The sequence below is a fragment of the Mesoplodon mirus genome (genome assembly GCF_964341445.2).
Source record: "Mesoplodon mirus genome assembly, chromosome: 11".
Lineage (NCBI taxonomy): Eukaryota > Metazoa > Chordata > Mammalia > Artiodactyla > Ziphiidae > Mesoplodon > Mesoplodon mirus.
In genome coordinates this window covers 71,938,743-72,849,002 of record NC_138987.1, presented here as the reverse complement: position 1 = coordinate 72,849,002, position 910,260 = coordinate 71,938,743, and the positions used below count along the sequence as shown (strand labels likewise).

Genomic DNA, 910,260 nt, shown 5'->3' with positions numbered 1-910,260 from the left:
GTTTTCTCATTTTGATGATTCAGGGTAAATAGAATTCAGAAAACTGGAAAAGTGTGCACTTAAAACTTTGCATATGGCAGTTAAAGCAAACAGCTAGAGGCCAGACAACAAACCACTTGAGCTATTTTGTTTTTGAGTCATTCACACAGAACCTACCAGTCATGATGGTGGTGACACTTTATACTGTTATGTTTATATTCATAAGAATAAAGATCCCCTTCTATTTTTTTCTTTCCAGCTGTTTCTTATGATTATGTAGGAAAAGTTACATTTTACGAATAAATTATGATGAAAAAATGTAACCTCTTTTTAAGAAATCGATTTCTGGATTTAACAGATATCAACTTATGTATGTGTTCTGTGAAGTTTTTTTGCACAAAAAAACTAGAATACATAAATTCCATTTTCCTACAGAAGAGATGCTTTGGTTTAAATCTAGAGATTAAAAAATCCTGATATTTTTATGTCAGTTTCTCGTATCTCAAAATATAGAAAAAGGTAAATCTTAAGTCATTTTATATTCCTGATATACAAATACAGCAAGGTCATAAATGTTTCATTTTCAAACATGATTTGGTACATGTCAATAAACTTCCTTTTTTTGTGTGTGTGTGGTACAGCAGGCCTCTCACTGTTGTGGCCTCTCCCGTTGCGGAGCACAGGCTCCGGACGCGCAGGCTCAGCAGCCATGGCTCACGGGACCAGCCGCTCTGCGACATGTGGGATCCTCCCAGACCGGGGCACGAACCCGCGTCCCCTGCATCGGCAGGTGGACTCTTAACCACTGCGCCACCAGGGAAGCCCCAAACTTCCACTCTTCATAGAAAAATACATTAAAAATGAAAATTTAAAGAATGAACTTTTTTGTTTTTTTACTTCTATCTCTAGTTCTGCTTTCATAGCTTCAGTCTTCAAACATTTTTAAATATAATATCTGTAGATGGAAAAGAATCCATCAACTTGCATGTGAAATAACCAGGCGATCAAATTGAAGGGGAAGTCTACCCCACTCCTCCTCTTTGGCTTACCTTAATTTGCACATTACTTCTTTAAGATATATCTCAAAGGTCTAACAAGAAATATCTTATACACTTCTCACAAAAGCAGAGTATTTTGATTGGGTCTCAAGAGTGTTCAGGAAGTTTTACTTCTAATGCTGCCATTATTCATTTAAAAAATATTTTTCTCTGTTCTGAACTTGGTTAATACTAAGAATGTCTACATTTTTAACCTAGAAGTGAAATGGTATATGGTTCCATTAAATAAGCTGTCAAAAGCTGGAAAAAAAAGACTATGTTTTAAATTGTTTAGTCAAACCATTCAGTTGTAAAACTTTAGGTTGTTTTTCCTCTGTTTCTCATGTTGAAGAAATAATTTCACAATTTCAAATCAAAGTCAACACTGCAGTGAGGAGAGCTTTTCTACTTTATTACAAAGAGAAGAAGCCTTTATGTGGTCAGAAAATACAAGATTGATCTTTTTTTCTCTTCCTATGAAACGCTGCTGTTCAAACAGCCAGAGTGAATTGTCTCAGTTCACTTCTTTAAGTCCCATCACATTCACTTGGGTATGGATGTCCTTGGCTGCTGAAAATCTGGCCCTTTAGTGCACAGGGCGACAAAGTCCCCTGACCAGCAGTTCCAGAATGTCCCATTTTCATATATTGCATCCATGCACACCTCCTAAAAATGAGGTACAGCAGGGCAAACATTTTCCAAAATAGATGTCATATATATAATATATACACATTCGTACATACATACCTTTATTCATGTGATGTCCAAAAATTTAAAAAAAATGTACACATTTATTACAAAATCGTAACAAAGACTGGACAGTGTTTTGCTCATTCTGGAAAGATGAAGCTCAGTAATAACACAACCCTGGAAACCATCCAGAGATTGTGGCAATATCTTTCTTCTAAACAGTCATATATTCTTGCGTTAAGCTTGGCGAAACTGCCTTTCAAAAACAGAAGGGGAAGTAAAATGAAGGAAGCAGACCTTGCTCATCTTTCCAAATGAAATACGAGAAGGATCTTCACATAAAAATGCACAAACATTTGTTATTTTATTACCAATAGTGCTACAATGAACAATGCAAATTTTGTGGTCTAATTCTGCTGAGTCTTTTGTGGGTTTTCTTTTTTACATTTTAGAAACTAAACGGTAAACTTCTGTCAGTGTACTTGCTTGTCTTTACAGACCCAAGTCTGTCTGCTGGCAAAAAAGAAAATAAATGAAAAAATTCAGACCCTGCTTGAACTAGAGAAAAACAAATTACAAATTTAGTTGTTGGGCAGCACGTAATTAGTAAGGCAGGACCTCAAATGGTGACCCTTTGCGTAAGCCAATTGCCAGATCCTCAAGGAATTAAAACCAGGGTGCCTGAGCCACATCAGTTCTGCAGTTACGTTGAGTATTGTGCTGAGACAGCCATACCCCAAGAAAAGGGAAGTCTTTTTTTAGAAGGCTTGCTGAGCAGGGTTGTAGTTGAAGGTGGATGGCAGGTGAGGCCGTTCTTCTAATTTGTCATATTCCAGATGGAACTCCTATAAAACCAAATTTAAAAATTTAGATGATTTCCTTTCGTTTGACCTCACATTTTTGTCAAAATATATTTTATTTACTATATGAACAAATAAAATAACTACAGGTATGAGAATGAACAGAGATATTAACTCTTTTTCCCGCTAAGTAAAATATAGCTTGAAGAAAAATAATATGCTGTAGTTTCTATCTGATAAGTATAAAAATGTAGACTTTCTGCATAAAAGCCAGAGACTAGTCATGAACATTTATTTTATGACACAGAAATTCTATGCATTTTATTTTGCTCAAAAATAAGTTTGAAGGGAGCAATTACTATATCACTAATAAAAAGCATTGAAAATTATAGGATATTTAAAGTAAAGCTACCTTCAGTGAAGTATAAAACTTAAAACTTTACTTTTTTTTTCCATGAAAAAAGTTTAGAAATAAAGGCTTTTCCAATTTGTCTTATCACATGCTTTTTAAAAAAAGCAAACAAAGTTATTCTAAACTTGTTACCTCGGGAAAACAATGAACTTAAAACTCACACATCTCCAGACTTCCCATTTCACAAACCCAAAACCCTGAAAAGATGTAACTGACACCCCAAACTAGACAGTGGTTTTGCTGTAGGCACATCTGAAGATGAACTATATAGCTCATTTTAATTAAACTTTCAAAACACTACATGAATTTTAAAATTTAAGAATGGTGAAGCAAATTCTTCATGATACTCCCCCAAGATCAAGAGTGCAGAATATGACTCTGTATATTAAAAAAAAGCAAACCAAAAACATACCTTTTTAAATCCAAAACCTAGAGGTTCGAAAATTACTAATTCTACAACCTGAATTCAAGTAGCACAAACTATCTCAGTCTTAATCCCATTTAAAACACTATGAACCATAATATGTATTATGTACTAAAGAAAGCCAACAAGTAATGTTAGTACCGTGGCTTAACATATTTCACCTTATCTGTCTTATTTCAAATTAATCCCACAGTAGATGTTTCCATTATTAAGTGAAAATTCCATTATTAAATTAAAACCTAGGTCATGATTAAATTTTGAGATATAAAACCAAGTATTTAGAATTTAAGGATATTACAATAACAATTACAGAAATAGCAGGTATAATTTATCAGAAGCCTAATATGTGTCAAAACTAGAGACAAAGCTAAGTTTATTCTCATCTTTCTAAGTCTGTAAAGTAGATATCGTTATCTTCATTTTTGCATTGGAGGAAAATGAGGCTCACAAGTAACTTGCCCAAGTCATACAATAAATGGCAGATCTAGGATTAGGATCCAGGTCTGTAGTACACCAAAGCACAAGATTTTTCTAGTATAACACGTTATTTTTAATATTTTTAGCCCAAGGTCCAAAACCAGAACTACTTAATTACACCCCTATCCATAAATAATGTTGAAAAAATTCAGTCCACTGACAAATGTTGATAAAGAAGGCACCCTGTGATGACTTTTAAAAAGTTCACTTTAGAGTTAACTAAGGCACAGAGCTTCTTTGCTTATCAGTAAAAACTAGCAAACACCAGAATCACCATCACAATCACCATAGCCTCCTTAATGCATTGTGTAGGCACCTCTCCCTCTTTCCCTACTCTGTCCAGGCTTTAAAAGAATTTTATTGCCTGGCTGAAGATAAATATCTATATTAGTAGAGGAAGTATCTTCTTGCTGTAGCATTCTTTTATTAAAATTGGCTAATTTTAGTTCTAAAATATGTGTAGTTATTGGGTAAAAAGTCTATTTGTAACTGACAAATCATATACTCCACTAACATATTTATATAAATTAAAATTTTCTTCAATTGTCTTATCCTCATCATTGTGCACTGGTAAACTACACTGTATAATCAGAATTTAACCTAGAGTAACTTCATCAATGCACACATTCCCCCCGGCTAAATATTAAAAAAAAAAAAAAAAGATCAGTTTAAACTTAGGGAGCATAAATATTTTAATATGATAATTAAGAAAATCTCAAAGACCTTATATATCAGATTCAGAATCAAACTTTGTCTCCTATTTTTTAAAATCATTTTTTTCTCTTCTATGTATTTTCATTCTTCTTGAAAGACATAAAGCTTACAATCTCTTTGTTCCCTAACTCTGATTACTGATAGTATCTTTTTTACATGTTTATGTTATATGTACACACACAACACATACCACACACACACCTTTGTATAATCTGTAGGGGCAAGAAGTGTGTCTGTTTTGTTTATCACTACCTACTACTGAGAATACTACTGAGCTGCCAGGCTCCCAGAGGGTGTGTAATTAATAGCTGATGAATCAATGAACACATGTTTTTCTTCATTTGTTTTAGGAACAGAACACTTAAATTTTTTAAATATTCAAAGATAAGGTATTAGAAGTTCTATGTATATATTTGCTTTAATGGAGAAAAGATTTTTAGATTACAGTTTAATGGTTTAAAGGCTAGAAAGAGTTCTAGGTATAAAAAATCACATTTATAGCAGGTTATGATATGATAAAGAATCCTAAGCATTAAAAATCCTATTCAGTGTTGGACCCACAAGGTGAAGTCAGACTGAAAGAGTTGTGAAACTTTTAAGTCTTTAGTTTGAGAAAGCTACTGATAATGGGGGGGGGGGGGACTTCTATCACCTAAAAATTCTCTGTGGATAAAATTATTTTAAAAATCTTACTCATTGAGACTATATATACTATAACAAATTTTTAAATTAATGGGATAGTGAATTATTCTAGCTAAATTTCATATAGGATAGACCACAAAGTCTGCTGACAAATCAAGATTATCTAAAAGAGAATAAGCAAATACAGTGTCAAAATTTTTATGTACATACATTATTGACATACAGGAAATTCTTTATATAAATAATGGGATGAATCCTAGAACTCACAGAATTTTTAGGGGATAAGGAATACTTCTGATTTAAATAATCTAGTCCCTTACTTAAAATTACACTTCTTCAATTCTCTGAAAATATTAAGTTATTAGCAAAAGTGAAAGAAAGAACCTCATACAAGTGAGATTAAAGACCTGATTATGGTCTAGATCAGGTCAATACTTTTCAATGATATCATGATAACATCAAACTATTACTTATAATACTAATTCATACTGAAGGCTTCTTATGAGTTGAAGCTATTAAATGCATGTTCTTTACCTGTGAATAATAAACCACAACCACTTTACAGATGGGGACTTTGACTTGGGACATGGCACGTCAATGGATTTTCTGTAGTGTGATGAAGTCTGTTAATAAATATACTATGGAACTAAATTTCTTAATTCCTAATCCAATTTCTGGAAAAACACTGAAAACATCCTTAAAAAACAAAACAAACAAAAACTCAGAAGCCTTTGTGAAAAGTTTATTCTGTGAATATAACACAACTTAAAAGTTTTAAGTCCATGAATTCTTTAAATATGATCAAAAGAAGTGAGCTGCATATTAATACTTGATAGAAACCAATATTTCTGCTTGCTTTCATCACTATGAAATGTTTGCGTTCATCACTATGAAAATAATTTTGTTGAAGAGTATCAGCACAAGTGGCCAGTAAGTTACCTTAAGATTTTTCAAAAATAGTTTAATAATAATATTTCTCAATTTTTATTTTCCAACTTCACAGCTAAAAATTTTAAAGGTAAAAGTTAAGACAAAAGCTCAACTGTACATAGGAGAGATCAGATAAAATTAGGTAAAATTATTACTTTATGCACGCACGCATGCACACACACACACACAATTTTCTTTAACATGACATTTACCTGACTGAGGAATTGCTTTTGTGGGAAATTAGGGGCCTTATTAATGTTCAAGTTGTTTCTGAATATTTAATTTTATGGGGAGAACTTAGTTCTGGGAAACTGATTTTTTTCACTTAAGTTGATTTCTTCACAGATACCAAACTAAAACTGAACTAAAATTACACATCTATCTGTTATTGCAAATACCTATTTCTTTTTGTACATATGTTTGGAATAATTTATGATGATATTGAGCAAAAAGCTTCAACTGAATAGAGAAAACTTCAGTTATTTACTATTAGAATTTTTCCCTTCCAAAGATACTCATTCTCTCCTGAAGAACCAGGTTCTCAAACTATGAAGCCAAAGACCAGCATGATCACTGGCATCACTTGGGAAGTTGCTAGCAATGCAAATCCTCAGGTCCCATCCACAGACTTGCTGAACCAGAAACAATGTAGGTATGACCCAGCAATTTGTGTTTTAACATGGCCTCCAGGTAATTCTGATGCAAGCTAAAGTTTGAGAACCACTGACCTAACCTAACAATAATCAGAATTTTTCCATCTTGGAAGAACAGTAACAAGCTGTAATAATGATGATAAAAACAACAGCAACAAACTACCACAACTACTCTCCTATATCAAATACCCAATATATGCCAAGCACTGTACTCAGTGTATATGTGTGCCTGTGTAATATCAATTAAGCTACGTGATAAATCAGGAGGCAAAAATCATTTTGATTTAAAAGATAAGGAAGCAGACATGGAAAGGAAACTTATACAAGGTCAAAGTATGAATAGAAGAAACAGGAGTTAATTTCAAATCCTGATACAAAAAACTAAGATTTTCTACTTTTCTACTACATTTCTTAAAGAACAGGTAACATAACATACAAAATGTCCTGTATACTATTTGTAATTAATTACTTATTATTTCATGGATCTACCTTTTAAAGTCAAGACATGCATATTAATTAGAATTGTTAAAATAACTCAAATACAGTGTAGGGTGGTACACAGACTTGGTCTGAGAAGCAATGACATTTACCATTAGAGAAACACGCAAAAGTAATAATAAAAAAAGATTTAACCTTTTGTATGTGTCTTCTTTTGGGCGTTTTTGTTGGGCTCATCCTTTCTATTTCTTTTTCATGTTTTATATGAAGTCTTCTTGTGATATAAAATTTTGTAATAATTATCTGGTAAGCATTTTACACTATCTTTTAAAAATGTTTTACTCTTTTATCAGTTTAGTAAAGCTGATTAAAAAAAAAAAAACCAAAAACCCCCAAGCCAACAACTAAAAAATTATCCAATGAACTGTCAAGAAATATTTTTTTTCTGTTTAAATTTAATAAAACCAACAAAACTAACTCTTTAGTTTTTAATCCTAAGACTCATCAATGGAAAAGGCATTCAGAGAAATACTGGAGTTATGAAATCAGATAATGTGAGTTATATTTTCTTCTAGGTAGACTAAGTACATACATAAGGAACTAAACACAAATGTGTAACATGCTATGACACTGATGCAAACTGTTCACATGGGACAGTTAGAAAGGTGTTTTTGTGAGGAAAAGTTGCAAACCAAAGCAACTTTTTCCACTGGCCTCTTTCTCCAAATATTCAGCATACTAGTCAAAGGAACAATCATGATTAATGCTTGTGATTTTCTTTCTTTATATCACTTGCAAATAAAAACTCAAGCACATTTCCTGGAAAGAGTGCAAGTGTTTAAAAAGCCTATATACTGGTTTTATATGAAAAAATATATATATTATATAAAAAAATATATAAAAATATATTTATACTGGTTTTAGGAAAAATCTCATATTTGTTTAAAGTAATAATAATATAAGAATACATGAACGGGATTGCAAGAGGGTATCTTTATTTTACAACTGAGTAGACACAAAAATATTTCAAGTGCTACCAAGGCTTGTGAAAAATTACAAAATTTCTTACCAAATTCAATCATTTTCCTGAACTACAGGTAAAATGAACTGTTTCCAGATACTCTCCTAGAGTTTCAATCAAGCCAAGGGGGTGGAGACCTTTTAAAAGACTCAGCAAATATCTGGCACATTATTGGAATGGATGTACTGGTACATAGAAACAGATAAAAGAGGACACTTCTTTTTAAAATCTAGATTTATAGTTACACATTTGCACATGGAAAAAAATATACCTTAGCTACTTTCCTCCAGTTAAGACAGTCAAAGAAGTAATATGTTCCCCTCTCATATGTATTGGTTTTCATTGTTGGCTCCATGCCCGGTGCCCTGGTAATCCATACTCGTTCTTCTTTGTGGTATCTCCAATCACGGTTAAAACTTCAATTTTTAAGAGAAAAAGACAATTAATTTTTTCCTGTGGCTCACATCAAACATTTTCTACATTTTGTAAAACATTTTTCAGAAAATAGGCACACATAAAATATATAAATATTGATGCTTCTTTTCCCTGATTTTTATTGTTATTAAATACAACCTAGTAAAATAAATATAGGAAAAGACTTTCTTAATTTGCCCAAAAACCACACTCTTTAATTAACACACACATCTTTATTTTACTGAAGAAATTTTTTATGCAAACAAAACGAGATCTTAAAAGCTCTATGAGCAATGTGATAAAAACTTTGGCAGACCAAAGATCACTGTGTTCCAGAAACTTCACTCCTTTCTCGTTCTTCTTAATATTCAATAGAAATTAAGATACCTATTAAAACAAACAAAACCCCCAACTATTTGTATTATTTTGTAAGAAACTAAATACAAAGCCTATTTGAATTAACTACATAAATTCACATAAAATTTGTAACTATGCTGAAAAACCTCCATGCAAACAAATACCTTCCTATCAATACAATGAGGGGTTATTTTAGACATATATTTTATTTTAGTCACATATTTTATATATATTTATATATTTTTAGTCATAAATAAGATATGAGACAGAACTGCCAGTGATGAATGAATGATGACTGATGAATTTATTTACTTATGAATAAATTAAAAGGAACAGGTAACAATTCCTATCTTACAAAAAATGAGGGAAAACATGGAAAAAAACATTCTCAATTGAGAAATAAAAAACAATTTATTATCAACACAGTGAATTTTACATTTTAAAGTATCTGATCCAAGGCCATTTATAGAAATGTTATTAGGAATATTATAAAATACTTATTAAATCTATAATAAGGTCTCCCAATCATTACATCGTAAGTTTTTAGTAACAATTCACTCCACAGTAAACATGATTAATAGAATAGTCTATTGGTAACAAAATGTTACCACCTGGACATATAAAAAATGACACAAAATTTTTATTCTCAGAGCATCAGGTAAAAACAAAAATGCTCAGAAAAACAATGTATTCAATGGACCAATTTCTTAAGACTAATTTATTTAAGTTGGCCAATAGGCTTCTGATAATGAATGTGGACTTTATCAGTATTTCAAAATACACAACAAATATGCACAGTGCCTTGCCCATATAATGCTCAATAAATATTTCTTAAATGATGAAATTCACTGGCATTAACATATGTGGTTCCACAAGGAGTAAGATGAACCACAGTTATGAACCATACCGTATACTTCATTTTTATAAAAATTAGATTCATCACACCCATGAATCAACTTGATTCTGTCTTCTTATACATTTACAGTTATTTAAGTTTGAAATTGTTTTTATGTATACAGTGATTATGAAGACATGGTAATATAAGGTTTCAATCTAAACTAATTTTTACTAAATATAAAAAACTTAGATTTCTTGATGAAGAAATATTTCCACTTTAAAAACAAAGACAAAAACTATAGCCACCATCATTTTAAAAAAGAAGTTTTTAGAATAGACAATATCCACTATAATACAAAAGTTTTTAAAAATACTTTGAACATACAGCTCTACTGCAGCTAAAAGTTGTAATACGTCTCCTCCATTCATGTAATAGAGATAGAAGAGAAGGTCTTCTCCGTATCGACCAAGTTTTATTGCAGCCAGCTGGAAAAGAAATAAATTATTCTGAAATGTAAAATGAGCTTGAAAATCCTAACATATAATTGATTGCACTAAAGTAAAAATGGAAAGGTAAAACAGAAGCCCCTCTTTGTAGCAGACAACTGTTATTACATGATTACAGAGGTACAGTTATATAATTCTAAAGGGAAGTTTCATCATTTAAATGACTAAAGTCATTTAATAATTATTTCTGATACATTTATTTTAGGTACTAATAGGGGAAAAAAAGCTAAATAAAAACTTCTAAGCAAGACCTAACGCTGTCTTACTCGAGGTGTTTATTAATACTCAATGTGGCAATAGTGGAACACTGTGCTGCTCAGAAATGCAGGACTTAACATTCAAGTCTTAGTTTCATTACTTACTAATATGACCATATCCAAGTTATTTAATGTCTCTGAACTTTCAGTTATAAAATGTAGCCAATGATACCTATAAGGATTACTAAAAATGTAAATGAAATTAAGTGACAATGTGAATGCACCTTCTGTAGAGTGCCTCACAGAAGACTTAAAAGAAATAGTAACTGAAATCTACATCTGACAGTGATTCACAAATCGATCACGTATTTTTAGCAAATCACAGTTAAGTACAAAAATCATAAAGGGATAGTTCTTTGTTTAAATGGATGACGAAAAGATGACTGCTTTACATGTCTCTCCACAAAGCAGAAACAAAACTGCCTACCAAACTATCAAACACAAGTTCAAATAGTCTCAAATTCTCACAGTAAGACAAATCTTTATTAAAAGCTCACTGAAATGAAAACATTCTTCTCTTTACCTAGTCCTGTATCTAAATGTTTAACTGTTGTTACACACTCTCTGAATGTTATTTTTCTCTCCATTCATATTATCCCCATTCAGGCAGCAGTCTTGAATGTGACAAATTCTCCTAAATTACTATTTCTTAAGCTGGCATAAGAAAAGGTTCTGGAACCCTCAGATAATTGGAGCAAAAAATGAGTGCTATGGTGGAGGTGGCAGCAAATCATATAGTCCACAGACAGAAAAAACTAGCTCTATCTCGTACTTCTTGTCTTCCATCTACTCAAACATTAAAAGACATGTCGAGAAATACGTGTTTATCTCTTTAGTTGCCTGTCCACAACATCAACAACCGTGTTTGGCTACACAACTGCATGGCACAGACGCAGAACGCTGTCATTTATATATATTTATATTATACATATTTATGCACGTAAGTATAACACAAATATATCATTTTTAACAAACTGTATCTATCCTTTCACATAACCAAAATCTAGATACCATTCTAACAAAATTGAACTCTCAATGCTTTCCCCTAAAGCAGAAGTGTTGTTTTCTTTCTCAGGAAAAAAAAAGATTAAAGTTCTAATCTGTTAATATTACTTTGTAAGTAGAAATTCACGTAATTAAAACATAGAAAAAGATTACATAAAAAAGTCAAAGATTACAGTTTTAAAATATATATTTTTTCATTAAAAACATTTTATCTGGGCTTCCCTGGTGGCACAGTGGTTGAGAGTCCACCTGCCGATGCAGGGGACACGGGTTCGTGCCCCGGTCCGGGAGGATCCCACATGCCGTGGAGCGGCTGGGCCTGTGAGCCATGGCAGCAGAGCCTGTGCGTCTGGAGCCTGTGCTCCGCAACGGGAGAGGCCACAACAGTGAGAGGCCCGTGTACGGCAAAAAAAAAAAAACCCAAAAAACAAAAAAGAAACATTTTATCTGTAAACATAAAATGAGAATATCAGAAGGAAATTCATCAAATTTTCCAAGTTACTTTATTCCCATCAACTGTGGTTATGATTGTACCCTATCACTAATAACTGTAAGAAAGATTTTACTGGTCCTAACATTGTTTTTAAAATATTTAAAAAATATAACCCAGACCTCATCAAAACACAGGATTATAAACAAAAATAGAAATTAAACTGTTACATATAACTGAATGGACATACCCCTGAGACCACTGCTAAATATTTCAAAAATATTATGCTGTCTGAACTGCAAAACAGCACCTGAAAATAGATAAGTTCATGCTGAGTAGAATAATAAACTACACTCACCTTATCCCTAATGTGAATGTTCGTTAAGTACTCAGATGGAACATGGAAGTCTGGATAATAAAATGAAAAAAGCCTTATTAACTGATTCTCAGTTACAAATATATTTTTTAAAGGTCTGAACAAAAATAGATTCTCCTACCTATGTCTTGAGGTCGACAAGGTGAAGATGCCCAGGGTGATGCAAATTTGGGGTAGAGATTTCTGAATAAGGGAGAAAAAAACCATTCTGAAGTCCAAAGTAGAAAAAGAGATTTCTAATTTTATTTCAGCAAATTAGGAAAAACAATGACTTCAAATGTAAAATGAGCATCTTTAAATTTCTAATATCTTTTCTTGGTTTTACTATGACTTATACAGCAGGAAACCAAAACAAGGTTAAAAAAACATACATACATACACACACATATCTGTATATGAATTATTACTTCAACTCAGAATGCTTTAAATTCATTGATACAATGAATTAAAGTACTATTACTTTCCCAATTATGGCCAGAGAAAAAATATCAGCAATTATTAAAAACCAAAGCTCAAATTCAGCAAACATTTACTGAGTATCTATTATTATATGCCTGGCACTAGCATGCTTATACATCAGCAAACATAACAAAGATCACTGACAACGTGAAACTTACTTTCTGGTTGAAGATGGTGGATTGGGAGGGAGGCAGACAAAAACAATTTACATAATACATAAATAATATTCCATATTAGTGGTGGGGTAGGGAGGGAAGATTAGTTGCATAATTAAATAGGGTAGTCAGGTTAGGGCACATTTAGAAGGTCACGTTTGAACAAAGATTTGAAGGATATGAGGGAGATAACCATATCTGTTATCTGGTAGAAAACTACTGTAGTCAGGGAACTGCTAGAGCAACTAATGCAGAGTTATGATTGACATGTCTGACGTACAGCAAGAAGGCTAGTGAAACTGGAACAGGGTGAACAAAGGGAGAAGACGTTAAGGTGTAGGTAGAGGAGAGACACAGATCATGCCTGTACAGATTAGTAGGACTATCAAGATTTTGGGTTTTTAATCATAATAAAACTGCAAAACCTTACTGTGTATTGAGCAGAGAATGAACTTATTCAAAAAGGATTGTCCTGGCTGTCATATGAACAGAAGATTATAAGGGGCAAAGGGAGAATCAGGGACACCTGGTGATTGGCTAATGGAGTAATCCAGGCAAGAGAAGATGGTGATTCAAACCAGGGTGGGAGCAGTTAAAGGTAGTGAGAAACAGTGGTTAGGACTTGGTGCTCTCACTGCCAGGGCCCTCAGGATCCTTGGTGGGGAACTAAGATTCCACAAGCTGCAAAGTACAGCCAAAAAAAAAAAAAAAAAGGTGAGAAATAATGTAGCAATGATTCCACTTTGTCAGACGTTACTGACTGGTTAAGAAGTTCCCAAAAGTAACTGCTGAATTTAATGACACAAAAGCAGTTTTAGTAAAGTGGTGAGGGCAAAATCCTAAATGAAATGGGTTTAACAGAGAATAGGACAAATAGGAGATACAAAGATGGCTCTCCTGAGGAGTTTTGCTCCAAAGGAGAATAAAGAAATGGGGGGGGGGGCAATAACTTATAGAATAAGCTGGATCAAGAGAAGGTATCTGTTAACATGGAAGAAGTAACAGCGTATTTGTATGCTGATGGAAATGATGCAACAAAGTGCAAAAAATTGTTAGATCCATATCTTTGAGTTTTCAAAGGTTTTAGGTAGAAAGCATGGATCAGCTATGGCAACAGGGTGGAAGACAAGAGTAAGGTAGGTGCAGATGGTTGTAGGTGACTGATTTCATGGCAGGACTACACTGACACTCTTCTGATTGCTTCCTTCGTTCTTAGTAAAGTAGAAATAAAAAGCAAGGTCACCATCTGACACTAAGCACAGGGGAAAAGGTATTAGGGGTTTGAAGAGGCAAGTGTAAAACAGCTGCACAAGAGAACAAAAGAATGAATGGAGTAAGCATGCCAGCTTGATTATGGCTGGCAGAATTAAGGGCTCATTCTTGAGGTTCCTGGCCATGAATCTGAAGTGAGACCAGGCAATGAAGTTGTGTATTTTTCTCTAGCCAGGCTTAGTAGCACAGGTTAAGAGTGGAATAGGTAGATATAACCAGGGTTGTAGTTTTTGCCAAGCAAGTATGACAAAGCAAGAGAGGGGCAAAGCAGTCAGGGGTATATGTAAACAAGCAAATCATGACTGCCCACAGAATTTAACTGGAGAAGAAGGAAGTGAATTCATCTAAGGGGAAGAGAGACAGGGATGTTGAGGAACAGTAAAAAGGTACAAGAATCAGTGGGATGAAGGTCCCAATGGAATCTAATGATTACAGGAGCCCGAAGAAGAGGGAGAGAAATGAAAACAGGAAGTGGCATCGCAGCACAATCTTACAGAGAAACTGAGGTTACCAAAAATGACGAAGTCAAAGGGATGACTAAAGAAGTGAGCAGCTGAGGTATGATGAAGGGTAAGATTTTTGGAGGAGAGAAATTCAAGAAGCTGGGATTTCAGGATTTAGGAAAGACCATATATGTGTATACTGAAACTGCTAAATTATAAGAGGAATATTACTATAAAGTGAGAGTGATCCAGGAACTAATATAAGAGGGAATGACCCAAAGAGTCAGCAAATACCAGCAACAATGAGTGGCAGCAGATGATATAATTTGCAGACATAAAATTAAAAGCTGCAGGGAGGTACTATACACAAATGTAGGGAGAAAAGAAAGAAACTTACTCAGGAGAGTTCAGATTGAGGCCTAATGTTGTTAAGTCACTTCCTAATGCAAGATGTACCATTCCTGGGTCTGTCTCTGCTGCCCTGATAAATGTTAACAGGCCAATCATTCCAAACTGGTCTGTCACCATCCCTTGGGGAATGTTAGTAACCCGACCTGGATAAGAAAAACATAGTCATTTTTATCTTCGAGGAAAAAGTAAAAAAAGTGAATTCTATAATATCTTTGATATATTTTATAGAGTCCCACCATCAGGCAACACCTGGATCCCTTTTTTCTGCTGGTTATTATTTTGTGTTGTTGAACTTTTATCTCCGGGGAATTTGGGCCCATCTGTACTTGAAGTTGTCTTGCCAGATGTATTCAAATTCTAACATGAAAAAAATTAAATGTGACATTAAAATTTGTTATGTGTAAAAATTTCAAGTTCATATACTAGTACTTTTCTATTCATTTTTTATTACATTTAAGTTGGTAGTAAATTATTACCTGTTTTTCAAGTTCTACATGAAATTTTTTGTTTCCACAACTGTGCCATGGTATACAAATAAATCCTGCATTGTACGTATTTGAGTACTTAAAGGACAAGAAATATATGGAAAATATACTTATTTATCTCAGATCTTCAGTCACAGACAAAAAAACCCTCTCTATCTCAGAACTTTTCGTTTTGGGATACACTTGAAGTTACACTCCTCAATATTAGTATTTTTAGAAGTATATTTTAGAAGTATATTTAGAAGACAAACTAAATAGTACATTACCTAAAATATCACCATAAAAACCTCCAAGATAAGTTAGAAAATATAAACTTTTTATTTTTTAAATTATGAACTTTTAAAATTCATATTTAATTCTTACCAATAATCTTCTTTTATCAATTATTTTAACAATATACAACCATCACACACACACAAAAAGCTATTTTCAGTGAAATGTAGAAGAAATAAACACACTCGTTAAGTCAGAAAGAGGAAGCTGGGTTGGCTGAATCAACACAGGAATAAAAATGTGTATAAAGATTCTTCAAGGAGAAAACTTACTCAAGAAAAACACAGCTCCTTAGAAGGCTATAATATCAAACTTCATGGGATCCAGCTGACAGGGACTACAATAAAAGTCTAAATTAACTCTGAGAAGTTCAACAGAAATTTGCAAACCTATATGAAATAGGGAAAAAAATAGGCTATCTTCTAAGTTATAAAGGTTTTCCACATTCTTCAGAAGTTAGATTATTACAGATATTCAAGATAAACAATTTCATAGTAGTACTTAATAAGTCCTTAATATATAGTATAAAACTGTTAATATAACAAATCTGAAGGGAAAAAACTATATAATTCACATACATAATTCTCAGTTACTTACAGATTTACTGTCATCATTACTTGATGTTGGATCTTTATAACTGGAACCAGGTAACGCTGGAAAATCTTCATTGTGTATTGAGAAGTCCTGGGATTGCTCATTTGCTGGTTTTGTTACCATTCCAACTATGTAATGAAAATAATCCAGAGAATTGCAATTGATATTTATGATATTTTGCTACAAATTATAAAAAGTTAACTTTTCTCACAATAATATACCAAAAGGATTTTTAAATTACGCTATGAAAGCACACTTCAAAAAATTGGTGTTCTGGGTAACAATGAATAACTAAATTCTTATATACTGATAAATAACTAAATATATAAAATAATACAAGGGAAATAAGTGGTAATCCTATAATTCTAATCTAATGTCATATACAGATGCTGAAAAAACATAATTTGATATTGGTAATAATTATGAAAATTTTTGGTTTAAAAACTTGCTTTAAATATTTGACTAGTTATTATAAATACCACTTAATTGTCAAATACAAATGAACAAAATAAATTTTAAAGAACATGTCAGTATTCTACTTGAAAGTGACTTACAGGGTGAGCAAACTGCAATCAATTATAAAACAACTCCACATTATTTCAGATTTTCTTGGACTCCATGTAATAGATGTAAAACATGCAAGAACTGGGAAGTAATCCTCCCACTATACTTGGCATTAGTCAGGCCCTTATTGGAGAACAATATCCAGTTTGGGGCTCCACAATTCAAGAACGATATGGAGAAACTAGAGATGGTCCAAGGAGAGCAACGGGAATGATTAAAGGGATGAAAAAATGGACCTATGAGGAAAGGTTAAAAACATTAGAGTCTGAACTGGGAATCAAGTAGCTGGGTACTCAACTTCCAGGGCAGATCATTTTTGTTTTTTTCTGGGGTGGAAGGCTAATTAGGAAACTCTTAATGTGTATAATAATAAATTTTTCCCTTCTTCACATGTTGTTATTTGTATTCATATTTTGAAAGCCATAGAAATCCCTCTTGGTTGAAAACGGGAAAAATAGTTATCTTAGAAAAGGGATGAAATGATCCCTCCAAGTTCACTGTTTCTGCTACTGGTCTGTATCAGATTCTACCAAAAGGAAACAAGTATGTGCAAAGGATAAAAAGAATATGGTTACATTCCTGTTATATAATTTTCTTGTCTAGCTCATTTAGCATCTATTAGCCAAATCTCTTATTTATTAAAGACAGTGAAAAAGGGTATTAATGGTGACCAAGAGTCTACATAAACTATACATGACCCACAGCAGTTCTCAACAGGAGGTAATTTTTTTCCCCATGAGACATTTGTCAAAATCTGGAGAGATCTGTGGTTGTCACAATGCGGGGGTGGGTGGGTGGTGCTACTGGCAGCGAGTAGGCAGAGGCCAGGGATGTTGCTAAATATTCTACAATGCACAGGACAGCCCCTCATTTACAAGAAACTACCTACTCAAATGTCAGTAGTGTGGAGGTTGAGAAACTGGCTTAGAAAAAATTGTTAATGTATGGTTAGTCATTATTAATCACTAGGAATGTGGGAATGTATTCTTTTGAAAAATGTGTGATGAATTGAGAAGAGGCAGACCATAGAATCATTATTAAGGCGAATTAAGGCAGAAATGCCAGAAGAAAATAAATTCTGAATACCAGTGAAGACTTCCTTTTGGGATTTCTATACAAATTAAGTTTTCCCATTTAACTTTGCTATCATGGTATTCTGGGAGAAAAAAGCACTTTGCATTTATGAACTCTGACAAAATTACACTACTCTGATTAGAAAACACATAAATACATGTGTGTATACACACATGCATATAGGTACATATATATATATATATATATATATATATATATATATGTATATATGTGTATGTGCGTGCAATAGAAAGTTTTCACTGGCCATAATTAAAAAGCTTAAGTAATTACCATAAGGAGCTCTTCCAGCCAAGGGGTTTATTAATGGAGTTGGGTTACCACTTCCTTCCCTTCTATTTCGGTCTGCTAATGCTGGAAAATCTGAAAGGTCCAATCCTGTCACATTTTCACTTCCATCTAAATAATAAGAAAAAACACTAGTTACTGATTCTACAAACATTTTAAAGAGGTTATCAAAGACCAACTATAATAAAGTTTGAAATAACAGTGCTTTCTTCCTCAACAATGTACAGCACTGTACTTGGCATATGTAAATGTACGATAAATATTTGTGGATTGACTTCATGTGAAAGAATTTTATGAACAATTCAGCAAAGCAATATGTACTTACTAGCATAATAAAAATCCCAAATCCTAGAGACTTAACATAGAGAATAAGGAGTAAGGTGATATATTATTTCCCCTGTGAAAGATGGTACTCAAGTTATAGGTTGTTAGTCAGCAAGAGGGGAGACTGTTGTGATAAAACTACTCTTTCATTATATCCAAAAGCAGAGGTTGTATCTGGAATGCTTGGAGCTTCATTTATAACATAGGTGTGATAATGACATTGCCTCCTGCAAATAGCCTGAATCATATTTGAGGCACAGGCAATGGAAACAGAAGCCCTAAGGACTTCTTTTTTCCTGTGGCCTATTAGTCCCATACACAAATGTGTATGCATGTGAGTGTGTGAAAGTGTGTGTGTGTGTGTGTGTGTGTGTGTGTGCGCGTGCGCATGTGTGCGTGCACGTGTGTTTTGCAGCTGAGGGTATAAAGTAGGGTGGAGAACGTAGGTAAATGTAGGGTTCCCATGTCTAGTGAGTGAATTGTATGAGAATATGATACAAAGCCCAGAAGTTTATATTACCTATTACACAGTAGGCGCTCAATAAATATACAAGGAATGAATAAAATTTATTTTTGTTCATTTTGAATTTTAAAAAATCAGTTTTTCCTTTTAAAAAATAAATTTAAGCCAACATTTCTACTTTGCCTATTTTAATCGTCATCTTGATCTCTTCTCAACATTTATTATTCTATTATTCTTACAATCTTATAGTCTTAATTTTTGAAGAATTTATTTTCTAGCTTAGCTTTACCCTGCACTATACTTTGTCTTTAATCTGTTTCATCTAGTGTATTATAACCATTTTCAATTTATTTTGCCCCCTTTTCCAGTTAATTTTAATTTTTCTCTAAGTTTCATAATTAGAAGAATCTCAGAAAGAAACTATTAACTCAAGATTACTTTGTTGATAGAAAATAGTTACATTCCAAGTCAGGTGACAATATAAATTTATGAAGGGTAAAAGATAAAATCATTCATACCCATTGTTTTTAAAGAAATTGCAGTTCATGAATTCTGAATTTTAAGAAGATACTACTATATAAAAGGACAACAATAGACATTAACAATTTATACAGTGCTTTAATTTAAAAAGCAATCTCTTTTGAATTACTTGATTACAAATTAACTAAAAACTTTCAATAAGTATTAACTTTTTTTTTTTTTTTTTTTTTTTTGCGGTACGCAGGCCTCTCACTGTTGTGGCCTCTCCCATTGCGGAGCACAGGCTCCAGATGCACAGGCTCAGCGCCATGGCTCACGGGCCCAGCCGCTCCGGGGCATGTGGGATCCTCCCAGAACGGGGCACGAACCCGTGTCCCCCGCATCGGCAGGCGGACTCTCAACCACTGCGCCACCAGGGAAGCCCCAAGTATTAACTTTTAATACACTTCTTCAGGTCCTCTAAGATGGAGTTTAAAACTGCCATATGTTATTTGAGAATAATTTTAACCTAAAAATAGTATTAACTCACAAATTTTTATTTTTAGGGTAAGACTTGGAAACAAGTTTCCTAGTGTAAAATATACTTAGTTAAAAATGACTTTTAAAAATAATTCTAAAATTTACAGAAGTGTATAAACCATAATTCAGAATATAAGATGACACTGTGAGACACACTGTTACTTTATGGTTCATTTAGGGGAAAAAAACCTCGCTAATTAAACTATGATATGCCACCTAATTTCAGAGATATTAAAATATGAAAAAATCTGCATTTGAGGAACAATGAAATAGGGTATTTCCTATTAGAACGCAAAACTTTAAATGCTAAAATTTGACATTTTAAAGTCTCACTTGGTCAATCTATGCTACTAAACATACAATAACACTGAAAAATTAAAAGCCGATAGCCAGAAATGTCATTTCAAATACTAAATCTTCTCGTGCTTTCACATACGCCCCATTTCATTGATCATTCTTTCACCTTCCACTTCCTTCACGTGTATTTCTCTCTCAACAATCATATTCATTTTTGCTCCTATGACCATAAAACATCCTTTATTTCCTTTCTCAGGAAAGGGTTTGGAGGCAAAGGTGGAAGAAGGTGAAACCTGAAGCAGAATAGCAACAAAGCCTCCAGTTCTCTTCTGTCTGAAGCAGCTGATAAAAGAAATAAACCAACAGACTGCAAGAATTCTTTACTGTCAAAATCAGAATTTGTTTTCCATGTAATTAAATTCTGAATTTTACACATAAAACTGGATTAAAAATTTGTAGTTAAATGCCAAAATTAGTATTATCAAAACTATTAAGAAAAAATTGTAAGTGCTCCATATAATTTTAAAGGTTTCTTCAATCTGGGTCTCTATAGCCAGAATGCCATACCACTCAACCTAGTTTAGACTGTAGTGACAGGACTGATAGGAAAAGCTCTTGAAGCGAAAAAGATTCTGAGGCACAAGTACAGACTAAGTAAATGTTTATGCTTTCTCCAGGTGTTAAGGAAATAAATCTGATGTTATAACACCATGCTATTAACATGCCAAGTGAAAAAAATATATTTAACTATCTTTCAACTGTTCACTGAATTAAATCCTATTTCCTGTCAAATTCTCCCTAAATTAAGTTCTATCATCTTAACACAAAAATTCCTTTAATATTTTGACTAGTAGGTTGAATTGCTTTATATTTCAAGATCTATCGTATTTTTATAGGGTACTAGCTCCAGAATAAGCTTACCTGTTCCATTAAAAATGTTACTTGATAAGGAGTTATTCATTCCAAATGCCTGATTCCTGTTCATTCCAAATCCAGACATACTGGGTACATAGAAAATAATTTTAGATATACAGTAAGAACACTAACTTTCAGATGAAGAAAAACAAAAGTGTTTACTTTTGATCTCCTCATATAAAACAACATGTTTAAAAACAAATACTGATTTTTTTTGAGTTGAATCTTTATTGTTATTTAAAGCTTCCCTAAAGTCCTTCCATGAACAACTGAGAACCAAAACATCTTAAACAGATGAATTAAAAAACAAAAAGCAAAGAATTTATATACGCCTTGAGGAAAATAGAGATTAAGGGTATAGTTTTGTATACTTGGAGAGCCAACTTACTGGATATAATGGAAGAAGTAATAAACCTCAAAAATAGGCAATTTAGTTTAGGACTACTGTTCCTGAATACTTGTTTTTCTTCCACTACTGGTAAAATGTGCTATTATTACTTTTCATAAAAGATCTTCTTTCATACAGTCTGTCTTTCCTAAGTAGAACATAAACTCCTCATGGACAGGGTTCATGTCATATACTCCTCTGCATCTCCTGCCCTTAGCATTCAGGAGGCTACAAAAGGCACTCAGTAAATGTTCAGCTGACGTGAATTAAATGGTGCTTTTCTTTAACTGAATTCAGTGTTCTAAAACACATCATCTAGTTTATCTTTTAGCTACTTAAAAATAAAAATCTCTCCATAGTGCTCTTACTTCTAAAGTAAGAGCTTCCCTTTTTTGCACAAGCCTAAACATGGGAAAACAAACAAACAAAAAATAAGGCTGAATTTAAAGCAAGGCCAGAATAATTAAGCATGTCAACAAGAATCGTTAATGCAAATTCTAAAATGAAAGTATGCATCTTTAACATCAAGTAATCTGATAAAAGATGGTGTATTACTGTTATGAGTAAGGTTAAACTGTTTGAAGATGACTGGGTTTTTAATTTTTTGCCTAGATTTATAAAACTAACTATGGCCAAACAATATTTTCATAAAATAATGCAGCTGGTGAAACACTCTAGAGAAGAGTAGAAAAGTCAATAGAAGTTCTGGTTAATAGCATGTTAGAACTGCTGATGATACAGGTACCCTCACACACTGAATAAGTAGTAAGAGATGAAAACATTCCATAACACATACAACTTATCAACAGTAATAAGCAGGGCTTTAGAGACCCATACTTCATTGACAATTTATAAGCAAAGTATTTTTTAAAAACTAGAATGTGAAAAAATATGGAAAGACAAAAATTTAAACATACATTCAATGAACGATACTACAAGAATGCAGAGAGATGTGTTAAAGCCCAAGAAGTATTATATCATTAGGAAACTGTCAAGGAGATGAGAATTTTGATAACCCTTTACAAAAATAACTTCTGTAAAAATTAAAAGAGCAGTCAAATTATAAAAGTACTCATAAGTCTAAATAAAAGTAAGAATTGGAGGTTATGGGATGAAGATTAAAAAGGAAATGTGCTAATAACCTATTTTAATTCAGAATTTACGAGTACTAGATAAAAGAAAGTGAATTAAATGGCTTTGATGATAGCAACATCCTTTCCCCCCATATTCCCCATTTAAAAAAATGAACAATCAAACTAAAATGCTTTTTTTCTTACAGTAAAGAAAGCCCTATTGTAGACATAACTCTCATATAAATTACCTGAATAGCTTTAAAATCCTAACAAAATGGGTAACTGTTTTTCATATTGTTAACTATTATTTGCATAGCAGTATACGCAACGACCAGTGCAAAAAGGAGTGAAAAGCAAAAATTCATCTTTTTGTTTTAAATCCCAGGACATGACACTATTTTCAAATACTACAGATGTAGTCTTCAAAAAGTCTTTGTCATGAAGTCTCCAAAGAACAAAACTGAAATTCAGTTGAAAAGGAACTTAACCAAAGCATAAAGAAGCAAGGCAGTAATAGTCAAACATGTCTCCAGTCCTATTCATAGGTATGAAGCTCTTACCACACAGGTGACCAGCCTCATTTAATAGAGGAAGGACATATCAACAAAAATTTGCCGGTTGGCAACCTAAGAACAATCCTTTTCTAACAACAGTAACAAAAAAGCAAACTGATTTTCAAAAGAACATGTCTTTAGTTTGGGAGGTTAAAGTTGTGATGTGTAACAGAAAGAGAAGCTTTGGTCAAAATATATGATGAAACACACTTATAAAACAGAAGTCAAGACTCAAGAACAGAACGTTGAATATGAAAAGGCAAATTTGAAAACACCCAGAAAGAACAATTATACACAGTATCAATAAACATCTTACCTGTTCACAGTAAAAGGCTGTCGAGAAGGCTGCTGCTTTGGCATACATATTATGCTTGGCGAGCTTCTGTTGGGGCTACCTAACCCTGAACTGCTCATGCTATTTGTCCTGCTAGGAATTCCAATGCCCTGACCAACCTGGGAGTGGTTCATCATATTCCTAGGATTCATAGGCAAAATACCCCTGAAAAAGAAGTCCATTACACTAAATAAGCTCTCTACAATCACTCATTAAAATTCTCTGTAAATAATCAATTGGCCTAACCCTAGAATCTCAAATATACTTTCAAATTGCATTGCTAATTTTTATTCATTTAACTCTTTTGTCTGGTCATTTGAAAAGAAAAAAAGCTCTTTGAAAAGCCAAAGTAAACAAACCAACAAGAAAGGGCAAATAACAGAAGAATATATGGTGATATCGAAGATGAGAGAAGTATTGGTGTGACTATGACATAAAATACAAATGTATTTCACATATATATTCAGAATAATTTCATTCCAAATGTATGTCATTCTATCTTCTTCATACTAATATGCACCATTTTTGTAAATCTGTTTTATTTTATTCTCACTAGAGCAATGGATGTGTGGTGAGGGAGCAATAAACAGATTTATCTGAGGAGTGATCTGAAATTGCACATCCTCCTTTGAGGAAGAGAGCTTGCTTTTGAAAAAAGCCCCCCAGGTGGTGATTAATCCTTGATACCCACCCCAGCTAATAACCAGTACACTAGCTGCAAGATAAAAGCATCTTACACTATACTTATCAATTTGCAATGAAATAAAATGAGCATAGGGTATCAACTTTCTTTTCCTCAGTGAAAGGCACTGAACCAGAAAATCAAATAATTAGTTACCTTATTAAAAAACTAAAAAGCTTGCTTAATCTACAAAGATACATTTTGAGAAATATTCTGGTCCATCAATAAATACCTGCTTGGAGATGGAGGCGTGTGAAGTGACATTGTTGGTACCCCTGTTGTTGGCGTGACGTGGCTCGGTAACTGAGTGCCTTGTGATAAGCTGCGATTTAACTGAGGGGTATTGTTGCTCATCCCCCTCATTGGAAGGCCTAGTGCACCTATTAAAAAAATTCAGAAGAAGGAAATTCATTGCCATCAGGAATGAAATTGTTATCCATCTTCTGGAGTTGGTAATTTAAAACATTTTAAAATGACCTAACGTTATTATAATATGCAAATTTTAAATGGAAATATTCATTTCACTCCAAATGGACTCTGATTTTAACAAAAATGTATGTCTGAAATTTAATATTATGAATTTTCATATTGCTTCCATTATTCTATCTTTCATATTTCTTCTTTGCTTTCATATTTCTATCTTCTTTGCATATTTCTATTTTACAATACTGTCTGCCAATGACTATAACAAATTAGATGACTTATGTTTCAAAATAAAAACATTTTGTACAAATATGCCTTTAAGAAATTTGCAATCTTGTGTGTTTTTATGTTTTAAATCATAACTGAGGTACGCAGACATTTAATCCCCACTTTGCTGAAGTAGCTTTAATTTTTATATGATCCTTTTCAAATGCATTTAAGAAAAAGTCTCTATTACTATTTACACATACATACTTCTCAACATTACAATTTTTTACAAACCCAACATAAAATGTCAGCAACTGTTAAAAACTCAACCTGATATAGCTATAAGAGACAAGAATATATAACATTTTAAAAGATTTCAAAGTACAATGACCTTTATTTGTCTAGTATTTCTGGGGCCAGATGTGGGAATGGATGTGTTCCAATATGTGTATTTTTCAAAACCTACTTGAGGAGTTTACGATTCAGAAACAAAACATTAAAAAGAAAAATTAACCATCTGGGATAAACTTACTGTTTCCTGCCTTGTGTTAATATGAAATATAAATTATTATTTTGTTAATGATTCAGAATAATTATTGTGGATATTTAATGTTATGGATTTTTCCCCCTTTTATCCCTCAAAGCAAGTTTGTTCAGCTATCACTTATTTTGTCATCACACCTGCCTATGGATGTCAATATGCCTCCTTGCCTCCATCTTCCTTACTCACACATTTTGGTGCCTTCTGTTACTAGTCTGTTGTGGAATGGCACATCAGTCAACCAAACATTCTGAACTGGAGGTTAAATAAAAGTGGTAAGATAGAATGAGAGTTAGTGAATAAGTAGAGGACTTTAGCAATAGGGATTTAAAGTGACTCCCTCCCTACTTTTTGGTCTAGTTTTGGGTCCAAGAATTTCAAAGACCTGAATATTTTGAAACTATGACTTCCAAAAATTGGAATATATATATTATGTTCTGAATATTTTTCTTCAAATATCTCTGCAAATTTATCTTTTTGCATAACAGTAACCTGTTTGTAACAGTAACGCTTTGTAACCTAGGGATACCAGTGAATCCCAAAGATTTCACTGGAATCTGCCAGCTTCAGTACTCAGCTTGCAGCCTAACTGCTTCTCAACTGAACGAAGCCAATAAATCCAACTCAATATAGCTGTTATAGTCTATGTGTACTCATATTCCATGAAGACCTGAGCTTGGTTCTGCATTTCTTTAAGTCACACAAAGGGAACTGATCTAGATCATATGTTGGTTTAGTCATTATATGTATGTCTGGTCACTACAAGTTTTGTGACCACGAGTATACCGCTAGCTACAGCCACTTTCTCTGGATCTGGGACAAGATAAGGAAGAACAAGAGATTAAAAACCAGCCTATTGGGCTTCCCTGGTGGCGCAGTTGTTGGGAGTCCGCCTGCCGATGCAGGGGACACGGGTTCGTGCCCCGGTCCGGGAGGATCCCACATGCCGCGGAGCGGCTGGGCCTGTGAGCCATGGCCGCTGAGCCTGCGCGTCTGGAGCCTGTGCTCCGCAATGGGAGAGGCCACAACAGTGAGAGGCCCGCGTACCGCAAAAAAAAAAAAAAAAAAAAAAAAAAAAAAAAACAGCCTATGTAAGATTTCTTCAGAAGATACCAGTCTTTTCCTTTTCTCAAGCACACTAGTTTTCCTCTTGGCCCTCTAGATGCTCCCGTAATGAACCACCAACATGACACTTTTCACATCACTTACTCAACAAACATTTATTGTGTGCCTACTATGTGTCAAGCACCGTGTTAGCTGCTGGGGATACAACAGTGAACAAGATAGAAAAAGCTCCTACCCTCAGGGAGCTTACATCCTTTTCCCTAAATATGCTGGTCTAAAGTCAGCTATATCTGTGAATTTCCCACAGGAATGTGTTTCTCACAGTTACTGACAACCAAGAAACCTAATCCAATGTTCACATTTTACAGATGCCTGAGCTTCAGATAAGTTAACTGATTTCTCCAAGGTGACACAAAGAACCAAGACTCCTAGTGTTCTTAATGGCAGACCTATGGAAGCCCAATAAAACACTAAATGAGCACCCTTGTGAGTACCTACTGACTTGTAACACCTTTTATCTATTCTTTTTTTTCTCTTGCTTTCTTTTTCTGAATATGTTTACTTCAAACTTTTTCTAAACCAACATCTCTTAACTCTTCCCTCCATTTTCTTTCTCTTCTTCTCTATAACTGTCAAGTTTTCTTTTCCTCCACATTTACTTTTCCTTCCCATTTCACTCTCTACACCTTCAACATTATAAACATACATGTTCCAAAAAATTGCACCCTTTGGCTCTTCAATAAGCCCTTCTAAAGACTCATGAGATTTGTTTACTTCAACTCTTCATATACTTATTATTCTATGCTGTATTATGAAAATACGTAACTTCAGAAATATTTTAGAGATTGGAGATTATCTGAACATTAGCAAAAAAAAATTTTGGAGAAGGAAACAAGAATGTATAAGGTAATATATTTAGTCATTTAAGGATTGGCACACTTAAATTAATTTATAGTGAGGAGAGTAGAGGAAGACAATATGGAATAAAGAACTCAAAGATTAGCATTTACTTTTATTTTTCCTTTAAAAAACACTTGATTTCATAAAAATAGCTAATAAATTCAAAAGCTCTGAGTTGCATTTTATTGAACCTGGTGAGTAGAGAGGAATGCATCAATTTCAAACTGGATCATCAAACCTTGAATACTTTATAATTGAGTTATTTTAAATTCAATTTAAAAACTGAATTCCTTTAAAACATATAGAATTAATACCACTGAGTAGGAACAGAGAAAGATTTATTTCTAGCAAACAAAAATACATGGTCATTAAATTTGAGTTGAGTCAAACTATTACAGCTGGGTACAGGTCAAGGGAGGGAAAATTTTACTTTTACTAGTATAATTAGAAAGATGATAGAAAATTATCTAAAATGTTATACCAAGAAGAAGACATGTAAGCTGAAAGGGTGAAGAGGGGGAATAAAAAAATTAGCTTAAAAAAAATTTGACACGAAATAACTACAAGTAAGAAAACATAAATATGTATGCCTGAGCTTGTGCACTGGAAGGGCACAAGTAGAATTAAATTTTATCAAGCACCTAAGAAATATGTGAAGCACTATGCTACTTCATCTCCTTATAAAAAATTATAGAGAAGGTATTTATCCCCTTTTTATAGACAAGGAATAAAAGAATGATAAAAAAAAGTTATAAGGCAGTTTAAAAGGTTAGTTTTGAAGCAAAGTTTTCTTTCTATTTGACAAAGTGATAATAAAGGATAATACCATATTAGAAGGAATACATGAACATATTCTAAGTAGATTCCTACTTCCTATTTGGCAGGGTGCTAAACAAAGAATGAATTGAATTCTTTATTGATCATTTTTCAGAAATCCAAAAGAATATGACCTAAGAAATGTTTCCATGAATTATTTCCATTGCACAAACTGATTAACAGCACATTCCTTAAACAGTTATGGCATGATATGCCATGCTTTATTCAATCTTTTGCTAAAGATTAACAATATTAGTAATAATACAAGTTATAAGAAAAAAAAAACCAGCAACCAAATCCTTGAATACTCATACTTAAATGAAGTCTCCTGAAATCTTTAAGGAGAAGGGAGACAATTTTTAAATGATGCAAGAGGGCTTAAAGTATCCCCCATTCCATTCCCAAAGCAACTACCTTCCCTAAACTCACTGTCTTGCCCACACATAAAGGGCAACCATCTTCTTACCTCCAACCTGTCCCCATGTCTTCTTACCTCCAACTTGTCCTGAACCTAGCTGGTTAATCTTCCCTGTAACACCATTTCATTATACAATTTCCTTCATTAAAATCAAAGTATTTTAGGGATAGAAAATTCTCCAGAGAGTATCTAACCAAGTTACAGATGAAGATCATTTCAACTTAATTATAAATGAACTAACATCAGGCATTAAGTGACTTACCCAAGATCACAAAAAATGAAGAATAAAAACCATGATCCAGGGCCTCCCTGGTGGCGCAGTGGTTGAGAGTCCGCCTGCCGATGCAGGGGATACGGGTTCGTGCCCCGGTCTGGGAGGATCCCATATGCAGCGGAGCGGCTGGGCCCGTGAGCCATGGCCGCTGAGCCTGCGCATCCGGAGCCTGTGCTCCGCAACGGGAGAGGCCACAACAGTGAGAGGCCCGCGTACGGAAAAAAAAAAACAAAAACAAAAAACCATGATCCAGGGACTTCCCTGGTGGTCCAGTGGTTAAGACTCTGCGCTTCCACTGCAGGGGGCATGGGATTGATCCCTGGTCAGGGAACTAAGATCCTGCATGCTGCTGATGCAGCAAAACCCCCCAAAAAACAAAAAATACAAAGCAAAAAACCACACACACAAAAACAAACAAACAAACAAAAAAACCCGTGATCCAATTTCTTGACTCTAATTTCAATACCTTTTTTCAACGAATCACACTTTCTGCTTCTTGAAGTAGTTGCTATCCTTCACATCACGTGGGAAACTTTAATATCTGGGTCCCACACCCAGAAACTGTGACTTAGTCTGGGTCTGGGAAATTCATGGGCAGTGGGATTTTTTTTTTTAACTCTTTAGGTGTTTCTAGAAGGGCAGTCAGGGTTGAGAATCACTGTTCTAAAGTTAAATCCAATCACAGTGTAGTCTTTAAAATGCTCTGTCAAGACCCAAAAGATTCTTCTAATCTTTATTTTTCCCAGCTTTACTGAGAAATAACTGACAATATACTCTTCTAATCAATTTTAATACTTTACTCACCCCGATACAAACTCTTTTTAGATACCACATACTTGACTTACAATCTTCTTTGTAATTTCCCTAGTCCCCTCCCCAAAATATGCCCCGGTATCTTTACTCATATCCTTCTCCCCACCTAGAATACTTTCCCTCCTCTTGTTCTACAGAGATATACAAGACTACTTAAAAAAGAAAACAAACCCCCCCCCCCAAAACCAAACTGCTATGATCAAGATGTTTACATGCAGTACATGTACAGTGTACTTGGTGTATATGGGGGCAACACTCAGACATGAAAGCAGAATGAATGTGGGATCAGAACATGTTTCCTAGACAATACTGTACATGAACTGAATAATGAAAGAGACCTAGCCAGGCATTTGGTGGTGGTGATGAGGAGTCAGGGGAATAAAAATGTCACACCAGTTCGGTCTGAGAAAACTGCAAGATATATGAAAATGAGGACAAGTGATATGCCTGGAGGAAGAGTGGGCTTACCTTCTGGGTAGTAAGGATGTATGAGACAAGCATGGATGGAGCTAACCTGGCTTCAAAATCCTCAACTATGAGAAGTTGCTGCTGTGTTAGAACCAGCCGGGAGTCCCAAACATCTGGCTGGATCTTTACAGCAGGTGGCACTCCATCTGTGGAACAGCTGTGTGAATCTCCTATATATACTTTTTACTCCTCCTCCTCAACCTAAATTTGCATGATACATTAGCAGCACCCTTTCACAAAGTAACGCAGGTCTCTAACCTTAGAGATCATCCTTGATCCCTCTCTTTCATATCCCACATCCCCAAATCATATTAGCTCTATGTCCAAAATATCCCAAACCTAACCATTTCTCAACACGTCCAGCACTAGTCCAAAGCCACCCTACTTTCCTGCCTGGACTACTGCACTAATTGTCTTTCTCTTTTTCTTGTCACTGTCCCTCCTCCACTCAGTCCATTTTCTACACAGCAAGGTGATCTTTTAAAAATGAAACTGTATCTGAAAATCCTTCCCATTAAACTTAGAATAAATCCAAATGCTTTACCAAATCTTTACAAGACTCCATGACCTGGCACCTGCTACCCATTAACCTTCCACTTTCTTTGTTCATTATACTGGCCCTCTCATTCATCTTTTAACACACGAAGTTCATTCTTATATTCTCATGAGTAAGACCATTTGCATTTGCTGTTGTCTGTACCTGAAAAGCTCTTCCCCAGATCTTTCCAAGCGTTTCCACTTCTCAACAGACTGGTTTCCATTCAAATACTACCGCCTCAGAGACAGCCTCTTTGCCTGCTCGAAAACTACTGATCCCATCCACTCATCCATTAACCTGACAATTTTTTACAGTACTTATTATCAGAATCATATTATTTACTAAGTAAATAAATTTATTTGTATGCTTATTCTCCGACCTCCTTCATTAAAATATAAGCTCCATGAAAGCAGGAACTTTGTTATTTGCCATACTCTTCAATCCTGGAATAATTCTTCACTCATGGTAGGTACTAGATAAATAACACAATAAATGAATAAATCCTATCATAATGCCTTAGTCAGCAGACTCTTGGAATCTGTGGATTTAACACATGCAGTTTCTACTGTGTGCAAATTGCTTCCTAGGGTCATGACATTCAGTAAGTAATATGTAGCATCCAGGTTTCAAAGAAACTGCTGTTCTCAACTCATGTTCACATAGTAAAACTTACAAAGTAAGGCAATCCTGGCTCTACTACTTACTCCCTAGGCAAGTCCCTTAACCTTTAATCGGGTTGTTGTGAAGATTAAATGAGTTTATATTTATATCAAGTACTTAACATAGCACCTGACACATAGAAAATACCGAATAACTATTAGCTTTTGGGGAGTGAGGGTCGGGTGGAGGGATGAAACGTGCCTATGAAAAGAAAATCAACAGGTGGTCCTAAAGGTAAGATAAAATGAGATAGTCCAATGAAGTAATAATGGTTTTCACCTATAAATAGTTGTTTTCTGGGGGAAAAGAGTATGTTATAGCTGCGTTCTTGAACTTAAAAAGTAGCAAATATCTTGAGATAGATTCCATAAAATTGTGAAGATTTGTACTTCTTGGCTGAAACCAATGTAACAGCCTAATAGATTTCCCTTGTCTTGATAAAGCAAACCACTCAAAAATTTATCCCATGCTGTAGATTTTGTTCCCACTACTGAAACAACCTTACTCATGGTCTTTTCAAGGGCAATGTCAAACATGACCTCATCTGTAAATCCTGTCCTGATCATTTAAGGTATGTGATTACTCCTACCTTTCAAGTATCCAGAAAACTCTGTACTTCTTCCTCTATTTTGTAGGAAAATAACTTGTGTATTTATCCTACTAGATTATATATAAGGACCATATCTTGTTCATCATGCATTCAACAAACATTCAGTGAGTGCCTATCGTGTACAGAGTATTGAGGATACAAAGGCAATGAAGATGTGCAATAAATAAACGCAGCAACACTGAAGGCATATATACACTGTACAGAGATGGCATAAAAGAGAATGCTCTCTTCTACAACACATCTGCAGTCTCTAGCATGATGTAATATATATGGTAGGCACTCAAAAATATCTGTTAAACTCAATTCCTACCTCCTTTTTGAACCTTTCCCATACCACTGTAGCTTACTGTGCTTTTCTCTCCAATCTGTAAGTCTGTCCATATCATTCAACATGATGCCTTTTACCCTATGGTATTTAAATATTTAACACTTTGCATATAAATATGTCTTGACCTCCCCAACTATAAAATGCTTCTAGAGAGCAAGAACTCCCAGGGCATTCATTATTAATTCAAGTATCTGTTAAATGATCCTATTTCCTAAAAGCTACCAAAATGTGTCATATGCCTAACTATACTGTCAACAGTATTATTTCTGCACCATTCCACCTGTGCTCTGGCTCTCCACAAAACAAGTAGCTTTCATATATGTATTCTTAAAATAGGAGGTCAAAGGGATGTTGTTGAAAGCATAAGGCTATGCCACTGCTTTTAAGCCAGGAGTCCGGATACCAGAAAGAGAAGTTTATTTCCTTTCCCAGCTAGTGGTCTGGGTCCTCTGAGAATTCAGACACAAATGTATATAATGGATTCATGCAGACAGCTAGTTAACCTATGTGGCTAGATTACAGGCATATAAGAAGTACTCCTTTTTCTCAAATCCTCCAAGGCCCTAAATCCTGTTGGTAAGAAAGAAAAAGTCACACCAACGATACTATCACTTAATTTCAATGCATTGACTATCCAGGGGAAATTAATTCCTGGCTCCCTGTTCATTCCCATCTAGTACACACTTCAGGGAGCCCAGGGGTCTTTAAACCTAGACAGTGTACTTAAAATCTTATGCACAAGTAGAGAACAAGTAGAGAACATCATGCAACTTGAATATAAGATTCCATTCACCAGCTTCTACAGTTACCACTTGATGCACAGTAGTCACATAAACCCTTGGATGAAAAGTTACATATTTGGATACAACTATACTGTACTAGAACCCATGATCACACAAGCTCCTAATCCAGCATTTTCTGGGTACCCTTGTGTACTATACAATCACTTCCACCCAAATCCGGCGAAAAGTCACTTTAAGCAGCTCTGTATCCATTCCAAGAGGAATTCCTTCCCTTGTTTTAAACTCAGTGAGTCTCAGTTTTGAAGAGGGCGCTCTTCCTTCTCCACCTCTAATCTCTCTGATCATCAAGAACACAAAACAGATAGTAAACCTCCATTTTAATGGCTCAAATTCCTACTGAACTTTGCCAATCTGAATACAGAGTTAATGGTGGTACTCAATACACTTGCGGGGCAAAAGAACTTTGTAATATCAAGCCCAATGCACAATTAAAGTTAGCTGCCATAAGAATAACATCATGAATCTATTCCCACCTGCTTATTCTATCTCCCCATCCTTTATTAAATAAGGTCAGCCCCTCAAGTTTTATCTTTCTGACTTACTTATACTACCAAAGCCCTGACCCTCAAGTCCTACATGGTAGCTGGTGTTCTCCTCTCTGAGAAGGTGTGTGTTCAAACTACTTACCAGCTGAAAGACTTATCTGGCCCTGTCAGGTCTATCCTAACAGACAGAGACTAGGAATTCAGGCTCTGTTTTATTTTATTTTATTTTACTAGTTGTAGCTTCTAGATCTGTGCACTAGAAAGGAATAATTGTACCCTGACTTGAGACATTTCAGTTTCAGTTGATCTAAGGTTCATTTAAAAAAATAATACCTACAATGTCAGTTAAAAGAGTGAGCCATGAATTGAAAATGCTGGTTCATCAATGCTACAATAATAAAGCCATTTATTATACTAAACTTCAACAGGAAATATTTGTCATATGTAACTTCTTTTTAAATTACTAAGTACCTTAAAATACTTTTCCTAATGAAAATAACTTTGCTCATTTATTAATCTTTGTATATCCTTAACCATCAGCACAATCATGTACACAAATTAAATCAATAAATGTCTACCTTACCAATGAAATAACCATATTCCAAACCTAATCCATTCTATAACTTAGCCCAATTATAACTTCACATTTGTAGGTTAAAAAAATTAGATCAGATTTTCAAAGACCATATAGCTGATTATATTGTAAAATAATTGCTATTCTCCTTCATTAAATAACCTTGGATTCTCAAATATAACTTTTCTCTATTCCATTATCTACTTTCTGCTGTGATAAATTGTGGGCTTTAAAAAGAAAGCAATGTAAGTTCTTTGCAGTTTCTCTATAGAAATAAGGGGTAGCTTTAAATTTTAACTAGATATTTCGAATGTAAGGGTTACCAGAAAGGTGAAATTAGTAGGCTTCAAACAAAAACAGTCCAAATGAAACAAACTGCTAGCTAATAATATTCCCTCAATAACTAGAATGAACATTTGCTGATAAATAAGCAACATCTTTTTTGTGTAATAAAAGGCTTAAAAATGTTTTCTACTTAACTAGAGGAAAACTAGTATCTGTAATTAATAATTTTCCTTACTAATTCTGTACTAACAAAATTGTGTTTTCATAGCAAAAAGAATGCCACAAGAGGTAGAGAGAAAAAAAATAGATGGAAACTATATTTGTCTAACAAAGTAAGTTTTTTCCCCTTACTAAATTTCAAAATAAAATTGAAGGGTAAAGTGGTATGACAAACTACTCTTATATCTATCAAAACTTTGCCTTTTATTATACTGGGAAAGACTTACAAATCACATAACTGATTTTTATTTGAAGCTGGTTAAATTATTTGGTCATCAGATTGTCTGCTTCAGTTACCCTATTATTCTGTAATCTTTGATGGGAATTTACATCCCTTTTAACACTTCCCTCCCACTACAGAGATGAGAGATCAGCAGTCTCTGACATTAAAAGATATGACAAATCTTATTAATATATAAAAGTTTGGAAAATTAATTTAAAAAAGGGAAAATTTTATAATTTAGTTTTATAAAAATTATGTCATAATAATAGTTAACATTTATTGAGCGCTTACTATGCGCCAGGCACTGTGCTGAGAGCTATAAAAGTATTACAACACATAAAAGAAATAAAATCTCGTATATGGAAAAAGCTTTGAACTGTTAGTCAAAAACAGAGATTGTATACCCAGACTGAGCCAAGTAAAAGAAGTATTTGCTAAACAAAGAGAACATTTCACAAACTGCTAGGTAATGGGCTTACATTAATAATAAGACCAAAAAACACAAACAAAACAACCTACTTAACTGACCAATCAAAAACCTTTAACTTCCTCCAACTGAAAACATAGAGAATGTCTATTTTTAATTTGTTTAGCATATCTTCTTCAAAAATACTGCAAAGGAACATACACATACAAAAGATGAAGAAATAAATTTTGATCTACCCTGTATCCAAATAATTTTGAATTAGAAAGGTCTGAAATAATGAGGTTTTCTGCTAAGTAAAATAAGAAAAACTGAAAATTAAATATCTTTCCTTTTAAACCCTAGAATAAACCCACAAGGGCAGCATTATTCTTTATTTGGTAGTTATTTTTTTCTTTAAATAAAGTATCCCAGAATAAATACAAAATTCTTACTTTGTTGCCCGTATAAACTTGCCCCAAACTGAGACAGCTGACCTGATGTAGATGGTGATGCCAGCATCTAGAAACAAATTAATTATATTAGAGCATAAAGAAAGTACACAGAACATTGCACTGACATTTTACAAATCTGTACAACATATCATAATATGTGAGAATCAAATCCATATTTCCCAATCTTCAGAAAAACAAAAACAAACACTGCATAATAAATTTCATGTTAACTTAAGCACGTATCACAATTGCATGACATCAAACTATGCAAATAAAATTAATTTTTGATCACTGCAAAGTTTTTTTTCCCCAGTTACTCTAAATGAAACTATGACAGCATCATTACCTCACTTTAAAGAAAAGCAAACTAGGCTAACAAATACGTGAAGACAGTACTTCAAAAAGTCTAAATTTAAGTAAAATTACTTGATTCTTAAATAATATATTAAGCTAAATTCTAACTTCAGTTTATTAAAGTTGAAAATAAAATTACCTAAATAGAAAAGTTTTGTATTTTGTTAATAGTTACTGATTTTTATATAGAAATGTGTATCAAATGGGTAGTAAAATCTAATAAACATACACACAACCAGGTACGCGGAGAGGTGATACAGTACCAAAGGACAAACCCAAAATACTTACAAATATGTATAGACATGGTATATAATGTACATTGCATGTACATTCATGGCACTTGTGTACAATGCCTTTCAATTTTTTGCATCATCTTTTTTTCCTAGAATAAAAATTCTTTGAAGCCATGTTATATTCATTTTTTACTTCTTCATAGAGACTAGCACTGTATGTGGCAGTGCTATAAAAAACTAGATACTTAAACTGAGTAAATGAAAATTTGTACGTGTAAGTGCATGTCTGTGTATTCCCTGACTTATATTAAGCAACCATCAAAACACCATAATTAAATAAGACGAGCTACGTCATCAAAAGGGTTATAATCTAGTGGAAGGACAGAATGAATTACACAACTAATTATGTTCCAAGGCACAGTGTGGTAAGTGCTCTTAAGGAAGTATAAAGTATCACTGGAGGAAGATATTTCTAAAAAAGGGGGTGAGGTAACAGGAATACTTTGTAGAATGGTAACATCTGATGTGGGTACAGATGAAGGGTTTTCCAGTGTGAGAATATGCAGTGAGTGCGATAAAAGTTAGTGACATGATTAGAATACAAACAAAATAAGAAACATCAGTGACTGAACAACAGGGTAATTAGGGAAGGGAGATAAGGCCTACCCTACGCACACTGGGGAATAGAAGAATGGGAAACAAAAGAGTGATGGGACCAGATGCAAAAGATCTTCTTAAATGTTATGCAAAGATGGCTACTAACTATGGCGATAAAGAGAAAATATAATTTTAAGCCAGGAAGTGACATGATCAAACGGTGCTTTGGTAAGATAATTCCAAAGCAAAACTGGATGGAAATGGTAAGATACTAAGCTAGAACAGGAGAACTGCGACTACGAAGGAGTCCTATTGAAATGGTTGAGATATAGGGGAAAAGAGATGGGTGGAGAATCACCAGACAGGGAACTATCAGAGGCCTCTCTGATTTCCAGTGAAGAACTGGGCTGACATTGACCGCAGTAGGAAAGCCAGGGGGAAAAATATTTAAACAGTAGAGGTTTATACAATACACATTTCATGCTATTTTCATGTCAAAATTCTAAATTGTTTTAATTATTCTGAAATTCACAGAAGTTTTTATACAACAGTAGCTTTAAACTAATGACATACACCAGACTCTTCTGGGGTTGGGCTAAGTTACTACTCTAAACACAGCAGTATTTAAATATAGTAACAAATTTTCTAAAAAAGCATCAAACCTTATAAATATTCCTTCTGAAATCTGGAGGGTATACAATATAAACAGTTAAACTGAAAGAATTCGCATTTTATGCCTGACCAAGTTCTTCTGTTAGGTACAATTATCGTTACTATTACCACATAACCACAAATATTTTAAGCACATTAAAGGTTCATTTCTAAATTGCAAGAACAAGATCAAAGAACATATGTAACATACAATGAAGCTTTAGTTGGTGACAGAAGGTAAAATGTTTATAATAAAATGCCTTAACAATCATGATTTTCTGTTAATAATCATGATTTTCTGATGCCTTAACAATCATGATTTCCTGTTATCATTATAAGCTATAAACAAAAGTAAAGGAGTATAGTTTCCAAAGGCTTCACATAAAAGATGCTGGCCAGCATGAATCCGTGACTTAGAATGATCCATAATGTGAACATTCTAGAATGGACCACTAAAAATTTTACTTTTCCTAGAAATGTGTATGTTTATTGAGCACATAACTCCAAAGAACAGACATTTTATAGTCTACTTTCTCACAAAGGTTATACATCCACAAATGAGTTAATAGGTATGCCAAAATATCACTCCTCTCAGCACTGGGAGATAAAGTAGAGAAGACGACACAACATGAAGGTAAAGGGGGAATGGCACCCTGGGCCAAATATTTGAGTCGAAGAGCAGCAGGGTGACCCATTTACCAGTATGACATATTAAATATTATCATTTTCTCTATGTGTGAGTACATAAAGAAGGTTAGTAAACAATGCTTTACAGAAACATGAAAGCAGTCTGTTTAATGGTTTATAATCTTCACAACACCCAAGTAAAATAAGCAATGATCAGCTATACAAACCAATGTTAAAATGACTGCTTCAAAATGTGTCAAAAATGCAAATATATAATTTCTTATAAAATCAATCCTAGCAGTATGTATTTTTAAACTCTGAAAGCATGCTTCATGAAATATGTCAGTGCTAAAAATGGATTTTAAAACGGATTTAACATACAATGAAGGAATATGGGGTAGAAACGCTATTTACAAGCGCAAAGAAAATACACAAGAAATGTACTCTGGCACAGAAATAACTATAATTAACAGATGATAGAAAATTTATATAATTTTTTAACTGCTGAAAGTTAATTGTATAAAGGTAAATTTCTTAGAAAAATATAGAACTTTAGATCAAGAGACATATTAGAGTAGGGAATATAAGCATAAGTGGAAAGAGCCTGGCTTTGAGTCAGAAAAAAATCTAGGTTTGAATCCTGATTCTGCCTCTTACCTATGGGAGAGCCGAGCCTCTGTTTCCTTCCTGTAAGATGGAAATAACACTACCTACCTTATAGAGTTGAAGTGAAGATTAAGTAAGATATACACATATTAAGTGTTCAATAAATGGTAGCAGCTGCTGCTAGTAATCTAAACTTCCTCCCAATTCAGGAATCTCATTAATAGCAATCAGAGGGGCAGCCTTCCGGGAATTTATTGAATAGTACTCTAATTTTATATTCATTTTTGCTTAAGAAGCTAAAGAAAGAAGTTTATCAAATGAATTCTAGATAAAATAGGGAGCAGAACTTGTGTTCTTAGAGGGGGAAAATAGTAGAAAAAGATTAAATGTCACACAATCAGTAGAATGCTGAAACCAATAAGCAGGTTACTGTGTTCCCAGTCTAAAACCATTATCACAACTATATTCTTCCTCATTTCTCAAACAGTCTATAATACAACACTTCATTCAAACAACAGTACAAACCAGGAAGCAACTAGAAGAAACAGTAATGTAATACAAGTTATTTTCCTGACTCAACAAAGAGCTCCTTTATCCTTTTGCTTAATATACAGAATATCAAGGAAATCAACAAGTTAGAAACTGTATTTCTAAAATTATTTCCACTGTTACTAGAGATAATTCTGAAATCCATGACCAAAAAAACTCTAAAATTATATTGTTTTACAAAATGTATATTTGAAAAACTTAATAATAGGCCAATCTGGCTCCTTCCAGCAATCCATAACAGGAAAGAAGTGTTAATTATTCTATCCCCCTCACGCTTTCCAATAGTGATCACCTCTCACAATTATTCCCACCAATAAAATGTACCTTCAATCACAAAACCTATTTCAAGAAACATTAAAATCAGTATGGTCAAGAAATAATTTTCTACATAAAAAATGACTTCAAAATGCAACAAAGTTTTATTAAATAAAAATGCCCTGACCACAAAAGCAATTTTAAAATGAAATATATGTTTTTAAGTGTTCCTTAAAAATTCATTGTACAATATATTTAAAGGTATGGTGATAATATAATTCCTAGCATTCTGTTATTTATTCCAGGATGAAAACAACAAAGAAATATGATTTTGACTATATCATATCTCAAACAGAAAAAACAAAGAAAGAAAGTTTTAAATCTACATAGAATCTGAAAAACATTTAAAAATTAAAAACAGTATGGTTAAACAAATAAAAAACCACTGAAGTCAGAATGAAATCTAGTAAACAAAAAGAAAGCCTATTAGAAGATAATATATTAAAAAGACCAAAAGAAGAAAGGGACAAGAGAGGAAGCAGGCAGAAAAACAAAATAGTCAATAAGTCATAGGACCTGGTAGCTTATGAATCAGAAATCAATAACAAATTATGAGTTTACCAGATATTTCAAGTAATTTTGATTAAAACATTAAGTTTTCAAAAATAACATTTTCAGAAAGTGTAATATATGCTGAAATAGTCAATGTAATTAATTCCTATAGAACATTTAACATTCAAAACATTCTAAAGAAAGTATGGCAAGGAAGATCTCTATATTATATTGTCTGAATCTTAGGTTAGAGCCAAAGCACAAATTTAAAGGCATATTAAAGGCTCTTAATATGCATTGCTAAACTGTTTTCTACAAAGTTTGTATTAATTATGCTTCCACAGCAGTTACTTCAATGTTCCCTCACAGATAATGGCTACTCTTCCACTTAAAAACAAAAACCAAAAAACCAAACAACAACAAAAACCCTCTTTGCTAGTATGAGAGGAATAAAATGGTGTTTTCTGACTATGATTTTTTATGATTGTTATTACTGGATGAAAACTTTTCTTATTATTTTTGTTGATGTATCAAAATTTGTTATATCTTTTAAGTATATCATTTTAACTCCCTTTTATAAATAGGCTTTTATCTTTAAAATACAGAGTTTGAAGATTATTTAAATGGCAATGAACTTAAGAAATTTTAGAACACTGCCTTCAAATCATTTGACATTTAATTCTAATTTCTTTAAAGTCTGATTTATTTACATTTAACTCTATTAGGTTATTGTTGCCATATAAAATTGACATACTTATATACATTCAAATTAAAAGTTTTAAAGGTTATTTTTGAGTTTTTTAGGTAAACAATCGTATCTGCAAATATTAATTTTGTTACTTTCAATATCAACTCATTTCCTTCCCTTTCTCTAACAAAAAGACTCAGTAAGAGCCCACTATCTCCTACACCTTATAATAAGTTCTAAGAACACAGCAGTAAACTAGAGAGGCAAGGTCCTTGCCTTTGTTAAACTTAAATTCTAGTGGAGGAGACAGGAGAATACATAAGTAATAAATACATACTTCAGGAAGAGATAGTTGCTGTAACTGTTAAAATGCAAGAAAGAAGTTAGGATATAGTAGGAGTAGTACTGATAGTATATACAAGGCTACTTAGGAAAAGAGTGATCGATCAGAAAGGCTTCTCGGTAAGATAGATTAACAGATACCTGGATGTAGTGAGAGAGAATACCATGTGAAGATCTGGAAAAACTAAGCGCAAGGTCCTGAGACAGAAACAAATTCAAAGAGCTAGAGAGTCAGCCAGGATGACTCTCTATGTAGTTAAACACTAATCATGAGGAGGACAATAATGGTGATAGAAGGTATCCTTATTTTATACTAGATTTTAACAAAATAGTTATTATAAATTGGCCTGAGAGAAATCCTAGTTGCCATAATTGCTGTAGGCTAACACAAGTATGAAAGTTAGGTACAAGTTCAAAATGGTTGCCATTTGTCAAAACAAGGAAGTAGTCTACTCTAATCAGTTTCATGAGTTTTTTTTTAAAGTAAGGATAGGTGCTACATTTCATGTCTTTACAGCACATATTAAAACAAGGGAAAAGATGTTACCACAAGTTTGTGTGTCTAAAATAATCATGCTTAACAATCACCAAATGAGTGCAACAAAGGCTCAAAAGACTAGAAAATACGTTAGCAATCAAAATACAGATATAATTTTTAAGAAAACCCTAAAATTGCTTAGATTATACCGCCCCCAAAGAGTTGTCTATTGTGTCTTATATGAATGTTTTTCATTTTCTATGTCTCTAAAAAAAGATTATAATTAAAAACAAATAATTAAAAATCACACAACTACATGATACAGGAACTATCAGTATCCAAGCTTTACATATAGATAAGGAAACCAAGGAAGAGGTCATATAACTTGCCCAAAGCCACAGAGCTAATAAGTGACAGCGCTAAGATTCAAAAAAGGAAAAGGGAAAGAAAGGGAGACATCAAGCCCACATCTGCCTATGATTTACTTAATCTTGTGAAAACATTTAAGTAATATATCTGTAATATTTATATTACTTTTACACCTCAAAAACAGCAAATTCAGCATTCTTTTGAAAGACACATACATGTACAAGCATCTCTTGAAATAAAAGGCCTTGGAAAATATGAAGTAGCCCTAAAGAAATACTTAGCAATTTAATCAGCACACAATCTTATAAAGAACAGTTTACCAAATACTTCTACAACCATGCATATGATGAAGAAACAATTAACGTTTTATGCTCTATGGTTAGGGTAAATCAGGAATTGGTTAGGTTTTGGGGGTCTTTTTGCTTTTGGGGTGTTTTTTTTTTGGATAGTTGGCTTAAAGATTCACTTAACTACTGGCCAGTTTTCCTTTATCATAAATTACAATTTAAAATAATTTTCTCACTGTTGCCAGGAAGAAAAAGAATACAAAATTATCCCAGTCATTTATTTATTATGTTTACATTTTTTTCTCTTCAAAAGCCTTATAAAGCACAAAATAATCATTATCTGCAGATGATATACATAACTACCGAAAAAACCAAAAGAATCAATGGCATAATGTTATTATTATTCATTATAGTAGCAACATTTAATATTTACTATTTGGTCTTCTATAAGTTTTGCATACAGTTATCATTCAGTCCTTAAAACCACCACCCATTAGACATGTACTATTTTTCTTATTTTATAGATGAGAAAACTGAGACATACAGAGACTGAGTAACCTTCCCAAGGACACAGCTAGTAAACCCTGTGACTGAGATATAAACTCATTAAATAGAATGTCCAGAGCCCACACTCCCAATCAACAAAAACTAATAAAAAGAGTTTTGTAAGGTAGTTGGTTATAAAATAAATATATACACATACGAACTATTTCATATATCAGTAAAAACCAATTAGAAAAATGTAATGAAAACGGCAACCATAAAACGCTACTTCTTAAACGGCATAAAGAACAGAAATAGAAGAGAGACACACTCTTCTGAAAGAAGGTAAACATCAGTATAAATGTGCAACAGTCAAAAACATTTTTGTAAAGGATGTGAAAGACCTTACCTAAGATGTGAAAATTGCCTATAAAGCTACAGCTATTCAACTATGTTGTAGTTCTTCCAAAGAATCAATATGATATACAGAGCAAGAGTTAAGAAACAGGCCAAAAAAATCAGACATTAGTATATATAAGGGAGAATTCCAATTAGCCATAAATGAATGGTCTAACTCAGGGGTGTGCAATTTACTGAATGCAGGCCAAATCCAGCACACTGCTTATATTTGTAGGGTGCGTAAATTAAGAATGGTTTTTCACATTTTAAATGGTTATATAAATACCTACATATTATCCTTTATTTAGCCTCTTGGCCCACAAAGTCTAAAATATTTACTATCTGGTTCTTTATGGAAAAGTCTTCTAACCTGTGATCTAAACTATAAAAAAAGTGTTGGGACAACTGGATACCAGATAACCTTATGGGGGTGGGGGGGTGGCACGAGGAGGGTAATCTGGCACCACAAAATTCATACCTTAATCCAAAACACACTTCTAATGAATGTAAGTTATATGTGTAGAATTAAGCACAAAAGTGCTAGAAGAAAGTAGGTGGGGAAAGTCTTCCTAGGTATGATCTCAAAAACTGAAAACATTAAAACCAAAAAACCCACACAAAACCGATGAGTCAAATTCAATAAAAATGATAAATATTTTTATATTAAAAAAACCTGAAAGCAAAAAACTGAAAAACTATTTATGACAAGAGGTTATTAACCTTAATATATGGAAAGCTCTGACAAATAAACAAGACTTATCATCTTAATAGAGAAATAGAAAATGGCACAAAAACAGTAATCCATAAAGGAAGAAATAAAAATGGCCAACTACATGAAAAAGACACATTGCCCTGTGTGTGTGTGTGTGTGTGTGTGTGTGTGTGTGTGTGTGTAAATTAAGCAATGTTTTACTGCACATTAAAACAGTAAGTTTCTTTTGTCTATCTGTAAAAACTTAAAGATAATAGCTGGTATTCTCAAGGGCACAGAGAGTGCTGATGAGAGTAAAAATTGGTACAAACTTTCTAGTGAAAGACATGTCAATATGGCCCAGAGATTTAACTACAAATATATTTTTAAATACAAATATGTGGAATATAGAATCAAAATTTTAGCCGTAAATTATTCCCAACTAGCATTATTGGTAATTTTTCCCTTCCCTGACCCCACGCATATTTTCTAAAGTTTGTGCAATACCCCTTACTATTCTGTAATGAAAAAAGTATCAGCAACACAGAAATTTATAAGTAGCTACTATATTATTATTCCCATTTTCAGATGAGAAAACTGAGGCTTGGAGAAGTTCTTGCTAATAGGCAAAGCTAATAGGCAAAGCCAAGATCCAAACCCATATCTGTCCTGTTTTAGAGCCCAAATTCTTAATCTCCATGTCTTACTACCTTATTAATTAATTTAAAAAAAGTTTTGTGAAGCAAATCATTCTGTTATTTCTGTGACAATTAACCTGGAATAGTAACCAACATAGGTATATGACTGTGTGTAATAATTCTGACTAAAAAATTCTGACACATAATACAGTATTTCTGTTCCCTAGAAGACAGACATCTCTGTCATTCATTCTCTGCACATACTTTTTTAAGAATTTCAGTTTGAAAGCTTTATATCTTCCTGATAAGAATGAATGCTTTTCATCAATAAGTAATATTCCACTACCATTTTTGCACCAATCTTAACTTTACAATCACAGTAACACACATGCAGATTAGTTTCTGCAGTGATGCTACCGGAAAGACATCCCAAATTATTTAACTATAACATCAAATATTAACCTTAGAAATTTATGTAAAAAATAATTCAGTTATAATTTACATCAAATAGCAAATAGCTAGAAAGGCAGTAAGATAACAGAAAATTAATTAGATGACATTATTCTGTCAGCTATTCAACTGCACAAGAAAGCCACCAAACACAAAATTTGAAAAGAGTCCTAATAATGCACTTGATAGTTTGCTGCCAAAATGACACAATTTTCAAATAAAAATAAAGGGGAATAACACCAAAACAGGAAAACAAAACAAAACAAAACCCCACCAAATTCTAACTTAAACCTTGAGTAAGCCTATTTGTGAAATTCTAAGACACAGGAAGTAATTTACTAATGATCAACTTTAATGAAAAATGACGGCAGGGCTTCCCTGGTGGCGCAGTGGTTGAGAGTCCGCCTGCCGATGCAGGGGACACGGGTTCGTGCCCCGGTCTGGGAAGATCCCACGTGCCGCGGAGCGGCAGGGCCCGAGAGCCTTGGCTGCTGAGCCTGCGCGTCCGGAGCCTGTGCTCCGCAACGGGAGAGGCCACAACAGTGAGAGGCCCGCGTACCGCAAAAAAAAAAAAAAAAAAAAAAGATGGCATTTGTTACGAAACTTAGATTTTTTTTTCCCCATGTCTTTTGAGTACTTCCTACCACAGTATTACCATATCCCAACTTGAGAATCATACAACATTTTGCCTCCAATAAGAACGTAAGAAAGCTCATCATCTTTGTATCCCCAGGGCCTAGCACTATGCCTAAAACATAGTCACTCAACCAAAGGTGGTACTCTACAGTTCATATACTGCTTTTCAGGAATCAGAAAGAGACAGACATATACTATCGAGTAAACACAGCTTAACTGGTTAACTTACATCTTTTTCTGACCGATGCGGAAACATAGAAGACTGGCTGTAGTACATGTTTTCGTCATGGTAGTCACTGTCGACCCCCTCTACAAACTTCTTTCTTGAAGCACCAAACATGCTGTTTGTCACCTAAACAAAAATATTACTTTTATCAAGAATAATGTTTTGGAAAATGTCAGGCTTTACCTTACTCCTATGTGGAACACATAAAATGAAGGGAGCATTGCTAAGATAAAGAAACAGATCAACTAAGAATTAATGATACAGGTGAGAAAGTCATAACAATGTAGTAGTAAATGTTTACTTTCAGGCCCTGAAATCAAGAGGAGAAACTTAAAGTCTGTCACATGCAATGATTCCAATTATTTTAAAAGAAAAAATATTACTTATTCTTGATAATTGGCAACCCAATATAATTTTCCCATACAAAGATTTTTTAAAAATTAAGTTTGGGTTTAATTATTCAAAAATTTCACATGCATCTTCAACATTAGTGTCTTTGTCATCGTTATACCTACTTTTTAAATTATGTTTTGCAGAGCATATCATCTTCACTTACAATCTAAGTTTACTGAGATACAGCACTTTTTGAGTCCATGTATAATGGCACACTGGAAATCTTATCTCAAGCCACAAGCTCTCACTCATGTTAATAGTAGGATAATTTTTTCACTCATCATCCTGGTATAAATTTATGATCTCTACTACATAACCTGCTTACTCTTTTGCTTTTTAAGTCTTTACCATATCCAACACTAGTAATTTTGAGCCCTCATCAAGATAATTACTAAATCTGTGCTAATTTTTATTTTATTTTATTTTTTTTCCATAAGGTGACCTGTATAAAGCTTCCAAAACTATCAATTGACAGGTTATTTAATTAAGGTCAATGTGTCTTATCCCTAATAGTACTCTGCAGTTCAAAGTAAACTGAAATGTCACAATAGGAGAGATCTGTAAAGACTAGAATACACAGTGACTATATTTTTTCACAAAAAAAAAAGGGGAAAACTCATCAAATTTGACATTCGTCTGGTACACTCATTATGAATAAGGGTATTTTCTTCCACTGTAAGAAAAAAGGAACTTTCTTTTACTTCTCATTTCAAAATGAAACACTGTAGTTACTGCTGTTAATCAGTAGACATGGTGAATTGGTATATTGCAGATTTTAAGGCCAAATTTGATGTGCAAGTTTGTTGAAAACACCCATGTTACTTAATAATTGCTTTATATTTTAAGTTCCTTATTAAATTTGTAAGAAACTCAAATATTTAAGTATTCTTCCTGTTGAAGTCTGAGAAAAAGCTATTCAGTTAAATATGAACACCAGTCTGAAGACAACTTAACCACTGCTTTGCTGTATGTTTTTAGGCTATATATCTCTTTAGGTGTGAAATACAGAAAAATATTTTCAAGGATCTATTAACTTGTTAGAACATACGTTATCTTCTTTGGGCAGTGGATTCCCTGGTGAATCTCAGGCAAGTGCTTCTATAACTCGGAATGTAATTTTAGGGACTAGGTAGGATCCCTCATGCCTAGCCTCTAACCTCTTAAGTAGTCCCTAATAAGAAAGAGAGGTTTTTTAGTGAGTTTTATTTCAGAAAAGTAACAGTGGAAAAAAGCACTTTAGAGTCTGCAAATTAAGACTCTTTACACATGAGATTTTAAAGGTTTGTTTTGTAAAAGTTAAGGATACATTTAATTCTCTTTAAAGGACAATTACTACTGAGTTCTAATTCTAAAAAAGGATAAACATAGGAAAATGGCATGAAACTTGCAGAATTCACTAGAATTTCAGGAGCGTACCAAGACACCTCTCATCAAATTTTACATACATAAGTTAAGTCAAATGGATGCAAAGTGAACTCTTAACAATTGTGACATAACATTTATCATCAAAACCAATTACAGACTCTTAGAATCCTAAAATTGAAATTAATTGTACTGAATAAAAAAACTTCATTCTAATATAGTGCAAAGAGGTTACTGTTTTGAAAGCAAAACTAAACACGTGAAATGCCTCAGACAGAGGAAAACAGAAATGTTCTCCTTCATCAATACCAAATTTTCCCAGGCTCACTGTGTGTGTGCCAGAGGGAGGGAGAGAAAACACAAACATGTATAATTTCATTTTTGTTTTGTGTGCTTCAACACAGAAATTACACAACAGTGAAAATACTAATTATTTTTACATGACTTCAGCAAAAAAAAAAAAAAAAGAGGTAAGAGTGTAATACTCTGCCTTCAAATGCAAGCCCCAGTCCCAGGGATGGGTACTGGTATGAAACAAAGAATTCTCTGATCCATGGCAAAATCAGAAAGAAAAAGGAAGACAACACAGTAAGTTTTTCAAAAAAGCTAGTTTTGGGCTTCCCTGGTGGTGCAGTGGTTAAGAATCCACCTGCCAATGCAGGGGACACGGGTTTGAGCCCTGGTCCGGGAAGATCCCACATGCCATGGAGCAACTAAGCCCGTGCGCCACAACTATTGAGACTGCAATCTAGAGCCTGCGAGCCACAACTACTGAGCCCATGTGCCTACAGCCCGTGCACCTAGAGCCCGTGCTCTGCAACAAGAGAAGCCACCGCAATGAGAAGCCCGCACACCACAAGGAAGAGTGGCCCCCGCTTGCCGCAGCTAGAGAAAGCCAGCGCACAGCAACAAAGACCCAACTCAGCAACCCCCCCAACAAAGATAGTTTTATTTAATTTTAAAGGGTGTGTCCTGTATTCCATATAGAATGATGGAATGGAGTAGGAAAGTATTTTAGACTACCCAGGAAGGGTGAAACTAGGAAAGTAACAATGAAGCAGAGAAGTAAAGGAACTAACTAGCTAAAGACAGACAGGAAGAGCAGTCAGTGCAAAGTGAACAACAAGGTCCTCAGTGGTGCGGCTCAAGCAGAATGAATTCAGTGGAAGATGGTAGGAACTAAAGTCCAAGATACTAGTGTGAGCAGATCATGTGCCTTGCAGGCCTGGGGAACTCTGGATTTTATTCTATGTGAAATGAGAAGTCAAGAGAGGATTTGGGGGAATTCCTTGGTGGTCCAGTAGTTAGGACTCGGTGCTTTCACTGCCGTGGGCCCAGGTTCAACACCTGGTCGGGGAACTAAGATCCCACAAGCTGCACAACGTGGTCAAAAAAAAAAAAAAAAAAGAGAGAGAGAGAGAATATGTGGGCAGTTTAAGTGACATAATTTGGCATATCTTATTTATGTATATATTTAATATGATTGTAGCTACTCTGTAAGGAATGGACAAAAGAGGGGACAAGAGTGGAAGCAAGGAAACAGGTTGGTGAGAGATAATGGTGGCTCAGGCTACAGTGGTAGTGGTAGGGGATATGTCAACACTGTACTGAAGTATATTAAAATTATTGGTTATATCATATATATTAAAGTCAATTTGATAAACAGAAATTTTAGAAACTAATTTAAAAACAAAATCATACTTCATTCTACATTACATATAAAATTTGTTCAAATATTTGGTATGTACAATTTGTCAGCCTTCTTAAAGCAAACATATACAGGGCTTGTATCAATTCTGTTAACTGACCACCTTCTCTCTCAACTCTCGTATCACATGTTTTAACAAAGGAGAAGTAAAAACTGAGATTTCACCAAGAAAAATACATGAAATATGTTGTACCAAAAGCAATGTTTCTTAAGTCTTTTTTGAATACAGATCTAAAACATGTAACTAAGACATTTTATATTTCCTTTGATTCCATAAGAACTAATCAGGAGATACACACACACACACACACACACACACACACACACGTTAGCTTACACTAATTCTATCAGCCTGACAACCCCCCCCCCAAAAAAAAGAGTTGGCCTCAAAATGTAGTAGAGAGGAATTAAACTGACAAGCAGAATGGAAGCACTAAGTTGGCTGGATTTTCCCAGTAAACACCTTCATTACTTAATTAGGACTAGCTATGAGGTTCCTAAGGTCTAACATTCTTAATATATAAATATAATATTTCAAAGCCAAATGCAGTAACTCAGAATACTCACAGAAGAATTCATAAAACCTCAAACTTGAGATAATCTTAACCAACAACTTCAAAGACGGGTAAAGTGGTCCCTGATCCAGGTGGGATGAACGGTAATTACAAAAGGGAAGGAATAAGAGGCAAGGCCTGGAGCTTTTTAAATGGTCAAAGAAACAAAGTAAGAAACTTTACAAGTGAAACTTCAAAAATAAATTTAGATAGATAGATAGATAAGTAGATAGATAGGTAGACAGATAGGAAAGGGTGAAAAATAGATCATATCCAAGGCAGGATGGGCGGTATTTAATCTTGCACAATTTTCCTTCAGCAAGACCTCTGGAGAGGAACTTACTCTAAAATCATTTATTGTCTATCATGCTGGCATGCTGGGCCAGGCATGGAATCCTATTCCCAGGGAACAGAAACACATCCCATGGCAGAGTGATCCTTTTCCTGATAGCAAACAAATATAGTTTGATTTTGATATCTATCTCCAGTCTTAAGGTTCCAGCAGCATATTTTAAAGTGCTACTAGACATTTCTGTATGAGAGGTGCATTTTAATAAACTAAATCAGTAATATTTAAAACTGACTTTCCGAGTTACTTTCTCCTGTTCTGTTCTGCATATCATCATATTCTAACCTTTCTTCACAGTGGCTTTCACATTTGTTTTTTGCCATTCTACCTATCACCTTCTTAGTTTAAGCTGTGGACTAGATTTTTTCTAGCCCTTTGACTGATCTCCCTTCACATTTCAGTGAACATGCTGAGGGTTTCCTATATGAATTATGCCAAAAACTGTGCTAATGAACACAAAAGCTGAGTAACAGCCCCAAGTCTTGAACAAGCTCACAGCTTAGCTAGGAGAAACACCTGTAAATAAACAATTACAGTATGAAAATCTGTACAGGTGTTTTGGGAACACAAATAAGGGAATATCTAACTCTATCTGAGGGAAACAACTGAAAAATCTTGTAAAGTAATATTTGAACAAATATTTAAAATTGTTAAAAAATTTTTTTATTTTAAAAAAAGGAGAAGAGTGTAGGGTGGGAGATGAAGCAAACTTTGGCATAAGAAGCAGCAGGAATAAGTTCTCGGAAGTGAGAGAAAGCCCAGAAACACAGAACTTTTAATACAGCCAACAAGGAGGATGTCTGGAAGGACAATGATAGGTGGTAAGGAAAAATAGGCTAAATTTCAATGCCAGGTTAAGAGGGCAAGGATGTAGACGGGAAAGCCAGGTACAAAAATCTAGGTGAAGACTTCCCTCAACTAACACTTTACTATGATGTCATATTCATAACCACTAACCACTAACCATTCATAACCACTACAATGACTTTGTCACTTTCCTACTCTCGTATCTCTTGTTAATTTCCCCTAAAGGATGCAGACCAATATTCCTGAGATCACGGCCTTAACATAATTTTGCAGCAGTAATTATCTCAAAATCCAACAACAACCTTATGCCTCAGCTTAGTTTGGGTTATTCACAGTTGTTCCTATACATGATAATCTCTGGAAAATGCCATCTGTAACCCCTGACATCTTCAACAATTAAAACTCAAGCTGAGCAGATTAACTCTAAATATTTATTGAAATCATCCATATCTTTCCACCTCTGTCATTTCTGAGAACAAGCATTTCCAATATCTTTCAATCAGGTCTTTATTAATCCATTCTCATTCCCCTCAAATTTACTCTCCCACATCAGCCAGGTAAATTTTTAAAATAAAAATTTAACAGTCATGGCCCTGCTGACTGAAATGCCTCAACAGCTTTCCAAATCAGTAATAAGGCTTATAAGGCCCTGTGTAACCTCTCTGGCCTTAACTGTCTCCACAGGTCCCCTGCCACCACTAAACTGCTGCCACACACACCTTCAGTTACTCAAACACAAGTTCTCTTCCGCCACCAGACCTTTGCATAGGCTGATACCTCTACTTAGAATGCTCTTTCTCCCACTCTTTGAAACTTTCATACTAAATCAGGACCCCTGGCTTGCAGTCATTGAAAATACTTTACCATAACTATAATTATACAATAATAAGAAATAACTTTTATTGACCACTTACTATGCCAGGCAATATACTCCAAATGTTCCAAAATGTATTTATATAATCTTCATAATTTACTTAGTAATAACTATATAAACATGTATGTAATCCTTATGTATTTACTTATTTAGTCTTCATTTTTAGATGAGAAAACTGAGAACTGGAGAATTGGGTAACTTGCCCAAGGTCACATATCTGATGTGCCCAAGATTCCACATCTGATAAGTGACAGAGACGGGATATGATCCCAGACAATCTGCTAGAGTCCCCCCTTTTAACCACGATAGTACACTGACCCTCAGACATACAACTAATAGTTTACTGTTTGTATTCTCCCCAAACTGTAAGCTTCATAACGGGAGAAGCAGTAAAGGGCAAAAAGGGGTGCGGGGCTTACTTTGCAGTACACAATGGTAAGTAGAGGGTGCCACATCAAATATTTGTGCATGTCAAAAAAAAAAGATCTCTTTAGCAGAAGAATGAGAATGAACTGCCTAGAGAGAGGTATGTGAAACAAAAGCCAGTCTCTACCAGACTGATCATATCTATTTTAGAGAAAGCAACATTAATTTTAGAATAAAATTATGCTTAAAAGAAAGAACACCACCACACCAATTAAAAAGTAATTACTATTTCCATATTCCAATTAACTAATATTTTTACTTTCAAAATATAGCGAACATAATTTAATCATTCAAGGAATTAGAATGGTTATTACAAAACTCTAAATTTTTATTATAAGCTACTGAAATAGACACTGTAGCATTAAACGAGTAGAATATGTTTACCAATTGGGTTAAAACAAGACCAAATCCCTAATGGCAACCTTTTCTTGTGATTCTATTTCTAAAGTAGCCAGGAGTTTTACTGTTAACATGCTGATACACGTGTCCCATCATAAAATCAACTCTTTCACAACACTGAAGTACGAAGACTTTTTTACAGCCAGCAACTTTTCATCTTTAGCAACAGAGTATGCATCCACCTTGTATTATAAAGGGTAAAGAGAGCCAAATGTAGGTGGGGGTTGGGGGTGACAGGACTGCTCTTTTACTCCTGTTTCCCTAATGGAGATTTTACTACTTCACTCTGATTGCTGAATACAAAATTTGACTTCTTACTTTTCCCTCCCAATTTCATATTCACTATCAGCAAACTCTTCACACCCATACATATACATACAAGTTCTCTGTTGTTTATCAAGCAGGCAGAAAATTAATAAAAATCACAGTCAATTGCCATTAACATTTATCTGCCTTTATCAAGATGTAGTCAATCAAAATTGAAACCAATCATGAGAAGCCATAATATCTGAAGATAATCTGGTTATCTTTATTACTGGCTTTTAGAGGCAAAAGCTGATAGGTCAAATCCACTGAGACACTGCCCAAATTCTATGGAACTAGAATACTGTACACCTATATCAAATATGATATACTACCACCTAGAAATATTTATAACCCAAGGAACTTTTGTTTTAGTGGTATTTTTTGGTAATAGGATTCTGAGCTACCAATCCTACTTCACAACTGTTATAAATAATCCTAATTTTATTTCGTTCCAGAAAACACTAAAAAAAAAAAAAAAAAGAAAAGAAATGGGATTAAATAAAGGAGAGAAAGGCACTTACATTAGAAAAAAAATCTAGCTCCTCAAAGAACAAGGAATTTAATATCTGGAAGTCTTTAGGAAAAGAACAAATGATCTTTCCTCCTATTAAAAAACATATTACTCTTGAAGTCCTACTCGTTCTAGAATACTGTGGTTTGATATCTATAATATAAATAAATGTATAATGAATAGTTTACTAATCTACTTAGGATGGATCTAAAAAAAGTGAAGATTTAGATAAATTTTAAATTGATAATTTCTAAATTCATCAACTTAAATTGATACGGAAATAAAAGCAATTCATTTCATAGTTTTAGTAAATGCAGACTGCCGGATAAATGAGCAATAAAAGCCTTAGTGAACACTGAAAAGGCAGTTAACAGGTAGATGCAAAGGAAACTCTGACTGGAAATGTGATTCAGCAGAAAACTAGAGGCTTATAGGAACATATCAACAATCATTATTTTGGAGAGTAGTTAAATATTTTGGCACAGAGTTCTTTACAGGGGTTACAGGAATACTTCGAAGAGATATCATCCCCCGCAAAACAGGGTAGCTCACATTTGATAAAAAGATAGAGAGGGCATGCCAAGAGATCGATGAAAACACATCACTCTTCCCAATCCAAAAACTGTTTACTGAAATTTGGTACCTGAAGCTGCTTTACTGAGATGACATTCCCAAAACCATGTACACCATACCTTAGGGTGTGCCCCCACCAAATCTACAAACTCTCTAAAGAGTATTAACAAAAGGCCTATCAGCGCTCCTGATCAGTCTGACTTTGATCTAGGGAGAATATGTTGTGCATGCTTCAACTTGAAGAAACAGATTTTGTGGATGTCCAAATTCTTAAAGTTGCTTGTATCAATATACCTCATACAGATTCAAACTTATAACCACCAACATACAAGCTTTAGAAGACATGTGCATCATCCTAAAATCAAAACACTAATAACTCAAAAAGTGCTAACCGTAAAAGAAGCACACAATCATATATTAACTAAAGAACCAACTATAAATGGTATGCCTTATGACCAGTAAGTTAGATTTCAGAACTCACACAATAGGGCCTAAAATTAAAATAAGCAATATTTTACCCTTAAATATTAAGATATAAATTTATAAATTATAAGTGGAAGAACATATAACAGTAGAAAGCCCATAAGTTTAGAATATAAAACAAATCCTCTAAGTATGAAGGGAATGTTTTTAATGAGGGTGACTATCTTATGCCAGTGTCAGAGGTGGGGGTGGGGAGCGCTCGCTAATGAAGAAGAGAGAGGGCGGGAATCCACAAGAAACTGATGGATGGTCTGCTTTGCTGGGGGATATGGATTTCTACAAACCTCCCAATAAATTTAAGAAACGCTCGAACTTAGAGGAAAGGAGAGAGAAACTGCTGAGGATTCTGTATTTTGAGGCCCTGCTTTGAGACTTGAAATGTCAAATACTCGGTGCCCCAATCTCTTTAATCCTGACATACTTTCTCTGAAGAAGTGTTAGCCATCACAGGCTATATTCTATTTTTCCTGGGTATAATTTTGAATGTCTTGTTATGTGCAAAAGAATCTAGAAATAACGTGAATAAGAAATACATGGGATAGATCTGGGAGAACTAAAGAAACAATTTTTGAAGCCTTTCTGAGAAGAACCTAAAATGATAGTATTTATTTGTGAGCAAAGTAGTGCAGACACAGACTGCTATAGAACTATTTCTAAAAATTCTGCATTAAGAAAAAAAAATCTATATTGTTAGATCATGATTTTGGATACAAGGAACACAAGCAGAAAATGACAGGAGTGTTAGCATTTTACACACACACACACACACACACACACAATTTGGTGAGCTTGTTCACTCAACAAATGTTTGCTGAACTGTGTACCAGATATTGTGCCTTCACCGCTTCTATACTTTGTTAACCTCAAATCTAGAGATGGGTAGAAATGTTCCAGTCTTCCTGTCTAGATTTCAAGGAAAAAGATGTTTGAAGTTTCTATTCTTACAAATTTTAAAAATATAGGTACTCACCTGAAACTCTGGGAAAGGGAAGAACAGCATGTCTAAAGCTAGTGGAAGGAAACTAAAATATGCCTCCTTCTGATACCAAGTTAAACGTAGCAAAATTTTTAGTCTATGGATTTATGCTTTCCCTGACTTTTTCTCTTAGCTTCTTTTCTGAACATGAGTTTTCTGGTCCTGCTATACTCTGTGGAGAATATGAAGTTTAAAAAAATCTAACAAACTTCCTTTGTATTACAACATTAATGGCTTATTCAGTTTAAGGGTTTCCCTCTTTCACATCTAACTAATAAGAAATGAAATTATTTCTTAGAACACTAGGACTTTAATAATTTATGAGATAATTTTATGAAAAAAATAATTTATAAGAAACACTATATTTTTAAACTAACAAAATGACTCACTGACAAAATGGCCCAACGTCCACCCTTAATATACTGATGACAGCATCATTTTTCCCCCGGCCTTTCCCACCACCTACTTACCTGTGCAACTTCTTTCAACATTGGCTACTCTGGGGATTGGAAAGCTCAGGGCTGGAGGCTGAAGTGAAGAAGGAAAGGTTGGAGGGTGAGCCATGGCACCAGCCCCGCACTAGGAGCGCCCCTGAGATATTACAGCAGGGTTGACACCATAGCTCTGAAGTTCAAACTCCAGCAAACGGTAAGAAAGGAGTCCAACCAGAACATGATAAACGATGGGATTCTTCCGCTCTTTGAAAAATAAGGAAATCATGCTATAAAGATCTGAATGCCCAGTTTCAACATTATGACTCCCTGTTCCCCTCTTCATCATTTCCCAACCCCAGATTCACCTCAGACTGACTCAAAGTGCTAATCAAAACAAAGAGGGGGGGGTGAAGTGCACAAGTAGAGCCTTCTATAAACTTGCACACAGAAAATGAGGATAGGGCTCACCTGGCCATCATAAAAACGTCCAAGACAATATGTTAAAATACTCTGCCTATCTGCCCCTTGAATACTTTCTTGCTCTCCTAAGCACTCAACATTAAATCTAAGGCTCTCATACACATTAACGTTAATACCACCAGCCAGCAAAATGACAGCTGGACTATTTGGATGTATTGATATTTAAATTCCTAAAAGTGGGCCAATGAGCTTTTCAAAACCCAGGGATAACCTGTCGGTATAAGGATATTCCTTGGGGGAACTTCCTGGCAAGTCCAGTGGATAGGACTCCGCACTTCTGCTGGGGGCCGGGGTTTGATCCCTGGTCAGGGAACTAAGATCTTGCAAGCCGTGCAGCATGGCCAAAAAAAAAAAAAAAAAAAAAAAAAGTATATTCCTTGGGAGGAAACTAATTTCTTAAAAGTGTTCCACTCTGATAAAAGCAAATAAGGACCCCCTCAACTAAAATAACTTTAATCAAACTAGATGATAAAAAAATTATACTTTTAAAGAAATAAATCTAAATACAGGACTTAAGCTGTGACTTTTATGAGAATGTGAATCCTCATTTTACAATATAAAAAGTAAATTACTGATTCAGAGGAAACTAGACTTTGATTATTATGACTACTAAAGCTAATAAAAATAGATGCTCATTTAAGTTATTTAAAGATAATTTATAATGAAGTATCAGAATCCTAAATTATGTTATATGAAGCAATTAAAAATAAAAAGTATTCCTTTAGCAAGGGAACACAGGACTTTTAAAATACTTCTAAACATCTTGCCATATAAATTAATTCAGTAAACATTATTCAGTGAGCATCTATAATGTAATGTGTTAAATATATTTACATTTATACCCTTATGTACTTTATCCATTTGATGCTCAGAATAAAGAACATCACAAATCAAAGGGAGTAAAGAAGAAAACACATTTACAATGCTCCTGCACCATTACTCTGGCCTCCAGGCCTTAGTGAACTTACCCTTCATTACCTGCAATCTCCTACCATTTCCCCCTTCTCTTATTGTCTTCCTGCCCCACTGCCCCACTCCCCTTGCTATTCCTCAAACACAAAAGGCATACTCCTGGCTTCAGACCTTTGTACTTCTTGTACCCTTCAAGAATGCTTTCTTTTTAGGTATCTACATGGCTTCACCTCACCATACTTCATATATTGAGCCATCCTAGTGAGGACTTCACTGCTTATTCTATTTAAAAGTACACTATCCTTTTCCCCAACCCCTTAGGCACTCTCTATCCCCTTTCCTGTTTTAATTTTTCCTCCACAGCATGTATCGAAATATAATACACAATGCATTTTATTTATTTTGTTTAATGTCTTCCTATACTCTAAAACATCAGCTGCACGAAAACAGAATTTATTTATTTATTTTGTCTTTTTGTTTACTTCTGTCTCCACAGAATCTGGAACAGTGCCTGGCACTGAGTAGGCCCATAACATGAACGTGTCCTCCTCTTACTCCACACATGCTGTTACTTGAGCGTTATTTGACAGTAACCCATCACTGCAGTGCTTACAGCACATGTGAAAATTTTATGAGCATAACAATTATTTTAAAAAGTAATGGAATTATGTCAAAAATTAATGTTAATTTTTGTATTTCTGAAACATATGAATAAAATTGTTTTATGCCTTTTTCCACTGAAATTGACAACCACTTCCAAAATACCTAATAGACTAACAGACACCTTCAGTGGTTAGAATGCCATGCCATGAGAAATACCAAATAAGGATTTGGAGATGAAAAAATTTTTTTTCTATTTCCCAAACTTTTTCTCAAGTTAGATTACCTTTTTAAAAAAAGTTATTTCACGAGCATTTCAGACTTAACAGTTTAATATGATGAGACAACACACGTCTCTTTTCTATCAAAAAATCCCACTAGAAGAATTATACTACTTAGAGCCACTGGGTTGCACTGCAGTCCATGGGAATATGCACTCCTTGAGAACAGTGTACTGCTAGAGCAGCCTAACACAGTGGGCCTGGTACAAATAAGCACTAATATGTGTTGAGAGTTTATCAAATGATGGGTATTACTCAAAGCACTTTATATATATTACCTCACAATCATAACAAAACCCCTATAAGATGTACTTTTACCTCAAATTGAGGCACAGAAGGGTAGGGCCTATGGACTCTCATTAGATTGAAAATATTTCTCTATCACAGTTATCATGAAGCATACCCAGCCCCTGCAACCCCAGTAAGATACTAAAGATTTAATCTCCACAAAAACCCAAGTGGACAGACTCCAAATTTTAGAAGTTAGCCGAAGCGTAGGTGAGGGTGAGGCATGGGCTTGAAAACTGAGAGATGAAGACCTACATTTTGAACTGTGGGATCCTCCACTTTCTTTCCTTAACCTGCTACAGAACACTGTCAGTCAGCCTTAAGAACCACCCCTCTACCCCACCTCTCCACCTGTGGAAAAACTGAATTGCTCCGGAGAAACAAATGTCACACACTATCAAAATGAGCTTCTCCCCAGTGGAAAGGTTAACTCAACTACATGTTAACACAATGTCCACAAACACTGTTACCACTTCTTAAAAACTTATTTGGAAATAATTTTAGATTCACAGAAGAGCTGCAAGAATAGGACAGAGTTCCCATATGTCCCATTTTTCCCTAGTGGTAACATCTTATTAGCACAAGTATCAAAACCAAGAAATTAGCTATTATCTAACAACTTCACACGGATTTCACCAATTTTGCACTAATGTCCTTTTTCTGTTCCAGGATGCATATTATATTTAGTTTTATGCTTCCTTAGTCTTCTGCAACCTCAGACTTTACTTCAGTCTTTCACAACATTGATGTCTTCATTTATACCAATGTAACTACACTGCACAATGTCCTGCAATTTGGGTACGTCTGATGTTTCTTATGACTGGATTGAGGTCTTGCATTTTAAAAGCCACATCACCACAGAAGTAATGTGTCCTTCTCAAGTGCATCGAATACGATGGACATATTCCAATATTTGCGTGCACGTGATGATAATATGTCTTATTACAGGTGATACTAAACTTGATCTTGGTTAAGATGGTATATCTGCCCGTTTTCTCCATTGTAAATTACTATTTTCCTCTTTAAAACAATAAATGTTCTGAAAGAAGTACTTTGAGAGCACGCAAATACCTGTTTGTCCTTAAATTTTTGCTCACTAATTATGACATTCATCCATGGATACTGCCTACAGCACCTATTACTGTGATGGTCTAATGATGATTTTCTATTTTCTTCATTTCTTTTACACTATATTTGTTCATCAAAATGTTTCTACAAGTAGACAAATCATCTTTTAAAGATCTCACTCTCAAATATGAATAAAGTGTCAAAGACTTTACCTAACTGACCCAAAGTGATATAGGTAGAAAGTGAAGAATAACATCTCAAAACCAGAGTCCTTCACTCTATAACCATCATATTCTTTCTGTTTTATTACACTGCTTTCATCCCAGTAGAAAAGAACAGGTTTAAAATTTCATATGCCCCAAGAAGCCTCTCTCAGTACTTCTAGTCCTAAATAAGAGAGACCTTTTTTTTTTCTTTTTCCTAGAAACAATATCTTCCTATTGTCATTAGCACATGTACTACAATGTCTTTAATTTACTGGGTTGGGTTAAACAATGAAGTGATGATTTAATATTCGATCTGACAGAACACAAATTTTTGGAGTAAGGAATACAAATTAGTAAAATTATTACCTCAGCTGATAAGACAAATGGCCAATGTATGTATGGATCTATTAGATTCTAGGGAATCTTAAGGGAGGGAATTCAAGGGAAATTGTTCAACTTTTTGCTTCAGGTAAAACAGAGTCACAGCTATGATGACTCCATATATGAATTGGAAGTTATTTACTGACTTGTACTGTTCGATGTTTCTTTCCAAATGACCTTAAGTGGTGAGAATAGGTCTGATATTTCTTTGTATTGCATACCACATATTGTCTTACACAACAGAAAGTATTCGAGTCTTGACTGAACACTGATATAGAAGCTTATTCTCTCTCTCAGGAATGATTTTTCATCTATCTTCTCAACCAAAATATAATTTTTTTAAAATGAAATCTTAGGACTTCTACTTCCAACCAAGATGGAGAAGTAGGAATCCTCTCATTCCCGCGTCACCTGAAACAACTTTAAAAATGGATAAAATATGTTAAACAATGGTTTTCAGACATAGGACATAAGGCAGTACAAGATAATAACCCTTGAGAGAAGAGAAAGAACTGATGTGAGCCCTACAACTGCCCATGCTTACTGAATGGAGGAGTTTCCAGGTGCAGGCTGCAATACAAGGAGAGGGAGCCCTGGTGAAGGCCAGAAATCTCTGTGAATTGAGGAAGTGTAGCTGAGAGTCTGAGTAGGCTAAGGTATCTATAGAGTGAGAAGGCTAGAGCACCAAATAAGAGAGAGCTGTAAAGAGAAAGAGAAAGTGTTCTAGAGATCTGGAAAGGGTTCCTGAGTCTTCCAGCTAAGTACTGATCAGCATATGTATGTGAGGAACTGACCAGAGGCTGGGAAAAGAGAGAGCAAAAACAATCTCTAGGGCTCACACAACTGTGCCCTAAGCCAGAGTAGAAAAATATTATAATTCACAGGGCGTCAGATAGAGTACTCAGAAGAGTACAGCCTCAGTAGTTGGGAAAAATTAGCCCTAGGCTAAAGGCTACTGTGGTTCTTTGTAACAAAACTTACAGTTAAAAAGGGGGGTGGGGTGGGGTGGGGAAATGTCTCAAAGGGCTCCAACAGCTTCTAAGTAACTGTGCCCCTAAGAAAGCTCAAGAATATTTACAAAAGTACGAAAACATGTATAGGACTGAACAGGTAAAAATTCCAAGAACTGGTACCCAAGCAAAAGTTTCCAGGCATGCAAAGAAGCAATAAAATAAAATACATAATGGGAAACCAACAATAGAAACAGACCCAGAAATGACACAGATGATAGAATTAATAGATAATAACATTATAAAACTGTTATTACAACTACTTTTTGCATGTAAAGGGAAGAATAACTGGCATGATGAAGAAAAGACTGGTGAACTTAAAAACACAGCTATAAAAAACTACCCTAAATACACGGAGAGAAAAAAGATTTTAAAAACTGAACAGGGCAACAGTAAGTTGGGAGAACTTCAAGTGATCTAATATATTTGTAATTGGAGTCCCCAAGGTAGAATGGGAATAGAGTAAATATTTACAGAAATAATAGATTAAAAATTCCAACTGACTCACTTTGCTGTATACCTGAAACTAACACAACATTGTAAATCAACTATACGTCAACAAAAATTATAAAAAAATAAAAATAAAATAAAATCCAAATTTGATTTAAAAATACTTACAGGGCCTCCCTGGTGGCGCAGTGGTTGAGAGTCCGCCTGCCGATGCAGGGGATACGGGTTCGTGCCCCGGTCTGGGAGGATCCCATATGCCGCGGAGCGGCTGGGCCCGTGAGCCATGGCCGCTGGGCCTGCGCATCCGGAGCCTGTGCTCCGCAACGGGAGAGGCCACAACAGTGAGAGGCCCGCATACCGCAAAAAAAAAAAAAAAAAAAAAAAAAAAAAAAATACTTACAAATACATAAATTTAAGAGGCTCAATAAATCTCAAGCATAACAGACACGAAAAAAACTATACCAAGATACATCATAATTAAAATGTGTAAAACCAATGACCAAAAAATGTTAATAGTAGCCAGAGAGAAAAAGTTACATTATGTAAAGAGGACAAAGACAAAATGACAGAAGACTTTTTGTTGGAAATGGTCTAAGTCAGAAAACAGAGCAAAATATTCAAAGCACTAAAAAATCTGTCAACTATGATTTCCACGTCCAGCAGAAAATTTATCAAAAATAAAAGTGAAATAAAGACTCTTTCAGACATCCAAAATCTAAAAGAATTCATCACAATCAGAAATGTATTACAAAAATGTTTTTTTGGTCGAAGTCTATCCTGATGGGGCTTTTTCTGTAGACCCACGTTGCTGGAAACTCCTCACAGAATAATACGTGGTTTGCTTTACTGATTTCTAGGAAAGAACTATAAGACAGAGATGCCACTAAAAGTGTGAAAGATCTAATGGTCATATTTTTTTATCTTAGGTATTGGAATATCCCAAAGGCCTGTCCTATTCTAGGATGTGATAGCTTAGGGTGAATATGACTTGAACTTACGTTTAGAGGGCGTGTGAAATTGAGAACCAGGTAGATTAATCTACTCTAACCCTAAAAGTGGCCCTAAAATAAACTGCTTGAAGAAACTAGATCCTAAAGATTATAGGTGGGGAATTTTTGAAGTATGTCATCAGTATGTCCATATTCAAGCAGAGATAAAAGAAGCTCAACTAAAAGAACTGTGGACTGGGACTTCCCTGGCGGTCCAGTGGTTAAGACTCCATGCTTCCACTGCGGGGGGTGCAGGTTTGATCCCTGGCTGGGCAACTGGGATCCCACGTGCCACGCAGCATGGCCAAAAAAAAAAAAAAAGAACTGTGGATTGACATGACAATTGTGGGTTAGGTAAACTTTCTTTTTAAACGGGCTATCTTGAAGATCATGACTCAAACTTTCGAGGAACTAAGGTAAGGTGACAGGCAGTGAAAGGAATCACAAAACACAAAATTCTTAAATAAAAATTTAATGACTTTAATGTTGTCTATGTTACACATAACTTAAAAACTTTAAAAAAATTTAAAGTCCTTCAAGTAGAAGGAAAATGATACTATAAAGAAAGAAGGGAAGGAAGGAAAAAAAAAAACAACCTCCTGGATTGGTAGTGTCTTAGGCACTGGCAGAAGCAAACACAAATCCCCTTGGGAAAAATGTCTTTCCATCTAGTCCTCAAAGAAGTCACACAGATTTCTAAGAAACATAAAATGGTAACTTACACACCTACAAGGAATCAAGGTATCATAAGTGAGAACCAGAAGAAACAAAAGACATGAGAATGATCTGTGGCAACTTTCAGCTGCTGGATTTATCACATATTAAACATAAGCATGTATAAAATGATTAAATAAATAAAAGAAAATATATTAGAGCCAAACTCTAAACAAAAAAATAATGGTAAAAATGTGAAAAATAATGATAAATATGTGGGTATAGAAGATATAGACAAGATTAACGAACTTGATCTAATGGAAACAGAGCAATACACCTGCCAACTGGTCAATATGCATTTTGTTCAAGTAAGTAAACAAATAATTGATATCATACTGATCACATTCTCTAGCTACAGCAGAATATGTGAGAAATCAGCAATACGAAGATAATTAGAAAAGCCTCATAAGTTTGGAAAATTAAGAACACTTAAGATTAAAGAACAGTAAAACAAACCCTAAGGAATAAAAGGAAATATCAATAACTTAAAGAGTATAAATTGATGAATATAGAACAAAAAATAAATTTAAAGCAAGGGTGACAAATAAGATGAAAAGGCACACAGTCAACAATCTTACGGATGAAAAAAGGTGCTAAAAAGAAAAAAAATATTTAAGATGGTAGCATTATGAATAATTTCTTAATCCTGATAAAGAATATCTACAAAAAAACCCCCAAACCTGCATCAAACATCATATTTACTGGTGACGAAGTTTGTAAGACAAGTAACAAGAGAAAGATTCCTACTACTAACACTTCTACTCAACCTTGTATCAGAAATATGAGTGAGTTCTGAAAAGAAGTGCAAGTTATAAAAATTGTAAAATATCAAAACTGGAATTTCCAGATGATATATTTATTTACATGAAAGAACCTACCCCACAAAGAACCTACAGATAAATTATAAGAATAAAAATTTAGGGACTTCCCTGGTGGTCCAGTGGTAAAGAATCCGCGTTCCAATGAAGGGGACGCAGGTCTGATCCCTGGTTGGGGAACTAAGATCCCACATGCCGTGAGGCAACTAAGCCCGAGCACAACTACTGAGCTCATGCTCCTCAACCAGAGAGCCTGCGAACCACAAACTACAGAGCTTACATACTCTGGACCCCGCGCACCACAACTAGAGAGAAGCCCACACCACAACGGAAGATCCTGCATGCCTCAACGAAGACCCCGTGTGCCGCAACTAAGACCCGACGCAGCCAAAAAAAACAGTAATCAAGTTTAAAAGTCAACTGTATGTCAATATAACAGTAACATCTATAAAATATAATTTTAAAAATACAATTTACCAAAAAAAGCAACAAAAAGTACTTATGTATAACTCTGACTAAAGATTTATAATTCCATTATTAAAAAAAATACAACTTTATTGAGAGAAAATCCAGAAGACCTCAGTGTATGAATTCAGGGAGAGGAAGAATAACATAAACATATCATTTCTTCCCCAAATGAAAATGAAGTCAATAAAATTCCACTTGTAAACACAATGCCTTTTTTTTTTTTCAAATTCTAAATTTGTCACTGAACAAAAGGCCAAGAAAGTCAAGACAATAATAAAGACCAAGGTGGAGAGACAGACACGAAGATTTAACACAAAGCTATAGTAGTTAAGAAAGTGGGACACTGGTGCAGGCAGAGACAAACACATCAAAGTAATAAAATAGAGATATAAGAAACAGACCCACAAATATAAACAAACTGATTTATAACAGAGCACTGCTGATTAGGAGGAAGAAAGAACAAAATCAATACATGATGCTAATATAATTGATTATCTTTATGCCAAGAAAAGGAATTTGGCCTCCTCAAACCATATACAAAAATCAATCTCAGAAGGATTTAAACATGAAAGACAAAATTAAAAATCTTTTAAAAGACATGAGAATATCTTTTACTTAATTTCAATAGGGAAATATGTCTCAAACAACCTCAATAAATTTGAAAAATTTTTAATTTGACATTATTAAATGTCAGATTAATATGAACACTGTTGATGGGACTCAAAATTGGTATAAACACACCTAAACATATTCCTAGAAGACCTTTTGTGAATTTAATTTTCATAAAATTTGAGACTACGACATGGTTCAGAAAACTTCTCTAACTTCATAAAGCTCCCTCTTCTGTTGTTTTCATGCAGTCTCTAAAAGTACAATGGCAAGTTTTTTGAGGTTTTCTTGGCTCTGTTCCCCTCTCCCACTTTAATCTGCTCCTTCTCTTTCCTCTGTCCCTGTTGTCCCTATCCTGCTCAATTTTGATTCCACTCCCAGAAACTTCTCAACAGGGTCCTGGAAGGGAGCACTGGTGGGTCAGTCTGGAGAGTTCAGAGCTAGGCAGCTGAAGTCACTTTAGGCCTCACCACAGGTCCCTTAACCCTGATCTAATAAAGTGGGCAAAACCTCCCCAATTTCAAATTGGCTAATCACACTTACCACTTTCAAAATGGCTCTTCACCACTTTGAGGTGCTTCTATGCTCAGGTCCAGACACTCCAATGCTTCTATGTTCTTATGCATAAAAACTGATAATTTAGGTCTTCTGTTAGACTTTCACCTGCTTATATTTTGAGGTTCATGGAGATATTTCATCCCCAGTTTTTGTTACAAATGTTTTCATGGGTTTTGGTTTTCTATCTAGTTGTTCTATTTTTATATGGGAATTTAGAAAGATTAAAAAAACAAAAACTAAGCTGTCACCATCAGTGCAATCATCCCAGAATCTAAGTAAGGCCTGAGATTATATTTTAAAAGGTAACTATGCACCAGTGTTTTCTTAGGTCAGTCTCCCAAAGCAATAGAAATAAAAGCAAAAATAAACAAGTGGGACCTAATCAAGCTTATAAGCTTTTGCACAGCAAAGGAAACCATAAACAAAATGAAAAGACAACCTAGGGACTGTAAGAAAATATTTGTAAATGATGAAACGGACAAGGGCTTAATTTCCAAAATATACAAACAGCTCATACAATTCAATAACAACAACAACAAAATCAAATCGAAGAATGGGCAGAAGACCTAAATAGACATTTCTCCGAAGAAGTCATACAGATGGCCAATACGCACATGAAAAGATACTCATCATTGTTGATTACTAGAGTAATGCAAATCAAAACTACAATGAGGTACTACCTCATACCAATCAGAATAGCCATCATTAAAAAGTCTACAAATAATAAATGCTGGAGAGGGTGTGGAGAAAAGGGAACACTCTCACACTGTGGTGGGAATATAAATTGGTGCAGCCACTATGGAAAATACTATGGAGCTTCCTCAAAAAACTAAAAACAGAGTTGCCATATGATCCAGGAATCCTACTCCTGGGCATATACCCTGACAAAACTGTAATTCAAGAAGATACATGCACCCCCATGTTCATAGTAGCACTATTTACAATAGCCATGACATGGAAACATCTGTCCATCAACAGATGAACGGATAAAGAAGATGTGGTACATATATGCAATGGAATACTACTCAGCCATAAAAAGACTGAAATAATGCCATTTGCAGGCAACATAGATGCAACTAGAGATCATCATACTAAGTCAGGCAGAAAGAGAAAGACAAATACCATATGATATCACTTAAATGTGGAATCTAAAATATGACAGAAATAAACCTATCTATGAAAAAGAATCACAGACACAGAGAACAGACTGGTGGTTACCAAGGGGGCAGGGGTTGGGGGAGGGATGGAGTGGGAGGTTGGGGTTAGTAGATGTAAGCTTTTATATATATCTACATATACATTGATATATAGGTATATATCCAATAGGATGGATAAACAACAAGGTCCTACTGTACAGCACAGAGAACAATATTCAATATCATGTGATAAACTAACAGAATATTTTTTAAAAAGTATATATATGTATAACTGAATCACTTTGCTGTACAGCAGTAATTAACACAACATTGTAATCAACTATACTTCAATTAAAAATACAGTAACTTTGCTTCTATATTTTCTGATTGACAGAAGTATCTACACTAGTGTTTTAACTTTCTATTTAATGATGAACACATTCCATATTCATGATTGGGGCAAATTACTTAAATATAAAATGTGTTTCTGAAAGAGAACACAATATTTCATGTGTAAAAGCCTAGAGCTAAGTTCCCAAAGGAGCACCACAGTGAACACAAAAGGATTCCACCAGATATTTTAAATCTTCTCAGGAAACACATCAGATATCAGATATCTGTCAGATATCAGATACCACCTGAACTATGTAAGTGTTTTAGACCTAATTACTTAATTTAACAAAACTGTTAACATTTCTGTTGGCCCAGGGGCACTGTGAAAAAATTACTAAGATACTAAGGGTGCCATAGAACCATGTATCTTAGTGAAACCTGCTTTTTGGAAAACAAATGTCACCTCATTTGATGATTTCAGAAGATGAGTAAAAAAGTATCAGAACATATAATGCATTCAAAGAAAGACCAACATTGTTAGCATCACGTAATAAACCAACCAATGAGGAACTTGGGAATTCATTTAATGTGATGTTTTTGGTTGGCCAGAGGAAGAAGAAAAAGATGAGCCATGAATGACAAATAAATGTCAAAATTTATTTGAAACAAATATTTAGGTCATAGAGTCAAAATAACTTTTGCTGCTGATAATATATGATCGTGACATGAGCAGAAGCATCACATTTAAAGTGCAATTACAAAAGTGATCTCATTTTAGCAGGAATTGTATAACTGCAAGTGAAGACAACTTAACAGTCACCAATTTGAGTTTTTTTATTCCCCTTCCTTCATCCTGTGGCTACAGCCATTTGTTTCCAAGAGTTTCAAGAGCAATGAACTGTGAACCAGTTCACTGATTTCAGGTACTTATTTTTGAACAAATTCCTTCCTCAGCTCACTCTTGCTCACCTTAACCCAGTGCCAAACAGCAAGGATGTCTAAAGCCTCCCGTCTTTCTGCTCTACGCGCTAGACCTATTCTGATAACTCTCGAATTGCTAAGTATTCATTTTTCAAAAATTCTTTTCCATTTTAAGTGTTCTTTATATTATGCATCTTTAACATACGTAATATATCAGATTCCAAGTGCTTTGATGCTGGTGCTGTTTTCAATCATACTAGAAGTTATCAAGAAAAGGTTATAAGCTACTATGTTACAACCATGACTCTAAGATACCATCAGTTGTAAAATACATCCTGATAGCAGAGAGATAAAAATTTTCAATAATGTGTTATCACTTATAATAAAAGAAATGGGGTACTTCATTGCTTGTTTACATTAAATTTTTACTGCAGTGCAAAAGAAAAAAATGTAATTTGTATACATTATTGTACAATACTCTTGCATACTGAATGGAAGCACACCTACCAGATGAGTTTGTATGTGCACCATTGATTGTTAAATAATTTGGAAACTTGTGTTTTAAATGCTTTACATTATGCAGAATTGTCAGATATCTGAAATGTCAGATAGGTGTTGAGTGTTTTAGCAATATCTGGGAAATTGTTTACGGTTTGGGGTGGGCTGGGAAGTCATTATATTTTTTCCTATTCAAAATAACAGAATAGGGGCTTCCCTGGTGGCGCAGTGGTTGAGAATCTGCCTGCTAATGCAGGGGACATGGGTTCGAGCCCTGGTCTGGGAAGATCCCACATGCCACGGAGCAACTAGGCCCGTGAGCCACAACTACTGAGCCTGCGCGTCTGGATCCTGTGCTCCGCAACAAGAGAGGCTGCGAGAGTGAGAGGCCCGTGCACCGCGATGAAGAGTGGCCCCCACTTGCCGCAACTAGAGGAAGCCCTCGCACAGAAACGAAGACCCAACACAGCCATAGATAAATAAATAAATAAATAAATAAATAAATAAATAAATAAATATATTTATTTTAAAAAAATAACAGAATATAGGGTACCACTTTTCAAAAAATTGCCACATAATACATAAAGATTATATACATATATATGTAATAAAAATATAAAAACAAAAAGAATAAAACAAAATTCAAACAACGGAGTACTTCTGGGAAAGGAGGCAGTGGAAGGGTGGGACATGGAAATATCTCCATTAAGTACAATACGCAAGCTGTAGAAAAACGCATATTTGTTAAAAACAAAGACAACAAATCACATTTGCACCTATATAATCACTAGAAAAGATACACACTAAACTGTTAAAAGTAAAACTGTGAAGGTAAACTTTCACATTCTATAGCTCTGTAATTTAAAAAACTAATAGAAAGGAAATAAAATAGTTAATGGCAGGGGGAGAGAGGAGGAAATAGCAATACGATCACTGCCATCATTCTCTGACAGGATACATTCCACAACGTTAATGTGGTATTCTAGATAATGAGGTATTCTTTTTTAATTTATTTTATTTTATTTTTTTTTATTTTTTATTTTTTGCGGTATGCGGGCCTCTCACTGTTGTGGCCACTCCTGTTGCAGAGCACAGGCTCCGGACGCACAGGCTCAGCGGCCATGGCTCACGGGCCCAGCCGCTCCGCGGCATGTGGGATCTTCCCAGACCGGGGCACGAACTCGTATCCCCTGCATCGGCAGGCGGACTCTCAACCACTGCGCCACCAGGGAAGCCCCTAGATAATGAGGTATACTTAAGGAACATACAGACTAGGATGCATTAGATCTAGTTTATAAACAACATACACTGAACTAGCTAGCATATGATGTGATCAATGACCTCAAAGTAGCATTCTAAAAATCTTGGAGAGATATATATATAAGTGGCATTTCCCCCAGCACGCTTTGCAGTTTCTTCCTGTCACCTCTTTCTTTGTTTTATTTAATTTTATTGAAACAACATGCATTTGAACACCCATTATGTAACTGAAACCATGCTAGGTACAGGCAGTACCAAAATAAATATGGCTCCAGTTTTCAAGATGCTCGTAACATACAGTAGCACTGTCTAATACAACTCTGTGCAATAATGGAAAAGTTCTATATCTGCACTGTTCAATATGGTGGCCACTAACAGCATGTAACTATTGAGCATTTGAAATGTGGTCGATGTGACTGAGAAATTAAATTATTTTATTTTGTTTAAATGAATTTAAATACCACTTATGGCTAGTGCCTACGGTACTGGACAGCACGGGGCTACAGCAAGACAGGGAAAAATAAACATAATTACATTGTACCATGGTACACACTAAACTAGAAGTATGCACAAAAGCTACAAAAGCAAGGAGAAGGAATGCTGAAGCCCATCACAGAATGGCTTCTGAAAGTATTGATACCTGATTCTTGAATCATGGAAGAAAGGTGAGGCATTACATGAAGAGGAACCCAAACAAGTAAAGGTTTAAAGTGTAAAAGTGCATAGCATAGAGATTAAAAAGCAGTTTTGTATTACTCAATGGAAAAACTTTTCCATTTATATTACTCAATAAGCAAACAGAGGAGACAATGGAAATAAAAGTATGCGGGGTCAGAATGTGTAAAGATTATACGTAATGTTTAGGAGCTCGTCTGCATTATATAAGAGAGGGGAAGAAGGCACTGGTAAGTTAACCTGGTAATTAATATGGTTAGATTTGTGCATGCTCATAGTTGGAATAAATTAGTGTAAATTAGAGAAAGAAAAGAAAATTCTAGCTAAAAACTGGAGTTATATTTCCTTGGAAGAAGCTTGACAATCTTTCTAAAAGAATAAACTATAAACCATTTACTAATTAAATTATCTCACCTGAACTAATATACCAGTCTGTCTATGCAAATAAACTTCAACTACTCTAGTCATACTCAAAAAACTTTTAACTGGGCTTAAATTCGTAGTGAGAAATGAAACACACAAAGTAGATACCAATAGAAAAATCAATACTTCAACCAACACCCATTTAAAAGTCATTAGGTTTTAGCACAAAGCTGAGGGAATGCACCTTCCCAAATGAGTTCCTAAGTCTTTAATCAAGTCCACAACGAAAGGAGAACTGGGGAAATATTATCCTTTTTATTAAACTCTGGACTATTAGCTTATTATTATCAGAATGCTTAAATAACACTGTAAGACATCAAGTACCCTCCAAAAACAAAAGGCCTCAACAATAAATTAATGAGTATAAACACGGCTACAAAGAAATCCTACTTTATCCATGAAAAACAACAAATAAAATTCCTCCGAAATGGAATTGTTAAAAATCCAGATCATTTCATCTCAGCATATACAAACTCTTAGTGCTACCAATATAAATATTAGTAATTTATCTACTATTCCTTTGAATTTCCCATATGCTCTTAATATCAGACAGGAAATTATATTTCTATACATGTATTTTTCAAAAGAGGCTTTTACAAATAATTTTACAATGGCAATTTAAACAAGTGTTTCCAAGAATATTTCAACATGCATTAATTGTCACTAAGTAACAAGAAAAGAGAAAAGGGAAAATACTTTCAGGCAGAAGAACCCTAACCAAAAATGCATTTTCAGGTAAGCTAAAAAACCTGGATTATTTGTAAATAATGTGACTGAAACAGTGTGACTCTAAACCATTTTTTAAGAGTAGAATGAACAGGAATTAGAAAATCTCTTCATGTATAAAATATAATCTCCTTTTATTCCTTTCTTAAGTGTAAAATTTGGAATTCTTTATTAATATGATTCCATAAAGTAAATTAATCATACTGTGTGATCATACAAAAGTTCTACTTACGTTTTACAAACTGGATTATAAACACTGAAAAGCCACACAATCTAGAATCACGACATTCTTAAAATAATTTAGCAGAATCTATCAAAAGATACAACAACCCAAGTAGTGTAACCAATTAAAATCTTATGAGTCAAGGTAGTTGGAAGTGGTTGTGAGGCAGGAGGAGTTACAGCAAGTATAAGTAATGAACAGAGGCCATGTTGATCAATTCTATAAAAACAATTCAGAACAGAAAAGGTTACAGGGAGGACTGATTCTGCATAGCCACAGCTTACTCTGGCTTATTAAAATTATAAAAATCTGGAGAGAAACTTCAGACATAAAATTAGGTCAAATTCTAGAAAGGTTAAATATGACACTACTTTTCATTATGGACAGTGCCCAAACCAGAACCTAAGTCTTGTGTTCAAAGCCTCTTTGTTATCTCACCATGAAGACCCATTTACAATTTTCTCCAATGTTCACTGTTCCAATCTGAGGGAAGAAAAGACTAACTGGGCTAAAATAAATGATTAGAAGATAAATGGTTAGTTAACAAAAGCTGCTGCTATCACACTAGTTGCCTTCACAGCCTGGAGGGAACAAAACTTGTGGGTGGAAGGGAGAGAGGGAGGCTGGATATGTATTTGTGAAAGAAGCCTAAAGCTTACTCCTACTTAACTATGAACTACTGTGTATTCTGAGTCATTACATAATTTGATATTAAATTATTAACAAATGAATAAAGCAGATTTTCTTTGAAAAAATTAAATTCAAATGTCAGAGTTTTTAAAATCACTATTTAATATAGCACTATCTTTAAAATTCACCTTCTTTTAAAAGTTCAGAAAGAAAACAGGAATATTATACTTCAACCATCCTTTCAGCATCCTTATATTTCATAGGGGATGGATATTATTAACTAACTTAATAAATGAGCAAACAAGGATCTAGCATTATAAGGACAGCAAGCTAATGACAAATTCAATAGAATTGGGGTCTCTGAGTACCCTGGGATTTTCATTTCTATTTCTTCTATACTCTAACCAACTTTGTCTACATTCCTGTGATGCTCTAGTACCCCGAATAGAGCCTAGGACTTCAGATTTAGTCTTCCAGAAATAATATATATAAAAGCAATCAACATTTTGTTTTATGAATACTAGCTCTGAATCCAGCCATGAAGTCATAAACTGTGTTTTAGATAATCTAAGTTTTGACACAGATATACACACCAGAAAATTTATGTTCTGACACTAAAAGAATATATATACATTTATTATAAGAATATATATACATTATTTATAAGAATAAATATACATTTATTATAAGCATGCTTTATTCTGAAAAATGTTCCCACTATTTCAACTGTCAAACCCAACATACGTATTTTTAAAATTATAACCCCAATTTTTCAAACTCAGGTGTATCCAACCTGATTCCAATTAAATACAACATGTTAAACAGTTCATGTAACTATATGACCGACAGAAAAAAGGAAAAAAAGTTTTGATCTTACCTGGTAGTTTCTTTTCTCAGATAATGTATGTCCATCAGTCCTCACCATAGAGTCGTGTCCTTTCCTCACAGTACTGGAGGCAATCAAATAGAACTGTCACTCAAGGGTCGTGTCACAGGAAGGACCGCCCACCAGTTCTCCCTCTAGAGTGGAATTATCCAAAAGCCGTCAAAATTACTAACATGTAAACATATGAACAGCAGCAAAAATATCCAATATGATACATAGAAAACAAAACCAAAAAGTACTCTTTTTATATCCTAACTGATCTTCCTCTTAACCATCTAGGGAGGGCTAAACTGGCAGATGTATTTTATTTGAGATAGAAGTTATTAAATATGAAAACCTTTCCCTTCCAATTAAAACTGTCTGCCAGACCTCACACATAGAAAGAAACTTACAGTGAATAAAAATGGAGTGGACAAAAAAGTTCAGCCCTGAATTGACACATTTTTTTTCTTTTAAATAAACATCCTCCTCTTAGTCTCAGAAATGTTCAATTAATTCAGATTCAGTCATTTAATTTCAAATCCCTCTCCTCAAAATGCTTAGTTATACAGCCGCTATTCATTCAGTTTATGAGGTTTTTTCCTATGCCATAAGACGGGAATTCATCCTATAATGTTAGGATGATTAATCCAGATGCAAACCTAACTTAATATTCTATTAAAATTTACTCCAATGAAGAGTAGTGGGGCTTCCCTGGTGGCGCAGTGGTTGAGAGTCCGCCTGCCGATGCAGGGGACACGGGTTCGTGCCCCGATCCCGGAAGATCCCACATGCCGCGGAGCGGCTGGGCCCGCGAGCCATGGCCGCGGAGCCTGTGTGTCCGGAGCCTGTGCTCCGCAACGGGAGAGGCCACAGCAGTGAGAGGCCCGCGTACAGCAAAAAAAAAAAAAAAAAAAAAAAAAAAAAAAGAGTAGTAACACATGTCAACTTTCTGGAAGCCTCTGTTCTTCAATCCTCCAATTTCATGCATGCGCTAATAGAATTTGCTTTTTTACATTAGGGTAGAAAAATAATGGGGCTTATTTCTTAACCTGGACAGAGCTAAATAAGTCCAAAACGACTAGGCACTGTAAACCCCAGTTACAAAAAAAAAAAAATCAATCACCGAAGCAGAGGTAATAGTCTCTAGAGATGCTAACTCAAAAACGTAAACTGAAAATGAAAGACCAAAAATTCAAAAGTGGTATCTACAAAGAATTTGTAAATAGTTGTTTTTAAGACTAAAGTCTTACTTTTACCTTTACCTAACTTTTAGTAAAATGTTTACCCCAGGAAAGTAGTAAGTTAGTATACCTACTGAACAATAGTTGCTAACCACTAAAAATTATATTCAAATTTAGAGCAATTATTTAATATTAGACAAAATTTACTTTCAGAGAGGATAATAAAAACATCTAATTTAATTTTATAAGAAGTTATGAATCAATTTTACTAAAACCAATAAACATGCACATACACGTACACATGGATTACGTCTAAAAAGCAATCTAGTAAGAAAGTCAGAAAATTTTTCAAGGAAAACATTAAAAATTAATATTATTAGATTTAAGTTTTAAAAAGAATTCATGTACTGAAAACCTACACTCCACCTCCTCTCTTATGCCTGATCACAAGTTAGTGGGTGCTATATACTTTTACCTAATTTTGACCATCTTGCATTGTAAATGTTTGGCTGAAATACTTCAGAGATGCCTGGCTCTATGGCAAAAATGTAAATGTGCATTACCAAATTTATATGTACTACTGGAATTAAATGTCTCTCTCAAAAGTAACAACGGAGAAAGGTTTTTTAAAGCATAAGTATATTTACTGCTATAAATATAATCCTAGCAAGGAATTAGGTTATTCATAAAGAAAATCTATCTACTGAATTGGATGTTCAAGAATCGTTAAGTGACATACATTTAGCTCCAACTTAAATGTTCATGACTGTCACAAAATGAGAACAAACCTATTTATTATGCATCCTCTAAACAACATTAACCCTGTTTTAATGTATTTTATAATATTAAGAGAGTTTAAAACAGTACTTGCTTTACTATTAACATGTTCATGACAAGTCTGAATTCAATGGACAATAAGTGTAAAATTTCAGTTTTTTCTTAGAAAATAAGCATGTTTTCCTTCTTAAATAAGTTTAAGAATAAGTTTAAAGTCCATGCACTATCTTCCATTTGTACCAGTTTCATCAAAAGATATGTTAGAAATCTAAAATCAAGCAAAGCTATTCTATTTTCAACCGCATAACATTATATATATATATATATATGAGATAATTAGGACTTTATATGCTAAATAATATAATTAAAAATATTTAATCTGTACATTAATATAATTAAAAATATTTAATCTGTACCAGATTAAAAAATATTAACTTTGGAATACTATGGATTTAGTACAAAAGTAAAGCTTGTTTTGTTTCCCCATCTTGGGATAACTTCAAGTATTTCATGGCTTAGGGTTTCAAACAACAGCCACTATAGGCATACCTCCAAGATATTGCAGGTTCAGTTCCAGATCACAGTAGTAAAGCAAATACCACAATAAAGCAAGTCATACAAACATTTTCGTTTCCCAATGCATGTAAGTTATGTTTACACTATACTGTAGTCTATTAAGTATACAACGGCATTACGTCTAAAAAAAACAATGTATATCCCTTAACTAAAAAACATTTTATTGTTAAAAAATGTTAACTGTCCCTGGAACCTCCCGTGAGTCATCATCTTTTTGCAATACTAACATCAAAGATCACCGATCACAGATCACCAAAACAAATATAAGAATAATGAAAAAGTCTGTAATATTTCAAGAGTTCCAAAATGTGATGGAGATGTGAAGTGAGCAAATGCTGTTGGAAAAACAACACCCACAGACCTGTTTGATGCAGGATTACCATAAACCTTCCATTTGTAAAAACACAATAGAATAATAAAGCACAATAAAGCAAAGTGCAGTTGTTAAGGGAACCACCGACAGAAACCTCCTGCCCTGGCCAGACACGACAGTAACCACTTGCTTGAGTTATCTTACAACAGGAGGTCCTGGTAAGGAACACAGAACTAACAAGCTACCACCAACCGGAAGAATTCGGGAAAGGTCAAAAGGAGAGGAAACACCAGTCCATATGTCCTACCAACCTCCCAGAATCCTTCTTGCTGGAATCCATCTTGGCTGAACGACGCGTGCAACACCAGGAAGAACCCTGAGTCAGAATGATTGGCCAGAGACAACCTGGAAGCTAACCCCATCACCATAAAACCCAGAGACTGCGAGCCACGTGGGAGAGCAGTTCTCCTGGGTTCCCTTACCCTGCTGCTCTCCACATGGGCGCCCCTTCCCAATAAAGTCTCTTGCTTTGTCAGCACATGTGTCTCCTTGGACAATTCATTTCCGAGTGTTAGACAAGAGCCCACTCTCGGGCCCTGGAAGGGAAGGGGTCCCCCTTCCTGCAACACAATGAGACAAGATGTATGCCTGTATGTGTTCTAACCAATATAGGAATCAACATTCTATACTGAACAATAACTAAAAATCATTATCTCCTTTCAATAAACAAAAGGAAAAAGAAATGAAGGCACTCTATTTTCTTCTGGGTAAACATGAAAAGCTAACATTTGTCACCACTATCGTATATTAAACAAAGATGCTCAATAACAGATTGTGTTGATACTCATCATATTAGGAATGAAAGGACAGTGAATAGATAAAAAAGGATGTGAATATATGTGTGACACAGAGAATATGTGAAAAGAAGAAAACATGAGAACATGCACCCTAGGTACCTAAATTTGTTAAAGTTTATGCACTGCTTTTCCCACAAAGTCCTATAAATATTTAAAAAGTCAGAAAAGACAAATATTTATAAAACTAAAATGAAATTTTCTATAAGGCAGGGATACCTTCCAAGACAGAAAACTACCTTCCTACCTTAGACAACTAGAAAACTAGAAAAAAATGTATGAAACAATGATTTTCAGACACTGAACACCATCTCAGGACAGAGATCATCAAGAGAACAAAACAAAAGTAAGCTCTATTGCCTGTAGAGTTACAAGGCTGAAACACAGGGAGGGGGTTAGGCGTTGGAACCCAACTGACACAACAGTCTCACTGAGTTAAGGAAAAAGAGTTCAGAGTTAGGGGAAACACCAAGACAGCTAGAATTCGCAGGGCAAATGGAGAGAAGGAAGCTGCAAAGAGCTCCAAAGATATGGAGAGAGATTCCCCTCAAGGTTTTAGCTAAGTAATGATCTGTGCATGCATGTGAAAAAACTACTGAATCTGAAGAAAAAGCCTCTGAAAAGGAGTAGTCAGAACAATCCCCAGAGCTCATGTTCCCATCAATGAGAGTAGGACCTCTTAACACACAGGATACTGAATAAAGTTCAGAAGGTAATGAAAACCTCAGTAATGAAACCAAATAAGCTTTAAACTAAAGTATGTTCTTGACCAGCACTAAGAGAGCTTAAAACCAAGCCTCAAAAAGATCAAAAGAATTCTAAGTACCATAACTGAACCCCTAAACAAAGCCCAACAATATTTAAAACAATACAACAAAAAGCATCATTAAATAATGTAAAATTAAATGTTTGGCATCTAATCAGAAACACTAGCCATGCAAAGAAGCACGAAATACAACCCATAACAAGGTGAAATATAATAAATGGAAATAAACCAGCAATTATACAGATGATAGAATTAGTGGCTTAAAGAGGTACTGTAAATGTATTCCATACATTCAAACAAATAAAGAAAACTATGAACATAATACCAGAAAGGCAAGGTATCGGGGCTTCCCTGGTGGCACAGTGGTTAAGAATCCGCCTGCCAATGCAGGGGACACAGGTTCCAGTCCTGGTCTGGGAAGATCCCACGTGCCGTGGAGCAACTAAGCCTGTGCGCCGCAACTACTTAGCCTATGCTCTAAGAGCCCGTGAGCCACAACTACTGAGCCCACGTGCCACAACTACTGAAGCCCGTGCACCTAGAGCCCATGCTCCGCAACAAGAGAAGCCACCGCAATAAGAAGCCCACGCACTGCAATGAAGAGTAGCCCCCTCTCGCTGCAACTAGAGAAAGCCCTGAGCAGCAACAAAGACCCAACTCAGCCAAAAACAAATAAATAAATAAATTTTTTAAAAAATTAAAAGAAAAAAGAAATTCAAGGTATCAAAAATACCTAAGTTGGCAGAAAGAGGAATTTTTTATGGTGACAGAAAGGTTCTGTATCTTGCTTTTGGTGGTAGTGGTTATACGACTGTACACATGTGAAAATTACCACAGAATGATAAAAACATACAAAAAAGTGAATGCATGCAGAAAAGGGTAAAGCGAATTAATTTGCAGTCTAATAAGTTATACCGATTTCTGGTTTGGATAATGCACTACAGTTATGTAAGATGACATCACTGGAGGAAGATAGGTGACGGGCATATGGGACCTCCTTGTACTATTTTTGCATCTTATGAATTTATAATTTGAAAGTTAAAAGATTTTTTAAAGGCTCAAACTGTTCATCTAGAGATAAAAATTCAATATCTCTAATTAAACATGCACTGGATAGGATTAATAGCAGATTAGATACTCCAAAAGAAAAGCTTAATGAATTGAAGACATAGCAATAGAAAAAAATCCAAAATTAAACACTGTGAGAAAAGAGGCTAGAAAAAAAAAAAAAGGAACCATGGGACAATGAACAGTGAGATATCACTAGGGACAGTGAACTGTTGGGCAATATCAAGCAGTCTAAAATTAATGTAATTAGTATCCCAGAAAGAGTAGAAGAACAGGAGGACAGAAAAAAAAGGCCAAACTTTCCCTAAATTTGTTGAGAACTATGAACTCACAGATCCAATAACTTCAAAGACCTCTAAGGAGAGCAAAAAAACACACTTCATCATTTGACAGTCAAACTACTGAAAAACAGTGATAGAGAAATCATAAAGCAGCCAGAAGGGGAAAAAAGAATACATAGAGAAACAGAGATAGAAATGATGGCAAACTTGTCACCAAAAACAATGCAAATCAGGGGAGAGGTAATCAAGTTTTTTCTTGCCATGAGGGGTGTGGGATCTCAGTACCCAAACCAGGAGGGACTGAACCCGGGCCATGGCAGTGAAAGCCCAGAATACTAACCTGTAGGCCATCAGGGAACTCCCCTCAACATTTTTTTTTTTTTTTTGGTACGCGGGCCTCTCACTGTTGTGGCCTCTCCCGTTGCAGAGCACAGGCTCCGGATGCGCAGGCTCCGTGGCATGTGGGATCTTCCCGGACCGGGGCATGAACCCGTGTCCCCTGCATCGGCAGGCGGACTCTCAACCACTGCGCCACCAGGGAAGCCCTCCCCTCAACATTTTTAAACTATAGAAAAAAAATATAAAAAACTATCAACCAAGAATTCTAAATCTAGCTAAAATATCTTTCAAAAATGAAAGCAAATACATTTGGAAGGGTTTGGCAGTTTTTTATAAAGTTAAACATAGACTTAACATACAACCCAGTAATTGTGCCCCTAGGTATTTACCAAAATGTACTGAAAACTTATGCTCATACCAACACCTATACGTGAATGTTTATACCATGTAAGATGTTCTTCAATAGGTGAATGGATAAATAAAAACACATCTACACAACAGAATTCTATTCAACAATTTTTTAAAAAGCTATTAATTTATGCAACAAGGATGAATCTTAAATTCACTTGCTAAGGCAAAGAATCCAGACCAAAAAGGCCATATAATGTTTCTATTCATGACATTCTGGAAAGGCAAGACTATAGAGATAGAAAATAGATCAATGGTTGCCAGGGAACTGGAGGAGTGACTGACTACAAAGGGGACACAGAGGGAACTTTTAAAGAGATTGAATTATTCTATATGGTACTGGAGTGGACACAGATGCTATGCATGTCCTGAAATCCATAGAACTTCACAACATGAAGAGTAAAGCTGAATGTATGCAAATCTTAAAAATCAACTAGGTTAGAAATACAGAACTGGCAAAAGAGTAACTGTATTACAAATGTATGACACAGCCACACTGAAGGGGGTATGGAAAATGGTGCTGGCCTAAATAACTTTGGAAGATGGTATTGTGACTGGTAACTGTAACAGAAAAAAAAAGAACTCTATATAAACACTGTGTTCTGGTTGGTAAAGTGATTCCTTACAAGGCTATGGATTAGTAATGCTGAAACAACTATACATGTCTACTGAAGATAAACAATAAGTAAAATAGATGGTGGTTGGTGGGAGCCAGATTTCCCACTTCAGGAAAGTTACAGGTAAGCAAGGAGAAAAGGCTAGAACGAACTATGTAGTACCTCTATTGCTATCAGTTTGTTCTCAACTACAAAACACTTTAAATATGGTAACCATTCAGATTATTAGAGAATGGATCATTTCACTGGTATGTTGTATGTTGCTTGAAAACAAAAATTTATAAAATGCTAGGTGATTAACAGGTATGTCAAAATTGTATTTTAAAAGACAGGCTTGATGAAGCAATATTTAAAAGATTTTTAAACAATGTAAACAAAGCTAATTTTTTAAAGCCTCCAAATTGTACTGAATATTTGCAAATAACTAAGTCAAAAAACTAATCTTTTTAACAGACTGGTAACAGAATTAAATTTCAAGAACGCAAAGTAATTCATGTAACACATGTATCACTAGTGTCTACTCATGCAATAACTTCTCTCAAATTCAAGATACTTTTAGAATAAAGTTACTGAATATACCAGTATAAATGATAAAAGAATAAACATTTTACACCTTCTTTTCTGTTGAAAACCCATGAAATAGATTTATTCATGCTATCAGCTTAAAATCTGACAAGAAGCCAGTAAGAGGGAAAATATAAACCAAATCTTAATTAATATAAGATAAGCAGGCTTATTCATCCTAGGTGTTTCCTTAAATCAGAGGCTAATAAAAATTCAGCACCTAATATTATCTAAATAAATGGTAACTGAACCCCAATTTTTCTTTCAAAAAAAGATTTCTCAAAATAAGAAATCAATTAATGAGTAAAATTTCTAGAAAATACTTAATTGGAGAGAAAAAATAATTAACTTTATTCTCCAAATTCTATTAAATTTTGGATGTCATCGTCATACAAAAATATACACCTTGAATGGAACAATAACCAGAAAATCTGAATTCTAGTTAGTATTAGCCTGATCAGTTTCTCCTCTCTGGCTTCAGTTTCTTAATCTGTAAAATAAAGTCATCAATTTAGATGATTTTTTTTAATGTGTGCAGCTCCAAAATCTTTTATTTTAAATGTTCTGTGTCAAAGTAATCCATTTAGGAAAGTGGACAATTACAGTTGATTTTTTTCCATGTTTTCTTTTTTCCTCCCACTTTATTGCTCAATAGTACTTTACAACACGGCCCAAATATTTTGGAGGTTGGGAATGGTATCTAAATAAACGATTTTAGGGACTTCCCTGGTGGTCCAGTGGTTAAGACTTCACCTTCTAATGCAGGGGGTGCAGGTTCGATCCCTGGTCAGGGAGCTAAGATCCCACATGCCTCAGGGCCAAAAAACCAAAACATAGAACAGAAACAATATTGTAACAAATTCAATAAAGACTTAAAAAAAAAAAGATTTTAATTTGGTAGTCTTTACCAAACTCAACTTTAAGCTACAATGTGAATTTGGTTAGGTTAAGAGAGTTGAACCCGTTGTTGGGCAGGTTTTATTTTCTGATATAGAGGATGTTATATTCCAAGTTGGCTATTAAACACACTACCAGATGTGACCAATTTCACTGGAGCTCAATAAAAGCTGAAGTAAATGCACTTAGCATTATCTTTAAAATCTTAGGATTTCTCAAATTCCAGAACTATGTTAAGCAACATTTTCTTGTTAGTAGGTAGGCTGCAGTTACAAATATTTTATGAACTATTTTCTGAACTAATTTTTGGTTCGATCATATAGATAAATGTTTTCAAAATTCTGAGTTGATGACTTGTGTTACATATAAGAAACGTGGGCAGACAAAATAAAAATAAATAAAACTCAGGCATTTCTGTTTTATACCAAACTTAGTCTGGGAAAAATGCCACATCAACTAAAAATAGTTTTTCTGAATGTTTTAATAATACATGTTTCAAGAGTCTATGACTAACATGTAAAATGAAAAGTTGCCTACATTTACAAATGAAAACAAATAAAAATAAATCAACACTATTCTTTTGAAATCAATTTACTCTCTGGTTGTCATAACTTAATGTTTTGTAACTTAATTTTGTGTGTCTTCTATTTTCTGTACTGGTAGCGTTCCTGATGCACTATTTCTTACATATCTGTGTAGTTCTGTCACATGTATTTCAAGGAGGCTTCTAGGTACCTGACACATGGAATTTACTGTGAGTAATAGACAGTAGATCTATCTGTCTAAAAGGCGCAGCATCTCGAATCATAATTCAAAAAGAGTCATGTACCAAAATGTTCATTGCAGCTCTATTTACAATAGCCAGGACTTGGAAGCAACCTAAGTGTCCATCATCAGATGAATGGATAAAGAAGCTGTGGCACATACATACAATGGAATATTACTCAGCCATAAAAAGAAATGAAATTGAGTTATTTGTAGTGAGGTGGATGGACCCAGAGTCTGTCATACAGAGTGAAGTAAGTCAGAAAGAGAAAAATAAATACTGTATGCTAACACATATATATGGAATCTAAGAAAAAAAAAAAAGAAAGGTCATGAAGAACCTAGGGGCAAGACGGGAATAAATACACAGACCTACTAGAGAATGGACTTGAGGATACGGCAAAGGGGAGGTGTAAGTTGGGACAAAGTGAGAGAGTGGCATGGACATATGTACACTACCAAACGTAAAATAGATAGCTAGTGGGAAGCAGCCGCATAGCACAGGGAGATCAGCTAGGTGGTTTGTGACCACCTAGAGGGGTGGAATAGGGAGGGTGGGAGGGAGGGAAGCGCAAGAGGGAAGAGATATGGGAACATATGTGTAACTGATTCACTTTGTTATAAAGCAGAAACTAACACACCATTGTAAAGCAATTATACTCCAATAAAGATGTTAAAAAAAGAAAAAGAAAAAAATAATAAATAAAAGGCCCAGCATCTCAAGACAGAAATTTTCTACTACCAAGTCTAAAAAGTTCCAAATAAAATGAAATACAGGGCTTCCCTGGTGGCGCAGTGGTTAAGACTCCACACTTCCAATGCAGGGGGCACAGCTTCAATCCCTGGTGGGAGAACTAAAATCCCACATGTCACGCGGCACAGCCAAAAAAATTAAAAAAAAAAAAAATTAGTCTCACAGTCTATTAGAAGGGACATACTGGTTCTATTAATTCAACAAAGGAACTTGTGTAAGTTATAATCTATAAGTCGAATTCCTACTAAATTCATGACAATTAAGCTCACCAAACTACCTCATTAAAAAGTTGCTCTTAACATAAATCTAATAAGTCAGTTATATATTAAAATAAATTTTTTAAATCGCAAAACTAATTTTTTCCAGTTTTCATAAGAGTATTAAGATAAAGCTTAAGGGCTTCCCTGGTGGCGCAGTGGTTGAGAGTCCGCCTGCCGATGCAGGGGACACGCGTTCGTGCCCCGGTCTGGGAAGATCCCACATGCTGTGGAGCAGCTGGGCACATGAGCCATGGCCGCTAAGCCTGCGCGTCCGGAGCCTGTGCCCCGCAACGGGAGAGGCCACAACAGAGAGGCCCGTGTACCGCAATAAATAAATAAATAAATAAATAATAAAATAAAGCTTAAGGACTTCCCCGATGGTGTAGTGGTTAAGAATCCACCTGCCAATTTAGAGGACATGGGTTCGAGCCCCGGTCCAGGAAGATCCCACATGCCGCGGAGCAACTAAGCCCAAGCACCACAACTACTGAGCCTGTACTCTAGAGCCCGCAAGCCACAACTACTGAGTCCGTGTGCCACAACTACTGAAGCCCAGGTGCCTAGAGCCTATGCTCCGCAACAAGAGAAGCCACCGCAATGAGAAGCGTGCACACTGCAACGAAGACCCAACACAGCCAAAAATAAATAAAATTTAAAAAAATAATAAAGCTTAAGTAAAAAGCAGAAACAAATAATTACACCCCTCCATTTAAAGAAGATAACATAGTGAACACTAACTAAGCAGACATTCTCCCAACTCCTCAAAGTTTATTTTTTGTAAAACACAAAGGGGCAACTTCTGGTACAGTTTCTGGCATGAAAGTCAAGGGAATAGCCACAGATGCTCTGCAAAGCACTGATACATGAACATCTAGGGCACTAACACAGAGAGGAAGAGACAATAGGCATATTTATAGAGGATAGAAATAGGCTAAAGGATTTACACTGTTTTTAATCACAGGATGCACATCAGAATCACCGAAGGTTTTTTTTTTAAGAAATGTTAATGTCCCCTCCCTTGCCCCTACTTTAGTTAATTTGTCAGGGATGGAACCTGGTCAGCGGGTGCTTTTTAAAGTGCTCCAGGTGATTCGAATGTACAGCCAAGGTTAAGGCTGTCGGGTTAAGACTTTATAAGAAAGTGAAATTCAAAAATGTTTTCATCTCAGTGTAAGTACTAAGCAAAAAGAAACATATAAATTGAAGGTAGTATATAAGAGACTGTACAGTTCCTATGCACGCCAATGCACCCTTTCCCTGCCTCTTACTCACTCTACTTCTGAGAAATAATGCTGGGCCTTCAACAGTAATTTTTACACTGTTTTTTAAGCACAAGATTTCTTTTGTTGAAATACATACATTGTTAGTGCAGAAGCAAATAATCAGAAGTAGATTACAGTAAAACTTCCTTATTACAAGAAATTTCTAATAAAAAAGTTCCTCTAATATATTCAATACTTAGGTTTTAAAAATGTCCACTATCTTAACATTTCTTCCTAGAAATGTAATATTAACTATCATTTGCCAAGCATTAGGCACTTTGCAGTAAATACTTTATATATAATTTCTTTCAACCCTCAAAATAATTCTATAAGGTAGATATTGCTGTCTCCTTTTTACAGATGAGAAAACAAACTCTAACAATAAGGAAATAACACAAGGTCAAGAGGTAGTTAACTAAGCTGGAAGTAACAGGGCCAGAATTTGAGCTCTTGTTCACTTAACTTGAATTCAAACTTTACATACATATATGTATATATACATATACACATGCACACACATGTATCTCATACCAATTATGGTTTCATGAAGAAAATGTGATATATATATATTTCTTCATGAAACCGTAATTGGTATGATACCATATAAATATCATAGATACATCATATACATATATCATACCAATTATGGTTTCAAAAAAATGAAATCATTTCTGGAAATTCCAGCTGTCAAATAATACATCAATTCAGAAGTCTCACTATTCTTCTATAAGAAGGAAATCAGCAATGGGGTGACAAGTAACAGACATTAATCAGCTGGAGATTCAAAGTTCAGAAAGACCCCTATCAGGAAATAAAGTACCCACAATATCCTTTCACACTGAGCTTTAGACCCTAAGCAGAGAAAAAACAGGCACTGTGTCACAAGGCAAACAGCTAAATTGTTTTGTTAAAGTTTTAAGGCTACCAGATTACTATCGTCAACTGAGGTCTCTGTGTCTATCCCAGTCACAGAAATGAATAAATTCAATGTACCTTATCTTTATTCTTTATACAATTCTCTAAGAAGGAAGCTTCAAAATGCCTTAAAGAAGTCCAGTTTCTACATCCTTCTGAATTTTTGCATATGTTTTCTACTTTTTAAATTGCCTCTCTACAGCAGACACTCCTGGTTGACTCCCTAACAGTCCAGTCCTTCTCCCTGTGACTGCCATAGTTGTTCAGTGGTTCAAGCTTTCCCACATGACTTAAGAGGAAATGTTGATTGATTTAAGTAAATATGATAACGCTACCCAACCACCCCCATGCCCCTGTCAGTAAATGATTTGGGTAAGGGCATTTGAACCAACTCTGGCCAGTGAGATACTAGGAGAAAGGGGAGAGGAGAAATCTGATTGCAGGATTTTAGGAAAGGAGAGAGAGACAGCCCCCTTTGTTCCCCTAGATATTGTTATATCAGGCTATCACATTTAGAACTACCTACTATAGCCATCTTTCAACCGCAAGAGAGCTAGCTTGGGGAATTCCCTAGCGGTCCAGTAGTTAGGACTCTGCGCTCTCACTGCTGAGGGCCCAGGGTTCAATCCCTGGTCGGAACTAAGATCCCACAAGCCGCACGTGTGGCCAAAACAAACAAACAAACAAACAAACTAAACCTGTGGAGAGTTAGCTTAAGGAGAATCTCACTCTCTAATAATGGCAGAACAGAAAGATGAAAAGAATTTGGCTCTGGCCTTAATCACTTAGCTGTTGCGTTAACCAACACACAAATGACCATTCCTCCAGAGACATGAGAAAATAAATTTTAGTCAGTTGAACCAAAAGCTTCCTAAACCTTTAGGCTTATCCACACCTTATCCTTTAGTAATTTTTAAACCATTTTATGTAAAGTCTTTCCAAGGCATCTACCTTACTTTTCCAAAGCATATACAAACAGCTTAAAACAATAGTTCTTTCTATACTCATATTTCATTAGCTTAGATCATACTTAAACTAAAAATTGTATTAACACTGGCATAAAAACAGCTGATTCTTAGGGTACATGAGTAAGCTAGAGTAGTTCACTAGCTGTAAGTGCTCAGAATACTCTGAACTACAGGAACTGAAAGCAATGGTTTAAGAGCATGTCACTTCAGTGGAGGCTTGTTAATAAGGACATACGTCACCAACACATCTCTGCATGTGACAGATTCTGTATATAACAAACATATATTCTTCTTCTATGGGAGGTGGGGGGTGGTGGTGGGGAGGCAGTTAAAAAGTCCTACAAAAAAGCCTAGGACATATGCTTCCAGGAGAGAAGATTAGAGTAAACCTAGAGTCAAAGAAGTAGGAGTATGAGTCTACTTAGTCTCAACTCCGGCCAGGTAGCACTGTAGTAAGAGAACACAGAAACTATAAAGAAACTTTACAACCTTTAGTTGTTTTACTGCTAATGAATTAAGAATAATGACAAAATGTACTATTTGCTTAATATGCATAACAGCCAAGTTCCATTTTATCATACGTCCTATTAAGAATAACTATAGCAGTGTGCCATTGATAAGGGGTATTTGTATTCCCTTTTATGAAATACTAGCTAGACAAATTATTTCAAGTAGAAGTTTACCAGACTTTCTGAAACAATTATTCAGTATTAAAACAGCCAAATATCCTTGATACTAATAATCATATTCTTTTCTAACTTCCTACCAAAATTATTTAAGAAGCTTTACTATATCCCAGGTAGTAAATAAAGACTCAATTAGAAATGCCCATAAGAAACAAAGAACAAGAGAATTTATTTCTGTAATAAAAACTCCATTTGTACAGACCCTGGGGTCAGAAACCATGTTTCCAAGTTATTCTCCACAGTTATAAAGCAATGAATAACACAAAGTTACAGTAACATTCACATCTTTAATAGTAATATTCATTCATTGAGAAATGTATTTAATATTTATTAAGCACAATTTACGTTTACCTAACACACAGTAGACACTCAATTAAATGTCTTCGCAGACTGGGACTTCCCTGGGGGTGCAGTGGTTAAGAATCTGCCTGCCAATGCAGGGGACGCGGGTTCGAGCCCTGGTCCGGGAAGATCCCACATGCCACGGAGCAACTAAGCCTGTGTGCCACAACTACTGAGCCTGTGCTCTAGAGCCCGTGAGCCACAACTACTGAAGCACGTGCACCTAGAGCCCGTGCTCTGCAACAAGAGAAGCTACTGCAATGAGAAGCCCGCGCACCGCAACCAAGAGTAGCCCCCACTCTCCGCAACTAGAGAAAGCCCACGGGCAGCAACGAAGACCCAATGCAGCCATAAATAAATAAATAAATAGATAGATAAAAAAAAGAAAATGTCTTGCCAGACTGATAAGAACAGGAGTTTTTAACCTGGGTTCTAAAAATATTCAGTTTGTTGGGAATTCCCTGGCAGTCCAGTGGTTAGGACTCGGCACTTTCACTGCCGTGGCCCAGTTTCAATCTCTGGTGGGAGAACTAAGATCCTGCAAGCCATGCGGTGCGGCCAAAAAAAATAAAAATAAAAAATTCAGAGTTTGTTGATTGAACGCAGAAGGTATGAACTTGGATGGAAAAAAGTTACATCTTTATTCTACTAACCTCTAATTGAAATTTGGTATATCTTTAATTAAAAATGTAAGTAACATGGGGGGATGGTGGTGGGATGAATGGGAGGTTGGGATTGACATATATATACACTAATATGTATGAAATAGATAACTAACAAGAACCTGCTGTATAAAAAATAAATAAAATAAAATTCAAACATTCAACAACAAAAAAAGTAAGTGATAATCATCAAAAAGACCACAAATAAAGGATATGGAGAAAAGGGAAACCTTGTAGTCTGTTGGTGGGAACGTAAATTGGACAGCCACTGTGGAAAACAGTATGGAGGTTCCTCAGAAAACTAAAAATAGAACTATCAATGATCCAGCAATTCCTGGGTATTTATCTGAAGAAAATAAAAACTAATTTGAATAGATACACCCCCCCTATTTTAACAGCAGCATTACTTACAATAGCCAAGATAAGGAAGCAACCAAAGTGTCCATCAACAGATGAATGGATAAAGTAGAAGTGGTGTGTGTACACACACACACACACACACACACACACACACACACACACTAGAATACTACTCAGTCATAAAAAAGGATGAAATGTTGCCACTGGCAACAACATGAAAAATGAACCTGGAGGGTATTATGCTTAGTGAAATAAGTCAGAGAAAGACAAATGCTGTATGTTATCACTTATTGTGGAATCTAAAAATAAAACAAAGGAATGAATATAATAAAACAGAAACAGACACAGAGAAGAAACTAGTGGATGCCATGTAATTCTATGGGGAGAGGGAAGAGGAGAGAACAAGAAAAGGATAGGGAATTAAAAGGTACAAACTAGTAGGTATAAAATAAATAAGCTACAATGATATATTATACAGCATAGGAAATATAACCAATATTTTAGAGTATCTTTAAATGAAGTATAATCTACAAAAACTTGGAATCACTACGTTGTACAACTGAAACTAATATATTATAAATCAACTATACCCCAATTTTAAAAAGTGTTAAAAAAAAAAAAAAAAGTAACCAACAAGCCACAGTGGTATTACCTGTGATTTTGTTACCGTTAGAAACTACAGATATTTTCAAAACACTTCAGTTGCTTCAAATCTCAAATTTTCATTTATGTTCATTACTAGCCTAAAAATTACTATACACCATTGGACATTGTTGATATGCACATTACTGAATTTATTTATTTGATATTTTAAAAACCATATTCTAATATAACTGGTGTCCTCATAAGCATGTATATTTAATTTTGCACACCTAAAATATTGAAAAAGGGTCGACATGTGTCACCAGAGAGCCACAGGGGTTCATGGCCCAAAAAAGGATAAGAACACCTGGGTCAGAATTTCAGGGCAAGAAGAATAAGGTTGTTTGCAGAGGATAACAGAAAGCACAGCAAATCAAGAAAAAGAAAAGGCCTCAGAGCATATTCAGTCGAAACTTCTTGTTTTAAAGATAAAGAAATTGTGGTCTAGTGGGAGTGTTGAAGGTCACACACACAGCTAATTAGTGACAGAGCCAGAGAAAACAGAATCCAGGTTTTCTGGCTCAGGATCCAAGGCTAAATGAACTTTGATGTGACTTGGCTATAACAAAACAAGATAGGGCAAAGACAACTCTGCACAAGACACAATTCCTTGCACTGAATGCATAGAAATAGCCAAATACCTGAATATTCCAAATGTTACTAAAATATATTGTTTCTCCCACTTTTCCTGAAACATCTACTTCTTGGTCTATTTTCCCACTTTATAGAGAGACATGGGTAAAGTGAAATTTTTACTTCCCTCCTGATCTATGATAAGTACAAGAGCATAAGCACAACAGTAGATATCAAATAACCGCTAGTATCAATATCAAGGAAAGAATAGAAAGCAGAGACTGTGACAAACTGGAGAGTCTGTGAACCACCTAAAGAAGGTAGCTGCTACTATTCAACTCTAGCTAAATGCTATCAAGAAAAGAACCGTCAACTCAGAATTGTAGATGGAACAAAAGTATCCTTCAAAAAATAAAGGTGAAATAAATATATTTTCAGAAGAAAGAAAACTAAGATAAATCATCATGAGCCAACCTGCTCTAAAAACAGGAAGTTTCTTTGGACAAAGGTAAATAATGAAGCTTAGAATTTCCTGAATGAAAAACAATAAAAATGGCAAATATGTGGGAATGTATACTAGACCAGGAAACAGCAAACTTTTCTGTAAAGGGCCAGCCTGATGATAAATACTTAAGGCTTTGCAGGCCCAAAAGTCTCTGTTGTGATTAATCAATTCTGCACTTACAGCACAAGAGAACCCACAGACAATACATAAACTAAGAGCTGTGGCTGTATTCCAATAAAATTTTATTTATAAAAGCAGGTGGCACGCTGTATTTAGCCAATAGTCAGTTTGCCAATCCCTATTCTTTTCTTCTTAAATTCTTTAAAATATGTGTGATAATTTAAAGGAAAATTTACGTCACTGTCTGAAGGGGTATATGAACCATGTAGATATAATATGACAATTACAGCGTAGATGATGTGAGGAACGGGAACTACATGGTGACAAGATTATAAATTGTAATAACTGTAGTGCGTTGAATTGTGTACCAATAAAGATATATTCAGGTTCTAATCCCTGGTATCTCTGAATGTAACAATATTTGGAAATAAAGTCTTTGCAGATGCGGCCAAATAAAGAGGAGGTAATACTCAATTTGCGTGGGCCCAAATCTAATGACGACTATATCTTTCTAAGAAAAAAGGAGGACTTCCCTGGTGGCACAGTGGTTAAGAATCCGCCAGCCAATGCAGGGGACACAGGTTCTAGCCCTGGTCCGGGAAGATCCCACATGCCGTGGAGCAACTAAGCCTGTGTGCCACAACTACTGAGCCTGTACTCTAGAGCCTGTGAGCCACAACTACTGAGCCCGTGCGCCACAACTAACAAAGCCCGCACGCCTAGAGCCCATGCTCTGCAATAAGAGAAGCCACCACAATGAGAAGCCCGCGCACCACAATGAACAGTAGCCCCTGCTCGCTGCAACTAGAGAAAGCCCGCATGCAGCAATGAAGACCCAACGCAGCCAAAAAATAAATAAATAAATTTATTTTAAAAAAAAGAAAAAAGGAAATAGAGACATACACAGAGGAAAGATAACCAAGTGAAAATGAAGGCAGAAATAGAAGTGATGCAGCTGTAAGCCAAGGAACATCAAGGACTGCTGACAACAACCAGAAGGCAGAAAAAGCAATAAAGGATTCTTCCCCAGAGCCTCGAAAAGAAGCATGGCTCAGCTGGTACCTTGATTTCAGACTTCTAACCTCCGAAATGAAGACACAACATGAATAGTCTCAAATCTGCTGAAAAAATTGAATTCACACAGTTATCCTCCAGGTCAAGATAGTTTCACTAGTGAATTCTTCCAAACATTTCTAAAGAAGAAATAGTGCCAATCTGACACAATGTCTTCCAGAAAATAGAATGGGAGGGATTATTTTGTAAGTCACTTTTATGAAGTTAACATTACATTGATACCAAAACCAAAGAGAATACAAGAAAAAAAATCTTAAAGACCAATCTTCCTCATTTTTTGCAAAAATCCTCAACAAAATATTAGCAAATCAAATTCAAGAAAATATCCAAAGATTAATAAATGACGAATGAATAAGCCTTATTCTGGGAATATACTTGCTCTCCCTTCTTTTCTCAGTTTCTTTAAATAAGATAAAATCATATGAAATAATAACAACATATTGTTGGGTTTATAAAATATTCAGCTGCAATATGTACAACAATAACAGCAAAAAAGGAGGAAGAGGGAATAGAGCTATACAGGAATAAAATTTCTGTACCTCACTGGAATTAAATTAGTACATCTGAAGTAAATCCTAAGAAGAAGAATATAGTAAGCCCTAGTGCAACAACTAAAAAAATAATATAAAATAATACAGTGTAAATAACATTAAAGGAACTAAAATGTTACAGTAGAAAAACACCACTTGATGCAAAAGAAAGCAGTAAAGGAGGAACAAAACAACAAGCAAGACATGAAAACATACAGAAAATATAGCAATATGGCAGACATATATTCCACTATATCAATACCAATATTAAGTGTATCAATAAATGATTAAAGAATCCAATCAAAATGCAGAGTGTCAGACTGCAAAAATAAAAATAACACAAACTAAATGTCCATCAACAGATGAATGGATAGACAATGTGGTGTATATACATACATACATATATATGGGTGTGTGGGTATATGTATTCCTACATATATATAGGAATATATATATATATATATATGAATATTACTCAGCCATAAAAAAGAATGAAATAATGCCATTTGCAGCAACATGGATGGACCCAGAGATTATCATACTAAGTGAAGTAAGCCTGACAAAGACAAATATCTTATGATATCACTTATATGTTGAATCTAAAAAAATGATACATATAAACTTACTTACAAAACAGAAATAGACTCACAGACATAGAAAACAAACTTACCCTTTGATTACCAAAGGGGAAGGGGGGGATAAATTAGGAGTTTGGGATTAACAGATACACACTACAAAAAAATAAAATAGATAAATAAGGACCTACTGTATAGCACAGGGAACTATCTTCAGTATCTTGTAATAACCTATAATGCAACAGAATCTGAAAAACGATATATAAACACACACACACACACACACACACACACACACACACACACACACACACACACACACACACACACACACACACACACACACACACACACACACACACACACACACACCCTACCTGAATCACTTTGCTGTATACCAGAAATTAATACATTGTAAATCAACTCTACTTCAATTAAAATAATAATAAATTAAGAAATACTTTCTTGCTAAAAAATGCTAACCATCATCATCATCAGAGCCTTCAGCAAATCATAATCTTTTTGCAACAGTAACATCAAAGATCACTGATCGGGCTTCCCTGGTGGCGCAGTGGTTGAGAATCTGCCTGCTAATGCAGGGGACACGGGTTCGAGCCCTGGTCTGGGAGGATCCCACATGCCGTGGAGCAACGAGGCCCGTGAGCCACAACTACTGAGCCTGCGCGTCTGGAGCCTGTGTTACTCAACAAGAGAGGCTGCGATAGCGAGAGGCCCGCGCACCGCGATGAAGAGTGGCCCCCGCTTGCCACAACTGGAGATAGCCCCCGCACAGAAATGAAGACCCAACACAGCAAAAATAAATAAATAAAATTTAAAAAAAAAAAGATCACTGATCACAGACAAAATAATAATGAAAAGGTTTAAAATATTGCAAGAATTAACAAAATGTGACACAGAGACACAAAGTGAGCAAATGCTGTTGGAAAAACTGGCACCAACAGATTTGCTCGAAGCAGAGTTGCAACAAACCTTCAATTTGTAAAAAAACAAAATATCTTTGAAGCACAATAAAAAAAGGTATGCCTGTATTGGTTGTTTCCCCTCATGATCACGTGGCTGACTGGGAGCTTGTGGCTTGCTGCTGCTGCTGCCTAGCATCACTAGAGAGTTTCCTACCATATATCGCTTGCCTGGGAAAAGATCAAAATTCAAAATTGTAAGTACAGTTTCTACTTAATGCATATCACTTTTGTACCACTGTAAAGTTGAAAATTCAAGTCAAACAATCATAAGTTGGGGACCATCTGTAATAGATTTTATAATAGTTTAATAAAAGAGTTCAGCAGGGCTTCCCTGGTGGCGCAGTGGTTAAGAATCCGCCTGCTAACGCAGGGGACATGAGTTCAAGCCCTGGTCCGGGAAGATCCCACATGCTGCGGAGCATCTAAACCCGTGAGCCACAACTACTGAGCCCATGTGCTGCATCTACTGAAGCCCGTGCGCTCTGCAGCCCGTGCTCCACAAGAGAAGCCACCGCAATGAGAAGCCCGCGCACTGCAACGAAGAGTAGCCCCCCACTCGCTGCAACTAGAGAAAGCCCACGCACAGCAACAAAGACCCCACACAGCCAAAAATAATAAATAAATAAATTTATTTAAAAAAAAGAGTTCAGCAAGTTTGCAGAGTATAAAACAAATATGCAAAAGTCAACTGCATTTCTATATACTAACAATGAACAACCTGAAGATGAAATTAAGAAACAATTCCAGTTATGAAGCATCAAAGAGAATGAAATACTTGGGAATGCATTTAACAAAAGAACTACCAAATTTATCTTCTGAAAACTATAAAACATTGTTGAAAAACCTAAAGATCAACCATATAAATGGAAAAGACAGTACAAAGACCAGAATACATAGATGGCAATACTCCCCAAACTGATCTACTGACTCAAAACAATCTGGCTTCTTTGAAGAAACTGACAAGTTATTCCAAAAATTCAAGGGACTCAGGCTAATAAAAACAATCTTGAAAAAGAACAAAGTTGAAGGATTCATTCTTCCAGACTTGAAAATAGATATAGCAACAAAAAAGAATTGAAAGTCTAGAAATAAGCCCTGACATTTTATGGTCATTTCATTTTAGACAGGATGCCAAGATAATTCCATGGGCGAAAGTATAGGCTTTTAAACAAATGGTGCTGGGACAACTTAATACCCACATGCAGAAGAATCAAGCTGGACCCCTTTTCTCACATCACATACAAAAATTAATTCACATGGGCTGTAAACATAAATGCATGAGCTAAAACTATAACACTCTTAGAAAACAGAGGGATAAATCTTCGTGACCTTAGGTTCTTCAACATGACGGCATGAGTAACAACAAGATAATATGCTGGATTTCATCAAAATTAAAAACTTTTGTGATGAAAATATACCATTAAAAAAGTAAAAATAGGGCTTCCCTGATGGCACAGTGGTTGAGAGTCCGCCTGCAGATGCAGGGGACGCGGGTTCGTGCCCCAGTCCGGGAGGATCCCACGTGCCGCAGAGCGGCTAGGCCCGTGAGCCATGGCCGCTGAGCCTGCGCGTCTGGAGCCTGTGCTCCGCAGTGGGAGAGGCCACAACAGTGAGAGGCCCGCGTACAGCAAAAAAAAAAAAAAAAAAAAAAAAAAAAAAAAAAAAGTAAAAATAAAACCCAGAGAATGGGAGAAAATATTTGAAAATTACGTATCTAGTTAGGAATCTGTACCTAGAGTATACAAGGAACTCTTACAACTGGTTAATAAAAAGACAAGCTAGTTTAGTTTAAAACTAAACAAAGGATCTGGATCCGAACAGACATTTTTCCAAAGAAGATAACACATATTTGTAGTCAAATATGTACACAAAAAAATGTTCATGTCATTAACCACCAGGGTAATGTAAATCAGGTATCTACAACATACACAGGAGGATGACAACAATAAAAATGACAAATAATAACAAGCATTAGCCAGGATTTGGAGAAACTGAAACTCTAACATACCGCTGGTGGAAATAAAAATTCTATAGCTGCTTTGGATAACAGTCTGGCAGCTGAAAAGGTTAAACACAGTATCATCATTTGACCAAACAATTCTACTATGTACGCAACCAAGAGAGATGAAAACATACACAAAATGAAAACCTACACAAAAACTTGTACACAATATCCATAACACCATTATTCATAATAGTCAAAAAGTAGAAACGGAAATGTCCATCAACTGATAAATGAATAAATGGGATATATCCATACTGCAGCATACTCTTCAGCTATAAAAGGATTAAGATATTGCTAAACGCTTCAACATATATGATCTTTGAAAACATTATGCCAAGTGAAAGAAGCCAGTCTCAAAAGACCATGTATTCCACTTACATGAAATGTGTAGGATAGGGAAGTGCGTAGAGACAGAAAGTAGATCTGTGGTTGCCTGAAGCTGGGCAGAGGCAGGAGTTGAAAGAAAAGGGGAGGGCCTGCTAAAGATATAAGAGTTCTTCCTGAGGTGAGAAAAATGTTCTAAAATTAACTGTGGTGGTGTTTGCAAAGCTCTGTGAAAATACTAAAAACCACTGAACTGCACATCTTAGATGGGTGAGTTAAAACGTGGTATGTGAATTATAACTTAATAAAGCTGTTAACACTTTAAGACTGCAAATCAGGCAAGGATGTCCCAGGCAGTACAATTATGCAAGAAAAAGAAATGAACAAACAAAAAAACATAGATCGGAAAAACAGAAAAAATAAATCTTCCCTATCTGCAGATGGTATGGACTGCCTGAGTAAAATATGCCAAACAATCTACAAAAAAACTCCTAGAACTACTATGTAAGTTTTGCAAGGTCAAAAGCAAGATCAAGATATGAACAAAATACTACTTCTGTATGCGAGTAATAGCTAGTACAGCTCCAAACAGTTTCCTCAAAATTAGACATTCAGGCATAAATATGAGATACATAGTTATAAATCTAACAAAACATGTGCAGGTTCTGTATGCTGAAAACAACGAAACATTGATGAGATAAAAGACATACTATGTCTAAGAATTAGAAAGCAATATAATTAAGATGTCAACTCTCTTCTACTTGATCTATAGATCAATTAAATATAATGCCAATCAAAATCCCAACAGGATTTTTTAAATAGATAAACAGATTTCCATTAGTCATTAGGGAAATCCAAATAAAAACCACAATGAGATCAAACACACAAGAATGGCTACATTCACAAAAATAGACAAGTATTAGGAAATGGAAAAACTGGATCCTTCATACATTGCTGGTGGGATGTAACATTGCTCTAGGTGCTGGAGATACAGTCAAGATACTAAGTAAAAATAAGGCAAGAAAGATACCTGCTCTCATGGAATCTTCATGTAACTAGCAAATAATGAACAGAAATGATTTTTGATAGTGCTAAATGTTAAGCCAAACAGAGAGTATTGTGATACTGCAAAAGGCATACTGGATAAAAGTAATAGGAATTACTTTCTGAGATTACAATTGATAAGTCATCATTCAAAGGATGAGGTGTGTGTGTGTGTGTTGTGTGTATGTATAAAAAGGCTCACCTGTTAAATAAGGACTCAAAAGTATTTTCTCCTATTTATCATCTTATTAAATAAAATGGTTTTTCTCTCTTTATTAAACACATGTAACTAACCAAGGGATTTTAATCTACAGAAAATGACCACTATCACCATAAACTGATATACTGTTTACAAAAAGCCAAGAACACTAATTTTAATTAGGTTTGATTTTTGAAATACTGAAATAACGAACACACTCCTATCTTCATTGATCCCTTGGGGTATGCACTCAGGATTAAGAACCACAAACCTAAATGAAGATATTTCTAGTCTATCTGAATGCCTAAAAACTGAATACTAGGTTTTTAAGAAACTTAACTCATTTTTTTTCTATCTTCAAAGGCAAAATTTACTCTATTATCTGTCCCACTTTAATTACCACGTATAACCCCACTTAATTTCCACTTTGTACTTGTGCTATTAACTTTTCTTCTACATTACACATTGTCAGACTGAACCATCCTTCGTCCTGTTTTCATCCAATAACTTTTTCCTACTGATTGTGCAGTTAAACAGTTAACGATATTTGGTTTAAACAGTTATCAATAAGACAACAAATCAATTAGACTTATCTTGTAAAAACTGTTTTAAAAAATGTGACATATTGGCAAACTAAAATTTTGTAGTGAAAAAACCACTAAAAGATATCCTTCAAAATTTGGTGTCCTTATTCTCAATTTTCTACATACCATATACAAGCAGCAAAACCTACTATTATTCCCCTAACATTTTAATTTGTTCTTTCCAAAGGTCAGGCCCAATTTGATACAAGCACAATCAATGTTTATGGTCAAAATATAAAATTTAATAAACTTTTATTTATTTAGATAAGTTTAAAACTATCTTCTGGCCACAAGCACACACTACTGATTTAATCTGCTAAAACCCACATTAACTCTCCTCAGTTCCAAGGCCAAATAAAAATATTACTGCACTCAACAAATATACAGGGGATTTAAAATAATAATCATCATCATCATCATCATCATCATCAGTCTCAAAAGTCCACAAAAGTGAGGTGGAAGAGTATGGCCTAGAAAAGTATCTGCTACCTAGTAGGCATTAATTAAAATCTGCTGAATGAATAAACGGTATGTGAAAAGCACCTACTACAGAACGTAACTGAAAAAAACGTTAGTTTCCTGGTTGCTTACTCCCCACTAGCATATTATTCTTTGAAATAATTATCCACCAATAACGAAGAGTTGATATTATTGGTCTTTTCCCCCCTTCTTTATATTTTACTAAGCCTTCCAAGCTGTTAAAAAAGTTTTATGGCTTATTATTTTTATTAGAACTTTAATTAGCAGAAATTTTGTTACCTAAAGCAGCAGTCCCCAAACTTTCTGGCACCAGCGACCAGTTGGTGGAAGATAATTTTCCCATGGACTGGCGGGGGGCGGGGGGGGCGCGCGGGGAGATGGTTCGGGCAGTAATGCGAGCAATGGGGAGCGGCAGATGAAGCTTTCGCTCACTCACCTGTCGCTCACCTCCTGCTGTGCGGCCTGGTTCCTAACAGGCAGAGGACCAGTACCAGTCCGCAGCCCAGGGGTTGGGGACCCCAGACCTAAAGTAAACTAATCAAGACCTTAATCACTTTCATTAGATGAAACTTTTAGTAAGCATAAACATGTGTTTCTTCAAACTACTAATGAATACTAATAAAAAATACAAAACTGCAGCTACATGGGTAGGCACAATTTTGTTAAGCAGGTAAAAAGGAGATGCTAGACACCACCACCCAAAAAACACCATTGAATTACACTCCCATTTTTACAAGAGCCTAGTATGTTTGCTTTACATACAATGTTTATATACAACACCTTTAATACTTCAACCATATTCAAGTTAAGTATAATTACCTCCAATTTAGAAAAAAGGAAACTAAGCTTCAGAAAGGTTAAGTAACTTGCCTATATGTATAGGATGGTAGAACAAGGACAAGGTTTCATGTCAAGATCATTTAGCTCTAAACCTTGTATTTTTTTTACTATTAAATCACACCTTCACATAATCGATAAACAAATTTAAGTCTAGCAACACACAATCTGGAAGAGGATTTGGCATCCTCATGATAGAGGAAGAAATGCAGCAAAACTGTTTTGGGAGGGATACTCACTGTACCAAATACGCATTCATTCAACCAACATGTTTTTAGGCACAGTTAGAACAGCACAACAAAAAACTATCCAAAAGAAATGAGTGATTGATACATGAAACAACCTTGAGGAAGCAAAACTAATACGTTGAGCAAAAGATGTCAGGCACAAAAAAATGCATACTGTACAATTCCATTTGTTCAAACCTCTAAAAAAATTCTAATCTACAGTGACGGAAAGCAAATCAGAGGTTTGCCTGTGGCTACAAATGAAGACTGCCTGGAATAAGAACTCTGGGTGTGATGGGAATGTTTCTATCTGGATTGTGGTGATGGTTACAGAGGTACATAAATTTGTCAAAAAACTCTTGTTAAAAAACCTTAAATGGCTGTTTTGTATTATATGTAAACTTCCTTGACAAAGTTGATTTAAAAATAAGAATGGTAAGGGCTTCCCTGGTGGCGCAGTGGTTTAGAGTCCGCCTGACGATGCAGGGGACACGGGTTCGTGCCCCGGTCCGGGAAGATCCCACATGCCGCGGAGCGGTTGGGCCCATGAGTCATGGCCACTGAGCCTGCGCGTCCGGAGCCTGTGCTCCGCAACGGGAGAGGCCACAACAGTGAGAGGCCCGCGTACCGCAAAAAAAAAAAAAAAAAAAAAAAAAAAAAAGAATGGTAAGAAAAAACCTTGAAAAAAAGAAAAAGAATGGCATTAGTTCCTATAGATATCAAAATGAAAATGGGTCCTGCCCTGAGAAAGCAAAATCTTAATAGGAGATACATGTAAATATGTTTTAAATCTTCCTAAAATATTTAAGTAGCTATTAGTGTGCTTTAAAAAAATCTTAGTATAATAAACATTTGACAGAAGTCAGTAATAGTAATACTAGCAGCATTAGCTTCCTTGTTCTTAACTGGCCTGTCCTCTTACTACAAGATTTAATTCAGCCAACTAAAGTTTCCTTACTAAGTTACAGTTTTTCTTCAAGGAATTTAAATCATATATGAATCTTCAAATGTTACATATATATTTTTGTAATCTACTAATTGCATTACACTTGCTTCCCAATTTAAGAGCTAGTTCTATAGATATAAGAAATGCTTTTTAAGTAAACATAGAAGCCACACTTAGCATAATTCAGAGCCATAGATAAATACGGAACTTCTGGTATTCCAAAAGAAACAGTGCAGTGATGTTATAGACTCCAACAGTGGGCCATGAAATCAAGTGAGTCAAAACTACCATGATATATAATAGAAAACATCTGAATGCATCTTGCAGTAAGGAAACTGTTTTCTGAGGTTTTTTTTTTTTTTTTCTTCTTTCAGTCACACACATGTGCATCAACACTCAACCTGAATCCACGCTATGGATCCTGGTTTAAGGGGGGGAAAAAAAAAAGTGAATGCCTCCAGAAATATGCTAGAGCAAGAAGAATAACAGTGTAAAGAAAAGTCATAAGCTTTGAAGTCAAAAACCTAAGTTTTTATCTTAGTTCTGCCACTCATTAGCTATATGAACTTGGAGAAGTTAATTATAGGCTGTCCTACAGAACCTTTATTTAATCAACTGTAAAATGAGAAGCATTCAACAAACTTTGCATAACAACTGTGAAGAGTATATATAAGATCATTTTACATAAAGTAAAAGCCAAAGACCTTATGATGGCTTTACAAAATCTTTCCTCCTAACTTACCACTAGTCCCTACCTTTTCTTCACCCATCTACCATTCTCCTCCTTTCCCAGCACACTCCAGCCACATAGACTTCCGGCAATTTTTCAATCATAAGACATCAAATCATAAAACATCCTCTCCCAGGGCATTTGCTCTTGTTTTTGTCCCTTTCTGGAACCCCTTTCTCCTGAATATGCACGGGACTGCTCCACAGGCTCACTCAATCACTTTCTAGGGGAGGACTTCCATGACCAATTTAAATCTGAATCCCATACATACATCATACTCCTTTGGTCTCTTTCTCTCCATACCCTTACCACCATCTGCCAAACCATGTTTTATTTTTTATTTTGTACACTATAATTCCCTTAGAACAGTGCCTGACACATAATAGGAGTTAAACATTTGTCAAATGAATGAATAAATAACACACAAAGTATCTAATAAAGTACCTAAATCTTACTTTGCATACTCTCCACTAGCAAACCACTTACTCTTTTCAAATTCATCCATGGATATCAAATTGCCCTCCTGACAGCATAAGCTTAAGAAAACAGTAAAAATATCTAACTTTTGCATTAACGTAACATCTTAGCTACATTTTTAGTGTTGCTACAGTATATTAGACAAAAATCTCCTTAAACTTTCACACTGTCACTTTAACCTGTTTAAACCACTTCGTGGTTAATTTTGGTACAGTACCACTATGTTTGCTAACTTCATTTATTTGTGTAATATTAATTATTAGTTACTTTTTCCCACAGGAAATATTACTTACTTTTCCCCACAGGATGTTTAGGAAGGGACCACCGACAGGATTATAATTATTTTACTCTTAATCTTATTATTACTGACAATAAAGAATATGAACAGAAAACAGGTAAAACACAAATTACACAATAAAAAGATTCACTCTTCAGAAAAACAAAACAATTCAACTTTTTTTAAATTATAAGCTTACATCTTCAAAATTTAGGACAATTTTTTTTTTACACAACTATACTACACTCAGTTTCACTGACAATAAAGTAAAAAAGATAATTCACACATAGCTGGTGAGAATGTAAACTAGCACAGCCTTGCTGTAAGGCAAGTAAATATTAAAAGCTTTGGAAAATAACTTTTCACACATTCAACAAATATTTGTCAGGCCCTATATGAGGCTTCAAATACACATTAGTAAATAAAACTGACTTGATCCCTTCTCATGCTCTAGTGGTGGAATAATAGACAAACTGTTAAATAATGATTAATTGTAATAGATGTTACAGGAGGAGGGGCCTACTTAAGAAAGGGCAGTTGAGGAAAGCCTCTCTAAGAGGTATCCTTTATGCTACAGGCCGAGCTAAACGCTGTGCATATACTGTCATTCACTCCTAACAATCCCGAGATAAATATCATTATTATACCTATTTTACAGGAGAGGACACTAAAGCTTGAAAAGTAATTTGACTAAGGACACAGCATTACATAATAAGCATTGAAAGTACCTCCAATACTTTAAAATAATAATTATACTTACAGAAATGTTTTCTAAAGAAATAACCAAATATGTAAACAAAAATTCAGGTACAAAACTGTTCATCACAGTGCTACTTATATAAGTGGAAAATCAAAATAAAATTAAATGTTCAATAATAAGGAATCATTTGGTCAGTTATGCTCTGGCCATTAAGAATCATGTTTTGGGTAAACATTAAATGACACTGGAAAATGCTTATGATGTAAATTTTAAAAAAACACAGAGATGATAAATCAGTAAGTATAGCCCAATTTCCCTATTACAGAAATGAAAAGAGTGGTTGTGGATGTTTTATCTCTTTTATTTTTTAAAATAAATTTATTTATTTTATTTTTGGCTGTGCTGGGTCATCATTGCTGCGCGCGGGCTTTCTCTAGTTGCGGTGGGCGGGGGCTACTCTTCATTGCAGTGCACGCACTTCTCATTTCAGTGGCTTCTCTTGTTGCAGACCACAGGCTCAGTAGCTATGGCACAAGGGCTTAGTTGCTCCGGGGCATGTGGGATCTTCCTGGACCAGGGCTCGAACCCGTGTCCCCTGCATTGGCAGGCAGATTCTTAACCACTGTGCCAACAGGGAAATCCCTCCTCTTATTTTATACTTCTCTTAATTTTCCACATTCATTTTGTTACTTTAATAATCAGGGAGAAAAACCAAAAGAGACTGGAGTGCTTTTAAACATACATACACACACACAAACAGTGGAAACAACAAATAATGTTTGCCCAGGTCAACAGTCTTCTAGTTTGCAGGACTGCAAGTCATTTTTGTTTTCTTCTTTTCCTCATCTTTATTTTCCACTTTTTCTGTAATAAGTATATGCCATTATTACTACTTTTTTTTAACCACAGGCTCCTTCAGCACATAACGTCACATTTGCTTCAGCCACTCAATAACAGTATTACTTCCTTGGTATGCTGCAATAATATATATCTGTATTCAAGAATCCAAACTACAAAATAGGTAGTTTATAAGAAAATCATTTCTGGGACTTCCCTGGTGGTGCAGTGGTTAAGAATCCGCCTGCCAATGCAGGGAACACGGGTTTGAGCCCTGGTCCAGGAAGATCCCACATGCCCCAGAGCAACTAAGCCCATGTGCCACAACTACCAAGCCCGCGAGCCACAACTACTGAAGCCCGTGCGCCTAGAGCCAGTGCTCCACAAGAGAAGTCACGGCAATGACAAGCCTGTGCACCGCAACGAAGAGTAGCCCCCACTCGCAGCAACTAGAGAAAGCCTGCGCACAGCAACAAAGACCCAATGCAGCCAAAAATAAATAAATAAATTTATACTAAAAAAAGAACATCGGGCTTCCCTGGTGGCGCAGTGGTTGAGAGTCTGCCTGCCAATGCAGGGGACACGGGTTCATGCCCCGGTCCGGGAAGATCCCACATGCCGCGGAGCGGCTGGGCCTGTGAGCCATGGCCGCTGAGCCTGCGCGTCCAGAGCCTGTGCTCCGCAACGGGAGAGGCCGCAACGGTGAGAGGCCCGCGTACCGCAAAAAAACAAACAAACAAAAAAAAACATCATTTCTATTACAAGAGTCTTCCCTTTAAAAAATTCAAATCTCCATACATTAATTTGAATAATGTTAGAAATCAAAGGAACGTAACTGTCCTTTTTCTGTGCCAACTGATAAATCAGAAATAAACACTATTTCTGAAATACTGTTAAAACTGACAGTCTAATTTTGCAAATGCAAAAATACATATCTTTACCATGCCTTGGGATTTTGGCATGTACATTATTTGCCCAAGGCTGGCATATACAATAAAAATAAAATCTATTTAACCATGTAGTTCAAGATGTAGACTATTCTGAAGAATGAATTCTCTGATGACTTCTAGTTAATTGCAGCAAATTAAGTAAAAAGCCTTTGGCTTTGTAAACTTTTCTAAAATGTGCTAACAAATCATCTTCTTCTTAGAATAATAAACACAGTGGACATAAATCAATATTTGATGCCTGAGCATACTGCTGTACCTGACAATCATTATTCATTATTACAACCATCAAAAATTATGAAGGGGCGTATCTTGATCAGGATCTGAAGATATGGAGGAGTTTTTATATGTAAGTTTTAGATAGGAGTGAGTTGTCTTTGCTCCATTTAAAATTATTTACCTTAGATATATGAAAAAATGGAGGAGCAACCTGAGAATCGGGGGTGGCAAGTTTCCAGTTTCTAGAGTTTTAGTATATGTTTTTAGAAGGAAAACATATTTTACTTGAAAGCAACTTTTAAAAATAACAGTACGAGATTAATCACAATCAGCAGAACTCACAGCACATACCATCACTAACTAGAATTTTAGAAGGGTGACATGAAAAGCAATGCCTTTCCCTTCAATACACAATCATTTTCCAAATTCATTACTCTGTGATTCACTTTCCTTACTTTGCTACTGCAGCTACTTAGTACTATTCTACTTTCCTTATATGGTATTTATTTTAATGCTTCAAAAGGCTCAGACCCAAAAGATCTTTAAAATTATTCATACACGTTAAATAATGCAAAGAATATACAACAGTTTCAAACGACTGCACTGACTTCTCAATGCTCTAATTATAAATTACAAATGAATTTCATTTGTAGGGGAAAAAAGGCATGCATGATGTTCACAAAAGTATGTTTGGCTAACAATAATAAGGATAACAACAATAAACAGGTTACAAAAATGAGGAATAAACCAGAATATTGAAAATCTTTCACCCTTAATGAAGAGGGAATGAAGACAAGGTACACCTCCTGTTATATACACTTATACAGAAAGTATCAGGACTTCATCATGCAAAAAAATACGCAAGTATTAACTGCCTACTCTGAGACACAGCAGAATCATTTTTTCCCACACTCTTCCACGCTCCCCACTCCAATAGCCAAATATTTAATTAAATAAAAATGAAGGGCAAACCACATGAATGCAGCAGTACCACAAGGTAAATTGAATGAGTGAATGAATACATGAACCACACAACTTAAGAAACTACTAGTTTCATTACAACTATTAATAATCAGGACTCATTACCATAATACTTTCACATGCTTTACAGTTAGCCAAACATTTTTGCTTTCAATATCTCAGTTCTCATCAGCAACATTAGGAGGTATAAATGACTAAAAAGCTGAGGTTCTCCGATACTAACCTGCCCAGACACATAGCTAATAAATTTATGGAGCCCATCTTCTGAATCCAAGTGTGGTAGTCTTCCAAAATAATATATTATCCCTCCATTAAAGATGAGCACATGCTCAAAGGTAAATAAGTGACCTTTCTCAACTTCCAAAAAGTAAATCATAGGTGCTATATTAAGTATTTCCTCTGAACTTCCTCCAGAATTCTGAAATATTTACTCTGTATAAAGGAAAAGAGGAACCAACATTGCTAAGAACCTATTGTCAGGTGTTTTGCACCGTATTTAATCCACTAAATAAGCCTAAGAGAAGATATTTTATTAATTTTAAGGAAATGGAAACTAAGGCATAGAGAAGTAACTTGCTATAGATAACCTAACTCAGGCTGTAAGTGGTAGACAGAGTCCGAGTCCTAAGTCAATGCTCTCCCATTAGATTTATCCCATTTAACAAAGGAATTATTAAATGCCTATTAGGTGCCATGCACCATGCCAAAAGCTTCAGATAGAGCAATGCTAAAATGTATCTATGCTACCCAAAATATTACACATAATACTTAACACAACACCATCTAAACAAAATTCCTCGTAGGAAAAACATGTCTAGACTGTAAGAACAAAACTGCACTCTTCTTGTTTACATTTATGAATTTGATACCAAAAAAAAGCATGGTGTACTATATGAAACAAATTGTGGCTAATTCTCATTTGCCTCAGAAGCTCATATTTAAGTGGCAAGTCCCACTCCAAAAACAAAAGCAAAAAACAAAAACACCCACAAGAGCCTTTATTCCTAATATCAACCTTATGAGGTAGATACAGTTACCTATCCACATTTTTCGAGTGAGAAAAGTGAAGTTTAGAGAGGATTCAGTTACACAGCTAATTAAAAGCATAATTGGTGATTCCAATTCAGGCTGGTTAGTACCAGAGACTTTAACAAAATCATGTAAAATTCCAGCAAAATATAACTCCCTTTAATAGGAAATAGTTATAATGAGCTCCATTTTATTCAGTCAAAAATGAACTAAACAATTAGGCAACTTGGGCAGCTCCAAGTCATCACGTAGAATCATTAACTTTTGCTATGAAAAAGTGGTATATAATGCATACTATCAAAGTAGTAATTTGCTCAAACTGCATTCTTAGGGAATCAATTCTTTTTATTTAAAAACATTCATTTGGGCTCTTTTATTTTTCAATGTCAGAATAAATAATGCTAGCAACCTAAAATAAATGCACAGCTGTTATGTACAGTATTTTGAAGAACACACAGACCTCAGCATTGCAAAATATGCACTGCTAGCAATATATTATAGGTATAAGCTCCTATGAATGATTATATTGCTAATTTAGATTTTTTTGGTATTACTCTAATTTACTGAAGTAATGTTAAATCTCATGCCTGCAAATAATGTCAAATAACAATATTCAAACTCTGCCTGCCCTAAAACTTACTAACAAATTCCATTCATTAATATAAAACTTTTCATTATGGACATTGGTTTATATAACAAGTTCTCTGGAAGATAACAAACTATACAGAATTTCAAAGTTCTTAATAATTAAAAAATCCTGCCAATATGAATACAGAATAACTCTATAATTTGTCTACCAGAGAGAAAAAAAATCCTTCAAAAACTTTAGAAATACACTAAAGCATCAAGCTTTAAATTTAATTATAAACCGTCCGTGGAATCTAAAATTTCCTCCTGAGGCACAAATCTGATTTTCACTCGCATTGTCAAAAAGAAATTGGTTAATTATTCCTCATCATGTAAAAAAAAGTCTCTCATACTATGGCAAATTCATTCCCTCAGTCAACTTCTCATGAGGTCGCAGAACTGCATCAAGAACGATAGATTACTGTGCCATTCTCTAAATCCAGCCTAGTCTTCCAGGCTTTTTGTATTTGCAATGCTGATTCCGTATCCTCCCCTACCGAAGTGAACTCCAAATCACCCTTCAGAACCCAGTTCAAACATCACTGACCTGAAACCAACTCTTTAACTCCCTCAAACAAGGTTGTTCTACTCTAGCATGTACCCATAACATGCACCACAAAAAGTGAACTTAAAGAATTATTCACTGCATCTCTAACAGTGTATGGCACATAGTAATATTTATTGAACTGTACAAGAAAATCTAAGTAAACATGAAAATCATTACTGATTAATTTCTTAGAAAAATCTATCTAAAATACTGCAAAAACAAAATCTTTTAGAGGTTTTGATAATTCTATGCAAACACAAAGAAAGTTTTAAGTTTACTCTCCTTTATAATTTTCCACTAATACAGAGATACCCCCCCCCACCTGATCCAGAAAACATCATGGCCTCTTAAATGAAAAATAATTCCTCCTCCCTATAGCTCTTCATAAAATGTGTTATAAATTACTGGGTCCATCACAACATTTTCAGCAGTTGAAAGACAAAGACTTACATCTTAATCATCTCTTTTTCTTTTTCCCTTTAGAGTTTACCCCTATTTATGCAGAAAGCACTAAGTAACTACTGATGAAATTCCTGTTTTCATCAAACATGAAAAACTTGACTCCTTCTCAGGGTCTTCTATTCTTTCTGCCTGGAAAAACACTGACCCAGATTTCTGCATGGCTTTCTCCTTTCTCAGTTTCTGATCAAAAGCCACCTCCAGAGAGGTCTTGCCCTCATCACTCTACTTAAATAGTCTCCTCCTTCCATCCCTAACCAAGTGCTGTACCCGTATCCCCCTTTATTTTCTTCATCATAGTTGCCACCCTCTGAAATTGTGTTTACTTGTTTATTATCTGTCTCCCCCTCTAAGACGTTAGCTCCATGAAGGCGGAAACTTGTCTTGTTCACCATCACATATACCCAGCACTTACAGCAATGTCTAGAAGAAAATAAACACTCAAATTATTAAAGGATTTAGTTGTAAGTGTCTACTCAAAAACAAGCAAGTTCGGGCCTCCCTGGTGGCGCAGTGGTTGAGAGTCCGCCTGCCGATGCAGGGGATACGGGTTCGTGCCCCGGTCTGGGAGGATCCCATATGCCGCGGAGCGGCTGGGCCCGTGAGCCATGGCCGCTGGGCCTGCGCGTCCGGAGCCTGTGCTCCGCAGCGGGAGAGGCCACAGCAGTGAGAGGCCCGCATACCGCAAAAAGGAAAAAAAAAAAAAAAAAACAAGCAAGTTCTATGAACTTTTCATCTGTAGAGAGAAGAAAAAGTCTTCACTTTCAAACTGTGCTGTGAAACATCTTAATAGCTGTCAGAGGTCAAATTCCCTGAAGCACTGGACTATATATAATTGTTTTATACATACATATCTATTTTTTTTTTTTTTTTTTTTTTTTTTTTGCTGTACGCGGGCCTCTCACTGCTGTGGCCTCTCCCGTTGCGGAGCACAGGCTCCGGACACACAGGCTCCGCGGCCATGGCTCGCGGGCCCAGCCGCTCCGCGGCACGTGGGATCCTCCGGGATCGGGGCACGAACCCGTGTCCCCTGCATCGGCAGGCGGACTCTCAACCACTGCGCCACCAGGGAAGCCCTACATATCTATTTTAGATGTGTGATTCACAATCATACATAACACAAAAGTGCATCATATATCAAATTTAAAATTTGGAGACTGCTATCTCTTCCATCAGGTTAAATAGTTTTGCTACAGACCTCAAAGTTTGGCCTGACATGTCTATGAATATATGTACAATTTCTCCTAAGTGTGCATAGATCAGAAAGTTTCTATAGCTCTGAATTTTTTCTAATCTAAGGCCAGACAAGCTCACTCACATAAAATTATAAAAACGACACCCCAAAAGCACTATTCCATGCACTACTAAATCAAGACAAAGTTAGCACATGACCTCAAAGTATAATTGTGCAATAAGTAAATGTGTAAAACGTAGTATCTGTAATATAATATTATTACTTACTCTCACTATAACACACGATTATTACTAAAAGTTTTGGTGTTTCTTTTTCTTTTTTTTTTTGCGGTACGCGGGCCTCTCACTGCCGCGGCCTCTCCCGTTGCGGAGCACAGGCTCTGGACGTGCAGGCTCAGTGGCCATGGCTCACGGGCCCAGCCGCTCCGCGGCATGTGGGATCCTCCTGGACCGGGGCACGAACCAGTGTCCCCTGTATCGGCAGGCGGACTCTCAACCACTGCGCCACCAGGGAAGCCCTTCTGGTGTTTCTTGATGAATATATTTATCATTTTTAAAATGTGAGCAGCTGTTGCATTCTCCCAGAAAGTCAAGCTTGAAACACAAATTTCCTAATACTTCTCTTTCAAATTTCCATATTAATTTAATTAAATGATCCTGAATCTTCAGGATGATCAATTAAAAACAAAAAACAAACCTTCTACTTAATCTACTTAATTTGATAAATCAGGATTTTCCCTAGAGAGTAGCATTAAATTAAGTGAGAAAGACACTAGATGCTGAGTCCAATCCAAGGATAAAATGGCCTTCAAAATTCCCATTTACTAATATTCATACTAATCAAAACAGTTTGATTGTTCTATCTTCATGTTAATGTTAAAATTTAACCTTATCTTAAAACTTAACATCAAAATGACAACCACAGGGCTTCCCTGGTGGCGCAGTGCTTGAGAGTCCGCCTGCCGATGCAGAGAACGCGGGTTCGTGCCCCGGTCCGGGAAGATCCCACATGCCGTGGAGCGGCTGGGCCCGTGAGCCATGGCCGCTGAGCCTGCGCGTCCGGAGCCTGTGCTCCACAATGGGAGAGGCCACGACAGTGAGAGGCCCAAGTACCGCAAAAAAAAAAGAAAAAGAAAAAGAGAGTAAGCATCGTAATTTGCAATGTAAAAAGTAACACAAAAACACATTCCTGCCAGATATGACACAAAACCAAATGTTCCTCTCGGAAACACATTGTATTACATAATCTGTCATTACATTTTGTCCAGATGCTGATACAAGATGGCGTAATGTTTCAACATCCAAATTATAAATGTAAAAATGGTACATCAGTAAGTTTGAAAAAATGCAAGTGTGCTCATTGTTACCTATAGTGCCAGAACACAAAACTTCCTCTTGCTTATTTTATCATTCCTTGGCAAAGTAAATATATACTGTGTGTGCATTCTCATCTACTTTCACATAAGGAGACCTTTCAATTCACTAAAAGAGAAAAAACTGATGTTCCCAGTACTAGAACTCTTTTAAAATAATATACTCTCTGTATCTTCAGTAGCTTTTAGTCATTAAAAAGTCAATGAAAAAAAAAAGTCAACGAAAAATACGTAGGCAAATGAGACATTTCTAACATCTTAAGTCAAATGTTTAGCATCTTGGGACTTCCCTGGCGGCGCAGTGGTTAAGAATCCGCCTGCCAATGCAGGGGACACGGGTTCGATCCCTGGTCCGGGAAGATCCCACATACCACGGAGCAACTAAGCCCTTGTGCCACAGCTACTGAGCCTGCGTTCTACAGCCCGTGAGCCACAACTACTGAAGCCCACAAACCTAGAGCCCATGCTCCACAACAAAGAGAAGCAAAGGCAAAGAGAACAAAGAGAAGCTGGAGCACTGCAAGGAAGAGTAGCCCCCTTCCACCGCTGCAAATAGAGCAGCAAGGAAGACCCAACGCAGCCATAAATAAATAAGTAAAATTTAAAAAATGTTAGCATTTCCACTAAATGCAATTCTGTAAGTCATTTACTGTTTTGATTTCTATAGTTCAAAAAAGGGACACAAAACTGGTGCACAATCTCTTATTCAAGCCCTTAAAGGCCACGTATTTCTCAGAATCGGAATTTGTCAGATTTTAGAAAGATAGCATATATATTATGTATGACCTAACACCTCCCAGGGTGGCCTAGACAGCACTTGCCATCAAATACATTAATATTTCTGCATCAAAACAGAAAATCAGGTTAACACAGATAGACCATGATTAGGCTACCAATTTCAGGTGGAATTTGCCTTCACAACTGCTTTTTTAAAAAGTCAGTTTTTAGAGCTTTTGGAAATCTGGACAGCCAATAAAAATACATTAAATCATCTCATCCAGTTTTCATAAGGAGAATGGTATTCAAAACCTAGAGAACTCCTACTTTGTACTAGGCACTAGGTCAGGCACTGGGAGTAAAAAGGTGGGGGCCAAGGGGGAGGACATAGAATCTAACGTCAAAAAGCCCAAATCTAACAGAAGCTCACAGTTAAGCAACTGTAAATATACTATGGGGTAAACACAAAGTATCTCCTTCAACCAATGACCTTAGCCATACAAAATACAGCAAGAAATACAGACCTAAACACTGCCAGAAATGCTTTGTTACTTACATCCTTCCCTCAGTCCTGTACTCACTCCACACACATTTTTCTAAGAAGCTGGTTATCTAGTTTCCCATAGGTAATTAAGAAGCAGAACTGTAAGAAACGATTCAAGGAAGTAAAGGAATGCAGGATGCCCTTCTTCCCATACCCTTTTCCAATCTGTTGTTTCCGACCCGTGGATTGGGAAATAACACGTGACAGCACTGTCAAATGACAATTTGGCACCAGTTCAGTTTATTGCATATTTATTGATAACCTACTATGTATTATGCACTTAGAAGGTACCAGAAATGTAAATACATGTGACAAAGCCCTACCTCTCAGGTGCTTACAATCCAGTGGAGGTTAAGGTGGACAGTGGGGATGGACAGTAAATTACAATACCATGTGACACATTCAATAATAGAAATTTGAAGAATAAAAGCAGTACAGCAGAAGGATTTGGGAAATCAGGAAAGGTTTCTTTAAGAAAGTGACACCAGAGTAGTTCTGAATGATAAGAAATTTGTCAAACAACAGAGAAGTGGTACTAAAAATACCACCACCATCCCCTCCAAGCCCCGCATAAAAACATATGCATGAAAGCAAAAAAAGGGAAAACTTTCAGGGTAAGTGGCAGAATATGTCCAAAATATCTAGCTATATCTAAATAGACTTAGGTCCCTGGTGTAAACATATACAAAATATTAAAGTGTGTCCAGAAAAGGAAAATTATGTTTTTTTCCTCTTAGATAATTCATTTTGCATTTCATGATTATATAAGCTATGTGGCCTTACCAAAAAATAAACATTGTAAACCATTTTATTAATGCATAATGTAGCATACCCCCAAGTGATAATACCAAGAGATTATCATTTGTATTTCAGAGAACAAGATGTCAGAAAAAAATATTACAAATTCTTTTTTCCAAGTCATTTCTAATAGTATAGACAAAGTAAATAAATAAACAAGCCATATCAGCATGACTTGTCATAAGAGGAGTAAGAGTTTAAAAAAGGATGTCAAACATAAAAACTAAAGCAACAAGAAAAAATATATATATATAGTATTTAAGTTGAAGAACGAAAAGTTCAACGCACAAAACCAAGGTAAAAATTACAAAATAATTTTAAAACCTTAAAACCCTAGTGTTCATTCTATTTGTTTTCGAAGGTAGACGTTCTACAACAGACACCAATTTTAGTATAGATCTTTACAAAGATACCTAGTAAAAGTCACAATGAAATTCAACTCTTCTAAGTATTATGGGTAGAAATCATCCATAGTAAGGAAGAACAGTCACATGTATCATCAACCAGAATGATTCCTGTCACAGCACTAGATCCTTTCATATCAATATTGTGATACCAATATTGCATGTAATTCTATTCAAACATTACAGTGCAACTCAGATTAACTCTGCCTCTAAAACTGCCCTACCTGGTACCTTGGTTTCTTTTGCTTCTTTGTGCTACGAAATCCACTAGAAGTCTAGGTAACAAAATCTTATTTAGTAGTAACTTTTCTGAAGATTGTATCACTGTTTGCATAAATTGTACTCAAATGCCTATTAAGCAAGCACATGGAAAGTTTGCCTTTAAATATGTAATCATCACAAATGAACTTCCTACAGTTAAAAATGTTGACAATTAAAAAATACTGTTTAACTCTGCTTTTTAAAGAGCAAAGAATAGTTAACTTATTTTTACCAATCTAGTAATGTCTAGTCATTATTTCATATTTAGGTGTGAAGCATACCTTTTCTTTATTTTTCTGTATTATTAGAAAATCTTATGAAGCATATTTGTGAGTAAAAAGGGTAAAACTTTAACTTCCCACAGATTGCAAAAAATTCTGTAAAGGTCTTTCAAAATACAAATACTTTTAATACCAGTATCTACTGAAGAGATAAGAACCAAAACAACTGGGTTAGAAGCACTTCTAATGAAATCTACTCATAAATCTAAGTATTTATTTACTTTTGAACAAAGAGAAATTTCAGATTATAACTAACTGTGAAGTACCTATGAAAAATCAAAAAGTAAATTAAATATCCAAGGTTATTAAGTAAAAACACAGGTAACTAGCTCTCTGGGGAAGGAATATCATTCTGAGGTTTATCTTCCAAGATCAAGTAGTACTTCGAAATGGAAGGGAATATAAATCACTCATGCATTTTGTCCTCATTTTTCTGCCATATAAATTTACTTTAAAACTAAAGTATTGTAGAAACTAAAAATCTTTAAAAGGTTGTATTTCTTGCTTGGTTAAATGTACAGGCAATTCTAATTCCCCAAGAGTATCAGATTAGGCTACAGATATCGCTATACAGTATACTTAGAATAAAAGGGTTCTGCCAACAAATGATGCTTACATTAATTAGAATGCCAAAAAATGTGAAAGTTTCTCAATTCCTATCTAAAATACAATACAGAGTAATCACAGAAGTCACTGCAATTCAAGCCCTCAGGTAAAAAAAAAAAAGAGAGTAAAGAACCTCTTTAAAATTAAATGAGGATCTTACAAAGTCAAGAAAGAAGTGGAGAGGTTTTGTCTCTTTTTTTACATGCACTTTGTATTTTTCCTTTAGATTTAATATTACAAGAGAACTACAAACTGAAGCGGAGTTCAACATACAAAGCTAACTAAAGATCTTGGTCCATTAAGAAATATTTCAATGAAAAGAGATCTGAATGTACACATCAAACCACCTGAACATAGCCATTTAGCCATTTCAGTCCACTGTGATTCTTAAGCAACCCTTTAAATCTGGGATAAAGTTATCTTCCAAAATTGCAAAAGAGATGTCTTCACTGGCGTTTGGGAAATAACTTGTCAAATATACCAAGTATTCCCAAACAACAACATAAGCCCGGTATGTAAAGAGATATTTTCAAATTTCTAAGCCCCGCCCCCCTACTTTATTACTTCCACTTATGTTGTTTTAAGAGGCAAATAACGCTGTACTTATGATTCTAGAGGTCTAGAAATTCCTAAAATCAAGCATGACAGAAAATCTGTTCAACTTTGAACTCTAAATTCAAGCATGGCCTCCCTCGTGAACAGATTCTAACTAAGTACTTCCTACCATTTCGCCAAGAATCTAAGGGTTGATATCACTGTACTTAATTATTAGAAACCGTCCAGAAGATTAAGGAGTAGGATTCTTTGACCAAGAGTTTTGAAACAAAATGTGTTGCATTCGGTCTTCTGGATGTTAAAAAGTGAAGGCATCTCCTAGGATTCAAAGGAAGCTGATGTTTAGGTTCCTTCCAAGAGGGTGGTACCCGTATGTAAGACTTTTGTAGTTGTAATATCATACCCACAGTGCCTGGAATAAACGCAAATTCTAAGACCTTGGAAATGTTCTCATAAAAGGAAAAAACTCCTATTCGCCAAGGCCCATAGTTACCAAGAGTTAGAGGCTGTCTCTCCTAGACGGACCACAGAGCCTAAACTAAGAACTAGGAGCGCCTCTTTTAACCCCAGTCACTTGCTCCGCGAAACTTTTAAGTTAGACCCAAGACAGCAAAAGGTGGAGAGGCCCCGGCGGAAGTAGAAACCTAGGGCTAGCAACTTCACAGAGGCGCCTCGGGTTCCTCCGCCGCCCCAGGATTCTCCGGACTCAGTCTCTACCAGACCACGGAAGCTTCACCCTCCGGGTATGGAAGCAGAGGAAGCATCCCAGTTGCACTCTTTCTCTTCCACCACCCATAGCCTTCTGTACCCAAGGGCCTGGCAGCTCCTGAGGCCCGTTAGCCAGTCCAGTGTCCCCCACCTTTTACGTGTACATACACAGAAACACACATAAGTTGCAGATGATGTGCGTGTATTGAGAGAATGTGAAGAGCCAGAGACCGCGGCAGCTGCCAGGAAGGCGGCAGCGCCGTCTAAAGCGGGCCCGGGGTCCTTGGCCACCGCCGCTGCCGCCTTCTCTTCTTCCCCAGGAAGCAGCGCGGCGGAGGCTCCTCCGCGCTGGAGGGAGCCCGGGGGAGAGGAGTCTGGGGGAAACCCCAGCGCCAGCTGAAGGGACCGGGCCTAGGATCCAGAACTGCCGCTGCAGCGACCCGACTACAGCGACGCTTTACGTCCCGTCCACCACCCTCCCCATACACACCCCCTCCCTCCCTCCACCGCCACCCCCCCCTCCCCGCCCGCTCCGCTCTCCCTCTCTCGATTGGAGCCGAGACAAAAGCAACGGGAAGCGGCGGGCCGGGACGCTGCCCGCGGACCCCGGGCGCGACCGGCCCGGCCCCGAGGCATTCCCCCGCCTTGCGGGGGCCCCGAATCCGCCGCCCCCGCCGCGCGCCCCACTACCAGACTTCCGAAAATTTGCCAAAAACTCACCGCATGAATTTTCTTGTCCCGCGGATCCAAGATGGCGACGTATCCACCGCGGAGGCTGCTGGGAGCAAGACCTTTACCCTCTGACCCCCGCCGTGACCCCCGTCGTTCCGACTTCCCTCGAGGCGGCGGCGGAAGGTGGGAGCGGCGATTGCCTACGGGACAGAGTTGGGGGTGGGTAGACCGCTTCCCGCGCGTTCGAGACGGGTTGGGGAGGAGCGCTTCACACCCTCACCTTCCTCCCCGCGGCCTCCACCGTCTCTCTCACCTACTTGCGGGGAGGCTCGTAACTTCTCCGCAGTCGTTACAGCGAGCCGGGCCTCTGCGGCCGCTACGGCTCCCCTGGGGCGGGGTTGCTTCGCAAGGACCACGGGCCCTAGGCCCGAGGAGGACCGCGGGCTCCAGGGGCGTGGAATGGTGAGGTGGCGTCGGTCCGCCCTCCCCGGAGACGCGGAACGTGTTTGTGTTTGTGTTCGTGTCGGACACCCCGCCCCCCTCCACGTCCGCCTCGTCTAGGCCCCACCTCGCTCCCGCCACCTGGAACTGATCTGATCGCTATCCCCTTTTCTTCCCTCAGCCCCCGAAACCTCCGGTGCTTGTTCACGCACTTCCAGGGACCGGCAGCCCGTCACCATCACCTCTAGAGAAGTGAGTTCCCCTCAGCCAAAAACCCTTGGTATTTTCTACTCACCCCCCTTCCTTTTTTTTTGTTGTTGTTTTTTAACTTGTCGGGAGGGAGCATATTGGGGAGCAGGTTTTTAAAATACTGTCGGGTGAGCTTTGCTGAGTTAGATTTATAGCACTTTTCTCGCTCCCACTCCCCAGTCCCCACGTAAGCTGGAGTGACTGCCTGCGCTGTCACCAAGACCGTTTGAAATTACGGTGGCTTTGAGGGAAACTTAAGGAGAGTGAAGTCTCTGCTTCCCAGAAAAAGAATTGTCAAAGTGAAATTAATTTTATTTTCTTTGAAATAATGAATCTCTCTCTATTCTTTTGTGTATTGATCAACTCTTCCCTTTTTACTTGACATTTTTGGACCTAAAAAGAGCCTCTGCATGCGTGTTTAGGAATTGTGTAGTTTCATAAAGTGAAAATTGTTAATTCCTTTCTACTTGAGTAGTAGAATTCACTACTGTAAAGTACAATTCATTTGGAGTAAGTAAAATTTCTACTTCCCTTGTTTTGTTTCTTTTATAAAATCATCCTTTCCTTCCAAAAATTTACCGTGATTCAATTTAAAATTTATCACTGAAGGGCAAGAGGCATCTGTCAGTCATAAATAGCAAGAAAAATAAGCATACTGTAAAATAATAGGTGACTTTGTTGTGTTTACAGAGTACAAGGTATTTTGGTAAATTAGCTGATGTAGCCAGTAGAAAATGTTTTGCCTGGTTATTCATTTCATTAAACATTCTGCTTCATTGTGTTTTCTTACTTCAGGAAAATTCAGGGAGGAGCAACATTATGTTCTTCCTTCCCTTTTTCTTCCCCTTCCCCCAACAGTTCCTGCCTCTTCAGCTTTCTCTTCTACTATGTAAGATGGTGTGTTAAAATGTTGACTATACCTCTAAGTATATGTCATACATATAGGTATATTAATACATATATCTGTGTATTGAGCATTTTAATCTATTAATAACTTGAAAGTTTAACTATTAATATTTGGAATTGTAAGATAAAATGATAAAAGCGGGGTATGCGTCTCTGTATATAGTAACATCAAGTATTACTTACCATTCTAATCTATTAGTTTGACTTATATAGAGCATAGGACTTTGTTAAAGCCAAAAGATGACCCTTATTTTTATCATCCCCATGTTTACTCAGAGCACAAATTTTGGGGTTTTTTGTTTGTTTGTTTGTTTGTTTTTTTAATGGTGCCTCGGATCTCTCAACACCCAATTCTGTGAATTTTATTTTATTTTTTTATTTTTTGGCCACACCACATGGCATGTGGGATCTAGTTCCCTGACCAGGGATCGAACCTGTGCCCCTTGCATTGGGAGCGCGGAGTCTTAACCACTGGACTGCCAGGGAAGTCCCACAAGTTTTAAGTAGTATAAACTTCGGTAAAATTGGAGAAATCACTTCCAAAAGGAGACAGGTCCAATTTGAGGGTTTTGTTCCCTTGGGTATTTTACTGGAAAAGATAGAGCAGCAAACATTTTCATGGTAAGTGTGTAGCATAGCAGTGTTGGGGGAAAAATACACTGATACAATTGTTTTCTTGAGAACGCTATTTGTTTAGGATAAACTTACTTTAAGCCTTGTTGAGAACAAGTTTGAAATTGTTCTATTAGTGGTGCCCAATCTTTCATAAGTAAATAAACCAACATTTCTTATATTTATGGCTTTCTCATAAGCACTCTAAGTAGTACATTTTTAATATTGTCCTATTGCATCTAAAAGTTCGTCTTTATTGCTAATATTGATAAAATTTGGCCATTTGGTAGGTTGTGACTTTTTCCTTTAAACTATTCACTTGGATAGATTGTCTTACTTGAAAAATAGGCCATACTGAGTATGTGTTCTGTGTGTTTTTGAAATGTAAGATGCATCTTATAGAAAAATTACCGATTTAGATTGAGAAAAAAATTCCTTATTAAGGGAAGAATGACTTTGTACATAACTAGTTGTAGAAAAGGGAGGCCTCCCATTTTTTAAAAGGTATAGGCAATCCTGAAAATCTTACCATGCCAAGGAATAAAAAAGAGGCATCTCAAAATTAGCATATGCTGAAACAGAACATTTGAATCCAAATTGTCTTCCTGTAGTCTTCCTGATTTCCGTAAAAAGTACTGCCAACAGTTCACTCACTTGCTCAGGCAAAAAAGTAGGAATCTTCTGTGATTCCTCATACTCTCGGTCCAATTCATCAGCCAGTGCCGTCAGCTCTTCCTTGTGTTTATTCTGCATTCAACCACTTCTCATCACCTCTGATGCTACCACCCTGTCCAAGCCACCATCATCACTTGCACAGCAATATCCATACTATCTCTGCTTCCACTTTTCCCTGCACCCCTTTTAAACCATTCTCTCTATACCAGCCAGGGTGATCATTTAAAAAACTTGATGAGGTTATGTTACTTGTTTACAAGCCTGCAATGGTTTCCTTGAAATAGAATAAAATCCAATTTCCTTACCATGGCCTTTTAAAACTGCATAATCTGACTCCTGCCTTCCTCTCCAACCTCATCTTACTCTCACCCTTCTCATTGCCTCCTTTCTGTTTCTGTCACGTACCAAGCTTTTTCCAGTCTGTAGCAAACAACGACTGTTAGTTGTCCCCTAAAATTTCTCCATTTTTTGCATAGTAATAGACATGGACATACGGCTGTCCAGAATAAAGACTGTATTTTCTAGCCTCCCTGTAGCCATGTGGTAGTTCTGGCCAATGGGTTATAAGCAGATATGTGGCTCCCTTCCAGAACCATCCTTAAAAGGTAGCCGGTGCACACCTTCAGTCCTTTGCTTCTTTTCTTCTTATATCCTGCACCCTGGAATATAGATGTGATGGCCTAGGACTCTAGCTGCCAATTTGGGTCATATGCAAGCTCCCCCATCCTAGGGGTGGCAAAACCTCAACCTGGTGAAAATATGGGTCCTTGACTTTTCTAGAGTACCATATCAGCCTCGCACTCCTTACATACAGATTTTGGTGTGAGGAAAATGTAAACTTCTGTCTTGCTAAAGCCACTATTTTTAGGGCATCTTATTCTCAGTTGAACTTAACTGATACTCCATCTCAGGACCTTTGCACTCCAATTTTTTTTCTGCCTGGGATGTGGTTTCTCTATGTCTGTATGGCTAACTCATTCTCATCCTTCAGTTCTTAATTCAGATATCATTTCTGACTAGCCTTCCCTGGCAACCATATCTAAAGTAGCTCCTTTTCCCATTTACTCTCTCTTACATGACCCTCTGTTTTCTGAATAGCATTTGTAATTATATCATTATCTTCTTTATTGTTGATTGTTTCCCTACTAAAAATGAAAGTTCCATGGGAGCAGAGACTACATCTGTTTTGTTCACTGATTTATCCCCACACATAGTATACATTAGATAAGTACTGTCGAATGAATGAGACAGTGAATAAATGAACCATTGAATGAATGAAGTAGATCCTTATCCAAGATTAGGTAGACTTTTTAAAAATAAATGTCTTAAGTTTTCTTTCAACACATAATGTATAAAATCCAGGGTAGGAATCAGCTAGGAGAAATAGTGCTAAACTAATGGTATATGCCTAACTTCCAGCCCTTGATGATGAAGATGTCTACCTTTTTCTGGTATACATAATATGAAGGTTATTACAGAAAAAAAGCTTAATTGGTGAAGCAAACTGGCAATCAAAAAGCACTGCAAAATAATACCTAGGGCAGAAACTCCCACTACGTAGAGGGAGTGATTATGTAACTTACTGGATCTCAGATTCTTCACCTAAAATATACGTAAGACTCTTAAACTTTGAATGGTAGTGTTATAAAAGTTTAATAGTAAGTCCAACTTATGAGTGATCTAACATGTTAAACATTAATTTATTCTTCAGGTATTATTTTAACGGGTGATTATGTCTTGATAATACTGGCAAGGATTCAAAGAAACAGGGCTTCTTATATTGCTCAGAGTATAAAATTGGCACATTTCCAGTATGCAGTTTGGCAATATGTATCAAAAGCCTTGAGCATATACATTTGACCCGGCAATTCCTCTTCTAGAAATGTGTCATAAGAAGTAAGGATATGTGTAACAATCTGATTACAAGAGTGTTCGTTATTGCATTGTTTGTTAGGATACTGGTTAAATAAATCACGCTACATCCATACAACAGAACAATATTCAGCCATTAAAAATGATATGGAAGAAGTTTTATTGGCATGATATATTAAGTGCAAAGGGAAAGGTTTAAAATATAATTCCAATTTTGTGAAAAAGTTTGTGTCACAAAGGTCTAACAGGATATGTGCAAGTTATTAATTCACAACAGTAACTGTTGCAGTTATTTTTGTTTCATTATTTCTATTTCATAGTTTTTAAAATTTTTTCATAGAATAAATTTTTATACTGATTCAAATTCTACCTTTACTTTAAAGAAAAAAGTGGGTAATTTGGGGAAATAGTATCATATACTCAGTTGCCAAGCCTGATGTCTTTTATCCTTTCTTCTTCCCATGCCCCACAACTAATTACCATTTCTTGTTTTACGTTCTAAATACTTCTAGGATCCTCCCGTACATCTCCATTCCTTCAACCATTCTCGTAATCATTCCCTCATAATGTCTCATCTGAACTTTGAAAGAGATTTTTTTTTTAAACTGGTCTTTCTTCATGAAGTTTTATGTCTCTCCAGTCTTCAAGACTACCACCAGATTTTACAGTACACATCTTTGGAGACCCCTGCCCCCTCCACCCCCCGCATAAAATCTTTATAATGATGCCTCATCCACTACAGGATAAAAGTGCAAACTCCTTTCCATGAGGTAGAAAGCCCTTCATGTTATAACACCTTCCTACATTTGTAGCCTTAAGTACTACTTGGGGTTCTAGCCTAATACTCGATGCTGCTTCATACTTCAAACCTTGCAGTTTTCTTCCCTCTGCTTTGAGTGACCTCCTCCTCCCCACAAAATGTCTTAAACCAGCACAGTCTCCTATGCTGGTTTTAAAAATATGTCCACAAGGGAATTCCCTGTCGGTCCAGTAGTTAGGACTCCACACCCTCACTGCCGAGGGCATGGGTTCGATCCCTGGTGGGGTACTAAGATCCCGCAAGCCATGCGGCGCAGCCAAAAAAAAAATGTCCGCAAAATCTTTGATATTTCATTCTTCAAGAAGTGGAACTACTTAATTCACCTCCTTCTGAGTGCACATTGAACTTTGTGACTTTGTTCTAGTAAATAGAATAAGAAGTGACCATGACTCTGAGACTAGGTCATAAGAGGCATTGAGACTTCTTCCTCTTGCATATTCTCTTGAATCACTCCAAGGGAAGCCAGCTGCCATGTCATAGGACACTCAGGCAGCCTATAGAGAAGCCTATGTGCCAAGGAAATGAAATCTAATAGCTGACAAGGAACCAAAGCCTGCCAACAACTGTGTGAGTGAACTTAGAAGCAAATCCTTGGGCCTCCTTGAGATGCCTCCAGCCCCAGCCAACAGCTTGACTGCAACTTCATAAGAGACCCTGAACCAGAACCACCTAGCTAAGCCCTTCCTGAATCTGATAAAATTTGCCTGAAGCTGCTATGTTTTGGGTTAATTTGTTATTCGGTAATAGAACCAAAACATCTTACTTCGGGACTCGTGTGAAATTTTTCTGAACCCACTTTTTTCTTCACTTCTTATGGAATTGGGTTTTGCCCAACTAGACAATGAGCTGCTTACAGGCAAGAGCTATGTCTTCTGGGCTTCCCTGGTGGCACAGTGGTTGAGAGTCTGCCTGCCGATGCAGGGGACACGGGTTCGTGCCCCGGTCCGGGAAGATCCCACATGCTGTGGAGCAGCTAGGCCCGTGAGCCATGGCCACTGAGCCTGCGTGTCCGGAGCCTGTGCTCCGCAACGAGAGAGGCCACAACAGTGAGAGACCCGCGTACCGCAAAAAAAAAAAAAGAGCTATGTCTTCTTTATCTTTTTTCCCCATTTCTAGCACAGTACTGACAGATGTTAAGTCCTCAGAAATATTTTGCCAGAAGGAAGTGAAAAATTCTTTGACCAATTGTAAGCAACTTGAGGGTAGAGACCCTGTATTTTTATCATTTTATCTTCCTTTCCACAGAATAGGAAAGAAGATAAGCAGATGCTCCAGAGAGATCTGTGTGATAAATAAGGTTAGACCTAAGTGTTTTATACATCAACAAGTGTTTTTAGCACTGATATGTGCAGCATTGCACTAAAAAGAGTTGTGAGCAACATGAGTTGATTAGAGAAAAATATAATTAGGAAATAGTAATAGCAGCAACAGATAAAGCAAACACTTAGACCCACCACATACCAGGCACTGTTTTAAGCATTTTTCCTGTATTAACTCATGAAATCCTTATGTCTACTTTTATGTGCTAGAAATTGCTAAAAATCTGTGGACTATAAATTCTCTGCTAGATCAGACAAGGGAAGGGATATCGGACTGGTGTGTCAGGGATAATTTCACCACGTGGCTGTTTAAGTTCCATGTTCAGTGACATAGTTTGGATAGATGTGGATGAAAGGAAGAGACGTTTTCAGTGAGGGGAATAACATGAGGTAAGGCAGCTTGTATTAGTTTGCCAGGGCTGCCATAACAGAGTACCACCAACTGGATGACTTAAACAAACAAATTTATTTCCTCACAGTTCTGGAGGCCAGAAGTCCAAGAAAGGTTTGGTTTCTTCCAAGGGCCTCTGTCCTTGACTTATAGATGTCTGTTTCATGTTCATGTGGTGTTTTCCCTGTAAGTGAGTCTGTCTCCAAATTTCCCTTTTTTATAAAAACACCAGTCATATTTGATTAGAGCATACCTGTATGACCTCATTTAACCTTCATTACCTTTTTAGATGTCCTGTCTCCAAATACAGTCATATTGTGAGCTACTGGGGATAAGTACCTCATAAATTTGGGAGCCGGGGGACAATTCAGGCTAACTCAGAAGCAGAAATGAGCAAAGGCCAGAAACTAGAAGCGGCCTAAGATAAGCAGAGGGGGCTAGTGGAATTTATGTATCAATAGAATAAGGTTGCAGGATTTGGGAGTATTTTAAATGTCAGGCGGAAAGAGTTGATATGGATGACTTTCGCTAAGTCATTGCTAATCAGTCCATTCCCAAGGTTTAGTCAGCACTTAAAAAAAAAAAAGTTAAATATTATAGAATCCTTTATAGTACTTGTTTTTATCATATCCACTGTGATCACCTAACATCACTGCTCTTATCTTACCAAGATAATTAAATTATCTGTGAATCATCTCAAAACTAATGAGATATGTTTTTACCTGTTCAAATGAATATCATAAAATAAAAATTGATTCTTTTGCAGGATGTTTCCCCAGAAGAATCAACAAAACACAGTTGGCCCTTCAGATACAGTTCGGCCCTGAAAGGGTTAAATATAAATTTTAACATTGTTTCTAACCATCCATTTCACATTACAGCGTTTGATAACAGTCAAAAGTCTGGCACAAAAAACTATACACGTTTGTTCAATGCACTCTAGAAACAGCAGCTTTGAAATCAGGAGTAAGCATTTGTTTCAAAAAGGAACCCTCTGTTGATTATCTGGTTAAACGTGAATAGTTAATTTAGTCCACAAAGACTGAATTGGTAATAATCTGAGGACACATGATACCAGTTTCATTTAAACAAAACAGTTACCACAAATAAGTCTGTGCAGTAAGAGTGACGAATATTTCAGTAATACATATACCAAGATGCCTTAAAGTTGCCAAGGTTTAAGAAGAGTCAGCAACATGTTAAATATACTAGTGTTCAACTCTGAAATCTTTCAAAATATGAAGGGAATAAAGCCTTTAGCTTGCCTTCCCAGTCTGACAAATTCAGTAGGACTAATAAAAAGTGTTACCGGATCACAGGCTCAGTTTCTATGTATATTTTTAGAAATTGCATAGAATCATAAGAGCATAAGATCTAAAACAAAATTTTTTTAAAGACAGCATACTGTTTACATGAAGCATTCACCATTCTAAAATGAGAGTTATTATGACGGTAAATGACCAGAATCTCTAAGAATGCTATCATTTTGGGGAGGGGGACATGTTCCATGGTACATATTCTTCTTAAGATCACTTTTTATGATCTTCCACACACATTGAGGTTACTGTTTACTTTTAGAAAAGCATTTTATAATGCTTGAGAATCTTTATTAAACTTCATTTTGTTTTTATCTCATAATGACAGTGACACTGTATCAAACACATGACCAAAATATTCTTATCTTCAACCTGTCACCTATACATTTCATGCAATATTTGTTGCTTAAAAATACCACAATGACAATGAAAGTAAAATAAGAAAATCTGGACAGTTCCTTAGAGTTTGTCATATAAGGATTTCTCCTATAATGAGTTTCCAAAGCTTTGCATTATTTTCATGGCATTTTTCCTGAACTCTTTGTAAATTTTCTATATCCTTTTTGAGTTGTTTTTCAGATATGAACATAAAAGTATGTTTTTAATATAACCAGTTTTGAGAATAGTAGAATAAATGCCTCCTCATCTTAATATGATGTTCTGTTCTGACTTGGTATTCATTTCTCATTCGTTATTCAAATGTGACTGATTCTCAATTTTGTGCCCCACATTGTGTCTTTTTATTTAGTTCTCAAGAAAGCTACGTGATGTAAGTATAATAATATAACTTCCCCCATATTCTTGTATGCCATATGTATGTGGCAGATCCCCAGTTTAAACTTGTGAGCCATATCTTGCCCTTCAGGTATCCAGTTCTTGTAGAGAATTGCTGTCATTTTATTTCTCATCACCTTTGGAATTGATAACAGCAGTATTAAAGCCACTTAATATTCTCAACCGAACATTAAAGATGTTATTACTCTCTAGTGCTTTCATGGGTCACTATCACCTAAAAAATAGGTAGCCTGAAGGTAAAAGCCAAATTAATGAGGCAACCAGTGAGAAGAATATGAGACCCTTGGTAACCATAGAGTGGCTGCCACAAACCAATCAGCACAAGAAAACCTCAACAACAGCAGTTCGATGTAAAATAGGTGGTCAATATTGGCCTGATAATAATTAACAACTACGACTTAATTTGGCATCTACTAAATTGCAAGCACCATAGTTACATAATTTCACTCAATCTGCATAACATGAGGTAGGTAGTATTTGCACTTTACAGATGGAGAAATGGAAGCTTTAAGAGGCTTTAAGAGAGGCCTTAGATTACACAGATTGTTTCTAATTTCAGAGCCTGTTCTCTTTTTTTTGTTAGTGTATGTAATTTTTTTAATATTGTGTATAATGTTTTTATATATACGTTTTCATGGAGTGAGGGTTCATAGATTTCATAAGGTTCTCTAAGGGGTCCCTACTAAAAAATAAGTCTGAGAACCACTAAAACTCATTGTGAGTTCAGTGCCATTATTGTGAGGAAGAAAGTAATGCTAAGATAGTTCGGCTGAGTCATTCAAATGAATAAATGTGGAGAAGCTAGGTAGATTATTAAAATTCTGGCTCAGCTAACATTGAGTTTCTATTTTGCATCAGCCATACAGATTATACAGTACTGTTTCTCAATCTTGAATATATAGGAACACCTTGTAAGAATTGTGTATACCCAATGTGACAAATTATTTTTATTATACAGGAGAAAACTTGGTTTAAGCCTATGCTGATAGCTCTTTTTAACTATTAATCTGGAAAAAATCGAAATTAAACTAAAATATTTTCAATTAATTACATTAATTTTAATGTAACAAAGAATATTGTTTTGCTGAGCCTAAATCATCACTGGAAATCAATACAGCACAGATTTGTTTTATTTCAGGATACCTATGTTGCTATATGGTAACTCAATTTTCCCGCCAGTTTTCTCTATTATAATTTTTTTAAAGCCTTTGTTCCAGAAGCAAGCGGTCACAGCTTTTGGCCTTTACCTGGCATGTATGCATCCTTCATTTGTTTGTTTCTCTTCTTTACTGTAGCTCAGGTCAATTTAAGTTTTATAGCTTGGCTCCAATTTATAAAAACAAACAAGAACATGGCATTCAGATCAGGCAAAAGTATTTTATATAGTGGTCTTCCCTGTGATCCAAAGTATAGTTTTTTTTTTTGTTTTTTTTTGTTTTGTTTTTTTTTTTGCGGTATGCGGGCCTCTCACTGCTGTGGCCTCTCCTGTTGCGGAGCACAGGCTCCGGATGCGCAGGCCCAGCGGCCATGGCTCACGGGCCCAGCCGCTCCGCGGCATATGGGATCCTCCCAGACCGGGGCACGAACCCGTATCCCCTGCATCGGCAGGCGGACTCTCAACCACTGCGCCACCAGGGAGGCCCCAAAGTATAGTTTTTAATTTTTTAATTATTTTTGAAATGAAATTTCAAAACTAAAGATGAGAAATCAGAGATATTTGATGAGAAATCAGAGCTGTTCAAGAATATGTTAGTGAATCACCAGGGATTTGAGAAGCAAAGGTTAAGAGCTTAGGATTTCAGAATAGCTCAGACCTGGAGTTACATCCAACTAAAACACAGGCAAGCTGAGTGCCCTTAGGCAAGATGCTTAACCTCCCCAAGCCTCAGTTTTGTTACCTGAAAATTGTATGCAGAAATATTATCATGCCTTCCAGAGTTAAAATTTGTATGAGATGATCTATGTAAATGCTTAGCATGATATATAGAATGACCCAAACACTCAAAAAAATAGTAGTTGCTATGATGATAATGATAATATTTTTATGTGAAATACCATATATAATCTAAGAATTTTAAATAAAGAGAGAAGCATAATTATTAAGGGAACATCTGAAAGGGAAAATGCAAGAAAACGATAGACTGTAAAAATGGCCACATATATTTGCAGCAACATGGATGCAACTAGAGATTCTAATACTAAAAGTCAGAAAGAGAAAGACAAATACCATATGATATCACTTATATGTGGAATCTAAAATATGGCACAGGGACATCCCTGGTGGTCCAGTGGTTAAAAATCTGTGCTCCCACTGCAGGTGGTACGGGTTTGTTCCCTGGTCAAGGAACTAAGATCCCACATGCCGAGTGGTGCTGCCAAATAAAAAATAAATACGGTACAAATGACCCTACAAAACAGAAATAGCCTCACAGACACAGAGATCAGACTTGTGGTTGCCTGGGGGGTCGGGGAGGGGGCAGACTGGGAGTTTGGGGTTGGTGGATGCAAACTATTACATTTAGAATGGATGAACAACAAGGTCCTACTGTATCGCAAGGGAACCATATCCAATCTCCTGGGATAAACCATAATGGAAAAGACTTTAAAAATGTCTCTGTATAACTGAGTCACTTTGCTGTACAGCAGAGAGTGGCACAGCCTTGTAAATTATACTTCAGTTAAAAAAAATTTTTTTAAAGACCATTTAAAAAAACAACACAAACATAAATGTGCTAGCTGACTGACATTTTCTGTTAAGAAATAAAAATAAATTAGGTAAAGTAAGAAAGTGAAACATTCTTAAATGATTACATTTCATAGCATCAACTAGTTATGTTTTATTTTGTTCTTGTAAGAATATTTTTTAATAGTGGGTTTTTAAAAGTAAATCGTTAGCTAATGTTTTTCAGTTCTTGTGATATTGGATATATATTCCTTCCACAGTTACAGAATTTTAAAGGAACCATTGCTTTTAAAAGATAGTTTACAAGAAGATAATTACTAAATATTTACAATAATTCTCAAATAACTTTACATTTTTACTGTGGTGTCCAATTCTAAATGAAGTAGGTAGAACCGTTAGTCATAATCAATTAAGGTGTTTTAAAAACACTACCTAAAATAGAGGTAACCACAGTATTTCATAAAACACTTGCATTTTGGTATGAGTAAAGTTAGTTCCTCTTGGCTTCTAGATTTTAAAAGTTGCTACATCTGCTATACCTTTGACTGGTAAAGGTGGTCCTGAAGGAATATTATCCTCAAAACCTTCTCTTATCCTTTTAATGAAGCAGCCTACAATTAGGAAATAACTCTTCATAAGCATAACCTGCGTAAGTGGGCATAGAACAGTTAAATGGTAAAACCCAGAAAAACAGCCAATTGATCACTTACAAACTCAGCAGCTGCCCCTGAGGAGATGTTTAATAGTGTATCACAAAAAGAAATCATAAAACAACACTTCTAATAGGAAGACCTTTTCTGGTAGGCTTATCCCAATAGCTAGTTTTTCCTGCTAAAAGCCAAGGAATCTTATTTTTAAAAAACAAAACAAAAACCTCTTAACTATAGTAGCAGAGGGAAGAGAAGGCCTCTATTTTGAATGAACCAACACCACACATATTATTATACTTTAAGCTGAAGAACTTACATGTAGCTATGTCATTCCTTATGGAAACAAAAATTACAAAAAGGAGAAAGAAGGGAGGTAGGGAGGATCCAACGTAGGTTTCTCAGACTAGTCCTGTGAGATATTGGTAAATATTCTGTGAAAAAAAGGATTCCACTGTAAAGTAAGCGTAGGAGTTAAACCAAGTAAAAGAAGTTGCATTATTGCAATGTTTGTTGGAATTTTTAATATGCAAATATATGTGTTCTAAGTGCCTTAGTTTTTTTTTAATTGAAGACTTCAGTTAATACCGCACAAAACCATGAACCATCTAACTACATTTAAGAAAATACTGTACCTGAAAGGCTGAATTTTGAGTTCCTGTAAACAGAGATAGAGGATTCTCTACCATGAACTTTGTTATAAGGAATTGGCACGGGATTTGAATGGGCTGTCATAGATGTTTCGAACAGGATCAAACGAGATATTTCTTTTATCCACCTAGGAGCAAGGCTTACCAGTACCTTAAGCAAGGACTGGCAACATTTAACATCACAGCAATACTATGCTTATAGCTGAATATTTTTATAGACACATTTATAGCATATTGAATGGGAGTTTTCCCATTGCCCTATAATTGTGATTATGCCCCCAAAATGAAAATGAAATGCATGAATTCTCCACACTGTAAATTAAAATAACTTTAATCTCATAATATTAAATGAGTAGCCTCACAACCAGCCCTATCACCACCACCACCGCCACTCCTGTCCACTCTTAGTCAAAAAAATGAGAGATTGAAAGGAGGCATGTTAAAGAAAGCAGTCTTCATAGACAAGCTATTTCAAATATGCAATTGGGGTGTAGAGTGCTCAAAGAGACTCATTTCTAAAGATGGAATTTATAATGAAGAGAGACATTTCTCTGTTGGATGTTTGCTTGGCCACGGAACTTGCTTATCTCCTGAAGCTGAGCAGGGGAAAGAATTTGAACGATGATAGACTGAGAGAGGCCAGGACCACAGGGAAATAGCCATCATGCCCATCATTTAATGTGGCAAGAATAATGGAGTTCCCATGGGTGGTGTGAATACCAGGGAAGGTAAGTGGGCTTGAGCCATTTTGTCCTATGAGGACTGACAACAAAAAGAGGTAAGTGTTGCAGGGAGAGGAATGGAAGAGGTTCAGTAAGCTGGAGCCAGATAACCACCATCAGGAAAGTAGATAGTGGTAAACCTCTGCAGGCTCCCTCGCAGAAGCCTCACTGAAGATCCAGCTACTGGACACAGTCACATAAAGGTATCAGTATCCAGTCAATGAAGATTGCATCCTCACCCAGTCAAATAAGGAAACATTTGCCCTTTTCTCTTTCGAGTAAGGAGGTGTTTACCATTTTTTCTCTCCCTTCCCTCTGCCACAAGCCATGGGCACTGAGCCTGAAAGTGGGAGGAAAAGGAGTTGTCTGAGAGCCAGATTTTGCCCCACCTCCAAGTGCTAGAGCTTTACCTGTACTGGGGATGGGTAGGTGGGAGGAGCAGGGGAAAAGACTTGAACTGAGCTAGAGACCGAAGCTTCCAAGTTGACTAATTTTTTTTTTTTTCCGGTATGTGGGCCTCTCATTGTTGTGGCCTCTCCCGTTGCGGAGCACAGCCTCCGGACGTGCAGGCTCAGCAGCCATGGCTCACGGGCCCAGCCGCTCCGCGGCATGTGGGATCTTCCCAGACCGGGGCACGAACCCGTGTCCCCTGCATCGGCAGGCGGACTCTCAACCACTGCGCCACTAGAGAAGCCCTTTTTTCTTTTTTTAAAGGCTGATTCTTTAATCTTAGATTGTTACTGTTCTAATAAAGTGACTAAATCATAGAGTATATGTAAGAAGTCGTTAAAGGAGCCACCGTTCTGAAAATTAGGAAGTTCTACCTGATGTTATTGGGGATAGTTATTGAAAAAACATAAGGATGTTTCTTGTCTCTCAACAGTTTGAAACATTTTAGTAAAGAAGACAGAAATACTTTAAAACATATATGCTTAAATTATCTAGTTCATTTATTAGTTTTTCTTTTTTTTAATTTTGGCCGGGCCGCATGGCTTATGGGATCTCAGTTCCCTGACCAGGGATTGACCAGGGCCACAGCAGTGAAAGCACTGAATCCTAACCACTAGACTACAGGGAACTCCCTCTCTAGTTCATTTAAAAGTGTGGTTTCATAATTCATCAGTTTCTTTTGTGAACTTTATACAGTTCTGAAATTTAAAACATCCTTGCAGTTATTTTAGAGGTATATCTGTAACTGACAGTTGTGAAGATTTTGGGGCCCAGACAAAGTAAGCAACACCCTTTACAGAATAGTATTTTTTACAAGTCCTCCTTTTTACATTTGCCACCCATCACAATGACAGGCAGCGCTGTCATTCAATCCTGATATTGTCATCCAGTCCAGATTTTAAACATAAAAGCAGAATTTAAGAGCAAAGGAGTATGAACTACCTCTACTTTCACATTTTGTCTTGCTTAAGTATTTAGATCAAACAAATTTCATAGAATTTTAGATGTCTTTACTTCTAATTCAATAAAATTATAGTTTCATCCAGAAAAGAGCAGAGAGTAAATCTAAAACTTCTATCTAATATGATTTAAGCTTTAATCTTCCAGGTCAATATTAAATTTCATTAGTATTTGGTGGAATAATATCTAGCATATATCTACTCAAGCCTTTTAACCATCTTACTTGATGCGGTATAAAGCATGAAGAACAATTGCTGTTTGTTTGTTTTATTAGTGAGGTAATAATACAAGTGATTGCTGGGCAGCATTAGATCTGGAGATAAACAATTGGATCATTCTCATATGAAGAACAATACGAATGCATGCAAATTCCCAGTGCCTTCAATGCTGACAAGTATTTACTATGTGCTAGGCAGTGATCCAAACAGCAGGGAAATATAGAGCAGTAAGAAGGCAGATAAGGTCCCTGTTTTCCTGGAGGAGATAGACAATAAACAAATAAATATTCAACATAATATTATGCAATGATAAGAATTATGAAGGAAATGAAGCAAGATAAGAGCTAGAGAATGACAAGGGGATGGGATGCTCTTTTAGATAAGGTGGTCAGTTGACGACTAAGGAGGATAACATTAGAGCAAGATATCTGCAGGAAATGAAGTTGCATCAAGTTTATGTGGTAGATGTGATTTAGATGTCAGGCTATGAATTTAATATCCCTTAGAGACAGATTTTTTATTATTATCAACAACCCCATCCAAGAAACACAGTTAACTTGTCTTTACAAAAAATAGCATAGGGACTTCCCTGGCAGTCCAGTGGTTAAGACTCCACGGTTTCCTAAGATCCTACATGCCATTCGGCAGGGCCAAAACACAAAAAATACAAAAAGTGGCATGTTGCCATGTACAGTTATATTTTCATAGAAACTGCTTTTTGTTTGTTGTTGCTTCTGGTCTCATTCATTTCATTTCACTTTAATTCAGCAGATCTTTATTGCATGATTACTGTGTTTCAGGCTTCATTCTAGGCTCTTACCATATGCCAGTGAATAGAACACAAAGATCCCTGACTATGTGGAGATTACATTCTAGCAGGAAGAGACAGACAATAAATAATAAACATAACAAATTATATACTGTAATAGAAGGTGATTTGTGATATAGAAGAAAAAGTAAACCAGAGACAGGGAGATTATAAGTACTGGGAGGATAGGTTTCATTAGTAAAATAGGCTAGTCAGAGTGGGTCTCAATGAGTTAAGACCAGAGCAAACATCTGAAGAGATGAGGGAGTTAGCTAAGTGCCTATCTGAGGGAACAGCTCTCATTGACACACACATACATACATACATAACATACACACGTGACACACATACATCTGCTTTTGCCTTCAAGGAAGTTACTGTCTTCAAGACTTATTTTTTTAGCTTATAAAAATAGAATAGCTATATTTAACTACTTAAAGGTGTGAATGTTATCTTTTACTTACTTAAAAGTTAGCCACTATTATCAATAGATACATGGGGGTTTTTGTCATCAGATTATGAGTCTACCATTTTTAAAAGCACTGAAAAATAGCATGATTAAAAATGTATATATTTTTGGACTTCCTTGTCAGTACAGTGGTTAAGACTCTGTGCTTCCAATGCAGGGGACGAGGGTTCGATCCCTGTTCAGGGAACTAAGAGCCCACATGCCGCGTGGCACGGCCAAAAGGAAAAAAAGTATATATTTTTATGAACTGGCATGTGTAGGTCACACGGCAAATATACTATATATCATTTTTATTTTGTTAATTGAAGTATAGTTGATATACAGTATTTGTTTTAGGTATACAAATAGTTATTCAACGTTTAAATACATTACAAAATGATCAATAAGTCTGGTAATCTGTTTTCATACAAAGTTATTACAGTACTATTGACCATATTCCTTATACTATATAGTATATCCCTGTGACTTATTTATTTTATGACTGGAAATTTATACTTCTTAATCCCCTTCACCTATTTTGCCCAAGCTCCCACCCCCCTCCCCTCTGGCAACTACCTGTTCTCTGTATATGTCAATCTATTTTCATTTTTTTGTTTGTTCATTTGTTTTTTAGATTCCACATATAACTGAGATGATATAGTATTTGTCTTTCTCTGTCTGACTTATTTCACTTAGGTTAATACCCTCTAGATCCATCCATGCTGTCACTAATGGCAAGACTTCATTCTTTTTTGTGGCTAAGTAATATTCTATTGTGTGGAAAATGGAATATTACATTTTACATGTAATATTCCATACATGTATACGTATATATTTATATACGTATACGTGTATATATACATGCCAAATATATATATGTATATGTGCACATATATATATGCATTCCACATTCTTTATCCATTTATCTATCTATGGACACTAAGATTGTTTCTGTATCTTGGCTATTGTAAATAATGCTGCAATAAACATAGGAGTGCAAATATCTTTTCAAATTAGTGTTTTTGTTTTCTTAGGGTAAATACCCAGAAGTGGAATTGCTGGATGGTATGCTAGTTCTGTTTTTAATTTTTTGAAGAACTTCCATACTGTTTTTAATAGTGGCAACACTACTATATTCTTTCTGTCTTGTTCGAGGGTAATGGTGTTCTCAAAGTTATATTAGAAATACAAAAAATTTAAAATAAATTGGAAAACATGATAGATTACTAACTTCATGCTGTAAATTGAGTGCAGGACTAACAAGCAAAATGACTTGTCAGTATGAGTAGCTAGAAAAATGGACTTTTATGAGTTCTTTCAGTGAAATTAGAATAATTTAGACTCTTTTATTTCTGCTTCATTCTGTGTTTTCCATTTATTGCTAACTTTATTATAAATTTGTTTAAAGTCAACCCTAAATTTACATGTAGTATCTGTTATTCTTCAGAGTTAAATAAAATCTTATAATTTTTATGTTTTTAAGACATAACTTTTTGAAAAAGTAACTAGACAATTACAGCTCTTTTCCATTTTAAAATTGCTTTCTGTTTTAATTTTGTAAGGACAAAATTACATTTCACCTCCTTGGTTTGTACCTTTGAATCAATATTGAATAACAGGCAACTTTTTGTTTTTATTATTTTTATTTTTTATTTTTGGCTGAACTGTGCAGCTTTTGGGATCTTTGTTCCCCGACCAGGAATGGAACCCGCACCCTCAGCAGTGAAAGTGCAGCGTCCTAACCACTGGACCACCAGGGAATTACCAATGGGCAACTTTTTATAACCTTAGATACAGTATCTTATTGAAAAGGTCACAAATGCTTTATAAATGTAAACATTTTATATACTTCTTTTACTAATATGAAATAATATGTTTGATTTGCTAAAAATTTTTTTCATAAAATTCTTCCCTTCCAGTCCCGTCTACAGTGTTCCTCTCACTCTTCAGAACTGATTTTTCTGTACCACTTATTTAACACCAAATACAAGATGTCTTGTGTCTGTTTTAGCTTCCAGAAATAGACTATACATTTTCCAAGGACAAAGATCCAGTTCTTAACAGTTAGCATAATGATTTTTCAAAAAGTAACTGTTTCACTAACATTTTTTGTTCAGTAGATACAAGTATAACTTATATAACTCAAAGTTATACTATACTTTTGTGATATCGTGGTTTCTAATCAGAAATATAATTTGGTTTCAATCTCCATTACTGGCACAGATTTTTTAAAACCTTAGATTTCCCTGAGTGATAAGAGAGATAAAAAGATGTAATTCATAACAAGCTCCAGTCAACCATACCTGAGTTTATGTTAATTACATGACTTTTGGAAAGCCACTAAGGGTGGAGGCTGGTTGCCAAGAGAACCAACCACATTATTAGAGGATTGAAGTTTTCAGCCCCACCACCCAGCCTCCAGGGAGGGGAGAGGGGCTGGAGGTTGAATCAATCACCAATCAATCACACCTACTATAATGAAACCTCCATAAAACTCAAAAGATGGGATTTGAAGAGCTTTCTGGTTGGTAAACATGTGCTGGGAGGCTGGTACACCTGGAGAGGCATGGAAGCTCCATGCTTCTTCCCCCATACCTTGCCCTATGTATCTCTTCTATCGTGCTGTTCTTGAGTCATGTATTCTTCTATGACAAACCAGTAATCTATTAAGTAAACTGTTTTCCTGAGTGCTGTGAGCCATTCTAGCATATTAATTGAACCTGAGGAAGGGCTTTTGGTGACCTCTAATTTATAGCCAGTTTTTAACAACCTGGGCTTCTTGGCATCTAAAGTAGGGCAGTCTTATGGGACTGAGGCCTTAACCTGTGGGATCTGATGTTGTGTCCAGGTAGATAGTGTCAGAATTGAATTGAATTGTAGGATACCCAGCTTGTGTTTGGAGAGAGTTGGAGAACTGCTTTGTGTGGGGGAAAAACACACACATTTGGTGAGTAGAATTGTCAGAAATGAACTGTGAGTGAAAATATATGACATACTGTAGTATACAAAGTTATACCCAAATTGGAATCTCTTTGAGTTTGAAAGTATTTATATAGTATGCCTCCCTGAGTTAGGAAAGGGGTCAGGCTTTCCACCATTCCTCCTTTCTCTGTGGCAGTTAGAATTCTATTATCAAAAAAATTGTGTAGGGGCCTTCCCTGGTGGCGCAGTGGTTGAGAGTCCGCCTGCCAATGCAGGGGACGCGGGTTCGTGCCCTGGTCTGGGAAGATCCCACATGCTGGGAGCGGCTGGGTCTGTGAGCCATGGCCACTGAGCCTGCGCGTCCGGAGCCTGTGCTCCGCAACGGGAGAGGCCACAACAGTGAGAGGCCCGCGTACCTTAAAAAAAAAAAAAAAAAATTGTGTAGCCAAACTGGCAGTCACCAGCTTTTAGATATAAAAAGTTGGTCATAAGCAGTATTAGGTAGAAATAAAGTTTAGCCCCCAAATGTTTTTGTTTTATAGTGACACCACAGTGTTTTTCTTTTATATCAACACAGTGTGAAGATTTAAAAGATAAGCAAATGGAAGGGCAGAGTTCCGTTATTTTCCCCTTCTAATCTGCACAAATGTTAAATATAGCAGTGGAAACATTCAGGCCATTAAAATGTGAGCATTGTATTTTAAAACCAGCCATGAGAATCCTGCCGTCTGATAGACTTAATCTTTGAATAACTAAGGTGACATGTTCCCTGGTTCTACCCAACTATACATGTCCTCAGCTACTGATGCTAAACTAGATCATGTGACAGAATCAGTTTTGTCTGAGATGTCCTTAGGAAAACAAGTTAATCTTTGACACCTAGCTCTTACTCACATTAGATCCTTATCCCTAATGAGTACTTTTTTCCCCACAGGAGTGCTCCAATTCCAGAGTAGATTGGGAGTAGGGGAAGACAGACTCCAATCTTAGAAAAATCGGGTACTGCACAAGTTATCAAGGCCTAGGAGCCCAATTTTACTAGAAAGTTGGAGGGAACCCAACTACTTTTACTGGAAAGTTGGAGAACGATTAGCCAATTAACCTGATGCAGGGTAAAATGACCTATGGACATTATGGGCCCTAAGTTTTTCCTAACAAAGGACAGCATTGACCTGTTAGCTTTGGGCAAAGCTGAAGCTTCATGTGAACTTTTAAGTTCACATCCGTAGGTAGTGGAAAGATTGAGCAGTCCACACTGACTTCGTTTCCCAGAATTTTTTGCTGCCATATTTCTCCTCACCCTACCTTCCCTCTACCTATACACATTCTCCATGGAAATCTACTTGATCTATGTATGATCTTCTCAGTGAAAGGATCTCTGCTTTTAAAAGGGTATCAAGTAGTTAATCTGATAATACAACCAAGCACAGAACCCTATGCTCCTGCACAGAATGCGTGCCCATGAAGCTGACCCTCTGCATCAGTACAAGATATATAATGAAAATCCTAGAAGTCTGCTGCAACTAACACAACTTCTAATCCTGTCTTCTGTAAGAGCTCTTAAGAATACCTGTGCTTAGGGCTTCCCTGGTGGCACAGTGGTTGAGAATCTGCCTGCCAATGCAGGGGACATGGGTTCTCAATCCCTGGTCCAGGAAGATCCCACATGCCGCAGAGCAACTAAGCCTGTGCGCCATAACTACTGAGCCTGCGCTCTAGAGCCTGCGAGCCCAACTACTGAAGCCCGTGCACCTAGAGCCCGTGCTCTGCAACAAGAGAAGCCAGTGCTCTGCAACAAGAGAAGCCACCACAATGAGAAGCCCACACACCGCAACGAAGAGAAGCTCCCACTCGATGCAACTAGAGAAAGCCCATGCACAGCAATGAAGACGCAATGCAGCCAAAAATAAATAAATTTATTTAAGAGTACCTGTGCTTATTAAGGTTTTATTTGGAAAATTATTTGATATCATAATTGTAAAGAGTTGTCATTAGCATATTTTCTCAGTCCAAATTAAAATGTTTAGTAATGTTAAAAATTCAGAAATCAGTATTGGTTAAACCATAATTTTTGTTATTTTTGTTATTTTTCTAAACAGATAAAAATTCTGATTTTCTAAGGAGAAAAAAGTTATTTTTCAGTTCTGATAAAAGGATAAAATTTTAATAAGAAGTCTTAGGTCTTATTTTCTGCAAGTTAATGACATTAGCTTGAATTATCATAGTTTCAATAGAACAATCTTTTGGCTTCATTAATAAAAAGTTATGTTTTAGTGAAGGAACCCTAGTATTATGCCAAATAACTGCTTCATTAGCTTGATCATCAATAATCAATAGACAAATAGGGGGTAAAAATTCACATTTATCAGACAAGCTTATGACTTTAGAACTTAAAAAGTACAGTAGTTAAATTACAGTGTGCTTAATCAAGCTTACTAAGTTTACCTATTCTTATAATGTGGAAAGTGGACTTTGACCAAGAACCTTTCAATTGTTGAGCTGAAAAAATGCACAACATGAGAGTTGCGAGTTAAGTTTTACTTGGGGCAAAGTGAGGACTGCAGCCCGTGGAGGCGAGGAGAGGAGCCAGGATATATAGTTTTGCAACAAAGGGCAGGTAGTCCGGAACGTCAAAAGATTATTGCTAATTAAAAAAAACCGAGATATCTCAATTTAAGGAACTTAGCGCTCTTCTGTGTATGGGAAGATGCAAGAGTCTGGGCTCACTGAATTCATTCCTTTGATATGCACCTCAGCTATCTGGGGCCAGTATCCTGTATTTTCACATCCTGAGTTTCCTCAGGGCTCACAGGCTTATGTTGGAGGGCTTCAATCCTTGATGACTGTGACATCCTTTGTTTATTGATATGGCAGGAAATATTCCATTTATAAATATTCCATTCCATTTATAAATATTCCATCTGTCACAACCTATTCTGTTACAACAGATTTAATACCCTTTCTCTCCTTAAAAACTTTACAACAGTGTAGAAAGTCTAACTTTATTTTTTTTCAATTTCTGGCTGGGATTTTTAGAATGACTACCTGATTAGTGGATGAAGTTGATGAACAGGCATTATTAATTCTCACTCTACAGTTCTTTGTAAAACAAATTAATGGTTATATAAATACAGAACTTAAGTTTCAACCTCCCTAAATTACTCTCTTAAATTTTACAACTTATTCTTGGCCTTGAGAAATTGGATCACTGAATGAATTTGTTACTGAGTCCGAGCTCGCTCTGCTCACTGTACAACAGGTCAATAAATCGGGAGATGAGGTGTTGAGGCAAGGAATACGGCTTTATTTGGAAAGCCAGCAGACAGAAAAGATGGCGGACTAGAGTTCCCACAAAAAACCATCCTTCGGGGGTCTGGATGCCAGTTTCTTTTATAGAATCAGAGAGGGGAAATAAAGTAAAAAGGCAGAATAGAGAGGGAGAGGCAGGGAGGAAGTAAAGTAAAAAGGGCCTCAGTCTTGCAAAACATCTCCTGGAATGGCCAGCCTCAGGGAGGGGATGCGTTAATTCTTTCTTGCAGCCATTCACAGGTGGGTAGGGTTCCCAGAGGCAGGCCATTATGTATGATTGTAATAACAAAAGCAGCGAAAAGCAAAGGCTAAAGTCAAAGAAACATCCAATGTGGAGTCAAAATTGGCTCTTCCCTGTTAACAAAATCTCTTCTCACACTACCCTCTCTCTAGCAATCTTCTGTGTGCCAGATGGAGATAACACAGCAAAGCAGACCAAAATCCTTGCCTCATGAAACAAACAGTAGAGAGAATGAGGCAGGCAATAGACAAAAATATGTAAGTAAAATTTTGGTATGTTAGGTGTGGTTAAGTACAAGGGGAAAAGAGAAAGCAGAGAAGAAATATAGGAAGTCCAGAGTAGGATTGGGGATAGAGGAGGATTGTAATGCTAAACAGGATGAAAGGAAGTCCTCTCTGAAAAGGTGACTAAAGAGAAACCTGGAGAAAGAGAAAGAGTATGAGCCATTGAATACCAGGGGAAGAGCATTCCAGGCAAGAGGGAACTGCAAATGCAAAGTCCTGGTGTGTTCAAGGTTCCGCAAGAAAATTAGAAGACTAGAAAGGAGTGAGCAGGTGGGAGTACAATAGGAGACAAGGTAAGAGAAAGAATGAGGTGAGGGTGGAGAGAGTCCTGAGGAGAAGGGTACAGGTTTCAATCACATAGGTCATTGTAAGCTCTTTTGGTAACTTTTACTGTAAGTGAGCTAACAGTCTATTGGAGGATTTGGAGCAGAGGGGTGACGTGATCTCTTATGAAGTTCTGACAGAAGTGGGGCAAGAAGCAGAAGCAGGAAGGCCAGATACGATGCAATAGCAATAGTTCAGGTAAAAGAAGATGATGACTTGGACAAGAGCAGTAGCAGAGGAGGTGATAAATGGTCAGATTCTGAATATAGAATAAAGAGCTCCTGAATGTATTTAGCTTATCATTGATGGTTTTTTGTGTTTTTTTTTGCGGTACGCGGGCCTCTCACTGTTGTGGCCTCTCCCGTTGCAGAGCACAGGCTCCGGACGCGCAGGCTCAGCGGCCATGGCTCACGGGCCCAGCCGCTCCGCGGCATATGGGATCCTCCCAGACCGGGGAACGAACCCGTATCCCCTGCATCGGCAGGCGGACTCTCAACCACTGCACCACCAGGGAGGCCCTGATTGTTTTTTTAATAATCATTTGTGTTATACATTTCCATGGTAAAATACTATGATCATTTCTCATTTCTTTATTCTCCTACCACATAATGTTATTGGCTGCATAGTACAGTTTGGATATAGCACAATTTAGCCATTGTGTGTTTAGAACAATTTATTTAACCGTCCTCTGTTGGTAACTGTCTAAGCACTTCCCAGTTTTCCTCTATCATAAATACCACTAAAATGAACATCTTCATTGTTCTATCTTTGCTAATATAATTACTACATAATTTAGGAATCTCTGTTGATTTTAGGAATGACTCTGCTTAAGGAGAACTAGAAAGGAGAAACTACAAAGGCAGAAACTAGAAAAGCAGAGCTATTACTATAAACCAGCAACCTAGATTGGTATTTTTTCAGCCATAACCATAGAAAGATTATCTACATCAGATGCACATTGATAGTTTAAGTGACACCAAAAATATTTGAATATGAAATATTTATAAATTCTTGCTCAAGATTGAATAAATATGCTTGTATTTTGGAATTTGTTTTCTATTTCTGATAACCTTAATTATTACTAGGAACATGACCAGTTACAAGAACTGTCACCATTTTAACATTCTACATGAACTGTGACCAGGATGGATTTCTGGCACCTGAGCATTCACATCCATCTGTTTATAGGGCACTATGCCCATTCATGAGATTTATGACAGTTTCAAAAAGTCATGTGTAAATCAAGATAGGCAATGTATATATTTTTTTTAATAAAAAAAAATTTTTTTGGCTGCATTGGGTCTTTGTTGCTGCGCACGGGCTTTCTCTAGTGGTGAGCGGGGGGCTACTCTTGGTTGTGGTGTGTGGGCTTCTCATTGCGGTGGCTTCTCTTATTGCAGAGCATGGGCTCTAGGTGCGCAGGCTTCAGCAGTTGCAGCGTGCAGGCTCAGTAGTTGCAGCATGCGGGCCCTAGAGCACACAGGCTTCAGTTGTTGTGGCGTGTGGGCTTTGGTAGTAGTGGCGCGCGGGCTAAATAGTTGTGGCTTGGGGGCTCTAGAGTGCTGGTTCAGTAGTTGTGGTGCATGGGCTTAGTTGCTCTGTGGCATGTGGGATCTTCCTGGGCCAGGGATCTAACCCGTGTCTCCTGCGTTGGCAGGTGGATTCTTAACCACTGCGCCACCAGGGAAGTCCTGGAAATGTATACTTTTTGAGATATAAATCATCTATTTAATCTCTGAGTTATGTTTTTAGAAAGAATTTAGACACTGATTTGAGATAACTTTAATTAGGCATGTGTAGAAAGCAAAATATAAGCAAAAATTTAACTTTGCTAAGGAATACTAGGCTTCTTCAGCATGAAAAAGTTGAAATTAGAAAAAGCGTTATAACAAATCCCTGAAAAAAGTTTTCAATATACTATTTGAGGGAGAGAAACTAACATTTATTTGGTACATGTTATGTGCAAGGTGCTTTTACATAATTTGTTTATATAACTCTCATAATAATCCTGTGGAATAGGGATCATTATCCCTATTTTGCAGATAAGAAACTGAAAGAAATGACCTACCTAAGATCACACATAGGAAATACCAAGTTCATTTCAAGCCAGTTCTATCTGACTCCTAAACTCATGTTTTCTCAGCTCTACACACTATGTAAATGGTTGGAATCTAAATATTAGGGCAGATTTACACATCTGTGATGTTGATTGAAGATGGTTTTTAGAAGTGAAAAAAATAACCAACCAAACAAATTATTGCTTTACTCTTAAAACTCAACTAAATATTCCAAGGTAAGTATGAGGATGTAAATTAGCTCTCATTATCAGGAGGGCAATACCAAAAAACAATTAGTTAATTTTTACTGTTAAGAGAATACTTAGACAAAATATTTAAGAGAAAAAAATAATCTGATGATCTGTTTGCTTGTCTGTAGATCAATGATTTCCAAACTTAAAAAAAAAAATTTAGAATAGCTATTTCTCTTCCCCAAACTAAGCTATGTAAAACAAATGAGAAGGGTTGAAGCAAGGGTGCAAGTGGGAGGTAGAGGCTGTTTGCTCCCTGCACATTTTCCTCTCCCATTTCCCCTTGTAACCTCTAATGGAATACTTATAAATCACAGGACTTAGAATGACATTTAAAGCCCATGTTGTGGCTGGAACACTTGGTTAATTGGCTTACTTTTTCAATATTTAACTGATTTATTTTGGTTATCTACTGATTACAATAAAAATGTGACTTGAAAGTGATGGGAAATTTCCTGCAGCAATGGCTAAGAACTTTTAATTTTATACAGAATTTTCTTTTTTTATTTCTCCCAGTCAGAATCAACTAATTCATCTTTGAAATGTTTTTTGAACCTCAACTGAATGCTAGACACTAAGCTGGTTCCTACCTTCAGGAAGCTTAGATTCTATTTGAGAGAGACAGATCATAAAGAAATGAAAAAAATCAATTTGTGCTGTAAAGAAAATACATACTTTTAATAAAGAATGGTTATGGTCTATTGGACTACTTTATTTTTGTCTTATTGGTAAAAGTTATTTGTATTGGGTTGAATGTGTTCCCCAAAAGTTAATATGATATAGAAAAATGAGCATTGAAGTTGTCAAAAATTTGGGGTTCTGTTCCCTGCTCTGCAATTTACCAGCTCACTTAAATCACCGAATCTTTCTGAGTCAGTATAAAAACATTTGCCATGCCTGCAGAATTGGTGTGAAGATCAAATATGAAATAAGCTAATATATATTAGAGTGCTTTGTAAAGTCTCATATATGATACTTGCCATATATATATATAAAAACTTTACAATCACACTTCCATAAAACATAATGGGTATATATAAAATCGAATATTTGGACCATCTGATGTAATTGGAAGTCATAGGGAAATTGTTTTTGAAGAAGTTTTAATAACCCAGACTGCAAATTACCTGGTTCAAGTTTGTCAGATCTCTACATGAATTGATTTGGGAAAACGTAACAACTATTTGTTTTTTTTATTTTCTTTGATCTTGTTTTTATAATTTACCTCTCCTCAGTTCTAAATTTTTTACTTTTAGCTCTTTCCTTAGAATTTCTTACATGTCACATATCTAGGGATTCTCCTTTAACAAGAATTATCTAAATGCCATGTTAAAGTGTAAAGAATTTATTAGAAAGAAAAATGTGGAAGGCTTTTCTCACCAATATCCACTTACTAATTACTCTATAACCAATGGAAAAAAAGTTGTGGGGAGCGGTTGGGTAGGAGAGAGTGGGTAGTAATAGCCTGTTCAGCTTTACTTTGGAGTGCCACCTGCTGGTAAATTAAGTCCAGTAGTGTTTGGCAAACAAAAATAAGAATTATGTTGGGAGATTAGAACAATCAACTTGTTTTATATAAAGCAGATATAGTTATTTTAATCATTGTAGAAAATGATTTGATTTAGTAACTGAATAATTCAATTATTAAAGAGATTTTTCTCAAAGCTTTTTGGGGGGGAATTTCTTTATTCTAAATACTGAACTCTAATCAGAAAAACCAAAAATATGTATTGAAGGTCCATTATGTTAGTTCATTAGCCAAATATTTAAGTGTTTAAGTATCATACTGTGCTATAGATGTGATGCAGTGGTAAAAGAAGCAGATAGAATCTCCCTTCATGGAACTTAGAGTTAAGACTAAAAAAGAAATAAAATGACAAACAGATTGCTAAAAGGCTATGAATAAAAACAAGGAGGAGAGAGAGAGAGAGAATATTGGGTAGTCGAGGGAAGCAACTTTGGATGAGACTTTGAGGAAAGGCATTTCTGATAAGACCTTTAAGCACTTGTTCTTTGCTACATTCCCAGAGCTGAACACAATGCCTGGTACATAGTCAGTGTTTAATGAATGTTTGTTGAATAAAAGGATAGATGACGCAGTATGATAACCTTGAACAGAGCTGAAACATCATTAGCTTTTCTTTTTGTTCTGGTCATAGGTACATGGGTCAGGCTGGCCTAATGATACAAAAACGTGGTAGGAAAGAGAGCGCAGAAAAACTACTGAAAATGTATATAGCATAATCTTTTTCACTTTGAGCTGGGCCAGTTGATAAAATCCAATTCAGGTTCGAAGATTGATGAGAATGGCACCTCAGTTCAAGGCTACTTTCACTTCAGTTTACTGCTAAACTACCAAACAAGCAGTGCTAGGGATACAAATAAGGATACAAATGTGTAGATGCCACTCCCTAATGCCTTCCTTGTACTTCATAAATGCCCAAGTTCAGTAACTGAGGCAGCCCGTGAGGAATCAGATCAAAGAGTTTCAGAACTGCAGACCTTTGTAACATTAGACTGGGTAAGGGGTCATACTTAAGGATCTATTCCACTACCATAAAAATTTATTTTTACCCTACAGCAATATCTTTATGTTTGTTTCCTGCTGCATCATCTACCCTACACTAGACCTGTAGGCCTACCAAACCTTCAAGTGAAGTTAAAGCTAATTGGAGAGCTAAGAGTAAGAAGCAAGCTTACATGGAATAATTAAGTTCTAGCTTATAACTGTAATAAGAATTTAATGAGAAGTAAGGGAAACATCTGTTTTATGACCTAACTCTTGTGAAACTGGCTCCCATTGACAGCCTTTTGCTTTTCATTCAGTAGACCCATCTATCGTGCATATCTTTTTTCCACACATAAACATATACAAATAACACGTCTACAAATACAATCTATAAGTATTGATGTCTCCTTTTTCAATAAGAGAACGCTGAATTTTAGTTGGATGCATTATGGTCCGGCTAAAAGGCTACATTTCCTAGCCTAGAGCTCTGCTAAGAGTGGCCATATGATGAGTATTTGCCAGTGAGATTTAAGAAGTATTTGTGATATTTACAGAAAATCTTGAAAGAAGGAATGTGTATCTATTCTTTCCCTTCTTCCATCTTGCTGCTTGGAATACAGTTGTGGTGACTGGTGCTCCAAAACTGGTATTGGATCAAGAGCTCAACAGCTATACCTAAGGGCTATACCTAAGGCTATACAGCAGAAAACTGGAAGGATCTTTGTATGGTGTAGAGCTACCATACCAGCCTTGGGCTGACTGTCTCTTGACTTCTCTTTCATGAGCAAGAAAGAAGCATCTATTTTGTTTATGATACTGCTCTTCAGAGTTACTCTCTGCTGAACTTTATCCTAACCAGTTTGGTGAGTAATGTAGATTTTGTTTTCATGATGGGTGGAAGAGAAGGCAACATTTCACACCACACAACAAACTTAATCTTTTCATTATACAAGTTCTCTCTCTAGTCTCTTCCCAAATTCTCTTTAGACCCTCTCCCCCCACCCGAACCACCTGTAATATTTTTTTTTTCCTTTCTTGGAGTCCCACTTCCATATCTCTTATCCTATAATGACACTTGGGTGGGTATTCTTCTTGCTTCAGCCCTTCTTCAGGGGTTTTTTACCTGTGAAGAGGGACAACTATTTTACCTGAGCCTTTGCTCAGTGAATACTTTGAGTATTGTGCAGTCTACCACAAGATGATAGTAACATTAAGATCAACAACAAACCACTTGATTAAGTGCTCACTATGGGCAGTCACTTAATTCTCACAACCCTATAAAGTATTATCCTATTTTACAGAGAGGGTAAGTAATCTGCCTGTGTAAGAAATGGCTAGCTGTCTACCCAGAATTCATGCTCCTCCTTCTCTAGAAATGGAGATTTCATTGAGAATTTACCATCCATCATAGACTACATACATATTCATAACTGTTGTATCTTCCTAATATATTGATCCTTTATCATTATTGAAGTATCTCTTTTTGTCCCTAGTAACACTTCTTTTCTTGAAGTCTATTTTGTCTGATATTAATTAACAACTCCTGCTTTCTTGTGTTTACTGTTTGCATGGGGTACCTTTACCTTTTTTACTTTAAATCTATTTGTCTTTGTATTTAAAGTGCATCTCATGTAGACAGTATATAGTTAGTACTTGATTTTTACCATTCTTGTAATCTCTGCCTTCTGATTGGAGTGTTTAGTTTGCTTTAATATAGTTGCTCATTTGGCTGTATTTAGGTCTGCCATTTTGCTGTTTTCTATTTATTTCATTGATTTGTTTTTGTTCTTCTGTTCCTCATTTCCTTCCTTCTTTTGTGTTGACTGTTGTAAAATATTTCATTTTAATTCCGCTGTTGACTTTCTAACTATTATTCTTTTCATTATCTTTTAGTTTCTCTAGGGTTTAAAAAATGCATCTTTAACTTATCCTAATCTGCTTAGAGCTATATTGAATTACTCCAGATAAAATATAGAAAACTTGCTGTAGTATAATTCCATTTATCTCTTTTCTTTAGTGCTATTACTGTCATATATATTACATTTATATTTGTTGTAAATTCATCGATATAGTGTCATAATTCTTTGCTTGAAAAAGTCATACATCTTTTAAATAAGGGAAGAAGAGAAAAAATTATATTTTTTTATACTTACACATATATTTACTGTTTCTGCTATTTAAGCATAACTTCACTATACTATCAAGAATCTTGAAATAATTTATATTTTTAAACCAGTAATTGCATAGGAATTTTTATGGCAATAATTAGAGATGGGGATAATTTTTTTTTTTTTTTTTTGCGGTACGCGGGCCTCTCACTGTTGTGGCCTCTCCGGTTGCGGAGCACAGGCTCCGGACGCGCAGGCTCAGCGGCCATGGCTCACGGGCCTAGCTGCTCCGCGGCATGTGGGATCTTCCCAGACCGGGGCACGAACCCGTGTCCCCTGCATCGGCAGGCGGACTCTCAACCACTGCGCCACCAGGGAAGCCCGGGGATAATTTTTTATAATCATTTTTTTCTCACTGTTTCTTATAAATAAAATTTGAAATAATTTAAATGTCTAAACATAGGAAAATCATTACATAAACTATGCTATATACATAGGATGGATAAGCACCTTTTTTCAGGATATTGGTTAACTGAGACACATATGTATATAATTAATATATAACATTGTTATAGTTTTTAGGGAAAAAATGACTGAAAAGAAATATACCTGCTTATTAACAGTGGTTCTCTCTGGCTCATAGATTATTTGTTTGGATTACTACCTTTTGCTTATTTATACTTTTCTGTTTTTTCTAACTTTTTACAACAAATCTATGTTTTTTTTAATCAGAAAAAAAGTACAATGAGAAAGAATTCAAGAGTAGGGAGGTCATATTATAAACACTGGTCAGGATTGTTGAAACTAATTAATCATAGTATTAATAATAAATAATTTTCATAAATATATTTATCAACTTGAATTCAGGTTAATGTATGTCTTTAGTATGGCATAGAATGTAAGAAGGCAAATTGTGGCAAGAGGCATATGAATTTATATATTATTCAGTGTATTAAAGCTTATTCCATCGGTAGGCTTTCTTTAAAGGTGTGACTTAAAGATTGCTACAGGTCCCTAAGTGTCTCAAAGTATCTCCCTCACTGGTTGCATCAGCCCTTAAAATTCCTATGAAGCATCCTCTTTTGTTTAAAGTTCTTTTGTCTTTCTTCCTATGAAACCTACCTTATTTCATATAGAAAGTTAGCCCCCATTGACACATAAGCGTCGGTTACTGTGTGAGACTCAGGGCATTCTGATGAAGAATATTTTGGCAGTTTTGGTAAAGACCTACATCTATAGAGATGACAAGAGCAGGGCAATTCTAGGCAGGATTCTGTGGTAGGATATCCTGGACAGTTCAGTGTAGTGAGTACTTTGAAGGTTAGTAGGTAGATAGAAGGGAGAGAAAAAGGAGAGAGAATACAAAATGTGGATGCAAGAATCATTCAAAATGTATTTATTTAGTGGGCTTGTATTTAGTTATTAAGCTTGTATTCTCCTTTAAGTGGCATTTATCAGTGACCATTTACTCCCATGGTCCCTTGCTGCTTGCTCCTTCTTTGAGATAGACATCAAAGTCCTTTACCTAAGCAACATATGTTTATTATTTTGCCTTTCACACCTTCAAATTCCAAAGAGTTGCCTCAGTAATTAAAGAAATTAATACCTACCCACTAAAAGGACATAGTGAGTGAACCATACCCAGGAAAAATGTATATACTAATTAATCAAGGCCTTTTGGAGACTGTACCTCTTCTTCCTTGGCTGTCACACATGCTGACAACTCTTTACGATGGAATCGAAAGCCAGATGTTTGTGGATGTTTGTGCTAGATGGACCTTTCAGAGGCTTTTAAATCAAGTTGTATTGGCAGCCTCTGTTCAGTCTTCTATAGGATCAGTCCAAAGGAAAGAAGTTTTAAAAACATACAGAAAGTCAGAGATTCAGAATATGTAGAAATGTGATAAATTTAAATCTAACTGTTCCATTGTACAGATGAAAAAATTCAAGTCTTGACAACTTGATTGTCTTACACAAGATTATCACTAATTAATAGCAGAGCCAGGATTAGAACCCAGGTCTCTTAGCTGCAAATCTAATGGGTTTCCCACAGTATCAAGTTGCCTTAAGTCTAGGTATTAGATACACACCTTCAAAGCCCACAAAAACACCAAACAAAGCAAGTCAAAAAGCCAAAAGCGAGATCCTGCAAGTCTGACATCAAACACGGGGGAGAAAATGTGTAAACATTTAGGTGGAATAGAATCTCAAGCCATGTTGCCTTTTATAAAAAGTAGATTATGTCAACTGTATTAAATGATTGTTTCCTACAAGGGAATATAGGTTGCTACTTATTTGGGCCCTGAGACATTTTTTGATATGATATGATGTACATCATTTGAAATCTGGCTTCAACTAATTTGGGCAATAGTTATTAGCCATAGACAAAGAGTAAGAATGAGGCTATTGTGTCAAGATGCCTGGCTGAGTGCCAAAGGAGTCAGAATAAGGTCATGTTTATTCTATTGGACATTTTATTCCTTATCTAGACTGTAAGAAGGCAAAGAGCATGATAATGAAGTACATTGGTAACCTAAATTGGGAGGCATTGTCAATGTGAATTAGGAAAGAAAAGTAAAATAAGTAAATACAGTTTAGACATATATACCAGGGAAGATACAGCAGGACTTCAGAAGAAACCTAACAACAGCTTGGGATGGAAATATGTTCCAGAAATTCTAAGGATAGGAAAGTCATAGAAAATGATAATGACTAAAAAAGAAAAGGGGACTTATAACTGTTTGCAAAATGATAGAAGGTTATAATACGGAATAGAGAAAAAAATACCCCAAACAAAAAGGTGCAACTATGCACTTAAATACATTTATATAAACCTTTCATCTCAAAACCTATGAATAAAAATATTTCTGTTATTATATTGGAGATATAAACATTTCTGGTGTGGAAGTGGAGATGGTATCAAAATATCCAAGTAAAGAGATGAGTTGCACATAAAAGGGACTGTGAGTGCAATGTGAAGGTGTTGGTAATATCCTCAGGATCCCATGTAAATTAAAGACAAGAGGAAGAATTGAAAAGAGAGAGAAAAAGAAGGAAATTGCTGTTTCTGCCTTCTCTTTTCTATTATGCATTTTTCTCTGCTGCTTCATTGAGAAAAAAATAAACAGAATTTTCTTCCTTATCCTTGCCAATTTCTAGGTCTGGAAAAGAGTAGCCAGGTTGCTGTTATAACACATGGCAAGGTGGTGAAGCTGAGGCTCCCTCTATAATCCTAGGAGCATTCTTGATGTCTCAGGGAACCAGAGCCAGTAGTGTTCAATTTTTATCATCCTCTCACATTTTTGGAATTTGTAGGGTTAGAATCCTTTCAAAGTTCCTTATCAGAGAATATAGCAGTCTGTTCTCTGCTGTATAAGTGACGTCATAATGAAATTCAACACGTGATTGCTATGTAATGAGATTCTTTCAGAAATCATATGCCACTGGACCAGAGGTGGATCTTCCCTACACAGCTGGATGGAGGTGTGCCCTTTTGGCACATACTTCTAGTCCATGGTGGAAGGAACCCATTAAAGATTGCAAGAGATGTTTAAATTGAAGGCTCACTTACCCAGAAATATTAAAGGATCCAAATACACAAATTCTCACTAAGCTGCAGGTATGTAGGGATTTAATTGTTCTGCAGAAGTATAAGAGAAACGATAGGTGTGATGTATGATGAGTAAAAAAGGAACAGAATTATAAGAAAAGATACTTTAGCATGATTTTTAGTAAACATCCATCCAGCCTTCAGTTCTAAGAGGACCATCTGCCTTACAATGAAGTAGTTATTATTTACCAGTCAGGATTGCTGGGAACTTAAAAACAACTTCAGATGATCTCCCAGGAGAAGAGTTAGGAATTACCTGGATACCAGATTTTTCCTATCTCTATTTTGAAAGTCTGCCTGCTTAAAAATTTCAGATGTAACATAACATCAGAAATGCACTACTTTTCCTCAACCAGCACATATGCTGCTTGTGATCATTTTCTTAGACCAGCACACTATTTTGATAGAGGGCACTGTGTCAACATTACTTTACCTCACTATATCCTTTCATGAACCAATCCAGGGACTCCGAAACAACATCCTCCTTCTTTTGCCTACTCAGTTCTGTGTGTCTGAAACATTTAGCTTAAAAAGAAACTCAAGGAAAGGCCATAATTCTTCAGATTTCTGGAACGGTATTGTATGTGCTGTCAGAGCACTAAAAGGCACTCCAATGTCTGTGATGGCACAGTGGTGATTATAAAGAATTTATTGAATGCATCAGATAAAAATCATCATTGAAAGAACCGATTTATATTCAGAGACCTTCAAATAAGTGCCTTATGGCCGAGAGAAACCTGTTTCTGATACAACTAATATTTTTGAGATTTATTTATGGGTACCTGCTACATGGGCCAGGCACTATTTATTTCATTTCAGTCTCACTAAACGCCAAGTATTGCACTTACGCTGGGGACACAAAGTGAATAAAATGTACTCATTGCCTTCAAGAGGCTCACAGTCTAGTAGGGGAGAGAAATTCCAAATAGATAGTTACATTCAGCAACAATATGGTAAGTGTAAGGAGAGAAGCAAGCGTGGAGGGCTGTGGAAGCACATAGGAGGCGTTGGGCAAGGTTTTCTGCAGAAGTGACTTTTGAAACGAGTCGTGAAAAAGACTGGAGAGAAGCAGCAGCTTGAGCTAGGGCCAAGGGCTGAGAACAAATGCTTGAGTGGTGCTAGAGAACAGAGCAAGATGTTGGGGTGGGGGGGGGGGTTGGGGGTTGGGAATGATGGCTGAAGATCGGGCAGAGTCCAGGTCATTCAAGGCCTCGTGTGACACGTTAAGGAGCTTTCCTAGCAAATACTTGATAGAATATTTTATTCCTAGCCGGAGAATTCTATGGGAAAAGAACTTTGGAAAACATTGGATCAAAAAGACTTCTTTAATGTAGAGTCTCTTAGAAACTTAAATATGCTAATATGTATTGTGACTCTCCAAAACAAGGGTATACTATACAGTTTCTGACCATGAAACACTTATGAAAGATTATCTTTGGGGACTAGAGTTCTGAGAAGCACACTTGGGAAGTAATGTACAAATCTTTGGGGGATCATTAAGAATTTTAAATAGATCGATGATATGGATAGGTTTGCATTTTAGAACACACTGAGCATTTCAGACCTCTCCAGCAACAGTGTAGGAGACGATTGTAGGAGGACAAAATTGATGGCAGAGAAATAAGTAAGGAGACCATTGTTCCAGGGGAGCGAAAATGAGGGTCTGCACTTAGGTAGTAGAAGGAAGATAAGGATTTTAAAAATGTTTAGGAGGTTAGAGTGACAGAACTTGATCACTGATTAAATGTAAAGAGAGTGAGGGATAGGAAGTATTCAAAGTTTCTAATATGGGTGGTCGAGTGGATGGGATACCAACAATTAAGTAATTATAAGAGGAGGGTTTGGGGTAGGGAAGATACCATGAGTTTAGTTTTGGGCAAGTTCAGATTGAGGAAGTCTATGTCATATCTGGTAGAGATTTTAGGAGATAAATGGATATGAGAGTGAAACTCCTGTTAAATACCCAGATTTGGTAGTCAACAGCATATAGGTGTAGTTAAAATTATGAAAGTATTAGAAATCAAGTAGTATTAGGGGAAATACGGACAAAGGATGGGAGCCAGGGGGAATTTGTTTACATACATAACAACTTCAAAACCTTGAGTCAATTCAAACCATAAACACACGTTGCTATTTAAAACACCAACAACACAATATTAGGCCTATTTCAGTGATGATTTGGGATCTACATTTCATCTCTTTTCTTTCTTAGACTTTATATTGATTTATATCAAATATTTTAAGAAGCATTCTCCATTCCCACTCCAATTAAATTACCAGAATTTTAATTTTTTTAAACTTAGAAGTGCTTTCTCCCTTTTAGTTACTCTTTGAAAATAGAGATTCAGTAGCAAGTAGAGGTTTAAACTGAGGCTGTCATATTCAAACCTTTGATTTTGCAGATTGCTAGTGGTGGCTCCAAAATTTCAACAAGGGTTTTGGGAGGCCATCTGGTTGAAAGAAGGTGCTAAGGCAAGGCTTATGTAGGACATTTTTTAAACTAAGATTAAGCATTATTTGGGGATATTGGGGGTCGATGAAAATTATGCATGGAGTGAAGGGAGCTAAATTTTCCATAGAGCCTCCACTTGGCCCCATGACTGCTCTTTCACATAATTAAATGTGTGGTAATTAAAATTGCCAGTTGATATTAAAATTAACCCTCTAAGTAACTAACAATATGTCAATCTGAAAAATGTCTTCTACAACTAAATTGTTCTACACCACATCTTTGTCATATATTTATTAACCTAATTTATATTTTTGATTAAATTACCTATTAGCATTCTGTTCTTTAGTACATTGAAGTTGCTTTTTAAAAAAATTTTTATTGGAGTATAGCTGATTTACAATGTTGTGTTAGTTTCTGTTATACAGCAAAGTGAATCAGTTATATATATACGTATATCTACTCTTTTTTAGATTCTTTTCCCATATAGGTCATTACAGAGTATTGAGTAGAGTTCCCTGTGCTATACAGTAGGTCCTTATTAGTTATCTATTTTATATATAGTAGTATGTATGTGTCAATCCCAATCTCCCAATTTATCCCTCCTCCCCCTTCCCCCTGGTAACCATAAGTTCGTTTTCTACATCTGTGACTCTATTTCTTTTGTAAATAGGCTCATTTCTATCCTTTTTTTTTTTTTTTTTTTTTGCGGTATGCAGGCCTCTCACTGTTGTGGCCTCTCCCGTTGTGGAGCACAGGCTCCAGACGCACAGGCTCAGCGGCCATGGCTCACGGGCCTAGGTGCTCCGCGGCATGTGGGATCTTCCCGGACCAGGGCACGAACCCGTGTCCCCTGTATCGGTAGGTGGACTCTCAACCACTGTGCCACCAGGGAAGCCCCTGTATCCTTTTTTTTAGATTCCACATATAAGTGATATGATAATTGTCTTTCTCTGTCTTACTTCACTTAGTATGGTAATCTAGGTCCATCCATGTTGCTGCAAATATTAATATTTCATTCTTTTTTATGGCTGAGTAATATTCCATTGTATATAAGTGCCACATCTTCTTTATCCATTCATCTGTCAATGGACATTTAGGTTGCTTCCATGTCTTGGCTATTGTAAATAGTGCTGCTATGAACATCGGGGTACATGTATCTTCTCGAATTAGAGTTTTCTCCAGATATATGCCCAGGAGTGGGATTGCTGGATTATGTGGTAGTTCTATTTTTAGTTTTTTAAGGAAACTCCATACTGTTCTCCATAATGGTTATACCACTTTACATTCCCACCAACAGTCTAGGAGGGTTCCCTTTCCTCCACACCCTCTCCAGCATTTATTGTTTGTAGACTTTTTGATGATGGTCTTTCTGACTGGTGTGAGATGCTACCTCATTGTAGTTTTGATTTGCATTTCTCTGATAATTAGTGATGTTGAGCATCTTTTCATGTGCATTTTGGCCATCTGTATGTCTTCTTTGGAGATATGTCTATTTAGATCTGCCCATTTTTTGATTAGGTTGTTTGTTTTTTGGACAGAGAGCTGTATGAGCTGTTTGTATATTTTGGAGATTAGTCCCTTGTCAATTGCTTCATTTGCAAATATTCTCCCATTCTGTGTTGCCTTTTCATTTTTTTATGTTTTCCTTTGCTGTGCAGATGTTTTTAAGTTTAATTAGGTCCCATTTGTTTATTTTTGTTTTTATTTTCATTACTCTAGAAGGTAGATCCAAAAAGATATTGCTGCAATTTATGTCAAAGGGTGTTCTGCCTATGTTTTCCTCTAAGAGTTTTATAGTGTCTGGCCTTACATTTAGGCCTTTAATCCATTTCAAGTTTACTCTTGTGTGTGGTGTTAGAGAGTGTTCTAATTTCATTTTTTTTACATGTAGCTGTCCAGTTTTCCCAGCACCACTTTTTTTTTTTTTTTTTTTGCGGTACGCGGGCCTCTCACTGTTGTGGCCTCTCCCGTTGTGGAGCACAGGCTCCAGACGCGCAGGCTCAGCGGCCATGGCTCGTGGGCCTAGCCGCTCCACGGCATGTGGATCTTTCCAGACCGGGGCACGAACCTGTGTCCCCTGCATCTGCAGATGGACTCTTAACTACTGTACCACCAGGGAAGCCCCCAGCACCACTTATTGAAGAGACTGTCTTTCTCAATTGTATATTCTTGCCTCCTTTGTCATAGACTAGTTGACCATAGGTGCATAAGTTTACTTCTGGGCTTTCTATTCTGTTCCATTGATTTATATTTCTGTTTTTGTGCCAGTACCATACTGTTTTGATTACTGTAGCTCTGTTGTATAGTCTGAAGTCAGGGAGTCTGATTCCTCCAGCTCTATTTTCCTTTCTCAGGATTGCTTTGGCTATTCAGGGTCTTTTGTGTTTCCATTTAAATTTTAGAATTTTTTGTTCTAGTTCTATGAAAAGTCCCATTGGTAATTTGATAGGGATTACTTTGACTCTGTAGATTGCCTTGGGTAGTATATTCATTTTGACAATATTGATTCTTCCAATCCAAGAAACATAGTATATCCTTCCATCTGTTTGTGTCATCTCTGATTTCTTTCATCAGCATCTTATAGTTTTCAGAAAAGAGGTCTTTTGTCTCTTTAGGTAGGTTTCTTCCTAGGTATTTTATTCTTTTTGATACGATGGTAAATGGGATTGTTTCCTTGATTTCTCTTTCTGATCTTTTGTTGTTAGTGTATAGGAATGCAAGAGATTTTTGTGTATTAATTTTATATCCTCCAACTTTACCGAATTCACTGATGAGCTCTAGTTGTTTTCTGGTGAAGTTGCTTTTTAAGAGCACTGTGGTAGAACTTTAAAATACAGTCATCCATGGCAAAACATAGCTTTGCTTGATACACTGTTGGCTCTCAGACTTTATATTGTAGATGTTAAAATTTTTATATAACCATCTAAATCCTTTGTGGAGTCAGAGTATAAATAAAAATTAGTAAGTAAGTATACTGATTCTGAATAATAAAATAAATTATTTATCTAATTCACTCTTATGTTGTAAATGACATACTTTGGTGTTTGTGTGTTGCAAGTTTATGTTATCTGAATGTGAAAGAGTATTAAGGAAAACAGAACAAACTTAAAAATAAAATAATGACATATTCTGTGTGTATATCAGTTAACAGAGTAGTTCAATAGATTATACTTCATTGATTTGAAGAATTAAAACAATTAGTTTCTTTGGCACAGAGTTTTCTTCCCAAGAGTAATGTAGGCATTAAAAAAATTTGCCTTGTCATGTAGTTATTGTAACTTTGGAAAAAGCGGAGGCAGTATCTCTGGTGTATATACTTACTCCAAATACAGCTTTGCAGAAGGCAGGTTTGTCTGGAATCCTTGCAATGGGTACAATTAAGTTGAAGCTTAATGAAGTCAATGTGGTTTTTAATGCCCAGGTTCCTGATCAAAACAGTGTTTATTGTGATGTGCTGAGAATGGTTAATGCATGGCCTGCACATTAGTGCAAGAGATGATGTTTAGTTAAAGGAATAAAGCAATAGCAACACTTAATATTTCCAAAGACTGTTTTCTTTCAAAGAATGCCAAAGAAAGGGCATTTTATATCAATAGAGTCTTTGCAAATTTAGAGCAGAGATAGCAAATTGCATCTCATAGGAGCTCAAAGCTGGTCCTTTTAAAAACTTATTATTTAGGAAGAAGAAAGACATATAGCAAGAACATGGAATAAGAAGAAAGACATATAATAAGACTCAGGTTTGGAGAAAAGATAGCTCATATCTTATTCCTTGTCATAAGAGAATAGAGTTTAGGCATTAAAGCTGAAATTTTAGTTAATGGGATAGATGATTATATTAGCTGGTATTTCTTAGGAAATTTAGCTAGTATTTCTTAGGAATTTCTTGGGAAATTTTCATAAAGTCTGCTATTACTGATGCATAATATAATGTTTATGAGAGCCTATCTCCCCTACAGAGAAATGTCAAGCCTTTTCTTGGTCTGAGTTTTCTGGCTTCAAATTGAAAAGGAGCCTCACAAGGTGTGAATCTAGAGTTTAAGGATGACTAAAAGGGAAAAGTCTGAATAGAAAGGCGAAAGAAAATTGCAAGATCCTGAGGTGTTTAAAGGTGCCATTTCCAAACCCAACTCTTTCCCTGCCCCATTTCCAGAACATAAACAATCCAAAAAAGACCAAGGAAAATATAATTGAGAGTCAAAGAATAGCAAAATAATGTTAGTAAGGGAAAGATCTAAACATTTTCCATTCAGATATATGTAATAATTTTCTTGAGTCTTTATTTATCTTATATGCAGGTTTTATTTGTGTCACCTTTCGAAAACCAGACCACATAAATGACCGAGAAATCCAGGCAGATGTTTGTTTGTTTGGCCGTGCTACACGGCTTGTGGGATCTTAGTTCCCTGACCAGGGATCGAACGTGGGCCACAGCAGTGAAAGTGCCAAGTCCTAACCACTGGACCTCCTGGGAATTCCCCAGGCAGATGTTTGTGAAACAATCTTGATAGAGTTTCTGAGTTTAAATATGTGCTTTCACTTAATATATAGGAAATCTATAGTAAATTATAGATTTAGTATTGGTTGATTTTAGGAATAACATTTATATACCCATGTTATTTCTAACCATATTTTCAATTTTAAGTAATGGCTGTTTTTGGTCATAATGTGGTTTGCTTTCTGTTCTTTATATAATTATATGTACTCATAATATTTATTATTTATATATAAGGAATGTTTGTATTCATAATTACTATTTGTTCTTATTATAAAAAGGACTCTAAGCTGTTAATTTTTAAAATGTTAATTAGCCTGATTTTTCTGAATGCAAACAAATGTCCTTCCATCTCTGTTTATCTTTTCCTGCTCTCTCTGTAGCCATCTCTTCCGACTGCTATTCTTACTCTGTGTTTTCCTGTTCCTGCTGAATCATGTGGGAATGGCCTTGCCTAAGAAATCATGAGTTCAAACATAGTATACTGTGTTTGAACATAGTATGATACTAGTATACTAGACTTGGCAAAAGCTGTGAATAATATTTTCATTTAAAAAACTCAAACAATTTCTAGAGAATCTAATTTAGAGCAACATTCTCTAGAATGAACATTCAGCACACAGGGTTTGTGCAAGATGATGTGATATGTTGTGATATGATATCACATGGAGCATGTGATAAAACTATGGGGCTTCTATTTCTATTTATGGTTTCTTATCCTCTTAAAATTTCAATCTTTGCATGTTTCAGAATGTACATAATATTTTCATAATATGTTAGTCTACTAGAACATGTGTATACCAGTAAAATTTTTTTTTACTCCTGGGGTGTAAGGTCAGAGAAGTTAGGAAATCAGAAGTGTAAAGATTAAGAACACTTGTTTAGTAGTCTGATAGACTTAGATTTGATTCTTATTACCTTCAGCACTTACTAGCTATATGTTCTGAGGCAAGTTATATAACCTCTCTATGCCTCAATGCCCTCACCTGTGGAATGGTAATAATCATATAAGACCTACCTCACAGGATTACTTGAAGAGTAAATTTAATGATGAATGTAAAGCACTTAGTATATAGTTTACAGTAAAAAAGGTTATGTACTTGTATGACTGGAAAAGGTCATGTGGAAGGATCATGTGGAAACCTTTGGAAAAATAGCCCTTAACTCAAAAGTTTTTCTTTCACTGAAAGACACTGATTAGAGTTTCATTATGGTCTGAGAAATTTCAATTATCACATATTATTCAGACAAATCTGCTCATGTTTTAAAGATCATAGACCATAAAATCACTTTTCTGGGACCAGTGAGCTAAGCACATGATGTCCTGAGTTGTACACAGTATTCTTTTTAGTCCCATTTAAAAAAAAATATTTATTCACTCAATGCAGATAGAAATTGAGTGTCTAAGTATATAATTCTAGGAGCTCTGAAGGCAACAGGGTTCTTTTCATATTTTTTATATTTGAGGTTTGATGATTTTCAATATTAATGCAAAACTTATCCCATTAGAGGAATTTTTTGTAAAGAGCCAAAATTAAGTAATTGATAACTATTTACCTACTCAAAAATTATTGTTCATTAAACTTGTGTATATATATACAATGAGCAAAAGCTCATTAATAATAAATACTAGAACCCAGCAAATTATCCTGAAAGAAATTATCTATTAATAACTTGCTCCAGAATTAGAGAATAAACAATGGAATTTTAAAAAATCAGTGAGAAAGTAAGCTTTTATTCTCAGGAATGTAGTCTTATTGGGATTTGGAAGTCTTTTTCAGTCTTCTATAGTAGAGCAGGTTTTCTCCCCCCTAAAGCTTTGATGATAGAATACATTTTTAAAGGTTTTTTGTTTTGTTTTGTTTTTCAGTTTAGTCTGTGTTGACCCAGTGCTCAGTCACTTGATTCAGAGAAACCTCAAACCTGAGTAGCAAGATGCCTGGATAATAGTTTTCTTATATGGTCACTGTGTAGTTGTAAGAGGAAGTGATGAAAAGGCAGAAAATGGACTCTGAATACTGATGAAAATTGACCTGACATCAGATTTTCATTTCGGTCAATATGTGACTTCAGCAGAAAAGTATTTTAAAGAAACAGATAATGAAAAATCAGATTCAATGAAATACTCAAAAAGGGCTCAACATGCTAAGCAAAAATGTGTTAAGCACCTTCTATGTATAAGACATTGCAAAATTCTGGGAATGAGGTTGGAGGAGATGAAAAATAATAAGATATACAGATGAATAAGACACGGTCTTTCTCCCCAGGGAACTTCCAGTCTGGTAAGAGAGATATACTTGTACAAAGTAAGCATGTAAAATATAAAAAAGCTGTGGGATGGTAAAAAGAAGACTACTAGGATTGTATCTTAGGTGTGGATTCAAAATAAGGTTCTCGGGGCTTCCCTCGTGGCGCAGTGGTTGAGAGTCCACCTGCCGATGCAGGGGACACGGGTTCGTGCCCTGGTCCGGGAAGATCCCACCTGCCGCAGAGCGGCTGGGCCCGTGAGCCATGGCCGCTGAGCCTGCGCGTCCGGAACCTGTGCTCCGCAACGGGAGAGGCCACAACAGTGAGAGGCCCGAGTACCGCAAAAAAAAAGGCAAAATAAGGTTCTCTTTCTTACTGGTCTAGACTAAGTTGACACCCAGTTAAATTTGAATTTTAAGTAAACAAGGAATAATCTTTCATTTTAAGTATACCCCATCATGTGGAACATACTTACACTAAAAAAATTACTTTTTTTAAAACTGTGAAATCCCAATTTAACAGGGCATACTGTGTTATTATTTCCTAAGTCTGGCAAACCTATTTTAGGCAAGTGTGCTGGTTATTTATAGTCTGCCAAAACGCATCCACCCTCTTCTGCCCTACTCTGTGTCCCTCCTGGAGGCTGACTCCTTGACCTCTTATTTCCTGTATTTCCATGCCAGTTGGCTTCTTGTTGAATTCAGTCAGTGGGAGGAACTGGGAGGAGAGTAGACAGTAGGAGGAGAGAGGCGCCAGGTCTTCTTCCTTGCTTCTTCTATGCCTCAGCAAAACTTCTCTGGTGGTGGCAGTATTCCTCTATAACTACAACTCATGCGTGACAGTTCCTCCTACGAGACTTCAGCTCTCCTGGGACTCTGGTCACATTGTTTTTCCTCCCATCGATCTTTCTGCCTTGGGAGTAGCAACAGCTTCTCTTTGTTGCTAATCTCTGGATGCCTCAGCATTCTTTTTGGTTTCCCTAACTTTGCCTATATCTCTATAGGTAGTCTATTATAATCTTCTTTTGAACTATCTGAGTTAAATTCTGTTTCCCTCCTGGACCCTGGTTGATAAAGCCAGTCTCTTTAACTTCTTTGAGCCACATCTCTTTATTTATAAAATGAGGAAAATGATACCTCCCTCATATTTTTTTTTGTAAGGAGATTATATATGTGGATATCATGGAGTGTGAGAGGGCTCTAACATTTGAATTCATATTTAGCACACATTTTCCAGCTCTGGTATAGCTGAGTAGTGCCTGTTGAATCAAATCTCCTATATATAGATAACAACTGTGAACTCCTGACAAAATATTAAATCAACTGTCTGATGGAATTGGATAATGGCCCAAAGCCGGCAGATACTGGAGGAGAGTTAATACTTGGATGAAGGGAACAGCACACGGTGAATTTCTCATTTTTGCTTTTACACTGAGGGCAGACCCAAGTCTTCACCAGATAGGGAGGCTTAAAAATCCAAAAGAAAATCTGCAGTGTTACTTACTGAAGAACCAGAGGACAGAATTTAGGGCAACTACAGCCACTAGAAATTGAGGTAAGAAATCCAAGAAAGGAGAGTTCCGGAAAGAGAGAGCCTCAAATTGTATGTATAAACTCCTCCCAAATTCTTGGCTGACCCCTGAAACACAGCTGCTTGCGGCAGACTCAAGCAGGCCAATGAAACTTCAATGAACAAATACTGTGATTTAAATTAAGCTTCTGCCTATTGCAAGAGAGAGTTAGTAGCTTGAGTCCAGCCAAGTTAAGTGTCTGTTAAAACAATTGACGTTTTTCAGAGAAATATAAAAGAATTCATTCTCTACAACACATCATTCACAATGTCTAAAATACAACCCATAGTTACTTAATGAAAAAAACAGGAAACATGAACAATTTTAAAGAGAAAAGACAGTTATCAAAGCCTGAGCTCTAAAAAACACTGATGTTGGAAGTATCAGACAAGGATTTGAAAGCAGCTATTATAACTCTGCTCAAGGATGTAAGGAAAAATATGCTGGTAATGAATGAAAAGATAAGAAATCTCAACAGGGAACTAGAAACTGTAAAAAATAAAAATTCTAGAACTAAAAAATACAGTATCTGAAATAAAAATATTCACTGAATGGGATTGTCACAAAATGAATATGATAAAAGAAAAAATTAATGAACTCAAATATAGATCAATAGAAAGTATACAACTTGGAGACCAGAGAGAAAAGACTGAAAAAAATTAACTGCCTCAAGGGCTTGAGGAATAATATCCAAAGGTCTAACATTCTGTAAATGGAATCCCAGAAGGAGAGAAGAGAGAAAATGGACAGAGCAAGATATGTGAAAAAATAATGCCTGAAATTTTCTCTATTTGGTGAAAGAAAGAAATTTACAGCATCTGAAATTTCAGGAAGCCTCAAGCAGGACAAGTCCAAAGAAAAGCCACATCTAGTCACATCACAGTCAAAGTGTTGTAAACCAAAGGTGAAGAGAAAATCTTGAAAGAGGGCTGAGACAATGACACATTCTGTACAGGAGAACAATTTAAATGACTCCTGACTCCTCAGTAACAATGAGACTAGAAAGCAGAGGAACAATATATTTAATGTGCTAAAAGAAAAACCAGAAAACCCAGAATTCTATACTCAGCAAAAAAAAAAAAAAAAAAAAAATCCTTCAGTATGAAGGCAATACAAGCACGTTTTCAGATAAAAGAAAACCAAGAGAATTCATTGCCTGTAGGCCCACGCTGCAAGAAATGCAGAAGGAAGTTCTTCAGGAAGGTGGAAAATGATAACAGGTGGAAATTCAGATCTTTAGGAAAGAATGACGAGCTTTTCAAATGGTAAATATGTGGGTAGATAAGTATTTCCTAGCAATTGACATGAAAATAATGGTTTCTCTATATAGCGTTACTTTACAATAATGTGTATAAATATATGTGAAAGAATATTAGATCAAAAGTTTCAATTAGACACCAAGATACAAGGTGTCTTAGAAAGTGCACATTCCAAAGGATATGGTAATCCAGATGCAAGTTTTCAAAGGAAATAGCTAATAATAAATTAGATGATTCACCCATGTTAAGAATGTAAAAGGTTTGAATTTTCGGACAGTCGAGATTTTTGAGGATGATTAACTTAGAGCTATGCTGTGCTGTGATTACCAACCTCTATCATCCAAAGGGATTGGGGTAGGGGTTCTGGCACTAATGTCCAATGAAAAGGGCTTCAGTGGGACCAACCATTTAGATAGCTTTATGTGATTGAAGGGCATAGTGGATTTATTTTAATTAATTGATTGATTAATGTTTATTGAGATTTATATACAGTACTATTCACCTTTTTTTAGGTGAACAGAGTCCTATGAGCTTTGACAAACGTATACAGTCATGTTAATAACACCACATCATTATCCCCCAGACTTCCCTGGTGCTGCTTTGTAGTCAGTTCTCTCCCCATACTCGTAGCCACTAACACACACTGATTTGATTTGTGTCCCTATAGTTTTGTCTTTTACAGAATGTCATATAAATAGAATCATATAGTATGTAGCTTTTCTCATCTTCCTTCTTCAATTAACATATTACTTTTGAGATTAATTCATGTTGTTTCATACATGAATTTGTTCTATTCCCCAGTTGATAAATTTGGGGGTTGCTCCCAGTCTTTGGCAATTATGAATAAAGCTGTTTTAAGCATTTGCTTATAGATCTCTTTTGTAAACATGCCGTCATTTCTCTTGAGCTAGGAGTGGGGTTTCTGGGGCAATATGTTTAGTGTATGTTTAACTTTATTGGATTGATGTTTTACTCTGCTTGGGAAATCTGCAAGATGGGTTGATCAACAGCTTTAGCAGCAGAATGAAGGAAAGCTGTCTGTTCTCTCAGAGTATGCTGGGGTAAGGAATACATGTGTGCTTACTGTAAACCAGATAGCCTTTGTATCAGTTATATAGTACTGCTTAAATAAATAAATAAATAAAACGTACCCCAAAATACAGAAGCTTGAAATAAAAACAATAATTTATTTGCTTACAATTCTGTGATGTGAGCAGGGCTCAGGGCTGGCTTGTCTGTGTTATGTTGGCTGGGCTGTCTCTGCTCTGTGTTGCTGAAAGATCTAAATTGTCATTACTCCCATACCTTTCATCTGGCATGGCTGGAACACCTGGGGTCTGGCTAAGCCTCTCTCTCCAGCTGAAAAATTGAACTGTTTTACATGATGACAGACTCCAAAAGGTTAAAAACAAAAACAAAAACAAACGAACAAAAAAACCCCCAGAAGCTGCAACATCTCTTAAAGTCTAGGCCTGGAAGTCACATAGCATCACTTTTGCCACATCTTATTGGGACCATCCTATTTTCAAGAGGAAGGAAAATAGACTCCAGTTCTTCATAGGAGGAGTGTAAAACTCTCATTGCAAAAATGAAATGGGATGAAGGGCAAATACTAAAACTAGCTTTAAAGGCAATCTGCCTCAGCCAGCATTAACATTCGAACTAGATTCTGTTCAATAGTGTTACTTGGAGGGGTGATGAGGGACGGAAGTAAAAGTGTGCTATAGGATTCTAGGAGCTAGGAGAGAGTAACTAACTCTCTCCAGAATAACATCCATCCATGTGGATCAAGGGAACTAAAGTTGAGAGGCACTTAATGGGGTTGGAGATTTCCAAAGAGCCAATAAATATATCCCATGGGAAGAAAAGTCAAAGTTACTTATCTTCCAGTCCCAGAGAACACAAAGCCACCTTACAATAATAGTAGCCATATAAGAACTTTCTCATTTCTTTTATATCTTCTTCTGTCCCCATCCCAACTTCAACTGGTGGAAACAGAAAAATCAGAAACCATAGTTAATAAACTAGGGGAAGAGGACCAAGGAAAGAAAGGACTGTACTCACTCCCAACTTGCATGTGTCCAGCCTGCAGCAGGCTCTTGTTGGGAGAGGCAGGAAGATTCCAATGTTAAAACAATTTTGGCATTTTGATTATTACCTGTTATTGGACATTTATAATAACTGTACTCAGACTGTGTGATTATAGGACTTTACCTAAGGGTGGCCACAAAAATACGGGGCCTGCCCGAGTTTTAACCCAAGGATAGGAGAAAGAACTCACATTGAAAAGCTTAAAAAGTGATAAACACAAATAAATTGGTTTAAATACCAGAAATACAGGTAAATCTATGATATGTGAGTTTTTTTTTTTGTTTTTTTTTTAAAGAAGATGTTGGGGGTAGGAGTTTTTATTAATTAATTTATTTATTTTTGCTGTGTTGCGTCTTCGTTTCTGTGCGAGGGCTTTCTCTAGTTGTGGCAAGCGGGGGCCACTCTTCATCATGGTGCGCGGGCCTCTCACTATCGCGGCCTCTTGTTGCGGAGCACAGGCTCCAGACGCGCAGGCTCAGTAGTCGTGGCTCACGGGCCTAGTTGCTCCGCGGCATGTGGGATCCTCCCAGACCAGGGCTCGAACCCGTGTCCCCTGCATTAGCAGGCAGATTCTCAACCACTGCACCACCAGGGAAGCCCGATATGTGAGTTTTCATGACAGAAAATCATGTGTAACCAGATATTGGGTACTATTCAATACTTGACATATATTAGAATGTTCCATCACTTACCAGCTGTGTGATCTTAGGCAAGTCACTTAATCACTCTATGCCTCAAATTTTTCATGTGTAAATGAGATAAATATTATATGCCTTATTGGGTAGTGAGAATTAGATAAAATATAAGTTAAGTGCTTATTAGCACAGTGTCTGACAAATAGTAACTATTCAGCAAATGATAGTTATCATTATCCGCCTTAAATTATTTTGCTGAATTAAAATTTTTTGCAAGTCTATTTTTTATTTCCCTTTTGTTAGTAGATACTTATCTGTGGGCTTTAAGGAGTAATAATATATTTTTTAATTTATTTATTTATGTATTTATTTTTGGCTGCGTTGGGTCTTCGTTGCTGTGCGCGGGCTTTCTCTAGTTGCGGCAAGTGGGAGCTACTCTTCTTTGCGGTGCGCGGGCTTCTCATGGCAGTGGCTTCTGTTGTGGAGCATGGACTCTAGGCACGCAGGCTTCAGTAGTTGTGGCACGTGGGCTCAGTAGTTGTGGTGCATGGGCTTTAGAGCACAGGCTCAGTAATTGTGGCGCATGGGCTTAGTTAGTCCGTGGCATGTGGGATCTTCCCAGACCAGGGCTTGAACCTATGTCCCCTGCATTGGCAGGCAGATTGTTAACCATCGTGCCACCAGGGAAGTCCAAGAAGTAATAATACTTTATAATGCAATAATATCCTTACAAATGCTTAACATAATGACTGGACATAGTAAGTACTCAATAAATGGTAGTTGTTATTATAGTCACTTGAATGCAAGCCCTTTCACCTCTCTCTCTTCCCACCATGTATTGACTCACTATATACCATTGCTGGTATTCCATTTAATCTCTTTGAGTCCTTTGAATCTCAATTTCTTCATGTGTAAAATTGAGATTTTACATATTTTACCTACCTCACAAGGTTTTTATGAGGAATAAGATCATTATTGTTGAAGCACTTGTAAAATACTATACAAATATGAGCTAGCATTATTATTTATTGTGCAGGTTACTTTTTTATGTTATTTATAATTCTCTCTCAAGTTATTTAGAACAACACTCCATGTTTTTCTGCCAGAAAACAGAGCTGAAACCTCCACTCACATATAAACTACTTTCTAAAAGTAGATGTATATTTTCTAGACCTTATACATAGATGCTGTGATTGCAGATGTGTTGTAAGGTTCCACTAGCCCACTGATCTTTCTTCTCCTTGGTGCTGAGCTGCTTTCCTTCTTTAACTGAAATTTCTCAGTTAGTGTTTCTAGTAGGATAGACAAGAAGGGTCTAACTTCTGATAACACGTTCATATTTTACCTGGAAAGCTAAGGCTAACTTAGGGGTTGAAGAGGAGACTATCTTTTGAACTTCAGTTAGCACAAATCAATTGATTAGATTAACCCAGAATTAGCTAAAAATATCCATTCTAAAAGTAAGATAGTAAGATGGGCACATTTCAGTGGAGGAGCAACACATGATCACAACTATCTAAGAATAAATAGCTCAACAAGTTTCATTCTATTTATGCCCAACAGAAGGTAGCTGCTTCCCTAAGATGCCTCCCACCAGATGGTGACTTCTCAGTTCATTTTTAACTACCTGCAAAATCATGACACATGCCTCTGACCTTTCATTTTAGAGTTCACCTTTTGTTTCAGCACTAGATTACTATAGCTTCTGGTTTCCATCTGGGCAAAAAAGTTCCTTAAAAGGCAGGAGGTCAAAGTCACAGGCAAACACATGTGCACACAAATATATTTAGTTTTATAAATAGCTTAATCTTCATTCTTCATCTGTAATTATGCACAACTGATTTTTTGTTTCAGACCAGGTTTTCTTCTCTACCTACATGATAGCAGCAGTTACCTCTATTGACTCAAGAAATGAAAGCTGATTTTAAATTATTTTAAAGAAAATGTAATTACAAAGACGTATTGAAAGTTCTTTGTATATAGCGCATTCTAAACTCAATATAAAATTCCTTGAATTATCTATATCAGTCCTCATTCCCCAAGTCTCCCTTTGTTAGTATTCGTGATTGAGAATTGCCAGCCATTATCCTAATCCTCTAGGATAATCAGGGTAAGGCTTTTCAGTAATGAGGAGTCACTAGGAGCTTAGCCACCACTCTAATCAATTGCTTTGTTTTACCTGAATTTATGACCACGTATTGTTCCCTTAAAATTAGCCGAGGGCAGGGCTTCCCTGGTGGCGCAGTGGTTGAGAGTCCGCCTGCCGATGCAGGGGACACGGGTTCGTGCCCCGGTCCGGGAAGATCCCACATGCCGCAGAGCTGCTGGGCCCGTGAGCCATGGCCGCCGAGCCTGCACGTCCGGAGCCTGTGCTCCGCAACGGGTGAGGCCACAACAGTGAGAGGCCTGCGTACCGCAAAAAAAAAAAAAAAAAAATTAGCCGAGGGCAGACAAGTAGGTGCTGCTGGTAGAAAGAGGTATGGAGCCAGTAGAAGGATCAGGATCTCCACATCATCACTACTGGGAAAGTAACTCACAGTAACCCAAGAGTGGGCTTTTTATCATTTTCTTGGATGCAATTTAGCAAATGTTTTGGAGAAATGAAATGATGTCCTGCTCTGCCATCAAGTATAAATTCATCTCAACTGTTTTGATCTTTATTTCCCTGGGTGAGCCGATTATTGTACTGAGTACAGTAAATAGGTACTGGGGAAAATCATGATATGTATGTACGCAAAATAATATTAGTTTAAAAGACAAGGAAAATATTTATGATAATCACTAAATAAAGAATGATAATAATCACTCATAACATCATATGGAGAATTTCTGTTGCTGCATACTTTTTAAAATTTCAGATTTTATAGCATAGGACATTATAGCTATTACCCAAAAAAATGTGAAGTTGGAAAGAACATTTGAGAATGATTAGTCCAGCATCCCAATTTTACATATAAGAAAACTAAAGCCCATATAGATTAGGTGACCTTCCCAAGGACAGAGAGCTGGCTCATGTCAGAAGATCATACCAGACATGATCCCACATCTTCTGACTTTTAGTTTTGTATTCTTCTGTCTCCCGTGCACACAGATATTTACTTCTATATTAAAACTTAAATTTATGCATATAGTTAAAAATAAAATTATACTAAAAAAGTGGTCCCTCATTTTAGACACATTAAAATCACCTGGATTGCTGTTTAAACTACCAATACCAGACTACATCCCAGATCAATTACATTACAACACCTGGGGATGGGACCCAGCATCACTAGTTTTCAAAGCTCCCCAAGTGATTCCAATGAGCAGCCAAGTTTGAGAATCACTGTACTAAAATAATTATAATGAAAAACAGGTGTCCTTTGCCTTTCTTTCTAACTCCTTAGTTCTACTTCCTGTAGCAGTTGTTCTCAAAGTTTGGACCTAGGGTAAACAGCATTGGCATCACCAGTGAGGGAGGGAGGTCCAAGAGGGAGGGGATATAGGTATACATATAGCTGATTCACTTCATTGTACAGCAGAAACTAACACAACATTGTAAAGCAATTTTACTCCAATTTAAAAAAAAAACATATCCATGGGGTCCACCCCAACCTGTTGAATCAGAATATCTGAGGATGGGGCCCAGGAAACTGTGATTCTTACTCATGTTAAAAGTAAGGATTTGAGAATCCTTACCCTATAGGCTACCATTTTCGATTATTTTTAGTAATTTCCTCTCTGTTTGCCTCCATGCCTGATTAATGTGTTCATAATCCTATTTCTTGATCTGACAATTTTCTACTTCATCTGTTGACTAGCTGTTATGGTAAATAAGGATTTATTTAGTTCTTTGTACCTTTTCTCCTCCCCTCATCCTTCCAGTAGAGTTATATCTCAGTTTTTTTCTAAATCAAGCAGTCTGTGTTTACATTATTAATACCATAAAAATATTGTTTCCTGCAAAGCTAAGTTTATACCTTTCTTACATACTTACTGGGTTTTTTTGATCAGTAATTGCCTGGTTTGTTTATTGGTTTGCTTTCCATGTATCTATTCTTAATTTTTTACACACTCCACTATATCTGTTACATACCTACTAATATAATTTTCAAATATAGAACTCTGAGATATTCCAAATGTTCAACCCATTTGGAAACCGATGCCCTTCACATCTCCATCCTCCTGCTGTGATCTGGGCTGGTTATTCTCTGAGGTCTGCTATACAGCTGATATCCTAGAACATGGCATCATCCTTGACTACTTTCTTTCACACTACATCCAGTCCGCAGACAAATCTACTGCCTCTACCTTCAAAATGTATCCAGAATCTGATCCCCTCTCTCAACCTCCTCTGCTACCATCGTGCCCAAGCTACCATCGGCTCTCACCCAAACGACTGAAAGTATCTCCTTAATCCTTCCACCCAACGCCCCCCCCCCAATTTGGCCTGCACTCCACACTGTAGCCTTTAACAACATAGCTCAGATCATGTCTCATGTATTTATAGTGAAGTGTAAATAAAGAAAGGAGCTATGTGCTGTTTGGAAAATGTTTGGTTTTTTCTCTCTGTGTGTGGGTGGGTGGGATGTGTGGGGTGGGCAATTATGGGTGTGAAAATTTCATATATCTCCTCACTGATTGCTTTGTAGTAGATCAAGTTATGGGAAATTAAAAAAAATTAAACATTTATACAATGAATACTTACTATGCACTGTGAGGATATAGAAGTAGAATATGTGATTCTATCCTGTGAAAATTTACAAATTCCTATAGGAGGTAAAACATGTACATATATTACACTGAAAGGAAAAAACAAAGTTTGATTATATGTAGAAACTATTATTATATAAGCACCTTAGAAATTCAGAGAAAGAGAGAGAATGCACCATTCTCTAATCAGAAACACTCTAGAGAAGTCAGGATTTCAGTTAGGATTTATTATAGAATATGGATAATATTTTCTCCTGCAAAGACTGGATGGAGAATTTTTAGACTGAGGTAACAGTGACAGCAGAGTATGAAGCAAACAAGTATAAAGCCAATTTAAAGAGAATATGAACTAAGACACTTTGATATATCAAAATTGTGTCAGGGAGTATCGGAAAATAAGATGAAAGGGTAGATAGATATTAATTGATGTTGCACATCTAGTGGATTGGTTGCCTTTTTCTTATTGATTTAATTAACTCTTTGTATACTATGAGCAATAATAATAGCTCTCAGCTATCCCAAGAAAGTAGATTTTATCATTATCTCCATTTTATAGATGAATAAATTTGAGACCCAAAGGGTGTTAAGTAACTTGCCCAAGGTCAAAAGACTAGAATGTGTTGTAGCTAGTATTTGAACCTATGGCAATCTCATTCCTGAGCCTGTGCTCTTAAACACCACCTATGCTGGCTTTATTTGTCTATTATATGTGTTGCAAATATATTCTCCATTTTTCATTTAGCATCTTAACTTTGTGTATGGTGTCCTTCAATGTATAGACATTTAAATTTTTACGTAGTGAAATTTTTAGTATTTAAAAAAATTTTGCTCTGTTTTGTTTCATACTAAGGAAGGCTTAATATGAAGAATAATAAAAATTTATTTTATTCTGAATTTTTATGATTTTTATTTTTAACTTTATGATAATTAATCTTGAATCTTTTATTGTATGAGGTAGGGATCTAATTTCACTTTTCCCCCAAATGGCTAGCCAGTTGTCTCCAAAATATGTCTTTTCCTTAATGAGTTGACATCCCATCTTGATATAGTAGATGTTCAGAAATTTGCTAAATTACTAGACAGTCTACCAAGTAGTGTTTCATTCTGGTTAAAAAGAATTCTTTTAAAAATGCAGCCCTGGAAGGGTTACCAATTAGAAATACTGTAGTGTAAGTTAGTTAGATAATATTGGATCCTTAATACACAGCTGAGATAAATGTAGCCAAGAACAGTAATTTTGGCTATGGATGTCAAATCTTCATGAGGAAGAAAGAAAAAAAGTTAATTTTTAATTTAGGGTATGGTGGGAGAAACTATTGCCTTCTTCAACCGCATAGCACAGGAAGATCAGCTCAGTGCTTTGTGTCCACCTAGAGGGGTGGGATAGGGAGGGTGGGAGGGAGATGCAAGAGGGAGGGGATATGGGGATATATGTATACGTACAGCTGACTCACTTTGTTATACAGGAGAAACTAACACCAATGTAAAGCAATTATACTCCTATAAAGATGTTTAAAAAAATCAGTTCCATGACTTTATAAACATACATATTTATAATAAAAACAAAACAAAAACTATTGAATTCTTCACAATTTTGCCTTTCACAGGGAAAATTCTCACAGTTTTTGATGACAGTAATTTAAGGACATCTGGCAACAATTGAAGTAATGAGGACTTAAAACCTGACTTCTTTTAGTAAGCAAATATCTCCAAAGTTTTCTAATATCTCCCTGCTTTGGACCAGTGGAAAAGCCATCAAACAAAACAACCATAAGGATAAATAATCTAGTGAAGACCCTTTCTCTGGAAATGTAAAACTAAGCTGGGATTTGAGGGGAAATGCCCAAATTTTCATTTCTTTCAGGAAAACATCATGCATGTGTATTAGTGATCCTTCTCTATAGAGTATCAGGAAATTCACATGCAATATATTGAATAATTTCCCCCCATTTCACTATGTGCGTGCTCTGAACAATTAATGTCCTTACTTGCCTTCACAATGGTTCAGTGTGGTCTAACACAGATTCAACCATCTGTCTGTGTTTTCTTCCATTTGCAACATTTGTTCTTCCTGCTGATCTGACTGCTTCTTTTCTCTGCTTCATGATTCATGTGGAGCAAGCTGTACCTGGAATGTTTTTGTTAGCCAAAAGCAAGTCCCTTGGACTACAGAAATATAAAATTCACCCCACCTACTAATGTTCAAGAAAACCATTGAGTTTGTTTGTTTGTTTTTTTAAGTATAATGCCTGGAAAACATTCAAGGTCTTAATGACAGAAGCTTTTGAACCTGTTGGCAAAATCAAATATAAGTAAATCTAAAACCATGTTTGGAAGAAATAAACAGTTTTCCTTAGACATGGCTTTGAGGTTTACTAGTGTCCTGTTTAAGTAGTTTCAACTTTTCCTTCTTGAGAAATGCATGTCAGGACATCCTACTGGAATCACTCACCTTGAAGTACATTCTTGAGTTGTTCCCTCAATGAGAATCTTTTAGTGGTAAATCCTCTCAGTTTGTTTTTTGTGGTTTTTTTGATAGTATGTTTCATTTTCATTTTCAGAAGATCATTCCAATTATATATTATTTCACTATCTTCTGGTTCCCATTATTATTATTAAGAAATTAGCTGCCAGTTTAACTGTCTCCCTTGTGGGTAATCTATTTTTTCTTTCTAGTTACATTTAAGATCATCTTCCTGTCTTTGTTATTTTGCAGCTTTATTCTGTGTATAGGTACGGATTTCTTTTTATTTATACTGTTTGGCATTTGTTGGGCTTCCTGAATATGATTATGTCTTTCTCAATTTTAGAAAATTCTTAGCCATTCTTTCTTATTTATTTATTTATTTATTTATTTATTTATTTATTTATTTGGGTACACCACATGACTTGCAGGATCTTAGTTCCCTGACCAGAGACTGAACCTGGGCCCCTGGCAGTAGAAGCGCAGAGTCCTAACCACTGGACCACCAGGGAATTTCCTTAGCCATTATTTCTTCATATATTGCCTTTCCTTATTTGAATTGCCTTTTCCAGGAATTCTAATTAGCCCTCTCACTCTATACTCTATGTCTCCAAAACTCACTTTAGTGTTTTACACCAATTTGTCTCTTCGAGCTGCAATCTGCATGTGTTTTCAGTTCTACAATTCATTCATTCTAATCAGCTGTATCTAATCTGCTTTTTAATCCTTTGGTTGAGTTTTAAACTTATTACATTTTCATTTTTATGAGTTCAATGTGTTAGTTTTCAAATCTTCCTGATCATTCCCTATTACCTTTTTCTAAATACTCAGATATTTCAATCTCTTGTTATATTCCTGAAAATATATTAAACATAGTAATTTTGTGTTTTTATCTGATAATTTCAATATCTGAAGTCTGTTAAGGTCTGGTTCTCTAGTATATTATTTATTCTTGTTTCTGGTGGTTTGTTTCCTTTTGTGTTTATGATTTTTTAATTATTAAATAATACTTGGAACTCTATCTGTAGAAATTAAGGCTAACATAAGAGTATACTCTTCCAGGGAGGGTTTAGTTTCTTCTTCCGGGGGCCTAGAAACACAACATACCAAAGCCACTTCAATTTCAACACTCCATTAGGGTAGATTTAGGACCCAAGTGCTTGTGAAGATTGAATAAGCGCTCCAAAATTTTGTGGAGAGACTTCTTTTAACTTCTTCCCAGAGCCAATTCTGAGACTGGTCATCTATTTTATTATTAACAGGGTCAAGTTTCTTGTTTTTCTATTCAACTCTTTTCCTGAGATTATATATAGGTCTTAAAGGATTCCACCTTTATACAGCATGATTTCTGGTTTACTCAAGATTGTTCCCACATTCTCTTCAGTATTGTTGTTCTAAGCTACCATGACTCATATAGTTGACCAAGAATTTGGTGGCTTCAAAGTTCATATATCTTACTGTTCAGTCCTATCTTCATTGGATTTCCATTACTGTGTTTTAGGCTCATTCAATAATTTAAAATAAATTATCTTCAATTTTCTAGAACATTTTAGATACTATGTGGTAGGAAGATTTTAAGATCTTTAATCTACTAACATTTTTATTTCTCTTTCACTTTTGAAGGATAATTTCACTGGATATAGAATTCTAGGTTGTTTTTTTTTTTCTTTCAACATTTTAAATACTTTACTCTCTTCTTGCTTGCATAGTTTCTAATGAGAAACCTGCTGAAATTCCTCTTCCTCTATAGGTAAAGTGTTTTTGTCCCCCCCCCTCTGTCTTCTTTCAGTATTTTCTCTTTGCCTTTGATTTCCTGAAATTTAAATATGATATGCCTAGGTGTAGATTTTTTTGTTTTTATTTTTGTATTTATACTGCTTGGTGTTCTCTGAGCTTCCTGGATCTGTGGTTTAGTGTCTATCATTAATCTAGGAAGAGTATTGGTTATTATTACTTAAGATATTTCTCCTGCTCTGTTTTTCTTCTCCTTCTGGTATTATAATTATAGTTATGTTAGACCTTTTGCTATTGTCCTACAGTTCTTGGATGTTCTGTTATGTTTTTCATTCCTTTTCTCTTTGCATTTCAGCTGGAATGTTTCTATGGCCCTATCTTCAAGTTCACTGATTGTTTCCTCAGCTATGTTGAGTCCACTGAAGGCATTCTTCATTTCTGTTACTGTGATTTTATTTCTAGCATTTCCTTTTGATTCTTTCTGAAAGTTCTCATCTTTCTGCTTATGTCACCCATTTGTTCTTGCATGTTGTCTACTTTTTCCTTTAGAGTCCTTAACATATATTTTAAATTCCCTGTCTTATAATTTCAACATCCGCAACATATCTGACTCTGGTTCTGATGGTTGCTTTATCTTTTCAGACTGTGTTTTTTATTGTCTTTTAGCGTGCCTTGTAGTTTTATGTTAAAAGCAGACATGTTGTATCAGGTAATTGAAACTGAGGCAAATAGGCCTTTAGAGGATGGATGTTAACCTGTCTAGAAGGTGTGCTGTTCAATGCTTATTGTAGCTATAAGTGCCAAAGCTTCAAATTTCTCTAGTGTTCTTATTTTTTGTTTGTTTGTTTTCCCTCTTGAGGAGATATCAGTCTGTGTTTTGCAGCTTTGCAGCTGTAATGTATTGCTACACTAGAGCCTTGCTGGTATGGTAGTAGAGTGTGTGGGAGGAAGAACATTTTATAATCTTTTAATTGAGTCTTTGTCTTTTAGTGGACCTTTGCCTTGGGGCTGTGGCCTTCACAAAAGTTTTTATCCCATCTTCAGTTGAATAGTTTTTACCCCCTACTCCATATTCTCTGGCTGCAGTGTTCTCAACCTATTTCCTTGAAGCTTTGTCCCCTGTTAAGTGAGGTTTTTTGGTTTTTGTTTTTTCTTTTATGTGAGATAGGAATGCAAAAGGGGACTGGAATGGGAAGGAATTCCCTTTCCTTTCCTGGGATAAGTTTTCAAAATTGTACTCTGGCAACAACTTTTCCCCTGGAGAGTAGCTTTTTGTTATGGAGAAAACTCAGGGTGTGGTTTGCAATTGTTACTCCTCCCCTCTCCCTCTTAGAACCAAGAGAGAATTTTTCTGGGACCCTCACCATAAGCACTTGGTGGAGTTCCGAGAGAGAAAGCCCATGAAAGTGTAGGAGCCCTTCAAGACTATAGTCCCCAAGAGTTTCTCATGCTCACATTAGTCCACACTTAACCTTTAGCAATTCATCAGAATTGCCATTTGGGTCCAAGAAAAGTAAATGATTTTTCAGTTTGTCCAGATTTCTCTTGTTGTAAGGGTGGCAGTGACAAACTTCCAAGCTCTATATGTCAGAGCTGAATTAGAAGTTTCACTACTGACTTTTAAATTTTCATTGTGGTTTGGGTTCTTTGTTTTCAGACAAAAGAAGCTAGCCTTCACTAACTTAAGTAAAAAGATATTTATCAGAAGGATATTGAGAACCAAAGCAGCTCTGGGCATCAGTTAACAAGAACAATAGGAAAAGTTTTATTAGCAAAATTTTAGTTAGGACATCTCCACTGAGATGAATGTATTTCAACTATTTTTAGTATCTTTATTAGTCTAATCAAGATTCAAATTTCAGGAATTCTGGGAAGAAGGTGGCAGGCGTGGCAGCAGAATTTCCTTGAATCCTTATGTAAAATAGAGCAAACAACTAGATAGCAAAAACCTCTGGAGAGCATTTGTAACAGGATTGGATGATTAAGATGTCCCTCCAAGCCCCAAAACACTAGTATCCACAGGCCTGTGTGTTATCACTGTCTTGCTGGAAGAAACCTGGGAGAAGCACTAAGGCATCTGACAGACCTAAGAACAGAATAATACCCAGAAATTTCCATTTGGATTAAAAAAAATAGTTTTCATTTCTCTGCTGAAATCTTCCTTTAGTTAATCCATTATGACTAAATTTTAATAGCTGTTTTAAAATCCTTTTCTGCTAATTCCAACATTTAGGCCATTCAGGCTTGCTTTCTATTGATTGTTTTTCCGCTGGTCCATGGGTCATAGTCTTCTCTTTCTTTGCATATTAATTATTTTTATTGTATACTGGACATTATAGGGACACTGGATTTTGTTATCTTCCTCTGAAGCATGTTGGTTGTTTTTTCAGCAGAAGTTAACCTGACTAGATACAAACTCAGAACTCTGTCTCCCTTGTGATGGACAGTAGCTGAAATGTGCTAAATTCCTTCACTCTTTCAGCTGTTGTTTTCTACTGAGTTCTTTAGAGTTTCCCCTTACATGTGTATAGTTCTGTGATCAGCCAAAGATTTGGATGGAATTTTTATGCAGATTTTCAGAATTCCTAATTCTCAGTGTTCCCCATTCCAGGCTTTATGGCAGCTCCACACTCTGTCTTATGATTCCTCATGCCACTAAGATTGCAGCTTTCTACTTGAGTTCTAGCTACCCCATGCCTCACAGACTTGGGATTTCCCTCAAGCAAAAAGCCATAGGAATAGAGATATCACACAGTACATCCCTTATTTCAAGAGTCAACATCCTTTAGATTTTGCCTGCCTTTTTGTTCTCCAGAGCCTTCAACTGGTTGGTTTAAAAAACATTTTTTTTAATATATGTTGTCCAGGTTTTAAATTTATCATCTGCAGGAGGGTTTGTCTGATACATGCTACTCTGTTATTACTGAAAGCAACTCATTCTAGTAATCTTTGATTTCCACTGAGTGGGTCTAAAAACAATGAGTTCTAGTAGCAATGAGCATATATGAGCCTAGGTTTTGATTGTAAATACCATTTTTTAACATTTTTACCACTTTTGTGGTGTTTCTGCCAAAAATGCATAACCTGAATCTAATCATAAGAAAAAATCAGACACATAAATTGATGATAGCCTCTGAATTGGCCTGGCTTTATCAATCTACATTAATTCCAGGAGTGGGATTGAGTGGAATAGTATGGACTGTGTGAACTCTGCAGATTTTCCCAACTCTGTCTTTTTGTTGTGCTGTGGTTCTGACTGAATTATGACCATTAACATCTAATCACAGAAAATATGATGCTTCTCCCTCAAGGAGTAGCTCAAAGTAAAAACATACACTAAACCATAAAATATACAACTTACATACTGAAAATAAAATATCTTCTTTCTAGAAAAAAAAAAATTTATGCCAATAGAATACAGGGAGCAACTGGAGTAAGCTCCCACTGACCAAACATGAGATAATTTAAGCTTCAATGAGGAGAAGAATTACAATGGATCAAAGTGCATTAGATAAGTTTAAATATGTGATAATGAATTATCATAATGACATTGGGGGAAAAAAACAATTGGTTACCTTTTGTGGATAACAGAGAACCAGTTCATTATCTTGAAAACTAGGGAAAGAATAGAAAAGAATCATATATTTAACCTGCCTTTCCTATATGAACTGTACCATAGAGTAGCCAAGTAATGTAAAATTATTTCAGCTAATAAATGAAAATGAAATGATAAAATTAAAATATCAGCATTTTTGCAATCTTCAGTGAATTCATGGATCTAAGCCTTGAGCATCAATAGCTGCTAACATCAAAAAAGTGGGAAAACACATTATGTGTTTCCTGACAAATTTGATTAGGTCTCTGGATTCAACTGCTACTTTATAGGAAATAGGAAAGAGGAGCATTTTAACGGCACCATGAGTATGTAACCAGCAAAATCCAGGCTTTGGAGTACTCTATAGGTCAAATGGTTCTAGGTTCTTCAAAAAATGTATTTTAGGGAAGATAAATGGTGGAGAGAGTGTATGTAGGTTAAAAGATACTTAAAAGACATCAGATTTTTAAAAAATGGGGCAAGACTAAACTACAATATCTAGAGATACTTTAAATGATTAAATCATAAAGAAACTTAAGAAGAGGTTGCTATAAGAGTCAGTAGGATGATTATTTTGTAGGAAGGGAATAGCCTTTGGGATGGGCAACACGAAGGGACTTCTGGAGTAATTGGAAAAGTTCTTTTTCATAATGTGGATGATGGTTTCAGGGGTGTTTGCTTTTAATAATTCACTTTTATACATTTTATACATTTATTTTGTGTGGTTTTCTGTACCTGTGCTTTATTTAATAATAAAAAGACTAACATTTAGAAAAATAACATTCTAGAAAAGAAGTTTCCAACTGGCCTAGTGTGAGGGACAAGGATATCTGTTGGTTAGGGGAATTACAGTCCCATCATACTATATTCATTGGATTAGAAGCTATTCCCCAAAAGGCAATAGAGTTGCTGTCAGGATGGGGCAATAGAAGCTAGGCAGCCTAAGCCCACTACCTTTCTATAAAATTACAGTACAGTTACCTCAAAAATGATTCCTTACACATATTGCTTATTAGCATTTGAACAGGGAAATCAAGATAGATTAGAGACAAGATAACTCCTGACTCTTGGTCCCCCAAATGGTGTAAGCCAGTCATCCCCTCTGACAGTTGGTTTTTCTTATAACTCCTTGACTTTTTCTTCTTTTTATATTTGCTTGAAAGAATTTGGAATCAGAACGAGAAGCACTGATCATCTTTGATAATATCAAAATCACATGTCAGTATTTAACAGAACAAACCAAGTTTAGACATAAGCTACATTGACTAAGTAAGGTGGTTGGGTATGCAATCATTAGTGCCATAATGTACTCCCTACCTCTGCTCATCATTCATTGCTATTACTGTCTAATAGTAACTATCTGAATAACTATGGATGGCATGCTTGAGAGCCTGCCTTAGTGTCTCTGATTGTATGCAATCATTCATAAAATATTTATGGGCTATGTAAGTGGCCAGTAGCACATGAGAAAATGCTTAACATCATTAACTGTTAGATAAATGCAAATTAAAACCACAACGAGATACCATTTCACACATACTAGGATGGCTAACATGAAAAAGACAGACAATAACAAGTGTTAGTGAGGATGTGGAGAAATTGGAACCCTCATTAATTGTTGGTGAAACTGTAAAAATGGTTCAGCCACTTTGCGAAAACATTTTGGCAGTTCCTCAGAATGTTAAACGTAGAATTACCATGTGACCCAGAAATTCCACTCTTTGACATATACCCAAAAGAATGGAGAACACATGTCCACACTAAACCTTATACGTAAATGTTCATAGCAGCAGTTTCATAATAGCCCCAAAAGTGGAAAGAACCCAAATGTGCATCACCTGATGAATAGATAAACAAAATGTGATATATTCATACAATAGTATAATATTCAGCCATAGTAAAAGAAACCAGACAAGAAAAGATCACACATTGGGACTTCCTTGGTGGTCCAGTGGTAAAGAATCCACCTTCCAATGCAGGGGATGCGGGTTCAATCCCTGGTCAGGGAACTAAGATCCCACATGCCGCAGGGCAACCAAGCCCACATGCCACAACTATTGAGCTAGTGCTCCTCAATTAGAGAGCCTGCGTTCTGCAAACTAGAGGCCACATACTCTGGAACCCATGTGCCACAACTAGAGAGAAGCCCATGCACACAACTAGAGAGAAACCCGAGCAGACCACTCGCCATAACAAAAAAGATCCTGCGTGCCTCAACAAAGACCCTGTGTGCCGGGACTTCCCTGGAGGCGCAGTGGTTAAAAGTCCGCCTGCCAGTGCAGGGGACGATGCAGGTTCGATCCCTGGTCTGGGAAGATCCCACATGCCACAGAGCAACTAAGCCCGTGTGTCACAATTACTGAGCCTATGCTCTAGAGTCCACGAGCTACAGCTACTGAAGCCCACATGCCACAACTACTGAAGCCCACATGCCTAGAGCCCGTGCTCTGCAACAAGAGAAGCCACCACAATGAGAAGCCTGCGCGCCGCAACGAAGAATAGCCTCCACTCACTGCAACTAGAGAAAGCCCACGCTCAGCAATGAAGACCCAATGTAGCCAAAATAAATAAATAAATAAAACAAAAACAAACAAAAAGACCCCGTATGCTGCAACTAAGACCCGACATGGCCAAAAAAATCAAAAGATGGGGACTTGAAGATAGCAGTGAAGGTTTGGAAACAGCTATAAGGAGTGCAATATAAACTTGTCAAGGAAAGGAAAAAGGATTGCCAAGGCATGTTGAAGTTTCAGCTGTAACGGATAAAATTATTCATAAATGTGCCTAAATGCTTAATTTTTTTTTTTTTTTTTTTTTTTTTTTTTTGCGGTACGCAGGCCTCTCACTGCTGTGGTCTCTCCCGTTGTGGAGCACAGGCTCCAGACGCGCAGGCTTAGTGGCCATGGCTCACGGGCCCAGCCGCTCTGTGGCATGTGGGATCTTCCCAGACTGGGGCACGAACCCGTGTCCCCTGCATTGGCAGGCGGACTCTCAACCACTGCGCCACCAGGGAAGCCCCTAAATGTTTAATATTTTGAAGTTTTCTTGGGCACACTTTCTTTAAATGTTTTCCAATAGTTACTTAACTTCAGAGATAAAAAGATAAAGAAGCTAAGTTGATGCTATGTGTATGGATATTATTTTCAGAACTCAATTTAAGAGTAGTATTTCAGACCATAAGCAATACTTAATATTTTTTTCTTTTATAAAATGGTCAAACATAACTTGTATAACTCAGAGGTCATCTTGGTTCTCTGGGGCCACCTAAAACATGGATGATATTAGCTCAATCCATCATCATCCTGTGGATTGTAGATGTCCATTTTTCTAAAGATTTATGTGTGTTCCCTGAAGTCTTGAGATCTCATAATAATATCTGGCTCTGAGCTCCTGCTTCCATTAACTTAGTCTAGTTTACAAATTATGCATCATCCTGCTCATGTTATCTGTTTCATATCATGTTAGCCCAGCTGTAGATTTTGGCCTTTTCCCCTAATGGCCATTAAAAACATTCAGAGACGTTTATATATAGAGATGACTTTGCTGAAGGTGGTAATGTGCAGGGATTCTCATCATATCACAGTAACTGAAAACAACTCAACTTGATGTCAGCCTCCTGTATTTTTCTTACTCTTCTAACTTTTCTTGTCCTCTCCTCTAAGGAACACAACTTCAATTTCTCCAACTCTTTAGTGATAGAATAATTTAGCTGTCTATGCCCCTTACTGCCAAACTCAGCTTGAGATACATCTAGGCCTATCCAAGGCCAGTAAAATGCTCACAGAGCAAATGGGCCTTCTTTAGAAATCATTTTTGCATCCCTCACATTAGTCTCTAGCCAACTTCATATTCCCTTTTGTATAACTGTCACAATCTATAAAACATCTCAAGTTTTCAAAACAGACCAAATTTTTCACTAAGGCACCAAAATCACATAATTTCTTAAGTGTTTTAATTTAAACTCTGATATCATTGATAAGGGTCTCTCTAATTGACCATCGTGGTACACCATCTTTACATATTCTTTAAAATCCCTATATTGGATTTACTAATCCTTTTTACCAAGAGAGAAAAACCCCAGAATTTACTTTGGTAACAGCTATACCCCATTTTTCTTAGGTTAATGGAGCTTTCCTCTGATAGAGCTGACAAGGTCCTATTTCTTTTCCTGAGGGTAGTTTTTTGAGCCCTGTGTGGGGAGTCAAGAAGGCTGGGCTTCTGTCATTAAACCAGCCACTAGCTGTTTATGTCAGCTAAGTGACATAACTGAAACTAATTGTTCATTAAATCCCTCTCACAGGGATGAATAAAGAAGAAAAGGGGACTATTTGAGAACAGTTGAGAAATGTAAAGTAAAATTTTTTTTATAAGACATGAATGCAGTGAAATGGCCCAGTGAGTCCAAGATGGCGCTCTAGAGATCCAAAAGGGAGGAAGATGACGAGGACATAATTACATGCTGTCTTCCCCAATGGGATGGTATGTAACATACCAACAAGAATAAACAGGAAGTATTTATTAACAGGTGGCTGAAAAGGAATCTGTAATTTGAGCAAACTAATATTCTCATTTCTGAGGAAAGCACCCTCTTAGGATAAACACAGCAGGCTTTTCAGATTCAGGGTGGTTCAGCTGTTACATTAATACAATTTTAGCTTAATGAAAAAGATTTCACACTGTGACTACAAAATGTGACTAGAAATTATTATAATAACATGAATAAAAGTAAGATGATAGGGGCTTCCCTGGTGGCGCAGTGGTTGAGAGTCCGCCTGCCGGTGCAGGGGACACGGGTTCGTGCCCCGGTCCGGGAAGATCCCACATGCCGCGGAGCGGCTGGGCCCGTGAGCCATGGCCGTTGAGCCTGCGCGTCCGGAGCCTGTGCTCCGCAAAGGGAGAGGCCACAACAGTGAGAGGCCCACATACCGCAAAAAAAAAAAAAAAAAAAGTAAGATGATAAAATGTCTGAGGCATGAATAGTCTTAAGAAAGCCATTACTAAGAGCAGTTACCCACTGCTGTAATATGGAGTTGTAAGGACTAGAGAAAGTGGAGAGATCACCACCTGGAGGAGCAGCTTAAGCTTAAGTGAAAGAGTCCCTGGGTTTTGTGAAGAAGGGGAAAGGCATGGCTAGAATATCAGAAGATTAAGAAACCTGGAGAGACTGCTCAGCAGGCAATAACACCAATGGCCACATATGCAAGGACGCCTTAGCTGATATCCTATGTGTTATTTTGATTCTGTGAATGCTAGTAGTGTTGCATTTCTGGTTTTGACATTGTAAATTGTAAACATCAATGATCAGAGTTTTTCTAGTACCTTCTGAGGAGTCAGAGAATCCTTCAGAAATAGAAGACTGGAACTGGTAATTGAAAACAAAAAGTGAATGGACTGTTGATTGAGCTTGAGATATGTGGAAGTCCAGTTAGTCACAAATGAAATGTGGATAATAATAGTAACTACAATTCATTACATACCTTATACCAGGTACTGTACTATGAATTTTACAAATGGAACCTCATTTAATTTACATAATAAATGAGAGTAGTATTTTCTCTTGTTTACAAATGAAAGAAATTGAGGTTAATTAGATGTGTTTGAAAGACTAGAATCTGTTAACGTAAATGGAAAGTTCCAAGCAGGCATGTTTGTACAGGAAAAGCTTAGTAAGCTGCTCTTTCTCTCATCCCTTATTCCCGGAGATTAAAGACAAGTCTTTATGTTTTTGTTTTAACTAGATGTTACTTACATTTTGGGATCTCTCAATCTAATTTCCACTACTACCACCACACACTGGTCCCTTGGGTTACCCTTTCCCACCTTTAACATTTTGGCTCAAATACGGCTAGAATTAAAAAAAAAAAAAAAAAAACTGTAGTAAATACTAATGAATATTAAAGAAAATGCTAGAAACATCAGAAACCTAGATTCATGCAAGCTCAGAATTTTTACCGTAGTACCGTTTACTTACTTTAAAAAGTGGTTTGCATTTTAATGCATTAAAAATTTTAATTTGAGTTGATCCAGTAAAATATAAAATCTTGGAGAAATAATGAATTCTGTAATTGATTCTACAACACTATCCACTTCCTTCTAGTATTCTAATCAGAATCTCACTGGTTCCAAGTTTTTTATTAAGACTTTTTACTCTTAACTATAGGAGAGATATGAGTATTGATATCAGTAGGAGTTCACACATTAAAAAGTCAAGTAATTTTGGGGGGAGTTCTCTGGTGATCTTGTGGTTAGGATTTGGCACTTTCACTGCCGTAGCCTGGGTTCAGTTGCTGGTTGGGGAACTGAGATCCCACAAGCCGTGGGTGCAGCCATAAAAAAAGAAGCCAAGTAATTTTTATTTTTTTCTCTGGTGTGGGTCACAAGAGAATATTTCTTTCAAAATATAGAGTTGAGGAATAAAAGTAATAAGTCATACTGAGTGAGGCAGAAATTGGAAATACAAGTCCTAAGACATAAGTGAATTTGTAGCATTGAAATAAATGACTCAATGTGTTCTTTTGCTATAAATTCAAGCCATCCTAAATTACTTACACTTTCTTGGCCATACTATGCATTTTTATATCTCTGTACCTTGACACATATTGTTTCATCTTCCTGGAATTCCCTTTTTTTCTACCACTTTTGTCCATTTAGTGGACTTTTCCCAATGAGCCAGTACATTATATGTGTGCTTTCCTCATGCAGTGTTTCAGGCCATACTGTTAAGGATTATCTTCATCAGATCCAAATCAATTACTTTGCTTTTTGTAAAGCTCTTTCTAGTCTTTTAGTGACATTACTTACTTCTGTTCTAGTATGTATTACATTGTATTATTACTTTTAATTGTCCTCTACGTCCCTTACATCATTGTGAGCCTCACTACCTATCACACATTTTGCCTCTAGTAAATGTGTGTTAACTGACACTTACAATGCAGTGTTCTTGTACCTTGACTTACCTAACCCCTAAGCTTCTGAACTATTTGGCCTTCCATTTATCCCACTCATTCATTTATCCATCCCATCCACCCATTCCATCCATCTCTCTATTCCATACATCCCATCTATCCACCCCATCAATTTTATTCATCTGTTCATCTATTCTGTCATGCTGTCTGTCCATCCTATCTCTCCATTCTGTCTGTCCCATTCATCCATCCATCTATCCAGAAAGCACTTAATATGTGATTTCCCTTTTTTTTTTTTGATTGCATTCAGTCTTCGTTGCTGCATGCGGGCTTTCTCTAGTTGCCGTGAGCTGGGGATACGCTATGTTGCGGTGCACGGGCTTCTCATTCTGGTGGCTTCTGTTGTTGCAGAGCACGGGCTCTAGGCATGCGGGCTTCAGTAGCTGTGGCGTACGGGCTCAGTAGTTGTGGCGCATGGGCTCTAGAGCTCAGGCTCAGTAGTTGTGGCGCACGGGCTTAGTTGCTCCGCAGCATGTGGGATCTTCCCGGACCAGGGCTCAAACCCGTGTCCCCTGCATTGGCAGGCGGATTCTTAACCACTGCGCCACCAGGGAAGTCCTTAATGTGTGATTTTTAACACTGTGATTGGCACTAGAAATTAAAAAATAAGAAAGATGTAATATCTGGTTTCAAGGAACTTATAAAAGGGAAGTGGCACAAGCTAAATATATAAATCACTTTCCTATTTTTTGTAGTGGTCAAAGTAAGAGGTCAAGGTAATATTACCATTATTTTTAGTTAACTACATTTTTTTATTTTTAAAAAATACAATAAATATTTGTTTATAAGTGAAGTGGGGTTTTACTTTTTTCCTGGAATTAATATCACATAGCAATTTTTATGGCACATGAGATAACATTAATTTTCTGGAAAACTATAGACGCTTTTTCCATTATTCCAGGAGACTTTTAAAGCAACAATATATGTTGTGGTGTCTTCCAATATAATAAACGATGGTTTTATAACACTCAGTTGCTACAAAGAGATTTACTCTATATAAATGGTAAAGCAAAATGTGTGAGCATATTTTAATGTCCATGGTTTTTAAAATGTTTTTCACCCATAAATAGATAACTCTTAATTTAGGAAATGAAATAAAGAAATAAAATTTTAATTTTGAATACAAACAAGATTTTAAAATATATTACACAACTGTCATCAAGAAGAGAACAGAGAGGGAAGGACCAGCCTCCTTCCACATGTGGGAAAAAGGACCACGCCTTGGCTTTCTTACTAGACTGGTATTAAACCAGGAAGTGGAAGAGAGGCCAGGCGGGCATGGTGTGCATGAACACCTACCTTTAACATGGTGTCCCTGTCTGCCAGCAAAATATGGCTCCATAAAACTCAGATTCTGACTGATAGGATGAACAAGTCCTCATCTCAGTGGTCAGGGTGAGCCCAGAGATAATCAAGTGTTTCTTATTAAGACTCACAGTGCTCTCATCCCAATCTTGAGCAGAATTTTAACTGCCTATGTTCTGAGGTAAAAATATGAGGAGACAGAGAAGGTGCAAACATTTGCATTTTGCAAAATGTTACTTTATCTGTGGATAAAATTACTGCTGTGATTTAAGTGATTCAGAGGTTAAAAAAGAATGTGGAATATTAGCTATGAAGCTTATTGCACTACATATATATTTTTTAAATTAGGTTATAATGTTCAACATTAAAAGTAAACATATTTGTTCTCTGTTTAACCTCTCTGCTAGATTTAGATAGTCAGATATTCTCACTACAAGCACATCTCAGAGATACTGCAAGTTCAGTTGCAGACCACCTCAATAAGCAAACATTGCAATAAAGTGAGTCACATGAATTTTTTCATTTCCCAGTGCACATAAAATTAATGTTTACACTATACTGTAGTCTATTAAGTGTGCAATAGCATTATGTCTTAAAAAGCAGTATATATACCTTAATTTAAATAATTACTTTATTGCCAAAAAATGCTAACCATCATCTGAGCTTTCAGCAAGTCCTAATCTTTTTGCTAGTGGAGGATCTTGCCTCAGTGTTGATGGCTGCTGACTGATCAGGGTGGTGGTTGTTGAAGGTTGAGGTGACTGTGGCAATTTCTAAAATAAGACAGCAATGACATCTGCCACATCGGCTGACTCTTCCTTTGACCAGCATTTCTCTGTAGCATTCAATTCTGTTTGATAGAATTTTACCCAAAATAGAACTTCTTTCATAATTGGATTTCAAACTCTGCCACTTGCTTTATCAACTAAGTTTAGATCATATTCTAAATCCTATGTTGTCATTTCAACAGTCTTCACCAGGAGTAGATTCCATCTCAAGAAATAACTTTCTTTGTTCATCCATAAGAAGCAACTCCTCATCTGTTCAAGATTTAGCATGAGACTGCAGCAATTAAGTCATATCTTCAGGCTCCACTTCTAATTCTAGTTCTCCTGCTGTTTCCACCACATCTGCAGTTACTTCCTCCACTGAAGTCTTGAGCCCCTCAGAGTCATCCATGAGGGTTGAAATCAACTTCTTCCAAACTCCTGTTCGTGCTGATATTTTGACCTCTTCCCATGAATCACAGATGTTCTTAATGATATCTCAAATGGTGAAGCCTTTGCAGAAGGCTTTCAAGATACTTTGCCCAAATCCATCAGAGGAATCACTATCTGTGGCAGCTATAGCCTTACGAAATGTATTTCTTAATCCATAAGACTTGAAAGTTGAAATGATTCCTTGACCCATGGGCTGCAGGATGGATATTGTGTTAGCAGGCATGAAAAAAACACAAATCTCATTATACATCTCCATCAGAGCTCTTGGGTTACTAGAGGCATTGTCAATGAGCAGTCATATTTTTATTTTATTTTTTAAAAATTTTGTTGGAGTATAGTTGATTTATAGTGTTGTGTTAGTTTCAAGGGTACAGCAAAGGAATTCAGTTACACAGATACATATATTCATTAACAGTCATATTTTTAAAGAAACTTTTTTTTTTTTTTTGAGCAGTAGGTCTCAACCATGGGCTGAAAACATTTAGTAAACCATGTTGTAAACAGATGTACAGTCATCCAGGCTCTGTTGTTCCATTCATAGAGCACAGGCAGAGCAGATTTTGCATACTTCTTAAGGTCTCTAGAATTTTCAGAATGGTAAATGAACATTGGCTTCAACTTCAAGTCACCAGCTGCATTAGCCTGTCCTCTGAAGCTCTGAAGCAAGGCATTGACTTCTCTAGGAAAGTCCAAGATGGCATTGTCTTCAATAGAAGGCTGTTTCCTCTACACTGAAAGTTGGTTGTTCAGTGCAGCCACCTTCATTAATATCTTTTTTTTTAATTAGTTTTTATTGGAGTATAGTTGCTTTACAATGTTGTGTTAGCTTCTACTCCACAGCAAAATGAATCAGCCATACATATACATATATCCCATTGCTTTTGGATTTCCCTCCCATTTAGGACACCACAGTGCATTAAGTAGAGTTCACTGTGCTATACAGTATGTTCCCCTCAGTTGTCTATTTTATACATAGTATCAATAGTGTATATGTGTCAATCCCGATCTCCCAATTCATCCCACCCCACCCCTTTCCCCCTTGGTATCCGTACATTTGTTCTCTACGTCTGTGTCTCTATTTCTGCTTTGCAAGTAAGGTCATCTATACCATTTGTCTAGATTCCACATATATGCGTTAATATACAGTATTTATTTTTCTCTTTCTGTCTTACTTCACTCTATATGACACTCTCTAGCTCCATCCGTGTATCTACAAATGACACAATTTTGTTCCTTTTTATGGCTGAGTAATATTCCATTGTATATATGTACCTCATCTGCTTTACCCATTCCTCTGTTGATGGACATTTAGCTTGCTTCCATGTCCTGGCTATTGCAAATAGTGCTGCTATGAACATTGGGGTGTATATGTTTTTTTGAATTATGGCTTTCTCTGGGTATATGCCTAGTAGTGGGATTGCTAGGTCATATGGTGGTTCTATTTTTAGTTTTTTAAGGAAACTCCATACTGTTCTCCATAATGGTTGTACCAGTTTACATTCCCACCAATAGTGTAAGAGGGTTCCCTTTTCTCCACACCCTCTCCAGCATTTATTGCTTGTAGACTTTTTGATGATGGCCATTCTGACCGGTGTGAGGTGATAGCTCATTGCAGTTTTGATTTACATTTCTCTAATAATTAGTGATGTTGCGCATCTTTTCATGTGTTTGTTGGCCATCTGTGTGTCTTCTTTAGAGAAATGTCTATTTAGGTTTTCCGCCCATTTTTTGATTGGATTGTTTGGTTTTTTGATATTGAGCTGCCTGAGCTGCTTGTATATTTTGGAGATGAATCCTTTGTCAGTTGCTTCATTTGCAAATATTTTCTCCCATCCTGAGGGTTGTCTTTTCATCTTGTTTATGGTTTCCTTTGCTGTGCAAAAGCTTTTAAGCTTAATTAGGTCCCATTTGTTTATTTTTGTTTTTATTTTCATTACTCTAGGAGGTGGGTCAAAAAAGATCTTGCTGCGATGTATGTCAAAGAGTGTTCTGCCTATGTTTTCCTCTAAGAGTTTGATAGTGTCTGGCCTTACATTTAGGTCTTTAATCCATTTTGCGTTTATTTTTGTGTATGGTGTTAGGGAATGTTCTAATTTCATTCTTTTTTACATGTAAGTGTCCAGTTTTCCCAGGACCACTTATTGAAGAGGCTGTCTTTTCTCCATTGTATATTCTTGCCTCCTTTGTCATAGATTATGTGACCATAGATGTGTGGGTTTATCTCTGGGCTTTCTATCCTGTTTCATTGACCTATATTTCTGTTTTTGTGCCAGTATCTGTATGATACTGATTACTTGATTACTGTTGCTTTGTACTATTGTCTGAAGTCTTAGCTAGATCTTCTGGATAACTTGCTGCAGCTTCTACGTCAGCCCTTGCTGCTTCACCTTGTGTTATGGAGATGACTTCTTTCCTTAAACCTCATGAACCAATCTCTGCTAGCTTCAAGCTTTTCTTCTGCCATTTCCTCATCTCTCTCAACCTTCATAGACTTGAAGGGGGTTAGGGCTTTGCTCTGGTTTAAGCTTTCACTTAAGGGAATATTGTGGTTGGTTTGATCTTCTATCCAGACTGCTAAAACTTTCTCCATATCAGCAATAAGGCTGTTTCACTTTCTTACCATTCATGTGTTCACTGGAGTAGCATTTTTTTATTTCCTTCAAAAACATCTCCTTTGCATTTACAACTTGGCTAACTGCTTGGCCCAAGAGACCTAGCTTTGGCCTATCTCAGCTTTCAACATGCCTTTCTCACTAAGCTTAATCATGTCTAGCTTTTGATTTAAAGTGAGAGACATGTGACTCTTCCTTTCACTTGAACACTTAGAGGACATTTAGGGTTATTAATTGGTCAAATTTTAATATTGATGTGTCTCAGGGAATGGGAAAGCCTGAGGAGGGGTAGAGAGACAGGGGAATGGCTGGTTGGTGGAGCAGTCAGAACACACAAAACATTTATGGATTAAGTTTGCTGTCTTACATAGGTGCCGTCATGGCACCTCAAAACAATTACAATAGTTACATCAAAGATCCCTGATCATAATCACCATAACAAATATAATAGTGAAAAACCTTGAAATATTGCAAGAATTACCAAAATGTGACACAGAGACACAGAGTAAGCAAATGCTATTGGAAAAGGGTCACTAATAGACTTGCTCGACACAAACTCACAATTTGTAAATAACACAGTATCTGTGAATCACAGTAAATCAAACTGCAATAAAATGAGGTATGCCTGTATTGAGGGTCTTCTGCTAATGAACTGCATCTAAAACTACAACTAATTTGCTGTTTCCTTTAATATGATATGCATATACTTTCATGAAATTTCTAGAAAATTATGTGCTCCAAGATTATAAACCGCAGAAAATTCATCATTGTTACACCATTAAATAAATCTCAGTGGAAGACAGAACAATTTAAATGTAAACAAATATACCTCTAGTTTACTACCAAAAGTTATCTAAAACCAAGATGCAGTATCTTATTTTAATTCTTGAAAATTGTATTTTGAAAGACTTTACATCTTCCCTGTTCTTGCCACCATTTTTATCAACTGGAATAGAATTGATGATGGGATTATTTATGCCATTTTGTATACATTAAAAATTCAAGGGCTTCCCTGGTGGCGCAGTGGTTGAGAGTCCACCTGCCGATGCAGGGGACACGGTTTCATGCCCTGGTCTGGGAAGATCCCACATGCCGCGGAGCGGCTAGGCCCATGAGCCATGGCCACTGAGCCTGCACGTCTGGAGCCTGTGCTCCGCAATGGGAGAGGCCACAACAGTGAGAGGACCACGTACAGCAAAAAAAAAAAAAAAAATTCAAGCCTGTTTGCAAGTATGTACTTGTTAAAAACAAAAACAAAAGCCTCAAAGCTGAAAAGATATTGTAAAATTTTTCATCTGAAAGTTTGTTTTGGTAAAAGAAGATACCTAAATGAGAAAGTTTTCTATTATGAAAATAAATATCAATTAATAAACAAATTTTTATAATTGATCTATTCTATATTCTAATTAAAGATTAAATGAAAGCTCAGAAATTTTTATGTTTTTAGTAGAAAATAACGACATCTTGCTGTTTGCTTTGGCTTTCTTTCTGTTACTAACTCTCATGTTGATAGTTGCATAGCATGGTATGTTAATTAATTCCCAAGGCTACAAAATAAATTATTCTTAGAAAATATGATCTACCTATTTATCCTTTGACAACATGTCAGTGGAATATTCCTTAGGAAATACAGCAATTAAAGGAATTAACAATTAAAAGGTATCCATATTTCATGGTTAAAACAAAAGCATATAATTTATATCAAAGTACTTTGAAAAATATGGAGTGCTGTGCAAATGTAAAATAATAATAACTTTTGTTTATTTATTTATTTATTTATTTATTTGCGGTACGCGGGCCTCTCACTGTTGTGGCCTCTCCCGCCATGGAGCACAGGCTCCGGACATGCAGGCTCAGCGGCCATGGCTCACGGGCCCAGCCGCTCTGTGGCACGTGGGATCTTCCCGGACCGGTGCACACACCCATGTCCCCTGCATCGGCAGGCGGACTCTCAACCACTGCACCACCAGGGAAGCCCAACTTTTGTATTTTTAATCTTAATTTTCCTAGTGTCTTTTCTCCTGTTTAGTAGGGCTTCTTTGTGCCTTGCATTTGATCTCTAATTCCATTTCTTTCTCTCTTGGCCAACCCTACCAGGCAGAGAATAAGAAAGGGGTAAGGAACTAAAAAAGTACTGTGCCAGGCCCTTTAGATAATGATCTCATTTAATCTTAGAGCATGGAAAACTCTCGTTATTTGATAAGTCAGGTGTCTGTGACTCTTCTGGCCATAGGTGAAATAGGTCCTGGTTATTGTTTTGTTTGTGTCTGCTTTTGTCTCGATGTTATTATTCCTGTTAGTTTCCTTACTGCTACTTCAATGATCTTAAGTCCTTGAAACAAACAAACAAAAAAAAACACAGGCCATCATAAAATGATTGAACTTGAAAGGATCATTAAAGATCCTCAAGCCCAATCAATTCCCTTCATTGTAGAGATAAAGAAACTAGGAGCAACATGACAAGGACTAAATACCACAAGCAACAATCACCTTTCCCCTGTTCAGTTCAAAACTACTTCACCATTTAGCATCTCTAAGAGTTAGGACAGAAGTATGACCAAGGTGCTGTGATAGTATGAGGAGGAATACTTAGCTGAGATGTGTGTGTGTGTGTGTGTGTGAGAAAGAGTGAGAGAGAAGGAGAGAAAGAAATGCAGAGAGGCAGAGAGAGAAAGAGTTCTCAGGAGATGGGTGAAAAAAGTTTTCCTGCAGTGATTGACACCTTAGGATCAATAAGAAGTAATCCAGGTTAAGATGAAGAGGAAAGGGCATTAAATTCAGAGGAAATAGCGTATTAAAAAATATGAAAGGTTGAGAGAACATGGGTGTGTGAAACTGAATGAGGGAATTAAAATGGCATATAAAATGGCCAATGGAAAATATCATTAATATTATGAAGAGGTAAATTCTTCTCAGAGATCTGTATTTGTTTTAATGATCTTGTACTTTAATTATCTTACGGGATTCACATACCTCTTCTCCCTATGTTTTTCTTTTTTACCATGGCTACCAGGAAGCTTAGTGCTTAGTTTTGTATTTTTTTTTAAAATAAATTTATTTATTTATATATTTATTTTTGCCTGCATTGGGTCTTTGTTGCTGTGCGTGGACTTTTCTCTAGTTGCACCGAGTGGGGGCTACTCTTCGTTGTGGTTCGCGGGCTTCTCATTGTGGTGGCTTCTCTTGTTGCAGAGCACGGGCTCTAGGTATGCAGGCTTTAGTAGTTGTGGTGCACGGGCTCAGTAGTTGTGGCTCTCTGGCTCTAGAGCACAGGCTCAGTAGTTGTGGTGCACGGGCTTAGTTGCTTCGTGGCATGTGGGGTCTTCCAGACCAGGGATCGAACCCGTGTCCCCTGCATTGGCAGGCGGATTCTTAACCACTGCGCCACAGGGAAGCCCTTAGTTTTGTATTTAATTGTGGTAGCCTCTTTTGAGACTTGTTTTTCTGATATAATTATATTATCCTTTTTTAAAATTTCCTTCTTATTTATTTGTTTTTGTTTTTCTCTTGTTTAAGTTGTCTTTAAAAAAATTATTTTTGCTTACTTATTGACGGTCTGAAAGAGTACCTGATATGGAAGAGAGGGGAACTCCAGAACAAATTGTGTCTACTTCTGTACTTCTGGCCAGGACTGTCCCTGTGTTGACCAATGACTTTTTTCATGGCTGTAGAGAATAGTTTTTTGGTGTTAATAGACATGTGATTCAATGGCATATGATTTAATTAAAATGTTGAAGCTTAGATGTGACAAGCCAAAATGGAGACCGGTTAATTAAGCATAGAATGACCTTTTACAATAATCAAAGAATTTCCTTTATTTCTTCCAGGGATTCAAAGTTTAATTAGACTTTTTATATTCCACATAAAATATACAGGCTTAAAGTTTCCAGGAAGGTATTTTTTGGAATTCTAATCTTTTTCCTTGATTGATTCTAAAATTGGAATAATGTACCACCCCTAAATTCCTGAACATAAAATTTTTTTTCAGATCTGTATTCACACAGTCTGTTAAATTAAACAAATATTTTTTCCCTGTAAGCCATACTCAAATGTTTTTTGAAAGAAAGCAAGTCGCAAATAAACAGGAAAATATTTTTAAGCACCTACCTTGAGGCAGACATTTTACCAGGTATCAAGATTATAAAGATAAATGTCTATAGCCAGGTAAGGGAGACAATTTTTGTTAATTGTTATGTCATTGTTATGGGTTGAATGTTTGTATTCCCCCTGCCCCCACCAAATTCATATGTTGAAATCCTAACCCCTAATGTGATGGTATTAGGAGGTGGGACCCTAGGAAGTTTTTTAGGTAATGAAGGTGGCATCCTCATGGATGGGATTAGTACCTTATAAAAGGGACCCCAGAGAGCTCTCCACCCCTTCTTCCATATGAAGACACAGTGAGAAGACGACCATACATGAACCAGGAAGTGGGCTATTACCAGACACAAAATCTGCCAGCGCCTTAATATTGGACTTACCAGCCTCCAGAACTGTGAGAAATAAATTTCTATTGTTTATAAGCCACCCAATCTATGTTATTATTTTAAAGAAGTCCAAACTGACTAAAGCAGACATGGTGTGGCAAGAAGCAGACACTTGAGCCGGCTCTTGATCAGTGACAAGTATTTTGCCAAGTGATTATGCTGAAGAGTGAGGATTGTGGTGAGGAAGGAATTGCATATGCAAATGTATCCAATCTTTAGAGAAGAGCAATCTGGTCAGACTGGTTGGACTATTAGATATGGTAGGATCCCTTGTGATGGTAGAATCCAGAGTGAATGATTGCCAGAAAGATCTAAGAGTGGGGTTCAAGTTCTATTTAAGGCAAGACACTAATGTTTTTTATCTTTGTATTTCCTATGAAACTTGGTATGAAGGAGAATTAATAAGACCTACAAATAACACAGTCCTCTTCACAAAGTAAAGTAAGTCCACAAGAAAACCTTAGCTTTCTCCCAGAGTTAAATCCATATCTAGATGCCTGAGATATTTATTACTGCAGCTACTTTAATATGATGTACAAGAGAGATGAAAGGTTAGTAAGAATTGAGATGGGCTTGAATGTGCTGGCTAAGATAGCTTTAGTTCTTATTCTTTGATTTTTGTCTCTGTTTTTGGATGTTGTAACAGTTATAAAATAGCAGTTTGATAATAGTGAATGCTATAATTTGGAGGATCTTGTAATTTTCCAATAGGGAACACTTGAGTACAGCATTAAAGTGATTTTCAGCAACGTGCCTTGATTTGGCTATGGTATTATTATTTAGCATTACATTATTTTCTGTTTACTATTGTACATAATCAAGACTATGAACTTATATAGGCTTGAATGCCACAGTTGCCCATATGCCATGACTGTGTTAGTGGGATGAGAACTGAAGCATGCCTGTGTGTTCATACTGGATATTTTCATGACTGATCGCAAAGCATGCAGTTAGATTGACTGTAGCCAGTCACTGCAGTATGTTGTACAACAGTTATTGGATTTAATCCATATGGGAAAAAATATCACCAAGGTAAAGCTTTGTCTAAAAATATGATTTTTACAGGTTATTTTTTTAACTATAACTTCTCACTTTTGTCCTTGTTTCGCATCGCTTGAGCTGTAAGTCGAAGTGCTCAGAATAATCACTGAATTCATACCATATGACCCTGGCTGCATGTGAGAACAGATACTAGTCTATATGAGGAATAAATGTGTGTTTTAAGGGTTTCATGTAAAGATTTTAAATCCAGTTTTCTATTGCTTCCTTTAACAGACAGATGTGTCTACAGAAAATATGTTGGCCCCAAGAAATAGTAAAATCACTCTTAGGAAAGCAGCAAATCCTTTAAAGTAACCATTTTAAAGGAAAATTGTGAATATATCCCTGAGAAAATAAAATAAACATTCCATACTGCCATTAGAGAATTACTTTGCAGGCAGAAGTTTTCAAAGGCTGCCCATAAACATCTAAACATTTATAGTGTGTATCCTTGTATTAACTTACAACTTCCTCTCCACTATTCTCCCCCATGAAATCTCTGCTCAAGTCTTAACGTTTTTCTTGCCATTCTCTGAAGATACCATGAGCTCTTGCCTCGGGACCTTTGCATTCAAACTTTCCTCCATGCTTAGCAAGCTTCTACTGACTGTCCCCCCCTCCTACTATTTTGTTTACATTCAGTCTGATTTCACAGGAAGTTCTGAAACACAAATTATACCATAGAATTAATCTTACGCTGAGCAGACTGACTTCTGATACCTACATGTCAGTCAGTTATTACTTGTGGGAAACCCTGGAAGGGATGGTGGAAGGCAGTTTGTGAAGGGTGGGGAGCAAAACCTTGCAGGCCTGGCAGTTCCTGTCAGCTTAGGGCAATTCTCTGGAGAATAGGGTAGCTGTATTGGCACCTTATAAGGTGGATCTTGTTGAGGCACCAACCGCATCCACTGTAAAAGTGGTTCATAAATATGTTGTGTCTAACAGGATCAGCATGGTAGCATATAGCAACAACAGCAATGTACATTCTACAATGGCATCATGGGTTATTAGATTTTGTTCATTTCTGTGTATCAGAAGCTGAATGAATTAGCAAACTGATTAAAGAAGAAACTTGTAGATTAGGAATCAATAAAAGTCTTAATAATCTGTGAGATAATGAGCTAATTTTAGCACCCAACAACTTGCATTCAACCAGAATTTATTGGGCTCTTACTATGTGCCAGTTCCCATACTAGGCACTGGTGATATAAAGGTAAATCAAACAGATGTTCCACCCTCCCCACAACAAGGAGCCTAAAATATAGTGGATTAATTAAATATTATACATCTAAAACACACACACACAGATCTTGCATGACAGTTGAATATTTTGTCAGATTAAAATAGACTCCCATGCTATATGTTTTCAGCATTATGTGATAAGAAAATTCTCTTTTAATTTTCAACTCCTGCACTGAAGATTTTTGTGTGTGTTTGGGTTTAATGGATAGGACAATGACATAATGGAAAAAAATATACATGTTGTGATTAAACAGATATATTTAAATTCCAGAGCAGGACTCATTCTGAAATTTAAACCTTGGCAAGTTACAGAATAAATTTGAGCCTTGTTTCTTCCTCTCTAAAGAAAATGGCAATAACATACTTACTGTGCAGGGTTAATGTGTGGTCTTCAAACAATGTCAGTTCTTTCCTCTTTCCAGAGGAAAGAGAGGAAAATAAAATAGACTGCTTCCAATTACTTAAGGACTATCTGACAATGAAAAACTCTGAATCTGCACAATTTCTATCCTGAACGTTAGTATTGCTACAAATTTTTGGCATGTGCAAAAGTTTTGGAATGCAAGCCTTGTTCTTGGTAAATTGAAAAATATTCATTAATTTTTATTTCTCCTATTCCAAAGAGCTATCTGAGGCAAAAGGAGCTCATTGGTACGGATTTTCTTTTTCCTGTAACTGAAAATGATCTTTCCACAATCATCATGAAGAGAAAAAAATTGGCTCACCTGACTAAGGCTCCCATAGAAAAGAACTAATTTTCAGCTGCTTAGTAAATTCCTACAAGTTAGAAGATTTATGTAAAAGGCAATAGGACAAAAATGCAAAGTTTTATGAGCCCTACAGTTGGGTGAAGACTAGACAAAAATGTGAAGAAGACAGTGTTTGTCTTTGGTGTTCCTGATCTCTCCTTTCACTCCTCCATCTTGGGTATACAGAGCTCTCCAGTGCTTTCCCCTTTCTCCTTTATTGGAGGTTCTGTTAAATTAACTCTAATCTGTAAGTGTATTACCTCCCTCAAGGGTATTTTCTGGTCAATAAGGAGGCAGGACAAAGTCAGAGGAATATATAGTCAATTTGAGAAATATATGGTTCTGTAAGCAGTATAAGGAATATGTTTGATGAACTCACGGATTTTTACACCTAAATAAGACAGTTTATGTGGTAAAATGAACACTGGACAAGCGTAGTGAGCATAGGAGGTTTTTTCATCCATTCTCCCTTTTTGAGCAATAGCATAATAGTATTACAATTTCCTTTTGTGGAATTACCTCTCCCCTATTAAGTGAAAACTTTCTGAGACCATAAAGCAAGGTACATGCCTCACTGACTAAGGGGTGGGTGGATGACCCAAGAGTCAATCTGACTTTTTCTTCCTGGTCCTTGGACTTGTTAATGGAACGATCCAGGAATAAAGACAACTATTGGTTCCTCATGTTCTATGATTGCTCTCTGTCAAAACATTGAACAGTTCCTATTCCTGAGCCCACTGTAGCTACCTGGTTTTGTACTTTCTGATCTTGGCACTTGAGGCTTTGCTTTACTTCTGTGAGAACTCCGTTATCTTCTAGCACATTCCTTCTTTCTTAGGATAGCCAGGGGGGTTTCTGTTGCTTACAACCAAAGACTGACGTCCGACTCAAGGTATCAGGAGATGTGATGGCTCTGCGTGAAATACTTAGCATATCTGGTTTTATTTTTCTCATGTGTGAAAAGGAAGTGGTCGAACTACATGGTTTCTAATTTCTTCTCTAATTATAAAAAGAAATAAATGTATAAGGTTGCCCTCCTTAGAAGTCTTTAATAATTCTGAACATATGCCTATTCCTAGATGAATAGATTCAGGGATAATGCACTTTCCCATTAACTGCGACTTCTTATTTGGTCTCTTAGCATGCCTTCAGCCTCTAGGCCCTGGAGTCCATTTAAGGTCATTTAAGCAGAGGCCACATCTGCGGTATCTGAATTATCTGGCTAAGCATCCTGAACTCATTGGATATTTGCCAACCATATGCTAGATCAGGGCCGGTCAGAATGGCCTCATTTTGAAGGACTATTTAAATGGCAAGAGAAATTACATCCGAGAGAAAGGAAAACATGGGTAGAGAGCCCAAGGAATTGGCACATCTGGGTATCATTAGCAATAATCAAACCTTATCTAAGATAAAAAGCAACAGGAAGTGAGATGGGGGCAATGTGTATATGTATGTGTATGAATATGTATGTATTTATGTACATGTATGTGTGTGTATATATATATCTGTGTAAGAAATTTTTTTAAATTTCTTTTTTAAAGAAATTTAATAAGATTTAATAAGATTTTTAAAAAGTGTAAACACTTTTTAAAAATCTTATTTCTTCTGCCTGCTTTGCCCCCTCATTCCTAACTTGAATCTTTCTACTGTGTTCCAGTGAGAGTGTTTGATGTTCTGAAATCATCTTAGAATTTCAGTCTTTGAGACAGTGACTTTAATGCTACAGACTCAGAGGAAGATTAAATAATTACATCATTAACAAGAAAAAAAAGTGCAAATATTAAACAGCTGCAGGAGAATCTAAGCTACGTTAAAAACAGATCCATAAAAGATCCATATCGTTTTCTTCTCCAGTTATTACATATCTTACAATGATTAATTTTCTGATTATAAAATAAAACATTTACTTTAGAAAACAATAACTTGGAAAATAAATGAAGTGTATATAAAGGAGCAAATAAATATTATCTATACTTTTACCATCCAGATATATCCACTATTAGTATCTTGATGTATTTTATTTGCAGAAAATGTTTTTTAATGACATAATCAAAATTTGGACTTTACTGAGCCTAGTTTGGGAATTCTTCTAATTCTAAACATGCATTTAGTTACCAATTTGTTAGACAAGAGTTCCCTTAGCAGCCCTTAATTTAGCTTTAAAAATATTCTTTAAAAATAATTAGCCAGCAGATTTTATTTTTGAAGCTTAAATTTGGTGGTTTACATTTGCCTCTCCCCCATCCCAATCCCTTTCACTCACTCCATTGTACCAATCTTTGCTCACCTTCAAGTGTAAGCCAAAAGTCCCCACCCACAACCACATGAATCCACAGGACATGTCAAAATAGGAAGAGATAGTCAATAATAATAATTGAACCCATGTGGCAGGTACCTTACCAATGACTTTTTGTGTTTTATCTCATTTAATCCTCACAAAGCCTTATGATAAAGATACTATTAATATGCTCATTTTACTGATGAGGAAAATAAATCTCAGGGAAAGTAAATGACTTGCTTAAGATGGTCATAAACTAGTTAGTGGCAAAGTTGACATTTACTCTCAGGTCAGCCTGATCTCAAAGCCACTATGCTACTGTAGCATGTAAGGGCAAAGAAAAGCCATGCCTAGACAAAATTGTGAAGGCAAAAGTCTGTGTTTAGTGCTCTTAATTCCCATCCAGTAGGAGTCCTTTTTAAAAAATAGTCTTTGATGGGAAGAAGGGTATTCATTAAGGGCTTTCTGTATTAAGGTGGGTGAGATACTTTGAACATTATGATGTTCATAGGGAGCATTGACCTCTAGAACATTAGATCTGGCATCTAGAGTTCTACTAAGTTATCTAGCTATACTAAGTACGATCTAATTCCTTCAATTTACAGATAAAAAATGGAAGCCTAGAGAGGTGAGATTATAATTTCTTGGCAATAATAGAGTATGGCCTAGAATCTGTGTCTCTTGATTCTCTCAATCTAGAACTTTCTGGTCACACCGAGGCTTCTTTGTTTCATAATGTAGATGAATCTGATGAAACAAAATGATTTTGAATGGACTTTGAAGAGTGTTGTTTTTCTACCTGCTAGATGATTTTCTCTAGGTTCAAATTTTTTAGGCCAAGGCACACAGTGGCTAATATTTACTTTCAAGGCTTTGTGTCTTTCTGATTTTATCAACAGAATCACTTGAGATTCAACCAGTTCATATTCCTAAGTTTTAAAATGCCCATGTGAAACATTTTCTGTACCATCTATCCTATGTGTTGTTTCAATTTATATGGAACCACATAAGGCAGAAGTTATATGTCTGAAATGGTTTCATGTTGTAATGCGTGTTCTTTTTCTCTTTTTGGCTCTTTGTTATAATTTTTTTAATGGAAAAACATGTCAAACACAAAGAATAACCAAATGAAACAAAAATATAAAACACAGTCCCTTTGTGTAGTTTAACAGAAAAAGTAGTTTAGAAAATAAAAGGATAAATTGATGCATATAGATCTATTTCTGTTGGAATTCTTATGATTGGTCTCAAGTCTGCTTGCCTTGGAAGAGTTCATTCTGAATTTTTCCATCATGAAATTCAGTCCTTCTCTTCAATCCAGAACTCAACGCCATTACTGAAGCCACTTTACCTTTAGTTTAGAAGGTACTTTCTTTCCCATTGGTTTTTTTTTTTTTTTTTCTTTTTTTTTTCCGTACGCGGGCCTCTCACTGCCGTGGCCTCTCCCGTTGCGGAGCACAGGCTCCGGACGCGCAGGCCCAGCGGCCACGGCTCACGGGCCCAGCCGCTCCGCGGCATATGGGATCCTCCCAGACCGGGGCACGAACCCGTATCCCCCGCATCGGCAGGCGGACTCTCAACCACTGCGCCACCAGGGAGGCCCTTCCCATTGGTTTTGACCTTAAGCTTGATCTTGAGCCTCTGAGTTTGACTATTTAAAATAATTAGGTTGCAGAAATAACAAGAACATTACTCCTTAGATAGAAATGATGAGAACAGAATGTCTATTTACTTTTCTTCCGATAAAGTGAGCTGCAATTCCCAGAAGACTGAATAAGAATAGATAGTAAGGGCAGATGTTTTCAGACTTGTAGACTTATGAAATAATTCTGTGAAATGTCATTTGAATAAGTATATGCTTTACAAAACTAAGCTCTGTCAGCACCACACCCAGGACATTTACTATAGTATGCATTTCAAATAAACACGTATGGATTTTCTTTTTTTTTTTAATTAATTAATTTATTTTTGGCTGTATTGGGTCTTTGTTGCTGTGCATGGTCTTTCTCTAGTTGCGGCAAGAGGGGCCTACTCTTCATTGCGGTAGCAGGCTTCTCGTTGTGGTGGCTTCTCTTGTTGCGGAGCACTGGCTCTAGGCACGCAGGCTTCAGTTGTTGTGGCTCACAGGCTCTGGAGTGCAGGCTCAGTAGTTGTGGCACATGGGCTTAGTTGCTCTGCGGCATGTGGGATCTTCCCAGACCAGGATTTGAACCCATGTGCCCTGCATTGGCAGGTAGATTCTTAACCACTACGTCAGCAGAGAGGTCCACATATGGATTTTCTATACTGATGCTTTTTCTTTGAGTTTGCTAAAGGCTTGAGTTATGTTAAATGAAACAGAGAAGTAGAGAAGGATATCTAAATGCTGGGTGACAAATGAGGGTGATGGATGCCTATAATTTATACATCTAGAAATCTAATCTATCATTACTTTGGGAAGAACAGCATTTTATACGGTTAAGGATTGACTACCTTTATAAATCTCTTACATTTTGGAGTTCTCATAAGTTAAACAAATTTAGTTTCATTTATATTTAGGTATGTAATACAAAATGAATATTTGTACATTTTAAGTAGAAGTATATGGGACTTCCCTGGTGGCTCAGTGGTTAAGAATCCTCCTGCCAATGCAGGGGACACAGGTTTGAGCACTGGTGCTGGAAGATCCCACATTCCATGGAGCAGCTAAGCCCATGCGCCATAACTACTGGAGCCTGCACTCTAGAGCCCGCGCACCACAATTACTGAGCCCAAGTGCCGCAATTACTGAAGCCTGCATGCCTAGAGCCCATGCTCCGCAATGAGAGAAGCTTCTGCAACGAGAAGCCCACTCACCACGATGAAGAGTAGCCCCCGCTCGCCGCAACTAGAGGAAGCCCGCGTTCAGCAATGAAGACCCAACGCAGCCAAAAATAAAAAATAATAAATAATATTTTAAAAATAAATAGAAATATATTTGGCATATAACATTGTGTAAATTTAAGGGATACAACATACTGATTTTGATACATTTATATATTGTAGTATGATTGTCATTTTATCAATAATTAACACCTCTATCATTTTACTTAATTATCATTTCTCATCGTTTGAGTGGTTAGAATAACTAAGTTCTTATCTCTAAGGCTTATTTACTACTTGTTGCAAGTTTGTACCCTTAAACAACGTATGTTCTATCCCATTCCTCCCCCGCCCCCATCCCCTGGTAACCACCATTTTACTCTGTTTCTACGAATTTGGCTTTTTTAGATTCCACATATGAGTGAATCATATAGTACTTATCTTTCTCTGTCTGACTTACCTCACTTAGCATAATGTCCTCAAGATTCATCTAGGTTATCACAAATGACAAGATGTCCTTCTTTGTCATGACTTAATAATATTCCATTTGTGTATATTATACCACAGCTTCTGAACAATTCATCTGTTGGTGGGCCTTAGCTTGTTTCCATATCCTGGCTATTGTGAATAATGCTGCAATAAACATGGGAGTGCATATATCTCTCAATATCCTGTTTTCATTTCCTTTAGGTATATACCCAGAAGTAGCATTGATGGGTCATATGGTAGATTTATTTTTAATATTTTGAGGAATTTCCATATTGTTTTCCATAGTGGCTGAACCAATTTATATTCCCACTAAGAGTGTACAAGCTTTCCCTTTTTTCCACATCCTTGCCAACACTTGTTATCAATTGTCTTCTTAATGATAACCATTTAACAGGTGTGAGGTAATATCTCACTGTGGCTTTGATTTGCATTTCCCTGATGATTAGTGATATTGAGCATCTTTTCAGGTACCTGTTGGCCATTTGGATGTCTTTGGGAAAATGTCTGTTTAGTTCTTCTGCCCATTTTTTAATTGAATTGTTTGGTTTTTTGGTATTGAGTTGTATGAGTTTGTACATTTTAATATTCACAATTATACAGTATTCAAAAATATCCTATATCCTTATATCCTGTATCCTTCGGCACATGACTAAAAGAAAATTTATGCATCCAGAAATCCTTTTCTCAATTCCCTGACAGTGGCAAAGCCTGAAGGAAAAAATACAGGTTTCCACATTTTTTATGATAAGCCCTATTCTATGATGCTGGGTAATGCTGTCCTATTCGGGGCTTAGATTCATTTATTATCAAATATTTTCTAAATGTCTACTATATGCCAAGCACTGGGCTTGATTCTGGATACACAGTGGTGAATGAGATATACATTACCCTGCTTCCTGAAGCTTCTAGTCCCATGGTCAAGACAGACAAGGTAAATAATTACCAACTGTAAAAAGGTTATAGAAGAAAAGGAACTCTGGTAGGGAATATCTGGGGTGAAAGAGATGGACGAGGAAGACCTCTATGAAGAGATGACATTTAAATGGAATGCATGATAAAGTGGGGTAGGAGTGAGGTGTTGCTTTTGGTTGCTACCATCTATTTGAGCTATAGGTCTGAGCTAAATTTTTAAATATATTATCTAGCATCTCTATAATATGATGTCCACATTACAGATGAGCAAACCTAGGCCTCAGTTACCAAGGTCACAAAGCTAGTAATAAGGGGAAGGGGCAGGGGGACATAATCATGGGTCTGACTCCAGAGTTCATAGCCTTTGAAACTCTAATTCCATTTCCAGGAAAACTATCATAAAGGAATAACTAGAGATTCAAATACAAATTTAGGTAAAAGGATGATTCTCTCAACTCATTGTTTTTCAGTTTCCCACTAGTCTTTTTTTTTTTTTTTTTTTTAAATAACAAATGTTTTATTTTATTTTATTTATTTATTTATTTATTTATTTTTGCGGTACGCAGGCCTCTCACTGTTGTGGCCTCTCCCGTTGCGGAGCACAGGCTCCGGACGTGCAGGCTCAGCAGCCATGGCTCACGGGCCCAGCCGCTCCGCGGCACGTGGGATCATCCTGAAGCGGGGCACAAACCTGTGTCCCCTGCATCGGCAGGCAGACTCTCAACCACTGCGCCACCAGGGAAGCCCTCCCACTAGTCTTTGATTTGGGGGATGAGGAGGGATTTCAGATGGAGTTATAGTTTCATTTAATCACACTCCTTATCTTCCAAACAGATAACCCCAGAGATTTATGGCCTATTGGTCATCACCAGCTTATATCTTAACCCAGCAATCTTATTTTAATATTTCTTTGTTAAATTTCCTGTAAATAGTCCAGCTTCTTAAATTCTTTTTGAATTTATCATAACATCTTTCTGGCTCTCTCATTAGGGTTAATGAGTTAAAGAAAATCTTTTACATGTGTTAATTTTATATTTGCTTGAGAGTCATGATTTTATTTTTTGAAAATTATACTTTAACATGGAGGATAAAGAGTCTATCTTCATTACTCAGTTTTATTGTGTTTTATTGATGCTCGGTAAAGTGGGATTATTTGTAATTTGCTATGAGTACTTATTCCTATTACTTGATTTATAATTCACTGTATTCATTTATGTCTGTTAAACCTCCATAGAGGAGGTTTTATTCTTTTAAATTAGTGCTTTTACAAGGAAATCCTCAAAGATTTTCAATTAGGTGAAATATCCAAATTTGATGGACCCAATTAACATTGGCAGTCAGGACCCTAATGCCCAGAATAAACAAAGTAAGCAGAGGCCAATTTGGTGCTACAGCTAAAATTAAGTTAACATCATCATAGATCCTTCTGTACCTGATTTCCTCCTTTGCCTCATTCTCCTTTTATCCTCCGGTATATACTTTGCAAGGTATGTTGAGACAGGTATTTTAAAGAGCAATTAAGTTGGCCAGTACTTCATATCTGTTTGCATGCCTTTTTTATTTGCCATTCAGTAAGGTGAATGGATACCCAATTGCTAACAGCATTATTTATGCTTAGGTTCTATGCCTACAGTGTTCCACTGATTTAAAAGAATGTAGATTCCAATTTGACAAGCAGTGTCCATTAATGGATTTTTCCATTTCTTTCAGTGGAAGTTAATGACAGTTAAGATTGCTTTGAATTTTGAGGAAACTCTTTGATATGAATAAAGTGGACTGAAAACGAAGCATTCACTTACTGATCACATCTCATTTGTCTACATTCCATTAATTCTATATAGTGCCATGCTCATTGACTTAAGGTGTTTTGTGTTTGTTATGCTAATGTGCTGTAGAAATAACACCTTTAAAATTTTCCAGCTCAAAGTATCCTACATAACAGTTGAAAGTGATAACTTGAGCTTTGAGGGAAGGGGGTACTGTATCAACACCAACAGTACTTTTCAGTTTTGTAAAAACAGCAAAGTAGTTGAAATGTAAATGGCTCCAACTTTGCCTGATCATTACCGATAGCTGTTATGTATAAACCAGTTAGTCATCTCTCCACAATTAGGGACCAGGGAATTGCCACATTACTGAAAAAGAAACTAGAAGCTTCCTTTGTGTTTTATGTTTACTTGCTGTAGACAAGTTAAACCATTGTTAGGTCCTGGATGTTAAAGTTTCAAATAAGTCTCAAGACTTCTCATTGTGTCCTGAAACTTTAAACTTTTCTAAAGCAATTATCTTGCTTTGACAGTAACTGGTGAAGTGATGTTTGGCAAGTCAGTTAATCTCTACCTTCTAGGTTTCCTTATCTTGAAGGGGTGGCTATTGAAGTAGGTGACGGGGAAGATTTCTTTTTAGTAAGCATTTCTGAGTCTTTAATTTGGGACTTTGTCTAATGATATCCAGAGATTTACAGGCTATAACTAATTTGTGAATTTTCTTTTAAAATAATTTCACTCTACATTAGTGTTTACAGTTTACATATTACTCCCAGAAACAGGTTTGTCCCTTCATAACTAACAGCTTGTGGTGCATAGTAAGTGCTCAGTATACATGTTTGTTGTGAATTAATTAATTCATTCTACTACAAATGTTTAAACCTTCCTTGTTCAGGTTTGTGTTTTTCCAAGTATTAGAATAATAATAGATGAGAAAAACATTTGGCCTTTCCCATTTTTTTAACGGAAATGAGTTAATCGTGTCCATTATAATAGAAGGTAAATATTTTCTTAAGTGATTTGCCATAGGTAAAATGTGGAAAGAGCGCAGGATTTGGAGATAGAGGAACTTGTTTCTAGTCTGGTTCTGCAACTCAGCTGGACAAGTCATATCTCTTACCTGTAAAGTGGGAATAATGTCTCACAGAACTGTGATGTATAGCACTTCATCATCTGTGATTAACTTATACAACTCTACATGCTAGATTTAGATCTTTGATTTACTTATACAACTGTACATGCTAGATTTAGGTCTCTTAATTCTTTTTCCCCAGGTTTGAAATGGAAAACTGGAAAAGTTGATGAATTTATGCTCATAAAACCAAGTCGAAAAGCCAGGGCAGCTACGACAAGGTTGAAGTTCATCCATCAGAAGTGAATGAAACAGAAGGGTCAACCTCCCTAATCATTTTGATCACCAGGATAATGATGACTGACCAATTAGACTAGTCATTGATATCCAGCATAAAGATGGCCATAACAGATGTGATCATCCCCACTAGAGATAATTTAATGGAAAACAACAACCATTAATAACACACGATTGGAAGTAAGGAAACCTGGATTTAGACTCCTGCCAATGACAAAGAATATGATCTAAAGTTAATCACTCAATCTTTCTGAGCCCTAGTTTCCACTTCTGTGAAATTGTGGTTGGGAGTAAATGACTTTCATGTTTCTTATTTGGCATCATTGCTGATTCCTCTTCCAGCCATGCCTTCAAGTGATGGAGCTGAGGTAGGTATTTTCTTTTTGTTATATTTCTATGTCTTCTCAGATTTATCTGGAATGGCATTTTAAACTGTTCTTTATTTTGTGCCTACCAATCATTGTATTTTAGGTTAGTCAAAACATCAGTCTTGGCTTTTATGATTTGAAGTTTGGAGAAGATGTTTCCAAAGGAAATGTAAAGAGACTAATAATTAAATTTATCTGTTCACAATTCAGAGAATAAATTAGGCAGGCTCTTTTAACAGCAAAAATGATTTTCTCAACATAGTCCAAATTAATAAAACAAAATAATTGTAATATAAGATTATATATACTTAAATCATAAAATGGGACTTCTGATTTTATTAAATCAGATCAAATAAGGTTTTTCTTCCATAGCACATTATCACTCAAGCTTAAAAATATTTTGAAGGTAAGTAAAACAATATTCTAAGCTCATTTTTATAGAGAGAAATTCTTCTCAGGAGAACTAAACAAGTATATTTACATTTTGACATTAAGACTGGTAAGGCTGGTAAACTGTCTTCAAGGAAACTAGAGAAAGTGGTCTCCCTTGAGACATGTAAATGTGAATCAACCTGGTGAGGCAATTCATGAATCAACCTTAAATAACTAAAATGAATCAAGACCTCTTTATAATATCACCTTGTCACCATTTATTCATTTACCTGTCAACCTTATTTGGATGTTATAAAGGCCAACTAACTAAGAAGTGAAAACTCAGAGACATGCCTGAGGACTGTAACATTTTCTTGAGGTAGGATCAAGCAGGATGGGGGCTAAGCACTGGGTCTCTGCAGCTGGCAACCTTTTGCTGCTTTGTTAGTGTCTACTATATTGGGTACATTGTTACTGGTACAAAATCAGGGTTCTGTGCAGCGAAGAGGAGGAAATGGCTGTTGGTTAGGGAACAAACACTGTCTTCCACACGTACTATCCAGCACACATATCTGATTGATTTCCTCTGAGTAAGTATCTGTTCAATCATTATTTCCAACTTTTACTCCCTTTCTTTTAAGCTATGGAGCTGCTAGAAAATAAAAAAGAAATCCATGCAAAGTAGAAAAACAAAAAAAGCAACTTCTTTCACTTGAATTACTGAGTTAACCGCCATGGAGTCACAGAACTCTGAAGAGCAGTTTGTAATCCACTCAAGTCTGCCAGTTTTTTAAAAATTGTGACATCCGAAAATAAGGACATAATTTGGGGCTAGTTTGGCAGGCACAAAAATGATCTGTCAACTCACTTGTTTATATCTGGTAGATGTTCTTTAACCCATCTCCTGTTTACCTATATACCAGATTAACCAAAATTTTCCATTCTGTCAGTAAAACTTGCCCATTGAGGCCCATAGTGCTGAAGACTCAAGGCTAGGGAGGCTATTCTCTAGTATACTCTGCATGTCCCTCTCGCAGTTGAGTAGTACACTTACCAAGACTTGGTTGTGCTTTTCTAAGCTGTTCATAATAGTTGGACTTGTTACTGCCATAATGTAATTTGAATATTATATAACCAAAGAAATGTAAATGCAAAAATAAAAATGCTATCTTTTGAGAACTGTGTTGACAAAAATTAACTCAAAATGGATCATTTGACCTAAAGCTAAAACTATAAAACATCTAGAAGAAAACATAGGAGACAATCTTTGAAACCTTGGCTTAAGCTAAAATTTCTTAGATGGAACACAAAAAGCACAAACTATAAAAGAAAAAAAAAATACATTGAACTTCATTGAAATGAAAACATTTTGATCTTTTTTTTTTTTTTTTTTTTTTTTTTTTGTGGTACACGGGCCTCTCACTGTTGTGGCCTCTCCCGTGGCAGAGCACAGGCTCCGGACGCGCAGGCTCAGCGGCCATGGCTCACGGGCCCAGCCGCTCCGCAGCATGTGGGATCTTCCTGGACCGGGGCACGAACCCGTGTCCCCTACATCGGCAGGCGGACTCTCAACCACTGTGCCACCAGGGAAGCCCCACATTTTGATCTTTGAAAGAAGATGAAAAGAAAAGCTTGAACTGGGAGAAAATATTTGCAACACATATGCTTGATAAAAGACGTATCCACAATAATAAAGAATAAGAACTCTTACAATTCAATAAGATTATTCAATATTTATTATATGTAAAAAAATAATAAACAGCCCAATTTAAAAATGATCGAAAGGGTTGAACAAATAAGTAATGGATGGTGGATGTTAAGAGCCAGGTTTCTCTCTGTTGAAGAGGGAAGTTACAGATGAGCAAGAAGAGAAGGCTAGAATGAACTAGCCTTCTGTGATACTGGATTAGAGTCTGAGACATCTTATGCATCCCCTTAATACATACACAAATGGATAGATACAGAAACAATTATAGATCTGTATGTGGTTAGTACACACAATATCCTAGTTCTGTCTAAGAGGGCATAGGGGATTTCAAGTACAGCTGGGCCTCATGGGAACAGGAAAGTAGTCTCTATAATCCGGCCTCCTGATAACTCATCAGGTAGCTTCTCTCCCTCTTCTCATACTCTCTGTGGTCACATGGTGTCTTGGTTATCTCACCTAATGCTGCTATATTCTCCAGTTTTTCCTACAACTGGCTTTTCTGCTTATGAAACTGCATGCACATGGTTGCAAATGGCCACCACCTTAAAAGTCCACATTAACTAATCACTCAGTGCCCACCACCATCTAACTGACTTAATCTCTATGTCTCTTAGATTTAGTTCTTTGGAGAGGATATCATTGAGCCAGCTTGGGTCACCTGTGTCTGGGGAGCAAGGTTACTTGTGTAAACATGGCTGCTGGGCAAACAGCTTCATAGGTGTGTGACCTGTGCAGTCACACGGGGTCCTGGGCTCAGAAGGGCTCTCCACACTCACTTTAATGTTCCACTGTCACTATCATGAAATTCTTAATTTTCAAATGAGGGCCCCATAAATGATGTAGCCAGTTCTGTCGCTGGGCTCAGCTGTGGGGCAAGATTTGGTGGTGTGAGTAGATTCTCTTATAAGGAGATACTGGCGATAGGAAAATTTGGTGTATTTAGAGTCTTGATTTTCAAAACTAGGCTTCTCCCTTCTTTGAACTCACATCCCTGCTTAGTGCCTCATTCATCTTAACAGAAAATATTGGCTCCTAATAGGCACTATTCTGTGCTAGGCACTGAAAACACTCAGTGAACAAGACAGATTTAGTTCTTTGTCATGGAACATAGTGTCAAGCCAAGTTTACCCCAGTCCTAGAGTTACTGCCTTGTTCAGTTCTTTCTCCAGGAACTGGCATTTTGTCATGACCCTTCTATCCTGAAGCTTCCTGTCTGCTCTAGTCATAATTCGGGCAAGTGTAACTGAAAGGCATACCTGGGACCTTAGGGGCAGAGACTGGAAGGGAAAAGAAGCCAGTAATAAGGTTTGTAGATTTGCCAGGCTGAAGGTTCCTTTATTGCCCCACCTCAAGCACACTCAGTCCCAACAAACTGATAGTTGGCAGCCTAATATGGCAAGTCCAAAGGGCATAGTAAGCTTGCTTCCAGCTGTCATTAATATCCAAGTTAGTCTTATCTGATAGGAAGTGGGAGTGCAAGGCATCAGGGAGTAGTAAAACTCAGATGGGTAGCAACATTGTGGTTTTAAGTCCTGGATTTATTTTGTAGCAAGATCCTTAGCTAGCAGCTGGGACTATAAGGAAACAAGGCCTACCTAGTGGAAAGTGCTGGAAGAAGTAGGGAGGAGGTATGACAGTCAAGTATATAGATGCTCAGATATTAATAAAGATCAAATAAGGAAGCCAACGCAGAATACATCTTAGAAGGCCTTAAGAGAAGGCTGAGATCCCTGGACTCCCCTCAAATCATGGTCAACACAATACCATGACTATTTTTAGATCCAACCAGCTGCTGATGCTTCCTCATATTGCTCAGAAGTGGCTCAGGGACCAAGTGCGGCTGAGTCCACAGGTTGAAGATATCAGAATCTACAACTGATCGAATTTGCTTAAATGCATAAATCTGTGAATATTGTTAGCTCTGCAGTTATTCATTGCTGAAAGTTAATCACTTTTTCAGGTACTCATCTACTTTGTGGTATACTTCCCTTATAGAGCATCCTTTATGATGTTTCCTGCAATAAAGCCAGTTTGCTATGGCAGAAATTGCTAACCCTTCTTCCTGTTAGGAAGAGAACACCTGAATTTGGCTGATCACATGACTGCCCAGCTTTATTTCTCAGCATCCCAGGCAGCAAGATGTGGCCTATAGAAGACTAAGTTTTGCCAGTGTGATGTGACTGGAAATGATGTGTGCAACTTCAGCATCATTTCCTTAAGAATAAAGCTGCTTGCTTGGGACTCCTACTTTCCTTCTTTCCACTGGCTGGATAATGGCTACAACTGCAGCAGTGTCCTTGATGTGAAGAGTGGCAGAAATAGCAATCTGCGTCCCAGGATGATCTCACCAAATTGAGCCCACCCACCAATTTGGGACTGTTAAGTGAGAGAAAAACAACCACTTTTTAACCCACTGTTTTTGGGGTCTTTTTATTATAATGGTGTAGCCTATACTCTAATTCACCCATTTGTTGAGGACTACTTTGTACCAGGCATTAGGTACCAATGCTCTAAGCATTTGTACATATTATCTCACTCAGTTCTCTTGACTACACTCTCAAGACAATACTAATATCCCTATTTTATAGGTTGCTAAATTGAGGTTCAGACAAGTTAAGCAACGTACTCAAGATTCCATAGCTACTAAACGACACAAGGATTCAGATTCAGGGTTGTTTGACTACATAGTCCTTGCTGTATCTCCCACATTTTGCTACTGAGCCTTCCAGGATTTTTGTTTCCTCTGCTAGTGTGGCCTTGTAGAAATGTCAGTTGCAGATAGTAAAACATTCCCCTCCCCATATCGCACTTTCTTCATCAAGAAAAAGCAGAGAGTTTAGTACACATTATTATTAAAGGTAATAAAACAAGTGGGATGGGCCATTTCCAGTTATCTTGTTTACCCCTTTGATTCTATCTGCAGCTGCTTCTTGTAACATTATTAATGAGGTTATAGCTCTGTGTACCCAAGGAGTCATTTTCTGTGATGTTTCCTTTTCTGATATATAACTGAAGGGAAGCTCTGAGACTATTAGAAGAATTAACCTTTCAACTATATAAGATTCTTATTGCTTGTATATATTTTTTAATTACAGGAGAATGTCATCAGTAGATATAAGTATAGTCTCTACTTTCATGAGCAACATAGTGGTCGGTATACAGTATTGCTTTTTTTTTATCTGGGGAAGCCTCAGTAGCAGGAAGGGTATGAGTTAGGTAGAACAACTCTAGCAAAGTGTTACTTTACGATTGAAAAGCAGGAAGTACTGAGATTAAAAACACACGAATATCTTCAGGAGAAGATTAAAAACACACCAATATCTTCAGGAGACAGTTGTGAGTGTGTGGTATTGGGAGAGAGGATGTGGTCTAAGTCATATAAATAACAAATACTTGAGTTCACTAATTGTCAGGCACTGCAGGCATACCTCATTTGATTGCACTTTATCGTGCTTCACAGATATTATGTTTTTTACAAGTCAAAGATTTGTGGCAACCTGTGTCAAGGAAGTCTATCAGCTCCATTTTTCCAACAGCATTTGCTCACTTTGTGTCCCTGTGTCACATTTTGGTAATTCTTACACCATTCCAAACTTTTTCATTATTATTATATTTGTTATGGTGATCTATGATCAGTGATCTTTTTTTTTTTTTTTTGGGCTGCGTTGGGTCTTCATTGCTGCATGTGGGCTTTCTCTAGGTGTGGCAAGCGGGGGCTACTCTTCATTGTGGTGCGCGGGCTTCTCATTGCAGTAGCTTCTCTTGTCGCAGAGCATGGACTCTAGGCGTGTGGGCTTCAGCAGTTGCAGCACACGAGCTTCAGTAGTTTTGGCACATGGGCTCAGTAGTTGTGGCTCGCGGGCTCTAGAGTACAGGCTCAGTAGTTGTGGCACATGGGCTTAGTTGCCCCGAGACATGTGGAAATCTTCCTGGACCAAGGATCAAACTCATGTCCCCTGCATTGGCAGGCGGATTCTTAACCACTGCGCCACCAGCGAAGCCTCGATCAGTGATCTTTGATGTTACTATTGTAATTGTTTTGGTGCCCCATGAACCATGACCATATAAGACAGAGAACTTAATCCATAGATGTTGTGTGTTCTGTCCGCTCCATTGACTGACTGTTCCCTCATGTTTCAATCTCTCTCTCTCTCCCGCTTCGGGCCTCCCTATTCCCTGAGACACATCAGTATTGAAATTAGACCAATTAATAATCCTACAATATCCTCTAAGTGTTCAAATGAAAGGAAGAGTTATACACCTTTCACTTTAAATCAGAAGATAGAAATGATTAAGCTTAGTGAGAAAGGCATGTTGAAAGCTGAGATAGGCCAAAAACTAGGCCTCTTGTACCAAACAGTTAGCCAAGTTGTGAATGCAAAGGAGATGTTTTCGAAGGAAGTTAAAACTGCTACTCCAGTGAACACATGAATGATAAGAAAGTGAAACAGCCTTATTGCCCATATGGAGAAAGTTTTAGCTTTCTGGATAGAAGATCAGACCAATCACAGCATTCCCCTTAAGCCAAAGCCTAATCCAGAGCAAGCAAGGCCCTAACTCCCTTCAAGTCTATGAAGGCCAAGAGAGGTGAGGAAACTGAAGAAGCTAGCAGAGATTTGTTCGTGAGGTTTAAGGAAAGAAGTCATCTCCATAACATAAAAATGCAAGGTAAAGCAGATAGTGCTGTTGTAGAAGCAGCAGCAAGTTATCCAGAGGATCTAGTTAAGATAATTAATGAAGGTAGCTACACTAAGCAACAGATTTTCAGTGTAGAGGAAACAGCCTTCCATTGAGGACAATGCCATCTCAGACTTTCATAGAGAAGTCGATGCCTTTCTTCAAAGCGTCAAAGGACAGGCTAATGCAGTTGGTGACTTGAAGTTGAAGCCAGTGCTCATTTGTCATTCTGAAAATCCTAGGAACCTTAAGAATTATGCAAAATCTACTTTGCCTGTGCTCTATCAATGGAATAACAGAGCCTGGATGACAGCACATCCGTTTATGACACAGTTTACTAAATATTCTCAGCTCACTGTTGAGACCTACTGCTCAGAAAAAAAAAATTTCTTTTAAAATATGACTGCTCATTGACAGTGCACCTCGTCACCCAAGAGCTCTGATGGAGATGTACAATGAGATTTATGTTGTTTTCATGCCTGCTAACACAACATCCATCTTGCGGCCTATGGGTCAAGGAGTCATTTCGACTTTCAAGTCTTATGATTTAAGAAATACATTTCGTAAGGCTATAGCTGCCTTCACAGATAGTGATTCCTCTGATGGATTTGGGCAAAGTAACTTGAAAACTTTCTGCAAAGCGTTCACCATTCTAGATACCATTAAGAACATTCGTGATTCATGGGAAGAGGTCAAAATATCAGCACGAACAGGAGTTTGGAATAAGTTGATTTCAACCCTTTTGGATGACTGAGGGGTTCAAGACTTCGGTGGAGGAAGTAACTGCAGATGTGGTGGAAATAGCAGGAGAACTAGAATTAGAAGTGGAACCTGAAGATGTGACTGAATTGCCGCCACCTCATGCTAAATCTTGGACGGATGAAGAGTTGCTTCTTAAGGATGAACAAAGAAAAGTTATTTCTTGAGATGGAATCTACTCCTGGTGAAAATGCTGTGAAGATTGTTGAAATGACAGTAAAGGATTTAGAATATTACATCAATTTAGTTGATAAAGCAGCAGCAGGATTTGAGAGGATTGACCTCAATTTTGAAAGAAGTTCTATTGTGGGTAAAATTTTACCAAACAGCATGGTATGCTACAGACAAAATGTTGGTGAAAGGAAGAATCAACCAATGTGGCAGATATCATTGCCGTCTTATTTTAAGAAACTGCCACAACCTCCCCAGCCTTCAGCAACCACCACCCTGATCAGTCAGCTGCCATCAACTTCGAGGCAAGACCCTCCACCAGTAAAAAGATTAGGACTCACTGAAGCCTCAGATGATGGTTAGCATTTTTTGGCAATAAAGTATTTTTTATATATGTCCATTTTTTTAGATCTAATGCTATCACACACTTAATAGATTACAATATAGTGTAAACATAACTTTTATATGCACTGGAAAACCAAAAAATTAGTGTGACTCTCTTTATAGCAATATTCACTTTGTTGAGGTGGTCTGGAACCGAACCTACAGTATCCCCGAAGTATGCCTGTATACCTGGCAACAGGGATACAAAGATAAATAAGACACAGGCTTCATGTACCTGGTATTTTGCCTTTGCTTTTTAATTCATTTGAGTTACTATAGGTTTATTCCTTGGGTTTTCTTCATTGTAGCCTATAGAAAATAAAATTTGCTTTAAAAAAAAGAATTTCAAGCGATAATGATGTTCAGACCTAGAACTAGCTCATCCCTCATTGGTATCACTAACCAAAACTACAATTTCTGCTTGGATGATTCAGAAGAAATAATAAAAAGGGTCATAGGATCAGGAGAAAGGGACAAATGGAACTTGAAGTGTTTGGGGTCAGGAGACAGGGTTTTGCTTCAGACTCTAGAATGAAATAGAATCTGAAATAGATTTTCTGAGTTGAAAAATCTGGGTTAGAACCTTGGCCTTGCTCTATAACTTCAGGCAAACTACTTCAATGTTCAGCACATTTATTGGAAACTGACTATGAGTCAAACACTGAACTAGGTGTATATGGTAGTGAACATCATAGACAAAGTTCTTGTCCTCATGTCAGTTTAGTGGTACATATTTGAGGAAATAAAGCCCATAAGAGAATAGACAAGTACTATTTTAGAAAGTGAGTTCAGGAAAGACGTCTCTGAGAAGGTGTCATTTGAGCTGAGACTTAAATGAAGCAAAGATACTGCTTTAGGGAATTTTAGTAGTTTCTGAGCTTTAGTTTTCTCACTGTAAAATGAAAAATAATAAAGGTCTACCTATGGGGTTGTTAAAAATAGAATGAGATAGTATATGGGGTTAGTAAACTATAGTGACTAATCAAAAGTGAGGTATTATTACTTCTACTGTTACTCTCATGTTTCTCTTTGAAAATAATGTTCCAGGCATTTTCAGAGGTTGGGAGGGAGAAAGGAGCAGATTACAGAAAATGTTAAAGAGCATTAAAAAAGAAGTTTAACCTACTTCATAATTTAGTATCATGCATCTGTGGTACTTATTCATCCTTTTTTATAATCCAGTCTTTAAATCACAATTCTGTAACAATTCATTTTTTGAAAGTAACATTTTTTCCCAAATTTAAAGGTAATCTTTATTGAAGTATACTTTACCTACAATAAAATGCACCTATTATATGCATACAGTTCAATGCATTTTGAGAAATGAATACAACTATGTAGTAAGTACCACAAATATAGAACATTTCTATCATCCTTTGTGTCCTTTCCCTTTTAATCCTTTCCACACTTAATCCCAGGCAACTACTAATCTGTTTTCTGTCACTATAGATTAGTTTGCCTGTTCTAATAAATTTTATATAAATGGAAGCATACAGTGTGAAATTCTTTTTTTTTTTTAATTTATTTTATTTATTTATTTTTTTGTGGTACGCATGCCTCTCACTGTTGCGGCCTCTCCCGTTGTGGAGCACAGGTTCTGGACGCGCAGGCTCAGGGGCCATGGCTCAGGGGCCCAGCCGCTCTGCGGCATGTGGGATCTTCCCGGACCGGGGTACGAACCCGTGTCCCCTGCATTGGCAGGCGGACTCTCAACCACTGTGCCACCAGGGAAGCCTGGGTGTGAAATTCTTGAGGTTTTTTTTTTTTCTTTTTTTTTTTTTTTACTCAGCATGTTTTCAAGATTCATCTATATTGTTGCATGCATCTGAAGTTTGTTTTCGTTTTATTGCTGAGTAGTATTCCATGGCATGGATTGAGAGCAATTTGTTTATCTAGTCACCTGTTGATGGACATTTGGATGGTTTCTAGTTGTGGGCTTTTGTTAACAAAGCTGCTATGAATACTCATGTAAAGGCTCTGTGTGGATCTCTTTTCATTTCTCTTTGGTAAATATCTAGAAGTAGGGTTACTAGGTTGTATGTGTTTAACATTATGGGAAACTGCCAAATTCTTTTCCAAAGTGGTTGTGCCATTTAAAATTCCCACAAGCAATATACGAGTGTTCCAATTGCTCTGTATTTTCACCAACACTTTATATTATCAGTCTTTCTAATTTAAGCCATTCTAGTAGATGTGAAGTGGCATCTCATTGTGGTTTCATTTTACATACCTATGATGACTAATGATGTTGAAGGTTTTTTCGTGTGCCTATTGGTTATTAATATATTTTATTTTGTGAGGTACTTATTTAAATCTTTTGCCCATTAAAAATTTTTTTTCTTCTTATTTTTTGCTGTAAGGATGCTTTATATTTTTTGGATGCAAGTCTTTCGTCTGATGTATGTATAGTGAATATTTTCTACCCAATCTTTGGCTTGCTCTTTTTATTTTTTAAGAGAATCTATTTGAAGAGTAAGATTTTAATATTGACTTAGTCCAATTTATCAATTTTTTCTTTGATGATTAATTTTATTTTTTTCTACTTTCTATGAAACATTTATATACCCCAAGTCCATGAATACTTTCTTCTGTTTTCTTCTAGAAATATATATATATATATATATATATAATTATATATATATATTTGTATATTGACATAGTATCCTGTGGCCTTGCTATACTCATATTTATTTTAATAGCTATTTTTGTAGATTATTTTGGATTTTCTGTGTAAACAATCATGTTTATGAGGGAAAAAAAGTGTTTTATATTTCCAATGTGTATGCTCCTTATTTCTTTTTCTTGACTTATTTTACACTGGCTGTATTGAATATAGGTTGGTTGTGTGAGTGAACATCCTTCTTTATTCTCAATTACAAGGGAAAAGTGTTCAATCTTTCACCATTAAGTGTGATGTTAGCTTTAGATTTTCCATGTGTATCACCAATGATTATTTTTTTTATCATGACAGCTCCTGAAGTTTGTCAAATGCTTATTCAGCATCTATTATGATGATCATGTGCTTTTGCTACTTTAATTTGGTGAATTACATTGATTAATTTTTGAATATTAAACCAAATTTGCATTTCTAGGACAAATCTCATTGTCTAGATATATTAACTTTTTAATATGTTGCTAGATTTGAATTCATAATATTTTATTTCAAATTTTTAACTTTTTTCTTCTTGTAATGCCTATCTGATTTTGGTATCAGGATAGTGTGGCCTCATAAAAAAAGTTGTGAAGTGTTCCCTTGTTTACTTTCTATATTGTGTGGGATTACCACTTTTCCTTCCTTAAATGCATGATAGAATTCATCAGTGAAGCTTCTCGCCTTCTGATTGCCCCTTTTGTCCTATTATCACAGTTAGTCTTTTCTAACAATTTCTGACTTGAACTATTCTGGATATTAATTACTTAACCAAAGAGTATTTGCTGATAAATAGATACTGCCTGAGACTGATAGTTAAAAACTAGTCATAACTTGATAAGAAAAATGAGAGTTTAGCTCACTTAACATTATTCCTGTCTTTTCTCCTTTCCTCCGTATGTTTGATATTTTTATTTTTATTTCTTCTACTGTACATCTTTATAGCTCTAGTGTATATTCATAACCCTCTATTTCTTGTTCCATTAACTTTCAACAATCTCATTTAACTCCCATTTTTTAAGTTCATAGTATGAATGCATCTATTTTATTTTTTACTTTTCATCCTCTTTCCATATCCTACCTCCTGTCAACTAAACTTTAAATTTTTGCTGTCAAGGATGTTGAAATTTGCATTTTGTCTTACAAACACAACTATGTCTTCTATATTTTGCCATAAGTTAACTCTTAAAGTTGAAAAGCACTAGAGGGTCTTTATATTATTATGACAGTAAAATTTATTCAACGCCAGCCCAATTTACTATGCCAAGATTATATTTTCTTCTTTATAGAGTCAAAGTAAAACTTCTCGCCTTTTTGAAGGAAAATGTTACTAGTATTAAGGTCAACTGTATACTCTTTGTTACACTTTTATTAACCAGTAGCTTCATTTTAATTTTTTTCTTAGACCATGTGTTTCATGTATTTTTATTTTATTTTGTTTTTCCTGGGTTTCTGTTTACATTTCTTTTCTGCTTGCATTATTTGCCTCTGTCATGTATTAGTTTCCTTTTGCTGCTATAACAAATTACCATAAACTTGGTGCCCTATAACAATGCACACTTATTATCTTACAGTTCAGTAGTTAAGAAGTTTAAAATGGGTTGGTAGGGCTGCATTCCTTCTGGATGTTCTAGGAGAGAATTTGTTTTCTTGCCTTTTCCAGTTTCTAGAGACTACATCCACATTTGTATCCTCCTGATCCTGCATTACTCCAACTTCTGTTTCTATTGTAACACCTCCTTCTCTCACTCTGATCCCCTGTCTCCTTCTTCTTACTAAGGACTCTTATGATTACATTGGATCTACCTGGCTAATCCAGGATAGTGCTCTCATTTCAAGATTCTTAATTTAATCACATCTGCAGAGTCCCTATTGCCATGTAAAGTAACATATTCACAGGTTCTGGGGACTAGGATGTGGACATCCTTGGGGAGCCATAGTCATATGTACCATATTTTGCAATTTCTCAATCATACTTTACTTCAGCAAAAAAATAAACACTTAGGAGTATCCTGGGGAATCAAATTTTCTCCACAATTATTTCCCAGTTAGTTTTTTCCTCCATGCTTTTCCTGGCACTAACCTTAGTATAGAACAGGAATTTATATTTTCCAGTCTTATACATCTCAAGATTACTAGACTGTCATCCATCTTGGATATTAGGCAGAAAAAGCCTTTTGAACAAAGATGTATATGCTTCTTTTCCCATTTCTAGTTCAACTGAAAGTTGTCAATTTCTTGGAGAAACCTACCTGAAGCCTCAAAGAATAGTCAACGCATTATAACATCCAGGTTTGTCCTTCCAAGGCTCTGAATGTTGCATTCTTATTAAGTATACTGTCTGAAACCCAAGAATCAGCAGACAATTAACTAGCTGTGTGCCACCACATAATAAAGACTAGCACTTGACTTTTTAGCTACATGCAAAAGCCACTCAGTGTATGTCATACACCTGGTCACTGTGCTAATTCCGTGTTGGGTGTAATGATGAATATCATGGTTCTATGATGGTTTAATGAGACTCAATCCTGGGATTTTATACGGACAATTGAAAATAGAATTGGTTTTTTCTTTAGGGTTTTCATACTGGTAGAGATGTCAGTTTGGAGCTGCTGGTGGCCATCTTGGTATCATAAGGAGAGAGTCTACCTGAAAGAAAAACCAACAAAGAGAAAAAGTAGAGCTATGAGTTGGAAAGACAGAGAGATGGTGAGTCCAATGACAACTATATTTTCCCAGTAAGTAGGTGGCCTTTTCATTTTGTTGATAGTTTCCTATGCTGCACAAAAGCTTTTTAGTTTGATGTAGTCCCATTTGTTTATTTTTGCTTTTGTTTCCTTTGCCTGAGGAGACATATCCAAAAATAATATTGCTAAGACAATTGTCAAAGAATGTAATGCCTGTGTTGTCTTCTAGGAGGTTTATGGTGTCCAGTCTTACATTTAAATATTTAATCCATTTTGAGTTTATTTTTGTATATGATATGGGAAAGTAGTCCAGTTTGAATCTTTTGCATGTAGCTGTCCAGTTTTCCAGTTTATTAAGGAGGCTGTCTTCTCCCCATTGTATATTCTTGCCTTCTTTGTCACAGATTAATTGATCCCATAAGATCATTCATTTCTGGGCTCTCTATTCTGTTCCACTGATCTAGTGTCTGTTGTTGTGCCAGCACCATACTGTTTTGATTACTGTAGCTTTGTAGCTACAGTTTGAAATCAGGGTGCATGATACCTCCAGCTTTGTTCTTTTTTCTCAAGATTGTTTTTTGTTATTCAGGGTCTTTTGTGTTTCCATACAAATTTTAAAATTATTCGTTCTATTTCTGTGAAAAATGCTATTGGTATTTAGATAGGGATTGCATTAAATCTATAGATTGCTTTGAGTAGTATGGTCATTTTTAACATATTAATTCTTCCAGTCCATGAACATCCTGTATCTTTCTATCTGTTTGTGTCGTCTTTAATTCCTTTCATTGGTGTCTTACAGTTTTTCAAGTACTGGCCATCTACCTCCTTCGTTAGATTTATTGCTAGGTATTTTATTCCTTTTGAGGCAACTGTAATTGGTATTGTTTCCTTAATTTCTCTTTCTGATAGTTCATTGCTAGTGTATAGAAATGCAACAGATTTCTGTATATTAATGGTATAACATACAACTTTACTGAATTCATTTATTAGTTATAATAATTTGGGGGTAGCATCTTTAGGATTTTCTATGTATGGTATCATGTCCTCTGCAAACAGTGGTAGTTCTACTTCATTCTTTCCATCTTGGATTCCTTTTATTTCTTTTTCTTGTCTAATTGTTGTGGTTAGGATTTCCAACACTGTGTTGAATAAAAGTGGCAAAAGTGGGCATCCTTGTATTGTTCCTGATCTTAGAGGAAATGCTTTCATCTCTTCACCATTGATTATGATGTTGGCATGGGTTTGCCATGTATGGCCTTTATTATGTTGAGGTACGTTCTCTCTGTACCTACTTTGATGAGCATTTTTAACATAAATGGATGTTGAATTTTGTCCAAAGCTTTTTCTGCATCTATATATATATATATATATATATATATATACATATATATATATATACATATATACATATATATGTATGTATGTTATGTGTATATATATATATACATATATGTATATATACATATATATGTATGTATTTAAAGTTGATGAACTCTTAAGTTCAAATGCATTTAACCACATTCATAGTCCCAGCAATGTTTAACTTTTTTTTTTTTTTTTTTTTTTTTTGCGGTATGCGGGCCTCTCACTGTTGTGGCCTCTCCCTTTGCGGAGCACAGGCTCCGGACGCGCAGGCTCAGCGGCCATGGCTCACGGGCCCAGCCGCTCCGCGGCATGTGGGATCCTCCCGGACCGGGGCACGAACCCGTGTCCCCCACATCGGCAGGCGGACTCTCAACCACTGTGCCACCAGGGAAGCCCTGTTTAACATTTTTGATGTCATATTTCACATCTTTTTGTTTTGTGTATCCCTTAACTACTTATTGTAGATATAGATGATTTACTACTTTTGTATTTTAACCTTCTTACTAGCTTTATAAGTGGTTCATCTATTACCTTTACTGTATGTTTGCCTTTACCTGCTGGTGCACGGGACCATGTCGCAGTGCTAATAGGCTATAAGGAGGACTTAAAAATGTTGCTTGCCTGCACTGTGTCATCATGGTAGAAGAAGCTTCTAACAATAGCTGCTGCCAGTGTCTGTCTTCCCAAGGAGGTCCCAGTTAGCCCCTGCCTCTTTAGGAGGCTCTCAAAAATCAGTATGTGGGTCTGATCCAGGCTTCTTTCAAACTACTGCCTCTGTGCTGGGACTTAGAACATGTGAGACTTTGTGCATGCCCTTTAGGAGCAGAGCTTGTGTTTCCTATAGCCCTCAACCTCTCCCGGATATAAGCCCTGCTGGTTTTCAAAGCCAAATGTCCTAGGGGGTTATTTTCCAGGTCAGGACCTCTGATTGGGGAACCCAGTGTGGATTTCAGACACCTCACTCTCTGGGGAGGACCTCTACAGTTGTGATATTCCTCCCATTTGTGGGTCATTAACCCAAGGATGTGGGTCCTGACTGTGCTTCTTCTCTACCCTTCCTGTCAATCTACTTGTGGTTCCTTCTTCATATCTTTAGTCGTGGGCCATCTTTTCTACTAGTCTTCAGGTCATTCTCATAGATAGTTGCCCTGTAAGTAGTTAGAATTTTCATCTGTCTGAGGAGGTAAGTTCAGGGTGTTTCTACTCCTCCATCTTGGCCCCTTCTAGTAGTCTTAGTTTTCCTCACAAGTTAAAAATAGCTATTTAGGTAAGAAATTTGTGGGGATAGAAATATGTATCAATACTTTACTCATTTGAAAATTCCCCTGAGATAACTTGAAACTCTCATCTAAATCTCTTATATTTGCCATCTACATTCTCTTTTCTCAAAAGTAGCAGTAGAAAACACAGAATATTGTTCCCTAATGGTAATTTCTATTAGATGTTTATTTACTCACTTCTCAGAATAAAAGTTTGTAGTGGGAATTGAGTGACTATGACTTTCTAACAGAGGAAAACAAAGTCACTTAATTTCTTTAAAATTCCCATTTACTTCACAGTACATTAGTTTTTACTTCTTACACACACACACACACACACACACACACACACACGCTACAGAAATAAACTAAAATACTCCACAGTGTTTTAATAATAAAGTTACATCTATGTCCTTTTACTGGTCAATCCTCTTTCATGTGCATAATTACTTCTAAGGACCAAAAAAAAAAATCTCATCCCAAACATCTGTATATTTAACATATAATCCTCCTGCTGGATTTACTTTGGATTTAGTTCTCAAAAATGGACTCTAAAGTCTTTAACTGAAGTTTTAAAAAATAGATTTTAGTTACCCAGGCTCTATTCTGAATTGTAGGGAGATGCCTCCTCACTGTTTTAAATTTTAACAAGAACCATCTCATCTTCCAATATCCACTTTAAAAAATATTTTCCACACTCTTTCTAACTGTTATCTGCTTACAAAATATTAGAATGGTTTGTCTAATGTTATTTGCAAAAGAGTGACTTCTTGGGACGTTCAGTAACTATACTGTGTTTCCCTCCCCCAAATCCCAGGATAATCCCCTCTGAAGGTCTGATAGACTTTATAGAATTATTATGACATTCAGAGTGCTATCAGAGCTCTGAGCCACACAAAGTATTTTTCCAATATTATAATTTATCTGTGATTTTTTTTTTTTTTTCTTTTTTCGGTACGCGGGCCTCCCACTGTCGTGGCCTCTCCCGTTGCGGAGCACAGGCTCTGGACGTGCAGGCTCAGCGGTCATGGCTCACGGGCCCAGCCGCTCCACGGCATGCGGGATCCTCCCGGACCGGGGCACAAACCCATGTCCCCTGCACCGGCAGACGGACTCCCAACCACCGCACCACCAGGGAAGCCCTATCTGTGATCTTTTTACTGCCACATCTTCTAAAATACTCAGGAAGACAAATTCAACATGGCTTGTTCTTGAGTACTTTTTGTTTTGTTCTAGGAAGAAAATTTTTGAATTTGAGAGGTAGATAATGGTACATTCATAGTTTCCACTTTGAAAGTGGAAAGTATCATTTTTTTTCCACCAGTGGGATTGATGGCTTTAGATATGCATAGCTTAGCTGGATCCTTTGTTACTCTCACAGCAATGTGTACCCAATTCCCAGTATTGGGGGGATATATGGGATATCCAGGTGTATTAGCAGGGTAACCGTCACACTAGGTTTGATAGAGCTGGGTCTTTGCTCTGAGTTTAGTTCTGAAGTTGCTTCGTAACCCTGCAGCCTCTCAGGTCCCTGAATTGATCTGCTTACCAGGAGAGATGGGGTGTGTGAGCAGGCCCATGGAGCAAGCAGAGGAACTCTAGACTGCTCTTACAGAATTACCCTCCATACGCATGCTTATATGGAGTCATACCTAATCATTAGCAATTTAGTGGGGGATTGCTTTATTCCAGAGCTATCACCTGAGAGCTCAGCACTGGAGAAATAGGCCCTGGGTGTTGCCCAAGTCTATGTAGAAAACTACGAAGGGCAGTGCTGGATGCTATGGAAATCTGGCTTGCAAGGGAATAGGAGAGAGGAGAAAGGCACAGAAAAGAAGCAGAAGGGCACAGAATTCAGATAAGTTTTTCTGTCTCAGTTTTGCCAAATGGTGGCTCTGTTTCAGAGCTAACCCTTTAGTAAAGGGTTAGGGAGTAACAAACACTTTGAGTTTATTCTCCTCCCCACTTTGATGCTTGTTTTGAATGTTTTTTTCTTTGTGGTCACATCTGAGTTCCTGACTTCTACATGCACAGAAGCAGTTTCATGCTGAGAGTTGTTACAAAGCAGATCAGTGAATAAAAAATAAGCCCAAATGTTCGCATTTTAGGTCAAAACATTTATACTGCTCTGATGAAGACACGTAGTAATTTTCTCATTATTTAAATGGAACGTATGTCTATAAGACATTCCAAGGAGCAGTCTTCCTTGTAGCTACAGATAAAGGATTTCCTTGACTGCTAGCTCTCTACCAAACCTCTATTAGCAGAGCACAAAGTAATTATATTGTCTGATTGGCTGGTATTATTTGGAAAAAGTAATTGTCTAAAAAAGAGAGAATATGCAGACAGACTGGTTTAATAATTTATATATCAATTTTGCCCTTTGGGTGGTTCTTATTAACATATAAATTAACTTTTAAAGAATATTTTGAACAGTGCATAAATTCTGGAACAATTAGATAAAATAAAACCAGCCTCAGACAGTCTCCCTCCACACACTAGAATTTCCCATAGTTCAAAATGGAAAAATAACTCAAGATTCTAAAAACATGTGAGACTGCCTCACTGTGCCATAGAATTTTGAATCACTTCCAATAAAAGGCTTTATTTAATGTTTGGGCATAGATCTCTTGCCAAACAGGTCAGCAAATGGTAGAAAAAGCAAGCTTTGGAAGATCTTCCTACATGTCCTTCTCAGATTTTTTTTTTTTTTTTTTTTTTTGTGGTACGCGGACCTCTCACTGTTGTGGCCTCTCCCGTTGTGGAGCACAGGCTCCGGACACGCAGGCTCAGCAGCCATGGCTCACGGGCCCAGCCGCTCCACGGCATGTGGGATCTTCCCGGACCGGGGCACGAGCCCGTGTCCCCTGCATCGGCAGGCGGAGTCTCAACCACTGCGCCACCGGGGAAGCCCCCCTTCTCAGCTATTTAATACTCATACTCTACTTGTACTTTCAAAGACCAGGGTGCAGATTCTGCCAAAAGCCCACTTGCAAATAGACTTTTTAAAACTACTGTAATAAAGCCCAGAAATCATTGCAGCAGTTTATGTCATCTGGTCTCAAATACTTTTGAAACCCAGGAAGTGGATCGTACCTAAAATGCCCAGGATAGGGTATTTAAGGATATTGTAGTATTTCTAAAAATATTATAAATGGCCATGTGCACTAGATGGTAATTGATTCAGTTATCAATCAAGACATCTTTCTTAATGTTTTTCCCTGAGATCCTTCTTTCTGATCAGTGAGATCCCTTCTGCATTTATTTATATTTGGGAAGAAGTCTCAATATATAGAAAATGTAATAAACATCTATGATAAATATTCACCTCCAAAATGAACAAATACTAACTTTTATTCCCTTCAGATTTTTTTCTTTTTTAAATAAAACATTAAAATCTCTATGTTTTCTTTGGCCCATTCTCTTTTCTTTCCAAAGGTCAACATCATCTGGTATATGTATCCCAATTATATTTTTGTACTATATTAATTTTATGTTCTTTAACATAGTTTTATAATATTCTCCATAAATGTCTTGCCCAATTAAAAATTTTTAATTGTATTTCCTATTTGTTATTGCTAGTATTTAAGTATGTTATTGTTTTTTCTCTATCAATCTCAAGTTAGATAATCTGAATTCTCTTAATTTTACTTATCTTATCTGAAGGTTCTTTTGAATATTTTAGGAAGGTAATTATATGGTCTACAAATTAAAATTTTGCATCTTCCTTTCCAATCCTGATACCTCTTTTTTCCTATTCCTTTGATTAGGAACTCCAGTTTAATTTTTCAGGCATCCTTGTCTCCTTGTTACTGGAAATGCTTCTAAAGTTTTACCATTTAGACTAATGTTTGTTGTTACTGTTTGGTAGATTCTCTTGATTAGTTAGGAGAATTTGTCTTCTTGCACTTTTTTTAGTTTATATTTTTCTGCTTTATTGAGAGGAATATATGGCATTTCTCTATTGATCTCTTAAAGCAGTAAATGTAGTGATTTAAATTCATAGGATTTTCTAATGTTAAATCGTCCTTGCCTTCCTAGTCTTAATCCATTTGGTCAGGATCCATATATATATATATGGCATATATATGTGTGTGTGTGTATATATATATTGCATATATATGTGTATATATATACACCCACATATACACACACACACATATATACACTCATTATGGTAACTTTGGGACTTTTTAATTAATTAATTATATCATTTAGCATAGTCATTGAGTACTTCATTTGTTCCAAGACCTTAGGCAATAGAAGTACAACAGTGAACAAAATAAATTTTTTAAATATCTTTGCCCTTATAGATTACACTTAAGGAAGCAGTCAAAAGCAAGATTAATAAGTAAAATACATAGTATGTTAGATAGTGATTGCCATTAAAGAAGAGAACAAGGAGAGAGAAAGGATGTGAAATCTGTGAGAAGTGTTGGACTTTAAATTGAATGTCCAGGGAAGTCTTCACAAAAATGTAAATTTGAGGATAGGGCTGTAGGAAGTGAGAGGATCTAGCTATGCAACTAGCTGGATGAAGAATATTCTAAGCAGAGGAAGCAGAAGTTACTTCAAGTAGGAACATTTCTGACATGTTTGAAAAATAATTTGGTATTTATTTTTCTAGAAAATTACCTATTTCAGTGAAATTTTGAAATTTATTGGCATAGAATTACTTATAATACTTAATTATTTAAAAAACTATTGCATTTGCAATTCCTAATATTGCTTTTTGTCACTTTTTGTTTTGGTCAGTCTACCTAGAAATTTATCTATTTTGTTGTTATTCTCCACACTATTATGACCAAATATTCTCTGTATATTGGAATCGACAGTTTATACACCACATCTTAGATATGCAAAAAAGTCACATATTTCTTTACCCCAGGGAACATCCTCCTTCTTACCCTCATGCAGTGTACTAGTAAACTTCTGGATCTCTTGCATGTCAAACAGAAGCTGATAAAAATTTGGTGGTTCTAGCCCAGTCTCTCTCTCTCTGCCTAAACATACCATACTGCCATTTTGACTCTACTGCAATTGAGTGCATTGGGTCAAGTCAGTCAGAGAGAAAGTTGAGCTCTCCTGAAGCAACCTGCTTGCTTGTGTAAGGCCAAGGTGCCATGAGTTACAGACACTTCAGTAGTAGAAGTAGTAAGGACCAAGGACAATTAGACAGAGGGATGAGATACTTCGACTAGAATGTATTCATCATATTTTTAATTTTTTGTATCTTATGATGTTTTGACCTCTTGGGGCCTCACCCACTGCGGAGAGACTGTCCCTTCCAGGGTTAGCTAATTCCTAGAGATAGTAAACACTTGCCTGAGAGCACAATCTTCAGATGCAAATCAACCAATCCAGAACCCATATCCTCAACTACTTCTTTTACTGGGAGCCACTGTACCCCTGCCTTAATCATCCCAGAGCCAGGCATCAGATAGCCAGGGGCAGTTCCTAAGCCCCAGAGCCCACCAAACTAGTCAGTCCTAGGTCTGTCTACCCTGTTTAGCCTGCCTTGCCCATTCTTTCCCCCAAAAATATACAATGAAGGCGCTTGCCCAAACTTTTCCCTCACTCCCTCTGACTCCTGACCTGTGTGGCCCTGCAGTGTGCCATGCAACACAAAGGGCCACATATAGAACATAGGTCTGTGTACCCAATGCCATTAGAATGTGTAAAGTTCCCTTGCAACCAGATGCCATTCCAAGAAGGAAGAAATTGAAGAAGAGGGAGAGGATTAGAGTCTTTAAATGGGGATTTAAGCTGTTCACACATCCTAATCTCACAGAAAATAAACTCATTGCTATTCTTGGTGGAAATTTTTTTTTGGTCACACTTTAACTTCCCAAGGATAGTGGCAAGTGATTATGGATGATGCTCCTTTATCTGCTTAGTCTCAGAATTTAGCACCATTAAAAGGCTTCTGAGCTTAGTTCTTTGAGTGAGGAATTTCTGCTTGAACATTCAGTACTTTAAGCTGCTTGCAAAATATTAGCAGTAGCTAATATTACTGGTGGCTAATATTTTGCTAATAGTTATTATTTATTTAACAGAACACTGTAGTACAGAGTAGTCAGATTGCCTGAGTTTGAATCTAGGCTCCATTGCACAGGCTGTGTGACCTTGGACAAGTGACTTAACCTCTCTTCACAATAATTTTCTTACCTATAAAATGAAAATAATTATAATAGTATCTACTTCATGGGGTAGTTGTGGGGAGTAAATGAGCCAGCACATAGAAGTTATTAGTATAATGTCTGGCACTTATTGAGCACTCAGTAAATGTCAATTTTGATTACAATTAGAATGATTATTATCATGTCTTTGTGCAGGTACTGTGCTAAGTGTTCCCTTGTTTCCTCTATTTTCCCACCTTCTCAGGTGGTAGTATTATTACCTAGGAATGGTGGAGCCATGCTTGAACCCTCTGACTCTAAAGCTCATATTCTTAATCACCATCTCCCTGTGACTGGAGGTTTAAGAGAGGATGAATCAAAGAAAGAGTTCAGAAATTCTGGCATCATTCTACTATATCAGGTATCCAAGAGTGAAAAATAAGAGAACTTAGGATGCCTCGTGACATTTCTCATGTTGTCACCAATGTTGCTGATATTTGGACCACTCAATCCAAATTGCAGTCTACAAGACATCCCACAAACTTCCCTGAAAACACTTCAAGAATGTCATGCTTTCTTTCTTTTCCACAAAAAGGCCAACATAACTGAAACATTTCATTTTTGTTTGGAAAAAAGATGTTCTTTGGCACTGAACTATGTAGCATGAGGATATTTTCTGGAACATCAAACAATCATTGATAGCTAACAGTGCTGGTTTTGCTTAAATGAAAGCCAACATGAAGCAACCAAATTGTTGCATCTACCCAAAAGCCACAAGACACATTAAGTTATGGGGACATCAGTATCAAAGGGAAAGAATTTTTCAGCTAGTACTTAACCTGAATGTTAATCTCTTTTGGAAAAAAATGGCAAGGTTGAGGGACAGTGAGAAAAAGAAAGAGAAAAGGAAGTTCTGGTTATTGGGTATATAAAGAACATAAATTAGTGAAACAAAGTACTCCAAGTGCCTTCGTTTCATGAAAAACAAATTAGAAGTAGCAGTGCTTAGAGGTATAAAATAGCATTGATAAAGATTTTGTCATTAAAATTTGAATTCTAAGCAATTACAATAACATAAGTAATAGTGTGGAAACCATACTGCAGTAGGGAATGGGAAGTTCCAAAGAGAGCCACCAAGCAAAGAAGAATAAAATAAATAAAGAAGAACATCTAGACAAGAGAGGGTAGGGACTCCCACTTTGGTCCTCACAGCTCTGGATTTACCTATCCCTTAACAAGGAAGGATTAGAGCAAATACCAGAAGCATTTGTAGTCTGTTGTGTTATGAATGGTTGCTTAGATGGGTAGCGGTGTAGCAATATGTAGTATAGCATTTATCCTTTTATCATCAATATAAACTCCTGAGTAAAATACCTACTTCAGGCATTGCTAACAGAACTGTGGAGGATTCAAGTGATAATTGCAGTGCAGGCTTGTTACCCATACAACTTTCTCGGGAGAGAAAGGAAAAGAAAGACAGAGGAAAACAGAGTGACAAAAAAGGGAGAGAGAAAGAGAGAGGTTGAGAAATAAGCCCTAATGCCCTAAGGTATCCATTGTATGTAATGAATAACTTCCCTCCCTTGCATCTAGAATGTTACTAGTTGTTCTGTGCCACCATCCTTGGAAGAAATGAGAATATAATTTTCAAATCATTTTTTGGTAGAGTTTAATTTTTTTGTGGAAGCTGCATTGAGAAAGCCTGCTAGAAAATGTTTTCAGAGGAGGCCTTGTCCCATCTGGATGTGTCATAGGTTTCACTGATATATTCAGAGTTGTTAAACTATTGTTTCTTGGTACTGACACTTCACCCAATGGCATTAAAATAGCCTTTAAAGTACTGACTTTAGAGTCTAACAGGCATGGTTTCAAATTCTAGTTCTGCCATCCCCAGGCTGTCGATATAAGGAAATATATTTATCCACACCCGTGACATGTTTGAGATATATATATATATATATATATATATATATATATATATATATATATGACATAATAATGGTGCCTACCTTACAGACTGTGATGATTTCAGGAGACGCTCATGTAAAACAGACTTCAGCACACTGTGAACACTCAACAAATGTTATTATTAACCACCGGATGTGACAATCCTGAGTACCCCCACTGCAGAGCTGTCCTCTTGGGGAGATTGAGAACAACATAGAACCATTAGACCTGTCTCCTACTGAGCCATCTGACATTGATTTTTCAGCTGCACATCACTGAAAAATCCTGGGGACAAGCTGCATATTGAAGGGACCTGGAATTTTACACCCTCTAGTATAACACAGAGAAAGTCTTGTAATAGGTTACCATGTTGCTGATTTCAAGACTGTTAGCTAAGGCGGAAGGGATATTTTGTATGCTAGAAGGCTTTCCATTATCCATTAGCATTGTGGTCTCTTTGAGTTCTTGTCATAACATGGTATTTTTTTGAAAGAATTAATAACCCCAAGTAGCTTTGGAAGCAATAAAATAATATTCTGTACAAGGCTTGTTCATTTTCTGCATATATTTTACTGCTATGTAAGACATGGGGAGTGAGGAAATGGGAGAGAAAAAGCATGAGGAGAGGCAGAGAGAGATGTGCAAAGAGGAAAAGGAAGAAGTATATATTGATCCTATTCTTCTTCACTTCAACTAAGTATATATTAATATTTTCTAAGTCTCTTTTTCAGACTACCAAAAAAAAAAAGCAGACCCAAGTTTTATTTTTTTTAATTAAAGACATATACTGCTTTTCTTTCTGGTTATAAATATTCATTATAGAAAATATAAAAAGCATATTGAAAATAATTGTTTCCCATAATGCTATTAACCAGATGTAAACATGTATTACATTTTGGTACATTTCCTTTCTAATATGTTTTCTTTGTATATTTGTGAGGGTCATATTAAACATTTAATTTTGTATCTTTTCTTTTTTAAGTTTTTTGAGTTATTAGGTGCATTTTTCCACATCATTGAAAATTCTTTTAAAGATAAAATGTGATCAATTAATCATTCCACACACAAGAATAAACACTAACTGAATCAGAGATCTAAATGTTTAAAAACTGATCTGTACATCAAGCTGATATTTATTTGACAGTTCCCATGTTTAGTTGGTAAAATGAACCCATTCCCCAACAGAATTTTTTTTTGACATCTTTATTGGAGCATAATTGCTTTACAATGGTGTGTTAGTTTCTGCTTTATAACAAAGTGAATCAATTATACATATACATATGTTCCCATATCTCTTCCCTCTTACGTCTCCCTCCCTCCCACCCTCCCTATCCCACCCCTCTAGGTGGTCACAAAGCACAGAGCTGATCTCCCTGTGCTATGTGGCTGCTTCCCACTAGCTATCTATTTTACGTTTCGTAGTGTATATATGTCCATGCCACTCTCTCATTTGTCACAGCTTACCCTTCCCCATCCCCATATCCTCAAGTCCATTCTCTAGTAGGTCTGTGTCTTTATTCCCGTCTTGCCCCTAGGTTCTTCAGGACCTTTTTTTTTTTTAGATTCCATATATATGTGTTAGCATACGGTATTTGTTTTTCTCTTTCTGACTCACTTCACTCTGTATGACAGACTCTAGGTACATCCACCTCACTACAAATAACTCAATTTCGTTTCTTTTTATAGCTAAGTAATATTCCATTGTATATATGTGCCACATCTTCTTTATCCATTCATATGTTGATGGACACTTAGGTTGCTTCCATGTCCTGGCTATTGTAAATAGAGATGCAATGAACATTTTGGTACATGACTCGTTTTCTCAGGGTATATGCCCAGTAGTGGGATTGCTGGGTCGTATGGTAGTTCTGTTTTTAGTTTTTTAAGGAATCTCCATACTGTTCTCCATAGTGGCTGTATCAATTTACATTCCCACCAACAGTGCAAGAGGGCTCCCTTTTCTCCACACCCTCTCCAGCATTTATTGTTTGTAGATTTTTTGATGATGGCCATTCTGACCACTGTGAGATGATATCTCACTGTAGTTTTGTTTTGCATTTCTCTAATGATTAATGATGTTGAGCATTCTTTCATGTGTTTGTTGGCAATCTGTATATCTTCTTTGGAGAAATGTCTGTTTCGATCTTCTGCCCATTTTTGGATTGTGTTGTTTGTTTTTTTGATATTGAGCTGCATGAGCTGCTTGTATATTTTGAAGATTAATCATTTGTCAGTTGGTTCATTTGCAAATATTTTCTCCCATTCTGAGGGTTGTCTTTTAGTTTTGTTTATGGTTTCCTTTGCTATGCAAAAGCTTTTAAGTTTAATTAGGTCCCATTTGTTTACTTTTGTTTTTATTTCCATTTCTCTAGGAAGTGGGTCAAAAAGGGTCTTGCTGTGATTTCTGTCATAGAGTGTTCTGCCTATGTTTTCCTCTAAGAGTTTGATAGTGTCTGGTCTTATATTTAGGTCTTTAATCCACTTTGAGTTTATTTTTGTGTATGGTGTTGGGGAGTGTTCTAATTTCATACTTCTACATGTAGCTGTCCAGTTTTACCAACACCACTTATTGAAGAGGCTGTCTTTTCTCCACTGTATGTTCTTGCCTCCTTTGTCAAAGATAACGTGACCATAGGTGCATGGGTTTATCTCTGGGCTTTCTATCCTGTTCCATTGATCTGTATTTCTGTTTTTGTGCCAGTACCATACTGTCTTGATTACTGTAGCTTTGTAGTATAGTCTGAAGTTAGGGAGCCTGATTCCTCCAGCTCCGTTTTTCTTTCTCAAGATTACTTTGGCTATTCGGGGTCTTTTGTGTTTCCATACAAATTGTGAAATTTTTTGTTCTAGTTCTGTGAAAAATGCCAGTGGTAGTTTGATAGGGATTGCATTGAATCTGTAGATTGCTTTGGGTAGTATAGTCATTTTCACAATGTTGATTCTTCCAATCCAAGAACATGGTATATCTCTCCATCTATTTGTATCATCTTTAATTTCTTTCATCAGTGTCTTCTAGTTTTCTGCATACAGGTCTTTTGTGTCCTTAGGTAGGTTTATTCCTAGATATTTTATTCTTTTTGTTGCAGTGGTAAGTGGGAGTGTTTTCTTAATTTCACTTTCAGATTTTTCATCACTAGTGTATAGGAATGCTAGAGATTTCTGTGCATTAATTTTGTATTCTGCTACTTTACCAAATTCATTGATTAGCTCTAGTAGTTTTCTGGTAGCATCTTTGGGATTCTCTATGTATAGTATCATGTCATCTGCAAACAGTGACAGCTTTACTTCTTCTTTTCCAATTTGTATTCCTTTTATTTCTTTTTCTTCTCTGATTGCTGTGGCTAAAACTTCCAAAACTATGTTGAATAAGAATGGTGAGAGTGGGCAGCCTTGTCTTGTTCCTGATCTTAGTGGAAATGGTTTTAGTTTTTCACCATTGAGGACGATGTTGGCTGTGGGTTTGTCATATATGGCCTTTATTATGTTGAGGAAAGTTCCCTCTATGCCTACTTTCTGGAGAGTTTTTATCATAAATGGGTGTTGAATTTTGTCTAAAGCTTTCTCTGCATCTATTAAGATGATCATATGGTTTTTCTCCTTCTATTTGTTAATATGGTGTATCACATTGATTGATTTGCGTAGATTGAAGAATCCTTGCATTCCTGGGATAAACCCCACTTGATCATGGTGTATGATCCTTTTAATGTGCCGTTGGATTCTGCTTGCTAGTATTTTGTTGAGGATTTTTGCATCTATGTTCATCAGTGATACTGGCCTGTAGTTTTCTTTCTTTGTGACATCTTTGTCTGGTTTTGGTATCAGGGTGATGTTGGCCTCGTAGAATGAGATTGGGAGTGTTCCTGCCTCTGCTATATTTTGGAAGAGTTTGAGAAGGATAGGTGTTATCTCTCCCAACAGAATTTTTGTAGCTAAATATATAATCTCACCCTATGGTGTTAAAAAATTACAGATATATTCAAAACCATCTCAGTAACCTTTAGTATGTCACTAATGGTTAGAAATGTTGTATTCACTTAAACATATTTAAAATAAAATAAATAATCATTAAAAAACTGATCTGTACAATGCTAGAAGAAAACATAAATGATTTTCTCTATAGCCTAGGTGACTTTAAATTCAGATGCAATAAAAAGAATTGATAAATTTGACTACATAAAAACAAAAAACTTTTGCATGGCAAAAAAGCACCATGAGTAAAGTCAGAGGACAAACAACAAATTGAGAATAAATATTTGCAACATATATCACAGATAAAGTACTAATTTCCCCAATATGTAAAACTTATAAAGATTGAAGGAAAAAAAAGACCAAAAGTCCTATAGAAAAAAATGGACATGAGATATAAACAAAAGTGTTTATTTATACATTTGTATTGAATACATGTATATATGTATATATAAAAATATTTCCATTAAATGTATGAAGAAATGTCCAATTTTATTTATAAGAGAAATTCAAATCTAAAGGAAACTGAAATACTACATCCGAACATCAGATTTGCAAAAATTTAAAAGCTTAACAAGGCTGAGAAGGAACTGGGCACTGGAACAATGTTAGTGAGAATGCAAAATGGTGCAATCCCAGTGGAAGGGTGTGGTATAATAATAAATAAATTTGTTTTTTGTCCCAGATTTCTGATACAGAGCTCCTAAAACCCTTGGAATTTCCTGAGTGATTGGAGTGTTTTTTTATTCACAAGTCCCTTGAGAGCACACCTGAGTTTATGCTAATGAAGAGAGGGGCCCCTAGATAGTCTCAGGATGGGGCTGGTCACCCAAAAGACCAAGTTATTAGAAGGTTGGAACTTTTAGCCCCATTCCTGACCTTTGGGGAGGGGCGGGAGGAAGGGCTGGAGAGTAAGTTCTATAAAAACTCATGAACAACAACATGTGATGAGCTTCTGGGTTGAACACATCCAAGTGCTGGGAGGGTGTTGCCCTGGAGAGGACTTGGCAGTTCTGCACCCCTCTCCCCATACCTTGCCCTATGATCTGTTCCATCTGGCTGTTCCTGAGTTGTATCCTTTATAATAAACTGGTAGGTGCAAATGAAGTGCTTCCCTGTGTTTGTGAGCCATTCTGGCAAATTATCAAACCTAGGAGGTGGTCGTGGGAACCCCCAATTTATGGCCATAGGTCAGAAAGTGGCCAGGGGCTTGCAGCTAGCATCTGAAATGGGAGCAGTCTTATGGGACTGAATCTTTAGCCTGTACCAAGGTCTGAGCCAACTGCAGGTAGTTAGAGTCAGAATTGAAATGAATTGTTGGATACCCAGGTGGTGTCTGGAGAATCAGAGAATTCGTTGTTGGTGCCAGAAAACACCCCAAAGAGGATATGATAATATCTAACAATACTTCATATGCCTTTATGCTTTGACTCAGCTAATCCACTTCTAGGAGTTGACCCTGAAGATGATCTCCAAGAATATGAAAATCCATTTGCAAAAGGTTATTGTTGGCAACATTATCTGAAATTGAAAAATACTGCAAACAATCTAAATGCTTAAGAATAGGAAATTGTTTAAATAAACTGTGATACAAACATAAAGTGTAGTATCATACAGCCATAAATTTTTTTTTAATTTTTAAATTTTATTTTATTTATTTATTTTTTAAATCACTTGAAATAATTTTATTTTCTGTGTTGTTAACCTACCAACTTGATATTGTTGGGCTTCTTTCATTTTTCTTTTTACATTTAGAGGTTTTTTTTCCCATTCTGATTTAATTTGATTTTAATATAACCACATAAAACACTTACATGCTTCCAAAGTCATATCTGCAAAACAAGGTACATTCAGAGAAATCTAGCTTTTTAACTGTTCCCCACCCTATCAGCAGCTTTGCCTTTCCCATATCTGTTTTGCCTATGCACCACATAAATCTTTCTAAACTATGTCTCTCATAGTCTTAATCATGCCATACAATCTTCATTTGCTCCCACCATACTTGGAGTGAAATTCATATTCCTCAGCTTATTGTTTAACTCCCCTCATGATATAGCACCAATTAACCTAATTTCATTAGGCAGTGAGCCTAATGTTCAGCCAAATTGAATTGTTCATTGTTTCCTATACAGGCTCCCATATTTGTTCACTCTTGTTTTTCACTCAGATTTTTCTTACAGCCTGGATCACTTTATCCTCCCTTTCCCTTCGTAGCCCACCCCCAATCACCTTATCCAGATCTTACCTATTCTTTAAGCCAAGATCAGATGCTTCTTTCCTATAATACCCCTCCTCTGCCATTCTCACATTTCTTACTACAGACATGTTGATTTCTGAGAGTATCCTAGTCGGGGACCATTAGAATTAAGTATTAGAGCGAGTCACTAGAGATCCAGAGATTTTGATAAATTGTGTTCTGGTAGTATCACACTGACAGAACATTAACAGCAACAAACACTTTCTTAATTGATTCATCTAATCTCCCAAGGGCAGTGCCAGTGATACTTCTGTTATCCACATCTCTTCATTTTTGTTAGAGTGCTTAGGAGACCAGAAATTTAATTTTAGGTTTAACCTAACTATATTCCATCTTTTTATTCAAGTGTACAAATTGCAGTTGCAAATTCAGTTTTATTTTTTTCATTGATTTTTCTCTATTGCTTTTTTATTTTTAATATCATTATTTCTATTATTAATTACTTCCCTTTTTTACTTGCTTTGGGTTTATTTTGCTCTTTTTTTTCCCCCCCACACACACTGTATTTTATTTTTACAAGAGATAAATAAACTGACACCAAGCATTGTAAATGGATGTCCACAAGGAAATAAACAATGATTGCAATTACCAAACACGAAACACACTCATACTATGTCATAATATTGACATTCAGTCCAGTAATCCTCCACTGTAACAGCTCCTTTACTTTGCAGTGAAAATTGATTTGTATATTTTTTGCCTCTGAGTCCTTGTGGGATTTTTTTTTTATTCAAACAGAAAGTCACAAAAATTGTAATAATCCTCATCAGTTCACTCAGTCCCACGTAATTAATTTTTTTTCATCTTGATCTTTTGTTAGCACTTTTATGAATTCATCAGTTTTCCATTAGAGTTCTGAAAATGCTTATTCATTCAGTTCAACAGTATAGTCAGTTACCAGAAACCTGTACTTGTCAGAGTCTTTTCCATGAATTCCTTGAAAATGAAACCCTTTATAGGAACATTTTTGCAAAAGCATCAGAGTACACCCAGAACTGTCTGTAAATGACAAAAGACTTAAAAATGACCATGGTTAAAGATTTGATGAAAGTTCATAATAATGCATTTGACAAGGAAATTTAGTTATTTCTGAGATATACATTTTAAAGTAATAACTAGAATTATGACTTATAACATTATACCAGAACATATAAGATTTTTAGAAATTTCATGTAATGTCTGAAACATTTATATTAACAAATTTCCATACAAATAACCCAAAGAAAGTTTAGTATTAGTTGTTTTTTTTTGTTTGTTTTTTAATACTGCAGGTTCTAATTAGTCATCAATTTTATACACATCAGTATACATGTCAATCCCAATCGCCCAATTTAGCACACCACCATCCCCACGCCACCATGGTTTCCCCCATTTGGTGTCCATATGTTGGTTCTCTACATCTGTGTCTCAAATTCTGCCCTGCAAACCAGTTCATCTGTACCATTTTTCTAGGTTCCACATATATGCATTAATATACGATATTTGTTTTTCTCTTTCTGACTTACTTCACTCTGTATGACAGTCTCTAGATCCGTCTACGTCTCAACAAATGACCCAATTTCGTTCATTTTTATGGCTGAGTAATATTCCACTGTATATATGTACCACAACTTCTTTATCCATTTGTCTGTTGATGAGCATTTAGGTTGCTTCCATGACCTGGCTATTGTAAATAGTGCTGCAGTGAACATTGGGGTGCATATGTCATTTTGAATTATAGTTTTCTCTAGGTATATGCCCAATAGTGGGATTGCTGGATCTTATGATAATTCTATTTTTAGATTTTTAGGGAACTTCGATACTGTTCTCCATAGTGGCTGTATCAATTTACATTCCCACCAACAGTGCAAGAGGGTTCCCTTTTCTCCACACCCTCTCCAGCACTTGTTTGTAGATTTTCTGATGATGCCCATTCTAACTGGTGTCAGGTGATACCTCATTGTAGTTTTGATTTGCATTTCTCTAATAATTAGTGATGTTGAGCAGCTTTTCATGTGCTTCTTGGCCATCTGTATGTCTTCTTTGGAGAAATGTCTATTTAGGTCTTCTGCCCATTTTTGGATTGGGTTTTTTTTTTTTAATATTGAGTTGCATGAGCTGTTTATATGTTTTGGAGATTAATCCTTTGTCCATTGATTCGTTTCCAAATATTTTCTCCCATCCTGAGGGCTGTCTTTTCGTCTTGTTTATGGTTTCCTTTGCTGTGCAAAAGCTTTGAGGTTTCATTAGGTCCCATTTGTTTATTTTTGTTTTTATTTCCATTACTCTAGGAGGTGGATCAAAAAAGATCTTGCTGTGATTTATGTCAAAGTGTGTTCTTCCTATGTTTTTCTCTAAGAGTTTTATAGTGCCTGGTCTTACATTTAGGTCTCTAATCCATTTTGAGTTTATTTTTGTGTATGGTGTTAGGGAGCGTTCTAATTTCATTCTTTCACATGTAGCTGTCCAGTTTTCCCAGCACCACTTATTGAAGAGACTGTCTTTTCTCCATTGTATATTCTTGCCTCCTTTGTCATAGATTAGTTGACCATAGGTGTGTGGGTTTATCTCTGTGCTTTCTATCTTGCTCCATGGATCTATATTTCTGTTTTTGTGCCAGTACCATATTGTCTTGATTACTATAGCTTTCTAGTATAGTCTGAACTCAGGGAGTCTGATTCCTCCAGCTCCGCTTTCTTCCCTCAAGACTACTTTGGCTATTCTGGGTCTTTTGTATCTACATACAAATTTTAAGATTTTTTTGTTGTAGTTCTGTAAAAAATGCCATTGGTAATTTGATAGGGATTGCATTGAATCTGTAGATTGCTTTGGGTAGTATAGTCATTTTCACAATGTTGATTCTTCCAATCCAAGAACATGGTATATCTCTCCATCTGTTTGTATCATCTTTAATTTCTTTCATCAGTGTCTTATAGTTTTCTGCATACAGGTCTTTTGTCTCCCTAGGTAGGTTTATTCCTAGGTATTTTATTCTTTTTGTTGCAGTGGTAATTGGGAGTATTTCCTTAATTTCTCTTTCAGATTTTTTATCATTAGTATACAGGAATGCTAGAGATTTCTGTGCATTAATTTTGTATCCTGTGACTTTACCAAATTCATTGATTAGCTCTAGTAGTTTTCTGCTGGCATCTTTAGGATTCTCTATGTATAGTATCATGTCATCTACAAACAGTGACAGCTTTACTTCTTCTTTTCCGATTTGTATTCCTTTTATTTCTTTTTCTTCTCTGATTGCCATGGCTAGGACTTCCAAAACTATGTTGAATAATAGTGGTGAGAGTGGACATCCTTGTCTTCTTCCTGATCTTAGAGGAAATGCTTTCATTTTTTCACCATTGAGAATGATGTTTGCTGTGGGTTTTTTTTTTTTTTTTTTTTTTTTTTTTTTTTTGCGGTATGCGGGCCTCTCACTGTTGTGGCCTCCCCCGTTGCGGAGCACAGGCTCCGGACGCGCAGGCCCAGCGGCCATGGCTCACGGGCCCAGCCGCTCCGCGGCACATGGGATCCTCCCAGACCGGGGCACGAACCCGTATCCCCTGCATCGGCAGGCGGACTCTCAACCACTGCGCCACCAGGGAGGCCCTGCTGTGGGTTTGTTGTATATGGCCTTTATTATGTTGAAGTAGGTTCCCTCTATGCCCACTTTCTGGGGAGTTTTTATCATAAATGGGTGTTGAACTTTGTCAGAAGCTTTTATTTTATTTTATTTTATTTTTTGCGGTACACGGACCTCTCACCGTTGTGGCCTCTCCCGTTTGCAGAGCACAGGCTCTGGATGCGCAGGCTCAGCGGCCATGGCTCACGGGCCTAGCCGCTCCATGGCATGTGGGATCTTCCCGGACTGGGGCACGAACCCGTGTCCCCTGCATCAGCAGGCAGACTCTCAACAACTGCGCTACCAGGGAAGCCCTTGTTAAAAGCTTTTTCTGCATCTATTGAGATGATCATACGGTTTTTCTCCTTCAATTTGTTAATATGGTGTATCACATTGATTGATTTGCGTATATTGAAGAATCCTTGCATCCCTGGGATAAATCCCACTTGATCATGGTGTATGATCCTTTTAATGTGTTGCTGGATTCTGTTTGCTAGTAGTTTGCTGAGGATTTTTGCATCTATATTCATCAGTGATATTGGTCTGTAATTTTCTTTTTTTGTAGTATCTTTGTCTGGTTTTGGTATCAGGGTGATGGTGGCCTCATGGAATGAGTTTGGGAGTGTTCCTTCTCAATTTTTTGGAAGAGTTTGAGAAGGATTGGTGTTAGCTCTTCTCTAAATGTTTGATAGAATTCACCTGTGAAGTCATCTGGTCCTGAACTTCTGTTTTTTGGAAGTTTTTAAATCACAGTTTCAATTTCATTACTTGTGATTGGTCTGTTCATATTTTCTATTTCTTCCTGGTTCAGTCTTTTAAGGTTATACCTTTCTAAGAATTTGTCCATTTCTTCCAGGTTGTCCATTTTATTGGCATAGAGTTGCTTGTAGTAGTCTTTTAGGATGCCTTGTGTTTCTGCGGTGTCTGTTGTAACTTCTCCTTTTTCATTTTTAATTTTATTGATTTGAGTCCTCTCCCTCTTTTTCTTGATGAGTCTGGCTAATGGTTTATCAATTTTGTTTATCTTCTCAAAGAACCAGCTTTTAGTTTTATTGATCTTTGCTATTGTTTTCTTTGTTTCTATTTTATTTATTTCTGCTCTGATCTTTATGATTTCTTTCCTTCTGCTAACTTTGGGTTTTGTGTGTTCTTCTTTCTCTAGTTCCTTTAGGTGTAATGTTAGATTGCTTATTTGAGATTTTTCTTGTTTCTTGATGTAGGCCTGTATAGCTATAAACTTCCCTCTTAGAACTGTTTTTGCTGCATCCCATAGGTTTTGGATCATCGTGTTTTCATTGTCATTTGTCTCTAGGTGTTTTTTTATTTCCTCTTTGATTTCTTCAGTTATCTCTTGGTTATATAGTAATGTAGTGTTTAACCTCCATGCGTTTGTGTTTTTTATGTTTTTTCCCCTGTAATTCATTTCTAATCTCATAGCTTTGTGGTCAGAAAAGATGCTTGATATGATTTCAGTTTTCTTAAATTTACTGAGGCTTGATTTGTGACCCAAGATGTGATCGATCCTGGAGAATGTTCCATGCGCACTTGAAAAGAAAGTGTAATCTGCTGTTTTTGGATGGAATGTCCTATAAATATCAATTAGATCTATCTGGTCTGTTCTGTCATTTAAAGCTTCTGTTTCCTTATTTATTTTCATTTTGGATTATCTGTCCATTGGTGTAAGTGAGGTGTTAAAGTCCCCCTGTATTATTGTGTTACTGTCAATTTCCTCTTTTTTTTTTTTGTTTTTGTTTTTGCGGTATGCGGGCCTCTCACTGTTGTGGCCTCCCCCGTTGCGGAGCACAGGCTCCGGATGCGCAGGCCCAGCGGCCATGGCTCACGGGCCCAGCCGCTCCGCGGCATATGGGATCCTCCCAGACCGGGGCACGAACCCGTATCCCCTGCATCGGCAGGCGGACTCTCAACCACTGCGCCACCAGGGAGGCCCTGTCAATTTCCTCTTTTACAGCTGTTAGCAGTTGCCTTATGTATTGAGGTGCTCCTATGTTGGGTGCATATATATTTATAATTGTTATATCTTCTTCTTGGATTGATCCCTTGATCATTGTGTAGTGTCCTTCCTTGTCTCTTGTAACATTCTTTATTTTAAAGTCTATTTTATCTGATATGAGTATTGCTACTCCAGCTTTCTTTTGATTTCCATTTGCATGGAATATCTTTTTCCATCTCCTCACTTACAGTCTGTATGTTTCCCTAGGTGTGAAGTGGGTCTCTTATAGACAGCATATATATGGGTCTTGTTTTTGTATCCATTCAGCAAGCCTGTGTCTTTTGATTGGAGCTTTTAATCCATTCATGTTTAAGGTAATTATCGATATGTATGTTCCTATGACCATTTTCTTAATTGTTTTGGGTTTGTTTTTGTAGGTCCTTTTCTTCTCTTGTGTTTCCTACTTAGAGAAGTTCCTTTAGCATTTGTTGTATAGCTGGTTTGGTGGTGCTGAGTTCTCTTAGCTTTTGCTTATCTGTAAAGCTTTTGATTTCTCCATCGAATCTGAATGAGATCCTTGCTGGGTAGAGTAATCTTGGTTGTAGGTGGTTCCCTTTCATGACTTTAAGTATATCATGCCCCTCCCTTCTGGCTTTTAGAGTTTCTGCTGAGAAATCAGCTGTTAACCTATGGAAGTTCCCTTTATGTTATTTGTCCTTTTTCTATTTGTCCTTTGACCCGTGTCATCCTATGTCTTATAAATCTTGTTAACTGATAACTTACCACCCTTTAAAGGGAGTTCATATGCTTCAGGAGAAGGATAGATACCTATTTAAACAAAGAGATTGTTGCTTATCGATTTGCTTGAGATTGAAGCAAGACATTAGCCTCAAAAGGCAAGTTTTGCTAAGAAAGAAGTAATTTTTAAATTTCTTTTACCTTTATTAGCATACTGAAAATTGGGCCTGAATGTCTAAAATGTAAATTTATTCCCTTGAGTAGGGAAAAGACTTCTGAAGTCTTTCTTGGCTGGCTCTCTGTCTAGACTGTAATGAGAACATAACGTAGAGGAAGTAGAAATTATAGTAAGAAGCATTGCACAAGTAGATGAAGGAAGTCAACTAGCAGAGTCCTTGGAGCAGCCCTTTCTCCTTAGGACTGGGAGCACCAGAAAGCACCTCAAGAAAGCTGGTAGAAGGAGACACTTTCAGAAACACCCAGAGAGGTTAAGAAGCATCCAGAAACATCAAAGTTTATGGGCAGCTTCTCTGGTTGGGGTATAATGTGGAGAGGTTGTAGGCCTCTGGGAGAAGCCCAGTTTGGGGCTAATTGTTACATCCACGTGGTGTGGGAAGAAGATCATGGAGATGGTGGTAAGAGAAGACCACATCAATGAGCCTCAGCAGCGCTCCTGTTTCCCTGGAGCCCAGAGGTGGCAAATGTGTGCAGGACAGTAAGCAGAAGCTCTAAAGAGGCCAGAAATCAGCAGAGGCCTAGGGTTAGAGTGAAGAGCAAAGACTCCCATTCTAGGAATTGGTAACAGAAAATACAGATTCCAGTAGTGGGTGCTGGCATGTCTCCTTACAAATTGTGATAGTTCTAGCTACACCTCAGTGACCACTGGGCCCAGGAGCAATCCAAATCAGCAACTGCACAGCAGCGACCAGCAAGGGCTTTCCAGCTGTCTTTCCTCACAGCTAAACGTTAGCCTGTAGACCTCCCCTCCCCTTTTCTCTTAATACCCGCTTGGAGAGGGGCAGGAGAAAAGAGCAAAACTCTGAACGACTGAGAATTTTCCTGAGGCATCCAGGCAGAGATTGTAGAGATTAAACCGTAGGTCAGACTGATATCACTGGATTGTACCAAAATATAGTGTATTTTCTTCTCCTACCTGGTGGGTGGGTCTCCTGGGTTAGATAAGATGTAGGCAATATGAAGTACAGTTCCTTTGCACATCTTGCCTCATGTAAGAGCCTGTGAGAGATACTTAGAAATCAATGTATAGCATGTATTTACACCAAGGACTGGTTACAACCCCTATTAAAATTAGAATGAAAAGTTGCCTTGAGGGCAGGGCCATGAACCTATGAGAAAAACAGGAGAGGAATTCAGACTGTCATACAGAAATGCAGAGAGAAAGAAAGACCTAGTGTGTAGTTTCTGGCATTCAAAATAGGCTTTTTGGATATGCAACAAGACAGTGAATTTGAAAGTCAGTCTTTTGAAGAAAGCCTTTGGAAACAGCCTACACAAAGCTAATTCCCATGTTGGAAAGGGATGGCATTGAAGGTAGTGACAGAAAACAGATGAAAGGATTAGTGTTGTAAGTTGGCTTCTCCAGAAATAGATGCTGAGACAGAGTTTGGGGTGCAAGATGTTCATTAGGGATCAGTACCTGTGAAAAAGGGGGATGGAAGCAGGATTGGACAGAAGGAGAAATTGATGAGATTGTGATGAGACTCAACAAAGCCTCAGCCAACCCAAAGGGAAACTCTAGAGTGAGAACTGCCCATTAACATTGTTTTGTAGTCTGCTGAATTGGCCAGGTCTTTATACCCCGCCTCGCTTAGGGTTGCCCTGGGAAGGGTATGACCTTGGATGAGATGCCTTTCTGTAGCTGAAGCAGATCCTGAAGGAGCTGTAAGTCAGATGCTATCTACTGACCACTCTCTCAGTTGCCAAGGCAGCAAGTCTTTCCTTGAAGGGGAATCTGAGCAGTGATCCTTATGTCAACCACAATTGGGTTGGAGACAAAGTTCCCAATTCCCCTTTCCTGAAGGACTCTGAAATACATGTTAGTCCCAAAGGGGCATGCTCTGAGTACTAAGAGGGTAGGTGACCCAATAAAGTCCTGAGGTTACGATGAAGAGACTGCTGGGTAGATTTGTAGACAAATAGGGCCCGTAGCCCCTTGGTGAGTGCTGTTTGAGAGAGCATCCCTTTCCAGCCACTGTACATCTAAGACCAGGAGGATTCTGAGACCAGTATAGATTTGAGGACCCCCATCTTACCACCTAAACCACACCTATATTACTCCCCACACCCAGACACCACCTTAGAGTGAAGCAAAAGAAGCAGTGAAGCATTTAGTATTTACTGGAGTTAACTGACCAGAAATTGAATTCCCTAAAGAGATTTAAAATGATTGGGCCAGACTAAGGTTCCATATTTAGACTAAAACTTGGTTTTTAATTTTCCGTTATCTAGCAGGCTGAGGGATCATCAGGGAGAAAACATCAGTTAAGAGGCACTCAAAGAAACCACATCTGCTCTGCACATTTGTGTGTGGTATGAGGGACATTTTGTATTTACTGCATTACCAAAGAAAAACAAGAACCAAAAGTTCATTCCAGACTTGGAGGACAAAAATGAGATTGGAAGAGGGGTCAAGATTATGTTTTCTGAGAAGATACGTTATGCAATTGCTAGGTTTGGTGGGTGAACAGTGTGATTTTTCATCCTGGCTTACTTCCTATATGAAGTTCTGAAATATTAGGACCTTACTCATTCTCACTCATTTATGTTAAACAAAGCCCAAGATTTAGTAACCTACAAATCACTTCTGACTTCCCACTACTGTGAAAACCTACACCCAGCAAAAAAAATTGTTGTAGTGGATCTAGTTGCCTACGAACATTACAAACACCAAAATCTTTGGCAGCCAGAGACTAAAGAAAATTAAATCCACATAAATCTCTTCATCAGCAAGTAAAAGCCAAAAACAATACAACTGGAACTCTGGGATCAAACAATGGCAAGATGGGAGAGGTAAGCCATCTACTGTCAGGAACCCCAGGCATAGCTCAGAACTGACGAACAGAGCTTCAGATGAGAGAAGCCTGGCCATCCATTGGCTGTGCCGGCCTCTTGGGAGGGAAGCCACAGATGAAAATGTCAAACAAAGCCTGGAACTACTGTGGTCCTAATTGTTTAAACTTACTAATCCCTTCAAAATGCTCAAATGCTCAAAATGATCACTTTTGTTATGGCCACAAAAGTCTAATTCTGGAAGGAGTTTTAGCCCCATTTCTAAATCATTTTTTCTTTGGATAATGGAATAGAACCTTGATGGTTTATTGTGTAACATTATCATATGTACTCAAAGGTATGCCAACATATCTTTCCAACCTCCCTAAAGTATCTATAAATGAAACGCCTTTCCTTTTTCCATCTCCCCTAGAGCTCCCATCATGTTGCAAATAGGACTGATTTTTATAATAATAACAGCAACAACAACTGACATTTACTGAGCATTCACTATATGCCAAGCATTATACTTAGTGATTACAATCATTTTTAAATTTTAATTCCTCCAAGTCTTCACAAGATAAGCATTTTTTTTTTCTTTTTTTTTTTTTTTGCGGTACGCGGGCCTCTCACTGTTGTGGCCTCTCCTGTTGCGGAGCACAGGCTCCGGACGCGCAGGCTCAGCGGCCATGGCTCACGGGCCCATGAGCCAGCCGCTCTGCGGCATTTGGGATCTTCCCGGACCGGGGCACGAACCCACGTCCCCTGCATCGGCAGGCGGACTCTCAACCACTGCACCACCAGGGAAGTCCATGATAAGCATTATTATTATCTCCATATTACCTTGAAGAATAGGAGGCTCAGAGAGATTAATTTTTCCAAAGTCTCACATTTAGGATAGAACTGAGTGAAAAGCCAGAAATTATCCCTAAGTAAGGAAAGCTACTAATGATGGTGAAATTGGCATGATTTTGTCTATGAATCCTGTGGTGTTCTCTTAGCTTGTGTAGCCCAGACAGCAGAGCCTGAGGCAAGGAGCTTGTAGTACTTCTACATGATTAGGGAGTGCATTTCCAGCTGTGAAGGACAAGGAAAGTGAAGCAGAAAAGGAGGAGCCAATATAAGACTACATTATCAAGTTGGTAGCTGTCAAGTGAGACTGATTGTTCAAATCCACAGGCTCATCCTCCAGGAAGTCACATAAACAGCATCTCAAAACAGTCCATCAAGAGGGAGAAAGAGAGAAGAATATACTTACTAGCTGTCTCCTTTTGCAAAAGTTTGCCTCATGGGACACTAACTCCATGCACTTCAGTGTTTTACATATGTGTGCCACAAGCAGAATCCTGTGGCATTCTTTATCTTGGCACTAACACCTCCCTGGGGTTGGAGATGAGAGGCCCATGGTGCAGCCTGATGTGAGGCACTGTCAGCAGGAGCCCATAGAGAACTGCTAATATTAAAACAAGAGACAGATAAAGCTGAGAGGATCTGAGACCTCAGAGGTGTCTGAGACATATGTGTCCTTCTCTTCTGCAGGATAGAAAGAAGCAACTCAGTTCTAGAATGTTACAAGTAGTTGGGATGCCTATTAATGACTAAAACACAGGAAGCTAGTTTGTAACCTCACAAAGACATTGAAGCAAATTCTCATGCTCTAGTCCAGAAAGCAGAGCCTTGGGGCACCTTGGACAAACAGTAGCTAACAAAGCATAAAAAGGGTCAAAATTAGAGAAGAGGAATATAAGAATAGTCACTTAGTCATTAATTCTTCCCAGAAAATTAACCAGTGGGATCCAAAAAGTTTATGGAGGTTCTCAAGAAGTGCACCGTCTTTCCTGGAGTGGGAAGTGCAACCAAGTATGGTGTGGTTTCACCTGGGTTAGACCATCTAGGTTAAGACCATTGAACTACTTGGAATACCATTGTGCAGTTCCCTGACCTCGAGTCTGGTAGAGTGTCTTGCTCCTATGCAATGGCTTCAGAAAACAAAATCCCCTTTGTTTTGAACTCAGCAAGATAATAACAGCCATAAGCCCAGCAGGGGTCTGTGACAGTTAAAATTAGTTTTAGTTAAAACTAAAATTTAGGGCTTCCATTAAAATTAATGGTAAAAAGCCCTTGGTGGATAACTGTCCACAGACCTGAAACCAATCCCCATAGTTCTGGAGGAAAGTGGACCCTGATGAGGGAGTTACTTCTGCTTGCTAGAGCCTAAGCCACCTGATTATACCCAAGCTACAAGGGCAACTGGGAAAGTATCTGTCATTTTCAACTAATATAGTGGGTGTCAATCTTTGCCTCACAAATTAGAAAAATTACCCAAACATAGGAAGGGGGTTCAGATTCTAGGTAGCCAAAAAGAATGTCAGATGTCTGTACGTTTTTGCCCCCATTCCTTTTCCTGTTAACTGATTCTTTTCCTGATTCCAATGTTCTCCTTGTAGCTAGGTCCCTGATATTTCCTGCTAGACTTCCTTGATAGCTAGCAAAGTCAAAAGAACAAAATCATGCCAGACGTAACCCTGCAGGTCTACATAATACTCCCTGCCTGGCCTTCCTTGGTTTGGTTGGTCCAACAGCTGCCCAAGCCCAGAATATATTGCTCTGCATTACACATCTGCAAAACCTGCCACATGGAATCTGAATATTGGAACCACTAGCAGAAACAACCATGTCACACATAGTAATCCAACTCCTAAGTAGAGTTAAGGCTGATTTATTGTGATATAGGAAGCCTGGGTTACAGCTCTTGCTCTCACATCAACCAGCTGTGTGACCTTGAGGAAGTGACTTAATTACTTTGATTTCCTAATCTGTTTTTTAAAAAACTTTTTTTTAAAGAAAACAAAGAAAGAAAAGCCATTGGACTTGGGATAGGGGAAAGAAAACTAACACATGGGAGTACTGATAATGTACAAGGAGTTTTATTTTCTGTCTTTACAATAAGTCTCCTTAGACTACTAACCCTCCACCCTTCTCATGTCACCATATATAACCTTCTTATCATTTTAGTGTATATCCTACCACAGTTTTTCTATGCATGTAACCATAGAAAGCATATAATAGTGTTGATATATATATGTTTGTGTGTATACTTTGCTACAAAAAATGATGGTATCATTCTGCAAGTACCTTTGTGCAGCTTATTGTTTCATTTAACAGTAGATCTTGGAGATCTAGGTAAATAAGTACATAGAGAGCTATCTCATTCCTGTTAGCTCCTGCATAGTATTTCACAGCATAGAGATAACAAGTTTATTTATCCATTTCCCAACTGGTGGATATTTAGTTTGTTTGCTGGTAGCCCACGTTTCTATTTCCAGCTTCTGTAGATGAGTTCTACAGACTCTTTTAGCTCAAAAATTCTGTGGCATGAAGGAAATGAAATGAGTATGAGTCTGAGGACATAATAATTCACTTCCAAACAACTCATTTATTAGGCAGTGAATTAACACCAAATTGTGAGATATATATGTTACCATTAAAATAAAAGAGCGAAAGAGACCAAACAAAAGGATCCAAACAGGTCCAAGCAAGGATAATGTCTCTTTGGTAACTAGAAACAAACCAGAGTCTACTTTGTGTTCACTTAACCGTGTGACTCAAGGCTTTGCATGGATAATCTTGATTATAGCAGTTTATTCCATGATAGTTGAGGCTTAACATGATACCATGCAATATACTGGATAGTACAGATATTATATTTTTAATCCTAATAATTATCCTTTAGAGAAGATATAATTATCTCCATTTTATTGATGAAACCACTGAGGCATAGAGAGGCTAAGTAATTTTGCCCAAGGTCACAAACTAGTGACAGGACCAAGTTTCAAACCCAAATTTCTGGACTCCAAAAGTCTGCCTTCTTTCCACTGTCTATCATCAATTCCTTTTAACCAGAGTTAGTTCAGAAAGACCTGCTCATAAAGAATGGGTTCTCCAAATGTAAAATAGATAGCTAGTGGGAAGCAGCTGCATAGCACAGGGAGATCAGCTCTGTGCCTTGTGTCCACCTAGAGGGGTGGGATAGGGAGAGTGGGAGGGAGATACAAGAGGGAGGAGATATGGGGATATCTGTATATGTATAGCTGATTCACTTAGTTATACAGCAGAAACTAACACACCATTGTAAAGAAATTATCCTCCAATAAAGATGTTAAAAAAAAAAAAAGAATGGGTTCTCACCTGCTGTAAAGGCTGTCAACACCCTGTCCTGCGCTTACCTCCTCAGCTCATCTCCCGCTCCCTTCCCTGCCCTGGCCCTGGCCCTAAGTTGCTTAGAGTTCCCCCAAACACATTGCTATGAACTTCAACACATACTATTTCTACACATACAATTTCTACTATTTCTTACTCTTTGTCCAGGCAACTCCTACTTATCTTTCAGCTCAAACATCGCTTCCTCCAGGAAGCATTCGCTGTAGCATCCCCACCTCACACTTGCCCAAGATTAGGTTTTAGGGACCTTCTCCTAGGTTCCTAGGTTTCTAGGATCTGTGCTTTGTGTTTACTTTTCTTAGAGCACTTGACATAATGAATTATAAATATCTGTTACCTGCCTGTCTCCCTATACCACAAAGTGAGCGCCTTGAGAACAGAAACCACAGCTTATTCATAATTAAATCTCTAACTCTAGCATAGTGTACAATATACGGTAGGCATTCAATAAATGTTTGAAGATGAAATCTTAGAGTGATGACAAAAAATGAACCTGGAAGTGGACTCTTTAACTCCATATGTGCTGATTGCCCCAAGACGGTCACCTTAGTCTCCCCCGTGCCAGCCTGTTGACCTTCCTAACACCTCACTTCCTGAGCTTGCAGGATTTTTTTTTTCTGCATATGATAACGTGGGAAGATTTGACAGATGGGGTCGGGAAGCCTAGGGTTATGAAAGCCTGGGAACCTTAGAGACAAAGTCTCTAAAGAGAAAACAGCCCTTCCTTATGTGGAGTCCAGATTTATTTTATCTACAAAAGATGGTGCATTCCTCTACTCTACATGAAGAAAGAAAAGGGAGCTGAATTTTATTGGGGAAAAAAAATTAATTGAGTGTAGAAAAAAAAAAAATAATGAAGATCCCCTGGGAAATGTCAAGGAAAATGTATCATTCAGTAGTTTTAAAGAACAAAAATCAAAAGATCCAAACCAGAATGTGTGAAACATAAACAGATTTTGCAGATGATAAATTGCTCCCCTGTACACATTTTTCTCATTTCAGTTACAGATCATCTGATGAAAAGAATTTGTTTAGTCCAAATTTGCCAACACAGTTTTTGTTTTGACAGTTCAAGGAATGTATCAACTTTCTCTAATGGCCTTTGAAGCCCTGAGATGTAGAAATTTGGTATTCTAGACAATGTTTAAAAAGTATTCATGGAACTGGAACTTACAACTTGTGTAAACTAAACATTAGGAAGAAAAAATAGAAAGTGGAATCAGAAAGGGTTGACATCTCTGCCTGATTATTCACCTATCATTAAAAATAATAGGTAGTAATAATTATGGCTACCTTTTACTGAGTGCTGACTATATGCTAGGCACTGTGCTAAATTCTGGCAATGCAGTAGGAAGCAAAACAGATATGTCTTGCCCCTGGATAAGTAGATATTCAAAAGATAATTACACATATATGTTATATATAATTATAAAGGTTAGTAAGAAGAGAGTTTAAAGAAAGAATAATAGGGGAGACTACTCTATATTAATAATCAGGGGAACCACTTTGAGGAAATGATATTTTAGCTGGGACATGAAGAAAGAGTCCGCCAGGTAAAGAGCTGAGGGAAAACAATTGTAGCAGAGGCTAAAGAATATGTAAATATCTTGACATTGGGAAGAGCTTGGCCTTTCCAAGGAACTGAAAGAAGGCTGTCTATCAGTTGTTTTCTTGTTGGTTCTCAGAGCAATTCCTGCCCCTGCCCCAGGCCCTGGAGTGCTGGCATAACAGGGACCTGACTCTGCAGGTTGTTTAAGGCTGTCTTGTCAGATGGCTCTGCTGAACAGAGTCAACAGAAGAGACTGGTAGGAGATTGGAAGGTGAGCAAAAGGGAGAAACTAGGATATTTCTGTCTCTTTTTGCTGGCTCAGGAAACCCTCTCCAGCAATGGTGATGTCTCCTCTATGGCTTCAGAGTTTTTTGGCTTTGGGGAAAACATGATGATAACCCCTGTCCTTTGTTTTGGGATTAGAATAATTGACTGGGGACACAATCCTTGCAGTTTAATTGTACCTCCTTGTGCACAGGGGTATAGTTGTGGTTAAAATCACCTAGTTGCTTCCTTCTAGAAGGTAAAAAGTTTATAAGAAACAAAAAGACTAACAAATTGCAGCATTCACACATTAAAACCCCATCCTTCTATTTTCCCACTAAAAGAGAGAAAAAAATACGGTGACCCATTTCTGGAACAGCTTGCAAAACTATCAGAGTTTTGGTCAGTGCAGCCAAGGTTTTTAACAGTGACTCACATGATCAGAAATCCACATGGAAACAGCTGTCTGAATTTTTTTTTCTTTTTTGGCTAATGGTAGTGAGTGGAGAAGTCTACCCTTGCATAGGAAAATTGCATGTGACCCAGAGTGAGTTGAGTATGTTACTTATACATTTATAGTAGTCGTTATCATAAATTGGGCAATGATTCTGTTCTAGCATCTATACTAGATACTTTACATATAATATTAAGTTTTCATGATAGATCAAAATTACCCTCAAGATTGTTAGTATTATTATCTCCATTCTGTAGAAGAGAAACTGAGGTTTGAGAATATCAGGACGCTTACTTAAGGTGAAAGAGATGGTAATTTTATACAAATTCATATCTGTTTGACTTTAAAATCCACAATACTGTACTACAGTATAGTATCTCCTTTAGGTCAGTAATTTCACAATAGCTCAGTTTCGTGGTAGAATTAAGCATTTAAAAAACTGTGGTTTCGGGGCTTCCCTGGTGGCGCAGTGGTTGGGAATCTGCCTGCCAATGCAGGGGACACGGGTTCGTGCCCCGGTCCGGGAAGATCCCACATGCCACGGAGCAACTAGCCCCGTGAGCCACAGTTACTGAGCCTGCGCGTCTGGAGCCTGTGCTCTGCAACGAGAGGCCGCGATAGTGAGAGGCCCGCGCACCGCGATGAGGAGTGGCCCCCACTTGCCGCAACTAGAGAAAGCCCTCACACAGAAACGAAGAGCCAACACAGCCATAAATAAATAAATAAAAATTTAAAAACTGTGGTTTGACTTATAATCAGCTTTAAATACAACCAGTAATTGAGCCAAGACTGCTAATATGTGAATTGGTGGCAATGAGGTAGAAGCAAAAAGGCTGTTAGATCCTATTGGTCTATGCATTTATTGAGGAAGTGAATAGATCTTCAAAAGCTTTTTGTTGTAATTGTTGTTTTAAATAAAAATTTTCAGATGTGTTGCACTGGCTCCCAGCCAGTCTTGGATACCTTGGATACCCTTTGAGTATTATGATCAATGCCGTCTTTATCACAGAAGGCACATATGAGGATGTTTGGTGCTAACTCCAACTAACTGCAGTGGTTCTCTGGAGTACTGTGCAAAAATCCCTCTAGGAGTGAATCAGCAGAAAAGAAGGCCTTGACATCTATGGAGTACTTTGGAGTACAGTGGATGCGTAGGGAAATTTATACTTGCCATTTCTACCTTAGCAACCCATTGCTGGTACTGAAAAAATGCCTTAATGCTTTGAGTTTCCTCCTTCTACAGGACTTCCCAGGCCTGTTCCTCAAACCCTTTCAAAACAAGTCATTATAATATGTGATACTGGATGTATGGTTAAGGAAAAATATATCTTTTTTTTTCCTTTGTGTTCTCGAAATATAAAGCTAGGAAGAAGAAAAGAGGGGAGTTTGATAATGTTTGCTGATAGACCACACACAGGGTGAATGACCTGACACCACACACACTAGACCTGGAATAGCATTTATTCAGAGAAACTTACAGAGGCAGGAAGAGGAGCAGATGTGCAGCTCCTTGTTTGCCAGTTGCTCTCTGGGATAGTACAAAGTGAGCACCAGGACTGCAGTCTAAACTTTGGGCTGATAAGCTGCATGCTTAAGGAAGCGCCAGCATCAACTCTGATGCAGTGAGGGCCTGGGGTCCAAGCCTTGTTGGGCTTCCCCTGTTCTCCCATCTCAGCATTTATGGCTGGGGCAGCACTAGGCCGGAGTGAACAAGAGGTCAGGTACAAGTCTTGCAGTCTCAGATGTCTATGTGTGGAACCTTGGCCTCCAGTCCTGTGCTTCCACCTCAGTATTCTCTCAGGACATTTGCCAAATGGTCCCACCCTGCAGGAAGACAACTCTCACTCTGGGAGGGCTGCCAGGGGGTAGTCCAGAAAAATTAACCTTTACCTCTCGCTGAAGCATAAACCTGAAGCCCTCTGAGGACCAGGTAGAATTGAGAACACCTTGTTAGAATGTTTCGTTGGGTCTTTACCAACACATCAATTGTCTTAGCCTATAGTACTTGCATTGTCATCCTATTGGTCAAAAGAAATCGATCAAATCAAGAGCATTCGTTTCATGCTTAGAGTCATTCTCTCCGACACTTCTGTCTAAATTCTTAGTCACTTCATTATAAGCAAATATGATTTTTCCAATAGCCTGATCCATCTGTTCCTTTGACTTCCTTTACTCTGGTGATTTTGTCCTCCACCCTACCTACCCCAGCCACTCATTCCCATGATCATACTGTAAATCTTGTTATTACCAATAACTGTGGCTCCTTTATTTTTTCAGTTTCACATCCCCATCTCTTATCTTTCCAGTTCACTCCCTTTAAATTTCAACTTTAACCATCCTTTGACCTCATCAGGACTTCTAGTGTATTAGTCCTGTTACCTTTTTCCTGTCCCTCACCCCACTTTCACACCCCTCCTTTACCATCTTAAAGTCTGTGACAACCACTATCATCATTTCTGTGCATGTACAGAAATGCCTCTCCCTCATATTAACTTGGAAAAACACAAACCTGATTAAATCTAACTCTCCACCTACTATGTACAATATATGGCTGAAGGCAGCCACACTTCCTTTTGATTAGCCCCATTTTAAATTCATAACTACAAACATCAAATGGACCTAATGCTGCCTGGCAATATCACTGTATTTCCCTGGTCCATTTGTCATTCAACTTTCTTAAACAACTATTTGCCATCTTTTCCTCAAACTCTTAACAGACTCCCTCCTCCATCTTTGCCCTCAGATGATAACCTTCTTGCCTGCTGCCTTAAGAAAACTGAGGCACTGAGAAGAGTATTTTTTCAGACCCTTGCTACACATTTACCCTGCCCTGTAGCAGCATCTGTACCATGTACATTACCTTTCTGCCTCTTCCCAGAGATGAGCTATCCATGCACCTAGCTAAGGCCAGAACCTCCAGTCGCTTTCACATGTATGCAAAGATATTACTCCAGTATATTTCTTCCAGTAAATTTCTTCTCCTTCTCCTGCAGCATTATATTTTTCTTCCTCTCTGGATTATTCCCATAAGCTGCTAAACATTATATTATTTCTTTCATTGAAAACAAACAAATAAATGTCTTGGTCCCAGTCCCTCCTACAGCTACTGTCCCATTTCTCTGTTACTTTTAACAGCAAAATTCCTCAAAAAATTGTTTATACCTCCTCTCTCCAATTCCTCTCCTCCCCTTGTGTCTTGAATAACCCACTGCAGTCAGGCTGTTGCCCCCATGGTTCCATTGTAACTGCTCTTATCAACTTCACCAATGATTTTTACATGATTAACTTCCATGGTCAGTCTCAGGAGCATTTACCATATTCTTATTCTTCTCTCTAATATATATTCTTCACTTAACTTCCAAGACACTACATAATCGTGGTTTTCTTCACACTTCACTGGTAACTTCTCATTTTCCTCCACTGATTCCATCTTTTTTTCCCAGACTTCTTAACATTGGTTATTAACAGAGTTCAGTCTTTGGGGCTCTCCTCTTTTCTATCTACATTTACTACCCTGGTGATCTCATCCAGTCTCTGTAAGCTTTGTCAGCATGGGTCTGGGTTGACTTACACTCTAAGGCTTGTTTAGTCCCTAAAAAGGAGTCTTGACTAAATTCTCCAGGTGTCTACTCTGCCTCTCCATCTAGGTTAATTGGGACTTGAACATCTCCCCGCCAAGTGCAAGATCTGGTAATTGTTCAGTTTATTTTCTAGTAATTAGGGTTGCCAGATGAAATACAACAGGTACATGCTGATGCTCAACAATTACTTGTTGTTTATTAAAATTCAATTTTAACTGGGCATTCTATGTTTATATTTGTTAAATCTGGCAGGTCTATCAATATTTGGTTTTTGCCCATCCTTGTGGAATCTTACCCTATATACATTTAACTTAGAGTTTAATCAAGAGCTCGAACCCCTCTGCAGATTTGTGGAGATGTAGTTCTCTAGGTAATTTTTCATCTACAGTACAATGTCCTACGAATTCTGCCTTAGCCTCCCCAAATTCCAATCTTTGTGTCTTCAACTCACTAAGAAGACTGTGCTCTATTTGGGCGCCCTCACTCTTTACCTCAGTCCAGAAAGTGTGCCCACACTTTATAAAGCCAGCAGAATTGTAGGGCTCATTTCATTTGTTTTCCTTCTCCTAGGGATTCCAGTTCTGGGCTGCCTGTTGTCCAATGTCTGAAGACAATTGTTTATTTTGGTAGTGATAGTGCATTACTGTTTACTCCATCATGGACAGAAGCAGAAATCCATGTTTTGTCTTTTCAATTTTCTGGTGGTTTTCTTTCTTTGCTGTCTAGAAGTTTAAGAATTTTATAAAAAGTCAAATTTAGCAACCTTTTTGGTTTCCTTTAATGCTATGAAAGACCTTTTCTAGTAAATTACTATTAAAATTTCATCCAGGGCTTCCCTGGTGGCGCAGTGGTTGAGAGTCCGCCTGCCGATGCAGGGGACACGGGTTCGTGCCCTGGTCCAGGAAGATCCCACATGCCGCGGAGCGGCTGGGCCCGTGAGCCATGGCCACTGAGCCTGTGCTCCACAACAGGAGAGGCCACAACAGTGAGAGGCCCACGTACCGCAAAATTAAATAAATAAATAAATAAATAAATAAAATTTTCATCCATTTTCTTTTAGTAATTGGTTTACTTTTTAACATTTAAATCTTTGATTTCTCTGGATTTATTTTGATGTAAGGAGTGAAGGTAGTATACAGGTTTTTGTTGTTGTTGTTGTTTTCAGCTAACTAGAGTAGAAGATTAAAGACATTCATAAATTTGTGGACCCAATGAGAGGTGGATTCTATTTCCCCTCTCCTTGAATCTGATCTGTCTTAGTGATGTCCATGGCCAGTAGAAAACAGCAGAGGTGATGCTTGCCAGTTCTGGGCTTAGCATTTGATAGCAGTGATAATTTCTACCTTAGTTTCTTAGAGCCCTAAGTTGCCATGTCAGAGGATTGATCACCCTGCTGGAGAAGTTGTATGGTGAGGCCCTGGGCTACCTGGAGAGAGAGGGGAGCCAAGAAGAGCTCAGTCTTCTAGCTGTTTCTGCCAAAGTTCCAGGCATATGAGTGATCCTCTCTTGGACACTCTAGACTAGTTCAGCTGCTAGCTGAATATCACTAAGTGACATAGTCACCACCATGTAGAGCAAGATAATCACCTAGCCACATCCTACCCACATTCCTGACCCCAAAATCACAAGATATAATCAAATAGTGTTGTTGTAGCCACTAGTTTTAGGGTACTTTGTTATGTAACAGTTTTCCAGTTGTCCCAACAAGATTTTTGTTTATCTTTTTTTCTATTCATTTGAATTGTCGCCTTTATCAAATATTAAATTTTCTTTTGTAGGCCTATTTATTTCTCAATTTTCTATTATGTTTCAATGATCTTCTCTTTATTATTCCTTTACCAGTTCCAAAGTGGTTCATTATATAGTTTTATGACATATTTGCTATCTGGTAAAGCCGATGCTCTCTCATCTCTCTTATTTTTGAGAATGCCTCTGCTAATTTGTGCATTTTCAGATGAGATTTTATATAATTTTGACAGGTAACAAAAAGTTTACTATTAGTATTTTGTTTGGGACTAAATTACACTTCAATCTAAATTTAGAAAAAATTAACATGAAATTTAGAGAAAATTTTCATTTATTTATCTTCTTTTATGAACCTCATTGGTTTAAAAATTTTTTTATATATAAGCCCTCTACATCTTCTTGGAAATTTTCACACAAATATCTTATCATTTTTGCTATCATAAATAGAAACTAATATTCTATAATTTTCCAGTTTATTATTGCTTAAATATAGAAAACATTGATTTGTATATTAATTAGAAACTATTCAATGGCTGAGAGTTCCTGTTTCTCATAATTATGCATCTGAAATTTGCAGGTTTTCTATGTATACAATTATATCATCCACATAAAATCATAATTTTGCCTTTCTTTCCAAAATCAATCTTTTTTGGTTTTATTTCTGTATTGTAATCTGCCTGAGGGCAGGGATTTTTGTCTCTTTTATGTACTGCTATATCTCTAGTGCCCATAGGCCTGACACATGGTAGACACTCAATACACATTTTTCAATTAAAATAAATATAGTACAGTAATTAAGAGCTGGAGTCAAAGTGCTTGGGTTTGAATCCTAGCTCTACTACTCGCTGGTGTTAATCAAAATTTCAGAAATGGAGACATGATTGAAATAGAAAGGTATTTATTTGGGGTTTATTAGAACTGCACCTTGGAAACACAGATTCAATAAGCACTTGAATTGTGTTCTGCTGGCCTACAAAATGGAAGAAGCATATAAAGGCAAAAAGCTGCAGGGCCACAGTTAGTTACATAAGTTGTTTGTCAAGAATTATAATTGGAGCTGGCAAGAAGTGACAGTGCTTATTAAGCAGGGATTGGTTGAGGTTTGAAATGGTTGCATAGTTACAAGGGGAGACCTTAAGACCATAAAGTTGCAGCTGGCAGGTGTTCTTCTGAATATGCCTGATGGTGTCCTTGGGTCTGGTACAGTTCAAAGAAATTCAGGTTCTCAGTGGTGCAGGGACATGTCTGAGACCAGATCCTCAATGGCTACCCAACTCCATTTTTGTATGCCTTAACTGTGATTACTCCATTATAATTTCAATTTGCCATCATTGGATATGTTACTACATCTCTGAGTTAAATTTCCTTAGCCTCAGTTTCCTTTTTTATCAGTAATTTGGTATTGCAGTAGTACCTACCTCATAAAGTTGTGAAGATTAAATGAATAATACATAAAAACATCTTAATGGAGTACTTGAAACATAGTAGGTTCTTGATATATTTTTATCTTTCCCATATTTCTCGTCTGTTCTTAGTTATAGAATACAATAAAATAGTTATAGTAAATCACATTTGCACAATTAGGAAAGTTTATAGAGTTTCACCATTAAGCATAATGTCATTTGTTGGTATGGGATAGAGATTTTTAAAAATATGTTAAGGAAGATTAGGTATACAAAATCTTTTTTTTTTTTTTTTTTCGGTACGCGGGCCTCTCACTGTTGTGGCCTCTTCCGTTGCGGAGCACAGGCTCCGGACGCGCAGGCTCAGCGGCCATGGCTCGTGGGCCCAGCCGCTCCGCGGCATGTGGGATCTTTCCGGACCGGGTCACAAACCCGTGTCCCCTGCATCGGCAGGCAGACTCTCAACCACTGCACCACCAGGGAAGCCCCAAAATCCTATTATTAAGATTTTGATTTAGAATATAAGATTTGGTTAAATTATTTATTGAGATAATCATGTTATTTCTTCTTTAACCATTTAATAGAGTTTATATCACTATAGTTTTTAACATTGAAAAACTTACACATGGTACAAGGTGTATGAATCTCAAAGGCATTATGCTAAGTGAAATAAGTAAACATAAAAAGACAAATATTGTGTGATTCCACTTATATGAAGTATGTAGAATAGTCAAATTCATAGAAACAGAAAGCAGAATAGGGATTACCAGGGGCTAGGAGGAGGGGAAGTGAGAAGTTATTGTTTAATAGGTACAGTGTCAGTTTGAGAAGATGAATAAGTTCTGGAAATGGATAGTGGTGATAATTGTGCAACAATGTGAATGTACTTAATGCCATTGAATTGAACACTTAAAAATGGTAAATTTCGGGCTTCCCTGGTGGCGCAGTGGTTGAGAGTCCGCCTGCCGATGCAGGGGACACGGGTTCGTGCCCCGATCCCAGAAGATCCCACATGCCGCGGAGCGGCTGGGCCCGCGAGCCATGGCCGCGGAGCCTGTGTGTCCGGAGCCTGTGCTCCGCAACGGGAGAGGCCACAGCAGTGAGAGGCCCGCGTACAGCAAAAAAAAAAAAAAAAAAAAAAATGGTAAATTTCATTTTGCATATTTTACCACAATAAAAAATGTTTGGAAGTATTTATAGCATTCCTTATATTTTGGAATAGTTAAAATGATGTGGGGATTAAAGTGGCATCTGTTCCTTAAAGGTTAAAAAAAACTCACCTGTGAAACATTTTTTCACATGTCAATTTTTTCTTGATATCTGAAATTTTTTTTGGATCTGAAACAATTGTCAACTTTTTCTGAGGTTATTGGTCTAATTTCTATCTCTTTTTCAAAGAAAATTTTGGTAACTTTTTATTTTCCTAGTAACTAATCTATTTTATCCAGTTTGGGGGCAAGCCAAAGCATTCCCTTATAATTCTTTGAATTGCCTTGGTATATATCTTGTTGTTTTCCCATTATCTCTTATTAGTTTGTGTATTCATGAATTCTCCATGTCCCCGGTAAAAAAAAAAAAATAGGCTTGATAGTCACACACATACAGACATACACACAAAACAGTTGTGCTTTTCAGTTCTAAAGTTTCCATTTTATTCTTTCTTGTATCTTCTGTTTCTATTCCTAGACTTTCTATTTTTAAAAAGATTTGATTTGTTTCACTTATGTTCACAATTGCTTGTTAAAGTATTTTCATGATGGCTGTTTTAAAATCCTGTCAGACAACTCCAAAGTCTGTGTCATTTCCTTGTTGACATTTGTTGATTGTCTTTTCTAATTCAAGTTGAGATTTTCCTGGTTCTTTGTAGGACAAGTGATTTCATTTCTATCCTGGAGATTACTCTGTTTCCTCTTTAATCTTCTTTTGTGCAGGTAGTTGTCCTGTTTATGTTTGCATTTGTTAAATATGGACAATTACAATATACTACACTTTTTGAAACGCTGTTTTGGCATTTCACTTTTTCATACAAAGACCCTTTCTGAGAAGCCCTGCATACTTTGGCCACCTTCACTGTCCACTTTATAATTTTTTGTTTACTGCTCTTAACTTCTAACATCTCTTCTTTTAAAATCTATAAATATTTTATTATTTATCTTCTCTCACTAAGGGTTGACCCAGGCCATTTTAATCTGTCCCACCTAATCCAGCTATGATCTCAGCAGCTAATTAGAATATAGGGGGCTTCCCTGGTGGCGCAGTGGTTGAGAGTCCGCCTGCCGATGCAGGGGACAGGGGTTTGTGCCCCGGTCTGGGAAGATCCCACGTGCCGCAGAGCGGCTGGGCCCGTGAGCCATGGCCGCTGAGCCTGCGCGTCCGGAGCCTGTGCTCCGCAAAGGGAGAGGCCACAACAGTGAGAGGCCCGCCTACCGCAAAAAAAAAGAAAAAAAAGAATATAGGTATTTGGCTTTTTAATACTCCTCAAATGTTTCTGAGATATGAAATCTTGCACGGGCCTTTAGGCTCCTTCACCCTAAGCTCTCAGAGACAGCCTGGGATTCTAACTTCCCTTCCCAGTCAGTTCTTTCCCGTAGCCCCACCATCCTTCCTCCTCTAGGGTCCCTCAACTGCCTTCCAAAGAGGATATTTGTACCCACACTCAGTTTAGCAACAGCTGTTGCTAGTTAACTTATTCAGATGGCTTCTTCTAGAAGAGTGATGTAATGGCTTCTAAATATTGGACAGAACTTCTACTTTTGAGCATTGTGAAATTACTCGACTGGCAAAGCAAGCAGTAAAATCAGAGTTAAATCACTTTCTCACGCACACCTAGACTCTAGACTCTAGAGAAGGAAGGCCAGTAGGGCTACTGGAAGAGAAGGCAGAGAGAGAGACTCAGAACTCCAGACTGTCCATGGAGTGAGAGCCCAAAAACCCCTGGAAAGCTCCACACCTCAAAAAGATTGGGGGGATATTAAAAAGTTAGTTAAATACATATATTCTAATCAACAACTGAACCCAGCTAGGACTAGGTGGAATGTGAAAATGGCCTGGGACAACTGTAGGTGGGAAAAGAAAAATAGTTAAACAATCGTAGAACTTGAAAAAAAGATGTTAAAAATTCAGTGATAGGAATAATAAGCAAATGGACAGTCTCATCGCTTTCCTAATTTTAAAGTGAACAGTGAAGTTAGCCAAAGTATGGCTTCTCAGAGAGCCTCTTTGTATTAAAAAATGAAAAAATGTCCAAACAAGATTTTTAATAGTATGGCATGTTATAACTGTTTGCATTTAACACATTAATGCTTTTAACATAAAAATGAATAATATGATTGTGTCCTTTAAGAAAAAATTCTAGATTTTATTGATATTAAAAAAAAATTCATACCCAGGATGTAGTCTTCTCATTTTAAAGTGTATGATGAGCATTCCATTCTTTCAGACCTGACAGTGGAGTCTTTGGATTTGAATGTGTAACCTTAATAGGAAACGGTAGGCTTTTTACATGGGAAACTTGTGCCAGAGAGGGCCTCCTCCCATCCAGCTGGTCTGGTAAGCAGTGTGTTGAGCAAGGTGAGCCTGCTCTTCCCTGTTATTCAAGCAGGAACTTGTTTTAACTGTGCTCCCCTCTTTAGGCAGACCAGTGGCCTGTTGGGGCTGAGTGCATGAGGAAATAAAACTACTATGTAGGACTTGGCCTAGAACCTTAAATCTGTTTTCAGGTGGACTACATGACAGGTGATGGAAAGGCAGTAGGAATGGGTGGAGAAGAAAATATTTTCCTGGGAGGAGGAAGTGAGGGCCTAAGTCCCTAATAAGTTGAGAGAATGAAGCCTCTGATCCGTAGACTGATGGGTTGCTCTGCTGGGCCTGTGCCTCAGAGATAGATGTGCAGTTGTGTGCGTGCAGTATGTTTATAGGCTAGCACTGTACCTGTCTGTGTGTCTCTGTCCTTGTGCCTTCAGCTTCTTGCCTCTGTTCCACGGGGCATCTTAATGTCTGGCTGCTGCCCAGCTAAGTTTGCTTTCCAGCCCCCTTCCTGCTCTCCCATCTTGTTTCTGTTAGTGGGCGTGGATATTTGATTAAAGAGCTCTGAGAAAAATCCATTTTTTTATTCATCAACCCCCAAAATTCCTCTGATTGTCTCTGTCCTTCTTATGAAACCTGGTCCCAGAAGACCTGATAACCTGGCTTGCACTGAGGAGGCACAGTCCCAAAGTGTTTGCATTTTAAGAGGCAACAAAGCTTCTTGTCAAACGAAGCAATCTCTAATTGTATAGTTTTAGGCATCAGTAGAAAGACTCTCTTTGGAGAAGTTTGCAGGGAGAGATCTTATTGGTGTTTAGAATTTTAACTTAATAAATAAATCACCATTTCCTATCTGTAAAACGCAGATTACAATAATAGTATCTATACAAAAGAATTTTTGAGGTATAAAGTGAGAAAGTGCATATGTCTAGCCCCAGTGCCACATACAAAAGCAAGTGATTCATCAGTGTCTGCTGCTACTGCTGCTGCTGCTATGGCTTCAATTATTCAACTCTGCCTCTGCACCGGGCACTGGGCCAGGCAATGGGGAGACCACCAAATACAATAACAGAATCATTCTCCAGAACCCCCAGGAGCTCAACCTAAGGAGAGATCATTTGCATTTGGACAGCTTAGTTCGCTCTCCCCAAAAATGTTGTCTTACATATTACCTCACTTAACTCTTATTTTTTGCCAGGTATGTGTAATCTTCTTAGTTTCCAAGACACCAGGAGATTCCAGATGACTTGCCCAAGGTCCACACCCAACGTGGAACAGATTTTTTTAAGTGAACATGACTCAAAGCTATGTATATCACAGCACAATACATTCATTACAAATAATCCTTACCACATTACTGAACTTGGGGCCATGGGAGGGGAGAACCAATGAAACCAAGAGAAAACTCAGCAAAAATTTTTACTAAAAGCAGGCAGCTGAGTTATGGTTCAGAAAGTATGACCAATGTAAGTGTAACATGATAATAGGAAATCATCAAAAATGCTTCTTAAAACTGAGATTTTATTCATGCTGTTACATTGGAAGCCACGTGCCGGTCTCTCTCTCTCCTCCTCACTTTCTGTGTGTGTGGTGGAGGTTAGTAGAGGGATACTCAGCATGAGTAGACAGTCAAATAAGCTCCATGTTGCAGTATATCCTTCATAAAAGTGAGGACTTAATTAATTCTAGAGCACACCTGTCATTTTAATTATGATTCTGTCAATAAATTTTAGTGCCTATGAGAGGTGCTGAAGTGAAATTACATTTCACCTTCCCTGGCAGAGTAATGAAAGAGGACGAACTGTGCAGTCACTGACTCTATCCCCCTTGCTTCCACGTGGAACCTAGATACCAGAAGCCGGGATCTAATTAAATTGTGTGCTTTGTTCCTACATATTTCATGGCTTTTGCTCCTATTGAGTACGGGATCTATTTTTCTATTTAATGGTTAACTGGTTATGGCTAACATATACCATTATATTTTCATGGCTCATTTTGGCAACCCAAGATTTGATCTTCTCTTAAAGATCACTTTATTGCTCAGTCCCCTTGAGGGTGGAAAGGTGACCATGATGGTGATAGAGGAGGAGACTGCTGAGGGGAAAGAAATTTTCCAGCAAGTGTTGGGTAGAGACATCTGGGTCCTTCAGCACGGCATTTGAGGAGCTCTGAGAGTGCAGCCCTGAGCACCACTGGACTGGGAAGTGGTGGCAGTGGGGTGTCCACTACAGAACACCCCCTCCAAACACACATATAGTGTGGGTGGGCATTCCTGATTGCATGGCTTCAGGCTCTGTCCTGCTGCCCTTCCACAAATTCTGTGAACTGGCTAATATCCTTTAATATGTTCCTTTCTTATTTAAACCAAGCCTAGTCCCTTACCTACAGTCTGTGGGTTGCTCTGTAGCAGTTAAAAAGAACTTGATAGGTTATACACACTGACATGGAATCCCCAAACCATTATTATGTGATAAAAGCAAAATGCAGTATCACCAAACAAAATGGCACATTTCTTCGTGTATGTATACATTTGTAAATGTGTAGAGAACTTCTGAGAGACTACAAACGCAAATGATAATAGTGGCCACCTCTGGGGAAAGGAGTGGGAGAAATAAGTGTAGACTTGTGTCTTTTACTCTGTACACTTTTTCTTGTATTTTTTACAAAAAGAATGTTTTCAAGTATTGTTTATGTACTCAACACAGCAAAACAAAATGAAAAGCAAGTTTGCATCACACACTCAAGTACTGCATCAAGATATTTCCCAATTACTTCCATTTCTTTCAAATGACAAGGTTACCCCATTTAGGCAGTCTCTGCCTATATGAAGTCTATCAACATCTTTACTAGGGCCTTGTGCATATCAGCTTGAAATTGTGTATTGGGAAGAGTCCAGTGGACCTATCTGGTAAGAAATATAAGGAATTCTCAGGAAGGGATTATCTGGTGGTATCATGGTTAGTCTCCCACATTAGGAGAGTGCATTGACAAAAATCTCTCTGTCATTTATGTTTCTTAACATAAATTTCAAAATTTAGAAATTATATATCCCAGAGCACAGTTGGGGTAGAGGCTATACCACTACCCCAAAACAGTACCGTTGCCCAAAATAATTCTTCAAAACCACTCAGTTTAGCCTATTTAATAGTCCTAGTCCTTTGATATTTAAAATAAAAATGGTGAAGCACTTTTTAGTGGTTAGGCATTGTTTTAGCTTCTTTTAGTTCATTAATTCTCTTAATCTTTACTGTAGCTCATAGAGATAGATAATATATCCTGAGGCTGTGAGATAATATATCCTCAGGCTGTGGATGCTGGGCTGAAGTAAGTAACCTGGCCAAGATGACACATCCAAGAAATGGCACAGGCAGCATTTCAAACCAAATCTCATGGGGCTCCAGAGCCCATGGTGTTACATGAAGAGAGATGACACAGATTTTCACCCTCAAAAAAATACACAGAACTCATTCCTGCCAAAAATGGTAACCTGAATCTAATCAAGAGAAAACAAGCCAAACTGAGGGACATCCTTCAAAACAAGTGAAATGTACTCTTCAAAAATATCAATGTCATGAAAGACAAAACCTGGGGAAATGTTCCAAATAAAAGGAGGCTAAAGAGATGTGACAGCTAAACACAACATGTTATACTGGCAGGGGAGAATGTTATAAAAATGCTACTGGGACACCTGTCAAAATTAAGCACAGAATGCATTTTAGATGATAGTATTAAATCAACATCAAATTTCCTGAATTTAATCTTAGTCATTATGATTATGAAGGAAAATATCCTTGCTTTTAGGAGAAACATTTCTTTCATGATTCATAAGACTGATCACCTCTAACATAACTACAGATTACCTGTAATTCTTTTATGAATATCCTATTGTTATCTTTGGGCAATTTAAAAATGAGGGTATGGTATGACTAGATTGATTTCAATTTGTTTTTATTTGTTTTTTTAATGGAATTTATTGCCTGCATATTGATTAGATCATGGAACTAAGGAAAGAATTGGAACAACCAGGCTGGAGGAAGAAAGAACTAGCATTTGATAATGTCATTTGTTAAAGATTTGGTGGTTTCTTTGGTATGAACCCCCTGGCCCTTTAATCATTAACTGCTCTCTATAAGGGCTATGACTACATTTTACCTCATTAAGTGCCAATTACACTCTTAGTTTTCAAACATGACATTTGTGCCTAAATTAAAACTGTTAAGTTTATGCTAAAAATGCATTAGTTTGCTTTTAATTTAAAGCCTACAGACTTCAACTATTTTAGAGGTAAAAGAAAGAAAATCCCATTACAAAATCATAAATTAAATGGCTGTGGTAAGGCAGGGGAGGTAAGCCAAGTCCTGTAAATATCTGTGGCTTACCCTGAGGAATATTTCTCCACGAGGCCAGACCTGGCTAAGACCCCTCCTTGGTAGTCCAGCAGTGCTTCTCTGGCACTTACTTAAAACATTTGATCATCTTGTCAGGGACCATCATGGGTGTCTGTCTACCCCATGAACTATGTGTGTTCCAAGGAAAGACACTGAGACATTTCCTTTGATCTCCATTATCTAACCTAGTGCCTGGCATTCAGATGGAGGTCTATAAATATTTAGTGAATTAATCTAAATTTCTTTTTTTTAAACATGTCCATGTGCACTTATGTGTGTCTCTGTCTATATCTAAAAGTCGGGGTTTAGGTAGAATTCTAATAAGTGCGTCTAGTTTCGTGCCCTACAGTAGGACAAAAAATTGGAACAAAAAAAGAGCGTATGTAGTCTGCTTCTAGAAGAGAACATTCACAGCAGCAATAAGTAAAACCCTAACAGAGATGAGAGAAAGAAAACTAGGAAAAGTATGATTCTGGAGATACTTGCTGTAATTTATGTCTATAAGGACAGTGCTGATTCACCAAAAGATGATTAGATTGTACTCCATATACTCTGGTTTAGCAGGCAGCAAAATATATAATGTTTTTAAAAGTCAAAAGAAAAATGTTATAGAACATTTAAATTGTGGGAGGTTTTTTTTGGACATGTCATCCCTGTCCAAAGTTTAATAGATGGACAACAGCTATATGTGCTTTTTTTTTTTTTTTTTTTTTTTTTTTTGCGATACGCGGGCCTCTCACTGTTGTGGCCTCTCCCGTTGCGGAGCACAGGCTCCGGACACGCAGGCTCAGCGGCCATGGCTCACGGGCCCAGCCACTCCGCGGCATGAACCTGTGTCCCCTGCATCGGCAGGCGGACTCTCAACCACTGCGCCATCAGGGAAGCCCTATATGTGCTTTTTATTACTTGTTTTTACTGAACCCTCAGGTGGTTCCTGCTTTTTTTTTTCTTTTTAAAAAATTTTTATTGAAATATAGTTAATTTACAATGTTGTGTTAGTTTTAGTTATACATATATATAAATATTCTTTTTTTACATTCTTTTCCATTATAGAGTATTACAAGATATTGAGTATGGTTCCCTGTGCTACACCGTAGGTCCTTGTTGGTTCTCTATTTTACATATAGTAGTGTATATTTTAATCCCAAATTCCTAATTTATCCCTCCTCCCCTCCCCTTTGGTGACCATAAGTTTGTTTTCTATGTCTATGAGTCTATTTCTGTTTTGTAAATAAGTTCATTAGTATCATTTGTTTAGATTCCACATATAAGTGATATATGATATTTGTCTTTGGCTTACTTCACTTAGTATGATAATCTCTAGGTCCATCCATGTTGCTGCAAATGGCATTACTTCATTCTCTTTTATGGCTGAGTAATATTCCATTGTGTGTATATTTATATATGTGTGTGTGTATGTGTGTGTGTGTGTGTGTGTGTGTGTGTGTGTGTGTGTATATATATATATATATATATATATACACACACACACATACCACATCTTCTTTATCCATTCATCTGTTGATGGACACTTAAGTTGCTTCCATGTCCTGGTTATTGTAAATAATGCTACAGTGAACACTGGGGTGCATGTATCTCTTCCAATTATGTTTTTCTCTGGATATATGCCCAGGATTGGGATTGCAGGATCATATGGTAGCTCTATTTTCAGTTTTTTAAGGAACCTCCGTACTGTGGTTCCTGCTTTTAATTTTAAAGCAGATGAATTAGAACGTTTTGTATTTCTCCCTTCCAGAAAGATCCCACAAAACAATGAATTACTTTTGTGGCCCTCAACCAAGTTTTGTCAGAAATGAAACACGACTTCCCTCAGGCACCTTTGCAACCTCCCTGAGAAGGGGTGAAAGAGATGGGCCACCTCCTTCCCCTCCTCCCACACACACCCAGTCTGGAAACACTGCAGCCGCCTGCATAGTAGAGGCAGGTCAGAAAAAAAGGCTTTCAGTAGAGGCAGGTCAGAAAAAAAGGCTTTCCAGCCCTCAGTCCTCTTCCTACACCACTAGCTCCCGGCCTCCCGACTTCCCAAAGGATGATATTCTGGGTACAAGCAGCCTTTGTTAGTCTCCACCAGCACAGGAAGTAAACACCTGGGAGTCACTGGGGTAACAGATACAGAAGCACCAACACTTGGCCGCAGAGCAGGTCATCCAAACAGCTTCACGGGGTCTCAGTGGGCCTCTGCCTGCATTTCCAGCTCGGCACACCATGAAGTCCTTGGCCATGCCTAAGTTTTCAGAGCTTGGAAACAGCTGTCCTGGCCACCGAGTTCCTAATTCCTTTGGCCAGAGGTCTTATCCAGAACTCCCTGACTCTGGGGTCCAGGGCTTCCAGCTTTCAAGGATTCCACGCTGCTGCCCCCAGCCCAGCCATTCCTGCTAGCTGGTTCACCGGCTCCCGCTCAGCTCTCAGAGCCCCACCAGGGAAATTGGGGCGTTGACAGAGTCTTTGGGTTCTGCCCAGTTTCTCAGTGCTTGGCCCCTCTCAGAGGAATCCAGCCTCATCCTCCCCAGCAAATCCACCCTCTCTCCTTTGCCAGAGGTCTGTGCACTGCAGAGCGCTGCAAAAGCCCACTGAATTCGATTTATTTGTCTGTGTTTTAAGACAGAACTATAAACTGTTTCACTCATTCACTTAAAAAATTTTAAGGACAAACTTTGTGAGACTTGTGGGAAGAAAACAGAAACAGAACCTACATTTGGGTCTACATTTTGGCCATTGTTATGAAGAAAAATACGAGGAAGGAAAAAGAAGGTAACAGAAGAAGAGAAAGGGGTCAGGACAGATTAAATAGACGTAAAGAGATTAAGACGGCAAGGCAGAGAAGAGCAGACATTAAATAATTGAAAAAGAAAGGACCATACACCTGCAGACTAGACATGCTGATGAAAAGAGAGTCAGAGAGAGAGAGAAAGCCACAGAAAAACAAAATACTGTCCACAGAAGTAGAGCAGTTCCCTGAGGACAGGTACTGTGTCTGTTTGCTGCTCTTTTTTCCAGAGCCAAGCACAGTACCTGACATAGAGTAGATAGACAATAAATAGTTGTTGACTGAATAATTGAAAAAGTGAGACAAAGAAACACATAGAAGGCAACAGATGGAAGTCTGTGTAGTCATTAAGCACAGGTGGACCTGGGTTCAGATCTTGGCTTTGTATCTTCAGATTTTTGTGATTTGGGGTAATGTACTCATTACTTTTAATAGTTTTGCATCTTGATATCTTAATATGTCAAAACAAACTATGTTCCAGATATTTCGCTTTTTTTTTCCTATATCCAAACCACCCTTGCATGCTCTGCTTTGTGTCTCTGGGGCTGTGACTCTGCAGACCACATTCTGGTTTTGCCAACTGGCTGAGAAGGAAGAAGGGATTTGTTCCTCCTGCCTGCTTCCTGTTCCTTTTTAAATGACTAATACATTTTCTTTCTCCTGCCTGGATCCTGACTGAAACAGGGTAATACCGACTTCATGGAATTGTGAGGCTAGGTGTAGAAAGCACTTAGAATATGGCCTGGCTGTATTAACAACCCAATAACTGTGAACTATATAATACATAGAGACACAGCAGCACATTTGGACAGTAATACTGAAGGTGACACAGATGGGCTTTCATGGAGCAATACCTTACCTTTATGACCTTTGAAGACTTTGACAGGTGTGCTCTGCCTTTACAGCTCCAGGCACAGATAAAGTAACCAAGTCAAATATCATATGTCATTGAATCTAAGACACCACTGATTGTCAAACACACCATTAATTCTGTGTATCACTAAGGAAATAAAAAATCACTACCAATTAAGCTATGGTATATTATAGTTTGTGAGGTTCATTCTGGTATTAGAAATATTAAAATGTGAAAAAAAATGTGTGCCTTAGAATTGATGAAACATGGTATAGTCAGCCCTCTGTATCTGCGGGTACCACAACCATGGATTCAGTCAACTGTGGATCAAAAAAAATTTTTTTTTATTCCAGAAAGATCCAAAAAGCAGAACTTTAATTTGCTGTGTGCAGGTAACTATTTACATAGCATTTACATTGTGTTACTATAAGTAATTTAGAGATGACTTAAAGTATATGAGAGGATGTACATAGGTTATATGCAAACACTACACCATTTTATACAAAGGACTTGAGAATCCATGGATTTTGGTCTCCATGGAAGGTTTTGGAACAAATCCCCTGTGGATAACAAGGGACAACTGTATTTACATTAAACTATGGTGAACTTTAGGTAACCCTCGAATGGATCTATAGTCATTCTTTATTTCTACCTCTATGCCAACATTAAAAATACATACATACACACACACACACACGCAATTAGGAAAGGTGAAGAAGAAGAAGGAAAGCATGTCCTGGCCCTGCATGGATCCTTATTCGAGGGTCCCTGAGGAAGCCAACAATTGGAAATTGGCCCCAACAAAATAGATCTTTCCTTTGGTTTAGTCTGCGTGTTTGTGTTTTGTTTTCGTTTGGTCTTTAATTCATCTTTATTGGGGTACAATTGCTTCACAATACTGTGTTAGTTTCTGTTGCATAACAAAGCAAATCAGCCATATGCATACACATGTCCCCATATACCCTCCCTCTTGAGCCTCACTCCTATCCTCCCTATCCCACCCCTCTAGGTCATCACAAAACACCAAGCTGATCTCCCTGTGCTATGCTGCTGCTTCCCACCAGCCAACTGTTTTATATTCGGTAGTGTATATATGTTGATGCTACTCTCACTTCACCCCAGCTTCGCCCTCCCACCCCATGTCCTCAAGTCCATTTTCTATGTGTACCTCTTTATTCCTGCCCTGCAACTAGGTTCATCAGTACCATTTTTTTTTTTTTTTTAGATTCCATATATATGCGTTAGCATATGGTATTTGTTTTTCTCTTTCTGACTTACTTCACTCTGTATGACAGACTCTAGGTACATCCACCTCACTGCAAATAACTCAGTTACGTTTCTTTTTATGTCTGAGTAATATTCCATTGTATGTATGTGCCACATCTTCTTTATCCATTCATCTGTCAGTGGACATTTAGGTTGGTTCCATGTCCTTTCTATTGTAAATAGTGCTCCAGTGAACATTGTGGTACATGTCTCTTTCTGAATTATGGTTTTCTTAGGGTGTATGCCCAGTAGTGGGATTGCTGAGTCATATGGTAGTTCTATTTTTAGTTTTTTAAGGAACCTCCATACTGTTTTCCATAGTGGTTGTATCAATTTACATTCCCACCAATAGTGCAGGAGGGTTCCCTTTTCACAACAACTTTTCCAGCACTTATTGTTTCTAGATTTTTTGATAATGGCCATTCTGACTGGTGTGAGGTGATACCTCATTGTAGTTTTGATTTGCATTTCTCTAATAATTAGTGATGTTGAGCATCTTTTCATGTGCCTCTTGACCATCTGTATGTCTTCCTTAGTGAAATGTCTATTTAGGTCTTCTGCCCATTTAACTGGATTGTTTGTTTTTTGATATTGAGCTCCATGAGCTGTTTGTATATTTTGGAGATTAATCCTTTATCTGTTGTTTCATTTACAAATATTTTTTCCCATTCTGAGAGTTGTCTTTTTGTCTTGTTTATGGTTTCCTTTGCTGTGCAAAAGCTTTTAACTTTAATTAAGTCCCATTTGTTTATTTTTGTTTTTACTTCCGTTACTCTAGGTGGTGGGTCATAAAAGATCTTGCTGTGGTTTATGTCAAAGAGTGTTTTTCCTATGTTTTCCTCTAAGAGTTTTATAGTGTCTGGTCTTACATTTAAGTCTTTAATCCATCTTGAGCTTATTTTTGTGTATGGTGTTAGGTAGTGTTCTAATTTCATTCTTTTACATGTAGCTGTCCAGTTTTCCCAGCACCACTTATTGAAGAGGTTGTCTTTTCTCCATTGTATGTTCCTGCCTCCTTTGTGGTAAATTAGGTGTCCATATGTGTGTGGGTTTATCTCTGGGCATTCTCTCTTGCACCATTGATCTATATTTCTGTTTTTGTGCCAGTACCATGCTGTCTTGATTACTGTAGCTTTGTGGTATAGTTTGAAGTCAGGGAGCCTGATTCCTCCAGCTCCGTTTTTCTTTCTCAAGATTGCTTTGCCTATTCAGGGTCTTTTGTGTTTCCATACGAATTGTAAAATTTTTTGTTCTAATTCTGTGAAGAATGCCATTGGTAGTTTGATAGGGATTGCATTGAATCTGTAGATTGCTGTGGGTAGTATACTCATTTTCACAATATTGATTCTTCCAATCCAAGAACGTGGTATATTTCTCCATCTGTTTATGTCATCTTTGATTTCCTTCATCAGTGTTTTATAGTTTTCTGAGTACAAGTCTTTCACTTCCTTAGGCAGGTTTATTCCTAGGTGTTTTATTCTTTTGTTACAATGGTAAATGGGAGTGTTTCCTTAATTTCTCTTTCTGATTTTTTGTTGTTGGTGTATAGGAATGCCAGAGATTTCTGTGCATTAATTTTGCATCCTGCAACCTTACCAAATTCATTGATTAGTTCTAGTAGTTTTGTGGTGACATCTTTAGGATTTTCTATGTATAGTATCATGTCATCTGCAAACAGTGACAGTTTTACTTCTTCTTTTCCAATTTGTATTCCTTTTATTTCTTTTTCTTCTCTGATTGCTATGGCTAGGACTTCCAAAATTATGTTGAATAAGAGTGGCGAGAGTGGACATCCTTGTCTTGTTCCTGATCTTACTGGAAATGCTTTCAGTTTTTCACTATTGAGTATGATGCTTGCTGTGGTTTTGTTGTATATGGCCTTTATTATGTTGAGGTAGGTTCCCTCTATGCCCATTTTCTGGAGAGTTTTTTATCATAAATTGGTGTTGAATTTTGTCAAAAGCTTTTTCTGCATCTATTGATATGATCATATGGTTTTTATTGCTTAATTTGTTAATGTGGTGTATCACATTGATTGATTTATGTATACTGAAGAATCCTTGCATCCCTGGGATAAATCCCACTTGATCATGGTGTATGATCCTTTTAATGTGTTGTTGGATTCTGTTTGCTAGTACTTTGTTCAGGATTTTTGCATCTATGTTCATCAGTGATATTGGTCTGTAATTTTCTTTTTTTTGTGATATCTTTTTCTGGTTTTTGTATGAGGGTGATGGTGGCTCTGTAGAATGCATTTGGGAGTGTTTTTCCCTCCGCAGTTTTTTGGAAGAGTTTGAGAAGGATCAGTGTTAGCTCTTCTCTAAAACGTTTGATAGAATTTGCCTGTGAAGCCATCTGGTCCTGGGCTTTTGCTTGTTGGAAGATTTTTAACTGTGGTTTCAATTTCATTACTTGTGATAGGTCTATTTATATTTTCTAATTCTTCCTGGTTCAGTCTTGGAAAATTGTACGTTTCCAAGAATTTGTCCATTTCTTCATGGTTGTCCATTTTACTGGCATATAGTTGTTTGTAGTAGTCTGTTAATATCCTTTGCATTTCTGCAGTGTCAGTTGTGATTTCTTCTTTTTCATTTCCAATTTTATTGATTTGTGTCCTCTCCCTTTTTTTCTTGATGAGTTTGGCTAAGGGTTTATCCATTTTGTTTACCTTCTCAAAGGACCAGCTTTTAGTTTTCTTGACCTTTGCTATTGTTTTCTTTGTTTCTATTTCATTTATTTCTGCTCTGCTCTCTATGATTTCTTTCCTTCTACTGACTTTGGGTTTTCTTTGTTCTTCTTTCTCTGGTTGTTTTAAGTGTAGGGTTAGATTGTTTATTTGAGATGTTTCTTGCTTCTTGAGGTAGGATTGTATTGCTATAAACTTCCCTCTTAGAGCTGCTTTTGCTGCATCCCATAGGTTTTGGGTCATCGTGTTTTCATTGTCATTTGTTTCCAGGTATTTTTTGATTTCCTCTTTGATTTCTTCAGTGACCTCTTGGTTATTTAGCAGTGTATTGTTTAGCCTCCATGTGTTTGTATTTTTTACAGTTTTTTTCCTGTAATTGATGTCTAGTCTCATAGCATTGTGGTCGGAAAAGATACTTGATACGATTTCAATTTTCTTAAATTTACCAAGGCTTGATTTGTGACCCAAGATGTGATCTATCCTGGAGAATGTTCTATGTGCAACTGAGAAGAAAGTGTATTCTGCCACTTTGGGGTGGAATGTTCTATAAATATCAATTAGATCTATCTGGTCTGTTGTGTCATTTAAAGCTTGTGTTTCCTTATTTGTTTTCTGTTTGGATGATCTGTCCATTGGTGTAAGTGGGGTGTTAAAGTCCCCTACTATTATTGTGTTACTGTTGATTTCTCCTTTCATGGTTGTTAGCATTTGCCTTATGTATTGAGGTGCTCCCATGTTGGGTGCATAAACATTTATAATTGTTATATCTTCTTCTTGGATTGATCCTTTGATCATTATGTAGTGTCCTTCCTTATCTCTTATAACAGTCTGTATTTTAAAGTCTATTTTATCTGATACAAGTATTGCTACCCCAGCTTTCTTTTGATTTCCATTTGCATGGAATATCTTTTTCTATCCCTTCACTTTCAGTCTGTATGTGTCCCTAGGTCTGAAATGGGTCTCTTGTAGACAGCATATATATGGGTCTTGTTTTTGTATCCATTCAGCCAGTCTGTGTCTTTTGGTTGGGGCATTTAATCCATTTACATTTCAGGTTATTATCGATATGTATGTTCCTATTACCATTTTATTAACTGTTTTGGGGGTTTTGGGGGGGTCTTTTTCTTCTCTTGTGTTTCCCACCTAGAGAAGTTTCTTTAGCATTTGTTGTAAAGCTGGTTTGTTGGTGCTGAATTCTCTTAGCTTTTGCTTATCTGAAAAGCTTTTGACTTCTCCATCAAATCTGAATGAGATCCTTGCTGGGTAGAGTAATCTTGGTTGTAGGTTTTTCTCTTTCATCACTTTAAGTATATCCTGCCACTCCCTTCTGGCCTGTAGAGTTTCCGCTGAAAAGTCAGCTGATAACCTTATGGGGATTCCTTTGTATGTTATTTTTTGTTTCTCCCTTGCTGCTTTTAATATTTTTTTCTTTGAATTTAATTTTTGTTAGAGTGATTCATATGTGTCTTTGTTTTTCCTAGGGTTTGTCCTGTATAGGACTCTGTGCTTCCTGGACTTGGGTGACTATTTCCTTTCCCATGTTAGGGAAGTTTTCCACTATAATCTCTTCAAATATTTTCTCAGACCCTTTCTTTTTCTCTTCTTCTTCTGGGACCCATATAATTCGAATGTTGGTGCATTTAGTGTTGTCCCAGAGGTCTCTGAGATTGTCTTCAATTCTTTTCATTCTTTTTTCTTTATTCAGCAGTTATTTCCACCATTTTGTCTTCCAGCTCACTTATTCGTCCTTCTGCCTCAGTTATTCTGTTACTGATTCCTTCTAATGTATTTTTCATTTCAGTTATTGTGTTGTTCATCTCTGGTTTGTTTGTTTAGTTCTTCTAGATCTTTGTTAAACCTTTCTTGTATTTTCTCAATCCATGCCTCCATTCTATTTCCAAGATTCTGGATCATCTTTACTATCATTACTCTGAATTCTTTTTCAGGTAGATTGCCTGTTTCCTCTTCATTTATTTGGTCTTGAAGGTTTTTACCTTGCTCCTTCTTCTGTGATGTGTTTTTTTGCCATCTCATTTTTTTTTTTTCATGAGTGGGATTTTGTTTCTGTCTTATTGATTGTTTGGCCTGAGGCTTCCAACACTGGGCTTTCTAGGCTATTGGGTAGAGCTGGGTCTTGGTGCTGAGATGAGGAACTCCGTGAGACCTCACTCTGGTGAATATTCCCTGGGGTCTGAGGTTCTCTCTTAGTCCAGTGGTTCAGACTCGGAGCTCCCACTGCAGGAGCTTTGGCCCGACTCCAGGCTCATGAACCAAGATCCCACAAGCCCTGGGGTGGCAAAAAAACAAACAAACAACAACAACAAAGTAAAAAATAAAATTAGACTAGGAAACTAACAGATATGTTAGGAAGAATATAGAAATAAAAATATAGATGAACCAACAACTGGAAGGTACATCAGTACCACAAGAGTATAAAAGAGGAGAGGGAAAAGAAATAAAAAAGCAGAGGGGGAAAGGCCTTGGCTGTGGAGGGTGGGACCTAAGCAAGGGTGAGGTTTGGGCAGTGGGCAGGGCCAATGCTCAGGACCCCCAGGGCTGGAAAAGGCCCTGGGGGCAGTGGGGGTTGGGGCTTAGGCTCAAGGAACAGAAGGGGCCCAGGCATGCCCCTCATGCTCCTCTATCTCAGAGGGCAGGGGACTTCACCTGGGACCCCAGCAGGCTTCCTGGGCTCCAGTGGGCGGGGCAAATGCCCTCCTCTCCCCTCCTGCTCCTCTGGTCTGGGAGGGCCCCTCCCGCCCACCTCTCCTGATCTCCCTGGCCTCCCTCCTATGCCCCCAGGACCCACGTGGCCTGGAGGGGGCTTTGGAAGGCAGGAGATCAGCCTGGGAGCTCAGGAGGCACCCCATGCCTGAGTGGGCCAGGCGAGCGCCCTCCGCTCCTCTCTTGCTCCTCCCGGAGGGCCCCTCCTGCCTGCCTCTTCTGATCTCCCTGGCCTCAGGGGCGCTGATCCTGTCTGGCCTCCATTTCTCCTCCCCCCTCAGTCCCCCTACGTCCTACCAGTTCACTTTGGGGTTCCTCCCTTCTCCTTGGGCATCAGAGGCCCCCTCCGGCGGCTGGCAGGTGCCCTAGTGTGGGGAGATGCTAATTCCGTGTCTTCCCACACCGCCATCTTTAGTCTGCCTGTTTTAACCAAGGGGTTACCTACGTCACCCAGCAAAGCCTTGCAGTTTTAAGAGCAAAATAACCTAGCACACAAACCACAGACAAATCAGAAGTTTGTTTTCCGTTCAAACTGAGAAGGAATGAGAACCTAAAATGGAAAGTGTCCTTGCTTATTAGCATGACCAATGGTTTGAACTAAAATTATCCTCTGTTCAGAACACTCTGTGGGCTTTTATGCATCATGCTTAAGCTTCAGTCCAAGTATGTTTCTAGAGTATAGTTATAATCAGAAAAACAAGGAATGCAAAAATAACACCTTATGAGTCAATGGATTTCCTGCCACAAATAAGTTCTTACTCTAGCTGGCACTGCACAGCCCTGATCACATTGGGAAACAGCCTGGAATTGCCTCCACATCACACAGATTCAAGACCACCTGTCTCCATATAAAATCATGGACCACAAAAAAGTGATGAATTGATGGAACATAGGGAAGGTGTGAGGAAGCAAAAGAGAAGGATGAGTGTGAAACTGATTGGCACTTGATTTGAAGAAGAAAGATGACTAAATGAAAGCTCTTCAGACAGTTTTCATTGACCGGGGTTCATTTTCTTTCATTTTCACACACTGGTCAAATGGGGGACTGCAATTCATGTCTTTCTCTGCCTCCAGCCTCTGACTTGATCTGAAAGTGGAAAATCGGGGTGGAGCCTTAGCCTCTTCTACAGCTCTGTTCACTCTGTGGGCAACCCTTGTTTACAAATCCTTGCTATGCCTCTCTGCCTCAACTTTCAAATTTTTTTCCTAGGATGTGTAAAGAAGAAAATTCATCCCCAACATGTATGAATATTGGAAAGAGGAAAGTGTGGGCTGCAAAAGGGGGAGGAAAGGGACCTAGTGGGCCAGTGTGGAAGTGCTTGTTTCATGGAGATAAGCTTCTCCCTCAGAAAGCCTAAACAAATTGCTGGAAGAACACCGAGAAGAGGCACGGAGAGGGAGGTAGATTAATCAGGTGTTGTATGATGTGTCCTGTGTATTGCATATTTACTATGTAACTAACATTGTGGTGGACACTGGAGATGCAAAGGCCAATAAGAGAATTCTAGCCTCTAGGAGCTCACAATCTAATCAATGTGTAAACAGTCAACCCAATACTTTCCAAAAATAAAAGCAGAATTGATGAGTCAGGACCCACAAGAATAACAGAGGAGGAAGTTAATTAAGAGGCAGTCAACCCAGGACCTTTGCACTTGTAATTCTCTCTGGTTGGATGCTCTCTCCTGAGACATCTTCATGGCTTACCCTTTCAGCCATGCTCAGAAAAAGGCCAGCATCAGGGAGACAAGGATAAGATGGGTGAATCTATAGGGTCTGTGGCATCCCTAAGATCTTCTGATCAAAGACCAAATGTACCAAATCTCTTACCATATTAATCAACAACTTCTTTGCTCACAGCACTTACTTTCCCCACGTGTATGTCAGCTTTCCTCTGTGCTAAATCTCTCATAGGTGATCAGTATCTCTGATCATGTATTCTGATGTAAGGCCCTAACAGAAACTAAGTGAGTCCTCTCCTTGGTGACTCAATAACAATCATGGTCCCTCTGTGCAGTAAGACTTGGCCCCCGGAGCTCCAGGCTGCAGTTCAGTAGTGAGGCTCTCACTGGAAATGAAGGACAGTGACATGCTGATGTTGGCTGGCATGGCTCACAGGAACCAAAGGTTGAAGTTTTAAGAATTTTGTAAACCAGTTGATGACACATTTTGTAGCTTGAAATCAGCCATGGTGGGAGTATTGAAACCATAGAAATTAGCCAACTGTACACATCAGGTCTTCTTTTCCTTGGTTGTTATGTATTTACTAGCATACCATTGCCAAGGATGATCCTTTTAAATTGCAGGGAACAGCTTTTTTTTTTTTTTTTAACAAATTTAATCAGTTATACATATACATATGTTCCCATATCCCCTCCCTATTGCGTCTCCCTCCCGCCCTCCCTATCTCACCCCTCCAGGCGGTCACAAAGCACCGAGCTGATCTCCCTGTGCTATGCGGCTGCTTGCAGGGAACAGCTTTGACCAAATGGTTCCTTTAGCAAAAACAAGACAAAACTTGTAAAAGGGGACAGAGAGCAGTATCTTTCTTGATCCTGAGCAAGGACGAAAGCCCTCACGTGCTCCATGCTCAACAACTGCCTGAAGCAGAGGTTGGCAAACTTTGTAAAGGGCCAGATATTCAATATTTTCAGCTTTGCAGGTCATCTGGTCACTATTGCTACTATTCAACTCTGCCTTTGTAGCACAAATACAACCAAAGACAATGTGTAAATGTTGGGTATGGCTGTGTTCCAACAGAATTTTATTTATGGACACTGAAATTTGAATTTCATATCATTTTCATGTGTCACAAAATATTATTCTTTTGATCTCTTTTCAATCATTTATAATTGTAAACTCCATTCTTATCTCACCAGTTATACAAAATCAGGTAGTGGTTTGGATTTGGCCCATGGGCTGTAGTTTGCCTAATTATACAAAGTATAGCCCAGGTTCTATACTTTGCCTTGAAGTATAATATTGTATAATATTGTTGAAGTGTTGAAGAAGGAAAAGATGATCACCAGGTCTCAATGAATAGACGTAACAACGGTTATTATTGAGTAGTGTATGTACCAAGTGCTATCCTAAGAGATTTGTATACATTCACTCATTTAATCCTTAAAATGATCCCAAAATAAACACTATTATTGAGGTTTAGGGAAGAAAAATACCATGACCAAAGTCACACAGTGGGAACATGGCAGAGATGGCTGGGGTTTCGACCCATTTTTCCCTAATTTGAAACTTGTACTTTTAGCCTATGCCACCCCTGTTTGAAATCCAGGGTCTTGTGTGCAGGAAATAATCTGGAGTACTTACCACCAATTCATATATTTACCCTCCTTCAGCCAGTCGCTTGCAGCTACTCCCTCTTTCATTCTTTTCTCCCCATTCACAGGCCCTAGAAGCCATCCAGCAAACTTATCCCAGAAGAACAATAAGAGGAGCAAAGTCACTTGCAACTTTATCTTTTTTTAAGAACTCCGTAAAATATGGAAATAGGTTGAGTAGCACTTGCAATATATTTTCCAAAAATCAGGCTAAAAAGAGGCATCTGGGTCGTGTGAGGATGGAAGCAGAGACCCTGGCTGGACTTTGCCCTTGACTGGGAGGACAAAGCTAGGAGTTTTGCTTCACACCATTTCAAAGAAGGGAAAGAAAACTAATTCTTGAGAGGACAGTGACTCCTGGTGGGAAGAAAATTATTGTATGTGTGTATGCGTGTGTATTTATAGAAGTAATATTCATAAATAGGAAGAAAACATAAATTATAAGGTTATAAATTATTCCTAGGAGATTAAATGTCATAATTTCTGTAATTATCTTACCACTACTTTAGTAAAAAAGAATTCAGATGAAGCAAATTTAAAATGTTAATTTTTTATTTTTTTATTTAATTTTTTTGGCTGTGTTGGGTCTTTGTTGCTACACGCGGGCTTTCTCTAGTTGCAGTGAGCAGGGGCTACTCTTCATTGCGGTGCGCGGGCTTCTCATTGCGGTGACTTGTCATTGCAGAGCATGGGCTCTAGGCGCACGGGCTTCAGTAGTTGTGGCTCGTGGGCTCTAGAGCGTGGGCTCAGTAGTTGTGACGCACGGGCTTAGTTGTGATCCTGCGGCATGTGGGATCTTCCCAGACCAGGGCTTGAACCCATGTGTCCTGCATTGGCAGGAGGATTCTTAACCACTGCGCCACCAGGAAAGTCCTAAAATGTTAATATTCTTAGATCTAAGTGAAATGTTTCACTGTTAACAAAACATTTTTAAATGCCTAAAACAGATAGTATGACTGAATAACATATAGATTTTTATGTAGAACATAAATAACTGTTTAGCTTGAGTTCTAAGATAAATCAGAGGGATGGTGACCTGGGTACAATTGAGTGGTGTCCTGACAATGATTTTCCAGTTTAGGTCAGCCCTGACCACTGATGATCCTTCACTTGGCCATTAATTTTACTCAGCTTTGAAATAAGCCCAATCTGTCCTTGCCAATAAAACTCAGAAATCCAGGCACACAGTTAAAGGAAACTTTGGTTCAACCGTGAAGACCAGGCTAAACACTCACTGGTTTATGGGGAAAGCTGATTTGTCTCCTTGAGAAGCGAGCTCTTTAGATAATAAAATGCCATGTCTGCTTAACCTTGAAAAAGGTCAAGCTACCGGTGATGGAGTCCAGGCTTCAAATAAAGAACCAGATGTCAGAATGGTAATGATCAAGAAGACGGATGGTATCTAGTGCTGCTGAGAATTTGGGGAAACAGGTACAAGCATGCACTTTGGGTGGGAGTGTAAATTGGTGCAACCTTCCCAGGGGAAAATTTGGCAACATGTAGAAAAGCCTTTTTGAAGTCTTTGACTTAGAAGTTCCACCCCTAGAAATTTACCCTAAGCCAATAGTTGGATAAATGTGTGGCTATGAACAAACAGGATGTTAACTGCTGGCGACTTTATGGTACTAATAAATTTGAAATGACACAAATGTAGTCATTTAAGAATTTGGTTAAATAATTTGACATATCTACTCAATGAAAACCATGAAGCCATTAACTAGAATGATATGGATATATATTTATAGACATGAAAATATAGATGTTTATATGTTGCTAAGTGGGGAAAAAACTATGTGTCCTCTGATTCTTTGTGGGGGGGGGTGCGCACAGAGAAAAAATCTGAACAGCACAATTTTTACAGCAATTATTTCACAGCCTAATTTTAAGCTTTATATTTTTCTGTACTTTCTGAACTTTCAGGAATGAGCATGTGTTATTTTTTTTAGAAAAAAAATTTACATAAGAAAAAATTCCCTAAGAACTAACTAGTGATATCTGGTTGTCCTCTTCCTTTAGTTTTAACCCTCTAGTTAAAATTAATTCTGATCCTGCTTTTTTCATGACATCTGCTAGTTGGACCTCTACCTCAGGTTTCTCAGAGGTTGAGATGTTCAGGCCATTTCCATTGTTTTAGTCCCTTAGCATATATATATGCAACCTAGTAAGGGCCCAATACCACATCATGGTGCTGTGGTTTCTCTGTTGCCTGAAGAACCAAAGTTCTAGAAATAGTGATTTGGGAGCTGTGACAAGAAGACAGTGTCAATGATGGGGAACCACAGGGCTAGAGGTGGATCAAGGAGCATTAGACACTTGCCTATGTTCAGAGAAACATACAAAAACAGATATAGACCAAGATCACACCTGCACTAATGTGGCATCAAGCTCCAAACTGAAAGCAGGAGTTATGTCAACTTTTCTGCATAACTGAGAGACTAGGCCCTGCCCAGATGCCACATTTGAATGATTGAGCAGGCAAGGCTTCAGCGTTCTCAGCAAGACAGAGATGGATCACTCACAGTGATTTCCTGGGGCAGAACCAGCTGAGCCAACCGCAACAACATTCCTTGTTTTGCCAAATTCCCCTGTAAGCTGGACAGGAGCAGACACTGGGAACTCAGAGTACTCAAGCAGTTACCGTGGGCAACTGAGCAAGGGTGACCATCACGGAAGAAGAAACAAATTTAAGATACTCCAAAGCACCTCTGCAAGACATGTGATCTATAGGTGGCATCAGGAATGGGCACAACATGCAGACAAGTCTGGCAAGTGGTGCCACAGACAGGGCAAATGCTCTGGAAAACAATTTTGTTTGTTTACTTTTGAACATTCTGTTCAGTGACATCAGTGTCCATGCAAGGCTTCTCCCTTATTTTACTTATAAATTAATTTATGTAATTATGTTATTAAATAATTGTTACATAAATTAATCTCCATTTATTCTCACCACCATCCTCATGCTCCTTTCACCATAGGCAGTCATTTTAATGTGTTTAGGGTAGATATTTTTATTTGCAGGTGTTTTTGCAGAATGCATAATGTTTTGTGTTCATGGATTTTTTTTTCTTTTTTTTTGGCTGCGCCATGTGGCTTGCGGGATCTTAATTCCCTGATTAGGGATTGAACCCACGCCCTTAGCAGTGAAAGTGAAGAGTCCTAACCACTGTACCACCAGGGAATTCCCCATGGGTTTTTTTTTTTTTTTTTTTGCGGTACGCAGGCCTCTCACTGTTGTGGCCTCTCCCGCACGGAGCACAGGCTCCGGACGCGCAGGCTCAGCGGCCATGGCTCACGGGCCCAGCCGCTCCACGACATGTGGGATCTTCCCAGACCAGGGCACGAACTCGTGTCCCCTGCGTTGGCAGGTGGACTCTCAACCACTGCTCCACCAGGGAAGCCCCCCCATGGGTTTTTAAATTACATAAATGGTTATGTTAAACATCTCATTCTGTTTTCTACCTCTTCCTCTAAATCACCAAATATTAGTCTATTAATATTAGCTATATGTTGCTATATTCCCTATTGCTGTATGTATATCTATTGCTGTCTGAATATATAATCCACTTTTCCTAACTGCCATCTCATGCCCAGTCATGTGCCTCCACAACGTTTTACCCATCTGCTTTCCCAGGGATAGACAGACACTCACAAATAATATTGCAATTAACACCATTGTATATGTCCTCTTATGGACCTATGTGAGAATATCCCTGGCACATATACCCAGGAGTTATATTGTTGGAATTCTGAATGTATGCATACTTAATTTGACTAAATTCTGCAAGATTGCTTATCAGAATGGCTGCACCAACCTCTACTTGCATTAGCACTGTGTAAAAATTCCTCTCTCTACATCCCCAGGGCAGGAACCATTTACAAGAGGTAGGTTTCCATATGGAGCCCTTCCCTTTTAGATTATGGACTTTTTGTGTCTTGCTCCCAGACTGAATGCCTGAGCACAGCACTTGAGGAACTCCTGGGAGTTGGTACTGAGAATACTCGTTGCTCAGGCGCCCTAGAAGAAAGGTGGATTAATGTGCCTCACTGCTGTTCAGTCATTTATTGAGTGACTACTAAGTACAAAGCTCCATGCTAATGAATAAAATCTCATGGGGTCTGTGCCTTTTTTTGGATTTAGGAATTCGTGGGAAAGAATGACATTAATTCAAATTCCAACAAATAAATAACCACAAGCATGCAGTGTTAGGAATGAGAATGTCAGGATGCCGTGGAGAACCTTACCTAAACAAGAATGAAAGTGCCATGACGGAGGGAGTTTTCAATACTGTGCCTTAGCTTCCAGAAGAGTACTTGACACTGGTTGGCCCTCATTAAATATTTGCTGAATAAATGACTAAAAGAATAGAAGGTCAAGGTTCGGGTAAGGCCTTCCTAAGAACATAATGTTTGAACCAAGCCTTGGAAGGTGAGCAAGGGTTAGTCAGAGCAAGGTGATGGTGGTGGTGGTAGTGGTGGTAGTACCAGGACCTCTCCCAGGTAGAGAGTTGGGGAAGGGTACATAATGACAGCAACAACTGAACCCATCTGTGGAAATACCCTCACATTCCAGACACGTGTTCTGGAATGCCCATCCCTCTTCTCAGCAAAGCTGTTGGGACGAAGTTCTGACCTGTGAGCAGGGTCGTAGGCAATAAGAAACCCTGCAGCCACAGGGCAGAAGCCAGCGTTTCTATACAATAAATTGGTGAATTTTTTTGCAACATACTGAAAAGAGAACAAGTTTGGAATCAAGAAAGACCTGAATTTAAATATTCCTGCTCTATCTCTTAGCAGCTAAGCAAACGTGTACGTTACCTAACCTCCTATTGTTTCCTCATGAGTAAAAAATAGAGATGACGACACCAACTTTATGGGGGCTTTGAGAAAATTAAATAAGATATGTTATAAGATATATAATAATGATATATTATTATAATGATAACGGCTAACTACTACTGAACACATTTGCTGAGCTCTTTACATTATCTTTTCTGTCTTTGTGCAGTTTATTTTCCAAGGAAGATTTCACTCAGATGGAGTAATCTGTTTCCTGAGAGAGTTGAGGAATTCTCTTGGGGTCTCTTGAGAATCTAGTTGAAGGTACAGTGATTAAGTAACTCAGTCCAGATGAAAAGCCAAAAGTTTTCTATCTTCTTTTCCCAGGCTCCCTTCTCTTTCTCTCTGCCCCCCACTGCCCAGTTCTTCAAGTTTTTAACCCTATGATCCCTCCGAGCACACAGAGTTTCAAGAAGCATACTAACCAGAGACGAAAAGGATTTATTTTTCAAGAGAGTCTAAATATCTTGGGCTTTCAGCCAGGCACAGAAAGGACTTCTGGCAGTATGGAAACGTGAAGACCCAGGGGTGGAAAAGAAATCCTCAGACACAAGAAGGAGCAATTCCTGACCAGATTTGTGGAGGCTTCACCCATGCTCTCAGGAAAAGGGCTATGGCTGAATTCTAACAAAGATTCATAGCATCATTATGCTAAAGGAAAATTGCTGAAAACACACACACACACACACACACACACACGAAATGGGAGGAAAGAAGATTTAGGGGAAAATGTAGATGACTTAGATTAGATTAGGTGCAGTTTATATTAATGAGATGCTAGGCAGGACTTGACGGAATTGTATGACAAGTTATGAAAATAAAATCTAAAATAAATCTGAAAGAAAATCTGTTTTTCAGGGAAGGTATAAAAACTAAAGAGGTTGTATTTCCTCATGAGTAAAAGTATATTTCCAGCTGGGAATGATTCTTTAGAACAAATTGTAAACAAATCCTTCCATCTCTGATTAGGACACTCCTTTTTCTCCCGAACTGGAGCTCCACAAACAGTGAAAGGTGTTTGAGTGAGTGTGTGTGTGTGTGTGTGTGTGTGAATTACTATCTAGAAAAATGTGTGCTACATGTCATACTGATTTTCTGGTAGTTCAACACTAATTCCTGGCAAAGCATTCTGGGAAATTCCAGACTTATGAATGCTTTTCTGGAAGGTCACAGTCAAGTGTGTAGAAATCCAACTGTATTTCAAACAATTCTTATATTCTTTTTAAAAATCAGGAAACAGTGCCCCTGCATTACTTTTTCACCTCTTCAAGTTAAGTGCCTTTCATTAAACTGCTAGTATTTTAAGAATTTGACCTAATCCTCAAAATACCTCAGTAGGAAATGTGACAAGTGTTACCACTACAGTTCTCCATAGATTAGAAAGAATGCACTTAACAGGTCAGTGGTGGAAGTGAATATAAACACCAAATTTCATTACTCATAGTTTAGTGAGAAATCCATGACATATGATCGTTTTCTTGCCTCTAGAAATCAGAAATAAACTGTGCTTCATTTAACTTTAAAACTTAATTTTCCTTTACAAAAATAAAAGGAAGCTATACTATTAGATTCCTTTTTCATACAGCATCAAATCATTCAGTCAATTCAGTAAAGTAAAAAAGATACAATCTCGTTCAGCTGGCATTAAATAAGTAAAAATAACCTAAATTTGGGTTAGTTAGCTGCAACGAGATAAAAAAGTGCTTCCTCCACCTGAATACTCTTGTTCTCTCCCACAGTCACTTCTCCAATTCCATGCATTTTATTTCTGTTCATTTAAGCTAAAGCTAATGGATATTAATACTATGAACTACTACTAAAAAATAGTAACAGCAAAAATAGTAAAAAAAAAAAAAAAGGCAGAAGACCTGATAAGACGTTTTTCCAAAGAAGGCATACAGATGACTAACAGGCACATGAAAAAATGTTCAGTATTGTTAATCATTAGGGAAATGCAAATTAAAACCACAATGAGATATCACCTCACACCTGTCAGAATGGCTGTCATCAAAAAGAACATGTTGGTGAGGATGTGGAGAAAAGTGAACCCTAGTACAGTGTTGATGGGAATGTAAACTGGTACAACCACTGGGGAAAACAGTATGGAGATTTCTCAAAAAACTAAAAATAGAGCCACCATATGACCCAGAAATTCCACTCCTGGGTATACATCCAAAAAAAATGAAAACACTAATTTGAAAAGATATATGCACCCAGTATTCATAGCAGCGTTATTTACAGTTGTCAAGATGTGGAAGCAACCTAAGTATCCATCAACAGATGAATGGATTAAGAAGTTACATATGTGTGTGTGTGTGTGTATACATATACATACATACATATATATACATATATATATATATATATATATATATATAGGAATACTATTCAGCCATAAAAAGAATGACATTTTGCCATTTGCAACAACATGGATGAACTTACAGGGTATTATGCTGAGTGAAATAAGTCAGGCAGAGAAAGACAAATACTGTATGATATCACTTATATGTGGAATCAAAAAATAAAACAAACTAGTGAATATAACAAAAAAGGAACAGACTCAGAGAACAAACTGGTGGTTACCAGTGGAGAGAGGGAAGGGGGGAGAGGCAAGATAGGGGTAGAGGACTAAGAGGTGCAAACTACTATTTATAAAATAAATAAGCTACAAGGGTATACTGTACAGCACAGGAAACATGGCCAATATTTTATAATAACTTTAAACGGAGTATAACCTTTAAAAATTGTGAATCATTATGTTGTACACCTGTAACATATAATAATTATACATCAACTAACTATACCTCAATTAAAAAGAGAAAAAAGTAGTAACGGAACCATGAGGATGTGCCCATCTAGGCTCGTTGCCTATAGAAATGGGTATTACTATCATTCCCACTTTACAGATGAGGAAATAGGCTTAGAGAGTGTTACGTAAGTTGCACAATGTCACAGGCTAGTAAATGTGGAAGCGCAGTGTCCAAACCCAGGGCTGTGCAAAGTTCAGGTCTCTTTGGTAGGCTTAAAAACTGACCATTTGCTAACTCTTTCTTATAATTAAACTGTTCATCAAAGTATGACCCCTCCCACGCTTATCTGCACTTCAATAAAGACTTAATTAGAATGTAAACTCCATCGGGGTAGGGACTTGGTCTATTTTGATCATAACTGCATCCCTGGGGCTAAGCAGCTAGTAGGTGCTCCATAATCAGGGACCCTCTCAGAAGAGCTCCACACTTGGGGTTAATGCTCTGTGGTCGCCATCTTGAAATTCTTAATAATTTTACCTTTGAATTTGTATTTTATGGGTGAAGTCTGATGGGACAGTGAAACTTGGGCAGGGCACTGGGAGTCTCGGCTCAGCTCACGTGTAGTCCTACTTCCGGCCACCTCTGCACCTCCTCGCTTCCCTGGGTTCTTGGCTGCCCACTCTCCACTCTCTGTGCCTTGGGTGGGACCTCGGTTACGTGGTGGGGGTGAGGGGGACTGTGACTCAGGCAGGGGTCTGGACGTGGTGTGAAGCCTGGATGCGAGTGGCCGTGGTTTCTCCAGGAGGGGCTTGGGCAGCAGCCATCCTACCCTGGACCCGCGACACCACCATGCATTCAGAGGGCGACTGAGGCGGCAAGGCTCTCATTCACACCTGATCCAGGTGCCAAGTGCACGCTGGTATGGAGGTTGCAGTGCCTCAGAGGACGTACCTGTCCCACCCAGGGCCCGACGCATCAGGCATGGTGCTGCACAGCAAGTCTTAGAGTGGGGCCCTACCTGCCTGTGAGGATCTGCATTTCCCCAAGAGCATCCCTGTACCTGAGGGAGCACACATGAAGTAGCAAAATTAAGTAAACATTAAGTAAAAAACACCATGACAGATCAAGAGAGAAACCACAAAAGAAGGAAAAGTTTGTTTTAGTACCTTTAATGCCATTGTTTTCCTGCTTTTTGCATGGGGCCACACATTTTCATTTTGCAAAGTGCCCCACAAATTATGTAGCTAGTCCTGTCAATAATTATGTATTAGGTTAATGATTTGGACTCTTAGAGATGAATGGAATAAAGCACTAAGATCCGGAAACAGTGTCATCTTGGACTAGGAAGTTCTCCTTTGTATGATATTTTCAAGGAAAATGGATAAGAAATATACACCCAAGAACTTCTTGACAATCTCAGCTGGAAGGGGCCACTCAGAGACATCTAGGTGACGTCTCCCATATGACAACTGTGGCTTCAATGGACGAATTTACTTGTAAACATTTATTATTTACCCAATAAAGTTTTAAAGTCAGTTTGATTGCTTTTTGGAATGGGTGTGCCATTTTCTAGTTTGGATCCATTTCCCATGACACCCACTGTCTCACATTTGATTGCTTTCACATATTCTCTCACAGTCTTGCATGTGAAGCCTGGCCCCTGAAACGTTTGTGTGTTTTATTCCTATTTCCAATATCACATGTATAAAGAGCTGTCATGTTCCCTTTTAGGGCTGAAATTCTATGAATATGTTACCAAAGAGAGTTTATAAATACCATGAAGTCTCTGAGAGGAGTAATTATTATGGATGTGATATTTTTATATTTCTATAAATATAAAAATACTGGACTATGCACTTTTTTTTTCTAGGACACAGTTTAGCCATGGTAGTCTAACTGCTAAAACAAATCAGCCTCAACATTCAATGGCTTAACACAGTAGTGTGTTTGATTTGGGGTTTTTTTGCACTCATGTCATAGTCCAATGGGGCATGATTTACTCCACACAGTCATTCAGGATCCCAGATTCTTCCATCTTGTGATTTCTTTATCCTCTACGTCCTCAGAATCTTCCACTAGCTTATCAGCATTTGGCTGGCAGGTGGGGAAGATAGCACCCCTGAAGGAATGTGAGAGAAGTGTTTAGGGGTCAGGCCTGGAAGGGCCAGGTGTTTACATGCATGAGTGTGAGCAAGTATGTGACAGTAGTCAAATGTGAGACAGTGGGTGTCATGGGAAATGGGTCCAAACTAGAAGATGGCACATCCATACCAAAGAAATTAAAAACCTTACTGGCTAAATGATAACTGTCTACAAGTAAATTTGTCCATTGAAGCCATAGTTTTCTTGTGGGAGATATCACCTAGATGTCCCTAAGTGGCCCTTTCTAGCTCTAATTGTCAAGAAATTTGGGGGTATATAATATTTTCTTACCGTTTCCACCTACATTCTACTGGTCTAGACTCAGTCACATGGTGCTACTTAACTGCAGGGCAAGTTGGCAGCTCACGTGAACTTTACCTTCTAGTGAAGTCCTTTCTGAAATTCGGATAGGCATGAGATTTAAATACAGGCAGTGGTCAGTGAATGGTCTGTTTTTGAGCCTGTCACCTACATTTGAAATTTGCTCTACCCTAAGTTTAAATCCTGCTCTGCAACTTTACTAGCTGTATGACCTTAGGCAACTTATTTAGCCTTCTCTCAGCCTATTTCCATCTATCTGTGTGCCTAGAAAAAAAAAAACAGGGTTTGCTGCTGCACTGGGCTCATCTTTGTTATTACAGCAAAGATCATGTGGCATTTTCTTTGTATATGTGATGACTGGCACCTAGGAAGTATTCAGTAAATATTTCCCAAATGAAGAAAATAAATGAGGAGGGGTTAATTGCATTCCTGCAGCAAAAGAAAAGTTCTGATCTGGGTAGATTTAAAATGAGAGGGTGTATTATGTATAAAATAAGCTACAAGGATATATTGTACAAATGGGGAATATAGCTGATATTTTATAATAACTACAAATGCAGTATAACCTTTAAGAATTGTGAACCACTATATTGTACACCTGTAACTTATATAATATTGTACATCAGCTATACTGCAATAAGAAAAAATGAGAAGTGGTGTTATTTAGAGAAAATGAGAATTCAGGGAGTTGACTGGAACTGTTGATTTGTGTTTGTCCTCTGATCCAATGACTAAGTGGAAGATGTGTGTACAAAGTCAATCTTCTCTACCCCATTTATTTTTCCTCTTTTAGTGAATTGCTTTTCTCCCTATTAGATTCCTTTCTGCTTATGTTTGTCCATTTTCCAAAGGATATACCAAAGGTTTTCCAAATTCTGATCTTGCCCTTTCTGTGGTGTCATCAATTGCCTTAAAAACACTTCCACTCTGCAAGACATTAATGGCTCAGCAGAGCGTAATAAACTTCATCTTGGCTTTAGGACAAATGTCAAACAGATATACACTTCAATGACATATCATTCATAAAATAAGCAGTCCCCTAAACAGGGAGAATACAAATGCAGTACCTTTATCGTAGTAGCATATATTTATCTTGATCTACACACTGGAGTGTGTGCCAGAATTATTCCCTTTGCATTTTCTCATTTCCTTTAAATCAGTTTCATTTTTTCCTCTGAGTGCTCATCCTACCTGTCTGGTGCAAAGTTTCATTAGACATTATTGAAGCCTGAAACTGCTTCCTAGATAAGACAAGAAAGCAGGAGAATTCTTAGGACCCAGAACTGAGAGAAGGTCTTCTAATCTCTAGTATATCCCAGTTCCTCCTGAGTTCCTCGTTGCTCAAACCAAAGTCCAGATGCTGTCTGCTTCCCTGTCATGCACAGGGCATCTTTGCCTGTGCTCAATGCCTCAGTAGTCCAGCCTCCCAAAGACGCTGCGTGGCCAACCTATGAGGAGACCTTGTCTGTGTAGAGGTGTTCAGGGAGTCGAGGTTGGGAGTTGCTGGTGTTAAGGAATACAATCAGTGACTATTAGTAAGGTTTGGTGTCACTGCTTTGATTAGTGCTAAGGCACCATCAGTTTTACCCAGATTGCTTTTGCAATGTCAACATGGTAACTCTACAGGCAGACATCAGCTAAATTAATCTTGCCAAGGAGTACTTTAGGGAGACAAATTTCATAGCTCCTAAGAATCTAAGTTCACACCATGGTGAGAAGAAGTCTGAGTATAACCTGTATAATGTTAAAGCAGGAAAACCAATGCCGATTGGAATGGGGTAAGCTCAAGCCCAGCATGAACAAGGAGCCTAAAGAACCTTTTACCCAGCACCCAGACTTGGATTCCTCCAGTTCAATACTCCCACTTGCTTTTCTGCTCCATTTCATTGATCTGTCATAAGAATTATAATTATGTAGTTATATTACATTATTGTTTCCTAATCTGATTATAGTTGTCAGCTCTAAACATGAAAGTAGCAGGAACAGACTTCAGAAACTCATACATTACTTTATTTACCCACAAAATAAATGGGACCAATTCATAAAGAGTCAAACTTGCTTTTCACAAGGATGTTGGATTTCAACCATTACCAAATGTTGTTTTGTAAAAGTCTCACTAGGAAATTAGATTTCACACCCTGGATCACTTGGTAATAGTAATAATAACAACAATACCTTATATGTGTAGCAAAGCAACTATACACCAGCCAATTTGGTCATCATCTCAACTCAGTGTAATAGAGATAAAATAGCTTATTATCAATCCCATTTTGCTGAAGGGCACACAGAAATTATGTGATTTGCCCACTGTCATCTATTTATTAAGTGACAGAAATGGGACCATAACATAGGTCATTGTCTAAAAGCCTTCAATCCTTTCTGTTATGTGTTTATATGCATTTGACTCTATTAAATTACGTTGTTTTTATTTTCCCATTAGCTCAAGGGCAACATCTTAGAACATCTGGATTTAATATTCTTTCCACGAACTCTTTGGAGTCTGTTCATTTGAGTAAAGGGTTTATGTCAACAGTTAACCCTTCGGATTGCCTTTCAGGAAAGCAAAGGCAAGACAGTATGGATCTGGAACTGACATTTATTAGTAGCCAGGGAATAGAAATTACTTTGTATTTCTGGGAATGAGTCAACTGCAGTCAAGATAGACCACTGAAGCAACATTTATCTGTCTTTAAGCACCAGCCATTTCCAGAATCCAGAAAGGAACAGTCAGTCACTGAGACTGTATGTTTATGTCATAACCTTGATCAGGCATCAACAGAATGGAAAAGGTTTAGGAAGTCCCGGATTCTAACATGTTTTCAGGGCCTGGCAAAGACCTGGAGTCTGAGCATAGTAGGAAGACCAAGGGAATATCAGTCTTCTAATTGAGAGAGCGGGTGGAGGGCAATGCAAGGATTCATAGGTAGGTCTATAATCAGGCCTTGTTCAAGGGAATAGGACAACAAGGTGGGTGGCACAACAGGAAAACGGCTTAAGCCAAGATCTCTGCCTTGAGCCCCTTATATTCTATTAGGGAAGATATGACACAGCTAGCAGGTGTTAATAGCCAGGACTGCAACATAAGCAATCTAGCTTTAGAGTTCTCAGGCACTTAACGGCCCATGGCATAATTGGTAAGGGCATTAAGAGAAGTGTTAATTGAGTATTACACAGGAACAGAAAAGAGGGAGAGAGGCAGGCAGACGCCATTCTGCCTGGAGGGAACAAGGAAGGCTTCATAGAGCGTGCATTTGAACTGGGCTTGGATACCTGGGAAAATTTTGATAGATGGAGAAGAGAATGTGAATGATGGAAAAACCCCACCTAAAATAGTTTAGGCAAAACAAAAATGTTTTTGGCTTACATGTTTGAAAAATCTAGGGATAGTTCTGGCTTTGAGCTCAGCTTGATCAGGGCTCTTTAATAGCATTGTAGGGGAGGAAAAGAAAACTTTTTCCTCTACCCTCCTATGTTCTCCAGCTGGAGCCCTGCAAATTTCACTGACGAAAGATTAATGAGAGAAAAACAGAGTTTATTAATATGTGCAGTGTGCATATACTTTGTGAAAAAGACTCAGTGATGAGTAACTCAAAGGAGTGATTAGAACTTGGGGCTTACATAGCATCTTAACAAAGAACAATCCATTTGTAGAGAAGTGACAAGACAATGGAAAGGTTTTAGGCTTCCAAGGGCAGCAAACTCTGGGAAGGTAAATATAGGAAAACTAATGGAGGAAGGTTTGTTTGTGTATGTCCATCTCAGAGCCAACTTTCCATCTCTTCATGGCCAGAAGAGGAGATTTATGGCAGTCTTCATTTCTCAGAAGTTTCTGCTTTTAGATAAGGGAAGCTCCAGGAAGGCTTCTTTTGGCATCTGTTGATGCTCATTTTCCTCCAGCTCAAAATAATCCTTATGCCAAAATGGCATATTTGGGGGTGACATAGTTTTTCCCCCACAGCATTTCCAGGACCTGGTTTCTCACTCTGTCTTAGCTTTGCTTTTGGCCATGTTGGCCTCACCCTCAGGCAGACCCCCTTCTCCTAGTAGCAAGATGGCTGTAGTAGACCAATGGCTGGGTAGACCGTCTCCAGGACTGCATTCTTAACCACTACACCAGACTTCCTCTTGTGTAAAGGAGCCTAGACTTTATCCACAGGAGAGAGAGTTTGGTGTGGAAATAATAAATAAGTAAATAATAACATATATTATAATAAATTATATATTAAATAAATAATCAATCGATATGTTTCTGTACCCCAGTATTACAGTATATGTATTCAGTAGTCTGAATTTACCTTCATACTTGCTCTAGCCTCAAGCTACTTTGGCCTACATGGGTATGGGGTTGGGTGGGGACTGAACCTGTTTGACCAGGCATCAACTGACAAATGGTTTCCCAACTCAAAATGGTTCCAGAATTCCATCCCCGCCCCAAGAGGAAACACATTCAGAGCCATTCAGTGGGAAACCAAAGGACCTGTCAATGAATTCTGGAGGTCCTCTAGTAGCAAGGCAGACCAAGTAATCAAGACTTGTGATAAATTTGCAGGCAAAACAATAGAACCAATTGCTTGAGAACTGAATTTGATGAGTTGAAGTTAGGCTTTGAGAATTTACATTTGTTGAGTTAAAACAACAACAACAACAACCAAAGAAACCCTGTGCATGGCAGGATTCTGTAACTAGTTTCTCTTTGCTTATTTCATACACACTGATTATCTAATAAAGCCAGATTAGCCCACCCTAAAGATTTTTTAATGGCCCGAATTGTTTTTATCCAGTTGTGTGGTATTTTTTGTTTCATCTACAGAGAGGAGAACCAATCTACCAAAATTTTCTCATTCCACAAAGAGAGAGCCACTAAATGCACAAGGACTCTGCCAAGTGCCGAACACAGTTTCTGATCTCCAGTGGGCAAACCAAGGAGGAAGGAATGATTGGTCACTATGGAATCACAGCTGAGAGTAAGTACAGGGGCTTGTCCCCTTATAATATAAAGGGGATAAGACTACGCCACCCCAAATATGCCACTTTGGCATAAGGATTATTTTGAGCTGAAGGCAACTGAGAAATAGACACAGAACAAAGGTCTCTAGCTTCCATCCTATTTGCCTAAAAGCAGGACATAAATTTCCCTTCATGAAGATGTCCTCCCTACCCAACACTCTTGTACCAGGAGAGGTAGAGTGATTCTTAGTCACTGGAGACAACTCTAGACCCTTAGCCCAGAGATGGCACTGAGAGGAATCTGCCGTACAAACCTTACAAAAATGAACAACCCTTGTCTTCCATTAGCTTTCTCATATATTTACCTTCCCACAATTTACTACTCCTGGAAGCTCAGATCCTTTTTCTTTTGTCATGTCTCCACATTTATCACTCTTTGTTAAAATGGTACATAAGCCTCCAGGTCTATCTGCCTCTTTGGAGTTTTCGCTTCATTTCTGTGAGACCTCCCCTATTGATATGAAATAAACCTTTTTCTCCTGATAATCTGTCTCTTGTCAGTTTCTTTTTCAGGGCCTCAGCCACCAAACCTAAGAGGGTAGAGGAAAAGTTTTTGGTTTTCTCCCCAACCAATATCACATATTCAAAAAGTTTTGTTTATATCCTGAAAAGGTATATGCTCAGTTAATGTTGGTGGTTTCTTCATGCTCAAGAAATATAAAACATTGGAAGTCACAAATATCATCCTTGATTCATTTCTGGCTAATGCTACTCTTTCCTAAAAGTGGCCTCTAAGTTAGCTTCAGCAGCCTATAAAGCAAATTATCATGATCTCTTTCCTAACCTTTTTTCATATTTAACTTTTATTGGGAGCTTAGTGTGTGCTGAGCCACCAAAGTAAGCTCAGCATTTTCACTATCCCTATTTTACAGATGAGGAAGACAAGACTCAGAGATGTGAAATAACTTCCTGTAGGTTACGTGGCCTGCATGACTAATTATTTTGTTATACTACCTCCCTAGTGAAGGAATAAAGATGGAAAGTAGAAGAAAACATAAGAAAGGAAGCAAAGGAAAAGAATCTATAGAAATGCTCTCTTGTTGAACAATGCCTTGCATTTGGTCGGTACTTAAATATTTGCTGGATGAATGATTGACATGAAATAAAAAAATAAAATAAAAATAAAATTATATGAACAGCCAATGAGGCCAGTCTTCTCCTGGCCACAGCTCTTTAGCTATATCAATATTATCAGAAACGACCAACTGGTCATCCCACCCTGAACTTTGTAAACATTGATTTCCCATCCATTTACCTTTAAGGCATCTTCTATCAGGTAATCACATGAGATTGCTCTGTGTGTCACATTATGTTTACATCTTTCTCTTCCTCCTCACGCCATGTAATCTAGGTGATAGACCAGCTGGCTGAGTAGGTTAAAATCCTTTTCTGCTCCACTCTTGATGCAGCTCTGTGGTTTTGTTCTATAAGCAAGATTGGATAGAGTGTTTGTGAAAAAGCAGTGAAATCTCTTGGAACAAAATGTGGTCGCTTTTGCAATCATCCCGCCCCAAAGCACATTTATAAGCCAGTAAGTTCCAGGTTGTTCCTTTCAAATTTTTGTTTCCATCAGCCAAGCACAGAGCTCTGGAAGATTAGATTATTTTAAAGCAATTTGAATGTCATTTGCTAACACTATGTGCTAATTCCCCTGGGCCAAGCATTTCGGGTTCATTCAGATTAAGGATTTCCTTTAGCAGTTAAGTCTCCTGTCCTTGACCCTGTAATTAAGAGAGGTGAGGCTGTGACCCTGGCCTTCATTTCTTCATAGGTCAGAATTCAGTCTAATTGCCTGAGGAACCTCTATAAATGTTAATAGAGAACCCCAAAGTTACTTCCAGTTCTCTGAAGAGCAATTTCAAACAGTATACGGCTTTGCTTATGGCCCACAGACTTGTGTCAGATACCCCTTGGATCACAAGTTGGCAAATAACATTCTATTCAGAAGTCTTGCAGTTTTAGAGGGCTGAGGTAGAGAGGTCCTCCCAAGAGGTAATATGGTCACTCCTGAATGTCCTAAAAGTAGAGAAAGGTTGATCATGTGGGCAGTGTCACCCTTAGAACTGGGCAACTCTGTCCGATGGCCTGGGCCCCACTCTGGTCTTCCTCTGGGCAAACCCCTCTCCACATAGTGAGGGTGTCCGTGAAGCCAAGGAGACGTGTCTGCCCTGAGGTCAACCCTCAGCCCCAGAACATCCTCGCCAAATGGCCTATAGCAAATGCCAGCCTCTTCCTTGAGTCTGTTCTCCCAAAGATAGCCATTGCCATATCCACACCCCTGGGCTCCAGAAATGGCCAAGGAGCGGCTACTGGGTAGGCAGGGACAGGGACAGATCTTGGACTTGATGACTCGGGTGTCCCTATGGATGCTCACATAGGCCCCCTAACTACCCCCCACCCCCCTGTTGTGATGGTTAGAGCTGTTGGTGGGAAGAAAAGGGGGGTAAGGCAGGCTTGAGTCCTCCATTTGTACTTTTGCCCTGGGCTCTGCAAATGGCAGGAACAGGACTGTAGGGGGAGAGAGGAGTGAATTAGTTGGATCACCTCAAATTTGCAGGTTAATGAATCTGATTTTATACCATAACATGCTAGCTCTCTAGAAGTCAGGCTAATGCAAAACCCACCACTCGTGACGACCTAGAGGGTTGAGATAGGGAGGATGGGAGGGAGGCTCAAGAGGGAGGTGATGTGGGGATATATGTGTACTTACAGCTGATTCACTTTGTTGTACAACAGAAACTAACACACCATTGTAAAGCAATTATACTCCAATGAAGATATATTAAAAAAAAAAAAAAAACGCCTCTCAAGCAAGTGGTGCACAAACCGATGGCCAGTTTTTTTGCAACAAGAGCCAAAGTTGGCAGGCCAACTGGGATGTTCATGCCATTTGATCAAGTATTCATTCCCTATAGGAAACTCTATTCGGAAAGCCAGATTATAATCAAATGTGTTCTTATCAAATGTGGAGTCAAAGGAACGGGAGTCAAGAGCAAGGCCCGGGCTTCAGGTTAATATCCTCTGAGATCCATCTCCGGGTTTGGGGATACACCTGCTACGTGGCCCCAATTCTTATAATGCCAGCTTCTTAGCAGCTTCTCCTAAGAACAATGCTAAAGACTCACTGACAATTTTTCTGTCTTTGGATCATCTGCAGACCGCCCCGTTTGGTTTATGGACCACAAATCCTACCTTCGCATATATTAATTCCAACGATTAGTCAAACATTTCTTTTCCTTTTAGACAAGATTTGAATGCACTTTTAGGCTTTGTTTTTCCCACTTGGAATTTATGCCTTTTAATGTGAAATTTTCAGAAAGAAAATCTCAGTTGATGCTGTAGTGGACTAAATACCAGTAACAAGCCTGGAAGAAAGTGTAGGAGTCTCCCTTGGCCATGAGAAGACTGACAACTATATAAATCTTTTGAGAGTTATTTCCATACCTAGCAAGGACATGGGAAATTTTCAGTTTTTATTAAAATGACTTACCAGAATTTTTCTTGTCATGTCCTTGGCTTATAATCTGGAATAACTTGCATTGGTTATTGTAAATGATGTTTTCCTGTATCCTGGGTTTGAAAGCAAAAATGCAACAGAATTGGTCTTCAAGCTTTCCATCATCCCTTCCCTGCCAATGCCTCCATCCATTATTACCTTTTCTATTTCTCTAGCCAGAAAGAAACAGACATTCCGGAGTGGTTCTCATCCTCATAGACAGGAATACACATAAAGTCTGGCAAATATGTCACATGATGTCTCCATCTCAAAGTTTAAAAGGTGTTCTGATTTCTGTGTTCAGGGTCTTATAAGAATCGCAGAGAATTAAAAACCCAGAGCAGATCAATATGTGTGTGTATATGTGCGTGCACATGTGTGCATGCATACATGCACACGTTTTGATCCCTTTGTTACATCTGGGGATGTGTGTATGTATGTGCATGCCTGTGTGTGGTTGCACAGGCACTGATTGCCTTTGTGCTTGGTACTTCTAGGGATCTGTGATAGAGGCTGGAATGTAAGTGCTGGCAGATGCTTGAGTTTCCTCAACTAGTGATGAGAAAAGGAGGAGTAGGAAGACGCAGTCAAAGGGGACCTGATGGTTAAACATGGGGTGAGTGAGTCCAAGTTTTGTGAGCCAGATGATGTGTTTCTGAATGGAATCGATTTTCAGGCTGTCCAAATGTACATGGCATATTTATGAAGAGAACAGACAACCCCCACTTGATTCTAAAGCTGTCCCCTGACCCAGTGTCCCCATTTACACTATGGTAACATTTTATAACTCGCAGCATCTAAAGAGCTCAGAAAACTCTAGACAGTTGCATGCTCAAGATTGCCTTCTCAATACTGTATGCTAACACATATATATGGAATTTAAGAAAAAAAAATGTCATGAAGAACATAGGGGTAAGACAGGAATAAAGACACAGACCTACTAGAGAATGGACTTGTGGATATGGGGAGGGGGAAGGGTAAGCTGTGACAAAGTGAAAGAGCGGCATGGACATATATACACTACCAAACGTAAGGTAGATAGCTAGTGGGAAGCAGCCGCATAGCACAGGGAGATCAGCTCGGTGCCTTGTGACCACCTGGAGGGGTGGGATAGGGAGGGTGGGAGGGAGACGCAAAAGGGAGGGGATATGGAAACATATGTATATGTATAACTGATTAAATTTGTTATAAGGCAAAAAAATAAATAAATAAATAAATAAATTGAACAAGTATGGGACTTGAATGAGTCCAGCAACCAGAAAAAAAAAAAAAAAAAAAAGATTGCCTTCTCGCTTTATTTACATTGTCCTCTCTTCTTGCCTACTTACGAATCTTAGGCCATTGTGGGGCCTCACATCTTGCTCTTCAGGGAGGTTGGGCGGAAGCCAGAGGGAATCAATCTAGATAAATGTGCTGACAGAAGAGATGCTGGCAGTGGAGAGGTCTATCGACCAAAAACCCAGCAAATTCTGGTCATTGAAGGGGGAGAGTGTGTTTGATGGAAAATGTCCCAATAGCTGCAGAAAACCGAGCCCAGAAAATAACAACAGTAACAACATTTATGGAAAATATGATCATACTTCTAGGCTTGGCAATGAATGATATTTCCATACAAAATCATGAAAACCCAGAATCTGAATTGCTATAAAACTTTGATATAAATGTATTGCAGGATGGGGTAGAAGGTAAGAGAGCTAGAATCCTCCTGCACTTTAGTGTCTAAATTGATGAACGATAGCAGCGTGTGTGTATTATTTAGAAAAATGGACCCAGTTCAAGAATAAAGAGCTTAAAGAATAGAAAATAGTTGCCTTTGGACAGTGAAATGTGTATGCGTGAGAGAAATGTAGCTCCAGCAGTAAGCTTACTAGTCCCATTCAACTTCTGAAATCACATTCATGTATTACTGTGATAAAACAACATTTAAAATAATTGAACTTTGTCCAACTCCATAAATCACAAATGCATTGGGAAGTCAGCATTACTGACTTCTCATTCCCTGTGTAAAGGCAAAGGACCACAGCATCTCCCAGCTTGCACACTCCACAATTCGGAGCCCTCTATGCTTTGCAATCCAAAAACACTGTAACTGGGACAGTGAATTCCCCTGGGCTAGAGTCTCTATGAAGGTCTGTTTTCAACATTCCTGGGTTTTCTGCACACACAGCCTTCATATACAGGAGATATTATTGGTAGTTTTGTTGAAGGAATTATTTGCTAACATTGAAATAATTTGCAATGTGATAAATATTGGCAGTAAGAGGCTGTTGTTAAAGGAACGTACCCTTCCAGTTGCCACTGGTGACCATAAATTTACATTCTAAAGGAAGAGGAAAACAAAGTAGTGAAATAGCAACTCCTGGTTTGAAGAGAAGGGTAATAGCCCCTTGGGAGTTCACACAATTCTTCTCTTGAATTCAGTTGCACTTCTTCGTTGTTTATTTGCACATACCTGGTTTCACAGAAGTAATAAAAGATTTTTATTTCTCTTTGTGCTTATCTTTTAGTTACACACCAGAGGCCTTACCTGAAACTTGAACACTGGGGAGAGGCTGTTCCAAACAAAACTACCAAAGCTCAGAGCCAGAGATTCCCTGGTGACAAAGGCTTTTAAATCCAGTCAAAAACGGAGAACTGCATAAAGCAGAAGAAGGGTTAGCTGCAAGAGGTGCCCTGCCGCTCAGCACAGGGTAACCAGATTCCCTGCCGTACTTGGGGAGAGACACCAGGAGCACTACCTTCAGCCAGGTAAATGATGCCAATTCTAAACCCAACAATCTCTGGGTGGGGTTGGAAAGTTATTCCTGGAGCGAACAATACCAGGCACTGGGCTTGAGCACTCCCAACCTGCATGCCAGGCACCCCATCCGCCAGCTCTGCAGCGCCTGTGGCTCAGCTCCAGGCCCCCTGCCTTTCAGTCCATGCTCCCAGGCTCCTCTGTCTCAAGAAGATAAATGGGGACAGAAGATACAGTTTGGTGGCTACTGCTGTCACTGCTGCCTGTGGAACTGTTTGAAATATCAAAGAACCATTACAAACCCAGAGTGGCAGCAAGTGTGTTGAACATACACTCATCATAATGGACTAGAAATCAAAGGGTCTGTGTTCAGTTATCAGCTCCACTACTTCCCAACTTATAACATTAGTCTAGTTACCAACTAGTAAATATCTGCTACAAAGCAAAATCTCCATAATTGTTTGTCAATAAATGTTGAAGTCACTTAAGCTTTTTGGGCCTCTTCTGCTCTATAGTAAAAATAAGGAGGTTGGTATGTTGGTAATAATGATGCCTACTGTTATTTACGGAGCAATTACTGTGTGCTCAGCACTGTTGTGAATTAATTAAATCCTTTAGTTGTCACAAAAACCATATCTCCTTTTAACATACAAGGAAATCAAAGCACAGAGAGGCTAAGTAACTGGTCCAAATTTATTCATTTGGTTAAGAGGCAGAAGCAAGAATCAAAACTTCAAAGCCCATGTGCTTACCCACTTTGCTTTCGTCAACTTCTAGCTTATATTATTATTATTCTCATTTTGTCAATTGTTATCATCAATGGGAAGATGTTTAATCTCTTCTTGCAATTCTATGTATACTGCCTGATATTACTTCCATAGATTGAGCCTCCATGTAGCCATCAATACTTGAGCCTGCAAACATCACTGAAAAGCCTATTTATAATCCAAATATGAGAAATCAGGAATTTTGTACCTACCTGTGGATATAGTATAAAGTGAACAGGGTTAGCAAGTATGTTGGATGACAGAATCACCAACCAAAACATGCTAACAGGCAACATAAAGGAGCAGATCTAACAGGATACAAGGACTGGGATTATACATAGCTGTGTACTGCTCAACCAGCTCTCTGAAATGGGAAGACTTGATATGTAATTTCCCTAAGCAACCTTATGGGCCAAGGGCTGAGGTATGCAGAGGAGCCCCAGTCATGTGGGAAGAAAAGCACAGGACTTGTCTTTCTATGACTGAATGGCTGTACAGCCCTGGGCAAGTCTGTTTACCTCATTGAACCTACCTCCACTTCTGTAAAATGGGGATGTGTCAAGTACCTCACAGGCTTGTCATGGGGATTGAATGGGATGACAAGGAGAATACGTGGCAAACTTTAAAGACTTGCTACTCAAAGTGGTGCCACAGACCGGCAGCTTCAGCATCACTCAGGAGTTTGTTAGAAAGGCAGATCTCAGGCCCCGACCCCAGATCTACTGAGTCAGAATCTGTACTTCAACAGGCTCCCCAGCTTAGTCATAAGCACATTAAATTGGAGAAGCTCTGCTCTAAGGCACCAAATAAATGTAGCCTGTTGCAACTTGGGGCTCTGTTTTCCTTACATATACCACCAATGAAATATAATACGGCCAAATTTCAAGGACTGGGTCTTCTCAAATGCTTCTACATCCTCCTTTCCTGGGCCCTGATGAGTGTGCCCGGTGTGGGGCTACAGTTGCCACCCGTATGACCAAGCAGGTTATTCCTAGAGAGCAGTTCCATTTGCTCAGGAAAGGACCACCTGAGAGAGGCATTGCGTTGTAAAATCCTTGACCATTTTTGAGTTAGAAGAACCAATAAAATGCAAACCCACGTATTCATAACTGTCTCAGCCCTGGGAAAGGTTGTTAAATATGAGACTGAAGGGGAGTAGCAGCCAAAGTGGAGTTAAAGTGGGTGCTAATCTTTCCTGCTCAGAGCCCCGGAGAGCAGCAGCTAAAGGAAGCAGCTCAGAGTGGGAGGGCTTCTTGTCATAAATTTGTCTTTTATTAGATCCCTGTTGTGTATGGGAGACATGTAACAGGGTTGAACATGTTAAACTGGGTTGAAAACTCTATCAGCTCCCTACCTGTTAAGAGATCTTTAATTGTGAAACTGCTAGGACACCGGGGGTTGGATAGATAGAATGTAAGGACTCCCTGATGTTTGACTAGTTAGGGGGTTCAGGATATGCTACCCCAAAACATAACACTTTGGGGTATTGAATATTTTAAGCTGAAGGAGTTTGAGAAAACGGGACTTCTCCCCACTCCGCCACTGTCCTTCTTTCTCCTCTGAAACACTGGCCCAAGAACCCCATGTGAGGCGCCCTCCCTACACTCTAAGAAAAGGAGCGTCCTTATCTCTGAAAACAAAGTGACACCACCAGAAGAATCTGAACAAACAGGTCCCGCTAAGTTTCCCCCAGTTTACTACAATTACCTCATGTTCTTTGACCTAAAATATTTCTCTTCAACTGTTCACTCTTCATCAAACCCAGCATAAAAATACTCAGGTTTAACTATTTCTTCAGGTCATTTCCTTATGAAGGCTCCCATATGATGTAAAATGTATACTAAATACATTTGTATGCTTTTCTCCTCTTTATCTGTCTTTGTCGGTTTAATTTTCACACTCGGCCAGGGACCCTAAAAGCATCAAGAAAAACTTTTTTTCCTCCCTTGCACTAGCTTAACTCCATTTTATATGTATAGATGCACACAGGCATCACTGTTACTTCTTTAATCATCACTGTTATCATCTTCTCCATCTTCCATTTCCCTGGTCAAAGATTAACCAAGTGAGCACACAAATTTTAATAATCCATCAAAATGTCATAATGGAAGTGGAATGATTCCACTTGTAAATCACTATTGACAATTTTTTTTTTTTTTTGCGTTTCAAAAGTGCAAAATTTAGATGTCCTAAATTTGGTTTAAGAAACAGTCTTTTCCAGAAAGTCTATGACTAAAACATGAATGACAAACTAAAATGCATTAATGAAGTATTCGTGCACAGACTTAAATAATTGTGCATTGTTCTAAAACTTCAAAGGCTGGAGATCTCTGCTGAATAGAAGTGGATCAGGGGAGGGAAAAATCTCCCAGTTGGAGAAAGTCTCAACTGGAGAATATCCCAGTTGGGATTATGTGCTCCTCAGGAGTTATACAATTCCAAATTGTTTGTTCTAGCTCTTACCACAAAAGAAAATGGAAGCAAGCACATTGGCAGGGCCAGTAGCGCCCTCTCCTTGAGCAGCAATTATCTGGTGTAAGGCATGGAGAGTTGCCTGGGAGGACTTGGTCAACGAGATCCTCCCGGGCCCAGAACATGGGAGAGCTGTGTGTCTTCCGGGACACATTTGCACTTCCAAAAAACCTTCTACATGAGTTGCTTTTACTCTACCTTAGAGGTAGGATTATATATATATAGCACTATTCAATAACAGACTTATGAAAGTCTGTCAGAAGGTGCCCATACATTCGCATATATTTATTTACATTCTGTTCTGAAATCTACATTCACCTACGATTCAAGCATCTCTGGCCATGGGGTGAGTGCCCAGGGTCTTTTAAATGAGACACAAAGGGGCTCATCCCAGGGAAAGCAAGTAGAGATCCACAAGTTTGGTTCTAGGACAAAAAGTAGCCTCCTAGGAAGTGTTTTTAATAAAATCCATCTTTCAGATCATCCTCTGAGCCATGTGATTCAATCAAGGCTGAGTTCTCAGAAGAGGAGGCTGCCCCAAAAAAGCTACCTCAGCACAGGTTCTATGGAAGACAAGCACTCCGGTGGCAGTGGTGGCAGACAGAGCTCTCAACACAGGCTTGTCAGAGGCTATCGAGGTGCAGACACTGATGGCCAGTAACAGCAGAACCTTCAGTGGCCGTCTGTGGTATCAGTGGGCGAGCCATTAAATTTGGCAGTGGTAGTGACGAAGATAACTCACCAAGGTACCACAAAAGAGAAAAGGAGAACGGCAGCTGTCACATCACAACTAAAGATGACCACTTTGCATGAATGGCATACCCTCAGGGACTCTGAGAACTATTTAAGATTGAATTTAAGAGGGGTGAGATTGGGGATGGGGGGTGAGTCCTGCACAGCGGTCACATCAGAGACAAAGAAATAGAATGAACTTTTGCTTCCCTCTCCCCAGCCCAAGACTGGTGGGATATGGGAAACAAAGGACAGAATAGTCCAAGTTTGTGGAAGAATGAGCTATAAATCTGAGATTCAGCCATCCGTGCTCACAGAAGGCCCAAATGGGGAACTTTTAACAAAATAACCACTATTCAGTTGGCAGCATTTACTACTCAAACTTATAAAGTTTTTTGTCAGATTCAATTTTATTTTTGATTCTCTCTTCTCATCCGGACAGATTGGCATTGCTTATCTCCAGTAAAATATTATATGCCAATTTTAGCACAATTAAAAAATGATAATAAAATAATAAATAAAATGCATCGTACGAAAAATGACAGTACTATAATACTGTCACTTGAAGAAAAAAATTAGATTTTCAGCCACCTCAACTACTGCTAAAACCACCGCAGCGGCTGGTAAGCCACACGGATGCCAGGAGCACAGGGGTCCACCATTCTCCAACAGTGTTTTCTGTTGAACTTTTCCTAATAGAATTCTCATTCGTGCTCACTTCATCATTAATGGATAACAGTGCATTCTTCAAGATCCATAGTTACGTTAAATGGGGGATGAGAATCATTTCTATCTGTCAGAAATATGGGGATCAAATGAGACAAAGAGGTTTAACTGAAGATATAATTTGCTTCCCTCCCACATTCCCTACTTAGAGAATCTATCCACCACTACCTCCAGCCTAAAAGGGGCAGCCCTACATGCTACACGACCCTCTTACCTGGCCTCAGCTGATTAGATGCCAGTGGGCAGCTGAGCCAGGCTGGACCAGTCAGAGTCTCTTTCACAGGAATTTGAAATTTGAGAGACTGAGTCATTTAGCCCTGGAGAGCCAAGTTGGAAGTTGATGGAGACTTGGGGTCTGAGATTACATTTAGGAGTAGCTATAATGGGTGCAAGCAAATGAGTGGACAGAGAAGCTGGCCTGTAGAAAAAAGAATGAAGTGGCCTTTCAGAGAGAAACAGGCAAGACGCTGTGCGTTCCCCAAAAGAGGAGAGATGGTGGGAGAAACATCTAGTAACTCTCTAGTTCCCATAAAGCTCAGCTCAAATTTGGTGTGTAATTCTTCTATATTCTAATATAATAAACCCACTGTTTTAGTTTAGTTCCTTTAAGTTTTTGTTGCTTGCAAAAAAAAGAAGAGAAATAATTGTAAGATCGTAACATGGAAAGCACCATACAAATATGAGATTAATTTTGTCTTTGATTGTCACCTAGGACATAGCAGCCATTAGGGAAAGGAGGAATGGATAAGCAGCCTGGCCTTCCAGGCAAGAGCAGCTCCAGGTACCACCTTCCAAACCCTGAAAGTGACCGACACGCTCATAAATAAGGTACCAGGATCTGGAGTCATCTTGATTAGGGCTGAGATTCATCACAATTCTTTTGGCTATGTGGCAGAATCCAAATTTAATCTACTAAAGCAAAGTGGCAGTGTGTTAGACCACCTAAGTGCTACATCCATGGAAGGGGGCAGAGGGAAGGGGAGCAGATACCAGGCTTGGAAATCTGTCCTCCTATCTCAGCTCCACTTTCCTTTGTGTTAGCTTCATTCTCAGGCGATCAATCCACCATGATGCTGGGAGGCCCCAGCGGCTCCAGGCTTACTCCTACCAGCTTAACAACTCCCATGGAGAATACCTCTTTGCTCAGAGTTCCAGTCAGACTCCCAGGGATGGTTCTGATGGGCCTGATTTGGGTCACATGCTTACCGCTAAACCAATCGAGGTTGCCAAGGGAATGCAATATTTTCTTTGCTCAGGCTTGGGTTCTTCTCTGGAGTGAGGGAATGGTGTCAACCTCACCTGATTCACAGGGACTGAAAGCTGGGCAAGGTAATTGCAAAAAGAAAATCGGTGGGTGCTACAACCAAAATAAGGAGGAAGGCATTCCAGGAGATACCATGAGCACCTGAGACTTAAAAATGAGAAGTAAGCTTTCTTTAGAAAGGAAAACCTCTTTATTTTAAAATGGGCAGAGTGACCAAAAGACTTGTGGGCATTTGTTACATACGGCTGGCCCTTGCCCACTGCACAAATGTTTATCAAGCCTCCACCACAGAGAGCTCAAGCGGTACCTGTGGATGAGTCAGTCACTGTCCTGAGGCTCAGCCTCCTCCTCATCCAAAGTCTCATCGCCAGTTTCCTGAGTCATCCAGTGCCCCACCCAACTTGTTTTGCCTTTCCCACAGTTTCCTTGAATCTTCTGGGACAGATGACCAGCTCTTGGAGCCGAAAAAGAGAAGGGGTGTCTTTCAGAAAAAGGAGTGCCTCTCCCGTAAGCAAAGCTAGCAGAAGAGCTGGCTCAGGTGGGTGGAGGCGTTAATTATTCACTTAGCAGTTCCTGGTGCATTTAAAAGCAGCTTCTTTCTTAGAAAAAATTGATTCCTGTGTAACTGCTACCTTTTTCCATTGCTCTCTTTAAACACACACACACACAGAATACTTATCATCCTTTTAAATCCAAATAGGTCAGATATCTCTTCCTGCTTGAAGCCTCTCCTTTTCCTCCCTTTAATCCACTTTCTCATTTACCTGAGAGGCAGGATGTATCACCCCTTCCCTGTACTCTCACAGCACAATGTCAATGTCACAGTTACAGCGCTTTTCATATTGTGTGATGGCTGTCTGGCTAGTCCCCCAGACAGTGGATGCCTCAGAAAGGTCAGGAAGGATGCCAGGCTTCTCTTGTGCCTCAGTACTGTACTCAGAGTCTGGCAATAGAAAGTCCTCCACAGATGTTAAAGTGAGTGGGAGAGTGAGAGTGAAAATGAGCAAACTGTTATAGAGCTTGGGGGCTGAATATGTAGAAGCTCATCTGTACTGGAGTGTTTTCTTAGAGGTAAATGGCCCTCCATGAAGGGACTAAGAACCTTTTTCTTCTTAACATAATCTTGAGTAGATTCTCTACAGTAGATAATTCCAGAGACTGCTCCTAAGAGCCAAGATACCTACACTAAAAGGAAATGTTTTTCCATAATTCTATAGGATGAGAAGCTTGAGATCTTACAACTCACTTCAGGGGAAGACTACAGCAGTTTAATTACTGTCATAATTCATTCAATGTTTGGATACAGTATGAAACACTCGTTAAAGACTTTACAGTTAATCTGCAATTAATTTAGATACTTACATAGTTGTGCTGTACAGAATAAAATGCAGAAGTATAAATATAAATGATGAATAATAAGCCATAATGGACTAATAGGGTCTGGAATCCTCTGACAGACAATAGACCATTTGACTTTCTAGTTTCTATTGGAAGTCATTTAGGGATGTTTTAGATGTGCTGGGAGAAGAAAACAATAACATTCTGTTATTCCAAATGATAGCAAAAAATATCACGATGAAAGAGTGAGAGGAATTCAGATCTGTTTCAGTATGTCATCTTGCCATACTCCCTGGTAAATGAGAGGCAATGTTTCTATTTACTCACCTTTCATTTAACAAATGTTGACTGAGCATCCATTGTGTGCTACATGTTTTCCAGTTGAAGAAGATGGTGGATGGAAATGTAAGTAACTTACTCTAAGTATGATGGACTGAAGCTCATTAAAGGAAGTGAGAATTTCTAACTTCTCACTTACTCTTTCAAAATAATGTCTTCCCAGGGACCATCGTTAATGATTCTTGTACTTGTACACTTTCCACTTTACAAAGAGTTTTACTTAAATATCTCATGTAGGGTCCACAGTAATCCTTAGTGTAGGCAGGACTATTATGGATCCAATTTTGCAACTGGGGAAGTGAAATAAAGTATCCAAGATGACACCAATGGCGAGTTATCGAGCCAGGACCAGGACCAAGTTTTCTGGCTCTGAGTCTAGTTCTTTTCTCAGTTATTCTGCATTTAAACCGGAGGTCAGACTGATGCAGCTAAAAATGGCTTGAGAATTCAACTCTGGCAAAGACATGTTATCAAGAGTCTTTCTAAAATGTGATCTTGTTTATATTTGTATGGGGCCATGAAGAAATTGAAGGATTGAGATTGTGATCTTTGGCATCCATCCCTTCCTCCAATAATACATCCTAAGAATTGACAAAGACTTTCTCCATTCACAGAATCCAGCCAAGAAAAGAGGGAGCCGTATATGGAACACTGTTGGTAAACTGGAGGTTTCTGAAGCTGTGCTTCTGCAAGCTTTAAACAACCACTCATCAAAAATGCACTAGATTTTATTTTATTTTATTATTATTATTATTATTTTTGCAGTACGTGGGCCTCTCACTGTTGTGGCCTTTCCCATTGCGGAGCACAGGCTCCGGACGCGCAGGCTCAGCGGCCATGGCTCATGGGCCCAGCCGCTCCACGGCATGTGGGATCTTCCCGGACCGGGGCATGAACCTGTGTCCCCTGCATCGGCAGGCGGACTCTCAATCACTGCGCCACCAGGGAAGCCCAAAAACGCACTAGATTTTAAATCCTTGGATGCTTCTTAAGAGCTCAACTGGCTCTTTAGAATCAGACACAAAAATCAATCACATATGTCCTTGAAGAAATGAAAACCAAAACACTTTTAGTTTTGCCAAGTGAAGTTTTTCCTGAAGTGTTCCTCAGAGTGAGGTTGATATTTAGCATTCTTAAGTGAGCTGTTAAGCCCTGGTGCAATATAAATAGATGTAACTTAGTGGCTGGTGACAGGAGATTGCCCTCATGTCTGTCCCTCTGCCCTCTATTCTGTATTATGACTAAATGGACTCTAATAAATCCTATCAGCTCATAGGGCCTGGTAAGTGTATCACTTACCAGAGCCATTAACATGTTAGTGCCTTTTTGGTGGGTCATTATCTGTGTTGATGGTCTTTTGCAAACTTCAAAGAGTTGTGAAGAAAGGAAAAAATTTCCAAAGGGTAAAGTGATGTAATGCTGTTGACTGAATTGTCTCACTGTTGAATTCATATGCTTGTTACTGAACCAAACTTGGGTCCATTCACCTGAAGCAAAGCCAATCTACTGACAACAGTTGTGGTGAAGGAAAGTACAGCATTTACTGCAGGATTTATCTCCAATCAAGGAGAATGGACAGCTTATGCTCAAAGATCCAAACTCCCCAGTGAATTTTTAGAGAAGGGTATTTAAAGACAGTGTGAGGGAGAGGGTTGCAGGGTGCTTGATCGGCTTGCCCACAGTTCTCTGATTGGTTGATGATGAGGTAACAGGGTGATGTTTCGGGAATCTCAACCATCAACCTTCTGGTTCCAACCAGTCTGGGGTTTACGTGCTGGTGGTCAGCGTGCAATTAACTTCTTCCACCTGATGGGGGTTTTAGTATCTGCAAGGCAATTCAAGAATATGGCTCAGGATATTATTAATAGCCCTTGAGGAGAAACTAAAGGTCCTTGACTTTGTTTTATGGCTAAACTATTATTTTTGTCTGCTTGACCGTTTTCCTTTGTTTCTTCATTTTCTCACTTCTCTGATTAAATTTGCTCTTTGGAACTCGGAGAAGGCCTAGGAGGCTAAAGCTTTTCTATAAACAAGAAGTGAGGGATATGGGGGTGGTCTGTCCCTGGAAAGGCCCCTTCAAGGTTCTGCTCAGTTTTATGTTGAAGTCTAGTCCCCAGTGTGATGGTATCTGGAGATCTGATTTGGGGAAGGTAATTAGGTTAAGACAAGGTCATGAAGATAGGGCCCTCATGATGGGATTAATGCCCTTGTAAAAAGAGAGACCAAAGAACTTGATTTCTCTCCCTCTCTATCTCTCTCTCCCTCCCTCCATATTCATGCATTAAGGACAGATCATGTGAGGACACAGTGAGAAGGCGACTGTCTCAGCTCAAGAATACAGCCCTTACCAGACACTGAGCCTGCTGGCAGCTTGATCTTAGACTTTCCAGTCTCCAGAACAGTGAGAAATAAATTCCTGTTGTTTAAGCCACCCAATCTTCAATTTTGTATGACAGCCCACGCTGAATAAGATATGTATGTAGTGGAAGTGGATTAATTTAACACCAGAAAATCTGGCTCACCTCTTATCCTTGCTTAACCTATTTCTGCCTCAGTCTCCTTATCTGTAGAATGGGGAACTGTGAGTAACTCCCCTCATTCCCAACATCACAAGGTTCTTGTGAGAATCCAGTAAGAAGAGGTTTGTAAACTGCCAACAGAATTCCTTTGTTGCTCTCCTCTTGAGGATTTTTAGTTTCATGACTCAAATAACATGTTGTTGGGAATCTGCCACTAAGGTTGAAATTGAAAAATTGTGTAGGAAAAGTAAATAAAAATAAAAATGGAAGAAGAGGTAGGGTTAAGAGCTCTACAAAATGCTTTTATTTTTAAATGCCGGAGGTCTGAACCCATACATGCTAATTGTTTTAAGTGAATTTTTATGGTGTGGTAGTTTAAAAAAAAAAATCTGACAGACCTTGAGTTCCTGTATTAGAACTCAAGAAAAATCATTGTAATCTTATTTGTTATGTGTTGTTGTATATTTTATATTATATTTTATATCATATAGTATTCTTTATGGTATTTGGAAGCTAATTAAATTAATGTGCAGAATTGAACTCATGTTATCACAAATGATACCTTGTGGCAGCATGTGATATTTCAGCCCAGCTGTTATGGATTTCATTTCTTACTTTTTTTATTCTTATTTTTTGTGTGTGGTATGTGGGCTTCTCACTGTTGTGGCCTCTCCCGTTGCAGAGCACAGGCTCCGGACGCACAGGCTCAGCGGCCATGGCTCACAGGCCCAGTCGCTCCACGGCATATGGGATCCTCCCGGACCGGGGCACGAACCCGTGTCCCCTGCATCAGCAGGCGGACTCTCAACCACTGCGCCACCAGGGAAGCCCTCTTACTTTTTTAAAATAATTTTTTTATTTTAGAACAAATTTAGATTTATTTTGAAAAATTATGAAGCTGGTACACAGAGTTCCCATAAACCCAACACCTAGTTTCCCCCATTATTAACATCTTAACATTAGTATGGTATATCTGTCACAGAAAATGAACCAATATTGATACTGTACATTATTAAGTCCACACTTAATTGCTTAGTTTGTATCTAATCTCCTTTTTTGGTTCCAGGGTGCCCTCTAGAACACCACATTTAGTTACCATGTCTTTTTAAACTCCTCTTGGGAATTCCTTGGCGGTCCAGTGGTTAGGACTCTGTACTTTCACTGCTGTGGGCCCAGGTTCGATCCCTGGTCCAGGGACTAAGATCCCGCAAGCCACGCGGCATGGCCAAAATTTTTAAAAAACATAAAAAAGCTCCTCTTGGCTATGACCATTTCCCAGACTTCCTTTGTTTTTGGTAACCTCCAGAATTTTGAGTAGTGCTGGTCAGGTATTTTGTAGAATGCCTCTTGTCTGGGATTGGTCTGATGTTCTGCTCATGACTAGACTGGGGTTATGGGCTTTTGAGAGGAATACTCTTATAGACATTTTAATCCTGTGAATTTGGGAATATTCCAGTAGAAATTCAGAAAATTCTCTGGCACAAGGAAAAATTTTTTGGCCTGAAGCAGCCCGGTCCACAGTGGACGTCTAACAACTGGAGAAGTGCTGTAAATACAAAAAGAAACTTACAGCAAAGTCTATTCTCATCCTAACTGATTCCAAGAAGCCACAGATTGCCACAGGTCTGTTCACTATCTTAAATCCTTTCATTCTGAAGTCTTTCAACACATCTCCTGTAGTAAGTTTTCTGTGGGGAAAAGACTTTCAGTTTTTTATGGATTAGTGGGAAAACTATTCATTTTACAGAAATCTCCTTATAGGCAACATTACTCAACTAGATATCTGAAACCCCCATATTATCCTGAACATATGTGAGTGAATAAGAACATGGGATTTATGTGCCGAAAAGAACTCCTGTAACTTGGCTACTGACCAGTATTTAACAGTAGAAGAGTCAAATTAATGGAGTCTCTCCTATACCAAGCCCCTGGGATGTTATTTTAAAAATGGAGTGGCAACTCCAGTATCTAGACTGAGGTCATGCTGGGACAGGCTGATACTACAATTCAGGAGAACCAAGTTTGAGTTTGAATCTAAGAAACTGGAGGAATCCTGAACTCCCAAGAATTGACTATCTTATTTAAGTTTCTACAAAGCCTGTGCTGTTGGGCTTCCCTGGTGGCGCAGTGGTTAAGAATCTACCTGCCGATGCAGGGGACACGGGTTCGAGCCCTGGTCCGGGGAGATCCCACATGCTGCGGAGCAACTAAGCCCATGCGCCACAACTACTGAGCCTGCGCTCTAGAGCCCGTGAGCCACAACTACTGAAGCCCTCATGCCTAGAGCCCGTGCTCCGCAACAAGAGAAGCCACCGCAATGAGAAGCCCACGCACTGCAATGAAGAGTAACCCCCGCTCGCCGCCAACTAGAGAAAGCGGCACGCAGCGACAAAGACCCAACGTAGCGAAAAATAAACAAATAAATTTATTTTTAAAAAAGGCTGTGCTGGGCTTCCCTGGTGACGCAGTGGTTGAGAGTCTGCCTGCCAATGCAGGGGACACGGGTTCGTGCCCTGGTCCAGGAAGATCCCACATGCCGCGGAGCGGCTGGGCCCGTGAGCCATGGCCGCTGGGCCTGCGCGTCCGGAGCCTGTGCTCCGCAGTGGGAGAGGCCACAACAGTGAGAGCCCCGCGTACCAAAAAAAAAAAAAAAAAAGGCTGTGCTGTTAGTAAAAGGGAAAACAATTTTCCAAATATAAAAAATATATAAACATTATGTAATACACATGCATATGCTCTATATCTGCAGTTTGGTTTTTACAATTGATGGAATGCCTCCGTGTATGTGTGTGTGTGTGTGTGTGTGTGTGTGTGTGTGTGTGTGTGTTCAGTTACTCAGTCCCTTTATTATCCCACTGTAATCTTTATAACTGTTCTGTTCTGTATAACAATAACAGCTTATATTTATTTACAGCCTATCTGTGCTTTACGTATTTTATCTCATTTAATCCTATCTATTGCAGATACTCACTGTCCTCTTCTATAAATGAGGAAATTGAGGCTTAGAGAAGTTAAGTAACTCGCTCAAGGATACACAAAGTCAGGATTCAGGACTAAGGTAAGGACTGTTTGGCTCCAAAGTCTCAGCTCCTACTGGGTTAAACTACCTTTGTGTTATTTCGAAATGCCTTTTGTGTCAGTAAGGAACATGTCTTTTCTTAATAGCTCTTGTAATTTCCATCCACATGGCATGTGTTTAATCACATTTGAAAATAAGCAAATAGGGACTTATTCCTATTGATTACCACTGTCATGGGTGAAAAAATATCCATCCGCCTCATCCTACTTGACTCATAGGCTAAACACGGTTCTGGTACCCAACTCCACTGTATGGAGGAGTCTTACCCGCACAGCACCAAACCATTCTCAGACACTAGCGAGGTGTCCAGCAACTCAGCTCGGTTCTCGTACTGTCTCTCGGGGCACAGCTGCAGATACCACCAGCCGAGGGCTCAGTCCTACAGGACGCCCCCCCCCGCCCCCCCCGCCCACTTCAGATGCCAGATGCAAGCCCAGGTTATCATGTTTGCTTCTGACCTACCAGCTATAGATTAGAGTTGACCCCATCTCCTGCTTTGGGTTTGATTAATTTGCTAAAGTGGCTCACAGAACTCAGAGAAACATTTTACTTACTAGATTCTGTGTTTATTATAAAAGAATATAACTCAGGAACAGCCAGATGGAAGAGGTAGACAGGGTTGGGGCAGAGAAAGGATGAAGAACATCCATGCCCTCTCCAAGGCTGCCAGTCTTCCCAAATCTCCACGTGTTCACCAACCCATAAGCTCTCCGAACTCTGGATTCATTACATAGGCATGATTAATTAAATTATGATTGATTAATTTGATTAATTATGATTGATTAATTGATTGAACTCAACCTTCAGCTCCTTGTCCCTCCCCAGAAATCACGGGTGGGACTGGAAGTTCAAACCCTCTAATCACATGATTGGTTGTCCTGGCAACCAGCCCCCATCCTTTTGTGCCATCCAAATGTCACCTCACTGACAAAACAAAAGACACCTTTATCTCTCTCAGCACTTAGGGAATTCCAAAGGTTTTAGGAGCTCTGTGCCAGGAACGGGGGACAAAATCAAATATACATTTATTATTGTAAATTACAGTATCACACATGCCAACAGTAAGATAAGCCATTCAGCAGCCCTGCTACCTGAAGCTAGAGCTAGAGTGGCTTGAATCGCCATGTCCTAAAATATAGTGTATTAATGAAAATTTTAACGTATAGGAAGATCAACAGATCAGAAGATGATCACCATTGAAAAGGTAGTTTGTTACAGTTCCCAAGAGGAGAGGACATGCCACGCCTTGGGGGACCACACTGGGAAGCAGCAGGGTCAGTCAGGAGGCAGGGGGAGAGGGAGCAACCTTGGGCAAGTCATTATTGTGGTTTCCACGGAAGGAACAGGTGAGGCAAGGGAAACAGGCTTAGGACTGGCTAGTTGAGTAATCGTAGCAGGCGCTGGGCTATAGGAGCTGTCCATAGTTGTCTGGTACATGGCCCTGGAGTGATTAGGGCAGGTGGATAGTGGCCCCCAGTATGAGAACTTGATAAAGGAGGTGGTTGGAGTGTGAGCTCCGGATTGGCTGGTTTGTATTTGAAAAAATCGCAGGTGGGCAAGTTGTTTACTATCTCTAGGAACTGGCTAACCCTGGGAGGTGGTGTTCCATGAGGGTCAGCAAGACCCTAAGACGTCAAAACATCAGAATACAGAAAATAAAAGATATAGTTGATAACACTCCAGCTAGAGGATTTCCGGCTCTTCTAAGTTGGGAAGGGCATACAAATCTACCGATAAACCAGGTAGAAATATCCAAAGCTAATTCAGCTATAAACAATGGAAATGGGCTTAATGCCCTCTAAGAGAACCCCTTATAAGTAGAGGAAGAACAACAAAACAAATCAATGACAACTGGAAGATCAAACGCAACTATCTGAGCCTAGACTGTCTGGGTTACCTTAAAGGACTTGTCACAAGCTAGTGCTTCCCAAGAGGATACAGAAAGTTAGCATCCATCAAACCTTACAAAGTAGAACTGCAATTATTTTTCTTAAACCCAATTTATTAGCAAGCTACATTCTCTACGCTAGTGTATGTAGTGTGCATGCACGTGCACACACATACCTACACATAGCAATAGTTTGCCTAAATGTGAGCTCAGCAACAGACACCACCCACTCCTCCCCCCAACACACATATGGTTATCACAAATTCTCAAGAGTCTGTGTTTAGTGGGTCCAAGTTGACATGGCTGAAATAGGCCTTTTTGTTTTTCTCAAAAGCATTGAGATACATTAAGACAAAGTAAAGTTAAACCTACCCATTTTGACTTCACAGCTTCCTTAATAACAGAAGCAGTATTTTCAAATCCAACAGTGCTGTTTACTCCAGGAAACGTTTTCCTCCTAGTCATGGCAAAATCAAACACCACATTATCTCAAGTTTCAGCAAACACTTTATTCTCCTCATTAATGTCTCAAAACTGTTGGAAGCCAAAGCCTGGAAAAAGCCCTTTGGCAATAAATGTGAATGTTTTACAAAGAGAAGAAAGAAGTTGCAAGAGGTTGTAAGTTTCCGTTAACTGTATTTGAGTATTTTTCTTTGGTAAAGTCCGCAAACAAACTTGAATAAATTAGACACAGTGTCGATAGAAGTAAAAGAAGTAGTCTGTAAAGAATATCCCAGCAAAATAAGGATCCGTTGAACAGTCAGCTAAATCCTGTCAGAACAAGGGGGAAAAGAAAAGAGAGAATGATTAATGTAAGAATTAATTGTAGCTAAAGTTTATTTATTTATCTATTTATTTATTTAATGGCCCATTTCTTTCTCACTGAAAAGAAAAAAAAAGAGAGCTTACCGGCGCAGCTACCCGGAAATGGTATGCGCTGTCAAAGAATGGGGCTGCAGGGAGGCTCCAAATGTGCTGATATCCCTAAATAATGAATGAAAGAGAGATCCATTTCATAACTGTATTTTACACTCAGTTGGAAAGAACATAGGCTGAAAAAGCATTCCCTTGACTGATGTAGGAGAGGTATTTGTGACAACAGCTTTTGATGGTGTTGCTGGAAAAGTCTGCAGCTTCTGAAGGATGCAAAGAAGATGCTGAACAAAGCCCTGTGATCAGAGTCAGCAAAGGGAAACATTGGCCTGTGGCTCATGGCATCTCTCTCAGTGAGGAACAGAGGCTGTGCCACAACTGTAGACACACTTCTTCTAGAATGGGGACAGAATGCCGAGGAGCTGGAAAACGTTACCTGTGTCATCTCCTGGGAGACTTCTTGGTGGCTTTGCATGCCTTTGGCTTCCCTTTTACTATGGAAACACATATTTCCAAGGGTGAACTTGCACTGGAAGACTATCAATGGCTCTGTTGTGCTTCAAGAGACAAAGAAAAGAAAGGGCAAATGGAAAAGAAATTACCAGCTCCCACTAGGCTACATCTTGATAAGAAGAGGGACTAATGGGAACATAACTTGGAAATCCATTCAAAGTTCCAAATAGGCATGTTATTACACAAAGCTCACGGATGCCAATATACTAGTTCACATCTCATTATAACAGAAACTCAATCTCAGATGACTACTGTTATGGACTGAATGTTTGTGTCCTCTCCAAAATTTGTATGTTTAAATCTTAACCTCTAATGTGATGGTGTTAGGAGGTAGAGCCTTTAGAAAGTGACTAGGTCATGATGGTGGAGCCCTCATGAGTGGGAATAGTGCCCTTATAAAAAGGAGCCCAGGTCTCTCGCCCCTTCTGCCATGTGAGGACACAGAGAGAAGACAGCTACCTATCAATCAACCAGGAAGTGGACTCTCACCAGACACCGAATCTCCTAGTGCCTTGATCTTGGACTTCCCAATCTCCAGAACTGTGAGAAGTGAATGTTTGTGGTTTAAGCCACCCAGTCTATGGGATTCTTGTTATAGTAGCCTGGAACTGACTAAAACTAAAACTGAGATAACATATGACAGTCTCTAAAACCTAATCTCATGACTTAAATCACCTCAACATCAGAACTTCTTATCTCCCTAGATTTTTAAATAATTTTTGGATGTATTCCATCTCTTTTCACTGGCAGCTGAATTTGCTTCCATCTGAAGTTTCCAGGATTTCAGATTCTGCAGACTCCTGCTCTGGGTAGGTATTGTTTGAATCAGAGAGGCAAACAACACGGGTAGGGATGTGCAGGTGAACCCCATTAGGAATTATAAGCCCTTCAAGCTATCGGGGTGGAAGACCTGTCAGAAAGAATGGCTCTTCTCTGGAGGCTGGCCCAAGAATCATCATCAAGAGGATGAGATCCATCTGTCTTTGGAAACAATATTTTTGCACAAGTGGGACAACCTACAATCTCGGTTGAGTGTATGTTATTTTAAGATCACCCATGTTAGAAAAAAATGGTTCTTAATCTAAAAAGCCTGATTTAGGGGCTTCCCTGGTGGCACAGTGGTTAAGAATCTGCCTGCCAATGCAGGGGACATGGTTCGAGCCCTGGTCCGGGAAGATCCCACATGCCTAGAGCTCGTGCTCTGCAACAAGAGAAGCCACTGCAATGAGAAGCCTGCACACCACAACGAAGAGTAGCCCCCACTCACCTCAACTAGAGAAAGCCCGCAAGCAGCAACAAAGACCCAACACGGCCAAAAAATAAACAAATAAATTTATTTAAAAAAAAAAAAGAAAGCTTGATTTAGTGGTTCAAGAGGACCTTCTGCCACTTCAAGGGGTATACCACTTCACTTATTTCCCTCCATTGAAGCTAGGAACGAATGAGGACACGATGTTCCAGGTTGCTCAGGGAGTGCTAGAGAATAGTACATTGAGCTTTTGCTCTGCCTGTAAATATGGTGGGTTCTAAGTCATGGAATTTTAGATGCTTGAAACAAGCCTTTCCAAGGCAAGCAGTTGGCTTGTGTCATTAGCTCATTGTAGAAGCAAAGTGGATGAAAGAAGGAGTATGAAGCCTGAGTGAAACAGAGGAAGAGATGGGGTGGAGACGGGGGAGGAACTGATGGAGGAAGAGTAACAGAGCTGGGGAAGCAGAGGGAAAGTGGGGAGGACAGAGGAAAGGGAGAAAGGAAAGGGAGAAGAGAGGAAATGTGGAAGGGACAAAGGAGAAACTAACATCAAGAGACACAAAATAAACACCATCTTATCTGCATGGTATCTCACTGCATAATTTCTGCAAAAGTCTTAAAGTACCATAATTATTTTAAATAGCTGATAAAATAGATTAAATTAGAGTTTTGTGATTTTTGGAGGAAAGGCAGTCATAATATGAAGTGCCTGCTATGTGCCAGGAAGGGGCAATGTTCTTAAATATCTCATGTCACTGGGGAGGCAGGAAAGTGATGGTTGAAAGGAAAGGCTGATTTGAAGCCCAGCTCCACCACTTACTCGCTATGAGTTTCGGGACAGGCTTTTTGACCTCTCTAAACTAAGTGTTCCCATCTGAAAAATATAAACTAGAAAAAAAAATACCAACCTCAGCGGGTTGTTGAGAGGATTATATGACCCAGTAGTAAAGTGTAGAGTATCTGGCATATAGTCTGTGCTCAGCAAATGGTAGTTATTAATTTCACTGTTATTATCTGTGATTCTCACAGCAGCTCTCCTTGTTATGGTATAATGTCAAACACATCTTATAAATGAATAAACAGTAGCTCAGAGAGGATAAGTGGTTTCCCCAAGATTACAGAATTAGTAAGTGACAGAGACAAAATCTGAACACTGGTCTGCCCACCTCCAAACTCTGACTTCTTTTTTTCAACTCCCTTGGGGGAAGGGGGTGGTGTCTGCATTAGCATTGCTCCCAGAAGCTCACAAAAATATGCATCCCCCCACATCCAGGGGCCAGGGCCACACTATTACTCTAGTTCCCACCCCAATTCAAAGGGACACAGCCAGGGGCAGTCTGAGAGCATCAAACCCAGGGTCACTGTCACTTTGTAGGTATGAGTATACAGCACAGAGCCTTTCCATTCCACTGGAGGGAGCCTGGAAGGCCCCAACCTTCATTTTGAAAACGCCTCCCTCAAGCTGGCCTAACTCCCATTATTCTTTAACTGATAACTTTCCACCTCCTAACTTACTGATCAAATTGTGAAGGAAATTCAGTACTGTTATTCAAATAACGATAAAAACAGAATTGTCTTTTACAGCTATGCACTTACTTGATTTCCAGAGAGAATCTGACATTGGTGGGTGTGTACTTATTAACAGGAATATGGTAATTGTAATTTCCAGACCTAATTATGGAAAAAAAACCACAAATCAAAATACTCAGGAAAGGGTTCAAAAGGCTTTTTTCTACTTTTTGTATACTATGTAAACTGTGAAATATTCTATAATACGTAACAGATACAGAAAATCAAGTTTAACATGGCATAGTTTCATGTTTTTCTTTTTTTTTTTTTTTTTTTTTTTTTTGCGGTACGCGGGCCTCTCACTGTTGTGGCCTCTCCCGTTGCGGAGCACACGCTCCAGACGTGCAGGCTCAGCGGCCATGGCTCACGGGCCCAGCCGCTCAGCAGCATGTGGGATCTTCCCAGACCGGGGCACAAACCCACGTCCCCTGCATCGGCAGGCGGACTCCCAACCACTGCGCCACCAGGGAAGCCCAGTTTCATGTTTTTCAAAGACATACCTGTCAAATTTCAAAGTGATCTCTTTCGGATCTTACTATATATGAAATATACCACAAAGATTTATGGTTTGTTAAAATACACAGAAGAAATGACAGAAAGTCAAATCCCAGACCATATGCACAAAACTAAACAAATAGGAAATGACTTCAGTTCCCCTTAAGGAGATACAGATTTCAGAAGACAAATGAGGCAAAGTCCTCAAACTAACAGTCCCTCTGGAAAGGAAAATTGGAAATAATAAATACCAGCTTTTTTACAGTAAACCACTCCCTTTTAGGCAACATTAGCAGGAAATATCATGTACTTTCAAAACTGGAATCAACTAAAATTATTATAGTCCTAATTACCATTTAGTAATGGAGAAAACTGCAAGACAGAAATGCTTATACAGACATTCCTCCCGCCCTTGACGAGGGATGCTTTGGGAAAGGGGGGAGTTCCATTGATCTATATTGTAATGAAAACTCTAGCAAAAAGGCTTATTGTATCTAATACAAGTTCTTATGACAGGCTATCCCTTGAATTATATGGAGAAATAACTTAAAACCAGATAAATGGGGGAAAGAGCCAATCATTTTAAATTTCCTTTAATGAATATTAAACTGGGTTGTTAAAAATAAGAAAGCAAAAATAAAAGCAATAGATCTGAACTGGGATCAGGAGGGCTTTGTCCTCCTGGAGGAAGCTTAGGTAAATAGAATTCTTTTCCTACTATGTGCCTCCCAACATCTGTGTGCTTTCCAGGAACCCAACTCCTTAGCTAATAAGTATCCTCATCTTACAGATGAGAAACGGGTACACAGGGAGAATAAACATCTTGTCAAAGTGCTGGAATTTGAACCCAAATCATCTCACTCTTCATCACGTCATTCTACCAAACCAATTATGTCTGTCTCTGACTTTTTCAAGCTCACTGAGCCTCAAGTTTTGTAACAGCAAAATGGGGATAATACCAACCTCATGTGATTTTGTGAGAATTCAATGAGATAATGAATGTAAAGGTCATAAACAAATCATAAAGCACCATACAGGTTATTTTCAAAAGTCAGGACCATCAGCCTGAAGCCTAAGGTACATTAGGCTGAAAAAGAAATAAGGCTGAGAATCCATAGGATTTGTGACACCAATTCAAAATACACAGCCTTGCCTTTAACCTAGCAGGCTTAAATATTAGCAGGCTTAACCAAACCAGTAAATACTGATCAAATAAAGAAAAATAACTCCTTATTCTTAATGCCTACAACTTGCATATTGTATTTGCTGAAGCTTCTATGCTTGCCCTCTATGCATCTAGATGCATTGTTACCTAGATGCAGGCGATACACTAGAGATGAACATTGCTGATACCTTTTGCAGTACCCAGATTATTTTCTCTTAACTGAAAAGGTTAGGATAAGCTATATTTTTCAGCAATTAAAATAATGATATCCCTTGTTATTAAAATATACAAATGTCAGCTCACTCATAACTTGGAGCCATCAGTAATAATGTCTTTCTTTTCTATAAAATTAACTAACAGCTCTGTGCCTGTGGTATGTGGCCTCAGAGAGTCAGCCACAGAGCTGCCCGCTAAGCTTTTAGCTTTGGACTTACCCATTAAACCAGGAGACTGTAATCTTTGGAGCCGTGGTTTATTGACATTTGCTAATACCAACCATTTTATGATTCCCTCTTCCACCATGCAACAAATGTGTTTTCACTTAAGGAGCAATGTAAGCACACATCGGTTTTACCGGGTAGCATTAGCTTTCATTCCAGTCTCAAAAACCCAGAGCCCTGAGTAAATTCCAGAAACAATCAGGGGATAATGGGGAGGCTTACCCACCCGCACTGGAGGCTTCTACTGCAATACCGACGATCTATTATTTGCTGGATTTCCATAATCTGAATAGAACTGATGGTTGTATCAATCCCTGAATTGAGAAGAAATAAAGTAAACTTTTCTGCAGAGAAAAAGAGCATTGTGCTCCAGCACAGGCTCCAAATTGCAGAATGTGAAATAAGAGTTTCCTAGATAAATGGATTCCATTTGCATTCAAATGGGGGAAAAAAAGGAGAAGAAAGGGGAGAAGGCTTTTGTTGTTGTTACAGTAAATTTTAAGAAAACCAAAAAAAAAAAAAAAAAAAAAACAAGCTCCAATAGACAGCCTCATAATATCCAAAAGAATGCCTGGATCGTGGAAGTCCTACTAAATTGAAATTTATTGAAAATGGAGAGCGCAATGTGATATGCAATCTGGCCAATAAAGAAAGATTCAACAAAAATCAGAAAACCAACTAAAAATTTAGCAGAAAAATAGAAGAAGAGAGCAGGAAGTTCAAATAAATTATTAAAATCCATGAAGATCAACCAAAAGGCCTAGCAGTATGCAACCATTTCTAATGCCTCCTTAATGGTTAGGCAGGCGTCGATTATCGAAACGGGTGTTTGTGGCCGAGTGCAGCCTCCGTCCCTGTGCCTTACTCCAGTAATGCTTTCACAGCTTGTTAGTATTCTGCCTGGCTCCACAAAACCAAAGAAGAGAGTCATTTAAATATAAACTTACAGTCGCTCCCCCAGTCAAGGTTGGTTAGCACCTGTCCTGCCAAGAATGATGTGCTTCTGTCTCCTGAAGAGGAAAAAAGTCTGTCAGTCTTGAAGCTTGTTCAGGATGAGAAGAAACCCAGTGTGTACCTAGTTTGTCTCTGTCAGTTGAATGTTTCCCCCACCTTTCAACCCATCACATCCCTATGCCATTTCTTACAGAGCTAGTTTACTGTCACCCTTCTCCAAAAAGCCACCTGTTTTGGACTGAATTACGTCCTCCCAAGTTCTTAAGCATGAAGCCCTTGTAAGGCCAACTGGCCCTAGGCAGGGGAACGCAATCAGATTCACAGGTTGCATCAGACTGAAACTCTCCGGACTACCCAGTTCCAGAAACTGACCTGGAGACATTCCGGACCACCCAGTTCCAGGAACTGACCTGGGGACTTTCCACCCGGCCCAGCCTTCCCGCCTTTCGAGGGGCGGGACTAGCGGTCCCAAGACTGATGTAACCGGCACCAGATATTGCCACGATACCCGAAGAGACCACTAAATAAGGAATACCCTGCGCCCTCCCAGATTCACCACACCCCTTTCCCTTCTTCCCCTATAAAATCTTGCCCAACCCTCTCCCGGGTGCGACTTCTCTGGCCCCTTTCTCTCGGACCAGTGAACCTCGCCCGGGAGCGCCCCCTAATAAAGCTCACTTGAAGCTTTCCTCTGTTTCGCGGTGCCGTTTGTTAAGATCTGACCTTACAGCCCTAACCCCTGGTAACTCAGAATATGACTGTGTTTGGAGATGGGCCTTTAAAGTGATAATTAAATTAAAATGAGGCTGTTAGTGTGGGCCCTAATCCAATCCGAGTGGCATTCTTTTTTTTTTTTTTTTTTTTGCGATACGCGGGCCTCTCACTGTTGTGGCCTCTCCCGTTGCGGAGCACACGCTCCGGACGCGCAGACTCAGCAGCCATGGCTCACGGGCCCAGCCGCTCCGCGGCATGTGGGATCTTCCCGGACCAGGGCATGAACCCGTGTCCCCTGCATCGGCAGACAGACTCTCAACCACTGTGCCACCAGGGAAGCCCCCCGAGTGGCATTCTTATAAGAAGAGGAGATTAGGACATGAAGAGGCCTGCTTGCATGGAGGAGAGACCTTGTAAGGACACAGAGGGAAAGCGGCCATCTTTGCCAAGGAGTGAGGCCTCAAGAAATCAGACCTGGTAGCACCTTAATTTGGACTTCTAGCCTCTAGAATTGTAAGAAAATAAATTTCTGTTGCTTAAGTCACCTAGTCTGTGGCATTTCGTTATGGCAACCCCAGCCGACTAAGAGACCATCCCGGATTAGATCACTGCAGCTCATAGCTTCCCCACTTCCACTGCCATAGCATGTATTATTACCAAATCCTCTAAGTGGTGATCAATCAGTGATACCTTCTCTATGACTGTACCAAAGGGCACATTATCTCTGGATTGTTACTTTTCTTGTATCTTTGCCCTTTCTCAAAAACTCCAGAATAGGGAACCTCTACTAACATTCTTTGAATAACCTATAACTCCAAGCATAATGTGATCCACTCAGGAAAAAAGCGAGCTTAAGTTAAAAACTGAGCTGCAGCCAGCTGAGGAGAGGACTCAAATCACTGGTATGGGGCCAGAGCTCGCTTGTGGGGAAGGAAGCCAGGGGAGTCGTTATGAAGCGTCAGAGCCGAAAAGGCATTTTAAAAGCATATTGAAAAGGTAACCACTCAGATGACTGTTGTTAAAGCTATGGGAAAAAAAATGTATCTTTTTAAAGTGGATGGTAAAAGCAACCATTTAGTGAGTTGTTAAGCAAACCTAACAAAAGGATTTTAAAGTTTTTGCAGTCAGTTTTTAAATCTGCAGATGTTTTCTCAAGTATATGTACTCTTTATTGCAGTCCTTCATTTTCATTAAACAATATCTATGTTTTTCAATATAATTTTGGGCAAAACACAAAGACGTTAACCTTATTTAACAAGAGACATAAGTTAAAACAATATGTGCTGCTTTCATGGGAAAGAAAAAGAGACAAGAGCTAAAACAAGTTTCTGTATGGAATTTCAGGGTAGAAAGCAAAGCAACAGTGCAGACTTCTGGGGGTTAGTCGCTCCTAAGTATCTGTCCGGGTTAGTACTTCTCACACTAAGAGGAAGGGCTGGTTTTCTTGTCTAGAAAGCTAACTGTGAGCTTTTGGAAGACTGTATCTTGTTCACTATTGTATCCCCACATAAGGCAATGCCAGGCTCAACTGTGGGGTTCACATATCTGTGGAAGGATGGAAGGAGGAGAGTCAGGGAAAGAAGAAGGAAGAGAGGAGGGAAAGCCAATCATGTATCTTCTAGAAAAATGTTTCCTCTTCCACACTCAAAGGAGACACCCCTAGGGGATGGGTGCATTCCTAGACACCCCTAGGAATGGACTCGGGGAGCTGGGCTGCTTCATCCTGTTAGCAAATGGGAGTGAGACAACTTGAAGGTGAGGCAAGTTTCCTGAAATTCCTCCCCAGCGTGATGCTTCCCTTTAAGAAGAAATGGACCTTGATATATGGTGATTTTCTAGAAAATTGAATATTTCCCTTGACTTAAAAATTTATGTACTGTCTAAAAGGCCTCCAGATTTCTTGGATTCCAGCTATTCAAATAGTAATTTTCGAGCACATGTCTCCTGCTGTGAGTTTTGCTTATGACTGCTTCCATAGAAGGCTCATTTACAAGGCAAATGAGGCATAAAGAGAAGGGGAAACCCGACTTCTCTATCCTGTCTGTTTTCTTTCCCTACCTTTTGTTCTATTTTCCTGCTGAATTTTCAGGAAAAAGGTCATTGTAAAGTCTGGCAGTAGAACTACAGAGTTGCCTTACTTCCACAGAAGTGTATTTCTGGGTTCCTGGAGACGTAGAACCCTGTGATAAGATTTAGCATCTAATGGGATAAAGTGTTTTTTAACAGTAATAAGGTGAAGTTGAGGAGAGATAATCTTATAGCTTAGAATTATGAAAATGGCTTTTCAAAAGCAGGATTGGAAATAAATTTTGAGTCTCATGTAAAACACCTCCACTTTGTCACTTATCTGAGGCAAGACTATTCAATTCCGAAAGGCTGGTTATTGGAAAACCATAAATTCTCCTGTAGTCATACAGGGGTGGCTCTCATTTTACAAATTCCTTCCAGCAATATTCCCTATAAAGTTAATATACATTCCCAATGGTTTCCATCGTAAAGTTGGAGATATATTTCACAATCAGCAGATGAGATCTCCCCATAAAATAAGTTAGAAACTTCTGGAGAGGAGAGACTTAAGATGGTGTCCAACCAAAGTATATCCTGTCGTGGTAGAATATGTGTATTGCACTACTTGTAAAACTGCGCCGATGGCTGAGTCCCAGTACATCCTGGATACCTTTTTCTTTCATGATTGAAACAGGCTCAGGCCAAGAAAAAGTCAATGAGCCCAACCAATCGACGGCTGAGTACTTTAACACAGGGAAACATTTTCTTTCAATCATTGACTCTTCTTAGAGGTCTGGTCTCCAAATCAAAATAAGCATGAATTACAGATGCCTTTTGCTTTGTGGGATTTTAAAAGTCTTTACCAAATCTCTTAAAATCTGTAGAACTCCACTGATGCTTTTTCCCACAGGCTCTTAAGTTTTGAATATCTAACTCTGCTGCCTATTTAAATCTTTATTCGTTCCATAGATTAAAATCTGATACATCACACTCAGTTCCTCAGAGTAGAAGCTGAATATTTTGAAACACCCACTTTCCACTTCCTATTAGTCTTATGCAAACCTTTTATTAAGTGTGAGAAGAGGGGATAACCTTTCTGAAAGACATTTTAAACAACCAACTTAGGCCCGAAGGAAGAATAATGGCTTGAGCTCAGCATGTCATAAAAATGCTGATTTCCCTGTACTTATTTTACTAGTAGTCTTACTCCTCAGGAAGGAGGCTCATAAATGTGTTCTGGGGCTTGGTAAACTATTAGATATTACTCCACATCTCACTGAGAGTTAGTCTAAGTTTTTTTTAATTAAAAAATTTTTATTCTTAAATTTGTAATTGGTCTTAAATGCCTCAGAAACATCTTGTTGAAAAGAATATTTGCCTGGTTTTCTCTTCTTTTGGATTTAGGAACCCTGATGTTTTATGTTGCCCTGGACAGAGGCAAAAGATGGAGCAGCAGCAGAGGAGAAATGCTTTTCTTCAGGCCCCCAGAAATACCCCACACTGGGGACAACATCTCAGTGGCTATAGGCACACAACGGAATATTACTCAGCCATAAAAAGAGTGAAATAATGCCATTTGCAGCAACATGGATGGACCTAGAGATTATCATACTAAGTGAAGTGAGTCAGACAAAGACAAATATCATATGATATCACTTATATGTGGAATCTAAAAAGATGATACAAATGAACTTATTTACAAAACAGAGACTCACAGACATAGAAAGCAAACTTATAGCACCAAAGGGGAAAGGGGAGGAGGGATAAATTAGGAGGTTGGGATTAAAATATACACACGACTATATATAAAATAGATAACCAACAAGGACCCTACTGTATAGCACAGGGAACTATGCTCAATATCTTGTAATAACAAATAATGGAAAAGAATCTTATATATATTTTTATCTCACTTTGCTGTACACCTGAAACTAACACAACATTGTAAATCAACGATATTTCCATAACATTTTTTTTTAATGGCTGTAGGCAAAGGGGAGGGGGCAGAGGGTGCTGAAAGGGCTTTCTAGAGCCGTAGAGTAGACACTTTCTGCATCTTCTGAAGTTGATCCCAGGTACGTGCACACACCAAGCCCAAATAAGTGGAGGCAGAATGGTGGGGACAGGGGACCCAGATTTCGATTTCTACTTTGCTCATAATTCACTGCAGAATCTTAAGCAAAGTCCTCAGCCTTTATTTCATCAGTCATAAAATGGGTAAATTGGTAAAAATCAGAGATTCTCCTGACCTGGGGACTTTAGAATCCCAGATGATTACATAAAGGGGTCTGTGGTGTTGGCTGTGGACTTGAAAAGTAACAATCTCTCCCATAGATTTGTACCACTTTTCAAATGTTGCTGTTGAATTAACAAAAATAATTCGATTAAAAGCTTAACAGAATTTATAGTTACATTCGCCCTCTACGTACTTTCTCAGTCAAATAATTGTAAAAGCATAATGGATTCATAATCTCTGGGTCAAAAAGTCAGGGAGCCACTGGTGTAGCTGCTCTCTGACCTTCTATGACTCTAAATCCCCCAGAGTTTTCAAGTTTCCTGAAGGTTATAGTAAATAGAACATTTAAATCCTTTCCGTTTTTTTTCTCAAGTTGAAAGAGGGAAGAGGGAAACAACTTTCCCAGTGTGTAGGAGAGCCTGATAAAGCAGAATTTAAACTCCATTTTTAGCCAGAGAAGCTGATGATAGTTGTGTCTAGGAGGACACAGCCAGACACCTTGGAGCAAATCTTTCTTCAGGAGTCTCTTCAGTGTCTCTCATCATTATGGAAACATAAGATGAGCAGACACTCATTGTCCCAGAGAAGATGGCCATAAACCTTCATGTGGTTTGATAAGGGCTACTCTTCCCAATATCCCCTTGATGTGAAGAGCTGGTTGCTATAGGAGTGAATTTGCTCAAGGGTCAAAAAACTTTCTGAAAATGAAGATTGGGCCAGTTCCCAACCTCTTCCTGTTCAGGATTCATTGTTATCCACCTCACATGGGTCAGATGGTCTCATTTGAGCACTGCTCTCAGAAAATGACACCCAGTATCCTCAAGGTGGACTCCCAAGGTGAGGAAAAGTGTTACCAGCCACAAGGTTCCATGTGCCTTAAAAGGGAAGGAAGGTTCTGGGGCATTTCTGAGACAGTAATGGATTTTTCCATATTTAAAACTATTGAGGATATGATCTCTGAAACTGCAAATTTCTTCCTGTTCCCAAGTTCAATGAAAAATTGCTTTCATGAGAAAAACACTACAAGCATTGCCTCCTATAGGTGCGGGGGAAAACTCTCTGTGCCTTAGCTTCCTCACTGGAAAAAAAAGGGGATAATAACAATGCCTATCTTTCAAGCTTGTGAGGACTAAAGGACTTACTCGTGTAGCCTACGTATGACAGTGCCTTGCATACAATAGTAATACCTCATTATGTGGTGTTACTGATGATGGTGATGATGATGATTTGTAGAAGTTATTTATTCAAGCCTCAAATTGAAATAATATCAAAGGAAATTACATTTCTGCCCCCAAACTTCAACCACTGACCATAGTCTACATGTCATTAGTCATTAGGTCTACTCAAAAATATTCTGGCTTGGGCTTCCCTGGTGGCGCAGTGGTTGAGAGTCCACCTGCTGATGCAGGGGACATGGGTTCGTGCCCCGGTCCAGGAGGATCCCACATGCCGCGGAGCGGCTGGGCCCGTGAGCCATGGCTGCTGAGCCTGCGCGTCCGGAGCCTGTGCTCCGCAACGGGAGAGGCCACGACAGTGAGAGGCCCGTGTACCGCAAAAAAAAAAAATATTCTGGCTCATCTTCTTCCAGGCATGTGTTAGGTCTGCACTTCACCAACTGTTTTTAAATTAGACATGACCAATGTCACTTGCTTTGGCCAGTAACATGTAAGCAGAAGTGACTTGTGTTACACCCACATGGAAGCTGTAAGAGCCAGTGCACAATTTGCCCCATTATCTTACCACCTCTGTAGAGGCTGTGGAAATATGTACTGAGAAGGAGTCTCTATCAGCTGAGTCCTGAATGGCATGATGAACAAGATCCCTCTTTTGATCGACATTTAACATATACAGAGAGTCAAATAAATTTTTGTCACATTAAGCCACAGTGATTTGGGAGTTGCTGTTACCACAGCATCTTAATTGATAAGTCACACTGATATGTATGTATTGTTATTATTAGCATCATCATCATCATTATTTTAGACACTTGTTAAAATGTGTGTATACAGAAGGAGATTTCTAGAAACAATAATAACTTAGTATACATTGGGATGTATAGTATTTGATCTTACAGAGATAATTATACTTTTAGTCCTTGATCAAGTTTCCATAATTTATTTTATTTTATTTGTTTATTTTTATTTATTTATTTATTTATTTATTGGCCACGTGGCATGTGAGATCTTAGTTCCCAGACCAGGGATCAAACCCGTGCCCCCTTCAGTGGAAGCACAGAGTCCTAACCACTAGACCGCCAGGGAAGTCCCAAATTTTTTAACATGAGAATTCTGTTACTTAAAGAGTGTGTGTGTGTGTGTGTGTGTGTGTCCCCCAAGGAGGAGGAAGAAGATAATCTGAAAGTGGAAGCCTTTTTCAGGGACTTAAAGCTTACCCTGAACTCATTAGAATCTTCATAGCCTTTTACATTTTGCCCTACTTGGTTTGGGCAGAGAGCCCAGATGCCACATCATTTTATAAGTTCTAAGTGAGCCAAAAGATCTACCCATCTTCACATAATTACTTCTCTTGTGCTACTATTACTATCTTGGTTGGCAATGAACAAATGAGACCCTTTCACTTGAATCAACCAAAATTTCATCCCTGGGTGGGGAACTCAATATTATAAGTGATTACAAGTTTGTGTATTTGTGTTTTCAAAGATCTTGCCACCCCAAATAGAAGAGTGGAACCATTAACAGACTATCCAAGTAAATAGTGAGAAGGGAAAAACCTCAGGTTCAAAGCACTAGTTGTTACTCTTTGAACATTCTTTACCTGCCCATGGCCTCTGATGGGGCTCCTTCTCCTTGGGCTGTCTTTGCACAGGGCTTGAGAAGACTCTTCTTGTTCCCCAGATGGGACAGCAATAAGTCTCCGAACATGGCAGGATCTCACAGAAAGTGATCTCTGGTACTTGGAAGGGGGGTTGTGTGGTTGCCAGAGAGGTATTAGGTGCTGCAAGGCATTGGACAGAGGGAAGGAAAGTGACAAGGTTAACCTGAAAGGCTGGTTCTTTTCTTGACAATTCACATGAAACCCAGGCTGGGTTTGAGGGTGAGGAATGTGACGATCTTACCCAAGGGGGAAGCTGTGGGTGGCAGAGCCGGATCCTGGGAGCTGGTGAGGTTGCTGGAGGAGGAGAACAAAATAATTAATGAAAGAGGACTTCAAGAATCCTTCTCCCCAAAGGAAAACAAGACTGGAACTCTCACCTCGAAGGGAGACTTGGGGTACATTGGTCTTGATCTTTTAAGCTAAGTATGTAAAGGGAGACTATTGTCAAGCCACTGTTAAAAAAAAAAGAAAGAAAGAAAGAGTTATGTGGCAGATTTGATTCCAGATATATCTCACACAACCAGCTGGCCAGAGATGTCGTCTCCCAGGCCACACAGATGGGAGAGGAGGGGCGGGCAGCCAGGGCTGACAGAAGCGCCATGGAAGCCAGCACAGTTCTGCCTCTCAGCCCTGGTGAGAAAAAGCCCCCAATCTTCCCAGAGCTCGGAGGCTCCCTGGCTAATCCGGGCTGACGGATTTTTCCACAAAGCAGCCCCCTGGCCCTGGCAAGCTGTCTGAGAAACGGCTGTCACTAGTGGAAGATTACAAGAGGAAGCATGTAAACCACGAGAGGCAGCCCTCTGTTCCTTGCAGGAAAAACTCAGAGCAAAGTTCATATCCCCCTGGTGGAGGGCGTCCACACTGTGGTGTTGGGAAATGAAAGACCACACAGGTTTAGTCAGCAGTAGGTGCCAAACCCTTTGGCCGCTTCTGACATCTTCCTGCTGCCTGTCTTTTCAGAGCACAATACACCAAATTGGACAGAGGAAGGAAAAAAGTACAATGAAGCATCCATTTCCACACTACGTGACTTCAAAATAATGAGTGTATCTTTCCCCCCAATTATCAGCATTTATATAGCCAAAAGGAAGCTTACCTTAAAGGTCCTGAGCTTTGGGAAGCTCTTCCCAATATTGCTCACACATCCAAACACTCAGCATTCTCCTCTTTCGAGGGTGTCTCTAGAACTCTCTCTACAATCCCGCCGTGTGCTGGGCCTGACACAGGGGACCTTACTTGACCTCTTGCCGGCTTGATGTCACATCTGGTTCTCTAGACTCATCTCATTAGTATTGATATCTTGCTCCCCACCAAAGGTAGTGGATTTACCATCATTAAATATACACAAAGAAATGTGCCACACATTTGAATTCTGCTCATGAAGAAAGGATCCCCAGAGTGTTCTCAGCAGCAGCTGGTTACTGCCCAGTGGGCACAGCCCTGCCTGGGAAAAGTGGTGCTGAGCTCCAAAGATGCCGTTAGACAGAATCTGTGGCATCGCCCTGGCAACTACTTGCTGTGGTCCAGTCTCCCTGACTTTGTTCTCCCACATCCCCCATTTTCTATCTCCCTATTACTAATCCTTAAATACTCTTTCTGATTTGTTTGCCATCTGCATCATTGCATGGCCCGGGCAACTTCTAGGATCATAGAATGAAATGGACATCTGCTTCTTTCTTTAGGGTTTTGACCCTTTCTCAGGTACACCACAGGCCAGAAACAAGACAATAAGCCCAGTACCTCCCATTTCTGGTCTTACAGGTAAACAACATTGGAATTTGTAAGATCTGATAAGCACATTTAAAAAGCAGTCTCTTCATATCAAAATTAGACTTCCTATAAGCTTTGCATTGGATTTTCATGGGAATGTGTCTCTAGAGAATGTTAAGCATGTCTGTGAAAAGTAGATGCTCACACTCTCCTGAGTTGGGAATCGCAGAAGGAGACAAGTTCACTGGAGAGTGAGAAAAGTACATCAGCTTCTACTGGGAATTCTATGTAGTGGTGTCAAATACTTGGGGATGCTTCCTGCAGTGGGCAGTAGCAAGTGAAAAGTTAAAATGCTGAGGGGAGAGAAGGGTACAGAGAGACCCACAATGTCTCCTATAACTGAGAAGCTGCTTTGGATCAAGAAACTGGAAGCATCCTTGGGACCATCCCTTACTTAGCCTCTGAGGATAATTGTCTCCTCTGAGACAAGGCCCAGAAGCTAGTCCTTTTCCACACTAACAAAGCATTTTTGGAGGGATAGATAAATACCCCCTTCCACCATGTAAATAGACCGAAAACAAGAAGGCGAGGAGGACACAGGAAAGATGACCAGGGCTCAAAGGCTGAGGAGCCATCATAGCAGCAGCATGAGCCTGAAGACCAGAGACCTGATAAAGACTCCTCATCCCAGTAAAGGATGACCCCTCCTCCCTGCGAAGGAGGGATGTCAGTCAAAAGGCACACGATGCTTGCATAGCAAATGTATGTGTTTGCTTTAACTGCTTAGTACATTTGGCTACAATTTCATCATATTGCATATCGGGGTAATCTCAGTCTCTTTTGGTATAAAATCCAGAAGAATTCTAATATGAATATCCATGGGAGAGTGGATTGTACCTGATTACCTACACCTACTCACTCTTTTCGCCTAAGTAGATAGGAAGGAGAGCAAAGATTCTGAGAAAGTTATTTGCAAGACTAAAAAAGATACACACACACACACACACACGAAAGGCACAGGGAGCTGGTAAGAAATATCAGTTGATTAAAAAAAAAGATCATCCTTCATCTCATATTTAAGAGCAGAAAGCCTGTGCTTCTTTTCTTCAAAGTATAAGTTTATAAAGGGCTCCTGTATCTCTAAGCTAAATCAAAGGCCAATGCCTGGTTTAAAGGGCTCCTTGTCTTCAAAGTAAATAGAAAGTCAGTCCCCAGTTCATTTGTGAGAAAAGGAAGATGGGAAGAGAAAAAGAGCTTGACATAGCACAACACTGATGTTTTTCTTACCAAAATGCCATCACAGCAATGAGAGTTATAACCAAGGTCTGGAAAACCCAGTTAGGACACGACTGTTTTTTTCCTGAAAAAGAAACCTATAAAAAATTCAGCAATGAGAAATGAAAAATCAGTGATGCCAACTTTGAGAAGGATGCCTGAAGACTCACTCCCCAGGGGATCTTTGCTGCTCCCTTCAGCCTACATCTCCCTCCTCCTCTCTGCCTCTGAAAACGAAGTCCTTTCAAAGCCAAGTTCTTTCCTTTTCTTGGCACTCCAGGCTACACTCTCTCCTCCCTGCAGGACAATTGTCTGTGCCATTCATTTAGTGCTTTTTCTTGAAGTTTTATGAGAGAAGACCTACCAGACAATATACTGTCAGAACCCAGAGGTCCATTTCTTTTAATACGATACTTTTGAAAAACAAAAAGTCTTCAAGACATAATAGAATAAATCCCAATGGGAGAACTTCAGGCAGCATGACAAATTGCAGAAAAGATTTTTGTGGCATGAAATAATTACTCCTTAAATCATATACAATTTTTTCCAATGCTGCCACCTATTTTTGAGGACTGTTCTGGGCCTATGTCTTATTTATTCTTATATCCATTCAACAAATATTCATTAAGCACTACTATGAACAACATTATAGGGGGATATGAAAATAAGTAAATTCCACTCTCTAGGAAGTGAGTGAGATAAACCTTTAGGACTGGTACATACTGGCATTAAAAACTTTCACATAAGGAATGAGCCAAGAACCATAGGAGAGACAGCTGTGCACCTGGTGAGGAGTCTCGCTGGAGATACGAGAGGCTTTCTGCCCAGTTAAATATGGTGCTCCTTAAATATGAGTTTCCTACTAATGCAATAGAAAGTATTATGTTTGCTTCCTTCTGGGGGTACAGGATTGGAAGGGAATTGGAGGATGGTGGTAGTTAAGAAATAGTTTAAAATTGGTCTTTGAATTTCTTGGGCAGGTTATCTGCATAAAGAAAATGTTCTTCAATGTAATATTGGGGGTCGGTGGGGGGAATTAACCACACCCTTTTTAACAAGTACCCAAATTTTAGGGCTATCATAACTGAGTCATCCATAAGTGCAGTAGGAAGCCACTTTGAATACCAAGAAGTGGATGGTTTATACCATTCCTACATCCCACTGGAACGGTTTTGAGGACATCCTAATAGTGTGCTGTGCAAAGAAAGAACTCAATGCAATGAAATTTGTTGAATTGATTGGAATTAAATAGTATTAATCTCAGAATAAGAGCTTCCCCTTCCAACCTGCTCCCCAAAGCTGCCAGATTATTTTAAGTCTCCATGCTTTTGCTCAAAAGCCTTTGACCTTGTATAGGAAAATGGCCTAAGACCTGGGGTCAGACCTGGAGTCAAGCCCTGAACAAGTCATCTAAGTGTCATTGATCCTTATTTTCCTCATCAATAAAATAGGAAGGATAAAATCATACCTGCCTACCTTTCAGAGTTATTGGGTGGACCTGATTAACAGAGAAGTGTTTCTCAAGTTCAAGTCTGCATGAGAATTACTATGGAGTTTGTTAAAAAATCTAACCGCCCTAAAAAATTCTGATTCAGTAGGTTTCCATGTAGCGTGAGGTGGGGGGCTGTGAATCTGTAAGAAGTGAGATAATGAAAAGTATCTGTGTTTACTAATATGTTTAGAATAGATAACTAATAAGAACCTGCTGTATAGCACAGGGAACTGCACTTCGCCGTACAGTAGAAACTAACACAACATTGTAAGACAACTATACCCCGATTAAAACAATAAATAAATAAATTAATTAAAAAATAAACGTACTTACTGAGATGACACATCATTTACTCAGTATTATCCATTTGACCTCTATGTTACTAATTTTCATAATACCCTGAATTGTGGGGGGAAGCGGGCTCTCAGAAGAAGCCTGTGTTTGTTCCTTCCCTCTCTCCCTTCTCCTCCACGTACTCAGTGAGTTTTTACTTGAATCCTGAGGTCTTTCTCACCTCGCCCCAATCATCAACACACAGCAGGAATCACCCACCTACCTCTTGGAAGTAAAGAAAGAGAAGGAAAGGAGAGGAACCCTTTGGATTGGATGAGACCTTGATCTTCCTCCAGAACGAGCATCATCTTGGCCAGCATTGGCCCAGCCAGGCTTCTCACCATCAGGTAAAGCCCACCAACTGCTCATAGCCAGCACTTTGCTCATTAATGCCCCCACCCAACCCAGGAGGACCACTCTCCACCCATACACTTGTGTTTCAATGCTCCAAGGATCTTGGAGGCTTTGAGGAATAAAGGTTACCTAGGGGGTTGGTATATGGAAGGGATAGTTAACCTCGGAGAAATAGCAAAACCTCCTAGAAAGATAGTACAGGGAGAGCAAAACACCACCATTACTTGTATTTTATCAAGCTCCCTGGAAGACTGTGATATATGCCAAAGTATGAGAACCACTGAAATAGTGGGTTTGAAAATACTAAGTAGCGGTGGACACTTACATAGCACTTATGTGCCACACACTCTTTTGAGTGCTTTATGTATACTAATTTATTAACCTCACAGTAATCCTCAACTATTCGATAATGCAAGTACTGTTATCATCCCTATTTTAGAGATGTGGAAACATGAGTCCCAGGAATGCTAAGTTCCTCACTCAAGATCACACTGCTAGTAAGTCACAGAGCCAGGATTTGAACCAAAAAACACTTGGTTCCGGAATCTGTGCTCTTAACCCCAATGCCATGCTGCCTCCCTTTTCTGTCTGTAAAGAAGGATACACTATACAACTTAGATATTATTGTTATTATTCAAAAAGTCTTCATGGCTGCCAAATGAACTCCTTAACTGGTGATCCAGAAACTGAGCCTAACATATTTTCAGCCTTAACTGCTACTCTCCTCTTTAACAAACTCCCACCTAGTCCTTCAAGGAAGCTGGTGTCAGCTCCCAGACCTTGGCTGTTGCCATTCCATCTGAAACCTCTCCAGCAGCACCTGTCACTTTCTAGCCAAAGCTTATGCCCCCTTGAAGACCCGGGTCCCATGATACTCCCACAGTGCTCTGAGCCTCTGCAATATTTATCACATTCGGGTACAACTGTTCTTTGTATTCTCTTTTGATCTTCCCTGGCTACCTTAAAATTCTTTAGAAGGGGCCACATCTTACTCACTTTTGCATGCACAGGGGCATAGGACAGTGACTGCATGAAGTCTCTGAATTGAATGGGTGCTCTTTAATGTCTGGATGTCCATATAAGTCCCTGAGCCTGTGTCCACACCCCAACTCCCCCACCACCCACACACCCAAGACACTGAATCTCTTAATGCTTTAAATTTAGATTGTGAGCCTTCAGGGAATATTTTCAGACTGGGCTCTCCATCCATTCATTCATTTGACAAATATTTCTTGAGTACCTGCTCTGTGTCTGTCCCTGGGGACACAGAGTGAGGAAGGCTGACACAGAGCCTGGTCTCATGGACCGTATGTTCTAGTTAATATTCTGAGAAAACTGCAAAATAAAAAGATTCTTTGTGTGCAAGATGGGCGCTACAGAGGTTGCACAGGAACCAAATTGTACCAATCAGGGCCTCCATGGATGTAGATACAATCCCCTCTATCCCCTTGCAAACTGGTTAGTACAAAGAGCACCTTCCCTACACAATATTTTTAGTATTTTGTGTTTATTGAGCAATCTGCTATGTGCTGGGCATTGTGCTAAGGGCTTTCGCTCATTTAATCCTATCAATACTCTTTGTAAGATAGACATTATTATTATCTCTGTTTCCCAATGCAATTAAGTAAACTTGCCCCCAAACACTTCTACATATACATTTATCCATGTATTTATGCCTATTGGTATACCAAGAAGCTTGTCCACCGCATAACATTTTAGTAGTTTTTAGTAGAAATTAAACTTTCTAAACCCTCTTAGAATAGTTCAGTGACGTACAACATGAGGAGTAGAGAGTAAATTGGGACAGTGGCCCAAACATCAGGTCAGCCCGTAACAGGATATAGGTTAAGGTCATAAATATCTTCCTCCGGTAAAGGCCACCTTTGGAAAACTAGTGGATCTGAGGGAGCGAGCTGAGGTTCACAGCTATCTACGAATGGCAGCTAGGAAGACAGTATTGCAGCTTCTCTCTCACTGACACTTCTCTGCAATGGAGAGGGTGTCCTTTAAGTTAATAAATGATTAACCTTCACCTTTAATGTAAATGTTATCCTATTTGATGAAATGCTCTATTCATTAATAAAGCTGTCACATTTTAACCTTTGCAAGCAAGTGAATACCTAGTCTCCATTTGCATATATAGTAAATATCAAAGGGAAAAGAGGGATTTGTGGATTAACTGACGTCCCTTTGAGATCTTCTGGAGACAAAGGGCCTGAGTCGAGTCAAGGCATCCACACAGATCTTGCAGCTCAGGGTCATCTGCTGATGAATTTCACCTGATGGGGACTATATACACAAAAAGCGGCAGAACAATATTTCTGAAATGAACAGGTTCTATACTCATATCTCTAAACTTCTCTTTGAAAAACCAGTTAATATCTATTAAAAGGATAATATTTAAATGCCTTAAGTGCATAAGGATGCCTAGGGAACCCATCAACAAATAAATGAAGAAAAAAATTCCTGATCAATTTTTCTAAAGACTATTTGAATAGAAAATATCACCTCTGTTCATTATAAATTTAAGTCTATTTACCTTGCTGTTTTTTTTGGGAATGGTCCTTTTTGGAGAAGATGCACTAAGAGCTCTGCTAAATTTGCTTTAAAAAGAGAAAGAGAAAATTAGTTTTGATTCAAATGCCTCTCCAAGAGTTATATGACAAAGGCCCAGGCTGTCACTAACACAGCAGTATGCTTTTTTTTTTTTTTTATTCAGTGGTAATTTAAAAAAGGAAGAGTCAAGGCAATTGAGAGTTCTTTTTGTGTACAAGAAACTTAGTAAGTATAAATAAATGCATTAAAAGTTACATTTCCCTTTTTCTCAAAATATATCCCAGAAAATGTGCACATACCTCCTTAAGTAATTAAAAAAAAATAGAATAAAAGTTTTTTCCCTGAGGACCAAACATGGTTTTCTAAATTTAGAAATGGCCACCTCTCCTCCTTAAAGGAAAGGCCACCCTTTTGTTAAAATGTAGCACTTCCTATAATCACTGCTCTTAAACAGATGCATTATATTTTGTTTTATTTTAAAAGTAGCAACAGAAAAAATAAGAAAATTATCACATAAAACAACTGTGTTCCAAAACATTCTGAAAGAAGAATAGGGACTTAATTAAAAGAAAGTAATGGTTGCTGCTTGGTAGAACAAACCATTCAGATTGATCTAGTTATGGAAAGACCCCATTCTCTCCTTTCTCCAAATTTCTAGGGCAATCCTGGAAGTACCTGATTGAGCTCACTTCACTGGCAGAGGACTTCCAACTACTGAGCCGCTTTAGCCTGGCCAGCCTTCTGTTCCATATTTCTAACTCTTCTATTCTTTCTTCAAGGTTGTTGGTTAGTTTGCAAAGCTGCTTCACTGCACCCACATTTTCCATAAAGATCTGGTCCTAAAAATGAAAATAATTCAGAGCACATTCAGTTTGAGACCACTAGACAACTGTCCACAGCCCATCCAAAGACAGTTGGAAAACTCCATTGAAAATGGCTACACACACACACACACACACATACACACCCAGCCTCAAGTTCATTCAAGGTAAATCTGGAGGCTTGAAATTTAAAGTGGTCTTGCCAAACTTCTGGCTCTGTAGTAAAACTGCTTATGTCCAATTTGCAATAAAATGGAAATATGTCCTTGTATTCCAAGAGAGAGAACAGAGCTGAAGGACACTGTCAAGTTGCCAATCCAAAGATTTATTTTCAGTGGCCATTATGCTCTATTTAAAACTCATGTAAAGAAATTCAGAACAGGCTTCTGAATGTTGATTTGTGTTTGCATCACTAAATCATAAGGAATGACTCCAGTTCTCCCTGGTAAAATGTGCATCAAATTGCTCAGGTGAAGGAGGGAGGAAAGAAGACCTGGGCTTTTCTCTGAGTTCTGCCACCTGCTAGATGTGAGATCCTGGGTAAAATGTAACAACTTCTCTGAGCTTCAGTTTCTTCATTTATAAATGAGAGGATGATTCTTGAGGTGTTGATTTCTGTCTTAATATCCCATAAGCTATTACATGCAATTTACATTTTAGCTTAAACAAAATTTAAAACAACAGCACTTAATTCTTCCTATTCAAAGAAAGTTACTGACATGTCAGAAAGAGCAAGAAAGAAGAGATCAACCAAAACCACAGGGATCCAGATACCCCTTCCCTCACCCACACACGTCAGTTGTCTTGGGATCGTGTGTCTGTCTCTTAGCCATACAAAAATCCTGGAAAGCTCTCATCAACTCACACCCCAATCCCATGACCACTCATCTTCCCCACCCTCCTCTGTTTACAAGTTTAGAATGTCATGGCACTCTTTGGGGCTCATAGAGGCTGGTCCACTGTTGTAAAGTGATGAGCTCAAGGCCAAAATAGAAAGACTATTTTGTGGCTGGGGATCAAACTCAGGGCTGTGTGTCTTTGAGATTCTCATCATGCAAACCGAAGTTTTCTGGGTTTCAAATACTGTAAAGCAACCACTTGGAAAGGATTCAAAAGCTGAACATTATAGATTTAAGGCTTATTTCATAGAGTTTAAAGGCATACATACTGGTATAAAACACACTGGTAAAGGTAAGTATAGTCAGTTTAAGAATACTCTAATACCATTATATAATGGTGTATAAATCACTTAACTCTAGCATAAAGGTTAAAGGACAAAAGTATTAAAAATAACTATAGCTTCAATAATCTGTTAATGGTACACACAAAAAAAGAGGTAAATTTTGACACCAAAAGCATAAAACATGGGGTGGGGGGTAGTAAAAGGGAAGAGTTTTGTATGTGATCAAAGTTAAATTGTTATTGGCCTAAAATAGACTGTTAAATCTATAAAATATTTTATGTAAGCCTCATGGTAGTCACAAAGCAAAACCTACGATACACAAAAGGTAAAGAGAAGAGAATCAAAGTATACCACTACAGAAAATCATTGATTCACAAACGAAGACAGCAAAGAAGGAAGAAAAGAACAAATGAACTACAAAACAGCTAGAAAACAATAAGATGAGCATTTAAAGAAGAATTAATACAAATCTTTCTCAAACTCCTCCCCAAAATGGAAACTCCATCCACTACAAACTCATTTTAAAAGGCCATCATTACCCTGATACCAAGGCAAGATAAGAACACTACAAGAAGAGACAATTACAGGTCAATATCCCTGATGAACATACATGCAAAAGTCTTCAACAAAATATTAGCAAACTGAATTCAACAATACATTAAAAGAATCATATGTCATGATCAAGAAGGATTTATTCCTGGGATACAAGAATGGTTCAATATATGCAAATCAATCAGTGTGATACACTCCACTAACAAAATGAAGGATAAAAATTATATGGTCATTTCAATAGATGGAGAAAAAGATTTTGACAAAATTCAACATCCTTTCATGATGAAAACTCTCAACAAATTAAGTATAGATAAAATATACCTCAACAGAAGCCATAATGACAAGACCACAGCTAACATGTGCACTTAATGATGAAAAGCTGAAAGCTTTTCCTCTAAGGTCAAGAACAAGACAAGACATGCCCACTCTCCCTGTTTCTATTCAGCACAGTACTGGAAGTCCTAGACAGAGCAACTAGACAATAAAAAGAAATTAAAGGCATCCAATTTGGGAAGGAAAAAGTAAGACTGTTTCTGTTGAAATTGGTATGATCTTGGATACAGAAAATCCTAAAGACTCCATCAAAAAATAGAACTAATAAGTGAATTCAGTAAAGTTGTAGGATGAAAAATCAAGTTACAGAAATAAGCTATGTTTCCATACACTAATAATGAACAATTTGAAAAAGAAATAAAGAATCCCATTTACAATAGCATTAAAAACAATGAAAATACTTAGAGATAAATTTAACCAATGAGGTGAAACATCTGTACACTGAAAATTATTAGACATTGATGAAAGAAATGATGAAGACACAAATAAATGGAAAAAATATCCTGTGCTCTTGGATTGGAAGAATTAACATTGTTAGCATGTCCATCCTACTCAAAGCCATCTATAGATCCAATGCAATCCCTGTCAAAATTCCAATGGCATTTTTCACAGAAATAGAAAAACTAATCATAAAATTGGTACAGAACCACAAAAGATCCAAAATAGTCAAAGCAATTCTAAGAACAAGGCTGGAGGCATCACACTTCCTCATTTCAAACTATAATACAAAGCTATCATAATCAAAACAGTATGGTACTGGCATAAAAATAGATACACAGACCAATGGAACAAAACTGAGAGCCCAGAAATAAACACACACATACGGTCAATTAATATTTGACAAGGAAGTCAAGAATACTCAATGGGGAAAAGATATTTTCCTCAATAAATGGTGTTGGGAAAATCTGATATTTACATGCAAAAGTAAGAAATTGGACCTCTATCTTATACCACTTACAAAAATTAACTCAAAATGTGTTAAAGACTTAAATGTAAAACCTAAAATTGTAAAACTCCTAGAAGAAAACAGGGAAAAATCTCTTTGTCTTGGCAACCATATTTTGGACAAGACCAAAAGTACAATCCATGAAAGCAAACAAACAAAAGTGGGACTACATCAAACCAAAACTTCTGTGTAGCAAAAGAAATAACCAACAAAATTAAAAGGCAACCTACTGAATGGGAGAAAATACTTGCAAGCCATATATCTGATAAGGGTTTAATATTCAAAATATATAAGGAACACATACAACTTAATAGCAATAAACAAACAAATATTCCAATTTAAAAATGGGCAGACCAGGACCAGATGGCTTCACAGGCGAATTCTATCAAACATTTAGAGAAGAGCTAACACCTATCCTTCTCAAACTCTTCCAAAATATAGCAGAGGGAGGAACACTCCCAAACTCATTCTACGAGGCCACCATCACCTTGATACCAAAACCAGACAAGGATGTCACAAAGAAAGAAAACTACAGGCCAATATCACTGATGAACATAGATGCAAAAATCCTCAACAAAATAGTAGCAAACAGAATCCAACAGCACATTAAAAACCCCCATGATCAAGTGGGGTTTATCCCAGGAATGCAAGGAGTTTTCAATATATGCAAATCAATCAATGTGATATACCATATTAACAAATTGAAGGATAAAAACCATATGATCATCTCAATAGATGCAGAAAAAGCTTTTGACAAAATTCAACACCCATTTATGATAGAAAACTCTCCAGAAAGTAGGCATAGAGGGAACTTACCTCAACATAATAAAGGCCATATATGACAAACCCACAGCCAACATCAATCTCAATGGTGAAAAACTGAAACCATTTCCACTAAGATCAGGAACGAGACAAAGTTGCCCACACTCATCCTATTATTCAACATAGTTTTGGAAGTTTTAGCCACAGCAATCAGAAAAGAAAAAGAAATAAAAGGAATACAAATTAGAAAAGAAGAAGTAAAACTGTCACTCTTTGCAGATGACATGATACTATACATAATGAATCCTAAAGATGCTACCAGAAAACTACTAGAGCTAATCAATGAATTTGGTAAAGTAGCAGAATACAAAATTAATGCACAGAAATCTCTGGCATTCCTGTACACTAATGATGAAAAATCTAAAAGTGAAATCAAGAAAACACTCCCATTTACCATTGCAACAAAAAGAATAAAATATCTAGGAATAAACCTACCTAAGGACACAAAAGACCTGTATGCAGAAAATTATAAGATACTGATGAAAGAAATTAAAGATGATACAAATAGATGGAGAGATATACCATATTCCTGGATTGGAAGAATCAATATTGTGAAAATGTCTCTACTACCCAAAGCAATCTACAGATTCAATGCAATCCCTATCAAACTACCACTGGCATTTTTCACAGAACTAGAACAAAAAATTTCAAAATTTGTGTGGAAAAACAAAAGACCCCGAATAGCCAAAGCAATCTTGAGAACGAAAAATGGAGCTGGAGGAATCAGGCTGCCTGACTTCAGACTATACTACAAAGCTACAGTAATCAAGACAGTGTGGTACGGGCACAAAAACAGAAAGATAGATCAATGGAACAGGATAGAAAGCCCAGAGATAAACCCACGCACATATGGTCACCTTATCTTTGATAAAGGAGGCAGGAATGTACAGTGGAGAAAGGACAGCCTCTTCAATAAGTGATGCTGGGAAAACTGGACAGGGACATGTAAAAGTAGGAGATTAGATCACTCCCTAACACCATACACAAAAATAAGCTCAAAATGGATTAAAGACCTAAATGTAAGGCCAGAAACTATCAAACTCTTAGAGGAAAACATAGGCAGAACACTCTATGACATAAATCACAGCAAGATCCTTTTGGACCCACCTCCTAGAGAAATGGAAATAAAAACAAAAATAAACAAATGGGACCTAATGGAACTTAAAAGCCTTTGCACAGCAAAGGAAACCATAAACAAGACCAAAAGACAACCCTCAGAATAGGAGAAAATATTTGCAAATGAAGCAACTGACAAAGGATTAATCTCCAAAATTTATAAGCAGCTCATGCAGCTCAATGGCAAAAAAACAAACAACCCAATCCAAAAATGGGCAGAAGACCTAAATGGACATTTCTCCAAAGAAGATATACAGACTGCCAACAAACACATGAAAGAATGCTCAACATTATTAATCATTAGAGAAATGCAAATCAAAACCACAATGAGATATCATCTCACACCAGTCAGAATGGCCATCATCAAAAAATCTAGAAACAGGGCCTCCCTGGTGGCGCAGTGGTTGAGAGTCCGCCTGCCGATGCAGGGGATACGGGTTCGTGCCCCGGTCTGGGAGGATCCCATATGCCGCGAAGCGGCTGGGCCCGTGAGCCATGGCCGCTGGGCCTGCGCATCCGGAGCCTGTGCTCCGCAACGGGGGAGGCCACAACAGTGAGAGGCCCGCATACCGCAAAAAAAAAAAAAAAAAAAAAAAATCTAGAAACAATAAATGCTGGAGAGGGTGTGGAGAAAAGGGAACACTCTTGCACTGCTGGTGGGAATTGGTACAGCCACTATGGAGAACAGTATGGAGGTTCCTTAAAAAACTACAAATAGAATTACCATATGACCCAGCAATCCCACTACTAGGCATATACCCTGAGAAAACCATAATTCAAAAAGAGACATGTACCAAAATGTTCATTGCAGCTCTATTCACAATAGCCCGGAGATGGAAACAACCTAAGTGTCCATCATCGGATGAATGGATAAAGAAGATGTGGCACATATATACAGTGGAATATTACTCAGCCATAAAAAGAAACGAGATTGAGCTATTTGTAATGAGGTGGATAGACCTAGAGTCTGTCATACAGAGTGAAGTAAGTCAGAAAGAGAAAGACAAATACCATATGCTAGCTAACACATATATATGGAATTAAAAAAAAAATGTCATGAAGAACCTAGGGGTAAAACAGGGATAAAGACACAGACCTACTTGAGAATGGACTTGAGGATATGGGGAGGGGGAAGGGTAAGCTGTGACAAAGCGAGAGAGAGGCATGGACATATATACACTACCAAACGTAAGGTAGATAGATGGTGGGGCCAGCCACATAGCACGGGGAGTTCAGCTCGGTGCTTTGTGACTGCCTGGAGGGGTGGGATGGGGGGGGTGGGAGGGAGGGAGACGCAAGAGGGAGGGGATATGGGAACAGATGTATGTGTGTAGCTGATTCACTTTGTTGTAAAGCAGAAACTAATTTAAAAAATCTCATAACTGTCAAAAAAATAAAGAATAAAAAAAATAAAAATGGGCAGAAAACCTGAATATTTTCCAAAGACATACAAATGGGCAACATGTACAAGAAAAGACACTCAACATTGCTAATCATCAGGGAAATGCAAATAAAAACCACAATGAGATATCACCTCACACCTGTTAGGATGGCTATTATCAAAAAGACAAGAGATAACAAGGATCTGGAAAAAAGGGAATCCTTCTGTTGGTGGGAATGTAAATTGGCATAGGCACCATGGCAAACAGCTTGGAAGTTATACAAAAATTAAAAATAGAACTACCATATGAATATGATCCAGCAATCCCATATCTGGGTAAATGTCCAAAGGAAATATCACTATCTCAAAGAAATATCTGCACCCCCATGCTCATTACAGCATTATTCACAATAACCAAGATATGGAAACAACCTAAGTGTCCATCAGTGGATGGATGAAGAATGTGTGTGTGTGTGTATATATATACATATGTATTATTCAGCTATGATAAAGAAGGACATTCTGCCATTTGTGACAGCATGGATGGACCTCGAAGGTGTCATACTAAGTGAAATAAGTGAGACACGGAAATATAAGTACTGTATAATATCACTTATATGTGGAAACAGAATAGATTGGTGGTTGCCAAAGGCTGGGATAGTGGGGGAAATGAGGAAATGTTGGTCAAAATGTACAAACTCGGTTTAGGATGAATAAATTCTGGGGATCTAATGTGCAGCATTGTGACTATAATTAACAATACTATATTATATACTTGAAAGTTGGTAAGAAAGTAAATCTTAAATGTTCTCACCACACACACACAAAATGTAATTATATGAGGTGATGTGTATGTCAACTAACCTTATTGTGGTACTCATTTTGCAATATATGTTTATCAAATCATCATGTTGTACACCTTAAACTTACCCTGTGCTGTATGTCAATTTTATCTCAACAAAGCTAAAAAAATGCAGCTGTATGGGAGGAGAGTTTATTTAAATAAAACAAGATTGGACATGAATTAATAACTGTGGAATCTGAGTGAAATGTATAAATGTGTTTCATTACTATTCTCTCTCATTTTGTATATGTTTGAAATTTTTCATTAAAAATGTTAAAAAAATAAATCACAAAACAAAAACAAAGCAAAAAAAAATCTCTTGACAAAAGCTGTTCTAAATTTTCTAATTCTGGTATAGATTTTCCTTTACTTCTAAATTTGTTTTATAAAAATAAGGCAAAAGTCATGAAGATAAGAATGACTTTCTATGGTTCTAAACCATGGTAAATGTCATATGACTATTTACTGTGTTTAGTAGAAAGCCTTATAATAGAATTATAACTGTAATATTTAGAGTCAGTCACATGGTCAGTCGATGTCCACCCAGCAGTCCAGCACAGGTTCCCAGCCATCATCTCTGACTCCTTCCTCCACAGGAAATCCTTGACACAGTGCTGTCAGTTCAACATCCTAAATCTCCTGAATCTACCTACTTCTCTCCATCCTCACTGGCACTACCATACCTAATAATATTTTTAATTTTTCTTGGTAACTAGCTTCCTTTTTTCCTCCTTTTAAAAAAATGTTTGCTTGGGGCTTCCCTGGTGGCGCAATGGTTGAGAGTCTGCCTGTCGATGCAGGGGACACAGGTTTGTGCCCCGGTCCAGGAAGATCCCACATGCCGCGGAGTGGCTGGGCCCGTGAGCCATGGCCACTGAGCCTGTGTGTCTGGAGCCTGTGCTCCACAACGGGAGAGGCCACAGCAGTGAGAGACCCGGGTTCCACAAAAAAAAAAAAAAAAAAAGTTTGCTTGATATAGTCATTTGTGATTTAGCTCAAACCAAAGCAGACAGTGGAGAATGATATTAATGTCCCCTCTAAACCACAGTCAGTTCTTTCTGCCATGTCTCCCCACAGGACTTTTAATGCTGCTACTGGCATATAAGCGATGGCTTCAATTGTCCAGTTATGTGTCAATAATGATGAGAAGCCAGCTCTGATTTCTGCAACTCAAATATGCCAACACCATACATCTTCCAGGTAGATTCAATGGGCAAGAAGGTAATTCATGTGTTTTCCTATCTAAGAGGAAGTAGAGGTGGAGAGGGAATTTACTACAACCTTCCTGATAGTAACGATGGCCCTGACTTTATGGATCCAGTCGGAGGTTACCAAAAAAATTAATTTCTAGGACATGTTATTGGGATTGCTTCTTATTAAAAGACTTCTGATTTCTTGCCCTCTATCATCACAGTAAAGTCAGTATAAATATGTTCAAAAACATAATCTAGAGTTTTCTGAAAATAACCTTTTCAATGCAAGTGGTAAGGTCTCCATGGGTTCATTTTAACCACGAATGTGCACCTAGATGCCTGAGGAACTTTTTCTAAGTGTCCAACTCACAGATAGAGGTTCGTATTCATTAGGACAGAGAAGGGCATAAGGCTGGGGCATTTTGAAAAGCTTCCCCATCTGATACCCACTGTTGGTTAAGAACTATTTTATAATTGAATCTAATTTAATTAATCAACTCTGTCCAGTTATTATTAACCATTTCAAATGGAATCCACTACCTCAACTAAAATGTAGCTTTATAATTGTGACGTAAAAATGATTAAACCAGCTTGCCACCAAAAATTGCTCATGAGATTGGGTTTGGGAGCAGTGGCAACTGCTTCAAATCACATGAGAATTTTCACCCACTGTTTAAAAGACTTGCTTTGGGGTGAGGGGACTTACGGACAGCGTGAGCATATTTTTTGAAAGGACACGTAGGGCAGTTTGGCAAGTATAAGTGCACAGGAAAACAACAGGGAGGTGTTTGTGAAATCAGAGACATTATTTAGCTTAGAGTGTGTCTCTGTTGAAGCCTCTCCTTTCACATAGCCCCCTCCACACGCTGTGCTCTAATCATATTGAACCTTGTGCCGGTCACAGAACATGGATCATGTATCCCTCGTCTCTGGCTGCTCCCTCTGCCTAAACCAGCTGTCATCCCTCTCCGCCCACCTCCCTTTCACTTAGTGTCATGTTTACCAGTGTTATAAACCCCTGGAGACAGGGCCGGCCTCTCGTCCACAGCGGATTCTCCAGCACAGGGCAGTAACACAGGACAGACTTGAAGATTAAATGAGTGAATATTCTTACAGTGGTGACACATGCCCTGAGGCACTCATAACCTTGCTTTCTGGTGAAATTGAAGAGAGTGGCCAAACGTCCACTTTATTTTTTTACCTGAGGTTTTTCTCAGAAAAGCAAAGTCTATATTCCAAATTCCCTTTCCACGTTAGGAAATGCAGGTGAATTAAGGAAAGAAACACTAGTGTTCAACATCCTCAGTGTGATGGGCTAGTGACTCTCTTGTAACCAGCCACATGGCCTCCACTGATGGAAACAGATGACCGTCCCTTCAGTTCCCCTTCATCCCCTAGGAAACACTTAGACTCTGTAGAAGGAAGTTTGCAAGCTCCTGGGTCCCTTGCAGGACTGACGATAAATGAGCCCCAATGCTGGGGAGCAGCCAGGCAGTGGACTTGATTTCTCCTCTCTTTGGGAACTACAGCTTGTCCTCTGTCCAAAAACACTGAGTGACGGTAACAAAGCCTGAGAGCAAAGAATGCTTTGAGAAGTTGAAATAGGCTCTTCTTTCTTTTCCAATGAGAGTCACAGACTTGAAAATCTCTCGTGGCATCTGATGTTGCATGGACTGATGTTTTTATGATAAAATCATGGGACTAAAACAGCCTGTAATTGAGTATTATGAAAGTGATTATCAAAGGGAGAAAAAGTCTTTTAGCCAATGGGTGTGCCTGGCAATTGTTTAGGCTTTGGATAAACTCAGCTTTAGATCTTTGTCCAAGAGTTTATTTGTAGACAGCTCACCAGGACTTGACATGGATTTAAAAAAAACTAGAATCCTCAAACCAGAAAAGCAGGCTGCTGAGATGGTGTAGGAGCTCAGACTTCAGCTGAACTTCCCACAGATCCCTGGAGGTGAGCTTTCCCTCCTATGCAGAGTTCTCTTGCAAAGAGGACAACTCCTGGGCTCATTTCCCTGGATGTTTTATTTTGACCTCTACCTTAAATGGGGAGAGCACAAGTTCATAAAACTGTTTCAAATTATGTGTTTTAATTGTTGCCCTTTGTTTGCTTTAGAACTCTTGCTTAATTTTTGTTATCTCAGTTTAAATGTAATTTTCTGTGGAAGGGCTTGAGTCCTTTGACCGAGGCAAGTTTCCAGTTGAACTAACACATGGCACCGTTTATTGTAATTCTTTGATTTCTTCTCTTTCTGGGTGACCAATGAGCTCCTTCTGAGGGCAGTGTCTTAGGGCCAACTCAGTACCTGGCACATGTAGCTCAATATTCAGCTAATGAACAGAATCAATAGTTCTTTATCAAACACCTATGATGTGCTAACCACTGTCTTAAGTACAGGGAGAAAACAATTAGATAAGGTAGACAGGATCTCTGCCCCCATAGAGCATGTTTCCTAGTGGGGAGATTGGCCAAGAGCAAGTAAACCAGAAGTATATGATACAGTTTTAAGTTGTAATTAGCACCAGGAAGGAAACCATTGAAATAGAAAATAATTGTTACTATCTTAAGCCATTGGTATAGATTTGGTCTATTTTATCTTTGAGAGCACTGGGAAAAAATAAAATAACAGCATCAAGTGGAAAAGTATATTCTCATCCTGAAAAAGACAGGTAACCCAATGGAAAACTGGGCCAAACAATTCATATAAGGAGAAATCTAAATAGCGAACATAAGAAAGACATGCACAACTTTGTTACTCATCAGAGAAAGACAAATTAAAACAGTAAGATACCACTTTACCCCAATTAGAAATGAAAAATTTAGAAAGTCTGATAATGTCAGGTGTTGATGAGGCTACAGAGAAGCAGTCAGCTTCATGTGCTGCTGTTATGAGTTGGAGCTGACCAACAGTCTGACAGCATCTCACAGAACTAAGGCTGTGTGTATCCCATACCCCACCTCCAGTATGCGTGCCAGAGAAAACCTCCCACAGATTCACAAGGAGGCCTGTGTGAGAACGTTCATCACTGCACAGTTGTGGTCAGCGGAGTTGGAAGAGGCCATCACTCGAGGAGGAGAACATAAGGACATATGCCAAGGAATTCCACGTATCAGACTCTGAGCAGATGTATATAATTCAAAGAAATTTAAAACAGATTCAAAAACAACACTAATAATGTTCCAGAAAGCCTGACTATCCAAGGATATATATGAAACACATTAGCGTGCCATCATTGTGAGGAGTTGGATGGAAGAGGAAATGAGAATGCAGAGAAGAAAAAATGTAATAAAGAAAAAGAGCAGTACAAAGAAGAGGGTAGTACCTCCACTCAAAGTTCCAATAATAAAGATGAAAGAGGAAAATCTACTGGAGAAAAAAAAAAAATGAAAGGGATTTCACAACTTGAGAGCTACCACTCTAGTCCAAAGTTTATTTACTTACTCTCAGTGCTCTTACTCAGTTTGAGTAGCTTGAAGGCAGTGACAGACTCTGAATATCTGAGACCGAGCTCAGTAGACTGGGAACTTCATGGATGAAGCCCAAGGGAACTAAACTATACCTACAGGGAGGAAGCAGTTCTGACCTAGTGGCCAGATTTCACAGATGAAGAAAAGTCAGCATCATCAGAAAGGGACTGAAGTATCCTTAAAGATTTTATAAGAAATTACTGAAAAATAGTCTCTTTGAAAACTTTAGCATAAGTTCAGCCATTTTAACTAAATTCCACTTTGGTAAATAAAATGTGAAATTCCAGGTACTAAATCAGTGAAGGCCTGAATAAACGGGTCTATCTATTTTCAAAGCATTGCCACCACCCTCTGACACAATATTTAAATTACAGTCTTAGATGTCTGGAACAATGATTCTTTTCCCAACATTTTATTACTAAAATTTCCAAGCATACAGAAAAGTTTTTTAAAAATTGTAGAGTAGGGCTTCCCTGGTGGCGCAGTGGTTGAGAGTCTGCCTGCCGGTGCAGGGGACGCGGGTTCGTGCCCCGGTCTGGGAGGATCCCACATGCCGCGGAGCGGCTGGGCCCGTGAGCCATGGCCGCTGAGCCTGCGCGTCCGGAGCCTGTGCTCCGCAACGGGAGAGGCCACAACGGTGAGAGGCCCGTGTACCGCAAAAAAAAAAAAAATTGTAGAGTAAATGCCCATATACCCCCCCACGTAAATTCCACAATTAGCATAGTGCTCTATTTCCTTTATCACACGTCTGTCCATCTGTCCATCCATCAACCCATCTTGTTTAAATGCATGGAAAAAAATAAATAGCAATTACTTTTTAAGAAGACATAACTACAGAAAGAAATTTCCCAAGAAAACAATAAATGGCATATTTCTCTCTAAAATTTAGAAACAAGAGAATTTTCTCCCTGTTGCCAGTGTAAGAAGTTCCTGGGAAAGAAGATGATCTACAAACAGGTGATCAATTGTTAAAATATTCAGGGTTGGTTTTAATGGCATATTAACTCTAATCCTTCAGCTTGGAGTCAAATCAATCAGTGAGTGCAACGGGGAATACTAACCTCCTGTGGGGAATATCACTGCAACTAATGAATGAATTTTATTTCCTCTCTTGATGAGAAAAGAAGGGACTTTTAAACTAACTGCTGAGTAGGACCTTTAAAAAAAACCCATTTAGATTCTGGGCTGGCTATATGAACTTAAACTAATATAATTTTTTATAACTCAGTTTTTCTATATTTAAAAATGAAAAATAGTATTTGTCACTCTATAAAAAAAATAAGTCATTTCAGAGACACCCAAAGTGGTGGTATCTTTGAGCGGCACCTGAAAAAAATTTATTAACGATTAACCATTTATCAGTTATACTATGTTGTGGACCTAAAAGTTGTGGTCCTAAGAAGATTTGCATTAAAAAAAATTCATTTATGAAAGCAACTGCTTCATTGGGGGAAAAAGTGATTAAGGTAGAATTTCAACTCACCATACTAACGTTAGTTTACTGTAGAACTATAAAGAATAAAATAATTTGTTTTGAATAGCTTTAAAGATGACCTTATAATCCCCCAGACTGGCTGAGCCAAGTTCTGGACAAACTTTTATCTGAGGCTGAAATTCATGCTCTTAAACTGGTGTGCCATATACGATCAGGGAATTTTTAATCATCAAAATCAAAGAGATTTTGGTAAGGTTCATTTTCCTCCCATCTCCTCCATCTCCTCCCAATTTCCTTATCGATCCTCTCTGCCCACTTGGCTTTTTGACACTGTGTTTGCCCCATGTTCTCCTCCTACCTTCACCCAATCCTTCAGCCTTCCCAGGGCCTCTCCTTCTCCTATAGACCATCCTGGAAGTGTTCTGCTGTCTTTAGCCCTCTTTGTTTTCTCATCCTATATGAACTCCAGCGCCTGCTGGGCCAGGCAGGTAACAGGAAGCAGAGATGTGAGGCTGCCGAAGCCCCTCTGGGGGAGTCGCTTCTCAGCACCACATCACCAGATCTGATATTTCAAGGGAACCGGAAATCCAAAATTTGTGTGAAGATCTAATTTTTAAAGGTAAGCAACACATTTGAAAATTTTTAAAACACCGTGAGGGAAAAAAGTCTGCAGGCCAGACTGGGCCACAGGCTTCCCATCTGTGACCTGCATCCATGACCTTTTCCTTATGAATTAATATCTTCACCCCTGTCTGTAGCTCCCCCTTGACCCCCAACTTCTCTCTCATGTTCCACACTCCCAGTCACCACCTCTGGATGTTTTCATCTGAATGTTCAGCTGACATCTCAAACTCGAAACTGAACCCATCTTTTCCCCTAGAAAACCACTTCTCCTTCAAACTCCCTTATGTTGATAGAACCACATCTCTTCCTTTCACTGAGATTCAAAAACTCATGCACTAACATAAAGTCTTACTGAGAACCCACGAGGTATCAGATACTGTTCTAAACAACACAGGATTGACGAGGCACATTCTCTGACCTCAAGAAGCTCACAGTCCAGTGGAGGAGATACCAAATAGAGAATGACAACACAATGTGATGGATACTCTAGAAGCTGTCTATCCAGAGGCCTAAGGCAGTATGAGGACAGGAGCAATCCAGGTATCACGGAATTCATTAATTCAATCAACCAAGATATGTTGAATTCAATTCTCCAGTACTCTAAGCCCTGGGGTTAACACCTCATATAAAGTATTGGAGGTACAGTTTTGAAAAATATAGATTTTTTTGTTCTCATACAACTACCCGGGGAGACTGGCAAAAAACAAGTAGGCAAATAAACAAGATCATTTCAGTTAGGGACAGAAGTCTCCAGGCTGCTGTGAGCAAGTTTGCAGTGTATCTCCTGCACAGAGACCCAGCTGAGGGGGAGGATGAGGGCTGCGCCAGCCAGAGGGAGCTCCTGTTTCTAATGACTGCAAAGGCACTCCACACCCTCGCAGTGGCCCTGGATCTTACAAAGTGAAATCGAGTGCTGTGGAGACTCTTTTAGACAAGGTGGTCAGGGAAGGTCTTGCTTTACAATCCAAATGATGAGATCATCTGAAGGGAGAGTCTTCATGGCAGAGAACAATCAACAGAACAGCTCGAGGCAGAAACAAACTTGGAGTGTGAGGAACAGAAGAAAGGCTGGCGGAGGAGGAGCTAGGAACAAGACTGTGCGTGTGTGTGTGCAGACACATCATATTCTGAAGGTGTCTGGGGGTTGGGGGTTATGAGTGTTAGAAAATGAGTCAGAAAGAGAAGATTCCATCCAGATTGTGGAGGGTTATAATAATAAGCCAATGAAGAGCCAAAACTGGGAAAGGGAGATTATAGGATCAGAGATTCGTTTTGTTTTGTTTTGTTTTTAAGGAAAATGATTCTACTGGTAGCTAGCAGGTCAGTTAGGAGGTTGTTATAATAGCTAGGGATAAAAATGGAGAAAATAAAGAGAATAAAGAAGGAATGTGATATACAAGAGATAGTACCTAAGTAAGAACAGCAGGACTTTTCTAACTGGACCCCGTGGATGAGAAAAAGGAAGGCTTGGGAGGCCTCTTGTGATGCTCTCCCCACTGCCACCAGCCACACCCTCAGTGCCCACGGTCCACCAATGTCTTCCTTCCCTTGTGTCTCAATCTCCCCCCTTCCTTTCCATCTGAGAACACTTGCCTAGTCTCCAGATAGCCTCTCTCCTTCCTCTGAACTGATGTGGCACTTTATGCATCCCACAGATTTATTACATATCACGTTGTAACTTAGAGCATTATTTCTTGTGTACCTGTCACATCATCCTGCTTAGACTGTCAGCTACTTGAAGACAGGAACCAAGTGTTATTTACCCTTTCATGACTCAAATAGACAATTCCTGCCACATTATGGTTGCAGGAAAAACAGAATCAATGAGTAAAAAGTAGCCACATACGAAGTTATGGCAGGGTGGCTTGTGACATGCAGTCTTAAAAACATGCACATACAGATTATTCAAGGCTAATGGATCATAAGATGAACCTCATCTTTACATAGACTCGGTTGTGAATTTGTTTAAGGTAGTTCTTACATTTATTGTGTGCATTTTTCTTACACCAAGTACACCTAATAATAATGCTCAGGAAATGTAACCACCTGTTCCCAAATAATCACAGAAACAAATTTTAAAAGTTGCCAAGTAAAGAGACAGATGAACACGCCAAAAAGCAGAGCCCCAGTGGTCGAATGCAGGAGGAGACGATGGGGTCCACTCTAAGGCCCCCTTGCTCTCAGTATCAGCCCCAAGTCCTTTCACTCTACCTCCCATGGCTGAGCTTTCACTGGGCCACACGAACCATGAGAAATTTATGAGAAGCAGTAAATCACCCCGTATAAGAGAAGTTTATCTTGCAAGGTCATTTCTCCTGTTAAGAAGAGAAAAAAGTGGCTTGTACCAACTTTGGCTGACATCGCTGATCTCCAGCATTCGCTGGTTGTATGGACAGTCTGTAAAGATCCAGCCATTCTCTTTCCTATTTCGGCACCACGTTGCAAAGTACATGTGGAAATGATACAGCAGTCACGGAGCACAACATTTTAACATTTCCATGTTCTAGTTTGCATTTTAGCTTCAATGAGAATTTCCTTATAAAAAAGAGACATTTGGGGGAAGAGAACTGGAGTGCAGAGGGAGAGACTGTATCTTAATTGGATCTCCACCTGTTACTATAGCACACAAAGCCCGGGAAATCCTAGCGAAGGTCTTGAAAACCAACAGCCCTGGGTGCGGCAATCAAGGTGGCCACGGTGCCCACCCACGTGAATAAGGAAGAGTCCAGGAAAGCAAGAGGTTATCTGTACATCCTTCTTATCAGTTAACAAAGAGCATGGGACAACAGGAGCCACATACCCTGTGTTCTTAATGAGAGAATAAAGGGTATTCTGGGAAGTACATATAATGTAGAAGAGGGATATTCCACAGTGTTGAGGATTAAACCAGCTATTGAAGTCTATCCACAGAAGTGAGCCAAAGAAGAAAGCCAGCCTTCGGAGTATGGAGGTGTGGCCTTAGTGACATCACCATAGATTGTATCACTACAAGATCCTGTTACTAAGAGAATCACCCCTTTTCCATTCTGGACTCCTGTCAGTTTTACTTATTTACAAACTCAGTGCCCCCTTGGCATGGATTGCTCCTCTGGTGATGAATGAACCTGGCTGCGTGGAATGGGAATGCCACCCCCCACTTTCCCAGGTCTCTGCACTTGGCTTCCTAGGAATGAACTTGGGGTGTAACCTCCCCTGGGAAAGTGAGGGGTTGGCCCTCGGAACTCCTGTTGCTAATCATCTTGACTGTCTCCCTTCAACTCACCTGGGAACAGGAAAACACTGGGCCAGGGGAGAACTAATTATTTTGCTGAACAGTGACAGTCCTAAGGCCCCGAGCAGGCATTACCTACACAGGAAACATAGAAATCTCTTTCCTGAGTGTTCTAGGGAAGGGCCACACCCAGAAGTGATACAGCTGCTACCAGATGAAACCCCAAGAGCCCCACCTTGGCCGCCTGGTGACACACTCCCAAGGCCGTACCCTAAGGCTGACAACTGTGCCTCTGCTCTTTTCTCTCAACCTAGGAAGCTTATGAAAATGCAAGAGAGTGAGGGTGACTTTATTTTACAAATACCTCTGAATATATTTTATATTTTAGTATATATAAAATAGTTTATATTTTAAGCAAATTACATAAAAAACTTTAGTGTTTTATTATTAAAAATAAATTTCTGGGGAATTTCCTGGTGGTCCGGTGGTTAGGACACAGCGTGCTTAGTGCCGGGGCCCAGGTTCGATCCCTGGTCAGGGAACTAAGATCCCACCCGCTGCATGGCATAGCCAAAACAATTTTTTTAGTTAAAAAAAGATAAATTTCTGATGGTAACACCTCTCAACTGAAGTGATAGCCTCGGTGTGAGGGACCAACGAATTTCTTCTGTGGAGGACGTGGTCCTGGGAGACAGGAGGAAGTAACTTGACTTCCACCACTCGGCCCTTGCGGCACAGTGAGCAGGCCATCCGGTGCTGTTATCAAAGTATTTGTTGTCCAAGAGCTTGTAGGTAGAAGACTGTGGAAGGGCCCAACATGAAGACATACCCTCTACCTTGCTACTCCAAGTGTGCCTTGCTGACCAGCAGGACTGGCAAAATTGGCTTCACCTGGAGACTGGTTAGAAATTCAGGATCTCAGGTCTCACTCCATTCTTGCTTAACCAGAATCTGCATTTTAATAACTCCCTTACTGATTCGTGTACACTTTGAAGTTTGGGAAGCACTGCCCTGAGGAACTGACAAATTACGAATTAGTCTCCACTCAAACATCTCTACCTACTGCCCTGAAATCCCCAGGCCTATCAGCCTTCCCTCCAGCATCAAATATAATAATGTGATATAAAGCAAATCAGCCACAGAGTGAATTTGCAAACCTCACAAAAGATGCAGGGTTTCACAGAATTAATAGACGTGACCTTGGAGAACCACTCAAATCACAACCAAAGCATTGGCAAGCGAGGAAATGGCAGGCTTAGACTCCTTAACAAGCGAAGAGGAAATAATCTACAAGGATGGTGACATTCCTTCAAAAGAGAATGATTTGAATATCAAAGAATTCTGACAGGCCCCTGAGGAAAAACAATGAGGCTCATGAATATCTTTGTAAAAATGACCCACTTTATGATTGTGCTCCGAAAGTCAAACATATAGTTTTGTTGAAAAACTATGCTCCAAAAAAAAAAAAAAAATTCAACACTTCACTCAGTCTTCAATCATTCTAAGGAGGAGCACATTGTTTTAATTATAACTTAAATGATATTATGTGAGAGAAATGACACTTTTGTAAGTTTTAGTTCCATTTTTCAAGACAAAGTCTAATCAGAACTTGCTGTCACTATTTCTCCTGACGTTTGGTCCTTGTTTGAAGGGCACTTCTGCTCAGTGGACTGTCCCAGGGCCAGTGTTCCTCCAACAAGACTCACTGGACTCCAGTGCTTACTGTTGCATAGTCCTTTTTCCTTTTCCCTTATGAGACTTCTTTTTGTTACCTATGACCATTGTGGGATAACTGATACCTACTTACTCCACAGCTCAGTGAAGAATTCTTTTTTACTGTCCCGTTTCCCGGTTGGATGTTCCGTGCATTGTGATACCACAGAAGGGGGTTCGCCCGTGGGGTTAGAGCTCTAGGGTAGGTATCTGTTCAGGGTTACCTTATCCACCATGAGGAAGTTCTCCAGCGTCTCTCCGTTTTCACAGGTGACATGGCCAACCTCCCTCACGGCTCTGGGCAGGATCTCTCGCACCTCCTGGGCGATCATCCCTAGATACAAACACTCCAACAGGTTTCGTCAGGAAAAGACCTTTCTGGAGAAAATCCTCCCAGGCCTACCTCAGAATGGGAACACTGACAACTACACAGGATGTCTCTGCAAATAGATGCTTATCCCCCCTCAGCATTTGCTTTGATCTACGAGGCATTTAAAAAGCAAAGGAGGAATTTGGAGCCAAGGACCACTAGAGGATTAAAAGTGGGAGTGTTTTCTCCACTCTTTCTTGAGACTCTGAGCCAAATGTTGGAAGGGGTTAAGTACCTTCAGATCCCTGTACATAGACATGAGACCAGGGCATCGGCTTGATTTTCTTTCTTTTTCTGCAGGAGGGCCCTGCCCTCTAAATGGTCCTTTTTTCTTTAGAATTCCTGGACTGGAGTATGAAGTGCACTCTGTGCACTTCTCTGACCTGGACCTGCCTGTCCCGCCACCTTCCCTCTCTATCCTGATGCTGCCCAGTGCCGCCTGTCATACAGTTTGCGCTGCCATCCGCCCCTCGGCCCTCATCCCATGAGCAAGAGGCCTCCAGTGAAAGGAGACAATGTGTTCAAAATCCTCCACCAGTACCTTAGGGGGCAGGAGTGGGGATGGGGGTGTTGAGGAAAGATGACAGAAATTTCTTTAACTTTTCCTGTTCCGGTGATTATGGCTTTCACAGAGGACAAGTGAGACCGACAGGATGTTGTCAAGTGCCATAGCATACAGCCTCCAGATGAAGAGGGAATTAGAACTTTAATAGTTGACAATATAAAATTAAGAAAGGAGCTGTGTGTGTACCTGTTTGATGGGCAGTGTTTATTCCCATCGCAGATGCGAATTCAGGCTTGTAGTCATATTCAACAATCCTCATTTGGGCTATTCTTCTCAGCTGTTCATTTGTGTCAACCTAATTTAATTAAAGAAGATCAGATTTCACCCGCTTAGATATTTGCTATTCGAATCAAGGTCCAGAGTGACCCAGAGAGATGAAGAATGTTGGGAATGGGATTGTCCTTTCCTCTTGCCCAAACTATTTTAAGAGAAATTTATGTTTTTCTCCTCCAAGAAGCAAAAGTTTCAAGGTTCATGTCGGCGACTTCCATCCACTGACTTATAAACTGAGCCAGAGTTTATATGGCTAAATTACAGGGCAAAACCTTCCTCATTCACTACTCTGGCCTCACTTCTGTCCACTGAGAGTTGAACCGTCCTTCTGAGAATGGGGTTGATCACCTTGGAGAGAAACAATTTCTGTCCAGGATGGCAAGGTATCATTTCCAAATGAGCACACAATATAAGCAGCTAACAAATACAGGCTGACCTTGTATTTATAAATTAAAAATGCAGTGCTTAGTTTAAGTAACAATCTGTTAAGAATGGGTATATCGTATATCATTGAATTGCTTATGGACATCTTGCTGGAGAAAATTGTTTCAAGTGGCAGTTTGCTAGCCCGGATTACCCATCTGCTGGTCCCTCAAAATCCAGGCTACATTCCTACAGATGGCTTCTCCCCTAGACCACCCTGGTCAGTGATGGTGTCCTCCTTGGAGCCAACCACTCTTACAGGTAGTTAAAAGCACTCCCAACTATCACTGCAAGTTCCTCAAAAAAAATTTCACTGGGTCCCAGCAAAATGATAACAATAAAGACAATATAGTGGATTTTTCCTAAAGCTAAATGTGCTGATTCAAAGGCTTCCCTTTTGAGTTTGTTTTTTTTAATGAATTCACGGTAATAGCATGATGGATTTTTTTTAACGACCTTATTCCACAAGTAAAAAGTTGGCAGTCCTATGTGGGTCCTTAAATTTTCTTTTAGAGAACATAACTGGATTATGAAACCAGTGGTCTCTTGGCAATTAAAAATATACTGCCTGGACATTCATCCATATGTTGGAGCAACCAGAAATGCTTTTCTGTTGTTTTAAGAAACCCCTGCTTTGGCCCTGAACCCCTCCCTGGACCCACTCTGTCAAGTGAGCAGAAAAGTTCCTCCAATATCATAAAGGTTCTCTTTCCTTCACCAGTTTGGTGGGTTATCAAATGTTGTGACTTTGTGCTTAACTGGATAAATGGACTAACTTTATTTCAGGTACTTGTTGGGGAGTCTAATTTTGAGCTCACTGCTGTTTTGATCATTGCTGTTATCAAAAGCTTGGTTCAGTTCTTTCATTCATTGCTTCATTTGACTAATACTTACCAATCACCTTCAACATACCAGGCACTACCCTGAGTGTTGGAACTTCAAAATGATTGCCTTTTTAAAGTTCATGGTCTAGACAGGAAAACAGACTCATCCCATAAGATTATATTACAATGTGAGAAAGGCAGGGTGATGATGGAGTTATGAACAGAGAATCATGGCAACTCCAAGGAAGCACCTAAAAGATTATCAGGGGACCATAAAAGAAGGCTTCCCAGAGATGGTGAAGCCCAACCGAGATCTTGGCTTGTTTCAGTTCTCAAACACACTCTGCCCCTTTCACTACAAGGCCCTTGCTCAGGACATTTCCCTGCCTCAGAAGCTCTTCCCTTCCACTCCTCTACCTCCGCCTCCCCCCATTTAAAACACCTCTTCACCAGAGAAGGACTGCTTGACCTCCAAGACTAGGAAGTTTCCCTCTGCCTTATGTGCTAATGGCACCCGTTCTTTTCCTTCATAGCATTAATCAAAGTTATCACCAGACAACTAGTGAGTCACTTTTATTATCTGTCTTCTCCTACAAAATAAACACCCCATGAGGGCAAGGACATATTTGAGGCCATGATTTTCTGTTCGTCACCACATCGCTGGTTTCTAGTACCATTCCTTTCATGTAGTAGGTGCTTAACTAATATTTATAAATTAATAACTTTAAGATAGGAGTTAGTCAGGGAAAGATGAAGGGTGGGGAAGAGGGTGGAAAGGGTAAGACTAAGATAGAGATGCTGGGCAGAAAGAACACCATAAGCCAAGTCCTGAGGCAGCAAATCCCCTGAATTATGCCTGCACAACCAAGGCAGGGCTTGGCGTGACTACACTGTAAAGATCACGGTCAGAGCAGGGAGGGCCTTGCAGGCCATGCTAGGAAGGAACAGTCACAATCTCATATTGCCCTGTGCATACACCTGTCACTCTGAGCTCCTACATTCATTCAACAAATATTTAATGAGTAGCTACTATGTGCCAGATACTATGCCAGGCCCTGGAGATTCAATGAGTTTTTCTTATTTGGAGCTTAAATTTTAATGAAAGTTTCTTTCCTGAGGATGAGGCCTGTGTTTTGTTTGTCTTAGGACCTGCATAGTGCCTAGCACAGTGTCTGACAGGTAACAGGCAACCCAAACTTTGAATGAAGGAAAGAAGGAATGAAAGAATGGAGGTAGTGAAAAGGCAGAACAATCCCTGATGCTAACAGAATTGAAGGCAGGGGGTCAGGAGCCGGCTAGTCTGGCCTTGCACTAGCCAGGCCCTGCCCTGTTCCCCACTCCCTGCACTCTGGGGGTCCCGTGCCCACTTGCCTGCTTCTCATTATCCCCTTGCTTCCTGCATGAGGCCCCATCAGAGACCAAAGCAGAGGCAGTGTCAGTTCCTTTGCCGCAAGGGGAAAGCAGAGGAGGATGTGCCCTTCACTCCAACTGTCCAGGCTACACAGAGGGAAAATGACCCCCGCTGTCTAAGTTGGATCCTTGACTGCATTTTCCCCGAAGACATATTCCTAGACATAGCAGTTAGGTTCGCTAGTATTACTACCACTGTATTTCAGACAGATTTTTGGCCAAACAAAATTTCGAGGGTTGGCTTGGGGACCTAAACACCTTCTGTAACAATCTTTTTCTAAGAAAATGCTCTTGTGATTTCTAATGCTATGTTGTAGACTTTCCAAAGCTAAATATAAACTGCTTGTATTGCATGCTCCCTATGGCTTGTACTCTTGGCCCAGGAAAAACACTTGAGGCAAGGACTGTGCCTCCTTGGAATCCTCTACTAAGAACTGTACAAAGGCCACGACTCAACACCATGCCTTGCTCATCAATGTGTGTTGAGTAAGAGGGTAGTGAATTTGGGTGTCTAACCTGATCTTGCCCACAGCAATTTTGGAAAGTTTTGACCATGGATGCAAAGGGCCATCTCTGCCATGCTGCCTCACACCCAAGGTTTCTATATCTTAATTCAAGCCTTTCACCGCAGAGAAGACATTGCAGACCGTGAACTCCAGTCCGTTCAAGGAGGGAGATCTCATTACCCATGGCCCACAGCCCGGACTATCAGTCTCCCATCAGAAGCAGCTTGAATGGCACTGGCTCACCCTGAACTTCTGCATTTGGCTCATGGCCCCGAGGGGAGACTTTGCATGTTTGACTTTCTTGAGCTCTTCACACATTTGTCTTTAACTAGTATACTGCTGGTGCGCTTGGGAGAAATTACCTTTGAGCATTTTACCTTAACCGATCTTTTTTCCCCTGGCTTTTCTTTTTAGCTGTTTGCTGCCTTATTTTTAGCCTTCACCACAGAATTTGACTGGTGCATTCAACGTTCAACTTCCTTTTTTTTGCATTGACATTGCTGTTCTTCACGCCCCTTTGGTTTGCAGCATACCCTTTTCACCCTAAGTTTGCTCCAGTCTATCATCACCTCTGTAAACACCAAGTCTGGGTAAGTGAAACTGCTCTTCCCCGAGGCTGACCTCATTTCCCAGTGCCTCCGTTTCACAGGTTTCAGTCATATCTGCTTTATTGTCTCTGTGTCTTAGATGTGTGTCCAGATGAGCCCCAGAGATCTCCTCTAGGCCCCTCCACGCTGAGCGCTTGTGTGCTTAATATCCGCAAAGCCACCTTCGCTGCCTTGAGCGAGGAGACACAGAGTCAGGCACAGCAGCAACGGATGTTCACCCTCCCAACACGGTATCAGGCAACGTGTTTGGCCGCTACAGTTGTCTCACAGCAGCTAATTCAGAAGCCAGCTCTGGCTGCCGTGCGTCCTTAATGGGAAATGCCTCCAGTCCTACGCTTGCAATCAGGTCAACCAAAGGTTCACTTCCCAGCACATCTGGAAGAATGGCCTTCTTATAAAAGTTGGAAAAACTGAGTCAGAGAGAGGTGAAGATGAAGTTCACACATCTGTCAGCACCATCATCAACATTACCATCATGTCTCTTGTCTGTAATAAATGGTGAATGGGATAGACAAGATTTCTAGAAACATGTATTTCATAAATGTGGACAAATTATTAAGGACAAATATATTAATGTGAAATAACTTAATAAATGAATTACATGCAATTTGCATTTTTTGCAAGTAAATAAGAGTAATATCTATTTGCTTAGCCTTATACAGCTAAAAAATGTTTCCCGCATATGAGCTTAGAAAAGGCTCTTAACGTGAGTAAATATGGGCATTCCCTGTTCAGAGAATAATAGAGTCATAGAGCATGTCTGGGCCAAAGTTCCTGGGCGAGTGGGTGCCAGAATCAGGACTAAAACTCTGCCTTCTAACCAGAGACCACCTCCTCTTTATTCCCTCCTGCTGCTGTGAGCAGGAAGGTGATACAGGAACTTCATGTCGAGAGCCTGGATTAAGTGACATTTCACTTCATGGAGAAGTCTTCCTAGAGGGATTTGAGAAGTTCTAAGGAACCTTGTTATTTTGAGACAATATGTTTTCTTCAAACCAAGGAACACCATTTGAGGACGTTTAGTAAATGAAGTTCTGGGGAAAGCCCAGTGGTAGCAGGAGTGGTGGTGGAGGACTTTCTCCACTTGTCATCTTCCGTTTACATTTCGATAAGGCCTGGTGGAGAACTGTATAGCCAGTTGCAAGGATAAGTTTGAGTTGGTGTGATCTGAAACACAGCCAGTTCATTTCTTTCTAAAAGGCAGATGCACGGTATCTAAGACTGGTATCTTGAAATATATGTGAGAACCTTCTAGCCCTGAGAGTTCCCATCAGGCTAGGAGGTCACAGCTCTTCTAACATGAAACGCAGCTTCGCGATCAGTATAAAAGTCTACAATTACAACCATTCTTTGGAATCCTCTCAGCCAACGAGGACATTCCTTGGCTGGCTTAGAAAAACCAGTGCAGATTTGCACTGGGAAAGGAATGCAGTCTGGAAGAATGGCCAATGATTTACAGATTAAGTCTCCTATTAACTAAGAAAGAATAAGGAAAGGAGGTTTAAAAACCATTCTGCCACCCCGCCTCGAAGCAGTGTGAGTGACAAGGTGGGGAGGTGGCAGAAGCACTGAATGGGACACAGAATTGAATGGTGGAACCAGGAGTGACCTGGCATCGTCATCGGGATCCCTTAGGTCTTCATAGCAGTTGTGACTTTCCGAGATGATTCAGTACTTATTATCTCAATGGGTTAAAAATGATAAAAGACTCGGTGGGTTCAGGCAGAGGCACCATTTCCATCTTATAGATAAAGACACTGAGTTTCGGCGAGGTTAGGCGTTTTATGCAGGCAAATCCGAAGTGGATGAGCAGCCTCCTGATTTCGAGGCCTGATTTCTGATTGCCACTAGGCGCCTCACTGCAGAAGGAGAAAGTCTTGACCTGTAACCTGGGGAAATGGGTTTGCCCGAGTGAGGCGTGAGGAGGTGGAGTTTCTCTAACTGCTCCTCAGAGAAGGATGCTGAGTGGGGTAGACAATGGCTGGCAGGCTTGGTGCCAGGGACTCCGGGAGGAAGGGGCTGGAGAGGTCCAGGAGAAACGTGGGCAGGAACTGGACTGAGACAGCGTTTGAAAGACGAACGGGGAGATGGAAGGTTGGAGATGGAAAGGAAAAGGCAAGCTCCATCAGTTGACAATGGAAAGGCAACGGCCTGTGGGAAATAATCCTGCTTGTGAAGCCAGTGCTATGCTGTCATGGCCCACTGCTCCTGGCAGGTAAGTCCATTCTCTTGGGTAGGAACTGCTTTACAATTTCAGCAGAGATGCCTAACGACTCCAACACTCGTAACTGTTAAGCAGCATGTTCATCTCACACCAACAGGTGACATGGAGAGATGCCTTGTGCCAGGCATGTCAGGGGCCAGGAGGGCCCAGAACTCCTGACTCGGGTGTCAGAGGAGGTGTCCGAGGCCTGCCCCGTGCTCACCTCCTGGATATTCTGCTTCGCCCGGCTGTCAGAGGGATGCATAATTGTCCCCATCACTTTCATGTTGCCACAGACAACCAGGGCTTCGTCCGGTGCATCTGTGTTGATGCCCACTCGACCGTGACAAACCACAGATTCTGGAACTTGTCCTCGCTGCCATAATGCATCAATGTCATTTTCAAATTGCCCAGGGTTGGAGGCCTGGAGAAAATACATAAATATGTTACAATTAAAGTTATAGATGCAGGACTAGATGATCGCTTTATTCCTCAAAGGAAAACAGAATGTTAGCCAAGTCTTTCACTTGAGAATCACATGTTGGATGGGACACTCTGACATATCCAAGTAACTGTGACCCCAGGAGAGCCAGGGAGGCTCTCCTAACTGTTCTGCCCCCGACAGCAGAAGCTCAGCGTGTCATGGTTTGCAATGTCCAATCTCTATATGGAATTGAGAATGTGTCAGTTATAGTAGGTGGATGATAAGGAAGAAGAAGAAAACTCAAAATGAGTATTTTTTCAGGGAGAATAATAATAATGATTTAAAACCAGAATATTACATCAGAAAATATTACAAGTTTATTAAAGCTCAGATAATCTCAAAAAAACCCTTGCATTTAGCTAGCCCTTCCATAGTTTCAAAACACCTTCATGTTTATGATTTCACACACAATTGACAAGCAAATGACAATACAAATATATTTAATACACCTCAGCTATTCCGTAAACACAGATGATTCTGACAGAAGAACTATAACAGCTGCATTTGTTGTGTGCTAATCCACACCCCAATTCTATGAGATAGGACCATTATATTCCTTTTACTGACGCTGAGACTCTGAAAGAATAAACAAATTGCCCAAGGCCACAAAGTTAATAAGTTCTAGAGCTGCGATTATGCTTCCTTTGATTATTAAATAATGATTCTAACTTTGAGTTTTGTGGTATTGCCTAAAAAAGCCCTGGCCGAATGCAGTCTTCAAAGAAAATCCAAGTGAATCTATTAGGCTAGAGAAAGTTCTGGAGATTTTACTGTTAAATAAGTTTTTTTTGCCAAAGAATTTTCCACTGTACTGCCTTCCCTCCTCTCCATTTCCCTGTTGCCACTGAATATATTTCCACATATCTTTAAGTAGGGATCTATGAATCCACCAAAATCCTCACAACGAAATTAACTTGTTTTTGAAATTATGACCTATCCTTCTCTTACTCTCTTGGTATTATTTGAATGTTTTTACCATAGGCATGTGTTACCAATTTACAAATAATAATTAAAAGAAATCTCAAAGTTTAGATCTAAGTTTGGGTTCTGTTTAAAAACTTGGGTGTGTGCAACTTCCTGTTTCATTCCTACCTGTCTGAACCCTGAGCTGCTTGGAAGACTCAACTATTGACACTGGATAGACAAAAGCAGGGAAAGAATATAAAGTAACAACTTTGAACATTATTTTGTGTGAATTCACTTGAACAAAGAGCTTTTCCGCAAGATCCCTAGAGCCTCCTTGGTTGTGAATGGCAAATTGGCTTTGACTCAAATCCTTTTATAACGAGCAATCAACTAAATCCAAAGGTATGCCATATAAAATGTTGCTGCATTTTCCTCTGCTCTGAACATAATGAGCCACTTCAAGGAAACAGAATAGGACAGTGATGGATTTTCTTCTTCTTAATGAGCTTTGGGATAATTATTATCCTGTTTGTAACCTGACAGTACTGGAATGGCAGATATAAGTAGATTCAATTTTGGGGAACAATTACAACCATCTCATTTGAATTCCATCAAATGAAAACTCAAATCCCTAAAACATGTTCAAATCATTTTGGAAAGGGTCACAGATCTACAATGGTTTAAATATAGAGCCCTAAGGAGGAGTCCTTATCAGTAATGGGAAATGTTATGATAAAATGTGTGAACTTATTTCCCTTCTCTGGTATCCAGAATGTTAATGGGTCAAAGAAAACAGAAATGGAATCACAGAAAAACATTCTGGAGTCATGAAGTTGTGTTCAGATGTGGCCTAATAGTGGTTGATTGCTATCAAACATCAGAATGAATTAAAGTTTCTAAAATACTTTTATTATGTATCACACAGCCTCATATATTTAGGGAAGACCCGAACATTCTAGTCTATGTTGTGACACAAACTAGCTGTGTGACTTTGGGACAGTTACTTAACCTTTCTGTACCAGTTTTCTCCCCTGAAGAATAAAGATAATAGTGTCTTCTTTACCTATCTCACGGGGCTGTGGGAATTAAATGAAATCACTATGCATGAACACTTCATAAAAAGGAGGATGCATAGTCTCAAGTTCATCCTCCACACACTCTGCTGTGCAGAGTAACAACCATTCAACCTACAGTCAATGAATCTGCTCTCCTCAGTAACGCATCTGCAGAGCTGCACAATTCCGAGGGAACTCTGTTCACAAAGAATACAATGTAAATGGTGCCCCCTGCAGATGCTTGGAATAGGAAACACTAGTAGTAATTTGAGGCCATTCCAGTTTGGAATGGAAAGCTGGAATTTTTTTTGCTTTACCATTGTTTGGGCTTCTAAAGAGGAGTCAAAGAGCATAATAGGAAAGCTTGAGCTGAGGAAGGCAGTTCATAAGAAATTCATTCTTGTACCTTGTGGAAAGACTATCGAAAATGGGCCTAGAAATGCTATCTACCAATGCTACTCTAAGTGTGGTCCCACAGGCCAGCAGTATCAGCGTCTCCAGGAAGCTTGTTAGAAATGCATATTCTCAGACATCTCCAACCTACTGAATCAAAAATTGTGGAGGTGGGACCCAGGTATCTGTGTTTTCACAAGCTCTCCAGGGTATTCTTATTCTCCATAAAGTTTAAGAAGGACTTCTGTATGTCATACACTACTTCCATGCTACTACTATGAAAGGGGTCATGAGTTACCCCTTCCATAGTTAGTAGACGGTTCAGTTGAATCCCAACTGCAGAGTGAAACAGACATTGCTCCACACACTGATTCCTTTGGGTAAATAAAAATTCAACTGAACTCCAGAAGAGGTGTGCATGTGTGTGTGTGTGTGTGTAGCTCTAGTGTGTTGGGAGAGGGAAGGGAGATTTGTGGTCAGAAATGGGCAAGAGCCAGTGAAAACTGAGATGGCACCTGAAATGGCTCTGCTCTCCCCCCATACCTTGCCATCCTTGCAACTGCGTTGCTTCCCTTGTCTCTCCTGGCCCTTGGTGTTGGTTTCCCACCTTCACGACCCTGCGGTTGCAGAGCAATAAAGGAGGACTTTTGGGGGACGTGCCCATTTATATTATTCTGGAAAATAACTGGAATAATTTATTAGTGTTCAAAACTAGGAAACCCTGGCGTGTCTTTGAAAGGCAGACAAAAATAATCATCCCTCCTGCTTGCAGCACTTCAAACCAGGTTTAATTATGTGTTTTAGAAGAAAAGTAGAGCTGAAGGGAAGCCTAGTCATTAACAAGGAGAATCTGAAGGAATCCTGCTGGGGAATGCTCCCCAAAACAAAGACCTGGGAAATAAATCTGTTCTTTGGAGTAAATTTTAATTTCCATTAAATTGGTCAGTTTACAGTATGGGACCAAAATATATTTCCAAAGCTGTTTTGATTGACAACCCGGATGAATAATTGCTGGGTCCTGCCCACCATTCTCTCTCCAAGGAGAATTCTGACCAGCCTGGTCTCCTGAACCCCTCCTGGAGCCCTGAAATTCATCTACTCCAGCCTTCATACAATTGCCCTTATGTTAATTTCTGCTATGGGGAGAAATGACTCTTGGGTCTCAAAATGAATCTGGATCTGCTGAATGCAATTTACAGGTCTCCATGTAATGTGGTCAGGTCTTGTAATGTCTTAATTGTCACATTTTTCTTCCTTCATTCTAGAACTCAAACTAACAGACCCAGACCATGACCCAAGAGGGCACATCTAGCTTTTTTATAGAATGTAGACTGGCCTGCCCTCTGCTCAACCCATGATACATATACCTGTTTAGTGCCCTCTAGAATCTCAGGGGCAAGACGTGTGCTCTGGGGACATTTCTAAAACTCACTGATTCAACCAATAATGCCATTTCTTAAATTCAGTTTTTCTCTTGGTTGGTTTAAACATTATATGATTAAACAAATTCAAAAGTCTGCATTCATTTTCACTCAGCGTTTTGGGGTTAGAATGAAATAATATCAATAAGATACTCCCAGTTTGAGGGAAAGATATTATTACTATCATTTTTTCCTCATTGTTGTTAAGGTAACCCTTGTGTTACCCAGCACACATATAGAATAGGGTATTCCCTTTAACAAAAATTATGGCTGGAAGAAAGCCATTGAATCTGGAATACAATCATTTTTTAAAAATAAAAATGTAGTGAATAATATGACATCAAATCTATACTAATTTATTTTTTTAGTATTCATACTTAACGTAAATTGCAGAAACTTTCAACTTCTCAAAGTCATCATTATGAGTAAGATTATTGTGGTTTGGATGCGAGAAGGTGCCTGTTAACAGAGAGTTCCGGTAACAGAATGTACAGGGGTGTGGCCCCTCTCACGATGCTGCTGTGTAGACTCGCACGGCAGCCAAAGTATAGCTTTGCAGGGGCTGTCAGCAGGAAATGCAGAAACCTCAACACCAGGTAAATTATTTAAAGTATGCAGGTGACTAGCAGACTGCCTGACTCAAGCATGAATTCCAGCTCAGAGAGGCACTTTCATGATATCCAATCTACCCTAACTCTGAAAAGAAAGGCGTTGTCTGTCTTTATTCCTTCCTGTGAGGAATCAGAAAAAGTAAGCAACCTAGGTTTCCAGACTTGACTTAAATCATATTTGTTAGCGCAGCAAAGCAATCCCAGATTACATCAGGTAAGGCGTCAAAGACCCCTCTGACCCCTTCTGAGGGAAGGGCAGGAACCTCTGCCCTTGGCTCATGACCAAAGGAGGGGACTCCACCTGCCTTTGCCGCAAAGGAGGCTGTTTTGCCACAGCTTAGATCAGGCCCCATAAAAACACAGCCCAGGGTGTGCATGCTGGCAGGCACATAGCCGGCCCTCACCATCAGTGTTTTACCTCATTTCCATCATTACTTTACTTCCACTGAAATTCTGAGATGCAGTGTCAAGAGTTCCACTAATAGATGCCTTATTTTATTGACTAGAAGAATTACACAGAGGGTCCTTTGTTTCAGAATAGCTCAAGGCAAGCAAGGGAAGACTCACTTCCCCAGATGGGCAGATCTTGTCCCCACGCCAAAGTTTAAGAGCCATGTAAGTGGACGTGCCTATCGTAAACCATTTTCCCTACTGGAGTGTGCATGTCCCCCTGTGCCACTTCAAAGATGCATAACAAAGCAGTCCCTCCCAGGGCTGCCAGGCCTGTGGTTACCTGTTACCTCATGCCCCTGGCATGCTCGGTGCTGGCCGGCCTGGCCCCTCACAGATGCAGTTACAGCTGCCAACAGCTTTATGTTTTTGTGGCTGCCAAGACTCCCGTCCACAGCTGTGACCAATCATTCATTCAGCAAAACGTGCTGAGCCATTACTATGTGCTGTGCAGTGGCCCAGATGTCCCTGGGGTCACCAATCACTTTGGGGCATGGAATGCCTTCCTACCTCTTTCCCTAGCCTGTGGGCTTTGGGGTCAGAGGAACTGGATTATAACCTGAGCTCCATCATTTATCAGCTTTGTGCTCATGGATGACTTTCTCTTCCTCCTAAGCCTTAGCTCCTCTGGGTATAAAGAATGTAATGTAAAAACGAAACAATGTAAAATGATGTCATATAGAAATTATTTAGCCCAGTGCCTAGAACATACTGTAAAAACCAGGGTTTCTCAACTGCAGCACTACTGACGTTTGGGGAGGGATAACTCTTTGTTGTGGGGACTGTCCTGTGCATCATAAGGTGTTGAGCAGCATCCCTGGCCTTTATCCACCAGATGCCAGTAGCACCCCCAGTTGTGACAACCAAAAATGTTTGCAGACATTGCCAAATGACCCTTGGGAGACAAAAGTTCTGGTTGAGAACCGCTGCGTAAAAACTAAAAATAACAGTATCTGCTACTGCTGTCATTATCTTTGTCATCATTGGCAATTGAGAAACTGCATACTTCATGCATTCCACTGAATGCAAAGTCTACTTACAGGTGAAAAAGCATGTGGGATCCAGAAAAGTCAAAGAACTGAGCTTACCCTTACAATGATCCGTTCAGAGACGTGAGCAGACAACAGGTAGAACTGGTCTTGGTTAGCAGCGTACAGTCCGACCACCAACATGAAGTATCTAGTTCAGAAATAGCAGACCAATGCCAACACATCAGGCAACAGAGACATAATTTGTGCAATCGAATGCCACCCAACAGTTAATCAAGAGTGAATTTACCCAGATGGGTTCGCGCATTTAAAGAGTTTCTCTGCTGCTCTAAGTTGCCCCTCCTGCGAAACCAGAGAGGAGTTGATTCACTCGCTGTTGTTCTGGGTCTGCCCTTTGCCCGGCTTGAGGGATGTGTGAGCTGTTTTGCAGGCCCAAAGCAGCCTTCACTGAGCAGATATCCTGCTGGGGGCCTGGGTTCAGCCCATCTGCACTGGCCTGGTGCAGACCTTACTCTGCTGCATTCCTGGGCCCTCAACACAGCACTGCTGCCGTGCACTTGCACAACAAAAAGCCACCTTCCAGGTCCCCTTGTTCACAGCCATCCAAGCCACACATCCTAGGCCATAATGGATGGTGACCCAGCAGGGATTGCCCAGCCATACAGGCTCCTTCCACCCTGATCTGCTGTTGGTCATGGGAACTGCACCTTTCACATTCTCTGGCCATGACTTTAGTCAAAGACCAGAACCCTCCCTTCCGATTGTTATCAAGGCAACCTTCCTCACTGTGACTTTAATTGCTTCTTCATGTGTACCACTGATGAGACATTTTTAAGATTAGACTATTTCTTTTTGTTTTTTTATAAAGCATGATGCATTAAAAAAAATTTTATCAGAGTATAGTTGATTTACAATATTGTGTTAGTTTCAGGTGTACAGCAAAGTGAATCAGTTCTACATACACATATGTCCACTCTTTTTTAGATTCTTTTCCCATGTAGGTCATTACAGCGTACTGAGTAGAGTTCCCTGTGCTATACAGTTAGGCCCTTATTAGACCATTTCTTGAAAGTCAAAATAAAAACTATCCCTATCAGAAAAGCTTTTGCTTTAAAAACTGCATAAAAAAAAAAAACAAAACAAAAAACACTTCACCAACTTCTGTAACACTCTAAAGTCTCTAATCCCTGGAGAGCAAGAGTTCTCCCCTTTATCTAAAGTAAGTCAGTAATAGTAGTAATTGTTATGATGATGATGATGATTAGCCATCATCTACTGGGTGCTCAAAATGTGCCATGCACTGGGCTAAGCAGTTTATCTACATTATTTCATTTAGAACCCCGAAACAACCTTACTGGAGTAAAATATGGATATTGTCCCCATTTTACAGAATAGGAAACCTCAGAGAGGTTAAGTTCCATGCTCAGGGTCACCCAGCTACTAAATGGCAGTATGAAATATTCAAACTCAATCCCCTCCAACTCCAAAACCTATGTTCTAAAACCAGTGGTTCTTAAACTTGCATGCATCAAATCACCTGGGGGCTTGTTAAAATACAGATTGCTGGACCCCACCCCGAGTTGTTGATCCCGTAGGTTCTCGGTGAGGCCTGACAACTTGCATTTCTAATAAGTGTCCAGGTGATGCCATCTCTGCTAGTCCTGGGACCACATTATGAGAACCACAGGTATAAATCATTAATGCAAATTTATTTTCTTTTCAAAAAAATGCTACAGCAGAGCTGCAGGGCTCGGGTCATTAAACTAGTGGCCACCACACAGAATTCAAGAAATGCAGTCAGGGCCTCCCTGGTGGCGCAGTGGTTGAGAGTCCGCCTGCCGATGCAGGGGATACGGGTTCGTGCCCCGGTCTGGGAGGATCCCATATGCCGCGGAGCGGCTGGGCCCGTGAGCCGTGGCCGCTGGGTCTGCGCGTCCGGAGCCTGTGCTCCGCAACGGGAGAGGCCACAGCAGTGAGAGGCCCGCGTACCGCAGAAAAAAAAGAAAAAAAAGAAAAAAAAAAAAAAAAAAAAAAAAGAAAAAAGAAATGCAGTCAATCCTCAACCCTCGGCCAGCTTTGAGACACGAACATATGGTCCCTCTAGAGGATCATGGAGAGAATCAAGACAAGATGACCGGGCGCTGGGCAGGAGAGGAGGCATTGTGGGGAGTGAGGATGGAAGAAGAAAGATGTCTAAGGGTAAATGAGATGGGTCAACACACGGAAAGAGAGAAGGTAGGGAAGCGACTGAGGGAGGCCCAGCCTGCCGGCTGGTAGGACCAACAGGATCAGAGGGGCCGCTGGAGGGCCCTGGGCCGTCAGGTAAAGTAACCAGCCAGCCTGAGGCATACACACCACGCCAGTACCTCTGGTCAGGGTTTGGCTTTCCCTTCTTTCTCATGTTATTTGCCGTGGTTTCACTGAAGTGTAACCGGCCCAGCGTTACTTTGGTTACCTGGTCGGCCAACAGGTCGATTCTAAAGCAAACAACAAAAATACCGAGAGACTGTAAGAGAACACAGAGTCTTTGATCATATTGGACTCATTCTTAGCTTCTCAGGTATGTTCAGTCCCCCGCTCTCATCACACTGTGCGGGACACTGATTTTTAGTAAAGTACCCACAGCCTGGTCAGGAATGGCTACCAGGGAGTAATTCTTGAATAGTTAGAAACGTTCATCCAGCAGCAGCTCAAGCCCGGAGTTTCGGACTCATAAGGGTCGCACACTCCCACAGACGGGTTCTTTGACCACGACAACAGGAGAAAAGCTGTTTCACCTGTGCCACGGTTGCTAGAGCTCTCGCTTCCTGACTGAAGCGGTTCCTCTAGGTTCCCCATGAACTCCTTCGCATCTCCTTCACGTATTTGCCCTCTCCTGACCTGGCTGTGGAAGGCAGCGTGCTCCTAAGGAAGAGCGCACACAGCCTCGCAGCGAGGGAGACACAGATGCACCAGGCAAGAGAAGCACTGTCTGTCCTGCGGCTCCTGCTTGAGCTTCAGGCTGAGCTCCCGCTGGCCTGTCCAGGCTGTAAGACCATCTTCTTCCCCCAAATAGGATTGACTCAGGGTCAAATCATCCCAACCAAATCAGTCGAAAAGCAAATCCCATTCATTCTATAGGGCAACCTCTTGCTTTACTGCCATATTGCTTTAGACCACCACATTGTTTTGAATAATCCCAGTCCTGTATGCTTTCTATTTTGGAACCCATTAGGCAATCTATCAACACTGCTTTAAAAAAAAAAAAACAAGAAAAAATGAATTGTAAGCACAGCATGGATCCAGAACCTTGAAATCAATTCAATCAGCATCACGCTGATTTAAATGAAAAATTAAAAGAAAGATCTAATCATAATCTATCTCCAGGAACCAAAGTTGTTAGCAAGGTTGTCAGTAATAAATGATCATATAAATAATGATGACCTTAAAGTGGAGCTTTTTATAAGACTTTTTTTGCGATTATTTCAATGGATTTTACCTACTTTTGTTGATAAGCATGTGTTCATAATATTAACATATTATTACTAATTTAGTTCCTACAGCAGAATTCATTTTAAACAAAATAAATTTGGCAATAGGCCTTCTTCCCAAAACATTCACAAGGGAATTCAGAAAAGAAATTCTTACTTAACAGGATTGAAAATCTTTTTACTTCTATCTGCTTGGGACTGTTCAATAGCAATTATTTGATTGGTGGCCTCTACCTGTGTAGAACAACAAAAAGTAATTACTTAATTTCTTTATTAATTAAAAAGTTCATTAGTAAATAATTTTCAAATACTTAAAAGTTTCCCAAGGCATCATGTTAGGCACTTTGCAGGAGGGGTAAGTCACTGAAGGGATGTAGGGCACCTTAAAGCAGTGTGCTGCTGGGGAGAAAAGAAACAAATACCTGCAGAACTAAACAAAGAAAACACAAGACAACAGAGGATTTCAGGTAAACAGGGAATATAGAGTGGACTAGTAAAACACAGGAGCAAGGCAGCTCAAAGGATACATGTACTCATTCATTCATTCAGTCATTCATTTTATAAATACTTGTTGAGCACCTGCCGTGCAGCAGGCATTGCTCTAGGCATTACAGATGAGAAGACGAGACTAACAGAAATCCCAGCCCTTGCAGAGCTTGCATTCTAATAAGAAGAAACAACAAAAAACAATAAAATAAATATAGGAATGACATTTATTCAGTAGTTGCTACAAACTCTTGTTATTAGTGAAGAGAGTGGCAAGGGCCTGGTGAGATTTGCCCTATCATATATGGCTTGTAGGTATTTGCATAGTAATAGTCTTTCTGGAAAGCAACTGGGCCACCAACATCAAGTGTTTTAATACCGATCATATGTTCAGTGTGTAACCCCTCTTTTGGAATTTATCCTCATACAAGGATGGATGTACCTGGATGTTCACTGCAGTTTTATCAATGACAATAAAAAATTGGCAATAAACAAAATTCACAATAATACAGGAATTAATACAGTAGTATCTCGCTAAAATGGAAAACCATATCATCTTTGTAAATAATATTTTATAGACTTTAATATTATATAATGCCATTTTCACAGTATAATATTATCAATATGAGATTAATTTTAATAATAGAAAAAAATGAGGAAAAATTAGGCTACCAAGTGGTGGATCCCAAATACGAATGAATTTTACTCTTCTTCATACTTTTCTGTTATGTTCCATAATGTTCACAATGGACTCATATTAATTCCATAATCAGAAAAATATACTTCATTATTGTTTGTTTGTTTTTTGTTTTATTTTGGTTTGGTTTGGATTAGTTTTCTTTAAGAGCTTGGTTTGGAGCAAGATCAGCTGATGCGTTCAGCAGTGAAGCCCAACTTTGGGAGACTCAGTGCCTGAGCCCAGGTCAGAAAAACAATATGCAGATAATGGATGTTCCTCACCCTAAGGAGCTGGATCTCAGGTAATAATGTAATAAATACTCGTTGATCACTCAGGAGTCATCCTACCTGCATTCTAATCCCAGCTCTATCATTTAATATTTTGGATAAACTGTGTGACTTTACTGGGCCTGGTTTTCCCCTCTGTTAAACTGGAAAAGAGGAGGCATTGACTAGATTAACTTGGCTTTTTTAAGTTAGAGACCTCTTTGAGATTTCAGTGAAAACTATGAACTTACTGCATGTGAAAATGCACCAGCATCAAAAATAATAAAATAATTACACTCAGCAAAAGAAGTGTAAGATTTATACACTAAAAAACTTTAAAACTGTAGTTTGAAGTGAGGTTCTGCCAGATTCTGAGCCCAGGCTTAAGAAATTGGCAGCTTCCATTTCCTGTGTCTTGAAGCATTTATTCTTAGAAGCCGTCCGCCATGCTGTGAGGAAGCACAAGCTGTCCCACAGAGAAATCTACATGGAGAAGAGCCAAGGCCTCCCAGCTACAGCCCCCTGTGAGCTCCTGGCTGATGGCCAGCACAGACTTGACAGACACCTGAGTGAGCCATCTTGGAAACTGGATCCAGGCCCAGATGAACTGCCCCAGATGATGACTCCTGAGCAGAGATGAGCTGTCAGAGCCAAGCCCTGACCAAGTTACAGATGTGTGACCCAAATCAGTTACTGTTACTATTTTCAGTTGCCAAGTTTGGGGATAGATTGTTATGCAGCAACAGACAACTGTAACACTTAGTAAATGTTGGCTGAATTAAACTGAACTAAATAAAAGACTTACCTTAATCCCAAAAGCTTTCAAGTAAAACATTTCTATTGGTTTTGGACCCATTTGGGTTTTGACAAATTTGGGGCTTCCCCAAACTTGGATGTGGATGGTGATCTGAAAGTGGTTCTTCTTTTGGCAAACAAAAGCTTCATCTGCTGGTGAAAAATTAAATCCTTTGTCTGTAACAACTCGATAGCCTATATCAGGTCTATGAAAAGTGGAAGCAAGAAACCGGTTTCACAAATATTTTCTACACATTTTCTTTCATGAACAATATTAATTATACAAACATTTCAGGAAAATATATTGTGGAAAGTACCTGTTGCTATATTTAATCAATTTCGTTAATTTTCACCAAGGAAATGAAAATAGTATTTCAGAGTACAGCTGGCTCCCAGCTTTTTATGTTCACGAGGAAGAAGCACAATTCCTGCCAAATGGAAGCATTGTTTCCTCAGCTTGCCTTTTCCCTTTGTGCTCCCTAGACTTCTAATTTGACTCCACTGTACAACAGAAAGACGTAGGCTAGAAGTTGAGAAGTTAGTACATTAATCAGACATATGAAATATCTGGGATAGAATTCATCTCTTTCCTCCTCAAAAAAAAAATCTCTAATTTCATCAGCAACACCACACTCAAACGAATGAATGAATGCATATCACTCAGATGAATGAATGTTCAGCCTCCTGGCAGTCATATGAAAAAAGCAGACTGGTCAGGACTACCATCAAAAGCTTTAAACCAGAGTAACCAGAGCCAGTCAGACTACTGATTGAAAACATGTTTTCACTAAAGTATGGTCATTTCCTTTTTATCTTCCTGATCTGATAATAGCACTGAATACCTACTATGCTATTTACTTCTGCAAGAAAAAAAAATGGGATGATGGTGGGGTGGCTGATCAGACTCTTGCTTTATTTGTTTTATCAAATCATTTTCAATAGCAATGCTTTGTGTATTATATGTTTGTTTAAATACTTTTAAATGTTAGTAAAAATAAAACCTATTAAACATGTAACATTATTGAGTAGAGAAGAAAATATAAAAGTTGAAAATTCCTTTGGTAATTTTTTCCATATACGTTGTAGATATGGAACATGATTTTTAATGCATCAAGTTTCCTAAATGTTCCTCAGGAAGGGAGCTCCTTCCTCAGATAACACACAGAGGAGGGCAGTACTTAACTGCTTTGCTAGCCCTCTGTCACTCTGTGGATCTTTGCTTCCTGGGATCTCAATTTGGATGGCTGCCATTTAATGAACAACATAGAGTTTCTAAATTTTCCTCTAATTTCAGAGACAGAAAATATGGATGGGTCTCCTGGGAAAAGAGTGTTTGTGTTCTTTGCAAGTTAAGCACCTCACCAATGGATCAACTCACTAGGTCACTGATTACCCTCAAGAAGCTGATCAAAGGCCCGACAACCACAGTGCCCGCCAGCAGCAAAGGGAAAGACCACTGAATGAAGGATTTGATAAAGACCACATGTCTTATGCCATCTGGGAACCTCATACTGACTCAGGTTTCTAGAACTAATCTGTAATTTGCTTGTGGAAAGGCTGGATGGATTAAATTGTATACATTTTACTACAGAGGGTAGTAAGAACTATCTTGGTTGAGAAAAATAAAAGGAAATATCTTTCTGTGATCTTCCATGTTTCACTGTCAAAAACTCTAAGGAAAGAAGGTAAGATTTGCAGCTCATGTATGAGCATTAGCCCGAAATTGAGGGACAGCTGTAAGTAGAAACTGAATCAACCCATACAGTTGAAGAGTATTCTGAATCTTAAACACAAATCTCTGGTTATGGAAACTAGTCTACCTACCTAAGAGTAGCAATTCTGTTTTTGATATCAAAAGTTAACTATAAAGTCAACTAAACTGGCCTTTTTAAAGCTCTTTTGAACACATGTTGTAAATATCATTCCCCCCCCAAAAAAGATGTAATAAAATTTCAATCCCCTAACTTTATTGCTTTTAGGTTATTTAGGAAAATGATATTTTTGTAACAAGTTAGACATAATAATCTAAGAAGAGACAAGTGATTTTCTGTCTCAGTGATGTGAGTAGTGAATTCAAGATGGCCTGAGTTCTAATCCAGAAGAATATTGCCTTCCTTTTTTGCTTAAGAAAAGTGAATTACGGCTAAGCCTTTAAAATAAATCTGCCGCTACACCTTTGAGTTGATACTACTTGTGTTCTCCTTTTTTTCCAGATCAGTGGAGCACAGATTGGCTGTCCAAATAAACTTAAAAAACCTACTCAAGTACGAAGAGAAATAAATGTTACCTTGAAAACTTGATCAACTCAAATACATACAGACTAGGAAGCATTATAGGCTTCAATTAAAATACTGTGCATATGTGTGACAGTTCCATACCTTGGTACTCGTACTTAGGATAGAATATGGAAGAATCGCCAAAAAATCATCAAATGAAGCCCGACTCAAAACCAAGATCTATGGATCCTTCCTTTCTTTTTCTATTGCACACAGTGGTAAAGATACAAGTTGTGACATTTCAATGAAACAAGTAGCAACTTGCTTCTTTTTGTCTCCTATTAAACATACCAACTCCCAAAGTCTGTTTAACTCCTTAGATTTTAGGGAAGAGATTTCTTCCATCTAGTTCATCCAACATAAAAGTCCTAGTGATAAGTTTTGCTCTTAATGAAGCTATATTTGAGTTTGGAAAATACCCTGAAGACCCTCAAGTTTGTAGCCCAGAGTTTCTCATTTCATATTATGTTTATTAATTGAAAATCCTATTCTTTAACCATTAACATGCTTCAGTGTTTCAAGAAGGCATTTGTAATCAATGAAAATTCCAGAAGAGTTGGGTAGGTAAATTATATCCTAAGGAATAAAGAGAAGGCTTGAAGGATGTTTAAGAGCAATAATGCATAAGTCCACATTTATTTCTTGAAACTATAATGGCATAAGAATAGGATGAAAATTTTCCAGTTTAAGAATATTTTGTATGGTTTGATTTCAGTCTCTTAATATAAAGCCACCATCAACTATGATCGCTGCAGGCTGTATTGACAATAAATTGACAATACTGATTTGCAGCACAGATGTTGGGGCAGCTAACAATTTAATGCGGCCCCCCAAAACTATTCTATGTTAACTAACTGCAGGATTAAATGTTAATGATTTGGGAAATCTCCATTTTCCAGCTTTTAAACTGGGCATGAGATCTCAGAAAGATTCCCTCTTCCTCCATCATTTAGTGAGTAAATTATGAGTTAGAATTACAGGTCTGGATTCCTGAAGGCCAGAAACCCACGTCCCAACTATTTATTGTTAAAATGCAAAATATAAGGAGTAAGACACACTTTCTGACTGATGCATCCCATTTGATCAGGGGTGGCATCAAAGCTCGAATACTTGGCTTTAGTTTTGAGAGTCAGCACTGCCTTTCTCCCCTCATTCTCCAGCTAAGCACAGGGTTCCTAAGGCCACTTACAGTTTTTCATATTGACTGTTTAATAAACTATGCCAAGGAACGCTTCGGTATGGCTGCCACTTCAAAGCAGGAGAGCACTGGTCCACAGGCATCATGTTCTGTCTCTCACTGTCGTGGTCTTGCACTTCGCTGCTGTGACTCCTACTTGTCACTGCAAAGAAATCAGTGCATTAAATCTTCCCTCCAAGGCTGTTTTTCCTAGACTCACAGACAGCTGCATGGAGCTAATGCACAGGCCATGTATGAGGCAGAGGGACCGTGTGGGGAGTGACAAGTGTCGGGAGGCAGGGGGCATGTAGCTGGTTTTGTTTCCTCATCTGTAAAATGAGCAGCTTGGGGTCAGTGATTCTAAGGTGCCATGGCAAGCACTTGTTAGAAATTTTTCCCTCGGTATCTATCTACCCTATTTCTGTCATGGCATCTCCTCACTCCCAGTTTGTGTGATTCAGGTGAAATCCACTCCCAGCCCGAGGAGGGTAGGGGACGCAGGATTGATCAATCAAACTACAGCATTCACTATTTGCATCAGTAATTGCACCAGGTAGACACATGGCCTAATTCAATCCAAGCAAAGTGGATCTCAGCATTTTAGGGAAGACGGGTTCAAAGATGCTGATTCTTTTCCATGAGGTTTGAACCTATAAGTCACATCCCCAAGAGCTGCTGGCACCATTTTGGGACATGAGGGAAAAGCCTGTCTGGAAATGAAGCCAGCACAGCGGAAGGCAGAGTTGAGAATGAAGGGCCCCCAGTCCTGATGGCATGATTTGAGTTCTGGGATCCACTCTTAAATCTTGGGTTACAGGAGCCAGTAAAGCCCCTCATTTTGATTTTTTGTTTGTTTTTGCTTAAGGCAGTTTGAGGGTTTTTGTTTGTTTGTTTTTTGGTTTTGTCCTTTGTTTCTTTTTGTTAATTGCAACCAATACACTCTAATCTATTATAGGTCCCTTGCAGCACCAAGATTCTGTGGTCTCTAGCTTTTTGAACTTAGATGAGTTATTTATTCACTTAGTGTCTTAATTCCCTCAACGGCAAAACGGAAATTGAAACAGGTGTCCTGCCCATCTTGCAACATCACACAAGCAGAGAGAATATCATAATACAAGTGAAAGGACTTTCAAAGCTAATACCAAGATAAAGTAACACAGAGTATCTTGTTAGAAGGTAGTATTAACTATATGAAATTGCTATTTTTGTATTCAAAAATGGTCCAATAACAGCAATTTCACATGTGCAAGCCACTATTTTTGCATAATCCTTGCAAGTTGTTTGTCTAATTGTACCAAATGGTACAGTTCAACTGCAGAAGAAGTTTATGTAAATTCCATTAGGATGTTTGCTGTTTCCCTTTTCTGTGAGTTCCCCTACCTTCACTCATGCCTGATATCAGGAGTGAAAGGGAAATAGTGTATGTACATAAGATCAGGTGTCGGCTGTAAGCAACAACACGGGATATGACACCAGCTTCTATACAGCGTGTGCACTTAGCCCACAGCTTGGAAAATGCAGGGGCATGTGGCTGGTTTTTCCTTCACTCATCTAGCTTTCTTTATACTTTTACTGAGGACTTCTTAAGTAAATAGCAGAGCTGCTTCAGGTTACTTTGGATTCCAAAGGTCACAGAAATTGTGTTTTTCTTGGGGTATCACTATTACCTGTCACCTAAGCAGAACATCTGTTTTGGGGGTTTTGTAAACAACCATTTTGGAAAAGGATTTTCTCAAAATCCTGAAAAACGTTTTCCCAGCTAAGAATACAGGAGGTCAGGGACTTCCCTGGTGGTCCAGTGGGTAAGATTCTGTGCTCCCAATGCAGGGGGCCCGGGTTCAATCCCTGGTCAGGGAACTAGATCCCACATGCATGCCACAACTAAGAAGCCCGTGTGCCGCAACTAAAAAAAGATCCTGCGTGCGGCTGCTAAGACCCGGAGCAGCCAAAATAAAATAAAAAGGATACAGGAGGTCAGCAATGCAAGTAGCTCTTCATGCCCTCACTCCTCCTAAAGTTACCTGGCTCAAAAGCTTTTTAAAACAAACAAACAAAAAACCTTCCATGGTTTGCCTGCTTATACCAAGTTCAGAGAAAGGGAGAAACTAGTTCTTCCATCTTTCCTTCCTCCCTCCTCCAACGGAGAGAGGATAAAGGAAGTTCAGGAGCTTGGAGTTTGGAATCAGATGGAACTGGGTTTGAATCACAACTCTACATTTACTGGCTACACAATTAGGAAAATGGTCTAATGTCTCTAGGCTTCAGTTTCTTCACATGCAAAACGTGAGTAACAATATGATGCCTCCCAGGACTGTTGAAGGAATTCAGTGAGTCATGTCGGTAAGTGCTTAGCACAGCGTCTGCCACCAGTAAGAGTTTAAACAATGGTGCCTTTGGTTAGTATTAGCGGCACTGTCATTATCACACGTATCTGTTTCAACTCAGGTGACTCAGTTATCCCTAACAAGCCTTGGCAAGTACTTCTGTTCTTGGCCTCCATAGTAACTCTATCTGATGTGAAATAATTAATGTCATGGGCCTGAGTGAATACCAGCTAACTGGGACCCTTTCCTACTCAAGTATGGCAGTAAGGTGCCAGGGGAATCAACCAAAGGTCAGCGCCACTCCTCCAAGTGCTGGTAGGGAGAGTGGGCAGTGGGTAGGGGACATTGTCCTCAAGGAAAAAGGTACTTCCAGACCTTTCCCATCACAGCAGCAAGATTTTTGGGGCAGCCACTCCATAGGACTGACACAGTCCTAGCTTCCCTGGGAGCTAGCTCTCAGCTGGTGAGCCCCAGGGATGGCAATCTGGGACCACAAGATTAATGATAATAATAATAATGATATCTACTGGTCCTGTGTGCTTTCTGTGCTGCAGACGCTGTCCCAGACACTTGGCATAGTTTCTCATCAACTTGTTAACTCATCTTCAAGGTAAGGATCCCTTTGTTTTCAATAAACGTTCATTATTTAAGTATAATATATACGAAGGAGAGTACACAGATCATTAGTACACAATTTGATACTTTTTAATAAAATGAATTATACTAGGTAACTACCACTAGATCAAGAAATGGGACACTTCCAGCACTCTAGAAGACATGCTCATGCCCTTTTCTGGTTACTACTTTCTCCTGCCCAGGAATAATCACTATTCTGAAATGCAACACCATAGAGGAGTTTATAGAAATGGTATAATATGATACGTACTCTCATGTGTTGGCTTCTTTTGCCCAACACCATGTTTATGAGATTCACTCATTGTTGGTGAAAATGGTAGTAGTTTGTTCATCTTCATTGCTGTATAGTACTCCACTACATGAATATACCACAGTTTATCATTGATGGCCATTTAGGTTATTTTAAGTTTATGGTTATTACAACTAGTGCTGCTATGAATATTTGGGGAGATGTCTTTTAGTGGGCATGTGTATACACTTCTGTTAGGTATATTCCTAGGTGGGGAATCACTGGGTCATTGGATATGTTTTAGTAGATGCAGCCAAACAGATTAATAAAGTGGTTACAAGGTAAGGATTTTTTTTTTTTTTTTGCGGTACGTGGGCCTCTCACTGCTATGGCCTCTCCCATTGCGGAGCACAGGCTCCGGACACGCAGGCTCAGCGGCCATGGCTCACGGGCCCAGCCGCTCCGCGGCATGTGGGATCTTCCCGGACCGGGGCACGAGCCCGTGTCCCCTGCATCAGCAGGCAGACTCTCAACCACTGCACCACCAGGGAAGCCCCAAGGTAAGGATTCTTAATCCCATTTAACAAAGGGGTTCAAAGACCTGAAATAACTAGTCCAGTGTCACAGCTGTTATGTGGAAGAGATGGGATTCAAATCTTCTCTTCTCTCCATGCTACACTGAGGATTTCTTGAGAAAATGTAACAGAAGAGAGAAGCAGAAGTATGAAGGTAGCAAACTGCCCAAGTCCCAACTTTTCGGAGAAAATTCACAGCTTGCATTTGAATGTCTTTCAAAATATTTTCTTATACATTACTTTTTTAAAAAGTCTTGGAAATGGGTGAAGTAGAAATTGTGATTCTCATTTGATAATCAAGACAAGTCAGGCTTGAAAAGTCCCCGATTACTGGAGACATGAGACAGGTACTTTTCCTGACTCTACAGTGTGACTTCAGCCCATGCACCTCTCACTGTGAACCAAAAGCTACGACTCTGGGCCTGAAAAATCCTCATGCATTTGAAGTTCAAACCATACGAGGCTATGAGCCCTCTTTTATTTAGAGTTTGGATCAGGTGGGACCAGGAACCCTCTTGTATCTGGGGTCCAGACATGTGGGGCAGGAACCAGCTGGCAGGAGCCTGCCCAGCAGCTACATTCTGTCTAGGCCAGATTTTACATTTGCCCCCAGCAACCCAGTAATTCTACATTGTGATCCCTATAAATGGGGTTCTTGGCATCCTTGGCCAAAGTGAACTGCTGGGGAAAAGGTCACCGGAAAAGTCTTACTCATTGATTTAGAACATCTTCCCCCATCAAAATCCTGCCCATAAGACTAGCCCCTCCTTCCACTACCCGTATGCCGTTTCCCCAGGACCTTTATAAAACCCTTGGCCTCTGCAACATCAAATATGAGTTCTCCACCGGAAAACTTCTGCTGAAAACATGGCATTTGGATTGGGTTTTTTTTTTTTTTTTTTAATTCCCCTGGGAACCTGCTCATTTTTCATTCTGGAACTGTTGTCTAGAGCCAGTTATCTTTAGGTGGCTTTTCAGTGACCTTTGAATAGGATTTAAACAAGGGATGCAAGATTTCCTATCTGTTGGAACATTTCAGTTACTTTTCTATGGCTGTTCTCTGGAGAGGGTGAAAAATCGATGCCCTCTCTAGGGACAGGCCACAGAACATCATCACAGGATGGAGCTTAACTCTGAAATAGCCAGGAGAATTTGAGGAGCAATCTCGTTTGATGAGAAAACTCCTGGAAGGTTTGGGTGACTTGCCCAGTACTCTCAGGGAGCTGTTGCATCTGTGGGAGAGTGAACAGATGGGCCCCTCATCTGGCTAGAAATTTACCCAGCTTTCTGTATTTGAGAAGCATAAAGAAGCTGCAGGCAGGATGCAAGGATACCCGAAGAAATTAGAGTAACCATGCCTAGGAAGGTGGATGGAGAGCTCTACATTATCCAGAAACAAGGCTTGAATTAGCATTTTGCGTTTCTAAGTTTGAATAAGAAAAATCAAGCAGCTGCCAGCCATGGTGGATCCATGCAAAAGATAAGAAGGCAGTAGAGGTTTGGTTTATATGATGGCTGCATGCCCCGTGCGGTGCTACCACAGCATGCCCAGGGGGTTATGATCTGTGGGACATGGCCAAGTGACGTCATCGTCCACTGAAGGACCCTCACAGCCCATGATGGAGCTGAGGCCAGACGTCCCTGAAAGGAACAGCAGGCTCCACGGGACACAGAGAACCAGCTCTCATCGTGCGGCTGTGAAAGGCAAAGGCAGCAACCGGAGCAGGGGAGAAAGCCACAGGCACCTCCTGTCCGGGCAGCATAAACCCCTGGAGTGTAGGGACAGTAGAGGGAGGGGAGCCTCGAGAGGGAAATCTTGGATCCTTGCCAAGCTGATGCCTGTGAGTAAAAGAGATATGACTTGGTACCCTGTATTTGGGGCACTATTCTCACTGCCTACGTTAAGTATTTATAGTGGCTAATAGCACTGGCATGGAGGATTCTCCTTTCCCCGAATAAGTGTCACAGCGTTTACTCTGGAGATTCAGAAGTTCAGGCCTTCAGGCTCAGAAGCCTCAGTTTGTTCTCAACTTGATCAGGTCTCTAAGCTCAAAACATGATATGTCCCATGATATGTAAGACAAAGAATGAGGGGGGCTGACCAGTTGGGCATCGTATAATGCTGCCGAAAGACTTCTAAAATGATTCTCCTGAATTTCAAAGATCTACTGGGAACTTGCTAATTGGAAGCAAGTGCTAGGGAAGCTCAACTTTCTACCTTCCTGCTGCCCTGGAGAAATCCTCTAAAGCAGGGGTCCCCAAACCCCGAGCTGCGGACCGGTAAGGTCCACGGCCTGTTAGGGACCAGGCCGCACAGCAGGAGGTGAGCGGCAGGCATGCAATCAAAGCCTCATCTGCGGCTCCCCATCGCTCCCCATCGCTCGCATGAGCACCTAAACCACCCTCCCCACCTGCCATGCATGGAAAAACTGTCTTCCACGAAACCGGTCCCTGATGCCAGAAGGGTTGGGGAGCGCTGCTCTAAAGCCCTGCTTCTCCGAGTCCCTCCCATGAGCCAGCAGCATCGGCATCGCCTGGGGGTTTGTTAGGAATGCAGAATCTCAGCCCCTACCTCAGGCGTGCTGAACCAGAATCTGCACTTTACCAAGATCCCCATGTTACATGTGTGCACATCTGAGTTGAGAAGGATTGAGCTGAACGAAGCAATGAGCACACCAGCGGGCTCTTGTAGGTGCTGCCCCACGGCACGGCTTCCCCAGGCCTGGAGCCTTGGTCCTCTGAGACACAATTGCCCCTAAAACTGAAGGGACCAGCATCTCATCTCCACCAGAGAGACAATGGCATCTTTTCCCAGCAGCACCTGTATGACCCTACCTAACACTGCATGAAACATTATGTCAAGAGGGAAGAAATAAATTCCCAGAGCCTATCATTGCCCTTCTATGAGAGAGAAACTAATTTTGTAGGGCTACTGCAAGGCTGGGAAAAATCCATGATTTAATGGCAGCGACAGGCCCCAAACTGGCTCACTTGGTCTGGAGTGGTGGGCCCACACGTGACAGTCCCCGGAGTCTTCCAGCGCCTGTGTGCACTTTCTCTTCTTGGTCGGTGGCAATGAGGGTCTAAAATTAAGAACCCAAAATAAGGTTAGGATTCTTCTTTTCTCTCCACATCATAGTTAGTCTAATTTAATTTCCCAGGACTCTGCTCTGGGCCTTTTCCTAAGACTAATTCTAGTTAGTTAAGGTTCCTTGAGCCCTACTAGTCTGCAACACCAGGTGGATACATGCAGTGGACAGAGCAAGCTCCTATTCTATGAGCCCTACTAGTCTGAAACTTAGTTTTTCACTATCCAGTGGATCTGGGATTCACCTATTTGAAAAATAAACTGACAACATTTCCAAAGGCACAGGACTCATTGAGACAAAGGCAGAAGATACTTAAAATTTAAGGGTATATTTTATACCTGAAAATGTTTTTCACATAGAATTTTATCACAGTTTTTGATGGCCTTTACTCTTTTTGCCATCCTCTAGATCCAGAAGGAGGAACGGAAGAGAGGGAAGGCGGAGAGGAAGGGAAAGAGAAGAAAAGAATATTAATTAAGACAGTTGACAGATATTTTTCAGGGAGCTCATTCACAAATCACTTGAGTGGTCTAGCTGAGGCTGCAAATGCAAACAGTGCTTTCTCCAGCACCCAGAATCTCCCTATACATTTCTGACATTTTAGCTTTCCACTGAATGAGGACCTTGGGTTCAGTGGATTGTTGATTAAAAGTTGGTTTGAAGCCAAGGGCACTGGGGGTCTGATATACGTCTCAACACTGCCATCTCCTGGAGAGGACTCCACAGTTCACTCTTTACCAGCACTGTGGGGTAGAGGGGCTGGCTGGCTGGTCTCTCATAACTAAATATCTTGCCCTTTACCCAGGACTGTGGCACAGAGGCTGCGGATGGTAAGAACAATCAGTTCCCAGATGGGAGGACACAGACTGGTCCAGAGGGGTCCTGAGATGACGGGCGTCTGGGTAGCAGTTGTGAAAGGCACTGTGGGAATGCACAGAGTCGCTCATTTCAGACAAGCCCTGCGGCAGGTGTGCAGGCAGCATCCCAGGAGCAGCTGCCGAGTGGAGGAAAGCAGCTGGCGTCCCCCCGGCGGCAGGTGTCAGAGTCGGGCAGCACGCACCTGGGGAAACACACAAGTGAGAAAGGCCCCGCTTTCTCACCATGCAGAGTCCAAAAGAAGAGAAGCAAGTGCCAGACGTGCGGGAGGGAGGTGGGTCCCACTCACCTTTGACCTGTGGAGGAGAGCAGGAGTCTGACGCAGAATAGGGTGGGGTATCTGGGAGCTGGCGTTGCCTGAGGATTAGAGACATGCATTCCTTTTGTTTGTAACTTATTCCATCATTATATATTTTTTTCACAAACTGGTAGCAGCCCTCCGTGTACAGCACCCCTAGGGAGGGTTCCAGGTGCTCCTGGGGGCCAAAGCCCACCAGAACATTCCCAGTGTCGTGTTGAGTGAGCTCTGAGTCAAAGAGACCTGGGTTTGAGTCCCAGCTCTTCCACTTCCTAGCTGTGTATCCATGAACAAGTACTTAACCTCTCCAGGCCTCCGTTTCCTCACCTATAAAATGGGAATAATCATTATGCCTTCCTCATAGCATCATAATGAAAATTACATGAGATACTGTGTATAAAGCCCATAACATACATCCCCAAACACAGTGAGTGCTCAACAAAGCTTAATTAACATTACTGTGGCTTCTTAACATTCTCAAAGCACTTACGCCAGAGAGATGGTTGGGCTAAAGCAGTATAAATTGTCACCACTAAAGCAATGGTTTTCCATTGCTCTGTGCTCTGGGGAATCTCCAAGCTCTTGGAAGGAGCTCAGGTGTTTCACAAAAGAAAAATTTTAAATGCCTGGGGGAAATATTTTACAACTTTTTTCTGTTTTATATATTGAGGTGCAAGTAAAATTTCATTTTAAAAAATGAGTACCATCACTAAGAAAAGTGTGAAAATGTCTGTTCAAAAAACCCCTACCTTTTCTGTTCAAAAAGTTTCTTATGGCTCAGAAACTCTGTGGTTCTAAGTTATATATAATGACCACCATCCTCCATTTGATTCTCTTGCTAGAGAGTAAGCTATCATTATTTTTCTTGGTTCATTAAGATTTCAACATCATGCAATGAAAAGAGAAATCTGTTTTTATTATTTACTAGAAAACTTATGTTTTCTCCTCAAATTGGTCCTTTATAGTTTATTCACTTTTTATTAATAAGGGAATAGAAAACATACATTTCCCTTCCTCCAAAAAACTCCACCGAAAAAACTCCGCCTAAATGAAACTCCAAAAACTCCACCGAAAGAAAAGTAAAGGAATAAAGAGGCATAAACAAACAAAAAAAAGACATAGAGTACATGAATAGAGACTACAACAGACTGTATTTCAGTAACAGTATGGCAGACAGAAATAGGATGGATGGTAACTGAATTAACAGAAGGGGAAAGCTGCCTGGGGATGGCAAAGGGGATGTAGGAACCAACAAGACATTGTCCAATGTGAAAACAACTCCAGAAAAGCCCAAGACATTGGCATCACCAGCAGTTTCTGAATTCAGAGGTAAGGTAGAGCTAAAAGTGAAAGAATTGATTGACAGTTTAATTAAAGAACAGCTGGACCCTTAGATCAACTTCTCCCACCTGTATAGTCAGGCAACTACCTCTATCATCCCAACAGAAATTGGAAAGTTTTATTCTCTGGAGAAACAGATCCAGGGAGATCGTAGAGCTATTGGGCAAAAAATGGAAGGATCCATTGAGCACATCCAGGTGAACAAAACTCCCAAGATGCGGTGCAGGATTTACAGAGCTCATGGTTGGATCAATCCATACATGAGCTCTCCCTTCCACCTTGAGATGATCCTTACTGAAAAAGAACAGATTGTTCCTAAACCAGAAGAAGAGGTTGCCCAGAAGAAAAGACATCCTAGAAGAGACTGAAGAAATGAAAACTTAGGGCCCGGGAATAAATGCTGCAAAAAAATAAACGCAAACAAAAGCAGAGAAAAAAAAAAACTCAAGAAAGAAAATATAATCGTAGTAAATTATATGTGAACACACAGTGATAGTAATGTAATCCCTGACTATAAACCTAACCAAAAATTCTTATACAATTTCATGATATTGGGAGGCTGGGGATAGAAGTGGGTGTTGGATATGATATAAGAAAGTTAAATCCTCCTGGAAGATGATAGTAAGTTCTTAAGATGTATAAAGCAAGAACAGCAATATAAAATATTATTCAGATAAAAGGTGGTTGAAACATCTAAAAGAGTTGGAAAGTATCTGCCTCTGGGAGAGCCAAACTTGGGGACATGGGGAGGAGTGGGGCAAAGGATTACTGGTTTTCATTGTAAGCCGTATATATGGCACCATTCAACTTCGTATCACTCTACATGTATAAATCTACAAATGAGGACCTCCCACGGCACAGTGGTTAAGAATCCGCCTGCCAATGCAGGGGACATGGGTTCGATCCCTGGTCCAGGAAGATCCCACATGCTGTGGAGCAACTAAGCTCATGCACCACAACTACTGAGCCTGCACTCTAGAGCCCACGAGCCACAACTACTGAGCCTGCGCACCACAACTACTAAAGCCCGCATGCCTAGAGCCCGTGCTCCGCAACAAGAGAAGCCACCGCAATGAGAAGTCTGCGCACCGCAATGAAGAGTAGCCCCTGCTTGCCGCAACTAGAGAAAGCCCGCACGCAGCAACGAAGACCCAACGCAGCCAAAAATAAATTAATTTTTTTTTAATTTAAAAATTAAATTTTGTGATTGACTGTGATCTCACAATTCTACATTCAAGGTTCAAGGCAGTTGTTTACTTTCCTTTACATTTGCGGCACCACTGAATTCAATAATGTTAATGAAAACTGAAAATCACAAGCAAATTATCAATACACTCGAGAAATATGGCATGGCACATCACAGACTGGAATGCATGCTTCACCCAGCAGGTCCTTGTGGAGAACCAAAGGTTCCTGTGTTGAGTGGCAGCAACATGTGTTGGTGGTTTTAAAATGAGAATTTAAAAGTTTTAATACTTTCCTTACAGTTTACTCTCCCTTCCCAAACTCACTCTGGCTACTCCTTTATTTCATTGCATTTCATGTTCAATGCATTTTACTGTATTGGGAGAAATGTTGCATTCCTTTTCAGAAAATTTCACGTAAGATTTAATGATAGCTACCTTCAAAACTAAGCAAATTGGGGGGTGGGCTGTGACGGGGCGGGGGAGAGGCATGGACGTGTATACACTGCCGGGCGTGGGGTGGATGGATGGTGGGGGGTGGCCGCGTGGCGCGGGGGGCATCGGCTCGGTGCTTTGTGGCCGCCTGGAGGGGTGGGATGGGGAGGGTGTGAAGGAGGGAGACGCAGGAGGGAGGGGATGTGGGAACAGATGTATATGTATGACTAATTCACTTTGTTGTAAAGCAGAGACTAATAAGAAAAAAAAAAAACTAAGCAAATTGTTTAAAACAAGGACTATGATTAACTTTAAGAAAAGCACTGTTGTCTGAGACTGTTTCTAAGCAGTTAACTCCTCCCGACTCACAATCATGATGTCGGCAAGGCACATTAGTCTGTTTTGGGCCTTCAGTGCTCTGAATTTTCCTATTATGCTGAAGGGATTTCCATGAAGGGACCTAGAAATTGACAGAACCATTGGTCACTCCTTGAGGGGCTGTCTCTATCTCTACCTTCTACAGGAAATGGTTATAAAAATCAAGAAATTCTTATAAAATGATTTTATAAAATGAATAATTTGCTTTCTAAATCCCTTCCTCTCAGACACATAACTTGCTTTTGTTTTTTGGAGGATGAATGGCAAACTGTGGTCTCCTGGGGGTTGAATGCCATGCAAACCAAAAGGAGTGCAAAATAGACTTTTCTCTCCAGCTAGTTGAGGTTAGCACATCCATGACATCTGCATGCTGCAACCAAAGCAGCCAGGATTTCTTTCAGATTGCAGCCAGGCTTGATCAAGGATTTATTGAGTGCCTAGTACATGCTCATAACTCTACTAAACACTAGGCAGGACTGCAGGACTCACAGTATTTAGACACAGGGCTTCCCGTGAACACCCATCTGGGACTATTCACAACTCAACAGTTCAATCCTCAGTTTTCTCCAGTGACTCCCCCGGGGTCTTCACATACAAATTACACCTCCTCTAAAGCTCTATTGCACAGTGATATCAACTCAGCACATTGCCTGGTACAGAGCTATTACTTAATAAGTATGAATTACTGCTTTTTACCTGACATATGGCCATAAATATGTTGTTTATATAAATTCATATATCAAGAGAGGGCATTCCTGACTACCCATCTAACATGGTAGCCTTCTCCCACCCCTCACTTTCTACTCCCCTGCCTTACATTTATTTTTCTTCATCTTACTGAATGACTTTATACTATACGCCATTGTCTTTCTCTTCCCACTGGAGTCACATCACAACAACGGAGCACCAAGAGTGAAGGGATGGGAATGGCTCTCCCCAGGAGCAGGTGATAAGGAAATGCATTGCCTGCTGAGAACTTAAAAACAATACTTAAATCCACAGAAAGTCAATCTGCTATTTATCATTATTACCACACACCACCAACTCAAAGAAAAATGCCTGGGTGCCCTGCAGGGCAGGCTGCTTTCCACCATATTGCCCTTGGTAAACTATTAGCAGGAACTTCATCTGTTTTGTTCAGTGTTGTACCCCATCACCCAATTACAGCATAAAAATAATTGTTACTGAAAGTATTTTCTCCAGTTTTTCATGTGTATGATTCATGTCCTCCCACGCATTCACTTAAGAGCATGTCTTAATACTGTGTGTGTGTGTGTGTGTGTGTGTGTGTGTGTGTGTATCTCCTGCATAGTGCCCACTGGTGAGCACGTAGTAGGCACTTGATAAATACTTGACCAAGCTTGCATAGGGTTTGTACCCACTACCCGGAAGTTGGGATGGGAAAGGGCCTTGGCAGAAATGTCATCAGTGAATAAAGTAGCCCAAGAAAATCATTTCATGACAGGGCAGTGGAAGCAAGAAAAGCAAGTTGCCATCCCTCCCCTTCGACTCTATCTTGGCAAACTGCAAGAACCCTGACCCTCTCACCACTCTCCCCTGCTGCTTTAGAAATAGACAACCTTTATGGTGGACCGACTCTGGTCTAGGCACTGAGCTAACTCTTGCAGGTGTTGCTTCATCTAATCTCTGCTACCACCATGTGAAAAGGTACTATTACTGCCCCTACACCACAGGCAATGAAACTGAGGCTTGATGAGGTTAAGTAACATACCCGAGATTATTCATCTGGCATCTAGTCAAACTGGAGTAAAGTGATCTATCACCACAGTTTATGCTCTAAAGAACACAATGTTTTCAATACAGATATTTAAATATCCTAATCAAATTAATTACTATAAGTTATTTCATTTTCTACAAAATCTTTAGAATCTAGAAGTCACTGGTAATGTTTTCGCCCAGGATTCTGTTTACCTTTTCTCCTGCTGCATCCGTTTGAACCCAGAAATCAAACCGGTCAATGAACTCAGCCTTTAACAAGCTCATCTCCTACAATTATGTGGATTACCTCACTCCCTTTCGCAACATCGCGGTAAAGAGTTTATCAGCCCCACTCTACTGGTGGCAGAAGTAAAACATGCAGCTGGTCATTGACGCCTAACTCATTTTTCCTTCCAACCTCAGTAAGATATGTCCTAAGTGAAACCCAGAATATTAGGTGCTTAAGCTCAACCATTAGAATGAAATGAAATGAAACCCAGAGTTGATTCCTCACGGACCTAATATGTCTCTAGGTTCCCCTCCTGTGAAGTCACCCATTCGAACTTGTGATTAGCTGTCACCTCAGTGTCTTCAGCTAGCTCCCTCTTTCCCCATCTGCAGCACCTCAAGGCCAGCCTAAAGCTCGGTATACTGTCTACCCGCACTGAACACACTCAAACCAAACGGTATGACTTGGTCCGGGTCTTGGGAGGTGGTCGGGAAGGAGGCATATGCACGTGACCTAAAGTAGGGCTTCTCAAACTGTAATATGCCTGTGAATCCCATGGGGATCCTGTTAAAAATGCAGATTCTGATTCAGCATTTTGGGGGCGGGGCCTGAGGTGCTACAGTCCTAGCTCCCAGGCGATGCTGCTGCTGCTACAACCTGGCCTGCACTTTGAGTAAAGGAAGGAAACAGGTGAATCTCTGGGCATTTTTGAATGAAACAAACCTGTCTTGAAGATTCACTGGTGATTTTTCCAGAGCCTTCCTTCTTCTACATGCACACACGGACACACACTGACACACACAGACACACACACACAGACACACACACAAACACACACAGACACACAGACACACACACACACACTTCTTGTCCTTTTTTACCACAAGCTCCAGGAATTTATGCTTTCCCCTAAATCTCTAGCCTCCCGCCCTCCAGGCAGCACTCCATACCTGGACATTTCCCGGTGTGTCCAGCCCCCACAGCTCACCTGTGTGCCTAGTAGGTAACAGGCTGGCTAAGCTAGGGGATCAGAGAGAACTTCTGCTTGCTCCTACTCCCCCTGGGCAGACAGCTGCCCTGGACTCCACCACACAAGGAAATACAGGGTTAAGAGCAACTGTCAGAAATCTTCCCGTCCTGACGGAACTGCCCCCAGTTCAACAGACCAATTAGATTCACACGGAAGGATGAGAATGTCCTGAGCAGCACATCCCAGTGCTCATACGTGGGTACATGCTCCCAAAAGGGGCCCATGGCCACATAAGTTTGAGAACACTGCCTAACGTTTCCCTTTCCCAGTTGCATATTAGCACATCAAAGGCCCTGAGAAGTCCTGCAGTAAAGAAGTACATTTAATTTTGTTTAAGCCAGTGAGTCACATACTTATTTATTACTGATCATGGAACTTTTTTTCCCACAGCATCTCGGGGGACCAGTTTTCCATAGAGCATTTAGGGACATCTGTTTCACAGAGCCAATAATTCCATTTTTTAATATCTTTGAGATTTGAAAATCTGCCTATGAGATTCAAATTTGCTCCTAGAAATTTTACAGCCTAATGTTCTCTTAAATTGCTTAAAGGGTTGTCATTGATACTTTTAAAAGGCACAATTCACGGGCAATATAGTAGAGAGGAAGTAACTCAGGCTTTGTAGTAAATTCATTTTTGAATCCCAACTCTGCTATTTATTAGCTGGGAGCCCTGGCAAGAAAACCTGCATCCCAGTGCTGTTGTGAGGAATGCAACTAACCTGCACAAAGAGAGCCTGATATTTAGAAATACTCAACACTTGGGGTATTTGAATACATTGTACAGATGCAATGATCATTGGACCAGCCCAACAAATCCATGGTCACGGACTGGGATTGTTTCCACTTGTTCTCTCTTGGATTTCTATTGCAGCTCCACTTAACTGCATGCGCCTGAGCCATTTTTATCAGGCAATAGCAGCTTATCTGATCATAGGACTTTTCTTTAACGGGCTTGAACTCTGACAATCTTTGCAAACTATGGCTCAGGATCCATTCTGAGTCACACCTTTTGGCAGATAAATGTAGACCCACCCTGAGAGTCACGGAGTCTAAAACGTCCCCTAAAACATCAATTAATCCAAAAGACAAATGTAGAAGAAAGGGCAGGTGTTCTAGAGCCAGGCACATTTTAATCCCAGCTTTGCCACTTATTGACATATGAAGAGTTACTTAACCTCTTTGCACTGCAGCCTCTTCATGTGTAAAATGTGGATAATACTGTGCCTATTTGGAAGAGTTGATAAGAGAATGAAATGTGTAAAATCAAATATGCAATTAAATGAGTAAATATGTAAAATGCAAAGAACAATGCCTAATACTTGGTAAATACTCAACAGTATTAACTCCTTCCTCTACCTCACTTACAAATGCCACACACCCACTCCCAAGGGTAGAGAGTGAATCTGATTGGGCAAACCATGTCGGAATCTCAGTAGCAATCGCCTATAGGGAGATACCTCTGGTCTTGCTGGAAGGACCATTATTATCACGGAGACTAAGATCATATGATAGATTTCTGAACTCCCAGGCAGAAGGACAGCTCTTCGAATAAGACTTAAGACTTGTTCGCTTTTCCCTGCAAACAGCTAAAGTACTTTATGCCAGTTATGAAAGTGCTCCAGATGATTAAACAGAACCCTGATGGAATCAGGTCTACCTTCTTTTGAGGAAAAGTCTTGTAGGGGACAGAAACTGACAACTTCTGGCAGGTTTTTTGTAGGCAGAAATGGTAAGGATACACCCATTGCCCACCCTTCTCACAGGAATTCATGGCAGCTGCGTGGATGGATTGAGAGGAAGATGAAGGCAGGCACAAGGGCGATTAGTGCCTGGGTTCAGCCCACGCAGTGCCTGGAGCAGAAGAGCCAGCTCAGAGCGTGGGCCCAGACATGTGGCAACCCACCAGTTGTGTGTGTGTGTGTGTGTGTGTGTGTGTGTGTGTGTTTAACTAGTTTGCAAAACGTTGAGCCTCCCTTCTTCCCCACGGTCATTTTGGCAAGGATGCTTTTGTTGGCAAAGAGCAGCAAGAGCCAGGTACCAAAATACCTGCAAATAGGTTTCCCCATTACTACTGAGATTCACATCTTGTTCCACTCTCTGTCTTTCATGAGGCAGAGAAGGAAGGGCATTTACAGAAATGTCAAGGTAGGCTCAATAACAGAATGGAGATGACAGAAGAGGGTCAGTGAACTTAAAGACAAATCAATAGAAATTATCCAGTATAAACAACAGAGAGGGAAAAAAAGATTGAAAAAATTAACTGAGCCTCTGGGACCTGTCTACCATATCAAAGATCTAACAGTTGTATCATTGGAGTCCTAGACAAGAGGAAAGAAAGACGTTGGTACAGAAACATAAATGTGAAGAAATAATGGCTAAAAACTTCCTAGAGGTAGTAAAAAAAAACCCCAAAAATTTACAGATTAAAAAACTGAGCAAATCCCAAACAGTATAATCTCAAAGAAAACCATGCCCATATCCAGCCATGTTATAATAAAATTGCTGAAAACCAAAGATAAAACAATATCTTGCAAGTGGAGAAAAATGATATATTACATACAAGGGAACAATGATTCAAATAACTGCCTATTTCTCATCAGAAACCATAGAGGTTGGAAGACAGAAGACAGTGCTGAGAAAAAAAGAACTTAACCAAGGACTCTGAATCCACAATCATTCCTGAGGACGTTGGCATTCCTTACACAATAATAGATAAAAGAAGTAGACAAAAATCAGCAAGGCTATAGAAGACTGGAAAAACAATGTCAACCAACTTGACCTAATTAGCATTTATAGAACACTTGACCCAACAACAGCAGAACACACATTCTTTTCAAGTGCACATGGAACATTCACCAAGATAGGCCATATCCTGGGTCATAAAGCAAACCTTAACAAATCTAAAAGAATTAGAATTATATAGAGTATGTTCTCTGTCCATAATGGAATTAAACTACAAGTCAGTGACAGAAAAATACATAGAAAGTTCCCGAATATTTGGAAATTAACCCAATTCCAGCCACCTAGAGTTAAAGAGGATGTCTCAAGGAAAATTAGGAAACATTTTGAGCTGAAAGAAAATCAAAATATAGCATATCAAAAATTGAGGAAGGCAGCTAAAGCCATATGGAGAGAGAAATGTAGAGCATTGAATTAATCATTGGATTAGAAATGCAAATTAGAAAGCAAAGGATGACTTTAAATCAAGAACTAAGCTTCCACCTTAAGAAACTAAACAAAGAGGAGCGAACTAAACCCAAAGCAATCAGAAGGAAATAATGAGTAGAAATCAGTGAAATTGAAAACAAACACAATAGAGGAGATCAATGAAACCAAAAGACACTTATTTGAAAAGGTCAACAAAACTTAAACCTTTCTAAAGAGACTAATTAAAAGAGAGAGAGAGAGCGGAAAGTGATTACCAATATAAGAAACAGAAGAGAATATCAGTACAGACTCCTTAGAGCCTGTAAAAGCCTATAAAAGCATAATAAATACTATGAACAACTCTTTGCCTATAAGTTTGACAATGAAATGGATCAATTCCCTGGGGAAAAAAGAAAACAAGCTACCAAAACTTATTTAAGCAGAAAGAGATAACATAAATAGTCCTGATTGGATAAACTTAATTCATAGTAGGGTCTTCCAACAAAGAAAGCTACAGGCACAGAAGATTTCATGGTGAATTCTATGAAACATTTAAGGAAAAAATAAATCCAATTCCACACAATTCACCCAGAGAATTTAAAAGGGGAAAACACTTCCCAACTAATTTTAGAAGTCTATCAATATCCTGGTATCAAAGCCATAAAAATACAGTACAAGAAAACTGGAGACCAATAGATGCAAAATCCTCAAAGTAATTTTAGCAAATTGAATCCGGCTATACATAAAAAGATAATACTTTAAAACTAACTGAGGTTTATCCCAGGAATACAAGGTTGGTTCAATATTTAAAAATTAGCAAAGTAATCCACCATAATAACAGACAGGGGAAACAAACATATGATCATATTAATAAATACAGAAATAACATTTGACAAAATTCAAGAGCCATTCATGATAAAATAATTCTCAGCAAACTAGGAGTAGAAGAGAATCTCCTTGATCTAATAAAGGGCATTACAAAAAAATCTTACAGCTAAATCATACATAATAATAAAAACTTGAGTGATTGCCCTCTAAGATCAGGGACAAGACAAGGATGTCTGATCTCTCTATTTCCCTATTCAGCATCATAGCCAAAGTTCTACCCAGTTCAGTAAGGCAAGAAACAATATTCAAAGGCATACAGTTTTGAAAGAAGGACATACAACTGTTCCAATTTGCAGAAGACATGATTGTCAAGATATAAAAAGCCAAGAAATCTACAAAAAGCTCTTAAACTAGTAAATGGTTTCATTAAGATTTCAGGGCCTGGGAATTCCCTAGCAGCCCAGTGGTTAGGACTCGGCACTTTCACTGCCGGGGCCCGGGTTTGATCCCTGGTCGGGGAACTAAAATCCCTCAAGCCATGTGGCCAGACCAAATTAAAAATACATATTTTTTAATTAAAAAAAAAAAAGATTGTAGGACCTAAGCCCAAAATATAAAAACCAGTAATAGTTCTGTATACTGGCAATGAATAATTGGGAATTAAATTTGAAAAAAATTTAAAAACCACTATTACTTACAATAACTCAAAGAAAAATGTGAAACATTTAGGTGTAGATCTAAACAAAATATATACAAGATTTGTATGCTAAAATTGTAAAATGCTGATGAAAAAAAGCAAAGAAGGCCTAAATAAATGGAGAGGTATACTATGGAAGACTCAATTTTGTAAAGATGTCGATTTTCCCCAAATGGGTCTCTATACTTAATACAATCCTAATCTATACCTCAGCAGCACTGTATAGATATAAACAAGCTGATTTTAATATTTATGTGAGAAGTCAAAGGAATTAGAATAACCAAAACAATTTTACAAAAGAAGACAAATTTGGAGAACTTACACTATATGGTTTTAAGACTTATGATAAAAGTACAGTAGTCAAGATAACGTGGTACTGACAAAATAACAGATATATAGATCAGTGGAACAGAATAAAGAGTTTAGATATAGAGCCACACAAATATGGTCGTCTGATTTTTTACAACAGTGTAAAGACCATTCAATAAAGAAAGGTTATCCAGCAAGGGATTCTGAAAGTAACTGGACATCTATACACAAAGAAATGAATCTCAATTTATATCTCAAAACTTATACGGAAATTAATTCAAAATGGATCATAGACCTAAATGTAAAACTATACTTTTAGAAGGAAACAGGAGAAAATCCTTGGGCACTTAAATTAGGCAATATCTATATTTCTTAGATATAAAGAACAAACCACATAAGAAAAATTTGATCTATTGGACATCATCAAAATTTAAAACTTCTGCTCTGGGAAAGACATTGTTAAGAGAATGAAAACATAAGTTATAGACTTGGAGAAAGTATTCATAAATCACATACCCAATAAAGTTCTTACATCCGGAATACTTAAAGAATTTTCTAAACTCAAAAATAAGAAAACTTTAATTTTTTAAAATGGACAAAAAAATAAAATAAAATAAAATAAAATAAAATGGGCAAAAAATTTGAAAAAAGACTTCACCAAAGAAAACGTACGAATGGCAAACAACCACATGAAATAAGGCTCAACATCATTTGTTGATAGGAAAATGCAAATTAAAACAAAATGAGATACCACTATAAGCCTATTAGAATATATAGCTAGTGGTAATGTAAAATGGTATAGCCACTCTAGAAAATTTGGCAATTTTTATAAAATTAAGCTTCCACTTACAACATGAACCAGCAGACTATCCAAGGTATTACCCTAGAGAAATTAAAACTCTTGATCACACAAACACCTGTGCATGAATATTTATAGAAGTTATTCATAATTGCCAAAAACTGGAAATAATCAAAATGTCCTTGAATGAGTGACTGGATAAACAAACTCTGTTACAACAATCCAACAGAGTTTTTCTCAGCAATAAAAAAGAATGAGCAAAGACATTATGCTTAGTGAGAGAAACTGGACTCATAATTATATATACCATATGGCTTCATTTATGTGACATTCTGGAAAAAGCAAAACTATAAGGACAGAGAAAAGATCAGTGGTCACCAGAGGTTAGGGGTGTGTGTTGGGTTTGACCACAAAGTGGAAATGTAGGGGGAACGTTTCAGGTGAGGGAACTGTTGTGTGTGGTAATCATGGCAGTAGTTGTACAACTCTATGAATTTGTCAAAACTCACAAAACCATACACAAGACAAAAATGGAATTTTATTGCATGTAAGTTTTTTAAGAGAAAGCTGGCATGGCTATATTAATATTAGAAAATAAGAGCATAAATCAATAACATGGAAAACAGAAAAACAATTAAGAATATAAATTTAACCAAAAGCCGGTTCTTTAAAAGGTTAGGAAAACTGATAAACCTCTTGCTAGATTGATCAAGAAAAAAAAAGACATGAATTACTGACATCAACAACAACAGTTGCTGTTCACTATAGATTCTATAGACATTAAAAGTATAAAAAGGAAATATGATGAACAACTTTATGCCAGTAAATTCAGAAATATACAAATTCATTGAAAGATATAAACTGCCTAAGTTGACAACTACTAATTGATAACCTGAATAGCCCCATATCTATTAATGATATTGAATTGGAAGGTGAGGGCTTTCAGATTAAAACTAAATAAAACAAAAACAAAAACAAACAAACAAAAAACTCCAGGCTTAGCTGGCTTCACTGGTGAAATCTGCCAAAGATTTATAAAAGAAATAAGACCAACTCTACCCAAGCTTTTCTGGAAAACAGAAAAGAAGGAAGCACTTCCCAGTTCATTTAATTATTTCATAATTTTAAAAACACCAAATGGAGGGACTTCCCTGGTGGTGCAGTGGTTAAGAATCCGCCTGCCAATGCAGGGAACATGGGTTCAATCCCTGGTCTGGGAAGATCCCACATGCCACGGAGCAACTAAGCCCATGAGCCACAACTACGGAGCCTGTGCTCTAGAGCCCATGAACCACAACTACTGAAGCCCGTGTGCCTACAGCCCATGCTCCACAGCAAGAGAAGCCACCACACCACAAAGAGTAGCCCCCGCTCGCCGCAACTAGAGAAAGCTCGCGTGCAGCAGCGAAGACCCAACGCAATGCAGCCAAACATAAATAATAAATAAATTTATATGAAAAAAAAGTCAAACATTAAAAAAAAAACAAAACGACCAAATGGAGAGCAGTGCCTTCATTACTTACAAGGCCGCCAAATCAAAATCATTGCCCAAGAACTCCTCCAGCAGACTTGTATCCAGCGTCGGGTTCCCCAGAGTGCCACTGGCCCCTTGAGCTGCAAAGACAAATTGAAAATCTTGAGATTCATGAATTTTTCAGAATGGCTAATCGCTAAAATTTCAAAGCAACTAAATGGTATAATGCATTTATTGACAGTGTGGTCTTTCTTCCATTCAAATATTTCCTTCAGAAATCTTTTTAGATGTTACCCTCCTCGAGCAGCCTTCCCTGACTGTCCAAGGCTGGTTTAGGTGCTTTTTTATGTGCATTCATTAACACCATGTACTTTGCCTTATACACGATTATAATTGCTTGCTTTTGTGTTTATTCCTCTATCTAAAGTCTTTAAGGGCGAGGACTGTGTCTTTCTTATTGTATCCACAAGGATCTATGTTATGAAAAAGGCAGCAATTAACATTTATTGGCTAGCTGGCTGGCTGGCTGGATGAATGGACAGACTGATGATTGGCATGTTGGTCTGATAGATAACTTCCAGTTAAGTTCAACAAGAAGGTCAATATCTTGCTTCACATTTTTGTTAGACTTCCCCAAATGCAACACAATAGTTCTGTCCTTTTTCTTGATTTACAAAATGAAAATAAGCTTATTGGCTTCTTTCTGACCATGACAAAGACACTAGAATTTTTAAAGAATATAAAATATTTAGGGACTTCCCTGGTGGTCCAGTGGCTAAGACTCTGCACTCCCAATGCAGGGGGCGCAGGTTCGATCCCTGGTCAGGGAACTAGATCCCACATGCCGCAACTAAGAGTTCACATGCTGCAACTAAAGATCCTGCATGCTGCAACTAAGACCTGGCGCAGCCAAATAAATAAATAAATAAATAAATAAATAAATAACAAAAAAAGAATATAAAATATAAAAATATGTTATAAAGAAGACAAAACAATCTTTCTTTGCAGATAACATGACTCTACACCTAGAAAATTCAAGAGAAACAACTGACAGTTAGAAATGATCAGAAAAGTCAATAAAGTAAATGGTTAAATGTAAAAACTAATTACTTTCGTATGTACAAAAAATAACCAGTTAAAAATTCAGATAAATATAATGAAAAAAAAAGAAGATTCCATTCAAAATAACAAAAAGCCTAAAATATCTAAACATATATTTAGGGACAACATATTTTTTTAAAAAGCTAATAAACTCTATGAAGGGTCATAAGAAGAAATTTCAATAAATGGAAAGAACTTCATTGTTCTTAGACTGAAAGATTCAATATTGCAAAGCTTTTACTAGACATTATTTATGATGTCTGTCAAATACACAGTCATTTTCTGAGAACTTTCCCCTTATAAAAACAGTCTCCTGCAACCTTTACAGGCACCTGAATCAGAAAGGAAAAATCCATTGGTTGGCCAGTGACCACTTCAGTTATTTCTCCCAAAATTTAAACTAATAGACTTTAAAGCTGGTGGTTGAGATTAAGTCACCTAATAGCTATGGCAGAGGACTGGAGTGATAGTCTAAATATTTCTGCCAGGTCCTTTACCCAGGTCCTTCATGATTTTTTACCCTTAATAAGGCTGGTTGTTCCCCTTCTACTCTAATTACATGACAAAGTCCTGTATACATCCAATAAACCCTTTTGAATTTGTTTGTATGTTATCTGAAATCAAATAATCCTCAAGGAAAATGTTCTGAAGTTCATCTGGAAAAATAAATACATAAAAATGACCAGAAAAATTAGGGAGGAAGGGGGTAAATAAGTACTGAGAAACATGCAAGTGAACAAATCAAAGGAACACAAACGAGTCCAGGATATATCAAGAAATATTATATATATATGGAATATATATATTTTATACTTATATAAATATTATATATATATATACACACACACACGATAGATGCATGATAAGCATATCCTTTGACACTAGTGAGGAAAGATTCATTATTCAATAAATGTTGTGGGGAAAATTGATTATATATTTGGGAGAAAAAAAACCTGGATCATTTTCCTGCTTCCACACCAAAACTGCAGATAGATCAAAGATTTCAACATAAGTAAATGAAACCATAGAAAGAAAACATCAGTGACTATTCTTATGATCTTGACATAAAGAAGGTTTTCCCAAGCATGGCATGAAAGCCAAAAACTATTTTTAAAAAAAGATTGATAAAATTTTACTTTATCCTTTTTTTGAGGGGAGAAGAATGTTTCACATTTTACTTTGAAATAATTTCTATCTTAAAGAGAAACTACAAGAATACAAAGGAAGTCACATATATCCTTCACTCATATTCATCATTATTAACATTGTGCTACATTTGCATTATTCTCTCTGTCTCTATCTTGTCTCTCTGTCTCTCTTTCTCTTTCTCTCTCTCACACACACACACACACAAAACACAATGATATACACCCACCTATACATACCATTCTGAACCATTTGAGAACAAGTACCTTTATCTGTGAATACTTCAGTATATATTCCTAGGTACAAAAACATTATCTTCACAACCACAATTATCAAAATCCGAAAACTTAACATTGACAGTTTTATTGTACAATCTACATTCCGTATTCAAATTTTGCCAATTGTCTCAATAATGTCATTTATAGCATTTTTTCCGGTCCAGAATTTAATCCAGTATAACATAGTACATGTAGCTGTCATGCCTCTTTAGATTTTTTTTGAAGTGTGTAGGCTGTTTTACAGAACGTCTCTCAATTCGTTTGCCTCATATTTTCTCAAGGTTAAATTCAAGTTTTGTATGTTTGGCAAGAATATTACACAAATGGTATTATGTCTCTCTTAGTGCCTTATAACAGGAGGATCACAGTGTCTCATTATTGATGTTAATTTTCACCCCTTGGTTAAGGTACTATCTGCCAACTTTCTCCACTATAAAGTTACTACTATTCTTTTTGTAATTTGTGGCAAGATACTTTGAGATTGTGCAAATATTTTGTTCCGCATTAAATTTTTATCTAATAGTTTTAGTATACATTGGTGATCATAAGCATTTTAATCCATGAAAAAAGTTAAAGACAAACTGAGGAATATTTTCAATATACATGAAAAGGAGTAAATATCCATAATATCCAAAATGTTCTTTCAAATCAATAAGGTAACAGCTACACCCCAATAGAAAATAGTAAAGGGCTTTAAAGGGCATTTCATAAAATAAAAAATCAAATTGGTTAATAAATGCACAAAACACATTAAACATTAGTAAGAAACAGAATTTAAAATATGAGAAAATTTTCTTTTTGCCTACCAAATTGGCATATATTCAGGGAATTAATAAAATCCACTGTTAATGCTGATGGAAATAAGATAACCCTCTTATGCACTGCTGATAGGAGTATATATTAAATAATCTGTCTGAAAAGTGTTTAGCATGTTTCCAAAAAAAAAATGAATGTTCATATATATTTTGATCCAGAAATTCCACTTAATACACTTACAATAATACACTTAATATAATAACAGAAAATTGAGAATGACCCTCTTTTTTTTAACATCTTTATTGGAGTATAACTGCTTTACAATGGTGTGTTAGTTTCTGCTGTATAACAAAGTGAATCAGCTATATGTATACATATATCCCCATATCCCCTCCCTCTTGCATCTCCCTCCCACCCTCCCTATCCCACCCTTCTAGGGGGACACAAAGCACTGAGCTGATCTCCCTGTGGTATGCAGCTGCTTCCCACTAGCTATCTATTTTACATTTGGTAGTGTATATATGTCAATGCCACTCTCCCACTTCATCCCAGCTTACCCTTCCCCCTCCCCGTGTCCTCAAGTCCATTCTCTACATCTGTGTCTTTGAGAATAAATGACCATTAATTGACATTCATTCAATGAAATATCAATACTCTGCAGCCATTTAATAAATTCTACAGCATTTCAACAGAAGGTGGCTTGCAAAATCTTATATCCACCCAATTTGTTTTCAAACGTAAAGGCAACAGACAATTCCAAAATTTAAAAGTTCAGGGTATAAAGCCCCCATGACTTCCTCTTGAAAATAACTCCTTGACAGTGAAATTCAGCCAAGCAAAAAATGAATCAAAAGAAAGAACTCAGAAATATAGAAATCAAAGAGGAAAAACTATGATGAACAGTGAATTCATATAAATATAGGATTTAAACTGAATATCTGAGGGAATTATGGTTGCAGATCAAAATGTAAAAGTAATAAACCCTTAAAAAAGAAAAAATATCAGCAACAAAAATTAGAAAGTAGGGCGAGGGAAAATGGGAAGAGATGTGGTAATAATCACCTTATTATTCATATCTCAGAGTTCATCTTCATTACCCTATAAACCTGAACCATTTAGTAAAAAAATAACTATTCCAACTTTGTAGTAACTTTTAAATCCCCTTTCTTAATCTTGGAAGACTCCTGATATCTTTAACAGTAAAGAAATAATTATTTAAATTCTGTAATTCCTTCAGTTTCTCTTCTTTTTATCCTATTAAATTCAACTAAAATTAATATTTTATATTATATTTAATATTTTCTTTAAATAGTGCATGTGAGCTAAGATCCATTTCTTACAAAGTTATTTCTACTATCTATCTAATTATCCATCCTTCTATCTGTAGCTATTCATAGAAAGATGATGAAATAATATTCCACCATAGTTGACACTAGTTAGATGGTAGAATTTGGAATGAGTTATCTTTTTTAAAAAAATCCCTATTATATACTTTGGAAAGTTATTTTGCACAATTTTGAATAAAATGATTTTCTTAAAAAGTAGGAAATCAAATTGCTAAAATAAACAAAAAAATATAGAAAAAGTCTAAACTGACAAACCCTGGAGTAAATAGAGAAAATTTCCACTCATGACAATCCCCCCATCCTTGCATAAAAGATAAAAGTCCCAATGGCATCATGGGTCATGCTTCTAAAACTTTAACAAGATGATAATTCCTCTGCCATTTTCACAATTCTGGAACATAGACAAAAAAGAAAAGTACCCAGATTTTTTTATGAAGCCAGCATAAAACTGATGCCAAAAGCTGAAAGAGATGAGATGCATAAAGAAAACTACAGACTAATATCATTTGTGAATATACCAAAATCCTAAATAAAATGCCATCAAATAGAATTTAACATTTCCATTAAGAGAAAAATTCATCAAGAAACAAAAAGATAATTCAATATTGGGATTCATATATCAAAGGTAAAATAGTATTTGACCTTCTCAACTGATGCCAAGAAGGCATTAAACATTCAATATTGATTCCAATGAATACATCCTTAAGATTATATATATTTATACACATACATATACACATATCTATATCTCCCGTATACATATATGTGATAGAAAACCTACATTAAATAACAGCATCACATTCAATGGTTAAAAATTAGAACTATTTCTGTTAATATTAGAAATATGTATTTTCATTACCTTGCTATTACACAATGTGTCAACACCCCTAAATTAATCTATACATTTAAAACATCCACAATAAAAAATGTCTTGGGCCTCCCTGGTGGCGCAGTGGTTGAGAGTCCGCCTGCCGATGCAGGGGATACGGGTTCGTGCCCCGGTCTGGGAGGATCCCATATGCCGCGGAGCGGCTGGGCCCGTGAGCCATGGCCGCTGGGCCTGCGCATCCGGAGCCTGTGCTCCGCAACGGGAGAGGCCACAACAGTGAGAGGCCCGCATACCGCAAAAAGAAAAAAAAAAAAAATGTCTTAAAATAACAAAATGATTCTAAAGTGTAATAATGTAAAAATGCCCAGGAAAATAAAACAGAATAGGATCTGAAACAACTGGTATTTTTTTGGCTTTTGCCAACAGCGGTAAACCAAAAGTTTTTTCTTTCATCGTAATGAAATCTGAAATAGATTATCGATAATTTAATGAGAACTTTGTTAAACTTTGTGGACTTTTTTTCCAGGTATAATTTAAATATGCAATACTTCAGCTGTCTATCCTGCACACCCATATCCCTCATGTAATCCAGAGCCTTGAATTCTTCCCATGGGTAAGGTACCTTTGCACTAGATCCCTGCACTGGTTACAGGAGGTATAGGAGGGCCATTTCATCTTTATTTTTGGGCTTGCTATTCATCCAAGGGCATTAAAACAAAATTTTAAAAATCTTGAACACCTCCCAAATGGTAAAAATTGATGGGTGCCAGAGACAGGTGGAAGGGAGGGAGAAAAAAAGAGAAGGGAAAGGGAAGAGAAGAGAGATTGCCAACTCCATTCAGTGACATGAACTCAGAGGGAAATGGATGGAAGACATTTTTAAAAGTTGAGATGGTCAGAAATGACCTCATAGTGGAGTTTTGTCTTGAGCTAGACTTTGAAGGAAGAAAGAGCAAGACAAGCTCATTCATTCTTTATTAAGCACCTACTATGTGCCAAGCACTGTACAAGGTTCTGAGGACACAGCCATGAAAAAAATTAACACGATCCCCTCAGGAGGCTTGGATTCTAATGGAGGGAAAGGTAGCAACAGTGGGGAAGGACTTACATGACATATGAGAAACAATAAATAACAGGATCTTTTCCGGTGGTGATGAAAACAGAACAGAGTGGCATGATAGATGGTGGGGGAAGGAGCTCCTTTCAGTGTGGAGGCCTTTCTCAGGAAGGAGCCAGCCATGCAAAGACCAAGGGCAGAGCATGCCAGGTAGAGGGAACAGCACCGCAAGAGCCCAGGGCTGGACTGTGCTTGCGTGTTTGAGAAACAAATCATTCCAGTGTGGCCAGAGCACAGGAGCACGGGGCGGGGTAGGGCGGGGAGAGGAGGTGGCCAGAGCAACGAGAAGCCTTTGGAAAGTGAAATAATATGCTTTAATATGCTTTTATAAAAGGTCACTCTGGTTGCTTTGCGGGAAAGGACTATAAGGGAATAAGAATGGAAGAAGGGAGGTCAACTTGCACACTATCGCGGTTGTTCAGGGACTTTCAGAGGGAGTCTGGAGTTCTTACTCTGGACCAAGCAAAAGGAGAAGCACTTTGCCCGACCTCGTCAATCCTCATGACAGCCCTAGGGGGTGGACATTAATATTATTCCCAGTGTACAGAGAAGGCAAAGTGATTACACAGGTTAACTAGCTTGCCCAGGGTCACACAGCTAGTAAGTGACCTGCAGGGAAGCCAACGAGACCTACCCTGATTCTTGAGGGTGTTCTCACCCCCAGCCCCATTACTACCCCCCCTCGCCCCATGTTCCTCTTCCTTCCCCAACAATGCCAGCCAACTGCAGAAAAGCAACTTGACTCTACTACTTCACTGGGCTTTGGTCAAGCCAATTGCTAAGAGAAGCAGATGGAGGAAAAGATCTGTTTAGTTTCCCACTGAAGCCCCTGCTGGTGTCCCATCTGCTTTATATAGCACCGCCCCCGCCCAACAAACACATACACACAATTCCCCACATAGAAGTAGGAAGTGGCCCATAGATTCTCAGACCTGACCTTTGTGCCACTTGCTTTACATCACTCACCCTCTCCAACCTCCATCCCCAGGTAGAAATAAGAGATGGTCCACAGCATCCAGGACCTGCCCGTGCGGCTTGTGCAAACCTCTTAATGAACAAGGAGAGATGAGCCCTGGAGTAGCCGACTTTCTCTAGGACTCCAGTCACAGCTGTGCTTTCCAGACCCTAAGGAAATTCCTCAACAAGATAAATCCACAGTGTCAGATAAAACGGTTTTCAGGAGGCTCTGCACACATAGGGCAACTCTCAAAAGCCTCTTAAAATAAATCACATGCTTTTAAAAATAATCACTTTGCTCTAAATGTCTTAAACGCTGGTTTATAACACCCAGAACTGCAGAGTGTGTCCTCAGGCATCCCGCCCCGTCATGGAGGCTCAGTTTCAGACCTCGATTCCACCCTTTTCTACATTTCTCTCTGTGGCCAGGAAGGGCTGTCACAGTCTTGCTCACAAAAGCAGAAGCTACCCAGGCCTCTGGGGAGTGCCGGAGAACTGCTCTAGGAAACAAGGGCCCCCCTTCTTCACCCTAGTTCTCTGCCTTCCCTTCCAGGCACGCAACAGCTGCAGAATGGTCACCTGTGCTGTTGCCCTTGGCCTTACAAGGCAGACAAGAAAAAAGTGCGTGGTTATGAGGATCAATCCACCAGAGACGCCACAGACAAATCTAAGTTGCATCTGCAAGATCCGCTAATAGACATACACATGCCTTTGGGGAAACAGGGCTTCTCCAAAGGTATGGATAGGGTGTGCCCAGCAAGGACCTCCCTTTCTGCTTCCCACCCACCTGCCCAGCTGCCACCACCCCCCAGTCCTGTGTAAGGACACTTCTTGTTTCCACCCTAGGGACTCCCTTCCCACACCACTTCCCCAAACCCAGACACCCCCCTCCCTTCTTGATCTACTCTTTTGCCCTTTGTCCCAAAACAGCGCTGGCCAGAGTATTCACATGACAGGAAAGATGACAAAATTTGTCTGTTACAGCAGCTCTAGGTTTTTTAAAGATTCTAAAAAGCCACAATGAGTGTCTCCCCCTTCCCCCCTTGATTGCCCTTTAAAGTTAAACATAGTTTCCCTCTGATGTGCCAGGGCTCATGAGGAACTGGAGCAGAAATGTTCACGGCTATTCCAAAGAAGAAGGGGTGGGGGGAAGCAGAGGAGAAACTAGACCCTCATTTGCTAAGGTTACTTTTGTCTTGAAAATCCACTGAAAATAAAACTGGATTTAAAATCTAATGTCAGTGGTGAGAGCCACAGCCCATTCAGTCAGCTAGTGAAGATAACATTTTCCCAGAGACATTTCCAATCATTAAAAGACTGTTTCACTCATTTATTCAACATTAACTTAGTGTTCACCATGTGTCCAGGAATAAAATTGGGGACGAGCTCACAGTCCAGCAAAAGGGACAGGAAGATCGGCCACAGCAGCAGAGGGTGATAAGTGCCGGGATGGCGGTGGGCATCCTACTGCAGGAGCCTTTCTGTTAGGCTGGCCGGGCTGGGGCAAGGGCTTCCTGCAGGTGACACTTGAGAGGAATTTTTTTTTTTTTTTTTTTTTTTTTTTTTGCAGTACGTGGGCCTCTCACTGTTGTGGCCTCTCCCACTGCAGAGCACAGGCTCCGGATGCGCAGGCTCAGCGGCCATGGCTCACAGGCCCAGCTGCTCCTCGGCACGTGGGATTTTCCCAGACCGGGGCCCGAACCCGCGTCCCCTGCATCGGCAGGCGGACTCTCAACCACTGCGCCACCAGGGAAGCCCCGAGGGGAATTTTTAAGGATAAGCAGAAGGGGATTTAAAAAAACATTCCAGGAACTGAAAAGAGTATGTGCCAATGAATTCATGGGGTCAGCAGCAGGACTCCCGTGGATTGAGTGTGCGGTCTGGCCAGAGCTGGAAGGCAGGTGAAGAACGTGGCACAGACAGAAGAGCACCCTTCCCGGACCCCACTGCGAGCTCTGTGTACTTTTATTTCAGCCACTGTAGAAATTACATGTTGTGCGTCTGCTTCTCCACTCACCTTTAAGCCCCTCCAGGGTAGAAACTGCCTCTTTTTATATAGATCCTACACACTCAGAACAAGGCCTGGAATGTGGTAGTTATTCAATAAATACTGAATTTCTCAGATGAGTAATAACATTTGAATGAATAAATGTGATTATGAATGGTGGAAGGTGTATCTGGAGAAACTGGCGTATCTCAGAAACCTGATCATGAAGGTTCATAGGTATCAAGGTAAGGAATTTGCCTTACAGGTTATGAAGACATTGCAATTTTTCATCAGACATGATCAGGTTTATATTTCTGAAAGGCCTTTCTGCCTGCTCTTGGGAGTGAAGCTGAGAGCAAAGAGACTAGTCAAGTACACTGCCAGCATTAGCCTTCCCTCACTAAATCACCCAACACACAATCAACGGGCACCTGCTATGGACCAGGCACAGTGCCAAGTGCTAGAGACACAAAGACAAGGGTGCCTTAGAGGTTAAGGGTCCTGGTTCTACAATCAGGCCTTAGGTGAATTCTGGCCGAAACATTTCCCAGCTGTGCAACCTTCGGCAAATTACCTACCCTCTCTGTGCTTTAGTTTCCTTATCTATAGAATAAGGATGATAAGAGCATTTCCTTCATGGAGTTGTGAGGATTAAATGAGATAATGCATATAAGGTGCTTAGCACAGTTCCCAGCTCAATAAATACTACCCTTTGTCATAACCATCAGTTGCTGTGCTCAAGAGGTTCATAAACCAGTGAGAAAGACTGACATAAAAGCATACCATAGTGCTCGATGTGACAACTGAGTGTACACAGAGCATTACAGGTCACCTAAATGACTCAACAGGAGCAAAAGAGTGCCAGGTAAAGCTTCCAGGAACAGGGGTCCATGAGGCTTGAACTGTCCTCAGGGGCAGACCCTGGGGCCTTGAATGCCATGAAATTCTGATCTGGTGCAGTGGAAGTGGGGTCAGGAAGGTGGAAGAGTGTGCAGTGGTGTGCTGGAGCCAGCTCGTACAAGCTTGGACACACCTCTTCCCAACTCCATATTTAGAGTCTTCACGTTAGTAACTTGAAATCGGCAATAGTGGGAAGATTTACACCATGGAAACTGGTAAATATTACAAATTGAGAATTTCTTTCCAAAGATTTGGTTGTTAAACGTTTACCAGCATACCCCTGGCTGTGAGTAGTATTTGAGAGGAGAATCCTACTGGACTTTGTTACTGATTGGATTCTCCCATCTCTGTTTTGGTGGCCGCGTAGGAAGTGGTGTTGGTGCCTTGAGATAGGAAACAGGAGAGAGTTGGCTGAGGAGCCTGGAAGGAGCTGGAGGAGTTCATCTGCTCCAGGTCATGTCATGTCAATCCTGTTTTTGCACTCTTGGAGAGAGAAGTGAACTGCAGGGCACCACCCTCAAGAAAACCTCCACCTAATGACCTGGAATCCCAGGAGTCTCCCCAGTCTTCCTTGTACAAGTAGTCCTGCATTGATCCAGGAAGAAGCTAATCAGTTCTTTCAAGCAGAGTTAACATGACCCATTGTTGGAAACAGTGACCAAATTAAAAGACTGTCTCTGGACTTTAACATGATATGAATCACCTGAAATTTACACGCCCAATACTCACAAGATAAAATGAAAATTAACCTTTATTCAACTTGAGTAAATAAATGGTTCAAGCACACTGTGTAACAAGATGGCAACACCCACATGGCTTTACAATAACTGTCACAGATGCAAAATTCTAGAAAGGATTGCTGAACACTTGGCTGCTGGCCTCTGAGAACAGCAGAAGACATCCAGGAGCCTGCAACTGCCCACCGAGAACTAGTGCTGTGGATAGACTTCATCTGCTTTCCTGACCAGCAGATTAGGAGCCTGTACATGAAAATGTATATCTTGATTTCAACTAGACACTTAACAATATTGTTAATTCACTCATCCAATAATAAATATTTAATGAAGTGCATGTGCTAGGCACTGGGATACAACACTGAGCAACACTCAATCTTACCCTCAAGCCAGGGGATGGGAGCACAGACAGTAAAAAGGCAGGACTAACACAGTGTGGTACGTCAGTCCCAGTAGACACGTAAGAGGGCCTTCCAATCCAACTGGGGGAAGGGCAGTCAAGGATGGCTATACTTGTAGCTAAGACGGAGAAAGGTAAAAGAAATTACATTAGAATTAGGTGAATTTGTATCTGGGAGAACAACTGAACCCTAACATGCTAACCCGGAGAAAATCCTAAAATGTACTATAAAATGACTCTGCTCTCATCCTTCTCAATAATGCTATTTGTGATTTGGACAAGTATAGAAAAGGCAAACCTGCCACGTATGCAGATGGCCTGAAGGAGATGAACAAGGTAAAAATACAGTATAAAAGTCAGGTCACTAGAGATGGTCACACTGAGTGAAGTAAGTCAGACAGAGAGAGACGAATATCATATGATATCGCTTATGTGTGGAATCTAAAAAAGTGGTACAAATGAACCTATTTACAAAACAGAAATTGAGTCACAGGTGTAGAAAACAAACTTATTTGTTACCAAGGCGGAAGAGGGGGAGAGGGATAAATTGGGAGATTGGGATTGACATAGACATAGTACTATACATAAAATAGTTAACGCATAAGAACCTATGGCACAAGGAACTCTATTTACTACTCTGTGATGACCCACATGGGAATAGAATTTTAAAAATAGTGGATAAAAATAGTGGATATATTTATATGTATAACTGACTCATTTTGCTGTACAGCAGAAACCAACACAACGTTGTAAATCAACTATACACCAATTAAAAAAAAAAGAGTCAGGTCAAATCTTGGCGACTGGATTGATGGCTGACTCTGACACGATGAAATTTAGTAGATTAAGCATTCAGCTTTCCATTGATTTTTTTCCATTATGTAAATATGAGATGGGGAAACTTGGCTTTTGCGTAAATAAGTGATAAAGACATCAGTTTAATTTTGTCATCATGAAGAGAAGTACTGGGGAGACAAAGAAACTAATGTAGGCTGATAATAATGAAAGCACTGAGGACAGAACTGGGAGGGTAAGGTCCCTGTTCCTCTAGGCACAGGTCCCATCTTGATGACCTGGGCCTCATACCTTAAGAGGAATGTCGACAAATAGTAGGGTGTCTGGCGGAGATCCAACAAAGCGGGAAAGAATCAGAAGTCAAGCCACATGAGAGATGGTCAATGGAGAATAATAATAATAATACTTGGTAAATTTGTTGAGCACATTTTATGTACCAAGACCTTGCTAAGAATTTTACATTTACTTTCTCTCTTAATCCGAACAATAATTTTATTGTCAGATAGGTCTAGTACTACTCCCATTTTTCAGAAGAGCAAACAGCCTCAGCAAGCTTAAGGAACTTGCTCAAGTTGCAATAACACAGTTGTTATTGCAGGGGTTCTTATTGTAGTGTTTTCTACAGTAACATAACATACATATTCCTGAACCACCTTGCCTTCTGCAAAACCATGCAAAATAATGAAAGAAAGTTGGGTTGGAGCAAACCAGTCAAAAATGAATAAAAACAATAACATTCCTAATAGAAATTTAAAGGACACATCAAACTATAATTAATATTGTTAAGTACTTCAGAAAATATAGGAATTTACCCTTTATGAAAAGGTTGTTGGGAGAGTTATGGTTGCTGAATTATGAGGGCAAGGGAAGTGGGAGGAGGCCACTGAGATTAGGATAACTGGTTTAGATCAATTACATTAGAACCTATCCTTCCTGGGCTCAAGGACTCTCCTCTGTCTGAACAGATTAAGCTTCAGTTAGGAGGAAAGAAGGTGGAACAGCTGATGGTGCCTGCCATTTATAACTTAGAAATATAGATCTAAGATCTTTCAGCATTAACATTATTACAATTCCACGTGACTGTGTCCTGTACTGCTTTTTCACAAACCCAGGGTCGCTCAGCGTAAATAATACATGACGGCTGGTTGGCTCGGTACCTTTTAAGATCTGCCCTTGTGGCACAGCTTCTCGGTGAATAATCTAACAATTGGTAGGATTTAAGGTAGGAGAGGGAGACGGTCTGTCTACTGCATTAGGTATCTCAATTTTCATGGAAGTATTTCAGTGTCTTCACTAACTGATTATCAAATTCATACTTATTCTCCTTTTAAATTAATTATTTGAAATATAAATTAAGCAAGATCCTCTGGCCTTTCTGGGAGCCTGGTGATTCATTTTTCTAGGAGTTTTGGAGCCTTACAACTAAGCCTCCTCTCAGCCCTTCAACATGAAGGTTAAACTTTTACGCTTTGTCCATTTTCTCTTCAAAAGCACATACTAATGTTAATACATACAGGAATAATAAAACAAAAGAAGAGAAATAAAACATAATCAACTGCATGTTAACCAATATTAATTTTTAACCATGGAAGACAAATATGGGAAACTGAAACCAAGCACATTACTTTTAAATGGTATAGGAATTCATCAAGGACTCTCATTTATTTTATGCCCAGGGTTTGAAGAATTATTGTTGTGATTTGTTCTATTAGAAAGTCTAATTTTGCCAAAGACCAAAATGGAGGAGGAAGAGGAAGAAGGAAGAGGAGAAAGAGAAGGATGAGGAGGAAGACATCCCAAAGGAAGGGAAGCCAAAAGGAGACACCACACACAGGCTTTACAGGGGAGTTGGCTCATCTGCAACTGGCAGTGTTGAATATTAAATCAATGCCCCATGGGCAGACCCTGCACAAATTCAGGAAAATATGACAGGGAAGCTGCTCACCGTGTGGCTTTCAGGGTTCCTGCCTGCCTCGGCAATGCCTTCCTTCCTACCAACCCTCATAGGGAGGGGACAGCCCAGCAGAGCACTGGCTGAGGGCTGAGTCTTCAGCCAAGTGTAGGACAGGCTCATGTCCTCTCCGATGCAAGAAATAAAGGAGGGAAATCCAGAAGACTTGGGATCCTGAAAAGAGACCAGGCTTGGAGTTTTTTTATTTATTGACTCGGCAAATATGGTTGAGTGCCCACTATGTGCCAGTCCCTAGCTGCTGAGGCTACAGGAATGAATCAGACATAGTTCCTTCCTTCCAGCTGGCCACAGGAGACAGACACAGGCAATACATGCTTCGAAGGGTGAAATGCGAAGTTCTATGGAATATGTGCTAGCCCTGAAGGGAGGGTGCCAAAGCAGAGACCCCGAGAGTGAAAGGCAGTTAGCCAGGTGAACAAGGCAGGGGGCGAGGGTGTTCTGGAAGGAGGGAGCCCCGTGTAACCTGGAGGCAAGAAAAGCAGGAGCTTTGGGAAATTGCAAGTCAGGCAGACTTGGGTTAAATTCCAGGTCTTGAAACTCTCTGGGACTGTTTCCTTATCAAAAAAAGGAGGTGAGTTTTACCACCTTAAAGCATTGCTTGCAAACTAAAAGTGATAACATATATCTATAATCCCACTACTAACAGATCCTCTCCCTGACTGGACTGTATTCAGGCTCCCCTGAACTTTTCAATGAGGTCTATTTCCATGTTTCTGTCTTCATTTTCCAGTTTTAGCAAGAATCATGATAAATCAGTTTAACCAGAATCCCTCGTCCTTCATATCTGATCACGCTCGATATCAATCGAGTTCCTCATCCTCCACCAGCCCCCAGGTGATGTCAGATCACCGAGCCTACTTTCAGGAAGAATCTTGTTAGGCCAGTTTATGAAGAATCTCCCCCTTACCCTGCTCCTTGGCTATAATTTCCCACTTGCTGTATTTGGAGTTGAGCCCAATCTCTCTCCCCCACTGCAAAATTCCATCCCAGTGGTTATTGCCTACTATGACAGTCCCTCCCTTGAATAAAGTCCTCCTTATCATGCTTTAACAAGAGTCATTGAATTTTTCCTTTAATACTACTAGTGCTTGGTACATAATAAGTGTTCATTCCTTCCTATTCCTTCTCTGTTCCTCATCCCCACCCCCAAACACAGGAGTCAGAAGAGTAAACCAATTGCTAAACTCAGGGAAGATCAGTTTCATCAAAGTAGGAGGTTAGGGAAAAGCCTAAAATATAGGCACTTGCTGGCTCTGCTCTGGAGAGGGGTTGGGTAGCCAGTGGCCAGTAGAGTATGTAGTAACTAGAGTTAAGTGAGGGAGAGGATAAAAAAAGAGTTGTTTTCTCCAAAGATCTACCATGTTGACTTAAGTATTTTTCTGACATCGAGCCCTAGAATATGGAAGCCAATAAGCCAATACATGTCCTTACCCACTTTTTCCTTTGGGAAGGCAAAGTGGTATGTAGATGGAAAGAGCTTTGGGCTTGGGAGGAAAAGACAAAGCTTTGGCCACCAGCCCTGTGATTTTAGACACATCTGTCAACTTCTTTAAGGATCCGTTTCTTTCACCATAAAAAGTCTTCCTCTCAGGGTTGCATGAGGGACCAATGAGTTGAAGGAAGTGAAAGAGTTTGTAAAATATCAGACTCTATAAACAAGCATAATATAAATGGAAGAGTGAGAAAGAAACTTCCAAGATGGGTTAGGAAAGAACTGGCAAAATAAGGAACTGTAAAAATTGGTGGCTGGGTATGGATTTTTTTGTTTTTTTTCCAACATTTCCATAAACAGCCAGTAAAGGGAGAACCAGGTCCTGAGCATGGTTTACAGCCCTGTCGTCCTCACCACCATGAAAGGTCCATTCAGATCTTCACACAGAAGCCTGCTTCTCCCAGGGGAAGGGAGAGATATGTGTGTGTGTCTGTCTTATGCCCATGTAAATAAAAAGAAGAAACAGCAGTACTCCAAATGCTTCTTAAGGCACAGCACTTCTTGAGATGTGTGGATAATAAAGTGTCCCTCTTCTGGTCCATTGGAATTAGCCTAGTCACGCTAACAGCTAGCTCTTACTCTTTTATATTTGGGCACAAAAATCGTCCCAAAGGACATTACTCTCAGCAGAAGAAGCTTGACTAGTTGTTACCTTGTAGAATTTATAAGAAATAGTTTGTAGGTGCCATTTCTGCCTCTTCCTGCATATAAACATTTTATGTGACTTAACAGATTTGTGTCAAAGCAGCAAGCTTCTCTAATCTACACGGGAAGAAAAAAACGAGGATCATTGTCTCCACACTTTGCATCCACAGAATCCCACTGCACACACAGAATTCATATGGGCCAGGAGAGTAAAATTCCCATCAAGACACTCCAATCTGCTTTTGTATTGTTTTAATATGCACGAATAAAGAAACAGCTATGCAAATTTAAAAACTGTTTCCATACATGCTTTTATAAGCTTTTAAAAATATTAGTTCAACTAGGATATTTTATAGGATGTTAAATAGTAACATATTCGTTCAATTCTTTTGGGGTTCCCAACCTTTACTTACTGATTATCCACAGGCAGAAATAATAGAAGTAATTAAAAGCTTTCATACCTTTCAAAGAATTAGGGAATTTAGTTTAGTTATGTGCCTCAAAGCCAACTTCTCAAACCCTGCCAGTGCACGGTTGAATAACCTGTCTGAGGTCAGCGGTTACCAAGGTTAGCAGATAACATTTTTCATATGTACTTTACACCACCCTAGCCTTTTCCGAAAGACAACTGACAGATCAAAGAACTAGTTTTCTTACAGGTAGAGCATCACAGAATAGAGGTAAAATGAAACAAGTTCTCTCCTTAAACTGAGTTTGCAGTGTCCCAACTTCAGAACCTCTTACAGATTTACTATAAAATTAGGACAAATGCTTTAGACTATTCAAGAACAGACAATGATAACAACTTATTCCTTTCAGCTTTGATTCAACCTCCAAACAAGGAATTCCCACTAAACCTTAAAGATATGGTATTAAGTTTCACTGTTCTGTTTTTTTCTGAAAAATGTTGATTTCAAGACCAACATGGAAAAGCTGAACCTTTTGCAATAAAAAGAAATACTTAGTACTTTGTCCTTTGTTGCTTGGCAACTAAAGGCTATAAATGGATTTTATGATTATAAAGGCTCTGGAATTAATGTGAACATGTAAAAGTTGTAATAACTCCCTGGGGACAGGAGTGTTTCTTTGAAAAAGAAGTATGAATATATATATGTAGCTTTTAGTCATTCTTGTTTCAAAATAAATAGAGCAAGCATTTTTTTCTCCATACTTGTAAATGTTATAATAAAAATAAATAACTATCATTTATTTCATCATTTCAATATTTTATCATTCATGCTCACAACGCCAAGAGGTAGGTGCCATTATCTCCATTTTACAGGTGGAGAAAAGCTAAAACTTTAAAATGTTATGCTACTGGCCCAAGGTCACAAAATTAAGAAGCAGAGGAATCAGGATTTGAACCCAGGTCTGCCTGAACTAAGGCTTCTGCCATCAAGTGTATACCATAGAGATTTCTAGGAAGCATATTTCTCGGCTTCTAATACTTGAGGATACTGATCACTTTAATCCCATGAGAGCGATACTATTTCCAATTATCAAGTCATATGATGTTAGCCTTAGAACACATTACTCCTCGTTGTTTTACATGACAATGGTTTCTTATATTGCTAATACCAAGGTGTCAAATATTGGGGTACCATCTTACTGGACTTTTTGTCTTGAGTCTGGGTACCAAAAAGGACAATATGGAGAGTTAATATTTTCTACTACACTTCTGAGCAAACCCAGCTTCCTAAATTCCCTCTATGGATTCTTGTTTTGCATCAAGCAGTACTACAGGTCAGAGTTAGTGTTCTTCTATCTTTGCATTCTCATTAGTAGCCTTATCTTTTGAGTTTCTGTAGCTGCCTGCTCCATGAACATAAACCATTGCCTTTTTACTGCTAGCACTTCATCTTATGGTGCCAGAGCTGGGCTTTGCCAAAAAATGCCTGATGGCAATTAAGTTCCAACAGCTCACATTCCAGAATAATTTCATCTATAGAATGGAATTACATGCACATTGTCACACACACACACAAAAGCTCTGGTTATTTTAAGAGGAGCCATAAGTTCCAGCTAACTTTGCAGATGTTCCCCTGCAACCTGTTTGGAGGACACTGCAGAGTGGCAAGGAGCACAGGCCTTTGGAGAAAGACAGACATCTGTCCATCTCTAAGCTCTGATACATGATAGCTGTGTTACCTTGGGCAAGGTACAAACCTTTTCTGAATCTCTGTTTCCTCATCACTAAAATGATGATAACATTATCTGCCTGTTCATTTTGTTGTACAAATTAAGAATACATACAGCTAAAGGCCTTTGTACAAGGTCTAGCATAAAGTCAAGCATTCATTAAATGGTAGAGGTTTCCCTACTGATCACAGATGGCTTCTGGGAGCTCCATTAAAAGAATAAACATTTTTCTTAATTACAGAAGACTGATAATATTATTTCATTGGGCAATAACTGTAGGTCAGGCACTATTCAAAGTACTTCACGTATATCATTTTACTTAATTCTCATTTTTCTCCTATGAAGTAATACCTGCTTCATTTAATAGATGAGGAAACAGTCTCAGAGAGACCCAGTCATTTGCTAAAGCAGCATCTCGAGTGCATGGTAGAGGAGGGATTTGAGCCCAGGGAAATCTGTATACAAAGCCTATGCTCTAACTACTACGTTGCTTATCACCACACATGCAGGCTGGTGTCGGGAGCTCAGAGACAGTGTGCGTGATGTGCATTGGTGCCCAGTTTCCAGAGCTGATATGGCTGGCCTGTGAAATGCAACCTCAGAAATAGGAAAGATGCTGTGATCAGATAAACTCCAAGATCATTCCTGCAACCCAGGGTCCATTACCTTGACTGGTTTCCTAGTGCCTAGATCTCTACTTTTGTCAAAACTAGAGCGTCTACTCTTCTGTTTGTCTCCTAGTGTCTCCCAGTGACTCCCAGGTAATGATTCTGAATCTCAGCTATAACCCATTTTGAGTTATAGCCTGAACCTCTCACGGAGGGACTTGGTTTTTGAATTCTCTCCATCCCCAGTGAGCATCTCTGCCATATTTCCTACTGAACACCACACCACCTCCACTCCCTTCCTGCTAATAAAGAATTCTTTTTAGGGGAAACAGAGTTATCACACCTAGGGGAAGATATCTGCCATGGGTCACAGATCTAAGAGTAATCTACATAAAAAAATGTTTTTGAGGAGCTGCGATTTCCCCCCCAGGAGAGTTGATTCTGATATTAAAATATACATAAGAAAAGGAGGGCTTCCCTGGTGGCGCAGTGGTTGAGAATCTGCCTGCTAATGCAGGGGACACGGGTTCGAGCCCTGGTCTGGGAAGATCCCACATGCCGCGGAGCAACTGGGCCCGTGAGCCACAATTACTGAGCCTGTGCGTCTGGAGCCTGTGCTCCGCAACAAGAGAGGCCCGCGCACCGCGATGAAGAGTGACCCCCACTTGCCACGACTAGAGGAAGCCCTAGCACAGAAACAAAGACCCAACACAGCAAAAATAAATAAATTAATTAATTAAAAAGAAAAAAAAAAAGAAAAGGAGCACAACCTTTGTACAATGCAATAAAGGTGCCTGCCTTTCTATCAGAAGTTTTGGTCAAGAATCTCATTGACTTAACACATATTTAACAAATATTTCTCTTTTTTTGTAACAGCCACATTCAAGACAATAAGCCTGCATAGATAATGAGACAAAGTTAGGTCCTCACCTGGAGGTACTCACTGTCTTCTGGGGAGATAGACAAGTAGACCTATAAACTAAACCTCAGCGCGAAACGTGTACATCCAAAGGTACGGACAAAGTGCTGGAGAAGCATGGAGAATTTTGCTTCACAGGATGAAGAAGTAGGAAAGTGCATTCGGGGCAAACAGCACAAACACCCAGTGTTACAAAAAGGTGTTTTTAAGAAACCATGAAAAGCTCAGCATAGCTGGGGTATAGAAACATTAATAACAATACTGATGATGATGATGGTGATAGTAATTGATAGTAATTGAGGTACTGTTCTGAACCTCATGCATATTGAATCACTGAACCTTCACAATAATCTTATTAGATAGGTATTAGTAGTATCTAATTTTATAGATACAGAACTGAGGCACAGAGAGATTAAGTAACTTGCCCAAGATCACACAGCTAGCAAGGGGCAGAGTCAGGATTAGAACTCTGGCCTTGGAACAAGCTCCTATCCACTATATCAAACTGCCTCTCACAACTGTGAGGATGGGGGAGTCTCAGAGATAAGGACACTGAAATGTTACCTTGGGACCATATGCTAAGCTCAGGCAATGGAGAGTCAACAGAAACGTTTAATGGCGCTCACGTGAGCCAATGATGAAGTGGAAGGTGGTCAGCTCAGGGAAACAAATTCGAGGAGGCTCTTGCAAGAGGTGGAGATCCAAAGGGGAGGCTGCAGTTGAAAACATTTAGCAACAGTTTGGTAAACAATTAGCTGTAGAGCATGGGAGGAGCCCGTAAGGGTGACACCCTGGTTTCTAGTTTGGGAGGTTTGGTGAAGACCGAAGGGGGTATAGGAAGCAGCGAAGACTGGAATCAGGGAGGGGAAGGATAATGGGTTCCACTTTGAATGTACTGCTTTGGCGAAACTAAGGGACACTCGGCACATACGAGTGTACACTAAACATCTGTAACTATAGGTCTGGAATGTGGCAATAGGGTTTGGGAAATGCTGATCCATGGAAGTAAATGAAACCACTCAGGGTGAGTTTTTGGTGCTCAAATAAAAGAGTTTCCAAAACAGGACCCTGGGGCAGAGAAGGAGGAGGATGTACTAGCGAGCGCTCCTGAGAGGTAACAGAGACACTGGATGAGAATCAGAGGCGAAGATGCCATGGGATCAAACAGGAGAGTTTCTGTGAGCAAACCCCGATGAAGACAGGACACCAGAAGGATGAGGGCCGATGATCTTTAATACGATCTAGCAATTAGGAGAAACTTCAGAAGGGTAAGTTGGAGCAGAAGCCAGAGAAGACTGGGTTGAAAAGTGAATGGGATGTGAAGAGTGAAGAGAGTGGGTATTTTTCAGAGTTTGGTGATGAAAGGGAGGAGAAAGATTGATGAATATCTGGAAGGAGAGGTGGAGTCAAGGAAAGAGATGTGAATCTCTTGCTGACCCACAGAGAACTTCATTTCACTACTGTTCCCCTGAGGAAGTTCTGTTACTCTCTCCCTTCCCTTATATACATCAATTTTTTAAGGTATCTTTTAATGTAACCTAATTCCAGAATCTTTTTAGAAGCAGATAACCAACAGATGTTGATCCACTGCCAGGGGCTTCCTCCTATCAAACTGGGCACATTTGACCACACCCTCTTTGAAACACTATTCTTTCCTAGCTTAACACCACACTCTCCTGGCTTTCCTCCCACCTCATTTAACATCCTTAGCTGGCTGCTCTCACTTGGGTCCCTAAATGTTACTGTGGGGCCCTCTTGTCTGTCTCCCTTCTTGGTGACCTCATCTAGCCTCAGGGCTTTAAACACCAACCATACGCTGATAACTCCCAAATTGGTATCTATAGCCCAGATCCCTCCCTTGGGTTCCAAATTCAAACATCCAACTGCCTCCTCATCACTTCTGCCTGGTTCTCTAAAAGGTAGCTAAAACGTAAAGTGTCCCAAATGAATTCTTGATTTCACACATATGCACATGAACACACACACACACACACAAAAGTGCACTTCCACCCATTATTCCACAGCTGAATACATTGTAGTAAATCCACCAATTATTGACACCAACACCTAGGCATCACCCTTGATTCCTCTGCCTTCCTCACCCCCACATCCCATACATCTGCAAGTTCTGCCTGTTCTCCTGCTTAAAATCCTCCACTGGTTTCCTACCACACTGAGAATAAAAATCCAAACTCTGACATCATCTTCGACCGCCTACCCCATTGTCATTCAACACTGTCCCCTGCCCCTTCCCACTCCACCCCGCCCCTAATCACTCCAAGCTTAGGGACTTCACACTGGTATTCCCTTTTCCTGGAATGTTCTTCTTATGGAGGATTATGATTCTATACCCAGTACATAGTAGGTGCTCAATAAATAATAGTTATTATTAATTAGGTTGTAGATCAAGGGTTAGCAAACATTTTCTATAAAGAGCCAGATAGTATTTTAGATTTTGAGGGCCATAAGGTCTCTGTTGCCACCACTCAACTCTGCCATCACAGCATCCAAGCAGCCACAGATAATATTTATTTTTTAAAATTTACTTATTTATTATTATTTATTTTTGGCTGCGTTGGGTCTTCGTTGCTGCACACGGGCTTTCTCCAGTTGCGGCGAGCAGGGGCTACCCTTTGTTGCGGTGCAAAGGTTTCTCATTGCAGTGGCTTCTCTTGTTGCGGAGCGTGGGCTCTAGGACGTGCGGGCTTCAGTAGTTGTGGCTCGTGGGCTCTAGAGTGCAGGCTCAGTAGTTGTGGCGCACGGGCTTAGTTGCTCTGTGGCATGTGGGATCTTCCTGTACCAAGGGTCAAACCCGTGTCCCCTGCATTGGCAGGCAGATTCTTAACCACTGTGCCACTGGGGAAGTCCCACAGATAATATTTAAATGAATGAGTGAATAAAACTTCATTTACAAAATCAGGCTGCAGGCCAGATTTACCCTGTGGGCCATGACTTTCAGACTCCTGTAATAAATGAATAAGTAATGATAAGAAGAGATGTTTCCCTCTATACTCCATGAAAAACTCAACTATTAAAGAATATAAAGAGTATGATCCCATTAAAAAATATATACAATATCAACACCAAAATGTGAACAGCTGTTATCACTAAGTGGTGAGGTTACTGGTGATAACTATTTCTTGTTTTGTTATCTATTTTTTCCACAATTGTCCATGTATTCAATGTTTAGCTTCCAAGATATTGTGGAGTCTTCCAGAAGCTGACTTCTAACTCCCAAGCTGAAAAGATGACAACATCAATAACAACACCAAAGAAGGTGGTGTAGTCTCCTCTCAGAAGCGTTTGTCTGAGTGATTTTGTTCCCGGATTCCCTACAGTTGCTGATGACGTTGGCAGTTCTCAAATGTAGGGTGTGTGCAGGTGACAGAAGTTAGCTCTGACCTAGTTACAGCACATTTTAAATTCTAATGAAATCGGCTTCACCTTGGGGATCCCAGAGTGAAAGAAGAAAAGGGATTTTTTTTCTTAATGGCACCAAGCCCACGCCTCTGTGTTCTGGATGCTTCATGACCAGGCAACACAATTTCTAATCACCTGCCAACATTAGATAGAAGTGTTCAAATAATTATAAGCAGCTTGCATGATTTGGGTTGTTCTTCTTGTCCTTGACGTATTCTCATTCCCAGTCCCCTAGAAAGTCCATAGTGTCTCCAAAAACAGAAACAGAGGTGGCCTCATCAATAAACAAGGAGAACCTGCCTCTGTGGGATAATTTCAGCGTTTCTAGGATGCAACATGATATCTAAAATTCCACCGTTAGAGATCAACTAAACCTACTCTTAGAGAAGGTAATCTTTTTTTTTTTTTTTTTTTTTTTTTTTGCGGTACACGGGCCTCTCACTGTTGTGGCCTCTCCCGTTGCAGAGCACAGGCTCCGGACGCACAGGCTCAGCGGCCATGGCCCACGAGCCCAGCCGCTCCATGGCACGTGGGATCTTCCTGGACCGGGGCATGAACCCGGGTCCCCTGCATCGGCAGGCGGACTCTCAACCACTGCGCCGCCAGGGAAGCCCGAGAAGGTAATCTTTTTGACTTGTATGATCAAAACGACTTTGTGTTCTGTGAAAGCACATTGAATACAAAACTCTATAGAGATGTAAGGTGTCATCAGATCCTTTGCCACCTGTACCTTCTGTGCAAACTCAGGTTTTATTGGGACAGAAGGAAGAGGGCGTAAAGATGCTGGTTATGTGAGAGGGTGAAACACTGGTGTCTTAAAGTGAAAGAAAGACAAAGATTGAGAGACTGGCCGGAGGCCAAAGATACCCTTTACCTGCAATACAGTCTTGCCCAGGGCCAGCCCTCTACGCTGCATTCAGCTGCTCAGAGCTTCTGATTCCAATCACAGGAATTCAGAAACATCAACCAATCAGAGTTGGTTTCACTTCTGGAGAAGTAATATACAGGAACCACATAAGACATTTACGACTTTACCTCTGGTAATAATGGAATCTGAGGCTTCCCACAAACTGGCAGCACTTGTCTCAGTGGCCTCTGTTTGTTTCATTCACTGAAACTTTCTGCTCTGCTTACTGGGCAAGTTTTTCTTCTTCCCATATTTGAGCTTGCTGGGTGCTCCGAACCTAGAGTTCAAACTGTTGAATAGAAGAGTCTGTGCACTGTTCTTCATTCATTTATTCTATAAAGATTACTGTCTACTATGTGCCGGCACCATTTGGGCACTTTTCCAAGCTACATCTCTCGTGTGCTCAACAATTCTACCAACCCTCCCTTGAAGCCTCTCTAGATCCATTCCATCTGGGTCAGTCCCTTGAGTCTCTGCTTTTCTGCTCCAGAATCTTCAGCATTTTCATTTTCCCAAAAACTTGACACCTCCATAATATTCCTGTACAGTTCATGGGTAGCAGATGTTTTTGCCTAACCTGCATCCCTACCACCCTACTTTAATAATAGCTAACTAGAAATTTAAATCTCAGGCAGAGAGAGGAGGGCAGAAAATACTTTGAAGCTTGTTTGACAGCAGCTTCCTGAAGGGACTGTTCTTCCTCTTAGATCTCAGGAGCTATCCAGTGGTTCCTGCCCATCCACAGCTTCTGGTTTTAGGAGCTACCCCTCACCTCCCAAACTTCAGTGGGTGAGTGGGAGTTTCTTCAGCTAGCTTCTCTCTTCTGCTTTCATGTGATCTCTTCAGGAGAGTCAGCCCTGTGTCTGCAGGTTCCACATTTGCAGATGTCAACCAACCGAGGATGGAAAATATTTGGGAAAAAAGATCCCAGAAAGTTCCAAAAAGCAAAACTTGATTTTGTCACATGCAACAACTACTCACGTAGCATTTACATTGTATTGGGTAGATTATCTAGATAGATATCTAGGTAGGTATCTAGATTATCTCTATAAATAATCTAGAGATTATTTAACATGTACTAGAGGATGTACATAGGTTAATATGCAGATACTACTGCCATTTTATGTAAGGGACTTGAGCATTTGGGGGTTTTGGTATCAGAGGGGATCCTAGAACCAATCTCCTCCCGGATTCCAAGGGACAACTGTATGTAGTTTCTCCCACTCTGCTGAGCCAGGGCAGGCATCTCCTCTTTTGCTTTCGTGATAAGCCAAAAAGCATTTGAGAACCTACTTCAGGACTTTATGAAGAGGATGAGCTAAACAGCTGCTCACCAATTTAGAAAATTTCTTTTTAAAGATTAAATATAATGAACAATAAAATATTCCCAAATTAGTTTTTATAATCTGTTCTAAAAAGCTGGGAAATAAAAGATGAATCTTGATATCACAGTAGCCCAAAAGAAATACCCATAAGGAACCAAATTAAGAATGTAAGGTCACAGCTATGGAAAACAAGTGAGGTAAACTGAGGAGTGGGATTTTCCATACTTCATTTTCTATTCCTTTTTTACCTGGGGGGTTGCTGTAAGAAGTAAATGAGGTAATGAATGTAAAGTGAATGGAACAGTACTTCATGCATGGTAAATGCTCAGCAAACGTTATTAACCTGGTGCAAACTTAAGATAAAACAAAGTCTAAGTAAATGAGCTAATGAATGTAAAGTGAATGGAACAGTGCTTCATGCATGGTAAATGCTAAGCAAACGTTATTAATCTGGTGCAAAGGTAATATAATTTACTTCATGAAGGAAGCAGGAAGATGTTACAAGTGGTTCAAGGAGAATTCAAACAGCAGATCTAAATCTAGGTACCTAGATAGATAAATAGAGATAGATCAACAGATCTATATAGATAGAGATAGGTAAGCAGATAGATAATCTAAATCTGGCTATGCCATGGAATGAATTTACAAATAAATGGAAAACTGGGTTTTACTGAAACTACTGATCCCCAAAAGGAGATAATTCATTTACATACCTATAGACAAAATTCATTGCATTGATATCAATTATCTACAATTTACAGTTTCAAAATAGCTCTAAGACAATAAAAGGTGAAAATCCCATAGAATCTGATAGCCCAAAGGACATGATCCAGGCATAGTTTTCTATGGAAGACACCTAATAATCTTTTTTTTTCATCCAATTCATACAATTTTTCTTTACACAGAAAAGAAACTCTTAAACAGAGGAGTTTTGTGGAATTAAACCCAGTCTCCTTTATTTAAGAAAAACTGACTATGACATCATGCATTCCAACTTTGAAGCACTGAGATAATAAAGTATAAAGAAGAAAATAAAAATCCCCATATTCCTACCACTAAGAAATAACTACTGTTAATACTTGTAGTGTATTCATCCAATTGTTTCTACATATATAGGTGTGCATGTATGTATATATAGCAACTGTTTTCAGATCAGTTTTAATAAACTTCGTTCTAGAAAAATACATGTATACTCAATTCTATTATATATATCAATTTGTAATCTGCTTTTCCCCTTTATATCATAAACACTTTTCCTTATCATCATCATTTTTTTTTTTTTTTTTTTTTGCGGTACACGAGCCTCTCACTGCTGTGGCCTCTCCAGTTGCGGAGCACAGGCCCTGGACACGCAGGCTCAGCGGCCATGGCTCATGGGCCCAGCCGCTCCGCAGCATGTGGGATCTTCCTGGACTGGGGCACGAACCCGTGTCCCCTGCTTCGGCAGGCGGACTCTCAACCACTGTGCCACCAGGGAAGCCCCATCGTCATTTTTAATAGCAACAAAATATTCCATTATATGAAAGAACCATAATCTATTTAACTAATCTACCACTATTAGAATTTTAAGTTGTAACCAATTTTTAGTTATTAGAAATAAAATAATGTGCCTCTTCTCTGACAACCTTTCTCTTGCAGTGGTATCAGCTTTGCTGAAAAAGCCAAACATTTCACATGGTATCTGAGTTTCCAGTGGATGTTGGGATCCCTAGAGAACCTGATCCACCTCTTCTGCTTTAGCTAATGGGCCTACCTATTGCATCAGTGGCAGGCAATAGAATGAAGTTTGCCAGCTACCTGGAACCACACTTTGTTCTTATCATCTTCCTGAGGCACACCACAAAGATTCAGCATGATCAGCATGAGATCTGATGTCCAAGGCCATTTAATTCGTGATGATACTGTCAGTACAGATAGTTTTTAATACAAAAGTGTTCATAAGAAAAACATATATTATTTAGGATCCAGATTCTTAGAATGAAGAGTCTGAGAAAGCAAAGAAAAAATAGCTTTCAGGTGGGTAATAAACTACAAAAACTTTTCTTGCTTTTCAGACCTTGATTTTTTATATGAGTTTGCATTTAATTAGAAGCTGACATATCGAAAGGAGCACAAGATAGAACAACTGGCCCTCCTCGTGAGAATATCAGATCCAGTCTTGCTGTCCTCATTCTAAGGAATATTTGAGAAAGGAAATCATAATCTAAAGGAAATGTCTCAAAGCCCTCCAGGCTATCATTTAAAAGATGTGGTTGTTGGACTTGGCACACGGTCAGTGATCGATATTTGCTAAACAGATAATAAAAAATTGACAACCAGCTGTGTGACTTTCCGGGGGAGGGGAATAACTTAAGCTAGTGCTTCCATTTTTTAATTCCAAAGTTTACCATCTTTTCCATTTATTCACTCAAAGATAATGTAAGAAAAACACTCACTATTTTATTCTCTTTCCACGGAAAAATTACTCCTCCCTAGTTAAAAAGGCTTCAAAAGGAGCCAGAGTTTAGTTTGGGCTAAGAAAGATACTATAATAATAATAATAATAATAAATCAGATTTTGTAATCAGCTATACAGAGGACTTGTGAAAACTATATCCCCAAAGACTTCTGAAAATAGTATAAACAAGGACAGTATAGTGACCCTATAGGTATAACAGCACTTCCAAAAAACAGAAGGTAGACCAGAGGAACTTTTCAGGTCTTCTCTAGCTCTGGAAAGAAATCAAGTAGATTTTGTATATTTATAAAATCATTTGGTGGTTTCTCTAAAATAAAGCAGATATAACTGTAGCTTGGAGCTTGCTACCTACTGCTCAAATGAAAGTTACATAGGATATAAAATCAGGCAACAACAATCAAGCAACATTAGTGTGCCTACTGTGTGACCCAAGTGGACACACTGACTTGGGCGCTATCAGAGACAGAACATGATGGGATGGATCATAGGGCTGAAAAAACATAATAATTCTCTAGGTCTCATATTCCTTCTTATCTCATGTGGCAAAATCCAAGCCACCTACTGTATTGTACTAATACCTTCTGATAGTGACCTCACTGTTTCTTTGATATAAACACTCTTTAGTGTTCGATACAATATGGTGTTGGGTCAATTCCATTCAATCTTTAAACGTCTAGTATTTGTCAGGCACTTTACTAATCACAAGAAATGCCAATATGCTGCTAACTGCCCTCTGGATTCTGTGAGTGAGCTGGTCTGCCCTCAATTATTCTCATACTCCCTCCTGGAAAATACCTGGAAATGTGCAAAAAGCTCTGGCAACATTTCTCTTCCCATGAAGTCTGAGCATGACTAACTGATAAGGAACTGCAGCTGCACTAACATGCAGTCTCCCAATGGCTCCCTTAAAGGTGTCACAAGAAGGCAAGCCTTTCCTGACATTTTCAGCAGACCCACCATGAGAATCTCAACCCAACTAAATATGAGAAGTGGTACCACTATTTCAGGTTTTTAGAAAAAGAAATCTTTGTAACCATATCCTATAGTAAGCCTTCGCTTGGGGAAAAATATATTTAACCTCAAAAAAAATCACCATTCAATAGTTACACATTTTTAAAGTGTTGTGAAAAACAAAGAACGTAATGGGGGAAGAGGCGTTCCTTTACTGTTAGGCTGTTTTGTATTTAATTATATTAACAGAAAAACCATCTTAAGTAAACTCTTACATTTCTCCTGTGCTGTATTCAATAATTTTAGAGAGAAGAAAAATCTAGTCTTATGAAACATAGGGATTAGAAAAAAAATCTAGCACAGGACAGGGACAAATTCTAATATCATAGGTATGCTGACCTCTTGATTCTTTTAATAACTAAGCTGTAAGATGGAAATCCTGCATTTTTAAAAATCACTGCCTATACCACTGATTTTTTGCTACAAACACAGCAAATAAACCTGCACTTCTGACTTCGGGACAGTTAGTACAATAGTATTTCTTTCAAAGCCGAAGTAAATTCCAAAAAGGTGAGACAGTGATAGTAAGCAGTACCATTTCTCAGATGTTGGAAACGGGCTTCTTACCTTCGAAGAACTGCTGTAGGGCCTCGTTTTCGCCTACCACATCCATGGTGCCGTGGTCCTGGTAGTTACTTCCGCAGAGAATGATTATCAGACCTCAGGAACTAAGTGCTGTCCTCTCAGCACAAAGCCTACGAATGCTCTTGAAAAATGTTCATTTTCTTTTTACTGGAGTGAAGCATATCTTCAGCCATCAAACTGTGCCCAAAAAGATGGTTAGGTTTTCAAATGTGATCATAAAACCAGAAGGATATGTAACCACGCAAAAGGAAAATTCATGAAGAGGGAAGTGGTAGAAAATCCATCTCTCTTTCTATAGGGAACTGTTTCTACTCTGCCTTTCGTCTTTGTTTTAAGGACCTTTGTCCTTAGTGACACATGTAATTACATAAATGGGCAATAAATACATAGCCTTATCTCCTATTTGTCCTTTTACACCAATATATTTATTTCTCTGCCTCTATCAACCAGATCGATTTAGCTACAGCCTAGCAAAGATATAGGGGTTTTTTTTCACCTAGAGAAAGAGGGCAAATCAATATAATCACTTTCATAGATACCGAGGCTTGTGATAATGAAAAGTTAGGATTTGTTAAATATTTCCAATTCTACTCGCAGTGAAAAAAATTCCTTGATACGCACCTCGTCCATTTCCTCCAGTTTATTTTCTTTGAAAGTAGAAACCATAAAGTATGAGAAGTCCCTCTAATGAGCAATAAAACTGCGTTTCTGATTTAGTAATTCTTACAACCAAGTATATGGTTCACTCCTAGCTGGTTTTACTCCTAAATATAAAGGTATACCCAAATAAATGTTTTGTTTTCACTATTTAGCTATTAACTTATCTAATAATAGACTAAAAGGAATACAATTAGGAAATTAAACTAGTCCTTTCAGCTCCTTCCTGTTTCCTTTTTCCCCAACTTTTTATTTTGAAAGTTTTTAACCTATAGAAGAACTGAAAGAATAGTACCATGAAATACCCTATACTCTTCGTCTAGATTTACTAATTGCTAATATTTTCCCACTTTTGCTTTTTGTCTCTCTCTCTCTCTCTCTCTCTCTATATATATATATATATATATATATATATATATATCCTTGTCATTTTTGGTTGGTTGGTTTTTATAACATTGATACTTGTTTAACAGTCCTGGAGCATTGTCTTATATAATGTCCCACATTCTGCATTTGTCAGATTATTTCACTTTTGTTAGAACTGGTATGGGTGATGTGGTATACTTCCCAATAAGTATTTTAAAACTTCACACATATAAACTGTTTAAACAAAAAAAATAATTTTATCCTGGGGGAAAAAAGAGGCTTAGAATCCTATTTTGAAAGTTATATTGGGTCCCAGATCTTTAAGGACAAGTCATTAAGTTGCTTCAAGAAATAGATTTTCTATTTGTTTCAGTTCAACTTGTGCTAAACTCTCTGCTGGGTGCAGGAAATAAAAAGATGTGTAAATTATGGTCCCTTCCCTCCACAGGCTCAAATGTAGGGCACGAGAAAAATACAAGGAACTATAACTCAAGGCAGACTCTGATAAGAGCTGGGGAAAACATCCCAAGAGAACAGAGGAAGGAAAGATTAATTTCATCTGAGAGGATGTGGAAAGGTGTCATAAAGAGCTGGGATTTGAAGAGACTTAAACAATGGACATGTCTTTAAAAACATGAGCAATGGCTTGGAGGGGAGAAAGCCCAGGTACAGCGACTGGAGTTACGGTGTATGGATGGTGGAGTGAGAAAAAAAGATGAGAAGTAGGCTGAAGAAGGGTTTGGGGAGATTTTGAATGTTAGGCTAAATCTGAATTTGATTCCATGCATATTCATTCTAAGCATATCTACTGATATTTTCTATTTGGGTAGTTGTGGTGCATGATATAATTAAGTCTAATTTAGAAAGAAGCTGTGTTAGAGTGTGTTGATTGGGGCAGTAACTAAATTTACACCAGCTGAGAAGCTACTGCGAATCCAGATAGGCAGTAACAAAGCCTGAAGATGCTATAGAACCAAGATGAGTTGGCTACCAACTGGATATGGGGAGCAAGGGAGAAATCAAATGTGATTTTTTAAAAGGACTTCTATGCCTTTAGGTGCAGTATGAATTAAAATGTCTAAAACATGTAGTCTATGTTTTAGCTGGAAGCTCCCAGCCAAGTTTTCTGGAGGCCGTTGGAAGTTAAGTCACTATACTATATCCTCTGCCAAATGATAATTCTGGATTCTAACCAACAGTTCACCCAGAGACTTCACATAGTCAGCAGCAGAGTAATGAGTGACAGGAAAGAAATTAGATTCCATTTAATAAGCTGAGAGACAAAGGTTAGAATTGGAGTCCCAATCTCAAATAATTATAGGACCAGGCAGGTAAGTGAGTAAAATGGGTCAAAATAAGCAAAAAAACAACCATGAGAGCATATTTATAACCGACAACTGATCTTTAGCTGTGTCTCTATCAGGGAGACACTTAGGGGTGGTGGAGCAGAGAGCAAACCAGAGGGTACCTGCCCTAAGGGTAGAGCCGCCCAACAGGTGGCATCACTCAGCTCCCTCCACATGCTGCCACTCAAGGATATGGACTCAGGGTTCTTGAAAGGGCCAACTTTAAAAGAGAAGCTGGAAATACAGATTTTAATTTTAAATCGCATTTTAAAATGTTGCAACGAATATGTTTAAAAACAAAACAAACAGAACAATACACCAAAACATTGTTAAGGACAAATAGCACACGTGTGAAAGGGCAATTTAGCCTTCAGTTTGCAACATCTGGGTTGGAGGCTAAATTATAACAACCAACAGGGTTTGAGGAAAGCAAAGAGAATTTGGAAGAAAGATGTTGGAAGGGCTAGAAAATACCTCTGTATTAATTAATGAGTCCAGAGCACACAGCTGAGCACAATGCAGCTGGAGGCAGCTGGGATTTAAGCGGAAGTTTCTCCCTCACAGTAAATAACAAATATTACCCATATTTCCTTGATTCTGGTCTTTACATCTCCAATGGTCTAAGATTTTCCAGTTCTGTTGGGCATCCCATTTTGCACAAATTCAATGGAGACTCATTCTCTTGAATAGCAATCTAACGTAGTTGTCATTTGGATTTGTTTTGGTATTGACATTTCCTAAGAACATCAATAGCTAAATAGATCAAAGCTGTGCAGTGGTGGTTAAATCTGGGGATGTAATGATGGGAGCCTTGTCTCTCTTAAGACTGTCCCTGAGACTGATAGCTCCAGAATTCTCGTATTCATATCACAGTCCTTCCTCTTGAACTCAAGAGTGTTTGTGGGCTTGTACTTCCTTGACAGCTGCCTTTGGCAAGGGTTTCTATTCTTTAGCAAGCTTGCACCTCTTCTCTGATATTTGTTTCATTTTAAAAAGGTTGATGCATTGTTTTCCAAGCTGATTTTTATTATTTCTCTGTTAACAATAACCACTGTGGAAACTTAACGAGTTTGGGTTGAGTTTGGGTTTATGGATTTATCTTTTTTTTTTTTTGGCCACACCATGCAGCATGCAGGATCTTAGTTCCCTGACCAGGGATCAAACATGCACCCCCTGCAGTGGAAGTGCAGAGCCTTAATCACTGGACCACCAGGGAAGTCCCTGGATTTATTTTTCTAAGAAGCCATGAGAGGACATTAAGTAGGAAGTGACATTCTGATTTTTGTTTTTAAAAGGATCATGTTGGGTGCTGTCAGTGATTATAGAAGGGCAGGAGTGGAAGCAAGGACACCAAGTAAGAGATAATTGCAGGAGTCCAGGTGAAAGATGATGATGGCTTGGACGATGAGTGGAAGGAGTGGACACGGAGAGGAGTGGATGGATCCGAGATGTGTTTTGGAGAGAGTTGACTATAGGTCAACTCTACTCTCCTCCCTTCTCAAGAGTGGATCTCCTCAGAGCCCCGCCTAAAAATGTCAAGTCCTAAATGTGGCCTTTCCTCACCACCTAATCTGAAGTAGTCATTCATTCCCTCTAGCCATTATCCCATTTTAATTATATAGAGAGAACGTGTCCCATCTTTTAACATTTGTCTTTTTGTCCATTTCTCACTACACTGGGAACTCCATGAGAATTCGGACCGTGCCTGTCTTGCTCACTGCTGCTCCTGTAACACCTACGACAGCTCCTGACACATATAAGACTCTCAAATATGTGTGAATGAATGGAAGAATGAATGGATTTAGCGTGGAGAATTCTCATTCTAGAAGTTCTACAAATTATAGATATTACTGGGTCTTTATTTGCCCACATATCAAAGATAAGAAACTTAGCATCTCTTAAGATGGTACTGCATCCCATGAGGAAAACAAAAAAGTATTTTCTAGCACAAACGTTAAATACAAATACATATTCATACTGCTTTGGACTGTTTTAAACATTGTGCCTTATAGGGAAAAAAAATCTATGTAGGGAAAAACAATGAAGAAAATCTTTGAAAATAAAAGCTTCTGAATAAAAGCAGACCCGTTTTAGACTCTTGAGTGCACAAAACAAAAAAACACAGGATTTACATGGTGGTGGTGGAAGTGGGTAGGTTGGTGGTTGCAACTTCTTTCCAGGACTGAACAAACCTTTGTTCTTTCAGTGTAGATGCTTAGTCAAAGGCTGTGGGTTTTCAGAGCTGGGAGAGATGCTTGGAGAATGTCTGATCCAGCGTTATGGAGGAGGTCAGAGAGGAGTGGCCACCTGCCTAACCTCTCAGGTTTTGGGGAACCAAGCCTGGACCAGAATGTATGTCTTCTGAGCAACTCCCAATCCAGAGTTCTCTCCACTGGGCCAGGCTCTCTCCCCAGCTCTGAACTTACTTATAGAAATGTATCAAAGTCTTTCCCTTTTTTTTCAGAATTGATAATCAGGGCGATTAAATCCTGTATAAAAGTACTCTCAAGAATCTAAATTGTTAGTCAGCACCCCAACTCTACCCTCTCCTCCGCCTTGTCATTCCAACTAGCTCCTCTGTAGTCAGTCTTTTTCGTAGGCTTTTCCTCTCTCTGTCATAGTAGCTCAGGGCCTGGTGCCGTACTTCTCTGACTCCAAAGTATCCCTAAAGCTCTCGTCTGATCTCATGGCTAACTACTCCCAAACTTAACTGCTGGCCTGATCATATCATTGAATTTAGACTTGTATATCCAATGCCTACTTAACATTTCCACTTTGACGCTTAACGGGCATCTCAAACAATGTGTCAGACACTAAATTCTTGTCTCTATTCCACCATGTGTAATATGCCCCATCCCAGATTTCCTCATCTCAGTAAACTGCAGCAATAGCTAAAGCCAAAAGCCTAGGATTCAGAACCAATTTCTCTTTCCTTTCCTTCTTCCAATTCATCAACAGGTCCTGTTATCCCTTTTAGTTTTTGGAATTCAGGTTTATATAATTGGACTAATCATAATCCTTGGTTTGTAACACCCCACCATCATGGTCTGTGCATGATTCTATTAATTCATTTGTTCATGCATTTACTTTAAATGACAAATGAACCCATCATCCAATCCAGGGACTAGAACATTAACAATGAATTTACTCACATATTTGCTGCTCCCAGTTCTCTCTCCTTATCTCCCCCTCATCCAAAGGTAACCCTATCCTGAACTTTATTACTATCTTGTGGTTTTTTATTAATAGTTTTGTCTCATATACACAGATGCCTAAACAATTCTGTTTTAGTAGTTTTTAAACTTCATGAGAAAAGTATTATGCCACGTGTAGCCTTCTGAGTGTTTTACTTTTTCATTCAATTTATGTTGCTATGTTCCATGTGAGCACACAATACTTTACCCTCCTGTAGATGGACATTTGGGTTTTTCCCAGGACATTATTATGTATGTATTCTGGGACACTTTGTGCAGGTATTTCTCGAGTATGTGCCTAAAAGTGGAATTGCTAGGCTATGGGCAACTAATGTTCAACTTTGCAAATGAATGGTTTTTCAGTAGTAGATACACATTGACATTCCCATTAGCAATATATGAGTAATCCTATTGATTGAAATTCTCTTCAAAACTTGACTGTGGGGCCTCCCTGGTGGCGCAGTGGTTGAGAGTCCGCCTGCCGATGCAGGGGATACGGGTTCGTGCCCCGGTCTGGGAGGATCCCATATGCCGCGGAGCGGCTGGGCCCGTGAGCCATGGCCGCTGGGCCTGCGCATCCGGAGCCTGTGCTCCGCAACGGGAGAGGCCACAACAGTGAGAGGCCCGCATACCGCAAAAAAAAGAAAAAAAAAAAAAAAAAAAAAAAACTTGACTGTGTTGTGCTTTTTAACTTTTGCTAGTTGGATAAAGTTAAAATATCACTGTGGTCTTGACTTAGTTTATCTGATTATTAACAGAAATGAAAACCTCTTAACATGCGTATTGGCCCATATGCACTTCCAATTCTGCGAAGGACCTGTTTCAGTCTTTTGTCCATTTTTCTGTTGTCTTTTTCTTATGGATTTGTAGAATTTCTGTATATATTCTTAATATTAATCGATTATTGGTTATGAGTTTTGCAAATTTCTTCTTACAGTTTACAGTTTGGCTTTAATATGTCTAAATTAACAATTTATAACAAAGCACTATTTTCTTTTACATTTATTTATCTTTCACGGTCTCTTTTGCTTCCAGTTTAAGAAGTCCTTCTTAAAGCAGGATCAGGAAGATATTCACCTACATTTTTTTTTTTTTTTTTTGCGGTACACAGGCCTCTCACTGTTGTGGCCTCTCCCGTTGTGGAACACAGGCTCCGGACGCGCAGGCTCAGCGGCCATGGCCCACGGGCCCAGGCGCTCCGCGGCATGTGGGACCTTCCCGGACCAGGGCACGAACTCGTGTCCCCTGCATCGGCAGGTGGACTCTCAACCACTGCGCCGCCAAGGAAGCCCTTACTTACATTTTTAAAATATGTTTCACCTATAGTTTTAACTATATTTTCTACATCAAAATTTCTAAAGTTTCAGGACACTTAAAACAGTTGTTTTTATGTATGGTGTGAAGAAGAGATCCAATTCTGTATATTCCTTTTTGTCAGCTCTACTTAATAGTCCTATCACTGATCTACCATGCCTTCTCTGTCAATATGAAATTTACACATATGCATGGGTCTCCATTGGGGCTCTCTATTCTATTCCACTGGCCATTTTTCCTGTTTCTGCACTCACATCACACTCTTAAGTACTTCAGCCTTATAAGAAGTCCTTCTCACAGGACAAATTATCCCTCCTTTCTTTTTCTTCAAAAGTGCCTTGGTTATTCTTCATCCTTCACCACGTCACATAAATTTCATTTTGTCAATTCAAGGAGAAATGTTGGGATTTAGTTTGGAGATGCACTAAATCTATATATCAACTTGGAGAGAATTAACATCTTTCATATTGTCTTTCTATCCATGAACATAGGATCAATCTAGTCCTCCTTATTGTCTTTTAGTGAAGTTGTATAACTTTCTGTACACAGATCTGTGTACAGATTACACAGTAATCTAACCAAATCTAATCTTTGGTTAGATTACTTAGCACTTTAGAATTATGTTTGCAATTGTTTGGTCTTAAAAGTCCATTTTCTAATTGTTTGAGGTTGGTGTATGTAAGTATAATTCACAATTATACACTGATCCCTTATTTAGCCACCTAATAATTTGATGGAAGATTTTTTTTTATTTCCTATGTAGATAATCACATCATAAGAAAATAATGACAGTTTACTTTCTCCTTTCCAATCAGTATATCTTTATCTTCCTCATGGTGCTGCACTGGCTAACATTTATAGTACAATTCTGAATAAAAGTGAAGACAGTGGTCATCTTTATTTTATTGTTCATTTCAAAGAGAATGTTTCTAATGTTTCCTCTCTTAGGGTGATGTTTATTATAGGATGCTTGAAGATACTTTTTACCAAGCTGAGAAGTACCCTTTCATCTACAGATTACTAAAAGTTATTAATGAGCATTTTTATCAAATGTTTTTCTCCATCTACTGATCAGATGGTTTTTCACTTTTATTCTGTAAATGCAGCAAATATTTATAAATTTTCTAATATACCATCTTTGTATTCCTGGAATAAACACCACTTGCTCAGTATATTAAATTCAGTTTACCTTTGCATATATATTCACGACAAAATGGGACTATAATCTTCCTTTTTTGTATTGCCCCCATCTGGTTTTACTATCAGTTATATTGGTTTTTGATGTAGGAGACATTCTGTTCTCCAGAATATATCGAAGATTAGAATACCCATTCTTTAAAGTTTGGTAAAACCACCTATGCCTAGAGTTTTCTTTACAGGAGGATTTCTAACTACTTCCTTTCCTTTAATAGTATTAGTACTGCTCAGGCTTCTGACTTCTTCTTAACCAAAATATAACACATTTTTTCTAGGCATTTTCCCTTTTGCCTAAATTTGGAAACTTATTGCCATGTTGTTCATAACATCCGTTAGTATGTGCAGTGACATACGCCTTTTCATTCCCAATATGGGTTATTTGTGCATTTTCTCTTTCTCCAGGATAAACTTGCCAGAAATTTTTGTCTATTTTGTTCATCTTTTCAAAGACTCAATAGCTCTGATGATCTTCTACTGCATTCTTGTTTTCTGTTTCTGCTCTTATCTCCTTCATCTCGTTCTCCTATAACTTCGTTAATTGGACACTCAGCTCATTTTAAAAATGTAAGTAAGGATTTAAAGCTATAAACTTTTCCCTGAAGCACTTTCTCTGTATCCTTGTAAGTTCTGATATTATTAGTCAGCTCTTAGTATTTTTAAATTTCTCCATTTTTATTATTTCTATTTTTCCATTAAGACTTCTTGGTGCACTCAATTTTTAGTATTATGTAAAACCCATCTCTATGTCTAATAATATTTTTGTCCTATCATGTTCTTTTCTGTTAACAGTATAACCACTCTAGCTTTCTTTTGGTATTTTCCTGGCATCTTTTTTCCATTCTTTTATTCCAACATTTCCATGTCCTTATGCTTTGTTATCATATACTTTAATCCAACTTGACTATTTTTTTACTTACTTTTTATTTCCATATCATACTCTTTTGTTTCTCTACTTGGTCTCTTCACTTTTAACTGATTATCTCCATTTTTCATCTAACAAGAAATTTAATATATCCCCATGCTCTCTGGTCTTCTCCCATTCCCATTGTGTTGATATTGTAAAGAATTTTAGTTCTAGATTGTTATGGATATACTTGAAGTTTTAAAATTTTCTTTAGCCTTACTTTTTTATTCTTTTAAAGTTATCAACAAACTTTCTCTACGTATCTGGTCACTTTTCTTCCCAAATCTCAAAGCATCTCCTGGATTTGTTCCTCTTTTAGTTTTAGTATTTTCTCCACAAGTGTCTTTTTTTAAAAAAATTTATTTATATATTGGCCATGCCATGCGGCATGCAGGATCCTAGTTCCCCAACCAGGGATCGAACCTGTGTCCCCTGCATTGGGAGCGTGGAGTCTTAACCACTGGACTGCCAGGGAAGCTCCCCCAATTTTTTTTTTTTCCGGCTGCGTTGGGTCTCTGTTGCTGTGCACAGGCTTTCTCTAGTTGCAGTGAGCAGGGACTACTCTTCGTTGCGGTGCACACGGGCTTCTCATTGCAGTGGCTTCTCTTGTTGTGAAGCACAGGCTCTAGGTGCATGGGCTTCAGTAGTTGCATCACACAGGCTCAGTAGTTGTTGCATGCGGGCTCTAGGGCATGCAGGCTTCAGTAGTTGTGGCGCGTGGGCTCAGTAGTTGTGGCTCACGGATTCTAGAGCACAGGCTCGGTAGTTGTGGTGCACGGTCTTAGCTGCTCCGCGGCATGTGGGATCTTCCCAGGCCAGGGCTCGAACCCGAGTCCCCTGTATTGGCAGGCAGATTCTTCACCAGTGTGCCACCAGGGAAGTCCCCCCAAAGTGTTTTTAATTTGCATCTTTGTGTGGGAAATCTTCTGAAGCTTTGAAAGTCTGAGCGCATGTTTATTATGCCCTCACATGAACTATCAAGACATAAAATTCTAGTTTCAAATTTCTTTTCATGTTCAATTTCATATTCTTGAGCTGGGCACAGTAATGATGGTTTCTACCATACCATTCTCAAATATCCTTTTGTCTGTGCGCTTCCATCCATCCTGGTGACTGAGTCTTCTATACGTAAGGTTGACCAAACCTTTGAGATGGGACTGAAAGTAATACCACCTTCAGAACACCAGTTCTCTCATACACATCTGCTATGAATATAAATTGGTTCATCTTTTCTAGACGGCAATTTGGCAATGCAGATCAAATATTTTAAAATACACATGTACCTTGCTTGACCCAACAATTTTACTTCTAGGCATCTATATGAAGGAAATAAGCCAACAATGTTCCAAGAAGTATACATAAGGATCCTCACCACAGCATTATGACATGAAAAAGAAATTTAAAACAAACTAATCTCCAAACACAATTAGTTAACATCCTATAATCAAAACCTTACATTGATCCAGATTTGTAGAATTTTTAAGTAAAAAAAAAAGAAAGTCTACTTTTTGTTTCAGAAATGTACACATAGGTAGAAAATATCTGAAAGTCTATTCTTCAAAAATATGGAGTAGCTTTCTCTAGATGGAGGGACTAAAGTGGTTTCTCATTTCTTCTTTTTGCTTTTCCATACAATTTGTTTTACAATTTGAAACTGACACATCGAGTGGCTCTGTGATCATGTGTATCCTTTCCAAGTATCACTCTTTCAACCCACACCCCTTCCAACCCCCCTGAGCACACACCAAACTCCTAATTTATCTTTATACCCTTTCAATGATTACTACAGTGCTCAATGTATGTAAAGTATAAATACACTATATCAAGATGTTTAAGAATGCATCTCTAGAATAAAATGTGACTGTCCTCTATTAATCACCATAATAAAGGGATTCTTTAAGTTACAGAGAACAGAATGAATAAAAGTAACTTTCTTTTCAGAAGAAGTCTTTCTTTAAATAAAATCTTTTTTTTTTCAATCCTAACATATAAAACAGACAAAAATAGAGTCATTCTAGTGGGGGGGAAGGAAGCCAATCCTGTTCACTTACCTTTCTTGTCTTTTGCAGGCTGCTATGAAGTTTGAAAACTACAATTCAATATATTCAGCTGACCCTATATATCATGTCAGAGCTAGAAGAGAAAGCAAAAACACACTCAATCTAATATTTATTTATTTAGCTTTTTTTTTTTTTGCAACTATAAATTACAATCACTAGTACACCTGTAATTCTTTATAGTGTGTTCAACTAAAGAATAAGCAGACACAGCATAGGTCAGTTTAAAAGAAATCACAGTACTTCTCAGTGTAATTTGCAAAAGAGGGAAAAAGTCTTGGACCCACTCCTTGGAAGGAAATAAATATCAAGTAACCATAAAAATATTCAGTCATTTTCCAGGTCTTCAGGGAGGTTCGTGCATGGTCCCAGGCAGAGCATCACAGTTCCTCTTTGAAATATCCCAGCTTTGCCAATGACATCTCTTTTCTCAACTGCATAACTTCCCAAAACATTTGATCAACTATACAAACAGAAAAGAGAAACACATAAATCATAAACTATTATCTTAATTATTTTTAATCTGTTTCACTGAAAATTTAAGATTAGCTGAAATGCCAGTTGGGCATCTCCTAATGATGTACCTAATGCGTAGACATGCTATCACTGCATCCCACTAAATTCTCCATGTACTTGTGAGCATCCCAGCTTTATGAATAAATAAGCAGTATTTACCAATTTTTCTACAACAATTTGTTAGATACATCAATGACTGACTACCATTTTAGCCCAAAAGAAGGTAGGCATCTCAGTGTCCTGAGTAACTGGCAATGCTGCTGCTTTCTTGAGTAACTACACTCAGTGCTCAATTACACAAGAGTTATTATCTAACTTATGCATCTTCTTGCTGTAGTTTGCTGTATCTTGGCCATTTTTCACTTTTCATTAAAACTAACAGAGTAAACAGGAAAAAAAGGAAAACAAGAGACAGTCCAGAGAACTTAGTAACATTCTTTGTGAGTAATAATAGGGAAAGATTTTGTGTATGGCTCAGTTAGAAATAAAAATAAATGCAGAGGATGAACTGTAAATTTCAATTATCTGTGCTTCTGAAAGTCCCCTCTATAAGTGGGAAGAAATTTGCTCTGTTTTAGATAATAAAAGGTCTCTCTCTGACATATGATCAGATTAGATTGTTTAGATCAGTGGTTCTCAACCTGGGAGAATGTGTCCCCAGGTGTGCATTTGGCAATGTCTGGATACATTTTTCATTACTAGCATCTAGTGAGTAAAGCCCACGGATGCTATTAAACATCCTACAATGCACAAGACAGTCTCCCACAACAAAGAATTATCCAGTTTAAAATAATAATAGTACCAAGGCTGAGAAACCCTGCTTTATATTTAACTGCCTTAAATCCTTTTTAGCACAAGGCACAGATAATAAACAGATTGTAAAATTAACAATAATTTACTACAAACCCACTCAGTATACAGTGTGTAACAAATGCTGTGAAGTGAAAGAGTAAGAGGAACCAGACAAGATATCACTTTTATCACCATCACCACAACCACTCATGATCCCTTCTTCCTGTTTTCACAAAGTAGAGTACCTTTCATTCTTCCCTACAAAAACTTCTTTTCTTTTCTTTTTATTCAAACAGAAAGTTACAAAAATTATAATCATCCTCATCAGTTTACTCAGTCCCATGTAATTAATTTTTTTTCCATCTTGATCTTTTGTTAGCACTTTTATGAATTCCTCAGTTTTCCATTAGAGTTCTGAAAATGCTTATTCATTCAGTTCAGCAGTATAGTCAGTTACCAAAAACCTGTACTTGTCAGAGTCTTTTCCATGAATTCCTTGAAGATGAAACCCTTTTATAGGAACATTTTTGCAAAAGCACCAGAGTACACCCAGAACTGTCTGTAAATGACAGAAGACTTAAAAATGACCATGGTTAAAGATCTGATGAAAGTTCATAATAATGCAATTGACAAGGAAATTTAGTTGTTTCTGAGATATACATTTTAAAGTAATAACTAGAATTATGACTTATAACATTATACCAGAACATGTAAGATTTTTAGAAAGTTCATGTAATGTCTGAAACATTTATATTAACCTATTTCCATACAAATAACCCCCCAAAAGTTCAGTATTAGTTGTTTTTTGTTTGTTTGTTTGTTTATACTGCAGGTTCTTATTAGTCATCAATTTTATACACATCAGTGTATACATGTCAATCCCAATCGCCCAATTCAGCACACCACCATCCCCACCCCACCGTGGTTTTCCCCCCCTTGGTGTCCATACATTTGTTCTCTACATCTGTGTCTCAAATTCTTCCCGCAAACCGGTTCATCTGTATCATCTTTCTAGGTTCCACATACATGCGTTAATATACAATATTTTTCTCTTTCTGACTTACTTCACTCTGTATGACAGTCTCTAGATCCATCCACGTCTCAACAAATGACTCAATTTCGTTCCTTTTTATGGCTGAGTAATATTCCATTGTATATATGTACCACATCTTCTTTATCCATTCGTCTGTCGATGGGCATTTAGGTTGCTTCCATGACCTGGCTATTGTAAATAGTGCTGCAGTGAACATTGGGGTGCATGTGTCTTTTTGAATAATGGTTTCCTCTGGGTATACGCCCAGTAGTGGGATTGCTGGATCATATGGTAATTCTGTTTTTAGTTTTTTAAGGAACCTCCATACTGTTCTCCATAGTGGCTGTGTCAATTTACATTCCCACCAACAGTGCAAGAGGGTTCCCTTTTCTCCACACCCTCTCCAGCATTTGTTTTTTGTAGATTTTCTGATGATGCCCATTCTAACTGGTGTGAGGTGACATCATTGTAGTTTTGATTTGCATTTCTCTAATAATTAGTGATGTTGAGCAGCTTTTCATGTGCTTCTTGGCTATCTGTATGTCTTCTTTGGAGAAATGTCTATTTAGGTCTTCTGCCCATTTTTGGACTGGGTTGTTTGTTTCTTTAATATTGGGCTGCATGAGTTGTTTATATATTTTGGAGATTAATCCTTTGTCCGTTAATTCATTTGCAAATATTTTCTCCCATCCTGAGGGTTGTCTTTTCGTCTTGTTTATGGTTTCCTTTGCTGTGTAAAAGCTTTGAAGTTACATTAGGTCCCATTTGTTTATTTTTGTTTTTATTTCCATTACTCTAGGAGGTGGATCATAAAAGATCTTGCTGTGATTTATGTCAAAGAGTGTTCTTCCTATGTTTTCCTCTAAGAGTTTTATAGTGTCCGGTCCTACATTTAGGTCTCAAATCCATTTTGAGTTTATTTTTGTGTATGGTGTTAGGGAGTGTTCTAATTTCATTCTTTTACATAAAACTTCTTTTTTTAACAAGGAGAAAACATAGGCTTGACAACTTAACACAAATCATCTGTTCTTCAGCTTAAATCATATTATCTACCAATAGGTATTCAAAAAGGTTTAAATTTTATTAAAGTCATAAAAAGTACTGTATAGTTTAAAGACTGCTTTTATGCTCTGTGGCCTTTTGAAATTCAACGTTAATTAGAGACACGTTTCACCCCTTTTCTTTTATGCATTAAAACCTAATTATATGGGATTATAAATAAATGACTGTTTTCAACGTACTAGAGCTTGAAAATGCTCAACTAAGTTTTTATCAACACGACTGATTTTTCCAAAGAATTAAGATTCACTGGTTTACATGACAGAAAGATAGTAGGCATCTACTAGTTTTTAAGTATAAGAAAATTTTCAGTGTTTAGAAAAATATAAACAGGAAAATTTCCCACAACTTCAAATACAAAACTGGCATGGACTTGTCCCTAGCCTAGTATCTGTTATTTCTGTTTTCAAACATTCTGTTTTAAAACAATCATACATATTAAAAAGAAAAAGAAAAACAAAAACACAAAACAAAACACTGTCTTTGAGCTGTCAGGCCATATTAGTTTCTATGCCTGGTATTTAAGACATTCGGCTATAAAATCGTAAGTAATCATGAAAGACTACATTAAAAATGCCATGAAAGGCTACATTAAAAAATATCCAGGGCTTCCCTGTTGGCGCAGTGGTTGAGAGTCCGCCTGCCGATGCAGGGGACACAGGTTCGTGCCCCGGTCCGGGAAGATCCCACATGCCGCGGAGCGGCTGGGCCCGTGAGCCATGGCCGCTGAGCTTGCGCGTCCGGAGCCTGTGCTCCGCAATGGGAGAGGCCACAGCAGTGAGAGGCCTGCATACTGCACACACACACAAAAAAAATCCAGGAGAATCCTGGGCTGACTATCCTGGATATATCATCTGCATGTCTCAGCTGATTTAGAACACAGTAATCTTTATTCCACTCAGAATTACGCTCAGGACTGCTTTATTAACTCACACATGAAAGTAGAAAATACAGAAAAAAATTTATTGTTAGTACCTTGTGGGTTCCAGTAATTAAAATAAATCTGGGGAATTCCCTGGCGGTCCAGTGGTTAGGACTCTGCACTTGCACTGCAGGGGACACAGATTTGATCCCTGGTCAGGGAGCTAAGATCCCACATGCCACGTGGCATGGCCAAAAATAAAAAATCTATTAAAAAATAAAATAAAATAAAATAAAACAAAATAAAATAAATCAGACCATGTCTAGAGCTTGTTCATTTTTATTTCTTAAGGAGTAAATTCAATGGGCTTTATATGCTCCTCCCACACTTACCATCTGGTTTATCATATACCCCTTAAAAGTTAAAACTGATCCTGCTTAAAACTCAAAATTAGAGTAAAATGAGGCAAATATAAGGATTAAATACAACATGTTTAAAAGACGCATTTGTTCCCAAATTCTTCACATATTTTATTAGACCTACAAAAGAGATTCAATACAAATGTACCAATAATAAAGTTTACTCGCGCTTACTATTATGTTCCATACATTTTACTGAACTTTCATGCAAATATTTTATAATGAATTAAGAACACTCACCATCCTGCTGTTTCACAAGTCCCTGTTGAATATATCGAATATACGTGAAAAAGTTACATACAGAAGTGATCTAGGCCAAAAAGAAAAAAAAATGTTAAACAGTCAAATATCTCACATCAAAGCAAGCTTTATTAAAATTTGTGGTTAATGAGGAGCAACTAAGCCCGTGTGCCACAACTACTGAGCCTGCGCTCTAGAGCCCTCGAGCCACAACTACTGAGCCCACGAGCAACAACTACTGCAGCCTGCGCACCCTGAGCCCGTGCTCTGCAACAAGAGAAGCCACCACAACTAGAAGCCCACGCAGCACAATGAAGAGTAGCCCCCACTCGCCGCAACTAGAGAAAGCCCACGCGCAGCAATGAAGACACAACGCAGCCAAAAATAAATAAATTAATTTAAAAAAATTTGTGGTTAAGTTACTTACCCTGTATCTGCAAAAAGGAGAAATATAATAATAATTGCTTGAGTCCCCTAATTTAATTCTGTGTTTACAGGACTTACTCTGACCTGTGAGAGCACATTTTCTGTAAAATAAGGATAAATTTTAGTTTTTTTAATTAAAAGCATTTTGCCCCTTCCTTCTAGACAAGTTGTATATTCATTAAGACAACTAATACCTGAGAACCGACCATGTATCAGGCACTTTGTGATGCTGGGCTATAATGATGAAAAAGACAAAATCCCTGCCCTTTGGGGCTTACATTCTAGTGTAAGCTTACAGGCATGGCTTTAGACATGGTTCTAGAAATAGAAGCTAAATGTGTTAATATATGTCCTGGGGCAAATTTACAAATGAGTAATCAGCTGCAGGGCAGCTCTCAGCTTTCCACTGGGACTTCAACTTCTCTCTCAGTTGAAAAAAAGTTAAAAGTGACTGTTTAAGTCTCAGAACATGTTATTGACAGCTTGCAGGAGAACAGCTTCCAGATGGGATACTTTTTGGTGTGTTGGGTTGGTATATATATATTTAACGTGGCACCTAGGCCTAAGAAGTATAAAGGAATAAGCTACTGTACAAATACACTGAATCTTAACAATTACACAAAGGGTACACTACATTTAGACATACCAACCTTTCTCTTTGCATACTACAACATGTAAAATTTGGTATGAGGCCTTTCTGGCTGGCATTAGGCTGAAAGTCTCTCTTTTTTTTTTTTTTGCCACACCACTTGGCACGTGGAATCTCAGTTCCCCGACCAGGGATTGAACCTGTGCTCCCTGCACTGGAAGTGCGGGGTCTTAACCACTGGACTGCCAGGAAAGTCCCCCTGAAAGCCTCTTGAGAGTAGTGAATGTATTTTATTCATCTTTAAATGCCTGGCACCAAGCACGTGCCTGGCACACAGCAGACATTCAATGACTGTTGGTTAAGTGACAGGCCACCTGTCACTCCACTGCTCAACAGGATCAGGCTGGACTCACAGCAGCCCAGTTGTCAACCTCCTAAATTAGAAGCTTGACTGAAGATAGCTATCATTCCTTGTCAATGCAAAATTAGTGTAGCTCTAAGTAAAATAAAGTGGCCAACAGCATTTTATACAACATCATAAATTATATAAGAAAAATATATTAAATGAACGTTAATTTTCAGCTATACTTACCAGAAATATGATACAACTGTGCCTCCATATTAAGCCAACACATGGAGAATGTGTATTTAAAAGAGGGTAATTTTGGAAGTGGCCATTCAAATCATAAAAGAATTCTTACCTTTTCAAAGAGATTTAGCCTCATTTTTCCTTTATTAGAAAATTCCTTTAATGATCTATAACAATATTTAAAAGCACTAACTACTAGCTTGGGGAGGATAGACAATCAAGAAATTTAAGGGACAAGTGTTAAAAGTCCTTGGAACTATATACTATTTTAAGTACAATTTACACAAGAGAAAAAGGTAACCATCAAACTGATAAAAATCACCTTTTGGAAGCAGACATAACTATTTGTCTACTATTTTTCTAATTTTGAAAGGACTCAGGTAAAGTGGTTTTAAGTATCAACTTTTAAAATAATAAAGTGTTTAAGTTATCTCATTTCTAAAGTCAATATATTTTTATTTGAGCTAGGATTCAACACTAAGTCTTCTGACCTCTAATTGCAATGTTTTTTTTAACATGCCACACTACCTCAGTATCCCTTAACAGCTCTAGTCCCAAGATTTCAAATCCTTGCTTGCCATTTTCACTTAGGGATGTCAACGTGTCTAAATCTAGACCTATCATCTTGTTTCCAAAACCAGAGCCCTTCCTATTGATTTCCAAAAGTTCACAGCATCCCTCTAATCAGTCACCTCTAATTCCTTTTTTCCACATCTTCCCTCTCCATACACTCACCATCCTCTGAACACACTGTTTTCTTGTTCCTTTATTCAGTCATATGTACTGTTGCTTATCTCCCCAATTCCACCCATGCTTCAAAAGCCCAGATCAAATCAAATCCCAAGAACAGTCCCTGATCACCACCAGTAGAATGATCTTGCCTTCCACAAAACTCCCCGAGCACTGTGCCATTCGTTTAGTGATTATCTTGATAACCTCATCCACAAGAGCCATACTTCACGTTTCATAAACGATGACAACGTCTTCTTTAGTATTCTCCACACAATATGCACCGCAAACACCTTGGTTTCTGGCCCCATTCCCACAAGGACAACAATATTCTTAATGATGTAAATTATTCTCTAAACCTAATCTGTATAATTATTTTACTAAAATACTGTAAAAATCTACTTTAACTGAGATTCTGATTTGTTATCATTTGATATTTGCACATGTTTAATGTGTGATATATAATGCAAGTACAAATTTAAAATCCTACAGTAAAAACTGTTATATTTAAAATAAGGTATAACATAGAAACTAAAAGTACAAAAAGTATTGATGACCAGGATAAAAATACCCAGGTGTTTGTTGAAGGATAGAATTTAGGAATGAAAATCTCTTCCCCAAAATTCAGAGGCCACCATACTACAGGTGTGGCATGGGGGAGTGTAAAACAGGACATAACTCTAGGTAGACGTGTGGCTCACAGAGCAAATACAGGATTAAGTTACCCAAATACCAACACTGTGTGATGCTGCTGAGAGTGTAACGTGTATAACAGGAAACAAGAACTATACAGCTCCTACGACTGGCTTTAACAGACTTAGTAGTTAATCTCAACCAGCTATTTCCGCCTCTGCCTTCAAAATGGCCTGATGGGATTCAATTATTGCTTGCTGTGAGCTCTCTCGGGCTCTTCGGTCCCCTATACTGATCTAGTTCTTCACCACCAACTAAGCAGCTTCCTCAAAATCTTTTGAAGTCACTTTTTAAACAGCTGTGGCAAACGTTTTATGTACTGTTGGTTTCAGTCTTTCCTCCTAGCAGGACCAGTTGGAAGACAGCTTGCCCTGCTATGAAATGTGGGAGTCACCCCTGAAGGTATACAACTGCCAAATCTCTCTCACATATGGGAGACAGAGCTGTTTATTTACCAAAGTGAGGAAGTTTTATAATGAGAGTAGTAAAGGAGAGGACTAACCAAGCCTTCTGGTACCCTGTTTTCATGCTTGGTAAGACTTGGTCTAATTCATTGTCTTCTCAAACTATTTTTGATGGCAAGCCTCAGAAAGAAATAATTTACACAAAAGCCCAGAACACATAGCTGTACATAAACAAAAATTCTGCTTATGACCCACTAAAGAGATTTCATAATCAACTAATGGATTATAACATGCGGTTTTTAAAGAAGTTTCTAACACCTGATCTACCTGGATCCCACATATACGTTTGTTATTAAAAGGGCTCTCCACTGATGCTAAATTTGAATTCCCCACACTGCCCGGGGATTGGTCTTTGGGCTGCACAAACTTTAAACAGAAAACTGACAAGAGATTTAACATTTAAAACCAGAAAATATTAAATAACTACAACACATAAAATTTTAAAAACTCAGTATCTTCCCTAAGACATGGTTTTGAAAACATACTTTGGTCCTCCACATTCAACTGCAGATGCTTTCACAAATCGAATAGGTTGTAGTCCCACTGGTTCAATGCTTAGAGTATTGTTTTCCACAGCCTCCAGAACAGCCGAAGCCAACTTCAAAAAAAACAAAGAAGTATTAGATGCTATGCTGGAAGGAAAATATAAAAATTCTATTCTATAATAAACTGGTTTTTAAAAATTATTTTTCCCAAGGTCCACTAGATTTGCCTTAGCTAATGAAAAAGAAAGAAACCACATAATCTCGGTTTAAATTCTTTTATAATTCAAACATTGTTATGAAAGGCAATTCAGTTATAGTTAAATAACTTTTCTTATTATCTAGAAGGAGATTAAAGACATTAATTCCACACCACCCCTTACCCACAATTAACATCCACTGGTAACGTCACTTCAAAATGAATATCCTAATGCTTTATTTTGCTAAATTTATGCATTATTTTTTCCTATTGGTCATTCATAACACAGCAATATGTGTTAATTCTAGCTATATATTTACTGATCATGTATTTATATGCACAAGAGTCTACAAAGAATTAACTGAGTTATCAAATATTAAATGCCCAGATGGAGACGGTAGTAACTGATAAACAGTTGATGAAACAGACAAATTTCATTCTGGCAAGATTACTCATACTGAACAGCCTACCTAAAACCAGAGCCACAGTGACTAACATATCTACATATCAAAAGCATTTTACTGCTCATCTTAACTTTTCCTTACAAGCAGTGTTATATAATTAAATCCTCTAAAGACTTAACATAAGACTCTTAGGATTAACTTTCTTAAACACTGATTAACAGGATATTTGTAGACAAACTTTCCACATGTAAGAACAAATTAAAATTATGACCTTACATTTGTATACTGCCTTGTAGTATTTTTTTTTAAGTTTTTCTATCTACTTAATTCACTTCATTTTATCTTAACAATCCTGTGACACAGGCAAGGAAGGCATTTTTTCCCCCTGTTTTAAAGATGAAGAAACTAAATAGGACTTCTTTTTAATCACATACAGATAAACCCAACAAACACTTCAGAGTGTACATAACTTCCCTTGCACCGAACCTTGGACTAAAAATTAAGTCCTACCCCCTTACATATTTAATACTTCACTCCAGTGCAACACACTGCAGCATAAGTGATCCTCTGCTCAAATAAGGAAAGAGGTTCAGTAAGTGAATGCCAAGAAATTATTATGATCCTAATATGGAATGGAGAAAATGGTAAAATATGACACTTTATAACTTATTTATGTAAGAGATATTAAAATATGCAACATGACTTAGTAAAAGGTATAGGAACAACTCTAATGCATTTCTGTTAAGATTTGTTTTTAATTACCTCACTTTTTGAGAAGGTTAAACATGGAAAAATATCTTCCTGATAGATTTTGTCTAAGAAAGGACACGTTCTGTCCATTATGGGCTCATCCTTCCAAGATTTGAATTCATTATACAGGGATAAGTCAGCCTGACAAAAGAAAACACAAAATAACTTTTTTAAAAGTACAAACATAAAATAACTTTATAAAATTGAAACCTAATTTAAATATTACTGAAAAAGAAATACTCTTTATTTAAAATAATAATTGAACCATTCTTTTTTTTTTATTAGTTTCTGCTTTATAACAAAGTGAATCAGTCATACATATACATCTGTTCCCACATCCCAACTGAACCATTCTTGATTAACTAATACATGGTAGTCATTTTTCTTTTTTTTTTTTAACTGAAGTATAGTTGATTTACAATATTGTGTTAAGCAAAGTGATTCTGTTATACATATATTTTTCAGATTCTTTTCTATGATAGGTTATTACAAGATACTGAATATAGCTCCCTGTACTATACAGTAAATTCTTGTTGTTGATTTTATATATAGTAATGTATGTCTGTTAATCCCATACTCCTAGTTTATCCCTCCCCCGTCCTTTCCCCTTTGGTAACCATAAGTTTGTTTTCTATGTCTGTGAGTCTGTTTCTGTTTTGTAAATAAATTCATTTGCATCTTTTTTTAGATTCCACATATAAGTGATATCATATTTGTCTTTCTCTTTCTAACTTACTTCACTTAGTATGATAATCTCTAGGTCCATCCATGTTGCTACAAATGGCAATATTTCCTTCTTTTTTATGGCTGAGTAATATTCCATTGCAGCAATTTTTCTTTTAAAAAAACAATCCAAACTCCCAAATGACTAGCTGGTGCTTTTCAATGTATTCACTATGGTGTCCAAGGACACTACTATTATCCACCTCGCCAAAAAAACTAATAGTAATGTTGGAGCTCCCCTTAAGATACAAGTGCAGGGCTTCCCTGGTGGCGCAGTGGTTGAGAGTCCGCCTGCCGATGCAGGGGACACAGGTTCATTCCCTGGTCCGGGAAGATCCCACATGCCGCGGAGCGGCTGGGCCCATGAGCCATGGCCACTGAGCCTGTGCATCTGGAGCCTGTGCTCCACAATGGGAGAGGCCACAACAGTGAGAGGCCCGCGTACCGCAAAAAAAAAAAAAAAAAAAAAAAAAAAAAGATACAAGTGCACACTGTTCTGAATATAAAAGATGATAAGTCTTTTGTGAAAATAACCAGAAGTAATTTGGAGCCAAGTTAATTAAATAAAGTGTTTGAGGGGCTTCCCTGGTGGCGCAGTGGTTAAGAATCCACCTGCCAATGCAGGGGACATGGGTTCAAGCCCTGGTCCGAGATGATCCCACATGCGGTGGAGCAACTAAGCCCATGTGCCACAACTACTGAGCCTGCGCGCCTAGAGCCCATGCTTCGCAACAAGAGAAGCCACTGCAATGAGAAGCCTGCGTGCCACAACGAAGAGCAGCCTCCTCTCGCTGCAACTCTAGAAAGCCCGTGTGCAGCAACCAAGATCCAACACAGACAAAAATAAATAAATAAAAATAAATAATTTAAAAAAGAATTTAAAAATAACACGTTTGAATAAACAGAGACTGACTAAACCGTGAAACCTCATTTGGGGTCAAAAGTGACACCAATTCTTCTGCTATTACCTTAAGGCATTTCCAAAAGAATTTCCAAAATATTTACTGTATAAGCTGCAAGACTAAAAGCAGCACACACATAGCCTCCTAAATTGACTATCCTAAAATATAACATTTATTTAGATTGTTTTGGCATTTCAACATCCAGTATCTACCATCTGAATTATCAGTAATAATCCAGGCTGGCACCCACCTTCCTATTCACTCTTCCAGTTGTCCCTTCTCTACCCATCCAATTTAATAAATTTTCCCAAGAATTCTTCTCTACAGATTCCCTCAGCCCAGCTCAACACTACTTGTCAACATACAAAGCTACATCCACCCACAGACACCCAAACACAGAGTATGTCTCTCACTCGCCCGGCACTCTAAGCCAGAAGCACTATAAATGAAGCACTGACTGCAGCTATGGCCTCTAGCACAGCTCAATCAGATGTGCAGGTAGTCTACACAAAAGTAACAAAAGGCTGACTGTACCCCAGCTTTCCTACAGACTTTCCTTTAAGGTGTATAATGGCAATCTCAATGTGAATATTTTTCATCCGAATCCGTAAATTCCTTGAATCAAAGCTAAAGGCGAAAGGATAAAAATATTAGCAGATAAGTAATACTTACATTTTCAAATTCACTTTCTTTGTAAAGTCTACCCTTTGATGGATATAAAGCTCAAAGTAGGTAAGTAGTGTTCTAAGGAAAGATTCTAGTTTAATGGCAGTAATTTATTTATTAAGAGCTGACTCTGTGTCAGGAACTATGGTAAGCACTTCACAAACATTTAATCCTAAAAGCTGAGCAAGATAAATATTATAATCTCCACTTATTGATAAGGAAACTAGGGTTTAGAGAAATAAAATAACTTGACCAAGGTTACAGAGCAAGAAACCAATAAAAGTTGACATCTGAGTGACTTGATCTCAAAGCCTTGCCTCATTACATGTGTGTGCATGCATGCACGTGTGTTTTAAATGCCTTCAGAAGATACGTTATGACCAAATGCCCCCATCACATTCTCTGCAGAAACATGGACATGTTTCATTTTCCTTCCAATTGTTAGATCTTTTTCTAAGACTTACACAAGTCAAATTTATGTGTCTCCGCTGTCTAATAAAACTATTTGACAAGTTTTTCACATGTATTAGAAAACAGGATATATGTGGAAAGCAAAAAGTTATATACTGCCTATTCATATTTTAAGGAATTTTGTAAATTAAAAACAAAACTTTAAAATTTTCCATGAGAAAATATTTAAATTTTCTTAGTGTAGACAATAGGGAAAAAAGGTACATAATTACACACACTGAGAAATCACAGCAAAAATACAAGTTGTACCAAGCAATGAAAAATGCTATCTAGGGCTTCCCTGGTGGCGCAGTGGTTAAGAATCTGCCTGCCAATGCAGGGGACACAGGTTCAATCCCTGGCCTGGGAAGATCCCACATGCCATGGAGCAACTAAGCCCATGCACCACAACTACTGGGCCTGCGCTCTAGAGCCCACGAGCCACAACTACTGAGCCCACATGCTACAACTACTGAAGCCCGCACGCCTAGAGCCTGTGCTCCACAACAAGAGAAGTCACCGCAATGAGAAGCCTGAGCACCACGATGAAGAGCAGCCCCTGCTCGCTGCAACTAGAGAAAGCCCGCGCACAGAAACAAGGACCCAATGCAGCCAAAAAAAAAAAAAAATGCTATCTAAATTGAAAGAAATCAGAATTAAAGTTATGACTAAAAAAATTTCTTAAATATTTAATAGAAACCAATGTGAATTTTAGGTTTTGTCACATTCAGATTTGACCAAGTACTGAACTTCTCTCTCACTAGCATCTTTATTAATAAAAATGCAATTCAATTAAAATAAGTAACAACCTTGGTTATTCAATTTGATAAACTCCTGGCTTCCATGCAAAAATCTGAACAAGCACACACAGCTTCTTAATGAATAATGATGGACTTGAATTCACAATGTAAAATACAGCTTTTAAGAAAAAAATGGGAGAGGGCTGCTCATTAATTAGTGATCAATCCCCTTGGAAATGTTTTCTCATCATATGTAAGTAAAAACTATTTTACTCAAAACACCTCAAAATATTTCCAGTTATTATCTCAGTTATCTTTATAACATATCTTTTAAAATGATAAGGCTACCATTAGTTCTATTTTTTGTTGCTTAATTATCTGAACTCTAGGACTACCTTACTGATATAAAATTCTGCTTCTCCCAGAATTTAAGTAAAAGCAATGTGCCATTCTTCAAGAAAATCACCTAAATATTTTCACACATTCTTATATTCATATTTTGCTACAGCACCCTAGCAATAAATTTTGACTAGTCATATCATTAAAGCCACCCACTCTCCTTTATACAACACATGACAGTTTGCTCCCTAAATGAAATATCGAGATTAAGAAACTTACCAAGTTTCCAGCGGGTACTCCAAAGTCAGCCAGGTAGAGAAGGGAAATGAAGAATCCCTGAAAGCAGCCAGCTCTAGATAAAGCCTCCCCCATCTTAATACTGAATATTTTGTACTAAAAATTTTGCTGGCAAAAATCTTAACACCTCAGTGATGAGAATTAATAAGTATCAACGGAGTCAGAGGGGACAGTCCTGGATGAGTTACCTCTTTGCAGTCTTTTACAATTGGCTGTATCACACTGAGGTCCTGATGACTGCCACTCATAGCGCTGCTTGTACTTTTATTTCTTGTATGCCCCTTTTTAACATGTGTCTTTCCACCTGGCAGAGGCTCTTGTGTAGGTGATGTTGGAGAACTGGACAATACAAGTGTCTTCAATGCAGCTACTTCAGCTTGAAGTACATCAATCTTGAAAAGAAAGCAACACAGTCACATACACTGAATATGTTTTATGACAGATGCAGCTAAATGTTAGTAATTTGGTTACTTTCAAAGATGAAATATAAGTTTAATCTGTATTTCCCATGGATTAATAAAAGGAAAGTAAAACCAAATGTTTTTTTTTTTAAACCAAGTTTTTTGATGTTTCCATACCGTCTGGATTCAGCTGCTATTCACATCAGCTGACATTTTTTAAATTATCAAAATGTCTAACATTTCACTTATGTGAATTTTCAAAATCTTCAAAATATATTTAAAAATAGCTTATGATTAGTTGTTGTTCATTCCTAAAATAGTAAAATCTAATATCATTTCAGTTGGCTTTTTTTTAGTGAATTAAGAAAATAAATATTAACTTTAAAATGTGATTATATAACCCTTTTGATAATACATGTGATTCACAAGCCTTTAAATCATTTGCTTCTAATATAAATGGACACCAAATATTCATTATTAATTATATATATGTAGTAGCTATTTTCTTCTTTATAGTTTCCTGTAGTTTTAAAAATCTTCTAAAGTAAGCACTGCTTTTATAATCAGAACAAATCCAATAAATGTTAAAGTATTTTAAAAATAGTAATCACTAATTTCTTTACATTTTATAGTATTAACAGCAGCAACAACTTACTTTTCCTTGTGCTTCTTTTAGCTGTTTTTCTGCTGTTGCCTGCTTGACATTTGCTTCTCTCACCATCTTATGAGCTTCCTGAAAAAGTTAACATCTCAAATTTTGGAAACAAAGTATTTAGCATTTGTTTTCAAAAATCTTTCAACATGTGTCTATGATTGAGGCAAAGATACACTAACAAAATTTTGCCTAAAATTAAGTATCCAGCATAAACTGCTGAAATAGCAGTTGTCATCAGCCAGACCAACTATTAGGAATAAGGAATAGGCACCTTCTTTTAGTATCTATTACCACTGAGGCAGCCAAGTTGAGTTTGATCATTCTGATCAATCCCTGTGTAAGGACTGCAAATGTGATGAAGGAAAACACATGACCCACATGTCAAACCCAACTTCTTTGCAGTTAAGTTTTTATAATTTGGTATACACACAAACAAACACACACACACACTATTCATTCATATTACTACTCACAGCAAAGACATACAGAAGGGACAAGTAAAAATATTAACACATCAATAATGTTGCAGTTTATAGGAGTAACAGTTGAGAAACCTTAGAGCTTCCAATAAAAATATTCACAAAATGATATTAAATGACAATTTTGTGCAGAGCAATCTAAAAAGGCAAATCAGAGTTAACCCTTTAATAAGATCTTAACTTTTTAGTACCACAAATACGAAACTCTAGGTATTTAATTCTCCTTTATTCATATATCATTTATTCATCAAACACTTATTCATGACACCTCTTCATGAGGTACTGTTCCAGGTGCTGATAATACACTGGGAAAAGAGACAAGGTCCCTGCTCTTAAGGAGCTTACATTCTGATTACATTCTAATAATCAAATAAAATATCTGAGTACAAATTCTGGATTTTATTCTAAATCCACTATGAAGCCTTATGGTTTTTTAAGGAAGAGAGTGACATGATCTTACTTGTACTTTAAAAAGCTTACTCTCCTGTATGGAATAATCCCTATAAAGAATAAGAATAGATTGGAACAGTATACAGGGTGCTCAAGATAATCCCCCAGGATTTAAGAACATGTATTTTAGAACTTCAGTTTACAGTTCATGAGAAGGAAGGAAGTGAGGGAAGGAGGAAGGAAGGAAGGAAATCAGCTTCAAAGACATTTAATCATTTGACAACAGAACCCTCACTAGGTCTGTTGACTGTTCAGGGGAGAGTAGAAGTTCTCCACACCAGAATTCCACGGTGGCACTCCCATTTGTCCATTTGCTCTTAGAGGACTGTAATGAACTGCAGCTTGTATGTACCCATGAATGTGAGTTTACAGATTATATTATTCTAAATAAGAGAAGCTTTACTATCAATGCTTTATAATGAGATTAACTGTGAGAATATGCCATGCACAATTATGCTGGTTATCTTGTGTCAAAGTCTGTAAGAGCTATCAAATTTAATAATGAGGTGAGCATTTTTCTTTTAAAAATAACAAATGTTTCAGCTGTGCTAGATTTTTCTGTGATGTCACTGTCCATAAAACACTACTTGACAGGTAGTTTCAAAATAATAAACATATCTATCTGACCCACCAAGATAAGTGACATTTAAACTATGAATGCAGAAGTAACTCGTGCTAAGGACAGAATATTTGTTTAAATGTTTGGAAATGGACTCTGGTTTCATAAATAGCGGACTATGCAACTTGAAACAAACTTCCTACAGAGAACAATTTTTAAAAGTGGGACATTTTTTAAAAATGTGTTTGAAGACATTAGAGAGCTAACAAAATAGTGACGAATCAGAGGACCAAGATCCAGGAGAACAGGTAAACCCAGGAAAGTGGGCTGGGATTTGGGTTGACTTGTCCCTTAGAGATATAAGGGATACATTGAAAAGGTATAACATACATGTTATTGGAGTCCAAAAAGGAAAGAGAAAAGAGCTAGAATGAGGCAGGAGCAGTATCTAAAATGATAATTCATAGGTTTTAGCAAATTGACAAAAGACATCAAAGGATATATTCAAAAAAGTTTGAAAACTTTTCTATCACTGTCATTCTTAAACTGAAAAATGATATAAGTATCATCTATATGGGCAGTCAACAAACTTTCTAGAAAGGCCAGATAGTAAGTAGTTTGAGCTTTGTAAGCCATATGGTCTCTATTGTAACTACTCAACTCTGCTGCTGCAGTGTGAAAGCAGCCATAGACAGTAAAACAATGAGTGTGGCCATTCCAATAAAAATTCATGGGCACTGAAATATGAGCTTCATATAGTTTTCATATGTCACAAAATATTCCTCTTTTGATTTTTTTTCCCCACCTCTTACCATTTGGAAATGTAAAAACCAATCTTGTCTCATTAGGCTGTACAAAAGTATATATAGGCCAGTTTTGCCCTGCAGGCTGTAGGTTGCAGACCTCTGATCTATACAAATATTCATGTCTGTGTACTTACAAACTTTGAAAACAGAATTTTTTTCCTATCTGGTTAGCAGTGATTCAAATGAAGGGGATTTTCTTCTCTTTTTTAAAAAAAGTGTTTATTCAACATCTTCTGATTAATTTGCAAAAAATTAATTTGTTGGTATTAGAGAAGACAAAAATTCACTAGAGAATGTTCTGGAAAAGCCTTCACATAACTGGCAATGGGACTGAAAATTCAGTATAATGACTTATTACAGGAAAAGAAGTACTTGTTCCTTTTGGATCAGTATATCTGTGAGTCAGCAGCAGCATTACATCTAAATTTTAAAAATGGAATTTAGACCAGACCTTCATCTGGATCATAAATTTAAAACAAGATTTCAAAACAAGGTAACATATTCAATCACACTGCTCTCACTAAATAAATATATACACTCACAATATGTTTTAGTGAGAATAAAATACTTTTGTACTATTATAAAAAATTTAAGCATTTTTATTATCTCACTCTTTTTAAAACTTTTGTGTTTTATACTGTATGTAACACATTATATGTGTGTTAGTGTATGTGCATAATTTGTAAGTAAGTACATATGCTCTCAGAACAGTGTCTAGTACATAGGAAACTCTCAATAAATAGTAGGTATCTTTATCATAATGAAGGTCCATGCTCAAATTTGTCTCTGTGGCTTGAGACAAATGGAAGTTCCATTTATGACTTTCATAGCACTTAAAGCAAGATCAAGGTCATGAATTTGGGTCCCAACTTTGCTCCTTACTCTAATTATGCCTCATTTTCTTCACCGACAAAATAACAATTTATACTATATGTGCCATATAGCATTGTTGAGAGAAAACTAAGCATATTATAGACATTTATTAAAACTGGCTAAAAAAATATAAAAACATCTTAAGACTACATATCTTTTTTTTCCATGTTAAATGTAGACTACTTTGTAAAGCATTCTTTCAACCGACTTCATTTTATATTTTACATTATCTCAAAATCTAAAATACGAGAAGAAAAAATATATATATATACATATACACACACACACATATATATAATTTTAGAGTCTTGTATTTGATACATTTAAGACTCAAATTTGCTAAATACAAAGTATAATTATATTCAAGATTAAAAAACCTTTTTAAACAGAAAAAATTTTTTAAACAAACTTTTTGCCCTTTTTTTCTAAATTCATATTGGTTTGAATACAACTTTCTTCATTACTGAAATCATCTTTAATCAATGTAGTTTCTTTCCCAGAAAGTATACACAGTTAAGGTTATTAGCCATTGTTAGGTTGGGGATAAGTTAAGGATCCCAGAACAATGTTTTTTAGATAACTTTTTCATTCACTGCATGAACTGCATTTCTGGTACTTCACATCCTACTATAGAGAGGGAAAAGTCTGTTTGTTCTCCCCCTACTTCATCTAACAAAATGCACATGTAAGTGCAGATGGATGGAAATAAGCAGGGTTAAAATTAAGGGCAGGCAGATAGGAAATCAAAATTAACATAAGTAGCTTAATATATTTGTTTGCTTATCTACTATCCATATATTATAAACATTTCTTCTAACCAGACATTGCTGGAAGAAAAGTCTTATGTTTCTGAGTCCTTCTACATATAAAAATGTAACAAGTTACACAGTTCCTGTTCCAGATCTTTAACTTCCCACTACCTCTATGCTTACATTTATCTTCCTCTCATCTCTGATAACAAGAAAATAAGTTAGTTTTTAAACGTCCATGAAAGCAAATGACCCCCAAAAAGACAGGGGAGAGGGCAAAGGGTTGTGGAGCAGAGGGGGCACGGAAAGCCCACGTGTCTGAAAATATCTTCTGCAATATTACTTGTAATGATAGAAACTGTGGAATGTACACTTGATAGATTATGATTATCATTACATTCACTATGTAGTAACATGAAAAGATGTTATTTAAAGTACAAAATATATTAGGATTACAACTAGGTAAGCAAATACATATAGCTAAAACTAAAAAAGATTCTGCATATAAAAAAATAACAAAAGGTAAAGAAATTTTTCCTCCAACATCTTTTTTTTTTTTTTTTTTTTGCAGTACGCAGGCCTCTCACTGTTGTGGCCTCTCCCGTTGCGGAGCACAGGCTCCGGATGTGCAGGCTCAGTGGCCATGGCTCACGGGCCTACCTGCTCCGCGGCATGTGGGATCTTCCCGGACCAGGGCATGAACCCATGTCCCCTGCATCGGCAGGTGGCAAAATCTTTTTTTACATTAAAATTTTTAAGAACAAATTTTTAGGGAAAAACAGAAAATATTGGTAAAGTGATAATGACACTAGTCATTCTAGTAACACATCAATGTTTTTAATAAGGAACTTCTGAAGGCTAAAGGTCTTATAACCTAAAGGTAGTGGTTCTTAACCAAGGAAATAATACCCTCTCCCCATCCTCCACAAGGATATTTAAAAGTTGTCAAAATGATGAGGGAGTATTACTAGAATTTGGGTTAAGTGTGATGGTTAACTTTGTGTGTCCAACTTGACTGGGCCACAGGTGTCCACATACTTTAGTCAAACATTCTGGATGTTTCTGTGAAGATGCTTCTGGATGAGACTAACATCTGAATTGGTAAACTGAGTAAAGCAGACTGCCCTCCATAATGTGGGTGAGGCTCATCCAATCAGCTGAAGGCCTGTTAGAACAAAAAGGCTCATCCCCAAAGAGTAAGAGAATTCTTCCTGCCTTCAGACTCAAATTGAAACATTAGCTCTTCCTTGGTCTCAAGTCTGTCAGCCTTTGGACTAGAAACTAGAACTACACAATTAGCTCTCCTGGTTCTCTGGCCTTTGGACTCAAGACTGGAACTACACCATCATCTCTCCTGGGTCTCCAGCCTACCAACTCATCCTCCAGATTTTGGGACTTGCCAACCTCCATAACTGCATGAGTCAATTCCTTACATAAGTCTCTTTCTACATACATGTAAATGTATATATGTATATACACACATCCTATTGGTTCTGTTTCTTGGAAAATCCTAATACACCAAGGATTCTAAATGTCCAACAACGTCAATGGCCCCCCTACTGAGAAACACTGATTGAACTGGGTAGGAATTTTGATCCTGTGGCAGGCTGGAAATAAAGATGTGTGCCTTCTAACCTTCCTCAAATCATCCCCTAACAGAAGACTACCTCAAAGGTTTGCCGTCTTTGTTACGGTATCATATAAAGATACTCTAAAGCAGCCCCTAAATAGTTGGTAAAATCAAAATTAAAATTTACCTCCTTTCTTTCCACATACACATTTTTAAACCACCTGATTCTGGTAACCCATAGTGTTTTTTCTTTTCATATCATTTTAAGTTGTAGACTTTACATTTCTTAAAGATTTTATCTTTTTAGAGGACTTATAAATATGCATGAAGCTAAGCATATCTTTTTCAAGATTCCCTCATAAAACAAATCTATCAATATATAAAAACCATGACGTTGCTCTTGGCCAAGATGTAAACAGACCAACCTCAAATAGACTAGCTGTGAGTTCCTCCAATTCCTGTCCAAGTTGATCTCGTACTTTAGAAAGCCTCTCACACTCTTCATCTTTTAACTTCAGTTCCTATGAGAAATTGATCATTTTATTTTTTATTTCCAAAGTTCGAAGTTAGATTCAGCAGACTATACAATTTTTACTAATAAAATTATGAAATACTGCCCCCTCCTACAACATTCGCACTGAAAGTGTTTATTTAGCACTTGCTATGTGGAAACAATCAGGCAAGTCTAAAATTACAAATAATTCTAACTCACATATTAAATTTTCATGTTTTTTCATAAAATATCCAAAGATTAAGTATAATTATTCATTACATGTGAAAATAAACAATTAAATAACTTCATTCTTTTTTCCTTAACTTTTCTCTGAACATATTTATTTCTATCAACCAAGGAATTTCTTCAATTATGCTGAGTCATTTCAATAAATGTTCAGTGAAGTTTTTTCACGTTTACTTTAAAAACTGTTTACCTATAATTCCATGTACCATATTGCAATTAGTCTAAAATTTCCATTAGGAGACTATACCCGTTTAACACTGCAACCAGAGGCAAACAATGTATATTACATTTAAAATTAAGAAGATTAATGACAAAAATCCTACATTTATACGTAACTCCTCAATAGGTCATAAATAGATGCTAAAAATTCCTTTATTAAGATGTTAAATATGCAATTTTATGTTACCCTAAATTTATCTTTCAAACTTAGAGATTAAAAAAAAATCCAAACTCTCTATATATCAGCCACAAATACAGTCATTCTGTAATTGTGGTGGCAGCACAGTTTTTGAATCCCCTGACAATTCCTGACAACCAAATATTCCAACTGGGATATAAGAACCAAATGACTACATCGTCAACAAAACTAGGTGAAAGAAAATCCCCACATATCTCAGACCATGAGAAAATGTGGCTACACTGCCCAGACCACAGGATCAGTCACTGTGTGGAAGGGAGCAGCAGGAAGTGAAAGGGACTACAGAGATACTATATAAAGCCTCAGAACCCAAAAATCATTACAAATGCCCCAAAAGCAGAGGACTATACCCTTGGTAAAAACTGGAAGAAAAAAAATGTGAGAACAAATGGAGAAAAAGGGAAGGGTTTTCACAGGCTCCAAGTTAGAGATGAGTGCAAAAATCATACGCAGTACAGAGGCAGCAAACAGTACAGTGAAGCTCTAAACACTCAGGAATCTCAAAGCATCCAGCAAAGAGACCTTTCCAGAAGGACAGAGCCCTACCATAAGGGGAGAACTCTTGGAATATAAAACCAAATTGCAGGACGGGAATAACGGAGATAGCAAGAGAGAAGGTTCAGATATTAAAGGAGGAAGGAGTGGCAAGGTTCCAAAGGAAACAGATCACTGGAAGTATTATTAGAAAAAAAAATATCTTAGGATGTAATGCTAAGCACAGAGACACTAGGCTGATGGAGAAAACCCTCTTTCACTTTCATGGTTTTCTTGTTATTAATTAGTGCCCTTTCTTTTCAGCTTTAAAGTCCTTTTACATTTCTTGTAAGGCTGGTATAATGGTGAACTCCTTTAGCTTTTACTTGTCTGGAAACCTGTTGATCTCTCCTTCAATTGTGAATGATAATCTTGCTGGGTAGAGTATTCTTGGCTGAAAGTTTTTTCCTTTCAGCACTTTGAATGTATCATGCCAGTCCCTTCTGGATGCAAAGTTTCTGCTGAAATATCTGCTGATAAGTCTTTTGGGAGTTCCCTTGTATGTAACAAGCTAGTTTTCACTTGCTGATTTTGATATTCTCTTTAACTTCTGACATTTTGATTATAATATGTCTTGGTGTCTCTTTGAGTTCTTTTTTGGAACTCTCTGTGTTTCCTGGACCTGGATACCTGTTTCCTTCCCCAGGTTGAGGAAGTTTTCAGCCATTATTTCTTCAAAAAATTCTCTGCCCCCTCCTGTCTCCCTTCTCCTCTGGGACCCCTATAAAGTGAATGTTGTTCCACTAGATAGTGTTCCATAGGCCCCTTAAGCTACCTTCACTTTTTTTCATTCTTTTTTCTTTTTGCTGCTCTATTTGGCTGAGTTCTACTGCTCTGTCTTCCAGATCACTGATGCCTTCTTCTTTTTCATCATCTATCCTCTTGTTGAACCCCTCTAGCGTATTTTTCAGTTCTATTATTAGATTCTTTGGCTCTGTGACCTATGTTTGGTACTTTCTTATATTTTCTATCTCTCTGTTGAAGTTCTCACCATGTTCATCCATTCTTCTCCCAGGTTTGATGAGACCATTATTTTGAACTCTTTATCAGGTAAATTACATTTCTGTTTCATTACGATTATTTATTTACCATATTTATTATTTATCTTATCATAAGATTATTTTCTTGTTCTTTCATTTGGAATACATTTCTCTGTTTCCTAATTTTGACTCTCTGTGTTTGTTTCCATGTATTATGCAAAATAGCTCCCTTTCCCAGTCTTGGAGGAGTGGCCTCATTTAAAAATTGAACTTGGGCTTCCCTGGTGGCGCAGTGGTTGAGAGTCCGCCTGCTGATGCAGGGGACACGGGTTTGTGCCCTGGTCCGGGAAGATCCCACATGCCGCAGAGCGGCTGGGCCCGTGGGCCATGGCCGCTGAGCCTGCACGTCCATAGCCTGTGCTCCGCAATGGGAGAGGCCGCAACAGTGAGAGGCCCGCATACCACAAAAAAAATAAATAAAAAATAAAAAATGAACTTTATTGTTCAAGTCCTAGCTCTTGGCTGCCTCTTGAACCTTTGTGACTATCTAGGCAGCCTGATTTATTCTTGACAGGTCCCAGTTGTGGGTTTGCCAAGACCTGTCAGTGTTCCAAAGGGCGGGACCTTAATCAGCATCTAGTTTCAAGCTGATGAGAAGCCAAACCCTTAGGCAGCAGCTTTTAAAGTATGAAAATATATACAGGCCCACAGGACCACAATTGAAAACCTCGCCAGCCTCCAGACCAGGTGATCCTGAGGTGTCTTCTTGGCAACAGTTGCAAAAATCAGGGCTCCAGACAAGTGTTCAAGCTCCTTTCTGGGAGGTACCTGTGAGCTGTAGCAAGGCCAAGGGAGACAGCAAAGATGGCATCCCCTGGCCTACATTCCCTGAGAACATGCCATGCCCTTCAGAACAGGCTGAAGCTCCAGGACAAGTAAATAGGATTTTTCACAGGAAGACTGGGAGTGTGTTTCAGTCAGCTATCTATGCCATACCCTGGGGATGGTAGTCTGCCAAGAACTGTCTCTCCAACTGTTTCAGTCTCGTGGGGCCCCCAAAACACAAGCCCCCCTCTGGCCTCTAGAGCCAGGCATTCAAGGCTCTGTGTGGACTGTGTGTACCCACTGGCTTTAGCAGGGCTGCAGGAGAGCAAGGTGGGTGGCGTGTGCCCACTGGCTTTCCTGAGGCTGTGGGAGAGCACAGGGATGGAGAACACTAGCAAGGTAGAGGGAGAGTCCAAAAATGGCACCTGCCAGTGCTTGCAAGATAGAGAATGCAAAAACAGAGCCTGCCAGCACTTCCATCCCCAGAGAGAGTCCCAATAAGCCCCTCCCACTCTGGTGGATGCTTTAAGATTAGCAGATGAATCTCCTCACTTATGGTCTAGGCACTTTTCAAACTGTTGCTTTTGTGCTGGGTCCCAGGGTAAGAGAGTCTGCGTGTGAGCCTTTAAGAGTGAAATCTTAGTTCCCTACAGCCTTTTGGGTCTCCTGGACATAAGCCCCATTGGTTTTCAAAGCCAAACGTTTTGGGGGCTCATCTCTCCAGTGCAGGTCCCAAGGATTAAGGTGCCTGATGTGGGGAACAAATCCGTTGCTTCTCAGGGAGAGGCTCTGTGTTTGTGAGATCCTTCCTGATTGTGGGTCAGCCGCACCAGGGGTGGGATTCCTGGTGAGACTGCATGTCTGCCTCTCCTACCTGTCTCTAAGTGGCCTTTTTATCATTTGTGTGGAGAAGCTGTTCAACTAGTTCTTTTTCAGAGGGAATTATTACATATGTGGCTGTAGATCTGGTGTGTTCATGGGAGGAGGTGGGTTCAGGATCTTCCAACACCATCATCTTGAACCACCTTCTCAAGAAAACCTTGAACAAGGCTTACCTCTGAGAGACAGAAGTGGCTACACAGATACACCACCAACAACAGAAGGGAAAGCCCTGGAACATGAGACTGAGAGAGCTATCCCGGTTTATCCTACTCCTTCACAGGAACCTCTTCCTAATAATCCTGGGAAATCCAATTCATTTAAACATGAAAAACAAACAAACAGAAGATATGTGAAGTTACCATAATAAAAAAGTTAAACATAAAGCCAAGTCAACTATTGATACAAGGGAAAGAAAATCAGATAGGTATCAAATTTCAACAGGATTTTATGCTAGAAAACAATGGAATCACATTTTTAAGATATTCAAGGGAAAAAAATGTGAGTTGAGGATTTTATATCCAGCCAAAGTATCCTTCAAATGTCAGACCAGAAACAGAAAATTATAAAACTGTAAAACTTTAGAAAATATATCCCCCATAAGCCTGCCTGAGTTATCAAGCAGCAAATGAGTTTCATGTAATCAAGAAAAAAACTGGAGAAGCTTTAACATTAAGAACTGGGGGTGAGAAGCAAATGTATTTAACTGTAGAACTACAACTAGAAGACGGGAATACACAAGAATGAAAAGACAAGGCACAGACTGGGAGAAAATATTTGCAGAAGACATCTGATAAAGGACTGTTAACCAAAATATACAAAGAATTCTTAGTAAGAAAACAATCTGATTACAAAATGTGCAAAAGATCTGAACAGACACCTCACCAAAGATATACAAATGTCAAATGAGCATATGAAAAGACATTCCATATTACATGTCATCAGGGAAATGCAAACGACAACAACGAGATATCACCATACACCTATCAGAATGGCCAAAAACCAAAACACTGAGAACAGTATACACTGAGAAGGATGGAGAGCAACACGAATTCTCATGCATTGCTGGTGGGAATACAAATGGTACAGCCACTTTGGAAGACAGCTTGCAATTTTTTACAAAACCAAACATACTCTTACCACACAATCCAGCAATCATACACCTTGGTATTTCCCCAAAGGATATGAAAACTTGTATCTACACAAAAGCCTGCACATAGATGTTTACACATTCATAACTGCCAAAACTTGGAAGCAACCAAATATCCTTCAGTAATTAAATGAATAATTAAACTTTTGTACATCCAAATAATGAACCATTACTCAGCATTAAGTGGAAATGAGCTATCAAGCCATGAAAAGACATGGAGAAAATAAATGCATGACTAAATAAAAGAATTCAATCTGAAAAGGCTACATACTGTATGACTCCAACTACGTGACATTCTGAAAAAGGGAAAACTATGGAGATGGTAAAAAGATCAGTGGGCGGCCAGGGACTGAGGGGAAGGGAGGGATGAACAGGTAGAGCACAGAGGACTTTCAGGACAGTGAAACTGTTCCATGTGATACGACAGTGATAGATACACATTATTATATTGTTGTCAAAATCCACAGAATGTACAACACCAAGAGTGAACCCTAATGTAAACACTAAAGTAAATGGGGGATAATAACATGTCAATATAGGTTCACCAACAGTAACAAATGTACCATTCTGGGGTGAGATGTTGATAGTGGGAGTGGCTATGCATATGTGGGGAAAGGGGATATATAGCAACTCTGTACTTTCCTCTCAATTTCTGCCATGAGCTTAAAACTGCTCTAAAAAAAAGTCTGTTTTTTTAAATGGGGATAAAGTTAAGAAAGCAGTTACATAAGTGTTATTAGTTTTAGAAACGTAAAAATAACACACACAAAAAAACAACAACAAAAAAACCCCAATAAAATAGGAGAAAGATGAAACTAAATTCACTAACTTCTTAAATATAAACTGGGAATAAAGGGATATAACTTGAGGCTCACAAATCAATTAGTATAAACCTAAACATATTTAACACCATAGAGATTAACATTAATACCTTTAACTAAAATTAAATGATAGAGGAGAAGGAAAGAAATAGTTACTAGATAATTTTATGGTATTGCTTATAGTAGGGAACAAAGTCAGTACCTAAAGAAAGGCTAAGAGAAATTCTTTGATTAAAGGTAACAACTAGAATGGAAATCAAACCTTCCAAAATACCAAATAGGAAAAAAAGGAAGAAGGCACAAAGAAAACAGAGCACATAGTGAAAAGAATTGTATTCATAGGGTAGACATTTGAAAGCTATGTGACAGAAACAAGCCCCAATGAAGAATACTTATCAATAAATACAAATGTGTGCAACTCACTTATTAAAAGAAAATGATTTTCAGATCGGCTAAAAGAGCAAAATCCATCTCTATTCTCTATACAAGAGACACACCTAAAACTAAGTGATTCAGACAGATTAAAAATAAAAGGATGGATAGAAGTGCACTAAAAAATATAATACAAATAAAAACAAAACAGAGACCTCAATATTGATATCAGACTAGGCAGGGCAAAAGTCATTAAAGTAGATAAAGGAAACTTCATAATGCTAAAGACTACAACACAAGTTGGAATACTCTCAAATGCAAAATGAAAAAGTAGACCTAAATAAATAGGAAGAAAGACATATTATGTTCTTGAATAGAAAGTCATCATAAAGATGCCAATTCTCCCTGAGTTAATTTAGAACTCTGTAAATGCATAAGTTTAATTCCAGATCCTTCTGAACTCTAAAATTTCACAATTTTATAATTGTATATGAAATCTAAGTCAATTCATTCAACATTTCCTGAAATGTATCCCTCAGGATACAAAACCAAGTAAGATACTGTCCCCTTGAGAAGCTTCCAATCCTCAGAGCAATACATATGTCATTCACAAAGGCAAATTCTTGAATCATTCCCTACCATTTACCAAAGTAAACCTCACCCTGATACTAAAGACCCTCTACAATATGCGCTCAGTTTCCCTTTTCAGGGTTATTACCCTTGATCCATACTCTAAAACTAGAGTTAAACTGGTCTGATTCATTCCTGTTTCATTCCCCAATTTGATCTCATCCACCTGGACTGGGCATAAATCTCTGACTCTTTATCTTTACGCTTCTAGGTCTAAATCAATCTACCTATATGAACTCAAATTTGTATTTCATGTGAATACTTTTTAGAATGTCATTTGTACTTTTCATTATCAGTACCTTATACTGTAAAACAGCTTTTCAAAATTCACTCCTTCAACAAACATTAATTTCGTGCTAACAATGCATCAGGCATTCATCTAGGTGCTGGAAAGAGAAAAGGAATGAGGCCCAGTCCATGCTTTTCACAAAGCCATAGCCTACTGAGGGCAGCAAATCTTTAAACAGATTCACAAGGAAAACTGATAAGGGCTATTGTAGTGATGTGCACATATTAGAAAAAGTAGGAGCCTGCCAAACATAAAGAATAAAACAGTGTATTCCACAGTGACTAAAGATGCGGAGGGGTGGATGCCACAGATAACGTCAGAAAGTTAGGTTTATGGTGAGTCCTGAAAAGCCTTGGCTAACAAAGTGGAACTTACTTCAAAGAAAAGGGGAAATCATCCCAAAGGCAATGGGAAGTCACTGAAGGATTTTAAACGGGACAGTGACAATCAGACTGCAATTCAAAACAGTACCTTGAACAGTGTGGTTAGGTTAAAAAAAAAAGACTGGGCTTCCCTGGTGGCGCAGTGGTTGAGAGTCCACCTGCCAATGCAGGGGACGCGGGTTCGTGCCCTGGTCCGGGAAAATCCCACATGCCGCAGAGCGGCTGGGCCCGTGAGCCATGGCCGCTGAGCCTGCGCGTCTGGAGCCTGTGCTCCACAACGGAAGAGGCCACAGCAGTGAGAGGCCCGCGTACCACAAAAAAAAAAAAAAAGACTGGAGACAGGGAAGACAGTTGATTACTGAAGTATTTCAGGCAAGAGACACAGACTTAAGAGTAGTAGTACTAGAGAAAAGAAATTTGAGGGATATTTCAAACACAGAAAATCAGGACTCTATGATCAAGTATATTCCATCAAATTGAAGACTCATTAATTTTACGATAAACATTTTATACATCAAGAAAGAAAAAATGCTGGCAATGAAACTATGATCTGATGGGGTTTTTTTTTCATTTAGAATTTTCATTTTGTACTTTATAGGAAGAACACTTTCAAACTGATGGAGACACAAATTTTTATCGTATGTCATTCTCTTTTGTACCTTTCTCTTTGTTTTGATGTCCTATCATAGTGAGATCCTTTTAGGACATTTAACCCAGTAATTCAGCACCCAGCTCACGTAATTCAACTGATTTAATAACAACATGTACGGCTACAGGCAAGTTAGCACGCAATCAGGCAATGACAACTCTTATGACTGTTGCCTAGCTGGGAGCAATTTTAAAACTCATACTGATTTCAGAGACGTTAAAATGAGGAACAACGTACAACTAAGGATCAATGAAACATTACCACACATACATGTCTTTTCTCCCCAACTAGTAAGCACCTTAAGAGTAGGGTAAAGTCTAAGTTATTTTTCCCTCTACAGGGCCTAATACAAGCTGTGAGAACTTTGGTTACTCAAGAAATGTTTGTTCATAAAAGAACACAATAAATGTTTATAAGCATCCTTGGTCACAGTTAGTAGGACCATGCTACACATGGATCTGTACGAGTATGTGTTTTGAATGACTTTCTCTGGCTGCAAGCTATTCCACCAGATTTTATTTTCTAAGTCATTTTCATTCTCTTTTAAGGAAGAAAAATTAGAAGTTGAAAGTAACACCTTATATCAGTAGGTCTCACACTTTAGTGAATATAAGAATCAATAGGGTGCTATACACCAGAAACTAACACAACATTGTAAATCAATTATACTTCAATTAAAAAACAAAAAGGAGGGCTTCCCTGGTGGCACAGTGGTTAAGAATCCACCTGCCAATGCAGGGGACACGGGTTCGAACCCTGGTCTGGGAAGATCCCACATGCCGTGGAGCAACTAAGCCCGTGAGCCACAACTACTGAGTCTGCATTTTAGAGTCCGCAAGCCACCACTACTGAGCCCGCATGCCACAACTACTAAAGCCCGTGCACCTAGAGCCCATGCTCCGCAAGAGAAGCCACCACAATGGGAGGCCCACACACCGCAACAAAGAGTAGCCCCCACTCACTGCAAGTAGAGAAAGCCCGCTAGCAGCAATGAAGACCCAACACAGCCAAAAACAAATAAATAAATTTATATATATATAAAAAAGAATCAATAGTGTAGTTTATTGAAAATGCATATCCTCAAGCCTCAACACAATAATTTCGTTTCCAGAGAATCTGGGGTAGACTCCAGGAATCTACATTTTAAAAGTGATGTACTAAAACCCAACTTCTGCCTCAGGATTCCACCAAAAGTTGTTCTTCAGCAATGACCTGTAGAAGGCCAAACAAGTGAAGGACTACATCACCACCTCTGGCATCCCTGTACCTGAAAATCAATAACCACATGGTTGCTCCCCCTACACACAGTATGGATTTGTTGCTGGTAAGTGGTTACCCCACCAAAGACTACATTTCCCAGCCCATCACACATTTAAGTATCAGCATGAAACTGGTTCACACCAATGGAATGTAAGTAAAAGTTATGTGTATCACTTCTAAGTCAAAGCTTTTTAGAAGCAGGTGTGCTTTCTCCAAGTTTTCTTTTCCCTTCACTTCACTGGTTAGATACGATAATAAAACTCTAAAAGATTACAAAGATCCAAGACAGAAGAAACATAGACCTCTGAATTATTTCACAAAGAATTACCTGTGAACTATGAACATTTGGTTTAAAGTGTTAAATGAATAAAAATGAACTTCTATTAAGTCACTAAAATTTAGGGGTACCTTACAAGAAACTAGCACATCCCTAACTAATATATTATGCACGTGTGTCTACTTACACAACAGTGTAACTGCATACACATGTATATATTCATTTAATCAAGAGAATGTGTTGAGAAGCCATTATGTACTCAAGATATAATCATGAGCAAAAACACATGTAATCCTTATCCTCATGAAGCTCACAATTATTGAAGTGTATGTTTAAGTGTCGACTTCTGTGTTGGGGTTAACTGGGATGGGGCAGAGCAAACAATACAAATCAAGAAAGAGAACTTTCACTCTCAACCAAGATAGAGTACCAGGGATCATATGTACCACCCTGCTTGACAGAACTAAAAAAAAACCAGAAAAAAAGTGCAAAATGATTTTTAAGACATTAGACATCAGGCAAAAAAGACAGTCATCCTCCAGAAACGGGAAACAATAAAGTGAGGCCTATGATTTGTTCCAGCATTTCACCTGAAGAGATAAAAGCATTATTAGACAAGGATTAAATGTTATTAAACTGTATTTCATATGTTCAAGAAGCTAGAAGACAGACTAAACATGTTAAACAAAACAAATGAAATACTTAAAAGACCCAATCAAACTTACAGGGATGAAGACTAACATGTCTATGATAAAAAATACATCATATAGAATTAACATATTAGATACTACAGGGAGAAAAAAGAAGAGTAGGGACATTGAAGACACAGCAATAGAAGTTATACACAATGAAACACAGAGAGAAAAAAGATTTTAAAAATAAATGAATAGAGCACCAGTGAACTATGGGACAACTTTAAGCAGTTTAATGTACACATAATAGGAGTCCTGAAGGAGAGGAGACATAGGGGAGGTAAGTAAATGTTTTTGAAGAAATAATAGCCCAAATTTCCCAATTTCTATGAAAACAAACAACCCACAAATTCAAGTAGCTCAACAAATTCCAAGTTCAAGAAACCCGAAGAGAACTGCACCAAGGCACACCATAATCAAATAGCTTACAGCCAGTGATAAAGAGGAATATCACATCACGTGCAGAAAAACAAAGGTAAGGATAACAGCTGACTTCTTGTGAGAGACAGTGCAAGCTAGAAGACACTAGAGCAACATCTTTAAAGTACTAAAAGAAAAAAACTATCAACCTAAAATTCTTTACCCAGTGAAACTATATTTCAAAAGCAAAGGTGAAAAAAATCCTTTTAAAATATACAACAGCTGAAAATAATTTATCAGCAGCACACACATAACAAATATGTTAAAGGATCTCCTCCAAGCAGAAGGAAAATGGTATCAGATGGAAATCTGTATCCACATGAAGGAATGAAGAGCACCGGAAATAGTAACTATACGGGTAAATATGAGGATTCTTATATTTAAATCCCTTTAAAAAATAACCAGCTGTTTAATGAAAAAATAATTTAAATGTATTGTGGAATTTAAATAAAACATATAAAGAAGTAAAATTATGGCAATCACAGCACAAAAACTGAAAGGCGAAAACAAAAGTACAGTTGAGCCCTGAACAACATGGGTTTGAACTGCATGTGTCCACTTATATGTGGATTTTTAAAAATAAATACATACTACAGTAGCACACAATCCATGGTTGGCTGAATCCACGGATACAGAACCACATAAAGTCATATGCAGATTTTCAATTGCACAGGGGTCAATGCCCCTAACCCCACTTTGTCCAAGGGTCAACTGCATACTTTTGTAAAGTTCTTATACTGTATGTGAGATAGTATAATATTATCAGAACGTAGAGAGTGATAAGTTAAACTTGTATACTACAAACCCTAAAGCAATCACTATATTAGCAAAACGAAGATATACAGCCAATAAGCCAAAGGAGGTAAGATGAAATCACAAAAACATATGGAATTAATCCAAAAGAAGGCATAAAAGGAGAAAAAAGGGAAAAAGAAACAGAAGAGACCAACAGAAAAAAAATAGTAAGATGGCAGATTTAAACCAAACTGTATCACATTAAATGTAAATAGTCTAACATAAACACACCAATTAAAAGGCAGAGATTATCAGAAAGGATAAAAAAACAAGATCTAATAATATCCTGCCTTCAAGAAAGCCCACTTTAGGGATTCCCTGGTGGCGCAGTGGTTGAGAGTCCCCCTGCCCATGCAGGGGACACGGGTTCGTGCCCCGGTCCAGGAAGATCCCACATGCCACAGAGCGGCTGGGCCTGTGAGCCATGGCCGCTGAGCCTGCACGTCCGGAGCCTTGCTCCGCAGCGGGAGGGGCCACAACGGTGACAGGCCCGTGAACCGCAAAAAAAAAAAAAAAAAAAGAAAGCCCACTTTAAATAGGGAGACAAAAATAGGTTAAGAGTAAAGGATGGAAAAATGGTAACTTTCTGGCCACTCTTAAAAGAATAATCAGAATAAACAGAATGACTATTGACATAATTTTGATTCACGAGTTGCCATGAATTCAGTAAGTATTTTCATATTCAACAGTCCTTTTCAAGTCTTGAGCTCTAAGGAAGTATTAATACTATCTTGTACTCTTCATAATAAAATTCACCATATGCATGTGTTCACACATCATTATCATTTCAATTACCTCGACAGTACTTCTAAATACAACAAACTAAATATTTCAAAAATAACTCCAAACTTGAGCTAAGAAATTAGCAATGTATTCTGATCAATCAGTAACCACAATGTATTCCCAAAGATGGATATATATGTTCAATAGTTTACCTCTATATAAATTGTTATTTCACTTAATACTCTGTATTAAGATGAGAGTCTGAGCCAAATGACAGATGCCAAATATAGCCACATCTCACCACACCCCCTACCTTTCGGAAAAGATTAAAAAGGCTACTGATTTTTCCTTCTGATAAATATACATTCAACCAAAAATGTTTTAGCATATCTTCATGGATGCTTAACCATTAGCCATTCATTGAAGCATTATAAAGAGACATATATGCCAAGCATCATTCTGTATTATTCTAGGCACTGGGGATACAAAAATCAATGTTATGCTCTTGAGAGAAAAGTCTGGTGGGGAGAAGATGGGAATATATGTTTGTAAAATGTCATAATATGCTGGAAATCATGTCGTAGAATGTTTTCCCCATTGCTTCAGTTTTCTAAATGTGCACTGGTCCATTTCACCTAAGTTGTGAAATTTATAGACGTAGAGTTGTTCGTATTATTCCTTTATTATACTTTCCATGTCTGCAGGGTCTGTAGTGATACCCTCTGTTTCATTCCTGCTATTGATAATGTGTCTTCTGTTCCTTTTTATCAGTCTTATTAGAGGTTTGTCAATTTTACTGATCTTTTTAAAGAACCAGCACTTTGTTTCATTCATTTTCTCTGGTTTTTCTGTTGTCAATTTCATTGATTTCTGCTCTTTACTATTTCCTTCCTTCTGCTTGCTCCTGGTTTTATTTTGCTGTTCTTCTAGTTTCTTTAAGTGGGAGACTAGATTGTTGATTTGAAACTTTTCCTTTTTTCTAATGTATGAATATTTAGTGCTACATATTTTCCTTTAAAAATTTAATTACAGATGCAGAAAAAGAATGAGATATAGTCACAAATTGGGGAATAAACAGAAATTTAAAAGGTGACCAAGTGAGAAACAGAACAAATTACTAGGAGAAGAAAATTCTCCAAGGTAAGGTACAGAAAATATTCAAACCCAGCTGAATGGCAAGGCACTATCACTAAAACAGTTCCTCAAAACATAATGACTTGGACTGAATGGCTTCAAGTAAATAATCACAAAGTCAATTACATACAGAGAGGAAAAAACCCACACATGGAACATAACTCACCAAATTTGCATTACAGATAATGCAAGACAGGGAACAGGCAATGTAGGGGGGGCACAAAAAGAATTTAAGAATCTCTTTTTTCTAGTTTGTACTCTTAGATGAGCTTCTTTACTACTCAATTTCACAGATTCCTAAATGCTGCCCAACAGGAGCTGAGACTGTGCACATGCAAAAGATAAGTGTAGAACTGTAATGATTTCACTTGAGTTGCCCCCCCATGGATAAATATTAATTTTGAATATAACATATGGAAGAATAAAATATCTTTTTGCTTACCCTCTGAGCTTTTGCAAGTTCTTCTTTTAATCTTTCATAGCCCTTTTCTCTAACTTCCAAAACAGATGGGCTTCGTAAGCGGGACAGACTATCAGTACTCAACCCAAAAATATCATCACTGCCATCACAAGCCTCTGTTATGGTAGCACCCTGTAAAAACTCCCTCTCTGCATTACAGTTGTCCTTTCTTGTAGTTAATTTAGTTAACCCAGCTGTGACTCCAGAGGTAGAACAAGGTGCTGGGTCTGTAACATGGATGCTGTAAAGGAGAGTTCAAAAAACATCAGCATGTGCTTAAATATAACTGGCATAAACACACGTCTATAACTGCATCATCCAATCTGTTCACCACTATATCTAATTAATAGCATGTCCTGAGCCAAAGCAACCACATTTCAAGTCCTTCATAGCCACACATGTTTAATGGCTATCAAATTAAACAGCACAGAAACAGAACATTTTCATCATCCCAGAAAGTTCTATTGGATAGTGCTACTCTAGAACAGGGGTCTGCAAACTAAATGCAGGATAAATCCAGCCTGCCACCTGTTTTTTAAGGCCTACAAGCCAAGAATGATTTTTACATTTTCAATGGTTGAAAAAAAACAATAATATTTTGTGGCACAAGAAAATTATATAAAATTCAAAATTCAGTGTCTATATATAAAGTCTTATTGGAGTGTATTCATTTACATACTGTCTACGGCTGCTTTCACACTTTAACAGCAGAGTCCAACAGTTGCAACAGAGACTGTGTAGCCCACAAAGCCTAAAATATTTACTATTTGGCTCTTTACATAAAAAGTTTGTGACCCCTGCTCTTGGGCATTAACATGTATTGCTCTTCATGAACAACCTTATGTTATTCAAATTTTCTAAAACAATAAAACTTAAAATAAGTTAACCAAGCAAACTTCGTTTGTTTAATACAATACTCTAAAACAAGCATTTTGATGATCTCCTACCTGACACTAGATATTTCTGCACAATTTAAACGTCTGGGGGATGAATACACAGGTTGTGTAGGAAGGTCGGAAACATCTAAGGCATTAGCCTGGATAGGGGCGGAGCATAAAGCTGAAGGATGTGGCCGGTAGATGACACTTGGTGAGGTAGTCTGCTCTTGAGTTCCCGGTTCATACACACCAAGAAGGTCTGGAGAAGTAGGTGAAGCGAGGTTTACTTCATGGAAGCCTTCCAAGGGGTCATTAGCCATAGCAAATGCCTCATCATAGGATAACCTATGTTAAAAAGCAGGAAATTATTTTGAGATAGTGACATTTAAAAATAAATTAAGATATATATTTATAAAATGTGTTTAACAGTCCATTATAAACTATAAACTTACAACGAAAAGAGACAGCAAAGGAAAGAAACTACAATCATTTAAAATTTATTAAGTGATCTCAGACTATAAACACTACAGAAAGCAAACAATCTGATCCAGAATAAACTTGAAAGTGCTGGCTAACACTGTTACAGTGAGTAATTAATAAATATTTAACAATGAGGAATGAATAAAAATTTGCTTGATATTTTAAACTTTGCTATCATATGTGACTTTGGTTAGAATAAGGAGAAGAGGCAGTAAAGACAGAGACACGTGTGTCGTTCAACTAACTGTTCTGTTCTGCCTCATACTGGCTCTGACTTTGGATGAGTCAGTGTTTTTTTCTCTTATTCTGAAATAATTTCAAATTTACATAAGAGTTGCAGAGCTCCTGTACATATTTCACCCAGATTATGAAACTATTAACATTTTCAAACCATTTGAGAATAGGTTTTAAGCATGATGCCCATTACCCCTTAATATCTCGGTGTATATATCCTAAGTAAACCATCACCAAAATCAGAATGTTAACACTGATCACTATTACCATCTAAACAACTGACCCCAATCAAAGTTCACTGATTATCCTAATAATGTTCTGGATAGGCCCAAGATCCAATCCAGGATAATGCATTACATTTCTCTAAGCCTTAAATTTCTCCTCTAATAGGATGAGAATGGGAATAATAATATTCCCTCCCTTCTCCAGGTTGCTGTGAGGATTAAGTCAGACAATCCACATAAAGTATTTAGTAGTGTACTATGTAACTGGCACAGAGTACAAATAAACATCTGTTATCAGTCAGCTGTTAGTAATAACATGTATGCTTCAGTTTCTCCATCAGTAAAAAATATTTCATGCAACTACACAATTACATAAAAAATTTACATGAAAACTAAAAAGTGTACCACTCAAGTTTTTCACTTGAAAAATATAAAGAAATCTTATAAACCTTTACTGATTTCCCACTGTCTATAGAATAAATTCCAAACTTGTTATCCAGAAAATCAAGGTCTTTTACGATCTGAATCCAATCTCTCTTCCCAATTTTTTTCTTTCCTACAATAGTACTTTGATAATCATGACTAATACTTTCCCAGAACTTCGAAAAATTCCCAAACACAAGCACCAATATACCATATAATTTCATCATAAAATACAAAAAAACTCCACCTCATTCATTAAACTGAAAAATTTTACTCTCACACTCAATAAAAAAAAGCGTTGAAAATAAGACAAGTAAAAGTAGTAAGCTACTTTTTATCTAAGAAAGGAGAAAATACAAATTTATTTATAAATATATATAATTATATATACTTTTTCATATGTACTTATATTTTAGAAATGAAATGATACACCAAAAACTAATTAAAAAAAAAAAAAAACAGTTACCTTTAGGAAAGGGCGAGAACAGGAAGAGGAGACAGGCATAAAAGCTATACTTTTCCAAATGTACCCTGCTTTGTAGATTTGAATTTGAACTTGGAACCACGTAAATGATAAAACAAAATTAGATTTTAAAAAATATCTAAAAATAAAACAAATGAATCTAGCTGTGTACTAACATGGTAGTTTTAACCAACATCAAAAAGAACTATTTCAAATGATTTTAAAACATAGTAATAAAACTGTATATCCCTAGTGGAATATATTCTAAGGTCAAAAGAAAGTTAAAAAAAATCATACACTATTTTTAGTAATCATATTAGTAAGTAATGTTGATACTGTTATTCTGAAACTATTATAAAAGATAAAACAAATTATATTAATATCATTCAGAACTAAGATTTTCAACATATGAGAAAAGAGATACAAATACAAAATCAAGGAATTTGAAACTCTGAAGTCCTAAATTTGAATCAGAAATATCAGGAAATTTTTTTCTATTTAAAAAGATGTCTACCTTTATCCATTGAAAAGGTATAACAACAGCAACCAACTCAGGAGCAATGAGTACCCCTTGTGCCCAGAGTAATACCATTTCCTACGAAAAAAGAACAAGGACTCCTCAGAGAAATGGCTGATTCCAAGCCCGGGGCAGTAATGTACAAAAAGACCTTGCAACATCTTGTTTTACCAGGAAGCAAGAAAGCTATCAAAGACTACTGGAGTGGTATCAAAAGGACTCCCACTAACCAAAGATGGGACAATCTGAACATCAAAAAGGATAATACCTGTAATGAACAAAAAATAATTCTAAACCCATGAGTTCATGATTATACTAAAAATAAGACAAAACAAAAACAATCTCACTGGTCCTTTTTTTTTTTTTGTGGTATGCGGGCCTCTCACTGTTGTGGCCTCTCCCGTTGCAGAGCACAGGCTCCTGACGCACAGGCTCAGCGGCCATGGCTCACGGGCCCAGCCGCTCCGCGGCATGTGGAATCTTCCCGGACCAGGGCACGAACCCGTGTCCCCTGCATCGGCAGGCGGACGCTCAACCACTGCGCCACCAGGGAAGCCTCTCAGTGGTCCCTTTTGATCAGTGCTATGGAACAAATTCACTATTTTGAAAACTGGTAAAATAAAGCAAAGAATCCAGTATTTACCCTGACTTTCCTATACATTAAAGAACTAAATAGTTTATGAGGAAAAATTCTTCATTTAAAAGAATCTCATTTAATAAATATAACTTTGCAATCTTAATGAAATAATGAGTCTAGGCAACACTTATCAATAACTATTAAAACCCTAAGGTAAAATCTGGGGCACTTTATAATTAATGGATCAGAATGACAGTACCTGAACTCACTGATGACATTATTATCACAAAAAGGGAGAAAATCAGACATTATGAGAATTATGTGGTAAAACAGGAAATGAACACTACCACCATCCATGAAGCATTCTTGCCCCCCAATAAGAAAAAAAGATCCCAATCCAATCAAGCCTTTAGGTCTTTATCAGTTTATAGGAAAGAGGCTAGAGGAACATACTAAAAATAACGTCTCCATCAGTTTATAGGAAATACAGAGCCTAGAGGAACATATTAAAAATAATACCATATGGACAAAAACAGCAAAATCTAGACTTTGGGAAACTTACAGCATAAACCACCTGGTTTTTTCAGTAAATAAAAGTGGAAAAAAAGAGGGAATTTATAAAGAGACTTAAGGAGGCATAATGAAATATAATGTATGGAACTTGTTTGAATTCTTATTTGAATTAACCAACTGTAAATCATATTATAAGATAATAAAGGGAACTTGAACACTGGATATTACTGTTATTATTATGAATTTTTGTCCATTTTTAGAGATAATGGTATTATGGTTACATAAAAAAAAAAATTCTTACCTTTTAGAGATACACACGGAAGTATTTATAGATGAAATAAAATTACCTGGATTTGCTTCAAAATAATCCAGGGGGAGAAGGAGGGTATGGGAAGCTGGGCCATGAAACTCCCAGTTCCCCCCAGTCACACAGGATTATAGGGTGGTTTCTCTCATAATAACAGCTAATATTTACTGAGCATTTACTAAATATCAGGTATAGTTCCAGTACATGTACAGTTGAGGAAGCTGCAGCTTAGGGTAGCCAGTATTAAAACCTACGTCTGGGACTTCCCTGATGTTCCAGTGGTTAAGATTTTGCCTTCCAATGCAGGGGGTGCAGGTTCAATCCCTGGTCCAGAAGCTAAAATCCCACGTGCCTCACAGCCAAAGAACCAAAACATAAAACAGAAGCAATATTGCAACAAATTCAATAGAAGACTTTAAAAATAAATACATAAAAATAAATAAATAAAACCTATGTCTGTTGGACTCCAGAGTGCTGGCTCTTCACCACCACACCACACTACTAGAATTGCTTTGCCTTTCCACTGTTAGATGGTTCATGTAAAAATGTTTCTCCTTAAGCTGAATTAAAATCCATCATCCCTGCAACATCCACCCTATTTTTCCTATAAACACTCAACTATTCTTTCAACAAATATTCACTGAGAGTCTACTATGTGCCAGGCTCTGGGGAAAGAAGATGATACATCATCTCTGCTCCCAAAGAGTATCAATATAGTAGGAGACACTGACAGTGGCAATGATAAATGCTACAGAATATGCAAAGGCTACTAAGAGACCACACAGGAGGGGCAAATAAATCAGAAGGAAAGGACTCCCAGAAAAAGTGAAGCCAAAGAAAAGACCCAAAGAAGAGGAGGAAATAATGAGAACGATAAACCCCCTGGAAGGACTTTCCAGGCATGTCTAAAGTATGAAAGCAGAGTATTTATGGAAAATACAAATGTTGCATAAACTGGAGCACAGGCTAGGAACGTAAGACCCAAACCTCAAAGAGAGGCAGGTCTGAATTCTGCTTCTATCAAGTTACTGGGCCAATGTGTGCCTAGGTTCTCTCATCTAGAAATCTGTAGCTCGGTCTTCTTCCTCACAGGGTGAGAATTAAAAGAGAAATGCAAGTAGTATTTCGTAGAGGAGAGCGCCTCTGAGCAGTGCCTCTACCCACAACACACTGTTTAAGTTCCAGTCACTCCCGAAAAGGAGATTATTTTAAGTTTAAATGTAGTCCCTTTATCAAGCATGTGAAATTTCCAAAAAATGTTTAGCTTAGCTGGTAATGAGCTGCCAATCAGACTAATCTGAAAATCTTTTGCTCTTTCAAATGGTACATGGAAGCTTTAAGATTTATTTTGTATTCAGAGTTCTTATACGAATAACATAAACTATTTTTAAGCAGTAGTACTCTTTGCGTTAAGTAATAAGTAATTTAAAAAACTAATTTCAAGTGGAGATTATCCCAATTCATAAACTAAACTTGTCAAGGATCACTAAAAATGAGTAAAAAGAACAACAGCATTAAATTCTTACGGGTGAATTACCAACGCAGCTTGGATGGCTTTACTATTACTCAGCTTTAAGTAATAAAGCTGATTTCCAATTTTAAAAAAGTTGATCAAAACCATTTGCTTCTGATTTCTCGTATGCGTTTCATGTTATTTCCTCTTTGCAGAAGTCAGCACTATCACAGCAAAAACAGCAGTCAACATTTACTGAAAGTTAACTATGTGTCAGTTAACTGTTTGTTAAGAACTTCACGTGTATTAACTCATTTAATGAATGCCTAGAAAAAATCTTAATGCTTTATATACTTATTAAATATATTTTTTACGTATATTATTTTAGTATAAAATAAGTGTACTTAATAATTTTTATCAATTATATTTATTCTAGTTGGAATGGAAGATGTCTGCCAGCTTCAACTCCTCAGGGCAAATGCTGGTACTAACTTCTGAGAACACAGATATGAAAATGGACTAAAAAGAAGGTGCAGGGCTTCCCTGGTGGCGCAGCGGTTGAGAGTCCGCCTGCCGATGCAGGGGACACAGGTTCGTGCCCCGGTCTGGGAAGATCCCACATGACGCGGAGCAGCTGGGCCCGTGAGCCACGGCCGCTGATCCTGCGCGTCTGGAGCCTGTGCTCCGCAACGGGAGGGGCCACAACAGTGAGAGACCCGCGTACCGCAAAAAAAAAAAAAAAAAAGACGGTGCATAGCCTATCATGAACCACTAAATGATTACCCTGTGGGTTGGGGGGGAGAGGAGGAAGAGAATGTTTCAAGGAGAAGTAAAATATAAGTTAGATTTGAAATGCTGAATAAGAGTCTGTAGGTGGGCTAGGCAAGGAAATACGACAGGACAGTCAAGGAATAAGGGTTTGGCACTAATGAAACTAACCAAAAAAAACAAAGAGTGACAGAAAATCAGGCTGGAGAGGCAGATATGCGACAGATAATTAAAAGCTTCATTTAACATGGAAACTGCTGTTTGGAGTTTATCCAAGAGATTCTCAGATCTACGTTTTAGGAAGTACAGATGTACTGTGATGTCATTAGAAAAATGACTCCCGAGGACTTTAACTAGAGAGAGGAGACTAGAGGCAACTGGTTAAGAGGTTATTGCAACAGGCTAGGCAAGAGATTATGAAGGTCTGATCTAATGCCAAGATCACGCATTGCAAATGAGGAGACGGAGGCATATTTATCTATATATACGAAAAACATTCAGAACAATTCATTTATATTTCTACATATACACACATATGCATTACGTTATTACATTCTATATGTGTGACATATACACATTTACATTATGTACATTATTCTGTTATTCCTCACAGCATCCCTTTGAAATGATTCTTATGTCTATTTTACAGGTATAGAAACTGAGGATCAGAGAGATTAATTTTGTCGAGGTCAGTCAATAAACAACAGAGCTAGGATTCAAGCCCTGGTGCGTCTGACTCCAACACCTGACTCCACTACATCTAAGAATCACTTAAAAGGTAAAACTGATTGGAGGTCAGGGGTAAGACTCAGATAAAGGTTACATCAAGACAGAGATCTCTAAGGCAGTCTTACCCAACCAACCGTAAGAAGAGAACAATCCAAATAGAAGAATCCTATTTAATCTCTGAACACTTGTTTAATTTCAGAAAGAAAAAACTAAAGTTTCTCTAATGCACTGCTATTGAATGAGCATTTGCTATTATTTTGTGTTCTTTCTGGTTTTTTTCCTATATTCTCTTTGTTATCATCATTTCCTTATCTATTTTGCTGCCTTGCTGGGGTTTAAAATAAATACTTATTCAGCCCCTTATAGTTCTATTTTTTTCTTTTTCTTTTTTTTTTTTTTTTTTCGGTATGCGGGCCTCTCACTGCTGTGGCCTCTCCCGTTGCGGAGCACAGGCTCCGGACACGCAGGCTCAGCGGCCATGGCTCACGGGCCCAGCTGCTCTGAGGCATGTGGGATCTTCCCGGGCCGGGGCACGAACCCGTGTCCCCTGCATCGGCAGGCGGACTCTCAACCACTGCGCCACCAGGGAAGCCCCCCTTATAGTTCTTGATGGGGAGGGGAGGAATAGGATATAAATAAAAATCAACAAAAGCCTGATTTTACTATAGTGGCCTTATGATGTATTCAAAAACAGTGTGGGTATTTGATACTAAGGAATTAGTGTTCATTTTTTAAAGTGTGCCATAGTATTGTAGCTAACTGCCCTTATCTTTTAGAGATACATACTGAAATATTTACAGATGAAATTATATAATTCCTGGAATTTGCTCAAAATAGTACAGGAGGGGGAATAATACAGGGAAGTATATGGGGCAGGACTGACCGTTGCTGATGGGCTAGATGATGGGAAATTTGAGGTTCATCATACTTTTGCATCTACTTATTGTATTTTTAATTCTCAATAATCAGAAAGTTTTGAGATTTATTCAAATACTGTATAAAGGAAGAAAAAACAAAACAAAAAGGTGTATATATAAAAAATAATTTTCTCATTAACTTTCCCTATAATTATAAAGTTGGTTTTCCAAACTAACATTTTGGTTGTAGCAAAAAAGAATTCCACATTTACATTTTAGGAAGCAGTCTATGTTTATAAGTGTGAATTTAATTCATAACCCAAGGGAAATATTAGTCAGATGGTCTGTCAAGCTCACAATCTTCCCACTCCTATTAAAACAGACCACAAATTAATTTCCATTTACTAATTCCACAGGATTTAAATGTACAACCTAACATATTGAGAGATGTTAGTTATTGCAGATTTTTAAAATTAAAGGTTTTCAGAAAATTCTCAGAACTTACTGGGTTACTAACACTGTATTTAATTACAAATTCTTGGAACAAAAATGTAAAAAATAATTGTTTTCCAGGTTTCTTCTTCTTAAAAGTGTAAGCCTCTTTATCTTATGTATGTAAGAATATGTCAACTAAATATTCAATAGGCACTGAAGTATATATTGACTGGATAAATAAACAGTAAGACTCTTTAGAGAGGGAATAAATAGCAGAGCAGCGAAGAGTAGAGATAGTGACTCCCGGCCACCTTTAAAAATTAGAGATAAAACAGCAAGTACCCTGCAGCAAGATTGATGAAACTGAATTTTTAAAGTTTGGGGAAACCTGAGCATTTGATCAAACGAGCTTCAGAAAACCTTTCTAGTTCAGATTCTGTTATTAACTGGCTGTGTGAACTTGGGCAAGTCACTTAATTTCTCTGAGCTTCAGTTTCAACATCTATAACAGTGGTGTTATCTCCCCTGCCTACATTTGAGAAAATCAAATGGCTTAACTGTCAATGTAAAAATGTTCTGAAGATTGTAAAGCATAACACAAATGTATAATATCTATAAAGACCTAAGAAGGAATAAATGATGGGGAAAATAACAAGAGCACAGAAAGGAGTCTGTCTTACAAAACAGAAGGGATCCTTGTTTATCCTAGATAAAGGAGAAGGAAGGGGAAAACAAGTCCTTCTGAGGTACAGTGTTCAAATATAATTCTCTTCCAAACAGGAAATTAATTAATGCACATTTACTTACTGTTTTTCTAACTTACTTTAGTTGTTCTTTTATACTTTATCCTGATCTGTCAATCAGATGTCCACAAATACTCAATACTATTATCTGGACACATCAAATGACAATTCACTTATTTAATTGGTTCTAAGCTATCATCAGTATGCTCCTTTACAGCTGTTAACTATAAGCAACAAACCTCTCAAACTTGAACTATTTCAATAATTTCCATTCTTTTCCCTCTAAGTAATCTTAGCTTATGGTTATAGCTATGGAATTTCGTGTTGTTGATATCCTAAGATAAATCAATAGTACTTTTTCACTTTTTTCTATATACAATTGAAGCTTATGAAACTACCTCATTTAGCTTTAAGTTGAAAGGGAAAGCAGAAGGGAAACAGAGATGGCAAGTTAATGTTACCTGTTGTAAGTAACCCCTCCCCTTCCCTTAGTCCCCTCAATTCCCACTTTGAACACTCATTTCCATTTCTACTGCTAGATCAATTTCAATACATCCTAACATTTTTTTCTCACTGACCATCCATCACCAAACAGCACAGCACCTACTGGGTTCCAGGCCCAATGCTAAAGCCATAAAATGGGGTAAGATAAATTAAAGCCCTGCCCCCAAAGCATGTGTACACTAGAAAAAGACACCTCATTGTCAACAAACGTTTACAAACACAATGTAAATATCAAAATAAATACCAAAATAGAGGCATATACTCCATGCTTTGGAAGCATAAAAGAAAAAAAAGATACGTACTACATGGCAAAGGTAAGGACAGCAGTACAGAAAAAAAAAAAGAAACTAGCTAGAAAGGAGTTTTCAAAAACTCAGATATTTTATTTTAGGATATCAGGTGTATTTAGGTAATTCATTTAGTAACCAATTTACTATGCTTTGTTGAACTACATCTTGACTAGCACTATATAGGGCAAAGGTTTAGTCTGAAAAGGTGCACTCCCCTCAGAATAGCCTCAAAGACTTCCCTCGACACACAAGTACCTCTACCAACTCATCCTTCCTTCCTCCCCACTCTCCAACTATTCTAGCACTGTGTCTTATCTGGCACTCATTAAATTACAAGAACAACATATGTGAAAGTGCTTTCTAAATTTTGAGGAACTTACAAAAGATATGGGAATGATCACACAGCCCACCTTCCAGATGCCTTAAAAAGTCTTTCCTTTAAGCCCCACTGTGACTTGCAGAGTAGATACTCAATGAATATTTGATTTAAAACTCTCCAGCGATACATTAAGAATTACTTATTACACCAATATTAAGTATCTCATAAAAGCTAAATTAAAACCAATTCTTCAGTATTACAACCTATGCATGAAGAAAGAGTAGAGTGTAGTGGTTAAGATCATGGACATCAAAGACGAACTACCAGACTCCTAATTTAGTGCCCTCACTTAATTAGCTTTGACCTTAAGCATCCATCACCTTAAGCTCCGTAACCGCTCAGTGCCTCAACCTTCCCAACTGTAAAATGGGATGAAGTATTACCTAACTCCTCGGTCACTGTGAGAATAAATGAGTTGGCGTAGTGTTTACACCGAACCTGATACACCATAAGCTCTAGACTCCGTAGTAGCAGCAGCAGTGCTGGTTGTCACCATCATTAGAAAACTTGGATATTTTTTAACCAGAAATAAAAATAATAATAACACTTTTCATCTATGTGTCTTCTTATAGTCACAAAGCTCTTTTACAGAAGGGGTAGTTCAGGAATGGAAGGAGCAAAACTGGTAGGAGTTCCATTTGGGGCAGTCCCTCTCAGTGTTTAATCCTGGCTCTGCCATTAGGCAGCTATAGGACCACCGACAACTAAGTAACCAGAGGCAACTTATTTCACTTCTCTGACCCTCAGTTTCCTGGAATTGTAACATGCAACACCACCACCTCTACTCCAGGAATGTGCTGAGGCCTAGAGGAGTCAAGGTACTTGAAGTAACAAGCAGGATGCATGGCACACTGTTGCGTTAACATCTGTTCCTCTCCTCCACCTCCCACGTGGAGTACCTCATTTAATTCTCATCCCACCATTATGAAGTTCATATTAGGTTGAGCCATATTAAAAACAGCTGAATACTGGCAAATTCATATGGTTCAACCTAACACTACATCCATTTACAAATGGAGAAAATAAGCTCAGAGGTTAAATGCTTTACTCAAGGTCATATGCATGGTAAGTAATGGAGCTAAAACTTTAAAAATAGAAAGTTTTTCATTAAAATTGGTTCAGCGAGTCCTGTTCAGAAAGTGAGGGGGAAAAAGGTAAACTAACTACAATAATACATGTGAAACTACTGTAACCTACAAGTTTTTGTTCTGCCATATCAGAAAACAAAATGATGATGTAGATTGTCTTCTAAGACTCTTTCAATTTAAAAAATTATTTGTAGAGTGTCTATGCGTGTGTTGCAGAGGTTGAGGGTTTAGTGAAAATTAAAGGAAAATAATATCATCAAAGAAAGCACATGCATAACTACGCCAATTCAAAAAGCACAGCTGGATCTAATTAGAAACTCCACGAATTAGCAAATTCACAAAGCAGCTGAACATCAAATATCCACCCTGGTGAAAAGTCAGAGGCATTCCATACCACAGATGAGGTGTTCGCCAAACACCCAAGGAAGAGTTACACTAAATGTATCCACTTTGGTTCACAAAGGTATGTACCAACATATAATATTACTGAAATGGAAAAAGAAAAAAATGAAAAGGCTTTTCTTCTAATAGTAAGACATACACTACTGTAGTACAACTGTATAACTGCTAAGTTTGTTTCTATACATTCCACAAGGGCTTTAGGATTATATCACATAAACCATATTTAGGATACATGTCTGTCCAAACATGAAGTGTCCTATCAAAATGCACGGCACTAGTAAATAAACAGCAAATGTTAACAGAACAAGGCCCCATAAAAGTGGTGGAATATTTACCAGTATCAAATATTTACTATGATTGGTCTACAAATCTATTCTGCCTCTTTTCTCCTTGAAGTGCCATTCACCATTTTTTTTTCTTTAAAAGGGCATGAACAACAAAATAGGAATGAGGATAATGAACAGAAACCAGGTCTTTCAATAGATTTACAATAGAACGGTTTTGTTTTTAATCCTCTTATCGGCCTCTCCTCCAATTATGTAATCATTCCACGGCAAAAGATTACATGGCTGTTTCCCTACGCTGCAAGGAATAAGTTGGAGGGGGAAACAGAAGAGTAGGAAACAGGTATCCTCAGAATATGCTACATTTCCACGAAACTAAACTGCTTCTTCGGAATCAGTATTAACTGAGCGCTCTTAATTTTCAAGACCTTACCCTTTAGCCATTACAGATTTTTTTTTCTTTTTTAAATCCCATAACAACTGACAACTCTTCACGTGCTGCAGAGTCCACCTACCACCATCACTTCGAGTCCATTAAGCTCTCTTTTCCCCGGGCGGTCGGAGCGAGTTATCCACGCTGGAAGGGCTGTGTAATTACAATTACATCTGTGCAGCTCGCCTCAACTCCCCGAAACAAAAGTCAGGCTGAACTGAGCTGCCTCCTAAGGCGCGATCCTGGGTGCTGGCTCTTGCCCACCAGGTTTCGCCGAAACCTCCCGAGGGTGACCTCTACGCTTCAACTCGGTGCCCCGCTCGCCGTCTCCTAAGACCCCCGGTCCACGCCTACTGCCTCGCCCCGTCCAGCGCCGGCCTCCAGACTTGTTCGCGAACTCTCCTTACAGCCCCCTCCGCAACCCCGGGCCCCCAGCTCCCGGCCGCGCGCGCCCAGCCGACAGGTAACCGGGCGCCGGGCTCCCAGCCTCAGCGCTCGGGACCGCGCAGTTAATGAGTAACGCGCCGGGGCCCGGGGAGGAGCCGCCGCCGCCCGCCGCCACCAGCGGCCCCAGGGGGCGCCCAGATGCCCCGAGGCGCCGAGCCCCCGCCGCCGCCTCCGCCGGGGTCCCGGAGCCCGCGAGCCCAGGCGGGGGAGCGCGCTCGCTGGGCCAGGACAGTCGGCCGGGTCCCCGCGCGCCGCGCCCTCACCTGCACCTGCTGCGGCCGCCCCTCCAGGCCGGCTCGCGGGCGGCGGGCGCGCGGGCACCGAGGGGGGTGGTGCTCCGCGCCCCGGGCCTCTCATTCCCGCGGACGCACTCACCTGACCAACCCACCACGGCCGCGGCCGGCGCTCAGGGGCGCGTGCAGAACCGCACACAACGCGCCCCGAAGGAGTCACAGGCGGAGGAGAACGGCGGGCCGACGCCGCTGCACTCAGCCGCGGCGGGTGCACTACCGGGGGGAGCCGCCGAGGGAGCGCGGGACTGCGCCTGCGCCGGGAGCGGGGCTGACAGCCGGGAGCGGGGCTGACAGCCGGGAGCGGTCCGGCCCCGCGGAGCGAAGGCGGGGATGGGGGCGGGGCGGGCGTGGGGCTGGTGGGGCCGACGCGCTCCCGCGCCCCCTGGCGACAGCCGGGGCTTTCGCAGGTGCCCGGCACGGACCCCAGGTGCCTCCGCGGGCGGTTTCCTTGGGAACAGGGCGAGCTGGCGCTAAGCCTTGTTGCCCTGGGCTCGACAGGCGGTCTCGGGTTCACTTCGAGTGTGTTGGGCTCTCCAGGAGTCGGAAAATGAACCTTCGATGTGAGTTGAGGACAGCTAGAACCAACCTGACACTCGGCGTGCATATGTACCTTACAAAGTGTGTGTGTGTGTGTGTGCGCTCGTGCGTGTCTGTTGTCTCTGGGGGGTGGATGGGAGGAGGGGGAGTCTGATAGAACCTAGATCCCAGCATTCTAGCAGCTGCTAGAGCATTCGAAAATGTCGTTTCTGCACCTGCCTTCTCTCATCTTTTGTGTCAACTCTTTGATAACTTCCACCCCACTTTAGGTCGAGAGGAAACGTGAAAATACAAACCAGGCTTCCAAAAATCTGATCCAAAAGAGGCAGTCACATCATAGTATGTGTCTCTATGTTTAGTAAAAGAGTTACATGCAATTTGTGTGATATATGTATTGGGTAGGACCCCCGCTCTGTATATTGATCACATTTATTAGAGGCAGTAAAGAAGAGTAGGTTATGTGGATGGCTATAGGAATCAGAATTCCTGGGTTTGAGATAGCTAGTGGGAAGCAGCCGCATAGCACAGGGAGATCAGCTCGGTGCTTTGTGACCACCTGGAGGGGTGGGATAGGGAGGGTGGGATAGGGAGGGTGGGAGGGAGACGCAAAAGGGAGGGGATATGGGAACATATGTATATGTATAACTGATTAAATTTGTTATAAAGCAAAAAAATAAAATCAAAAATAAAAAAAAAACATTGTAAAAAAAAAGAAAAAGAATTCCTGGGTTTGAGCTTGGCACCCACTAGCTGTGTCAGTGACCTTGGGCTAGTTGATCTCTAATAGCCTCAGTAAATGGGGATAATAAGATTACCTACGTAACTAAGTCGTTAAGAAATTAAATGGCTTAATATATGTGAAATACTTAGTGTACTTCATGACACAAAGTGCCTAATGAATATTAGCTATTATTAATAACATCATTATCATCCACCTATAATAAAAACAGAAACCTAGAAAGCCATTACTTACTCTTTTATACTCCATCTCCAATATATCAAGTCCTATCCATCCTATTTTGCAAATAATTCTTAAATCTACCCCATCTGTTATTCACTGGGACTAGATATGATCCTACTCATTAATGGACTTCTAACTGTTCTCCCTTACACCATGTCATTCATTCATCAAACATTTTTTATGCTCGATCTATGTGCCTACTGCTAGACATGGGAACAGAGAAACCATTACACACAATCTCCATCATCCAAGCACTCATAGTGAAGAAAACAGAAGTGTCAATAACAACTAAGTGAAATAAATAAACTCATCATACAGCAAACTACTTGGATTCTCCAGTCTTGCCATACTCCTTCGTACATGCTGTCTTTACATATGCTGCTCCTTTTTCTTGTTATGCCCTGACCCTCCATCTTTTCCTTACCTAGCTAATTCTTGCTTATCCTTCATTATTCTGCCCAGGCATCAATTCCATTGTGAACCCTTCCCTGTTCCTTGCCACCCAGCCTTATCCCACCCCAGGGCTAGGTGCCCTTTACTGTACTCTTATAGCACTTTATCTCTTTCTAGCACTTATCACATAGAATGGTAATTGTAGTTTTGTCTATTTCCTTACGAACTTTTTGAGAACAGGAACAAAGCCTGACATGTAGGAGGACTGGCTCAGAAAATGCAGAATGAGTTAATGATATACATGTAGATATACTGTCCTGGTATATAAATGTTTAGAGGACAGGCCCTATGCTGTGTTCTACATAGGACCTAAGATATCGTGCATCTACAGGAAATAGTGAGCAATAGCCATGTGCCTGAGTCCCATGTTGGTCTACCTGTCATCCACAAGGCTCTTTAGAATGGACTTAGAGGTGTTCCCTCTCACATACTTCACCTGCTAGCACAGTTTGAGAATGAGAAGAGCTATCTGAGTAGTTACCTATAGTAGGACTTTAGTGTCCTTGCAGCACAGAGACCAAGATGCATTACAGAATGTTATACACTCAGAATCTCAGCCTGCAAAATACATAAAGTGTTGTAAGCATCCTAAGTTAGATTGCTCAGCCATATACTAAAGTAACAGACTCCTCACAAACTTTAAAAACATGATGATGGATTTTATAGTGTGCTCAAGTTTGCCTTCTTTTTCTTTCACTAAAATATAAGTTATTTAATTAATGTCAAGTAAAATAATATTTTTTTAACCTTCAGACTTTCCCATCCATATCTAGGGCCAGAAAACAAAGGACTGCAAATATCTAAAAAATTTTAATTGAACAAATCATTCTAAGGTTGTTATTCTTAGTTACAACTTTTATTGCTCATTTGCCTCTGTTTTATTTTCAAAGTTCAGAAAGTGTTGTATGTTTACATGGTACTTCCTGGTTTCAAACTGACTTCAGATTAATTATCTCATAAGCCTTTTATAAAAAGCAATTTGATGTAGGTGTAAAGGTAGTTCATCTTTACAGATCGGGAGCTTGGACCACCAGAGTTAGGGCCCTGGTCTTCAGAACTCAGGGTAGTATCTACAAACAAATGAACTTTTTAAAAAACGCTTTTATTTATTTATTTTTTTTTGAAAAGTTTTTTTTTTAATTAATTAATTAATTAATTAATTAATGGCTGTGTTGGGTCTTCGTTTCTGTGCGAGGGCTTTCTCTAGTTGTGGCAAGCGGGGGCCACTCTTCATCGCGGTGCGCGGGCCTCTCACTATCGCGGCCTCTCTTGTTGCGGAGCACAGGCTCCAGACGCGCAGGCTCAGTAATTGTGGCTCACGGGCCCAGTTGCTCCGCGGCATGTGGGACCTTCTCAGACCAGGGCTCGAACCCGTGTCCCCTGCATTGGCAGGCAGATTCTCAACCACTGCGCCACCAGGGAAGCCCAAAAAACGCTCTTAAAAAGCACACTGGGCTTCATGTCCAGCAGTATGGCAGACTAGAGATTGGCTGATTCTCCCACCAAATGCTAGATTAAATATATAAAACATCTTATGAAACATATCAATAAGCTGACAAGAACATAAGAAGCCTTCAAGGGCAAAAACTAGGTAAAAGCAAGAACCTAGACAGTAAATAATAACAATGCAAAATGAAACAAACAAACAAACAAAAAAGCTGGTTAGGGAAAAAATGTACCAAAAATAACCTCTCATTTCCTTGTCTGGCAAAATGCTTACTTGTGGGCCAGTGCTTGTGTCACATAAAAATTTGCTTTTGCAACTCCTGTACAAAGCAGAGTTGTCTTTAATGTATCTTTCATGAGATCAGTTGTGCACAACTCTGCATTTCACGCCCTTTTTCTGATGTCAGAATAGGCAACTGAAAAAATCAGAGGGCTGAGAGAAAGGGCTGACAGAAGAGCTTAGACTCTAAAATGTATGATCCCCTACAAATGACTCACTTTAACAAGCTACATATTTATAAGGAAATGGTTTGAGAATTGGCTTTGGATCCAGTTTATTTCACAGACACACAAATTGCCATCCATTAAACAAATATTTATTTACTGCTTCTCTCTGCCAGGTACATAAATAGTCTGCAGTAAGAGGGAAGAGAAGGAGAGATGAGACACAATGAGAAGACCTCCTAGCTTCCCCACAATGTTTCACTCCCAGGTTCTGTTCTATTCCTGAGTCTTCTTTCATCCCTGCCCATGGGTTCTGAAAACAATCCTATATCCTTAAAATAATTCCCCCATTCTGCTTTGAATGGATTCCTGTTATTGGCCACCAGAAAGTTTTCCTAAGTAACATATTTTCATGGAAAGATTGGTTTCTGTTGCAGTTAAAAACTCAAAATAACACTAACTTAAACAAAATAAAGTGTATCCCTCTCATGTAAGTGTAGGCAGTGTAGGGTTGATATGGTGGCTCTCTGATCATCATGGACACAGGCTCCTTCTATCTTGTGGCTTCACCATCCTGAAGATGCAGTTTCTACCATCAAGCAGGCTGCTCAAGCTCCAGCCATCACATCCTTATTCCAGGCAGCAGAAAGGTGATAGGGGCAGAAAAGAACATCCCTCTATTTAAAAACACTTGCAGAAGTTGTATACATCACTGGACTTACACCACATTGGTCAACACTTAACTATAAGTGATGTTGAAACATATAGTCTCTATTGAGTGGCCAGGTGTCCAGCTAGAAATCAATGGTTCTAATACTAAAGAAAAAGGGGAGAACAGATATTGGAAACAACCTGTAGTACCTGGCTCATCATCTGATATCAGACTTAGGATGGAAGAAATGGTGATAGGGTAGAACGTACAAATAGAGCAAAGGCATTGTAAGGAAAACATGATGGTGAACAGTGCACCTGGGACAAGCATAGGTAGATAGATAAGTCTGGAAATATGTGGGAGCCAGACTGTGGAAGATTTAAATGCCAGACTGAAGAATATGGAATCTGGTACAGTAGTCAGAAGAGTTCCTGAAAGATTTTGAGCTGGAGAGTGAAATGATCGAACCAATGCTTTAGGAAGAATAACATGGTGGCAATGCCTAGAATGTACTTGGGATGGCGGGGGCAGGGGAGGGCGGGGGATGACTCAAGGCAAGGAAATTAGATAGGAAGCTACTACGAGATAATGAGTGCCTATACTGCAAACAAAACAGGAAAGGGGAAACATTTCAAAGGATGAATTTGTCAAATGCAACAACTGAGTAGATGTCTTCCCCTCTTTTTCTCCCCCCACCCTCCTTCTCTGATGTTCAACATCATTCTACCTTTTTGAGATCAGCACAGTGATTTTATTTGGGGAAGTACCCTCCTACCATGTTCAGTACATGATTCAAGTAGAACTGAATTCCCGCCACTTCAGGGGTGAGCATATGACCCAGGCTTAACCAGTCAGAGAATCCTCCTGGTCTCTGTGATTAGTTCATGATAAGCAAATGACTCAAGCATGGCTGATAAAAATCAGTTCTGGGACTTATGGGAAATTGTTGGGAAAAGTGACTCTCTCTTTCTATGAGGATTGCTGAGAAGATTAAATGTAAGCCTGAGGCTGCTGGCAGTGATCTTGCCACCCAATGGAGAACATGCCTGAGAATGGAACTAACGGAGAAGGCAGAACTGAGAGATAAGAAAACCAAGTGTGGGTCCTGAGGACATTATTTCACTTCCTGGATCAAGCTGTGACTGAAGCTGGAGACCCTGAACTTTTTAGTTATATGAACCAGTAATTATCTCTTAGCTTAAGCCAATTTGTGTTGCATTTTCTGCCACTTGCAAATGAATATACAGGAAATAAAGGCAAGCATGATAATTCCAAGCCTTAAAAACATTACCAGCTACCTTTGTCTTACATAGTATTAAAAGACTTGGTTCTGATAAATTTTATCTGTTCCAAAAAATCAAATCTACATTCAAAGAGAGGATGTTTGATATAGTTGGGAATGTTCACAATTATGCTACGAAATCTCTAAAAGTACTTACAGAGTCATAAAATATTGGAGCTGGAGGAGACCTTTAAGTCATCTCACCTCATCACCTGTTTTCACAAATGAGGAAGCTGAGACTCAGAAAGATGAGGTGATTTATTCAAAGTCACAGAGCTAATATGTGCTGTTCTTGAACCCAGGTCGTTGGAATAGTAGTCTGTATATTTTCATTGTATCATTCTGACACTTCAGAACAGGACAACTAAAAAATGCTTTCAAATACATTTGAAACACATGTAATACAGCACAAACAACTTCCCATGAAGCAACATTTTAAAGCCTGGGAGTGCCAGTAATATTCACCACATTCTTGTGAGGATAGATGGTCTATCTGCACAAGGTTGCTGTGACTCATGCCAGTATACAATTAAGAGAAACCAACCATGCTGTGTTGACCATTTATAACTGGACCTGTATAGTTACCTGAGCCAAAAGCAACCCTGTGTGTTTAGAATGGATATGAGGAAGGTCAACCTTCAACAACAGGGATCCACATCAGGGATCCTTCGTTCTGTTGAATGAGATAAACCCAGTCAATTCCCTTCTCTTTGAAAATATGAATTTGAAAATAAGTGTACACAGGGAGAGTGATTATTCAAGCTCAACTGGTAACCCAAAGCAGAATAAACTATCCTTTATGAGGCCTATTAGTCATCCTCATTATAGGAATACTGGGAAGCCACATGTCCCGTAATATCTAATAATCCTTATATCTTTGCAGTAATTCTTTTATGCATTCATTCCCTTATTTACTGAGTGTCCCTTACATGCCAAATGCTGATTTAGATGCTGGGAATATGACAGAGAATAAGACAGGGTTATTTGTGGTGGTGGGGAGTTGGAAGCACTCTGGTAACTATCACCAGGAGAGTGAATAAGTAAAAAGTAGTAAATGCACACCATGGAGTTTTATGCCACATTAGAAGCAACTGATTAGAGGGCCACAAAACAACATGGATGGATCTTAAAAACATAATGCTAAGTGAAAAATAAAGATATATGATCATTACCATGTATGTTCATTAAAAAAGTATATACATAAAAACAATACACATTTAACAAAAACACATTGAAAGATGCACACTTAACATATGCGAATGATTGCCTATGGGGGTATAGGAATATGAATAAAAAGGAAGAAATAAATAAGACTGAACTTGCATTAGTCAACTGTTAATGTAGCAAGCACTGACAATTATGATTAACTCAACTTTCCTAACTCTCTTCACTGGAAATTTTTAAAAATAAAGCAAAACCACAAAAGGAATTCAAATATGAATTGAAAGAAGTGGGAGGAAACAAAATTAAACTATCTCAAAAATGAAGGCAGACTTAGAAATAGCGCAAAGGAGAATAAACACTTATTAAGGAAAACAACAAAAACAAAATAAAATATTTTTGAAGAGTCATGGAATACCATATTGAGAAAAGCAAGCAATATGAAATGGAAATAAACAGTTTTAAAGGATTAGAAAGAAAATTATGTAAATGTTAGAGAGACAAAAGAAATTCAATATATGCATCATTAAGAAAGAAAACCAAGAAAATAATCTAGATATTGAGACAGAAAAAAAAGCTTACATAAATATTTTGAGTGACTTTCCAGAAATATAAGAAGACCTAAAACTATAGATAGAAGGGGCATATAGTATCGCAAAGAAAAAAATGGCAGAGAATAGTCAAACTAGACATAATCTAGTAAAGTTAATGGATTTCAAAGGTAATGAAAACCTTTTGGATAGCTAGTTAAAAATGATCAAGATCTCTATAAGGGGGGGGGAAATCAAAATCTGAACCAAAGGATTTTATATCCAAGAATTTCATAACAGAGAAACTTGTTCAAGTATAAATGTAATAGACAACATTTTTGAAAATGCAAGCAATATGGTTTTCATGGGCCCTTCTATAGGACATTAGTAGAGGATGAAATGTAGCCAACTATGAATTTAGAAAAAAATTTAAAAAGCTGGCAGTGATCCTCGAATCCATTTATCTGCAGAATTAAGTCTAAAGCAAATGTGAGAATTATGGTCAGAGAACAGAGAGTAAATTTTTTAAAATCCTGACAATATAGCAATGAAACAACCAAAAGAAGATGAAAGAGAAAAGAAATAAGGTAAACATTACAAAAAAATGTATAGTTAGTGAATGGGGAGGGGAGGAACAGGAAATATACTGCTCTCTGCTTTGAATAATATTTAAAAATAGTAATAGTTATAAAGTTATTAAGCTATACACTGAGCAAAAATACATGCCTTTCAAGTTCAAAGAACATGCATATACAGAGAATACACAGGCAGTATACTGACAAAAAATTAAATGAGTTATATAAAACAAAATCATAACAAAAAATGACAAGTAGACTAAAATAAAACATAATTTTTATTTCAATAAATATAAAAAGATTAAATTTACCAATTAATTGAAAACTTTTCTCAGATGGAATATCAAACCAAGCCCCACTATGTGCTATATACGTAAGATAATGAAAACAAAGTGATTTAAAACAAAAATAAAATAGACAAAGGGATACCAAGCAAATGAAACCAAGATCAAAATTATATCTCAAACAAAGCTTAATTCAGGGAAAAAGCAATAAATGAGACAAAGACAAAGATTATTTGTTTATAAAATAAAGTGTGAGCTGAAAAATTAAGATGTCACACGTAGGAACATCCATGCACCAAATAACAGCATTCAAATTCATAAAGCAAGAATTACAAGGAATTCAAGAATAAATCCACAGAAATCATGACTAATCACATCATAAAAAATAACAAAATAAGTAAGATAGAGAAGACCTAAGTAACATAATTAATATGGTAGGTTATATACATACATATATATGTATATATTTATATACATTTATATAAAGGTGTAAATATATATATATATATATATATGCAAATAATAATATATCTTCTCTTCATTTACCCAGGGACTAGTCACAAAAATGGACTATGCATCCAAATGGGCTTCAAACAGGCCTTGGGATTTTGTGTCTCAGCCCCCTTTTAGTACAACTGGCTTCTCTTATTTCCTTTACATATTGAACTTCCAGATGTATTAAACAAAAAAAAGTTTGAAAACCACTGTCACACACACACACACACACACACACACACACACACTCTTAAACAACAATGTAAAGATATTTATTTTATTTTAAATTTAAAATGTACGGTCCACGTGCCAAATGTATGGACTGGAATGCTATAAAGTAGGTGACCTAACTGACCCTGATTAGCTAGAACACAGACCTTTTCAAGGGCTGTCTCTGCCACTAAGGAATTTGAGAAGTCTGGTATAAACATGGATGTCTTTTATAGGTGGGGTACCTGTAAATGAAAGAGGGGGTAGGGATGCTTTGATACTAATTCAAGACAAAGGAAAAGTCTGATGTTCCTTGCGTCATTCATCAGGCAAATTTGTGACTTGAGCTGTACAAGAAATATTGTTTTCCTGGTGTAAAAAAGGAAGTTACCATGGTTGTCAATATGTTTTGTGCCTGTGTTCTTAACCATCACCAGACTGGACAAAGACAAAGCAGTGTGTACAGTTTGGGTTTATTTTAATGAAATCAGAAAGCTAGGTTATGGGAACTTGTTAAAGACTTGTTTTGAGGTCAAGGACTTTGGTGAATGTAAGGGCTCTCAGAGGCCCAACTTGCTCAACATGCAGGGACCCAAGAGATTGTGCTTTCTTTCTGGTCTGATGAAACATCTGAATATACTGAGCTTGAAACCACAGGGGAAAGGAAGGGCTTTTGTTTCAGGAAGTGAAGATCTCTGGCTCAAACCAGCAATTAAGTTGAGCTCATGGCAACTTCTCTGAGCTTAATGGAATTATAGATTTGATGAGTTGCTGTACTATTTTGGTAGAAATAAAGTCCAAATTTCAGAATACACATATTTTGATGAATATGAACCATACTTTAAGTTTCTGCAGCTGCTTTTGATGTGCAAACCTCAAGATGTGTTTGGATTACCAAGCATCTCTCCTATCTGTGCAGCTTGGTTATAAAAGGAATTTAATTTCACAGACCCAAAAGGAAACTGTGTTATCAAAAAAGGCACAATTAGAATTTGAGAAGTGGCATATGAATCACAAAATTGTCCTAAATTTCTGTCCACATGGCTTCCTTTCATGAAACTGCTGAAATCCAGGCTGATAGCAACTATCAGTAACATAAATTTGGAGTAGAAATTCAGGATACACTTTTTGAATACAGTCCAGACATCTGAGGAATTGTTCAGCTGCATACATAACAGTATTGTCACTAACATAATCAAAATTAATCAACGAGTTTTTGTTTTAGGTAAATATCTTTCAGGACCAGAAATACTCTGACATCATTCCCATGTGAGATAAATGTTGCCAGACAGGCAGACACTTTTGGCTGCAAGGAATGGGCATCTGTCACCAATTGCTTGAGCCAGCAATGCCAGCTCAAGGCCCAGATGACTCAGATAATTATAGAATCTGACCTTGAGGCAATGATGTGGGAGCAGTGTAGGAAATATCTGAGTATTGCTTACCATAATACTTTATAAAGAGTAAATGAACAATACAAACTCTTAATTAGTCTGTCTCTTGGGGGTCTTGAAATTTCCATCATATTGTGATTATGAGGCTTTGAGTAAGGCCTAGCCAAAAGTTGTGAGTCATCCCTAGTTTTAGTAGGCTAGATGTGCAGTTTTATTAATAGTGACTAAATAATTTTGAAGGACTCTTTTTATATTATCCTAAAAAATTGGTAATTTTGAATATTATTAGGAGAGAATTCAGGCCACACTCATATGAGTTCCTCATTATCCGTAAAATATGAACATCACTATTCCAAAGAAATAAAGAGGACGTCTGGTGAGAACCTATACAGATACACAAAAAACAAAAAGGAAGTTACTCAAGCATATTGCAAAAGAAAATCATCAATTCACAAGGGGAGAAACAAAAGGAAGAAATAACAGAGAAGAACTACAAAAACAACCAGAAAACAAGTAATAAAATGGCAATTAGTACATAACTATCAATAATTACTTTAAATGTCAATGGACTAATTGGTCCAATCAAAAGACATAGGATGGCTGATTGGATAAAAAAAGACCCATCTGTATGCTGCCTACAAGATACTCACTTCAGACTTAAAGACACACACAGACTGAAAGTGAAAGGATGGGAAAAGATATTTCACGCAAATGGAAACAACAAGAAAGCAGAGGTAGCAATACTCATATCAGACAAAATAGACTTTAAAACAAAGACTATACCAAAAGACAAAGAAGGGCATTACATAATGATAAAGGCATCAATAAAAGAAGAGGATATTACACTCATTAACATATATGCACCAAATACAGGAGCACCTATATATATAAAGCAAATATTAACAGACATAAAGGGAGAAGCTAACAATAATAGGAGAGGACTTTAACATCCCACTTACAACAATGGGTATATCATCCAGTCAGAAATTCAATAAGGCAACAGTGGTATTACATTAAATGACACAATAGACCAGTTAAACTTAGTAGATATCTACAGGACATTACATCCAAAACCAGAAGAATACACATTCCTTTCAGGTACACCTGGAACATTCTCCATGATGCATCACATACTAGGTCACAAAACAAGTCACAAAAAATTTAAAAGGATAGAAATTATATAAGGCATTTTTTCACAACAGTATAAAACTAAATCAATTGCAGAAAGAAAAATGGGAAAAGCACAAACATGTGGAAACTAAACAACACACTACTAAAACCCAGTGGGTCAATGAAAAAGCAAAGAGGAAATCGAAAAATACCTTGAGACGAATGAAAATGGAAACACAACTTTCCAAAATCTGTGGAATGCAGTAAAAGCAGTTCTAAGAGGGAAGTTTATGGCAATACAGGCCTTCCTCAAGAAACAAGAAAAATCTCAAATAAACAACTTAAACTACCACCCAAAGGAATTAGAAAAAGAAGAATTAACAAAGCCCAAAGTCTGCAGATGGAAGGAAATCATAAACATTAGAGAGGAAATAAATAAAATAGAGACCAAAATACAACAGAAAAGATCCATGAAACCAAGAGCTTTTTTTTTTTAAAGATAAACAAAATTGATAAACCTTTAGCCAGGCTTACCAAGAAGAAAAGAGAGAGGACCTGCATAAACAGAACAAGAAATGAAAGAGGAGAAGTAACAACCAATAACACAGAGATACAAAAAATCATAAGAGAGCAGAGGTGCTACTATGGCTTCCAGTGGGGTCAGCGTGACCGCTGCAAGGCATGGCAAATGAAGCTCCCGAAATTCCAGACAATGTGGGAGATTGGCTTCAGGGCGTCTACCACTTCGCTACCAATAGGAATGACTTCCGGAGGAACTTGATCCTCAGTTTGGGACTCTTTGCTGCCAGAGTTTGGCTGGCCAGGAATTTGAGTGACATTGACCTCAGCCTGGGGTGTAGCCAAAAAGACACATGGAACTCTTGTGCTGTACTCAAACCTTCCAAAAACGAAGCCTCTAATCTGTGACCATCACAAGACTTGCTCTGATGGCAGCTGAAATTTGATTCAGATGGGCACCTTACCTTCCCTGCCCTGCCTGATTTCCTTTCTTTGCTGAGTCCACTCAGAACACCCTTCTCTGGTCAGCAGACAGGCTTCAGCTAAAGTGTTGTCCTCTGTCCTGTAAAGTTCTGTACATAATTCCTAAGTTTCTGCAGAGGGTGTCCTGAGGCATAATCTAATGGTATTTTAACAAATAAGGTCTGTACACAAAGAAAAAAATCACAAGAGAATACTATGTACAGCTAACAAATTGGGCAACTTAGAAGAAATGGACAAATTTCTAGAAACATACAAAGTGCCATGACTGAATCAAGAAGAAAAAGACAATTTGAACAGACCAATCACTAGTAGTGAAATTGAATTTTTAATTAAAAAAACAAACAAACAAACTCCTAGCAAACAAAATTTCAGGACTGGACAGTTTCACAGGGGAATTCTACCAAGCATATAAAAAAGAGCTAATACATATATTTCTCAAACTATCCCAAAAAATTGAAGAGGATGGAACTCCAAAATTCATTCTACAAGAGTACTATTACCCTGATACCAAAGCCAGACAAAGACACTACAAAGAAAGAAAACTACAGACCAATATCTTCTATGAATATAGATGCCAAAATCCTCAACAAAATATTGGCAAATCAAATCCAACAATATATAAAAAGGATCATACACCATGAATTATTCCAGGGATGCCAGGGTGGTTCAATGATCATCTCAATAGATACAGAAGAAGCATTTGACAAAATTCAACACCAATCAATTATAAAAACTCTCATCAAAATTGGTATAGAGGGAACATATCTCAACATAACAAAGGTCACTTACAACAAACCCACAGCTTACCTCATAGTCAGTGGTGAAAAGTTGACAGTCTTCCTCTAAATTCAGGAAGAAGACAAGGATGCCCAATCTCACCACTTCTATTTAACATAGCATTGGAAGTCCTAGCCATAGCAATCTGACAAGAGAAAGAAATAAAAGGTATCCAAATTGGAAGGGAAGAAGTAAAACTGTCACTATTTGCAGATAACATGATACTACACATAGAAAACCCTAAAGTCTCCACCAAATAACTATTAGAACTAATAAATTAATTCATTAAAGTTGCAGTATACAATATTAGTATACAGAAATCTATGGTTTTGTATACACAAGAAATTAACTATCGGAAAGAGAAAGCAAAAAAATTCCCATTTAAAAATCACATCAAAAAGAATAAAATACCTAGGAATAAACTTAACCAAGGAGGTGTAAGACCTATACTCTGAAAACAATAAAACCTGATGTACAAAATTGAAGAGGATACAAAGAAATGGAAAGACACCCCACGCTCTTGGATATGAAGAATTAATATTAAAATGGCCTTACTACCCAAAGAAATTTATAGATTTAATGCAATCCCTATCAAAATACCCATGATATTGTTCACAGAACTGGAACAAATAATCCTAAAGTTTATATAGAACCACAAAAGAGCCTGAATTGCCAAAGAAATCTTGAGAAAACAAGAACAAAGCTGGAGGTATCACCCTTCCTGACTTCAGACTATACTACAAAGCCACAGTAATCCTGACAGCATGGTGCTGGCACAAAAACAGACACATAGATCAATGGAACAAAATAGAGGGCCCAGAAATAAACCCATTCACTAAGGTCAATTAATATAACAAAGAGGGCAAGAATATACAATGGAGAAAAGACAGTCTCTTCAATAGATGGTGATGAACAACTACATGTAAAAGAATGAGATTAGAACATTTTGTCACACGATATACAAAAATAAACTAGAAATGGATTAAAGACCTAAATGTAAGACCCAAATGTAAGACCCCAAACCATAAAACTCCTAGAAGAACACTCTTTGACATAAATGATAGCCATATTTTTTTGGATCTGTTACCTAAGGCAAAAAATAAATAAAAGCAAAAAAAATAAAAATAAAAGCAAAAATAAACAAATAGGACCTAATTAAACTTAAAAGCTTTTGTGCAGCAAAGGAAACCATCAACAAAATGAAAAGTCAACCTACTGAATGGAAGAAAATATTTGCAAATTCTATGACCAACAAGGGGTTAATATCCAAAATATATAAACAGCTCATACAACTCAATATAAAAAAAACAACCCTATCAGAAATTGGGCAAAAGACGTGAATTGACATATTCCAAAGGAGACATACAGAGGCTAACAGACACATGGAAAGATGCTCAACATCACTAATTGTTAGAGAAATACAAATTAAAACAATGAGATATCACCTCACACCTGTAAGAATGGCTATCATCAGAAAGTCTACAAATAACAAATGTTGGCAAGGATGTGGAGAAAAGGGAACCCTTGTACACTGTTGGTAGGAATGTAAATTGGTGCAGCCACTCTGGAAAACAGGATGGAGGTTCTGCAAAAAACTAAAAATAGAACTACCATATGATCCAGCAACTCTACTCCTAAGTATATATCTGTAAAAAAATAAAAACACTAATTTGAAAAGATACAAGCACTCGTGTGTTCATAGAAGCGCTATTTACAATAGCCAAGATATGGAAGCAACTCAAGTATCCATCAACGGATGAATGGATAAAGAAGATGTGTTACATATATACAATGGAATATTACTCAGCGATAAAAAAGAATGAAATTCTGCCATCTGCAGCAATGTGGATGGACCTAGAGAATATTATGTTTAGTGAAATAAGTCAGACAGAGAAAGTGATATCACTTATACACGTAATCTAAAAAATAATACAAATGAATGTATATAGCAAAACAGAAGCAGACTCACAGATACAGAAAACAAAACTAGTGGTTACCCGTGGGGAGAGGGAAGGGGGGAAGGAGCATGTAGGGGTATGGGATTAAGAGAAACAAACCACTACGTATAAAATAGATAAGCAACAAAGATATATTGTACCGCACAGGGAATTATAGCCATTATTTTGTAATAACCTTTAAAGCAGTATAATCTATAAAAACACTGTATCAGTATGCTGTATATCAGAAACAGATATAATATTCTATTATATTAAATCAACTATACATCAATAAAAAGATAATAAATAAATATTTTAAAATAATAATAATTTTCTCTTTCCTATTTTGTCTGATCAGTATTTTACATAGTTTCAGGCAGATTTTGATTTTTATTTTATAGCAGGTCTATGTTAAGCTTCTCTGAGAAAGAAATCAAAAGGGCCCAAGAATAAAGAATATTTCATATTCTATAACACAATAAAATCTACTGTTTAAAGATGTTAGCTGACTCTTAAAGTGATGTGTTTATTAAAGTCAAGAAAATTGAAGATTTCAGAAATGCCCTAGTTAACCATTTAAGGGAAAGTGGGGGAAGGGTACCAGAGAGATCAGAGGCTGTAGCAGTGTGCTGGGCAGTGAAGAGGACGAGCTGTCCTAGAAAAGAGGAAAAGCAGATGGAGTCCCTGTTGCTTCCCATAAGGGATCATTACCTTCAAAACTGTCAAGATGTCAAAGCATTTACAAGATAAAAAATATATATATATAAGGTAAAACAGTTTTCCTCTAAAACATACCTAAAACCCAAGGTGTTTTCTGATGTAGGAGATATGTAAAATTTCCCATGAGGTGGTGTTTTTCTTATCAATGAACACTTCAAGCCCAATGTTAGGGAATGCACAATATCCTCCTCATGTTCTCACCCCTAGGCTATTGCCTGACTAGTTATATCTGCCTAAATAATAGAGGTAGGGAAACCCAGGCTGGGCAAAGTCAGAATGCATAGAATTTCATTTCTGTATTCATTCAAGACATTTATTCACTGACAAGATAACTCAAATGGAAAGGCTTTGGGCATATGCAAAAATGGAAAGTAATCTCCACTCAGGGCTAGGAGTCACCTGCAGAGTAGCATGCCTTATCAGTGTTGTAGACCTCCATTTGAAAATCCAGCAAATCCCAGTCAGGGGCATAAGCCCAGAACTGCCAGACCCTGTGCAAAATGCAATGGGACATGATTAATGCAGCCACAAGGATCAGATCAGTAAAGCTCCCGACAAGTGTGGAGACTGATTTTAAATAAGATCTTTCTTTTCAAATTATTTTTAACACTTTAGATCTGTCCTGCAGAAAGACTGTACATGTTCCTTAAAGATAATTACTATCATGTGGGAAACTGGGGATAGCTTGAATGTCCCTCATAAGGAAACGGCAAAATAAATTATGGCATATCCATTCTCTGGAATCTTAGGCATTTGTTTAAAAGAATGAGTTTCGTCTCAAAATCCTGGCAGGGAAAAATGGCTATTTTTTTTTTTTTTTTTTTTTTTTTTTTTTTTTGCGGTATGTGGGCCTCTCACTGTTGTGGCCTCTCCCGTTGCGGAGCACAGGCTCCGGATGCGCAGGCCCAGCGGCCATGGCTCACGGGCCCAGCCGCTCCGCGGCATATGGGATCCTCCCAGACCGGGGCACGAACCCGTATCCCCTGCATCGGCAGGCGGACTCTCAACCACTGCGCCACCAGGGAGGCCCGCTATTTTTTTTTTTAACAAAACAAATATCAGAACAATGTGTATACGATTCCATTTTTACAGATTTTCCATTTTTGCAACATTTCCATTTTGCAAAGCAAGTTACTGGATGCAATCTTTATGCACCTTCTCAGATTTCCTCTACTGCCTCTTTTTTCTGAAGGGAACCCCAACACCCTTATTACACCCGGACCACAATCATTGCCTTTGCTGAGCTCCCTGAGATGGCTGCAGTTCAAGTTGGAACTTTGGGCCTGTGTAGCCCTTGCTTCCCACACACTGAGTCCTATCAACATCAAGTCATCACTTGAAATGCCACACTGTGAAGCATGGAAATTGGCTTCTTGGGTGGCTGCCAAGGGCTGAAAATATGGAGAGTTACTCTGCTATGAGGTGAAACTTGGCCAATCAGAAGTGAAAGGCAGGAGGCATTTGAGCAGAAAAATTCCCTCCCCTTCCTCTCTGCAGTGGACCACTCTGAAGTGTGATTTCTTCTTGCAGCCCTTCCAGACACACCTGCTGCTCACCTGCCATGTCTTTACCAGGCCTATTGTGAAATGTGGCCAGAGCAGTGACACATCACATCACACTGCTTTGCATCTTTCTTATCTCACTTCCACTGTTTCCTCACCCTCACCATCTTCAGCTTGCATTTCCCAAGTAAAGAGGCCACATGTTAATCCTTGCCTCTGCTTCTCCAGTCTAGAGGACCCAAGCCAAAACCATGAGCAAACTAGATATTGAGGCTCTATATACATTTGTAGTGAATGTATTACACATGAGTAGACCTAACTCTTTGCTTGTAAATGCATAGAAATTTGAGAAGGATACACCTCAGACCTTAAACAGTAGTTCGCCTTTGCTTACATTTTTTAATAAATATGTATTACCTTTATGTATTTATCTAAACAGTAAGTTAATACCATAAGATCATGCCATATTAACAAGCCTAGCATATGCTCCCCTGCTTTACTCCTTTGCAGGCAATAAATCATTGTATTTCTCAGGCAAAATCAGTCTATAATATTCTTAAAAATTTTAATCTGTGTGACAGTTGATCACACCCTCCCCCCACTCACACACTCACACACAGCCACCCCCGACACACACAAATACATACACTTCCTCCCTGCTGGCAGACTCCAGTTCTATTTGTACTCACCCTTCCAGTTGTTCCCCTTGTCACCTTGGGAGCATGAGGGACAAGCCAAAAAAAGTGCAGAAAAGCAGATCAGAGCCATGATATCATGAAGGTCATGTATGAAGCAACAGTGAAGACTCCCACCTCCAAAATTCTTGGTTTGTGAGATAATAAATGTGCTCAGTGTTTAAGACACTTTAAATTGGATATTCTGTTAGTTGCCTTCAAACCATCTTGGGGTGACTGTTTGTATGTATATGTATGTGCATGTGTGTATATCTGACTTTATATACATAATAATATGTAATATACTATATATATTACCATTACAGGGTATCATGAGAGGTTATATTTGTCTTATTTATCTTCATGTCCTCAGCTCCTAACATGGCACCTACACATTGTAGGAGGTCAACAAACATTTCTTGAATTGAACTGACAAACTCCATGCACCTCAATCTGTAATTTACATATTATACATCCAGTGGGAGGTTATAAAATAACAGAGAAGGTAAGGTACACACAAGAAAATCCAAATCATTTCTCATCCAAAAGCTTAAGGCTCTCAGTAAAGTTAACAATAATCATCAAGCTGCATTACTTAAATCATATCATATTGCACTGTCTAAAGGAGAGCAGCAAACTGCAGTGAACATTAAAAGATCAGACTCCTGTTTCCATATTATTTCTAGATATAACCAATTACAAACAACTTTTAAAAGAATTCAGGTTTTGGCACAGTAATCATAGTAAATACTTGAAAAGAAGAGTATAAATAAGATATTAAGACAACGGAAATAGACGAGTCACCAACAAAGAGTTCAGGTGGGTGGTGGAAGGAGCAGTTACCCCAAGTGAGAGCTATCATTTCGTGACCTAGATCAAGGCCCTTGTCCTAAACCCAGTCTGACAACCCTTCCCTTTAGTAGCTCCAGAACTGCAATAACAAAACTTAGTCAACTTTAAATTACAGACACAAGCGGGAAAAACAGTCGATACACGCAAATGATATTCATATATGCAATTTTTATTATCCTGGTACAATGTGCCAGGAAATATTCTAAGTGCTTGAGATTCAGCAGTGAAGCAAAGGGACAAAAATCCCCACCCACATGGTGTTTATATTCTAGAACTGGGGGGAAGTGGGTTGGAAGGACAGTAAGCAAAAATTTCAGAAATTCATTTTAGCCCTTAGTTTCTTAGCAAGGCTAGCTCTGAAAAAAACTTGTTAAAGCAGCAGAGTTCTGTTGTTTTCTTCCCCCATCACTCTCTTTCTAGCCCCATCTGGCCCCTTTTGCACCATGCTTCGCAGCTTCCCCACCCCAAAACCCTAACTACTTACTTGGGGCTGTGTGTCTGGTCAGCTGAATCTCAAGGTCTTGAGATGGAGTCCGCTAATCTGTTGCTGTTTTGTTTTGTTTTGTTTCTAAAAAGCTCTCCAGATGGCTCAGATGATCAGCCAGCCTGCTCCAGTTCTCTCTCTCCTCCTTGTAACCACCCATCACAATTTACCCAATTTCTGTCTTTTTCCCCAAAATATGCTGACTGCATTCCAAGGTGGTGCTATTCGCTCAAACTAATGTGTTACCTCATCTACTAAGTTCATAATACTAAGGGTCTCTGAGATTTGCAGAGTGCTTTTGTATTAACAGAGCATTTTCACATACAGTGACCATTTTGTTCACCCTACTACCGCCAGAGATAGGGCAGGGCAGGTTTTGTCTCCCTCTTTTTAGACTAAACCTCAGAAAAGTGAATTGTTTGCCCAGGGTCATGCAGCTGGGAAGAGCAGATGGTATGGGAATCCTTCCATCCCCTGAACCATGCTGCGTCCCTCTCCTTTGTGCTGTTCTCTCCAGATGCAAATTTGAATTATTTTGATAACATTTCATTACAACTCTAATGGTAGAAATGCCAGGCACCAGAGTGGGCTGATGGAAAAAGATTCTAAGGCACGTGTCTTTGCTATCTTAAATCAACTAGATAGATTTTCTGTTCCACCTTCAGGTAGAACCAATGCTGTCAGAATCAGTATCAAGTAATAGATATACGACTAATTAGACTAAGTAATATGGCCCGTGGGCCAGTGTTCATTGGCAACGGGCTACTTTCTGTCCCTTCGAGTACGGCTTCTGGCTCCTCCTGTGTGCTGGCTGTCGAGAGCCAGCTGTCCCTCTCCCACACACCCCTCCACTCCAAGAGTCAGCATCCAGACAGGAGTACTCTTCCCTTCCCCCCTATATCTGATATTACTAGGGTGACCATATAACTTATTGTCTGAACCAGAGCAATTTGGAGAGAAAAAGAGGGCACTGCGTATTAATAATTATGCCAGGACAACAGGTATAAACCAGGACACTACTTATCACCCCCCAATAAAAGGTGAAAACTTTTTTTAAAAAAAACAACTGACTGAATTAATGTTTACTGCTCTTTCTTGGTCTGCATCTGATAAAGGTGCCAGTATCTACAAATGTATCCTATGTCTCACGAAAAGAAAATATTCCTGAGAAGTTGCATGCTATAGGATGCATAGGAAGGCTAGCGAGTTAGGGAAAATTGTGAATGCTTTGGAAATGTAAATAAAAACCCTTTCATGATGCACCTTCCCATCTCTTATGTAAAAGTGTAAAATTTAAATTTTCTAAAACAGTTTCTTACTAGATAGTAATCTACACCGGCCAGTTACATGTAGTAGAATATTTAAATCCCACACAAACCCTGTGGAGCAGCGTAATACGGATCACATCAGACGGGACTCTGCCTTGTCAGGCATCATCCTGGATCAGATACTGCTGCCCTCCCCAGCAACGAAATCCTTACTCATATTTTAATATTGTAAAATAACATATACTCGTTGTGAAAAAAAGTGAAAATATAGAAAAGTTAAAAGCCGGAAAACAAATCACCCACAATCACCACCTCTCAGGTGGCTATGATTAGCATTCTGGTATATTTATTTCCAAATATTTATATCTATATGACTTTTTTTACCTAGTTGTGATCATACTATTATACATATAAAATGTATCCTGCTTTTCACTTAAATTATATTCCATGTATTTCTGTGTCATTAAAAATTACTTATAAGCATAACTTTAAGAAACTGTACGTTAATCTATTATGTGGAGAACATCTTGTTTCCTTAACTATTCCCAGCTTGTAGGGCATTTAGGTTGTTTCCAACTTCTTCTTCTTATAAATAATGCCACAATGAACACTTTGTACTAAAAGATTTTTCTGTACTTCATGTTATTTCTTGAAGCTAGATTCCAGAAACTGAAATTATCTTAAAATATACGAACATATTTAAGATTCTTGTTACATATTTCAAAATGCTGTCCAACAGGTTTTTATCCAGTTTATAAACATTTATCCATATTCAAAAATGAATATGACCCTCAGCAGCATAGAATATTTTCATATGTAAAACATGATATACGTTTTGTGTTTTGCATTTCTTTGATTTCTAGAGAGGCTTAGCTGTTTCTCTTATCCTGGATAACTAATTGTATATTCTATTCCATTAATTGTTTGTTCACATCATTTGTTCACCAGAATTTTTACTAAAATCACAAATTAGAAATATGTATAGCATACCTTTAAAAACTTCTTTATGTTCAGACTTAATAAAAATAACAAAAAGATCCACTAAGAATTATTTCATGGGTTATGGAATGAGAATAACATACAATTTTCTATATAGAAAATTTTAAACATAAGTATTGAAGCAACAAAATTGTGAAATTCAGCGAGATCTTGATATTAATTTCCAACCACATTGAGAATTGATAAAATTCTGAGCCAGGGAGGCAGCTAAGGCACTGCTCTCAGCCCTGGTCAGTGTGTCATATTCTGTATTCACAGTCTTAGTTTCCTGATTGTCCTCTCTGTGTTTGAATATTTAATCCTTTCTGCCTCCTGCAATAGAAACTGAAGCAGACGTTATTGCCATCCTTGCAGATAAGAAAACAGGGGTTCAGACAGACAGGTAACTTGCTCAAGACCACACAGCTGGTAAGGAGTCGAATCCTTTCTGATTCAAAGCCTCATGTTCTTTCCATTAACGTGCCTTTAACCTGAAGTCACATGTTTAAAAGCATTCAGGAAAACGAGGAAGCCAAGGACCTAAAAAATTACTGAAATAGCATCTATCAAGTATTAGAGATGTCTTAGCCAGACTATACTGAGCATCAGTAACAAAAATATTCATACGCTCTTCATTATAGTTTTCAATTTTTATAAAAATTTCTACCTATCTTCAGCCTAGTTCTTTTAGGTACTATTTTATCTGAAAGTTAGTATAGCACAGTGAATAAGAGTGCAGCCTCTGAAATCCATCTGCCTGCGTTTTAATCCCAGCTTTGCCATTTGCCACCTTGTAGCCTGGGAACATTACTCAAAGACTCAGTGATCTCAGTTTCCTCATGTGTTAAAAATAAAAGCAAAAAACAGGGTGGTGATGACAACAGTACTGACCACACAGAGTTATGCGGAAGAGTAAATGAGGTAATGCATGTAAAGCACTTTAAGTGGTGCCTGGTGCATGGAAAGTATTTGAGTAATGAGAGTTGTTGCTGTCATTATATGTATTAATTCATTTAAACTCATTAGAACCCTGTGACCCGTGACAACCCTACTGTGATCCCCCTTTTACTGATGAGAAAACAGAGACTTTATACAAATTATGAAAGCATAACAAAAGATGCTGTTCAAACTTTAAGAGGATCCCTGGCTCTAGGTGTGAACCAGATTTGAAAAACACAATACAAAGTGTTTTCACATCAGTGAAATACAGAAAGTTAAGGGAAGTAAGTTATATTTTGCACCAAAACCAAAATTGAGTAACATTAGACACTAACATATAAAGTTTTTTGTGAACACTGAATGGGCAAGAAACATTGCAGAGATTTTTAAATAGTTTTCTTTTTACCATGAAATCTTGGAAAAGAGACGGTCACTAACCTACAGGATCAACAGGGATACTGACAGATGTTGCAGTCATCCTCCTTTGTGCTATTTAAATACCACTTATCCCTCTTCTCAATAGGCTTAAATGCTTGATTCAGATGCCTGTGACTCATATTTGTAAATAATAAATGTATGAAACACATATTTTGTGCATCAACATACACTTTCATTTTGAATGAAAAGTGCACATGCATACACTTTTTTTAACAAATCAATCTTTATCCTGAGAACAACCATACATCAAAACCCTAGGCAAAGTCAATATAACTTCAATATTTTTATAAGCACTGTCCTTAAGAAATATGAAATTAAGGGAAGCAATTACACTCATCTTCTTCCTCCTATTTTCCAAATGTAGGGGAAGACCTTAGCAGAGGGATGGTCTCCTGCCGGCTCCTAGGAATCCCGGCCTGACTCAGGGAGACAAGTAAGCAGGGACTGGAGATGGCTGCAAATGTGGAGATCTAGAAGAATTGCCAGTGAGTGGCAATCCACGTGTGGAAGCCTAGAGAAAGAGGAGATGGTGGTCAGCGAGGAAAGAGGAAAAATACAGACATGGGGGGAAATGAGAGGAAGGGATATAGATAGAGGACTAAAATGGCATGAAAGCCAGCAGATAGGTAAGTTCACCTATCTCAAAAGGAAATCAAGCTGCTCAAGAGATCCCTGGGCTGTAGAGGAGACAAATGAAATAGTTTATTTCTAAGGGTACTGAACTGTTAAGTCTGAACTGAGAGGTATAAAGTATGGCTAAAAACACAAAAATAAGCTTCTTAGGTAGCCTGTTGCTTTGTGTTTACAAAAAGTATACACTCCACTGGACAGCAAGCAATCGACTTATCTATCTATATATGTAAACTTGACCTGTGGTTTCTCCAGCTTTTCATCTGCTGGAGTGATTTAATTGCTAGGACATCTATATTTGCAAATTTTTTGAAGTGAATGTTATCATCAAACCGCCTGGATGTAACGTGAGTTTTTCTTGTACCATTTGGCTTCCTAGATTCATTTCAGCCATCCTAGAGCTCACTGAGTTTCAAGGTAGTATTGAGTCTCCCTGAGAAGGGAAATAAATATTGTGTAGAGAGAAGGGAAGAAGATTCAGACGGGTGGGGCTGGAGAATGGGCCATGGGAAGGGATCAGGTTTGCTAATACACATCAGAGAGGATGGATCATTTCTCCTGACCGAGACCCTCTGAACACTGACCCCCAAAGTTCCCTGGGTCTGTGATATTTCACATCTTTGTATATACAGAATGTAAGCTCTCCCTGCCTGACAATGGTTTTTCTATCTGTCTGTCTCCCCATCTAGACAGTGAATCCCTTAAAGGCAGAGATGGAGTCTTATTCATATTTGTATCCCTAGCTCCTAGCACCAAGCTCGGTGCATGGCTGCTACTCAATATCTACTTCTTGAATGAAGGAATCAAATACTCAGATATATTTTTTTCCCTTTTTTAACCTGTGAAACGCTTTTATTTATGAAACTTCCTTAAAGCCTATAAAATAAGGTGGAATGTGTTGTTTTGTGCTCAAAATCCCTTCAGTCCCTATGGCAGTCAATGGAAATTTATGTGATCTGATTATTTATAATGTCACCAAACCTCCAGAGTTGGACACAGACTGGAGGGTGGACCCAATTAAAAGAGACAGAGAGACACACAAGTACTTTGCACAGCAAGTGATACATTAATATAAATAAATTTAAAGGCTATTAAAAATTCACATCTTGGAATTAACCCTAAAGTAGGTATTCTTAATTTGGGGTCCATGGAGCCTTAGCAAGGCCAAGGATGGACTTCAGGGGGCTTATCTATGAACCACAAAAAAAATCAAAGTCAAAATGAGGTATATGAATATATGCATTTTGCGAGGGAGGTGATGCATAGCTCTCATTAGATTCTCAAAGGTCCTATGATCCAAAAATAATGGAAAGAACAATTTATAGAAACATGAAAAGAAATATGCACAAGGATGTTCATCACAGCACTGTGTGAAAGTAAAAAACTGGAAACAATCTAAATGGGAGTGTCAACACATACATAAAACATGTGATACACAACATACATGTCACAGCATATTGTTCAGTTAAAGAGCTGATTACCACACAGCACCATATAAGATCGTCTCACTTATGGAAAATAATATGCATGTGTGTCAAGACATGGAATGGCTCTGGAAAGACCAAATGTTAATGGTTATTGTTGATTGGTGGCATTTGGGATATTCTTGTCCTTCCTTTTTACACACTCTGAATTGTTTGAATTGTTATAGCGAGCATGTTGTCATCTTAACAAAACAATAATAGTGTTTTCAGGAATTGGAGGAGTTATTTAGAGAAATGTAAGGAAGGCAGAATCACAATTGGCAACTAATAGAAATTTGGAAATTATTAACTGTAAAGTTGGCATCAAAGAGATCACTGATGCTCTCCAAGCAGACAACAGGGTAAGATAAATCATAAGGCTGACCAAGCATGGCAATTCCTGTGTCCAAGTTTAGGCGGATTCAAAGGAAGTGACAAGTGGTCTTGGAAGTTCCTGGTTCCATCTAGCTCACCAGGAACTGGTTTTTCTGTGAAGACACAAGAGCGTCATACAAGAATAAGACGATGGGGACGTCCCTGGTGGCAAAATGATTAAGAATCCGCCTGCCAATGCAGGGGACATGGGTTCGAGCTCTGGTCCCAGAAGATCCCACATGCCGCGGAGCAACTAAGCCCACGAGCCACAACTACTGAGCCTGCAAGCCACAACTACTGAGCCCGCGTGCCACAACTACTGAAGCCCGTGCGCCTAGAGCCCATGCTCCGCAACAAAAGAAGCCACCGCAATGAAAAGCCCACGCACCACAATAAAGAGTAGCCCCTGCTAGCTGCAACTAGAGAAAGCCCGTGTGTAGCAACAAAGACCCAACACAGCCAAAATAAATAAAATAAAATAAGAATAAGAATAAAACGATGTGTGTAAGAGGTAGAGGTAATTGCATATTATCACCTGTGGTTGAACCCGTCAGCCTGGTATGTGGCACGACCAGTTCCTGGAAGAGCTCAAACTGCTCAACATTTGAGTATGATTAGAATCTACTTTCCTCCTTCAGGGACAAAGACCCACTTTCAACCTTATGTTTAAAATGTGAAACTTCATTTATGAGATTCAAACCCTTCTCAGAAAGACTATGTACGAATGCACATTTGCCAACAGTAAGGGCTGCCCCTTTGGTCTTACTTCACTGAACCTCTCTGGTTTGCTGTCACAGGAATCTGCCTCAAACGCTATGCATTTTCAAAATGTTCCTATGTTTGGTGACCCCGGATTTTCACATCCTGGAGTAGTGCCCCACAGTAATATTTGAGACGGGTGAGAGGAAGACTTTTCTTTTGTCAAGTGAGAGGACTATTATGAAAGGGGAAGCAGGTAATTTTAGGAGAGAATATACATCAGGAAGTTGTGAGTCTGCAAAATGATTCACTTAAAGGTATCCATGTCCCTTTACCCCCTGGAAACTCTCATGTGTGCTCAGCGATGTGTGTAGCCCAGTTTGAAGGCCAGTGCTTTAGTCCACCTCCTTTATTCATAGATACGTAAACTGCAGCCCAGTGCAGTGGCCAAATCAAGACTAGAACCTAGGTCTTCCAAAATGCACACTAATGGGGTTTCAGCTCTATCACATTGCCCTTTAGAGTGATCTCGGATAAATCTTTTCCCTTGTTGAGGCTTATTTTTCTCACCTGCAAAATGAGAGGGATAGACTAGCCGATCTCATTGTTAGATACCTTTTCTTTTTTCCTCCCATTCTCTAAACTTCTCCACTCTGCTCTGGACCCCTGAGGTGGATATGTTTAAACTGCATCACTGGGCTCCCTTGACCTCTAGCTTCTGGTTGGGTGCAGCCAATGGGAGGCCCTGCCATGAGCTTGGAAGGCAGAAGGGGAGTAAGATTGGACCATTTGTTCACCTGATTCCCCTGCTTGGTTACCATGGGTTGTTTGTATCCTGCCCCTGAAGGCCATAAATCGTAATGTCAGGAGTTCCTTCAAATTGGTTCCTGTATCATTTTCATATACCCCATAATTTTTTAGTACTTCCTGACCTTCTGACACCATAAAATGTTCCAGGGTCACCTTATATTTTCCTTGGAATCAATCATTTTGGCAAGAAGCCCATTACTTATTTGCTCAATCCTAGTACACACGTCAAGTAGTTTCAGAATTCCTGACCCATATCCCTGCAGGAAAAATTTTACTAACTAGAGTCTAATATTTGTGCACAGTTCTGTCTTTAGTCTTACATTGTAAGGTCAAAATACTGTTTTCCAAACTTAGTTGGATCTTCCCCAACTTCTTTAGTATGGTCATGATGTCCGTTGGTAATACAATTGTATCCATTTGTTACTCTTTGTATTCTAATTTGGGCTCCCCCCCCCACCATTCTGGTTGATTTTAATTATTTATTTTGGAGGTATTTTGGTTCTAAGAATGAGAGCCATACAAAAAAAGAATACCAGGTAAATGTCACTCCCCCACCCCTACTACCCCATTCCCACTTCCTTACTCTTTGCACTGCACTCCAGTCCCATCCCTCAGTAAATAGTCTCATTAGTTTTAATCCTTCTTAGTTTCTTTTGCACAGATGAACAGATACATGTATATTTTGTAACCTCTACTTGTGTCTTTCATGAAAGGGGGCACGTTATAGCAACTCTTTTTTTAATGTTGTTATTGAAGTATAATTCTCATAATATGAAATAAATCATTTTAAAGTGTTAAATTCACTGGTATTCAGTATATTCACATGTTGTAAAACCACCATCTCTATTTAGTTCCATAACATTTCCATCACCCTGAAAGGAATCCCCATACCATTAAAAGTTACTCCTCATTTCCCCCACCCCATGGTCCCCAGCAATGACTAATCTGTTTTCTGTCTCTAGGGATTTACCTATTCTGAATGTTTACTATAAATGGAATCATACAATATGTGTGACCTTTTGTATCTGGCTTCTTTCACTTAGCATAACGTTTTTGAGGTTCATCCACATTGTAGCATGTATCAGTACTTCATTTCTTTTTATGGCTGAATAATATTCCATTATGTGGATATACCACATTTTCTTTATCTATCCATCAGTTGAGAACATTTCAGTTGTTTCCACCTTTTGGCTATTGTGAATAGTGCTGCTGTGGATATTCATGGACAAGTATTTGAATATCTATTTTAATATGTTGGAATAGATACCTAGGAGTAGAACTGCTGGATCATATGGTATTTTTAACTTTTTGAGGAACCTCCAAACTATTTTCCACAGTAGCTGTATCACTTTACATTCCCACCAGCAGTGTATGAGGGTTCCAAGCTCTCCACATGCCTACCAGCGTTTGTTATTGTGTGTGATTTTTTGTTTTTTAAATTATAGCCATCCTAGTGGGTGTAATGTGGTATCACATTGTGGTTTTGATTTACATTTTCCTAATGACTAATGATGTTGAGCATCTTTTCATGTGTTTAATTTGCCATAAAAATGCTTTTGTATTTTGGTTTTTTTACCCAATACATGCTGGAAATCACTCCATATCAATTCACAAAGATTGTTATTTCTTTTGCACCTGCATAGTAGGTGAATTTTGTGGATTACTATAGTTTATTCAATCACTTGATTAAGTATGGGCATTTAGGTTTTTTCCAACATTTTGCAATTCAAAATAATTCTGCATTTAATAACTTCGTACATATGTATTTTCATATTACTAGAGGCATTCTTCAGGGTGGATTCCTCATACTTCAGGTGGAAATGGGATTCCATGAGGTCTAGTAGAAGCTGAGTTCTGAGTGTGCTTTTATGTGACCCATTTTTGTGTTTTTAATTTAATCTAATTTTGACTCTGTGTGAAAAACAGGATAAGAATCATGAGTCATCCCAAAACTATGAGGGTATGTAGGGGGTGGTAAAGAGTGAATAGAGAAGATACACTTAATTCTCAATTTAATTCCATTTTTATGTCACAGAAGTATTGAATGTTCCCTGAGATATCACTTTAACAGTGGATCTGAATATCCACATATCTCAGGTACTATTGCTCTACCATTGGGATTTAATCATGAAAATTCCACTAAAGGGCTTTTATAATTTAATCTTCACCAGGAATCATATCTCCTAGTCCAGAAGGATCTTCAAGGTCAAGAACCCCAAGGCACCTTATGAGCCACAAGAATGATATCACCACCACCTAGATCATCATCAAAGAACATTTACTGTAGTCATCCTTTCATTTCACTGTTATCTTAAGGGGTGTTTAATGTACTTGTCACTAGCTAAGTTAGCATTCAGTCCATGCCTGGACCAAATGATGCTATGAGTGGTCAACAGGAAGTAGAAGGAATCAAGTTATTGCTGCCTCTACCCTTATTGCTTTTTAGTGTGCAATGGTATCCTCAACTGAATCTCCTTGAGGTCAGTTAAAAAAAAAAGAAGGTGAGAGGCACTGTTCCAAATGGGTCACCTAGAAGATATCATTCTCATCCCTACTCTAAGCTCTGAGTAGTTAGCTAAGGATACAGAAACTCAGAAGACAGGTGACCACACAGAATGCAGAGAGGTAGCATTCCACAGTATAGAGAGAATGAAAGTCAGTACTCAGGAGTCCCTAAATGAAATCTGTCTTTAGCATTCTGGAGTATTGTAAAACCTAGACCTCTGCAGGAAAAATATTGTCTTTTTTAAATTCTATAAAAACCATGTATATGAAAAATATGGGCTAAACATCTGAATAAAAATATATGTTCACTTATTCACTCCACAAATATTTATTAAGTGCCTACTAGATGCCAGACACTTTTCTGGGCATTGGATATAAAGCAATTAACAAAAGAGTCATGGCAACCCACAGACTGGAGAAAATATTTGCAAATGATGTGACTGACAAGGGCTTAGTTTCCACAATATACCAACAGCTTGTACAACTCAATAACAAACAAAACAAAAACAAACAACCTAATCAAAAAATGGGCAGAACAACTGAATTGACATTTCTCCAAAGAAGACATACAGATGGCCAACAGGAACATGAAAAGATGCTCAACATCACTAATTGTTAGAGGAATGCAAATCAAAACTACAGTGAGGATCACCTCACACGGGTCAGAACGGCCATCATTAAAAAGTCTACAGGGCTTCCCTGGTGGCGCAGTGGTTGAGGGTCCGCCTGCCGATGCAGGGGACGCGGGTTCGTGCCCCGGTCCGGGAGGATCCCACGTGCCGCGGAGCGGCTGGGCCCGTGAGCCGTGGCCGCTGAGCCTGCGTGTCCGGAGCCTGTGCTCTGCAGCGGGAGAGGCCACAGCAGTGAGAGGCCCGCGTACCACTAAAAAAAAAAAAAAAAAAAAAAAAAAAAGTCTACAAATAACAAATGCTGGAGAGGGTGTGGAGAAAAGGGAACCCTCTTGCACTGTTGGTGGGAATGTAAATTGGTGCAGCCACTATGGAAAACAGTATGGAGATTCCTTAAAAAACTAAAAATAGGGTTGTCATATGATCCAGCAATCCCACTCCTGGACATATATCCAGAGAAAACTCTAATTCAAAAAGATACATGCACCAGAATGTTCATAGCAGTGTCATTTACAATAGCCAAGACATGGAAGCAACCTAAATGTCCATTGACAAATGAATGGATAAAGAAGATGTGGTATATATACACAATGGAATATTAGCCATAAAAAAGGATGAAACAGGAGAGACCTTCAAGATGGCAGAAGAGTAAGATGTGGAGATCCCCTTCCTCCCCACAAATACATCAGAAATACATCTACATGTGGAACAACTCCTACAGAACACCTACTGAATGCTGGCAGAAGACCTCAGACTTCCCAAAAGGCAAGAAACTCCCCATATACCTGGGTAGGGCAAAAGAAAAAAGGATAAACAGAGACAAAAGAATAGGGACAGGACCTGCACCTCTGGGAGGGAGCTGTGAGGGAGGAAAAGTTTCCACGCACTAGGAAGCCCCTTCGCAGGCGGAGACGGGGGTTGGCTGGGGCGGAAGCTTCAGAGCCACGGAGAAGAGCGCAGCAACAGGGGTGCAGACGGCAAAGTGGAGAGATTCCTGCACAGAGGATCGGTGCCAACCAGCACTCACCAGCCCGAGAGGCTTGTCTGCTCACCTGGGCTCTGGCCTCAGAGGTCAGATCCCAGGGAGAGGACTGGGGTTGGCTGCGTGAGCACAGCCTGAAGGGGGCTAGTGCACCACAGCTAGCCAGGAGGGAGTCCGGGAAAAACTCTGGACCTGCCTAAGAGGGAAGAGACTATTGTTTCAGGGTAAGCAAGGAGAGGGGATTCAGAGCACCACCTAAATGAGCTCCAGAGACAGATGCAAGCCATAGCTATCAGCTCGGACACCAGAGACAGGCATGAAACGCTAACGTTGCTGCTGCAGCCACCAAGAATCCTGTATGCAAGCACAGGTCACTATCCACACGTGACCCGCACCCCCCACCCTGGGAGCCTGTGCAGCCTGCCACTGCCACGGTCTTGTGATCCAGGGACAACTTCCCCGGGAGAACGCACGGCACGCCTCAGGCTGTTGCAACGTCATGCTGGCCTGTGCCACCACAGGCTCACCCCACATTCCATACCCCTCCCTTCCCAAGCCTGAGTGAGCCAGAGCCCCCTAACCAGCTGCTGCTTTAACCCCCTCCTGCCTGGGTGGGGACAGAAGACTGAGGGCAACCTACAGGGAGAGGTGGGGCAACAATCAAAGCTGAACCCCAAGAGCTCTGTGAACAAAGAAGAGAAAGGGAAATTTCTCCGTGCAGCCTCAGGAGCAGTGGTTTAAATCCCCACAAGCAACCTGAGGTACCCTGCATCTCTGGAGTACCTGAAGAGACAACAAATCAACTCAAAATTGAGGTAGTGGATTTGGGGAGCAACTGTAGACTTGGGGTGTGCTGTCTGAGACTGACTTGTTTCTGATTTTTATGTTTATCTTAGTATAGTTTTTAGCGCTTGTTATCATTGGTGGATTTGTTTATTGGTTGGGTTGCTCTCTTCTTTTTTTTAATTACTTTTTTATTTTATTATATTTTAATAATTTTAAAATTGCAGTTATTTTATTTTATTTCTATTTATTTATTTATTTATTTATTTATTTTTTCTCCCTTTTCTTCTGAGCCATGTGGCTGACAGGGTCTTGGTGCTCTGGCCTGATGTCAGGCCTGAGCCTCTGAGGTGGGAGAGCAGAGTTCAGGACATTGGACCACCAGAGACCTCCCGGCCTGATCTATAACAATCGATGAGAGCTCTCCCAGAGATCTCCATCTCATTGCTAAGACCCAGCTCCACCCAGCAAGCTCCAGTGCTGGACACCCCATGCCAAACAACTAGCAAGACAGGAACATAACACCATCCATTAGCAAAGAGGCTCCCTAAAATCAAAAAAAGGCCACAGACACCCCAAAACACACCACCAGACGCAGCCCTGCCCACCAGAAAGACAAGATCCAGCCCCACCCACCAGAACACAGGCACCAGTCTCCTCCACCAGGAAGCTTACACAAGCGGCGGAACCAACCTTACCCACCGGGGGCAGACACCAAAAAAACCAGGAACTATGAACCTGCAGCCTGCAAAAAGGAGACCCCAAACACAGTAAGTTATGCAAAATGGGAAGACAGAGAAATATGCAGCAGATGAAGGAGCAAGGTAAAAACTCACCAGACCAAACAAATGAAGAGGAAATAGGCAGTCTACCTGAAAAAGAATTCGGAGTAAGATAGTAAAGATGATCCAAAATCTTGGAAACAGAATGGAGAAAATACAAGAAACATTTAACAAGCAACCAGAAGAACTAAAGAGCAAATAAACAATGATGAACAACACAATGAAAATAGATAAAATAGTGGAAATAACTACCACAGAGCAAAATAAAGAAAAAAGAATGAAAAGAATTCAGGACAGTCTCAGAGATGTCTGGGACAACATTAAACGCATCAACATTCGAATTATAGGGGTCCCAGAAGAAGAGAAAAAGAAAGGGTTTGAGAAAATATTTGAAGAGATTGTAGTTGAAACCTTCCTTAACATGGGAAAGGAAATAGTCAGTCAGTCCAGGAAGCACAGAGAGTCCCATACAGGATAAATCCCAGGAGAAACATGCCAAGACACATATTAATCAAACTATCAAAAATTAAATACAAAGAAAAAATATTAAAAGCAAGGGAAAAGCAACAAATAACATACAAGGGAATCTCCATAACGTTAACAGCTGATCTTTCAGCAGAAACTCTGCAAGCCAGAAGGGAGTGGCAGGACATATTTAAAGTGATGAAAGGCAAAAACCTAAAACCAAGATTACTCTACCCAGTAAGGATCTCCTTCAGATTCGACAGAGAAATTAAAACCTTTACAGACAATCAACAGTTAAGAGAATTCAGCACCACCAAACCAGCTTTACAACAAATGCTAATGGAACTTCTCTAGGCAAGAGAAGGAAAAGACCTACAAAAACAAATCCAAAACAATTAAGAAAATGGTAATAGGAATATATATATCGATAATTACCTTAAATGTAAATGGATTCAATGCTCCCATCGAAAGACGTAGAATGGCTGAATGGATACAAAAACAAGACCCGTATATGTGCTGTCTACAAGAGACTTCAGACCTAGGGACACATACGGACTGAAAATGAGGGGATGGAAAAAGATATTCCATGCAAATGGAAATCAAAAGAAAGCTGGAGTAGCAATTCTCATATCAGACAAAATAGACTTTAAAATAAAGACTATTAGAAGAGACAAAGGACACTACATAATGATCAAGGGATCGATCCAAGAAGAAGATATAACAATTGTAAATATTTATGCACCCAACATAGGAGCACCTCAATACATAAGGCAAATACTAACAGCCATAAAAGGGGAAATCGACAGTAACACAATCATAGTAGGAGACTTTAACACCCCACTTTCACCAATGGACAGATCATCCAAAATGAAAATAAATAAGGAAACACAAGCTTTAAATGATACATTAAACAAGATGGACTTAGTTGATATTTATAGGACATTCCATCCAAAAACAACAGAATACACATTTTTCTCAAGTACTCATGGAACATTCTCCAGGATAGATCATATCTTGGGTCACAAATCAAGCCTTGGTAAATTTAAGAAAATTGAGGGCTTCCCTGGTGGCGCAGTGGTTGAGAGTCCGCCTGCCGATGCAGCGGACATGGGTTCGTGCCCCGGTCTGGGAAGATCCCACATGCCGCAGAGCGGCTGGGCCTGTGAGCCATGGCCGCTGAGCCTGCGCGTTCGGAGCCTGCGCGTCCGGAGCCTGTGCTCCGCAACGGCAGAAGCCACAACAGTCAGAGGCCCGCGTACCGCAAAAAAAAAAAAGAAAATTGAAATTGTATCAAGTATCTTTTCCGACCACAATGCTATGAGACTAGACATCAATTACAGGAAAAGATCTGTAAAAAATACAGACACATGGAGGCTAAACAATACACTACTCAATAACGAAGTGATCACTGAAGAAATCAAAGAGGAAATTAAAAAATACCTAGAAACAAATGACAATGGAGACACGACGACCCAAAACCTATGGGACGCAGCAAAAGCAGTTCTAAGGGGGAAGTTTATAGCAATACAATCCCACCTTAAGAAACAGGAAACATCTCGAGTAAACAACCTGACCCTGCACCTAAAGCAATTAGAGAAAGAAGAACAAAAAACCCCCAAAGTTAGCAGAAGGAAAGAAATCATAAAAATCAGATCAGAAATAAATGAAAAAGAAATGAAGGAAACGATAGCAAAGATCAACCAAACTAAAAGCTGGTTCTCTGAGAAGATGAACAAAATTGACAAACCATTAGCCAGACTCATCAAGAAAAGAAGGGAGAAGACTCAAATCAATAGAATTAGAAATGAAAAAGGAGAAGTAACAACTGACACTGCAGAAATACAAAAGATCATGAGAGATTACTATAAGCAACTCTATGCCAATAAAATGGACAACCTGGAAGAAATGGACAAATTCTTAGAAATGCACAACCTGCCAAGACTGACTCAGGAAGAAATAGAAAATATGAATAGACCAATCACAAGCACTGAAATTGAAACTGTGATTAAAAATCTTCCATCAAACAAAAGCCCAGGACCAGATGGCTTCACAGGCGAATTCTATCAAACATTTAGAGAAGAGCTAACACCCATCCTTCTCAAACTCTTCCAAACAATATCAGAGGAAGGAACACTCCCAAACTCATTCTACGAGGCCACCATCACCTTGATACCAAAACCAGGCAAGGATGTCACAAAGAAAGAAAACTACAGGCCAATATCACTGATTAACATAGATGTAAAAATCCTCAACAAAATACTAGCAAACAGAATCCAACAGCACATTAAAAGGATCATACACCATGATCAAGTGGGGTTTATTCCAGGAATGCAAGGATTCTTCAATATACGCAAATCAATCAATGTGATACACCATATTAACAAGTTGAAGGAGAAAAACCATATGATCATCTCAATAGATGCAGAGAAAGCTTTCGACAAAATTCAACACCCATTTATGATAAAAACCCTGCAGAAAGGAGGCATAGAGGGAACTTTCCTCAACATAATAAAGGCCATATATGACAAACCCACAGCCAACATTGTCCTCAAAGGTGAAAAACTGAAACCATTTCCACTAAGATCAGGAACAAGACAAGGCTGCCCACTCTCACCACTCTTATTCAACATAGTTTTGGAAGTTTTAGCCACAGCAATCAGAGAAGAAAAGGAAATAAAAGGAATCCAAATAAGAAAAGAAGAAGTAAAGCTGTCACTGTTTGCAGATGACATGATACTATACATAGAGAATCCTAAAGATGCTACCGAAAAACTACTAGAGCTAATCAATGAATTTGGTAAAGTAGCAGGATACAAAATTAATGTACAGAAATCTCTGGCATTCCTATACACTAATGATGAAAAATCTGAAAATGAAATCAAGAAAACACTTCCATTTACCATTGCAACAAAAAGAATAAAATATCTAGGAATAAACCTACCTAAGGAGACAAAAGACCTGTATGCAGAAAATTATAAGACACTGATGAAAGAAATTAAAGATGATACAAATAGATGGAGAGATATACCATGCTCCTGGATTGGAAGAATCAATATTGTGAAAATGACTCTACTACCCAAAGCAATCTACAGATTCAATGCAATCCCTATCAAACTACCACTGGCATTTTTCACAGAACTAGAACAAAAAATTTCAAAATTTGTGTGGAAAAACAAAAGACCCCGAATAGCCAAAGCAATCTTGAGAACGAAAAACGGAGCTGGAGGAATCAGGCTCCCTGACTTCAGACTATACTACAAAGCTACAGTAATTAAGACAGTGTGGTACTGGCATAAAAACAGAAAGATAGATCAGTGGATCAGGATAGAAAGCCCAGAGATAAACCCACGCACATATGGCCAACTTATCTTTGATAAAGGAGGCAGGAATGTACAGTGGAGAAAGGACAGCCTCTTCAATAAGTGGTGCTGGGAAAACTGGACAGGGACATGTAAAAGTTTGAGATTAGATCATTCCCTAACACCATACACAAAAATAAGCTCAAAATGGATTAAAGACCTAAATGTAAGGCCAGAAACTATCAAACTCTTAGAGGAAAACATAGGTAGAACACTCTATGACATAAATCACAGCAAGATCCTTTTGGACCCACCTCCTAGAGAAATGGAAATAAAAACAAAGATAAACAAATGGGACCTAATGAAACTTCAAAGCTTTTGCACAGCAAAGGAAACCATAAACAAGACCAAAAGACAACCCTCAGAATGGGAGAAAATATTTGCAATGAAGCAACTGACAAAGGATTAATCTCCAAAATTTATAAACAGCTCATGCAGCTCAATAGCAAAAAAACAAACAACCCAATCCAAAAATGGGCAGAAGACTTAAATAGGCATTTCTCCAAAGAAGATATACAGACTGCCAACAAACACATGAAAGAATGCTCAACATCATTAATCATTAGAGAAATGCAAATCAAAACTACAATGAGATATCCTCTCACACCAGTCAGAATGGCCATCATCAAGAAATCTAGAAACAATAAATGCTGGAGAGGGTGTGGAGAAAAGGGAACACTCTTGCACTGCTGGTGGGAATGTGAATTGGTACAGCCACTATGGAGAACAGTATGGAGGTTCCTTAAAAAACTAAAAATAGAACTACCATATGACCCAGCAATCCCACTACTAGGCATATACCCTGAGAAAACCATAATTCAAAAAGAGACATGTACCAAAATGTTCATTGCAGCTCTATTCACAATAGCCCGGAGCTGGAAACAACCTAAGTGTCCATCATCAGATGAATGGATAAAGAAGATGTGGCACATATAGACAATGGAATATTACTCAGCCATAAAAAGAAACGAAACTGAGCTATTTGTAATGAGGTGGATAGACCTAGAGTCTGTCATACAGAGTGAAGTAAGTCAGAAAGAGAAAGACAAATACCGTATGCTAACACATATATATGGAATTTAAAAAAAATGTCATGAAGAACCTAAGGGTAAAACGGGAATAAAGACACAGACCTACTTGAGAATGGACTTGAGGATATGGGGAGGGGGAAGGGTAAGCTGTGACAAAGTGAAAGAGAGGCATGGACATATATACACTACCAAACGTAAGGTAGATAGATAGTGGGAAGCAGCCGCAGAGCACAGGGAGATCAGCTCGGTGCTTTGTGACTGCCTGGAGGGGTGGGAGGGAGGGAGATGCATGAGGGAAGGGATGTGGGAACAGATGTATATGTATGACTGATTCACTTTGTTATAAAGCAGAAACTAATAAAAAAAATAGTTATGTACCACAATGTTCATTTCAGCTCTATTTACAATAGTCAGGACATGGAAGCAGCTTAAGTGTCCAGCAACAGATGAATGGATAAAGAAGATGTGGCACATATATACAATGGAATATTACTCAGCCATGGATAGAAACGAAATTGAGTTATTTGTAGTGAGGTGGATGGATCTAGAGTCTGTCATACAGAGTGAAGTAAGTCGGAAAGAGAAAAACAAATACCGTATGCTTACACATATATATGGAATCTAAAAAAAAAAAAGAAAAAATGGTTTGGTGAACCTAGGGGTAGGACAGAAATAAAGATGCAGATGTAGAGAATGGACTTGAGGACACAGGGAGGGGGAAGGGTAAGCTGGGACGAAATGAGAGAGTAGCATTGACATATATATGGTACCAAATGTAAGATAGACAGCTAGTGGGAAGCAGCTGCATCACACAGGGAGATCAGTTCAGTGCTTTGTGACCTAGAGGGGTGGGATAGGGAGGGTGGGAGGGATACACAAGATGGAAGGGATATGGGGATATATGTATACATCTTGCTGATTCACTTTGTTATACAGCAGAAACTAACATAACATTATAAAGCAATTATATTCCAATAAAGATGTTAAAAAAAAAGAATGAAATAATGCCATCTGCAGCAACATGGATGGACCTAGAGATTATCATATTAAGTGAAGTAAGTCAGAAAGAGAAAGACAAATATCATATGATATCACTTATATGTATAATCTAAAATATGATACAAATGAACTTATTTACAAAACAGAAACAGACTCACAGACATAGAAAACAAACTTATGGTTACCAAAGGGCCAAAGGGATAAATTAGGAGTTTGGGATTAGCAGATACAAACTACTATATATAAAATAGATGAACAATAAGGTCCTACTCTGTAGCACAGGGAACTATATTCAGTATCCTGTAATAAACCATACTGGAGAAATATATAAATATGTATAACTGACACAACATTGTAAATTAACTATGCTTCAATTAAAAAAATTTTTTAAATAGTCATGGAATCTGTCCTCATGACATTTACAGTTGCGAGAAAAAGTGGAATACTGTCTAGCCTCTTTTTAAATTTATTCATTCAAGCCACCGCAATGAGAAGCCCGCGCACCACAATGAGGAGTAGCCCCCGCTCGCCGCAACTAGAGAAAGCCCACGCACAGCAGCAAAGACCCAACACAGCCAAAAATAAATTAATTAAATAAATTTTAAAAAATTAATAAATAAAATAAAATAAAACAAATAAATTTATTCATTCAATAATTATTAATTGAACTAGGACTACTGGTGGCACTTTATTTTCATCAGTAAATAAAACAGCTTCATGCCCTCGTGAAACCTTTGGTTTAGTAGGGATAGATAAACAATAAACACAATAAATGTGTGAATTATATGGTATAGTCAAGGGAGGTAAGTGGTGTGGATAAAAAGCAATAGTTGAGCAGGGTAGGAAGGGGGATCAGGAGGGAGGGAGGTGTGCGAGGCTGGGATGCAGCTTTCAGTAGAGAGATCAGCACCCTGAGACGATGTTTGACCAAAGACTTGGAAGAGGTGCGGGAGCCATTCCCTCAGATACCTGGAGGAAGACCAGCCGTGACTAAGGCTTTCAGGTGGGACCATGACTGGTGTGTTCAAGGAAGGAGAGGAGGCAAGTGTGGCTGGAGAGGGTCCATAGGAGAGGTGAGAGTAATAGGAAGCGAGATCAGAGAGCAAATGGGAGCAAGTCGTGACAGACCTTGGACTGCTTAAGAACTTGGGCTTTAAGCTGAGAGAAGGAGGGAGCCAGGGAGGGGTTTTAGCAGAGGTGTGACATGATTCACCTGACTTGGCTTTCACTCCACCTTTTTGTCAGAAGAGACTGAAGGGGGCAAATAGAGAGGCGAGGAGACCTCCTGCTAGAATAAGGTGGGAGAAGGATGACTGCCGCCCCGATGAGGTGAGAGGAGTGGAGACAGGGATGTGAGAGGACAGAGTGAGGTGACAGATGCTGAGTAGTTTTGGAAGGTGCAGCCAACGGGATTTACTGACAGAGTGGACTGTGGTATGAAGAAAGAGAGGAGCTGAGGACGACTCCAAGGCTTTTGACCTTTTGGAAGGAAGGAATTTTCACCAGTTGAGATAAAAGGTGGCAGGAGGAGCGTGTTTTAGGGAAAAAATGAGGAGGTTAGCTTTGGGCATGTTGGGCTTAAGATGTTTAGGAGAATATCAAGAATAGGTCTGGAGCTGGGTGAAAACCTGGGCTGGAGGTATAAATTTGGAAGTGGCATCGCATAAGATTTTTTATTGCGTATGATTAAATATGAAAATGTGGATGTTGTTCTAACAAGACAAAATTATGTGGCGCAAAAGCTGAGTTTCTCCTTCACTCTCTTACTCCAAACCTATGACCTTTTTCAGCAGTATCATTATTAAGGAGCTAGTATGTGTTAAGAAACTAAAAATGTCTTCAGAACGTACAATCTGCCATATCAGAGAACCAGAACCAATAGTTGTTTTTCAGTTTCACATGCATTTTTTCACACAAGCAAAGGTGCTTTATAACTGTTCAAGCATTTATGCATAGTTTTTTCCCCATTTCTCTATATCTTCCCTTTACTTACACAGTAAGATAATTTCCAGAATGGCCATCTTCCACCATTATGGTGGCGAAGTAACAGAATTTCACAGCTGTTTGGAATAAAAAATATACTTGGATTTGCATGCCTTTTCTTATGAAATTAAACTGATTTTTAATTGGTCTTATCTTGCAATTTTTTCTTTATCCATATGGAATGTGCCTGAGCTAAGCGGTACCATCCATTTGAGAAATATCATTGATTATAAAGTACAGGATACACTTTAAGCACTGTAGTAACAATTCTCTAGACTCTAGGCTTTCATCCCTAAAATAGAACAGTTTCTGTACCTTCCATTAGGAAAAGATAACCTTCAGAATGTGAACTAATGCATTTCTGTTTTGTTGAGTTGACAATTACTCTGTGTAAGGAAAGTAATGATGACTCCTAAAATAACCAGTCTATGAGTTTAGATCTTCATCTGTAATAAAATTCAATAGTCTTTCTAGTCTTAGGAGTTCACTGTTTCTTCCCTGAAATCAAAGAGAAAAAAATTAATTGAAAAAGAAAAACAAATAAAACCCACTTCAGTTTGATTTTTTGGCAGAGTTCTGTCTCCAAGAACATGTATCAGAAACCTCCACACCTAGATTGACACATGGTTTATCCCAATCAGCTGCTTGTTATGCAGCTATTGCATCTATCACGGTATCCAGTAAATAGGAAAAAAATAAGAAAGAGTAAGGCACGAGTTCTCAAGAAGCTCACAGTTCCACTAAGCCAATAAAAATTTAGCTTTAGGGAAAAAATATCACTGTGAATGATTTTCAAGCCAACTGAACCAAGGTATTCTGCTGTTGAAAAAAATTGATGAATGAATGTTCTCAATTGAAAGCTTGCTCTATGAATTTTTCTTGAATCTTTAGCATTGACCACTGTCTTTTTCTAGACAGATCCAGCACATAGCAAAGTGAATAAGTACCAGAAGCAATAGCAGAAAAACTGAGGCTCAGCCAATCATATTCAACTTGATTTTTATAGACACAAGAGCTCCTATTTGTGATTTTACTTTCCATCCATTTTTGCTGATAAAAATGTTCTTATTTGCAAGATCAAACAAAACACATCAAAATTACATGGTGCCCTGCAAAGAACCATGTCACCTGAACAAATCTGAAATCATATTCTGTAGGTTTTGCTCTTCATGTGCAAATGGGCTCAAAGGACAAAGCAAGAGTCATATCAGACTTCTCTTTCCTCCTCCTCCTCTCCCTCCCCCCATCTCCCTCCTTTCCTTCTCCTCCAGTGGTAGTTTGCCTCTGGGTTCTCTCATAACATCCTTCCTCTGCATTCCACTTGCCAACCACCCCAGTTCATACCAGAACAACCATAATAACCTTCAAACTGATTCCCTTCCTATAATCTCTGCCCACTCAAACCCAGCACATTCCCATCTCATAGACTCACCTTTCTGCAACACAGATTTTTGTCAAGCCCTTTTCCTGTTCAAAAATGTTTACTGATTTCTTATTCCCCATTTAATAATGTCCAAAAGTCTTAGAGTCAGAATCAAAACCTCCAAAATAAAACAATTTCTAGCATTTGGTTATTATTTGAATGCAAAGTTTCACATACACATGACTATGTTCAACCAAGTGCTCAAGAGAAATTTGGCAAAAGATTTTTCACATCAATGGAAATGAATAGCTAGCTCTCCTTTAGGAAGTGGTGTTGCCTACCTAAACTTGTTTTTTGTTCCCTTAAGGAACAAAGGGGGATTTATCTTGACATCTATGGATGAATATCAGCATTTCCATCACTTAGAAATGATCAGTTACTCTTTTTTATGAATTGTCCTGTCACTGCAGGTTTACTGGAATCAAAGACAAATGTGTTTATCAGGGCTGTTGAAAATCATAGGGGTCAGGACTGGGAAACTTGATGCTTGCTTTCGAAAGAAAATATGGCTGGTATAATTATTTCATAGAGCCCTGACATTGCACGTCTCTTATATTGTTTGCTATTAATTATAGGATTTAAAATATCTTCTACAAAAGCCTAAAAAGATGAACTTTATGCTAAATGAGTATCACTTCTCTAGGGTGGCATGATAGAGTACCATTCTGTTCTTTATATGTTGTTTTACATTTTATTTTTTTATACACGTTATCTTTAGAATCTGGAAAAAAATGTCTGTTTTAAACAAGAAACTAAAGTTTTCTTCCATAAAGAGAAATGAAATTGAAATGAAATTCCATTGTATATGTATGCCACATCTTCTTTATCCATTCATCTGTCAATGGACACTTAGGCTGCTTCCATGTTCTGGCTATTGTGAATAGTGCTGCAATGAACATTGTGGTACATGACTCTTTCTGAATTATGGTTTTCTCAGGGTATATGCTTAGTAGTGGGATTGCTGGCTCATATGGTAGTTCTATTGTTAGTTTTTTTAAGGAAACTCCATACTGTTCTCCATAGTGGCTGTATCTATTTACATTCCCACCAACAGTGCAAGAGGGTTCCCTTATCTCCAGACCCTCTCCAGCATTTGTCTGTAGACTTTTTGATGATGGCCATTCTGACTGGTGTGAGGTGATACTTCACTGTAGTTTTGATTTGCATTTCTCTACTGATTAGTGATGTCGAGCATCCTTTCATGTGTTTGTTGGCAATCTGTATATCTTCTTTGGAGAAATGTCTATTTAGGTCTTCTGCCCATTTTTTATTAGGTTGTTTGTTTCTTTGATATTGAGCTGCATGTATATTTTGGAGATTAATCCTTTAGCAGTTGCTTCATTTGCAAATATTTTCTCCCATTCTGAGAGTTGTCTTTTTGTCTTGTTTATGGTTTCCTTTGCTGTGCAAAAGATTTTAAACTTCATTGGGTCCCATTTGTTTATTTGTTTTTATTTCCATTTCTCTAGGAGGTAGGTCAAAAAGGATCTTGCTGTGATTTATGTCATAGAGTATTCTGCCTATGTTTTCCTCTAAGAGTTTTATAGTGTCTGGCCTTACATTTATGTCTTTAATCCATTTTGAGTTTATTTTTGTGTATGGTGTTTGGAAGTGTTCTAATTTCATACTTTTACATGTAGCTGTCCAGTTTTCCCAGCACCACTTGTTGAAGAGGCTGTCTTTTCTCCATTGTATATTCTTGTCTTCTTTATCAAAGATAAGGTGACTATATGTGTGTGGGTTTATCTCTGGGCTTTCTATCCTGTTCCATTGATCTATATTTCTGTTTTTGTGCCAGTACCATACTGTCTTGATTACTGTAACTTTGTAATATAGTCTGAAGTCAGGGAGCCTGATTCCTCCAGCTCCGTTTTTCTTTCTCAAGATTACTTTGGCTATTCAGTGTCTTTTGTGTTTCCATACAAATTGTGAAGTTTTTTGTTCTAGTTCTGTGAAAAATGCCATTGGTAGTTTGATAGGGATTGCATTGAATCTGTAGATTGCTTTGGGTAGTACAGTCATTTTCACAGTGTTGATTCTTCCCATCCAAGAACATGGTATATCTCTCCATCTGTTTATATCATCTGTAATTTCTTTCATCAGTGTCTTGTAGTTTTCTGCATACAGGTCTTTTGTCTCCTTAGGTAGGTTTATTCCTAGGTATTTTATTCTTTTTGTTGCAATGGTAAATGGGAGTGTTTCATTAATTTCTCGTTCAGATTTTTCATCATTAGTGTACAGGAATGCAAGAGATTTCTCTGCATTAATTTTGTATCCTGCTACTTTACCAAATTCATTGATTACATCTAGTAGTTTTCTGGTAGCATCTCTAGGATTCTCTATGTATAGTATCATGTCATCTGCAAAGAGTGACAGTTTTACTTCTTCTTTTCCAATCTGGATTTATTTCTTTTTCTTCTCTGACTGCTGTGGCTAAAGCTTCCAAAACTATGTTGAATAACAGTGGTGAGACTGGGCAACCTTGTCTTGTTCCTGATCTTAGTGGAAATGGTTTCAGTTTTTCACCACTGAGAACAATGTTGGCTGTGGGTTTGTCATATACGGCCTTTATTATGTTGAGGTAAGTTTCCTCTATGCCTCCTTTCTGCAGGGTTTTTATCATAAATGGGTGTTGAATTTTGTCCAAAGCTTTTTCTGCCTCTAATGAGGTGATCATATGGTTTTTCTCCTTCAGTTTGTTAATATGGTGCATCACATTAACTGATTTGCATATACTGAAGAATCCTTGCATTTCTGGGATAAACCCTACTTGATCATGGTGTATGATACTTTTATTGTGCTGTTGGATTCTGTTTGCTAGTATTTTGTTGAGGATTTTTGCGTCTATGTTCATCAGTGATATTGACTTGTAGTTTTCTTTTTTTTGTGACACCTCTGTCTGGTTTTGGTATTAGGGTGATGGTGGCCTCATAGAATGGGTTTGTGAGTGTTCCTCCGTCTGTTATATTTTGGAAGACCAGGACTTGATTGACTATTTCCTTTTCCATATTAGGGAAGTTTTCAACTATAATCCCTCCAAATATTTTCTCAGTCCCTTTCTTTTACTCTCCGTCTTCTTCTGGGACCCCTATAATTCGAATGTTGGTGCATTTAATATTGTCCCAGAGGTCTCTGAGACTGTCCTCAATTATTTCATTCTTTTTTCTTTATTCTTCTCTGCGGTAGTTATTTCCACTATTTTATCTTCCAGGTCACTTATCCTTTCTTCTGCCTCAGTTATTCTGCTATTGATTCCTTCTAGAGAATTTTTACTGTGTTGTTCATCACTGTTTGTTTGCTCTTTAGTTCTTCTAGGTCCTTGTTAAGTGTTTCTTGTATTTTCTCCATTCTATTTCCAAGATTTTGGATCATCCTTACTATCATTACTCTGAATTCTTTTTCAGGTAGACTGCCTATTTCCTCTTCATTTGTTTGGTCTGGTGGGTTTTTACCTTGCTCCTTCATTGGCTGCATATTTCTCTGCCTTCTCATTTTGCTTAACTTACTGTGTTTGGGGTCTCCTTTTCACACCTGCAGGTTCGTACTTCCCATTTTTTTTGGTGTCTGCCCCCAGTGGGTAAGGTTGGTTCAGTGGGTTGTGTAGGCTTCCTGTTGGAGGGGACTGGTGCCTGTGTTCTGCTGGAGGAGGCTGGATCTTGTCTTTCTGGTGGGCAGGACCATGTCTAGTGCTGTGTTTTGGGGTGTCTGTGAACTTAGTATGATTTTAGGCAGCCTCTCTGCTAATGGGTGGGGTTGTGTTCCTGTCTTGCTAGTTGTTTGGCATGGGGTGTCCAGCACTGGGGCTTGCTGGTCATTGAGTGGAGCTGGTTCTTAGTGTTGAGATGGAGATCTCTGGGAGACCTCTTGCCGTTTGATATTACATGGAGCTGGGAGGTCTCTGGTGGACCAGTGTCCTGAACTTGGCTCTCCCATCTCAGAGGCTCAGGCCTGACACCTGGCCAGAGCACCAAGACCCTGTCAGCCACTCGGCCAGGTACATGGGGAGTTTCTTGCCTTTTTGGAAGTCTGAGGTCTTCTGCCAGTGTTCAGTAGGAGTGTAGATGCATTTTTTTTTTTTTTTTTTTTTTTTTTTTTTTTTTTTCTTTTTGCGGTATGTGGGCCTCTCACTGTTGTGGCCTCTCCCGTTGCGGAGCACAGGCTCCGGACGCGCAGGCCCAGCGGCCATGGCTCACGGGCCCAGCCGCTCCGCGGCATATGGGATCCTCCCAGACCGGGGCACGAACCCGCATCCCCTGCATCGGCAGGCGGACTCTCAACCACTGCGCCACCAGGGAGGCCCGTAGATGCATTTTTGATGTACTTGTGGGGAGGAAAGTGATCTCCATGTCTTACTCCTCTGCCATCTTCAGATGGATGAATCTCATTCAAAGATTCAATACTTACAACTTTACATCCTCCAAATCCAGAAAAAATCACTTTCAATGGAAACCCACAGCACAATCGCTTAGGATTATTTTCTGCTGTCTGAAACTCTTCTTGTGCAAGTCTTCTGGGACTGCTGCACAGAGCCTACTTCCATCTCAGCAGAAAGCCCATTCTAAACTCTCTTGTGACTCACATTGCAGGCCTCTAACTTCTCAACCATCCTGGTTAAAAAGGAGCCAATGAGGCAGAAACTGAGAAATGTGAGTCCCTCGTGGTCAGCACTACGATGGCACTCTCCTGGCCTTAAGACTCTTCAATGATCCTTTCTCTGGGTCCTTTCCAATTGGGCCTGGGTTTTTTCTCATGCTTATTGTTTTTAATGGAAGAGCATTCTCAGTACCTCTCAAATGAGTGAAAATCCTGTTTATGTTCTTGTCTGCCCCAGTTTAAGGTTTCACAAGAATTTATTCTCGTTTTAAGCACACACAGGCTGTGCCAATTCCCTGTTTTTGGCTGGTGGAGCCTCTTCAGAGCACTTTAGGGGCAAATGGCTCTTTCTTCCTTGATCCCAGGGTAGAGTCAAAATGAAAATAACAGACTTAGGTGACCCAAGCTCCTTCACATTACCTCCAACTTCTCATTCAAAGTGGTGCTTTGGGCGACAGGTGGAGTTATAATTATAGATTAGAAAAAAGCCACATCAGCAGCTGTTGCTCCTGTTTGTTCCCGGCTATCACTGTCACCAGTGGACAAATTGGCATAAACAGTTCTCCAGACTCCGCATGAGTGAAGGGTGAGCCGAGAGTACAACACCGACCCGAAGCCACCTCTGCAGGGGGAGCCTGGAGATTGTCTTTCCTGTCGGGGACTCCAAACCAAACAAATAGGTTAGTGCACAGAGTATACCTATGCATTTTACCTCTGACCTCTACTCGATGTGATCTTGGTTTTTCTGACAGAGCTGTAACAGAAGGGTGAACTGTTAAAGGAAAGAGAGTTATTTAAGGACTGTCATTCAAAAGTCCAGTGTCCATAAGAACAAATTATGAAATGGGCTTAATTTATTATGCTCCTCTCCCAGTTTTGGCTGTATTCACATTAGACAAAGAGACAAAGTGAAGATGGAAAAATGAAACTGCTTTTGTGGCCTGAGTCCCAACCTTTCGTAATGATACCTACTTTTGCCAAAAAAATCTCTGGTTTCTTTGTTAAAATCAGTAGTTGAAGCCTTAGGCTGGTGATTAGAAAAAAAAAAATACCGCTCCAGAATATAGTTCCAGAGTTTCACTTTTTTTTTTTTTTTAGGGAAACTAGGCAAATGAGAATTGGATTTTTTCTCTACCTCTGAATAAAGACAGAAAATGTCCTTGTTTATGATAAAATGTGTGCTATAGGCTACTTTGTATAAGAAATCTGCTATAGGATTTATTACTTATGTCTAGTACAGTTCTACCTAAAAACTCAATCACTTCAGTCTAAGTAGCTCTATAAGACTCCTCATAGATCCTTTTGAAAGCAAAAGGTTGCAAAGAAATTTCATGTTCTCTGTGTATGCTTTGTGTTAGAAAGCTGTGGAGCAGGATTTTCAAACAAAGATTAGCTTTGGGGCATCTTCTCAAAACCTGAATGTTTAGTATCTTGGTGAAGAGCAATGGAATTCCAAAGAATCCACTGAAAACTAGGCTTTGGGGCCCAGTTCTCATCCCACCCACATCCATGGAACAGTCCAGGTGGAAAGAGTCCTAAATAATGGCCTCATTTTTTCAGCTCCAAACAGAAGGTGCCCTATCCCCAAGCATTTTATGTGGGACTTTTCAATGGGAAAATGCACCTTACTTAGTATCACTGTGGCCCGACGTTTTGTCTACCTTGTGAAGTGCACAGAGTGCTAACTATGCACTCAGAGCTCCACTAGAGAGACAATTAAATTAAAACAACCAGAAGTAACCCATCAATTAAATTCCCACAAGGGGCTGGCTTCTCCTGATTTCTAAGAGAGGCATAACTTTCTTTTAGGAAATTTAAGGGTGAAATAAATACCTCTTTACACATTTTAGCAAATAAAGCCCCAAACAATAAGTTTGACCACTGCTTTTGAAAAGGTCAATTAATATAGCATATCAATACCTTAAATCTTCCCATGGATTCAGAAAATATATGATAGATCATAATACATCATATCTCATACATCTCATTTAGTCATTCAAATATTTATTAATAGCTATATAATCTCAAAATATTTAGAAATGAAGGCAAGCTTAAGATTTCTAATATTTCTTTTTCCAGACACTCCTTTCTTCCCCTTTTCTACTAAAAGATTTAGCACTGAGTTGGTGGTTATCTCCAAATTCCAAATTGTTCAAGCTGAGAAAGGCAAAAAGTAGAGATGGTTGACTGGTTGCTGGTTAGGGTTTCTTTTGAGATACAGATTTATGCTCGGTCTTAAACATTGCTTTTTACTTGTGTGTTGTCTTCTTGCTCTTCTAGAAAAAAAAGAAAAATTATCCAAGATGACTGTCACTTACTCCAGTAAAGTAGCAAATGCGACTTTTTTTGGATTTCATAGGTTACTCTTCAAGTGGAGAGGCAGCATCTACAAACTACTATACAGGGAATTTATTGTTTTTGCTGTACTTTACACAGCAATAAGTTTTATGTACAGGTACTTTCCTTTGCGTGTGTCCTTAATGGCCATTAGATAGCATATATGAATACAGTCTCAAAAATCCAAGCCCTTTGGCTGCCACTGGCTTTTGCATTATGTGACCTCCTCCTTTGCATGATCCTCTGTTGCCTACTTCTCCCCAGGACTGGGTATTTTAATCCACACCTAACCATTTTTAGGATGTTAAATAGACCCTAACCGTCATGTTCAGGTGGCTCTCATTCCAGCCCCACTTTAATGGGTCATGATGAGGTATTAGTTGTGCTTCAAGAATTTTGCTATAGGCATAAAATGAAAGATTTATACCTAGAACCTCACTAAGTGATGATTTTGAATGGCAAAGTCCACAGACAAATAATTATTTGTGCTTCTCTGAACTATGTTATTCATAGTTTGAGTTTCTGATTTGACAGTTTGCAGTGACTACCTACATAATTAACATGTTCGTGAATAGTGTGTATCAGGCAACCTTCCTTCCTCTTTCCTGGAATGACGAAATCTTATCCAAGTTGGTGCCCCCAACCTTACCAATATCTCAATTAAAGAAAAGGCCTGAAAACTAATTTATTTTCTTTATATCTTCTGAGTTCAGGGCACATTATATTCATAAAAGACGTTTATTCTTTATAACCTCACAACCTTTGCCTGTCAGATTGACAGGAAATATGAGCAACATCATGTCCAAGAAATACTTTTATAACTAAAAATTGTAGTCTTAATAAAATTTTATCAGTATTATAAAAGGGAAGCTTTATTAGTTTTTAAAATTAATATTGATTGCATACATTTCTTCTCTGGGGAAAGTTAAAACTTAAAATAGAAAAGCTAAAGGTTTTTGAGGCTGTATTTCCACCTTTACTGTGTTCATCAGTTTGTTCTTTTTCTTCTGCATACAATGGACAAATTTGTGAATCGTTGTTTTCGCCTACATTCTTCCTTGCAGCAACAGGACACCATGTGAAGAAGAGGGACGTTAATTTGGCTAGCTGATAATGACCAAAATTAGAATAGGAAGAATTACTTTTGCTACATATCAAAACTACAGTTCCAAACAAATGTATATATTGGTATACATTTTGGCAACATATCTTTACAAGGAAAGTTTTATTAAAAATCTCTAATAATTTTTCAGATTTGTCTTCTAAATACGGTATTATTTTGATGATTTATTTATGTGTCACCTACTCCTTCAGAATATGAAATGGTGGAAGACACATGACGTTTCAGGATAATTGTCTCATTAGTTTATTTTTACAAATGTGAATTTATTGCTGCTACTGCTTCTTAGAATAGAATAGCTCTTAGAACAGTTGCATTGTAGCCAGAAATGCTCCATGGGGCCTTAACTTTGACTCCAATATCTTATTTATACCCCACAAAATTGTATGCACATATGTTTTCTAAAGACCAAAGAGTGCTTACATTTATAACAATAATCATTAGTTCAAGCCATTTTTCATTTTTTAAAGTTCAAATGTAAAAGTTTATTAAAATAGACCCTTATATGTTGATCAAAGCTCTACCAAGAACTACAGGTTGAATCTGTCAAGAAAGTCAGACATACCTGTAGACAAATACAGACATAGTTTCATTCTCATGTCTACTAATGATGCTAAGTTTTTTAATCCTGTTATAAGCAAATAGTTATACCTAGCAAAAAAATCATAAGACAGAACCAGAATTCACTAGTTTGATTATATCTCTTTTTATTTTGGGATGGATTTGACAAAATACTCGCTGTGGTACTTTCTAGCTAGTAAGATTTCTATGTGTCTATCAGCTAAATATTTTTTCCTTTGGCCAACTATTAATAGTAACAACCACTTTATTATTTCTTAAGTGTGACACCATATGCTAAGTGGTTTTATATATCATATATTCTTTAATCCTCATAACATTCCTGATACATATAAATAGGTATTAATATCCCCGTTTACAAATGAGAAAACTGGGACTCAGAGAGATTTAAAAATATGCTCCAAATCCAAATCTGTTAAGTGGCAGATCTGGGATTCAAACCTGGCTCTGTTAAACCCTACGGTCTGTGCTCTCCAAATTTAAATTCTCTCTGATCATTTTTATTTGAGTACCAGAAAGCATTCTGGCTGTAACTTGTCATCAGCATGACCTTGATAGGCCTGTCCACCAGGTGATGCCTCTCTTGTCAGCTTTTCTTGATTTCAGAATTTCTGACACCTCTTCCAAGCTGAGGCAGGAACTCCAAGCCCACCCTGCACCCACACACCTCCTTGGTCAGCACCAGCTCCCAGATCTTCATCTGCAGTCTGGTCTGTGGCTCACTGTCACCTCATTATCCCTCTGCGTCCTTCTTCAAAGTTCTACTGACCCAAATAGGCCTCTGACACATGCTATGATGAGTGTTTCCAGGGGATTCCTTTCTCCCTTGGAAAAGCTGCATTCATTCATTTATTCAAATTCATCTGTGTTTTCTTTCTGGATTTTGATCATTATTACTAACCTGCCTTGAGATAGTTCTTCTGATTCTGAATCTCCTCCTTGCAACATAAATACCAATAATAGCTTCATTAAATGGATTTATGTTTAACAATACCAGAAAATGGGTTTGTGTCAGATCCATAATATAAATTTTTATATTTATACTATAGAAATAAAAACCCACCAAACATAATTATAAAAATTTCACTACTAATTGTTAAATCTGTGTTGTTTTATATTATAAATGTATATTTTAAATTCTTTTATTTTGAAAATTTTTTTAAAGATTTTTTTTTTGATGTGCACCATTTTTAAAGTCGTTATTGAACTTGTTACAATATTGCTTCTGTTTTATGTTTTGGTGTTTTGGCCCCAAGGCATGTGGGATCTTAGCTCCCCGACCAGGGATCGAACCCATACCCCATGCATTACAAGGCAAAATCTCAACCACTGGACCGCCAGGGAAATCCCTTAAATAACTGTAGGCTTTAAAATAAACAGTTATAACATCCCTTGAAGTACAACATGTATAATCAAGAATGTACTAAGTAGCATATTCATGAAAAAGTAAGATCAGGATGTCGAATCCAGGGTTATTATTCAATAATTACTTAATAAGTGCAATCCACTTAAGGCACTCTTTTTTTAAGTACATATGATGAATAATTGGAAAATGGACTCTTTTATGAAGTATTTTGCTCTAAATCCAATGCATTAATCATATAAAAATTTTAAAATATGAAGTATTTAAAAATAAAATGGTTACTATGTCCCACTGTGTAATGACCAACAACATTTATGTACTAAAAACGTTAGTTCTTAAAACATTCAGCAGTTAAAAAGGTTTTGAGATACATCAGCTTAGGTAGAAAAGAAAAAATTATTGCTCCTTAAAAAAAAAATGAGGTTATTTTTGCTTAATTGTTTGCACTGAATGTCACTTGCAAAGCAGGTGCAGAAGTATAATATCATAAAGGGCTGTGCATTTTATTTTTGCTCCAGATTGTTACTTACAGGAGCCCAAAAACGTTACTTTGAAAAATTATCAATTTACTGTGACAGATATGCTGAACAAATTCCAGTAACCTTTGTGCTTGGTAAGTATAGGTCACATGCAGAATGCAGCCACACAGCTGTCTCTGTTAGGATAACACCAATGACTCTGCATGGGAGTGTTTCCAAGCTGAGAGGCATGCCTGAAAAGTCACTGCTTGCAATAGAACCAGAATCATCCATAAGGTTTACCTTCAAGGCTGCTTTTGCTAAATTAACAACCAACAAGTTTGAGGTAATAATCTGCTCTTGGACAATTCAGCTTTATTTTCACTAACTCTCCATTTTTGCTGTCAATATTTGAGTTCTAATACCCACTTACTGGGTGCTACAGCATTGCGAGGCACAAATTACATTTTTTTTCTGGAGGGCAAAATCATTAGATATGGATAACAACGTATTTTTTACACCCCGATCCCTAAAAAAACTAAAATTCTGCTGAAAGCATCAGTGTCAACAATATGTCTACAGTAAGAAATTGCTTTACAATTTCCTGTTATTCTACAGGGTTTTATGTTACTCTGGTGGTGAACCGATGGTGGAACCAGTTTGTGAATCTGCCCTGGCCAGACAGGCTGATGTTTCTCATCTCCAGCAGTGTTCATGGAAGTGACGAGTATGGGCGCCTGCTAAGGAGGACACTGATGCGCTACGTCAACCTCACATCCCTGCTCATCTTCCGCTCGGTGAGCACGGCTGTGTACAAAAGGTTTCCAACGATGGACCATGTGGTTGAAGCAGGTATTGGAAATGACTTTTCCTTCCATGGGGCTCCTCTTGACCTCGATCAGAACTTTCAAAGTTCCTTTGAAAATGCTTTTTATTTATTCATTCATTCAAGAAACATTTACTGATTACCTATCATGTGCCAGAAACAGTCTTAAGAGGTAAAAATGAATAAGTCATGGTTCCTGCCCTCAAGACATTTACTTGGGGGGCAGAGCAAAGGAAACAGCAGACAGTCAACCTCAAATTAAGTTGCAAACAGTCACATGGTCCATAATATAATAATTATCATATTTATTCAAACCTTCTGTAATATTGCCTTACATTTTCTAGCACTTTACAGTTTATGCACTTTCATAAATATTATTTCATACGGACCTCAAAAAAACCATGAGAGATTCAGAGAGGTTATGACCTGTTCTGGATCACATAGCTCATTAGTGGGAGCGCCAAAATTTCAATTCAGGCTCAGAACTCCTAACTTAATCCTTCCCCCCAACACCTACCAAACACAGCAGATTCTGGTAGGAACCAGAAATGCGGCTTTTCATCTAGGCAGAGCCTGAGAGGTGGCAGTAAAAGGCTGCTTTAGTGAGGGTCTGTTGTCCCTCCTATTCCTCAGGGTAGATGCAGTTTTGTACCTGGGCTTCTGGACACAGGATGCTGAGAACAAATCACGTTTGAAGAATGGTTCTCTTTGGTGTGGTAATACTTAGCAAAGAAGCTGTTAAACCAGCCTTCAAGGGGATGAGGATTAAATGAGATCATTGTTGGCACGTACAGAATAAAAGTGGGGTTTTGCGCTGGGTTGTCTTTGATCCATCTGAGAGTATGTTGGAATGTATAAATGAATATATAGCAGATATAGGACCCATGAGATGATTCTGCCTTTATACTGAGTACAGTCTCAAATTAGGTTGCTTTATCCAGTCTCCTTTTCTGAAATGTCCTTGAAAATTTAAATATATATATATATATATATATATATATATATATATATATATATATATATATATATATATTTAAGAGTAGCATGGTTTGTTTGTTTTTGGAGGTTTGGGGGCTTTTGTTTGATTTGGTTTTGTCTTCTCAGATGGCGACATAGATAGTGACTCAGAACACAGAGTAAGAGTTCAAATCCTTCTCTATCGCTTACTGGCTACATGACCTTGTCTGAGTTACTTTACCTTTCTAATGCTTCAGTTTCCTCATCCATATAGTGAGTTTAGAGTGATTTATAATACCTTTTACCTCATATACCTCATAGGCTTGTTGTGATGATTAAATAAGTTAATACTTGCAGTGTCTAGAGCAGTACCTGGCACATGGTGTGACATGAGTTCTTGCTATTAATAATGAAATCATCTAGTACAACAGCCTAACATAGACCTTTGGTCACTTTAGAAGACTCATTTGATATGACATCCTAGGTCTTCTTGATCCCCTATGGCCAGGAGACTGTGAAAGGTAAGGTGGAAATAAGGAAGGAGGAGTGTAGAGGCCGTTGTTAGGGCTACAGAGCAAGACGTGAGAAAGTAATGGGGAGCAAGGAGTCGGTTACAGATTCAGTTAAATTCAGTAAATTCAGTAAAACCAGTCGGAACTTAAAAAAAATTAATTGCCACCCTTCCTCCAAATTTAAAAGTGGAATACTGCATCAGAATGACCAAGTTTAAAATGCCACTTGATAACTTATTTTTCTTACCCTAATGTCTAAAGGATCAAATGTGATAAGCATTTCGACCTATGAAAAAAGTCCTAAAAACAAACAAGAAACGTTTGGCCCATTCCAAATGGATGAGTGACAGCTAAAGTTTACTTGGATGAATAAAGGTGACATTTCTGTAGTCCGGACACATCCTTGGAAAGAAGAAAGCGCATTCTGACAGGAATCAGACTCCAGGCCCGATTCTCAGAGCAAATCTATCCTCTCAGCGTCACCTTCATATTAAAAGCACATGGGGTGGCTGGTGACAGAGAGGGCTTTAGGGCCTCTGGTTAGACGTGAGCTCAACGAGGCCTGAGTTGTGCTCAGGTCTGAGGGGCAAGTAGAAACGGCGAGATGAATGGGAGAATGATCTGAGTTCATTTCCTTTAGGTGCACTTTTCATAATACTGACACTCACTCCTTATCAAACTTACACAAACACCGGTCAGTACTTGCATCGACACTTTCCCCCTTTCCAAGGCATTTGGAACACTCGAGTGCTTCTCTCTCCCCTACCACCAGTACCCGCAACCATTCCAAGGGCATAGGGGAATCATTTGCTCCTTGAAGTGCATTTACATGAGTATGTCTCAAGGTGTGATCCACAAACCCACGGGCCCTTTACATCCTGAATAACTTGAGTTGTTTATTTAAAATGCATACTCGGGCTTCCCTGGTGGCGCAGTGGTTGAGAGTCCGCCTGCCGATGCAGGGAACACGGGTTCGTGCCCCGGTCTGGGAAGATCCCACATGCCGCGGAGCGGCTGGGCCCGTGAGCCATGGCCGCTGAGCCTGCGCATACGGAGCCTGTGCTCCTCAAGGGGAGAGGCCACAACAGTGACAGGCCCACGTACCGCAAAAAAAAAAAAAAAAAAAAAAAAAAAAAAAAAAAAAAAAAGCATACTCCTGGGACTTCCCTGGTGGTGCAGTGGTTAAGAATCCACCTGCCAATGCAGGGGACACGGGTTCGAGCCCTGGTCTGGGAAGATCCCACATGCCGTGGAGCAACTAAGCCCATGCGCCACAACTACTGAGCCTGCACTCTAGAGCCTGCGAGCCACAACTACTGAAGCCCAAGTGCCTAGAGCTTAAGCCACCGCAATGAGAAGCCAACGCACTGCAACAAAGAGTACCCCCGCTCGCCACAACTAGAGAAAGCCCGTGCACAGCAATGAAGACCCAACGCAGCCAAAAATAAATAAATAAAATAACTAAATTTATTAATAAATAAATAAATAATAAAATAAAATAAAATGCATACTCCTGAGCCCCACGTCAGACCTACTGAATCAGAACCATTGTATGTAAGGCCTGGAAAACCGGCTTTTAAACATGCTCTTATGTTGCTATTTTTATATACTGAAGCTTGAGAAGTAAGGAGTCTTTTCTGGGATGCTTATTTTTTTAACCCTTTTTCTCACCCCCGGGGTAAAAGGCTTTGGCATTTGTCAAATAATTCATTACTAATAACAAAACTGCAACAGTTAAGAAAAGGGTGAATTCAAGGTTTCAACCATGCTGGAGGCTCCAGAATTGCTCTGGATGGTAGCCTCTGAGCAGTCTGCTCAGAGACTACCATCTAGGAGACTTGAATTAGACCTGCCTGGACACAACGAGCATCATTCTCACTTCAAGTTTTTGTGCCGCGTCTGAAGGAGGAAGAGTGCTGAGGGTGACAGGACGGGGCTGAAGGCTTAGCAGGTGCCCTCTGGGGCCATCACGGATGATTGCAGTGTAAAGGTCTCTACTACTCTCTTTCACCCCTAAGTGTTTTCTAGAAAGGCAGAAGAAGGGGTAGTGGACCAGCATGTGCCCAACAGGAATGCAAGGTTTGCATGCTAGGTGGTGGGACAAAGTTCTGAGCCACTGCCTTCCAAGCTGGGGGCCACGCTTCACAGGCAGGGTCCTTCCTGGTCTGCCTCACGGCCACCCGCATGGATGCGCACAGACTCTGTGTCGGCTGGCCACACAGACTTACCAGACTTCCTGCTTCCCAGCAGAGAAGGCTGACTCGGTCTGCACGTGGGGTCAGTTTCCAAGCTCTCCCAACTGGGTACGTGTCTCCACCTCTCTCTGTCTGTCCTTGGCCTGTGCCAACGTTTCTGGGAAGAAAAGGAAGTTCAGGGATGGCAAAAAATGTTTGGCAGGTGCCCTGAGCCCAGAGCCAGGGCACCTGCTCCGCCTGAGGGCAGAGAGGGCTGGCAGTAAAGCACAGGGGCCCCAAAAGTGTAGGGGCAAAGGCAGGAGGCAAGGCTGAGGGTGCAAAAAAAAAAAACCTCTTGTCAGGTGACTCCCTACATAAACCCACCTGTCTGGGAAGGTACATGTCCTCAAACTTCAGTGCACTTTAGACAGTGTTAAAAAAATCAATACTGCTAAAAACACAGATCCAAAGACACCACCCCCAGAGATTCTGATTCAGTAGGTCTAGGCTGGGGTCCAGGAATGAGTGTGTTTAACAAGCCCCTGGACACTTTGAGGAAGGGGGTCCCTGGATCACACTCTGAGAAATAGGGGGCTTTAAGGCAATGGGAGTTGCCCTCCAAACTCTTTGTATTGCTTCAGGGAGGGTCCCTGTCACAAAGATTCAGGACTAGCAGGACAAAAACAGTGAGAGGACGGAGAGAATGAAGATCAGCACCTCCTTCTGAAGCATCTGGCCATTGCTTGACTACAGCTGGTGAGCTAGGTCACTTACCCGCCGGTCCCTGACATTCCTTGCTGTTAAGCTGGACACTCAACTTACATTATTCTGGGAAATACATATGCTTTGATGTTACAGGTTACATTTCTTGAATTAAAAATTAACATTTCTTTATTTATGCCCCCATGAAAATAGAAATGTAACAACTGAATGCAAAATAATGTCTATTATGCTGGAAATTCCCTGAACTGGTCTGTTATCAAACAGTTACTTCGCAGAGAAGCTGTAACCCAGGAGTCTCTGTTATTTTCCCTCTTGGCTACAAGCCTGCCCTGAAAAATTCCAGTCGTTTCAATCACCTGCCTTGGAAGATGTCACTCATTCTAAGTCAAGTCACGTGCACAATTCCAGATCTTTGCCAATTTAAGTGATGGCCTTAATTGGGTGCTTACGTTATGGTATAAGACTGAATCAAAATATTTTATCTGGGGTTTCACAGTGATCAGGAGAGAAAATATTTCCCTTCAAAATTCTTCACCAGAAGCACAAAAAAAGGAAATGGGAAATTACATGCATTCCTCTAAAAGAAACGTTACTAAATCTGTTACTAAATCTGTCATGCTTTTGCTCATTTAACAAAGAGTTACTGAGTGTATATGGTATGCTAGGCATTGTGCTGAGCACTGGAGCACAGCTGAAAGCGAGGTCCCTGTCCTCGAGGATCAGTAAAGATTACTACAAATGTTTTCTTCTATGAATCATTTTCAGAGACAAGCATAAATATATTTACAGCTGAACTTCACATCACTCCATTGCATTTCTATTTCTCTAAAATAGTTAACCTCTGTGCTTGGTAGCCTGTAAGAGTGGTTAAAAGACAGTAAAATTTAAGGAAAGGACACTGTTTTGTTTTCTTAAAGGCCTGGAATCTTAACATGAAGTTCCTTGAGCTTCTGCCCTGACGAGAGAGCCTGTGGAGACCCCATACAACCGACCGAGCTCCCAATTGTCACGTGACTGTTGAGATAAAAGTTCTAACTTTAGATGCACTGTCTGGAAGGCTAGCCCCACACTCAGATCATTTAATCTGTAATCTTCTCTCGCTAAGTAAAATCGAATGGATTTTGTATAATATTGACTTTCTGCCCTGTGATCTGCTGTTCACGTTTTTCCTGATGCATTCCGTGCTACTGGGGTTCCCTGGTCTCTGAAATCTCCCACTGCTCTGTGTTACATGAGAGATGATCAAGGGGATGGTGGTATTCACGGCTGTGCCAGTTTTTCCTCTGTTGGCTGAACTTTTACAGGTTGAGTCAGTTACCCCTATAGTCTCACGTGATGAGCCCAGAAGAGACTGAATGTCATCTTGTGAGTGCAACTTGACTCACCTATGTGCACTGGCTCTTCAATGGGAGAGAAAGTACACACCTCCTTGGTTAGTGCCATGGATGGGCAGTCTCAGCCCAATGTTTGAAGGTTCATCACAGCTCTGTTTTAGGAGTTAAATCATGGCTCGCCAATCAATGCTTCTCAAAGGATGATCGTAGACCACCACATTCACTGAATTATCAAGCGTGCTTATTTAAATTGCAGGTTCCCAGACAACCTATGAAATTTGAATCTCTGGGGCTTGGGACCCAGAAATCCACTTCTAAACAAGCTCCCCAGAAGCACTATGTTTGAGCCAGAACAAGGATGCTAAAATGGCCAGCTTGCTGTGTGCCTCTGTACTAGGTGCAGTTGTTCCCAACCTTTGTTACAAGATGGAGTCGCTAGGGATCTTTTAAAAATACTGATGGTGGCTCACACCCCCAGACATTAGGATTCGATAGGTGTACGGTGCAACCTGGGCATCAGGAGTTTTTAAGCTCCCCAGACCATCCTAATGTGCAGCAAAGTCTAGGAACCACTGCACCACAGCGCATCTATTAACTCCTCCAACTTTATCTGCAAATTGCCTCAGATCTACTTACCCAAAGCAAATGGAATTCTGGGCCACCTGGACAGGCCAGGAGTTAAGAGCACTGATTTTGTGAATGATATTTTCTGTGCATCATGTGTAGAAGGCAGTGAACTACCAAATAGGATACTAATTTAGAGACAGGAATACGGCTGACTAGAGATGTTTCACTCGTGTCTGACTCATTAGGAAAATAGAGGAGTTTCTCTGTCTCCGTTCAGTATTGCTAACCCAGAAACTGATTTTACTCAACCATATCCTATTTCAAGCTCTTCAAACTGTGGGTTGTAACTTATTATTGGGTTCTTAAATCATTTTAATGGCTTTGAGCCAGCATTTTTTATGGAATGGAATGGAACAGAACAGAAAATATCAGAGAGCACCTCACACAGAAGAGCCAATAATTGTTTTGGGAACCACAAATATATCTTACTGTAGTTCATGGTTAAAAAAATATATATATCCAGGGCCTCCCTGGTGGCGCAGTGGTTGAGAGTCCGCCTGCCGATGCAGGGGATACGGGTTCGTGCCCCGGTCTGGGAGGATCCCATATGCCGCGGAGCGGCTGGGCCCGTGAGCCATGGCCGCTGGGCCTGCGCATCCGGAGCCTGTGCTCCGCAACGGGAGAGGCCACAGCAGTGAGAGGCCCGCATACCGCAAAAAGAAAAAAAAAATATATATATATATATATCTGAATACTGCCCTCCACAATGCCTTCACAGTGTGATTCCATCTCTCTCTCAATCCCATTTTGCCTCACTTTGATTTTCCCAGTTGACAGGGATTTCTAAATTTCTACCGTTGAATTTAAAGAATGGCTGCAGTTGAATCTGGTGGCTTCATTCCATTCATTTGGAAAGTATAGAGAGGAAAATGAGCCAGGCTTGTTGCAATGTGCCTGAAAAAGTCATCTCTGAGAAGGGCTCAGATGCTGAATGCACAACTTTCTCTTTCAGAAAGAATTGGCAATAAACCCATCCTGCCTAAAAGTTTTGAGAAGCAGAGCTTTTAGCTCTCCTCCTAATAGAGCCTCATGTACGCACTCTGCTTTAAAGGCAAAAGACATCTGCCTCAGCTTCAACTGAATCTGCGATTACCGGAATATTGTTTATTAATGGACTTAATTGGTCCTTTGGTTTGAAGGCAATAAAATTTTGCCTTAAAGTAGCAGATCCTACTCCATCAAACCACAATTCAAGACACAAGTAAATACAAACATATGTGTGTGTGTGTGTGTGTGTGTGTATATATATATATATGTAAATATATATATATATTTTTTACTCTGATTTGAAATATTAGAAAGGGTTCTTTGGGATACGCAATATGAAAATTGCTGAGCAGAGCTGAACTAGCCAGAAAACCAGAAGGAAAAAAGATAGCAAGAGAAATTCAAGGCAAATGTAATCGCAAGATATTGAATAAAATAGCAATGTCAGGGTGTGGATAGGGTCTGAGGGAGCGTGGCATAAAGACAGACATGTGAAGGAGACAGGGTAGTGTGAGGACCAGCCAGCTGATGGTGCAGCCAAACTGTAGCAAATCAATACCTGTGGTTAACATAGACTTACAGACGAGGATAATGATCACATTCTGAATATATCATCAGTCTCTGGTTAAAATGGCCTGAGGCACTGATGAGGATAACATTCCATGTAATAACAAATGCTCTTTGAATTGATTTGATTAACAATCTAGACTTTTCTTTCAATGGACCAACAACTCAATTTCCAAAGATGGGGTTACTTTGGATAAGATGTGTAACCCTGCAGGAAATAATAAAAATTATTCTGCCTGTACACTCTTGGAGGATACATTAATGTCCAGTTCATCTTTCACAGCACCTAGTAAAGTACACAATAAATTTGGGCTGAACATTTAACCCCCACACACACTTTCCTAGCTCTACATGTCCCTTTCCAATCACTGGGTGTGCTACACGGCAGGGACTGGGGGGAGGTTACCTAACTCTTGCTTTAGGGTTTGCATTAAATTAACCCTCACTCTGCATATTTGCTTTTTGCTAAGAAGCCAAGAAAGGACTTGCCAGCATAAGTTGATCCATATTCCTGAATAAAAAATAACCAGAGGTAAAGTTATTCTTTGGTCAAATGACAGAGATTGCAGCCAGTATATAAATGCAGGCATTTTTGGAAACTGCACTATAAATCCCAAGACTATAACTGTTAGACAATTGATATGAAATGTCTGAGAATAGTCTTCCAGGGGAAAGGTGAAGGGTTGCAGGTCTTCAAGCACAGAGCCAAGACAGGTCAAGTTCATCTATTAACTTCTTATCATCAGATTTAATCATACTCTGCAAGTCTTAAAAAAAGCCAAACAGATTATCTAGATCATGCAACAACTTTGAAATGCACTGAGAAACAAGACAAGAATTCTCAGATTCATTCTTATTCTTTGACCACCAGAGAGAGTCCAATTCCCCAGGCATGGGCAGACCCCTTCAAAGCTAATATAAATAACCTGAGTTTTATCTAAAATTAGTCTCTTGTTGGTAAATATTGGCTCTGTAGTTGTTACTCTGTTTATTTCAAATACTGAATAAACAGAATCTTCATTCAGTGGGGCAGTGATTTTTGAACATTGCTGTAGGTCAGAATTTCCTGCAGAACTTGGTAAACATGTAAATGCCTGGACCCAATTTCATTAAATTACCCAGGAAGATTAAAAGGATGCTTACACCTGGACCTCACTCTAGACCAAATGAATCAGAATCTCAAGGGATAAGGTGAAGGCACTGGAATTTTCTAAAGGGCTTTCAGGATAAGGCAAAGGTGCAACACTGGGTCAAGAATTCCTGCCCTATTGAGTCTGGTTTAGCAGGTGATGGTAGAGCCTAGCCCTCTCCATATATAATAGGTGTCACAAGTGATTCAGACACCCACGACCTGTGGACCATATTCTCAAAACACTGGCCTGGATCACATCAAGGATCTAGGTAACTCCAGAGCTCTATGGGTCAGTGACTTTCAAAATGGCACATCTCACTTCTCCTTTGAGTTATTTTCTGTTACAGCAACACCTCTTAAATAAAACTCAGTCTGCATGGTAAGGAGGGAGGATTACTTTAAGCAGGAAAACCAGATTCATAAACCAATTACAGATGGTTAAGGATACAAACTGTGTCACATTAGGGCAAAAGTTGATTTTCATCTGAATGTGTTAGCATTTCATAAGCAAATGATTGCATTTCTGAATCAAAAGTAACTCAAAATTCATATCTAACAAAAATCAGTTTTAGAAACAAGTTTTAATTCAGAAAGCATTTATACTAAATCATAATGAACATTTAAAAGTCCACTTAAAAAGTTAAGGTGTGGGGACTTCCCTAGTGGTCCAGTGGTTAAGGATCCGCCTTCCAATGCAGGGGATATGGGTCCGATCCCTGGTCAGGGAACTAAGATCTCACATGCCGCGGGGCAACTAAGCCCTCGCGCCGCAACTACTGAGCCTGTGTGCCACAATGAAAGATCCCGCGTGCCGCAACTGACCCGATGAAGCCAAAAAAAATAAATAATAAATAAATAAAAGAAAATGATTCCTCATGCCCCTATATAATCCTTTAAAAAAAAAGTCAAGGTGGTAAGTACAAGGATAGTCACTGCAGCATTATTTTTAGTAGGAAAAAAATTAAAACAACTTAAAACTCTATTCAAAAGAGGACTACTTATATAAAATACTGTACACAGTTAAATAGAATGCAGCCATTAGGAAGAATGGGACTTCCCTGGTGGCCCAGTGGTTAAGAATCCACCTACCAGTGCAGGAGACATGGGTTCGAGTCCTGGTCCAGGAAGATCCCACATGCCACAGAGCAACTAAGCCCATGTGCCACAACTACTGAGCCTGTGCTCTAGAGACTGTGAGCCACAACTATTGAAGCCCATGTGCCGCAACTACTGAAGTCCATGTGCCACAACTCCTGAAGCACTTGACATTTTATTTAATTGGTAATTAAATCATGATTTTAACTCTAAAAAAAATAAAGTGTCAAGTGTTTTGAAGCACATCTTTATAGAACAAACCCTGGTACACAGTAGACATTCAATAAATGTTAATAAATAAACCTGCTAACTTATCCTCCTCTCCTATTATTCAAATCTCTTCTTTCTCTGGTGTGCAGGTGGTGGGGGTGTGAATAAAAGTTCACATAATATACTATTGGCACTTACCGAGTGCTAAGTATGTGCGAAGCATTATGTTAACCTTGACGTATGTTCCTCATCTCAGGTAATTCTACAACACCCCTGTGAAGTAGGTATTATCATCTCTTTTACGCATGAGAAAACTGAGGCTCTGAGAGGTCACTGCAAACTTAAGCAAACTGTGTTATACACACACACACACACACACACACACACACAGAGGCACACAAAAATGAAAGAAGCACTTTTAAAGTATATGCGAGGGCTTCCCTGGTGGCGCAGTGGTTAAGAATCCACCTGCTGATGCAGGGGACACTGGTTCAAGCCCTGGTCTGGGAAGATCCCACATGCTGCAGAGCAACTAAGCCCATGCAACTCCTGAGCCTGTGCTCTAGAGCCCGAGAGCCACAACTACTGAAGCCCGCGCACCTAGAGCCTGTGCTCCACAACAAGAGAAGCCACAGCAATGAGAAGCACGTGCACCGCAAGGAAGAGTAGCCCCTGATCGCTGCAACTAGAGAAAGCCCGCGCACAGCAACAAAGACCCAATGCAGCCAAAAATAAAATAAATAATAAAAATTTTAAAAAGTATATGCGAAATGCTGTGGGGACCACGAAGATAATATGCTCTTTGCCCTTCCAAAGGGCCTTAGCAGGGGAAACATTTGTGTCTAACATTATCATAATACAAGGCAAGGGAGAGCACCGTGGTGGAGCTTTGAAGGGGAGAAATCCCCGGGGAAGGAGAAGGAAGGAATCAAGGAAGGCTTCGCAGAAGAGGTCCTGGTTAATTAGGAGTTTGAAAGGAGGGGTCAGGATGAAATGTTATGCGATTCACGTGTTCGGCACCGTACTAAGTGCTTTGTATACATTATCACGTTTTATTCTTTTAATCCAAACAATTCTAAGTATTCTTGTTCCCAATTTTAGATGAATAAACCAAAACCTAAAGAAGAGACCTTCCCCAGATGTCCTAGTCCACATTTAATGTCACCTTACTTCCTTCCTACTGGCCGCCTCTGTTAGGGATTGCTCACATGTATTGCCTCCTATGCCGATATATAACTTGTGTGTGTGTGTGTGCGTGTGTGCACGTGTGCTCGTGAGTACATATTCCTTATCTCTGATACAAGTAAAAACTACTTGAGACAGGAACCTTTATTTTATATTTCTTGAATATCCCCCATTATTTGCTCACATAGTAGACACTGAAATATATATGGTAATATACTAGCGCTAAACCAAGTCTGTATAATCTAGCTATTTTTATTTTGTGTAAAGGTTTTATGACAGCAGATGAAAGAAAATTATTTGAACACCTCAAATCTCCTCATCTGAAATACTGGGTTCCATTCATCTGGTTTGGAAATCTTGCAGCTAAAGCCCGGAAGGAAGGTAGAATCAGAGACAGTGTTGATCTGCAATCATTGATGACTGTAAGTACATAGTAAACTGTCAGTAAAAGATGCTAATCAGAGACCAACAGGGACCTGGATGCAACAGGTTGGACCTGGACAAGTCCAATTTGTTCAATCCTGGTTCCAAAGGAACCAGAAAGACTGGGCTAGTGTCAGAACCCTCAAAGGCAGGAGGAGAATAGTACACAGTTTAACTCAGATTGATTGCAGGTGGTTGCTTAGAGGCTCTGTTTTAAACAGAAGTAGGCTTTGTAATAGGCTCTGTAAGAAAATGTTCTTTGATTGATCAGCAATGTCTGCCAGGGCTTGGAAGGATCTGGCACCCTCAAGGAATATTTGCCATCCCTAGCTCCAGGATGCCAGACCAAATCTGGAGTAGAAATAAACCCCTCCAGTCAGTTCCCCCAAATCGGAATATCCCAAGGTTAACGCAGCTTTCCAGATGCTCCAGGAAACAAAACTGTGTTTTCATTAAATGAAATAATCCTGAATTCATTTGAGAAACGAATTTATAGAAGGGCTAGAGAGATTTGTGCCATGACAGTCTCCTGCCTCGATTAAGCTAAAAGGAGTGAATGATTTAAAAATAGCTCCCAATTTAACGTATACTCTTTCTCCCAGTCTTAAATAATAACTTGTGTTCAACAGAGAAAAAAGAAATCAATGGATTCCAGTCCTTCCTGCTTTAAACAGGGATAGATTTTCTGTCAATAGAAGCATTCTAAAGTCTTCATTTGTTGGGGGAACGGTTTAGGATGTATTTAGTTCTTTTTTCTAAGATCTACAGTAAGTATGTTTTCAAAAGCAATAGAGGAAACAAAAAATAATCTGCTCTCCACATAATTTAGAAATGATTTATTTAAAATATTAACCACTGCCTTCCTACCACCACTTGGGGCCAATATATATGTTGGAAATTATGAATTCAATAGAGTAGGGGATATTTCTATACAGTCCTGATTTAATATTTTTTAAAATGTCCAACTGTACTCAATCCCTTTTGCACATTGTTGAATTATGTTGATAGCTTGTCATTTTCAAAATTTTCCGTTTGGAGTGGATTTCAGAACCAATTTCTAGCCTGTCAAAGTCTCTCTCATCATTTTACAGGTGTATTCCTAAAAGTCATGGCCATATGCTGAATCCCAGTAAATATTTATTACTACACCCATCACCTCAGTAAATCGTGTCTAATTTGTTTCTGGCTTAGGAAATGAACCGATTTCGCTCCTGGTGCAGCCTCTTATTCGGTTATGACTGGGTTGGGATTCCGCTGGTTTACACCCAGGTATCAAATCCTTGGCACGTGATTTTTCTTTCTACTTGCCCACTTTGGCATGCTGTCTCTCTCGGGCAGCCAGCGCTGTGCTCTCACTCAGGTTTCTCTCTGTTTCAGGTTGTCACGCTAGCTGTCTATACCTTCTTCTTTGCGTGCCTGATTGGACGCCAGTTTTTGGATCCCACCAGAGGCTACTCAGGGCATGACTTAGATCTTTACATTCCGATCTTTACTCTCCTACAATTCTTCTTCTATGCAGGATGGCTCAAGGTAGCCAACAGTCTCAGTGCCTGAGACCTGCTCTGTAATCTCCGTCATGTTCCAAACTCTGCACACTGATCCCTTACTGAATCACTCATTCATGAGTGAGTCAAAGGTAGATTTAACATTTAATAGCTCGGAGATGTTATTACTTTTCAACCAGGCATTAAAGTGGCAGGGATGTGGTGAGTACTGTACTGTAGGGGTCTGAAGCAGTTCATTTATGCAGATGCTACTCTTTTATGGCCACTGATGGTTTTAAGTCTTTGTGTGCTCGCATTAGGGTTACAACAATGTAATTAAAGTAATAAGTGTACCTGCATTGATATTTTATACCACAACAAGCAACTAAGCAGAGTAAAAGAGAGTAAATAAGAAGCCTTGTATCTCAGACTTAAGCATTAATATTGTATGATCTTGGTTCTGCTCAACTCTGTGGATAGTTAGCTTCTATCCCCTGAAATCCCACTAGCTGTGCCATGACATTAAATACATTCCATTTTCAAAACCAGAACAGAGACTCAAAGGAATTCATCGGAATCAAAACCAGAAACCCCAGGATTAATGATAATATTTGGTTTGCCAGGAAATTAAAAACAGGTCAGAGCAGTGAAAACAACTAGTTCAATCATCAGTGTAGAATTTTATTTGTTCCCACTACCATCTCCCCCCAACCCCAGATGTATGTAAAAGTATCAGAGGCCTGATTCTTCCATCTCTTTTGTATGTGACAGAAAAAGATCAAAGACAATGGCTTCATTAAGTTAATTGAAATCTAAAGACAGTTTGAAGATAATTTTAATAAAATAGAATCTCAAATGTTTGACCTTCCAAACTGCCACAGTGCACCGTTGAGGCCTTCCAGGTTGTGGAAGCATTTTCTCTGCAGATGCCTTTACTTTCATTGGTTTGAATTTTAACCAGGAAAAATAAATATGTTGGCACTTCAAGTTATCCTCCAAAGAGTAAAGGCATTTCCTTTACAAATGGCAAAAACATTTTTAACCAGATGACAGTGACAATTATTTTTACCCATTTAAGACAGAGAAAGAGTAATAGAGACTAATAGCTCTCATTTCCCATTAGAGAAAAAAGTAGACTCTACTTTTATAAACACAAACTCACCACAATTGGCCCAAACACTCAATCACTCTGGTCTTCTATTGTCCTTTCCCCTGAGTTGTGCTGAGCTTTTTATTCTTCACTTTGCGTCCACATGAGATGTTTGGCCAGCCTGGAAGGAAGAGCCAGCAGTTCCTAACTTCTGAAGTGCGCTCTAATATATTAACAGTCTTTTCCTTTATAAAATATTTTGAAGGCAAAATATGAAAAGACAATCTTAGCTCTATTAAGAGACAGGTAACCCTAAGAGAAAGGAGTTTTCCCACCCAGTAGATTTGATCTCAGTTTCTAAACAGCAGGTTTTTTTGTTTTGTTTTTTTTGAGGTATGCAGGCCTCTCACTGTTGTGGCCTCTCCCATCGCGGAGCACAGGCTCCGGACGTGCAGGCTCAGCGGTCATGGCTCACAGGCCCAGCCGCTCCGCGGCATGTGGGATCTTCCCAGACCGGGGCACGAACCCGTGTTCCCTGCATCGGCAGGCGGACTTTCAACCACTGCGCCACCAGGGAAGCCCTAAACAGCAGTTTTGTCTTGACAATTCTAATATTTATAAATCTTTTCAAAGTGTGAAAACCCATCTTAATCTTATGAATGGTGTATTACTCAGTTGTTTGCTGGAAATGGAGCCTCCAAGTGAGTAAAGGATACTTTTGCGACATAGTCAATTCAGAAACATGGATATCATTTTGGTAGTTAAATGTAGACTCTAATACTATATGCAGGATGGATCCCATATAAGTGAAATTCTGGATGTAACAAAAATATTTTCAGGACCCATCCAGTGGCCCATTTAATTTAAGGAAAACCCCAGACAAGAAAGGTAGACAGCCCCTTGGAACTTGCAATGAAGGACTCTGACAATGGATATTGCTGTGACTGATCCAGGGGCATGGGCCCTGCCACAGGCTGTCCCTTAGAACAAGGGGATGTCCTTCTCTAAGTCAGTCGTTCTCAACAATGGCCACACATTAAAAACTCCTGGGAGCTCTACTCAATATGATGCCTGGGCTCAACCTCACATCCATTAAATCAGAATCTCCGGGGGTGGTGGGGTGAGGACCCAGGCATCAATTTTCTTTAAAAGCTCTCCAGGTGATTTTGATGTAGTGGTTAAGACTTAAATCCTAAAAAACACATAGGTAGATTTTCTACCAAATAGTCTCAGAATCTAGGAACTCAACTAATCAATGGTGCCTTTGTTTTATACACTTGTAAGTTTTTTACATCTAGGCCCAAGGTAAAACCACATACACACACACACACACACACACACACACACACACACACACAGACGTACGTCCAGGTAATAAAAATCAAAGGGAATTAATGAAAATAGAGACTAACAGGTGAGACATATTTGGCATATAAATCTCTCATCAAGAAGGCTATTCAATTCAGGAACATGGTAAGAACATCTAGTACTTACCAACTGTTAGAAGATATATGATAAGAAGTTACTTAACTTCAAAGTAACTTACTAGATAGCCATAAATCCTTTAAGGTAAAAGTAAGTAAGAAAAATTCCAGCTTTATGACTTACTAGCTCTGTGACTCATTCATTTAGCAGTTACGTCCAATAATTATGAAATCTCCTTGTATTATTTTAATTGTGAAGTCTTTCTTTGCTGTTTAACCTTGCCCACATTTACATTTTATCTCATCACCTGGCCCTTTGTAAATTCTTTCAGAGCACAGGCTATGTATCCCTCAAAGTGCCTAGCACAATGCCTAGCACAATGCTCTTTTGATATTTGCTGGCTGATTTGTACCTGAGAGTCAGTCATTTGGCTCCTAAACAGCCCATGGCTTCTCCTAGTTGGGGCCTGCATTGTCACCAGCTGAATAGACAGAGTCTTTGGAGAGCAGACTCTGCAGGTGCATGATTCACAGTCTGAGTCCATTCTCACTGGCTGATAAATATCTGCATCTGCAGAACAACCCACTCCGTTCTAGCCTTCCTATTATGAAAGGTGACCAAAGAAAGCAGACAGTGAAACAGGAATCCTCTTCAACCTTCACTCTTAGTCTCCACAGCATCACGGTGGACTTATTCTATGTTCTCAATTGCAGGTAGCTGAGCAACTTATCAACCCTTTTGGAGAAGATGATGATGATTTTGAAACTAACTGGTGCATTGACAGAAATCTGCAGGTTAGAGGAGTTTTTCTTTCCTTTACAAACATTAATAATCTAAACAGACTCTGAACGCCAGCCCCTGAACTTGAGTGCTTTAGCCACAAACAAAAGAGGTTTGGCTGTTCAGTATGTTGTTTCGAGGTCCTTTTGGAACCTCATGGATCCTGGATCTCAGTTCCAGTAAAATTTAGTCCCTTTTAAATACAATTTCAAGCCAGTTTTCTTTGTAGGTTTCTTTACTAACTTGACATAGCCACTTCCATCTCAGTACAGACCAATATTTTAATTCATTCTTTAATCTGTTTCCTATTGCCACCTAAAAAGATTAACAATGACATAAAGTGGCAGCCACACAGTTCCCAACTCACATCATGTAGGTCCCTGCAGTCAGATGTCCAGCAGCTGGACACTGGAAACGTGGGTCACACCAGCCTGTGTCTCAAATCTCCCTCAATCACACCAAATGGACCCCAAGGCCTTTACCCTGAAGCATTATTTCAGAGAGGTGTTTCATGAACACGCAGCATGAGAAAATTTTGCTTTTAGGCAAGACTCTCCCCAACCCATTCTCTTCCCTGAGAACTACAGGCGGAGAAAAGGGCTTCAGCTTGCTCATGTTTCAAGCCCTTACTCAGCTCTTACACAGGTTAAAGCATTTTGCTGTTGGTTCACAAACTGGCCCCAGTACACAGAGGGCAAGAAGAGACCAAAGAAAAAGGCAGACCGCTCCAGATTGGTAGGTGGCAGGTTTAACAAACTAGGAACTTAATTAAGAGGCTTGTCTTCAGTGGATACAAGATGAGTAGACCTCCACACCTACCTGCCAGAATCCTGAAATTTGATATAGAGGCCTTACTGGGGTTCAGTCATGTATTCAGTCCAGACCGTCTCAACAGCACATTACTCTCTCAAGGTTGTGTCCTTGAAACAGCTCCCACTGTGGGAACAGTGGGCAGAATGTACATTCCAAGGACAGGGGAGAGGAGCTTCCGATTACTCTGGTCCAGCTCACAGGTCAACTGGCAGGTCATGACCTCTGTATTGACCTCTGACAATCACATTGTCAGCCTGTTGAGGAGGAAGTGTAATGCCTACACCACTCACTCTTTGTAAAAATTAGATTTCTAGAGGATTAATAATTTTTTCATGCATCAGTTTGTTAAAGTCAAAAGAAGACCACTATAACCCTAAACAGTATAGGCTCGTTGATATATTTTTCTAAACAAACAAACAAAAATTCAGGGCACATAAGAAATGATATCAAGTATAAATATGTTTATGGAATCAATGAAATGGGATATTGAAATCTTCAGCTTCCTGCAATATTTGGGATTATGTGGTTGCTGTCAGGAAAACCACTAGACAATTAGAAAACTTTGAGCAAAGAAGAAAGAGGTGTCTCTTCTGCCTCCAGATAAGATGCACTCCACTCTGGGGTATGCAGCTTGATGAATCTAGTCTGGGCAGTTTTATGGCTCCACTTATCCCCATTGCCAAGTGCTCTTATGCAGTGAACGACATGTATAACTCTCTGTAGCAGCACTGGTTGAAGCAAATATGAACTACAGACATTTGTATATTCACTCATTCACACTGTTCTATCCCATTCCAAACCCCATGCACCCACTAAACTTATTCTTTCTTTATAAATACAATTCACATCTGAATTATTCTAACACTATAATGATGATTTTAGGTCTCCCTTTTAGCCGTGGATGAAATGCACATGAGCTTACCCAAAATGAAGAAGGACATTTACTGGGACGATTCTGCTGCTCGACCACCATATACACTGGCAGCTGCTGACTACTGCATACCCTCATTTCTGGGGTCAACAGTCGAAATGGGGTAAGCGCATTTTTAAAAATCATCAATATTTAGAAGAGAAATCACTGTTCTGATCTTTCTGTGATGTGGTCCTGAGGTTACTTTCATAAGAACTCTCAATTATTAATATCTTACAATGGTAGCCTTTTCAAATTTTTAGACATAATTAATACATCCAAGAGAGTGAGAAATTAAAGAGACTGTAGTTTCTGATTTAAATATGGTGTGTGTGTATGTGTGTTTTGAGGTAATTTGCATTTTACCTTGCTTTTATACCACAGCAGATTTTCCAGTAGTTGTGAAACTATCCTCTTTCTTTCCTTCCAACTTGAAGAGTAGTTTACTATTTTAATTATACAGTTGTTTATCATTTAATTATGACTATCATAATGAAATGCATCTTAACAAGTATTTGTTGAGTATATACCATGTATAAGGCACTGTGTTAGACTATTTTGAGACAAGCAAGCCTTAAGATAAATTTTATCAAAAGTGCTCTCTAAGATTATACTTTGATCAAACTGACTTGTTTAGTATACAAGCCAGTGTCTGTTCAGTTGTTTTAACATAACAATCTGTCCCTATGTACTATGAGCTTTAAATAAATGGGCTGAGGCCTGCAGTAAATCATGCACAGTTCTTGAATAATTTTATTAAATCTGATAATGTATCTGATTTTGGAGAAATGTGTGAATGTGGGGGAAGTTTAAGTATATTTGCTGAAGGCAGATGCTACAGTTTCCAAGTAACTTAAAGAGAAGAGTATGGACAAATTTAGAAAAGTAAAAAGAGCCCCTCCAAAAAATTACAGAAAAAGGAAAAACTTCTACGGAGTTTTTCTTATAACTTTTTGGCAAAATTATGGTTCGTTGTTCCCTGAGGCCAGTTCTAAGCAGATTTGTGAAGTGAGATCGTGTCTAAAGTTGCCACCTGTGACCTCCTTTCTCTTCCCCCCATACAGTTCAGCCCTCCTCTTTCTCTACTGTTAAAAAACAAAATTCAACTGAGTAAATTTTAAAGATCTTACTGCTTTATTCAACAACTCACGAATTGGGCAGCATCCAATCTAGCAAAGAGAAAGGAGCATCAAGGGGATATACAAGTGAAAGACTTGTGCAGGCAGAAGGGGGCAGGAAAAAGGCCGTTACACCAGGCAAAAAAGTGGGTTGGTTATTGCAAGGTCACTTTCCTATAGGAGATGGCAGGGGTCTAGAAGGCAGACTACCTAAGTAGTGCTGATCAGGCAAATCCTGATTGATTGGTTTAAGATTCCGTTTCTGGAGGAACCAAAACTATGTCTCCGTTTGGTGACATGGGGCTTAGCATAAGTGACTATTCTGGGCCTGTTTTTAATACTACTATGAGAATATCTAGCTTCAATCCTATCCCTGTAAGGCTTTATTTTTAGCTCAATGTCTCCTAATCCTCAAAAATAATGGTTTGGGGTGCTCCTCCAAAAGAACCTCTGAGGCTGAAACCTCTTCAAGACCCAAAGAAAAAGATGACTGAAAGTGGAATCTCAGGAATTGTGGCAAATAATGAGATGATGCAGGAGCCGGGACGCTCACCTTGCTGCCCTCAAAGCACAGCTTGGTGAAGGTTGTCTACTCCTTGCGGCTTCTAGATGCCTGCTAAGCCTGGGCCCTCCTGTCCAGGACCTCCTCCAGACCAAGGTACTCATCCCTACCCCAGCAGACTGCTCAGTCTCCATAAATAGCGATTTCCTGCTGTGCACTTCTCAGCCTTTTGTAATATTGGGTTGGCAAAAACGTTCATTCGGTTTTTTCCGTAAGATGGCTCTAGTAGCGCTTAGTTGTCTTTAGCTTCATTCAAAACAATTTTGTTAGATTGTATGTGACAGCTGTCATATCAGTGTGCATTTAAAAAATACTTACCGAGGGCTTCCCTGGTGGCGCAGTGGTTGAGAGTCCGCCTGCCGATGCAGGGGACACGGGTTCGTGCCCCGATCCCGGAAGATCCCACATGCCGCGGAGCGGCTGGGCCCGCGAGCCATGGCCGCGGAGCCTGTGTGTCCGGAGCCTGTGCTCCGCGACGGGAGAGGCCACAGCAGTGAGAGGCCCGCGTACAGCAAAAAAAAAAAAAAAAAAAAATACTTACCGAAATTGGTGAATTTTTGTGTAGCCATTTTAATATTGAAGATGGAAGGAAAAAAGCAGCATTTTCGGCATATTATGCTTTATTATTTCAAGAAAGGCAAAAACGTAACTGAAACGCAAAAAAAGATTTGTGCAGTGTACGGAGAAGGTGCTGTGACTGATCAAACGTGTCAAAAGTGGTTTGCAAAGTTTCGTGCTGGAGATTTCTCACTGGACGATGCTCCACGGTCGGGTAAACCAGTTGAAGTTGATAGCAATCAAATCGAGACACTAACTGAGAACAATCAATGTTATACCACGTGGGAGATAGCCCACATACTCAAAATATCGAAATCAAGCGTTGAAAATCATTTGCACCAGCTCGGTTGTTAATCGCTTTGATGTCTGGGTCCCACATAAGTTAAGCGAAAAAAACCTCTTGACCATATTTCTGTGTGCGATTCTCTACTTAAATGTAATGAAAATGTTCCGTTTTTTTAAAAAATTGTGATGGGAGATGAAAAATGGATACTGTACAATAATGTGGAACAGAAGACATCGTGGGGCAGGCGAAATGAACCACCACCAACCACACCAAAGGCTGGTCTTCATCCAAAGAAGGTGACGTTGTGTATATGGTGGGATTGGGAGGGAGTCCTCTATTATGAGCTCCTTCCGGAAAACCAAATGATTAATTCCAACAAGTACGGCTCCCAATTAGACCAACTGAAAGTGGCACTCGACAAAAAGCATCAGGAATTGGTCAACAGAAAACGCATAATCTTCCATCAGGATAATGCAAGACCGCATGTTTCTTTGATGACCAGGCAAAAACTGTTACAGCTGGGCTGGGAAGTTCTGATTCATCCACCGTATTCACCAGACATTGCACCTTCGGATTTCCATTTATTTCGGTCTTTACAAAATTCTGTTAATGGAAAAAATTTCAATTCCCTGGAAGACTGTAAAAGGCACCCGGAACAGTTCTATGCTCAAAAAGATAAAAAGTTTGGGGAAGATGGAATTATGAAGTTACTTGAAAAATGGCAGAAGGTAGTGGAACAAAAGGGTGAATACGTTGTCCGATAAAGATCTTGGTGAAAATGAAAAATGTGTCTTTTACTTTTACTTAAAAACCAAAGGAACTTTTTGACCAACCCAATATATTCTGCAGTGGCAATTTCATGGATATCTGGCAACCTTCTCAATTTTGAAAATTAATAGGAAAAGTTTTTCTGTGAGTTTGTTTTTAGATCACTGAGTAAGCTTTAAACTTCCCCTCCACTCCCGTCATTAATTAATGCAAAGTATTTGAAGATCTGCCTTGTAAAAGAAAAGAGACCAGCACCATTGATAGGGCCGGGGAATCATCATGATGACTCTATTTGGACTGCAAGTACCACTTGTTCTCCATTTCTAATGTCCATTGAATTGTTTTTGCATGATGGTTAAAATGATAATTTATTTTGGTCCTCAAGATTTTTATCTTGATCTACATATTCATCCTAATCATCATAATTTTACATTCCTTTGCAAGTGTCCATGTTGTTTAGAAAGTATTAAAATACGTATTTCTCCTATTTCTAAATACAGAAACATAGCATTAGGAATTTATAAGACCTTGGAGAAAATACATAGCCCAAATGATTACTGGGAAGATTAAACAAGATGGTAAGCATAAAAACACTCTAGATATAAATGTAGAGCATTATTGTCAACTACTACAGATTTCTTATTTGTGGATGTCAAACTGAGGCACAGAAAGATTAGACAAATCTAAGCTATTTTTCATATTAAACTAACCTTGGAAATTTGGGCAAGAAAATAAAATGCTTGAGAGGAGACCAGGAGGTAGGGTATTTAAGAATGGAGCAAAAGGGACTTCCCTGGTGGGCCAGTGGTTGAGACTCTGCGTTTCCAATGCAGGGGGCATGGGTTTGATCCCTGGTCAGGGAATTAGGATCCCACATGCACATGGCACGGCCTAAAAAATAAAAATTATTTAAAAAGAAAGAACGGACTTTCCTGGTGGCACAGTGGTTAAGAATCCTCCTGCCAATGTAGGGGACACGGGTTCTAGCCCTGGTCCGGAAAGATCCCACATGCCGCGGAACAACTAAGCCCGTGTGCCACGACTACTGAGCCTGCGCTCTAGAGCCCGCGAGCCACAACTCCTGAGCCTGAGTGCCACAACTACTGAAGCCTGCGTGCCTAGAGCCCGTGCTCTGCAACAAGAGAAGGCACCACAATGAAAAGCCCACGCACTGCAATGAAGACCCAACGCAGCCAAAATAAATAAATAAATAAATTTTTAAAAAAAGAAGTAAACGTTCTAGTTCTAGAGTCACAAAATGTTAGTGAAAATAAACAGGTCTATGATTTTAAAAAATAAATAAAGACTCATCACCTACTTTAAAAAAAAAAAAAAAAGAATGGAGCAAAAAGTTACCAGTTGTCAGAGAGAAACCTGTAGTTAAGATGGCCTATTTACTAGCAAGATGGACCAGGCACAGGCAAAGGCCAGGGTCTATTAGGGGAGGCTTTTCTGAGATGTTTAACTGGACTCTGCTAGAACCAATTGATCAAAGAAACAACTAGGCAAAAGCTCACTTGATCTTGACTTTCTGCATGAATGAGGACCCTAAAGGGGAGCCTCACAGTCCAGGAAAGGTCACTGCAGGAATTCAGGCTTTTGGAAGCCAGCATTCACAGGAATGCCCTCTTTGATCCATTAGTGTTGATTCTTTCAATGATTGTGCTATTAGACAAGATGTTTCTGGTTGCCTATGACAGAAAACCAACTCAAACTAACTTAAGCAACAAGGGGTTTCTTGGGTCACATTCAAAAAGTAGGCTAGCTTTGGGTGTGACTGGATCCAGAGGCTCAGATATGTCACCAAGACCCGCATTGCCCTCCCTGTCCCTCAGTTCTACTTTTCTCTCCACTGGCTCAGGCTTCAGGCAGGCTCTCCCCTCCTGACAGCAGAAAGGCAAGATGGCAGCCAGCAGCTCCAGATGTCCAACCTATCTTCTCAGCAAATCCTATGGAAAGAGCACATCTCCTTTCTAACTCTTAAAACTAAAGTACTGGATTTATTATGATTGGCTGGGCTTGGCTAACATGCCCATTCCTGAACCAATAACTATCAACAGGAAGACACAGTATTTTGATTAGCTAAGGTTGGTTTGTGTGTCCATCTTTGGACCAAGGAGTGTGGTCAGCCCCAACCAGCCATACGGAGTAAATGATACCTTAAGAAAAATCACAGTGCTATTACCAGGAGAAGGGTGAATGGTTTGCTGGGCTGGCAGAAACAATAGATGTCCTCTAAAATCTTAAAAGCTAATTCCCTAAGCATTGACCTGTTCACTCAAATACAACATCAATACCAAGTAAACAATCTGAAAGAGGCTCAGGGAAAAGGGAAGGTAGAAGTAAGGATTATTGTAGCACAGGTGGTTGATGATGACTGAGCCAATGAGTTCTTTGCATTAGGATGAAGATTAGGTGTCAACATGGTATAGATGCAAACATTTCAGTGTTCGCTACTTGACGCACATAAAAAAATCCTTTCCTGGATAAGTTTTTTTATTTTCTTATTCTATTTAGGACATATGTTCCCAGCATATTTAATTCAGAAATCAGATTTGCCTCATCTTTTCACATCAATATTCCAGGTTTGTAATCACAATTCCCATGACCCAGAAATTCCAAAATCGAGGCAATGCCCTTCAATAACTGAGCAAAAGCCCTATCCAAGGGCAACCTGAGAAATTACGCTGCCTCCTACATTCTTTCACATTCAGCACACTACTCATTTCCATATAAAAAGGGAATTCCTTGGAGACAATTCCTTTGGTCTCTATATTCAGGAACATGGCCAAAATATTGCCCTATTTTCTACACATTTACCAAATATGCATTACTGAAATAAAGTAATTCCCCCCCTCTCATTTTTATGTCAAGTGCAAATTTAAATTATCAAGTTTCTCCTTGTATCTTCACATGTGGAACGTACTCATTCATTTATTCAGGCAATATTTTCTTTTAGGGCCTAGCATATGGTAGGTTCTATGCCAGATGCTACAGACAGGCAAAAACAAACAAACAAAAAAACACACCTTTTAAGCTCACAGACATAATGAGGAGATAAGTTACAATACAATGTGGTAAATGCAGCCATAGAGAAACGCTGAGTCTTATGGGAACACAGTGAAGGTACACTTCACAGGGTCTGGCGAATCAAAGAAGGCCCTTAGAGTTGGGGAGTCTAATGTGTATCTTTAAGAATGAATTTAGAGCTAGCACACAGGAGTGAGGTGATTCAGCAGAAGGTACATTCCAGGCCATATGAGCAAAGACAGAAAGGAATGATAGTGTATTCAAAGTGACAATTTTTAAAAATTTTAGCGTTTTTGAGGTATAGCTGACATATGAAATTATAAGATAATTAAAGTACACATTGTGGTGATTTGATATACGTATACATTGTGAAAGGATTCCCCCATCTAGTTAATTAACACATCCATCACCTTACATATTTATCTTTTTTTTTTTTTGGTGAGAACACTTAAGTTCTCTTTTAGCAAATTCCAATTATGCAATAGTGTTATCAACTATAATCACCATGTTTTAATTAGTTTCTCAAACCCTATTCATCTTATAGCTGAAAGTTTGTACCTTTTTACCTATTTTCTCCCTATTTCCCCCAACCTCCTAGCCCCTGGCAACTGTCTTTCTACTCTGTGTTTCTATTAGAGTAACAATTTGATATGCAAGCAGAAGAGCCAAGAAATGAATCTGGAGGGGGAGGTAAGGGGGGATTATGGAGGACTTTACAGCCTGAGTAAAAAGTTTCAGCCTTTTTCCAAAGCTATTAAATGACATGGTCACACTTGTGTTTTAGGCAGGTTGTCCTAGCAGCTGGCTGAAAGGTGGATGCCTGGGGATAAGACCAGAGCCAGAGAGCCAGTGAGCAGGCCGTTAGTAATAGTTTAGACGGGAGATGATAAGGGCCAGACTAGGGTGGCGCTTCCAGGGATGCAGACAGTGGAGATGGCAGAAGGGACATATTCGAGAAAGGAGGAGTGAAGTATGATGGGGTGATTGGTAATGAACCAAGGATGACAGAGTAGCAAGGAGGAGCTGCTGAAAGGGAAAGATGATGAGCTTCCTTTTGCATGGGTTGCCTTTGAGGCATCTGTGGGCAATTCACATGGAGGTGGCCAGCGGGCAGGGAGCACAGAGACAAAGTCTAGGCAGGGGGATGCATTTGACTGCTACCAGTACATGGGTGTGTTAGAACCTAAAGAGTGGGTGGGAGCAGCCAGGAACCGTGTCAAGTGAGTAGGACAGAATACAAAGGGTAGAACACTGTCACTTAAAGGGTGGTCAGAGGAAAAGGAGTCCTTGAGAGCGAGCAGGAATGATCACCACAGGTGCAGGAGAATGACCCAGAGAATGCCCTGTCATAGAGACCGAGGGTGGAAGTTTCAACATAAAGTCTGTAGAACACCATAGGAGTTTGCATTTTAAGGTCATTGGAGACTTAAGTGAGAGTGCTGAGCAGAAGCTAAATTGGGAGGCAAGGAGATCACGATTGCCAATGAAAACTATTTTCAAAATAACTTTATAATGGAAAAATTCAAACATACACAGAAGTAGAGAACAAACTATAATAAACCTCACGTAGCCATCACCCACTTTCAACTATCAAGTCATGGCCAACCTGGTGTCACCCATCTTCCCACCCACCTTTACGGTACCCACCACTGAACCATCGTGAAGCAAATATAACCACAATACCATTTTCATGCCTAAAAAAAAAAAAAGACCAAAAACTCACAATAATTCCTTAACTCATTAACTATCCCTGTACTATTTTTTTGAGAAGTCTGGATTGGCGGGAAGAAATAGACCAGACAATATCCAATGAGACATAGTCGAGGGTAAGGTCAGGTTTTTTATTTGTTTTATAACATTTTAGGATGGGAGCACCTTAAGCATGTTTAGAGGGAAAGAGGAACCTACCTGCCCTCCCCACCCTACCACCAATCCTTGGAATTACTTTAACCATCTCTACTGAATTTCACTTTACCGTTATGCCCCGGTCTTGTCTGGACAGACCCATCAAGACTCCCTATGGTATTTACTGTAGTACTGTCCACTGTATGACTTAGCATCCCTTTTATCAGAGGTCCTACGGGGGAAAATTTATCTCAGACATCTGTGGGAAAAAAAGAAAGTTTTGCCTCTTCTGGGTAACTCTTAAACTATTTCTCTTACAGACTGTGAATTTTATAATTGATGACAGTCTTTTCATTTTGGCTGCTGAAAGCTGAAAACCCAATTTGTAGACTACCTTTAGTCAGTCTGTGAGGTTTTTTGGCATGTTTCTTTTGGTCTCATCTTGTTAGTGTTCCTTATTCTAGCTCTATCATCTTAGCCTAACTTTATATATTATTGCATTGTGTTTATTTGTATAAGCTACCTCCAATCCTTTATAAGATGACACAAGATGTAATAAAGAAATAAATTGATAACTCTTGTTGCTCCGAGAAAGGAACAAAAAAGGACAGGCAGAGTGAAAGGAGCTCCCTGGAGGAGAGGGAAGACACAGGAGCCAGGGGAATTGACAGAGAAGGGCCTAGAGAAGACATGGGGGGGCGGGCGGCAGGGAGACAGGAGGCCTTGGAGCCTGAGCTGGAGGGAGGGAGCTGAAGATGGATGTTGTAAAGGGCGATGGGGAGATGGTGCCTCTTCAGCTAGTGAACCAGGAACCAATGTTCTCACCACATCCAAGCATCATCATGTCTTAATCTGAAGGAAGTTATAACTAACAAAGCCCATCTTTCTCTGTTGAATCTAAGACCAAAAGCTTCTGTTTTAAAACAGCATTTTATCATTTCTAACACCAAACCAATGCATCTCCCAGTCTTTGTATGCGGCATGTTAAAAATCAACTTCAGGGAATTCCCTGGCGGTCCAGTGGTTAGGACTTCGTCCTTCCACTGCAGCTGGCATGGGTTCAATCCCTGATGGGGGAACTAAGATCCCACATGCCGCACGGTGTGGCCAAAATAAATAAATAAAAAGCACTCAATTAGACAAAATCAACTTCACATGACCACTTTGAATGAAAAAAGGCCAGTTGAAAATCTGAACTGAGCACCCAGAATAGAAATGCTTTCATAGATATACTTGTCTTAAGCATTTAATAAACCATGTTAATTATTGTAATAAACTACTAATCTCCATTTAATAAACCATCCTATGAATTAACTGAACAATGAAAAAGAATCTTTCCTATTTGGACTCTGTTCCCATTACCACACCTAAGATAATTTCAGTTGAAGCTCTTTAGTTTGTTCTTTGTCATAATACAGAATGCTTTCTGATCTGCTATTTTAATTAAGGAAGCTTTTCATTAGCTTAACCATGGAGACACTAATAACCAAGATTAAGAAAACACTCATAAGCAGCCAAAAGAAGAGTTGTCCAAAAGTTGCGTATCAGGAAAACATGCACAAGCCCTAAAATGAAAAAGGTCTTCTTTGGGAAACAGTGGACACTGATGCTTGATAAACCTCACTTAAACAAAACAAACCTAGAATGCTCAAACTCAAGCCAACATTGCTGAAAATAAATTTTTTTTTAAATGAGGTCCTGGCCCAGCCTACCACAGCTGGCTTGAGGTAGAATGCTTGTCTTCACATTATAATATCATGAGTTCACTCCAAAATTCTTATTATTTTTTAAATACTTGGGATTATCCATTAGCACAGATTTTTAAGGCTCTGAGGAATGGAACACATGGAAATTAAAGACCTGAAGTCTCATAACTCCTTTTAAATCCTGTCTTGGAAATCCAAACAGCAATAATTCCTTAAAGGCATTGGAAAAACCCTAACAAAATATCCATCCATAACAGCTAAAGGATTCGAAATTCTGGAGGAGAGAGGCTGCAGCTGCTTGTGAAATAGATCACTTGAGTGTGTCAGGAGGGGTGTCTTCGTGGGACTGTGCTCACTCTGCCCTGCTAATCTAAAGGCAGGCTCTCAGCCTGGCAACCTAAACTGCTGACTGCAGTCCAGTTCATAAAACACTGTTGTATTGGCCTTTCTGCCATGATTCAAATATGTCAAAATTTCCTCACGTTGGTAGTGATCTTAAGGAATGGGTCTGTGAATTAAGGATCCACTTAACAAAGAGGAGTAATATTCAAATTTTTGTAAGAGTTCCTCCTGGTTAGGGGTTGAGGAAGTTAAGATTTATTTGGTTCTGTGAAACTACAACCACGTACCCAGAAATAATGACTTTTACGTATCTATCTTCATTCCCAAGGTCCTAAGAATATGTAGAAATAATACAGTACTTTTTTTGCAGTGAAACGTATATGTATTTAATGTGCACAAAGCATTTAAGATTTTACAGTACTGTCAGAAGTATTCTTAGTGATATAATACTTCAAATATATCAAAATACATATTCAAGCAAGCAAAGACTTTATTAAAGTGTGGTTAAATATATTTCTAGATGGATGTTTTATTCAGTAATCCCTTCTTAGCCAACTATATTCAAATATTTTAACTTTACAAGAAAAAACATAGTCTGATTATATATACAAACACACACAAACACACACACACACACACACACACACACACACACACACTATTGCATGCTTGTGCCATAAACAGCCAAAAATATCTCAAATTCTGAATCACTAACTTCAACAAAAACGTATTCTTGGAACATTGATTTTCACTTAATGTACCAGAAAGGAAATGAGAGACGGAAACTCCCAAGGAGATGAATGTGCATTAAGTTCATAATTTTAGAACTTGCTCAGGGATTCTTTCATTTGCCGGCATGGGGTCACCACTGGTGCTTAGTTTTCACCCTCTAAGTGGTATGAGAGGTATAGATGGCTTACTTTCCTTTTCTAACAAAACTCTCATAGGATACAAGAGTATGGAAAGGTGGGGACTTTAACTTTGGGCCACAATTTCTTTTTGTGACAGCCAATGGAGGCCAGGTGAGAATAAACAGAATGGTAATGTGAGGCTAGATATGCTTGTTCTTTAACCAGATTTGCCATAATCCTTGGTCCAAACTATCAGAGAGGCAATAGAAAGGCAGCAGGTAGGTGGTGGCCAGCTCTCTGGCCTCAACAACCTCCAGTGATGCTCCACAGCTTGAAACTCTCTCCTAGCTGGCGGGGCAGGGCGCTGGGGGAAGGGGCTCGGCGGGGAGTGTTGCTGGGTGGATACAATGTTCTGTCCACTGGATTTCTCTCACAACACTCAGCCCGCCCCTCCCAGCTTAGCATGAGGGTTATTTACTCATTTTATAAATCCCTGGCTACAGCTCTGATGGTGATTCTGTAGTGCAGAAAGTTAAAAATTACAGTGTGTGCCTCTAATGGGTTTGAAGAGTACATTTTGCTTTGCCCGTGAATAAAGGCTCCTGCACGTGTGCCTCTGCCCTGATGGATTTTCAGGCAATTACTGGCTTCCTCCAAGGTAGCCGCCTGACTTTGAGTACACAAGCAATTTGAAAACAATAAATCTGATGTGAGAAGTAGAATTCATCGTATTAAGTATCATTTTCCTAAATTCCTCATTTCAGTTCTGTTAAAATGACCTATCATTGGAATTTAAATTGTCAAAATTCCACTTTAAAAGTGGCCACAGAGAAGGGAAGACAAGCAACATCTAGTTTTATTCTTCAGTCTTTGAAGCTCTATAGTTACTTGATCACACTAATGAGAAGGGGTTTCCTTTGCAAAAAGCTTGCTTTGAAAAAAATACATTACATCTTTCAAGTCACTGGGGCTGTTTTGGTCTTTCCATGTCAGACACACCCCAAGAAGCTGGAAGGCGGCTGCCATCTTCCGCAGTCCTGTGTCCTGGCTCTTCTTTGTTATGGTAACAGGAGGTGACAAGTATTCTTCTGCACCCCTGAGCATCCAAGCGTCTTTTCAAGAGGCCTTAATTAAATCACAGCTGCTGGAGCCCTCAGACATTAGTCATTGGCAAGGGAGACTGAGGGGTTGACAGTTTTGTAGGTGCTCAATAGGTATCTTGAAAATTGGGGGTCTTTTTTTAACACTTGAGATTGAAATCAGAACACATCCCAATCCTGACATCGATTTGACCTGTAGAAATAACGTATGCTCTCCCCCCTTCCAGACTCAACTAGAACCTACTACCCTGCCGAGCTTAACATAATCTACTCTCTCTCCCACCATGTACACTTCTCCTCCCTTTCACAAATAGCCCAATACGTGCCACAACCTTTCTCATTCCCACTTTTTCTGCATTGATGATTTATATTGTGCCATAATGTTTACTGAAGGATTTGACAATGTCTGCAAATGGCACAAAAAACAATATTGGGAGGCAAGTCAGGGCAGTCCCACCACCTGACTGGCCTTATCTTCTTTCTCTCAAAAAACCCAGCTTCCTCCCATCCTTATATTTCCCCTCCATCTACTCAGTACCCTAGTCTCATCAATAAACAACTGTTGTAGTCATCCCTTCCAACATGTTAATTGTTAGGTGGCAGCTTCGAGGTGTAGCAACATTTTTAAAGGTCACGCTTGAAGGAGAAAAGGGAGTGACCTTCAGACAGACACTATTATTTCCTCTAACCATGCGTAGTCGATGATGATTTGGAAACCATCTCTGAAAGTGTGCCAGTCATTGACAGAGTCCTTTTCATATCGTCTACTTTTCAAAGCTTTTCCACATATATTATTCCTTCTGAACTTCCAAGCACCCTTGTAAAGCAGGTAAAGTAAGTATTGTTGTACTCAAGTATGATGCTAAGCCACAGGGAGGTTAAGTGACTCTCCGAAGGTCATACAGCTGGGGTCAGCCTAGGCAGCAGTAAACCTGGCTCTGCAAGCCCCCGAAATAAATCATTCTCCTCACCACAGAGGCAATTCTCAAATTCCACCTGCTGGACACTAATGGCTGCATGGCACTTTCCATGTACGTCCTCTGGTCTCTAATTACCTGCCTATCTCAGTCTGAGTGAATTCCAGAACATCAGACCTAGGTTTTTCAGCTGATCTTCTCTAAAATATAGCAATATAATGAGGGTGCTGACATTCCATCATACAATGTTTCTGCTATAATTGTTTAGGGGCATTTTAAGTGGTGTTATATTTGGGCCTCAGGATTGTACTAATCCTATACTAAAGGTCTTTAAAAATCAAATAAGGGGCTTCCCTGGTGGCGCAGTGGTTAAAAATCCACCTGCCAATGCAGGGGACATGGGTTCAATCCCTGGCCCGGGAAGATCCCACATGCCATGGAGCAACTAAGCCCGTGAGCCACAACTACTGAGCCCTTGTGCCACAACTACTGAAGCCCGCACACCTAGAGCCTGTGCTCCGCAACAAGAGAAGCCACTGCAATGAGAAGCCCGCGCACCGCAACGAAGAGTAGCCCCTGCTTGCTGCAACTAGAGAAAGCCCACGTGCAGCAACGAAGACCCAACGCAGCCAAAAATAAATAAATTAAAAAAATGAAGTTCCCTTTAAAATATAATAAAATAAAATAAAAATCAAATAAGGAGGAGCAGAAGGTCTCAAAGGACCTAAAAGATACATCCTTTCAACTGGGAAATAAATAATCTTTAATGTATTCTATTCTGCATGTTTTCAGCCTTAAACCATTTTGTCCTCAAACCTCAGTTTCTGCTGTCATATTGGGAACCAGAGAAAGGAGATGAGTCTTGTGTGTTGGCAACGAAACCTCCATCACAGAAACATTTGGAAGAAAGGTCATTAGGTCTGTCACGCTGGGGAGTTTCACTTCTGCACTTTGATAGCGTGAAGAGCTGGAGGACTTCCTTCATCACAACAGCATGATATTCATAAAACTGCCCCCCCAGATCACAGACCACCAAGTGTTCTTCCAAAGACCCACTAACGGGTCTTTCTGACTAATGGTGTGGAAAGTTCCCAAGCCATTGAGATTACCTCCCCTTTTTCCCCTTTAAAAACCTTCATGGCCAAGCAGAATCTCCAGAGCTGGTTCTGGGACTCGAGTTCGCCTTCTCCCCAGGTTGCTAGCCCCGATTTTTGTTTTTTGTTTATTGGCCGTGCCACATGTCATGCAGGATGTGGGATGCAGGATCCCGACCAAGGATTGAGCCCATGCCCCCTGCAGTGGAACAGCGGAGTCTTTGGCCACTGGACTGCCAGGGAAGTCCTTCTCTCCTCTTGTTTTCCTCTTTGTTTCATTCCTATCAACATTCATTTTATTTGCCTTATTTCTTAATAACCCTTTAAAAATGTTCACCCTGCCAAGACCTGTCTCTTGTCTCTTGATTCTCTCCTTTGCCTTTCCCCGTTTTCTTGTTTTTTAATAAATAAATTTATTTATTTATTTTAAAAAAAGAAAGAAAGAAAGTTCCCAAGCCTTGTTTCTTATCCAAAGCATTTCTGGTTGCTTTCCATGTAGCTTTTCCCACTTGGACACAACTACCAAATGACACAATTCTAGTTATGCCCTCCACTCGCAAAGACAACCCACAGCTGCCCACTGCCTCTGGGGTAAAGCCCTAATCCCTCTACCTGGTATATAAGACTCTTCATGACGCAGCCCAAGGCTACCAGTTTTATGCCTGACACTATTCTGCACACTAATCCGAGTATTTCCCATTCCTCACAAACACCTGAAGTTCCCTGCTGTCTAATTTGCTCAAGTCACTTCTTCCACCTGCAATATTCTGTCCCTTCTCTGCTTATCTGTTTCCTTTGCAGTGTCAAAGACCTGCTCAACAACTTACCTTGCCCCCAATTTAGCTATTTATATACATGCCTTCTTCCTCCTTCTAAATTATGTTATACAGAACTTAATGCAACAAATGTGTTCATGGCAGATGCTCAATGCATTTAGCTGGGTATGTGGATAAATCTCATGCGTCCACACCACAGTCTCAGAGGGAGGAAAGTGCAACAGGACCTCATGGGCAGTCCTGCCCGATGTCGGTGGGTGAATCAGTAGAACATCAGCAAGAGCACTGGCCTTTTTGCAGTTTGCTCTCTGCAACTGGTTTGTTTTTCTCCAGTGTGTGACCCAAGGCCTTAATCCTTTGCCTCAGTTGAGTGTACATATCCACCACATCAGTGCATAGTTAGAAAGTTTTTTCCTTAGGGTTCACGAAGTTTTGAAGTAATGATAATACAAACATTTTTTTCCTAGAAGATTTTGTCACTCTTACAAGGTTGTGTGGCTTAAAAAGTAATTAAGGAAGACAAATCCCAAATAAAAAGTGAAGATCCCAAATGGAGGACAGAGGCCTGTCCTATAAAGAGACATTGCCAGCTCCCCCTAGGATTCCCCGAGCACATCCAGCACAGCAATCTTAGTGACCAACTGCTCTGGTGTCCTCCGTAACTAAATGGGTTCCTGAAGTGTGACTGGAGACCTGACCTAATGAAATGCAACAAGCAGGGTCACCAAGGCTGCTGAAGCATGAGTCTGCATTTCTCAAGTCAATGTAACAGAATCCGAGCCGTGAACAGTGGAAGGTGGGCCAGAAGGCTATCTGGTAGCCAAGGGCACTGCCGAGGCTTTAGAATAACAGCACAAGGTTGTAATCGAATGCTATCCCAGGACATTTAGCTAGTTAATCATCTCAATCATCCATCTTTTATTCATAAACATGGAGGAACAACGTTTTCTTTGGCTGCTCACTTTGCCCTTTCAGGTTACACCAATATTATGCTGTTCCAAGTTTTCCCTTTCTGTCCCATAAAATGCACCTGGTTAAAGCATCTTGTCACCATGGATGTCAGTGCGAACACTGGACTAGGATGGCCTGATCACGGGCAAGGCTTTAAGCATTTTTTCTTGGAACTTTGTTAAGACTGTATATCCACAGAGATGTGAGACAAATAACCACAGGATCTGAGGCAGGAGCCTGCCTTACTAACAAATTTCCCTTACTGTTTTCTCAGTTATCCTTTTATTTCAGCCTTGAAGGAGAAGATTAAAAATGGGAGGATTATTTGTTTTATGTCTCAAATGTTAAAAATTCAGCAGGATATTCTTAGCAATAACAAATCCATCAGACTTAATCACCAGCGGAGCCCAAGTGCATTGCGAGTCCACACCACCTTCATGGATATACTCTTTCCCACAAGTACAGAAGTGCAAAGCATGGACCAGGAATGTCAGCAAATGACCTCTGGGCAAGGACTGTATTTTACACATTATTTTGCCCCCAGGCTCTACCTCATCTCTTGACACCTACGTAGCAGACTTTATATAGAAGAGATTAAGAACAAAGGCTTTGGAATCAGACTTCTGGGTTTAGCCCTCACTAGCTACATAGCCTTAATTAATCTCTTGGGGCCTCAGTTTCCTCATCTACAGAATGTGAATAATAATGATACTAACATACACGATTACTGTGATAATTGAATGAATTAATACATGGAAGGTGCATAGTCAGTAAATGTTGGCTGTTGTTTGGATTGTCTTGAATTTAGCTGTGATTCATTGTTTTGGGGGGTTATATGGGTCCTGGGAAAACATGACTTTAGTTCACCTGTAACAAGGGAGAAAGAACACATACTATATCTTTTTTTTTTTTTTTTAATGTCTAAGTCTCTAGGTCAGTGATTCTCAAAATATGGGCTGGGGACCTCTGGAAATCCCCAAGAACCAAGACCCCAAGACCCAAGTCCTTAAGGTCAAAACTATTTTCATAATAACATGAAACTGTTATCTGCCTTTTTCACTCTTGTCCTTTTGTGAGGGTACGGTAGAATTTTCCAGAGGCTATGTAGTGATGTCATCACTTAGTTAATGGAATGTGTGCTTGCACATTCTTGTGCTTTTTCATATTCCTCAGTCATCATTTCTCACACAGTAAATAGCAATAGCTATAACCACATAAACAAATCTCGCCAGGGTACTCAGTAATTTTTTAGAAGTTTAAAAGGGTCCAGTGACCCAAAAGTTTGAGAACCTCTGCTAGATTATCTCCAGTTAAAGTCCCCCTCCCTCCTCCCTTTCAAAATCTGTAATGTGAAAATACCGAACTCAGTCCTTACCTTTTTTTTTTTTTTTTTTTTTTTTTTTTTTTGCTGTACGCGGGCCTCTCACTGCTGTGGCCTCTCCCGTTGCGGAGCACAGGCTCCGGACACACAGGCTCCGCGGCCATGGCTCGCGGGCCCAGCCGCTCCGCGGCATGTGGGATCTTCCGGGATCGGGGCACGAACCCGTGTCCCCTGCATCGGCAGGCGGACTCTCAACCACTGCGCCACCAGGGAAGCCCCAGTCCTTACCTTTTGAGCCTCTGGCCCCAACACAAAGTTAGGCCCCTGAAGCTGCTCTGCCTGCATTTTGTCCTTGTGTGTTTCAGGCTGTCGGGGTCCGACCTGCCTGGCGAGGACTGGCTGTGGGATTATGAGAAGCATGGCCATCGCCGCTCCATGATTGGAAGGGTCAAGAGGTTCCTGAGCACCTACGAACGCGCCTCCAGCCCCAGGAGGAGAAGCTACGGGAGACAGGCCAGCGACAGCTCCACGTTCTTACCCCCGGGCGACCTCAGCCCAGCCAGGGACCTGCAGCACGTGCCCTCGAGAAGTCCCCACCGTGCCTCAGCCACCTGGAAGCACCCCTGCACCCCAGAGGGGAGCCCCAAGCTGCATGCCAGCCTGGGAGAGCTGCCCACCATCCGACAGGCCAGCCTGACTCCACCGTCCAGTGTGAGGGGCTACCCCACCAAAACGCCACGGGTCCCTGAGGTACTGGTCACAGCAGCCGAAGCGGCAGTGCCCAGGGCAGAGGATGACCACCATGACTACACTGCCTCTATCCAGAGCTCTGACTTCACTGAGGTTCAGCCGAGCAGGACTGGGCAGCAGGAGGACTCTGTGGGGTCAGTCCCGTTCCCCTCAGGGAAAGGGGCACCTTCTAGGGACCCCAGTTCCCAGACTGTTCCAGCCAAAGCTGAGATAAACCTCCTCCAGTTTGCTTCTGAGGAGGACCCTCATGAGAGTGACAAGTCCCCAGAAAGGTGGAGCCTCCCGAGGTTCATGGAGTCCAGCCGCACCTCCCTGGCAGGCTTAAGTCCGGATCCCGTGAGCCCTGAGCCGGTTCCTTTACTTGACACAGAAACATCCTCAGAGACCGGTGGAATCAACATTGTGGCTGGTTCTCGAGTCTCTCCTGATGTGCTGTATTTAATGGAAAACCTGGACTCCAAGGAAACGGATATCATAGAGTCTAACCACGAGCAAACGGAGGAGTTACCCAAAGGAAGGCCAGAAAGTTCCAGGACCTGGTTCTAGCCTAGATTATTACTTTCCCAAAAGTTCAAGTATTAGTTCCAGAACATACCTGGGGGCTGGTCAATTTTTTTTTTAAATGATCATACTGTATAAGCTACTTAAAACTTTGAAGGGCATTATGATCCTGACTTTTTGAGACCTGAGAAAATCAAACACATTCATGCCACCCACTACAAAGTGACTTTCATGGAAGTTACACAGACCACAGTGACTTATCTTAACCAAATAAGGAAGCTTAAATATATAAATATCTATGCCTTATAAATTCATAGATTGTTAGCTTTGCGAAGGGCTTTATAGATCATGGTCCAATCCCCTAGTTTTGCCAACAGAGAAACAAAGGATTCTCTCTTCCCTTTTTTTTTTTTTTTCCTTTTCTTCTTTTCTTCAGTTATAAAGACAGGCAGATGGATCATACGATGCCTCAGAAGCCCCTTCCTAAGCTGATTCCTTGTTTAGCGAGGCTTTCTAACCATCTCACTCCACTTTCTATAACTCTTATCATTTCCTAATTCTTAAACCTCATCAGCATCAGAAAACTCCATCTCCCTTCAGTTTCCTTTTCGACCTCCGGGACTTCATTTTTCTCTCTTCCCCCTTTATTCCCTCATCCTATTGTTCTTCTCATCCCCCTAGTCTTGCTCCTTCTCTGGTGATTCTCATCCGTCCCACCTTTCAGGCTGTAACATTTTCTCCTGCCAACTCTGTTGCTTACTTCTTGCCACAGTTTTAAAAGCACTAGGCATTGGCAAAGCCTCCTACAGAGCGATCAAAGTGTCAGTAAATGCAGTCGGGCTCCTCCCAGCCTTGTGGGAAGGGGCATGGGACCTGCTGTGTCCCCCATGACCTCTCAGCCGTGGCCGTCTCTCTCTGCGTCCACTCTTAGGTCTTGAACACTGGAGAAGCCATGAGGGTATGAGACCTGCATAACCAAATGCTATGGAACCAAATAACAAGGTTTCAAACTGTTTCACTCAGACTCTTAAAGAAAAATCCCCATCGTGTCATGACATGGGACCAGTTACTGTGTCTGCCAGGTTGTATGGGATGAAGTAGGGTATTGGAGCTGGGAGGTTAAGGGGGTCCAGGACTGTATTAAAGGGATGGGACATTGACTAACTTCCTCCAAGGAGTTCTTGGGTGGCTGTTTGTTGGGAGTCCCAACTTTAACTGGAAGGCCATGCTAATGAGCGCTGCTCTCACTATTTCTGTCATATGATGAAGCTTGACTACAAGCTCAAAAACAAAATAGCCCTAATTGCTACCACTTATTGAGTGTTCACAATAGCGTGTAAAAACAGATAATCCCACTAATCCTCACAGGAATCCTATGAATTGATATACTATTATCTCTATTTTACTCTATTATTATTATTATTTTTTTTTTTTTTTCTTTTTGCGGTATGCGGGCCTCTCACTGTTGTGGCCTCTCCCGTTGCGGAGCACAGGCTCCGGATGCGCAGGCCCAGCGGCCATGGCTCACGGGCCCAGCCACTCCGCGGCATATGGGATCCTCCCAGACCGGGGCACGAACCCGTATCCCCTGCATCGGCAGGCGGACTCTCAACCACTGCGCCACCAGGGAGGCCCTACTCTATTATTTTTTAAAGGAGTCTTTCATTTCTCAATGTTAGTTGTTATTCTTTTATCCAAATAATATACCTTAGCAGACCAGTGCTTTCTTTATTATTATTATTATTTTTTTGGCCACGCGGCAGGTGGGATCTTGGTTCCCCGACCGGGATCGAACCCACACCCCCTGCAGTGGAAGCGCAGAGTCTTAACCACTGGACCACCGGGGAAGTCCCTATCTCCATTTTAAAGATGAAGAAAACAGAGGCTTTAGAGAAGTAATTTGATGAAAATCACATAGTTAGGAAGTGGCAGGGCTTGGGTTCAAGCCCAGGTTAACTGACTCAAGAGCCCACCCTCTTGTTCAGTGCACTTTGCCACTGTGCTGTGCTCTCTGTAGGGCCCTGAATCTACCAGCAATTTGCCCAGAATTCCGGAGGATGCCCCACGGGAGCCAGGCCTAAGTCTCTCCAGCCTTGGAGGCCTTTCTGGGTCCTCCCTGCTTAAGTCCACCTGGACCTTATATGCATGTGTACAGGAGGGCAGTGCTCCAACTTGAAGCCTAGCCATGGTCCTCTTCATCTGACAGATGAAAGTTAGCAGGACCCTCTCCTTCCTTCCCCAGCTCCTCTCATTATGCAATGTTATCATGTGCTATAACATTAGCACATTTTTACAAGACATTGCATCCAACTGGGCCATCCCAGCTACATGACAGCAATGACATTTTCTTGAATGAATTTTTCTCAAAGGACTAAAAGGTAATAATGTTGGAAGAAATGCTCTACGTTGATGGTTCTCTGTGTTGGTCAATAGTGTTAGCACCTGGGAAAGGCACCCATGTTCCTGAAGCATTATATATGGACTATGCAATCAGGCCCCAATGCAACGCTGCTAAAACGCAGGAGCCCTAACCTTCTCCCAGCCTCCTAACGCTATTTTCTTGGATGTTTCAACTTAAATCTTCTCTTCTCTTCTCTTTGGCTTTAGCTATTGCTCAAATTCAAATAAGTTTCTACTTAGCTGCTTTTGAAATATAATCAATTTGTGTTCCTAAATCCAAAGTGATATATTATACACAAATAGAATCATACATTTTGTGGAGGACCAGGAGAGTTCATTTCTCTCTGCTTCCCTCCATCCCTTATGCACCTTTGTCCAAAGAATTATTTAATTTCCTCAATATTTCATCAAAATTTGAGGTGGCCTCTATTTCCTCCTTGCACTGAAAACTGAATAATGGCTCATTCAATGAGCCCAGGTGGTTGAATTCAGCTATAAATTCAAGCCAGCAGTTGCCCAGATCAGACGAAGAAATTCTCTCTTCACTCTTAAATGAGTTTTTACCCAAACAGACTGAAGTTGCAAAAACAAAATGATTTCTTCTCCTGTGCCTGATTGTATTGCCTGCCTAGCCCATCTTCTCCTGAGCTCTGGAAACTTCCACCCGCTGGATGAATGGTCACAGCGTCCAGCGGCTTATTCGTTTGGGCTTATCCATTCCAAGAACAGGCTCAGCTCTGCTCTGCATTAAACGTAATCCACAAGCCAGAGGTGCAATGAGGCCAAGCCCTACTTACTGCATTCCCCCTCTGTTCTCCAGAGATGATGACTCTGCCCTGATGCCAGGATCCACAGGTCAGTAAAGATAAAAGCCCAGGAGCTTTTTCTCTGTCATCCAAGAATTTAGGGATGACTGCCCCTCCAGAACAAAGAAGGCTACTCTCTCCCCTCTTTAATGGTACCGTCTATTTCTTGGGGCATCGCCTCCACAGCTCCAGGCATCCATTGCAGCCCAGTTCAGCTAAGCTTTGGAAAACATATTTTCAATAGAATGGAGAAATATATAATTTACCATTAGTTTAAAGAAAAGACTCACTTAACTATACACCCCTCTTATTTAGTGTTTCCCCTCTAGCTTCCTCCTTCTCCAGAGAAATTGATTCAATCCTCAATCATTGTTCTGAGACCTTCTTATCATAAAGTCTGCTGAGCCCAGGCAGCCATGTGGTGTGATGGAATGAGGATGAGAAACCCGCTGTGTGACTTCCCTCTGAGTGGCTTTGTGAACTTGAACGAGGCCCCCTCCTCTATCTCTCATATTCTCATCTGTGAAATGGGCTCTTCTCTGCCCCACCTCACTGGCCGCCGTGAGGAGCTGAGGGAGTTTATGTGAAAAGGTGGGGAGCCCCAGGTAGCACTGTGTGGGTGACTGGCCCGACTGGGAATTGATGCCCCCGTGGATTCACCACGAACTGCAGACAAAACGACTTCTCGCTTTCCACTTTAGTCATTTGCTTATCGGGATCCCCTGTTCTCCAGGATGCTGAACTCTTTCACTCAGAAAGCTTGCCATTTCTCTTTGGGCTTCTTTTTTTGTTTTGTTTCATATGTTTCCCAATGTCTACCACATCTTCCTTTTCTCCAGCGTTTTTCTCAAACCTTCACTCCCCACAATAGCCGGCCTCATCATCATGGTGGTAAATTCTGCTCCTAACCCATTTTACGTATCAATCTCCTCAATCAAAATATGGAACCAGAAAAAAAATCAATTGCCTTTGCTCTTTCCACTATAATTCTAGAGGATTTAGCACCTCTGGTTTGCAGTTGGAGGACCCTCTTAGGGCATCTAATCTCCCTAAACCTGGTCCTATATCAGTTAAGGGGGAATAATAACTACAACTGTAAAAAGTTCCTAAGCAGGAGCCAGATTAGAATCTAATTCCTTTTCCTCTTCACAATCATCATCTATATGATCAACATCAGTCATTTTCTGAAGTGCTGTGGCATCAACAGGAATAAGCAAGGATCTTCCTCATTTTGTCTTATGGAATACTCTCAGGCAGCTCCTCAATCCTTTCACATGCTTTCTTTCTTTTTTTCATAAATTTATTTATTTCTTCATTTTTGGCTGTGTTGTGTCTTCGTTGCTGCACGCGGGCTTTCTCTAGTTGCAGCGAGCGGGGGCTACTCTTCATTACAGTGTGTGGGCTTCTCACTGCGGTGGCTTCTCTTGTTGTGGAGCACAGGCTCTAGGCGCCCGGGCTTCAGTAGTTGTGGCACGCGGGCTCAGTAGTTTTGGCTCGCAGGCTCTAGAGCGCAGGCTCAGTAGTTGTGGTGCACGGGCTTAGTTGCTCCGCGGCATGTGGGATCTTCCCGGACGAGGGTTCGAACCCATGTCCCCTGCATTAGCAGGTGGATTCTTAACCACTGTGCCACCAGGGAAGTCCCCTCGCATGCTTTCTGTGTTTCTTAGTTCCGGGAACCCTAATTTTTAGGACAGTATTTATGGTAGTGACTATTGAGTCAAAGGAACCAATTCAAGAATACCAGGATTGTTCTCTTATTGCATATCTTAGAGAACCCTAGATGTGGCAAAAAGAAAACGGAAGCAATTAACCTGGAAAACAGAGGCACAAAAAACACATTTGCCCTAAGTACCCTGTTAACTCTGTGTGGAGAGTCAGTTTTTGTGTTTTGTTTCTGAATTAGTTCAGAAAATGGGCCCAACTCTTCCTTTCACCACAAGTAGATTTGGCCAGATGGTTACCTGGAACCACCTTTTCTGAACTTCTAGTTTTAGATATTTACCTAACAGAAGCAGCAAAAGGAATGCTGTATCTTGTCCCCTGAAAGCGGATAAGAACATTTCTAAAATACCTTCTGTATAGAAATGCTGATGTGTCCCAAGTTCTTTGTCTTGCTAATGGTTATTAACCTGAGGCAATTTTTTTTGTTGTTTTTGCGGTATGCGGGCCTCTCACTGTTGTGGCCTCTCCTGTTGCGGAGCACAGGCTCCGGACACACAGGCTTAGCGGCCATGGCTCACGGGCCTAGCCGCTCCGCGGCACGTGGGATCTTCCCAGCGGGGCACAAACCTGTGTCCCCTGCATCGGCAGGCGGACTCTCAACCACTGCGCCACCAGGGAAGCCCCATCCTGAGGCAATTTTGTACACAGGAAACATTTGGCAATGTCTGGAGACATTCTGGGTTGTCACACTGGGGAGCATTACTGGCATCTAGTGGAAAGAGGCCAGGGATGTTTCTAAACATCCTGAAATGCATAGGACAGATAGGCACAACAACTATGGAGCCCAAAAATAATCAGATTGGGAAATCTGACTTAGGCTAACAGGAAGGTGAAAATGAGACAACCACCAAGGAGATTAATGAAGAGAGATAATCCAGAGAAAGAAATAGAACTAGAAGAGAACAGATGAACCCAGCAACTGGCGAAATTCTTATTCTGTGTACAAGCTATGAACTAATCACCATTCCTCCCTCAATGCTAAAGGATCTGATATGTCAAATCCAGAAAAACTGGATGGAAACCCTGAGTTTCACCCTTAGAGAATTCCTTGGATGGCTCTTACCAGTAAGATTAATTAAACACCATTGCTACCATGACTATAATTTCCTGAGAATGTAGCTTATATAAAGGGTGACGACAATAGATTTTGCCAAATATTATACAAGGGTTTGTGCCAATAAACTGCTAGACCATGGACAGACACCTGATCCAGCTTTGGCCTTTTATATGTCTTACTTAGGACCAAACAAATAAATGGTTATCTTCTAGACGGATAATCTGGTACTTTATTTTTCAGTAGAAAATAGTTAAAATGGGTAGGATCAGTATACCTCCTCCCCATGGGCCAAGCAAACTCACGGATTCCTCCACCTCATGCATTCTCCAGCACTTCCAGGAGGCTAACATCAGAGGACTAGTGCAGTTCTGGATGATGTCACCAGTTGGACTTTTATTCATAATCATTCATGAAACATTAGCAACTACAGTTTTAGCTAAAACTGGGTGGGCGGGAGATCCGTCCCTCTCACCCTCCTCACCCATCTGTCACTCTCTTCTGCAGGTCTAGGTAAATATCAAAATGCCCTCTGAAGTTCAGCTGGTTTGCTTGTTTGTATGTCTGTTTGTTTGCTTCCTTTCATCCCCAAACTTGTTCCCCCTCCCAACCATTTTAGTTTGTTTAATGTAAAGCCCTTTTTTTGCAGTCTTACAAAAGGTGTGTTAATGTTTTGTGTGCAAGTGTTCTTAACTTCTGTAAATGTTTATACTGTAGGCTTCACCTGTTTCTTTGTTGGTTTGTTTTTCACTCCATACCATGTTTTAAGATCCTCCCAAGTTCCCTGTGTTCGTCTCATCCATTGCTTCTAAGCCCGGCACGGTCTAAGATGTCTGGGAGCTGACTTATCCACTCCCCAGGTTGCCTCCACCCCCCGCTCCACAGTAAGCACCTCAGAGGCGTTCCTTTATGGCCCCATAGGAGTTTCTTTGGGGTGTAAACCCATGAGCAGAGTCACTGGGTCACAGGGTGGGAATATATTTAACCTGACCGCTATTGCCAGATGGCGCTCCAGGATAACGGCACCGATTGGCAGCCCCCCACCAACTGCACATTGTATCTCCACTGCCCCTTCCCTGCCACATGGCTGGCATCACCTAGGTTGCTAACTTTTCCAGTCTAACAAGTGCAAAGTGGCACCTACTTGCTGTTTAACTGACATTTACCTGCCAATTATACATTACTGGTTACTGCATGACAGTTATCTGATTTATTAATGACATCAAGTATCTCTTCACATACTTGTTCATTCTTTGGGAACTCCTCTTCTGAAAACTGCCTGTTCAAATTCTTTGCCCTTTTATCTAACGGGGATTCTATATCTTTCTTGTTTGTTTTTGGGAGTCCCTTTTATATTCCAGAATGACAGCAGACCCTTGTTAATTTTGGACGTTGCAATAGTCTTTTCCAGTTTTTTGTGTCTGTTAAAAGCATCCATGGTATCGTTTGCTGTGAAATCCTTAACTTTGATATAATCAAGTTCATCCATTTTTTTGTTTTACGTTTTTGAAAGTTTTTTTGAAATCTTTCTCCACATCATGTCACAATATTCTCCCAGCCTTTTTTCTGTTATCTTTTTTTTTTTTGCGGTACGTGGGCCTCTCACTGTTGTGGCCTCTCCCGTTGCGGAGCACAGGCTCTGGACGCGCAGGCTCAGCGGCCATGGCTCACGGGCCCAGCCGCTCTGCGGCATGTGGGATCTTCCCAGACCGGGGCACGAACCCGTGTCCCCTGCATCGGCAGGCGGACTCTCAACCACTGCGCCACCAGGGAAGCCCTCTGTTATCTTTATAATGTTAGGTAGGGATCTGGTTTATTTTTCTCCATAGAGTGAGCCAATTTCCCCCCAATACTCCCCACTAAACAATCACATATAATAAGTTCTACATATTTCTTGTAAATCAGAGGCACTGGTTTGAAACAAAATAGCAACGCAGAGAACTGAAAGATAGAGTGGTATGAATGGAAAAAAAGAAAGCCGACCCTTAACCTCATAAAACTCATGCTCCTCCCCACTAAATAAACCTTTCTCCAAAATGCATCCCCCTCTTGTTATCTTTCAACTGGTGATTCTTCCCCTTTGGTGCCTGCAGTGTGTAAACTCTTCTTACACACCTCTGCACAAAAGCCCACTAAAAATAGGCCATCTCCTTGATCAGGCTGAGATTAAACTGCAAGAGTAAAGCTTGATACATAAGGTGCTCTTGCTAAAGAAGAAAAGGTGATGGTGTCACAGGGATAGTCTGGAACCCTTCAACACTCAGAAGGAGGCAGGATCGAATCCAGAGTGGTGGAGTCCACGACCAAACTATATTTAGGGCCCGGGATCGGAGAGGAGGAGGTGCTATGCTAGGAGGCCAGCATCACTTGTCTCACTGGCTGAGACTGCCCTGGGCCTTTGGGACTTCCCAAAAGTCTGTCTTTACTCTCCTGTAACAGGCTGTGCTCAAAGATGGTGGATGTCAGGTATTTACTGCTACCCAGGCCCTGTCCTTAGGAATCAGCTGCCATGCTTGAGACAATTGCAGATGGTTTCAGAAAAGAACTAATCTCACCTTCTCATTATTCCTCAAGAAACAAAGCTTCCCAAAATGGGCAGCATCCTTGACACTAATGATAAGCTTGTTATTCATACACATGGTCAGGGGACCCTACAAACTCCAAAGGGAAAAGCACTTTTCAAGATTAGAAAACACCTTCGAACAAAGGATCAGTCATATTTTTTCCTAGTAAAAGTGGAGTTTGATTACTTTCATGACAAAAGAATGTGAGAACACAGGCCAGTTCCTGAATGACACACTCACCTGTTTTCAACTAAGTTTGCCCCTCCTCGTCCCCGTTCAGAGGCTATATACCAAGGAAGAAGGTTTGGGTTTAGCTGTGAGAGGTCAGTCTCATAAGCAGAGTGGAAACGGGGCGTATGCTGACCTGTCCTAGGAGCCAGCCCTGCCCTGCCCACTGGGATGTAAGCTCCATTCACTGTCTTATTCAACCAGTGTATCCCCGTGCTTACAACAGTGTCTGAAAGGACTCAAAAAACAAACAAACAAACAAACAAAACCTTAGCTGAATGAATGCTTGAAATAAAGAAAAAAATGAGTGAATGAACAAACCAAATTAGACCTGGATCTAAAGTTAGGAAAACTGAAAATCTCAGTCAAATGCGACCACAACCTTAGCTGTGTGGACTCAATCAAGTTACTCAGACCTTGGGACTTCATCTTGTTCAGCTCTGAAATAAGTGGTTGGACTCAGTGATTTAAGGTCCCTCTCAAAGGCTGGTGCCAATAACATTTCTGAAGATTCTATACACAGGGAGGAAGGAAGAGGCATTCACGATGAATATTAAGAAAATGGACCCAAGTGGCAGAAAGAAACAAAAAGGGAGTGGGGCGAGCGAGAGGAGAATTGACACCTGTTGGGTACTTGGAGTGCACCTGGTGTTTCACATACATCATTTCAATCGACCCTCACAAGGTACTACTACCCATTGTGTAGGAAGAAATAGAGAAGTTACGTAACTTGCCAGGGGGTTCACAACAGTTAAAATTTCAATCTGGGATTTCAACCCAGGTCTCTAAGGTGCATTGCTGATTCTACTACCGTATTCTGCACCCAGAAAACAATGAACTAGGGGAGGACAGAAATTTCTGTATGTAGTTGAGCAGTCAATTGCCATAACCACTCGAGCAGCCCCACTGACAGCCTTCAGAGACTAGTGGGGAACCCTGGGAGCCAGCTTTTATTGAACACCTATTATGCGCCAAATGCTACGGGTTTAAATGCTGTACGTACATTATCGTATCTAGTTCTCTTAACAAACTGTGAGGTGTCACTATGCTCGTTTTACAGATAAGGAAACTGAGGTCCAGGGAAGTGAAATAGTGTACTCATGTCACAGAGCTGATAATGGGCAGAGGAAGGATGCAAAATCAGGTCTGTACATAAACTATGAGGCAAATACATTGTTTCCCTAAAGAACAGCCCAACCCCAGGGCCTATTTCTCTGTAAACACCTTCCCTGCAATCAAACCTGCCTGCATGATCCCTGCCTTCACTGCAACAAGCTTAAACTCTTGTCTACAATCTAGGATTGTACTTTGCCACTAGTCAAGGCCTGAAACAGGTGTATGGATACAGTGCAAGACTGCCAATTCCTTCTTCTCTGTGCACATGTGAGGTGTATATGTGTATCCTTCCAAATGCTGAAATCATACTGAATGTGTGTGACCCATATGAATTCAACTAAGTGAGCTTGGCAAAGGAAAGAGAAGCACTGTGTACACACATAAAGGAAAGACTCCCCTTACTTTCACCCTCTCCCCAGGGAACACAGCCCTCAGAGCGAGTGGGAAATGCAAGATGTAAAGTCCACTAGATCAGCCCCAATTCCAATGGGCTGAGAGTGATTCTGGTGCTTAAAGGCACAGCACTAGAATTTCCCAAACAACCTGGCTCCTAAACACAAGCCAACCATTTCATCTGCTGTTCAACAGAAAGACTTCCAACAATTTTTAGCATCCAGGCATGTGGACTTCCTGCAAAAGTACTAATAAAGTGCCTGATGTGTAACCTCCCTAAGAGATTTTCAATGGTAATTTTCACTCTACCAGTGTTCTCCTTGTTTGCTGACTTTAGGGCCTAAACTCTGTGTAAGTTCACTGTGACATGTTCATTACCCAAGTGTTTATACTGGGGCATCCTGGAAGTACCAGTTTCCATGAAGAGAAAGTGCACCAGTAGAAACAAAGTAATTTTATTGAATCTGGTTTTTTGTCTTTTTTTTTTTTTTTTTTTTACATTAAGTGGAATAATGTTTACTAATAAGTTCCTTTACTTAGCAATCTTGAGACAAAGTTAGACACATGGCTTTGGTCTGCAGTGGGAAAGTGGTGGTTGGTGGTCTGGTCTGACTTTCTGATACCTTTTGCTTGGCCAGGATTCTCCAATTTACCACAGTCTCCACCACTCCCCATTGCCCTATGCTAGGCCCACTTCAATCAGTTGTGTTGCCTATTTGGCCCTGGTGGGTAAGTTGAGTGTGCAATTCTTTTACTAAAGCATCACCAGCTCCATGGAGACCTCAACCACTGTGAGTTTCCTAAACTGTGCAAAGAGGGAAAGAATAAGAAGATGCAAAGCCAATAATCTCAGAGCATCTTTCTACGGATTGCTATAGACACCAGCAGCCCCATGCTGCCAATCAGACATGTTAAACCTGCATTCATTTCTTTTCTGACCTGTGTCTCCGGGAGAACTGGACAGTCTCAGTATTCTCCCTGGCTCAACAACAGTGCAGATCATTCGAGATGAAGGGACTCATGACACTAACCAACCTTGCTTGACAGGCCCCACTGGCAGCAGGCCTTGTAGGGCTGTCACATCCTAGATGACCCAAGAACAGCATGTCATTTCTGTGTCATTCCCACTGGAGAAACCCGAGCCTCTCCACTGGGGTTTGCGTAGCTGCAGTTGCTGGTCACAGTCCCCAGCAAGCTGGTTGTCACTGTCTATGGGCAGAGGCAGCCTGGAGCCCTCCTGCTATTTCCAGCCATCGACCTCAGGACCCATCAGTCACTCTGAGGTCAGCTCCAGAGCAAGTGGCACGGAGCACTGAATAACAGGGGCAGCTCCACAGGGAGGGGAGGGGAGAGGATGTGGAATTTTTAAAAGCCGACTTCACTCTCCTAAGGAAAAGGGCAAGTCAGTAAGTGGGAGAAGAAGAAACAGCTAAGCCATAGTTGGTAAAGCCTGCTGGAGTGGGGGCAAGTGATGGCGGGGAAGTAGATCAAACCCACTCACTGCCTGGGAAGTAAAACCTCTAAAAGCCATAAAGGAAACTGATAAAAGACCAGATGTCCAGAGAAGCACCACATACAAGAGAGAAGAACACTCCCCTGTTCGTAGTGCTTTCCCAGAAGGGCATTGGCTTGTGTTTTAGCCAACACCAAGTCCAGGGTGGCTTTCCTCAGAATATACTCTAAGGGATACTCAGAGAGTCTGCGGGAGGGGCCCCGAGGAGTTTGAGAACAAAGAGGAGAAAGCCCAGCGTCAGATCAGAAGTGACCCTCTCCCTCTGTCCCATCAGCCTCTATGGGGGTCAGCCCCACAGCCACCAGGGCGGTTCTGGAAGCTTCCTCACCCATTACCCAAGGCCAAGGGGGTCGATGCCACCCCCATGCATAGCTCTTGCAAACCCCACCCTGTTGTTACCCCATCAAACATGTAGTACAATTCTGATACAAACACAGCTCCTAAGATCCAGAGCCATCCAGAGTTGGTGGTGACATCTAGAACTTGAAAGCTGCGGATACACACAATCCCATCCCTCAGGGCCTCCTGGAATCAAAAAGAGCAGACATGGATCATGTGGGCATCACAGCCACCCTGCATCCACAACATGAGGCTGGCTGGGTACCAAGCTCACGCCTTTCTGATGTGGTGTTCAGCAGACAGGGTGCACTTCTGTTGGTCAGTGGTAAAGGTTAAGTAAGTCATTCATCTTTTGTGGTTCACACTACACCAAGGGCGCAGAAAACAGAGTGAGCTCTTGTTTTTACTTTATGTTCCACTTATAAGACTAAACTTCAAATGTGGCCTAATCAACCTGTGTTAAGAAGAGAACATAGGGCTTCCCTGGTGGTGCAGTGATTGAGAGTCCGCCTGCCAATGCAGGGGACACAGGTTCGTGCCCCGGTCCAGGAAGATCCCACATGCCACGGAGCGGCTGGGCCCGTGAGCCATGGCCGCTGAGCCTGCGCGTCTGGAGCCTGTGCTCTGCAACGGGAGAGAGGCCACAACAGTGAGAGGTCCGCGTACCGCACCAAAAAAAAAAAAAAGAAAAAAAAAGAAGAGAACATAGAAAGTAAGAATGTGAGCTTTTGGACTCAGATTACATGGGTTCAAATCCCAGATCCACAACTATCTGTGAAGTTACCTAACCTTGTTGTGACTTGGTTTCCTCACAAATAAAATGGGGATAATAGTAATCCCTATTATTGTGAGTATTAAATGAGTTAGTACATACAAAACCCATAGTACATTACCTATCATATAGTAAGCACTTGATGAATGTTTGCTCTCATTATTATATCATCATGTTATTAAATAGCATGGTGATTAAGAACTGGGGTAGCGGGTTCTAGTCAGGCTCAGACACTTACTAACTGTGCAACCTGGTCAAGCTACTCAATGTGCCTTAGCCCTAATTTCATCAACTGTAAAATGACATTCATGCCAGTACCCTCCTCATCGGGTTGTTTTAACAATTAAATGAAATAGTTTATTTAAAGCAATTAATTCAGGGTCTGATGCAAAGTTATGGCCCAATAATTGTTAACCATCTTTATTTAAAGATAGTTTATTTAAAGAAATGGGCTTGACTTTAGAACAAAAGTAAGATTTGAGAATGATTAAGGTTTCTTCCCCGAAGCACAAAAATGACTCTTTTGCTGAGTCAAAGATCTAGGTACATAATTTCTTAAATTTTCTGCCTTAAGCCCATTTGATAAAACAGCATATAGCAAACTCCACTTGCAAAGGCAAAGGCCACAGAGAGGAATGAAAGCGGGGGCATTCCCTAGCAGCCCAGCGGCCGCCTGTCTCCAGGTGGGCAGCGTTTGATATGTCAAGCTTGGGAAAGACCCTGATCACACACCTCAGTTCAGCCATCAGAAGCTGAGGGTCATAGCGATGCTGAATCCTGCTGGGGGTTCTCAGATGCACTTGAAATTGCCTCTCAGGGAGGTCTGGGACATAGTCAGGGCTGTGGTTTCAGGGCCCCTGTCTCTGTAAACTATTGAGTCACCCCAAATCAGTGTGTTTTTTCTGAAGGCCCAATCTCACGCAAAAAATAAGAAAAAAACAAACAAACAAACAAAAAACACCTGTCCCAAGCACGATCCCCTGGCTAGGCAGGTCCCCTGGCACCAGGGCCTGGTCACAGGACACAGGACACCCCTATAAGCTTCAGTCTACCCTGCCTGGATGGCATTGCCGGCCCCACCAGTCCCAGCCCTGGGGAAGAACTTGAACATGAGAAACTTTAGAGGACAGTATTCCAAAACACGGAGGGGTTTGGGGATGGGAGCGAGGCTTGCTATGGGCAAAGGTCCCTGGGTCTAAGGTAACAAAAAGGAAAATAAAAGAAGGAAGCATGGGGTAGGATGGGAGGAAAGGGAAAAAGGCAAAAATGGGGAAAGGGTGTCCCACACAACCTCCCAGGCCTGCCCGGCAACCCCGTAATCCCAGGGGCGTCACCAGACTGGGGCTGAGGACAGCCCGTCTCACACACTTATTTCTTAAAATCTCTGTTAACATTTAAAATCTCTTCCAAATAGGTCGGGTTTTTTGTTTTTTGTTTTTTATTTATTTATTGGCTGTGTTTGGTCTTCGTTGCCGCCTGCGGGCTTTCTCTACTTGCGGCGAGCGGGGGCTACACTTTGTTGCAGTGCATGAGCTTCTCATTGCGGTGGCTTCTCTTGTTGCGGAGCACGGGCACTAGGCGCGCGGGCTTCAGTAGTTGTGGCATGTGGGCTCAGTAGTTGTGGCTCGTGGGCTCTAGAGTGCAGGCTCACCAGTTGTGGCACACAGGCTTAGTTGCTCTGCAGCATGTGGGATCTTCCCAGACCAGAGCTCAAATCTGTGTCCCCAGCATTGGCAGGCAGACTCTCAACCACTGCTCCACCAGGGAAGCCCCAAATAGGTTGTTTACCAAAGAGAACAACCAAGAAATCGGCAGCTAAGAGGCTTATCAGGAGGGAAAATGCAATAAAGATGAGTGTGTTATCTGAGATCAAGGAGGTGACTGAACAAGCTCCTTCCCGTCCCGGGTGAGCTGGTGCCTGGGGATGCTAGCCAGGTGAGGGAGGTAGATCAGGATGGGCACAGAGAAGGCAAGGCTGCAGCAAATGAAGCCTAATGCCCCAGTCTGAGCGGAGTTGGGGGCTTCAGCCTCATCATATCTTGGGGCCCCTCAGATCTAGCTGCTCCTCTCTTTTTGAATCAATGGGACATTATTGAATAGAGAGTCTCTTCATCTGCAGGACACCAAGGAACAGACCTCAGAGGCTGCTGACAGCCCGCTGGCACCAGGTGGTGACAGTAAATGCATTCATGTTGGGTCTCTATGCCATTGATCTGCCAGTTCCCACAACCTTGGGGTGGAAAGGAAATTTTGGCATCACCTAGTTCGGTGACCCATCGTGTGATAGAATTCTCCCTACAATATCCCTGCCAAGATTCATCCAGCGGAATCCCTCAACTGAAAGACAATTCACCTCCGCAAGGCGAGCCACTGTACGCTGGAACATCACACTCGGGAAATGGCCTTCTCCACCCTGGAAGGAAAGCTGCAGCCAGATCCCACTGGTTCTCAATCTGCCTCTGGGTCCATACCTAAGTAGTCCATCCTTCTCCACACTCAGGACTAGCCTCAGACATTTGAAAAATGCCATTATGGTGCATCTATCTATATAAGCTCCCAGAGCACGCACATACACACACACACACACACACATGCACACAGAGTGTTTTCTTGAGACCGAATCTTGCCAAACCAAGACCCAAATTGTTCTTTGCATCTCATGATCTTGAGTCCCTTCACATCCTGATCTCTCTTTACTGGACGTGTCATAATTTCACAATGGCTCTACTCAAATGTGTGCCTAGAAGCGAGCGCAACACTCCTCCTATTTTTGTGTGTTTTGCTCTTCACCAGTGCACAGCAGAGCAGCATAGTCAGCTTCCTTGTCATAGACACTCGGCTTCTCTTCATGTAGCCCCGTGATGGGGAGATTGCGTCGGTTGTGTTCACTGCTCTACCCGCCCATCGCCCCCCCCAGAGATGAGTCCACTGTCTGGCACTGGGTGGACACTCAAGGAGTACTTGTTTAGTAAATGAATGACATTTTGAGAATACAGGCTCACTCTTTGTTGTTGGGTTTTTTTTTTGCGGTACACGGGCCTCTCACTGCTGTGGCCTCTCCCGTTGCGGAGCACAGGCTCCGGACGCGCAGGCTCAGCGGCCACGGCTCACGGGCCCAGCCGCTCCGCGGCATGTGGGATCTTCCCGGACCAGGGCACGAACCCGTGTCCCTTGCATCGGCAGGCGGACTCTCAACCACTGCGCCACCAGGGAAGCCCCTTTGTTTTGTTTTTGTTGTAGTTGGTACTTGTCGTTGTTGTTGTTAACAGTCAGGAGGAACAGTTTTATTTCACGTATATTAAACCCCATCCAAGAAGACAATCAAATAGACAAATGGATAGACAGACAAGTCTGGAGCTTAGAAGAGAGGTCAGGGCTGGAGAGAGGTCATGGAGTCACCAACTCACAGAGAATGAAGCCACTTTACTGCATGAAACTGCCTAGGAATTTAACTAATCTGGGATTCTACCCTCTTTCCATGTGGCCTCCCAGAGCCAGCGACCAGTAAAACAGAGAATATGGGCCTCTCCTCTGTCCACCATACCCAACTTTCCTCTGTCAGGCCCGCTCACCTTCCCGCCATCCACCCTCACCATCCCCAGGAGGTCCCTGTCAGGTACTGAAGGGAAAACGTCTGCCCTCCTTGCCCGTGGGAACTCCAGAGGAAAGATCTGAATGCCATGTACATTTCTGGGAGTGACGACGTGGTCAGTTTCCACCACTGCTAGAGAAAGTCAGCCCTTCCAACTCTAAAGCTGATTTCTTTCTCAGCACATGGCCGGAAACTTAGAGATCAACAAGGGAGGAAGGGGCATCTGTGTGCTTTCTTCTCACATCTACCTACCTAGGACAGGCACACAACACTGGAATCCTGGTGTCCCATGAAACACCATATCCCCAGGCAGACTCCCAGAGCCAGGAGTGCCCTCTGGTGGTCATAATAACACTGACGATTATGAGAATAACTAACACCATGAGCTAGTTAGCCAGTGATCAGAATAACTGACACTTACCAGGAGCATTTACCATGAGCCAGACCTAATAAAAATTACCCAGATTAACCCATTCACTGCTCATCCTAATCTTATGAAGTCCTACTATTCTACTGTTTTCCCCGTTTTACAAAGGAGAAATTGATCAAAGCAATCAGGTGATTTACTAAAAGTCACCAAGGGCGGAAGAGGTTGGCTGGTCTCCTCCTGGGCATCTATCACCTTCTAACTCCTAAAGAAAGACATAAGCCATCCTAGAACTTAAAGGGGAATTTAAATATCTATGTTTTTCATTTAAAAGTAAACACATTACATATTTTGGAAAAATTGGAAAGAAAAATAAATTGCCTATTATAAAAACCATATCAGCATTTTTAAAATGCTTTCTTTCAATCTTTTTTTTCTCCTTTTCATCTTTTGTTCCCTTAATTATGAGCAAGGTATAATATAAATTCTTCATTGAAGAATATGTTTTTAAACATTTGTTTATTTGTTTGTTTGTTTGTTTGTTTATTGGCTGCATTGGGTCTTCGTTGCTACACGCGGGATTTCTCTCTAGTTGCGGTGAGCAGGGGCTACTCTTCGTTGCAGTGCGCGGGCTTCTCATTGCGGTGGCTTCTCTTGTTGCGGAGCACAGTCTCTAGGCATGCAGGCTTCAGTAGTTGCAGCACGCAGCTTCAGTAGTTGCGGCACACAGGCTCAGTAGTTGTGGCTCGCAGGCTCTAGAGCACAAGCTCAGTAATTGTGGTGCACGGGCTTAGTTGCTCCGCAGCATGTGGGATCTTCCTGGACCAGGGATCAAACCCATGTCCCCTGCACTGGAAGGCAGATTCTTAACCACTGCACCACCAGGGAAGTCCCAAAAGGAGTGAATTTTTGTTTTTGTTTTTGTTTTGGCCGTGCTGCAGAGCTTGCAGGATCTCAGCTCCCCAACAAGGCATGGAACCTGGGCCCCTGCAGTGAAAGTGCTGAGTCCTAACCACTGGACTTCCAGGGAATTCCCTGAAGAATATTCTTTAAGATTTTTTTTCCTTCAAGAATTTTCTGTTCTTAGATGTGATTTTCACATTTGTTAGTCAAAGCAACAGGTATTTACTTGGACATCCAGCAAGGGTCTGACCTAGAGCTCCTAGCCAGGAGTTCTGTAATACCCCAGCCTGCCCTGGGGCACTACCCAGAGAGCCAGGGTTGCTATGGAGACTGAGCATAGCATGAAACCTCAGGACAGGTCACAGGTTCAGTCGTCTGAACACACTGCCCTCATGGGAGGTGTCCCAGAGGGAACTCTGAGGACTGTAGCTGACTCACTTCTGTCAGCACAGAGGCTCAGACCATGGAGAGCCCCAGGACAGCCATCCACAGGACCTAGGATTCTTGGGGAGTTTTCCTCTGGCCACCATAGTGACATGGCTCTGTGGCAGCCCTCTCATGAATCTGTTCCATTTTTCTGCACTGATTCTTGAAAAGCGTCTTCCTCTCACCAGAAGCCTCTGTGCCTCTACCTTAGAACTAAGATACTCCCTACCAATGCAGTCCCTGTGGGGCCTCCGGAGTCAGACTCCCAACTTTGGCGCTTACTAGCTCCGTGACCTGGGTGCCAACTTAACCTCTCAGACCTGTCTCCTCATCTGGAAACTGAGGATAATAATTGTTCATACTCACAGAGTTGTCAGCAAAAGTAAATAGCCATTTAGTTGAGTACTGAGCACACAGAAAGACCTCAGTGTATGGTGGCTGTTGTTCTAGAAACCTTCTACAGAGAGCTAGTGAAGGAGGGTGTAGAGCAGCCGTCTGTGCCGTGGGCAGCTGGAGACCACATGTAAACAGCTAGTCACCCACCTGGCATGTCCAAATTCCCGCATCCTCTTAGTTCTGTGCAAGTGCCAGGGCAGCAGAGACACTGCCTGAGTTCTCTCTTGCTCCCCCTCACCTCTCTCCCCTCCTTCCTGTGCCATTTCCCAAGAATACAGACGGACCCTACCAGGGGTAATACTCAAATTATGTAAAGACTCAGACTGAAGCAATATGGTGCCAGCCATGGAGCTGAAACAGGGTCTTGGGAGCTTCCTGTTGTACCAGGTGTTACCACCGTGTTTCCTGGATTGTGGGGAGGTGAGGGGTCCTAGGAGAGGGGCCAGGGAAACTGCAGCAATGGAGAGAATACTTAGCAGCCTCTGGGAAAGGGTTCTTTACCAGCTGATATGGAAGTATCAGTTTACATTTTAACAACCGATATGGCCAAACCCTCATGTACCAACTGATTTACCCCCAGGTGAGACCCTGGGAAGGTCACTGTGGGACACTCGTGAAGAACATAGAGACCAGAGACTGTGTTAAGACCATCTGGGGGCCCGTGCCTTGTTGCAGAGTAAGTGAGTTGGGGAAAAGGACTTCACTGCCCAAGAGTCTACTCAAGTGCTACAACTCCCCTATTCATGTCATTCCTTACTGCATGCCTTGATGAAGCAATAGGACGAAGGGACCCAGAAGTTGGATGATCCTAAGTCAAACACCATTGTGAATTTCTGCAGTCGGGTGTCAGGGCTGACAACCCCAGAGACTGGGCCTGTAAGAAGAATACACCAAACTCATATTGCAGCCCAACACCAGCCCCTCACGCTCATTCAGTCTTTCATTCCACTAATACTCATTAAGTCCACGTCCTGTGGGCTGGGCATACGTCAGTGAGCAAGACCCATAGGGTATCTGCACTCGTGGAGCCAAACATAAAACTATAATACAGGGTGATAAGAGCTACGATAGGGAAAAGAGAGGGTGCTAAGGGAGCAAAGAAGTGCACCTAACGCAGAAGTCTCACTGCAGGAAGTAATGTCTAAGACAAGACCTGAGGTGGAGTGGAAGCTAGCCAGATGAAGAGGTGGGGGGAGCACGGAGCAGCATGTGCAAAGACCAGAGACTGGCTGAGCCATCAGTAGAACAAAACAGTTGACCTGGACTTCAATATAATCATGTTAATGTGTCAAGTTTGGGGTGCAATTAATTCTAACATGTGGACCTGGCTTCTTGCTTAACTAGAGAATGGTTTGGGAAGACTGTAACCCTGTAAATCTAAATTTCCAAACCAAAGGTGCAAGGTGGCAGGGACGCCAGGTTAGGGACAGTGTCGCAAGGGGCTAAGTGCTGGACTTTGGTACTGCATAAACTCAGGTTCAAGTCCCAACTCTACTTCTGAGCTGGGTGACCTTAGCTAAGTTAATTCAACCTCTCTAGGTGGTAATTTCCACATCTGAAAATGGAGAGCAATGCTGGTATCTACTGTAATATTCAAATGAGATAGTATATGAAGTCCTCAGCATGCTGAATGGCATGCGGTTGACTCTTATTATTAAAATAGCTTTGTGAAATCCACCCCTAACCTAAACATCATTTTGTGCCCAAGAATCTCAAGTGCTTTTTAGAACAGAAATCCAACCTAATCCAAACATCACAGCTAATGGTTATTGAGAATTTACATAGGCTAGCCCAGTCCTACGTGCCTTACAAGGGGTTACTTTAATTAATCCTCATGAAAACCCAATAATGGAGGTGCTACTGTTTTCTGGGTTTCACAAATTAGGAAACCAAGGCAGAGAGGTTTAGTAACTTGCCTCAGATCATCTAAGGCTTCAAAAATCCACAACACTGACAATACCAAATGCTGGCAAGGATGTGGAGAAACAGGAACTCTCATTCATTGCTAGTGAGAATGCAAAATGTTATTGCTACTTTAGAAGACAGTTTGGTAGTTTTTGACAAAACTAAGCATTTTCTTCCCATGTAGTCCAGCAATCATGTTCCCTGACGTTTACTCAAACCTATATACACACAAAAACCTGCACACGGATATTTATAAATAACTGCCCAAACTTGGAAGTAACCAAGATGTCCTTCAGTAGGTGAATGGGTAAATTGTGGTATATCCAGACCATAGAGTATTAGTCGGCGCTAAAGAGAAATGAGCTATCAAGCCGTGACAAGGCATGGAAGAAACTTAACAGCATATTATTAAGTGAAAGAAGACAATCTGAAAAGGCTACATACTGCATGATTCCAACTACATGACATAAAAGGCAAAACTACGGAGACAATAAAAAGATCAGTGGTTGCCTATTATGTGAGAAGGAGAAATGAATAGGCAGAACTCAGAGGACTTTAGGGCAGTGAAACTATTCTGTATGATGCTACAGCAGGAGATACATGTCATTATACATTGTCCAAACCCAAAGAATGTACAACACCAAGAGTGAACCCCAAATGGACTATGGACTTTGGGTGAGAATGATGTGTGAATGTGAGTTCATTGATTGTAACAAATATACACTGTGGTGTAGGATGTCCATAATGGGGGAGGTTGGGGGCGGCAGGGTAGATAAGAACTCTCTGTACTTTCTGCTCAACTTTTCTGTGAACCTAAAACGGCTCTTAAAAATACAGTGTATTGATTAGAAAACCAAATAAAACACAGGCTTCAAATCCAGGAATTTGGCTCCACTGTGCACCCCTTTAACCACCGCATTATACCATCTCCCAACTTCTAATGGAAGGGAAACCCAACTTTTGATTGAAGTAAAAAAGAAAAAAATATGTACATATAAAGTAAAACAGAGAGGTTTCTGGGTTTTGGAATATGCCTACAGTCCAGGTTGACAACCCTCCCTCATCCCTTCTAGAGGGCAGGCAAGGCTCCATAGCTGATGAAGCCGACGGCTGCCTCCCGGGTAGTGAGTGACGAAGAGCACCTGACGTGTGGCGTGAGGCCAGCATCCCCAGCGCCCTTTGGTCTGGAAAACAGCTGTGAGTAATCTGAGGCACCCGGAGCAGAAAGCCTTATCAGCTGGCCTGTCCCAAAGCCGCTGGGAAGACTATCTGCTGGTGCAGCTATGCCTCCAACTGTCCTATTTTTAGAGAAAGGCATTCTTTTCGGGGCTGTTCTTCTGACAAAGGAGCAAGCCAGCTCTGTCCCAAGGTATAGCCGCTGAACAACAAGCCACTTCCACTGGTTTGCCTTAGGGCTCATTTTCTCCAGGTTTGTAGACCACCATCGAAAACTTTTAATCAAAGGACTTGTAAAATGCCAGCTCATTCCCCAGCTGAGAGAAGCCGGTGTGATACTGCTTTCTGCCCCAGGAAGGGAGGCATAAGACATTGTATATAAGGAGGACATAAGACTATTCAAACAATAGCATCTTGCCAACATTTCAAAGAATACCATTTAAGGCTGATAAAGGGACTTTTTTTTTTCTTTTTTTTTTTTTTTGCTCTAAGGAAGCAAATAACTGCTTGAGAGACCATAGGATTAATTTATGTTTCAATAATCATGGTGGGAGGAGTTGGGAGAGTAGATAGTGAACCAAAAGGATGTAGAGTTGGCCCCGTCAGGTTTAGGTTTTCCCAACACCAAACCAGGAAGCCAGGTAGGGCCCAGGAATTGAGAGAAACAGCCCCAGAGCTGGCTCAGGGCTCAGCTCACTTGGGCATCTATTAGAACTCCTCGGAATAAATATAACCCAACAGCTAATAATACCATTAATAATAAGAGGATAATAATATTAACCCTTTTCAAGCATCTTCTGTGTGCAAAATACTTTAAACACATTATTGTATTGACTTTGGGACAATCCCATGCTGTAGGTGTTATTACTCCAGTTTTGCAGGTAAGTGAACTAAGGCTCAGATAATTTGTTTACCTTCTGCCCACTGAATGGTAGAGCTGATATGCAAACTCAAATTTTTCTGACTCCAAACCCTATACATCTTCTTTTCATTTGTCATGCTGGCCCCCCTTACTGTCTTGGAGGGGGTTACACAAAAGGAGACTGGGTCAAGCTCTTTGCCGTTTTAACTTAGTGTCCCAGAATTTAAACTGAAGCAAAAGCAACGACGTTTTTCTAAGCACAGTCCCCACTCCATTTACCCCACACTTCCCTGCATTTGCAGCTGAGTGATACATGTCTGATGACCCCAAAGTGATGCAGTGGGAAGTCCCTGCTGCCAAGCTTGATGGGGACCTTACGGACCACCTGGTCCAACCCTCTTGTCTCCAGATGAGGGAAAGAAGAGCAAGAAGTTCAACAACTTGCCCAAGGTCATAGAGTAATGCAAACACAGATCTGCAGAGTCCACGTCTGGAGCCCCTCCCGCAGTATCAACCCCATCCCATCAATACGATCCTAACTGACCAGGACTCAGACTAAGCCCTCCTGTCTCAAAGGCACCTGAGATGGAGCAATATTGAGCCCATGCCACTGTTCCTTCCAAAAGTAAATGGGAGAGGGAAATCCCTGGTGGTCCAGTGGTTAGGACTCCACACTTTCCCCACTGAGAGCCTCGGTTTGATCCCTGGTCGGGCCAAAAAAACACTTTTTTAATTAAAGAAAGAAACTCTCCAACAAGAGAAAAACACAGCCTCTGGGGAGTCCAGGTTGGTTTGTGGCCTTTCAGAGCCAGACGTCTCCAGATCCCCAATCTACTCACATAATCTAGTCTCGTAATCACATAACTGCTCTTCTGTCGTTCTCTCCTATAAATAGACTTCCTGAGGGAAGCATCACAGATGTCTACAAGCAAAAACTTACGGCTGGTGGCCTTCCATGAACTCCTCCAAGGTCCCTGCTTCTCCAAGATGATGTCTGCTGGACTTAACTTGAATCAAAGAAATCCTGAAAAGGTAGAGAAGGAGGAGTGAGCTCGTGGTGTCAGTCCCACCCTGTTTCAGTTCATCTCTTTCAACATCAACTCAGCAGTGTGTGGAGGATGGTAGGTGTCAGTCATGGAGAGACGATGTCACAGCCTCCAGCTGCGCCAAGCTTCCCTTAGCTCTCCATGCCATGATGACCTTAAAGACACCAGAGCCACCAGGACCAGTTTCATTGTCCTTGTTCAGTGGTTGCTTGCAATGCACCAGGCTTTTTGATAGCTCACTGGTTCCCCAAGTTATGAGCTTGTTCCATCGATTCTAGGAGGTTCTACGTTGGCAGTAGTTTTAACCATGTGGCTAGAGCTGACCACAAACTTGGGCAAATACTGACATGCCTTAAAGATGTGAGGTGGTATCAACCAAGTATTGATAAGAAAGTTTGCAGTGGGAGGGGGAAAAGTTGACATGTATTAAGCTTCCGTGTTCCAGGTATTTACTGTCATTTAATCCCCACCATGATATTAATATCATCTCCAGTTGATAAACATAGAAAGACTTTCAAAGAGATTCAGCAAGCTCCCCAAGGCCAGAAAGACAGGAAATGGTCGAACTAAAATTCCAAACCTAACTGCCAACCCACACACACCAGACGTCCCCATGGCAGGCAATGCTGGTTTCCTACCCAACCTCTCCTTTCTTCCTTGTTGACAGAATCCTGGTTGCATTGAGGCAGCAATGTGCCCAGCTCCAGATGGCCCCAGAGTTTAGTAGCATCTACCATCCTCTGAAATCACCTCTCCTGGACTGACGCTTGAGCTGCAGCTCAGAATCCGTTTCCTCAGAAACTATCTTACACACAATAGTCAGTAAGACTGCCATCACTGCATCACCAGCACACTTCTGTTCTATGGGTTAAGACAACCCTTAGAGATTAACCTGGGATACCACCATTTATAGCATAATTTCTACTGGAAAATGCATTAAAAGATCTGTACACCTGCTATTCCCCTACCCCCCACTCCCCCAGAAAACAAAAAACAGCTTCCAAGAGACTTCGTGATTCCTTTATAGGGTTTAAGTTAATTCAAATTTCACAGGTCCAAACCCAAAGCTGCTTTCCTATTATCAAACCTCTACTTATCAAGAAGATCTAGGAGTATCAAAAATGCCTAAGGATATTCCTGAAAATATAGTTAAACATGGGGTATTTCTAGTCAATCTTACCTCTCTTTATTAAATTGAAAGAAAATCTTCCCTACAACTGAAAAAAAAATGTATTCTAGTCAAGAAGATGAAATACTAGCTGTTGTACCCATTTTCCAGTTACAGTGATGCATTTCCCTGCAAGAAAACTTCTGGCTTTAGGATAACACAGGGTAACCTTGGCACTATTGACATTTTGGGCCAGATAACTCTTTGCTGTGGGCGCTGTCCTATGCATTGGAGAATGTTTAGCAGGGTCCTTGGCCTCTACCTGTCAGATGCCAGGAGCACTCTCTCTCTCAGCTGTGACAACCAGAACTGTCTTCAGACATAGCCAACTGTCTCCTGAAGGGTAAGCCCACCACTAGTTAAAAACCACTGGCAAAGGCTGATAAACTAGAAGGACCTATTTACTCAAAGGGCTGCACTAAACCTTATAGAGCCAGGAAACATGCCAATGAAGTAAGAATGACTGAGCCATGTTCTGATAGCAAATCCTACTCCGTAAAGCAGGGGGCAGATGGTCACTAAAATGGCCTTCGGCTGTAATCACAAGTAAGGCCCGTTAGTTATCCAGGGCCGTCAAGAAACGCAGCTTCAGAGAGCGTATCCCTCATTGCTGGTTCCTAGGGATTGAGTCCCCTCAAGGTCCATCTTCCTGGCTTTGGTTCCTTTCACTCACACACAGGCTATAAAAAGGCTGCCTTTCCTACTTCTGTTCATTTCCCCCTGGCTCTCCACCCATGAGTCGTGAATCGAGTTGATGGAACTCCTTCAGGGTTCGTGTTTCAGTTCACTGCTCACTTCTGAAGCCTCCTTTCTCAGAATAATTGTCTTAGCTCAGCAATGCTACTGAACAGATTCCAGCAGTTCGACATTGAGTGAGAATCTAATCAACTTCACAGAGTACTTTGGGAGACTACTCTGGAATCCAGCTGTGGGCAAGTCCACAGAGCAGGCACATTTCATAGTGGTAGGCTGAACTCTCAGGGGAAATCTTCGTCTCCATCCCAGCATTGTGCTCTAGGAAGGCACAAAATTGGAGTTTATCCTACCAAGCAAATATGAGCTCCTTTCCAGGTTTTTCCAACCCTGTGTATATCCTGTTAACTATTCTCAATAACTTCTGAGTCTTTCTCAGAGCCACTCTCTTTTACCTCAGTGATCATCGATGGTAGGGAAAAAAAATCTATGGATTCATAAATATATTAAGTCACTGGCTGCCAGCAATCTGAGTTTACACTATCAAACTGAGAGTAACACATTACTCATTCTTTCATTCAAATGCTCCAGGAAGGCAGGGAATTCTGTCCTCATTTGTTGAGTAAATTAATGCCCGCTTCGTTTGAGGTGCTGTCGTTAAGAGTTCAACAGTGAATAGGATTGGCACAAGCCCTGCCTTCAGGCAGGTCTCCTGCAGCAAGAGAGCACGGGAACTAAGAAGTAAATAAAACAATCACAAATTGTGGTAAGAGCTAAGTGGAGAGAAAGTGGGGAGTGGAAGCAGCCAGCTCAAATAAGGTGGTCAAGGAGATCCTCTTTGAGGAAATGCCCAGTAAGCTGAGACGTGAAGAACAGGAGCTGGCCTGAAAAGATTTTCAAGGGACCACACACACACACACACACACACACACACACACACATACATGCAAACCACATATATACATACACATAGACACTTGCAGGGTGTATGTGTATTTATATGCACACATACACACACCTATATACACATGTGCAATACATTCATATATATATACCCACATAAATACACACACATGCAGATATGCACATATAAATACACATATACACAAATACACACACACAAACATACACCCTTTGGTTCAAGGGAACCTGCAGCCCTCACCCCAAATGTTATCTTTAAAAACCCTTCCCTGAAAGTTATCGGGGAGTTCGGGTCTTTTGAGTATGAACTGCCCATTCTCCTTGCTTGGTCCTGCAGTAAGCACTTACTTTCCTTCACCACAACTTGGTGTCAGGAGGTTGGCTTTGCTGCAGGGTGGGCAAGCGGACCAAAGTTCAGTTCAGTAACAAGGGCAGGACAAATCCAGACGGCAGATAAAATCCACTAGAAAGGGTTAAATGATTTTAACTCCCACAGGCGGAGCCTCAGTGGGAAGGGGTCTCTGGGACTGCCCTGCTGCTCTGTCAGTAAGAAGGACGGGATCCTTTCTGCCTTGGAAAGCAGCTTTCTGGGGAATCCTGGTGTTGAAATCCAGTGGAAGGAGAAGGGAGGGAGAACGGGGCTCCTGGAAAGGGGAACCATCTGCAGAGCAACAAGAACCACACAAGCAATGGGATGTTCAGATGTGCCTGGTATTCTCGGTCTGCGCTGCCCCTCAGGAAGTGCCCAAATGAGGTTTCCCATCTGCTTTGGGTCTTTACTGTGCAAATTGAGAAAATGCAATCTGGAGACAGCCCTCAAAAGGCTGCTGACAGCTGTTTGGGGGAGAAAAAGAATGGCTACAAAGAGAGGGAGGAGAAAGTGAGACAGGACAGCCTGCCAGGGAGTGGGAAGAGGAAAACGGTGGGGAGCTGGGGCAGGGTGGCCGCACCGTCTCCCGGAGCCCCTGGAACAGTAGGGAGGCAGTGCTCGGGAGAGCGCCTTGGTGGGAGATGGAGAAGGGAAGGACAGGCAGAGGGAGTCTTAAGAAGAAATGCTGGGCATCGTGAAAGTGATCTGTCCTCTGTCAGTTTCCCAAGTGACTATGATAAAGATTTAAATTGGGTTTCATTATTTGGGGATGCTGTATGACTTTTTTTTTTTTTGATGCAACACCACATGAAAACAGGGTCCCAGGTTACCTTGGCTTTATTGTGTAAGCATACAATTGCCTCTCATCAAATACTTAGTCTATCCATTCTGGTAATTCACATACACTTACCAAGTGCCAACTGTGTGTTTGTCCTGTTCTAGATGCTGGGCAAACATTCCCAGAAGTCTTCCAAAACCCCAGCTCTACTTCAGCCGACAGGGGGTCGCTAAGCCACGCACTCGCTCAGGTTGTAGGCATCTTGTAGGCAGAGCACACATTTGCAGCTCACTCACTCTTCAATAAGCCCAGCACAGTGTCTTAAGAAAGCACAGCAATAATACCTGTTCATGGTTAGTAAGTCAGATGCTGTGCTAATTACTTTAAGTACATTATCTCATTTAATCCTCACAGTAACTCAATGAGGTGGAGCCCAAGATGATTCCCATTTTTTTTTGTCTTAATTTTATTTTATTTTATTTTTTTGCTTTATAACAAATTTAATCAGTTATACATATACATATGTTTCCATATCCCCTCCCTTTTGCGTCTCCCTCCCACCCTCCTTATCCCACCCCTCCAGGCGGTCACAAAGTACCGAGCTGATCTCCCTGTGCTATGCGGCTGCTTCCCACTAGCTATCTACCTCACGTTTGGTAGTGTATATATGTCCATGCCGCTCTTTCACTTTGTCACAGCTTACCCTTCCCTCTCCCCATATCCTCAAGTCCATTCTCTAGTAGGTCTGTGTCTTTATTCCTGTCTTACCCCTATGTTCTTCATGACATATTTTTTTCTTAAATTCCATATATATGTGTTAGCATACAGTATTTGTCTTTCTCTTTCTGACTTACTTCACTCTGTATGACAGACTCTAGGTCTATCCACCTCATTACAAATAGCTCAATTTCATTTCTTTTTATGGCTGAGTAATATTCCATTGTATATATGTGCCACATCTTCTTTATCCATTCATCCGATGATGGACACTTAGGTTGTTTCCATCTCCGGGCTATTGTAAATAGGGCTGCTATGAACATTTTGGTACATGTCTCTTTTTGAATTATGGTTTTCTCAGGGTATATGCCCAGTAGTGGGATTGCTGGGTCATATGGTAGTTCTATTTGTAGTTTTTTAAGGAACCTCCATACCGTTCTCCATAGCGGCTGTACCAATTCACATTCCCACCAGCAGTGTAAGAGTGTTCCCTTTTTTCCACACCCTCTCCAGCATTTATTGTTTCTAGAGTTTTTGATGATGGCCATTCTGACTGGTGTGAGATGATATCTCATTGTAGTTTTGATTTGCATTTCTCTAATGAGTAAAGATGTTGAGCATCCTTTCATGTGTTTGTTGGCAGTCTGTATATCTTCTGTGGAGAAATGTCTATTTAGGTCTTCTGCCCATTTTTGGATTGGGTTGTTTGTTTTTTTGTTATTGAGCTGCATGAGCTGCTTATAAATTTTGGAGATTAATCCTTTGTCAGTTGCTTCATTTGCAAATATTTTCTCCCATTCTGAGGGTTGTCTTTTGGTCTTGTTTATGGTTTCCTTTGCTGTGCAAAAGCTTTTAAGTTTCATTAGGTCCCATGTGTTTATTTTTGTCTTTATTTCCATTTCTCTAGGAGGTGGGTCAAAAAGGATCTTGCTGTGATTTATGTCATAGAGTGTTCTGCCTATGTTTTCCTCTAAGAGTTTGATAGTTTCTGGCCTTACATTTAGGTCTTTAATCCATTTTGAGCTTATTTTTGTGTATGGTGTTAGGGAGTGATCTAATCTCATACTTTTACATGTCCCTATCCAGTTTTCCCAGCACCACTTATTGAAGAGACTGTCCTTTCTCCACTGTACATTCCTGCCTCCTTTATCAAAGATAAGGTGACCATATGTCCGTGGGTTTAACTCTGGGCTTTCTATCCTGTTCCATTGATCTATCTTTCTGTTTTTGTGCCAGTACCATACTGTCTTGATTACTGTAGCTTTGTAGTATAGTCTGAAGTCAGGGAGCCTGATTCCTCCAGCTCCATTTTTCGTTCTCAAGATTGCTTTGGCTATTCGGGGTCTTTTGTGTTTCCATACAAATTGTGAAATTTTTTGTTCTAGTTCTGTGAAAAATGCCAGTGGTAGTTTGATAGGGATTGCATTGAACCTGTAGATTGCTTTGGGTAGTAGAGTCATTTTCACAATGTTGATTCTTCCAATCCAAGAACATGGTACATCTCTCCATCTATTTGTATCATCTTTAATTTCTTTCATCAGTGTCTTATAATTTTCTGCATACAGGTCTTTTGTCTCCTTAGGTAGGTTTATTCCTAGATATTTTATTCTTTTTGTTGCAATGGTAAATGGGAGTGTTTCCTTGATTTCACTTTCAGATTTTTCATCATTAGTATATAGGAATGCCAGAGATTTCTGTGCATTAATTTTGTATCCTGCAACTTTACCAAATTCGTTGATTAACTCTAGTAGTTTTCTGGTAGCATCTTTAGGATTCTCTATGTATAGTATCATGTCATCTGCAAACAGTGACAGCTTTACTTCTTCTTTTCCAATTTGGATTCCTTTTATTTCCTTTTCTTCTCTGATTGCTGTGGCTAAAACTTCCAAAACTAGGTTGAATAAGAGTGGTGAAAGTGGGCAACCTTGTCTAGTTCCTGATCTTAGTGGAAATGGTTTCAGTTTTTCACCATTGAGGACGATGCTGGCTGTGGGTTTGTCATATATGGCCTTTATTATGTTGAGGAAAGTTCCCTCTATGCCTACTTTCTGCAGGGTTTTTATCATAAATGGGTGTTGAATTTTGTCAAAAGCTTTCTCTGCATCTATTGAGATGATCATATGGTTTTTCTCCTTCAATTTGTTAATATGGTGTATCACGTTGATTGATTTGCGTATATTGAAGAATCCTTGCATTCCTGGAATAAACCCCACTTGATCATGGTGTATGATCCTTTTAATGTGCTGTTGGATTCTGTTTGCTAGTATTTTGTTGAGGATTTTTGCATCTATGTTCATCAGTGATATTGGCCTGTAGTTTTCTTTCTTTGTGACATCCTTGCCTGGTTTTGGTATCAAGGTGATGGTGGCCTCGTAGAATGAGTTTGGGAGTGTTCCTCCCTCTGCTATATTTTGGAAGAGTTTCAGAAGGATAGGTGTTAGCTCTTCTCTAAATGCTTGATAGAATTCGCCTGTGAAGCCATCTGGTCCTGGGCTTTTGTTTGTTGGAAGATTTTTTATCACAGTTTCAATTTCAGTGCTTGTGATTGGTCTGTTCATATTTTCTATTTCTTCCTGATTCAGTCTTGGCAGGTTGTGCATTTCTAAGAATTTGTCCATTTCTTCCAGGTTGTCCATTTTATTGGCATAGAGTTGCTTATAGTAATCTCTCATGATCTTTTGTATTTCTGTAGTGTCAGTTGTTACTTCTCCTTTTTCATTTCTAATTCTATTGATTTGAGTCTTCTCCCTTTTTTTCTTGATGAGTCTGGCTAATGGTTTATCAATTTTGTTTATCTTCTCAAAGAACCAGCTTTTAGTTTTATTGATCTTTGCTATCGTTTCCTTCATTTCTTTTTCATTTATTTCTGATCTGATTTTTATGATTTCTTTCCTTCTGCTAACTTTGGGATGTTTTTGTTCTTCTTTCTCTAATTGCTTTAGGTGCAAGGTTAGGTTGTTTATTCGAGATGTTTCCTGTTTCTTAAGGTGGGATTGTATTGCTATAAACTTCCCTCTTAGAACTGCTTTTGCTGCATCCCATAGGTTTTGGGTCGTCGTGTCTCCATTGTCATTTGTTTCTAGGTATTTTTTAATTTCCTCTTTGATTTCTTCAGTGATCACTTCATTATTAAGTAGTGTATTGTTTAGCCTCCATGTGTTTGTATTTTTTACAGATCTTTTCCTGTAATTGATATCTAGTCTCATAGCATTGTGGTCGGAAAAGATACTTGATACAATTTCAATTTTCTTAAATTTACCAAGGCTTGATTTGTGACCCAAGATATGATCTATCCTGGAGAATGTTCCATGAGCACTTGAGAAAAATGTGTATTCTGTTGTTTTTGGATGGAATGTCCTATAAATATCAACTAAGTCCATCTTGTTTAATGTATCATTTAAAGCTTGTGTTTCCTTATTTATTTTCATTTTGGATGATCTGTCCATTGGTGAAAGTGGGGTGTTAAAGTCCCCTACTATGAGTGTGTTACTGTCGATTTCTCCTTTTATGGCTGTTAGTATTTGCCTTATGTATTGAGGTGCTCCTATGTTTGGTGCATAAATATTTACAGTTGTTATATCTTCTTCCTGGATCGATCCCTTGATCATTATGTAGTGTCCTTCTTTGTCTCTTCTAGTAGTCCTTATTTTAAAGTCTATTTTGTCTGATATGAGAATTGCTACTCCAGCTTTCTTTTGGTTTCCATTTGCATGGAATATCTTTTTCCATCCCCTTACTTTCAGTCTGTATGTGTCTCTAGGTCTGAAGTGGGTCTCTTGTAGACAGCATATAGATGGGTCTTGTTTTTGTATCCATTCAGCCACTCTGTGTCTTTTGGTGGGAGCATTTAGTCCATTTACATTTAAGGTAATTATCGATATGTATGTTCCTATTCCCATTTTCTTAATTGTTTTGGGTTCATTATTGTAGGTCTTTTCCTTCTGTTGTGTTTCTTGCCTAGAGAAGTTCCTTTAGCATTTGTTGTAAAGCTGGTTTGGTGGTGCTGAACTCTCTCAGCTTTTGCTTGTCTGTAAACGTTTTAATTTCTCCATCAAATCTGAATGAGATCCTTGCTGGGTAGAGTAATCTTGGTTGCAGGTTTTTCTCCTTCATCACTTTAAGTATGTCCTGCCACTCCCTTCTGGCTTGTAGAGTTTCTGCTGAGAGATCAGCTGTTATCCTGATGGGGATTCCCTTGTGTGTTATTTGTTGTTTTTGCCTTGCTGCTTTTAATATGATTTCTTTGTGTTTAATTTTTGACAGTTTGATTAATATGTGTCTTGGCGTATTTCTCCTTGGATTTATTCTGTATGAGACTCTCTGTGCCTCCTGGACTTGATTAACTATTTCCTTTCCCATATTAGGGAAGTTTTCAACTATAATCTCTTCAAATATTTTCTCAGTCCCTTTCTTTTTCTCTTCTTCTTCTGGAACCCCTATAATTCGAATGTTGGTGCGTTTAATGTTGTCCCAGAGGTCTCTGAGACTGTCCTCTGTTCGTTTCATTCTTTTTTCTTTATTTTGCTCTGCAGCAGTTATTTCCACTATTTTATCTTCCACCTCACTTATCCGTTCTTCTGCCTCAGTTATTCTACTATTGATCCCATCTAGAGTATTTTTTATTTCATGTATTGTGTTTTTAATCGATGCTTGATTCATCTTTAGTTCTTCTAGGTCCTTGTTAACTGTTTCTTGCATTTTGTCTATTCTATTTCCAAGATTTTGGATCTGGGAAATAGAATCTTGGATCATCTTTACCATCATTATTCTGAATTCTTTTTCAGGTAGAGTGCCTATTACCTCTTCATTTGTTAGGTCTGGTGGGTTTTTATCTTGCTCCTTCTCCTGCTGTGTGTTTTTCTGTCTTCTCATTTTGCTTATGTTACTGTGTTTGGGGTCTCCTTTTTGCAGGCTGCAGGTTCGTAGTTCCCGTTGTTTTTGGTGTCTGTCCCCAGTGGCTAAGGTTGGTTTAGTGGGTTGTGTAGGCTTCCTGGTGGAGGGGACTAGTGCCTGTGTTCTGGTGGATGAGGCTGGATCTTGTCTTTCTGGTGGGCAGGTCCACGTCTGGTGGTGTGTTTTGGGGTGTCTGTGGACTTTTTATGATTTTAGGCCACCTCTCTGCTAATGGGTGGCGTTGTGTTCCTGTCTTGCTAGTTGTTTGGCTTAGGGTGTCCAGCACTGTAGCCTGCTGGTCGTTGAGTGAAGCTGGGTGCTGGTGTTGAGATGGAGATCTCTGGAAGATTTTCGCCGTTTGATATTATGTGGAGCTGGGAGGTCTCTTGTGGACCAGTGTCCTGAAGTTGGCTCTCCCACCTCAGAGGCACAGCACTGACTCCGGGCTCCTCAATTTGGGATGATGTGTTGTCTATTCATGTATTCCACAGATGCAGGGTACATCAAGTTGATTGTGGAGCTTTAATCCGCTGCTTCTGAGGCTGCTGGGAGAGGTTTCCCTTTCTCTTCTTTGTTCTCACAGCTCCTGGGTCTCAGCTTTGGATTTGGCCCCGCCTCTGCGTGTAGGTCGCCGGAGGGCGTCTGTTCTTCGCTCAGATAGGACAGGGTTAAAGGAGCAGCCTCTTCGGGGACTCTGGCTCACTCAGGCCGGGAGGGAGGGAGGGGCACGGAGTGCGGGGCGAGCCTGCAGCGGCAGAGGTCGGCGTCACGTTGCACCAGCCCGAGGCGCGCCGTGCGTTCTCCCAGGGAAGCCGCCCCTGGATCCCGGGACCCCGGCAGTGGCGGGGTGCACAGGCTCCCAGAAGGGCGGTGTGGGCAGTGACCTGCGCTCGCACACAGGCTTCTTGGCGGCGGCAGCAGCAGCCCCAGCGTCCCACGCCTGTCACTGGGCTCCGCGCTTTCAGTCGCGACTCGCGCCCGTCTGTGGAGCCCCTTTAAGCAGCGCTCTTAATCCCCTCTCCTCGCGCACCAGGAAACCAAGAGGGAAAAAAAAGTCTCTTGCCTCTTCGGCAGCTCCAGAGTTTTCCCGGACTCCCTCCCGGCTAGCTGTGGCACATTAGCCCCCTTCAGGCTGAGTTCTCGCCGCCAGCCCCAGTCCTCTCCCTGCGCTCTGACCGAAGCCCGAGCCTCAGCTTCCAGCGCTGCGCGCCCCGGCGGGCGAACAGACAAGCCTCTCGGGCTGGTGAGTGCCGCTCGGCACCGATCCTCTGTGTGCGGATCTCTCCGCTTTGCCCTACCCAGGTATGTGGGGAGTTTCTTGCCTTTTGGGAGGTCTGGGGTCTTCTGCCAGCGTTCAGTAGGTGTTCTGTAGGAGTTGTTCCACGTGTAGCTGTATTTCTGGTGTATCCGTGGGGAGGAAGGTGATCTCCGCGTCTTACTCTTCCGCCATCTTACCCGGAAGTCGATGATTCCCATTTTACAGATGAGGAGCCCAAGGCACAGAAACTTTGTCCAAAGCCCCCAAACTAATAAATACCAAAGTCCAGGTTCAAACTGTACAAGGTCTCTTTAATGCCAAAACCTTTTTGCTTTTAATACTAAACTCTACTGCCATCTCATAAACCATAATAAGATAGTAAAAGTCAGAATTAATCATAAATCTAAATTATAGCTTATAGTAATATGAAATTTTTTCTTTTTTCAAGCATATAACAGAACCAGGCTAACAAAATGCTACCTAGTAGGAGTCCTGTTTTGATAGATTGCTTTCATTTCATTTTAATAAACATTTATTAGTAACTGATGGAAATAATTCTTACCCATTAATGTTTAATTCACATACCATTTTCCCCAAGTAGTATTGTCATCTGCTGATACAGCTGTCACACTGAATGTTCCTGGATTCCTTTGAAGGCCTTAAGATTATAATCCTTCCATTCAGTCTTTTAACATTACACAATTGTTTAGGGAACTAGCCATGTTCCAGCTCTGGGAAATCCACATATATTCCATATTAATCAAGTCTGCTTTAATAAACTGCTCCAATAGTCCTGCAGATATAAGAAGAAAAATTAACTGTGCAAGGTCAGACAGCCACGGGAGGGTCGGAGTAAAACTACAGGCTAGTTGTGATGGGTATCTGTGATTCTTTTTGGCTGTCGGTATACAACTCACCTTCCTGTGTTTGGGGAATTTCTCACCTTAGGAATCTTGGTGGTGGAAAAAGGCCACCCCCCCATCACAGAATCCAAAACCTCAACCTTAGCCTCCCTTAGGTTAGGGTGAGCATGTGGCCAGTGAGATCTCTCCATCAGATTCAACTGCCAGTGATGCAGAGAAGCAGGGCCTATGAAAAATCCCTTCGGGGGGTCAGGGGGAACATGGCTACATCCAGGTTTAGGGGCAGCGTTCAGCACCAGGGAGTCAAAGGGAGAAGCAGAGGGGCTGAGCCCAGGGGTGCCAGTTCTGCACTGAGTTAGGACATGATCCTGGCTGCAGCATCCAAGCCAGGTTCCTCAGGGCACCCAGGGAGTCTGTGAGCACCCTAACACCTTGTCATAAATTCCTGTTCACTGAATCATCCAAAGATTTTTTTTTTTTTATTGCATTGCAATTAAGAACCCTAATACTAGAACTGAACCTGGAATCATCCGAAGACCCAACATCACTTAGTTCTAGACAAAATTTTTGCTCAGACACCTCAGTAGAGGAGTCTGGAATCAAAACCAACAGGTGCCCATGGTCAGACAGGAGCCTAGGCTTGGTTTCAGGCTTGAGGAGGATGAGCTTGCTTCTGGATCACTCTTCTTGAAGGCCCAGGACTCTGGCAGTGGACACCCTTCTCAGCATCCGGCACCATGGTCCCCATGAATTCTAACAAAGGAAAAGCCAGCTGTACCTCAAAGCTAATTACTGGAACACAATTCACTTTATGTTTTCTGTTTTCAAGAGTTTTCTGGATGTCTCTTGCAACACGGATTGTCTTTTCATTGGGATGTGTACGTCTGTGCACGAGAGTGTGTTCTCCTTTTGATACAGGCTGTTCTTCTAGGGGCCACTTTGCTAATTTTATACCAGCTTATCATGGGGGCTGAATCCAGTAGAGTGTAGTGAAGATCAGCCATATTCTTCCTACCTTTTCTCTCACACACACTCCTTGTGTATTCCTACCCCAAGCCCCGGAGAGCAGCTTGGGCAGATCCTACAGCTTTCTTGACACTTTCAGATAGTTACACATTTAGTCAAGTCTACCTCAACATTTTAACATCTCATACAATTTCAAACTTCTTTCTGCCCAGCTGAGGCCTGGTCTGTGGCTTGAGGACCGACAAAGAGAAAGGAGTTGGCACTGGAGGTAGGAGACACAGTCTTTTCTTTTACTCCCTAGGCTCCACCTCCTCCTCTCCTCCCCCTCCCCTCCCCCTAGATCCCCTGGGGGTTGGGTCCTGCAGGAGAGAGAGGCGATTTCCTTCACTCCAGATGCAGTTTTAGTTCTCCTTTGGCGGAAACTTGCCTTCTCTCATGGCAGATATTCAAATGCTGGCTGGTTCCTGGAGGTTCTTTTGGGACCCTCCACCCTCCCCTGGCACAGCAACGCACCCTCCTGCCAGTGGCTCACAGAACTCTGGGAAACACTTAGGTTTACCAGTCTGTTAAAGAATATGATAAAGGATATAGATGAATAATCAGATGGAAAGAAACATTGGGCGAGGTCTGGAAGGGTCCTGAGCACAGGATCCTCTGTCCCCGTGGCATTGGGGTGTGTTATCCTCCCAGTGTGGATGTGTTCACCCACTTGGAAGCTCCCGAAGTCCCCTAGTACTGGGGTTTTATGAGACTTCCCTCACGTAGGCATGAACCATCATTAACTCTATTTCCAGCCCCTGTGCCTTCTCTGGAGGATGGCGGAGTGGGAATGAACATTCCAAGCTTCTAATCATGACTTGGTCTTTCCGGTGACCAGCCCCTATCCAGTAGCCACCAGGGAGCCCACCCAGAGTTGCTCATTAGAACAAATATGATCCTAGTGTTCTTATCACTTAGGAATTTACAAGGGTTTTAGGAGCCCTGTGTCTGGATGGGTTCAAAGACCAAATATTAGAACAAGAGATGCTCCTAGTGGTCTTATCACACAGGAAATCACAAGGGTTTTAGGAGCTCTGTACCAGGAAACAGGGGTAGAAACCAATATATATATTTTCTATTATCTCACAAGTGCCTACATTTTAGGGTTGTAAGAAATAAGTGAGCTAATAATACTGTAAGCAGAACACAAGTGTTAGAGTTAACTCTCTGAAAATACTGTAGTAAAATTAGTTAAGAATTGCTTCTGCTCTCTCCATCATTTTTGTTTCTTGATTTCTTTTACTCTGCTTATTTCAATCTCCATCTCTCACGTAGGCGGCTTGTCTCATGTGTGGTTATCCTTAGCTACCTGCTCATATTTAGGGGCTGGCATTAAAGTGCTGAGTGGAAGTGTGTGTGAGGGTAGTTTGTCAACTGGTGTGACCTAACTCCACTCTGATAGAACTGTATACTCGGTGAGATCAGGATCCTATCTATCTTGTTAGCCACCAGATTCCCTGCATCTAGAACACAACAGGTGCTCAATAAATATTTGATGTTATTCTTAAACCTCTCTAAGCCTCAGTTTTCTCATCTGAAAATTGAGGATAAAAAATATTTACCTGGCAGGAGTTCTGAGAAGAGACAGTATATGTGAGGCACCAGTTCAGTGCTTAGCACTTAGTTATAAATAATAATGGGTGGCAATCATTATTATTGTTATCATTTCTAGGGACATCAGGGCAGCAGCTGCATGACCATTTGTGGTCACCACTGACCATGCTAAATATAGAGCCTAAGTACAGTACCTGTTGAGAGGCTAGTTAGTACAGTACAAATCAGCAAAGCAAGGAGAGGGCTTAAGATAATAGCCCTTGACATTCAATGTTTAGAAAGTCCAAGGACACTGGCTTTAGTCATGACTGAGAAGAAAGAAGGTGGGTAGTGATGCTGCATTGCCAAATAGCTCTGTAGAATGGCCATTCACATGGAATGCTCCTGTATTGCTCTGTTCAGTCTACTATAAGCAATTTAGCAGTAAAGGCACTGGAGGAGGTTAAATGGTATACCAAGCCTTCCCCCCAAACCTGGCACTCTATCCAGACAGCAGGCAGGCTGCTAGAAATGGAAACAACCCATTTCTTCTGGAAATGGAAGCAATCCGTTTCTTTTGGAATAGTTTTTGAAAGTAATATATGTATATAGTTAAAAAAAAAAAGTCAAACAATACAGAGGGTGTAAATGGAGGAGTCAGTATTCCTATCACCCCCAAACCTTCAGGCAGATTCCCCAGAGATAATCAGTTTTGCCTTACAGATACTTTTAGGCATATGCAAGAATATATGCATATTTTTTCCCAGATGGGATGGCAAAAGAGTTCTGAAACTTGTCTTTTTGCCCTTCATTTATCCTGAATATCTTTGCACATCAGTATATAAAGATTTATCTCCTTATTTTTAACAACTGCTCTATTCATTAAGATAAGTTAAGAGATAAGCCCCCAGATCTCCACGGCTTAACACAACTGAAGTTTCTCATTTACCTAAATCCAATTGGTGGTAGTGAGTCCATGTGGGAGGGGAGGTGTTCTGACCCTAGCACTTATTCAGAGATCCAGGATACCCAGGACTTCAACATATGACTTCCACATACTTGGTGGCTTCTAAGGTCACCCTGGGTATTAGATGGGGAAAGAGAGTGGAGGAAGGTGAGGTTTGTTTTAAATGAACCAGGCGTAGAAATGTTTTACCACTTCTGCTCACATTCCATTGGCCAGAATTAGCCTGACTGCCCTAGACTAGTACTAGGAAATGTCCCAGATGGACAGCTTCTTCCCACAGTAACTCAGCTCTATGGAAGGAAGCTCAAGCCTTTGAGGGGCAGTGAGCCACATCCCAGACACATTGTAGGAATACACCCTCATTTATTTAAGCTTTAGAAGGCTGGTTTTCCTCTTCTCTTTCTTCTGTTTTTCTACTTGTCTTTTGTCAAAGGCAAATTTTTTTAAGTGTAGAAAACTACTAACTGCTAAGAATGAAGAAATAAGAAAACGGACACTTGTGGAGCGTATACACTCGTTCAGATCTGGTGGTGTTAGGGGGGACATTACCAACGAAAAGCCTTTAAAGCATACATATGTTTGACCCAGTAACACTTCTAAGGACATTTCCGAAAGAAATTAGTGGATAACTGCTCACACTGTCTGTACATGGATATTTATAATAGTGACACGTTGTAAGCAACCTAGATGCCCAACAACAGAGACCTATTTAAATTACAGTGCATCCATATAATGGAATGCTTTGCAGGTGTTTAAAATAATTGCATGGATACCTGCAAACATAAAAATATGTCCATATGTTCTGATAAAAAACAAGACTCCTAAACAGTGTATTTTTTTTAAACAAATTGATTATGTGTAGCAAAAGGCTGGAGGACATCTGTTAAATAAAATGTTTACAGTGTTTATCCCTGGTGGGTGTGACTATGGTTGTTCTCACTTTCTTCTTTTCCACCTTTATGTAATGTCTCAACGTTTTATCATTAGAAAAAACAGTGAAGCTATTTTCCGTTTGAAACAAACAAACAAAAAATGTAGATAAAGGACTGGGGCTTAGGCGACTGAAAGCAAGTATGTGAGACCCCGCCTCCAGGACCCTGCCTGTCACCCAACACTCAAGTCGCTATCAGGAGCACTTCTCTCTGTTGTAGTGACTGGCTTCTGTCACGCAATCCCCAGGTTATAAAGAGAGGGGAGGACAGGCCTCAGGGCAGAAGCAGCAGCCCCAGGGTCGGCAGGCTGCGGCTTGCCATGGGGAACACCATCAGGGCCCTCGCGGCCTTCATCCCAGCTGACCGCTGCCAGAACTACATGGTTAGAGACCTCCGGGAGATGCCGCTGGACAAGACGGTGGATCTGAGCGGGAACCTGCTCCACCGCTTCCCAGTGCACGTGTGCTCCTTCCAGCAGCTGGCCAAGCTCTACCTGAGTGACAATCGCCTCAACAGCCTGCCTCCGGAGCTGGGGCAGCTGCAAAATCTGCAGATCCTGGCCCTGGATTTCAACAACTTCAAGGCTCTGCCCCAGGTGGTATGTACCTTGAAACAGCTCTGCATCCTCTACCTGGGCAACAACAAACTCTGCGACCTCCCCGGTGAGCTGAGCCTGCTCCAGAATCTCCAGACCCTGTGGGTCGAGGCCAATTACCTCACCCAGCTGCCAGATGTGGTGTGTGAGCTGAGTCTCCTTAAGACTCTGCATGCTGGCTCCAACGCCCTGCGTCTGCTGCCAGGCCGGCTCCGGCGCCTCCGGGAGCTGAGGACCATCTGGCTCTCAGGCAACCTGCTGACAGACTTTCCCGCTGTGCTGCTTCACATGCCTTCCCTGGAGGTGATCGATGTGGACTGGAACAGCATCCGCTACTTCCCCAGCCTGGCGCACCTGTCAAGCCTGAAGCTGGTCATCTATGACCACAATCCTTGCAGGAATGCACCCAAGGTGGCCAAAGGGGTGCGTCGTGTGGGAAGATGGGCGGAGGAGACCCCAGAGCCTGACCCCAGAAAAGCCAGGCGCTATTCACTGGCCAGGCAGGAAAGCCAGGAGGCACAGGTGCCTGCCCTGCCTCCTCCACTTCCGCCTACCAACTCCTGAGAAGCTTCAGGTGTAGGTCAATGCCAAGGACCCAACTCCAGCATCTTCTGGAGTCCTCTCCATTAGAATGCAAAGGACTGCTCCGGGACAGGTGGGGCAGCTCTGCCAGTGGAAAATGGAATAGAGTCAGATGAAATGCCTACCTCACACCAAGAAGAAAATACTCAAGGCCAGCATCTCTCCCAGAGGGAACTGTGTGCTATAGGTAGCGTGACAACTTCTTGCAAGAAAATCAGCCTCTCCGAGCAGGTATTTTGAAACACTGAAGAGCAAGAAAGGCTGGGACCCTTTGGCCTCCTCCAATCTCCAGGAGTGGCTGGTCATGAGGCCAATGAGCCCCTCAAATAAGGTATTTGTTACAGAGCTCATCTAAAAGTTCAGGGGGCCTGTCTCCAGCCCTTTGCAGGATTTATTTTCTTACTATGAATGACCATAAATGGTAAGAAGACATTACCGATTCAGGTCACTTAAAAATGACACGTCTACCTAGTCAGTCCGATTCAGACTCTTCGTTGTTGCAAAGGCTCAAGATGAAGATGTTCCCTTGAAATTTAGTGGCTGCTGAGAAGACACCCCTGCTGGGAATGCCTCCTGGTGGAATCCAGCTGCCACTTTAAAACTTGACAGTGGTTCATGCTGATTTCATTCATTTTCCTTGAAAGATTTGACCAAAGGTCTGCTCCCACCTGTAGACTGTCACTGGCAATGCTGAAAGTCATCTAGAAAACAGAACCTCTCCTTGGCAGTGCGGTCGCATCAACATCAAGCCTCGCTGTGACTGGCTGCCTCTGTGGAGCAGAGCCCTCCTGTCTACTCACGTCATGAACCAGAATTGAACTGAATCTCTTGCCATGCAGGGACCACATTTCCAGAATCCTATTAGGTTAAAAGTTGTAGGTGAGAAATGTTCGCTTGCAACAAGCATTTGGAAATTGGAATTGCAGGTTGTGGTATATATAGGAAGTGTCTGCCTCTTCAGCCTCAGTATCTCTGCCCTTGCTCTGATTTGTTTTGATTTCTGCAGATAAAATCTTTTGATGGTCAGTGTGTAAACCTAGGTATTCAGGCCGCTATTTCTCTGAAGTTTGTTAATCATGACCTTTTCTTCTCCCCATGAATACATCAATTTTAAACAAACTGCTGTCAGTGGGTAGTTTAATAACACAATCCTTTATGTTCTTGAACCCTTTTAGTAGTCAAGGACACAAAAGTGTCATCTTAACTAAAATGTACTGAATTTAGCTATTAAAAAGTACTTTTGCCATAAAAGCATCTTAACCCAGCAAAGTTTGGTTCTAAAATGACATTATACAGCAGACTATTTTCATGTTTTCCTACCACAATTATTTCTTGCTAAACCAGAGGAAGAAAAAGTTTCATGGTTTCACATAATCTCTTCCTGTCACCACCTCCCAGTCTGTAGAGTATCTACAACCCATTCATCAGACTGCCAAAGGGTCCTTTTAATCACTAAATTGTCAAATACTTAACTCCTTTAATAATGAGTCCAGATTTCTATCAGACAGCTAGGATTTAGTCTATTTACTCATTCCTAATCACTGCAATTACACTATACTCAGTTGATACTAGAAACTTTCTGCCAACAAGACTGCCTTCTAGGCTGTATCATAGCTCATCCTTCACAATGGCTATGATTTTCTTTTGACCCTCTCTTCCCCTTCCTACGATTAAGGGGCCCACCTTTTCCAAGGAAGCCATAAGCTGTAGCCAATGATCTATAGAATTTTCATCTAATGAGCTAACTAGTCTGAAACAGGTATCAAATTATAAACATTGTGACACATAAACTGTTTTGTTCTAAAATAATCAATACACAACAAATAAACACTTCTTAAACAACATGGTTAAGTGTTCACCACGAGTTTTGCTGTCCAAGTTTTCACTATAGGATTTCAATTTTATAAATTGACTATGTAAATGCATATTTACATTTCCATAACCCTCTGATGTTTTCTTGAAATTCTAACATAATTATAAACTTAAAAAGGGAAAAACGGGGCTTCCCTGGTGGCGCAGTGGTTGAGAGTCCTCCCGTCAATGCAGGGACACAGGTTCGTGCCCCGGTCTGGGAGGATCCTGCATGCCGCGGAGCGGCTGGGCCCGTGAGCCATGGCCGCGGGGCCTGTGCGTCCGGAGCCTGTGCTCCGCAGCGGGGGAGGCCACAGCAGCGAGAGGCCCGCGTACCGCAAAAAAAAATAAAATAAAAAATAAATTTAAAAAAAAAAGGGAAAAATGCTGAAGCACCAAAAGTTAACTTTTTTACTTTTTTTTTTTTTTGGTGCACCGCACGACCTGCGAAAATCTTAGTTCCCCAACCAGGGATTGAACCCGGGCCATAGCAGTGATAGCGCCGAGTCTTAACCACTGGACCACCAGGGAATCCCCAACATTTTTACTTTGAAAAGTCCTGAAACCCAAAGTGCATCAGAGGAAAATCTCTTCCAGAAGTTTATGTTGGATTTTAGCTTCCATAAATATGAATGATGCCAGGGATTCCCTGGTGGAGCAGTGGTTGAGAATCTGCCTGCCAATGCAGGGGACACGGGTTCGAGCCCTGGTCTGGGAGGATCCCACATGCCGCGGAGCAACTAGGCCCATGAGCCACAGCTACTGAGCGTGCGCGTCTGGAGCCTGTGGTCCGCAATGGGGGGCCGCGACAGTGAGAGGCCCGCGCACCGCGATGACAAGTGGCCCCCACTCTCCGCAACTAGAGAAAGCCCTTGCACAGAAACGAAGACCCAACACAGCCAAAAATAAATAAATAAATTTTTAAAAAAGTGCTCCAATAACCTAAAGGAGTTATTTATATTAAAAAAAATATGAATGATGCCAACTAAAATCTTTAATGTGGATTCTAAGGACATTCCCAAGGTTTGTTTTTGTCCTAAAACAATACTAAGTTTGCAATTTCACACTTGAAAAGTCACCTTGTGCTCTAAAAATCAACTACGCAACTTTTAACTAAAATCCCATATCCTACACACAGTAACCTGGAGGCAGTGTACTACGATGGTTAAGAGCATGGCCCTTCAAACTACCTGAGATCACATTCTACCTTTGTACATTTACTGGTCAGTTACCTACCTGTGTGCCTCAGTTTTCTCATCAGTAAGGTGGTAACAGTTTCTGCCTCTCAAGGCCCTGTCAGGTTTAAACAAATTACTGTGTATGAAGTGCATGGAACAGTGATTGGCAGGTGATGGCTAATGTTTACTTAACATGTTCTTTTACTAAGTGTTATACCATGGCAGTAAAATACTTATATTTACCGTACAATCAGTATAACTCCTTGTTTGAAGGAAAAAAACATAAATAGCAATTGAACAAAAAAGCTTTTTCTCTCTCAGTAAAATTTTCAATATTATCTCTAGTCTTGAATATAAGAAATATAACTGCAAAGTGGTCAAACACTTCTGGGTTACATATACAGGAAAACACAGATAAGATTACCAAGGATTCATTTTTTTAAACTTCTAAATGAATATACTTTGCCCTCTGCCTGTTGTTCTAGAATTTGCAATATCACCAAAGTACATGAAAATGTGAGACTATTCCTTGGCACTAAACCCATTCGTGTCATGAGGGCAAGAGACATGAGACTGAAGACATGGGTGTGTGTCTGCTAGATAAATTACTGCCTTTGCCACTGTAAAAAAAAAAAAAAAAAAAAAAAAAAAAAAAAAAAAAAAGATATACCTTGTACCCTTGAATATTAATGCCATTAAAAAACAAGTTAAGTTTACATGCTTTTCCCCCTTTCTGGACTGTCCACTTCTGAGAACACGAAACAGGTGATATTTATCTTTGAATCCCCAGTGGCTGGTATAATTCGACCACATTACTTGAATTTTGGAGATTTTTTTTTTGTGTGTGTGTGGTACAGGGGCCTCTCACTGTTGTGGCCTCTCCCGTCGTGGAGCACAGGCTCCGGATGCACAGGCCCAGCGGCCATGGCTCACGGGCCCAGCCGCTCCGCGGCACCTGGGATCCCCCCGGACCAGGGCACAAACCCGCGTCCCCTGCCTCGGCAGGCGGACCCCCAACCACTGCGCCACCAGGGAAGCCCTGAATTTTGGAGATTTTATCCTGCACCAAGGCCACAGGACAGGGAGACACACTGACACCTACGGAGCACTACTGTAGGTTAGGCACTATCCTCAGGGTCTTGTGTAGATTCATATAGTCTAGTCTTTTCAATACCTCTTTGAAAGAGGTGTTATGTACCACTCACAATTTTAAAATCTTTACTCTTTATTCATATTGGGAATCAACAATGTTCTACAATAATACTACGATTAAAAAAAGGTTAAGTCCTCTTTACATTTCTGCTCTAGTAGTACTCTACAACACCAGAGTAGATACAAGACAAGGCAGACTTCGGAAAAGAATTTCATACAAAGTATTCTATTGACTTCTATGAGTCAGGGTCCTGACAAGAAAATGCATTCACCTCATACGATTTACAAAGAGACTTTTCACAAATGAACTGTTACTAAACAGAATTAAGGGGAGAAAGATCAGGGTAATACAAGTGATTGTATTTGGCAGGAGTCACAGCAGCCGCCAGCCCCACCCGTAAGGCTGAGTGAAGTGGGAACAGAAATGTTACCAAAATGCAGTTAAGAGCTTAGAGTCATGAAAAGAGGGCTTGCCCAGAGAGTTATACTGGTAAGTCTCGCAGGGATGAAGCCAATTCCAGAGACAAAGAGCAAAACCAGGAAGAAAATACCAATTCCCTCTCCCCATATCCTACCAGTGCCTCCTGAATTAAACCACAGGAAACCAGTCCACAGGGAGCTGTGCGGCAGTTAGCAAGGCTAAGTCCCATGGCCTCCAAGCAGGCAAAGAATGGATTCTGACTTGAGGAGAGTAAAAGAAAAACCAGCACACATATTATCTTTCTTCAAAGAAAAACAGAAGGCTACTAAAATGGAGTTAAAAATTCTAAGCACTTAAGACAATTTCTACACAGTTAACTGTTAATGTACATTACAAAAATCTCCATTTCTATGTCATAAAAGCCTTGCAAAAATAAAAACTCACTACTTCCATAACTGCTGTTTCTGAGTTAAAAAAAAAAAAAACTCCATCTTAAAACTCTTATAGGAATTAGAGGGCCCTAGGTTGGTACTTTACCTCTGAAATGGAAAAAAACTTTGTAATCTGTGAACTCGGGATATTCTAGGCCTATGATGAAAAAATCTATAAAGGCTTCAAAGGATATGAATTCAGAGGAAAAGAAGCATGGGTGTATTCTTGGATATACAATTAAGCTCCCACATTTCTACCTCTTTTTAGATTAACTTTAATACTTACTGGTGTATCCTTTTTAAGACCTTTGGAGAAAATGAGCCCAAATACACTTTAGATTAAAATCCTACTCCACGCTACCTGGTCCCTCAGGATAAATGTTTAAACCCACCTACCTCTCCCACTGAAACCTCTGCACATTTTCTAGATCATGATATGCTCAACTGTTCCACCTACATGAGTTGTGGGATGAACACTGATGTTATGATGTGTGATAAAGTACTTTTAAAAATTACATAGCAAACATACTGCTATGTTTCTAAAAGTGAAAAAAGTAAAATTCTGTATAATTCTCTTATGATCTATCTCAGAAGTTTCTCCTTTATGTGAACGTTGGAGGATATAAGCTAATATCACAACAAAAACCAAATTTTTCCAGTTTTCATAGCTTCTACATAGTATTAAAATGCTGAGACACACTTTTGGACAAAAACAGAACAGGTTGGTTTATCAGTGTTTCTTTGAAAACACTTTCGCTCCTCTGTGCGAATAAAATGTCTCTCCATGATGCTAGCAGAGATACCCAGTAAAAACTACTGCTGGGCTTTCGTTTAATTTCTTGTGCATTCTGCTGTCTACTGACAAATCAATAACCTCCAAATCTAAATTCACATTTAAACCATCAAACTCAGCACACTTACACTCTATCTAGGATCCATTTGCCAAAAACAAAAACAAGAAACCCTAACAAAACAACAAACAACAATGCTTACATCTAACTATATCCATACCCTATAAATTAACAGAGGTGCCTGAAGCAGCTTGCAGCTACCAACATTTAAAATATAACTCTTCCAGACTTGAAGTAACAGAAGCCACCATAAATTTTTTCCTATATAAGAGACAGTACTTAGACTACAGAAAAGTAGAAGAGTACTAAAGTATATGGTACTTTCTCAAAACAAAATGGTTGATAAATGTTATGTATGATTGAGAATCAAAAGATTAATGTAAGTTTATCACATCTCACTTGGACTTACATTCATCAGGATAATTTTTTTCAAAACTGTGTAACATCAATCATTAGTTAAGCTGGAAACTCTACACTGAAACTATAACCATTCACTCCCATTAAGCAGAGTTAAAACGGGATACAAATCACTAAAGTCAGGTAAGAACTAGGTAACTGTTCAAATTTTTATTTTGATGCACAGTATGAGAAATGAACTCTTAAATCAACTGAATTTTATGGAAAATGAAATAGCAAATAAATTAGACCCATGTTAAAATAGAAGGTCAGTTAAATGTCCAATCTTAAGGATATAACAGCCACAGGTAAACTTCAATTCTATAGTCTTCTTTCAGGAGGTCAAAGTCTTTCAAACACAACTTTACCATGAACTGCTCCAGAGCTCAAGAGCATATGGGAATGCTTAACAGGGGAGGTGATCAGGGACACGTTTCCTGCAAGAATCATAAAACGTACAGTTAAGAAAACAAAGGCAACGGTGAAAATGAAAAGCATGATTGTAACCAAAGGTCTATATTAAATACAAACACAGCTATAATCCTACTTTTACTAAAACCAATTTTAAATGTATAAACAATGTTTCTACCTCACAATTAACCTCCCTTAATTATTGTATTAGTAAGAGGACGGGAAAAATCTGTGGAATGTAAAGGCCTGTAGGTATTCAGCAGTTCTCAGCTTCTCATCCAAACAACCTACTTACCAAATATGTATTCTCCAGAAAATGGTTAATTCATGTTTTTAACCAATACGTTAGTGAATTTTACTAAATTAGTCAAAGATGGTTCTCTCAATCAGAAGTTGTAAAATGACAAGGCTTTGGGGTTTCTAAATTAAAACCTCTGGATCACTATTCTAAATGAACAAAAACAAATGCCAATAGATAAGCTGGTGATGGGGTTAGGTAATTCACTAAAGTATGCCAACAGTACCTCTCACATCTGTGATGTTAAACTTTTATTCTCTGGTGACCATACGTAGTGAATCAGGAAGGGGGCGTGGTAGGGATACTAGCTAAGTTTTTTACATAATGACTGTGGAAACACTGCTTCTAGAGGCAAGCACAACACTTAAGAGAAGCAGAAAAAGCATAAAAATGGATCCAGAGAGTACAGCATACTGGGATCGCACAGAGATAAACCTTCCAACCTCGGTAGCTTATAGGAGTATGACCGAAGGATGTCAATATAGAAAAAGTTATCAAGCAGCTATCACAAAGCACTGATCTGAAAAATTAATTCCCTGGAGGTTAATAATGAGTTTGAAAAGAAGTGCATAGCTCAGTACATTTGGGAAGGCTGAGTTAAACAAAATTACTCATGGTTCTTTACTGCAAATTACGCAGAATTTCTAATATATTTAAAAGACACTTAAACTTTGAAAACAGTGATATCAGATCAAACAAGGTACTATAGTTTATATTTCAAATGTGGTTGAGGGTACTAAGGTATTACAAAGATTTCTGAGGGTGGGTGCAGCTATGTGACCTTGCTCCCAAGTCAGAAAATTTTACTTATAGAACTCAGTTTCCTTTTGCTATCATTCTGCTAGAAGACAACAGAAACTGTAACTGTATTTAACCATCTTTGGCGGCACTGCTTCCAGGAAAACTGTGTCAACTTTTCCTTCCCTCACAATTTTTCCATTTCAAAATATGAGTGCTCCTTATTACCCTATCCTCCCAATACCAGGAGCAGAGAATCTAGATTTTTCAGCCCAGTCCTTTCCACTCACGACAGTAGATTTGAATAGCATTTCAGCTTTTCTCTCCACATCCAAATCATTATTTTCTACTCTTTCCTTCCTTTAATAGTAAGAGGATAGTTGCCATTCATAGAAGAAAGCCAATGAAAGGAGTGCTGCAGGATTCTGCACAAAGAACTTAGTCCACTTAGGGCATACTTTCCTAGTAACATTCCTACTTCCCTCCTGTTCTCTTGTTCTCCAGATCCAGCAGCTGCTGGTGGACTGCACCCCTCTTCTGCATTGATCATTTCCTCTCTCTGAAACTGCTCCCACTTACATACACTGAATTATCACAGTAATGACCCACACCTCCTCTAGCTACTATCCCACTTCTCTGCCCCCATTCATAATACACTCCCCGAAGAAGCAGTCTATGTACATTTCCTCCAACTCCTCTTTTCCCAGCCTCTATCGAATTTACTTCAGACTTCTGCCTGCTCTATTCCACTAAAACTGCTCGTTAAGACTACCAATGACCTCTGTTGTTAAATCGAATTTTTAGGACCAATTTTCAGTCCTTATCTTACTCGACCTATTTGCATCATCTTGGCAGCTGATCACTCCTCCTCCCCAAATACTTCCTTAATTTGGGTTCTGGGATACACATTCCCTTGGTTTTCCTCCTACCTCAGTGGCACCCCACACCCCCCAACCTTAGAATTTTGTATTATGGGAAATTTCAAAAGTATGTATAAAAGTAGAGGTTGTATAATGAATCCTCATGTATCCATCATCCAGTTTAATAATTACCTATACTTCACAATCCTTCTTAGTGACCCTTGATGGTTGCTCTGAATCTTCCCAAACTTATTACTGAAATTCTCAAGCACTCAGTCCTAAAAAAAACCCTTTCCCTTCTTTAGCTACGTTCACTCTCTTGGGGACTCAATCAGTCTCATGGCCTTATATAACACGTACAGGCTGACAACTAAATTTATAACTACAGCTCAAACTTCTCCCCTGAACTACAGACTCAACTATCCAACTAACTGCTTTCTCAACAGACATCTCAAATGTCCAAAACGGAAAACCCCCATCTTCCCTCCCAAAGCTTTCCTCCACCTAAGAGAAACTCACTTTTCTCAATAAAAACCTTGAATTACGTGCCCCAGTACTTTTTTTCATTTTTTTGGTTTGTAACTGTTGTTTTTGTTTGCTGGGAATTTCCATGTTTTATTCCTGAACTAAAAATGTTTAATATTGTCATGTTAAAACACAATTCAGATTTTTCTGATGAAATTTATTTAGAATTGTTCTTTTTTCCTTCTCTATCCTTGAAGAAATGGAAGTGTGTTTAACGTATTGGAGAAATGCAGCAATTATTAAGGCGCTCTGAATAAAAACCTTGTAAGACACTCCCCCCGCCCAAAACACCCTTGAATTAACCAATCCCTTTCCTCACAGACCTTATATCCAACCCATCATCAAATCCTGCCGGCTCTACCTTCACAAATAGATCTATTTTCAATCCCTTCTCACCACCTTCACCTCTATCTACTGGTCCAAGACACCATCCCCTTCCCTCTCCCTGAACTTCCACTAACAGGTAAAATAAATGGTTTTCGTAACTACTAATTAGCAATTAGTAAATTTAATTAAGTAAAATTATTAACTGAATCTTCAAATGTTACGATTTCTCTGGCCACTTAATCATTTTTGTGTGAATGAGTTTTATCTTAGAAAAGCTGCTGGAGGGACTGCCCTGGCGGTCCAGTGGTTAAGACTCCATGCTTCCACTGCAGGGGGCAAGGGCTCAGGGAACTAAGATCCCGCATGCCACACGGCACGGCCAAAAAAAAAAAAAAGAAAAGAAAAAAAAATGCTGCTGGAATAGGAACATGTAGGAAACTCTGCATATTATGTGCTTAAGAATGTATATATGAAAAAGTGTACCCAGGACAGAAAATGACTGAAGCCAACTCATCCTGGTAAACAGACATCAGTTCTTACTACTACACGCCCACCCCCAAGTTATCTGGTTTTTGACCTTCCCAAGCCTGGCTCTTTATGTGCCCTTTCAATCTTGAGGGCTACCCTGTGTTACCCACACCCTTCTCCCCATCTAAGCTTTTCTGGCTTAAATCTAAGAGTTGTGATTACATATTTTAAATAACTTGCAAAATACTGTTATCTAAACAAAATGGCTCCACTTGCCATCAACTACAATTATCAAAAATATACCTATTTTTTGTTTCCATGTTAAGTTTTCCTAAGAAATGTTCTTTAAAGTGTTACGATACCTTGGTGCTGCCCTGATGATGTTGTCCACACGTAGAATCACTTCTGCTGCTTCAGCTGCACTTAAAAGAACTTGTCGCTTCACTTGGAAACTTTCTGTTATACCCAGCATTGCCATATCTCCAATGGTACCTTCCTTCATATCTGGAAAGTATTTACTAAATAAACAACTAATCTTAACATATCTAATGATGTTACAAAACGTATCTAATGATGTTATAAAATTAATCCTGACTTACAAGAACTACTACAACTAACTACTCAATTTAGTTAGAGCATTCTCATCAGACTATCACTCAAGGAAAGCCTTTTAGAATACTGAAAGGTCAACTACTGATCATCTGTATCAATGGAGAGTAACTATGTCAAATAATGAAAAATTTATACACAACACTGTATCACCCATCTTTCTCAATCTACAAATAAAACTGCAGAAAATCTGCTCATCACTGAACGCACCATGGATTCTTAAGAACTGGAAGAGAATTTAGAAGTCATCTACTTTTCTTATTAGAATCCCCCTTCATCTTCTGACAGATTATTCATTAACCTCTCTCTTGTCCAGTGGCAGGACTATCTACCCTCTAGAACTGTTCCTTTTATGTGGTAGACATTTTGTTGGGAAATTTTCTAATCTGAATTAAGTCCTCTTTTTGGCCATTTTTATGTTATGTATCAGAGATCTACTCTCAAGAATGTCTCAGAATACGGCTTCCCTGGTGGCACAGTGGTTGAGATTCCGCCTGCTGATGCAGGGGACACGGGTTCGTGCCTCGGTCTGGGAGGATCCCGCATGCTGTGGAGCGGCTGGGCCCATGAGCCATGGCCGCTGAGCCTGTGCTCTGCAGTGGGAGAGGCCACAACAGTGAGAGGCCCGCGTACCGCAAAAAAAAAAAAAAAAAAAAAGAATGTCTCAGAATAAGTTTACTGTGAGATTAGGAGTTAATACTGATTACAAGAGATACAGTAAAGTTTACACTTATTTGAGAATATAAGTACTGTTTTTATATACTAAAATCCTACAGTCATTATATAACAAGTTAAAAATCTTCTAACTAATGTTACACCCCCCTTTAGGGAATAATAAAATTTTGACAGTGTAGAGATTATGAAGTTAAACATTTTTTCTACAATGTATAATGGCTATAAAGGCAAGGGTCACAGGAATCTTTTATATGGTTATCATGAGAATTCATCATTTTTAAAAAATTAAAAAAATAAAAGAACCTGGTCAAGAGTTACTCTGAACAACTACCACAGGAGATTCTCTGGTGGCGCAGTGAAGAATCCACCTGCTAAAATGCAGGGGACACGGGTTCGAGCCCTGGTCCGGGAAAATCCCACATGCCACAGAGCAACTAAGCCCCTGTGTCATAACTACTGAGCCCCCAAGCCACAACTACTGAGCTCACGTGCCACAACTACTGAGCCCATGTGCCTAGAGCCTGTGCTCCGCAACAAGAGAAGCCTGTGCACCTCAACGAAGAGTAGCCCTCACTTGCTGCAACTAGAGAAAGCCCACGCACAGCAATGTAGACCAAACACAGCCAAAAAAAAAAAAAAAAAAAAAAAAAAACCACATGGTCCCAATTAATTTCTTACCCAGTCCAGTAGTTGTATTGCCTTCACTGTGGGCTGCTCGGAGCTGTGCCACCAGATCTGCACTGTCATAGCCTGCATTGTCAGCTATGATAGTTGGCAACTATGAAGTGAAGAAGACATGGTAACTATTCTACTAAAAGAAAGTTAATTTACTAACTATAAGAAAAGCTTTCTAAAATTATACATTTAGAAACAATGTAAAATCTGCTTCCTTTTAGTTACTGCTCATAAAGAGGATAAACTCCAAAATCAAATTTAAGCAGTGTGAACCAATTCTTAAAGCCAAGAAAGTTAAGTATTTTCTGCCCAAGAGAGAAGAATGGATTCATTTAAAACCATCAATACCTACAAAATTTAAATTCAAGGCTCTCTTTCTCATTAACTTACCATTCTCAGTGCTTTAGCATAAGACTCCATTGCAACGGCTTCTTTGCCCGGTGTTCTACTTGCAAGCTGTGTCACAGCATGAGCCATCAGCATCTCAGAACAGCCTACAGATTAAAAATCCAAGAACATATCATTATGCTTAGTTGTCTCCAAGACACTAAATTAGACTTCCCTTAAGATATATTAAGCATTAACAATTAAGTGCAAAGACAATATGAAGTTCCTATAAGAAACATTAAAGCCAAAAGCCACTACTACACTTCAAGAAATAAAATATGTTCAATATTTTTCAAATGCTTACCTCCTCCATAAACTGTTCTAGAATCTTTCACAGTTTGGGAAAGAACACAAAGAGCATCATGCAAAGATCTTTCTGCTTCATCTAAAATTTGTTGAGTGGCACCACGCAGAACAATGGTGCAAGCCTCACCTAAAGTTAAAAAAATAATAATATTCTTATGTCACAGTGAACACTTAGTTATAAAACATAAAAGTTTGCCTTCTATTACTTATATAGGTTATACTCGGTTTTGAAAGCTGACATATGTGTTCCATTGCTACCTTCTCTTTGCTAACAATCCACATTCCTAACAGTTCTAAGCTATCTAAAACAACTATATTGAATATGCACTGTTCACAAACACAAAGTTAACATTAGGCTGCCCTCAAGAGATTGAAATTAGAATTTCTCAGGAATTAAGACATATATTCTAGTAACTATAGTAACTAGTAACTGTTTCTTTTACTTCAAAAGAGCCTACCAAAGATTTAGGAACCTAGACCAGGATCTACATAATCCCTCACCAAGGGCTACCCCAGAAAAGTGAATCAGTTTGTCTTCTCCAATCATGACTTCCTCAATAAGTTTGCAACTTCCAAGCTTCACTAGTTCTGGGTGGTCAAAGGTAGACGCAATTTCACCACCTATGAACAAAAATATATATTAATTAAATGCACAACAGGTTTAAAATTTGTTTTCTAACAAGCAGTAATGAACAGAAAACACAATATTTAAGTTGACTGCTTACTATACACCAAGCACTCTGAAGCAATTCACACAAACTAATTTTTTTTTTTTTTTTTTTTTTTTTTTTGCGGTACGCGGGCCTCTCACTGTTGTGGCCTCTCCCGTTGCGGAGCACAGGATCTGGCCGCGCAGGCTCAGCGGCCATGGCTCACAGGCCCAGCCGCTCCGCGGCATGTGGGATCTTCCCAGACCGGGGCACAAACCCGTGTCCCCTGCATCAGCAGGCGGACGCTCAACCACTGCGCCACCAGGGAAGGCCCCAAACTAATTATTTAATCTTCACAACAATCCTATTAAGACAGGCTTCATTTATCACCCCATTTAGAACTGGTAAAACTGAGGCAAAGAAATGTTTAGTTTTTCATCCAATGTTACATAGTTTGAACAAATATGAAGCTGAAATTCAAACACAAGCAATCTGGCTTCAGACCTATATGGACACACTGTGTAATAATATCACCTCAATTGAGATTCTGACATTTACCTTTAAGCCTGAATTTAAATTCAGATTCTCTTCTGAATTCAACCTAGAAGACCAGTACTCTTATGATCCAATATCCCAAAACAAAACATGAAAATATGTGACTAATCTTATTATATCAACACATGTACTGACACTAAGAACTGCTTAAAATAGTGAGCACTTGGGCCTAGAAAAAAGGGGAAATGTATACTGAGGATTTCCCAGAGCAAACTTAATGAGAAGTCAAAAAACTAAATTCATTTTATTCCTTAGGTATTATTTTTATTCCTATTTTCCATCTTCCATGCTATAAACACTTCCTCCTTTCCTGGTTCTTAATTAAGCAAAAGTTAGGTTTCAATTTTAAAATCCTTTTCTCAGACTTCCCTGGCAGTCCAGTGGTTAAGACTCTGCAATTCCACTGCAGGGGGGTATGGGTTCAATCCCTGATCAGGGTACTTATGCCATGCGGCTTGGCCAAAAAATAAATAAATAAAATTAAATCCTTTTCTCTAGCTCATTACTCTCTCTTTTAATAGATTCCCTCAATCATCAACCAACCCCTTTCCCTACACCTTACTGATAAATCTGCTGAATAATTGATGCTTTATTTCTATTTTACAATTAATTTATAAAAGGGACTCTGGTCTTCCCAACTCTACTAATTTATACTCATAATCTGTATAGCTGAAACTCTTCTTACTTTTGGTTGGCAAATTCCTGAGACTGCTTTGTGTCTAGACGTGAGACACAATAGATGTTTGGGACATCATATCCCCCAAATGAGACGAATTTGGCTTATGAGAATTTTCACTTATCCTACACTCATTCATGTGTATTGCTTACAAAATATTTCTAGACATTTCTAGACATTTGCAAGAAGCAATTTCACACATCTTGACAACAGATGTTACTAAGGATGGGAGCCACCATGGAGTCTACTTCACAGCCATACAGTTTGGTGTGCTTGGTGCAATTAATTTTCTTCTGAGTGTATGTGGCAATTTCATGTTATCAAGTCCTTATGATATCAACTTATCCCATGAATGTGCTATCATTCACAGTTCTTATGTCATGTCTTTAATTCTGTTGCATCAAGGGAAGAATTAAGTAAACGTGAGCATCAAAAGTTTTATTATCTTAAGCACCAAGTATGCAATAACTTTTAAATCAGGTAAACTCACTTCCAAATAATTAATGAAAGTAAAATGTCTCTTTTTAGGTCAGAACACTATGCTTCTCAAATTATTAAAAATGGCTTAAGAAGTTATTTTGAAATGAGACCAATCCTACCATCTACTTTGTATAATTTCTTCTAATACACAGGGCAGTTCTGATCTGAATCTGATGTTCCTAGTGGCTTTATATCTAAAACCCAACTCTCCTTAATTCTCACTGCCAGAGAGCAAGCCAACTTTCCAGCCTATTCATTCATTTCCAAGCGCCTGAAAGTTAGAGGATAAAGACTGTTATACTCAGTTTTCAAGGGCTATTTAGAGGTTTCTTTAAAAACCATTACTAAAACAATAAGTGAACAACTGCATTCTATGTCTCTTTGATGTAGACATACCTGTAGACACACTTTCTAGTCTATACTGGGATTATAAAACTCATATACCTCTACTGAAGGATACTGGAGTAAACTAACTTTTCATCATACACTGCTGGAACGTTTCACACTTATTCAACGTTTATTACTTTCATAAATTTTAAAAAATTAATGACAGTAATGCTTAAGTATTTGATCCACTGTCTGGCATATAGTTAAATGTTCAATAAAGGTTACTATTCCAACTGCACTATCACACAGGGCACAAAGCATTCAACTACTCACTTAGCACTAAAATTAAATGAATAAACTAGTTAAGACTTAAGACTCCTTTTTTGGGGACTTCCCTGGTGGTTCAGTGGTTAAGAATCTGCCTTTCAACGCAGGGGATGCGGGTTCGTTCCATGGTCAGGGAACTAACATCCCACAGGCTGCGGGGCAACTAAACTGCACTCCATTAATGAAGAGAAGCCCACGTGCCGCAACAAAGATCCAGCATGCCGCAACTAAGACCCGACGCAGCCAAAAGAAACAAAAAACAAAAAAAAGACTCCTTTTTTTAAGCTTCAGTTTATTTAGACTATGTTTAGAACAGTGGTCCTGTGGGTTTGTGAGAAAAGACAGTATCTTTAAAACAACACAGCAAAAAGAAACCTACACCTATGGCGAAGCTGGCATTTAACTTGGTATATTAAAAATAATGTAAAGATATCAAAAAGTATGTCAGATTTCAGAATAACTTTAGACTCTAGGATCCTTACGGGAATCTCTTTGTCCTCTTAGCAATGAGTTAAATACACTAACACTCAGTAAATCCAAGAGTAATTATTATGTTAGAAATTAATGCCTTTTTCCCATACCTGTGACAAGAGCGAGACGTTCCACACCTGCAAAATCTGCATGCTCAATAGCCATAACACCAGCAGCACCGAAGAGCTGTTCAGGATAATTATAAATTAATTGCCTACAAATAAAATACGGAAAAATATTGTTCAAAATGGGTACTTCACAAGATAAAATACATTAGACTAGAAAACATGAAAATATTTTTATCTCACCAGTAATCAAAGAAATGCAAATTAGAACATTTCTTACTTATTATTGTATAATACTTTATAAATTATACTAGTGCATCCATGTTAGTACTAAAAATGGGTATTGTTTTTTATATTGCCATTGACAGTATAAAATGAACCAATAATTCTGAAAAGCAATTTAGCAGTAGTGCATCAAAACCCGTATCTATGGGCTCCCCTGGTGGCGCAGTGGTTAAGAATCCACCTGCCAATGCAGGGGACACGGGTTCAAGCCCTGGTCCAGGATGATCCCACATGCCGCAGAGCACCTAAGCCCATGTGCCACAACTGGTGAGCCTGTGCTCCAGAGCCCACAAGCCACAACTACTGAAGCCCGCACGCCTAGAGCCTGTGCTCCGCAACAAGAGAAGCCACCAAAATGAGAAGCCCGCGCCCCGCAACGAAGAGTAGCCCCTGCTCGCCACAACTAGAGAAAGCCCGCGCACAGCAACAAGACCCAACGCAGCCAAAAATAAATAAATTAAAAAAGTAAATTTACTAAAAAAACCAAAAGCCAAAACAAAACCCTTATCTATGTTTATATGCTTTGATTCTACTCCTGAGAATCTACAGCAAGAAAATTCAGATATTAATTAAATGAAGATATGTGTAAAAATTTTTATATAGAACAAAACTTTTGTTGAGTGTTTGTGTAAATCTCAACTTACCAATTATGAAAAATTTGTAATTTTAAGTAAAATATATATACTGTTAGGTAAAAAAAGCATGTTATAAAAGTTTATACCGGGGGCTTCCCTGGTGGCGCAGTGGTTGAGAGTCCACCTGCCAATGCAGGGGACGTGGGTTCGTGCCCCAGTCCGGGAAGATCCCACATGCTGCGGAGTGGCTGGGCCCGTGAGCCATGGCCGCTGAGCCTGCGCATCCGGAGCCTGTGCTCCACAACAGGAGAGGCCACAGCAGTGAGAGGCCCGCGTACCGCAAAAAAAAAAAAAAAAAAAAAAAAAAAGTTTAGACCATATGATCACAACTAAATGAATTGAAACAACATACACACACACCACGAATCAACTTAATAAAAGAATTTCTGGGAGAATTCTGTTCCTTCTTTATACTTTCAAACCTTCCAAAATGAGCAAATATTACTCATACAACAGGAGTAAAAAGGACATCTGTTTAGAAGTTTGTAACTTAAAAAAAGCCAAAGAAAAGATGTTCATAACTAGTATAAAGCACTGCTAAGCAAAATGTGCCTTATCAGAATCATAGATCTCATAGAAGTTTAGAAACTAGCTTTTTTTCTTTTTTTAATTTATTTATTTTTGGCTGTGTTGGGTCTTGTTGCTGCGTGCAGGCTTTCTCTAGTTGCAGCGAGCGAGAGGTACTCTTCGTTGCGGTGCGCGGGCTTCTCATTGTGGTGGCTTCTCTTGTTGCAGAGCACGTGCTCTAGGCGCACGAGCTCAGTAGTTGTGGCACGTGGGCTCAGTAGTTGTGGCTCGCAGGCTCTAGAGCGCAGGCTCAGTAGTTGTGGCACACGGGCTTAGTTGCTCCGCCACATGTGGGATCTTCCCAGACCAGGGCTCGAACCCCTGTTCCCTGCACTGGCAGGCGGATTCCCAACCAATGTACCACCAGGGAAGTCCCTAGTAACTAACTTCTAAAAGCCCACATACATTTGGCTTAAAACAATTATTTTCCATCAAATGGTAAATCTCTCTCAAAGTTAACTACTGCCTTTTCACTGAAATGCCCTGTTTCTCTTGGTATTTTTCTCCATTCAAAATAATCCATAAAAACCTTAGATACTGAATATTAAGAATACATGGGGAAGGTATACACATATTTTCTTCATACAAATTAAAGATAAGCCCTAGAACTCTTAATACTTTTCACCTCTTCATCCTTGTTTTATTCCTATGCTACCATTAGCTTTTTCCTACTTCAAACCCCCATCATTTAATGTGGAATTAAATCTCTCTTCCAAATACAGGTATACTACAGCCCAAACTAATAATATAACTGCCAAAACAGAAAACTGTTATTGTTGACACAAAAAGGTTTAATAAAGTATATTAACATAAATTTTCACTAAAATCATTGTAAGGCAAATGCCTTGCTGTACAATTTTATTTACATTTGGAAAAAAACACTTCCTAAATAACTAAATTCAATATAAAACCATTTTCCTATATCTTTGCAGAAAACAATCCTTTCTTGGATTATTATAAATATTGTTAGCACAAGCATACACAGACCTGTTAATAAAGCAATTTATCCCATGCTTAAGAATACGTTCAACTTTCTCCTTCATTTTTTCCTTTTCTGCATGTTCTATTTCAGCAACTTTTGCTGTAGAATCAACTCTTACCCGGGAACCAAATATCTAAGACAAAGGAAAGCATAAAAAATAGCATCATTTTCCTTACTCACAAGTTTCATAGCGTATTTAAACTTTTTAATGTAAATACACCAAAAACTATGTGTGCATGTGTGTATGCATGTGTACGATATAAATATATATTCATATATATAAAATCAGAAGCTACGAAACTATATTATATAAATATATATTCATATGTATATAAACCCTATAAGGGTTTTTATTAGTGCAACTGATTACCAGCCCAAGTTTACAGCAGCTAGCAATTAGAATTCCAAGAAATGTAGTTTAACATACCTTAATTTTGTCTGTATCCATACCAGTATTTGCAATAAGAATTTTAGCATTTTCAATTCGCTTTGGTTGATTTACTCCAATTTTTTTATCCAACAGAAAGCCTACAATATAAGATAGTATTGTATTAAATATTTCAAGGCTGTGTTAATAAATCTTTTAAGGTAATCTGCTTTATCAAATTACTCTTTCAAAGAATGCATTTAAGTCCAATTCATCAAGCTCCTAGAACCTAAAACTCATTCCACTAGAGCAGTGACCATAAGAATCAATTTAGCAGATCATTTAAAAAATAATATGCAAAACAGAAAATGTAAGAGCACAGTAGAAATATTAAGAGTCAACAGAGCATTTTTGTACAGCAACCTATATTTCAATACAAATTAATTTTTTAAAAGAAAGTCAATAGCATTTTGAATCTTTTGTCTCAGAGACACATTATATTTGCAGGTGTGTGTGTTGCAATGCAAAGCTGTTAAAGTCCATCTTCATTAGCTTAAAACCAACAAAAAAGAAAACAAGCTGTGAAAACTCAGATACACAGGGTATTGCTAGAGATTAGTGAACTTTTTAGACACCGAGGCTGGTGATAAAATGAAACGCCATGGACAGCAGACAAACCTGGCCCCAATCATGCTCATGCTGCTTACGGGTTATGTATGCAACCTTGGACAAATTGTTCAACCCTAGGTACTCACCTATAAACAGGAATATCACCAGCGGCAGAGATGCTAGCTACCAGCCTAGGGCCCTGCTGTATCACCTTGGGTTTTCTGCTCTATTCAGCTGAACTTAATTCTCACTCACTGGATCAACATCATGAGAAAGAAATGGTATTTTAAGTAAAATTCCTATTAGAATGCCTGGCACAGAGCAGACATTCAGTGGTAGCTGTCCTTGTTTTAACTATCTTTCCCTACCACCAACTCCTATTAGAAATGCTTTACAGCCCTTACATATAAATTCAATCAAGAATATTTTCTGAATTGTTACTCCTGTGAAACAGAGACAAACAACATGCATTTTTGCAACAAAACCCAGACTCCGAATCACTAACTGGTAGAGCAGACACTGTAAAGCACAATTTACCCCATTTTTTCCTTCTCTGTAGAACAGAATGCCTACACTTTCTACCGTTTATTTTGTGAATACACTGTGAAGATGCTTTGAAAAATCCACACTCTAAGAACAAAACATACTATTATTAAGGAAACGCAGTTGCTAACTCATTTATCACTCTTCAAGAACGCCAGAAACTATATTCTCAACACCTGCCAACTAACTGGTATGACCTACCCAAACCCTTCCTAGAGAATACATGTAATCCTGGAAAAAGTGCCATTTGACAATAGCTGACTTCTAGTAAAAAACAAACAAACAAACAAAAAAACTACTTCTCTTTATTAGAAACTAACTTACTTCATGGTAAAAAGTAAAACCTAGAGGTTATCAAAGAAATGCTGGGATACTTTGAGAAGATCAAGCACACTGTCAATATAACAAATGAATTAAGATGACAAAAATGGTTGCAATATGATTTGTGTCCTTAAAGACAAGTTTTCTGGCTTTGCAAAGTGTCACTAGTCCTGACTAAATAAAGTGGATTCACTGAGTACTTAGCTTTCAACAACTGGTCAAGGCTTCTTTTCCTGTATTCAATATGTACATACCTTCATCTAAATAGGAATCAGCCAGACTTCCTCCTAGCTTCTTGATGACATGAATTGCCTCCAGATTACCAGAGCCTTTCAGTCTGAGAACGGCTTCCACAGCTAACTTAGTAAAGTGGTCTTTGTGATGAGTAAGAAGTTTTGAGGATAATGTTGTTCCTGCAATGTTCATTAAATCTTGACGGAATTTAACTTCGTCAGAACTAAAAAAGCAAAACAAAACAAAAAACGAACAAAAAGACTCAGGCCGGTTCTTAGAATGCTTCTCTGAAGTTATCAACCCTGTTTTACTTTTCAAAATTTATCCAGATACTTGTTTGTCAACAGACTTTCACCTCAACCAGTCACGGCTCGAAGTCACATGAAAAAAATTAAACCTTATCAGTAATCAAGAAATACAAATTAAAGGATACTATTTTCCCCACCAAGCTGGCAAACTACCAAAAGGGAAACACAAGCAAACAAAAATTTCAAGAACATGGGAAACAAGGCATTGTTATACAGCTAGTGGGACTGTAAATTAATGAATTTTTTCTAGAGCACTACTTGTAAGGTAAATAAAATTGCCTTTAAATACATACATTATCTTTGGACACAGCAATTATACTTACTGTTTTAAGTAACAAGTCTGTCACAACACTATAAAGCTAAAAATTGTCGAAACACAAATCTCCAATTATAGATAGGTGAATTATAGCAGTCACATAATCAAATGCATACCTCTACTAAAACTAATATTACAGAGAACACTGACACCTCGAAACTGTTCTAGTTATTCAACTAGGTTAAAGAGGCTAAAAAACCCTCTATACAATGATACTATTTATTTTGTTTATTGTGATTATACGTGCCAAAAAAACCCTGGAAACCCAAACTTTAACTTTAGTTACTACCTCTGGGGGGTAATGTGGGGTTTTTCTGGTTATTATTGAGGCAGGATGAGCCAACAGAATCATGTTTGTGTATGCTTTTCACTGCTCTCTAGACTTCCTGCATTGAGTGTATTTCGAAAAGAACATTTAAACATTAAATGTTTGAAACAGTAGTATTTTGGTATACTGACCCATGATCGACTGCAGAATTCAACAGAGCCTGTCTTGCCGCCTTTGTGGCTTCTCTCCAACCCGCAATAATGGTCTGTGGATGAATCTTTTTTGCAATTAAAGATTCTGCTTCCTATTAAACAACAGTGGAAGACAAGCATGAATACTAAATCTGTAGTAAGAAGTTGATTACTTCTGATACTCAAAACCACAGTAGCAAAAAAACCCCAATAAGATGAAATTGAAGTTGCTCAGATATTCTTACCCTTAGTAATTCTGCTGCTAAAACAGTAACAGAGGTAGTGCCATCACCAACTTCATCATCCTGAACCCTTGACATATCTAGGGGGAAAAAAAGCTAGTTATTAACTCTTACATTTGATTCTGCTTTTTAAATTACTTCTCGGTAGCTTACCTAATTCTCCAAATATATCCACTATCAATCTAAATCTCACTTATCTAGGTTTCCTCACCTGACAAATTCTTTGAACTTTTCAGCCCGAAATACAGTAGTTTTACCATCAGTAAGTACATGGCACTCCAGAAGATTGTTTTTTTTTTTTTTTTTTTTTTTTTTTTGTGGTACGCGGGCCTCTCACTGCTGTGGCCTCTCCCGTTGCGGAGCACAGGCTCTGGACGCGCAGGCTCAGCGGCCATGGTTCACGGGCCCAGCCGCTTCGCGGCATGTGGGATGTTCCCGGACCGGGGCACGAACCCGTGTCCCCTGCATCGGCAGGCGGACTCTCAACCACTGCGCCACCAGGGAAGCCCCAGGACTGTATTTTTAAAAAAATTTTACTGAAGTATAGCTGACTTACAATGCTGTGTTAATTTTTGCTATAGAGCAAAGTGGTTCAGTTGTACACAGTATATATTCTTTTTCATATTCTTTTCCATTATGGTTTAACACAGAATACTGAATATAATTCTGTGCTATATAGTAGGACCTTGTTGTTTATCCCTCCTATATATAATAGTTTGCATCTGCTAATCCCAAACTCCCAATCCATCCCCCCCCCCACCCTTGGCAACCACAAGTCTGTTCTGTATGTGAGTCTGTTCCTGTTTCATAGGTAGGTTCATTTGTGTCATATTTGATTCCACATAAAAGTGACAGTATATGGTATTTGTCTTTCTCTGACTTCACTTTGTACGATAATCTCTAGGTCCACCCATGTTGCTGCAAATGGCATTATTTCATTCTTTTTTATGGCTGAGAAATATCCCACTGAGTATATATACCACATCTAGAAGCTTGCATTTTAATAATAATAATCAATTAAAAACTAAATAATCAATGAGTCGAAAGGACAGTCAACACAGCCTATTTAAAATTGTTTCCAAATGTTAACAAAATGTCATCCTCAGACTCACCAACTAAAACTTTAGCAGCTGGATTGTCCACACCAATGTTTTTTAAAATAGTTGCACCATCATTGGTTACCATAAGAGAAGCATCTCGTCCACTGCTTAACAGAATTTTGTCCTAAAAGGAACATATTTGGTTCAAGTTAAGATATAAGTACATCTGGAAGAACGCACAGATTCATCAGTACTCTCATATATTGCTAATGTGTAAATACTCTGGATGGTTATTTGGCAGAATCCATTTAAATTTTTTCACTGCATACACCCCCCCAAAAGCAAACCTTGGTGTCCTAACCTTTGTCTACCCCTAAAGACAGCAGAAGAACAGAGAGACATGAACAAGGTTGTTCCGATACTGTAATAGCAAAAGCAATGAACGCAAACTAAGGGTCCCTCACAATACAGTAATAAATACAAACTATAAGCAAGATACAGAATACTATTTGACAGTCAGAGAGGAGGCAGTATATCTATTTATACTGAAAGGAATTTAAAAAGCCAAGCTACAGAAAAAGTACATACAAATAATATCTATTACGTAACAAAACAATGTTATCTATTACAGGGAGAATGTATAAAATAATATCTTATAATACATAAAATACCTGTACATCTACATAAAAATAAAGACATTGGTTAGATTTATATCCAAATGGTAACAGTGTTTGTCACTGGGGAGGTGAGTGGCACTGGGGATAGTGATCGAAGGGGACTTTAGCCATATGGGTACTGTTTTGATTTTTAGTAAGGAGTATATATCCGTATCTTAACTTTTACAATTAACAGTTAAGTTTCAAAGATAACAAAGCATCCAAAAGAAGTTTTTATATCTCTAACGGCTCTAAAGCAACATTAAAAAATTAAAATTCCCTGTTTTTCTTACCATGCCCTTGGGTCCCAACGTGCTCTTTACCAAGTCTCCAATTGCAATGGCACCAACAAAAGAAGACTGGAATAAAAATCAGAGATGGTCAAAATCAACTTCACAGTCTTAAAATTTTTAAAAAACCCAAAAAACTACCGTATCTTTATAAGAATGAGATAAAGTCTTACCAGACGAGCTGTCTCTGCTCTCTCTTCATCAGCTCCAGCCTTGAAGATATTAACAGGTGCAAGGGAAAGGGACGCCTAAAACGGAACATCAAGACTCAGTTTTAATACCAGTATTCCTTAACACATATACTTAGATGCTTTCCACTAGACTTACAAGTAGATACCTAAGAGAAAATTAATTTACAGCACAGGGTACTTCTTTAAACAAATGAAGCTCTCCATCATCGGAGCAGTCATTTATTTAAAGCGGAAGGAGGGACTTAGGTGACGTTGCATTTTGGATCTCTAAGCCCTTCAGGAATAAAAATTCTACCCCAAAGAGATCGACTGTAAGTACGGAGAGACCAAAGATGGCAAAGATGATTTTAAACTAAGGGTAAGGCAGGAAGGGGTGGTAGGCCACTCGCGCGACAACGACCGCCAGGAGGACGAGGGGACGCTGCGGCCTCGCTGCCATCTTCGCCCTCTGGCCGCTCCAGGCTCCGCCCCGAGAGGGAGGGCGAAGCCCGTGTCTCGCCGACCCGCCCGGTGCACTAGAAATTTCTTCGCTTGGGGTGAACTCCGAGCCTCGGGGTTCTGGGGCTGTGGAGAGGCCGAGTCACAACAAGATGCTGGCCTTCAGGCCCATGCCTCCCCTGCGGGCCCGGCGCAGGCCACACGCCGCGGCCTGCGCCATGTGCGGCGGGCCCGGGGACAGACACAGGGAGCCCGCGGCGCTGGGATACAGATGAGGCAGCAGACGGCGGGGGACGGCCGAGGACGGCCGAGGACGGCGGGCCTTGGGCAAGGGCCTACAGGGCCAGACTCACCATGGTTCCGAGGAGTTCAGCACACACAACAACCCCTCACCAGCTCGCGCCTCAGGCCGGAGGAAAAAGAGGCCGGAAATGACGCCAGACGCTCTGACGCAGGGGGCGGAGCCCCGGCCGGCGCGCCGCTCGTCCTGGCACCGCCCTTGGGGGAAGGGAGGGCACAGTGTTTGAGGGGAGTCCCGCGGTTCGGAAAAGCTGCCCGTCCCGCTGGAGGGGCGGGGCCTCGGCTGGCGCTCCGCTCCCTTTGGAGGCACCCGCTGGGGACCAGGAAGGGGAAGGTTGGAGATTTTGCGTGAGGCCCAGAGGTTTGGGAGTAGAACTCACCAAGGTGGGAGGGACGCTGCGCTGTGGGTGTTGCCATAGCAACGGAGTTCTTTCTCGCACGTTTAATTTTTTTTTCTTATATTTAACCTTTAAAAAAATGTTGCTTTGGGCTTCCCTGGTGGCGCAGTGGTTGAGAGTCCGCCTGCCGATGCAGGGGACACGGGTTCGTGCCCCGGTCCGGGAAGATCCCACATGCCGCGAAGCGGCTGGGCCCGTGAGCCATGGCCGCTGAGCCTGCGCGTCCAGAGCCTGTGCTCCGCAACGGGAGAGGCCACAGCAGTGAGAGGCCCGCGTACCACCAAAAAAAAAAAAAAAAAAAAATTGTTGCTTTAAAGTACTACATGTACAGAGTTTAAAGTGTTGTATACTAATGTAATAGGGGTGGGGCAGGCACGTGGCTGTTAGAGAGCCACTGGTAGCAGTCCCACTCAGCCACTGGTTGACGTCGCAGGGGACCCCACCCCCACCCCTTTCAAGGTCCGCTAGCTTTGCGATTAAAGTCATTATTCCCTGCCCCAACAACTCGCCTCCAGATTTATTGGCCTGTTGTGCAGCAAGCAGAGCGAGCTTGGGCTCAATAACACTAATAATGGAAAACATAATTCACCAACCGCATTAATTCCTCTCCTCAGAAGCAACCACTCTCAACTTTTTGAGCTTTATAAAACATTTACCATTATATTCCTAAATAATATTTTATTGCTATTTTAATTTTAAACATTATTTATTAAGATGGAGGAAGACATCTTTCTTTTACTGGATTGTAAAACGCTGTTCTCAGTTGGGCTGTCCAGAACAAGGTCTTGTGAGCTCTGATGGAGACTTTTACTTTGTCCAGCTTGCTCACTTTCAGGAGGTTTTGCATTTCACTCATTCTCCCCTCCCCCCAACACACAGTTGTAGAGATGACTAATATCCTCTTACATAATGTCTTTGTAAAGAGCAAAATCAATCCCAAATATTTCCGTTTGTTAAGAACAGTTTTCTACTTTATCTAAGTTGACCCCTAGGACATTTAAAGCAAAATTTTTGTACTTAAAAAAAATCTGTTTAGCTTTGCATCTGATACTTTTTTCTCCCTTTGACTAACTGATCTCTTAGCAAGCTCTTGGATTGTGGCAATTGTTAACATTGGTGGGTGTTTTCAATTTTAAAAAATATATATTTATTTGGCTGCGCCTGGTCTTAGTTGCAGCATGCGGGATCTTTGTTGCCACATGTGGGAACTTTAGTTGGAGCATGCGAACTCTTAGTTGCAGCATGCGAACTCTTAGTTGCAGCATGTGGGATCTAGTTCCCTGACCAGGGATCAAACCTGGGCCCCCTGCATTGGGAGGGCAGGGTCCTAGCCACTGGACCACTAGGGAAGTCCTGATATTTTCAATTTTTAATTGTTCTACCCTTCAGATATATGCTAAGAGGGTTAGTTTCACCAGGGATTGACAAACCATGAGGCGCCAAATCCAACCTGCCACCTGATTTTGTATGGCCAGAGAGTTAAGAATGATTTTTATATTTTTAAGTGATTGAAAACAAAAAATTTTGTGATACATTAAAATTATATGAAATTTATATTTTGACATCCATGAAGCTTGGTTGTAACACAAGCAAACTCATTTTTATACTGGGCAATACAATACAGAGTTATACAATGGAAGAGTTGAGTAGTTGTGACAGACTCTATAGCCCACAAAGCCTAAAATATTTACTATCTGATCCTTTACGGACAAAGTTTGCTGACCCCAGTTTACACTATTTTCAAGGTCCATCATGAAAAGGGGTGTTCAGATTGGACAAATTATTATAAATCTACCAAGAGTTTTGTGTTCTTTGCGGGAAAACTTGCTCTTCTTTCAGGGAATGTACCTCAACCAGCAGATCTCAAATCGCACAGTGGAATGAGAAGTCACAATAACAAGGCACTAAGATACCTGCACAGTATTGAAAACAGCTGTTTTTATTGTGGGCAAAATCACATATGTGGAAATATTATTATGTCCTCTGGCAGGCAAGTCTGAGACTATGGGTGATGGAAAAGCCAGCCCCCCCTCCCTGCTGGTCTTTGGATCGGCGGTGGGGAGAAGCATAGCCAGGGGCTCTTGGATGGGAACTGGGAGGCAGGCTCTGCCACCTGTGGAGCAGAGGCCAGAGACAGCCAGGAGGAGCCCCCTATGAGGGAACTCCCAGCAATTTGTCCTTTCTCTATTGCGTGTGTTTTTGACTTTTCCTCCTTTCCTGTGTCATTTGGTGTCACCCTTGTATGCCAGAGGCTAAACAGCTTCAGGATCCAGACTGCGTGGGTTTGGATTTCAACTCTTCCATATATTAGTTTTGTAATTTGGGGTGGGTTCCATAAGCTTGCCTACTGTGATCTATAGCAATGTGAGAAATAACAAAATGATTTGTTTTAAGCCACTAAGGTTTTAGGTGGCTTGTTGCACAGCAACAGATAACCTAAACACTCCTTTAACAATGCCTTTGAAAAAGCATTTATCCAGTTTTGCTTCCATTTTAGTCTCCCTGCCTTATTAAAATGCCATGTCCTCTATTTTATCCTCCATGTTGATGTCAGTCATCTTTATAAAATGTTATTTCTCCAATGTTTAAACCCTTCACATTGTCTCACCTCATTTTGAGTAAAACAAAAACTCCTTCGCATTCTGTACCTATATGATGTCTCTCATTTCTCCCTTCTCTATCCCCCCAGACTGCCTTTTCATCCTATGCTCCAGGCATATGGAACCTTTGCCACCACTGAACATCGTGATCTTTCTACACCTCTGTGCCTTTGCACATGGTATTTCTTCTCCCTAAGATATCCTCTCCCCTCCTGCCCTCATCAAACACCTCAGGGATTACCTCCTGTAAGCCCTTCTCAAAAATCTCCATTCTCAGGCTGTTAGATGCCCTTCCTTTGTACGTGCCTTTATCACGTATTAAGAATTGGAATAATTTTTTTCAATTCTCCTAAGTATATAGCTACTACTATTCTAGAGGTATCACAGAGATGGTAATTCCTTATACCTAATTTATGTCTTAGGGCTTAGTCCTCTGGGGGGAGGAAGGGCACTGCCCTCAGTTAGAAGGGCTGTTCTAAACTACAAACTCTTTTGAGAACAAGAATTACTATCTTTATTACTAGCATAGGACCTAGTTTGTGCTCATTCATTAAATAAGAATATGTGAATAGTTACTGTCTTCAAAGGAGCTCAAAGGAAAAATACAGCAATAATCCAAAAAAAGGTTTTAATTTCTGAGAACAAACACCTAAGTTTTGCAAGGTGTGGTCTCTGTCACATCTTAACCAATTTCTGTGTTCCATGGTGTCTGGTACATAGTAAGCACCCGATCATTTGTGGACTTGTCTATTCCCTTTACTGTTTAAATAATCTCCATCTTGAGCTATACTGAAATAGGGTTTGCAGTGCCACTCAGTGACAAAAAACAGGTCTGGAGTCCCAGCCCTGAGTACTAATAGTTTGAATGACCAAGAAGATAAAAACTGTGAGAGTCTGTCAAATACATAAAATTTCATTTCACTTTGAACTTTGAAAATGGAGGCAGTGATATGAGACTAAGGAATAAAACCTCTTATAAAGTTTCAAGAAATGTATGAAGTATAAATACAGTGAAACTTTAAATAGGTATCCAACCAAACTTTTATTGGGGTTTTATTGCAATCTACTTTAGGCAATAAGGGGGAAAGTAACCATAAGAACTCCGATCAGATTTTATTCAACAAAGCAGTTTTTCACGAATGTTAAGGTTAGTGTATAGTCAGCTCAGCTTCCAGTATCAACTTGAGTACCTCGTCATGGAGATTTATGCCAGAATGACAACAGTGAGTCATTGCAAGAAGCTAAATCATCTAAAATTAAACCATATTTTATATATAATTTTTAGGATGGTATACTAATACTCTACAATAAATAAGGATTTTTAAAAAGTGTTGCTTAGCCCTTGTTGAACTAAATTCAATTATTAGCTTATTCTTTAAGTACTCCAGTTAATAAAGGTTTGATTGTACTTCAAGAACTCTGACTTTTCCAAAAATAAAAAACTAGTTATTTGTTAGGACAAAAATTAAGCTTAAAAGCACATTCACACTTGTCCTTAAAAGCACGTTCACATCATATACGAGATAACTTCCTCATGCCTGGAAACATGGCTTATACGGCAAAAAGTCATATGCAAAGAATAACTAGAGGGTAATCCTCCCATGTCCACATCCTCCAAAAAGCCACACTTGGCCTCAGTGTAAAAGTTATATTTTATTGCCATGCTACAAAACGTATGAAGTTGGCACTGACAGGGAGAAATAGAGAACAGGGTGGGGAGGGCTAGAGGGCAAAAGATGTTGTTACATATACAACAAGGTTTAATCAACAGTGGTAAATTTTGCCAATATTAAAAATGCAAACCAAAATTTAAAATGCTGATATGAAACAGCATTAAAATACAATTTATGCATAGTACAGTATCACTTATGTCTTTTATTAGAGAAATATGGAATGCTTATAAACGAAATTAACTATAGGGGGTAAAATTCATATTTCATATACAATTTGGCAATGTTAGACAATTTAGTCCCACTGTTAGACAATTTTTTATAAAAGACAAAATTAAAAATCTAATAAGCTACCTTTATACAAAGTTGCTATATTTATGCCTTTACGTAGGAAAAAAACATTTATAATGCAAATTAGGACATACATAATCTTACAATATTATACAATGTAATGAAAATAAAAACATAACACAAAATTTGTCCTTTATAAAATGTGTATTTTGCATTTACCAATGCAAATGTGGCACACTGGTGACTACTGTACTATTAATACCAGTCCGTTTCCATGCTATTACTGTCCAATTGTCATAGAACTGCAATTGTAATGATGCTACAAAAGAATTGTGTTACACCAAAAAAGAAAAAAAAGAGGATGTAGGGATGGGGAAAAGGGACGTAAAGAACAGGAAAGATAGGGTGCTGGTTTGGGCAGAGTATATTGTGGTATGTCATAAAATATTTGTTAATTTTTCAAGCCAAAAAACATTTTCTATACATTCTGTGATTTTGTACCAATGCCTTTATTCAAATTTGGCAAACATCAGGGAAAAGGTAATTTAGTACCATATACCTCACATATCAGAGATTAGAAAGAGATGCCAATACATCAGTTACTTCTGAATGTTGTCTCTGATGGTATGTCTATTTCAAGGATATATATATATATATATGTATATACAAATATACATATATATATTTATACACACACACTACACATTGCACAAAACACTTGGACATTACAGGTTAGGGGAAATGGGATGTATTTTTTAGCTTGTTAAAACCTTTACCTTGAGGCAAAAATATGGTGGCACATTATTGGGAAATTATGAAAACATAAGGCCCCTGTCCCATTTTTAATAGAACATTATTGAGGTACATTTTTATACTTTGCGCCACAGATTTTTTTTGGTGGGGGGGGATACAGAAACACTAGCTTGACTCACAACACTGAACTGTGGGGTCAACATTAATATCTGTAAAAACAAAGACTGCTTGGCAAATTTTCTTAAGTCCAAAATGTGATCTGTTCTGGATATACTGAGAAGTGAAAAGCTTTTTGCTGAGTCTTCAAAAGTAAAGTGCATATCTCATCACTCCACAGCAGCAGTAAATAAAAGGAACTATTTGCCAATCTTCCTGGAGGGAGGGAAGGCACCATATTTTCATTTTGAAAGGAAGATGAACCTGGGAAATAAAACACACTAAGAAAAAACACATGTAATACCCATATTAGTTTCCAGCCCTGGTCTCGGATAAAAGCTGTTATGATCTATATGGATAAAACAGGATTCTATTGGGGGAAAGCCTATGATCAATGACTATATTTCCAAAACCAAAAAGTGGGATCACATGATCTATCAACAGAACAGAATATGTAAAATTAGGTCTGTCTCAGAAAATCTGAAACATATGGCCACAATTATATCCCAATAAAATATCTCATTCTAAAATGCACCTAGTAATTGGTACAATTCTTCCAGGACAGAGCTTAATGCCCATTACTAGACTACTGCAGAGGACAAATAGTGTTCTACATTATTTTTAATTAAATAGGAACACAGGTGATTTCCAGAGACATCTAGAAATTAATACCAGTTGTATACATCTTCCCTAATACTCGTAGTACCTAAAAATCAAATTCTTAGCAGACAACTTGGTCCCATTTTCATTTTTAAAGCACACAGTATTGAAAGAATAAACTGCAATGGTTATATTATAGTTGCTTAAAAAATATAAAAACTAATCAGAATCTGGAAGGAAAAATGAAAAAGCTGATGAAAAGTAAGAAAAGAAAGTACCCAACCTCCAAAATGAGTAAACAGGTCAGCCCTTTTCTTTGGAGGTTAACGTTCTGTCTTGACTGCTTGTTTCAGAGAAAACCATGTGCACTGGTTCCATCATAACTCTTATTCCACATTACAAAAATCATCACATAAATTTGGCACAATTAGCAACCTACTCAGAATAAAGCATAAATGGAACAATACATTAAAATGGAAACTGCATACCTATACCACTGCTCTCTTTTTAGAGAACAGTGAACACTTTGGTAAGCACCAAATTCACAGAAAAGAAAGAAAATTCTGCTATGCACATAAACCAGTGGCATTAAAAATGATAAAGACATCTTTAATAATTTATTTTCTTCATAATGGTCCCACGCTATTATTTTGCTAATTCATTCACTGTCCTATAATTAGGTCATTTATGGAACAGATTGGATGCTATATGACTGAAAGTTTTTCATGCTAAATTAACCTTAGTTACATCTGGTAGATCCAGACCAAAATCTCAAACTTCCTCATATTTAGAGGAGACAGTGACATATTTTGCAAGGTTATCTAACCTTCTTTCCACTCTACCTGCTCTTGTCTTCTCTAGGATTTGGGAAACTGGAAAATTCTTGATTTTCCAAGAGCTAGACATATGGACCTCATCCATTTATATAAACATCAATTCATTTTCAATCCTAAATTCTGACACAATGTCATTGCTATAAGACTTCCACTGTACCTGCTATGCTGGCAACAACTTTAACATTCTATTGAAATCAAGGGATAACCCACGATCCAGCTATGAATGAAAGGACAGCAGAGCTGAGGAGCACGACAGTGGGCAAAGTACAACTGCAGCCGTGTGACTGAGGGGATCACTGCTAAAGTGCTGGGAGAGTGCCCACAGAGAAAACACAGTACCTTTAGGGAAATTTGCATGTTAAAAGTAGCTTCCTTTTTGTTTTCTTCTCAGCTGCTTAAGAGATCACCTATGAACACAAGTGAAATTTAAAATTGTGAGAATGCTTTTATCAACTTGAAAAGTAAACGGCATATAAATAAATACTGGACAAGGGCAACCCTGTTATAGAATAACAGTAAGTTCCAAATGAACCTTCAAAACCACAATTTGACAAAAATGCAAACTAAACAACAATGAACACATAATCCAATGTTTCAAAACTATATACAAACTCAAACATCCTAAATTGAAAAAGACATGAAGCAACAAAATTAGACATCCCAAACACCAAAGGAAAAACTTGAAGGTAAATGGCAATCTAATGGCACAAATGCCTCCAGAAAACAATGTTACTGTTAATAATCTGTAGGAGAGAAACTTTCAAGAGATCATGGTTCAGATTTTCAAATGTTTTTGGATAAAGTGACCTGAGACTGATTCTTGAGCCTATGTGTAATTCTGACTAAGATATCTGGGCATGCCTTTCAAATGACACCATGAGATGAGTAAACAGAAAACCTCGTCTATTTCCTGCCTTTCAACACACCAACAGCAAACCATGTTCATGAACGTAGGGCTCTTCTAGAAACGATGAAGGCTAAGGAACTGACTGGTACATAGGAGGTGTGGTACTTCTATTTCCATACATATGTCCTGGCTCAAGTCAAAAAGCCTACAATTAATGAAATAAAGGATTCCTCATGTTACATGCTGGAGGTCACATACCATGAATAGTAAATCTACAAATAGTACTTTCAAAGCCTAGAGTTATCTGTTAGCAATGCACATTATCAAGAGGCTTTATAATATGCTTTAAATGCCAACCATGACTTAGACGTGAATGATATGCATGAGTCCAGAATCTTAATAAAAATTGACCAGCATGTCACTCACTTCAATTCTCATTTTAAATAGGCACTGTGAAAATGGGAATGCTGCTGTATAGTAAAGAGTAGTATAGAATGAAATTAGTGTTCTTTTATGAGTACCTGCTCTACATTTTAATTTCCCTTTAAAGAAGCACATGAAATAGTCAGAAAAAATTTTTTTTATCAGTCTATAAAAGGAGTTAGTGTTTAGAAATAAAAATGAAGCACTTGCATCTTCATTTTTTAAAACTTCACAAAGGTGCAAACAATGTAATGGTTTCCGGGCTCACATGGGCAGATCAGTACTATTGTGTCTAGTTTTCCTAGATGTACCATCGTCTCGTGGCAGTGCTTTCTGCAGATTTGACATAGCAGCAGTTCTCTCGATGTCTATCACAGCATACAGCTCTGTGCGTCTGGTAGGGGTCTGTGGAAGGGGAGTGGTAGGCGTTTTTGGAGTCTGAGGGTTGTCAGAGTCACTGCCACCTTCCAAGTCAACCTGTATGTAATTGAGCTGCCTGTGTTCTAAACTTGGGCGTCTGATATCAAAGTTAAAGACTGTAGGTGTACAGTCCCGACGCCTTGAATATTCTATTTTGTGAGCACTTGCCGGCACTGTTACATTCTCTGTATTTACATAGTTATGCATTGGATCAAGATTATTATGGTAGCCATTTAGAGATGGGGTCTTTGGTCCTAAATTGTCATCTTCATCCCTACTTAGCTTGCGGGCTTCCCAAACAGGAGGCAAAGATGGTAGATTTTCGTAGTTTAACAATGCAGTTCTTCTCTGAGCTGAGTTGTTGATATTCTGGGTATCTGAGGTACTGGTGGACGGCAGACGACCTCTCCTGAGCCCTGAGGCACTGGGGAGAGATAGCCCATTTAGATTTTCATACACCAGTTTGTTAACAGAGGGCGCATCTCTTCGTTCATCACTGTCATAGCCAGTGTCCCATTCCGTGTTATTCGCGCCACTTCCGCTGACTTGATCTCTTCCAAGTTGTTCCAGTTTCTCTTTTTCCATTAATTGCTTTTGAACTGGGGTTGGTCCTAAGACAAACTTGACTCCTTCAGGTTCAAGAAGAATCTGAGGGTCCCTGTCCTCAATATTACTTGGTTCTTCTTTCGGTGTGTTGCTTTCAGCATTAGAAACCCTCGCCTCCAATGGGACATGCACGCTTGCGCGGTTTTTCCGTTCTTCTTGTACACCTGTAGTGTTGACATAGGTATGTACCTAAAACAAGAAGAAAGTGAATCAGTAAACTTGCTTTAAAAAAAAAAAAAAGAACAAAAAAATTTGCCTGACTATATCAATTAATTTTATTAACTTTCTAAGTATATTCTCACTTCAAAGCTTTTGTACCTTTTTTTTTTACCAACAAAAAGGTTGGGGGGAGGTGGGAGAAATGTAGAAATGTCTTCCTAGCTTGATAAAAGAATAACTACTTTAAAATACACGTGATGGGGCTTCCCTGGTGGCGCAGTCGTTGAGAGCCCACCTGCCGATGCAGGGGACATGGGTTCGTGCCCCGTTCCGGGAAGATCCCACATGCCGCAGAGCGGCTAGGCCCGTGAGCCATGGCCGCTGAGCCTGCGCGTCCGGAGCCTGTGCTCCGCAACAGGAGAGGCCACAACAGTGAGAGGCCTGCATACTGCAAAAAAACAAAAAACAAAACAAAACAAAACAAAAATACATGTGATGGTGAAACATGATAAGCATTCTGTAGAAAAAATAAAAAATCAGGAACAGATGGGGATTATTACTTTGATGTTGTTCTAAAATTCTCATCAATGCATTAAAACCTGATTTAGAAATAGGAAATAACAAGTATTAAAAAGGAAGAGAGAAATTTATCATAATTTATAGATGATCTGACTATATAAAGAGATAGACCCTACTAGATTCAATAAGAGTTCTGTAAAATGCATAGATATAAAATAGATACCAGGAAATTACTGCTACTTAGAAAAGTTCGTGGTATTTTGCAGGGGGGACAATATAAAAAAAGTTCAGAAGTCTATACATAAAATTTGAAAAACTCAAAAATAAAATTCAAGGGCTTCCTTGGTGGTGCAGTGGTTGAGAGTCTGCCTGCTGATGCAGGGGATACGGGTTCGTGCCCCAGTCTGGGAGGATCCCACATGCCGCAGAGCGGCTGGGCCCATGAGCCATGGCCACTGAGCCTGCGCATCCGGAGCCTGTGCTCCGCAACGGGAGAGGCCACAACAGTGAGAGGCCCGCGTATCGCAAACAAACAAACAAACAAAAAAATAAATAAAAAATAAAATTCAAAACTAAGGGAAATTTAATTATAGTAAATAAGAACTCATTTAACAAGTAAAGAACACAAACAAATGGATTTCAAAACAGTAAAAATTTCTTCATGATAAACAACCATATTGTTGACAAAAGATAAGTATAACTAAGTAATACACAGACAATGTTCAACCAGATAACTTCATTCCTAAAATGAAAATATAATAGTCAGGAATATTAAATTGCTCTGTTAAAACACTGACAACAAAATCTGTCTTATTGTTAGTAGTCCACTAACTATAAAAACTGTAACATAGGGCTTCTCTGGTGGCGCAGTGGTTGAGAGTCCGCCTGCCGATGCAGGGGACACGGGTTCGTGCCCCGGTCTGGGAGGGTCCCACATGCCGCGGAGCGGCTGGGCCCGTGAGCCATGGCCGCTGAGCCTGCGCGTCTGGAGCCTGTGCTCCGCAACGGGAGAGGCCACAGCAGTGAGAGGCCCGCATACCACAAAAAAAAAAAAAAAAAAAAAAAACTGTAACATAAAAAGCTTTCATTGGAGGTTATTGTAACAAAATTGGCCATTGGTTATGTCCATCTTTATCTATAGATGCACCTCTCCTGTGAACCCACAAACTTACTGTAATGCTAAGTTTCCCTCAACACCTGTATATATTTGGGTATATGACAGAAAATACATGCTATTTCCTCTGAGTCTTCACTACAAAAGTCATATACAAATAGTGACAGCTAAAATTCAAACGAAAACCTTCAAGTGTTAGCACAATAACACTCTAACCCCACACAATATGTTAGACAGTAGGACATGCTTACTTGTTCCTCAGCCACAAGCAAGGGATGTGTAGACTCTTCACCTACTGAAGGCAGGCGTGCACTTCCCACAGAAGGATGTCTGCTTGAAGGATGGGATGAAGCGTCTCCAAATGAGGGGTATCGGGGATATCCATTAGGTAAGTTCTGAGCAGCAAACCCTGGAGCTGAGTTTTTGTTTGTTTATTGGTTTAAGAAAGGATACAGGGGTAGGGCACAGAGAATAAAAATGAATGAGAATACAATCAGCACTGAGAGGTTTAAGGAAGGTGTTTCTGGCAAGACATATGAGAAACCACAGCAAAACAGCGTACCCCCTCCACTCTAACTTTCCACTCACATTTTAAATAATATGAAACAATTAATGTTTTCCTATTTAAAATATTAAAAATGTTTATAATTATAGCTAACAGTTTTTTAAAACTCACAACCACTATACTTACGTTAGCCAATGGTAATTCCTAACAATTTATAGATTAAATAACCGTAATCTATAGTTTATAATAGAAGAAGAAAAATGGACACTTACTTGTAGGTGTTCGAGGTGTTCTGGGGACTTCCAATTCTGTCTGATGATTATTCCTTTCAACAACTGGCTCCTCCACTACATTTATACTATTATTCTGCATAATCTCTTGCAACATATTAAATAATTCTTCTGCACGAGCACACTTAAAGGCAAAGATTCCTACAAATACAAACCGGGAGAAAAAAATGGTCACCGCATCTTTAAAAAAGACACAGGAGCATCTGTCGAAGAATAAACTTGTAAAGTAAGCATTCCATGCACCAATAGCAAGAAAAGCCTTTAAAATAAATGTCTGATAAATTAATTATATTCCCTGTTTCAAAACATAAACCCAAAAGTTCACAGAATAATTTTCATTTGTCCATGGGTGATGGCTCAAAAGAAGGAATACATAACAAGATTTGCAAACTTACTCTAGTTTGCTTTTTAACAGCAGGGGGAGCCCAACTTACCATTACCAAGGGAATTCTTTATCACTTGACAGGCCCTTGCTCTGCGGTTTACAATCATTACCTTGTTTAATTACCGTTGCCCTCTGATACAGAAGAAATTTGATGCGACAGAGGTCATGCAACTTGCCCAAGGACTTTCAAGAAGTAGGTAGCAAAAAATAAAAGTACGTTTTGTTTGACTCCAAAGTTTAGGTTCTTTTCCCTGAGTTATAACAGTAAAGACACATAGGCAATTTACTGGGACTAATCATTTACTTACTGCAAATCTTAAAGTTAATATGAGCCAAAATTCTGGACATAGAAAACATGCTTAATAAATGCTTGATAAATGAATACATAGTGTACTATGTCTCTTTTTTAAATAATCCACTTATTTGGGAATTTTTAAATTCTGGATAAAAGTAAAACATTAAACATTACATACAGAATAACTGAATTATAGCATGATATTTCAAATATGATAATGTTTGGAGAAAAAAAATAAAGGCTCTACCTACCTTGTCCAGTTTGACATCTTCGACCACTTTCAAAAGAAAAGAGATTTGAATCATAGCCATAGCGTCGGAGGCAGAGGTAGTGCCATTTTACCGAGTCACGTTTGCGAGTGTATAAAATCAGTTCCGTGTCTGTAAGTTCCATTATGCCAGAACCTAACTCATTCCCATCATCATCCACATTAATGACCTAAAAAAGAAAGTTTAATTAGTGCTAACTTAATGCTCCCACTTGACAGTTATGCACATATTTCACTAATTTGTCAGGAAAATGTACTATTGCTTATTGGTTCCTTTGTTAGTACATTCAACAACTGATTGTGTGTTCAGGGCATGGACTATGTAGCAGTGTAATACCCAGTTCATATCCACAAAGAACTCACATTCCCACTGAGGAGATAAGATATACAAACACGAAAAACACCACAAAACTGTAAATGCTTAACTAACAAATGATTGCAACAGAGGCTGCGAAATGCAGTAACTGTGGTGGAGGGTTGTTGGAGAAGCCTTCACATAAGAAGAGGAGGGACTTTAGCTGGGCCTTGGGTATAATTAAATTTAGACAGGAATAAAGAGGGAGAACTGGTGGGTCAGGAGTTAGGGGGCACATCCTGAAGATGCAGTGCTACAGCAGAGACAAAGGAGGTATGTTTCAGAGAGATCAGGACAGGACTGGCATTGAGTTCATGTATGGAAAGGCTTTGCACTGCTCAGTTTCAGAAAATGGCCAGAGACTATAAAGAACAGATAACACTTAGGGAGAATTTACTATACCCCTGGGTTGGGCAAAGTGCTTTGCTTGTGTTTTTGTCATTTAATACCGATCCTAAACTGCAGGTAATACTATTTTCTCCACTGCATACAAGTGAACAAAGACTTAGTGATAATGTAACCTGCCAAAGGTAATAAAGCTATGAAGCAAGAGGGCTGTGACTTACACCTAGGTTTGTGTGATCCAGAGGCTATGATTTACAGCAGAATGAGGTCAGAATATGAGAGATTAATGACTGTGGATGAGTAAGGAATGGAGCACTTAGCATCTAAGTAACAGAATACCACTAAAGTTTTAGAATGATGAAGGAGGAAGATTAATTTGATGTCAACTGCAGGATGCATCACAGAGATGACTGAAGATAGAGTTCAGTTATGAAATTGTCCAGGCATTAAACAATGACTGGGAGCTGGTGACGGGACTGAAGAGGTACCTATAAAGTGGCATTTTAAAGACAATATTATCAGTAGGTCATTTCAAAGAGGGCTGATGGGACCAAATCCAGGGGCTCTTATCACTGTGACCAAAGATTGAGTTCTTCAGAGGATATAACAGTCACTCATTAGTGCTATGTTTTCCTGACGGAGATACAAGATTTAGGCACTCATATCCATGACCGGTGATGTCGAAAGGTAAAAATAAATGTAAATGTCTTCCAAGTTAAAAAAAAAAAAAGACAGTATTATCAGAATTGTGTGGCTCTAACTGGATATGGAAGACCAAAGGAAAAGGAAAAGAGGATTTCACACTGTCAGTAAGAAATGTTGTCATCATTTGTTAAAACAAGAAAAGGCAGAATGGACAAAGAGGAAAATAAAAGGGTCTGAAGACAAAAGTGAGGAAATAATAAGACATGTTAATTAAGTGAAGTAAAAGAAAAGCATCCAGGTAGGCAGTGAGAGCTACATCTCAACCAGTTTTTACTGACCTTAAACTTGTTCCGATGGTTATCTGGGACAGTGTCTTTATCTGGACAGCTACAACAGCTACCCATGGCTTCTTCAGAAGACCATGTGAGCACTACATGAAAGATAATTTGCAAAAAATTATTAGATGTAAGATACAAAAGTCATAAAACAGAAAAAGACATTAGAAATCATCTAACATAAGCCCTGCGTTATTCTGATGAGGAAAATGAAGCCTAAGGAAGTAAATGGCTAGAGCTAGATTTCACACAACTAGCTGGAGAATTTTACTCAGCAACAAGAAGAATAATTCTGTGAGGGAGACTTCACAGAAATCTCAAATTTAATTTGCAAAGGTCTGCCTGTTTTAAAATTATCTAAAAGAAACCAATTTAAGTTCTCATACATAACACTACTAAAATAAAGTCATTCATGGAATTAACCCTTTATGGCTTATTAGGAATTTCAGTCCATCTTTATTAATAAATTTCCAAAAGGATGCTAGACTTCTGGCTTGGCAAGTATTTTGATTCATACTATGCATTGTAGTATTCTTTACGTAACCCAACAGACAAAATTGGTTAATAAGACACAAAAACAAATCTGGAATAGTTCATTAAGAGAGAAAGACAACTCAAAATTCAAGCTGTAACTTAACAGAGAATACTGGCCAAACTGAAAGAGTGTGTCTATCTAATCCTTTCCCACAGAAGGTTAGAGATATGTGGTTACAGTGACATTAAGTGTTGAAGAATACTGCAAGTGGGCAAAGGAAAAATTCAAAACTTCACTTACAAACAAGAGAAAGAATGAGAATGGATGTGACAGTATTTGAAAAAAGGGGGAAAGAAGGAAGCGTAAGAAGCTACTAAACATTAAAAACAAATCTGATTAAAATTTGCCTAAAATTCTTCAGCAGATCTTCACTACCTTCAGGAAAAAATGCAAAGCTCATCAGTATGACACATGGTCCTTCACAATCTGGTCTCTGTCTACAAATCCAGTCTAACCTCTTCCCTCCTCTCTGCTTCGAGTCCTACCCAGCCATACTAAACAGTTTCCCCAGAGCATCTTGTTCTCTCACACCCTTCCACGCTGCTCCTTTCTCAAGATTCAACTTCAGAGTACAGTGCCTTCAGGAAGCCTTCTCTGACTCCTACCAACTGGGCAAGTTATATTCCTTGTGTACCCCCAAAGCACCCTGAGCTTCCCAGTATCACAGCATCTTTCACACTGTTCTGTGTTTCATCACAGAAATTGTGATAGACTGTTTACTTATCTATCTACTTCCCTCCACTTTGAGGTCCTTCCCAGCAGGGATGGACTTTATTCATTCTTGCATTCCCTGTGCCTAACACAATACCTAGCACACAGGAGGTGCTCTAAGTTTCTTGTGAGCTGAATGAACTGCACTAAAGGAAGATAAAGAATGCTGGCAGGTATAAGGATTAAGCAGATGAAAAAGGATACTAGTGTATAAACCAAAAGAAGTGATAAGTAAAATAGTAAAGTTAAATTAAGACTCATATTTGGTGGTGTCCTCACACTGGTGAGAATGGCCATCATTAAAAACCCTACAAATAATAAATGCTGAAGAGGGTGTGGAGGAAAGGGGACCCTACTACACTGTTGGGAACCTAACTTGGTGCAGCCACTATGGAAAACAGTATGGAAGTTCCTTAAAAAACTAAAAAGAGAATTGCCATAAGATCCAGCAATGCCACTCCGGGGCATATATCCAGAGAAAACTCTAATTTGAAAAGATACATGTACCATAATGTTCATAGCAGCACTATTTACAACAGCCAAGACATGGAAGCAACCTAAATGTCCACTGACAGATGAATGGATAAAGAAGATGTGGTATATATAAATACACAATGGAATACTGCTCAGCCATAAAAAAGAATGAAATAATGCTATTTGCAGCAACATGGATGGACCTAGAGATTATCACACTAAATGAGGTAAGTCAGACAGAGAAAGATAAATACCACATGGTATCACTTATATGTGGAATCTAAAATATGATACAAATGAACTTATTTACAAAACAGAAACAGACTCACAGACATAGCAAACAAACTTATGGTTACCAAAGGGGAAAAGGGGCGGGGGAGGGATAAATTAGGAGTCTGGGATTAGCAGATACACACTACTATAAATAGAATAGATAAACAACAAGGTTCTGCTGTTTAACACAGGGAACTATATTCAATATCTTGTAATAAAACATAATGGAAAATATGAAAAATTATATATATATACATATATAACTGAATCACTTTGCTGTACACCACAAACTAACACAACATTGTAAATCAACTATACTTCAATTAAAAACATAAGTAAATAGATTTATATAGGGAAAATGTGTGATGACATAAGGATAAAAAAAATCTTGTTACATAAAAGAAAAAAGAAATCATATTTGGTGTCTTAATATGCCAGTTAAGTATCATGGTATAAAGATGACTAAGTCACGGGATGTACCTCTGAAGAGCCATGAGTCTAAAGGGAAAGACAGAGATGTCAACAGATAATGCATTATGATAAACCTCATGTTAGAATATAAGAAGAGTTCCGTGGGCACAGAGAAAGAAGCAACTAATTTTCTGGGTTAGGAAGGGCAGGAAGCACCATTTGAGCTGGTACTTTAAAAGGTGAGCAGAAACAGTGTGCTAGGCAAAAAACAGAAATAGGCACTTGAGACAAGATAAAAAAATAGGTGCAAAGATAAAGTCATGAAAGGTGGCAATGTATTCAGGAGAAAGTGAGGCATCTAGTACGACCAGAGTGCAGAATAGGCTGTAACACAAGCATAAGCCAAACCATAAAGCATCCTGAACAACAACCTAGGGATCTGGGACTCCAACTAACTTGACGCTAGCCTACCTCCAATGTCCCTGTAGTCAAATGGACATGACTCTATCTTGGCACTTATCACATTCTACTGTAATGTTGACCTGTCTCACCACCCACTTCACTGTGATCTCCAAGAAGATAGGAAACATGTCTTCTGAATTTTCTAGGGCACTAAGCATACTGTTTGACATAGCAGATAATCAATACATGTTTAATTTTTTAAAAATTAGTAAGTGTCTAATAAATTAGAAGCTGAGGAGGCCAAAAGAATATTTCAAAAAAATTTTTTAAAGCAGATAATTGATAGAAACAAAAAAACAAACAAAAAGTCTTGAAATTGCTTATCCAGCCTCACCACTGAATACAAAGAGCTAAATGATTACTACAGTGTGGCTTTTGCCTGAAAAAATAATGCCTCAAGTAAATATTTTTCAACTATTTCTCAAAAGAAGTAGAAAAAGCATTCTTCCACTTGACACCTTCACAGGCTACCTGTTAAGGCAGCACCTCCGATTTTGTCAGGGATATACGAATGGTGGTACAACCTACTTGGGGACTCTTTCACATTGAATGCTTCAGTTCAGTACAAAAATAGTTAATGAAAAGCCTACCATGTGACATGAAATCCTTGTATGCCACTCCAAAGAGAATGAATTTCATCCTACACAAGGTAAAAAGCCAATGAAGTATTTTAAGCAGGAAAGTGAGGTGGTCAGGAATTCATTTTAGATACCTCCATCTGCAGGGTAATTTTAAGTGGGAGTTTAGCTCAGAGGAAGGGAAGCCAGTGAGAGACTACTGAAAAATGGAATATGCCAAAGACTTAAAACCAGAGCAGCAATAGTAGGAATAAAGATGAAAATAATGAATTTTAAAAATACTTAGGGGGCTTCCCTGGTGGCACAGTGGTTGAGAGTCCGCCTGCCAATGCAGGGGACACGGGTTCGTGCCCCGGTCTGGGAAGATCCCACATGCTGCGGAGCGGCTGGGCCCGTGAGCCATGGCCGCTGAGCCTGCGCGTCCGGAGCTTGGGCTCCGCAACGGGAGAGGCCACAACAGTAAGAGGCCCACGTACCGCAAAAAAAAAAAAAAAAAAAAAACAAAAAACTTAGGAAGACAAGTCTGCAGCACTGAGTGTCTGGCTAGGTATACAGGAAGTAAGAGGCAGTTTTCAGGGCGGCAGATGAAGGGTGCTGGTTCCATTACCTGAAATAGGAAAAACTTTCTCAGGTCTTCAAGAGGAAGTGATGGTGGTTAGTTCAGTTTTAGACATGTTAAATTGAGATTCAAGAGAACAACCAAACGAAGACTTGCAAAAGAGAGGTAAGTACATCAGAATGGGTTTGAGGAAAGAGGTAAAATATTGGGACACATGGTATTTGAAACTATAAAACAGAAGACCCCGATCAAGGACAGTATAAAGAGCAGTCTGCAGTTAAAATTCTGGGGAACACAAATGCGCAAATACTGGAGTAGAGAAAAACAAGTGAAGGAGAAGAGAAACAATCAGAATAGTACAAACTAAGAAAAGAAAGTGTCAAGAAGGAAGGTTTTATCCATAGTGGAGTGTTAGGTAGAGGCAGAAGCCATTCAGCAGTGAGCAAATGGAAGATAAAGAAGTAGTCCTCCAAAGAATAGAAAAGGCTCTTTCAAGAACACAGTTGGAAAGGAAAGCCTAAAGTGATAGGGTATGGTTGGACATGGTTTCAAAAGAAAATATGTTTCTTGAGTTATTTATTGTTTTAAGGTGACACAGAGTTATGCAAGTCAGTAATCAGTATGTCAGTAAAGGTTAAAGAATATAGGAAAAAACAAAGGACATAGACGGCTACAGAATGGATCAAGACGGAGCGGGGAGGCTAGAGAAGATGAATTCCAGGGCCCAGACTGAGAAGTCTGCCCAGAGAAGGAGTGCCTTGTCCTCTGAGGAGAGAGGGCAGAAAATAAGGATGGGTGGAACACAGTAGAGAAGCTGAAATAGATAACATCTATCATCCTAAATTTCTTTGGCAAAATAGAAAGAAGCCAAGTTTGCACAATGAAGGACTTGAGGATTATTCTCTGAGAAGCTACCCAAGAAAGGTAGCAGGATTATTAAGTAGGCTATGCTGAGACTTAGCAGAAGCTGGAGAGTAAGATTATGCTATTTTTCTTTTTTTTTTTTTTTTTTTTTCCGTACGCGGGCCTCTCACTGTTGTGGCCTCTCCCGTTGCGGAGCACAGGCTCCGGATGCGCAGGCTCAGCGGCCATGGCTCACGGGCCCAGCCGCTCCGCGGCATATGGGATCCTCCCAGACCGGGGCACGAACCCGTATCCCCTGCATCGGCAGGCGGACTTTCAACCACTGCGCCACCAGGGAGGCCCGATTATGCTATTTTTCTAGCTGTACTCAGCAGTCCAGAGGGTAGACAGTTCAACTGACCTAGGGTCAGAAGGTAAAAGGACAAGGAAATTAAAGGATATTGGCAATATAGGGCTTTGAAGTGATGGGCCATCAGGTCTGGTCAGGAAAGAAGCAAGAAAGAAGAGGGCTGATGAAATGGGAGAAAACGGAGGGAGGCAAAAAGGAACAGGAGGCCTCAGTAAGGCTGAAGAATAGGCTTAGTACGAGTGAGACTGTGAAACAGCTGGGACTACAGGCAGCTGTCAATCTTCCAGCACAGGAGATTTTTAATGTGAAGTTTTCACCCACATCTCTGACTCCTGCTCCTGAAGCATGAATTCCCAGGCAGGGAGAAAGGCAAGACACTAGATAATCTGCATTTAGGACAATCAGATTAATACCTGGAGAGCGTCTGAGTTATGTAACACCCAATAATATGCACAAATACCTGTAAACACTTGATGAGAAACCACATGATCTCATCATCTTACCCAGTCAAGTTTATAACTCAGCAAAAACATAAAAAGACATACTATACGCCCTCAAGAAAGCCACATAGGAAAGTAATAAGGGTACATTCAAGAACAAAAGGTAGCTTCTGTTTGGGAAGATCAATATTGCAACAAGTGTGTTGGGTATTTTAAATTAGTAAACACTGTCATGTTTAATTAAAGCCAATTGTCCTTATTTTTGGGAAGTGGGAGGTGACAACATATCAGGAGGCAAAATAAAACTGCATTCAAGAAAACACTATTAAAATCTATAGTTTAAAAAATGTAATTTGTGGACTTAATGATTTTTTAAAAAGTAAACTTCAACTTACCTAGATCTGGCCATTAATATTCTTAGCCTCTGCTGCAGCATCAGGAGTTTAATCATACTTCAAAACACCATGTTTTCTTTGTTTGCTGACTTAACCTACAATTAGGAAGAAAAAGTCAAGAATTTGTTATTTCTTTAAAAACAGTTTTCCTTATGAGACTTCTGGCAGCACTGTTAGTTCAGTTAATCTATTTAAACAAACTAAAAAGACTGAATTTTTAATTAAAATATATATAATTTATAAGATCTATTCTAAAAATTAATATAATGTATACATGGTACAATCAACACAGCCTTTTCAAAAGAAAAGTAAAAACGCGGTAGCTTACGTTCCATGATGTTTGGATATCAGGACCTTTAGAAGCCATTGATTTTGGCTTCTCCACTACAGCTATGACATTAGACAACACATTCTCTATACTTATCTCCACAGCCATAAAATGAAACGTTAGACTAAACTACCTCCAAGGTTCCTTTCCAGCTCTAAAACTCCATTTTAGCCAAGGGCAGGCTAATTCTCCATATCCAGTCACGTCTCTTAAACCTCACTGTCCGTCCTGCCAAAGAGTTGACTCTCTTTAGAATCCACCCTCTGTATCTTCAAATCCACAAGACACCCCCAGAATCAAATCAGAAGAGTCAGTCATCAGAAAACAGTAGGAAAAAGCATGCCATAGAGTCACAGGATACTGATATAAATTACAGCAATAAATGACAATCTAGAGTTTTAAGAGATTTCAATATACTTCTGAAAAATTTCTGGTTAATTTATTCACTTTTTATAACAGAAAAAAAAATCAAATTCACTCAAACACGAGCACTAGCATTTACTAAATAGCTATACTACAGTAGGCATTATGTTAGGGGTTTTACAAAGAGTCTTATTTTTTTATTTTATTTTATTTTTTAATGAAATGAATTTCTTTTATAGAGAAAAAAAGAGACAGTAATAAAAGCTGTATGAGTGGTGCCAACCAAAAAACTTAAGGAGCACTGAGAAAGAGCAGTTTATTTATTTAGTTTTTTGAATTTTTTTTGAATTTTTGAATTTTATTTTTTGTACAGCAAAAAATAGTCATCAATTAGTCATCAATTCTATACACATCAGTGTATACATGTCACTCCCAATCACCCAATTCATCCCACCACCACCCCCATCCCCCGCCACTTTCCCCCCTTGGTGTCCATACGTTTGTTCTCTACATCTGTGTCTCTATTCCTGCCCTGCAAACTAGTTCATCTCTACCATTTTTCTAGGTTCCACATATATGCGTTAATATACGATATTTGTTTTCTCTTTCTGACTTACTTCACTGACAGTCTTGAGATACATCCACGTCTCAACAAATGACCCAATTTCGTTCCATTTTATGGCTAAGTAATATTCCATTGTATATGTGTGTGTGTGTGTGTATATATATATATATATATATATATATATATATATGTATGTATGTATGTATATATGTACCACATCTTCTTTATCCATTTGTCTGTTGATGGGCATTTACACTGCTTCCATGACCTGGCTATTGTAAATAGTGCTACAATGAACATTGGGGTGCATGTGTCTTTATGAATTATGGTTTCCTCTGGTTATATGCCCAGTAGTGGGATTGCTGGATCATACGGTAATTCTATTTTTATTTTTTTAAGGAACCTCCACACTGTTCTCCATAGTGGCTGTATCAATTTACATTCCCACCAACAGTGCAAGAGAGTTCCCTTTTCTCCACACCCTCTCCAGCATTTGTTGTTTGTAGACTTTCTAATAATGCCCATTCTAACTGCTGTGAGGTGATACTGCATTGTAGTTTTGATTTGCATTTCTCTAATAATTAGTGATGTTGACCAGCTTTTCATGTGCTTCTTCACCATCTGTATGTATTCTTTGGAAAAATGTCTATTTAGGTCTTCTGCCCATTTTTGGATTGGGTTGTTTGTTTTTTTAATATTGAGCTACTTGAACTGTTAATAAATTTTGGAGATTAATCCTTTGTCTGGTTGATTCATTTGCAAATATTTTCTCCCATTCTGAGGGTTATCTTTTCGTCTTGTTTATGGTTTCCTTTGCTTTGCAAAAGTTTTTAAGTTTCATTAGGTCTCATTTGTTTATTTTTGTTTTTATTTCCATTACTCTAGGAGGTTCATCAAAAAAGATCTTGCTGTGATTTACGTCAGAGTGCTCTTCCTATGCTTTCCTGTAAGAGTTTTATAGCGTCCGGTCTTATATTTAGGTTTCTAAAGCATTTTGAGTTTATTTTTCTGTATGGTGTTAGGGAGTGTTCTAATTTCATTCTTTTACGTGTAGCTGTCCAGTTTTCCCAGCACCACTTATTGAAGAGACTGTCTTTTCTCCATTGTATATCCTTGCCTCCTTTGTCATACATTAGTTGACCATAGGTGCGTGAGTTTATTTCTGGGCTTTCTATCTTGTTCCATTGATCTATGTTTCTGTTTTCGTGCCAGTACCATATTGTCTTGATTACTGTAGCTTTATAGTATAGTCTGAAGTCAGGTAGTCTGATTCCTCCAGCTCCATTTTTTCCCCTTAAGACTGCTTTCGCTATTCGGGCTCTTTTGTGTCTCCATACAAATTTTAAGATTTTTTGTTCTAGTTCCATAAAAAATGCCATTGGTAATTTGATAGGGATTGCATTGAATCTGTAGATTGTTTGGGTAGTATAGTCATTTTCACAATATTGATTCTTCCAATCCAAGAACATGGTATCTCCGTCTGTTGGTATCATCTTTAATTTCTTTCATCAGTGTCTTATAGTTTTCTGCATACAGGTCTTTTGTCTCCCTACGTAGGTTTATTCCTAGGTATTTTATTCTTTTTGTTGCAATAGTAAATGGGAGTGTTTCCTTCATTTCTCTTTCAGTTTCTTCATCATTAGTGTAGTGTATAGGAATGCAAGAGATTTCTGTGCATTAATTGTATCCTGCAACTTTAACAAATTCTTTGATTAGCTCTAGCAGTTTTCTGGTGGCATTTTTAGGATTCTCTACGTATAGTATAATGTCATCTGCAAACAGTGACAGTTTTACTTCTTCTTTTGCAATTTGTATTCCTTTTATTTCTTTTTCTTCTCTGATTGCCATGGCTAGGACTTCCAAAACTGTGTTGAATAATAGTGGCGAGATTGGACATCCTTGTCTTGTTCCAGATCTTAGAGGAAATGCTTTCAGTTTTTCATCATTGAGAATGAGGTTTTCTGTGGGTTTGTTGAATATGGCCTTTATAATGTTGAGGTAGGTTCCCTCTACGTCCACTTTCTGGAGAGTTTTTATCATAAACGGGTGTTGAATTTTGTCAAAAGCTTTTTCTGCATCTATTGAGATGATCATATGGCTTTTATTCTTCAATTTGTTAATATGCTATATCACATTAATTGATTTGTGTATATTGAAGAATCCTTGCATCCCTGGGATAAATCCCACTTGATCATGGTGTATGATCCTTTAAATGTGTTGTTGGATTCTGTTTGCTAGTATTTTGTTGAGGATTTTTGCATCTATATTCATCAGTGATATTGCTCTGTAATTTTCTTTTTTTGTAGTATCTTTGTCTGGTTTTGGTATCAGGGTGATGGTGGCCTCATAGAATGAGTTTGGGAGTGTTCCTTCCTCTGCAATTTTTTGGAAGAGTTTGAGAAGGATGGATGTTAGCTCTTCTCTAAACGTTTGATAGAATTCACCTATGAGGCTATATGGTCCTGGACTTTTGTCTGTTGTAAGATTTTTAATCACAGTTTCAATTTCATTACTTGTGATTGGTCTGTTCATATTTTCTATTTCTTCCTGGTTCAGTCCTAGAAGGTTATACCTTTCTAAGAATTTGTCCATTTCTTCCAGGTTGTCCATTTTATTGGCATAGAGTTGCTTGTAGTAGTCTCTTAGGATGCTTTGTTTTTCTGTGGTGTCTGTTGTAACTTCTCCTTTTTCATTTCTAATTGTATTGATTTGAGTCCTCTCCCTCTTTTTCTTGATGAGTCTGGCTAATAGTTTATCAATTTTGTTTATCTTCTCAAAGAACCAGCTTTTAGTTTTATTGATCTTTGCTACTGTTTTCTTTGCTTGTATGTCATTTATTTCTGCTCTCATCTTTATGATTTCTTTCCTCCTACTGACTTTGGGTTTTCTTTGTTCTTCTTTCTCTGGTTCCTGGAGGTGTAAGGTTACATTGTTTATTTGAGATTTTTCTTGTTTCTTGAGGTAGGCTTGTATAGCTATAAACTGCTGTCTTAGAACTGCTTTTGCTGCATCCCATAGGTTTTGGATAGTTGTGTTTTCATTGTCATTTGTCTCTGGGTATTTTTTGATTTCCTGTTTGATTTCTTCAGTGATCTCTTGGTTATTTAGTAACGTATTGTGCAGCCTCCATGTGTTTGTGTTTTTTATGTTTTTTCCCCTGTAATTCATTTCTAATCTCATAGCGTTGTGGTTAGAAAAGATGCTTGATATGATTTCAATTTTCTTAAATTTACTGAGGCTTGATTTGTGACCCAAGATGTGATCTATCCTGGAGAATGTTCCACGGGCACTTGAGAAGAAAGCGTAATCTGCTGTTTTTGGATGAAATGTCCTATAAATATCAATTAAATCTATCTGGTCTATTGTGTCATTTAAAGCTTGTGTTTCCTTATTTATTTTCATTTTGGATGATGTGTCCATTGGTATAAGTGAGGTGTTAAAGTCTCCCACTATTACTGTGTTACTGTCAATTTCCTCTTTTATAGCTGTTAGCAGTTGCCTTATGTATTCAGGTGCTCCTATGTTGGGTGCATATATATTTATAATTGTTATATCTTCTTCTTGGATTGATCCCTTGATCATTATGTAGTGTCCATCTTTGTCTCTTCTAACATTCTTTAAGGTCTATTTTATCTGATATGACTATTGCTACTCCAGCTTTCTTTTGATTTCCATTTGCATGGAATATGTTTTTCCATCCCCTCACTTTCAGTCTGAATGTGTCCCTAGGTCTGAAGTGGGTCTCTTGTAGACAGCATATAGATGGGTCTTGTTTTTGTATCCATTCAGCAAGCCTGTGGCTTTTGGCTGGAGCATTTAATCCATTCACGTTTAAGGTAATTATCGATATGTATGTTCCTATGACCATTTTCTTAATTGTTTTGGGTTTGTTTTTGTAGGTCCTTTTCTTTTCTTGTGTTTCCCACTTAGAGAAGTTCCTTTAGCATTTGTTGTACAGCTGGTTTGGTGGTGCTGAATTCTCTTAGCTTTTGCTTGTCTGTAAAGCTTTTGATTTCTCCATAGAATCTGAATGAGATTCTTGCTGGGTAGAGTTATCTTGGTTGTAGGTTCTTCCCTTTCATCACTTTAAGTCTATCATGCCACTCCCTTCTGGCTTGTAGTTTCTGCTGAGAAATCAGCTGTTAACCTTATGGGAGTTCCCTTGTATGTTATTTGTCGTTTTTCCCTTGCTGCTTTCAATAATTTTTCTTTATCTTTAATTTTTGCCAATTTGATTACTATGTGTCTCAGTGTGTTTCTCCTTGGGTTTATCCTGTATGGGACTCTCTGCACTTCCTGGACTTAGGTGGCTATTTCCTTTCCATGTTAGGGAAGATTTTGACTATAATCTCTTCAAATATTTTCTTGGGTCCTTTCTCTCTCTCTTCTCCTTCTGGGACCCCTATAATGTGAATGTTGTTGTGTTTAATGTTGTCCCATAGGTCTCTTAGGCTGTCTTCATTTCTTTTCATTCTTTTTTCTTTATTCTGTTCCGCAGCAGTGAATTGCACCATTCTGTCTTCCAGGTCACTTATCCATTCTTCTGCCTCAGTTATTCTGCTATTGATTCCTTCTAGTGTAGTTTTCATTTCAGTTATTGTATTCTTCATCTGTTTGTTTGTTCTTTAATTCTTCTAGGTCTTTGTTAAACATTTCTTGCATCTTCTTGATCTTAGCCTCCATTGTTTTTCCTAGGTCCTGGATCATCTTCACTATCATTATTCTGAATTCTTTTACTGGAACGTTGCCTATCTCCACTTCATTTAGTTGTTTTTCTAGGGTTTTATCTTGTTCCTTCATCTGGTACATAGCCCTCTGCCTTTTCATCTTGCCTCTCTTTCTGTGAATGTGGTTCTTGTTCCACAGGCTGCAGGATTGTAGTTCTTCTTGCTTCTGCTGTCTGACCTCCAAATAGTCTCATTTTAATCTATATTTTAACTTGAGTTAACAAATATGATTGATACCCAAAATGAACATTTCCAAAACCATGAACCCACACACAAACAAAATTTTTCGTTCTGGACTTATAACCTGTATATAAAATCAGTGGTTCAGCCAGGTGTTTGCTTACACCCCTTGTGAGCTGCTGCTACACCCCACATTATGGTGGGCAGCAACCCACTGCCTTTTCCTTACCACAGCTTTTTTTTTCCTCCAGAAGCTTAACATACATCATGCTTTGCCTCTGGCTTATAAAACTGTCTAGCTAATTCCACCATAAATCATTTCTCTTATATGATGTTTCTCTAGCTCTCTCTCTTAAGAGATTTTAGCCAAATAACTAAGAAAAATCTCTCTTCCTCTTTTTATTTGTTCCTCTCATAAGCATCCCACAACCCCTATCCTGAAATGAGTTTATTCATAGTAAATGTGATTAAGAGAAGTGAGAGTGATCCATCTGTACCCCTATATCAAGGAAAAGATTTGAAATGAAGTTAAACATACAAAAGAATCAGTGTGCCAATCTATAAGGCTCTTGAAAATATTAAAAAATCCCGTTAGAAACTCTCTCACCTTCAGATCTTTTTTTTCTAATTTTTAAGATTGTGGTAAAATACATATAAAATTTACCATCTTACCCATTTTTAAGCATACAGTTTAGTAGTGTTAAATATATTCAATATTGTGCAACCAAAGTGCAACCAATCTCAAGGACTTTTTCATTTTGCAGAAATGAAACTCTATACCCATTAAATAACAACTCATTTCCCCTCTGCCCAAGTCCCGGCAACCACCATTCTACTTTCTGTTTTCATGAGTTTGACTATTCTAAATACCTCATATAACTGAGACTGTACACTACTTATGTTTGTGCCTGTCTTATCTCACTTAGAATAATGTCTTCACAGTTCATCCATGCTGTAACATGCGTCAGAATTCCTTTCCTTTATAAGACTGAAAAATATTCCACTGAATACATACCAACACTTGCTATTCCATCCGTCAATGGACATTTATCTATGTTCTGGCTATTGGAATAATGCTGCTATGAACATGGATGAACAAATATCTCTCTGAGACCCTGCTTTCAATTATTTTGGATACATACCCAGAAGTGGTACTGCTGAATCATATGGTAGTTCTATTTTATTAATTTTTTGAGAAACTTCCATACTGTTTTCTACAGTATATCTTTTTTAGAGAAATGTCTATTCAAGTCCTTTGCCCATTTTTGAATCAGGTTGTTCTTTGCTGTTGACTTTTAGTATAAATTCTCTATATATTCTGCATATTAATCCCTTATCAAATATATGATTTGCAAATATTTTCTCCCATTCTGTGGTTGCCTTTTTCACTCTGTTGATAGTATCTTTTGAAGTAAAAAAATTTTTTTTCATTAAGTCCAATTTGTCTACTTTTGCTTTGATGCCTGTGCTTTTGGTGTCACATCCAAGAAAGCATTGCCAAATCCATGTTGTGAAGCTTTTGCCCTATGTTTTCTTCTAAGAATCTCACTGTTCTATGTCTTATACTTAGGTCTTTGATCCAATTTGAGTTAATGTTTGTATATGGTGTTAGGTAAAGGTCCAAGTTCATCTTTTGCATGCAGATATCCAGTTGTCCCAGAAGCATTTGTTGAAGACTCCTTTACCCACTGAATGGTCTTTGTACCCTTTTCAAAACTTATTTGACCATATATGTGAGGGTTTATTTCTGAGTTCTCTATTCTATTCCACTGGTCTATATGTATTTATGCCAGTACCACACTGTTTTGATTATGTGGCTTTGTAGTAAGTTTTGAAATCAAGAATTGTGAGTAATCCAGTTTTAAGACTGTTTTGCCTATCCAGGGTCCTGAGATTCCATATGAATTTCACAATAGGTTTTCCTGTTTTTGAAAAAAACATCATTGGGATTTTGACAGGTATTGCAATGAATCTGTAAATCTCTTTGGACAGGACTGATATTTTAATAACATTGTATCTTCTAATCCATGAATAGGGGATGTGTTTATTTATGTCTTCTTTGATTTCTTCAGCAGTATTTTGCACTTTTCATTGTATACTTTGTTGTTTTTTCGTTTTGTTTTGCGGTACGTGGGCCTCTCACTGTTGTGGCCTCTCCTGTTGCAGAGCACAGGCTCCGGATGCGCAGGCTCCAGACGCCCAGGCTCAGCGGCCATGGCTCACGGGCCTAGCCGCTCCGCGGCATGTGGGATCTTCCCGGACCGGGGCACGAACCCGTGTCCCCTGCATCGGCAGGCGGACTCCCAACCACTGCGCCACCAGGGAAGCCCTGTATACGTTTTTTAATTCCTAAGTATTCTATTCCTTTTGATGCCACTGTAAAAGGAACTGTTTTTGTAATTTCCTTTTCAGATTGTTCATTGTGAATGTACAGAAATGCAACTAACTTTTACATTTTGACTTTGTATCCTGCTACTTAGCTGAATTCATTTATTAGTTCTGAAAGTAGTTTTTGTGTGGAATCTTTAGGGTTTCCCACATATAAGGTCATCTCACCTGCAAACAGATTATTTTACTTCTTTCTTCTCAATTTGGATAACTTTTATTTCTTTTTCTTACCTAAGTGCTCTAGCTAGAACTTCCACTACCATGTTAAATAAAAGTCATGAAAGTGGGCATGCTTGCCTTGTTCCTGATCTTAGGGGAAAAGCTTTCAGTCTTTTACTACTGAGAATGATGTTGCTGTGGGTTTTTCATATATAGCTTTCATTATATTGAGGTGGTTTCCGTCTATTCCTAGTTTTTTATAATGCTTTTATCTTGAAAAGGTGTTGAACTTTGTCAAATGCTTTTTCTGCATCAATTGAGATGATTGTGTGTTTTTTTCCTTCATTCTGTTAATGTGGTGTATTACACTGATCAATTTTCATGTTGTACCATCCTTGCATTCCAAAAAGAAATCCCACTTTACCATGGTATATAATCCCTTTATTATGTGGATGAATTCAGTTTGCTAGCATTTTGTTGAAGATTTCTGAATCAATGTTTACAAGAGATATTGGTCTGTAGTTTTTTTTTTTTTTTTTTTTTTTTCTTTTTTTTCCGGTACGTGGGCCTCTCACTGTTGTGGCCTCTTCCATTGTGGAGAACAGGCTCCGGATGCGCAGGCTCAGCGGCCATGGCCCACGGGCCCAGCCGCTCCACAGCATGCAGGATCCTCCTGGACCGGGGCACAAACCCGCATCTCCTGCATCAGCAGGCGGACTCTCAACCACTGCGCCACCAGGGAAGCCCTGTAGTTTTCTTTTCTTGTAATGTATTTGTCTGACTTTGTTATCAGGGTAATGCTGGCCTCATAGAATGAATTAGGAAGTGTTCTCTCCTCTTCAATATTTTGGAAAAGTTTGACAGGGACTGATAGTAGTTCTTTAACTAGCAGAATTCACTGGTGAAGCCAGGTCTTTTCTTTTCCTTCTTTCTTTCTTTTTTAAAAAAATATTTATTTATTTATTTGGCTGTACTGCGTCTTTGCTGCAGCACATGGGATCTTTTAGTTACGGCACGTGGGATCTTTTTTAGTTGCAGCATGTGAACTCTTAGTTGTGACATGGAGACTCTTAGTTGTGGCATGTGGGATCCAGTTCCCTGACGAGGGATTGAACCCGGGCCCCCTGCACTGGGAGCGTGGAGTCTTAGCCACTGGACCACCAGCGAGGTCCCAAGCCAGGGCTTTTCTACTCAAGAGATTTTTTTATTACTGATTCAATCTCCTTACCTTATAGGTCTATTGTGATTTAGTCTTGGTAGATTTTGTATGTCTAGGAATTTGTCCATTTTATCTAGGTTCTTCAATTTGTTGGCATACAATTGTTCACAGTACTCTCTTATAATCCTTTTTATTTCAGTAGACTTGATAGTGATGTCACCACTTTCACTTCTGATTTTAGTAATTTGAGTCTTTCCTCCTTTTTTCTTAGTCCACCTAGCCAAAAATTTGTCAATTTTGTTGATGTTTTCAAAGAACAAACTTTTGGTTCACTGACTTTCTGTTTTTCTATTCTCTATTTCCTTTCTCTCTCCTTTAACCTTTATTATTTCCTTCCTTCTGCTAGCTTTGGTTTTAGTTTGTTCTTTTTCTAGTTCCTTAAGTTATAAAGCTAGAGATCTTTCTTATTTTTTTAACATAAGCATTTATAACTACAAAAATCCCCTTAGAACTGCTTTCATTGTGTCCTATAAGTTTTGGCATGCTGTGTTTTCATTTTCTTTGGTCTCTAAGTATTTTCTTAATTTCCCTTGTGATTTCTTCTTTGACTGGTTGTTTAAAAGTATGTTGTTTAGGGCCTCCCTGGTGGCGCAGTGGTTGAGAGTCCGCCTGCCGATGCAGGGGATACGGGTTCGTGCCCCGGTCCGGGAGGATCCCATATGCCGCGGAGCGGCTGGGCCCGTGAGCCATGGCCGCTGAGCCTGCGCATCCGGAGCCTGTGCTCCGCAATGGGAGAGGCCACAACAGTGAGAGGCCCGCGTACCGCAAAAAAAAAAAAAAAAAAAAAAAAAAAAAAAAAAGTATGTTGTTTACAGACTTACTAGAGAATGGACTTGAGGATATGGGGAGGGGGAAGGGTAAGCTGTGACAAAGTGAGAGAGTGGCATGGACATATAAACACTACCAAATGTAAAACAGACAGCTAGTGGGAAGCAGCCACATAGCATAGGGAGATCAGCTCAGTGCTTTGTGACCACCGAGAGGGGTGGGATAGGGAGGGTGGGAGGGAGGGAGATGCAAAAGGGAAGACATATGGGAACATATGTATATGTATAACTGATTCACTTTGTTATAAAGCAGAAACTAACACACCATTGTAAAGCAATTATATACTCCAATAAAGATGTTAAAAAAAAAACTATGTTGTTTAATTCCCACAGTTTTGTGAATTTTCCAGTTTTCCTTCTGTTGTTGATTTCTAACTTCATCCTCTTGTAGCTGGAGATGATACTTTGTATGCTATCTATCTTTTAAAATCTTTTGAGACTTAATTTGTGGCCTAACATATGTTCTATGTTCTATCCCAGAAAATGTTACAATAACGTGAGCTTTTAGACTAATATTTTTTTTTCCTTTAAATGTATTAATCTTTTAAGTCATGTAGAAAATAAAAAGTTATAAATCTTTGTTACAATAGTACTAGCTTTTATAATTCCCTTTGTATTTACCTTTATTGAGATCTTTATTTCTCCACACAACTTCTAGTTACTGTCTAGAGTCCTTTCGTTTCACCTTGCAGAACTCTCTTGTGCATTTCTTGCAGGGCAGGTCTAGTGGTAATGAACTCCCTCAGCTTTTGTTTACCTGGGGATGTCTTAGTTTCTCACTTACTTTTGAAGGACAGTTTTACCAGATAATAGGATTCTTGATGGACAGACTTTTTTTCTTTTAGCACTTTGAATATAGCAGCCCACTGCCACTTGGCCTCTGAAGTTTCTGATGAGCAATATGCTAATAATCTCACTGAGAGTCCCTTGTATGTGATGATTAGCTTTCTTCTTGCTGCTTTCAAGATTCCTGGCCTTTGTCTTTTGGAAGGTTGATTATAATGTGTCTTGCTCTATGTCTCTTTGACTTCATCTTACTTGGAGTGCAATGAGCTCCTTGGATGTTTATGTTCATGTCTTTCATCAAATTTGAGAAGTTTTTAACCAGTATTTCTTCAAAAGTTCTCTCTGCTCCTTTCTCTCTCTCTCTCTTCTCTTTCTAGGACTCCCACAATATACGGCTTTCAATATGTTGAGGTGGTTCCATATTTTAGAATCCACATATAAGTGATATCATATGGGATTTATCATTCTCTTTTTGATTTACTTCACTTAGTATGATAATCTCTAGGTTCATCCACGATGCTGCAAATGGCATTATGTCATTCTTTTTTATGGCTGAGTAGTATTCCATTGTGTATATATACCACACCTTCTTTATCTATTCATCTGTCGATGGACATTTAGGTTGCTTACAGGTCTTGGTTATTGTAAATAGTGCTGCTCTGAACATTGGGGTTCATGTATCTTTCTGAATTAGAGTTTTCTCTGGATATACAGCCAGGAGTGAGATTGCTGGATCATATAAGGGTGCCAGTCTTTTAAATTTCCTGGAAGTCACTTTAGCAGGTAGGGGAGGGGCTTGCAACAATAGGGTATGTGCAACAACAATAGCTGCCCACCTCTCTGTCTGCACCTCTCTGATCAGAAGCAGCACTCTCTGATCCAGGTACAGATCCTTGATATTTGGAGAAGAGGGTACTTTCTGCCTCCGCTGGCTCCAAAAGCTGTGTGAGAGCTGCACAAAGGTGGCAGCAGAGAATGGCTGCAATTTTACATCTGAGCCTTTTCCTGACAGTTGCAAGTCTTCAACAGCTCCATAGTTCCAAAATAGTTACATCAGATTCTGCCACTGTATTTGTTATCTAGGTGGGGAGGCAGACTCCTGATGCCTCCTACTCCATCTTCCCAGAATCCTCTCCAGGCCTGTTTTTGGGGATCAGTATATATTCAGTTTCATTGTTTTAAATTACTTTATTAGCAGTGCCAGAGTGCTGTGACATTTTTGCTTGCTTTTTACTGCTTTCAGTGCAAATATACACATATCAGTTATATCAGGAATTACAAGAATTTATGTGCCTCATTTAAAGGGATACTTTCTGTAAGAACACACATTCTGAGTTCCAAACAACTGATATACCATAGCACTCCTGGAACGAACACAACACAATGGACTGAGGATATCTTGTCTTGACTTTGGAACATGAATGCCTCAGATATCCACTTTGGTTTCTTCTGAGTAGTGGAAGCCTTAGAACTAAAAGGTGATTGGGAGGTAGTGAGAGGGAAGAGGTAGTTATAGCCACTATATAGAGCTATAATCTTGTTGTAACATGGATGTTTTTCTATAAAACAGGTATATATATATATGTATCATCAACTATGAGTTTATATTCAAGAAGAATACAATTTTACCAGGAAAATTATCAAAAAGCTAAAAATTACAGTAAATACAGTCTACTAACACTATTTTTTATAGCAAACTGATTATAAAGCCCCTTCTTTATACCAGACATAGATTCACTTGGATTATCTCAATCCATACAACCACCCTATGAGGTAGGTACTGTCATTATTTCTTTGTAGCACATGAAGAAACCAAGGCTTGAAGAGGCTAGGTAGCTTTTCCAAGGTTAATAAGAGGAAGTATCACTTAGTATGATTATCTCTAGGTTCAGCCATGATGCTGCAAATGGCAGCAATGGCACGATGCCAGAATTAAATCCAGATCTGACTACAAAGCCCAAGTTCTTATTAATTAATATATGTAAAAAGCTTAAAACAGAGCTCAGCATATAGTAAGCATGTAGTAAATGCAAGCTATTAAAATGGTAACCATACTTTATTATAAAACAATACTGTATGCATTTGGCACTCAGTCAAAATTTCTATGCCTAAAATTTCTCATTTATAAGATTAGGACACCTATTTCACAGTTATTGTGAAAACCACATAAATTCTGGCTATAAAGGCATTTAGAAAAATATACAGTGTTTAGAAAGACAGGCATTATTATATCACCACTACATGTAAAATCCTGTCTCTTATATCACAAAGAAGGCTTTTGCACTGTAAGTACAAAAGCCTACAATTTAAGCACCATCTTCATAACAAGAGTTACATTAATAAATTTAGTAAAGCTGTCCTAAATTATTCCAATATGATTCTTGCAGAATGACAAGCAAAGAGAACACTGAACTCTATTCACTAGCATGATTATAAATCTGTTGCTCAGGAAGGTATATTTGCTCTTTCAGTTCACTAGCACAGAGGGTGAATTTGGCTTATACTACAGTAGTTCTGTTCAAATACAGCCAGGACAGAATATCTATAGTTAGAAGCACAGCAATATAACTCTATATTTTGGGCACAGCTAACTGCCGTATTTAATTTCATTAAGACAATCAAGAGAATAGCATTCAAAAACCTTGTTCTTTGTGTAAGTGGTCTGGTTGATTGTTTTTAAACTATTTGGGTAGGTCTTTTTTTTTTAATTGATATACCTTAGTTTTCTGTTTATTTTTAACACTGCTAAGGATTTTTTATTATTTATATTACTCTAAGAAAGAGAAGTTAAAAAAAAAAAGGCTAAGGAGGGAGATTCTCAGTATATTCTGCTAGTCACTAAACCAGAGTCATTCTGTAAAAAGTAAGGATACATGCAACATAGTTTCCTTGGTTAGCTGAAATTTTAAAACATATATGTACACAGTAAACCAAAAAAGTACCCAAGTATTTTTAAGCATCTATCCATGAATATGGTTGTATCTGCATAACTCTAAATAGATCTTCTTCCTTTAAGTTTTTTATTCTACTAAGGGCAATGTTGGTGAACCACTTTGCAACTCACAACCCTCTATGAACTCCCCCTTTTTTTAACTCTCAAAAAAATCAATTACATTACTTACAAATCACTTCAATATCTGGTACTTTATTTTCTGGAAACTCTTTATGTCTAATCTAAATTCCTTGTACTGCAATTTAAACCAGATTCCTCTCATTTTTGTTTTTTCTGTAAGAGACAAGTAAAACCAGGATGATCAAGAAAGATTAAGTACATGCTTATGTATATTTAAACTGCCATCAATTCATTTTCCTATGGATAAATCTAAAATATTAATAAAGAAACATTTATTTTAGACACAGTTTTATTTTTTGTTTTTGTTTTTGTTTTTGCAGTACGCGGGCCTCTCACTGTTGTGGCCTCTCCCGTTGCGGAGCACAGGCTCCGGACACGCAGGCTCAGCGGCCATGGCTCACGGGCCCAGCCGCTCCATGGTATGTGGGATCTTCCCGGATCGGGGCACGAACCCATGTCCCCTGCATCGGCAGGCAGACTCTCAACCACTGCGCCACCAGGGAAGCCCTAGACACAGTTTTTGAATTAAGCTAACAAAAGCTTACTTAGTAAATAAAAATGATTGTAAACAGCTATCAATATTAAGGAGAGAATAAAAAATGAGTTCATTCATTTCTCCATCTATACATTAACGCATTCAACAACTATTTTCTGAGTACCAACTCTCTTTGCCAGGCACTGAGTTAAATGTTAAAGAAATAAAGAGGACATACACATTCCCTGATTCTAAGGAGCTTACTGTTTAGTGAGGGAGGCAGACAAGCAAAGTAATACATGGCAGAGTTACAGATCCATGTATCTATGTGCCAGTGCCATCAGAACATTTAACTCAGAGCAGAAGGAAAGAGAGAAGTGATCAAGGAGCCTTCCTAGGAAAGGTGACCACTAAGTCAAGTCCTGAAAGACGGATGCGAGTTTTCTAGGGCAAGGACAATCCAAATGAAGAAGAGTGCATACTAAAGCACAGAAACCTAAAAGAACATGGCAGCCTCCAGAACGAAATAGTTTCTTTTAGTTGGAATGTATGGTATGCATGGGAATATAATAGGAGATAGACAGGAAGGTAGGCTCATGCCATTTCATGAAGCGCCAGTTTGCACTGCTGAGGGCAGTTCACATTTTCCCTTACAATCTTAAAGACACCACTAATGTCCTACCAAAATACTTTCTTATAGAAGCATAAAGTCTAGAATATATACAAGGAGAACATCTAATTCCTAAGAATAAAATTAATGGTGTTTTACTATGATGCCTAAAGTCTAACCTATAAGTCACAGCATCTATCTATAAACATAAACATTCTCCCAACAGTATCCAGACCTGCAGTGAGTGTCATTGTAAGATGATGACCGGAACCTCGGATACCCTTCTTTCATTTCTGGAAAATGTTACCCACTTTAACCTCATATTTCACACTGAATTTGACAAAGTCACTTTCAATCATGCATCTGGGTTTTTAGAACAGAAATCCAAGAATCTGTATGTATATCTTTATCTACTATCTATATTTCTATCAATCAAGAAGTATGTGTGTGTGCGTGTGTGTGTGTTTAGCAAATACTGAGAAAATGGTACTAAAATGGCTTATGATACAAAACACAACTTTTACCTTTAATAACACCAGTCATAATTCAATCCTGGAATCATCTATAATCTTGAAACATACTCATACCCAGAAACACTGGTGATGAAATTTACACAGTTAAATCTGGGTGCCCATCATCTCTGCCCTAAATATAAAAACAGACATACAGATGTGCAAACCCAGCAGATGAGTTACACTCTGCCTTAGCTAATTGAATAATGTAATCAGCACCAATGGCAACAATCCCAGCACCTTAAATCACAGGCAAAAATATCATCAGCCTTGGGAACTCCCAAAGAAAGTCTTAGTTTAAGTGCTCTATGTTGCAATATAAAAATATGTACAAGAAAATCAAGCACTGTCCTCCAGCAACATCAAGGGGTGAACAATCTATATGACAGATCATGTAGCTCTCTCTACTAAAAATTCACAGATTGCACCACAGAAAGAAGACACATGATTGTAAGGTAGCAGTAAAAAAGTATATGCATTCTCCAGAAAGCATTTATCGTTAACTCTGAAAACTGGAATACATATATTTGATCTTATGGAAACAGTGCATTCAGTTTTCTGTAAGTATTATACATCAGAATTCCATGTTTGTATTTTTCAACTCGGTTATTATTTCTACATAGTATTCTTAAAACTGTGTCAAATTAAACCAATGATTGCTTAACCCTCATAATAAATCTCTAGTTTATAAATTTACTAATAGACACTAGTCCCCTAGCAGGGACTGAACCCTAGCATAATAACTATTTAACTTATGAGGTTTTACTAACCTGACCAACAATAAAAGGTAAAATCCAAATATGAATTTTACAATGTTTTTCTTAGTATGATACACCTAATAGTTCTTAAAAAGAATTTGACTTTATGGCTTTATTCTTTAAAACAACAAAACACTAAATGCAAGCCACTCGAATTTCAATTTCATGTTAAATGAATATACAAATTATTCAATATCAATCCAACTACAAATATCAATAAAACACAACAAGACATACAAGAAAATCTCTAGGCAACTTCAATTTTATATAATACGCTTAGCCTAGCGCTAAATAAATATTAATGAAGAATAACAGAAAAGTAAATAAAAAGATTAATGTTCAAAACTGAATATACTGGTGTATGAGAAGAATATACCATAAATCTGCATTTTCAAACTCAGATGGTTATCATGCTAGTTACTAGACTCTTATAACAGTCTAAATATTGACTGTGTGTATATAAAATGTACACACACATTCAATTTGCTCAAAATACACTAAGTCAAATGCCAAGCAACTCTAAAAAAAATCCTCAAAACAAACTGCTTCATGAATAGGTCACTCATGACTTTCTGCACTTGTCTCAACCTAAAATGCTCTTAAATTCTCTAAGGAAAATAAGCTTGATAATTTATTTTCTACTTTTAGAGCAATGCATTCAAAATTACTGCTACAATCTAGCATTAAACTCAACTAACTCAAATACCCCACTAATAAAAATGTTTGATGTGTGTGTTTTCTAACGTTCCCCACCCTCACAAAATACAAGAAAAAAAGAGTTAACCAGAAATATTTACATCAGAGTAAATATTTGATGAACTGTTTGGGGCCATTAATAAGCACTGCTTAAAGAATATTTAATGACAAAGAAAAATGTTCATGGTATAAAAAGTTAAGCAGAAAAAAAAGACAAAACTGTTCTTTTAAAATGCAATATGGTATTCAGGATTGGATCCTGGAACAGAAAAGGACATTAGTGGAAAAACTGGAAAAATCCAAATAAAGTCTGTAGTTAGTTAATAAAATTATACCATTGTTAATTTCTTAGTTTTGACAAGTATACTCTAGTTATGTAAGATTAATATTAGGGAAAGCTGAATAAAGGATATATGAGAATCTCTGTACTAACCTTTGCAACTTTTCTGTGATTCTAAAATTGTTCTGAAAAAAAAAATTTTATTTTAAAAATTACTTTGCATGCCCAGTAGCAAGTTTGAGAGGATTCTCATTTTAAAAAATAACACACTTACTTTTCTCTCTCCCACTCCTAAACAAAATACATAAACCTAGAAAAAAAAGACTAGATAAAAACACATTAAAATGTTAACAGAGTGGTTCACTCGGTAGTAGGATGAAAAGCATTTTTCTCTTCATATTTTCTATAGTGTGAATTGCTTTTATAAACAACAATAAATCGTTAACTAAAGAATATACAAATCAATACTTCATTAAAGGCTTCTTCAGAAAGAAAAGCTATAAATGTCTAAGCAGAGCCCAAAGGCAGACAACATATAAAACAGGTTAGGGCAGAGTGTGAAGAACACAGTGGCCAAGAGAAACTGCCAGGAGAACCTAAGTAGGCAAAACCTAATCAGTAAATGCTGGAAAACTGACAATACATGAACTTAACATCTACTCTTAGGCTAAAGGTGCTCACAGTCAGCAATGTTATGCTCAGAATTCATCATTTAGGGGAGTGTCCCAAAAGTCCCCCTAACACTAGGAATTTATGGGATACGTACCCTGGGTTTATTCCAAACAAAAATAATGCAGCTAGACATGCACAACTGCCCAGTGAGAGCTTCTAGAAATACATCAGGATGACAGTGTGTTCTCTAAATTTTTCTACTTTTTTCTTCTCTAACACCTCCCTACAACCTATGCCCATGTCCAGTCTTTAGCCCAAAGACCAAAAATGGTACTCTGATGTCATTTAGCAACAGGGGTAGAGACCATTAGAACAAGATAATCAAATACTATTTCAGATGTCTGACAGGTGAGTATCACAAAAGTTTTTCAATACTTTCAGGGCAAAATATGCTGACCACCTCATTCAACCATAAGAGGGGAAAATTTAATCAACAACAAATGTTCCCCAATCAAAATAAAATACATTTGTCCCTTAAAGAAAGCGCCAGTGGAATCAGACAGAATGAATTTTGATAAAGAACCTCTTCCAAGGGACTTCCCTGGCAGTTCAGTGGTTAAGACTTTGCCTTCCAACGCAGGGGATGTGGGTTCGATCCCTGGTAGGGAGCTAAGATCCCACATGCCTTGCAGCCAGAAAAACAAAATGAAACATAAAACAGAAGTAATATTGTAACCAATTCAATAAAGACTTTAAAAATGGTCCACATCAAAAAAAAAAATCTTAAAAAAAAAGAACCTCTTCCAAGCTGTAATCAGGGTGATTTGTGTGTGTCAGGCTGTCTAACCCTCCTGAAACAGTGCTATGTGGCCTGTTCTGGGTTTTGTGTTGTTTTTTAAAGATAGATTTGAATTTTTACTTTATTTATGGTCACCCTCATTCTCAGTTGTTAGCAGGTCCTAGAGTTGTCACTTAATAAATATGTATGTGCTTTTTTTTTTTTTAGTTTATTCTTTTGAATCCTGGACTCTGTAATCAGATACCCATGCCTATTAAGAACAGGTGCAAAATGAGGCCCTCTACTGAGATCACAGAATATTTTACGTTAAGAATGTGGTCTTTACTTCCTGAGCTTCTTAACAGCAATTGTAAGCATCAGAAGCCTCTTCTGCTTACTTTCCAGTTCTTGGTCATGTTTAAGAAAGTAGAGGCTACCAAAAAAAGTGATTCTCAGGAATGGAGACTATAATATTATCACTGTTATTACTTCTAATACCAATGAAGATATATACTGTTTTCATCAAAACCGAGACACAACTCATTTTAAGACCTGATATTTTATATCCCACCAAGAAACAGAAGTGGTTAATTAAACTACGAGATACCACCGACTGTAAGATACACCCAAATTTCAGTGAATAAAATTGGAAAATCAATGAAATATACAGTCAACGAAGACTATCAACTTATTACAAGTAACAGTAATGAAAGGATGTTTAAAATATCTTTTCTTTGCTCCTTCCTATACACTAGAAGATAGTTACAATCAAGTAACAGGATTTGAGTGTCCAAGACCCAATATTCTTTTGAGCCATGATAAATATTTGTCTAGAGAACAATCCTGTATTGCAGACTGCTGGGAACTATTTTCTCCATCTTCGAATGGGGAAATTAAGGAAAAAAATGAATCAAGACCTTACTGGAAGCCAAATTTAGAATTCTTAGTGTCCCTATCTACAACTTTAACAAAGACAATATGCACTCTATCCCTAAAGGTTTCATGGTTTGTTTTCCTTCAGATTCACCTTGATCTTAAACTCAGGATATCAAGCATCCATGGTAAAGGAAATTCTGAAGAGCTATATTCAAAAGTACAGCTAAGGTCACTGGGGCTATTCCCTCTGAGCAAAACATATGATGAAATAGAATTTGAAAGCAATGATGAGAATATCTCCTTTCTTTTTTTAAGACACATGTGGAGAAAACAAATCTCTACAGAAAACAGCCAGAATTTCTAAGATGTTTTACTCTGTACCACTTTCAAATGTTTCTTCATCAGCATGAAAGCTGGCTGAAAAGCTATCAACCTTAAATTCTCTTTAAAAAACAGGCAGGGACTTCCCTGGCAGCGCAGTGGTTAAGACTCGTGCTCCCAATGCAGAGGTTCCAGGTTCGATCCCTGGTCAGGGAACTAGATCCCACATGCATGCCACAACCAAGAGCTTGCATGCCACAACTAAGGAGCCAACAAGCTGCAACCAAGACCTGACACAACCAAATAAATAAATATAAAATAAAACACAAACGAACCAAACTCCCACCCGCGCCCCCCAAAAAACAATGAACTTAATTCAACAGTTAGCTACAAAGAATATTAGTCTCATATTCTTGTTAAAGCCTTAAAATTTTTAATTTTCCATATGCAAATTCAAAATTTGAGTTCTCTCTATTAACCCTGCTAAATAGAAGGTAGAATGTGACTAAGACAAGTTTTTAATCTTCATATAATGGATAGATGGCCTACAACAGCTCTGCTATCTATAAATGCATTTTAAAATACCACATTAGAATCTAAAATAATGCTTCATTTTAAGCACTCTAAATTCCTCCAATAGAAGGCAATATCAATCTCTGATAATGCCAGCAAGGCAGCATGATACAGTAAAAATATCATGAGCTTTAGAACCAGGCAGAGCTGAGGTCTTAACCTCTCTGAATCTACGTTTCCCCATAGGCAAGTTAAAAACACCACCACCCACCTCATATTACTGTTACAGGTTTGGAGGCTGTTGAAGAAATCTGGGGTCTGAATTAGAGTAGTGAGCAATGAAGATGGAGAAAGAAAGATGGATTAGAGCAATACTCAGAAGTAAGCATCAATAACACCTGATAACTGTGGTTAGACTGGGAAGAAAAGCAGAAGTCAAGGAGCATACCTACATTTTCCATTTAGGTAACAGTCCATTCATAGAGCTAGAAAACATAAGAAGGACACAAGGTTTAGAGAAGCACATAAGCTCAATTTTGAACGTATTGTGATGCCTGCCAGATATCCAAGTGGAAATGCTCAAAAGACAAACAGAAATACAAGTATGGAGGTGGAAGAAAAATTGGAGATAAGGATCTAGGAGTCATCAGCTTATGGATGCAAGGCACAGGACAAGATGAGATTACCCAGTGAGAAGAAAAGACCTAGAGAAACTCAGAAACACCAACATTTAAGGAAACTGCAGAGGAAGAGAAGCCCACAAAGGAGACGGGAGAGGTACTGTCCAAGAAACAGGAAGAAAATCACCAAGAGTGTGGTATCACAGGGGCCTAGAGAAGACAATGATTCAAGGTGAGATGGGATACAAAGAACAGTCTAATATCAATAAGGTAAGACTGCAGAAACCATGGTAAGTTAGTTTGGAGAAGATAATATTTAGCAGTAAGGAAGAGTTAAGTCAGCTGTCTTAAAATTTCTGTTTTATGGAATAATGGACTTGAGCTGGACCAAACCACAGACATCTATGAGAATAAAATAGATTTCCGTCTATCTAACAAAGAATTGATTTCCCTTTAAATGCTGAGTTCTCAATCACTACCCATGTTCAACTGGATGAGAAGCTGGATGAGATGACTTGAGTTTTTTTCAATTGAAGTAAATTTCAAGAACTAAACTAAATCTGAAATACTTTGCATTAAGAAGAACAAAGGGAAAGACATAAGATAAAAAGCTTTTAAATACTTAGAAATATAAAGTAATGGTTCTATGAAATTTTAAAAACCATATTCAAATAATTCTAAGTAAAATACATAGACAAGATAAAGGAAGGAAAATGAGACAGAGATGAACCCAATGAATGAGCAAGACAGGAAACCCACTCGTCATGTTTTGCCCATTTCAAAGTCGTTTATAATTTTTCCTGACAAAATCTTGCATGGCTCCCCCTATTCCCCTGAAAGTAAAAATTAAAGACTTTTTAATAGCTGGCCTACAAAGTCCTAAATACTCTGTTATTGTTTTCTGCCCTTCTGGCTCCAGTGGTGATCATAGGTACTTCACACTCGGCTCCAGCCACACTGGCCCCTGGCTGTTTCTGCATACACTAAACCTCAAGGCCTTTGCAATCGCCGTTCTGTTTGGAAAACTCTTCTGCCAAATACCCACATAGCTTTCTCCCTCATTTGTTTCAAGTCTTTGCTCACAAATCAATATTTAGAGGACTTCCCTGAGCACTCTACAGAAAACACATAAACTTTTACCCCACAGTGGTAACCCCTTTTCCTCTACACTGCTATGTTATTCTCCAAATGACTTATTACCAGCTGGCATGCTATATATTAACTTATTCTTTGATTCCCTGTCTCTACGCCAAAGCCAGAACAAACTATAAACTCTATGCTGTCTTCACTGCTGTATCCCCAATGTCTAGAGAGTGCCATACATATGTTAAATGCTCAAATAGTTTTAGTTGAATGAATAAATACCATATTACTCAATAATGTTTCAAATTAGCAACATACATACTGATACATTTTGCCCCTGAATTGCTACAATATTAAAACATATCAATAAAACTACAAATAATCTCATATTTCCACTAGTTAATACATTACTTAATAGATTTTGGGGTCTTTTTTCTACCAGTTTTATTGAGATATAAATGACTGCAGCATGTATAAGTTTAAAATGTATGGCATAGGGCTTCCCTGGGGGCACAGTGGTTGAGTCCACCTGCCGATGCAGGGGACACAGGTTCGTGCCCCGGTCCGGGAAGATCCCACATGCCGTGGAGCGGCTGGGCCTGTGAGCCATGGCCGCTGAGCCTGTGCTTCCGGAGCCTGTACTCCGCAAAGAGAGAGGCCACAACAGTGAGAGGCCCGCGTACCGCAAAAAAATAAATAAATAAAAAATGTATGGCATAATGATTTGATTTATATCATGAAATGATTACCACAATAAATTTAGTGAACATCCACCTTCTCACATAGATACAAATAAAAGGAAAAAAAATATTTTTCTCCTTGAAGTGAGAATTCTTAGGATTTACTCTCTTTAACTTTCACGCATGACATTCAGCAGTGTTAATTACACTTATCACATTGTACATTACATCCCTAGTACTTATCTTTTAACTGAAAGTTTGTACATTTTGGCTACCATCATCCTTTAAAATAGAGCTTAAAATTATCACTTAGATTTGCGTAAACACTGACAGCTATTTCAGGAAAAACGCTTTGAATTTTAGCATATAATACCAGAAGATTTCTCTGAGAAGCAATGCTATCATGTGGCTGTCAAAGTGGGCAAATATACTCACAAGATTTACGTGGCATCAGATGTCTTCCTTTTCATCCTACATAGGTTCAAAGACTGCCATCTAGATTGTAGTTATTATAGATGTGATGCCAAAAGAGTCTATCTGGGCAAGTCAATTGCCTGAAAGTCACCATCCAAGCTGTATCAATTCCCCCAAGCTAGGTCACTCCTTGAAGTTCCTGCAGTCTTGGTATGGGCCTACTTGAAGGAGAACACTCGAGGACCAAGATTACTGTTTATATTGAGTTTCTGATCCTAAACCCCTCCCTAAGCTATTAATTTTTAACCTTAAAAGGTTCCTAATATTAACTAGTATTATCTTTGACTATCACTTGAACTACCTGCCGTGTGCAATTCCAAAACCAACATCTTTGGTCTAATTATTTGACATTTCTATGATTTAGTTACTTGGGAGTTATTTCAGCTAAAAGAGGAATGTGGTTACATAAGTGGAAAACACAAGTTTGGAAAATCACAGGCTACTGAAATAATGGTTTAGCTATTAACAACATATTAGTTTCTCCAAATATTTTCTTTCTTTACACTAATTCATCCAAAAATCTGTCTAAAAATTCAAAGAATAAAGAGCTCATTTTTTCCCTTCATCTATAAATAAGCCAACAATAAAGCTAAAAAAGTAAGGCTTTAAATTCCTCCTATTGATAAGGCTGAAATTGTTTAAGATTGGGTTTGCTACCATACACATTTTTCACTTTAATTAAATTGCTACAAAATAATATGTTTATTTGTCACAACTAAGTATGACTGTTAGTAAGGGAAGGTATTCATAACATATTACCCCTCCTCGTTGCCAGCCAAGAAAATATCTGGATTGGAGGCAATAAATGCTGTTTTCCTAATATATGGCCCCAGTGACACTTGCTTTAGTAATAAAAAAGATAACCAAATAAGCATTCAAGTGTCCAAGGCAAAATTGTTCTGAAAATAGAAAAATAGAAAAAAAATACTTATTTGAAATCAACATCTCTATTTAAATTACTAAAAATGTGTTAAGAAAGATGGTGGTGTGGGAAGATGCAGTTAGCGTCTCCCCACAACTAGGGCACCTGCAGGCCGCTGGTGGGGGACTCTAACCCCCAAGGAGATGGGAGGAACCCCAGAGTAAACTGGTAGGATGCTGGGGGACTGAGGGTGGAGGAGAAGTGGAGGCCAGGCAAGATCAGCGTCCCTGAGGTGGGGGAGATCAGGAGAGGCAGTGGGGAGGGACTCTCCAGGAAGAGCGGAAGAGGAATGGAGGGCAATCGCCTGGCCCACTGGGGCTGGGGAGCCTGCTAAATTCCCAAGCCGGTTCCCCCCACTCCAAAGCCCCATCCAGGCTGCATGGGTCCTGGGGGCATAGGAGGGAGGCCAGGGAGATCAGGAGTGGCAGACGGGAGAGGCCATCCAGGAGGAGTGGGAGAGGAACGGAGGGTGCCTGCCCCGCCCACTTGGGTTCAGGAAGCCTGCTGAGCTCTCAGGCCGGTCCCCTGCCCTACAAAGCCCCCTCCAGGTCACATGGGTCCTTCAGGGCATAGGAAGGAGGCCAAGGGGAGAATAGGAGAGGGGCCCTCTGGGAGGAGCCGGAGAGGAGCAGAGGGTGACTGCCCCACCCATTCGGACACAGGGAGCCTGTTGAGCTCCCAGGCTGGTTCCCTGCCCTCCAAAGACCCCCGACCCCTGCACTGGTCCTGGGGGCACAGGAGGGAGGCCGGGAGATCAGGAGAGGCAGGCGGGAGAGGCGCTCCCAGACTGCAGACCGGAGGAACAGGAGAGGAGAGGAGGGCGTTTGCCCCATCCACTCAAACCCAGAAAGTCTGTTGGGCTCCCAAGTGAGGAGGTCCCCTGCCCTCTGAGACCAGGGGTGGGGGGCACACCAGGGCCCCTTCTGTTCCTTGAGCCTAAGCCTAAACCTCACCCTTGCTTAGGTCCCGCTCTCCACAGACAAGGCCTTTCCCCCACTCTTTTTTTCCTCCTTATTTTTTTCTTTTCTCTCCTCCTCTTTTTACTACTGTGGTACTGACTTACCTTCTGGTTGTTGAGTCATCTATATTTTTAGTTTTAAGTTCTTTCTAACATATCTGTTAGTTTCCTAGTCTAATTTTATTTTTTACTTTGTTATTGTTTTTTTTTAACCACCCCACGTGGCTTATGGGATCTTAATTTGCAAGCACAGGGTCGGGCAGAAGCGCCTGCGGTGGGAGCTCCGAATCCAAACCACTGGACTAACAGAGAAACTCAGACCTCAGGGAATATTCAGCGGAATAAGGTCTCACAGAGTTCCTCATCTCAGCGCCAAAACCCAGCTCTACCCAACAGCTTACAAACTCCAGTGTTGGAAGCCTCAGGCCGAACAACCAGTAAAACAGGAACACAATCCCACTCATTAAAAAAAAAAAAAACAGAGACGGAAAAAAATATGTCACAGATGAAGGAGCAAGGTAAAAACCAACAAGCAAATAAATGAAGAGGAAATAGGCAATCTACCGGAAAAAGAATTCAGAGTAATGATAGTAAAGATGATCCAGAATCTTGGAAATAGACTGGAAGCACGGATTGAGAAACTGCAAGGAATGTTTAAGAAGGATCTAGAAGAACTAAAGAACAAACAAACAGAGATGAACAACACAATAACTGAAATGAAAAACACACTAGAAGGAATCAATAACAGAATAATGGAGGCAAAAGAACGAATAAGTGAGCTGGAAGGCAAAATCGAGGAAGTAACTGCCAAGGAGCAGAATAAAAAAAAAAGAATGAAAAGAGGTGAAGACAATCTCAGAGACCTCTGGGACAACACTAACCACACCAACATTCGAATTATACGGGTCCCAGAAGAAGAGAAAAAGAAAGGGTCTGAGAAAATATCTGAAGAGATTAGAGTGGAAAACTTCCCCAACATGGGAGAGGAAATAGCCACCCAAGTACAGGAAGTACAGAGAGTCCCATACAGGATAAACCCTAGGAAAAAGATACCAAGACACATATTAATCAAACAAACAAAAATTAAATTCAAAGAAAAAGTATTAAAAGCAGCAAGGGAAAAATAAAAAATAACATACAAAGGAATCCCCATAAGGTTATCAGCTGATTTTTCAGTAGACACTCTGCAGGCCAGAATGAAGTGGTAGCATATGCTTAAAGTGATGAAAGAGAAAAACCTACAACCAAGATTACTCTACCCAGCAAGGATCTCATTCAGATCTGATGGAGAAATTTAAACGTTTACAGACAAGCAAAAGCTGAGAGAATTCAGCACCAACAAACCAGCTTTACAACAAATGCTAAAGAAACTTCTTTAAGTGGGAAACACAAGAAAAGAAAGAGCCACAAAAACAAACCCAAAACAATTAAGAAACTGGTAATGGGAACATACATATCGATACTAACCTTGAATGTAAATGGATTAAATGCCCCAACCAAAAGACACAGACTGGCTGAATGGATATAAAAACAAGACCATATTATGTTGTCTACAGGAGACCCACTTCTGACCTAGGGACACATACAGAAAGTTAAGGGATGGAAAAAGATACTCCATGCAAATGGAAATCAAAAGAAATCTGGAGTAGCAATACTCATATCAGATAAAATAGACTTTAAAATAAAGACTGTTACAAGAGATAAGGAGGGACACTACATAATGATCAAAGGATCAATCCAAGAAGAAGATATAACAATTATAAATGTTTATGCACCCAACATAGGAGTACCTCAATACAGAAGGCAAATGCTAACAGCCATGAAAGGAGAAATCAACAGTAACACAATAATAGTAGGGGACTTAAACACCCCACTTACACCAATGGACAGATCATCCAAACAGAAAATAAATAAGGAAACACAAGCTTTAAATGACACAATAGACCAGAGAGATCTAATTGATATTTATAGAACATTCCACCCAAAAGTGGCAGAATACACTTTCTTCTCAAGTGCACATGGAACATTCTCCATGACAGATCACACCTTGGATCACAAATCAAGCCTCGGAAAATTTAGAAAACTGAAATCATACCAAGCATCCTTTCTGACCACAGTGGTATGAGACTAGAAATCAATTACAGGATAAAAACTGTAAAAAACACAAATACATGGAGGGTAAACAGCACGCTAGTAAGCAACCAAGAGATGACTGAAGAAATCAAAGAAGAAATTAAAAACTACATAGAAACAAATGACAACGAAAACACAATGAACCAAAACCTATGGGACGCAGTAAAAGCAGTTCTAAGAGGGAAGTTTATAGCTATACAAGCCTACCTCAAGAAACAAGAAAAATCTCAAAGAAACAATGTAACCTTATACCTACAGGAACTAGAGAAAGAAGAACAAAGAAAACCCAAAGTCAGTAGGAGGAAAGAAATCAAAGATCAGAGCAGAAATAAATGAAACAGAAATGAAGAAAACAATAGCAAAGATCAATAGAACTAAAAGCTGGTTCTTTGAGAAGATAAACAAAATTGATAAACCCTTAGCCACACTCATCAAAAAAAAGAGGATGAAAATCAATAAAATTAGAAATGAAAAAGGAGAAATCACAACTGACACTGCAGAAATACAAAGGATTATAAGAGACTACTACAAACAACTATATGCCAATAAAATGGACAACCACGAAGAAATGGACAAATTCTTGGAAAGGTACAATTTTCCGAGACTGAACCAGGAAGAATCAGAAAATATAAATAGACATATCAGAAGTAATGAAATTGAAACCATAATTTAAAATCTTCCAACAAACTAAAGTCCAGGAGCAGATGGCTTCACAGGCAAATTCTATCAAACATTTAGAGAAGAGCTAACACCGATCCTTCTCAAACTCTTCCAAAAAATTGCAGAGGGAGAAACACTCCCAAATTCATTCTACAAAGCCACCATCACCCTGATACCAAAGCCAGAAAAAGATATCACAAAAAAAGAAAATTATAGACCAATAACACTGATGAACATAGATGCAAAAATCCTGAACAAAATACTAGCAAACAGAATCCAACAGCACATTAAAAGGATCATACACGATTTATTCCAGGGATGCAAGGATTCTTCATTATATGCAAATCAATCAATATGATACACCACAATAACAAATTAAGGAATAAAAACCATATGATCATCTCAATAGAGGCAGAAAAACCTTTTGACAAAATTCAACACCCATTTATGATAAAAACTCTCCAGAAAATGGGCATAGAGGGAACCTACCTCAACATAATAAAGGCCACATATGACAAACCCACATATTCAATGGTGAAAAACTGAAAGCATTTCCACTAGGATCAGGAACAAGACAAGGATGTCCACTCTTGCCACTCATATTCAACACAGTTTTGGAAGTCCTAGCCACAGCAATCAGAGAAGAAAAAGAAATAAAAGGAATACAAATGGGAAAAGAAGAAGTAAAACTGTCACTATTTGCCAATTACATGATACTATACATAGAAAATCCTAAAGATGCCACCAGAAAACTACTAGAACTAATCAAAGAATTTGGTAAGGTTGTGCAGGATACAAAATTAATGCACAGAAATCTCTGGCATTCCTGTACACCAACAACAAAAAATCAGAAAGAGAAATTAAGGAAACATTCCCATTTACCACTGCAACAAAAAGAATAAAATACCTAGGAATAAACCTGCCAAAGGAGGCGAAAGACTTGTACTCAGAAAACAATAAAACACTGCTGAAAGAAATCAAACATGACATAAACAGATGGAGAAATATACCATGTTCTTGGATTGGAGGAATCAGTATTGTGAAAATGACTATACTACCCAAAGCAATCTACAGATTCAATGAAATCCCCATCAAACTACCAATGGCATTCTTCACAGAATTAGAACAAAAAATCTTACAATTCGTATGGAAACACAAAAGACCACGAATAGCCAAAGCAATCTTGAGAAAGAAAAACTGAGTTGGAGGAATCAGGCTCCCTGACTTCACACTATACCACAAAGCTACAGTAATCAAGACAGCATGGTACTGGCACAAAAACAGAAATATAGATCAATGGTACAGGGCAGAATGCGCAGAGATAAACCCATGCACATATGGGCACCTAATTTACGACAAAGGAGGCAAAAACATACAGTCGAGAAAAGACAGCCTCTTCAATAAGTGGTGCTGGGAAAACTGGACAGTTACATGTAAAAGAATGAAATTAGAACACAACCTAACACCATACACAAAAATAAACTCCAAATGGATTACAGACTTAAATGTAAGACCAGACACTATAAAACTTTCAGAGGAAAACAACGGAAAAACACTCTTTGACATAAACCACAGCAAGATCTTTTCTGACCCACCTCCTAGAGTAACAGAAATAAAAACAAAAGTAAACAAATGGGACCTAATGAAACTCAAAAGCTTTTGCACAGCAAAGGAAACCATAAACAAGATGAAAAGACAACCCTCAGAATGGGAGAAAATATTTGCAAATGAAGCAACTGACAAAGGATTAATCTCCAAAATATACAAGCAGCTCATGCAGCTCAATATCAAAAAAACAAACAACCCAATCCAAAAATGGGCAGAAGACCTAAATAGACATTTCTCCAAAGAAGATACACAGATTGCCAACAAACACATGAAAAGATGCTCAACATCAGTAATCATTAGAGAAATGCAAACCAAAACTACAATGAGGTACCACCTCACACAGGTCAGAATGGCCCTCATCAAAAAACCTACAAGCAATAAATGCTGGAGAGGGTGTGGAGAAAAGGGAACCCTCTTGCACTGTTGGTGGGAATGTAAATTGATACAGCCACTAAGGAGAACAGTACGGAGGTTCCTTAAAAAACTAAATATAGAACTACCATATGACCCAGTAATCCCACTACTGGGCATATATACCCTGAGAAAACCATAATTCAAAAACAGTCATGTATCACAATGTTTACTGCAGCTCTATTTACAATAGCCAGGACATGGAAGCAACCTAAGTGTCTATCGACAGATGAACAGATAAAGAAGATGTGGCACATATATACAATGGAATATTACTCAGCCATAAATGAAACGAAATTGAGTTATTTGTAGTGAGGTGGATGGACCCAGAGTCTGTCATACAGAGTGAAGTAAGTCGGAAAGAGAAAAATAAATACCGTATGCTAACGCATATATAAGAAATCTAAAAAAAAAAAAAAAAAGGTTCTGAAGAACCTAGGGGCAGGACAGGAATAAAGACGCATACGTAGAGAATGGACCTGAGGACATGGGGAGGGGGAAGGGTAAGCTGGGACGAAGTGAGAGAGTGGCACTGACATATGTACACTACCAAATGTAAAATAGATAACTAGTGGGAAGCAGCCACATAGCACAGGGAGATCAGCTCGGTGCTTTGCGACCACCTAGAGGGGTGGGATAGGGAGTGTGGGAGGGAGATGCAAAAGGGTGGGGATATGGGGATATAGGTATACGTATAGCTGATTCACTTTCTTATACAGCAGAAACTAACATACCACTGTAAAGCAGTTATACTCCAATAAAGATGTTAAAAAATAAAAATAAACATTTCAGAGAAAAACTGAGAAGACAGTAGGGTTCCTATATATCCCACACCCAGTGTTATCTATTAACATTTTACATTAGTATGAAACCTCTGTTACAAGTAATAAACTAATATAAACATAGTATTATTAACTAAAGTCCATACTTTATTTAAATTTCCTTAGTTTTTACATAATGTCTTTTCGTTTCAGGATCCTATCCAAGATACCACATTATATTTAATCTTCATATCCTTTGTAGGCTCCTCTTGGCTATACAGTTTCTCAGGTTTTCCTTGTTTTTGATGACCCCAACAGTCTTGGGGAATCCTGGTCAAGTATTTTGTTGAATGTCCCTCCAATAGGATTTTTCTGTTTTTCCTTTTTAAAAAATTCAATTTATTTAAACTTTTAAAAAGAACAAAAACAGGGCTTCCCTGGTGGCGCAGTGGTTGAGAGTCCGCCTGCCGATGCAGGGGACATGGGTTCGTGCCCCAGTCCGGGAAGATCCCACATGCCGCGGAGCAGCTGGGCCCGTGAGCCATGGCCGCCGACAGCGCCTGTGCGTCCAGACCCCGTGCTCCACAACGGGAGAGGCCAGAACAGTGAGAGGCCCGTGTACCTCAAAAAAAAAAAAAAAAAAGAACAAAAACAGTTCATCCATTTCTCCCACCCCGCACCCCTTTTCTCTAGCAACCACTACTCTGTTCTAACTATGAGCTGGGGGGCGGGGGGTGATTGGTTTGTTTGTTTTTAGATTCCACATATAAGAAAGATCTTTTACTGATGTGTCTGTTACTGCCTTATTTTACTTAGCATAATGCCCTCAGGTCAATCCATGTTACAAATGTCAAGATTTCCTCCTTTTTTGTGGCTGAATAATATTCCATTGTATATAAATACCACTTATTCTTTAACCACTCATCCATCGATGGACACTTACATTGTTTCCATATCTTGGCTATTACAAATAATGCTGCAATGAACATGGGGGGTGTGGGGGAGTATACCTTTTTGAGCTAGTGTTTTTATTTTCTTCAGATAAATACCCCAAAATGAAACTGCTGGATCATATGGTAGTTCTAGTTTTAATCTGAGGACCCTCCATACTGTTTTTCATAGTGGCTACAACAATTTACATTCCCACCAACACCTCACAAGGGTCCCGTTTCCTCCACATCCTCACCAACATTATTTATTTCTAGTCTTATTCATAAGAGTCATTCTAACAGGTGTGAGGTGATATCTCACTGTGGTTTTAATTTGCATTTCCCTGATGATTAATGATGTAGAGGATCCTTTCATGTACCTGTTGGACACCTGTATGTCTTCCTTGGAAAAATGTCTATTCAGATTTTCTGCCAGTTTTTTAATGATTGTTTTTTTGCTATGGAATTACATGAGTTCATATATTTTTGATATTTACCCCTTATCAGATACATGATTTGCAAATATTTTCTCCCACGCAGTAGGTTGCCTTTTCTTTTTGTTGATGGCTTCCTTTGTTATGCAGAAGTTTTTAGTTTGATGTAATCCCACTTATTTATTTTTGCTTTTGTTGTTTTTGCTTTCAGTGTCAGATTCAAAAAGTCATCACCAAGACCTATGTCAGGGAGATTCCCATCTATGTTTTCTTCTAGGAGTTTTAATGCTTTCAGGTCTTATGTTCAAGTCTTTAATCCATTTTTAGTTACTTCTCAAGTACGGCATAAGATAGCGATCCAGTTTCCTTCTTTTGCATGTGGTTGTCCAATTTTCCCAACACCATTTATTGAAGACTGTCCTTTCCCCATTGTATATTCTTGGCTCCTTTTTTGTAAGATAATTGACCACATATGTGTGGGTTTATTTCTGGGCTCTGTATTCCATTCCATTCATTGATCTATGTGTCTGTTTTTATGCCAGTATCACACTGTCTTAATTACTATAGCTTTATAATGTAGTTTTAGACAAGGGCACATGATGCCTCCAGCTTTGTTCTTCTTTCTCAAAATTGCTTTGGCTATTCGGGGTTTTTTATGGTTCCACAGAAATCTTAGAATTGTTTGTTCTATTACTGTGAAAAAATGCCACTGGAATTTTGATAGGAATTGCACTGAACATGTATATTGGATAATATGAACATTTTAACAATATTAATTCTTCCAATCCATGAGCACTAAATATCCCCCCATTTATTTGTGTCGTCTTCAGTTTCTTTCATTAATCTCTTGTAATTTTCAGTATAAAGATATTTTATCTCCATTGTTAAATTTATTCCTAGGTATTTTATTCTTTTTTATGCAGTTGTAAATAGGACTGTTTCCTTTATCTCTTTTTGATAGTTCATTACTTGTGTACAGAAACAATGATTTTTGTGTACTGATTCCATATTCTGCAACTTTACTGAATTCTATTTTTGTTGTTTTACTAAGTCTGATGGAGTCTTATGGGTTTTCTACATATAATATCATGTCATCTGCAAATAGTGACAGTTTTACTTCTTCCTTTCCAATTAGGATGCTTTTATTTCTTTTTCTTCCCTAACTGCTCTGGCAAGGACTTCTAATACTATGTTCAATAAAAGTAGTAAGAATGGACATCCTCATCTTATTCCTGATCTCAGAGGTAAAGCTTTCAACTTTCCATGGTTGAGTATGATGTTAGCTGTGGGCTTGTCATATATGGCATTATGTTGAGGTATGTTCCCACTATACCTGCTTTGATAGTTTTTATCCTAAATGGATGTTAAATATTGTCAAATGCTTTTCCTGCATCTATTGAGATGATCATATGATTTTTTTAATTTTTTTTTTGTGGTACGCGGGCCTCTCACTGTTGTGGCCTCTCCCGATGCGGAGCACAGGCTCCGGACGCGCAGGCCCAGTGGCCATGGCTCACGGGCCCAGCCGCTCCGCGGCACGTGGGATCTTCCCGGACCAGGGCACGAACCTGTGTCTCCTGCATCAGCAGGCAGACTCTCAACCACTGCGCCACCAGGGAAGCCCCAATCATATGATTTTTATCCCTCATTTTGTTAATGTGGTGTATCTCACTGACTGATTTGCAGATGTTGAGCCATCCTTGAATCCCTGAAATAAATCTCACTTGATCATGGTCTGTATGTTGTTGAATTTGTTTTGCTAGTATCTTGTTCAGGATTTTTACATCTATTTTCATCAGAATACTAGCCTGTAATTTTCTTTTATTGAGGCATCCTTGTCTGGTTTTGGTATCAGGCTAATGCTAGCCTCATAAAATGAGTATGGAAGAGTTTGAGAGGGATTAGTATTATTTCTTCTTTGACTCTTTGGTACAATTCACTAGTGAGGCTGCCTGGTCCTAAACTTTTGTCTGTTGTGAAGTTTTTGATTACTGATTTAATCTCCTTACTCGTAATCAGTCTGTTCAGATTTTCTATGTCATCATGATTCAGTCTTGGCAAACTGTATGTTTCTAAGGATTTATCCATTTCTTTTAAGTTGTCCAGTTTGTTAGTGATATTCAAAGTAGTCTATTATGATCCTTTGTATTACTGTAGTTATCAGTTGTAACATCTCCTCTTTCATTTGATTTTTTTTTCAGTCCTCTCTTTTTTTCTTGGTGAGTCTAACTATAGGTTTGTGAATTTTATCTTTTCAAAGAACCAGCTCTTGGTTTCATGGATCCTTTCTATTGTCTTTTTAGTCTCTAATTTATCTCTGCTCTAACCTTTGTTATTTCCTCCCTTTTAACTTTAGGCTTCATTTGTTCTTTCCCTAGTTCCTTGAGGTGTAAAGTTAGGTTGAGACTTTTCTCACTTCTTGAAATAGGCATTTATCACTACAAACTTCCCTCTTAGAACTGCTTTTGCTACATCCCATAAATGTTGGTATGTTACATTTTCATTTGTCTCAAGGTATTTTTGACTTTTCTTTTGATTTCTTCTTTCACCCATTCGTTGTTCAGTAGCATGTTGCTTAATCCCCACATTATTTGTGATTTTTCCAGTTTTCTTAGTGTAATTAATTTCCAGTTTCATACCACTGGGGTCAGAAAAGATGCTTAGTATTTCAATCCTCTTAAATTTATTAAGACTAGCTTGTGAGCTAACATATGATCTATCTTGAAAAATATTCCATATGCATTTGAGAAGAATGTGTACTTTATAGCTTCTGGATAGAGTGTTCTTTAAATAACATTTAAGTTCATCTGGTCTAATATGTATTTTAAGGCTGATGTTTCCTTACTGATTTTCTGTGTGGATGATCTATACACTGGTTTCAGTGGGATATTAAAGTTTCCAACTATCATTGTATTGCTGTCTATTTCTCCCTTTAGGTTTGTTAATATTAGCTTTATATATTTAGGTGCTCCTATGTTGGGTGCATAAATATTTACAAACGTTACTAGTCTTGTTGGATTGACCCCTTTATGATTATGTAACGTCCTTTTCCCTTTTTGTCTCTTACTAGTCTTCCGTTTTAAACTCTATTTTGTCTGATATATGTAGAGCTACTACAGCTTTCTTTTGGTTTCCATTTGCATGGGATGTCTTTTTCCATCCTTTCACTTTCAGCCTGTGTACGTCCTTACACCTAAAGTGAATCTCTTGTAGGCAGCATATAGAGAGGGGTCTTGTTCCAGCCACTGTGCGTCTTTTGATTGGAGAATTTAGTTCATTTACATTTAAAGTAATTCTTGATAAATGTGTGATTTAATGCCATGTTGTTAATTGTTTTCCAGCTGTTTTCGTGGTTCCTCTCTATTCCTTTCTTCTATTGCTCTGTTCCTTTGTGGTTGGGTGACTTTCTTTAGCGGTATACTTATTTCTCTTTTTCTTGAGTATTTACCATAGATTTTTGGTTTGTGGTTAACATGAGGCTTACATGTAACAACATATCTATAGCAATCAACTTTAAGATGGTTAAATTTGATCCCATTGTAAAGCTCAGTATTATTACCCCCACCCCATTTTATGCTTTTGATGTCACATTTAACATCTTTTTATCTTATATATCCCTTAATTATTGTAATCAGTTATTTTTATTACTTTTGTCTTTTAAACTTTACACTACCTTTGTGAATGATTAATCTACTACCTCTCCTGTATGTTTACCTTTCTTTCATTCTTTCTTTTTTTGCTACTAATTGGTGCCCCTTTTCAGCTTAAAGAAGTCCTTTAACATTTCTTGTAAGGCTGGTTCAATGGTGATGAACTCCTTTAGCTTTTGCTTATCTGGAAAACTCTCTTATCTCTCCTTTACTTCTGAATGATAACTGGGTAGAGTATTCTTGGTTGGGAGATTTTTTTTTCTTTCAGCACTTTGAATATATGCCACTCCCTTCTGGCCTGCAAAGTTTATGCTGAAAAATCTGTTGGTAGTCTTATTGGGGTTCCCCTGCATACAAGTTATTTTTCTCCTCCTGTTTTTAAGAGTCTTTTTTTTTGTTTTGGTCATGCCTTGCAGCATGGGGGATCTTAGTACCCTGAACAGGGATCAAACGCCATGCCCCCTGCAGTGGAAGTGTGGAGTCCTAACCACTGGACTGCCAGGGAATTCCCTCTAACTTTTTGACATTTTAATTATAACGTCTTAGGGTCTGTCTCCTGGGGCTCCTCTTTTTTTTTTTTTTTTTTTTTTTAATAATTCTTTGAGCATCCTGGATCTGGATGTCTGTTTCCTTCTCCAGATTAGGGAAGTTTATAGCCATTGTTTCTTCAAATAAGACTTCTGCCCCTTTCTCTCTCTTCTCCTTCTGTGAGCCCTGTGATGTGAATATTAGTCCATTTGATGTTGTCTCATCAATCCCTTAAGTCATCCTCGCTTCTTTTCATTCTCTTTTTCTTCTTGCTGCTCCGACTGGGTGAGTTCTATTGCCTTGTTTTTGAGTTAGTTGATCCTTTCTTCTACTTCATCTAGTCTGCTGTTGAACCCCAAACTAATCCTTTCACTTTGATTATTGTATTTTTCAGCTCTGTGACTTCTATTTGGTACTTTCTTATATTTTCCATCTCTTTAACGTTCTCACTGTGTTCATCCATTCTTATCCCCAGGTCAGTAAGCATCTTCGTAATCATTACTTTGAATAATTTATCAGGTAAATTACTTATCTTCATTTCATTAAGGTTTTTTCCTGAGGTTTTATCTTATTCTTCCATTTAGAACAAATTCCTGTTTCTTCATTTTGCTTGACTCTCTGTGTTGGTTTCTGTACAGTAGATGAAATAACTTCTCCCAGTCTTGAAGGAATGATCCTGTGTAGGAGATGAAACTTGTTGTTCAACTGTGCCTCGGCTCTTGGTTGTCCCTCAAACCTCTGTGCTTCTCTAAGAAGTCTATCATATTTTTAATAGCTTCCAGTAGTAGAAGATGTACCAAGACCTGTAAGCATCCCAAAGGGGAGGATTTCAGCACCTAGACTCAGGCTGACTTGAAGTCAGAAACTTGGGCATCAGCTTTCAAAAGTATGAATACCTATGCAATCCTGTGGGACTACAAGCATAAGACCTGCTGGCCACCAGAGCCAGGCGATCTGGAGGTGTCTGCTGGGCTACAGTTGCAGAAATCCAGGCTCCAGGAGAGGGTAGATGCTCTTTTCTCAGTGATACTAGTGAGCTGGAGCAAGGCAGAGAAAGAGCACAAAGATGGCAACTACAGCATACGTTCCTTGAGAGTACAGGCCATAGGCCACTCCACAGGCCACTAAATGTGTGCCAAATCTGAAGCCTGTCCCTCAGGCCAAAGCTCCAGGACAAGAGGCTTCCTTCACAGAAAGCCAGGGTCAGGGAGAGGGGTGTGTATGTATCTCAATCCACTGTTTGTGCAGTGCTCTGGGAGTGGTAGCCTGCCAAAAACCATCTTTCCTAATACCACAGTCCTGTGGGACCCAGAAATGAAAGCCTCCCCATCCCATCCCCCAGCTACCAGAGCCAGGTGATCAAAAGGTGTCCTCTGGGCAGCAGCTGCGAAAACCAGGGCACCAGATGTGTGTAAAGCTCTCCTCCAAGAGACACTGGTGCTCTGGAATATGGCAGAGGATGAGCTCAAAGGTAGTATCCACCCTCCGAGGTGTCTGGAAAGGATTACAGCCAGTCCCAAGATGAGTGTTTAATTAGAAACCCACCCTTCAGGCCACAGTCATGATGACTAGCTAATAGGTCTCCTTCACAGAAAGACTGATGAGCTCCTGGGTCTGTTGCCTCTTGCTATGCTCTGAATTCTTGTGGTGCCCTGGAACTGTTTAAGAACTCTTTCTCCGTTGGTTACAGTCCTGTGAGACTCATGAACATAAGCCCCACTGGCCACCAGAGCCACATAATGTAGAGGTGTCCCCTGGCAGCAGCTACAAAACTTTGAGTAACAGACAGGGGTTTCTGGGAGACACATTATTACAGTCTCATGGGACCAGGGACACAAGCTCCCCTGTCCTCTAGAGCCAGGTAATCAAGAGGAATCCCCAAGGCAGTGGCCACAAAACTCGAGGCACCAGCATGTGAAAGCTCCTTTCTGGGAAATACTGGTGCTCTACAGCACAACAAAGGGAGAGCATGAAGATGGCACCTGCCAGCCTCTGTCCCCAGAGAACGGTCCAGCAGGCTCCTAGGTGTGTGCATTAAATTAGATGCCTGTCTCTCAGGCCAGCGCTTTAATCTTAGCAAGTCTGGGCACAAGTCAGCTGCCTCTGAGTTGGCTCCTGAAGTAGGTGAGTCCGAGTGCACACGCTCTTTAACAGCAGTTTCTCAGACTGCTACAGTCTTGTGGGTCTCAGGACATGAGCCCTCTTGGTTTTCAAAGTTAGACGTTTTTGGGGCTCATCTCTCAAATGTATCTCTTAAAAGCTGGGATGCCTGATGTTGGATTTGAAACCTTCACTCCTCAGGGCGAGGCTCTGGTTTTTTAGTTCCCTCCCACTTGTAGAATGTCACACTGATGGTAGGGTTTATGGCAAGACCTTGACAGTTTTGGGGAATACTGGTCAAGTATTTTGTAGAAGGGCCCTCTACTGGGATTTGTCTAATGTTTTTCTCATGATTAGATGAGAGTTATGGGGTTTAGGGGAGAAGAACACAGAGATAAAGTACTATTTTCATCACATCATATTCCTGGAAGTATCCTATCACTATGACTTATCACTATTGATACTGATCCAGATCACCTGACTGAGGTAGTGTTTGCCAAGTTTCTCAACTATAAAATTACTTCTCCCAAGATCCTTTCATTAGTGTACTATTTGAAAGTCATTAGCCCACACTTAAGGAGTGGGGAGTTATTTTCTATCCTGTTGAAGATAAACGATCAACCTAAATTATTTAGAGGTCTTCTGCACAGATTTTCTCTTCTCCACTTCTTTATTCAATCATTTATTTATATTAGTATGGAACCAAGGATATTTACTTTATACTTTAGGTTATAATCCACTACTACTTTATACTTAATTTATTTTCTTGCTCAAATTAGTCCAACTTTGGCCACTGAGAGCTCTTTCAGCCCTTTGTCATGTTCCCATTACCATGAGTTTGTTTGCTGAAGCACCTTCTTACTTTTTGGCACTACAAGATGCTCCAAGCTGATTTTTTTTTTCTTTTTTTGGCCAAGCAGCATGTGGGATCTTAGTTCCCCAACTAGGGATTGAACTCACGCCCCCCACATTGGAAGCACAGAGTCTTAACCATTGGACTGCCAGGGAAGTCCCCAGCCTGATCTTACTCTTGCCCCAGTCGTAGAATCAGCCATTTCCCCAAGAAACCCTGGTTCCCTTCACTGGAGAACTGTATTAGAAACAAAAATCTGGGCATCAGGTGTGCTCCTTATTGGGCTGCCATTGTTTCTAAGAGGACCTTAGTTTTTTTATTAATTAATTAATTAATTTTGTCTGCATCGGGTCTTCATTGCTGCGTGCGGGCTTTCTCTAGTTGTGGCAAAAGGGGGCTGCTCTTCGTTGCGGTGCGCGGGCTTCTCATTGCAGTGGCTTCTCTTGTTGCGGAGCACAGGCTCAGGGCCCGCAGGCTTCAGTAGTTGTGGCACATGGGCTCAGCAGTTGTGGCTCGCAAGCTCTAGAGCACAGGCTCAGTAGTTGTGGCACACGGGCTTAGTTGCTCTGCGGCATGTGGGATGTTCCCAGACCAGGGCTTGAACCCGTGTTCCCTGCACTGGAAGGTGGGTTCTTAACCACTGCGCCACCAGCGAAGTCCCAAGAGGGCCTTAGTTTTTAAAAGAAATTTATATATTATTTTGTAGGGATTTGCATAACAAAATATAGAAATAAATTCATGCAGAGACTGGAGTAGGCCTATAATATTTTAAAATTAATCAACACGATGGTAGATGTATTTATCATCACTTTTTACAGATGTTTTGAAAAACAATCTGAAAAAGGTAAGGGAGACAGTTTTTTTTAAATACACAATTGGGACATGCCATCTTCTTTTGTTTTCTTTTTATTTTAAGGAAAGAGAGACAAATGTAAAATATCAGAAATAAAAAAGAGACATCATTACATTTTCTGTAGGTCATCAAGCAGTTCACCAGCTTTTTGGTCTGTGGACCCTTTACAGTTTTAAAAATTATTTGAGGATTTTTCAAAAGGAGGTTTTGTTTAGCTGTGTTATATCTATTAATATTTACCAAATTAGAAATTAAATATGAAAATGTTTAAAATATTGGTTTATTTAAAAGAATAAGCCTATTACACATTAACAAAAATATTTTATGAAAAAATAACTTTAAAAAACCTATTTTCCAAGAAATTTAGTAGGGAAAGTGACGTTATTTTATATTTTTGCAAATATTTTTAATGTCTGGCTTTAGAGAAGACAGGTGGGTTCCTATGACTGATTCTGTGATATGCTGTTGTGGTTAAGGTATATAAGCATATAAAGAAAATCTAGCCTCACACAGGTATATAATCAGAAAAAAGAATATTTTAATAACCGTTTTAAAAATCACATAACTTCATTTTTGTGTGTGTGTGTGTGGTACGTGGGCCTCTCACTGTTGTGGCCTCTCCCATTGCGGAGCACAGGCTCCGGACGTGCAGGCTCAGCAGCCATGGCTCACAGGCCCAGCCACTCCACGGCATGTGGGATCCTCCCGGACCGGGGCATGAACCCGTGTCCCCTGCATTGGCAGGCGGACTCTCAACCACTGCGCCACCAGGGAAGCCCAACTGTTGATATTTTTGATATTATACCTAAACTCAACAAATAACCTTCTTAAAGGTTAATTACAATGTGGTTTCTAAAACCATATAAATGAACTTTTCGCACTCTGTTACATTAAAATCCACTGGCTTATCTTGCACTTTTAATGGATCTTTTACGCATATGTGACTTTGTATCATCATACATTGGTCATTTGGAAAATAACTGGTTTGCAGATTTTTGACGCAAGTCAGGATACAACATCAAGGCAAAAAAAAAAAAAAAACCACACTCTTTAATATCATTACCCATCTCACCAGAAGGTCTTTAAGTATCGGGAAGCTGTCAAGCTCATGGTGTTAGATACAAGTTTTCCATACTTGCAAATTCCATTTGAAAGTTTGATTGTTTTTTTAACCATTGGCTACAAATACAGCTATTTTTCTTGAAGTGTTAGGCTCATTTAAGTTCATTTTTGAGAAAAACAAATGTCAAATACTAAGTTCGAATAACCAAAGTTTTCCTATTCTGTTCTTTCAAGAACAAAAGGGGTGTTACAGAAAAAAGTAGGTAGTTAAGTTCAAAACTCAACTGAACAGGAACTTCTTCTGAAGATGACTATCTTGCTTCAGTATGGAGTAGAAGTACTTTATGAATTCTTCCCCTTTCATCACACATAATATTAAAAAGATGTGTACTCAAAGGCAAAATGAAATGAAGTTAATATTTTTACTGCTTCATCAAAGACATTCTTAAATGAAACCGGATTAAAAAAAACAACAACAAACTACAAATACATGGCAATGAAGAATATAATCGTTCACTTTGGTACCACTGCCTTAATATGTGCTAAGGTGTTACCAGTTTTATTCACCACTGCTTTTGCAGCATCACTGCAAATGTCAACAAAGTGAAAAAATACAAAAAAATCTGTATTATGAAAATAGTTTTGACCTCCCAGACTACCCAGTCACAGGGACCCACAAAAGTCTACAGAACATACTTTGAAAACTGCTCTAAATTAGATTCCAAAGATAAGAAAATATTACAAGCAAAATTGTAACATGTTAAATTCCTAGAAAAAAATAACTTACAAAATATGATTCAAGAAGAAATAAAAATATGAATAGTATTATAATCTTAAAAAAAAATCAGGAATCAAAAAATCCTCCCGTCCGCGGAGCAGCTGGGCCCGTGAGCCATGGCTGCTGAGCCTGCACGTCCGGAGCCTGTGCTCCGCAGCGGGAGAGGCCACAGCAGTGAGAGGCCCGCGTAACGCAAAAAAAAAAAAAAAAAATCCTCCCATAAAGAAATTCTAGGCCTGGATGGCTTTAACAGATGAATTCTGTCAAATGTGCAAGAAAAATAATTTTCCATGATGTATTCCAAAGAACAGTTAAAGAAGATACCCTCTCTGACTCATTTTGAGACTAGTATAACCTTGACACTAAAATCCAAAAAAGAGCACAGCCTATAAAAAAAAATTTATAGGCTGATATCCTTCATGAATATTAGCATGAAATTCTTAAAATATTAGCAAACTGAGTCTGGTAACATATAAGGTATCAAAGGTTGGTCTAATGTTAGGAAAAATGAAGTAATTCTCCATATTAATAAACAAAAGAAGAAAAAAATCATATCGTTGTTAACAGATTCAGAGAAGAGGAATCTTTTCAGAGGTTTTTCTCAACAGAAAAGGAAAGCTATAAGGCTGTTTTGGGAGACTCAGCTCTGTGGATTCAAGGAAAAAGCAAGCTGCAATACTCAAGGAAAGCAGAAGCCTCTGTAAGACAAAGGTGCTACCAGTATCACCTTTCCCAAAAGAAAAAACTTAAGGTCAAAAATCCTAACCAAGTTTTTATGTTTCATATCAAATGCAGTCATGGTTGATGTTTCCTCACACAGCTGTTCTGACAGTCCACTAACAAGCTTCTTGTAAAATCGATCTGTAAGACAAAGGTGGCCTATAATGTTGCCCTGCCTACCCCCCAACCCCCCTCCCCCTCCCCACCACTTAATTATTTGCATTAAAAAGGAGATGAATGGAAAAACTATTCTTTTATCATTATTCAGAATACCTGGGTATAATTACCTTTTCCCCTACCTCACTACTACCTGAGCAGGGTTCCCAACTTAAAAGAAACACTACTGTTCCCACTGGCACAGTTATTAAGCAAGTCTAGCAGAAACCATCTTATCTAAATCAAAACAGACCTGAGGTTGGCTGTAGTTGGTTAAATCAGGAAATCAAATATACACATTATTTTATATTTTACATTATTATATAATATAAATACATTATATATTATGGCGAGGTGGATGGACCTAGAGTCTGTCATACAGAGTGAAGTAAGTCAGAAAGAGAAAAACAAACACTGTATGCTATCACATATATATGGAATCTTAAAAAAAAAAACAAAACCTAGAAGAACCTAGGGGCAGGACAGGAATAAAGACGCAGACATAGAGAATGGACTTGAGGACATGGGGAGGGGGAAGGGTAAACTGGGACGAAGCGAGAGAGTGGCAGCATGGACATATATACACTACCAAATGTAAAATAGATAGCTACTGGGAAGCAGCTGCATAGCACAGGGAGATCAGCTCAGTGCTTTGTGACCACCTAGAGTGGTGGGATAGGGACGGTGGGAGGGAGGGAGATGCAAGAGGGAAGAGATATGGGAACATATGTATATGTATAACTAATTCACTTTGTTATAAAGCAGAAACTAACACACCACTGTAAAGCAATTATACTCCAATAAAGATGTTAAAAATAAGTATGTTAAGTACCATATATATGACTCTTACACACACACACACACACACACACACACACACACACACCTTAAACATTTTATTTTAGCTTGAGCAAGTAAAAGGGGATGAATTATCCAAACTTAGTGCCAAGGATTTTTTTTTAAATGGGGGCCTGATGATTGGAACTCTGTGCCATATTTCTTACATAAACCTTATCTAAAATGTATATTTATTTCAAATGGATCAAGGATTTCCATTTCTGGCAACATGGTAGATTAGGTGCCCGGACTGTCTGAATCTAAAATGCTGTATAGGGCTTCCCTGGTGGCGCAGTGGTTAAGCATCTGCCTGCCAATGCAGGGGACACGGGTTCGAGCCCTGGTCTGGGAAGATCCCACATGCCGCAGAGCAACTAAGCCCATGAGGCACAACTACTGCGCCTGCACATCTAGAGCCTGTGCTCCGCAACAAGAGAAGCCACGACAGTGAGAAGCCCGTGCACCACGATGAAAAGTAGCCCCTGCTCGCTGCAACTAGAGAAAGCCTGCGCACAGAAACGAAAACTGAACACAGCCAAAAATAAATAAATAAATAAATATTTTAAAAATGCTGTATAAATTTTTTTAATATTTTTAAACTTCTTAATTTGGCACAAACATACAGACACTATGGAAGGTGGCTCTTGACTTTAATGTTACCTCACAGCAATGCTTTGAAAACGACAGAGTGCTGGAGACAGGATACATATTCTGAGACTCCCAATATGGAGATGTAATCAAAGAACCTTGCATATAGCTGAAAATCCGAAATGCGTACAACTGAATGAGCAGTAAACCTATCTGGCAGAAGGTGACAGCAAGCAAACTTGCCTGCTTTAATCTTAGTGCTGGTCAAAGGAAGAAAAAAAAATCTCCTGTGTGAATTTATAACTACAAGCCAGTTCTTATATGAGTTTGTGGAGAAGGAAAAAGATAAAAAGGGGTGAGAAACATGGAAAACAGATTAAAGGTCTAATGTATGTCTAACTGGAATTATAAACTCCTCATCTCCAATGACCAAGGAAAGAAGGAACAATGGTCATGCCAAAAAGGGCTGCTGCCTCTTGCAGCATATTCACTGTACTAACTGCACCAGAAATGTACCCAAGGACAAGGCCATTAAGAAGCTGATCATTGGAAATATAGAAGAGGCATGTGAGGGGCTTCCCTGGTGGCACAGTGGTTAAGAATCACCTGTCAATGCAGGGGACACAGGTTCGAGACCTGGTCCAGGAAGACCTCACATGCCGTTGAGCAACTAAGCTCGTGCGCCACAACTACTGAGGCCGCACTCTGGAGCCACAATTACTGAGCCCATGCGCCACAACTACTGAAGCCTGCATGCCTACAGCTCGTGCTCCACAACAAGAGAGCCAACCGCAATAAGAAGCCCACGCACCACAACAAAGAATAGCTCCCGCTCGCCGTAACTAGAGAAAGCCCGCACGTAGCAACAAAGATACAATGCAGCCAAAAATAAAAATAAATAAATGAATAAATTGTTTAAAATAAATAAAATGAAACATTAAAAAAAAAAAGAAGAGGCATGAGAGACATTTCTGAAGTGAGAGTCTTTAATACCTATGTGGTTTCCAAACAGTATGTGAAACTACACTGCTGTGTGAGTTGTATAACTGACAGCAGGGAAGTCAAGAGTCATTCTCATGAAGCCCAGAAAAACCATACACCCCATCCTGATTTAGACTTACAGATGCTGCCTCATGACCTCTGCCAAAGCCCATGTAAGGAGCTGAATCCTTAAGGACTGAAGAAAACCTGTCCTTTGGGGGAAAAAAAGAGAAAATTATACCTTTTAAAACAGTTGTAGAAGGCAAAAATAAAGAAAATAATAGGCATTACTCAAAGAGATAAAGGTCAAGAATTTAACATAATTATTCGAAGACATCCTCAGATCCAGGAAGCCCAAAGAATCCCATGTAGGATTATAAATAATGAAATAAAATAATGAAGTAGAAGAAAAGAACATCTCAATACATTATATAAAACTGCAGAACACCAAAGGGGGGCAAGAAGGCTTGAAAACAGTCAAATAAAAGGTATATACAGAGACTTCCCTGGTGGCGCAGTGGTTAAGAATCTGCCTGCCAATGCAGGGGACACGGGTTCGAGCCCTGGTCTGGGAATATCCCACACGCTGTGGAGCAACTAAGCCCGTGTGCCACAACTACCGAGCCTGCACTCTAGAGCCCGCGAGCCACAACTACTGAAGCCCATGCACCTAGAGCCCATGCTCTGCAACAAGAGAAGCCACCACAGTGAAAAGCCCACACACCGCAATGAAGAGTAGCCCCTGCTCGCCGCAACTAGAGAAAGCCCACACGCAGCAATGAAGACCCAACGCAGCCAAAAATTAAAAAAAAAAAAAAAAATACAATTTTAAAATGGACAAAAGATTTGAATAGACATTTCTCCAAAGAAGATAAACAAATGGCCAAAAGAACTGAAAAGATGCTCAACATCACTAGTCATTAGGAAAATGCAAATCAAAACCACAATAAGATTCCACTTCACACCCTCTAAGATGGCTATAATCAAAAACACAGACAACAGTAAATGTTGGCAAGGATGTGGAGAAACACCCTCATACACTGCTTGTGGGACTATAACATGGTGTATCTGAGTTGGAAAACAGTTAGGTAGATCCTAAAAAGGTTAAACATAATAGCACTACCATATGACCCAGGAGGCCCACTCCTATGTATACACCCCCAAAACTGGAAAACATATGTGCACACAGAACTTGTACATGGAGGTTCACAACAGCATTATTCATAATAGCCAAAAAATGGAAACAATACATATATGCATCAACTGATTAATGTATAAACAAAATGTGGTATATCCACACAATGGAATTGTATTCCATCATAAAAAGGAATGAAGTGCTAACACTAGCGACAACATGTATGAACTTTGAAAACATCACACTAAGTGAAAGATACCAGGCAAAAAAGGCCATATATGACTCCATTTATAGGAAATGCCCAGAACAGAAAACTCTACAGAGACAGAAAGCAGATTACTGGCTGTCAGGGGATGAGGGAAGGGAGAATGGGGAGTGACTGCTAATGGGTATGGGGTTTCTTTTGGGGATGATGGAAATGTTCTGGAAATAGTGGTGACAGTTATAAAACTTTGTGATTATTCTTTAGAAAAAAAAAACTGAATTTTACACTTTAAAGAGGTGAATTTTACGGTATGTGAATTATATATCAATCTTTAAAAGACAAATCAACTGACCATTTAAAAGAGAGAACCTGGGCTTCCCTGGTGGCGCAGTGGTTGGGAATCAGCCTGCCAATGCAGGGGACTCGGGTTCATGCCCTGGTCTGGTGGGATCCCACACGCTGCGGAGCAACTAAGCCCGTGCGCCAAAACTGCTGAGTCTGCGCTCTGGAGCCCACAAGCCACAACTACTGAACCTGCGTGCTGCAATTGCTGAAGCCTGTGCGCCTAGAGCCCGTGCTCCACAACAAGAGAAGCCACCGCAATGAGAAGCCCACGCTCCACAACAAAGAGCGGTCCCCGCTCGCCACAGCTAGAGAAAGCCCGCACGCAGCAGCGAGGACCCAACACAGCCAAAAATAAATAAAGAAATAAAATAAAATAAAATAAAGAAATAGAAAAATAAATATAAACTTGGACCCTTACCTTCCACCATATATAGAAATTAACTCAAAATGGATTAAAGACCTAAACGTAAGACCTAAAACTATAAAAATTTTTGAAGAAAACAGAAAAAAAGCTTCATGACATTGCATTTGGCAAGGATTTCCTGGACATAACATCAAAGCCACAGACAACAAAAGTAAAAACAGATAAATTGGACTACATCAAAATTAAAAGCTTCTGTGCATCAAAGGAAACAACAGAATGAAAAGGTAGCCTATGGAATGGGAGAAAATCCTTGCAAATCATATCTCTGATAAGGGGTTAATATCCAGACTACATAAAGAACTCCTACAACTCAGTATAACAACAAAAACAAATAACCCAAGTTAAAAATGGGCAAGGGACTTGATTAGACATTTCTCCAAAGGAAATGTATAAATGGCCAACAAGAACATGAAAAGATATTCGACATCACTAGTCCCTAGGGAAATGCAAATCAAAACTACAATGAGCTATTACTCCTCACCCTTAGGATGGCTACTATCAAAAAAAAACAGGAAATTGGGGGGAAAAAAAACAAAGTAAGTGTTGGCAAGGATGTGGAGAAATTGGAACCCTTGTGCATTGCTGGTGTAAGGTAAATGGTACAGCTGCTGTGAAAAACAGGAAGATGGTTCCTCAAAAAATTAAAAATAAAATTACCATTTGATCCAGCAATACTGCTTCTGGGTATATATCCAGAAGAACTGAAGCAGAGTCTCAAAGAGATATTTGCACGTCCAAGTTTATAGTAGCATTATTCAGAATAGTCAAAAGGTGAAAGCAACATAACTTTCCATTGACAGAAGAATGGATAACAAAATGTTTTATACATAGAGTGGTATATTATTCAGCCTTAAAAAGGAAATTTTGGACACATGCTACAACATGGATGAACTTGGATGAACTAAGTGAAATAAGCCAGGCACAAAAAGATAATAAAAATACTGTATGGTCTCACGTATAAGAGGTAACTAGAGCAGCCAGACGCATAAAAAAAAAAGTAGACTGGTGTCTGTCAGGGGACATGGGGAGGAGGAAATGTGGAAGAGTTTTTCACTGGGCACAGAGTTTCAGTTTTGCAAAAAGTTCTGCAGACTGGTTGAACAACAATGTGAATATACTTAACACTAACTACTTTAAAATGATTAAGAATGTAAATTTTATGTTAGGTGTATTTTACTACAATTTAAAAAATTTTTTTAAAAACCCAACCAGGACAATATGAAAAAAGAAAATTACAGGCTAGACTCATGTACACTGATGTAAAAAACAATCCTATACAAAGCATAAGCAAATCAATCCAGTGATTTATAAAAAAGATAATCCAGCGTGACTAAATTGGGTTTATCCCAGGAATGCTTAGTTAGCCTAATTTGAAAATCAAGGTAACTGACCACATTAACAGGTTAAGGGGAAAAACATTTGATCATTCTGAGTTACAGAAAAGCCTATCAATACAGCTTAACATCTACTCATGATTTAAAACAATCAAAATACAACCCTTAACAAGGTAAGAACACAATGAAACCTCCTTAACTTGATAAAGGAGGGATTTTTCTCTTAAAAAAAAAAAAACCTACAAGTGTAATTTTATTGAAATATAGTCAACTTACAACGTTCTGTTAATTTCTGCTATACAGCAAAGTGACTCAGTTATATTCTTTTTTATATTTTCTTCCATTATGGTTTATCCCAGGATATTGAATATAGTTCCCTGTGCGATATATACAGTAGGACCTTGCTGTTTATCCATCCTATATATAATAGTTTGCATCTGTTAATCCCAAACTCCCACTCCTTCCCTCTCCCACCCGCTCTCCCTGCTGGCAACCACAAGTCTGTCCTCTGTATCTGAGTCTGTTTCTGTTTCGTAGATGAGTTCATCTATGTAATATTTTAGATTCCACATATAAGTGATATCCTGTAGTATTTGTCTTTCTTTTTTTGACTTCCTCCACTTAGTATGATAATCATTAGTTCCATCCATGCTGCTGCAAATGGCATTATTTCATTCTTTTGTATGGCTGAGTAGTATTCCATTGTGTATATATATATACCACTTCTTATCCATTCATCTGTTGGACATTTAGGTTGTTTCCATGTCTTGGCTACCGTAAACAGTGCTATGAACATAGAGGTTCATGTATCTTTTCGAATTATAGCTTTGTCTGGGCATATGCCCAGGAGTGGGATTGCTGGATCATCTGGCAACTCTATTTTTCATTTTCTGAGGAACCTCCATACTGTTTTCTACAGTGGCTATACCAATTTACATTCCCACCAACACTGTAAGAGGGTTCCCTTTTCTCCACATCCTCTCCAGTATTTGTTATTCGTAGACTTTTTAATGGTGGCCATTCTGACTGGTGTGAGGTGGTACCTCATTGTAGTTTTGATTTGCATTTTTCTAATAATTAGCAATGCTGAGCATCTTTTCATGTGCCTACTGGCCATGTGCATGTCTTCTTTGGAGAAATGTCTATTTAGGTCTTTTGCCCATTTTTCGATTGGGTTGGTTTTTGGTTATTGAATCTACAAGTGTAATTTTAAATGGTAACATTTGAAAGCATTTCCTCTGAGATCAGAAACAAGACAGGAAACAAAACCATGAGTATCTGAAGATATCTAAGAAAGTACAGTAATAATTCAGAGGTAGACAAACAGACCAAAGACATAGAAGAAAGAGTACAGAAAGGAAACCACCCATATATGAAAACTTGATTTATGAAAGAGAATTTTGCATATCAGGAAGGAAATGAAGAACTATTTCAATAAACAGTGCTGGAATAACCAATTATCCATACAGAAAGAATCAATTCATAATCCATACCTCTCACAAAAATCAATTATTGAGAGATTAAAGGATTAAATGTAAAAAGTATAACCATAAAGCTTTTAGTTGATAGAGAAGAATATCTTTATGACCTCTGAATAGGAAAAGATTAAGATAAACTATAAAGAAAAAAACCCCATATATTTAACTATATTAAAGTTAAGGACTATTATGAGGTATATATGTAAACCAATTATATTCTATTGTGTTTGGGAGGAAAGGGTGCAGCTTATAGATAATGTCATCAAAAGTTATCAAGGTATACATGAAATATGTCAACTAACCAACTGAATTCAAAGATCAAATGTTTTAATCTTTTAATCAACACGATATTGTAGGGACTTGGAAACAAGAATTAAAAAAAACAACACTCTCATGGTTCAGTAAGTGTCTGCATCAACATTTGTGTCTGTATCTCATTGCAAATATTAGCAATGATGCCCATGGTAAAATCTAAATAGTGTTTCAGATAAGTGGGATGTTACTTTGACCTTTCCCACTGCTCCGTGAACCATATTTTTTACCAAAATCCAGAACCTATCTTTGGATGCTTTAGGGAAGAAATATTTAATATATTAAGATAAGATCTCCCTTGGAGAAATACTAAGGACTTTTAAAAAAGAAGAAATGGAGCAAATAGACAACATATTCTTAGGACTTCCACATAATTCTGAAATTATAAATGGAAAAGAAATAAACACAATTACAAGGAACACCTCATGCACTTGGGAAACTATTAACACTGTATATATGACTGAAAGGAATGAGTTGGAAAGAACATTTATCCCAAGATAAATTTTTTTAACAATATGAAGGTATATGTCCACCAAGGAAAATAAATCCATTCCCATTTCATCCACCATCAAAAACATCCTTCCCTTTACCCAAAACACACACATATATATACAAGATAAATGTTTTCAACCTAAACTGTAAGCCTCTGGCTCACATGAAAACAAAATGATTTTAACCACACACAAGCTCCAGCACTCAGACTTGTAGTTTCTACATGCTGCCCACACAGCACTTTGTGAGCATGTGATTAGGAGGAATGATGCACAATCACACCACATTCCTTCCCTCAGCTCACACATCAAGAACTTGCCCTCTCAGCTGCATTCTTCTCCAAACAGCCATGGTCACCTTAGCAACCCTATGCTCCTAATATGGACAGCTGCTCCATTTAAAGTCAGCCCTTCTTGGCAGGGAATATGCTTGTTCTTCAAATTGGGGGAGAGAGGAGAGGTTTTCCTTTCAATACACATTGCAGGGGTTGATTTAACTTGATCAGCACTTTTGTTCTGTGGCAGCAATTTGTGTCGAGTTTCAACCTATTTTGAGGTTTTCTTTTATTTTTTTTTAATCTAAAAGCAAATGGCTAAAAAATAAAATCAAGGCAGCTCATATGGAATTCTAAGGAAGAATGGAACATGAAACAAAAATGTATCTGAAATAACTGTATTCTTTTATAAAATGATGAAGCTATCCACATTTTTGAAAGTTAAAATTTACTTAAATTGAACTGTAACATCTGAAGCCTTAATATACAATAAGAAATCAGTCAGAAGACCTGTCATAGCCTATTTTTGAACAACAAAAACATTGCTAAGCTTCGAAGTGCTATGGCTCCAATCTATTTAATAGATTATGAGTTGATCTGCATCCCTTTATCCCACCATCTACATGTGAAATCTTTCCACAGGCTCAAAAGTAAACTAGGTATTGAGACCAAATGATGAGTATATATGAGGACCCTCCAGACCTAGAATGACCTAGGATAGCACTGGATTACTCAAAACCAATCTTGATCTGTGCTTGTACCATTAAAGCTGGGTCTGAACCAAAGTAAGTCTCTCAGGATAAAAGATACAGGTTTATAATACAGTTTGCCTGATTTTCATACTGCAAACAAATTATTTGCGGGGGAGGGATTACCGTTTTCTGAAATAATGTGAGATCAAACTGCTCATTCCATACCCACAAAAGGATTCTAATCCCCACTTGTTAAAATTAAACACCTAATTTTTAAGTATAGTTAACAGGCATGTTCAAAACTAAAAAATTTATAGTATTTGTTCTAAGTTGGAAAGTTTATGAAATAATTTTCTATACAACTGATGGACAAAATCCATATTAATTTATTAAGTGCTGTTTCAGTGAATGTTAAGGTTAAGTGAATACCATCTACATTACTTATTGGTTTTATTTTTGTCTGTATATGTGTGTTTTTTAAACTTCTCAGGCTATGAGGTTTTTTATGGTTAGGAACATTTCTTCCATGTTAAAACTATCCTTGTAATTACATCTTCTATATAGAGCAAAATATACATTGATAGGGTGGCAGTGTAGATTAGTAAAAAGAATCTAAAGCTAATTCTGCTACTGGTTTCCTCATTTGTAAAATGATAATACTCTGTCCTACTTACGGCATGTGTTAACATAACAAAGTAAAAATCATGAAATTATTATGCCATACGAAATACTCAAAAATTTAAGAAATCAGAGAAAGGGACTATGTTACCTGAACTGTTATTTTTAAAAAGAATGGGGAGTATTCAACAATGCATGGGATACCAAATCAATATCAAGAGGGTCCAGTCTTCCCGCCAAAGATTTTACAAATACTTAAGTGCTGACATGTAAATAACTACTTCTTTCAAAAAGCCTCAACACTGGCTTTTAGCAAATGTGAATTCCCTTACCCTTTTCCATTCCACTACTACTGAATCAGTTCCACATTTCCGCCTGGCCTCCAGAACTAAGTGCCCCTAAGATCCTCTTTCCATAAAAAGAAACTGCTCCCAGAAGGTACCTTGTTAGCTTTTTCGACCTGATAGAAGCCCCTCCCTGATCTGACCAGTGCTGTCATTATCCTCCTTAATGGAATGTCAGGGCCCACTTTATCCTCTTCTAGGAGTTTTCCCCTCTCCCCTCTTCTCGACTACAAGGCATATCATCACCACAGACTTGGAGATTCTGAAGTTCCCACTTTCTGACAATTTCTAGTTAGGGGATCCAAGAGAAGTTACTTCTGCTGATACTGTGCTTACCATAGATGAAATTGTCTTTCTGCATCCCAAATTTAGAATCTTGCATTTGTACTGTTCTTACTCTGTGTTAGATTCAGTGATGGAAATTCACAGAACATGATTCTGCTTCAGTGAAGTAATAGAAAGAAATAAGATGAACGTTCATATATAATTTAATGGAGAAATTAACAAGCAATAGATAATGGGGAGGTTCTATAACATTACTGGTATTATCTTTCAACCATAAGGCTTTTCACCAGCTAACACTGAGACCTAAGCATTTTAATATACTGTTTCTAGACAAAAAATATACGTTTTTGTTAGGCCCTACAGTTTTCTTTGTTCTAACAGACTCCTAGATAGACAGCCTTCTAAACAGATGTTTATATTTCCTCTAATCTTCCACAGGATCTAATTCGCATTCTTCAACTTCAATTCTAATATAAAGAAATAAGCACGAACTGACCTTTTCTTAAATGCTCATTTTATGTGCCTTACACATTTAAGAAACTTTACATTTAATAGCTTCATTTTAATAAACAACCTGGAATACAATGTACCAGTTGGACAAAACAAATTAGAAGAACACTCAGCAACATGGCCAGATCTTAGAAAAAAATAAGACAGGAGGGTGGAGGGGACTATAAGAATAAGATTAAGACCTAATGTATAATTAAAACACAGGCACATAAAATAATAAAGCTTTTATAAGATATAAACAAAACGATACACACCAAACACATTTGAAGGTCATTTGTTATGAAAGAAAATGGAAGAACAATCCTTTAACGAACCAGTGATAAATGGGTATGACACAAACTGAAGAATATCATTAACTCAATACTCCTGTACTTGAGGTTAAAAACTGGTACTTCAATATTGGAGAAGATAATCATGTGACTGTTTAGATACCTGGCCTTTCTCCCGTCTATGGAATTCTTACTGCTTTATTTAAATCCATGGTTGTCTGTGGGTCATTATCACCCTGGCACTTCAGGCCATGTTCCCATTTGATTATAGTATTATTTTGTAAGGATTACTTTTTCTTCAACTCTCAGCTTGGTACTTTCCTTTTTAAATGGCACTCCAAAACAAGGTACAATAGCTAGTATAAAAAGATGCAAATTTTTCTGCATTTTAAATTCTGCATGCGTCTAAATTATATTGCGTCTCATAAGCAGCAACATGTTTTGAGATACAATTTTGGACTAGTTAACATGAAATTCTCTGCATTTCTTTACTCCTTTGTCTTTGAACTGTCAATAGTGGATACCAGAAGTTAAACCTGTATTACACAACTATGGTAAGGTTAAGGTGGAATTCCCCCAGCTTAGCAACAGTGGAGAGCTAGAGCTGTTACCACCTCTCAGTCCAAAGGGTAAAGCGAAGTGTGGCTACTAGGACCTAGGAGAGTAGTGGCAGGAGAGGGCCTCTTGACAGAGGCAAAAACAACAACAAACTGGTACTTCAGACAAAGCCATCCTCTTTCATAATAAACAAAGTTGCCCAAAATTTTAAACAGTAATTTTTAAAATTGTGATAAAATATACATAACATAAAATTTACCATTTCAACCATTTTTAAATGTAGGGTTAACAATAATTTAAGTTGTCATTGTCCCTTTAATACCTTTAACTGTGTAGCAGGGTAATACTATATGAAGGTGAATAATCTTTTTTAGATTATTTTCTACTCTAAAAAAATTATGAAAGCACCTGGTATGTACAAAAATATATATTTATTGAACAGGTACAGGGGAACCCTAAGGGTACAGACAATATAATTCATCATCATTGTATCATACATTGTACTGATGTCTGAGATTTACATTTTATTTGCCAAAAGAACAGTGACAAAGATGTAACAGATCAAGTTCACTAAGATTAAAATTTTTGAAGTTTTTGTTTTTACTTTAAGCATTGTGGTCCAGGAAAAGAAGGATCTGGACTTCTCCTGAAGTAATGCCTTTGAGTAGTGCCCTGGAAGATCAGATAGTGCTATACACAGGTTCTAGGATCCCCTCCCTTAACCTCCTGTTAAGTAGAAGAAAAAAATAGGGCAAAAGAGTTTCACAAGAAACTTATAAATGAAAACTTGGAAATTTACTCTCCCTTCCTCCTTATCAGCTAGTGGGTCCCCTTTATTTTAACGCTTTATTTTCAGTTATCAGGATAAAAACTGACTTGATTAACTAAATCTGTGGCAGTTTCAAAAGCAGGTGGAAAAATTGTGTTTGAGGGTGAATGTTACCCTCAGGACATAGGATACTGAAAAAAGAGAAAAAATGAGAAAGTTATTGATCTGAATAATTCACTTTATAAGCATTTCCAGTTGACAGATTGAATTACTCTGCAAGGACCACTACTACCTATGCCAAAAGTTCCTGAGAAAACTTAACCAAAGTAAGTTCTTAATGCTGCCAAGCAATTGATTTTAAGTGTCTGGCATAGGGTAGGCACACTGATAAGGAAATTTTACTATCTACTCACTTGAACAATTTCATCCTTCAGAAGTCTAAAGAGAATAATAATGTATATCAATGATGATTTAAAATCCATTGTCAAGGTGATCATTAGGATTTTTTTCTTTAATACTACCTGTTACTCAATCTTTTATTATCTAGCTGGTAGGAAGCATTCCACTTTTTAAACGAAATATAGCAGTTACACAATTTCCATAGGTGGAAGCATTGCTAAATAATCTCCTTTAACTTAAAACCTCTAAGAGAGCTTCTATGAACCCACTACTCCCTAATGTCACTTAGATAGTACTATCCATTGAAGTAAAAGGTAAATGGGCCCCAATGAAAGAAAAGAACTTTTTTCTCAAAATGGACAAACCCACTCCTAAGTATGCTAGGAATAAGCTGTGACTATGAAAAGCAGTATTTGAGTTTCAAGGTGACTACTTTAATCACACCCTTTTAATCCTAACTTCAAATAAGATGACTTGTGTCTTGCTAGCAAATTCTGAGGTAGTAAAGGAATAGCTAACAAATTTGTGAGAATCTTGTAATAATCCAGAAAAGATATGAAATAAGTATGGGAAAAGGATAAAAAGCCAGAGCAATTAAGCCTATACTCAACCATATTTGTTTTATTAGTATATTAACAATGTCTTACCTTGTGGAATTCTCTTCTGAGAAAAATAGATACAATTTTGTCCCTAAAAAAATTTCAGGTAGAAAAGTTGAAATGTTAGTTTCAAATAGAAAGTCTTTTGAAAATGAAAAGTTACAAAATGCTAGCATAGTACATTTAGATTATAATGACATTTGGTATTAACAAAGCTTAAGAAATATTAAGCCTCAAATAAATGTTATTATCTTCATTAAAATATTTATTATAAAATTTATTATTGTATTATAAAAATACTCTACTATCAAATCATTTTTGCTAAGTACATAATAATGAGGGGCACATTTTCATATTCTAAGACATTAGTACTTAATTGGGTTTTACTCATGCCAAGATTTGATATTCTGAAGGGTACCTTTTTTTTTTTTAGCTATTGTACATGTCATAGAAGTCATCCCTTTAATGTGTAAAATTCAGTTACACAACCATGACCACCACCTAATTCTAGAACATTTTCATCACTCCAATAAGAAACACTGTTCTGAAGGGTATTTTTATTCCCAGGAAGAAACATCTTAACAAATTTAATTTTAAAAGATATACAAGAAGCATACTCTTTATAACACTATGACCATAATTTGTTTTTTTTAAAAAATGTGTAGAACACAGACCAGAAGGGAAAACAAATATCCAAAAATTGTAAGAGTGGCTGTATTTGGAGAGCGTTATTATAGTGACTCTTTTTCATGTATTTCCTCAAAACTAAAATTTTATAATATTAACTTTATAGTTCTTAAAAAAGTAAAGCAAAGACATACATTTTCTAGAGATATATGCTAGAATTTGTTCCACAACCCAAAGGAAAAACAGAAATACAAGTTGACACTTCTTTAAAAGTCCACTATATTTTTTTATTAAATGTTTTTCAAAGTAGATAAAGTAAGTATAAAGTTAAAAAAAAATTTGGCCACACTTACTAATCTGGTTGAAAAGCCACAGCTGCATCTTACTTTATGACAAATTGACTGTTTCATTACTTTGGCATCTGGGCATCTACTTCTTAATGGTCATTTCTGAAATAAAGATGTAATTAAGAACATATTATAACAAAAATATAAAATCTTTAAGGACAATTATCTAAATATTAGTGACTAGAGGGAACTATCAAAACAGTTCTTAAGCAATCTTCTAGTAAAAAACATTAACTGGGCTGAGAATGAGGTGGGAGGGACCAGAATTATACAGTTATGCTACACATACTCATTATAAAAATCTACAACCGCTTCAGTCCTCAATCCCTTTCACCCATCAGACTCTTGCAATTCCTAAGGATGCCACTTACAAACCGGAAAAAGAGGAAAGGGAGACGTAGAAAAGGAACCCTAAAATTGCACATTTGGCTTCTTGTTTTTGTTTTTTGTTTTTTGGGCTGCACCGTGCAGCTTTCAGGATCTTAGTTCCCCAAGCAGGGATGGAACCCAGGCCCAGGTAGTGAAAGCGCCGAGTCCTAACCACTGGACTGACAGGGAATTCCCTAAAATTGCACATTTGAAAACAGTAAGTTAATTGCTTATTTATTATGCTTGTCTGTTTCTCCCTCACATCTATAAGAAATCTAAGCTCCAAAGGAGATTTTTTTCTGTCTTATTTGCTGGTATCTCTCAAGTACCTAAGACAATGACTGCCATGCTATAGGTGTTCAGTATATATTCATCGAAAGAATGAATAACTTTATGAATGATTTAATGTTAACTGATGAAATATTTAACCTGACAGTATGTCAAAACGGCAGTCTCAAAATGCCATTTCTTCCGCACATACACCATTAATGTTAATGCCAACTACATCATCAGTATTGTTTCTTTTTGCCAACAAAGCCCATTAATTAAGACAATCAAGACATGGTCCCCGAACTTCAAGGAACAGAATAAAGGCATCTATCACTTTGTAATTTTATTAGTGCAACCTCTGGGAAAGACTCCTAGAAGGGGAATTGCTGGACGTGTGATCTTCCTAAATATTGCCAAATAGTGTGGATGAGGGTCTTTTTCTTTTGCAAACATGTATGTTCTTTGAGGAGACAGCTAGGAATATAAGAAAAAAATCTTTTATAAGGAGTGAAAAGTTGATCTCAACAATAACCCTCAAGGAACCCAGTAGTACCCCCTACTTCCCATCCTGTAACTGAATTAATATTCCACAAAATGCTGCTCTTTTAGTAAAAAAAATTGGGGGGAATACAAATATTATTACAGAATTGCTTTTCTTCCTTTCAACAACTGGTGGAAGAATAAACCAAAATCATTTTTAAATGGTTGTCTACAGAGAAAAGAGAAAGCAAGTTGGAAAGGACAGGCATGGAAGTTAGACCCCTCAGAATGTATCTTGTTTCATAGTTTTTACCTTGAAGACATGTTTTAAAGTCAAATGAACATCAAACGATAATGACATTTTGAACATCAAAATGATAACGACTACCATTGACTGGAACATTAAATGTATTTTTAAAAAAATCCATCGTCTTTGGTAGTCACTAGAGCAAGAACTAATTATCCTGAAAATTGATAATGGAAAAGAATCAAGTATTTATCCTACCTTTCTTATATGAAAGGTACCCCAGAGTAACCAGACAGTCAGTTAAGTGAAAGCCCTCTTTTATAGGATTGCAAAAAATAAATGTAGAAGGAATGACAGAATTAGAGAATACTCATTTTGTAATAGTTAATGAAATAATAAATCTAAAAATTGATCAGTGGTTGCTAAAACCATTAGATAAAAGGTTGATGGGAAACTTTATAATGGATAAATCAGGCTACAAAACCTGAACCCAGTGATTAACCTTAACATCATTACAAAGGGATCAACCAGACTTTATGTGCAGAAGTATTCATCACTATTCATTAGGTATTTATCCTGGGAGCTCCAATTTCAAAAGATATCCATAATATGACCACTTTTACCACCTCCACTCTTATGATGGTCCAAGCCACCTTATTTCTCATCTGCATTACTGTAATAGTTCTCCATCTGATCTCCTAGCTTCTTCCCTTGCTCACCTCAACAAATCAGTCAGATTAGTCCTTTTCAAAAGAAAATCAGATCATGTCATTCTTCTGCTCAAACCCTCTAATTGAGTCCATCTCACCAGTTTCAAAGCCAAAATCCTTACAAAGACCATAAGGACCACGATCTGATTTTCCCTTCCCCAACTCTCTAACCTTATCTCCTACCACTCTCCCTCTTGTTCACTCCATTTTAGGCACATTGGCCTCTTTCCTTAAACACATCAAGCATGTTCTCACTTCAGTGCCTCAGGACTTGTACTAATTCCTCCTTCACTTCCTCTAGGACTTGGTTTTTAAAAGTTATCTAATTAAAGAGATACACCCTGGTTCCCCAGGCAAGCCCAAAATATCTGCCTCAGATTTCCTCATCTGGCAGAGAATATGTAAGGAGAAGTCAGTCATAAATTTTGGAGACGATAATCATTTGAAACACAAATGTAATCAATTTTCGTATCTTTGTATCTAAACATCTATGAAGTTATACTGTCTCTTTTAAAAGATTCTTATGGTCCAAACTTCAAAGAATTAATGAAGATGTAGCTACCATAGTCTGTGTGGCTTTTTTTTTCTTTTCAGTTTTTGTTTTGTTTTTAAATCATCTGTATCATAACCCTAGAAAGAAGTGGTGAAAGATTTGAATTATATGAGTCCCATTAAAAAACAACTAGCAAAATAAATGGCATTCCCTTTCCTCCCACTCCTTTAGTGATTTGTTTGAGATTACATTATAAAATTCCAAGTAATTTCAGGAAAAGTTTAACTACTTCCACATTTATCTGTTACCTTTTAGGCACCATGACCACCAGAAAGAATCAAAAGAACTCACTAACTCTAACATGACTAGACTAGCTATGCCATGGTAGGGATGTTTGAACTTAATTATTTTTCTTTAAATAAACAAACTCCTCCTGGGCTAAGGCCTACGCTGCCTTTTAAACATCCTGCGTGTGGTGGCCAAGCTTCAGGGTCTTAAGAGAAATAGCCAGGGGACAGTGAAAACAGCAAGTATGACTCAGTGATCATATTTAATAGTCTCTGAAGACCAAAATAAAGATACCAGTTCTGGCAAGAGTTCTCTAGAATTGCCCCAAAACTGACTTATCCACATACCTTTCATCTGAACAATCTATTTTTAAGGCTCACAAAGCATTTGTTATGTGCCTATCAGACCTTACATACAAAAATAAACCAAAAGTATTATGAAAACAATCAGCTGGGGTTCTAAGAGTTAGATGATGAATCTAATGTTAAAATCTGCTTTTTGGGGGAGGGACGTGAAGAGAACTCTTGAATATTGTTGTGCAGAAATGCCCCCATTCATCTGGAAATCAAACTTTCAGCAAGTTCAACCACGTGAAGAAAGGCTAGTGATATTAAAGCAACCTTTTACTGAGCAACTTCTGTGTGCCAGAAATTTACATTAGCTTGCTTAATTCTCAGAGCTTCCCTATGGGAAAGGTATTAACAAAACAGAGTGGTTAAATAACTTGTCCAAACCAGAAAAAGACGGCTCCAAAATGCAAAATCTCAGTCTTTCTTTTTCACTGTTATAATCTGCAGTAAACTGGAATAAAACTATTAGTCACAAATACCACATTTGCCCCATAGGAGTAACATGTAAATCCAGGCTGCTCATTTGAGAAATTTGTTCCATTCTTCCACAGCTGTTTTAAATAAGAGGACAAAAGAGGAAGGTTCACTGTTGTACATTAATAAGAAACATGTAGCATTAGGGATGAATCAGAAGAATATGCTACATTTAGCTCTAAGGGAACTGAGTAAGAGTAAGTGGGGCACAGCACAGCTCACTAATTAGTATTCATTCATAATGATTAACCTGACTCAACTCTTAAGTGACTGATGGCTATTCCATATGCGCTGAGAAGTCAGGGAAGAAATGTTAAGACTTAATACAGTGGGTAACACAGATATTTACCAAAATAGTTTCTGTAGTTTTCTGGATGTTTGAAATACTTCTCTCTCTTTCTCTCCTGATGTATAGATACATACATACACATACATACATTAAAGTTTTTCATTAACTTCTTAAAATTTACAATAAAATTATTAGTTATAATTCCTAATTTTCCTTTTCCGGAAAATTCTCTCATGTGGAACACCTTAGTTCCTGACAATGTGAGATAACACTTATTGGCTTCAGTTCTTTATACTCAACAGAATCTGATTTTTTAACATGTCATTAATCAGAAAATATTTTGTAGGAATATTTCCTTTCTAAACTGTACATTTAATTTGTTACTAGATGCACCCACTGCTTATCATACAATGAAAGTAACATACCTATTCTAAAATAAAAAATCAAGGTGATTACTTAACTATCAAGACGCATTACCCCGGGACTTCCCTGGTGGTCCAGTGGGTAAGACTCTGTGCTCCCAATGCAGGGGGCCCGGGTTCGATCCCTGGTCAGGGAACTGGATCCCGCATGCATGCCACAACTAAGTGTTCATATGCTGCAACTAAAGATCCCACATGCCACAACTAAAGATCCCCCATGCTGCAATGAAGATCCCATGTGCCACAACTAAGACCCGGCACAGCCTAAATAAAAAAAAATTTTTTTTTAAAGACACATTACCCAGGAACTGTGGCCTTACTATACTAATGTCCTCAGTTATTTGGAGAAAGTGAAGACTGCTTGGAACAAATTATCCTTATTGACTAAAAGACAAAACATTTAAATAATTTACTGCTTTACACAGAGCAGAGACTCAACAGATTCATGATTAAAAGTTCCCCAAAGACCTAAATACATTATGCTAGACTTCTAAATACTTGATTGTGTCCTGGGAATTTTCAGCATAAATTAACACACACAAAAAAAACCTCCTTCACAATCTCAAATCATTGCACTAATGGTTAAGAATGATGAAGGAGGGCTTCCCTGGTGGCGCAGTGGTTGAGAGTCCGCCTGGCGATGCAGGGGACACAGGTTCGTGCCCCGGTCCGGGAAGATCCCACATGCTGCACAGTGGCTGGGCCCGTGAGCCATGGCCGCTGGGCCTGCGCGTCTGGAGCCTGTGCCCCGCAACGGGAGAGGCCACAACAGTGAGAGGCCCACGTACCGCAAAAAAAAAAAAAAAAAAAAAGAATGATGAAAGAAAGGGGAGGGAAGGTAAGGACACACTCTTCCAGGATACCAATTATAAGTAATGCAACCTTCACCTGTGGTGTTTGTTGTTTTGTTTTGCATTTTAACAAAATGGAAGTACACAGCATATGGAGTATGTATTGTTTCTTGAAACTTTATCATACACACCTTCTCTCCCTAGAGTTAGTGTCTGTCTCTTTCTCTCTCTCCTTCCCTTCCTTCCTCTTGCACACAATATGAATAACTGTTACTTTTTTAAACTTTTGTTTTATATACAAACATGCTACTCACATTCTGGCTATGACAATAAAATATATTTCTTAGTTTAAAAAAAAAAAGACCTCTTAACATATGAGTCTATGTAGAACATTAAGGTAAATATCTCCTGGGTTAGTTTTCTTCTATGTGTTCAACATTATACGTAATGAAGAGATATATACAAATAAATATCACAGAGCCTGTGGCTTTACTGTTTTTCATGAATTTTAATACCACACACAATAAAATATTCACTATGGAGAGGAACTTGGTATTAAAGCAGATTTACTTTGACTCTATTCCAGGGGGCTGAGTTACTTGAATACCAAAAGACTTCAGCATTTGATAGTCTCTTCTTGAAGATGCTGTAATAATATGTATGTGCCCCACAAACTGTTACCCAACTGCATTAACTTCCTCAAAAGTGGAAACAACTTTGATAAAGTTGTTTATAAAGTTCAGCCCTTTTATTTTCTAGGGGATAACCAATAACTTCAAAAATAGAAGTCAACCTAGAAGAGCTACAATTTTTTTCCTAAATTCCTCCTTTATCTGCTAGGAGGAAAATACTATCTTCATCCTTTAGTAGTTCTGGTAGACTCTAAATATTTTTCAGCAATGTAACAGACACAATTTTTCACCACACTCAAACTCTAATTTCTCATGGTAAGCACTGCACAAAGAACAATGAAAGAAAGAATGACCAATGCCTTCAAACTGGAAATCAGTTTCCAGCAAAATGAAAAGTAGAATTCATGTCTCATGAAAGAATCTTCAGTAAATCCATATCACAAAGCAATCAATATAAGCTATACCTGTTTTCTCTGAACTACAACTATGAAATATTGTTTCTCCTAAAATCCACAGAACTTTCAGTTATGGCCATCAGATAATTCAAAGGAATTCAGTGGCCCTCTATAACTTGGTCCTCCTTCATTATACATAAAGAACTTGCCTAATATTCTATATTTAAATTGCATGTAGAAACAAAAAATGGTAAGAAGGAGGGTGAGAAAGAAAACCTCATAAATTGGCCATATTAGAAATAACAGAACAGATTTTGAGACTGGGGGAAAAAAAACTGAAATCATTTTCTACTTTATAGGTGAAGAAACTTGAAGAAGCATATGAGCAAGGAAAGAACTGAAGTTCATATTATAAATGGTATTTTACCCTAGAATTACCAATTCCAACAGATCTAAAATAGGTGTTTTAGCTTAACACATACATAGCATATGTAATCAGAACGGACTGCAATGCTGAAGAGTTTAAATGAATGCATGAATTCTGAGTACAGTATATAAATTAAGGGAAATTAGAAATGGTCTATGTATCCTTCAGTGATGACAGAATTCCAATAAGTAACCTGATTCCTTGGTGCAGCTTTTTAGGACAGTCTGTGCCGGATGGATCACTGCTCTGGCCCAGTATGGCATTTCTTACTTAGATGACTAATTAAATGCACCATTAGCTAATGTTCATAAAGATAAGAAACTGTGTATATGCCAATATCCTGTTTTCAACCTGGTAGCTTAATAAAAGGACTACTGCCCATTTGAGGATTGCTGGTCCACTAAACCAGTTCATAAAAGAGGAATAAATCTCAAAGTTAAGTAGTAGAATAGCAGAGTATATATATAACATCAATTGCATTTATACAAAAACCCATTGTATACAGCCTGCACTGGACCAAAAACAAAAAATTCACAGAGAAATAAGAGAAATAAGAGTTCTCAAATTTAAATTTATATTCTAGGAAAGATCAGATTAGGATAAGGACAAAAAGCATAGTATATTCAATATTAAAAATGTAATACTTAAAGAGAATAAAAATCACTTTCAACTTCATGGACATTTACCTTAAATTAAGTATTTCTCTATCATCCAACTCACATTTAGACTGTTTACAACAGTATGTGTGTGGAAGGGCATTTGATCTACTCAATTTCACAAAAATTACAGCCTCCCATTTAGTCCCAAAGGTACAAGTGAACAAAATAACATTATTATAAAGTGCTGTTTTGGTAGCAAAGAAAAATATGCAGAACAGACGGACTCGTACTAAAGGAATAATTAACAAGAGCTGTGGTTCATGAAGAAATACTCTAGCTTGGGTGACATCATGGTAACTACGAGAGTTTGCCTTTATGATTTTCCCCCCAAACCAAGCTGGATATGTCCCAAGTTAAATAACAACTCCTGTTTCACTCCTAGATATCACTTTTTTTTAGCTTTAAAATAGAAGTACATAAGTCAATTTAAAATGCAAACTGGTATAAAGGCTTAAAACTTATTGTTTAAAGAAAGCACTGATTCTAACTTTAAAAAAAAAAAAGGCCTTAATGACTTTCCTAAGGCAGAGGAGGAGTTTCATCGTTTTTCAACCTACCAATGCAAATAAAAAAGGCTATAAAGGATGCTGCTTGTAGGATAACATGCATGTATCCCCCCAATCCTTCCATATATATTTGTCTCTATCTCTCCCTCTCCCAGGGCTGTGTGTGTGTATATGCGTGTGATGTTTCTTCCTCCCTGCCTCTATTTTGGTCACTCTATGTCCCCTCTCCTTCTTGCTGACCTCTATTACACTCTATAACTGGCTTCTAAGCACTGATATTCAGAAAGAAAGCATTTTATCAGATTGTAGCCTGTGGCAAAGTGAATTAGAAAAATAGCCACAAAATGAAAAAAAGAAAAAAAATCATTCAATTAGTTGAAAACAGATAAAATTAAAGCCACAAATTTTCATTTCCTTTAAAATGCCTAAATACATAGATATACCATACATATGACTTTAATAAACTTAGTAGAGTTAATCTAACAGATTTATTTACAGGATTTTGAGCTAAATATATGGGGAGAGGGGGTATTAAAAGAGTTAGTTTAATACAACAGTTATGAGCACAGGCTTTGGAATCAGCTTTGAGTTCGTGTCCTAGCTTGACACTGACTAACTGTATGATCTTGGGCAGGTTACTTACTCTCTCAGCCTGTTACCTCATTTCTAATGTTGTGAGGATGGCCTGTGATAACACCTGTAAGACAGTTTGCATGGTACCTAGCACATAGTGAGGGCTCAGCACACATTACATCTAAAACATGCAGTCAACGTTTATCACTCTTTTTGTCTGCCTAGCATCTGAACTTCCCTTCTTAAGTTTGGGAACTTCCCCACCTTATGTTTTCAGAAGATCAAAGAGTTTTCCACATCTTAAATTTAAGAACTTCACACCATCTCATGATGTGAGAAGGTGAGACACTTTTCTGCATGTCCTACACGGCCAGGACACGGGCTATGCCAAACACATATGCCCAGCCCAGAGTAGAAATGGGCAACTAACAAGCAGGACAAGAAGAGACCAGAAAGAACTCTCTCTCACACTAATGGTGGAGCAACTGCAGGAAGGTCAAGTCTGGGGCAGAGGTGGCAGCACTTACAGTCAACCAGTGCTAGCCGTGTCACTGGGGCAGGCTGTGGCGTCTGTCAGTCTGTCTCTAGATGGCACTGGCAACCTCATGGGAATCGTTGTGCAATGTGATTTTGGGCACTGTTTCTGGCTGCTCAGCCCTGAATCTGGTTCTCTAACTCTCAAAACAATTTGATGAGCCACTGAGCTCTATCCAATATCCTCTTAAAATACACGATATGCTTTTACTGGTTTTTACTGCCACCAAGAATTGTGACGGGAACAATCAGGCAGGGGGAACATCCATTCTCACCTACCCCACCCCCACAGGGGAAAAAGATTCTGTTTTTAATCTCTCCAAAGAAACACAAAAGTAATGTTCACTTTTAACCAACGGATTTATCCTGTGAAGTTTTGGAAACCTGATTTCTATAAATTTTGGATAATAATTTTCCTCATTTGGAATATGAGAAATGTCTTATCAGTTTTAGATTTATTTCAAAGGAACACAGACAAGGAGAAGTGATGACACAAGAAAATACGTATGTGCAAGGAGTAAGTATCATTAAGGTAAGAAAAATTATCCCAACATGCCTGAAATCAACCTCGCTGTATTCCCAAGCACCTTCTTCCCAGCAGGAGCTTTTCACTTGGGGTTCTATAACCAAGGAGTCCCTCCTCCTCTTAAGGGTTATTTTAAGGTCAAAAAATTTTAAATTATCATCAAAAGGCCTTAAACATTCCTATTTTGTTTTAGCAAATAATTCAGTAAAATATTTGTATAACAAAACCATTCAATTCTCTGTTAAAACAGTGCAGAGCAAGTCAGTGCCTGATTGCCACAGGCTGATTTTTCAGTATGTAAAATACACTCCTCTCCCTCTGCCAGATTTCTCTGCATGGCCATTTTATAGTTCAGTAATGCTTTTTCCACTGTTTAGAATGTTAAAGCTCAAATCTGTTAATTTTATTACTTGTCAATATAAATGTAATATAAGGTTTGTGGGGAGTGTGAAAATGGCGGGTTAAATATCTATGTTTTTAACCCCAGGAGCCAGTTACCATATAGAGTTGAATGTTTTAATGAATAAAAGAGCAATCTAAACAAAAGAGCAATCTTTAAAAAGTGATAGTCTTTTCAGATTAAAATTTAAAAAAAAAGAATCAAGCATTTAGAAATGTATATTGACATCTAATCTATAGCTATCATATTAAAAACTCAGTAGAAAAAAAAAATGAATTTCGACAGAGATTTGTGAAAGAAAATAAAAAAGGCCACAAAATTGTAGGGCTCATGACAATAATACGTTAGAGCTATGTTACAGGACAGAAGCTGTTGAGACCTTGAGAGTTAAGCAACTTACCCAAGGAACCTATCTTCTGATTTAGCTGAGTGATATCATTAAAACACCTTCAGCTTGTTCTTCAAATAGATTCAAAATAAAGTTAATTGCACACCATATGGCATTAATTCCTGGATTTAAGATGACAAAAAATACTAAATCCAAGGCAAGTAATTTCAAAACTCAACTGTTAATACTCTTTTTAATATAAAGTTCTGACTTATGATAATTTATAAATACCCTGGACTTATCAATGTAGAAAAAATCATCAAGAAAAGTAAAAACTTTTCATAGTATCCATAACTCCCAAGGTGTGTAAAATCATTTTTGCCTAGGAGCTGAGGGCTATTCCATTAATCACTAGTCATAATTTATTGGGTGTTATTTCCCGGATTCTGTCAGAACATAACTTATACTAAACACCACGTGTTTAAATTTATGCCATTTAACAAAAAAAAAAATTTTTTTCTGGTCATAATCTACCTGCTCTAAAAAGACACCATAAGCCCTCATGGAGAAGTTCCTTTGTATTTGGTTACATTATATTAAACACAGAAGGAGCTCTGTACTCAGGAGAGTAAGAAGAAAAAGTTCACAAAAAAATCAAACTCTTCTTTAAATGAGGCATGTCCAAGTCAGCCTAACAAACTAGCTATATTTACGTTTCATGAGAGGCCTAGGACAAGCAGGGCTAAAAAAGAACTAAGGCTAGCTTTGGATGACTACCCTGTTATGAAGAGTAACTTATGCTATGAAACTACAGTTAACAGCCAAAACATTAAAAAAAAAAAAAAAAAGGAAGCTAACAGGCTCCCCATCAAAATAAGGTGCAAGAACAAAAAGTACATGATACCCAGGAGAGAACAGGGAGTAAATATGTGTATAAAGAGACAAAGAAGGTTTACAGCAAAAATGGCAAACCCAAGACACATGTACTGCTATTTCCCCTTCTTCAAAACTGGCCGACGCAAGTAACAGGTGACAGCTCTGTAGAGGTTAGCAAAGGCCTCAAAAACCTCTAGATGGATATTACAAAGCAATGGGAATTATCAGACCAAGCAAAATATTGCCATTCCTTGTTTAGATTGACTGGAGGAAGGTTACTCAGAAAAACTATTAAGGAGGAAAGGAGTGTAAGGAAAAACAATAACAGTAAGCCACAAATATTTACTGAACTATTTGTTTTATTTTTAAGGTTACATACACTGTTTCATTTAGTCCTCCCGACAAACTTCAAAACTACTATTACACCCACTATACAGACAGGAGAAACACCGAGGTTTACAGAATTTTAAACAACCAACTTGCCAGAGTCATACATACACTAGTGGTGGTACTGGAGCTCTAACACGGACCCGAGCACTTTACCACTTCTTTTTTTTTTTTTGCGGTACGCCGGCCTCTCACTGCTGCGGCCTCTCCTGTTGCAGAGCACAGGCTCCGGACGCGCAGGCTCAGTGGCCATGGCTCACGGGCCCAGCCACTCCAAGGCATGTGGGATCTTCCTGGACCGGGGCACGAACCCGTGTCCCCTGCATCGGCAGGCGGACTCCCAACCACAGCGCCACCAGGGAAGCCCCACCACTTCTTTTAATGGATCGGGCAATTCGACTGACCTAACCCTCTATCCATCCTCCCATGTAAATCCACCAGGACAGATTTTCTTAAGTAAAAGTTTAATTATTTAAGTATTAGCATGTTTCTAATTGAAAGTCTGGAAAATATAATGGATGTACCAAAAGCCCTATCTTTTTTATTGCTTTTATAATTAGTATTTTAATGAACACCTTGTACATAAATCTCTGTGCACATTTTTATTCCATTTATAAAATATTATAAATGGAATTCTGGTCAAACAGTGTGAATATATTCTGCCAGAACATCTGATTTTAATATTACTGAATTGATGAAGAGATTATGGTTTCTTAAGAAAAACTGTGCCTTATTCTCCCTTACCCACAATGCCTAGGCACATGAGCAAGTCTTCTCATGACTGCTGAATGAATGGAGGAGAGTTCTCTCCCCTTAGCACACAGTCTCTGAAGAGAAAAATAAACAGAGCAGGCTCACAAATTAGAAGACAACAATTATGCCACATATCGAATTCATTAGTGGGCTGCATAAAACAGAGAGAAGAACATGAACGTTACCAGTGCCATTCAATGTATTTCCATGTGTTTAAAATGTTTTTCCATGTGTTTGGTTATTTTATAATACATTTAAAGAATACAGTATTTCAGTAGGTATATAACACACTGAAGACATTACTTCTCCCAGTTTATTATCTATATGCCTTAATCTGCTATTGTCCACGGAAATCATTTCAGAACATGTTCATATAGAAAATTCAGAGCTAAATATTTTAATAGTAACTAGAGTTGCTATTTTACTTTGATTTTCTATATCATCTATTTCCATCAAGTTCTAATGATATCATAGCAGGCAATGTCCCCATAAAGATGAAAAAGATTGACTACAAAACATTGTACCAGCAGGCACTGATCCAGCACTTTAGATGTATTAACTTAATCTTTATGACATTACATGATATTATGATTATTAATCTCTCTATTTTATAGGTAAAGAAACTGAAACAGAGAGAGATTAGAAACCTGCTTGTTTTGGGACTTCCCTGGCGGTCCAGTGGTTTAGACTCTGTGCTTCCACTGCAGGCGACACAGGTTCGATCCCTGGTCGGAAACTAAGATCCCGCATGCCACGCGAGTGCAGCCAAAAAAAAAAAGAAACTTGTTTTTTTTGAACCTAGGTATTCTGGCAGCCACACTTCTAATCGCTACACAGAACTGACTTGCAGTATCAAGCAAAAAGCACTGAACAGCTTTCCGTGGACATTGGTGACACAGGGCACAATGAGAGCATGCGTCCCAGAAAATAGGAAATTCAACCAATCCAGGTGGATTATTTACTCATTAGGTAAATAATTATTTATTATGGATCAAAAACTGTATCAAAATTGGGAGTATTCTCCTAACCTTGAGAAATACTAGGTCTAAGAAAGATGGAGACAGACCATCATAAGGTAGATATCTAGTGTAAATAGACAGATCTAACCTCGCTAGAATAAAATAGAATTTTTACAAGTGCTATGGCACAGAAGGCATTATTAACTCTGTCTAGGGCAGTCAGAGAAGCTGCACAGAGGAGGAAATACCTCAATTACACCTTGAATAACAGGCTTGTACAGAAATTTGTAGCTAACAGTCTACCTCCCCACAGAAGGGTCACTGCTGTGAAACTGCTGCAGTAGCACAAAACATGTCTCAGCACAGCGGAACCATCTTAGGTTTGCTGGAGGAAGAGTGTGGGGCTGCAATAGGTCTGAGTGATCAAACCCCTGTCAATACAATGGGAACCAGCAATAAGAAGCAGACTATCTATCCAGCTTAATTTTACAGCCAGTATAGCTACAAAACTGCCTTTATTTGTTTGACATACCTGCACTTAAATTTCTAATTTAGAAAAACCTAAATTTTAAAACTAATAATAAGGAATGGAGGTGGGGAGTAGTAGACCTTCGGTTAATCACGACTGGCCCTGACCCCTTCCTGGAACCTCACCTTAAAAAGTTAAAGGAAGGGCTTCCCTGGTGGCGCAGTGGTTGAGGGTTCGCCTGCCGATGCAGGGGACACAGGTTCGTGCCCCAGTCTGGGAAGATCTCACATGCCGCGGAGCGGCTGAGCCCATGAGCCATGGCCGCTGAGCCTGCGTGTCTGGAGCCTGTGCTCCGCAACGGGAGAGGCCACAACAGTGAGAGGCCCGCGTACCGCAAAAAAAAAAAAAAAAAGTTAAAGGAATTTTTAGGAGTATAAAATCCATAAGGATAAGGGAATGGGGAAAGACAACAGCAAATAAGAGAAGGCACAATATTTTGGAAGCTAGGAAAAAAAGAGGTAACTAAACTAACTAGACCAAGAAAGCCGAAACCTAAACCTGAAAGGAAGAAGCCATCAAGCTGATAAACACAGAAAGTAGAATAATGGTGGCCAAGGGCTGGGATAAATAAGCAGTTACTGTTTAATAAGTACAGAGTTTCAGTTAGGGATGATGTAAAAGTTCTGGAGATTGATGGACAGTGGTAATGGTTACACAACAATGTAAATACACTTAATGCCACTGAACTGTACACTTTAAAATGGTTACAATGGTAAATTTTGAGTTATGTATATTTTACCACATTACCACAATTAAAAAAAAAAAAGCAGCAAGCTGACTCATGCTGGAGAGATTCAGGTATTGGTAGCATGATGAAGACAAAAATGCAGGGTGCGGCTGGAAACGAGATGACTGGTTGAAAGTTCATTTAAGTGGCCTCACCCCAAAACCAATCTTCTCCCCATCCCTGGAGAGGGTGTACCACAGACCCTGATCTTTGGAACACAGGTCAACACTGAAAGCAAGACAAAATGATTACTGAAAAACAGGAGAATTATTTGAAAGTCTGCATTCTAAATAGGAGGCAGAAGGCTGTCTCCAAGAAGAAAAAGGAACTGACAGATTATCTCATGTGTCCAACCATATTATATTTTATATTCGTCAGAGAATTGCAAATTAATTAATAGGCACAAAGTACATAAAATTTCAAACTCAGATAATTATTCGAGAAAACATTAAGTTGGACAAGAAGGGAAATACAATCACAGTGAATTTTGTGACAAGGCTGTGAAAATATTTGCATAGTCATAATAATTTAAATACTAAATAAAGAATTTACCCCCCAGACCTGATATCCTATAAAAGGAAGATGAGAGAAAGGGAAATATGTATAAATGTTTGCAGGCGGCAGAGAGATTAAGATGACTAATCCTCATTTTTCTTAGAAGGAAAGTGAGTAGCTACTGTCTAAAATGAAAAGCCAACAAAAAGCAGAACTGACTTAGAAAAATAAAGACACATCAGAAAAACAGCTGAAGGAATTGAAACTGACTGCCCCTAAAGGCTGGGAATTGGACATGAGAAGAGACGGTGCCTGATATTTTTATAAGCCTTGAATATTATTTGATTTTCAAAACTACATATGTACAAATATCACTTTAATTTTAAATAAATAAAAATGTACAGAGGTAAAACAGAAAATTGTCAAAATGTTAAAACGATCTGAAATTGTCTAAACTGAGTATACGCCTTTTTTTTTTTTCCAACTATTGTGTTAGCTTTCTGTAATTCTCAGGATTTTCAGTAGTACTGAGGTCAACATGCTACTTGCTGCTCTGCCCTTCAGTGCTGTTAGGCATCACCAAAATGAGGCTCCAGCGGGAGGAAATGGTGCTGAAAATGTTGCCCCCGACCAGCATGCTAAGCCACCAGCCAAGAACACACTGGTGCCGGAAAACCCTGATGCCCAGGATGACCAGTTGGAAGAGGAGGAAGAGGAAAACAAGGAGGACGACAACACAGGCGGGGAAAATGCAACTGATGTGTCACATGAACTGCAATGCTTTAGAACGGGATGGAGCTACAAAGAGTTTACATGGGGAAGAATGCTAGGACTTCATGGATGACTAGTGTTTCCAGAGCATGTCATCTGGGTGGTGTCTTTATACACACTGTTCTTTCTTGGTTTTGCATTTTACCCTGACCACACTGGTCATTTCTCCCTCGTTCATTTGGGATTTGAAGAACACCTCCAAGCATCTCATTTTGAAGGCCTAATCACAACCATAGTAGGGTATGTACTTATTTAGCAATAACACTGATAATTTATGATGGCGTGGCAACTCTTGTTAAATTTCATAAGTCTCGTCACTAGCTGGGGGTCTGCTATATTGCTGTTAAAGGTCTCTTTGTTAGTGGTGGTAGAAATAAGTGTTCCCTCTCGTTTGTGGCCGGTGACTGGATATCTGTTCCCTGGAAATGTCTGTTGCTTCTCTGAAAGATCATGTTTCTGCATTAACTGGTAGGAATGGTATCTGTTTTCTACTTTGCCTCCTGCATTCTGTTGCTGAGACAGGTACTTCAACCTGGTGTATTTTGGTTTCTAAGGAATCTGAATGATCCAGATTTTTAAAAATCCAGTATAAGAAATGATTCACTTGACTATTTATAAGCATCTCCCAAGATTTATTTTGTCAGTGGTTCTCTTTGGCTCCATCGTGCTCCTGGTGCTTTGTCTACCTATTCGTGTCATTAAGAGTCTGCTGCCTAATTTTCTTCCATACAGCGTCACGCTCCGCAGTGATGCTCCACTGAGTGAATTGTCCCTTGAGCTGCTTCTGCTTCAGGTTATCTTACCAGTGTTACTTGAACAGGGATACACACAGCAGTGGCTGAAGGAGCTTGTGTGAGCAGGGACTGTTACTGCTGGAAACTTGCTGGATCTTCATTCCTATTTGGTGGAAGACCAGGAAGAAAATGAGAACAGTGCAAACCAACCAGTGAACAATAACCAGCCTGTTTGAAATAATAATTCTATTCCTGTGGTGGGGCAAGGTGTGTATGCAGCCCACCAAGCCATACTTCAGCAGGGAGGGCCTGCTGGCTTTCAGCCTTACCGTCGGCCTTTAATTTCCCCACTCAGGATATTTTTGTTGATTTTCTTCACGTGCAAGAACCTTACTGATGGCCAGCCTCATCTGCCTTATTCTACCAGTATTTGCCAGCTGTCGGTTAATGTCATTTTGGACAGGGACTGCCAAAATCCATGAGCTCTACACAGCTGCTTATGGTTTCTACGTTTGCTGGCTAACCATAAAGGCAGGGACGGTGCTGGTGACATGGATGCCACAGGGATGCAGAGTGATCTTCAGAAGGTTAAAGGGTAGTCCCGCATGATAATGCAGGCTTCGATAGTTGCAGTGCTGTTGGCTGGAGTCGTCCTGCTTCTTCTGGGGCTCCTGTTTGAGCTGGTTATTGTTGCTCCTCTGAGGGTTCCCTTGGATCAAACTCCTCTTTTTTTCCCATCACAGGGCTGGGCACCTGGAATCCTGTATGTGAGAATCTGCAGCTATATAACACTGATGGATCCTCAGTGGTGGTTTAAAACTGTAATTGAGCAGGTTTAGGCAGATGGCATCTGGAACACTGACCTTCACTATATCATTCGGAAACTGGCAGCGCCAGTGATCTCTGTGCTCTTGCTTCCCTAATGTGTACCTTACATCATCACATCCGGCATCATTCCTTACAAGGTGTTAACTGCGGAAATGCAAAACTTGGTCCACTGGCGAGGTTTTCCACTTTTACTGATAGTCGTGGTATTGATGGGAATCTTGTCCTTCCAGGTCTGCCAGTTTAAGTCCCTTTATGAACATATTAAAAATGACAAGTACCCTGTGGGCCAACGCCTCGTGAACTATGAATGGAAATCTGGCAAACAAAGCACGTCTCCACCACCTCCACATTCATCCCAAGAATAAAGTGGTTGTATCAGCTACCTTGAGCTTCCCCTTGCCTTTATGTGTCCTTTTTTGTGGACTTCTCTCTTCGGAGGTTTTCCCCAGTGATCTCTCAGTATTGTTTTTAAGTTAAATGTATCTGACTTGCGTTCTCAGCATTCAGAGAGCAGCAGTGCGAGGCTCTGCTGCCCTTCCTGCATCTCTGACATCATTGCTGTCTGAGGTCTGTATACGTGTAAACAGAAGTTTCTGGATACCCTAAAACCTTGGATTAAACAGAATGTGCACTGTACATCTTTAAACAAAACGTATATTAATTTATTAAATCTAGTTGTCACTTTAAAAAAAAACACCTTTCTTATAGCACAATTCATGAACTGATACAGTATGCAATTCACTGGAGAAATACTTTGGGCATGTAGCAATTCTAAAGCCTAACTGTTTAAAACCACTCTATAAACACAGTATTTTATTTATTCCTTTCCCCCTAAGAATATATATTTGGATTTATTTATATAAAGGCTTATATTATTTGTAACTCTTGGATCAAATCCAAATTTTGACATTCCAAATGACTAACATTTGTAAGCCCCAGTGATGGTAGAGCTGAACTTAAATAAAGTCTGAGTGTCAAATGATACAAATGGACAAACTGAAAGGCTACTCATGGAAAAATATATAAAAGTACTTAACATGCAAAAGAAAACAGGAAACAATCTTATCTGCAAGAACTGTACAACTTGCAACTTTTTAGTATATGTGCTGCCAAACCGAGCACAACTTACAACTTTTTAAAAGTCACATTCTTGTGGGCACAAATTCACCAACTAAATATAATCTAATTAACATACTTCTACACAGTCGCAACCAAGAACTTCATTCCAGAAAAAGAAAATACTTCAAAGCACAAGATTAAAACCATGAGCAACTATATCAGAATCTACTGAATTTTTTCTTTAATTAATAAAGTTCTTTTCATATAAAAACTATGAGCCTTGGTTTGTTTTTCCAGCAGTACTAATGGCCTATGCTGATCTACAACATATAGTTGTTCATTTTCATATATCAACTACATAATAAATTTACAAATACTTAAATAACTATCACAAAGGTTTAAGAGCTAAAATCATATGTGTTATACTGTTTATACCGCACACTCATATAATCAAACAAGAAATAGAGTCAGAGATAGAGCAACCAAAGAAAACCTCAAGTATTTGTCACTGAGTGCCCACGTGTCAGAGAACATGACGGAGAAATTCCTATGCGACAAGACTCCTGCACTCAAGAGTTTGAGATTTAGCAGTGCACAAGGAGGTAAGCAGTGTGTGTGGCGGGGTTGCCAAGACCAAGACATGAAAACAATTCATGAACAATATAAAAAACTAAATGACTAAGTACTAAACTACAAAATATAAAAGGTAAATTTAGAGAAGAGGAAGATAACAGTTGCCTTGAGAGAGGAAGAAGGTATTGAACTGGGTCTCAAAGAAGTAGAAAACATTTGAAGAAATAAAGGAGAAAGATCAATGTCTCTGACTCTGTCTGTCTCTCTCTTGTTCTCTCTCTCAATTTTGCTGTATACTTAAACTACATAAGGACATAAACCACATTAGGACAGCTGAGACTTTCTGATTCCCAGTCCTCTAATCTATGCATTACTACACTACACACTATTTTATGTATTAAGTATTTTACACTGGACTTCATTATCAATCTCAAGTTCCTATAACCAAAAACATTAGGATGCTATAAAAAAAGATGCCCATCTTAAAGTAAGTATGCTATAATACACAACGGCCAAATGGGTCTCAGTTAAGACCACAAAACTTTTACAGCCAGAACCATGGCCTTCCCATTAAACTGAGATACGTTACTATTCCAGGACTATTCCTTTAGCCAACAGGCCATTCTAATGGGAGGGTACTGCCCAAGCAACAAACTTCAGAGCTAAAGTCATGGCTCCAAGTAATTCATATATAGAACTTTTTCATTATTTTATCTAAATTATTTTGATTGTATGCTGACAGCTACCTAAATAGAGATGGAAAATCAAAGAAAAATAATATATCTAAATGAAACACTATAAAATAAACACAATCATGGAATGCACAAGTCATTATGCTATACAGTTATTAGTCACAAACTTATTATAAGCTTTCTCAGGAATTATAATATTACTTTTTACACCTAACCTAAAATTTTCCTTCTCTAAATTGGTAAGATCCTATTAGTTTTTATACATCTACAAATGGTATCTATGTTCACTAGTGTACCCCAATCTAAATTAATATTCATCACAAATTGAAAAACACTCATTGGTCCAGCACCTGAGAGTCATGGTTCCTTACATCCTCTCTCACTTCTTTCTCTTTTCCCACACCCAAAGACAGAACACTCTAATGCTCTCCCATTACACTCCCACCTAAAACCCCTGAGCAGTAGCCAGGCACTCCCTCCCCCTTCCATGAGGATCCACTACTTAATTGATCCAATTTATCCAGTATACAGAAGGGTGTAACCAAGTTTTCTTTCAATATTTTTTCCTGTGTTTTCATGTGTGATCGAGAGGAGGAGGGAAAAGGAGTTCTAAATGGAGGCACGAAAGAGCCAAAAACCACCTTCAGCCCTCTAAGGCAGCTGTGGCACAGTACAAAAGCAATGTACCTGAGGTGGAGGATCAGGATCTTAAGCCCAGCTCTGCCATTTAACCATTTCTTACTTGAATGACCTCTTTCACTTAGCAATTCAGCCTGCCAAGTCCAGCTCAGTAGAGTCTTTGATAATATCCATGCTCTTAAACCACTCCACTAAGCAGCCACGTATTTGTAGATGGATCACTATTTCTACTTACCTTTGGATATGTTATGTGATCTTTAGCACACATCTTCAATTATGCCTTAGATTAACATTTAATTATACAAGCCTATCACCAAGGAAATAATTGTAGTGGATATCAAGAGCAAAACAGAAATTGGGATCAGTGTTTTATCAATAATATTCAGAAAATCAATAATGAATAGTAACAATCACTAAAGTACTTTATTAGCCATTCAGGAATCTATTATTTTTAATTCTGTGAAAATGTATCAGCTCATACACACACAGAACATCGACTTTTATGTATTATTAGTTTGTTTCAATGATTATAGATCACACTAGTTAAATATTTGACCAACAAAATTGTATACTCTAATAGTCAGGGTTAGACACTAATTAACTTCAGTTACATTTCACTGGTAACTGTATAAAAGGCTATACAAATTTCTATAACTTACCAAAAATTAACTCATACAATGTTTTATTGCTTCCACCACAAAGTTTTATCTAGTAGCTGAATACCGTATTAACATTTTTAAGCAATCTCCTTAAATATATTTAGTAGTTAACAGTATTAATATCTTATTAAAATTATTTCCATTGAAGAATACATATCAGTACTTTCCCAATTTATCAGCATAATTGTATTTGCAGTACTATTCTACACTTGATCTTAGCCAAAAGGCCGAGAAACGATTGCAGTACTATTCTAAATTACTGGATAAACAAGAAAGAAGACTAAAAGTTAATTATAATTTTTTGAAATATCTGGGATCAAACCAAATGCTACAGAACCCAAGTAAAACAACAAAATCAAATAATTCTTTGGCGATACAGGACAAAAAACAGACTTCTGGAAGTCTTATTAACATTAAGACAATAAACTAAATTTTGAAACAATTCCTAGAAATGTTAATGCTATAAGTGACTCTTCTCCATGAAGAGAAACTTATGCAAAATAAGCATGTCTTAAAGGCCAACTTAAACAGTGCTAGAGTGAAAATAAGAGACATCTGAAGATAACTTTACTGTCTCATAATTTTTTTTAAAGCACTAGGAGAAAATTTAAGGTTAAAGTAAAAGCATTAATCAAAGTAAATATGAAGATAAAAATAAGAGAAGAAAAACTAATGCAACACTTCTGGAACAGAAGGGGGAGGAGGATTCTAAGTAACCAAAGATGAAGATAACAGGAAAAAAAAAGATAAGTAACTCATGTGCAAAAACACTTTTGGAATCTGCATTGAAAATTAATTATACAGAGTAATTAATATAAAATATGAGGTCCCACATACTATACTAAAGCATGAAGAGTTTATATCACATTTTTCCATGCACACTCAATGAAGACTTTTCCTCCACCGTAAATTCACAAAAGGTTTTTGTTGGTGCAATTTACTATGCCTATTCCCAGCCCTAGGATATTTTTGTACCCAATCTCAAATTGGAAATGGGATGCTATCTGTCCTGAAAATGTCGAGTTATTGGCAGAAACATAGCTCCATGTCTAATAACTTTTATGCTCCACTACAAGTTTTTAAAGTGGTATTCTTGTTTAGATGTAACTAAGACTACCTGTATATTTTAAAATATAAATAAAAACTTATGGGATACATTGTTCATTGACTGATATAATGCATCTGAGCCACCATTACCCATCTCCCTCCTAGCACTGAAAAGGAAAATGTAGAAACACTGCTCCACCACTTGGCTACTTCCTGCTAACTACACCTGCCCAAACTCCTCTTAGGAGCCTAAAGGGAAATCTATTACCAGTGCTGCAGAAGCTCACCATCTGTGGCCACTGATAAATGTATTAAGGAGGACTGACACAACAGAGGCAACTGCAATACTTACTGTCAGCTATACAATGAGGACTGTCGGCGGTAGGCAGAATTCAAAGACGCAAGATCCCTGTTCCCCGGTGTATTACCCTGCATAATCCTTGGGACTGCAAATATGATGGGATTTCACTCCCATGATTAGGTTAACTTTAAGAAAGTTGACTTATGATGGGGAATTATCCAAGTGGGCCTGAACTAACCACATAAACCCTTTAAATTTGGGTCTAGAAATAAGAGACAATTTTTAATGGCTCTCTATTGCCTATAACACTGGGTTGGCCAAAAAGTTCCTAACCTTGCACCAAAATACCTGAACGAACTTTCTGGCCAACCCAATAGCAAGAGCTGCCTACTCTACCAGCTTTTTAGGGACTTCTGTAATCTAGCCCCAGTCTTACCAATATAAAAAGAAAAGATGGGCTTCCCTGGTGGCACAGTGGTTAAGAATCCGCCTGCCAATGCAGGGGACACGGGTTCGAGCCCTGGTCTGGGAAGATCCCACATGCCACGGAGCGACTAAGCCCACGTGCCACAACTACTGAGCCTGTGCTCTAGAGCCTGCACACCCCATCTACTGAGCCCGCGTGCCACAACTACTTAGGCCCATGCACCTAGAGCCCGTGCTCTGTAACAAGAGAAGCCACCGCAATGAGAAGACCGTGCACCACATGAAGAGTAGCCCCCCACTCGCCGCAACTAGAGAGAGCCCATGCACAGCAACGAAGACCCAACGCAGACAAAAAAAAAAACAGAAAAGAAAAAAATAGTATTATCATGGGTCAAATAGTCATGCTTAACATAAAGTTAAATATAAGTTAAAACTAACTACTTAAGACTCCAAATCTAGATACTATTAATAATTCTGTTAGGCACTATTGCTCAGTTCTCCTAAAATTCAAGTTTTTATTACATCCTTCATTTTTGAAAGACTCCATTCTAGAGAACTACACAAACTACCAAGATTGTGTTTAGCATGCAAGCTACAGTCCAGTTAATCAAAAGGTATTAATGGATGTATCCATACAACAAGAATATACTTATACTGAAGCAGAGGCATAAGAAAATAATTAACACAATTTCTAAAGGTATAAAATCAATACCAGCAGGTAAGTGCTAGACCACCAGGACCAAATTAATTAGACTGAGTATATTCAATGTACAATTTTTGTTCTAAGTTTTCATTAGTTTGAAGCAACTAGTTTCTTTGTTCTGTAACATATCACCTAAAGATTCTAAGCTCTGTACTACTTAGAAGGTGTTTACTTAGCACTTATGAATGCCATTTCTTATTAGTCACTTTTGCCCAAGAGTATATGTTCTGGGATGAGAGAGACAAATTAGGCAAAAAGCCCCTGCTCATCACTGCTCTTCACCTCCCAAGGAACATCTAAATGCCATTTAGTCCTCATGTCCTTACCAGAGAATACTGAATGAAAACCTAGAATCAACAGGCTGGTATGGGAGAACTTTCTCAAATGTTGTGAGGATTAAATGCTGAGTCAGCACTTAAAAGATCCCGAGAGTGAGTGATTCCTTAAATTTTGTGCTCCAGATGCCTCCGTTCTTTACCCTACTCCCGGCCCGGAGTTCAGCCAGGAATACTGCTGAACATCCTATAGTGCATAGGACAGTCCCCCACAACAAAGAATAACCTGGCCCAAAATGTCAATAGTGCTAAAGTTAAGAAACCCTGGTATAAAAGAAAGAACACTAAGTTAGAATCCCACCTTTACAACTTATTATCTAAATGACCTTCGACAAATTATGCAACTTCTCTAAGTTTCCTCATGTTTAAAATGGATAGCATGCTCATGTTGAAGGATTTAGGAGGATAAATTGATACAGAAACCTTTAGACACTTTACAAATGTTAGTTTCCATTCTTCAGAGTGAGTACAAAAATCTTCTCTATCAGAGGTAGAGCTGTGGACCTCTCAAAGATAACTTCAAACTATGAATGACACATGGTACTCTGATTTATTTTCTGAATCTCCTATCAAAGTCTAAGCAATTTGAAGGCAGAGTTCTTATTGGACTTGGTATCCTCAGCCTCTACAACAAAGGAAGCACTGAGTTGTAGAGGCTGAGGATACCATCTGTTAAATGGCCAAACGAGCAAATAAGCTCTAAGTATCTACCCACCATAACAAAGCAGTCATCGCATTGCACAGTACAGAATTACCAAAGAATGTAAGAAAACATAACTCTTGTCTTGGAGAAATTTTAAAATAGAGATATCTAACAACAAAACAAAATATGTAGAGAGATTTAACACATAGTAGGCACTCAAAAAAATCTCATGGGTAAAATTCACATGAATAGCTGACGTCACAAATGAATATTAGTGGGATGCACAAAAAAAGTTAGAATTAAATAGAGTTAATCAGGGAAAGTCCTATTTTTAATACTATAATCCTTCAGAGTACATGCTGCTAATATCTTCCAAAGGCAATGAAACAGTACATTTAAAGAACAAATATCAAAATGTCAAGTGCTATCATTTGTCATTTTAGCAGTACTCAGCTAAATTTCATAATTCAGATGATGGTAGCATATTTTAACAGGTTCAAAGGCCATTTTAAGCAATTTTTAAAAACACATTAGATTTTAATGGAAGCTTATCAAATTCCTGACATCCACAATCCATCTTAATTATTTTAAATAGTCTGAGACAGAATAAGACCAAAAAGGCTGATGCTCAAATGTCTGAAATACACTGCTGAAAAGGCTGAGCTCAAGCATACCAAAAGTGTGTTAGAAGCAACTTTTTAAATGCACTAATGTAACAATTATTTTTAAACCAACAATTTTAGAAAAATAGCAGTTCCTATCTAAAGCTTATATAAATATAAGACACTGGGTTTGCAAGTGTCAGCAGAGTTTTAAGATCCCTTTCTAAAGCAATAGTCTCCTTCTGTTTTGCTTGGTATCTTAATTTGCCTTTAGTTTCAAAACTAAGTTTGCTAACACTGTTCCTCTCAAAACCTCAGGAATTCCATTACTAGTTTTAAGCTAAATTAAAGGAAAATAAACCCATTCAACCCATGGCACAAAGTATACACAAAGTGTTTGTTGATGCTCATAAATAGACTGAGAAATTTAGACATGTCTTAAGGACAACAGCTGTATAGTCAACTCTGGTTTGTCCCACCATGGAACTGAATAGAAAGAGAATTATTGCTACCACTTCAAGTGAGACCAGCACAGATACCTTTAAACCAACTGAGATATAATAGAACATTCCCTTTAAATCAGAGCCTTTGTGTATGTTTTCACTTTAGAGGAAAAATGGTTAGAATACTCTTTAAAAAAAATACACATGGAGCCAAGATGTTACGAGCCTCTCCCCCAAAAACAATGCTTAAAATGCCCTCAACACTGCCCACCCACTTGCCTCCAAAAAAAAAAAAAGAAAGAAAAGAACAAGCTATAAATACTTGACATACAGATGGTTCTTTGTCTTATCACTAGAAATCTTCTTTTCCATTCTGTATCCCTATTCTCAGACTCTATAAAACTTCCTGACAAGTACAGGTATTTTCACTTTTATCCCTCTCCATCACCTCCGTCAAATCATAATTCATCTCAACCTACCTGAATCCCAGGTATCAGGATCCTGTGAATGGGACTAGTAAAGGAGGAAAGTACTGATACTTGAAAGAAAGGGGGAAAAAATCCCATCTTTCCCATTTCCTGGCTCCCTCCCTTATCCTGGCCCAGCACTGCAGAGTAGCAACAAATGGAAGGAATAAAAGCACCTTAAGCTCATTCTATTGCTATTTCTCCTTCTTTTATCCCTAACTCATTCACTGCTCCCCAAGCATCACCCTATCTAACCCCTACTCTCCTGTCCCAGGTAATGGAAGTCACAAACAAGGGCCTAGATTTTGGGTAGACCCAGTTCCCTAAGAGAGGAATGCAACAAGATGAATGAATTTCCACCAGTCTTATAAAGGGTGATTCGAATATACTGTGATATAATGAGTTACAACATTTTTTATTGCCTGACCTAGTGATAAGCTAAATACCATTTTTATGACTTATTGGAAAAACAGGCTCCTAATCCCAAATTCCTTTTTTTTAATTCCCCATTTCCCCCATCCCAAGCCTCTAGCCACAATCTTTTTTAAAACAATTCATTCAAAAAAAAAAATTCTGGCTTCCCTGGTGGCGCAGTGGCTGAAAGTCCGCCTGCCGATGCAGGGGACACGGGTTCGTGCCCCGGTCTGGGAAGATCCCACATGCCGCGGAGCGGCTGGGCCCGTGAGCCATGGCCGCTGAGCCTGCACGTCTGGAGACTGTGCTCCTCAACGGGAGAGGCCACAACAGTGAGAGGCCCACGCACCACAGAAAAAAAAAAAAATTCATTTACAAGATAGAGGCTACCTATATAAAAGAGTCAAATTACAGTGACTGCTAGTGATTAAAACAATAGATTTTTGACAAAGTAAACAAGTGAATGCCAGTAGCTTGTGCAACATGAGTGAACCGTGCTTACAACCACATAATTAATTAAAGGAAAGAAAATAAATCTGGTTATAAACAGCATATTACCAACCAGTGATCACACTTTTGCAAAGAATATATTACAAAACCAATATTCTAACTTTAGAAATGAATATACCATGAAGAATAATTTGGTAATACCTATTAAAATGTTTAATGCAGGGCTTCCCTGGTGGCGCAGTGGTTGGGAGTCTGCCTGCCGATGCAGGGGACACGGGTTCGTGCCCCGATCCCGGAGGATCCCGCATGCCGCGGAGCGGCTGGGCCCGCGAGCCATGGCCGCGGAGCCTGTGTGTCCGGAGCCTGTGCTCCGCAACGGGAGAGGCCGCAGCAGTGAGAGGCCCGCGTACAGCAAAAAAAAAAAAAAAAAAAAAAAAAAATGTTTAATGCATATGTCTATTGGCACAGAGATTCCACTTCTAAAATTCAAAGTACTGATATATTTACACAGGTGTGATATATGTATACAATACTCACTGCTGCATTATTTATAAAAGGAAAAGATAAGAAAAAACTTACATATCAACCAAAAATGGAATGTATAGTATATTCAATACAATGAATACTATGTAACCAATAAAAAGAGTGGATATGGTTGTAAATGTAGGAAGAAACTTGCTACAAACAGCAGTTGCCTCAGGGGAGAGGACCTAGTAGACAGGGAGATGGGAAATGAGACTTGTTTTCACAATATACCCTTTTGCACCTTTGAATTTTGAATCATGTACACATATTACCCTTTTATTAAAAATGAGTAAGCTAGGGGCTTCCCTGGTGGCGCAGTGGTTGAGAGTCCGCCTGCCGATGCAGGGGACATGGGTTCGTGCCCCGGTCCGGGAAGATCCCACATGCCACGCAGCGGCTGGGCCTGTGAGCCATGGCCGCTGAGCCTGCGCATCCGGAGCCTGTGCTCCGCAACGGGAGAGGCCACAACAGTGAGAGGCCCACGTACCGCAAAAAAAAAAAAAAAAATGAGTAAGCTAAAAATTTGTTAAAGAACTTAGACAATTCTCTCCAATCCTCTGATGCATAAACAGTTCTACTTTCCTCATCTGTAGGCAATGTTAATCAGGACTGAGAATCTGGGCTACTAGAGGTTACCAATAACCAATATACAGGATACAGGGCTCATTTCCTCTTTAGTAAGAAGAGGTACAACTATGGCAACTCTGCATCAATCAAAACAAAGTATAATAGGGGAAGAAAGAGGTGAAGAATTTATCTTACCCAAAGCAACCTTTATTACAGAAATAAAACTGGATGCGGTATAATTTTGTCAGCACTCTGAAAACCGTGCTTCGCCAAAAGGAAAAAAAAAACTATCTGGCTGGAAATTCTGGTTAGGGTCTAGATCTCAAATGGGTACATGCACCAGAAATATTTTGTAAAGAACCTAAGAAGGGCCAAAATCATTCAAATGCAAAAGGCTAGAAAACAAGGGGAAGGGGGAGGACAAAGTCATGGGCAATGTTTCAAATGTCAAAAGAACGTTTAAGATATTTTTCTATCAGAATTTTTCTCTTGATCTCTTAAATTCCAAGTAAGATTGAACGTAGCATCCCTCAGTAATTAAAACTCAAGCAATTGAAAGAAACAATTCAAACTCTTTTTCAAGCTTATTTTTTTTTATTTATTTATTTTGCCGTACGCGGGCCTCTCACTGTTGTGGCCTCTCCCGTTGCGGAGCACAGGCTCCGGACGCGCAGGCTCAGCGGCCATGGCTCACGGGCCCAGCCGCTCCGCGGCATGTGGGATCTTCCCGGACCGGGGCACGAACCCGTGTCCCCTGCATCGGCAGGCAGACTCTCAACCACTGCACCACCAGGGAAGCCCTCAAGCTCATTTTTAAATGTTACTATTTCATATGATTTTTGGTTTTGCTGCTAAAGAGAACAATTAATATAACATCAGCTAATACTAATCTGGTTCCCTCTTCCGCTGATTCGAGTCCAATTATAAAACCAGGAAAACGGGGAAAAGAAATCTTGACGGGGGGTACATAACATGGTAACATTTAGGAAGAGGATCATATTTATTTTTTGTGAAAAACAATACTATTTTGGGGGTCTCTTGTTAACAACACTATGACATTTATGACTTAGCCATCTAATCACACAGCTATATCACTATGTACAATTTAAATTTTACAGACTTAATGACGTGTTTAAAAAATGTAGCTCAAAGGTTTGTTGTCATAACCGATTACAGTATTCTGAAGGCTAGAATATATCTCAGTAAGTGAAAGATGCTAGCTGGCATATCAAAAACAAATTCGTATATTCCTTTGCCACATTCACCTGGACTAATGTCAAAAAAGAAAAAGAAATAAAAATCACGAAATAAAATTACACTTAAGAAAGCAGGAGGAGGGCTTCCCTGGTGGCACAGTGCTTAAAAATCCGCCTGCCAATGCAGGGGACACAGGTTCGAGCCCTAGTCCAGGAAGATCCCACCCACGGAGCAACTAAACCTGGGCGCCACAACTACTGAGTCTGCGATCTACAGCCCGTGAGCCACAACTACTGAAGCCCGCGCACCTGGAGCCCATGCTCTGCAACAAGAGAAGCCACCTCAATGAGAAGCCCGCGCACCGCAACGAACAGTCGCCCCCGCTCGGCACAACTAGAGAAAGCCCACGCGCAGCAACAAAGACCCAACTCAGCCAAAAATAAATAAATAAATTTATTTTTTTTAAAAAAAAAGGAGGAAAAAGTGCCTTAGAATATGTGGAGTTCATATATCTTGACATTTACAAAGGGAAAGGAGAAGAATGTTATCAACTGATAAGTTTCATTTTTATTCTGTTTTATTTTATATTTGCTAGTAAACCATTTACTATGGCTCAAGAGTGTCCGAGGTACCTGATAAACTTAACTAACGAGTAATACTAATCATAATATTAATTATAATCATACCAAAGTTACGGACTAACAACCACACAAATGAACATTTAAATTCATATCAACGGTTTTCAATCCTGAGTCGAGTACCACCTGAGGTAGAACTGAGAGTTCTTTAAGCTATTTTCAAGATTTAAATAGCCTAAAAGCCTCACATACTGTCTGAAATGTAACTTTTTACACTAACTATATACATATCTGTTTCTTTAGATCCTAATGGCTCAACTGATGCTTCATGAAATAACAAGTAATGGACAGATAAAGACTGATCAGATTCCAAACTAAGAAGGAAATTTAACAGAAGGAAGAGCAAAGTTTATGTCTGTTCCCCACTCCATTTTTCCCCTTTACATTCTTTTATTTCACAGTTACCTTAGCAGTTACAAGACTGCAAGATCTTAGTCTTGTTCTCACATATACATAGCCAATATAAAATAAAAACAAATGATTGTAAGCCTAATTTTCACCTTGGGATGCACCCTCACTCTTCACATAGTTAGTACAAAAGAAACACTAAGGAGGAAATGAAAGTAGGGCCCAAGATGTGGGATAACTGCAAAAACACAACCCCAAACATACCTAAAGACCACTCGAGAGTACTTAATGGCTGGGTAAATAAGATGACCTAAAAGGCATCTAGCACCTGCACAGGAGGCAAAAGGACATGCTATATTTGAGCCTTATACAGATCTAGATACAAATCCAGTAAGTCCCCTACATACAAACCTTCAAGCTGCAAACGTTCAAAGACATGAACATGCGTTCACACGTCCAATCACGTAAGTTAATCATGTATCTGGCGTACACTGTCATGTGTGTACACTGTCACGTACGTGCATCCTCTACAAGTGGTTGTGTTTTTGTATACTTTACTGTACAGAGTACAGTAGTACAGTATCTTTATTTCAAGTCCAGGATGTGAGTGAAATTGCAGCTTACCCTCTGTCTCCTATTGCTGACGATCCTTCAGCTCTACCATCTCCCTCCTCATCTCCCTCTCCAGTCAGTAACTCTTTTTTATCTGTTCACTCGATGCCAGCCCCTGTATGCCAGCTGTTGTACTGTACTACTGTACTTTTCAAGGTAGTATACTGTAAGATTAAAAATGTTTTATGGGCCTCCCTGGTGGCGCAGTGGTTGAGAGTCCGCCTGCCGATGCAGGGGATACGGGTTCGTGCCCCGGTCTGGGAGGATCCCATATGCCGCGGAGCGGCTGGGCCCGTGAGCCATGGCCGCTGGGCCTGCGCATCCGGAGCCTGTGCTCCGCAACGGGAGAGGCCACAACAGTGAGAGGCCCGCATACCGCAAAAAGGAAAAAAAAAAAAAAAAAAAAAAAAAAAATGTTTTATTTTTTGTTTGCTTTTTATGTATTAATTTGGAAAAAGTATTATAAACCTATTACAGTACAGTAAGTCCCCTACATACGAACGAGTTCCATTCCGAGAGCACGTTCCTAAGTCCAATTTGTTCGTAAGTCCTAGGGCTCCATCGTTTATTACCTGCCTGACCTTGGGAATCTTACTTAACTCTGAAACCTCAGTGCTCTCCTCTATAAAACAGAAATGAGAATAATAATTCAATAGAAACTCATCTAACAGGACCTCTACTTTATCAACTTAGAGAAATAAAGAGCTTAAATTCCTCCATAAATCACTTCCTGATGTCCATCGTAGGCTGACCACTTGCACCTGGTAGTCCTCTAAGTCAACCACTTTCTTACTGTGTCCTCACCCTTCTACTCTCACCAAATGAGCTGGAGGCTTAACGAGAGCCAGCTGTTTGTTCCCAAACCCATGTATGCCAACTGCACTTGTTATTGTAATTATGTATTTTAAGATTATGTAAACTGATGAATTATGAGCGTGAAAGGGGTTGTTTCTCCAAAAATTATGTTGAAAAATTCAAAAAGATTCAAAGGCTACTTATTTTTTGGAAGTTATTATAGAGTTATATGTATGTAAAACAGCTTTAAGAGAATAGCGGAAAAAGCATAAAACTGTAGAAGGATTTTATTTAATACATTAAAAGTGCCTTTAAATTCTCTATCCAAAAATGTATGGATACCGGGCAGGGGGGCAGGGGGGGGAATGAATTGGGAGATTGGGAATGACATATATACATTATTGATACTATGTATAAAATAGATAACTAATGAGAATCTACTGTATAGCACAGGGAACTCTACTCAATGCTCTGTGGTGACCTAAATGGGAAGGAAATCCAAAAAAGGGGGGATATATGTATACGTATAGCTGATTCACTATGCTGTACAGTATAAACTAACACAATATTGTAAAGCAACTATACTCCAATAAAAAAAAAACTAAAAAGATAAAATAAAATAAAATAAATTCTCTGTTCTATTAGACAGCAATACTTAATAGATAAATGCCTCATGGGTGTGGATTATGCTAAAAAGACAACTCAGAACTCTAATGAAAGGACCCATCCATACAGAAAAGCCCTGGGGCTTCCCTGGTGGCCCAGTGGTTGAGAGTCCGCCTGCCGATGCAGGGGACACGGGTTCGTGCCCCGGTCCGGGAGGATCCCACATGCCGCAGAGCGGCTGAGCCCGTGAGCCATGGCTGCTGAGCCTGCGCGTCCGGAGCCTGTGCTCCACAACAGGAGAGGCCACAACCGTGAGAGGCCCGCATACCGCAAAAAAGAAAAAAGAAAAGCCCTGAGCCTATAGGGGGGAAAAATGGTGAATGAATGTATATTCGAGTTAAAATTAAAAATATATATCATTTTTTATGATTCCCTGCTAACCAACTTTTCCAACTTTCTACTCAACATCACATATGAGATCTTCACATGTAGCTACCTCAAAAATTTACAGGAATATTATGACGACTAAATAAAATTAAGCACAGTGCTGGCACTTAGTGACATTCAATTTAAAACTTCTGTTTTACTTTAAGGGTTTTGTTAGTACCCTGATGGTCTGACTACTACTCTAAGAATATAGTAATGCTTTCTTCCAAAACAGAAAAGTAAAAGGTGCACAATTTCCTTGTTATTCTGTTATTTTTATATTTGGGTACACTATACATACTCCATACATGATTAACCATATAACTCTGTGGTGGCCATCAAAAAGGTGAAGACGTCCAATACTACTGAGACTGCAGGCTCCCAGGGTTACACTGTAAGGATAACATTACAGTAATGCAGGTAATATACTAACATATCAGAGTGACCTGGCACCTAAAGCTGACAAGAAAGTAGGAAAAGTCAATGAGATGCTGATGTGGTGCCAGTGGAGGGAGCAAGAGCTCTCTGAAGAGGGAACAAACAGAGGAAAAGGTCAAGGACCCAGATTGAAGAGAGTAACTAGGAGGTGATAACGGCAGAAACCAGAGAGGAAGCAAAGCAGAAACTGGTAATCAGTCTGTAGGTAACAAATCTATAAACTGAAGAGGTTACAGGCAAGGTAAAGAGAAGGATCTGGTGATTCAACTTCCTGCTCAGAACGGCTGAACACTGGCACAGATATTAAAATGCTTTTCCAAATTACTTAAAAGCAAAATCACCTTTTTAAAAGTTCATGTCATTTTGACATTACAATCAATTTTACTCTTCATGGAAAAACTGTTACATAAAGAAATGCACTCTAAAATTAGAACAATGAAGTACCTTTTCACCTTATTAAGTTAGGGGGCGAAAAGTAACACTAATAACCAATCTAACAAAGATACAGTGAAACAGTACTAGTAACACTGTCCCCTTTTGAAAAGCAATTTGACTAAATGTCTCAGGATTAATAAACCTTCATATCCTTTGGCTCAGTATCACACACCTGGGAATCTGCTATAAGGAAATAACTAAAAATATGAAAAAAATATATACTCTTGGGTGTTTTCTGCAACGTTTCTTATAATAGCAAAAATTAAGTATGATGATAACACAGGAAATACTTAATATAATGTTAAGTTTAAAAAAGCAAACAAGGAGGGACTTCCCTGGTGGTGTAGTGGTTAAAAATCCACCTGCCAATGCAAGGGACATGGGGTTTGATCCCTGGTCCAGGAAGATACCACATACTGCAGAGCAACTAAGCCCATGCACCACAATTACTGAACTTGTGCTCTAGAGCCTGCGAGCCACAACTACTGAGCCTGTGTGCCACAACTACTGAGGCTGCGTGCTACAACTACTGAAGCCCGCATGCCTAGAGCCTGTGCTCCGCAACAAGAGAAGCCACCACAATGAGAAGCCCACACACTGCAACGAAGAGTAGCCCCTGCTCGCCACAACTAGAGAAAGCCCATGCGCAGCAACCAAGACCCAACACAGCCCAAAATAAATAAAAAATTTTTAAAAACTTTTAAAAATTAGAAAATTTTAAAAAAGCAAACAAGGGAATTCCCTGGTGGTCCAGTGGTTAAGACTCCACACTTCTACTGCAGGGAGCATGGGTTCGACCCCTGGTCAGGGAACTAAGATCCCACATGCCACACAGTGCAGCCAAAAAAATTTAAAAAAATTTTTAAAAAGCAAACAAAATTGAGCATACACTATAAATATGATATAAAACATCATAAGAACGGGATGTAAAAAAAACACCGAATGAGATTGTATTAGAGTGGTAGATTCAAAATCTGTTTTTTCTACCATCTAACCTTTCTGCAATGTTACTTTACATTTACAATTAAAACAAATTATATTTTTAAAACATGCATCTCGAAAGGTTACACACTGTATAATTGCATTCTTATAGCATTCTCAAAATGACAAAACTAGCGATGGGGGGATGGGCTGTGAATACAAAGAAGTAGCACTAAGGAGTTCTGTGGCGATGGAACAGTTCTGTATCTTGATCGTGAGAGCGGTTAAACAAAACTGTATATGGGATAAAACTGTACAGAACTACACACACACACAGAAATGTAAGTGATATCTGTACATGGCCTGTATTCTACTCAACAGTAACGTCCCAAAATCAATTTCCTCATTTTCCTATTGTATGATAGTTATCTAAGATGTCACTGTGGGGAAACTGAGTGAAGAGTACACAGGGCTATACTATTTTTGCAACTTTCTATAAATCTCTACCTCAAAATAAAAGTTAAAAAAATATATATGTACTTGCATGTATAACATTAAACTTTTTTGAGGGAGTGGGAGACAAGGGAATGTAAAAGAGCCATGTAATATATAACTTCCAAGACACTACTCCTAGTAACTATTCATAAAACCCCATAGGAAGCAAATGGCAGTCTTTATACTGAATGTAATTTACTTAGGTCAGGCTTTAATAAAAGGCTTCAATTTAAATTAAAGCTATCAGTCAATTTTCAGAACACGCTTAACTGAGTAGTTTTCAGTCTCAAACCCTATACTTACATAATCCATTAAGTAGGAGTCCTCAGAATTTTCTCCCTTGCCAGAAAAGTTTCAGCAGATATAAATAAGATTTTCTTATATACATTCAATTTAAATATATAAATGACTAATACAGACAAAGGTATATAATAGCTCATCACCTCTGGATTGTGCTCCATGACAACAACCACATCTATCTGAATTCACCATTTTAACCTCAGCACCCAGCATGGTTCTTGATAGCTAGTAGGCTCCCAATAACTGAAGCCAAGGGATGAATTTGTGTTCTAACCAAGGTTCTATGCCAAAGTCCCTCCAGCTTTAACCAAGAACGGGAGGTAGAAAGTAAGAGGGAAAAAAAGGTGAATGTGGATAGGGCCCAGCTTCTACCAATTCACCAGGTCAAAAGATTACATTAACCAACACTACATTCTAGTATCGGTGAAAAAGTTGAGCTTAGAAAAACTTTAAGCCATTTCCTCCGATCAGCGAAATCTTCAAGACTAGTTTAACAATTAGAAAAAGAATTGAACTAATATCAGAAAATCTGCCTCACTGATCTTTACCACCTAATGCCTTTACGAAAGCCAAATTTGGAGGAATCCCCCGGAGGTCCAGTGGTTAGGACTCTACACTCTCACTGCTGAAGGCCTAGGTTCAATCCCTGGTCAGGGTACTAAGGTCCCACAGGCCGTGTGGCGTGGCCAAGAAAAAGAAAGCCAAATTTTCTTCGCTATGTGCAAATCCATTAACTTTTTAATCTGCAAAAACTCTTAGCTACAGTTATGCAAAGCATCAGAAAATCCTTCTACACAAGCTTTAAGCTCTAAGCAATTATGTATATTATCATGTACCTATATATACTTACACGATACATATACCTATATTTATATATAAATATAAAATATGTGAATAAGTAATACAATTACATTAGAACTACTACCATATAAGACCCTTAAGTCAGATAGCAACTCATGTCTATATGTTATTTATTCATTCAACAGTCTGAAGTACTGACAACACAGTAAACAAGACATAGATCATGCCCTGAGTTAACAGTCTATCTACCAACTTAAAAGGCAACTGTAGCTAGTTAAAGAAAAAAAACGTCAGAAAACAAGGGTTTGAATTCCAGTGCTACCTCTTATTAGCTAGCCATGTTTCTGAGTCTTAGTTTCCAGAACTATAAAATTGGTACTATTTCCATAAAGATTAAAATAGGATCATAGGGGCTTCCCTGGTGTTGCAGTGGTTGAGAGTCCCCCTGCCAATGCAGGGGACACGGGTTCATGCCCTGGTCCGGGAAGATCCCACATGCCGCGGAGCGGCTGGGCCCGTGAGCCATGGCCGCTGAGCCTGCGTGTCCGGAGCCTATGCTCCGCAACGGGAGAGGCCACAACAGTGAGAGGCCCACGTACCGCAAAAAAAAAAAAAAAAAGATCATAAAATACAGGCATACCTAAGATACTGCAGGTTCAGTTCCAGACCACCACAATAAAGTGAGTATCGCAATAAAGCGAGTCACACAAATTTTTCTGGTTACCCAGTGCATGTAAAAGTTATGTTTATGCTATCCTGTAGTCTATGAAGTGTACAACAGCATTACATCTAAAAAAAAAAACAAAAAAAACCCGATATATGTACCTGAATTTAAATAAAAAGTTGTTTGCCTTAAAAAAAAAAACCTTTATTGCTAAAAAACGCTAACCATCATCTAAGCCTTCAGAAAGTCATATTAGTTAACATCAAAGATCACTGATTACAGGGCTTCCCTGGTGGCGCAGTGGTTGAGAGTCCGCCTGCCGATGCAGGGGACACGGGTTCGTGCCCCGGTCCGGGAAGATCCCACATGCCGCAGAGCGGCTGGGCCCATGAGCCATGGCTGCTGAGCCTGCGCGTCCGGAGCCTGTGCTCCGCAACGGGAGAGGCCACAAACAGTGAGAGGCCCGCGTACCGCAAAAAAAAAAAAAAAAAAAAAAAAAGATCACTGATTACAAATCACCATAACAAATAATAATAATGAAAAAGTTTGAAATATTGTGAGAATTACCAAAACGTAACACAGAGACATGAAGCAAGCAAATGCTATTGGAAAAATAGCGCCAATAGACTTGCTCAACAAAGGGTTGCCACAACCTTTGATTTGCAAAAAACACAATAGAATGAAGTACAATAAAAGCAATTTTTTTTTAAAAAGCAATAAACAAGGTATGTATAAAAATGCTTGGCAGGGGCTCCCTTGGTGGCACAGTGGTTAAGAATACGCCTGCCAAGGCAAGGGACACAGGTTCGAGCCCTGGTCCGGGAAGATCCTACATGCTACAGAGCAACTAAGCCTGTGCACCACAACTACTGAGCCCTCATGCCACAACTACTGAAGCCTGTGCACCTAGAGCCTGTGCTCCGCAACAAGAGAAGCCACCACAATGACCGCGCACCGCAACGAAGCGTAACCCCCACTCGCTGCAACCAGAGAAAGCCCACGTGGCACCGAAGACCCAACACAGCCAAAAAAAAAAAAAAGCTCGACAAACTAGAAAGCACTATACAAATGAAAAGATATATTATTACTGTACTTAGCTTTTCATTAAGAAAAAGCAAAACAGGGACTTGCCTGGTGGTGCAGTGGTTAAGAATCCGCCTGCCAATGTAGGGGACATGGGTTCGCTCCCTGGTCCGGGAAGATCCCACATGCCACGGAGCTACTAAGCCCATGTGCCACAACTACTGAGCCCACATGCCTAGAGCCCGTGCTCTGCAACAAGAGAAGCCACCACAATGAGAAACCTGTGCACCACAACGAAGAGTAGCCCCTGCTCGCTGGAACTAAAAAAAGCCCACGTGGGGCTTCCCTGGTGGCGCAGTGGTTGAGAGTCCACCTGCCGATTCAGGGGACACGGGTTCGTGCCCCGGTCCGGGAAGATCCCACATGCCACGGAGCGGCTGGGCCCATGAGCCATGGCCGCTGAGCCTGCGCATCCGGAGCCTGTGCTCCACAACGGGAGAGGCCACAACAGTGAGAGGCCCGCATACCACACACACAAAAAAAAAAGCCCATGTGCAGCAACGAAGATCCAAAGCAGCCAAAAATAAATAAATTAATTTTAAAAGAAAAAGAAAAAGAAAAACACAATGCTAGGGTCTCCCTGCAGGTTGCTCACTAATTGTAAGGGGAAAAACAGTAACTATATAGTGAATAAACCAGTCAACACCCTGACCAAAATTAAAATCGCTAATGAGGGGCAAACAGACATATGTATATCCCCATGTGACATACTGAGAGGCACACATACCTTTTGCAGTAGTCTGGCTGAAAATAAATAACCTGAAATCATGAGGCAAATCAGGCCAATCCAAATTGAAAAACTTTCTATAAAATAACTTACCTAGATTCTTTAACTGCATAAAAGACGAAGAGAAGCTAAGGAACTCTTCCACTTTAAAGAGACTAAAAAGAAAGGACAACCAAATACAAGATATGATCAAATCTACAGAATTGGAATATAAAGTGTATGCAGACTAAAGTATTTATCAATGTTAAACTTTGGAATTTGATAACAGTACTGTGATTACATAAGAGAATACCTTATCCTTAGAAAATACACCCTGGGATATTAAGAAGTAAAAAAGGCATGCAACATACTCTTCAATGGTTCACAAAAATAAATAATAATGTGTGTGTGCCATAAGACAAATATGGCAAAATGTTAAAAATTGGTAAATACGGGTAAAGGGTGTAAGAGTCTACTATATCACTCCTGCAACTTTACTATAAGTTAGAAATTATTTCAAAATAAAAAGTTTAAGAACACAGGATACTAATCTCCAGGGGGTTACTTATAAGCTCTAAGCTATATACCATTTTTTAAAAATCACTCTGCAAAATTAATAGAGAGAAAGTTCTAAGGAACTTCACAGTCCAATTACAAAACAAATTAGGAAAACACAGCACCATGAGCAAGAGCCAGCAAAACAAACAGCAGAATCACATCTGCAAAGACTTCAGATACTGTATTCCCTGGTGGCACACTGGTTAAGAATCCGCCTGCCAATGCAGAGGACAAGGGTTTGAGCCCTGGGCCGGGAAGATCCCATGTGCTGCATAGCAACTAAGCCCATGCACCACAACTATACTGAGCCTGTGCTCTAGAGCCCACAAGCCACAACTACTGAGTCCACATGCCACAACTACAGAAGCCTACGTGCCTAGAGCCCGTGCTCTGCAACGAGAAGCCACCACAATGAGAAGCCTGCGCACCGCAACAAAGAACAGCCCCCACTCGCCGCAACTAGAAAAAGCCCGCACGTGGCAACAAAGACCCAATGCAGCCAAAAATAAAAAATAAATAAATTAATTTTTTAAAAAAAGACTTCAGATACTGGAATTATCAGACAAATATAAAATAAGTATATTTAGTAGATGTTTAAGAAATAAAAGATATCTTGAGAACATGACTAAAAAAGGAATAACTACAAAAAAAGGATAAACAGTCTTAAAAAGGAACTGAATGGAACTTCTAGAGATAAAAAAAACATAGTAAATGAAATTTTTAGAAACTCAGTAAACATGGTACAACACAGATGAACCCTAAAGACATTATGCTGAGTGAAATGAGTCAGACAAAAGGACAAATATTGTATGATCCACGTATATGAGGTACCTAGAATAGATAAATTCATGGAAGTAAAATAGTTGTTGCCAGGGGCTGGGTGAAGAGGGAACAGGGACTTATCGTTGAATGGGTACCAACTTCATGAAGTTTATGATGATGAAAAAAGTCCTGGAGATGGACAGTGGTGATAATTGCACAACAATGTGAATATACTTAATGTCACTGACCTGTACGCTTTAAAATGGTTAAAATGGTAAATTCTATTTATGTATACTTTACCACAATAAAAAAAATTGATATAATTGTTAAAACAAAGTGAAAAAAATTCAATAAAACAGGTGAACAAAGCTGAAGTGAGAATTAGCTAACTGGAAGAAAAGATACTAATTATTGAGAACACAATACAGATAAATACAGAAATGGAAAATATAAAAAACAGGTTAAGAGGCCTGGTGGATAGGGTAAAAAGATCTAACATACTTCAAATACAAGTTTCAGATAGAAAGTATAGAAAATAAATCTGAGGAGAAAATGGCCAACAGTTCTCCAAAATTGTTGAAAGACACCAATCTTCAGATTCCAAAGCCTACTGAATATCAAGCATAATAAATAAAAGAAACCGTCTTCTAGATATATCAAAATGAAAGTGAAGAACACCAAGGACAAAGAAAAGATTCTAAAACTAGCTATAATGAAACAACAGATACAGTTGTCTCTCAGTTATCCAAACGGGAACGGTTCCAAGACGCCACAGGATACACCTCCAATGTTCAAGTGCCTTATATAAAATTGTGAGTATTTGCATATAACCCATGCATGTCCTCGTGTATACTCTAGATTTCTTCGAATACTTGATACAGTGGAAATGCTATATATATAGTTGCCAACATGCAACAAATTCAAGTTTTGCTTTTTGGAACTTTCTAGAATTTTTTTTCCGAATATTTCAACCCATAGGTGGTTGAATCCAAGGATACAGAACCTGCAGATATGGAGGGCCAACTGTATCTCTAAAGGAATGACAAATTACATGAATTACCAATTTTTCAACAGCAATAAAAGCCAGAAGAGAATGGAATAAGATCTATAATAAAGAAAAAAATACTGCTAGCATTGAATGCACACTCAGAAGAGCTACCTTCAAGAAGAAGACTAAGGCACTTTCGAACAAATAAAAAGTTTTTCAACAACAGACCCTCTAAAGGATATTCAGGCAGAGAGAAAATGATCTGATCCCAAATCCCAGACAGGAAGTCTGAGATGCAAATGGAAATGAGCAAAGACACTTGTAAATATATAGGCAAATCAAAGCAACAGTGTTTAAAACAACAATAATATCTAATTTGTTCGGAATCAGGGAGAACTAAGATAAAGGAAAATTACACAGAATTTAACTTGCAAATGTGAAGAGACAGGAAGATGGATTTTTTTAAAATACATTCACCAAAATTACAAAGAAAAGCAAGGGAATGATTAACACAAAATTCAGACGGCGGTTACTTAGGAACCATGTCAGAGAACACAAGTGGTGAGAAGTACAAAGGAGCATCAAAGAGGCAGTGTTCTACTATTTAAGCTAGTTAGTGGTACATGGTAGTTCATTTTATAATTATTTAAGTAGTACATTTATTATCCTATATGCTTTTGTAATAAAAGTAAATCTTAAAAATCAACACAAGAAAAAAAACGAAAGGCTAGTCATCATTCCCTAAAAATCTAGAATATGTCCCAGACCTTGGTATTTAAAATTGAAAGAATTAAAAAAGATTCATTATTTTATTTAACAACTACCTATTGAGTGCCTAATCGTTGCCTATAACTGAGCTGAGGGGTGGCACGAAGATTCCTAACCTCTCTTCTCCCTCTTGTCTTCCTAAACCTAGAGAGCGGCACTAATACAGTAGCCACAAGGGACTGTTCACACTTAAAGTTAATTAAAATTAAATAAAATTTAAAATTCAGTTCCTCTGTAACACTGGACACACTTTAAGTGCTCAGTAGCCATTTGAGGTCCACTATATTAAATAATGCAGATACAGAATATTTCCATCACTGCAGTAAGTTTTTTAGACAATGCTGCTATATTTTTATAACATTAGAAATATACTGATAATTGAATAATCTTAAATTTTCAGATGTTCTTACTTTTATAATTATTAAATCTCCTTTCAAAGTCATTTTATTTCTATGAAACTACAGCTACTTAGTAGTATTTTAAAAGTTTGCTGTTTGTTAAGAAATATGTAGAAAGTGTGAGGACCTCTTCACCATCTCCCATGTCTCACCAAAACCATCAGAACACAGGATTTTTTTTTTAATGAGCCAAAATTAAATAGTTAAGCACAGTGCTACTAAATTGTAATACAAGCCACATCAAAAGGATACAAAAATCCACAGGATGAACACATGACCCTTCTTGGGGGCACCAACTTTAGTTGGCAGTACTTTAAAATACTGTTTACATACATATAAAATAGCAAAATGCAAAATTCATATGAATTTTTAAAAACAAAACGCTATAGGCATAGTGAAAATTTCTACTTATAGCAGGACACTCTGGGCCGCACCTCCAGACTTCTGAACATAGCATTCATTTCTGCCGTCAGCAGCACTTTGGAGGAAAAATTTAAGCATTCTTAAAATAAATGAATTCTACATGATTTTTTTATTTAACAGAAACAATGATGTACAACAAAACTCTATAAAACAATAGCATCCTTAATATCTAAAGCAGCAAACCTCCACTTTCTTTAAAATTAAAGGACAGAGGGCCTAAGCTGTTTCAGCTTAACCTGAACATTTTGCTTTAGGCATTCTAACACAAATTAAGTATTTCTATAGCACTCGAATTTTTTTAAATTATCTAACCAAAAACATTCGAAGGAAACAAATATTAAGCCTTAATTTAAGTCACTTAGGCTAGGTTTGCAACTTAAGTTTTCCCCCAACTCTAAGTGAACCAGGGGGTCAATAAGCTTCTCATCTAAACAGCTGAATGCAATTTCAATAAACACTTATGCTAATAATTGTTTTGTGTCCCCAGGAGGACTTCTGGGGCTCCACTTACATAACCCATTATGCAAAGTACTGAACCATTCTCTTTCTCTAGAAAGCATTCTGAATACCAATATGTGTACAAGGTTTACTTGCTATATTAAACGAAGATTTTCTCACTCTAGCTTCAACGATCCTGCAGGAGAGGTGAAAAGGAAAACCACTTTCTGCTACTTCACTATGTCAAAGGCGAGGTATTTGTCTTCCTGGCTCATCAACAGAGGATGACTTACAGCAGCGGCCCCCACGGTTCGCTGGTCTCCTCGTGGGACTCCGGTTGAGAAACACAGCTTTAAACAAATAATTTGGAGCAACTTGTTTGAACTCAACTGAAAACAATCTGAACTGCTCCTTGAAATGTGCCATAAGTATTAATGTAAAACTTGACAAAATTAGATGCAATGGAGGTGAGAATCACAATGCAGCCTCTGTAGGGTAGTTGAAGGGTAGAATGTACCCCAAATCTAACTTGAATATGCATAAATATGTTGGATGAGTACTCCCCCCGCAATCTCCTGGCTCTGTTTAAACCAAGATTTTCAGATTTCACAAAGTCGTAATCTTTAGGTGACAAAAAAGGTGGGGGGCGGGGGGAATGAACAGAGTTGCCAACTTTTATTCTGCCAAAGACATTTAAAAAGGAAATAACTAACAATTACTATCACCATTATTTCATTAAAAAAAAACCTAATATGCTTATACCAAAAATGGTAAGAGATAATTTTAGAAAAAAAAAATATTATCTTCTAAATTAAATAAGTGTAGGTTTATGAGAAGTTCACCCATTCTCATTTCACTTCAGACAAGTGAAAACTTTGTCGTGGACTGACACCGCATTTGGGAACCACGGGCCCAAGCAGCTAACTCCCACTTGGAAAAAGAAAGCAATGGTAGCACATGCCCAAACCAAATATTAACCTATTCAATAATGAGGAAATCGAGGATTTGAGGGGTTTAGGGACTCTCCCAAGGTCACAGACCAAGAATTTTGACACGGGTCTGTCTGATTCCAGAGTCAGAGCTCCTAACCATCATGCTAAATTTCCTCTAATATTCTTCCAGTGGTAAAAAGATCCATCCCAATCCAGTCACCTTTGTGACCAAGGACAACCGAGGAATTTCCAAGACAGCTGGCAGGAGTGAGAGGTGTACTCCCTGGCCATCACTCAGACTGAAGCTAAATGGAACTCCTGACCTTTGCCTCATGAATAGCAGGCTCACAGCAACTAAGCTAACCAGCCCAGACAAAGCACACACAAACACCTGCCTCCGACAACACTGACACAGGACTCCTCCGTGTTCCCAAGTGCCTGGCTTTCACACAGTGAAAGCCATATTCCTAAAAACAAAAGGAATGTATGAATGATCAAGAAGGAAATAAACACTTCCATGGTAACTCAGTCTAAAAATAATCAACTTGCCCTCAAAAAGTTACAACTCTAAGCCTCATTCTGCAAATAATTACAATCTTTTACACACTGATACACAGGTTCCCTTAAATTAAATATCTAAACAGAAAAAGGCACGAAGTTCTATAAATCTATAGTTCTTAAATAGTTTCCAAATTAAAATATATAGTTTTTATATATGTATCATTATATGATGGATAAAAAGTGTCTTATCATTCTATCTCTCTAGGATAGTCCAAACATTAGAGACAAAACGACTCATGTTAATCAAAAGTACTTATAAAAGAGAGTTGAAAGAAAAATATGTAATTAAATACCATTTTCTATGGAAAGCACTATTAGCAGCCAGTAGTAACAGGAGGCACAAAAATTATCTTTGAATAATCAGAAGTTCTTGATATTGAAACCAAAATTGAAAGTTATACATATAAATAAAGAGAATACTTAAAGAGAATAAATAAAGAGAATAAAAAGCAATATCAGAGAATTGCTTCCGTATCACTTGCCAACAAATGTCCAAAAGGAACGACCAAACAGCTCTACAGTAACCAAAGACTAACACCCGGAACCAAATGAGTCTGAAATAGTTCTTCCTCTCTGAAATAGAGTAATGATAGCACAGTATTCTTACTAGCAACGGCAAGAAAGTTTTGTTTCCCAATTAGATTTTCAATGATCGGATTCTTTTCTACTCCATCTGAATCTGCAATGTGAGTGAGCACTACACAGACTATCAAGTTTTTTACCCACTGAATAAAATTATCTATTTAGTGTCTTTTCCTTCTGTTTTAAATAGATGCCGTCTAAAATAAAGGGGTTTTTTTTCTTTCCATCTAAACTCTCCCTTGGCTCTTTCATCTTCATATACAGATTCAACTAATACATCTGTTTATATCATTCTCTACACACGTTTAATATATGCCTAGCACTGACCTCTCTCATGAACTACAAACCCGTATTTCCAAAAACCTCTGAGCATTTCCAGTGTTTGGTAAGTATATAAAAAACTCACCATGTTCAAAACTGATCTCATTATGCGCCTTCTTGTCCATATTTCTAGTAATAGTACCACCACTGATTGCCATCACCCGCACTTAAAATGAGTGTAATCTTCAATCTCCTCTTCCTCCAAACCTTTCCCAACAATCCCTCCTCCCACCCACCTAGTAAATCATACCAACACCATTGCCCTTGCCTATTATTTATACTCTACTGAAAGTCAGCTGTCTACAACAAATCATTCTACACACTACACTGTTAGACTTTGGTAGTTTCTCATTACTTCCCAAATACTCCTAAATACAGCATTTATACATGTTCCACAATCCAGCCCCAATTTAAATTTCAAACCTCATCTCTTATTCCCCAAAATGAACCCTATATTCTAGGTAATCTAACTTTCCTCTGAGGACACAATGAACTTTCCCACCTCCACATTTGTGCTCACATCATTCCCTTTATTTAAAAAGCTTTCTTCATCCACCTACTCCCAGCCCCTAAACTTCTGGCTTAGAAAAGTCTTACCCTCTGTAGTGTTGAACTCAGGCTGCTGGTTTACTGCAAGGTAGCATGCTGTAGCGAAAACACACAGGCTTTGGCACCAGGCAGACCTGGATTCAAATTGGGGCTCAGTTACCTGCTAGCTACATAGCCCGGATAAGTTACTTAACTTATGTAAGTATCAGTGCCCTCATTATTAAGAAATATGCTTAGATGTTGTTATGAGGCTTAGAAAATGTATGTAAAGCAACTAGCATAGAGCCTGGTATACACTAAATGCTCAATAAATAAGAGCTTCAGAGCTAACTTTGTAAGTATTATATATATATTTATAATATACCTATACCTACACCACTTTCCATTTTACTCTAGCTAAGAATGAATCCATTTTCCTTTCATACAACTCCAAATTTTAGATCAAACCACTCGTGTAGTGTTAACGTATATTTCTATATGCTGTAAATTTTTATACAAATATCTGACATTCCCTTCTAGATTTCAAATTCCTAAAGACCCAAGGTTTAATCTTTGCATCCTATAATGCCTAGCAGTGATTTTCATGAAGCACAAAGAACTCACCTCCAATTAGAAAAATATTTTAATATGCTTAAATATTTAATATGCTCTTCATGATTTCTGACAAACCTTAAAAAAATTATTGCCAAAAACATGAAGCTTAGCTGTAAGGGCTGTATCTTTACTTGCTCCTGCATGGTTGCCTAACATAGCCTGATGCCTAACATATCAATATCTGTTGAATTGACTTGAATGATATAAGCTCCAATGTAAACGTTCAGTATCTGTTGAACTAAACATAATTAAATTTACTAAGGGTATCTGATCTTCCCCAATTACCTTTTTCTGTTCTTACAATTCTTGAAATCCCTGCCTTCAAAACACATTAACTATCATACCTTCAGTACAGATCCACAATCATATCTAACTTGACTCTGTTTCCAGATTCTCTCAATTCCAATATTCCAACCATAGGCTCTAAACAATTAGAGCACTTCAAATAGCTAAGAATCTACAGTTTTCATCTAAATCTAAAAGTTGAGCAACTAATCTTCACTCCACAATTTTTTCCAGGGACTTTAAAAATCATCCACCCTTTGCCTGTTGAAGATCAACAACCCTGAAATAAATCTTCTTTTGCATAAGAGAGCTCCCTGAACTTGTCACTTCAGTCTATTTTCCCTAATTCATGAGACTACCTCCCCTTCCAGTTGTGAGGTGAGAAAATGAGATAAGTACCCCCAAAAAACTACAGCTTAAGTCCTAATATAAGCACAAGATGAGAAGTGCAGGCAAGTGTCACAGGTTTCACAAAGATGGTGTGCATATACTTTACACTGCAAAAATAATGGTCATCTACTGGTAGTCAAAATCTGCAGTAACTGCATTCCCTTATGATCATAATTTTAAAATCACCATTAAATGTGGAAAATCCTATTTCCTACAAACCTTTCAGGAGTAGTTTATTATCTAAAATCTGTTCACTATAAACAACTACCTACATCACTTTCTCCTCTAGGAAATGCTCAATTTATCCGAATTAAACACCTCATACTATAAATTAAAAACAACAACAACAACTAAAGACAAAAACCAAAACACCTCTGCCCACCTGTGCGAACCTCTGCATTGCAGGAACAGCTGTAACAGTCTAAGGAACCTCCTTGGAGTTACCGAGAACAATTTTTCTTTAAAGTTAAGGAAAATGACAATTCCAAATATGAACTGTTAAGGAAAATGACAATTCCAAGTATACAAAATTCGGGAAAGAGGGGGCATAATAATTCTCCAAGCCTCTGCAGTCAATTTGTGCAACAAACGCAGACTAAACTCATCAACCAACTGCGACTTCTGAGAGCCACAGAATTAGGAATGTAGATTAGAGAAAGCATCATTTTTTACGTCTGCCAAGAAAATAAGGGAATTTACCTGAGCTCCCGATTTTCCTCAAGCAAGTTGCTTTTTTAAGAAGTGACTTCAACAACAGCTTGAATAAGCTTTCGAGTTTGTAAAGATCATCGGAGGCACGGTGGTGCCACACTGACCTACGTATCCAGAACCCGTCCCAAGCGCAGTCCAAATCGACCGTAGGCAACACCTAAGCGGGTCTAGATGGAAAGCCTTGCAAAAGATCTCCGGTATCGACACGCGCTTCGCCCCGCCCTGGGACCAAGGAGACACCACCTCTGGGACCCCAGCTAATTACTGAGCCCGAGGACAGACCCAGAGGTCGCGGAAGTGGGGAACTAGAGCCCAAGACTGGGTCTGACGTCCAGATTCCCAGACCCGGGTCGGACAGAGAAAACCAAATCCGAGAGGCAGCGCAACAATTTTGGGGAGCAGAAATGAGGGGGTTGGCTGGACGGAGGCCCAGCCCATTCTTACTTTCAAGTCCCAACAGCAACAACAGCTCCGGGAACCCCCTCCCCGGCTCCGCCCCGCCCACCCCACGGCCCCACGGCCCGCTCCTTCCCGCCCCGCGGGCTGGGCGAAGACCGCGGCGGTCGACAACCCCCTTTCTCGAACCCCGACAGCCCAGCCCGCAGCCCGGAGCGGGCAGCGGGGGCCCGAGAGCGCCAGCCCCGACGCGGCCCGCGGCCGTCGCAGTTCACTCCGTCGGCCACTCACCGTCGGCCTGGGAGCTGGGAGGGGGCAAAGCGCGGGTTGGCGGGCGCGGAACCCCGGACTCCCACCCGGGAAAGAGCCCCTCCTCGGAGCCGACCGAGCCTCAGCGTCTGTACCTACAAGGCCTCTCTCCGGCCCGAACCCTGGAAAAGCACTTCCGGGGGAGCGGGGGAGGGAAGGGTTTTGGCACCGGAACTGCTCCCGGGCTGGAGCTGCCAGGGCCTCCGATGCGGGGCGGGGCGGGGCGGGGCGCGGCGGGGCGGGGCCTCTCCGAGGGCTCCCGCAAGTCCGCCCCCGGGCTGGTCGCTAACCCTTTCTGCCCCGTGGCCCCTCGTTTCCCCAAACTCCGGCTGTATCCTTTACCGCTCTTCGACGTGTTCCACTCAGGCCACCTGATTGTACAGAGGAGGAAACCGGGGCTCTGAAAATTTAGGTGCAAAGATCCAGCGCCTACACCCGCCCTCCGACTCTTCCAGTATTCTTACCACTCCAATCTACCTCCGTTAAAAATAATGATAGTTGGGGCTTCCCTGGTGGCGCAGTGGTTGAGAGTCCGCCTGCCGGTGCAGGGGACACGGGTTCGTGCCCCGGTCTGGGAAGATCCCATATGCAGCGGAGCAGCTGGGCCCGTGAGCCATGGCCGCTGAGCCTGCACGTCCGAAGCCTGTGCTCCTCAATGGGAGAGGCCACAACAGTGAGTAGGCCCGCGTACCACAAAAAGTAAAAAAAAATAATGATAGTTAACATTTATTGACCGCTAACTGCGTGATACACACTGTATTAAGCGCTTCGGTGCTTAACTCAGTTAATCGTCCTCAAATCCCTTGAGGTTGGTGCTATTATCTACGTCTTGCAGAGGAGGAAACCGGTCAAAGATACCAAACCCAGCACCACAAACTTCGGTTCTTGATTTTATTTTAACTCATGTTGTGTGTATAAATTTCACCTATCCCTAACACGATTTTTAAGTTCTTCAAGGGCAGGAACCAAATTATATTCCTATATTCCATCATCACTTGAGGCCAAGAGCTGGGAGACTGGAATCTTACTACCTGGATCCTGTTATTTAATACTTTTACTTTTTCAGCGTGGGCAAGTTGCTTGACCTCTCCAAGCCTGTTTCCTCATTTGTAATATATTTGATATATTTAATGTGTGTTTGTGTGTATGCACACATATAATCATCTCTGGGTTGTTACGGGAATTCAAAATAAAAATGCTTGATAAACAGTGGTGTACCTAGTACCAACGTACAACTGCGTAAAAATCAACAATTCTCATGCCTCATCATTAACAGAAACAGTTTTTCCTCCAGTGGAGTCACTCTAGCAGGGGGTAATTTGAAAAACTATGGGTTAGCAATAGACAATAGAAAAGGTTAGTTAAGGAAATAAAGAAAGAGTAGAGGTTTTTGCGATGGGAAAAATGAAGGTAGGTGAGACAAAGAATGTCCTGAGGCCAGCCTGGATACTTGTGACGCTGTGAGCTGAGACTGTTTGAGGACCCAGAGTCAGATGCCAGGCAGGGAAAGGAGGGGGGAAAAGAAAAAGGGATTCCTCAGCCACAAAATCAGGAAGGCACCGAACATCTGAGGTAGTTTCTGTATCTGAGTCCAGATTTTGGGGGGGTATGGGGGTGTTTAGCATGCATACTATCTGCAAAACATCTCTAAAAACTGAGGGGGAGGAAGAGGAAGATTTTTCAAAATTGTCTACTAAGCAAGGCAGGGGAAATAGAAATAGTTCAGAACCCGTTATTACAAATTTAAGATGCAAACAATGCCTTTGCTTTTGGCTTTTATTACAGCGCTGTGTTATTTTTGTGTGTGTGATCACAGAAGTGTTTGTAAATACTTCTGTAATACCCAAATTTACCAGCCTTTCATGCCTTGGAGTGTGAAGAAGTAAAAAACAGAGCCTGGGTTGGCAGGACTCACTAACTTCTCTTTCCACCAAGGGCTTAGAGGGATAGTGAGAGGGAATCCTGAATCACAGACATTGTCGGGCTCCCTGCTGGACGCAGGTGTGCTAAAGGTTTGTTACTGAATCTGGTCGTCTAACTAGTAAATGGTGCAGCCAGGATTTGAATGTGAGTCTTTCTCCTCAGCTGCTCTTCACCATTGTGCCAAGGGTTCTCAATCTTGAGAGTGCATCAGAATCACCTGAAGGTCATGTTAAAACAGAGTACTGGACCTCACCCCCAGAATTTCACTTAACCATACTGGTGCTTCTCTGAGGTGTAGTCCCGGGACTAGTATCATCAACATCATCTTTGAACTTGTTACAAATGCAAATTATTAGGCCTCACTCCAGAACTTGTGAATCGGAAAGTCTGGCGTGGGGTCCTGCCATCTGTGTTCAGACAGGCCTTCCTAGTGATTCTAAAACATTCTCCAGTTTTAGGACCTCTGTACTCCACTATCTTGTCTTCCACATAACCCTCTTTTTTTTTTTTTTCTAATTATCCCCAACAGAAATAACTCTACCGAAGCAAAAGTTCTTCCCAATGAATTAAATGATGTATTGAAGCATTTTTTTTCATGTTTTGCTCTCAGTGGGAGAGGAGGCTAGAAAAAAAATTAATGGAGGATTCTTTTTTGATTACTTTCAATTTGTACTGAAATTTAACCAGATAATACTGGGTTGGGGGTGGAACTAATCTCACTTGGGAACTTCTCTGTGCCAGGGCTTAACATGCATTTTCTAAATTGATCTTCACTGCACTACCATGAGGTTTCATGGCCTTAATTGTACAGAAGAGAAAAACTGAGGCTTAGGTGAAGTAATTGACTTAAGGCCACGTTCTTATTAAGGGGCAGAAATCAGCGTTGTTCAAACAAAGATCCCTCTAATTCCAAAACTCATGATCGCTCCACCTCATAGCAGGAGCTTGGAGAACCAAATTCCACTGTGGGCTTCACCACCCCAACTATGCAACATTCAGTAAGCAATTTAATCTCTATGTCAATTTCTCCATCTATAAATAATGTTATCATAAATCTGCCCCTCCCACACTGGAATGTTAGAACAAATGAAGAAATAAAAGTGTAAGTGCTCTGAGTTTTTAAAGAAAAACAGTAAAAAGACAAGTTATTATAATATTAATATGTTTAGCCAAGTGTTACTATGTGAGCCTGAGCATTGAATCTTTCCTGGTTATCTCCTGATTCATACATAAGAGGTTCAAAAACTATAGCTGATGCCAAAGAAAAAGCCTTTTGACTTAATTTGTCAGTATCTACTGGAGGTTAAAGAGGATGACAGAGGATTATATGTGTTTCTCTTAAAAATTACAAGAAATCTCTCAACCTGGAGGTTCATAGGCTCCAGTTTGTTGCCAAATTGCTGGCCCATCCACATCCTAGAGACCTTTTCTCCAAACCCTTTCTTCCCCCCATAACAAGCACCCCTCCACCCTCCTGCCTCCACCCACTAGGCAAAGACTTAAAATTCCTCCCACTTTATTATGTAGAAGGATTTAGCTCTCAATCCTCCTCTCAGACCAGACTCCAGGCCTATCTTTGTTGACAGAGTCGCCAAGTTGCACAATTCCAGGGGGTACCATTCACAAAGAATACAACCTGAATGGTGCTCAAGGGGGTGCCAATTGCACAGGCGACAATAGGAATGGTCCCCCTGGAACTGTGCAAGGCTGTAGCCCTGTCTATGCATAGCTCCCACCCCAAAAATCCATTAAGGTGTTTTGTTAAACAAAAGAACCATCTACTTGGGTGTCCACCAGTTTGCCAACCTTTCAAATAATGGGGTTCTTTGTGTTTTTTGTTTGTTTTAACGTAGGACTGATCAAATACTTAAATCACCAGGCTTAAGTCCTGGGTTCCACACTCTACTATGGCATTTTTCACTCTCTTCTGTGACATTATTGCCCATCTCCCCACTAGACTTGTGAGTTTCATGAAGGCTTTGTCATATTTTGTCTTCTTTACCTTTTATTCATGTCTTGGCACAAGTGCTTAATAAACACTTGCTAATTTGAATAACGGCACGGTGTACTCGTAGATATGTACTAGTATAGTTGGCAGAGATTTGACAAATGGCCTCAAATGTGCTGTTTGACCCACAGAGTTCTGTACCAAGAAATAAACTGAGCCCAAAATTTTAAAATGAGAAATGTCACATAAAATAAAAATCCCAATTTCTGGCATCTCTTGAAAATTTAGACACCGGCAAACTGCGCATCATCCCACAAGGTGTTGGCATCTTTAGCTCAGGTGCAGCTCTCCATTCAGGTCGTACAATGAGTTGGCTCCACTCATGTGTGAAATCTTCATGTCAAGTGCTGAGTTTGGAGCCACTGGTGTGTGGGATCATATGGATGTTTTAGAGAAACAAGTATAAAATTTTGCCTTGTAGATTGTACATGTGTTCTTAATGATTTATTTCAGTGTATTCTGAGGTAATTTTAAATTGTTTTTCTGAGGTAGAAAATTGTGGGGTACCATCTTGTACCATTTCTAAACAAGCCAAGCAAGTGCAGACATCACATTACCACCAACATTTTACAGACATTGTAGCTAATGTTACTTGTCAACTGCCTTGGAAACAGAAACGACAAATAATAACAAATAGCTGAATAAGCTTCATGATAAACTAACTTTATGGATTGTAATTTTTTTTTCCTGGATGGAGAAACAAACACAAGCACAGCTAGTTCAGGTAGCAAGCAAGTAATGGAGCCAGGATTAGAACCCAGGCAGTCTGTCTCCAGAGACATGGTCTTAACCACTAAATTAATATTTATTGAGCCTCTCCCATGTGCTATGGCCATGACTGCCTCCCAACTCAAAGAGACTACCAGATTTATAGAAGAGTGCATGTATCTCTTCCAAGCCTTTTATAGGCTGCTATATTAAACCCACACAGATCCTTCTCATCTCTCTCCCCCTCCCAACCCAAGTCATACTGACATGTTTATAATCTTCAGTTTTGAAGTGTACAAACTGCCAGATGTCTAAGACTTCCTTTAATTCCAATATAATTCTTTCACAGAGTTTGTTTTTTATTGCAAATTATCATGAAGAGTCTTACGCATTTGGTGAACAAAAGGCATCTTTTAAAGACAATGGAAGCACTTTGAAGCAATATAATATTGACAGTGGAAACCAATATCTGTAGTCAAATTATGCTTGTGTGGAGAAATGGGAGATAGCAAGGTTGAATTTGAGCAAAAATGTCACATTGACACAAATGCAGTAAAAGCTCAAAAATAGAGGAATGGTGATCAACATTCCATCAACATTCAAATATGTCATCAACATATTTTAGATTTAATTTTTAATTAAAAATGGGAAGAAATTTTGGAACTTACATTTTCCTTTAAGAGTTTTAAAGAATTAAACTTCTATTGTTGTCCAAAATGAGCTGTTTAGCAAGTCTCAGGAATTTTTTTTTTTAATTTTTATTGAAATAAGGTTGATTTACAATATTCTGTAATAACCTATATGGGAAAAGAATCAGAAAAAGAATGGATATATGTATATGTATAACTGATTCACTTTGCTGTACACCCAAAACTAACACAACATTGTAAATCAACAGCATACTCTTTTTTTTTTTTTTTTTTTGCGTTACGCGGGCCTCTCACTGTTGTGGCCTCTCCCGTTGCGGAGCACCGGCTCAGCGGCCACGGCTCAGCGGCCATGGCTCAGCGGCCATGGCTCACGGGCCTAGCCGATCCACAGCATGTGGGATCTTCCCGGACTGGGGCATGAACCCGTGTCCCCTGCATCAGCAAGCAGACTCTCAACCACTGTGCCACCAGGGAAGCCCCAACAGAATACTCTTTATTGACTGCCTTTACTTCCTTTACAACTATCCCATTTCCTAAGGATGTTAGCTGCAATTCCCAAACAAACCATTTTCATTCACATCCTTGTTTCAGGGTCTGATTCCTAGAGAACCTAAGCTAAGATTCCACGATTATCCTTGAGTCAGTTGAGAAAGAACCATGAATGGAGTCTCAGGAATTTGAGTTGCATACTATCTTCACACTTTCTTATGAAGATATAGCCTATCTTCCTCTGCCTCAGTTTCTCCATCTGCAAAAATGCATGATAAGTGCATCTTTATATTGTAGAGACGTTGTGAGATATAGCTAATAAATGATTATAAAGCACAGCTCTTTGAAGTATAAAGCACTGCATAATTACTCAATACTATAATAATCATCCTCATAATAATAGTAATTCTCAACCAACACATCAACCAGACCCAGATGTCTTTAGTCACCTTCCAATTAGACAAAAGTGTATATGCCAACTATGAAATAAAGTAAAAACCTTAAACCACGAACTAGTTCCACTCCCTTCCTCTTTCCTATGCAGAATCTGAAGTCAGATGGCCAGAGACATGGCTCAGTTCCATCACTTGCTAGCTGTGTGACCCAGCTTGCACAAGATAGTTAAACCTCATCAGCCTCTATTTCTTCAACGGTAAAATGACAGTAATAATAATACCTACCTCACAGGATTATTGTGACAGTTCACAAATTAATACATGGAGCGCTCTGTACCAGTGCTTGGCAGACTGGAAGAGCTCAATGGATGTTAGTGGTGATGATGACTAGCAGCGTTATCTGGAAAAAGAAACCAAAAAACAAACAACTAATAGTGAGCAGCTGTCTAACCATGTTATTGGATGAAAGAGAAAGAAAAATCAATACACTCAACTTGGAGGATGATTTCAGCTCCCCTCTAGATTACATTCACATTTATCAAATATAAGCATATTAATATGAAATTTTGATAGAAAAAAAAAGGTGAGGCGTTTTACTCTCCTAGTGTGTTAATTTGTTTGTTTTTAATGACTGTGCATGTAGTAAATGATCATAGATGATTAGGGGGAAAAAATAGGGTAAAATGAAAAAATACAATGCTTCCCATTCCCCACCCCACTCCTCTCCTCAGGTGTAACCACTGTTAATGATTTGGCATGCTCCTTTCCAGACCTATTTTTGTGCATTTACATTTATATAAACAGAATTACCCAAGAGGCAGATGAAGTATGTACCTAAGGCACCAGCAAACCAGAACCCCCCCCAAAATTTTTGTAAAGAATTTGATGTCTGGGCTTCCCTGGTGGCGCAGTGGTTGAGAGTCCGCCTGCCGATGCAGGGGACACAGGTTCGTGCCCCGGTCTGGGAAGATCCCACGTGCCGCGGAGCGGCTGGGCCCGTGAGCCATGGCCACTGAGCCTGCGCGTCCGGAGCCTGTGCTCTGCAACGGGAGAGGCCACAACAGTGAGAGGCCCGCATACCGCAAAAAAAAAAAAAAAAAAAAAAAAAAAAAGAATTTGATGTCTTTACAAATGCATAGATATAAAAAATCAGAACTTGTTGGGACTTCCTTTACATTTATTTAATTTTAAGATGGTTTTAATCTTAAAGTAAATAATAGGATACTATTTCATATGCATCATAAGCTCTTCAGTGCTTAGGACTTTTCTTAATATCTTAATCCAAGCTTGCTTTATAATTATATATACTCCCATATTTTTTTATTTTTTTCGGTACACGGGGGTCTTACTGCTGTGGCCTCTCCTGTTGCGGAGCACAGGCTCCAGACGCGCAGGCTCAGCGGCCATGGCTCACGGGCCCAACCACTCCGCGGCATGTGGGACCCTCGCGGACCGGGGCACGAACCCGCGTCCCCTGCATCGGCAGGCAGACTCTCAACCACTGCGCCACCAGGGAAGCCCTATACTCCCATATTTTTAAGACCATAAATATAATCATATTGTTTTGCAAATTTCTCTATTTGTGTAATTTTAAATATTGTGATATTTACATAGTGGCAACCTAAATAAAAAGGAACTTTCAACATATATGCCATTTTACTTCAAGAACGATCTCTGTATAAGGGTCCTATTAGAATAATCTGAGTTTCAAAAACCTTCCTTTCTTTGTAAAGCAAATTTCATCTTCCATCACATTTTCAAGCCAATGTAATTCAATCCTTTTTTAATCTCCACAGAGCGTATGATGGATTGAAATCCTGCCCACCAGGAGTTTACTAAATGGTGACTATGGAGAGATGCCAAGGAAATTGAATGGTGCCAAAATGTAGAATCCTCAAGTTGCTCTCTAAACCAACGGAAAGTCATTCGGGGCTGGATTTCACTGAGGCAGGACGTATTTCACCTACAAAGATAGAGCACATGTGGAGATTATATTTGGGGCCAGGGAATAAAGAAGAAAAGTAAAGCTACATTGTATTTCAGTAGACAGTAAGAAGGGAACATTCCCTGAAGAGAAGACCAATGACCTTCTGTGAGGGAAGAAAGAATGCTTAAGCAACAGTTTAAAACTACAAGTATTTAAAATGTTCCCCTTATAGTAAATTAACTGTTGAATAAGCTCAATGCATTCTGAGGATACAAACATATATGCAAAGAGAGATATCCAGTTATTTCAAATTTTAAAATGTATATGTATATATTTGTATACATATTAATATATGTGTATATATACATATGTATATATTTAAAGTAACCTTGGATCTAAGCTATTGCAAATGCTTATTACACATTTACTGTGAACAAGACACAGGGGTGTCAGGGGATACCAAGAACTCTAAGTCACAGAACCTGTCCTCTAAGAATCAAAATGCCAGTTGGGGAGATAAGTTATGGACTCATAGAACCATATAATGCCAAGCATCCTATGGTAAATGCTAAATAACAGAGCCACTAATCTTTGAAACCTCTTCCATCGTTAATGGTCTTGGGACCAAGTAAGAGGCAGAACTTAAATAGTATCTTAAAGGACTTGTAGAAGTCCTTTATAGGAAAAGGAGGGAAATAAAAAGGATCTCAGCTCTCAAAAAAGTACAGAGGTAGGAAAGTACAGAGCACATCCAGAAGACCTTGACCTTTTAACTGAAGAAAAGAGTTTGGGTAAGTAGGTTGGGCCTCTCATCTGAAGGGTCTGACTACTAAATTAAGATACTTGAATATTATCTTTTTAGGCAGTAAAGAATCAAAGCTGTAATTCCATTTCTGGGTATATACCCAAAGGAAATGAAAACAGGATTTCAACAAGGTATGCACTCCCATGTTTATCACAGCATTATTCACAATAGCCAAGAAATGAAAACAACCCAAATGTCCATTAATGAATGAATGGATGAAAAAAAAGATGTGGTATAGATACACAATGGAATATTATTCAGCCATGAGAAAGGAAGATATCCTCCCATTGGCAACAACATGGACAAACCTTGCACACTTTATGCTAAGCAAGATAAGTCAGAGAAAGACAAGTACTGGACAATATTACTTATAAATGGAATCTAAATAAGTTCAACCTCGGAATTCTCTGGTGGTCCAGTGGTTAGGACTCAGCATTTTCACTGCTGTGGGCCTGGGTTCAATCCCTCATCGGGGAACTAAAATCCCGCAAGCTGCACAGCACAGCCGAAAAAAAAAAGTTAAACCTGTAAAAAACAGAGTAAAAAATTGTGTACCAGGGGCTGGGGGTAGGATAAGAATGATGATGTTTTAGGGTACAAATTTGCAACAAGTAGTAATTGAGCCATAGAGATCTAACACACAGTATAATGAATATAGACAAAGATATTGCACTGTAATTAAGTAATGTGATAAATATCACTACATTGGCAATCATATTACAATATATAAACGTATCAAAGTAGCATGCTGTACACCTTAAACTTACACATCAAATTTATTCAATTAAAAAAAAATCAAAGCTGTTTTCCTGACTATGAAGCAACAAAATTAAAGTACACGATTAATTTTTTTTCATGAAGGAAATTTGCAAAACACAGAAACGCATAAAAATAAAATAAAAGTCACCTGGAAACCCACCATTCAGAAATATGCTATGCTTTTGATGGATAAACTTATAGCATTTTTTTCTGGTTATATATCTGCATGTGTGTGTGTGTGTATAAGTTGAGATTATGCTTAATTCACTCAACATTATTTTGCAAATATTTTCTTATTAAAATTGTAACTGCACTGTATTTCATCATATAAATGTAATATGTGGTACTTACCCAATTTTTTATGTTTCATCCAGGCACAAATAACTAAAATTAATCCAAAGTTAACCTAAGCAGTATGTTGAATGGATTGGAGTAAGGATAAACTGAGAGCAGGAGTAACTGTTAAGAAGCTTTTGGTAGAGGACTGCTTATACAAATGAGGCATATTCACAAACTAGAATAGTTTATGACTATTATATTACAATGTAACAATTATTTCAAAGAATGATGCTGCTCCCTGTGTATTATTTCAGTGTGATCTCCCAGATATATTTTCTCTTCTCCCAGTTTCTTAAACTTGGAGTGTTCCAGAACTCAGTCCTTTTCTCTCCATTTACATTTCTTCCCTTAATGATCTTATCCAGTCTCAAGGATTTAAATATTGCCTACACGCTAACCACCTAATGGCCTGTGGAAAGAAAGGGTATTCTACATGCAGAAGTGGATACAAGTTTTATGAAAAAGAATTCAAAACTATAAGTAAAAAATGCCTGTTCCACTCCAATGCTATCCAACAGGAGAAATTATAAATACAAAATGCTGGTGTTCTGCTCTGAGAGGGGTCCTTGGAAGTCAGGGGCCTTGAAGCTGTATGCTACAGCTTAAGCAAGAGTCTGGAGACAGGAGCAAAAGGATATGATGAAGGAATCAGTAAGGGGGCATCACTTCTCAAAGTCAGGGGATGGGATGGGTGGAAAAATTACCTATAAATTTAGGCAATTTGCTCTTTCACCTCTATTCATTCCAATGCTTACAGAATAACAACATGAAACCATCATTTGATTTGGAGTCCTAAAAAATGGTACATAACTCATTGTGAAAGAAGTAGGAAAGTCTCTGTGGGCTAATTAACAAAATAATTCTCCTGAGATAGAAAGCAAATGTACCTGATTCTTCATTTCCAATACCTTCTCCATGTCAAAGTTTCTCTCATTGTTTCTACTCCAAGCTGTGCTTTTCACCAAATAACACCCTCAGCTAAAATATGCAAAGAATTCTTGCTTTCTGTATTGAAAAGACTGGGCTACATTGATATGACTGTGGTCTGCCCATTATATATGAGTACAAACAAGTAAAAATGCTTATACATCTCTCCAATCTATAGAAAACATTTCGGGGTCTTGAAAACAGTCTCTTTACAGATGGAGAGAATGTGAGAGAAATGCCCTCAGTGTGCGGGCTAAAAACTGCAATGTCTGCCCAGCACTTCCTCTCATAACGGGGGATGCTCTGCTGAATGAGCCCTTGTATGTCAAGATTCAAAACGTTCTTGTTTGCTCCAGTTGAACAAAGCTCTTACAGACAGTGGGATCTGCAGGGCAGCCACCAAGTGTGTTAGACCAATGTTCCCTCCACCACATCGCCGAGTAGTTTATCGTAATGGCAGTTCTCACCTTCATGTATAGAGGCCGGTGTTCGAGTTGCCGTCCTGCACAGAGCTCCCTCTGACTTCAAAGGAAATGACATAGAACAGAACCCCATGGTGTAAGGAGAAACAAGCAGCATCTGAGCAGAATCGGGCCATTTTTTTCCCATTCTCTCTGTATAAATGGCTAAATTTATATACAGAATATTTAAAGGCCACCTTTCACTTCAGCAGTTTATGGATTGTCAGATGTACATACACTTATTGGGGAGCTTGACACTGAGCTGTTTTTTATGTAAGAGGGGAAGGGAGGGAGTTGTGTTGCAGAGAAATCCATCCCAATCCCACAGGGTTTTTTTTTTTTGTTTTGGTCTATAAGACCCCCAAGAGACCAAAGTGATTGGGGCTTGCTTAGTGACTCATTTTATTTAAAGCTGGACTTGAGGCAAACCCTAAAAAAGAAGGAGAAGAAAAAGAGGAGGAGAGAGAGAGGGAGAAGGAAAGCAAGGAAGAGAAAAAAGAAAATATGTGTACATTTATTAAATCTCTGCATAGGGGAGGTCTCTTTCTAAGCTTAGAAGAAAGAGAAGTCACTAGAGTAAAGATTAGTAAATCTAACTACAAAAAATGAACAATTCTACATGTCAAAAATCAAAATAAGATTTAAATGGCAAATAAAAAGCCAGGGAAAATATTGGTGACAACTCTGATGGGTAAAGGATTAATACTGTTAATATTAGAATTTTCTACAGACTAGCTAAAAATATAACAAAGTAAGTTCCAGAAGGGTAGAGAAATGTTTAACAAAATTTCTAAAAATATTTAACAAAAATAAAAATGTTTAACAAAAATATTTAACATTTCTTAAAATGTAAAGTTTCTTAAAATCTTTTTTTCTTTGCGGTATGCGGGCCTCTCACTGATGTGGCTTCTCCCGTTGCGGAGCACAGGCTCTGGACGCGCAGGCTCAGTGGCCATGGCGCACGGGCCCAGCCGCTCCGAGGAATGTGGGATCTTCCCGGACCAGGACACAAACCCATGTCCCCTGCATCGGCAGGCGGACTCTCAACCACTGTGCCACCAGGGAAGCCCTCTTAAAATCTTTAACAAAAATAAAGTATAGGTGAATATCTGACCTCTGGAGAGGGAAGGAAATTCGAATCTTAAAGATAACTAGGAAAAAAATCAAAGTATTAGGCCAGGGCTTCCCTGGTGGCACAGTGGTTAAGAATCTGCCTGCCGATGCAGGGGACATGGGTTCAAGCCTTGGTCTGGGAAGATCCCACATGCCTCTGAACAACTAAGCCCGTGTGCCACAACTACTGAGCCTGCGCTCTAGAGCCCGCAAGCCACAACTACTGAGCCCATGTGCCACGACTACTGAAGCCTGTGTGCCTAGAGCCCGTGCTCCACAACAAGAGAAGCCACTGCAGTGAGAAGCCCATGCTTCGCAATAAAGAGTACCCCCGCTCGCCGCAACTAGAGAAAGCCCGCGCGCAGCAACAAAGACCCAACGCAGACCAAAAAAAAAACAAAAAACAATTAGGCCATATAAAAATGTTCAATTCTGTAAATTAAAAAAAAAAAAAGAAAATTTAAAAGATTCCAACCAATTAAGTTGGAAAATATTTGAAACAAACAGGCAATTATTCTCCTGAATTTATAAAGAACTCAAGAAAGTTGATTTTTTAAAAACCACAGATTCTCAGAGAAGAAACAAATGATGCATACAGTTCACAGAAACATAAATTAATATGGCTAATAAACATTTGAAAAATGTTCAGTGTTACTAGTAACCAATAAAAGCTATGAAATAAAAACTTTCTAACCTCAGATTGGCAAATATAAAAAATGAAACTATATATTGTAGCCTTTTCAAATATGAGCAATAAACAGAAAATGTAATTTTTTTCTAAAGTGAGTTTTAAAAATAGCAACCAAACAAAATACCAAAGAATATATATAATAAAACATGTGCAGAACCTCAATAAGGGAAATGAACTTTCCTTCCTTCCTGACCAGAAGAACTGCCCAAAGGCCAGGCCTGCACAAAGAGAGCATTCTGTCAGGGTGGCAGCCTAAAGGTGTCAGGAGATTGGCCACACACAGGGTGATCAAGCAAACTAGCAGAATACTGAGGATAATGACAGTCAAGCTTTTCACTGTGAGAGAAGAGAGGTATAAATATGGAAGGAGGAAAGCTAGAATGAGCTCTGTGGTAATGGACTGAAATGGAACATGAACTCAGTGTGAACTCACCATTTTCAATATAGGTAGATACAGAGACAAACACAGATGTAAATGTATGTGTGAATATATGTATATTCCTGGCTCAGTCTAGTAAGACCGCCTAGAAGGGACACCCCTAGTAACTGATCTAGTGCTCGGTTTCTTTTTTTTGGCCACGAGGCTTGTGGGAATTTAGTGTCCCAACCAGAGATCGAACCCGGCCCCAGCAGTGAGAGCACCGAGTCCTAACCACTGGACCGCCAGGGAATTCTAGCTCTTGGTTTCTAAATACCACCTTCTTTGCCACCTAGACTTTGTCCTTTGGGGAGCTCATCCATTTCCTAAGGCTTCATGCTGAGGAAACCTACATTAGTATGTCAAAGCTAGACCTTTCATCTAAGCCCCAGATTAATATATTCAAACTACTAATCTGACATCTCTACTTTGTTACCTCACAAACATTTCAAACTTAACATAGTCAAAATAGAATGTCTGATTTCCTTGTGTCTTCCCTAAGCCATTCCTCCCCATTGTCCCTATTTCTATAAATAGTGACTTTATTCACTCAGCCACTGGAGTCTGGAGTCAGAAAACTGGGAATTGTTCTAGTCTCCTCCCTTTCCCTTATCCTTCATAGTCAATCCATCAGCAAGTCTAAATTGTTCTACCGCCAAAATACATCTTGAAGTCGTTCACTTTTACCCATCTCCACTTGTGACTATGCTATGTAAGCCACCATTCTCCCTCTCCTGGATTACTGCAGTAGCTTTCTAACTGGTCCCTGCACTTCCATGGTAACCTCCTTGCATTCCATTATCAACACAGCCGGAGTGAACACTTAAAATGTAATTGGAGCATGCCAATTCTCCTCTTTAAAACTCTTCTGTGATTTTCCAGCCTGTTGGAACAAATCCAAGTCCCTGGCTATGGCCAAAAAGACCCTGCATGACTGGCCACCTGCCTGAGGCCTCCAAATTTATACTATGTACCTTATCCCACCAGTTACAACTCTGAAATCAAAGTGTCCTCTGCAGCCAAAGTTCCTAGAATACACCAAGATTTTTTCTGTTTCGGGATTTTTGCATCTTCTCTTCTTTCTGCTTATAATGTCCTTCTTTTGGCTTTCACATGGTTGGCTCCTTCTCATTCTTTAGTTCCTAGCTTAAATGTCAATTCCTCAAAGCAGAATTCCTTGGCCATCCTATTCAAGTAGGGCCCTCTATTCTTTCTTACTACAGCAAATGTTTACTGCCTTCCTAACAGAAGCAGCAATTTTTTTGTTTATTTGTTTGGTTCACCGTCTATCTCTCTCACTAGAGTGTAAGTTACGTGAGGGGAGTAATCTTGTCTTTGTGTTCGCCTGTATTTCCATAGCCTAGCACAGTGCCTGCTATCTACCATGTAGTTGATGAATTTGAAAAATATCTGCAGAAATTTACCATATGTTAGGTGCTAGGGATTCAGAACAACACTAAATTCCCTCAACTGGCTTATAATCTAGAAGAGTAATAAATAGGAAGGTAAATAAGAAATTGCATTCTGCATGATTAGTACTATAATGAGGAAAGTATAATTGGGAAAATATCATATAGGAGAAGTCCCTAATCTGGGCTCAAGGAAGATCACAAAAGGCTTATGGAAAGACGTGACACCATAGTGAAACCTGCAAGATAGACGAGGTTAGTCATCAAAGATATAGTGGGGTAGGGCTTCCCTGGTGGCGCAGTGGTTGAGAGTCCGCCTGCTGATGCAGGGGACACGGGTTCGTGCCCCAGTCCGGGAAGATCCCCCATGCCGCGGAGCGGCTGGCCCCGTGAGCCACGGCCGCTGAGCCTGCGCGTCCGGAGCCTGTGCTCCGCAACGGGAGAGGCCACAACGGTGAGAGGCCTGCGTACCGCAAAAAAAAAAAAAAAAGATATAGTGGGGTAGAGCAGAGGCACAAAACCACATGTGCCTGGAAATGAAGCAGAGCATGGTACATTCAGGGGCCTTAGGGTGGAGAGTAGAGATGAGGGTGAGGAGGATGAACGGTGAGAGGTGAAGCTATAGAAATAAGCTGATATAATGGTTTGTACTTCATCTTAAAGGAGTGGGATGGTCACTGGAAGGCTTTCTGCAGGGAGTAACATAAGCAGTTTTGTGTTACACAAAGGTCATTTTGACTGCAGTATGTATAAGGGATTGAAGACCAAGAAAGCGTCAGGAGGCTATGGAAGCAATCTAGGTGAAAGTTGGCAGGATGATAGTGACCTAAACTAGGGCAGTACCAATGGAAAGATAAAGAGTAAGACAGATTTGAAGGCTATTTAAAAGGTAGCAGTGGCAGAAATTAGCAATTCAATACATAATTTGATAAATGATGTAGGGATAAATGGTTATTTGGAGGAAAGGAGATCCTTACTTCAAAAACTATGTCAAGGGCCTCCCTGGTGGCGCAGTGGTTGAGAGTCCGCCTGCCGATGCAGGGGATACGGGTTCGTGCCCCGGTCTGGGAGGATCCCATATGCCGCGGAGCGGCTGGGCCCGTGAGCCATGGCCGCTGGGCCTGCGCATCCGGAGCCTGTGCTCCGCAACGGGAGAGGCCACAACAGTGAGAGGCCCGCATACCGCAAAAAGAAAAAAAAAAAAAACTATGTCAAGGGCTTCCCTGGTGGCGCAGTGGTTGGGAGTCTGCCTGCCGATGCAGGGGACGCGGGTTCGTGCCCCGGTCCGGGAGGATCCCACATGCCGCGGAGTGGCTGGGCCCGTGAGCCATGGCCGCTGAGCCTGTGCGTCCAGAGCCTGTGCTCTGCAACGGGAGAGGCCACAGCAGTGAGAGGCCCAGGTACCACAAAAACAACAACAACAACAAAAAAAAACTATGTCAAAATAAACTCCAGGTCAATTTAAGATTTAAATGTTAAAAAAATAAAATTATAAAACTATCAGAAGACTTCTGGTCAGAATGACGCTTTGATGCACTCCATCTCTTCCAAATCTACAGTTCACCCACTTATGAGAAGAGGCTAAAAAACAAAGCTGATGCCAACCCTCTTCCTGAGGTTATGGCATTACATAGAGCTGTGAACCTGAGGAGGTAGAAAGACAAGACGCAGCAACTACGAACTGAACAAAGTTGACCACTGTCTCAGTGATTGGATCTGCAACATCCCTGATGTCCCATAGTTATTACAAGAACTTTGAAGGGCTAATATAGGACGTGATTTTGGATGGAGGGAACAGAGTCTGACTGGAGGCGGCCACAAAACTGCTAGATAAGGGGGTGTGACCACAGAAGTAGAAGAAGAAAATAAGCAAACAAATAAACAACAACAAAACAAACAAACAAAAATCCCTCTTACTTAAATTTGAGTCTGAAAACCTAAATTCCAAAACACGTGAAAACAAAACTAACACTAGGGCAAAAAGAACATAAAGTAAACAATCGTTGCATGAACTCACTCCAGTTGTATAGATCAGTCTGAAAATTATTTTAAAAAATATATATTTAGGATACTAAAAGATATAAAGGAATAACTTCTATTAATATTAATAAGAATTTATGAAAATAAGTATAAATAAAATTTAAAACATCTGGATATAAAAAAAGAGGCAATAAGAGACTATTAGAATTTATAAATTTTTATGACCATTAAAAATTTAATAGACAGGATAAACTCTACACTAGACACAGTTGAAGACTGACTTTACTGCATTGGAAGACAGTGCTGAGAGATTCATCTAGAAATAGCACAGGGAACCAAAGAGATAAAAATATTTTTTGAAAGAGTAGTTAATTAGGAAATATGGAAAACAGATTGAAAAAAATTCATTCAATAAAAATTCCAGAAGAATGGAGGGAATGGCGAAGAAACAATATTTGAAGAAATAACAACCAAGTAATTGTAGAATTGACACACACATACACACTGAGTACTATGCAGAATGTATCAGTATAAATCTCCAACTATGTAAATTATAATAAAATGAACATCATCTGGGATAAAGAGCTAATTTCAAAAGCTATTAGAGAAAGTAATATGATGACAGTAATACTGTAAGAAACAGTAGACTTCAACAGCTGTGCTTCAGAAAATATCAATAGATTATACGAAAAAAATAAAATTTGTTTTCTATCACATACCATACATAAAAATAAACTTAAGAGGAAGTAAAATTTTAATGTTAAATGCAAACCTATAACTTTTAAAAGAAAACTTAAGATAATATGTTTATGACCTTGGAGTAGAGAAGGATTTCTTTTATTTATTTATTTATTTATTTATTTATTTAGGCCACACTGCATGGCTTGTGGGATCTTAGTTCCCCCACCAGGGACTGAACCCAGGCCCTCAGCAGTGACAGCGCAGAGTCCTAACCACTAGACCGCCAGGGAATTCCCAGAAGGATTTCTTAATTAAGATATAAAAATGAGAATAATAAAAATGATGAATAATTTTTCAAATTTAAGAAGGAAAACTTTTATTCAACAAAAGCCATCATAAATAAGTGATAACCCCTGCTTGCCGCAAGTAGAGAAAGCTCGCATGCAGCAACGAAGACCCAACATGGCCAAAAATAAAATATAAATAAATTGATAATTTAAATAAATAAATAAATAAATAAGTGATAAGACAATCCACAAACTTCTCTTCTGCGATGGACGAAGATATTTTCAAAGCATATATTATGCCATTGAACCTAGACAAGGGGTAGGTGTCTGCTTTGCATTGCTGGTTCTAAACTTTTCTGCTTCCTTCCTCCCTAAAACCCTCAGTTTTTTTTTTAGTTAATTAATTTATGTTATTTTATTTATTTATTTTATTTTTGGCTGTGTTGGGTCTTTGTTGCTGCGCGCGGGCTTTCCTCTGGTTGCTGTGAGCAGGGGCTACTCTTCGCCGTGGGCTTCAGTAGTTGTGGCACAGGGGCTCAGTAGTTGTGGCTTGTGGGCTCTAGAGTGCAGGCTCAGTAGCTCAGTAGTTGTGGCGCATGGGCTTAGTTGCTCCACGGCATGTGAAACCTTCCCGCACCAGGGCTCAAATCCATGTCCCCTGCATTGGCAGGCGGATTCTTAACCACCGTGCCACCAGGGAAGCCCAACACTCAGTTTTGATTAACATGGTATCTGACTATAGCACTCACTTTACTCTTTGTTGTACCTGTCCTCCCATCCTGAGACACTTATCTTTCCTTGAAGATTTCAGCTGGTGGTTCACTGTCACTTCAGTACTATTCTTGTCATAATTCTTACAGATTTTGATATCCACTTACTGATGTGGTCTTTCCAATAACTTAGCTTCTAAGTTTTTGGCCTCCTCTTCTCCAGTAAAATTGTCTTCCATTTTAGCTACTCACTAACATGGTCATAATCTCTAGAACTGCACTGTCTAATATGGAAGCTACTAGCTTCATGTTGCTTTTAATTTTAAATTTATTAAACTTAAATAAAATTTAAATTTTATTTCCTTAGTCAGACCATTTCCAGTGACCGGTAGCCACCACTGGCATATTAGACAGTGGATATAGAACATCCCCATCATCAGAAGAAGTCCTATTAAACAGTGCTGCTCTAGATCTTGTCATTTACCCATAAATGCAACTCCTCCATAGTGTCAGTATTAAGCATCACACTCTAACCAAGACTTTCTACTTTTTAAGCTTATTCCTGTCTCCAAAAATTTGTCAAATATACCTAGACCTATAATCCATGATTCTCCCATCATTTTATTATCCCTAATCTGTGCCATGTTCTACTTCCATTATTATCTAACTTGACAGATTCTGATTAAATCTAAATTTCTGCCTGTTTGTTACCTGGACACACCCAATTCTCCATTTCACTCTGCACCCACACCTCTGCAGCTGACTGGGGTGGGAGAAAAAAACCCACACAATCATCACTAACCTCACATAGGCCCTTAATTCTACTACCAATCAATATTGTTCCCTAGTGCATTCAATCTCCCATTCCTCTAGACTACTCATACTTTTCTCTAAGTTTCAAACCTCTCACAACTTCTCCCTATCTTCACTCTCAGTGGATGACTTGCATCTTACTTAGCTGAAAAATAGAAACAATCGAAGAGAATTTTCCTATGCTTCCATAATCATATCTACTCACCTACCTGCACTTGTGACAATATGGTCGGCCTTCTCACCTGTTACTCTGAATCGACTGTCTATGCTCCTGATGAAGACCAGTCCTCCACAGAGCACTAGAGCCCATCCCCTCTAGCCTGTTCAGTACAGTAATTCTCTACTTTCTCTCTGGCACCATCAGTTTTCTCCCTCTTTACTGGATCTTTCTTATCATCATGAAACCATGGTTTTATTTCTCCCATCTTAAAAAAAAAGACTACTGTTGGCCTCACTTTTCCCTCCAATTACTCATCCGTTTCCTTCCTTCCCCCTTTAGCAAAAGTCCTTGAAAGAGTAGTCTGCCTATATCCACTATCTCTAACTTCTCTCCTCCCACTCTTTCTTGAATCCACATTGATCAGGTTTTGGTCCCACCATGTCATTAATTCTCTTGTCAAGATGACCAAAGATTTCCACATGACTAAATCAAATGGTCAATATCTGTCCTCACCTTGCTTGACCTATTAGCAACACGTGACATAGTTAATCCCTCTTACCTTCTTGAGACATTTTCTTTACTTGACTTCTAATCTGGTTTTCCCCCTACCTTACTATTTGCTCCTTCTCAGTCTCCTTTGTGGGTTTTTCCTTATCTTTCTGACTTCTGAACATTGGAATACCTGTCTTTGGATTTCTTCTCTTCAATGTACTCACATCATAGGAGATTGAATTATGGTTTACAACTATTTGCTCCCTCCCTTCTATGAGAATTGTACATACACACCATTTGAATTTGTCTTGAAGTGGCTTTTCTGTGCACAATATACATCCTTGTCCCAATGCAGGGCTGGGCTATGTGACTTTCTTTAGCTAATGGAATGGAATGGAAGCAAGTGATACAGCCACATGCAAAGAGAAGCTTTAAATTGAATTGCATTACTTAGTTTAGCCCCTCTTGATTCTGCCCTTTGCCGTGAGTATGGCATATGCTGGACAGTGGCTGTTTATTCAGTTTAGGCCCCAAATTAGAATACACTCTAACGAGACACATAGCTGGCCCACAGCCTAGAGCAGAACTGTAATCAACTTGTCACCCACATGTGACAAGAGCAAGAAATAAATGTTTGTTGCTGTAATCCACTGAGATTTTGGAGTTGTTTATTACATCAAAAATGGTGACTAATAAAACTCCCTTTAAATTCTCCTGAATGCCAAGCTCATATATCCAGTTGCCAGCTGGGCATCTCCTCCTGAATATCAAAAAGGCAGCTCAAACTCAATAGTCCGTAAATGAGCTCCTGATCTTCTCTACCAAATCTGGTCTTCTTGAAGCTTTTTCACTATCAACTTATGGAAACTCTAATCTTTTAGAACAAAAAAACCCCTAAAGTAACTCCTGATTTTTCACTTTTGCTTACATTCCATGCCCAACTTATCAACAAATCTTGTTAGTTACACTCTCAGAATAAATCCAGATTCTGCAAACTTCACTGGGACCACCTTAGCCCAAGCCATTACCATTTTTGTGTATTTACTGTTATAGCCATACCAGTCACCACCAATGTCTTGGTCATTTTTGTTTTCTCCATCCAGAGTCCCAGCTCCTAAACATTAGTAGAGAAATTTCTTCTAGCATAAGAAAACAAAAATTAACCAATAAGTACCCAACAAATGCTACCCAACCTCAACATGGTCATAGTTACTCATGGATTATCTTTTAGTTGTCTCTAATCACTTTTTACCACCTCAGTATCACCTTAGTGCAAGCCACCATTATCTTTCACCTGAATTATTCTTTTTTTTTTTAATTTTTATTTTTGGCTGCATTGGCTCTTCGTTGCTGTGCATGGGCTTTCTCTAGTTGTGGTGAGCGGGGGCTACTCTTCGCTGCAGTGGCAGGCTTCTCATTGTGGTGGCTTCTCTTGTTGCGGAGCAGGGGCTCTAGGCGCACGGGCTTCAGTAGTTGTAGCACGCGGGCTTCAGTAGTTGTGGCTCGTGGGGTCTAGAGCACAGGCTCAGTAGTTGTGGAGCAGGGGCTTAGTTGCTCCGCGGCATGTGAGATCTTCCCGTACCAGGACTCGAACCCATGTCTCCTGCATTGGCAGGCGGATTCTTAACCACTGTGCCACCAGGGAAGCCCCACCTGGATCATTCTGAAAGCCACTCAGTTTACTCCTCCCCTTGTCCCCAGAATGGGCCTTTTAAAGCAGTAAGTCAGATTGTGTCACTCCTTTGCTCAAATCTTTCCTTTTCTCAAAAGGCTTCCCACCTCACCAAGAGTAAAAGTCAAGTCCTTATAAAGGTCTACAAACATCCTTTACATTCTGCACACATACATTCTCCACCTTGCTGTTCAAATCTCATGTCTTGGAGAACAGTATGGAGGTTCCCTAAAAAACTAAAAATAGAACTACCATATGACCCAGCAATCTCACTCCTGGGCATATTCCTGGAGAAAACCACAATTTGAAAAGATACATGCACTCCTATGTTCATTGCAGCACTATTTACAATAGCCATGACATGGAAGCAACCTAAATGTCCATCAACAGAGGAATGGATAAAGAAGATGTGGTACATATAGACAATGGAATATTACTCAGCCATAAGAAAGAACAAAATAATGCCATTTGCAGCAACATGGATGGGTCTAGAGATTGTCATACTGAGTCAAGTAAGTCAGACACAGAAAGACAAATATCATATGATATTGCTTGTATGTGGAATCTAAAAAAAGAGTACAAATGAACTTATTTACAAAACAGAAGTAGAGTCACAGATGTAGAAAACAAACTTATGGTTACCAGGGGATAAGGGGGGCAGGGAGGGATAAATTGTGAGATTGGGATTGACATATAAACATTACCCTACATAAAATAGATAACTAGTAAGAACCTGCTGTATAGCACAGGGAACTCTACTCAGTACTCTGTAATGGTCTATATGGGAAAAGAATCTAAAAAAAAAAAAAAGAGTGGATATACATAGATGTATAACTGACTCACTTTGCTGTACACCTGAAATAATACAACATTGTAAATCAACTACACTCCAATAAAAAAAAATTTTTTTAAATGTGTTCTTACCAAAAAAAAAACAAAAAAAACAAAAACCCAAAACAAAAAAACAAATCTCATGTCTTATGACTCATTTTCCCCATTCAGCTTTGGCCACACTGGCCTCCTTGCTGTTCCTTGAACACACCATTTATGTTCTACCTGCAGGGCCTTTGCGTTTACTATTCTATCTAAGATGCTCTTCCCCCAACTCCTCTATGGCCTGTTTCCTGACCTCCTTCAGGGTTATACTCAAAAGTCACCTTCCTTGACCACTATTTAATTTAATTTACTTAATTAATTAACTTATTTATTTGCTGCACCACACCGCTTGCGGGATATTAGTTCCCCTGCAGTGGAAGCACAGAGTCCTATCCTCTGGACTGCCAGGGAATTCCCTTGACCACTTTATTTCAAACTGAAACCCTTCCCCAGAATTCCCTAACCCCCTTCCCTGCTTTATTTCTCTATATAGCATTTATCATAGAGTATGTGAAATTTAATATACCTCCACTTTACTTATTTATTGTGTTTATTGTTCCTCTCCCTATACTAGAATGTAAGCTTCATGAACTAAGAGTGGTTTTTTGGTCTGTATTGTTCACTGCTGTATCCTTCGAGCATAGTAAATGCCAATAAATATTTGTTGAGAGAATCAGTATAACTAACGAAGTGTAATATCCAGAATATGTAAAGTACTACTACACATCAAAGGAAACATAAAACCAACTGAAAAACTAGCCAAGGATTTGAATAATGACTTCGAAGAAGAAATACATAATCAATAAACCTAAGAAAAGGGACTCAACCTCACTAGTAATCAGTGAATTAAGCAGAATGAGCTCTCCTTTCATAACCATCAGATTTGCAAAAAGTTTTAAAACCTAACAAAACTAAGCCTTGGCAAGGACTAGAGCATCAGGAACTCTCATGCACTGCTGGAACAACTTTGGATATTTGAAATATCTAGTAAATACTAGATATACACATGCCCTTCACCCAGCAATTCCAGTCCTGGATATAAACCCAAGAAATAAGTGCTAACATATATTTTTACAAGAGACATGTAACAGAACGTTCATGTTAGCATTATTAACAATAGCCCCAAATGAGAAATTTAAATGTCCATTAATAGTTGAATAAATACATAAATTTGGTACATGCACACAGTGGAATACTGTACAACAATGAAAGTGAGTGAACTATAGCCAAACAACAATTATGAAAACTACCTGAAACAACCAAAAAGCCAAAGTGTAACATCCTGGACAACGTAGTTCCCTGTGATACAGCACAGAGCAGGGAAAGGATGGGAGATGGTTCTGAGAGCAAACAGGAAACTGACAGGCACACATGGGAAGTTGGGTTTGAGTGCAGCTCCTCTTCCTGGTGAGACAGATGGGTGTGTGGTCCAGTCAGCCCATTTCCAGGCAATCCAGAATAAGTTCCTGGAGTTATTTTTGATTTATCCACTTTGTCATTCTACAATATATTTCCCTGTCCACTCTTTACCCCCTCTATTCACCCACTCCAACGGTCACTCCTTCATTTATCAGATAGTACATTGGGTGCTATAGAGACTAGAAGGAAGTATAAGGTGAACTCTGTCCTCTGGGAGTTTAGAATCTAGGTTTTATTTTTTTGGTGGGGGGACGCCAGAGCAGCTTGTGGGATCCTAGTTCCCTGAGCAGGTTTAGATCCCAGGCCCTCCGAAGTGAGAGCACAGAGCCCTAACCACTGGACCGCCAGGGAATTCCCCCTAGAATCTAGTTTTAAAGGTAATACTGATGCTGAAGTGCCACATTCATTTGCTCATTAAAAAAAGTTATCATGGGCTTCCCTGGTGGCGCAGTGGTTGAGAGTCCGCCTGCCGATGCAGGGGACGCGGGTTTGTGCCCCGGTCCGGGAAGATCCCACATGCCGCAGAGTGGCTGGGCCCGTGAGCCATGGCCGCTGAGCCTGCACGTCTGGAGCCTGTGCTCCGCAACGGGAGAGGCCACAACAGAGAGAGGCCCACGTACCGCAAAAAAAAAAAAAGTCATCATAAGGTAGTATACTAAGTATCCTGGGAACTTAGGCCAGAAAGAGATTGCTTCTGACTGAGGTAGACAGGGAGATTTCTAGGAGAGAGTCGAATTTCAGATATATTTTAGAAAATGGCTAAGGTTCTTGTGGGCACACATGGGGAAAAGCTCATGAATAATAATAACTCATGATGGTAGAGAACATAAGGGAGGTTCATAAAAGGGCATCCAACAGGGGTGGATTGAAAGCACAAATGTAGGGAAGAATAGGGAGAGAGGGTAAAAAGGAAGGTTGAAACGGTATATCGAAGAATTTGAAAGGGATGCTAAGGAGTTTTAAATTCAATTAACAGATTTTGACATGGAATAATTTGGTCAAAAATGTTATGGAGAAATAAAATGGCAGTAATAATGCAGATTAGCTTGGAAAGGGTATCTGAAAGCAAATATGTTTATTAAGAAAAAGAGATTATGTTAACTACTTCATGGGACTTCCCTGGTGGCACAGTGGTTAAGAATCCTCCTGCCAATGAAGGGGACATGCGTTCGACCCCTGCTCCAGGAAGATCCCACATGCTGCAGAGCAACTAAGCTTGTGCGCCACAACTACCGAGCCAGTGATCTAGAGCCCGCGAACCGCAACAACTGAGCCCACGTGCCACAACTACTGAAGCCCATGTGCCTAGAGCCCCTGCTCTGCAACAAGAGAAGCCACTGCAGTGAGAAGACTGAGCACCTCAATGAAGAGTAGCCCCCACTCGCAGCAAGTAGAGAAAGCCTGCGTGCAACAACGAAGACCCAATGCAGCCAAAAATAAATAAATAAATTTTTAAAAAACAAGGTAATTTTTATTATAGTTATTATTATATAAAAGTAAGTGTGATTAAAATACACTGTGTCTCAGCAGTGAACAATATTTACATGAACATAACAATGTAAACATGAACATTGAATAATCAAAACTCCTATATTGGGAGGATGGAAGTACAGAGAAAGATGACTTCTCTTTTATGCTGGTTGAGTTTAAGTTATACCAGATGGGACTCCAGGTGGAAATGTCAAAAAGCTATAGGAGGGCTTCCCTGGTGGCGCAGTGGTTGAGAGTCCGCCTGCCGATGCAGGGGACACGGGTTTGTGCCCCGGTCTGGGAAGATCCCACATGCCATGGAGCGGCTGGGCCCATGAGCCATGGCCGCTGAGCCTGCGCATCCAGAGCCTGTGCTCCGCAACGGGAGAGGCCACAACAGTGAGAGGCCCGCATACCGCAAAAAAAAAAAAAAAAAAAAGCTATAGGATGTCAAGCTAGAGGTACACATTTTTTTAGCAATCTGCTTGAGCTGTGAACGTGGGTAAGATTACTAAAGTGGACAGTGTAGAGACCAAGTTGAAGACAAAGAGCAGAACTATGACCCTCTTTACAGTCCAATGAAAGCATTCAATAAAGATGTAAATAAGCAGTTAGAAGGAGAGGTACTTGAAATAGGAAACTTTATGGAAGAAAGGGGAAAAGACATTCTTAAAAAAGGTGTAATAATATAAAATATTTTAGAAAGCTCAAGGAAGATGAACAAAGTCTCTTGGCTTTGTTTTTTATTCTTTATTTTTTAAATATGGGTGAAAAGATATATTTAGAATTAGCCATCTGGACTCAGTTTAGATGATCCCAATTTTGTTGGCAATATTCAAGGCACCATAGTCAGGAGCCAGTGGAACATATGCCTTCTTCTTTCCTTTAGGCCTGATGAGAGTGTTGACCTTGGCCACGTCAGTGTCACAGAGCTTCTTCACAGCCTGTTTGATCTGGTGCTTGTTGACCTTGACATCCACAATGAACACAAGTGTGTGTTATCTTCTATCTTCTTTATGGCTGACTCAGTGGTCAGGGTGACCTTGATGATGGCGTAATGGTCAAGCTTGTTTCTCCTGGGTGTGCTCATCTATGGGTATTTGGGCTGCTTTTTGAGCTGCAGTGTCTTAGGCTGTTGGAAGTTGGATGACATTCCTCTCTTCTCTTTTATTGTGGCTGTGGATGTCTTTCATCACCGCCTTCCTTGCCTTCAAAGCCTTTGGCTTTAGGAGGGTAAAGTGCAGGGACTTCCGTCTTTGCTTTCGGCACCACCTTCATGAAAAGCCAAAGGCTCTTGGTTTTCGTGGTAAGGAAGTCACTAGTGACCTTCTACAGAAGAGTTTCATTCGGTGGCGGGGGGAAGAAGAATTAGGGAATAGGGTAAAAGGCAGCCATATGAGAGTCTTAAAAACTTCTTGGCATTACATGGGGCCAAAGTATCACTCCAGGCATTGGTTATTTACTGATTGGAAAAAAAGTGTATCATAACTTAACAGTGGGAAGATCTGGCTGTTGCCTCCTTAACTCAGTAATTAACGTTAGCATCACTAAAAGTGAGACAGTTAGAAGTGATGTGCATAAAATGTGATGCAATATAAAGCACACAGCACCAACTACGAATATTCCCAACAAAAATATTTAACTTGAAATCAGCCTTTATATCTCATCTCCATTTTACAGAAAATACAGGGGTAGATGAACCTCTAATGACACCAAAAAATAAACAATCACACAAATCCAGAAAGTGGGACATTAAATAGGGACAGTCTCTTCAACAACTCAATGACATAAAAAGAGGGTAGGAAGCACTGTTGAAATCAAAAGAGAATTAAGCCATCCTAAGCAATGCATGGTCTTTAATTGAATTTTATGTGATAAAGACAGCTGTAAAACACATTTTTTGAGATCACTGGGAAAATTTAAATATGATGTGTTATATAAAATGAAGGCTTTATTATTAGTTTTGCTAATTGTGATGATGATATTTTTAAGAGATGCATTCTAAAGTTTTTAGGGGTAAAATGTCAAGATGTCTATCATTTGATTTAATATTTCAGGAGAGGAAAGATGAAGTGAATATGGTCAATTGTTAAATCTGGATGTAAGAATATAGGTATCTATTATGGTATTCTACTTTTCTGTATGTTTGAAAATTAAAATAAACTTAGTGGTAAAAAGAAAATGATGAAGTAGTAGCTTGAGGCAATAACTGAGTCCAGGTTGCTTTTACTGTGGACATGTTTGCAAGCTAAAGGGAAGGAGGCAATACAGAGAGAGAAAGAGGAACAGATGGAGCAAAGCCAAAGAAGAAATGGGATAGGATGGAATATAAGGACACGTGAAGAGTTTAGACCCAGAAAGGAAGATCAACACCTATTCCTCGGAGACAAGAGGAAGAAAAAAATAATGAGTGAAGAGATGAGAACATTCTCAAGCGGAGATAGCCAAAGTGGGGAATGGCCTTCCACTGGAGGAAAGCTAAAGGTAGACTAAGAATAGGGAAGGTAGATTTGGGAACCTGAGGAGAATGAGAAAGTTCTGGATATGCTGCTGGGTAAATTCTGTAGGGATGCACTTCTGAAGAGAGGTGTTACCCAGATGAAGTTAGATAGCATCTATTTATAGTGCACCCAGTCAGCATGATTTTATAATTTCCTTCAGGCATGCTCATCAACCTGGAAATGGAAGAAAAACCAGAGAATGCTAGATCTTTCCTAAAGTGGAAGAAGGGAAGGTGACAATCCCACAAATCAAATAGGTGAGTGTAGGTGTTCCTAGGTTTTTAATATGCCCGTACATAACTAGCTGCTCATAGGAAACACCGTGTGTGGGGCTTTGAGTCCCCACAAAGACAGGAAGGATATTAATAGACTAGCACAAGAAGGGATGAAAAGGCTAGGAAGTCATGTCTGCTGTGAGTGAAGTTGTGGGACAAGTAGAGGGAATGACAAGTAGTAGTCATGACAGAGAGCAGAGAGGGTGAACGTTTGAAAAACAAAATTCCAAGTGGTGTTGAGGTCCCAGGTATGGCCATACCAATTCATGACTTGTAGAAACTAGTCAGCCAAGGGACTTCCCTGGTGGTCCAGTGGTTAAGAATCTGTCTTGCACTGCAGAGGACGCTGGTTTGATCTCTGGTCAGGGAACTAAGATCCCACGTGCCGCAGGGCAACTGCACACCACAACTACTGAGCTCGTTTACTCTAGACCCCACGCGCCACAACTAGAAAGAAGCTTGTGCGCTGCAACAAAGAGCCTGCATGCCACAACAGAAAGATCCCACGTGCTGCAACTAACACCCAATGCAGCCAAAATAAATAAATAAATATTTAAAAAAAAAGAAACTAGTCAGCCAAGTTATTAGAGGAAAATGCACTTGGATGTAGTTGGCAGCCTCTAAGATCGCCCCCAAACATCCTCCTGCTACTTGCACCCTTGTGTAATCCCTCCCCTTGAGCGTAGATTGGATTGAGTGACTACGTCTAACAAATAAAATAAGGCAAAAATAATGGACTGAGATTACAGAAAGACTCTGGCTTCCATCTTGCCTCCCCTTTCTTACTTTTTCACTTGTTCGCCCTATGAAGCCATATTGTGAGCTGCCCAGTGGAGAGACCAACCAGGCAAGTAACAGCCCGTGAAGACACGAGGCCCACCATAAGTCACACGAGTGAGCTTGGAGCGGCTCCTCCCCAGCCCAGCCTTAGATGACTACAGCGCCAGCTGACACCTCGACTGCAGCCTTATGAGAGACCCTGAGCTACAAGATCCAGATAAGTTTTACCCAGATTCCTGATGCACAGAAACTGTGAGATAGTAAATGTCTGTTATTTTAAGCCAGTAAGTTGGGATGATTTTATATGCAGTCATAGATAACTAATACAGTGGGTATTGATATCTTGAGGATAACAGGAGACAAGATAGAAAGGAAAACCATGAGCCACGAGCAGCAGTCGTCAGAAAGATGTAAAGCAGAGCTTCTCCAACTCTAATGTGTACACAAATCACTTGAGAGTCTTGTTAGAATTCCGATTCTGATTCAGTAGTTCTGGCACCTGAGGGTCTATAGTTCTAACAGGTTCACAGGTGATGTTAATGCTGTTAGTCCTTTGAGAAGTAGGGATCTAAAGGATCAGCAGAGATACTGATTTTCTGATAGCAGTATGGGTAAAAGGTGAGTCAGGAGAGTCCAAATCAATATGCTTGTGGAGGGGGTCAAATTGTTCAATAAAACAAGGAAGCAGGCTAAAGCATACATAAGCCAGGGCCTAAGATGAGGCCAGAGAATAACAGAAGGATCAAATGAGTAGATCAGTCTGTGAGAAAACGTAAAGCATTAAGTATTGCATAAGACTGGCTTTTATGGGTTCCCCATGGTATAATGTTTGGATAGGTCTCTCCCCATTAGGGAATAGGATTCATTCTTCTCTCTCTCTCTCTCTCTCTCTCTCTCTCTCTCTCTCTCTCACACACACACACACACACACACACACACACACAGAGAGAGATATACAATTGCTCTTAATATCTATCTACATCCATTTAATAAAACCTGATATAGAAGGTCATTAGGGTAGATGGAGAAAGAACTTCATTCATTCACTCATTCCTTCATTCATTTAGCAACTCTGCACTGAGTACTTATGTGTTAGGCATTGAGGAAGCAAAAGTGGATGGAGACCCTGTCCCTGTCCCAACTATCTAAACAGCAGGTGAGACAGGTATCTCAAGAACTACTAGAATACAAGTGATTGGTGCTATAATAGGTATAAAAGTTATGCTAAGCTGGCTGCGTGAGTAATTAATTTTTCCCAAGGGCCCAGGGGTAGAAGAAGTTTCACAGAATAGGTAAGGTGTGAACTGGACCTTTAGAGGAATAGACACTGTTAAAGGGAATCAGGGAATTCTAGGCAGATCAATTTATAAACAAATCTCTCAGAGACCCCCTTCCTCATACCAATAATTTACACAGCAACAGACTTCTAGTCTTTGTTTGGTTTCCTTTGTGGGAAGAGAACTCACAAACTGGTCAATGTAAATATCACCCCACTTGGCCTCTACATTTCTCATTGTAAATGATTAAACTGATTTTCTGATACAAATCAGATTCACGTGAATTTGGGATGCATGAGCCAGTTTTTCCTAGGTCCTGACCAATCCAGGGTAAGCCAAGATTGAGGATCCAGATTTACAAAGACAGAAAACCCAGAGAATCTAGAAGGGCAACATCTTTGACCATCAACCCACTCCTCATCTGTACACAGTGAAACGATAAACCTAAAGAAGATTCAATTAGTGATAATATTGTTTAATGAAAGATACAAACAGCACATACTGTAAGATTTAGGGTCAGGGGAAGAGTCCTGAAAGAGAACTAGGAAGAGACCTAATGAACACATTCGAATAGATACTAAAGTTTGGGTACTTCAGCCATGTGGGTGTACTAATAGTGGGCCTTCAGCACCATGCTTCTATGCCTTTGATGGTGACAAATACCAATAAAGAGAAGAGAACTTGGTGAAATGTTCCTGGACCCTCTTTGTACATAAGGTCAGTTTCACATCACACACTAATGTTCTGCTTGATCAAGTCTGACCAGTTTCTCTCAGTTAATAGGGCAGTTCTTTTCCTGCTCTGTGACTTCTCAGTGGTTTTGAGCTGCTGCTCAGCAGTCCCTGATGTGACCACGGGCCAAGGGTGTAATGTGCATTTACGAGCACACTAAGTACAGCCATAGGCTGTGGGCTGCCTGCCCCATCCCCAACCTGACTTGAATTGATGCAAACACTGACATCCCAACATTAAAAAATCTGTCACCGTGTCCTTAGCCCAACGTGCTGTACTGGGGTCTTAAGTTTTTAAGTTTCGCTTCTAGTTTTCTCTTCATTGTATAAAATCCCATGTGAGTGCCCCCAGAAGAAAATTCCAAGGGCATTATTTTCCCTGTTTAAATTTTTATGTCACACTTAAACAGAAAATCTGATTCACATACAATACCAAACATTTTATTACTTTTTATGATTATCTAGTATTTGTCAGTGTGTACATGTGTATTTTTACAGAGGTGAAAGCAGGGTGTTCATTATCCTGTTTGTTAAGTTTATTTTACATTTCCCACCTTTAGACACACGCTCATGCCTCAACACAGACCAGATTCTTATCGTTTAAAGTAGGTACAGAGTATTCCAGTGTATTGATAGAGCAGGTCTTGCTTAGCCCTGCCCTTTATTGTTGGGTTTGGTTTGTTTCCAGTTTTTTAATATTGTGAATAAAGCTACTACATACGTCCTTGTACAAGTTGCCCTTTTCTTCCTTTTAGGTTATTAACTTATAACACATTTCCCCAAGGAAGGATTAATGAGCCAATGGGTGGACAGTGAGGAATCACTGAAGGATTATAAGCAGGGAAAGGGTATGATCAGGTTTTCATCTTTACAATATCTGTCCAGTGAGGGTAATACCTACCACAGGGTTACTGTGAGCATTAAGATAAGGACAAGAAGGTGAAAGACCAGTAAAGAAACTCTGCAGATACAGATTATTATACTCAGAATTTGGGCAGCAAGTCTATCTACCAAAGTCTAATCATAGTTAATTGAAGATTATTGATTAATTTAATCCCACACTTAAAGTGTTTTTCTTGGGTTCTTATTTTATCTTTGCATGCTAAGGATAATGCCATGCCATGAGAAGCAGTGAATCCCAACAAATAAATATTCAAAATAGACCCATTCTTTATCCTGTGGGCAAATACCTGCTTTAGGAACCCAGGCCTACCTCAAAAGCATGGAGGTGGCCCACTCTGAAGCATGACAACTTCTGTGACCTGACAAAGAGAAAGGAGACATTATCTAGTCTAGACACCGGCTTAAGGGACAGCGCCTCACAGTTCTCTTCTCTCTTTTCATTTTATCCATTGTAATCCTCTTATTATATTTAAGTCCTGTTTTTGTGTCTCTCTCTTTTCTTAAATGCTCAAAATTTCCTGGCTTCACCATCGCTGGGCTCTATTTTCTCATCTGGAAAATAAGGAGGTGAACTTGAAGGATGTCGTCTGGCATTTGGAGCTCTTGACCTCAGGGGTTCTATGGTTCTGTCCACTCTCTCTAGATGGCAAGGCCCAGTGTCTTGTTGCTGCAATTTCCCCACACCATGAACCACTGGCTCTTTAAGAAAATCTTTGTTAGACTGTGGCATCCAGATCACCTTAAAGCAGGCTAAAAATGCAGATTCCTGGGCTCCAGGCCTGCAGAATCAGAATCTTAGGGGTAAAGCCTGGGGAAGCTGCTTTTATTTTATAAAACACAAACATGTATTCAATACAAATGGTCGCTGCCTTAGAGGAACACCTCCCCTGCAACTCCCTTCACCTTCTAGTCATTACCTCTTATTTTTCAAGGTTCTGCCCTCTAGAACAGGTCAAAACAGTCACATCAGAATCATATCAAAGACAACAGGTTCAAATGATGGGATTGGCAGGCATTAGATGCATAAAGAAGGCCTTTTCAATCCCACTGATTCTCAGTCCTACCTCATCTGCAATTACCTACCCTACTACCATTAAGGTTGACACTAAATGTGACATTTCGAGACTGTCATGGATTGAATTGTGTCCCCCTCAACCCTAAATTTATATGTTGAAGCCCTAACCCCCAGTACCTCAAAATATTTATACGAACTTATTTAAAAACAAGGTCTTTACAGATGTGATTGGTTAAGAGGAGGTTGTACTGGAGTAGGGTGGGCCTCCAACACTATATGACTGGTGTCTTTATAAGAAGGGGAAATTTAGACCCAAACAGACAAAACACACAGAGAAAACACTATGTGAACATGAAGGCAGAGATCAGGGTGATGCATCTACAAGTCAGGGAAAGCCAAAGATTGCCACCAGATGCTAGGAGAGAAGCACGGAACAGATTCTGTCTCCCTGCCAACATCTTAATCTCACTCTTCTAGCTTCCAGAACTATAAGACAATAGAGTTTTGTTAAGTCACTCAGTTTGTGGTACTTTATCATGGCAGCTCTAGCAAATGAATACCCAGACCTTGGTTACGTTCCTGGCTTAGTCACAGCAACTAGGCTATCACTTCAGCTACTCTGGGCTGGGCTGTGCCATCTCAACAGAAAGACAGAAAATAGGCTGTGTTCATTAGAAGATGAGTGTTGAATGAGATCTGTGTGAAAGCACCTGTGAAGTATTGACTGTTAGTGATGTTATTATTTACCAAGTGGCCAACTGGGAACTGCTTTGGGAAAATCATAAAGGAATTCCTTGGTAACCAAGACTTATTATTCACTATGTATAAAGATAGGCACCAGAGGGTAGGTGCCTTCAATTATCCAAAATGTGCTGTTAGCATAGATGAACTCCCTCTGCGCTTGTCCAAACGCAATCCCTCTACACTTGTACGTACCAGACTGCATCCCCTCTCACCTAGTCAAGGACATCAATCTAGCATTTTCCCCTTTCTCTTTAACATCTTCAATTTTCTCCTCCCATCAACATATAAACATGCTATTATTTCTCTCAGCTTAAAAAAAAACCCTTGTTTAACCCTCCTTCCTCTGTGAACTACCCCTCATATCCTTCCTCCCCTTTGCAGCAAAACTTCATGAAGGAGTTGCTATAACCCCTGTTTCCAGTTCCTTTCTTACGATTTTTAATTTTTAGGAAGCTTTATTTTAGACATTTAGAAGTGTGCAGAAAGTCCTAAGTGCTCAGTTAATTTTCGCCAAGTGAACAATCCTGGTAACCAGCACCCAGATCAAGAATTAGAAGATCATCAGCACACTTGAAACTCACCACCTGACCCCTCCCAGTCAGTAACCCCAAGGTAACCAGCCTGCTTATTTCTAGCACCGTTGATTAGTTTTCCTGTTCTTGAACTTCAGACAAATAGAATCATGCAGTGCATACTGCCTTGTATCTGGCTTCTTTCCCTGAACATTGTATTTTGGAAATTAGTCCATGTTGTTATGAATAGCAATAATCCACTCACTCTGATTGCTCTAGTCCAGAGATGGGCAAACTTTTTCTATAAAGAACCAGATGATAAATATTTGAGGCTTGTGGCCATAGGACGTTAGCACAACTACTCAACTCTGCTGCTGTAGCCCGCTAAAGCAGCCACGGATATTATGTAAACAAATGGTTGTGTCTATGTCCCAGTGCAACTTGTTGAAAATAGGACCTGTGCTGGATTTGACTCTCAGGCTGTAGCTTGCTGACCCCTGCTTAGTCTATAGTATTCCCTTGAATGAATATGCTATAATTTATCTACCCATTCGAATATTGATGGGTATTTGTGGTATTTCTAAGTTTTGGTTATCCTATTTCGTACTTCCTCTCTTCTTGTGCTTTTAAGTTAACTTTATTGAGGTATAATTTATACATAATAAAATGCACTCATTCATTCATATACATACATATATATATATATATATATATATATATATTCCAATCTGGATTTTCCCCATCACTCCAGTAAAACATTTGTTAACAAAATCACCAATGATCTCCATGTTGATAAATCCAATGATCATTCTCAGTCCTCATCTTACTTGGCTTTTCAACAGCATTTGACATAGTTGATATCCACCTCCTCCAGGACATACTTTCTTCACCTGGTTTCCAGAATTTAGCATTTAGGTGGCCCTCCTACCTCTGGTTATTCCATCTTGGTCTCCTTTTTCAAATCCTCTTTTTCTCACAATCCCTTAATGTTGGAGTATTAAGCTTGAAGTCATACTACCTGGACCTCTTCTCTATACATACTCACTTCCTTCGTGGTCACAATCAGCCTTTGGCTTTAAATATCATCTGTATGCCAACAACTCCACATTTACCTCCATTTATCTCCAGACCAGACTTTTCCTCCGACCTCCAGACTTGTATATCCAACAACTTGCCCCACATGCAGTCTTCTCCATCTTGATGGTTATAGTCATCTGACTCATCTTTTTCTTTCTTTCTTTCTTACACACCACATCCAATCCACAGCAACTCCAATTGGCCCTACCCTCAAATTCTACCCAAAATCTGAGTACTTCTCACCACCTCCACTGTTACAATCTGGTCTGTGCCAGCATTCTCCCTCTTCTTGATAACTGAAGTTGCATTCTCTCTGGTTTTCTCATTTCCACTCTTGCAATCAACTTGCAACACAGCAGTCAAAGTGGTCTGGTTATAACATAAGAGAGAACTTGTCAATCCTTTGCTCAAAGCTCTTCTAACGGAATCCCATCTCATTCAGAGTAAAAGTCCTACAGTGTAAAAGTAGAAGCCCCAACAGTGGCCTACAAGCCAGCACATGATCAGGTCCTTGCTACCTCTCCTGATCTTCCATGGTCCCCCACCCCCCGCCATCCTTCGCCCACTGCTCTAGCCACCCTAGCTTCCTACTATTCCTCAAACATACCAGGCACACTCCCGCCTTGCTGTTTCCTTTGCCTGGTGTGCCCTTTCCCCAGATGTCCACTTGGCTGATCCTTTCACTTCCTTCAAGTCTTTGCTCAAATGTTACCTTCTCAATAACATCTACCCTGACTATTCTACTTAAAATTGCAACCATCCCCAAACATTTTCAATCCCTCTTATTCTGCTCTACTTCTTTTTTTCCCCATAACACTGAAAACCTCCTCATATACACCATATAATTTACTTATTTATTTATTTATTTATTTTTATTTTTTTTATTTTTTTTTTTTTTGCGGTATGCGGGCCTCTCACTGTTGTGGCCTCTCCCGTTGCGGAGCACAGGCTCCGGATGCGCAGGCCCAGCGGCCATGGCTCACGGGCCCAGCCGCTCCGCGGTATATGGGATCCTCCCAGACCGGGGCACGAACCCGTATCCCCTGCATCGGCAGGCGGACTCTCAACCACTGCGCCACCAGGGAGGCCCAATTTACTTATTTATTATGTCCATTGCTAATCATCTATCTCCCCACACTAGAGTACAAGTCCCATGTGGGCATGAATCTCTATTTTTCTCACTGATGTATTTCAATCTCCAAGAACAGGGCTTATCACACAGTAGGCACTCAATAAATATTTGCTGAATGAATGAATGAATGATTTAGAAAATGGGTATTTCTATTTCTCTTTAAAAAACATTAGTCTTATTTTTTTCGTGCAAATCCTCATCCTGGATTGGAATCTAAAGGACTCATCTGTCAAGTTCCCAGTGAGTGGTTTGGCAATTATATCAACTACAAGCAGGTCCTCTTAGGTCGATAGACACCTGAGGCTATTTATTTTATTGGTGAAAGCTTGGTCTGAGAGCATTTTGGTCCAGTTCACGAAAGCAGCAGTGTTCTAACCAGCAGCTCCAATAAATCTTACACATTCTCGAGCCCATAAGTCCTGGCCTCTTGCCTCTCTACACATCCATTCATCCAACTAAGAAGAACCTCTTGTTGGAGCACACAGGGGCACTTGATTAGTATGAGCTATGGGAAGGAGTACAATCTTCTCTCCTTTCTGTCCTGGGGACAAGACTTCAGACAACCAACTCTTTGCTCAGAACACACGGACTCTGATGAGAAAGACTTTACATCTCTTTCCACATATACCAGATGGTTTGCCCACTGTCCAGAGACAGATCAAGTTAACACACAGAGCCCTTCACTGATATAATCTTATTCCAAGGCAAGCTGTGTTTACTTCTGGGACTGGCAGTTACTACATGGCCATCAAAGGCTATAGAAATTAGTAGGCTGAGAGATGGTTCATTCAAAATAGCATGTTTCCTATAATAATTTTCTGATTCCAATCTTCCTATCTATATCTCTTGCTCATCCACTACACTAGCAGTTTCTCATAGCTGGGACTATGGTTTATTAATCTGGCAGCAAAGTATAGTAGTTAAGGGCATGAACTCTGAAGCCAGATTGTGTGGGTCAAGTCCTCGCATTAACACTAGCTGTATGAGCCTGGGCAAGTTATTCAACCTCTTTGTGTCTTGATTTTCTGGAATGTTAAATGAGCATACTAATACTACCTGCTTCATGAAAGGTTGAAAGGATAAAATGAATTGATGTGTGTATATATATATATATATATATATATATATATATATCACTTAGTACAATACCAGGCACACAGGAAGTATGAATATATATATATATATAGATAGGTAGATAGATAGATAGATAGATAAATATGTAGTATAAATATATATTCATATATGTGTATATATGTATATGTACATATACATATATGTGTGTGTATATCCTCATTTTTGTAATTTAGAGGCACTTTGTGACTTGGCAAGGTGACAGAAATTATCCAAGATTGTCTTTCAGTGTGACCCCTGCATTGGAATCAGAATGAACCAGCTGTCTGGTGAAAAGATTCTAACAAAATGGTAAGGAGAAAAATCAATTTGACCCTGTGTATACACTCCCAGAATGCATTTTGCCTTCCAGCAGGGCTGGGCCAATCCCATGAAATAAGCTCTCCAGCAGACATCCTGGAAGGGAGACCTCAGAGGACAAGGGATTTTGTGTGACATCACTAGGGTGTGAAGGAGGGGAAGTAGTGGCAAAGTTTGGGATAAGTTTTTCATTTGCTTCCTCCCCATCCCCCAAAATGCATATTAAATCTTTGTGATCATCATATTCATACTTGAGCACTATAAGCTTAGCCTATATTAGTTAGATCCTTTAAGGTTTGCTATTAAATAAATTGTGTCCCACTCCCATCCATATGTTGAAGCCCTAAGCCCCCAGTGTGATTACACTTGGAGACAGGGCTTTTGGGAGGTAATTAAGGTTAAATGAGGTCATAGGTTGGGGTCCTAATCTGATAGGATTGTAGTCTAATAAGAAGAGGGAGAGGGCTTCCCTGGTGGCGCAGTGGTTAAGAATCCTCCTGCCAATGCAGGGGACACGGGTTCGAGCCCTGGCCCAGGAAGATCCCACATGCCACAGAGCAACTCGGCCCGTGCGCCACAACTACTGACCCTGCGCTCTACAGCCCACGAGCCATAACTACTGAGCCCGTGTGCCGCAACTACTGGATCCTGCACGCCTAGCGCCCGTGCTCCACGAGAGAAGCCACCACAACAACAAAGAGTAGCCCCCGCTCGCCGCAACTAGAGAAAGCCCGCACAGCAATGAAGACCCAATGCAGCCAAAAATAAATAAATTAAATAAATAAATTAAAGAAAGAAAGAAAGAAAGAAGAGGGAGAGAAATGTCTCTGTGCACCCAACAAGGGAAGTCCTTGTGCGGACACAGCAAGAAAGTGGTCATCTGCAAGCCAGGACAAGAGTTCTCATTACGCACTTAATTGTTCCACACCTTGGTCTTGGATTTCCCAGCCTCCAGAATTGTGAGAAATAAATTTTTGAAGTTTAAGTCACATAGTCTATAGTATTTTGTTGTGGCAGCCTGAGCAGACTAAGACAGGTTGAAGCAGAAAGCATGCCCAGATGAACTCTGATAGTGGGGGTTTATTGCTGGGATTCATGGAGCAGCATGAGGTGCCCTCTGTTAGCTGGGCAGCCATTCTTGGTCACAGAGCTTCCCAGACAGGGATGATCTATAGGCCCATGGAGAAATGAAACAAAGGCTCAGCATGGACTGGATTATTGCCTACTCTTTGTTTATTTAGTATTTACATTTCCTGGTTGACTCCATTTGTCACTGTCCAATACACAGTGTCCTTATTAGGCAGTCTGACACCAAGCTCTTTTTGGCCTCCTTCTGACTAGCCCATTCCCATGGGACTCTGGATCCAACCAAGTGTAGCTGGAGTAGTAGCGTTGGTTTCACATGGCAAGAAATAGAACAGCATTATGCAGAACAGACCACAAGGGGCCTGTTTCTCAGAAGGGGGCTGTAGAGCTTCAAGGGTTTCTCCTTAGTGTAGAGTCTGGCCCTTTCTATAACAGAGCTTGAAAACAGCAATTTTGAGGTAAGCTGTACTATGATACTTGTAGGGTTTTCTAGGGCTGCTATAATGAAGCACCACAAACTGAGTGGCTTAGAACAACATAAATTTATTCTCTCACTATTCTGGAGACCAGAAGTCTGAAATCAAGGTGTCAGCAGGGCCATGCTCCCTCTGAAGGATCTAAGGAAGAATCCTACCTTGTCTCTTCAAACTTCTGTTGGCCTCAAGCATTCCTTAGCCTGTGGCAGCATAACTCTAATTTCTGCCTACCTTCATCCTCAAATGGACTTCTTCTCTGTGTGTATTTCTTGTGTCCTCTTGTATTGTCATAAGAACATAAGTCATGGGATTAAAACCCACTGTAATCTAGTATAATAACCTCATCTTAACTAATTATATCTGCCAAGATCCTATCTCCAAATAGGAGATAAGGTCACATTCTGAAGTTCTGGGTAAATATGATTTTTATTGGAGAGGGGAACTATTCAATCCTCTATATTGCTTTAGTTAAGATTCTTTAGTTGAAAATTACAGAAAAACACTTGAGCCATATTATGCAAAACAGCAACAACAAACAAACAAAGAAAACAACAAAGGATTTTATTTATAGGACACAGGAGTGTTTTATGGAAACAGTAAAGCAGTCAGGCCTCGGGAGGAAGAACCCAGACCTGTGCAGCTATCAGAAGTATTAACCTCTCTCTCTTCCTCTCATCTCAAACTCTGCCTGTCTATCAGCTTCATTCTCTCTCTAGACTGGCTTTCTCTGCATCTCCATGCCCTCAGCAGGCAGCAGATGGCCAATCCATTGCTCCAGAGTTTACATTTCTGTTCAAATGATGAGTTCAAATTGGATAGTCTTGGTCCCAATTCTAAATTCTCAGAAGAGAGAACCTGATTGGTCCATCTAGGATTAGGTGGTCAGTCCTGGTCCAATGAATTGTGGGTAGGTGAGTGGAGTGATGTAGTAAATCCAGCTGGGGGCCTGGAGTCATACTAGTGGATGGTAAGGCAACCCTCAGAGAAAGATGAGTCATTGTGAGCTGGGTAGAAAGCACAAAATAGTCTATACTTATCTTGTATTTCATAGCATTTAACAGCATACAAAGTGTTTTCATGTACTCAAATCTGATTTGTGCAAATACATCTGGAATAGGCATAATTGGCATTCTGCCCATTTTACAAATGCAGAAACAGACGCAGAGAGATGAGACGACTAGCCCATAGAGATGGTCAGTGTCAGAGACCAGACACAACATTAAGCCTTCTGACTCTTGGCCTGACTCTTCCACCTCACCACACAACACAGAAATGTAACTGACTTTGTAGTTTTTACTGCAACCAAATGTCACTTATGCAAAGTTATTACCCAAGTTTACAAATGTGCTTTCAAAAACAAAAATTTAGGGCTTCCCTGGTGGTGCAGTGGTTGAGAGTCCGCCTGCTGATGCAGGGGACACGGGTTCGTGCCCCGTCTGGGAAGATCCCACATGCCGTGGAGTGGCTGGGCCCGTGAGCCATGGCCACTGAGCCTGGGCGTCCGGAGCCTGTGCTCCGCAACGGGAGAGGCCACAACAGTGAGAGGCCCGCGTACCGCAAAAAAAAAAAAAAAAAAAATTTAGTAGTCTGATGCTCACAGCCCTTCTACTCTTGTCCAGCTCATCCGAGGTTTTTCCCACCTCTCATTTTCCTTCTTCTTTCCCACCTCTCATTTTCCTCTTCTTTCCCACCTCTCATTTTCCTTCTTCTTTCCCAATCCACAGTTTCTTCACAGTTCTAACGTCCTCCACATCATTATTCTCCTAGAAAGTTTTCACTAGGATTTAGTATACTAAAAGAAAAAGGGAAATCATTTTCCTTTTAACATTTAAACTCAAATCCCTCCTCCTTTGCATTTTAGGGTTCCCTTCTTACTGACTCTGGCATCCAATCAACTCACAGTGTTTGGGGAAATGGGGCTGTTTTGGGGATACACATTTGTAATCCTTTTATTCATCTTATATTTTCTCTGAGGCTTGTTTCCCACAGTCACCGGTTCAGGCTCCCTCTTCTCATTTGCTCACTCACTGGATTCCCTTGGCCTCTTCTCATTGGCCTCTTAGTGAATGATTTTGCCTACTGTTCAGTGAAATTCCATTAATTACCTTGGCCTTGTTTAATTCCCTTGAACTTTCTGTCTCTATTTTATATTCACCTTCTTTCCATTACCTCAGGGAAAAATCATTCCTCTTCTCCTTAGAGATAAAAGTTTTCTCTCCTAAAGCTTCCTAAAGCTTCCTAAACCCCACATAATTTCTTCTTTCTAACCAAATTAAACATTTCTTTCCCAACAGCCTCCTTCTCTTTAGTTTTCATTTTTAGCTTCTCAGTTTCTTTCTAGGGAAAAGAAAGAAAAGATAAACCAACAACCCAAGACTTTGATAGGCCTTGCTGTCCCTTTCTGTCTTTGTAGTCCTAATTCTTCTTCTTTTTTAAAATATTTATTTATTTATTTGGTTGTGCCAGGTCTTAGTTGCAGCAGGCAGGTTCCTTAGTTGTGGCATGCAAACTCTTAGTTGTGGCATGCATGTGGGATCTAGTTCTCTGATCAGGGATCAAACCCGGGCCCCCTGCATTGGTAGCATGGAGTCTTATCCACTGCACCACCAGAGAAGTCCCTACTGAAGTCCTACTTCTGAAGTAATTGGTGTTTGCCCATTACCTTCATTTTGCCCTCCTAATTCCTTCCCTGTTTTCAGTCTTGTATCCCTCTCCACCGCTCTGTTGAAACTTCACTTTTTTTTTAATGTCCTCCATTTCTCTCCTCATTGATCATGTTTTCATTTAAATAGTCAAACATAGTTATAGTACTGCTTTAACATTCTTGTCTGCAAATTCTATGCATCTCTATCATTCCTGAGCCTGTTTCTTTTGAGTAATTTTTCTTCTGGTTATAGGTCACATATTCCTGCTTCTTGGCATTTTTAGTAATTTTTTACTGGACATTTTGCATTTTACATTGTTGAGTGTCTAGATTTTGTTGCCTTTCTTTAAAGACTGCTGTGTTTTGTTGTGATGGGCAGTAAAGGGTACTTGATCCATTGGGGGCTTGTTTTTAAGCCTTTTTAGGGCAGACATAAAGTAGCCTTTATTCTAGGACTAGTTAAGTAACACTACTAAAGCATGGCCTTTCTTGAGTCTCTATTGAATGTTCCTAGTGATCATTGAGGACACTCCTCTCTGGCTAGTCAGAACTTGAGCAATTCTGCCCTGTGTAACCCTCAGGGACTGTTCAGCTCACAACTCCCCAGCCTCTTTACCCAAACTGTGGAGTTTCACTGTATTCAGCAAAGACTCAAAATGAGCCCATACAGATTTGTGGAACTCTCTTTCTAAGTAGCTTCCTCCTCCCTGCAACTCTGCCCTACAGCTTGCAGTAGCTTCAGGCGTCCTGAACTCTGATCTTTGTCTCCTCAATTCAATACAATCATTGGGGTTTACACGGGACCCACTTCCCTGCTCCATGGCCAGGCGTGTGTCTCAGGGCAGAAAGCCAGGGCCATCTTAGGGCCGCCTTTTCTCAGGGATCACAGTTCCATACTACCTGTTGTCCAAAGTCTGAAAACAGTTGTTTCATATATTTTGTCCAGTTTTCTAGTTGTTCAAGTTTAATCCCAGTTGCAATTACTTTATTCTGGCTAGCAGCTGGGGCGTCTGAAACTGTTCTTTTAAAGAACACCAGTGACTGCTTCTAAGTAATTCCAAAGGCTTTTCCTTATGCCTCTCGTTCTTGTGGCAATATTTGAGTCACTGTCTTCTTAAAATTCTCCTCCCGGGACTTCCCTGGTGGCACAGTGGTTAAGAATCCGCCTCCCAATTCAGGAGACATGGGTTTGAGCCCTGGTCCAGGAAGATCCCATATGCGCGAGCAACTAAGCCCGGGAGCCACAACTACTGAGCCCACGTGCCACAGCTACTGACGCCCGCATGCCTAGAGCCCGTGCTCCGCAACAAGAGAAGCCACCACAATGAGAAGCCCGTGCACAACGAAGAGTAGCCCCTACTTGCCGCAACTAGAGAAACTGCGTGCGCAGTAACAAAGACCCAACACAGCCAAAAATTAATTAATTAACTAATTTATTTATTTATTTTAAAAAAAGAAGGGAATACAGTTCCAGAGCATCATGAGTGAGTAAAAAGGAAGTCAGTCAGGGATGGAGAAATAGTAAACGTAAAGTGGTGCATTAGGGAATTGGCTCTGGTTTCATGAGAAAACAGTGAGTTGCTTGGTCAAGCCCTAGGGAATCATGGTGCCCAGAGTGGTCCATCAAGGAGGAAGGGGAAAGGGAAAGAAGTGCTGGCTCCTGTCTTTCTTTGATGAAAATAGATCTCACAGACTTCAAAATGATTGCTGCAGCTCCAAACATTATATTTCCAAGAGCAACATCCAGAAGCAGAGGAAGGAAAGGGACAGTAGAAACTTTCTTCTCAAGCATTTCCTTCTTTTCAAAGAACTGCTTCCAAGAGGCTCCTTGTATACATCCTTTTATACCCTATTAACCTAAAGTGGGCTGCATGCCCCAACCCTAGATCAATCAGTGGATGAAGAGATTGAGATTGCCATTATTAACTTCAATCAATCAAGATATATCCTCTGTGGCTGAATATTTTTTGCACATCGAAATTGGTCTCCTTCTTGACCTTCTTGCTTCTAGCCAGCATGCTCTTTCTAACAAACAAGCTGATGATGTCACTGTCATGCTTGACATCCTTCCAGGGCTTTTCCTCATCTATAGGACAAGTCCAGGTTCCATGACCATTCATATTTCTTCATGTTAACTCATCACTTTCATCCCCTCCCACTCTGCAAAGGGCACTGTGTTTCAGACATGTGGCATTAGCTGAAATTCCCAGAGCACACCGTGCTTGTTGTTACCTCTAGCGTTTTCTATATACTGCCTCCTCTGACTTTCCCCATTGTCTTCATAGCAACTACAACTTAACTTTCAAATATAGGCTTAAATGCCTCCTCCTCAGAAAGCCTTCCAGGATGTTTCTCCTGTTTTCTCAGTAGCACCCTGATTATACCCCTTTTATGACATTTACAGCCTTGTGGTAATTACTTATTTCTTCATCTACCCGCTTAACCTGATCGGAAATCCCAGGGCTTAGCTCACTGCCCAGAATGCAGAAGCCACTTAAAAAGTGCTGATTAAATGGAAAATCCCTGTAGATGTATGCTATCAATCTCAACCAGGTCTTTGTTTGTTTAATTTGTCACTTGGTGAATCCTGACCCTGGGGACTGTTGCAAACACTCCTCACCCTCCCAAGGCCCAAGTGCAGTCTTCACGTCCCTCATCCTCAGCATGTAATCTCTACTTCTTAGAGTCCATTGATGACATTAAGTTCACAGTCTTTAAACTTCCCTCATTTACCTCACCCCCATTCCCAACATTTAACATTTCTCTGTTTTTCACTCTCTTCATACCTCTCATCTGAAAGGAAAAGGTGTCTCTTCTCCCTAAGGATCTCATGCCTCTCACCTGCTCCTTGGACCTCTTGCCCCAGCATCTTTCATCTTCCCTTTGACGCCAGCTAGCACTCCAGTCTCTAAAACACCCATCAGACTGGTTACTCTTGCACTGCCTTCTATACAAAAGATCCCTGTCCTGTCATCCATGCCTTCCAAACCAGCAGAGGTTGCTAGACCTGGTGGCTCAAAAACCAGATACAATTGATAGAAGAGTGTCACTTGACTCCCACAGAGGTTTTTCATTTGGGAAATTCCACTTAAAAATTAAGGAGTTTGGTCTTCTCTGTAAAGATCAGACAGCTGGCTGCCCTGGGCCACCCTTTCCACGTGGCAACAGTGGTCTGGGTACAGCAGCTGTGGGTGGGGCCTGTGATCAGTAGGTCATCACAGTCTCCTCTGACCCTCTTTGCTCACTTCTATCACCTGTCAGGTCCTTATAAACATTGGCGTTTGCAATCCCTTGCTAGTGTTTGGTTTTGTCCCTATCTTTCACCTGCAAGTTTCCTCTTGAAAGTCCCTGGTGATTTTCCAGTTATGAGATACACAGTCCTTGAACTTTCTGCCTCTCCCTATCACCTCTGTAGAGACCACATCCAGCTTGGCTTCCTCAGCACCTTATCCTCCTGGTACTATTAGATCCTAATGCCAATGTTGCGGGCTGTTTTACTTCTGCTCCCTAAATGAAAGCTTTTCCTAAAATTCCTGGAATTTTCTTTCTAGTTCCCATTCACCTCCATGGGCTCACCAAGTCATGTGGCTTTTGCCATCCATCCCTTTATGTGAAGAGCTGCCAAATATCTCTCAGTCTCTAATGTCTCTTCCTCGTGTTCTTTTCACATATCTCCAATGATCTGCTGGAAATATCCTCCCGGATGTGTTTCCAGCACCTCAGATTTAATACATCTGAAACACAACTCATCATCTTGCCTTCCGCCCTCTCCCCACTACCATCCAGGTGCCTGACTAGTTAACTGTTGACAGAGATTTCACAGCAACGCAGTTTGCAAATCACTTCACCCCTTTCCTTTGACATCCAAAGCATTTTTTCAGATCCTCAAAACTCCTGGCCTCCCAACTGGCCTCCCTGCCTCCTACGCATCATTCATATCTCATTCCTTATACCTCAGAAAATCATTCTTCTAAAACACTGCTGTGATTATGCCCTTCTACTGCTCGACGTTCGGTAGCTGAAAGAATGAAACAGGCAGTTAGTCAAGGTTCCTATCCATGTTCTTCTCAGCAATCCAGTTATATTTAAACCTCAAAGCAATGACAATCCATCCTCCCCACACTGTTCTTGGTAGATCAGAGACTTTTAGTAGTTCTCCATTATTTGAAAAAGATAATCCAAAACTTATGACTTTCAGCCATCCAGGCTCAATTAGGTTTCCAGCCTTATCTCCCACTGCTTTCAGACACTGACCTAATATAACCTGGACAACTTGAAATTCACCAGACAACATGAAGGTACCTCATGTTTTCTCCCTTTGCTCATGCAGGTCCATTGCTTGTAAGCTTCTTCCCACATCCTTCCAGGCCCATCTCAAATGTTTCACTGATAATGCCACCTGCCACACACATTCTTATATTGTATGTATAGCTAGGTCTTCTGTGATCCACTACATTCTACGCTCCTTGGGAGTAGAGACCGACTCCTTCTCCATCTTTCATCCCATTGGAGTGCCCAGCACGTGGCACCCTTTCGATCAATAATCATTTAGATAAGCCTTCTATAAAGGCAGACACTGAGCCCGGTGCTGGCATACAAAGGTGGACGAGGCACAGCCCTGGCTCTGATGGGGTTCTCATTCAAACCAGTGAGAATGACACATAAACACATGACTATAAACTAGGATGAGCACAGTAGAGGTATATGCTAAGTAAGGGAGGATCTATTCATGGAGGGATGATTGAGAATGGGAAAGTGAGGCCTCAGAAGATGTGACACTTGAATTGGGTCCCAAGGAAAGAATGGTTAGAGAGGTGGGCAGGAGAAAGGTTTGCAGTGAAACTTAGGCCAACCATATTTACAACTTAATGGCAATATTGATGATGAGGAGGTAGCAAGGCTGAAGGATTAGCCCAAATATATTTAGATTATGTAGGTTGTACTTTGATATGAAACAAAAAAACAAGAGTTAAGTATCACACAAGGATGGATCCTACCAAGGGAAATACGTGGAGGAAAAACCAACTGAAGTCACTCTGATTCTTGGTTGTTTACTCCCTCTGACACATACATCACTTTGTTGACAGGTAAATGTTTTAGAGCAGCATTTATTTATTATTGACGTCTTATTTTATTTTACTTTTTTGGCTGCACTGCGAGGCACGTAGGATCTTTGTTCCCTGACCAGGGATTGAACCTGGGCTCTTGGCAGTGAGAGCTCGGAGTCCTAACGGCTGGACCGCCAGGGAATTCCCTATTATCGACCTTTGAAAAAGAGGGATAGAGAGGTGTCAATCAAGATTTGGTGCAGGGGCTTCCCTGGTGGCACAGTGGTTGAGAGTCCGCCTGCCGATGCAGGGGACATGGGTTTGTGCCCCGGTCTGGGAAGATCCCACATGCCGCGGAGCGGCTGGGCCCATGAGCCATGGCCGCTGAGCCTGCGCATCCGGAGCCTGTGCTCCACAACGGGAGAGGCCACAACAGTGAGAGGCCCGCGTACCGCAAAAAAAAAAAAAAAAAAAAAAAAAAGATTTGGTGCAGATCAGAAAACAGGTAAAAAGTGCCTTATACAAATTTCAAGCAGAGTATCTGCAGTCCAAAATTGACTTAGATTTTGGAACTCTTCCAACCTCCGAACAGGACTAGAACAGCATTATCACCTGCCAAGGCTGAAGTCACTGCTAAAATGGCTTCCCTAAAACAAGACAATCACCAGAATCTTTGTCAGAACAATGACCTTTGATTTCTTTGCTAGAATACACAGCTTTATTTGACAAAGATAAACAAAAAAGCCAGAAACTTAAATATAACTGATTTTATTTGATCATCTTAACTGAAATCTCTTTCTATTTGAGAAAAGATACCCTATCAGCAGTTTTTTAAAGGGACATCTGGCTTCAAAAGCTTTGATTACCTTTTTTTCTACTGTAAAAATATTAAGTAAAGCATTTCTGGGGAGGCATGCAACAAAAGTGTCAACATCAGACTAAGCGCCACTGATTTCCACTGGGACTCTTTCCACAATGACAAGTGGTTGCTGTTATTTTTACAGAGACACCAATAAATAAACAGTCCTGGAAACACAGCACATGGATAGTGATTGATAAAATTAAATATTTCTCCACTTTAAAGCTAGTCCTAAAACACCACAGAATTCCTAGTGGAGAACACAGATAATTAGACTTGAAAAACAGAGGATTTAGTCACAGGAGTTTTAGCCTCCCACCCACGTAGCCCTTATGCATTAGCAGTTGGTCATCCTTTCTCATCTGCTCCAAAGCCTCAAAGGTATTCAGCCAAGATCTTATAATTCAGCCCTGACCAAACTGGGAACTAAACATCCATCTCCCACCGAGTGTATGCTCAACATCAAAATTAAGCTTTGGAAGTCGGTCGCTACACATGGACCTGAGAGGAAAGTGGACTGTCCTAGGTGCCTTGTAATATCCAATCCAGACCTTGGGCTTCCCTGGTGGTGCAGTGGTTGAGAGTCCACCTGCCAATGCGGGGGACACGGGTTCATGCCCCGGTCCGGGAGGATTCCACATGCCGCGGAGCGGCTGGGCCCATGAGCCATGGCCGCTGAGCCTGCGTGTCCAGAGCCTGTGCTCAGCGACGGGAGAGGCCACAGCAGTGAGAGGCCCGCGTGCCGTAAAAAAAAAAAAAAAAAAAATCCAGACCTTGGTGAAGCCAACCTGGGTCATCTGATGGTGGTGGGAGGGTTGCAGGGAGGTGGGCAGGGAACATGACCCACTGTGCGTATTGGACTGCCCTTTGAACCAAATCAATGGAGATCTTTCCTTACTTGTGATAAGTGCCTTCACATACTGATAAGCACCATTTGGAAATCTTCACCATTCTGATAAACAGCACAAGGCCACGGTGAGTATTACTGAGTTCTGGGTCTTTCCCTGCGACCAATCACTTTGCAATAAGCCTCTTGGGCAAACTCCATTTCACTAGCTAGAGGACTATAAACATAAAAATCAGGAGAATTTCTTTTTCTTTTTTATTGTTTGCTAGATAACAAATTAAACACATCGGAGGATTGAAAAGCCTTGAAACTGTTTCTTGTTTTGTTGTTTTACAGGCAGGAGAACAGCTCATGAACCAGGTTGAAATCTTTGTCCCTGTTTGCTCTTTGAAGCACAGCATACAGGTGAGGGTTAGTGGTGGTGTCTGTAAGAGGGCATGGAGCTGGGTTCACTTTTCTTCCACTGAGGTGGGACTGAGGGCCTGGAAGGTGCCAGGCCTGGAGGATCCAGCTGCCTTTGGCTTCTAGGGCTGGTGTAATGGCTCTGTTTTCACAGAAGTGCTGACAGAACATGACAAATAGAAAACAGATGTGAACTGACCTTCCACAAAAATGTATTTCAAGGTTTCTTAATCTTCATAGGAATCCTTCAGAGTGAGAGATGCCACCTTCGGGCAGTGACCCACATGACATTTAAAGAAAGGCTGCGGTTCCTGCCTGGAGCCCCCAGCCAGTCCCCCACTCCCTTCTCCTCCCACCCCTCCCTTCCTGCATTGACTTTCAGACATCTTTCCCCTCCCAGTCCGTTTCACCTGTGGTCATGTCCCTGCACACACGCTTTTCCCCCACCTGTCCCCCCATACCTATGGCCTTGGTTTTTATAGATGTACCAACTTTCACCAAGCATTCAGGCCACTTCACTCCCAATTTTGCTTTGAAACCGTCACTGTCACTGGGTCCATTCCTAGCTCTAAATACTTTTGTGACACTAAATGTTGGTTTGGAACCACTGAGTACACTGAACTTTTGTCCACTTAGTGACTTAAGTTAGAAATACTGGAATAGAGGGGTACAAAGGCCAACTGGGGAAACAAGTTCTCATGTTCCTCTCACTGCCTTCAGGGCCCCTGGCTCTGAGGGCAAAGTACTGCTCCTTGTGCACGTGATACGGGCTTGAACCATGCATGATTCTAGGGGTTTTGAATTGCTCTGCTTATGCTCTTCGTGGACACCTGTCTGCATCCTGCAGGAATTTGGGTGGGATTTCCCAAAGTTTTGCCCTTCCAATAGCTACAGTACTTTGTCAAAGACTTTTTTCCTTGCCAAGTTGTTGATCTCTCACAAAACAATTTATGGCAACATTGTCCCTGAGAAAGAAAGTCACGTAAACACAAGGTGGTGCATGTCCCTGAGAAAGAAAGTCACGTAAACGCAAGGCGGTGCAAATTCATTCCCAATGCCGCTGATGAGCAATCAACTACATCACCCCGGTTAATCCCAAGTCAGTTGGCTTCAACATCTGGTCACCTCTCAGTGGGCCAAGCTGGCTCTGATCCTGGAAGTCCAGGGGATTCTCTGTTTAAGAAGTCAGTGCATTCTCCTACTTCTAGACATCATATGCCAAGAAATTCCCATCTTATTTATTTATTTATGTTTTTTGGCGGTACGCGGGCCTCTCACCGTTGTGGCCTCTCCCGTTGCGGAGCACAGGCTCCGGACGCGCAGGCTCAGCGGCCATGGCTCACGGGCCCAGCCACTCCGCGGCATGTGGGATCCTCCCGGACCGGGGCACGAACCCGTGTCCCCTGCATCGGCAGGCGGACTCTCAACCACTGCGCCACCAGGGAAGCCCCCCATCTTATTTTGAAGTAAACTAAATAGAAAGTTCTGGACAGAAGTGGATTGAGCTTGTGGATGTCAAATATTTGAATCTTTTTTCTATTCCAGTATCACTTAAGACTAAAACATTTGTCCAATTTGTAGGATAATCAAAAATGCACTCTTTATCAGATATGCCATTGTTGTTTAGATTTTTTTTATTTTTTGACTTGTGAAGTGACTCCATTTGGGGGATAATCATGGGAAGGACTACATGCTCAGATGTGAACTGGATGGGGCATGAGCACTACAGTTTAAATGAGATAGCATAGCAGGGATCACATCTGGATGCACTGTCATTTCTCTATGGATAAGGTATTAAAGAAACTGCACAGATAACTTGTCTACTAATGTGCAGGAATAGCTGGAAAAGAAGACTGATAGGAAAACTTGATCTACCTAACTTTATAATGCATCCCACCCTTAACAAACTGAATCAGCTTCAGTGTCATCTCCTCGGTCCCATATCATCCTATTATAACTCCCATCACACCCGCCATCTCTAAGGAAGGCGCTCTGCAGCCCAACCCCCTGCACCTGAATTCTGACTTTGCCTGATTGTGTAAGTTTGGGCTATTCACTAACCCTCTCGACGTTTGACTTTCCTCACCTTTAAATGGGGACTATAGTGGTACCTGAGCTCTTGAGATAGGTCCATATTAACTGAGAAGATACCTGTCAAGCACTTTGAGCTGACCTGACTTGCAGCAAGCCCTCTGTCCATGTTAACCATTACCATTAGCTGTTTATAGTGATAGGGGAGGGAGTGTCACTAGGCTGGCCACTGCAGCATCCTGGCACATAGCACAGTGCCTATGAATATTCACTGGGTAAAATGAATCTCCAGTTGCACAAACATAGCTCATCCCCAGCTCCCAACCCCGACCATCATCATCTCTTGTCTGGATTCTGAAATAGGGTCCCAACCAACGTTCCTGCTTCTATCCTTCCTCCCCTCCAGTCCAGCCAGAGGGGTCTTTTCCAAACTTACATCAGATCATGTTGCTCGTCTGGTCTCCATCTCCTTGGAATAACAACTAAAGTCCTTGCAAGGTACATGAAGACCCTACATGTCTTGGCTTCCTATTATCCACCTAAGCTCATCTTCCACCCCTCTACCCTTGCCCACTCGGCTCCAGCCACACTGTCCTCTGTGATACTCCTCGAACACAGCAGGAACGCTTTTTCTTTAGGGAGTTTACTATAGCTGTTCCTTCTACCACTGTTTCCAGAGATAATTGGTAATTCTATCCCCTCCTTCATGTCTTGTTCTAAGGCCACCTTCTCAGTAAGGCCTACGTAGATCACCTATTTAAAATTGCAACCTCATCACAAGAAAGAAAGAATAAAGAAAAGAAAAGAAAAAGAAAAGAGAAGAGAAGAGAAGAAAAGAAAAGAAAGAGAGGAGAAGAGAAAAGAAAAGAAAAGCAGGGACTTCCCTGGTGGTCCAGTGGTAAAGAATCTGCCTCCCAATGCAGGGGATGCAGGTTCAATCCCTGGTCAGGGAACTAAGATCCCACACGCCCCCGGGCAACTAAGCCCTGGCGCCTCAACTACAGAGCGTGCTGCAAACTACAGAGCCCACGCACCACAACTAGAGAGAGAAAACCTGCACGCCACATCTAGAGAGAAGCCTGCGTGCTGCAACAAAATATCCCGTGTGCCACAACAAAGATCCCGTGTACCACAACTAAGACCTGACACAGTCAAAAAATAATAAATAAATAAATAAATAAAAAGCAAAGCAAAGCATAGAGGGCAGGAAGAAACTTTTGGAGATGATAGATACATTTATGGTATCGAGATTGGTGATGGTTTCACTGATCTATACATATCTCCAAACTCATCAAGTTTTGTGTTTTTAAAAAATATTTATTTATTTATTTATTTATTTTATTTTTGGCTGCATCAGGTCTTAGTTGTGGCACACGGATCTTTGTTGTGGTGCTTGGGTTTCTCTCTAGCTGTGGTGTGTGGGCTCCAGAGCATGTGGGCTCTGTAGTTGTGGCCCACATGCTCAGTAGCTGCATCACACAGGCTTAGTTGCTTCGTGGCATGTGGGATCTTAGTTCCCAACCAGGGATCCAACCCGAGTCCCCTGTATTGGAAGGGGGATGCTTAACCACTGGACCACCAGGGAAGTTCCTCATCAAGTTTTATATTTAAATATGTACAGCTTTTTGTATGTCAATTATACCTCAATAGTTTTTTTTCAAAAGCAAAAATATAAAATTGCAACCTCGTCTATGCTCACCCCCAGCAATCCCAACCCCCTTACCTTGCTCTTATTTTCTTTAACTTAACACCTTCTGACTTGAAGCTTTAGTTAATTAATTTATTATTATTATGTTTACTGTTTATTTTCTGACTTTCTCTTTTAGAATGCTAACGCCACAAGCACAGAGACCTTTGTTTATTCACTGATATATTCCCAAGTGCTTAGAACAGTACCATGTGGCACATACAATTAATAAGTATTCTTGAATAAGTGGTTCCATATGCATGCATATGTACAGCTATGCATAGTTTTAGTTTGTAGTTACTACGGGATGGTAAGGTTAACAGGAGACCAAGTCTTCCAGGTGAGAAAAGCAAAGACCTCTTCACTTGCAGTTTTGACATAATGCCCTAGCTAGATTTCATCTAAGTGGATCTTTTCAACAGAAGGGGCGTGATACAAAGCCCCATCTTTGTGCAGCCTCAACATTGTCTTTGGCAGTTTGGATGCTCTGCCGTCTAGGCGTGGCCCCGCACACGTGGGCCTGATAAAATGTCCCAATTAGTTATCAGGTGTGCCTGAGCGGCTCTGGAGACAAGCTTGTCAGTTCAGGTCTCACCAAAGAAAAACAGTTTCTCACTAGCAGTTCGACTGAAATCCTCCTTGGACTGTCTCAATCCTTCTGCAGCTCAAAAAAGCACTCTCCCTCATAGTCTCTTTTGTCAAAGTCTCTTTTCCCCTATTGATTGCTAAAAACAAACTTATAATTTCTTAATTTATGACTACAGTGCTAATTTTGACTGAATATTTCAGCCCTATTCCAACTATTCTGTGGTACATGTAATAATTTTTGTCTTACTTATATTGGAAATAAACTATATCAGGAATATGTTACTGTATAACATATTCAGTATGTTATATTCAGTATGTCATATTCAGTTTACAGGACAGATCTGGGTTCAATATATGAAGATTTAATAAACAGATTATCAAGGTATAGAATGGGCTGACTCAATATAAAAAATTTCCTAATCATTGGAGATTATTTATATGAAATGTCCAGAAAGGCAAATCTATGAGAGGAAACTAGCAGTTGCCTGGGGCCAAAGGTGGGAATGGGGAGTGACTGCAAGTGGGGACAATGTTTCTTTGAGGAGTGATGAAAATAATATTATATCGTACAACTCTGTTAATTTACTAAAAATCAATGAATTATACACTAAAATGGGCAAATTTTATGCCATGTGTCTTAGTTTGCTAGGACAAAATACCACAGACTGGGTGGCTTAAACAATAGACATTAAAAAAAAAATAAAAAATAAAAAGTAAAAAAAACAATAGACATTTATTTTCTGACAATTCTGGAAGCTGAAGTCTGAGATCAAGGTGTCAGCAGAATGGATTCCTTGTGAAGGCTATAAGGGAAGGAGCTGTTCCAGGCCTCTCTGCTTGACTTGCAGATGGCCATCTTCTCCCTTTATCTTTACGTCATCTTTTTTTTTCCTTTTTAAAAAAAATTAATTATTATTTTTGGCTGCGTTGGGTCTTTGTTGCCACACACAGGCTTTCTCTAGTGCGGTGAGCGGGGGCTACTATCTGTTGCGGTGCGCGGGCTCCTCATTGCTGTGGCTTCTCTTGTTGCAGAGTACGGGCTCTCGGCACACGGGCTCAGTAGTTGTGGCTCACCGGCTTAGTTGCTCTGTGGCATGTGGGATCTTCCTGGACCCGGGCTTAAACCCGTGTCCCCTAGGTTGGCAGGCAGATTCTTAACCACTGCACCACCAGGGAAGTCCCTTTACATCATCTTCCCTCTGTACATCTGTAGCCAAATGTCCCCTTCTTATAAGGACACCAGTCATATTGGTTAGGGTCTATGCTAATGACCTCATTTAAATCTAATTACATCTTTAAAGACCTTATCTGTGGATACAGTTCCATTCTGAGGTACTGGGGGTTAGGACTTTAACCTATGAATTTGAGGGGTGAAGTGGGGGACACAGTTCAGCCCATAACAATATGTAAATTATACTTCAATAAAGCTGTTTTTAAAATATCGTATCAGTTGAGCACTTATTAGGTTCTAGGTACTATGCTAAGTACTTTATATATATCATCTCATTTGATCTTCTCAATAACACTATGAGGTAAGTATAATTATGCCCACTTTAAACATGAGTAAAGTAAGACACAGAGAAGTAAATAATTTGCCTGTGGTCACAAAACCAGTAAGCAATGGAGCCACGATTCAAAGATTCAAACCTCATAGTCTGACTTCAGAGCCCACGCTTTTAATCCTTATGGTAACACCCACATGTGCTGGGCAGTCAGGCCCTTCAAATCATTCCCCTGAAATCAGTTTTATAATTTCAGTTATGCAAGAGAATACTGAGGCTCAGAGAAATTAAGCACCTGTCCCAATTCACACAGTCCATAATTGGGCTTTCTCCAAAACCCAAGTCATTTCTAAATATTATGGTATTTCTAATTATGTGTAAGTGTGGCTCTCACCATTTGGGATGGGAGAGCTCTAGGGCAAGAAAAAGCTTCTTAGCACACAATAGATGCTCAATAGATAGTTGTGGAATGAATAAGAATATATTGAAAGGGGCTGTTCTGTGGTTTTAACGTCAGTGATGGACAAAGGAATATGCTATGCTGGAGACCTGAGCTGCCTCCAGCCTGAAATTCTGGAGATGACTTGGGCTGCAGGTCAGGGGATCGTCTTGCATGTGAAATTCTTGACACAAACTCCAGAAGTCACCTCTCAGCTGAATTCCTTTGTATGGGGAGATGGGCACCCTCATAGTCTGCTGGTACAAGTGCAAACTGGGGAGAAGTTTTCTTGAGCAACCTGGCAATGTGTATCAAAAGCCTGAAACACACACACACACACACACGCACAAACACACACACCCCCTTATGTCCTGATAATTCCTCATCTAAGAATATATAAATGTTAAGAAAAAAACTGGAAACAATCTAAGTATCCAATAATAAAAGAATATAGTACAGTCACAGAATGGAATAATGTGCACTCCTTACTTACGGTGTTGCTTTTTATTATTGTTCTAGATAAAGTTCATGCTGTATAATATTAAGTGAAAAAAGAAATAAATAAGACCAGTTGCATGGCAGTTCACAAAAAAATGAAACTCAAATGGCCAATAAGTATATGAAAAGATATTCATTCTCACTCAGAACTGAAAGAAATGCAATTCAAAACAACGAAATATTTTTCACCTAAGACTGATGAAGAGTTGGCCAGAGAGCAGGGAAACACTCTAATGCACAGTTGTAGAAAGTATAAATTGATACAAACTTTTGGGAGAAATTTGGCACTATCACTAAAATTCAAAAATACACATACCCAGGGTATTCCCTGGGGGTCCAGTGGTTAGGATTCTGCATTTCCACTGCAGGGGGCATGGGTTCGATCCCTGGTTGGGGAACTTAGATCCCTCATGCTGTGTGGTGTGGCCAAAACATAAATAAATAAAAAAGAATAAATTGCTTTAAAGTGATTTAAAAAAAATACATACACCCTTTTTTGACCTAGCAATATTACTTTGTCCTAGAGAAATACATATATATGCAAAGATGTTCATTATATCACTAACTGTAGCAGCAAAACACTTGGAAACAAGTTAAATGTTCATCAATAGCCAAATGATTAAATATATGGTGGAACATTCACAAAGTGAAACAGGGGCTTCCCTGGTGGCACAGTGGTTGGGAGTCTGCCTGCCGATGCAGGGGACACGGGTTCGGGCCCCGGTCTGGGAGGATCCCGCATGCCGCGGAGCGACTGGCCCCGTGAGCCACAATTACTGAGCCTGTGCGTCTGGAGCCTGTGCTCCGCAACAGGAGAGGCCGCGATAGTGAGAGGCCCGCGCACCGCGATGAGGAGTGGCCCCCGCTTGCCACAACTAGAGAAGGCCCTCGCACAGAAACGAAGACCCAACATAGCCATGAATAAATTAAAAAAAAAAAAAAAAGTGAAACATAGGCAGCTCTCAAAGTAAATGATATAGATCTCTATGTGCTTATTTACAAAGACATTTACATTAGTTAAGGTCCAGCCAGGAGCACTAAAGTCATGTTAGACAATGCAAAAGAGGGAATTTAACATAGGAATTAATTGCAAAAGTTTAGAGGCTAATTATTTTATATCTAGAAGGTGGTGATCCAGGGACACAGGCAGCCCTGCAGGCAAGGCATAGGCAGGTGGAGAGTTGAGAGGGCAGAATCAACATTACTCTACCTAAGGCCATTTCTTCTACTCTTTCTGCTTTTGCTTGTGTATCAACTTCAATTCCCCTCTGTACACAACTTTCTAATTCCTCTCCATGCACATAGCTGCACCAGTCCTAGTTCAAGCATCAGTGATGGTTGAAGATAATCCCAGGAGATAATCTGATTCAGACTGGGTTAAGCATCCACCCAAATCCAATCATCTCTAGCCAGGGGGAAGGGCCACAGGACTCACCTCTGCGAGCGACTGCAGTTCTTACCAGAGGAGCCTAGGTTGGGAAAAGCCTGTCTACCCTTGACAACATGGAAAACTGGATTGGTACTGATGCTATCTATCAAAGGAGGGAATTCATGATGGGGAGAGGATGGGGATGGAAGATGATAACTTAAGTTTTGGACATGTTCAACTGAGATGCCCACAGAACATCCAAATATATTGTTTAGGAAGTAAATGAATGTAAAGTCTGGAGTTCAGCATGGGAATTTGGACTAGAAATCCAGGCTTCAGACAGTCAGCATAAAAACTGAATTTGAAGCCATGGGTACATGAGAAAAAAATTGCTGGTTCAAAATACAATTCTAGAGACTAAAAAATACAGAATAAACAGAGGAAGAGGAAACACTAAAAGAGACTAAGGAAAATTGACCAAAGGACTGGTATATAAAAAAATAAACAACGCAGAAAAAAAAAACATGGAAAGAGGAAAGAGAGAAATTTCAAGGAAAAGAAAGTGGTGAATTCTATTAAATAAGATAAACCCTGAAAACCACCCAGTTGGATATGGCCCCAAGGTCTCTGATGAGGGGCATCAAAGTGAAGGAAAACACAAAACTGCAATGAGTTTAGGAGGTTAGGAAGTGAATTCCTCATGATTTAACGCTTTTGTAGCCACCCATGAGACAGCAAGGTGACAAGCCTTGGTGAAATTAAATGGAAGGAATAAGTCTGTGTGCTTTTGCTTCACAGTTCTTCAGCAAATCTGCTTTGTATAGAGTAACTTGGACTAACCTAGTCAACTGGGGACATTACAGGCCATGGGGACATTTAAGGCCCAATCTCAGGTTTTTACTCCGAATTTGCAGAACAAATCCTAGAGCTCCCTCTTGGGGTTGGCAACTCTTGTATATTCCTAGTCTTACAAATACTAAAAGGATCAGCAAACTGTGGCCCTGGGGCTGCATCTGGCCCTCTGCCTGTTTTTGTATGGCCTGTGAACTAAGGATGTTTTTCATATTTTTCAATGATGAAAAACAATGAAGAAAGTATTCTGTGATGTAAAAATTATATGACATTCAAATTTCAGTGTCATTAAAGACATTTTCATTAGAAGACAGTGCTCATTTGTTTCGGTATGGCTACTTTCATGCTACAATAGCAGAGCTGAGTAGCAGTGACAGAGGATGTATAGCCTGAAAAGCCTAAAATATTTACCATCTAGTCCTTTTATGAAAACATTTGTGGACCCCTACTCTAGAAGAGTGGAGAGGGTGGTCCTGGGACTTTAGGTTGCCTTTTAGAGATATAAAAATAGCTTAGTTCTGGTCACGAAACCTCAGTAAAAAACAAACTATAAATCTGTCTAATCTCTGAAAATCTTAAGTATAGGAACAACCCCAGCATAATTAGACCCACATAAATGCCTCCATTTTAGGCCAAATCCAAGCGTTTTCACCTGACTTATTTGTGCTTCTTTGTGATATCTGGAGACAGAGCTGGGTAAGACTCTGTGCCTAGCACTGGGACAGGCTAGAGTAGATGAAGAGAAAACCAAGATCTGCAACTAGACTTGTGCCTTGGTGTGGAATAGATCCTGGTGCAGGTGCTGGAAGTTAAGTGACAGAGAACAATAAAATGACAGCGACCATTTATTGAGCACTTCCTGTACGGTAGGCATGCCAAGTGCTTTACATTCTATTATCAAGACAAACAAAACTAACTCCCTGCTCTTTACCAAGAGTGAAACGTCTGAAGGCTGGTAATACAAGTATAGGGTTAACATCAGTTTCCATATATTTATATACATATATGTATAGTTTCCAAGCGGGAACCAGGAGTTCATCAATTCCAGTTTACCCTTTTGAGGTACAAAATGAACTACAACACAAAAGAGAAGGAAGCAAGATGCCATGGTACTTCAGAGGAAGATGTACTAACTTGGGAGTGGGAAAGGGAAATTCAAGCCTGGAAGAAAGGAAATATTTTAACAAAGGAAGATGGAGGGTGTGAAACAGGAGAGTGCAGGGTACATTTAAGGAACAGCATGGAGATTCTACTCGTTGAAAAGGAGGGTGTGTATAAAGTAATTATTTATTTTTATTTATTTATTTATTTTGCTGTAAGTGGGCCTCTCACTGTTGTGGCCCCTCCCGTTGCAGAGCATAAGCCCCAGACGCGCTGGCTCAGCGTCCATGGCTCACGGGCCCAGCCGCTCCACGGCATGTGGGATCTTCCCGGACCAGGGCACGAACCCGTGTCCCCTGCATCGGCAGGCGGACTCTCAACCACTGCGCCACCAGGGAGGCCCATAAAGTAATTTTTTAACTTACAGATTTATTTTCACTTTGTCATAAAGGCCCTTCCAACCATGCCCATCACAGGTTGGGGCGGGGGCGGTCTTCTTAGGTTCAACTACACATTGACTCACAACTCAAGTGTAGACCACACTTGGATACTCCAAAGGGTACAGAGCAGGAACCACAGATGTCTGCCAGGGCATGGGCGAGCACCCCCGGGATTCCTGGCGGTAGACCCCTGAGCAGTGCAGCTTAGACTCAGGGAAGCAAGACGCCCATCCTGCAAGCATGGAAGCTGCCTTGGTTTACAGGCATCACTCCCTAAAGAAGCTGATATTTCTTGTAACAACTTCAGAGGCACAGCTTCCAGGTTTCTAATGACTAGAGTCACAGCATTCAGGGAAATCCAAAGATAGGACTTCTTGTTAGGGACTGAGAAGTTCTCTCACTCCAGATGTATTTTACCAAACAGGGGTCATTTATCCTATGTGCAGTGTTGCCTAGCAGTATGTCACACATTATCCTTATCAAGTTGCCTGAGAAACAGAACTAGAAAGTTAATCAAGGGTCTAATTGTCAAGCAGGAAGGGGAAAGGTTTTGTTAACCTTTTACCCATCTTCCCCAACGCCCAATCTAATTTCAGTGCTTTCCTCAAAAGTAACTCCTGTTAATAACCTTTCTAAAAATTTACATAAAATTGTGTACATATCTGTAGGCATTTAGTTAACATCCAATTTTTCACTATCAAAAACAATGAATATCCTTATGTACACATGAGAGTATTTCCTAACAGTGAAATTATTTGATTAAATGATAAACGTAAAATTCTTATAAATTGCTGTTAATCTTACTGCACACCAACAATGTATGAGTACTGATTCCCCTTCACTCTCTGTGACACTGTGTATTAGAAATCTTTAAATTTTGTCATTATAATGAATGAGAAATGGTCTTGTATTAATTTGCATTTCTCTGAATACTGCTGACTTCACACATATTTTCAAATGTTTGACCACCATTTGATTTTTCCTTTTCTGAATTACTTGATCATATTTTTTTGCCCATTTTTCTATTGCGTTGACTTAACCTTTTTTATTGATTTATGGGTAATACATATATTATTATATAACCTATATTATATACTACTTATATACTTCATATTATATAGTATATATAATAGTATACATATTACTGCATATATATACAATACTCCATCTATATTACTACATATTTTCTATATATTACTATAGCATATATATTGAAGTAGTGTTTATATATACACACATAAATATTGTATTTGAGTATTAACAGATATGTAATGGGAACTATTAACAATTTTTGATTGGGGAAGCTTGGTGCTGGGAGTGATTAAATGTGGGGGCTTTGGAGTTAGACCTGAGTCTCAGCTCAAGTGCTTCCTTGTATATGTGACTATGGGCAAATCATTTAATCTCCTTGAACCTAGGTTTTCTTATTTGTTAAGTAGGGATAATAACATGCACTCACTGGGTTACCTTTAGCTAAGTGTGGGACCATTAAGTCTTCAGTAAATGGTAACACTTAGCATTATTATTTTTTAAATTGAGATATAATTCACATACCATAAAGCGTATAAGTTTTAGTATATTCACAAGGTTGTGCAACAATCACCACTATCTAACGCCAGAACACTTTCATCACCCCCAGAAGAAATCGTTTCCCCATCACTCCCCACCTCCTACACCCCCATCCCCTGGTAACCCCTAATCACTTTCTACCTCTGTGGATTTGCCTATTATGGACACTTCACATAAGTGGACAATATGTGGCTTTTGTATCTGGCATCTTCCATCTAGCATAATGTTTACAAGATTCACCCATATTGTAGAAGATTTCAGCATTTCATTCATTTTTATTCTGAATAATGACCCATTCTATTGATATACCACATTTGATTTATCCATTCATCAGCTGATGAACATTTGTGTTGTTTCCATTCTTGGTTATTATGAATCATGCTGCTATAAATATGCAGGTTCAAGTTTTTGTGTGGACCTACGTTTATAATTCTCTTAGGTATATAGCTAGGAGTAGAACTGCTAGGTCATATAGTAACTCTATGTTTAACTTTTCTGGAACTCCCAACTGTTTTCTTTAGCAGCTGTACCATTTTACATTCTCACCAGTAATGTAAGAGAGTTTCAATTTCCTCACATCCTCACATCCTTGTAAACACTTGTTGTCTGAGTCTTTTATTACAGTGATCCTAGTGGGTTCTGATTTCCGTAGTGACAAATGATTTTGAGCACCTTTTCATGTGCTTATTGGCCATTTATATTTCTTCTTTGGCGAAGTGTCTATTCAAATATTTTGCCCAATTTTTAATTGGTTGCTTTTTTAAGATATATAGTTTGCAAGTATTTTCTCCCATTCTGTGGGTTGTCTTTTTACAATCTTGATAGTGTCCTTTGAAATAGAAAAGTTTTTAATGATACAGTCCAATTTATCTATATTATTCTTTAGTTACTTGAGCTTTAGGTGTCATATTCCTAAGTATTTTATCCTTTTTGATGCTATTATAAATGGAATTGTTTTCTTAATTTTACTTCCAGTTCATTGCTAGTATATAGAAATATAGGGCTTCCCTGGTGGTGCAGTGATTAAGAATCCACCTGCCAGTGCAGGGGACACAGGTTGGAGCCCTGGTCTGGGAAGATCCCACATGGCACAGAGCAACTAAGCCCATGCACCACAACTACTGAGCCTGCACACTACAGCCCACGAGCCACAACTACTGAGCCCGCATGCTGAAACTACTAAATCCTGTGTGCCTTGAGCTTGTGCTCCACAACAAGAGAAGCCACCGCAATGAGAAGCCCGCGCACTGCGACAAAGAGTAGCCCTTGCTCGCTGCAACTAGAGAAAGCCCGCGCACAGCAACGAAGACCCAACACAGCCAAAAATAAATAAATTAATTTAAAAAAAAAGAAAGAAATATAACTGATTTTTGTGGGGGTGGGGGGAAGCAGGGGGGTGCTGGGATGAACTGGGAGACTGGGTTTGACATATATACACTAATATGTATAAAATAGATAACTAATAGGAACCTGCTGTATAAAATAAAATAAAAAGAAATATAACTGATTTTTGTATATTGATCTTGTATCCTGCAACCTTGCTAAACCCATTTATTAGCTCTAATAGTTTGTGCGTGTGTGCGTGTGTGTGTATATTTCTTAGGATTTTCTAGGTACAAGATCACGTCAACTGCAAATAGAGGTACTTTTACCTCTTCCTTTCTGATCTGGATGCTTTTTCTTCTTCTTGCCTAATTGCCTTGGCTAGAATCTCTAGTAACTCAATGAACAGATGTGGTGAAAGCAAACATCCTTGTTTTGTTTCTGATCTTAGGGGGAAAGCATCCAGTCTTTCAAAATCATGTATGATGTTAACTGTGGGTTTTTCATAAATGCCCTTTATCAGGTTGAGGTAGTTTCCTTATAACCCTAGTTTGTTGAAAGTTTTTATCCTGAGAAGGTATTGTATTTTGTCAAATGCTTTTTCTGCATCTATTGAGATGATCACATGTGGCTTTTGTCTTTTATTCTATTAATATGGTATACGTATTAGTCTGCTAGGGCTACCATAACAAAGTACCATGGACTGGGTGGCTTAAACAACAGAAATTTTCCTCATAATTCTGGAGGCTAGAAGTCTGAGATCAAGGTGTTGGTCTCGGTTTCTTCTGAGGCTTCTCTCCTTGGTTTGCAAATGGCCATCTTCTCCGTGTCTTCACATGGTCTTCCTAATCTCTTCTACAAGAACCCAGTCATATTGGATTAGGACCCGTCCTCATGACCTCATTTTAATTTAATTACCCCCTTCAAAGGCCTTATCTCCAAATACAGTCACATTTTGAAGTACTGGGGGTTAGTTAGGATTTCAACATATGAACTCTGAGTGAACACCATTCAGCCCATAACTGTATTACACAGATTTTTATATGTTGAGCTTACCTTGTATTTATGGAATAAACCCCACTTGGTGATGAGATGACTTAATCCTTTCTATATGTGGCTGGATTCAGTTTGTTAGTATTTTGTTGAGGATTTTTATGAGCAGCTACTAGCATTATTATCTCCTTTATTCCCACCATTCAAAGTGCTTTTACATGTACTATTTCACTTACCTTAAACAGAATTGCATGAGGTGGGTAGCATACTCATATTCACTGAAGCAAACTGAGGCTCAGGAAAGTAATGTGATTTTACCCTTATTAGAAATTTGCAGTAATACATCATATAAATTGAAACCAGAACCACAGATGAGAAGAATATTAGGGAGATGAAAGAAAGCAGGATTTGGTGAGAACAAAGAGAAACTTTGTACAGCTAGAAGTTTACAGGGTCGGTTTGAATGGCATCTGTGATTTCAATGACATGAGAACGGAGGTTATCTGCTGATGTGCATAATAAGAGTAAATAGACTTGTGGTTTCAATTCGTGCATGTAATGAAACCAAGTAGGGGTGACAATTCTCATTAATTTTGAGATCATGATTTGACCAGATAAACTGGAAGGAGAATAAACCAAAATTTTAATGATAAGAGATTTGACTGTATCAATAACAGCACACTGCAACTTACAGATTCCTTTCTCCTTGGAAAGCTTTTCCCCAAGTAACCTGCCAATTCACACGCTCTTCTCTAAGCCTTGGTGGAGCCGTACAATGATATACCATGACTGCTCAGTCAGAGAAAGCTGAGTTCAAATTCTATCTCTGGCCCCAAAGGACTGTGTGACTTTGCAAGTCATTCAATATCTGCAAGACTTTACTCCCTCATCAAATGAGAGAGTTGAATTAGATGTTCTCTAAGCTGCCTTTCAGTTTTACGACTCTATTAATTTAGTGAATAAGGGGAGTGGTGATTCAGTGGACTGGGAATTTTCAAACAGCATTGATGAGGAATTCACTATGGAATTACTGAAGAGCAATGAAGCCTGGTAGGGGACAGAGAGCAGGTAAGCTAGGGTGGGTAGCCAGTGAAAGTGAGAAAGTAATCAGATTGGGGTGGGGGTGGCTACCCAGAGTTGGGGATGTCATGGGGCATATTACACAGGCTACTGTAATCTAGTTGGTTAATTAATTACACATTGTTTTAATTAAAAATAACAAAAGTAATTAAAATTCCAGATCAGAGAGTCCAGACTGGGACAGAAGTCAGATAAACCCCACACCTTTCACCACCTATTTTTACATCAGGATTATGATCCCAGGTCACTGGATGATGCACTGAAGAGCAAGGATCTTACCCATAAGTCCCTCCAATAAAATTCCAGAAGTCCTGGCCCATCAGCTTCTCACATCATTCACAGGTCACATTTCATTTCTCTGAACTGTCACATGACACTTCATAATGGTCTGGTTCATCGGAGGCAATGTTCTGATAATCAAAAGACATCAGTTTTTCCTTTTCATTTAAGTTTTAAACTATTTTAAAATTCTCTTTAATGCAAATGAAATGCACTATTACTGTAAAAAATTCTAACATTCACACACATTATGTAGATACTGACAGTCCCTATAATTCCTTTTCCTATTGTTAAGATGGGTGAAAATTCCTCCAAGTCATGCTTTCTCTCTATACACTAATGTAATATTATTTACAAAAAACGGAATCATGAACACTATTTTGCAAAGTGCCTTTTTCTTGCTCACCAACCAGTATAATCCAGGTATTTTTTCATGTCAGAGCATACAGATGTGCTTTATCCACTTTGACAACTACAGAGGAGTCCATCATATCACTATATCATAGCATAATTTATGCAGCTCCTATTGATGGGCATTTACCTTGTTTCCAATTTTTTGATATGTAAACAATAGTGCAGTGAACATCCTTGTATATATCTTGCATATTTGGTTTTTTTAAATAAATTTATTTATCTATGGCTGCATTGGGTCTTTGTTGCTGCACGCAGGCTTTCTCTAGTTGCAGCGAGCGGGGGCTACTCTTCATTGCGGTGTGCGGGCTTCTCTTGTTGCGGAGCACAGGCTCTAGGTGCACGGGCTTCAGTAGTTGTGGCTCTTGGGCTCTGGAGCGCAGGCTCAGTAGTTGTGGCGCACAGGCTTAGTTGCTCCGCAGCATGTGGGATCTTCCTGGACCAGGGCTCGAACCCGTGTCTCCTGCATTGCCAGGAGGATTCTTAACCACTAAACTGCCAGGGAAGTCCCCGCGTTTCTACCTTTCTTTTTCTTTTTTTTTTTTGCGGTACGGGGGCCTCTCACTGTTGTGGCCTCTCCCGTTGCAGAACACAGGCTCCGGATGCACAGGTTCAGCAGCCATGGCTCACGGGCCTAGACGCTCCGCGGCATGTGGGATCTTCCCGGACCGGGGCACGACCCCGTGTCCCCTGCATCGGCAGGCGGACTCTCAACCACTGCGCCACCAGGGAAGCCCTCTACCTTTCTTGAAATAATAGAGCATAATATGCTGAAAATGTTGTTTTTTTTCCTTCCATCTTCAACATTAAAATGGCTACACAAAAATTCACCAATCTTGATGTCTTTTAAATGCATGCTGTATGTCACATACAGTCTAACAAAATTGTTTCAAATGAAGTTAAAGACAAGTAAGTGCTACTAGAGCCATCTTATGGAAAAAACCTAATGAACCTTTTGGCGAACCCAATAGAATGGGACTTTTCCCCCATTCTTTTTTCTGATCTATCCCCAAGCCCTACCCTATACTGTGGGAATTGGGGTAAGAGGTAGGGGAGAGCTGAATGATGCCTAGCACAATTAGAAGTGCCATCTCCAACCCCCCAGAGAACCCCTGGCAGAAGTCTCAGACCACAGCTTTGTCCAACCTCCATAATGCTTATAAATGTCACAACCTAGAAAATAAAGCAACAAAGGAAAAATTAACCAATCCACCAGGGCAGATAGATTAAAAGTATCTTAAAGTACTAGAGTGGCTAGTTATCACTCTGTAGAAGGCATAGAATCTGCATTAGGCATATGCGTGGTTTCCATTTTTAGGAGCTTTGTAACATGTTAATATTACATGTTTTCCAAAATACCTTCCTACTTATTTTTGCTCCTAGGTTGCCAAGATGGGTCAGCCAACATGGCCTTAAAAATTAAGTACCACTAATGTTCAAATTAGATGAGTCAAAAGTAGAGGACTCACCATGTGGATCTGAACAGGACAGCCTGAGGAGAAGGTAGAGAAATTAGGGGTAGTATGTGAAATTGATGCACAGCTGCACCCTATATGTCAGCAGTCCCCAACATTTTTGGCACCAGGGACCGGTTTCACGGAAGACACTTTTTCCATGGACTGGGGATGGGGTGGGGATGATTTTGGGATGATTCAAGCGCATTACATTTATTGTGCACTTTATTTCTATTATTATTACATTGTAACATATAATGAAATAATTATACAACTCACCATTATGCAGAATCAGTGGGAGCCCTGAGCTTGTTTTCCTGCAACTAGATGGTCCCATCTGGGCGTGATGGGGCTGCCTCAGCTCCACCTCAGATCATCAGGCATTAGATTCTCATAAGGAGCGCACAACCTAGATCCCTTGCATGCGCAGTTCACAGTAGGGTCCCCACTCCTATGAGAATCTAATGCCACCTCCTCTCTACAGGAGGTGGAGCTCAGGTGGTAATGTGAGTGATGGGGAGCGGCTGTAAATACAGATGAAGCTTTGCTCGCTCGCCAGCCTGCTACTCACCTCCTGCTGTGTGGCCCTGTTCTTTTTTTTTTTTTTTTTTTTTTTCAGTACGCAGGCCTCTCACTGTTGTGGCCTCTCTCGTTGCAGAGCACAGGCTCCGGATGCACAGGCTCAGCAGCCATGGCTCACGGGCCCAGCCTCTGCGGCATGTGGGATCTTCCCGGACCAGGGCACGAACACGCGTCCCCTGCAACGGCAGGCGGACTCTCAACCACTGCGCCACCAGGGAAGCCCTGGCCCTGTTCTTAATAGCCACAAACCGATACCGGTCTGTGGCCCCGGGGGGTTGGGGTCCCCTACTATATGTCTTTGGAACATGCATGAAGGACTGAATATTGTTCTATGTGAAAACTAATGACACTGTGGGAGTTAGGCAGAACAATACTTAAGATATGATCTTGGCTGTCAGAGAGCTTCTGTATGCTACAGTGACTGCAAATAAGAGATGCATGGTCACAATATTATGGAGATACACATTAATTGTAATGAGAGAACTCGAATTGCTTCAAGGTGAAGAAACACATCAAGAGGCAGAAACAGCATCTGTAAACTGCATTTATTGAGTGAGTGCTTATTGGGCACTGGGCACATCAGATACAAAAGAGTTGGGATGGGGGCAGGTAAGAACTTAAGAAATTAAATACACACATTAATTTTACCACAAATTCTAACTACTAGGGAAGTACAAAATTCGTACAAGTTATACTTTATAATGAAATTTTGATGTCTGTCAAAAGGATAAGCTATACATACAATGCAATAAAAATGTTTTAAAATTGTGCTTAGTATCACAGAACTACCCCGAAATGGGTTGATAAAATGCCTATACAGCATTATACACATATATTTTACATTAAAGATTGCTTGCAAAGTACAAATACTTTGACCCCATTGCTGAGAAATCTATGGCTGACAACTATATGTGCAGTTCCTCTAAGAAACGTCGCAGCATTTGTAGTCTATCTCTCCTTTAAACTCCACCTTATTTTTAGTTTCACTTACTATCGAGTTCTCTTCAGAACTGTTTATATTTCTTTTGTCTGATCATCTTCTTCGAGTTTCCTGATTTCATTTTTTAAACAATTTATAGTTTCACGACTTGCTTTTAATCTCTCTTTAAGCTCTGCAATTTCAAAGCTTGTTTTTTTTTTTGCAGCTTCTAATTTTTCTCTGGTTTTCACTTCAAGTTCTGCAACTAAAGAAAACATACACTTTTACTGATTTATTTCATTTTTCTCACATGTACAAGATAGTTCATAGAGCAATAAATGTGGCATTTCCTTAGGCCAATGTTTTCATGATGAAATGCAGACAACTTAAGATATATAACTTTAGACACAGGGGGGTGGGTAAGAAAGTCTGAACTCTCCAGAGAGGATCTAAGATGTTTTCTACCACTAAGAATGAAATTCTGACCACTAATATTTTAATTCACAGTTAACATTTTAAGACATAATGTCTTAAATTATGTCTAATTTCCTAATTATGTCTAATTTCCTAATTTGATTTGGAAATGAGGGAGTATACAGTCCAAGAAACATCCAGCTAATAAGAGTTTACTGGGCTTCCCTGGTGGCGCAGTGGTTGAGAGTCCGCCTGCCAATGCAGGGGACAGGGGTTCGTGCCCTGATCCGGGAAGATCCCACATGCCGCGGAGTGGCTGGACCCGTGAGCCATGGCCGCTGAGCCTGCGCATCCGGAGCCTGCGTTCCACAACGGGAGAGGCCACAACAGTGAGAGGCCCACGTACCGCAAAAAAAATAAAGAGTTTACTAAAAATAGTATTCTTAAATTTATGTACAGGTAAAACTTACATAATCACACTGGTAAAACAAACCTGTATCTTTTTTCAAAAAGATGATATCAATAAGTGTCTAGGTTTGAATTCCAGCTCTATCATTTACTAGATGTGCCACTCTGAATAAGCTATTTATTATCTCTGTGCTCTATTCCTCATTGCTAAAATGAAGATTATAATAGCAAACACCTCATAATATTATTTGTTTAAAAGATTTAAAAAGAATACTGTCTGGCACATAAAAAGCCATATTAACTACTATTATTATTATTACTGAATATTTAAAACATTCTAGCTGGCTACATAACAAATTACAAAAGAAAAATATCATTACTGCAAAATAGACTGATTTAACTATTTAACTATTAAACTATAACTATTTAACTATTGATTTAACTATTCCACTTGGATAGTGTAGCATCAAGTTTTACAGAGAAAAATGACTACTATCATCCAACATTTCCACCTTGTGGACATTTCAGGTAATTGCTGCTGACGACTATTGAGGCACAGTTGTACTTTTGTTAATGTAAAAGGATCACTAATTGGAAGCAGTGTGGTTTGGTGAAGAAAAAAAACCAAAACCATTGAAATCAGAAAGACTTGAGTTCAAATACACCCTTGGCCCCTTAACAGCTGAATGCTGATATCTCTAAGTCTCCCTTCATCTCTTCTTTCTATATGATACAGTTAAAACTTCGTATTTCTCAGAGGATTTATGAGGATTAAGTAATATACCTAAAGCATCTAGCGCATTAAAAACACGCAATGTGGGACTTCCCTGGTGGCGCAGTGGTTAAGAATCCACCTGCCAAGGCAGGGAACATGGGTTTGAGCCCTGGTCCAGGAAGATCCCACATACCGCGGAGCAACTAAGCCCGTGCGCCACAACTACGGAAGCCACCGCAATGAGAAGCCCGAGCACCGCAACGAAGAGTAGCCCCTGCTCTCTGCAACTAGAGAAAGCCCACACGTAGCAACGAAGACTCAATGCAGCCAAAGATAAATAAATAAAATAAATAAATTTATAAAAAAACAAAAACAAAACACGCAATGTGTCCTTATTTTCCTCACTGCTGGTGCTTTCTTTTTGTGATATATTTTGTAACACAGGTAAACTTTTACATTGCCAAAACAATCCATATTTTTCTTTGTAATTTTTCATTGCTTTTATTTTTTAAATTATTTTTGAAGACAGGTAGTACATACACATGATACAAAATTAAAAGGCTGAAAAGTGTAGACAATGGAAAAAATGTCTCCATTTTATATGTGTATGACTGATTTACTTTGCTGTACACCTGAAACTAAGACAACATTGTAAGTCAACTATACTCCAATAAAAACAAAAACAAAAAAAGCCTCCTTTTACCCCTGCCCCCCACCAACCGGCGCTCTTCCCAGAGATAATCACTGTTAGGTTTCCTTGGTATCTTTCCAGAAATAATTGGTTCAGAGACGAGCATACACCTAAGTGTGACTTCTCCTCACCCCCAACACAAGTGGTGTCACACTACCCACACTGCTCAGCACCCTCTTTCACTTAACATTACTACATCTGAAAGCTCATTCCATATCACAGGGCTGTCTCATTCTTTCAAAGGCTGCAGAGGACCTCATTGAATAGACATATATAATTCATTCATCTGTCCCCTCTGATGTACATTTGGAGTATTTCCAGTTTTCTCTATTACAAACAATGCTATAACGTGTATGCTGCGCGTAATCATTTCGGTACACTTGTGGGCTAAATTCCAGTAAACAGTAATTGAAGGACATTTGATCTTGTAAATCTAGAAGAATGCCAAGTGACTCTTAGAGGTCCTCTTAATTTATAATCTCACTAGCATTGTACACCTATTTCCCTACTGCATCAACTTTTTGGTCTTAGTTATTAATCTGAAAGATTAAAAATGGTATTTCAGAATAGTTTTAATTTACATTTCTATTACTTCTGAGGCAGACAATCTTTCAATATGTTTAGGGGACATTCCTCCCTTTCTTTTTATGGATTGTCTGCTTTTCCTTTGCTCATTTTTCTTTTAGGTTATCGGCTCTCCCCACCATCCTTTTATTTTTTATTTTTTATTTTTTTGTGGTACACGGGCCTCTCACTGTTGTGGCCTCTCCCGTTGCGGAGCACAGGCTCCAGATGCGCAGGCCCAGCGGCCATGGCTCACGGGACCAGCCGCTCCGCAGCATGCGGGATCCTCCCGGACCGGGGCACGAACCCATGTCCCCTGCATCGGCAGGCGGACTCTCAACCACTGCGCCACTAGGGAAGCCCCCCCACCACCCTTTTAAAAAAATTGAGGTATAATTGACATATACTAGTTTCAGGTGTACAACATAATGATTCAATACTTGTATATATTGCAAAATGATCATCACAGTACGTCTGAAGTTAACATCTGTCACCACATATAGTTACAGATATTTTTCTTGTGATGAGAAATTTTAAGATCTACTCTCTCAGTAACTTTCAAATATGCAATACAGTATTAGTAACTACAGTCACCATGCTATAAATTACATCCCCAGGACTTACTTTTTAGTAGAAGTTTGTACCTTTTTGCCCACCCCTCACCTCCCGCCTCTGGAAACCACCAATCTATTCTCTGTATGTGAGCTTTTTTTTTTTTTTTTTAAGATTCTACATATAAGTTAGACCATACTGTATTTGTCTTTCTCTGATTTATTTCACTTAGCATAATGCCCTCAAGGTCCATCCATGTTCTCGCAAACAGCAAGATTTCTTCTTTTTTATGGCTAAGTAATATTCCATTGTGTATGTATGCATGTGTAAGTGTATGCATGTGTGTGTGTGTGTGTGTGTATATATATATATATATATATACACACACACACACATACACACACACATATATATATAAAACACCTCTTCTTTATCCAGTCACCTGTTAATGGACACTTATGTTATTTACCTGTCTTGGCTATTGTAAATAATGCTGTATTGAACATGGAGTTGCATATATCTTTTCAAGTTAGTGTTTTTGTTTTGTTCAGATACGTATCCAGAAGTGGAATTGCTGGATCATATGGTAGCTCTACTTTTATTTTTCTGAGGACCCTACATACTGTTTTCCATAGTGGCTGCACCAATCAACACTGCACAAGGGCTTCCTTTTCTCCACATCCTTGCCAACACTTGTTATTTCTTGTCTTTTTGATAGTAGCCATTCTAACAGACATGAAGTGATATCTCATTGTGGTTTTGATTTGCATTTCCCTGATGTGTGATATTGAACATCTTTTCGTATACCTGTTGGCCATCTGCATGTCTTCTTTGGAAAAATATCTACTCAGTTCTTCTGCCCAATTTTAATTAAATTGTATGCGTTTTTTGGCCATTGAGTTGTATGAGTTCTTTATATTTGGATATTAACCCCTTATCAGATACATGATTTGCAAATATTTTCTCCCATTCAGTACACTGCCTTTTCACTTTGTTGATGGTTTCCTTTGCTCTGCAGAAGCTGTTTAGTTACTGGTTGTCAGCCTTTTTAAATGATGTGCAGGAGCTCTTTATACATTAAAGAAGCTAGTCATTTGTGATTTGAGTACAATATTTTTTCATGGCTTGTCTGTCTTTAGACTTTGTTGACAATGCTTTTTTTACTATGCAGAAATTTTTATCCCCTTGCTCTCCCCCTCTCTCTCCATATCAATTATAAAACATATATGGAGTGAAAGGCACATTGTGAGATGGTGGGATACGGAAGTAGGAGTTAGATAAGAAAGAAAAATGCATTACAGTGTCATGAGGTAATCATAGGGCGCTATGACATACCAAGGGGAAAGGGTGTGTGTGTATATCAAAGAAGGCTTCTTGGCAGTAGTAAAATCTGAATTGAGTTTTAAAGAATGAGAAAGGAATTAGGTAGATGAAGTGGACATAGTGGGCCTTGGAAAGAGTACAGAGAGATTTGGGAAACAACAAGGAGTCCTATATGACTGTAACAGGTAGTTTTAAATCTACTCAGGAAGACCTGATTTAACTCATTTGTCAGAGGACAGCATGCACTGTAGATACAGATTTTTGTGGTCTGATTTAGTCACTATACTTTATTTTTGACAAATCATGAGACTGCAAAGGGTACCATATATTGAAAGAACTGGGTTGATTACCAATGAGATGATAGGGGAAAACATTTAAAAACTTCTTTTAGCCTGTTCTGGTTTTCTGCTTCCAATATATTAAATGCTTATACATACATTTAAGAGATATATATATGGGGCTTCCCTGGTGGCGCAGTGGTTGAGAGTCCGCCTGCTGATGCAGGGGACACGGGTTCGTGTCCTGGTCCGGGAAGATCCCACATGCCGCGGAGCGGCTGGGCCCGTGAGCCATGGCCGCTGAGCCTGCGCGTCCGGAGCCTGTGCTCCGCAACTGGAGAGGCCACAACAGTGAGAGGTCCGTGTACCGCAAAAAAAAAAAAAAAAAAAAGATATATATATATATGTGTGTGTGTGCGTGTGTGTGTGTGTGTATATATATATATACATGTACATATAAATATAGATAAAATTTCTGTTTTAAATTTCCAAATAGAGCCTCAATTTAGAGTAAGTTAATCCAAAGAAGAATTAATATTTTTGCAAAGCCAATGTAACTTACTGGTTAGAAAAACAGACTGTAAGGTTTTTTTTTTTCCTTAATATTTACTTATTTATTTATTTGATTGCGCCGGGTCTTAGTTGTGGCAGGCTGGCTCCTCTGCTGTGGCATGCAAACTCTTAGTTGAGACATGCATGTGGGATCTAGTTCCCTGACCAGGGACCAAACCTGGGCTCCCTGCATTGGGAGCGCAGAGTCCTAACCACTGTGCCACCAGGGAAGTCCCTGTAAGGCTTTTTTACAAAGAGATAAAACAGTTTATCGGTTAAGAGCACACACTCTGTCTCAGTTTAAATCCTGGCTTTGCTGAGTTATTTGGGGCAAGATATCAAATCTCTATGCTCTAGGGTCTTACCTAGAAAATGGGCTAACAGTAGTACCTTCCTCCTAGGGTTGTTAAGGGTATTCAGTAAATTAAGAAATGCAAAGCACTTATCTAGTACATGTAAACTCTCTTCAAGCATTCACTATCATTTTAATTATCCCTTGTAGAAGCAATTTCTATTAAAAGCTAGATCATTAGTACTTAAGTAAATTTCCATGGGTTTACCAGTATAAACATCTTTATAAACTTTTAATGTGTTTTAAATTTTATAATGAGCAACCTCTATCCTGGTTATTACTCTATCTAAAAATATTACTATGTTTTTAGAGCCTAAGTTCTGAGGACTGCTTAGGATAAAGTCCTGGCTCTACCACTAACTCATGTTAACTTGGGCAAGTTTCTTACTCTCCCTGTGCCTCAGTTTCCTTTTCTAAATGGATTACCTAATAAAGTTATTATAGATGTAAATGAGTTTATACATGTACAGATTTACAAGAGTAGAAACAGTAAGCACTCAATAAAGCTAACTGATATTATTACCAAATATTGAGTATAATGCTCTCAAACTGGTAAAAGTATACCTATCTTCTTTAGACCTTTGATTAATATTCCCAAGTTGTTTTCCTAAAAGGCCTACTCACACAAACAATTCATAGAACACAGGGTTCACCACATCCTTAACAAGTAAAACTATTAAAAATTCCTTTTGCTTATTTGATACAAATAAAACCACCCATTATTATTTGGTTTGCATTTTAAAAATTACTAGCAGGGTCAAATATTTTCCCTTTCTATTTACTAGTCATCTCCTCTTTCATCTGTCCATGTCTTTTGTCCATTTGTCAACTGAAGTTTAAAATTTTATTCTATTTTATTTATTTTAGGGTTTTAAAGATATTAATCCTTTGTCATATTTTCTACAAATTTATCTTTCTTTTTTTGCCCTTTTGAAATGCATAAGTTAAGTATTTTTTTGCAAAATCAAGTTTGCCTTCCTTTCAATGTGATTTCTTCTAACACCTCAAATTTAGAAAGTCTTCACTAGCCAGGACAGTCATTTCTCTAATTTTTTAAACAGCTTAACTGACTTTAAAAAAACAGTGAATAAAACTGGAATTTGTTTTGGTAAGTGCTATAAAGCAATGATCTAAATTAAGTTTTCTTCTCAAAAGTTATCAATTGTGTCAATATCATTTACAGAATTATCTTTTTCTTCCTTATGGATTTGACACTGTTGAGAAAATAACCTGAAGATAATATAAAACATGCAATTTACTGATAAAAACTTCCCAAGGTTATAAAGCTCCACACATAAACTTTCACGTTAAAAATTAATTTGTAGAAAAGTCTTTTTATGAAACACATTTGTCTCTACTATTATACATATATGAATTAATGATATTATTTTTGTCGAAATGTGGGTACTTGAATTTAAAAAGAGAAGTTTCCTCTATGAATTGGGCACATTTCATAGTATGAGAGAAAGGAGATCTATAATGGAGAGAATATGACCAGTAACAAATTAAAATAGCATATGACTAGTTTTTTACCTTTTCAAAGTGATCATATACATATCTGTTTTATGTTCATAACAAAGTAGCCCAAGTATTTTTTCAGATGTAGAAAGTGAAACATAAAATTTTTTAATGAGTGTGCTTTTCAATTTTAAATGACTACCAAGTAGCAATTATAATCAGTATTCAGATCTTTTAACTCTTGGTCAGGGTTTCACGAAAATACAAACAAAACACTACTATAACCAACAATGGTTAAACAGCAACCTCTTTCTCTCCTGCTTTCTCATCCCCCACCCCCCTTCTTTTACTGGATTGCTTCTTCCAGCCTATAACGATACTGGTCTATTTCCCCCAAAAACTCTGCTCTCTTGACCCCAAATCCTGCTCCTGCTACTGCTTCAAGGGCTACTTTCCCTTTATAGTCAAGCTCCAAGACAGAGTTGTCCACAGCACCTGTCTCCAATTTCTCATCTCACTCTCTTTTTTTTGGCAGCACTGCACAGCTTGCAGGATCTTAGTTCCCTGACCAGGGATTGAACCCAGACCACGGCAGTGAAAGTGCCAAGTCCTAACCACTGGACTGCCAGGGAACTCCCTCATCTCATTCTCTCTTGATCCACTTCAACTGATCTCCTGTCCTTACTATTCTCCTTCAACTGCTCCTGTTAAGGTCACCAAAGACCTCCACCTTGCTATAGCCTATTTCTTGGCTCTGATCTTACTTGACCTATCAGAGGTACTGAACACAGCTAATGACTATTTCCTGGTACACTTTCTTCACCTGGCTCTAGGATATTATGTGCACCTAGTTTTTCTCCCTCCACACTCACTGTTCTTTCCTAATTCCTTTGCTGGTCATCTCCTTAATCTCTAAATGTTGGAGTGCCCAGGGCTCAATCTTTGAACCTCTTTTCTATCTTCACTTACTCTTGTGATGATACCATTTGGCCTCACAATTTATAAATTCATGTGTATATTAACTTCCACATTTATATCTTCAGCCTAGTCCTCTCCTTGAATACCAGACTTTGAGTACAATTCCCTTCTCAACATCTCCACTTAGATGTCTTACAGGTATCCCACATCCATCATGTCCAAAACTGTACTCCTAATCTTTCCCCTCAAAGCTGCCCCTCCCAGACTTCCCACCTCTATGAAAAGCAACAACAATTTTTGTTTCTTTGTTTCCTCAGGCCCTAAACCTTAACAGTCATTCTTTGTTCATCTCCTTCTTTCACATCTTATTATCAAACCATCAGCAAATCCTACTGTACCTATATTCAGACTAGAACCTGACCCCTACTCACCACCTCCATTGCTATCACTCTGGTACTACTCACAGTTCTATATCTGGATGACTGGAATAGCCTGCTAACTATTCTGCTTCTACCCTTTCTGCTTTACAGTCTACTCTCAACACAGCAACCAGGGTGATTGATCTTTTTAAAATATTAGTCTTATACTGTCACTCTTCTGCTCAAAACCCACAAAAGACTTCCCATCTCCTTCAGTTTAATAACTTAAACTCCCTATATGAGCTGGTCCCATAATAACTTGTTTGGCCTCATGTCCCACTCCTTGTCCCCTTGTTCACTCTACTCCAGGCACACTGGCCTTCTTGCTGTTCCTCGGATATGCCAGGCATGCTCTTACCTCAGGGTTCCTGCCCTTGCTGCCACTCTACACGTAACATTCGTCTCTCATGTAGCTGCATGGCTCATTTCCCCACTCCTTCTGGTATTTGCTCCAATGCCACCATTTCAGGAAACATTCTCTGACCTGATATTTAAAACTCTTAACCATCTCCTCCCACCAAAAGCACTCCTTCCCCTGCTTTAGTTTTCTTCATGCCACCCAATCACTACTTCACACTTCATTGTTCTGTTTATTTAATATTTGTCTTCTTTCCACTAGTATGTAAGCTCCATGAGGGCAGGGCTTTTGTCTGCTCTATCCTCTGAACAATGCCTGGCATCTTATTGTTGCTCAATATATACTGTAAGCAAATAAATGAAAGATCAAAGGAAAAACCGAATAAATGGTGACATAAATGTCAACACAGGCTTGGTAAGTAGATTTCATCTTGAATGACAACTGCAAATGGTTGGCAATAGCTGCATGAAACGATGTGTAGGGGATTCTGAGGCCTCGTAAGCTAAAGGGAAAAGATAGCATGACTGACTATCAATAAGGCATTCTGGTCTTCACCACCCCAGCATTAATATAAAACTATGTCAGGTCACAGGTTAAAAAGAGAGAGAGGGAGAAACTAGTTCACCTTACACTCAAGTATAATTATGTTCTGCAAGGTTCTTCACACCGATTTTGTTAGCAAAGATAGTAAACAGAAAGTGATTGAGTGACAGGTTAAGCAAGATTAATGAAAAGCTATGCTTAAATGTAATTAGTGAATAAAGACAAACAGTATTTCAGAATGTGTCAGAGGCTGTCTTTTACCTTTTTGAAAGTAGGCCTACTTTGAGAACTATTTAAAACATCCTTCTTACCTGTTCTTTAGTAATATATATATTATATAACTCCTAAAAATTTTACCTGTATCTACTAAGGAAAAAAATTTAATAGTCGCTAATCAATCCTTTCACCATTACAGAATACATTATTTCTCAGGATTAATTATGAACTCATGGCACTTACATTCTGTTTCATGCTTATAGGCTCCTAAGGTAAGCTGACGAGATGTTGTTAATAATTGTTGCATCATTGCTGTTGGGTCTTGAAATATCTAATGGAAGAGAATGAAAAAAAGCCCAATAACTGCAAAATCTACAATTTAAAAGGCTTTAAAAACTCTCATTATAAAACCTTCTTACCATTTCATCATAGAACTCTGAAACCACTGTCTTTTTTCCCAGCATTGCATTGGTGTCTGATTGAAACAGCTTTAATAAGTGATACAGGGTTACCTGTGAAATAAAAACAGACATGACATCTGTGCAATGGTTTTTATCATCATCATGAGACATCATCATTTCTGTAACTGATTTACAGACTGAATTAGTAAACATATCAAATTCAGGATCTTGTTTCAACTACAACTTACTGTGGCAGGTCACCCAAATTCTGTGCGTACTTTTATTTTCCTATTAGATATTACCATTTATCCACATCTATTCAATATGTATGTTTTGAAGAGGGTAAGCAAACATTAGTTACAAAGCATCTCTAGAGAGTGACTATATATAAAAATAACACAAGATACAGCTATGGAAATTAAACTGGTAAGTCACTAAGATGAATTCTTTTACTTACACAGGTGAAATTTGATTAACTGTGACAGTTAAAGTTTACAAACTTACTATGGCAAAAAAACATTTGATACTTTCAAAAGGAATGATCAATACTAAAATGCTCAGTGAGGACAAGTTAATTTCTTTAGTGTAATAATAAGATTAATACATTAGTAGCATAATAAACAAACACAAAGTTAGTCAGTGATAATTCACTTCGGCAAGAGCAATATGTCTTCAAAATATTTAAAAACAGATACAGTAAGACATCAAAGGAAAAGCTTTGCAGCACAATGTGTGATTATTTGAGCAAAACAAAACCTAGCTGGTAAAACAGCAGAGTTCATGCTGAAGGTACAGAAACCAATTCAGAGGCCTCAAAGAATTTTCCAAAAAGTTAGCTAAAATCATCGTAAGGAGTATGGATCATATGCCATATTTAAAGCAGATAATTTGACAAATTTCTGGAACAGACAGAAAGCAGATGAGACTACACAGATGGGTAAACCATAACAGGGAAATCCATAACCTAAAATCTTAAAGAAGAAAACTGCATCAGAGGTGGGAGCCGCTGCCCCCAATGGAGCCCCAGAGAAACTGTGAGCGTAAAGTTGGCAGGTACAGAAATCAAGAAGGCTGTGGGGCAGCTAGGCTGGCCAACCTTCCCTCCTTTCCCCCCACTCACAGACGAGAGAGTGCACCTCCTGTGGGACCTAGAATTCTTTACCCAATCAAGTGAGAGGTAAACAAAAATAAAGATGTTTTCAGAGAGCATTGGCTCTGAAATTTTACTTCTCTCGCATCCTTTCTGAATAAAGTCCTGCAGCAAAATGAAAAAAGAAACCAAGAAAGATGAAGAAAAAGGATCAGCTGTCATCACTAGGAGCTGACAGGCACTATCTAAAATTGAAAAATCCAACCATAGGGATTTAAATACACGAGATGAATGGGAATAATTTCTAGAGGAACTGAAAACAGTAACTGTGGTTTTCCTGAGGAAGGGGTCAGAGATGGGGGAAAGAAGATGTTACGGGTTGAACTGTATCCCCCAAAAGATATGTTGAAGTACTAAACCTCAGAACATGTAAATGTAACCTTATTTGGAAATAAGAGCCTTTTGCAGATGTAATCAAGTTAAGATGAAGTCGTTGGGGGGGGGGACGACGTTAGGGGGGGACCCTAATCCAATATGACTGGTGTCCTCATAAAAAGAGAAGTGACACAGAGACAGGGAGGGAGAGAAGGCCATGTGAAAATGGAGGCAGAGACTGGAGTTACGCTGTCACAAGCCAAGGAACACCTGGGGCCACCAGGAACTAGAGGAGGCATGAAAAGATTCTCGCCTAGAGGCTTTGGAGAGAGCACGGCCAACACCTTGATTTGGGACTTCTAGTCTCCAGAACCGGGAGAATAAATTTCTGTTGTTTTTAGCCACTCAGTTTGAGATACTTTCTTATGGCAGCCCTAGGAAACTAATACAGGAGACTTGTACTTTTTATTTTTTAAATCTTTTAAAAAAACTATATGCATGTCTTTTATAATTTAAGAAGTATTAAAAACTACATCATAAAGCCTTCCATTCCCAAATTTATTATTCAGACCTGGAGAGGCAATCATGCAGATATAGGCAATGAATAATTTCAGGACAGATGTCTCTAATTTTCAGTGGTGTTTGAAGATTCTTAGAGCAATGTAAATGCCTATACTTGCCAGAGATATTTCTAGGAATAAAAACCCAATATTAGCATTTTGCTTTTAGAAACAACCATTCTTTTTACAGTGGTTTGATGTGTAATAGGTTACTGGATAACAGAAGTAAATCACAAGTTACCCATATCTTTCTTTTATATTTTAAATAAACCTCATATGACATTTTCTGTAAGAGCCAACTATTCAAAAACTATAATGGTTTCATTATACTAAAAGAACATTACAGTAATTTGGAGGGGATAAAACTCAGGCTTATGTAGATCTATATGGAAACCTATTCAATAAAGGAATCACTCCAGAAAGGCAAAAGATCATATTACCCTACTTTCCCAAGAGTAGACTTTGAGAGTGTCTGATAATGAGATTACATTATATAATGATTTCTTTCAGAGATGTATTTTCCAGTTGAGGGCAGGATAGGAAGGAGAGAAGGGGGAGACAGATGAGGAGGCAGACAGGTAAGGCAGCACATTCTCAAAATAAAATGAATTCAAAGCAATCTTACAAAGTTAACAAGAACCTCTGCTCTAGTAACATGACCAACTTCTTCTTCCTCTCTCTCAACATCTGCCTATTCTGTGCTCTATTCTCCCTAATAGACTACTTTGGTTAAGGATAGGTGTAGTGTCTCATCTTTGTATCCCACCCCTTGGGCAACATCTTGCAAATATTCCTATTTAATAATTTCTTGTCAAACAGAATATAATGTCTGTGAGAGTATCCCAGAAGGACAAGAATGGTAGGAGACCTGGAAACCTTATCACATGGAAGATATTTAAATGAGCTATAGATGGCTCTTCAGGAGAAAAGAAAACTAAAGTATGAATAGTTATCAATAAAAAGTTCAAGGAAGGGCCTCCCTGGTGGCGCAGTGGTTGAGAGTCCGCCTGCCGATGCAGGGGATACGGGTTCGTGCCCCGGTCTGGGAGGATCCCATATGCCGCGGAGCGGCTGGGCCCGTGAGCCATGGCCGCTGGGCCTGTGCGTCCGGAGCCTGTGCTCCGCAACGGGAGAGGCCACAACAGTGAGAGGCCCGCGTAAAAAAAAAAAAAAAAAAAAAGTTCAAGGAAGCTTAACATAAAGTAGAGCTTTCTTTCTTTTTTTTTTTTTGCGGTATGCAGGCCTCTCACTGCGCCCCTGGTGGCGCAGTGGTTGAGAGTCCGGCAGGCGGACTCTCAACCACTGCGCCACCAGGAAAGCCCTAGAGCTTTCTTAAAACTAGAACTACCCCAAACCTGAATAGGATGTTTCACTTAATAACGGAAGTCAATATTCTCTTCTTGCTATACTGGACTGCCTAAAGGAACTTCTATGTAGGAAGAGTATGGTCTACCTCAATGGGTCCTAAATATTACTGCACATCAGAATTACCTGGGGTGCTGGTCCCTCTCCAAACCTGTGAATCACGCTCCATGGAATGGGGCCTAGAAGTCTGAACTTATAAAAAACACCTCAGGCATTTCTAATGCAACTAGTTAGGAACTAATTCTCTGTATCACTGGCCCAGGTGACATCCAAATCCTTTAAAATTTTAAAAGCACATTGTTTTACAAATGTAATCTGATAATTCAAGTGTCAATGTTTGGTGCTAAAGGAGCGAGCTGAATCTAACAAGATGAAAATTAATGGTGGTGAACATTAAAGCCCTGAAACTGGAGTTAAACACCAGCCACACAAATGTGCAATGAGAGAGCCTGAGTTGTGACCCTTTAGGTTTAAAAACAAAACAGGCTTAGTGGTTTTAGTCAAAAGCAAGAGTAAAGGAAGGAGTGTGAGGTCTGAATGCAAATACCTGGATTCAAAAACTAGCTCCACCACAATTAACTGTGTTTTTGAGCACATGACTTCATCTCTGAGCCTTAATATGCTCATCTCTAAAACGAGGATCTCACCAGCCTCACAAAGTTGCTGAGGGGTCAAAGTGAAAGCTTTGAGAGACTTTTTACATTATCAAGCAATAATCTGAAGAGATCAAATAATGAAAAAGTCAGTGGTTATAAATAAGGATCCAGGTATAAGATAAAGCTGCTAGTACTGATGACAGTTTGAAAATGTAAAAAGACTTTCTAGGGCTTTTAACTATAAAAAACTGGACACTCCCATTTCAGAGAGCATATGGACTCCACTTGTTTGTTACTAATAACCAAACGATACTAATGAATTTAAAATTTTTTTGCTGTAGTAATCATGTAATTTCCATGATTCCTTTCAAATAACTGTTCACATTCTATCCCTTCTTTTTATACTTGAAAAACAAAAGAGTTTTGAAAGGCACTTCACTTAAAAATGAAAAACCTTAACTCATAGCAAGATACACCAAGCCATAAGCTTACATAAAGTATACCTGAATGAAAATGTCAACATATAACAAGCTATTGAACATTGTAAAATTTGCACAATTACTAAAAAATCCATTTTATATTTGCAGAGATTAACATTACTCACAGGTCTTTCATTAGGATCAATGAAAAATATTTTGATGATTATTTCAAATTCACCCCAACCTGTTTCAGTAATTTCATATGGAGGCTTAGTAACAACTAAAATAAAGAAAAAAATAAAACAATTATAAATTGTAAATTACTGATATAGTTTCCTAGCTCTTTTAAAATTTATAAGATTATGAATTTTAAAAAACTACTGTACCTCTTAAAGGATTGCCATAGCTTTCATGTAATTTAAATTGGATTTTCTTCACATATGCTGACATATCCTAAAATACAGAGGAATTAATTAATTAGTTCTGCCATCTACACATAACAATTAGGAAGGAAATACACAGAGCACCTGTGCCAATTTTACAAAATACACTTCCCCTTAAATTTTATGGAAACCAATTTTCTAAGAAACATGAATTATACCCTGGAGGTTTGTTTTTTATTTTAAACAAAGGAAGCCTGTGCAGAATTCTTCCAAAATTCATAATATATAGAAATATATGTCCTTAATTCATTGTTTTGCATTCCTATTTTTATATATCTCTGTAGACAATACTCAAAATCAATTTTGATTTTTTCCATATAACAACAGTACTTTCCAATATTTTCTACAGAAATAAACATATACACCAAAGCAAATCTAAGAACTAAGCAACTTCAATAAACAAAATTATATTATACAAAGGTCAACTAAGCTAAGCAACCTAAAACTGTTGGATATAAAACTCTTCCTTCCCTTAATTATATTTTGAAGCACAAAAGCATATTCATTAGTTCCGGCACACAAAAGGGATTCTGCTAGCGAAGGAGGCCTTTTCAAAAATAATTCATTATAGAAAAACAGGAAAATGCAAAACAGAGTAAGTTGCACTCAATAGTAATGTTCATTAATCTTTTTATTTGCTTTCAGGAATTTTTATGTGCTTATTATCTACGTATTTTTTTAACTGGGATCCTACTGTAATAATATATTACTATCTGCCTTCATCACTTAACATTATTTTGTGAACATTTTTTCTGAGGCAGATTTTCATAAGCATCTTTGAAGACTATTTGGGGAATAATTTCATTCATTTTTTCTACAAATATGAGTGACTACCAATATTGGTAGATGCTATAATGATAAATAACAGAATCTTGTCCTCAGGGTCTCACTGTAAAGTGGGGGGCAGACAAGAAAATCAGCATTTCAATGCTGTAATCTGTAATCTGTTGTGTGCATATTAGGTCATGTGTTATGAGGACATTAGGTACAAATCCATAGGAAAGGCAGCTATTTTAGTCTTTGGAGATCAAGAAAGTAGATCTAAAGAAAATACACTTGAACTAAGACCTAAGGGAACAATAAGAATGGAGTGGGTGGGAAGAAAGGAAGAGGTTTAAGAGTGTTCCTTTGGGAAACTGAGAGTAATTTAGTATTGGTAAAATGTAGGATATAAAGAAATGAAGCAAACACAGACAAGGGACAAGGCTGCAGAGATAGGATAGGGAAAGGTCATGGCAGGCCTTCTAAACATGACAGCTTTATGATGAGGGCAATAGGTAGTCACTGAAGGGGTTTTTTTTGTTTGTTTGTTTGTTTTTAACAGCTCTATTGAGATATTCACATACTACACAAATCACCCATTTAAAGTTCACCATTCAATGGTTTTTAATATATTCACAGAGTTGTACAACTATCACCACAATCAATTTGAGAACGTTTTATCACACAAAAGGAAACATACCAATTCTTCCTCCCACCCGCTATCAACCACTAATCTAGGTTCTTTGTCTACGGATTTGCCTATTATGGACATTTTATAAAAATGGAATTATACAGTATGTGGCTTTTGTGTCTGGCTTCTTTCACTTGCCATGTTTCCTAATTTCTTCCATGTGTTAGTAGCATGTATCAATACTTTATTTTATTCCTTAATAATATTCCACTATATGGATACACTACATTTTATTTATCCATTCATCAGTTTAGAGACATTTGGGCTATTATGAATAATGTCACTACAAACATTCATATACAAGTTTTTGTGTGGACTTTGAAGGGTTTTTTTTTCCTTCATCTTTTAACTTTATTTAATAGAGAATAGTATAACTGCTGAAGAAAAAACAACATTATCAAGCTTAATTGGTTTCAACATGTATTAACTCAGTCTTTTGGTGGAATATATGAAGAAAAGATAAATAGAACTCAAAAGTCAACTGCCTTATTCTTTGTCCTTGAAATTAAGATAACTTTGGGTTGCATCCCTACTTGATGTCCTGTAGATGTTTGACTTCAGCTCAAGAGCTCTACATTCAAGTGGTCACCTTTAAATTGAGGCTACAGCTGCACTGAGTTCAGTTACTGTAAACTGTCCTACATGGCAGTTTAATGTGTGGCATATTGCCCTTCTTTCGATTTACCTCTAAATTTATCATCTCTTAATTTATTAAATGTGACTGAACATACTGTGGGGTACATGGAAAGAAAGAGTATTCAGCATTGGAAGTAATTTTGAATGATAAGTCAGCATTTCTACCCTTAAAATTGACACTATAAAGTTATTTTGAATAATTATTAAATTTATTTTTAAAATGTGACCCCTTGATAAAGTAAAAGTATGTCCAAAATTCTAGTCTCTTACATGTGGTAAAATATAATTCAAAGTGTTTGAAGCAGACTACCTTTAGCACCATCAAGCTGTGAATCTACCCTTGGGTTATTTGGCACCATTTTCATCTTTTCAGAAGTAACAACTCTTCTGTGACATCTCTAACTGCTTTTTCAGATGTTTCTAAAAGGTGACGAATGATTACAATGATAACATAAATTCTCACCTGCCTTCTTGCTTCCACTATATTGGAACAATGATATTGGAAATACAGAATGAAGGGTTTTAAATAGAGGAATAGTTTATTCATTCAGTAAGTATCTGTTGAATACCCACTATGTACTTACTGCATTCCAGGCATTAGAGATTCAGTAGCAAAACCAAATTACCAGTAGCTAGATTATGTAGCAGTTTGTCTTTCATCTTTTCTGATGGTCTGATTACCAAATTATCACTTAAATTTACTATTCCTGAAATATCTGATTATATACTAGGCTACCTTAAGGTGTGGTGATTGGAAGACGTACTGTGCACATAGCTTAGTTCTTTTTACCGTAACATAATTTTAATTAGAAAACATTTTTGGAAAGTTGATTCTACTAACAATTGTAGAAAGATGACAGCTCTTACTTTATTCTTTCAACTTTTTTGGTAACATTTCTACAATGGGCCAATTTTATTATCAGTTACTATACAATATTACAATTTAACTCTGAGTAAAAGAAACTACAGTTTCAAAAAAGTTTTAGGAAAAACAATTACCTACCTCATTTCTATATGGTTTTACATATACTGTCCACTGATGGGTGTGCCCATCCTCTTCTCTTTTCTTTCCAAAATATCGAGCAACATTACCATAAACTATTGGTTTAACGATTGTAACCCCCTACAAGAAAACAATTTCAACACCAGTTAACATTGTATTGGGCTTCCCTGGTGGCTCAGTGGTTAAAAATCCACCCACCAATGCAGGGGACACGGGTTTGAGCCCTGGTCCGGGAAGATCCCATAGGCCGTGGAGCAACTAAGCCCGTGCGCCACAACTACTGGGCCTGCACTCTAGAGCCCGCGAGGCACAACTACTGAAGCCCGCGCACCTAGAGCCCGTGCTCTTCAACAAGAGAAGCCACCGCAATGAGAAGCCTGAGCACGACGACGAAGAGTAGCCCCCCCTCGCCGCAACTAGAGAAAGCCCGTGTGCAGCAACGAAGACCCAACGCAGCCGAAAATAAATTTAAAAAACAAACAGGGGCTTCCCTGGTGGCGCAGTGGTTGAGACTCCGCCTGCCGATGCAGGGGACGTGGGTTCGTGCCCTGGTCCGGGAAGATCCCACATGCCGCGGAGCGGCTGGGCCCGTGAGCCGTGGCCGCTGAGCCTGCGCGTCCGGAGCCTGTGCTCCGCAACGGGAGAGGCCACAACAGTGAGAGGCCCACGTACAGCCAAAAAAAAAAAAAAAAAAAAAAAAAAAAAACAAACAAAAAAACCCACATTGTATTATTACCCAAATAAACAGAATTAGAACTCTGAAAGCTTGTTTTAAGAAATGGCAGGCAGTCTAACAACCTAGAGTTTACTTATAACATGGATTTCCCTCAACAAATCGTTTCCAGACAATTAGCCTCATTTCATAATACCACAAATAACACCACATTAATTACAATGTTCCCACTTTGAAAACGTGTATTTAAATCATGTGGAGTACTTTGAGAGTTCCTTTTTTCTTTCTCTCTCTTTTTTTTTTAAAGAAACAGAAAAAGCTCTATTTACAAACTTTAAAGAGCAGTCTGGAATAACGCTCACCAACTTTACCATCACCTGATGGTAATGTCCTTATCAGCTTACACCAGGGTTCTCCAAAGAACAGTACAAAAATTAAAGACAGTTTGGAAGGGGATTTTAGGTAGAATAAGGGCAAACATTTTCATTTTATTACTTGTGTTTAATCTGTATTAGAAAAACTGTAACTATAACTAGCAATTCAAACCCACAATTTCAAAAATAGTAATGCTTAGGAAGGGACTTTAAAAAATTGATTTAGGGCTTCCCTGGTGGCGCAGTGGTTGACAGTCCGCCTGCCGATGCAGGGGACACGGGTTCGTGCTCCGGTCCGGGAAGATCCCACATGCCACGGAGCGGCTGGGCCTGTGAGCCATGGCCGCTGAGCCTGTGCGTCTGGAGCCTGTGCTCCACAGTGGGAGAGGCCACAACAGTGAAAGGCCCGCGTACCACAAAAAAAAAAAAAAAATTGATTTAAACAAAAATGTTAAATACTACATTCAGATAATGGCAAAGAGGCACTTGGATGACTCAAGCTCAGTAAACCCTGGACTGATGGCATGTGTGCTATATTTGTGTTCAGTCTGAGATGTACATACATGTTTCTCATCACATCCGGTTAAGTGTAAAGGCAGATTATGATGGAAAGGAGATAGAAAAAATTCCAAGTGAAGAAAATTGCTGAATGTTGCACATGAATTTGAGACCAATTGTTCAATAGTAAGACTGTATCTGAAGGTCAAAGAACAAGATATATCACATGTGAAGTGCTGTGCCAATGTAATAATTAATAAGAAATGAGGAAAAGCAGTGAACAAATGGAAAAACTTTTCATTGTGACTAGATAATTCACAAATAAAACCAATACCTATTAGCCTAAAGTTAGTTCAGAAGAAGGCAAGTGGTTTGTACACAAACTTAAAAAAAAAAAAAAAATCACAGCAAGTGCCCTTTTGTGGCACCCAAAGATGGGGCCTCACATTCAAGGTCCGAGTGAGTAAGTACAAGGAGCACTGACATGGTGAGGGATAATAGATCCTGAAATGCTACAGTGTTGCTAGGAACTTGGGGAGTTCCTCAATGATGAAAAGCGGGCTCATCTGCCAAAAGACTTTCTACCTGGATCAAATTTATCTAAATTGGGAAAAGATGCTTACAAGACCACATAACAATCAGCACGGAGAAGAAATAAGTTCCTAATTTTAAAGTTTTACATGACTAACTCGGACCCATTTTCAGTGGAAAAGCATTTGAGGACTTCAGGCCTAATCTCAAGTGATTTTGGACTTAAAAGACTTTTAGAACCTAACATGATTACAAGTAGAGAGAGTTCTATAAGTTCTTCTCCAAAAGCTAGTGTTCTAATCCTTTGTTCAGTAGTACTTTCTTATCATTCCAAAACCTCGCCCAAAAGTGGGGGAAAACGTATGTTTATGAACCTCACGGTACTATGAATTTTACCTGGCATCTGTTTCCCCTTCCATTAAATTTCAGTAGCTTTTGAAACTTTCAAAGCACTGTGTATGACAATTGTATATTCAGTATAAAATGTGAAAACAATATGACATAGAGAAGGACTCAAAAAAAAAAAAAACCTAGATCAACTAGATTGGTGCAGAAGTGGGTGATTTCTTTCATAAAAAAATTTTCCTTTCTGCGGTAAATAAAAATCAGAAGGGGTAAAAATAGGTGTTATATCAGGAACCAGTTGGTCGTCTCATAAAAAATTAATGTGCCAGGGGATGTAGTAAAGTGGGAGGGAAATGTGTCACAGTGTCATACATTACGTTAGGCTCTATGATCACTTTAATTAAAAACTAAGAAGCTATCGTGTACTGAATGTTGCCTATGTGCCAGGCAGTGTTATGTTCTTTGCATGCCTTGATTAGTATCTTGGCTGTAGCCTTGGGACTTTAGGAACACCATGAACTTGGGGAAGTCTTCTGAACTTTTCTAGTTGTAAATACTGGGGGTGATACTGCCTTTGTAGGGACTGAATCAGAGAATCGGGTAAAGCGTCCACCCACTGTGCTTACTTCGTACGGTATCTGCTACTGTTATTATCCTCACAATAGGTGGGTACCGCCCTCCCCACCGCCTTTTTACAGGTGACCTGGGTTGGCTGAGGACGAGCAGCAAGCCAGGATCTCCCAGCCCCGCAAGTGGCTTTTTCCTCAGCAACAATGTCCAGCTCTCCCCCAGGCACCACCGATTATGTTTGTTTTTTGTCTGGGATGGAAGGGAGGCGGTGACACATGAAGTTGGGGTCAAATGAAATCATGATCTTCCCTCTGGGGCTTTGACTCGCCGTCCGCCTGGAAACCGCGGCTCCAGCCCGAGGCGAGAAGGCGCGAGAGGAAACAGGCAGGCCCTCTCCAGGCCGCGCCAGGAGGAGCCGGGGCGAGAGAGCTACTCCCGGAGGGGAGGCGCGGGCCGGGCACTGACCTTCACTCTCCCGCCGGAGTCAGGCCCAAATTCGGCCATTCTCTTGAACATATTGTCCTACGGAAGAAGCCGCCGCCGCCAGGGAAAGAGACCGGGGCCGGCGGACTCGCCGCTCCGCTCAGAGGCCCCCCGCGGGCCCAGGAGGAGGATTTCCGGCCGAAGGAGGACGAGTCAGCTGAGCTCGGGGTGCTGAGGGATCGCCAACGCCTCACAGCGGAGGGCGTCGCGGAAGCCCACTCACCCCCGCGCGGTTGGAGAGCGGGATGGGAAGGATGGCAGCGGCGACGTCTTGTGCGCAGGCGCGACGAGCTCGCGCACACTGCGCACGCGCCGAGCCGCTGCTTTTAGGCGAACGGAAGAGCGGTCTTGGTTGCCAGTGCCTGTCGACAAGCCAGACCGCCTGGCTTCGTAATGACCGAGAAACTGTCTTTTGGAGGTAATACCTTGCCATCGCCAAAGCATGACAGTTCTGAAATTAAGTTCATGAAATCTCTCCCACCGACAGCTTTTCTTTTTGTTCATCCAGATGTCCTCAGACTTTCAGGCTTGAACCGCTAATTTCGTTTTTTTATTTACTCCCTTCTTCCTCTCCTTCCTTCCTTTCTACTCATTTTGTATTCTCGGGTCCATAACGTGACGCAAACCTCCCCTCCCTTGCCCTTCCGTGGTACTAACTACTTTGCAGGTTAGTGCAGTGCTAAATGAATGACCTCCAATTTAATTGAAATATGAGGTGATAGTCAGAGGTTCGCTCTTCCTTTTCTTCTGTGTTAAACTGGAAGCTATTTTATTTCCCTAATCTCCTCAAACCTCCAACCTTGACACCAACCCTCTCATTCTGATCAGGTGACTTTGCATCTTATTTCAACAGAGAAAACGGACCTCCATGCCACCAGACCTAAACACAAGCTTTGGTTTGCCCAATATCCACCCTCCCTTCCTTTCTTCTCTTCTGTTCAACAGAGAATCGTCTCCCAGTTTATTTATATATTTATTTGGGTGAAGTAGGAAAGAATAGCTTTATTGCTTTGCTAGGCAAATGGACACAGCGGGCTTGTGCCCTCAAAACTGTGTCTGTCTTCCAGTTTAAAATCAATCCTTCAGTCAGTGTTCTTGATCTCATTCTTTTTCACTTTCTTGAGGATTTTGCCCCATCAGCCATCTCCATTCTGCCCTGTACCTCCAACTTTTCTTCTTAGGCTTTTTCCCTTAAGAAGAGTTAAACGAACTTTCATCTTTCCTTTTAAAAACCAACCAAACACATCTCTAATCCTGCAAAACTCTCTGTTTTATCTTTCAAAGTCAAATTTGAACCTGAATTTCACCTTCACAGAAACCTCTCTGACCAGTTACTGACTTTCTCAGTAAATCCAACATCCACTTTTAACTCCCTTAGCTTCTTGGCAGGATGTGACGCTGCTATCTACTGCCTCCTTTTATAAAATACATTCTCTTGGTTTTTCTCCTATCTCTCTGGCAGCTGATTTCCGGGTGGTTTATAGTCACACTGTCCTCTCTGTTTCCATGGTGCCTAAGGGATTGAAACACTTAACAAGTTTATATATGAGTTATTTGTGAACTCCACGAGGGTAGTAATCGTATCTTATACCCCTTAACGTTCTTAGGCCCTAGTAAATATTTCTAGTCAGCAATGTTTATTGACTACTGAATAAATGAAAAATGGAGAAGTTAAGAAGACTTGAGGCTCTTTTTCCAAAGGTGGTTGAAATCAGTGAGATCTGTTAAAGTCCGGTCTCATATAACATCCTTCATACCACAGTATAGGATTGTTTGTCCCCTGTGAAACAGGAGTGCAGGGGGCAGGGCACAACCTTTGAAAGAATGACATAGACCAAGAACATGACATAAACTGATTAGAACCAAATGGGTCCAAGATGGCAGACAAGTCGACTTCCACTAGACCTTGAGCCTCAGTATACACTCACTGTAACTCATTAGCAAGCTAAATGACACACCCACAGGCGCCATGACTGTTCCAAGGCCGACCATAAGGATCAAAAAGTGGGCAGTGGCCCAATTCCTGGAAATCCCTGCCCTTTCCCAAAAGAGCTGGAATACTACTCCCTCTCATTAGCCTTTGAAATTACCCACGCCTATAAAAACTGACAAGCCCAAACCCTGGTGCCACTCTTGCCTTCTGAGACGGCCCACACTCTGTCTGTGGAGTGTGTTTCTCTCTAAATAAATCCCCTATTTACCTATCGCTTTGTCTTTCACTGAATTCTTTCTGCCATGAGACCTCAAGAACCAGGTGTGTGATCTCAGTTGGAAGACCGTGTGTTTTGGCCGGGTTTGAGTCCTGGCTGTGTGGGTTCAAGTCCCAATCAGGGTTTTGGCTGACTTTGAGTCCCGGCCGCGTGGGTTCAAGTCCTAATCTGGGTTTAGGCTGGGTTCAAGTCCCAATCTGAGGTGCAGTTTCACCTGTACCCTCTCCTCCATTTCCCCTTTCAGAACATGATCTCTGGAGCACAAATTTGCCCTTTGTAATTATTTCTCCAGCTTTCGTATTTCTGCTTTCCCCTGTTTCTCAACGAATTTTTTTATTCTTTGCTCAAAGTGTTACCCTAAGTATTTTTTAATGAATTTATTCATTTTATTTGTTTATTTTTGGCTGTGTTAGGTCTTTGTTGCTGTGCGCAGGCTTTCTCTAGCTGTGGCGAGTGGGGGCTACTCTCCCTTGCGTGGGCTTCTCATTGCCGTGGCTTCTCTTGTTGTGGAGCATAGGCTCTAGGCGTGCAGGCTTCAGTAGTTGTGGCATGCATGTTCACTAGTTGTGGTACATGGGCTTAGTTGCTCCGCAGCATGTGGGATCTTCCCGGACCAGGGCTCGAACCCGTGTCTCCTACGTTGGCAGGCGGATTCTTAACCACTGCGCCACCAGGGAAACCCAACCCTAAGTATTTTTAAAGCAAAATAACATTTTAACATTTAATAAAATGAAATTAATACATTAAAACACATTGGGAACTTTGAGGGAAAGATAGTGGATTGAATACACATCTTTTGCTTCCTTTCAAAACTCCTTTGAAATAAGTAAAGAGATTTTCAAAAAGGCATAAACCTTTTAGAAAGGGTGGGGAGAATGGGAGAGAAGGCAGAAACAATATCTTGAAACTTGGATTACAAAAGGCAAGTGGTATACAGCAGTCCTAAGAGCTGAGTAGTCAGAGACAATAAGCTATTCAGTTCACACTGCAGAAACCCCCCGAATCTCAAGAATCTGTGGTTGTAGGGATCTCTGGAAATAAGGGAAGGGAGGAGGAGGAGAAGAGCTAGCAAAAAAAGACTGGTTGAGATTCTGTTTAAGAAATATTCAGGTTCTTACAGCCCAGCAATTACCCCTTACTTATCCCCAAGGGATAGAACAGTGGTAAAGCAGGGTCTCTGCATTGAGGATCACCAGACAGAATTGAGGGAGGAATACCCTACAGAAAATAGGTAGATTAGCCAAACACGTGCAGGGTACTAAGACCTTCATCGCACTTAACTCTTTTTTTTTTAGATGTTGGGGGTAGGAGTTTATTAATTAATTTATTTATTTTTGCTGTGTTGGGTCTTCGTTTCTGTGCGAGGGCTTTCTCTAGTTGTGGCAAGCGGGGGCCACTCTTCATTGCGGTGCGCGGGCCTCTCACTGTCGTGGCCTCTCTTGTTGCAGAGCACAGGCTCCAGACGCGCAGGCTCAGTAGTTGTGGCTCACGGGCCCAGTTGCTCTGCGGCATGTGGGATCCTCCCAGACCAGGGCTCGAACCCGTGTCCCCTGCATTAGCAGGCAGATTCTCAACCACTGCGCCACCAGGGAAGCCCGCACTTAACTCTTAAAATACTGGTAACCAGACCTTTTTTTTTTTTTTTTTTTCCTAGTAGAGAATAAGGATAGGCTTCTCTGAGGAATGTGACCAGTCTAAGAGGAGAGATCTAAGGAGCCCCAATGACACTGATTCAACCAACTTGGTCATCCTTCAGTGAAGTACATGTGGTCAAATCCACATAGGCCCTTGGAACTTCAAAGTACTTTTTTAGTTTCCCAATCCTAAATGTAAGTAGATAACCAAGAATTACCAAATAACAGAGAAATGCCTCTAGTATGAAAGATATAATCCAAAGTAAACAAGCAAAATGGCAGATTAAAGGAAACATGGAGAAGTCAATTAAAACCAAAACAAACCGAAACTATTATTATTACTATATCCAGATAAAATAAGAAATAGCAAACGTGACACAAAACAAGGAAAAAAAAGAATATATATTCAGAGAATGAAAAACAGCTGTTGGAAATTAAAACTGTGATAGCAGAAATGAAAAAACTGGGAGAAACATGAGACTGATGAAATTCTAGCTGTGTCTGAAGACCTGAGAGGAGATTTAAATAGAAGACCTAGACAGCAGTGGGGATTTAGAGGTACAAACTACCATGTATAAAATAAATAAGCTGGGAATTCCCTGGCAGTCCAGTGGTTCCAACTCTGTGCTTCCACTGCAGGGGGCACGGGTTCCATCCCTGGTAGGGGAACTAGGGTCCTGCAAGCCGTGCAGTGTGGCCTAAATAAATAAGCTACAAGGATATATTGTACAATACAGGGAACTTAGTTAATATTTTATAATAACTATAAATGAAATATAACCTTTAAAAATTGTGAATCACTATGGTGTACACATGAAACATATAATATTGTACTTCAACTATACCTCAATAAAGAAAAAAAAGACCTAGAGTTTGGGAATTGAACTAATAATAGATACAAAGAAAGCTAAGCCAATTTAAAAATCATGCAGGTATTAGCTCTAGGGAAAATAAACTCTTGCTTAAGAGAAGAAAGTAATTGTATTTATGGCTATGTAAATACTGAGTATTGATCTAAAAACATATATGTAATTACACTGGAAGGATGAGTTTTAGGGAAAGATGCCATGTGTGATAGAGATGGAGGAGAAAATAGAACTTAATCCTTAACTTGCATAGTGGGAATCAATATCTTAAAATGAAAAAATCCAGAAGGAGCAATACAAGCCTAATACTTAAAAGCATGGGAGTAAATATAAAATTGTTTTTTTTTTTTTTTGGTCGTGCCACACAGCTTGTGGGATCTCAGTTCCCCAGTCAGGGCTTGAACCCGGGCCACAGCAGTGAAAGTGCCAAATCCTAACCATTAGGCCACCAGGGAACTCCCTAAAATTCTTAACATTAAGCTAAAAGAGTAGAAAATTGCGCATGTGAAGGGGGAGAAATGGGGAGTTACATCTTTCAAAACAAACCTTGTAGAACTATCTGACTCTGTAAACATTGAGAATTTATAACCTTGTTAAAATTTAAAATGATTCAAAATATAATGTGCATAAAAGATGTGCATTTAATCGAAAAACACTGTCTATGAATGACATTAGTCACTCATGATTGTAACTTTTAGTAATTCCCTTTAGCAACTTCTAAGAAAATATTTTTTAAATAAGTCCGCTAAATACAAGTGCAAGAAATGTGCTCAGGGCTTAGTTACAATTAGTGCTACATGAAGAGTCCCGTTATCATCTGAAATATCACTCTGCATTTCAAATAATATCCTGAGGTGAAACTAAGCAACATAGGAATTGAATTTCTTTTTAAAATGATCAAACTTTGATATTGATTTTTTTACTTCATTCTCAGAATAAGTGTTGAAATTTGGTTTGTGAACTTGATTGTATTAATATAACAGGTATAAGTAAGACATATTTATCAAAAACACTAAGCAGAATCTCCAAAAAATATTGCTTTCCCTCTTAAGCCAACTTTTGCTAATCTCTGATTATTTCTTCAGTCAGCCATTGTTATGGGTCTGTCCTGGTGCTTCTTGGATATATCCTATCTCTGCATCTGAGCTGTCACTCTTCAAGCCTCTCTCCCCTACCTTGACTCATTCTTCGTACACCTCTGGAAATCCTGATATGAATAAACCCATATTCTTTTTTGTTTATTCATATGAAAATGGTCCCAGAATCTTGAAGCCTGAGGCTGAACCTGTATTGGGGCCCTCTGCTGTCCTCCCATGGCTGGTCACATAGATTTGAGACCTGACCCTTGGAACCCCAGAAGCTGCTGTACTGGAATCATGTGGGATCAGAGAGTAAGAAAAATCTCAGAGGGACTTCCCTGGTGGCGCAGTGGTTAAGCATCCGCCTGCCAATGCAGTGGACACGGGTTCGAGCCCTGGTCTGGGAAGATCCCACAGGCCATGGAGCAACCAAGCCCATGCACCACAACTACTGAGCCTGCACTCTAGAGCCCAGGAGCCACAACTACTGAGCCCGTGCACCACAACTACTGAAGCCCACACGCCTAGAGTCTGTGCTCCGCAACAAGAGAAGCCACCGCAATGAGAAGCCCGTGCTCCTCAACGAAGAGTAGCCCCCGCTCGCCACAACCAGAGAAAGCCCGCGCACAGCAACGAAGACCCAACATAGCCAAAAATAAATAAAATAAAATAAAATAAAATAAAATAATTTAAAAAAAAAGAAAAATCTCAGAATGCCCAGCATGGGGGAATATACTAAATAATCAGAGAGATTCAATCAGTGGATATTTATTGAGCATGTATCATGTTATAGGCACTGTTCTAGGTGTTTGGAATATGGGTGTAAACAAGAGTAAAACATTTCTGCCCTTCCTCCTGTAAGGACAGTGGCCCAGCATGGTGTGTCAGAGTAACACATGTAACACAGTAAAGAAGGTGTCCAGATGTGGAAGTAGGGGTGGCCCAATGAGGGGTATCAAAGCCTGAGCGGAGAGCATCTATTCCATGGTGTGGCAGTATTGGGAGATCGGTTACATATAGGCAAATTGATCAAATATATGCATGTGCTAAGGATACGTTTTCAGGATATGAAGGACAATGGGTGCCAGGTTTCTCACTGTCATAGAAGGGAGTTACCAAATGAAAAAGGAAAAAACTAGAATTAACCTTGTGGTGTGGGATTGGAATTGGAGGTATTATACGAATTCAATTTAAATAGATAAATATTATGTCAATACACATATCCTCTAGCCCTGGCCATTGATGGGGCCTGGGAACAATGACACTCTAGTGCCCAGAGCTTGTTTTTTTTTTTTTTTTTTTTTTTGCAGTACACGGGCCTCTCACTGTTGTGGCCTCTCCCATTGTGGAGCACAGGCTCCAGACGCGCAGGCTCAGCGGCCATGGCTCACGGGCCCAGCCACTCCGCGGCATGTGGGATCTTCCCGGACTGGGGCACGAACCCGTGTCCCCTGCATCGGCAGGTGGACTTTCAACCACTGCGCCACCAGGGAAGCCCCCAGAGCTTGTTTTTTAAATACCATTATCCACTATGAGGAATAAGGGCTCTTTGGAGAAATGGCTTATTCCAGGCTGAAGCAGGAAAAGAACAAGGTGAGCCTTAGAATATCTTATGCCAGAAAACAAAAAAGTGCACAAAGAATGATGGGGACATGTCAAAATGACACAGAAACTAGCTTGAAGAGGCTCTAGTGGCCAAATCAGGGACAATGTGAACATCAAAATAAATGATAGTAATGGATTATGACTCATTATAATTTGAATAAAGTAGGAAGCCAGGGGTCCGTACTGATATAATAAGTAAATGCATACATGGACATTTTGATGAGGAACAAAATTTCTCAAAGTATCTTACCCTCTCCCAAATACTTCACAGTGGAGGTGACTTGCAGACATCACCTTATTCAAATGATGAATGTGAACACCATCAGTAACAGAATATTTAAAAACTGCATGTCACCTGAAAGGATCCAACGAGAAGAGCACAATCACTTCTGTGGTATCCCTGCCAAAGATGCATAACCTAATCTAATCAAGAGAATATCAGAAAAATCTTAGGTCATTTTACAAAATAGCTGGTTTGTGGTCTTCGAAAGGGTTAAAGTCAGCAAAGTCAAGAAAAAACGTGAAGTGATCCAGATTGAAGGAAACTGAAAAACATAACAACCAAATATAACACATGATTCTGAATTATACCTTTTAATTAAGAAGGACCTTTGGGGACAGTTGATGAAATTGAATAGGATCTGATGATTAGGTGGTCCTAATTTGTCAGTGTTAACCTCCTGATTTGGATGATGTTTTGAGGTTATGTAGGAATTACACACAGAATGATTCAGAGCCACAGGGCACCATGTTGGCAGTGTATTCCCAAACTGTTCAGAAAACATAAAAGGCTGTACTTTACTTGCAAATTTTGGGGAAGATTGAGATGATGTCAGTGTCTTTAAAAAGTGGGAAAAACTCTTATTCTTTTGAAAGTTATAATTCAGCAAGAAGAGACAAATAAATGAAGAAGTAAAACATGTCTCTCAAATGGTTATAGGCTTGAGCCCGGGGCACTCCCACAGTTAAAAATCAAACAGCAGAGAAACAGTCAGCCAAGAAGGACTGAGAAGGAGCCATCAATGAGGCAGGATGTAAATGAGGAGAAGCTGAGAAAAAAACTAGAAGTATGACAAATGCTGCTGAGAGATCAAGTAAGATGAACAGAAAACAAGTGATCACTAGAACTGGCCCCAAGGCATCATGGAATGAGTCATGTTGGAGCAGTTTTCAGCTGAGTGAGGATAGCAGTCAGATGAAGACGAGTTGAAAAGAGAAAGGGAAGTGAGGACGTGGAGTTGGTAAATATAGATATCTCATCCCACAAGTGCTGCTGTAAAAGGAAGCAGAGAATGATGCTGTAGTTGGAGGGTTATGTAAAGAATACAGAGAGTTCTCTGTAAGATGGAAGGTTACCAGGGCAGTTTGTACAGTGACAGGGGTGATCCAGCAAAGAGGGAGAAATTCAGGATGCACGAAACAGCCTAAATTGGAGTAGTGAGAGGGCTTCGATGACGATTGCATGTGGAGACACTGCCACTGGCAGGAGCAGAGGCCCTTCATTCTAGTAATAAAGGGGAAGGAAGAGAGGATGGGCCCAGGGAAAGATGTGACCTCTGTTAATGGTGGTGAGGAGGGGGAGAATTTTGTCTAAGGTTGTGTCTATTCTTTCAGTGTAATATGAGGCCAGGTCATCTACTGACAGCAGAGAGTGTGGAAGGCCAGTGGTTGGGCGTGTGTGCTAGGACTTTGAAATGAGAGAAGTAAATAGTGATAGTCATTTTGGAGAGTGGGGACACCGACACAGAAGGATTGCAGAGAAGTGACTAAGATGACCAGGCAGACTTGAAAGCCCATTTGAGATTTGTGTTTATGAATTTAAAGTGAGGGAAGGGCTTCCCTGGTGGCGCAGTGGTTGAGAGTCCACCTGCCGATGCAGGGGACATGGGTTTGTGCCCCAATCCGGGAGGATCCCGCATGCCGCGGAGCGGCTGGGCCCATGAGCCATGGCCGCTGAGCCTGCGCATCCGGAGCCTGTGCTCCGCAACGGGAGAGGCCACAACAGTGAAAAAGTGAGGAGAATTCCCTGACAGTCCAGTGGTTAAGACTCCGCACTTTCACTGCTGAGTGCGCGGGTTCAATCCCTGGTCGGGGAACTAAGATCCCACAAGCCGCGCGGCACGGCCAAAAAAATAAAAAATAAAAAAAATAAAGTGACATCTGTCAGCATGTTTTTGGATTTTTCCAGCAATATCCAGCTGTTTCGGTACAGGTGAGGATGTAGGAAATACTAAGTGTCAGATCATTTTTTTCCGAGTATATACATATGTATTTCTTCAGAGATACTAAACGGCTCTAAACAAAGAGACAAGGTATGAATTGCAAAGCTTTTAATGAAAATGTTTGTAGTTTTTACAGCATGCAGAATTTCACACCTGTGGTTAATTAGCAATTACTTCAATACTTGAAAACTCATCTGCCTCTGAATTTGTCATAATGCATGAATCTAACTTAATAAAATTAAGGAAAAGCAACAGGTCATCTAATCCCTCTTTATATTCCTTCATGACCAGCAAGATGCATAAATGAGTTCTTTAAAAGTGATAAGATAGATTGATATATAAATTGTGAGTTTATTTTTAAAGCTGTGTAAATGCAACATTTCTAAGAAAACATTTAAATCAAAGGTCACACTTTATGGAAACAAAATTCTTAATTCAGGCTTTTTTTAGTTTTAGCCACTTGGCATTCTGCTCTCCTTAAAATTTTATATTGCCCAACAACGAGTGGTTATCTTTTACTGTTTGGGGAGATGACAGAACAGATGAAGGTGTCACATGCCTACACAAGTGGGATTTTGCCTAAGATCAATTTGTTTAAACATATTCTTTGGTTATATTTTTATTGCATATTGGGGAGTACTTATATCATTCAAGATTAAGTCTGGGTTATTTCTTTGATTAAGAACTGAATGTACTGGACATATATTTGATAATTAAGATTTTAGACAAATATTCACCAGCATTAGTTCTATTAGCAAACCGAAAAATATTGTAGGCCTAATATAAAACAACAAACACATGAGGTAAACATTAAGCCTCTTAGAAGAAAGACCATATGCTCCTGCTTCTGTAAAAACATTATTTGTTTGAAAGAATGGTAGTATGACCTTTCGCTCAACTATTACTTCCTTAATGTGAAAAAGAGACAATGAGCTGAAGAAAGAAAACTCCACAGTTACACTCTGCAACCCTGAACATATTTCCTGAGATCTTGGTTTTGACAGTGATTTCTCCATGCCACCCTGCAGAGAAAGATGAAACACATGGTAAGAAGGTTAAAACATACCTTCATTGTAATACACATACTTCAAATCCTTTGGGAGAACAAAATAGTTTATCAATACTGAAATACAAGCTACAGATCAATCCAAGTATTAAATGGAGATATGTATACCAAGTACTTCCTGTCTCCCCCCAAGCCTTCACTAGAGCACAGAATGCTGAAGAAGACTGTTGAGTCCCGTGTAGTCCACAACTGCAAATTACATTCTACATTTACTTAATTACAAAAAATAATTTCAAGATATGACAAGGAGTTCATAGAGTGTGGAAAATCTTAAAAACTCTAGAAATTGGGACTTCCCTGGTGGTACAGTGGTTGAGAATCCGCCTTCTAATGCAGGGGACGTGGGTTCGAACCCTGGTCAGGGAAGTAAGATCCCGCATGCTGCAGGGCAACTAAGCCCATGTGGCACAACTACTGACCCCGAGCACCACAGCTAGAGAGCCCATGTGCTCTGAAGCCTGTGCGCCAAAACTAGAGAGAAGTCCGCGCACGGCAACGAAGAGCCCACGAGCTGCCACGAGGACCCAACGCAGCCCAAAATAATAAATAAATAAATATTTTTAAAAAAGAAAAAAACTCTAGAAGTCTCCTAAAAAAAATTGAGGAGTAAAAGAATAAGATTCTGAATCAGTTAACGTAGATGGTTTCTATGTGACACGTTGTTTAGCATATATACCTAAAGCTGCAATTTTCAGTTCTCAGTAGCATACGTTGGTCTTTGGAAATATTCCCTCACTTCTCTCATAACAGTAGGGTAAAACAGCTCTCCCCTTTAATGATTAACACATTGCATGCTCTGTAACAGGAACTAACATAGTGTTGTAGGTCCATTTTACTGCAAACACAGAGAAACGAACATACAAACAAACTCATAGAAAAACAGGTTGGATTTGTGGTTACCAGAGGTGGAGGTTGTGGGTGGTGTGAGGGGAGGGGATTGGATGAAGGCAGTCAAAGGTACTACAAACTTCCAGTGATAAGTACTAAAGATATAATGTACAACATGATATATATAATTAACACTGCTGTATGTTATATACGAAAGTTGTTGAGAGAATAAATCCTGAGACTTTGCATCATACACACAAATTTTTTCTTCTATTTCTTTAATTTTGTATCCATATGAGATAATGGATGTTCATTAAACTTATTGTGATAATCATTTCATGATGTATGTAAGTCAAATCATTACGCTGTACACCTTAAACTTATACAGTGCTGTATGTCAATTACATCTCAATAAAACTGGAAGGGAAAAAAAAAGCATACCATGCTCTAATGCCTTGTGGATCACGGACAACCCTCTTTGCACATGTTACAGCTTCAGTGATGTCATCTTTCAGCAACGCTGAAAAAGAAGTGGTGAGAAATGGAAACAACGCTCATAGAAATTTCATTTTAAGTTTAGGTTCAGCCAGCTTCATTCTCTTAGGCTGAGAAAAGAACAACTAAAATTATTTTTTAAGAGTCCATGTATCTGTGAATGTTGGGGGAAAACTCTTTCTTCATTCCATCCCATTTGGCATGAAATAAACCATTCTGTTTCTCATTTACCAAAGTCATTGGAAGCTCTGGAATTATTCACTAATGTGATAGAAGGTTCTCTTTTTACTAGGCACTGTAAAAAACAAAACAAAACAGAAACAAACCCACAAGCAGAAACCGGTCTAGCACTTTTTTGCTCAGCAATTCTACTACTGGAAATTCACCCTAAAGAAATAATAAGAGATGTACCCAGAGATGTATGTACAAGGTGTTTCATAGCAATTAATAATAGGGGAAAATGGAAACAGCCTAAGTGCTTAACAGCTAAGAGTTGGATTGATAAATTATAGAATATTTATAAAGTGGAATTCTATTCATCTTTAAAAAATAATAAAGATTGGTATTTGACAAAAATAATTTTGTGTAATAAAGAGCAAATTGTAAAGCAGTAAATATAGTACAATTTCATTTTTGTTGAAACACACATTGCTTACATGTTTGTATGTGTGTACATATGTGTATAACATAGCTTTACATTCATATATGTAAGTGATACATATCCTCAGAGAATATATGTATACCAAAAGTTTCCAGTAGTCATACATCTCTGGGTAGTAAGAATTTTTATTCAATGAACACAGATTATTATATAATACAGAATATTTTTTTAAATAAATTAACTGGATACAAAAGAATATTCTAAGACGAATCTTCTCTTTTAATATTTAAAAATTTAACAATATCAATTTTGTAATACTTCTCCAATATTTTATGTACTAAAGATTCCACGTTATCTCTCTTTTAAAAGGAACTAAATAGAATATTTGTTTCACCCCAATTAAACAAATCTGTAAATTAACTTGTTAGAATAACAATGTTTATATAAGAACTATATTTTTTGGAGATGCAAACTAAAGAATTTAGAAATGAAATGTCATAATGTTTCTAATTCACTTTAAAATCACTCAGCAAAAAAAAAATATATATATATATATATATAATATATACATAAAAGTAAATATGACAAAATGCTTACTGTTAAAGTACATGATGAGCATATTGATGTTTATTATACTAATATACTAATGTTTCTAATTTTCCATATATTTAAAACATTTCATAATAAATAAAAAGTAAAAACAATTTTTCAAAAAGGACCACACATATTCCTCCTCTTTGGTTAACTACTAATCCTTTCATTTTCCAATAAAGGAGGGTAGATTAAAAAAAAAAAAAAAGACCACACACCAAATTATCCCTAAACCTCCCCAAACAAGGTAAGTAGGAGGAATGGCAATGTTCTTTTTTCCCTTTTTTTAAAATTTTATTTTATATATTTATTTTTTTAACATCTTTACTGGAGTATAATTGCTTTACAATGGTGTGTTAGTTTCTGCTGTATAAAAAGTGAATCAGCTATACATATACATATATCCCCATATCCCCTCCCTCTTGCATCTCCCTGCCACCCTCCCTATCCCAACCCTCTAGGTGGTCACAAAGCACCAAGTTGATCTCCCTGTGCTATGTGGCTGCTTCCCACTAGCTATCTATTTTACATTTGGTAGTGTACATATGTCCAATTGGCACTGCTCTTTACAAAGCATCAACAAGTCCAGTTATAATAAAGTGATGTCATTCCAGAAGCTTTTGTATATTAGAAAACAGCAACCTTTTATGATACCAGCTCTTTAATTTCTTCCTTAAGGAATTATGAGAATAATAAAGAGTTTCTAGAAGTTAAGATGAAGTTTTTCTAGGTCCCTGATGAACCCTTCAAGACCTTTTCATTTGTATTGAATCTCTATTCTTGTAAGTATAACTAGATGGATCCTGTGCCATTACTCAACATTATCTTGTCTTACCACTGCAGGGCATGTTACAGGAGTTAAATGCTCTTGGGGTTTTGCCATCATTACACCAGTAGAGGCTATTGATTTGAAATATCCCATAATCAGTGCTTCGGCTTCCAGGATTGTAGTTTGTAGCTCGTGTGTTATAATTGCTTTCCCATCTGGCCAAACACATCCCTGAAAAAAACGTATTTTAAGTAATAAACAGCAACACCATATGATTTATAGTTCATAGCATAATTATATAGTTCTATTTAACTAATTCTATTTTACTAACGACTTTATAAAGATGTATTTTACTTGTAAAATATTTTAACAGTTTGGTGTTAAAGGGCCCTTAAGAGAATTCTTTTGTTAGCAAATCATTTGGTAATACTAATGAAACAAGGTAACATATTTTTAAAAATATTAAAATAGCTGTTTCTTCCATTGCTATTACCCTTCCCCCCCTCCCATCCCTCAGGTAAGATTCAGCCTAGAATAGGAAAATCAACAGAGATGTTGAGTGGGTTTGGTAATTAGCAGCAGATGTATAGGCTAATGCTTTTTATTAGGAAAAATAAGGATTTTCTGGGAGAAAGAGAATTTCTTATGATACCTAAAGGTGAATTTGGATATCAAATTAGAATCCAGACAACAGGAGTCATAGAATAGGAAAGACTGTGTCATCCATCCACCCATCTAGCCATTTGCTCATTCGTTCAAAAATAGTTATGGAGGGGAAATGTCTAATTCAATCTGAAACATTCAGTGATTACATTGACAGATATGGACTAAAATATAAAGTAACTTTTACTTAGGGCACATCTTGAATTCTGTGGAAGAAAATGAAAAATAATCAACTAGAGTAAGAATAATAAAATGTCATTTCATGCTGCATTTCAGGTATCCTTATATAGATATTGATTGAGGGGAAATAGGTTCCTACTGTCCCTGTTTTAAGAATTCAATGTAATTTAAAAAAAAACTTTGCTGTTAAAAACCCAACATCATGGTAGGGGGATTAAAAATGAAAAAAATACTACATTACTCAGGCTTGCAGAACCCAAGTTCCAAACTGGAAATGGCTGGAGTCCAACACCAAGGGCTTGATAGACATATCCTCGGTGCACAAATGAATCTCTGAGTCAGCTTACATGTGCCAGCTGGTAAATTTAGTGGCACTAGAAGCGTACAACGGGTCCTGGCATGCTTAAAACGGTATAGAATTTGGTCCTCCCATGCCTCAATCCTTCACCTGGTACATCTGATTCTAAAGGAACAAGTTGATGTTTTTAACCATTGTAAGTGTACAAACCATCAAAGGAATAAAAAAGTCCATTCACTCAAAGTCCCTTTCTTATTCTTCATCCCCTATGAGTATCTGTTCCATACCTGACTAACTTTTTGGACAGATGAAGAAGAGCTAACTTACAGTTTGCCAGGCTGACTCCCCTGTAGCCATCCAATCCAAGTCTTTTCAAAGTTCTGGCAAGCTCACACCTCTCAAAGACCTTGCCCTGGACAGCGACAGTAAGGAGGAGAAGCCCCAGAATAAGGACAGCCTTCATGCTGACTGAGAAGCCAGACCTCCAGGCTGGCCAGGGTGAGCTGGCCCTGGTATTTAGCATCTTTTCACTTCCTTCTCCGAGTGGTCTGGCAGCTCCACCCTTTGAGACAGGTGGAAAACAGGAACCATTTATTGGTCCACTGACTTTAAAAGTTTTCTTCCTTAGGTTTGAAGAGGGATATTCTGAGGTCCTACGGATGACCTGCAAGAAAATAATGAAATGACATTGCTTAAAGACATTGCTCAGGAAGAATTGGGATTAGCACTATTGCCAAAAGAGGAACTTCCTCCTATTTTATCATGAATTTCAGCAACTATAAAGGAAAAAAACTGAACATTTTACGTAACTGCAAATGAGCTCCAATCTTTGATTAATATTCATTTTCATTAAATTGTTTTATGTGCCTTCACTATGTTGTCTTCATCTTTTTCACTTAAAATTACTTTATATAATTTCCACAAAAGAACACGACACTCTGTTGTTTTGATAGTTATATAGCACAACACCATGTTGCTCAGACAGACTCCTATACTAACTTTTTTGGTTACTATTGTAAACTCTTAATTTATAAATCAATGTTTACTATTATAAATAAGTCTCATGTGAACAACATTCCTAACTCTGACAATGCCTTACTTCACATTTCTGACAATGCCTTACTTCACATTTCCATGTTAGAACATAAAGGGTCATTATAAAGCAAGGGAACTTTATAGCAAAACCTACAGAAGAATACCAGAATATGTCACCAAAAAATCTTGCCCTTTGGCATGAGAATGATTTTGAGCTGAAGGCAATTGAAAAGAAGCAGATCCAAGAAAAGTTCTCTGCCCTTCCCCTATTTTCTTGAAAGCAGAACATAAATTTGTGCAGAAATTAATCACCTACAACCCTAGACACTTAGCCCCAAGACAGCACCAGAGGACTCTACAAAACAACATTTACTGACTAGCTATTATCTTCCATTGGTTTCTTATATATTGATCGTCCCACAATTTGCCACCCTTGGAAGCCTAGTGCTTGTTGCTCCTCTAAAAATATATTGTTCTTTGGTTAAGACGATATGTAAGTCCAAGTTCTAGCCACCTCTTTGAGTTACTCATCCCTGCATTTCTCATAAGTATATATGAGATATACATATTAATAAACTTGTTCTCTTGTTAATCTGTCTTTTGTTCCAGAGCCCCAGCCAAAAACCTAAAAGGGTAAAAGGAAACAAATTTTTCCTCCTGTACAGTTTCTGGTGATGGGACAGTAAAAGGCTGGAACACTCCACTCTCCCTAGAGACTATAGTTTAGATATGGGATAACTGAAAACAGACCAGCAGAAGGTAAGAATTCTTACCATATCAGTCTACCAGATCTCTGTAGTGCACAGTCAAGAGAGGAGGATAAACATTTCTCCTTGTCCCTTCCTTTCCAAATGCACAGTGGCAGGAGAAAAACATTTGTGAAGATAGATCTTGAACCATGACTTTTGTGATTTTGTTGTTGGTAATCAACACCTATGGGTATTGATTCTTAGCCTCCCAGAGTGAGTCTTGTTTTCCTTTGTCTCTGTCTTTTGTGTCATTTGTCATAAGGATGAAAAACCGTAAGATGAGAATCTCCTTTTGTCTCATTTTATGTACTGAGAACTTGGCTTTGTAACCAGTGAGAATATTCCCTCTGGTTTCTGCCACTTGGGGGTTGCAGACTGTCTGTCAGGCTTGCATCAGCAGCTAGTCAGCCAGCTAAGATCCTAAGACATGAAGTGACAGGCAACATTCTCTTTGTCCAACCATGCTGGCTCTCAGGGGAGTTTGTCTTAATAAAGGGTCTCAGTCCATAAGGGGCCTTTATCGCCTCTACCTTCATTGCCTTGTTTGTGAGGGAAAAATTCTCATCCCAGTATCCCCTTTCTGGTAACACAGATAAGTATGTCAGTGACTTCAGGTGTCTCACTTTGTGGGAGATAGAGGTTTCTTTGACACCTGTGACAATGAAGGTCTTTGCTTTCTTAGGCTAGCTCTGGAGTGGCTCTGCATCTTGAGAGGGCTACATTTCTTAGGGGACACCTTTTGTGTCCATGGTTAAGCCTTGAAATTGGTTTTAGGACATAAAAAGACTTACTGGTTTGGAGTCACAACTGAAATAGGTATATTAAAGATTTGGACTTTTACATCTGAAAGGATTTTTAAGAGAGCCCTCATTTTAAACAGATGTCCTACTGGTACCTATGGGAAGATCAGATTGAAGAAAGGAAGAAAGGAAGGAAGGAGGGAAGGAAGGAAGGAAGGAAGGAAAGAAGCAAGGAAGAAAGAAAGAAAGAAAAAAAAAAGAAAGAAAGGAAGGAAGAAAGGAAGAAAGAAGAGAGATACAGAGGAATACCTTGGCTAGTGTGAGAAAAAACAAAACACTTCCTTGGGCTTCCCTGGTGGCGCAGTGGTTGAGAGTCCGCCTACCGATGCAGGGGACACGGGTTCGTGCCCCGGTCCGGGAAGATCCCACATGCCGCGGAGCGGATGGGCCCGTGAGCCATGGCCGCTGAGCCTGCGCGTCCGGAGCCTGTGCTCCGCAACGGGAGAGGCCACGGCAGTGAGAGGCCTGCGTACCACAAACAAACAAACAAACAAAAAACCCCCACTTCCTTAACAAGATTAGGAGGGGAAGATCAGAGAACAAACGTCAAGAAGTGCAGGTGGCACTCAAGCAGGTGTACAACTTATGTAAATATTGATAGCCAGGAAATAGCTTTGATAAAGGTTCAGAAAATGCACAGGAAGAGTTGATCTATTGTCCCTTACTCTGTAAGCAGACCCCCACCAGGTCCAGATGTTCGCTGTATTTTGGGCCGGCACTACAAAAAAAAAAAAAAAAAAATCACGGAACTATCCTATCTTACTGTTAAAGAAAAGAGAAACATTACAGTAATTATCCTAGATTTCTGATAATAGGCAAATATGCCCGAGTTCCTTCTTAGATAAAACCTACAATCCTTTCTCAGTCCCTTGAAAATATTGATCTTACCATATCTTTGAAATGTAAGCATCCAAAGAGACAATTGTTGGGACTTCCCTGGTGGTGCAATGGTTAAGAATCCACCTGCCAATGCAGGGGACAAAGGTTCTAGCCCTGGTCCGGGAAGATCCCACATGCCACGAGCAGCTAAGCCTGTGCGCCACAACTACTGAGCCTGTGGTCTGGAGCCCACGAGCCACAACTACGAAAGCCTGCGTGCCTAGAGTCCGTGCTCCGCAACAAGAGAAGCCACCACAATGAGCAGCCCATGAGCCTCAACAAAGAGTAGCCCCCGCTAGCTGCAACTAGCAGCAACAAAAACCCAATGCAGCCAAAAATAAATAAATAAATAAATAGATTAAAAATAAAAATTAAAAAAATAACAAAGATAATTGTTGGCTAAAGCAACCATGGGACTGGAAAAATAAGAGAGAGAGAGAGAGAGAGAGAGAGAGAGAGAGTTTTAAAAACAAACTGCTATTTTATATTTCCATAAGCTCCCTTGCCCCAAATTTTGTCCACAGCCTCCATAAGATCATATATTAAAGACTAGTAAAATTCTTAAAAGTCTTTTCCACAAATATTGGTAAAAGCTTCAGCCATCTGAGCAGGTAAACTTAACTTGTTCAATCTGCCAGAAACACCATTTAGATCCAACTATTCTTTTATAAGCTAGTGAGTTTTGTACTACTGTACCTGATATGTGGCTAAGATTTTTAAATGAAATCTATAAGATCTCTGATTGCATCTGTCTATGTGTCTATGTATAGCTATATATGTATGTTATGTATATGTGATATTTTTCTCCCTCTGGATAGTATTCCTAAAAACTTGTGAAAGAGCTCTATTTAATTGGCTTAAAGAAAATACAAGCACTTATATAAATTAAGACTAGTCAAATAAGTTTATGTTATCTCTACTAGATGCTTGAGATTATAAAATTATAAATTTAACCTAAGGAAATAAAGTTACAATAAAAACGATTTTCTTAATGTATGTCAACATGGTAGGGGAAAAAAGCCATGTTTAAATGTTTGGGTTCTTTGCTTCTGTGATTTTTGCTACTTGCCTAGTTTGTCAACAACAAAAATAACTTAAAATGATGGTTAACTTTTCATATCTCATGAAATTTTCATGGCAACTCAAGAATAATTGTTAAGAACACATGAATTAAATGGATGTAAGTGGGAGAAAAGTTTGTAAATGAATTTTGCAACAATCATTATGTTCTATAAAATATGTCTGCTTAAAAATAGTTTCCAAAATCTTTTCATAACCTTAACTGTAAATGATGGATATTCATTGAATATCTAGATAATTTCCAAATAAGAGAAAATACTGAAACATTAATTGCCAAACATAGGTTAAGATAATCTGCTTTTGACTTCTTATTACTGAGAAACTAAAGATATTTGGGTCTGTTAATAACATGTTCTTTTTGCCACTTTAAAAAAATTGTACTATAAAAAGGCATATGTCTCTAGAAATTACAAAATGATGTATTCTTGGGAATACCCTGGCAATCCAGTGCTTAGGACTTGGTGCATTCATTGCCGGGGCCCGGGTTCAATCCCTGGTTGGGGAACCAAGATCCCACAAGCTGTGCAGTGCTGCCAAAATATAAATAAATAAATAAAAAGTAAAAGGAGCAAATAAGATAGAAGATGTGGGTTCTAGGAAACAGGGTTCTAATACAGGAAAGAGGAGAAGGGAAATTATAGAGATGAAGGGAGAAGTGTCCCTGTGGACTCCCTGGGGAAAACTAGAAGAGATGGCCTAGAATGTCTGAACCTATTGAAGGGAGTTTGACAACTCTGGCTGAGATTTTGGGTAATGAATTAATACATGAATAAGTACATGGAAAACTAAGCAAACAGAAAAGTAAGGCAATTATTAACTCCAAGGAAACCAAAAAACATAAGAATAGAAATACAACCAAATTATACTCATCTGTGAGTGTTTGTGCATGCTTGTAAAGGGGAACAACAAGGCAAGGGGAGCTGAGAGAGAGCTAAATCTTCATCTTCCTTGGTGGAAATAAATAGAAAATGTCTATGACTGAAAATCAAAACTGAGTAGAATAATCATGCTCGTGAGATATATGGCTGTAATACTAGAATATAGCTAAAGAAGCTAAAAATAGCTAAATGAGTTGAAAGGGATTATTACCTCTAGTGTTGGGAATTGGATGAGAAAGGTTAGGGCTATTTTTTTTTTTTTTTTTTTTTTTTGCTGTACGCGGGCTTCTCACTGCTGTGGCCTCTCCCGTTGCGGAGCACAGGCTCCGGACGCGCAGGCTCAGTGGCCACGGCTCACGGGCCCAGCCACTCCGCGGCACGCGTGATCCTCCTGGACCGGGGCACGAACCCGCGTGCCCTGCATTGGCAGGCGGACTCTCAACCACTGCGCCACCAGGGAAGCCCAGGGCTATTTTTCATCATTAAACTTATAACACTTTATTTGACTTAAAAAATGTATACGGGCTTCCCTGGTGGCGCAGTGGTTGAGAGTCCGCCTGCCGATGCAGGGGACACAGGTTCGTGCCCCGGTCCGGGAGGATCCCACGTGCCGCGGAGCGGCTGGGCCCGTGAGCCGTGGCCCCTGAGCCTGCGCGTCCGGAGCCTGTGCTCCGCAACGGGAGAGGCCACAGCAGTGAGAGGCCTGCGTACCGCAAAAAAATATATATATATATATATACATGTATTTTATGACAAAAAAAGTTTAAAAATGTATTATGTAAGAAAAATAACTAAAAGACATACACCAGAATGTTTACAGTGGTTATTTATGAATACTCTTTAGAATTTTTACTCAATTTGTATATTTTGGCATTTTCCAAGTTTTCTTCTTTCAGCATATATTACTTTTGCAATTAGCAAAATAATAAATAATTACACACACAGAGGAATGTGCAGAATCACTAAAAAATAAAAAGGATGATTATTTTGAAGTCCTCGACATCCCTCTGTGTATATGAACTCAGCCATTTTTGTAGAAATATTCTGCCATTTAACTTTAAAATTATCTTTCTCCTATACAGCTCTTCTGTACCCAGATCAGTGGTCTCTTAAGCTTCAATGGAAAGGAGTTAAATATTAATTTTCACTGAGCTTCATGAGCTGCATTAAAATGGCATATAAGCTACATAAAAAGAAACGTGAGAGAGTATTTTGGAACAGTGTTGTTTTGGTAGGATCATTTTTATTGTATAGTTAGTTAATTTTTTAAAAAGGCTAAAAAATACTCTTACAAGAATAGAATTTATATTCCTTGGAATAAAGCACAAGTTGCCAAGCTCCTGGAACACTGTGTCCCATCCAGGTTTTTTCTTTGGGAGACTATATCATTGAAGGAGGATAAACTGGGGAGGAGACTCCCTGAGGCCAGGGCTATTAAGGAGGCCAATTTGGCCAGATCTAAGATGATAGTGGTAGCAGGCTTAAAAAGCGGCAGGGCCCTGCATCCTACTCCCATGGGGGGCCCAGAGCAATGGCAAGAGGTCTCTTGGATGGCATGTAGTTGCTGGGGAAATTGAACACAAATTGCCCTGCCTTGGGAATCGATGAAGCTTTGAAAAGGAGCTTCTGCCTGCAAATGAACCACATCAGCTTGGGTAATAACCACCGTATGAACATCTCAGTGATGGACCGAAACTCTAAGGTCTTCCTCAAGTTTTCTGGATTTTGTAGTTTCTTGAGATGCTTGGAAGCTCCTGGGCAGGGGATTAGCTAAAGAAGTTTAAAAAGACTATCACTGACTCACCATTTGGGGAAGTGGGGCTTAGAGACAAATTTTGTTTGATCTAGAAAAATAAAGCAAAGTGGTGTTTCTTGCACCCATTTATGGTATAGCAAATTTATACCCACTGCACCATTTGATCTACACTTACCTGCTCTGAATGGGATTGGAGAGTGGGAAGTGAGATGGCTCTTGGGAGCCCTAGAGATGAAACTATTTTCCTGAAAATGGCTCTTTGGTTCCATGATTCAGGTCACCATTAACTCTGGAGGTAAGCCTAGGTATTTCAGTTTTCAGTGACGCAGACCATATGGACAGACCACTTTGTCTTGATAATCTTGTTTGCTATCATCTATCCCATTACTTTTTTTGTTGTCGTTCCTACAATCCTGTTTTTCTCTATTAGCACAAAATTAAAATCTATTTGTGTCAGTATATGAGGGACAGGAAAAACTGTATGAAAATAGGATAACCTCAGAAAGTAACTGACACTGGTAAATCAAAATTGTCTGTATTAATGAAAAGAGGCATTGGCATGAGTTTTGTCAAAAGGTATAAATATTCACTTGTTAGTGAAGCAGTGCCATTTTCTTGAAGCCATTATGGACCTTGGGAGACCACGGTCAGGGCAGCCGCACTCACTGCATTCTCCAGCTGATGCCGTCCTTGTGTAGTTCGGCTCAGGGGTACAGAGGACCTAGTCTCATCTCTGCTGTGGCAGCATGGCTGCTAGGAGAATCTGGAGGGGTGGGGCAGTTGGGAGGGCGGTGGTGGGGAACAGCGCTGGGCTCTCTGGGGGAGCCCACATGTTGAAAGGTTAAGGTGGAGTAAATTCTTCTTCAACGAATGTAGTGTGTAACAGCCTTGTGAAACAGGACCAGCACACAGCTGCTCCCAGCAAGTCCAGCAGCCTGGCCACAGGTCAGAGTGGCTCCCTGTGGTGACATTCCCTGACTTAGGAGCAGTGCTTGACCCCAATCCAAAGGTGGCATTTTGTTGGCCCCTCAGATATATGGGTCATTGAAAAATGGTAAATGGTTTGGGTTTGCTTAATCCAGACCACTTTCTCTTCTTTTAGCTCTCGATATCCCTGTAATTTAAGTTCCCACTCTTTGCAAAATAGATCAAACAAGATAATTTCCTGTGTTCCCTGACACCATCCAAACTCCAGAAATCATCTAACTTTTGTACTTAATTTTCTCTATGGTCTTGCTGTTTTTGTGTTTTGAGTCAGGTAATTGGTTCATACCAAGAAAAAGTAATACTATTTAACATACACAAGAGAAATTATTTCTACTATGGTAGCAATACTGTGCTGTAAGAGTCTCTAGTTACTGTGCTCTAGCACAGAGCCACAAGTTATGGACCCATCAATTGATCATTAAGCCTAAAAAATAGTACTAGCCTAGTAATCTGCCATGTACTTTACTGCTAGTCATAGATGAGATTTTACCATTCCTGATACTTGCCACGTACTCACTCTCTTCTGTCTTCATTCCTGCTGTTTCCTCAGTGTACTATGTAGACAACGAAAGAAATGTTAGGATATCTGGTGGCAAAGAGAAAGTCGGAGGGGTGAGCAGGACCAGACCCGGAAGCTTAGTCCCCCAAACTGTGAGATTCAGCACTTAATCCCAAAGACAATGGGAAACTATTCATGAGTATTAAACTGGAGAGTAACTGGATCAAAATCTTAACAAAACAAAACAAAACAAAACACTCTAGATTGGATTCAGGGACCGCTGCTAGAAAACTGGCAAGGAATCCAGATGGCAGACAAAGGTGGGGGTGGGTAACAGAGAGAACTGGGAGGGTTTCAGAGATATTTAGGAGGTTTGAATAATCAGGATTAGAGATTATCCAGACCAGTTTGAGATACAGGGGAAAAGGAAAGGTAAATAATACTAGCTTTTGTTTATCAAATGCTTATGAAGTGTTAACCACTTAACAAACATTACTTATAATTCTTACAGGGGTCTTAAAGGTAGGTATTATATCTATTTTACAGATGAAAAAATATATGTCCCAGAGAAGAAAAGTCTCTTGCCCAAAGACATATAGCTAGTGAGTGGAAGAGCTGGGATTTGGATTCAGGTCAGTTCCATGGTCTTTTCAGTTTACCACATTACCTTGTAAAAGTTGAAGTGAATGGGAAGAAGTTCTACTGCGACCCAATTCTCACCCTTTGACACACTATAACTCTTTTGTCTACCTCTTGTCTGATTTTAGCTCCCAATATAGTTGTGCAAACCCATTTTATGTATTTATTTTAAAAGTGTGATTTTTCTCTAAGAGGTTGATCTAACACCAGGCAATGCCATGGAACAGTTAACAGACTATTTAAAAATCAATATTCTTGATATGTGAACAACTGATAATTGTGGCAAGCCTTTGATCTCTTTGTGAATACTTCCTTTGTACTATTACTTCTGTTATCATTATGCAATCAGAACTTAGGCTGGATCTCACTTCACTTCCCCCCCCCCCTTTTTTTTTTTTTTGCAGTACGCGGGCTCCTCACTGTTGTGGCCTCTCCCATTGCGGAGCACAGGCTCCGGACGCGCAGGCTCAGCGGCCATGGCTCACGGACCCAGCCACTCCGCGGCCTGTGGGATCTTCCCGGACTGCGCGTCCCCTGCATCGGCAGACGGACTCTCAACCACTGCGCCACCAGGGAAGCCCCACTTCCCCCCCTTTTTTTTTTCTGCCCCTTTTCACGTTATGAACAAATATTTCCCTTCCCACAATCGGTCAGGTTACAAAATCCTTTCTCAGTTTACACAACAATTGGGCATTCATCATTGAGAAATTATAATGAAATAGGTAACTGACTTTTCAAACATGTGTTAAAACAGTCTTGTTTACAAAGAGATGGAAACGCTCCAACTTTAGTTTCCTCTTTCCAGAAGAGTATTTTGATTTCATTTCTCTATTAAGTATGACTTTTGGGTTTCAGGTTTGATTTTTTTTATTTGTGCCAGTGCAACTGCATAATCATTAAACGTCTTTCATTGAACTAGAAAACAATGATTTCAATCCGTACATTAGCTCTGGTAACATCACAAAATGTTGGGGGAGGAGAGAAGAAATTCTTGCAAGTAGGGGAATAAGGTCATGTATTTGGGTTGTATTTCCCCCCCCTCTCGACAAACAAACATTTTATTGCTACCCTTAGCAAGCAAATAAGATAATATGCTTAACTTCTTATTAACAACAATTTATATGTACACATTTAACTGAAGATGGTGCGGTTCTCCCTTTGACATCACTCTAAATTGTTTAAGATGCAGCCACACCTTTTCTCACCCCAATCCCCCATCTCAGGTCAATGTCATACCTCTGTGAGGTGGCTGGTTTGCTGGCATGGGAGTGGTCTATTTCCAGCTCAGTCAGAAAGGAACTGAACGCACAAACATAGCACCATTTACACACAGGTCTCACAATGACCTGACCCAAAGATGATGAGGGCTAGTTATCAGTGCCTTACACATGTATTTTGGAAAATAGTTTCTCTGACGGCCGATTCAAAATGATTTTCAATTAAAGAGTAACTTAGTAAATTAGAAATACTATACAAATATAGAATGGTAAACTCTAACCTGCTAAAAAAAATGAATGGATGTTTTAACATCTAGGAACTTACGATAATTTTTAGTTTCCTCATAAGAATACTATCTTCTAAAATGGAAAAGTTTACACACACACATATACATACACACATGACTACTAATTTTTGTGAAAAATAATGGGAATAAAATAAACCTAAATTCAGAAAAACTACACTTAAAATATCTTCCTCATGTAAGAAATTCAATTCACTGCAAGTCAAATATCCTCAATGTACTCTGGTATGTGAAATCTAGTTTAGATCTGAATTTTGTGACAGGACTACTGACATGGCTTTCTAAGTAGTCTCCTTAGGTCCAGTTTCTCTCCCTTCCAACCTACTTTGCATCCAGAGCATGCCAACCCTGAACTCAGAGGACTCAGAGTTTATAACACACATATGCCAATCACATGTAATCTATGACTTTATTGTCTATTCTGTGGTTTGCTGTCATATTGTCCTCATATTCATCATGATGAGCTCTTTGAGGACTTATGCTCCTTTAAGGTTTCTCCTCTGCCGTCTCAGAAAGAAGCACACTCATGTGTACAGTGCAGACAATCAACAAAATTGGTAAATGCCCTGTATAAAAAATGCATTCCACCTACAATTAAGGTGTTATTCTTCTCTCTGGACTACCTGTGTTAAAACAGTGTTTTGATATTACAAATGATGCAAGGAAATAATACAAACTTACAAATAAAAAACAACCACAAACTACACAAGGATGTGCTTCTCCAACATGAGAAAACAATTACAAAAAGGTAACCTAGAATTTTAAAGAAAGAATCAGTTTTTTATAAAGAGTTAACTCAGGCCTCTGGAATAAATTAGAAATAAGACAATCTGTTTGAGACACAGGATTCCTCATGCCAATATATGTAAAAATTTTTGAAGGTATTATTCAACACTTCACTATAGTAAGGGAAAAAAATTTCTACTTCAATTGTCAAGAAATTATACATGAATAATTGTATTATGGAAGAAGGTTCTGTGTACATTTGGTTGTAAGTTTAGGAATTTGTCCATTAACTAATTCAATAAATAATAAAAGTTGATTGATTGAATACTTTCTATGTTAGAGGCACCATGTTAATGCTGAGGATACCAAGGTGAAAAGGCATGACTGTTTTCCTCTACAGGACATGCAAACCAACAATTACAATCCAATATATAGTTGCTTTATTGTTGGTCTGCACAGAGGGCTGATGGAGCACAGAGGGGACCTGAAGTCAGTGGGGAAGAGACAGTGAAGGCTTCACAGCATTTCAGATGGATGAGAATTGGAGGGAGAATAGGATTTTGTTTGGTGGGCAACTGGGGTAGGAGACTTGTGATAGGAAATTCCCATGTCTGGTTCTCTTCCTTCCAGGCACAGGGGAGGATTATACTTATACTTCCCTACTCCCTTGAATTTAGGGAGAGCTATGTAACTAATTCTGGCCAATAAGCTATGGGTAGAAATGATGAATCACTTCTAAACTGAAACATTTAAGTGCTAGTGCAAAACACTCCAGTACTTTTCTATCTGCCTTGGCAGCTGGTGAAGTTGTATGTGTCAGAAGGTGTTGGTAAAACCTCTGTCAGCCCAGGTGCCTGAGTGACTGTGTGGAACAGAACCACTTGCTGAACTGTGATAGACATTGTGGCATGAACAAGAAATAAATTGTGTGATTAGCCATGGAAATTCTGGGAGTGTTTTGTTATTTCATCATTTCGGATGGAGGTAAAACCAGTTTAAAAACAAAGGAAAGGGAGGGAGCTGCTGTCACCATGTTGTTGGTCGCTGCCCGCTCGGGCCCTTTCACGCCCGTCCTGTCGGCCACTAGCGCAGGCCGCGGTGCCCGCCACCTCGGAGTCGCCAGTGCTGGACGTGAAGCAGTCCTTCCTGTGCTGGGAGTCGCCGAGTGGCCAGGCCGGGCAGGCCGGCTTTTTGTCGCCTCCGTGGGCCTCAATGTACCTGCTTCTGTTCGTTATTCCCATACGAACATCAGAGCGCCTGACTTCTCTGACTATCATCGCGCTCAAGTGTTAGATAGTAAAAAGTCTTCAAAAGAGAGCAGTGAGGCTACAAAAGGTTCCTCCTACTTGGTAACTGCAACAACTACTGTGGGTGTCGCATATGCTGCCAAGAATGTCGTTTCTCAGTTAGTTTCCAGCATGAGTGCTTCTGCTGATGTGTTGGCCATGTCCAAAACTGGAATCAAGTTATCCGATATTCCAGAGGGCAAGAACATGGCTTTCAAATGAAGAGGCCAACCACTGTTTGTGCACCACAGAACCAAGAAGGAAATTGACCAGAAAGCTGCCGTTGAAGGACTCCAGTTGAGGGACTCACAGCATGATTTAGAATGAGTAAAGAAACCTGAATGGTTTGTCTTGATAGGTGTTTGCACTCATCTTGGTTGTGTACCCATTGCAAATGCAGGAGATTTTGGTGGTTATTATTGCCCTTGCCGTGGGTCACACTATGATGCATCTGGCAGGATCAGGAAGGGGTCTGCCCCTCTCAACCTTGAAGGTCCCTCATATGAGTTCACCAGTGATGATATAGTGATTGTTCGTTAGAGACCTGGACTCAAGTCATAGGCTTCTTGCAGTCTTCGTGTCACCTCAGAAGAGTTATTTGAGAACAAGCCTTCTGTACTTCAAATTAGTTGATTTGAAATATTTAAGAATTGCTAATAATGTCTTTGCAAACATGTGAAGTAAATTGAATTTCACGTTGAATACTTTCAAGCATTCACCTAATAAAGCCACTGTTAAACACTGTTATTCTCAAAGACTTCAAAGGTGCAGTGTCTTCGATAGTTAATTCTAATTAAAAATTATAGACTGGTGTATGGAGAGAAAAAAAAGAAAAAAACAAAGGAAAGGGAGAATAGACAAATCTCCCATGCCAAAGTATTCCAAAAAATTTATGTAGATACTCTGCCCTCAAGGAAGTGGAGTGTAACTAACCACTCCTTAAGTGTGGGCTGTGCATAGTGACTTTCTTACCAAGAATATAGCATGGAAAGGAGCAAAAAGAGTAATTTTACTGCAGAGAAACCTGACAAATGCTACTTCAGCCAGTGGATCAAGGTTAATATCAACAGTAATAAGTTATGTTGATAGTATGTATCCTAGATACCATGTGATGAAAATGGTATCTGTGGTCTCCCTCCCCAAAACACATAATCCTTGTCTAGCCATAAGAAAAACATCAGACAAATCCCAGTTAAGCATCGTTCTACAAAATACCCCATCAGTGCCCCTCAAAACTGTCAAGGTCATCAAAAACAAGAGAAGTCTGAGAAACTATTAGAGTTAAAAGGAGCCAAAAGAACCTAGCAACTAAATGTAATGTGGTACTCTAGATAGGATCCTAGAACAGAAAAAGGACATTTGGTAAAAACGAAGGAAATCTGAATAAAGTATAAACTTTATTTACTAATAACTTTTCGATATTGGTTCATTATTTTAACCAATGTACTACACTGAGGTAAGATGTTAAAAATAGGGGAAAGTGGGTTTGGGGAATACAGAAACTGTATGTACTATCTTAGCAATTTTTATGTAAATCTCAAACTATTCTAAAATTAAAAGATTATTTTAAAAAAAGGTATAAGAGAGAACATAGTATGTTCTGGAAATTCCTTTTGAAGTGGGGAGTGGAAGTAAAGAGTTTCGCTAGGTAGGCAAAAGACCTTTTATGCTATTCAAAGGAGATTCAATTTGTGAATTGTATAGGCTGGGTGAGGAATTCCTAGAAGATCTGTGGATGGGCTTCAGGGGTGTTGCAAAACCTCTGAAGTTGTATAAGATTTTACTGTGTGTACATGTATATGTACATTTTTCTCAGAAGAATGTCAAAAAGCTTTAATTATTATTTACTTACTCTTAAAGGGAAAAACACCTAAATGTGTTAATAATCATTGATGAAGGTAATGTTGAAACTGAAATATTCTGAGCAAGAGATATGAAACAATTATATTTTTTTTGTTTGCTTGTTTGTTTGTTTTGACAGTGCCATGTGGCATGCGGGATCTTAGTTCCCTGACCAGGATTTGAACCCATGCCCCCTGCATTGGGAACATGGAGTCTTAACCACTGGACCACCAGGGAAGTCCAAAACAATTATACTTTGTGTGCAAAAGAGATCCCTTCTTGGTAGTACAGACTAAAGTGATAATGTGTGTGTGTTTGGAGGAGGAAGGCAGGAGTTAAAAGCCAAGATAGTAATAAAGACCATGATCTTCAAACTCTTTTGATTGTGGTCTACTTTGCAGGGGGAAGAAATGACCCCATAAGATACCTTACCCTACTGTTGCCGCTTTCCAGAGAAACAAGTACCGAGTCTTTAGGATGAAGTATCATTTTTTTAAAACCAAAGTTTGATGGGATTATATATACATCTACTTTATCATTAGGGTTGTGAATGATTAATATTTGAATCAAAATAGATATATGTCTTTAAGGGTAGCTATAAACCTAAAGCACTATGATATAAATCTACATTTATGGGAAATTATAGCTAAAAAGCCAAAAAGCAGGAACTGAAAACCATGACAATGATAATAAGGCATCCTTTCTGAAAATTAGGGTAATTCCAACTTTTTTTTTTTTTTTTTTTTTTTTTTTGTGTGGTACGTGGGCCTCTCACTGTTGTGGCCTCTCCTGTTGCGGAGCACAGGCTCCGGACGCGCAGGCCCATCGGCCATGGCTCACGGGCCCAGCCACTCTGCAGCATGTGGGATCTTCCCGGACCGGGGCACGAACTCGTGTCCCCTGCATCAGCAGGCAGACTCTCAACCACTGCGCCACCAGGGAAGCCCAATTCCAACTACTGATGTACAATAACATTGCATTCTGCCAGCCTACTTTATAGGGTATGGTTTAATCGGTAAATCCTATTCATGTGCTAATTTTAGCTTATTAATACAAAATTTCAGTAATCCTTAGTAACTCATGTAGGTGGTTATTCACAATTAATCCTTTGTTGTATATACAAATGAAAATACAGTTATGCATCATTAGCCCATAAAAATGGGGGGAAAAGTTTTAATTTTTTTTTTTCAATTCATGGTCTCTTAGGAGGACCGTGGACTGCAAATAATTCTTTGAGAAATTGCTGTTACAATCTACAAGAGAAATAATGAAAGACCAAGATAGAAGCAGTCAGGAGGTACAGCGAACAGGACACAGATAAGACAGATATCAAAGGATCAGAACCAGGGGAATTTTTGGATTGCTTGGATGGGGAGATGCAAGGTAGAGGGGGAAAGCTACCTTGATTTTTTGGTTTCTGGCAGGCCAATTATGGGGAATACAGGACAGTGAATAAACTTAGAGGAGGACAGGGTGGGTAGGAGATAAGTCCAATTTTTAATATGTTGTGTTATATTATGTGTTATATAATATGCTGGGTCCTGTGATCTTTCAGCTTTAGAAAAAAGGGTCTGGGCTGGAGCTGTAAATTTTTTTTTAAATAAACTTATTTATTTTACTTTTGGCTGTGTTGGGTCTTCATTGCTGCGTGGGCTTTCTCTAGTGGTGGCGAAAGGGGGCTACTCTTCATTGCAGAGCACGGACTCGAGACGCGCGGGCTTCAGTAGTTGTGGCGTGCAGGCTTCTGTAGCTGTGGCACGCGGGCTTAGTTCCTCCGCGGCACGTGGGATCTTCCCGGACCAGGGCTCGAACCCATGCGCCCTGCATTGGCAGAAGGATTCTTAACCACTGCGCCACCAGGGAAGCCCTGGAGCTGTAAATTCTTAACTTAAAAAAGTGAAGCATTCATATCATAGTGTGACTTCTCTAACATTTACAACAATAAATAGGAGTTCCAATTTTTAAAAAGAATTCCGTTATATATCTAGAAATAAATATAGGGAGGGGGGAAGTCAGCAATTAAGAATTCCTGAGATACAGCAAGAGTAACTACTTTTTATGATTAGAAATTCTTGGTGGGGGAATTCCCTGGTGGACCAGTTGTTAGGACTCTGCCCTTCCACTGCCAGGGGGCCAGGTTTGATCCCTGGTCGGGGAACTATGATCCTGCAAGACGCATGGTGCAGCCAAAAAAAAAAAAGAAATTCTTGGTGAATGAAGTTTCCATTGCCTCATTTCTTGAAATTATGTTCCACTCATCTTTGTTTCTTCTTTAAATCATGGAATTCAGGTGTCCATTTAGTTGTTGCTGTTGTTGCTGTTTTTCCTTCTTTTTAAAAAAATTTTTATTATTTTAAATTTTATAGTGGAGTATGGTTGATTTATAATGTATTAGTTTCAGGTGTACAGCAAATTGATTCAGTTATACATATATCTATTTTTTTCCCATTTAGGTTATTACAGAATATTGAGTTTCCTGTGCTATATAGTAGGTCCTTGTTGATTATCTCTTTTATATATAGTAGTGTGTACATGTTAATCCCAACCTCCTAATATATTCCTCCCCCTCTCACCTTTTCCCTTTGGTAACCATAAGTTTGTTTCCTGTGTCTGTGAGTCCGTTTCTGTTTCCTAGATAAGTTCATTTGTATCATTTTTTAGATTCCATATATAAGTGAATCATATATTTGTGTTTCTCTGACTTACTTGGCTTAGTATGATAATCTCTAGGTCCATCCATGTTGCTGCAAATGGCATTATTTCATTCTTTTTAAGGGCTAATATTCCATTGTGTGTGTGTGTGTGTGAGATATATATATATCACATGTTCTTTATCCATTCATCTGTCAACGGACATTTAGGTTCTTTCCATGTCTTGGCTATTTTAAATAGTGCTGCTATTTACATAGGGGTGCATGTATCTTTTTGAATTATAGTTTTGTCTTGGTATATCCCCAGGAGTGGGATTGCTGGATCATATGGCAACTCTATTTTTAGTTTTTTGAGGAACCTCCATACTGTTTTCCATAGTGGCTGCACCAATTTACATTCCCACCAAGAGTGCAAGAGGGTTCCCTTTTCTCCACGCCCTCTCCAGCATTTATTATTTGTAGACTTTTTAATGATGGGCATTCTGACAGGTGTGAGGTGGTATTTCACTGTAGTTCTGATTTGCATTTCTCTAATAGTTAGTGATGATGAGCATCTTTTCATGTGCCCATCAGCCATCTGTATGTCTTCTTTGGAGAAATGTCTGTTTAGGTCTTCTGTCCATTTTTCGACTGGGTTGTTTGTGTTTTTGTTACTGAATTGTAACTAAGCTGTTTGTATATTTTGGAAATTAAGCCCCTGTTGGTTCTGTCATTTGCAAATATTTTCTCCCAGTCCGTAGGTTGTCATTTCGTTTTGTTTATGGTTTCCATTGCTGTGCTAAAGCTTATAACTTTGATTAGGTCCCATTTGTTTATTTTTGCTTTTATTTCTATTGCCTTGGGAGACTGACCTAAGAAAACACTGGTATGATTTATGTCTGAGAATGTTTTGCCTATGTTAGTTTGAATAATTTCAGTGGGCTCTGGGCTACAGGAGTTGTCTCTAGCTGTTTGGTCCCTGGACCTGGGGTGATTTAGGGCAGGAGAAATATTGGCTCAATGTGTGAGAGTTAGATAAAAGAGGTAGTCAGAAGTATGGGCTCTCAACTGGTCGGTTTGCATATGAAAGGTATGTTCAGGCAAATTATTTACTGTCTCTAGGAATTAGCTAGTCCTGGGAGGGGCAGTCTCTCCCCAGCCAACAAGGTCCCCAAGATGCTGTCATAAAATACAAAGAATAAAAACATGATTGATATGATAAAACAGAATAATACATATTATTTTTGGCATATTAATACAGGCTTTATGAGTGTTTCTTTCGTAGTCCCTCTTGTCTTTGTCAACCCCATTCTCACCTCAGCAGCTTCTGAAAGATGATTCAGTTTTTTTTTCTCTCTGGGTGATCCAGGCCTTGCCTTCTCTCTATCATAGTCACATTTTAATGCAGCCTGCCTGGATAAGGCTGACAGCTCCACTAAGAGGAAGACCTTCTAGACTGTTGGAGGTCAGGGGTGGGCAAGACTAGGGAATAAGAGTACTTTGGAAGGAGCTTTCTTCGTTGGAAGACTGACATCCATGTTCTGGGGCTGGAAGAGAGGGAGTCCCAGTATAAAACCCAATGAGAGGTCAATCATGGGTCACCAAGCAATCAGCATCCTGCAACAGAGAATAAAATCTATTCTCCCTGACAGGGCTTCCCACATGCTTCAGCAACAACTGTCTCCAGGCTGGTGAAAGGTACAGTATATTGGCCTCTCCCTGAGAAGGACTGAGGCTTAGCAATAGTGGTAACAGCTATGATGAACAGGTCATTTTCTTGAGTTGTCTGGGCTGTCCAGTTTCAGGATGAAGTGAGAGTAAATAGGATAGATACTCTGGACTGAGTAAGTATCCTTGGATTCTTTGAACTTCAAAGGAAGAGGTGTTTAAAGAAGATAGGACACACTTTTCTGTTAATGTGGCCAAGTGGGATCTTAATTGGGAAAACATCTCTGAATGGTGAAGTAGGACACTAAGGCAGGGCACCTTGCAGGATATAGAATTATGCAACTCAGGTACTAGATAAATATCCTTTCTTTCCAACCATCCTACCATGAAGAGGTTATCCATGGCTGAATTAGCACCATCAGAATCTACATTTCCTGTAAGTGATATAAACTTGGCTCCAGGTGCCTCATACATATTTGCCCAAGTAACTGTTCTCTCTTCAAAAAAAAAAAAAAAAAAAAAAATTAAAAAGCTGCACTCATCTCTATGATCCTAACCAGGATCATCCTCATGAAGTCATACTCTATGAAGTATATGCTCATAGTCATTATTCATACTCTATAAAGCTCAATTTCTTCCTCTATAAAATGAGTACTAATGTTTACTCTGTAGCTTAGTTGAAATCATACCATGAAGATTATGGCAAATTTTAAACAATCAAGAAATGACAGCTCCTCTTCTTCCCCCCTCAGTTCTTTCTCTCTAAACAATAAAAACAACTTATTATTTTAATACAACACATGCCATAGCATTTACATATAATACTCTTCTGACTGTCTGAATAAACCACAAATCCAGAGAGACAAGAATAAAATGAGAAGATTTCATCATAGCTGATACAATATAAGAGCATAGTTGATACTGGAATAAGAATGAGAGAAAACAGAGAAAATATATTACCTTCATGGCATCTATTTATTAGTTAATTTTAGAAATTTTTGAGGAAAAATAAACAATAAAAAGATACCACCTAGAAAGACAGCTATTAAAAATTGATCATAGTAATCAAGAAAGTATGATGTGGAAGGAAAGATAGACACATAGGTCAATGGAACAGAATAGAAAGCCCAGAAACAGACTTATACAAATATGTCCAGCTAATTTTTGACAAAAGAGCAAAAGCAACTTAATGGAGGAGGGATAGCCTTTTCAATAAATGGTGCTGGAATAATTGAATATCCATTGGCAAAAAGAAAAAAAAAAGAACCTTGACCTAAACCTCACACTTTATGCAAAGTTATGTTCAAAACAAATTTTGAACTTAAATGTAAAATTATAAAACTTACACAAAAGAACATAGGAGAAAATCTTGAGACCTAGAACAAGGTAAAGAATTCTTAAGACTTGACACCAAAAGCACAATTCATAAGAGGAAAAATAGATAAATTGGACCTCATCAAAATAAACTTTTGCTCTGCAAAAGACCATATTCAAAGGATGAAAAGACAAATTAGACATCAGGGGAAAAATTTGCAAATCACTTATCAGACAAAATCCCTTTATCTAGAATACATAAAGGACCTTCAGGGCCTCCCTGGTGGCGCAGTGGTTGAGAGTCCGCCTGCCGATGCAGGGGACACGGGTTCGTGCCCTGGTCCGGGAAGATCCCACATGCCGTGGAGCGGCTGGGCCCGTGAGCCATGGACGCTGAGCCTGCGCATCCGGAGCCTGTGCTCCGCAACGGGAGAGGCCACAACAGTGAGAGGCCCGCATACCGCAAAAAAAAAAAAAAAGGACCTTCAACATTAAAAAAATAATAATCTAATTAGAAAACTGGGCATTGACACAGAAAAGACATTCACAGACATTTCTCCAAAAAGGATAGATACACAGGTGGCAAATAAACAAATGAAAATATTTTTAACATTATTATCCATTAGAGAAATGCAAATTAAAACTACAATAAGATATCATTATACACATGAGAATGAAAAAATTAAAAATAGCAAGAGCACCAAAAGCTGGCAAGGATGCAGAGAAACTGGATCACTCATACATTGCTTGTGGTAATGTAATATATTAGAGCCTCTCTAGAAAATAGCCTGGCAATCCCTGTCAAAATTAAAAATGGACTTATTATACAAACCAGCAACCCACTCTTGGGTATTTATTCCAGAGAAATGTCTTCTTTCCACATAAGAACTTGTATATGAATGTTCAAAGCAACTTTATTCTTAATAGCCAAAAACTGTAAACTATCCAAATTCCCTTGAATGGGTGAAAGGTTGAACAATCTGTTGTGTCCACACCATGGAATACTACTCAGTGATTAAAAAAAAAAAGGAACAAACTATTGATACACACAACATCTTGGAGGAACCTCAAGGAAATTATATTAAATGAAAAAAGCCAACAATGTCGAAAGGATACATACTGGAAGATTCCACTTATTTAACATTCATGAAATAACATAATAAAAGAGATGGAGAATAGAATAGCAGTTACCAAGGGTTATGGATGGGAGGAAGGAGATGGGTACGGCTATAAAGCAGTGAAAGAAAGGAGTCTTGTGGTAATGGGTACAGTTGAATATATTGATTGTGGCAATAATTATCTAAGGCTCCACATGTGATAAAACAGCATAAGGCCACACATAACATACTCACAAATACATACACGTATAACTGGTGAAATTTAAATAAGCTCTCTAGATTGTATCAATGTCAGTTTTCTGACTTGGATGCTGTTCTATAGTTGTGCAAAATGTTAACATTGGAGGAGGCTGGAGGGAGAGTGAACAGGATTCTTTTGTACATTTCTTTGCAAACTTCTATGAATTTATAATTATTTCAAAATAAAGAATTTTTTAAAGCTGCTATGAACATTTGAAAAATATAATTTATGATAAATAATTTTGTCAGATACACCGAAAAGACTTTCATATTTGTTCAACTTTACTGAATCTAAAACCTACTTTCTTCTCTTACCTTTTACTGAAAACCTTTCAACAGAATTATTTGATACTTAGAAGCTGGTATGGACAAAACAGGCCAGTGAGAAATGTGTAACTGCTGGGTGTCCATAAATGATCTGGACATTCTGTCATTTTAGGAAAGAGAAAATAAGCTGGGCGTGAAAGTGTACCCTTTATCTTTAAATTTTTTCCTGTATCTGTTGCAGGTTGCTTGAACCTCAACATTATTTTTATTTTTGTTTTATTTATTTTATTTTTATTTTGTCCTATGACTGTAAAAAGAACACAGATGTTACAAAATTATATACAATATAGAATTGTTTTTAAAAAGAAAGTGAATTCCCCTGCCTACAAATCAAAATAGATCCTAATAAAGAGACCAAGAGGAATAGTTTTATTTTTTGGTGGTATAAATCTGAAGCTTATTTTGATAACTTAAGATAAAGATGGTAAAAACTAGAGCAACTACCAAACAAAACCCCTAAAAATAGTGAAAAATCATTAAACACATTAAAATGCTATATTAGAAAAATTCGTTTAATGCAAAAAAATGCAGTAAAGGACAAATAGTGGGACAAAAAAGACATGAGACATAAAAAACAAAAAGTAAAATGGCAGATGTAAATCCAACAATATCAATAATAACATTAAATGTGAATGGATAAGAGAATCAATACCAAGTCTTCACAAACTCTACCAAAAAATAGAAGAGGAAGAAACAGTACCTGACCCATTTTATGAGGCAAATATTACCCTGATACCAAAACTAGAGAAAGACATCACAAGAACAGAAAACTACAGACCAATATTTCTTATGAATATGGATGCAAAAATCCTCGACAAAATACTAGCAAACTGAATGCATCAACACATAAAAAGAATTATACACCATGACCTAATGGATTTTATCCCAGGAATACTAGTTGGTTTAACATCTGAAAATCAGTGTAACACATCACATCAACAGGATAAAAAATAAAAATCGCGTGATCATCTCAGTACACAGAAAAAAAGCATTGAAAAAATCCCACACTCTTTCATGATGAAACTACTCAACAAACTAGGAATAGAAGGGAACATATTCAATCTGATAAAGGACATCTATAAAAAACCCACAGGGGGCTTCCCTGGTGGCCCAGTGGTTGAGAGTCTGCCTGCCGATGCAGGGGACAAGGGTTTGTGCCCGGTCCGGGAGGATCCCACATGCCGCAGAGTGGCTGGGCCCGTGAGCCATGGCCGCTGAGCCTGCGCTTCTGGAGCCTGTGCTCCACAACAGGAGAGGCCACAACAGTGAGAGGCCCGCGTACAGCAAAAAAACAAAACAAAACAAAACAAAAAACCCCACAGGGCTTCCCTAGTGGCGCAGTGGTTCAGAGTCCGCCTGCTAATGCAGGGGACAAGGGTTCGTGCCTAGTCCGGGAGGATCCACCATGCCACAGAACGGCTGGGCCCGTGGGCCATGACCGCTGAGCCTGCGCGTCCGGAGCCTGTGCTCCACAACGGGAGAGGCCACAACAGTGAGAGGCCCGCGTACCGCAAAAAAGAAAAAAAAAAAAACAAAAAACCCCACAGATAACGTTATACTTAATGATGAAAGACTGGACACTTTCCCCTTAAGATCAGGAACAAAACAAAGAAGACCACTCTCACCACTTCTATTCAACACTATACTGAATGCCCTAGCCAGGCCAATTACTTATGAGAAAGAAATAAAAGGCATCCAGATTAGAAAGGAAGAAGTAAAACTACCTCTAGTCACAGATGACATGATCTTGTATATATTGGGTTGGCCAAAACGTTTGTTCGGGTTTTTCTGTTATAGTTTACTGAAAAACCTGAACAAACTTTTTGGCCAACCCAATAGAATATCCTAAGGAATCCATTAAAAAAAAAAAAAACCTATTAGAACTAATAAACAAGTTCAACAAGGTTACAGGATACAAGATCAGTATACAAAATAAACTTCATTTCTATACACTTGCAATGAACAATCCAAAGATGAAATTAAGAATTCCTTTTACAAAAGCATAAAAAAGAATAAGATACTTAGGAATAACTTTAGCAAAAAAAAAAAAGTGCAAAACGTATACACTGAAAACAACAAACCATTGTTGAAAGAAGTTAAAGAAGATCTAAATAATTGAAAAATACCACACGTTCGTGGACCAGAAGACTTACCATTGTTAGGACAGCAATAGTCTCCAAACTGTACAATAGTTAGGATATGGAAGCAACCTAAGTGTCCATCGACAGATGAATAGATAAAGATGTGGCACATATATACAATGGAATATTACTCAGCCATCAAAAGAGATGAAATTGAGTGGTCTGTAGTGAGGTGGATGGACCTAGAGTCTGTCATACAGAGTGAAGTTATTCAGAAAGAGAAAAACAAATACCATATGCTAACACATATATATGGAACCTAAAAAAAAAAAAAAAAAGGTTCTGAAGAGCCTAGGGGCAGGACAGGAATAAAAACACAGATGTAGAGAATGGACTTGAGGACACAGGGCAGGGGAAGGGTAAACTGGGATGAAGTGAGAGAGTGGCATGGACTTATATATACTACCAGATGTAAAATAGATAGTTAGTGGGAAGCAGCTGCTGCATAGCCCAGGGAGATCAGCTCGGTGCTTTGTGACCACCTAGAGGGGTGGGATAGGGAGGGTGGGAGGGAGATGCAAGAGGGAGGAGATATGGGGATATATGTATATGTATAGCTGATTCACTTTGTTATAAAGCAGAAACTAACACACCATTGTAAAGCAATTATACTCCAACAAAGATGTTAAAAAAAAAAAAAAAAAAACCAGTGGTACATTCGCCCCCCAAAAAATATCTCCGAACTGATCTACCTATCAGAATTCCAGTAACTTCTTTGTAGAAACTGACAAGCTGATTCTAAAATTCGTACGAAATTCAAGGAACCCAGAATAGACAAAACAATCTTGAAAAAGAAGAACAAAGTAGGAGGACTCACTCTCCCCAGTTTCAGAACTTACTACAAAACAGTGGTAATCAAGACAGTGTGGTACTGGTTAGGAGGGCTAGATTCAAAAAGCAGATAATAACCAGCATTTGTTAGGATGTGAAGAAACTGGAACCCTCATACACTCCTGGCAGGAATGTAAAATGGGGCAATCATTTTGGAAAATAGTCTAGCAGTTTCTTAAAAGTTTAAACACAGAGTTACCTTATGACCCAGAAATTCAACTTCCAGGTTTCATTTCAAAAGAAATGAAAACACACGTTCATGTAAAACTTGTAAACAAATGTTCATAGCAGCATTATTCATAACAGCCAAAAAATGGAAACAACTCAAATGCCCATCAACTGATAAACAGATAAATAAAATGTGGTACATATATTTAACAGAATGCATATAATGGAATATTGTTTGGCCATAAAAAGAAATGAAGTACTGATATATGCTACAATGTGATGAATTTTGATAACATTATGCTAAGTGAAAAATGACAATCATAGAAGGCCACACATTATATGCTTCTATTTGTATGTTGTACAGAGTTGTCCAGACAGGCAATCCTATAGAGACAGAAGGTAGATTAGTGACTGCCTAGTGCTAGGAGCATTGGGAAGAAATGAGAAGTGACTATTAATGGGTGATGAAAATAATTTTATCTCAATAGAGCTGTTTTTTTTTAAAGAGCCAAAGAACAAAGACTTGTTACATATGGAGAAACAAAGGGTGACATCAGAATTATTGTCAGAAATAATACAATGAAGTCACTGGAGTAACGTCTTTAAAGTACTGAAAAGCAAAAACTGTCAACCTAGTATTCTATACACAGAAAAATATCTTTCAAAAATAAAGTTGAAGCATCACACTTCTAAATAATACTTGGATCAAAGAAGAAGTCTCAAGAGAAATGAAAAAATTGTTTAAACTAAATGAAAATAAAAATACAGCTTATCAAAGTGTATGGGATGCAGTGAAAACAGTGCTTACAGAGGAATTTATAGCATTAAATACATATATTGGTAGAGAAGAAGATGTAAAATAAAAACCCCTAAGCTTCTACCTTAGGAACAAAAAAAAGAACAATTCAAGCCTAAAGCAGAGGAAAATAATATAAATTAGAGCAGAAATCAATGAAATTGAAAACAGGAACATAGAGAAAATCAACAAAGCCAAAATCTAGTTCTTTGAAAAAATGATTAAATTGATAAACCTCTACTAGGCTAACCAAATAAGAGAGAGAAGACACAAATTACTAAATTCTGATACATGTGCTGATTAGTACAAGTACTGATACAGGACTAACTTTGAAAAATTACGCTAAGTGAAAGAAGCCAGTCACAAAGGACCACGTATTATGTGATTCCATTCATATAAAATGCCCAGACCAGGAAAATAGAGACAGAAGGTAGATTAGTGGTTGCCTTATGCTGGGGTTAAGGGTCAGATGGGTGATAGCTCAAGGGTACCTGGTTTCTTTTTGAGGTGATGAAAGTGTTCTGAAATCAACATTGGTGATGAT

General features: G+C 38.9%; 11 protein-coding genes and 3 pseudogenes across 29 annotated transcripts; 6 read left to right on the top strand and 8 right to left on the bottom strand.

Moving 5' to 3' along the window:
• Positions 1-1,407: 1,407 nt before the first annotated feature.
• CNOT2 (CCR4-NOT transcription complex subunit 2) lies at positions 1,408-117,388 on the bottom strand. Of its 7 annotated transcripts, XM_082635925.1 has the most exons (18): positions 117,284-117,388; positions 117,019-117,170; positions 73,774-73,916; positions 56,276-56,333; positions 46,088-46,210; positions 35,974-36,040; positions 24,698-24,845; positions 23,766-23,948; positions 21,441-21,520; positions 18,422-18,547; positions 16,496-16,620; positions 15,377-15,497; positions 15,127-15,283; positions 12,522-12,583; positions 12,383-12,432; positions 10,211-10,311; positions 8,489-8,633; positions 1,408-2,551 (listed from the first exon to the last, which is right to left on the bottom strand). In XM_082635925.1, the coding sequence occupies exons 4-18, from the start codon at positions 56,294-56,296 to the stop codon at positions 2,465-2,467; spliced, it is 1,596 nt and encodes a 531-aa protein (XP_082492051.1). In that variant the 5' UTR covers positions 56,297-56,333; positions 73,774-73,916; positions 117,019-117,170; positions 117,284-117,388; the 3' UTR covers positions 1,408-2,464. The 7 variants fall into 7 exon arrangements, with proteins under 7 accessions (XP_082492051.1, XP_082492050.1, XP_082492047.1 ...); XM_082635924.1 differs by lacking the exon at positions 56,276-56,333; XM_082635921.1 differs by lacking the exon at positions 56,276-56,333 and having other exon boundaries at positions 73,774-73,846.
• Positions 117,050-351,241, top strand: LOC309811963 (uncharacterized protein; the record flags this gene model as incomplete). The annotated part of the gene is made up of 10 exons (XM_082635325.1): positions 117,050-117,057; positions 117,141-117,432; positions 117,593-117,663; positions 221,746-221,907; positions 297,699-297,852; positions 301,889-302,007; positions 303,899-304,139; positions 310,511-310,627; positions 317,249-317,343; positions 351,098-351,241. 5 exons carry the CDS (start codon positions 117,050-117,052, stop codon positions 297,790-297,792), a joined length of 627 nt encoding a protein of 208 aa, XP_082491451.1. The 3' UTR covers positions 297,793-297,852; positions 301,889-302,007; positions 303,899-304,139; positions 310,511-310,627; positions 317,249-317,343; positions 351,098-351,241.
• On the bottom strand, positions 319,643-435,765 carry MYRFL (myelin regulatory factor like; the record flags this gene model as incomplete). 2 transcript variants are annotated; one of them, XM_082635916.1, is made up of 25 exons in its annotated part: positions 319,643-320,023; positions 320,162-320,236; positions 320,562-320,682; positions 323,484-323,558; positions 325,783-325,870; positions 326,504-326,566; positions 334,243-334,422; positions 334,544-334,596; positions 334,680-334,754; positions 337,300-337,385; positions 342,006-342,069; positions 342,698-342,861; positions 361,896-362,005; positions 362,793-362,901; positions 369,077-369,277; positions 375,262-375,352; positions 377,529-377,639; positions 378,790-378,866; positions 380,869-381,064; positions 384,324-384,474; positions 391,067-391,158; positions 391,966-392,224; positions 392,330-392,397; positions 405,960-406,050; positions 435,720-435,765. In XM_082635916.1, the coding sequence occupies 25 exons, from the start codon at positions 435,763-435,765 to the stop codon at positions 319,937-319,939; spliced, it is 2,733 nt and encodes a 910-aa protein (XP_082492042.1). In that variant the 3' UTR covers positions 319,643-319,936. The 2 variants fall into 2 exon arrangements, with proteins under 2 accessions (XP_082492042.1, XP_082492043.1); XM_082635917.1 differs by having other exon boundaries at positions 326,504-326,563.
• LOC309812269 (uncharacterized protein) lies at positions 361,999-367,246 on the top strand. Its single transcript, XM_082635937.1, has 2 exons — positions 361,999-363,563; positions 366,730-367,246. The coding sequence occupies exons 1-2, from the start codon at positions 363,371-363,373 to the stop codon at positions 366,960-366,962; spliced, it is 426 nt and encodes a 141-aa protein (XP_082492063.1). The 5' UTR covers positions 361,999-363,370; the 3' UTR covers positions 366,963-367,246.
• Positions 435,766-446,995: 11,230 nt separating the features above from the next.
• Positions 446,996-496,029, bottom strand: RAB3IP (RAB3A interacting protein). 6 transcript variants are annotated; one of them, XM_082635931.1, is made up of 11 exons: positions 495,911-496,029; positions 483,055-483,330; positions 482,090-482,348; positions 468,103-468,198; positions 462,192-462,269; positions 461,324-461,527; positions 457,031-457,159; positions 455,669-455,781; positions 452,121-452,220; positions 451,694-451,763; positions 446,996-447,235 (listed from the first exon to the last, which is right to left on the bottom strand). In XM_082635931.1, exons 2-11 carry the CDS (start codon positions 483,303-483,305, stop codon positions 447,153-447,155), a joined length of 1,383 nt encoding a protein of 460 aa, XP_082492057.1. In that variant the 5' UTR covers positions 483,306-483,330; positions 495,911-496,029; the 3' UTR covers positions 446,996-447,152. The 6 variants fall into 6 exon arrangements, with proteins under 6 accessions (XP_082492057.1, XP_082492058.1, XP_082492059.1 ...); XM_082635932.1 differs by lacking the exon at positions 495,911-496,029 and adding an exon at positions 495,171-495,467; XM_082635933.1 differs by lacking the exon at positions 468,103-468,198.
• Positions 496,030-544,747: 48,718 nt separating this feature from the next.
• On the top strand, positions 544,748-587,632 carry BEST3 (bestrophin 3; the record flags this gene model as incomplete). 3 transcript variants are annotated; one of them, XM_082635918.1, is made up of 9 exons in its annotated part: positions 544,748-544,899; positions 548,362-548,456; positions 548,920-549,153; positions 560,898-561,052; positions 562,245-562,322; positions 562,431-562,583; positions 565,766-565,846; positions 567,528-567,679; positions 585,146-587,632. In XM_082635918.1, the coding sequence occupies 9 exons, from the start codon at positions 544,748-544,750 to the stop codon at positions 586,074-586,076; spliced, it is 2,031 nt and encodes a 676-aa protein (XP_082492044.1). The 3 variants fall into 3 exon arrangements, with proteins under 3 accessions (XP_082492044.1, XP_082492046.1, XP_082492045.1); XM_082635919.1 differs by lacking the exons at positions 544,748-544,899; positions 548,362-548,456; positions 548,920-549,153; positions 562,431-562,583 and having other exon boundaries at positions 560,807-561,052; XM_082635920.1 differs by lacking the exons at positions 544,748-544,899; positions 548,362-548,456; positions 560,898-561,052; ... (3 more) ...; positions 567,528-567,679; positions 585,146-587,632 and adding an exon at positions 556,407-556,462 and having other exon boundaries at positions 548,956-549,153.
• A 37,779-nt stretch (positions 587,633-625,411) lies between these two features.
• On the top strand, positions 625,412-627,926 carry LRRC10 (leucine rich repeat containing 10). Its single transcript, XM_082636000.1, has one exon. The coding sequence runs from the start codon at positions 626,029-626,031 to the stop codon at positions 626,866-626,868; it is 840 nt and encodes a 279-aa protein (XP_082492126.1). The 5' UTR covers positions 625,412-626,028; the 3' UTR covers positions 626,869-627,926.
• Positions 627,927-633,322: 5,396 nt separating this feature from the next.
• Positions 633,323-651,934, bottom strand: CCT2 (chaperonin containing TCP1 subunit 2). The gene is made up of 16 exons (XM_082635930.1): positions 651,833-651,934; positions 651,024-651,098; positions 650,854-650,919; positions 649,977-650,088; positions 648,868-648,944; positions 648,623-648,735; positions 647,560-647,762; positions 645,893-645,993; positions 645,471-645,598; positions 643,042-643,145; positions 639,947-640,066; positions 639,444-639,572; positions 639,143-639,246; positions 638,756-638,855; positions 637,156-637,297; positions 633,323-633,603 (listed from the first exon to the last, which is right to left on the bottom strand). Exons 1-16 carry the CDS (start codon positions 651,833-651,835, stop codon positions 633,573-633,575), a joined length of 1,608 nt encoding a protein of 535 aa, XP_082492056.1. The 5' UTR covers positions 651,836-651,934; the 3' UTR covers positions 633,323-633,572.
• Positions 651,935-656,410: 4,476 nt separating this feature from the next.
• On the bottom strand, positions 656,411-726,535 carry FRS2 (fibroblast growth factor receptor substrate 2). Of its 2 annotated transcripts, none has more exons than XM_082637072.1 (7): positions 726,460-726,535; positions 672,646-672,740; positions 666,598-666,689; positions 664,898-665,084; positions 663,949-664,107; positions 663,423-663,586; positions 656,411-661,568 (listed from the first exon to the last, which is right to left on the bottom strand). In XM_082637072.1, the coding sequence occupies exons 3-7, from the start codon at positions 666,661-666,663 to the stop codon at positions 660,618-660,620; spliced, it is 1,527 nt and encodes a 508-aa protein (XP_082493198.1). In that variant the 5' UTR covers positions 666,664-666,689; positions 672,646-672,740; positions 726,460-726,535; the 3' UTR covers positions 656,411-660,617. The 2 variants fall into 2 exon arrangements, with proteins under 2 accessions (XP_082493198.1, XP_082493199.1); XM_082637073.1 differs by lacking the exon at positions 726,460-726,535 and adding an exon at positions 687,310-687,776.
• A 19,294-nt stretch (positions 726,536-745,829) lies between these two features.
• LOC309812832 (E3 ubiquitin-protein ligase MARCHF6-like) lies at positions 745,830-748,255 on the top strand (annotated as a pseudogene). The gene has a single exon. The product of its transcript is annotated as an E3 ubiquitin-protein ligase MARCHF6-like (transcript).
• A 56,810-nt stretch (positions 748,256-805,065) lies between these two features.
• On the bottom strand, positions 805,066-805,543 carry LOC309812235 (large ribosomal subunit protein uL23-like; annotated as a pseudogene). Its single transcript has one exon. The product of its transcript is annotated as a large ribosomal subunit protein uL23-like (transcript).
• A 41,186-nt stretch (positions 805,544-846,729) lies between these two features.
• Positions 846,730-868,946, bottom strand: YEATS4 (YEATS domain containing 4). The gene is made up of 7 exons (XM_082635599.1): positions 868,681-868,946; positions 865,225-865,344; positions 862,076-862,142; positions 861,875-861,969; positions 857,303-857,395; positions 857,127-857,214; positions 846,730-847,387 (listed from the first exon to the last, which is right to left on the bottom strand). Exons 1-7 carry the CDS (start codon positions 868,729-868,731, stop codon positions 847,218-847,220), a joined length of 684 nt encoding a protein of 227 aa, XP_082491725.1. The 5' UTR covers positions 868,732-868,946; the 3' UTR covers positions 846,730-847,217.
• Positions 868,947-878,407: 9,461 nt separating this feature from the next.
• On the bottom strand, positions 878,408-884,309 carry LYZ (lysozyme). The gene is made up of 4 exons (XM_082635616.1): positions 884,133-884,309; positions 882,731-882,895; positions 880,650-880,728; positions 878,408-879,336 (listed from the first exon to the last, which is right to left on the bottom strand). Exons 1-4 carry the CDS (start codon positions 884,266-884,268, stop codon positions 879,270-879,272), a joined length of 447 nt encoding a protein of 148 aa, XP_082491742.1. The 5' UTR covers positions 884,269-884,309; the 3' UTR covers positions 878,408-879,269.
• Positions 884,310-896,386: 12,077 nt separating this feature from the next.
• Positions 896,387-897,424, top strand: LOC309812458 (cytochrome b-c1 complex subunit Rieske, mitochondrial-like; annotated as a pseudogene). Its single transcript has one exon. The product of its transcript is annotated as a cytochrome b-c1 complex subunit Rieske, mitochondrial-like (transcript).
• Positions 897,425-910,260: the final 12,836 nt, after the last annotated feature.

Coding starts and splice junctions, on each gene's coding strand:
- CNOT2 (XM_082635921.1), bottom strand. Junction 16,621..18,421: donor GGCTGGAAGAGCTCCTTATG/GTAATTACTTAA, acceptor TTCATTACATAG/TTGGAATGGTAACAAAACCA. Junction 12,433..12,521: donor TTGTCGACCTCAAGACATAG/GTAGGAGAATCT, acceptor TTTATTATCCAG/ACTTCCATGTTCCATCTGAG.
- LOC309812269 (XM_082635937.1), top strand. CDS start 363,371: ATGGGTATATCGTATATCATTGAATTGCTTATGGACATCTTGCTGGAG. Junction 363,564..366,729: donor GGAGCCAACCACTCTTACAG/GTAGTTAAAAGC, acceptor TCTGTGTCTTAG/ATGTGTGTCCAGATGAGCCC.
- RAB3IP (XM_082635931.1), bottom strand. CDS start 483,305: ATGGCTAATGACCCCTTGGAAGGCTTCCATGAAGTAAACCTCGCTTCA. Junction 455,782..457,030: donor TAACCTTCTCAAAAAGTGAG/GTAATTAAAAAC, acceptor TTTTTTTTGAAG/TTGGCTTCGGCTGTTCTGGA. Junction 452,221..455,668: donor GTTGAATGTGGAGGACCAAA/GTATGTTTTCAA, acceptor CTTATTTTACAG/AAAATGTGCTCTCACAGGTC.
- LRRC10 (XM_082636000.1), top strand. CDS start 626,029: ATGGGGAACACCATCAGGGCCCTCGCGGCCTTCATCCCAGCTGACCGC.
- CCT2 (XM_082635930.1), bottom strand. Junction 648,945..649,976: donor AGCTGCTAAAGTTTTAGTTG/GTGAGTCTGAGG, acceptor TTTTCCCCCTAG/ATATGTCAAGGGTTCAGGAT. Junction 643,146..645,470: donor ATAAATTGCTTTATTAACAG/GTCTGTGTATGC, acceptor TTTTATTTGTAG/GCAATTAATTTATAATTATC.
- FRS2 (XM_082637072.1), bottom strand. CDS start 666,663: ATGGGTAGCTGTTGTAGCTGTCCAGATAAAGACACTGTCCCAGATAAC. Junction 664,108..664,897: donor AAGATGTCAAACTGGACAAG/GTAGGTAGAGCC, acceptor TTGTATTTGTAG/GAATCTTTGCCTTTAAGTGT. Junction 661,569..663,422: donor TGCTTGTGGCTGAGGAACAA/GTAAGCATGTCC, acceptor TTCTTGTTTTAG/GTACATACCTATGTCAACAC.
- YEATS4 (XM_082635599.1), bottom strand. CDS start 868,731: ATGTTCAAGAGAATGGCCGAATTTGGGCCTGACTCCGGCGGGAGAGTG. Junction 857,396..861,874: donor TTGATCCTAATGAAAGACCT/GTGAGTAATGTT, acceptor TTTATTTCACAG/GTAACCCTGTATCACTTATT. Junction 847,388..857,126: donor CTATAAGCATGAAACAGAAT/GTAAGTGCCATG, acceptor TGTTTTCTTTAG/TTGCAGAACTTGAAGTGAAA.
- LYZ (XM_082635616.1), bottom strand. CDS start 884,268: ATGAAGGCTGTCCTTATTCTGGGGCTTCTCCTCCTTACTGTCGCTGTC. Junction 882,896..884,132: donor GGGAGTCAGCCTGGCAAACT/GTAAGTTAGCTC, acceptor CGTTTTTTTCAG/GGATGTGTTTGGCCAGATGG. Junction 879,337..880,649: donor CCACAAGGCATTAGAGCATG/GTATGCTTTTTT, acceptor CTTTCTCTGCAG/GGTGGCATGGAGAAATCACT.